At 41.3% G+C, this 1,153,433-nt stretch overlaps 4 protein-coding genes and 5 pseudogenes across 14 annotated transcripts; 4 read left to right on the plus strand and 5 right to left on the minus strand.

The window, feature by feature from the left end:
* Positions 1-13,272: 13,272 nt before the first annotated feature.
* Positions 13,273-13,737, plus strand: LOC308240120 (endogenous retrovirus group K member 25 Pro protein-like; the record flags this gene model as incomplete). Its single annotated transcript, XM_080653081.1, has 1 exon — positions 13,273-13,737. The coding sequence occupies one exon, from the start codon at positions 13,273-13,275 to the stop codon at positions 13,735-13,737; it is 465 nt and encodes a 154-aa protein (XP_080509207.1).
* A 65,243-nt stretch (positions 13,738-78,980) lies between these two features.
* OPHN1 (oligophrenin 1) lies at positions 78,981-770,151 on the minus strand. 5 transcript variants are annotated; one of them, XM_080653522.1, is made up of 26 exons: positions 769,485-769,799; positions 769,207-769,364; positions 597,153-597,248; positions 550,821-550,882; positions 531,610-531,681; positions 447,165-447,266; positions 425,806-425,916; positions 422,147-422,251; positions 401,794-401,923; positions 398,326-398,426; positions 390,911-391,002; positions 384,813-384,891; positions 380,485-380,518; positions 379,895-379,957; positions 378,403-378,477; positions 307,785-307,869; positions 301,903-301,961; positions 300,657-300,762; positions 255,478-255,637; positions 181,531-181,681; positions 144,852-145,166; positions 130,370-130,529; positions 125,809-125,859; positions 125,191-125,228; positions 114,872-114,913; positions 108,284-110,963 (listed from the first exon to the last, which is right to left on the minus strand). In XM_080653522.1, exons 2-26 carry the CDS (start codon positions 769,358-769,360, stop codon positions 110,941-110,943), a joined length of 2,466 nt encoding a protein of 821 aa, XP_080509648.1. In that variant the 5' UTR covers positions 769,361-769,364; positions 769,485-769,799; the 3' UTR covers positions 108,284-110,940. The 5 variants fall into 5 exon arrangements, with proteins under 5 accessions (XP_080509650.1, XP_080509648.1, XP_080509649.1 ...); XM_080653524.1 differs by lacking the exons at positions 108,284-110,963; positions 125,191-125,228 and adding an exon at positions 78,981-79,072; XM_080653523.1 differs by lacking the exon at positions 125,191-125,228 and having other exon boundaries at positions 769,485-770,151.
* On the minus strand, positions 287,265-287,739 carry LOC308240453 (transcription factor BTF3-like; annotated as a pseudogene). The gene has a single exon. The product of its transcript is annotated as a transcription factor BTF3-like (transcript).
* LOC308239433 (acidic leucine-rich nuclear phosphoprotein 32 family member E-like) lies at positions 654,261-654,976 on the minus strand (annotated as a pseudogene). Its single transcript has 2 exons — positions 654,787-654,976; positions 654,261-654,658 (listed from the first exon to the last, which is right to left on the minus strand). The product of its transcript is annotated as an acidic leucine-rich nuclear phosphoprotein 32 family member E-like (transcript).
* A 67,121-nt stretch (positions 770,152-837,272) lies between the features above and the next one.
* Positions 837,273-897,620, plus strand: YIPF6 (Yip1 domain family member 6). Of its 2 annotated transcripts, none has more exons than XM_080653527.1 (7): positions 837,273-837,400; positions 863,748-863,876; positions 864,844-864,922; positions 870,395-870,437; positions 893,162-893,287; positions 894,093-894,250; positions 896,797-897,620. In XM_080653527.1, exons 1-7 carry the CDS (start codon positions 837,344-837,346, stop codon positions 896,910-896,912), a joined length of 708 nt encoding a protein of 235 aa, XP_080509653.1. In that variant the 5' UTR covers positions 837,273-837,343; the 3' UTR covers positions 896,913-897,620. The 2 variants fall into 2 exon arrangements, with proteins under 2 accessions (XP_080509653.1, XP_080509654.1); XM_080653528.1 differs by having other exon boundaries at positions 837,308-837,434; positions 896,797-897,531.
* LOC308239434 (protein SET-like) lies at positions 889,609-890,669 on the minus strand (annotated as a pseudogene). Its single transcript has 2 exons — positions 890,659-890,669; positions 889,609-890,505 (listed from the first exon to the last, which is right to left on the minus strand). The product of its transcript is annotated as a protein SET-like (transcript).
* A 52,996-nt stretch (positions 897,621-950,616) lies between the features above and the next one.
* LOC308240121 (protein FAM133B-like) lies at positions 950,617-951,249 on the plus strand (annotated as a pseudogene). Its single transcript has one exon. The product of its transcript is annotated as a protein FAM133B-like (transcript).
* Positions 951,250-1,048,804: 97,555 nt separating this feature from the next.
* Positions 1,048,805-1,058,852, minus strand: LOC308240122 (ribosome production factor 1-like; annotated as a pseudogene). Its single transcript has 3 exons — positions 1,058,742-1,058,852; positions 1,049,398-1,050,017; positions 1,048,805-1,049,196 (listed from the first exon to the last, which is right to left on the minus strand). The product of its transcript is annotated as a ribosome production factor 1-like (transcript).
* A 76,979-nt stretch (positions 1,058,853-1,135,831) lies between these two features.
* STARD8 (StAR related lipid transfer domain containing 8) lies at positions 1,135,832-1,146,373 on the plus strand. Its single transcript, XM_080653530.1, has 12 exons — positions 1,135,832-1,135,908; positions 1,136,877-1,136,940; positions 1,138,185-1,139,575; positions 1,140,227-1,140,400; positions 1,141,366-1,141,525; positions 1,141,988-1,142,186; positions 1,142,463-1,142,673; positions 1,142,968-1,143,082; positions 1,143,353-1,143,577; positions 1,144,516-1,144,733; positions 1,144,834-1,145,010; positions 1,145,161-1,146,373. Exons 2-12 carry the CDS (start codon positions 1,136,884-1,136,886, stop codon positions 1,145,276-1,145,278), a joined length of 3,045 nt encoding a protein of 1,014 aa, XP_080509656.1. The 5' UTR covers positions 1,135,832-1,135,908; positions 1,136,877-1,136,883; the 3' UTR covers positions 1,145,279-1,146,373.
* Positions 1,146,374-1,153,433: the final 7,060 nt, after the last annotated feature.

Genomic DNA, 1,153,433 nt, shown 5'->3' on the forward strand with positions numbered 1-1,153,433 from the left:
ACTCCCACAAACCGGTAGTGAGTGCCACAAGGAAAGAAGGCTCTAACACTGCCTAGAGAGGCCATAGATAGACCCGGAAGTCAATCCATAAACACTGCCACCCAGGGGATAAATCACAAATTGACTCTTGTGTAATCAAAAATAAAGGAATACGAGAAATTAAGACACACCACCTGCTTAAAATCAGGACTAGCTTACAACACTGAAGAGCAGTGGATCACAGGGAACTGCAATACTGTCTGGACTAAGAAACAGGCATGCCAAACAGAAAAACAGAGGAAGTTAATGACCTTCACTACTTCACATCTTATTTTTACCTTTTATTTTTTTATTTTTTTTATTTTTTTTTATTTTCATTTTTTGCATCTTTTAATCAAGAAACTTTTTTTCTTTTTTCATCACTTGATTTTAGTTTTTAATTATTACATTTTTATTTTCAATCCGTATTATTACTACTGCTATTTTATCTTTTTTTTTTTTAAGTGTCATTTTATTTTCTCTTCATTTTATTTTGGGATTAGGGTTCTACATTCTATTTTTATCTTTTCTTTAGCATTGTTTTACTCTATCTCAACTCTACCTTTAGGCCATCACTCTCTTCCTAATCTCCCCCTTTTCAGTGTCCTGTTTATCTTACCCTTTTACTGCTTTAGATTTTCCCTATTCTTTCTGTTTACCTGTTGTTAAAATTTCACCCTACTTACATATCTAATCTCCAATCCCCTGCTACAAGTCCACATACACCTCTCCCTTCGCTGTCTGACCTATCCATAAACTTGTCCTTCTCTCTGTCCTTTTGTTGTTGTTTGCTTGAATGTAGATTATATCGAATTTTTATGCTTTTTTGTGAGATTGTTCTGCTTATTCTTCTTTTGTTTATTTTTTTGTTTGTTTTGTGCTTCAGCTTTCCCTTGCCTCACTCCATATTAGTTGGTGTTGTAGTTTGTACTAATCCCCAGGCACTTGTTGCTGGCATTTCCTGGGATTAGTGATTGTTCTATTGGAGTTTTATCGCCAATATATATAGTCTGTTCCCCTTTCTCTCTTAGTCACTTTCTTGTCTCTCTTACTTTTTTTATCTTTACTTTCCCTTTTCCCAATTTCATTTTCACACTCCTTTTTTCTTTTTTTCTTTCTTTCTTTCTTTTTTCCTCTTCTTCTTTCTCTCCTATCACCTAATTTGCTTTTCTCTGGTGGTCACCTATATTGGAGGTTATTAATATCGTGAATACATTCCTGTTCAGTGCCTTGTGAGTTGTACCTGGTAGTGCTGTAGTTTGTGCCTTTAAATCAACCCAGGAGAGAGAGAACTACATAACCAGACACCCAGAGAAGAGAGACCATGGGGAGACAAAGAAGCAGCCTGCATATGAAAGAAAAGCAGGCATCACCAGAAAAGGAAGTAAATGAAATGGAGGCAAGCAACCTTCCAGAAAAAGAATTCAGAGAAATGGTCATAAGGTGGCTGAAAAGAATGGAAGACAAATTGGACAATATGAGCAAGAACCAAGAGGAAATGAAGAAGAACCAACAAGAAATGAAAAATGACATCGCTGCTGTAAAGAACTCAATAGAAAGCATCAAGAGTAGACTAGAAGAAGCAGAGGACCGCATCAGTGAGCTAGAAGACAACATGGAAAAAAATACCCAAGTAGAGCAACTTCTAGAAAAAAAAATTAAAGGCAGGAGGAGAGCCTAAGGGAACTTTGGGACAACATGAAACAAAACAACATCCGCATAATAGGGGTTCCAGAAGGAAAGAAAGCTGAGCAAGGAATAGAAAACCTCTTTGAAGAAATAATGACAGAAAATTTCCCTGATATAGGGAAGAAAAAAACCCACATAAATCCAAGAAGCTCACAGAGTCCCAAGCAAAATGAACCCCAAAAGACCGACGCCAAGGCACATTATAATTAAATTGGTAAACACCAACAACAAAGTAAGAATATTAAAAGCAGCAAGAGAGAGACAGAAAGTTACATACAAAGGAACCCCCATCAGACTAGCAACTGATTTCTCAACAGAAACTCATCAGGCCAGAAGGGAATGGAATGAAATATACAAAGTCATGCAAAGGAAGGGTCTGAATCCAAGAATACTATACCCAGCAAGGCTGTCAATCAAAATTGAAGGTGAAATCAGGAGCTTCACAGACAAAAAAGGACTAAGGGAATTTATTACCACCAAACCAGCAATGCAAGAAATGCTAAAGGGTCTGCTGTAAAAAAAAAAAAAGAAAGAAAGAAAGAAACAGGAAGCGAAGAAGTAACACAGGGGTAAAGAATAGGAATGGCGACAAATAAGTACCTATCAATAATAACTTTAAATGTAAATGGATTAAATGCCCCAATCAAAAGACATAGGGTAACGGATTGGATAAGAAAACACGACCCATATATCTGCTGTCTGCAAGAAATCCACCTCAGAAAAAAAGACGCACACAGACTGAGGGTGAAGGGATGGAAAAAGGTTTTTCAGGCAAATGGAACTGAAAAAAAAGCTGGGGTAGCAATACTTATATCTGACAAATTAGATCTCAAACTGAAGGACATAACAAGAGATAAGGAAGGCCACTTCATAATACTAAAGGGAGCAATCCAACAAGAAGAAATAACTCTGGTAAACATATATGCACCCAATACAGGAGCACCCAAATACATAAAAAAACTCCTGGAGGATATCAAGGGAGACATTGACAACAATACAATCATAGTAGGAGACTTTAATACCCAACTATCACCATTGGACAAATCCTCTAAACAAAACATCAGCAAAGAAACATCAATCCTAAATGACTCACTAGACCAGATGGAATTAATTGACATCTTCAGAACATTTCATCCCAAAGCCACAGAATATACATTCTTCTCAAGTGCACATGGGTCATTCTCAAAGATAGACCATATGTTGGGACATAGGCAAAGTCTCTTCAAATTCAAGAAGATAGAAATCATATCAAGCATCTTCTCAGACCACAGTGGCATAAAACTGGAAATCAACTACAATAAAAACAACCCAAATAAATCAAACACATGGAGGCTAAACAGCATGCTATTAAACCATGACTGGGTTACGAGAGAGATCAAAGAAGAAATAAAAAACACCATGGCAACAAATGACAATGAAAACACTACCATCCAAAATCTATGGGACACAGCGAAAGCAGTCTTGAGAGGGAAGTTCATAGCTCTACAAGCCTACTGCAAAAAAACAAGAAACAGGGGTAATAAATTACCTAACCCAACAACTCAAAGAGTTAGAAAAAGAGCAACAAGAAAAGCCCAGTGTAAGCAGAAGGAAGGAAATAATAAAGATCAGAGCAGAGATAAACGACATAGAGACCAAAGAAACAATACAAAAGATCAACAAAACCAAGAGCTGGTTCTTTGAAAGGATAAACAAGATTGATGAACCTCTAGCCAGGCTCACCAAGAAGCAAAGAGAGAGGACCCAAATAAACAAGAACAGAAATGAAAGAGGTGAAATAACAAGAGATCTCGCCGAAATACAAAGGATTGTTAAAAAATACTACGAACAACTCTATTCCAACAAACTGGACAACCTGGATGAAATGGACATATTCCTAGAAAAATATAACCTTCCAAAACTCAATCAGGAAGAATCTAAACAGCTCAACATGCCAGTAACTATGGAAGAAATTGAAGCAGTCATCAAAGAGCTTCCGGCAAACAAAAGCGCGGGACCAGACGGCTTCACTGGAGAGTTCTACCAAACATTCAAGGAAGAACTAAAACCTATCCTCCTCAGACTATTCCAAAAAATTCAAGAGGAAGGAACACTTCCAAGCTCCTTCTATGAAGCCAGCATCACCCTAATACCAAAACCAGATAAAGACAACACAATGAAGGAGAATTACAGGCCAATATCCCTCATGAATGTAGATGCCAAAATCCTCAACAAAATTCTAGCAAATCGGATCCAGCAGTACATCAGAAAGATCATACACCATGACCAAGTAGGGTTTATCCCAGGAATGCAAGGATGGTACAATATCCGCAAATCAATAAATGTGATACATCACATAAAAAAATTGAGAGATAAAAATCACATAGTCATATCAATTGATGCAGAAAAAACATTTGACAAAATCCAACACCCTTTCTTCATAAAAACTCTCAACAAGGTGGGAATAGAAGGATCATTCCTCAATATAATAAAAGCTATATATGATAAACCCACAGCTAACATCATACTCAATGGGCAAAAACTAAAACCATTTCCCCTAAGAACAGGAACAAGACAGGGATGCCCACTCTCACCACTCCTGTTTGACATAGTACTGGAAGTATTAGCCACTGCAATTAGACAAGAAGAAGAAATAAAAGGCATCCAAATTGGAAAGGAAGAAGTAAAGCTGTCCTTATTTGCAGATGACATGATATTGTACATAAAAAACCCGAAAGACTCCATCAAAAAACTAACAGACTTAACAAATGAATTCAGCAATGTAGCAGGATACAAAATTAACACCAAGAAATCTATGGCATTTCTATACACCAACAGTGAACTTACAGAAAGAGAGACTAAAAAAGCAATCCCATTTTCCATCGCACCAAAAAAATTAAGATACTTAGGAATAAACCTAACCAAGTAGGTAAAAGACCTATATGCGGAAAACTACAAGTCACTGAAAAAAGAGATAGAGGAAGATGTAAAAAGATGGAAGAACATACCATGTTCATGGATTGGTAGAATCAACATCATTAAAATGTCCATACTACCCAAAGCAATCTATAGATTCAATGCACTCCCCATTAAAATACCAACGGCGTATTTCACAGACCTAGAAAGAACTCTCCAAAAATTCATCTGGAATAAAAAAAGACCCCAAATAGCCACAGCAATCCTGAGAAAGAAGAATAAAGTAGGAGGGATCTCAATACCAGATTTCAAGCTGTATTACAAAGCCACTGTCCTCAAAACAGCCTGGTACTGGCACAAGAACAGACATATAGATCAATGGAACAGAATAGAGAATCCAGATATCGACCCAAACCAATATGCGCATTTAATATTTGACAAAGAAGGCATGAGCATACAATGGAGTCAAGACAGTCTCTTTAATAAATGGTGTTGGGAAAATTGGACAGATACATGCAAAAAAATGAAACTAGATCACCAACTTACACCATACACAAAAATAAACTCAAAATGGATACAGGACTTAAATATAAGACGGGAAACCATAAAAATACTGGAGGAATCCACAGGCAGCAAAATCTCAGACATATGCCAAAAGAACTTTTTCACTGATACTGCCCCTAGGGCAATGGAAGCCAAAGAGAAAATAAACAAATGGGACTACATCAAAATAAAAAGCTTTTGCACAGCAAAAGAAACCATCAACAAAACAACGAGAACCCCACTGTATGGGAGAACATATTTGCCAATGTTACCACCGATAAAGGTTTAATCTCCAACATCTACAGGCAGCTTATACAACTTAATAAAAGGAAGATAAATGATCCAATAAAAAAATGGGCAACAGACCTAAATAGAATCTTTTCGAAAAAAGACAGAAGGAGGGCCAAGAGACACATGAAAACATGCTCAAAGTCACTAATTATCCGAGAGATGCAAATCAAAACGACAATGCGATACCATCTCACACCTGTCAGAATGGCTATCATCAACAAATCAACAAATGACAAGTGTTGGCTAGGATGCGGAGAAAAAGGAACCCTCGTGCACTGCTGGTGGGAATGCAGACTGGTGCAGCCACTGTGGAGAACAGTATGGAGTTTCCTGAAAAAACTGAAAATGGAACTCCCATTTCACCCAGTAATCCCACTCCTGGGAATATATCCTAAGAAACTAGAAACACCAATCAGAAAGGATATATGCACCCCTATGTTCATAGCAGCACAATTTACCATAGCTAAGATTTGGAAACAGCCTAAGTGCCCGTCAGCAGATGACTGGATCAGAAAACTATGGTACATCTACACAATGGAATACTATGCTGCCATAAAAAAAGAAAGAATTACTACCATTTGTAGGCACCTGGATGGAATTAGAGAACATTATGCTAAGTGAAATAAGCCAGTCAATGAAAGAAAAATACCACATGATCTCACTCATTTGGGGATAATGAAAAACATTATAAACTGATGAACAAAAAGATAGATACAGAGGCAGTAAAGCATCAAACAGACTGTCAAATTACAGCAGTAAGGTTAGGGAGAGGTGGGGAAAATAAGAGATCAACTGAAGGACTTATATGCATGTATATAAGAGTAACCAATGGATGCAAAACATTGGGGGGTGAGGCATGTATGGGAGTGGGGTGTGGGGGGCAATGGTAAGATATGTACACATATAATACCTTAATAAAAAAAAATTTAAATTGGCAAACACTAACAACAAAGTAAGAATCTTAAAGGCTGCCATAGAGAGACAAAAAGTTACCTGTAAGGGATCTGCCATTAGACTATCAACTGATTTCTCAACAGAAACATTTCTGGATAAAAGAGAATGGCATTAAATATACAAAGTGATGCAAAAGCAAGGGACTCAATCCAAGAATACTATACCCAACAAAGCTATCATTCAAAACTGAAGGTGGAATCAGGAGATTCACAGACAAAAACAGGGCTAAGGGAGTTTATTTACCATCAAGCCAGCAATGCAATATATGTTAAAGGGACTGCAGTAAAAAGAAGAAATAAAACAGGAAGAAGGAACAATGGCATAAAGAATACAAATAGAGGCAAACAAGTACCTATCAATAATTACCTTAAACATAAATGGATTAAATGCCCCAGTCAAAAGACATAGGGTAGCTGAATGGATAAGAACACATGACCCATATATCTGCTGTTGACAAGCGACCCACATCAGAACAAATGACTCACACAGACTGATATTGAAGGAATGGAAAAAAAAATTTTCAGGTGAATAGAAATGAAAAAAAGCTGGGGTAGCAATACTTATATCGGACAAAATAGACCTCAAAGTGAAGGACATAAAAAGAGATAAAGAAGGTAACTTCATAATACTAGAGGGAGCAATTCAACAAGAGGTTAAAACTCTGGTAAACATATATGCACCCAATACAGGAGCAACCAAACACATAAAAAAAACTTCTAGAAGATATCAAGGGTGAGATCAACAGCAATACAATTATAGTAGGGGACTTTAATACCCCATTGACAACACTGGATAAATCCTCTAAACAAAAAAATCAGCAAAGAAACATCAATCCTAAATAACTCACCAGATCAGATGGAATTAATTGACATCTTTAGAACCTTTCACCCCAAAGCTTCTCAAGTGCACACAGGACATTTTCAAAGATAGGGACACAGGCAAAGTCTCTTCAAATTCATGAAGATAGAAATCATATCAAGCATATTCTCAGATCACAATGGCATAAAATTAGAAATCAACTACTATAAAAATAATGAAAAAATCAAACACTTGGAGGCTATATAGAATGGTATTAAGCAATGATTGTGTTACCAAAGAGATCAAAGAAGAAATAAAAAGCATCCTTGAAACAAATGACAGTGAAAATACAACAATCCAAAATCTATGGGACACAGTGAAAGCAGTCATGAGAGGGAAGTTCATAGCTCTACAGGCCTACCTTAAAAAAAAAAAAAAAAAAAACAAGAAAAATGTACATTAACTATCTAACCATACAAATTAAAGAATAAGAAATACAGCACCGGGAAAGGACAAAGTAAGTAGAACAAAGGAAATAATAAAGAACAGAGTGCAAATAAATGACATGGACCCAAAATAACAATACAAAAGTTCAATAAATCCAAAAGCTGGTACTTTGAAAGTATAAACAAGATGGATGAACCGCTAGCCAGGCTTACCAAGAAACAAAGAGAGAGGACACAAAGAAACAAAATCAGAAATGAAAGAGGTGAAATAACAACAGATCCTGCCGAAATACAAAGGATTGTTAAAAAATACTAAGAACAACTCTATTCCAACAAACTGGACAACCTGGAGGAAATGGACATATTCCTAGAAAAATATAACCTTCCAAAACTCAATCAGGAAGAATCTAAACAGCTCAACATGCCAGTAACTATGGAAGAAATTGAAGCAGTCATCAAAGAGCTTCTGGCAAACAAAAGCCCGGGGCCAGACGACTTCACAGGAGAGTTTTACCAAACATTCAAGGAAGAACTGAAACCTATCCTCCTCAGACTATTCTAAAAAATTCAAGAGGAAGGAACACTTCCAAGCTCCTTCTATGAAGCCAGCATCACCCTAATACCAAAACCAGATAAAGACAACACAATGAAGGAGAATTACAGGCCAATATCCCTCATGAATGTAGATGCCAAAATCCTCAACAATTTCTAGCAAATCGGATCAAGCAGTACATCAGAAAGATCATACACCATGACCAAGTAGGGTTTATCCCAGGAATGCAAGGATGGTACAATATCCGCAAATCAATAAATGTGATACATCACATAAAAAAATTGAGAGATAAAAATCACATAGTCATATCAATTGATGCAGAAAAAGCATTTGACAAAATCCAACACCCTTTCTTGATAAAAACTCTCTACAAGGTGGGAATAGAAGGATCATACCTCAACATAATAAAAGCTTATATGATAAACCCACAGCTAACATCATACTCAATGGGCAAAAACTAAAACCATTTCCCCTAAGAACAGGAACAAGACAGGGATGCCCACTCTCACCACTCCTGTTTGACATAGTACTGGAAGTATTAGCCACTGCAATTAGACAAGAAGAAGAAATAAAAGGCATCCAAATTGGAAAGGAAGAAGTAAAGCTGTCCTTATTTGCAGATGACATGATATTGTACATAAAAAACCCGAAAGACTCCATCAAAAAACTAACAGACTTAACAAATGAATTCGGCAATGTAGCAGGATACAAAATTAACACCAAGAAATCTATGGCATTTCTATACACCAACAGTGAACTTACAGAAAGAGAGACTAAAAAAGCAATCCCATTTACCAACGCACCAAAAAAATTAAGATACCTATGAATAAACTTAACTAAGGAGGTAAAAGAACTATACAAGGAAAACTACAGGACACTGAAAAAAGAGGTAGAGGAAGACGTAAACAGATGGAAAAATATACTGTATTCACGGATTGGTAGAATCAACATCATCAAAATGTCCATACTACCCAAAGCAATTTATAGATTCAATGCACTCCCCATTAAAATACCAACGGCATATTTCACAGACCTAGAAAGAACTCTCCAAAAATTCATCTGGAATAAAAAAAGACCCCAAATAGCTGCAGCAATCCTGAGAAAGAAGAACAAAGTAGGTGGGATCTCAATACCAGATTTCAAGCTGTATTACAAAGCCACTGTTCTCAAAACAGCCTGGTATTGCCACAAGAACAGACATATAGATCAATGGAATAGAATAGAGAACCCAGAAATCGACCCAAATCACTATGCTCAATTAATATTTGACAAAGGAGGCATGAACGTATAATGGAGTCAAGACAATCTCTTCAATAAATGGTGTTGGGAAAATTGGACAGATACATGCAAAAAAATGAAACTAGACCATCAACTTACAGCATACACAAAAATAAACTCAAAATGGATCAAGGACTTAAACAGAAGATGTGAAACAATAAAAATACTAGAGAAATCCACAGGCAGAAAAATCTCAGACATATGCTAAAGGAACTTCTTCACTGATACTGCCCCTAGGGCAATGGAAACTAAAGAGAAAATAAACAAATGGGACTACAACAAAATAAAAAGCTTTTGCACAGCAAAGGAGTCCATCAATAAAACAAGAAGAAAGCCCACTGAATGGGAGAACATATTTGCCAATGATATCAATGATAAGGGTTTAATCTCCAACATTTACAGGGAACTCATGCAGCTTAACAAAAAGAAGATAAACAACCCAATTAAAAATGGGCTAGTAATATAAATAGGCACTTTTCGAAAGAATACAGAAGGAAGGCCAAGAGACATATGAAAACCTGCTCAAAGTCACTAATCATCAGAGAGATGCAAATCAAAACAACAATGCAGTACCATCTCACACCTGTCAGAATGGCTATTATCAAGAAATCAACAAATGACAAGTGCTGGTGAGGATGCGGAGAAAAAGGAACCCTCGTGCACTGCTGGTGGGAATGCAGACTGGTGCAGCCACTGTGGAGAACAGTATGGAGTTTCCTCAAAAAACTAAAAATGGAACTCCCATTTGACCCAGTGATCCCACTTCTAGTTATATATCCTAAGAAACTAGAAACACGAATCAGAAAGGATATATGCACCCCTATGTTCATAGCAACACAATTCACCATGGTTAAGATTTGGAAACGGCCTAAGTGCCCAGCAGCAGATGAGTGGATTAAAAAACTGTGGTACATCCATGGGGCCTCAAACTATGGCCCGCGGGCCACATGCAACCCGCCAAGGACATTTATCCAGCCCGCTGGGTGCCTCTGCCTGTCCTGCTTAGCAGCCGACTTGTCCCAGGCCTGCAGTGCGCATAGGAATTTGTTCATAGTTTTGTTTTTTTTAACTATAATCCGGCCCTCCAATGGTCTGAGGGACAGTGAACTGGCCCCCTGTTTAAAAAGTTTGAGGACCCCTGACACAATGGAATACTATGCTGTGGTAAAATAGAAGGAGTTCTTAACATTTGCAACAACATGAATGGAGATGGAGGGCATTATGCTAAGTGTAATAAACCAGGCAGAGAAAGATAAATATCACATGATCTCACTCATTTGTGGAATTTAATGAACATAAACTGATGAACAAAATAGATCCAGAGATAGAGAAACATTAATCAGAATGTCAAACCTCAGGGAAGTTAGGGGTGGGTGAGGGTAAGGGGAAGAGATCAACCAAAGGACTTATATGCATGCCTATAAGCCTAATCAATGGACACAGACAACAGGGGGGTGGGGTTATAAATGGGAGGTGGGGGTAATGGGGGAATAAGGACACATATGTAATACCTTAATAAATAAAGAAATTTAAAAAATAAAAAATAAAATAAAAAAGATAGCAAGGCCAGAGCAAAGCGGAGTCCTTCCTCCTGAGCTGGGCTCCCACCTGGTCCCCAATTCCCAAATTTATATTTTCTTGTATAGTCTCTTTCATTTGTGTGCAGCCTCCTCCAGAACCCGAACCCTGAACCTGAACCCTGAACCATGCAGCACGTGGGGTGGGGGGACACTCACAACTGGCGCCTTCGACGTGGGGCCTCCAAAGGTGATGATATTTTGCCTAGAGTGAAGAAAGGAGGAATACACCGAAAAGGTAGGGAAGAATTCACCATATAGGTGAGGGAAATTCACTGCACGCAAAGCCCAAGATCAGCTGCAGAAGTCTCGATCTGTAAGTAGGGTGGGAACCTCTTTTTCAGCCAGGCTAATGGGGCAGAATTATATTATAAAGTAATCTTTATTATAAACTTTTGGTTTGCATGCTTAAGGAATTAAAGTTTTAGAAGGTATTTTCTTACAGTTTTTGTTTGACATTATAGAACATAACCCTTGGTTTCCTGAAGAAGGTACATTAGATCTTGAATGTTTGGCAAAAAGTTGGTCAAAACTTGAAAAAAGCTCAGCAGCAGGGAAAAAACTTGCCTCCAAACTGTTTCTCCATGGGGAACACAATATTGCATTTGCTAGAGCCTTTTAGAGAGGCTGAGGAGGAGTCTCCTCCCCTGGCTCCCTCCGCTCCTAGAGAGGAGCAGGAAGAAAAATTGGAAGAATGGCCTTTATGGCCCACTCCACCTCCATGTCCTAATCCTGAAACATTTAATTCACCGTCAATAGAATCATCTATACAGAGAGCCATCAGAAAAGGAATGAAGGACATGTCGGTGGAAGAAAGGCTTGCTCTTCCTGTTATACAAGTAGCTGACCCACAGCTCCCAAATCAGATAATAAGACACCATGAAAAAATTGATTTTAAAATGATAAAAGCTTTGTGAGAAAGCGTTGTTCAAAATGGTCCAACGGGTCCTTTTACAGGAGAAATTATGAATAATATTTCTGAAGGATTCTTAGCTCCTTATGATTGGTATTCTCTGGTTCGTGCAACTCTGGATGGAGGAGATTATTTACTATAGAAGGGAGAATATTTGGAGAAATGTCGAGAGCAAGCCCACGCAAACGGAGGGTCAAATGCTCAAATAACCTATGAAATGCTGGCAGGACTGGGACAGTATATGGATGTACAAAATCAGCTACATTATGTGCAACAGGCATATGAGAAAATTAGACTTTGTGGAAGGAGAGCTTGGTGGGCTTTACCAGCAAAAGGGGACCCTCAGGGAGCTTTTAGTAAATGTATGTAGGGACCTACAGAGTCATTTTCTGATTTTGTGGCTCGTCTCACTCGAGCAGTGAGATGTCATATTCAACATGAGACAGCAGGAGATATTTTAATTCAACAATTAGCTTATGAAAATGCCAATGCTGATTGTAAGAAATGCCTGACGCCTCTGAGAAAAGATAATACCATTACAGAAATGATTTGAGCGTGTCAGAATGTGGGATCAGGCACTTTTCAAGCAAATTTACTCTCTGCTGCAATAACAGTGGGAAATAAGAGGTGTTATAAGTGTGGAAAAACAGGACATTTCTAAAAGGAATGTAGGCAACCAAGAAGGACACAAGGTAGCGCTCTAGGGAGAGGCGTGAACACTCCGCCTCCAGATTTAATCTCTCGGTGTCCTAGATGTCAGAAAGGGAACCATTGGGCCAGTCTGTGTAGATCAAAATTTCATAGAAACAGGCAACAGCTACATCAAGACATGGGGCATGGTGAACCGCCGGGAAACGGCCAGAGGGGCGCCCCCCAGGCCTATCATCAATAGGGGAAATCTGCCCTGCAAGGCCCATGGTGGATTCCCTCATCCGAGCAACTCCAGGAAGCGCAGGCCTGGATCTTAACAGCACTATAGCGGTCACTTTGACCCCCGATATTGCTCGGCAAGCTATTCCTACAGGAATTTGGGGACCTGTGCCACCGGGAACTTTAGGATTAATCTTAGGGAGGAGTGGAAACACTCTAAAAGGACTAACTGTTCTGCCTGGAGTCATTGATTCAGATTATGAGGGAGAAATTAAAGTTATACTAGAATGTAATCATGTTATGCAAATTACTACAGGACAAAGAATTGCTCAGATCCTACTTCTACCTTATGTTCAGCAAGGTGAGGCTATAAACAGGAAAAGAGGAATGCAAGGATTTGGAAGCTTGGACATCTATTGGATACATGAAATTAGCAAAACCGGTCCTATGATTAATTTAAGAATAGACGGAAAACAATTCAGGGGTCTAGTGGACACTGGAGCGGATGTCAGTGTTATCAGCAAAGAATTCTGGCCTCCAAGTTGGTCCACGGCAGAAGCTATGGGCTCAGTTAGGGGGGTGGGAGTTCCTGATAACACACAACATAGTGCTGCAGTGTTAAGGTGGCAAGATGAGGAAGGACAGACAGAATGGTTTCAGCCCTACATCATCTCTGGAATTGCAGTCAACTTATGGGGCCGGGATGTCTTAGAAGGTTTACAAGCATGTATTTTTACCGGCAAAGGACAGCAGTTAATGACTCAGATGGGATATCAGACTGGTCAAGGCTTAGGAAAAAATGATCAGGGAATTAAAGAGCTCATCCAAGCCAAAGGAAACCCAGGAAGACAAGGATTAGGATATCAACTTTTTAGGAGTGGTCACTACTCAGTCTCCTCACCCTCATGCTGATCCTATACAATGGAAAGATGATAAACCTGTATGGGTGGATCAGTGGCCATTAACCAAGGAGAAATTAAGTCATATTCATGAATTAATACAAGAACAAATAGAAGCTGGTCACATAGAGCCTTCCAATAGTCATTGGAATACGCCTATATTTACAATCCCTAAGAAGGTGACAGGAAAATGACGATTGTTACATGATCTTAGAGCAGTTAATGCTACTATGCATACCATGGGAGCTTTACAACCTGGACTCCCAGCGCCTTCACAAATCCCTTTAGATTGGTCTCTTATAGTAGCAGATCTTAAACATTGTTTTTTCACCATTCCCTTGGCACCTCAAGATAAACAGAGATTTGCATTTTCAGTGCCATCTATTAATAATATAGAACCCATGAAAAGATATCAATGGAAGGTTTTACCACAAGGAATGACCAATAGCCCTACCTTGTGTTAAAAATATGTGGCTCAAGCTGTTCAGCCTTTAAGGGATAAATACTCCCAATGTTACATTATTCATTACATGGATGACTTACTCTTAGCAAGTCCACGGGAAGAGCAGACTTTGACCATGTTTTCCCAATTAGAAAAGGAGCTCCCTAAATGGGGCTTAAGAATTGCTCCAGAAAAGGTACAGAAAGAAATGCCTTTCCAGTATCTGGGAACCATAATTGAAAACCAATGCATTAGGCCTCAGAAGGTAGAAATAAAAAAAGATTGTCTTACCTTTTCTGAAGATCTCTACAGGAGAAATGACAAATTTATTTAATATACTTAGAGGTGACTCAAATCTTTCCTCTCCCTGAACATTAACAGATGAAGTTAGGAATGAGTTGCTAAGAATTGAGCAGGCAATTTCCTCAGCCCAAGTAGCACGGGTAAAGCCTGAATTACCTTTATTGGGACAAATTAACCCTACTGTAAATAGTCCCACTAGAGTCATCTTTCAAAATAAAAACTCTCCTGCCATCATTGAATGGGTCCACCTAGGGCAGTGGTCGGCAAACTGCGGCTCGCGAGCCACATGCGGCTCAAGAGCTTCGGTTTGCCACTCTGTTGACTAATGAGTTTGCCGACCACTGGACTAGACTAAATGTTAGTGTGTAGTTGGAAGCTGTGAGGATTAGGCAATTGTGGCATATTGTGTGCAAAGAGGTAAAGGGTAGTATATGGGGCATCAATCCTCTAAAACTGTGGTTACATATATAGAACTATTGGCTCAGTTAATATTTCAAATTAGAAAGCATTGTAAACAGCTTAGAGGGGAAGAGCCCCAGTGTATCTATCTCCCCCTCACTGGGAAGCAATTAGAAATGTTATTTCAGACTGATATAAATTGGCAAATTGGGTTAAATGGATATTCAGGGGAACTTAGTTGTCACCTATTAAAAGATAAATTACTACAATTTTTATATAATACCTCCATCATTATACCAAAAAATACTAGGCAGGAACCTATTCCCTCACACACTATCTTGTAGCCTGCTGTCCCATCAGCAGCCATCTTGGATTTCCCATAGTAAGAAGTTTTAATACCTCATTGACATCATTGAATAAATCTAGACAAAAAATCAACAAAGAAACAGGAGCTTTAACTGTTTTTACTGATGGATCATCTAATGGGAAAGCTGCCTATCATACAATGAATTCAGACCAAGTCATACTGACCAGTCATACTTCTGTACAAAGAATCGAACTAGAAGCTATTAAGGCCGCATTGCAGGATTTCCAAGAGCCTCTTAATATTGTCTCTGATTCTTTTTATGCTGCGAACCTAGTGAATAGAATTGAAACTGCCCGGTTGAAATGGCTCAGTGACCAAAGTTTATTTTTACTATTTAAACAAGTTCAGCAGATTGTGCAACAGAGACAATATCCTTTTTATATCACTCACATCAGGGCTGTATTAATATCTGGGCCTAAAAGGTCCCTCTAACCAGTGTTTACATTCTTCTTTCCCTGCCGCACTTAATACTGGGTTGGAGGGACAGACTGACACAGAGCTGGTTTCCTGTTCATCTCTCCCCACTCTGATCCCCAGTTTCCACAAAAACAACTTTCCCCTGCAGTCTTGGTGAGTGTTTTTAATTGTACTGGACTTAGCAAGCAAAAGCAAGGAGATAAAAAGAAAAAAGCCAATGAAAGCATGTTGCCTCATGTCTTTTTCCCCTGGCACTGCACAGCCGGGATAGAACTTCAGGCTGCCTTTCTAGGCCTAGCCCAGCTGTGGGCTACGATCTAGAGTCCCCTTCTGCCAGCAGCCCTGTGGAAACCCTTCCACATTCGAGGGCTACACTGACCCCAATGGCCGTAGATTTTGTGGGGCTCAGTCTATCACTGAGACTCTAGTGCCTGCTATGTGTGTTTCTCCCTCCAGCCTGGATCCCAGATATCACCTTTCTCTAGGTGATGTCTGACCTTTCCATCCATGGATTGCCTCACAAGCTGTGTTTAATTCACCAATTCTGGGTTTGTGTTGTTCGATTCAGCTGTTCCTTCTATCTGCTCTATGAGAAGGTGCAGGGCCCGTCCACATAATCAGTACTGCTTTGTCTTCCCTGGGCAGACTTTTTTGGTGCCCATGGTTGGGGAGGCTGGAGTCTGGTATTTGTGGGTTTGCAGCTGAGGCAGTTGGTCCCTGGGCATTGTCGTTGCAGGGACCTGGGAGGTATCTGAGGTCTCCCTGGTTGAAGGTAAGGCTGGGCTTTCAATCACAGCCAGTCTCCCCTTCAAGATGGTGCGGTCTCTGTGGCAGAGCCAGCTGTTCTGGGAGAGATTTCAGCAGTAGTGTAGGATGCCCAGACAGAGGAGCCTGGTCCACCAGTCCCCAACAGTCCTGTGGAATATAGCTATCCCTCACTCACAAATACAAACAATCCCCGCATGTCCACGCACTCTCCTTTCATTCCCTCACACACTATCTTGTAGCCTGCTGTGCCATCAGCAGCCATCTTGGATTTCCCATAGTGAGAAGTTTTAATACCTCATTGACCTCATTGACATCATTGAATAAATCTAGACAAAAAATCAACAAAGAAACAACAATCCTAAATTACTTAATAGACAATTGATATCTTTAGATCATTTCACCCCAAACCTATGGAATATATATTCTTCGAAATGCACATGGGGCATTTTCCAAGATAGACCACATGTTAGGACAAAGACTAAGTCTTCAAGCATCTTCTTAGATCACAATGACATGAAATTAGAACAAAAACAATCATAAACAAACATATTGAGGCCAAATAGCATGATATTAAACAATAAATGTGTTATCAAAGATATCAAAGAAGAAATAAAAAGCATCCTGGAAACAAATGACAATAAAGCTCAACAACCCAAAATCTATGTGACAGTGAAAAGCAATCCTGAGAGGGAAGTTATAGGCTTACCTCAAAAAAAAAAAAAAGAAAAAAAAAAAAAAAAGAAAAACGTGTAATAAGTTATCTAACCCTACAATTTAAAGAATTAGAAAGAGAGCAACAAGAAAACTCCAAAATAGAAGGAAGGAAATAATAAAGTCCAGAACAGAAATAAATGATATAGAGATCCCCAAAACAATACAAAAGATCAATAAAACCAAGAACTGGCTCTTTAAAATGATAAACAAGATCAATGAACCCCTTGAAAGACTCATCAAGAAACAAAAAGAGAGGACCCAAATAAACAAAATCAGAAATGAAAGAGGTGAAGTAACAACTGACCCCACAGAGACACAATGGATCATAAAAAATACTATGAACAACTCTATTCCAATAATCTGGACAACCTTGACCAAATGGACATATTCGTATAAAAATACAATCTTCCAAAACTCAATCAGCAAGAATCAGAAAACCTTAATAGACCAATAACTACTGATGAAATTGATGCAGGAATAAAAAAATCTCCCAGCAAACAAAAGCCCTGGTCTGGACGGCTTCACAGGGGAGTTTTCCCAAACAGTCAAAGAAGAACTAACACCTATATTCCTCAAACTATTTCAAAAAATTCTGAAAAAGGAATAATTCCAAGCTCTTTATATGAGTCCAGCATTACCCTAATACCAAAACCAGATAAATACACTACAAAGAAAGAAAATTACAGGCCAATATCCCTGAAGAACATAGATGCTTAAATCCTTATCAAAATTCTAGCAAATCAGATCCAGCAAAACTTTAGAAAGATCATATAGCCCTAACCTGTTTGGCTCAGTGGATAGAGCGTCAGCCTGCAGACTGAAGGATCCCAGGTTCAATTCCAGTCAAGGGCATGTACATTGGTTGCAGGCACATCCCCAGTAGAGGGTGTGCAAGAGGCAGCTGATGGATGGTTCTCTCTCATTGATATTTCTAACTCTCTATCCCTCTCCCTTCCTCTCTGTAAAAAAAAATCAATAAAATATATTTTTAAAAAAGAAAGATCATATACCATGACCAAGTGGGATTTATTTCCGGGATGCAAGGTTGGTGCAATAGCCACAAATCAATAATTGTGATACAGTACATAAACAAACTGAAAGATAAAAAACAAGTGTTCATATCAATAGATGCAGAAAAAGCATTCGACAAAATCCAACACTCCCTTTTTTTCAATTACATTTTATTGGGGTTACATTGCTCAACATGAACATAGAGGTTTCATGTGTGGATTTCTAAGTTACAAAGTCTGTATATAGCACCATGTATCCACCACCCAAAGTCAAGTCTTCTCCTGTCACCTCATATTAGGAACCCCTTCTACCCCCATCATCCAGCAACCACCACACTGCTCTTTGTTTTCATATGTTTCAATTTTATACCCTACATATGGGTGAAATTGGATGGTTCTTAGCTATTTCTGTCTGACTTATTTCACTTAACATAATGTTCTCCAGTTCCTTACATGTTGTTGCAAATAATGCTATCTTATCATTTCTTATGGCTGAGTAGTATTCCATTGTGTATTATGTATCATATCTTCTTTATCCAGTCCTCTATCACAGGGCACTTTGGCTGTTTCCATTTCTTGGCCACCATAAATAATGCTGCAATGAACATAGGGGTGCATATATCTTTGTGCATAAATGATTTCGAGTATATCCCCAGGAGTGGGCTTGTTGGGTCATATGGTAGCTCTATTCTTAATTTTTTGAGGAATCACCAGACTGCTTTCCATAGTGGTTGAACCACTGTACATTCCCACCAGCAGTGAATGAGGGTTCCCTTTTTTCCACAACCTCTCCAACACTTGTTATTACTTGTCTTGTTGATAATGGACACTCTAACAGGTGTAAGGTGGTACTTCATTGTAGTTTTAATTGATAAAAACTCTCAACAAAGTTGGAATAAAGGGATCATACCACAACATAATAAAAGACTTATATGACAAAGCTACAGCTGATATCATACTCAGTGGACAAAAGCTAAAACCATTTCCCACAAGAACAGAAACAAGACAGGGATGCCCACTTTCACCACTCCTGTTTGACATAGTACTAGAAGTGCTAGCCATTGCAATCAGACAAGAAGAAGAAATAAAAGGTATCCAAATTGTAAAGGAGGAAGTAAAACTGTCACTATTTACAGACAACATTAACTGTCTATAGAAAACCCTAAAGACTCCATCAGAAAACTATTGGATTTAATCAATGAATTTGGCAACATAGTAGGATATAAAATTAATACCCAGAAATTTATGGCATTTTTATACACCAATAATGAACTCTCAGAAAAGGAAACCAAACAAACAACCCCATTTATCACTGCAACAAAAAAAAAATTATATACTTAGTAATAAACTTAATCAAGGTGGTAAAATACCTGTACACCAAAAACTACAGGAGATTGAAAAAAGAGAAAGATGAAGATATACGCAAGTGGAAGAATATACCATATTCATGGATTCATAGATTCAACATCACTAAAATGGCCATACTACTCACAGCCATCTATAGATTCAATGCAATCCCTATTAAAATATCAACAGTCTATTTAACAGACCTAGAAAAAATATTCCAAAAATTTATATGGAATCAAGTAAGACCCCAAATAGCTGGAGCAATATTGAGAAAGAAGAACCAAGTTGGAGGAGTCACAATACCAGATATCAAATTATACTACAAAGCCACTGTATTCAAAACAACCTGGTACTGGCACAAGAATAGGCATATAGACCAATGGAACAGAACAGAGGATCCAGAAATCGACCCAAGTCACTATGCTCAATTAATATTTGACAAGGGAGGCAAGATCATACAATGTAGTCAAGACAGCCTCTTTGGTGTTGGGAAAATTGGACAGATACATGCAAAAAAAATGAAATTAGAACACCAACTTACACCATACACAAGAATAAACTCAAAATGGATAAAAAAAACTTAAATATAAGAAGCGAAACCATAAAACCTAGAAGAAATCATTGGCAGCAAAATCTCAAACATCTCTTGTAGCAATAAGTTTATGGATATATCTCCTAGGACAGTGGAAATTGTGGAGAAAATAAACAAATGGGACTACATAAAAATAAATAGGTTCTGCATGCAAAAGAAACCATCAATAAAATAACAAGAGAGCCCACTGCATGGCAGAACATATTTGCCAATGATACCTTTGATAAGGGGTTAAACTAAAAAGATTATAGGAAACTCATACAATGTAACAAAAGGAAGATAAATAATCTAATCAAAAAATGGGCAAAAGACCTAAATAGACACTTTTCAAAAGTGGACATACAGAAAGCCAGGAGATGTGAAAAAATGCACAAAGTCACTAATCATCCGAGAGATGCAAATCAAAACAACAAGGTACCATCTCACACCTGTCAGAATTGCTATCATTGACAAGTGCTGGCGAGGATGTGGACAAAAGGGAACCCTCTTGCACTGTTGGTGGGAATGCAGACTGTTGCAGCCTCTGTGGAAAATGGTATGGAGTTTCCTCAAAAAATTAAAAATGGTACTCCCATTTGACTCAGTGATCCCACTTCTAGGGATATATCCCAAGAATTCAGAAACACCCATCAGAAAGAATATATGAATCCCCATGTTCATAGCAGCACAATTTACAATAGCTAAGATTTGGAAACAGCCTAAGTGCCCATCAGCTGATGAATGGATTAAAAACTGTGGCACATTTATACAATGAAATATTATGCAGCTGTAAAAAAGTAAGAACTCTTACCATCTGCAACAGCTTGGATGGACCTAGAGAGCATTACGCTAAGCGAAGTAAGCCCATCTAAAAAAGATAAGTATCACATGATCTCACTCCTATGTGGAATCTAATGAACAACATAAACAGATGAACAAAAATAGACCCAGTGACACAGAAAAATTGAACAGACTGTCAAACCTCAGAGGGAAGGCAGGAGAGGGTGGGGGGGGGGGGAAGAGATCAACCAAGGAACTCATATGCATATATGCATAACCCACAGACACAGACAATATGGTGGTAAAGGCCTGGGGGTGGGAAAGGGCAATGGGGGAAAACAGGGACATAAGTAATACTTTCAACAATAAAGATTTATTTTTAAAAAAGAAAGAACATGAAAAATGAGAGGCATGGAAGCACTTTGAATAGTCAAATGAGTCATACTGGGTCAGAGTCGGATATCTTTCTAGCCAAATTTGCCCAGAAATTGCTTACTATGAACCATGCTCATCTTTGAGAATGACGGACTATGGAATTATCCTCTGTTAAAAACACTTCTAGAAGTAAACTATTTAAAGACAAGTAGACAGAAGAAAGAGACAAGAAGTCACAGTGATCTACAAACTAAATAATCCATCTCCCTCTGAGAGTTTTCATGAGCACTCTTTAACGGGATGGAAACAATCTTTTCAGGCTCGTGCTCTCTAGAACCTGAAATGTGATCAGGATTTGTTTTGTAAATAATGGGAGTGGTGGCAGAATCACTTCCTTCCTATTACTACTCTCAACCCTGTTTTATAATGTAAGCACATTAACAAATTTACTTTGAGCTATTAGGCAGACATAATGCTAGGATGAGAGATAAGATTATCTCATTCAATGTTATAACAAGCCTATGAAGTACTAGTAAGTACTATTATTAACTCTATTTTATAGGGAGGAAGTTGAAACTTGAAGAGGTCAAGTAACTTGCCCAAGATCATGTCTCTAGGAGGCATTAGAAGCAGGACTAACACCAAGCCATCTGGTTCCATGGCTCTGAGTTTTGATGAATGCATCATACCTCCTGACCTGTCAAAGGTTTATGCAATAAATACTCATTACAATTGGTCAATCAAAATTTTTTTGATAATCTAAATTTTTCTAATAAAATACCCTTTTGTTTTTTAAATAATTCTTTATTGTTGAAAGTATTACATATGTCCTCCTTTTCCCTATTAAACCCATTCAGCCGCTCCCCCCCACCCTGAATCCCCCCACCCCAGGCCTTCAGCACCCTATTGTCTGTGTCCATGAGTTATGCATATATGCATAAAAGGTCTTTGGTTGATTACCTCCCACCCACCCACCATTCCCCACCTTTCCTCTGAGATTCCGCACTCTGTTCCATGCTTCCATGTCTCTGGATCCACTCCAATCATCAGTTTATTTTGTTACTTAGATTCCACATATGAGTGCGATCATATGATAGTTGTCTTTCTCTGACTGACTTATTTCACTAGCATGATACTCTCCAGGTCCCTCCATGCTGTCTCAAAGGGTAAGAGATTCTTCTTCTTTACTGCTGCATAGTATTCCATGGTATAAATGTACCACAGCTTTTTTATGCACTCATCTACTGATGGCCACTAGGGCTGTTTCCAGATCTTTGCTATTATAAATTCTGCTGCTATGAACATAGGGATGCATACATTCTTTCTGATTGGTGCTTCAGGTTTCTTCTAGAAATATATCCTAAGAAACTGGAAGGAAAATACCCTTTTAGCGGATTCCTTATATTACAAAAATATAAAACAATAAAAAATAAAAAATAAAAAATTTGACAAATAATGATTGACTAAATACATAAATGTTATTTATCTCTCCATCACATACAGACTTGAGGGATGTCTAGGTACAGGTTACTATCATTTATGATTCTGTAGGTTGAGCCTCCTTCTTTTTTTCTCCTTTCTTCTTTTTTTTCCTTTATTGAGTAAGATATTGCATATGTGTCCTTATCCCCTCATTGCTCCACCCTACTCCCGTTCATGCCATCACGCCCTGGTGTCTGCGTCCATTGGTTATGGTCCATACATACAAGTTCTTTGGTTGGTCTCTCCCCTTTACCTCCACCCTCCCATACCATCCCTCTGAGGTTTGAGCATCTGATTGATGCTTCTCTATCTCTGTTTTTCTTCAGTTTATGTAATTCCTTATAATCCACAAATGAGTGAGAACATGTGATATTTATCTTTCCCTGAATGACTTATTTCACTTAGCATAATGCTCTCCAGTTTCATCCATGCAGGTGCAAATGGTAGGAGTTTCTTCCATTTTAGAGCAGTATAGTATTCCACTGTGTAGATGTACTACAGTTTGTTAATCCACTCATCTGCTGATGGGCACTTAGGCTGTTTCCAAATCTTAGCTATGGTAAATTGTGCTCCTATGAACATAGGGGTGGATATATCCTTTCTGATTGGTGTTTCTGGTTTCTTGGGATATATTACTAGAAGTGGGATCACTGGGTCAAAAGGGAGTTCCACTTTTAGTTTTTTGAGGAAAATCCATACTGTCTTCCACAGTGGCTGTACCAGTCTGCATTCCCACCAGCAGTGCACGAGGATCCCCTTTTCTCCACATTCTAACCAGCACTTGTCATTTGTTGATTTGTTGATGATGGCCATTCTGACAGGTGTGAGGTGGTACCTCATTGTCATTTTGATTTGCATTTCTCAGATGATTAGTGACTTTGAGCATGTTTTTATATGTTTCTTGGCCTTCCTTATGTCCTCTTTCGAAAAGTATCTATTTAGGTTCATTGCCCATTTTTTTTTATTGTATCATTTATCTTCCTTTTGTTAAGTTGTATGAGTTCCCTGTAAATGTTGGAGATTAAACCCTTATTGTAGATAACATTGGCAAATATGTCCTCTCATGCAGTGGGCTTTCTAGTTGTTTTGTGGATGATTTCTTTTGCTTTGCAAAAGCAGTTTATTTTGATGTAGTCCATTTGTTTATTTTCTCTTTGGTTTCCATTGCCCTAAAAGCTGTATTGGTGAAGATATTGCTTTGGCATATGTCTGAGATTTTGCTGCCTGTGGATTCCTCTCATATTTTTATGGTTTTCTGTCATATGTTTAAGTTCTTTATCCATTTTGAGTTTACTTTTGTGTATGGTGTAAGTTGGTGGTCTAGTTTCATTTTTTTTGCATGTACCTGTCCAATTTTACCAACACCATTTATTAAAGAGACTGTCTTGACTCCATTGTATGCTCTTGCCTCCTTTATCAAATATTAATTGAGCATAGTGGTTTGGGTCGATTTCTGGGTTTTCTATTCTATTCCATTAGTTTATATGTCTGTTCTTGTACCAGTACCAGGCTTTTTTGTGAACAGTGGCCTTATAATATAGCTTGATATCTGGTATTGAGATCCCTCCTACTTTGTTCTTTTTTCTCAGGATTGCTCCACTTACTCAGGGTCATTTTTTTATTCCAGATGAATTTTTGGAGAGTTCGTTCTAGGTCTGTGAAATATGCTGTTGGCATTTTAATGGGGGAGTGCATTAAATCTATAGATTGCTTTGGGTAGTATGGACATTTTAATGATGTTGATTCTACTAATCCATGAACATGGTATGTTCTCCCATCTGTTTATGTCTTCCTCTATCACTTTTTTCAACGTCCTGTCATTTTCTGAGTACAGGTCTTTTACCTCCTCAGTAAAGTTTATGCCTAGGTATTTTAATTTTTTTGGTGCAGTGGTAAATGGGATTGTTTTTTAAATCACTCTTTCTATAAGTTCACTATTGGTGTACAAAAATGCCATAGTTTACTTTGCATTAATTTTGTATCCTACTATGTTGCCAAATTCATTTATTAACTTTAATAATTTTTTGATGGATTCTTTAGGGTTGTCTATGAACAGTATCATGTCATCTGCAAATATGACAATTTTACTTCTTCTTTTCCAATTTGGATGCCAGTTATTTCTTCTTCTTGTCTAATCACTGTGGCTAGTACTTCCAGTACTATGTTGAACAGGAGTGGTGAAAGTGGGCATCCCTGTCTTGTTCCTGTTCTTAGAGGAAATGGTTTTTGTGTTTGCCCACTGAGTATGATGTTGGCTGTAGGTTTGTCATATATGGCTTTTATTATATTGAGGTATGATCCCTCTATTCCCACTTCTCTGAGTGTTTTTATCAGAAAAGGGTGTTGGACTTTGTAAAGTGCATTTTCTGCATCAATTGATATGATTATGTGATTTTTGTCTCTCAATTAGTTTATGTGATGTATCACATTTATTGATTTGCAGATACTGTACCAGCCCTGCATCCCAAAAATAAATCACACTAGGTTATGGTGTATGATCTTTCTAATGTAATGCTGGATCCAGTTTGATAGAATTTTGTTGAGGATTTTAGCATCTATGTTCACCAGGGATATTGGCCTGTAATTCTCTTTTCTTTTTGGTATCTTTATCTGGTTTTGGGATTAGGGTAATGCTGGCTTCATAGAAAGAGCCTGGAAGTGTGCCTTCCTCTTGAATTTTTTGGAAGAGTCTGAGAAGGAATGGTTTTAGTTCTTCTTAGAATGTTTGGTAAAACTCCCCTCTGAAACCATCTGGGCCTGGCCTTTGTTTGCTGGAAGTTTTTTGATTACTGTTTCAATTTCATCAGTAGTTATCCCCCTATTCAGGTTTTTTTACTCTTCCTGATTGAGTTTTGGAAGCTTATATTTTTCTAGGAATGTGTCCATTTCCAGGAGGTTGTCCAGTTTGTTGGAGTAGAGTTGTTCGTAGTATTTTTTTTTTTTTTTTACAATCCATTGTATATCTGTTGGGTCAGTTGTTACTTCACCTCTTTCACTTCTGATTTTGTTTATTTGGGTCCTCTCTCTTTGTTTCTTGGTGAGCCTGGCTAGAGGTTCATCAATCTTGTTTATCCTTTCAAAGAACCAGCTCTTGGTTTCATGGTTTTTTTGTATTTTTCTGTCTCTATGGCATTTATTTCTGCTCTGATCTTTATTATCTCCTTTCTACTGGTTACTGAGGGCTTTTCTTATTGCTCTCTTTCTAATTCTTAAGTTGCAAGGTTAGATAACTCATTACCATTTTTTCTTGTTTTTTTTTGTTTGTTTGTTTGTTTGTTTGTTTTGTTTGTTTTTTGAGGTAGTCATGTAGAGCTATGAACTTCCCTCTCAGGACTGCTTTTATTTTGTCCCATAGATTTTGGATTGTTGTGTTTTCATTGTCATTTGTTTCCAGGATGCTTTTTATTTCTTACTTGATCTTGTTGGTAACCCAATCACTTATTAACAGTATGCTATTTAGCCTCCAAGTGTTTGATTTTTTTCATTGTTTTTATTGTAGTTGATTTCTAGTTTTATGCCATTGTGATATGAGAAGATTCTTGTTATCATTTCTATCTTCTTGAGTTTTAAGAGACTTTGCCTGTGTCCTAATATGTGGTCTATCTTTGAAAATGTCCAGTGTGTACTTCAGAAGAATGTATATCTGTAGCTTTGGGATGAAATGTTCTGAAGATGTTTATTAAGTCCATCTGATCTAGTGAATCATTTATGATTGCTGTTTCTTTGCTGATTTTTGGTTTGCAGGATTTATCCAGTGGTGTCAGTGGGGTGTTAAAGTCCCCTACTATGACTGTATTGCTATCGATCTCTCCCTTGATATCTTCCATAAGTTGTTTTATGTATTTGGGTGCTCCTGAATTGGGTGCATATATGTTTACCAGAGTTATATTCTCGTTGAATTGATCCCTTTAGTATTACGAAGTGGCCTTCCTTATTTCTTGTTATGGCCTTTACTTTGAAGTCTATTTTGTCAGATATAAGTATTGCAACCCCAGCTTCTTTCTCATTTCCATTTGCCTGAAAAAAAATGTCCATCCCTTCACTATCAGTCTGTGTGAATCCTTTGTTCTGTGGTGGGTCTCTTGCAGACAGCAAGTATATGGGTCACTTTTTCTTATCCAATCAGCTACCATATGTCATTTTCTTAATAAATCTTTATTGTTCAGATTATTACAGTTGTTCTTCCCCCACCCCAGATCCCCTGCACCCAGTTCCCACCTCACCCATGCCCTTACTCCCCCAATTGTCCTCGTCCACAGGTATAATATTTTTGTCCAATCTCTTCTCACACTCCCCACACCCCCTTCCCTCCGAGAATTGTCAGTCCACTCCCTTTCTATGCCCCTGATTCTATTATATTCACCAGTTTATTCTGTTCTTCAGATTTTTTATTCACTTGATTTTCAGATTCACTTGTTGATAGATATGTATTTGTTGTCACTTTGATGTTCATAATTTTTTCTTTCTCTTCTTAGAGAATACCTTTCATCATTTCATATAATACTGGTTTGCTGGTGATGAACTCCTTTAGTTTTGTCTGTGAAGCTCTTTATCTGACCTTCAATTCTAAATGATAGCTATTCTGGGTAATCTTGGTTGTAGGTTCTTGCTATTCATTACTTTGTATATTTCTTGCCACTCCCTTCTGGCCTTCATAGTTTCTTTTGAGAAATCAGCTGACAGTCACATGGGTACTCCCTTGTAGGTAACTAACTGTTTTTCTCTTGCTGCTTTTAAGATCCTCTCTTTGTCTTTTGCCCTTGGCATTTTAATTATGATGTGTCTTGGTGTAGTCCTCTTTAGATTCCTCTTGTTTGGGGTTCTCTGCGCTTCCTGGACTTGTAAGTCTATTTCTTTCACCAGGTAGTGGAAGTTTTCTGTCATTATTTCTTTAAATAGGTTTTCAATATCTTGCTCTCTCTCTTCTTCTGGCACCCCCATAATTCGGATGTTGGTACGCTAGAAGTTGTCCCAGAGGCTCCTTACTCTACCTTCATATTTTTGGATTCTTTTTTCATTTTGCTTTTCCAGTTGGGTGTTTTTTGCTTCTTTGTATTTCAAATCTTTGACTTGATTCTTGGGATCCTCTAGTCTGCTGTTGGATCTATGTATACTATTCTTTATTTCAGTCATTGTATGCTTAATTTCTGATTGGTCCTTTTTCATATTCTTGAGGGTCTCACTAAATTTCTCAGTGGTTTCTAAATGATTCTTGAGTAACTTCATAACAGTGGTTTTCAACTCTATGTCCAGTATTTTGCTTTCATCCATTTCTTTCATTTGTGACTTGTTTCTTTGTCTCTGCATGTTGGTTGCTTCCCTGTGTTCGTTTCTATGTACTGAGTTGCTGCTAAGTCTCCTTGAGTTGATAGAGTGGCCTTGTGTGCTTGGTGTCCTATAGGGTACCCTATGTCTTTTGATTGGAGCATTTAATCCATTTACATTTAATGTTATTATTGACAAGTACTTGTTTATCATCATTTTTATTCTTAATGCTTGTGTTTCTTCTTGACTTTCTGTTTCTTCTTTTTACAGCAATCCCTTTAGCATTTCCTGTATTTCTGGCTTGGTCGTTATAAACTCTCTTAGCCCTTTTTTGTCTGTGAAGCTTCTGATTCCACCTTCAATTTTGAATGATAACCTTGCTGGGTATAGTATTCTTGGATTCAGTCCCTTGCTTTGCATCACTTTGCATATTTTATTCCATTTCCTTCTGTCCTGGTGTGTTTCTGGTGATAAATCAGTTGATATTCTAATGGGAGATCCCTTGTACATAACTTTTTGTCTCTCTCTGGCAGCCTTCAAGATTCTTACTTTGTCGTTGATGTTTGCCAATTTAATTATGATGTGTCTTTGTGGTCTTTTTTGGTTCACCTTGTTTATGGCTCTGTGTGCTTCTTGGACTTGTGTGGTTTTTTTCTTGCCAGTATCAGGGAAGTTTTCTGTCATTATTTCTTCAAACAGGTTTTCTATTCCTTGCTCCGCTTACTCTCCTTCTGGTACCCCTATTATGTGGATGTTGTTTAATTTTGTGTTGTTCCAAAGCTCCCTTAGGTTCTCCTCTTGTTTTTTAAGTTTTATTTACTGTTGCTGCTGTGTTTGTGTGTTTTTACCTACCTTATCTTCTAATTCGCTGATGCGGTCCTCAGCCTCTTCTAGTCTACTGTTTAAGCCTTACATTGTGTTGTTTATTGCAGCTATGTCACTCTTAGTTTCCTCTTGGTTCCTTTTCATGTTGGTGACATTCTCATTCAGCTCCTTATCATTCTCATTGAGTTGTGTATTTGTCATCCAGCCATTTGAGTATCCTTATAACCATTACTCTGAATTCTTTCCTGACATGTTACTTGTCTCCATTTTATTTAATTCCCTTTCATGTGATTCCTCTTTTTCTTTCTTTCTTTCTATTTTTTTTTTTTTTTTGGTCTCCCCATTTTTTGCTGTTAACGTTTTAATTGTTTCTGTGTCTTAGATCCAACTGCTGTGCTATCTAGGTTCTTTTGGGGGTGGTGCTAGAGGTGAGGCCTCTCAGGTCTCCTAGGCTTGGTGGTCTAGCGGAGCTCCCTACTTGAGCTAATTGGGTTATTTAGATGCATTTTGATCTTGAATGTTAGTTTCTTATTCGTGGATGAAGTCTTGTCACAGATTAGCAATGTAACTCATCCCCGGCTTTATTTTGCAAACTGTTTTGGATGTGGTCGTGGTTCCTGCTCTTGTGGAAAAGTTTGTCTGAGGTCTCACTGGTATGTGCTCACTGTGGGTTTCCAGAGTCCATGGCCTTGGAGGAAGGAGTCTCAGGGCCTGAGGCTCAGGTACTGTGACTATGGCCAGTGTGGTGTGACTCTTGCTGGATTAGTGTCACTCTGCAACTCACTACGAGGGGCCCAGAGCCTGTGACAGTGGGGAGTGGGTGTCTCATAGTCTGTGGTTGAGGCAGTGGGACTCTGCCTAAAGTAATTTCCCTTCTAAATTACAAGGGAGTTCAGGATCCAACAGTGGGGGATGTGGGAATCTCAAAGTCTGTAGCTAAAACAATGTGACCTTGTCTAGGGAGGCAAGTCCTCAGTAATTCACCAAGCTATCCAGAGGTAGGTAGCCAGGAGGGGGATGTCAGGGATCCTGCTGAGGGAGTCGTGCACCCTTGGTTGGAGAGGCACACTCCCAGTGGCAGTACACAGAGGGGCCCAGGAGCCATCTGCAAGGGGTGTATGCTCGTGGAGCCCACACTCTGGATTGGAGCGATTGTGGTGTGCCACCAGCCCCATGGAGGGAGAAGTCCCAGTTTCTGCTTTAGGGGATGTGCACCCTTGGTTGGATATGCATGCCCAAGGGCTGCTTACAGAGGCACACAGGAGCTGTCTGCTGGGGCAGTGGCCTCAGGGGACCCTTATCCTGGAGTGGTGCTACTGCAGGGACTGGATGCCAGCAGCCTGGGTTGTGCCTTGTGGTGGCTCAGAGAAGCACCCAGGGGCCGCCTTTCAGGCAGCGGGCTCAGGGCTCCAGTGACTGGAGGTTGGCAGCTGAGGAGGGGGAAGTACGAGTTTCTGCTGTCTGCGCCTTGAGCTCTTAGTTGGATATGAGTGCACCTAGTGACAACTCACCAAGGCACCCAGGAGTCGCCTGCTGGGGTGGTGACCCTAGGGACCTGTGTCCTGAAACCATGCGACCATAGTGTCTGTGGGTAGGCAACCAGGAAGGGGAAAGTCCAAATTTCTACTGCCAGGGCCATGTACCCTTGTTTGGATATGAGTGAGCCCAGCTGGGGCTCAAAGAGGCATCCAGGAGCCACATATAGGGGCAGCAGGCTCAGTAGGCCTTCATGCTGGAAAGGTGCAACTGTGGTGTCTGGAGGTCAGCAGCCAGGGAGGGAGATGTCCCTATTTTTGCTGCCTTGCACCCTTGTTTGAAATCACATGTGCCCAGAAGAGGCTCACAAAGGCACCCAGGAGCCATCTGTCGGTGTGGTGGGACTCAGGAAGTCTGTGCACCACAAAGGTGCAACTGTGCTGTCTGGAGGTTGACAGCTGTGGAGTGGGAAGACTCAGTTTTTGCTGCCGGGGCCTTGCGCCCTTGTTTGGATTCACCTGCACCCAGCAGTGGCTCACAGAGGCACCCAGAAGCCGTTTGCCAGGGCAGCACACTGATGCACTCTGAGGGGCCCAAGCGCTGAAGCTGCGCAACCGAGGTGTCTGTGGGCCAGTATCCAGGAAGGGAGAATTCAGAATTTCTACTGCTGGGGCAGTGCACCCTTGTTTGTATAAGAGCGTGCCCAGTGGGGGCTCACAACAGCACCCAAAAATGGCCTGTGGAGCAGTGAGCTCAGGAGGCCTGTGCACTGGAAATGCGTGACTGTGGTGTTCAGAGGTCTGCAGCTGGGGAGGGGGGAAGTCACACTTACTGCTGCGAGAGCTGTGCACCCTTGGAGGTGTAGGTCCTAGGGTCTGCAGGTCTGTGGCTAGGGCAGCAGGATTTTGGCTGGAGTGGCTGCAGGGTTGTGGGCAATGTCCAAGGCCTGTCTGTGTGGTGGTGCTGATGAGTTCCTAGAAGAGGCCACTCTCCCCTTCAAGATGGCAAGGACTCTGTGCCCAAGCCCCGCAGCCTTGGGAGTGCCCACAGTGGTGGTAGGTGCTCCCTGTCCAGGAGAGCCTGGTATGCCAGCCCCTGCTACTCCTGCCTGATTTAACTGTCCCTCACTCACTAACACACACACACCACACACATCTACACACTATCCTTTCACCCATCTCCCTCACCTCCATCCTGCCAGCTGCCATCTTCCGGACTGAGCCTTGTTCTTAAGGCAGAGCATCTGCAGCCATCATGCCTGGGTTTGAATCTCAACCATGCTGCTTACTAGGTTTTTCAACTCTGAAACTGGGATTGTGATTACAATAATGCAAGTAGCCATCCCATGTGAGAATTAAATGAATTAATATGTATAAATGCTTAGAATGATAGCAAGCACATAGTGTGTGATCAGTAATTGTTACTGTTCTCAGTCACCTAATAGAATATAAACTCCAAACGTGTATGGGATTTTGGTTTGCTTTATATTCACTGCTGTTTCCCAGAAACTGACAGTACCTGAAACATAGTAGGTACATAGTATGTATTTGTTAAATGAATGAATGAATCATATTCATCTTCCCTCCTCAGAAAATTTTGAATTGGAAAGTACCAAAAGAAGAAAGAAATTAGCAACAGGAAATAAAGCTGATAGGTCATAATGTAGAGAACCATAAAGGGCCATGACAAGTCAATTGTAAGCCAGAGTTAGGAGAGAGTAGAGCATCTGAGGAAGTAAAAGGTAATGGTAAAAATGATATAGAGAAAAGAATGGAGCAGACACAGGGTCATATTCATTTCAGCACACAGCAGAATATAGAATCTAATACTTCTATCTAGAATGGCCAGAAGATCTGTATATAACAAAATAATTATTGAATACAATAGAGGATTACTGAGGCAACAAGAACTAGAGGGGTTAATAATACAGAAATGAAATTATTTTGGAGACAAGCAAAATTCCATAGCCACTTTTATCTTTGTAGCATTTGCCTTTTCTTGGCTTGGGCAGGAACCTGGGAATCCAGTATTTTTACTAGTCTGGAGCTGCTTCTGAATGACAAAGAAACCAGCAGAGCTTTTGGTTGAGATGAGAGACCTCAAGCAAATGGCCTGTATCCCCACATATCATTGATAGATACTAGAGATATCTGAGATAGCAGGCAAAATCCTCCAAGGAAAGATCCTAAAACATAGAGCAGGGCTTTATGGCACTATTGTGAGTCAAAAATTAGAGTTCAGGATCCACTAAGAGATTGGCTATATGAAATTCACCAGGCACTAAGTTGAAAGCACTTTAAGTGCTAGAGCAAACCAAATGAATATTGAGCCTTACAAGGAGTGAAACCCAGAAGCAATTTAGCACATTACCTGATTAGATTATGTTAGTAGCATAAAGGTTGAAGCCTTTATATAGGAAGATAATCTCAATTTGACCTTCAACAAATTTTTTACATCATATCTGGCATTCGCACACAAAAAAAATCATGTTGATCTAATACAGGACCACATAATCAAATATGAGAGAACCAGACATTCAAAATATATCCATTCTTTCAAATCAGTGTTTCAGTTTTCTTCAGATATATACAGTATATTCCTAGAAGTGGAATTGCTGGGGTCATAAGGCAGTTCATTGCAGCACTATTTACAATAGTCAAGATTTGGAAGCAGCCCAAGTGCCCATCTATAATAATAAAAGTTGAATATGCAAATTGACCAAACGACCAAACAGCAGAACAACCGTCTGGACAATCACGCTATGACATGCACTGGCGCCAGGCCAGCCAAGATGGGTGCGATGTGATTGGTTGGGGGGCTCTGCCATCACCCCATGATCACCCCAAAGAGGGAGGCCCAGGCCACCCTCTGCAGGGTGATTGACTGGGGGGCTCCACAATTGATTACCCCAAAGAGGGAGGCCCAGACCACCCTCTGCACAGGGATCTATTGTGGAGCCCCAGTTGGGTGGGTGGGGCCTCCTTCTGCTGGGTGATCGATCATGGAGCCCCCCAATAAATCTCCCCAAAGAGGGAGGCCCAGGCTACACAGCCGATGGCACTGCAGTGGGTAGGCGGGGCCTCCCTCTGTGGGGTGATTTATCTGGAGGCCATGTGATACATCACCCCACAGAAGGAGGCCCAGGCCACTGACCAGCAATGCTGTGGCAGGTGTGCAAGCTAGCCAGCGATCACCCCGCAGAGGGAGGCCAAGGCCAGCCAAGTGATCGCACCTCATGCCTGTTTCCCGCAGAAGGAGGCGACTGGTGGTGGGGGAGTGGTGGCAGCGCTGCACAGATAGCAAGCAGTGGCAGCAGTCGAGGTGGGGCCAGCTGCCGGCAGCAGGGGAAAGGAAAGCCCTGATAGGCCCTGATCACCAGCCAAGCCTAGGGACCCTACCCCAGGCATCCCACATTGCCAGAGGGTGCAGGCGGGGCTGAGGGACATCCCCCTCCCATTCATGAATTTCATGCACCAGGCCTTTAGTCTGTAGATAAGTGGATAAAAAAAAGCTGTGGTACATTTACACAATGGAATATTACTCAGCTGTAGAAAATTTTACCTTTCATGACTGCATGGATGAACCTAGAGCAGGGGTGGGCAAACTTTTTTACTCGAGGGCCAAAATGGGTTCTTAAACTGGACTGGAGGGCCGGAACAAAAGCATGGATGGAGTGTTTGTGTGAACTAATATAAATTCAAAGTAAAGGAGCAGAGTGGAGAGCAAGAGAACCCTCTGCTCTTTCGGCTCCACGGGCAGGATAGAACAGCCGAACGGGCCGGATCCGGCCCGCGGGCCATAGTTTGCCCACGGCTGACCTAGAGGGTACTATGCTAAGTGAAATAAGCCAGTCAGAAAAAGACAAGTACTATATGATTTCACTTATATGTGGACTCTAATGCACAAAATAAAATTCAAAGAGACTCATAGATACAGAGGACGGACTGACTGGAAGCTGTCAGAAGGGTGGAGATTTAGGGAGCTGGGTGAAATAAGTGAAGGACCAAAACAAAAAACAAAACAAAACAAAACAAAAACTCATAGACATAGACAACAGTATGATGATTACCAGAGGAACAGGTAGAAGCAGGTTTATGGGGGATAAATGGTGACAGAAGGAGACTAGACTTTGGATGGTGAGCACACAATACAATATACAGAGGATGTATTATGGAATTGTACACTTGAAACCTATATAATTTTATTAACCAATGTAATCTCAATTAAATCAATAAAAATACATATAAAGATAATCCAAATATTAGTGTTAGTTGATAAGAACATTACAATGATTACAATTAATATGTTCATGAAAAGAGAGGAATAAGTGAACAAAATAGATAAAAGGAGTATTTTCTCAGATATTTGAAATATATTAAAAAGGGTCATAAGGAAAATTTAAAACCGCAAATATAATACCTAAATTTAAGAATGAGTTTAGTCCTGGCTGGTGTGGCTCAGTTGGTTGAGTGGCATCCAGTGAACAGAAAGATCGCTGGTTCAATTTTTTTTCTTCTCTTGTTAATTTATTATACAAATGGGAGGAGTTAAAATTTGGACCAACTTGGGTTCTTTTTCCCCTTATCCATCCCAGTGCATCCCTCTGTATGAAGATGATTCTCCAGTTTACCAGCAAGAGCCCATGAAACTCGTGGGAGTTCTAATTGACACCAAACCCAGGCAAATCTTAGCTGTGAGACACGTGGTGAACTCAGTGGATAGAACTGAAGCATCAGCTTTCATTTTTAAGGACTGCCCCCAGTATCACGGAGGATGGAAAGTCTACTTAAGTGAAAAGCTAGCTAATTGCTTTTTTAGCTGAAGACCTAAATGAGTTTTAAAGTGAAATACATTCCTCTAAGTGCTAACTAGCCAACTCACAATAGGCAGTTGAGGTAGCAAAGATTAATTTATAATTTAGAAGAGGTTGTTCTGTTCTTTTCTTTTGCTTCTCTCTCTCTCTCTTCTTTCTCTCCCTTCCTCTTTCCCAGCCCTCCCTCCCTCTTTTTTATTTTACTTTATATTTTTTTATTAAATGTATTGGGTGACATTGGTCAACATGAACATATAGGTTTCGTGTGTAGATTTCTATGTTACAAAATCTGTATATTGCATCATGTGCCCACCACCCAAAGTCAAATCTTCTCCTGTCACCTCATATTAGGACCACATTCTTCCCCAGCCCCTTCTCTCTGGCAACCACCACACTGATGTTTGTGTTCATAAGTTTCAGTTTTATATTCCACTTATGAGTGAAATTATATGGTTCTTAGCTTTTTCTGACTGACTTATTTCACTTAGCATAATGTTCTCAAGGTCCGTCCATGTTGCTGCAAATGGTGCTATTTCATCCTTTTGTATTGTTGAGTAGTATTCCATTATTTACTAGTACATGTACCACATCTTTAGCCAGTCTTCTATCGAAGGACACTTTGGTTGTTTCTATGTCTTATGTTGCAATGAACATAGGGGTACGTATGCACATGATTTGGTGAGTACATGATTTCCATTTTTTTTTTTAGTATATACCCAGGAGAGGGATCACTGGGTCCTATGGTAGCTCTATTTTTATTTTTTTAGGAATCGCCACACTGCTTTCTATAGGGTTGTAACAATCTACATTCCCACCAACAGTGAATGAGGGTTCCTTTTTTCCCCACAACCTCTCCAACAGTTGTTATTGTTTGTGTTGTTGATAATGGCCACTCTAATGGGTGTAAGGTGGTATCTCATTGTAGTTTTGATTTGCATTTCCTTAATTGCCAGTGAAGTTGAACATTTTTTCATATATCTATTGGCTGTTTGTATGTCTTCTTGAAAGAGGTGTATTATCAGGTCCTCTGCTCATTTTTTTATTGAGTTGTTTGTTTGGTATTGACTTTTATGAGTTCTTTATATATTTTGGAAATTAACCCTTTGTCAGAGATACTGTTTGCAAATATTGTTCCCATCTGGTTGGCTGCCTCTTTGTTTTGTTGTAATGTTTTTTTGTTGTTTTTGTTTTGCTGTGCATAAGCTTTGTAGTTTGATATAATCCCATTCATTTACTTTTGCCTTACCTCCCTTGCCTTTGGAGTCAAGTTCATAAAATGTTCTCTGCCACTCAGGTCCATAAGTTTGGTATGTATATTTTCTTCTATGTAACTTATTGTTTCGGGTCATGTGTTTAGGTCTTTGATCCATTTTGAATTGATTTTTGTACATGGGGACAAACTGCAATCCAGTTCCATTCTTTTGCATGTGGCTTTCCAGTTTCCCCATCACCATTAATTGAAGAGGCTATCATTACTCCATTGTGTGTTTCTGGCTCCTTTGTCTAAAATTATCTGTCCATATACATGTGCTTTTATAGCTGGGTTCTCTATTCTCTTCAATTGACCTATGTGTCTACTTCTCTGCCAATACCATGCTGTTTTGATTATTGTAGCTCTGTAGTATAATTTGGAAGTCAGGTAGTGTGATACCTCCAGCTTCCTTTTATTCTCAGGATTGCTTTGGCTATTTGGGGTCTTTTGTGCTTCCATTAAAATATGATGATTTCTCATTCTATTTCTTTATAAAAAATGACATTGAGATTTTGATGGGGATTGCATTAAATATATATATTGCTTTATTATTATTTTTTATTATTATTATTTTTATTAAGGTATTGTACGTGTACATATCTTACCATTGCAATATATATTGCTTTGGGTAATATGGCCATCTTAACTATGTTGATTCTTCCAACCCATGAACACAAAATATTTTTCTATTTCTGTGTCTTTTTCAATCTCTTTTAATAATGCTTTGTAATTTTCAGCATATCTAAGTCTTTTATGTTTTGTTAAGTTTATTCCTAGGTATTATATTTTATTTTATTTTTTTTTGGTTGCAATTGCAAAAGGAATTGTTTCATGCATTTTATACTCATTTCTTTTTCTGAAGTTTTGTTGTTAGTATTATAGAAAGGCAATGGCTTTTTGCAAATTGATTTTGTATCCTACAACTTGACTGTATTTGTTTATTGTTTCTAATAGTTGTTTGTGTGCATGTGTGTGTGTGTGCGTGTGTGTGTGTGTGTGTGTGTGTGTGTGTGTGTGTGTGTAGTCTTTAGGGTTTTCTATATACAGAATTATGTCATCTGCAAAAAGTGACAGTTTGACTTCTTTTTTCCCTATTTGAATGCCTTTTATTTCTTTCTCTTACCTTTTTGCTCTGGCTAGGACTTTCAGCATTATCCTATCTAATAAAAAAGTAATATGCAAATTAACTGTCACTCCACGACCAAATGGCAGCACCCATAGCCACAAGATGGCGGTGCCCAGTCCTCTCAGCCCCGCTGGAGTCCCCCAGTCTCAGGGAGGGCTGCCACTGAGAGCCGGCAGAGTAAGTGGCCTGGCGGAATGTTGCCCAGAGGCCCTCCTGACACTTTATAAAAAAAACAAATTCAGGGGGGGAGAAAAATGGCGGCGGAATAGACAGACGTGTTCCGAGCCTTGTCCCAGAGCAGAAAGAAAGAACAGCTGAGGGTCGCACTAGGAGTGTTTGTTGGCAAGTTGGGGGACAGCTGAATTCCAGAAGAAGGTGGGAGACTGCTAGACAGGGTTCCCCTGACCTGGCAGCTCCCACTGCGGCTGGGTCCCCTCCCGGAGCTGCGGGCTTGGACGCGGAGTCGCCGCCATCTGGAACCGGAAAGTGGAGCTTATCGGAAACCTGAGAATCCACAACTGCGGCACCCACTGAACAGCTGCGAGCCCCAGAACAACGCTCCCCAATTGGTGCAAACACACGGGTTCAGAGGAGCTCTACACTCCACCACTGAAAGGTCAGATTTCGCCTAGGATAAGGTGAGGTCTCTGGTCCCAGCGCAAGAGAGGAACGCGCATTTTGCGGGAGCTGGAGGACCAGGGAAGTCTGTGCCTAGAAAAATCGGTGGCTGCTGGGGCTGGCGTGATCTGTGAATGTGGAAGGGGGTCCTCAGAGCTGCTAACAGAAGGGCTCTCTAAAAAGCAACCCATTTTGATCTGAAGTGCAGGGACACCCTAAGAATTTCAGGGGTGTGCTAGACTTACGCGCAGCCACGGAGTGCGCACACTTGGGCTTTTTCCTCTTGAAATTCTTGCTTCTGATTACTAAGCCCAATTCATAGGTTCACCCAGTTGGGGACACCCTGGGAGACTTCAGGGGAAAGTTGTTTTTCTGGAACCTGGGGATCGGAGCGGGCAGTGACCATCGGAGAGCCAGCTCTGAGGCAGCCCACTCCCACAAACCAGTAGTGAGTGCCACAGGGAAAGAAGGCTCTAACACTCCCTAGAGAGGCCATAGATAAACCCGGAAGTCAATCCAGAAACACTGCCACTCAGGGGCTGAATCACAAATTGACTCTTGTGTAATCAAAAATAAAGGAATACGAATTAAGACACACCGCCTGCTTAAAATCAGGACTGGCTTACATCACTGAAGAGCAGTGGAACACAGGGAACTGCAATACTGTCTGGACTGAGAAACAGGCGTGCCAAACAGAACAACAGAGGAAGTGAATGACCTTCACTACTCCACATTTTATTTTTATTTTTAATTTTTTTATTTTCATTTTTTGCATCTTTTACTCAAGAAACTAATTTTTTTCCTCACTTGATTTTACCTTTTTAATTATTACATTTTTATTTTCAATCCGTATTATTACTACTGCTATTTTATCTTTTTTTTTTTTTAAGTGTCATTTTATTTTCTCTTCATTTTGTTTTGGGATTAATGTTCTACATTCTATTTTTATCTTTCCTTTAGCATCATTTTACTCTATCTCAAATCTACCTTTATGCCATCACTCTCTTCCTCACTTTTCCCTTTTCAGTGTCCTGTTTATCTTACCCCTTTCCTGCTTTAGATTTTCCCTATTCTTTCTGTTTACCCCCTTTTAAAATTTCACCCTACTTATATATCTAATCTCCAATCCCCTGCTCCAAGTCCATACACACCTCTCTCTTCGCTGTCTTAACTATCCAAAAAATTGTTTTTCTCTCTGTCCTTTTGTTGTTGTTCGCTTGAATGTAGATTATATCGAATTTTTATGCTTTTTTGTGAGATTGTTTTGCTTATTCTTCTTTTGTTTATTTTTTTGTTTGTTTAGTGCTTCTGTTTTCCCTTGCCTCACTCAATATTAGTTGGTGTTGTAGTTTGTATTAATCCCCAGGCACTTGTTGCTGGCATTTGCTGGGATAAGTGATTGTTCTATTGGAGTTTTATCCCCAATATATATAGTCTGTTTCCCTTTCTCTCTTAGTCTCTTTCTTGTCTCTCTTACTTTTTTTTCTTCTTTTTTTCCCTTTTCCCAATTTCATTTTGACACCCCCTTTTTTTCTTCTTCTTCTTTCTTTCTTTTTCCTCTTCTTCTTTCTCTAGTATCCCCTAATTTGCCTTTCTCTGGTGGTCACCTTTATTGGAGGTTATTAATATCGTGAATATATTTCTCTTCAGTGCCTTGTGTGTTGTACCTGGTAGTGTTGTATTCTGTGCCTTTAAATCGACGCAGGACAGAGAGAACTACATAACCAGACACACAGAGAAGAGAGACCATGGGGAGACAAAGACACAGCCCGCATATGAAAGAAAAGCAGGCATCACCAGAAAAGGAAGTAAACGAAATGGAAGCAAGCAACCTTCCAGAAAAAGAATTCAGAGAAATGGTCATAAGGTGGCTGAAAAGAATGGAAGACAAATTCGACAATATGAGCAAGAACCAAGAGGAAATGAAGAAGAACCAAGAAGAAATGTAAAATGACATCGCTGCTGTAAAGAACTCAATAGAAAGCATCAAGAGTAGACTAGAAGAAGCAGAGGACCGCATCAGTGAGCTAGAAGACAAGATGGGAAAAAATACCCAAGTAGAGCAACTTCTAGAAAAAAAAATTAAAAGGCAGGAGGAGAGCCTAAGGGAACTTTGGGACAACACGAAACAAAACAACATCCACATAATAGGGTTTCCAGAAGGAAAGGAAGCTGAGCAAGGAATAGAAAACCTACTTGAAGAAATAATGACAGAAAATTTCCCTGATATAGAGAAAAAAAACCCCACACAAATCCAAGAAGCTCACAGAGTCCCAAGCAAAATGAACCCCAAAAGACCGAAGCCAAGGCACATTATAATTAAATTGGCAAACACCAACGACAAAGTAAGAATCTTAAAAGGGGCAAGAGGAGGCAGAAAGTTACATACAAAGGAACCCCATCAGACTAGCAACTGATTTCTCAACAGAAACTCATCAGGCCAGAAGGGAATGGAATGAAATATACAAAGTCATGCAAAGGAAGGGTCTGAATCCAAGAATACTGTACCCAACAAGGCTGTCAATCAAAATTGAAGGTGAAATCAGGAGCTTCACAGACAAAAAAGGACTAAGGGAATTTATTACCACCAAACCAGCAATGCAAGAAATGCTAAAGGGTCTGCTGTAAAAAAAAAAAAAAAAAAAATAGGAAGCGAAGAAGTAACACAGGTGTAAAGAATAGGAATGGCGACAAATAAGTACCTATCAATAATAACTTTAAATGTAAATGGATTAAATGCCCCAATCAAAAGACATAGGGTAATGGATTGGATAAGAAAACATGACCCATATATCTGCTGTCTACAAGAAATCCACCTCAGAAAAAAAGATGCACACAGACTGAGGGTGAAGGGATGGAAAAAGGTTTTCCAGGCAAATGGAACTGAAAAAAAAGCTGGGATAACAATACTTATATCTGACAAATTAGATCTCAAACTGAAGGACATAACAAGAGATAAGGAAGGCCACTTCATAATACTAAAGGGAGCAATCCAACAAGAAGAAATAACTCTGGTAAACATATATGCACCCAATACAGGAGCACCCAAATACATAAAAAAACTCCTGGAGGATATCAAGGGAGAGATTGACAGCAATACAATCATAGTAGGAGACTTTAATACCCCACTATCACCATTGGACAAATCCTCTAAACCAAAAATCAGCAAAGAAACATCAATCCTAAATGACTCACTAGACCAGATGGAATTAATTGACATCTTCAGAACTTTTCACCCCAAAGCCACAGAATATACATTCTTCTCAAGTGCACATGGGTCATTTTCAAAGATAGACCATATGTTGGGACATAGGCAAAGTCTCTTCAAATTCAAGAAGATAGAAATCATATCAAGCATCTTCTCAGACCACAGTGGCATAAAACTGGAAATCAACTACAATAAAAACAACCCAAAGAAATCAAACACATGGAGACTAAACAGCATGCTATTAAACCTTGACTGGGTTATCAGAGAGATCAAAGAAGAAATAAAAAACATCATGACAACAAATGACAATGAAAATACTACAATCCAAAATCTATGGGACACAGCAAAAGCAGTTCTGAGAGGGAAGTTCATAGCTCTACAAGCCTACTACAAAAAACAAGAAACAGGGGTAATAAATTACCTAACCCAACAACTCAAAGAGTTAGAAAAAGAGCAACAAGAAAAGCCCAGTGTAAGCAGAAGGAAGGAAATAATTAAGATCAGAGCACAGATAAACGACATAGAGACCAAAGAAACAATACAAAAGATCAACAAAACCAAGAGCTGGTTCTTTGAAAGGATAAACAAGATTGATGAACCTCTAGCCAGGCTCACCAAGAAGCAAAGAGAGAGGACCCAAATAAACAAAATCAGAAATGAAAGAGGTGAAATAACAACAGATGCCGCCGAAATACAAAGGATTGTTAAAAAATACTACGAACAACTCTATTCCAACAAACTGGACAACCTGGAGGAAATGGACATATTCCTAGAAAAATATAACCTTCCAAAACTCAATCAGGAAGAATCTAAACAGCTCAATATGCCAGAAACTATGGAAGAAATTGAAGCAGTCATCAAAGAGCTTCTGGCAAACAAAAGCGCGGGGCCAGACGGCTTCACAGGAGAGTTTTACCAAACATTCAAGGAAGAACTAAAACCTATCCTCCTCAGACTATTCCAAAAAATTCAAGAGGAAGGAACACTTCCAAGCTCCTTCTATGAAGCCAGCATCACCCTAATACCAAAACCAGATAAAGACAACACAATTAAAGATAATTACAGGCCAATATCCCTCACGAATGTAGATGCCAAAATCCTCAACAAAATTCTAGCAAATCGGATCCGGCAGTACATCAGAAAGATCATACAGCATGACCAAGTAGGGTTTATCCCAGGAATGCAAGGATGGTACAATATCCGAAAATCAATAAATGTGATACATCACAAAAACAAATTGAAAGATAAAAATCACAGTCATATCAATTGATGAAGAAAAAGCATTTGACAAAATCCAACACCCTTTCTTGATAAAAACTCTCAACAAGGTGGGAATAGAAGGATCATACCTCAACATAATAAAAGCTATATATGATAAACCCACAGCTAACATCATACTCAATGGGCAAAAACTAAAACCATTTCCCCTAAGAACAGGAACAAGACAAGGATGCCCACTCTCACCACTCCTGTTTGACATAGTACTGGAAGTATTAGCCATTGCAATTAGACAAGAAGAAGAAATAAAAGGCATCCAAATTGGAAAAGAAGAAGTAAAGCTTTCCTTATTTGCAGATGACATGATATTGTACATAAAAAACCCGAAAGACTCTATGAAAAAACTAACAGACTTAATAAATGAATTCGGCAAGGTAGCAGGATACAAAATTAATGCCAAGAAATCCATGGCATTTCTATACACCAACAGTGAACTTACAGAAAGAGAGACTAAAAAAGCAATCCCATTTTCCATCGCACCAAAAAAATTAAGATACTTAGGAATAAACCTAACCAAGGAAGTAAAAGACCTATATGCGGAAAACTACAGGACACTGAAAAAAGAGATAGAGGAAGATGTAAACAGATGGAAGAACATACCATGTTCATGGATTGGTAGAATCAACATCATCAAAATGTCCATACTACCCAAAGCAATCTATAGATTCAATGCACTCCCCATTAAAATACCAACAGCATATTTCACAGACCTAGAAAGAACTCTCCAAAAATTCATCTGGAATAAAAAAAGACCCCGAATAGCCACAGCAATCCTGAGAAAGAAGAATAAAGTAGGACGGATCTCAATACCAGATTTCAAGCTGTATTACAAAGCCACTGTCCTCAAAACAGCCTGGTACTGGCACAAGAACAGACATATAGATCAATGGAATAGAATAGAGAATCCAGATACCGACCCAAACCAATATGCGCAATTAATATTTGACAAAGGAGGCATGAGCATACAATGGAGTCAAGACAGTCTCTTCAATAAATGGTGTTGGGAAAATTGGACAGATACATGCAAAAAAATGAAACCAGATCACCAACTTACACCATACACAAAAATAAACTCAAAATGGATACAGGACTTAAATATAAGACAGGAAACCATAAAAATACTAGAGGAATCCACAGGCAGCAAAATCTCAGACATATGCCAAAAGAACTTTTTCAGTGATACTGCCCCTAGGGCAATGGAAGCCAAAGAGAAAATAAACAAATGGGACTACATCAAAATAAAAAGCTTTTGCACAGCAAAAGAAACCATCAACAAAACAACAAGAAACCCCACTGTATGGGAGAACATATTTGCAAATGTTATCACTGATAAAGGTTTAATTTCCAACATCTACAGGCAGCTTATACAACTTAATAAATGGAAGATAAATGATCCAATAAAAAAATGGGCAACGGACCTAAATAGAATCTTTTCGAAAGAAGACAGAAGGAAGGCCAAGAGACACATGAAAACATGCTCAAAGTCACTTATTATCCGAGAGATGCAAATCAAAACGACAATGCGATACCATCTCACACCTGTCAGAATGGCTATCATCAACAAATCAACAAACGACAAGTGTTGGCGAGGATGCGGAGAAAAAGGAACCCTCGTGCACTGCTGGTGGGAATGCAGACTGGTGCAGCCACTGTGGAGAACAGTATGGAGTTTCCTCAAAAAACTGAAAATGGAACTCCCATTTGACCCAGTAATCCCACTCCTAGGAATATATCCTAAGAAACCAGAAACACCAATCAGAAAGGATATATGCACCCCTATGTTCATAGCAGCACAATTTACAATAGCTAAGATTTGGAAACAGCCTAGGTGCCCGTCAGCAGATGACTGGATCAGAAAATTATGGTACATCTGCACAATGGAATACTATGTTGCCATAAAAAAGAAGGAATTACTACCATTTGTAGACACCTGGATGGAATTAGAGAACATTATGCTAAGTGAAATAAGCCAGTCAATGAAAGAAAAATACCACATGATCTCACTCATTTAGGGATAATGAAAAACATTATAAACTGATGAACCAAAAGATAGTTACAGAGGCAGTAAAGCATCAAACAGAGTGTCTAATTACAGCGGTAAGGTTAGGGAGAGGTGGGGGAAATAAGAGATCAACTGAAGGACTTGTATGCATGCATATAAGAGTAACCAACGGATGCAAAACATTGGGGGGTGAGGGCAGGTATAGGAGTGGGGTGGGGGGGGCAATGGTAAGATATGTACACATATAATACCTTAATAAAAATTTGAAAAAAACAAAAAGCAAATTCACTCCCCATGGAGTGATCCCACACACTCAAACCTGCAGCCTGGGGTCTCAGCCTGGGAGGGGCATGCACCCCCATGGCTCAATCCCCTCCCCAGCGGTGGCAGCCGGGGGTCTAAGCCTGGGAGGGGCGTGCACCCCCACGGTGGGATCCCCTCCCTAGTGCTGGCAGCCTGGGGTCTCAGCCTGGGAGGGGTGTGCACCCCCACAGCAGGATTCCCTCCCAGTGCCGGCAGCCTGGGGTCTCAACCACTGAGTCACACCAGCCAGGCAGATATGGAGGAATTTTAAATGTTTCTTTTTTTAAAATATATTTTATTGATGTTTTAAAGAGAGGAAGGGAAATGGATAGAGAGCTAGAAACATCTATGAGAGAGAAACATCGATCAGCTCCCTCCTGCATACTCCCCACTGGGTATGTGCCCCAAACCAAGGTATATGCCCTTGACCGGAATCGAACCTGGGACCCTTGAGTCTGCACACTGACGCTCCATTCACTGAGCCAAACCAATTAGGGCTGTCCAATATGTTAAAGAAAAAACCCTATCTAATAAAGAGGGAATATGCAGGGGAGGGCATTTGGGGGTGACCGGGTTGTCAGGGGAGAGCAGTTGGGGACGATCAGGCCAGCAGGGGAGTGGTTAGGGAGTGATCAGGCTGGCAGGCAGAAGCAGTTAGGGGCAATCAGGCAGGCAGGCAAGCAGTTGGGAGCCAGCAGTCCTGGATTGTGAAAGGGATGTCTGACTGCCTGTTTAGGCCCGATCCCATAGGCAGTCAGACATCCCCCGAGGGGTCTCAGATTGCAGAGGGTGCAGGTTGGGCTGAGGGACACCCCCCCAGTGCACGAGTTAATGCACTGGGCCTCTAGTGTTGAATAAAAGCAGTGAGAGTGGACATCCTTGTCTTGTTCCTGATTATAGAGGAAAAGCTTTCAGTTTTTCACCAATGAATATATTATCTGAGGGTTTATCATATATGACCTTTATTATGCTGAGGTACTTTCCTTTTATTGAGCATTTTAATCATAAATGAATGTTGTATCTTATCAAATAATTTTTCTGGATCTATTGAAAAGATCATATGATTTTAATCTTTTCTTTGATTAATGTGGTATATTAAATTGTTTGATTTGCATATGTTGAACCATCCTTGTGGTGCTGGAATGAACCCCATTTGATGGTGATATATATATTTTTTAATGGTGTGGGGTTTTTTATTGTTTAAAATATTACATGTCTCCTTTTTACCCCGATTAACCCCCCTCCACTTCCACCCCTGAGGGCAAGCCCCCACTGCCCCAGTGTCTGAGTCCATTGGTCATGCTGCAGTGTAGTAATCTCCATCTTGTATAAAAAACTGCTGTTTGAAACTCTCTGCTATTGTTAGATAGTCCCTAGTCCTGTAAACTCTGTCATTATAAACTCTGTCACTTTAAGACAGTCTGATATTCTGTAAAATGACTTTGTTCTTCAGTTCAAATAATAGAAAAAGATAAACTTAACTGTCTGAACTTGAAAGCTAGTCATCTGATGTAATAGACTAAAATAGACTAATACTGATAACAATTCCAAGTACTAACTCATTATGTATTCAAGGTTACAACTGTCTGTAACAATAACCTACACAGAGGTCTTTGTGAAACCCACAAACAAAGAAGCTCAAAAGGTATAAATGCTAGACACTTCCTCTATGTCGGGGCTCAGAGATTTGGAAAAAGACACCTCCCTCTGGGCCGTGCATAATAAATGACTCCTAATTAATTGGCTCATTAAGGCATCTTGTATCTCATTCAATGATTGACAATACAACATTTGGAGGCCCCTGCGAGATAAGAGACAGGTGCCTACCCACACCTAGTCTCGGACGCCTGGGATGGATGGCCTCCCCTGCCTTGCTGCCAGGCTCTGAGGGTCTCTAGGGAAGGTGCCACCTGATGAAGTTCCAGGGCCCCAGGGATGCTTCTCTGTGGTCGTGACAGCCAGACAAGGGACACCAATATGCCTTTGCATTCTTTTGGAGTCATCAGAAAAACCCTCTGGAGGTGAGTGAATTCAAATTTGATTAAGGAATTTTGAGTTCACTCTGCTTTTTGGGACTAGCCACTTTGTTACCGAGACGGGTGACTGGATGCAGTCTTAACTCCTACAGTAGGTTCTCACGGAGACATTGGTAGAGAATTTTGGGGTGTGGGTGCCGGGAGTGCCCCCATGCCCATTTGGGGAGTTGGGCATTGTTTCAATTATCTGCTCATATCCCATTCAGGCTAGTCTACTGAGATAGTGTGAGTAGGAATGTTTTTTTCTGTCTTGGCGTAATTATCTGCTCATTAACTGGTCTGTGTGAAAGTGAAAGCTACTTTGATTTATTCTGCACTTCTGTTGATTCGTCTGGCTAAAACATTTGGTTTATTAAAGGCTGAACCCTTGATAATCTGCAAAAGTCTCAAGCAGTGCTGCTGAGAATTATTTTTCTCAGAGATGTTTGTTCTCTATCACAGAGGGAATCAGCCCAGTTAGCTAATAAAAATTTCTGTCTATCGGTTGCTCTTCCCTGAGCTGTGAATTTGCTGTATTAAATTGAAATTTTGAAGTTCTAAGGTTAATTTAAAGGTATAAATTTGTGAAGGTTGTAGCAAAAGAAAGGCTAAAACAAAAGCCAGCTAGGTTCCAAGATTGTCTGGTTCTGAGATTGCTTGTAAGAAAAGCAAGAGAGAAGTCTTTCCAAGTTAACTATTTGCAACAAAGTAGTAAATTTCAAAGAATGAAGAACTTGTTATTCACAGCTCCCACCTTTATCTCCTTTGGCTGGAAGAGATGTTCAAGGGCAGGGCTTACAGCTCCGCAGGGTGGAGAGATTCACAGGGCCCTGCCCCTGCCTGTGACATCATAGTCCCGTGCGAGCCACCCAAGGCGGAACTAAGACTGAAGTAGGAGGTTTCTGGCTCCAAGCCTAGCAAAATAAATTGTGGGACATCAAAGAGAAGGGAATCCAACTAGTGTTATTATAAACAGTGTCTATGGACCCCGTTAACCCTGGTTGTGTGTCTTGTGTGGTCTGTTGTCTTCATGGTTGTGTGTTTTGTTTAACTTGCCATTTTCAGTCATTTATTAGGGCCCTCCTAGAATACATAGCTTGGTTCCACCCCCCTTCTTACATCCCTGTTGGTATCTGTGATTGGATTGAAAGCCATTTCCTTCAGGGGACCTTCCAGGATTTTGATCCACAAGAAATCTCCCTATGCACCCTTATCCTCATCCACTATCTTTACAGGCTGACTAAGAGTCATTTTTATCCACAGGTTGGACCCCAGCCTCTGGAAGGGAGGACTACTACAGCAACGGCCTATAGTTTTCTTCAAAACTCCCACTGTTTATATTACCCCCTTCTATAGGAATTGTCTTCCTCTAACTCACAATAGGAAAGGGAGACAATCAATGGGCCCTGGGATCTGTGAAAGTAACCAGGGATGAAGCTGGTAAAGTTTCCCATTTGCAAATGTACTGAAATGGTTCTGTACCTGTTGCTGCTGGAAGAGGAGGGGCTGATGTCCCCTCCCAGTGCCTTGAACTCTCCCAGAGAAGCTGAAAGATTTAACCCCTTAGACTAAACGGTGAGCCAAGACACCCAGTTTTGGGGTGGGGGCAGATGCCCTGTTCTTACTTAGTAAATGGTTAATGCAGAGCGGGGGCGGGGCATCAGCAGGAAGAGCATGGAGACATGGTTTTGGTGATTTTTGCTGCCTGCAAGCCACTCTGCTGGCGTCCTTGGTTTCTCACTTATCTGAGTTGTGCTAGATCAAGGCCACAGTCTCTGCCAGAAAAAAGGACAAGTGGGCAGGCAAGGGCCTGAAGCCCAAGCCACCACTACAGTAGTGCTTTGCTATGTGCAAACCGTCTCTCCCTGCAGCCCCAGCTGTGTTTGGCTCACCACTAGGAATCAAGCAGTGATGAGAGACAGGGATAGCAAAGTCCTGTAACTGACAAACAGGGTTAACTGGAGAGGGTGAAGGGAAGTCATGCTCCCTAAACAAAAGAGCTAAGATCAGCTTAGAACTTTCAGACTCTCTCAGAGAGTAGGAGTCTGACTGAGGGACTGGCCATGACCCTGTTACGTTAGAAGGAACAAAGGCTGCATATTGAACTTATAGACTGCAATTTGCTAGGCAGAAGTCCAAGCCCAATTGTATAGGGGTTAAGCTGCCTCTATACAGCAAAACAACTTTCTCCTGTGCCAGAATACATTTTAGGGAAATTGGACAGACTGTGTTTGTGGCTAGAAAGAAAAACTGGCCACCATACACAGCCCTGACAGTGGCCTGCAGAAAACTGTATAATAGACTTAGATAATGCCTGCATCTTCATGGACATGACTCCAGAGAGACAAGAACAGTTTTGCTTTGTGTAAGAAGGTTAAAAATACACTTTAGTCACCTCCCTAAGATGTTTGTATAGCCCTACCATGTGTCATGTTTGGTAACAGAAGATTTAGCTGTCAGAAGCGGCCGCAGTGCTAATGTTATACTTCATTATGTAAATATATCAATCCTTAATTCTCTTGCAGATTTGAATGCAGTTGCCAAAAGGGCAGGTAACCAAATGGACAAAGAAAAATACCCATCAGGTTTTGGTCTCTATTGAGAGACAGTTGGCAGCCTGTATACTGCCTTGCTGGCCTGTGTGACCATGCCCATGTCAGGGGTGGCACAAACCTCAACTTTAGGGAACTGGGGGAGGCCTGTTTGGAACAGAGGGAAGTAGTGAAGTGGTAAGTACTAACCCTCTGTTACAGGAATTATAGACACCATAAGGTCCTGTGACATGTGAGACCCTGTGAAGAAATAAAGCTCCCTTAGTCCGTTCTGAGAGGGCGAGTCACCCCTCCCAGAAACCATATATAGTTTAAGGACAAGTCAAGTAGGGGGAACCTACTACAGGGACAGCTGTAACTATCTACTTGAATATAGACACATTTTTAATTTCTTCTTGCCATTTAAAGACAGTTACTGTTTTGTTATAATACATTTAGAAAAATATTACTCTGAAGAATCCATAAAAAGGACTGACAAGGAAAATCAGAAGATCTTAAAGCAGGTCAGTATATTTTTCTCCTTATATAATTCATCCAAAATTTGGAAATGCTTAATAAATCCTGGAAATACATTTCTTTGCATAAATTCAATAAGACCGGTTTCCAATAGTGGTTTTATTGACCAAAAACTTTGACTGGAGTATCATGTTTTAAAAAGCCCTGTCTGAACTCTGAAGACTTGAAGCCAATAAGAGTGCCATGAAAAAGCCTGGTATCCTGTTTGGTAGCCCTGAAAATAGCTGGCGCTGGAGTGTCATTCCCATGCCCTACCATTGCTGGCGGTTGGTCAGAGTAGAAGGGGAGCAATAAGGGTGCCTCTGCATCCATGTGGAACCCCCACACACTCTAGGCCACAACAAGTAGGAGGGCTACTGAGATAAGCCTTGAAGCCTAGGACATAGGCCTGGGTAGAGCCACTGCAGATAAGGAATTCACCTAACTCAGTAGATACTTCATGCAGGCCTGATGGCAGCTGGATAGCTTGGATTCCTGGCCCTATGGGGCACACTAAGATTCAATCATGAAATTCCAGCAAAGGTAGTCAGTTATCATTCTTGTTGTGTTTATGCAAACAATCAGGCCAAGTTGAATAGAATAGATAAATTGGTCTTGATTTGGCTCTTTTGATAAACATAGAGGTAATTTTGAGGAGAAAAATTCTATTTTAATAGAGGTTATTAAAACTGAAATGTTTTCTTTCCCTTCCACCAGACCATTTGTTATAACTCTTGCTGTTCTAATTGCTCAATAATACTAAATTTTATAAGGCAGTTTGTCTTCACCAGGTCACAAGCCCACCTCCTTCTGTGCGCAGGCCTCATCGTCCCTCTGACAGACAGCAAGGATCTCTTGGCTCTGAAAGAAAACTCCATCCCACTTTAGCATGGAAGTAGTCAGAGGACCCCACTGAAGTCCATTTTCCTTGAAAGAATTCAGAGCCAGGATCCTTGAGATAATATATAGTAGGCAGTTAGACAGACAAGAGCAGAGCAAGGACTATGGGCCAACTAGCACTACCAGATGTAACTAAGTCTTTCCACCTCTACGTGTGTAAGACAAGGGGACTCCCCAAAGCAAGAGGAAACTAGGCTGCAGATAAAGCAGCCCAGGAGGCTGCCCTAAAACCAGTGGGGCTTCTACAGATTCTAGTGACTCTTCCAGACCCTGACCTACCCACCTCACCAGCTTACATGAAAACCCAATCTAGAAAAGCTGACATCCATAACCAATCTTTACTCAAGTTCTTACAGGCTTTACAGTCTTCCCAGAAAACAATCCAGAAGCATGTTGAAGACGCTCTGCCTGTGCCAACTTCTGATGCGGCCCATCCCTTTAACCCTGGTGACTCTGTTTGGGTAAAGAAATTTACCACCCAAGGACTGACTCCTACCTAGAGGGGACCACATACCATCATCCTGACCACCCCCATGGCAGTCAAGGTCGACGGGATCCCAATGTGGCTTAAGACAGCACAGGCAGAAGGATTCTCTAAAGATAAAACTTTCATATGCGCGGTATTATTAATTCTCTCTATAGGACTTAGTAAAGGAAACCTCAAAGCTGAGTAGGTTAACAATGTTAACAACCCCTAAGAGTCAATGATTTTACTGATTTACATAAAATAGGTGGGGAATGAAGCATAGTAACCTCCATCTTGTATAAAAAAACAACTGTTTGAAACACTCTGCTATTTTTAGATAGTTCCTAGTCCTGTAAACTCTGTCATTATAAACTCTGTCACTTTAAGACAGTCTGATATTCTGTAAAATGACTTTGTTCTTCAGTTCAAATAATAGAAAAAGATAAACTTAACTGTCTGAACTTGAAAGCTAGTCATCTAATGTAATAGACTAAAATAGACTAATAGTGATAACAATTCCAAGTACTAACTCATTATGTATTCAAGGTTACAACTGTCTGTAACAATAACCTACACAGAGGTCTTTGTGAAACCCGCAAACAAAGAAGCTCAAAAGGTATAAATGCTAGACACTTCCTCTATGTTGGGGCTCAGAGATTTGGAAAAAGACACCTCCCTCTGGGCCGTGCACAATAAATGACTCCTAATTAATTGGCTCATTAAGGTGTCTTGTATCTCATTCAATGATTGACAATACAACAATGCTAAGATGCATACATACAAGTCCTTTGGTTGATCTCTAATCCTCCCTCCCCTACCTTCTCCCGAGGTTGGACGGTCTGCTCAGTGCCACCTTGTCTCACTTTGCTTATCAGTTTGTTGATCATTATATCCCACATATGAGTGAGATCATGTGATATTTATCTTTGTCAGACTGGCTTATTTCGCTTAGCATAATGCTCTGCAGTTCCATCCATGCTGTTGCAAATGGTAAAAGTTTCTCCTTTTTTATAGCAGTGTAGTATTCCATTGTGTAGATGTACCAGTGATGTATTATTATTATTATTATTATTATTATTATTATTAATATTATTTTAATTTCTTTATTGATTACAGTGTTACATATGTGTCCTTATTCCCCCATTACCCCTCCATCACCCGCTCATGCCCTCACCCACCTGTTGACTGCGTCCATTGGTTAGGCCTATATGCATACATACAAGTCCTTTGGTTGGTCTCTCCCCCTTACCGCCACCATCCCCTACCTTCCCTCTGAGGTTTAATGGTCTGATCGATGTTTCTCTGTCTCTGGATCTATTTTTGTTTATCAGTTTATGTTGTTCATTATATTCCATAAATGAGTGAGATCATGTGATATTTATCTTTCTCTGCCTGGCTTATTTCACTTAGCATAATGCTCTCCAGTTCCATCCATGCTGTTGAAAATGGTAAGAACTCTTTCATTTTTACCGCAGCGTAGTATTCCATTGGGTAAATGTACCACACTTTTTTAATCCACTCATCTGCTGATGGGCACTTAGGCTGTTTCCAAATCTTAGCTATTGTAAATTGTGCTGCTATGAACATAGGGGTTCATATGTCTTTTCTAATTGGTCTTTCTAGTTTCTTGGGATATATTCCTAGAAGTGGGATCACTGGGTCAAATGGGAGTTCCATTTTTAGTTTTTTGAGGAAACTCCATACTGTTCTCCACAGTGGCTGCACCAATCTGCATTCCCACAAGCAGTGCACAAGGGTTCCTTTTGCTCCATATCCTTGCCAGCACTTGTCGTTTGTTATTTGTTGATGATAGCCATTCTGACAGGTGTGAGATGGTACCTCATTGTCGTTTTGATTTGCATCTCTCGGATGATTAGTGACTTTGAGGATGTTTTCATATGCCTCTTGGCCTTCCTTCTGTCTTCTTTCAAAAAGATTCTATTTAGGTCCATTGCCCACTTTTTATTGGATCATTTATCTTCCTTTTATTAAGTTGTATAAGTTCCCTGTAGATGTTGGAGATTAAGCCCTTATTGGTGATAACATTGGCAAATATGTTCTCCCATACAGTGGGCTTTCTTGTTGTTTTGTTGATGGTTTCTTTTTCTATGCAAAAGCTTTTTATTTTGATGTAGTCCCATTTGTTTATTTTCTCTTTTGTTTCCATTGCCCTAGGAGCAGTATCAGTGAAGAAATTGCTATGACATATGTCTGCTATTTTGCTGCCTATGGCGTCTTGTAGGATTTTTATGGCTTCCCATCTTACATTTAAGTCCTTTAGCCAGTTTGATTTTGTTTTTGTGGATGGTGTAAGTTGGTGATCTAGTTTCATTTTTTTTGCATCTATCTGACCAAATTTCCCAGCACCATTTATTGAAGAGACTGTCTTCACTCCATTGTATGCTCTTGCCTCCTTTGTCAAATTTTAATTGAGCATAATGGCTTGGGTCAATTTCTGGGTTCTCTGTTTTGTTCCACTGGTCTATATGTCTGTTCTTGTACCAGTACCAGGCAGTTTTGAGAACAGTGGCTTTGTGGTATAGCTTGATATCTGGTATTGTGATCCCTCCCACATTGTTCTTTCTCGAGATTGCTGCAGCTATTCGAGGTCTTTATTTTTTATTCCAGATGAATTTTTGGAGAGTTTGTTCTAGGTCTTTGAAATATGCCATTGGTATTTTAATGGGGATTGCATTGAATTTATAGATTGGGTAGTATGGATATTTTAATGATGTTGATTCTACCAATTCATGAACATGGTATATTCTTCCATTTGTTCATGTATTTTTCTATCTCTTTTTTCAGGACCCTGAAATTTTTTAGTACAGGTCCTTTATCTCTTTAGTTAAATTTATTCCTAGGTATCTTAATTTTTTGTTGCAATGGTAAATGGGATTGCTTTTTTAGGTTTTCTTTCTGTGAGTTTATTATTGGTGTATAGAAAAGCCATAGACTTCTGAGTGTTAATTTTGTATCCTGCTACATTGCCAAATTCATTTATTAGGTATAGCAGTTTTCTGATGGAGTCTTTAGGGTTTTCAATATATAGTATCATGTCATCTGCGAATAAGGACAGTTTCACTTTTTCTTTTCCAATTTAGATGCCTTTTATTTCTTCTCCTTGTCTGATCTCAATGGCTAGTACTTCCAGTACTATGTCAAACAGGAGTGATGAGAGTGGGCATCGCTGTCTTGTTCCTATTCTTAGGGAAAATGGTTTTAGTTTTTACCCATTAGGTATGATGTTGCCTGTGGGTTTTTCATACATGGCTTTTATTATGTTGAGATATGTTCCTTCTATTCCCACCTTGCTGATAGTTCTTATAAAGAAAGGGTGTTGGATTTTTTCAAATGCTTTTTTCTGCATCAATGGATATGATTATATGGTTTTTATCTTTCAGTTCATTTATTTGGTGGATCACGTTTATGTTTTGCAAATATTGTACCATCCTTGCATCCACAGAATAAATCTCACTTGGTCATAGGGTATTGTCGTTCTAAGGTATTGCTGGACTCGATTTGCTAGAATTTTGTTGAGGATTTTGGCATCTATATTCATGCAGGATATTGGCCTGTAATTATCTTTCATTGTATTGTCTTTATCTGGTTTTGGAATTAGGGTAATATTGGCTTCGTAGAAAGAGCTTGGAAGTGTGCCTTACTCTTGAATTTTTTGGAATAATCTGAGGAATATAGGTTTTATTGCTTCTTTGAATGTTTGATATAACTCCACTGTGAAGCTGTCTGGTCCAGGGCTTTTGTTTGTTGGAAGTTTTTGTTTGTTTGTTTGTTTTGTTTTGTTTTGTTTTTTACTACTTCAACTTCCTCCATAGATATCGGAATATTCAGATTTTTTTATTCCTCCTGGTTGAGTTTTGGAAGGTCGTATTTTTTTAGGAATGTCCATTTCTTCTAGGTTGACCAGTTATTTGGAATAGAATTGTTCATAGTATTTTTTTTTATGATTCTTCATATTTCTGTGGGGTCTGTTGTTATTTCGCCTCTTTTGTTTCTGATTTTGTTTATTTGGGTCCTCTCTTTTTGCTTCTTGAGGAGCCTGGCTAGAGATTCATCAATCTTGTTTATCCTCTCAAAGAACCAGCTCTTGGTTTCATTGAACTTTTGTATTGTTTTTTTGTTTGTTTTGTCTTTTATTTTTGGTCTCTATGCCATTTATTTCTGCTCTGATCCTTCCTTCTGCTCACACTGAGCTTTACTTCTTGCTCTCTCTCTAATTCTTCAAGTATAAGTTTTAGATGGTTTATTACCAGTATTTTTTTTTTTAAGTAGGCCTGTAATGCTATGAACTTCCCTCTCAGGACTGCTTTAACTATGTCCCATAGATTTTGGATTGTTGTGTTTTCATTGTTATTTGTTTCCAGGATGTTTTTTATTTCTTCTTTGATCTCTTTAGTAACCCACTCATTGTTTAATATTATGCTATTCACCCTCCAAGCATTTGTATTTTTGTGATTGTTTTTACTGTAGTTGATTTCTAATTTTATGCCATTATGATCTGAGAAGATGCTTAATATGATTTCAATCCTCTTGAATTTGGAGAGACTTTGCCTGAGTCCCAATATGTGGTCTATCTTTGAAAATGTCCCATGTGTGCTTGAGAAGAATGTGCATTCTGTAGTTTTGGGGTGGAATGTTCTAAAGATGTTGATTAAGTCCACCTGATCTAGTGAGTCATTTAGGATTGCTGTTTCTTTGCTATTTTATTTTATTTTTGTCTAGAGCAGTGGTCAGCAAACAGTGGCTCGCGAGCTGCGGTTTGCCACTCTGTTGACTAATGAGTTTGCCGACCACTGGTCTAGAGGATTTATGCAGTGATGTTAATGGGGCATTAACGTCTCCTACTATGATTGTATTGCTGTCAGTCTCTCCCTTGATATATTCCAGAATTTTTTTTTATGTATTTGGGTGCTCTTGCATTGGGTCCATATATGTTATATCCTCTTTTTGTACCGACCACTTTAGAATTATGAAGTGGCCTTCCTTGTATTTTGTTATGGTCTTCACTTTTAGATCTATTTTTTCAGATATAAGTATTGCCACCCCAGCTTTTTTTTTAATATATTTTATTGATTCTTTACAGAGAGGAAGGGAGAGAGACAGAGAGTTAGAAACATCGATGAGAGAGAAACATCGATCAGCTGCCTCCTGCACACCTCCCACTGGGGATATGCCTGCAACCAAGGTACATGCCCTTGACCAGAATCGAACCTGGGACCCTTCAGTCCGCAGGCCGATGCTCTATCCACTTAGCCAAACCAGTCAGGGCCCCAGCTCGTTTTTTATTTCCATTTGCCTGATAGATATTTTTCCATCCCTTCACTTTCAGTCTGTGTGAGTCCCTTGTTCTCAGGTGGGTCTCTTGTGGGCAGCATATGCACTGAGTGGCCAGATTATTATGATCTCTGAATGCATAATAATCTGGCCCCTCAATATGTGTGTGCATATATATATATATATATATATATATATATATATATATATATATATATTAGAAGCCTGGTGTATGAATTCGTGCATGGGTGGGGTCCGGCCAGCCTGGTCAGGGGGAAGGGACATGGGTGGGCGGTTGGCCGGCCTGCCTGCTGGTCGAACTCCTGGTAAAGGGGACAATTTGCATATTAGCCTTTTATTATATAGGATATACACTGAGTGGCCAGATTATTATGCATTCAGAGATCATAATAATCTGGCCACTCAGTGTATATGAGCCATGTTTTCTTACCCAGTCACTCGATATCTTTTTATTGGAGCATTTAATCCATTTACATTTAATGTTATAGTTACCTGTTTGTAGCCATTTCTGTGCTTTATGCCTGTGTTCCTTCCTCCCTTTCTATTTCTTCATTTTACAGCATTCCCTTTGGCATTTCTTGCATTGCTGGTTTGGTAGTGATAACTCCCTTAGCTTTTTTTTGTTTGCAAAGCTCCTTATTTCCCCTTCAATTTTGATTGATATTCTTTCTAGATAAAGCATTCTTGGGTTCAGTCCTTTCCTTTGCATCACTTTGTATACTTCATTCCATTCCCTTCTAGCTTGGTGTGTTTCTATTGAGAAATCATTTGGTAATCTGATGGGGGATCCTTTGTAGGGAACTCTCTGTCTCTCTCTTGCAGCCTCTAAGCTTCTCTCTTTGTCATTGTAATTATGATGTGTGTCTTGGTGTTGGTCTTTTGGGTTTAATCTTGCTTGGAACTCTCTGTACTTGTGCAACTTTTTTCTTCCCCATATCATGGAAGTTTTCTGTCATTACTTCTTAAAATAGATTCTCTAATCCTTGCTGCTCTTCTTGTCCTTCTGGCACCCCTATTGTATGTTACTTTGTTTCATGTTATTCCAAAGCTCCCTTAGGCTCTCATCCTACTTTTTATTTTTTTTTCTCTAGTTGGTGTTCTGATCGGGCTTGTTTCTCTACCTTATTTTCTAACTCCCTAATCCAGTCCTCCGCTTCTTCTAGTCTACTGTTGAAACCTTCCAAAGTGTTTGCTGTGTGTGAGAGAGAGAGCTAGGGACAGTTAGATCCTGCAGGTCTTCCGGGATTGTACCTATATCACTTTGGTTTTTTTCTTAATTTTTGCATAGGTTGTTAATTTTATCGTCCATTGGGTTTATGAACTGTATGGCCATTACTCTGCATCCTGTTTCTGTCATATTGCAAGCCTCAGTTTCACTTATTTCATTTCTAGGCGATTCCTCTTTTTCTTTACTCTGGGGATTGTTTCACTGTCTTCCCATTCTAACTATCACCAGAAGGTCCAAACACCGAGTTGTGGAGGCCCTGCGCCATGTACAGTGGGAGCATTGCGCCACCTAAATGTCACTGAAGAGCTCTGGCACCGAGACGTGTGGCTGCCGTGGTTCGGTGGGGGCCACACACACTGAGAATCAGAGTCACCAGCACTCAGTGTGGTCTCGTGCACACACCTAGAATCAAGGACCTTGCATGTGCCACACTGAAAATAGTCCCTGCAGACATACACCAAAGATCAGAGTCTCCTAGCACATTCCAGGAGTCAGAGACTCCGTGTGCACGTGCCAAGAATCAAGTTTCAGAGTCTCTGTCACTTGGTGCGGCCTTGTGCCCTGAATCAGGGACCTTGTGTGTGCATGTGCCCAGAATTGCAGTCACAGGTGCTCAGTGTGCATGCACTGAGAATCAGGGATCCCATGCACTCAGGATAAGAAACAGTGTCCCCAGGTGTGCATGCCAAGAGTCAAGTCACTGGTGCTCAGTGCTGCCTCTGGCATGGAGAATCATGGTCCCAGGTCTGCTTGGGGGGACAAGTTGCACAGCCTCCCTGTGTGGTTGGGAGGCCCAATCCTGCACCATGGAAAACAGACTCCCATGTGCGTGTAAAAGTTAAGTCGCACAGTCGCCATGTACCAGCAGGAAACCTGCTTGAGCAGAGCTGGTCTGGCAGGTCACTGCAGTGGGATAGCGGGGAGGGGGATGGGCTCCGTGACTCACAGTATCTGCAGCCAGAATGTCTGGAGTCTTGGTGTCCGTGGGTCTGCAGGTCTTTGTCCCGAGTGGTTGTAGGGTCCCAGAGTACGTCTGAGACCAGACTGGGTGGTGGTGAAGCTAGAGTCCTAGTCACAAGCAGTCCTGCTCTCTAAGGTGGCGTGGTTTGTGTGCCTGCGCTAGCTGCCCTAGAGTGTCTACAGTGGCAGTGGGTTTTGCAATTCAACACTGCTTGGTCTGGCAGCCCCCCGGGAGATCTAGAGGATCTAACTGTCCTTAGCTCTCTCTCTCTCTCTCTCTCTCTCTCACACACACACACACACACACACACACACACACACACACCACACACTCCTCTATTACTCCCTCACTTTCTCACACATTCTCCCTCCCTGCCTTCTTGCCAGTTGCCATCTTCTATCCCCCTTAGTATTTAGTTTTACCTGCCCAGAATCAGGAAGGTTATTCCAACCCTTGATCAGGGACTACTGGTTATTGACTAAGCTCTGGTGATACGTATCATACAAGTGTTATTTACATATATGGACATGATGTAGTTCTCATGGGGTCTTTTCCACCTAAAATTCCACCTCCTTCAGGCCAAACACCTGCTTCCTTTTCTCCCCTCACTACAATGATAACTCCTGTGCATATCTTTCAAACAGGCACAATTTCAACATGGAAAATTTGAAATTATAGTTGCCACTTTGGGGGAACTTTGATACAGATAAATGTTCTTTGAAAGATGCTTTAAAACAAAAATAAAATAAAACTCTAATATTCTTCTTTAATTGCTATAAGGAGACTTCTAAATGCAATTCAGACTAAAACATTGCAAGGTATGCTATAAGGTATGCTTCAGCTAAAGCTATTGCAAAATATAAGACACAGACTCCTAGACAGTACATATAGTATTAGCTTCTGATGTTGACATTCCCAATGTCTTTTCCACTTTTTGTCAATCTTCTAAAGCCTGAAATCACAGATATATTATATAAACAAAAAATCGCCTGTAAAATCACCATGTTTCATGAAGGCCAATATCTGGCCTAACGTTTTAAAGATAAGTTATATATCAGAAAGAAAAAAAAACACAACTCGTGGGAAAAGTGTTTGTTTAAAAAAGTAGATCGTTTTTTAAAATAGGGAAACTATTTCCTCCTTCATTTCCATACATTGGGGATTAATAGATACAGGCTTTTATTTATTTATTTTTTTGTCATTTTTATTTTATTTTTTTATTATTTTTTTATTTTTTATTTTTTATTTTTTAATTATAATTTTTAATTGTTTTAAGTATTACAAATAGTAGTACATATGTCTCCTTTTTTCCCCCCATTGACCTCCCCATGGCCTCCCCTACTCCCCAGTAAATGCCTTTACCTGCCCCCCCCCCCAAGTGTCTTGTATCCATTGGTTATGCTTATATGCATGCGTACAAGTCCTTCAGTTGATCTCTTACAGCCCCCGGCCCCATCCCAACGTCCCCTGCCTTCCCGCTGTAGTTTGACAGTCTGTTCAATGCTTCTTTGCCTCTGTATCTATTTTTTCCCCATTTCTTTCCTTTAAAAAATCTTGCCTCTGCAGACTAGAAATAAACATAATAACAAAAAAATATTTGAGTCCCAATTTCAATGTCCTACAGTTCTGAGTCCCCGTTTCAATGTCAAACAGTTCCTTACGTGTACATGTCAGCAATGATATCTGGATGGTGGGCACATGGTGGCAATGCAGGTCCAACCCTCTCTGGTTTGGTCCTAGGCAACCTGCTGCATCGCACAGCTGCTGACTGCTAGCATGGCAAGGCGTCGTCAGCGTCGTCCATCTCTGGACTGTTTCTCCTCTTGTCTTCGTGGTTGGAGCAGACCTGTCAATTCCTCTCTGATGCAGGAATCCACATGGTCTTGGAGTTGTTTTCTGAAAATAAACAAACATATTCTCGACCAAAAGTTAATAAAGGAATCTTTTCTATATAATTGATTTGGGATCCTTTTTATTTTTGCCCAAACGATTTTCCTTTGTCTTATTTAGACACCATGTGTGCTTTTCAGGGGTGTCTTGCTGTTAGCATTACAAATGAAAATTAATTTTGTAAAGTAAAAATTTTCTAGATATAATTTACTTATCGGATATTTTTCCTTACATGATATTACCCTACTATCCCCCCTTTTTGATTAATGGAGGCTTTTGTAAATTTTATAATGCAGTCTTGATAACTTTAAATTTTAATTTTTTGCACAAAAATATGGCTGCTTTAGTTTCATTGCATGTTCAGGAATTTCACCATGAGATGAACTACCAATAGAAATTTTAGTTACCACTTTAGGAACAGCTTTTAGTCCAGTACAATTAAATTTTCTTGAATATTCACTTATTTCAATTAGCCTATTTAAATTAATCTGAAAACTTGATTATTATTTTACTGTCAAATTTAATACTCTACCAACAATCTTAGTTTACCCTGTAAAAATTAGTGGAAAGGATTATTTGCATTCGTGAGTAGGCCCTGAGCATTCCTGGTGCTAGGCTGGATTCATATATAGGGCAGCTGTTGTCGGCCAAGTCTCTGTCTGTTACCTGGTTCCCAATCTGAGCTGGGCCAAGTCACTGCCTGTCGCCTGTGTCCCGATCTGAGCTGGGCGTGGGAAGCAAAGCAGCCATGGGGGCAGGAGACCTCCCTCAGATGGGGTGAGGGTTCAGGCCTCTGCAAGGTTGGGGGGGTGAGGGTCTGTGCCCCACCTCTGTTGATCCCCAAGTTCTCTCCTGATGGCCCCTCTGCAACTGTGCCTGTCTTAGGTTGTTCCTTCCCTGAGGAATCTTACCCGTCTCTGGCTAACCAGTCATCCTCCGGGGCCAAGCAGGGTGATATGAGGTTCAGTTCTGTCTCCTTGATAGCCTATGCCCCCGTGGCCTCCACGCCCAGCATCTGCCTTGGGATCCCCTGGCCTGCTGGCGGGGCCCCAGCACTGATCACATATCTCGGGGAATTCAGGTTTCTTCTCCAGGGAGGGCCCAGCTCACCCCACTGGGCGAGAGACAGATCCATGGTACCAGCCACCACGAGGCTTCAAGCTCAGCATGAACAGAAAGCTCAGGCAACAGCTGAGGGCAATTGGATTGTGAAAAGAGGGTCCCTCTTGGCACAAAAGGCAAGAGGGGCCAATATAGAATGCTCAAGTGCCTTCCCAGAGCCTTAATTCCTTCTGAAAGGGATTAAATCCTTTCATGTCCTTTTTTTTAAAAATTACTGCCAAACATTCAAAGAATTAGTTTGTAATTTGTTTGGGATAATTGTACAATATGCTGTTGTAAAATATCTAAAATTATAATGACATTGTAGAATAATATCATGTAAGGATATTCTTTGCTCTAGGCCATGGCAATTCAATTTCAAACTGGCTGTCAATTTCTTTTTGTAACTGAGGTATGACGTGCTGTTCGACGTTTCTCAGTCTCTGGATCTGTTCTTGTTCATCAGTCTATGCCATTCATTATATTCCACAAATGAGTGAGATCATGTGATATTTATCTTTCTCTGCCTGGCTTATTTCAATTAACATAATACTCTCCATCTCCATCCATGTTGTTGCAAATGGTAGGAAATCCTTCTTGTTACTGCAGCATAGTATTCCATTGTGTAGATATACCACAGTTTTTTAATCCACTCATCTGCTGATGGGCATTTAGGCTGTTTCCAAATCTTAGCTATGGTGAATTGTGCTGCTATGAACATAGGGGTGCATATTTCCTCTCTGATTCGTGTTTCTACTTTCTTGGGATATATTCCTAGAAGTGGGATCACTGAGTCAAATGGGAGTTCCATTTTTAGTTTTTTGAGGAAACTCCATACTGTTCTCCACAGTGGCTGCACCAGTCTGCATTCCCACCAGAAGTGCACGAGGGTTCCTTTTTCTCCACATCCTCGCTAGCACTTGTCATGTGTTGATTTGTTGATAATAGCCATTCTGACAGGTGTGAGATGGTACCCCATTGTCGTTTGGATTTGCATCTCTCTGATGATTAGTGACTTTGAGCAGGTTTTCATATGTCTCTTGGCCTTCCTTCTGTCTTCTTTCCAAAAGATTCTATTTAGATCAGTTGCCCATTTTTTTTTTGATTGGGTTGTTTATCTTTTTTTGTTAAGCTGCATGAGTTCCCTGTAAATGTTGGAGATTAAACCCTTATCATTGATATCATTGGCAAATATGTTCTCCCATGCAGTGGGCTTTCTTGTTGTTATATTGATGGTTTCCTTTGAGGTGCAAAAGCTTTTTATTTTGATGTAGTCCCATTTGTTTATTTTCTCTTTAGTTTCCATTGCCCTAGGGGCAGTATCAGTGAAGAAGTTCCTTCAGCATATGTCTGAGATTTTTCTGCCTGTGGATTCCTCTAATATTTTTATGCTTTCCCGTCTTATGTTTAAGTCCTTTATCCATTTTGAGTTTATTTTGGTGTATGGTGTAAGTTGGTGATCTAGCTGCATTTTCTTTCATGTATCTTTCCAATTTTCCCAACACCATTTGTTGAAGAGACTGTCTTGACTCCATTGTACGTTCATGCCTCCTTTGTCAAACATTAATTGAGCATAGTGTTTGGGTCAATTTCTGGGTTCTCTATTCTATTCCATTGATCTATATGTCTGTTCTTGTGCCAGTACCAGGCTGTTTTAAGAACAGTGGCTTTGTAATACAGCTTGATATCTGGTATTGAGATCCCACCTACTTTATTCTTCTTTCTCAGGATTGCTGCAGTTATTCAGGGTCTTTTTTATTCCAGATAAATTTTTGGAAAGTTCGTTCTAGGTCTGTGAAATATGTCATTGGTATTTTAATGGGAAGTGCATTGAATTTATAGATTGCTTTGGGTAGTATGGACATTTTGATGATGTTGATTCTACCAATCCATGAACATGGTATGTTCTTCCATCTGTTTATGTCTTCCTCTATCTCTTTTTTCAGTGTCCTGTAGTTTTCCACGTATAGGTCTTTTACCTCCTTATTTAATTTTATTCGTAGGTATCTTAATTTTTTTGGTGCAATGGTAAATGGGATTGCTTTTTTAGTCTCTTTTTCTGTAAGTTCATTATTGGTGTATAGGAATGTCATAGATTTCTTGGCGTTAATTTTGTATCCTGCTACATTGCCGAATTCATTAATTAAGTCTAGTAATTTTTTTATGGAGTCTTTAGGGTTTTCTATATACAGTATCATGTCATCTGCGAATAAGGACAGTTTTACTTCTTCTTTTCCAATTTGGATGCCTTTTATTTCTTCTTCTTGTCTGATCACAATGGCTAGTACTTCCAGTACTATATTGTACAGGAGTGGTGAGATTGGGCATCCCTGTCTTGTTCCTGTTCTTAGGGGAAATGGTTTTAGTTTTTGCCCATTGAGTATGATGTTAGCTGTGGGTTTGTCATATATGGCTTTTATTATGTTGAGGTATGATCCTTCTATTCCCACCTTGTAGAGAGTTTTTAGCAAGTAAGGGTGTTGGATTTTGTCAAATGCTTTTTCTGCATCAATTGATGTGACTATGTGGTTTTTATCTCTCAGTTTGTTTATGTGATGTATTACGTTTATTGATTTGCGAATATTGTACCATCCTTGCATCCCCGGGATAAATCCTACTTGATCATGGTGTATGATCTTTCTGATGTACTGCTGGATTTGATTTGCTAGAATTTTGTTGAGGATTTGGCATCTATGTTCATGAGGGATATTGGCCTGTAATTCTCTTTCATTGTGTTATCTTTATCTGGTTTTGGTATTAGGGTGATGCTGGCTTCATAGAAGGAGCTTGGAAGTGTTCCTTCCTCTTGAATTTTCTGGAATAGTCTGAGGAGGATAGGTTTTAGTTCTTCCTTGAATGTTTGGTAAAACTCCCCTGTGAAGCCGTCTGGCCCCAGGCTTTTGTTTGCTGGAAGCTTTTTGATGACTGCTTCAATTTTTCCGTAGTTATCAGCCTATTGAGATTTTTAGAATCTTCCTGAGTGAGTTTTGGTAGATTGTATTTTACTAGGAATGTGTCCATTTCCTCCAGGCTGTGTAGTTTGTTAGAATAGAGTTGTTCATAGTATTTTTTAACCATCCTTTGTATTTCTGTGGGGTCTGTTGTTATTTCACCTCTTTCATTTCTGATTTTGTTTATTTGGGTCCTCTCTCTTTGCTTCTTGGTGAGCCTGGCTAGAGGTTCATCAATCTTGTTTATCCTTTCGAAGAAACAGCTCTTTGTTTTGTTGATCTTTTGTATTGATTTTTTGGTCTCTACGTGATTCATGTCTGCCCTGATCTTTATTATGTCCTTCCTTCTGCTCACTGTGGGCTTTTCTTGTTGCTCTCTTTCCACTTCTTTGAGTTGTTGAGTTAGATGATTTATTAGCATTTTTTATTGTTTTTTGAGGTAGGCCTGTAGAGCTATAAACATCCCTCTCAGGACCGCTTTCATTGTGTCCCATAGCATTTGCATTGTTGTATTTTTAATTGTCATTAGACTCCAGGATGTTTTTAATTTCTTCTTTGATCTCGTTGATCACCCAATCGTTGTTTAATAGCATGCTATTCAGCTTCCCAGTGTTTGAATTTTTTGGAATGTTTTTATTATAGTTTATTTCTAATATTATGCCATTGTGGTCTGAGAAAATGCTTGATATGATTTCAATCTTTTTGAATTTGGGGAAACTTTGCTTGTGACCCAATATGTGGTCTATTTTTGAAAATGTCCCATATGCACTTGAGAAGAACATATATTGCGTGTCTATGGGGTGAAATGCTCTGAAGATGTCAATTAGGTCCATTTGATCTAGTACATCATTTAGAATTGCTGTTTATTTGCTTGCTGATTTTTTGTCTAGATGATTTATCCAGTGATGTCAGTGGTGTATTAAAGTCTCCTACTATGATTGTATTGTTGTCGATCTCTCCCTTGATATCTTCCAGGAGTTTTTTTATGTATTTGTGTGCTCCTGCATTGGGTGTATATATATTTACCATAGTTATATCTTCTTGATGAATTGCTCCATTTAGTATTATGTAGTGGCCTTCCTTATCTCTTGTTATGGCCTTTACTTTGAGGTTTATTTTATCAGATATGAGTATCGCAACCCCAGCTCTTTTCTCATTTCCATTTGCCTGAAAAATGTTTTTCCATCCCTTCACTCTCAGTCTGTGCGAATCCTTTGCTCTGAGGTGGGTCTCTTGTAGAGAGCAAATATATGGGTCATGTTTTCTTATCCATTCAGCTACCCTATGTTTTTTGATTGGTGCATTTAATCCATTTACGTTTAATGTTATTATTGACAAGAACATGTTTGTTGTCATATTTTTCCTTAGTGTTTGTGTTTCTTTTTGCCTTTCTCTTTCTTCTTTTTACAGCAGTCCCTTTAGCATTTCTTGCATTGATGGCTTGGTAGTGATAAACTCTCTTAGCCTTTTTTTGTCTATGAAGCTTCTGATTCCACCTTCTATTTTGAATGATAGCCTTGCTGGGTATATTATTCTTGGATTCAGACCCTTCTTTTGCATCACTTTGTATATTTGATTCCATTCCCTTCTGGCCTGGTGTGTTTCTGTTGAGAAATCAGTTGATATTCTAATAGGAGATCCCTTGTACGTAACTTTATGTCTCTCTCTGGCAGCCTTTAAGATTCTTATTTTGTCGTTAGTGTTTGCCAATTTAATTATGATGTGTCTTGGTGTCGGTCTTTTGGGGTTCAACTTGTTTGGGACTCTATGTACTTCTTGGACTTGCATAGATTTTTTCTTGCCAATATCAGGGAAGTTTTCTGTCATTATTTCTTCAAACAGGTTTTTTATTCCTTGCTTTTCTTCCTCTCCTTCTGGTATCCCTATTATTCTAATATTGTTTCGTTTTGTGTTGTCCCAAAGCTCCCTTAGGCTCTCCTCTTGCTTTTTAAGTCTTCTTTCCAGTTGCTGCTGTGTTTGTGTGTTTTTTCCTACCTTGTCTTCTAATTCGCTGATGCAATCCTCAGCCTCTTCTAGTCTACTGTTTAGGCCTTCCATTGTGCTCTTTATTGCAGCCATGTCATTCTTCATCTCCTCTTGGTTTCTTTTCATGTTGGTGACATTCTCATTCAGCTCCTTATAATTCTCATTGAGTTGTGTGTATTTGTCATTGAGTTGTGTGTATTTGTCATCCATCTGTTTAAACATCCTTATAACCATTACTCTGAATTCTTTCTCTTTTAAGCTGCTAGCCTCAATTTCATTTAACTCCCTTTCTGGTGAGTCCTCTTTTTCTTTCCTTTGGGAGTTGCGCTTTTGTCTCCCCATGTTTTCCTGTAATGTTTTAATTGTAGATCCAATTGCTTTGCTACCCAGGTTCTTTTGGTGATGGTGCTACTGGTGTAATCTCTCAGTTCTCCTGGGCTTGGTAATCTAGTGTAGCTCCCTACTTGAGCTATTTGCATTCTCTTGATGTAGACCTGCGAGCTTGAGAGGCACAACTGCGGTGTCTCGAAGTCAGCAGCCGTGGAGGGGAGTATCCCAATTTTTGCTATCTTGCACCCTTAATTGAAATTGCACGTGCCCAGTGGGGACTCACAGTGGACCAAGGAACTGTCTGTCAGGGTGATGTGGCTCAGGGAGCCTGCACTCTGGAAAGGTGTGACTGTGATGCACAGAGTTCTGTTGTTATGGGGTGGGAAGACTCAGCTTTTGCTGCTGCACCTGTGGTGGATAGGCACTTACTCCCAGTGGCGGCTCACAGGAGGACCCATGGTAAGTTTGCCAGCGAGGCACACTGAAGGACTCTGAAGGGCCCTCGCAGTGTAGCCGTGTAATTGAGGTGCCTAGCTTCTAAAGATTTCTCTTTAGGGCAGATCCTATGGCCTCATGGAGTATTCAGATTCCATGGTGTTATTCAGGGTGGGATCTGGGTGTGGCTATATTGGTTGCCTGGAGACTGGAGGGAGGGGCTATCTCTCAGGCGAAAATGGCGACCCGGGCTTAGATATGACTCAGCACCAGACTCGCTTCCACCTCTCCTGGACTGTCCGCTGCCTTCTCTCCCCAGATTCCACAACTCCACCCCTTCTTCTGCACCTCAGCAACAGGTGTCTGTATCTGAAAGGTCCTACGAACTAGGTTCAGTGGAGAAAGGCACAGGCCCCAGGGAGAGGAGAGACCACTTCTCTGCAAGTTCCTCTCTTGCCAGCACTGCGTGGTCCGGCAAATCTTCAGGTCTGCCTTTGAGCTCAGATCCCAAATCCAGACCCCAAGGTCTAAAATCCCCTACCTCCTGCAGTCCCATGGACCCTATTTTTTTTTTTCAGTTAGACACTTTGCCTGTCCTCAGGGACAGGGATTGGTGCTGTGTTGTTTCTCCCTGACCTTCTGGGCACAGAGGTCTGGCAGATTCTACTGCCTAGATCTTTGATTTTACCTTTATCAGGGGGATCTCTGCCCTTCCCAGCTGCAAACCGTCCCACCAGCTGCACCTCCCTTGCCAACTCGGGCTGGCCTCCACTTGTCTCAGCCGCTCCCTCCACTTGCTCTGGGACAAGGCCCAGGACAAGTCCGTCCACTCTGCCGCCACTTTGTCTCCCTCTCTAGATACAGGCTTTTAAATGATATAGCTTGGTAAAACTGTCAAGAACCCAAATTACATAAAAATACTCCTTTTATGTATATATGTTAAAATATCTTTTTCTATACCTAAACTGTCTTCTCTCTCCTTACAGAGAAAACATACTTAGCTATTTGTCTAAAACTGGTTTCCCCTCATTTTTCTGTACCATTTTTTCTCCACTTTCCCTCTTTTATAAGACTTTAAAATTAACTGATTAAAATCATTTAATTTTTCTGTATGTACACTAGGAATATTTAGTTCAGATAAATATTCAAACTTGTCAAAAGAAAATAAAAATTATTATATTATGCATTTTATTGACACTAAAAGAATATTTATATAATAACCTTTATAACTAAAGTTATAAAGTAATATGAAAAGACTTCAATTTAAAGACAAAAGACAAGCTTTCACTTGATTCAATCATTAAAATTTAGTTTACTAAAAATTAGCATAATATATAGGTATCTTCAGTACCAAAGTTAAATTTCAAATGATTCAAACTTCCTAAATAGACTGCTTTTAGTTTTATGAGTTAAATAAATTTTCACTATTTCCATTACTTCATTAAAATTAAAAATTATACTTATAAAATTGTATTCAGGAGAACCAAGAGGGCGGCATAGGTAAACACCTGTACTTGCTGCCTCCTACAATCACATGAAAATTACAACTAAAATACATAACAACTATCATCCAGAACCATGGGAAAGCTGGATGAGTGGAAGTATTACAACTAGAGAGGTAAAGAAGAAAGTGCATTGAGACTGGTAGGAGCTGCAGAGGTGCTGAACAGGCTGGCAACCGAGTGTTCTGCTTTTTCAATTGGGAGGGAGATAAACGCTCCCGCTTTCTCTGAGCTCCAGTGCAGGTCAAGACTCGGGGGGACCCAGATGCATACAGGGAGAAACTGGACTGTCTGGCATCAGGGCAGGAACACAGGGCCAGCTTTCTTCCAGATGGAGGTGCTCCCAATGGTCATTGTTCCTGTGCTGGGACCTGCCCAGTGCAGGGCTGACTAGCAGCCATTGCTGTTTGCTCTGCCCTGGAGATTCCCTGAGACCCCACCCTACCCAATTTACAACCCCACTCAAGCTGTGCACAATGGCTTTTGCATATGAATGACCTGTCCTTTCTCAGGCTAAAACCTATCAAACAAGCTGCAGATGGGTCATGGAGCCCCAAAGCTATCTAAAGAAGACCCAACGTTACACCAGCACCAGCATGACTGGCTTCACAGCTGGGCCTCCTCTGGACAAGTCCAAACTCAATACAAAGAGGAGGAATCTCCAGATCTCTCTGTAGCTCCTGCTGGGTGGCCCCAGGCAGTGGCTGACTTTGAACCTCCTTGGAGATCCAAGAGCCAGTGTACCCAGTGGTCAGTGTGAGACCATACCAGATTATAACTCTTCACATCCCTAAGTGACACACTTAAGGGGCAGACTCAGTGAGCACCAAAGCCCCCTAAAGCAAGTACTGCCCCATAATGGTGTCTCCTGCACAGCAGCTCTTCCATTTTAGACATAGCTGGTCCTCAAAGCCAATTGGCCTGGAGGTAAAATATTCCCAGTGATATTAACAGCAATCAAGGCTCAACTAAAACAAGACTGCACACAGCCCACAAAGGGTTGCATCAAGAGTGTCCACCTCAGGTGATTGGGAAGGCTGAGCCACTGGGCTCTATAGGACATCTACTACACAAGACCACCCTATCAACTCAAGGAAACTTAGCAGCTCTACTCAATACATAGAAACAAACACAGGGGAGCAGCCAAAATGTGGACACAAAGAAACATGTAACAAAGGAAAGAAATGGAAGAAAGCAAACTACTTGATATAGAGTTCAAAACCATGGTTATAAGGTTACTCAAAAATCTTCTAGAAACCTCCAAGGAATGTAGTGAGACCTTCAAGGATCTTAGTGAGAATGAAAGAAAAAAAAAAAGGAAAAAGGAAAAAGAACCAGTCAGAAATTAAGCATACAATGACTGAAACAAAGAATAATATACAGGAAATCAACAGTAGACTAGAAAATCCCAAGAATCAAGTCAAAGATTTGAAATATGAGAAAGCAAAAAACACGCAACCAGAAGAGCAAAAAGAAAAAAGAATCCAAAAATATGAAGATAGTGTAAGGAGCCTCTGGGACAACTTCAAGCGTACCAACATCCAAATTATGTGGATGCCAGAAGAAGAGAGAGAGAGCAAGATATTGAAAACCTATTTGAAGAAATAATGACAGAAAATTTCCCCTACCTGGTAAAGAAATAGACTTGCAAGTGTAGGAAGTGCAGAGAACCCCAAACAAGAGGAATCCAAAGAGGACCACAACAAGACACATCATAATTAAAATGCCAGGGCCAATAAAACAAAGAGAGAATCTTTATTTATTTATTTTATTTTTATTTTTTTATTAAGGTATTATATGTGTACATTTCTTACCATTGCCCCCCCACCCCACTACCATACATGCCCTCACCCCCCAATGTTTTGCATCAGTTGGTTACTCTTATATGCATGCATATAAGTCTTTCAGTTGATCACTTAGTTCCCCCACCTCTCCCTAACCTTACCGCTGTAATTTGACAGTCTGTTTGATGCATTACTGCCTCTGTATCTATCTTTTTGTTCATCAGTTTATAATGTTTTTCATTATCCCCAAATGAGTGAGATCATGTGGTATTTTTCTTTCATTGACTGGCTTATTTCACTTAGCATAATGTTCTCTAATTCCATCCAAGTGCCTACAAATGGTAATAATTCATTTTTTATGGCAGCATAGTATTCCATTGTGTAGATGTACCATAGTTTTCTGATCCACTCATCTGCTGATGGGCACCTAGGCTGTTTCCAAATCTTAGCTATTGTAAATTGTGCTGCTATGAACATAGGGGTGCATATATCCTTTCTGATTGGTGTTTCTACTTTCTTAGGATATATTTCTAGGAGTGGGATTACTGGGTCAAATGGGAGTTCCATTTTCAGTTTTTTGAGGAAACTCCATACTGTTCTCCACAGTGGCTGCACCAGTCTGCATTCCCACCAGCAGTGCATGAGGGTTCCTTTCTCTCCGCATCCTCACCAACACTTGTCGTTTGTTGATTTGTTGATGATAGCCATTCAGACAGGTGTGAGATGGTATCACATTGTCGTTTTGATTTGCATCTCTCGGATAATTAGTGACTTTGAGCATGTTTTCATGTGTCTCTTGGCCTTCCTTCTGTCTTCTTTCAAAAAGATTCTATTTAGGTCCGTTGCCCATTTTTTTTATTGGATCATTTATCTTCCTTTTATTAAGTTGTATAAGCTGCCTGTAGATGTTGGAAATTAAACCTTTATCAGTGATACCATTTGCAAATATGTTCTCCCATACAGTGGGGTTTCTTGTTGTTTTGTTGATGGTTTCTTTTGCTGTGCAAAAGCTTTTTATTTTGATGTAGTCCCATTTGTTTATTTTCTCTTTGGCTTCCGTTGCCTAGGGGCAGTATCAGTGAAGAAGTTCTTTCGGCATATGTCTGAGATTTTGCTGCCTGTGGATTCCACTAGTATTTTTGTGTATGGTGTAAGTTGGTGATCTAGTTTCATTTTTTTGCATATATCTGTCCAATTTTCCCAAAACCATTTATTGAAGAGACTGTCTTGACTCCATTGTATGTTAATGCCTCCTTTGTCAAATATTAATTGCGCGTAGTGGTTAGGGTCGATATCTGGATTCTCTATCCTATTCCATTGATCTATATGTCTGTTCTTGTGCAGGTACCAGGCTGTTTTGAGGACAGTGGCTTTGTAATACAGTTTGAAATCTGGTATTGAGATCCCTCCTACTTTATTCTTCTTTCTCAGGATTGCTGTGGCTATTCAGGGTCTTTTTTTATTCCAGATGAATTTTTGGAGAGTTCTTTCTAAGTCTGTGAAATATGTCGTTGATATTTTAATGGGGAGTGCATTGAATCTATAGATTGCTTTGGGTAGCATGGACATTTTAATGATGTTGATTCTACCAATCCGTGAACATGGTATGTTCTTCCATCTGTTTACATCTTCTTCTATCTCTTTTTTCAGTGTCCTGTAGTTTTCCGCGAATAGGTCTTTTACCTCCTTGGTTAGGTTTATTCCTAAGTATCTTAATTTTTTTGGTGCAATGGTAAATGGGATTGCTTTTTTAGTTTCTCTTTCTGTAAGTTCACTGTTGGTGTATAGAAATGCCATAGATTTCTTGGCGTTAATTTTGTATCCTGCTACATTGCCCAATTCATTTATTAAGTCTGTTAGTTTTTTGATGGAGTCTTTCAGGTTTTTTATGTACAATATCATGTCATCTGCAAATAAGGACAGTTTTACTTCTTCTTTTCCAGTTTGGATGCCTTTTATTTGTTCTTCTTGTCTAATTGCAATGGCTAATACTGCCAGTACTATGTCAAATAGGAGTGGTGAGAGTGGGCATCCCTGTCTTGTTCCTGTTCTTAGGGGAAATGGTTTTAGTTTTTGCCCATTGAGTATGATGTTAGCTGTGGGTTTGTCATATATGGCTTTTATTATGTTGAGGTATGATCCTTCTATTCCCACCTTGTTGAGAGTTTTTATCAAGAAAGGGTGTTGAGCCAAAACCGGTTTGGCTCAGCGGAGGAGCGTCAGCCTGCGGACTGAGGGGTCCCGGGTTCGATTCCGGTCAAGGGCAGGTAACTTGGTTGCGGGCACATCCCCAGTGGGAGGTGTGCAGGAGGCAGCTGATCGATGTTTCTCTCTCATCGATGTTTCTGACTATCTATCACTCTTCCTTCCTCTCTGTAAAAAATCAATAAAATATTTAAAAAACAAACAAACAAACAAACAAAAAAAAGATATTTCTAAAAAAAAAAAAGAAAGGGTGTTGGATTTTGTCAAATGCTTTTTCTGAATCAATTGATATGACAATGTGATTTTTATCTCTCAATTTGTTTATGTGATGTATCACATTCATTGATTTGCAGATATTGTACCATCCTTGCATTCCTGGGAAAAACCCTACTTGGTCATGGTGTATGATCTTTCTGATGTACTGCTGGATCCGATTTGCTAGAATTTTGTTGAGGATTTTGGCATCTACATTCATGAGGGATATTGGCCTGTAATTCTCCTTCATTGTGTTGTCTTTATCTGGTTTTGGTATTAGGGTGATGCTGGCTTCATAGAAGGAGCTTGGAAGTGTTCCTTCCTCTTGAATTTTTTGGAATAGTCTGAGGAGGATAGGTTTTAGTTCTTCCTTGAATGTTTCGTAAAACTCTCCTGTGAAGCCGTCTGGCCAAGGGCTTTTGTTTGCCAGAAGCTCTTTGATGACTGCTTCAATTTCTTCCATAGTTTCTGGCATATTGAGCTGTTTAGATTCTTCCTGATTGAGTTTTGGAAGGTTATATTTTTCTAGGAATATGTCCATTTCCTCCAGGTTGTCCAGTTTGTTGGAATAGAGTTGTTCGTAGTATTTATTTAACAATCCTTTGTATTTCGGCGGGATCTGTTGCTATTTCACCTCTTTCATTTCTGATTTTGTTTATTTGGGTCCTCTCTCTTTGCTTCTTGAGCCTGGCTAGAGGTTCATCAATCTTATTTATCCTTTCAAAAAACCAGCTCTTGGTTTTGTTTATCTTTTGTATTGTTTCTTTGGTCTCTATGTTATTTATCTCTGCTCTGTTCTTTATTATTTCCTTCCTTCTGCTTACACTGGGCTTTTCTTGTTGCTCTTTTTCTAACTCTTTGACTTGTAGGGTTAGGTAATTTATTACCATTGTTTCTTGTTTTTTGCAGTAGGCTTGTAGAGCTATGAACTTCCCTCTCAAGACTGCCTTCGCTGTGTCCCATAAATTTTGGATTGTAGTGTTTTCATTGTCATTTGTTGCCATGATGTTTTTTATTTCTTCCTTGATCTCTCTGGTAACCCAATCACTGTTTAATAGCATGCTGTTTAGCCTCCATGTGTTTGATTTCTTTGGGTTGTTTTTATTGTAGTTGATTTCCAGTTTTATGCCACTGTGGTCTGAGAAGATGCTTGATATGATTTCTATCTTCTTGAATTTGAAGAGACTTTACCTATGTCCCAACATATGGTCTATCTTTGAAAATGACCCATGTGCACTTGAGAAGAATGTATATTCTGTGGCTTTAGGGTAAAATGTTCTGAAGATGTCAATTAACTCCATCTGGTCTAGTGAGTCATTTAGGATTGATGTTTCTTTGCTGATGTTTTGTTTAGAGGATTTGTCCAATGGTGATAGTGGGGTATTAAAGTCTCCTACTATGGTTGTATGGCTGTCAATCTCTCCCTTGATATCCTCCAGGAGTTTTTTTTATGTATTTGGGTGCTCCTGTATTGGGTGCATATATGTTTACCAGAGTTATTTCTTCTTGTTGGATTGCTCCCTTTAGTATTATGAAGTGGCCTTCCTTATCTCTTTTTATGTCCTTCACTTTGAGATCTAATTTGTCAGATATAAGTATTGCTACCCCAGCTTTTTTTTCAGTTCCATTTGCCTAGAAAACCTTTTTCCATCCCTTCACCCTCAGTCTGTGTGCATCTTTTTTTCTGAGGTGGTTTTCTTTTAGACAGCAGATATATGGGTCTTGTTTTCTTATCCAATGCGTTATCCTATGTGTTTTGATTGGGGCATTTAATCCGTTTACATTTAAAGTTATTATTGGCCGAAACCTGTTTGGCTCAGTGGATAGAGTGTTGGCCTGTGGACTGAAAGGTCCCGGGTTCGATTCCAGTCAAGGGCACATGCCTTCGTTGCGGGCACATCCCCAGTAGGAGGTGTGCAGGAGGCAGCTGATCTATGTTTCTCTCTCATAATGTTTCTAACTCTCTATCCCTCTCCCTTCCTTTCTGTAAAATATCAATAAAATATATTTTAAAAAAAGAAAAATAAATAAAGTTATTATTGATATGTACTTATTTGTCGCCATTTTTATCCTTTACCCCTGTGTTCCTTCTTTGCTTCCTATTTCTTTTTTTCTTACAGCAGACCCTTTAGCATTTCTTGCATTGCTGGCTTTGTGGTAATAAATACCTTTATTCCTTTTTTGTCTGTGAAGCTCCTGATTTCACCTTCAATTTTGATTGATAGCCTTGCTGGGTACAGTATTCTTGGATTCAGACCCTTCCTTTGCATGACTTTGTATATTTCATTCCATTCCCTTCTGGCCTGATGAGTTTGTGTTGAGAAATCAGTTGCTAGTCTGATGGGGTTCCTCTGTATGTAACTTTCTGCCTCCTCTTGCCGCTTTTAAGATTCTTACTTTGTTAGAGAGAATCTTGAAAGCAGCAAGAGAAAAACAGTTAGTTACCTACAAGGGAGCACCCATACGACTGTCAGCTCATTTCTTGGCAGAAACTATGCAGGCCAGAAGGGAGTGGCAAGAAATATTCAAAGTGATGAACAGCAAGAACCTACAACCAAGATTACTCTACCCAGCAAAGCTATCATTCAGAATTGAAGATCAGATAAAGAGCTTCACAGACAAGAAAAAGCTAAAGGAGTTCATCACACCAAACCAGGATTACATGAAATGCTGAAGGGTGTTCTTTAAGAAGAGGAAGAAGAAGAAAAAGGTAAAGATAAAAATTATGAACAACAAAGTGACATCAAATACATACCTACCTACAAGTGAATCTAAAAATCAAGTGAATAAAAACTCTGAAGAACAGAATGGACTGGTGAATATAATAGGATCAGGGACATAGAAAGGGAATGGACTGACAATTCTCAGTGGGGAGGGGGTGTGAGGGGGGCGGAAAGAGATTGGACAAAAAGCTTACACCTATGGATGAAGACAGTGGCAGAGGGTAAGGGCATGGGGTGGGGTGGTGAATCAGGTGGAGGGAAGCTATGGGGGAAAAAAAAGAGAACACCTGTAATAATCTGAACAATAAAGATTTATTAAAAATAAAAAAATAAAATAATTAAAAAATAAAATAAAATAAGAAAAACAAAAGTAAAAAAAAAAAGATTCTTACTTTGTCGCTGGTGTTTGCCAATTTAATTATAATGTGCCTCGGTGTCGGTCTTTTGGTTTTCATTTTGCTTGGGACTCTGTGAGCTTCTTGGATTTGTGTGGGTTTTTTCTTCCCTATATCAGGGAAATTTTCTGTCATTATTTCTTCAAAGAGGTTTTCTATTCCTTGCTCAGCTTCCTTTCCTTCTGGAACCCCTATTATGCGGATGTCGTTTTGTTTCGTGTTGTCCCAAAGTTCCCTTAGGCTCACCTCCTGCCTTTTAATTTTTTTTTCTAGAAGTTGCTCTGCTCGGGTATTTTTTCCCATCTTGTCTTCTAGCTCACTGATGCGGTCCTCTGCTTCTTCTAGTCTACTCTTGATGCTTTCTATTGGGTTTGTTACAGCAGCGATGTCATTTTTCATTTCTTCTTGGTTCTTCTTCATTTCCTCTTGGTTCTTGCTCATATTGTCGAATTTGTCTTCCATTCTTTTCAGCCACCTTATGACCATTTCTCTGAATTCTTTCTCTGGAAGGTTGCTTGCCTCCATTTCGTTTACTTCTTTTTCTGGTGATGCTTGATTTTCTTTCATATGTGGGCTGTTTCTTTGTCTCCCCATGGTCTCTCTTCTCTGGATGTCTGGTTATGTAGTTCTCTCTCTCCTGTGTTGATTTAAAGACACAAAATACAGCACTAAAAGGTACAACACAGAAGCCACTGAACAGAAATGTATTCACGATATTAATAACCTCCAATAAAGGTGACCACCAGAGAAAGGCAAATTAGGGTATAGGAGAGAAAGAAGAGGAAAAAGAAAGAAAGGAAAAAAAAAGAGTGTCAAAATGAAATAGGGAAAAGGGAAAAAAGAAGAAAAAAAAGTAAGAGAGATAAGAAAGAGACTAAGAGAGAAAGGGGAACAAACTATATATATGGGGATAAAACTCCAATAGAACAACCACTAATCCCAGCAAATGCCAGCAACAAGTACCTGGGGATTAATACAAACTACAACACCAACTAATATTGAGTGAGGCAAGGGAAAACAGAAGCACAAAACAAACAAAAAAATAAACAAAAGAAGAATAAGCAAAACAATCTCACAAAAAAGCATAAAAATTCCATATAATCTACATTCCAGCGAACAACAACAAAAGGACAGAGAGAAAAAAATTTTTTTGATAGTTAAGACAGCGAAGAGAGAGGTGTGTATGGACTTGGAGCAGGGGATTGGAGATTATATATGTAAGTAGGGTGAAATTTTAACAAGGGGTAAACAGAGAGAATAGGGAAAATCTAAAGCAGGAAAGGGGTAAGATAAACAGGACACCAAAAAGGGGAAGGTTAGGAAGAGAGTGATGGCATAAAGGTAGAGTTGAGATAGAGTAAAACGATGCTAAAGGAAAGATGAAAATAGAATATAGAACACTAATCCCAAAATAAAATGAAGAGAAAATAAAATGACACTTTAAAAAAAAGATAAAATAGCAGTAGTAATAATACGGATTGAAAATAAAAATGTAATAATTAAAAAGGTAAAAGCAAGTGAGTAAAAAAGAAAAAAAAATAGTTTCTTGAGTAAAAGATGCAAAAAATGAAAATAAAAAAAATAAAAATAAAATGTGGAGTAGTGAATGTCATTCACTTCCTCTGTTGTTCTGTTTGGCACGCCTGGTTCTCAGTCCGGACAGTATTGCAGTTCCCTGTGTTCCACTGCTCTTCAGTGTTGTAAACCGGTCCTGATTTTAAGCAGGCGGTGTGTCTTAATTTCTCGTATTCCTTTATTTTTGATTACACAAGAGTCAATTTGTGATTCAGCCCCTGGGTGGCAGTGTTTCTGGATTGACTTCCAGGTCTATCTATGGCCTCTCTAGGTTGTGTTAGAGCCTTTTTTCCCTGTGGCACTCACTACTGGTTTGTGGGAGTGGGCTGCCTCAGAGCTGACTCTCCGATGGTCACTCCCTGCTATGATCCCCAGGTTCCAGAAAAACAATTTCCCCTTCAGTCTCCCAGGGTGTCCCCAACTGGGTGATCCTATGTATTGGGCTTAGTAATCAGTAGCAAGGATTTGAAGAGGAAAAAGCCCAAGTGTGCGAACTCCGGGGCTGCGCGCAAGTCTAGGCAGCCGGCACACCTTTGAAATACTTAGAGTGTCCCTGCACGTCAGAACAAAATGGGTTGCTTTTTAGAGATCCCTTCTGTTAGCAGCTCTGAGGACCCCCTTCCACATTCACGGGTCACACCAGCCCAAACAGCCACGGATTTTTCTAGGCACAGACTTCCCTGGTCTCCAGCTCCTGCAAAACATGCGTTCCTCTCTCCCTCCGGGACCAGAGACCTCACCTTATCCCAGGCGAAATCTGACCTTTTGGTGGTGGAGTGTAGAGCTCCTGTGAATCCGTGTGTTTGTGCCAATTGGGGATCGGTGTTCTGGGGCTCGCAGCTGTTCCGTGGGTGCCGCAGTTGTGGATTCTCAGGCTTCCAATAAGCTCCACTTTCCCATTCAAGATGGTGCAAACTCCTGGTCGGAGCCCGTAGCTCCAGGATGTTACCCAGCCGTAGTGGGGAATGCCAGGTCAGGGGAACCCCATCTAGCAGTCCCCCACCTTCTTCTGGAGTGTAGCTGTCCCTTAACTTGCCAACAAACACTCCTCGTGCGACCCTCAGCTGTTCTTTCTTTCTGCTCCGGGACAAGGCTCGGAACACGTCTGTCTATTCCGCCACCATTTTTCCTTAGAAAGAGAAAATCTTACAAGAAGCAAGAGAAAAACAATTAGTTACCTACAAGGGAGCACCCATATGACTGTCAGCTAATTTCTCAACAGAAACTATGCAGGCCAGAAGGGAGTGGCAAGAAGTATTTAAAGTGATGAATAACAAGAACCTACAACCAAGATTACTCTACCCAGCAAAGCTATCATTCAGAATTGAAGATCAGATAAAGAGCTTCACAGATAAGAAAATGCTAAAGGAGTTCATCACAACCAAACCAGTATTATATGAAATGCTGAAGGTTATTATTTAAGAAGAGGAAGAAGAAGAAAAAGGTGAAGGTAACAAAAATTATGAACAAAGTGACAACAAATACATATCTATCAACAAGTGAATCTAAAAATCAAGTGAATAAAAAATCTGTTGAACAGAATAAACTGGTGAATGTAATAGAATCAGGGGAATGGAAATGGAGTGGACTGACAATTCTCCTGGAAAGGGAGTTTGGGGGGTGAGTGGGAAGAGATCGGACAAAGATCTTATATGCATGTATGCATTACCTACGGACACGGACAGTGGGGTGGCAAGGGCCTGGGGTGAGGTGGAGGGGAGTTATGGGGGGAAAAAGAAGGACATCTGTAATAGTCTCAACAATAAAGATTAAAATAAAATAATTGTATTTTTTTATAATTTTATTTTTCAAATTTTTATTAAGGTATTATATGTGTACATATCTTACCATTGCCCCCCCCCAACCCACTCCCATACATGCTCTCACCCCCCAATGTTTTGCATCCGTTGGTTACTCTTATATGCATGCATACAAGTCCTTCAGTTGATCTCTTATTTCCCCCACCTCTCCCTAACCTTACCGCTGTAATTTGACAGTCTGTTTGATGCTTTACTGCCTCTGTAACTATCTTTTGTTCATCAGTTTATAATGTTTTTCATTATCCCTAAATGAGTGAGATCATGTGGTATTTTTCTTTCATTGACTGGCTTATTTCACTTAGCATAATGTTCTCTAATTCCATCCAGGTGTCTAAAATGGTAGTAATTCCTGCTTTTTTATGGCAGCATAGTATTCCATTGTGTAGATGTACCATAGTTTTCTGATCCAGTCATCTGCTGACGGGCACTTAGGCTGTTTCCAAATCTTAGCTATGGTAAATTGTGCTGCTATGAACATAGGGGTGCATATATCCTTTCTGATTGGTGTTTCTAGTTTCTTAGGATATATTCCCAGGAGTGGGATTACTGGGTCAAATGGGAGTTCCATTTTCAGTTTTTTGAGGAAACTCCATACTGTTCTCCACAGTGGCTGCACCAGTCTGCATTCCCACCAGCAGTGCATGAGGGTTCCTTTTTCTCAGCATCCTCGCCAACATTTGTCGTTTGTTGATTTGTGGATGATAGCCATTCTGACAGGTGTGAGATGGTACCGCATTGTCGTTTTGATTTGCATCTCTCGGATAATTAGTGACTTTGAGCATGTTTTCATGTGTCTCTTGGCCTTCCTTCTATCTTCTTTCGAAAAGATTCTATTTAGGAACGTTGCCCATTTTTTTATTGGATCATTAATCTTCCTTTTATTAAGTTGTATAAGCTGCCTGTAGATGTTGGAGATTAAACCTTTATCAGTGATAACATTTGCAAATATGTTCTCCCATACAGTGGGGTTTCTTGTTGTTTTGTTGATGGTTTCTTTTGCTGTGCAAAAGCTTTTTATTTTGCTGTAGTCCTATTTGTTTATTTTCTCTTTGGCTTCCATTGCCCTAGGGGCAGTATCACTGAAAAAGTTCTTTTGGCATATGTCTGAGATTTTGCTGCCTGTGGATTCCTCTAGTATTTTTATGGTTTCCCGTCTTATATTTAAGTCCTGTATCCATTTTGAGTTTATTTTTGTGTATGGTGTAAGTTGGTGATCTAGTTTCATTTTTTTGCATGTATCTGTCCAATTTTCCCAACACCATTTATTGAAGAGACTGTCTTGACTCCATTGTATGCTCATGCCTCCTTTGTCAAATATTAATTGAGCATATTGGTTTGGGTCGATATTTGGATTCTCTATTCTATTCCATTGATCTATATGTCTGTTCTTGTGCCAGTACCAGGCTGTTTTGAGGACAGTGGCTTTGTAATACAGCTTGAAATCTGGTATTGAGATCCGTCCTACTTTATTCTTCTTTCTCAGGATTGCTGTGGCTATTCGGGGTCTTTTTTTATTCCAGATGAATTTTTGGAGAGTTCTTTCTAGGTCTGTGAAATATGCTGTTGGTATTTTAATGGGGAGTGCATTGAATCTATAGATTGCTTTGGGTAGTATGGACATTTTGATGATGTTGATTCTACCAATCCATGAACATGGTATGTTCTTCCATCTGTTTACATCTTCCTCTATCTCTTTTTTCAGTGTCCTGTAGTTTTCCGCATATAGGTCTTTTACTTCCTTGGTTAGGTTTATTCCTAAGTATCTTAATTTTTTTGGTGCGATGGAAAATGGGATTGCTTTTTTAGTCTCTCTTTCTGTAAGTTCACTGTTGGTGTATAGAAATGCCATAGATTTCTTGGCGTTAATTTTGTATCCTACTACATTGCCGAATTCATTTATTAAGTCTGTTAGTTTTTTTGATGGAGTCTTTCGGGTTTTTTATGTGCAATATCATGTCATCTGCAAATAAGGACAGCTTTACTTCTTCTTTTCCAATTTGGATGCCTTTTATTTCTTCTTCTTGTCTAATTGCAATGGCTAATACTGCCAGTACTATGTCAAATAGGAGTGGTGAGAGTGGGCATCCTTGTCTTCTTCCTGTTCTTAGGGGAAATGGTTTTAGTTTTTGCCTATTGAGTATGATGTTAGCTGTGGGTTTATCATATATAGCTTTTATTATGTTGTGGTATGATCCTTCTATTCCCACCTTGTTGAGAGTTTTTATCAAGAAAGGGTGTTGGATTTTGTCAAATGCTTTTTCTGAATCAATTAATATGACTAAGTGATTTTTATCTTTCAATTTGTTTTTGTGATGTATCACATTTATTGATTTTCAGATATTGTACCATCCTTGCATTCCTGGGATAAACCCTACTTGGTCATGGTGTATGATCTTTCTGATGTACTGCTGGATCCGATTTGCTAGAATTTTGTTGAGGATTTTGGCATCTACATTCATGAGGGATATTGCCCTGTAATTCTCCTTCATTGTGTTGTCTTTATCTGGTTTTGGTATTAGGGTGATGCTGGCTTCATAGAAGGAGCTTGGAAGTGTTCCTTCCTCTTGAATTTTTTGGAATAGTCTGAGGAGAATAGGTTTTAGTTCTTCCTTGAATGTTTGGTAAAATTCTCCTGTGAAGCCGTCTGGCCCAGGGCTTTTGTTTGCCGGAAGCTCTTTGATGACTGCTTCAATTTCTTCCATAGTTACTGGCATATTGAGCTGTTTAGATTCTTCCTGATTGAGTTTTGGAAGATTATATTTTTCTAGGAATATGTGCATTTCCTCCAGGTTGTCCAGTTTGTTGGAATAGAGTTGTTTGTAGTATTTTTTTAACAATCCTTTGTATTTCGGCGGGATCTGTTGTTATTTCACCTCTTTCATTTCTGACTTTGTTTATTTGGGTCCTCTCTCTTTGCTTCTTGAGCCTGGCTAGAGGTTCATCAATCTTATTTATCCTTTCAAAAAACCAGCTCTCAGTTTTGTTGATCTTTTGTATTGTTTCTTTGGTCTCTATGTCGTTTATCTCTGCTCTGATCTTTATTATTTCCTTCCTTCTGCTTACACTGGGCTTTTCTTTTTGCTCTTTTTCTAACTCTTTGAGTTGTTGGGTTAGGTAATTTATTACCATTGTTTCTTGTTTTTTGCAGTAGGCTTGTAGAGCTATGAACTTCCCTCTCAAGACTGCCTTCGCTGTGTCCCATAGATTTTGGATTGTAGTGTTTTCATTGTCATTTGTTGCCATGATGTTTTTTATTTATTCTTTGATCTCTCTGGTAACCCAGTCATGGTTTAATAGCATGCTGTTTAGCCTCCATGTGTTTGATTTCTTTGGGTTGTTTTTATTGTAGTTGATTTCCAGTTTTATGCCACTGTGGTCTGAGAAGATGCTTGATATGATTTCTATCTTCTTGAATTTGAAGAGACTTTACCTATGTCCCAACATATGGTCTATCTTTGAAAATGACCCATGTGCACTTGAGAAGAATGTATATTCTGTGGCTTTGGGGTGAAATGTTCTGAAGATGTCAATTAATTCCATCTGGTCTAGTGAGTCATTTAGAATTGATGTTTCTTTGCTGATTTTTTGTTTAGAGGATTTGTCCAATGGTGATAGTGGGGTATTAAAGTCTCCTACTTTGATTGTATTGCTGTCAATCTCTCCCTTGATATCCTCCAGGAGTATTTTTATGTATTTGGGTGCTCCTGTATTGGGTGCATATATGTTTACCAGAGTTATTTCTTCTTCTTGGATTGCTCTCTTTAGTATTATGAAGTGGCCTTCCTTATCTCTTGTTATGTTCTTCAGTTTGAGATCTAATTTGTCAGATATAAGTATTGCTACCCCAGCTTTTTTTTCAGTTCCATTTGCCTGGAAAACCTTTTTCCATCCCTTCACCCTCAGTCTGTGTGCATCTTTTTTTCTGAGGTGGGTTTCTTGTAGACAGCAGATATATGGGTCATGTTTTCTTATCCAATCCATTACCCTATGTCTTTTGATTGGGACATTTAATCCGTTTACATTTAAAGTTATTATTGATAGGTACTTATTTGTCGCCATTCCTATTCTTTACACCTGTGTTCCTTCTTCGCTTCCTATTTCTTTTTTTTTTTTTTACAGCAGACCCTTTAGCATTTCTTGCATTGCTGGTTTGGTGGTAATAAATTCTCTTAGTCCTTTTTTGTCTGTGAAGCTCCTGATTTCACCTTCAATTTTGATTGATAGCCTTGCTGGGTACAGTATTCTTGGATTCAGACCCTTCCTTTGCATGACTTTGTATATTTCATTCCATTCCCTTCTGGCCTGATGAGTTTCTGTTGAGAAATCAGTTGCTAGTCCGATGGGGGTTCCTTTGTATGTAACTTTCTGTCTCTCTCTGGCCGCTTTTAAGATTCTTACTTTGTCGTTGGTGTTTGCCAATTTAATTATAATGTGCCTTGGCATCGGTCTTTTAGGGTTCATTTTGCTTGGGACTCTGTGAGCTTCTTGGATTTGTGTGGGTTTTTTCTTCTCTATATCAGGGAAATTTTCTGTCATTATTTCTTCAAAGAGGTTTTCTATTCCTTGCTCAGCTTCCTTTCCTTCTGGAACCCCTATTATGCGGATGTTGTTTTGTTTCGTGTTGTCCCAAAGTTCCCTTAGGCTCTCCTCCTGCCTTTTAATTTTTTTTTTCTAGAAGTTGCTCTACTTGGGGATTATTTCCCATCTTGTCTTCTAGCTCACTGATGCGGTCCTCTGCTTCTTCTAGTCTACTCTTGATGCTTTCTATTGAGTTCTTTACAGCAGCGATGTCATTTTTCATTTCTTCTTGGTTCTTCTTCATTTCCTCTTGGTTCTTGCTCATATTGTTGAATTTGTCTTCCATTCTTTTCAGCCACCTTATGACCATTTCTCTGAATTCTTTTTCTGGAAGGTTGCTTGCTTCCATTTTTTTTACTTCCTTTTCTGGTGATGCCTGCTTTTCTTTCATATGCGGGCTGTGTCTTTGTCTCCCCATGGTCTCTCTTCTCTGGGTGTCTGGTTATGTAGTTCTCTCTCTCCTGCGTCGATTTAAAGGCACAAAATACAACACTACCAGGTACAACACACAAGGCACTGAACAGAAATGTATTCACGATATTAATAACCTCCAATAAAAGTGACCACCAGAGAAAGGCAAATTAGGGGATAGTAGAGAAAGAAGAAGAGGATAAAGAAAGAAAGAAGAAGAAAAAAAGGAGTGTCAAAATGAAATTGGGAAAAGGGAAAAAAAGAAGAAAAAAAGTAAGAGAGACAAGAAAGAGACTAAGAGAGAAAGGGAAACAGACTATATATATTGGGGATAAAACTCCAATAGAACAATCACTTATCCCAGCAAATGCCAGCAACAAGTACCTGGGGATTAATACAAACTACAACACCAACTAATATTGAGTGAGGCAAGGGAAAACAGAAGCACTAAACAAACAAAAAAATAAACAAAAGAAGAATAAGCAAAACAATCTCACAAAAAAGCATAAAAATTCTATATAATCTACATTCAAGCGAACAACAACAAAAGGACAGAGAGAAAAACAATTTTTTGGATAGTTAAGACAGCGAAGAGAGAGGTGTGTATGGACTTGGAGCAGGGGATTGGAGATTAGATATATAAGTAGGGTGAAATTTTAACAGGGGGTAAACAGAAAGAATAGGGAAAATCTAAAGCAGGAAAGGGGTAAGATAAACAGGACACCGAAAAGGGAAAAGTGAGGAAGAGAGTGATGGCATAAAGGTAGATTTGAGATAGAGTAAAATGATGCTAAAGGAAAGATAAAAATAGAATGTAAAACATTAATCCCAAAACAAAATGAAGAGAAAATAAAATGACACTTAAAAAAAGAAAAGATAAAATAGCAGTAGTAATAATACGGATTGAAAATAAAAATGTAATAATTAAAAAGGTAAAATCAAGTGAGGAAAAAAAAATTAGTTTCTTGAGTAAAAGATGCAAAAAATGAAAATAAAAAAATTAAAAATAAAAATAAAATGTGGAGTAGTGAAGGTCATTCACTTCCTCTGTTTTTCTGTTTGGCACGCCTGTTTCTCAGTCCGGACAGTATTGCAGTTCCCTGCGTTCCACTGCTCTTCAGTGATGTAAGCCAGTCCTGATTTTAAGCAGGTGGTTTGTCTTAATTCGTATTCCTTTATTTTTGATTACACAAGAGTCAATTTGTGATTCAGCCCCTGAGTGGCAGTGTTTCTGGATTGACTTCCGGGTTTATCTATGGCTTCTCTAGGGAGTGTTAGAGCCTTCTTTCCCTGTGGCACTCACTACCAGTTTGTGGGAGTGGGCTGCCTCAGAGCTGGCTCTCCGATGGTCACTGCCCGCTCCGATCCCCAGGTTCCAGAAAAACAACTTTCCCCTGCAGTCTCCCAGGGTGTCCCCAACTGGGTGATCCTATGAATTGGGCTTAGTTATCAGAAGCAAAAATTTCAAGAGGGAATAGCCCAAGTGTGCGCACTCCGTGGCTGCGCGTAAGTCTAGCACACCCCTGACATACTTAGGGTGTCCCTGCACTTCAGATCAAAATGAGTTGCTTTTTGGAGAGCCCTTCTGTTAGCAGCTCTGAGGACCCCCTTCCACATTCACAGATCACGCCAGCCCCAACAGCCACCGATTTTTCTAGGCACAGACTTCCCTGGTCCTCCAGCTCCCGCAAAATGCGCGTTCCTCTCTTGCGCTGGGTCCAGAGACCTCACCTTATCCTAGGCGAAATCTGACCTTTCAGTGGTGGAGTGTAGAGCTCTTCTGAACCAGTGTGTTTGCGCCAATTGGGGAGCGTTGTTCTGGGGCTCGCAGCTGTTCCGTGGGTGCTGCAGTTGTGGATTCTCATGCTTCCGATAAGCTCCACTTTCCGGTTCCAGATGGCGGAGACTCCATGTCCAAGCTGGCAGCTCCGGGAGGGGACCCAGCTGCATTGGGAGCTGCCAGGTCAGGGGAACCCCGTCTAGCAGCCTCCCACCTTCTTCTGGAGTTCAGCTGTCCCCCAACTTGCCAACAAACACTCCTAGTGAGACCCTCAGCTGTTCTTTCTTTCTGCTCCAGGACAGGGCTCGGAACACGTCTGTCTATTCCGCCACCATTTTTCTCCGACCAGCATATATCATTTTAAATTTATTTTTTAAAAAATATGTTTTATTGCCGAAACCGGTTTGGCTCAATGGACAGAGCGTCGGCCTGCGGACTCAAGGGTCCCGGGTTCGATTCCGGTCAAGGGCATGCACCCTGGTTGCGGGCACATCCCCAGTGGGAACGTGCAGGAGGCAGCCCATCGATGTTTCTCTCTCATCGATGTTTTGCAAAATAATTGTATTTTAATAAAAGTTATAATGGATGCTGTTTTAATAGAGTATTTTATTTTTTTAATATGTTATTGATTTTTTACAGAGAGGAAGGGAGAGGGATAGAGAGTTAGAAATATCGATGAGAAAGAAACATCAATCAGCTGCCTCCTGCGCCCTCCCTACTGAGGATGTGCCCGCAACCAAGGTACATGCCCTTGACCACAATCGAACCTGGGATCCTAGAGTCTGCAGGCCGACGCTCTATCCACTGAGCCAAACCAGTTAGGGCTTAAGATAATATTTTAAATGCTATAATTCATAAAGACTTAACATGTTAAATAAATTTTAATTTCTAGATTAAGTAACTTATTTAGACCTAAGTTGATTATTAAGTAATCTTTAAATGCCTGATAGTTTTATTTTCAAAATTGACCTAAGTGGGGTTTTTTAATTGCTTTTTAGAGAGAAAGGAAGGGAGAAAAACATTGATTTGTTGCTCCACCCATACATGCACCCATTGCCCGACTCCTGCATGCTCCCCTACCAGGGACTGAACCCAAAACCCTAGCACATGGGGATAATGTGCCAACAAACTGAGCCACCTGGCCATGGTGCCTCCATAGTTTCTAAAAAGTAAAAAAAAAAAAAAAAAAAAAAAAAAAAGTATATATAAACATTGGTTACTAAACATAATTCTTATTTGTACTTATTTTTCTAATGTCAGCAGATTAATAAAATATGCAAATGATTTTGGGTTATAACAAATGTATTCTGATTTGGCTGTCTTGATTTTGTTGTTAATACTCATGTGAGGGTATTTTTTCCATTGTTTTTTAAAGAGAATGGGAGGGAGTGGGAGAGACAGAAAGAGAAACATTGATGTGAGACACATTGATTGGTTGACTCCTGCATGTGGGGTTTTTATTTATTTATTTTCATTTGTTTCCAGAAGTTTTTTATTTCTTTGGTAACCCATTCATTGTTTAATAACATGATATTTAGCATCCATGTGTTTTAATAGTTTTTTTAATGTTTTTATTATAGTTGATTTCTAATTTCATTTCATTGTGATCTGAGAGGATGCTTAATATGATTTCAATTTATTTTATTTAACTTGTAGAGATTTGGTTTGTGTCCTAACATGTGGTCTATATTTGAAAATGTTCCATGTGCACTTAAGAATGTATGTTCTGTAGTTTTGGGGTGAAATGTTCTGTAAATATCAGTTAATTCCATCTGATCAAATGTGTTGTTTAGGATTGCTGTTTCCTTGTTGATTTTTGTCTAGATCTATTCAGTGATATCAGTGGGGTGTTAAAGTCCCCTATTATGATTGTATTTCTATCCATCTCTCCCTTAAAATCCTCCAGAAGTTTTTTTATATATTTTGATTTTCCTGTATTTGGTGCATATATGTGTACCAGAGTTCTATCCTTATGTTGTACCGATTCCTTTAGTAATATGAAGTGGCCTTCGTTGTATCTTGTTATTGCCTTCACTTTTAAGTCTCTTTTGTCAGATATGTGTATTGCTAACCCAGCTTTTTTTTGTTTGTTTTTCATTTCCATTTGCCTAGAAAAAATTTTCTCATCCCTTCACTTTCATTCTGTGTAAGTTTTTTGTTCTGAGGTGGGTTTCTCGTAGACAGCATATATATAGCTCATGTTTTCTTATCCATTCAGCTACCCTATATCTTTTGATTGGAGCATTTAAGCCATTTACATTTAAGGTTATTATTGGTAGGTACTTATTTATTGCCATTCTTATTCTTTATGCCTGTGTGCTTCCCTTTCTGTCTATTTCTTCTTCTTAAAACTGTCACCTTAACATTTCTTGCATAACTGGTTTGGTGGTAATAAACTTTTTGCCTTTTTTGTCTGTGAAACTCTTCATTTCACTTTCAGTTTTGAATGATAGCCTTGCTGGATAAAGTAGTTTTGGGTATAGTCCCTTGGTTTTCATTACTTTGCTTATTTCATGCCACTCCATTCTGGCCTGAAGTGTTTTTATTGAGAATTCAGCTGACAATCTAATGGAAGCTCCCTTGTAGGTAACTTTCTGTCTCTCTCGTAGCTTTTAAGATTCTTTGTTTTTGCCCTAACCTGTTTGTCTCAGTGGATAGAGCATTGGCCTGCGGACTCAAGGGTCCCAGGTTTGATTCCAGTCAAGGGCATGTACTTTGGTTGTGGGCACATCTCCAGTAGGGGGTGTGCAGAAGGCAGCTGATCAATGTTTCTAACCCTCTATCCCTCTCCCTTCCTCTCTATATTTTGTTTTAGAAAAATTATATATGTGTGTGTGTGTGTGTGTGTGTGTGTGTGTGTGTGTATATATATATATATATATATATATATATATATATATATATATACTAAAATATGTTATTTATTTTAATAAATAATTACTAGTAGTTTATTATTGTTATTTTAAATGAATTAATAAAAACTTTTAAAAATCCAAATTTGCAATATGGCAAACATCAATATATATCAACTACAAAAACAAAGGCTCTCTGAGGTCCTCAATAATTTCTAAGAGTATAAATTGGTCCTGAAACCAAAACATTTGAGGAAAGTTTCTCCACTAACCATGCCATCTCCCTGGTTCTTAAGTCTCAATACCTTACAATCATTGAAGTCTCTTCACAGATATTCCTAAAGCTTCCCTTCAAGTGTCATCTCCTGTCATTCACATCCATGCACCCTACACATCAGCTGCATCTGCATCAGGGAACTTGCTAGTTCTTCAATCTTTCATGCCCTTCACCTCCATGCCTAGCACATCTAACCCAACTCAAATATCACATTGTCTCTGGAGCCTTCCTTCCTGATTGGAAAATTTATTGATCTCTTCTTACTTTCTCCAATGCACTTTATGAGGCGAATTTCAGAATTGCCAATTTTGAAAATAAAGAAATGAGTCAAGAGACAGAGACTACATTCCACAGCAAGTGAGTGGCAGAGCTAGAGCCTAAATTCTCAGCATTCTTTGACACTTGTCTTCATGGAAGCTGTTGCAGAGACTCAGAAAGTGTTGGAGGCACTGGACAGAAAGGGGAATTAAGTTAAATTGAGCTAAAGAAATATTCTGGGTTAAAACATTCAACCTTTGACATTGGCTTGGTCAAGCACTTAATCAGTCTTTACTCATATTGACAGCAGATGAAAAGCAGCTCATGGGAAATATTCTTTCCTTTTTCTTTTCTTCTTTAATTCTATTCCACACCAGCCAGTCATTATCCTTAAGTGGAATGGTTGAGGTACCTTCAGGCACTCTGGAGACCACCTGAAGAGTACTGCCTCCATCTGAAGAAGCCTACTTAAGCTGATGTTGTTCTGTCAAGACTGCCTGCTGCAACAGTTGCCCTTATTTGGCTCCCTAGACTGTGATAAGAAATCTAGGTGAAGCTAAAGCAACATTCAGGGATTGATAGAAAATGTAACTATCTGTTTCAGAGCACTTTGCTTTTCCTATAATTTGTCAAATTGTGGGTATTGTGAATTTTATCTTTAGAGAAAATTGTTTGTAAAACTTTGGTAAATGTCAAGAGATAGTTTCTGTGAGGCCTCCAAATGAAGCTAACCCTAAGGAATGTTACTTGTTCCACAGAATCTAGTGCTCCCAGCAATGAGGGCGACAGGTTGTTAATGAAAATTAACTTGGTATCTGAATTTCTTAAAAACACCCTCCCATGATAAAGCTTTTAGGGTGGAGATGATCAGTTCAGTTTAGCCACATTATTGCAGCACACCTGAGCCAGATCCCATACTAAGAGCTTGGACTGCACAGTTGAATAAAACTAGTCCCCTGACCCTGAGAAGTTATTTGACTCTTCAGGGATCCAGGCAAAAATACACATACTTACAACATAGAATTATCAGTGTTTGAGTAAGTATGGCTGGAGAATGAGTGGCTATAATAAAACAGAGAAGGCTTTCTTATGGAGGTTATATTTGAGCAAAGCCTTAAGATGAATATGTTCACAGAAGGTCATTACAGTTTTAGGGAACCAAACGTGAAAGGCATGGAGGTAGGAAAGTTGAGCTTGTTAGTTATTCTCTAGTTATTTCTCTTCCCTCTTCTGTGTCCCATGAAGCTGACCCTGCAGAATGTATCAACTTGTCTGTTAGATTATGGCAGGGTTTGGCTAATGGGAGGCACTGACAGATCAAGAGTGGGAGGAGAAGCAGGTCTTGGAATTTTATCCCTACTCCTTCCTTGCTCTGGGTCTCATTTCTGGCACTGACTGGAGTCTTCCCTGATTATAGCTCTTACTGGGAACTTCTCCACAGCTCTAGCTCTCATTAGGCTCTGGTAATACTGATCCATTGTGTTAGCCTTCCAGACCAAGGGTATAATGACTTACTGGTATTCCTAGACCCTGAGTGCTTTACCATTCTTGTTGGTATCCCTAATCCTGCCCAAACTTCTGAAATTTGTGGATTTTATTTCCTATAGGACTTTTGCAAATATAAGGAGAACATCTAAAGGATCAGATTTTATAGGATATAAAGTGCATGGCTGTGATTGACGTGAGAGGAGACAGGAAGAAGATGAGACAAGGTCTACATGGCAGAGTCTTCTATGTTCCTTTTATTAAAGACCTTGTGTGAGTAGGTCATGAAGAACCTTTACAAACCAATTTTGTTGGCAATTAGGAACTCTTTTAAAAAAAAAAATCAAAATGTTCTTTTACTAATTTTTTCAATTACAGTTTATATTCAATATTATTCTATATTAGAGGCCCAGTGCATGAAATTCGTGCATGGGTAGGGTCCCTAGTCCTCGCAGGTGATCAGGGCCGACTGGGGCCTTCCAGCTGCCAGCCGGGGCCTCCCTTCCCAGGCTGCTGGCTACCAGCCAGGGCCTTCCTTTTTTCCTTGACGCCCCCTGGTTGTCAGCGCACGTCATAGCGAGCGATTGAACTCCCTGTCTCCCAGTTGAACTCCCGAGGGGACATTTTGCATATTAGCCTTTTATATATGTAGATTTGTTTCAGAGGAACTCTTGAGGTTTGTTATTCTATTGCACAGTTGATGCCAGAATTAACAGCTTCATTCTATTTAACATTTTCTGTGTCAGACTCTTCACCTTCATTATCTCATTGAATCCTCACAGCAACTATTGAAGATGAGCACTCATTGATTTCTATTATACAAGTGAAAAAACTAAGACTCAGAGAAGTAACTTGTCCTCTTGTTTGTTAATGAATTTAAGAGGAAGAATTTGAACCGATGTTGTCTGAATCTAGCTTTTGGTTGGTTCACTACACTCAAGAAGTAACTTGTCCTTGTTTGTTAATGAATTTAAGAGGAAGAATTTGAACCGATGTTGTCTGAATCTAGCTTTTGGATGGTGAATTGGTCTACAAGATTTTTAGGTTAAGCAGGCATTTCCAACTAAGCCCACTGGCTCATCCATTAACAAAGGGTGCTGGTGACAGATTGTGGGGTACATGTAGGGAAGTGAATGAGACTCCTTTGTTAGAAACAATGTCTTCATTCCCAGCAAGTATCTCTCCCGCTGGCCATGACATCCCAATGCCTGGGCAGAGACAGAACCATATGATTAATTAATAGTAGAAGAACTCCATCTTCAGAAATGCTAGCTGCATCAGCTCCTCTGGTGGAAATCTGGCACTCCAGTAGAAGTGAATGCCATCTATAGTGCCAGTCAGTGCTTGCTTAGCACAAGTACAGACCAAGTTGACTTGGCTAGTGAGTCTGGATACAAAATCATAATTTAGTACTAAGCCTTAGATAAATGAAAATGGGAACCAACTTTTAATACCTACTCCAGACTAGGCACTTTCCATTGGATTCTTCACTATAACACTGAGAGGCATGTGCCATCACCTTCATATTATAGGTAAGGAAACTAAGGCTTAGATAAGGGAAGTTATATGCTAGGGTGTAAGATAGCTGTCAAGTGTAAAAGTAGGCATTGAAATCCAGAGTCTTCTTAACTCCCTAAGTCCATAGTCTTTGCTACTGCATCATGTGGGCAATATAAGATAGTAGTTAAAAACCTCAGAATTGGGAACTTGGTTTTGAATACTGGCTCCACCATTTCATAGCTATATGTCTGTGGGAAAGCCACTTAATCTCTTCATGCCTCAGTTTCTTAATCTCTGAACCGGTAATAATAATATCTACCTCAGAGGGTTGTTGTAAGGAGTAAATGCATTCATATTTGTAAAGCACTAAGAACAGTGCCTGACACAGTCAATGCCATATATTTCTTAAGTAAATATAGAGCCCTTTCTACCTCTTCAAAATCTCTTAATTCTTCCACTCTCAGACCTGTAGAAGAAAACAAAGGAACTACTTCAGAAGACTTTCCTACTCTCCTAGAAGGAAATCAGCTTTTATCCTGAAGCTGGAGAAAGGCCAAGGATCTTGACTGACTTTAAGACCCAACCAACAAAGCTTTGGATGGCTGACAGAGAAAATACATTGTGTCCATGTGTTGTGGTGAATTCCTGTGTCCACCCACCCTTGCTCCCTCACTGCAGCAAGATGTTGCTTGGTCAGCTCTCTCTGACCTCCCTTCTACCTTCATATCTGGAGATGGCTGTTGAGATGATGGCAAGAATGGAGGCAGTTATCTGGAGGACTGAGATCTTGACCATAGGTTATGGAAGCTGGGCTTGAGAACCAAAGCACTGTCTGGCTCAGCTACGTATGGGTTCCAGATTCCTTCAACTTGGTACCAAGTAATCAAGAGCAAAGAGGTGGCTCCCTGGACGCACATTCCTAACCCACAACCAAAGATGTATAGATGCGTATATTTCTACAGATGCCTTAAGGGTTTTCTGGAAGTCTGGGTTGGAGAGGGAAAAAAATATGGTCTCCATTTCCCACTGAAGACACTTGTGTGAATGGGGGAAAGCTGATAATCACCAAGGAGATGCTGGCTACATAGGTCTGCCCTCAAACACCATGGTCTGGGTATTGGCTATTATGCTTTTTCCAGCCAAGGATCATGGGCCCTTGAACATGATTTGTACATCTTTATTCTCCAAGATTGCCACCAATACTGAACTGACTGATTGGAAACATACCCAACTGCCCAACAGTTATGCTGTGAAAGGAGAAAACCACTGTTTTTGCTGTTAGACACACCTGGGGACAAATCTCAGCACCACCATTTAATATCTGTGTGATCTGAAGGAAGTCATTTACCCTTGTAGAGCTTCAGGTTCCTCATATCTAAAATGAGGATAACACTATCTCCTCTAAGGCTGTTGTGAGGAATAAATGAAAAATTCAGGTAAAAGTGCCTAGCAAAGGGACTTTCCCTCCTCCATTGCCTAATTCTTTCTCTTAGCTGCCAGACAGTATCTTAAAGCTTTCAGGGCTTTGAAAATATAAATACTATAATTCAAAGCCCTTCCTTCCCACTAACTAAGCTTCCATAACTCCTCCCTTAGAATCATGTAGGCCTTGGTCTGTAAATGACCTTCTAGGTCTTATATGGATCTGAGCCACACTCATTAATGCCTCATTTAGTTCCATGATTATTTTACACATCTGGGTCCCTTCCCAGAGTCTTTGACTGCAGTTGCGATGGCCCAATCCAGGGGTGCCTCTGCCATTTCAATTGGAGATTTGTATACTTATTACAATTTTCTGGCAGATGGCCATAAAGTATCTTAAGCAAGGGGTGCTTTTTCTAATTCACACAAGGCTCCATATATACTAGAGATGGACTTGCACCTTCCCTATCCCCAATTTGCTTCAGGTACTGGCCACACCGATACTTGTTCCTCCTTTTCCCCAAACACCAGTTCAACACTGGGTTTGGGGGTCTTCCATGTTAGAGAAGTTTTCAGTAATGAAAATATGCCATCTTCTTACAGGCTCAGAACTCCCACAGGTCCCCATTTCTATTTTAGCTTTCACCACTCACATTCTATGTGACTTTGGGCAGTAATAGTTTTCTGGATCTCAATCTCTTTAGCTGTAAAATGGGAATAAAATGAGGTGGTTAAGAGGCTCAAATGAGACAATGTACAGGGGCAGGCAAAAGTAGGTTTACAGATGTGAGTATGCAAAACAGAGGTTATTCTTGTATTATTATTTAATTATTGTATTATTGATTTGTATTATAACTATAAACCTACTTTTGCCCACCCCTATATATAAAATGTAGGCAATGTGCCTGCCAGGTGGCCATACCTAACTCTTATGCCAGATTTCATTGGAAGGCTCCCCCACTTCATGCTTGGCACATGACAGATGTTTCTTTCCTTCCCTTGCTCCCAGAGTACCCTCAGCTACATTGTGAGCCTTGTTTTAATTCTCAAGGCCTTGAAGTCTAGAAATATAAATCATATAAATGCTCAGGATTGAATTCTCATAACCTGTCCACTTGTGGTCAGAGCTCAGTCCCTTTTTCCCTTTGTCACAGTGGGAACAGCCTGGCTACTGGCTGCCAATACTTCTTTCTCAGAGCTCTTCAAATTTATTTAAAGGACCTTTAGACCTATTTCCTTAGGCATTCTGTGATGTCTTATTCACTTCAGGGAAAATATGTGATTTCTTGCTGGATCTAAATACAACCTGGACAGTTAAGAGCCTAGGGTTAATTTTCAATTAAGTGTAAAATCAGCCAGCATCAGAATAATGCTTCTCTCCTATCTCCCTGCCAGGATCACCAGTACCTTTGAAGAAACACAATAAGCACAATTATAATGACAGTAGAAGTACAAAATGTAGGAGGAAGAGTAAGGCAATGTAGGAAGAGCATAAGGGGTTCTCATGAGGGTGAAGGTACCCAAACCACATCACTAAGAGTTGAATTGTCATAGGAAGGAGTCCCTGTCAGACCTCAAGGACTAGGAATCCTCCAGACCTGACTGTTGGCAACTGCAAAGGGCAGAGTAGCTGGGCCTGGGATAAAACTCTTGCATGAGAGAAAAATAATTGGGGAGAAATTGAACCAGGTTTGGGGCCAGCTTAGATAAGGTGGTGTAGGTCAGGGTGACTAGTTACAGGGCCAAGAGACATAACAGTTTCTAACCAATCAGGTTACACTGCATTGAAGAATACAATAAATCAGGTGGTGGATAACATTTGGGAAGAACTTGAAGAGCAAACATAATCCACCAGCCTGAATGGATATAGAGAAGATTCTATTCCTTGATAGAAAATGAGGCAGCCACTACCATTGCTGCTGCTGCTGGTGGTGGTGGTGGTTAATAATAATTGAGCACTTCTTAAGGGCCAATCATGGTTATTTGGGTGAAGTAACTTGTCCATGGTGATTGAGGCATGAGTATGAATAATGGTGGTCAAGTTCCTTCCAGGGTAGTTAGAGGCCAAGTGTCTTATCAGCAATGACTAGCAAAGAAGAAACAATGAGCAACCCATCATAATACCCCTTTCTAGGTAACTGTGGTGTAATGGAGTCCCTCTAGATCACAGACCCAGAAGGGATACATAATTCTGAGTCCTGAAGGATGGTAATAGGGGTGGAGAAGAGGTGAATGAACAAATAAGGTTGTCCATAACCCCACCTATCTCACATTTTGTGGCCCTGGGGGGAACTATAATAGGATGGCACCTGTCAGCATTATGGGACCTAGATGGAAGTAGCCGAGGAAGCAGAAGCTAGAGGGATAAATCCAGGGCTGACAAAACTAGTAAAACCTCAGTTCCCACAGGCTTTTCAAAGGCTAGGAAAGGCCACTGCCTATTTCTGTTCGCCAGGACCAGTAAAGTCCTCTTTTGCAATCTTAATTTTAGGCACCTTTTTAGGCATTCAGAGGGCCTGGGTTTTCATGAAATTGGCTTAATAGAGGCTCAGAGGAAGTGACACTTGAATGCACAACAAAATAGAGAGATCCCCTATCTCATGAGGAGGCTCCCAGATAGAAATATTTCTCTGGAGAGGGCATTCCTGGGGTCTGACCCATAGGTGATCCCAACCATCTGGACTGAAAGTCTCCTTATCTTCCAGTCTCTGAGAAAAGGTTAGGCACCTTCACTTTGCACCCCACTGGCCCCATAAAACCCAGCAAGTCTCTAAATTTAACAGAATCCTTGAGAAAACTCAACTGGATTGACTTGGGTTACCAAAATACCAGTACTCTGTGAGCAAGCTTAGAGGATCAAAGGTGCAAAGGACTTTTAAATCAACTTGGCCTCAATCTCTTGTCTGAATTGATTAATTAAACTACAGGAGGTTAGTTAAGGGGATGGTCTGGGTTTGTATCCTGAATTCCCCATTTCCTGGCTGTGGAAACTTGAGCAAATGATGTTAGTTATTCTGTGCCTCAGTGTTCTCAGCTGTAAAATGAAGCTAAAACCAATACGTACATCATAGGAATAATATCAGAACAAACATAATAAACCCATGCAAAGCACTTAGATAACACATTTAGCATGCAGTAGTGTCAAGCATCAAGTGACCAAGTGATATGGGGAATACACATCTCATCTTGGCTTTTGGGGAAACTGCTTCTGCCCCCTTCTACTATATAGAATGAGACTAGTTAAGGGATTGGTAACCAGCATCAAGGTGTCATCTAAGAATATATTCAGCTTCCAAAGAGCACTCCCCACCCCTTTTGTTACAGTCATGTGTTACAGCCACCACTTTCTTTGGTGTGTTGTGTATTTCAGATGGGAGAAGTTGGGCAATACCAGGGTTCCTAACTGCCCACATAGAGTCTACCCCAGGATTAAGCATGTGTCTTTATGCTGAGAGGCAGGGCTTCTGTAGGCAGCTGCTTCATGCCTCTTACAAGTAGCATTATGGTCTCCAAGAAGATCCCATACCCTAATCTTCAGTATCATGATTACATGATAGATGAGAGGTTGAAGATGTGATTTAGGTTATTACTTATTTTAAAACTAGAGGCCCAATGCACAAAATTCATGCAAGAGTAGGCCTTCGTTCCCCTGGCTGCCAGCACTGGCTTCCCTCTGACACCCGGGACTCGGGCTTCCCTTGCAGCCCTGGCTTTGTCTGGAAGGTCATCCAGAAGGACATCTGGTCTAATCAGCATATTATATTTTATTATTATAAACTAGTGAGCCGGTGCATGAAATTCGTGCACATTAAAAGGGGATTAATTAGAGGAAATAATTTAATATTGCTATTTGCCCTTTCTCTATAATAGAAGTGTCAGAGATGAAAGAAAATTAGTAAAATGTATATGAAAACCTTCCTCCTGTCAGAGTCTGGGGCACACCACGGGACCCAGAGTCAAGTCCCTGCCCACCCACATGCACCTCAAAATTGCATGAGAACCAGACCCGGCCAGCCCCCCCCCACCCCCATTGGGCTAGATCCAGACCTGGCCAGTCCCACCCTTGTCAAGCCCTGCTGGGCAGGGGGCGTAACCTGGCGCCAGGACAGGGAGCGTGGCCTGAGGTCCCCCAGCCCAGACTGGGGGGTGGGGTGGGGGAGGTGTGCCTTGAGGTCCTCCATCAAGCACCGCCAGGTGGGGGACACGGCCTGAGATCCCCTGTCAGCCCCACTGGGCAGGGGTGTGGCCTGAGTTCCCCTGACCCAGCACTGGGGGTGCACCTTGAGGTCCTCCGTCAAGCCCCGCTGGGTGGGGGGCACGGCCTGAGGTCCCCTGTCAAGCCCAGCCAGGCAGGGGGGCATAGCCTCAGGTCCCCTGGCCTGGTGCTGGGGGGGCACGACCTGAGGTCCCCTGTCAAGCCCCGCTGGGCTGGGGGTGCGGTCTGAGGTTCCCTGGCTTGGTGCTGGGGTGGGGGGCATGGCCTGAAGTCCCCTGTCAAGCCCCACCTGGTGGGGGCACAGCCTGAGGTCCCCTGGCCTGGCACTGGGGCGGGGGGATGTGGCCTGAGGTCCCCCAGCCTGACGCCAGGGCAGGGGACATGGCCTGAGGTACCCTGTCAAGCCCTGCCGGGTGGGGGGCACGGCCTGAGGTCCCCTGTCAAGCCCTACCAGGGTGGGGGAGGGCATAGCCTCAGGTCTCTGCTGATTGTTCATTAAGGCTCCTTGTGGGAACTTGGCCTCAGCTGTGGGTGCAGCCATCTTTGTGATGGAGTGATGGTCAATTAGCATATTCCCTCTTTATTAGATAGGATAGGGAGATTGTCCTGGATTATCTGTATAAGCCCAATAAAATCACCCCAATGAAAAGTGAGCAACTTAACAACAGAGGCATGTGGACGAAAGGGGCCACATGCTGACCTGACAAGCTCAGGGGAGGCCTGCATGACAGTCTTGCAAACTCAGAGACCTAATGTAACCACAAAGGATGGTCTGAAATTAAACTTTAACTAACTGTAGTTATGGTGGGCAGTTACATCCTAGGCCAGTATCTTCCCCTGACAAAGATCAACTTAGATCTTTACTGAGCCCATTTGCCTTTTGCCTCTAAGATAACATATCTGTGAGATGTCTGGGTAACTTGTAACTTCCCTTTTTCTGGAGCCCCTGGGGCACAACCAAATGTGGTGGGCACCAGGACAGATACCACAAATTCCTTCATTATCATGTTAATTGTTCCTGCACTCACCTAAGTATGTGTCCATCATTTTACTTTTTATCCAATCCCAGTGGTTTCCCACTGCTTTGCTTTATCCCACCTCCTTAATCTATCACCAATGGATTTCATGTAACCCACCCACGCCCCTTTCCCTTGATTGCAATGTATAAATACAGATGTAACCCACCAGAGCATTATCTCAATTTGTTGAGGTTCTGCTTCCTGGCATATGTCCACAGTTTGACTCAAAAAAACTCACAAGAATTCTTTACAGGTTTCAATAATGGTTTTTTACGTTAACATTACTTGGCGTAGTAGGCAGGATTCCAAAGAAAACTCACCCAGGACCATCCCTTGGACTTGTCCTCAGTGCGGTGCTAGGATCCAGCAAAGGGCCCATTGAGCCTGCCAGTTCTCTGCCCATTGGGTGAACGTGGGTGAGTTGTCTCTTGGATCCAGGACCTTCCCTTGCTTTGGTAGAGGGTCTGACTTTATTTGAGCTGTGTTTTAAAGTCCTCAAGGTGGAACCAGGGTTGACATAACCCAGGTTAAGGGTTGACAGAACCCTGGCTAAGGTGGAACTGGAGGAAAAAAATGGGTGGCTGGTTTTGATTTTGGCTTTTCAACTGGAATTGCTGAGAGTCTGAGCAAAAATAACCTTCACCGTATAAATGAGCTGAACTCCTGGGCCCCGAAACTTTCCTGTAGTTTTAGACAGCCGGGAGAGAAACTGAGGCCACATTTGACCCACTACATAACATGTCTAAATTTGCTCAGACTACAGATATCCAAAAAAAAAAAAAAAAAAATTAACATGGGAAATTGTGCCTCCAAGGCCAGAAGCTCCCAAGACCCCTGCCCTCATTTAATACTTCTGATAGGAAGCCTTTACTTGCAAGTAGTTTACAGAAATGAGAAGATTTAACTAGAAAATATTAACTGAGAAATGGCCAAAAATGCAGTTTGTTTGGTGTACCTATGTTAATATTTTGCATGCAGAAATTAGAAAATGCCGGCTCTGAAATTAAACTGAATGAGTATATGGGAAGCATATCTTAATTTGGAAATTAGAAGCTTCTAAGGAAAAGCATAGAAAAAAATTTCTTCCAATAGGATGGAAATGAATAAAAAATTTTAGAGACTGTCTCAGAACTATCCTGAAGTTAATAAATGTCTACAACCTGTTTTTCCCCATAGGAAGCATGCCTCTGATTTAGAGGCAACAAGAAAAGACCCCAACCCATTTTTTTGAATAGTCCATTGGGAATATACTGAAATTATAGAAAGGGGCAGTTCCCAAAACAGGGACAAAAGACACTGCTTTGGTAATTTTTAATGCTGGACATTCTCTGGTGTAAACTTTTTAGTGTGTTTTGTGCGCCTGTATAAGAGTGTTGATGTTTTTGTGTCTCTTTGTTGTTGTTTAATTTGTTGAAAGAAGAGGCAAATCCCGCTCTGGGGAAACCTAGTTGTGTGTGATAGGGTTGAAAATGTGAGAGAGATTGCAAGAACGTCCCAGCAGCTTCCAAGAATTCTTAATCTTGGGGGCTCTTCTTGCTCTCCTTCTCAGGGTTCAGCCACCAGAAACAGCTAGTGATTTCTGTTTGTCTGCAACATAATTTTGACTGTCTATCTTTTAGGGATTTCGGTTTGCTCTTTCCTTGTTTATTGTGAGAATAAACAAATAATCTTTTCTGTCAAAGAACAGTTTAGACAGCCTCCATTTGGACTGTGTGACTTGGCAGCCGCCAGGTTGGCCACATGGCTTGCTGCTCCCCTGGGGGCCACCATCTTAAAACAGCAAAGGCCAACCCCTCCCTTTGAATTATCCAATCCAGAAAGACCATGCCCCTGTGCTCTAATCAAGAGCAAGGGACAGGTCACATGCATTGTTAAGGCACTCTGCTTCTGAAAGGAACTTGCAAAGATTCTCAGAGCCAAGTTCAAACAGGAAACTTTAGGGGGGTAGCATGTGTCCAGTCAGGGACACCGGGCAAGCCAAGCATCATGATTCCCTGTGGGGGCGTCTGCCAGTGATACTCTGGGTATTTACATTTCACATATTGGGAGTTTATGAATTATTTTTAATGCTCAGTACACTGCTTGCAGTAAGCCATATGCCTCATTTTAAAATCTTACATATTATTCTTTATATGTTGAAATTATAATTGAATCTAAAGGTATACAAATTTTATATTATTCTCTATGTCATTTTACAGGGATTATTACTTACCAAGAAGTTGTTGTCTTGGAATGTTATATTTTATAGAAAAGCAAGGTTGTTTTTTTTTTTATCAAATCTATAACCATGCAACTTTTAAATTTTTGTTACTTGTGGACAGCTTTATTCTGATGCATTTGTAGGTATATTATATGTCTAGAAAAATCCATGAAAAAGACTCGGACTTATTCTATATTGCAGGCTTCTAAGCAGGTCATATTTTTTAACTGGATGAAGATTTATAGAACTTCAAGGAATACCTGAATTCAAAAACTACTGGCAAATAATCAGGATAAACAAAAATAACTATGGGACTAAATGAATTGAGGATAATTATTCTTATGACTCTGTTTAAAATATTGTTGACTTTTAAATCTTTTGTTTCCCAAATATAATGAAAAGTAAAGAGCAGACATTCTGCATTATAGGAACTAACAAACTGGTAGCAGATTCATTTCACAGTGCGCTCCCGGGAGACGAAGTTTTCAAAGATCATGGCTTACAACCAGGAGATTTGGTGTGTTGGAAAAGACACCAGATAAAAGACTCTCCAAACTCATTGGAGGGGACCTTACCAGGTATTACTAACTAACCCATGTGCAGCTAAACTTAAAGAAGTTAGCTCATGGCTAGAGGAGAAACCAAGATGGCGGCATAGGTAAACACCTAAACTGCTGCCTCGCACAACAATTTCAAAACTACAACTAAAAGACAGAACGGACACCATCCAGATCCACAGGAAAGCTGGCTGAGTGAAAATTCTACAACTAGAAGGAAAGAGAAAACCTCACAGAGAATTGGAGGTACGGCAAAGGGGCTTTGTGCGCGCAGAGAGGAAGGGCGGCTGAGAGCCTGGCTGACTTTCTCTGGCGGAAGGGGGAAGGAAGCCTCCGACCGCACTGAACCCCAGTTCTGACTGCACTGAACCCCAGTTCCGGGCGAACTCCTGGAGACCCACGCTCTTACGGGATGAGTCTGGACTCTCGGGCGGAGACTCGAGCTGGGAAAGGCAGAAGTCTGAAGGCGCACGCGGGCCAGTGCGCACAAAGGCTGCGGAGGTTGCCACAGGCTTTCCCTAGTGGAAGGGAGTCAGAGGATCCTGACTGCACTGAGCCCCAGTTCTGACTGCAGTGAACCCCAGTTCCAGGCAAGCGCCTGGGGACCCACGCTCTTGTGGGGGGAGTCTGGACTCTCGGGCGGAGACTCTGGAGCCGGGGAAGGCGGAGGACTGAAAGTGCGCACGCGCGCGCGTGCCAGTGCACACAAAGGCTGCGGAGGTTGCCACAGGCTTTCCCTAGTGGAAGGGAGTCAGAGGCTCCTGATGGCACTGAGCCCCAGTTCTGACTGCAGTGAACCCCAGTTCCAGGCGAGCCCCTGGGGACCCACGCTCTTGTGAGGGGAGTCTGGACTCTCAGGCGGAGACTTGAGCTGGGGAAGGTGGAGGACTGAAAGCGCACAAGCGCGCAAGGGCAAGGCTGACAGGAAGCCAAGACTGAGACTCCACCCCATCCAAGCTGAGCACAGAGGCTATTGCAATTTGGCAAGTCTAATCCTATAAGGCTGTCTCCAGCACCGAACTTCTCCCAGCATAGACGCAGCTGATCCTTACAGCCAACTGGCCCGGAGGTCAATTCTTCCCAGTGATACCAACAACAATAAAGACTTAATTACAACAAGGCTGTACACACAGTCCACAAAGGGGTGCACCAAGAGTGTCCACCTCAGGTTAACTGGGGAAGCAGACCCACTGGGCCATATTGGAAACCTAGCACAAATATCTACCTTACCAACTCAGGGAATCAGTGAAAATGCGGGGTCAAAGAATCAGATCACAAACGAAAGAAATGGAGGAAAACAAACGACTGGATATAGAATTCAAAACCACGGTTATAAGACTTTTTAAGAATATCCTAGAAAAGGCCGATAAATATAACGAGACCCTCGAAGATATGAAAAAGGACCAACTAGAAATTAAACATACACTGACTGAAATAAAAAATATTATACAGAGACCCAGAAACAGAATAGAGGAACACAAGAATCAAGTCAAAGAATTGAAATACAAAGAAGCAAAAAACACTCAACCGAAAAAGCAAAAAGCAAAAAAAAAAAAAATCCAAAAAGTTGAAGATAATGTAAGAAGACTCTGGGACAACTTCAAGCGTACCAACATCAGAATTATGGGGGTGCCAGAAGAAGAGAGAGAGCAAGATACTGAAAACCTATTTGAAGAAATAATGACAGAAAACTTCCCCCCACCTGGTGAAAAAAATAGACTTACAAGTCCAGGAAGCGCACAGAACCCCAAACAAAAGGAATCCAAAGAGGACCACACCAAGACACATCATAATTAAAATGCCAAGAGCAAAAGACAAAGAGAGAATATTAAAAGCAGCAAGAGAAAAACAGTTAATTACCTACAAGGGAGCACCCATACGACTGTCAGCTGACTTCTCAACAGAAACTATGCAGGCCAGACGGGAGTGGCAAGAAATTTTCAATGTGATGAATAGCAAGAACCTACAACCAAGATTACTCTACCCAGCAAAGCTATCATTCAGAATTAAAGGTCAGATAAAGAGCTTCACAGATAAGAAAAAGCTGAAGGAGTTCATCACCACCAAACCAGTATTATATGAAATGCTGAAAGGTATTCTTAAAGAAGAGGAAGAAGAAAAAAGTAAAGAGAAAAATTATGAACAACAAATACATATCTATCAACAAGCGAACCTAAAAATCAAGTGAATTAAAAACCTGAGGAACAGAATAATCTGGTGAATATAATAGAATCAGGGGCATAGAAAGGGAGTGGACTGATAATTCTCAGGGGGAAAGGGGTATGGGGGGTTCATGAAGAGAATGGACAAAAATCATACACCTATGGATGAGGACAGTCGGGGGGAGGTAAGGGCAGAAGGTGGGGTGGGAAATGGGTGGAGGGGAGCTATGGGGGGAAAAAGGAGAAATAATTGTAATAATCTGCATAAAGATTTATTTTAAAAAAAAAACAAACAAACAAAAAAAGAAGTTAGCTCATGGATTCACATTTCTCATTTTAAAAAGGCACCTGACTGTGAATGGACATCTACTACCATCTCTGACGCCCATCTCCGTCTGCAGCAGAGATCACAGACTTTTCAAGGACGAGAAGTCGCTGACCATGGAAGCAGACAGCTATCCCAAGATGACGTTAACAAGGCCTGTATGCTCACAAACTGATATTGCTTGAATCTTGTTTTTATATCATCTGATTGTTATTGATTGAATGTACATAAAATTATTTTCATATTATTATTATCCTTATGGTTCCCTAGTGGAAACAATATCTGCCTCCCCAGACCTCCTCTCTTATTAGATATGAAAAATTTAACTTGGATACCTGCTAATCTTTCCCACCTACTACACAATGATGTTCTGATTATCACGTATGGTATTGAAATTAATGCTCTGTTAGCCACACATTGGTCTTCTCCTACTATTAATATAAGCTTTGGTTTTGTTTTTTCCTGGCTATATCTACTATAAAGGACCCACTTTAGGCAAATACCTTCAAGAATACCTCCCTGATAATTCCACTGGTTAGAATTGTATCTAATAGGATCTAATCTGGATGAATATTGTATAGCTATAGAGATGGGTGATGAATAGCTAAGAAAAACACCTGGATATGATAGTCAAAGGCTTGCAGCAGCCTGTCCTATCTGTCATAGTATATCATGTCCTAGGACTCACCAGCCATGCTCCTATTGCTGGATGTCTGTGAAACAAGAAAGAAATCAATGGATCCCATTTCAGAAATTATTGGGATCACTTTGTGGGTAGAGATGTCTATAATTACCACACTGTCCTTGCATCCTGGACGCTTGTGAGAAGCCCTATGGAATACTCAAACTCTAGCTCATTTGGGGGCCACCTTCACTCATTTAACTATGGAATGGGAAACAACATTTTTTGGGTCCACTCAGTCTACCCTAACTGCTCCCAAGCCATAACTACCCAATGGCAACAACATTCCTGGTGGATCCAACAACATTGCCCCCCCCCCCACAAAAAAAAAAAAAAGAATCAAAAGGGGAATACTTGGCCTCAGTATCCTGGGACAAGCTGAACTTGCAGCTAATGAAGAACGTCATTCATTAGACAAAGGTTTTTATCTCAAATAGGTCATATAGAGGAAATGCTGTTTCAGGAAGAAGGAAAAAGGGTGGGAAGCAGCATGGAAAGACAATAAAGCCTTAGTTTCATGGATAGAACAGACTTGAGAGACTATAAAAACTCATGCACAAACCCAACAATGGGAACGTGCCTATACCCTAACTCAATAGGGCCTATTGTCTCTGCTAATGCAAGGAATCTGAAGTGGCTATGATGGCTGCAGAAGCCCAGGCCAGACACTTATGGGACTCACATGGTTCTCCAGGAATTTGGAAAATTTTGAATGGGAAATGTGATCTACGACGTTGTGGTTTAAAAGCTCAGGTGCCAGTTAAATCCTAAGCTTAAATTCCCAGTAGTTCAACTGGCTGGCATAGGGACCATCCTCAATAATACTAAAATACTTCCAATGGGAAGTAGATGGGCCATATTTAAAAATAATAAACAATGTGAACCCATCTCACTGTCTGTTTGTGACAATTGGAAAGGTGAATGATTATGGCCCCAATCCATATGGAATACTGAATTCACCCAGTCCTGGCCTATTGTATCTACCCCAACAAATAACAATATATGGTATATGGGAAAGGGGCGTTTTTGCTGGGAAGGGTTAAAAGACTCTTCTGTTATACTAAGCAATTTTTACTGTAATATCACCAAGTTTACATTAAATAATACTAGAATATGGTGTAATACTGAAATTATAGGCAGAATGACTTAGCCTGATGTTCATAAAATCTGTGATAATATTGATACTGAAAAACCAATATATTGGGAAATTGAACTTAATCCTCCCCATGAAGTCATTTCTATGGAAACTAATTGGCCAGAAAAAAAATCAAAGCTTCTAGATAATGAAATAGTAGAGAGTATTAATTCATCTGGCCAAACATATCATAAGGTACAACTGACAGTGGATGAAGGAGGAAAACATGTAATTAGCTTAAAAAATTATGATAATACATGTAAAGGCTTTTTCGGTTGGCTGGGATGCTTGTTCCCCTCAGAATTTTCCTTGTCTAGTATTAGACATTTTCTGTTCCTAATCAATGTTATTGGTTTAATATTGTTACTTTTGTTCATGATATGTAAATGTTATATTAGATGCAGAAAAGCAAAACGTAAGACAAACAGCAAAAAGACTCCGATCATGGTGGCTCAAAAAAATTAGAAATGATCCAGAATACTTTTTAACAAGGACATATAGGATGTGACTGCCTCCCACTTACCTGCCCTTTTGAATAATAATAATTTGACCTTAAATGCCATCTAAGGTTATGGTCTTGCCCCATCCCCAGTGGTCCACCTGTTCAGCAAGACATGCTGACACTGAGACATCCTAGGAATGAGCCTTCCTAGCACTGTGGGACTCCATTATCCAACCAAAAGGTTGGTCATCAATGCATCCTTTGGATTGATTTATGACCAAAAGGGGGATGTGTGGATGAAAGAGGCCACATGCTGACCTGACAAGCTCAGGGGAGGCCTGCATGACAGTCTTGCAAACTCAGAGATCTAATGTAACCACAAAGGATGGTCTGAAATTAAACTTTAACTAACTGCAGTTATGGTGGGCAGTTACATCCTAGGCTAGTATCTTCCCTTACAAAGATCAACTTAGATCTTTACTGAGCCCATTTGCCTTTTGCCTCTAAGATAACATATCTGTGAGATGTCTGGGTAACTTGTAACTTCCCTTTTTCTGGAGCCCCTGGGGCACAACCAAATGTGGTGGGCACCAGGACAGATACCACAAATTCCTTCATTATCATGTTAATTGTTCCTGCACTCACCTAAGTATGTGTCCATCATTTTACTTTTTATCCAATCCCAGTGGTTTCCCACTGCTTTGCTTTATCCCACCTCCTTAATCTATCACCAATGGATTTCATGTAACCCACCCACGTCCCTTTCCCTTGATTGCAATGTATAAATACAGATGTAACCCGCCATTCTCCAGAGCATTATCTCAATTTGTTGAGGTTCTGCTTCCTGGCATATGTCGACAGTTTGGCTCAAATAAACTCACAAGAATTCTTTACAGGTTTCAATGGTTTTTTACGTTAACAGGCAGAAGAGGAAGTCAGAAGAAGGGGAAGCAAAATGATTTGATGTATCACTCATTGTAATCTTGAATATGAAGGGGCCACATGTCAAAAATGGAGACCTCTCCTACTACAACAAGGAATTGAATTCTGCCAACAATCAGAGAACTTCGAAGAGGATTCTGAGCCCCAGATGACAACCACATCCCAGCTGATACCTTGATTTTAATTCAGTGAGACCCTAAGAAGAGAATCCAGCCACACTATGCAGAATTTCTGACCTATAAAGACGAGAAAATAAGTGGATTTTTTTTAAAGGTTTTTTTTTTTTTAAATATATTTTATTGATATTTCACAGAGAGGAAGGGAGAGGGATAGAGAGCTAGAAACATCGATGAGAGAGAAACATCGATCATCTGCCTCCTGCACTCCCCCCACTGGGGATGTGCCCGCAACCAAGGTACGTGCCCTTGACCGGAATCGAACCCGGGACCCTTCAGTCCCCAGGCCGACGCTCTATCCACTGAGCCAAACCGGTTTCGGCAAATAAGTGGATTTTTTTAAGCTGCTAAATTTGTAGTCATTTGTTACAGCAGCAATGGAAAACTAAAACAATGGTCCTGGACCTTAATTTGTACATCTGTCAAAGGGGGGCAAAATACGTGGTCTTACCTACTTTGTGGGACTGTTAGGACAAAATGATGAACAAAATAGTGTTCTGCAGTCTCAAGTCATAAAAATATTAGGATATACTCTAACAGGGGGAAAAAATCAATCTGTTTTGAAGCAATTGGGTTGAAGTAATTAAGAGCTTAACACTCCTGAAATTTCCCAGAAGTGCTGAGGACTTCTTCCTTTGGAGGACTGCTTCTCCTCTCCTACAGAAGCAGTACAGCATAGGGGAACACAGAAAACCTATGTCCCAAACTACTTCTTAGAGCAAGTTAAGTCACCACTCTAAGTCTCAATAAAATGAGAGAAAACACCTGCTCATCCCCCATCTGCCACTTATCTCTCTAGGTGATTCTCATGTCCATTAGCTACAGATAACTGGCTATAAAGTAATTGTATGCATGCATATAAGCCTAACCAATGGACACAGACAACAGGGGGGTGAGGGCATGAGTGGGGGGGGGGTGTTGGGGGTAATAGGGGATGAGGACACATATTAATACCTTAATCAATAAAGAAATTTTAAAAAAATGGAGAAACAGACTCAGAAGGGATTTATCTAAGGCCACACACTAGAGCTCTGCCTAGATGATATGGCTGTGTGAGGCTCATCTGAAGCAATGAGTGTGCACATATGATAGAAATAAAGTAGTACCCATTTGAAAGGCCTATTCATCCTCCCCAGTGTGTGCTCTGTTACTGGAAGAAGATATCTTTATTCTGGTAAACTAGTCACCTAAAAAAAGTAGAGTTGAAAGACCCTTGGGTTGATACTCTGAGCACGTTTTGTGCCATTGGCATCTACACAGTAACATAAGCAATGACACTTACTCTAGCAGCTTCCCTTTAACAAAAGGGAATCAGAAATGTCTACTCAGATTTTTCAATAACTAGACCAATTATGTTTTAGTTCCTTTCCAATGATCTAGATGGCAAATGAGGAAGACTAACAGCTTTTATTTGGGAGTTTTTCATTTGGTGACAAATATGTGGGGAATTAAGAAAGAAGGTAAAAGCCAAACCCATAAATAATGACCACTAAATCCACCCATCATAATACCCCTTGCTAGGTAACTGTGGTGTAATGGAAAGAATCTTGAATAGGATCCCAAGGACTTGGGATCTTCTTTAGGCATGGCTCCTAATGTGTTCTGCCTCAGCTTCCCCAATGGTAAACTGGGCAATTAGACTAAATGATTTTGCAAGACCCTACCAATCAAATATTATATGAGTTGTAAAAAGATTCTATCTCAAGGCTGTGGTTCTTAACCTTTATTGGGTCACAGGCCCATTTGAAATTCAGTAGAATGTTATTAACATCTCTCCAGAAAAGGCAATTATTGAGGAATTCTGAACACCATTTCAGAAGCTTTGTGAAGTTCCTGAATCCATGAGCATTGTGTTAAAAACTGCTTCTTTCAGAAGATAAAAGCGATTAACTGCAGAAGACAAATATGATGCAACGTGACAGCTGCCTGGCCTCAATCCATCTTAACATTTTCCCCCAGCATTTGACCCAAAAATTAAACTCCTGCAGGACAAACACCAGCTCTCTTCTTTAAAGAACTGTTTTCAGCTTTTCTTTATTTCTTTCCTGCTTACTTGGAAAGGAAGCTGCCAAGGCAAAACAGGCAGAAGAATAATTCAAACAGACCTAGGCTTTGACATGCAAAATGTGCTTTGCAGATTTGTCTTAGGTGGCTCTATGCAAGAGCAGGAAAGCTACCTTCCTGAGTTCACATGGACAGTTTGTGGGGGGCATCACCCAAGCTGTTTGGCCCCACAGAAGCAGACAGGTTCTTGGCAATATATTGCAGCATCAGAGCTCCAGCCAGGCACCAGGGTTCATATAATCAGTAAGAGATATGTTATGATTCTCTGATGTTTAGCAAACATTCCTACTTCCCTGCTTCCTAGGTAAGGCTCCAACCAAAGTAGTTTTCAGTTCAGGGAAAGACTTTTGAGATCAGTGGTTAGTCCCAAATCATTCAGAGTTCGATGTCCTTTTGAGGAGACAGGAAGTTCAGGAAGATTTGAAAACTGAGCTTCCCTCTTGAACTCAGGTCAGTGGATAGCTTGGTTTTTGCAGAGTCTGGCTTGAGGGAGTTTAGCCATTGACAGTCTTACAGGAGCTCAAAATAGAACTTCTGATGGGATAAAGACAGAATAAAAAGGAGAAATAAACCTGTTCTAGGACATGTGCCCCCTATTTATAGCATCCTAGAGCCTAAAGATGCAGGGTCAGGAAGGAGCTGCTCTTCAGCACAAAACGACTCAGCACACAGGGTTTGAAGAAGATCCTTCCAAAACCTGGAAAGGGTCTTCAGAGGCCAAAGCTTTTAAAACCTGAAAGGGAAAGAAGAGAGTAGGGAATTAGCTAGGACTGGTCAAGCACTTAACAGCCACTGAGTAGTGGGGCCTCTCTTGGTAGGTAGCTAAGCATACAATTGGTAGTTAATCTGAATAATAGGGACTGGCTAGGAAAAGGCCCTTATAACTCTGATCCCATGAAACAGGGCCTAAGATGGTCCCTATACTCAGGAATAAAAACTGTGTGCCTTTGGCCTCAATTCTAATCCTCCAAAGGTCTATAGGGGATGCAGAAGCCTGATACCTCTGAGATTATTCCCCACCCCCGGAACATGGCCACTGCCTTTATCCTATCTAATAAAAGAGTAAGATGCAAATTAACCATCACTCCGTTACGCTACCAGCCAATAGGAGTGAGTATGCAAATTACCCAACAAAGATGGCCACGCCCATAGCAGCCAGGCAGCGGCACCCAGCAGCTCCAAGACCTGCCATGGCAGTGCTGGGGCTGCGGGGGGCGGATGGGGGACACAAACCCACAGGGAGTCCGGCACCCTGCAGCCTCAAGCCCCGCCATGGCAGCGCTGGGGCTGTGGGGGGCAGGATTGGGGACACAGACCCACAGGGAGGCCGGCACCCCACAGCCCCAAGCCCCGCCATGGTGGTGCTTGGGCTGTGGGGGGCAGGATGGGGACACAAACCCAGATTGGGGACACAAACCCGCAGGGAGTCCCGCACCCTGCAGCCCCAAGCCCCGCCATGGTGGCGATGGGGTTGTGGGGGGCCGGATGGGGACACAAACCCGCAGGAAGGCTGGCACCCAGCAGCCCCAAGGCCCGTCACCGTGGTGCTGGGGCTGCTGGGGGTGGGGGGTGGGGGAGGGCAGCAGAGACACAAACCCGCAAGAAACCTGAGGAAAGGGAGATAAACTATCATAACTTTATCTCCCTTTCCACAAGATGAGACAACTGCCCCTGGATTATTTAGTGATGTGGCCCACACCTTTCTACAAGCACAGGGTATGTTATGACCACTCCCAGGAAGGTCTGGTCAGAATACCTTCTCCAGGGAATAACGCTACTGTGGCAAATCATCTAAGAGAGGAAACAAGCTTTTGTTGCGTTTATTCTGAAGGTCAGAGAACATGCCACCCCAACATATGCCATGTTGTTATATTGATGATCTTGACCTGCAGATGCCTGAAAAATAGCAAATGCATGCAGAGGCTTTCACTGAAGTCTCCTGAACTGCTTAAAATCGGACCCCCCAAAAGGAGCTCAAATGTCATAGGTCCCCTTCACGGGAGAAGTGTCACAGGACAGGAGAGTAGAAGTTGACATCACACCCAAACTTTGTTACAAACTATTTCCCCCTATCCCCATTCATCTTTCCTAAATATTTATTCTCCTCTAAGAGGCCTATATCTCCCGTCCCCTTTCCCTAGGAAGAAGGTATTTAAATCTGCATTCTAAGCCACCTTGAGGAGTTACTCATTTTTCCCTGGGATCTCCCATATATACACAAGGTACACATGTTAATGAACTTTTGTTTTTCTCTTGGTGATTTGTCTTTCATTACAAGGGCCTCTACTAAGAACTCAGAAAGGTAGAGAAAAACTATTTTTCCTCCTCCATAATTCTATCTCAGGAAATCAAGTCCCCAGCTGAACAATGAGGTTGGCTCAAGTACCAAGCAGTCCCGGCTGACGGGAGGGAAGCTTCTAGGGAGAAATCAATGATATTGGCATCAAAGTGGGATGGAGAACACACGCATGGTTGCTGGTGGGAGTTTAAAGTGGATCAACATTTTTGGAGGATAATTTGGCAAATTCGATAGAAATGTTCAAGGTACATCCAAGAGTCTACTTCTAGGAATCGCATCTGCTGAGATAAAGCACAAGCGCATAAGCCCTGGTCAGAACCCAGGATGCTACTGCGGGCTCCCCTTCCACAATAGGAAAACCTGGGAACAACCTCCATTTTTTAGGACAAGGTGGCATCTATACTAATAAAAGGGTAATATGCTAATTAGACTGAACATCTTCTGGATGACCTTCCAGATGTCCTTCCTGACAAAGCTATGTTGGCAGGGCCAAGGCAGAGGAGGTTAGAAGCAATCAGGCAGGCAGGGGAGAGCACTTAGGGGGATCAGGCCAACAGGGGAGAGCAGTTAGGGTGAACAGGCTGTCAGGGGAGAGCACTTAGGGGGATTAGGTCAGCAGGGGAGAGCAGTTAGGGGGATCAGGCTAGCAGGCAGGTGAACAGTTAGGAGCCAGGGTCCTGAGGGGTCCCAGATTGGAGAGAGTGCAGGCTAAGTTGAGAAGACCCCCTTCCCATGCACGAATTTCATGCACCGGGTTTCTAGTAGCATTTATAACACTACAATAATTCTACACTTCCTTTTACTGGGACTTCACCTCCATGAGGACTGATAAGGAAAAAGCTTATCTACCTGTGCATCTCTGAGTACTACCAGTAATAAGAAAGAAAAGGAAGCCTGTGACAGACACCTGGATCTCATTTATGTGTATATTGGTTCATGTTATGCCAGCAATCTGATAGTCAAACAATCAGAACTCCTAGATAAAAAAAAAAAAAAAAAAAATTCCATGATCTCTATGGCTCCTGTTGACTTTAGCAAGTAACTTATCCCCTCCGAACCTCAGTTCCTTATTTGTTGAGTTAAAATACACATTAACTTCCCTATATCTAGCAATTTGATATGCATCAAATGAGCTAATGAATGTGAAAGTGCTTTACATAAGACAAATATAAAGGACTAAGAAGGAAGTTTCAGGGGGGTAACACTGAAATAGTGATTGGGTCTGAAAAAATAAAGTCCTACTACAGATACTAAGCTACACTCTTGGTTCCTGCTATAATGCCAAAAGAGAAGTTACTGATCTTCTTATAGACCCAAAGAATGCCAAAGTAAGAAAGTTCCAACCTTTTCATTTTACAGATTGGGAAATTGAGGCTCAGAGAATGAAGTATACTTGCCCCAAATGTCATAGTCTAGGATTCCTAATAAACTTGATTCAAAAGCAATTTGTAAAACTACCCTGTAGTTTTGCTGGGGGAGAAAGAAAGGAAAGAAGAAAGAAACTTAAAAACACAAGAGAATCTTAGAATTAGAAGGCAGTAAGTAATTATAGGGTAATGAACTGAGACATGGAGGTAAGTTTCCAGTCTCTGAACCAACACAGTATTCCAATCATCAGAAACTCAGATCCCATAAAGTCTCATGTGTGCCTGGCCAGTGTTGCTCAGTGGTTGAGCACTGACCCATGAACAGAAGGTCACAGTTCAATTCCCAGTCAGGGCACAGGCCAGGGTTGTGGGCTCAATCCCCAGTGGGGGGTGTGCAGGAGGCAGCTGATTGATGATTCTCATTAAGGTTTCTCTCTCTCCCTCTCCCTTCCTCTTTCTGAAATCAATAAAAACATCCTAAATAATAAAAGGGTAATATGCAAATCGACCAAGTGGTAGAATGACTGGTCTCTATGATGCGCACTGACCACCAGGGGCAGATGCTCAATGCAGGAGCTGCCCCCTGGTGGTCAGTGCGCTCCCACAGGGGAGTGCCTCTCAGCCAGAAGCCTGGCTCACAGATGGCGAGCACAGTGGTGGTGGGGGGAGCCTCTCCCGCCTCAGTGGCAGTTGGACATCCCCCGAGGGCTTCCGGACTGTGAGTGGGAACAGGCCAGGCTGAGGGAGCCCCTGAATGCATGAATTTCATTCACTGGACCTCCAGTATATATATATGTGTGTGTGTGTGTGTGTGTGTGTGTGTGTGTGTGTGTGTGTATATATATATATATATGTGTGTGTGTGTGTGTGTGTGTGTGTGTGTGTGTATATATATATATATATATATATTTTTTTTTTTTTTAAGAAGGCTTATGTTTAGCAAGGTTCTATAATCAGGGGTGGGAGACTACATACCTGAGTCTTCAACTCTCATCTCCAGGAAGTCTGCCTTGAGAACTGTGGGTAAAGGAGGAAAAACATTTTACTAAGACTCTAGAAATCAGAACTGGAAAGGCAAAGCAAGGGTAAGGGTCCTTACATGCCAGTGCCAATGTGGTCATTTTAAAAATGGGGAAGTGATTCCATCTAGAATTTTCAAAGCATTTAGCTCCATGCTGTAGATTGAACTACCTCTCTGGCAGATTTAGAGAGCCCAGTCCAGACACAAAAACATATTTCAGGTGCCAGACCTTGAGTGCCAGAATGTGGAAGGCTAGGGGAGCCGAGAAATTGGTCCAAGACCAAATACTACATTCTGTAATGATCTCTAATAGGGAGAAGGGCAAGGATGGAGGCCAAATGCCATGTGAAACATGAATCCTTTTTTAACATGAAGACCAAACCAGCCTTGTCTGGCCTCTTGATGTACTTAGATCAATCCTAAATTAGACTTGTCTAAAGAAAGCTGGAGGGAAAAGACAATCCTGAAGAGTCAAACCCCCATATAGTGTGGACAGAATATCCCAGACAACAGCTGGTCCCAGGGCTCTATCCTCAGCATTATTTTTTCCTTCTCTCTTAAGTCTGTTTACACCTACTAGGTGTACCAGTTAATAATGCGGATTTTTTCAATAGATGGAGTTACACATATGTTGATATATATGCAATTTTGATATGTATGCTATTTTGTTGTATTGACAGCAAACTTCAAAACTTCATGTCAAATTTGCTGAAGGTGTTAACATCATAGATATTTTTACGCTTACAAATGTTGAATTTCGTGCCAAAAAAAGAGCATTTGCGGGAAGTTCTAATTCATTATTTTGAAGAAAAAGTTATCGTATACTTCAGAAAGCTTATGGTGAACATGCTCCATCTCAAGATCCTTGTGAACGCTGGTTTAAATGCTTTAAAAGTGATGATTTCGATGTGAGAAACAAAGAACGTCCAGGTCAACCAAAAAGTTTGAAGACCAACAATTACAAGCATTATTGGATGAAGACGTGTGTCAAACTCAAAAACAACTTGCAGAAAGATTTAAACGTTGCTCAGCAAACAATTTCCGATCTTTTACAAGCAATGGGAAAGATTATAAAGGAAGGAAAATGAGTGCCACATCAACTGAAGGAAAGACAAATGGAAAACCGAAAAGTCATTAGTAAAATGTTGCTTCAACGGCATGAAAGAAAGTCTTTTTTGCATCGAATTGTGACTGGTGATGAAAAGTGGATTTATCTTGAGAATCCCAAATGCACAAAATCATGGGTTGATCCAGGTCAGCCATCAACATCAACTGCAAGGCCAAATCGCTTCGGAAAGAAGACAATGCTCTGTGTTTGGTGGGATCAGGAAGGTGTGATGTATTATGAGCTTCTAAAACCAGGTGAAACCGTTAATACTGATTGCTACTGACAACAAATAATCAATTTGAACTATGCTTTGATCGTGAAACAACCAGGATGTGCCAGAAGACAAGGCAAAGTAATTTTGCTTCATGATGACACACCATCACACACTTCAAAACCAGTTAAAGACACATTAAAAGATCTTGCCTGGGAAGTATTAACCAACCTTCCATATTCACTAGACCTTGCTCCTTCAGATTACCACTTGTTCTGAATGATGGTACATGCACTTTCTGAGCAGCACTTCAAAATATATGAAGAAGTGGAAAATTGGGTCTCTGAATGATTTGCCTCAAAACAAGACAAGTTCTATTGGGACGGTATCTACAAACTACCTGAAAGATGGGGGAAATGTGTAGCTAGTGTAAGACATTACTTTGAATAAAGCACTTTTGATGTTTCTCTTGAAATTATCGTGTTTTCTTTGATTACAAAATCCGCCAAGATTAACTGGTACACCTAGTATTTATTCCCTTAGTGATTGTATTCCCATCCATGCTTTCAATCACCACCATATACTGAGGATCCCCTCTCCCAAAAGAGCTATTATTTACATTTTTGTATATGTGACTGCCCCATGAAGTGTAATAGAAGTGTAATAGCTATACTAAAAAGTTCTACCCTAAATATCTGTAGGTCCATCCCCAAATACTAGTCTAAGTTGCAGTTACCTAGTGAAAATCTTTATCTGGATGTCCCATAGGGCCTTCAAAAACACTGTGTCCAAAATTGAGTAGAGCAGCTTTTCCACAAAACCTGCTCTTCCATGATTAATTATTATTACCATCTATTTAATTACCCAAATTAGATTTTTCTCTCTTAATCCTTCTCCAATGTTCCATATTTGAAAAGTCAACAAGATTTTATTGGATCTATCTAAAATCTCTCCTTCCATTTTATTCCTACTGGCAATGCCAGAGGTCAGGTCCTCGTAAACTCTTGCCAGGATGATTAGCCTCCGGTCTTTACTGGTCTCCCTGCCTCCAGTCTTTACTTCCCCATCTATCTTCCCCATCACCAACAGAATGATTATTTTTACAACTCAGTCAGCTGTGGATATGCATTATCATGCTTAAAAAATCTTTCATAACTCCCAATGGAATACAGTATAAAGACTGTTGCATAAGCTGTTCTGCCTTACTGAAATGATTCCCCCCAATCTCCTTCACAATGAACCACTTCTCATTTTCCCTTGTTGTTCTTTTTTTAATTGTTGTGGAAGGGAGATGAATGAGGGAGTGAGGGAATTCATGTCAGGTGTACAAATAAGAAGCAAAAGGGGGCTGAGCAGAAATTAAACAGATCATAATTTACATTAGAGATAAGAGAAGAGCCTGGCAACAATGTCCACAGATGCGATTGACTATGGCTAGCCTGAGGATCTTGACCAGTAGCCAGCATATAGTCTTACTGATATAAGTGGTGGTTAAAACATAGGGGACCATCCATAGACATAGAAGCATAGAACAGACTGGTGAATCTCAGAGGGAAGGCAGGGGTGGGGGGTTAGGTGAGTGATTAACTGGAGAACTTATATGTATATATGCATAGCCCAGTGGTCGACAAACCGCGGCTCGCAAGCCACATGCTGCTCGCGAGCCGCGGTTTGCTGCTCTGTTGACTAATGAGTTTGCCGACCACTGTCGTATACTACCCTTTACCTCTTTGTACACAGTATGCCACAACTGCCTAATCCTTACAGCTTCCAACTACAAGGTAACATTTAGTCTAGTCCAGTGGTCGGCAAACTCATTAGTCAACAGAGCGGTAAACCATGGCTTGCGAGCCGCATGTGGCTCACGAGCCGCAGTTTGCCGACCACTGGCATAGCCCATGGACACAGACAATAGTGTGTTGAAGGCCTGGGACAGGGGGTGGAGGCAGGTTAGAAGGGGTCAATGGGGGAAAAAGGGGATGTCTGTAATACTTTCAACAATAAAGATACATTTTAAAAAATGTGCAGGACTATACAGAAGGGATGGCTTCCCTATGTAAATGCTGGGTGGGAGAAACCTGTGGGTACCTAGGATGGTGGTTGATGACATACTGAAGAATAGGTGTATCTACTTTGGTATCCACACTCTCACCAATATGGAATCTGGGGGAAAAGATTAAATCTAAGTTGCAGAGGCCTAGACATAAGATATGCAGAATGGTGCTCCAGCCTAAATTGCCACCTTATATTGTAGTTGGTTCAAGACTTCCCTGAACACTAGTTGACAAAGCCCTGGAAGTAGTAACCAATCTTTCCATGCTGTCAACACCTGTTTGGCTATAGTTTCCATATAGGAAGTCAGTCTGCCTTAAAGATTCTATTGGACTTTGTTCATTCCTCTTACATATTACTTCTCAATGTCTTGGTTCTCTGTCCAAGGCTATAGATCAATCTCTCACATTTTTTGGTGTATTTCTTTTTATCTTTTAAGCCCAAGATCAGATATCACCTCTTTTAAAAAGCTTTCCTTCAGATGTTCCCAGGTTATTATGCTAATTTTTAGCTTATTTCATTCTATTTCCTTGGTATTTTTTCTCATATGGTTTATTTTAGGAAGGGAGAAAGAACCACCAGGAAGTAGAAAGTAGTCCTGTTCATATGTGGGTACTTTATTAAGAGTATTAATCCCCACTCCTCTCTCTCCTCTTACCTCCCTTCCCCTTCCTCCCTCCTTTTCCCTTTATCTCTCTTTCTACCTTTCTCTTTATCTGTTTTTCTCTTTTTCCCCTCAAAATAGACATTTGATTAGGCCTGCTTAAAAAATGTCCTAGATAAAAACTTTATTTTCATTCTATCAGCAAGAGAAATCTGAGGTTTTGACCTCACTTTTATTTGTTATAATGGAATAAATGATAAATTATTGTCTAAGGAGAATTTGGCCTGGCTTAGGGTTCCCTGTGATTACTGCTAAGCACAACTAGGGTGACCTGCTGTGGAGAATCATGTCCTGGTGAGAACATGTTTGACTAGATGATGTCAAACCTACCTCAGTTCACTACTGGTAAAGACACATTTTTCTGTGTTTAACCACCTACAAGAGTTATACTTCTGTCACCCATCCAGAAACATAATTTCAAACTTTCTCATGAGCAACATGGAGCAAATTCACAAGAATCCCTGAAGCTATGCAATCATTTGTCCAGGTGTTCTAGTTAAAACAGTCCGAAATGTCAGGTCTTGAACAGTCTGTATCAGTACTTGAGAAGAAGGAAGAAGGGAAAGGAACAAGGGAAAGAGGGAGGGAGGGGAAGAGAGAGAGAGAGAGGTGAAATAAAACAAAAAGATTCTCAGGTCCTACTCTTAGAGATTTTGGTTTAGTGTCTAGGGTAGAAGGCAGGATTCTTTGTTTTTTCCTTTAAAATTTTCAAGGTGATTTATATGTGCAGCTAGTATGAGAACAATCACCTAAGTAGAATGTTTAGCTCTGAAATTAGGGCTATGCTTTTCTAAGGCTGTTTATGTTAGAGTGTTGCATTCTATATATTCTTGCCAGCTTCCCCTTAATAATATAATAGTTGTAAATAAGTAAACTAACAAAAAATAAGACCTACATTGAGTGCAAAGTTTTTATAATACTGCTTGGCATGTGAATATTGTGTGTGTGTGTGTGTGTGTGTGTGTGAGAGAGAGAGAGAGAGAGAGAGAAGCAGAAAGAGTAAGGGATGGAAAGGCAGTCAGGGAGGCAAAGAGACAATGTACAGAGACAGATAAAGAAAGAAAGACATGAGGAGTGAGAGACAGAAAAAGAGTGAGACAGAGGGACAAAGACAGAAACAGATATAAGTAGAAAAACAGAAAGAGAGACTGATAAAGACTGAGAATGACAGAGACACTGAAAGAAACATAGTGCAGTTCTTCCTCAGCGCACATATGTGCCCACCTATCAAGGTCCCTGAGGTGAGCTGAGCAGGAAATCGTGAGCCAGGTTAGTGACCAAACTGAAGAGGAGCTAATGGGATAGAAACTTATGGGGATATAGAAGAATTTCTACCTCAAGAGAGGAGGAGCTGGGGAATAAAGCAATGACCAAAAGAAGCAATGTTCCTTCTCTTATGAGGCATCACTACTAGTGGGACAGGTTTATGGGAAACAAATTCCCTCAATTTCCATTTGTCTGAGAAAGTCATTATTTCACCTTCACTTTTGAAAGTTAATTTTGGAGAGAGAGAATGACATAACCAGACACCCAGAGAAGAGAGATCATGGGGAGACAAAGAAACAGCCTGCATATGAAAGAAGAGCAGGAATCACCAGAAAAGGATGTAAAAGAAATGGAGGAAAGCAACCTGTCAGAGAAAGAATTCAGAGAAAAGTTCATAAGGTGGATGAAAAGAATGGGAGATAAATTAAACAATACGTGTAAGAACCAAGAGGAAAAGAAGAACCAAGAAGAAATGAAAAATAACATCGCTGCTATAAAGAACTCAATAGAAAGCATCAACAGTAGACTAGAAGAAGCAGAGGACCGCATCAGTGAGCTAGAAGACAAGGTAGGAAAAAATACCCAGGCAGAGCAGCATCTAGAAAAAAATAAAATAAAAACAAAACAAAACAGGAGGAAAGCCTAAGGGAACTTTGGGACAACATAAAATGAAACAACATCCACATAATAGGGGTGACAGAGGGAGAGGAACCTGAGCAAGGAATAGAAAACCTGTTTGAAGAAATAATGACAGAAAACTTCCCTGATATAGGGAAGAAAAAACTCAAACAAATCCAAGAAGCTCACAGAGTCCCAAACAAAATGAACCCCAAAAGACCGATGCCAAGGCACATTATAATTAAATTGGCAAACACCAACGACAAAGTAAGAATCTTAAAAGTGGCTAGAGAGACAGAAAGTTACCAAGAAAGGCTACCCCATCAGATTAGTGACTGATTTCTCAACAGAAACGCATCAGGCCAGAAGGGAATGGACTGAAATGTACAAAGTCATGCAAAGGAAGGGTCTGAATCCAAGAATACTGTACCCAGCAAGGCTATCAGTCAAAATTGAGGGTGAAATCAGGAGCATCACAGAAAAAAAAAGGACTAAGGGAGTTTTTTACCACCAAACCAGCAATGCAAGAAATGCTAAAGGGTCTGCTATAAAAAGAAGAAATAGGAAGTGAAGAAGGAACACAGGGGTAAAGAATAAAAATGGTGACAAACAAGTACCTATCAATAATAACTTTAAATGTCAATGGATTAAATGCCCCAATTAAAGACATAGGGTAACTGAATGGATAAGAAAACATGACCCATATATCTGCTGTCTACAGGAAACCCACCTCATGAAAAAAGATGCACACAGAGTGAGGGTGAGGGGATGGAAAAAGGTTTTTCAGGCGAATGGAAATGAAAAAAAGCTGGGGTAGCAATACTTATATCTGACAAATTAGATCTCAAAGTGAAGGACATAACAAGAGATAAGGAAGGCCACTTCATAATACTAAAGGGAGTAATCCAACAAGAAGAAATAACTCTGGTAAACATAAATGCACCCAATACAGGAGCACCCAAATACATAAAAAAAACTCCTGGAGGATATCAAGGAAGAGATTGACAGCAATACAGTCATAGTAGGGGACTTGAATACCCCACTATCACCATTGGACAAATCCTCTAAACAAAAAATCAGCAAAGAAACATCAATCCTAAATGACTCACTAGACCAGATGGAATTAATAGACATCTTCAGAACATTTCACCCCAAAGCCACAGAATATACATTCTTCTCAAGTGCACATGGGTCATTTTCAAAGATAGACCATATATTGGATCACAGGCAAAGTCTCTTTAAATTCAAGAAGATAGAAATCATATCAAGCATCTTCTCAGATCACAATGGCATAAAACTAGAAATCAACTATAGTAAAAACAATCCAAGAAAATAAAAAACCTGGAGGCTAAATAACATGCTATTAAACAATGACTGGGTTACCAGAGAGATCAAAGAAGAAACAAAAACATCATGGTAACAAACGACAATGAAAACACAACAATCCAAAATCTATGGGACACAGCGAAAGCAGACTTGAGAGGGAAGTTGATAGCTCTACAAGCCTATTGCAAATAACAAGAAACAATGGTAATAAACTACCTAACCCTACTTACAACTCAAAGAGTTAGAAAGAGAGCAACAAGAAAAGCCCAGTGTAAGCAGAAGAAAGGAAATAATAAAGATCAGAGCAGAGAAAAACAATATACAGACCAAAAAAACAATACAAAAGAAAAACAAAACCAAGAGCTGGTTCTTTGAAAGAATAAACAACATTGATGAACCTCTAGCCAGGTTCACCAAGAAGCAAAGAGAGAGGACCTGAATAAACAAAATCAGAAATGAAAGAGGAGAAATAACAACAGACCCCACAGAAATACAAAGGATTGTTAAAAAATACTATGAACAACTCTATTCCAACAAACTAGACAACCTGGAGGAAATAGATGTATTCCTAGAAAAATACAACCTTCCAAAACTCACTCAGGAAGATTCTAAAAATCTCAATAGGCTGATAACTATGGAAGAAATTGAAGCAGTCATCAAAAAGCTTCCAGCAAAAAAAAAAGCCCAGGGCCAGACAGCTTGACATGGGAGTTTTATCAAATATTCAAGGAAGAACTAAAACCTATCCTCCTCAGACTATTCCAAAACCAGATAAAGACAACACAATGAAAGAGAATTACACAATATCCCTCATGAACATAGATGACAAAATCCTCAACAAAATTCTAGCAAATCGGATCCAGCAGTACATCAGAAAGATCATACACCATGACCAAGTAGGATTTATCCTGGGGATGCAAGGATGGTACAATATCTGCAAATCAATAAACGTGATACATCACATAAACAAATTGAGAGATAAAAATAACATAGTCATATCAATTGATGCAGAAAAAGCATTTGACAAAATCCAACACCCTTTCTTAATAAAAACTCTCAGCAAGGTGGGAATAGAAGGATCATACCTCAACATAATAAAAGCCATATATGACAAACCCACAGCCAACATTATACTCAATGGGCAAAAACTAAAACCATTTCCCCTAAGACAGTCGTCGGCAAACCCATTAGTCAACAGAGTGGAAAACAGTGGCTCGTGAGCCACATATGGCTCGCGAGCCGCAGTTTGCTGACCACTGCCCTAAGAACAGGAACAAGACAGGGATGCCCACTCTCACCATTCCTGTTTGACATAGCACTGGAAGTATTAGCCATTGTGATTAGACAAGAAGAAGAAATAAAAGGAATTCAAATCGGAAAAGAAGAAGTAAAATTGTCCTTATTAGCAGATGACATGATATTGTGCATAAAAAACCCTAAAGACTCCATCAAAAAATTATTAGACTTAATAAATGAATTCGGCAATGTAGCAGGATACAAAATTAACACCAAGAAATCCATGTCATTTATATACATCAATAGTAAACTTACAGAAAGATTGACTAAAAAAGCAATCCCATTTACCATTGCACCAAAAAATTAAGATACCTAGGAATAAACTTAACTAAGGAGTAAAAAGACCTATACGTGGAAAATTACAGGACACTGAAAAAAGAGATAGAGGAAGACATAAACAGATGCAAGATCATATCATGTTCATGGGTTGGTAGAATCAACATCATAAAAATGTCCATACTACCCAAAGCAATCTATAGATTCAATGCACTCCCCATTAAAATACCAACAGCATATTTCACAGACCTAGAAAGAACTCTCCAAAAATTCATCTGGAATAAAAAAAGACTCCGAATAGCCGCAGCAATCCTGAGAAAGAGGAACAAAGTAGGTGGGATCTCAATACCAGATTTCAAGCTGTATTACAAAGCCACTGTTCTCAAAACTGCCTGGTACTGGCACAAGAACAGACATATAGACGAATGAAATAGAATAGAGAACCCAGAAATCGACCCAAACCACTATGCCCAATTAATATTTGACAAAGGAGGCATGAATATACAATGGAGTCAAGACAGTCTCTTCAATAAATGGTGTTGGGAAAATTGGACAGATACATGCAAAAAAATGAAACTAGACCACCAACTTGCACCATACACAAAAATAAACTCAAAATGGATAAAGGACTTAAACATAAGACAGGAAATCATAAAAATACTAGAGGATTCCATAGGCAGCAAAATCTCAGACATATGCAGAAGCAATTTCTTCACTAATACCGCTCCTAGAGCAATGGAAACTAAAGAGAAAATAAACAAATGGGACTAAATCAAAATAAAAACCTTTTGTACAGCAAAAGAAACCACCCAACAAAACAACAAGAAAGCCCACTGTATGGGAGAATATATTTGCCAATGTTACCACCGATAAAGGTTTAATCTCCAACATTTACACAGAACTCATACAACTTAACAAAACGAAGATAAACAATCCAACAAAAAAATGGGCAATGGACCTAAGTAGATACTTTTCGAAAGAAGACAGAAGGAAGGCCAAGAGACATATGAAAACATGCTCAAATTCACTAATTATCCCAGAGATGCAAATCAAAACGACAATGCGGTATCATCTCACACCTGTCAGAATGGCAATCATCAACAAATCAACAAACCACAAGTGCTGGTGAGGATGTGGAGAAAAAGGAACCCTCGTGTACTCCTGGTGGGAATCCAGACTGGTACAGCCACTGTGGAGAACAGTATGGCAATTCCTAAAAAAACATAAATGGAACTCCCATTTGACCCAGTCATCCCACCTCTAGTAATATATCCCAAGAAACTAGAAACACCAATCAGAAAGGATATATGCACCCCTATGTTCATAGCAGCACAATTCACCATAGCTAAGATTTAGAAACATCCTAAATGCCCATCAGCAGATGAGTGGATTGGAAAACTATGGTACATCTACACAATGGAATACTACACTGCTATAAAAAAGAAGGAATTCTTACCATTTGCAGCAGCATGGATGCATCTGGAGACCATTATGCTAATTGAAATAAGCCAGTCAATGAAAGAAAAATACCACATGATCTCACTCATTTATGGATAATAAAGAACATTTTAACCTGATGAATAAAAAGATAGATACAGAGGCAGTGAAGCATCGAACAGACTGTCAAATCACAGCAGGAAGGCTGGGGAGTGTTGGGGAGGGAGATCAAGCAAAGGACTTGTATGCATGCATATAAGCACACCAATGGACAGAAGACACTGGGGGGGGGAGGTGGTATGAGGGCATGTGCCATGGGTTAGGGGAGGCTGGGTGAAGGTCAATGGGGGAAAAAGGGAGATATATGTACTACTATTTGTACTACTTTAAACAATAAAAATTTTAAAAAAGAAAGAAACAGAGTGCATGTGAGACAAATAGAGTGACAAAAGATAGAGGAAGAAAAGATTGAAATACAGGGTGACAGATGGAGACAGTTGTGGGAAAGAAAGGGACAAACAGAGAGACAGACAGAAATACAGAGAAATAGAAAAAGGGAATATGAAGAGCAAATGAGATACTTATGATACATTCATTAAAAAGTTATTTTGTTTTTCTTCAGTCACCTTTTTCTTACCTTCCTGTTTTCCAAGACGCTGTTTCAAAGAACCTGGTCCTGGAAGCCACCCTGTAAACAGAAGCCAACCAAGTCCCATAAATTGCTTTGGAATTTGTACGAGAACTAATAGCCAATGGAAGAACAAGAAAATATGAACCAGATGGGCCATCAATGCCAGGGTCTGCCTTACCTTACAAAGAACCTGGGTATGATGAAAAACCCAAGTATCAGAATGTGAAATGATTCAGAGATAATACCAGTAGGCACCCTCAAGGCTATGGTTGATATCTTTTGCTACCTGTTGGTTCAGAATGGTCTAAGTATGTTGCCCATTCAGGCTATTCTTGGAAGAAATAAGTGAAACAAGTCCTAGGTTTCAAAGCATAATGTTTGGCATTGTGTAAATATACTTAGCTAATTAGTCAAAATGGTGAAAGCTTTTAAAAAATTGGTTCCATGCCCTGGCTGGTGTGGCTCAGTTGGTTGAGCTTTGTGCCGCAATGAAGGCCACCAGTTCGATTCCTCGTCAGGGCACATGACCAGGTTGTGGGTTCAATCCCCAGTAGGGGTGTGCAGGAGGCAGCTGATTGATGTTTCTCTCTCACATCAATGCTTCTCTCTCTTTTTCTCTCCCTTCTCCTCTCTCTAAAATCAATAAAAATGTATTAAAAATAAATAAATAAATAAAATAAAAATTGCCTCATTTTACAATTATGGAAAACAACAGAAACAAAAAAAAAGAAACACCAGGAGGAAATATGCTGAGAGGGTTATCAGACAATGACTGAGGAGAGGCCAGCCAGTTTGGCTGTGGCAGCTTTACCTCTGGCTCCTTGGTTTGCAGCCCAGCCTCAGGAAATGTGTGGAACATCAACTCAGCTCATACCCTGCAAGAGGTTCTCTGGAGAAGCTGAGTCATTTTGGAAGATTTTTAAAAAGTCATACCTTGTTTTGAAAAAAAAAAAAAGCCTATAGAGAACCCAGAAATTGATCCAAACCACTATGCTCAATTAATATTTGACAAATTCGGCAAGAACATACAATGGAGTCAAGACAATCTCTTCAATAAATGGTGTTGGGAAAATTGAACAGATACATGCAAAAAAATGAAACTAGACCACGAACTTGCACCATACACAAAAATAAACTCAAAATGGATAAAGGACTAAACATAAGACGGGAAAGCATAAAAATATTAGAGGAATCCACAGGCAGCAAAATTTTAGACATATGCCAATGCAATTTCTTCACTGATACAGTTCCTACGGCAATGGAAACTAAAGAGAAAATAAACAAATGGGACTACATCAAAATAAAAAGCTTTTGTACAGCAAAAGAAACCATCAGCAAAACAACAAGAAAGCCCACTGTATGGGAGAACATATTTGTCAATGTTATCGCCAATAAGGGTTGAATCTCCAACATTTACAAGTAACTCATACAACTTAACAAAAGAAAGATAAACAACCCAATCAAAAAATGGGCAACAGACCTAAATAGATACTTTTCGAAATAAGACAAAAGGCCAGGAGACATATGAAAACATGCTCAAAGCCTCTAATCATCTGAGAGATGCAAATCAAAACGACAATGCAGTACCATCTCACACCTGTCAGAATGGCTATCATCAACAAATCAACAAATGACAAGTGCTGGTGAGGATGTGGAGAAAAAGGGACCCTCGTGCACTGCTGGTGGGAATGCAGACTGGTGCAGCCACTGTGGAGAACAGTATGGAGTTTCCTCAAAAAAATTAAAAATGGAACTCTCATTTGCTCAGTGATCCCACTTCTAGGAATATATCCCAAGAAACTAGAAACACCAATCAGAAAGGATATATGCACCCCTATGTTCATAGCAGCACAATTTACCATAGCTAAGATTTGAAAACAGCCTAAGTGCCCATCAGCAGATGAGTGGATTAAAAAAACTGTGGTATATCTACACAATGGAATACTATACTGCAGTACAAAAAGAAGGAATTCTTACCATTTGCAACAGCATGGATGGAACTGGAGAGCATTATGGTAAGCGAAATAAGTCAGTCAGAGCAAGATAAATATCACATGATCTCACTCATTTGTGGATTATAATGAACAACATAAACTGATGAACAAAAACAGATCCAGAGACAGAGAAGCATCGATCAGACCGTCAAACCTCAGAGGGAAGGTAGGGGAGGGTGGGGGTAAGGGGGAGAGATCAACCAAAGGACTTGTATGCATGCATATAAGCCTAACCAATGGACACTGACACCAGGGGGGGTGAGGGCATGAGGGGGAGATGGGGGGGCAATGGGGGTTAAGGACACATATATAATACCTTATTCAATAAAGAAAAATAAAATAAAATAGTTCAGGCAAAAAAATAAAAAAAATAATCTATACTAATAAAGGAGTAATATACTAATTAGACTGGACATCTTCCAGACGTCCTTCTGGACAATGCCACAGTGGCAGGGGCTGAGGCAGAGGCAGTTAGAGGTGATCAGGCCAGCAGGGGAGAGTAGTTAGGGGCAATTAGGCCGGCAGGAAAGGGCAGTTAGGGGTGATCAGGCTGGCAGGGAGGGCAGTTAGGGGTGATCAGGCAGGCAGGCAGGTGAGTGGTTAGGAGCCAGCAGTCCCGGATTGCAAGAAGGATGTCTGCCTGCCGGTTTACACCCGATCCCACAAGGATCTCTGTGGGATCGGGCCTAAACCAGCAGTCAGACATCCCCTGAGGGGTCCTGGATTGCGAGGGGGTGCAGGCCTGCCTGAGGGACCCCCCTCCTGTGAATGATTTCGTGCACCGGGCCTCTAGTCCTATCTAATAAAAGAGTAATATGCAAATTAACCATCACTCCACTACACCCACCAGCCACGCTCACCAGCCACGCCCACCAGCCAATCAGGAGCGAATATGCAAATAAACCCAACCAAGATGGCTACGGCCACAAAGAGCAGGAGGGAGGCTTGGGTTTCCCTGGCAATGGAGGAAGCCAAGCTTTCTGCCTGCCCTTGCCTGCCTAGGCCTCCACTCAAGGCTACAAAGTTTCAATGATAGAAGATACATAAAACCAAACAGAAATGGCAGCAGCCACGGAGCTGGAAAGAGCAGGAGGCTAGGGTTGCCCCCGGTGATGGAGGAAGCCAAGCTTTCCACACACCCTGGTCGGCCCAGGCCTCTGCTTAAGGCTACAAAGTTTTAATTATAGAAGATACATAAATCCCCCCCAAAAATGGCTGCCGCCACGGAGCAAGCAGAAGGCTTGGATCTGCTCCAGGCTACAAAATTTCAATTGTAGAAGATAAATAAACCCCAGATACCAGGGCCTCTGCTTGGGTTGCCAGGGAGCATGGCCGGCCTGCAAACCACCATAGGCCCCTCGCCCAGGCTGCGTCACGCCCCAAGGGAACCCCCACCCTGATCCAGGACACCCTTCAGGGCAAACCATCTGGCCCCCACCCATGCACCAGGCTTCTATCCTATTTAATAAAAGAGTAATATGCAAATTGACCATCACTTCAACACACAAGATGGCTGCCCACATGTGGTCAAAGATCCTACCCCCATGTGGACACAAGATGGCCACCACAAGATGGCCAGCAAGGGAGGGCAGTTGGGAGGGACCAGGCTTGCAAGGGAGGGCAGTTGGGGGCAATCAAGCCTGCAGGGGAGGGCAGTTAGGGGTGACCAAGCCGGCAGAGGAGGGAAGTTGGGGGCGACCAGGCCTGCAGGGAAAGGAAGTTGGGAGGGACCCAGGCCTGCAGGGGAGAGCAGTTGGGGGGTACCAGGCCTGCAGGGGAGGGCAGTTAGGGGGGACCAGGTCTGCAGGGGAGGGCAGTTAGGGGTGACCAGGCCTGCAGGGGAGGGCAGTTAGGGGCAAACAGGCTAGCAGGGGAGCAGTTAGGCATCAATCAGGCTGTCAGGGGAGTGGTTAGGGGGTGATCAGGCTGGCAGGCAGAAGCAGTTAGGGGCAATCGGGAAGGCAGGCAGGTGAGCAGTTGGGAGCCAGCAGTCCTGGATTGTGAGAGGGATGTCTGACTGCCCGTTTAGGCCCGATCCCCACCGGGATCGGGCTTAAATGGGCAGTTGGACATCCCTCAAGGGGTCCCAGATTGGAGAGGGTGCAGGCTGGACTGAGGGACACCCCTCTCCCCCGTGCACGAATTTCGTGCACCGGGCCTCTAGTAACAATAATAAAAAGCCTCAAGGCACAAGTACAATGAATGAATCTGTTCATTAAATTACTTTTAAAACCAGTTGCAGTAACAAGAAAAAAAGAAAACTTCCAGAGCCAAGGGAGCATGAAAACAGAAGGTAATCTTACCACCCATCAGACATCAATATAGCTAGAAACAATGGTTCTCCTATTAGGCACTAAGGTCCAAGCTCCTCAGCTTTGGGGAAATCTCTCAGCCCTCAGTGTAGAGTAGAACACTCTGAACAGAACTGGTCTGTGCATTCCCCTAGACTATGAAGTAAATGATGCCCAGGATTGTGTACTGTACACCCTTCAAAACCATAATGGTAATCCTGAAAGCCTTCCTGGTGGCCTAAGATTAGCCTTAGGTCAAAGATGAAGAATAACCCTACTTACACAGATGATGGGATTTCCCCTGCATTGCCAGCTACAATATCTGGCTTTGTTTTCTGGGGAGTAGCTGCCCGGAAGAAAGGATCTGGAGGTCTCACTGGGGGACGGATGATGGTTGGCTTTTCTCCTGGATGCAGCACTTTGCTGAAACTGTCATTGTCTCCTGGAAGGGAAAACAATATAAAAAACCTTGATGGTTATCCAAATGTAAAACTACACAATATCAAAGCTATCTAGGCTACCTCCTTTGGCACCCATTTCTCTTTGGTCACTAACAACTCTGGATTTTTGTTTCTTTATAATTCTTCCAGCAGTTAGTTATACATTTAGAAAGTCTATGTTTGAAAAGCAGATCTGAAGTTTGTATTTTTGTGACCTAGGGTATTCACATCAATTTGCTGAGTCTCAGTATATATATATATATATATATATATAAAATTAAGACCAATAATATAGTATTTTACAAAGATATTGAGATATTTTAATTACATATTAATATGTTTAGTACAGTGCCAGGCACAAAGTAGGTGCTTAGTCAATGTTTGATGATGAATTTCAATTTATTAAATTCATCATCATCAAAACTCAAGCTTTTTTCACTTAGGTGTTGACTATTGTAGCAGCCTCCTAAGTTGCCTTCCTGCCTCTGTCTCCAGTTTCCAGGTAAGTCAGTAGAAAATACATATACATAATTTTTATAGGATGTTTCTGGCAGGCGTATGGTGAAATGGATGCACTTACAAATTGTTGGTGGCACTGTACACCCGGCTTATTCTATCTTGCAACAGTGTGGGTGAAATGCAAAATCATACTTATGAAACATTTCATACTCAGTGACTCAGTTGATCCACTTTTCTTAACCCAAAGAAACGAAATTAAAACAACAACAACCCTCATGCACTGCTGGTGGGAATGCAGATTGATGCAGCCACTGTGGAAAACAGTATAGAGTTTCCTCAAAAAATTAAAAATAGAACTCCCATTTGACCCAGTAATCCCACTTCTAGGAATGCAGAAACATCAATCAGAAAGAATAAATGCATCCCTATGTTCATAGCAACACAATTTACAATAGCTAAGATTTAGAAACCGCCTAAGTTCCCATCAGCAGATGAGTGGATTGAAAAACTGTGGTACATCTACACAATGGAATGCTATGCTGCAGTAAAAAAAAAAAGAAGGAATTCTTACCATTTGCAACAGCATGGATGGACCTGAAGAGCATTATGGTAAGCGAAATAAGCCAGTCAAAGAAAGATAAATATCACATGATCTCACTCATTTGTGGAATATAATGACCATAAACTGATGAACTAAAATAGATCCAGAGACATAGAATCATCAAACAGACTTTCGAGCCTCAGAGGAAAGGTAGGGGAGGGTAAGAGGGGTGGGTAAGAGATCAACCAAAGGACTTGTATGCATGAATATAAGCATAACCAAAGGACACAGACAGTAGGGGGGGTGGGGCATGGGCTGGGCAGGGGGAGTGGCCAGGAGAAGTCAAGGGGGTGGGGGGAAATGACATATGTAATACTTTCAACAATGAAGAATTTAAATTTAAAAAAACAAAAAATAAAATCAATTGGAAGAATACATGTTTCTTAACAGCAAAAAGTCAGACCCAAACAAATGAGTCAATGCTTAGAAGCATTTAACCAAAACGTATTATGTATGAACTGACAAGGACTTGGGCCAGATAAAAAAAATATATGCATATAAAATAATATAAGTGAAAAATGTCCACAAAAATAGTCATGGCCTAATGAACACAATATGGAAATAGACACATGCATAACTATGCAAGGGTGTTATATCTGAATATTCATTAAGCTTTCTTCTATAAACATTTTAAGGTAAATGTAAAAATATTAACTTTAATACAATTATAAAATTTACCCTAAGTATTTTTACACTGGTTTTCTCCTCCTTAAAGATCTTCCCAGTGACTATGTACTGAATAAAGTTCAAATTCCTTAACATAAATTCAAGGCCCCCTATGATTTGGTCGCAAATTATCATCCCAGGCACTAATTCTAGACTATAACTACAGAGAGTCTGGAGTTGGGTAGACAGGTCTTTGAGGACATGCTCCTATTCTCATGTCTTAACTATAATGTAACCATTCCTCAACACTCAGCTCAAATCTTAGCTCTCTGAACACTCCAGCTGGCATAGCTAATTTCCATCCATATAAACACTCATGAAGTGCTTATATATTGTCATATTGTTTTTTTTTAGTCCCTCCAGCTAGCCATCCTAATGAGGGAGACATATATGAAAATAAACAATAATAAGAAAGTGTGATTGATATCCTAGTGGAGGAATGAAACAGGTACTATTCACATACACACATATAAATTCTGTATCCCCATCTAGACTGTGTCTTACATTTCTGGACATGCTATTCCCCTTAGCATCAAGCTAGGTACACTGAAGAAAAATGACCCAAATAATAATAGTAATCTAATTTTTCTAACTTACTTTATACCACTCAAAGCACTCTCCCAGAAAACTATTTGGTGTTCACAATAAGCTTGGAAGGAAAGAACAGATGGATCTTACTTATTGTCTCCATTTTACAAAGAAGAAAACTGAACCCAGTTGATGTGGCTCAGTGGTAGAGTGTCGACCTATGACCAGGAGGTCTCAGTTCGATTCTTGGTCATGGCACATGACCCGGTTGTGGGCTCCATCCCCAGTGTGGGGCATGCAGGAAGCAGCCAATTGATGATTCTCTCTCATCATTGTTGTTTTTATCTCTCTCTCCACTTCATCTCTGAAATCAATAAAAATATATTTTTTAAAAAAGAAGGAAACTGAAAAAGAAACCAAGATGGCGGCATAGGTAAGCACCTAAACTGCTGCCTCGCACAACAATTTCAAAACTACAACTAAAAGACAGAACAGACACCATCCAGAACCACAGGAAAGCTGGCTGAGTGAAAATTCTACAACTAGAAGGAAAGAGAAAAGCTCACAGAGAATTGGAGGTACGGCAAAGGGTCTTTGTGCGTGCAGAGAGGAAGGGCGGCTGAGAGCCTGGCTGACTTTCTCTGGTGGAAGGGGGAAGGAAGCCCCCGACCGCACTGAACCCCAGTTCTGACTGCACTGAACCCCAGTTCCGGGTGAGCCCCTGGGGACCCACGCTCTTACTGGGGGAGTCTGGACTCTCGGGCGGAGACTCGGGAGCTGGGGAAGGCAGAAGTCTGAAGGCGCGCGCGTGCCAGTGCGCACAAAGGCTGTGGAGGTTGCCACAGGCTTTCCCTAGTGGAAGGGAGTCGGAGGTTCCTGACTGCACTGAGCCCCAGTTCTGACTGCACTGGACCCCAGTTCCAGGCGAGCCCCTGGGGACCCACGCTCTTGTGGGGGGAGTCTGGACTCTCGGGCGGAGACTCGGGAGCCAGGGAAGGCAGAGGTCTGAAGGCACGCATGTGTGCGCAAGGGCAAGTCTGACGGTAAGCCAAGACTGAGACTCCACCCCATCCAAGCTGAGCACAGAGGCTATTGCAATTTGGCAAGTCTAATCCTATAAGGCTGTCTCCAGCACCGAACTTCTCCCAGCATAGACACAGCTGATCCTTACAGCCAACTGGCCTGGAGGTCAATTCTTCCCAGTGATATAAACAACAATCAAGACTTAATTATAACAAGGCTATACACACAGTCCACAAAGGGGTGCACCAAGAGTGTCCACCTCAGGTTAACTGGGGAGGCCGACCCACTAGGCCATATAGGAAACCTAGCACACAAATCTACTCTACCAACTCAGGGAAGAAGTGAAAAATGGGGAGATGAAGAAACAGATCACAAACAAAAGAAATGGAGGAAAACAAACAACTGGATATAGAATTCAAAACTACGGTTATAAGGCTTTTCAAGAATATCCTAGAAAAGGCCGATAAATATAACGAGACCCTCGAAGATATGAAAAAGGACCAACTAGAAATTAAACATACACTGACTGAAATAAAAAATATTATACAGAGACCCAAAAACAGACTAGAGGAACACAAAAATCAAGTCAAAGAATTGAAATACAAAGCAAAAAACACTCAACCGAAAAAGCAAAAAGCAAAAAAAAAAATCCAAAAAGTTGAAGATAGTGTAGAAGACTCTGGGACAACTTCAAGGGTACCAACATCCGAATTATGGGGGTGCCAGAAGAAGAGAGAGAGCAAGATACTGAAAACCTATTGGAAGAAATAATGACAGAAAACTTCCCCAACCTGGTGAAAAAAATAGACTTACAAGTCCAGGAAGCGCACAGAACCCCAAACAAAAGGAATCCAAAGAGGACCACACCAAGACACATCATAATTAAAATGCCAAGAGCAAAAGACAAAGAGAGAATCTTAAAAGCAGCAAGACAAAAACAGTTAGTTACCTACAAGGGAGCACCCATATGATTGTCAGCTGATTTCTCAACAGAAACTATGCAGGCCAGACGGGAGTGGCAAGAAATTTTCAATGTGATGAATAGCAAGAACCTACAACCAAGATTACTCTACCCAGCAAAGCTATCATTCAGAATTGAAGGGCAGATAAAGAGCTTCACAGATAAGAAAAAGCTAAAGGAGTTCATCACCACCAAACCAGTATTATATGAAATGCTGAAAGGTATTCTTAAAGAAGAGGAAGAAGAAAAAAGTAAAGATAAAAATTATGAACAACAAATACATATCTATCAACAAGTGAACCTAAAAATCAAATGAATTAAAAACCTGAGGAACAGAATAATCTGGTGAATATAATAGAATCAGGGGCATAGAAAGGGAGTGGACTGATAATTCTCAGGGGGAAAGGGGTATGGGGGGGTTCATGAAGAGACTGGACAAAAATCGTACACCTATGGATGAGGACAGTGGGCGGGAGGTAAGGGCAGAAGGTGGGGTGGGAACTGGGTGGAGGGGAGCTATGGGGGGAAAAAGGAGAAACAATTGTAATAATCTGAATAAAGATTTATTAAAATAAAATAAAATAAAAATAAACATGAGTGTACACATAAAAAAAAAAAAAGAAGGAAACTGAGGTTTGGAAAGGTGAACTGACTCACCCATAATCACATAGTTAAGTGGTAGAGTGACAATTGAAACCCCTATCTCCTGTATCTGCATCCACTGTTCTTCCCAGTGTCTGCTGTTTTGTTATTATCTATATATGTAAAACCGTAATTTGCAAATAGACCAAATGGTGGAACAACCAAACAACCAAACAACTGGTTGCTATGACGTGTGCTAACCACCAGGGAGCGCGCATGGAATATGGCAGGCATCGGCAGCAGGCAGCAGAGCATGGAACATAGCAGGCATCAGCCACAGCAAGATGGCGGAGCAGGTGAGCAGGTTCGCTAGACCAAGGCGCAGCACGGGTCACTGTCATCGTGGCAAGCCTCTGGTGGTTACTGAAAATTCTTTTCTCCCGTGTACCATGATCCTGTCCAGCGCTCACACCCGCTGCCGGTGCCCGGTGCTGGTCCTGATCGCTCTGCGCCATCAGTGGGTGTGAGCGGTGGCTGCCAGTCCCGATTGCTCCTAAGGGCTTCTCCACCTCCCCCAGCTCCTGAGGGGTAATTGGGGCAGCAGCTGCTGCTCGCACCCACTGACGGTGCCGGCCCCACTTGCACCCACTGCCGGCGCTGGCCCCAATTGCTCCATCTGTCTGTGGGTGTGAGCAGGGCTGGTGCCTTCAGTGTGTGGGAGCAGCAGCGGCAGGATGGGAGCAGGGCTGCAATGGGAGGGTCTGGGTGGGGGCAAAGAGGAGGGGCCGAGACCTGCCCCCGTGCCCACTGCAGCCTTGCGGCCCACAGTTCCTTTCAAGGTGCATGAATTCATGAACTGGGTCCCTAGTTAGTAATAATAATAATAGTGGTAATGATAATAAAATAACTGGTATAACTTTAGTTACCTTTTTACTGAACACCTGCTCTCTTCCAGATAGGATTCTTCTCTGTATTCACAAAAGGCCAAAGTAAATTGCTTAGCATGCAACTGGTATTTAAAAAGTATTGAGTAAAGAAAAATATAGTTATGCCCATTAAAGGGACAATGAAAAAAGCTTTCCCTCTTTAAGTCCCCACTTGTGCTATCTGTGATACGTACAAACAATGATATACCCATATTTCAGGGCTATTTTGAAACCTAAATAAAAATGTGTTCAATATATTGGATATTGCTTGAGAGCTTTTGTGCCCAGCCTTATGCTCTCATAAGAAATGTACACAGAGAGAAACCAAGATGGCGGCATAGGTAAACACCTAAACTGCAACCTTGCACAACAATATCAAAACTACAACTAAAAGACAAAACGGACACCATCCAGAACCACAGGAAAGCTGGCTGAGTGGAAATTTTACAACTAGACGGGAAGAGGAAAGCACATTGAGACCCAGAGGAGCTGCAAAAGGCTGAGGTACGGAGACGCATGCGCACAGAGAGGAAGGGTGGCTGAGTGCATGGGCAGCTGAGTGCATGGCTGGCTTTTCCAAGCGGGAGGGAGACAGAAGTACCTGACTGCACTGAACTCCAGTCCTGGGCGAGACTCTGGGAACCCAGACTCATTTGGGGGGAATCTGGACTGTCAGGAAAAGAGAAAGCACACTGAAACTCAGGGGAGCTGCGGAAGGCAGAGGTCCAGAGGTGCACGTGCGCAGAGAGGACTGACTGCTGAGTGCACGGGTGGCTGAGTGCGCAGCTGGCTTTCTAAAGCGGGAGGGAGACTGAAGCTCCTGACTGCACTGAACTCCAGTTCCGGGTGAGTTTCTGGGAACCCAGACTCATTTGGGGAGAAACTGGACTGTCTGGCAGCAGGCAAAAATCGAGGGCGGCTTTCGCTCAGAGGTGCTTGCAGCGATTACCACGGGACACTGAGACCCAAGGGACTCATAGGGAAGGGCTGACGGGAAGCCAAGGCTGTCTGCTCCGCCCTGAGACTCTGCCCCATCCAAGCTGAGCACAGAGGCTTTTGCAATTTTGCAAGTCTTGTCTCATAAGGGTGTCTCCAGCACAGAAGTTCTCCCAGCATAGACACAGCTAATCCTCACAGCCAATTGGCCTGCAGGTCAATTCCTCCCAGTGATACCAACAACAATCAAGACTTAACTACAACAAGGCTGTGCACACAGTCCACAAAGGGGTGCACCAAAAGTGTCCACCTCAGGTAACTGGGGGAGGCTGAGCCACTGGGCCCTATAGGACACCTAGCACACAAAGCTACTCTACCAACTCAGGGAAGCAGCAAAAATGTAGAGACAAAGAAACAGATCACAAATGAAAGAAATGGAGGAAAGCAAACTACTGGATATAGAGTTCAAAACCACAGTTATAAGGTATTTCAAGAATTTCCTAGAAAAGGCCGATAAATTTAGCGAGACCCTCGAGGATATGAAAAAGGACCAACTAGAAAGTAAACATACAATGACTGAAATAAAAAATATTATAGAGAGACCTAACAGCAGACTGGAGGACCACAAGAATCAAGTCAAAGATTTGAAATACAAAGAAGCAAAAAACACTCAACCAGAAAAGCAAAAAGAAAAAAGAATCCAAAAACTTGAAGATAGTGTAAGGAGCCTCTGGGACAACCTCAAGGGTACCAACATCCGAATTATGGGGGTGCCAGAAGAAGAGAGAGAGCAAGATACTGAAAACCCATTTGAAGAAATAATGACAGAAAACTTCCCCCACCTGGTGAAAGAAATAGACTTATAAGTCCAGGAAGTGCACAGAACCCCAAACAAAAGGAATTCAAAGAGGACCACACCAAGACACATCATAATTAAAATGCCAAGAGCAAAAAACAAAGAGAGAATCTTAAAAGCAGCAAGACAAAAACAGTTAGTTACCTACAAGGGAGCACCCATACGATTGTCAGCTGATTTCTCAACAGAAACTATGCAGGCCAGACGGGAGTGGCAAGAGATATTCAAAGTGATGAATAGCAAGAACCTACAACCAAGATTACTCTACCCAGCAAAGCTGGGCAGATAAAGAGCTTCACAGATAAGAAAAAGCTAAAGGAGTTCATCACTGCCAAACTAGTATTATATGAAATGCTGAAAGGTATTCTTTAAGAAGAGGAAGAAGAAGAAAAAGGTAAAGATAAAAATTATGAACAACAAATACATGTCTATCAACAAGTGATTCTAAAAATCAAGTGAATAAAAAATCTGATGAACAGAATAATCTGGTGAATATAATAGAATCAGGGGCATAGAAGGGGAGTGGACTGACAATTCTCGGGGGGGAAGGGGTGTGGGGGTGCGGGAAGAAACTGGACAAAAATCGTACACCTATGGATGAGGACAGTGGAGGGGGAGGTAAGGGCAGAGGGTGGGGTGGGAACCGGGTAGAGGGAAGCTCTGGGGGGAAAAAAGAGGAACAATTGTAATAATCTGTACAATAAAGATTTATTAAATTAAGAAAAAAAAATGAAATGCACACACATGATCTAACGTAGACTTCACCTCCAGAGGCTTAAAACTGAGTTGGAGAATGAAGTCACACTCATTGGAAATATGTGAAAAATGTAACTCTGCAACCACATAAGAGGGCCAAACTTGGGTGCCCAAAATAAGTAAGGTAAAGGAGAATTCCCTGGGGCAAAATTGTCAGAAGGCTCCATAGAAGGAATAGGATTTGAGCTGGACGTTGAGGGAGAGCTAAGAATCCTTCCTTGCCTCTTCCCCCTCAACAATGGTCCTCCTCTTTCTGGGTGTTTTTGGCATGGTCAGAGACAGGTTGAAGATGGAAAGAGTATATCTGAGCTCTTTTATAGCATCCATATTTGAGGCCTAGGCTTATTTTCATAGGATCCAAAATATGGAAGGTTATACATCTATCATTTTCCATGCCTTCCATTTCCTGGGAAGATGTCACCCACCCACCCACTATCATTTTTTGAACTTCTATTATATTACCAGATGCCTTGTATATAAAATTTAATGAAACCTCACAAAAACCATGTCTGCAATATAGGCATTGTCCCCACTTACAGTTGAGAAAACTGGCTCAAAGAAGTGAAGTTTATCTAACTAAGATTATGTAGTTAGTAATTAGATTCTTATAAAAGCAAAGCAACTGCTGCCATTTTACTGAATACACTGAATTATGTGCCAAGCACATAGATATTTCACTGTTACAGAAATCCTGTGGGCACAGTTATCTTCATTTTACAGATGAGAAAACTAAGGCTCACAGATCACAGAGATTATGGCATGTCCAATGTCCCACACCTAGCATGAGGGAAGATTCAAAATAAAATCTGGGAGACTCTGGAGCCTAAGTTGTATCCAAGACTCCACTAAGCTTTTGAGCCTATGGTCTTTCTACCAAACTGTAGTTCCTATTAATTTCTTTTCAACCTTAGTCCACAACCAGACTTTTACTACAATCTGACCTCCGTCTCCAACCCAATTTGTTCTCTCCCTCCCCATTCTCTGTCAAATGACTATAACCAAAAAATCTTAGCATTCATAGATTTCTTAGGCTATCAATCTTCAACCTTAACTGACTTTCTTCCACCTTTCCTTATACCCATCTACACTCAACCTGAAGACACAGAGTAAGGGGAGATTGTTCCCTCATATAGATTCCCCCAGTCTTCTAGAATTATATCTTTCTTTCTATGATACTACCCATACTCACCTAAAAGTCTCTTATCTCTTTTAGCCACTTATTATCCTTTTGGATCAATCTGAAGTTAGGCTTCAGGGAAGGCAGAGAATGAAAACCAAACACAGTAGATAATTAAAGCATAATGAGTCCAAACAAGAAAATCTCGATAATGGCCAACACAACCCATTACTACAAGAGCAAGTCTATTACTAATACTTTTAGAGCAGATGCAAATGCCACTCATAAGATTAGTCACCCCAGTGGAGAACCAATGGCCCTGCGGCTAAGGTCTAACAAGCACTATTTCTCCAAGCCCAAGAGCATGCCATCACAATGCAGTCTTTTCTATCCCATAAGTCAGAGGGACAGAGCTAAGAAGGACCCCTAAACCCACATGGTATAGGGTCCCAGTGTGAATATATTCCCCACTTTTATCTCAGAACCTCAGATAGAGTGAAGGGCTTACTCCATGTTTCTATTGGAATTTTTTCTCACCCCCAATAGGAACATGGATCACACTGGACTGCAACTGACTGCTTACATGCCAGCCTCACCATGAACCTTTGAAATGCAGGGACCATGGACTTGCATCTTCATCTGTACCATTGCATAGCACTATGTCTGAATAAATAAACAAATACATGCAAGAATATGTCTTGCCCTTCCATTCTCCAAAGGAAAGCCCAAAGTCCCAATGTAGAAGCTATACAAATACCCTTTCCAAAGCCAGGTCTGGTAACAGGTAGTAACATCAAAGGAAGGGAGGAAACTGGGCTTATATAATTCTTCTCCCTGCAAATGAATGGTTCTTAGAAAACAGAAAAGGGAAGGTAGCTATAGCCACTTAAGAAATAAGAATGTGGTACTCCAATGGACACAGACACTAGGGGGGTATGGGCACGAGAGGGGAGGTGGGGGGCAGTGGAGGGTTAGGGACACATATGTAATACCTTAATCAATAAAGAAAAAAAAGAATGTAGTACTCAAGAAGTCTGGGTTCAAGTCTTATCTCTACATCTTACAAATTGGGTGGCTGGGCAACTTATTTCACTTCTCTGAGCCTCGGTTTCTCCATCTATGAAATGGGGATAACAAAGCCTACCTCATAGGACTATCACATGATTAGATATAATAGACGTAGAGAAAGTATCCAGTTCCATGTCAGGAATAGAAAAGGACCCTTGGCAAAATTACATCAGCAAACAATATTGATCTTATTGTAAAGTTGACTTGCATGGAACAAAGAAATTTAGCATGCCCCTTGTTTTTGCTATTTTTAATTGCTAAGAAAAAATTTGGAGACTATCAAGTCCACTCAAATATTGGATCAATGCAAGGGGTGAAGGTAAGGGACAGGACAGTGGCATAGTTGGATCACTAAAGCAATGAGGCCTGTGCACTGACTCTCAGGATGATAGACAAAGCTCTGAACAACACAGGTGAAATAGAGTGACAATTCTAAGGTAGGCCTGCTGAGATGACAGCTCCCTCCCTCAGACACTGCCATTCAAGCTGTTGTCTTATAGCTCAGAGTCAGAGAGCTTTTTGCAGTTTTGGCTTAATTGATATCTGTACTTATGCCTGGAATCTATCACTGGAGTGGGAGCCAAAATGGGAGGAAGGGAGAAAGTAGGAGGTGGGAGTGAGCAAGGTTCAAAGAGGCAACACCAGAGGTTTGATTAATTTTTGATCAAGGCTAGAACTTCTGCCTCAGTTATGTTTTCTGTAACCAAAGCTGGAGGCATGAAGCTTTGAAAAAAAGCTGCATCACACTAGCCTTAGGCAGCAAGCAAAGCCAGGCAATGCTGTAGCAGAAATTTAAATAGTCTGGCTAACACTGGACAGTCAGGTCAGTACTTTCATTAACTGAAACCATTAGATCAGAGCAGTGACCACCAGCAGGGTGGGGCAGGACTGTGGAGGAAGGGGAAGAGGGGAATGCCGCTGGGATTTAACTTTGCAGCAGAAGATGGTGAAAGCGGAACTGATAGGGAGGGCTAAGTTACTGTGTGTGCTGATATGATAGGATCTGGCTGACCTTAAGGGTTGGCAACAGGCAAGACAAACTTTACTGTGATGAACATAAGTTAAGTTACACAACTCTCGACCAGACTGATGTGAATGTCAATATATGACTTATAAATTGAAGCAGATGTCTACATAGAAGTCTGGCCTTACTTGGCTACTTCCCAGAAGAGGCAAGTCTTACAGAGGGGAAGGGCAAAGGGAGAGAAATAATAACATATTTTGAATATTTACTTGTTATTCATTTTTATCCTTAGTAATAATTTTGTGGAGTGAGCTGTTTTTCCCATTTATAGGCATGGAAACTTAGGTGCAAAGAGGTTAACTAACTTAACTATAATAATACAGATGCTTCAGTGTGTTGAGCCAGAGAATGCAGTCAGTTACTTACGGAAAATCTTATTGGCGCCCCCCCCCCCCCCCATAGAATAGCTTTTACTGAATTGTGCCCTGAGACAATGTCATCAACCCATGCTGAGGCTGTTATATGCAATCATCCATGGGAGAAAATGCTTCTTAGAAACATTTTCTGTTCTCAAAAGCAGAAGAGTTGTGCTTTACTTGAATAACTGGCTTGTTATTGTCACTTAAAGAACTTGGAATTATATAGCCATCGAGGTTTTTTCCCCCCTTTTTGTTTTCTCGAGAAAGTTTGGAGCCAAATGCTAAAGCAAGTGTATAAGGCTTCATGACAAACATTTTGTGTGCTAACTCCATTCTTTCCATCTTCCTACAATTATACCTTTTCACCCTCTTGGCCTTAACTTTCTTACCTATACTCTAGAATTTTAGGCTTTGCAGGCCACAGAGTCTCTGTTGCCACTACTCAGTACTGCTACTGTAGTGCAAAAATAGCTCTAGGTAATATGTAAATGAAGGAGCATATGTTCTTGGACACGGAAATTTGAATTTTATATAATTCTCATGTGTTATGATATATAATTTTTCTGTTGAGTTTTTATAACCATTTCAGGCCATAGTTAGCTAAGCCCTGATATAAGCCTCAAGCAGGCAGGGACTTTATATGTCTTATTCACTTTAACATCCTCAATACCTAGAATGGGGCCAGGCACACAGTAAGTACTCAATAAACATTTGTTTATTAAATAAATTATTCTTACTATTTTTAAGTATTTATATTTTTCTATATTGTGAAATGCCTTAAATTGTTTTTGGAACAGGCCAGGGTATAAAATATAAGGCACATTTTTAGAAGGTTATCTAAGTAAAAGCATCAGGGTTTGGATCTAAGCCTGGGTGCTATCAAAGTCCATATTCTTTCCATTATACCATACTGTTTTCATAGACTTATATTTTCCCCAAATTCCCGCTGGATTAGTCCCAATCTCCCTACTTGAGTCTTCATATGATGTAGCCAATTAAATATGCAGAAGCCAGCCACATTGTGAATTTGTAATTTTTCTTTATTTATTTTATTCTTTTCCATTACCATTTATCCCCCTATACCCTCTTCCACCTCCAGCCCCCCACAATCATCACACTATTGTCTATGTCCATGAATCCTTTCTCTTTTCTATTTTGCTCAATCCCTGCACTCCCTAACACCCCTCGCCCTCTACCAGAGCTGTCTGCCTGCTCTTTATCTATGAGTCTGTCTCTATTTTGCTTATTAGTTCAGTTTGTTCATCAAATTCCACATATGAGTGAAATCATATGGCACTTGTCTTTCTCTGACTGGCTTATTTAACTTAGCAGGATACTCTCCAGGTCCTTCCATGCTGTTGCAAATGGTAAGAGTTCTTTCTTTTTTGCAGCTGAGTAGTATTCCATTGTGTAAATGTAGCACAGCTTTTTTTACCTGCTCATTTACTGATGGGCACTTGGGCTGTTTCCAGGTCTTAGCTATTGTAAATAATGCTGTAATGAACATAGGGGTGCATATATTCTTTTGAATTAGTGTTTTGGGTTTCTTCAGATAAATTCCCAGAAGTGAAATTGCTGGGTGTTTTGCAAAAGTTGTGCCCCTTTGTCCTTATTTCTACAAAACTGGAGAGTAAGAATGTATAATAATAAATGTCTAATATGCTAATTAGACCAGATGTCCTTTCGGACATCCTTCCGGACGAAGCCAGGACTGCAAGGGAAGCCCGGGTCCCAGGTGCCTGCCAGCGGCCACAGGGAAGCCCGGGTCCCAGGTGTCAAAAGGAAGCTGGTGCCAGCAGCTGGGGGAAGGAAGGCCTACTCTTGCATGATTTTTGTGCATCAGGACTCTAGTAAGAAAATAATAGTTCACAGGTTCAAAGCTTCTTATAAAAAGGTAAAGTGATACTTGTGCCTTATTGAAAAAAAACAAAGGATTTGGTGCCTACGAGACTTGGTAAGATTTAGAACACAGCTCTGCCAGTTAGTAGCCGTTGGCAAGTCACTTACCACTAGGAACCTCAGATTTCTAGTAGAAAAGAAAACAATAATAATACATTCTTCACAGTAAGGTTGTGAGGATCACAAAGAGCATGTCAGTGCCTACTGCAGTGCCAGGCACATAGCAGATACCTAATAAATGGCAACAGAAGCAATAATAATAAATAATATATTTATTATTAAATTACCCCACAAATAATGACTGCCTACTATGGGACAGTTAGGCATTGTTCTAAGCACGTGGGATATAGAAGTAAATAAAATAAGTTAAAATTCCCTGCCCTCATGAAGCTTATATTCTAGCAATTACTGTAAATGATTTTTATGTTATTGTCTACCAATCCAATATTAGTGGCAGTAAAATGGAACAGATTTCTACTTATATATCTCCAATTTCAGAAAGATCTGAAAGTGAAAAGTAGTTGGGTTCAGTTTTGGTTCCCATGGGATTCCCAAGCACTTACCCTCCTTGTGATGAACTAGGGGCCGAGGAGCTGGTCTCTTTATGTGGAAAGAGGGCGCCTTGGTGGGCCCAGAGCCTGACACAGGTCCATTGGTGGCCTTGGTCCCTCCTTCATCCTGCAGCCTAGACACCAATTTCCCCACGTCCACCTCGGGGCAGGACTCCAATTTGCCATCTGAAGCAAGTCGGCTTGAGGACTTTCTCCCAGGATCAGGTTCCCCACTCTTCTGAATAGGCAGGTTGGGGTATTGTGGTGGTTTGGGGATTTCTATACTGCTGGTGGTAGTACCATTGGGTGTTTGATGTTGGATTTTATCTAGGAAAAGTTGGTGCAAAGAGTAAGATTAATGATAATCTTTATCACCTTTTCATTGTATATATACATACATGGTATTGGAAAATTGTACACATTTGCAAAGGAGCTATTATTATGGATCAAATCAACAATATCCTAAAAAATCAATCTCTACTTGTCCCAATTCATATGGAGTCACAAGTCACATCAGATAGGGAATTAAATTCAAGTTCTGAGTATAATTTTCACCACTACAATTCACAATAAAACCACAATCTAACAAGATGCTTTATTCAAAAGGAATTTAAGAGTCGTCAATCAATTATATATTCTATTAAATTTTTAAAAGAGACATCAATTAATCCTTAACTAATTCTATTGACCTCAAACATAATTTGTAAAGACCTCTCAAATTTCAAGTTAATAAACTTAACAGAATTTAACTTCTTTCTCTATCTTCATAGGAAACAAAACCCAACTAGCCATTTTATGATCTTCTAGCTTTTGTGATCTATACAATTCCCTGTGACAGTTGAAAAAATATAGGATTTTGTACATGTTTTTCAGTTGCTCTGAGTCTTACTTACTTACAGCTTTGAGACTGTAATGAGAACCAGGGCTACTTTCCCTAGAAAAATTAACTTACACAAAGACATGCAAAATTTTGAAAACTAATTTTAAGAAATTAATGTAGTCCCCTAAAATCACCTTCCTTAGTTACAGAGAACCTGTATCAGAGTATAGTGGTTAAGAACAGAGCTTCTGGTCAGTTAAATGAGACCTAAGAGACATGTCAACCAATTGTAATACATGTATCTTATTTGGATTCTGATTTTTAAAAACATTGAATATGAGAAAATGAGAGAGTGAACATTAATTACATAGGTAGTAATCTAAAGGAATTACTGTTTTATTTTTTATTTTCTTTTAGGTATGATAATGCATTGTGATATTGACTAAAATGAATACTAATCTTTTAGAGAAACATACTGAAACATTTATGAATAAAATGTCATGATGTCATGATGGGGTACTGTGTAGGGTATAGATGGAACACAACTGGGTGTGCGGTGGTAAAAGTCAAAGCTGGGTAATAGGTACATGGGGAGTAAGTTATACTTTTTTTTCATCTTCTGTTTATGTTTGAAATGCTCCATAAAGAAAATGTTATAGAGGCATCGAACAGACTGTCAAACCTCAGAAGGAAGGCAGGGGAGGGAAGGGAGGTGGGGTAAGAGATCAACCAAAGGACTTGTATCCATGTATATGAGCATGACCAATGGACATGGACAATAGGGGGTAGGGGTATGTGCTGGGAGGCAGGAGCAGTCGGGGAGAGGTCAATGGGGCGGGGAGGAGACATATGTAAAACTTTCAACAATAAATAATTTTATAAAATAAAAATGGCAGATAATTAAAAAAGAGAAAATGTTAAAAGAAATGCAGGCTTAGAAATTAATAATAATAACAAAAAAAGAAATGCAGGCTTTGGCCCTGGCTGGGTGGCTCAGTTGGTTAGAATACTAAAAGGTTGTGGGATCTATTCCCAGTCAGGGCACATACCTAAGTGGTGAGTTCAATTCCTGGTCAGGGCATGTACAAGAGGCAACTGATCTCTCTCTCTCTCTCTCTCTCTCTCTCTCTCTCTCTCTCTCTCTAAATCAATAATAATAATAATTAAAAAAAAACAACATATCCTCAGGTGAGGATTTAAAAAAAAAAAGAAAAAAAAGAAATGCAGGCTCTGGAGCTAGGTGCCCAGGACTGATTCTTAGTTCTGCTTCTTACTAACTGTGGGATCTTAGGCAAGTTCATAATATCTCTCTACCTCAAATTTTCTCCACAGAGAAATAGGAATAATAATTGTACCTACCTCTCTATGTTGTAGCAAGGATTACATGAGATGGTAAATTTATTTCAGTGCCTAGTACATAATATACACTCAATAAGTGTTAGTTATTATTTATACTATTATGCTCCAGGTAGGCAGTGAGGCAACAGTTTCCATCTGGGAAGGAAGGGCTAAGTCTTGCTGCAAAGACTTTTCCAACCAGAGAGTTTTCTTCTCCTTGGAACCTGTCACCAATCACTGCTGCCATCACCATAGGGGCCAAGAGGAGTTCATCTATAGTTCCCCTACTCTGGTCCAGGGTAGATACATGATCCTACTTTTCTTAACCCTAATATAATTGCTATCAGACTAGAGCAGCCAAATAAAAAATTAGCAAAGGCTCATAAATATCAGTAGGGACATAAACACAGGACTGCCATGTAACTAGATCATGTGCTTCCAGGACATGGCTTGTAGCAGAGGCCACCTTTAAACATCCAGCACTTAGGAGTAACTGCAAGCACATTTACCCTCTCAAAACAATGACATAAACAGTGACATGAAATCCTTCTCCCATATGCTTTAGGCCCAACATCTCAGTTACTTGTTTCCATCTGAATACTTTCTTCTTCTGGTGGAGGGACCCTAGAAAATTACACCCCTATTCTCCTTTAGGAGAAACAACAGGGGTAAGCTGTGCCTTACAGGTCATAACAGTATCATCAGCATCTCAATACAATATAAGAGAGTACAGTCTCATTGAGGTGTGTACCTACATAGTGTCACTTCCACATAGGAAGGATCTTTTCTTAGCTCACAGAAATAGGGGATGGAATGATAAGAGTGATGGGGACTTTGGAAGTAGGCCCTTCTGCCAGGGTAACCATTTCCAAGTTCTGGGATATGCTGAAAAATAATGACAAAGCCGAAACCGGTTTGGCTCAGTGGATAGAGCGTCGGCCTGCAGACTGAAGGGTCCCGGGTTCGATTCCGGTCAAGGGCATGTAACTTGGTTGCGGGCACATCCCCAGTGGGAGGTGTGCAGGAGGCAGCTGATCGATGTTTCTCTCTCATCGATGTTTCTAGCTCTCTATCCCTCTCCCTTCCTCTCTGTAAAATATCAATAAAATATATTTTTAAAAAATGACAAAATGGCAATGATAATAATGACAGTAATAACAATGGTAATACTAACAGATGCCATTATTTGAGCACTTTCTCTGTGCCAGGCCCTGTTGTAAATATTTTACATCAATTATCTCATGTAATCTTCAAAACCAGTCTATAAAGTAGTAAACTCTTTTTAAAAAATATATTTTTATTGATTTCAGAGAGGAATTGAGAGGGAGAGAGAGATAGAAACATCAACAATGAGAGAGAATCACTGATCGGCTGCCTCCTGCACACCCCCCACTGGGGATTGAGCCCACAACCAGGGCATGTGCCCTTTACTGGAATCGATCCTGGGACCCTTCAGTCCACAGGCCGATGTTCTATCCACTGAGCCAAACCAGCCAGGGCTAAAGTAGTAAACTCTTACTAGTCCCTTTTTACAGATGAGGAATCTAAGGCACTAAGAGGCTCATTGTTACAAAACCAGTGTGGCAGAACTAATTTTCAAAACTTGAAGTCTGTTTCCAGAGTCCACACTCTTTCTGAAGAGAGATGTCATTGTTCCTTCAGATAATAAGAGTTCAGTATCATCCCCTTTTCCTAACGAGACATCTGTTTTCAAAGAAAAACACACAGACCAGATTCAGAAACTGCAGAGAATTGGGAGTGAATCCTTATCAGACAGGGAGGCCTCTCTTCTATGTGTGGGAAAGTAGTGGGGAGGAGCTTTGAGAGGTTGCACACTAGCCCAGCAAGATAAATACATCAATTATTAAAATATAAGCAGAATCGTGAAAATAATTGCTATGAGGAGGACAGTGCTAATTCTATCTGATGGGCTGGAGAAGATTTTGTAAAATAGTTCACAATTCAGCTGGCACTTGAAGGATTACAATAAGTGGGGGGGAAAGGAAAAGGGGATTTCAAACAGAACTTGGAGGTGTAAAATATCATGGTTTGTCTAAGAAAATATAAAATTAAAAACTTCAGTACGGCTTGATCATAGAAACCTATGTTAGATGAAAAGTGTGAGTAGCTGGATATGAGATTGTTAAGGTGGATTGGGGCTATATCATGAAAACCATCTTCTAGAACATGAATGCCATGCTCAGGAATATGAACTTTATCATTGGGGTGCAGAGGACCATAACTTTTTGCAGAGAAATGGCATTATTACATGTGTTTTTAGAATATCCCTTTAGATTCATTATGAAAAGTATAACAGATTAGAGAAACTAGAGGTAAGAAGACCAGATAGGGAACTGCTGATGAGAAAGATCTAAACTGGAGTAGTAGCAGCAAAAATAAACAGATTTAAGAGATGTTAAGGGGCAGATGGACAGAGCTTATATACAGGGATGTGAAGGAGCCCATGATGATGGTGGAATGACTCACTAAAATACTACATATAAGTGTAATAACAAGTGTGTGGGGGGGGAAATAATGAAATTCTACTGGAAAAGAACTGTGGTGAGTAGAAGAAGTGGCTCCTTCTTAGAATAGCATTCAGACAGTATAGGAAGTACACTATTATAGTATACAAATGAGCTCTGGAATAAGATGAATGCAAATTGTTGCTCTGTTATTTAGTAGCTGTGGGAATCAGGCAAACTATTCACCCTCTCTAAACCTCTAATACCTTCACTATAGATACCTACCTCATACAGTAAGTGATGAGCACTAAATGAGAATGAATTCATGCCCATTTAGTATGTCTATAATTCAAAAGATAATAAGTCATGGACACAACCTAAGTGTCACTCAACAGGTGAATGAATAAAAAAATTTGACATTTAGCTTAAAAAAGAAGAATATCTGGCCATTTTCAACAATATGGATGAACCTGGAAGACATTATGCCAAATGAAATAGGCCAGATAAAAAAAGAAAAAAAGACTGCATAACCTCATTGATATGTGGAATCTTAAATGTTGACTACATAGAAGTAAAGAGAAGAATGGTAATTATCAGGAGCTGGGAAAGGCTTGGGGAACAGGGAAATGTTGGTTAAAGGGTAACAAGTGGCAGTTATATAGTATGAATAAGTCTGAATATCTCATGTACAACATGATGACTATCCAATAAAATAAAAGCCTAATATGCAAATTGAGCAAACTGTGGAATGACCAGTCGCTATGACACGAACTGACCACTGGGGGGCAGATGCTCAACAAGCCAGTCAAGGTGGGTGCCAGTGGCAGGCCCCCCCCCTTCACCCTGCCAGTTGCCTCCCACATAGGGAGGTGACCGGCGGCAGCGGCAGGCGGCGCTAGGCAGGCCTAGGCGGGTGCCAGTGGGGACCCCACAGATCAGCCCTGATCGCTGGCCAGGCCTAGAGACCCTATCCATGCACGAATTTCATGCATTGGGCCTCTAGTTGTTAATAATAATATATTGAACACTGGAATTTTGCTAATTGAGTAGATTTTAGGTGGTTTCATAAAGTAGTAACTATGTGAGATGATATATGACATGTTAATGAGCTTGACGACAGAAACCATTTCACTATGTATATGTGTATGAAATCATCATTTTATATACTTTGCGTATATAAAATTTTACTAAAAAACAAGTGTTGGTGAAAATGTGGAAATATTGAAACATTCATCCATTATTAGTGGGAAAGCAAAACGGTACAGATGCTTTAGAAAACAGACTCAAAATAGTTCCTAAAAAGTTTTAAAATAGCATGGTTATATTACCCAGCAATTCCACGCTTAGGGGTATACCCAAGATCATTGAAAAATACATTTACACAAAAATCTATGCACAAATGTTCATAGCAGCATTATAGCCAAAAAGTGGAAACAACTCATGTCCATCAACTGATAAATGGATAAACAAAATGTGACATATTCATATAAGTCAATATTACTTATCCATAAAAAGGAATGAAGTATTTATATATACTAGATCATGGATGAACCTTGAAATCATTATCATAAGAAGACAGCTACCCACACCACCACATATTATATGATTCCATTTATCTGAAATGTCAAAAATAGGCAAATCCATAGAGAAAGATGCTAAATTAGTGATTTCCAAGTGTTGAGAGGAGTGGGGTTTTGAGATATATAGGGTTCTTTTGGGGGTGATGAAGATGTTATGGAATTAAATGGTTGCATAAGTTGGTGAACATACTAAAAACCACTGATGTGTACTTTAAAAGGGTGAATTTTATGCCATGTGAATTATATTTCAGTAAAAAATTTAAAAATATAAATGTCTACATTAGGTGATCCTATTGGTGATCTTCTGGCACAAAGCCCTCATGACACAGAGTAGCAAACTGAATCCCAGAATGGGAAGTCACTAGCCCAAGTCACTTAGCAAGCTAGTGACCAAGATACAATTAGACCAATTTAGGTCTACTAACAGCCAGCTCACTTATTTATTATACACATTTATTGAGGACTTACGATATGCCAGGTTATATGTTGGTACTATTGATATAGAATGAAAAAAGGCTTTCTGCTGGCAAAAAGATTATACTCTCTGGTGTTTACTTGTAGAGCTTATAAATAAACCAATATATGAATTTACTCAGTAAAAATGAGATTATAGAATAACAGAGTAGGCGTTCAATGTGTCTTTCCACTTTCTCCTGAATGCCAACTCACCTCCTCTATGAAGGAGGTTATCCCTTAAACTGGATAATCCCTTTATCTCCTTAAACACACATTCATGTATTATACAAGTATTCACTGAACACATCCAATTTATAGAAGTTGTTCTAAGGGAAGGTGATAAAGTGGATCTTACACTCTAATGGAGAAGACAATAAACATGCAAACAAATAGTAGCCAGTGATATTAATAAAATAAAGCAGTATAAAAGGATAGGAGGAGGAGAAGGAACTCTTTAACTAGAGTACTCTGAAAAGGTCTCTATGAAGAGATGGTATCTAGAAGAATTCTGAATGAAGGAATGAGCCTTGCGAAATTCTGGAGGAAGAATGTTTAGGGCCAAGAGAACAGCAAATGTAAAGGCCCTTAGATGAGTTTGGTACGTATAAGGAACAGCAAAACAAATGAGAATAGAATAGAACAGAGATTATAAAGGGGACAGAGAGACAGTGAATTTCAGAAATGAGGACAGACAGGTAATCAAGGATCATAAAAAGCAGAACGAAATGTGAATTTTCTGCTAAACATAAAAAAGTCACTGAAAATGTGTAGCAGGCAGAACCACATGATCTGAATTATATTTTTAAAGGACGTACATCTTGCTGGCTGCTGTGCAGAATGGATTATAGTCAGGCAAGAAGAAAAGCAAGGATACTAGTTTGGAGGCTACTGTAGCCACCCAGGTAAGAGATGACAGTGGCCCAACCAGAAAGATAGCAGTGGGAATTAATAGGGTTTAGCATATAAGGTTCATGTAGAGCTAAAAGGAATTGCTGATGGATTAGATGTAAGGTAAAAGAGATAGAGAGTAATCAAATAAGATTCCAAAGTCTTGACCTTAGTAATTCAGTGACCAGTACTGCCAATTACTTAGATGGGAGAGACCAGAGTAAGAGCAGGTTGAGGAAAAATATGGAATCAAGAGTTGTGTTTTCTGTGGGGCAGGGGGGGGGGCGATGAGGGCATGCGACAGCGGGTAGGGGAGGCTGGGGGAAGGTCAATGGGGAAAAAAGGGAGATATATGTACTACTATGTGTAATACTTTAAACAATAAAATAAAATTTAAAAAATGAACAAAGACAAAGAAGAATAAAAAAAGAGTTGTGTTTTGTGAATTTTATATTTGAGATGCCCATGAGTTATCCAAGGAAAGCTACTGAACAGGGAGTTTGAGATGGAAATAGAGGGGCAGCAACAGTCCTAGATACATATATTTGGAAATCATCCTCAAATTTATGATACTTTAAAGTTGTAAGATTAAATGAGATCATACAGGTAACAAGAAGTGGACTTGAAAAAAATCTGGGACCTTCCAACATGTAAAATTTGGCAAGAGAAAGAAAGCCAGAAGAGGAGACCGAGATAGATATGTCTAGTGAGGTAGAAGGAGAGCTTGGTGTCCTGAAAGCCAAGTGAATTAAGGAGTTAATTAACTGTGTCAAATGTTGTTCACAAGCTGAATATGATGAGAATAGTGGTGTGGGCATTTGGTTTGGCCACATGGAAATTATTGGTAATCCTGAAAAAAAAAATGGTTTCAGTAGAGTAGTGGGGAGGGAGGCCCATTTAAAATGAGTGCAGTCTCCATACTAAGCAATTATTCTACTGAATGGCATTTATTTGTTCAAATACACATCTCTTCAATCTGCCTATAAACTCCTTGAGAGTAGGGAGTGTATCTTAATTCTACCTAATCACCTAGCACTGTTCCTGTCAGAGAGTGGTTTAATCCATGTGAGCTGATTTTCTCCCCAAATTTATTGAGATATAATTGACAAATAAAAATTGACTCATAGATAGAGAGTAGGCTGCCAGTTATTGGGGGAGGGCGCATAGAGAGATTGAGCAAAAAGGAAAAAAAAACATGTATATACTTAGGTACACAATATCATGTTTTGATACAGGGATATATTGTGAAATGATTACAACAATCAAGTTAATTAACATCCATCACCTCACACAGTTACTGACTTTTTTATGCGATGAGAATATTTAAGATCTACTCTCTTCAAAAGTCAAGTACACAACAATATTATTAACCATAGTCACAATGCTATACCTTACCTCTCCAGAACTTAGTGATCCTGCATAAATTGACCTTTTCTATACCTTTTGATCAACACCTTCTCATTCACTATCCACCCCCCCAAGTCCCTGCAACCATTACTTTATTCTCTGCTTCTATGAGTTTGACTTTCAGATTCCACATCTAAGTGAGACCATGCAGTATTATTGGTCTGTCTGTCCTTGGCTTATTTCATTTATCATAAATTTCTCTAGGTTCATCCCTGTTTTCCTAAATAACAGGATTTCCATCTTTTTAATGACTGAATAGTATTCCATTGTGTGTGTGTGTGTGTGTGTGTGTGTGTGTATATTTCCCACATTTTCTTTATCCATTCATCCATCAATGGATACTAGGTTATTTCCTTATTTTAATTATTGTGAATAATGCTGTAATTAACATGAAAGTGCATATATCTATTTGAGATATTGATTTCATTTCCTTTGTATATATATCCCAGTTCTATTTTCAGTTTTTCAAGAAATATCCATACTGTTGCCATATTTACATTTCCACCAACAGTGTATAAGAGTTCCCTGTTCCCTTTTCTTTATATCCTCATCAACACTTGTATTTTGTCTTTTTGGTACTAGCCACCCTAACAAGTATGAGGTGACATCTCATTGTGGATTTGATTTGCATTTCCTTGATGATTAGTGAAGTTGAGCATTCTCCATATAACTGTTGGCTACTTACATGTCTTGTTTTGAGAAATATCAAATCAGATCCTTTGACCTATTAAAATGTGAGTTATTTTTTAATTGAGTTGTGTGAGCTCCTTATATATTTTGGATATTAACACCTTATCAGATAATATGGTATACAAATAGCTTTTATTCTGTAGGTTGTCTTCATTCTGTTGATCATTTCCTTTGCTATGCAGAACCTTTTTAGTTTGAAGCAATCACATTTGTCTATTTTCCTTTTGTTGCCAGTGGTTTGGGTATCCTATGCAAAAGAAAAAGAAAAACCACTGCCCAGACCAATTTCAAGGAGCTTTTCCCCTATGTTTTCTTCTAGTAGTTTCACAGTGGTGGGTCTTACACTTAAGTCTAATACATTTTGAGTTGATTTTTGTATATGGTCTGAGGTAAAGGTCCAATTTCTTTCTTTTGCATGTGGATATCCACTGTATTCTTGGCAATTTTGTTGAATATCAAGGGACCATAAATATGTGGATTTATTTTTGGGCTCATTATTCTGTTTCATTGGTCTAAATATCCATTTTATGCCAGTACTACTAATATACTATTTTGATTACGATAGCTTTGTACTATATTTTGAAATCAGAAACTGTGATGTCTCCAACTTTGTTCTTTCTCAAGATTGCTTTGGCTATTTGAGGTCTTTTGTGGTACCATATTAATTTTAGAATTGTTTTGTCTATATTTAAGAGAAATTCCATTGGAATGTTTAAAAATCTTTATTGTTGAACTAGAGGTCTGTTGCACGATATTTGTGCCAGAATAGGCCTTCTTTCCCCTGGCTTCACTCTTAGCCGCCAAGAGCCAGCAAGTGCCAGCTCCCCGGCTGCACAGGAGCCAGCAAGTCCCCGCTCCCCAGGCCCAGCCCTCCCAGAAGCTGGCATGTCCCCGCTCCCAGCCCACCGGAAGCCAGCAAGTTCCGGGGAGCCAGCAAGTCCTCGCTTCTGTCCAGAGCACGACTCCAGTAGTTCCCTCCGCTGCTCCCCTTCCCCTCATAGCAGGCGTCATGACCCTCCTGGCTGCTCCACACCTGCATATGCAAATTAACCTCCATCTTTGTTGGGTTAATTTGCATACTCACTCTGATTGGCGGTGGGCGTATATTTCTCTTTTATTAGATAAGATGTATTACATATGTCCCTATTCTCCTCCATAGCCCTCTACAACCCTCTTTCTCCCCTAAGCCCTCACCACCCTACCATCTGTGTCCATGGGTTATGCACATACACACATGAGTTCATTGATTGATCTTCCCCCCTCCACCTCCCCTGCATTCCCTCTGAGGTTTAACCGTCTGATCGATGTCTCCAGGTCTCTGGACCTATTTTTGTTCACTAGTTTATGTTGTTCATTAAATTCCACATATGAGTGGGATCATGTGATATTTATCTTTCTCTGACTGGTTTACTTCGCTTAGCATAATGCTGTCTAGTTCCATCCATCCTGTTATAAATGATAAAAGTTCTTTCTTTTTTTTACAGCTGCATAGTATTCCATTGTATAGATGTACCATAGCATACAATGGAGTCAAGACAGTCTCTTTAATAAATGGTGCTGGGAAAATTGAACAGATACAAGAAAAAATTAAATAGACCACAAATTTATACCATACACAAAAATAAACTCAAAATGAATAAAAGGCTTAAATGTAAGACGTGAAACCATAAAAATCCTAGAAGAAGCCATTAGAAGCAAATCTCAGACAGCTTTCATAGCAATATCTTTATGGATACATCTCCTAGGATAATGGAAACTAAGGAGAAAAAAACAAATGGAACTACATTAAAATAAAAAGCTTCTGCACAGCAAAATAAACCATCAACAAAATAACAAGAGAGCCTACTACATGGAAGAACATATTTGCTAATGATACATCTGATAAGGGGTTAACTTTGAAAATTTACAGGGAACTCATACAACTTAATGAAGGAAGACAAATAACCCAATTAAAAAATTGGCAAAGAACCTGAATAGACACTTCTCCAAAATGGACATACAAAAGGCCAAGAGACATATGAAAAAACTAGAGGCCCGGTGCACAAAATTCGTGCACAGGGGGAGGGGCAGGATGTCCCTCCGCCCAGCCTTCACCGTCTCCAATCTGGGACCCCTCAAGGATGCCTGACTGCCCTCTCACAATCCAAGACTGCTGACTCCCAACCGCTCGCCTGCCTGCCCCTAACTGCTTCAGCCTGCCAGCCTGATCACCCCCTAACCACTCCCATGCCAGCCTGATCAATGGCTAACTGCTCTCTTACCTGCCTGGTCACCCCTAACTGCCCTCCCCTGCAGCCTGTTCACCCTCAACTGCCTACCCTTGCCAGCCTGGTCGCCCCTAACTTCCCTCTCCTGCTGGCCTGATCACCCCTAACTGCCCTCCCCTGCAGGCGTGGTCCCCACCCAACTGTTCCCTCTGCAGGCTTGGTCCCCCCTAACTGCCCTCCCCTGAAGGCCTGGTCCCTCCCAACTGCCCTCCCCTGCAGGCCTGGTACCCCATAACTGCCCTCCCTGCAGGCCTGGTCACCCCCAACTGCCCTCCCCTGCAGGCCTGGTCACCCCTAACTGCACTCCCCTGCCAGACTGGTCGCCCCTAACTGCTCTCCCCTGCAGGCCTGGTCCCCCCTAACTGCCCTCCCCTGCAGGCCTGGGTCCCTCCAAACTGCCCTCCCTTACTGGCCTGGTCCCCGCCAACTGCTCTCTCCTGCTGGCCTGGTCCCCCCCAACTGCCCTCCCCTGCAGGCCTGGTCTCCCGCAACTGCCCTCCCCTGCAGGCCTGGTCTCCCGCAACTGCCCTCCTCTGCCAGCCTGGTCACCCCTCACTGCCCTTCCCTGCAGGCCTGGTCACCCCTAACTGCCCTCCCCTGCAGGACTGATTGCCCCCACCTGTCCTCCCTTGCAGGCCTGGTCCCTCCCAACTGCCCTCCCCTGATGGCCTGATCGCCCACAACTGTCCTCCTCTGCTGGCCATCTTGTGGAGGCCATCTTGTGTCCACCTGGGGGCGGCCATCTTTGCCACATGGGGGCGGCTATCTTGTGTGTTGGAGTGACAGTCAACTTGCATATTACCCTTTTATTAGATAGGATAGAGGCCTGGTGTACAGGTGGGGAGCAGCTGGTTTGCCCTGAAGGTTGTCCCGGATCAGGGTGGGGGTCCCCACTGGGGTGCCTGGCCAGCCTGGGTGAGGGGATGATGGCTGTTTGCAGGCTGGCCAAGCCCCCCAGCAGGGACCTTCACCCTATCGGGGTGTGGCCAGCCTGGGTGAGGGGCTGAGGGCTGTTTTCAGGCTGGCCACAGCCCCTTCAGGGTGGGGGGGCCAGCCTGGGTGAGGAGCTGAGGGCCGTTTTCAGGCTGGCCATGACCCCTGGCGACCCAAGCCCCCAGCCCCTCCTTTTTTTCTTTTTTTTTTTTTTTTTTTCAGCGCCTCCTTGAGCAGAGGCTAGGGCTGGCTGGAAGCAGGTATCTGGGATTTATTTATCTTCTATAATTGAAACCTTGTAGCCTTGAGCAGAGGCCAGGGTCAGCCAGAGCAGGCGGGAAGCTTGGCTTCCTCCATTGCCGGGGGCAACCCAAGCCTCCTGCTTGCTCCAGCTCCGTGGCTGCCACCATATTTGTTGGGTTAATTTGCATACTCACTCCTGATTGGCTGGTGGGTATAGCGGAGTGATGGTAAATTTGCATGTTTCTCTTTTATTAGTGTAGATGTTCAGTCACTAATCATCCAACTGATGCAGATTGAAACAACAAAGAGATACCACCTCACAATTGTTAGAATGGCTATCATTAACAAATCAACAAACAAATGTTAGTGAGGATGTGGAGAAAAGGGAACCCTAGTACACTGCTGGTGGAAATGCAGACTGGTGAAGTCTCTGTGGAAAACAGTTTGAAGTTTCCTCAAAAAATTAAAAATGGAACCACTATTTGACCCAGTGATTCCACTTTTAGGAATATATCCCAATAATTCAGAAACACTTATCAGAAAGAATATATGCACCCCTATGTTCACAGCAGCACAACTTACAATGGCTAAGATTTGGATACAGCCTAAGTGGCCATCAGCAGATGCAATTGGGATTTTTTAAAAATATATTTTATTGATTTTAGAGAGGGAGAGTGAGATAGAAACATCAATGATGAGAAAGAATCGTTGATTGGCTGCCTCCTGCATGCCCTCTACTGGGGATCAAGCCTGCAACCCAGGCATGTGCCCGTGTCCAGAAAAGAACCTGGGACTCTTCAGTCAGCAGGCCGACACTCTATCTATTGAGCCAAGCCAGCTAGGGCGCCATTGGGACTTTTATAGGGATTGCAATTAATTTGTAGATAGTTCTGGGTAGTGTGGACATTTTTACAATATTAATTCTTCTAATACATGAATACAGAATATCTTTCCATTTATTTGTCTTCAATTTCTTTCATCAATGCCTTCAAATTTTCAGTACATAGGACTTCAACTCCTTGGTTAAATTTATTCCTAAGGTTTTTTTCATGCTATTATAAAAGGGATGGTTATCTTAATTTCATTTTGTATAGTTCATTGTTATCATATTAAAAAACAACTGAATTTTATATGTTGATTTTGCATCATGCACTTTACTGAATTCACTTATTAGTTCCAACAATTTTTAGTAGTCTTTAGAGTTTTCTTCATGTAAGGTTATATTATTTTTAAACATAGACAATTTTACTTTTTCCATTCTGATTTGGAATCAATTTCTTTCTTTTACGTGCCTAATTTCTCTGGCTAAGTACATTCAAGTACTAGGTTGAATAGAAGTGTAGATAGTAGACATGCTTGTTTCTGATCTTAGAGGACATGTTTTCAGTTTTTGTACCTTTGAGTATGATGTTAGCTGTGGGTTTATCATATATGGCCTTTATTATATTAAAGTACAGTTTTTGTTACTAATCCTCACCTGAGGATATTTTTCCCATTAATTTTTTTAGAGAGAGTTGGAAGGGATGGGGAGAGACAGAGAGAGAAACATGGATGTGAGAGAGACACGCGGATTAGTTGCCTCCTGCAAATGCCCCAACTGGCCTGGGGATTGAGCCTACAACCCAGGTGCGTGCCCTTGACCAGGAATCAAACCGAAGATCCTTCAGTGCGTGGGCCATGCCAGTGGTTCTCAACCTTTTTAATGCATCGACCCTTTAATACAGTTCCTCGTGTTGTGGTGACCCCCAACCATAAAATTATTTTCGTTGCTACTTCATAACTGTAATTTTGCTACTGTTATGAATCGTAATGTAAATATCTGTGTTTTCCGATGGTCTTAGGCTCTGCAGCAGGGTTCTTAGGTGACCCACAGGTTGAGAACCGCTAGCAGGGTCGCCTAAGACCATTGGAAAACACAGATATTTACATTACGATTCACAACAGTAGCAAAATTACAGTTATGAAGTAGCAACGAAAATAATTTTATGGTTGGGGGTCACCACAACATGAGGAACTGTATTAAAGGGTCAATGTATTAAAAAGGTTGAGAACCACTGCTCTATACATTCAGCCATGCCAGCCAGGGCATATAATTCCTTACATATCTAATTTGTTGAGAATTGTTATCATGAAAGAATATTAAAATTCATCAAATGTTTCTTCTGGATCTAATGAAGTGATCATATAATTTTTGTCCTTCATTTTATCACTGTGGTATATCACATTTATTGTTTTATATTGAACCATCTGTGTATCTACCACAGGGATAGATCCCACTTGGTCATGGTGTAAGATCGTTCAAATCTATTGATGAATTCCAACTCTAGTATTATGTTCAGGGTTTTTTCATCTACATTCATCAGGGATCTTGGCTGGCATTTTATTTTCTTATATTATCCTTATTTGGCTTTGATATCAAGTTAATGCTGACCTCATAAAATGAATTCCCCCCTCTTAATTTTTTTAGAAGAGTTTGAGAAGAATTGATATTCATTCTTCATTAAATGTTTGATGTGAGGCTTTTTTGTTGTTGTTGGGAGATTTTTTATTAGGAATTTATCCATTTCTTCTGGATTATCCAAATTGTTCAGTTATTTCTTTATGATTCTTTATATTTCTGTGATGTCAGTTGTAATGTCTCCTCTTTCATTTACAATTTTACTTATTTGAGTTTTCCATTTTTTCTTATCCTATCTAATAAAAGAGAAACATGCAAATTGACTGTACCTCCACTACACCCACAAGCCACGCCCACCAGCCAATCAGGAGAAAGTATGCAATTTAACCCAGCAAATATGGCAGCAGCCACGGAGCTGGAGCAAGCAGGAGGCTTGGGTTGGCCCTGGCAATGGAGGAAGCCAAGCTTCACGCCCGCCCTGGCCTCCTCTCAAGGCTACAAGGTTTCAATTATAGAAGATAAATAAATCCCAACAAAAATGGTGGCAACCACAGAGCTGGAGAGAGCAGGAGGCTTGGGTTGCTCCCCGTGATGGAGGAAGCCAAGCTTCCTGATTGCCCTGGCCTGCCCTGGCCTCCGCTCAAGGCTACAAAGTTTCAATTATAGAAGATAAATAAATCCCAGATACCAGAGCCTCCACTTGGGTTGCGTGGCCGGCCTGCAAACCACCACAGGCCCCTTCCCCAGGCTGCCCCATGCCCCAAGGGTACCCCCATCCTGATCCGGGACACCCTTCAGGGCAAACCAGCTGACCCCCACCCGTGCACCAGGCCTCTATCCTATCTAATAAAAGAGTAATATGCAAATTGACCATCACTCCAACACACAAGATGGCTGCCCCCATGTCATCAAAATGGCCACCATAAGATGGCTAGCAGGGGAGGGCTGTTGGGAGGGACCAGGCCTGCAGGGGAGGGCAGTTGGGGGGACCAGGCCTGAAGGGGAGGGCAGTTAGGGGTGACCAGGCCTGCAGGGGAGGGCAGTTAGGGGCAATCAGGCTGGCAGGGGAGCAGTTAGGCACAAATCAGGCTGGCAGGGGAGTGGTTAGGGGGTGATCAGGCTAGCAGGCAGAAGCAGTTAGGGGCAATCAGGATGGCAGGCAAGTGAGCAGTTGGGAGCCAGCAGTCCTGGATTGTGAGAGGGATCCCAGATTGGAGAGGGTGCAGGCTGGGCTGAGGGACACACTGCCCCCGTACACGAATTTTGTGCACCGGGCCTCTAGTTCTTAATAAATGTCAGTTTTATTTTTCTTTAAAAAAAAACCTCTTAATTTATTCGATGTTTCCCTGAACTCTATTTCTTTTATTTACATTCTGATCTTTCTTCCCCCTTCCTTCTGCTAACTTTAGCCTTAGTTTGTTCTTTTTGCTAGTTCCTTGAGATTAAAGTTAGGTTATTAATTTGTGATCTTACCTTTTTTTAAATAAAGGATTTTGTCACTATAAACTTCCTTCTTAGAACAGCTTTTGCTGCATCCTATAAGTTTTAGTATGTTATATTTCTATTTTTGTTTCATGATAATTTTTTGATTGCCAAATATATTTCTTCTTTGACCCACTGTTTTTTTCAGGAGTGTGTTGTTTAATTTCCACATATTTGTTAATTTTCATATTTTTATTCAATTACTGATTTCTAAATTCACACCATTGTGGTCAGAAAAGATATTTGATGTGATTTCCATCTTCTTAAGTTTGTTCAGACTTGTTTTGTGGCCCAACATATGATCTATCCTGAAGAATTTTCTATGTGTGCTTGAAAAAAAAAGTGTATTCTACAGCTGTTAAATAGAGCATTATGTATATGTCAATTAGGCTCACTTGGTTTATATTGTTGTTAAAGTCAGCTGCTTCAATATTGATTTTTCTGTGCAGATGATCTATGCATTGCTCAAAGTGGGTGCTTAAAGTCCACTACTATTATTTTATTGCTGTACACTTCTCCCTTCATTTCTGTTAATATTTGCTTTACATACTTAGGTGCTAGGATGTTGGGTATATATTTAAAATAGTTATGTTTTCATTAGAAAATATATAATTATCATTATAAAATGACCTTTTTTTTTCTCTTGTGACAGTTTTTGTCATGAAGTTTATTTTGTCTGAAATAAGTATAGCCAATCTTGCTCTCATTTGCATGGGAACACATTTTCTATTCCTTCACATTCAGTATATGTGTATACTTATAGCTAAAGTGAGTCTCTTGTAAACAGCATATAATTGAGTCTTTTTCTTTATCCATTCAGCTATTATAGGTCTTTAGAATGGAGAATTTAATACATTTTTATTTACAGTAATTATTTTTTAAGTTCTTTCTTGTATTACATAAGTTTCTTTTTCCCCATTGACCTCTCCCCAGCCACCCCAAACCCCAGCACATGCCCTCACCCCCCCCCCCACCCGTGTCCATTGGTTATGCTCATATGCATGCATACAAGTCTTTTGTTGATCTCTTACCCCCTCACCCCATGCCTTCCCTCATAGGTTCAACAGTCTATTTGATGCTTCTCTGTCTCTGGATCTATTTTTGTTCATCAGTTTATGTTGTTCATTATAATCCACAAATGAGTGAGATCATGTGACATTTATCTTGCTCTGACTGACTTATTTCCGTTAGCATAATGCTCTCCAGTTCCATCCATGCTGTTGCAAATGGTAAGAATTCCTTCTTTCTTACAGCAGCGTAGTATTCCATTTTGTAGATGTACTACAGTTTTCTAATCCACTCATCTGCTATGGGCACTTAGGCTGTTTCGAAATCTTAGCTATTGTAAATTGTGCTGCTATGAACATAGGGGTGCATATATCCTTTCTGATTGGTGTTTCTGATTTCTTGGGATATATTCCTAGAAGTGAGATCACTGGGTAAAATGGGTGTTCCATTTTTAGTTTTTTGAGGAAATGCCATACTGTTTTCCACAGTGGCTGTACCAGCCTGCATTCCCACCAGCAGTGCAAGAGGGTTCCTTTTCTCCACATCCTCTCCAGCACTTGTTCTTTGTTGATGATAGAAATTCTGACAGGTGTGAAGTGGTACCTCTTTGTTGATGATAAAAATTCTGACAGGTGTGAAATGATACCTCATTGTTGTTTTGATTTGCATCTCGCAGATGATTAGTGACTTTGAGCATGTTTTCATATGCCTCTTCACTTTCTGTATGTCCTCTTTCGAAAAGTGTCTATTTAGGTCCCTTGCCTATTTTTTTTCTTTTTTTTAAATTTCTTTATTGATTAAGGTATTACATATGTGTCCTTATACTCCCATTACCCCCACCCAACCCCCCACTTATGCCTCATCCCCTTGTTGTCTGTGTCCGTTGGTTAGGCTTACATGCATGCATACAAGTTTTTTGGTTGATCTCTCCCCCATATCCCCAGCCTCCCCTACCTTCCCTCTGAGCTTTGCCCATTTTTTATTGGATTGTTTATCTTCTTTTTGTTTAAGTAGGAGTTCCCTATAAATTTTGGAGATTAAACCCTTATCGGAGATAACATTGGCAAATATGTTCTCCCATACAGTGGGCTTTCTTGTTGTTTTGTTTATGGTTTTTTTTTTTTGCTGTGCAGATGCTTTTTATTTTGATGTAGTCCCATTTGTTTATTTCCTCCATAGATTCTATTGCCCAAGGAGATGTACCAGTAAAGATATTGCTATGACAAATGTCAGCTTTTTGCTGCCAATGGCTTCTTCTAAGATTTTTATGGTTTCCCATCTTAAGTTTAAGTCTTTTATCCATTTTGAGTTTATTTTTGTGTATGGTGTAAGTTGGTGTTTTGGTTTCATTTTTTTGCATGTATCCGTCCAATCTTCCCAACACCATTTATTGAAGAGACTGTCTTGACTCCATTGTATGTTCTTGCCTCCTTTGTCAAATATTAATTCAGTATAATGGCTTGTGTTGATGTCTGGGTTCTCTGTTCTCTTCCATTGGTCTGTATGTCTGTTCTTGTGCCAGTACCAAGCAGTTTGAGAACAGTGGTTTTGTAATATAGCTTGCTATCTGGTTTTGTGATCCTCCTACTTTGTTCTTCTTTCTCAAGGTTGCTGCAAATGTTTGGAAAATTTCTTTATTCCAGATGGATTTTTGGAGAGTTTGTTCCAGATCTTTGAAGTATGCTGTTGGTATTTAAATGGGGATTGCATTGAATCCATAGATTGCTTTGGGTAGGATGGACATTTTAATGATATTGATTCTACCAATCCATGAACACGGAATATTCTTCCATTTGTTTATGTCTTTATCTCTTTTTTCAGCGTTCTGTAATTTTCTGAGTACAAGTCAATTACCTCCTTGGTTAAATTTATTCCTAGGTACCTTAATTTTTGTGTTGCAATGGTAAATGGGATTGTTTTATTAATTTCCCTTTCTGTGAGTTTATTATTGTTGTATAAGAAAGCCATAGATTTCTGGGTGCAAATTTTGTATCTTGCTACATTGCCAAATTCATTTATTAAGGCTTGTAGTTTTATGATGGAGTCTTTCGGGTTTTTTAAGAACAATATCATGTCATCTGCGAATAATGACAATTTTACTCCACACGCAGTCGTGGGCTGTGACTTCTCTTCAGGCGGTCACGGGCGGCAGCTGCTCCTTGAGCGGATGCAGGTGGTGGCTGCTCTCCACGCCATCATTGGATATTCCCTGGGGGTTGTGGTCTGGCTGCTGGCTCAGCACGCAGTTGCTGGCCATGGCTGCGGAAATCCCTCACGCATGGTCATGAGCAGCGGCGGCTGGCCCCCTTGCGGTTGTGGATGGCAACTGCTGGCTCCCCTCATGCATGGTCGCAGGCAGCGGCTTCTGGCTCCCCGTGCAATTACATGTGGCATCTGCTGGCTCCCTGCACATACATGCGGTCTTGGGCAGTGGCTGCTGGTTCCCCACGAAGTTGCAGACAGCGCCTGATGGCTCCACACGCAGTCACGGGTGGTGTTTGCTGGCTCCCTGCATGTATGCATGGTCGCTGGCAGTGGCTGCTGGCTCCCTTCGCGCACATGTTCGCGGGTGGCGGCTCCTGGTTCCCTGTGTGTGTGCAGTTTCGGACAGTGGCTGCTGGCTCCCTGCAAGGTTGCAGAGAGCAGTTGCTGGCTCCCTGCGCAGTCATGGGTGGCATCTGTTGGCTCCCTGCACATGGCATGCAGTTGCAGGCAGTGGCTGCTGGCTCCCTGGGAGGTCGCGGAAGAGGTTTCTGGCTCCCTTCACTCCCCTTCAAGATGGTGCAGCCTCTGAGGCAGAGCTGGTGCTCCGGGAGAGATTAGAGCAGTAGCAGAAGCTGCCGGGCTCTGCGAACCGGTCTGCCAGCCCCTGGAGGGCCTGTGAAGTCTAGCTATCCCTCCCTCAGACACACACACACACACACACACACACACACACATCCCACACCCCACACGTCCACACTCACTCCCCTTTCACTTCCTCACTCACACACTTCCTCACTGCCATCCTCCTAGCCGCCATCTTCCTATTTACAGTAATTATTGATAAGAACTACAATTGCCATTTTCTTTTTTTGCTTCCCCCTCCAACTTTATTGAGATAAAATTGGCACATAATACTGTAAGTTTAAAGTATACAATCTGATGATTTGATACAAAAATATTTTGAAATAATTGCTATACTATACTAAGTCTATTAATCCCTTCATCACCTCACATAATTAATTACCTTATGTGTGTGTGTGTGTGTGTGTGTGTGTGTGTGTTGAGTACATAAGTTCTATTCTCTTAGCAGCTTTCAAATATACAACACAATGTTGTTAACTATAGTCACCATGTTTATTGGACCCCCAGAAATCATTAATATTCTAATTCAGAGTTTGTACTTTGACAGGCATCTCCCTGTTTCCCTCCAGCACTCCCAACTCTACCCTCTGTTGAGAGTTCAGCTTGCTTAGATTCCACACGTAAATGAGATAGAGCACACAGTATTTGAATTTCTCTAACTTATTTTACTTAGCATAATGTCCTTGGGGTCCATCCATGTTGTTGCAAATGGCAGGATTTCTGTCTTTGTCAGGGCGGAATAATATTCCATTGTTATATATATATATATCCTATCTAATAAAAGAGTAATATGCAAATTAACCATCACTCCTCTACACCCACAAGCCATGCCCACCAGCCAATCAGGAGCGAAAGTGCAAATAAACCCAACCAAGATGGCTACGGCCACAGAGAGCAGGAGGGAGGCTTGGGTTTCCCCAGCAATGGAGGAATCCAAGCTTTCCACCTACCCTTGCCGGCCTAGGCCTCCACTCAAGGCTACAAAGTTTCAATGATAGAAGATAAATATAGCCCAACAGAAATGGTGGCAGCCACGGAGCTGGAAAGAGCAGGAGGCTAGGGTTGCCCCTGGTGATGGAGGAAGCCAAGCTTTCCGCACACCCTGGCCCGCCCAGGCCTCCGCTTAAGGCTACAAAGTTTCAATTATAGAAGATAAATAAATCCCAACAGAAATGGCTGCCGCCACAGAGCAAGCAGAAGGCTTGGATCCACTCCAGGCTACAAAGTTTCGATTGTAGAAGATAAATAAACCCCAGATACCAGGGCCTCCGCTTGGGTTGCCAGGGGGCGTGGCCAGCCTGCAAACCACCACAGGCCCCTCGCCCAGGCTGCCCCACTCCCCAAGGGAACCCCCACCCTGATCCTGGACACCCTTCAGGGCAAACCAGCTGGCCCCCACCCATGCACCAGGCCTCTATCCTATCTAATAAAAGAGTAATATGCAGATTGACCATCACTCCAACACACAAGATGGCTGCCCCCATGTGGTCAAAGATCCTGCCCCCATGTGGAGAGAAGATGGCCGCCACAAGATGGCCAGCAAGGGAGGGCAGTTGGGAGGGACCAGGCCTGCAAGGGAGGGCAGTTGTGGGCGATCAGGCCAGCAGGGGAGGGCAGTTGGGAGGGACCAGGCCTGCAAGGGAGGGCAGTTGGGGGTGATCAAGCCTGCAGGGGAGGGCAGTTAGGGGTGACCAAGCCAGCAGAGGAGGGAAGTTGGGGGGGACCCAGGCCTGCAGGGGAGGGCCGTTAGGGGTGACCGGGCCTGCAGGAGAGGGCAGTTAGGGGCAAACAGGCTGGCAGGGGAGCAGTTAGGCATCAATCAGGCTGGCAGGGGAGTGGTTAGGGGGTGATCAGGCTGGCAGGCTGAAGCGGTTAGGGGCAATCAGGAAGGCAGGCAGTTGAGCAGTTGGGAGCCAGCAGTCCTGGATTGTGAGTAGGCCGGCAGGGTGGGGGCAGTTGGGAGAGAGCAGGCTGGTGGGGGCTGTTGGGGCAAGCAGGCCAGCAGTGGGGGGCAGTTGGGGGTGATCAGGCCATCAGGGCAGCAGTTGGGGGCAAGCAGGATGGTGGGTGGGCAGTTGGGGGCAAGAAGGCTGGTGGGGGGGCGGCAGTTGGGGGCGAGCAGGCCAGCTTGCAGAGTGGTTAGGTGCGATCAAGAAGGCAGGCAGGTGAGCGGTTAGGAACCACAGGGATCGGGCCTAAACCGACAGTCGGACATCCCCTGAGGGGTCCCAGATTGGAGAGGGTGCAGGCTGGGCTGAGGGATACCCCCCCACCCCCGTGCACAAATTTTGTGAACTGGGCCACTAGTGTGTGTGTGTGTGTGTGTGTGTGTGTGTGTGTGTGTGTGTGTGTATCACATCTTTATCCATTCATCCATATACAGACACATAAGTTGTTTTCATATCTTGGTTATTATGAGTAATACTGCAGTGAACATGGGAATGGAGAAAACTCTTCCAGATCCAGATTTCATTTACTTGAGATATATACCCAAAAGTGGGATCACTGGATCATATGGCACTTCTATTTTTAATTTCTATAGAAAACTCCATTCTGTTTTTTATAGTGACTGCACCAATCCACATTCCCATCAACAATGTTCCAGATTTCTCTTTTCTTCACATCCTAGTCAACATTATCTCTTGTATTTTTAATAGCCATTTAGCATGTCTGACATGTTATCTCATTGTGGTTTTGATTTGCATTTCTCTGATGATGCATGATGTTGAGCATGTTTCATATAGCTGTTGTCAATGGTATGCCTTATTTGGAAAGATGTCTATTCACGTCCTCTGCCCATTTTTTAAAAAATTGATCTGTATTGTTAAAAGTATTACAGATATCTTTTTTTTTCCTCATTGACACCCCTTCCCCACTATCGTGCCATGCCCAGGCCTTCACCCCACTATTGTCTGTGTTCATGGGTTATGAATATATTGATATAAGTTCTTTGGTTGATCTCTTCCCTCCCTCCAACCCCCATCACTACTTTTCCTCCGAGAATCCTCAGTCTGTTGCATGCTTCCATGTCTCTGGATCTATTTTCTCAGTTTATTTTGTTCAGTAGATTCCACATATAGGCGATATAATGTGATACTTGTCTTTCTCTGACTGGCTTATATCCCTTGACATAATACTCTCCAGGTCCCTCCATACAGTCTCAAAGGGTAATAGATCCTTCTTTCTAACAGCTGCATAGTATTTCATTGTGTAGATGTACCACAGCTTTTTAATCCACTCCTCTACTGATGGGCACTTTGGCTGCTACCAAATCTTAGCTATTGTAAACAATGCTGCTATGAACATAGGGGTACATATATTCTTTCTGATTGGTGTTTCAGGATTCTTAGAATATATTCCTAGAAGTGGGATCACCAGGTCAAATGTCAGTTCCATTTTTAATTTTTTAGGAGACTTCACAGTTTTCCATGGTGACTATACCAGTCTGCATTCTCACCAGCAGTGTACTAAGGTTCCTTTATCTGCACATCTTTGCCAGCACTTGTTGGTTGTTGATTTATTGATTGTAGCCATTCTGGCAGGTGTGAGGTGGTATTTCATTATCATTTTAATTTGCATCTCTGATGATTAGTGATCTTGAAAATTTTTTCATGTGTCTCTTGGACATTTTTATATCCTCTTTGGAGAAGTGTCTATTTAGGTCCTCTGCCCATTTTTTTGTTTGTTTGTTTTTTGGACTGTTTGTCTTTTGTTGAGTTATATGAGTACTTTATATATTTTGGAAATTAACCCCTTCTCAGGTGTATTTTTGACAAATATGTTCTCTCATTAGGTGAGTTCTCTTTTCATTTTGTTGATAATTTCTTTTGCTGTGCAGAAGCTTTTTATTTTGATAATCCCATTTGTTTATTTTTTTCTTTTCTTTCTCTTGCCCTAGCATTGTGTCAGAAAAAAAATTTGCTATGTGAGATATCTGATATTTTGCTGCCTAAGTTTTCTTCAAGGATTTTTATGGTTTTGTGATTTACATAAAAATCTTTTCATTTTGGTATAAGTTGGTGGTATAGTTTCATTTTTTTGCATGTACCTGTCCAATTTTTCCAACAGTATTAATTGAAGAGACTGTCTATACTCCATTGTATGCATGTGCTTCCTTTATCAAATATTAATTACGTATAGTAGATTGAGTTGATTTCTGGGGTCTCTGTACTGTTCCATCGACCTATATGCCTGTTCTTTTTTTAAGTTCTTTATTGTTGAAAGTTATTACAAATGTCCCCTTCTCCCCACATTGTGGTCTTCCAGCCTGCCCCTGCCCCCCCAAGTCCCAGCCTACACCTTCCATTGTCTGTGTCCATTGGTTATGATTATATGCATACAACTTCACTGGTTGATCTCTTACCTCACCACCCCTACTTCCCACCCTCCCCTGCCTTCCCTCTGAGGTTTGATGGTCTGTTCATTGATTCTCTATCTCTGGATCTAGTTTTGTTCATCAATTTATGTAGTTCATTATATTCCACAAATGAGTGAGATCATGTGATATTTATCTTTCTCTGACTGGCTTATTTCACTTAGAATAATGCTCTCCAGGTCCATCCATGCTGTTGCAAATGATAAGAGTTCTTCCTTTTTAAAGCAGTGTAGTATTCCATTGTGTAGATGTACCACTGTTTTGTTTTTGTTTTTTTTTTTCAAATTTTTATTAAGGTATTATATGTGTACATATCTTACCATTGCCCCCCCCACCCCACTCCCATACCTGCCCTCACCCCCCAATGTTTTGCATCCGTTGGTTACTCTTATATACATGCATACAAGTCCTTCAGTTGATCTCTTATTTCCCCCACCTCTCCCTAACCTTACCGCTGTAATTAGACACTCTGTTTGATGCTTTACTGCCTCTGTAACTATCTTTTGGTTCATCAGTTTATAATGTTTTTCATTATCCCTAAATGAGTGAGATCATGTGGTATTTTTCTTTCATTGACTGGCTTATTTCACTTAGCATAATGTTCTCTAATTCCATCCAGGTGTCTACAAATGGTAGTAATTCCTTCTTTTTTATGGCAGCATAGTATTCCATTGTGTAGATTGTACCACTGTTTTTTAATCCACTCATCTGCTGATGAGCACTTAGGCTGTTTCCAAATCTTAGCTATGGTGAATTGTGCTGCTATGAAAAGAGGGGTGCATATATGCTTTATGATTGGTGTTTCTAGTTTCTTGGGATGTATTCCTAGAAGTGGGATTGCATTATTTATCTTCCTTTTGTTAAGTTGTATGAGGTCCCTATAAATTTTGGAGATTAAACCCTTATTAGATGTAACATTGGCAAATATGTTCTTCCATGAAGTGGGCTCTCTTGTTATTTTGTTGATGGTTGATTTTGCTGTGCAGAAGCTTTTTATTTTGATGTAGTCCCATTTGTTTATTTTCTCCTTAGTTTCCATTGTCCAAGGAGATCTGTCGGTAAACATATTGCTACAAGATATATCTGATGTTTTGCTGCCTATGGATTCTACTAAGATTTTTTATGGTTTCCCATCTTATGTTTAAGTCTTTTATTCATTTTGAGTTTATTTTTGTATATGGTATAAGTTGGTGGTCAAGATTCGTTTTGTTTTGTTTTTTGTTTTTTTGTTTGTTTTTTTTTTGCATGTATCTGTCCAATTTTCCAAGCACCATTTATTGAAGAGACTGTGTTGACTCCATTGTATGCTCTTGCCTCCTTTGTCAAATATTAATTGAGCATCATGGTTTGGGTCAATTTGTGGGTTCTCTTGTGTTCCATTGGTCTATATATCTGTTCTTGTGACAGAATCAGGCTGTTTTTAGAACAGTCGCTTTGTGATATCACTTGATGTCTGGTATTGTGATCCCTCCAATTTTGTTCTTTTTTTCTCAGGATTCCTGTGGCTATATTTTTTTATTCCATATTAATTCTTGGAGAGTTTGTGCTAGGTCTGTAAATATGCCATTGGTGTTTTAATGGGGATTGCATTGAATCTATAGATTGCTTTGGGTAGTATGAACATTTTAATGATGTTGATTCTACCAATCCATGAACACAGTTTATTCTTTCACTTTATATCTTCCTCTATCTCTTTTTTCAATATCCTGTAGTTTTCTGAGTACTGGTCTTTTAACTTCTTAGTTAAGTTTATTCCTAGGCATCTTAATCCTTTTGTTGCAATGGTAAATGTGATTTTTTTTTTAGTTTCTCTTTCTGTGAGTTACTTATTGGTGTATAAAAATGCTATAGATTTCTGGGTGTTTATTTTGGGTCCTGCTACATTGCAAAATTCATTTATTAAATTAGTAGTTTTTTATGTAGTCTTTAGGGTTTTCTATGTACAATATCATGTCATCTGTGAATAATGACAGTTTTCTTCTTTTCCAATTTGGATGCGTTTCATTTTTCCGCCTTGTCTGATCACTTTGTCTAGCACTTCCAGTACTAAGTCAAACAGGAGTGGTGAAAGTTGACATCTTGTTCCTGTTGTTAGTGGAAATGGTTTTAGTTTTTGTCCAATGTGTATGATGTTGGCTATAGGTTTGTTATATAAGGCTTTTATTATGTTGAGGTATGATCCCTCTATTCCCACTTTAACGAGAGTTGTTGTTGTTGTTTTTTCAAAAAATGGTGCTGGATTTTAGCAAATGCTTTTTCTGCATCAATTGATATGATCATGTGATTATTGCCTTTCAATTTGTTTATGTGATATACCATGTTTACTGATTTGGGGATATTGTACTAGCCTTTCATCCCCAGAATTAATCCCACTTGGTCATGTTGTATGATCTTTTTAATGTGGAGTTGTATGTGATTTGCTAGAAATTTGTTGAGGATTTTAACATCAATGCCCACCAGGAATATTGGCCTGTAATTTTCTTTGTAGCATCTTTATCTGCTTTGGGGATTAGGGTAATGCTGGCTTCATAGAAGGAGCTTGGAAGTGTTATTTTCTCTTGAATTTTTTGGAATAGTCTGAGGAGGGTATTGTTCTTTGAATATTTGGTAAAACTCCCATAAGAATCCATCTAGACCAGGGCTTTTATTTTCTGGAATTTTTAAAATCACTGATTCAATTTCCTCAGTAGTTATCAGCCTATTCAGATTTTCTGATTCTTCCTGACTGAGTTTTGGAAGATTATATTTTTCTAGGAATATGTCCATTTCATCTAGGTTGTCCAGTTTGTTGGAACTGAGTTGCTCATAGTATTTTTTTTCTACAATCCTTTGTATTTCTGTGGGGTCAGTTCATTTCTTTCATTTCTTCATTTCTGATTTTGTTTATGTGGGTCCTCTCTCTTTGCTTCTTGGTGAGCCTGGATAGAGGTTCATCGATCTTATTTATCCTTTCAAAGAACCATTTCTTGGTTTTATTGATCTTTTGTAATTTTTTTTTTTTTTTGGTCTCTATATCATTTATTTCCACTCTGATCCTTATTATTTCCTTCCTTCTATGTACTCTGGACTTTTCTTGTTGCTGTCTTTCTAATTCTTTGAGTTGTAGTGTTAAATAATTTATTACCAGTCTTTCTTGTTTTGTGAGGTAGGCCTGTAGTGCTATAAACTTCCCTCTGAGGACAACTTTCACTGTGTCCCAGAGACTTTATATTGCTGTGTTTTCATTGTCATTTGTTTCCAATATGTTTTTTATTTCTTGTTTGATATCTTTGGTAACCCACTCATTGTTTAATAGCATGCTCTTTCAACTCCAAGTGTTTAATTTTTTTATTGTTTTTATTGCAGTTGATTTCTTTTTTCATGCCATTGTGATCTGAAAAGATGCATTATATGATTTCAATCTTCTTGAATTCGAATGGACTTATCCTGTGTCCTAATATATGGTCTATCTTTGAAAATGTCCCATGTGCACTTGAGAAGAATGTATATTCCGTAGCTTTGGGTGAAATTTTCTGAAGATGTCAATTAGTTCCATCTGATCTAGTGAGTTGTTTAGGATTGTTGTTTCTTTGTTGATATTTTGTCTAGAAGATTTATCTAGTGATGTCAGTGGGGCATTAAAGTCCCCTACTATGATTGTACTGCTGTTGCTCTCTCCCTTGATATCTTCCAGAAGTTTTTTTTATGTATTTGGATGCTCTTGTATTGGGTGCATATATGTTTACCTGAGTTAAATCCTCTTTTTCTATCGATCCCTTTAGTATTATGAAATGGCCTTCTTTATCTCTTGTTATGGCCTTCATTTTGAGGTCTATTTTGGCAGATATCAGTATTGCTACCCCAGTTTTTTTCATTTCCTCATCTTTGAATATTTGATAATACTCCCCTGTGGAGCTGTCCTGGCCTTGGCTTTTGTTTGCTGGGATTTCTTTTGTTTACTGCTTCAATTTCATCAGTTATTATTGACCTATTTAGATTTTCTGATTCTTCTTGATTCAAGTGTGGAAAGTTGTATTTTTCTAGGAATCTTTCCATTTCGTCCAGGTTATCCAGCTTGTTGGAATATTGTTGTTCATAGTATTTTTTATGATCCTTTTTATTTCTGTGGGGTAAGTTGTTACTTCACCTCTTTCATTTCTTTTTTTATTCTTTTTCTTCATTTTATTTTATTTTTTTCCTTCTTTTTTTTAAATTTAATAAATCTTTATTGTTCAGATTATTACAATTTTTTCTCCTTTTTCCCCCCTTAGCTCCCCTCCACCCGGTTCCCACCCCACCCTTTGCCCTTACCTCCCCCATACTGTCCTCATCCCTAGGTGTACGGTTTTTGTCCAGTCTCTTCTTGCACCCCCCATACCCCTTTCCCCCTGAGAATTATCAGTCCACTCCCTTTCTATGCCCCTGATTCTATTATATTCACCAGTTTATTCTGTTCATCAGATTTTTAATTCACTTGATTTTTAGGTTCACTTGTTGATAGATATGTATTTGTTGTTCATAATTTTTATCTTTACTTTTTTCTTCTTCCTCTTCTTAAAGAATACCTTTCAGCATTTCATATAATACTGGTTTGGTGGTGATGAACTCCTTTAGCTTTTTCTTATCTGTGAAGCTCTTTATCTGACCTTCCATTCTGAATAATAGCTTTGCTAGGTAGAGTAGTCTTGGTTGTAGGTTCTTGCTATTCATCACTTTGAATATTTCTTGCCACTCCTGTCTGGCCTGCATAGTTTCTGTTGAGAAATCAGCTGACAATTGTATAAGTGCTCCCTTGTAGGTAACTAACTGTTTTTGTCTTGCTGCTTTTAATATTCTCTCTTTGTCTTTTGCTCTTGGCATTTTAATTATGATGTGTCTTGGTGTGGTCCTCTTTGGATTCCTTTTGTTTGGAGTTCTGTGTGCTTTCTGGACTTGTAAGTCTATTTCTTTCACCAGGTTGGGGAAGTTTTCTGTCATTATTTCTTCCAATAGGTTTTCAGTATCTTGCTCTCTCTCTTCTTCTGGCACTCCCATAATTCTGATGTTGGTACGCTTGAAGTTATCCCAGAGGCTTCTTACACTATCTTCAACTTTTTGGATTCTTTTTTCTTTTTGCTTTTCCAGTTGAGTGTTTTTTGCTTCTTTGTATTTCAAATCTTTGACTTGATTCTCACGTTCCTCTAGTCTGCTTTTGGGTTTCTGTATAATATTTTTTATTTCAGTCAGTGTATGTTTAATTTCTAGTTGGTCCTTTTTCATAACTTCGAGGGTCTCATTAGGTTTATCGGCCTTTTCTATAATATTCTTGAAAAACCTTATAACCGTGATTTTGAATTCTATATCCAGTTGTTTGTTTTCCTCCATTTCTTTTGTTTGTGATCTGTTTCTTCATCTACCCATTTTTCACTGCTTCCCTGAGTTGGTAGGGTAGCTTTGTGTGCTAGGTTTCCTATATGGCCTAGTGGGTCGGCCTCCCCAGTTAACCTGAGGTGGACAATCTTGGTGCACCCCTTTGTGGACTGTGTGTATAGCCTTGTTGTAGTTAAGTCTTGATTGTTGTTGGTATCACTGGGAGGAATTGACCTGCAGGCCAGTTGGCTGTGAGGATCAGCTGTGTCTATTCTGGGAGATTTTCGGTGCTGGAGACAGCCTTAAAGAATTAGCTGCCAGATTGCAAAAGCCTCTGTGCTCAGCTTGGAAAGGGTGGAGTCTCAGGGCGGAGCAGACAGTCTTGGCTTCCCATCAGCCCTGCCCTTGCATGCGAGTCTCCAGACCTCTGCCTTCCGCAGTTCCCGAGTTTCCACCTGACAGTCCAGATTTCCCCCGTAAGAGCGTGGGTCTGCAGGGGCTCGCCCGGAACTGCGGTTCAGTGCAGTCGGAACTGGGGTTCAGTGCAGTCAGGAGCTTCCGACTCCCTTCCGCTAGGGATAGCCTGTAGTAACCTCTGCAGTCAGTCTTTGTGTGCACTCGTGCCTCCAGACCCCTGCCGCCATGGCTCCCCCGAGTCTCCGAGTTTCCGACTCTACCTGACAGTCCAAACTCCCCCTGTATGAGCCTGGGTCCACAGGGTTTCGCCCGGAACTGGGGTTCAGTGCAGTCGGAACTTGGGTTCAGTGCAGTCGGAACTTGGGTTCAGTGCAGTCGGGGACTTCCTTCCCCCTCCAGCCAGAGAAAGCCAGCCAGGTACTCCGCCACCCTTCCCATCTGCGCGCACGTGTCTCTGTACCTCAGCCCTTTGCCGCTCCTTCTTTGTGAGCTTTCCTCTTTCCTTCTAGTTGTAGAATTTCCACTCAGCCAGCTTTCCTGTGGTTCTGGATGGTGTCTGTTCTGTCTTTTAGTTGTAGTTTTGAAATTTCTGTGCGGGGCAGCAGTTTAGGTGCTTACCTATGCCACCATCTTGGTTTTTCCCCCCACCTCTTTCATTTCTGATTTTATTTATATTTTTTCTTGATGAGTCTGTCTAAAGATCCATCAATCTTGTTTACTGTGTCTTTTCAAAGAACCAGCTCTTAGCATCATTTATATTTTGTATTGTGCTTTTAGTCTCTATGTCATTTATTTCTGCTCTGATCATTATTTTTTCCTTACTTCTACATAATCTGGGTTTTTCTTGTTGTTCTCTTTCTAATTCGCAAGGTTAAATTGTTTATTAGATATTTTTCTTGTTTCTTGAGGTAGGCCTGTATTGCTATGAATGTCCCTCTCAGGACTGTTTTTGCTGTGTCACATAGATTTTTTTGTTTCTTTCTTGATTTCATTAGTAACCCATTCAATGTTTAATAGCATGCTTTTTAGCCTCCATGCATTTGAATGTTTTGGGGTATTTTATTGCAGTTGATGTCTATTTTCATGTCACTGTGACCCAAAAAGATGCTTGATATGATTTCAGTCCTCTTGAACTTGTAGAGACTTAATTTGTGTCCTGACATGTGGACTACCTTTGAGAATGTCCCCTGTGCACTTGAAAAGAATATATATTCTACAGCTTTGAAGTGAAATGTTCTGTAAATGTCTATTAAATCCATTTGATCCAGTGTGTTGTTTAGAGTTGCTTTTCTTTTCTGGTGTGTTTTTTTTTTGTCTAGAACAGTGGTCGGCAAACTCATTAGTCAACAGAGCAGCAAACCGTGGCTCATGAGCCGCAGTTTGCCGACCACTGATCTAGAAGATCTATCCAGTGATGTCAGTGGATTATTAAAGTTCCATACTATGATTGTATTGCTGTATATCTCTCACTTAAAATCCTCCAGAAGTTTTTTCATATATATTTAGGTGCTCCTATATTGAGTGCATATATGTTTACCAGTTATATCCTCTTGTTGTACCAATCCCTTTAGGATTATGAAATCGGCTTCATTGTCTCTTGTTATGGCCTTCATTTTGAAGTCTATTTTGTCAGATATAAATATTGGTACCACAGCTTTTTTTTATTTCCATTTGCATGGAAAAATATTTTCACATCCCTTCACTTTCATCCTGTGTGAATCTTTTGTTCTGAGGTTAGTCTCTTATAGACAACATATGTATGGGTAATGTTTTCTTATCCATTCAGCTACCCCTTTGTCTTTTGATTGGATCATTTAAGCCATTTGCATTACCCTTTTTATTCCTTATATCCGTTTTACTCCTTCTTTCTCTATTACTTCTTCTTGAAAAACTCCTTTAGCATTTCCTACATGCAGGTTTGGTGGTAATAAACTCCTTTAGCCTTTTTTGACTGTGAAGCTCCTATTTTCACCTTCAATTTTGATTGATAGTTTTGCTGGATAGAGTAGTCTTGGATTCAGTCCCTAGCTTTTCATTACTCTGTATACTTCATGCTACTCCATTTTGGCCTGATGTTTTTCTGTTGAGAAATCATTTGCTTGTCTAATGGGAGCTCCGTTGTAGGTAACATGTCTCTCTCTTGCAGCTTTTAAGTTCCTTTCTTTGTCTTTAACATTTGTCATTTTAATTATTATTTGTCTTGGTGTCAATTTTTGGGGGTTCATTTTAATTGGGTCTGTCTGTGTTTCCTAGACTTGTGTGACTTTTTTCTTCACAAGGTCAGGGAAGTTTTCTGTCATTATTTCTTCAAACAGGTTCTCTATTCCTTGCTCAAATTCTTTTCCTTCTGGCAGCCCTATTATGCAGGTCGCTGTGGCAGTTCTGTGCATTTGGGTGCATCAGGCCATGTCTACTAACTGGTTTCAAGCAGCAGGGCCATTTTTCTAGGTATACCAGGTCAGAGTGGGTTGCAGTGGCAGGTTTATGCATCTGGGCGCATTGGGCCATGGTGGCAGGGCTGGTCACACCACATGAATGCGGTGGGACCAGTTGGCCAGGAGCACCTGGTCTGTCATGGTGTGTGGGGGCAGCAGACCCCTGGGTCCAGGTGTCAAGGTGGTGAGGTGTGCTGTGCACTCCACTGGTGGAAGAGGCAGCCCAACTTGGTGCTGCTCAACTGGTGCAGGGGGCTGGCAGGGGTTGCTCAGGTGGTGTAGGGGGCAGGGTGAGCCAGGCACTGCTCCGCTGATGGAGGAAGCAGGGTGGACAAAACATCCAACTTGCCAATATGCCAGGGCAGGCCAGATGCTCCATTCATAGAGGGGGTCGGCCAGGAGCTCAGTTCATGTAGGGTCAGAGCTCTGCTTACCAATATGTCAGGGCAGGCCCCAGACACTGCTTGTCAAAGCATCTGGCCGGTACTCCAAGGCCCACAGTCAAGGCATACCAAGCAGCTATGTCTAGTCTGTGTGTCCAGGGGTTTCAGGTCCCAGCAGTGGGGGCGTTTGCATCCATCCTTGGCTTAGGGGTACTGGAGTAGGACCACTCCCTTCAGCCTACTCCCACAGAGGACCCTGTAGTTCCTTCAAAATGGCATGCTCTCCACTTTCAAGTGTAGAGAAATACCTGGCTGTGCAGTACACAGCAGCTCTTCTGCTGGAGCAACCAACCCCTACCACCTCCACTCCCCCTCCCCCACCCAGCTCCTTCTGAAAGATGCCCTCCCACACTCACACTCACAAACACTCTACTGCACACCTACTCACACACTAACCCTCACTCCAGTCCTGTCCTCTGTCATGTTGCTCCTGCCATTTTCTTAATTGTTTCTGACTCTTACATTTTTTCTTCCACTTTTGGCTGTCTTCCTTGATGATTTCATTTTTTGTAGTGGTATACTTTGATTCCTTTCTGTATATATTTTGTATATCTGCTACAGGTATTGTATTTGTATCATAAAGTTTACATAAAACATCTGTTCCATTGATATAGCAGCCTGTTTTAAGTTGCTAGCAAAGTAACAGACCACATACAGATTACACTTTTAACTTCTCCTTCCCCTACATTTTGTTATTAATATCATAATTTATATATTTTTAGAATGTGTATCTATTAACAAAATATTACAGCTATAGTCATTTTTAATAATTTTGTGTTTTAACTTTTATACTGGTCAAAAGTGATTTACACACCTTCATAGTATTAGAACATTCTCAATTTGACTATACACTTGTCTTTAGCAGTGAATTTTAAATACTTTTATGTGTTTCCATGTTGTTAGTTAGTGTCCATTTATTTTAACTTGAATAAAGTCTTTCAGAATTTCTTGGAAACCAGGTCTATTGGTAATGAAATCCTTCAGTATTTGTCTGGAAAAGTTTTATCACTCTTTCATTCAGAAAGACTGCTTTGTAAGGTATAGTATTTGTGGTTGGCAGGTTTTACCCCCTTTCAGTACTTATCCACTCTCTTAGGACATACAGGGTTTCTGCTGAGAAATCTGTTCATAGTGCTACAGTTTCTTTGTATGTGATGATTCACTTTTCTTGTACTGCATTCAAAATTCTCTCTTTGTCCTGGTATTTTGAGAATTTAATATAATATGTCTTAGTGAAAATCTCTTTATGTTTAATCTATTTGGGTTTCTTGGCACTTCAAGGATCTGGATGCTCATTTCCCTCTCCAGATTTAGTAAGTTTTCTTTCATTATTTCCTGAAATAAGTCCCCTCCCCTCCTCACCCTTTATCATCCTCTGCTCCTTCTGGGACTCTCATAATGTATATATTACTTTGTAGACAATGTCCCATAAGTCTCTTAGGTTTCCTTTACTTTTAATCAATCTTTTTTTTCTCTTTGTTCCTCTGACTGGATAATTTCATATGACCTATCTTTATGTTCACTAAGTCTTTCTTCTGCTTGGTCAAGGTTGAGTTGAAGCTCTTTATTGAATTTTTCTATGTAGTCATTGTGTTCTTCAGTTCCAGAATTTTAGTTTGGTTGTTTTTTATGGTTTCTATCACTTTCTTGGACTTCTCATGGGTATTCCTTGTCAGACAGTTCAAAGATCTCTGTTTCAATAGGGTCAGTTTCTGGTGTTTTATGTTGTTCATTTGAGGGTGTAATATCTATGCAATTATTGCTAATCCATGAGGCCTTGTGTTGTTGTCTCTTTGAAGAAGTAGGAAAATCTTCCAGTCTTTAGAGAGTGGCTTTGGAAAAGAAAACCTTTATCAGTCAGCACATAAGAGATTCTGGGTGGGCCATTTGATGAGATCCACAGGTGGACTTGCTGCTGGAGTTCTTAGGAAGGCTGATCCAAAGCCTAGGTCATTTGGTGGACAAGCCTGATGCCTGAATCTGCTGGGGCAAGCTTGCAGTCTGGGGTCATAGGGCTGGTGCATCATTGGGGCAGACCTAGAGGCTGGGTCCACAGGGGTATATCCTGGATACTGGGTCTGTGGTTACATCATGGAGACTAGGGGAACAATGGCTTGCCTGAAGCTTGGTGCCACAAGCTGTCCTGGTTCTGAGGCTAGCCTGGAGCCTGTGTCTGTGGAGGCCAGAAGGGAATGGGTTGGTACTGGGGTTCACTGGGGTAGGCCTGATGCTAGGGTCCAAAATGAAGTTGCATGTTCACTTCACTCTCCTCCCCTCAGGTACAGGGTAATTTTCTCAAACTTCACTGTGTGAACTTGGGGGAAGAGTGACGTGGGTAATATAAAAATGTTCTTCCTGCCATATGCCATGTACTTTTTTTTATTTTGTGTCCTACTGAGGTGCTATAATCTCTCAGCTGGCTACCATAGCTCTCATGAAGGTATTTTGATGCATGGATAATTGTACAGATTGATGTTACCCTGAGGGGACATGCTCTGGAAACTACTCTTCAGCCATCTTGCTGATATCATTCCTCCATTTTAGCTGGATTTGAAATTAAAATCTCAGAATATTCAGAAAGCACATGGCTCACCCATTTCTATGTATTGAGGTATAAATCTAAGAACATCTTGGATTCTCCACTGGCCTCCTAAGGGATCATGGTAACTGGCTTTATAGGTTTATCCTTATCCTATTTACTGCCAAAAGACTACTTTGCTCTCTGGGCATACATTTTTAAAACCATGGTTTGTGTGGCCCAGGATACAGGAAAAGTCTACATTTACATGGAGAAAAATGGCCACACCTCCACTTCTGCCTTCTTTGTGTCTAATTACTGTTAAGAAGCTAAAGGTGAATTTTAGTACTGACCTTCACTTTCATCTAGGGAAGAGGTATTATAGCCAAGTGTCCTTTCCCGCAGTAAGCGCTTCGAAATCGTGATTGGTTTGTGCCTTCTAGCTGTCACTCGAGGTGGAGGCACTGGGGGTGCAGCACTTTCCTCAGGTGGGCCTGAATAGATCTGTAAAAGAGGAATATTTCCAGGAAACAATTAGAAAGATCAAGTTTTTATCTCCCTATGCTAACTACTAGTTGATGCCAGCCAGTATCCTACCATAGCAATTCTAAAATGACGAAAGAAATGGGGGAATTGTTTTAATCACTCTAACTACCAGCAAGTCTTTGGAAATCTCCTACCACGTTCAAGGCACAGGATCTGGCATTTCTCAGTGTGGAGGAAATAATACAGACAAAAACTCCAACATCAGTAGTGGATTTTCCACTTACTGCCTGGGAAACCTTAGTCAGGTCACCTCCCATGTCAGAGACTTAGCTTCCTCATCTGTAACACAGATAGGGTGCGGTGATAATCAAGTGAAAACTGTTTGCATGAGTAGGGGTGGGGTGAGGAGATGATGAAAAATACCCACATGTACTCAATATTTCTGAAAGGATATCAAGGAAACTGGTTATATTATTTGCTTCAAGACAGTATTAATGAGTGGCTGAGGAAAGGATGAAGGAAAACTTATTTTCACTCCTATATCATTTTGATCTTTTAAAATTTCATACCATTTATGCATTACTTATTAAAAATAGGGCAAAAACAAAGTGCCTTGGAAAATGTAAAAAGTGTTGGATTAATGAGAGAGGGACTTTGATTAAAATTTTTATATAGTGTCTCACATTTTTTTGTGTGTGGAGAATGACATTTTGGCCAAAGAGTACACACTTTGGGAGGACACACATATGTGCAGAGGGAGGGAGGTGACCCTTATTCAGTGCAATAATGCAATCAACTCCAATGATTAGCGTAAAGAGAAATGTCAGAGCCCAACATTTTATCAGAAAAGAGTCAACATAGGCTGCATACTAGTAGTCACAGGGTTTATATGTTTGGAAATACAAGGCAAACTTGTGTTACAGCTGGATGATAGAGAACAATGCAAGAATATTCACAAGATAGTACATGTCTCAATGTCTCATGACTTAGGGAAGAGAGACTATGACATAATAGCAATCAGATGAGCTTTGAGACCATACAGTTTTGGGTTATATTTCTGGTTCCACTACTATTTAGTAACAATGTTATAAATACCTAAAATTTTGTGAGCATTTGCTTAGGCATTCTTATTCCTTGTTATTCATCAAATACACCAGGGCCTTTGCACTGATTTTTTTTAAGAGAGAGTAGAAGGGATGGGAGAGGAGAGAGAAAGAGAAACACTGACATGAGAGGCACATTGACTGGTTGCCTCTGTAGGCACACAAACCAAGGCTGGGAATCAAACTGCAACCGAGATACATGCCCTTGACAAGGAACTGAACCCATGACCCTTTGGTCCACAGTCCAATGCTCTAACCACTGAATCAAACTGGCCAGGGCTCCTGTTTAAGTTTTTTTTCTTCTAAGCATTCCTTATCACTTTACAGCATAGTATATGTGGTTATTTATTTATGTTGTTGTCTGTCTCCCCACTCAATTGTAAGCTATATGGAAGTATATCATCATGTTCACTGCTATATCTCCAGCAATTAGTAGAGTGACTAGAATTGCTGAGCCACAAGTCAAACACACTTAACATTAAATGGCCAAATTGTTCTCTGAAAAGACCACTATAGCTACTCCCATTTTCCAGCTATGATAGGGCAAAAGGGACTAGATTAATATCTTCAACCTGAAACAATTTTTAAAAAAAACTGGAAAAATACATGGAACAATGGTTTTTAAGTCATTTCAAATCTGTCAATGAAGGACAGTGATACATGAGAGACAGGAAAAACAAATAAGATGAGCCCTATGATTGGTCCACCTTATAGACTGGAGTCTGCACAACATAATGCATGGAGGGGAATTCAGAAGGAGCCCATCAGTCTCCTTAAGTTGATGACAATGAGTTGCAAGTATGAGGAGGGTAAAGAAGTGAGAGTTTTCAGGGCAGACTACAAGAGAGAAGACTGCTGCACAGAGAGTTCTGGAAATCTGTAGGGGTCCTCTTTAAGACTTTAACCGAATGCTGACCAACATATATGTGTGAGGCAAGAACCACATGATAGAATTGCAGGGAACAATACTTAAGATCACAGAGTACCTGGAAGAGTTCCTGTTCTCACCAACCACAATGAAAAATAGAATAATTCATAGGACACTGGGTAGAATACACAAAAAAGTTTTGCCTCATTAGTTAAAACACACACACACACACAAAAAAAAAAAACACCCTAGATGAAACACTATTCTTTTTCTGCCTAACAAACACTAAAAGAAATACTTTTAAAAGAAGTACTTTAAAAGAAAGCATCAAGGTGTTTTCAAGTAACTTAGTGTATCTCAGAAAATAGCTTAAGAATATTATTTATAGGAATACAAAAAAAAAAAAAAATGGCCAAGATCCAAGAAGGCAAAATTAGCAATGTGTTGCACCGAATAAAAATTACCAGAAATAACTTATACCTCTTTTCAAATTTGATGATTTTTATTTCTTTTTCTTGCCTAATTGCTCTGGCTAGGAATCCAATACTATGTTGAATAGGAGTACTGAGAGAGAACACACTTATATTTTTACTGATCTTAGTGAGAAAGCTGTACACCTTTGACATTTCAGTATGATGCTAGCTGTGGTCTTGTCATATATAGAGTGTTTTGTTGAGGTGCATTCTTTCAGTACTCAATTTTTTAAATATTTTTTTTATTATGAAAGGATGTTGAATTTTGTAAAATTCATTTTTTTGCACCTAGTAAGATTATCATATGATTTTTATTTTTAATTCTATTAATGTGGAATGTCACATTTACTGATTGTGTATATTGAACCACCCTTGCATCCCAGGGGTAAATCCCACTTAATCATGGTGTATTATCCTTTTAGTATGCTGTTGAATTTGATATGCTAGTATTTTGTTGAGAAATTTTGTGTCTATATTCAACAGATATATATGTCTGTAGTTTTCTTTTTTGTAGAGTCTTTATTTGACTTTGGTATCAAGGTAACTTTGGCATCATAAAATGAGTTTAGTAACATCACCTTCTTTTCAAATTATTTTTAAGTTTGAGGAGGACTAGAATTAACTCTTCTTTTAATATGGTAGATTTCATCAATAAAACCATCTAGTCCTGGGATTTTCTTTGTTGGGAGATTTCTGATTATTGATTCAATCTCCTTGCTAATTATTAATCTGTTTATATTTTCTGTCACTTCATGATTCAGTATTTGTAGGTTGTATGTTTCCAGGAATTTAACCTTTTTAAAAAATATATATTTTTACTGATTTCAGAGAGGAAGGGAAAGGGAAAGAGAGAAACATCAATGATGAGAGAGAATCATTTATCAGCTGCTTCCTGTAGGCCTCACACTGGGGATTAAGCCAGCAACCTGGGCGTATGCCATGACTGGGGATTGAACCATGACCTCCTAGTTCATAGGTTGGTGCTCAACCACTGAGCCACGCCAGCCAGGCTATCCTTCTTTTCCAGGTTGTCCAATTTGTTGGCATACAATTATTTCTAGGAGTTTCTTATTATTCTTTATATTTCTGTGGTATCACCTTTTCATTTTCAAATATTTGAGCTTCTCTATTTCTTAGTCAAGCTAAATGTTTGTCATATTTTATTTATGTTTTCAAAAAAAGCTCTTAGTTTCATTGATCTTTTTTATTGTTTATCTGGTCTCTAGTTCATTTATTTCTGCTCTGATTTTAGTTATTTCCTTCCTTCTGCAAACTTTTGGCTTAGTTTGTTCTCCTTTTTCTCTTTTCTTGAGGTGTAAAATTAGTTTCTTTATTTTACATCTTTCTTTTTCTTTAATGTAGGTGTTTATCTCTATAACATTCCCCTCTTAGAACTTATTTTGCTACATCCCATAGGTTTTGATACATTTTCCATTGTTTGTTTCTAAATATTATTTACTTCCCTTGACCCATTTATTTTCAAGAAGTATGTTGTTTGATTACCACCTATTTGTGGATTTTCCAGTTTTCTTTCTGTTATTAATTTCTGTTTTCATACCATTGTGGACAGAAAAGATGCTTGGTATGATTTCAATCTTCTTAGACTTATTAAGGCTCTTTTTGTGACCTAACATATTATCTATCCTTGATGATGCTCCATGTACACTTGAGAAGAATGTGTACTCTACTGCTGTTGGGAGGCATGCTTTCTATAGAGTTGCTAGGTTCATTTGGTATATTTCTAATGTGTATTGATTTTCTGTCTGGATGATCTATGCATTATTTAAAGTAGGGTACTAAAGTCCTCTACTATTATTTTGTTGTTGTAAATTTCTCCCTAAAGATATGTTAGGATTTTCTTTCTATATTTACGTGCTCCAACGTTGGGTGAACATATAATTTAACTATGATACCCTCTTGATGAATAGACCACTTTATCATTATATAATGATCTTCCTAGTCCCTTTGTACAGTTGTTGGCTTAAAGTTTACTTTGTCTGATGTAAGTATAGCTACTCTTCTCTCTTTTGGTTTTCATGTACATGGAATAACTTTTTCCATACTTTCACTTTGATCCTATGTGTTTCCTTAAAGTTGAAGTGAGTCTCTTTTATGCAGCAACTTGTTGGATCTTGTTTATTTTTATTTTTTTTATTGGTTGAAGTATTACAAATAGTAGTACATATGTCTCCTTTTTTTTCCCCATTGACCTCCCCCTAGCCTCCCCTCCCCCCAGTACATGCCGTTACCTGCCCCCCCCCCCAGTGTCTTGTATCCATTGGTTATGCTTATAATGCATGCATACAAGCCCTTCGGTTGATCTCTTACAGCCCCGCCCCCCCCACCTCCCCTGCCTTCCCCCTGTAGTTTGACAGTCTGTTCAATGCTTCTTTGCCTCTGTATCTATTTTTTCCCCATTTCTTTCCTTTAAAAAATCTTGCCTCTGCAGACTAGAAATAAACATATAATAACAAAAAATGTTTGAGTCCCAATTTCAATGTCCAACAGTTCTGAGTCACCGTTTCAATGTCAAACAGTTCCTTATGTGTACATGTCAGCAATGATATCTGGATGGTGGGCACATGGTGGCAATGCAGGTCTGACCCTCTCTGGTTTGGTCCTAGACAAGTTACATTTGACATATTAGTTTCAGGTGTAGAATATAGTGATTAAACACATATAGCTTATGAAGTAATCATACTGACCAGTCTACTATGTTAGACCTTGTTTTTAATTCAGTCAGCCACTCTATGCCTTTAGATTGAAGACTTTAGTCCATTTATATTTAAAATAATTATTGATAGGATTTACCAATTCCACCTTTCTGTATTTCTCATAAGGCAGGTCTACTGTTGATGAACTTACTCATCTTTTCTTCATTTGCTAAAGTCTTTATCTCTCCATTTCTGAAAGATGATTTGCTAGGTAAAATATCCTTGATTGGCAGGGTGTGTTTTTTTTGCACTTTGCATATACTGTGTTTCCCAGAAAATAAGACAGTGTCTTATATTAATTTTTGCCCCCAAAGACACGCTAGGTCTTATTTTCAGGGGATGTCTTATTTTTCCATGAAGAAGAATACGGTACACATTTATTGTTAAATGAAAATAAAGGAAATTTATTACCTGTATACGGTACGGTAGTACGGTAGTTGTCAACACAAACCAGACAAACTGTGAATCCTACAGTATCAAGAATTTACTCATTTATTCAATGACAATCATGTCATCATCTTCTGGAACATCATCATAACAATCCAATTCCTGAATTTCCTGGTGAATTTCTTGTGACTCCATTTCTTTCAGAATCAGTGGACCAAATCTCTCATGTTTAGCAACAGCACTGTCTTTAAATGAGTACTTCTTGTCAAGGTAGCCTGCTCGCAGTGCATTTGCAATGCAACCGTCAGTGATTTTCTCCCATGAATTCTTCACCCAAGTCACAACTTCCTGCAGTTTAGGTTACACAAAGTTTCCATGCTGATTTCTCTCCATTCTATTTTCAATGTAGTCATTAATTTCCATGTGCAAATTGTCTTTGAATGGCTTGTTTATTGCAATATCAAGAGTCTGGAGATAGGCCGTCATTCCTGCGGGAATCATTATCTGATCTATTTTTCTTTCGTGAAGAAATGTCTTCATGTCTTTAGCGCGGTGAGTGCTGGCTGCATCCCAGACTAGCAGACCTCTTTGGCTCCCTCGCATAACAAGCGGCAGCATTAAATCGACCCACTACCTTATAACTGCTTGTGTGGCCCAGGCTTTTTCAGTTTCAAGAATAAAAACGCCCAAAACATGTTCAATCTTTTCCTTCTTGCCCTTAGAAATGATTAAAGGTGGGATTTTAGTGCCATCCAGACGAATTGCCAAAATACAGGAAACACGTGCACTTTCTTAAGCAGTGGAGGGAATGTACGCTAAGGAGGCACCCTGCTGTTCAATTGTTGTTTGAGATGATTGGCCCATAAACACTGCAGTTTCATCCATAGCAATCATGTTGGAAAGATTGTATTTAGAGAAGTCAGCATCATCAATAAAGGACTTGAATGCAAGTGCTTGCTTAATAACTTGAGTATCTTCCAACCTAAACAATGTTGTAGATCTTCTTAAAGACAGTTCACTTCGCTGAAGGAAATTATCCAGCCAGTGTTGTGATGCTTTGAAGTCTTCGGGGGCTATGTCAAACTGTGGTGCCATTGCAAGGGCAAATTCTTGAATCTGAGCCCTATTCACAACCAAAGCCTTTGCTCTCCTGTCAACAACCCATTCACAGATCAGGTCTTCCTGCTCGGAAAATAACGCTTGCCGACCTGATCCACACTTGCGCTTTTTAGCATTTCCCTTGTCCACTTGTTCAATGAGGTTACCATACTCTGCTCGCCATTTTCGGACCAATTGGATACTCAACATCTTCTCTTTGCAGAAAGCAGTAAGATTTTGGCCCCAAGAGTCTTCCACGATTCCTTTCTTGTACTCCACGGAGTAGCTTTTTCTTTTTGCGCTCATTTCTAGGGGTAAAAAAAAAAGGAATTGGGGTATCAAGGTGGGGGGAGGGGGATCACTCCAAATGACACAGGGGGGATGAGAGGGGGGAATCAAAATGGCACAGGAGAATCAGAGGGGGGATTACCATTTTAGTAACCCCTTTTGATCCTCCTGTGTCATTTTGATTGCCCCCTCTGATCCTCCTGTGTCATTTTAAGTGGTCCCCCTCCCCTCACCCCTGTGCCACTGAACACCTTCACCAGATATCCCCCCTACCCCTTTATCAGACATTTACCCCCTGGGGCCTGCCTGGGGACTGTCACTGGGCTTGCTGGGGCCTGGATCTGGGCTGGAGCAGGGTCTGCCACTGACTGAGAACCTTCAGTCATCATGAAGACGGCCGCGAGCATCAGGTAGTGTCACCAGAGACAGACCAGCACTCACCACCTTCGCCACGTCCCGTCTGCTCTAATCCTCCTGTTCTTCTACACGCATCTGAGAAAGTCTCCACCTCTCTCCCGCCCCATGCTCACCGCTCACTCCAACCTCCGCTCCGCCTCTACACAGCAGTGATGTCAGGACTCCGCGTAATGTCACTGGTTGCTAGACGCCAGTCGGGGCGGCCCTAGCGACCAGTTTAAGATAAATTAATTTTCATTCTGAGACAGAGCCTGGGGGCCTTATTTTCGGGGGATGCCTTATATTTCACTTAGAAGGAAACCCATAGATAGGTCTTATTTTCGGAGGATGTTTTATTTTCGGGAAAGCACGGTATCATCCAACTTTCTTTTGGACTGTAAGGTGTTTGCTGAGAAATAGGCTGATAGCTTTATAGAGGTTTCCTTTATATGTGAGGTTTTTTTTTTTCTCTTGCTGCCTTTAAAATTCTGTCTTTGATTTAAGACTTTTTCATTATAATGTGTGTTGGAGATCATTTGGGGTTGAAAATTTGAGGTGACTTGTTAGCTTCAGATTTGAGAAGTTTTCAGCCATTATTTCTCTCCCCATCCACCCCTCCGTGGGAGAGAGGATATTTTTTCCATTGATTTTCTTTTCAGTCTACTTTTTTAAAATTTAAATTCTTAATTGTTTAAAGTATTATATGTGTCTCCTCCCCCCCCCCTCCCCCATTGACCTCTTCCTGGCAACTCTCACCCTCCAGCACATACCTACTGTTCTATGTCCATTGGTTTTGCTTATATGCATTCATGCAAGTCATTTGGTTGCTCTTTTACCCTCCCCTTCCACCCTCCCCTGACTTCCCTCTGAGGTTTGACAGAATGTTCAATGCTTCTGTGTCTCTGGATCTAATTTTGTTTATTATATTCCACAAATGAGTGAGATCATGTGATACTTATCTTTCTCCAACTGGCTTATTTTGCTTAGCATAATGCTCTCCAGGTCCATCCATACTGTTGCAAATGGTTAAGAGTTCTTTCTTTTTTACAGTAGCATAGTATTCCATTGTATAGATGTACCACAGGTTTTTAATCCACTCATCTGCCATTATTTCCTTAAATATGCTTTCTCCCATTACTCTCCTTCTGGGATTTCTGGAATTCAAACAATTAATAGATTGTCTCCTTTAATTAATCCCTTAACTTACATAGACTATCTTCACCATTTTTCATTCTTTAATTTTGCTCCCCTGATTGGATTATTTCAAATAACCTGTTTCTAATTCACTAATTCTTTCTTCTGTCTGGTTGAATATGATATTGAAGATCTCTACTGAATTCTTCAGTTCAGTCATTGTTTTTTAATGGTTTCTATTTCTTTGTTTTTTTCTATTCATTTGTTTATGCATTATATTCTTTAGTTCTCTATCTCTTTTTTCTTATAGTCCACTGAATTTCTTTAAGAGTATTATTCTGGCCCTGCTGGTATGGCTCAGTAGTTGAGCATCGACCCATGTACCAGGAGATGACAGCTTGATTCCAGGTCAGGGCACATGCCCCGGTTGTGGGCTCGATCCCAAGGAGAGGGTGTGCAGGAGGCAGCCAATCAATGATTCCCTCTCATCATTGATGTGTCTATCTCTCTCTCCCTTTCCCCTCCTCTCTGAAATCAATAAAAATATCCTTAAACATTTTTTTTCAAAAGATGATTATTCTGCATTCCTTGTCAGACCATTCCTAGATCTTCATTTCCTTAGGGTCACTTATTGGAGATTTATTAGTTTCATTTAGTAGTATTATTTTCCCTTTATTCTTGATTCTTACAGCCTTACATTGATATCTGTGCATTTGAAAAAGTAGACATCTCCTCCATTCTTTACAGACTGGCTTCCACAGGAAAAGCCCTTCAGAAGTCAGCCCACACTGAGATTCTGGGTAGGATGTGTGGTGGTGTACAGGGAAAGGCTTGCAGCTGGAGTTCTGGTGCAGGCAGGTCTGGGGCCTGGGTCAGCAGGCTTGGAACTTGGGTCCACAGGGAGAAGCCTGGTACCTGATTCTAAGTGGATGGGCCTGAGGTTGTGTTCACTTGGACAGACCTGGTGCTTGAGTCTGCAGTGATGGGCCTATGATCTGGGTTCAGGTGGATGGATCCATGGGGTGGTCTTGGCATCTGGTTCCACAGGGACTATTCTGGTGATGGATGGGGCTGGGAAGCCTGGATTCATAGCAACTAGCCTAAAAGCTGCGGCCATGAGACCTGGCCTGACACTAGGGCAAGCCTGGATCTTAGGGCCACAGAAGTAGGCCTGAGAGGTGGGGCCTTGGGGGCTAGCCTGGAGTTTGGGTCTATGGTGCCCAGCCTGGTACTAGGGCTGGCCAGAAGCCTGGCTTCATGGGATCTAGCCTAAAGGCTGTTGCTGGTGCTGGTGCTGGCCTGGAAGTGAGGTAGGCCAAGAGTTTGGATCCATAGGAGTTTTCCTGGAGCCTGAGCAGCAGAAACAGTCCTGGTATTGAAGTAGCCTGGGAACCTATGTCTGTGTGAGGTGGTCTAAAAGCTAGGTCTGTGGAAGGTGGTCAGTTCTGGAATAGGCCAGAAGTATGGGTTCAGGAGAGCCTACCAGAAGCCTGGTGACATGGGAGCAAGCCAGAACTTGGGTGAACCAGAAGCCTGGCTTTGTGGGATCCCACTGGTGCCTTGGGAGCTGATTGGAGATGTGGGAGCTGAGTGATATCGATATGGTTGAGGAACTTGGGTTTGCAGGAACCAACTAGGAATCTGGTGCTGCAGGATCCATCTCGGGTTATGGAAGTCATATGGGATCACAGAAGTTGGTGGGCTCCTGAATGAGCAAGGAGATCACTGGGAGACTGGAGTAGACACTGAAATCTGTAGGAGTTGGCCTGTTGCTGGGATAGGTCAGCACTGGAGTCTACAGTGAAGTCAGGTTCTCACTTCACTGTTCCCCCATGATGAGTGTGTACCCTCTGTGCTGGACTTTCAAGGTTTGGGAGGGGGTTGTTGGTGGTGATATAATTCTATCTTCCCTCCTCAATAAATCTTCTTATTTCTGTGCTTCACCCATGTGTTGTAATCCTTCACCTGGATTCCTTAGCTCTTGTAAAGATATTTGTGCATGTAGATAGCTAATCAAAGTGATGTTTTGGGAACAGAACCAGGGCTAGAAATTCCTATACTGCCATCTTGCTGATGTCATTCCACAGTCTGCTGACCTCCATATCTTCATATCCCATTTGCTCATTAACCTGGTCTCTGCCCACAATAATCTTTTGGAACTGTTTTATTGTGTTGTTGTTGTTTTTTAAGATATTCATACTTCCTTAAAATACATAAAGTATAAGATAAAATAAAGGAAACTTTCATGGATTAGAAACTACACTTTTTAAAAAAATTTTAAATTCTTTATTGTTTAAAGTATTACATGAGTCTTCTTTTCCCCCATTGACCTCTCCCTGGCCACCTCACCCCCAAGCACCAGCCCTTACCCCCCTACTGTTTGTGTCCATTGGTTATGCTCATATGCATGCATACAAGTCCTTTGGTTGATCTCTTACCCCCTCACCCCCCAACTTCCCTCATAGATTGTACAGTCTGTTTGATGCTTCTCTGTCTCCAGATCTGTTTTTTGTTCATTATATTCCACAAATGAATGAGATCATGTGATATTTATCTTTCTCTTAGTGTCTTATTTCACTTAGCATAATGCTCTCCAGTTCCATCCATGCTGTTTCAAATGGTAAGGATTCCTTCTTTTTTACAGCAGCGTAGAATTCCATTGTGTAGATGTACCACAGCTATCTAATCCACTCATCTGCTGATGGGCACTAAGGCTGTTTCCAAGTCTTAGCTATGGTAAATTTTGCTGCTATGAACATAGGGGTGCATATCTTTTCTGATGGTTGTTTCTGTTTTGTTGGGATACATTCCTAGAAATAGGATTACTGGGTCAAATGGAAGTTCCATTTTTAATTTTTTGAGGAAACGCCATACTGTTTTTCACAGTGTCTGTATCAGTCTTCATTCCCACCAGCAGTGCAAGAGGGTTCCTTTTTCTCCGCATCCTCGCCAGCACTTGTTTGTTGATTTGTTGATGACAGCCATTCTGACAGGTGTGAGATGATACCTCATTGTTGTTTTGATTTGCATCTCTCGGAGGATTAGTGACTTTGAACATGTTTTTATATGTCTCTTGGCTTCTGTATATCCTCTTTCAAAAATTGTTTTTATAACGATCACCACTAGCTTCCTAATTGTGAAATACAATGGGCACTTTTCAAGCCTTATTTTGACTTTGCCCCAACAATTGACATGGGTGAAAATCCTACTCTAAAATAGCCTTTACCTTTTAACTTTCTGCATGACTATATTCCTACTCTCTGAACACTGTCTAGTTTCTTTCACTGGCTCTTCCTAAAGGCTGATTTTCCCCAAGATTGTGTTCTCTGTCCTCTATTCATCTCACTAAAACTGTTAGACACATTCTCTAATAGTTTTATCCACTCCCATGGATTGCAGTACTAATTTTCTTGAATTATTTCTATACTAGTATATCTAACACCTGCTTAATACTACCATCTGGGTATCTCAAAGCTATCTGAAACTCAACACTTCTAAAATTTAACACACTTAAATATTTTCTTATAACTATTATTTAACCTTTTGTATGCCATAAGCATCTATAGACGCAAGCGGCGGACCTTCCCCACACACCACGCACGTCTATAGTCACAAACCTCGCATATCAACTCTGGTCACCCAATTTTAAAATCAGACTTGTTACTGACATCTCTGTTTAAAGTATTTCAGTGACACTCCCTTTCTTTGGGACCAAGTCCAAATTCCTTAGTTTGTACACAAGGTGTTCCATAATCTGGCCACTGTCAACAATCTCCAGTCTCATCTTTTACTAATCCGACATCCTTCTTAAATTACAGCCATTCCAGGTTATTATAGTTCTTTGCATGCTATGTTTTGTTATTCCTGTGCGTGTACAGAGTTCTCTATGTTTAGAACACCTTTCCCTCTTATGGCAGAGGCTGCTAATTGCTTCCCAGTATCCAGTACCCCTTCTTCCTTTTACTAATAGAAATCATTGAGTTTTAGCTGTATACCCATGCCTACATTTCCTAGCCTCCCTTACAGCTAGGTAAGGCCACGTATTTAAGTTTTAGACAAAAGAATACAAGTGCAAGTTATGTATGAAGGTTTCTGGATCATGTTTTTACGAAGAAATTGTCTGCATTGCATTGTTTCTTTCATCCTCTCTGGGAAGTAATTGGAGACCAATGGAACAGGTTTCTGGGACAGAGATTGAGGCAACATGGTGAGGATGGCAGAACTACCCCACCAATTTAAGACTGTTCACCTCTGGACTTTTACATGAAAGAGAAATAAATGCCTGAATTTATGTTTCTCTTTGTTATAGGAGGTTAGTCTGTACCTTAATTAATCCACTTCTCTTTAACTTTCAGGACTCAACTCATGCATTACCCACTGTATGAAGCATTTTCTGACTTCCAAGACAGATATGTTTCTCCTTCCATGTGGTCTCATAGCATCTGATGTACATCTTCATCATAGTAGTTATCACATTGTATCCTGAGTATTAATCAGTTGGTCTAAATTCCCTGGCAGTATCATGAGTCTCCCAACAGTGGAGATTTTGGTCTCATTCATCTCGAGAAGGTAGGGCCCTAATAAGGCACTAGGCAAAAGGTAGCAGCTCAATGACAGTTTGTAGACTGAATTGGTGAATTTTGGCTGCCCCTCAATAGCTGTTAAAAAGTAGAGCCTTGCCCTAACCAGTTTGGCTCAGTGGATAGAGCATCGGCCTGCGGACTGAAGGGTCCCAGGTTTGATTCCAGTCAAGGGCATGTACCTTGGTTGTGGGCACATCCCCAGTGGGGGGCGTGCAGGAAGCAGCTGATCGATGTTTCTCTCTCATCAATGTTTCTAACTCTTTATCCATCTCCCTTACTCTCTGTAAAAAAATAAATAAAATATATTTTTTAAAAAGTAGAGCCTTTTCTCACTTATTCCTTCTCCAACTGGAATTAGGAAAAGAAAGTATAACATAGCGATTAAAGAGTCAGCTATAAAACTGGACAACTTTCTTACTCCATATTAAAACAACACACAAAATGGGTTAAAGACTTAAATGTAAGGCCTGAAACCATAAAAATCCTAGAGGAAAATATAGGAAGTAAACTATTTGACATCAGTCTGAGTAATATCTTTTTTGATACATCCCCTCAAGCAAAGGAAACAAAAGCAAAAATAAAAAAGTAAGACTTCATCAAACTAAAAAGCTTATGCACAGTGAAGGAAACCTTAAATAAAACAAAAAGACAACTTACTGAAAGGGAGAATATATTTGCAAATAAAATATCTGATAAAGGGTTGATATAAGAAACTCATACAACTCAATAACAAAAAAAGTAACAATCCAGTTGAAAAATAGGCAGACATGAAAAGACATTTCTCCAAAGAAGGCATATAAATGGTTATCAGACATATAAAAAGATGCTCAGCATCACTAATAATAGTGAAATGCAAATAAAAAACACAAGATACCAGCTCACACTAAACAAATTGGCTATTATAAAAAAGTCAACAAATAATATGTGTTGGTAAGGATGTGGAGAAAAGGGAACCCTTGTGCACCATTGGTGGGACTGCAAACAGTTGCAGCTCCTATGGAAAACAGTATGGAGATTCATCACAAAACTAAAAATTGAACTATTATACAACTGAGCAATTCTACTTCTGAGTATTTATCCAAAGAAAACAAAAACACTAATTAGAAAACACTTGTGCTATGTTCATTGCATCATTACTTATAATAACCAAGCTATGGAAGAAAAACCTAGGTGTCCATCAACAGACAAATTGATAAAAATGATGTAGCGAAAAAACCAAGATGGCGGCATAAGGTATACACCTTTATGTGTTGCCTCTCACAACCATACCAAAACTACAACTAAAAGACAAAACGTCTATCACCCAGAACCACGGGAAAGCTGACTGAGTAGAAGTTCTACAAACAGAAGGAAAGAAAAAAGATCATTGAGACTGGGTAGGATGTGCACAAGCGCGGAAAAGCAGAGGTAGGGAGGCTGTGAATCGGGCTGGCGGCTGGTGACTGAGTGTGCTGTTTTTTTCAATCCAAAGGGAGACACAAGCTCCCAACTGCTCTGAACTCCAGTTTCTAGAGAGACTCTGGGGACCCAAACTCCTATGGGGAGAAGATGGACTGTCTGTCATCGGGTGGGAAAGTGAGGGTGGCTTTCTTGCAGAGGTGTGCGCAGGAATCATTGCTTACTGCACTGGGGCGTGGGGCGTGGGGCGTGGGGATGCGGAAATGCAGAGATGCGGAAACGAGGAGACGCAGAGAGGGCTAACTGGCAGCCATTGCTGTTTGCCACACCCTAGTGATTCCCTGAGACCCCGCCCCACCCAATTTACAAACCCACCCAAACTGTGCACAGGGGCTTTTGCATATGAATGGCCTTCCCTATCGCAGCTTAACCTAACAAACTGCAGAATTGGTCAGACAGCTCCAAAACTTCCAAACCCCAAGCAAAGAGGAGAAATATGCAGATCTCGCTGTAGCTCCTGCTGGGTGGCCTCAGACAGTAGCTGACCTGAACCTCCTTGGAGATCCAGGAGCCAGTGTATCCAGTGGTCAGTGTGAGACGACACGAGATTTCAACTCCTCACATCCATAAGTGACACACCCAAGAGGCAGACTCAGTGAGCACCAAAGCCCCACTGAAACAAATCCTGCCCCATAAGGGTGTCTCCAGCACAGCAGTTCTTCCATTATAGACCCAGTGGGTCCTCACAGCAAATTGGCCTGGAGGTCAATTCCTCCCAGTGTACCAATAGCAATCAAGGCTTAACTACAACAAGACTGTGCACTCAGCCCACAAAGGGGTGCACCAAGAGTGTCCACCTCAGGTGATTGGGGAGGCTGAACCACTGGGCCCTATAGGTCACCTACCACACAAAGCCACTCCATCAACACAGGGAAGCAGCCAAAATGCGGAGACAAAGAAACATGTCACGAATGAAAGAAATGAAGGAGCCAAAACCGGTTTGGCTCAGTGGTAGAGCGTCGGCCTGCGGACTGAAAGGTCCCAGGTTCGATTCCGGTCAAGGGCATGTACCTTGGTTGCGGGCATGTCCCCAGTAGGGGGTGTGCAGGAGGCAGCTGATCGATGTTTCTCTCTCATCGATGTTTCTAACTCTTTATCCCTCTCCCTTCCTCTCTGTAAAAAATCAATAAAATATATTTAAAAAAAAAAAAGAAATGAAAGAAAGCAAACTACTGGACATAGAGTTCAAAATCACAGTTATAAGGTTACTCAAGAATCTTCTAGAAACCTCCGAGGAACTTAGTGAGACCTTTAAGGATCTTAATGAGAATGTCAAAAAAATGGAAAAGGATCAGTCAGAAATTAAGCATACACTGCCTGAAATAAATTCAACAGTAGACCAAAGGACCCCAAGAATCAAACCAAAGATTTGAAATATGAGGAAACAAAAAACATCCAACCAGAAAAACAAAAAGAAAAAAGAATCCAAAAATATGAAGATAGTATAAGGAGCCTCTGGGACAACTTTAAGCGTACCAACATCCGAATTATGGGGGTGCCAGAAGAAGAGAGAGAGCAAAATATTGAAAACCTATTAGAAGAAATAATGTCAGAAACCTTTCCCTACCTGGTGAAAGAAATAGACTTACAAGTCCAGGAAGTGCAGAGAACCCAAAACAAGAGGAATACAAAGAGGACCACACCAAGACACATCATAATTAAAATGCCAAGGGCAAAAGACAAAGAGAGAATCTTGAAAGCAGCAAGAGAAAAACAGTTAGTTACCTACAAGGGAGTACCCATATGACTGTCAGCTGATTTCTCAACAGAAACTATGCAGGCCAGAAGGGAGTGGCAAGAAATATTCAAAGTGATGAACAGCAAGAACCTACAACCAAGATTACTCTACCCAGCAAAGCTATCATTTAGAATTGAAGGTCAGATAAAGAGCTTCACAGATAAGAAAAAGCTAAAGGAGTTCATCACCACCAAACCAGGATTATATGAAATGCTGAAGGGTATTCTTTAAGAAGAGGAAGGAGAAGAAAAAGGTAAAGATAAAAACTCTGAACAACAAAGTGACAACAAATACATACCTACCAACAAGTGAATCTAAAAATCAAGTGAATAAAAAACCTGATGAACAGAATGAACTGGTGAATATAATAGAATCAGGGGCATAGAAAGGGAGTGGACTGACAATTCTCGGGGGGAAGAGGGTGTGAGGGGTGCAGGAAGAGATTGGACAAAAATCTTACACCTATGGATGAAGACAGTGGCGGGGGGTAAGGGCATGGGGTGGGGGAGAATTAGGTGGAGGGGAGCTATGGGGGGAAAAAGAGGAACATCTGTAATAATCTGAACAATAAAGATTTATTTTTTTAAAAAAGAAAATGCAGACAAATATGATGTAGCATATATACAATGGAATATTACACATCAATAAAGAATGAAATCTTGCCATTTGCAACAACACGATGGTCCTCGTGAGCATCTTCTCTGAGCCCTGAACAAAGTGAAGTAAGTCAGGCAGAGAAAGACAATTACTGTATAGTTTCACTTATATGTGAAACCTAAAAAAAAATAAATAAAACAAGGAAACAAAGAAAAACAAAAACAGTCTCATAGAAACAGAGACCAAAGGGATGGTTACCAGAAGGGAGGGTGTGTGGTGATAGGTGAAAAAGAGAAGAGGAATATAGTCAATAATATTGTGATAAATTTACATAGTGACAAATGATTACTAAATATTGTAAGGTATATAAATGTCAAATCACTATATTGTATAACTGAAACTAATTTAATCAATATAAGATTGGTTAAACTATAGTTAACCAACTATACTTAAATTTTTCAAAAGTCAGCTTTGAGTAAGAATCAGTAGTTAAGGCTTTGCCACTTACTAGCTACACAATCTTGGGTGTGGTACTTATTACACTAAATTAAACCCAATCTTGAGGCTCAATTTGCATTTTCCAAATGTAGTTGCAAAATGAGGATAATGATATCATTTATCTCATAGGGTTGTGCTGATTGGTTGAAAAAATACATATAAAGAGCTTAGTCTAAAACATATTAAGTGCTCAATAAATGGTAACTATTCTAAATATTAGGAACCCTAACAAGGATTTAAACCAGCCTTGGGCAAACCCACGGCCTGCGGGCCGGATCCGGCTGTTCTATCCGGTTCTCTTGCTTTCCCCTCCGCTCCTTTACTTTGAATTTATATTAGTTCACACAAACACTCCATCTATGCTTTTGTTCTGGCCCTCCGGTCCAGTTTAAGAACCCATTGTGGCCCTCGAGTCAAAAAGTTTGTCCACCCCTGATTTAAACTTATGTTTCCTTAGAGGAAGAGAGAGTAAGAGAGAAGATGAAGAAAGAAGGCAGAATAAGCAGAGGAGGGAGGGAGGTTGATATTGGAGCAACAAGGGTGAAGTGGTTATCTGCTATGCAAATCAGGGATTGTGGACTTGATACCTGATGGCTCTTCAAGATCTCTTTTGGATTAAATTATTTTATTTCCCTCTTCCAGTTATACAAATTATTCATGTCTCATTAACAAAACTTTCCTCACAGCCCGTTCTTCTTCAAGGAGCTACCCAACCCCCAAGATGGGTTCAATAACTTCTAAGGGTGGTAAGGAGAGCTGCTAATTCTACCTGAAAAGGGTACAGTCTATAGGCCCTGTCTCTTCCAAGTAGACTGAGACATAGTTTGGGAGCCTTTTGAGACCAGTTCTGACTATGTGGCAGTAGGCAGGGCTCAGAGAAGATTCTCACTAGGCTTAAAATCACATTCTCTAAATGAGAAAAGTCTAGAAAAACACAGAGGGCATTTCCTATTATGTATCCTTTCTAAAATTAAAACATGGCCTGCAATATGTATTGCAACATCTTCCCCAAAGCTGGCCCATAGACGTAAACCTTGGAGCTAAGCTTTAATGTGGAAATGTTGGCAATTACTGTGGTAGGAAGATTCCAGTTATCTGCCTCTCTGTTCTGTCTGCCCTCCAAAGGCCACATTTCATATCTCTTTTAAATGATAAGCTGTAACCTATCTGTTACTGCTATTCCCATTGAGAAGAATAATGGAGTAAATGATCCTCCTTGCTCATTCAACTTGAGCCACTTTGACTTCTTAGCTGTTCAACATGCCAAGTACCCTTTTGCCTTGGGAACTCTGCACTATTCCTGGATCTTCTTTTCTCTAAGATACCCACCATGGTTTATACCCTTACTTTATTCAGTTCATTGCCTAAATATCAGCAACACCACCTTCTATAAGATAACAATCTCATACCCTTTTTATTTTTCTTCAGAGCAGTTATTACCACCTGACAAATATACCAAATTATTTATCATCAGTCTCTCCCCACTAGAATATAGGATCTATAAAATAAAGTCCTCTGTTTTGTTTACATGTATATCCCCAGTGCCTATAACCTTGCTAGTATGTAATAAAAATTTGGTAAGTATGTATTAAATTAATGAATATTATTAGTTCTTTGAAAATAGGACTACAAAGTACAGATATAACTAGTGGGCTTGGGAAGAAAAACCTAGTAAAATATCTACAGTTTCTCTTAGAAGATGAGGAAAGGGTTGATGGGCTCATGATCTCTGGACTTAACTTCTGACACTGTAATTTTACTGAGAAGAAAACTTTTAGAGATGAAAAAGGTTGTATGCTTGTATATTTTCAGAAAACAACTCCAAGACCATGTGGAATCCTGCAACAGAGAGGAATTGACAGGACTGCTCCAGCCATGACGACAGAAGAGAAACAGTCCAGAGATGGAAGACGCTGACGACACCTTGCCATACTAGCAGTCAGCAGCTGTGCATCGCTGCAGGTTGCCCAGGACCAAACCAGAGGGTCGGACCTGCATTACCACCATTTGTCCACCATCCAGAACTGAAATATCATTGCTGACATGTACACATAAGGAACTGTTTGACATTGAAATTGGGACTCAAAAGAACTGTTGGCCCTGAAAGAAACTCACTACAGACTGATTCATTTGCCTCTCAGCATAACCATTATTGCTTGTCTCATTTTCAGTTCTTATAAGTGTATTTCTAGTATCACATGATCTCACTCATCTAGGAGAAATAATGAACAACATAAACTGATGAACAAAAACAGACCCGGAGACAAGGAAGCATCGATCAGATTGTCAAACCTCAGAGGGAAGGTAGGGGAGGGTGGGGGTAAGGGGGAGAGATCAACCAAAGGACTTGTATGCATGCATATAAGCCTAACCAGTGGTCACGGACAACAGGGGGGTGGGGGCATGCGTGGGGAGGGGTTTGGGATGGGAATGGGGGGATGAGGACAAATATGTGATACCTTAATCAATAAAGAAATTTAAAAAAAAATAAAAAAAGAAAAAGGGAGTTAAAAAAGACCCAAGAAAAGAAACTCAGGCTGTTCTATTAAATTCCCTATTGACTTCTTGAGTATTTATTAAAAACTTATTCTGAGCATATTCTGTGAAATAAATAACAATAAACCCTTTGAAGATAGAAAAAACAAATCCTAAATGAATGGGAAACTCACAGTGTTTGACAATTTCGTACAGGGAAGGATGGGACCAAATATCAAGTGAAATAGGATATAAAACTAGTTCCTCTGCATCTCATGCAATCATTGTAAAGAGGAAGTGATAGCAGTGGCAGGAGATGAAAATGGTTGTATCAGGTGCTATACTAGAGACTGACTAAAACATGGCTTTGGTGGAACAAACTTTTTCTAAGTTCAAGCCATGGGTCAGAACTGCTTTTATTTTTTAAAATATGATTTTTAGAAAGAGAGGAAGGAAGAGGGATAGAGATATAGAAACATCAATGAGAGAGAAACATCAATTGGCTGCCTCCTGCATGCCCACTACTGGGGATCAAGCCCACAACCCTGGAATCGAACCCAGGGCATGTGCCCTGACCAGGAATCGAACCAGTGACCTTCTGGTTCCTGGGTCGATGTTCAACCACTGAGCCAAACCACCAGGCAGAACTGCTTTTAATAGTGAACTCCTTCTTATACAATGTCTACTATGTGTCAGTTACAGTTCTAAGTACTTTACATATATTAACTCATTTATTGATTGTTCACAAATCCCTTTCTCTGAAATTCCAAAGAGGATTTGGTAGTAAAGGACATGGTTGATCAACTAGCACATTCCCTAAATTCCACCACAGAATAAATCCCTCTATCTACCTTTTCATAGGATTACTAGTAAAGGAGGAGAGAATAACTGGAAGTATAAATGAAAAGTTAAAGAAATCATAAAAACCTGACAGGGTATAAGCCCTCATTTTTCTTCCTCTGAACACAAGTGGCTCTACCATCACTGAAAAACCAAGCACGAATTCTTAACTCTAGATTAAATCAATTCACTAGGAAGAAGATTAGAGAGGGGATTTGAGGTCAAAGGGTTGGCTAAGAATAAAGAGTGTACATTGGCCAAGGTCACCTGATAGCAAATGGCAGGGCTATGATATAAACTCATATGTGTCTGACTTCAAGGTAACATTCTTTCCTAAGTATCATATTAAAATAAACATTTTAAGTTTAAAAAAGAATTCCTTGGGTGAAAACAGTATCAGGAACAACTTATTTTCTCACCCTCCAAAACTCCAGCAAGAGGACAGAAAGATTTCTGTGTTTTTTTGTTTTGTTTTTTGTTTTTTGTTTTTTTGCAGACCGGTTAAGAACACTTAGGGTTTTCTTGTCTTTGATAGGGACTGCAGGAAAAATCCCAAATGATATACAGAGAAGAATCTGATGAATCAGTGCTATTTGTTTCCTGAAAACATGGTTAACAATGAGTGAACCTTAGCTGAATTAAATTCCTGGTCTAAGAGACCAAAATACCCAAAGAAAACTACTTCACTCTGCTGGGCCTTGGTTATCGCCTGGGGTTGTAGTTAGGAGTCCAACTCCTGGGAATCCTTTTTCTGAAGGCTCATCAGGACTAAATCTGGATGGCAACATTTGTTGGTTTTGAGGCACAACCAAGGTAAGTACCACCTTCACTGGGAAAGGGGTTCATGATCTGCTTGCCTGTGTTTAGCCACATATTAATCTCCTTCCGGTTTCTTCTTTGTCATGCCTTCAAATGTGAAAGAGAAGAATTTTAACATAAAGCAATCATTTTTCAGTTGCCAAAAGCCATGATATCCAGATTTAAACATTTGGAAATTTTGGCAGAACAGAGCAACTATCCAGATTCAACCCAGATGCCGCTTCAAGGCTGCAAATATCACATTGTTCAAAAAGTATCTTGCCTTTCCATAAATCAAAGCTACAGGACTTGGCCCTGATGAATCCCAGATTTCCACTGAGTCTCCATTTACTAGTACACTCTGGCTGAGGCTATGTTGCACTTTCTGGGATTTGGTTATATTAGCAAAAACTGTACTTTGAACTTCATTAGAAACAAAAGTGGTAATGGGGTCAAAAATAATGAGCTCAACATTTGAGAGAGGCCATTTTAAACATCAAGTATGTCACCAAGTTTTCAAGTTTTCTTTGAAAATGTCATGTATGTTGTTACCAAGAGCCAACTTTTTTGTAAGAGGGCTGTCACCAGGTTTATCTTTGATCTTTGCAATAGTCATTAAGGCCCTTCTACATTCTAGAATCCTATCTAGTCTATCCATTCATTATACTTAGGGCAAAACTCCAAAGAGGGGATAATTTATCCAAGACTCCAAAACCAGTAGGTGGTAGACCCGCGACTAGGACCCAAGAATTCTAATCCCCAATCTGGTGCACTATTCCCTTAAAACACAGTACCTCCTATATGAACCAGTTTTAGACACCCACTGATTACATCTATTGGGTCTATAATTCGCGCTCTGCCAGTCCATTTCCCTGCGTAATTGTCTTGGGGAGAGAATACTGTGAGAGAGAGAAAGCATGAAGTCAGATCTTCATAAGGACACCTCCATCTACTTGGCTTGGATTATGTGGTTCCTACTAATAATGGTATGACATATTTCAAGTGGAATTTTACTTTTAGACCTATTTAGGATGATTTTAGGCTTGGAAAGTAAATAGTTTCTATATCATTAACAACCATGAATTAAAAATGGTCTAAGAACTTTTTAAAAAGCCCCTTTAACTATAAAGACTTAGTAGATATCAAGGTAAAAGGACTGAAAGAACACCATAATTAAATAAAGTTAATCTCCTGTCAGTACAGTAAATGGGTGATTGTATAGAGCATGGGGAAGTATTAAAATTTGGTGGGAAATACTATGTGCAAAGTACTTGACATATTTATCTCACTGAATCCTCCCAACCGAGTAAAGAGGGTCTAATTATTAGTTCCATTTTTTTAATTTCTTTATTGATTAAGGTATTACATATGTGTCCTTATTCCCCCATTACCCACCCACCCCCCATTCATTCCCTTACCCCCCTGTTGTCTGCGTCCATTGATTAGGCTTATATGCATGCATATAAGTCCTTTGGTTGATCTCTCCCCCTTACCCCCACCGTCCCCTACTTTCCCTGAGGTTTGACGTTCTGATCGATGTTTCTCTGTCTCTGGATCTGTTTTTGTTCATCAGTTTATGTTGTTCATTATATTCCATAAATGAGTGAGATCATGTGATATTTATCTTTCTCTGCCTGGCTTATTTATTAGTTCCATTCTTAAAATGAGAGGGGAAAGGCTCAGGGAGGTAGACTTGCTTGCTTAACGATGGAGCTGGGATTCAACCTCAAGGTTGTTATCTGGTTCCAAATCTATTTTCCCATTCTTTACATAATATTCTCACCTCCATGGATATTTGGAAAGCCTATAGAGGTAGCCTGGGAATTTCAAGGTTATTTCAATAACTCTTAATCCAAGAAAGTAGCAGTGATCCAGCCATCATTCTTAAAATCCCAGAGCAAAGAAAAATCCACCCCAATCTCAATGCTCCTCCACTGATTTCTGGATTCTGAAATTCCCATAAGCAGTATCACCAGACTGGAGAACCTGAGTCTGCTTCAAGTCTGGCTGCTAAAGTACACCTTATCTGGCCCTATAGCATACTGGCAACAGTCTTTCTGCATTATCCAGATACTGATCTTCAAACCCGAGACTCAGACCATTCAAAGGAGAATAGCAAAGGTAAAGGTATATAGTATGAGAAAATCACTGGCCATAGAAATAAATGGACTATATGATCTTGGATATCTTTTTCAAAGTCTCAAAAATATGATCCTATATTTAATATTTCCCTCCCTCCCTCCATTTCCTCCTTCCTGCCTTTCTTGCTCAAATACAATAAAAAATAAAAACAGCCCTAACTGGTTTGGCTCAGTGGATAGAGCGCCGGCCTGCGGACTGAGGGGTCCCGGGTTCGATTCCGGTCAAGGGCATGTGCCTTGGTTGCGGGCACATCCCCAGTAGGAGGTGTGCAGGAGGTGGCTGATCGATGTTTCTCTCTCATCGATGTTTCTAACTCTCTATCCCTCTCCCTTCCTCTCTGTAAAAAATAAATAAAATACATTAAAAAATAAAAACATATATTTAATTTTGATAGCCCATAACAAATTTAATCCTTCTCAGCCTCAGTTTACCTTTAAGTAAAATTAGGAATTACCTAATAAGTTTTGAGGCTTCAACGAGATGTTGAATGTCAAAATTTTAGCATAGTGCATGGCACATAGCTAACTCTCAATAAATGCTTATAATTATTTTACTGTTATAATTATTATTTTAGTGCCATCTGAGCGTATGAAAAAATAAGCAGAAGGTATTTTCATCTGTTGCTTAATCTTGAGGATAATCCTTAGGGTGAAGATAATTAAAAGTGTGACTCATGGGGAATGTTTCAGCTCTTTGAACATTGGGGGATAAACCCTAACTCACAGCTACATCCTACACCTATCACATTATCTCACCAGGATTGGAGATGCGTATTCATTTCAAACAGGCCCTGACCTCACTTCAAAGCTAAGAGAACTAGGCCTTTGGAAAATGTGTAAAAGATCTTCTTGATTAAGAGAGAATTGAAAATTTGAAGACATGTTTTCAAAAGATTCACTAAGACAAATAAGCATGTCTGAAATTTCTCAATCTTAACAATTTTCTACTCAAAGGTATTTTCTTTAGATTATACTTTGCTCTTAACATTCACTAATTAAAGATTTTTTTTCTGAAGATTCATTTGAAAATTTCTGCCAAATCCCCAACTAACTACATATTAGAATCTGAAAATGCCCTCACATGTACAGGCTAATAACTTATTTTTAATAACTTTTATCTTAACTTTATTATTTCATAAATTAAAGGTAATGAAGTAGATGTCTGGCTTAATTAGATTTTCTCTCTGTCTAGCTCTCCATGTATGTGTATGTGATATATTTTGAAATATGTAAAATATAAATCTGTATAGCATAAGTCTATATTTACATGTACTTCTATTTTTAAATATCTACCTACTAACATCCTTCAAAAAGAGTACAGGGAAATATTTATTCTTTTGCTGCCCTCTAGTGGCACACCAAAATTCACATAAACCACATTTCAGAGAATAAAGGAAGATCAAACTATGACTAGAAGTTTCTTCTGGGTTGCTATACTGTGTATTGGAAAAATACACAAATCAGAGTTGTTCCTTAAAGAACTCTTGATTGCCTCCCCAAATCCATTACATGGCTATGATGTTGGGTTTTTCCTGGCCAAGGTCCGATTTGGCCATTTGGGAACATAGGCAGCATTTGAGTTCCCACAAACCCAGTCAATTTACAGGAAGAACTGCCCTCCACGATCTACATCTGCAGCCAAGACTGTACCATTCATTTTCCTCAAACATGGCTTCTAAACATACATTTTTAGAGGTAACATGAAAATCCATTTTCACATACATTGGTAATAGATGTTCTAATTATCTTAAAAATAATTATTCTCCCAGAAAACTATATTTAACATAGTAAAGCAAGATCCTGCAGGATTAAAAAGTAGCTTCCAACCCAGTAAAAGAGAAAAATTGGCAATGAGAAGAGAACTCAAGGGAGGTTAGAAGAGCTAAGTCAACATCAGTAATGCAAAGACAAGTACAACTCTTTGTTGTCTTTAACATCTCACATAAAACAGATCCCCATTCCCTGAGGTGCAGCCTTAACACAAGAGACCTAGATTTAAGTCTAGGCTTTGCCACATACTACAATCAGTGCCTCTTTTTCCAAAGCTGCGCCCCCCCTCCGCCAAAGGAAATAATAATATTCATTATTCACGGGGTGGGGTGGCCAGGTAGAGATAGGTCAATGGGGGAAAAAGGAGACATATCTAATACTACATGTAATACTTTCCAGCTGTCGCCAACCTTTCGGACCTCATGGATCACCAGTGGTCCGTGGCCCATTTAAAAATAAAAGAAGTACGTTGCCCCAGGAGAGGGGTGGGGATGGGTTAGAAGAGGTCAATGAGGGGGGAAAAGGATATATGTAATACTTTCAACAATAAAGATTGACAAAAAAGAAAGTATCATTTTGAATAAAATAACAAGGTGAAAGGAATGGGAAAAAGGTACATTGCCCCACACTGGGCACATAGTCTGATTTCATGTTCCTTGAATAAAAATCTAAATCTAAAGAGGCAGAACTGCTGGTTCCTAGCTCCAATCCAGCGATCTACACAGTAATAAATGAAGAAAATGGATAACAATAAGTTGTGTAGTAACTGAGAAGATAGTTTTGCAAAGTGCAAGTGAGACAACTGGCAAGACTTTGGGGCTGCTACAATAGAAGTCAACTTTCCTCTGTCAATTCAAATTGCTTCTGTGTCTCAAGGTAGTAGCATCAGGTACATACCCCTCAGTGAGATGGGAAGTGAGAGAACTTAAGATGATTGACATTTTTCTAGCGATCAGTGTAGCAGTAGATCTCCCATCACTTACCTACCCACCAGAAAATAATTTAGAGATTATTCAAATTGTCTTTTAAAATTCTTTAAAAAGACTTAGAAATTTACTCCTTTAAGCATCAGTTCTTCTGATGCATTTAAATTTTATTTACAGACCCTGGATATCCTTAAAAGAGAAACTGAAGGGATGGGATGGCAGAAATTTAAAACTAATATGGTTAATCCATTTTCTATTAAAGAGCAAGTATAATGGAAAAAACACATTACTAAAATTATAATATATGTCAACTGAAAATCATATCCCATTAACTGAATAACTTGGCAGGAACATATAATCCCCAATACTTGCAGAGCAGCATCAGCTCTCATATATATTATCTTTTTTAATCCTCACAACCATTCTATGAGGTTATACCTACAAGGTCCAGAATTTCTAGAACATATCATTTTGCTCTTTTTCAAAAGAAGCAATTTGATAAATGTATTAATAGCCTGGGGATTCATTTCATATCTCCATATGTTTTATATTAATAAATTCATAAATCAGAAAAGATCCTTGGTAACCATGTCTTTGTTTAGAAAACATGGTCAGAGTACATCTCTGGTATTGCACAAAGGTCAAAACTTTAATAATTTAACACATTTGACAGTTGTTTATACAAGGGTCGAACAACTTCACCCAAAAGCTATCACTGGTTAGTAAAAATAATCCCCTATTGAATCCTGGGGATAACAGGTAACTAGCATTTTAATTGCTCTTTAAAACATACCGCAGATTATACTTTTGATATCCTGCCAAAAGCACAGCAAAATCACACATTTATGAACTCAGTAGGGATTGAGGTCATTCATGGATAAACTGATTTTCTGGTAAAACTGGAGTTGGCCTTTCTCCTAAAAATTATATAGAATGACAAAAACAAAACAACAACAACAACAAAACAACCCACCTATTTTGTAATGAGAGACTAAACATGCTTGTGTCAGTCTTGTGTCTACTGTAAATTAATCAGAACATCTAAAATGCAATGAATAATGCAATGAGCTTTCAGGGCCCCCTACTATCTTCAGGATTAAGACAAAATTACTTGTCAAGCATTCAAGATGCATGATTTGACCCCAAAATGCTAGGGTTAGAAGAACATCTTCTAATACAAAATCACAGTCTATGTGAATGATCCTTCAGCAATTCTTGCCTCAAAGTTCTTTGGTTCTCATCACCAATGAACTTTACTTCTACTTCAGGTATCCATTTTTATGAACATAACAAATATCTGGAGGTAGTATAGTATAGATCTAAACTGTCTGGTTCCAAAACTGAGCCTTAATACTTATTCACTCTGTGACCCTGGACAAGTCCCAACTTCTCTGTGCCTTAGATTTTCCTATATATAATTAGGTTTAAATGTCCTAATATGTGTAAAGAGCTTCAAACAATGTTTGATACATACTAAGGGCTTTATAAGTGTTAGCTAATACTTTCTTGTCATCACCTGAAAATTTGCTTCATCTCTAACATTCAAAATACTAGTATCCAACTCTGATGACAACTTCCTATCCTTTTAAAAATCTAATGCCTCCAATCTTCCTATTCCTGTTTTCAACACTGAGACCTCAATTCCCCTGATTCTTCCACTTTTTCTCACTCTACCAATTCCCTCATTTCCTTCCCCTCCTTTTCAGTTTGGTCTAAATGGTGGGTAATAAACAATTACCGACACCCTCAGCATCTTTGGTCCCTGTTCATATTCTGTAATTCCCTAAAAACACCAATGCTTAAAGCAACACATAGTCTTTTCTAATTCGACATACCAGCTTTTAAGCAGTATTGTGTGGTATAAATCCTCACCAGGGATGGTACCACTCTAGATTTATGGTGTGCATTTTCCTTTAACAACAAACAAAAAAAACTTTAACAAATCCTTCATCAGTTCTCTCTCCATTTCCTTTGTAGACTGTTCTAAATATTCTCTTACTCTCCTCATGCCTCCAGCCTTACACCCATTTTCCCTTACTCTCAGCAGATAAAATAAACTTATATTCCACTTGAGAAAACAGTGCAACAATCATAATCACACTCAAGTGTTCACAGACACTGCTTCTTCATGCCCCCAGCTGGCAAATTATATACATATTAGAGATCTGGTGCATGAAATTTGTGCACAGATAGGGTCTCTAGGCCTGGCCAGCAATTAGGGCAGATCAGGGCTTTCTGGCTACCAGCCGGGGCCTTCCTTCATTCTGTGCCGCCCTCTGGTGGTCAGCACACATCACAGCAAGCGATTGAACTCCTGGTCTCCTGGTTAAACTCCCGAGTAGACAATTTGCATATTAGGCTTTTATATATGTAGATATTCCAATTTATCTCCTTCCATAAAAGGCCATGCAAAGCCAATCTTTCCTCAAGTAATCAGGAGGCCATCTGTTCAAACCTACTCACGGACCTCCCTACATCAATTATCCTCTCTCACTTGGATTTTGTTTTCAATTACAGTTGACATATAATATTATATTAGTTTTGGGTGTATAGCATAGTGATTAGACATTTACATAATTTATGAAGTGATCCCTTGATAAGTTTAGCACCCCCTGGCACCATACATAGTTATTACAATATTATTGACTATATTCCCTAGGCTGAATGTTACATCCCATGAATATTTTTGTAACTGCCAATCTGTACTTCTTAATCCCTTAACTTTTTTCACCCAGGTCTCCAAGCGCCCCCCACCAATCTGGAATCACCAGTTTGTCTTCTGTGTCTATTAGTCTGCTTCTGTTTTGTTCATTTATTTATTTTGTTCTTTAGATTCCACATATAAGTGAAACCATATGGCATTTTTGTTTCTCTGACTTACTTCACTTAGCAGAATACCCTCTAAATACATCTATGCTGTTGCAAATGTAAGATTTTTTATGGCCATGTAATATTCCATTGTATATATGTACCACTTCTTCTTTATCCATTCATCTATTGATGGGCACTTAGGTTACTTCCATATCTTGGTTATTGTAAATAATGCAGCAATGAGAGGTATAGAGGATCTACCTAATACATAGACATAAACCCGAAGAGACAGCCAAAATGAGGAGACAAAGGAAAAAATCCCCAAATGAGAGAACTAGAGAATTCTCCAGAAGAACAGCTAAATGAAGCAGAGATAATAAATTTATCTGAAACAGAGTTCAGAGTAATGATGGTAAAGATGCTCAACAGCATGAAAAAAGATATATAACTATGAGAAAAGAACAGTGTGAGATAAAGAATGACATAAAACAAAACATTGGAAGGAATACACAGCAGATTAGGGGAAGGTGAGGATTGAATCAGTGAATAAGAAGATAGAGTTGAAACTATCACTCAGAGAACCAAAAAGAAGAAAAAAAAAACAAATAAAAAACAGGAGGACAGCTTAAGGGAGCTGCGGGACAATGTGAAAGGTAACAATATTAGAATGGCAGGTGTGCCAGAAGAGGCAGAAAGGTAGAAAGGTATAGAGAACGTGTTTGAAGAAATAATGGCAGAAAACTTCCCTAACCTGGTAAAGGAAAAAGTCACACAAGTTCAGGAGGCACAGAGAACCCCAAGCAAGAAGAACCCAAATAGGCCCACACCCAGACACATCATACTTAAAATGCCAAAAGTTAAAGACAAAGAGAGAATCTTAAAGGCATCAAGAGAAAACAAAACTGTTAACTACAAAGGACTTCCCATAAGGCTGACACCTGATTTCTCATTAGAAACTCTACAGGCCAGAAGGGAATGGCATGAAGTACACAAGGTAATGGAAAGTAAGTATCTGAGACTAACATTGCTATATCCAGCAAGGCTATCATACAAAATAGATGGTCAAATAAAGAGCTTCCCTCAGCTGGAAAAAAAAAAAAAAAGGCTAAAAGAGTATATAATTACCAAGCCAGCATTACAAGAAATGCTAAAGGAACTGCTTTAATAATAAGAAGAAACATAAACTGATGAAGAAAAACAGATCCAGAGACAGAGAAACATTGATCAGACCATCAAACCTTAGAGGGAAGGTAGGGGAGGGTGGGGGTAAGGGGGAGAGATTAACCAAAGGACTTGTATGCATGCATAAAAGCCTAACCAATGGTCACAGACAACAGGGGGGTGAGGGCAACCAATGTGGAAAACAGTATGGAGTTTCCTCAAAAAATTAAAAATGGAACTCCCATTTGACCCAGTGATCCCACTTGTAGGAATATATCCCAAGAAATCAGAAACACCAGTCAGAAAGGATATATGCACCCCTATGTTCATAGCAGCACAATTTACCATAGCTAAGATTTGGAAACAGCCTATGTGCCCATCAGCAGATGAATGGATTAGAAAACTGTGATATATCTACACAATGGAATACTATGCTGCTGTAAAAAGGAAGGAACTCTTGCCATGTGCAACAGCATGGATGGACCTGAAGAGCATATGCTAAGCAAAATAAGCCAGTTGGAGAAAGATAAATACCACATGATCTCACTTATTTGTGGAATATAGTGACTAACATAAACCGATGAACAAAAATAGATGCAGAGACAGAGATGCATCAAACAGACCGTCAAACCTCAGATGGAAGGCAGGGGAGGGGGGTGGGGTGAGAGATCAACCAAAGGACTTGTATGCATGCATATAAGCATTACCAATGGACACAGACACTAGAGGGGTGAGTACATGTTCTGGGAGGTAGGAGTAGCCAGGGAGAGGTCAATGGAGGAAAAAAATAATATTGTAATAGCTATGTTTGGGATGGGGAGGTAATTGAAATATAAGGGGAATCACTCTGCAAAATATATGATTGTCTAACCACAATATAATATATATATATATATATATATATATATATATATATATATACACACACATATATAATGTATATGTACATACATACACTAATAAAGGAGAAATATGTAAATTGACTGTACTTCCACAATACCCACCAGCCAATCAGGAGGGAATATCAAATTACCAGGACAAAGATGGTGGCAGCCCCACCTCCCAGCCACTCCAGGGACGGAGTGGCCTGGTGGGGCAGGACGCCTGCTATGAAGGGGAGGGCAAGGGGCGGTGGGAGCTACAGGAGCAGCGCTCCGACTGGAGTGAAGCGAAGACACCGAGCAGAGCAAAGCGAAGCCTGCAGACTCCAGCCGGAGTCAGCAAGAAGCCTGCAGACTCTGGCAGGAGTCAGGGAAGACTCCGGCCGGAGCGAAGGCAGAAGGTGGTAGCCAGAGCAAAGGCCTGGGTCCCGGGTGCCAGAGAAAAACCAGTGTCAGCAGCCAGGTGAAGGAAGGCCTATTGCAAGAATCTTCGTGCAACGGGCCTCTAGTGTGTGTGTGTGTACATCCTATCTAATAAAAGAGTAATATGCAAATTAACTATCACTCCGCTACACCACAAGCCACGCCCACAAGCCATGCCCAAAAGCCATCAGGAGGGAATATGCAAAAAAACACAACCAAGATGGCTACGGCCAGAGAGAGCAAGAGGGAGGCTTGGGTTTCCCCAGCAATGGAGGAAGCCAAGCTTTCTGCCTGCCCTTGCCGGCCTAGGCCTCCACTCAAGGCTACAAAGTTTCAATGATAGAAGATACATAAACCCAAACAGAAATGGCGGCAGCCACGGAGCTGGAAAGAGCAGGAGGCTAGGGTTGCCCCCGGTGATGGAGGAAGCCAAGCTTTCCGCACACCCTGGCCGGCCCAGGCCTCCGCTTAAGGCTACAAAGTTTCAATTATAGAAGATACATAAATGCCAACAGAAATGGCTGCTGCCTTCGAGCAAGCATAAGGTTTGGATCCGCTCCAGGCTACAAAGTTTCAATTGTAGAAGATAAACAAACCCCAGATACCAGGGCCTCCGCTTGGGTCTCCAGGGGGCGTGGCCAGCCTGCAAACCACCACAGGCCCCTTGCCCAGGCCGCCCCATGTCCCAAGGGAACCCCCACCCTTATCCAGGACACCGTTCAGGGCAAACCAGCTGGCCCCCACCCGTGCACAGGCCTCTATCCTATCTAATAAAAGAGTAATATGCAGATTGACCATCACTCCAACACACAAGATGGCTGCCCCCATGTGGTCAAAGATCCTGCCCCCATGTGGACACAAGATGGCCACCACAAGATGGCCAGCAGGGGAGGGCAGTTTATGGGGACCAGGCCTGCAAGGGAGGGCAGTTGTTGGCGATCAGGCCAGCAGGGGAGGGCAGTTGAGAGGTACCAGGCCTGCAAGGGAGGGCAGTTGGGGGTGATCAAGCCTGCAGGGGAGGGCAGTTAGGGGTGACCAAACCAGCAGAGGAGGGAAGTTAGGGGCAACCAGGCCTGCAGGGAAAGGCAGTTGCGAGGGACCCAGGCCTGCAGGGGAGAGCAGTTGGGGGGGACCAGGCCTGCAGGGGAGGGCAGTTAGGGGTGACCAGGCCTGCAGGGGAGGCCAGTTAGGGGTGACCAGGCCTGCAGGGGAGGACAGTTAGCGGCAAAAGGCTGGCAAGGGAGCAGTTAGGCATCAATCAGGCTGGCAGGGGAGTGGTTAGGGGGTGATCAGGCTGGCAGGCAGAAGCGGTTAGGGGCAATCAGAAAGGCAGGCAGGCGAGCAGTTGGTAGCCAGCAGTCCTGGATTGTGAGAGGGATGTCCGACTGCCCGTTTAAGCTAGATCCCGGTTGTATCGGGCCTAAACGGGCTGTCGGACATGCCTTGACGGGTCCCAGATTGGAGGGGGTGCAGGCTGGGCTGAGGGACACCCCACCCCCCTGTGCACAAATTTCGTGCACTGGGCCTCTAGTCTTACAGATTGACCATCACTCCAACACACAAGATGGCTGCCCCCATGTGGTCACACATCCTGCCCCCATGTGAACACAAGATGGCCACCAAAAGATGGCCAGCAAGGGAAGGTGGTTGGGAGGGACCAGGCCTGCAAGGGAGGGCAGTTGGGGGAGATCAAGCCTACGGGGGAGGGCAGTTAGGGGTGACCAGGCCTGCAGGGGAGGGCAGTTAGGGGAAAACAGGCTGGCAGGGGAACAGTTAGGCATCAATCAGGCTGGCAGGGGAGTGGTTAGGGGGTGATCAGGCTGGTAGGCAGAAGCGGTTAGGCGCAATCAGGAAGGCAGGCAGGCGAGCAGTTGGGAGCCAGCAGTCCTGGATTGTGAGATGTATGTCTGACTTCCTCTCACAGAGGGCTGTCGGACATTTCTCAAGGGGTCCCAGATTGGAGAGGGTGCAGGCTGGGCTGAGGGACACCCTCCTCCCCCATGTACTAATTTCGTGCACCGGGCCTCTAGTGTGTGTGTGTGTGTGTGTGTGTGTGTGTGTGTGTGTGTGTATAAAATAATTTTTAAAAAGGCATAGAGTAGCTGAATGGATACAAAAATGTGACCCAACTATATGCTGTCTACAAGAGACCTACCTCAGAAAAAACAGGATGAGAATGAAGCGATGGAAAAAAAAATTTCCATTCAAATGGAAAAGAGAAAAAAAGCTTGAGCAGCAATACTCATATCCGACAAAATAGACTTCAAAATGAAGGCCATCACAAGAGACAACAAAGATCACTACATAATACTAAAGGGATCGATCCAGCAAGAGGATATAACCCTGGTAAACATATATGCATCCAATATAGTAGCACATAAATATATTTTTTAAAAAACTTCTAGAAGACTTTAATGGAGAGATCAACAATAATACAGTCATAGTAGGGGACTTTAACACCCCTCTGACTTCACTGGATAGATCTTCCAGACAAAAACTTAACAAGGAAACATATTCTACAGGACACACTGGATCAGATGGATTTAATTGACATTTATAGAACATTTCACCCCAATGCAGCAGAATATACATTCTTCTCAAGTGCACATGGATCATTCACAAAGATAGACCACATGTTAGGACACAAAACAAGTCTCTATAAGTTAAAGAAGATTGAAATTATATCAAGCATCTTCTCAGATCACAGGGGAATGAAATTAGAAATCAACTATAGTAAAAACACCTCAAAATAAACAAATACATGGTGGCTAAAGAGCATGTTATTAAAGAATAAAAGGGTTGCCAATGAGATCAAGAAAGAAATTTTAAAAAACTTCCTGAAAATAAATGAAAATGAACACACAATAACCCCAAATTTCAGGGACAAAAAAAAAAAAAAAAATCTCAGGGACACAGCAAAAGTAGTCCTGAAGGAAAAAAAAGATGGTGATCGGCAAGAAGGTAGGGAGGATGAGTGTGTGAGAGAGTCAGGGAGTGATAGAAGAGTGTGTGGACGTGTGTGGACGTGTGGGGGTGTGTGTGTGTGAGTGAAATAGGGACAGTTAGATCCTGCAGGTCTTCCAAGGGGCGGCCAATGCAGGCAGTCTTAGACGGCAAAACCCCGCTGCCACCACAAACACTTCGAGGAGGACACCAGCGGTAAAAAGACCACGCCATCTTGAACAACAGAACAGCTTGAGACTAGGATCCTAGCCTCGCCACCACATAGTCTGGTCTCAGTAGCAAACTGGGACCCTACAGCCACTTGGGTAAAAGAGCTGCAACCACAGCTGCAAACCCAGGGACACCAAGACTCCAGGCACCCTGGCCGCAGATTTCTGTGAGTCACAAAGCCAATCCCCCTCCTTGCTGGCCCCAAGGAACTGCCAGACCCTCTCTGCACAACAGGGCTTTCTGCCCACACACAGCAGCGGAAGCTCTACGTGAATTTGAGCCTTGGTGTTGGACATGGGAAGTTTGTTTCCTGCAATAAGGCTCCGCGCCCATGCAGGGAGACAGCGCTGAATTTGAGCCTGGGGGCTCTAACCTGGGGAGTTTGTTTCCCATGTCCAGGCCGTCCATCCAAGCAGGGAGGCTGCACTGAATTTGAACATGGATGTGCGAACTTGGGGAGTTTGTTTCCCACGACTAGACTCCAAGCCCAGGCCGGAGGCTGTGATGAAATTGAGCCTAGATGTGCAACCTTGGGGAGATTTTTTTTCCGTGACCAGATCCTGTGCCCATGCAGGGAGAAAGCACTGAATTTGAGCCTGGGGGTGCAAACTCGGGGAGTTTGTTGCCCACAACCAGATCCTGCACCCAAGTGGGGAGGTGGCGCTGAATTTGAACCTGGACTTGTGAACTCGGGGGGTGGGGGGGTTGTTTCCCGTGACCAGACTCTGTGCCCAGGCAGGGAGGCTGTGTTGAATTTGAGCCTAGGTGTGCGACCTTGGGGAGATTGTTTTCCGCGACCAGATCCCATGCCCACGCGGGGAGACAGTGCTGAATTTGAGGCTGGGGGTGCAAACCCAGGGAGTTTGTTTCCCATGACCAGACCCTGCACCCAAGCAGGGAGGCTGTGCTGAATCTGAACCTGAATGTGCGAACTCGGGGAGTTTGTTTCCCATGACAAGACCCCGTGCCCACACAGGGGAACAGCGCTGAATTTGAGCCTGGGTACATGGACATGGTGAGTTTGTTTCCCACAGTTCACACCCGCATGATCTGACCCCACACCCACACTGGGCAGCAGTGCCACATGACTTTGATTCAGGGCAAGCGCACACAGAAGGCTGCTTTCCACAGGGCAGGGATGGAACTCCTGCCGACACAGTGTGACTGTGCAACCCGGTCTCCCAAGCAGATCGGGGACCCTGAATCTCCACGCAAGAGGCAGCAATGGGCACCAGTGACTAGACTCTGTTTCTCATTATGTGCACCTGGGAACCCTGATTCCCAGTACATTCACACTAAGAGCCAGCGACTCCAATACTTGGTGCATGTGCACATAGGACCCTCATTCTCGGTGAGAGGCTGCACCAAGCAACAGAGACTCTGATACTTGATTCTTGGCGTGGTCACAGGGAGCCTCTGACTCCTGACATGCACTAGGGGACTTTGATTTTTGGCACACACCAGTGGGTTTTCTGTTTCAGCATGGCGCAGGTAGGGTCCCTAATTCTAGGTGTGCACACGAGGCCGCACTAAGCACCTGTGACTCTGAGCCGGGGCAAGCGTGGTTCGAACCAACTCACAGCAGCCACACGTCTTGGTGTGAGAGCTCTTCAGTGACACTTGGGGGGTGAAAAACTCCTACTTCACATGGCCCAGGGCCCCACAACTTGACAATTGAACCTTCTGGTGATAATCAGAATGGGGAGACAACGAAACAATCCCCAGAAGAAAGAAAAAGAGAAATCGATAAGAAAGAAAATAAGTGAAAAGGAAGCATTTAACATGACAGAAAAACTCAGAGTAAGGGCCATACAGTTCATACGCCGGATGGATGAGAAAATCAACAACCTATGCAAAAATCAGGAATAAATGAAAAATTATATAGCTATAATCAAAAACACAATGGAAGGCTTCAAAAGTAGACTAAAAGAAGCAGAGGACCAAATTAGTGAGTTAGAAGATAAAGTACAGAAACAAGTGCATTCTGAACAGCAACTGGAGAAAAAAATTAAAAAGCAGGAGGAGAGCCTAAGGGAGATTTGGGACAACATGAAACAAAGTAACATACGTATAATAGGGCTGCAAGAAGGACAAGAAGAGCAGCGAGGATTAAAAATTTACTTGAAGAAATATGCCGAAACCGGTTTGGCTCAGTGGATAGAGCATCGACCTGCGGACTGAAGGGTCCCGGGTTCGATTCTGGTCAAGGGCATGTACCTTGGTTGCGGGCACATCCCCAGTGGCGGGTGTGCAGGAGGCAGCTGATCGATGTTTCTCTCTCATCGATGTTTCTAGCTCTCTATCCCTCTCCCTTCCTCTCTGTAAAAAAATCAATAAAATATATTTTTTTAAAAAAAGAAAATTTATTTGAAGAAATAATTACAGAAAACTTCCCTGATATGGGGAAGAAAAAAGTTACACAAGTACAGAGAGTCCAAAACAAGATGACAGACCCACACCAAGACATGTCATAATTACAACAGCAAATGTTAATAACAAAAAGATAATCTTAAAGGCTGCAAGAGAGAGACAGAGAGTTAACTACAAAGGATCCCCCATCAGATTATCAAATTATTTCTCAACAGAAATACATAAAGCCAGAAGGGAATGGAAAGAGATATACAAAGTGATGCAAAGCCAGGGACTGAATACAAGAATACTCTATCCAGCAAGACTTTCAATCAAAATTGAAGGGGAAATCAGGAGTTTTGAAGAGAAAAACAGGCTAATGGAGTTTATCGTTATCAAGCCAGCAATGCAAGAAATGCTAAAGGGAATGCTGTAAAAAGTAGAAATAAAAAAGTAAGAAGGAACACAGACTCAAAAAATAGAAATGGCTACAAAAAAGTACCTTTCAATAACAACGTTAAACATAAAAAGAGTAAATGCTCCAATCAAAGGACATCAAGTGGCTGAATGGATAAAAAAACACGACCCATATATATATTGTCTACAAGAAACCCACCTCAGAACAAGAGACTCACATAGACTGAATATGCAGGGATCAAAAAATATCTTTCAGGGAAATGGAAATGAAAAAAAAGCTGAGGTACCAATACTTATATCTGACAAAATAGACAAAAAAGTGAAGGCCATAAGAAGAGATAAGGAAGGCCATTTCATAATACCGTGTTTCCCCGAAAATAAAACATCCTCCGAAAATAAGACCTAACTAAGGGTTTCCTTCTGAGTGAAATACAAGGCATCCCCCAAAAATAAGGGCCCCCAGGCTCTGTCTCAGAATGAAAATTAATTTACCGTAAACTGGTCGCTAGGGCCGCCCCGACTGGGGTTTAGCAACCAGTGACATTACGCGGAGTCCTGACGTCACTGCTGTGTGGAGGCGGAGCGGAGGTCGGAGTGAGCGGTGAGTGCGGGGCGGGAGAGAGGAGGAGACTTTCACAGATGCGTGTAAAAGAACGGGAGGATTAGAGCAGATGGGACACGGCGAAGGTGGTGAGTGCTGGTCTGTCTCTGGTGACACTACCTGATGCTAGCAGCCGCCTTCATAATGACTGAAGGTTCTCAGTTAGTGGCAGACCCTGCTCCAGCCCAGATCCAGGCCCCAGCAAGCCCAGTGACAGTCCCCAGGCAGGCCCCAGGGGGTAAATGTCTGATAAAGGGGTAGGGAGGATGTCTGGTGAAGGTGTTCAGTGGCACAGGGGTGGGGGGAGGGGGATCACTTAAAATGACACAGGAGGATCAGAGGGGGCAATCAAAATGACACAGGAGGATCAAAAGGGGTTACTAAAATGGTAATCCCCCTCTGATTCTACTGTGCCATTTTGATTCCCCCCCTCTCATCCCCCCTGTGTCATTTGGAGTGATCCCCCTCCCCCCACCTTGATACCCCAATTCCTTTTTTTTTACCCCTAGAAATGAGCGCAAAAAGAAAAAGCTACTCCGTGGAGTACAAGAAAGGAATTGTGGAAGACTCTTGGGGTCAAAATCTTACTGCTTTCTGCAAAGAGAAGATGTTGAGTATCCGATTGGTCCGAAAATGGCGAGCAGAGTATGATAACCTCATTGAACAAGTGGACAAGGGAAATGCTAAAAAGCGCAAGTGTGGATCAGGTCGGCAAGCATTATTTTCTGAGCTGGGAGACCTGATCTGTGAATGGGTTGTTGACAGGAGAGCAAAGGCTTTGGTTGTGAATAGGGCTCAGATTCAAGAATTTGCCCTTGCAATGGCACCACAGTTTGACATAGCCCCCGAAGACTTCAAAGCATCACAACACTGGCTGGATAATTTCCTTCAGCGAAGTGAACTGTCTTTAAGAAGATCTACAACATTGTTTAGGTTGGAAGATACTCAAGTTATTAAGCAAGCACTTGCATTCAAGTCCTTTATTGATGATGCTGACTTCTCTAAATACAATCTTTCCAACATGATTGCTATGGATGAAACTGCAGTGTTTATGGGCCAATCATCTCAAACAACAATTGAACAGCAGGGTGCCTCCTTAGCGTACATTCCCTCCACTGCTTAAGAAAGTGCACGTGTTTCCTCTTTTTTGGCAATTCATCTGGATGGCACTAAAATCCCACCTTTAATCATTTCTAAGGGCAAGAAGGAAAAGATTGAACATGTTTTGGGCGTTTTTATTCTTGAAACTGAAAAAGCCTGGGCCACACAAGCAGTTATAAGGAAGTGGGTCGATTTAATGCTGCCGCTTGTTATGCGAGGGAGCCAAAGAGGTCTGCTAGTCTGGGATGCAGCCAGCACTCAACGCGCTAAAGACATGAAGACATTTCTTCACGAAAGAAAAATAGATCAGATAATGATTCCCGCAGGAATGACGGCCTATCTCCAGACTCTTGATATTGCAATAAACAAGCCATTCAAAGACAATTTGCGCATGGAAATTAATGACTACATTGAAAATAGAATGGAGAGAAATCAGCGTGGAAACTTTGTGTAACCTAAACTGCAAGAAGTTGTGACTTGGGTGAAGAATTCATGGGAGAAAATCACTGACGGTTGCATTGCAAATGCACTGCGAGCAGGCTACCTTGACAAGAAGTACTCATTTAAAGACAGTGCTATTGCTAAACATGAGAGATTTGGTCCACTGATTCTGAAAGAAATGGAGTCACAAGAAATTCACCAGGAAATTCAGGAATTGGATTGTTATGATGATGTTCCAGAAGATGATGACATGATTGTCATTGAATAAATGAGTAAATTCTTGATACTGTAGGATTCAGTTTGTCTGGTTTGTGTTGACAACTACCGTACTACCGTACCGTATACAGGTAATAAATTTCCTTTATTTTCATTTAACAATAAATGTGTACCGTATTCTTCTTCATGGAAAAATAAGACATCCCCTGAAAATAAGACCTAGCGTGTCTCTCGGGGCAAAAATAAATATAAGACACTGTCTTATTTTCGGGGAAAAACGGTACTAAAGGGATCGATACAACAAGAGGATATAACGCTGATAAACATATATGCACCTAATGCAGGAGCACCCAAATACATTAAAAAAAAAAAACACTTGGAAGATATCAAGGGCGATATCGACAACAATAAAATCATAGTAGGGGACGTTAAAGCACCACTGACATCGCTGGATAAATACTCTAGACAAAAAATCAGCAAAGAAACTGCAAACCCAAATGACACTCTAGATCAGATGGACTTAATTGACATACTCAGAACATTTGGTCCCAAAGCCACAGAATATACGTTCTTCTCAAGTGCACATGGGACATTTTCAAAAATAGACCACATATTGGGTCACAAGCAAAGTCTCCCCAAATTCAAGAGGATTGAATTCATACCAAGCATCTTCTCAGACCACAATGACATAATATTAGAAATAAACTACAATAAAAACAATCCAAAACACTCAAACACTTGGAAGCTGAATAGCATGCTATTAAATATTGATTGGGTTACAAATGAGATCAAAGAAGAAATTAAAAACATCCTGGAAACTAATGACAATAAAAGCACAACAATGCAAAATCTATGGAACACAATGAAAGCAGTCCTGAGAGGGAAGTTTATAGTTCTACAGGCCAAGCTCAAAAAAAAAGAAAAAATGGTAGTAAATCATCTAACTCTACAACTCAAAGAATTAGAAAGAGAGCAACAAGAAAAGCCCAGAGTGAGCAGAAGGAAGGAAATAATAAATATTAGAGCAGAAATAAATGACATAGAGACCAAAAAAACAATACAAAAGATTAATGAGACCAATAGCTGGTTATTTGAAAGGATAAACAAGATTGATGAACCTCTAGCCAGGCTCACCAAGAAGCAAAGAGAGAGGACCCAAATAAACAAAATCAGAAATGATAGAGGCAAAATAACAGCAGACCCCACAGAAATACAAAGGATTGTTAAAAAATACTATGAACAACTCTATTCCAAAACACTAGACAACATGGATGAAATGGACACAGTCCTAAGAAAATACAACCTTCAAAAACTCACTCAGGAAGATTCTAAAAATCTCAATTGGCCAATAACTATGGAAGAAATTGAAGCAATCATCAAAAAGCTACCAGCAAACAAAAGCCCAGGGCCAGATGGCTTCAGAGGGGAGTTATACCAAACATTCAAGGAAGAACTAAAACCTATCCTCCTCAGACTATTCCAAAAAATTCAAGAGGAAAGAACACTTCCAAGTTCCTTCTATAAAGCCAGCATCAACCTAATACAAAAGCCAGATAAAGACAACACAATGAAAGAGAATTACAGGCCAATATCCCTCATGAACATAGATATCAAAATCCTCAACAAAATTCTAGCAAATCGGATCCAGCAGTACATCAGAAAGATCATACACCATGACCAAGCAGGATTTATCCCGGGGATGCAAGGATGGTACAATATCCACAAATCAATAAACATGATAAATCACATAAACAAATTGAGGGATAAAAATCACATAGTCATATCAATTGATGCAGAGAAAGCATTTCACAAAATCCAATACCCTTTCTTGATAAAAACTCTCAGCAAGGTGGGAATAGAAGGATCATACCTCAACATAATAAAAGTCATATACGACAAACCCACAGCCAACATCACACTCAATGGACAAAAAAGCAAACCCATTTCCCCTGAGAACAGGAACAAGACAGGGATGTCCACTCTCACCACTCCTGTTCAACATAGTACTGGAAGTACTAGCCTTTGCTATCAGACAAGAAGAAGAAATAAAAGGCATCCAAATTGTAAAAGAAGAAATAAAACTGTCCTTATTTGCATATGACATGATACTATAGATAGAAAACCCTAAAGACTCCATAAAAATTATTAGACTTGAGAGAGAAAAATGGCGGCGGAATAGACAGACTTGTTCCGAGCCTTGTCCTGGATCAGAAAGAAAGAACAGCTGAGGGTCAAACGAGGAGTGTTTGTTGGCAAGTTAAGGGACAGCTAAAGTCCAGAAGAAGGTGGGGGACTGCTAGACGAGGTTCCCCTAACCGGGCAGCCCCCACTGTGGCCGGGGTCCCCTCCGTGAGCTACGGGCTCGGACGCGGAGTCTGCGCCATCTTGAAAGGGAAAGTGGAGCTTATCAGAAGCCTGAAAATCCACAACTGCGGCACCCACCGAACAGCTGCGAGCTCCAGAACAACGCTCCCCAACTGGCGCAAACATGCGGATTCAGAGGAGCTCTACACTCCACCACGGAAAGGTCAGATTTCGCCTGGGATAAGGTGAGGTGTCTGGTCCAGGCGGGAGAGAGGAACGTGCGTTGTGCGGGAGTTGGAGGACCAGGGAAGTCTATGCCTAGAAAAATCCGTGTCTGTTGGGGCTGGCGTGATCCATGAATGTGGAAGGAGGTCTTCAGAGCTGCTAACAGAAGGGATCTCTAAAAAGCAACCCATTTTGATCTGATGTGCAGGGACAGCCTAAGGCTTTCAAAGGTGTGCCGGCTGCTTAGACTTGCGCACAGACCCATTGTTCGCACACTTGGGCTTTTTCCTCTTCAAATTCTTGCTTCTGATTACTAAGCCCAATACATAGGATCACCCAGTTGGGGACACCCTGGGAGACTGCAGGGGAAAGTGTTTTTCTCGAAACTGGGGATCGGAGTGGGGAGTGACCATCAGAGAGCCAGCTCTGAGGCAGCCCACTCCCACAAACTGGTAGTAAGTGCCACAGGGAAAGAAGGATGTAAATACAGGCTAGAGAGGCCATATATAGACTTGGAAGTCAATCCAGAAACACTGCCACCCAGGGGCTGAATCACAAATTGACTCTTGTGTAATCAAAAATAAAGGAATACGAGAAATTAAGACACACCGCTTGCTAAAAATCAGGACTGGTTTACAACACTGAAGAGCAGTGGAAAGCAGGGAACTGCAATACTGTCTGGACTGAGAAACAAGCGTGCCAAACAGTATAGAGGAAGTGAATGACCTTCACTACTGCACATTTTATTTTTATTTTTTTATTTTCATTTTTTACATCTTTTACTCAAGAAACTAATTTTTTTCTTTTTTCCTCACTTGATTTTACCTTTTTAATTATTACATTTTTATTTTCAATCAGTATTATTACTACTACTATTTTATCTTTTTTTAAGTATCATTTTATTTTCTATTTATTTTACTTTGGGATTAGTGTTCTACATTCCATTATCATCTTTCCTTTAGCATCATTTTACTCTATCTCAACTCTACCTTTATGCCATCACTCTCTTCCTAACCTTTCCCTTTTCGGTGTCCTGTTTATCTTACCCCTTTCCTGCTTTAGATTTTCCCTATTCTTTCTGTTTAACCCCTGTTAAAATTTCACCCTACTTATATATCTAATCTCCAATCCCCTGCTCCAAGTCCATACACAACTCTCTCTTTGCTGTCTTAACTATCCCAAAAATTGTTTTTCTCTCTGTCCTTTGTTGTTGTTTGCTTGAATGTTGATTATATATAATTTTTATTTTTTTTGTGAGATTGTTTTGCCTTTTCTTTTTTTGTTTATTTGTTTTTATGTTTGTTTTGTGCTTCTGTTTTCCCTTGCCTTGATTGATATTAGTTGGTGTTGTAGTTTGTATTAATCCCCAGGTACATTTTGCTGGCATTTGCTGGGATTAGTGGTTGTTCTATTGGAGTTTCATCCCCATATATATATAGTTTGTTCCCCTTTCTCTCTTAGTCTCTTTCTTGTCTCCCTTACTTTTTTTTTTTCATTTTCCCAATTTCATTTTGACACTCCTTTTTTTTCTTTCTTTTTCCTCTTCTGCTTCCTCTCCTATCCCCTAATTTGCTTTCTCTGTAGGTCACCTTTATTAGAGGTTATTAATATCGTGAATACAATACTGTTCAGTGCCTTGTGTGTTGTACCTGGTTGTGCTGTATTTTGCACCTTTAAATCAACACAGGAGAGAGAGAACTACATAACCAGACATTCAGAGAAGAGAGACCACGGGGAGACAAGAAACAGACTGCATATGAAAGAAAAGCAGGCATCACCAGAAAAGGAAGTAAACAAAAAGGAGGCAAGCAACCTTCCAGAGAAAGAATTCAGATAAATGGTCATAAGGTGGCTGAAAAGAATGGAAGACAAATTCAACAATATGAGCAAGAACCAAGAGGAAATTAAGAAGAACAAAGAAGAAATGAAAAATGACATCGCTGCTGTAAAGAACTCAATAGAAAGCATCAAGAGTAGACTAGAAGAAGCAGAGGACCGCATCAGTGAGCTAGAAGACAAGATGGGGAAAAAATACACAAGTAGAGAAGCTTCCAGAAAAAAAAAATTAAAAAGCAAAAGGAGAGCCTCAGGTAACTTTGGGACAACATGAAAAACAAAACAACATCCGCATAATAGGGGTTCCAGAAGGAAAGGAAGCTGAGTAAGGAATAGAAAACCTGTTTGAAGAAATAATGACAGAAAACTTCCTGATATAGGGAAGAAAAAACCACACAAATCCAAGAAGCTCACAGAGTTCCAAGCAAAATGAACCCCAAAAGACCGACACCAAGGCACATTATAATTAAATTGGAAAACACCAACGACAAAGTAAGAATCTTAAAAGCGGCAAGAGAGAGACAGAAAGTTACATACAAAGGAACTCCCATCAGACTAGCAACTGATTTCTCAACAGAAACTCAACAGGCCAGAAGGTAATGGAATGAAATATACAAAGTCATGCAAAGGAAGGGTCTGAATCCAAGAATACTGTACCCAGCAAAACTATTAATCAAAATTGAAGGTGAAATCAGGAGCTTCACAGACAAAAAGGACTAAGGGAATTTATTACCACCAAACCAGCAATGCAATAAATGCTAAAGGGTCGGTTGTAAAAAAAAAAAAAAAAAAAAAATAATGAAATAGGAAGCGAAGAAGGAACACATGTGGTAAAGAATAAAAATGGCAACAAATAAGTACCTATCAATAATAACTTTAAATGTAAATGGATTAAATGCCCCAATCAAAAGACATAGGGTAATGTATTGGATAAGAAAACAAGACCCATATATCTGCTGTCTAAAAGAAACCCACCTCAGGAAAAAAAGACGCACACAGAATGAGGGTGAAGGGATGGAAAAAGGTTTTCCAGGCAAATGGAACTGTAAAAAAAAAGGTGGGATAGCAATACTTATATCTCACCAATTAGATCTCAAAGTGAAGGACATAACAAGAGATAAGGAAGGCCACTTCATAATACTAAAGGGAGCAATCCAACAAGAAGAAATAACTCTGGTAAACATATATGCACCCAATACAGGAGCACCCAAATACATAAAAAACTCCTGGAAGATATCAAGGGAGAGATTGACCGCAATACAATTATAGTAGGAGACTTTAATACCCCACTATCACTACTGGACAAATCCTCTAAACAAAAAATCAGCAAAGAAACATCAATCCTAAATGACTCACTAGACTAGATGGAATTAATTGACATCTTCAGAACATTTCACCCCAAAGCCACAGAATATACATTCTTCTCAAGTGCACATGGGTCATTTTCAAAGATAGACCATATGTTGGGACATAGGCAAAGTCTCTTCAAATTCAAGAGACAGAAATCATATCAAGCATCTTCTCAAACCACAGTGGCATAAAACTGGAAATCAACTACAATAAAACCAACCCAAAGAAATCAAACACATGGAGACTAAACAGCATGCTACTAAACAATGATTGGGTTACCAGAGAGATCAAGGAAGAAATAAAAAACATCATGGCAACAAATGACAATGAATACACTACAATCCAAAATCTATGGGACACAGCGAAAGCAGTCTTGAGAGGGAAGTTCATAGCTCTACAAGCCTACTGCAAAAAACAAGAAACAATGGTAATAAATTACCTAACCCAACAACTCAAAGAGTTAGAAACAGAGCAACAAGAAAAGCCCAGTGTAAGCAGAAGGAAGGAAATAATAAAGATCATAGCAGAGATACATGACACAGAGACCAAAGAAACAATACAAAAGATCAACAAAACCAAGAGCTGGTTCTTTGAAAGGATAAATAAGATTGATGAACCTCTAGCCAGGCTCACCATGAAGCAAAGAGAGAGGACCCAAATAAACAAAATCAGAAATGAAAGAGGTGAAATAACAACAGATCCTGCCGAAATACAAAGGATTGTTAAAAAATACTATGAACAACTGTATTCCAACAAACTGGACAACCTGGAGGAAATGGACATATTTCTAGAAAAATATAACCTTCCAAAACTCAATCAGGTAGAATCTAAACAGCTCAATATGCCAGTAACTATGGAAGAAATTGAAGCAGTCATCAAAATGCTTCCGACAAACAAAAGCCCGGGGCCAGAAGGCTTCACAGGAGACTTTTACCACACATTCAAGGAAGAAATAAAACCTATCTTCCACAGACTATTCCAAAAAATTCAAGAGGAAGGAACACTTCCAAGCTCCTTCTATGAAGCCAGCATCACCCTAATACCAAGACCAGATAAAGACAACACAATGAAGGAGAGTTACAGGCCAATATCCCTAATGAACATAGATGCCAAAATCCTCAACAAAATTCTACCAAATCGGATCCAGCAGTACATCAGAAAGATCATACACCATGACCAAGCAGGATTTATCCCGGGGATGCAAGGATGGTACAATATCCACAAATCAATAAACATGATAAATCACATAAACAAATTGAGAGATAAAAATCACATAGTCATAACAATTGATGCAGAAAAAGCATTTGACAAAATCCAACACCCTTTCTTGATAAAAACTCTCAACAAGATGGGAATAGAAGGATCATACCTCAACATAATAAAAGCTATATATGATAAACCCACAGCTAACATCATACTCAATGGGCAAAAACTAAAACCATTTCCCCTAAGAACAGGAACAAGACAGGGATGCCCACTCTCACCACTCCTGTTCCACATAGTATTGGAAGTATTAGCCATTGCAATTAGACAAGAAGAAGAAATAAAAGGCATCCAAATTGGAAAAGAAAAAGTAAAGCTGTCCTTATTTGCAGATGACATGATATTGTACATAAAAAAACCAAAAGACTCCATCAAAAAACTAACAGACTTAATAAATGAATTCGGCAATGTAGCAGGATACAAAATTAATGCCAAGAAATCTATGGCATTTCTATACAACAATAGTGAACTTACAGAAAGAGAGACTAAAAAGGCAATCCCATTTACCATCGCACCAAAAAAATTAAGATACTTAGGAATAAACCTAACCAAGGAGGTAAAAGACCTATATTCGGAAAACTACAGGACACTGAAAAAAGAGACAGAAGAAGATGTAAACAGATTGAAGAACATACCATGTTCACGGATTGGTAGAATCAACATCATTAAAATGTCCATACTACCCAAAGCAATCTATAGATTCAATGCACTCCCCATTAAAATACCAACGGCATATTTCACAGACCTAGAAAGAACTCTCCAAAAATTCATCTGGAATAAAAAAAGACCCTGAATAGCCACAACAATCCTGAGAAAGAAGAATAAAATAGGAGGGATCTCAATACCAGATTTCAAGCCGTATTACAAAGCCACTGTCCTCAAAACAGCCTGGTACTGACACAAGAGCAGACATATAGATCAATGCAATAGAATAGAGAATCCAGATATCGACCCAAACCACTATGCACAATTAATATTTGACAAAGGAGGCATGAACATACAATGGAGTCAAGACAGTCTCTTCAATAAATGGTGTTGGGAAAATTGGACAGATACATGCAAAAAAATGAAACTAGACCACCAACTTGCACCATACACAAAAATAAACTCAAAATGGATACAGGACTTAAATATAAGACGGGAAACCATAAAAATACTAGAGGAATCCACAGGCAGCAAAATCTCAGACATATGCCGAAAAAACTTCTTCACTGATACTGCCCCTAGGGCAATGGAAGCCAAAGAGAAAATAAACAAATGGGACTACATCAAAATAAAAAGATTTTTCATAGCAAAAGAAACCATCAACAAAACAACAAGAAAACCCACTGTATGGGAGAACATATTTGCCAATGTTATCACCGATAAGGGTTTAATCTCCAACATTTACAGGGAACTCATACAACTTAACAAATGGAAGATAAACAATCCAATCAAAAAATGGGCAATGGACCTAAATAGAAACTTTTATAAAGGTGACAGAAGGCCAAGAAACACATGAAAACATGCTCAAAGTCACTAATTATCCGAGAGATGCAAATCAAAACAACAATGCGGTACCATCTCACACCTGTTAGAATGGCTATCTTCAACAAATCAACCAACGACAAGTGTTGGCGAGGATGCAGAGAAAAAGGAACCCTCATGCACTGCTGGTGGGAAGGTAGCCTGGTGTAGCCACTGTGGAGAACAGTATGGCGTTTCCTCAAAATATTGGAAATGGAACTCCCATTTGACCCAGTGATCCCACTTCTAGGAATATACCCCAAGAAGCTAGAAACACCAATCAGAAAGGATATATGTACCCCTATGTTCATAGCAGCATAATTCACCATAGCTAAGATTTGGAAACAGCCTAAGTTCCCATCAGCACATGAGTGGATTAAAAAACTGTGGTACATCTACACAATGGAATAGTATGCTGCAGTAAAAAAGAAGAAATTCCTACCATTTGCAAAAGCATGTATGGAACTCGAGAGCATTATGCTATGTGAAATAAGTCAGTCAGAGAAAGATAAATATCACATGATCTCACTCATCTATGGGAAATAATGAACAACATAAACTGATGAACAATAATTGATCCATAGACAGGGAAGCATCAATCAGACTGAAACCTCAGAAGGAAGGTAGGGGAGGGTGGGGGTAAGGTGGAGTGATCAACCAAAGGACTTGTATGCATGCATATAAACCTAACCAATGGACACAGACAACAGGGGGGTGAGGGCCTGAGTGGGGGGGGGGTGGTTGGGAAGGTAATGGGGGGATGAGGACACATGTGTAATACCTTAATCAATAAAGAAATTAAAATCCAAAAAAATAAAAGAAAATAAACAGATTCTTTTCTAAAAAAAAAAAAAAAAAAAAAAAAAAAAAAAGTAGTCCTTACAGGGAAATTCATAGCACTATAAGCATACCTTAAAAAAAATAAAAAAAAAAGAAAAGAAAGAAAAATAAGCAATAGACTATTTAACCCTACAACATAAAGAACTAGAAACTACAACATAAAAAACTAGAAAGAGAACAATAAGAAAAGCCCAGAGTAAGTAAAAGGAAGGACATAATAAAAATTAGAGCTGAAATAAATAACATAGAGATTTAAAAAACAATACAAAACTCAATGAAACCAAGAGCTGGTTCTTTGAAAGGACAAACAAAATTGATAAACCGTTACCTAGACTCATCAAGAAACAAAAAGAGAGGATACAAATAAATAAAATCAGAAACAAAAGCGAATGGGTAACCACTGACACCACAGAAATACAAAGGATGTAAGAAAATACTATGAACAACTATACAACAAGCTGGACAATGTGGATGAGATAAACAAGTTCCTAGAAAAATATAATCTCTCAAATCTGAATCAGGAGGAATCAGAAGGCCTGAAAAGGCCAATAACAACTGATGAAAAAGAAGCAGTAATCAAAAAACTCACCAAACAAAAGCCCAGGGTAGATGGCTTCACAGGGGAGTTTTACCAAACATTCAAAGAACTAAGACCTATACTCCTTAAACTATTTCAGAAAATCCAAGAGGAAGGAACACTTCCAAACTCTTTTTATGAGGCCAGAATTATTCTAATTCCAAAACCAGATAAATACACTACAAAGAAAAGAATTACAGGCCAATATCCCTGATGAACTTAGATGCTAAAATCCTGAATAAAATATTAGCAAATCGCATCCAGCAAAATGGATAAAGGACTTAAATGTAAGACAGGAAACCATAAATATCTTAGAAGAATCCATAGGCAGCAAAATATCAGACATATGTCATAGCAATATCTTTACTGATGCAGCTCCTAGGACAATGTAAACTAAGGAGAAAATAAACAAATGGGACTACATCAAAATAAAAAGCTTCTGCACAGCAAAAGAAACCATCAACAGGACAACAAGAATGCCCATGGCATGGGAGAACATATTTGCCAATGTTATCTCCAATAAAGGTTTAATCTCCAAAATTTACAAGGAATTCATACATCTTAACAAAAGGAAGATAAACAATCCAATAAAAAAATGCAAATTTATAAATAGATACTTTTTGAAAGAGGACATACAGAAGGCCAAGAGACATACGAAAACATTCTCAAAGTCACTAATCATCCAAGAGCTGCAAATCAAAACAACAATGAGGTACCATCTCACACTTGTCAGAATGGCTATCATCAACATTCAACAAAGGACAAGTGCTGGAGAGGATGCAGAGAAAAAGGAACCTCTTGTACTGCTGGTGTATATGCACACTGGTGCAGCCACTGTGGAAAACAGTTCGGAGTTTCCTCAAAAAATTAAAAATGGAACTCCCATTTGACCCAGTGATCCCACTTCTAGGAATATATCCCAAGAAACTAGAAACACCAATCAGAAAAGATATATGCACCCCTATGTTCATAGCAGCACAACTTACCATAGCTAAGATTTGGAAACAGCCTAAGTGCCCATAAGCAGATCAGTGGATTAAAAAAACTGGTACATCTACACAATGGAATAGTATGCTGCTATAAAAAAGAAGCAACTCTTACTATTTGCAATAGCATGGATAGACCTGGAGAGCATTATGCTAAGCAAAAGAAGCCATCCGGAGAAAGATAAATATCATATGATCTCACTCATTTGTGAAATATAATGGACAACATAAACTGATGAACAAAAATAGAGCCAGAGAAAAAAATATTTTAGAATATAATAGAATCCTGTTTTTTGCAGGTTTTTAATATTTCCTACAACTTTTGTGTATTATACTGTTAGTACAGTTTTGGTAATATTATATTTACAATCATTTTTTGAAATATTAATGTTTATTGCATGTAATATTATTATATTTAAAATCATTGTTCTTGAAATATTGTTTATTGCTAAAAAATAATGCAGCAATGAACATAGGAATGTGTATATCTTTACAAATTAGTGTTTTTAATTTTCCCAGATAAATTCCAAAAGTAGAATTGCTGAGGATATGGCAGTTCTATTTCTAAATGTGAGAAGAAGCTGCATACTGTTTTCCATACGATTGTACCAATTTTCATTCCCACCATCCGTGCATGAGGGTTGCCTTTTTTCTACATCCTTACCAACCAACACTTGTTTATTTTTTTATGATGCCACCATGACAGGTGAGAGGACAAACAGATGGCCAATAGGCATATGAAAAGATGCTCAATATCACCAATGACCAGACAAATGCAAATTAAAACCACAATGAGATATCCTCTCTCACTTAGATATTCATTGTCTTCCTCCACAAAAGCGCCACTCCCCATGGTTTATAAAGATGCACAAGTTTTCCAGCCTTCAAAAATTCTCTCTTGGCCCTTGCCAGTTTTGCTCAATGGTTAGAGCAGAGGCCTGTGGACCAAAGGATCACAGGTTCGATTCCCTGTCAAGGGCACATACCTTGGTTGCAGTGTCCCCTGCCCCAGTGGGGGTATGTGTGAGAGGCAACCAATCGATGTACCTCTCTCACATCAATGTATCTCTCTCTCTCTCTCTCTCTCTCTCTCTCTCTCTCTCTCTCTCTCTCTCTCTTTTTCTTCCTCTCTCTCCCTCCCTCCCTCCATCCCTCCCCCCTTTTCCATCCATTCCCCTCTCTCTAGAAATCAATGGAAAAAATAACTTTGGGTGAGGATTATATCTCCTCCAATTTTCCTTTCCCTTTACAACCAAGCTACTTGATGCTCATTTCCTCACTTTCCATTGGATATTTTAAAATAATTTATTATGAAATATTTCAGGTAAATAAGAGATTAAAAATATTATAACAAAAAAATCCTTGCCGAAACCGGTTTTGCTCAGTGGATAGAGCGTCGGCCTGCGGACTGAAAGGTCCCGGGTTCGATTCCGGTCAAGGGCATGTACCTTGGTTGCGGGCACATCCCCAGTAGGAGGTGTGCAGGAGGCAGCTGATCGATGTTTCTCTCTCATCGATGTTTCTAACTCTCTATCTCTCTCCCTTCCTCTCTGTAAAAAAATCAATAAAATATATTTTAAAAAAAAAAATCCTGTGTAACCACCACTCCTTTAAGATCATTCACCAATTGTACTCTCTTTCTTCTCACAGAGGTAACCACGATTCTCCAGTGGAGTTTTCAGTAAGTGAAGATTCAATGGGTGCACAAGAATGATAAGCACACAATCAAATATCAACCCAATACAAGCAATCATCTAGCTAGCCCAATCTCTCAACTGAAATGGACAGCTGTTACGAACTACAATGCATTCCCCCCCCCGAAATTAATAATTTCAAGACTTTGCCCCTAATGTGTCTGTACTTGGACTTAGGGCCTTTAAAAGGTGATAAGGGTTAAATGAGGTCATAAATGTGGGGTCTAAGCAAATATGACTTGTGTCCTTATAAGATGAAAAAGAGACAAGTAGGGGAGGACATGCACAGAGAAAAAAGCAAGAAGGTGACCATCTGCAAGTTGAGGAGAGAGGCCTCAGCAGAAAATAGCCGTGACTTGATTAGCACCTTGATTTAGGATTTCCAGCCTTTGGAACTGTGAAAAAATAAATTTCTAAGGTTTAACCTACCCAGTACATGGTATTTTGTTGTTGCATCCTAACAAATTAATATAACAACTAAAAGTATGTGAAAAGATACCCAATCTCATTAATAAATTTTAATTAATAAATTAAGAATTTATTTGAAAACAATGAAACATAATTATTCAATTACCAGCTGGATAACATTAAAACATTTGGAAATACCCAAGTTTACTGAGGATGTGAGAAAATAAGCCAAATACTGATGGTGCCAGTATACATCAATGAAACATTTTTTTTTTTTTACTTTTTATTTTGAAATGATTTTAGGCTTATGGAAAAATTACAAAACTAGTACAGTGTTCCTATATAATTTTCATCCAGATTCCCCTAATGTTAACATCTTATACCATAGTGAAATTATTAAAGCCAAGAAATTAACATGGGCACAATAATATTAGCTAATCTACAGGTTTTGATGGAATTTTATCAATTTTTAAATTAATGCCCTTTTTTATGGTCTAGAATGCAATCTAGGATCCCACATGACATTAAGTTGTCATGTCACCATATTCTCCTCCAGCCTGTGATAGTTCCTCAGTAATTCTTTGTCTTCCGTGACCATAATAACACTTTTGAAGAGTACTGATACTCTTGAAAATAATGGTACCCTTCAGAATAATGATTTCCAAGATGTCCATAATCCCCATAACCTGTTATTATGTTACCTACATAACAAAAGAGACTACAGATATGATTAAGGTAAAAATTTTGAGATGAGAAGATTATCTTAAAATAGAGGCCCAGTGCACAAAATTCGTGCAAGGGTAGGGTCCCTAGCAGCTGCTGGCTGGGGCCTCCCTTCATTCCACACCACCCCCTGGTGGTCAGCACAGTCATAGTGAATGATTGCACTCCTGGTCGGTCAAACTCCTGTAGTCTAACACTTTGTATATTAGGCATATCTATCTATCTATCTATCTATCTATCTATCTATCTATCTATCTATCTATTTATCTATCTATCTATATTATCTAGGTGGGCCCACTATAATCACAAGGGTCCTTAAATGGGGGAGGCAGGAGGTTCATAGACATAAGGGAATGTGATGACAGAAGCAAATATTTGTGTGAGAGGGAGAGAGACAGAGACAGACACAGAAACAGGTTGAGATTGATTTGAAGGTCCTATGCTTTGAGGGAAGGGCCCACAAACCAAGGAACGCAGGGGGCTTCTAGAAGCTATAAAGAGAGATGCGGCATGCCAACCAATTTTATATGCCTAACCTCCAGAATTGTTAAGATAATACATTTGTTATATTTTAAGCCACAAAGTTTGTAATAATTTGTTACAGCAATGATAGAAAATGAATAATATATATATATATATATATATATATATATATATATATATATATATATATATATATATATTAGAGGCCTGGTACATGAATTTGTGCATGGGTGGGGTCCAGCCATCCTGGCCACAGGGGGAGGGGACATGGGCAGTTGGCCGGCCTGCCTGCTGGTCCAACTCCTGGTCGAGGGGATAATTTGCATATTAGCCTTTTATTATATAGGATATACACTGAGTGGCCAGATTATTATGCGTTCAGAGATCATAATAATCTGGCCACTCAGTGTAGTGATACTAATGTGGTCTTTATTAGCATCTCCCTAATGGCTGGTGATCCTGAACATCTCTTTATATGGTTATTTGTCATCCATACATACTTTTCATGTCTTTGGCTTATTTTCTTTTTTTAACATTGTTGATAATGTTTAATTCTTAGTTTGGATGCTGGGTTCATATGGGATTGTTTGATTTTTTTTTTACTATTGAGTTTTGAGAATTCTTTATATATTCTAGTTATGAGTCCTTAATCAGATGTGTGGTATGAACATATTTTCTCCAAACTGGCTTTTGTTTGTTGTTGTTTGTTTTTCCCCTTTTTTCCTTTCTCCTCATTTTTCTTGCATATCTCTAATTTCTCTCTTTCCTTTGATTCTATTCTTTTTGTCTCTTTTGTTGTTAATATTGATTTTTCTCATCTTATTTTTCTCTTCTTTCTCTTTTCTTTTTCTGTTTAACTTTTACTATGTATATCTTAATGTACCATTGTTACTGTGTTTTAAATTCATTAATATTATTTCATTTATTTTGTTTCCTTTTCTTTTTCAGACCTATACTAGTTCTTTTAGTTTCCTTCTTGTTCCCATATTGCCATTTTCTTCTTCTTTCTCTTTATATCCCCTCTAAGTCTTTGATCTTACGTCTTTTAGTATTCTTATTTTTTTTTTTTGCCCTGCTTTCTCTTTTTCCTTCTTAGTCTTACCTGTTGTTGCTTTGCATAGATTGATTTTTGTGGTGTTTTTGGTTCAGTCCTATTGTGTCTGGTTCTCTTCTGTCAGCACCTGTTCGGCTGGTATGAAGAGGTTGGGGTTGAGGCTCACTGTCAAAAAGTCAGAAGGGACCATGAATGGGGCATAAATAATCAAGTTCCAATTACAACAGGAGAGCCCAAAATAACACACTCAAGGGGCATTCCTAGAGCATCCAGCTCAGGAGATCAGAGAGACAGCACCACTGAACTCTTCAAGACATTATCTATATAAGCCCATCCTATAAAGGCTGGGAGGCATAACAGATTTATCTAATACATATAAACAAATACAGCTAGAATGGGGAAACAAAGGAACAACCCCCAAATGAGAGAAAAAAAGGCAAGCAACCTATCAGACATAGAGTTCAAAGCAATGTTTATAAAGATGCTTTAGGAACTTAATGCAATTTACAACAGTATAAAAAAGGCAGTATAAAAAAGGAATAGAAACCATGAACAAAAACCAAACAGAAATGAAGAATAATATATCTGATATCAAGAACACACTGGAAGGAATTAAAAGTAGATTGGATAAAGCAGAGAATCAAATCACTGATTTGGAAGAAATTATAGCAACAAATAAAGCAACAAATAGAAAAATAAATTAAAAATCAGGAGGATAGCTTAAGCATGCTCTGGGACAACATGAAATGTAGCATCCACATCACAAGAATGCCAGAAAGGAAAGAATGTAAGCAAGGAACAGAGAACCTGTTTGAAGAAATAATGACACAAAACTTCCTCAACCTGATGAAGGAAAATGTCACACAAGTTAAGGAGGCACAGAGAGTCCCAATCAAGATGAATCCAAAAAGACCCACACGAAGACACATCATAATTAAAATGGCAAATGTTAAAGACAATGAAGGAATTTTAAAGGCTGCGAGAGAGAGAGAGAGAGAGAGAGAGAGAGAGAGAGAGAGAGAGAGAGAGAAAGTTACATACAAGGGAGCTGCCATTAGACTGTCTGCAGGTTTCTCAATAGAAACACATCAGGCCACAAGGGAGTGGCATGAAATAAACAAAGTAATGAAAAGCAAGGGACTGGAACCAAAACGACTCTATCCAGCAAGGCTATCATTCAAAATTGAAGGGGAAATCAGGGGCTTCACAGACAAAAAGGGCTAAAGGAGTTTAATACCACCAAACCAGCAACTCAAGAAATGCTAAAGGGACTATTGTAAAAAGATGAAAGAGAAAGAGAGGGAGGAAAGAACAAGAACCTATCAACAATAACCTTAAATGTAAATGGATTAAGTGCTCCAATCAGAAGACATAGGGTAGCTGAATGGACAAGAAAACATGACATATATATATATATATATATATATATATATATATATATATATATATATATATGCATGCTGTGGGAGAGACCCAACTCAGAACAAAGAACTCACACAGAATGAAAGTGAAGAAATGGAAAATTTTTTTCAGGCAAATGGAAATGAAAAAATAAAAAAAACAAAGCTGGGGTAGCAATACTTATATTTGACAAAATAGACCTCAAAGTAAAGGCCATAATAAGAGATAATGAGGGCCACTTCATAATGCTAAAGGGATTGATTCGACAAGAGGATATAACTTTGGAAAATATATATGCACCCAATATAGGAGCATACAAATATATATTTAAAAAAAAAACTTCTGGAGGATATCAAAGGAGAGATCAACAGCAATATGATCATAGTAGGGGAATTTAACACCCCACTGATATCTCTGAATTAATCTTATAGAAAAAAAAATCAACAAGGAAACAGAAATCCTAAACAACTCACTAGATCAGAAGGAAATAATTGACATTCTCAGAACATTTTACCCCAAAGCTACAGAATATACATTTTTCTCAAGTACACATGGGACATTTTCAAAGTCAGACAACATACTGGGACACAAAACAAGTCTCTACAAGTTCAAGAAGATTGAAATCATATCACCCATCTTCTCAGATCACAATGGCATGAAATTAGAAATCAGCTACAATAAAAACACTCAAAAACAATTAAAAACATGGAGGCTAAATAGCACGCTATCAAATAATAAATGGTTTACCAAAGGGATCAAAGAAGAAATTAAAAACATCCTGGAAACAAATTAAAATGAGCATACAACAATCCAAAAGAAAAAAAGGGGGGAAACAGTGAAAGCAATCCTGTGAGGGAAGTTCATAGCACTGCTGGCTTACCTCCAAAACAAAGTTGAAAAACTGATAATAAGTTATCTAAACCACAACTTAACAGATTATAAAGAGAACAACAAGAAAAGCCCAGACTCGACAAAATGGCGGTGGAATAGACGTACTTATCCTGAGCCTTGCCCTGGAGCAAATAGAGTGAGTGGCTGAAACAAATATAATTCAGCCCGAACTGGTGAAGGAGACTCAGCTGATGAGACAGTTTGCAGCCAGGAAGGCAGAGGTCCCCTGGAGGAAGGTAAAATCAAGGATCTAGGCAGGAGAGTCTGCCAGACCTCTGTGTCCAGAGGGTCAGGGAGAAACCACATCGCACCAAGCCACATCCCTGGGGACAGGCAAAGCGTCTGACTGTAAAAAAGGGTCCACGGGACTGTGGGAGGTAGGGGATTTTGGACCTTGGATTCTGGATTTTGAATCTGAGCTCAGAGGTAGCCCTGAATGGCTGGCCGGACCGCACAGTGCCGGCAAGAGAGGAGCTTGTAGAGATGCAGTCCCTCCCCACTGTGGGGCCTGTGCCTTTCTTCACTGAAACTAGTTCATAGGACCTTTCGGATACAGACACTTACCTGTGGCTGAGGTGTGGGAGAAGGTGCGGACTTGTGAAATCTGGGTGAGTAGGCGGTCCAGGAGAGGTGTTAGCGAGTCTGGTGCTGAGTCATACCTGAGCCCGGGTTGCCATTTTCTCCTGAGAAATAGCCCCTCTCTCCAGTCTCCAGGCAACCAATATAGCCACACCCAGATTACACTCTGAATGATACAAAGGAATCTGAAAACTCCCCTGAGAGTCCACAGGGTTTGCCTGAAGAGAAACCTTCAGCCCCAGCAATGGGAAACTGAGAAACAGTACAGTACAGATGACTGGGATCATAAGCTAGCCAAAGGAACGACACTTCACTTTTTTTCAATTTTATTATTTTTTTATTATTATTTTGTTATCCCTTTTTTTCTTATTTTCTTCCTTTTTCTTTGTTTTCCTGTTTTTGTTAGCTGCTTTATTTTCTATTTCTTTTCGCATTACTTTTCCATCACTATATTTTAGTTTTATTTGCTATTTTTAATTTTTATACCATTTTGAAATCAATTATTTTGTAAATTTATTATTATTATTTTCTTCTCACTCTCTTTCTTATCCACTTATTCCCTTTCTACTACCTCAATACTAAATTGAGGTCCCCCCCATATTCATCCAATTCTTAATCTTATTTTCAGTATATAAGCTCAGCCTCTACATATTCTGCCCCAACCCTCTTTGCTGGGTGTTTGGTGTTTGTATTTTTTTGGTTTATCTATTGGTTCTGTGGTGTCTTACCCATATATATATATATATATATATATATATATATATATATATATATTCTCCTTTTTCTTCCTTTGTCTTTTATCTCTTATCTTTTCCTCTCTCTCTGATATCATTTGTGCTCTCTTTTCTCTCCCCTCTCTTTTCTCAGGTGGTCACTTATATTGGGGTTATTGGTGTTGTGAGTAGTTCCCTTTGTGTTGAGTCTTAATGAGGTGAATTTTATCCTGTCTGGCCAAGGGGCTTGAGAGCAAGCCACATAACCAGACACCTGGAGAGAAAACTCCATCCACGAATGGGTCAATAACACCCCAGACCCAACTACAAAGGCAGGAGAAATACGGCAGTGAGGGAGAGCGCATGAGTGAGTGAGTGAGGGAGCAAAAGAGGAGAGTGTGGTCAGGTGGTGTGTGTGTGTGTGTGAGAGTGAGTGAGGCACAGTTAGATCCCACAGGACCTTCAGGGGCAGACTAATCGGGCTCGCCTAACTAGGCAGCTTCTGCTACTATTGCAAACAGTACTGGGAGGCCAGCTTATCCTCAGAGGCCTAGCCTTTTTGAAGGGAAGAGCTGCTGTAACTGGGTGCCCAGCTTCAAATCCACTCAGAGTGCCCTCAGAGAACACCTGGGACTCTAGAGCCACCCCTGCCAGGGACCTGCTACCTAGGCTGTGATCCCACGGTCAACAAGGCTCCAGCCACCCCGGCCACAGGCTCCTGTGATTTCGGAAGCAGGCTCCCCTCTGACCAGCCCAGTGCTTTAGCCCAGGGCACTGCAACCACGTGAACATCAGACACATAAGCAGCCCACTCCTGTCCAAGGAGCAGCAGCCCCATGAGCATCCCATCCTAGGCCTAAGAGCAGCAGCCTCATGTGGCCTGCCCCCTGTCCAAGGAACAACAGCTGTGTGAGCAGCCAGTTCCCCTGTCAGAGGAGCAGCATCCACACAAGCAGCTCACCCCATCCGAGGAGCAGCAGCTGCTCAAGCAGCCCACCCACTACTGAGGAGCAGCAGCCCCAAACAGCTGGCCCCCATCCGAGGAGCAGCAGCTGCGTGCAACCCACACCCTGCACCTGTCCGAAGAGCAGCAGCTGTGCAAGCAACCTGCCCCCATCAAAGGAGTAGCAGCCACACGAGCATCAACCCCCTTCCAAGGAGCAGCAGCTGTGTGACCAGCCCGCCCCAATCTGAGGAGCAGCAGCTGTGTGAGTAGACTGCCCCCTTTCGAGGAGTAGTAGCTGCACGAGCCCTCTGCCCCCATCCAAGGAACAGCAGCTGTGTGAGCAGCCTGCCCCCTTCTGAGGAGCAAGAGACAAACAAGCCACCTGCCCCCATCCGAGGAGCAGCAGGTGTGTGAGCAGCCCGCCCCCATCCGAGGAGCAGCAGATGTGTGAGCAGCCCACACCCTTCTAAGGAGCAGCAGCCACACAAGCAGAACGCCCATATCTGAGGAGCAGCAGCCCTGTGCCATCCGCACTGGTCTGAGGAGCAGCATCCACATGCAGCCTGCACCTGTCCAATGAGAAGGAGCCAGGTGAGCGGCCCGCCCTGTCCTAGGAGCAGCAACAGCACGTGCAGCTCACTCCCACCCAAGGAGCAGCAGCCGTGCAAGCAGACCACCCCCTGTCCAAGGAGAAGCAGCTGCACAAGCAACCCGCACCCGTACAAGGAAAAGCAGCCCTGCAAGCAACCTGTCCCTGTCCAAGGAGCAGCGGCATCACGATCAGCCTGCTCCATCTGAGTAACAGCAGCAGCATGCAGCCAGCTCTCATCTAAAGAGCAGCAGCCACATGAGAAGTCCACCCCTGTCGGAGGAACAGCAGCCATGTGAGCAGCCAGCCCCTGTCCAAGGAGCAGCGGCCACATGCAACCTGTCCCCATCCGAGGAGCAGCAACCTCATAATCAGCCCACCCCCGTCCAAACAACAGCAGCTGTATGAGCAGCCTCCCCCACCAGCCAGAGGAGATACCACTGCTCTGAACAGCATCCACCAGAGGAGCTGCTGCCAACTGAGAAGCAGCTGCTACCATGACCGCCCGAGGAGCAACTGCAGCCTGAGAAGCCACTGCCACCCAAGGAGCAGCCCCTGCACAACTGGACATCTAGATCAGGCGTTGAGACTAAAATTGGGTAGACAAAGATACCCCCAAAGGAAAGAAAAGGAGGAGTCGCCAGAAAAGCAGCTAAGTGAAACAGGGGCATGCAAAATGTCAGAAAGAGAATTCAGAATAAGGGTCATAGAGTTCATAAACCGGATGGAAGAAAAAATCAACAACTTATGTAAGAATCAAGAAGAAATGAAGAGTGATATACCTGCAATAAAAAAACACCATGGAAAGTTTCAACAGTAGGCTAGGAGAAGCGGAGGACCGAATTAGTGAATTAGAAGACAGGGAAGGAATACACAGCCAAACTGAATTGCAATTGGAGAAAACAAATGAAAAGACAGGAGGAGAGCCTAAGGGAGATATGGGACAACATGAAACGAAGCAACATATGAATAATAGGGGTTCCAGAACAACAGGAAGAAGAACAAGGGTTAGAAGACCTATTTGAAGAAATAATGTCAGAAAACTTCCCTGATATGGGGAAGAAAAGTCACACAAGAACAGAGAGTCCCAAACAGGATGAACCCAAAAACACCCACACCAAGAAACATCATAATTACGATGGCAAATGTTCAGGACAAAGAGAAAACTTTAAAGGCTGCAAGAGAGAGACAGAAAGTTACATACAAGGGAGCTCCCATTAGATTATCAAATGGTTTCTCAACAGAAACACATCAGGCCAGAAGAAAATGGAAGGAAATTTACAAAGTGATGCAAAGCAAAGGACTTAATCTAAGAATACTCTATCCAGCAAGGCTATCATTCAAAATTAAAGGGGAAATAAGGAGCTTCACAGACAAAAAAAAAAAGGCTAAGGGAAATTATCACTACCAAGCCAGCAATGCAAGAAATGCTAAAGAGACTGGTGTTAAAAGAAGAAATAAAAAGGGAAGAAGGAACACAACACAAAAAATAAAAATGGCTACAAACAAGTACCTTTCAATAATAATTTTAAATGTAAAAGGACTAAATGCTCCAATCAAAACACATCGAGTGACTGAAAGGATAAAAAAACACGACCCATATATGTGCTGTCTACAAGAGACCCACCACAGAAAAAGGGACTCACAGAGACAGACTGAAAGTGAAGGGATAGAAAAACATCTTTCAGGGAAATGGAAATGAAAAAAAAAGCTGGGGTAGCAGTACTTATATCTGAAAAAATAGACCTCAAAGTAAAGGCCATAAGAAGAGATAAGGAAGGCCACTTCATAATAATAAAGGGATCGATACAACAAGAGGATATAACCCTGGTAAACATATATGCACCCAATGCAGGAGCACCGAAATACATAAAAAATCTCCTGGAATATATCAAGGGAGAGATTGACAACAATACAATCATAGGAGGGGACTTTAATACACCACTGACATCACTGGATAAATCCTCTAGACAAAAAATGAGCAAAGAAAGAGAAATTCTAAATTACTCACTAGATCAGATGGACCTAATTGACATCTTCAGAGCATTTCACCCCAAAGCCATGGAATATACTTTCTTCTCAAGTGCACATGGGACATTTTCAAAAACAGACCACATATTGGGTCACAAGCAAAGTGTTCCAAAATTCAAAAAGACTGAAATCATATCAAGCATTTTCTCAGACCACAATGACATAATATTAGAAGTAAACTACAATAAAAACATTCCAAAAAATTCAAACACTTGGAAGCTGAATAGCATGCTATTAAACAATGATTGGTTTACCAAAGAGATCAAAGAAGAAATTAAAAACATCCTGGAAACAAACGACAATGAAAACACAACAGTCCAAAATCTATGGGACACAATGAAAGCAGTCCTGAGAGGGAAGTTCATAGCTCTACAGGCCTACCTCAAAAAACAAGAAAAAATAGTAATAAGTCATATAACTCTACAACTCAAAGAATTATTAGAAAGAGAGCAACAACAAAAGCTCACAGTGAGCAGAAGGAAGGAAATAATAAAAATCAGAGCAGAAATTAATAACATAGAGACCAAAAAAAACCAAAAACACACAATACAAAAGATCAATGAAACCAAGAGCTGGTTCTTTGAAAGGATAAACAAGATTGATGAACCTCTAGCCAGGCTCACCAAGAAGCAAAGAGAGAGGACCCAAATAAACAAAATCAGAAATGATAGAGGCGAAATAACAACAGACCCCACAGAAATACAAAGGATTGTTACAAAATACTATGAACAACTCTATTCTAACACTAGACAATAATGAGGAAATGGACACATTCCTAGAAAAATACACCATTCCAAAACTCACTCCGGAAGATTCTAAAAATCTCAATAGGCTGATAACTATGGAAGAAATTGAAGCAATCATCAAAAAGCTTCCAGCAAACAAAAGCTCAGGCCAGAAGGATTCACAGTGGAGTTTTACCAAACAGTCAAGGAAGAACTAAAACCTATCCTCCTCAGATTATTCCAAAAAATTCAAGAGGAAGGAACACTTCCAAGCTCCTTCTATGAAGCCAGCATCACCCTAATACCAAAACAAGATAAAAACAACACAATGAGAGAGAATTACAGGCCAATATCCCTCATGAACATAGATGCCAAAATCCTCAACAAAATTCTAGCAAATCGGATCCAGCAGTACATCAGAAAGATCATACACCATGACCAAGTAGGATGCAAGGATGGTACAATATCCGCAAACCAATAAACGTGATACATCACATAAACAAATTGAGAGATAAAAATCACATAGTCATATCAATTGATGCAGAAAAAGCATTTGACAAAATCCAACACCCTTTCTTGATAAAAACTCTCAGCAAGATGGGAATAGAAGGATCATACCTCAACATAATAAAAGCCATATATGATAAACCCACAGCAAACATCATACTCAATGGGCAAAAACTAAAACCATCTCCCCTAAGAACAGGAACAAGACAGTGATGCCCACTCTCACCACTCCTATTCGACATAGTGCTGGAAGTACTAGCCAATGTGATCAGACAAGAAGAAGAAATAAAAGGCATCCCAATTGGAAAAGAAGTAAAACTGTCCTTTTTCATAGATGACATGATACTGTATATAGAAAACCCTAAAGACTCCATCAAAAAATTATTAGACTTAATAAATGAATTCAGCAATGTAGCAAGATACAAAATTAACACCAAGAAATCTATGGCACTTCTATACATCAATAATGAACTTACAGAAAGAGAGACTAACAAAGCAATCCCATTTACCATCCCCCCAAAAATTAAGATACCTAGGAGTAAACTTAACTAAGGAGGTAAAAGACCTATACGTGGAAAACTACAGGACACTGAAAAAAGACATAGAGGAAGACATAAACAGATGGAAGAACATACTATGTTCATGGGTTGGTAGAATCAACATCATCAAAATGTCCATACTACCCAAAGTAATCTATAAATTCAATACAATTCCAATTAAAAAAACAACGGCATATTTCACAGATATAGAACAAACTTTCCAAAAATTAATCTGGAATAAAATAAGACCCCGAATAGACTCAGCAATCCTGAGAAAGAAGAAAAAAGTAGGTGGGATCTCAATACCAGATATCAAGCTGTATTACAAAACCACTGGTCTCAAAACTGCCTGGTACTGGCACAAGAACAGACATATAGACCAATGTAATAGAATAGAGAACCCAGAAATCGACCCAAACACTATGCCTAATTAATATTTGACAATGAGGCAAGAGAATACAATGGAGTCAACACAGTCTGGTCAATAAATGGTGTTGGGAAAATTGGACAGATACATGCAAAAAAATGAAACTAGACCACCAAATTACACCATACACAAAAATAAACTCAAAATGGATCAAGGACTTAAACATTTGACGGAAACCATAAAAATATGAGAGGAATCCATTGGCAGCAAAATCTCAGACATATGCCGAAGCAATTTCTTCACTGATACTGCTCCTAGGGCAATGGAAACTAAAGAGAACATAAACAAATGGGACTACATCAAAATAAAAAGCTTTTGCACAGCAAGGGAAACCATCAACAAAACAACAAGAAAGCACATGGCATGGGAGAACATATTTGCCAATGATATCAATAAGTGTTTAATCGCCAACATTTACAGAGAGCTCATACAACTTAACAAAATGAAGATAAACAACCCAATCAAAAAATGTGCAACTGACCTAAATAGATACTTTTTGAAAGAAGACAGAAGAAAGGCCAAGAGACACAGGAAAACCTGCTCAAAGTCACTAATCATCAGAGAGATGCAAATCAAAACAACAATGTGGTACCATCTCACACCTGACAGAATGGCTATCATCAAAAAATCAACAAATGACAAGTGCTGGCGAGGATGCAGAGAAAAAGGAACCCTCGTGCACTGCTGGTGGGAATGGAGACTGGTGCAGCCACTGTGGAGAACAATATGGAGTTTCCTCAAAAAACTAAAAATGAACTCCCATTTGACCCAGCAATCCAACTTCTAGGAATATATCCCAAGAAACTAGAAACACGAATCAGAAAGGATATATGCACCCCTATGTTTATAGCAGCACAATTCACCACAGCTAAGATTTGGAAACAGCTTAAGTGCCCATCAACAGATGAGTGGATTAAAAAACTGTGGTACATCTACACAATGGAATACTACGCTGCTGGTAAAAAAGAAGGAGTTCCTACCATTTGCAACAACATGGGTGGAGCTGGAGAGCATTATGCTAAGTGAAATAAGCCAGGGAGAGAAAGATAAATATCATATGATCTTACTCATTTATGGAATATAATGAACAACATAAACTGATGAACAAAAACAGATCCAGAGACAGAAACATTGATCAGAACGTCACACCTCAGGTAAGGTAGTGGACGGTGGGGGTAAGGGGGAGAGATCAACCAAAGGACTTATATGCATGCATATAGGCCTAATCAATGGACACAGACAACAGGGGGGTAAGGGCATGAATTTTTGGGTTGGGGGTAATGGGGGAATAAGGACACATATGTAATACCTTAATAATGAAATTAAGAAAAAGAAAAGCCCAGAGTAAGTAGATGGAAGGAAATAATACAGATCAAAGCAGAAATACATGACATAGAGAGCAATAAACAATACAAAAGACAAATAAAACCAACAGCTGGTTTACAGAATAATCCAGATTGATGAATCTTTAGCCAGGCTCACCAAGAAACAAAGAGAGAGGAACCAAATAAACAAAATCAGAAATGAAAGAGGTGAAATAATAACTTACTTCACAGAAATACAAAGAATCTTAAAAAAATACTATGAACAACTCTATTCCAACAAACTGGACAACCTGGATGAAATGAACATATTCCTAGAAAAATACAATGTTCCAAACTCAATCAGGAAGAATCCAAAATTCTGCAAAGGCCAATGACTACTGATGAAATTAAAGCAGTAATAATAATAATAAAAAAAACCTTCTAGAAAAAAAAAAGTCCTTGTCTGGATGGCTTCCCAGGGAGTTTTACCAAACATTCAAAGAAGAAATAACACCTATCTTTCTCAGACTATTCCAATAAATTCAAGAGGAAGGATCAAGTCCAAGCTCTTTCCATAAGGCCAGCATTAACCTAATTCAAAAACCAGATGAAGGCACTACAAAGAAAGGGAACTACAGACCTATATCCCTAATGAACTTAGATAATAAATCCTCAACAACATTTTAGGAAATCGGATTCAGCAATGCATTAAAGAGATCATACACCATGACCCAGTTGGATTTATTCTGGGGATGCATAGCTGGTACAATATTTGCAAATCAATAAATGTGATACTGCTCATAAACAGATTGCAAGACAAAAATCACATGATCATAATGCTCTCTAGTTCGCTGGAAGATTTTTGATTTCTGTTTCAATTTCATCAGTACTTATTGGCCTATTCAGGTTTTTTGATTCTTCCTGATTGAATTATGGAAGCTTGCATTTTTCTAGGAATATGTCCATTTCATCAAGTTTTCCAGTTTGTCAAAGTAGAGTTGTTCATAGTATTTTTTTTTTTTACAATCCTTTGTAAGTCTGTGGGGTCAGTTGTTACTTCACCTCTTTCATTTCTGATTTTCTTTATTTGGGTCCTCTCTCTTTGTTTCTTGGTGAGCCTGGCTAGAGGTTCATCAATCTTGTTTATCCCTTCAAAGAACCAGCTCTTGGTTTACTGATCTTTCGTATTGTTTTGTTTTGGTCTCTATGTCGCTTATTTCTGCTCTGATCTTTATTATTTCCTTCCTTCTTGTTACTTTGGGCTTTTCTTGTTGCTCTCTTTCTAATTCTTTAAGTTGCGAGCATAATACTAAGCAAAATAAGCCAGTCAGAGAAAGATAAATATCACATGATCTCACTCATTTGTGGAATATAATGAAAAACATAATCTGATGAACAAAAATAGAATCAGAGACATAGAAGCATCGTACAGACTGTACAACCTATGAGGGAAGGTGGGGGGGGGGAGGGGGTAAGAGATCAATCAAAAGACTTGTATGCATGCATATGAGCAAAATGGACACAGACAGTAGCAGGGTGAGGGCTTGTGCTTGGGGGAGGATGTGATGGGGGAGAGGTCAATGGGGGAAAAAGGAGACTCATGTAATACTGTAAACAATGAAGAATTTTTTAAAAATCATATAATCATATCAATTGCAGAAAAATGCAGAAAAAGCATTTGACAAAATCCAACACTCTTTTTTGATGAAAAATCTCTGCAAAGTGGGAATAGAGGTATCATACCTCAACATAATAAAAGCCCTATATGACCAACCTACAGCCAACATCATACTCAATGGGCAAATACTAAAAACCATTTCCCCTAAGAACAGGAACAAGACAGGGATGCCCCCTTTCCCTCTCCTGTTCAAGATAGTACTGGAAGTGCTAGCAATAGTGACCAGATAAGGAAAAGAAATAAAAGGCATCAAATTGGAAAGGAGGAAATAAAACACTCATTATTCACAGATGACATGATATTGTACGTAGAAACCCCTAAAGACTGCACCAAAACCCACTAGATTTAATAAATGAACTTGGCAATGTAGCAGGATACAAAAGTAATACCCAGAAATCTATGGCATTTTTATACACCAATAAGGAACTCTCAGAAAGAGAAACTGAACAAACAATCCCATTTACCACTACAACAAAAATATTGATACTTAGGAATAAACTTAACCAAGGAGGTATAAGACCTGTACTCAGAAAACTACAGGATGTTGAATGTAGAGATAGAGGAAGTTTTAAAGAAGTGGAATAATATACTGTGCTCATTGATTGGTAAAATCAACATCACTAAAATATCCATACTAACCAAAGTAATCTATAGATTCAATGCAATCCTGATTAAAATATCAATGTCATATTTCACAGACCGAGAACAAACACTCCAAAAATTCATTTGGAATAATAAAAAAAAAAAAGATGCTGAATAGCCACAGCAATATTGAGAAAGAAGAACAAAGTTGGCAGGATCACAATATCAGACATCAAGTTTTACTCCAAAGCCACTGTATTCAAAACAGCCTGGCACTGGTTCAAGAACAGGCATATAGACCAATGGAATAGAACAGAGACCCTAGAAATCAACCCAAGCTATTATGCTCAATTAATATTTGACAAAGCATCCCTAGCCTATTTAGTTCAGTGGATAGAGTGTTGGCCTGTGGAATGAAGGGTCCTGGGTTCAATTCCGGCAAGGGGAACATGCTTGGGTTACAGGCTCGATCCCAAGTAGGGGGCATGCAGGAGGCTGCTGATCAATGATTTTCTCTCATCATTGATGTTTCTCTCTCTCTCCCCCTCTCCCTTCCTCTCTGAAATAAAAAAAAATATATATTTTTAAAACTATTTCACAAAGGAAGCAAGAACATACAATGGAGTCAAGACAGTCTCTTCAATAAACGGTGTTGGGAAAACTGGACAGGTACATGCAAAAAATGAAGCTATATCACCAACTTACACCACACACAAGAATAAATTCAAAATGGATAAAAGACTTAAATGTAAGATGTAAAACCATAAAAATTTTCGAAGAAAACGAAAAGAAAAATAAATCTTAGAAGATACCATAGGCAGCAAAATCTCAGACATCTCTCGTAGCAATATGTTTACCTATACATCTCCTTGGACAATGGAAACTAAGAACAAAATGAACAAATGGAACTACATCAAAATAAAAAGCTTCTGCACAGCAAGAGAAACCATCAACAAAATAATAAGAGAGCCCACTGCATGGGAAAACATATTTGCCAATTATATTTCAGATAAGGTTTTAATCTCCCAAATTTACAGAGAAGTCATACTTAACAAAAGGAAGACAATCTAATAAAAAAATGGGCAGAGGACCTGCATAGACACTTCTCTAAATCAGACATACAAATGGCCATGAGACATATGAAAAAATGCTCAAAGTCACTAGTCATCAGAGAAATGCAAATTAAAACCACAGTGAGATATCACCTTATAAGTATCAGAATTGCTAACATCAACAAATCAACAAACAACAAGTTGCTGGTGAGGATGTGGAGAAAAGAAAACCCTAGTACACTGCTAGTGGAAATGCAGATTGATCCAGGCACTACGGATAAGAGTATAGAGATTCCTCAAAAAATTAAAAATGGAACTCCCATTGATCCAGTGATCCCATTCTGGGGATTTATCATAAGAATCCCAAAACACCAATCAGAAAGGATATATGAACCCCTGTGTTCATAGCAGTGTTATTTACAATAGATAAGATTTGGCAACAGCCCAAGTGCCCATCAGTGGATGAGTGGATAAAAAACTGTGGGACATTTACACAATGGAATACTAAGCAGCTGTAAAAGTGAGGGATCTCTTATCCTTTGGGACAGCATGGATGGACCTGGAGAATATCATGCTAAGTAAAATAAGCCAATCTGAGAAAGACAAATATAACATGATCTCACTTATTTGTGGAATCTAATGAACAAAGCAAATTGACCAACAAAATAAGACTGGAAGCATGGAGGCGTGGAACAGACTGACATACCTCCATGTGGGGGTGGGCAGGCGAGGAGAGATAAACCAAAGAATTGATACACTTATATGCATAGCCCATTGGTATGGACAATAGAGTGGTGAAGACCTAGGGGTGGGTAAGGGCTAGGCAGAGGGGGGAAAAGGGGTGGGGAATGAGAGACATGTGTAATACTGTCAACTACAAAAAAATAAACAAAAGATAAAAAGAAAAACCTTTGGAGAGCTGGAATTTTGAGATCTAACTCTCCGGTCTTCTGTTTTGGCACCCTGATAATAAATGGCTTTAATTTCTCTACTGCAAAAAAAAATTAAATTAATTTTTGCATGTTGGCTTTGTATGCTGCAGCATTGATAAACTCCCTTATTAGTTCAAGGAGCATTTTTATAGATACTTTGGGATTTGCTATATAGAAAGTCATACCACTGGCAATAGGGAAAGTTATATTGGTTCCTTTCTGACCTATATTTGTTTTTTTTTTTTTTTTTGCTTGTTTTAAATATATATATAATTGTATTGATTTCAGAGAGGAAGGGAGAGGGAGAGAGAGATAGAAACATCAATGATGAGAGAATCATTGATTGGCTGCCTCCTGCATGCCCCACACTGGGGATCAACTCCATGTGCCCTGACAAGAAATCGAACCCTGACCTCTTGGTTTATAGGTCAACACTCAAACACTGAGCCATGCAGGCTGGGCTCTGTATGTGTTTTTTAAATTGAATTTATTAGGGTGACATTGGTTAATAAAATTACACAGATTCCAAGTATACAATTCTACAATACATCATCTGTATATTGTATTGTGTATTTACCACCCCAAGTCAAATCTCCTTCCATCACCATTTATCCCCCCTTTACTCTATTATGCCTCCACCAACCTCTTTCCTTTTAGTAATTACCACACTATAGCCTGTGTCTATAAGGTTTGTTTTCTTAATCCCTTCACCTATTTCACAACTCTCAGCATATTCTTAATTTTTTTAGGAACCTCCATACTATTTTCCCTAATGAATGTACCAGTTTACATTCCCACCAGCAATGAATGAGGGTTCCTTTTTCTCCACAACCTCTCCAACACTTGTTATTACTTTTCTTGTTGATAATAGCCATTCTAACAGGAGTGAGGTGGTATTTCACTGTAGTTTTGATTTGCATTTTCCTAATAGTGAAGTTGAACATATTTTCATATATCTGTTGAACATTTGTATATCTTCTTTGGAGAAGTGTCTATTCAGATCCTCTGCTCAGTTTAGAAATGGATTCTTTTTTGGTATTGAGTTGTATGAGTTCTTAATATATTTTGGCTGTTAACCCCTTATCAGAGCTGTTGTTTGCAAATATCTTCTCCCATTCAGTCAGTTTCTTTTTTATTCTGTTGGGAGTTTCTTTTGCTGTGCAGAAGCTTTTTAGTTTGATATAGTCCCATTTGTTTATTTTTGCCTTTACTTCTTTTGCCTTTGGGGTCAAATTCATAAAATGTACTCTATGCCCAAGGTCCATAAGTTTAGTATCTATGTTTCCTTCTATGTAATTTATTGTTTCAGATATTGCATTTAGGTCTTTGATTTATTTTGAGTTAATATTTGTATATGGTTTCACTTATATGTGGAATCTAAAAAACAAAATAAATGAACAAACAAAACAACAAACTCATAGATACAGAGAATAAAATGTTTGTTGCCAGGTAAGAAGGGGGTGTGAGGCTGGGTGAAAAAAGTTCAGAGATTAGGAAGTACAAATAGACAGTTACAAAGTAGTTACAGACTACAATAGTCATCAATATTGTAATAACTACGTATGGTATTAGGGGGGTACTAGACTTATCAGGGGAATCATGTTGTAAGTTATATAGTCTAACCACTATGCTATATAACTGAAATCAATCTAATATTGAATGTCAAATTTAATTGAAAAGTGAAAAATGAAACTGTAAAACCACTTCCCTTCTCTGCTTTATTTTTTTCTTAAAGCTTCTTATAATTAGATCAAGTAAAAAAGTATAAATAAGGATAGAGACAGAACCTAACATACAATATATGCTACTAATTTTAAATACATACCGTTTTTCTACTTTCTTTAGAATATAAACTTACGAGGGCTGTATCTCCAGTGTTTTAAACAGTACTTGGCAAATAATAATGGTCAGGAAATTATAGCCCACAGACCTCCTGCCTGCTTGTAAATAGAACTTTATTAAAATACTAGAGGCCTGGTGCATGAAATTTGTGCACTGGCGGGGGGTTGTCCTTCAGCCTGGCCTGCACCCTCTCCAATCTGGGACCCCTCAAGGGATGTCCAACTGCCGGTTTGTAGGGATCGGGCCTAAACTGGCAGCCGGACATCCCTCTCACAATCCAGGACTGCTGGTTCCTAACCACTTGCCTGCCTGCCTGCCTGATTGCTCCTAACCACTTCTGCCTGCCAGCCTGATAGCCCCCTAACTGCTCCCCTGCCGGCCTGATTGACCTAACTGCTCCTGCCGGCCCAGGTGCCCCCAATTACCCTCCCATGCTGGCCATCTTGTGACAATGTGGAGTGGCCATCTTGTGATGATGTGGGGCAGCCATTTTGTGATGACATGAGGGTGGACATCTTGTGGCAGCTATCTTGTGATGACGTGGAGGTGGCCATTTTGTGACAACATGGGGCGGCCATCTTGTGAGGGCATGAGGGTCAATTTGCATATTACCTCTTTATTATATAGGATTCACTTGTTTACATGTTGTCTATGGCTTTCCCAATACAAAGGTGTATGTGAGTAGTTGTGACAGAGTTCTATAACCTTCAAAGTCTAAAATATTTACTATATGGTTCCTTAAGAAAAGGTTTGCCAATCCCTGATTTAGATTCAGAGTCAGTCTTTCAGGAATCTCTAATCCTACCTACCTAAAACTGAGCTTTTTTGTACCTCACTAAAAGTTTCCCATTCTGTATTTCTTATTTGTATGAAATACTGGGCACATGGATGCCCCCCACCAAAAAAAAACTATACTTCCCTGACTCTCTTCTAGCTAGATGTGAACATGAGATTAAATTCTGACAAATAGTAAGTTAATGAAAGTTAAATGTATGACTTTCAGGACAAGACATTAAAGGAAAGAACTGTATCCTCTACTTCCCTTTATTTCATCCTTCTCAGTTGATATAATATAGAAGATATTTAGTCATGCACATGAAGCAGTACCTTAGCAATGGCAGAGAAAGAAGGAAGAAACCTGCGTTTGTGCCCATCAAGTCACCATACTGGCCCTGGACCACCTTGCTGGACTATTCCACAACAAAGAAATAAATGTCTCTTGTGTTGGAGCCAGAGTGTTTATATGTAGAGTCTTAGAAGACTAACTTCTATCTAATGTAACACATCTGGTAGACATTATATTTCAACTGTGGATACCACCTGGATTACATCATCAGTCTCATCCACTTGCAGAAAAGTTTTTATTGAATTATGCCTTGTTAGGATGGCATTGGCTATTACAAAGTATAGAATCAAATGTAGGAACATCTGAAGCAAGTGCACAAGACTTGTCAATAAATAATTTTTGTCTTGCCTCATTCCTGGGTCCATTTTCTGTCTCTATCCTTATTTATACTTTTTTACTTGACCTAATTATAATGTACACTACCTCATATTTTACATATCATAAAAATATAGCACTTTAAATTATTTCAGAATGATATGGGTTTAACTAAGTATATGTATCGCTTTCTTTATAGTTTCATTGTACATATTGCTATCATTTCCTTTGTTTAAATGTCTATCACCATATTACACTGCTAACTCCTTATAGTTATAGTGATATTTTTCTCCTTCTATACCATGAGCATGGTGCTTGATAATGAAATAGTTACATAATTAAGCAATATTTGCTGAATAAATTAATTTCACAGTGGCAAACATGTTGTTAAATGTAATTGTGCCATAATGGAATTTCCTTCCATTATCAACTTGCCCCAGGAAAGGAGACACAACTCTAAAACGTAGCTAGGAAAAAGTGTTACAACATGTTTGGAGGAGTGGTGGTGAGGGCAGGAAATACATACCTTTACAAAGTGCTCAATTAGGATTTCTACAACAATGTTCTGGAATTTGATATTCATCATGGCAGCCACAGTATCCTCCTGAGCTCTCATCAGCGTGGGACCAAAGATTACCCCCATGTTGGAGGGGGTCATAAAATTATCTTTGCTGTGCTCACACACACTGCCAAAACAGAAAGAAAATTATTAACAATATTTTCACCAAGACTGTTAGATGATACAGAGTGTAAGCGAAATTAAAATGTAGAAGAAAAGAAAAGTTGTAAATTGGGGAGAAAACATTATAAAGGAAACAACTAGCAAAGAATACAAGACAGTATATAATTAGGGGCCAAAGTGAGACATAACTTAGTACTAGTAGCACTGTAGAAGCTAAGAGAAGTGGGTTGGGGAGCTATAGTAAGAAAATATTTGGAAAGAAAAGAGAGAAGCAATATGGCATTCCAGGCAAGGGGTATCTATACTAATAAAAGGGTAACATGCTAATTAGGGCAGATGTCTTCAGATAAAGCCACAGTGGCTGCGAGGCCCCGGGGCTCAGGCAGTCATGGGCTCAGGCAGCTGCGAGGCCCATGGTAGGTAGCATAGAATGCGATAGGAGGGGATAAGGAAGGAGAGGAAGGAAGGCCTGCATGCAGACAGGCTGAGAGGACAGAAAGACAGAAAGGGAAGGAGAAAAAGATGCAGGAATGGAAAAGGGAAGGAAATGCAGGGCTGCAGGCTGGAGGGGGTGGTGACCGCAGGGGGCAGAGCAGGTGCGCCCAGCGAGGGGTGGGGCACAGGCTGCATGGAGCAGGGAGCCCAGATGCTAAAGGAGGGTGGTGGCTCCATAGGTCCAGACGGTGGGGCGGAGGCACTCCTGCTTCTATGCAGCAGTGCCCCTGGCCGAATGGGCCTTGGCCACCCTCGCTGGGCTGGGCGCCCTGCACTAGGAGGGGAGGTGCAGCTTAGCTGGGGGAGAGTTGGACACTAAGGAGGGTACCCCTTTCGCCCCCTAGGGCTGGACCACAAAGACACTGGCCAGGGTTAGGTTGGTGGCACGTTAAGTGTAGTTTGTTGACTAGAAGTTGGGGCATCCTGGGCAGAGAATGAGAAGAGAACGGGGGGGGGGGGGGGGGGGGCGCGCGGGGAGGCCAGAGGGGGGCAGGCAGCGAAAGCCTGGCCTGGGCCCTGGGCTGGCGGTTAACGCCCCCCAACAAAGCTTTAATATCAAAGTGTGCTCAGGCTGGGCTGGAAGCAGGTCCCAGAGAGGAAAGAGGAAAGTTTAAAAGAGAAACCAGTGAACATGGCGGGGGAGGGGGGGGGCGGGGCGGTAATAATAGGAAAGGAGGGAGAGAGGCAGGTTTCAGGCTTACAAGGGAAAGGCAAATGGGGGGGAGGGTGGGTGGAGTAAGAAGGAGACAGACAGGGGAATGAAGGGAGAGAAAGGAGGAGGGAGGGAGGGAGGGAGGGAGGGAGGGAGAGGGGCAGAGGGAGGTTCAAAGGGCAGGAGGGAAAGAAAGCAGGAAAGAGAAGGATGCTAAAATGGGGTGAGACCAGGAAAATAGTCAAATAAAAAGAAGAAACAGAATGCGAGAGTGAGGGGAATTTAAAAGGAGGAGTTAGTAAGAAAATTAAGTACAGGGTGATTTTTTTTAAAATGTATTTTTATTGAGTGTGATTTTTAAGTGGAGAAGTCAGTACTAAGAAAAGCATAGAAAGAGATAGAGAAGAAAGTATTTTTTAAATAAGCCTGTAAAAAAGAGTAAAAGAGTGAGGGAAGAGGGGGGAGAATGGGGAAGAAGGAAAGAGGGACAGAGAAACTTTATAAAGGAGTCAGTACAGAGCAGAGTTAAAGAAGGAAAGAGGATGTATGAGTGAACTGTAGGAGCTATAATGAAAATCAAGTATAGTTGTCTACTGGGGACTGTTCTGGGCTGCAAACATTGCACAGCTCCTCCGTTGCCTGGGGGCAGGATACCTTAAGACAGAGGGAAATGGAGTAGGTCACCGAACAATGGGTCGGTTGGAGTTTGGAGGGAGGTAGTGGTTCACGCTCCGGCCAAGCGTGCCCAGGCGTTTCACCTGTGCCCTGAGTTTCTTAGAAACGGCTGAAATAGCTTTTGTAACATTTGGGTTGTCATTGTAACTGTCCTAACTCCCTCTTGTGGTTCCCGAGTATAAATTTGCTGTAACACCTGTGGACTGCACTGCAGTTCGGCCTTTACCGCAGTGAAGTGCTGCAACTGTAGTCACTGGCCAGCTTAATAAAGGCTCATAAATTTTGATCTCAGTCTCTGGTGGTCGTCTCTTGCGGGTTGCCCCACAACATTTGGAGGCCCCAGCGAGATACACTCATGCCACGTTGCCGGTGGACGCCCCAGGTGAGGACACTCCAGTCTCCGTCCCGGGTTCCAGGGAGGCGGAGTGTCTCCTCCAAAATTCGCAATCCAAAAGTGAGAGCCACCTGGACCTCCAGTGGGGAGGTAAGCACTTGGTTTCTGTTTGTGGAACATTCCCCTGGTGGACTACAGGAGGGCTGGATGCAGCGGAGCCTCCGAGTCTGGAAACCTGGGCGTGATGGCGTCTGGGGTCCCTGTTACGTGTGACCTTAGGGTGCACGTGTCTGGTTTGTCTTGTCTTTGTTGTCCTTGTCTTTGTTAAATGGGTCAGGGCCAGTTGTCTACATCTACCCCCTTACAATGTTTTCTTAAGAATTTTCAGGACTTCAAATGGCATGGAGGAAACTACGGGACGTCGATTAATGGTTTTGATTTTCAGAAATTGTGTGAATTAGAATGGCCCACATTTGGGGTTGGGTGGCTGTCCACCGGGACCTGTGACTTAGGAACGGCTTATAGGGTTCATCATATTGTTTATGGCAGTCCACGTCACCCTGACCAAATCCCTTATATTCAAATTTGGATTGACTTCCTCACTGAAAAACCCCGGTGGTTGAAAAAATTGCCAGGGCCAAGAAAAGAAATTGGGACAGACAGACCATTTTATTGGCTCGTCCCCCAAAAGGAGACAAGAAGGTAGACCCTAAGGTCTTACCAAATGATCTGGAGGACGGGGTCCCTGACTGCCGACCTCCCCCTTATGTTCCCCCTCCAGAGCCCCAACCGGAGGTGGGCCCCTCTGCCTCACAGGAGGCCCCAATACCCTAGAGACGGGTCTCGGTGGCCCTGCTCCCATGTTCCCTCTACTCCAGGCGAGTCCCCCTGATTTAGGACCTGATGGTCAGCCTTTTATGGTCTACAACTGGAAGAACCAAAACCCATCGTTCTCCCAGAATCCCCAAGGTTTGATTTTGTTCTTAGAGTCGGTCTTTTTCACCCACCAGCCGCCATGGGACGACTGCCAGCAGCTACTTCAGACCCTTTTCACTTCAGAAGAGAGAGAGAGAATAAAAGGGGAAGGGAGGAAGTTAGTCCTTGGACTAGATGGCCAACCCACCACAGACCCAGTGAGGATCGAGGCCGTTTTTCCATCAGGAAGGCCACAATGGGATCACAACACTGACCGGGGAGGGGAGGCTCTTGACAGGTATTGCCAGACTCTCCTGAGGGGCATCCGAGCGGCAGCTCAGAAGCCCACCAACCTTTCCAAGGTAACAGAAACAGTCCGGGGACCAAACAAGAGCCCCACCGCCTTCCTTGAGAGGCTCTGTGAGGCATATCGGGTGTACACCCCAACAGACACTGATGCCCCAGAGAATCAGTGGGCTATCAATGTAGCGTTTGTGTCCCAGTCGGCCCCAGATATTAAAAAAAAAAAAAATTACAGAAGTTAGAAGGCTTTGAGGGGAAGTCACTTTCAGAACTGGTCGAGGTCGCCCAGAAGGTCTTTAACAACCGAGAAGATCAGACTGCTAACCTAAACACCAGAATGGCAAAGGTCCTTCTAGCCATGAATGAAGTGAAGGGACAGCAAAGAGGGACAGGAAGAAAAGAATGAGAGAAGAGAGGACAGAACCAAAAGACCTGGCTGGGGAAAAACCAGTGTGCCTACTGAAAGAAAGAAGGACACTGGAAACGGGAGTGTCCTGAGCGGCCAGGGAATAAGGCAGTCCCGGTGTTAGTGGCCAAAGGAGTACTAACACAAACTCTGGGGCCCTGGAAGAGGCCAGTTGCCTACTTGTCTAAGAGGTTGGACCTAGTGGCCACAGGATGGCCGGGTTGTCTGAAGGCTATAGCAGCCATGGCCATACTGGTTAAGGAAGCCTCTAAACTGACTTTTAGCCAAGACTTACAAGTGGTTGTGCCCCACGCAGTAGAAACCCTACTGCACAGCCCACCTGAGCACTGGTTATCAAATGCTCGTATTACCCAGTACCAGGTGCTCCTGCTAGACCCCCCGAGGTTAAGCTTCTTGAAGACTACAGCCCTAAACCCGGCCACTCTCCTTTCCGATGAGGGAGCTGAAAGTCCCCTCCACTACTGTGAAGAGACCCTGACTACCCTAACCTCCTTGAGGGCCGACCTGACAGACCAGCCCATCTCCAACCCTGAGGAGACCCTGTTCACTGACGGGAGCAGCTTTGTGGAGGACGGTATCAGGTATGCTGGGGCAGCTATAGTTACTGAAGAAAGAGTCATATGGGCACAATCCCTAGGACCTGGGACTGCAGCACCGAAGGCAGAACTCATAGCCCTCACCCAGGCCTTATGGTGGGGAAAGGACAAGAGAATCAATATCTACACGGACAGTAGACATGCCTTTGCCACAGTGCATATGCATGGAGCCTTATATCAGGAGAGGGGCCTCCTAACCTCAGGGGGGAAGGATATTAAAAATGCTCCAGAGATACTAAACCTTCTTTCAGCCATTTGGGGCCCTAAAGAAGTTGCAGTCATCCACTGCAAAGGGCATCAAAAGGACAATTCCCCTGTGATGAAGGGGAACCAATTTGCTGACAAAACAGCTAAAGAGACTGCAAAAAGACCAGTAGGGCCCCTAGAAGTGCTGGCAGCCATACCTACTCAGAATCTGGAGCCCAACCCCAGGTATACCCCCGAGGAAGAGGATACAGTCAGGAGATGTCAGATCTGCACACAAGTGAACCCAGGACCTCTGATAACAGCCCCGCCAGAAACCCGGTTTCAAGGTTCAAGCCCTGGTGAACACTGGGAAGTTGACTTTACTGAATTGCCCAGTGGATTGGGAGGATACCGATATCTCCTACTATTTGTGGACACTTTCTCCGGTTGGCCAGAGGCATACCTGACCAGGGCTGAAACAGCACAGGTAGTAGTTAAGAAACTCCTCTCTGAAATTCTCCCCCGGTTTGGCCTACCTTTATTCATGGGGTCCGACAATGGCCCAGCGTTCATCGCTAAGGTAACCCAATCTTTAGTTAAGGCCCTTAAGGTCACATGGAAATTACATTGTGTATATAGACCTCAGAGTTCTGGACAGGTAGAGAGAATAAATCGAACACTTAAGGAAACCCTAACTGAACTAAAATTAGAGACTGGCGAGAACTGGGTAAGTTTCCTCCCCTTTTGCCCTACTCAGGGCTCGCTGCGCCCCATATGTAAAAGGGCTGACTCCTTTTGAAATCATGTTTGGCCGTCCGCCACCTCTTCTCCCGCGGCTGAGGGGGGAAGAGCTAGCTGTGTTATCTAATAGAAATCTCAAGTCTTTGCAGGCGCTCCAGAGCAGTACAGCGGCTGCAAGGCGAATCATCAGGGCAGCACACCAGGAAGCCCACCCATCGGACCCGAATAGCCCACCTGTGTGTGCTCCTGGCGACCTAGTCCTGGGTGAAGAGGCACGAAGAATACAGGCTGTAAAGCTCATGGTCCTCCACACCCATTTCCAGCGAATCCCCAGGGAAGGAGGGGAGGGATCTGAATCAATGATTTGATTCACCATAAAGACCAGTAGGGAATGTTCTGGGCTGCAAACATTGCACAGCTCCTCCGTTGCCTGGGGGCAGGATACCTTAAGACAGAGGGAGATGGAGTAGGTCATGGAACAATGGGTTGGTTGGAGTTTGGAGGGAGGTAGTGGTTCACGCTCTGGCCAAGCATGCCTAGGCGTTGCGCCTGTGCCCTGAGTTTCTTAGAAATGGCTGAAATACCTTTTGTAACCTTTGGGTTGTCATTGTAACTGTCCTAACTCCCTCTTGTGGTTTCCGAGTATAAATTTGCTGTAACACCTGTGGTCTGCACTGCAGTTTGGCCTTTACCACGGTGAAGTGCTGCAACTGTGGTCGCTGGCAGCTTAATAAAGGCTCATAAATTTTGATCTCTGTCTCTGGTGGTCGTTTCTTGCGGGTCGCCCCATAACAGGGACAGATTTTAAAAGTAGGAGTCATAAAAGAAAACAGATAAATGATAGTGAATAATTAGGCAGGTAGATAGATAGATATTAAAAAAGTGGAAGTAGAGAAGAATGTAGGGGAAAGGTAGGATGAGAGATAAAGAGTAAGGGAAGAAAGGTTTTAAAAGGGGAGCCAGTAGAGCTTAAAAGGAGGATGGCAAGAAGGAAGGAATGGGGGAGGGAGCAAAGCAGGTCCCAGGGAGGAAGTGAAGAAAAAAAATTAAGGTGGGAAGGAAGGAAAAGGGGAGGGAGGGCAGGGGTAAAGATAAAGGAAAGAAGGAATGTGGGGAGGGAGGTAGGGTAGGAGAAAGATGGGAAGAAGGATGATGGAACAGAAGTAGGAAATAAGGAGGAAAGAAAAGTTTATAAATGAAGGAAAAGTGTTGCATAAAGGAGAGAGAAAAATTGTGTGAGAGGGAGAAGCCAATAAGGAAATCAAATACAATTGTGTGAAGGGGATATGATTTTTTAAAAAAGAGAGAAGTTAATAAAAAAATACAATAAAGATAGCTAGGTAGGTGTGTGGATGAATAGACAGACACATGCACAGGTAGACAGAACTGATTTGAAAGAGGAGAAACCAGTAAATAGTAAAAGTAGAGAATTAGAAAATAAAAGAGGAGAAATGAAAAATGTTAAAAGTGGTCAGTAAACAGAGGGTAAAAGAAGGGATGGGATGGAATAAGGTGGAGAAGGGAAGTGGAGGAAAGAATAACAAGAGGGAAAAGGGATAGAGAAAAAGAAGTTTTAAAAGGAGAACAGAAAAGAAAATACTTTTTTTAAAAAAAATGAGAGTGAGAATGCGTGCAAGAGAAATTTTAAAAAGGATGAGCCAGGAAAAAGAGACAATAGGAGGAAGAAATGAGAAGTTTAAAAGTAGGAGTCAGTAAGAAAAGAATTCAGTTCAATGGGATGATGAGGCTGTAACCTTCTGCCTCTGGGATAAGTCACTTTAGCTATCTAGCTCCCTCTACCTGCAACCTTTAACTTCTACTTCCAGTAGAAAGTTTCAGGTAGGCATCTCAAAGAGTGGCCACCTCAAATGCTTTTTGAAAAAGAAAATATAAAAGAAATTATTGTGAAATAGACTTATCCTATATAATAAAAGGATGCAAACCAACCATCCTGGGGGAACAACCGGTCACTATGATGCACACTGACCACCAGGGGGCAAGCGCAATGGCCCACCTCCACGACCACAGCCAGACATCCCCTGAGGGCTCCTGGACTGCGAAAGGGTGCAGGCTTGGCTGAGGGACACATCCCCGACCCTCAGTGCATGAATGTCGTACACCAGGCCTCTAGTCCTATATAATAAAAGCCTAATATGCAAATTGTCCCTCAACCGGGAGTTCAACTGCTCACTATGACATGCGCTGACCACCAGGGGGTGGCGCAGAACATGGCAGGTGTCGACGATGCACTGTGACCTCTCGCTGGCTACCTGGGGACGGGGGTGATGGGGACAGAGGTTCAGTGAGAATGCAGGGTGTACATCAAGCTTGCTCTCACTCCCCCTGCTACCCTCCCCTGGGATGCCAGGGCTCAAGCGTCGGGGAAACCCCCATGCTCAGGTGCCGGGCACCCGTGAGGTGCTTGCCCCACACCCGTGCAGCATCTTCCTGATGAGCCGGGCCGCAGCTGCTTGGACCACAGGGGACAGTCGGGCTCCCTGTGGGTTCGCGCAGGAGCCGGTCTGTGAGGTCAGCCAGGAGAGAGCACACTGCCTGCCTGGCTTCCGTGTGGCACCGCTGGGTGGCCCAGAGGACCACGCTGCGCCCCAGCCTACAGTGTCCAGCTGTGCTCACTGCATCTCCGTGTGGGGACTCGGGCGACATTACTCAGGCTGAGGAAGGCTTGCGGGGGCCCGGGGGCCCAGGTGCTGCCCAGGGCTCAGAGGTCAGCTGGGACCTGCCCTTCCATGCCAGACGCTCATACTTCCATCACTGGCCAGGCCTAGGGACCACTCCTGTGCACAAATTTTGTGCACTGGGCTTCTAGTACTATATATAAAGAACAGTACATAAAGTGTCTACCCGTCTCTCCAGTTAGGAATCCAACCCTCCCCTACCCTGAGTTAGAGATGCAAAAAACGTAAAGAACTGAAAGGGATCATTAAGATTAGCCCTTTATCACTGTCCTCATTTTACAGATGAAAAAAAACAGAGGTCCAAAGAAGGAAAAATATTTGCCTAAAGTTACAGAGAACCTAATTACCATAGGGCAGTGGTCGGCAAACCGCAGCTCGCGGTTTGCCGCTCTGTTGACTAATGAGTTTGCCAACCACTGCCATAGGTCCTTTAATCCCCAATTTTCTGATCCCTAGTCACCTCCTTGGTTAAATTCCCTTTACTGGTGTCTTGTTTTTCATAGGACAGGACAAATTCTTGTGAAAGTTGCAATTAAGGCCTTCTATAACTTAATAACTATTTCTAATCCCCAATGTGCAGCTTGGGCTCTGAAGCTGATGTGGGTGATTCATTAGCTGTGCACAGTGACTGTTAGTGACTTAAACTCTCTGGGCTTCAGTTTTTCCACTAGCAATAAAATAATATCCACCTCAGAGGGTTGTTGAATAGAGCTAAATTGCTTTAATATGGTATCCTAGAAATAAGCCATTAGAAGTACCTGCTTTTATTATTACTTCTCCAGGAGTCTCCAGCTAGACCAGGGGTGGGCAAACTTTTTGACTTGAGGGCCACAATGGGTTCTTAAACTGGACCGGAGGGCCGGAACAAAAGCATGGATGGAGTGTTTGTGTGAACTAATATAAATTCAAAGTAAAGGAGCGGAGGGGAGAGCAAGAGAACCGGATAGAACAGCCGGATCCGGCCCGCGGGCCGTAGTTTGCCCACGGCTGATCTAGACACTGCTGACCTCAGACTTTGATATACCGCACTGCTTGGGTCATATTTTCTGGCTAAACCATGTTGTTTCAGACCTCCATGTCTTTGCTCATTCCCTTTGCTTAGAATATTGTCCTTCTCCTAGATCTAAAGAATGTACATTTCTCCATTGAGATTCACTTTACCTGATATCTCCTTCAGGGTCATCCCAGGCTACTTTCCTCATCTTGATTGGCAGACACCATTGGCAAGCAGAGTATATTGCAAATATCTGTTTATTACCTACCTCTCCTACTAGGTGGTAAACAACTTTCAAGTATGTGTACCTTGTGCACAGCAGGTACCAATTAATTATTTTTAATGGAACTGAGTACCTCTATTGCTCTTTCAAATAATACCAGAGGTAGCCAAGTAAAAGATGTGCTGCCTTTTGGTCAAAATAGCTGTGAGCTTAGGGAAATGAGGAGACAAGGCAGCTCATGACAAACCCTGATTTCTAAAATCCATCCAAGATGGCAGAGTAGGGAGAAGTTGCACTAACCTCCTCCCATGAATACATCAACATTACAACTAAATTACAGAACAATCAACCTGGATAACCATCTGAAGACTAACTGAACAGAAGTCGTATAATTAAGAATATATACAGAAGATGCCACAAAGAAACTGGTAGGAGGGGTAGAGAAGAAAAATGGACTGGCCCCTCATCCATGTGTGGTAGTTAAGAATCTGGAGGAATATCTCAGCTGCAGAGGTCCCCCCTGAGGAGCGAGGGGTCTCAAACCTACTCCATGCTCCCCAGCCTGGAGCACCAGTGTTGAGAAAATGAGCCCACATAACATCTGCCTGTGAAATTAGCAAGGATTAAATCTGCCCAGGTGAGATGGAGGGCTGCTGGAAACCCAGGCATGCACTAAAAGAGATAGCACAGAAAATCTTGTTCACAGGCACTCACCATGGACTCCAGTGAAGGGACAGTGCCTAGGAGGTTGCCAAGGTCATACAGGATGAAACTGAGTTGTGTGGCTTCAAGGAGAGGGCTGGAGTGAAAGCCGCTAAAGTCCATGTGTGGAGTTCCACAGAGGACACATTTTCTGGGTTGACCACTGCCCCACAGGGCATTAGCCTAAGGAGCTACACTAGCCCCACCTTGATGACTCCCAGAGATCCTGCCCTATTCAGGTTACACACAGCTGTGGGCTCTGCTAGTGGCAGCCAGCATGAGCTTATGTTGCAGTCTTCCTTAAAAATCTCTTCAAGGAATTTTGGGAAAGCTTGGGGCATGCCAGAGACAAACAGGGAGAAGCTGTTATATGGTTTTAGCATGAGGGCCATTTTCCTGTGCAGAGCCCTATCTGAAACTGCTGTACCCTGGTGAACTCTACTGGCTCCCGCCTGACAACTTCCTTAGACCCTGTCCTACCACAAAGGTCCACAGGACACAAGTCGGTGGTGGCTGACTTCAGTATGCCATGAGAATGGGCTGAGTGGCCTCAGAAGCATCACTGATACAGTCTGAATCTGTATTAAACTGCTGAACACAAATTGTCCTTACATGATGACTCAATGACACTTACCTTATACCAGTGGTCAGCAAACTCATTCATCAACAGAGCCAAATATCAACAGTACAATGATTGAAATTTCTTTTGAGAGCCACATTTTTTAAACTTAAACTTCTTCTAACGCCACTTCTTCAAAATAGACTCGCCCAGGCCGTGGTATTTTGTGGAAGAGCCACACTCAAGGGGCCAAAGATCCTCAAGTGGCTCGCGAGCCACAGTTTGCTGACCACTGCCTTATACAAATTATGTACCACATGAGGCTATTTCAAGGGCTGAGTCTAAAGGGCAACTAGCAGGTGGATGAAGGACTCAGGTGATATGGGACATTTGCTGACATGACCCACACCTGGTCCTACTGGCTGCCAGCCCTTAGTTACACAGCTGGACTTTCCCACACACACCCAGGACCAGCATAGGCAGCTAATAACAGTGGTTCCTAACAGGTAGTCCAGGGATAGTCACAGGCAGAATCTGATATTGACCTGCACTGGATTCCCGCACAAGATTCCCCAGAATCAACATACCTAGTGGCTGCTTTCAAATCATAATAGAGCACTACCTGATTATCTAGCTGTACAAACAGCATACCTAGAGGGAGGTCTAGGGAGGTCTAAGGAGGCACCATATCATGCTGGGGAAAATTCCACTTCCTGGGGTAAGGGCCCACACAGAAGCTTGCCTACTGAAGCTCAGGTTCAATTCTCATAGTTAGCCAGCCTGAGGGTCAACTCCAATAGACAGGCAATGAACACTCAATCACATGACCCACCCACACACACAAAAAAAAAACACCTCAGGTGATCAGGTGGACTGCACAACTGGGTCCACAGGATACTTACTACATGAGGTCATCATATCAAGACTGGAAGACACATCCAATATACCTAATACATAGAAACAAATACAGAGAGGCAGCTAAAATGGGGAAACAAAGAAACATGCCCCAACCAAAGGAATAGGAGAATTCTCCAGAAAAAGAACTGAATGAAAATGGAGGCAATCTACAAGATACAGAGTTAAAAACAATGGCGTGCAAAAAAAAAAAAAAAAAAAAAAAAACTTAATAAGAACTTCAACAGAATATAAAAAGACATAGAAACCATTAAAAATAATAAGTCAAGAAGGAAGAAGATGGCAGCTGGCAGGATGGAGGTGAGGGAGAGGTTGTGAGTGAGGGGGTGAAAGGAGAGTGTGTGGGTGTGTGTGGTGCCTGTGTGAGTGAGTGAGGGACAGTTAAATGTGTGGGAGCAGCAGGGGCTGGCAGATCAGGCTCTCTTGGACAGGGAGAACCCACCACCACTGTGGACACTCCCTGGGTGCTGGGCTCGGGCACAGAGCCCAAGTCATCTTGAAGGGGAGAGCAGCCTCTTCTAGGAACTCATCAGCACCACTACCCAGACAGGCCTTGGACATTACCCACAAGCCTGCAGCCACTCCAGCCAAAATCCTGCTGTCCCAGCCACAGACCTGCAGACCCTAGGACTTACACCTCCAAGGGTGCACTGCTCTCGCAGCAGTAAGTGCGACTTACCCCTCCCTAGCTGCTGATCTCCAGAAGACACAGTAGCACATCTCCAGTGCGCTAGTCTCCTGAGCCCAACACTCCAGAGGCCACACTTGGGTGCCACTGTAAGCCCCCGCTGGGCACGCTCTTATCCAAAAAAGGACGGACTGCCCCAGCAGTAGAAATTCTGAATTCCCCTTTCCTGGATACCTGCCCACAGACACCTCGGTCACTCAGTTTCAGCACCAGGGCCCCTCTGAGTATGGGAGAGCGCCCCCCTGGCAAATGCACTGCAGGTGCCCTACGAGCCTCCACTGGGTGCACGCAAATCCAACCAAGAGCACAAGGCCTCTTGCAGTAGAATTTCGGACTTCCCCCACTCCTGGCTGCATGCCAACAGACACCTCAGTCACATGGCTTCAGCTCAAGGGCTTCTCTGAGTGCACCGCCCTGGCAATCAGCACCAAGGTGCCTCTGTAACCTGCCTCTGAGTGCATGCAAATTCAACTAAGGGCGCAAAGCCCTGGCAGCAAAAACTGAGTCTTCCCACTCCACAGCTGCCAACATCTGGATCACATCAGTGGATTAGAAGACAAGTTGGAGAAAAACATACAAAGACAGCAGCAACTCAAAAGAAAACTTAAAAAGCAAGAAGAGAGCCAAAGGGAGCTTTGGAACAACACAAAACAAAACAACACCCACATAATAGGGGTATAAGAAGGAGAGGAAGCAGAGCAAGGAATAGAAAACCTATTTGAAGAAATAATGACAGAAAACTTCCCTGATACGGAAAAGAAAAACAACAACAACACCCAAGTTCAAGAAGCACACAGAGTGCCAAATAAGATGAACCCAAAAAGACCAACTCCAAGACACATCATAATTAAATTGGCAGACATCAACAACAAAGTAAGAATCTAAAAGGCTGTCAAAGAGAGACAGAAATTTACCTACAAGGGATATCCCATTAGAATATCAACTGATTTCTCAACAGAAACACACGAGGCCAGAATGGAATGGAATGAAATATACAAAGTGATGCAAAGCAAGTGACTGAATCCAAGAATACTATACCCACCAAGGCTATCATTCAAAATTGAAGGTGGAATCAGGAGCTTCAAAGACAAAAAAGGGCTAAGAGGTTTATTACCACCAAGCCAGCAATGCAAGAAATGCTAAAGGGACTGCTGTAAAAAGAAGAAACAGAAATGCAAGAAGAAACACAAACATTAAGAATAAAAATGACAACAAACAAGTACTTATCAATAATAACATAAAACGTAAATAAATTAAATGCTCCAATCAAAAGACATAGGGTGGCTGAACGGATAACAAAACATGACCCATACATTTGCTGTCTGCAAGAGACTGATCTCAGAACACAGGATTCACACAGACTGATGGTGAAGGGATGAAAAAAATTTTTTCAGGCAAATGGAAAAAAAAAAAGCAGAGGATGCAATACTTAATATCTGACAAAATAGACCTCAAAGTAAAGGTCGTAACAAGATATAAGGAAGGCCACTACATAATACTAAAGGCAGCAATTCAACAAGAGGATATAACTCTGGTATACATATATGCATCCAATACAAGAGCACCCAAATACATAAAACAACTTCTGGAAGATATCAAGGGAGAGATTCATAGCAATACAGTCTTAGTAGGGGTCTTTAATACCCCACTGACACCACTGGATAAATCAACTAAACAAAAAATCAGCAAAGGAACAGCAATCCTAAATGTCTCACTATATCAAATGGATTTAACTGACATCTTCAGAACATTTCACCGCAAAACTACAGAATATACATTCTTCTATAGTGCACATGGAACATTTTCAAAGATAGACAACATATTAGGACACAGGCAAAGTCTCTTCAAATTCAAGAAGATAGAAATCATAACAAGCATTGTCTCAGACCATAATGGCATAAAATTAGAAATCAACTACAATAAAAACAATGAAAAAAATCAAACACTTGGAGGCTAAATAGCATGCTATTAAACAATGGTTGGGTTACCAAAGAGATCAAAGAAGAAATTAAAAGCATACTGGAAACAAATGACAATGAAAACACAACAATCCAAAATCTGTGGGACACAGTAAAAGCAGTCCTGAGAGGGAAGTTCATAGCTCTACAGGCCTACCTCAAAAAAATAAGAAAAAATGGTAATAAATTATCTAACCTTGCAACTTAAAGAACTAAAAAGAGAGAAACAAGAAAAGCCCAGAGTGGGCAGAAAGAAGGAGATAATAAAAATCAGAGCAGAAATAAATGACATAGAGACAAAAAAAAATAAAAAAGATCAATGAAACCAAGAGGTGGTTCTTTGAGAGGATAAACAAGATTGATGAACCTCTAGCCAGGCTCACCAAGAAGCAGAGAGGACCCAAATAAACAAAATCAGAAATGAAAGAGGCAAAATAACACCAGACCCCACAGGAATACAAAGGATTATTAAAAAATACTATGAACAACTCTATTCCAACAAACTAGACAACCTGGAGGAAATGGACATATTCCTAGAAAAATACAACCTTCCAAAACTCACTCAAGAAGATTCTAAAAATCTCAATAGGCTGATAATTATGGAAGAAATTGAAGCAGACATCAAAAAGCTTCCAGCAAACAAAAGCCCAGAGACAGACAGTTTCACAGGGGAGTTTTACCAAATATTCAAGGAAGAACTAAAACTTATCCTCCTCCGACTATTCCAGAAAATTAAAGAGGAAGGAACACTTCCAAGCTCATTCTATGAAGCCAGCATCACCCTAATACCAAAACCAGATAAAGTCACACAAAGAAAGAGAATTATAGACCAATATTCCTGATGAACATAGATGCTAAAATCCTCAATAAAATTGTAGCCAACCGGATCCAGCATTACATTAGAAAGATCATACACCATGACCAAGTGGGGTTTATTCCGGGAATGCAAGGCTGGTACAATATCCACAATTCAATAAATGTGATACATTGCATAAAAAGTGACTGACAAAAATTACATAATCATATCAATTGACGCAGAAAAGGCATTTGACAAAATCCAACACCCTTTTCTGATAAAAACGCTCAGCAAAGGGGGACTAGAGAGATCATAACTCAACATCACAAAATCCTTATATGACAAACATACAGCCAACATCATACTCAATGGGCAAAAATTAAAACCATTTCCACTAAGAACAGGAACAAGACAGGGATGCCTGCTTTTACCACTACTGTTCAACATAGTACCTCAATCAGATAAGAAGTAGAAATAAAAGGCATCCAAATTGGAAAAGAAGAAGTAAAATTGTCATTATTCACAGGTTACATGATACTGTACATAGAAAACCCTAAAGACTCCATCAAAAAATTATTAGACTTAAAAAATGAATTTGCAATGTAGCAGGATACAAAATAAAGTCAAGAAATCTGTGGCATTTGTATACAATAACAGTGAACTTAAAGAAAGAGAGACTAAGAAAACAATCCTATTTAACATCGCACCAAAAAAAATAAGATACCTAGGAATAAACGTAACTCAGGAGGTAAAAGAACTCTACTCAGAAAACTACAGGATATTGAAAAAAAGAGACAGAGGATGATATAAACAGATGGAAGAGCATACCGTGTTCATGGATTGGTAGAATCAACATCATTAAAATGTCCTTACTACCCAAAGCAATCTATAGATTCAATGCACTCCCCATTAAAATACCAGCAGCATATTTCACAGACCTAGAATGAACTCTCCAAAAATTCATCTGGAATAAAAAAAAGACCCCGGATAGCTGCAACAATCCTGAGAAAGAAGAGCAACGTAGGAGGGATCTCAATACCAGATTTCAAGCTGTATTACAAAGCCACTGTTCTCAAAACTGCCTGGTACTGGCATAAGAACAGACATATAGACGAATGGAATAGAATAGAGAACCCAGAAATCGACCCAAACCACTTTGCTTAATTAATATTTAACAAAGGAGGCAAGAGAATACAATGGAGTCAAGACAGTCTCTTCAATAAATGGTGTTGGGAAAATTGGACAAATACAATTAAAAAAATGAAACTGGACCACCAACTTACACCATACACAAAAATAAACTTAAAATGAATAAATTACTTAAATGTAAGAAGGAAACCATAAAAATATTAGAGGAATCCACAGGCAGCACAATCTCGGACATATGCCGAAGCAATTTCTTCACTTATACTGCTCATAGGGCAATGGAAACTAAAGAGAAAATAAACAAATGGGACTACATCAAAATAAAAAGCTTCTGCACAGCAAAAGAAACCATCAAAAAAACAACAAGGAAGCCCACTGCATGGTAGAACAGATTTGCCAATGTTATCTCCGATAAGGGTTTAATCTCCAACATTTATAGGGAACTCATACAACTTAACAAAAGGAAGATAAACAACCCAATCAAAAAATGGGCAATGCCCTAACCAGTTTGGCTCAGTGGATAGAGCATCAGCCTGCGGACTGAAAGGTCCCAGGTTCGATTCCGGTCAAGGGCATGTACCTGGGTTGCAGGCACATCCCCAGTAGGAGGTGTGCAGGAGGCAGCTGATCGATGTTTCTCTCTCATAGATGTTTCTAACTCTCTATCCCTCTCTCTTCCTCTCTGTAAAAAATCAATAAAATATATTTTTTTAAAAATGGGCAATGGACCTAAATAGAAGCTTTTCGAAATAAGACAGAAGGAAGCCCAAGAGACACATGAAAACATGCTCAAAGTCATTAATCATCTGAGAGATGCAAATCAAAACGACAATGAGGTAGCATCTCACACCTGTCAGAATGGCTATCATCAACAAACCAACAAATGACAAGTGCTGGCGAGGATGCTGAGAAAAAGGAACCCTCGTGCACTGCTGGTGGGAATGCAGACTAGTGCAGCCACTGTGGAGAACAGTATAGAGTTTCCTCAAAAAACTGAAAATGGAACTCCCATTTGACCCAGTAATACCACTTCTAGAAATATATCCCAAGAAACTAGAAACACCAATCAGAAAGGATATATGCACCCCTATATTTATATCAGCACAATTTACAATAGCTAAGATTTGGAACAGCCTAAGTGCCCATCAGTAGATGAGTGGATTAGAAAACTATGGTACATCTACACAATGGAATACTATGCTGCTTTAAAAAAGAAGGAATTCTTACCATTTGCAGCAGCAAGGATGGAACTGGAGAGCATTATGCTAAGTGAAATAAGCCAGTCAGTGAAAGAGAAATACCAAATGATCTCACTCATTTATGGATAATAAAGAACATTATAACCCGATGAACAAAAAGATTGATACAGAGGCAGAGAAGCATCGAACCGACTGTCAAATTACAGCAGGAAGGCTGGGGAGGGGAGAGGGAGGTAAGAGCTCAACTGAAGGACTTGTATGCATGTATATAAGCATAACCAATGGACTCAAGACACTGGGGGTGAGGGCATGTATGGGAGTGGGGATGGGGTGCAATGGGGTGATAGGTACACATGTAATACTTTAATCAATAAAAAAAATTAAAAAAAAACACTCAGCAAAGTGGGAATAGAAGGGTCATACCTCAACATAATAAAAGCCTTATATGACAAACCTACAGCTAACATCATACTCAATGGACAAAAACTAAAACTATTTCCCCTAAGAACAGGAACAAGACAGGGATGCCCATTTTCACCAATCCTGTTCAACATAGTAGTGGAAGTGCTAGCCACAGCGATCAGACAAGAAAAAAAAATGGCATCCATATTGAAAAAGAAGAAGTAAAATTGTCATTGTTCACATATGACATGATACTGTGCATAGAAAATCCCAAAGACTCCATAAAAAAATATTAGACTTAATGAATGAATTCAGCAATGTAGCAGGATACAAAATTAATGCCAAGAAATCTATGGCATTTTTATACACTAATAGTGAATTTACAGAAAGTGAGATTTAAAAAACAATCCCATTTACCATTCCAAAAAAAACAAACAAACAAACAAAAAAAACTGAGGTACCTAGGAATAAACTTAGCTAAGGAGGTTAAAAGACCTCTACTCAGAAAAATATAGGACATTGAAAAAAGAGATAGAGGAAGACATAAACAGATGGAAGAGAATACTGTGTTCATGGATTGGTATAATCAACATCATTAAAATGTCCATACTACCCAAAGGAATCTATAGGTTCAATGCACTCCCCATTAAAATACCAGCAGCATGCTTCACAGACCTCGAAGGAACTCTCCAAAAATTCATCTGGAATAAAAAAAAAAAAGGCCCTGAATAGCTGCAGCAATCCTGAGAAAGAAGAACAGAGTAGGAGGGATCTCAATACCAGATATCAAGCTGTATTACAAAGCCACTGTTCTCAAAACTGCCTGGTACTGGCATAAGAACAGACCTATAGACCAATGGAATAGAATAGAGAACCCAGAAATTGACCCAAACCACTATGCCCAATTAATATTTGACAAAGGAGGCAAGAGCATACAATGGAATCAAGACAGTCTCTTCAATAAATGGTGCTGGGAAATTTGGTCAGATACATGCAAAAAAAATGAAACTAGATCACCAACTTACACCATACACAAAAATAAACTCAAAATGGATAAATGACTTAAATGTAAGACAGGAAACCATAAAAATATTAGAGGAATGCACAGGCAGCAAAATCTCAGTCATATGCCAAAGCAATATCTTAACCAATACAGCTACTAGGGTGATGGGAAATAAAGGGAAAATAAACAAATGGGACTACATCAAAATAAAGAGCTTCTGCACAGCAAAAGAAACCAACAAAACAACAAGAAAGCCCACTGCATGGGAGAACATATTTGCCAATGTTATCTCTGAAAAGGGTTTAATCTCCAACATTTACAGGGAACTCATACAACTTAACCAAAGGAAGATAAACAACCCAATCAAAAAATGGGCAATGGACCTAAATAGTTACTTTTCTAAAGAGGACATAAGGAAGGCCAAGAGACACATGAAAATATGCTCAAAGTTCCTAAATATCTGAGAGATGCAAATCAAAATGACAATGAGGTACCATCTCACACCTGTCAGAATGGCTATCAATAAATCAACAAATGACAAGTGCTGGTGAGGATGCTGAGAAAAAGGAACCCTCATGTACTGCTGGTGAGAATGCAGACTATTGAGCTACTGTGGAGAACAGTATGGAGTTTCCTCAAAAGATTAAAAATGGAACTCCCATTTGACCCAGAGATCCCACTTCTAGGAATATATCCCAAGAAACTAGAAACACCAATCAGAAAGGATATATGCACCCCTATGTTCATAGCAGCACAATTACAATACCTAAGATTTGGAAACAGCCTAAGTGCCCATCAGCACATGAATGGATTAAAAAACTGTGGTACATCTACACAATGGAATACTATGGTGCTGTGAAAAGGAAGGAACTCCTACCATTTGCAACAGCTTGGATGGCGCTAGAAAGCATTATGCTAAGCGAAATAAGTCAATCAGAGAAAGATAAATAACACATGATGTAACTCATTTGTGGATTATAATGAACAACCTAAACTGATGAACAAAAACAGATCCAGAGACAGAGAAGCATTGAGCAGATGCTCAAACCTCAGAGGGAAGGTAGGGGAGGGTGGGCGTAAGGGAGAGAGATCAACCAAAGGACTTGTATGCACACATATAAGCATAACCAATATACGCAGACATCAGGGGGATGAGGGCATGAACGGGAGTGAGGTGGGGGGGGGGCAATGGGGGGTAAGGACATATATATAATACCTTAATGATTAAAGAAAAAAATAGTCAAAAATGAAGACTACAGTAACTGAAATGAAGAATACACTATAAGAAATCAATAGCAGATTAGATGAAGCAGAAGATCAAGTCAGTGATTTGGCATACAAGGTAGCAGAACATCCCATCAGAGAAGCAAAAAGAACAAAGAAAATAATTGTTTTCCAGGTTTCATCCTGATTTTATTTTTTAATTAATCTTTATTGTTTAGAGTATTACATATGTCCCTCTTTTTTCCCCTCATTTTCCCCCTCCATCCAGTACTTACCTCTCCCCAGGCCTTCACCTATTGTCTGTGTCCATAGGTAACACATATATGTGTATAAGATCTTTGTTTAATCTCTTCCTGCTCCCCCATTCTCCTTTCCTCTTATAAACATCAGTGTGTTCCATTTCCATTCCTCTGATTCTATTTTATTCAGTTTATTCTGCTTATTAGATTTCATAGTCATTTATTTTGATTTTGAGATTCAATTATTGATAGATATGTATTTATTGCCTTTTTATTGTTCATATTTTTTTATAATTTTTTTTCTGTTTCTTCTTCTTCCTCTTCTTAAAGAATACCCTTCAACATTTCATACTGGTTTGGTGGCGATGAACTCTTTTAGCTTTTTCTTGTCTGTGAAGCTCTTTATCTGACCTTCAATTCTAAATGATAGCTTAATGAAGATAGTCTAAGATGCCTCAGATATAACATAAAATGTAACAACATTCACATCATAGGGGTATCAGAAGGAGAAGAAAGCGAGCAAGGGACAGAGAACCTGTTTGACAAAATAATCACAGAACACTTCCCTAACCTGGTGAAGAAAAAAGGCACACAAATCCAGAAAGAGCAGACATTCCCAAACAAAATCAACCCAAAGAGGCTGACAACAATACACATCATAATTAAAATAGCAAAGGTTAAAGACAACGAGAGAATCCCAAAAGCAGCAAAAGAAAGACAGTTAATTACTTTCAAAGGCAATCCCATAAGACCATCAGCTGATTTCCAAACAGAAACATTTCAGGCGAGAGAGACTGGCATGAAATATTCAAAGTGATGAAAAGCAAGGACCTACAAACAAAACTACTCTACACAGAAAAGCTATAATTTAAAATTAAAGGTGAAATAAAGAGCTTCCTAGACCCCCCCAAAAAAAAAAAAAAAGGATGAAGTTCATGATCACCAAAGTAGTATTGCAAATAATGTTAACAGGACTTCTTCAAGAAGAAGAAAGAAAAAAAAGAGGAACATAAACATGAATAATAAAATGGCAATACATATGTACCTATCAATATTCACTTTCAGATAGAGAAACCAAGATGGCGGCATAGGTAAACACCTAAACTGCTGCCTCGCACAACAATTTCAAAACTACAACTAAAAGACAGAACGGACACCATCCAGAACCGCAGGAAAGCTGACTGAGTGAAAATTCTACAACTAGAAGGAAGGAGAAAAGCTCACAGAGAATTGGAGGTACGGCAAAGGGTCTTTGTGCGCGCAGAGAGGAAGGGCGGCTGAGAGCCTGGCTGACTTTCTCTGGCGGAAGGGGGAAGGGAGCCCCCGACCGAACTGAACCCCGGTACTGACTGCACTGAAACCCTGTTCCGGGCGAGCCCCTGGGGACCCACGCTCTTGTGGGGGGAGTCTGGACTCTCGGGCGGAGACTCGGGAGCCGGGGAAGGCGGAAGACTGAAAGTCCGCTCGCGCCAGTGCGCACAAAGGCTGCGGGAGGCTGCCACAGGCTTTCCCTAGCGGAAGGGAGTGAGAGGCTCCTGACGGCACAAAACCCCAGTTCTGACTGAAGTGAGCCCCAGTTCTGACTGCAGCGAACCCCAGTTCCAGGCGAGCCCCCGGGGACCCACGCTCTTGTGGGGGGAGTCTGGACTCTCGGGCGGAGACTCGGGAGCCGGGGAAGGCGGAAGACTCAAAGTCCGCTCGCGCCAGTGCGCACAAAGGCTGCGGGAGGCTGCCACAGGCTTTCCCTAGCGGAAGGGAGTGAGAGGCTCCTGACGGGAGTGAGAGGCTCCTGACGGCACAAAACCCCAGTTCTGACTGAAGTGAGCCCCAGTTCTGACTGCAGCGAACCCCAGTTCCAGGCGAGCCCCCGGGGACCCACGCTCTTGTGGGGGGAGTCTGGACTCTCGGGCGGAGACTCGGGAGCCGGGGAAGGCGGAAGACTGAAAGTCCGCTCGCGCCAGTGCGCACAAAGGCTGCGGGAGGCTGCCACAGGCTTTCCCTAGCGGAAGGGAGTGAGAGGCTCCTGACGGCACCGAACACCAGTTCTGACTGAAGTGAGCCCCAGTTCTGACTGCAGTGAACCCCAGTTCCAGGCGAGCCCCCGGAGACCCACGCTCTTGTGGGGGGAGTCTGGACTCTCGGGCAGAGAATCGGGAGCCGGGAAGGCAGAGGACTGAAGGCACACACGTGCTAGCAAGGGCAAGGCTGATGGGAAGCCAAGACTGAGACTCCACCCCATCCAAGCAGAGCACAGAGGCTATTGCAATTTGGCAAGTCTAATCCTATAAGGCTGTCTCCAGCACCGGACTTCTCCCAGCATAGACACAGCTGATCCTTACAGCCAACTGGCCTGGAGGTCAATTCTTCCCAGTGATACCAACAACAATAAAGACTTAATTACAACAAGGCTGTACACACAGTCCACAAAGGGGTACACCAAGAGTGTCCACCCCAGGTTAACTGGGGAGGCAGACCCACTGGGCCAAATTGGAAACCTAGCACACAAATCTACCAACTCAGGGAAGCAGTGAAAATGCGGCATCTAAGAATCAGATCACAAACGAAAGAAATGGAGGAAAACAAACGACTGGATATAGAATTCAAAACCACGGTTATAAGGCTTTTTAAGAATATCCTAGAAAAGGCCGATAAATATAACGAGACCCTCGAAGAGATGAAAAAGGACCAACTAGAAATTAAACATACACTGACTGAAATAAAAAATATTATACAGAGACCCAAAAACAGACAAGAGGAACACAAAAATCAAGTCAAAGAATTGAAATACAAAGAAGCAAAAAACACTCAACCGAAAAAGCAAAAAGCAAAAAAAAAAATCCAAAAAGTTGAAGATAATGTAAGAAGACTCTGGGACAACTTCAAGCGTACCAACATCAGAATTATGGGGGTGCCAGAAGAAGAGAGAGAGCAAAATACTGAAAACCTATTTGAAGAAATAATGACCGAAAACTTCCCCCACCTGGTGAAAGAAATAGACTTACAAGTCCAGGAAGCCCACAGAACCCCAAACAAAAGGAATCCAAAGAGGACTACACCAAGACACATCATAATTAAAATGCCAAGAGCAAAAGACAAAGAGAGAATATTAAAAGCAGCAAGAGAAAAACAGTTAGTTACCTACAGGGGAGCACCCATACGACTGTCAGCTGACTTTTCAACGGAAACTATGCAGGCCAGACGGGAGTGGCAAGAAATTTTCAATGTGATGAATAGCAAGAACCTACAACCAAGATTACTCTACCCAGCAAAGCTATCATTCAGAATTGAAGGGCAGATAAAGAGTTTCACAGACAAGAAAAAGCTAAAGGAGTTCATCACCACCAAACCAGTATTATATGAAATGCTGAAAGGTATTCTTAAAGAAGAGGAAGAAGAGAAAAGGAAAGATAAAAATTATGAACAACAAATACATATCTATCAACAAGTGAACCTAAAAATCAAGTGAATTAAAAACCTGAGGAACAGAATAATCTGGTGAATACAATAGAATCAGGGGCATAGAAAGGGAGTGGACTGATAATTCTCAGGGGGAAAGGGGTATGGGGGGGTTCATAAAGAGACTGGACAAAAATCATACACCTATGGATGAGGACAGTGGGGGGTAGGTAAGGGCAGAAGGTGGGGTGGGAAATGGCTGGAGGGGAAATATGGGGGAAAAAAGGAGAAATAATTGTAATAATCTGAATAAAGATTTATTTAAAAAAAAATATTCACTTTCAATGTAAATGGATTAAATGCTTCAATCAAAAGAAATAGAGTAGCTGAATGAATAAGAAAATAAGAACCATATATATGCCATCTACAAGAGATACACTTCAGATGAAAAGACATACACACAAACTGAAAGTAAAATGATAAAAAAAGATATTTCATGCAATGTAAACAAAGAAACAAACCCTGAGGTACCAATAGTTAGTTATATCAGACAAAATAGATTTTTAAATGAAGGCTATTATAAGAGACAAAGAAGGACATTATATAATGATAAAGGAATCAATCAAACAAGAGGATATAACCCTTGTAAACATTTATCCACCCAACATAGTAGCACCTAAATATATAAAGCAAACCTTGATGGACATGAAGGGAAAGAGTGACAGTAGTACAGTCATTGTAATGAATTTTAACGCCCCATGACATCAGTAGATAAATCTTCCACATAGAAAATCAACAAGAAAATAGCGGCCTTAAATGACACATTAGACCAGATGGATTTAATTGATATTTTCAGAGTATTTCACCAAAAAGCAGCAGAATATACATTCTTTTCAACTTTACAACAAACATTTCCACTGTCTGGCCAATTTAAGAAGATTAAAATAGTATTAAACACCTTCTCTAACCACAACAGTATGAAACTATAAATCAACTGCAAGAAATAAACTGAAAAAAAACAAAACACACAAAAACATGGAAGCTAAATAACATGTTACTCAAAAATGAATGGATTAACAATGAGATCAAGGCAGAAATCAAAAGGCATTTTGAAACAAATGAAAATATAAATACAACAACCAACATCTATGGGACACATTAAAAGCAGTCCTAATCTGACAAGGGGTTAATATCCAAAATTTACAAAGATCTCATACAACTGAACACCCAAAAATTCCACAAATAATCGAATTAAAAATTGGGCTGAGAACCTGAATAGATTCTTCTCAGAAGAGGACATACAGATGAATAGATATATTTTTTAAATGCTCAATTTCACTAATAATCAGAGAAATGCAAATTAAAACCACAATGAGATATCACCTCATACCTGTCAGTATCTCAAAAAATATCTATGTACATATTTTTATTTTATTTATTTATTGTCTAAACTTTTACATAAGTCTCCTTTTTCCCCACTGATCCCCCCCAGCCATTCCCACCCGGGGCAAGCCCCCACTGCCCCAGTGTCTGTGTCCATTGGTGATGCTAATAAGCATGCATACAAGTTCTTTGGTTGCTCTCTAACCTCCCCCCTCCCCTGCCATTTGTCTCTGGATCGATTCCTGTTAATCAAATTATATTGATCATTATATCCCACACATGAGTGAGATCATGTGATATTTATCTTTTGCCCACTGGCTTATTTTGCTTAGCATAATGCTCTCCAGTACCATCCATGCTGTTGCAAATGGTAAAAGTTCCTTCTTTTTTATAGTGGCGTAGTATTCCATTGTGTAGACATACCACAGTTTTTTAATCCACTCATCTGCTGATGGGCACTTAGGTTGTTTCCAAATCTTAGTGATTGTAAATTGTGCAGCTATGAACATAGGGGTGCATATATCCTTTCTGATTGGTGTTTCGGATTTCTTGGGATATAGTCTTAGAAGTGGGATTACTGGGTCAAATGGCAGTTCCATTTTTAACTTTTTGAGGAAACTCCATACTGTTCTCACAGTGGCTGCTCCAGTCTGCATTCCCACCAGCAGTGCATGAGGGTTCCTTTTTATCCATATCTTCACCAGCACTTGTCGTTTGTTGATGATAACCCTTCTGACAGGTTTGAGATGGTATCTCATTGTTGTTTTGATTTGCATCTCTCAGATGATTGGTGACTTTGAGGATGTTTTCATATGTCTCTCAGCCTTCTGTATGTCCTCTTTCGAAAAGTGTCTATTTAGGTTCTTTGCCCATTTTTTAAATTGGATTATTTATCTTCCTTTTGTTAAATTGTATGAGTTCTCTGTAAATTTTAAAGATTAAACCCTTATCTGAAATATCATTGGCAAATATGTTTTCCCATTCATTGGGCTTTCCTGTTGTTTTGTTGATGGTTTCTTTTGCTGTGCACAAGCTTTTCATTTGGATGTAGTCCCATTTGTTTATTTTCTCCTTAGTCTCCATTGCCCTAAAAGCTGTGTCTGTAAAGACATTGCTACGACATATGTCCGCTTTTGCTGCCTATGGAGTCTTGTAGGATTTTTATGGTTTCCCGTCTTACATTTAAGTCCTTTAGACATTTTGTGTTTGTTTTTGTGTATGGTGTGAGTTGGTGAGCTAGTTTCATTTTTTTTTTTTGCATGTATCTGACCAAATTTCCCAACATCATTTATTGAAGAGACTGTCTTGACTCCATTGTATGTTCTTGCCTCCTTTGTCAAATATTAATTGAGCATAATGGCTTGGGTCAATTTCTGGGTTCTCTGTTCTGTTCCATTGGTCTATATATCTGTTCTTGTGCCAGTACCTGGCAGTTTTGAGAACTGTGGCTTGGTATCATAGCTTGATATCTGGTATTGTGATCCTCCAAATTTGTTCTTCTTTCTCAAGATTATTGTGGCTATTCAGGGTCTTTTTTTATTCCAGATGAATTTTGGGGGAGTTCGTTCTAGATCTTTGAAGTATGCCTTTGGTATTTTAATGGGGATTGCATTGAATCTGTAGATTGCTTTGGGTAGTATAGACATTTTAATGATATTGATTCTAACTATCCATGAACATGGTATGTTCTTCCATTTGTTTATGTCTTCCTCTATCTCTTTTTTCAATGTCCTATTGTTCTCTCTCTCTCTCTCTCCTCTCTCTCTCCTCTCTCTCTCTTCTCTCTCTCTCTCTCTCTCTCTCTCTCTCTCTCTCTCTCTCTCTCCCCCCCCTCCCCCCTCTCTCTCCCTCCTCCTCCTCCTCCTTTTTCTCCTCTCTTCCTCCTCCTCCCTACCTCCCTTCTATTCTCTCTCCACCTCCCTCCCTCCCTTCCATTCTCTAAAAAGCAATGGAAAAAATGTCCTTGGATGAGAATGAACAAAAAACAACAAAAAAAAAAGATAAAAGACTAATCAGAAGCTAGAGCAGCAACATTAAGGTCAGTTAACTTCATCTCCAATCAACACCAGTGGCTTTGTTAATTAGTATGATTGATGATAAAATGATTTCTCATTTCTTAGATATGTCAAGATATATGGACTGACTAGAACTATTGTATAGACATTCCCAAACTTGCATAGACAGAAGAATAAAACAATGGTCAATCTTAAAACTAGTAAGGTGGATCAACCTATATTATGCATCTTCAGAGTGATTCAGCATAAGATACACAACATTGCCGAAACCGGTTTGGCTCAGTGGATAGAGCGTCAGCCTGCAGACTGAAAGGTCCCAGGTTCGATTCCGGTCAAGGGCATGTACCTTGGTTGCGGGCACATCCCCAGTAGGAGGTGTGCAGGAGGCAGCTGATCGATGTTTCTCTCTCATCGATGTTTCTAACTATCTCTCTCCCTTCCTCTCTGTAAAAAAATAATAAAATACATTTTTAAAAAAAGATACACAACATTATCATGTGTTCTAGACAAAAAATAGTTAACTTGTATCCATTTAGCCTTTAAGCATAGCCTCTGTTTTACAAGAAATAAATGAAATGAGTGAACACACTGAAAATATGACAATGAAGAAAGTATACAAAACTAATAAGACTAGCCCTGGCTGGTGTTGCTCAGTTGGTTGGGTGTCATCCCCAAAAATGTATCTAGGGTGTCCCAAAAAATGTATACACACACTTTTAATAATTATAAAGGCTGTGCTTATTAAAATACAGTTCATTTTCAAAATTGAGCTATCAGGTATTAAGTGTTTATACATTTTGGGGGGACACCCTGTATATATATAACACATAGACACAGACAACAGTGTGACGTTAGCCAGAAGGAAAGGGGTGTGTGGCAAAGGGGAGATAAATGGGTACAAAAAAAGACTTTGGGTGATGGGCAGTGTGCAGATGATGTTTTGTTGAGTTGTACACTTGAAACCTGTATGATTTTGTGAACCAATGTCACCCCAATAAACTCAATTAAAATTAAAATAAAATAAAAAGTAAATTACAGAATACCATAATCTCCGTTTGGTAAAAAATGCAGCCTGGCCATTGTGGCTCAGTGGTTGAGCATCAACCTACGAACCAGGAAGTCATGGTTGATTCCCAGTCAGGGCACATGCCTAGGTTTCAGGCTCGATCCCCAGTAGGGGGAATGCAGGAGGCAGCTAATTAAGGATTTTCTCTCATCATTGATGTTTCTCTCTCCCCCTCTTCCTTCCTCTCTGAAATCAATAAAAAATATATATATATATTTTTAAAATGCAAGTGTGTTGGGGGGGAGGGTGTATACAAAAACACAAACAGTCACAGAAAGATTAAAAATGTGTACTAATATATTAATAGCAGTGATTTTTTGTATGCTTGGATATAGAAAGCTTTTACTTTTTTTCTGTATTTTCTAATCTCTACAATGCCTGGTGCTGCTTCTGAAACAACAGAAGTTTTATTACAAAAATAAGAAGACTCCATTAAACTTAGTTGCCCACACACTTCAAAATGGTAGCCCAGGCCTAAGATTACACAGGAGATTTGCATTTGGGGATTCGATAATAGGATTTTATTGCCTGCTCCCAACTGTATTGTTATATCTCATTTGCTTCTATTGGACCTTTCATACAAGATTCAGTGAGAGCATCTGAAAGAAAAGAGCTGGGACTTCATTGAGTTTACGGATTATACAACTGGTTTTGTGTCTGTTTGCTGATAAATACCTGTATGAGGGCAGAATTAGGTCTGGGATTGTTTCCACTGTAATATTCCACAGGTAGTGAGATTGTGGGGGAGGTGACCCATACATAGCATTCTCCTACATATGATTAATGAAAGTTATAGATACCAAGCAAAAATAAGTTGATAGCTAGCTTGGTCAGTGTTGCTCAGTGCTTGAGCATTGACCTATGAACCAGGAGGTCACAGTTCACTTCCTGGTGAGGGCACATGCTCAGGTTGTAGGCTCAATCCCCATTTGGAGGCATGCAGGAGGCAGCCAGTCAATAATTCTCTGTCATCATTGGTGTTTCTATCTCTATCTCCCTCTCCCTTCCCCTCTGAAGTCAACAAAAAAATTTTTAATTAAAGATAATTGGATAATAGGAAACTCCAAATTTGCCAAGATCTGTTTGTATCTGCCTGTTATTAGCCTAGAAATTGATCTAGCAGTGGGAACACATTACGAAGGTATTGATACATTTAGCATATAGGTTGAGAATGCAGTGGTTGGCAGGCAGGATGATTATGTGAATTTTAAAAGTACATGGGTTTTTTTTCTGTGTAAATTTCCCTATTGGAGGTAAGCCTATTTTTATTTGTCTTTCCCTACAACTTTTTATTTATAAGGTTTTCAAACATACAAAAACTTTGAAAGAATTGTATTATGAGCAATCATACTGTCTATACCTGGATTCAAGAATTAACATTACTACTAATTTTAACATTTTGCTTTCTCTCTGTATACTAGTATATTAAGTACCTCAGCATTCATCTCCAAAGAACAAGCATGCTGGCCTACAAAACCACAATAACACTTTCACACCTATGAAAATTTACAACAGTTCCTTATAATCTAGTATCTATTCCATACACAAATTTTCTCAAATGTCATGCAAAAAATTAGTTTTCACTTGGGTTTTTCAAATCCAGATAGAATCAAAGTTCACACACTGCATTTGTTTATGTTTCTTTAGTCTCTTAGTATAAAACAGTACCCCTAATTCTCATTCCAGGACATCACCTTTTTTTTTTCTTTTTTAAATTTATTGTTGTTATAGTTGACATACTATATTATATTAGTTTCAGATGTACAATATAGTGATTAGACATTGATATACCTTGTAAAATGATCACCCTAATAAGTCTAATAACCACTTGTCATATAGTTATTATGATACTAGAGGCCCAGTGTACGAAATTCGTGCACGGGGGAGGGGGGTGTCCCTCAGCCCAGCCTGCACCCTCTGCAATCTGGGACCCCTCGAGGGATGTCCGACTGCCTGTTTAAGCCCAACCCTCTCACAATCCAGGACTGCTGGCTCCCAACTGCTCGCCTACCTGCCTTCCTGATTGCCCCTAACCTCTTCTGCCTGTCAGCCTGATCACCCCCTAACCACTCCCCTGCCAGGCTGATTGATGCCTAACTGCTCCCCTGCCAGCCAGTTTGCCCCTAACTGCCCTCCCCTGCAGGCCTGGTCACCCCTAACTGCCCTCCCCTACAGGCCTGGTCCCCCCCAACTGCTCTCCCCTGCAGGCCTGGGTCACTCCCAACTGCCTTTCCCTGCAGGCTTGATTGCCCCCAACTGCCATCCCCTGCTGGCCATCTTGTGTCTACATGGGGGCAGGATCTTTGACCACATGGGGGCAGCCATCTTGTGTGTTGGAGTGATGGTCAATCTGTATATTACTCTTTTATTAGATAGGATAGAGGTCTGGTGCACGGGTGGGGGCCAGATGGTTTTCCCTGAAGGGTGTCCCAGATCAGGGTGGGTGTTCCCTTGGGGCGTGAGGCGGCCTGGGCGAGGGGCCTGTGGTGGTTTGCAGGCTGGCCACGCCCCCTGGCGACCCAAGTGGAGGCCCTGGTATCTGGGGTTTATTTATCTTCTACAATTGAAACTTTGTAGCCTGGAGCGGAGCCAAGCTTTCTGCTTGCTCCGTGGCAGCAGCCATTTTTGGGGGGATTTATGTATCTTCTATAATTGAAACTTTGTAGCCTTAAGTGGAGGCCTGGGCTGGCCAGGGTGTGCGGAAAGCTTGGCTTCCTCCATCACCAGGGGCAACCCTAGTCTCCTGCTCTTTCCAGCTCGGTGTCTGCAGCCATTTCTGTTTGGGTTTATGTATCTTCTATCATTGAAACTTTGTAGCCTTGAGTGGAGGCCTAGGCCAGCAAGGGCAGGCAGAAAGCTTGGCTTCTTCCATTGCCGGGGAAACCCAAGCCTCCCTCCTGCTCTCTGTGGCCATAGCCATCTTGGTTGGGTTTATGTGCATATTCGCTCTTGATTGGCTTGTGTGCGTGGCTTGTGGGTGTAGCGGAGTGATGGATAATTTGCATATTACTCTTTTATTAGATAGGATTCTTTATTTGAAAAATGGGAGTAATAATTATACTTAGTTCTAAGAGGTGTTTGAATTAAATGAGGTCATAATGTAAAGTATATACCATAATATCTACTCCATAGTAATAGCAGCCTGATATCAGAAAACCATCATTATTTGCAAGGTCAAGGACAGCCATTCTCCCTTATTTATATTTTATCTCCCTATATCACCAAGCTAATGATTTGCAAATTGTAGACACTCGACATCAACTTTTTTTAAAGTCCAAACCAGTGTCTTATAGATATCGAACTTTGTATTTATGTATGCACTGTATTTCCTGTAAACTGGAAAGGCTAATTTGATTTGAGCTAAATGTTTTTGTCAAAAATATTTCAGTTTATGTTGTATATTATTACTGTATCCCATTAGGAGTCACATAAGGTCATTTTGTACCATGATTAGCAGTGTTAATTTTTTTGTTGTTGTTTCAAACTTTATTCCCAGGCTTATTTAGTATAATTAGCTGCAAAGAATGATTTGTGCATAAGCAAAAACTGAAAAGAGCTGCAGTGTTCAAGGGCCTGAGCTTAAAAAAATTAGAAATCTACATTTTATCAGACTCATAAACAAAATGTAAAAAAGCAATCATAATATAAAATAGCAGCTCCCAGTAACTTCTTCAAATTAATCTTCTTCAGAAGTTGATTGAATTCAGTTTGCTTCATTCTTGGAAGCCTCACCAAAATTCTCCACAAGATCTGGAACTTCATTATCATCATCTTCTCCAGTATCAAATGGTGCTTTCCCATCTACAGATTGTTTTGTGCAGAGCTTCACCAGTCTCCTTAAACTAGTCAGACTGTCTGCACCAAGCTGGATAGCATTTCTGTCAGCTGCTCTGTCTCAGCATGGCCTATAATGGTGAAAGTGTTCTCTGCCAGAGATGCCTGAACTTTAGGGTTGTTAAAGTGGGTCACTATTTCCTGGTTTGTGAACTGATTTACCTCTCCAATAACAGAGGTATTGTTTACTCCTAACTTCCTTAAGGAGAACTGAAGTTTTTATCATCTGCTGTAGCTGTTCTGTGAACCACTTTCTTCTTTCTAGGAGCAGTTCCTTTCCCACCAATGCACACTTGTGTCTGCAGTCTGGCGAGTTTCTCCTGGTTCAGGATAGTTTCTTTCATCTTGTTGGAGAGGAAATGGGGTAGTGAGTGGGACTAGGGTTGGCACTTAGGGGGTCTTGGGCAGACTAGCTGAGAATAAGCTGACATACAGGGGGACTCAAGATGGCAGCTCAGGGATACTAACTGTGATCAATTAATTGAAGTTGTGTTTGCCAGATACCTTCACTGTAAAGATACATTTTTTTTTCATTTGGAATTAGTAAGTAATATGTGGGTAGTACATTAAAACTATATGACTATCTTGTTCCTGAACAATCTTTCACCCAATGATTTTCATCCATGCCTGAAACAGCTAGGGCACTGAGGTTGCAAAGCAATAGTTTTTTCTAATTCTATCATTCCTCCCACATTTATTAGCTGGCTTTCTTCTTTAATAAAGAGCTTGCCTTATTCTAACTACTTCACATACATTTTTATTTATTCAAGGGTTATAATCAAATACAATATTTATTATTTTTGATGTTCAGGTTGCCCTCAGATACAATCAGTGCAAACCTTCTCAAGCAGGTCCCTGTGTCCTTGTGACATGACACACTTATTAGTGTTTGAGCTGTTCTTTTCCTACAAAGGTACACTTTATCCAAGGCTCTCCTTGTATTTTCCTTGTCCCAGTGCTGGCATCAGTCATTTCTCTAAGCAGCCTTGGTACTTTTAGAAGAGAATGTTATTTATAAACAAATGTCAGGGTATTATGTGTATCTATTGCATTTTTGGGTAGAATCACTTCAAGAGTGATTCACAGTTTTTGTTGTTTTGTTTTAAAATCAGCAGTTTGAATTGGCATTCTCAATTCAACATTACCATTGTTCAATTCAATATTACCATTATTTTTTTCTTTACATCTTGAAATTTGTATTTTTATTTCTTTTTCTTATACTGTATATCTTGGTTTCTGATAATATTAATATATTGACTTTTTTGCTTTATCCTTGTGAAATATATATACATAAAAAATTTCACAAGAGGAAAACAGGAGGATCAGGAATGTGGACCTGGGCTTGAAAGATGGCCATTAATGTTGGCTCATCTCCTGATGCTGCAGAGTGACCACCTATCTCTACTCATGTGTACATAAAAATAGAGGAAACAAAGCTACAAATATATAGAAAAAAGAAAAGATAAAAAACTGCCAGAGGAGAGGAAGAAGATGGCTGCCAATGGGAAGGCAGTCCGCAAGATAGTGTCTGAGTGAGAGAACAAAGGGAGAGTGTGTGGTCATACGGGGAGTGTTTGTTGGTGAGTTGAGGGACAGCTATACTCCAGGAGACTGTGGGGGACTGCCGAACAGAGCTCCCCTGACCGGGATCCCCCACTGCTGCTGGGTTCCCTCCCGGAGCGACTGGCTCAGATGCGGAGAGCGTGCCATCTTGAAGGGGAAAGTGGATGTTATTGGAAGCCTGAAAAGCCCAGGGAATCGACAACTATGACACCCACTGAACAGCTGCAAACCCGAAAACACCGGTCCCCAAGTGGCGCAAGCATACGGATTCAGAGGAGCTCTACACTCCCTCACGGAAAGGTCAGATTTCCCCTGGGATAAGGTGAGGTCTGTGGTCCCAGCAGGAGAGAGAAACACACACTGCGGGAGCTGGAAGACCGGGGGAAGTCTGCACCGAGAAAAATCCACAGCTGTTGGGGCTGGCGTGATCCATGAATGTGGAAGGGGGACCGCAGAGCTGCTAACATAAGGGAACTCTAAAAAGCAACCCATTGCCCTAACCGGTTTGGCTCAGTGGATAGAGCGTCGGTCTGCAGAATGAAGGGTCCCAGGTTCGATTCCAGTCAAGGGCATGTACCTGGGTTGCGGGCACATCCCCAGTGGGGGGCATGCAGGAGGCAGCTGATCGATGTCTCTCTCATCGATGTTTCTGGCTTTCTATCCCTCTCTCTTCCTTTCTGTAAAAAATCAATAAAATATATTTAAAAAAAAAAAAAAAGCAACCCATTTTTATCTAGGTGCAAAAGGACAGACTGAAAGTTTTAAAAGTGTGCCGGCTGCTTAAACACTAGGGGAAAAAAAGACTGCACAGACTTGAGTGCAGCCCCGGATTTCGCACACTTACTCTGGCTCTTTTTTTTTTTCTCTCTCTCTCTCTTTAAATCCTTGCTTTTGATTAATAAGCCCAATTCATAGGAACACTTAATTGGGGACATGCTAAGAGACTGCAGAGGGAAGTTGTTTTTCTGGAACCTAGGGATCAGAGTGGGGAATAACCATCAGAGAACCAGCCCTGGGGCAAACCACTGCCCCAAACCGGTATTAAGTGCCACAGGGAAAACAAAATCTAAACACAAACTAGAGAGAACCTATAGACCAGGAGGTCAATACAGAAACCCTGCCACCCAGGGGTTGAATCACAAATTGAATCTCGAGTAAACACAAATAAAGGAATATAAGAAGTAAAGATATACTGCCTGCTTAAAAATCAGGACTGTGGCTTACAACACAGAGGAACAGTGGAACGCAGGGAACTTCAATACTGTCCTGACTAGGAAACAGGCGTGCCAAACAGAACAGTACAGGAAGTGAATGACCTTCACTACTGCACATTTTTATTTTTTTTTTTATTTTTACTTAAGAAACTATTTTTTTCTTTTTTTTCTCACTTGCTTTTACCTTTTTAATTATTACCTTTTTTTTTTCAATCAGTATTATTACTACTACTATTTTACATTTTTTTTAAAAAAGTGCCATTTCATTTTCTCTTTTATTTTACTTTGGGATTAGTGTTCTACATTCTATTTTAATCTATCCTTTAGCATCATTTTACTCTATCTCAACTTTACCTTTATGCCAACATTCTCTTCCTCACTTTTCCCCTTTGGTTGTCCTGTTTCTCTTACCCTAATTCTGCATTAGATTTTCCCTATTCCTTCTTTTTACACGTTAAAATTTCACCCTACATATATCTACTTTCCAATCCCCTGCTCCAAGTCCATACACAGCTCTCTCTTCTCTTTCTTCACTATCCAAAATTTTTTTCCTCTCTGTCCTTTTGCTGTTGTTTGCTGATTGTTGATTATATTGTTTTTCATGCTTGTTTGTGAGATTGTTGTTCTTTTTCTTTTTGTTTTTTTTGTTTTGTTTTTGTTACTTTTTGCTTCTGTTTTCCCTCACCTCGCTTGATATTAGTTGTTGTTTGTAGTTTACATTCATCTCCAGGTATTTGTTGCTGGCATTTGTTGGGATTAGTGGCTGTTCTATTGGAGTTTTCTCCTCATGCATAGTTTTTTTTTCCCCTCTTCTCTCTTATTCTCTTTCTCTTTTGCCCTTTTCTCAATTTCATTTTTACACTCCTTTTTTTTCTCTTCTTCCTCTCTTATCCTCTAATTCGCCTTTCTCTGGTTGTCACCTTTATTTGGGGTTATTAATATCATGCACACATTTGTGTTCAGTGCCTTGTGCAATGCACCTTGTTGTGTTGTATTTTGTGCCTTTAAATCAACACAGGAGAGAGAGAAGTACATAAACAGAAACCAGGAGAGGAGAGACCATGGGGAGACAAAGAAACAGCTCATATATGAAAGAAAAGCAGACATTACCAGAAAAGAAAGTAAAAGAAATGGGGGCAAGCAACCAGAGAAAGAATTCAGAGAAATGGTCATAAGGTGGATGAAAAGAATGGAAGACAAATTCAACAATATGTGTAAGAAGCAATAGGAAATGAAGAAGAACCAAGAAGAAATGAAAAATAACATCACTTCTGTAAAAACCTCTATAGAAGGCATCAACAGTAGACTAGAAGAAGCAGAAGACCACATCAGTGAGCTAGAAAACAAGGTAGGAAAAAATACCCACGTAGAGCAGCTTCTAGAAAAAAAAAATTAAAAAGCAGGAGGAGAGCCTAAGGGAACGTTGGGACAATATGAAACAAAACAACATCCGCATAATAGGGGTTACAGAAGGAGAGGAAACTGAGCAAGGAATAGAAAACCTGTTTGAAGAAATAATGACAGAAAACTTCCTGATATAGGGAAGAAAAAAACCACACAAATCCAAGAAGATCACAGAGTCCCAAACAAAATGAACCCCAAAAGACCGATGCCAAAGCACATTATAATTAAATTGGCAACACCAACAACAAAGTAAGAATCTTAAAAACGGCCAGAGAGAGACAGAAAGTTACCTACAAAGGAAACCCCATCAGACTAGCAACTGATTTCTCAAAAGAAACACATCAAGCCAGAAGGGAATGGAATGAAATATACAAAGTAATGCAAAGGAAGGGTCTGAATCCAAGAATACTGTACCCAGCAATACTATCAATGAAAATTGAGGGGGAAATCAGAAGCTTCAAAGACAAAAAAGGACTAAGGGATTTTATTACCACCAAACCAGCAATGCAAGAAATGCTGAAGGGTCTGCTGTGAAAAAGAAAAGAAATAGGAAGCAAAGAAGGAACACAGGGGTAAAGAATAAAAATGGCGAAAAAAAAGTACCTATCAATAATAACTTTAAACGTAAATGGATTAAATGCCTTAATCAAAAGATCAAAAGACATAGAGTAACGGATTGGATAAGAAAACATGACCCATATATCTGCTGTCTACAAGAAACCCACCTCAGAAAAAAAGATGCACACAGACTGAGGGTGAAGGGATGGAAAAAGGTATTACAGGCAAATGGAAATGAAAAAAAGGTGGGGTAGCAATATTTATATCTGACAAATTAGATCTCAAACTGAAGAACATAAAAAGAGATAACAAAGGCCACTTCATAATACAAAAGGGAGCAATCCAACAAGAAGAAATAACTCTGGTAAACATATATGCACCCAATACAAGAGCACCCAAATACATAAAAAATTCCTGGAGGATATCAAGGTAGAGATTGACAACAATGCAATCATAGAAGGAGACTTTAATACCCCACTGTCACCATTGGATAAATCCTCTAAACAAAAAATCAGCAAAGAAACATCAATCCTAAATGACTCACTAGACCAGATGGAATTAATTGACATCTTCAGAACATTTAACCCCAGAGCCACAAAATATACATTCTTCTCAAGTGCACCTAGGTCATTTTCAAAGATAGACCATATGTTGGGTCATAGGCAAAGTCTCTCCAAATTCAAGAAGATAGAAATCATATCAAGCATCTTCTCAGATCAAAGTTGCATAAAACTGGAAATCAACTACAATAAAAACAATCCAAAAAAATCAAACACATGGAGACTAAATAGCATGCTACTAAACAATGACTGGGTTGCCAGAGAGATCAAAAAAGAAATAAAAAACATCATGGCAACAAACGACAATGAAAACACAACAATCCAAAATCTATGGTACACAGCAAAAGCAGTCTTGAGAGGAAAGTTCATAGGTCTACAAGCCTACTGCAAAAAACAAGAAACAATGGTAATGAATTACCTAACCCTACAACTCAAAGAGTTAGAAAGATAGCAAAAAGAAAATCCCAGTGTAAGTATAAGGAAGGAAATAATAAAGATGAGAGTGGGGATAAATGACATAGAGACCAAAAAAAAAATACAAAAGATAAACAAAACCAAGACTTGGTTCTTTGAAAGGATAAACAAGATTGATGAACCTCTAGCCAGGCTCACCAAGAAGCAAAGAGAGAAGACCCAAATAAACAAAATCAGAAACGAAAGAGGATAAATAACAACAGACCCCACAGAAATACAAAGGATTTTTAAAAAATACTGTGAATAACTCTATTCCTACAAACTGGAGGAAATGGACATATTCCTAGAAAAATACAACCTTCCAAAACTCAATCAGGAAGAATCTAAACATCTCAAAAGGCCAATAACTATAGAAGATATTGAAGCAGTCATCAAAGAGCTTCCGGCAAACAAAAGCTCAGGGCCATATGGCATCACAGGGGAGTTTTAACAAACATTCAAAGAAGAACTTAAACCTTTCCTCCTCAGACTACTCCAAAAAATTAAAGAGGAAGGAACACTTCCAAGCTCATTCTATGGAGCCAGCATCAACCTAATAACAAAACCAGATAAAGACAACACAGCGAAAGAGAATTACAGGCCAATATCCCTCATGAACATAGATGCCAAAATCCTCAACAAAATTCTAGCAAATCGGATCCAGCAGTACATCAGAAAGATCATACACCATGACCAAGTAGGATTTATCCCAGGGATGCAAGGGTGGTACAATATCCGCAAATCAATAAACGTGATACATCACATAAACAAAATTGAGGATAAAATCACATAGTCATATCAATTGATGCAGAAAAAGCATTTGACAAAATCCAATACCCTTTCTTGATAAAAACTCTTAGCAAGATGGGAATAGAAGGATCAAACCTCAACATAATAAAAGCCATATATGATAAACCCACAACCAAATTCAGACTCGATAGGCAAAAACTAAAACCATTTCCTCTAAGAACAGGAACAAGACAGGGATGCCCACTCTCACCTCTCCTTTTTGACATAGTACTGTAAGTATTAGCCATAGCAACTAGACAAGAAGAAGAAATAAAAGGCATCCAATTTGGAAAAGAAGAAATAAAGCTGTCCTTATTTGCAGATGACATGATATTGTACATACAAAACCCAAAAGACTCCACCAAAAAACTAATAGACTTAATAAATGAATTCGGCAATGTAGCAGGATACAAAATTAATGCCAAGAAATCTATGGCATTTTATACACAAATAGTGAACTTACAGAAAGAGAGACTAAAAAAGCAATCCCACTTACCATTGCACCAAAAAAAATTAAGATACCTAGGAATAAACTTAACTAAGGACATAAAATACCTGTACTCGGAAAACTACAGGATATTGAAAAAAGAGATAGAGGAAGATATAAACAGATGGAAGAACATACCATGTTCATGGATTGGTAGAATCAACATCATTAAAATTGTCCATACTACCCAAAGCAATCTATAGATTCAATGCACTCCACATTAAAATACCAACGGCATTTTTCACAGACCTAGAAAGAACTCTCCAAAAATTCATCTGCAATAAAAAAAGACCTCGAATAGCCACAGCAATCCTGAGAAAGAAGAACAAAATAGGTTGGATCTCAATACTAGATTTCAAGCTGTATTACAAAGCCACTGTTCTCAAAACAGCCTGGTACTGGCACAAGAACAGACATATAGATCATGGAATAGAATAGAGAACCCAGAAATCGACCCAAACCACTATGCCCAATTAATATTCGACAAAGGAGGCATGAACATACAATGGAATCAAGACAGTCTCTTCAATAAATGGTGTTCGGAAAATAGGAGAGATACATGCAAAAAAATGAAACTAGACCACCAACTTACACCATACACAAAAATAAACTCAAAATGGATAAAGGACTTAAACATAAAACGGGAAACCATAAAAATACTAGGGGAATCCACAGGCAGAGAAATCTCAGACATATGCCGAAGCAATTTCTTCACCGATACCACTCCTAGGCAATGGAATCTAAAGAGAAAATAAACAAATGGGACTATATCAAAATAAAAACTTTTGCACAGCAAAGGAAACCATCAACAAAACAACAAGAAAACCCACTGTATGGGAGAACATATTTGCAAATATTATCACTGATAAAGGTTTAATCTCCAACATCTACAGGGAACTTATACCAGTTAATAAAAGGAAGATAAATGATCCAATAAAAAAAATGTGCAACGGACCTAAATAAAAACTTTTCTAAAGAAGACAGAAGGAAGGCCAAGAGACATAAGAAAACATGCTCAAATTCACTAATTATCTAAGAGATGCAAATCAAAACGACAATGCGGTATCATCTCACACCTGTCAGAATGGCTATCATGAACAAATCAACAAATGACAAGTGCTGGCGAGGATGCCGAGAAAAAGGAACCCTCGTGCACTGCTGGTGGGAATGCAGACTGGTGCAGCCACTGTGGAGAACAGTATAGAGTTTCCTCAATAAACTAAAAATAGAACTCACATTTGACCCAGTAATCCCATTTCTAGGAATATATCCCAAGAAACTAGAAACACCAATCAGAAAGGATATATGCACCCCTATGTTCATAGCAGCACAATTCACCATAGCTAAGATTTGGAAACATCCTAAATGCCCATCAGCAGATGAGTGGATTAGAAAACTATGGTACATCTACACAATGGAATACTATGCTGCTATAAAAATAGAAGGAATTCTTACCATTTGCAGCAGCATGGATGGACCTGGAGAGCATTATGCTAAGTGAAATAAGCCAGTCAATGAAAGAAAAATACCACATGATCTCACTCATTTGTGCATAATAAAGAACATTATAACCTGATGAACAAAATGATAGATACAGAGGCAGTAAAGTATCAAACAGACTGTCAAATTACAGTGGGAAGGCTGGGGAGTGTTGGGGAGGGGGGAAAATAGATCAACCAAAGGACTTGTATGCATGCATATAAGCACAACCAATGGACACAAGACACTGGGGGGGGGTGGTGGGATGAGGGCATATGACAGGGGGTAGGGGAGCCTGGGGGAAGGTCAATGAGGAAAAAAAGGAGATATATGTACTACTATATGTAATACTTTAAACAATATAAAAAACCAAGCAACAACAACAACAAAAAGTTTCACAATATAATAATATTACTAGTACTAAAGAATGTACTGGGTGATGTTTACAATTTTTTTTGCAGTTCTGTTTTTAGAATATATCTCATTAAGAATGAGTCAGAGGACTGTGTTGATATGTTAGTTGGAATCACTTTTCTCGACGTGCCTTGGTTATCAATTTGATAAATATTTAAATTTGTTAGCTTTTTTTGTTTAATTTTAGGGTTTGTAATGCTTTCTTTTTGATTAAATTTTACTTTTTGGTTATATGAAACATTAACATGGCTCAAAAGTCAAAACCAGCCCAGTGGCCTGTGTTCCAGAGTTCGATTACAATCAAGGGCACATGTCTGGGTTGCGGGCTTGATCCCCAGCTCTGGCATTCTACATTTTGCCAGCAGGGGGCATGCAGGAGCGAGCCAATCAATGATTCTCATCATTGGTGTTTCTATCTCGCTCTCCCTCTCCCTTCCTCTCTGAAATTAAAAAAAAAAAAAGTATATTTTTAAAAAGTCTAAACCACAGAAAAGGTGGACTTGTGGACTCATCCATAGCCTCCTCACTCTATTTACTACCTGTCTTCTTTAGTAAACATTTAAGTTTTTTATAACAGCTTTATTAAGATATGTTTTACATACCACAAAATTCACCATTTTAAAGGGAAAAGGGTACAATTCAATGTTTTTAGTATATTCAGAGTTGTGTAAACATCACTACTATCTAATTCTAGAACATTTCCACCACTCAAAAACAAAACAAAACACCCATAACCATTAGTGTCACTCCCCATTTCCTCCCATATCTCCGGGTCCCAGCCCTAGGCAACCAGTAATCTACTTTCTGTCTCTATAGATTTGTCCACTTTGAACACTTCATTTAAATGGAATTGTATAATGTGTCCTTTTGTGTCTGGTTTCTTTCACTTAACATAATGTTTTCAAGGTTTGTCTATATATCAGTACTTGATTCCTTCTCATATGTTTACATCACATTTTATTTTTACATTCATCAGTTGATGTCTCATTTAAGTTGTTTTTATGTTTGGGCAACTATGAATCATGCTACTACGAATATTGTGTGGACATATATTTTCTTTTTTTGTGAACATATATTTTTATTTCTCTTCAGTATATACCTAGGAGCAGAGTTGCTGGTTCATGTGGTAAATATGTTAGCATTCTGAGTCATTAGTTTTTTTTATTTATCTTACTGTGTTTCCTTTGACAAGGGTAAGGAAATACGTGTTTATATTCTTATTTCCCTCTTTTTTCTTACAAGAAAGGTAGATTACATATCCTGTTTTACACCTTGGGTTTTTCTTATTGTTGCTGTCTGTTTTATATGCTGGAAATTTGTAACACATCCTGGAAGTCACTATAAAAACATCCTGGATATCACTACATAAACAAAGTCGATAGATTTTTTCCCCATTCTTTTTTATGACCACACTGTTTGAATTATTTACTTAACTAGTCCCCTATTATTAAACATTTGTGTTATTTTCAATATTTTGTTATTAAAATTATGCTGCAATGATGAACCTCGTGCATATGTTGTTTTGTGGAGATGTCTTAAAAGTAAATGCCTAGAATAGGGATTGCTGTGTGAAAGGGTAACAACATGCAGATTTGTTAGATATTGCCATATTCCCCTCCTCTAGGTCTGTATGCATTAACACCAGCAATATATTAGAGCAATGGACGCCAACCTTCCAGACCTCACGGACCACTGGTTAGTGACCACTGTATTAGAGTACCTGCTGCCCGGAAGTCTCATCAACTGAGAATACAGTAACACCTTAGGATTTGCCAAAGGATTGTATCTCAGTTTAGGTTTAATTTGCATTTTTTCTTATTATGAGTAAAGTTGATCAGTTTTTTTTTTTTTTCATTTTTTCAGGGTATTTGTCTTTCTACTTCTTTGTCCTGTATGATTGTTCTGTCTCTCGCTCATTTTGTTTTAGGGACTTTAAGAACCAAGATTCTGGCAGTAAGGCAGGTGGCCAACCTTTGGGTGGACAGAGAAAGGTGTTACCCACTGCTAACAGGAGTGTAGAGAGCCGTCTGGGAAGGCACATGGATACTTTTTTAATTCTTATCAGCTGAGCCCAAGGGCACTGGCAGAATCCTGTTATCAGTACTGATTTCTTATCCATGTACTTGGAATGAGGAACAAAAAGGACCTGGACCCACCCAAAATAAGGAGCTTACTCAGATCCTGATGAATAGGATTCGGGCACACCCAAAACTCCTTTTGATCATAAAATCCCTTTTGGAAACCAATAAATATGCTGTGTTGTCTGAGGTGAGTGTGACTGTCTTTCTATCAGAGGACAGGAAGCCACCTGGCACCCAGCTTGAATCTATTTCTGTCTCTTGTCTCTTTCTTTCTCTAATTTCTTAATCCCCAGCTCCTCCCCTCAGGAACCTGTCTTTCTCCCTTTCCATGCGGGACGCGGAAAAGGAAGAAACACCGCACCACAAGGAGACTCCTCAACCAAGTCCTTGACTGCTGCAACTTATTGACACTCTTCAAAAAATCAGTTGGAAGAACATTTCGAGATTAGCTAGTCTAGTCCCCTCATGTTATAGATGAACAAACTGAGGCCCAGAGCGTAGGTGGAACTTTCTTAAGGTCACAAGGCAAATTAGTGATAGAGCTGGAACTTGCATGCAAAGTCTGTTTCCCCCAGGGCAACTTCAAATTAACATTGAAATGGCTTATGTGCTCATTTTTGTACTTTTACTGAGATTATCACAAATAACCCTTTTCAAAAGAAAATATCTCTTAATATTCTCTTTTAGCCCAAAATATAAAAGCCATCCTCTTGTCAAGTCTATTTATCTACATTAGTGTTTGTAATACTCATTAAAAAATATAGAATGCCAGAGCTGAATCAGATCTCAGAGATATTTCATTATATCCCAGGTAACCCAAAGTCCATTGTTGCAGAGTGATCAGGATTTATCACAAAGGGAGGCCAGGAGGGCCACTTAGCCTGGAGCCTCACCTTCACTAAGGACCTAAATTCTCGGTATTTGAGATCCTTTCCAAATAAGGTTAAAGTATATCATCACTGCATTTTTGTGAATGTGTGGGTAACTTTATTTTGTTAAATACACTTAAAATGCATAAAATTTTTCTAAGATTATTGTCTTATTTCTTTACTTTTTAAAATACCAAGAGTGGCCTAGAAAGTGACCTGCCCATGATAATCAAGGAAACTAGTAGCAGAACTAAAACTATAATCCAGGTTTGCTGACTCTTGGAGATACTACTTTTCTGCTGCACCACACTGCTTCCAAAGAGGCAGCAACTGGCCATTTATGAGTCAAGTAAATTTGTCTTTATTCACATCATTGAACCCTCTGGCCGGGAAGCATTGCAGTGGGGCACACATGCCCCTTACACACACCTATCTTAGAGCCCATTACTAGCCCTATTCTCTAGAATGCTGCTGTCTGTACTGGCCTTCCACACTCAAGCAAGAAGTTGACTATAATCCTACATAATAAAAGCCTAATATGCTAAGTGTCCAGTAGTCTGGTTGTCCATTCAACCAATCAAAGCATAATATGCTAATCATATGTTTAAGCTGCTCAACTGCTCGCTATGATGTGCACTGACCACCTGGGGGCAGACACTCTGACTGGTAGGTTAGCTTGCTGCTGGGGTCCGGCCAATTGGGACTGAACGAGATGGGCCGGACACACACTGGAGCCCTCCCATGGTCCCTCCCTGGCTGGCCAACCCTCCCTGGCACCGATTGTGCACCAGTGAGGTCCCTGGCCTGCTCCCTCTTGCAATCCAGGACTCCTCAGGGGATGTCAGAGAGCCAGTTTTGGCCCAATCCCGCAGGCCAGGGGGAGGGACCTCACTGATGCACGAATTCATGCACTGGGCCTCTAGTCTTAACAATAATTCCCATTTCTTGAAAGCCTCCTGGGTGTCATGCACTTTACCTGTGTTCATTCAAATCCACACAACAATCCTGCTGCATGGTAGGCAATACTATTGTCATTTCAGAGATGACCAAACAGAGGCTAAGAGAGGGTTGCCTAACATTTTCCAGCTAAATAAATGGTAGAGTTGGAATCACAAACCAGGTTTATCTGAAAGCAAGGCCTGTGTTCAGCCCACTCTACCTGGCGGGATTGTCTCAGTTGTGACAACCCTTCAAATGAGATGCATTATGACACTGGGAGGATATAGACTAGGATCCAGGCAAAATCATCTTGCTTATAGAGCACTTAGCATGTCTAGGATGAAGCAGTTGAGGACTTGGAATTAGAGATGGCAGGCAATTTCTTTTTAGTGCTATCATGTGGGCCAGTCCTCTAATATGAACTTTTCATGAAACCCCAGAATTTACTTACTTGACCAAGTGTCTTATAAGAAGTTCCAGCATCTCCCGGTTTTTTTCTGGTAGCTTATATACCAAAGAGTGAATAGCTCCCAGCCGATAATCCAGGTTGTCAGACTCTGAGAGAGAACAAAGACAGAGAGAGGTTTGCCTTCTGGGCAACTGTATCAAGTAAACTTTCATACATACACACATGTGTACATGCAAAGATAAACAATAAGAGACAGCAAGAGTGTCAGAGAGATGAAAAGAGACAGAAAGATAAATAGGCACAGAAACACAATGGCAAAAAAATATACTAAGACACAAAGACAATGTGACAGAGAGATAGAGGAAGACAGAGACCAAAAGGCAAAAAAAAAGAGAAATAAAAAACAAGATAGGCCTAGAAAGATGAAGAAATTAGAACAGAAAGGAGAAATATGAGAAGAAAAGACAAGACTGTTTTAGAAGCAGTCAGAATTTGGGGTACAAAAGGTCACTCTTAACATTCCACATGTAAATTTTCAGATGGAAACCTTTGCCCACCCACCATCCTTGTGGTTCCTAAGAAAATCACTGAGAGGGCTAAGAGCAAAGATCAATAGGTATCTTGCCTCAACAAACATTCATTATAAGGACAAGCCTCATGATTCTTTTTCCTGCACACCACACAGTACATGATGCAGGAGGAGGGTCACATCGAAGTAGGCAGAAATACTCATAGAGGGGCCTCAGCCAAAATTTTTAATGCTTCTTCAGCAGCCAATTTTTGGGGTAATTCTACATGCCTTATTACCCATGCACCTCTCCACCCTCACTTGCAGTTTTAACATCTAGAAAACGTGCTACTAGCACTAACAGATTAGGAGTAAAGACTCACAACACAATTAAAAGGCATTTGAAAAGGAAAAATGCTGGAAACAACTTGAAACAGCAAGCATAATGGAACCATTGTGCTGTCCCCTGGTAGTGTGAGCCAATGCTCTTGTTCTGATGGAAGAGGCACAATCGATCAATAACCTATCACATCCCTCAAGTTAGCCAGTTTTCTCCAAACCATTCAACTACCATTGACTTATGAAAAATAATACAACACTTGAATTAGACAGCAAGTGAGAATACTTTCATTTGGCAGTGCATAAAAATCTATGTATTTTTCTCCCCCTCCGCCTGCTCAATTACTTTCCCTCAAGCAGTTTTCTAGGCTTAAATATTTCTATTGCTGTAAATATTAAGAAACCAGGATAACACAATTAACTGGTAACATAAATACTTACTGGCAGCAGAGACCAGCTCTTTATGTAGTCTATAGGTCATGACAGGTTCAGAAAGATTCCTGAAATTAATGAAGACTGTGAGTTACTTTGGGAAGGGAGTACCCAGGCCACAGATTCTCAGTTCTGTGCATAACAAGGCTGAAGTTTCTGAGCCCCACAATTTAGTGACTACACACATTATTCTCCTCACCTGAAACTTTGTCAAAGGAATCCTATTTGCTAGTAATTCAACAGAAGACCTGTAAAACTATCGACTGCGACCTTGAGCAAGGTCTTTAATTCATTCCCCAAAATGAAAAGAGGCACAAGCCAATACTGCATAATTCCAAGCGAACCCACTCTGAGTGCTACTATGAAGTCTTTACAGTTTGATAGTTGCTTAGTGGTTTTCACATCTGTCTTCCCATTTGATCCTTCCAATGATCCTGTGTGGTGTAGTAGTTATTCAAATCAGAATTAAATAAAGGAGGCTCAAATAGGTTTATTTAGTAAAAGCAAAAATATTGACTTAGCATCTATTTGTGTCTGGCATTGTGCTAAGTATTGGGGATCCAGAGATAATTATGACATAATCCAACTTCCAAGGAGCTAATAGTCTAATTGAGGAGAGTGTCATATACAACATTTCCAATGCAACAGGACAAATGTGACAATAAAATAAAGATAAGTGGTGGGTGGTTCAGAGGAAGAAAGTAATCCACTAAAAATAATAATAATAATAATAATAATAATAATAGCAAATTCTTCACTGTTTTAAGTGATATACATACATTTACTCATTTAATCCTCATGTCAACCTTATAAAGTATATATTCTTAATATCTCCATTTTATAGACAAGAAACTGAAGTTCAGAGAAGTTAAATAATTCATCCAAGACCACACACCTAGTAAGAGCAAAACTAGGCAGTCTGCCTCGTCCATGCTCTTAATCACTATGCTATACTGCTTGCCACTGTTATTACTATAGTAATCCAGGAGAGAGTTAATAAAGGTCTAAATAAAAATAGTGGAATTAGCAACAAAAATACCAGTAAAAGGTGAGGAGAGTTATTGAAAGATAGTAAAGACAGAAATCCAACAACTGGGTTTGGTGATAAGGGAGAGAGTAATCTGGTTTAGGTGACTGGGTAGAATAGAAATTGATTCAGAGGGTAGAGGAAATGCTATGTCAGAGGGGTCACTGGCATAGCCAAAAGGATATGTCTTTTAGAAAGATGTATGGAGTGAGCTTTTGGATCTGCAAAGTAGATATAAAAATCATGAACCTAGGACAGTGGTTAAAACCACGAGAACAGATACAACTGCTCAAGTAGAGATAGCTATCTGGCAGCCAACACCTACATGAGGCTTTCCAACATTTATTTGTCCAGAATAGTGTATAACAAAGAAATGGAGTTGAATCAGGTATCAGAATATAAAAAATTGAAATATTTCACATAAAAACTCATATTTTATGCCTCTATTAAAAACTTTGAGGGGGTCAGTGGGAAAAGGGGGGACATCTGTAATACTTTCAACAATAAAAATAAATAAAAATTTACTAAAAAATTTGAAAGATATGGCTACATTGGGCCCACATGATTATTTGTGGCAGTAAAGAATACTGCTGTTTATATATAAACAAAGGGATTGCTATACAAATAATGGTTCCATGTGCAATATGTTTAATATGAAAGTAGTCTATTTCACACTCATTTTCATGTCCTGTCTCCTGTGGATATCTAAATTTTCCATCAATCCAGTGTAAGAAAAATAGAAGAGAGTCCTGGGAAATAGCAGATAGAAAGTTCATAAGTGAATGGGACTGCTAAAAATGGTCAAATAGGTGGGAGAAAATCCAAAAGCAAGCAATATAGCAGGATCTAAAAGAGGAAAAAGTTTTAAAAAGGGCTTGTTAACAGCTTCAAATGATACAAAGAGGTAAAATAAAGACTAACAATTGTCCATTGTGTTTAGCATTGAAAGAGTCACTAGTGACCTTGACAAGAGCAGCATCAATAGAGCAGAGAGGGTAGGGGTCAGATTACAATGGGTGAAGCAGTAAACTGGGAGATTAAGTAGAGAAAGGGGGGTATATTACTTCATATACTGAAGTTTAATTTGGAAGAGGTAATCTCATCTAAGCTCCTGCTTCCAATTATCTTCTACATTGTCAAAGATTCTCAAATTTTTTTACATATTTTATTGATTGTTTTTTTATTTTTTACAGAGAGGAAGGGAAAGGGATAGAGAGTTAGAAACATTGATGAGAGAGAAACATCAATCAGCTGCCTCCTGCACAGCCCCTACTGGGGATGTGCCCGCAACCAAGGTATATGCCCTTGACCAGGAATCAAACTTGGGACCTTTCAGTCCGCAGGCCTACACTCTATCTCCTTAGCCAAACTGGTCAGGGCAAAGATTCTCAATTTTTTATCTCAAGCCTAGAACTCATTCCTTTATATTTCCCATATATCCAATTGCATGTTTAAGATCTTGTTCTGATTTCTTCAAAGACATCCAAATTTGACATTTCCAAAAACCTAATGTCATCTCAAATCTAGTATTTTTCTTGTGTTTCCAAAATCAGTAAAGGCATGACCATCATTTGGTTATATGGTCCCAAAACATGGAAGTCACTGTTTTATCTCCCTATCCTCTCTCCTAATATCCAATTTTTCTCCCTAAATCTCTTTTTATAACTTTTTAATTTTTTTAAATTATAACTTACATTCAGTATTATTTTATATTAGTTTCAGTTGTACAGTATAGTGGTTAGACAATCATATAGCTAAATCTCTTGAGTAAGCTTATTTCTACTAATCTCCACTGCCATCCCCAGGTCAAGGAGAAGCACAATGTTTTTCCTGGACCACAGCAATACCCTGCTAATTGGTTTCTACCTATACCTACTTTGCCTTCCTCTAATGTGATCGCTCTATATTTTTTTCAAAATACAAATCTCATCATGCAATCTCCTGATTAAACTCTTTCAATACAGGGGTTGGCCAAAGTAGGTTTACAGTTGTTTATATGGAAAATACTTAATAAAAAATACAAGAATAAACTATGTCACACATACTCACAACTGTAAATCTACTTTTGCCCACCACTGTATATTCCCATCATTTTAAGATAAACTTAGGCCCCAGTTCTTACAACGTCCTATAAGGGTGTGCATGATCTGGCCCCTACATATCTCTCCCTGCTGTCTACACTCAATACCTCACCTATACAGGTACATGAAGTTTCTTGAAGGGGTCTTCCTCCCCTTTAATTCAGGCCTTTGCATGTTGAGTTCTCTCTGTCTGGAACAGCCTCCCACAGTTGACTCCAAGTTATAATTCAAACCTCAGTTCAAACAAACAACCAGAATAAATCAGGTCTTCCTGTTATTTGCCTTCACAGTACGTTGTATCTTTCCTTCAGAGCACTTATTATAGTTTGTTATATTTGTACTAGAGGCCCAATGCACGAATTTGTGTATGGGTGGGGTCCCTCAGCCTGGCCAGCCCAGCGGGGAGGGTCGGGGGTAGGGACCACAGGAGGTTGGCCGGCTGGCCCCACCCCCGATCAGGGCACATCGGGACTGGACTGGGTGTGGGGAGGGGCTGTAGGAGGTTAGCTGGTCAACCCCGCCCATATCAGGGCCCATCCAGACTGGCCATCCAGGGGGAGGGACCACAGGAGGTTGGCCAGCCACGGGAGGCTGGCTGTGGGAGCGCACTGACCACCAGGGGGCAGCTCCTGCATTGAGCGTCTGACCCCTGGTGGTCAGTGCACATCATAGCGACTGGTCAACTGGTCATTCCAGTCATTCAGTCATAATGGTTGCTTAGGCTTTTATATATATAGATATATAGATAATTATTTGTCTTTGTCTGCCTCCCTCACTGTTCTATAATCTATATGCCTACAGCCTAACACTATACTAGACTTAGAATAGGACATGTTTATTGAATGACTCAGTGAATGGTGGATTGAATGAATGAAAGGTCAAAGAGATGTGCACTACTAGAGCATATTTATATTCTGAGGAGAAAGAGCCAGTTGAATGAGAAAGGTTAAAGATATAGGAAAGAGAAGGGACCATTTTTAGAGTATTTTTCTGGAAATGTTAGAGATAAGGGGTGAGTTAGGTACCTAGAACACAGATGCAGGAGACCCACTGTGAAAATACTGATATCTTTGAGAAATCTTAAGGATGTTGATTAGCTAGTGCATATTAAAGGCCCATAAATAAGAGTCTTAAGGATTAATATCTCTTATTAGGGATGATATCCACTCACACTTGATTTTCCCATCTTTCAAAAGGGCCACACTGTTTATTGAGGGATGAGCTGGAAAAGATGTAATGTGGGAAGGAACTTAAGCTATATAAAACTTTTAAAACATTAATTCCTTTGAAGGAAGCTACAGATAGAATTATTTATTCTCATTATTCTTGTCATCACAAGTCTCCTGAAAGTAAGCAGATTGCTGTCTTTAAGAAATTACTCAAGCAACTCCAAGAAAGCCACATTCCTTGGCAGAAAGGAATAAAGGAAGAAGATGCTCCAATACCAGTGGCCTTACAAGTCAGAGATATTTAGGTTCAAATAATATGAGTTGTGACCATTGATATTATTAATAGGAAAATGGGTGTACTTCAATTACCTCATCTTTAAAATGAGTATTAGTGTCACCTACCTTATATAGCGTTATTGTGAGAAAAAACAATGAAATATTTTTACATAATATAGATTTATGCCAATAAATTGAATAACATATTAATCATCATTGTGAAGCTAAAAAATTTGCTGGGGAATAAACTTTTTTCCCTACTGCTGCCACTTCATTTAATTCCAAGATTTTTATGATTGTATTTTATTTTTCCCCCATTATATTGATTAAAGCATTAGATATGAAACCCATACACAAGCACACAGATTATATTTGTGCAAATGTAATTTAATGTTTCAAAATGGTTATTATCTACCAAAACATGTTAAAAACCTTAAATGGTCACAAATCCTGATTTTACTAGTGAGCACATAGTGAGATCACTATCGATGCAAAGTAGCAAAACTTAAATTTTAAGGGCATGATTTTTAAAATAAAATTTTCCCCTTAAAAAAAAGCACTCACCTCATAAACACCGACAACACAGAGGGAAAAGGGGGTAGGGACAGTTAGTAAAGGGCAAAGGGGGGATAAATGGTGACAGAAGGAGACTTGACTTTGGTTGATAAACACACAATATAATATACAAAGGATGTACTAGTATTATAGAATTATACACCTGAAACTCAAATAATTTTATTCACCATTGTCATCACAATAAATTCAATAAAAAAGTAATTAAAATAAAATAATTTTCTCCTTAAAAACCCAGTTTTCAATAACAATTCTATTATTTTGATGTTTCCCTTGCTTAAATTTCCAGATTTAAAAAAAATTTTTCTAATGTACATTCTCCTTTAAACAGAAATCTTTTTCACTTGCTTTTTCTTTAGCAATCTGATCCAATATCCTGAAACGTGGACCACATTAACTCCAATTTCCATCCAGACAACTTTCATCTATATATATAAAAGCTTAAGCAACCAGCGACCAGCCAACCAGCCAGTAGCTATGATGTGCACTGACCACCAGGAGGAAGACGCTCAATGCTGGAGCTGCCAAGCTGTGGTGACTTGGCAGCTGCAGTTCTTGGGTGATGCACCCGGAACCAGAGAGGAGGGAGCCCCATTCTGGGGTGTGTCACCCGAGAATAGCCCTCTTGCAATCTGGGACCCCTCAGGGGTCCAGTTTCGGCCCAATCCCCACAGGCCAGGCAAGGGACCTCACCAGTGCATGAATCCATGCACCAGACCTCTAGTCAAGTATAAAAAGCAAAGTCCCAAATCATATCAGGCATACCTGAGGTAGAATTTCAAGGAGCTGGTGATTGTCTTAATGTCCCAGTCACTATTATGAAAATCAACATCTCCTGGGCATTTAGGATCTAATTGAGAAAAGAAAATGAGGAAAAAGTTAACTTTCCAAAGATCTTATGTTTTACCCCTTTAAAAGGAAAATGAAGTGCCTTAATTAAAAGACAATTACTCTAACTAGTTTTCAAAAGATGAAAACTTATAACAAAAATGTATTTGATATCTCAAAAAAGTCCCTTGCATTTATTTCAGTCAGTCAGGCATATAAGGAGCTTGGAAATCATCTTTTCCATTCACACGATAAGAAAATGTGTAACAAACAGAAAATAAACTCCTCCTAGATCAATCAGAGTACTGAGGTCATACATAGGGCAAACTACTGTCCCCAGAACTGAAGAGATACACAGGCAGATACAGAGAATTAAAATTTACTAGCATCAAAGCTCAGGAGTAAAAAACAAAACAAAACAAAACAAAAAACCCTTGGGAATATGTACAGGGTCAGAAAAACCCAATCTGCAACTGAGAAATTGCTAGAGGCTTGGTGTGGATGAGTTTGAGAGTGAAAAATTCTATAGGGACCCAGTCCTAGGTGGGGACTTCACACTTTTGTGAGTTTTATTTCCAGGAGCCCTATCAGGTTCTCACAATGAAGATCTGAGAAAAATCCCTCATATTTCTGTGCTTTTGAGAGAAGGAGAGAAAAAGTGGCCTTTCAAAATTTATAAAAAGTGCATTTCATTTTTCTTCACAAGAAACCCTCAAGAGAAACTATTTTACCAGATTCTCATGTACTGGGGTTTTATGAGGGCTTAACTGACCTAGGAAAAGGGAAATTCCCAACTACAGACAAGCTTGTCTTCCTATCTTTTCTAAGTGGTAAAACCAAAATAAAACTGAGGAGCACTTGTGACGGTCACAAGTCAGGAGCACAGGATCACTAAAGACTAAGATGTAATTATAGGAATGTAGAATGCTACCCCTTTTCTGACACCTTGCCACCACATCAACAGGCCTTCTGGATAATAACATGAAAATATTACTAAAATAACTATGCTTCTCAGATAATATTTAAGAAGACTCTAGGGAAAACCAAAGACAACAGGGGAAATAAAAACAAGAATACCAGAGATAAGTTTGGCCTCTGATTTATAAATACAGCAAGCAATTAACACAGGCTAAACCAGCCGTGGGCAAACTACGGCCCGCGGGCCGGATCCGGCTGTTCTATACAGTTCTCTTGCTCTCCCCTGCGCTCCTTTACTTTGAATTTATATTAGTTCACACAAACACTTCATCCATGCTTTTGTTCCGGCCCTCCAGTCCAGTTTAAGAAACCATTGTGGCCCTCGAGTCAAAAAGTTTGCCCACCCCTGGATAAACAAACATCACACTAAAGGTCTGTTTACCTCATTTCTGTTTATCACAGTTCCCTTTACTGATTACATCATGTCTGGCTTGAAATAAAAAATTGCAAAATATTAAAAAACAGATACTTTTCAAGAGATACTAAAAAACAAAAAAACAAACACAATTTGAAGAAACACAGCCAACCAAACAAGACTCAGATATGGCAGAGATGTTGGCATTATCAGACTGGAAATTTCTATGATTAATAAGCTATGGTCTATAAATGATAATGTGGGCAACATAAAAGAGGAGATGAATAATGTAAGCAGAGAAATAGAAGCTATAAGAAAGAATCAAAAGGAAATTCTAAAATCAAAAACACAATAACAGAAATGAACAATTCTTTTGCTGTGCTCATCAATGGATGTGGGGAAGTATGGGACTTGGTTGGAAAATCTGTAAGGAGGATTCTCTGAAAGGTCAAAGGCCTCTGGGGGACCTTGCTGAAGGTGGCAGTCCCTGCCTTGACTTTTCCAAACAAGTCTGAGCCCCCAGGTGTTTTACTAGAATCTTTATGTTTAGACTTCAAAACGTCCTTGTTTGAAAGACAATACAAATGCAGGTGTTTTCTCAAGAATGCTTACCCTGCTGATTGTATCTAGATGTTAATTTTAGTTCAAGCAGTTATTACAATAAAAGCCTAAGGAGGCAGGTGAACAGGGCTGTTTGCTCCTAAAGCCAAACAGCCCCTAGCCTTCTCTTTCACAGAAACATGTATCAGAGTAATCCATGCATCTGTCGCTCAGGTTCTCCTGGGCAAAGCGGTGCCTGTGTGAAGAGTCAGGAATGCAAGGGAATGCAGAGGAACCCTCAAAAACAAAAAGTAAGAAAATGAAAGTAACTGCTCAGTAAGTAATTGGAGCCCACTTGCAATTTCCAAGTTCAAGGGAGTTGTTTCTCAGCTAAGGAATTCACTATCTCTGTTATGCTTCTTAAAAATGTGAGTATATTTTCCATTAGAAAAATAAGCCTATTTCTGAAAGTAAGAAAAAAAGGTTTTTCCTGTATTTGCCTAGGAAGCAAAGGATATAAATATATTATTAAAATAATTATGTTATGTTAATCAGGAAGTTGATTACTTTATATGAATAGATTACTTAATACTGTTTAATAAGAATAATAATAATAACAACAACAACAACATATCTCTATATATAAAAGCCTAATATGTAAAGTGTCCCTTCGGGCGTTTGGGAGATCAGGAGTTCAATCGCTCGCTATGATGTGTGCTGACCATCAGGGGGCGGCACAGAATGAAGGAAGGCCCCAGCCGGCAGCCGGAAGGCCTGGCCAGCAGCTGGAAGGCCCCGCTCGGCCCTGATAGCCAGCCAGGCCTATGGACCCTACCCGTGCATGAATTTCGTGCACCGGGCCTCTAGTAATAATATAATATATTTGACTATCTTCCCAGTGTTTTACATTTTAACATTTGCTTTTTCTCCTTATGAAGGAAAATTTTATACTTAAGGTATATAGGAAGCTCTGTCAAATAAGGAAATAATTATATTCTATTTATATAAGCATATTAAGTATATTCTAACATGCTTTCATTTATAACTAATTGTTATAATATTGCAGGATATTGTGTTGTACAGAAAGGACAAGATTCCATGTCATTTGCATTATAATCAAATCAATAACCAGGTCATTTTAAATTTCTTCTCATTTGGAGACAGTCACTATTTTGTTATGATACATTTTAAAAAATGTTACATCTTCTCAGGGATCCATAGTAAGGACTCCGAATTATTTTAAGCTACATATCTCTGAGAATAAAATTTCAGATCTTTCCCTTGAATTGGATAAAAATTATTAGAACTCTATAGAGTATCTAGATTTATAGAAATACTGTCAAGAAAAATCAGGAGAAAAAAAATTTAACTATAGGACTAAATGAACTAAAAATAATTATGCTTTTAGTAATTATTGTTCTCATGGCAATGTGCTTGTTTGCATGAATCCAATAAGAATCTGATTTCTTCATAACAGGACATAGGTCAGTTTCTAATTGTAGTTTTATTAACCAAAACTTTACTGGAATGTCATGTCTGAAAGAGAGAAATGCCAGGACTCTGAATGTCACCAGAAAGCTCTAAGGAATGAAAATTGACTTTGAAGCTGATAAACCCCTTGGATGAATAGCCTGGTACCATGCTTGGTCACGTGGTTCATGGCAGTCTTTCCAGGTAAGGAACGAAGGCTTCTTCTCTGAGAGATGGCATGAAAGAAACCTCAAGACACCTGTAGGAACCTAATCTTGAGGAATGCACCCCAATTCTGTAGGTATTGCAGGCAAAGCTTGGTGGCAACTGTGTGGCTTAGCTTCTTAGCCCTAGGAGTAAATTTTCTCATTAAATTACAGGAAAACATATTTTTTTAAAATAGCATATTAATTAACTGTTATTCTTGTTGTGTTCATGCAAATAATCAGGTCAAATTATAACTAGACTTAATGCAGTAAGTAAATTAGTCTTTAATAAAAATGAGGGTGATTTGAGGAAGAAAAATCATTTCAACAGGAAATTATTAGAAACTGTTCTAACTTTTGCCCAGTAATACTAAATTTTATAACACAGTTTGTCTCCACCAGATTACAAGCCCTACTTACACCTTGGAAATACCACCTCTACACACCATTGCCACCTCCTCCTGTTCCCAGGCCTCATCACCCTCTGACAGAGAGCAAGGATCTCTTGGCTCTAAGAGAAACCTTCAACCTGCCTCAGCACAAAGAAGTTACAGAAGAATTCCAGCGTCCCCTTTCCCTAAAGGAATTCAGAGCCAAGATCCTTGAGGGTGGTATAGTAGGCAGTTAGACAGACATGAGCAAAGCAAGGACAACAGGCCAGCTAGAAGATAGACTCTAAGACATACTTCTCACCACTCCAACTACTCTGAAACTAGGAACCTGGGGAGAACTAACCTTTAATCATAACTAGAAGGAATTTATAGTTTTTGAGTAATAGAATATATAGAGATAAAGGAAAAAGAAAGTGAAGTAGACAAACTGAAAGGATATGTATAAGTTATAGAAGGTATGTGTAAGTTACAAAAGGTATATACCGTGTTTCCTCGAAAATAAAACATCCTCTGAAAATAAGACCTACTTACAGGTTTCCTTCTGAGTGAAATATAAGGCATCCCCCGAAAATAAGGCTACCAGGCTCTGTCTCAGAATGAAAATTAATTTACCGTAAACTGGTCGCTAGGGCCACCCTGACTGGCGTCTAGCAACCAGTGACGTTACGCGGAGTCTTGACGTCACTGATGTGTGGAGGCGGAGCGGAGGTCGCAGTGAGCGGTGAGCGCGGGGCAGGAGAGAGGAGGAAACTTTCGCAGATGCGTGTAGAAGAACAGGAGGATTAGAGCAGAGGGGACGGGGCGAAGGTGGTGAGTGCTGGTCTGTCTCTGGTGACACTACCTGATGCTCATGGCCGCCTTCATGATGACTGAAGGTTCTCAGTCAGTGGCAGACCCTGCTCCAGCCCAGATCCAGGCCCCAGCAAGCCCAGTGACAGTCCCCAGGCAGGCCCCAGGGGGTAAATGTCTGATAAAGGAGTAGGGGGGATGTCTGGTGAAGGTGTTCAGTGGCACAGGGGTGGGGGGAGGGGGATCACTTAAAATGACACAGGAGGATCAGAGGGGGCAATCAAAATGACACAGGAGGATCAGAGGGGACAATCAAAATGACACAGGAGGATCAGAGGGGGCAATCAAAATGACACAGGAGGATCAAAAGGGGTTACTAAAATGGTAATCCCCCCTCTGATTCTCCTGTGCCATTTTGATTCCCCCCTCTCATCCCCCCTGTGTCATTTGGAGTGATCCCCCTCCCCCCACCTTGATACCCCAATTCCTCTTTTTTTACCCCTAGAAATGAGCGCAAAAAGAAAAAGCTACTCCGTGGAGTACAAGAAAGGAATCGTGGAAGACTCTTGGGGCCAAAATCTTACTGCTTTCTGCAAAGAGAAGATGTTGAGTATCCAATTGGTCCGAAAATGGCGAGCAGAGTATGGTAACCTCATTGAACAAGTGGACAAGGGAAATGCTAAAAAGCGCAAGTGTGGATCAGGTCGGCAAGCGTTATTTTCCGAGCTGGAAGACCTGATCTGTGAATGGGTTGTTGACAGGAGAGCAAAGGCTTTGGTTGTGAATAGGGCTCAGATTCAAGAATTTGCCCTTGCAATGGCACCACTGTTTGACATAGCCCCCGAAGACTTCAAAGCATCACAACACTGGCTGGATAATTTCCTTCAGCGAAGTGAACTGTCTTTAAGAAGATCTACAACATTGTTTAGGTTGGAAGATACTCAAGTTATTAAGCGAGCACTTGCATTCAAGTCCTTTATTGATGATGCTGACTTCACTAAATACAATCTTTCCAAAAAGGTTGCTATGGATGAAACTGCAGTGTTTATGGGCCAATCATCACAAACAACAATTGAACAGCGGGGTGCCTCCTTAGCGTACATTCCCTCCACTGATTACGAAAGTGCACGTGTTTCCTGTATTTTGGCAATTCATCTGGATGGCACTAAAATCCCACCTTTAATCATTTCTAAGGGCAAGAAGGAAAAGATTGAATGTGTTTTGGGCGTTTTTATTCTTGAAACTGAAAAAGCCTGGGCCACACAAGCAGTTATAAGCATGGGCCACACAAGCAGTTATAGGGAAGTGGGTCGATTTAATGCTGCCGCTTGTTATGCGAGGGAGCCAAAGAGGTCTGCTAGTCTGGGATGCAGCCAGCACTGACCGTGCTAAAGACATGAAGACATTTCTTCACGAAAGAAAAATAGATCAGATAATGATTCCCACAGGAATGACGGCCTATCTCCAGACTCTTGATATTGCAATAAACAAGCCATTCAAAGACAATTTGCACATGGAAATTAATGACTACACTGAAAATAGAATGGAGAGAAATCAGCATGGAAACTTTGTGAAACCTAAACTGCAAGAGGTTGTGACTTGGGTGAAGAATTCATGGGAGAAAATCACTGACAGTTGCATTGCAAATGCACTGCGAGCAGGCTACCTTGACAAGAAGTACTCATTTAAAGACAGTGCTATTGCTAAACATGAGAGATTTGGTCCACTGATTCTGAAAGAAATGGAGTCACAAGAAATTCACCAGGAAATTCAGGAATTGGATTGTTATGATGATGTTCCAGAAGATGATGACATGATTGTCATTGAATAAATGAGTAAATTCTTGATACTGTAGGATTCACAGTTTGTCTGGTTTGTGTGGACAACTACCATACTACCGTACTGTATACAGGTAATAAATTTCCTTTATTTTCATTTAAAATAAATGTGTACCATGTTCTTCTTCATGGAAAAATAAGACATCCCCTGAAAATAAGACCTAGCGTGTCTTTGGGGGCAAAAATTAATATAAGACACTGTCTTATTTTCGGGGAAACATGGTATAAGTTACAGAAGATATATATAAATTGTAAAAGGTATGCATAAGTTATAGAGTCTGTACAAGTAAAGAAGAACTAGAGTTGAGGAAGTAAAAATTGTAAGAAGGAATATAAAGAAAGAAATATAACAGGAAGAAAGAAAATTAGAATAGGAATACTTAAGAATAATTGTAAAAGTCATAAGAATGTTTATATAAGTCATAGAAGGTTTATAAAGAGAAATCTTAAAAGGAATTTTAAATATACTGAATAATAAATCCAATAGAGCACCTGAATTAATCTGAAAAATAATCATATTATTTAAATCTTAAAACACATATACTTATATGTGAATAGGGTGTTAATTTTTTTTTTAATTTCCTTTTCAAGGCCTGTGTGAAGTAATTAGGGAGGTGACTCAGGGTCTGTGAATCCAGCAAGCAGAACTGATAAGCATGGTCAGACTGACCCACCAGGAATCAAAACATCATCTCAGCAACATCATCTCATTGCCTGACAATAGCTAATGTCTACAGACCCCAGGCCTGCATGTAGCTACATTCCTCACCCTACCCTCTTCCTCTTTATAATCCCGTCCCCTACATCTTGCTAGACGGCAGGATTTAGTACTTATAAGTACCCTGTCTTCTTGATTAGACTAACCAATACTGTCATTGTAATTCTCTTTGTTTTTCTTATAGTCTACAAAATTGGAACTCGAGCAATAAACACACTTCACAGACCAAGACATTCCAAAGCAGAAAGTTTGCCACCTCCCTCTGTCTTCTGCAGCCAGCAAAACAAAAAGGGGAAAATGTGGGGCAGGATGGGACTTGGTTGGAAAGTCTGTAAGGAGGATTGTCTGAAAGGTAAAAGGCATCTAGGGGACCTTGCTGAAGGTAGCAGACCCTGCTTTGACTTTCCTAAACAACTCTGAGCCCCCAGGTGTTTTACTGGAATCTTTATGTTTAGACTTCAAAATGTCCTTGTTTGAAAGTCACTAAAAATGCAGGTGTTTTCTCAAGAATGCATACCCTACTGATTGTATATAAAGGTTAATTTTAGTTCAAGCTGCTGTTACAATAAAAGTCTAAGGAGGCAGGCGAAAAGGGTTGTTTGCTCCTAAAGTCAAACAGCCCTTTAGCCTTCTCTTTCACAGAAAAGTGTGTCAGAGTAATCTATTCATCCGTTGCTCAGGGTCTGCCGGTCAGCCCTGGCAAATGGACTGGACACAAATGAGAAAATAACCAGTGAACTTGAAAAAATGTCAATAGAAACTTCAAAAACTAAAATGCAAAAAAATAATGAATGAATAAGGAGGAACCAAGATGGCAGCATAGGTCAACACCTGTACGTGCAGACTCCTACAACCACATCAAATTACAACTAAAATACAGAACAACCATCTTTCAGAACTGCCTGAAAGCTAGCTGAGTGGAAGTCCTACAACTAGAAAAGTAAAGAAGAAAGCACACTGAGACTGGTAGGAAGTGCGGATGTGTGGAACAGGCTGGTCCAACACCCATGTGTGCCCTTTTTTAATCAGGAGGGAGATCATCTCTGCGGAGGCCACCCTTGAGAAGCAAGGGGTCCCAGCCCCACAACAGATCCCCAGCCCATGGTTCCAGAGCTGCGAAGAGAATTCCTCATAACTACAGGCTATAAAAACAAGCAGGGATTGTGGCTAAGTGACACAGAGGCTGCTGGATACCCAGTTGTTCCTTTTAAAGGGCCTGCATACAAACTTACTTGGACTCTATCACTCTGAGCTCCAGTGCTGGGTAGCTTTGGGGGACCCAAACACATATGGGGAGGAACTGGTTTGTCTGGCCTCTGGGAAGGAACTCAGGGGTGGATTTCTCCCAGACAAGGGTACGCACAGGGATCATTCTTCCTGTGCTAGGTCCTCCCTTGTCTCAGACCTGACTGGCATTCATATCTGAGTCTCTATAAGCCTAGTTCACACTGTTTGCTCCGCCAAGGTGATTCTCTGAGACCCCACTCCATCCAATTTGCAACCCCACCCAAGCTGTTTGCAGCATCTTTTCCATATGAATGACCTGTCCTGGCTCAGGCTTCAGACATTGCTAAAATCTCTCAAACAAGCTGCAGCTGGTGACAGCATGTCCCAAGCCTATCAATAAAAGGCACTAGAAACAGCCTATCCTAGTTCAGAGCTGGGCCTCATGTGGACACTTACTAGCCCAGCCGTGGGCAAACTACGGCCCGTTCAGCTGTTCCATCTGGCCCACAGAGCCGAAAGAGCGGAGGGTTCTCTTGCTCTCCCCTCCGCTCCTTTACTTTGAATTTATATTAGTTCACACAAACACTCCATCCATGCTTTTTTTCCAGCCCTCCGGTCCAGTTTAAGAACCCATTGTGGCCCTCGAGTCAAAAAGTTTGCCCACCCCTGTAGCCTATTACAAATAGCAGACATCTGCAGCTCTCTCTGTAGCTTTTGCTAGGTGGTCCTAGGCAGTGGCTGACTTTGCACCTCCCTAATGGCCCTAGAGCCAGTGCACCCAGAGGATAGCTTCAGAACATACCAGATTACAACTCTACACATCCACAATCAATGCACTCAAGAGGCAGAGTCAGTGAGCAACAAAGCCCCACTGAAGCAAGTCCTGCCCCATGGAGGTATATCCTGCACAGCAGCTCTAACACTGTAGTCATACATGGTCCTGACAGCCAATTGGCCTGGAGGTCAATTCCTCCCAATAATGCCAACAGCAATCAAGGCTCAACTACAAGACTGTGCACACAGCCCACAAAGAGGCACACCTAGAGTGCCCAGCTCAAGTGACTGCAGAGGCTGAGCCACAGGACCCTACAGGACACCTACTACACAAGGCCACTCTACCAATTTTAGTAGACATAGCAGCTCTACCTAATACATAGAAACAAACACAGGGAAGCAGCCAAAACGCAGAAACAAAGAAACTTGTCACAAATTAGAGAAATGGAAGCAAGCAAACTACTGGATACAGAGTTCTAACCATGGTTATAAGGTTACTCAAGGATCTGCATGAGAATTTCAAGGATCTCAGTAAAAATGTTAAAGATGAAAAAGGGCCAATCAGAAATTAAGTATTCACTAACTGAAATAAAGAATAATTTACAGGAATTCAATAGTAGAGTGGAAGATTCTGAGAATCATATCAATGATTTGGAATCTGAGGAAGCAAAAATCACCTAATCAGAAGAGAAAAAAGAAAGAAATCCAAAAATATGAAGGTGTAAGGACCATCTAGGACAACTTCAAGCATTTGCAATATGGGGGTGCTGTTAGGAGAAGAAAGAAAGCAAGATATTGAAAACCTATTTGAAGAAATAATAACAGAAAACTTTCCCTACCTGGTGAAATAAATAGACTTACAAGTCCAGGATTCACAGAGATTACCAAACAAGAGGAACCCAAAGAGGCCCACACCAAGACACATCATAATTTAAACACCAAGGGTTAAAGACAAAGAGAGAATCTTAAAAGCAGCAAGAGAAAAGCAGTTAGTTACCTACAAGGGAGTGCCCATACAACTGTCAGCTGATTTCTCAACAGAAACTATGCAGGCCAGAAGGGAGTGGCAAGAAATATTCAAAGTGATGAATAGCAAGAACCTACAACCAAGATTACTCTACCCAACAAAGCTATCATTCAGAATGGAAGGGCAGATAAAGAGCTTCACAGATAAGAAAAAGCTAAAGGAATTCATCACCACCAAACCAGTATTATATGAAATGCTAAAAGGTATTCTTTAAGACGAGGAAGAAGAAAAAGGGGGCACAGGACACAGAGTACCAGGGACTTCTCCGGTTCAGGGCTGACTGGCAGCCATTGCTATTTGCTCTGCCCTGGTAATACCCAGAGACCCCGCCCCACCAAATTTAAAACCCCACCCAAGCAGTGTGGATCTGCTTTTGCATATGAATGGCCTGTATTTTGGCCTAAAACCTGTCAAAATGCAGCTGGGTCAGAGAGCCCCAGAGCTTCCAAAAGAAGGCCCAAAGCCCGGCTGGCCTTGCTTCACAGCTGGGCCTCGTCTGGGCACTTCCAAACCCCATACAAAAAGGAGGAATCTGAAGATATCTCTGTAGCTCCTGATGGGGGGCCCCAGACAGTGGCTGACCTTGCACCTCCTTGGAGATCCAAGAACCAGTGTACCCAGAGGTCAGAGTGAGACCATACAGGATTACAACTCTTCACATCCATAAGAGACACACTCAAGGGGCAGACTCAGTGAGCACCAAAGCCCCACTGAAGCAAGTCCTGCACCGTAAGGGTTTATCCTGTGCAACAGATTTTCCAGTGTAGACACAGCTGGTCATCACAGCCAATTGGCCTGGAGGTCAATTCCTCCCAGTGATACCAACAGTAATAGAGGGTTAACTACAACAAGACTGTGCAAACAGCCCACAAAGGGGTCCACCAAGATCATCCACCTCAGGTGACTGGGGAGGCTGAGCCACTGGGCCCTATAGGACACCAAGCACACAAGGCCACTCTATCAACTCAAGGAGACTTAGCAGCTATCCAGGGAAGCAGCCAAATGTGGAGACAAAGAAACAAGTCACAAATGAAAGAAATGGATGAAAGCAAAAAACTGGATATAGAGTTCAAAACCACGGTTATAAGGTTACTCAAGAATCTTCTATAAACCTCTGAGAAATTTAGTGAGACCCTCAAGGATATAAAAAATGACCAATCAGAAATTAAGCATACACTGATTGAAATAAAGAATATTATACAGAGATCCAACAGCAGACTAGAGGATCCCAAGAATAAAGTCAAAGATTTGAAATACGAAGAAGCAAAAAACACCCAACAGGAAAGGCAAAAAGAAAAAAGAATCCAAAAATATGAAGATAGTGGAAGGAGCCTCTGGGACAACTTCAAGCGTACCAACATCCGAACTATGGGGGTGCCAGAAGAAGAGAGAGAGCAAGATATTGAAAACCTATTTAAAGAAATAATGACAGAAAACTTCCCCTACCTAGTGAAAGAAATAGACTTACAAGTCCAGGAAGCGGAGAGAACCCCAAACAAGAGAAATCCAAATAGGAGCACAACAAAACACATCATAATTAAAAGGCCAAGGGCAAAAGACAAAGAGGGAATCTTAAAAGCAGCAAGAGAAAAACAGTTAGTTACCTACAAGGGAGTACCCATACTACTGTCAGCTGATTTCTCAACAGATACTATGCTGGCCAGAAGGGAGTAGCAAGAAATATTCAAAGTGATGAATAGCAAGAAACTACAACCAAGATTACTCTACCCAGCAAAGTTATCATTTAGAATTCAAGGTCATATAAAGAGGTTCATAAACAAGAAAAAGCTAAAGGAGTCCATCAACACCAAACCAGTATTATATGAAATGCTGAAAGGTATTCTTTAAGAAGAGGAAGAAGAAAAAGGTAAAGATAAAAATTATGAACAACAAAGTGACAACAAATACAAATCTATCAACAAGTGAATCTAAAAATGAAGTGAATAAAAAATCTGATGAACAGAATAAACTGGTGAATATAACATAATCAGGGGCATAGTAAGGGAATGGACTGACTATTCTCAGGGGGAAGAGGGTGTGGGTGGTGCGGGAAGAGATTGGACAAAAATCTTATACCTATGTGCCCATCAGCAGATGACTGGATCAGAAAACAATGGTACATCTACACAATGGAATACTATGCTGCCATAAAAAAGAAGGAATTATTACCATTTGTAGGCACCTGCATGGAATTAGAGAACATTATGCTGAGTGAAATAAGCCAGTCAATGAAAGAAAAATACCACATGATCTCACGCATTTGGGGATAATGAAAAATAGTATAAACTGATGAACAAAAAGATAGATACAGAGGCAGTAAAGCATCAAACAGACTGTCAAATTACAGCAGTAAGGTTAGGGAGAGGTGGGGGAAATAAGAGATCAACTGAAGGACTTATATGCATGCATATAAGAGTAACCAACGGATGCAAAACATTGGGGGGTGAGGGCATGTATGGGAGTGGGGTGGGGGGGGCAATGGTAAGATATGTACACATATAATACCTTAATTAAAAAAAATTTTAAAAAAATCTTACAGCTATGTACGAGGACAGTGGGGAGGGGTAAGGGTATGAGGTGGGGTGGGAACTGGGTGGAGGGGAGCTAAGGGGGGGGAAAAGAGGAACAACTGTAATAATCTGAACAATAAAGATTTATTTAAAAACCTACTAAACCTAATAAATGAATTCGGAAATGTAGCAGGATACAAAATTAATGCCAAGAAATCTATGGCCTTTTTATATACCAGTAAAGAACTAACAGAAAGAAAAACAAACAAACAAACAAATAAAACAATCCCATTTAAAATTGCACCAAAAAAATAAAGATACCTAGGAATAAACTTAACTAAGGACATAAAATACCTGTACTCAGAAAACTATAGGACATTGAAAAAAGAGATAGAGGAAGACATAAACAGATGGAAGAACATATCATGTTCATGGATTGGTAGAATCAACATCATTGAAATGTCCATACTACGCAGAGCAATCTATAGATTCATTGCACTTCCCATTAAAATACCAACAGCATATTTCACAGACCTAGAAAGAACTTTCCAAAAATTCATCTGGAATTAAAAAAGACCCTGAACAGCCACAGCAATCCTGAGAAAAAAGAACAAAGTAGGTGCGATCTCAATACCAGATTTCAAGCTGTATTACAAAGCCACTGTTCTCAAAACAGCCTGGTACTGGCACAAGAACAGACATATAGACCAATGGAATAGAATAGAGAACCCAGATATCAACCCAAACCACTATGCTCAATTAATATTTGACAAAGGAGGTATGAACATACAATGGAGTCAAGACAGTCTCTTCAACAAATGGTGTAGGAAAAATTGGACAGATACCTGCAAAAAAACGAAACTAGACCACCAACTTACACCATACACAAAAATAAACTCAAAATGGATAAAGCACTTAAATATAAGACGGGAAACCATAAAAATATTAGAGGAATCCACAGGCAGCGAAATCTCAGACATATGCCGAAGCAATTTATTCACAGATACCGCTCCTAGGGCAATGGAAACTAAAGAGAAAATAAACAAATGGGTCTACATCAAAATAAAAAGCTTTTCACAGCAAAAGAAACCATCAACAAAACAACAAGAAAGCCCACTGTATGGGAGAACATATTTGCCAATGTTATCAGTAATAAAGGTTTAATCTCCAACATTTACAGGGAACTTGTACAACTTAATAAAAGGAAGATAAACGATCCAATAAAAAAGTGGGCAATGGACCTAAATAGAAACTTTTCTAAAGAAGACAGAAGGAAGGCCAAGAGACATATGAAAACATGCTCAAATTCACTAATTATCCGAGAGATGCAAACCAAAACAACAATGTGGTACCATCTCACACATGTCAGAATGGCTATTATCAACAAATCAACAAATGACAAGTGCTGGCGAGGATGTGGAGAAAAAGGAACCCTCCTGCACTGCTGGTGGGAATCCAGACTGGTGCAGCCACTGAGGAGAACAGTATCGAGTTTCCTCAAAAAACTAAAAATGGAACTCCCATTAGAACCAGTAATCCCATTTCTAGGAATATATCCCAAGAAACTAGAAACACCAATCAGAAAGGATATATGCACCCCTATGCTCATAGCAGCACAATTGACCATAGCTAAGATTTGGAAACATCCTAAATGCCCATCAGCAGATGAGTGGATTAGAAAACTCTGGTACATCTACACAATGGAATACTACGCTGCTATAAAAAAGAAGGAATTCTTACCATTTGCAGCAGCATGAATCGATATGGAGAGCATCATGTTAAGTGAAATAAGCCAGGCAATGAAAGAAAAATACCACATGATCTCACTCATTTATGGATAATAAAGAACATTATAACCTGATAAACAAAAAGATAGATACAGAGGCAGTAAAGCATCAAACAGATTGTCAAATTACAGCAGGAAGGCTGGGAGTGTTGGGGAGGGGGCAAAGAGATCAACCAAAGGACTTGTATGCATGCATATAAGCACAACCAATGGACACAAAACACGGGGGGTGGGATGAGGGCATGCGACAGGGGTTAGGGGAGGCTGGGGGAAGGTTAATGGGGAAAAAAAGGAGATATATGTACTACTATATGTAATACTTTAAACAATAAAAAAAATAAAAGAGGACTTGGATAAGTTGTAAATGTATGTTGCAAATGCAAAGCAAGCACTAAAAAGAAGTTTCACAAAAAAGTGTAATAGATATGCTAACAGAAGAAAAAAATGGAATCGTACAAAATACTCAATTAAACCCAGAGAAGGCAGAAAAGGAGTAGAAGAGAAAAAGGAAATAAAGAAAGAATAAGGACAAAAATGCTAAATAATAAAAGATATGATAGATTTTAGTCCTAATATATCAATAATCACTTGAAATGTCAATGATATAAACAAACTGATTAAAAGGCATTGACTGTCAGAGTGTATTATAAAAAAAAGACTCAGTTGTATACTGTCTACAAGAAATGCACTTTAAATATAAAGACACTTATAGATTAAATGTAAATGGAATGGGAAAAGTTATCCCATGCGAACATTAATCAAAACAAAGCAGGAATAGCTCTATTTATTTCAAATAAAGCATACTTAAGATCAAGAAAAATCAGGGATAAAGAAAGCCATTACATAAAAGGATTAAGTCTTCAAGAAGACAAAGCAATCTTTACCAGGTATGCAATCAACAACAAAACATCAAAATACATGAGACAAAAACTAATAGAACTTTGAGGACATGAATTAGCTGTTATTGCTAGAGATTTCAACAGCCCTCTATCAGTAATTGACAGATCCAACAGGCAGAAAATCATAAAGGATATAACTGAACTGAATTGGACCATCAATAACCTGGATCTAATTGACATTGATAGACTACTTTATCCAACACAGCAGTATACATACTCACCTCCAGTCCTTATGAAACACTTTACCAAGATAGACTACATTCTTGGCCGTAAAACACTTCTTAACAAATTTAAAAAATAGAACCATGCAAAATTTCTCTCAGATTACAATGAAATTAAACCAGAAAGCAATAACAGTACAATATCTGAAAAAAAAAAGTACTTGGAGATTACACAATACACTTACAAATAACATGTTATTCAAAAAAAAATAAATCTCAAGAGAATTTTAAAATATTTTAAATTAAAGCTAAATAAAAATATAATCCTATATAATAAAGAGTAATATGCAAATTGACCATCACTCCAACAAACAAGATGGCTGCCCCCATGTGTTCAAAGATGGCCACCCCCATGTGGACACATGGCTGGCAGGGGAGGGCAGCTGGGGGGTGACCAGGCTTACAGGGAAGGGCAGTTGGGAGGGACCAGGCCTTCAGGGGAGGTGAGTTGGGGGAGACCAGGCCTGCAGGGTAGGGCAGTTAGGGGTGACTGGGCTGGCAAAGTAGGACAGTTGAAGGTGACCAGGCTTGCAGGAAAGGGCAGTTGGAAGGGACCAGGCCTGCAGGGGAGGGGCATTGGGGGAGACCAGGCTGGTAGAGGAGGGCAGTTAGGGGCAACCAGGCTGGCAAAGGAGGGCAGTAAGGGTGACCGGGCCAGCAGGGGAGGGCAGTTAGGGGCAATCGGGCTGGCAGGGGAGCAGTTAGGCATTGATCAGGCTGGAAGGGGCATGGTTCGGGGGTGTTCAGGCTGGCAGGCAGAAGTGATTAGGGGCAATCAGGCAGGCCGGCAGTTGAGCGGTTGGGAGCCAGCAGTCCTGGATTGTGAGAGGGATGTCCGACTGCCCGTTTAGGGATCGGGCCTAAAAGGGCAGTCGGACATCCCTCGAGGGGTCTCAGATTGGAGAGGGTGCAGGCTGGACTGAGGGACACCCCCCACCCCGTGCACGAATTTCGTGCACCAGGCCTCTGGTGACTTATAAAAATTTGTGGTGTGCAGTAAAAGCAATGCTCAGAGGAAAATATATAGCACTGAATACATATATTAGACAAGTAGAAAGAGTTAAAATTAGTACTTTAATCTTCCACCTTGTGAAACTACAAAAAGAAGAACAAATAAAACCCAAAGAAGGCAGAAGTAAAGAAATAAAAATTAGTCTAGATATCCATGAAACTGAAAACAGGAAATCATTAAAGAAAATCAACAGAACTAAAAGATGGTTCTTTATAAACATCAAGAAAATTGATCAACCTTCAGCCAGTTTAATTAAGAAAGAAAAAGGGAAGAAACAAATGACTAATATCAGAAATAAAAGTGTGACAATCACTACTGTTCCCATGCACACTGACAGGAAAATAAATGGATATTATGAATAGCTCTATGCCCATAAATTGGACAACCTTGATAAAATGAACAAATACCTCCAAAGACACATTCTGTCAAAATTCACACACAAAAATTAAACAGAAAATCTAAAGAGGTTGATATCTATTAAATAAATTGAATCAATAAGTAATAATCTGCCAAAAAGAAAGGAAGAACCAGATCCAGATTTATTCACTAGTAAATCCTACCAATATTTAAGGAAGAAATTATACCATTCTCTACAGTATTTTCCATAAAATAGAAGAAAAGAGAATATTTTTTAACTCATTCTATGAAGCCAGCATTACCCTTATATCAAAACCAAAGACATTATAATAAAGGAAAAGTACAGGTGGAATATCTCTTATGAATATAAATGCAAAAATACAGAACAAAATATTAGCAAATAGAATGAAACCTTATATAAATAAATCTCACAACCAAATGGGACTTATTATTGTAGGTATGTAAGGCTGATTAAGCTTTCAAAAATCAGTTCAAGTTACCCATCACATTAATAGGCTAAAAGGCAAAAAAGGCTTATGATTATATCAATAGATGCAGAAAAATATCAATTGACAAATATAATACCAAATTAAAATTAAATCTCTCTGCTAACTAGAGATAGAGGGAAATTTCTGTAACTAAGAGCAAAACACAACTAACATTATACTTAATCCATATACATAGATAGAAAGTCTCAATATGTCAGTTCTTTCTAACTTAATGCATATATTCAACACATTCCAAATCAAACTCTCAGACAATTATTATGTGGATATCAAAAACTGACTTGATCACTATACTCAAAACAGCCTGGTACTGGCACAAGAATAGGCATATAGATCAATGGAACAGAACAGAGAACCCAGAATTAAATCCAAGCCACTATGCTTAATTACTATTTGAAAAAGGAAGCAAGAACAGAGACAGTCTCTTCAATAAATGGTGTTGGGAAGTTTGGGCAGATACATGCAAAAAATGAAACTAGACCACCAACTTACAAGAATAAACTCAAAATGGATAAAAGACTTAAATATAAGACATGAAACCATAAAAGCCCTAGAAGAAACCAGAGGCAGAAAAACCTCAGATATCTCTTGTAGCAATATCTTTATGGATACATCTCCTAGGGCAGAGGAAACAAAGAAGAAAATAAAGAAATGTGACTAAAACAAAATAAAAAGTTTCTGCACAGCAAAAGAAACCATCAACAAAATAACAAGAGAGCCCACTGCATGGGAGAACATATTTGCCAATGTTACATCTGACAAGGTTTTAATCTTCAAAATGTATAGGGAACTCATACAACTTAACAAAAGGAAAACAATCCAATTAAAAAATGGGCAAAGGACCTAAGTAGAAACTTCTCAAATGTGGACATACAGAAGACCAAGAGACATATGAAAAAATGTTCAAAATCATTGATCATCCAAGAGATGCAAATCAAAGAAACAATGAGGTACCATCTCACACCAGTCCAAATGGCTATCATTAACATATCAACAAATGATAAGTGCTGGCAAGGATGTGGAGAAAAGGTAACCCTTGTACACTGCTGGTGGAAATGCAGACTGGGTGCCCCCATTATGGAAAACAGTATGGAGTTTCCTCAAAAATTTAAATATGGAACTGCCATTTGACCCAGTGATCCCACTTCTAGGAATATACCCTACAAAACCTGACATTCCAATCAGAAAGAATGTATGTACCCCTATGTTCATAGCAGCACAATTTACAATAGCTAAAATCTGGAAACAGTCAAGAGCCCATCAGGAAATGAGTGGATTGAAAAACGTGGTACATTTATACCATGGAATATTATTCAGCAATAAAAAAGAAGAATCTCTTACCCTTTGAGACAGCATGGGGAAAGTATCATACTAAGTGAAATAAGTCAGTCAGAGAAAGATAAGTATCACATGATCTCATTCCTATTTGGATCCTAATTAACAAAATAAATTAATGAACAGAGTGGATCCAGAGACATGGAAGTATGCAAAAGAGTGGGGAGTCTCAGAGGGAAGGTGGGGGAGCATGGGTGGGTGGGTGGGTGGTAATTAACAAAAGAACTTGTATGCATATATGCATAACCCATGGACACAGACAAGAGGTAGGTGAAGGCCTGGGGCATAGGGCAGGGGCAGGCTGGAGGGAGTCAATAGGGAAAAAAGGAGACATATTTAATACTTTCAACAATAAATATTTTTTTAAAGTAAAAAGAAAAAAAAAACAAAAAATCCAGTACCCATTAAAAAAAATTTATTGATTTAAGAGAGGGAGAGAGAAATGGAAACATCAATGGTGACAGCAACCTGGGCATGTGTCCTGGACCAGCATAGAACCTGGGACCCTTCAGTCCACAGGCCAGTGCTCTATCTACTGAGCCAAACCAGCCAGGGCCAGTACCCATTTAAAAAAAAAACAAAAAAAAACTCTCAGCAATGTGGGAATAGAGGGATCTTACCTCAAACATAATAAAGGCCATGCATGACAAACCTACAGCCAACATCATACTCAATGGGAAAAAACTAAAAGTGTTTGCATTAATATCAGGAACAAGAAAGAGATGTCCACTTTCACCACTCTCATTCAACACTAGAGGCCCGATGCATGAAATGCATGCAAGAGTAGGCCTTCCTTCCACCAGCTGCCAGCACAGGCTTCCCTCTGGCACCCGGGACCCAAGTTTCCCTCCAACACTTGGGACCCGCCTTTCCTCCAGCCACTGGCAGGCACTCAGGATCTGGGCTTCCCTCACAGCCCCAGCTTCATCTGGAAGGATGTCTGGTCTAATTAGCATATTACGCTTTTGTTATTAGAGACTGGAGGCCCAGTGCACGAAATTCATGCATGGGTGGGGGAGAGGTCCTTCAGCTCAGCCTCCAAGACCCCTCGAAATTTGGGAGCCCTCAGGAGATTTCCTACTGCAGGATTGGGCCTAAACTGGCAGACGAATATCCCTCTCGCAATCTGGGATTGCTGGCTCCTAACTGCTTGCCTGCCTGCCTGCCTTATCGCCCCTAACCACTTTGCCTGCCTGCCTGATCTCCCTTAACCACTCTGCCTGCCTGCCTGCCTGCCTGATCGCCCCTAACCACTCTGCGTGTCTGCCTGAATACCCCTAACCACTCGCCTGCCTGCCTGATCGCCCCAACAGCCTCTGCCTTTCTGCCTGATAGACCCTAATTGCCTCTGCATGCCGTCCTGATTGCCCCTAACTGCTCTCCTGCCTGCCTGATCACCCTTAACTGTCCTCCCCTGCTGTCCTGGTCACCCCTAACAACCCTCCCCTGCCAGCCTGATTGCCCCTAACTGCCTCTGCCTCAGCCCCCGCCACCGTGGCTTTATCTGGAAGGATGTCCGGATGGATGTCCAGAAGACATCTGGTCTAATTAGCATATTACCCTTTTATTAGTATAGATATTAGAAGTCCTCGCCATAATGATCAGACAAGAAGAAAATATAAAAGGCATCCAAATTGGAAAAGAGGAATTAACATTGTCATAATGTATAGATGATATTCAATCTCTTGTACATAGAAAACCCTAAAGACTCTACCAAAAACCTACTAGATTTAATAAATGAAATTGACAATGTAGCAGGATACAAAATTAACATCCAAAAATGTATGGTATTTTTATACAACAATATTGAACTCTCAGAAAGAAAAACTAAAATAAAAAACAACCGATCCCATTTACCATTGCAAAAATAAATAAATAACATCTCTTAGAATGAACTTGACCAAGGAGGTAAGAGAACTTGTATGTGGAAAACTATAGGACACTGATAAAAGAAATAGAGGAAGATAAAAAAAAATTGAAGAATATTCCATGTTCATAGCATGGAAGAATTAACATCAACAAAATGCCTATACTACACATAGCAATCTGTGGATTCAACACAATCTCAATTAAAATACCAATGGCATATTTCACAGATCTAGAACAAATACTCCAAAAATTTATATGGAACCAAAAGAGACCCCAAATAGCCTCAGCAATATTGAGAAAATAGAAGAAAGTGGAAGGGATTAAATACCAGATATAAAATTATAGTACAAATCCACTGTAATCATAACAACCTGGTACTGGCACAAAAACAGGCATACAGACCAATGGAACAGAATAGAGAACCCAGGAACCAACCCAAGACAATATGCTCAATTAATATTTGACAAAGGAGGCAAGAACATACAGTGGAGTCATTCAATCTCTTCAATAAATGGTGGTGAAAAAATTGGACAGGTACATGCAAAAAAAAATGAAACTAGACCACCAACTTACACCATACACAGAATAAACTCAAGTTGGATAAAAGAGTTAAATGTAAGTCGGGAAACCATAAAAATCCTAGAGGAAACCATAGGCAGCAAAATGTCAGACATCTCTCGTAGCAATATGTTTGCCGATACATCTTCTAGGTAAGGGAAACAAAGAAGAAAATAAACAAACAGGACTACAGCAAAATAAAAAGCTTCTGCACAGCAAAAGAAAGCATCAACAAAATAAGTTAGCCCACTCTATGGGAGAACATAATACATCACATAAAGGGTGAATTTCCAAAATATATAGAGAACTCATTCAACTTAACAAAAGGAAGACAAAGAATCCATTTTTCAAAATGGGCAAAGGACCTAAATAGACACTTTTCCAAAGAAGACATAGAGATGGCCAAGAGACATATGAAAAAATGCTCAAAGTCACTAATCATCTGAAAGAAACAAATTGAAACGACAATGATGTATCAACTCATACTGGCCTCAATGGCTACCTTCAACAAATCAACAAACAACAATTGCTGGTGAAGTTGTGAGAAAAGGGAACCCTAGTACACTGCTGGTGGGAATGCAGACTGGTGCAGCCACTATGGAAAACAGAACAGTGTTTCCTCATAAAATTAAAAAGGGAATTGACATTTGACGAAGTGATCCAATTTATAGGAATATATCATAAGAATCCTGAAACACCAATCAGAAAGAATATATGTACCCCTATGTTCATAGCAGCACAATTTACAATAAATAAGATCTAGAAAGAGCCCAAATGCCTATCAGTAGATGAGTGGATAGCAATGTTGTGGTACAATTACACAATAGAATACTACCCAGCTGTAAAAAAGAAGGATCTCCTACCCTTTGCCACAGCATGGAAGGACCTGGAGAGTATTATGCTAAATGAAATAAACCAGTCAGAGAAAGACAAGTATAACATGATCTCACTCATATGTGGAATCCAATGAACAAAATGAACTAATGAACAAAATAGTTCAAGAGACAAAGAAGCACAGTTGACAAATCTCAGAGGAAAGGGATGGGGGCAGGAAGAGATTAACCAAAGAACCTATATGCATACTAGAGGCCTGGTGCATGAATTCGTGCACCAGTGGGGTCCCTCAGCATGGCCTGCGGGATTGGGCCAAAACTGGCTCTCTGACATCCCCTGAGGGGTCCTGAATTGCGAGAGGGTGCAGGCCAGGCCAAGGGACCCCACTGGTGCACAGTTGGGGCCGGGGAGGGACGCGGGAGGTTGGCAGCCAGGGAGAGACCGCAGAAGTGCTCCATGGCATGCCTGGCCTGTCTCATTCAGTCCTGGTCGGCCGGATCCCAGCAGCAAGCTAACCTACCAGTACGAGTCTCTGACTCCTGGTAGTCAGTGCACATCACAGTGACTGGTCGACCGGTCAACTGTCAGCCCCCTGGTGGTCAGTGCACATCATAGCGAGCGGTTGAGTGGCTTTAGCATATCATTAGCATATTACTCTTTGATTGGTTGAATGGACGACTGGACACTTAGAATATTAGGCTTTTATTATATAGGATATTTATAACCCATGGGCACAGACAATTGTATGGTGAAGGCCTGGCGGCCGGATGAGTTTGAGATAGAGGGGGTGAATGAGGAAAATAAGGGGACATCTGTAATATGTCAACAATAAAGGTATTTTTAAAAGAGGCCTGGCTGGTTATGCTCAGTGGATAGAGCATCAGCCTAAGGACTGAGGGGTCCCAGTTCAATTCTGGTCAAGGGCAAGTACCTCGGCTACAGGCTCTATCCCTGGCCCTGGTCAGCATGTGTATGGGAGGAAAACAACTGATGTGTTTCTCTCACATAGCTCTCTATCTCTCCCCTTCCCTTCCACTCTCACTAAAAATCAAAGGAAAAATATCATTGGATGAGGATTAAATAAATAAATAAATAAATAAATAAATAAATAAAACAGGGCCCTGCTAGTGTGGCTAAGGGGTTGAGCTTCAACTTATGAACCAGGAGGTCATGGTTCATTTCCCAATCAGGGCACGTGCCTGGGTTGCGGGCTCAATCCCAGTAAGGGGCATGCAGGAAACAGCTAGCTGATCAATGACTGTCTCTCATCATTGATGTTGCTATCTTTCACTTCCTCTCCCTTCCTTTCTGAAATCAGTAAAAATATGTTTTAAAAGTAAATAAAGGAGGAAGCCTTTAATAAATCACAAAGCATTGGATTGGAATTAATGGTATCAGAATGAATTTACGTTCTTAATATACAAATAGATATGAATATATGTATGAATGCATATATGAATGTATGTATAATGTGCTGAGTACTGAAAGGATCCGTAAGCAATAAAACCCCAGCAGGAGTAAGTACACCTCATGCCCAGATTTCAGTTTCAAAATGTATGCTTTTGTCCACTTAAATGAACCAGGGCTCTTTGGAGAAATGGCTGGATCCATGGCTGTGAATGGCAAAGTATAAGATAAGAATAGAATTTCTTCTTGTTGCAGAAAGTAAAGAAGTGGTCAAAAGATGAAGGAAAATGTCAAAAGAATAGAAAAACCACCCTGAAGAAGTTCCAAGTGGCAAAATATATGATGATATGAACATCAAAATAATAATAGTAATAGATTTAACCCATTGAATAAAATAAGAATCCATGGATCCATTCTGCTATGGATTAAAAAATGGATAATAAGGGAAAGCTACATCTTATAGCATAACAACAACTGATAAATGTAGAAAGACTGCTGGAATTATAAAGTCGCCATTTGTTAGATTAAAAATGGCAGCAGAGTAAGTGGATGCTGTACAGACATGCTCCCAGGAACAAACTGGTATTACAAATAAAATTCAGAAAAACTTCCTAAATAATCAACAGAAAATTCACAGGAGATAACCCTCACACCCAATGACAGAAAGTGGAGACCACAAAGAGACTGGTAGGAGGGGTAGAGGTGCGAAAGGGCTGGCTGGGCGCCCAAAGACAGCAACTGAAGTCCTGGAGAGATATCTCAGCTGTGGGGGGTTGCCACTGAGAACTCTAGAATATAATCCCCAAGCTGGGCCCCCCAGCAGAGAGCAGCAAAACTGAGGAGGGTACCCACATAACATCTGACTATAAAAAGCAGCAGGGTACTGTCTGCCAGGGAGTAACAGCTGAAAATTCAGACACCCCCTTAAAGGTCCAATGCACAAGATTCCCTGTGGAGCCACCCACCTTGTGCTCAGGCACGGGGAGGGTGAAGTGGACTGGAGCTGTGAGAGCAGGAGCCAGGACTGGGGACTTGGGGGATAGAGCTCAGAAGGCAGACACCCCAAGTTTCCTTGGCTGAGTCATTCCCTCACACAGTGAAGGACACCTTTCCCACATAGACATTTGCCTTGCCTGGGGGGAGGACAGTTGACACACCCTATTGAAAAACACCTTGAGCTGAGGTCACTTAAGAGTTTAAAAATAACAATTAGCCTCCAAGCAGTAGCATCTATCCCACCCTGTTGAAAAAAAAATCTCACCACACCTGAGGACGATTGCCTGGGAGGCAATTCAAGTCAGGAATCCTATCAGTCTGTACCAGAGGCTGTCTCTGGAGCAAGCATGTCAAACTCAATGGCTAACACTGGGCAATTAAACAAGTTTACCTTTATGTGGGCTGCCAAAAAACAAAAGCTTCAATTTTCATAGAAATGTAGGTTTATTTCCATAGAGACATACTAATACAAAGGTCTGAAATAAATGAGTAATCGTTAACATAAAATAATAGAACATTTTAATAAAAATTAATATTTTTCTTGAACATTAACTTACCAGACACTGGATAACTGCACAAATTAATAAGTATATTTTTCTTGTTCTCTAAACCGAAATATTTCCTGTTGCACACACCAAACAAGTCAGTACAAGACTAATGACATGGCAATCAGCTGCTAAAATAGTTGCTGCAGTATTAGTGGAGAGAAATGGTGTGCCTGCATGTAAGGCACAGAAAGGAAATGACTGCAACATGATTACAGTAATCAGTCATTAGTGAATATTGTAGTTCGTTATTAATAATTATGTATAACAAGATATTGTAAAAATTAAGTTACAAAATTTTTATTAAAATGTTTCTTACATACTGTTATATTGGCTGGGCCACAAAAATATTCATTGTGGGCTGCATGTGTCCTGTGGGCCATGAGTTTGATGTGCTTGGTCTGGAGGCTTTGAGTCTTTGCCTGATCTAATTAGTCAGAAACAGCCTTTGACAATGTCCTGAATTAGGGACTGAGAGGTATAGAATATCTACCTAATACAAAGTCACCAACCCAAACAGACAGCCAAAATGAGGAGAAAAAGAAAAAAATCCCCAAATGAAAGAACTAGAGAATTCTCCAGGAGAAGAGATAAAGCTGAGATAAGAAATTTATCTGAAACAGAGTTCAGAATAATGATAATAAAGATGCTCAACAGCATGAAAAAAGATATATAACTATGAAAAAAGAAAAGTTTGAGATAAAGAATGACATAAAACAAAACATTGGAAGGAATACACAGCAGATTAGGGGAAGCTGAGGATCAGATCAGTGAATTAGAAGACAGAGTTGAAACTATCACTCAATCAGAAAACCAAAAATAAAAAACAATTAAAAAACAGAAGGACAGCTCAAGGGAGCTGTGGCACAACATGAAAGGTAACAATATTAGAATAGCAGGTGTGCCAGAAGAGGCAGATAGGGAGAAAGGCATAGAGAAGGTGTTTGGAGAAATAATGATAGAAAACTTCCCTAACCTGGTAAAGGAAAAAGTCACACAAGTTAAGGAGGCACAGAGAACCCCAAGCAAGAAGAACCCAAACAGGCCCACACCCAGACACATCATAATTAAAATGCCCAAAATTAAAGACAAAGGGAGAATCTTAAAGGCAGCAAGAGAAAAGAAAACTGATACCAACAAAGAAATTCCCATAAGGCTGACACCTGAATTATCATCAGAAACTCTACAGGCCAGAAGGGAATACAGGCATGAAGTAATCAAGTTAATGGAAATCAAGGATCTGAAACCAAGATTACTATATCCAACAAGGCTATCATTCAAAATAGACAGTCAAATAAAGAGCTTCCCAGACCAAAAAAAAAAAAAAAAAAAAAAAAAAAAAGGCTAAAGGAGTATATCATCACCAAGCCAACATTACAAGAAATGCTAAAGGGATTGCTGTAATGTGAAGAAACAGAGAGAGAAACCTAGCCATACAGAATTAAAACGGCAATAAATAAGTACCTTTTGATTATAACCCTAAATATAAATATATTAAATGCTCCAATCAAAAGGCACAGGGTAGCTGAATGGATACAAAAACTGACCCAACTATATGCTGTCTACAAGAGACCCACCTCAGAACAAAAGTCATACACAGGATGAGAGTGAAGGGATGAAAAAAAATTTCCATACAAATAGAAAGGAAAAAAAAAAGCTGGAGTAGTAATACTCATATACAACAAAATAGATTTTAAAATGAATGCCATCACAAGAGACAACGAAAGTCACTACATAATACTAAAGGGATTGATTCAACAAGAGGATATAATCCTGGTAAACATATATACACCCAATATAGGAGCACCTACATATATAAAAAAAACTTCTAGAGGACTTTATTTATTGGAGAGATCAATAATAATACAGTCATAGTAGGGGACTTTAACACCCCTCTGACTTCACTGGATAGATCTTCCAGACAAAAACCTAACAAGGAAACAGAGACTCTACAGGACACAATGGATCAGATGGATTTAATTGAATATTTATGTAACATTTCACCCCACAGCTGCGTAATAAACAGTATATTCTTAGGTGTACATGGATTATTCACAAAGATAGACCACATGTTAGTACACAAAACAAACCTTTACAAGTTAAAGAAGATTGAAATCATATAAAGCATCTTCTCAGATCACAGTGGAATGAAATTAGAAATAAACTACAGTAAAAAGACCCAAAAACATCCAAACACATGGAGGCTAAATAGCATGTTATTAAACAATGAATGGGTTAGCAACAAGATCAAGAAAGTAATAAAGTCGCCATTTGGTAGGTATCCTAGTAACACAGTAATTACTAATTCAACAAAGCATCATAAATAGAAGCTAAAAATTAGTGGGTGAGTTTGATAAAGAAAAGGATCATCTCTAAATACTCTGTTAAATAAACCTATTCATTGCAAAGGAAAGAAAAGTAACTTTACAGTGGAAAAACCAGGCAGATACTAGTTTTACCAAATGATCAAATTAGCAGCATCAATAATGGCACATAGGTATCATGTGCCTTCTTATATGTTGTACTGAGAAAGATACAGATAACTTCTCTGGTATTCCTACCCAAAACCCATAACATGAATCTAACCACAAGAAAACATCAGACAAATCCAAAATGAGGGATGTTCCATAAAGTCACTGGCCTGGCAGAATATGCATTTTTCTCAAGTGAAAATGGAATGTTTTCTAGGATAGATCATATGTTAGGACACAAAACAAGTGTCAATAAATTTAAGAAGATTGAAGTAATATCAAGCATCTTCTCTGACCATAATGATATGAAATTAGAAATCAATCACAAGAGGATAAAAATGGAAAAACACACAAAGACATGTAGGCTAAATAACATGTTACTAAACAATGAGTGGGCTAACAAAGAGATCAAGAAAAAAATTAAAAATTACCAGCAAACAAATGAAAATGAACACAAAACAATCAAAAATTTATGGGACACACAAAAGCAGTCTTGACAGGGAAGTTCATAGCATTATAAGCCTACCTCAAAAAGCAAGAAAAATCTCAAACAATGCAATCCTACACCTAAAAGAGCTAGAAAAAAAAAGCCCAAAGTAAGTAGAAGGAAGGAAATAATAAAATCAGAGTGGAAATAAATGACATAGAGACAAAAAAAAAAAAAAATCCAGTGAACCTGGCTCCGTGGTTGACCATGGACCTATGAACCAGGAGGTCACAGTTCAATTCCTGGTCAGGATGCATGCTCAGGTTATGGGCACAATCCCCAGTGTGGGGCATGCAGGAGGCAGCCAATCAATGATACTCTCTCATCATTGATGTTTCTCTCTCTCCCTCTCCCATCCTCTCTGAAATCAATAAAAAATACATTTTTTAAAAAAGAAAGAAAAACAACAACAATGAAACCAAGAGTTGGTTCTTTAAAAAATAAACAAGATTAATGAAACTTTAGCCAGACTTATCAAGGAAAAAAGAGAGAGGACTCAAATAAATAAAATAAGAAATGAAAGAGGCAAAGTAACAACTGACATCATAAAAATACAAAGACTTGCAAGAAAATACTATGAAAAACTATATGCCAACAAATTGGACAATCTGAACAAAATGGATAAGTTCCTAGAAGTATACTAACTTCCAAAACTGATTTAGAAAGAATCAAAGAATCTGAATAAACAGACTGCAACTAATGGAATTGAAGCAGTAATCAAAAAACTCCCAGCAAACAAAAGTCTTACACCAGACGGCTTCACAGGTAAATTTTACCAAACATTCTAAGAAGAACTAACACATATCCTTCTTAAACTATTCCAAAAAATTCATGAGGAGTGAAGACTTCCAGCTCTTTTAATGAGGCTACCATTATCTAAATTCCAAAAAGAGACACTATAAGGAGGGAAAATTATATCCCTGATGAACACAGATGCTAAAATCCTTAACAAAATATTAGAAAACCAGATCCAGCAATACATTAAAGAGATCATACACATGATCAAGTGGGGTTTATTCTGGTGATGCAAAGTTGGTGCAAATCGATAAATGTGATATACCATATAAACAAAAGGAAGGATAAAAAACCACATGATCATTTCAATGGATGCAGAAAAAGTATTTGATAAAACCCAGCACCCATCTATCTATATAATAGAGGAATATGCAAATTAGCTGGGATGCCGTAACGTCACGACTGAACAGTAGGGACCTGAGGCTGCATGGTGCCTGGCCAGGGTGAGGGAACTTAGGCCACGCCCCTTGCCCAGGGGGCTTGACAGGGGATGTCAGGCCGTGCCCCCCACCTGGCAGGCCTTGACAGGGGACCTCAGGCCATGACCCCCATCCCAGCGCTGGGCCGGGGGACCTGAGGCTGCACCCCCTGCCTGGCAGGACTTGACAGGGGACCTGAGGCTGCGCCCACCTGCCTGGTGCTGGGCTGGGGGACCTGAGGCTCTGCCCCTGCCTGGAGGGGCTTGACAGAGGTGGGGCCGGCTAGGTCTGTGTCTCACCCAATTGGGGTGGGGCTGGCCAGGTCTGGGTCTCCTGTGTTTTCAAAGTGTGTGTGGGTGGTGCGCGGGGACTTGACTCTAGGTCTCGCAGCAGCGCCCCAGACTCTGACAGGAGGGAGATTTTCATATGCATTTTACTAATTTCCTTTCATCTCTGACACTTCTATTATAGAGAAAGGGCAAACAGCAATATTAAAATATTTTCTCTAATTAATTCCCTTTTATTTTTTATTTATTTATAAAAATATATTCTATTGATTTTTCACAGAGAGGAAGAAAGAGGGACAGAGAGTTAGAAACATCGATGAGAGAGAAACACCGATCAGCTGCCCCTGCACACTCCCCACTGGGTATGTGCCTGCAACCAAGGTACATGGCCTTGACTGGAATCAAACCCGGGACCCTTGAGTCCACAGGCCGACGCTCCATCCACTGAGCCAAACCGGCCAGGGCAATTCCCTTTTAATGTATATGAATTTCGTGCACCAGGCCACTAGTCCTATATAATAAAAGCCTACTATGCTAAGTGTCCGACCGTTTGACCATTTGGCCAGTTGCTATGACACACACTGACCATCAGGGGGCAGACACTCAAACTAGTAGGTTAGCTTGCTGCTGGGGTCTGGCCAATCAGGACTGAGCGAGACAGGCCAGACACGCTCTGGAGCCCTCCCGTGGTCACTCCCCAGCCACAATCATGCACCGGAGGGATCTCTCGGCCTGGCCTGCACCCTCTCGCAATCCAGGACCCCTTGGGGGATGTCAGACAGACAGTATTGGCCCGATCCCTGCAAGCCAGGCCGAGGGACCGCACCAGTGCACAAATCCATGTACCAGGCATCTAGTTTATTATAAAAACTCTCAGTAAAGTGGGAATACAGGGAACATACTTCAACATAAAGCTATATATGAAAAAAATTACAGCCAACATCAATGAGCAAAAATGAAAAGCATTTGCATTAAGATCAGGAATAAGATAGGGATGTCCTCTTTTTCTACTTTTATTCAACATATTACTGGAAGTCTTACCCACAAGGAAGTAGACTGTCATTATTCACAGATGACATGATATTGTACATAGACTTCATAAAAAAACTCCTAGGTCTAATAAATGCATTCAGCAATGTAGCAGGATCCAAAATCAATATTCAAAAATCATTGGCATATTTATACACCAATAATGAACTATCAGAAAAAAAAACTAAGAAAATAATCTCATTAACAATTGCAATAAATAATAAGGTATAAATTTAACCAAGGAAATAAAAGAGCAGTACTCAGAAAATCATAAGACACTGAAGAAAGAAGCTGAAGAAGATACAAATAAGTGGAAGTATATGCCATATTCATAGATAGGAAGAGTAAACATCATTAAAATTTCCATACTACTCAAAACAATCTATAGATTCAATGCAATTCCCATCTTGGTACCAATGGCATATTTCACAGGACTAGAATGAAGAGGGAGGTATCATTCTCCCTGACTTTAAATTATATTACAAGGCAATAATAATCAAAACAGCATAGTATTAGCAGAAAAACACACACACAGACCAATGGAACAAGATTGAGAGCCAATAAATAAACACACATATAAATGGGCAAATAATTTTCAATAAAAAAGCCTAAAACATATTATGCAGAAAAGAAAGCCTCTACAATAAATAGTGCTGAGAAAATTGGAAAATCACATGCAAAAAAGTGAAACTAGACTACTGTTTGTTCCCATATACAAAAATTAACTCAAAATGGATTGAAGACCTAAATATAAGACCTGAAACAATAAATTACATAGAAGAAAACATAGCTACTAAACTTGCAGACTTTGGTCTTAGGGAAGATTTTACAAATTTGATTCCAAAGACAAGAGAAGTAAAGGTACAAAATAAATATCAAACTAAAAAGTTTCCACACAGCAAAAAAAAAAAAAAACTGCCAACAAAAGAGCAATGAACTGAATTGGAGATGATATTAGTAAACAACAGCTCCAACAAAGGGTTAATACCTAAAATATATAAAGATCTGTCCTAACTCAATACCAAAACAAAAACAAAAACAAAAAAAACACCAATTAAAAAACGGGCAGACAATTTGTGGGCACAGCAAAAGCAGTCCTGAGATGGATATTCATAGCATTATAGGCCTACCTTAAAAAGCAAGAAAAATCGCAAACAATCTAACTTTACAATCAAAAGAACTGGAAAAAGAACAACAACCAAAGTCCAAAATGAGTAGAAGGAATGAAATAATAAAGATCAGAGCAGAAATAAACAAATTATAGTCTAAAAATACACAATTCACAAGATTGATGAAACCAAGAGCTGATTCTTTGAAAAGATAAACAAGACTGACAAACCTTTATTCAGACTCTAAGATCAGGATACCCACTCTCACCACTTTACTTCAACATAATATTGGAAGTCTAGCCACAACAATCAGACAAAAATAAATAAATAAAAGTCATCCAAATTGAGATGGAAGAAGTAAAACTGTCACTATTTGCAGATGGCATGATATTATAAATAGAAAATGCTAAAGACTACACCAAAAATTATTGGAATAGATAAATTCAGTAAAGTTTCAAGATACAAAATTAATATTCAGAAATATGTTGTGTTTCTGTACACTAATAACAAACTATCAGGGAATTTCAGAAAACAATATATTTACAATTGCATCAAAAAGAAGAAAATACTTTGAAATAAATTTAAGCAAGAAGGTGAAGGATGTATACTCTGAAAACTCTAAGATATTGATAAAAGAAAATTAACGGGGTAAACCAAGATGGCGTCATAGGTAAACACCTAAACTGCTGCCTCACACAACAATATCAAAACTACAACTAAAAGACAAAACGGACACCATCCAGAACTACAGGAAAGCTGGCTGAGTGGAAATTTTACAACTAGAAGAAAAGAGGAAAGCACATTGAGACTCAGAGGAGATCCAAAAGGCTGAGGTACAGAGACTCGCACGCGGAGAAGACGGGCGGCTGTGTGCATAGGGGGCTGAGTGCGCGGCTGGCTTTCTAAAGCGGGAGGGAGAAGGAAACTCCCAACTGCACTGAACTCCAGTCCCAGGCGAGACGCTGGGAAACCAGACTCATTCGGGGGGAGGGAATCTGGACTGTCAGGAAAAGAGAAAGCACACTGAGACTCGGGAGCTGCTGAAGGCAGAGGTCAGCAGGCACGCGCGCGCATACAGAGAGGACTGACTGCTAAATGCACGGGAGGCTGAGTGCACGGCTGGCTTTCTAAAGCGGGAGGGAGACGGAAACTCCCGACTGTGCTGAACTCCAGTTCTGGGCAAGTTTCTGGGAATCCCAACTCATTCAGGGAGAAACTGGACTGTCTGGCATTGGGTGAAACTTGAGAGCGGCTTTCTCTCAGAGGTGCTTGCAGTGATTACCGAGGGACACTGAGACCCAGGGGCCTCATAGGGCAGGGCTGACGGGAAGCCAAGGCTGTCTGCTCCGCCCTGAAACTCTGCCCCATCCAAGCTGAGCACAGAAGCTTTTGCAATTTTGCAAGTCTTGTCTCATAAGAGTGTCTACAACACAGAAGTTCTCCCAGCATAGACAGAGCTGAGCCTCACAGGCAATAGGACTGGAGGTCAATTCCTCCCAGTGATACCAACAACAATCAAGACTTAACTACAACAAGGCTCTGCACACAGCCCACAAAGGGGTGCACCAAGAGTGTCCACCTCAGGTAACTGGGGATGCTGAGCCACTGTGCCCTAGAGGACACCTGCCACACAAAGCTACTCTACCAACTCAGGGAAGCAGCAAAAATGCGGAGACAAAGAAACAAATCACAAATGAAAGAATGGAGGGAAACAAACAACTGGATATAGAGTTCAAAACCACGGTTATAAAGTTTTTCAAGAATTTCCTAGAAAAGGCCAATAAATTTAGTGAGACCCTCGAGGATATGAAAAAGGACCAACTAGAAATTAAACATGCACTGACTGAAATAAAAAATATACAGAGACCTAACAGCAGACTAGAGGACTGCAAGGATCAAGTCAAAGAGTTGAAATACGAAGAAGCAAAAAACACTCAGCAGGAAAAGAAAAAAGAAAAGGAATAAAAAAACTTGAAGATAGTGTAAGGAGCCTCTGGGACAACCTCAAGCTAACCAACATCCGAATTATGGGGGTGCCAGAAGAAGACAGAGAGCAAGATACTGAAAACCTATTTGAAGAAATAATGACAGAAAACTTCCCCCACCTGGTGAAAGAAATAGACTTACAAGTCCAGGAAGCCCACAGAACCCCAAACAAAAGGAATCCAAAGAGGACCACACCAAGACACATCATAATTAAAATGCCAAGAGCAAAAGACAAAGAGAGAATATTAAAAGCAGCAAGAGAAAAACAGTTAATTACCTACAAGGGAGCACCCATACGACTGTCAGCTGACTTCTCAACAGAAACTATGCAGGCCAGACGGGAGTGGCAAGAAATTTTCAATGTGATGAATAGCAAGAACCTACAACCAAGATTACTCTACCCAGCAAAGCTATCATTCAGAATTGAAGGGCAGATAAAGAGCTTCACAGACAAGAAAAAGCTAAAGGAGTTCATCACCACCAAACCAGTATTATATGAAATGCTGAAAGGTATTCTTAAAGAAGAGGAAGAAAAAAGTAAAGATAAAAATTATGAACAACAAATACATATCTATCACAAGTGAATCTAAAAATAAAGTGAATAAAAAATCTGATGAACAGAATAAAATGGTGAATATAATAGAATCAGGGCCATAGAAAGGGAGTGGATTGACAATTCTCGGTGGGAAAGGGGTGTGGGAGGTGCGGGAAGAGACTGGACAAAAAGCATACACCTATGGATGAGGGGGGGAGGTAAGGAGAGAGGGTGGGGTGGGAACCAGGTGGAGGGGAGCTATGGGGGGGGGAAAGGAACAATTGTAATAATCTGAACAATAAAGATTTCTTAAATTTAAAAAAAGAATATTAATATGATACAAATAAATATAAAAATGGATTGGGAAAATTAATATGGTTAAATGTCCATTTTACTAAAACAATCTACAGATTTAATGCAATCCCATCAAAATATCAATGGTCTCTTTCACAGTAATACAACAAAAAATACTAAAATTTATGTGTGACCATGAAAAAACCCAAATAGCCAAAGCAGACTAGAGAAAGAACAAAGCTGGAGGAATAATGCTCTCTGATCTCAAACTCTACTACAAAGTTATAATAATCAGAATACTTGGTACTGGGGGAGGAGGATAGACACAGATCAATGAAATGGAATATAAGGCTCAGAAATAAACCATGCATATATGGTCAATTTATCTTTGACAAAGGAGGCAAGAACATACAGTGGGGAGAACACAGTTATCAATAAATGGTATTAGAAATACTGAATCAATACATGCAAAAAAATGAAACTAGACCATTTTAATACCACATACAAAAATAAATTCAAAAAGCACTAAAGGAAACTCCATACTGTTCTCCACAGTGGCTGGACCAATCTGCATTCCCACCAGCAATGCACGAGGGTTCCTTTTTCTCTGCATCCTCGCCAGCACTTGTCATTTGTTGATTTGTTGATGATAACCATTCTGTGAGATGGTACCCCATTGTTGTTTTGATTTGCATCTCTCGGATTATTAGTGATTTTAAGCATGTTTTCATATGTTTCTTGGCCTTCCTTCTGTCTTCTTTCGAAAAGTTTCTATTTAGGTCCGTCGCCCATTTTTTGATTGACTTGTTTATCTTCCTTTTGTTAAGATGTATGAGTTCCCTGTAAATATTGGAGATTAAACCCTTATTGGTGATAACATTGGCAAATATGTTCTCCCATACAGTGGGCTTTCTTGTTGTTTTGTTGATGGTTTCTTTTGCTATGCAAAAGCTTTTTATTTTGATGTAGTCCCATTTGTTTATTTTCTCTTTATTTTCCATTGCCCTAGGAGCGATATCAGTGAATAAGTTCCTTCGGCATATGTCTGAGATTTTGCTGCCTGTGGATTCCTCTAGTACTTTCATGGTTTTCCATCTTATGTTTAAGTCCTTTATCCATTTTGAGTTTATTTTTCTGTATGGTATAAGTTGGTGGTCTAGTTTCATTTTTTTGCATGTATCTGTCCAATTTTCCAAACACCATTTATTGAAGAGACTGTATGGTGTTTTCCTCAAAAAACTAAAAATGGAACTCTCATTTGACCCAGTGATCCCACTTCTAGGAATATATATCAAGAAGCTAGAAACATCAATCAGAAAGGATATATGCACCCCTATGTTCATAACAGCACAATTTACCATAGCTAAGATCTGGAAACAGCCTAAATGCCCATCAGTAGACAAGTGAATTAAAAACTGTGGTACATCTACACAATGGAATACTATGCTGCGCTAAAAAAGAAGGAATTCCTACTAACTTGTTTCCCCGAAAATAAGACAGTGTCTTATATTAATTTTTGCCCCCAAAGACATGCTAGGTCTTATTTTCAGGGGATGTCTTATTTTTCCATGAAGAAGAATACGGTACACATTTATTGTTAAATGAAAATAAAGGAAATTTATTACCTGTATACGGTACGGTAGTACGGTAGTTATCCACACAAACCAGACAAACTGTGAATCCTACAGTATCAAGAATTTACTCATTTATTCAATAACAATCATGTCATCATCTTCTGGAACATCATCATAACAATCCAATTCCTGAATTTCCTGGTGAATTTCTTGTGACTACATTTCTTTCAGAATCAGTGGACCAAATCTCTCATGTTTAGCAATAGCACTGTCTTTAAATGAGTACTTCTTGTCAAGGTAGCCTGCTCGCAGTGCATTTGCAATGCAACTGTCAGTGATTTTCTCCCATGAATTCTTCACCCAAGTCAAAACTTCTTGCAGTTTAGGTTTCACAAAGTTTCCATGCTGATTTCTCTCCATTCTATTTTCAGTGTAGTCATTAATTTCCATGTGCAAATTGTCTTTGAATGGCTTGTTTATTGCAATATCAAGAGTCTGGAGATAGGCCGTCATTCCTGCGGGAATCATTATCTGATCTATTTTTCTTTTGTGAAGAAATGTCTTCATGTCTTTAGCGCGGTCAGTGCTGGCTGCATCCCAGACTAGCAGACCTTTTTGGCTCCCTCGCATAACAAGCGGCAGCATTAAATCGACCCACTTCCTTATAACTGCTTGTGTGGCCCATGCTTATAACTGCTTGTGTGGCCCAGGCTTTTTCAGTTTCAAGAATAAAAACGCCCAAAACACATTCAATCTTTTCCTTCTTGCCCTTAGAAATGATTAAAGGTGGGATTTTAGTGCCATCCAGATGAATTGCCAAAATACAGGAAACACGTGCACTTTCGTAAGCAGTGGAGGGAATGTACGCTAAGGAGGCACCCCGCTGTTCAATTGTTGTTTGTGATGATTGGCCCATAAACACTGCAGTTTCATCCATAGCAATCCTGTTGGAAAGATTGTATTTAGAGAAGTCAGCATCATCAATAAAGGACTTGAATGCAAGTGCTCGCTTAATAACTTGAGTATCTTCCAACCTAAACAATGTTGTAGATCTTCTTAAAGACAGTTCACTTCGCTGAAGGAAATTATCCAGCCAGTGTTGTGATGCTTTGAAGTCTTCGGGGGCTATGTCAAACTGTGGTGCCATTGCAAGGGCAAATTCTTGAATCTGAGCCCTATTCACAACCAAAGACTTTGCTCTCCTATCAACAACCCATTCACAGATCAGGTCTTCCATCTCGGAAAATAACGCTTGCCGACCTGATCCACACTTGCGCTTTTTAGCATTTCCCTTGTCCACTTGTTCAATGAGGTTACCATACTCTGCTCGCCATTTTTGGACCAATCGGACACTCAACATCTTCTCTTTGCAGAAAGCAGTAAGATTTTGGCCCCAAGAGTCTTCCACGATTCCTTTCTTGTACTCCACGGAGTAGTTTTTTCTTTTTGCGCTCATTTCTAGGGGTAAAAAAAAAGGAATTGGGGTATCAAGGTGGGGGGAGGGGAATCACTCAAAATGACACAGGGGGGGATGAGAGGGGAGAATCAAAATGGCACAGGAGAATCAGAGGGCGGATTACCATTTTAGTAACCCCTTTTGATCCTCCTGTGTCATTTTGATTGCCCCCTCTGATCCTCCTGTGTCATTTTAAGTGATCCCCCTCCCCCCACCCCTGTGCCACTGAACACCTTCACCAGACATCCCCCCTACCCCTTTATCAGACATTTACCCCCTGGGGCCTGCCTGGGGACTGTCACTGGGCTTGCTGGGGCCTGGATCTGGGCTGGAGCAGGGTCTGCCACTGACTGAGAACCTTCAGTCATTATGAAGGCAGCCGCGAGCATCAGGTAGTGTCACCAGAGACAGACCAGCACTCACCACCTTCGCCGCGTCCCGTCCGCTCTAATCCTTCTGTTCTTCTACATGCATCTGCGAAAGTCTCCTCCTCTCTCCCGCCCCGCGCTCACCGCTCACTGCGACCTCCGCTCTGCCTCCAAACAGCAGTGACGTCAGGACTCCGCGAAACGTCACTGGTTGCTAGACACCAGTCAGGGCGGCCCTAGCGACCAGTTTACGGTAAATTAATTTTCATTCTGAGACAGAGCCTGGGGGCCTTATTTTCGGGGGATGCCTTATATTTCACTCAGAAGGAAACCTGAAAGTAGGTCTTATTTTCGGAAGATGTTTTCTTTTCGGGGAAACACAGTATTTGCAACAACATGGATGGTACTGGAGAGCATTATGCTAAGTGAAATAAGTCAGTCAGAGAAAGATAAATATCACATGATCTCACTCTTCTACGGGAAATAATGAACAACATAAACTGACGAACAAAAACAGACCTGGAGAGAGGGAAGCATCGATCAGACTGTCAAACCTCAGAGGGAAGGTAGGGCAGGGTGGGGTAAGGGGGAAAAATCAACCAAAGGACTTTTCTGCATGTATATAAGCCTAACCAATGGTCACGGACAACACGGGGGTGGGGGCATGAGTGGGGGGGTTTGGGAAGGTAATGTGGGGATAAGGACAAATATGCAATACCTTAATCAATAAAGAAATTTTTAAAAAATGCACTAAAGACTTAAATGTATGACCTTTAACCATAAACTCCTAAAAGAAATCATAGGCAGCAAACTCTTTGATATCAGTCTTAGCAATAACTTGTAGGCTGTGCCATAGGCAACAATAGCTATAAAATAAACAAAAGGGACTACATCAAACTAAAAAGCTTTTGCACACTGAGGAAAATTATCACAAAATGAAAAGTCAGCCTACTAGAAGGAAGGAGATATTTGTAAATGATATTTGTGATAAGGAATTAATATCTAAATATATAAAAATTCCTATAACTTGATATAAAAACAATCAATTAAAAATGGACAGAGAACATAAATACATATTTCTCCAAAGAAAGAAATACAAATGGCCAACTGACATATGAAAAGATGTTAAACATCACTAATCATCAGCGAAGTGCATAACAAAACTACAATGAGATATCACCTCACACCTATCAGAATGGCTGTTATCAAAAAGACAAATAATAATCTACACTAATAAAAGAGAAACATGCAAATTAACCATCACTCCGCTACACCCACCAGCCAATCAGGAGTGAGTATGCAAATTAACCCAACAAAGATGGAAGCAGCCACGGAGTTGGGGCAAGCTGGAGGCTTGGGATGCCCCCAGTGATGGAGGAAGCCAAGCTTCCCACCCATCCTGGCTGGCCCTGGCCTCCACTCAAGGAGGCGCTGAAAAAAAGAAAAGAAAAAAAAAGGAGGGACGTGGAGCTTGGGTCGCCGGGGGGCATGGCCAGCCTGAAAACAGCCATCAGCCCCTCACCCAGGCTGGCCAGTCACCCCAGTGGGGACCCCTACTCTGAAGGGGGTGTGGCAAGCATAAAAACGGTCATCAGCCCCTCACCCAGTCTGGCCAGGTACCCCAGCGGGACCCCCAACCTGATCCGGGACACCCTTCAGGGCAAACCAGCCAGCCCCCACCCGTGCACCAGGCCTCTATCTATACTAATAAAAGGGTAATATGCTAATCAAACTGGGAGACCATCCAGGAGACCTTCCAGACGTTCTTCTGGACCAATCCATGGTGGTAGGGCCAAGGTAGAGACGGTTAGAGGCCAAGAGGGGAGGGCAGTTGTGGGTGATCAGGCCAGGATGGGACGGCACTTGTGGGTGATCAGGCTGGTGGGGGGCGGGGCCATTGGGGGTAAGCAGACCAGCAGTGGTGCCAGTTGGGGGCGAGCAGGCTGTCAGTGGGGGTCAGTTGGAGGTGATCAGGAAAGAGGGGGGGGCAGTTTGGAGTGAGCAGGCCAGCAGGGGGCAGTTGGGGGCGAGCAGGCCAGTGGGGAAGAAAGGTGGGGGCGAGCAGTCCAGCAAGGGGGGCAGTTGGGGGTGAGCACACTGGCACGGGGGGCAGTTGGGGGTGATCAGGCTGGCAGGGGGGCAGTTGGGGGCAAGCAGGCCGGCAGGCAGAGTGGTTAGGGGCAATCAGGCAGGCAGGCAGGCAGGTGAGCAGTTAGGAGCCAGCAGTCCCGGATTCCGAGAGGGATGTCTGACTGACAGTTTAGGCCCGCTCCCTGTAAACTGGCAGTAGGACATCCTTTGAGGGGTCTCAGATTGGAGAGGGTGCAGGCTGGGCTGAGGGACACCCCCTCATGCACGAATTTCATGCACCGGACCACTAGTATCAGAATAACTATACCAGTATTGTGACAGATGGTTTCTAGACTTATGTTGATCAATTTGTAAGGTATATAAATGTCTAATCACTGTGTTGTACACCACACACTAATGTAATATTGTATGTTAACTATAATTTAAAAAATAATTAAAGAAAACCTCAAATAAGTACTGGGCAAGGATGTGAAGAACAGAGAACCCTCCTACACTGTTGGAAGGATTGTAAATTAGTGCAGTCACTATAGAAAACAGTATGGTGGTTCCTCAAAAAATTAAAAATAGAACTAACATATAACCCAGCAATTACATTTCTGGATATTTACCTGTAGAACTTGAAGACACTAATTCGAAATGATATATGTACGCTTATGTTCACTGCAGCATTATTTACATTAGTCAAAATATGGAAGCAATCCAGGTTCCATCAGCATACAAATGAATGAAAAAGATGTGGTATGTGTATGTATATATATACAATGAAATATTTCTTAGCTAAAATAAGGAATGAAATCTTGTCATTTACAACAACATGGGTGGACCAAGAGGATGGCATGCTAAGTGAAATAAGTTAGACAGAGAAAGACAAATATTATATAATTTCACTTATATATGAAATCTGAAGGAGAAAACAAATGAACAAGGAAAACAAAACAGAAACAGACTCATAGATACAGAGAACAAACTAATGGTTGCTAAAGAGGAAGAGAGTGGAGAGATGAAGCTAAAAATACAAACTTCAGTTGTAAAATTAATAAGTCCAAGGGATGTAATGTACAGTATAGAAAATATAGTCAATAATATCATAATAACGTTTTAAGGTGGTAATTTATTAGAATTCTTATGGTGATATATTCTTATGGTATACAGATGTCAGATCACTATATTGTATTCCTGAAGCTAATAAATATTGTATGTCAAATATACATTAATTTAAAAAAATGTGTACAAACTTAGCAGCAACAATAATGCACACATACACACACAAGAGTTTTTGTTCATAGAACAAGATGAATTCCATACTGACCATGCTAATCAGTGTGGAAATCTGGGGTGGGGGGATTACCAAAAGCATAGCTCAGGGGTGGGCAAACTTTTTGACTCAAGGGCCACAATGGGTTCTTAAACTGTACCGGAGGGCCGGAACAAAAGAATGGATGGAGTGTTTGTGTGAACTAATATAAATTCAAAGTAAAGGAGCGGAGGGGAGAGCAAGAGAACCCTCCGCTCTTTCGGCTCCGCGGGCCAGATAGAACAGCCAAATGGGCCGGATCCGGCCCGCGGGCTGTAGTTTGCCCACAGCTGGCATAGCTAGAGAGTGCAGAGTAGAGTTCTATTAAAATAGCATGATCAAGTCAATAAAAAAAATTTCAAGTGAGGCAGTTAAATTCTACCCTTGACAGGGAAAGCAAATATACATTGAGTGGCCAGATTACTATGACCTCTGAATGCATAATAATCTGGCCACTCAGTGTATATCCTATATAATAAAAGGCTAATATGCAAATTGTCCCCTCGACCAGGAGTTCGACCAGCAGGCAAGCGGGCCAACTGCCCATGTCCCTCGCCCTGGCCAGGCTGGCTGGACCCCACCCATGCATGAATTCATGCACCGGGCCTCTAATATATATATATATATATATATATATATATATATATATATACACTGAGTGGCCAGATTATTATGCATTCAGAGATCATAATAATCTGGCCACTTAGTGTAATTAACAATATAAGAATTAGAAGAAATTTGAAAAATCTTATCAGGTTGTGTATTAGAAAATTCAAACAAAGATCACTACCTAAGTAAGTGGTTCTCAAATATCAGTATGCATAATATTCACCCAGATTCTCTGGCTCCACCTTTAGAAACTTTGACTCTTAGGTCCCAGTATGTTTAACAAACGTTCCAGATGATTTAGATACAGATTGCCCACCACATATACTGCCCTCTGTAGGCTGTGCTTCTGATATTTTACCAGAAAACTCAATCCACCCTCTGAGATACACACCACAAACTAGGAAAATGTAGAGAAAAAATTACCTCTACTTTGAAACCTATTACAGAGGACATACTGTGGAAAATAATTCTATTTTCAAAGAAATATACAAATAATTAAGAGCTATTTCAACTGAGAAGATAACACCTTCTGAGTACCATATAGCAATTGCCGTTATCTAACCAAACTAGCAATGGCCTGTCATATACGGAGAAAATGTGTCAGTATAACCCAGATCTGAAAAGTTTAGTTCCAAATATAACTATGATATAAAGGACGCCAGGATATTAGTCTATATTTATGGCATTTTCTTACTTTATCACAGTCCTTTTTTATCAGAAATTCCTTAAAGAAAGTAAAATAAAAAACATGATATAGTTACCCAAAGCAGTGTTTCTCAAACAGCAATCCTTTGGCCACCTACATCAGAATCACTGTGGTGGACTGTTTAAAATGAAGTTTCCCATCTTAGTTCTACTAAATCAGAATTCCTAATGGAAGAAGTCAATAAAACACATACACACAGAAACACAGACATGCACACACATACACAAATATTTAACAGAATAATTCAGTGGATTTTATATATTCAGAAATTTGGACAAGCATCACCATAATGAATTATGCAATGTTTTCATAATTCCAAAATGAAACATCTTTAGCATTCACTCTCCATTTTCTTCTTCCCCACCCCCACCCAAACTGGGCAACCAGTATTCTACGTTCTTTCTATATTGGTCTATTATGGAAATTTTGCATAAATGCAATCATACAACATATGGTCCTTCATTACTGTCTTCTATTAGTATAAGGTTTCCAAGGTTTATCCATGCTATATGTATCAGTACTTCATGTCATTTAATTGCATAAAATATTGTATTGAATGAATATACAAAAATGTCTAATTTACACAAGTATTTCACATGAAAGAGGCATGAAGAGAAAATTAGATGCTTGCTTCCAAACAGAATTCAGGACTTGATCTCATTTATAGGCAATTATCCAGACTCCTGCCCTTGTTTATTGACAACAATTATAACCAAAGCCAGTCTGTACGGACTCAAGAAGCTTAGAGCACACACAGAAAATAAGATAAATGATAATGCCAGGAATGATGGAATTAATTTTACAAATTCAAAAATTAGAAGGCAAAAAACTAAACCTTAAAATGACCACATGACAAGGTATATGACTCTCTGGATTTGTGCTGACAGGTAGCCATAGCCACATTTGGCTATTTTAATCTAAATTTAAATTAACTAAAATTTTAAAAAGAGTTCTACAGTTGCACTAGCCACATTTCAAATCCACAATGGCCAAATGGATTTGGCAGCATCATATTGGACAAATCAGACAGGGAATATGTGTATCATTGCAGAAATTACTGTTGGACAGTGTTGCTCAAGAGATAACTAAAACTATCACAGCATGACCCATTTATTAACTAAAAATATTAATTAAAAGTCTACTGTGTGCAAGGCACTGTTCTATGTACTAGTGATACCATAATATATAACACAAAATTCTTACCACTGTGAAGCTAAACTACGAATGATGGAAAAGAGAGGATAAAAAATAAAATATATCACACAATATATTAAAGAGTGAAAATATAAAAATGTGAGGAAACAAAAAAAAGAGATGCTATTTTAGTAACCATGGTCTGGGAAAGTCTCTATGATAAAGTGATATTTATGTAAAAATCTGAAAAAAGTTGAAAGTGAGCCTTACAAATATATTAGATAAAAGTATTGCAGAAAGAGAAAATAGTTAAAGCAATAGCCTGAGGCAGGTATAGGCTGGGCATGTTCCTAAATACAAGGCAGCTACTGTGGCTAGAGGATTGTAACATGTGAAAGAGTAAAACCAAAATATAAGCAATTGTGTAGAAAATGTAGATTTTCTGGTGAAAAACTTAATGTTGTTTCGAAAGTTTTCTTAGGTTGGTAAATACAGAAGATTTTTATATGTCAAATGAATTTCTAAGTTAAGAGAAATACATCTGAAATGGCAGTATGGGGACTTCCATGGATCATCTCAACAGCAAAACAACCATAAATAGAGAAAATTCTTGCAAGAAAAATACAACCATTTAGAATCTCAGATGCAGCCAAGAACACAGGGCTTTCTATGCCCCAAAAGAGGTCTTTAGCATTTCTCATCCCACTCTCAGCCTTAGGTTGCAGAAGTTCCATCTGTGGTAAGCAGTTAAGACACACCTGAGCAGAACATGGATAATGAGCCAGGGTGGCCTTTCCTCCCCTACCATATAGATGGTCATTCGGTTTGGATCCCCCTGACCTTTCCTCCCTAGAGATAACATCTAGGGCTCAGTTGCATTTCAGCTCCAAGCCCAGAAAAGCAGCAAAACCAGACCAGTGACCCCATGGCTGACCTCAAGACCCGCTGCATTGGATAATGACCCCCTGCCCTGGTGCACACCAGTCAATCAGTGGAGACCACAACCCTGAAAGGACACACCTGGAAAACTGTTGAACATTCTATTGAGATCTTCCCCTGGGACCTCCCCTAAAATCTCCATCCTTAAAACTCTTAGGACTGAGGACCCAGTGCACTATCCTTCCCAGGAGCATGCCCTGACTTTCCTTTTACCTTCCCTACCCACTCCTTGACCCAGGCACATTAACATTAGCTTCCCCACTCCCAAGCTGCAGAGGCCCTTCCTTTACCTCTATAACTTGTTTCCTAAGACCATTTCTTTTAAGAATTACTTTTTCTACATCTGTGATTTACCAAATAAATGTTCTCATACTTTGAATCTTGGCTCTGAATTTTTCCTAGCAAGAACCCAAGTACTGAGGTTGCTGAACCCAGGTTTGGTCTGACCCCACCAGTCAGACACCTGGTGCCATTCCCACTGCCTACTAGTATAGCATATTCAAGAAAGCATGACTGAAACTTGTGGAGCCCCCTTCCTCAACTCAGTCCCCATTCATAAGGTGGAATCTTGACACTAGAAATAGCAGGAAATTAATAATGGGCCCAAATAATCCCTTTGCCAGCTCACTAATGGGGCAGAAATTTCATGCAGAGAGTGGGAAGCTAGAAAGACCAGGGGGCTTTGCTTCCACACAATGTCCTGTTCATAGGACATGTGTATCATTACGAGAGAACCAAGTCACTGTGCTAACCACCAGATCCCAGATAATTTGTGCAAAGGTCATATCCACAACACTGACTTTACTAGAAATAGTGTGTGAGAAATTTCAAGCCAAATGATACTCAAAAATAATGAAACTGTTGATGGTAATCAATTAAGAAAAAGGTGGTAACTTCATGAGCTCTATAAACCATAAAAGAACCATTCAAGCAGAGAAAACCAAGCAAAGACAGAGATAGCTAAGAAGAGCACACCTAGGGAAGGTGCAAGCCTGAAACAATTACCTCAAATTTAATTGGATCACTGTGGAATGACCTGCATCCAAGAAATAGTACACAGGAGTCACTAACAAACAAGTAAATAAAACAAAATCAATAAAGTGTCTGTGTAAAAAGGGGTCAGTAATTAGTATTCAGAGTTGCTATGTCATTTAAATGCTCAGATACAGACAAAAAAATGTAACATATGCAAAGGAAAATGATTCATTCACAGTGAAAAATGACAGGCAAAAAAAAACTTCCATTGAAAAGACCTGGATATTGGAATTTGCAGAAAAAATTTTTGAATCAGCTATTTTAAATGTATAAAAAATGAAAGCAAAGTGGGGTAGGCAGTTAGATACACATGAGCAGAGCAAGTGTGGTAGGCAGATCGACAGATCTGGGTCACAAGAGCAGAAAGCCTAGCAAAGGACAATTGTAGGGTGGGGCCTAGCCCCTCGGATGACCTTTCCTCCCCTAGCATGTTACTGGTCATGCAGCTTGGAGCCCCTGACCTTTCCTCCCTGGAGATAACATCTATGGATGTTAATGTGAATGGACATCCCAGATATTGGGGCATATTACACAAAGAGTGGTAGAATACAACAGCTGCAAGTATCATTAGCAGTATCTAATCTTACTCTACAATTGACACATTTGGAAGTTGAGACCTAGAAAAATTAAGTAACTTCAAAGCCTTACTAGCAGCCAGAATTGGAATCCAGGCTTTCTAACATGCAGTCCGGGACTCCCACTATGCCTCAGGTACATATAATTGCCACCTTCATTAGAAGATACACAAAATTACAGGCATAAGGAATGGTACGGAGAGCCAATAGCGGGACTGTCCTCAATAACCCAAAGTCATTCCCTAAAAGCCTCTCATATAAAGAGTAACATTTATAAACTCTCTGAGAAAACTACATGGCTCATTTACATAATGGCTTCACTGCAAACCTTATTATAACTTCTGCCAAATGTCAATTATGTGAAAACACCATGAAAGAAAAAGAAATATCCCTAGGAAAAGTGTACAGGGGCTATAAAATCCCCGCTTATTACCTGGTTAGTGGAAGACCACACCTCTCATTCATCATTCTGAAGTTGAGTTATCTTCAAAATTTAAACAGGTCAATATGCCAAGTATTCTTTCTCAGACTGTCTGCATTCTGATCTCTTAAAAAATCTCCAGATGCCCTGATGCAGACAAGTCATTGGCAAAGTCTGAAGAGAGTGAGTTTCACAACTTATTTTTGGTATCCTCTCTCCATTTACCTTATCCATGGTTATCAATGGCTTCATTAATAAAGTACACATCTGAACTGAAGACTGGGTTTTCAAAGTATTTTCCAGTGCCTAGTATGTTATTGCAATTAACAACAATAGCTAATTTTTTTTTTCAATCTTCAACCAAAGATATGTGTGTGTTTTCTATTGATTTTAGAGAGGGGTGTGCAGAAAGGGAGAGAGAAAGAGAGAGAAACACTGATGTGAGAAAAAACCATCCATCGGTTGCCTCCCTGCCCTGACAGGGAATTGAAATTACAATTTAGGTATGTGCCCTGACCACAAATCAAAACTGCAACCTTTTGGTGTACGAGACAATCCTCCAACCAATTGAGCCACCTGGCCAGGGCAACAAAAATAGCTAATTTTATTAAATGCTCACTAAGGGCTAGACATCATTCTATACACTTTTTTATTTTAAAAAATGGGTGAAAGGTCTAAATGTGAGAGTTAAAATCATAAATATTTTTTGCAAGAAAACATTGGTGAAAATCTTTGAGTTGGGCAAAGTTTCCTTAGCTATGCCACCAAAAGCACAGACAATAACAGACAAAAATGATAAATTAGACTTCATCAATATTCAAAATGTTTGCACTTCAAAAGACACCATTAAGAAAATATTTTTAAAAACCAGCAACAGATTGGGAGACCATACTATATTTGAAAATCACACAGCTGATAAAAGATTTACATGCATAATTTTTAAAGAAACCTTAAAATTCTACATTAACAAGACAAATACCAAGACAAAACATGGGCAAAATATATGAATAAACATTTCACAAAAGAAGATAAACAAATGGCTAATAAATACATGAAAAAATGCTCAACACTATTTGTTATTAGGGAAATGAAAATTAAAACCATAATGAAATACCAGCTGTGCTGTGCCAGGGGGAAGATATGTGCACAGAGATGTGAGCAGAGTTGCACACAGTGCCGGGGCAAAAAAGTCACTAGTTCACACACTTACACTGGCTCCTTTTTCTCTGTAAATCCTTGCTTTTGATTACTAAGCCCAGTACATAAGATCACCCAATTACAAACACTCTCAGAGACTGCAGGGGAAAGTTGTTTTTGTGAAACCTAGGGATCAGAGTGGGGAGAAATGATCAGAAAACCAACTGTGGGGCAGTCCATACCCCCAAACCAGTATTAAGTGCAGCAGGGAAAACAAATTCAAAATACTGGGTAGAGAGCACTTATAGCACCGGATGTCAATACAGAAACACTGCCACCCAGGGGCTAAATCACAAACTGACTCTTGTGTAAATACAACCACAGGCAGGCTGAGTAACAAAGAAATACTGCCTTCTTGAAAACAAGACTGTGGCGTACGACACAGAGGAACTGTGGAACACAGGGAACTTCAATACTCTCCTGGCTACCTGACAGGAAACAGGTGTGCCAAACAGGACAGTAGAGAAAGTGAATGACTTTCACTACTGCACATTTTTATTTTTACTTAAGAAACTAATTTTTTCTCACTTGATTTTACCCTTTTAATTATTATATATTTTTTAATCACGATTATTACTACTACTATTTTACCTTTTTTTAAAGTGTAATTTTATTTTTCTCTTTGTTTTATTTTATTTTATTTTGGAATTATTGTTCTACATTCTATTTTCATTTTTCCTTTAGCATCATTTTACTCTATCTCAACTTTACCTTTATACAGTCTCTTCCTAACTTTTCCCCTTTTGTTGTCCTGTTTCTCTTACCAAATTCCTGCTTTAGATTTTCCATATTCCTTCTTTATATCCCCTGTTAATTCATCCTACTTATATATCTAATTTCTGATCCCCTGCTCCAAGTCCATACATACATCTCTCTTCTCTTTCTTCATTATGCAATTTTTTCTCTTCCCTTTTTTTTGTTTATTTATTCTTGTTTTTTTATTTGTATTTTTGTTTTGTTTTGTTTTGCCCTTCTTTCTCTCTGACCTATTGTTGTTGTTAGTGTGATTGCTGATTAGATTGTAATTTTTTTTGTTTGTTTGTGTGATTGTTTCTCTTTTTTTTTGCTTCTGTTTTTCCTCTCCTCACTTGTTATTAGTTGTAGTTTGTATTCATATCTGGGTGTTAATTTTTTGCATTTTTTTGGATTAGTTCTTGTTCTATTGGAGTTTTTCCCCATATAAACAGTTTCCCCCCCTTCATTTTTAAACTCTTTTTTTTTATATGCTAATTATCATTTCTCTGGTGGTCACCTATATTTGGGGTTATTAGTATCGTGAATACATTTGTGTTCAGTGCCTTGTGGGTTGCACCTTAGTGTTGAATTTTGTGTCTTTAAGTCAATACAGGAGAGAGAGAGCTACAGAACCAGACACCAGGAGAGGAGAGATCATGGGGAGAAAAAGCAACAGCATGCATATGAAGAAAAGGAGGCATCACCAGAAAAGGAAGTAAATGAAATGGAGGCAAGCAATATGTCAGAGAAAGAATTCAGAGAAATGGTCATAAGGTGATGAAAAGAATGGAAGACAAATTAAACAATATGTGTAAGAACCAAGAGGAAATGAAGAAGAACCAAGCAGAAATGAAAAATGGCATTGCTGCAATAAAGAACTCAATAGAAAGCGTCAACAGTAGACTAGAAGAAGTGGAGGACCACATCAGTGAGCTAGAAGATGAGGTAGAAAAAAATACTCAAGCAGAGCAGCATCTGGGAAAAAAAGCTTAAAAAAACAAGAGGAGAGCATAAGGGAACTTTGGGCCAACATGAAATGAAACAACATGTTCATCACAGGGGTGCCAGAAGGAAAGGAAACTGAGCAAGGAATAGAAAACCTCTTTGAAGAAATAATGACAGAAATATTTCCTGATATAGGGAAGAAAAAACACAAGTCCAAGAAGCTCACAGAGTCCCAAACAAAATGAACCCCAGAAGACCGACACCAAGGCACAATATAATTAAATTGGCAAACACCAACAACAAAGTAAGAATCTTAAAAGCAGCAAGAGAGAGACAGAAAGTTACATACAAAGGAACCCCCATAAGACTAGCAACTGATTTCTCAACAAAAACTCATCAGGCCAGAAGGGAATGGAATAAAATATACAAAGTAATGCAAAGGAAGGGTCTGAATCCAAGAATACTGTACCCAACAAGGCTATCAATCAAAATTGAAGGTGAAATCAGGAGCTTAAAAGACAAAAAAGGACTAAGGAAGTTTATCACCACCAAACCAGCAATGCAAGAAATGCTAAAGGGTCTGCTTTAAAAAGAAGAAATAGGAAACGAAGAAGGAACACAGACATAGAGAATAAAAATGGTGACAAACAAGTACCTATAAATAATAACTTTAAATGTAAATGGATTAAATGCCCCAACCAAAAAACATAGGGTAGCTGAGTGGATATGAAAACACGACCCATATATCTGCTTTCGACAGGAAACCCACCTCAGAAAAAAAGACGCACACAGACTGATGGTAAAGAGATGGAAAAAGGTTTTTCAGGCGAATGGAAATGAAAAAAAAAGCTGGGGTAGCAATACTTATATATGACAAATTAGATCTCAAAATGAAGGACATAACAAGAGATAAGGAAGGCCACTTCATGATTCTAAGGGGAAGCAATTCAACAAGAAGATATTACTCTGGTAAACATATACACATCCAATAGAGGAGCACCCAAATACATAAAAAAAAATAAAAGTCTGGAGGAGATCAAGGGAGAGATTGACAGCAATACAGTCATAGTAGGTGGACTTTAATACCCCACTAACACCACTGGACAAAACCTCTAAAAAAATCAAAAGAAATACCAATCCTAAATGACACACTAAATCAGATGGAATTAATTGACATCTTCAGAACATTTCATCCCAAAGCCACAAAATATACATTCTTCTCAAGTGCACATGGGTCATTTTCAAAGACAGACCATACCTTGGGACACAGGCAAAGTCTCTTTAAATTCAAGAAGGTAGAAATCATATCAAGCATATTCTCAGATCACAATGGCATAAAACTAGAAATCAACGCCAATAAAAACAATCAAAAAAATCAAACACCTGGAGGCTAAATAGCATGCTATTAAACCAGGGGTCCTCAAACTTTTTAAACAGGGGGCCAGTACACTGTCCCTCAGACCGTTGGAGGGCCGGACTATAGTTTAAAAACAAAACTATGAACAAATTCCTATGCTCACTGTGGGCCCGGGATGAGTCGGCTGCTAAGCAGGATAGGCAGCGGCACCCGGCGGGCTAGATAAATGTTCGCGGCACGCCGCATGTGGCCCGCGAGCCGTAGTAGTTTGAGGACGCCTGTATTAAACAATGACTGTGTTACCAGAGAGATCAAAGAAGAAATAAAAAGCATGAAGACAACAAATGACAATGAAAACACAAAATCTCTTGGATACAGTGAAGGCAGTCTTGAGAGGGAAGTTCGTAGCTCTACAGGCCTACCTCAAAAAAAAGAAAAAACAGTAATAAATTATTTAACCCTACAATTCAAAGAGTCAGAAAGGGAGCAACAAGAAAAACCCAGCATAAGAAGAAGGAAGGGAATAATACAATCAGAGTGGAAATAAATGACATAGAGACCCAAAAAACAATACAAAAGATCAACAAAAACAAGAGCATGTTCTCTGAAACAATAAACAAGATTGATAAACCTCTAGCCAGGCTCACCAAGAAGCAAAGAGAGAGGACCCAAATAAACAAAATCAGAAATGAAAGAGGTGAAGTAACAACCGATCCCACAGAAATAAAAACGATTATGAAAAAATACTATGAACAACTCTAGTCCAACAAAATGGACAACCTAGATGAAATGGACATAATCTTAGAAAAATACAAGCTCCCAAAACTCAACCAAGAAGAATAAAAAACCTGAATAGGCCAATAACTACCGAAGAAATTGAAACAGCGATCAAAAGTCTTCTAGCAACCAAAAGCCCTGGTCTTGACAGCTTTACAGGGGACTTCAACCAAGCATTCAAAGAACTAAAACTTTTCTTCCTCAGACTATTCCAAAAATTCAAGAGAAAGGCACAATTCTAAGCACTTTCTATGAAGCCAGCATTACCCTAATCCCAAAACCAGATAAAGACACCACAAAAAAAGAGAACTACAGGCCAATATCCTTGATGAGCATAGATGCTAAAATCCTCATCAAAATTCTAGCAAATCATATTCAGCAATACATTAGAAAGATCATACACCATGACCAAGTGGGATTTATCCCGGGGATGCAAGGATGGTACAATATCCTCAAATCAATAAATGTGATACATCACATAAACAAACTGAAAGACAAAAATCACATAATCATATCAATTGATGCAGAAAAAGCATTTGACAAAATCCAACAACCTTTCTTGATAAAAAATCTCCCAGCAAAGTGGGAATAGAAGGATCATACCTCAATAAAAGCCCTATATGACAAACCTATAGCCAACATCATACTCAATGGGCAAAAACTAAACATATTTCTCCTAAGAACAGGAACAAGACAAGGATGCCCACTTTCACCACTCCTGTTCGACATAGTACTGGAAGTACTAGTCATAGTGGTCAGACAAGAAGAAATAAAAGGCATCCAAATTGGAAAAGAAGAAGTAAAACTGTCCTTATTCACAGATGACATGATACTATACATAGAAAACCCCAACGAATCCATCAGAAAACTACTAGACCTAATAAATGAATTTGGCAATGAAGCAGGATCCAAAATTAATACCCAGAAATCTATGGCCTTTTTATACACCAATAATGAACTCTCAGAAAGAGAAATGAGAAAAAAAAAATCCCATTTACCATTGCACCAAAAAAATTAAGATACCTAGGAATAAAGTTAACTAATGACATAAAAGACCTGTACTCAGAAAACTACAGGACATTGAAAGAGATAGAGGAAGACATAAATAAATGGAAGAACATACCATGTTCATGGATTGGTAGAATCAAGATCATTAAAATGTCCTTAATACCTAAAGCAATCTATAGATTCAATGCAATACCTATTAAAATACCAATGGCATATTTCAATGATCTAGAACAAACTCTACAAAAATTCATCTGGAATAAAAAAAGACCCCGAAGAGCCACAGCATTCCTGAGAAAGAAGAACAAATTTGGAGGGATCAAAATACCAGACATCAAGCTATATTACCAAGCCATGGTCCTCAAAACTGCCTGATACTGGCAAAAGAATAGACATATAGACCAATGGAACAGAATAGAGAACCCGGAAATTGACCCAAGCCATTATACTCAATTAATATTTGACAAAGGAGGCAAGAGCATACAATGGAGTCAAAACAGTCTCTTTAATAAATGGTGCTGGGAAATTTGGTCAGATACATGCAAATAAAATGAAACTAGATCACCAACTTAACACAGTACACAAAAACAAACTCAAAATGGCTAAAGGACTTGAATGTAAGACAGGAAACCATAGAAGACTCCATAGGCAGCAAAATTACAGACATATGTTGTAGCAATATCTTTACAGACACAGATCCTAGGGCAAGAGAGACTAAGGCGAAAATAAACAAATGGGACTACATCAAAATAAAAAGCTTCTGCACAGCAAAAGAAACCATCAACAAAACAACAAGACATCTTACTGCATAGGAAAACATTTGCCAATGTTATCTCCGATAAGGGTTTAATCTCCAACATTTACAGGGAACTCATACAACTTAATAAAAGGAAGATAAACAATCCAATCAAAAATGGGCAAAGGATCTAAATAGACACTTTTCAAAAGAGGACATTTGGAAAGCCACGAGACATATGAAAACATGCTCAAAGTCACTAATCATCCAAGAGATGCAAATCAAACGACAAGGTACCACCTCACACCTGTCAGAATGGCAATCATTAACAAATCAACAAATGACAAGTGCTGGAGAAGATGTGGAGAAAAAGGAACCCTCCTTCACTGTTGGTGGGAATGCAGACTGGTGCAGCCACTGTGGAAAACAGTATGGCGTTTCCTCAAAAATTTAAAAATGGAACTGCCATTTGACACCATAATACCACTTCTAGGAATATATCCTAAGAAAAAGAAACACCAATCAGAAAGGATATATGTACCCCTATGTTCATAGCAGCACAATTTACAATAGCTAAGATTTGGAAAAAGTCTAAATGCCCATCAGCAGATGAGTGGATTAGAAAACCATAGTACATCTACATAATGGTATACTACGCTACTATAAAAAAAAGGAATTCTTACCATTTACAGCAGCATGGATGGAACTGAAGAGCATTATGCTAAGTGAAATAAGCCAGTCAGGGAAAGAAAAATACCAAATGATCTCACTCATTTATGGATAATAAAGAACATTATAACCTGATGAACCAAAAGATAGATACAAAGGCAGAGAAGCATCGAGCAGTCTGTCAAATTACAGCGGGTAGGCTGGGCGGCAGGGGGGAGGAGGGTAGGTAAGAGATCAACCTAAGGACTTGTATGCATGCATATAAGCATAACCAATGGATGCAAGACACTGGGGGTGGGGGTGAGGGAATGTGCCGAGGGTAGGGGAGGCCGGGGGAAGGTCAATGGGGGAAAAAAAGGAGACATGTGTACTGCTATTTATAATACTTTAAACAATAAAAAAGTTAAATATAAATTTGCTGTATGACCCAGAACTTCCTCTCCTAGTTACATATTTAAGAGAAATGAAAATGTATGTCAACACAAAGGCTTTGACATAAATATTCATAGCAACATTACTGAAACTAGCCCAAAACAAGAAATAACTCAACTGCTCATCAACTTCAATAGACTACTATGCAGCAATAAAAATTCATGAAATATTAATACAGAGGTACATTATTCTAAGTGAAAGAAGCCAGACACTACAAACCACATATCATATAATTCCATTTTAAGAAAATTTCTAAAAAAGGAAAATTCATAGAGAAGAAAGGAGTTTACTGATTGCCTGGGACTGAGAGTTATTAACTTTAAATGCACATGTAGGATCTTATTGCAGAAATGAAAATGGTCATAACTCATTTATGGTATGGGTGGGTGCACCACTCAACAAAGTTATTAAAATCATTGAATTGTACACTTGAAATCAGTGATTTTAATATATGAAAAAAACTCAAAGTTTTTAAAAACATGAACATATACATACTCCATGACCCATAAATTTTACTCCTAGATATATCTGTAATATATATCACACATGTATGTTCTCCATAAAGACATGTAAAAGAATTTTCATAACAGTGCTACTTGTAATAATCCCAAACTGGAAACAACCATAATGTCTATTAACACAGAATGGATAAATATGCTATGAGATGTTAATACCCTGGAATAGTATACAACGAGAATGAACAAATTCCAACCATAATAATGACACAGATGAATCTTACAAACTTAATGTTTGTTGAAAGAATCCAGGGACAAAAGAGTGTAAAATGTTTGATTCTATTTATATAAAAAGTAGTAATAAAGAAAACTAGTCTGTACTGTTATAAGTCATAACAATGGTAAACTTTTGATATAGGATTATGATTAGAAGGGGTCAGAATTAAACTTTTATATGTAGGTTATACTCTATGACTTTTTTTTAACTCACCCAATGATATGTTTATTCATTTTAGGGAGAGGAATGAAGAGAGAGTGAAACATCAATGTGAGAGAGAAACATTCACTGATTGCCTTTCATTGGTACCCCACCTGGGGACCTAACCTGCAACCTAGATATGTGCGCTGACTGGGAATTGAACGTTATTTTCTTTAAGAACAAAGTAGAACAGCTTTTGTCTTTGAACCTTTTCGACCCATTTTTAATTGAGCTCTAATTAATGGAGAGAGAAATAAACATAGATCTTACAAGTACATTTTTGACACTTTTCAAAATGTCCTTTCATGCACTAAAGCACACCATACAGTTAATACAATATTATTGGCTACATTCCCTATGCTGTGCTTTACAACCCCATGACTATTTTGTAACCACCAATCTGTACTTCTTAATCCATTCAACTTTTTCACCCAGTCTTCTAAACTTCCTCCCCTCTGGCAAACTCCAGTCTAATCTATCTATGAGTCTGTTTCTATTTCATTGGTTTATTTTGTCCTTAAATCTCTGCATATAAGTGATATCATATGGTACTTATCTTTGTCTGACTTATTTCATGTAGCATAATGCCCTCCACACCCATCCATGATGTTGCAAAAAGTAAGATTCCATTCTTTTTTATGGCCAAGTAATATTCCTTTGTATATATGTACTCCATTTTGTTTTGTTTTTTTTACCTGCTCATCTATCGATGGACATTTGGGTTGCTTCAATATCTTGGCTATTGTGCCGAAACCGGTTTGGCTCAGTGGATAGAGCGTCGGCCTGCGGACTGAAAGGTCCCAGGTTCGATTCCGGTCAAGGGCACGTACCTTGGTTGTGGGCACATCCCCAGTAGGGGGTGTGCAGGAGGCAGCTGATCGGTGTTTCTCTCTCATCGATGTTTCTAGCTCTCTATCCCTCTCCTCTCTCTTCCTCTCTGTAAAAAATTAATAAAATATATTTTAAAAAATATCTTGGCTATTGTAAAGAACATGACAATGAACATAGGGATGCATACAATTTTTCAAATTAGTGTTTTGGGTTTCGTCCTATATATACCACAGAAGTGGAATTGCTGGGTCATAAGGCAGTTCCATCTTTAATTTGTTGAAAACCCTACATACTGTTTTCCACAGTGGCTGCACTAGTCTGCATTCCCACCAACAGCGTAGGAAGGTTCCTTTTTCCCCAAATCCTCACCAGCATTTGTTTGTTGATTTCTTGATGATAGGCATTCTGACTAAGTAGTAAATAACTAGCATTTCTCTTAGCAACATTTTTTTTCTAACATATCATATTGGACAAGGGAAATAAAAAGAAAAAGTAAGCAAACAGGACTATATCAAACTAAAAAGTTTTTGCATAGCAAATGAAACCATCAACAAAAGTAAAAGATAACCTACTGAATGGAAGAAGATATTTGCCAATGATACATCTGATAAGGGGTTAATATCCAAAATTTATAAAGAACTCAGACAACTCAAAAGGAAAATAATAATAATCCAATTTAAAAATGGGCAGAGGCCTCGCTGGTGTGGGTCAGTGGTTGAGTGTTGCTCCATGAACCAAGAGGTCACCAGTTCAATTCCCAGTCAGGGCACATGCCAGGTTGTGGGCTTGATCCCCATTAAGGGGCATGCAGGAGGCAGCCGATCGATATTGCCCTCTCCCATGGATATTTCTCTCTCTCTCTCTCCATCTCTGTTCCTCTCTCTCTAAAATCAATTAAAACATATTTTTTTTTAAAATTTAAGTGGGAAGAGAACCTGAATGGATATTCTCCAAAGAGGACATACAGATTGCCAATAGACATATGAAAAGATACTCAACATCACTAATCATCAGAGAAATACAAATTAAAACCACATGAAAATAGGTGGTTTTGGTTTCTTCATATATATATATATATATATATATATATATATATATATACACACACACACACACACACACACACACACATATATATATATATACACAATATATATATATATATATACACACACACAAACACACTGAGTGGCCAGATTATTATGATCTCTGAATGCATAATAATCTGGCCACTCAGTGTATATCCTATATAATAAAAGGCTAATATGCAATTGTCCCCTCGACCAGGAGTTCAACCAGCAGGCAGGCTGGCCAACCGCCTATGTCCCCTCCCCCTGGCCAGGCTGGCCAGACCCCACCCATGCACGAATTTATGCACCAGGCCTCTAATATATATATATATATATATATATATATATATATATATATAGAGAGAGAGAGAGAGAGAGAGAGAGAGAGAGAGAGAGAGAGAGGCCAGATTATTATGCGTTCAGAGATCATAATAATCTGGCCACTCAGTGTGTGTGTGTGTATATATATATATATATATATATATATATATATATATATATATTAGGGGCCTGGTGCACGAATATTCATGCACAGGGGGGTGGGTCCTCAGCCCGACCTGCACCCTCTCCAATCTGGGAGTTTCTGTTTGTCTTTGCAATCATATGAGCGAATTGTCTGAGACCCCAACCCGGTTTGGTTTGTTGCTCACAGAATAATACAGGCATTTTTTTTCTTTGCTTCTTTGGTGGAGATTTCCTGGAAGTTTTAGAATATCTCCCCTTTAAATTTTCCTAGACACTCTGATTTTTCTTATGTCTCTCACCTTTGCTTTCTCTCCATCCCCCACCGCAACAGTTACTTGCTCCAGGCTCACTTTGCTCTAGTGTCTAGGAGATCTGTCTGCCACCAGAACTATGATTCCCAGCATTCCTGGTGCTCCCCATGCTCTGGGTTTTCCGTTCCTGCTCTGTCTCAGTCCCAGGGCCTCCCACTCTGCCAAGTCCTCCAAACCGCCAGCTCTCCCTCTCTGCTCTCTGTCTGGTGGCTTGGGGAGCACTTGTAAGATCTATGTTTATTTCCCCAAGCCGCTCCACTTGCCGCCAACTCTCCCCCAGGCACCTGTGTATGCAAATTAACCCTCCATCTTTGTCAGGTTAATTTGCATACTCACTCCTGATTGGCTGGTGATTGTAGCAGAGGTACAGTCAATTTACATGTTTCTCTTTTATTATATAGGATAATGCTGTGGAATCTCCTAATAATAATAATTACGTGCATCAGAATCTTCTCTATTCAATAAGAAACAAGCCATCAAAGTTGAGTTATGTCTTTTAGTCCTATCTAAAACTTCAGCAAAATCATCAGCATGAAAATACAAGTTCTGATCATTTGGCAAATGCATAGCTAATCTTGTGATTGCATGAGATTGGTCATGCATTTGCATTACAAAAAAAGTCTCCAAACAGCCTCAGGAGCACTTACATACCTGGAGTCAATGAAGTCCTGTACTTCGTCATGATTGAAAATATTTTTTTAAGAATTTGAATATTTGCACAATCATGCCCTTTATAGATATATTTAATAGATATTTGACACTTATAATTGATGCACAGACTTCAATATTTATATGACAGTTATATTTGAGGCACAAATACGGGTTATAAGGGACAATACAAGTATTATCAACAATTTTATTTCTAATAGAAATCTTACTACCAAATCTTCGTTTGTATTTGGGATATTCATCAATACTTCCAATGGTTGCATTTTGAAATTATTTTGGATATCCCTTTGTTTTTATTTTTATTTCTTTATTGATTAAGGTATTACATATGTGTCCATAATCCCCCATTACCCTCCACCTCCCATTCATGCTCCCACCCTCCTGTGGTCTGTGTCCATTGATTAGGCTTATATGCATGCATATAAGTCCTTTGGTTGATCTCTCCCCCCTACCCCCACTGTCCCCTACCTTCCCTGAGGTTTGACGTTCTCATTGATGTTTCTCTGTCTCTGGATCTATTTTTGTTCATCAGTTTATGTTGTTCATTATATTCCACAAATGAGTGAGATCATGTGATATTTATATTTCTCTGTCTGGCTTATTTCACTTAGCATAATGCTCTCCATCTCCATCCATGTTGTTGCAAATGGTAAGAACTCCTTCTTTTTTACTGCAGTGTAGTATTCCATTGTACAGATGTACCATAATTTTTTAATCCACTCATCTGCTATTATCAACAAGTCAACAAATGACAAGTGCTGGCAAGGATGCGGAGAAAAAGGAACCCTCGTGCACTGCTGGTGGGAATGCAGACTGGTGCAGCCACTGTGGAGAACAGTATGGAGTTTCCTCAAAAAACTAAAAATGGAACTCCCATTTGACCCAGTGAACCCAATTCTAGGAATATATCCCAAGAAACTAGAAACATGAATCAAAAAGGATATATGCACCCCTATGTTCATAGCAGCACAATTCACCATAGCTAAGATTTGGAAACAGCCTAAGTGCCCATCAGCAGATGAGTGGATTAAAAAACTGAGGATATCCCTTTGAACATTTTCCATTTTCCATAGATGGACTATTTGGATTTTGTATTCCACATGGTCCATGTACATATATTTGATATTACAATTTGAAAAAGTTGAGGACACTGGTCCTCATCTGGAATTTCTGCCTTAACTATACGGTCAATGTCATCTTCTGAACATAATTTGGAATCACTATCTAATGTCAATAATGTGTGAGCATGAGGCAGGCCATGTTTCTGAAATTCAATGACATGAATTTTAGCTATTACTTTGCCAAGTAAATGGAATTTACATATATCATTTAAAAGAGCATTCAGGTTAATATTAAAAACTCTGGCTACCAAGTCAGGTCTGTTTTCAACTTTTTGCCAGCGTTGTAAATTGTTTGCAATATCTGCCCATTTGGGGTTGCATGTCATGGTTATGAATAAATCGGGCTTACCATACTTCGTTACAATTGCCATAGCATCCTGATATCGATGCTGCATATTTCTGGGTCTATCCTCAAAAGATGATGGAAGTATTATCATTTTACCAATCGGTACGTTGTCATTTTCAGATGACATTGTCATTATCTAGAGTTGAGATAATCCATCAAACCACTATATTTTTCAACTCTCAACTTAGATTGGTTTGCTTTGATGAAATTTATCCGATTGGCCTCCATTTTTTAATATGAATCCACAATAAACTGTTGAGTTAATTTTCCTGCATTTAAAATAGGATTGAACGTGTCCCTCACAGAGAGATGAAATCCATAATACTGCATTTGTGTGACTCGTGTCCTTACATTTTGTCTAGTATTGTTGTCGATTACACTGTTGTCTCTGAGTTTTAATGCAATATCCGTTCTCCAGCCTTTTTCACCATGTGGAAAAAGAATAGGATATGTCATTGCATCTAATGTAGGAAACAAGATACTGATTTGTTTCATTTTAGTGGCATTTGGATTATTGGGATCTAGTTTACAATGAATGAGCAAGTCCCTTTCAAAAGGAGGTTCTCCATTTTCGTTTCTGAATATGACAGCAACCTCGGTTACACAGGGAGAATTATATCTACCTGGGTCACTGTTATGATCATATTTAATTGCCATTGTTACTTCTGTGGGAGCAATACCTTTTGCTGCTGCTTCAGATTGGGCTTTCTTTTCTACCTCATGTACCATCTTGTATGATTTTGTTAATTCATTTATTTCATGCATGAGGTTATTGATGTTGATCATGAGTCTTTCTGAGCAGCCCTGGTTTTCTGGCATTGCTAATCTTTTACTTGTAGCTTTGGCTGTATCCAAAATATAGAGTTGAGCAAACTTCCGAGAAACACCATCCGAAGGATGTAAAGTTCCAGTACGGTGATAAACTTGTTCGTTTATTCTAAAACAGTATGGCCTATATCCTGATTGTGATGCAATATTTGCACCCATGGAAGCAAAAGAACTATTTATGGATCGAATATTTTCCATGAAATTTTTACTGTCAGAATCTTCGTTTGTCATTAATCTTTTTAAATATGCCGGGTAATCTGGAAAATGTATATCATTTGGACAGACTTTCCCTTTGCTACAACATCGAGTAAATTTCCCATCGGATGGTTTTTCATCAGAGAAATTTATTGATAGGCAAAATTCACATCTAACAGTCATTCCACCACAACTATGTTCGATAATTGCATCCTCATGTACTCCATTTTCGCTGAGAAGGCAGTTCCTACCAGTATTGCTAGTACATGTTGATGACTGTTCTCTAGACATATTCTGTCGTCACCACCGCCTTCTTTCAACTTCAAAGGCACGTTGGTCTTTAGTCATTTTCTGTCGGTGTTTTTTGGCTTCAGAGCGACGTTTTTCCAATAGCTGCTCTTCAGACACATTCTGTCGCAGGCACCGCCTTCTTTCAAGATCAGACATACATTGTTCTTCAGACATTTTCTGTTGACAACGCCAGCATCTTTTGGCTGCAGAGCTACATTGTATCAACAGTTGTTCTTTAGACATAGTCCCACCTCTCCACTGTCATGGTATGAGATGCAGGTGAATGAGAGTCCTGGCTGTCAGGCCAATGAGAGCTGTCTGACCAACGGCTGATTCTGGTTGATTCTGTAGGGGTGGGACTTCCTCCTCCCTGTTGTCAGTTTCCACAGCTGCAATGAGGAAGCTTGGAGCGACCAAGAGAGCCATGTCCTCCAAACCACCCACTCTCCACCTGCTCTCCTGTTCTGCTCTCCACACCTGCAGGCTTGCCCTGGCGCCGCTGGCGCCAACACCCTCACCTCCCAGGGCCCAGTGATGGTCCCGGGAGCCTGTGGGCATAGCCGGTACTGCCTCCCTCGCCTCACGGGGCCCGATGATGGTCCCGGGAGCCTGCCCTCACCTCCCGGGCCTGGGATGTTCCCGGGAGCCTGCGGGTGTGGCCTGGCACCACTGCCCTTGCCTCCCGCCCGGTGATGGCTCTGGTAGCCTGCAGGCATGGGTATGCAAATTAACCCACCATCTTTGTTGGGTTAATTTGCATACTCACTCCTGATCGGCTGGTGGCTGTCTCAGAGGTACAGTCAATTTGCATCTTTCTCTTTTATTAGGATATATATATATATATATATATATATATATATATTAGAAAGTATATTTTTAATAGAAAAAACAGTCAGCTACTTCTGATAGCAAGAAAGTAGTATTAATGACTAAATAATAGAAAAATAGAACTTTAATATTTAGGATGATAAAAATATAAGGCCAGTGCCCAGCCAGCATGACTCAGTGGTTGAGCCTCAACCTATGAACCAAGAGGTCATGGTTTGACTCCGGGTAAGGGCACTTGCCCAGGTTTTGGGTTTGGCCCCCAGGAGCATCCCTCTCCCTTCCTTTCTAAAATCAATATATATATTTTATATATATATATTTATATATATATATATATATATATATATATATATATATATATTTAAAAATGTAAGGCCAGTTTTGGAATGGTTCATCTAAAACCTCAAGAAACTGTAAAATATTCAGAATTGTGTGAAAAAAAATTAGAAAATTTATTTTGCATAGTATGGATATAATCATTATTATATGTGAGATTGTTTTACCAATAACAATGGAGAAAGAGATTTAAGAACAAACTTTATAATGTAAACCTAACAATTATGTTCCCTAAGTATACAAAAACTGTCTTCTGAGTCACATACAAAGTATTATTTTGGAAGGCAAAGATTAACTGGAATACACATTTGGTTATGTTTAATTTAGTTGGCTGGAAAAAATAAACTGTAGCATACTAAAAAAGAAATGTAACTATTTACGCCAAAACAGGTTTTTCCTATTTAAATATCTAAGTAGAAAAACAACCTAATTATTTTCTGTTCAAAATCCAGGATAATATTTTAACCAAATCTTGGCAAGAAAAGGAGTTTACTTAACTATATGACAAGAGTGAACTTTACCTGAACCCTTTGCACCAAGGAGACAAAGAAGGTTTAGAATTCTCCCCATCTTTTTGGTTCTGAGAAAACTAACTTCAAAGGACCACCCTGCCCTCACTTATAAGACACATCTCCATTCTTTCATATGAATCATGTAAAACACATGATAACTCTCCTTCTTACCTGCTTCTATAAAATGCCAAATTTCATTCCTCTTACATGAGATGCATCCCATTAATAAGGTTCTTCCCATTGCAACAGTCTGTATAAAATCACCCCTTAATTGTTTGTCCTTTACAAAGCTACAGGAATCAAAACACGGTGGTACTAAGAGACATAGACTAATGGAACAAAACAGAGATACCAGAAATAAATCTCCCCATATATGGTGAAATGATTTTTTTATAAGGGCGCCCCTTCAATGGGAAAAGGACAGTATTTTCAACAAATGGAGCTAGGAAAATTTGATATCCACATAATTTAGGATTCCTTATGGAAAGTTCCAGCAAAGCATACATAAAAATGCCTATGCAGTCAATTACCATTTTTGTTGCACTTATTTAAATAATCATGTCAAATTTAATGAGGCCAGAGTTACTTTGTAAAGAAGATTCAAAAAGGGGGATGACTTGTTATTAGAGACATTTATGTGTCAATGGAAAATTATAGCACACCTTTAAGGATTATTAGATTCTTGTTCTGTTCATTGTCTTTGAGCTGCTTTTACCCTCTTGGTAAATTACATTTTGTCAGTGCCTACCAAATTCTCAATTATTCTAGTTTCCTTCAATATCTGGCTCCAAATCCCCAAACTAACATTTCCAGTTTTTCTCAGACTCCTGACTTGTCATCACTAAGGACAAAAACTGCCAACTTCCCAAAGCCCTGCAAGCTGAATCCAGATAACAATCTTGATTAGAACTTCAAACAAATTAACACAACAGATAAGTATGAGGAACATTCATGCATGGAGTTGCTGCTCCATATGTTACTCAGGATGCTATTAGTTCAATATCTAGAAATCCTCACAATTGATTGCCCAAACACCAGGTCTCAACGAATGGTTCAGCTGCTTTGTAACAAACAAATGGTGACCAAATGAGAAATGGACTTATATTGTTCAAAGAATAAAGAATGTCTATTCTTTCTTTAATCAAGCAAAAGGACAGAAAATCAGGATCAAGATGGAGGAGTAGGATGATCCTGAGCTCACCTCCTCCCATAACCCAAAAAAAACTACAACTGCATATAGAACAATTATCACTAAGAACTACCTAATCTAAGAACTAAGATTAGCAGATCATATTTTTCCATAACTAATATAAAGAAAAAGCTACATCCAGATGGGTAAGAAGGGCAGAGATACAGTCTAGTTAGGACCCACACTCACAGTGTGATGACCCACAAGTGGTAGGGATATCACAACTGTAGAGGTCTATCCTGAGGAGTGAGAGATCTGAACCCTACATGGGCTCCCCAGGGCAGTACACCCACATCAGGGGAAGGAGTCCCCATAATCTCTATAATAATAAAATCATAATATGTTAATTAGACCAGACGTCCTTCCAGACGAAGCTGGGGCTGCGAGGGAAGCCTGGGTCCCAAGTGCCAGAGGGAAGCCGGTGCCAGCAGCTGAGGGAAGGAAGGCCTACTCTTGCATGAATTTCATACATCAGGCCTCTAGTCTAGTTATAAAAATCAGTGGAGCTTACATTTGGGAGAGCTGAAGAGCTGTAGGAAGCCGAGACTTGTCTCTTAAAGAGCTCAAGCACAGCCCAGCCAATGTTGCTTAGTGGTTGAGTGTTGACCCATGAACCAGGAGGTCAGGGTTCAATTCCCAGTCTGGATGCATGCCCGGGTTGTGGGCTCAATCCCCAATAGGGGGTGTGCAGGAGGCAGCCGATCAATGATTTTCTCTCATCATTGATGCTTCTCTCTCTCCTTCTCCCTTCTTCTCTATGAAATTAATAAAAATATACTTCTGTGGTATTTTAAATATATTTTTATTGATTTCAGAGAGGAAGGGAGAGGAGTGAAAGAGATAGAAATACCAATGATGAAAGAGAATGATTGATCAGCTGCCTCCTGCACATGCCCCACTGAGGATCAAGTGTGCAACCTGGGCATGTGCCCTTGACTGGAAATGAACCCAGGACCCTTCAGTCCACTGGCTGATGCTCTATCCACTGAGCCAAACCAGCTAGGGCTAAAAATATAGTTTTCAAAAAGAACTCATACACAAAATCCCTCACAATGACTCTCAGCACAGAGATGCACCAGTCTGAAAATCACCTGGGTCATATGTGAAGGAGATACATGATCAAACTTAAAGCAAGAGCTGGAAGAGCAGGTATCTGTTGGAACTTTCTATAGGGATGGAAGTACTTGCAGGTACCATTTTTAAATTTTTCCTTCCACCTAGCTGAGAGGTGCCATTTTTGACATTCTCAATTAACCTTGTTAAAGCTGTTTACCCCACACTGGTGTCTTAGAGAAGCTGCCCACTCAAACTGCCTACTGCAACTTGCACCCCTCCAAAGTGGTTTCCACTCTATCACAAAAAAGCAGACACCCTCAGCCTATACCAAAACCCACTCAAAACATCTCCAGCCCTACACCCAGCATGCAGATTCAGCAGGCACTGGTAGCCCTCAAAAATGACTCTCACCCTATCACAATTGAGGGGATGGGCTCAGATAGCATCAGAGCCCTTCAAAGCAGGTCCTGCACCACCACATCAAGTAAATGACCTCACCCCTCTAAAGTGGCTCCCATTTCAGGAGCACCCCCACACACCAAAGCATTCTTAGTAGCCAAGGCCAAGCCTTCCAGCCAGCAGCAATGAAAACCTATTACTCACATAAGTGTGCCAGAAGCCGTTGTGGTAAAACCCACCAGAGTTCTGACCTACACACAAGTGTTCCCACAGCAGCCACAGCCAGACCTCACAGACATTCAGGGTGGGAGACAGCCCCATCCATCAGAACGCAGGCAGCAGTTGTAGCTGGGTCTTACAGACAATCAGGCCAGAGGCTAAACCAGGGGTGGGCAAACTTTTCGACTCGAGGGCCACAATGGGTTCTTAAACTGGACCGGAGGGCCGGAACAAAAGCATGGATGGAGTGTTTGTGTGAACTAATATAAATTCAAAGTAAAGGAGCGGAGGGGAGAGCAAGAGAACCCTCCACTCTTTCGGCTCCACGGGCCGGATAGAACAGCCGAACGGGCCGGATCCGGCCCGCGGGCCGTAGTTTGCCCACGGCTGGGCTAAATGCACCCAACAGTGTACCCAGAGCAGTCATAGCCAGGCCTCACATACAGCTAGGCCAGGGACCTGTCCTGCCCACCTGCATATTGACAAGTGTTGAGGCTGAACCTCACTGCCAGTAGACTTGGGGGCCAAATTCTTCCCACCAGCATGTCCCAGAAATCACATCCTATCTAATAAAAGAGAAACATGCAAATTGACCATACCTCCGCTACGCCCACAAGCCACGCCCACTAGCCAATCAGGAGTGAGTATGCAAATTAACCCAACCAAGATGGTGGTTAATTTGCATATACAGGTGCGAAGACTGAAGACAGTGTAGAAGGAAGCCAAGTGCTGCAGAAGGGAGCGAAGCTGCAGAGAAGCAAGCAGGGCAGCGGAGATGGGAGGAAAGCAGGCGGGGCAGAGGGAAGCAGGCCGGGCGGCAGAGAAGGGAGGGAAGCAGGCCGGGTGGTGGAGATGTCTGCAGGAAGCCCTATTCTTGCAGGAATCTTCCTGCAATGGGCCTCTAGTCAGATTATAATAGGTGAGTGGACACAACCCATACAAGGGAAACCCCTGGAGCACATGACTCTGGAGACCAGGGAAGATTGTGCCACTGGGTACCACAGTAGATCTTCTATATAAGGCTACTCTTTCAAGAATGGAAAATGTAATGTATCTACCTAATACATAGAAACAAATGGAGTTAGGCAAAATGAAGAGATAAAGGAATATGTTACAAATGAAAGTTCATGACAAAAACATAAGAAAAATAACTAAACAAAATAGAGATATTCAATCTACCAGATAAAGAGTTCAAAGTCATGATTATAAAGGTGTTCACCAAATTCAACAAGGAAGAACACAGTAAGAACTTCAACAAAAAGATAGGAAATATAGAAAAGGATCAAATGAGACTGAAGAATACAACAACTGAGATGAAAATTACACTAGTGTGAATCAACAGCAGATTGGATGATGCAAAAAAGAATATTCAGTGATCTAGAAGGCAGAGTACAGCAGTGGAAATCACCCAATCATAACAGCAAACAGAAAAAAAATAATTTAAAAAATGGGGTTAGTTTAAGGCACATCTGGGACATCAAATGCACTAACATTCATATTATAAGGATCCCAGAAGGAAGAGAGAAAGGGACAGAAAACATGTTTGAAGAAATAAAAGTTGCCCTGCCTGGTGTGGCTCAGTTGGTTGAGCATTATTCCATGTACCAAGAGGTCACTGGTTCGATTTCCGGTCAGGGCACATGCCTGGGTTATAGGCTCGATCCTCAGTAGGATGCATGCAGGGGGCAGCTGATTGATGTTTCTCTTTCATCAATGTTTCTCTCTCCCACTCCCTTCCTCATTCTCTAAAATAAATAAAAACATATTTAGAGGGAAAACATAAAAGATGAAAACTTCCCTAATCTGTGAAAGAGACATCCAAGTTGAGGAAGCACAGAAATTCCCAAACAAAATGAACCAAAAAAGACCCACTAAAAAACACATCATAATTTAAATGTCAAAAGTTAAAAATATTCCAAGTGTCCATAAGTAGGTGAGAGGATAAAAAACCTGTGGTACATTTACACAATGGAATACTACACAGCCATAAAAAAGAAGGAAATCTTATTCTTTGTGACAGCATGGATGGGCCTGGAGAGTATTATGCTGAGTGAAATAAGCCAGTCAGAGAAAGACAAATACCATATGATCTCACTTATATGTGGAATCTAATGAACAAAATTAACTAACAAACAAAGTAGAAACAGTCTCACAGATACAAAAAACAGACTGACAGCTGTCACAGGGAATAGGTGATACAGGGCTGGGTGAAAAGGTGAAGGAATTAAGAGAAAACAACAACAGTACAGTAAAACATTGATATAATGGATTAATTTGGGCAAGGAGGTGTCAGTTGAAGCTGAAAGTCTGTTATATGAAGTAGGTTTTCCAAATGCATATGTTAAAAAATGACAAATTAGTTTACCTGTTTTTACTTATGTAGAAACATTTGTGTAATTAAAATTAAGTGTATATACAAAAATTTTAATTTCACAGAAAAGTTTTCTAGTTGTATTACTGTAATTTTAAGTTTATACTGAATAGGTATAGTAAATGCATGCATTCACCAGTCACCCAAATAAACAAATGCACAGGGCTGGGGCATGGCTTAGTGCACATGGGAACATCGTAGGCATGCGACAACAGAACCAGCTACCTCAAGATGCGGCATGATCACGTGCTAAACATTCCCCAAACATTGTTTATGAGCGGTGACTTGGATTTAAATATGTAGACTATTGTTGTAGATATGAAATATTTATGTCAGCGAAATTACTAGGTTTTTTTCTTAGAGAAAATATGTTAGATATATTGCCTATTCACTAAAATTTGTCAAAAATAACAGTGAATTAATAACAAAGAATTACATGTTAATTTAATTATAAGCAAATCTTATTCAAAAGCATTTTAAAATTAACAGGTTGTTAATTTTTACATATGGCATACAGACCAGAAATTTTGCCTTAAATCCAAAGTCCATTAAACTGAGGTCCTCAAAATCAAATGTTTACTGTGTAGTGATTACCAGAGGGAAAGGATATGGGGGAGGTAGCAGAGGGTAAGGGGAGATAAATGGTGATGTAAGAAGACTTGACTTGGGATGGTGAACACATCATACAACACACAGATGATGTATTATAGAACTGTACCCCAGAAACCTCTATAATTTTTTAACCAATGTCATTCCAATAAATTCAATAAAACAGTTTGTTAAAAAGTTTTATAGAGAAGATCTTAAAAAGAGCAAGAGAAAAACAACCAGTAACGTACAAAGTAGCTCCTATAAGAGTAAAAACTGATTTTTTTCAGTAGAAACTTTGCAGGTCACAGAGGATAGTACAATATATTCTAAGTGACGAAAGGGGGGAAAAATTTCCATCCAAGGCTACTATATCTGGCAAGGCTACCATTCAGAATTAATTGAAAGACAGGTAAGCAAAAGCTAGAAGCATTCTGCAACACTAAACTGACATTATAAGAAATGTTAAAGGGAATTCTTTAAGCAGAAAAGAAAAGGCCAAAACTATAAATGAGAAAATTCATAAAAGAGAAAATCACCACTGGTAAAGGCCAAAATACATTAAAGGTAGTTAATTAATGACTTATAAAGCTAATATAGCCAAAACCGGTTTGGCTCAGTGGATGGAGCGTCGGCCTGCGGACTGAAAGGTCCCAGGTTCGATTCCGGTCAAGGGCATGTACCTTGGTTGCGGGCACATCCCCAGTGGGAGGTGTGCAGGAGGCAGCTGATCGATGTTTCTCTCTCATTGATGTTTCTAACTCTCTATCCCTCTCCCTTCCTCTCTGTAAAATATCAATAAAATATATTTTAAAAAAAAAGAGTAAAAGAGAAAAGTAATAAAAATTACCTATATCTACAATAATTACTTAAAAGATACACAAAAAGATGCAAAATATGACATAAAAAAACATGAAACATGGTACAGGAGTAAAAAAAATTGATACTTTCAGAATGTGGTCAGACATAAGCAACAATCAACTTAAAATAAACTTCTATATACATAGGTTGTTATATATGTATCTCATGGTAACCAAAAACCAAAAACCTGTAATAGATACACACAAAAAAGAGAAGAGAATGGAATCCAATACCTTTTAAGCCTGGTCGGAGTAGTTCCAGTGGAGAGGTTGAGGAAGAAGCCAAATTGCAAAGGGTTTGAGGAGTAAATAAGATATGAGGAAGGAGAGATGCCAGTCATTTCTTCCAAGGCAAGATTGTCTCTGACCCAATGTAGACAAATATGTGTATATTTTACCTTTGGAAATATCTACTTATTTTTATAATTCTACAACCTTCTTTAGTAATGTCTCCTTTTTCTTACAGTCACACTTCCTAATACATAAACAATAAATAAGAATTATGAAATTAAAATTGTTACCAAAAAAGGCATTCAGCAGCTTCTGAACTTGAATATTGCTGCCCACGGTTCGGTACAATCCCTCTGTCTTGATCCCTAGAAAAGAAAATCTGGTCAGATTTGTTTATACAGCTAGAGCTTTCATTTACCTCAGGGTAAAAAAAGTAGGTACTTACACACTGGAGTCAGTTCAAACAGGAAAGGGTTACCCTATTCTCTCCAAGCTCTCCAGCCCTCCCCTCCAATAAGGGAACAATCCTGAAGTATCTCTACAAATTATTCTCTTCATACTTTAATTTTGATTGTACCAAATCCTCATTAATCTGAACAGAAGTGAACACACACTATAGTAAAAGGAATAATATGCTTAGGTGGGTAGCAGCAGAAGACTGTGAATGGTGCTACCATCTTGGAAAGGAACTAGGATCTAATTGAAAAAAAAAAAAAAAAAGCAATATCAACCTTCAAGATATTCCTGAGCAGTGGTAGAAAGGAAGAGTGGGTTGGAGTATGGCAGATGAAAAATAAAAGGCCATTTTGTACATGGAGAGGACTCAAGCAACATTTCAAAGAAAAAAAATAGACTGGTCATACAGTACACTGACCCATCTATAATAATAAAAGCATAACATGCAAATCGACTGAATGACCAAACAGCAGAACGACCATCCAGATGACCTTCCAGTTGACCACGCTATGACACCCACTGGTGCCAGAGCGGGTGCAATGCCATTCATTGGTCAGGGGCCCGGCCATTGCCCCATGATCGCCCTGTAGAGGGAGGCCTAGGCCACTGGCTGGTGGGGTGATCAATCAATTGGGGGGCTCCACAATCGCCCCAAAAAGGGAGGCCCAAGCCACTGACCAGCGGGCTGAGGCAGGTGGGCGGGGCCTCCCTCTGCGGAGGCGATACATCATGGAGCCCAAGCCAGGTGGGCAGGGCCTACCTCTTTGGGGCCATCGATCATGGGGCTCCTGGATTGTGGATTGTGAGAGGGCACAGGCCAGGCTGAGGGACCCCCCCTCCCGGAGAACATGAATTTCATGCCCCGGGCCTCTAGTTTCTAAATATTATCAGAGAGAAACTTGAGAATATCATCAACCTGGAAAAATGTTTATTCCACATTTGTCTGAATTTGGTTTTGCATCCATCAATTTTTAAACCAATATCTATTCTGGCTCAAACTGAACTCTTGTTTATTTAGGGCTATAATCACAATACTACTTGAGGAGTGCCAGGTAGTATTTAGGAATACTTTAAAAGCCATTTAAAGCTCTTTCTCTTAAAAAAGCAGGAAACCACAAATTATCCAAATATACTTGTGTACCACCGGTTTGGAAATCACTGAAATTATACAAATTATGTTAGTGTTCAGTGTTTATAAACAGTGTTTATTCCAGAAATGGGTCCTGAACAATTGATTACATCATTGCTACTTTCGAGAAATTGCCCCAGGATAAATTCACATTGGCTATATTCAAACACTGCCAAGCTTATGGTTCATTACCTTACCTTTTGTCTCAATGACATTGATGCACTTTCTAACAAACTTGAAGCCCACTTCATTCAGCTCCACTGTTTCAAGCAAAGGAAAACAGAGTTAGATGTTGATGTATACAAGCTTCACCTACCAAACATTCAGTTATCTTGCTAAGATACTGCAGAGAGAGAACTAGGGGTTTGATTGGTCATATCCAAACACCTTAACTGGAAAGGTCCTTTGCATGGGTGGGGAGTTAAGAGTTTTTACTCTTTATAACACAAAATGCTTTTAGTTAGCCCTCTGCATTATGTCTGCTTTAGGCATGAACAACAACTAATGTGAAATGTTAGACTGGAAATGCACACAATTTCTATATGTGTCTAGAACAAGAAGGATATAATGTGTTTCTTTATATCACTACTGCTATTCCCACTATAAGCTAAGATAAAGTGACTTACTCAAGGGACACATTTTTTTTCAAAATAGGTATTAATTTCATTCCACACAGTGGCATCCATAAACACACTTGCATCAATATTACATATCATTGACAACAGCATTTACTATGAATAAGGCAGCTGGCAGTTTATAACATCACTAGATCAGCAATTTGACTCACTTTCTTCCTGTTTTGTTATGGGGCTGTGGTAAATCTACAAAAGAAGAGAAACAGAAAGAGCCATAGCTGTAGTGAATCATTATAGGTAAATATGGCTAATAAAATTAAGTAAAAAACCATTAACAACTCTAACAAGAAGGAAAAGTGAGCTAAACAGAATCATCTTTGTCTAGATCTTTAGGAAACAGCTGAAATAATCCGTGAAGATTACATTGGATTTCACACTGCTCACTGCAACTAAAGTTATGACCCTCTTAGACATTTATTTAGGTAAAACTTGGAGGGTTTTTCCAATGGAGCAAGAGACCATAAGACAAAGGATGTGGATTTTTCATGCATACCTGGGTAATGGGCATGTGATGGTAAAATGTAAACATTCCCAATACCAACCTTCCTTTCCCCCAAGACTGGTTAATAGGTGTTTCTCAGTGGAAAGACAAGTGTCCAACTGAAAGAGATCCATGAACTGACAAGATTTTTCTGCGTCATCTTGAACTATACATTTTAATAGCTATGAAAAGACCAAAGAAGAGATTTTTGACTCTTCAAGTCTAGCATTGGTTCTGTCTCTACCTCATTATGAAATCTAGGGCATGTCCTTTTCATTTTCTAGACTTCAAATTCACATATCTAAAATGAGCAAAATTAGAGATGTTCCTTCAAGCCTACCAGCCATATAAGGCCCATAAAATTATTCAGTCTGGCCCTGCCAAGACATTAGGGGTGAGTTAATTAAATGTTTGGCCAAATATAACAGGCTAACTTTTAAGTTGACAATTTTGTATGCCCTGCAAATCTATCCTATCTAATAAAAGAATAAGATGCATATTAACCATCACTCCGCTACACCCACAAGCCAGGCCCACCAGCCAATCAGGAGTGAGTATGCAAATTAACCCAACCAAGATGGCTGTGGCCACAGAGAGAGCAGGAGGCTTGGGTTTCCCCGGCAATGGAGGAAGCCAAGCTTTTCGCACACCCTGGCAGGCCCAGGCCTCCATTTAAGGCTAAAAAGTTTCAATTATAAAAGATAAATAAATCCCAACCAAAATGGCGGCAGCCACAGAGCTGGAGAGAGCAGGAGGCTTGAGTTGCCCCTGGCGATGGAGGAAGCCAAGCTCCCGCAGCCCTGGCCTGCATTGGCCTCCTCCAATCAAGGCTACAAAGTTTCAATTATAGAAGATAAATAAACCCCAACAAAAATGGCTGCAGCCATGGAGCAAGCAGCAGGCTTGGCTCCACTCAAGGCTACAAAGTTTTAATTGTAGAAGATAAATAAATCCCAGATACCAGGGCCTCCGCTTGGGTCGCCAGGGGACGTGGCCGGCCTGCAAACCACCACAGGCCCCTCGCCCAGGCCACCCCACGCCCCAAGGGAACCCACACCCTGATCCGGGACACCCTTCAGGGCAAACCAGCTGGGCCCCACCTGTGCACCAGACCTCAATCCTATCTAATAAAAGAGTAATATGCAAATTGACCATCACTCCAACACACAAGATGGCTGCCCCCATGTGGTCAAAGATCCTGCCCCCATGTGGACACAAGATGGCCAGCACAAGATGGCCAGCAGGGGAGGGCAGTTGGGAAGAACCAGGCCTGCAAGGGAGGGCAGTTGTGGGCAATCAGGCCAGCAGGGGAGGGCAGTTGGGAGGGACCAGGCCTGCAAGGAAGGGCAGTTGTGGGCAATCAGGCCAGCAGGGGAGGGCAGTTGGGAGGGACCAGGCCTGCAAGGGACGGCAGTTGGGGGTGATCAAGCCTGCAGGGGAGGGCAGTTAGGGGTGACCAGGACGGCAGAGGAGGGAAGTTGGAGGTGACCGGGCCTGCAGGGAAGGGCAGTTGGGGGGTGACCCAGGCCTGCAGGGGAAGGCAGTTAGGGGAAAACAGGCTGGCAGGGGAGCAGTTAGGCACCAATCAGGCTGGCAGAGGAGTGGTTAGGGTGTGATCAGGCTGGCAGGCAGAAGCGGTTAGGGGCAATCAGGAAGGCAGGCAGGTGAGCAGTTGGGAGCCATATAGGAGAGGGTGCAGTCTGGTCTGAAAGACACACCCCCCCATGCATGAATTTCATGCACTGGGCCTCTAGTATATATATAAAAAGCCAGCAAATGGAATGCCGTAATGACTGGAACAACCGGTCACTATGACGCCCACTGTGGCCAACAAACCGGCCTGACTGGGGTGTGGGGCTGGCCGGCCAACCTCCCATGGCCCCTCCCCACAGCCGGCCCCACCCCTGATAGGACTCTCCAATCCCAACTGAAGGTGGGTCAGCCAGCCAACATCCCCACGGCCCTTCCCCCTGGCCAGCCCCACCCCCGATGGGCCCCCACCACCCCAATCGGCCCACAGCCTCTCCCCCCAGCTGGCCCCATCCCTGATCACCCCCAAACCCCAGAAGGGTGTGGGGCCAGCCGGCCAACCTCCTGCAGCCCCTCCCCCTGCCCGGCCCCACCCCCAATTGGCCCCCCACCCCAATCGGGGTCAGGGCCCGCCCGCCAATCTCCTGCCATCTCCTCCTTCCGACAGGCCTGATCCGTGCATGAATTTGTGCACTGGGCCTCTAGTGATGTTATAAATATCCAAATGGCCCTTGATAGGAAAAAGGTTACCCACCCCTGCTTTAAGCAAAGCGTGCAAAACATATGTAAGATTAATAGATTGGTATGTCAAGTAAAGCAGCAACGACATTAGCAATGTTAGGATACAGGAAATAAGTTCTCTATATGTCATCTGTTAGAGTGCTGTAACAATCTTTTCTTTTAAAAGAAACATTTTTGCATATGTGTATATACCCATGAGTATTTGAATGAGAGAGGTTTCCATGCTGGCCCTTGCTGCCACTTTGACAAACAATATATTTGTATTACGTCTGCCATAATCAATCTGGTAAAGGTCCACATTCAGTGGGCCCATGTTCTAGCATTATTCTCCACAAAAACCCTTCCGTATCCTTCGATCTTTAAAACCTAAAGAGAGAACAATTTCATGAGATTCAAGAGGAAAATGCCTTGCTAAGCCTCCTAGCATCCTCCTAGAGAAACGCCAAAGACATGTAATAGTTAAGCTCCAGATTGCTTGGAGGGGAAGCAGAGAGGACAGGTCCTGGACTACTTTCTAGATGGCACTCCTCACAATATCACTTCACATTTATAGCTATCTTCTTGGTTGCAATAAATGCAATTTGCAATCTGTGCATTCCTGTTTAGATTTCAGGGCACTGAAGACAGTGAAAGAAAACCCTGGAATATATTTCCCCTCCTAGTAAGGTGAATAAAGCAAGGAGCTTATACTATATCCAAATACTGTTGAATCTCAGTAGCTTTGCACCCATACTTCAGACTAGTTAAAAGCACCTAACACTAAAATATCACATTATGGTTGACAGACTGACTTTCATTTGATTTTTAAAGCAACCCTGTGAGATAGGTAGAAAAGAGATTATTAAAGCCATTTTACTAAAGAGAAGAAAACTGAGTCTCAGAGAGATGAAATCACTTGCTCAAGTTTACACAACCACTGACTGGCAGAACCATGATCCAAATCTAAGCCTTTCATATTCCAACATTATGAAGCTGATATTATTTCATATGTCACCAGAAGAAACCTACTGGAAAGATACTGAAAAGAGAAAATGCTTTTCAATAATTTCTTACTGTTCATATTGGTCTTTATAGATTAATCACTAACCCTTTTAAAGACTCTGTCCTCCTGTGCAAGAAGTTTCTAAATAGAGTGATACATCTTGGCACAGAGGATGGCAATGCCATCTCCTCCACTAGATGTGCCCTTAAAGATAATAAACTGATTTCTGAGAGTAAGAAGGGGCAGCAAAAACAATTTTGAATAAAATCTTAATAAATGCTTGTTCACAGCCATGCCAATTATTTTCAGTCTTTCTATATGAACATATATTAATTATATAAAATGAAAAAGGCTTAGTTTTCTTTATGAAGATCTTATAGCCACAGCTGCATAATGTAAAACTGGAGCAAGAATCTATGGGCCCAGGATTCTAGGCCCAGCTTTGATGTCTTCTGTGAGGGTGGTACTGGAGAAGTTCCTCACCTTACTGTTGTTTTTTAATTTATGGGTTTTAGATGGGGCGGGGAAGAAGGAGAGAGAGGGGGGGATAACAATTTGTTGTTAACTTGCCTTACTTGTTAAACAAGAGATGGTAAATCAACAAAATTCCTTCTGGCTCTAAAAAATTTGAAGTCAGATGGATCTATTATTACCCTTTAACTGTCCTAGACCCACTTGTACCACTAGAGGGCAATCATACGCTGGGCTATGCTGCAGAGGTATCCCCAGTGTCTGAAGTAACTTACAGGCTCTTTCCCATCCATGGCCTCCATCCATAGCCTTCTATTAGCTTCTGAAAGGGCCTGTAGAGTGATGGTTCCTGGCCTAAGGAAAGAAAAATGAGAAGTTGAAAGCAAAAAACTCATCTGAGAGAATGGAGTCTTGTGATCTAAGGTCCCCCTTAGCCCCGGGAAATGTCACACTGAGTAGGCACAGGCATACAGAACTCAAATTTTTCAAAGTCTGTTTTACTCAGAAAACAACAGAATATTTAGAGAACAGTAACTTTGGGAACCCTGAGGGAGGGGATATCTTGGCTAGGGTTGGGCAAGAAAATAGGAGGGCAGATGCCAGGACACCTCACCATAATACTAGTATACACTTAAATTGGCCCTACACTGCTTGAGCCAAACTGAGACTCTCCCTGCCTCTCTCAGAAGCCAGCCATTTGGTCTGAGCTATAGGGGTGAGCATGTTCATCAAGGGTACATTCATCTTCAGGAAAGTGGCTTTGCTATTTCCACCACCTAGGATGCCCAGGAGAATTTCCAATTGGCACAGCATGCACAGTGGCTAACTTAAGCAATCTTATGACTACTAAAAACTAAGAGTTACTAAATGCTCACTAGGTATCAGTTTCTGTTCTAAGTACTTTATAGGTATTAATTTATTTAATCTACCCAGGAAGTCCATAAAGCAGGTACCACAGAGGGTTTTTTGTTTTTTTTTCTAAATCCTATTTTACAGAAGCAGTAACTGAGGAATACAGAGGTTACCTAAATTAACATATTGGGTAAGTATGGTAGACCAGAATTTGAATTTAGTAATTCTGGCCTAGCAGTCATGTCTTCCTTAACCACTACACTAGCCCTAACCAGTTTGGCTCAGTGGATGGAGCGCCGGCCTGCAGACTGAGGGGTCCTGGGTTCGATTCCAGTCAAGGGCATGTATCTTGGTTGCAGGCACATCCCCAGTAGGGGGTGTGCAGGAGGCAGCTGATTGATGTTTCTCTCTCATCGATGTTTCTAACTCTCTATCTCTCTCCCTTCCTCTCTGTAAAAAATCAATAAAATATATATATTTTTAAAAAACCAGTACACTATAAGGCCTCTTCATCATGGCAGAGGGCCTCAATACCAATTTTATTTTACTTACTAGCAGGCTACCTATACCCAGAGATATCCCAAGTTGTTATACTGTGTATTGTCTTTTTCAAACTTCAAAAAACAAAACAAATTGGAAATTTGGGACTGACCATATTATTGCAAGCATAAAGTCTCCTTGCATTCTTTACCTCACTGTGCCATTATGAGAAAATTGCTCTTCTCACTACTTGTATAAGATGAGACCTCTCTCAAGTCATGAAATGATAAGAACAATGATAAGAGACCTGGAAAAAGTCACTGGGGCTCTGTGGGCCTCTTTTATTATCCATAAGGGTGTTGAAACACACAAGTTGGGAGGTGCTTTCTAGTCCTGATATCATGGGATTCCTGTTCTACTTGCCCTTCCATCTCTTACTTCATTAAAGTACTCCTTAAAAAAGAACACTCTTAAATCATCTTTAAGCAAGAATCAATTGAAAACCAAGACTTGGCTTTGGATAGTGAATTCTTTCATGTCTACCTTTCTCTTAGAAACACCCAATCTTTTGGATATATCTTATGGGGCTAGAAAGTCTAGAAATCTTTATAAAAGCAGCTATGTAGCTGAATCCTGCAGCCAGAAAGAAGAAAAAACAAGCAAATGGGCAACAGACAGAAAAGCAGAAACTGAGGACCAGATATGATATTAAAACCATTCTGAAACTGAGCTTCCCTAACTGGGAAATAAAAAAGCCAGTATGTGTCCTTGCTTCACCTTACAGAGAAGCTGAATAAACAAGTACTATTCAGGAAGCATTTATAGATTTTGTAAGTGCTACAGAAAGTCAAATTCAAAGAACAATACTGTTTATGAACAGAATGACAAAGTACTGACATCTAGTCCAGGGTCTTCTATTCTGACCTAAGATAAATCCTTTGCCCTCCCTGAGGTCTCAGTGACCCATCTGGAACAAAAAGGCATACACAGCATATTTGCAGAAGAGTGTAGTAATTAAGAGTGCGAGCTTGGAAAGTAGAATGCCTGGATTTAGATCCTGGCTCTACCATTCTCCAGTTATGTAATCTGACTTGTTTACTTTCTCTCTGTCTCCTTGTCTTCCTTTGTAAAATTAGGATTATAATACCCCCTACCTCATGTGACTGTGGTCAGGACTAAAGGACATTATCACTTAAAGGGCTGAGAACAGTGCTTGGCACATAGGAGGTATTCAGCAAATGTCAGCATTTGTGTTGCTGCTGCTGCTGCAGTTGTTATTGTTATTTATTATCATTGCCATTCAAGCTCTGATGGGCTATGAGCCTGTGGCTTCAAATATTGGTAGAAACACTAATAAAAAGCTATCCTATATTCCTGAAATGTACTTCAGGGTGTCTGCTGCCTTCTGGGTAGTCCAACTTTGTTACTTAGAGCAGAATGACTAGCCAGGAAAGCAGACATCACATCCCTCAGAAAACTCCACATGTGCAGAGTAACCTCAGCACCTGTTCAATGTTATCACTGACCCTCTATTTCACAGCACAGGTATTTTGCTTACAATACACAATGAAATAAAGTTAAAAAGAATATAGGCTTTGGAGACCTACAGACCAGGGTGTGAGCTCAGCCTTGCCGCTATTTGATTTGAGATTAAATAAGAGAACGTTTTTTAAAGTGCTCAATATGTGGTAACAAAAATCACAGACACATTGAAACTTTAACTCCTGGATTCTAGTCTCAGAAATCCTCAAAATTCCAGGGTAGGAAAAAAATAGATTAAAAAATGAACACCAAATTTATTATCTACCATTAGTCATACATAGCACTAGGTGCAAGATGCATATACTAGTATATGAATTGTCCTCAGCTTCTAACCTCAGAGTCAAATTATTTGCAACTGCTTTGCGTCCATGGGAATATTAGCTGCAAATACTTAGCTCCCAATTTAGGCTAAAAAGGTAATTAGAATGAAACTAACGGCAGAAAATCTTTATTTCTTTTAAGCACCTTCATGCTGCAAAGCCAGAAACAGTAAAGATGCATGATAGGAAAGCCATAGCAAAAAAAGTAATTTTTCCCTTCCTACTGGGCCGGTAGCTTTGGGGAACATGAGTGACAGAATCATGGTTACTAGCAACTATGTTTACTATCACAGTCATCTTTGATTAGGACTATCCATTTTTAACCCCAAAACAATTATCTAGGTTCACAAACAGAAATTTAAAATGGGGAAACTGACCAGTAGTAACTTATTCCCAGACCAAAAAAGCCCTGATCTCTTAGACTTAGACTAATCTTTATGAATCCAGTCACTGAAAGTTTTGTTCATATGATATTACTAGAGGCCTGGTGCACAAAATTCATGCACTGGGGGGGGGGGGGTCCCTCAGTCCGGCCTACACCCTCTCGCAGTCCAGGACCCCTCGCTCCTCACTGCCCGCCTGCTTGCTGCTCCTTACAGCTCAGTGCGCTGCTCTTTAGCACTGCCACAGAGGCGGGAGAGGCTCCCACCACTGCCGCTGTGCTCACCAGCTGTGAGCCTGGCTTCTAGCTGAGCAGCGCTCCTGCTGGGGGAGCACACTGGCCACCAGGGGGGAAGCTCCTGCATTGAATATCTGACCCCTGGTGTTCAGTGTGCATCATAGCAACCGGTCGTTCTGGTCGTTTTGCCATAACGGTCTCTTAGGCTTTTATTATATAAACTAGTGACCCAGTGCATGAAATTCGTGCACATTAAAAGGGGATTAATTAGAGGAAATAATTTAATATTGCTATTTTCCCTTTCTCTATAATAGAAGTGTCAGAGATGAAAGAAAATTAGTAAAATGTATATGAAAACCTTCCTCCTGTCAGAGTCTGGGGCTCACCACGGGACCCAGAGTCAAGTCCCCACCCACCCACATGCACCTCAAAATCACGTGAGACCCAGACCCGGCTGCCCCCCCCCCCCATTGGGCTAGATCCAGACCTGACCAGTCCCACCCTTGTCAAGCCCTGCCAGGCAGGGGGCATAGCCTCAGGTCCCCTGACCCGGCGCCAGGAAGGGGGGGCAGGTGGGGGGTGTGCCTTGAGGTCCTCCGTCAAGCCCCGCCAGGTGAGGGACACGGCCTGAGATCCCCTGTCAAGCCCCGCTGGGTGGGGGGCATGGCCTAAGGTCCCCCGTCAAGCCCCGCCAGGCAGGGGGGGGTGCAGCCTCAGGTCCCCTGGCCCAGCACCGGGAGAGGGGAGCAGCCTCAGGTCCCCTGGCCTGGTGCTGGGGTGGGGGGCATGGCCTGAAGTCCCCTGTCAAGCCCCACCTGGTGGGGGGCGCGGCCTGAGGTCACCTGGCCTGGCGCTCGGGCAGGTGGAGCAGCCTGAGGTCCCCTAGCTCAGCACCAGGATGGGAAACGCACCTTGAGGTCCCCTGTCAAGCCCTGCCGGGTGGGGGGGCACAGCCTGAGATTCCCCTGTCAAGCCCTGCCAGGTGGGGGACACAGCCTGAGTTCCCCTGTCAAGCCCCATGGGGGCGGGGGAGGACGTAGCCTCAGATCCCTGCTGATTGCTCGTTAAGGCTCCTTATGGGAACGTGGCCTCAGCTGTGGGTGCAGCCATCTTTGTGATGGAGTGATGGTCAATTAGCGTATTCCCTCTTTATTAGATAGGATTATGATTGAACCTTCAGGTTCCTTTCTAGTAATATGATCATTTCGTTAAATTATATTCTATTATTCAGTACCTATTCCATAGAAGCAACAGACTGAAATAAAATATAGAAGCCTATTTATTCACTGAAATTTGGATCAACCTCCCACCTACATAACATGTGTTTATCCAAAGTAATTTCAAATGCTCTCATTTTAAAATTTAAAGGTTCAATTCCCCTCTTACAAAATGTCCTCAGGTCAGAAAAAAAAAAAAAAAAAAAAAAAGAGGGCACCAAAGAGAAACAAGTAAAATGAAGTCCAAAATTTGTAAGCCTTGTCTGAAATCAGAAAGTTGATAATCAAACTATTTCCACTTGACATAAATATCTGCAAAGTAGGGAACGTCTGTATGATGTTTGCACGAAGTGGAAGAAAATATTACTCCCCAGTACTATTACCCTCCATAGCATCTAGCTCCTATTAAAATGTTGTCCAGCCCAGTCAATATAGCTCAGTGATTGAGCATTGAGAAATGCACTGAGAGGTTGCTGGTTTGATTCCTGGTCAGGGCACATGCCAGGAGGGGACGTGCAGGGACAGCCAATTGATTAATCTCTTTCATTATTGTTGTTTCTATCTCTCTCCCTCTCCCTTCCTCTCTCTAAAATCAATAAAAACATATATTTTTAAAAAATGTGTTCCAATTCACTTGTTCTTATATGCTACTAGAGGCCTGGTGCACAAAATTCATGCACTCGGGGTGGGGGGAATCCCTCAGCCCGGCCTGTGCCCTCTCACAGTCTGGGAGCCCTTGGGGGATGTTCAACTGATGGCTTAAGCAGGCAGTTGGATATTCTTAGTGCTGCCGCGGAGGTGGCAGAGGCTCCCACCACTGCCACTGCGCTCACCAGCCATGAGCCCGGCTTCTGGCTGAGTGGCATTCCCCCTGTGGGAGCACACTGACCACCAGGGGGCAGCTCCTGCATTGAGCATCTGCCCCCTGGTGGTCAGTGTGCGTCATAGCGACTGGTCGTTCCATCATTCAGTTGATTTACATATTAGCCTTTTATTATATAGGATATTAGGAGATTTTAAAAAGAGTGAGTTTTGTTATATTGTCCTTTTTGCAACATCATCAAACACTGACCTTTTGCATATATGATAGCAAATTAAATCCTAGGAATGACTTTTTCTGCCTAGAGCAGGTGAGGCAAAGCTGACTGAAGCTTTCATAGAGAGAACCAACACTGGGCCAGGTCTAACAGGGATCCCTGTGAAGGGTAGCCAGAAGAGCTAAGACAATGATATCATGAATAGATTTGCTCATTTTCATCAACAAGAGATGATAGAGGAAAAGATCCACCCAGGCTCAGCACCTGGTACATGGGACATTGTCAATTCACACCAGCACAGCTTACCTTTCATTAGTTTCTATATCAAAACAGAACCTCTTGTCAATAGACTCCGTCTTCCTTCTCACGCAGTACTTCAGGGTTAAGTCCAAGGGCCCCTGATAGAAGAGAAGGATTAATAGTCAATTTGGGGGAAAAATGCACAAAAGCTTCTGCATTCTGCAGTGTCCTTCGTGTCACTTGGAAGGCATCTGTCAGGGCAGCAAGAGCAATGTATAGCCTCACTGAGAACCTTTGTCCCTTCAGATGGTAGTTTTAGCAAGATTGCACATGGTTTCTCCCTGCTCCAAAAATCAATAAATGGCTGAGATGAAAAGGAAATTATATTCAGGGTGGGCCATAACTCTTTTCCAAGTGCACTAGATTAAATAGGAAGCTCATTTCACATCATGTAAGGGGAGTGAAGGAGAAACAGGCTGCCCAGAATCACATTAAGTGTCCAAAATAAACTTTTTGTTAGATGTCTAGGTAGGGAGATTGCTATGATTAAGTGGCTTTCTGCAACCCTCCTTTCATTAAAGTGGCCAATGGAGGAGGGGCAGACAAACATTTCTCTTCCCCACTTCTAGACTCTTGAGGATGACAGGGTTTCCAAAAGCAATGACTCCAAAGATAGGGTAGGAGTACGGAATTTAATGTGTGTATTAGTTAAGGTGGCATTTGGTATTTCATATGTGCAGAATGGTTTGGTCCACCTTAGTCTTATGGGCACTTAACAAGGCCAATGAAATCCACCTTTTCCACAGATTAAAATTCCCCAGTCCTATACTATTCAGTTTCCCTCTATTATTTCAACAGACACAATGTGGTATAAGTAAGAGAAGTAACATTTATTAATCTCCTACTAGGTGCCACATATTACACTAGGTATTCATAAACCAACTTTCTTCATAATCTTTGGAGGAAGCTCAGAGAGGTAAAATGGCTTATCCCAAGTCACCCATGTTGGTATAGTGAAAATGGCAATAAACTAGGAAGCTTACAACCTGGGGACTTGTCTCAGTTAAGCCATTTACTAGCTATATGATCCAGGGCAAATAATTTTGACTCTCTGAATCTTAACTCCACCGTCTATTAAATGGGAATAATACTACACACCTTACTGTCTCAAATTCAGAAACACTCCCCAAATGCCAGGTCTATGCCTAAGCACTATACCATCTAAACTGGCTGGTACAGCTGATAATCCAATTATTTTCTCTCATTGACACACTCAACCACCAAAAGCCTATTCTTCTGCTGCTCCTGCACTATGAAAACTCAACTCTAAATTCATCATTCAATCTGCCTTCCCTGCCCCAGCACTTAGAATATCAAGCATTGTTAGTTGCTCAAGATGAGAGTGATTAACAACTGCATTATGTACTCACCCTCCTAAATTCTGAATTCCCTCACATTTGGTGGCATCACAGCTCAGGGGCCTAGGTCTTGCCCTCCACTCCAGGTTCCCCTGTAACCACCCCCATCAGTGTAAAACTACTCTTATTTCATACATGTATCATGCTCTTTCATGAATCCATAACTTTGCATATACTGTTTCCTCCACCTAAAATGACTATGTATATTATTTGACTGGTTAAACTCTTACTTGTTCTACAACCTGCAATTTAGTTTGATTTCCTCTAAAATCCTTCCCAAATCACATACATTGCCATTATGTGTTTTCACAATTATATTAAAGCTTTATGTTTTCGTGAATCATTTCCTTACTTGACTGAGAAATCCTCAAGAATGTGGGCAATGTTTTATTTATCTTTATATCTCTAGTACATAATAAACAGCACTCAATAAATGTTTACTACATTATTATCCTTGCCATTTTTCTAAGAAGAAAAATGATACCAAGCAAAAAGTACTTTACTCAAAATCAAAAAGCTTCTATGCCACCCTGGTCAGCATGGCTCAGTTAGTTGGAGCATCGTCTTATGCACCAAAGGTGGCGGGTTCAATTCCTGGTCAGGGCACATACTCATGCTGTGGGTTCAATCCCTGTCAGGATCCATGTTTCTCTCTCACATTGATGTCTGTCTGTCTGTCTCTCTCTCTCTCTCTCTCTCTCTCTCTCTCTCTCTCTCTCTCTCTCCTTCCTCTCAATTTCAAATCAATAAAAAAATATATCCTCAGGTGAGGACTAAAACAAACAAACAAACAAACAAATAAATATTAAATAGAAAACTACTAGGCCACAGAGTTAGGATTTAAAACTAGTTCTTGAGACTCAAAAGGTAGCACTCTTTCCTCTTACACTACTATCTGACAGGGAAAGGATGAATATCATATAAAACAGTGTTTGGGAAAGTGATCTGTAAAGTGAGCAGCACAACACAAATGGAAGTTGATAGGCTGAAATAATAGGTAACAGTGGTGAGTACCATAGTCAGAAAGAGGGCTAATTCATCCATCTTCAAATTCAACTAACCATACCTCACAGTGTTACTGGGAGAGTAAATGAGGCACATGATGGAAAGTATTCAGCACCTGGCACACAGCAGACATTCAATACACAGTGGCTTTTAACAATATTATCATTATCTCATTTATTTGTATTATTTGGATTTCTAGAGCACGAGTTAATGATAGGAACTAATTCACAGAACTGACAAGAAGTCATTTCCAACTATAATTGAGGAAAATACAAGTAATTACTTCCACCTCCCCTCCATTCATAATGGAAAAACATGTCCTTCTTTCCATTCCATAAGGAATACCATAGGAAAACTAATAAGGCTGTGACAGGACTGCAGTTTTGCAAGCAGCCACTCAATGAAAAGGAAACAGGGGGAGATAAACTAAAAGAAGGGCTTGCTCTTATATGTTAGGAAGTTATGAAAGTGGCATTCACTGCCTCTGTCTTGAGTTTTGCAGTAGGCACCTCTGAGCAGGAGAGAAAGGGCCTAAATGAGCTTATTGTCTAAAAAAGGAACTTTCAAGTCCAGTATTTGGAAAGTAATCCTATATAATAAAGAGCTAATATTCAAATGGTCATCACACCATAACAGCTCAGACACTCACAATCGGGAGAGAGGAATGGGGACCAGCCAGGCACAAATGAGCTCACGAGAGAGGAATGAGGACCAGCCAGGCACAAATGAGATCACGAGAGAGGAATGGGGACCAGCCAGGCAGCGGCCCAGGAGAGGGACAAGCCACCCACCCTGCGGTTCTGGGCACCAGCAGCTGCGCCTGAGGCCTGGGAGAGGGACAAGCTGCATGCCCTGCAGTCCCGGGCGCCAGCGGCTGCGCCTACACCTGCGGTGTGGGACAGGGAGAAGCTGTCTGCCCCATGGTCCCGGGAGAGGGACAAGCCACCTGCCGCATGGTCCCCAGTGCCAGTGGCTGTGTCTGCACCTATGGCCCGGGAGAGGGTCAAGCAGCCCACCCTGTGGTCCCGGGTGCCAGCACCTGCGCCTATGCCTGTGGCCTGAGAGAGGGACAAGCCACCCGCCCTGTGGTCCCAGGCACCAGCGTCTACAGCTGTGCCTGAACCTGCAGCCTGGCCCAGGAGAGGGACAAGCCACACACCCCACAATCACAGGCACCAGCGGCTGGGGCTGCGGCCTAGGAGAGGGACAAGCCACCCGTCCCGCGATCCCGGTGCCAGTGGCTGGGGCTCCGGCCCCGGAGAGGGACAAGCTGCCCGCCCTGCAGTCCTGGGTGACAGCAGCTGCGCCTGAGCCTGTGGCCCAGGAGAGGGACAAGCCACCCGCCCCGTGGTCCCGGGCACCTGCAGCTGTGGCCCAGGCAAAGCCGCCTGCCTACAGCCTGCGGCTGCGGATGGCCCGGGTGAAGCCGGCCCTGGTCCTGGGTGCCTGTGGTCGGCCAGAGTGAGGGATTTCCAGGTCCGGGGTGCAGGGCGAGGCAGAGGTGGTTAGGGGCAATCAGACCAGCAGGGGAGCAGTTAGGGGCAATCAGGCTGGTAGGGGAGCAGTTAGTGGTGATCAGGCAGGCAGACAGAGGTGGTTAGGGACAATCAGGCAGGCAGGCAGAGGGGTTGGGGGTGATCAGGCAGGCAGGCAGGCGAGTGGTTAGGAGCCAGCAATTCCGGATTGCAAGAGGCAGTCGGACATCCCCGGAGGAGTCCCGGATTGGAGAAGGTGCAGGACAGACTGAGGGACACCTTCCCCCCGCCGTGCACGAATTTCGTGCACCAGGCCTCTAGTCCTATCTAATAAAGATGGAATATGCTAATTGACCCCCACACCATTGCAAAGATGGCGGCACCAACAGCCAATAAGGAGTGAATATGCTAATTGAATGTCACACCCTCAAAGATGGTGGCGCCCACAGCCACAAGATGGCGGCACCCAGTCCCCTCAGCCCCGCCAGGGCAGCAGGCACGTAGCAAGGCCGGGCCCGCTCCCAGGTGGGCCCAGCCTTGCTACGTGCCTGCCTCCAGAGTCCCCCAGTCCCCTCAGCTCTCCAGCCGCCCACAGCCAGCCTGAGGCACAGGCAAGCCTTGGATGGCAGCTGCCCAGCCGATGCCTGAGGCGCAGGCAAGCCTCAGATGGTGGCTGCCCAGCCACCCAGGGCCAGCCTGAGGCACAGGCAAGCCTCAGATGGCGGCTTCCCAGCCACCCAGGGCCAGCCAAGGCTCAGGTAACCAGGGCCGGCTGAGGCTTGCGCTGCCAGCAGTGGCAGCAACAGAAGTGAGATGGGGGTGTCACCTTCCCCTGATCACCGGGTCGCCTCCCGCCCCTGAGGGCTCCTGGGCTGTGAGAGGGGGCAGGCTGGGCTGAGGGACTCCCCCTCCAGTGCATGAATTTTCATGCACCAGACCTCTAGTGTATATATAAAAAGAAAGAGACTGCAGGACAGTATTGCTTATAAGCACTTGCCAATCAGGTACATCAGCTCAGTTTCAACAGAAAAGAAACAAGTTCTGTGCTTTGGAATCACATCTAAAGGTGCATTAGCAGTTGGCAGACTAGAAAGTAAGGAAAATTTTGAAGTCATGAATGAGTAATAGGCCCATATGGAAACATGGATGAAGGTTCTGAAATACCTTCATACCATTTGGTATGGTTATTTAGAGTTGCATCCCATCTCCAGTTGACATTCAAAGCAGAGTAACAAAATGTGTGGTTAAAGAACAAAAAAAGCAGTTTTCTTCATCCTGCAACTAAATCTTTTTTTTTTTCAAAGGAAAGATGCAATCAAATATTACAGGGTCTTACACAAATTAAACTTTGGGATCAACATTAACAACTGTGACCCGTGGGCAAAATCCAGCCCTCCACATTTTTGTAAATAAAGTTTTATTGGAACACTGCTATGCCCCTTCATTTACATACTGCCTATATCTGCTTTCCTATTTCAGCTGCAGAATTGAGTAGCAAAGTCAGAGACTGGATGGCTCACAAATAAATATTTGTCTAGACCAGCCGTGGGCAAACTACGGCCCGCGGGCCAGATCCGGCCCGTTCGGCTGTTCTATCCGGCCCACGGAGCCAAAAGAGCGGAGGGTTCTCTTGCTCTCCCCTCCGCTCCTTTACTTTGAATTTATATTAGTTCACACAAACACTCCATCCCTGCTTTTGTTCCGGCCCTCCGGTCCAGTTTAAGAACCTATTGTGGCCCTCGAGTCAAAAAGTTTGCCCACCCCTGGTCTAGACCTTTACAGAAAAGCTTGCTGAGCCATAAGCCAAAAGGAACATCCCCATCATGACCTAAATGAGCCAAAGTAATGGGAAATCCCACCACCAATGTTCTTGAACCACAATAAGTGCATTAAAATATCTCCAGACCATATTGGGTTATTCCAATATTCTGCTTAGAAGTAGTGCAGCCAAACCCAGTTAACAATTGTGTTTATTAGTTAACAAATACACAGTACTAAAAATCTCTCTGTGTATACTTGTATTTGTGTATAAATCTATGTAAAGAGCAGATAAGATATGAGCTGGCCAATTTGAGAGGAAAGAAACCTAAGGAAAAATAAGATCTCAAAATACTATTACTGGGAACTATTATTTGAAACTTAGAAATAGGTTAGTATATTTTTCTCAATCCTCTCTAATTTTCCATGAACAAGCCACACAAGCGAGATCGTCTATGGAAAGCACAATAGAGAAAAATTGACCTAATTATCTTTCTACCTAAATTGGGTCTTCATGTACTACAACTTTCAATGCTAACACGTCACTTTGTCAATTTGTAAGGAATTAAAATGCCTAAATAAATATCATCACTAAGACCCTGTCTGAGAGACAATTAAAAGGATACATTGAGCCTCACCAGTGTGGCTCAGTGGTTGACCTCCTATGAACCAGGAGGTCATGGTTTGATTCCTGCTTAGGGCACATGCCCTGGTTGTAGGCTGGATTCCCAGGCAGGGGAGTGCAGGAGGCAGCCGATAAATGTTTCTCTCTCATCGATGTTTCTCTCTATATATACCTCTCCTTTCCTTTCTCTAAAATCAATAAAAAAATATTTTTTAAAAAATGAAACATTGAACTACTTTAGCATATTAATAGTCTATCAGCTTTTATCTTAAGAAATCCTGGAGTATGAGTGTGTGTGTGTGTGTGTGTGTATGTGTGTGTGTGTGTATTCCCAAAACTCCTGCAAAGGTAGGCAAAGTGAGATGACAGAATAAAAGTTTTAGCTCTATGGTCTAACACAGTGGTTGAAAAACTGTGGCTCGCAAGCCACATGCAGCTCTTTGGCCCCTTGAGTGTGGCTCTTCCACAAAATACCACGGCCTGGGCGAGTCTATTTTGAAGAAGTGGCGTTAGAAGAAGTTTAAGTTTAAAAAATTTGGCTCTCAAAAGAAATTTCAGTCGTTGTACTGTTGATATTTGGCTCTGTTGACTAATGAGTTTGCTGACCACTGGTTTAACATAACAAACATACATAGTATATCAGATTCTTCCAGGTGAGTAAACTATGTTTTCAGTGTATTAAAGTCATTTGCCACTTTGGGGAGTGGAGGAAAGTTTGGAGGAAAGAAGAAGAGGCATTAACTGCTTAAATATATTTTAGTATTATTACATAGACTGTGAGGAATAGGTTATTCCAATTTTAGACAACAGACTAACTCTTTTAAAAAGGAATTTTGGTAAATTATATTTTAAACTCTTGCTATTTAAAAGACTCCTATAATAGAGCCTTATTAAAAGTAAGACATATTCTCTACACACAATTCATCCATACTTTTGCAAATTTTCTTTGTACAATGTGACAGGCAGTTGTAATCATTTAGTAAATGGTGTGAAAGAGTAGAGGCACTTTCCAAAGGCCTGACATAATTAACAGAGATCTTTTGCTCAACTGAGAAGTATCGGGCCCAATGCCAAAGAGAACATATGAAGCTTCACATGACAGTGATGGATTTGGTTCTTTGACACTAAATAAACATATACTCTTTTCTGAGATACAGTCACAGATGCATTGCAAAAAATGTGGCACCAAAAAGAACTGACCTGCTTAGCACCTGGCTTCTGCTCCATTGGCGTCATGGTGAGTGTTTTGGTCTCTTTCTCATACTGGCAGTAGTATTTCACCCAGGATATACCCAAAGCCCCTAGAAAGAGAGGCAAAAGTGAGCTAACAAATTAATTTTTTGGCTGCATGGTCCAATCCCAAGATGGAAGCTGTGTACACCTTGGCCTTCAGGGTCATGCTCCAGATACAGCCCTGTACATATGGAGATCTGAACCCTAATCAGCTCTTTCCACATCTGCTCTGGCTTGCTCCAAACCACTCACCTTGCCATGTTCCCTATGAATGCTGACACTACACATCCTATTGCATAAGCTGGAAACCTACCATCAGCAAACATTCAATACACAGTGGCTTTTTATGATATTATCATTGTCTCATTTATTTATATTATTTGCCTTTCTAGAGCACAAGTTAATAACAGGAACTAAGTCAGAGAACTGATAAGAAGTCATTTGTGTTTTCAACATTGATAAAGCTTTAGGTTTTCATGTCTGATTTCCCTACTTGACTGAGAAATCCTCAAGAACATGGGCAATGTTCCTACTTCCCTGTAATGTGCCCCATTTGATTGGTGGTAGGGTTCTGCACATTCTATACCCTAAATGTCTGTCTTTTAGCTGTCTCACAGTCTCCATCTCTTTTAGAACTAAATTAGTCCCACACCCTATTGCTGACTCATCTTTTTCATGTTTTATAAGATATCTCAAGCAAAATAAAAAGTCATCGTTTTTCCAATTAATTATTTCAGTGGCCTTCTCTCTGTTTTCCCCCATCTCTTCATTCCTTTCTAGTCCATTCTCTACTCTTTTGTTAGAGGAATATTTTAACTATATAACTCTGTCATTCATCTCATTATAAACCATCCATGATCTTTCCATTATCTGAAAATTCCCAAGGTTGGCCCACAAAGCTCTTCATGTTATGATCATATTTACCTTTTCAACTTTGTCTTTTCTAACCCTTCTATCTGTGTTCCGTCACATTTAATTACTCTCAGTTACCAAATAAATATGTGACCATATAATTTATCATCCATATTCAAGACATATTTAAGAGTGAATGGGGCACCACTGATAATTACATCAGGACAACAGATATAAACCAGGACTATTCTTGGCAAATCAAGACCCTACAAATAAACTATATTCTCACACACCTCTGCCTCCATTCATGCAGTGGTATACACCTGGAGTTTTATTTCCCTTTTTCTTTACCTGTCAGGATCCCAGTCATAATTCAAGTTCCAATTCAAACATAACTTCCTCAGTGAATATTAGAGGCCCGATGCACGAAATTTATGGAAGAGTAGGCCTTCCTTTCCCCGGCTGCCGGTACTGGCTTCCCTCTAGCACCCAGGACCTGGGATTCCCTCCAGCACTGGGATCCGGAGTTCCCTCCGGCTGCCGGCAGACACCTGGGACCCAGGCCTCCCTCGCAGTCCTGGCTTCATCCGGAAGGATGTCTGGTCTAATTAGCATATTACTCTTTTATTATTATAGATATCCCTTATATATATTCTCAACACATCTATACTAATAATAGGGTAATATGCAAATTGGTCGGGATGTCATCACAGTAACGACTGATCAGCAGGCTGCATGCACAGCAAGCACGGGTGGGCAGGAACTTGCAGCGTTGGGGACAGGGGCGGCCCCGGCCATGGGTCCGTAGGTACATGCAGATGCCCCTCTGCCGCAGGGCTGGCCCGGGGGCAGAGCCACGGCGGAGCAGCCTCTCCGCCACAGCCCCAGCCATGGGTCCACAAGCATGCGGAGGTCCGCAGGCTTCCACCGCAGCCCTGCCCGGGGGTCTGCAGGCCTCCCCCAGCTCCAGCCTACCTCTTTGGGGAAAACCATTGAGGAGCCCCAGATGGGTGGATGGGGCCTACCTCTTTGGGGTGATGGATCACGGGGTTCCTGCACTGTGACAGGACACAGGCCAGGTTGAGGTATGCCCCCTGCCCCAAGTGCACAAATTTTGTGCACCGGGCCACTAGTTTCATTATAATTATTGATATGCTTGTCCATCTTCCTCATCAAACTGTGTACTTCTTGAGTGCAAAAACGAAGGTTTTTCATTGTTTTTGTATGCCTAATGTAATGAATATTGTCTGGAAAAAAGAATGCTCAGTAAGCATACATTCAACTGAGTAGCAATGCCATATCCATTTGACAAATTAGAAAACAGGGACATAGAAGGATCATATAGCTAAATAGTATTAGAGCCAAGATTATAAACTCATTATTCTGTACTTTTTTTTTTATAATATTACAGTGGTTCACAACCAGGGTCAATTTTCCCTCCCAGGGGACAGTTGGCAACATATAAAGACATTTCAGATTATCACACCTAGGGGTTCTTTTTAAATAAAGTGGGGATAAATGCTGCTAAACATCTATAGTACATAGTATTCCCCCCTCAGAGCAAAGAATTACCGATCCCAAAGTGTCAATAGTGCTGAGACTGAGAAATCCTGCAAGGCAGAGTTGAAGGAATGAATCTGACAAATGGAAGAACACATCTTTGAAAACCATCAAAAGTTAATTGCTCTAAGAGAGGAAAAGCAAAATAACATCACTGCTACGATATTATGCTTTGTGTATTTAGTGGTTTTTGCCACGGGTAACCTCTGGGTAGCCTCTTTTGCCTACTCTCCAGGTAGAATAATTCTGGGCAGGGAATAAAATCACAGGCTTTATGGGCATTAGGTCATAGTTCATAAGGAAAAATCAAACTGTACATACAGGTTTCCATAATGTAATTTAGGAGGCATGAAAACGTGAATCATCTGCAATGTTTGGTGAGTGGATAAGTTAACACATTTTCCTTGGCTATCAGTGAACAATTGCCTTGCCCACTGAAATCACAATGGTTATTTAGTGCTTTACAGGCAACCATGTAATCCTAAGGCAGTGGAAGGTACAGAGTATGGAGGTAGGAGCATAAGTTTTGACTTTTCATACACATGAGTTTACTCTTAGGCTGTTACTTGACAGTTGGCTGACTTTCAACTAGTGATATCTCTAAGGCTAAGTGGCCTCATGTGAAAAATGGGTATGACAAAGTGGTTTCAAAGATTAAATGAGATACAGTACTTAGAGCACTTAGTAGGTATAATAAATATTATTTTTCTGCCTCTATTCCCCTATCTCCCTTTTTGCCACAGTAAAAGAGTCATTAAAATGACTAAGTGATTAACAATCCCCATTTTGAATCTCAGAGAAAACCTGCGGTCTTATTATCCCAGAGCCTTTGGAAAACAATTCCTTAACCTTCCCCTCAAATTTATCCTTCCTTTTTATTTTTACTATTCTCAGACCTCTCTCCAAAGAGGTATAGTTCTCAGGGGTCTGTGATCATTATTGATGCCTGAAGTTTGGAAGAGCGAAGAAGCAGTAGGTGACTGCCTACTTAAAACCAGTGGGTATCCCTGCATTCCCACTTACATTTCTCTTGGGTATAGAGATAGCCTTCAATTGTTGGCTGTCCTGGAAGTTTGCAAGTCTGTGGAGCCTCTTTCATCCTTTTCTTAAGTTCTTCCATCTCTTCTCGGGTACTGGAGAAATGATTTCTTGTCTGTCAAGACATTATCATTATCATCATCATCATCATCATCATCATCATAAATAAGCAATTTTTGGTCAGAGACCCACAGTTTTCTTAGCTCTTATCATATGTTACAACATAGCAAAAAAACAAGTGTTGAATGCCATAAAGACTAAAAAACAATTCTATGGAGTTGAACAGCAGTAAAGACTAAAAGAAAGAGCAACAAACATAAATAGCAATGTACCCATAAAATCACATTTGGGAGATTTTTTTTTTCTAATAGGAATCACATAAGACTCAAATAAATAAAGGTTCTTAGAATTCTGAGCATGAGACTGACCACTGCTTCACCAAGAGAGCAACTTCTAACTTCTGCCTCAAGTAAAGTTACTGCCTACTGAACTCTGATATAAATTCTGACCATTAGAATAAAATGTATGAAAGGGTGCTTATTTTGAAGATAGGTGAACAAAAAACCTATGTTTTCATAACCATGAATAAAAAAAACTAATGGTAAGAAGTAATATTTTAAAAATTCAAAATTAAAACACAGTGGCAAAACACAATATGAAATGTGGAAATGAAAATCATTAGAGGTCATTAGCATTTAATTTCAAGATTTTCACATGAGAAGAGAAAAAATGGTGACCGAACAGGCAGACCTGTCATGCACCAGGGCCATACAGAAAATACAACTAATTTGGAACATATTCATCTGGAATTACCAACTGAGGTCCAGCTGAGGAGGAGACTTACATCAAGGGAGGACAGAAAACATGTGGAGACATGTAGGAAGGGTGAGGTCACGAGAGGAGCTGACCCAGTTCCCAGGGGCGGCAGGCCAGCGGGGCAGAGAGAAGAAGGAGCACTGGGTTACAGGAGGGTCTTTTCCCTCAGAAGATAGAGGCTTGGAACCCAGGCTGGTATCCACAGCCCGGAGCACCAGAGCCAAGACCCGAGGCCCACATAACATCCAGCCATGAAAGGTAGCAGGGTTGCTGGATGTGGTGGAGTCTGGAGTAGGTAGATCTGAGGAAGTTGGAGAGAAAGCCTAAGTTTCATTTTGTTGTTGTTGTTTTGTTGTTGCTGTTTTTTCACCCCAGAGCACAGGAGTATTCATTTGCAGTTACTCATTCGAGACTTTGGTGTAGGAAGGGAGGTGTGCACTTGAGGTGCTTAAGGAGAGGCTGGAGTAGAAGCATTACAGGAAGATGAGGAAAAGCAGCAGCCAGGAGTATTTCATCGTAGGCCCCCAAAACTAAAGGGCCATTTTTGCTGAGAGGAACTAGCCACTCCCAGTAGCCGCATGGCAGGAAAAAAAAACAAAAAACCTGCCCTAGGTGATACACCTGTCCCACCATCAGGATCCCTCATGCCAGACCCTGCATTTTGACCTTTTCAGAGGAAACAAAAGCAAAGGCCAAGCCTATGGGTTTGAACAATCTTAGGAGCATTGGTGACTGGATTAGAGGAGGGGCCACCCACCCCACTATGCAGTAACCAGACTGGTTACTTTCCCTGCACAGGAGAGCTGATAAAAACTCCAGGTTTCCAGCCAACCCTGCTGGTCTCCATACAAGGATCTCTGCCTAGCCGAGGGCAGAGTAATATTTTGGGCCACTCATGGAAGAGTAGCTCTGGGACTGAGAAACACACCCACTACATTCCCTGAAAGCTAAACAGCACCTCCCCCACCTAAAGCCCTTTCAGAAACAGACTTTTGAGTGATTAAGATTGACAGCTGGCTATCAGGCAAAGGCAGGCAGAAGTGGAGCCCAGGGAACCAGAGAAAGTTTGCTGACTCAGCCCTGCGTCCTATGCTGCTAACAAGCCTATGTTAGAGGGCAGATTGGCCCCTCCTGCATGCAGCCAAGGCCTGTGCAGACAGACACAAAAGGTGCATCTGTGGATCACTTGGAGTTTCAAGCAGGTTGCTGAAAGCCAAAGGAGGTCAGTTCCTGACAGTGATTAACACAGTACCTCACAGGAAGTCCAGGATTGGCAGACAGAAGGGTGGGGTCCAAAGAGAGTTCCCATGGGACACTAAACTTGGCTGAAACAAATGCCACTTCACTTTTTTTTCCTCCCTTTTTTTTTTAATTTTTCTTTTTTCCTCCCTTTTGTCTTCTCTTTCTTTTTTCTTTTCTTTTTTTTTCCCCTTCTAACATTTATCTTTATCTATCTGCTTTATTGATTTGTTATTATTCTAGTCTCTGTTTTTTTTCTTCATATAGCTAATTTCCCTCTTCCTTTTCCTACTCAACTCTTTTTTATTACTATTTTTTTTTCTCTTTTCATTCTCTCTTTTCTTTTTCTCCTGCTTTCTCATCTTTTTACTTTTTCCTTGTTTTAGGTCAATGTGCTTTCTCCTCTAATTTATTTTTCAAAATTTTTCTTGTATTTTATTTTCATTTATCTCCCTCCATTATTTTAAACCATTTTCCTTCCCCTATTACCCTAATTCTTTATTCTTATTTTATTTATTTCAGCTCTGCATCTACATATTCCATACCCCCCCCTTTTTTGGTTGTTGTTTTTTGTTTGTTTGTTTGTGCTTTCTTTGTTTACTTTGTTTTGTTTTCTCCTCATATTTTTCTTTCTTTTTTTCTACCACTATTGCTCTTTTCTCTTTTGCAATTCTCTATTCTCTGGTGGTTGCTTTTGTTGGTACTGTAGGGGTCTTGTGTGCATTTTTGTTTTATTTCTTCTGTTTTGTGATTTGTTGTATTGTATTTTATTCCATTCAATCAGCATCACCACAACAGCTCACAAGATGTGGTCAGGGGTGAGCCACATAGCCAGCAGCCTGAGAAGAGACCCCATCCATGAACAGGATAATAACATTCAAGACCCAACTACAACATGAGAACCCACATAACTCAAACAAGGGGGATTCCTAGAGGACCCAGCTCAGGAGATCTAAGAGACCACACAACTGGGTACCATAAAATATCTACTACATAAGACCACCCCACACAATCTGGGAGGCATGGCAGTTTGATCTAATACATAGAAACAAAAACAAAGGGATAGCAAAAATGGGGAAACAAAGAAATAACTTTCAAATGAAAGAAAAGGAGGAATTGACAGAAAAGGAACTTAATGAAATGGAGGTAAATAATTTGTCAGATAAAGAATTCAGAGTAATGGTAATAATGGTGGTCAAACAATTCAGTTAGCCCTACAAGCAACTTAATGAGAATTGTAAGGGTCTTAATGATAGCTACACTAACATGAAAAGAGAGGTTGTAACAAAAAATAAGAATCAATTGGAAATGAGGAATGACATAGCTGAAATAAAGAACACCCTAGAACAGTGGTTGGCAAACTCATTAGTTAACAGAACCAAATATTAACAGTACAACGATTGAAATTTCTTTTGAGAGCCAAATTTTTAAAACTTAAACTATATAGGTAGGTACATTGTTATTAACTTAATTAGGGTACTCCTAAGCTGGCTTTTGCTAAAAACTCAAGGGGCCAAAGAGCCACATGTGGCTCGCGAGCCGCAGTTTGCCGAACACTGCGCTAGAAGGATTCAACAGTAGACTAGAAGAAGCTGAGGACTGAATCAGCAAATGAGAAGACAATGTAGAAAAAAAAAACAAAACCATTCAGAGCAGCAAATGGAAAAAAAAATTTTTGAAAGCAAGAGGGAGTCTAAGGGAACTTTGGGACAACATGAAACATAACAACATTCACATTGTAGGGGTACCAGAAGGAGCAGAATCTGAGAAAGGAATAGAGGACCTATTCTAAGAATGACAGGAAATTTCCCTAAATTGGGGAAAGAAAAAGTCACTCAAGTTCAGGAAACACAGAGTGTCCCAAACAAGTTGAACCCTAAAAGACCCACACCTAGGCACATTTTTTTAAAATATATTGGTAACTATTTTGATAATTACTTTATTTTTTATTTTTTTCTTTATTGATTAAGGTATTACATATGTGTCCTTATTACCCCATTGCTCCCCCACCCTCTCACTCATGCCCTCATCCCCCTGGTGTCTGTGTCCATTGGTTAGGCTTATATGCATGCATGCAAGTCCTTTGGTTGCTCTCTCCCTCTTACCCCCACCCTCCCCTACCTTTCCTCTGAGTTTTGACGATCTGATCGATTCAAAATGGCAAACAATAAAGTCAAAGAAAGAATCTTAAAGGCTGCAAAAAGAGACAAAGTTACCTACAAGGGAGCTCCCATTAGACTGTTAGCTGACTTCTCAAATAAACACTTCAAGCCAGAAGGGAGTGGCATGAAATAGTCAAAGTATCACATGATCTCACTCATATGTGGAATCTAATAAACAAAATAAACATATGAATAAAATAAAACCAGAGACATAGAACATTGGAACAGACTGATGAATTTCAGAGGGAAGGTGGGGGTAGGGTGTGGGAGAGAAATGATTAACTGGGGATATTATCTGTATATACTCATCATCCATGGACACAGACAATAGAGTGGTGAAGGCCTGGAAGGGGAGGGTATGGGGTAGAGGGGGTCAGTGTGTAAAAGAAAAACACAAACAAAGGGGACATCTGTAATACTTTCAACAATAAAAATAAAATTTTAAAAAAATGATTGTCAAATGACAGTGGCAAAGGTGATCTGAGCTACCCTATCTAGTTGGACTCATTCTAGTCAATGTCCTCTAAATGAGTTAACCATATATATTAATACAAAGGCTTCCTAAACTCACACTTGTCAAGCTATATTTGAAGGAAAATTCAAAAGATTAACCAGTTATAGGAATACATTATAAATCAGGAGAAGATAAGGGCACTCACATTCTGGTGAAGAAAATTCCTCAGTAATGAGAGTCCCCAGAAATAAAAACAACAATAATAGCAACTGTAAGTCAAGATCCTCCTAAACAAACAAGTCCAAATTTATTTCCACTGCCACTTACCAACCATTTTCCTCTAAAAATACACCTAGAGGGAAAAATGGTGGCGGAATACACAGACGTGTTCCAAGCCTTGTCCCGGAGCAGAAAGAAAGAACAGCTGAGGGTCGCACAAGGAGTGTTTGTTGGCAAGTTGGGGGACAGATGAACTCCAGAAGAAGGTGGGGTACTGCTAGACAGGGTTCCCCTGACGTGGCAGCCCCCACTGTGGCTGGGTCCCCTCCCGGAGCTGGGGGCTTGGATGCAGAGTCTGCGCCATCTTGAACAGGAAAGTGGAGCTTATCAGAAGCCTGAGAATCCACAACTGCGGCACCCACGGAACAGCTGCGAGCCCCAGAACAACGCTCCCCAATTGGCGCAAACACACGGGTTCAGAGGAGCTCTACACTCCAACACGGAAAAGTCAGATTTCGCCTGGGATAAGGTGAGGGGTCTGGTCCAGGCGTGAGAGAGGAACGCGAGTTTTGCGGGAGCTGGAGGACCAGGGAAGTCTGTGCCTAGAAAAATCCGTGGCTGTTGGGGCTGGCTTGATCCATGAAGGTGTAAGGGGGTCCTCAGAGCTGCTAACAGAAGGGCTCTCTAAACAGCAACCCATTTTGATCTGACGTGCAGGGACACCCTAAGAATTTCAGGGGTGTGCCAGCTGCCTAGACTTACGCGCAGCCCCGGAGTTCGCACACTTGGGCTTTTTCCTCTTCAAATTCTTGCTTCTGATTACTAAGCCCAATACATAGGATCACCCAGTTGGGGAAACCCTGGGAGACTGCAGGGGAAAGTTGTTTTTCTGGAACCTGGGGATCGGAGTGGGGAGTGACCATCGGAGAGCCAGTTCTGAGGCAGCCCACTCCCACAAACTGGTAGTGAGTGCCACAGGGAAAGAAGGCTCTAACACTGCCTAGAGAGGCCATAGATAGACCTGGAAGTCAATCCAGAAACACTGCTACCCAGGGGCTGAATCATAAATTGACTCTTGTGTAATCAAAAATAAAGGATTACGAGAAATTAAGACATACCACCTGCTTAAAATCAGGACTGGCTTACAACACTGAAGAGCAGTGGAACGCAGGGAACTGCAATACTGTCCAGAATGAGAAACAGGCATGTCAAACAGAACAACAGAGGAAGTGAATGACCTTCACTACTCCACATTTTATTTTTATATTTTATTTTTTTATTTTTTTTTTCATTTTTTGCATCTTTTACTCAAGAAACTAATCTTTTTTCTTTTTTCCTCACTTGATTTTACCTTTTTAAGTATTACATTTTTATTTTCAATCCGTATTATTAATACTGCTATTTTATCTTTTTTTTTTAAAGTGTCATGTTATTTTCTATTCATTTTATTTTGGGATTAGTGTTCTACATTCTATTTTTATCTTTCCTTTAGCATCGTTTTACTCTATCTCAACTCTACCTTTATGCCGTCACTCTCTTCCTAACCTTCCCCTTTTCGGTGTCCTGTTTATCTTACCCCTTTCCTGCTTTAGATTTTCCCTATTCTTTCTGTTTAGCCCTTGTTAAAATTTCACCCTACTTACATATCTAATCTCCAATCCCCTGCTCCAAGTCCATACCCACCTCTCTCTTCGCTGTCTTAACTATCCAAAAAAATTGTTTTTCTCTCTGTCCTTTTGTTGTTGTTCGCTTGAATATAGATTATATAGAATTTTTATGCTTTTTTGTGAGATTGTTTTGCTTATTCTTCTTTTGTTTATTTTTTTGTTTTGTGCTTCTGTTTTCCCTTGCCTCACTCAATATTACTTGGTGTTGTAGTTTGTATTAATCCCCAGGTACTTGTTGCTGGCATTTGCTGGGATTAGTGATTGTTCTATTGGAGTTTTATCCCCAATACATATAGTCTGTTCCCCTTTTTCTCTTAGTCTCTTTCTTATCTCTCTTACTTTTTTTTCCCTTTTCCCAATTTCATTTTGACACTCCTTTTTTTTTCTTCTTCTTTCTTTCTTTTTCCTCTTCTTCTTTCTCTACTATCCCCTAATTTGCCTTTCTCTGGTGGTCACCTTTATTGGAGGTTATTAATATCGTGAATACATTTCTGTTCAGTGCCTTGTGTGTTGTACCTGGTAGTGCTGTATTTTGTGCCGTTAAATCAACACAGGAGAAAGAGAACTACATAACCAGACACCCAGAGAAGAGAGACCATGGGGAGACAAAGAAACAGCCCGCATATGAAAGAAAAGCAGGCATCACCAAAAAACGAAGTAAACAAAATGGAGGCAAGCAACCTTCCACAAAAAGAATTAAGAGAAATGGTCATAAGGTGGCTGAAAAGAATGGAAGACAAATTCAACAATATGAGCAAGAACCAAGAGGAAATGAAGAAGAACCAAGAAGAAATGAAAAATGACATCGCTGCTGTAAAGAACTCAATAGAAAGCATCAAGAGTAGACTAGAAGAAGCAGAGGACCGCATCAGTGAGCTAGAAGACAAGATGGGAAAAAATACCCAAGTAGAGCAACTTCTAGAAAGAAAAATTAAAAGGCAGGAGGAGAGCCTAAGGGAACTTTGGGACAACACGAAACAAAACAACATCCACATAATAGGGTTTCCAGAAGGAAAGGAAGCTGAGCAAGGAATAGAAAACCTCTTTGAAGAAATAATGACAGAAAATTTCCCTGATATAGAGAAGAAAAAACCCACACAAATCCAAGAAGCTCACAGACTCCCAAGCAAAATGAACCCCAAAAGACCGAAACCAAGGCACATTATAATTAAATTGGAAAACACCAACAACAAAGTAAGAATCTTAAAAGCGGCAAGAGAGAGACAGAAAGTTACATACAAAGGAACCCCCATAAGACTAGGAACTGATTTTTCAACATAAACTCATCAGGCCAGAAGAAAATGGAATGAAATATACAAAGTCATGCAAAGGAAGGGACTAAATCCAAGAATACTGTACCCAGCAAGGCTATCAATCAAAGCTGAGGGTGAAATCAGGAGCATCACAGACAAAAAAGGACTAAGGGAATTTATTACCACCAAACCAGCAATGCAAGAAATGCTAAAGGGTCTGCTGTAAAAAAAATAAATAAATAGGAAGCGAAGAAGGAACACAGGGGTAAAGAATAGGAATGGCGACAAATAAGTACCTATCAATAAAAACTTTAAATGTAAATGGATTAAATGCCCCAATCAAAAGACATAGCGTATCGGATTGGATAAGAAAACACCACGGGTATATCTGCTGTCTACAACAAACCCACCTCAGAAAAAAAGACGCACACAGACTGAGGGTGAAGGGATTGAAAAAGGTTTTCCAGGCAAATGGAACTGAAAAAAAAGCTGGGGTAGCAATACTTATATCTGACAAATTAGATCTCAAAGTGAAGAACATAAAAAGAGATAACAAAGGCCACTTCATAATACTAAAGGGAGCAATCCAACAAGAAGAAATAACTCTGGTAAACATATATGCACCCAATACAGGAGCACCCAAATACATAAAGAAAAACTCCTGGAGGATATCAAGGGAAAGACTGACAGCAATACAATCATAGTAGGAGACTTTAATAGCCCACTATCACCATTGGACAAATCCTCTAAACAAAAAATCAGCAAAGAAACATCAATCCTAAATGACTCACTAGACCAGATGGAATTAATTGACATCTTCAGAACATTTCACCCCAAAGCCACAGAATATACATTCTTGTCAAGTGCACATGGGTCATTTTCAAGGATAGATCATATGTTGGGACATAGGCAAAGTCTCTTCAAATTCAAGAAGATAGAAATCATATCAAGCATCTTCTCAGACCACAGTGGACAAAATTGGAAATCAACTACAATAAAAACAACCCAAAGAAATCAAACACATGGAGACTAAACAGCGTGCTATTAAACCATGACTGGGTTACCAGAGAGATCAAAGAAGAAATAAAAAACATCATGGCAACAAATGACAATGAAAACACTACAATCCAAAATGTATGGGACACAGCGAAAGCAGACTTGAGATGGAAGTTCATAGCTCTACAAGCCTACTGCAAAAAACAAGAAACAATGGTAATAAATTACCTAACCCAACAACTCAAAGAGTTAGAAAAAGAGCAAAAAGAAAAGCCCAGTGTAAGCAGAAGGAAGGAAATAATAAAGATCAGAGCACAGATAAACGACATAGAGACCAAAGAAATAATACAAAAGATCAACAAAACCAAGAGCTGGTTCTTTGAAAGGATAAACAAGATTGATGAACCTCTAGCCAGGCTCACCAAGAAGCAAAGAGAGAGGACCCAAATAAACAAGATCAGAAATGAAAGAGGTGAAATAACAACAGATCCCGCCATAATACAAAGGATTGTTAAAAAATACTATGAACAACTCTATTCCAATAAACTGGACAACCTGGAGGAAATGGACATATTCCTAGAAAAATATAACCTTCCAAAACTCAATCAGGAAGAATCTAAACAGCTCAATATGCCAGAAACTATGGAAGAAATTGAAGCAGTCATCAAAGAGCTTCCTGCAAACAAAAGCCCAGGGCCAGACGGCTTCACAGGAGAGTTTTACCAAACATTCAAGGAAGAACTAAAACCTATCCTCCTCAGACTATTCCAAAAAATTCAAGAGGAAGGAACACTTCCAAGCTCCTTCTATGAAGCCAGCATCACCCTAATACCAAAACCAGATAAAGACAACACAATGAAGAAGAATTACAGGCCAAAATCCCTCATGAACGTAGATGCCAAAATCCTCAACAAAATTCTAGCAAATCGGATCCAGCAGTACATCAGAAAGATCATACACCATGACCAAGTAGGGTTTATCCCAGGAATGCAAGGATGGTACAATATCCGCAAATCAATAAATGTGATACATCACATAAACAAATTGAGAGATAAAAATCACATAGTCATATCAATTGATGCAGAAAAAGCATTTGACAAAATCCAACACCCTGTCTTGATAACAACTCTCAATAAGGTGGGAATAGAAGGATCATACCTCAACATAATAAAAGCTATATATGATAAACCCACAGCTAACATCATACTCAATGGGCAAAAACTAAAACCATTTCCCCTAAGAACAGGAACAAGACAGGGATGCCCACTCTCACCACTCCTGTTTGACATAGTACTGGAAGTATTAGCCATTGCAATTAGACAAGAAGAAGAAATAAAAGGCATCCAAATTGGAAAAGAAGAAGTAAAGCTGTCCTTATTTGCAGATGACATGATATTGTACATAAAAAAACCGAAAGACTCCATAAAAAAACTAACCGACTTAATAAATGAATTCGGCAATGTAGCAGGATACAAAGTTAACGCCAAGAAGTCTATGGCATTTCTATACTCCAACAGTGAACTTACAGAAAGAGAGACTAAAAAAGCAATCCCATTTTCCATCGCACCAAAAAAATTAAGATACTTAGGAATAAACCTAACCAAGGAGGTAAAAGACCTATATGCGGAAAACTACAGGACACTGAAAAAAGAGATAGAGGAAGACGTAAACAGATGGAAGAACATACCATGTTCATGGATTGGTGGAATCAACATCATTAAAATGTCCATACTACCCAAAGCAATCTATAGATTCAATGCACTCCCCATTAAAATACCAACGGCATATTTCACAGACCTAGAAAGAACTCTCCAAAAATTCATCTGGAATAAAAAAAGACCCCGAATCGCCACAGCAATCCTGAGAAAGAAGAATGAAGTAGGAGGGATCTAAATACCAGATTTCAAGCTGTAGTACAAAGCCACTGTCCTCAAAACAGCCTGGTACTGGCACAAGAACAGACATATAAATCAATGGAATAGAATAGAGAATCCAGATATCAACCCAAACCAATATGTGCAATTAATATTTGACAGAGGAGGCATGAGCATACAATGGAGTCAAAACAGTCTCTTCAATAAATGGTGTTGGGAAAATTGGACAGATACATTCAAAAAAATGAAACTAGATCACCAACTTACACCATACACAAAAATAAACTCAAAATGGATACAAGACTTAAATATAAGACGGGAAACCATAAAAATACTAGAGGAATCCACAGGCAGCAAAATCTCAGACATATGCCAAAAGAACTTTTTCACTGATACTGCCTCTAGGGCAATGGAAGCCAAAGAGAAAATAAACAAATGGGACTACATCAAAATAAAAAGCTTTTGCACAGCAAAAGAAACCATCAACAAAACAACAAGAAACCCCACTGTATGGGAGAACATATTTGCAAATGGTATCACTGATAAAAGTCTAATCTCCAACATCTACAGGCAGCTTATACAACTTAATAAAAGAAAGATAAATGATTTAATAGAAAAATGGGCAACGGACCTAAATAGAATCTTTTCGAAAGAAGACAGATGCAAGGCTAAGAGACACATGAAAACATGCTCAAAATCACTAATTATCCGAGAGATGCAAATCAAAACAACAATGCGATACCATCTCAAACCTGTCAGAATGGCTATCATCAACAAATCAACAAACGACAAGTGGTGGCGAGGATGCGGAGAAAAAGGAACCCTCGTGCACTGCTGGTGGGAATGCAGACTGGTGCAGCCACTGTGGAGAACAGTATGGAGTTTCCTCAAAAAACTGAAAATGGAACTCCCATTTGACCCAGTAATCCCACTCCTGGGAATTTATCCTAAGAAACTAGAAACACCAATCAGAAAGGATATATGCACCCCTATGTTCATAGCAGCACAATTTACAATAGCTAAGCTTTGGAAACAGCCTAGGTGCCCGTCAGCAGATGACTGGATCAGAAAACTATGGTACATCTACACAATGGAATACTATGCTGCCATAAAAAAGAAGGAATTATTACCATTTGTAGGCACCTGCATGGAATTAGAGAACATTATGCTGAGTGAAATAAGCAAGTCAATGAAAGAAAAATACCACATGATCTCACACATTTGGGGATAATGAAAAATAGTATAAACTGATGAACAAAAAGATAGATACAGAGGCAGTAAAGCATCAAACAGACTGTCAAATTACAGCAGTAAGGTTAGGGAGAGGTGGGCGCAATAAGAGATCAACTGAAGGACTTATATGCATGCATATAAGGGTAACCAACGGATGCAAAACATTGGGGGGTGAGGGCATGTATGGGAGTGGGGTGGGTGGGCAATGGTAAGATATGTACACATATAATACCTTAATGAAAAAAAAAAGACCAGTTACCAAGGAATAACTCCAAAAAAAAAAAATAGAAATACACCTATAAATTTCATGTAATGAAACAACTAGCTCCAAGTCACTGCCTCAGTGATGCCTTCTTTTACTCTACTAGTTGGTCAATTGTTAAACTCTCTGTGCATCTTTAAATTTTTGTTCTTAATTTTATTATAGCATTTATCAAAAGGCATTATGAGTTATCTGTGGTTATGTCTCTCTGCACCAAGAGACTGTATATTCTTTTTTTTTTTTTTTTTTTTTTTTTTTTTTTTTCAAATTTTTATTAAGGTATTATATGTGTACATATCTTACCATTGCCCCCCACCCCCACCCCACTCCCATACATGCCCTCACCCCCCAATGTTTTGCATCCGTTGGTTACTCTTATATACATGCATATAAGTCCTTCAGTTGATCTCTTATTTCCCCCACCTCTCCCTAACCTTACCACTGTAATTTGACAGTCTGTTTGATGCTTTACTGCCTCTGTAACTATCTTTTTGTTCATCAGTTTATAATGTTTTTCATTATCCCCAAATGAGTGGGATCATGTGGTATTTTTCTTTCATTGACTGGCTTATTTCACTTAGCATAATGTTCTCTAATTCCATCCAAGTGCCTACAAATGGTAGTAATTCCTTCTTTTTTACGGCAGCATAGTATTCCATTGTGTAGATGTACCATAGTTTTCTGATCCAGTCATCTGCTGATGGGCACCTAGGCTGTTTCCAAATCTTAGCTATTGTAAATTGTGCTGCTATGAACATAGGGGTGCATATATCCTTTCTGATTGGTGTTTCTGGTTTCTTAGGATATATTCCTAGGAGTGGGATTACTGGGTCAAATGGGAGTTCCATTTTCAGTTTTTTGAGGAAACTCCATACTGTTCTCCACAGTGGCTGCACCAGTCTGCATTCCCACCAGCAGTGCACGAGGGTTCCTTTTTCTCCGCATCCTCGCCAACACTTGTCGTTTGTTGATTTGTTGATGATAGCCATTCTGACAGGTGTGAGATGGTATCGCATTGTTGTTTTGATTTGCATCTCTCGGATAATTAGTGACTTTGAGCATGTTTTCATGTGTCTCTTGGCCTTCCTTCTGTCTTCTTTCGAAAAGCTTCTATTTAGGTCCGTTGCCCATTTTTTTATTGGATCATTTATCTTCCTTTTATTAAGTTGTATAAGCTGCCTGTAGATGTTGGAAATTAAACCTTTATCAGTGATACCATTTGCAAATATGTTCTCCCATACAGTGGGGTTTCTTGTTGTTTTGTTGATGGTTTCTTTTGCTGTGCAAAAGCTTTTTATTTTGATGTAGTCCCATTTGTTTATTTTCTGTTTGGCTTCCATTGCCCTAGGGGCAGTATCAGTGAAAAAGTTCTTTTGGCATATGTCTGAGATTTTGCTGCCTGTGGATTCCTCTAGTATTTTTATGGTTTCCCGTCTTATATTTAAGTCCTGTACCCATTTTGAGTTTATTGTTGTGTATGGTGTAAGTTGGTGATCTAGTTTCATTTTTTTGCATGTATCTGTCCAATTTTCCCAACACCATTTATTAAAGAGACTGTCTTGACTCCATTGTATGCTCATGCCTCCTTTGTCAAATATTAAATGCGCATATTGGTTTGGGTCGATATCTGGATTCTCTATTCTGTTCCATTGATCTATATGTCTGTTCTTGTGCCAGTACCAGGCTGTCTTGATGACAGTGGCTTTGTAATACAGCTTGAAATCTGGTATTGAGATCCCTCCTACTTTATTCTTCTTTCTCAGGATTGCTGTGGCTATTCGGGGTCTTTTTTTATTCCAGATGAATTTTTGGAGAGTTCTTTCTAGGTCTGTGAAATACGCCGTTGGTATTTTAATGGGGAGTGCATTGAATCTATAGATTGCTTTGGGTAGTATGGACATTTTAATGATGTTGATTCTACCAATCCATGAACATGGTATGTTCTTCAATCTGTTTACATCTTCCTCTATCTCTTTTCTCAGTGTCCTGTAGTTTTCCGCATATAGGTCTTTTACCTCCTTGGTTAGGTTTATTCCTAAGTATCTTAATTTTTTTGGTGCGATGGAAAATGGGATTGCTTTTTTAGTCTCTCTTTCTGTAAGTTCATTGTTGGTGTATAGAAATGCCATAGATTTCTTGGTGTTAATTTTGTATCCTGCTACATTGCCGAATTCATTTATTAAGTCTGTTAGTTTTTTGATGGAGTCTTTCGGGTTTTTTATGTACAATATCATGTCATCTGCAAATAAGGACAGCTTTACTTCTTCTTTTCCAATTTGGATGCCTTTTATTTCTTCTTCTTGTCTAATTGCAGTGGCTAATACTTCCAGTACTATGTCAAACAGGAGTGGTGAGAGTGGGCATCCCTGTCTTGTTCCTGTTCTTAGGGGAAATGGTTTTAGTTTTTGCCCATTGAGTATGATGTTAGCTGTGGGTTTATCATATATAGCTTTTATGATGTTGAGGTATGATCCTTCTATTCCCACCTTGTTGAGAGTTTTTATCAAGAAAGGGTGTTGGATTTTGTCAAATGCTTTTTCTGCATCAATTGATATGACTATGTGATTTTTATCTCTCAATTTGTTTATGTGATGTATCACATTTATTGATTTGCGGATATTGAACCATCCTTGCATTCCTGGGATAAACCCTACTTGGTCATGGTGTATGATCTTTCTGATGTACTGCTGGATCCTATTTGCTAGAATTTTGTTGAGGATTTTGGCATCTACATTCATGAGGGATATTGGCCTGTAATTCTCTTTCATTGTGTTGTCTTTATCTGGTTTTGGTATTAGGGTGATGCTGGCTTCATAGAAGGAGCTTGGAAGTGTTCCTTCCTCTTGAATTTTTTGGAATAGTCTGAGGAGGATAGGTTTTAGTTCTTCCTTGAATGTTTGGTAGAACTCTCCTGTGAAGCCGTCCGGCCCTGGGCTTTTGTTTGCCGGAAGCTCTTTGATGACTGCTTCAATTTCTTCCATAGTTACTGGCATATTGAGCTGTTTAGATTCTTCCTGATTGAGTTTTGGAAGGTTATATTTTTCTAGGAATATGTCCATTTCCTCCAGGTTGTCCAGTTTGTTGGAATAGAGTTGTTCGTAGTATTTTATAACAATCCTTTGTATTTCGGCGGGATCTGTTGTTATTTCACCTCTTTCATTTCTGATCTTGTTTATTTGGGTCCTCTCCCTTTGCTTCTTGGTGAGCCTGGCTAGAGGTTCATCAATCTTGTTTATCCTTTCAAAGAACCAGCTCTTGGTTTTGTTGATCTTTTGTATTGTTTCTTTGGTCTCTATGTCGTTTATCTGTGCTCTGATCTTTATTATTTCCTTCCTTCTGCTTACACTGGGCTTTTCTTGTTGCTCTTTTTCTAACTCTTTGAGTTGTTGGGTTAGGTAATTTATTACCCCTGTTTCTTGTTTTTTGCAGTAGGCTTGTAGAGCTATGAACTTCCCTCTCAAGACTGCTTTCGCTGTGTCCCATAGATTTTGGATTGTAGTGTTTTCATTGTCATTTGTTGTCATGATGTTTTTTATTTCTTCTTTGATCTCTCTGGTAACCCAGTCATGGTTTAATAGCATGCTGTTTAGTCTCCATGTGTTTGATTTCTTTGGGTTGTTTTTATTGTAGTTGATTTCCAGTTTTATGCCACTGTGGTCTGAGAAGATGCTTGATATGATTTCTATCTTCTTGAATTTGAAGAGACTTTGCCTATGTCCCAACATATGGTCTATCTTTGAAAATGACCCATGTGCACTTGAGAAGAATGTATATTCTGTGGCTTTGGGGTGAAATGTTCTGAAGATGTCAATTAATTCCATCTGGTCTAGTGAGTCATTTAGGATTGATGTTTCTTTGCTGATTTTTTGTTTAGAGGATTTGTCCAATGGTGATAGTGGGGTATTAAAGTCTCCTACTATGATTGTATTGCTGTCAATGTCTCCCTTGATATCTTCCAGGAGTTTTTTTATGTATTTGGGTGCTCCTGTATTGGGTGCATATATGTTTACCAGAGTTATTTCTTCTTGTTGGATTGCTCCCTTTAGTATTATGAAATGGCCTTCCTTATCTCTTGTTATGTCCTTCAGTTTGAGATCTAATTTGTCAGAAATAAGTATTGCTACCCCAGCTTTTTTTTCAGTTCCATTTGCCTGGAAAACCTTTTTCCATCCCTTCACCCTCAGTCTGTGTGCGTCTTTTTTTCTGAGGTGGGTTTCTTGTAGACAGCAGATATATGGGTCGTGTTTTCTTATCCAATCCGTTACCCTATGTCTTTTGATTGGGGCATTTAATCCATTTACATTTAAAGTTATTATTGATAGGTACTTATTTGTCGCCATTCCTATTCTTTACCCCTGTGTTACTTCTTCGCTTCCTGTTTCTTTCTTTCTTTCTTTTCTTTTTTTTTTTTTTTTTACAGTAGACCCTTTAGCATTTCTTGCATTGCTGGTTTGGTGGTAATAAATTCCCTTAGTCCTTTTTTGTCTGTGAAGCTCCTGATTTCACCTTCAATTTTGATTGACAGCCTTGCTGGGTACAGTATTCTTGGATTCAGCCCCTTCCTTTGCATGACTTTGTATATTTCATTCCATTCCCTTCTGGCCTGATGAGTTTCTGTTGAGAAATCAGTTGCTAGTCTGATGGGGGTTCCTTTGTATGTAACTTTCTGTCTCTCTCTTGCTGCTTTTAAGATTCTTACTTTGTCGTTGGTGTTTGCCAATTTAATTATAATGTGCCTTGGCGTCGGTCTTTTGGGGTTCATTTTGCTTGGGACTCTGTGAGCTTCTTGGATTTGTGTGGGTTTTTTCTTCCCTATATCTGGGAAATTTTCTGTCATTATTTCTTCAAAGAGGTTTTCTATTCCTTGCTCAGCTTCCTTTCCTTCTGGAACCCCTATTATGCGGATGTTGTTTTGTTTCGTGTTGTCCCAAAGTTCCCTTAGACTCTCCTCCTGCCTTTTAATTTTTTTTTCTAGAAGTTGCTTTTCTTGGGTATTTTTTTCCATCTTGTCTTCTAGCTCACTGATGCGGTCCTCTGCTTCTTCTAGTCTACTCTTGATGCTTTCTATTGAGTTCTTTACAGCAGCGATGTCATTTTTCATTTCTTCTTGGTTCTTCTTCATTTCCTCTTGGTTCTTGCTCATTTTGTCGAATTTGTCTTCCATTCTTTTCAGCCACCTTATGACCATTTCTCTGAATTCTTTTTCTGGAAGGTTGCTTGCCTCCATTTCGTTTACTTCCTTTTCTGGTGATGCCTGCTTTTCTTTCATATGTGGGCTGCTTCTTTGTCTCCCCATGGTCTCTCTTCTCCGGGTGTCTGGTTATGTAGTTCTCTCTCTCCTGGGCTGATTTAAAGGCACAAAATACAGCACTACCAGGTACAACTCACAAGGCACTGAACAGGAATGTGTTCACGATATTAATAACCTCCAATAAAGGTGACCACCAGAGAAAGGCAAATTAGGTGATAGAAGAGAAAGAAGAAGAGGAAAAAAGAAAGAAAGAAAGAAAAAAAGAAAAAAGGAGTGTGAAAATGAAATTGGGAAAAGGGAAAGTAAAGAGAAAAAAAAAAGTAAGAGAGACAAGAAATTGACTAAGAGAGAAAGGGGAACAGACTATATATATTGGGGGTAAAACTCCAATAGAACAATCACTAATCCCAGCAAATGCCAGCAACAAGTGCCTGGGGATTAGTACAAACTACAACACCAACTAATATGGAGTGAGGCAAGGGAAAGCTGAAGCACATAACAAACAAAAAAATAAATAAAAGAAGAATAAGCAAAACAATCTCACAAAAAAAGCATAAAAATTGGATATAATCTACATTCAAGCAAACAACAACAAAAGGAGAGAGATAAGGACAAGTTTATGGATAACTCAGACAGCGAAGGGAAAGGTGTATGTGGACTTGGAGCAGGGGATTGGAGATTAGATATGTAAGTAGGGTGAAATTTTAACAAGGGGTAAACAGAAAGAATAGGGAAAATCTAAAGCAGTAAAAGGGTAAGACAAACAGGACACTGAAAAGGGGGAGGTTAGGAAGAGAGTGATGGCCTAAAGGTAGAGTTGAGATAGAGTAAAACGATGCTAAAGGAAAGATAAAAAATAGAATGTAGAACCCTAATCCCAAAATAAAATGAAGAGAAAATAAAGTGACACTTTAAAAAAAAAAAAAAAAAGATAAAATAGCAGTAGTAATAATACGGATTGAAAATAAAAATGTAATCATTAAAAAGGTAAAATCAAGTGATGAAAAAAGAAAAAAAAGTTTCTTGATTAAAAGATGCAAAAAATGAAAATTTTAAAAAAATAAAAAAATAAAAAAAAATAAAAGGTAAAAATAAAATGTGGAGTAGTGAAGGTCATTCACTTCCTCTGTTTTTCTGTTTGGCACGCCTGTTTCTCAGTCCAGACAGTATTGCAGTTCCCTGCGTTCCACTGCTCTTCGGTGTTGTAAGCCAGTCCTGATTTTAAGCAGGCGGTGTGTCTTAATTTCTCGTATTCCTTTATTTTTGATTACACAAGAGTCAATTTGTGATTCAGCCCCTGGGTGGCAGTGTTTCTGGATTGACTTCCGGGTCTATCTATGGCCTCTCTAGGCAGTGTTAGAGCCTTCTTTCCCTGTGGCACTCGCCACGGGCCTGTGGGAGTGGGCTGCCTCAGAGCTGGCTCTCTGATGGTCACTCCCCGCTCCGATCCCCAGGTTCCAGAAAAACAACCTTCCCCTGCAGTCTCCCAGGGTGTCCCCAACTGGGTGATCCTATGTATTGGGCTTAGTAATCAGATGCAAGGATTTGAAGAGGAAAAAGCCCAAGTGTGCGAATTCCGGGACTGCGAGTAAGCCCAGGCACCCAGGGAGCGCACGGGCTGCGCGTAAGTCTGGACTGCCTGAAATTCTTAGGGTGTCCCTGCACTTCAGATCAAAATGGGTTGCTTTTTAGAGTGCCCTTCTCTTAGCAGCTCTGAGGACCCCTTTCCACAGTCACAGATCACGCCAACCCCTACAGCCACGGATTTTTCTAGGCACAGACTTCCCTGGTCCTCCAGCTCCCGCAAAACGCGCTTTCCTCTCTCCCGCCGCCGGGACCAGAGACCTCACCTTATCCCAGGCGAAATCTGACCTTTCCGTGGTGGAGTGTAGAGCTTCTCTGAACCCGTGTGCTTGCGCCAGTTGGGGAGCGTTGTTCTGGGGCTCGCAGCTGTTCCTGGGGTGCCGCAGTTGTGGATTCTCAGGCTTCAGATAAGCTCCACTTTCCGGATCAAGATGGCGCAGACTCCGCGTCCAAGCCAGCAGCTCCGGGAGGGGACCCAGCCGCAGTTGGTGCTGCCAGGTCAGGGGAACCCCGTTCAGCAGTCCCCCACCTCCTTCTGGAATTCAGCTGTCTCCCAACCAGCCAGCAAACACTCCTTGCGCGACCCTCAGCTGTTCCCTCTCTCTGCTCCGGGACAAGGCTCGGAACACGTCTGTCTATTCCGCCGCCATTATTCCCTCCCGAGACTGTATATTCATTGAAGACAGAAAAATTAACATGTCTCATTGTATGAGGCATGTTACAATACCTGGCACACCATATATATATATATATATAAAATCCACAAGCATTCATTAAATGTGAGGTAAATAAATAAATAAGAAAAAATGTGACAAGAATGAGAAGGCTATGCCTATGCCCATCTATAAGGGCCATCATGGGGAAAAAAGTGGAGAAAACCATTAAAAATAATCTAGTTAACTCTAGTAATAAGTAGTAAAAAAAGGAAGACGGGGACGGCGGAATGGGCATTCATTGTAATAAAACCCACAATGAGAGTGTCTTGACTAATAAGCAGGAAAGTAGCATAAAACCTGTGCATAAACAAGCCAATAACTGAATACTGATCTGGGAGAAAGATAGCAAATTAATAACTCTTAATAAATATTGGATAGAGTTGTCAGTGGGTGGAAGGGTGGGTTTGAGCAACAGTCAGCGCCAAAGTCAGGGAAGAGCTAAGAATGGAAGAGCAAGAACCATCCAGTACGCTAAAATATCTGTGATCTGCACCAGTGTGTCTTGACAAATTGGCTGGGGTGCAAAAACCTAGAATTCGAAAGTCAAGGTCATCAGGGTTTAAATCCAATTGTAATGCATAGTCAAGTGAAAAAACCCACATACAAACTTACATTCTGCAAACTTAGCTGGAGCTTTTGTTTGTAAGGGAGGAAATCCTGTGTGAACTCCACAGTCAAGTTGTTCGAAATGAAGAGGCTATGGAGAAAGGCCAAGACCTAGGGAAACATGTAAAAATATCTTTATCACCAGCACCTTCTCATTGATCAAATAAAGAAAACAGAAGCACAGAAAAGAAATTCCACACAGGGTTTACCCATATAGTCTTAAAATCAGTCATGCAATCACAAACATGTCTACACATAGCTATTGTCTTACCAGGTTAAACATTTACACTGAACTCAGTTCCAGAAAATAAGGACTACTAACAAATTTATTCATTCAGATCCTTTTCAGATAGCATATAAAACCATTCATAATTTTGACTGCATGGAGACAGACTGTGTCTTTTCTCTCTAAATGCTAACGATTAGCACAGAGTAGGTGCTCAATAAATATTTGGTGAATAGGTAACTAAATAAATAAATGAATAAAGTAAGCATCTGTATCTTTATGAAGACTGCCATAATGCTAAAAAATTCAAAGAGCCTAAACCCAATTTTAAATTAGAAAGGTTTTGAGGGAATTGCAGAAGACAAACAATAAATAAAATGCCCGAAATGTTTAACCCCATTAAAAATCAAATATGCATAAAAAAAACAAAAAAACTTATGAATTCTATCTATCAAATATAAACATTTTAAAAATAATGCTCAATGCTGGCAATTGTAAAGTATAATAAAAAATACTAAAAATCGCTATATAGTTTTTAGAAAGTAAACAGGTAAGCACAAATAAAATGCATGCACCCCATATACATATAAACACATATGTATATATAAATACAAATATATATGTATACATACATAAGCACATACAAAACTATGTATATAAATGCATGTGTATATATGGTACTATTTACCATATATACACATGTAAATACATATATATATGTGCATATGTGTGTGTGTGTGTGTGTGTGTGTGTGTGTGTGTATCACACACAGTTCTATACACAATCTTCCTGTTTCTTTCCCATCTCAGGAAATTACAACACTACCCAATCAGTCAATCAAACCAGAATGTAAAGAATAATATCTGATTTCTCTTTCACTCTCATCTCAATCCAATCTATCAATAATTCCTGTCAGTTTTGTTTCCAAATATGTCTCTAATCCTGCCATTGTTTTCTATTTCCACTACCACTACTCTATCCCAAACCAACCTCTTCTCTTTCTTAAAGCACTGCACTAACCTCCTAATTGGTTTCTCCACTAACAATACTGGCTTCTTCCAAGCCATTCTCCATATAATAAAATCAGCTCATATTATATCCTGCTTAATACCCATCAGAGGTTTCCCTTAGACTACAATCCAAACATCTTACCATAGCTAGAGGTCCTATGCCTTCCTTTCAGATATTATTTGCTGCGATTCCCTTATATCTCACCAGTATTTCATTCCTTGATTACAGCATTCTTTCCTAAGTTAAGGACTGCGTATGTCTGTGTTTCTATGCCTGGAATGTTCTTTCCCCATTATTCACATTGCCTCATCTTTGATCTTAATGACAATTTCAGAGACCCTCCTTGACTACTAGATCTAAAGTAGCTGCCCATTTTTGTTCTTTGTTTTAGTGCTTATTACAACTTGTGATTATTTTATTTATGTACTAGAGGCCTGCTGCACAAAATTTGTGCACGGGTAGGGTCCCTAGGCCTGGCAGGCAATCAGGGCCGATCTGTGGGGCGACCAGTGGGGTGATTGGGGGCCCCCCGCCAGCACCCGCCTTAGCCAGCCTGGTGCCGCCCGCTCATCAGCCCTGACCCCGCTGCCACTGCTGGTTACCTCCCTCTGCGGGGCAACCTGCAGGGCAATCAGGGGACCCTTGCTGGCACTTGCCTTGGCTGGCCTGGGGCCCAAGGGCAGCTTCTGTGTTGAGTGTCTGATCCCTGGTGGTCAGTGCGCATCACAGCAATGGGTCGTTCTGCCGGTAGTTCCACCATTCAGTCAATTCGCATATTAGGCTTTTATTATATAGGACTAGTGGCCTGGTGCATGAAATTCGTGCACGGGGGGAGGGGGTGTCCCTCAGCCTGGCCTGCACCCTCTCCAATCTGGGACCCCTTGGGGGATGTCCAACTGCCAGTTTAGGCCCGATCCCTGTGGGACATCCCTCTCACAATCCGGGACCACTGGCTCCTAAACACTCACTCGCCTGCATGCCTGATTGCCCCAAACCACTCTGCCTGCTGGCCTGCTCACCCCCAACTGCCCCCTGCCAGCCTGCTCACCCCCAACTGCCCCCTGCCAGCCTGCTTGCCCCCAACTGCTCCCCCTGCCAGCCTGCTCACCAAAACTGGCCCCCCCTGCTGGCCTGCTCACCCCAATTGCCCTTCCCTCCTGGCCTGATCACCTCTAACTGCCTCTGCCTCGGTCCTGCCACCATGGCTTTGTCCGGAAGGACGTCCAGAAGGTCTCCTGGAAGGTCTCCCGGAAGGTATCCCCGTCTAATTAGCATATTACCATTTTATTAGTACAGGTATTTTTCCTTCCCTTTGGTCTACTGACATGTAGTATTCATAACGACAGAAACTGAGTCTGCCTTATTCACTATAGCATAACCAGTGTTTAGCACAGTGACCAACACATAATAGAAGCACAATAAATGTTTATGGGATGAATAAATAAATACTTGTTTGCACATATACATAAACAGACATATGTAAATGACAGATACACATAAACACAGATGCATATATTAATTTGCAATATATGCATGTTTATGCACATAGGTATACACACACCCAAATCTACAAGTACATGGGTATATGTAGATAGAGGAAAAAAAAGTAATTGGTACATGGAGAACATGGGAAGAAAATGTCACAATATTAACAGTGATTATCTCTATATGGGGAATTTTGTTTTTTTGTTTTGTTTTTCTTATAATTTGTTATAGCTTTTCTGCAATAAGAATACATTTGTTATAACAAAAAGTTGTTAAAATTCAACTGTCAAATCAAAACACACCACATTTTATAACAAATTAAGGAGATTTAAGTAAAGAAAAAGTTAAATAAAATAGAAGTAAAAATGTTAGAATGGAAAGTCATTGAGTACACGGGACATGAGTTCATAGCACAGTTCCTGGGATATGATGGGTATTTTAAAAGGCTTTATGAAAGCATGAGAGGAAGAAAGAAAGGAGAATAAGGTAAAAAGAAGGGTGACAGAGCCTGTCCAATGTAGCTCAGTGGTTAAGCATCAAGCCAGGAACCAAGAGGGCACCATATAGATTCCCTGTCAGGGCACATGCTCAGGTTGTGGGCTCCATCGATGTTTCTCTCTCATCTATCTCTCTATCCCTCTCCCTTACTCTCTCTCTAAAAAAAATCAATAAAAATGTGTGTGTGTGTGTGTGTGTGTGTGTGTGTGTGTGTGTGAGTGTGTGTTAAAGGGAGACAGTGAAAGCCAGGGAGTGCAAGAACAAGAAAGGAAGAAAAGAAAGAATAAGCATAGCTAGAGACAAAAAATGAGCGAGGAAAGATTAATTTTTAAACAGGGACTATCTTTCACATTCTTCAAGGTTCCAATTTTATGATCAAAGTTTTCCATATTTACCAAGCATTTAGTAAATATTTTTAGGGCACTAACCAACAGATAGAACTTACCGGCTCCACAATATTGAACTTCTTGGACTCCTGAACTTCCTGTATTTGATAAACATAATCAAGGGAGGACTCGAAAAAAACGTGCCTCTCTTTGTCCACCTGCAGGTCTGCCTGTATAAAAAGGGTAGCAAATGTTACAAATCAGCATAGTCATTCATGCAAGTCAGTGCTTATGAGATCAATAGAACGCTAGAGCTAGAGAAGATTTTAGCCACCAAGTAGTGATCTTATTTCTTTGTTTTACAATTAGCGAACATGAAGCCAAGAGATAAAAGATGATTGACACAAGACTTCAGTTTCTGGTCCCACAAGTAAGAAGCCTGTAAGTTGTCATGCTCATTGCCATTCAAGAAAAAAGCTGAACAAGGTAAAAAATCAAGAACTCCTCTTAGATACAACAGAGAATAGAAATCAGAGAGAACAATGTCTCAAAAACTGTATAGACATTTGAATATGGAGACTCAAAGCTGTTGCTGCAGCCTATATAAGATATTTAAGAACTCTCTAGTAGGTCCAAGATGGTGGCATATGTGAACAGTGAGCTTGCACCCTCCCAAAAACACATCCAGTGTATCCTTATATTTACAGAAATTCCTCCTGAAAGAAAACCGAGAGCCTTTCAATAGATCCTGCATAACAAACGAGAGAAAAAAGCGGGGGTGTAGGGTGAGATAAAGAAGGCTGAGGAACCACGAGAGCTCTACAGAAGCTGAGGGAACAGCCCAGGACCAGAGGAACTGGCGCATATCATTATTTACAGGTCCTAGGCATGTGGATAACAGACGGAAGCTCCATCCAGGTTCTATGGCCAACCTGCAGGCGCTGCAACACATCCTCAGCCACCATTCCTGGAGCTAGATTCAACAGAAGAAGGAGGGCATGATAGCTTGCATCAAAGGAGCTTCTTCTCTCAGAGACTGATCCAGCAGGTGTGGCAGGGTTATGTTTCAGTGTTATGCTTCACCCATTGGGTTGCACATACATGTGGCACTCCTCTGCCTGGAGAGAATAGAGAGGTAGCAAAAGGACTGATAGGGATGTCCTATCCAGAGGAAGTGCAGAAATAGTGGGGCACTGCTACTCCTAGAAAGAGTATGGAGCTGGTAAATCGGCTGTGGTGCCAGCACACAGAACTGCCCCATCAGAGAAAATGCAAAGATAGGGGGGAACTGCTACATGCACACATGGGGCTTCTCTGCCCAAAGAAAACACAGATCTAGCAAAACCTTGCAGATCGATGCAGAGTGAGTGGGGTGCTGCCATGCATTTGGGTAGGGCTGCCAAGCCAAGAGAAGGTAAAGAATTAACAAAGTAAGGCTATTTGTACACACAAGACTGCCCCACCAAAAGAAAGGGTGGCGCGAATAAATGGTTGAGATACAAGAAAGCAATCACGCAGAACAGCCCAGCACAAATAATTAAAACAACAGGACATGCTGAGCACATATAAAGTAGTCCCTTCTATCATGCAGCCCTCCCCATATTAGAAAGGCAAGAAAGCACACACACACACACACACACACACACACACACACACCAGGCTACCCAAATCAGAACCCACTCCTTGAGGCCATGTGAAACAATAGGTATTGCAGGCACCCACCCCAACTGCAACCAGCAAGCTAAAAGTATACAACACACAAACTAACAGGGACCACTATTTCAAGAATGGGAAAGGTAACTAACTATTCAAACCAACTCAAAGGCACAAACACATAAAGTCAAACAAAATGGGGAGACAGAAGAATATACTCCAAATGAAGGAACAAGAAAAAACTCCAGAGGAAAATCCTAATGAAAGACAGTTAAGTAATTTGCCAGATAAAGAATTCAAAGCAACAGTCATAACCATATTCAATGAACTTGAGCATAGAATAGAAGAACTCAGAGAGCACTTGAATAGAGATAGAAAATGTAATAATCAATCAGAGGTGAAGTATCCAATAACTAAAGTGAAGAATACATTATAAAAAAACAACAACAGCTTTATTAATACAGAAGGACAGATTAGTGAACTGAAGGCAAAATAGTGGAAATTATCCAATCAGAAACAAAATGAAAATAGACATTTTTTTAAAACTGAGGATAGTATAAGAAATCTCTGAGATACATAAAGCAACCTAACATTCACATTATAGGGATTCCAGAAGGAGGGGAAAGAAAGGGGGAGAAAAAAAATTTTTGAAGAAATAATGTCTGAAAACTTTCCTAATCTAGGGAAGGAAACATATATTAATGTCCAAGAAGCATAGAGAGTCCCAAACAAGATGAACCCAAAGGAAAGTAAAACAAAGAAAAAAAAAAAGATGAACCCAAAGAGACCCACACCAAGATATCCTATATAATAAAGAGCTAATATGCAAATGGTCATCACACCCTCACACAGTAACAGCTCAGACATTCAATACCGGGGAGAGAGGAATGGGGACCAGCCAGGCACAAATGAGCTCGCGAGAGAGGAATGGGGACCAACCAGTCTGCGGCCCCGGAGAGGGACAAGCCACAAGCCCTACAGTCCCAGGTGCCAGCAGCTGGGGCTGCAGCCTGAGAGAGGGACTAGCCACCTGCCCCAGGGTCCTGGGCACGAGCAGGTGGGGCTGCGACCTGGGAGAGGGACAAACTGCACACTCCACAGTCCCCGCAGTCCCAGGAGAGGGACAAGCCGCCTGCCCCATGGTCCCGGGCACCTGTGGCTGCAGCCTGGGCTAAGCCATCGGCCCATGTTTCCTGCAGCTGCAGCTGGCCTGGGCAAAGCTGGCCTGGGTCCCCGGTGCCTGCAACCGGCTGGAGGAGGAAATCCTGGGTCCCGGGTGCAGGGTGAGGCAGAGGTGGTTAGGGGCGATCAGGCAGGCAGACAGAGGGGTTAGGGGCAATCAGGCAGACAGGCAGGCAGGCAGGCAAGCAGTTAGGAGCCAGCGGTCCCAGATTGTGAGAGGCAGTTGGACATCCCCCAAGGAGTCCCGGATTGGAGAGGGTGCAGGCCGGGCTGCAGGACCCCGCTCCCATGCACGATATTCATGCACTGGGCCTCTAGTATTAAAATGAAAAAGTTAAGAATAAAGGAGTCAATTTTAAAGACAGAAAGAATGAAACAAGTAACATACAAAAGAAATCCTATGAGACTAAGCTGATTTCTAAGAAGCAACTTTACAGGCCAGAAGAAAGTGGGAGAAAATTTTTAAGAGCTAAAAGAAAAAAAAAATCTATCCTATCTAATAAAAGAGTAATATGCAAATTAACCATCACTCTGCTACACCCACCAGCCATGCCCACAAAGCCACGCCCACCAGGAGCGAATATGCAAATAAACCCAACCAAGATGGCTACCGCCACAGAGAGCAGGAGGGAGGCTTGGGTTTCCCCGGCAATGGAGGAAGCCAAGCTTTCCACCTGCCCTTGCCAGCCTAGGCCTCCACTCAAGGCTACAAAGTTTCAATGATAGAAGATACATAAACCCAAACAAAAATGGTGGCAGCCACCGAGCTGGAAAGAGCAGGAGGCTAGGGTTGCCCCCAGCGATGGAGGAAGCCAAGCTTTCTGTACACCCTGGCTGGCCCAGGCCTCAGCTTAAGGCTACAAAGTTTCAATTATAGAAGATACATAAATCCCCCAAAAAAGGGCTGCCATCACGGAGCAAGCAGAAGGCTTGGCTCCGCTCCAGGCTACAAAGTTTCAATTGTAGAAGATAAATAAACCCCAGATACCAGGGCCTCCTCTTGGGTCGCCAGGGGGCATGGCCGGCCTTTAAACCACCACAGGCCCCTCGCCCAGGCCACCCCATGCCCCAAGGGAACCCCCACCCTGATCCGGGACACCCTTCAGGGCAAACCAGCTGGCCCCAACCCGTGCACCAGGCCTCTATCCTATCTAATAAAAGAGTAATATGCAGATTGACCATCACTCCAACACACAAGATGGCTGCCCCCATGTGGTCAAAGATCCTGCCCCCATATGGACACAAGATGGCCAGCACAAGATGGCCAGCAGGGGAGGACAGTTGGGAGCGACCAGGCCTGCAAGGGAGGGCAGTTGTGGGCAATCAGGCCAGCAGGGGAGGGCAGTTGGGAGGGACCCAGGCCTGCAGGGGAGAGCAGTTGGGGGGGACCAGGCCTGCAGGAGAGGGCAGTTAGGGGTGACCAGGCCTGCAGGGGAGGGCAGTTAGGGGTGACCAGGCCTGCAGGAGAGGGCAGTTAGGGGAAAACACACTGGCATGGGAGTAGTTTAGTTAGGCATCAATCAGGCTGGCAGGGGAGTGGTTAGGGGGTGATCAGGCTGGAATGCAGAAGCCGTTAGGGGCAATCAGGAAGGCAGGCAGGCGAGCAGTTGGGAGCCAGCATTCCTGGATTGTGAGAGGGATGTCCGACTGCCCGTTTAGGCCCGATCCCACCAGGATCGGGCCTAAACGGGCAGTCCGACATCCCTCAAGGGGACCCAGATTGGAGAGGGTGTAGGCTGGGCTGAGGGACACCCCCCCCCCCGTACACGAATTTCGTGCACTGGGCCTCTAGTCTATCTACAATTGGTTTACATGGAGAGATTTGTCTTCTGAATCCATGGCTCATGTTTCAGGGTTTATGGGAATACTTATTCTGGTGTGGTACCAAATGAGAAAGCAAAGAGTACCAGTGTGCTGATTGGGTAACAGCCCAGCCAGGGATTATATAGCTGCATTACCAGAATGAAAGGGGAGGGAAAGCTGAGGATTCTTGGTCCTAGACTGGACAGGGTGCAGGCTGGGCTGAGGGACACACACCCCCGTGCACGAATTTCGTGCACCGGGCCTCTAGTAATATATAATACTATATCCCGCAAGGTTATCATTCAGAATTGAAAGAGAGATAAAGAGTTTACCAGACTAGCAAAGACTAAAACAGTTCAGCCCTTGCTGGTGTGGCTCAGTTGGTAGAAACATCACCCCATTACCAAAACATTGCAGGTTCCATTCCCAGTCATATTTCTAGGTTGCAGATTCAATCCCCAATCAGGGCACATATTGATGGCAACCAATCAATGTTCTCTCTCATATTTCTCTCTTTCTTTCCCTCCCTCCCTTCCTCTCTCTTCCCCTTTCTTCCCCTCTCCCTAAACTCAATAAGTATACCCTCAGGTGAGGATTAAAAATAAATAAATAAACGTTCACAATAACAAAACCAGCCTCACAAGAAATATTACAGAGATTTCTTTAAAAAGAAAGAAAAAGTCCAGAACCCAAATAAGAAAACATGGGAAGAAAAAAGATCTCACTAGAGGAAGATGAGGGCAGAGTAGGTGGAAGTTGCACTTGCTTCCTCCCAGCCCCAAACCAGAATTTAAATTATAGAATAATTGACCTAAATAACCAACTGAAGACTAGTTAAACCGAAGTCTTCTAACCAAGGATTTACAGAAGTTACCTTGAGACTGGTAGAAAGGGCAGAGACGTGAAAAGGCCTAGCTCCAATTACAGACAGCAGCTGAGAATCCAGAGGAGTATCTAAGTTGCAAAGGTGCCCCCTGAGGAAAGTGGGGTCTCAACCAGACACTGTGTGCCCCAGCTTGGAGCAACAGAGCCAAGAGGAGGCAAACACATAACATCAGTTGGTAAACATCAGCAGGAATTCTGTCCACTATGGAGAGAAGGGAGTTCAGCTAGAAACCCAGATGCCCTCTTAAAAGGCCAGAACACAAAATTTCCTTTGGATCCACTCCCTATGGGATCCAACAGAGGGAGAGTGGATTGAACAGTCTTGTGAGAACAGTCTTGGGCTACGTGGCTCCAGGAAGATGGCGGAATGGACAGGATGGCCATGGGGTACCTGTGCTGAACCTCTCCCTCATCACCCACAGATGCCATCTTTCCTGGGGTGAACACTTCCCTCCAATCTGCATTGGCCTAGGGCAACTTCACAAGCCCCAACATCCTGGCACCCTGTTGTATGGCTGAAGCTCACACTCTGTGAAGGAGTCTGCTGCCTGAGCCTGTGGTATAGATTTTCTTGAAGGGAACTTGAGGATGAACTCAAGAAGAATCAGAGACAGAGTTGTGTGGCTCTGGGGCAGAGACCATTTTCCTCCTGAACTGCAGGTCAGAGGATGCCCCACCACTACTGGAGCACGCCCATCTGCACAGCCATAACAGAAGAGCCTCTTGCTGCCTGGTGAACTCCCCCAACATAGCAGCAGAAATACCAACAGTAGGAGCATCCAGCCCCTTCAGCCAGAGCAGCAGCATCACAAACCCCCATAAGAGACCCAATAGCCCCATAAAGGGAGAAACTTCAGCTTGACCTTCCTGACTCTGGGTGGCCAGACCCTACTGAGCTTGTGGTCCTCAGCATTGTCAACCATTCGTGGTCAGCCTAATTCCCCAGTGCAGAATACTATGCAGAAAGTCTGGGCAGAATATGGGAAAAACTGAGGTGTATGGCTCTTAGGATGGGCCATTTTTTCTGCACACACCAGATGAGTGCCACCATTCTTGTGCAAAGCCCTCCCTCCGCACGGCCAAACTTTGGTATGTGTGAGCATTCATAAACACTGCTGGACTCACCATGATGAATCCCTGAGATATGGCCCCACTATAAAGGTCAATAGGCACAAGACAGGTAGTGGCCAACCTTGATGTACCCTGAAAATGTTGCAGAGTGGCCTCAAACCCAGAACTGGTAGCAAGTTTGAATCTGTATCTTTTTTTTCTTTTAAAAAAAAAATATATTTTTTATTTATTTTTATTTTTTTATTGTTTAAAGTATTACAAATAGTAGTACATATGTCTCCTTTTTTTTTGTATCAATTTTTGAATACCACTAATGCCTACCTGGTTTCTCACTAAGAGCCTCCCTCAAGAAACTCAACTACAGGAAATTAAAAATGGTGGTGGAGTAAGTGGATGCTGCACAGACATGCTCCTAGGACCAAAATGAAATTACAACAACAAAAAAAAAAAACAACAGAAAAACTCCCCGAATATTCAGCAGAAGACTCGCTGGAGAGAACCCTGATAATCAAGGACAGAAAGTGGAGACTGCATAGAGACTGGTAGGAGGAACAGAGGTGCAAAAGAGCTGGTTGGGCTCCCACAGACAGCAGCTGAAGTTCCAGAAAGATATCTCAGCTGTGGGGAGCTTCCCACTGAGAACTCTGGGGTCCAAACCTCAAACTGGGCCCCTAGCAACAGAACTGAGAAGAGTACCCACATAACATCTGGCTGTGAAAAGCAGCAGGGTTGCTGTCTGCCGCAGAGAGACAGCTGGAAAATTCAGACACCCTCTTAAAGGGCCAACACAAAAAATTCCCCGTGGAGCCACACACTTTGTGACCCGGCAGAGGGATGGCATTGTGGACTTGAGCTGTACGAGCAGAAGCCAGGATCATGGGTGCTGGGGTTAGAGCTCAGAAGGCAAACACCCTGGTTTCCTGTGCTGAGTCATTCCCTCAGCTAAGGAGGTCATCCTTCACAGGCAAACATTTGCTATATAAGCTACCTTGCCTGGGGGGAACACAGTTGATCTACCCTATTGGAAAACACCTTGCCCTACAAAGCTGAGTTGCTGAGGCCCATTGAGAGACTACAAATTAGCCTCTAGGCAGAAGCAATTACATCACACCTTTGAAAAAAAACTCTTGCCACACATGTGGAAGATTGCCCAAGGGCAATTCAAGATAAAATCCTATCAGTCTGTAGACAGAGACATCCTCTGGAGGCTTTGAATCTTTGCCTGATCTAAATAGTCAGAAATAGCATTTGACATTGCCCTGCACTGGAGATTGAGTGGCATAGCAGATCTACCTAATACATAGTCACCAACCCAAAAAGGCAGCCAAAATTAGGAGACAAAGAAGCAACACCCAAATGAAAGAACAAGAGAATTCTACAGAAGAGATAAATGAAATGAAGATAAGAAATTTATCTGATACAGAGTTCAGAATAATGATGGTAAAGATGTTCAACAGCATGAGAAAAAAAGATATAGTAACTATGAAAACAGAAATAAAGAATGACATAGCACAAATAAAGACCACATTGGAAGGAATACACAGCAGATTAGGGGTAGCTGAGGATTGAATCAGTGAATTAGAAGACATAGTTAAAAAATCACTCAATCAGAGAACCAAAAAGAGAAACCAATTTTTTTTTTAAAAAAAAGGAGGACAGCTTAAGGGAGCTGTGGGACAACATGAAATGTAACAATATTCAAATAGCAGATGTGCCAGAAGAGGCAGAAAGGAAGAAAGGAATAGGGAACATGTTTGGAGAAGTAATGGCAGAAAATACCCCTAACGTGGTGAAGGAAAGTCACACAAGTCCAGGAAGCACAGAGAACCCCAAGAAAGAAGAACCCAAACAGGCTCGGGCCCAGACACATCAAAATTAAAATGCCAAAAATTAAAGATAAATAGATAAACTTAAAGGCAGCAAAAGAAAAACTGTTACCTACAAAGGAGCTCCAATAAGGCTGACACCTGATTTCTCATCAGAAACCCTACAGGCCAGAAAGAAATGGCATGAAGTATTCAAGATAATGGAAAACAAGGATCTGAAACCAAGATTACTATATCCAGAAAGGCTATTATTCAAATTATTCAAATAAAGAGCTTCCCAGACAAAAAGAGGCTAAAGGAGTATATCACCACCAAGCCAGCATTACAACAAAGGCTAAAGGGACTGCTGTAATAAGAAGAAAGAGAGAGAAAAACCTAGGCATACAGAATTAAAAAGGCAATAAATAAGTACTATCAATAATGACCCTAAATATAAATGGATTAAAAGCTCCAATCAAAAGACCTAGGGTAGCACTCTCGCTGGTTTGGCTCAGTGGATAGAGCATCGGCCTGCAAAACTGAAAGGTCCCGGGTTCGATTCTGGTCAAGGGCACATGCCTGGGTTGAGGGCTCGATCCCCAGTGGGGAGCATGCAGAAGGCAGCCAATCAATGATTCTCTCTCATCATTGATGTTTCTATCTCTCTCTCCCTATCCCTTCCTCATTAAAATCAATTTTTTTAAAAAGGCATAGGGTAGTAAAATGGATACAAAAACATGACAAATCTACAAGAGACCCACGTCAGAACAAAAGACATACACAGGATGAGAGTGAAGGGATGGAAAAAATTTTCCATGCAAATAGAAAAGAAAAAAAAAAAGCTGGAGTAGCAATACTCATATCAGACAAAACAAACTTTAAAATGAAGTCCATCACAAGAGACAACAAAAGTCACTACATAATAATAAATGGTTCAATCCAACAAGAGGATATTACCCTGGTAAACATACATGCACCCAAGATAGAAGCACCTAAACACATTTAAAAAAAACTTCTAGAAGACTTTAAGGGAGATATCGACAACAATATGTCATAGTATGGGACTTTAACACCCCTCTGACTTCAATGGATAGATCTTCCAGATAAAACTTAATAAGAAAACAGTGACTCTAAAGGACACACTGGGTCAGATGGATTTAATTGACATTTATAGAACATTTCACCCCAAAGCAGCAGAATATACATTCTTCTCAAGTGCACATGGATCATTTACAAAGGTAGACCACATGTTAGGATACAAAACAAGTCTCTACAAGTTCAAGAAGATTGAAATCATATCAAGCATCTTCTCAGATCACAATGGAATGAAATTAGAAATCAACTGCAGTGAAAACAAGCAATAACATTCAAATGCATGGAGGCTAAATAGCATGTTATTAAATAATGAATGGGTTACCAGCAAGATCAAGAAGGAAATCAAAAACTTCCTGAAAAACTTCCTGGAAAGAAATCAGAATGAACACTCAACAGCCCAAAATCTCTGGGACACAGCAAAAGAAGCCCTGAGAGGGAAGTTCACAGCACAACAGACCTATCTCAAAAAACAAGAAAAATTAACAATAAACTATTTAAGCCTACAACTTGAAGAACTAGAAAGAGAACAAGAAAATCTAAGAGTAAGTACAAGGCAGGAAATAGTAAAGATTAGATTAGAGCAGAAATAAATGACATAAAGACAAATATATATATATATATATATATATATATATATATATATATATATATATATATATATAAAATCAATGAAACCAAGAGCTAGTTCTTTGAAAGATAAACAAAATTGATGAACCAATAGGCAGACTCAACAATAAACAAAGAGAGAGGACCCAAATAAATAAAATCAGAAACAAAAGTGGAGAAGTAACCACTGACACCACAGAAATACAAAGGATTGTGAGAAAATAAAATGAACAACTATATTCCAACAAGCTGGACAGTGATGAAATGGGCAAATTCCTAGAAAAATACAATCTCCCAAAACTGAATCAGGAAGAATCAGAAAACCTGAATAGGCCAATAACAGCTGATGAAATAGAAGCAGTAATAATAATAAAAAACAAAAAGCCTCCCAGCAAAAAAAAAGCCCAGGTCTGGATGGCTTCACCGGGGAGTTTCACCAAACATTCAAAGAAAAACGAACACCCATGCTACTGAAAATATTCAAAAAAATCCAAGAGAAAGGAATACTTCCAAGTTCGTTTTATGAGGCCAGCATTACCCTAATTCCAAATCTTGATAAAGACACTACAAAGAAAGAGAATTACAGGCCAATATCTCTGATGAACATAGATGCTAGAATCTTCAATAAAATATTAGCAAATCGCATCCAGCAATACAGTAAAAACATCAGACACCATGACGAAGTGGGATTTATTCCAGGGATGCAAGGCTGGTATAATATTCACAAATCGATAAACATGATACATCACATAAATTGAAAGACAAAAATCACATGATCATACCAATAGACATGGGAAAAGCATTTGACAAAATCCAACACACGTTTTTGATAAAAATCTCTCAGCAAAGTGGGAATAGAGGGAGCATATCTCACCATGATAAAGGCCATGTATAACAAACCTATAGCCAACATCATATTCAATGGACAAAAAATAAAACAAAACAAAAATTCCCCTAAGAACAGGAAAAAGACACGGATGTCCACTTTCACCACTCTTATTCAACATAGTGGTGGAAGTCCTAGCCACAGCGATCAGACAAGAAGAATAAATAAAAGGCATCCAGACTGGAAAGGAGGACGTAAAACTCTCATTATCCACAGATGACAAGCTACTGTACAAGAAAAACCCTAAAGACTGCACGAGAGCCGAAACCGGTTTGGCTCAGTGGATAGAGCATCGGCCTGCGGACTCAAGGGTCCCAGGTTCGATTCCGGTCAAGGGCATGTACTGTGGTTGCGGGCACATCCCCAGTGGGGGGTGTGCAGGAGGCAGCTGGTCGATGTTTCTCTCTCATTGATGTTTCTAGCTCTCTATCCCTCTCCCTTCCTCTCTGTAAAATATCAATAAAATATATTTAAAAAAAAAAAGACTGCACGAGAAAACTACTAGGTTTAATAAATGAATTTGACAATGTATCAGGATACAAAATCAACACCCAAAAATCAATGTCATTTTTATACACCAAAAATAAATCTTCAGAAATAGAAACTAAACAAGCAATCCCATTTACCATTGCAACAAAAAAAAATTAAAATACTTAGGAATAAACTTAACCAAGGATGCAAAATACCTATACTTGGAAAACTACAGGATGTTGAAAAAAAAGAGATAGGAGAATATATAAACAAGTGGAAAACTATACCATGTTCATGGATTTGTAGAATCAACATCATTAAAATGTCCATACTACCCAAGGCAATCTACAGATTCAGTGCAATCCTATTAAAATATCAAGAGGATATTTCACAGATCTAGGACTCCAAAAATTCATTTGGAATAAAAAAGGCCCTGAATAGCTGCAGCAACTTTGAAAAAGTAGAACAAAGTTGGAGGAAACACTGTAATATAACTTGAAGTTGGATTTCAAGTTATACTACAAAGCCACTGTAACCAAAAGAGCCTGGTAGTGGAACAAGAACAGGAAGATATATCAATGAAACAGAACAGAGGCCCCAGAAATCGACCCAAGCCATTATGCTCAATTAATATTTGACATAGGAAGCAAGAGCATACAATGGAGTCAAGACAGTCTCTTCAAAAAATGGTGTCAGGCTCTAGCCAGTTTGGCTGAGTAGATAGAGTGTCGTACTGCAAACTGAAAGGTCCCAGGTTCGATTCCGGTCGAGGGTCTGACATCAGGTTGTGGGCTCGATCCCCAGTGGAGGAGGCAGCAGATCCATAATTCTCTCTCATCATGGATGTTTCTATCTCTCTCTCCTTCTTCCTTCCTCTCTGAAATCAATAAAAATATATTTTAAAAAATAAATAAATAAAGACACTCTCATTCTTTGAGCCATCCTCTGCTAAGCATTGTGCCATACTTTTGGGAAAAAAAAAATGGTGTCGGGAAAATTGGACAGATACATGCAAAAAAATGAAATTAGACCACTAACTTACACCATACACAAGAATAAACTCAAAATGGTTAAAAGACTTAAATGTATGTCAGGGAACCATAAAAATCCTAGAAGAAATCATAGGCAGCAAAGTCTCAGATATGTCTTGTAGCAATATGTTTACCAATACATCTCCTAAAGAAAGAAAACTAAGGCGAAAATAAGCAAATGGGACTACATCAAAATGAAAACCTTCTGCACAGCAAAAGAAACTATCAACAAAATGAAAAGGGAGTCCACTGTATGGAAGAACATATCTGACAATTAAAAAATGGCAAAGGGGGGAGAGAACCAAGTTGGTGGCATAGTTAATACCTGTGCTTGCTGCCTCTCACAACCACATAAAAACTACAACTAAAAGACAAAACAACTATCATCCAGAACCGTGGGAAAGCTGGCTGAGTGGAAGTTCTAAAACTAGAAGGAAAGAAAAAAGCACATTGATACCAGTAGGAGGTACGCAGGCACGCATGAAACAGGCTGGCAACTGGGTGCGCTGTTGTTGTTTTTTCAGTCAGGAGGGAGGTACAAGTTCCCAATTGCTCTGAACTCCACTTCCGGGCGAGACTCTGAGGACCCAGACTCATACGGGAAGAAATTGGACTGTCTGGCATTGGGCTGGAACGCAAGGGCGGCTTTCTCTCAGAGGTGCTCTCAGCAATAATTGTTCATGCCTGGGGGCGCTGGATGCAGAGACGCGTGGACCTCTCCTGTGCAGGGTTGACTGGCAGCCATTGCTGTTTGCTCTGCCCTGGTGATTCCTGGAGACCCCAACCCACACAATTTACAACCTCACCTAAGCTGTACACACCGGCTTTTGCAAATGAATGGTCTGTCCTTTCTCAGCCTAAACCCTATCAAACTGCAGCTGGGTCAGAGAGCCCCAAAGCTTCCAAAAGAAGGCCCAAGGCCTGGCAGCAGCACTCTGCCTTGCTTCATAGCTGGGCCTCATCTGGGCACTCCCAAACCACATACAAAGTGGAGGATTCTGCAGATCTCTCTGTAGCTCCTGCTGGGTGGCCCAAGGCAGTGGCTGACTTTGCACCTCCTTGGGGATCCAAGAGCCAGTGTACCCAGTGGTCATTGTGAGACCATACCAGATTACAACTCTTCATATCCATAAGCGACACACTCAAGGGGCAGACTCAGTGAGCACCAAAGCCCCACTGAAAACAAGTCCTGCCCCATAAGGGTATCTCCTGCACAGCAGTCCTTCCATTGTAGACACAGCTGGTCCTCACAGCCAATTAGCTTGGAGGTCAATTCCTCCCAGTGACACCAACAGCTATCAAGGCTTAACTACAACAAGACTGTGCACACAGCCCACAAAGGGGTGCGCCAAGAGTGTCCACCACAGGTGACTGGGGAGGCTGAGCCACTGGGCCCTATAGGACACCCACCACACAAGACCACTCTATCAACACAGAGAATTAGCCAAAATGTAGAGACAAAAAATGTCACAAATGAAAGAAATGGAGGAAAGCAAACTATTGGATATAGAGTTCAAAACCACAGTTATAAGGTTACTAAAGAATCTTCTCGAAACCTCCAAGGAACTTAGTGAGACCTCAGAGGAACTTAGTGAGACCTTCAAGGATCTCAGTGAGAATGCCAAAATAAATGGAAAAAGATCAGCCAGAAATTAAGCATACACTGACTGAAATAAAGAATAATATACAGAGATTCAACAGTAAACTAGAGGATCCCAAGAATCAAATCAAAGATTTAAAATATGAGGAAGCAAAAAACACCCAACCAGAAGAGCAAAAAGAAAAAATAATCCAAAAATATGAAGATAGTGTAAGGAGCCTCTGGGACAACTTCAAGCATACCAACATCTGAATTATGGGGGTGCCAGAAGAAGAGAGAGAGCAAGATATTGAAAACCTATTTGAAAAAATAATGACTGAAAACTCCCCCTACCTGGTGAAAGAAATAGACTTACAAGTCCAGGAAGCACAGAGAATCCCAAACAAGAGGAATCCAAAGAGGAACACACCATGACACATCATAATTAAAATGCCAAGGGCAAAAGACAAAGAGAGAATATTAAAAGCAGCAAGAGAAAAACAGTTAGTTACCTACAAGGGAGTACCCATACGACTGTCAGCTGATTTCTCAACAGAAACTATGCTGGCCAGAAGGGAGTGGCACGAAATATTCAAAGTGATGAATAGCAAGAACCTACACCCAAGAATACTCTACCCAGCAAAGCTATCATTTAGAATTGAAGGTCAGATAAAGAGCTTCACAGACAAGAAAAAGCTAAAGGAGTTCATCACCACCAAACCAGTATTATATAAAATGCTGAAGTGTATTCTTTAAGAAGAGGAAGAAGAAGAAAAAGGTAAAGATAATAAATTATGAATAACAAAGTGACAACAAATACATATCTATCAACAAGTGAATCTAAAAATCAAATGAATAAAAAACCTGAAGAACAGAATAAACTGGTGAATGTAATAGAATCAGGGAATGAAAAGGGAGTGGACTGACAATTCTCAGGGAAAAGGGGGTGAGGGGGTGCAGGAAAAGATTGGACAAAAATCTTACACCTATGGATGAGGACAGTGGGAGGGGTGAGGGCATGTGGTGGGGTGGGAACCGGGTGGAGGGGAGCTATGGGGGGAAAAAGAGGAACATCTGTAATAATCTGAACAATAAAGATTTTTTAAAAATGGTCTAAGTACCTAAATAGACCCTTCTCCAAAGAAGACATACAGATGGCCAAGAGACATATGAAAAAGTGCTCAAAGTCACTTATCATCAGAGAGATGCAAATGAAAACGACAATGAGGTATCATCTCAGACCTGTCAGAATGGCTACCATAAACAAATCAACAAATGACAAGTGCTGGTGGGGATGTGGAGAAAAGGGAACCCTAGTACACTGCTGGTGGGAATGCAGACTGGTGCAGCCATTATAGAAAACAGTATACAGTTGCCTCAAAAATTTAAGTATAAAATTGCCATTTGACCCAGTGATCCTACTTCTAGGAATATATTCCAAGAAACCCAAAATACCATTCACAAAGAATGCATGCACCCTATGTTCATAGCAGCACAATTTACAATAGCTAAGATCTGGAAACAGCCCAAGTGCCCATCAGTAGATGAGTGGATAAAAATGCTATGGTACATTTATACCATGGAATACTATGCATCCGCAAAAAAAGAAGAATCTCTTACCCTTTGAGAGAGCATGGAGGGACCTGGAAAGTATTATGCTAAGTGAAATAAGTCAGTCAAAGACAAGAATAACATGATCTCACTCATATGTGGAATCTAAGTAAAAAAATTAAGTGATGAATGGAGTGGATCCAGAGACATGGAAGGATGGAACAGAGTGCAGAATCTCAGAGGGAAGCAGGGGAGGTTGGGTGGGTGGGTGGTAGGCGATCAATCAAGTACCTTGTATGCATATATACAAGGTCCATGGACTCAGATGAGGCCATGGATATATGAGGTGCTGAGGAACTGGGGCAGGGGGCAGGCTGGAGGGAGTCAATGGGGGAAAAAAGGGGAACATATGTAATACTTTCAACTACTATCGGAGGCTCTTTCTTTCGGTAACTGAGCCTAACAAACTGTTTACCATCCAGTGTCCTTTGTCCATTTTTTGATTGGATTGTTTATCCTCTTTTTGTTAAGTTGTATGAATTCCCTACAAATTTTGGAGATTATCCCTCATCAGAGATAACATTGACAAATATGTTCTCCCATGCAGTGGGCTTTCTTGCTGTTTTGTTGATGGTTTCTTTTGCTGTGCAGAAGCTTTTTATTTGGATGTAGTCACATCTGTTTATTTTCTCCTTAATTTCCATTGTCCTAGGAACTGTATTGGTAAAGGTATTGCTACAACATATGTCTGCTATTTTGCTGTTCATGGATTCTTCTAAGATTTTTATGGTTTACTGTCTTAAGTTTTTTATACACCAAACTGTTATTTTATATAAACAGTTTCCTGTTTAAGTCCTTTATCCATTTTGAGTTTATGTTTGTGTATGGTGTGAGTTGGTGGTCTAGTTTCATTTTTTTGCATGTATCTGTCCAATTTTCCCAACACCATTTATTGAAGAGACTGTCTTGACTCCATTGTATGCTCTTGCCTCCTTTGTCAAATATTAATTGAGCATCATGGCTTGGATTGATTTCTGTTCTGTTCCATTGGTGAAACCTAGATAATTTTACTAATGTATGTCACCCCAATAAATTTAATTTAAATAAATGAATAATAGGGGAAACTATATGCAGGGTAGTAGGGATGTATGGGAACTCTGTACTTACCATTCAAGTTTTAAACTTAAAACTGCTCTAAAAACAAAGTCTCTTAATATTAAAAATGTAACTAAGGATCCCCAGCTTTTTTCTGTTTGAACAAGTACAAAGGCTGCATCCTTGCTCATTAGGAAAGTCACCAGCAATGTGTACATGCAGCATCAAACTGCTAGGACACTCCAGAAACTTCCATTACAACCATCTCCAAAATAATAAAGTTTGGACAGTGTCCAGAGTTGCAAACCCACAGGTTTGCTAATTCTGTAGGACAATTCACAGGACTCAGCATATAGTAATATACATGGCTAAGATTTATTTTAGTGAACGCATACAAACAAAATCATCAAAGGAAGAATACATGGGGTAAAGTTCAGAGTAAACTAGGTGCAAATTTCCAAGTGTTCTCTCTTAGTGTAGTCATACAGGTCAAACTCCAGCAAGAGATTATGACAACACATGTGCAATGTTTTCTACCAAGGAAGCTCACTAAAGACTGAGTGTCCTGTCAAGCCGGTATGGTTCAGTGTTTGAGCATTGACCTATGAATTCGGAGGTCATGGTTCGATTCCCAGTTGGGGCACATGCCTGGATTGCAGGCTCGATCCCCAGTAGGGGGCGTGCAGGAAGCAGCCAATCAATGATTCTCTCTCATCTTTGATGTTTCTCTCTCTCCCTCTCCCTTCCTCTCTGAAATAAATAAAAATATATTTTTTTTATAAAAAGACTGAGTGTCCTAGGTTTTTCTTGGGGGATATACACAGGTACCCTCTGCCAAACATGTACCAAATCTGAGACTCCCAGAAGAAAATAAGGTGTTCAACATAAACCACATCGTTGGTACAGGCAGTCTAGGCACACTGAGTCACTCACATTTAGGGAAACTTTTATATCAGTGTAGGAAACTGTTTACCATCCAAGTTCCCAGATACCAGCCAAGAGCAAATCTTGTAAGTAGACCTTTTGAAGCATAGTAGTAGTCTCAGGTCTGTTATGTTAGCTCTTTTCTGCATTGGAATTTTGGCACAAAATAGATGAAAATGGAATAAAATAAAAGTGTGTGAAAGAAAATGGCAGAAGACCCCAGACCAGTACTTCATTCCAGTTTATGACAAAGAAATAGTCCTTTACCTTCTTAATACTAACTCCATCCATCACTGAGGCTCTTGACTCATGTCAGAGCCAGAAGCAAGAGCACCGCACAGCTCTGCCAGGGCAGGTCCATCTCAAACCCTGCCCACTGTACTAACTGTTGGGAATTTAGTCCAAGTTCCTCCTTTATTCTCTCCTCACTAGACACAGGTATTCTCGGCAGTGGGGCAGATAGAAAAGCCACGAGAAGTTGTGGGCGTATAAGAATGAGTCTTTATTGAAGAAGCCAGTGGCTATATAGCCATCAGACAAGAACAGTCCTTACGGTGAAGTCCATATAGGCAGGCAGCCGCACACTGGCTGGTAAATAGATATCTTTCTCATAAACCAGCATCAGTCTCTGTACCCACAGCTATTATCTGAGCAGCCACACGCTGCCTCCTAGACTCACCGCCTCATGTCATAGCAGTATCTGAGCTCTCCAGCTCAGTGGCTTCTTCTGTCTCTCCTGCCCAGCTGCTCTCTCTAGCAGACTTTTTCACACTCTTCATCTCAGGGGTGGGCAAACTTTTTGACTCGAGGGCCACAATGGGTTCTTAAACTGGACCGGAGGGCCAGAACAAAAGCATGGATGGAGTGTTTGTGTGAACTAATATAAATTCAAAGTAAAGGAGCGGAGGGGAGAGCAAGAGAACCCTCCGCTCTTTCGGCTCCGCGGGCCGGATAGAACAGCTGAACGGGCCAGATCCGGCCCGCGGGCCGTAGTTTGCCCACGGCTGTAGATGCTCTCACTCAATACTCCAGCTGACTTCTTCTTCACACTCCAGCCAACTAGTTGGTCAGTAACCTACTTTTACACTATTTATACAAAGAAGGCTTCATGCCAAGAGTGACATCAATCATATTGGCTACTGAAGGGCAGTGTATCATGTGTCCTTGGACACACTCATGGTATCTTGGCCTGATTAGGATTCCCAGGCTCAGAGTCCTTGGATGTTCCGATTAGGCTCATGCCCAGAGCGGTCTTTGGCCATTCTGGTATATTGATAACAAGGCCTCTGTGCTCCCACAAGCCTTGACTATCTGGCATGGTTCCCACAACTCATCACCTTGAAACGCCTCACATGATGTGATGTATACTCACTAAATCAGGTGTCTGGGTTGACCTTCAACTTTGCCACAATGTGTGTGACCTTAGAGAGGATGATTTCTAAGAACTTTCACAGCTCCTATCTATTACCTTATTCAATTGGGTATCTGTAAATATCTCCATATGTTAAGGGAACTTTTATTCCATAGGCCCATTTTTCCAATTGAAAAAGTCTTAATCAATTAAGTCCTTCTTTCCCTTCCCCAGTGCTACTCTTCTGACTCAGAGCCTCTCCCCTAGCTCATTGCAATGTTTCCTAAATTGGTCTTCCTGTTTCCAGTCTCTCCCTGATCTAATTCACTGTATAGCCCCAGCCAGGTTAAGATTCCTAAAATAAAATTCCACTCATATTGCTTCCACAACCAAAGGCCTTCAATGATCCTTCCAGGGCCAATACATACTCCTGAGCCTATTACTCCACAATCTGGCCTCAACTTGCCTGATCTTAGATTGTCTTTCATCGCCTTCCAGTAGTAATGTAAATTCTGGTCAAAATGTTTCCCATCCTTTGTGCCATTGCCCTCCACTAGAAGGGTCCATTTCTCCATTTCTATCCATCAAACATTTTACCTATTATTGAACGACCACCTTAAATTGGAAAGCAACATTCTTCCACAAAGGCCATTCTACACATTCAAAGTTTTTTATTCTCTAAACTAGAGCCCCGGTGCATGAAATTCATGCATTGGGGGGGTGGTGTCCCTTAGCCCAGCGTGCACCCTCTCCAATCTGGGACCCCTCGAAGGATGTCCTACTGCCAGTTTACAGGGATCAGGCCTAAACTAGCAGTCAGACATCCCTCTTGCAATCCGGGACAGCTGGCTCCTAACCACTCACCTGCCTGCCTGCCTGCCTGATTGCCCCTAACCACTCTGCCTGCTGGCCTGCTCACCCCCAAATGCCCCCCCTGCCAGCCTGATCACCCCCAACTGTCCCCTGTGCCAGTGTGCTTGCCCCCAACTGCCCCCCTGCTGGCCTGCTCACTCCAAACTGCCACCCCTGCTGTCCTGATCACCTCCAACTGACCCCCACTGACAGCCTGCTCTTCCCCAACTGTTCCCCCTGATGGTCTGCTTACCCCCAATGGCCCCGCCCCCCACCAGCCTGATCACCCACAACTGCTGTCCCATCCTGACCTGATCACCCACAACTGCCCTCCCCTCTTGGCCTCTAACCACCTCTACCTCAGCCCCGCCACCATGGCTTTGTCCATAAGAACATCCAGAAGGTCAGGAAGGTCTCCCAGTCTAATTAGCATATTACTCTTTTATTAGTATAGATAGAGGCCTGGTGCACGGGTGGGGGCCAGCTGGTTTGCCCTGAAGGGTGTCCCAGATCAGGGTGGGGGTTCCCTTGGGGCATGGGGCGGCCTGGGTGAGGGGCCTGTGGTGGTTTGCAGGCCGGCCATGCCCCCATGTGGTGAGGGTCCCCACTGGGGGGGCGTGGCCAGCCTGGGTGAGGGGCTGAGGGATGTTTTTAGGCTGGCCACGCCCCCTGGTGATCCAGACACCCAGCCCCTCCTTTTTTTCTTTTTTTCTTTTTCAACGACTCCTTGAGCGGAGGCCAGGGCCGGCTGGAAGCAGGTATCTGGGATTTATTTATCTTCTATAATTGAAACTTTGTAGCCTTGAGCAGAGGCCAGGACCGGCCAGGGTGGTCAGGAAGCTTGGCTTCCTCCACCACTGGGGGCAACCCAAGCCTCCTGCTTGCTCCAGCTCCATGGCCACTTCCATCTTTGTTGGGTTAATTTGCATACTCGCTCCTGATTGGCTAGTGGGCGTAGCAGAGTGATGGTCAATTTGCATGTTTCTCTTTTATTAGTGTAGATACTTTCCCACCCCTACAAGGATACCATATACACATACATATTATAGTATGTAAATAATTCTACTTGTATAAAAGTCATGTGTATTCTTATCCAAATGGTATCCTGCAAAAGGGCATTATTTTCTTTGTAGTCCTGCTGCACCCAGCGTGGAACTTGACATGCTGTAGGCACTCACCAAATAGTGACTTCTTTGAAATTAAAGCAAGTCCCATATAAGCTGTAGTCCCAGTGCAGAACCAAAAAATAACTAATGTTAGAATACCTCAGAGAGAAAAAGTACATCAGTTCCTGATTTACCAAATACAACACTACTTTAACTCTATCCCTGTGTGGAATATGGAATCAGAAACTTAGAACTGAAAAGGATTCTGGAGATCGGTAAATACCACTCCTCCTTTGACAGATAGGGGAACTCAGACCAAGAAAGAAATATGTTATTCAAAATCATACAGTGATTCAGTGAAGGAGCTGGCTTGAGAACTCAGGACAGCTGGTTCCCAGGCCATGATTTTAACTGCAAGTAATACTCTCATACATGATTCTCAGCTGAGGCAGGGTACGAGGAAAGCATTGCAATAGGAAGCTACCACAAGGTGTAGCTGGCAGTGGAAGGGGGGACACGTTTTTTAACATACCTCTTGTAACTGAGATTCTTTCTTTTTAGAAGACAGATGTAAGTGTCGATCCAACAAAGAATAAAACCTCTCACCATCCTTTTCAAATTTCTTTTTCCGCTCCTAGACATGGAAGAGAAGGCACAGATTAAGATGTCTATAGTTTTAGTTTCATTTGCTCAGAACTGAGAATGCAGGGCACAGTGCCAGGTTTCATGTGACCAATCTATTTCCTGGGAAGAAAAAAAAATAGCTAGAGAGTATTTGTTTTTGCATTGGTCATTGGTAGTTTTGACTTCCACAAATATAGCCCTCAATGGCTTTATCTAGACAAAGAGCAGTTCCTTCCAGTACAGCTGAAGGCTCTGGGTCTGGGAGCTGCTGCTCAGATAATGACATTTAAAAATGGGCCTGAATGATGGGTACTTTTATTCTCCCCAATTTTTTTCATAGTACTTACTCATTCAATTTTTTTAAAAGGAGGAAGAAGGAACACAGTAGTGAACTAAATATATGCCTTTAAAAGGTTATTCTACAATGTATTCAGACAACCTAATAATAAGTAAAACATTTCCAAGGCAATAGGAATCTGGGATTGCCTTTATGAATAATGAGTTCTTTGGTATTGTTTAAGCATTTCACTGCTGCATATTAAAGTATGATGTTATAGATGATTAAAATATCCTGAAAGGTTTAGCTGGAAAGCAGGAGTTGGAAACCTTTATGGGGGATGGAGGACTCAAATGTCACTCTCCTCAAGTATGAAATTCAATTTAGCTCTCAGCCTCTCAGCAAAACAGCCTCCAAAGGAACACTAGCCATGCTTGTTTGTCATAGACTAAAACTGACACTCTGAAATCCTGTCAGCAATGTGCTGGAAAATCCAAGTAAAAGGCTTGTGCTGTCTTACAGAAAATCCAAATTCATTGAGCACCTACAGTGTGCCAGGTACTGGAAGAGGCACAGCAGAGGACACACAGATAAAAAGAAAAAAAAATACCTCAACCCATGGTTTATTTCTAGAGGCCATCTGTTGCTAGGCAGAAAGCCAGGACAGAACTGAGTGACCTGACCTATAAGGAATGTGCTTTTAACAGAAGAAAAGAAGTAGATAGGAAGCTAACATTAAGTGAAGCCTACATCAGTCCAGGCAGTGTGCTAGGTACTTAAATTCCATGGTCTCATTTAGTTATCACACTGCCGAAAAGTAGATATTGTAAAGGAAATTAAGGTTCAAAAAAGGTGAACTAACTTGTCCAAGGTCACATAACATGCAGGTCTATCCGATTCATTCAACATAGTCAAATAGAACCCAAATGATTATTGGGGAAATTACACTTAGGCGGCTTATAAGTAATCAGGGAGCTTTGTGAGTAAACCTCAAGTAGGTCTACAGCCAGAGCCCCAACTCAGATACGAAAACACAGGACAGAGGTTTTCACACAAAAGATAGGGCAAACTGTCTTTCCAGCTGCTGAATCTACTTAAAGTAGCAATTGTTTGAAGAAAACAGCAGCCAGAAAAATGGCAAAGACTTTTGTGGGTGACTTTCTACTCCACTTCCATTTTTTAAATAAAAATTATGAGATATTTAACAAAAAAACCTATGAGATATAATTCACCTATAAAATTCAACGTTTTTTTAAGGGGACAATTCAGGATGTTTTAGTATATTTAGAAAGTTGTGCCACCATCACTGTTATCTAATTTCAGAATATTTCCATCACCTTAAAAAGAAAACCCATACCTATTAGCAGCCATTCCCCCACTCTCCCACTCCCTGTCTCAAGAAACCACAACTGACTTTCTGTCTCTATGGATTCATCTATTATAGACATTTCAGATAACTGGAATCATACAATATGTAAATATCGTCTTACACTTAGAACAGTGGTTTCAAGGTTTACCCATTTATCAGTCTTCATTCCTTTTTATGGCTAAGTAATATTTGATTGTATAGATACACCACATTTTCTTTTATTTTAAAAATATTTTTATTGACTTTATAGAGAAAGAGGGAGAGGAAGAAGGAGAGAAACATGGATGTGAGAGCGAAACTTAAATCGGCTGCCTCCTGCACACCCCCTACCAGGGATGGAGCCTGTAACCTGGGCACATGCCCTAACCAAGCACGGAAGGATGCCCAACCAACTGAGCCGCAATGGCCAAGGTATACACCACATTTTCTTTACTATTGATTAAGCATAAATGTATACATTTATGGACTCTCAGTTCTATTGTATTGATCTATATGTCTATTTTTATGTCAGCACCACACTATCTTCATTTCTATAGTTTTGTAGTAAGCTTTAAAATTAAAAATTTTGAGTCTTTTTCAAGATTTATTTTTCTATTTTGGTGCTTTCTTCATGGATTTTAGGGTTACCTTATCAATTTAAATAAAATAATTGCTAGATATTGCACTGAACCTATAAATCAATTTGTGAGTATTACCATCTTTACTATATGAAGTCTCCCAATTCATGAATATGGGATGTCTTCCTACTTATCTATTTATATAGGTTTTCCTTAATGTCTTCCAATAAAATTCAGTGTAAAATCTTGTACTTCTTTTGATAGATTTATGCCTAAGTAATATTTTTGATACTACTGTAAATAAGGTTATTTTCTTAATTTAATTTTCAAATTGTTCATTAAGTGTGTATAGAAATAGTTTCAGGTGTGTAACACAGTGGTTAGACCATCAAGTACTTTACAAAGTGTTGCGCCCAATATTTCCAGTACCCACCTGGCATCAAAACTGTAACTGAGAAGTAAAATTTATGGGAAAAAGTATATAGAAATGTATTTTATTTTTGTATAATGATCTTGTATCCTGCAACATTGTATCCTAACAACTTTATCAGTTCTAATAGTATGTGAGTATGTGGTGTGTGTGTGTGTGTGTGTGTGTGTGTGTGTGTGTGTACTCCTTAAGATTTTCTATATACAAAATCAAGTCATATGCACATAAACATAGTTTTACTTCTGCCTTTCCAATGTTGGCTAATTACCTAGGATAGAACCTCCAGCATAACGTTGAATGGAAAAGAGTACATATCCTTGTATTATTTTTTAACTTAGAAAGATTTTAGTTTTTCACTATTAAATATATTAGCTGTTGGATTATTTTTTGGATCAGCCATTTATCAGGTGGGGAAACTTCCCTTCTATTACTAGTTTGTATAATATTTTTATAATAAAAAGGTGTTTTTCAAATGTTTTTCTTGTGTCTGACATGTTTATTCAGTCCTTTAATCTATTAATATGGTGCAATTCATTGATTGACTTTTTATTTTTAATTTTTAATATATTTTTATTGGTTTCAGAAAGGAAGGGAGAGGGAGAGACAGAAACATCAATAATGAGAATAATTGATCGGCTGCCTCTTGCACACCCCCTACTGGGGATTAAGCCCACAACCTGGGCATGTGCCCTGACCAGATATTGAACAGTGACCTCCTGGTTCATAGGTTGATGCTCAACCACTGAGCCACACCGACTGGACTGATTGAATTATTTAGACGTTAAACCAACAATGCATTCCGGCATTCCGGGGATAAACCTCACTTGGTTGTGTTGTTGAATTTGGTTTGCTTTTTTTTTTTTTTTTTTTTTTCCTGAGGATTTTTACATCTATATTCTTGAACAATATTGGTCTGTAGTTTTTGTTTCTTGTTATTTTTGGTTTTGCTATCAGGGTAATACTTGCCTCATAGAATGAATAGGGAAGTATTTCCTCTACTATTTTTGGAAGAGTATGTGAAGAATAATTTATTTAAATGTTTGGTAGAATTCACCACTGGGGTCAGCTGGTCCTGGGCTTGTCTTTCAGGAAGGTTTCTGACTGCTAAATTAATGGCTTTATTTGTTATTTGGATTTTCTATTTCTTCTGAAGTCCACTTGCATTTAATTCCACTAAAGTCAACCACCAGTGACATCAGTCTACTACTTCTTGGCCATTCCAACATGGGTTGAAAAGAAGAACTTCTTTCACAGGGTCAATTTGAGCACAAGTGCCAAATGTACCAGAAGCTCTAACCAAGAGTCACTTTCCATCCTCAGGTCAAAAGGCTGTTGTTGGACTGATAAGGGAAGGAAATCCTATTTGTTGAGAATGCCCATTTATAAAGCAATATGTGAGGATCTTTAAAAAATTCTGAATGCTAGGTTTCATTTTTTTAATTTTATTTTTTACTAGAGGCCTGGTGCACGAAATTCGTGTACGGGGAGGAGGGTGTCCCTCAGCCCAGCCTGCACCCTTTCCAATCTGGGACATCCCTCTCACAATCCAGGACAGCAGGCTCCCAACCGCTCACCTGCCTGCCAGCCTGATTGCCCCTAACCGCTTCTGCCTGCCAGCCTGATCACCCCCTAACCCCTCCCCTGCCAGCCTGATCAATGCCTAAATGCTCCCCTGCTGGCCAGATTGCCCCTAACTGGCCTTCCCAGGTGGCCAGGTCACCCCTCACTGTCCTCCCCTGGAGGCCTGGTCCCCTGTAACTGCCCTCCCCTGCCGGTCCGGTCACCCCTAACTGTCCTCCCCTGCAGGCCTAGTCACCCCCAACTGCCCTCCCCTGCAGGCCTGGTCACCCACAACTGCCCTCCCCTGCTGGCCATCTTGTGGTGGCCATCTTGTGTCCACATGTGGGCAGCTATCTTTGACCACATGGGGGCGGCCATCTTGTGTGTTGGAGTGATGGTCAATTTGCATATTACTCTTTTATTAGATAGGATTGAATTTAATGGGGTGACATTGGTTAATTAAATTATATGGGTTTCAGGTGTACAATTTTATAATAGATCATCTATATATTGTACTAGGAGCCTGCTCCATGAAGATTGATGCACAGAGGGTGGGTCCCTCAGCCCGACTTGCACGCTCCAATCTGGGAGCCCTCAGGGGAGCCCTCTCCAATCCGGGAGTTTCTGTTTGTCTTTGCAATCATATGAGCGAATTGTCTGAGACCTCAACCCAGTTTGGTTTGTTGCTCACAGAATAATAGAGGCTTTTTTTTCCTTTGCTTCATTGGTGGAGATTTCCTGGAAGTTTTAGGATATCTTCCCTTTAAATTTTCCTAGACACTATGATATTACTTATGTCTCTCACCTTTGCTTTGCCTCCATCCCCCACCGCAACAGTAACTTGCTCCAGGCTCACTTTGCTCTAGTGTCTAGGAGATCCGTCTGCCACCAGAGCTATGATTCCCAGCATTCCAGGTGCTCCCTGCACTCTGGACTTCCACTTCCAGTCCTGGGGCTGCCACCAGAACTACTATTCCCAGAATTCCTGGTGCTCCCCGCATTCTTGGTTTTCCCTTCCTGCTCTGTCTCAGTCCCATGGCCTCCCACTCTGCCAAGTCCTCCAAGCTGCCAGCTCTTCCTCTCTGTTCTCCATCTGGCAGCTTGGGGAGCCAAGTTCCCCAAACCATTCCACTCTCTGCCAGTTCTCTCCCTCTGCTGCCTGTGTATGCAAATTAACCCTCCATCTTTGTTGGGTTAATTTGCATACTCACTCCTGATTGGCTGGTAAGTGTAGCAGAGGTATGGTCAATTTACATGTTTCTCTTATTATATAGGAGGATTGTGTGCTTACCACACCAAGCCAAGTCTCCTTCTATCACCATTTATCCCCCATTTACAACCTCTACCTCCCCGCAACCCTCTTTCCTTCTAGTAATCATCATAATATTGTCTTTGTCTATGAAGTTTTTTTCATTGCTTAATCCCTTCACCTTTTTCACTCAGCCCTACAACCCTGCTCCCCTCTGACAGCTGACAATCTGTTCTCTATCTATGAGTATGTTTCTATTTTGTTAGTTTATTTTGTTCATTAGATTCCACAAACGAGTGAAATCTTATGGTACTTACTTGTCTTTCTCTGATTAGCTTATTTCACTTAACATAATGATCTCAGGTCCATCCATGCTGTCACAAAGGGTAAGATTTCCTTCTTTTTTATGGCCAAGTGTTCCATTGTGTAAATGCACCACAGCTACTTTATGCATGCATTTACTGATGGAAACTTGAAATTTGCTGATTCCAAGTTTCCTGACTATTGTAAATAACACTGCAATGAATGTAGGGGTTCATATATGTTTTCAATTAGTGTTTGGAGTTTCTTCAGATATTTGCCCAAAAGTGCAATCACTGGGTCATAAGGCAGTTCCATTTTTAATTTTTTTTAGGTAACTTCATACTGCTTTCCACAGGGGCTGTACCAATCTGGATTCCCACCAACAGTGCATGAGGGTTCCCTTTCCTCCACATCCTCACCAACACTTCTTGTTTGTTGATTTATTGATGATAACAATTCTCACAGGGGTGAAGTTATATCTCATTGTGGTTTTAACTTGCATTTCTCTGACGATTAGTGATGTCAAGCATCTTTTCATATGTCTATTGGCCATCTGTATGTCTTATTAGAAGTGTCTATTCAGGTCTTCTGCCCATTTTTTGATTGCATTGTTGCTTTCTTGGTGTTGTGTTGTATAAGTTCTTTATAAATTTTAGATATTAACAGATGTACCATTGGCAAATATGTTCTCCCAATCAGTGGGTTGTCTTTAGATTTTGTTGATGGTTTCCTATGCTGTGCAAAAGCTTTTTAGTTTGATGTCATTCCACTTCTTTAGTTTTTCTTTTTCTTTCCCTTGCTTGAGGCATTATATCAGGAAATAAATACTGCTTTTAGAAATGGCCTAGATTTTACTACCTATTGTTTCTTCTGAGATTTTCTTAGTTTTGAGTCCAACATTTAAGTCTTTAATCCATTTTGAGTTTATTCTTCTATATGATGTAAGAAGGTGGTCTAGTTTCATTTTTTTGCACATATCTACCCAATTTTTCCAACACCATTTATTAAATAGACTATCTTTAACTTATTATGTGTTCTTGTCTCCTTTGTCAAATATTAATTGACCATAAAGGCATGGGTTTACTTCTGGGCTCGCTCAATTAATCTATGTGTCTGTCTTTATGCCATTATCATGCTGTTCTGATTACTATGGCCTTGTAGTATAGTTTGATATCAGTTAGCGTGATTCCTCCAACTTTGTTCTTCTTTTTCAAGATTGCTGTGGTTCCATATAAATTTTTGGAATATTTGTTCTAGGTCTGTGAAATACAGCATTATCTTGATAGAAATTGTGTTGAATCTATAGATTGCTTTGGGTAGTATGGAGGTTTTAATGATGATAATTTTTCCTATACATGAACACAGTATATGCTTCCACTCATTTGTATATTCTTCAGTGTTTTATAATTTTTGAGTACATGTCTTTTACATCCTTAGTTAAATTTATTCCTGGGTATTTTTTAAGCAATTGTAAATGGGATTGTTTTCTTAAGTTTCCCTTTCTGATAGTTCATTATTGGCATATAAAAATGCTATTGATGAATATTTATTTTGTGTCCTGCTAATTTACTGAATTCATTTATCAGTTCTAGTAGTTTTCTGGTAGAATGTCAGGGTTTTCTCTATACAGTATCATGTTATCCTCAAATGATGTGAGGGTGGGGTGAGAGGGAGTGAGGAAGGTGGGGTTAATGCATTCCTCCTGACTGATGCCACACAGAGGTCATGCTCCATCCAATAAAGATGGTGTCTGAGATGTGGGAGAATGTCTCAGCACAAGGAGTCTAGTCCACTCTGCCCTCCCTCCACCAGATCCCAGGATGAAAGGCTGTGAACAAAATTTTGTGCATTGGCCCTTTAAGAGGGTACCTACATCTCTAGTGGACTCCTGTCTCTCTCTGATGGACAGAAAACCTGTGGCTTTTCACAGCCAGCTGTTATATGGGCAACTCTTTCCAGCTCAGGTGCTTTGGGCTGGAACAATCACAGAACATGTGGCTTCTTCTATACATCTTTGTGTATAAGACTTCTCTCAGCTAGTATTCAGTTGGATATTCAGGATGATTGTTCTGTAATTTAGTTGTGATTCCAGTTTGGTCCTGGGAGGAGGTGAGTGTAGCTTCCACCTACTGTACTGTACAGACACTGAAGAGAGGAAATACGGCCTGGAAACCTGATTGCGGCATAACATTCATAATGCTCAAATGATCATTAAAGTAGCATCCAAAGTTAAAGATTTTTATTAAAATTTTCCTTTTTCAAGTAATCATGTAGTTCTACATAATACTTTAGGACAAACAGCAATCCCCAGTCCCCTTTCTCCTATTTCCCCTTCCAAAGAAGCAACACATTTCATCATTTTAAGCCAATTATTCTGGTACTAGAGGCCCGGTGCACGAAAATTTGTGCCCTGGAGGTGGGGAGGGGTCTCTCAGCCCGGCCTGCACCCTCTCGCAGTCCAGGAGAGGTTCCCGCCACCTGCACTGTGCTTGCCAGCCATGAGCCCAGCTCAGGGCTTCTGGCTGAGCGGCGCTTCCCCTGTGGGAGTGCATTGACCATCAGAGAGCAGCTCTTGCATTGAGCATCTGTCCCCTGGTGGTCAGTGCGCATTATAGTGACCGGTTGTTCCACTGTTTGGTCAATTTGCATATTAGCCTTTTACAATATAGGATTTACTTCTATATTTCTAATATCTCAAAAGAAAATTTTATATTACTATTAATTTTTAAGTTTTGTGCATTACCTATTAACTTTACAATAAAGATGAGGATTTACTAGTAGCTCTCTTCTCACTGTCCCATTACCACCACCTTTGCCCCCCACCCAAGCACACTTCCTCATACTCCCAATATACTTGTATTGTAAGTTTGATTTATTCATATTTAGTATTTACATTATCATGGATATCTAAATATTATTTATAACTGATACATACAAAATGTGCTTAATCTTACTTTCCAAAACAAGTTTTTATAGTCCCTAAAGTTACTAATTGCCTTTTTTGTTTTGCTTTGTTTGGCTGCTAATTTTCAAGACGCTTAACACTAAATCCCTAACTCTCCTCTAGTTCTCTAAATCTCCTCTCAAAATGTTCATTCATGTCATTTCATTTTAAAGTATTATCACCTGGTAAATTCTGATAGCTCTAATCTGAATTTGTTGCCTTCTATGCATACTTCCAGGTTGTCTTTTGGGGATCTTCTTCTACCTTCATCCTAAGGAATTCTCTTTGCTTCTTTCCTATGTTGGGATTCTCTTGCCCAATATTTCCTGATCTTATTTTTCTTGCTTAGCTCACTTATTATGAAGAAGCCCACTTAAATGAAGCTCCCTGTAAAAGGGTATATATGTCAGTTTTTGAGATGTTGCAAATCTAAACATTTCTTTATTTATCCTCCTACTACTTTGGCTAGTTATAGAATGCTAGATAGGCAGGATCCTATCCTGGTTCCAAAGATTCTGAAATTTCCTAATGAGGTCCTTAAGGTAATAATCTATCTCCATCTATATTGGACCTTACTAGAAAGACCCTTCAGTCTTAAATTCAGATTAATTCAGTCTTACATTCAAAGAAAATCCTCTCAGTTATTTCCTATATCACTTCCTCCTTTATCTTTATAAAATTCATTTGTCTGGACCTCCTAGACTAGACCTTTATTTTTCTCTTTTCTCTCTAATCCTCCATCTCTTTCCTTTTTTGAACATTTAAAATATTTTCTTAATTTTATCTTCCAAACCGTTTACTAAGTTTTTCATATCTGCTATCACATCTTTTAATTCCAAGAGTTCTTCTTTGCTCTCTTTTAGAAGCTCCTGTTCTTGCTTCACAGATGCAGTTTCTTTCCATCTATCTGAAAATAGTCAAGTTATATATTTCAAGTCTATCTTTCCTTATATTTCCTTCCACTTGTCTTTGATCTGTTTGTTTCAGTCTCTATCTTTCACATTCAGGAATTTGCTTGACTATGGGGGTCTTCCCTCGATTATTGACGAGTGGAGGAATGGAGAGCTAAATGAAAGTTCCAATTGTATATATGGGAATTGTCAAATTTGGGCTTCATTTGGCTGATCCATTATGATATAGCAAATGATCCTGTACATTCAAATAACTTTAGAGTAGGGTTTGGGTCAAGGTATTCAGGGGCTAGAAAGAGAAACCTAATCGGAACACCAAACTCTAAACTCATGAAGAAATCCTGGCTGGGGTGACTCAGTTGTTTGGAGCATCGTCCATACATTTAAAGGTCACAGGTTCGATTCCAGGTCAGGGCACTTACACAGGTTGCAGGTTCAAACCCCAAGTGGTGTGCATGCAGGAGGCAACTGATCAATATTTCTCTCCCGCCCTTCTTCTCCCTTACTCTAATAAAATCAATTTAACAAAGTAAACTCATGAAGAAAAAAAAGAATATCAGATTTTAAAATTTCAGATTTTTAGCTATCCTTTTAGTGTCATGATATCTCAAGTCAGTTTTAAAGTAAGTTTTTTTTTAATCTAATTTGTGGTTTTCCCTCTATATATTTCCACACGTGACAATTAATGGAGATCATGTATCACCTGAGCATGAAATGTGCTTTACCATTTCATGGATGCAGTGTTTGTATTTCTAACTTGGTTTCCTTGCACGTAGCCTATTCCTTACTATTAAACCGTCAAGTTTTTTGTAGTCCTATATGTTGTGCTACTTAGCAATAAATATTCTATTTGATCCAAACAAATATGAGAATTCTGATATTATAGAAAATATCTTTTCCTTCTCATAAATTAGTCACAGAGGCAATCCCCATCTAAAATTACTATCTATTGCCAAAACATATCCTGGAAATAAAGCCATTAATTTTATGATATATCACAGATCCATTTGTTAGACTAGCCAAAGGATATCCTTTGGCAAACAGCCTCAGAATGATATGAGTGGATTCTCTTGCAACTGGCAAATGTAACCTACTATTCAAAATTTTCTCTGGCAAGAGCACCCATTCTATCACTCAATTTAAACATTTCTTAATATATGTGTAATTTGAATATTATGTAAATCCATCCATTATGACATTTAAATGATGAGTACTACATATCTCCCACAATAAAATGATAATAAAGACAAAATAATCCCTAGCAGCAATTCTTAAATCCCACAAGGAAGGAATACTCAGCACTCTTTTCTCTAATTTCAAAGCATTTCCCCTCTAGGTTGAAAATGAAGAAATAAGGAGAGATTTCCATTTCTGGAAATATGGTGAATAAGATACAATGACTCTGGACTAAAAGAACAAAAATGCTGAACTAAATATATTTTAATCTTTTAAAAATATCTATACTAATAAAAGGGTAATATGCTAATTAGACCAGACGTCTTCTGGACGTCCTTCTGGACAAAGCCATGGTGGCGGGGGCCAAGGCAGAGACAGTTATGGGCAATGAGGCCAGCAGGGGAGAGCAGTTAGGGGGCAATCAGGCAGGCAGGCAGAGGCAATTAAGGGCAATCAGTTAGGCAGGGAGGCAAGTGGTTAGGAGCCAGCAGTCCCGGATTGTGAGAGGGATGTCTGACTACCGGTTTAGGCCCAACCCTGCAGGGATGGGGTCTAAACCGGCAGTCGGACATCCCCCAAAAGGTCCCATATTGGAGAGGGTGCAGGCCGGGCTGAGGGATCTCCCCCCACATGCATGAATTTCGTGCACCGGGCCTCTAGTCTTCAATAAGTGGCACATAAAGGATATCTGTTCTGCACAAAGCACCAAAACAAAGTAGAAAGAGAAGCCCTGAGAAGGCTTTATTCTAAAATGTTTCTTCAGAGCCCTTGAGACCTTAAATTTCCACCTAGATGATTATATGAGGAGGAAGGAAAAGATTATAAAAAAACTTTTAAAGTTTTACCTTTCAGTTCTAACCCTTTAATCCACCTGGAATCCATCTCTGTTTATGCTGTTAAGAAGTAATCCAATTTTATATTTCTCTACATAGTGATCCAGTTTCCCAAAACCACCTATCAAACAATTTTTCCTATCCCCAGTAATTTGAAATGCTATAATCATTTCATATTAAATTTGTATATCCGGTTGTCACTAAGCTTTCTATTCTGTTCTACTAGCAATTCTGTTTAGGGGCCAATATCACACTGTTTTTATTTCACTGATGTTATAGTATATTGTGATATTTGACAGGGTAAATCTCCTTGTTTTAGTCTTTCTTAAGAATGACTTGGCTATTTGTAAACCTTAAGACTTCCAAATGAATATCAGACAAGGAACAAACCAAATATTTTAACTTACATATTAATTTGAAGAAAATTTAAAAAACTTTATATTATAGAAACACATCTGAGAGCACTAAATGTCTCAAATTTATTCCGACTTTATTTAGGGTTTTTTTCTATGTCCTTTACTATACAGTTTAACTTTTCTCAATAAAAGTTTTATGTATTCCTGTTAAAATTAACTTCTGCATATTTTATAGTTTTGTTGTTAATATGAATTGTATTTTTACTTACCACATTTCTGAATGGTTATTGCATGTTGAAAAATAATAATGATTTTTGTAGATTACTCTGGTAATTGCCAATTTGGCTTAATTACTTAGTAGGTTTAATAAGTTTGCCGATACTATTGATTTTTCTAGTTAGATAATCATATCATCTGCAAATAATGCAAGTTTTATATCTTTCCTTCACATCTTTACACACTTAGTTAATTTGCATCCTTATTGCCTTCCAGTGTTGGGTTGAGCAGCAGTAGGTTAATGGCATCCTTACTTTATTCCTCATCTTAAGAGAAATGTATTTAGTTTCTATATTAAGTACAGTGTTTTCTATAGATTTTAATCACATATCCATTATTGAGATAAGAATTTCCCTTCAATGCTAGATTAAAATAAGCATGATTTTTCTCTTTTACACTAAAACTGAAGTTAATTGCAACAACTGATTTTTAAGGCTGATATATAAAACTATTGAAAGCAGTTAGCTAATACTTTAGCATCTATGTTATAAGTAATGGGGTATTTTGCTTTTTATTTTCTTAAACCTTTATTTTTAAGAGCAGTTTTAAATTCATAGCAAAATTAAGTGGAAGGTAGAGATTTTCCATATACTCCCTGGCCCCACACATGAATAGCCTGCCCCAATATCAATATCTCCCACAAGAATATACAATTGCTACAATTGATTAATCTACATTTGACACATCACTCTTGGTGTTTTACATTCTACTGGCTTGAATACATGTACCCATCATTACGGTATCATAAAGAGTATTTTCATTGCCGAAAGTCTCATATTCCATCTATTCATCCCCTCCCCTACCGAACACCGATTTTTCATTGTCTCCATAGGTTGTTTGTTTTCATTTACTGTTAACAGTATTATAGATATCCCCTTCTTTACCCACCTCTACCCAGCCCCTGCCCCACCCAGATCTTCCCCACACTATTGTCTGTGTCAATGGGCTATGCATATATATATACACACACATACTAGTCGGGGGGGTTCCCTCAGCCCACCCTGAACCCTCTCCAATAGGGGACCCCTTGGGGGATGTCCGACTGCCACTGCTGCTCCCACGAGCGCGGCTGGAACCATCAGCAGTGCAAGTGGCAGCTGCTGCCCTGATTGCCCTTCAGGAGCAGGGAAAGGTGGAGAAGCCCTCAGGGGCAATTGGGCTGGCAGCCGCCTCTAGCACCCACTAATGGTGCCAAGCGATCAGGACTGTTGCTGAGCACCTTCAGCGGGTGTGAGTGGCAGCTTCAGCACTGGCTGCAGGTGCAAGCAGGGCCAGCACTAACAGCAGGTGCAAGCGCCGGGAGGAACCATGGCACGCTGGAGCAAAGAATTTTCAGTAACCACCAGAGGCTCGCCCCGATGACAGCGACTGGTGCCCCACCTTGGTCTGGTGACCCCACTCATCTGCTCCACCATCCTGCCATGGCTGATGCCCGCCATGTTCCATGCACATGCCCTGGTGGTCAGCACACATCATAGCGACCGATTGTTAGCTTATTCCACTGTTCAGTCTATTTGCATATTAGCCTTTTATTATATAGGACTAGTGGTCCTATGCATGAAATTTGTGCACGGAGGGGGGGTGTCCCTCAGCCCAGCCTGCACCCTCTCCAATCTGGGGATCAGGCCTAAACTGGCAGTCAGATATCCCTCTCACAATCTGGGACCACTGGCTCCTAACCACTCACCTGCCTGCCTGCCTGATCGCCCCTAACTGCCTCTGCCTGCCTGCCTGATCTCCCCTAACTGCACTACCCTGCCGCTGTGATCTCGCCCCCAATGGCCCTCCACTGCTGGACTGATCTCCCCCCCCCCAACTGCCCTCCCCTGCCAGTCTGGTTGCCCCAAATGCCCTCCCCTGCCGGCCTGACCTCACCCCCAACTGCCCTACACTGCCAGCCTGATTGCCCCTTAATGGCCTCTGCCTTGGCCCCCACCACGATGGCTTTGTCTGGAAGTCGGATGTCTGGAAGATGGCTGGTCCACCTGGTCTAATTAGCATATTATACTTTTAGTAGTATAGATAGATTATATAGGATAGGATTGCTTAAATGGTGGGGCAGCTTTTTCATTAGGAGGAGATGCTCTTGGCAGACAAAAGTACATAATCCCTATACCTGGACTGATAGCCAGCCATATGCACTATACTGTCAAACCGGTCATTAAAAAATTGAACCGATTTCTTACACCTTACACCAAACAGCTGTTGACCTTAAAACCCCTCCTAAGCCCCCACCTTAGGTTCTGCCTTCGCAGTTCACCCAGATTACTTTCTGATAGGCCGCTTTCTGTGCCAGTCAGTGTCAAAAGCTCCGTCTCCCAGGCAGCCATTGGCTCCTCACACTTCACCCAGATTTGGTTCTGATTGGTCAGTTTCTATGCCAGTAAGCCTCTCCAGGCCTATCAATGGGTCTGATCAGAGAGGCAGGATGATCAGCAGCCCCAGCGGAAGCCTGAGAGAAAGAGAGGTGCAGCTGCTGGTCAGGGCCCAAGAGAAAGAGAGAGGCAAGAGCTGATCAACAGCTGCCATGGATGCTACAGATCAGACCCTGCTTCTCTTTCCCCAGGCCTCCCTTCAGGCCTGATCTGCAGCCCCCTTGGCAGTCAGTACTGGGTCGCTGCACCCCCGGCGGTGGGGCAGTCAGTGCTGGGTCCCCACGGCAACCTAGCACTGACTTCCGGTGGGTGGAGCCTTCAGTTGTTTTGGATGTTACCACCCTGGGTTTTTATATATTAGGATGTTCTCTGGTTAATCTCTTCCAATCCCTTCTACCCCCTCCCCTCTGAGATCTGTCATTCTGTTCCATGCATCTGGACCTATTTTGTTCATTAGATACCACATATAAGTGACATGATGTGATATTTGTCTGTCTCTAACTGACTTAGTTTCCTTAGCATAATAATCTCCAGGTCCCTCCATACTGTCTCAAAGGGTAAGAGATCTTTCTATTTTACATCTGCCTAGAATTCCATGATATAAAAATACCACAGCTTTTTCTTTATGATGAAAAACATATAACATACAATTTTCCATCTTTTTCTCCATTATAGTTCACATTCAATATTATTCTGTATTAATTTCAGGTGCACAACATAATAGTTAGACAATCATATACTTTACAATGTGGTTCCCCTAATATTTCGAGTACCCCCTCTGGCCCGTACATAGCTATTACAATATTATTTTTTTACTCTATTGACCTCTTTCTGGCCACTCCCACCCCTCAGCACATGCCCTCACCCCCTAGTGACTGTGTCCATTGGTAATGCTTATATGCATGCATACAAATCCTTTGGTTGATCTTTACCCCTCCTCCCTGGCTTCTCTCTGAGGTTTGACAGTCAGTTCGATGTTTCTCTGTCTCTGGATCTATTTTTGTTCATCGGTTTATGTGTTCACTATATTCCACAAGTGAGTGAGATCATGTTGGCTTTCTCCAATTGGCTCATTTCACTTAGCATAATGCTCTCCAGACCCATCTATGCTTATACCACAACTTTTTTATCCACTCATCTAGACTGATGGGCACTTGGACTGTTCCCAGATCTTAGCTACTATAAATAACGCTCCTGTGGACATAGGAGTGCATATATTTTCTGATTGGTGTTTTAGGATTCCTAAGATATATTTCCAGAAGTGGGATTGCTGGGTCAAACAGCAGTTCCATATTCAATTTTTTGAGGAAACCCCATAGTTTTGCCTTTTTCAAAATATTATATAATTGCCTGGTCAGGGTGGCTCAGTGGTTGAGCATCGACCCATGAACCAAGAGGTCACTGGTTCAATTCCCGGTCAGGATATGCCCGTGATTGCGGGCTTGATCCCCAGTAGATAGCATGCAGGAGGTAGCTGATCGATGTTTCTCTCTCATTGATGTTTCTATCTCTCTATCCTTCTCCCTTCCCCTTTCTCTAAAATCAATAAAAACGTATTTTAGTCCTATCCAGTTTTCTCAGTGGTGAGAGCATCAGCCTGAGGACTGAAGAGGGATCATGGGTTCAATTCCAGTCAAGGGCACATACCTCGGTTGCAGGCTCAATCCCTAGCCCTGGTTGGGGAGCATGCAGGAGGCAACCAATTGATGTGTCTCTCTCACATCAATGTTTCTCCCTCTGTGTCTCTCCCCCTCCCTTCCACTCTCTCTAAAAATCAATGGGTGGGAGGAATATCCTCAGGTGAGGATTATTTAAAAAACCATTTTAAAATGTTTTTTTTAAAAAATGTTATATAAGTAAAATCATATAGGATGCAGTCTTTTGAGATTGACTTTTTTCACTTAGCAACATACATTTATGGTTCTCTGTATCTTTTCATGGCTTTATAGTTCATTTCTTTTTGGATCTGAATAATATTGCATTGTCTGGATATACAACAGTTTATGTATTCATTCATGTGCTAAAGAACATCCTGGTTGCTTCCAAGAATCAGCAATTATGAATATAACTGCTAAAAACATCCATGTTGAGGTTTTTGTGTGGATTTAAGTTTTCAAATCCTTTGGGTAAATACCAAGGACTACAACTGCTGGATCATATGGTATAGTTTTCTCAGAAACTGCCAAACTGTCTTCCAAAGTGACTCTATCATTTTGCATTCCAATCACCACTGAACGATATTCCTGTTGATCTACATCCTTACTAGCATTTGGTGTTGCCAGTGTTCTAGATTATGGCCATTCTAATTGGTGTGTAGTGGTATCTCATTGCTAATTTGTCTTTCCCTGATAAAATATGATGTGAAACACCTTTTCATATGCGTATTTCCCATTTGTATATCTTCTCTGTTACGTTCTTTTGCCTATTTTTAAATCCAGTTGTTTGTTTTCTCATTGTTGAGTTTTATTAGTTCTTTGTAAAGTTATAAATGGAATATTACTAGGCCACAAAAAAAATGAAATCTTACCATTTGCAACAGTATAGAAGAGCATAGAGTATTATGCCAAGTGAAGTAAGTCAGTCAGATAACAACTACTACCATATGATTTCACTTATATGTGGAAAATAAAGAAGAAAATAAATGAACAAACAAAATTGAAACAGACTGATAAACACAAAGAACAGACTAATGGTTGTCAGAGAGGAGTGGGGTTGGGGGACTGGGTGAAAAAGATGAAGTGATTAAGGAGTACAAAATAGTTACAAATAGTGACAGGTATATAAAGTACACCATGGGGAATAGAGTCAATAATATTGTATTATGGTGCCAGATGGGTACTGGAAATATTGGGAGGAACACTATGTAAACTATATTATTGTTTAAGCACTATGCTGTACACCTAAAAGTAACACAAAATAAATTGAACCTAAACTGTAATTGAAAAATAAAATAAAGAGTTCTTTATATACTTCAGATCATGGTCCTTTATCAAATGTGTACTTTGCAAATTTTTTCTCCCAGACTATGGCTTGTCTTCTCATTCATTTGGCATTGTTTTTCATGGGGCAGAACTTTTTAAAAATTTTTAATGAACTCCACCTGATCAATTATTTCTTTCATGGGTTGTACCTTTGATATTGTATCTAAAAAGTTATCACTGCTCTAGTTGGTGTTGCTCAATGGTTAGAGTATTGGCCTGTGCATTGAAGGGTCTCAGGTTAAATTCCTAGTCAAGGGTAGGTATCTACCTGGATTGCAGGTTCGATCCCCAGCCCTCCTTGGGGCATGTGCCAGAGGCAACCAATCGATGTGTGTCTCTCAAATCAATCTCTCTCTCTCTCTCTCTCTCTCTCTCTCTCTCTCTCTCTCTCTCTCTCCCTCCCTCCCTCCCTCCCTCTCTCCTTCCCTCCCTTCTACTCACTCTAAAAATAAGTCTATAGAAAGAAAAAATTAGCCTTGCGTGAGGATTAACAAAAAAAAAAAAAAAGTCATTACCATTCCCAAGACCATGTAGATTTTCTTTTATGTTATCTTCCAAGACTTTCAAGTTTTGTATTTTACATTTAGGTCTATGAAAGGTCTTTTTTGCATATGAAATCATTTTTTTTCATGTCAATGTCCAATTTTTTGAGCACCGTTTGTTGAAAAGACTATCTTTGCCCTGTTGTATTATCATTTGCTCCTTTGTGAAAGATCAGTTGACAATATTTCCTTGTATCTATTTCTGGGCTCTCTACTATGTTCCATTGATCTCTTTGTCCGTTCTTTCCCCAATGCCACACTACCTGAATTACTGCAGCTTATGGTAAGTCTTGAAGTTGGGTAGTGTCAGTCTTCGAAGTTTGTCCTTCTAAACCCCCAACATTATGTTGGCTATTCTGTATTTTTTGCCACAAAATAATTCCCTAGGATGTTGATTGGGATTATGCTTAATATGTAGATCAAGTATGAAAGAACTAACATCTTGACATTATTGAGTCTTCCTACCCATGAATATGGAATATCTTTCCATTTCTTTAGTTTATTTGTAATTTCATTTATCAGAGTTCCTCTATGTTCATAAGTAAAAGGGGCCTTTGCTTTATTATATCTTATTTTCCTTATTTTATTTTGTAATCAATATTATACTATAAATCTGGTAGATTTTGCTCTTTTCATATATCCTGGGACAATTTCTATATGAATAAAAATTAATTGCTCCCTTACATGCTTGGTAGAACTCACCAGTAAAGCCAACTGGGGCCACTTCTATGGGATAGTGAAGGGAAGGGAAGATCATTGACTTACATTTCAATTTCTTTAATATGTGTTTTTGTATTCTGAGTATTTTTAGCTTGTACCAAATGTTGGCCTTTCATATTTTTCAACTGTATTAACATAAGCTATATAAAATTATTTTGTCTTCAAAAAGTCCTGTGGTGTCTACAATATTTTTTTATTTTATATTCTGTACTAGAGGCCTGGTGCACAAAAGTCGTGCACGGGGCCGGAGGGGGGGGGGTGTCCCTCAGCCCAGCCTGCACCTTCTCCAATCTGGGACCCCTCAAGGGATGTCCGACTGCCCGTTTAGGCCCGATCCCACTGGGATCGGGCCTAAACGGGCAGTCGGACATCCCTCTTACAATCAGGACTGCTAGCTCCCAACTGCTCACCTGCCTGCCTTCCTGATTGCCCCTAACCGCTTCTGCCTGCCAGCCTGATTATCCCCTAACCATTCCCCTGCCAGGCTGATTGATGCCTAACTGCTCCCCTGCCAACCTGTTTGGCCCTAACAGCCCTTCCCTGCAGGGGTGGTCACCCCTAACTGCCCTCCCCTGCAGGCCTGGTCCCCCCCAACTGCTCTCCCCTGCAGGCCTGGTCCCCCCCCAACTGCCCTTCCCTGCAGGCACGGTCCCCCCCAACTTCCCTCCTCTGCTGGCCTGGTCCCTCCCAACTACCCTCCCCTGTTGGCCTGATCGCCCACAACTGCCCTCCCTTGAGGCCTGGTCCTTCCCAACTGCCCTCCCCTGCTGGCCATCTTGTGGTGGCCATCTTGTGTCCACATGGGGGCAGGATCTTTGAACACATGGGGGCAGCCATCTTGTGTGTTAGAGTGATGGTCAATTTGCATATTACTCTTTTATTAGATAAGATTTTGTTTACTTGCATATTCTCTTTCTATGACCTGACCTACCAGTGATCTACCTCTTTAATTTTTGGTTTTATTAATAATCTCTAACAGTTTTGATTGTTGTTAAAGTTATCCATTAATTTATTCAAATTATATCCGTAACTTTCATATGTTGAGTCTGTCACATTAATTTGGGTATGCTCTATCATTTCTAAGTTCTTGAATTAAATGCTCAACATATTTGTTTTTAATCATTTTTGTTTGTTGATCAATATATTTAAAGCAATAAACTTTCCTTTTTAAAAAAGAAATAAAACAAAAATAAACTTCTCTCTATGTACTGCTCAAGTCTGTTCCATAAGTGTGGAGATATATTGACTTTATTAACATTGCATTCTAAAATGTATTTTAAGTATATTTTTATTGATTTCAGAGACAAAGAAAGAGGGAGAAAGAGATAGAAAAATCAATGATGAGAGAGAATCATTGATTGGCTGCCTCCTGCACACCCACACTGGGGATCAAGACCGCAACCTGGACATGTGCCATGACCAGGAATTGAACCATGACCTCCTGGTTCATAGGTCCCATTCAAGACATGAGGATTTCAACCTGGCTCATAATAACCAGTTTCTACCTTGCATCTCAATTGAGTCCCAGACTAACTTCTTTTGCCATAAACCCCCATATGATTATTATTTTATAAATGAAGAAACCAAACTTCATAGAAGTTAAGTGGCTTATCCAAGGCCAAGCAACCAGTATGAAATGAAGCAAACTTTTATCTAAAATCTACATCATTCATCATCTTAAAAATCTTCAGTATCAACTGCAAGTTTACTCACCTTGAGATGATACACAAGATCCGTACACAGACCATTGATGTGTACCTTCTATCTTAAGAGCCTTCTATCTGTATAAATTGTGCCCTCTACATAGCATGTTCTTCCCTCAAACCCCAATTCACTGGCTAACTCCAGTTTAATCTTCAAGATTCCATTCCTGTATCATATTCTCCAAGGTGTATTTTCTAAGTGGTTCTCCGTGCCTCACAACCTAGTCTGGATTTGGATATTTTTTGTGCTCTCTCAGCATTGTGTACATAATGAACGAACTAACCCCATTGTACTGTATTTGTCTGCTTGCTGGTCTAGACTGTGAGCTCTTTGAGAGCAGAAATTGTGTCTTATTTATTTATCTCTGCACTCCCAGATATAATAAATACCAGAGGACATTCTATAGAGTAGATTCTCAGTAAATGTTGAATGAGAGAGAGAACAAGAATGTGAGAGTGAAAGAAAATGGCAGAAAAAAAAAAGATGGACAAATCAAAGGAAGAAAGGAGCACTGTTATGAATAGAATTATATGTATTATATTAATATTTTAGTCATTCTTGTATATTCCATAACTAGAAATATTGTCACTGCATCATTTTAGCATGAGTATGCTCTTTTACCACTTACATGAACTAAATTGTTATAGAAGAACATTACAAGGAAAACAAATCATCATAGGCATTAAGGCCACAGGCAAAAAAATAATTTTCTTTTTCCTCTCTAGTTTTGCTTCTTAAACATAATTTCAGTGATAAGATTATTTTATATGTGCAAATGATAAATATACTAAGTAAGTTTGTACCAGGCAGGCACTCAGCTCTGATGGTAATCTTGAAGGGGAAATCAGCCTTCAAGATGCTCATAGCCCAGTAAGAACAAAAGATGTACCTCAAAAGCCCAATATCTCTTTCAATTGCAAAAATAAATGCTGGTGTTAACTAATGCAGTAGCTATATCCTTCCACAAATAGAGTTGGAGTAAATAAACAACAAACTGCTTATAGAGATTACTGGTCCTTATATGTGTCTTTTATTCTTTCTTTTTTTTTTTTTTTCAGTTTAGTGGATTGAAGTGAACACTGAGGCAAGAGTAACTGTACAACTGAAAGTTTGAGTGTAATGGGCTTTGCACTCTTCCACCATGATAACTTACAATAGATGAGCAGCTGGACGGGAATTACTTGAGGGACACAGAAAATGTCTTAACAACACCATATTTGGACAATCTGAGCCTTATGTCCTAGCTGGAGGAAGTTAACATAAATTGCCAAAGGTTAAAAAATTGGTTCTGGTTCAGCAAATCTCGCCTCTACGTGCCAAGGAGGCTCCTTTTCTGCCCAGTTGAAGCTGGGATCTCTGGAGCTGAATGTTCTTGTCCCTCTCCTCCTCCCACTTGGAAGGGGATGTAAGTTAATATAACCGTCTCCACACATTTGCACTCATCCAACATGCAGTATATGCAGGGCCATGAGCTTTGTGTAGATAGTCCGTTACTCTTTTAATGAGAGGATGATGCTTCATGTCCACAGAACATGGGATTCTGACATTTAGCAACATACTCAGTCCCTTCTTCACAAGGACAACAGCAAATATTTAATATGTTTTTGCTGGGGGTGCAGAGGAGAAATAATATACATAACAAATTAGATCACTCAAAACCATAATATAAAATTCACCGTGAACAATGTAAACAGAATTCAGATTCAGTGCAATTTTAAAGGTCAGAATAAATTAGGAACAAGCTCAGCAACATTCTAAACAGCCAAGACACATAGGGTCACTGCCTATGTGTCATTCTCTTCCCTGAGGGAAACAGCCTCATTGCTGTTGTTCTTGTGTCAAACAGAGATGGCAATACCAAATGATCATGCAGAGTTGCTAAACAATAAGTCATATAGATAAATCAATAAAACTAAAGTTATGAGCCGAAACCGGTTTGGCTCAGTGGATAGAGCGTCGGCCTGCGGACTGAAGGGTCCCAGGTTCGGTTCCGGTCAAGGGCATGTGCCTTGGTTGCGGGCACGTCCCCAGTGGGGAGTGTGCAGGAGGCAGCTGATCGATGTTTCTCTCTCGTCGATGTTTCTGACTCTCTATCCCTCTCCTTCCTCTCTGTAAAAAATCAATAAAATATATTAAAAAAAAACAACAAAAAAAAAACTAAAGTTATGAAATATTAAAAGGAATATTTATAAACACATTTTTAAAATGACAGAAGTACTTACAGAAATGGAACTGTTTCAGCACCAATCATGTTTTATACACTACTTATTTAATAACAATAACCTTGTGAGGTAGATATAATTATTATCTACATTATTACAATTAAAACTGAGGCTCAAACAGGTAATTTGTCCTATGTCACAGAACCAGAAAAGGTAGCAGAGTTGGTCTGTTCAATTCTGATGCATTTGTGCCTTGATACAGCCTATATGATTGATAGTACATAGTATACTGATTAAGGGCAAGGACTCTGGATTCAAGTACCAGTTTTGTTTCTGTGCATGACTGTGGGAGTTATTTAATGACTCTGTGCCTTAGGTTTTTGTTTTTGTTTGTTTTATTGTTACTGTTTGTTTTATATTTATTTTAATACTAGAGGCCCGGTGCATGAAATTTGTGTATGAGGGCAGGTCCCTCAGTCTGGCCTGCACCCTCTCGCAATTGGGGACCCCTCAGGGGATGTCCAACTGCAGGATTGGGCCTAAACCGGCAGTTGGACATCCCTCTTGCAATCCAGAACCACTGGCCCCTAACGGCTCACCTGCCTGCCTGCCTGATCGCCCCTAATGACTCGCCTGCCTGCCTGATGGCCCCTAACCCCTCTGCCTGTCTGCCTGATCACCCCTAACCACTTGCCTGCCTGCCTGCCTGATCACCCCTAACAGCTCGCCTGCCTGCCTGATCACCCCTAACCACCTCTGCCTCAGCCCCTGCTGCCACAGCTTTGTCTGGAATGACATCTGGAAGGTCGTTTGGCTATCCGGTCTAATTAGCATATTATACTTTTATTATTATAGATTTAAAGCAAAATCAATAAAAGTTCCTATGTCATAGGGTAGTTCTGAAGATTAAATTAATTAATATCAATAGAGTAATTATAAGAATATCTGGCACAAAATAAGCACTACATACATGCTTAACAAATAAACAATTATATATACAGGGTTACAGTACCATAAAGTTAGAAGAGGTCATGTATCTAGCCCACTTTGCTGCTTCAGGAAAGATTCCACTTAACACCATCACAGAATAAAAAATGCTACTCTGAAATAACCCTGAGGGCAGTAATACTAGCACTTTCCCCAACATAATAGAGCATTTAAATACTGTGCCATGCAGGAAGTACTACCTCAACTTGAACTTCAACTCCTGCCTTTATGATTTGGCCCTTGGAAGAAATGGAAAACAAATGAGCATTGAAATGTGGGAAATGAAATCGCAACAAAAAAATCTGTGTTTTCATGAGGAAAGAAGAAGGGCTGAGTTCCTCTTTTGTAGTGAAGACATAAAAATAGAAATAAAATCTTGGGTTCTACTCTTGATTCTGCTTCGACCTAGCTATTGGAATTTAGGCTAATCACTTCACCCCCCTTGCTTCAGAATTATTATCTAGAAAATGAAAATAATAGATGAAAGATCCCATGAATCCATAATGTTAAAATATCCTGATTGAAAATGACTTCTTCAAGGTCCTACCAAGTGAATGTCAAAGTTAGTACTCAAATCCACAACTCCTGACCCCAAGCCTCTTCCCACTACATCTTTTATTTTTCATCAAAACATCTTCTCTAACTCTCATCCTCTGGCTCTTCATCATCACTAACTTTCAGCCAGGCCTTGGTAGATTGATAGATTGTTCCCAAATCTTCCCCCCTCCATGTATACATATGCGTTATCATGTAACTCTTCACTTTCTCCCATTAGAAGCAGAAATTCTTTTATTTCCTAACCAACATTAGGCTTGGCCATGTGGCTTATTTTGGCCAATGAAATTTGTGAGAAAGTAATGGTGCCAGTTTTGAAAAGACCTCACATTTCTGAGATCACTCCCCATGTATTTCTGCGATCATCATGAGAATAATATGCCCCAGAAGCCCCCTGGTTTTTGAAAAATACAGATATATAGAGAACACCTAAATAATACTTGTGTCCAAAGCCAAGCTATTCAAACCTAACTGATGTCAAGAAAGCTACTCTAGAGAACCAAGATTGTGGCATAGGTAAACGCCTATACTTGCTGCCTCCCACAACCACATCAAAATTACAAATAAAATACAGAACAACTATCATCCAGAACTGCGGGAAAGCTGGCTGAATGGAAGTACTACAACTAGAGAAGTAAGGAAGAAAGCACACTGAGACTGGTAGGAGGTGCGGAGGTGTGGAACAGGCTGGTCCAGCACCCTGGTGTGCAGCTTTTTTAATCAGGAGAGAGATCACCTCTCTGGAGGCTTCTCAAACAAGCAAGGAGTCCCAGCCCCACACCAGATGCCCATCCCAGGGCCCCAGAGATGAGGAAAGAAGCCTCTACAGGCTATAAGAATTATGGACTGTAAAAACCAGTGCAGATTGGGGCTGAGTGACACACAGGCTACTAGAGACCCACCTGCTCATCATAAAAGGCCGGCACCACGAACTGAATTTACAAGCTCCCACTTTCTCTGAGTTTCAGTGCTGGATGAGGCTTGGGGTGACCCAGACACATACAGAGAGAAACTGGACTGTCTGGCATTGGGGCAGGAACACGGGGGCGGCTTTCTTCCAGATGGAGGTGCTCGCAGCAGTCATTGTTCCCATTACGGAACCTCCCCAGTGCAGGACTGACTGGCAGCCATTTGTTTGCTCCGCCTCATCCAGTTTACAAAGCCACCCAAGCTGTGCACAGCGGCTTTTGCAAATAAATAGTCTGTCCTTTCTCAGGCTAAAACTCTGTTAAACAAGCTGCAGCTGGGTCAGGGAGCCCCAAACCTATCAATAAAAGACCCAAGGCCGGGCAGCAGCAGCCTGCCTTGCTTCACAGCTGGGCCTTGTCTGGGCACTTCCAAACCGCATACAAAGAGGCAGAATCTGCAGATCTCTCTGTAGCTCCTGCTGGATGGCCCCAGGCAGTGGCTGACCTTGCACCTCCTTGGAGACCCAAGAGCCAGTGTACCCAGTAGTCAGTGTGAGTACATACCAGATTATAACTCTTAACGTCAATAAGTGACACACTAAAGGGGCAAACTCAATGAGCACCAAAGCCCCGCTGAAGCAAGTCCTGCCCCACAAGGGTGTCTCCTGCACAACAGATCTTCCATTGTAGACATAGCTGGTCATCACAGCCAATTGGCCTAGAGGTCAATTCCTCCCAGTGACACCAACAGCAATCAAGGATCAACAGCAACAAGACTGTGCACACATCCCACAAAGGGGTGCACGAAGAGTGTCCACCTCAGGTGACTGGGGAGGCTGAGCCACTGGGCCCTAAAGGACACCAACTACACAAAGCCACTCTATCAACTCAAGGAGACTTAGCTGCTACCTAATACATAGAAAGAAATACAGGGAAGCAGCTAAAATGTGGAGACAAAGAAATATGTCACAAATGAAAGAAATGGAAGAAAGCAAACTACTGGATATAGAGTTCAAAACCACAGTAATAAAGTTTCTCAAGAATCTTCTAGAAACCTCTGAGAAACTTAGTGAGACTTTCAAGGATCTTCATGAGAATGCCAAAAAAATGGAAAAGGATCAATCAGAAATTAAGCATACACTGACTGAAATAAAGAATAATATACAGGGATTCAAGAGTGGATTAGAGGATCCTGAAAATTAAATCAATGATTTGAAATACAATGAAGCAAAAAACACCCAACCAGAAGAGCAAAAAGAAAAATGAATCCAAAAATATGAAGATAGTGTAAGGAGCCTCTGGGACAACTTCAAGTGTACCAACATCCAAATTATGGGGGTGCCAGAAGAAGAGAGAGAGCAAGATACTGAAAACCTATTTGAAGAAATAATGACTGAAAACTTCCCCTACCTGGTGAAAGAAATAGACTTACAAGTCCAGGTAGTGCAGAGAACCCCAAACAAAAGGAACCCAAAGAGGACCACACCATGACACATCATAATTAAAATGCCAAGGGCAAAAGACAAAGAGAGAATCTTAAAAGAAGCAAGAGAAAAAGTTAGTTACCTAAAAGGGAGTGCCCATACGACTGTCAGCTGATTTCTCAACAGAAATTATGCAGGCCAGAAGGGAGTAGCAAGAAATATTCAAAGTGATGAATAGCAAGAACCTACAACCAAGAATACTCTACCCAGCAAATCTATCATTTAGAATTGAAGGTCAGATAAAGAGCTTTGCAGACAAGAAAAAGCTAAAGGAGTTCATCACCACCAAACCAGTATTATATGAAATGCTGAAAGATATTCTTTAAGAAGAGGAAGAAGAAGAAAAAGGTAAAGATAAAAAATATGAACAACAAAGTGACAACAAATACATATCTATCAACAAGTGAATCTAAAAATCAAATGAATAAAAAATCTGATGAATAGAATAAACTGGTGAATGGAATAGAATCAGGGGCATGGAAATGGAACAGACTGACGATTCTCAGAGGGAAAGGGGTATGTGGGGTGCGGGAAGAGATTAGACAAAGATCTTATATGAATGTATGCAGTACCTATGGACACAGACGGTAGGGTGGCGAGGGCCTGAGGTGGGGTGGGAACTGGGTAGAGGGGAACTATGGGATGGAAAAAGAGGGACATCTGTAATAATCTCAACAATAAATATTAGCTAATCCATAAATTTGTGAGCCAGAAATAAATGATTACTGCTCTTTTCCACTGAGTTTTGTGGTACTTTGTTTTACAGGATTCTTATTGAAATAGCTAACCAATATGCAAGGTTTTCTGGGGTTCCCAGAAAAGCATTTTGTGGCCATGATAAATTTCTTAAGGAAACAAAAATTGGAGCCAAAACTAAATTGTCATATATATCAGCAGAAAAAATCATGTATCAAAAATTGCCAATGATTTTCCCAATATAAAAATTTACCTTTGAACTCAAATACCAGCTTAAAGTTATTATTTCCTATCTCTAAGTTTTCTCATCTTCAAAATAAAGACAATAACAGTACCTATATCATAAAGTTGTTTCAAAGCTCAAAAGAGATAATTTATGGTAAGTACCTAACATTTATTGAGTGGTTGCTAAGATTAGCAAGGATGATGATGATGATGATGATGATGAATTGGTACCTTCCCTTGACACAATCAAGGAGAGGAAAGTAAATGCTTTGAAAATATTATACTAACAGTTACTTTATACCCCCCACCCAATTTCCTCTATTATTAACATCTCACATCAGTATAGTTTCAGCTATGAAGTGGTGGTTTAAGGATTTTTTTTTCTTTTCTGCATAATAACGTCAACTCCTTTCCTAAGTGTAAAAAGACGTATGAAGAAGCTAAATAAATTTTCTCTTGCATACACAAAAGCTACACAAATAACTAAAACAAAACAAAACAAAAACAAAAACAAAAAAACCTCTGGACATGCCATCCTGGAGAGAGTATATCCTACTATGAGGACAATCCAGTTTCCCAATAGTCTTTTTAGAGAAGTCTGAATAGGAATCTCCTCAAGGACTGTTGTGCCTAGTGGGATTGACAATGCAATGCCAATTAATATATGAAATCCTTAAATGTCTACTTTGGATAAAACACAGGCAAGAAAACCAAAAGTTCTATTAATTGATTCCAAGATGTCAGTAGATTAAGTGGAAACTACACTGAAACTCTCCCAGGACCAAACTGAAATTACAACTAAAATATTAAAACCTGGGGCCAGGTTTTTTAATGTGGCTCATTGGTTGAGTATCGAACTATGAACCAGGAGGTCACTGTTCGATTCCTGTTCAGGGCACATGCCCTGGTTGTGGGCTCGATCCCCAGTAAGGGGTGTGCAGGAGGCAGCTGATGAATGATTCTCTCTCATCATTAATGTTTCTGTCTCTCTCTCCCTTTCCCTTCCTTTCTGAAATCAATATGTGAGAATAAACAATCTGTTCTGTCAAATAAGGGTGTTTAGGCAGCCATCATTTTGGCTTGCATGATTTGTAGCTCCCCTGCAGGCCGCCATTTTTAAATGGCAAAGATGAACCCCTTCCTTTAAATTAGCCAATTGCACAATATTGTGAGCTTAAGCTCTTCCAATCAAGAGTAAGGGACAGATCAGGTGCATCAGAAATAAAAACTCAAGCAGATGACTGCTCAGTGTGCGTGTGCTCCCAGACCATGTGTGTGCAAATGCTTCTGCAGAAGTAAAGATATTTGCCTTGCAGTCTGGCTCCTGTGTATGCTTTGTGTTCTACCAGGATCCCTGATTTTGAGGGCTCACCTAATTTTTAACAAATAAAAATATATTTTTTAAAAAACCTATCTTAAGCTGGCTGGTTTGGATCAGTGGATAGAGCATCGGCCCATGGACTGAAGAGTCCTCGGTTTGATTCTGGTCAAGCCCATGTACCTCAGCTGCAGGCTCAATCCCTGGCTCTGGTTGGGGTACATGCAGGAGGCAACCAATTGATGTATCTCTCACATCAATGTTTCTCTCTCTGTGTCTCTCCTTCCACTCTCTTTAAAAAATAAAATAAAATTTTCCTGAATAATGAACTGATGACTAGTTGGAGAGAAATTTGATAACTAAGGATGGAAAGTAGAGACCTCATAGAGACTGGTAGGAAATTCAGAAGCGTGAAAGGGCTGGCCAGGCTCCCATAGACAGCAGCTGAAATTCCCGAGGGATATCTCAGCTGTGAGTATTTCCCACTGAGAATTCTAGGGTCTACACCCCAAATCAGGCTCCCTACTCCAGAGCACCAGAACTAAGAAAAGTGCCCAAATAACATCTGGCTGTGAAAAGCAGCTGGGTTTCTGTCTGCCAGGGAAAGATGGCTGGAAGCGCAGGCAACTTTTTAAAGGGCCAACACACAAAATTTCATGTACAGCCACTCAACTTGGGTTTTGCAGAGGGAAGGTAGAGTGGGCTAGAGCTATGTGAGGAGAATCCAGGGTAGGGGTCTGTGAGGATAGAGCTCTGAGAGCAGTCGCCTGGATTCCTGTAAAGAGTATTTTCCCCATACTGCAGAGGACATATTTCTCAGGCAGACCTTAACCATCAGGCTGCTTATGCACAGGTTGGGGAAGCAATTTCCCCACCCTTTTGAAAAAAACTCTCACCTCACCCTGTGGAGTTTACAACTGAGGCTCATTAAGAGACTGAGAATAACAATCAGCCTTCAGGCAGAAGCTGATCTTTTGGTGCTTTGAGTCTTTGCCAGGACTGTGTGGTATACAGCCTAAGCCTCATTAAGAGACTGAGAATAACAATTAGCCTGCAGCAGAGGCTGATTTTTGCTTCAGATCTAGGGCTAGGAAAAGCAGACATTGGTGGGCATCTTGGTCCTATCCAAATGTACCAAGCCCAGCAGAGGGAGCCATAAGCTGTGGATTGCTGATAGCTCAAAGCAAGGTATTCAATGCCAGTCACAACAGTGTCTGATATTGTCCTGCACCAGAGATCCTCCAAAAAGACTTGGAGTCACAGTGGTCTAACTAATACACAGGAACAAACCCAAACAGGCAGCCAAAATGGGGAGACAAACAAGCCCCAAGTGAAAGAACAAGAGAATTCTCCAGAAGGAATAAATGAAATGGAGATAAGCAGTTTATCATATATAGAATTGAAAATAATGATTACTAGGATGCTCAACAGAATGAAAAGATGTAGAAACTGTGAAATGAAGAATGACATGGCAGTGAAAAAGAATATTAACTCACACTATCAAAATGGCTATGATCAACAAATCAATAAATGACAAGTGCTGGCGAGGTTGTGAAGAAAAGGGAACCCTAGTACACTGCTGGTGGGAATGCACATTGGTGCAGCCTCTGTGGAAAACAGTATGCGGTTTCTTCAAAAAATTAAAAATCAAACTGCCATTTGACTTAGTGATCCCACTTCTTGGAATGTATCCTAAGAAATCAGAAATACCAATCAGAAAGAATATATGCAACCCTATGTTTATAGCACTGCAATTTACAAAAGCTAAGATCTGGAAATAGCCCAAGTAGATAAAAAAGCAGTGGTACATTTAAACCATGGAATATTATGCAGCGGTAAAAAAAAAAAAAAAAAAAAAAAAAAAAAAAAGAAGGATCTCTTATGATTTGAGACAGCATGGAGGGCCTTAGAGCGTATTATGTTTAGTGAAATTAGCCAGCCAGAGAAAGACGAGTATCATATGATCTCACTCATAAGTGGAATCTAATGAACAAAAATAAACTGATGAGCAAAATAGATCTAGAGACATAGAAGCATGGAACAGACTGATGAATTTCAGAGGGAAGGTGGGGGTGGGGTGTGGATGGGAAGAGATAAACCAAAGAAGGACACAGACAATAGTACAATAGTGTGGTAAAGGCCTTGGGGAGGGTATGCAGGTGGAAGGGGTCAATGAGAAAAAAAGGGGGGCATCTGTAATGATTTCATCAATAAAGATAATTTTTTAAAGAATAAATCCAAATAATAACAAATAAATTTTAAAAGTTCTATTAATTAACTTGTCTGGATAGATATTGGCTTAAATTAAAAAGGTACTTCTTTATTTTCACAGGGGAAATCTACAGACCTAGCTACTAGTTCTAGTCTTGGCTTGTACTATTCATAGAACATTAGAAGTAAAATAAACTATGTAGCTCATCCAACCCCCTTTTTTTTTTCAAGGAAGAAAACTGTGATGCAGAGACATGCATCTGAATTTCTCTAAAGGAACTGACTGAAACAGGGAAGGATTAAATTAGGGCCATGACTTTGGGTCTATAAGGTTATCTCAACAGTATCCCCCTAGTTGAAGTTTCAAGGATGTTGACAGGATTCAAAGGAATTTCAGTATATATAGGGTGTCCCAAAAATGTATATACACTTTGAATGATTATAAAGTCAGTGTTTATTAACATACAGTTCATTTAAACAATTTTTTTAAATCTACAGAAATAAATAATGTTTTTCTCAACACCTGTTTTCAAACTCATGACCGTTCTTGTCCAGGCACTGCTGATAACTGCGGCGCAATAGACAGATGTGTCCCGAACCTTGTCCTGGAGCAGATAGAATGAGCAACTAAATCGAATAACATCCAACCTGAATTGGCAAAGTAGACACAGTTGGTGAGACAATTTGCAGCCAGGAAGGGCAGAGGACGCCTGGAGAACAGTAAATTCAGGGATCTGGGCTGGGGAGGACTGCGAGACCTCTGAGCCCAGAGGGTCAGAGGGAAACTGCACTGCACCAAGGCTGCATCCCTTAGGACAGGCATAGTGTCTGACTGTGGAAAAGAGGTCCGCAGGGTGGCTGGTGGCAGGGGATTCTAGATCTGGGTCCACAGCCATGAAAGACTGAGCCCAGAGGGGGCATTCAGGACGGCTGCCCAAGCCTTGCCATGCTGGAGGGAGAGGGGTCGGCAGTGGCGCAGCTCTTTCCCCTCTTTTTGGTCTTTGCTTTTGTTCGCTGAACCTAGTTCATAGGACCTTTCAAATACAGACACTCACCCATGGCTGAGGCGCAAGTGGAGGTGCAGACTTGAGGAGTCTGGGGAGAGGCTGGGGAGAGGAGAGGGTGGGGTAAAGGTGCCCACAAGTCTGGTGCTGAGTCATACCTGATGTGCTGGACCTAGGCAGCCATTTTCTCATGAAGAGATAGCCCTTCCCTGCAGTCTCCAGGCAACCAATACAGCCACACCCCGAGTGGTACAAAGGATACAAAAAAAAAAAAAAAAAAAAGCTGAATACTCCCTGAGAGCCCACAGGGACTGGCCTAAAGAGAGGCCTTCAGCCCTAACCGGTTTGGCTCAGTGGATAGAGCGTCGGCCTGCTGACTGAAGGGTCCCAGGTTCGAATCCGGTCAAGGGCATGTACCTGGGTTGTGGGCACATCCCCAGTGGGGGGCGTGCAGGAGGCAGCTGATCGTTGTCTCTCTCTCATTGATGTTTCTAACTTTCTATCCCTCTCTCTTCCTCTCTGTGAAAAATCAATTAAATATATATTAAAAAAAAAAAGAGAGGCCTTCAGTCCCCCAGCAACAGGAAAGTGAGAAGCTACAGACAGTACAGAAGAGTGGGATCTTAAAACCAGCCCTCATAAGGAATTAAATATCTGCGGAAAAAAATGACACGTCACTTTTTCTTTTATTATTATTATTTTGTTATCTCTTTTAAATTTTTCCTTTATTTTCCTTTTTTGGTTTGTTTCTTTATTTTCTATTTCTTTTCACATTATTTTCTCATCATTCTAATTTTTTTTTATTTTATCCTTTATAAAAAAATTTAAATTTATTTTTTTTCCTTCTCTTTCTCTTTCTTCTTATCCACTCATCCTCTTTCTACATCCTCTATACTGAACTGAGGTCCTCCCCATATTCATCCAATTCCTTAACCTTACTTTCTATATATAAGATTCTGCCCCACTCTCTTTATTGGGTACTTGGGGTTTGTATGTTTTGGTTTATCTGTTTGTTCTCTGATGTTTTCTTCCCATATATATTTTTTTTTCCTTTTTCTTCCTTTTTCATCTTTTTCTTTTCTTTCACACCATTTTTTCTCTCGTCGATATCATTTGTGCTCTCCTTTCTCTCCCCAAATTCGATTTTTTTATGGTGGTCACTTATATTGGGGTTATCAGTGTTGTGAGTACTTTCATGTTTTGTTCCCTTTGGATCATGGCTTGTCGAGGTGAATTTTATACTGTTTGGCCAATGTGGTAGAGAACAAGCCTCATAACCAGACACCTGAGGAGGAGACTCCATCCATGAACAGGTCAATAAAACTACAGACCCAACTAAAGAGACAGGAAGAAGGCGGAAGGGAGGGAGAGAGCGTGAGTGAGGGAGGGAGCAAAAGAGGAGTGTGTGGATGTATGGGGTGTGTGTGTGTGTGAGTGTGTGTGTGAGTGAGAGACACTTAGATCCTGCAAGACATTCAGGGGTAGCCTGTCCGGGCTTGCCTAACCAGGCAGCCTCGGCTACCATGGAAAACAGTCCTGGAGTGGCCAGCTCTTAAGCAGAGGCCGCGTCTTTTTAAAGGGGAGAGCTGCTGTGACAGGAGCCCAGACTCACCTCCCCCCAGGGTGTCCTCAGACAACACCAGGAACTCTACAGTCATCCCTGCCAGGGACCTGCTGCCTCAGCTGTGGTCCCACAGTCGATGAGACTCCAGCCACACCAGGCATGGACTCCTGTGAGTTCCGAAGCTGCTCCACTCTGGACGGCCCAACGATTGAACCCAGGGCACTGTGACCGCATGAGCAGCAGCCCAAGCAGCCCAACCCAGTCCGAGGAGCATCAGCCCCATGCAACCCGCAACCATCAGAGGAGCAGCAGCCCCACAAGCAGTCCACCCCCATCCAAGGAGCAGCAGCCACGTAAGCAGCCCACCCACATCTGAGGAGCATCAGCCCGCCCCAATCCAAGGAACAGCAACCTTGTGAGCAACCCAAGCCTGTCTGATGAGCAGCAGTCCCACAAGCAGCTGTGAAAGTGTCCTGCCCTCATCCAAGGAGCAGTAGCCACACGAGAAGCCCGCCCCCACCCGAGGAACAGCAAGGGTGCGAGCAGCCCACCCCCATCTGAGGAGCAGCAGCTCCACAAGCAGCCCACACCAATTCGAGGAGCAGCAGCTGTGCAAGCAGCCTGCCCCTGTCCCAGGAGCAGCAGCCACATGAGCAGACCACCCCTGTCAAAGGAGCAGCAGCTGCACGGAGCCCGCCCCCATCCGAGGAGCAGCAGCCATGTGAGCAGCACTACCCCATCTGAGGATCAGGAGCTGCGCAAGCAGCCAACCCCCATATGAGAAGGAATAGTCCCACAAGCAGCCCACCCCCGTACAAGGAGCAACAGCCTCATGAGCAGACCGCTCCCATCCAAGGAGCACAGCTGAGCAAGTAGCATGCCCCCGCCAACTAGAGAAGCCAACACTGATGCGAGCAGTGCCCACCAGAGGAGCGACCAAAAACTGAGGAGAGCTGCTGCTGTGACCAGCTGAGGAGCAGCTGCCGCCCAAGGAGCCACTGCTGCCCAGGAAGCAGCTTTTGCCCGAGGAGCTGCTGCAACCCAAGGAGCAACCTCTGCACAATTTGACACCTAGATCCTTCGGTGAGAGCAAAAATGCGGACACAAAAATCCCCTAAAGGAAAAAAAAGGTGGAATCGCCAGAGGGACAGCTAAGTGAAACAGAGACATGCAATATGTCAAAAAAGAAATAAGAATACAGTAGGTCCTCAGATTACGTCGGAGATCCGTTCCTATGTCACGACATAACTCAATTTTTGCCATAAGTCGGACCCCACCTACATAAGCACCCACGTCACTAACATGGAGCACATACACAGCAGTAATGAAGTGAAAGAATAAAAAAAAATTAAAAGATAACAATTCCGGACCTTTACTTGTGGTAAGTAAATAATAAAAAACATAAGCACATATGTACATACGTCAAAATGATGGAACTTTTTTTTTTATAAATAAGTGGGAGATGGTGACGTAAATATGAATCAACATAGGTTGAGTCCAACATAACCTGAGGACTGCCTGTAAGGGTCATACAGTTCATAAACCAGATGGATGAAAAAATCAACAACTTATGTAAGAATCAAGAAGAAATTAAGTGTTATATAACTGCATTAAAAAACACCATGGAAAGTTTCAACAGTACACTAGGAGAAGCGGAGGACCGAATTAGCGAATTAGAAGACAGGGAAGCAAAACACAACCAAACTGAACTGCAATTGGAGAAAAAAATTAAAAGACAGGAGGAGAGTCTAAGGGAGCTTTGGGACAACATGAAACAAAGTATCATACAAATAATAGGTATGCCAGAATGACAGGAAGAGGAACAAGGGAGAGAAAACCTATTTGAAGAAATAATGTCAGAAAACTTCCGTGATGTGAAGAAGAAAAAAGTCACACAAGCGCAGAGAGACCCAAACAAGATGAACCCAAAAAGACCCCCACCAAGACATGTCATAATTACGATGGCAAACGTTCAGGACAAAGAGAGAATCTTAAAGGATGCAAGAGAAAGAAAAAAAGTTATGTACAAGGGATCTCCTATTACATTATCAAATGATTTCTCAACAGAAACACATAAGACAAAAAAGGAATGGAAGGAAATTCACAAAGTAATGCAAAGCAAGGGCATGAATCCAAGAATACACTATCCAGGAAGTCTATCATTCAAAATTGAAGGGGAAATAAGGAGCTTCACAGACAATAAAGAACTGAGGGAGTTTATAACTATCAAGCCAGGAATGCAAGAAATACTAAAAGGACTGGTTTAAAATGAAGAAATAAAAAGGGAAGAAAGAACACAGGCACAAAAAATAAAAATGGCTACAAATGAGTACCTATCAATAATAACTTTAAACATAAGCAGACTAAATGCTGTAATCAAAAGACATCAAGGGGTTGAATGGATAAAAAAATGTTACCCATATATATGCTGTCTATAAGAGACCCACCTCAAAAAAAGGGACGCGTGCAGATGGAAATTGAAGGGATGGAAAAATATCTTTCAGGCAAATGGAAATGAAAAAAAGCTGGGATACCAATACTTTTATCTGACAAATAGATCTCAAAGTTAAGGCCATAACAAGAAATAAGGAAGACCATTTCATAATACTAAAGGGATCAATACAACAAGAGAATATAACCCTGGTAAACATATATGCACCCAATGCAGGAGCACCCAAATACATAAAAAAAACACACAAGGATGATATTAAGAGAGAGGTTGACAATAATACAATCATTGTATGGGATTTAATACCACACTGCCATCACTGGATAAATGCTCTAGACAAAAAAATCAGAAAAGAAATAGCAATCGTTGGATAAGAAAACACGATCCATATATCTGCTGTCTACAAGAAACCCACCTCAGAAAAAAAGACGCACACAGACTGAGGGTGAAGGGATGGAAAAAGGTTTTCCAGGCAAATGGAACTGAAAAAAAAGCTGGGGTAGCAATACTTATTTCTGACAAATTAGATCTCAAACTGAAGGACATAACAAGAGATAAGGAAGGCCATTTCATAATACTAAAGGGAGCAATCCAACAAGAAGAAATAACTCTGGTAAACATATATGCACCCAATACAGGAGCACACAAATACATAAAAAAACTCCTGGAGGATATCAAGGGAGAGATTGACAGCAATACAATTATAGTAGGAGACTTTAATACCCCACTATCACCATTGGACAAATCCTCTAAACAAAAAATCAGCAAAGAAACATCAATCCTAAATGACTCACTAGACCAGATGGAATTAATTGACATCTTCAGAACATTTCACCCCAAAGCCACAGAATATACATTCTTCTCAAGTGCACATGGGACATTTTCAAAGATAGACCATATGTTGGGACATAGGCAAAGTCTCTTCAAATTCAAGAAGATAGAAATCATATCAAGCATCTTCTCAGACCACAGTGGCATAAAACTGGAAATCAACTACAATAAAAACAACCCAAAGAAATCAAACACATGGAGACTTAACAGCATGCTATTAAACCATGACTGGGTTACCAGAGAGATCAAAGAAGAAATAAAAAACATCATGACAACAAATGACAATGAAAACACTACAATCCAAAATCTATGGAACACAGTGAAAGCAGTCTTGAGAGGGAAGTTCATAGCTCTACAAGCCTACTGCAAAAAACAAGAAACAGGGGTAATAAATTACCTAACCCAACAACTCAAAGAGTTAGAAAAAGAGCAACAAGAAAAGCCCAGTGTAAGCAGAAGGAAGGAAATAATAAAGATCAGAGCGGAGATAAACGACATAGAGACCAAAGAAACAATACAAAAGATCAACAAAACCAAGAGCTGGTTCTTTGAAAGGATAAACAAGCTTGATGAACCTCTAGCCAGGCTCACCAAGAAGCAAAGAGAGAGGACCCAAATAAACAAGATCAGAAATGAAAGAGGTGAAATAACAACAGATCCCGCCGAAATACAAAGGATTGTTAAAAAATACTACGAACAACTCTATTCCAACAAACTGGACAACCTGGAGGAAATGGACATATTCCTAGAAAAATATAACCTTCCAAAACTCAATCAGGAAGAATCTAAACAGCTCAACATGCCAGTAACTATGGAAGAAATTGAAGCAGTCATCAAAGAGCTTCCGGCAAACAAAAGCCCAGGGCCAGACGGCTTCACAGGAGAGTTCTACTAAACATTCAAGGAAGAACTAAAACCTATCCTCCTCAGACTATTCCAAAAAATTCAAGAGGAAGGAACACTTCCAAGCTCCTTCTATGAAGCCAGCATCACCCTAATACCAAAACCAGATAAAGACAACACAATGGGGGAGAAAAATGGCGGCGGAATAGACAGACGTGTTCCGAGCCTTGTCCCGGAGCAGAAAGAAAGAACAGCTGAGGAGTGTTTGTTGGCAAGTTGGGGGACAGCTGAACTCCAGAAGAAGGTGGGAGACTGCTAGACGGGGTTCCCCTGACCTGGCAGCTCCCAATGCGGCTGGGTCCCCTCCCGGAGCTGCGGGCTTGGACGCGGAGTCGCCGCCATCTGGAACCGGAAAGTGGAGCTTATCGGAAGCCTGAGAATCCACAACTGCGGCACCCACGGAACAGCTGCGAGCCCCAGAACAACGCTCCCCAATTGGCGCAAACACACGGGTTCAGAGGAGCTCTACACTCCACCACGGAAAGGTCAGATTTCGCCTAGGATAAGGTGAGGTCTCTGGTCCCGGCGCGAGAGAGGAGCGCGCGTTTTGCGGGAGCTGGAGGACCACGGATGTCTGTGCCTGGAGGAATCGGTGGCTGCTGGGGCTGGCATGATCTGTGAGTGTGGAAGGGGGTCCTCAGAGGTGCTAACAGAGGGGCTCTCTAAAAAGCAACCCATGTTGGTCTGAAGTGCAGGGACACCCTGGGAGTTTCAGGGGTGTGCTGGACTTACGCGCAGCCACGGAGTGCGCACACTTGGGCTTTTTCCTCTTGAAATTCTTGCTTCTGATTACTAAGCCCAATTCATAGGTTCACCCAGTTGGGGACACCCTGGGAGACTGCAGGGGAAAGTTGTTTTTCTGGAACCTGGGGATCGGAGCGGGGAGTGACCATCCGAGAGCCAGCTCTGAGGCAGCCCACTCCCACAAACCGGTAGTGAGTGCCACAGGGAAAGAAGGCTCTAACACTCCCTAGAGAGGCCATAGATAAACCCGGAAGTCAATCCAGAAACACTGCCACCCAGGGGCTGAATCACAAATTGACTCTTGTGTAATCAAAAATAAAGGAATACGAATTAAGACACACTGCCTGCTTAAAATCAGGACTGGCTTACATCACTGAAGAGCAGTGGAACGCAGGGAACTGCAATACTGTCCGGACTGAGAAACAGGCGTGCCAAACAGAACAACAGAGGAAGTGAATGACCTTCACTACTCCACATTTTATTTTTATTTTTTATTTTTTTTATTTTCATTTTTTGCATCTTTTACTCAAGAAACTAATTTTTTCCTCCCTTGATTTTACCTTTTTAATTATTACATTTTTATTTCAATCCGTATTATTACTACTGCTATTTTATCTTTTTTTTTTTTTTAGTGTCATTTTATTTTCTCTTCATTTTGTTTTGGGATTAATGTTCAACATTCTATTTTTATCTTTCTTTTAGCATCATTTTACTCTATCTCAAATCTACCTTTATGCCATCACTCTCTTCCTCACTTTTCCCTTTTCAATGTCCTGTTTATCTTACCCCTTTCCTGCTTTAGATTTTCCCTATTCTTTCTGTTTACCCCCTTTTAAAATTTCACCCTACTTATATATCTAATCTCCAATCCCCTGCTCCAAGTCCATACACACCTCTCTCTTCGCTGTCTTAACTATCCAAAAAATTGTTTTTCTCTCTGTCCTTTTGTTGTTGTTCGTTTGAATGTAGATTATATCGAATTTTTATGCTTTTTTGTGAGATTGTTTTGCTTATTCTTCTTTTGTTTATTTTTTTGTTTGTTTAGTGCTTCTGTTTTCCCTTCCCTCACTCAATATTAGTTGGTGTTGTAGTTTGTATTAATCCCCAGGTACTTGTTGCTGGCATTTGCTGGGATAAGTGATTGTTCTATTGGAGTTTTATCCCCAATATATATAGTCTGTTTCCCTTTCCCTCTTAGTCTCTTTCTTGTCTCTCTTACTTTTTTTTCTCCGTTTTTTTCCCTTTGACCAATTTCATTTTGACACCCCTTTTTTTTTTCTTCTTCTTTCTTTCTTTTTCCTCTTCTTCTTTCTCTACTATCCCCTAATTTGCCTTTCTCTAGTGGTCACCTTTATTGGAGGTTATTAATATCGTGAATACATTTCTGTTCAGTGCCTTGTGTGTTGTACCTGGTAGTGCTGTATTTTGTGCCTTTAAATCGACGCAGGAGAGAGAGAACTACATAACCAGACACCCAGAGAAGAGAGACCATGGGGAGACAAAGACACAGCCCGCATATGAAAGAAAAGCAGGCATCACCAGAAAAGGAAGTAAACGAAATGGAGGCAAGCAACCTTCCAGAAAAAGAATTCAGAGAAATGGTCATAAGGTGGCTGAAAAGAATGGAAGACAAATTCGACAATATGAGCAAGAACCAAGAGGAAATGAAGAAGAACCAAGAAGAAATGAAAAATGACATCGCTGCTGTAAAGAACTCAATAGAAAGCATCAAGAGTAGACTAGAAGAAGCAGAGGACCGCATCAGTGAGCTAGAAGACAAGATGGGAAAAAATACCCAAGTAGAGCAACTTCTAGAAAAAAAAATTAAAAGGCAGGAGGAGAGCCTAAGGGAACTTTGGGACAACACGAAACAAAACAACATCCGCATAATAGGGGTTCCGGAAGGAAAGGAAGCTGAGGAAGGAATAGAAAACCTATTTGAAGAAATAATGACAGAAAATTTCCCTGATATAGAGAAGAAAAAACCCACACAAATCCAAGAAGCTCACAGAGTCCCAAGCAAAATGAACCCCAAAAGACCGACGCCAAGGCACATTATAATTAAATTGGCAAACACCAACGACAAAGTAAGAATCTTAAAAGCGGCCAGAGAGAGACAGAAAGTTACATACAAAAGATCCCCCATCAGACTAGCAACTGATTTCTCAACAGAAACTCATCAGGCCAGAAGGGAATGGAATGAAATATACAAAGTCATACAAAGGAAGGTTCTGAATCCAAGAATACTGTACCCAGCAAGGCTGTCAATCAAAATTGAAGGTGAAATCAGGAGCTTCACAGACAAAAAAGGACTAAGGGAATTTATTACCACCAAACCAGCAATGCAAGAGATGCTAAAGGGTCTGCTGTAAAAAAAAAAAAAGAAATAGGAAGCGAAGAAGGAACACAGGTGTAAAGAATAGGAATGGCGACAAATAAGTACCTATCAATAATAACTTTAAATGTAAATGGATTAAATGCCCCAATCAAATGACATAGGGTAATGGATTGGATAAGAAAACATGACCCATATATCTGCTGTCTACAAGAAACCCACCTCAGAAAAAAAGACGCAAACAGACTGAGGGTGAAGGGATGGAAAAAGGTTTTCCAGGCAAATGGAACTGAAAAAAAAGCTGGGGTAGCAATACTTATATCTGACAAATTAGATCTCAAACTGAAGGACATAACAAGAGATAAGGAAGGCCACTTCATAATACTAAAGGGAGCAATCCAACAAGAAGAAATAACTCTGGTAAACATATATGCACCCAATACAGGAGCACCCAAATACATAAAAAAACTCCTGGAGGATATCAAGGGAGAGATTGACAGCAATACAATCATAGTAGGAGACTTTAATACCCCACTATCACCATTGGACAAATCCTCTAAACAAAAAATCAGCAAAGAAACATCAATCCTAAATGACTCACTAGACCAGATGGAATTAATTGACATCTTCAGAACATTTCACCCCAAAGCCACAGAATATACATTCTTCTCAAGTACACATGGGTCATTTTCAAAGAAAGACCATATGTTGGGACATAGGCAAAGTCTCTTCAAATTCAAGAAGATAGAAATTATATCAAGCATCTTCTCAGACCACAGTGGCATAAAACTGGAAATCAACTACAATAAAAACAACCCAAAGAAATCAAACACATGGAGACTAAACAGCATGCTATTAAACCATGACTGGGTTACCAGAGAGATCAAAGAAGAAATAAAAAACATCATGGCAACAAATGACAATGAAAACACTACAATCCAAAATCTATGGAACACAGTGAAAGCAGTCTTGAGAGGGAAGTTCATAGCTCTACAAGCCTACTGCAAAAAACAAGAAACAATGGTAATAAATTACCTAACCCAACAAATCAAAGAGTTAGAAAAAGAGCAACAAGAAAAGCCCAGTGTAAGCAGAAGGAAGGAAATAATAAAGATCAGAGCGGAGATAAACGACATAGAGACCAAAGAAACAATACAAAAGATCAACAAAACCAAGAGCTGGTTCTTTGAAAGGATAAACAAGATTGATGAACCTCTAGCCAGGCTCACAAAGAAGCAAAGAGAGAGGACCCAAATAAACAAAATCAGAAATGAAAGATGTGAAATAACAACAGATCCCACCGAAATACAAAGGATTGTTAAAAAATACTACGAACAACTCTATTCCAACAAACTGGACAACCTAGAGGAAATGGACATATTCCTGGAAAAATATAACCTTCCAAAACTCAATCACGAAGAATCTAAACAGCTCAATATGCCAGTAACTATGGAAGAAATTGAAGCAGTCATCAAAGACCTTCCTGCAAACAAAAGCCCAGGGCCAGACGGCTTCAAAGGAGAGTTTTACCAAACATTCAAGGAAGAACAAAAACCTATCCTCCTGAGACTATTCCAAAAAAATTCAAGAGGAAGGAACACTTCCAAGCTCCTTCTATGAAGCCAGCATCACCCTAATACCAAAACCAGAGAAAGACAACACAATGAAGGAGAATTACAGGCCAATATCCCTCATGAATGTAGATGCCAAAATCCTCAAAAAAATTCTAGCAAATCGGATCCAGCAGTACATCAGAAAGATCATACACCATGACCAAATAGGGTTTATCCCAGGAATGCAAGGATGGTTCAATATCCGAAAATCAATAAATGTGATACATCACATAAACAAATTGAAAGATAAAAATCACATAGTCATATCAATTGATGCAGAAAAAGCATTTGACAAAATCCAACACCCTTTCTTGATAAAAACTCTCAACAAGGTGGGAATAGAAGGATCATACCTCAACATAATAAAAGCTATATATGATAAACCCACAGCTAACATCATACTCAATGGGCAAAAACTAAAACCATTTCCCCTAAGAACAGGAACAAGACAAGGATGCCCACTCTCACCACTCCTGTTTGACATAGTACTGGAAGTATTAGCCATTGCAATTAGACAAGAAGAAGAAATAAAAGGCATCCAAATTGTAAAAGAAGAAGTAAAGCTGTCCTTATTTGCAGATGACATGATATTGTACATAAAAAACCCGAAAGACTCTATCAAAAAACTAACAGACTTAATAAATGAATTCGGCAAGGTAGCAGGATACAAAATTAACGCCAAGAAATCTATGGCATTTCTATACACCAACAGTGAACTTACAGAAAGAGAGACTAAAAAAGCAATCCCATTTCCATCGCACCAAAAAAATTAAGATACTTAGGAATAAACCTAACCAAGGAGGTAAAAGACCTATATGCGGAAAACTACAGGACACTGAAAAAAGAGATAGAGGAAGATGTAAACAGATGGAAGAACATACCATGTTCATGGATTGGTAGAATCAACATCATCAAAATGTCCATACTACCCAAAGCAATCTACAGATTCAATGCACTCCCCATTAAAATACCAACAGCATATTTCACAGACCTAGAAAGAACTCTCCAAAAATTCATCTGGAATAAAAAAAGACCCCGAATAGCCACAGCAATCCTGAGAAAGAAGAATAAAGTAGGAGGGATCTCAATACCAGATTTCAAGCTGTATTACAAAGCTACTGTCCTCAAAACAGCCTGGTACTGGCACAAGAACAGACATATAGATCAATGGAATAGAATAGAGAATCCAGATATCGACCCAAACCAGTATGCGCAATTAATATTTGACAAAGGAGGCATGAGCATACAATGGAGTCAAGACAGTCTCTTCAATAAATGGTGTTGGGAAAATTGGACAGATACATGCAAAAAAATGAAACTAGATCACCAACTTACACCATACACAAAAATAAACTCAAAATGGATACAGGACTTAAATATAAGACGGGAAACCATAAAAATACTAGAGGAATCCACAGGCAGCAAAATCTCAGACATATGCCAAAAGAACTTTTTCAGTGATACTGCCCCTAGGGCAATGGAAGCCAAACAGAAAATAAACAAATGGGACTATATCAAAATAAAAAGCTTTTGCACAGCAAAAGAAACCATCAACAAAACAACAAGAAACCCCACTGTATGGGAGAACATATTTGCAAATGGTATCACTGATAAAGGTTTAATTTCCAACATCTACAGGCAGCTTATACAACTTAATAAAAGGAAGATAAATGATCCAATAAAAAAATGGGCAACGGACCTAAATAGAATCTTTTCGAAAGAAGACAGAAGGAAGGCCAAGAGACACATGAAAACATGCTCAAAGTCACTAATTATCCGAGAGATGCAAATCAAAACGACAATGCGATACCATCTCACACCTGTCAGAATGGCTATCATCAACAAATCAACAAACGACAAGTGTTGGCGAGGATGCGGAGAAAAAGGAACCCTCGTGCACTGCTGGTGGGAATGCAGACTGGTGCAGCCACTGTGGAGAACAGTATGGAGTTTCCTCAAAAAACTGAAAATGGAACTCCCATTTGACCCAGTAATCCCACTCCTAGGAATATATCCTAAGAAACCAGAAACACCAATCAGAAAGGATATATGCACCCCTATGTTCATAGCAGCACAATTTACAATAGCTAAGATTTGGAAACAGCCTAGGTGCCCATCAGCAGATGACTGGATCAGAAAACTATGGTACATCTACACAATGGAATACTATGCTGCCATAAAAAAGAAGGAATTACTACCATTTGTAGACACCTGGATGGAATTAGAGAACATTATGCTAAGTGAAATAAGCCAGTCAATGAAAGAAAAATACCACATGATCTCACTCATTTAGGGATAATGAAAAACATTATAAACTGATGAACCAAAAGATAGTTACAGAGGCAGTAAAGCATCAAACAGAGCGTCTAATTACAGCGGTAAGGTTAGGGAGAGGTGGGGGAAATAAGAGATCAACTGAAGGACTTGTATGCATGCATATAAGAGTAACCAACGGATGCAAAACATTGGGGGGTGAGGGCAGGTATGGGAGTGGGGTGGGGGGGGGCAATGGTAAGATATGTACACATATAATACCTTAATAAAAATTTGAAAAAAAATAAAAATAAAAATAAAATAAATAAAAAAAAAAAAACACAACACAATGAAGGAGAATTACAGGCCAATATGCCTCATGAATGTAGATGCCAAAATCCTCAATAAAATTCTAGCAAATAGGATCCAGCAGTACATCAGAAAGATCATACACCATGACCAAGTAGGGTTTACCCCAGGAATGTAAGTAGGGTTTACCCCATTAAAATACCAACGGCGTATTTCACAGACCTAGAAAGAACTCTCCAAAAATTTATCTGGAATAAAAAAAGACCCCGAATAGCCACAGCAATCCTGAGAAAGAGGAATAAAGTAGGAGGGATCTCAATACCAGATTTCAAGCTGTATTACAAAGCCACTGTCATCAAAACAGCCTGGTACTGGCACAAGAACAGACATATAGATCAATGGAACAGAATAGAGAATCCAGATATCGACCCAAACCAATATGCGCATTTAATATTTGACAAAGGAAGCATGAGCATACAATGGAGTCAAGACAGTCTCTTTAATAAATGGTGTTGGGAAAATTGGACAGATACATGCAAAAAAAGGAAACTAGATCACCAACTTACACCATACACAAAAATAAACTCAAAATGGGTACAGGACTTAAATATAAGACGGGAAACCATAAAAATACTAGAGGAATCCACAGGCAGCAAAATCTCAGACATATGCCAAAAGAACTTTTTCAGTGATACTGCCCCTAGGGCAATGGAAGCCAAACAGAAAATAAACAAATGGGACTATATCAAAATAAAAAGCTTTTGCACAGCAAAAGAAACCATCAACAAAACAACAAGAAACCCCACTGTATGGGAGAACATATTTGCAAATGGTATCACTGATAAAGGTTTAATTTCCAACATCTACAGGCAGCTTATACAACTTAATAAAAGGAAGATAAAGGATCCAATAAAAAAATGGGCAACGGACCTAAATAGAATCTTTTCAAAAGAAGACAGAAGGAAGGCCAAGAGACACATGAAAACATGCTCAAAGTCACTAATTATCCGAGAGATGCAAATCAAAACAACAATGCGATACCATCTCACACCTGTCAGAATGGCTATCATCAACAAATCAACAAACGACAAGTGTTGGCGAGGATGTGGAGAAAAAGGAACCCTCGTGCACTGCTGGTGGGAATGCAGACTGGTGCAGCCACTGTGGAGAACAGTATGGAGTTTCCTCAAAAAACTGAAAATGGAACTCCCATTTGACCCAGTAATCCCACTCCTAGGAATATATCCTAAGAAACCAGAAACACCAATCAGAAAGGATATATGCACCCCTATGTTCATAGCAGCACAATTTACAATAGCTAAGATTTGGAAACAGCCTAGGTGCCCATCAGCAGATGACTGGATCAGAAAACTATGGTACATCTACACAATGGAATACTATGCTGCCATAAAAAAGAAGGAATTACTACCATTTGTAGACACCTGGATGGAATTAGAGAACATTATGCTAAGTGAAATAAGCCAGTCAATGAAAGAAAAATACCACATGATCCCACTCATTTGGGGATAATGAAAAACATTATAAACTGATGAACAAAAAGATAGTTACAGAGGCAGTAAAGCATCAAACAGTCTGTCAAATTACAGCAGTAAGGTTAGGGAGAGGTGGGGGAAATAAGAGATCAACTGAAGGACTTGTATGCATGTATATAAGAGTAACCAATGGATGCAAAACATTGGGGGGTGAGGGCATGTATGGGAGTGGGGTGGGGATGGGGGTAATGGTAAGATATGTACACATATAATACCTTAATGAAAATTTGAAAAAAAAAATAAGAATCAAAGAGAAAAAAAAAAAAGAAATAGCAATCCTCAATAGATCAGATAGACTTAATTGACATATTGAAAACATTTCACCCCAAACCCATGGAATATACATTCTTCTCAAGTACACATGAGACATTTTCAAAGATAGAGCACAAATTGGGTCACAGATTGAAATCATATCAAGCACTTCTCAGACCACAATGGCATAATATTAGAAATAAACTGCAATAAAAACAAACAAAAAAATTCAAACACTTGGAAGCTGAGCAGCATGCTATTAAACAATCATTGGGTTACCAAAGAGATCAAAGAAGAAATTAAAAACATCCTAGAAAGGAATGACAATGAAAACACAACAATCCAAAATCTATGGGACACAGTGAAAGCAGTCTTGAGAGGGGAGTTTATAGTTCTACAGGCCTAGCAAAAAAAAAGAAAAGAAAAAAAATAAAAGAAAAAGAAAGAAAGAAAGAAAGAAAAAAGGTAATAAATCATCTAACTCTACAACTTGAAGAATTAAGAATTAGAGAATATAGAGAGCCAAGATGGCAGTCAACGGGACAGAAGGCTGCAAGATAGTGTTTGAGTGAGAGAGTGAAAAGAGAGTATGTGGATGTATGGGGAGTGTCTGTATTTGTGAGTGAGGGAAAGCTACATCCCATGGGACTATTGGGGACTGGCTGACCAGGCTCCCCTGGCTGGGCACCCTATACTACTGCTGAAATCTCTCCCACAGCAGCCAGCTTGGCCGCAGACATTGCGCTGTCTTGAATGGGATGCTGGCTGTGATTGGAAGCCCAGCCTTACCTTCAACTGGGGAGACCTTGGATACTTCCCGGGACCCTACAACTATAAGGCCCAGGGACCAGCTGCCTCAGCTGTGAACCCACGAACCTCGAGACTCCAGCCTCCAGGGCTGCGGATGCCTAAAAATTTTTCCAGGGGGAAGCAATGCGGCAACAAATACACAGACAGGCACTAAGCCTTCTCAAATATCAGATAGAAGAAACAGCTGAATCGAATAACACCCACCCGGAATTGGCGAATTAAACACAGCTGGTGAGGAAATCCATGGACAGAAAAGTCAGAGATCTCCAGTATATTAGATCTTCCAATTAAAAACACTCACTGAGACTGTAGGGGGAAGTTGTTTTTGTGGAAACTGGGGATCAGAATAAGGAGAGCTGAGCAGCAAACAAGCTCTGGGTCAGTCCATCCCTCCAACCCAGTATTAAGTGCAACAGGAAAAGAAGAGTCTAAACCAGGGGTCCTCAAACTTTTTAAACAGGGGGCCAGTTCACTGTCCCTCAGACCGTTGGAGGGCCGGACTAAACTTTAAAAAAAAAACTATGAACAAATTCCTATGCGCACTTCGGGCCCAGGATGAGTCGGCTGCTAAGCAGGACAGGCAGTGGCACCCGGCGGGCCGGATAAATGTCCTCGGCGGGACGCATTTGGCCCGCGGGCCGTAGTTTGAGGACACCTGGTCTAAACACTGCATAGAGGGTCCATTTACTCCCAGAAATTAATACAGAAACTCCACCACCCAGGGGTTGTGTCAGAAATTAACTCCTGTGTAAATATACCTGAAGGCAGGCAGAGGAACAAAGTGAGCAGAGTGATCCCACCTGCTTGAAATCAAGGTTGTGGGTTATGACACAGAGGAGCAGTGGATCGCAGGGAACTTCAGCAAGATGCTGACTACCTGACAGGAAACAAATGTGCCAGGCAGAACAGTAGAGGAAGTGAACAACCTTCACTACTTCACTTTTTTCTTTTTTATCTTTTACTTAAGAAACTAAACTTTCTTTCTCACTTGATTTTACTTTTTTTATTATTATATTTTTAATTATTATGTTTACTACTATTATTTTACCTTTTTTAAAGTTTTTTTTCTTTATTTAATTTTATTTTATTTTGGGATTTGTGTTCCACATTCTATTTTTCTTTTACCATTATTTTACTCTATCTCAATTTTTCCTTTATGCCAACACTCTCTTTCTCCCTTTTCCCCTGTTCATCCTGTTTCTCTTACCCTGTTACTGTTTTAGTTTTTCTCTATCCTTTCTTTTTACTCCCTGTTAAAAATTGATCTTACTCATATATCTAATTTCATCTCCCCTGGTCCATGTCCAGGCACACTTCCCTCTTCTCTTTCTTCACTAGCCATTTTTTTCTTTTTTTTTTTTTTACCTTTTTCTTTCTTTCTATCTTCTTATTTTTCTGTGCTTCAATGCTTGTTAGTTTGTGTGTTTTTGTCATTTTCATTCTTTTTTGCTTCTGTTTTTCCTCTCCTCACTTATTCCCTTCTTCTATTAATACCTTAAATAATTCCAATCACCAACTCAGGCCTATCTTCTCTCTATTATCCTTTTACAATAATACAGGAATACATAGATAGATAAATTAAAGAAAGGGAAATATATATACATTATATATATATATATATATATATATATATATATATACACACACATATATATTCTTTTATATATTTTTAGTATAAATATTTATTTTCTCTTTTTTGTATTTTGTTTTTTACTTTTCTTCTTATACACTCATTCTCTTTTGACCTCCTCTATACTTAATTGAGGCCATTTCTGAATGCATTCAATTCCTTGACTTTACCTTCTGGAAATAAACTGTACCTCCCCAGATTCAGCTGGATGTTTACTGGTTGGGAGGTTGTTGTTTGCATTTTTTGGATTACCTGTAGGTTTTTTGGAGTTTTCTCCGCATATACATATATTTTCCCTCTTATTTTTCATTCTCTTTCTTTTCTCTCTTACATTTTTTTCCTTTTCTCAATATCATTTTTGAACACTTTTCTCATCCCTAAATCTCGTTACTCTGGTGATCACCTTTGTTTGGGGTTATTGGAATTGTGAATACATTTGTGTTTGGTGCCCTGTGCCTTGTGTCTTGCTGTGTTGTATTTTGTGCAACTAAGTCAATGCAGGAGAGAGAGAGAGAGCTACAGAACCAGACACCCTGAGAGGAGAGAACATTGGGAGACAAAGCAACTGCCCCCCAAAAAAGAAAAGGAGGAATCACAGGAAAAAGAAGTAAATGAAATGGAGACCAGAAATATGTCAGAGAAAGAATTCAGAGCAATGGTCATAAGGTTGCTGAAAAGGATGAAAGACAAATTCAACAATATGTGTAAGAACCCAGAGTAAATGAAGAAGAACAAAGAAGAAATGAATCATGACATCGCTGCAATAAACAACAGAATAGAAAGCATCAACAGTAGACTAGAAGAAGTGGAGGACCACATTAGTGAACTAGAAGACAAGGTAGGACAAAATACCCGGGCAGAGCAGCAACTGGTAAAAAAACATAAACAACAGGAGGACAGCCTAAGGGAACGTTGTAACAACATGAAACAAAACAACAACCACATAATAAGGGTGCAAGAAGGAGAGGCAACTGAGCAAGGAATAGAAAACCTATTTGAAGAAATAATGACAGTAAACTTCCCTGATATTGGAAGAAAAAGCTCACACAAGTCCATGAAGCACACAGAGTCCCAAACAAGATGACCCCAAAAAGACAGACACCAAGACATATTATAATTAAATTGGCAAACACCAACACCAAAGTAATAATCTTAAAGGCTACCAGAGAGAGACAGAGTGTTACCTACAAGGGATATCCCATCAGAATAGTGACTGATTTCTCAACAGAAACATATCAGGCCAGAAGGGAATGGAATGAAATATACAAAATCATGCAAAGGAAGGGTCTGAATCCAAGAATTTTGTACCCAGCAAGGCTATCAATCAAAGCTAAGGGTGAAATCATGAGCTGCACAGACAAAAAAGGACTAAGGGAGTTTAATACCACCAAACCAGCAATGCAAAAAATGCTAAAATGACTGATATAAAAAGAAGAAATAGGAAGGGAAGAAGGAACAAAGGCATAATGAATAAAAATGATGACAAACAAGTACCTATCAATATACTTTAAATGTAAATGGATTAAATGCCCCAATAAAAAGACATAAGTTAGCTGTGTGGATGAGAAAACATGACCCATATATCTGCTGTCTACAGGAGACCCAACTCAGAACAAATGACTCACACAGACTTGTGGTGAAGGGATGTGAAAAGGTGTTCCAGGCAAATGGAAGTGAAAAAAACCTGGGGTAACAATACTAATGTCTGACAAATTAGACCTCATAGTGAAGAGGATAACAAGAGATAAAGAAGGCCACTTCATAATACTAAAGGGAGCAATTCAACAAGAAGATATAACTCTGGTAAACATATATGCATCCAATACAGGAGCACCCAAATACATAAAAAAAACTTCCGTAGGATATCAAGGGAGAGACTGACAGCAATACAGTCATGGTAGGGGACTTTAATACCCGACTAACACGAATGGATAAATCCTCTAAACAAAAAATCCGCAAAGAAACATCAATCCTAAATGACTCACATGATCAGATGGAATTAATTGACATCTTCACAACATTTCAACCCAAAGCCACAGAATATACATTCTTCTCAAGTACACATGGGTCATTTTCAAAGATAGACCACATATGGGGACACAGGCAATGTCTCTTCAATTCAAGAAGATAAAAATCATGGCAAGCATCTTCTAAGATCACAATGGCATAAAAGTAGAAATCAACTACAATAAAAACAAAGAAAAAAATCAAACAACTGGAGGCTAAATAGCATGCTATTAAAGAAAGATTGGGTTTCCAACGAGATCAAAGAAGAAATAAAAAGCATCATGGAAACAAATGACAATGAAAACACAACAATCCAAAATCTATGGGACACAATGAAAGCAGTTCTGAGAGGGAAGTTTATAGCTCTAAAGGCCTACCTCAAAAAACTAGAAAAAATGGTAATAAATTATCTAACCCTACAAATCAAAGAGTTAAAAAGAGAGCAGCAAGAAAATCCCAGCATAAGGAAGGAAATAATAAAGATAAGAGCATACATTAATGACATAGAGACCAAAAAAACAGTACAAAAGATCAACAAAACTAAGAGCTGATTCTTTGAAAGGATGAACAAGATTGATGAACCTCTAGCCAGGCTCACCAAAAAGCAAAGAGAGAGGTCCAAAAAAAACAAAATCAGAAATGAAAGATGTGAAGTGGCAACCGATTCCACAGAAATACAAAGGATTATGAAAAAAATACTATGAACAACTCTATTCCAACAAAATGGACAACCTAGACAAAATGGACATATTCTTAGAAAAATACAAGCTCCCAAAACTCAATGAGGAAGAATAAAAAATACTGAATAGGCCAATAACTGCCAAAGAAATTGAACAGTGATCAAAAATCTTCTGGCAAACAAAAGACCTGGTCTGGATGGCATTACAGGGGAGTTCTACCAAGCATTCAAAGAAGAACTAAAACCTATCATCCTCAGACTATTCCAAAAAATTCAAAGGCACACTTCCATGCTCTTTCTATGAAGCCAGCATTACCCTAATTCCAAAACCAGATAAGGACACCAAAAAAAAAAAAAAAGAGAGAGAGAGAGAGAGAGAGAGAACTACCGGCCAATATCCTTGATGAACATAGATGCTAAAATCCTCAACAAAATTCTAGCAAATCAGATCCAGCATTACATTAGAAAGATCATACACCATTGCCCAGTGGGATTTATTCCAGGGATGCAAGGATGGTACAATATCCACAATCAATAAATGTGATACATCACATAAACAAATTAAGAGATAAAAAACACTTAGTCATATCAATTGATGAAAATAAAGCATTTGACAAAATCCAACACCCTTTCTTGATAAAAACCCTCAGCAAAATGAGAATAGAGGGAACAAACCTTGACATAATAAAAGCCTTATATGACAAATAGTACACTGCAGTAAAAAAGAAGGAACCCTTACCATTTGCAACAGCATGGATGGACTTGTAGAGTATTATGCTGAGCGAATTAAGCCAGTCAGAGAAAGATAAATATCACATGATCTCACTCATTTATGGAATATAATGAACAACATAAACTGATGAACAAAAACAGATCCAGAGACAGAGAAGCATTGATGAGACCATCAAACCTCAGAGGGAAGGTAGGGGAGGGTGGGGGAAAGGGGGTGAGATCAACCAAAGGACTTATATGCATGCATGTAAGCCTAACCCATGGACACAGATACCAGGGAGGTGAGGGCATGAATGGGGGGTGGGGGGCAATGGGGGGATAAGGACACATGTAATACCTTAATCAATAAAGAGAGAAAAATAAAAATTAAATATAAAAATAGGATTTTAAAAAATAATCATTTCATCCAGTATTTGTGTGTCCTCAATTCATCAACTGTTGCTGGTTTTATACTATAAACTTTTATTTATTATGTATCCACATAAAAAAGTCTAGTGGATAAATTTTCTTTGTTCAGAACTTAGTCTGGCTTCACCCATTATTTCAAATCAGTTAAAGCTTCAAAGTAGTGAAAATTAAGTGAGGTATCAACTGTTAAAGTGTAAATACATTTTTTGGATACCCTGTATAGTAGAGCTGATCTCTGTCTAAAATATCATAATGATGGAATATCTTTAAAGTAAAGTGTGATTAGAACTGACTACAAATTGGTAGACCTGGAGTCTGTTTCCATTTCCCTCACTAACAAGCTGTACCCTTGGGTCATCCACTTAATCTTTTAAGCCTCCATTCTCTCAACTGTAAAGTGATATTAGACTATAGCTTTGAATATCTCTTCTACTTCCAAATACAAGCTACAATGTGAACGAATGAGTCAAATTAGGTTAAATATTTTTAAATTAAAAATCACAATAGACCTATGTTAAATAGGCAGGAATCATTTTCTTTAAGTTCCTAAAGTGTTCAAGATCTGATAAGTACAGGAGCAAATTTGATATAGAGAGTATGAAAGCAGGAGTTCAGAAGAATATTGGTTCTATTCCTTCCTTAGCTTCCTATGGGACCTTGGAGGAATCACTCACCCTCTCTGGCTCTTTGATATAGTCTCTCTTTGAAAGATAAGATATATTGAAAGTTCCTCTGTGGTTATTATATTAAAGTACTATAGGCAGGTAACCAGAGTTTTTCTTCACCCTGACCTTTAAGCATATTCCAGAAGTTCTTGGTTAGTGTGCAATTTCTCTATTCTCAAAAGGTCATTAGGATACTCACTATTTATTGCAAACTTAATAGCCATCCATCTTCTTCCTTATTATTTCTTCCCATATCAGGCAGGGAGCAATGTGCTCAAGTAAAGCAAGGCCAAAGGGTAATCTAAGTACTTCAACTTCTCTTTTCCAACTATTGACCTAGAATTTGGCCCACAAATCAGTTCTTACCAATAATATATAAGGAAAGTGTACTGGTGGTTTCAGGCGGTTTGTCTCTATATAAAAGACACAAAATGTTATATAAAAAGAGCTTTTCTCTTCCTTCCAGCTTGAGATGCTAATATGTGAGGGTGTGATGTGTTGTGCTGTGATCACCATCTTATGACATAGAGGTAAAGTCCAAGAGAATTACACAGACAATATCTGGAGGGCACTGACAGAAATATAAAACTACCTACCTCCAGTGTTCTTAAATAAACAAGTAAATATTCTATGGTGGGTGGTGGTTAATTTTATATGTCAACTTGGCGAGGCCATGGTACCCAGATGTTTGGTCAAGTACTATTCTAGATTCGATGATAAGGTAATTTTTACCTGAGATTAGTATTTAAATCAGTAACTCTGAGTAAAGCAGATTACATTTCATAATGTGGGTGTACTTCATCCAATTAGTTGAAGGCTTTAAGAGAAAAACAAGGCTGAAATCACCTAAGGAAAAGGGATGCCTTTAGACTCCAGTTGCAACATGATCACTTCACTGGACCTTTCCCCTTTTTCCTACCCTAAAGAATTTTGGATTACTTGCTTATAGAATCACATGAAACAATTCTTTAAAGTAAATTTCTCTCTCTCTCTCTCTCTCTCTCTCTCTCTCTCTCTCTCTATATATATATATATATATATATACACATATATATATATATACACACACACACACAACACACACACACACTAGTGACTCGGTGCATGAAATTCATGTACATTAAAAGAGAATTAATTTGGGAAGCCTGAGAATCCACAACTGCGGCACCCACGGAACAGCTGCAAACCCCAGAACAACGCTCCCCAATTGGCGCAAACAAACGGGTTCAGAGGAGCTCTACACTCCACCACGGAAAGGTCAGATTTCGCCTGGGATAAAGTGAGGTCTCTGGTCCCGGCAGGAGAGAGGAACGCGAGTTTTGCGGGAGCTGGAGGACCAGGGAAGTCTGTGCCTGGAAAAATCCGTGGCTGTTGCGGCTGGCGTGATCTGTGAATGTGGAAGGGGGTCCTCAGAGCTGCTAATAGAAGGGCTCTCTAAAAAGCAACCCATTTTGATCTGACGTGCAGGGACACCCTAAGAATTTCAGGGGTGTTCCGGTTGCCTAGACTTACGCACAGCCCCGGAGTTTGCACACTTCAGCTATTTCCTCTTAAAATCCTGGCTTCTGATTACTAAGCCCAATACATAGGATCACCCAGTTGGGGACACCCTGGGAGAATGCAGGGGAAAGTTGTTTTTCTGGAACCTGGGGATCGGAGTGGGGAGTAACCATCGGAGAGACAGCTCTGAGGCAGCCCACTCCCACAAACCGGTAGTGAGTGCCACAGGGAAAGAAGGCTCTAACACTGCCTAGAGAGGCCATAGATAGACCTGGAAGTCAATCCAGAAAAACTGCCACCCAGGGGCTGAATCACAAATTGACTCTTGTGTAATCAAAAATAAAGGATTACGAGAAATTAAGACACACCACCTGCTTAAAATCAGGACTGGTTTACAACACTGAAGAGCAGTGGAACGTTGGGAACTGCAATTCTGTCCGGACTGAGAAACTGGTGTGCCAAACAGAACAACAGAGGAAGTGAATGACCTTCACTACTCCACATTTTATTTTTTTTTTTTTTTTTACTTTTTTATTTTCATTTTTTGCATCTTTTACTCAAGAAACTAATTTTTTTTCTTTTTTCCACACTTGATTTTACCTTTTTAAGTATTACATTTTTATTTTCAATCCGTATTATTAATACTGCTATTTTATCTTTTTTTTCTTAAAGTGTCATTTTATTTTCTCTTCATTTTACTTTGGGATTAGTGTTCTACATTCTATTTTCATCTTTCCTTTAGCATCATTTCACTCTATATCAACTCTACCTTTATGCCATCACTCTCTTCCTAACCTTCCCCTTTTCGGTGTCCTGTTTATCTTACCCCTTTCCTGCTTTAGATTTTCCCTATTCTTTCTGTGTAGCCCTTGTTAAAATTTCACCCTACTTACATAACTAATCTCCAATCCCCTGCTCCAAGTCCATACAAACCTCTCTCTTCGCTGTCTTAACTATCCAAAAAATTGTTTTTCTCTCTGTCCTTTTGTTGTTGTTCGCTTGAATGTAGATTATATCGAATTTTTATGCTATTTTGTGAGATTGTTTTGCTTATTCTTCTTTTGTTTGTTTATTTTTTTGTTTGTTTTCTGCTTCTGTTTTCCCTGGCCTAACTCAATATTAGTTGGTGTTGTAGTTTGTATTAATCCCCAGGTACTTGCTGCTGGCATTTGCTGGGATTAGTGATTGTTCTATTGGAGTTTTATCCCCAATATATATATAGTCTGTTGCCCTTTCTCTTTAGTCTCTTTCTTGTCTCTCTTACTTTTTTTTCCCTGTTCCCAATTGTATTTTGACACCCCTTTTTTTTTCTTCTTTCTTTCTTTTTCATCTTCTTCTTTCTCTCCTATCCCCTAATTTGCCTTTCTCTGGTGGTCACCTTTATTGGAGGTTATTAATATCGTGAATACATTTCTGTTCAGTGCCTTGTGTGTTGTACCTGATAGTGCTTTATTTTGTGCCTTTAAATCAACACAGGAGAGAGAGAACTACATAACCAGACACCCAGAGAAGAGAGACCATGGGGAGACAAAGCAACAGCCCGCATATGAAAGAAAAGCAGGCATCACCAGAAAAGGAAGTAAACGAAATAGAGGAAAGCAACCTGTCAGAGAAAGAATTCAGAGAAATGGTCATAAGGAGGCTCAAAAGAATGGAAGACAAATTCGACAATATGAGCAAGAACCAAGAGGAAATGAAGAAGAACCTAGAAGAAATGAAAAATGACATCGCTGCTGTAAAGAACTCAATAGAAAGCATCAAGAGTAGACTAGAAGAAGCAGAGGACCGCATCAGTGAGCTAGAAGACAAGATGGGAAAAAATACCCAAGTAGAGGAACATCTAGAAAGAAAAATTAATAGGCAGGAGGAGAGCCTAAGGGAACTTTGGGACAACACGAAACGAAACAACATCTGCATAATAGGGGTTCCAGAAGGAAAGGAAGCTGAGCAAGGAATAGAAAACCTCTTTGAAGAAATAAAAACAGAAAATTTCCCATATATATGGAAGAAAAAAGCCACACAAATCCAAGAAGCTCACAGAGTCACAAGCAAAATGAAACCCAAAAGACCGACACCAAGGAACATTATAATTAAATTGGAAAACACCAACGACAAAGTAAGAATCTTAAAAGCGGCAAGAGAGAGACAGAAAGTTACATACAAAGGAACCCCCATCAGACTAGCAACTGATTTTTCAACAAAAACTCATCAGGCCAGAAGGGAATGGAATGAAATATACAAAGTCATGCAAAGGACAGGACTGAATCCAAGAAAACTGTACCCAGCAAGGCTATCAATTAAAATTGAAGGTGAAATCAGGAGCTTCACAGACAAAAAGGACTAAGGGAATTTATTACCACCAAACCAGCAATGCAAGAAATGCTAAAGGGTCTGCTGTAAAAAAAAAAAAAAGAAAGAAATAGGAAGTAAAATAGGAACACAGGGGTAAAGAATAAAAATGAAAAATGGCGACAAATAAGCACCTTTCAATAATAACTTTAAATGTAAATGGATTAAATGTCCCAATCAGAAGACATAGGTTAACGGATTGGATAAGAAAACACGACCCGTATATCTTCTGTCTACAAGAAACCCACCTCAGTAAAAAAGATGCACACAGACTGAGGGTGAAGGGATGGAAAAAGGTTTTCCAGGCAAATGGAACTGAAAAAAAAGCTGTGGTAGCAATACTTATATCTGACAAATTAGATCTCAAAGTGAAGGACATAAAAAGTGATAAGGAAGGCCACTTCATAATACTAAAGGGAGCAATCCAACAAGAAGAAATAACTCTGGTAAACATATATGCACCCAATACAGGAGCACCCAAATACATAAAAAACTCCTGGAGGATATCAAGGAAGAGATTGACAGCAATACAATCATAGTAGAAGACTTTAATACCCCACTATCACCATTGGACAAATCCTCTAAACAAAAAATCAGCAAAGAAACATCAATCCTAAATGACTCACTAGACCAGATGGAATTAATTGACATCTTCAGAACATTTCACCCCAAAGCCACAGAATATACATTCTTCTCAAGTGCACGTGGGTCATTTTCAAAGATAGACCATATGTTGGGACATAGGCAAAGTCTCTTCAAATTCAAGAAGATAGAAATCATATCAAGAATCTTCTCAGACCCCAGTGGCATAAAACTGGAAATCAACTACAATAAAAACAACCCAAAGAAATCAAACACATGGAGGCTAAACAGCATGCTATTAAACCATGACTGGGTTACCAGAGAGATCAAAGAAGAAATAAAAAACATCATGGCAACAAATGACAAAGAAAACACTACAATCCAAAATCTATGGGAAACAACGAAAGCAGTCTTGAGAGGGAAGTTCATAGCTCTACAAGCATACTGCAAAAAACAAGAAACAATGGTAATAAATTACCTAACCCTACAACTCATAGAGTTAGAAAAAGAGCAACAAGAAAAGCCCAGTGTAAGCAGAAGGAAGGAAATAATAAACATCAGGGTGGAGATAAACGACATAGATACCAAAGAAACAATACAAAAGATCAACAAAACCAAGAGCTGCTTCTTCGAAAGGATAAACAAGCTTGATGAACCTCTAGCCAGGCTCACCAAGAAGCAAAGAGAGAGGACCCAAATAAACAAAATCAGAAATGAAAGAGGTGAAATAACAACAGATCCCGCCAAAATACAAAGGATTGTTAAAAAATACTACGAACAACTCTATTCCAACAAACTGGACAACCTGGAGGAAATGGACATATTCCTAGAAAAATATAACCTTCCAAAACTCAATCAGGAAGAATCTAAACAGCTCAATATGCCAGTAACTATGGAAGAAATTGAAGCAGTCATCAAAGAGCTTCCGGCAAACAAAAGCCCGGGTACAGACGGCTTCACAGGGGAGTTTTACCAAACATTCAAGGAATAACTAAAACCTATCCTCCTCAGATTATTCCAAAAAATTCAAGAGGAAGGAACACTTCCAAGCTCCATCTATGAAGCCAGCATCACCCTAATACCAAAACCAGATAAAGAAAACACAATGAAGGAGAATTACGGGCCAATATCCCTCATGAACGTAGATGCCAAAATCTCAACAAAATTCTAGCAAATCGGATCCAGCAGTACCTCAGAAAGATCATGCACCATGACCAAGTAGGGTTTACCCCAGGAATGTAAGGATGGTACAATATCCGCAAATCAATAAATGTGATATATCACATAAACAAATTGAGAGATAAAAATCACATACTCATATCAATTGATGCAGAAAAAGCATTTGATAAAATCCAACACCCTTACTTGATAAAAACTCTCAAGAAGGTGGGAATAGAAGGATCATACCTCAACATAATAAAAGCTATATATGATAAACCCACAGCTAACATCATACTCAATGGACAAAAACTAAAACCATTTCCCCTAAGAACAGGAACAAGACAGGTACGCCCACTCTCACCACTCCTGTTTGACATAGTACTGGAAGTATTAGCCATTGCAATTAGACAAGAAGAAGAAATAAAAGGCATTCAAATTGGAAAATAAGAAGTAAAGCTGTCCTTATTTGCAGATGACATGATATTGTACATAAAAAACCTGAAAGACTCCATCAAAAAACTAACAGACTTAATAAATGAATTTGGCAATGTAGCAGGATACAAAATTAACACCAAGTAATCTATGGCATTTCTATACTCTAACAGTGAACTTACAGAAAGAGAGACTAAAAAAGCAATCCCATTTTCCATCGCACCAAAAAAATTAAGATACTTAGGAATAAACCTAACCAAGGAGGTAACAGACCTATATGCGGAAAACTACAGGACACTGAAAAAAGAGATAGAGGAAGATGTAAACAGATGGAAGAACATACCATGTTCATGGATTGGTAGAATCAACATCATTAAAATGTCCATACTACCCAAAGCAATCTATAGATTCAATGCACTCCCCAATAAAATACCAACGGCATATTTCACAGACCTAGAAAGAACTCTCCAAAAATTCATCTGGAATAAAAAAAAAACCCCGATTAGCACAGCAATCCTGAGAAAGAAGAATAAAGTAGGAGGGATCTCAATACCAGATTTCAAGCTGTAGTACAAAGCCACTGTCCTCAAAACAGCCTGGTACTGGCACAAGAACAGACATATAGATCAATGGAATAGAATAGAGAATCCAGATATCAACCCAAACCAATATGCACAATTAATATTTGACAAAGGAGGCATGAGCATACAATGGAGTCAAGACAGTCTCTTCAATAAATGGTGTTGGGAAAATTGGACAGATACATGCAAAAAATGAAACTAGATCACCATCTTACACCATACACAAAAATAAACTCAAAATGGATACAAGACTTAAATATAAGACGGGAAACCATAAAAATACTAGAGGAATCCACAGGCAGCAAAATCTCAGACATATGCCAAAAGAACTTTTTCACTGATACTGCCCCTAGGGCAATGGAAGCCAAACAGAAAATAAACAAATGGGACTACATCAAAATAAAAAGCTTTTGCACAGCAAAAGAAACCATCAACAAAACAACAAGAAACCCCACTGTATGGGAGAACATATTTGCAAATGTTATCACTGATAAAGGTTTAATCTCCAACATTTACAGGCAGCATATACAACTTAATAAAAGGAAGATAAATGATCCAATAGAAAAATGGGCAACGGACCTAAATAGAATCTTTTCAAAAGAAGACAGAAGGAAGGCCAAAAGACACATGAAAACATGCTCAAAATCACTAATTATCCGAGAGATGCAAATCAAAACGACAATGCGATACCATGTCACACCTGTCAGAATGGCTATCATCAACAAATCAACAAATGACAAGTGTTGGCGAGGATGCGGAGAAAAAGGAACCCTCGTGCACTGCTGGTGGGAATGCAGACTGGTGCAGCCACTGTGGAGAACAGTATGGAGTTTCCTCAAAAAACTGAAAATGGAACTCCCATTTGACCCAGTAATCCCACTCCTAGGAATATATCCTAAGAAACCAGAAACACCAATCAGAAAGGATATATGCACCCCTATGTTCATAGCAGCACAATTTACAATAGCTAAGATTTGGAAACAGCCTAGGTGCCCATCAGCAGATGACTGGATCAGAAAACTATGGTACATCTACACAATGGAATACTATGCTGCCATAAAAAAGAAGGAATTACTACCATTTGTAGACACCTGGATGGAATTAGAGAACATTATGCTAAGTGAAATAAGCCAGTCAATGTAAGAAAAATACCTCATGATCTCACTCATTTGGGGATAATGAAAAACATTATAAACTGATGAACAAAAAGATAGATACAGAGGCAGTAAAGCATCAAACAGACTGTCAAATTACAGCGGTAAGATTAGGGAGAGGTGGGCGAAATAAGAGATCAATTGAAGGACTTATATGCATGCATATAAGAGTAACCAACGGATGCAAAACATTGGGGGGTGAGGGCATGTATGGGAGTGGTGTGGGGGGGGCAATGGTAAGATATGTACACATATACCTTAATAAAAAAAAATAAAAAAGGGGAATTTGTGGAAATATTTTAATATTGCTATTTGCCCTTTCTATATAATAGAAGTGTCAGATATGAAAGGAAATAAGTAAAATGTATGTGAAAATCTTCCTCCTGTCACAGTCTGGGGCGTGCCATGGGAACCAGAGTCAAGTCCTCACCCACCCATGTGTTCCTTGAAATTGCATGAGACCCAGACCTGGCCAGCCCCACACACATTGGGCTAGATCCAGACCCGGATGGCCCCACCCCTCTCAACCCTGCCAAGTGGGGGACAAAGCCTCAGGTCACCAGGCCTGGTGCCAGGGCAGGCGTCACGGCCTGAGATCCCCTGGCCCGGGCCAGGGGGCGCACCTTGAGGCTCCCTGGCCTGGGCCAGGGGACGCGGCCTGAGGTCCCCCGTCAAACCCCGCCAGGCAGGGGGTGCAGCCTCACGTCTCCTGGCCTGGCGCCAGGGTGGGGTGTGCAGTCTGAGGTCCCCCAGCCTGGGTTGGGGCAGTGGGCACGTCTTGAGGTCCCTGTCAAGCCCTGCCAGGTGGGGGGCATGACCTTAGGTCCCCTGGCCTGGTGCTAGGGTGGGGGACACAGCCTGAGGTCCCCAGACCCAGTCTGGTGTGGGGGTAATGCCTTGAGGTCCCCCATCAAGCTCTGCAGGTGGGGGGCATGTCCTGAGGTCCCCAATCAAGCTCCACATTGCGAGAGGCACAGCCTCAAGTCCCCCGGCCTGGTGTCAGGGCAAGGGTCGCAGCCTCAGGCCCTCTGGCCTGGCGCCAGGGTGGGGGGCACGCCCTGAGTTCCCCCAGCCCAGCACCGGGGCAGGGGGTGCACCGTGAGGTCCCCCGTCAAGCCCCACTGGGTGGGAGTCATGGCCTGAGGTACCCTGTCAAGCCCTGCCAGGTGGGTGGCACGGCCTCAGGTCCCATGGCACGGTGCTGGGTCAGGGAGTGAGGTCTGAGGTCTCCTGTAAAGGCCTGCCAGGTGGGGGACACGGCCTGAGGTCCCCTGTAAAGCTCTGCCGGGCAGGGGATGCTGTCTGAGGTCCCCCAATAAGCCCTTCCTGGCAGAGGGTGCGGCCTGAGTTCCAGCAGCTGGCGCCGGGGTTGGGGGCATGGCCTGAGATCTCCTGGAAAGTCCCATCAGGGCGGGGGCACAGCCTCAGGTCCCCTGCCCCAGCCCAGGTCCCTGCTGATTGCTCATTAAGGCTCGTTACTGGAACTCGGCCTTCACTGTAGGCACAGCCATCTTGTTATGGCGAGATGTTCAGTTTGCATATTCCCTCTTTATTAGATAGGATATATATATACACACACACACACACATATATAGGTTGTATGCGTATGTATATATACACATACACACACATACAACCTATTGGTTCTATTGGTTCTGTTTCTCTAAAGAATCATGGCTAACACATGATATATAACTAGAGGCCCGGTACACAAAATTCGTGCACGGGGGTGTGTGTCCCTCAGCCCAGCCTGCACCCTCTCCAATCTGGGACCCCTCAAGGGATGTCCGACTGCCCATTTAGGCCCGGTGGGATCGGGCCTAAACGGGCAGTCGGACATCCCTCTCATAATCCAGGACTGCTGGCTCCCAACTGCTTGCCTGCCTGCCTTCCTGATTGCCCCTAACCGCTTCTGCCTGCCAGCCTGATTGATCACCCCTAACCACTACCCTGCCAGCCTGATTGATGCCTAACTGCTCCCCTGCCAGCCTGTTTTCCCCTAATTGCCCTCCCTTGCAGACCTGGTCACCCCTAACTGCCCTCCCCTGCAGGCCTGGTCACCCCTAACTGCCCTCCCCTGCAGGCCTGGTCCACCCCAACTGCTCTCCCTGCAGGCCTGGGTCCCCCCCAACTGCCCTCCCCTGCAGGCCTGGTCACCCCTAACTAACCTCCCCTGCAGGCTTGATCTCCCCCAACTGCACTCCCTTGGAGGCCTGGTCCCTCCGAACTGCCCTCCCCTGCTGGCCTGATCGCCAAAAACTGCCCTCCCTTGCAGGCCTGGTCCCTCCCAACTGCCCTACCTTGCTGGCCATCTTGTGGTGGCCATCTTGTGTCCACATGGGGGCTGGATCTTTGACCACATGGGGGCAGCCATCTTGTGTGTTGGAGTGATGGTCAATCTGCATATTACTCTTTTATTAGATAGGATAGAGGCCTGCTGCATGGGTGGGGGCCAGCTGGTTTGCCCTGAAGGGTGTCCCAGATCAGGGTGGGGGTTCCCTTGGGGCATGGGGCGGCCTGGGCGAGGGGACTGAGGTGGTTTGCAGGCCAGCCACGCCCCCTGGTGACCCAAGTGGAGGCCCTGGGATCTGGGGTTTATTTATCTTCTACAATTGAAACTTTGTAGCCTGGAGCAAAGCCAAGCCTTCTGCTTGCTCCATGGCGGCAGCCATTTCTTTTGGGATTTATGTATCTTCTATAATTGAAACTTTGTAGCCTTAAGCAGAGGCCTGGGTGTGCGGAAAGCTTGGCTTCCTCCATCGCCAGGGGCAACCCTAGCCTTCTGCTCTTTCCAGCTCCGTGGCTGCCTCCATTTCTGTTTGGGTTTATGTATCTTCTATCATTGAAACTTTGTAGCCTTGAGTGGAGGCCTAGGCCGGCAAGGGCAGGTGTAAAGCTTGGCTTGCTCCATTGTCGGGGAAACCCAAGCCTCCCTCCTGCTCTCTGTGGCCGTAGCCATCTTGGTTGGGTTTTTTTGCATATTTGCTCCTGATTAGCTGGTGGGCGTGGCTGGTGGGTGTAGCGGAGTGATGGTTAATTTGCATATTACTCTTTTATTAGATAGGATAATGTTAGGAATGATTTTTGGCTGCAAGTTAACAAAATGTCGAACTGACTCATTCAGTCACTTTGTTCCTCACCACTTATTATTCCCCCTCAACATTTTACTAGAGAAAATTATCACCAAGGTCCTTGGATTTGAATATAATGGAGCTTCAACAAACCTACTTTTTGATGCAAATTAGCAGTTAAGAATTTGGAATTACCTATTTCAGAAGGCATTCAATTTTACAATTTTCTAGTTTATAGTGGGAGCCAAACAGCATGAAAAAAATTATACCCACAAAATATAGAATAAAGGGATTAGATTTTGAAACTGTAGAGACCAGGCAGACCCGAGTTTAAATCCTGGCTCTGCCATTTTGTAGCCTGTGTGACCCTGGACAAGTTCTTACCCTCTCTGATCCTTGGTTTTTTCATCTACAAAATAGGGATAATATCTTCCTCACCGGGTACTTAAATATCAGTATAGGCCCCAATGCATAGTAAGTACTGAACTAATGTTAGCTCCCTTGCCTTCCTTTATCTACAATATACTTTTAAAATTTATTAGTCCTAAACAGTAGCCACTAACTACAGGTGGCTATTAAATTTTAAGCTAATTAAAATTTGATAATATTTAAAATTCAGTTCCTCAGTCACACCAGACACGATTCAATTGTATAGTAGCTTCATATGGGTAGAAGCTACTTAGCGGACAACTCAGATATAGAACATGTGACATTTCTTTTAAAAAAAAACAAACCACAAATTATAATCCAATTCAAGGGGTTACCAGTACGTGCTCTTGAGTTCCCTCATCTACTATCCTCTTCAGATGTGAATCGGAAGCCAGGTGCTATCAGGAACAGGGTTCCATGCTTATTTCAGGCTGGCTCATTTGAGCAAGGTTGCACTTATAATCGTAAATACACTGTCAAATAGTTTAAGTGGAATGGACACTGAGTGGAGAAGAGGAGCATGTATCAATCTCATTTTCATTGCAAAAGGAAGAAAAAACCTTTAGCATCATTCAGTTCAATGATGAAATTCCCTTCTGCTCCAGTGAAGGATGGCAAGGAGAATAGAAAACAAATGTGACCTCCTACTGGGGCATAGTCTATTCAGTATCAATGACAATGGGGATGACACTTCCTTTTAAACCTCTACTCTTCAAGCTAAAGATAGCTACTTTTCTATTTTTCAAGGATAGACTACCTTGTAAAAGGATCTTATCAATAATGACCACCATTAGCCTGTGTGAGTACATTTCTAGATTATTTAAGCAAAGGGGGCTACTATATGACAGGTACTTTACATATGTGATCTCATTTAGTATTAAGTGGAGTTGCTTTATGTTAGCAGTAGAGTAAATCTGTCTTCCACAGGTGACTGTTTTCTTCTTTTTATACAGTAGATACACAATAAATAATTCCTGAACCAAATCCCATAACATCTTTCCAAATAAGCATAGTTATCCTTGGATGTAAAGCAAAGACAACTTTTTTATACTGCTGATGATGACATAAATTTGTTCAAACATTTGTAGATCACTTTAGCAATATAACTAGCACAGATATGTACATCCTACAACACAAAAATTCAATTTCTAGGTTATAGAGTTTGAAATGTGCACAAGAAGACATATGCAACACTTTTATAGTATTGGTGGCACTAGCATAAAAATGGAAGCTACTGACTCATCAAGCAACAATTGAATGCTGAAAGAAATCATGATAGACTTCTTATCCAGGGTAGACTGACTAAAGTTGGAGCTGCAAGATGAGCGAAGTGAGTGCCTACTTACCCTGATATCTAAAGAACTTTAAGAGGTCTTAGAAGAGATTTCTCATAACTGGATGCTGCATAGACACGTTCCCAGGACCAAACTGGAATTACAACTAAAATACAATAAAAACTTCCTGAATAATCAACTGAACACTCCTTGGAGAGAACCTTGATAAATAAGAAAAGAAAGGGGAGACCTCATAGAGACTGGTAGAAGGGTGGAGGCACAAAAGGGCTCTCACAGACAGCAACTAAAGTTCCCAGAGATATCTCAATTGTGGGAAGTTGTAACTAAGAACTCTAGGATCTAATCCCCAGGATGAGACCCCAGCAAAGAGCACCAGAACTGAGAAAGTACCCACATAACATTGGGCTGTGAAAAGCAGCAGAGTAGCTGTCTGCCAGGGAGAGAGGACTAGAAATGCAGGCATGCACTTAAAGGGCCAATGCACAAAATTCCATGTGCAGCCACTCACCTTGTGCTCTGGCACAGGGAAGGCAGAGTGGACTGGAGTTGAGTGAGAAGAAGCCAGTTTTGAGGGCTCTGGGATTAGAACTCAGAAGGCAGACACCCTGGTATCCTGTGCCTGATCTATATCGTGATATATCCCTCATGCTGTGGGGGCCATCATTATCAGGCAGACATTTGCTATCCATACAGTATTGCCTCGGGAAAGACAGCTGCACCTTGCCCGCCCCCCCAGTGTGGAGTTTCTGATGCTCATTTAAGAGACTGAGAATAACAATTAGACTCCAGGCAGAATCAATTGCCCCACCCTGTTGGAAAAATTCTCACCACACCTGTGGACAATTTCCCGAGGGCTACTCAAGACTGAATCCAATTACTCTACAGGCAGAGGTGGGTTCTGGAGGCTTTGAGTCTTTGCCTGACCTAATTAGTCAGAAACAGTGATTGACACCATCCCACATCGGAGACTGAGAGGCAGAGCAAATCTACCTAATACATAGTCACAAACACAGAGAGGCACCCAAAATTAGGAGATGAAAAATCAACCCCTGAATGAAAGCACAAGAAAATTCTTCAGAAGTTGAAATAAATACATTGGAGATAAGAAATTTATCTGATATAGAGTTCAGAATAATGATGGTAAAGATGCTCAACAGTATGAGAAAAGATATAATAACTATGAAAACAGAAATAAAAATGACAAAGCACAAATAAAGAACACATTGGAAGAAATAAACAGCAGATTAGGGGAAGCGGGAGATTGGGTCAGTGAATTAGAAGACAGTGTAGAAAAAAATCAATCAGAGAACCAAAAAGAAAAAAAATTTAAAAATAGGAGGACAACTTAAAGGAGAAGTGGGACAACACGAAACCTACCACTATTCATGTAGTAGGTGTGCCAGAAGAGGCAGAAAGGGAAAAGGTGTAGAGAACGTGTTTGAAGAAATAATGGCAGAAAACTTTCCTAAAATGGTGAAGGAAAAAGTCACACAAGTTCAGAAGGCACAGAGAGTCCCAAACAAGAAGAACCCAAACAGGCCCATGCCCAGACACATCATCATCAAGATCCCAAAAATTAAAGACAGAGAGAGAAACTTAAAGGCAGCAACAGAAAAGCAAACTGTTGCCTATAAAAGAGCTCCCATAAGGCTATGATCTGATTATTCATCACAAATTCTACAGGCCAGAAGGGTATGGCATGAAATATTCAAAGTAATGGAAAGCAAGTATCTGAGACCAAGATTACCATAGCCAGCAAGGCTATCATTCAAAATAGATGGTCAAATAAAGAGCTTCCCAGACCAAAAAAAAAAAAGGATAAAGGAGTACATCACCACCAACCAACATTAGAAGAACTGCTAAAGGAATTGCTCTAATGAAAAGAAGAAACAGACAGAGAAACCTAGCCATAATTAACCCATTATATGCCATAAGCATCTGTAGACACAAGCAGCAGACCTTCCCCACACACCATGCGTGTCTATAAAAATAAAAATGTATTCCCTAAGTGTCAGCCCTGACCAAATTTAAAATCATTTTTCGTGAGAATTTTCAGCTGAAAATATTGAAGAACACTGGAATTGTGAGTAAGATATTTATTTTTATAATATTCATTGCAAATTGATTTTTTAAATTAAATTTAAATATCGTGGAATGGGGGCATGGATTCCGTTTTGGACCCATGTCAGGTAACTGGTTAAAATGGCAATAAATAAGCACCTATCAATAATCATCCTAAATGTAAATCTAAATGAAATGAAATAATGCTCCAATCAAAAAGCGTAGGGTAGCTGAATGGAAAAGAAAAACATGACAAAAATATATGCTGTCTACAAGAGATCCACCTCAAAAAAAAGATACACACAGGATGAGACTGAAGAGATGGAAAAAAAATTCATGTAAATGGAAAAGAAAACAAAAAGGTGGAGTACCAATACTCATATCCGACAAAATGGACTTCAAAATGTAAGCCAGCATAAGCGACAATAAAAGTCACTACATAATACTAAAGAGATTGATGCAACAAGAGGCTATAACCCTAGTACACATATATGAACCCAATATAGGAGCACATAAATATATACAAAAACTTCTAGAGGACTTTAATGGAAACATCAACAAAAGAGTTATAGTAGGGGACTTTAAAGCCCTCTGACTTCATTGGATAGATCTTCCAGACAAAAACTTAACAAGGAAACAGAGACTCTAAAGGAGACACTGGAGCAGATAGGTTTAATTGATATTTATAGAACATTTCAACCCAATGTAGCAGAATATACTATCTTCCCAAGGGCACATGGATCATTCACAAAGATAGACTACATGTTAGGACACAAAACAAGTCTCTACAAGTTCAAGAAGGTTGAAATCATAGCAAGCATCTTCTCAGATCACAGTGGAATGAAATTAGTAATCAACTACAGTAGAAACACCCCAAAACATTCAAACACATGCAGGCTAAATAGCATGTTATTAAATAATAAATGGCTTACCAACGAGATCAAGAAAGAAATTAAAAAATCTTCCTAGAAACAAATGAAAATGAACACACAAAAACCCCAAATCTCTGGGACACAGCAAAAGCAATCCTGAGAGGGAAGTTCATAGCATTACAGGCATACCTCAAAAACAAAAGAAAAATCAGCAATAAACTATTTAACCCTACAACATAAAGAATTAGAAACACAACAACAAGAAAAGCCCAGAGTAAGTAGAATGAAGGAAATAATAAAGATCAGAATAGAAATAACATAGAGACTAAAAAACAAAAAATACAAAATATCAATGAAACCAAGAGCTGGTTCTTTGAAAGGATAAACAAAATTGATAAACCATTAGGCAAACTCATCTAGAAACAAAGAGAGAGGACCCAAATAAATATCAGAAACAAAACTGGAGAAGTAATGACTGACACCACAGAAATACTAAGGATTTTAAGAAAATACTATGAACAACTATATGCCAACAAGCTGGACAATGTGGATGAAATGGACAAATTCCTAGAAAAATACAATCTCCTAAAACTGAATCAGGAAGAATAAAATAACCCGAATAGACAAATAACAACTGATGAAATAGAAGCAGTAATCAAAAAACTCCCACCAAACAAAAGTCCAGGGCCAGACGGCTTCACAGGGGAGTTTTACCAAACTTTCAAAGAAGAACTAATACCTATACTCCTCAAACTTCTTCAGAAAATCCAAGAGGAAGGAACACTTCCAAACTTTCTTATGAGGCTAGCATTACCTAATTCCAAAACCAGACAAAGAAAGAGTATTATAGGCCAATATTCCTGATGAACATAGATGCCAAAATCCTCAACAAAATATTAGCAAATCATATCCAGAAATATATTAAAAAGATCAATCACCATGATCAAGTGGGACTTATTCCAGGGATGCAAGGATTTTTCTGCATCTATTGATATGATCATGTGACCGTTGCCTTTCAATTTATGTGATGTATCACGTTTATTGATTTGTGAATATTGTAGTAAGAGACATATGAAAACATGGTCAAAGTCACTAATCATCCGAGAGATGCAAATCAAAACAACAATGAGGTACCACCTCACATCTGTCAGAATGGCTATCATCAACAAATCAACAAATGACATGTGCTGGCAAGGATGTGGAGAAAAAGGAACCCTTGTGCACTGCTGGTGGGAATGCAGACTAGTGCAACCACTATGGAAAACACTATGGAGTTTCCTCAAAAAACTAAAAATGGAACTCCCATTTGACCCAGTATCCCCACATCTAGGAATATATCCCAAGAAAACAGAAACACCAATGAGAAAGGATATATTTGCCCCTATGTTCATAGCAGCACAACTTACAATAGCTAAGATTTGGAAACAGCCTAAGTGCCCATCAGCAGATGAGTGGATTAGAAAACTGTGGTACATCTACACAATGGAATACTACACTGCTGTAAAAAAGAAGGAACCCTTACGATTTGCAACAGCATGGATGGACCTGGAAAGCATTATGCTAAGTGAAATAAGCCAATTGGAGAAAAATAAATATCACATGATCTCACTCATTTGTGGAATATAATCAACAACATAAACTGATGAACAAAAATAGAGCCAGAGAAAAAAACATGTTTTAGAATATAATAGAAGTAATCCTTTTATTTGCAGACTTTTAATATTTCGTACAACTTTTGTGATATTATACTATGTTTGTACAGTTTTGGTAATATTATATTTAAAATTTTTTCTTCTAATATGAATGTTTATTGCATGTAACATTATATTTAAAATGGCTTTTCTTGAAATAATGTTTATTGAATGTAACATTATTATATTTAAAATCATTTTTCTTGAAATATTAATGTTTATTGCATGTAACATTATTATATTTAAAATCATTTTTCTTGAAATATTTATGTTTATTGCATGTAAATGGCTAATTATTTTGTATCTACAATCTGGTAATAGATTTATTTTATATATTGTAAAAAATAAAATAAAAAAAGAAAAAAGTCAATAAATAAATTAAAAAAATGCAAGCTTAAAAAAATAAGTATGGAATTTCATCAATAAATTAAATATGGAAATGACATTTGACCCAGTAATCCCACTTCTAAGAATATATCCTAAGGAACCCAAGATAATATTCAAAAAGAATGTATGCACCCCCATGTTCATACCAGCACAATTCACAATAGCTAAGATCTGGAACAACCCAAGTGCCCTTCAGGAGATGAGTGGATTAAAAAGATGTAGTATGCCAAGCTGGCATTGCTCAGTGATTGAGCATCAACCTATGAACCAGGAGGTCAGGGCACATGCCTGGGTTGCAGGTTCGATCCCCAGTGTGGGTCATAAAGGAGGCAGCTGATCAATGATTCTCTCTCATCATTAATGTTTCTATCTCTCTCACCCTCTCTAAAATCAATAAAAATATATATTTTTTAAAAAGCTGTGGTACATTTATACCATGGAATACTACACTGCTATAAAAAAGAAAGAATTCTTACCCTTTGAGAAAGCATGGGGGGACTTGGAGAGTATCATGCTAAGTGAAATAAGCCAGTCGGAGAAAGATAAATATCACATGATCTCACTCATATGTGAAACCAAATTAACAAAATAAATTGATGAATGGAGTGGATACAAAGACATGGAAGCATGGCACAGAGTGGGGAATATTGGAGGGAAGGTGGGGGAGGGTGGGTGGGTGGGTGAGAAGAGATCAACAAAAGAACTTGTATGTATATACTAGGGCAGTGGTCGGCAAACTGCGGCTCACAAGCCGCGGTTTGCCACTCTGTTGACTAATGAGTTTGCCAACCACTAACTGAGACTCTCAATTCCAATAATTACAGGCTGTTGTTGTTCCTTGTGATTAAGCCCCTATCCCAGTGGTCGGCAAACTCATTAGTCAACAGAGCGGCAAACCGTGGCTCGCGAGCCACAGTTTGCCAACCACTATACAAGGTGCCTGGTGCACAAAGATTCGTTCATGGGGGGTGGGTCCCTCAGCCCGACCTGCACCCTCTCCAATCTGGGAGCCCTCAGGGGAGCCCTCTCCAATCTGGGAGTTTCTGTTTGTCTTTGCAATCATATGAGCGAATTGTCTGAGACCCCAACCCAGGTTGGTTTGTTGCTCAAAGAATAATAGAGGCATTTTTTTTTTCTTTGCTTCATTGATGGAGATTTCCTGGAAGTTTTAGAATATCTTCCCTTTAATTTTTCCTAGACACTCTGATTTTACTTATGTCTCTCACCTTTGCTTTCCCTCCATCCCCCACCACAACAGTTACTTGCTCCAGGCTCACTTTGCTCTAGTGTCTAGGAGATCCATCTGCCACCAGAACTATGATTTCCAGCATTCCTGGTGCTCCCTGTGCTCTTGGGATTTCCCTTCCTGCTCTGTCTCCGTCCCATGGCCTCCCGCTTCTCCAAGTCCTCCAAGCCACCAGCTCTCCCTCTCTGCTCTCCGTCTTGCGGCTTAGGGAGCCAAGTTCCCCAAGCCACTCCACTCTCCACTGGCTCTCCTGCTATGCTATCCGCCCAGTGCCTGTGTATGCAAATTAACCTTCCATCTTTGTTGGGTTAATTTGCATACTCACTCCTGATTGGCTGGTGGTCGTTGCGGAGGCACGGTCAATTTACATGTTTCTCTTTTATTATATAGTATGCATAACCCATAGAGACAGACAATAGGGGTGTGAAAGGCTAGGGTGGCGGATGGGGGGTGTGAGTGAACTGCAGTGGTTTAATGGGGGGGGGAAGGGGGACATACCATGGTTATAATACTTTCAACAATAAAGATTTTAAGATAAGAGAGTTTTCTCTGTATTTTTGTGTAATTATGGAAATCATAAACCACCAAGAAAAAGAAACCATGATTTATTCTCACAATGGAATAATACGTAGCAAAAAAATTAAAGAACTTGAGGGTTCCAGTCAATATGGTGGCATAAATAAAAGCTGGACTTGCCATATCCCACAACCACATCAAAAGTATTACTAAAATACAAACAACCATCATTGGGAACCACCTGAAGTCTAGCTGAATGGACATTCTACAACGAGGGAATTAAAGAAGAAAGCACACTGCGACTGGTAGGAGGGTCAGATAAATGAGGCAGTATCACAGAAACAACTGATCCCACACCCACATGTGGCAGTTTAAAATAGGGAGGGATATCTTGGCTGTGGAGATTTCCCTGAGTGAAGGGTCCCAGCCCCATACCTGGCCCCCAGCCTAGGGTTCCAGTGCCAGGAAAAGAAGTCCCCACAACTTCTGTCTGTAATAACCATCAGGAATTCTGGCTGAGTCACACAACATGGAGACTGCTGGCCCCAAGAAGTCCCTCTTAAAGGGCAAGTGCATGAACTCACTCCATCTGAGCACCAGTACCAGGGCATCAACTTGAAAGGAACCTAGGACATTCAGGGAGGAATTAAGTTGCCTAGAATCAGGGTGAGAGCTGTAGGGGAGCTTTCTTCCACAAAGAAGTGGTGGCAAAAGCCATTGTTCCTTTGCTGAGTTCTACCCGCCATGGAGCCAGCAGGCAGAGCACCATATCTGAATCTTCATCAACCTGGCTCACAATTTTTGTCCTGCCATAGTGATTCCCTGAAACCTCTTCCCTCCCTACTGGCAGGCTCATGCAAGCCATTCCCAGTGGCTTTTCCATACAACTGGCCTCTCTTGCCTCATACTTTGGGCTTTCCTAAAATCTCTCAAATACAAGCTGGCCTCAGTGGGCCCCATACATCTCAATAAGTGGCCCCAGGCCTGGCACTAGTGGCAGCCCACCTTGGATCATAGCATGGCCTCTCCTGGGAACTTCCAAGCCCAACACAAATAGCAGCCATCTACAGATTGCTTTGTAGCTCCTGCTGGGTGGCCCAAGGCAGGGCACAGGCAGTGGTTGACTGGAAGGCTCCAGAGCCAGTGCATCCTATGGTTAGCTTTGCCCACACCAGATTACAACACTACCACCTACACAAGTGACATACTCAAAGTGCGGACCTGGTGAGCACCAAAGCCCCACTGAATCAAGTCCTGCTCCAAAGGGTCCACTCCTGCACAACAGCTCTTCTACTGTAGTCACAGCGGATCCTTGCAACTGCTTGGCCTGGGGGTCGATCCCTCCCAGTGATGCCAACAATAGGACAGTGCACACATCTCACACTGGGGTGTACCTTGAGTGCCCAACTTGGGTGACTGAGGAGGTTGATCCACTGGGCCCGGTAGGACACCTACTACATAAGGCCACTCTACCAAATCCGTGAGACATAGAAGATCTACCTAATAGATAGAAATAAACACAGGGAAGCAGCTAAAATGTGGAGACAAAGAAACATGTCACAAATGAATGAACAGGAAAATATCCAGAAATGAATGGAAGCAATAAAACTACAAGATAGAGTTCAAAACAATGGTTATAAGGATGCTGAAGGAACCTAATGAGAACATCAAGGAACTTGGTGAGAATTTCAAGGAACTTAGTGAGAATATCAAGAACATAAAAAAGGACCAATCAGAAATGATTGTGCACTTAAAAGCAGCAAGAGAAAAGAAGTTATTCATCTACAAAGGAGTGCCTTATGACTGTCAGCTTATTTCTCAACAGAAACTTTGCATGCCAGAAGGGAGGGGCAAGAAATATTCAAAGTGATGAAATGCAAGGACTTACAACCAAGATCACTCTACCCAGCAAAGCTCTCATTTAGAATTAAAGGTCAGATAAAGAGCTTCACAAACAAGAAGAAGTTAAAGGAGTTCATGACCATTAAACCAGTATTACATAAAATGTTAAATGGTCTTCTATAAGAAGAAGAAAAAAGAAGAAGGTCAAGAATAAGAACAATAAAATGGCAATAAATACATATCAATCAACAATTGAATCTAAAAGCCAAAAATACTCATAGATACAGAGAACATTTTGATGGTTGCCAGGTGCGAGAGGAGTTGGGGGTATGGGTGAAAAAGGTAAAGAGATTTAGAAGTACAAATTAGTCATAGCCCGTGGACCCAGACAATAGACAGGTGAAGGCCTGAGATGGGGCAAAGAGGGGAAAATGGCAGACATGGGTAATACTCGCAACAATAAGATACATTTAAAAAATATTTATATCCCCCCTCTAAAAAATAAAGTGCTTAGCATATATCTATCAGTTTTAAAAAATTGAAAGAACTTTCTCTGGCCAGTGTGGCTCAGTTAGTTGGAGCATCGTCCCATACACTGAAAGGTTGCGGGTTTGATTCCATTCAGTGCACATACCTAGGTTATGGGTTCGATCACTAGTTGAGGTACATATGGGATGCAAAAGATCAATTTTTCTCTCTCACATCAATGTTTATCTCTCTTTCTCTCCGTCCCCCTCTCTCTAAAGTCAATAAAAACATATCCTCGAGTGAGGATTACAAAAAAAGAAAGTAAGAACTCCAGTTAAATATATGAACACAGATGAATCTCACATACAAGGGTGGGCAAAAGTAGGTTTACAGTTATGAGTAAATGAAACAGTGTACTCTTGTATTATTTATTATTTATTTATTTGTATTACCATTGTAGACCTACTTTTGCCAATCGCTGTATATAATTTTGAGTGAAAAAAACAAGGTACAAAAAGAATACATACAGAATCATTCTTTTTTTATAGATATGAAAAGCAATAATAGCAAAAATAAATAATGCTTACTTTGTATCAGACACTGTTTTAAGCATTTTATATATAACACTTTTCAATGCTCATGACAACTCTATAAGGGAGGGACTGTTATTAATCTCAAATAGATAAGGAAGCTAAAACTGAGAAGCTAAGTGACTAGCCCAGCCGTGGACAAACTACGGCCCGCGGGCCGGATTCGGCCTGTTCTGCTGTTCTATCCGGCCCGCGGAGCCGAAAGAGCGGAGGGTTCTCTTGCTCTCCCCTCTGCTCCTTCACCAGCAGCAGTGTTAACATGGCAACATCGGGAAACACAGCCGCAGCTCCTTCTTCTGAGTGGGCGGATTTATATTTATATCCGCCCATTCAGTAGAAGGAACAACCTCTCAAATCTTCCAGAGGCTCCTTGTAATGCCCGCGGACACGTCCCCCGACATCGCCCTGGGAATGCGTAGACACGTTATCGTGGTGATGTAGGGAGACACGCCCCTGGAGAGCACAGTATCAGAGCATTAGCTAAAAAGGAGACCAACAACACTGTTCCCACTGAAGTTGATGTTTTAAAGACCAAAAACCTTTCAACCCAGTCTACATTGCCATCTACATCTACGTCCCGGGCATAATTTGGAAGTTGCACTAAAGAAAATGTTTAATTTACTGTTTACACATTTTGTTCTTTTCTATTTGTTTTAGTTTTAAATTATTTTATTATATTTAAGTTTAATTTGAAAGGCTTTTGTACCTTTCCTTGGTTAGGCAATTTTATTTTGCCTTTGCCATCTTCAATATAAGGTATGTTACTGTGCTATGATTCCTCCATTTTTTGAAGTTTCAAATTATAATAATTAGTGTTTACATTCTTCTTGCTAAAATGTTTGAAATGAATAAAACTATTGAAATAAAATAAAAAAAGACCGTACCCTTTTATGTAATGATGTTTACTTTGAATTTATATTAGTTCACACAAACACTCCATCCATGCTTTTGTTCTGGCCCTCCAGTCCAGTTTAAGAACCCATTGTGGCCCTCGAGTCAAAAAGTTTGCCCACCCCTGGACTAGCCTAATCTTTACAGCTGAGTAAATTGAAGAGCTAGGATGCAGACCCAGGTAGTCTGGCTCCAGAGTCCACATTTTAATGACTGTACTACATAAATCAACACTAAAAATTGCTTAGGGTAATTCACCTATGTGGGCAAAAGGAGCAGAAGTCATAATAGGGTAGGAAGGTCCATATTTAAAGTTATCAGGAGGATAAACCCATAGCACTTCCCTAAACCACTGCTCCCTTATATGTACATACACACCAGACTTCCAGTGGAAGACATGCTATGAAGAAATATTATGTTAATGTTCTTTTCTGAATTTTTAAAATATATATAAAATTTATTCTGAAATATATTCTGCACAAATCACAATGAATCTTCACAACTGAACCCATCTGTGTAATCAGCACTCAGATCAAACAAAACAACATTAACAACATCAGTCAGGGCCCCCTTAAACCAGTTTTGTCACTGATAACCCCACTTTGGGTTAACCACTATCCTAGCTTCTAATACCATCACTTAGTTTTACCTGTTTTTAGACTTTATAGAAACGGGCTCATATAGTGGTTACCTACTTTTATAACTTTTTTTTCCCTTCGACCTTATACAGGGATAAACAAAAGTAGATTTATAGTTATGAGTACATGAAAGGGTTTATTCTGTGCTATTTTCATGGCTGTAAAGTAATATGAATTTATCACAATGTATTTACCCACTCAATTGTTGACAGGCATTATCAATTTTTTTTCAGTCTTTCCATTGCATCCCCACAAAGCCAGTTTCAGAGTGCAGTGTAGTGGAAAGCATACAGTTTCTGGAGTAACAAAAAGCTGGTTAAGGCTTGCTTCTGTTAATAACTTGATATTATATATCATTTATGTGTTATTGGACAGATTATTTGGCCATTATAAGTCTTGATGTAGGATATGAATAATAATGCATAGCTGTGATAACATCTAGCAAGTAGCTAGTAGATAGTAATTATTATTATAAGGCCTATAAAAATATTTGATGTTGGCTTGAAAATCACTTATGGATTACTTTCACATAGCTTAGCTCTTGTAGCATTCCCCTCTGCCAGGGCATGCACTGGCCTTTGAAATGCAGGGTGGACATGTACCCTACCAGGTTTCTGCCTTGTTCCATCTTCTGTATTTTTTCAACCCCATCTATCTCCAAATCAGGTCCTTTCCCTAAACTTCTTTCAATAATCTCTGTTCATGGAGAAAAAACAGCAACAAGTCTGACAATCCCATGTTTTATAGCCAATTCCTTCTTGCCTAACATTAGGTGACAACATAGCTTCCACAACAGCTCCATCTCTCCAAAAAAGTGGGCTAAATATATCCTCTGATGTGTCACACAGTTTGGCTCTGGTTCCACCAGAGACCACACAAAGGCTTGATTCAGTGGCTGTTCCTCTCTGGCAAGGGCATTCTTGTAAAAGAACTAAAAACATCATACTGTGGGCAAATCTGACAAGACCCCAAAAATATGAATCAAAGGGTACAAATGCTTTCCCTGTCATGTGTCTAAGGGGGGTGACTGAGTCTTTATTTTGCAGTCTCCAATGGATAGCCCAGCATTCTGCACTGCAGGATGAAAGACCCATTATGAACAGAGATAGACTGAGCCTTATTTATCCTCCCTTGACCTTGGAGAGAGGGGAGCAAGTTGCATGGTGCTGAGAAGGTAAATAATGGTGGTAAGGGTTCTGCTAATCAAGTGATAGCTAAAATATACACATACTGGTATGGAGGACTCACAAATTTTGTGTGTGCCGGGACTTTTGAGAGATGAGAGGGATAGAAAGAGTTAACCAAACAGGGGTTTAGCATTTGGACAAAGAACTCTAAAGCTAGTAGACAAGAAACTGGGAGAAAAGGGCAAAGAAGTGGATCATACTTGATCTATCCTAGTCACCAGAAATAAATACTTAGATTAACTCAATATAAGAAATGTCAAAGTGCATGGACTCAGAGCCAAGAAACTTGAGTTCAAATCCTGGATTTGTCACTTGCTTTTGTCACTGTAAAATAAGCCTAATAATAATCACCAACAAGATTTAATTAAGGTTCCAGACTAGAAAAATAATGTTATCAACCCTAACAGTGAAAAGTGAAGATGTGGCTGACAAGAGTTGAGGGTTAAGAGGTAGTAAAGGAAGTCAGAGGTGCTAATATCTTCATCTTACCAAGCTACAGTTAAAAAAAAGGAAATAAAGGTTAATGGAGTAAGAAATAAGGGTCTAAATATATTAAAGTACAGGTAAGCAAAAGAAGCACTAGAATGATGTTATAATTATCAAAAATTGCAAGAAGAGGAAAAGAAGAAGGTATGAGCAATGCTCTCCTGTATTCATAGCATGAAGAAATGAATTATAAACTTGATAAAGAAATAGCAATTTAAGCATATTTTTTTCAAAAATACAAAAATAACCATCAAAATAATAAATGTTTCTATCAGACAGATGGTGTTGAAAAAATACAGAAGATGGAATAAAGCAGAAACCTGATAGGGTACATGAAGTTGCCCACAGTATGATGTTTTTAAAATGGTTAAAAATGAATGCCTATGAGGAGTAGAGAAATATGGGAGACTGTTGAGATATTTACAGATCCTATTGTACTACTTTATATTTTTTTTAAATATATTTTTATTGATTTCAAGGAGTAAGGGAGAGGGAAAGAAATAGAAACTTCAATGATGAGAGAGAATCATTGATCGGCTGCCTCCTGTTTCAAAAAATAGAATCCTGTTTTAAAGGAAATAATGCCACAAAAGTCTACCAGATAAAACAGATCCAAGGGAAATTGCTTTGGCTAAAGTAGGGAGTTAGGAGCACCACCTAAACAGTTTCTGGATTGGGAGGTGGGGGGACCTCTGATGGAGATGATACCTGTGAAATCATCTAGCCGGTGATTTCATGCTTGGGAAGGCAATCAGAAGCCATTGCACAACAGAAGCTATTTCCCAAGGCATCACAATGGTTAACCTGATGGGAACTGGTTATCTTTGTGAAATGACTCATTAGAAAATAGCCTTCTGACAATTTGTTATTGAATGGCCTTATCTACTGGGATGCAGTCACCCAAGTGGAACCGACAACAGAGTTCACTGGCCTGCAAATGGACTCTGCAAAGTAACTTTCATTAGCCCATTACATCTCTGACCAACAGCTCAGAATCTATCCATAGGAGAAAAATATTATTTGAGTATCACAATTCACTCCCTTCCATACTTGTCCCATTACCTTTCCACAGATTTCACACAAAACAATTATTTCATGCGGTAATAGCATCAGTGTCATTTGAAAAGGTTAATCGTGTTTGATAACCAAGATGTTTATTCACAATGTGTCCCCTTTAATTCTCAGAACTTTGTTATTTTGTGAACTTTTTAAAAATATCTATGACAAAAAGACATCGCCAACATCCTACAGTGCCACAGACACAAATCTGGAGGCCTTGTGACATGAAACCTCTCCATAAATCAGTAGTCCCTTGGGAAACATTCATTGCCTCTATGCTTTATTTTTGCCTGACTCATTAACCTCTATTTTTTTGATTTGTAAATCAGAGTAAGGCCATCATAAATTGGAAAATTTCATTGGAAGCATTCTATTCTCCCCATTTTGCTGCCAAAGATAACGATGATGGTGATGATGGTGATGATGATGACACAATGACAGAAAACAGGTACTGTTTTCAGGTACTGTTCCAAGAACTTTATATTAGAATTTAAAAATTACTCATAGTCACATTAAAAAAGGAAAAAAGATTTCCATTTTATATCCCACATATGAGTGAAATCATATGGTTCTTAACTTTTTCTGTCTGACATATTTTGCTTAGTTTCACCTGACAGATTTAATTTTAAAAATCCCCCCAAAGGTAAAAAGTCAGGTGAAATAAGCTTCAATAATATATTTTATTTAACCCAATATATCCAAAGTTATATCATTTAAACATGTAATCAATATAAGATATTAATGAAACATTTCCATTTTTTCATATTATCTTTGGAATAGTTACATATACAGCACACTAAATTCTGATATGCCAATTTCAATTACTTAACAGATGCACATTTAGCTAGTTGCCCTGATAATTACAAACAGAATAGGTGATTAGGAGTTATTTGTCCATGGTTCATGTTGCACACATGAGAGAACTGAAGCCCAGAGAGAAATGGTATTTCTCATAAAGGGAAATGAGCCCTAGTCTTACAACCAGAGAACTGAATTCAAATCCAACCTCTGCCACTTCCTGGTTGAGTGCCTCAGACATTACATCTCACTGAATCTTGGTGTCTTCATCTGTAAACATGGGATAATAACCTCTACTGTACAAGGCTGCTCTGGGGTTTAAATGAGAATATATATCTATATTTGTAAGCCTACAAAGCACATACCACCACCAATAAAGTCAGAGGAGCCATCTCCCAGCAATGCTGGGTGTATCAGTCTGGGCCCAATTCAAGAGATAGAAATCAGTATAAAGAATTCATAAACTACAAATTTACTAAACTAAAAAAAAAAAAAAAAAAAAAAAGGAAATACAAGATATAAGGAAACTAACTCTGTACAGTACCACAGGCTGAGGAAAGGTACCCCAGGGAGAATGAATTTGGAAGGGGTTTAGATCTCACTGAAAAGGGTAAATAATTTAAGCCACTGAATAGCAGAGAAGTTAGTTAGCTTGGCCTGATGGTCTGCAGTAACTAAGTAAGAAGGAGGCAACTCTCCAGAGTGCAGATGGGGAAAAGACAACCAGCAGCCAGTGGAAAAGGTATACAGAGAGGATGGGAAAATCTCTAGATTGAAGTGAGCTTTGCAGGGCCAGCCTACTTCAGTGGGAACATCTTAAAGGTACAACCAGGCTGTATGAGGGCTGGCAAAGGAAGCATGGAGTAGCAGCTCTTTCATAAGCCTTTATTCAGCAGATGTGCTACACAGGGGACCTACAGAGGAAAGATGGGGGAAAGCATGGGTGGGGAGCCATTCAGGGAGAGACCTGCGAAAAGATTATCACCAGGCCAGGCGGAGGCTTTGAAGTTACTGAGGGACCATGTATTCCGGGTGTGTGGCGCGGCCAGAGTACCACCAATATCTCACTCCCACTCTACTGGCCCACCTGTGCAACAGCCAGAAACTTTAGGAGTACCCTTCCTCCAACAATGTCCTCCTAGCACCCTCTGCAGAGAAAGCTTAACATCTTGTGCACTGTAAAGGAGAGATGTTCAAAGGAATTCTGTCCACTTTCACAGAACAGGTATTGCGGAGTGTTCAAACTGAGAGAAAATAAAATAATAAAACAGAGGGGTAGACTTGAAGCTACACTTTCTTGTCCTAATTTCAGGGCTCTGTCTGCTACCTTACATTTTACTACTAGGAGAATTTTAGATAGTTTCTTGAAAATGACTCTCACACCAAATGTTGATCACTTTCCTTGAATGTGTACAGCTTGGGCCCACTGATAAAGTAAGGGGAAAAAAACTGATAGGAATTTAACCTTTCTGAATCTCAGTTTCTTCATTGGGATAATGGATATTATACATCCTACAGGTTTGCTGTAATAATTAAGGAAGGGAGTGTATGTAAGATCCTCAGCCCAGGCCTGTGACATAGGAAGTATATAATAGAAATTCATTTCCTTCCCCTCAGATGACATGAGGTCAACCACTGCAGCAAATTCTTCCTTTCCTTTTTCCTATTCCCATCCAGGAATGAATGTAAACCATGTGTAAAGGTTTTTATGTCATCTATCCTTCATCCTTTTTATTCAGTATTGTGTAACAATTATCAAGTCAATTAACAAGTAGTTAATTATTTTCATACCACACATGTGATTATAAAGATTCTTCTCTCCTATTATACACTTGTCCAATTAAGTATTTAAGTTAATAAGACTCCAGATTAACTGAGTGGAATCCAGAATTGCTGTGCTGTCCAGAGAACTGACTTTGCTTGAATGCCAATCACTCAAATAATGTCCATGTCAACTTGAATGATGATATCAGGCAGTGGGAGCACTTCTACTAGTCTGCTATTTCTTCTCATAACTTGCTACTTTCATATCCAAACTGTTTGTCATGATATCCCAGATAATAACCACTGAATGCTGTGTTCTTACTACTAAAACGGCCAGATGCCTTGGTCAAGTTGCTACATTTAGTTCTGGTAGACACTCTTGGTTACATGGTGCATACATATTGTAGCTCACAAAACAGGCCTACACCTAGCTGATAAGAATAAATTTCATGATTATTCATACCCCTATATGAGAAACTGGGAAATCAGTATTCTATAAGTAGTCAAGCTGAGATTAACTGGCATGAAACTGTCCAACTGAAATTTCTATATTGAAAGAAATGTTCTATATTTGTGCTGTCCAATATAGTGGTTACTAACGACATGTGCCGATTGAGTGCTTGAAATATGACTGGTATTACTGAGCAACTGATTTGTTAATTTATTTTATTTGCACAGCTATCAGCTACTATATTGGACAGCACAAATCTGGATATTATGGCTTAATGGAATGGGAGATTTGAAGCTAAAAAGATCCTTAGATCTAAATCCTGGCTATTGTCACTTACTAACTATATAACTTTAGTCATGTTCTTTCCTTTGTCCAAATCTTAGACCTCATTTGTAAATGTGTCCTAAAATTTAGCCCTTCAGATGTGTCTGCTGATAATACCAGAATCTCACAGGTCTGTTGTAATTAGAGAATTAATATAAAGCATCTAGCCCAGAGCTCAGTACATAATAAGTAGTCTTCACTTTTAAAAAATATATGTTTTATTAATTTCAGAGAGGAAGGGAGAGCGAGAGATAGAAACATCAAAATCAGAGAAAATCATCCATCAGCTGCCTCCTGCACGCCCCTACTGGGGATCAAGCCCACAACCCGGGCATGTGCCCTGACGGGGCATCATGACCCCCTTGGTTCATAGGTCGATGCTCAACCACTGAGCCACAGCAGCCAGGATAACTAGTCTTTAAATAATAGCTATTATTATCAAACTCCTCATTTGCCAGATGGAGAAGCTGAAACTCCCAAAGGAGAAGTGTCTTGTCCAGAGATACATAACTAGTTGAAGGCATAGCCAGAAGCCAATTAATTTTCTCATCTGTTTTGATTATGAGTTTTCTTATATAGATAAACCCTTCTCACCCCAGAAAACTGAAAAGTGGTTGCCTAACAACTATTCAAGTTCTGTAAAAAAAAATACATGTTATGCATATAAAGCAAATGTACCTTGGTGAAGCCTATTTGCTCCTTCCGAAAACTTTCCAGGGGTTTGATCAGCAAGTCACTAGCATTGTGTACCTAGAGAAAAGAACACACAAAACAATATTTTGTTTAGCAAAATCAGATTCCAGATTCCTTATTACTAGGGCATTTCTTTATAATCCACCATCCTGCAAAACGTTAACTAGTGTGCTGAGTCTTTGGGTTTTGTGGCTGTCATTTTCCTATATTGATCTCTTAAAATCAAATGCTTTGAGAGGAAATGAGAGAAGGAATATTGGAGGCATTTTTCTGTAATTTTACCAGTAGTCTGATCAGATATTTTAATTGAAAAATATCCAAATAAATCAACTAACAACAAGTGCTAGTGAGGATGTAGAGAAAAAGAAACCCTCATGCACTGCTGGTGGGAATGCAGACTAGTGCAACCACTATGGAAAACAGTATGGAGTTTCCTAAAAAACTAAAAATGGAACTGCCATTTGACCCAGTAATCCCACTTCTAAGAATATATCCCAAGAAACCAGAAACACCAATCAGAAAGAATATATGCACCCCTGTATTCATAGCAGTACAATTTACAATAGCTAAGATTCGGAATAAGTGCCCATCAGCCGATGAGTAGATTAAAAAACAGTGGTACATCTACATAGTGGAATATTATGCTGCTCTAAAAAAGAAGGAACTCTTACCATCTGCAACAGCATGGATGGACCTGGAGAATATTATTCTAAGCAAAATAAGCCAGTCAGAGAAAGATAAATATCACATGATCTCACTTATTTGTGGAATATAATGAACATAAACTGATGAACAAAAATAGATCCAGAACTGAAACCAGTTTGGCTCAGTGGATAGAGCGTCAGCCTGCGGACTGAAAGGTCCCAGGTTCGATTCCGGTCAAGGGCATGTACCTTGGTTGTGGGCACATCCCCAGTAGGAGGTGTGCAGGAGACAGCTGATCGATGTTTCTCTCTCATCGATGTTTCTAACTCTCTATCCCTCTCCCTTCTTCTCTGTAAAAAATCAATAATATATATATATATATATATATATATATATATATATATATATATATATAGAGAGAGAGAGAGAGAGAGAGAGAGAGAGAGAGAGAGAGAGATCCAGAGACATAGAAGCATCTAACAGACTGTCCAACCTCAGAGGGAAGGTAGGGGGAAGGGTAAGAGAGCAACCAAAGGACTAGTATGCATGCATATAAGCATAACATATGGACACAGATAGTAGGGGGTGAGAGCATGTGCTGGGAGGTGGCAATGGCTGGCAAGAGGTCAATGGGGAAAAAGGCAGACATATGTAATATTTTAAACAATAAGGAATTTTTTTAAAAAAGAAAAATATCCAGAGTCATGTCCAGAAACACACACAGGAGGCCTGAAGTATGTGCAGTAAGTAGAAAAGAAAGAGAATGAAAAATACATGAAAAGGCCAATTGTACCAAGCACAAACCACTTCATGGGAGGCAAATGAGTTAGCAATAATAGCATCAGGATAAATTGTTCTAGTCTTCTAGTATGTCATAAAACCAGAACATTTCCTTCAGAATTTTGAGTATTATTAAAAGCAACACACAACACTAGACCAGGCCTCCCAATTACCTTACTATAGATGCTCAGAAGCTAAAAGGAACAGCCTGTCCAGGTACTAAAATATTGGCATTGATATGTTCTAGAGATATAAAAACATCATCTCCAAACCAGGTCCCTTATTCAATAGGCAGATAGAGATATATAAAACTTTGTCTTCATGTAAACCTCTTGGTATATGGCATCTGCCCAAGGCAGCAAGTGGGGTTTGTTTCTTCAGTGGTGTGAATTATTTGCATTTATTGGAGGACTTTAGCAAATGCATTTGAAGGGCTGGATTTTAGGACGTGTTGCATTAATTTTGATCTACTAAAAAACGTGGAAATGAGGGACTGGCTTTCTTGTCAGATAAGACATAAAGTATCAGTAAGACAAAATAACAAAAATAGAAGACAGAGTCAAAAGCCAATTTTGACCAGTCCTGTATTCTCCAAAATAAGAAGCAATTTTTAAACTACCACCAAAAACCATGGCAAATTGGGGTTTTGTATATATATATATCCAGGTCCTACTCTTGCAGAAAACTGGAGAAAAACCAAGCAATGCTTAGAGAAATGGAGTCACATTTTATTATTACACGTGGTCCCAGAGAAAAAATGCCTTTCAAATTCTGAGCAAAGAAACATGGAGGAAGCTTCCCTATTTATACTTTTTCTAGCTCTTTGTCTCCCAAATAAGGGTTTTTCCGGTCTCCTTTGCAAGTTCTTAAAGAGCCCTATGTGCTGGGGCTTTGAGACCTCAATCAAAGGCCTGGCCTAGTGCCAGCGCTGATAATTTCGTCTGGGGAAGGTTTATGGCCTCTCTGGAATGGGAGTAGTCTTATTTTCCTTGTTATTTAAGCAAGCAAGCATTTACAGAAGCCAAAATAGCAGGGTTAAAATTTCAAACAGCAGTTTTTATTTAAGATGGATGCTTCATTCCCCACTGGTTTTATGTACATGACTCAAATCCTTGACTTTTTTGGGTCATTATTGGGGTCGGAGTTATATTGACCCCCGAGGACTATGAGCTTGATAGAATTAATTTTCTGCCGAATAAAGTTAGTGGGCCTGTTTATAAGATAAGGGCCTGGAATGAGGGCCAGGAGTAATCTCTAGAGGGCACGAAGAGTACTGGACTCTCTATTTTGCCTGGGCTGTCTTAAGCCGGGTGTGATGAAACCACATCAAGATCCCGTTGACCATGACTGCCGTGGGGGTGGTCCTTTCCAGTTAGGAGTCAAACCTTGGGTGGCAAATTTCTTTACCCAAACAGAGTCAGCAGGGTGGAAGGGATGAACCAGATCAGAAGTTTGTACAGGCAGAGTGTCTCGGATGTGCTTCTGGACTGCTTTCTGGGTGGACTGTAAAGCCTGTAAGAACTTGAATAAAGATTGGTTATGGATTTCAGCTTTTCTAAATTGGGTTTCTGTGTAAGCTGGTGAGGAGGGTAGGTCAGGGTTTGGAAGAGTCACTAGAATCTCTAGAGGCCCCACTGGTTTTAGGTCAGCCTCCCGGGCTGCTTCGTCTGCTTCCTTGACAAGTATAGCAGTGGCTGCTCCTGCTCGGAGGCAGGCGGGCTACCTAGATGCAATGGGGTAAAGTTTTTTTTTGGATAAGTAGGCTACTGGCCATTTTAGGGGCCGAGACTTTGGGTGAGAACCCCTTGGCTATACCCCTTGTCTTACATACGTAAAGGTGGAAAGACTTAGTTACATTTGGTAGCCTCAAGATCCTGGTTCTGAATTCTTTCAGAGAAAATGGACATTGGTGGTGTTCCTCTGGCTACTTCCATGCTGAAGAGGGGCAGAGTTTTCTATTAGAGCCAAGAGATCCTTACTGTCTGTCAGAGGGACGATGAGGCCTGGGCACAGAAGGAGGTGGGCTTGTGACCTGGTGGAGACAAACTGTAACAAATGGTCTGGTGGAAGGGAAAAAAAAAAACATTTCAGTTTTAATAACTTCTATTGAAATAGAATTTTTCTCCTTAAAATTATCCCTCTGTTTATTAAAAGAGCCAAATCAAGACTAGTTTATCTATTGCATTCAATTTGGCCTGATTGTTTGCATAAACACAGTAAGAATGGTAACTGACCACTGTTGCCGGAATTTCATGATTGACTCTTAATGTGCTCCATAGGGCCAGGAAGCCAAGCCATCCAGCTGCCATCAGGCATCCTGCAGTATCTGCTGAGTTAGGTGAATCCCTCACCTGCAGGGACTCCACTCGGGCCCGCGCCCTAGGCTTCAAGGCCCATCTCAGTAGCCCTTCTACTCATTGCGGCCTAGAGTGCATGGGGTTTCCGCAGGGACAGAGGCACCCTTATTGCTCCCCTTCTACTCTGACCAACCGCCAGTGATGGTAGGACATGGGCCTGATGCTCCAGTGCCAGCTATTTTCAGGGCACCCAAGCAGGACACCAGGCTTTTTCCATGGCACTCTTATTGGCTTCAAGTCTTCAGAGTCCAGACAGGGCTCTTTAAAATATGATACCCCAATCAAAGTTCTCTGTTAATAAAACCACTATTGGAAACCGGTCTTATTGAATTTATGCAAAGAAATGTATTTCCATGATTTATTTATTAAGTATTTCCAAATTTCAGAGAAATTATATAAGGAGATAAATATACTGACCTGCTGTAAGATTTTCTGATTTTCCTTGCCAGTCCTTTCTATGGACTCTTTAGAGTAATATTTTCTAAATGTATTATAACAAAACAGTAACTGTCTTTAAATGGCAAGAAGAAATTTAAAATGTGTCTATACCCAAATAGATAGTCACAGCTGTTCCTGTAGTAGGGTTCCCCCTACTTCACTTGTTCTTAAACTATATATGGTCTCTGTGAGGGGGTGACAGGCCCTCTCAGAATGGACTAAGGGAGCTTTATCCCTTCACAGGGTCTCACATGTCACAGGACTAAATGGGGTCTGTAATTCCTGTAACAGAGGGCTAGTGCTCACTACTTTCCTCTGTTCCAAATAGGTCTCCCCCAGTTTCCTAAAGCTGAGATTTGTGCCACCCCTGACATGTGTATGGTCACATAGGCCTGCAAGGCTATATAGAGGCTGCCAACTGTCCCTTAATAGAGACCAAAACCTGATAGGTATTTTTCCTTACCCATTTGGGCACCTCTCCTTTTGGCAACTACATTTAAATCTGCAAGAGAATTAAAGGTTAATATAACATATTTACATAATGAAGTAAAACACTGCCCCTGTGGCCTCATCTGGCAGCCAAATCTTCTGCTACCAAATATGATACATGGTAGGGCTATACAAACATCTCAGGGAGGTGACCAAAGTCCATTACACAGTTTTCTGCAGGCCACTTTCAGGGCTGTGTATGGTAGCCAGTTTTTCTTTCTAGCCACAAACACGGTCTGTCCAATTTCCCTAAAATGTATTCTGGCACAATAGAAAGTTGTTTGCTGCACACAGGCAGCTTCACCCCTATACAACTGGGCTAGGACCTCTGCCAGCAAACTGCAGTCTATAAGTTCAATATGCAGCCTCTGGTCCTCCTAACCCAGTGGGGTCTCGGCCAGTCCCTCAGTCAGACTCCTCCTCTCTGGGAGGGTCTGAAAGTCCTGAGCTGCTCTTGTAGTCCTGAACCCTTGCAGCACGTTTGCAAATGGGAAACTTTACCAGCTTCATCCCCAGCCACTTTCACAAATCCCAGGGTCTGTTGCTTGTCTCCCTTTCCTATTGTGAAGCAGAGGAAGACAATTCCTACAGTGGGGAGAAATAGAAACAGTGGGAGTTTCGGAGAAAACTACACACTACCGCTGTAGCAGTCCTCCCTCCCGGAGGCTGGGGTCTGACCTGTGGAGAAAATGACTCTTAGTTAGACTGGAAAAGAAGTCAGAGGATGTGCAGAGAAATTTCTTGTGGACTGAAAGTCTGGAGGGCCTCCTGAAAGAAAAGATCTTTAATCTAGTCACAGATGCTGTCAGGATGAGGAGTGAGGGAGGAAGGGAAAGACCAGGTTATGTCCTCTAGGAGGATCCTAATAAATAACTGAAAATGGCAAGCCAAACAAGACATACAAGATATATATTATCAGGGTAGACAAGGTTTATGAATAGATGATTATGATAATACTAGTTGGATTTCTTTTTAACATTTCTCTTTTCCTTTATAAATTTCACATTTTCAAATTAGCCTTTAAACCTTTTTTTGTCCTTTAAAAATGGATAGCCATGCCTCAGACCTTCTATTCTTAGAAACCTCAATCCTTCAATGATTACCAAAAAGTAAACAGCCAGCATTTCTTAGATTAACATTTATGAATATATTTTTAATGTAGTTTTACTTTCAAGAAAATATACCTTTAACAAAGTATAAGAGACCTTCCTCCTGTAATAAAACTAAGAGCAGGTAAATTAAAACATGTCTAGTAAAAATTGCTACATTCTTCCTTATGCAATTTCAAGTATATTGTATCGATCTAATTTAGTATTGGAAGGGTTAAAGAGGACAAAACAGGGGCAGAGAAAGATTTATTATGCTTTGTAGAAAGCTGTGGCCTTGAAAAAACCAGCCAGCAGAAATCAACAAAAACTTTCTCCCTGCTTTCCCCGCCGATTCCCCCACTTTCTGCATTAGCCATTTACTCTGTAGCAGGAGAAACAAGGCAAGTGGTCTGAGATCCTGTATATTCAGACTTTTTACACTCAAGAACACATTCTTACTACCTTTGATCTCTCCAACTATCTCCCTCTCCCCTAGCCTAGGGCTCCTCTATCTCAGCAGGCTGGGAGCGAATCCCACTGCCTCTACCCTATCTCACACCTGCCCTGGAGCAGCCCTCGGCTCTCCTCCTCCCCTACTCCAGCACCAGCCTCAAAGTGCCCCCCTTCAGGAGATCGCTGGTGCCAAATCTGGCTTCATGCCTAGGGCCACGCAGATACCCTCCACTGGCGGCCCCCCCTCTAGTAAGAGCGGGTGCTGTCGCTGACAGAGACCCACTGTAAATCCATCAGGAAGGGCAGGCAGGTGGCAGGTCTCGCGACCACTTGATTCTCTGCTTGATAGAAGGGCTGAAAAAGCAGCCCACAAAGCAGTTTACCCAGGAAAGCCATAAAAATTTAGCAGTCCTTCTCTCTCACCCTACACAGGCCATGAGGAAATGTACTAATCTTAATCCTATAAGCCTTAGTAGGGGAGAAAAGGGTAGTGGTCTAGCCTTTGTTTAAACTTCTCTGGGTTGCAACCTTTACAACTCTTATACTTCTAAATTAACCTTAGAATTTTAAAATTTTAACCTAATACAGTAAAATCACAAATCAGGGAAGAGCAAATTAAAAGTTCTCTACTGTACAAACAAGAGAGAAATTCTACTAGCTAAGTGGGCTAATTCCCTCCATGATAGAGAGCAAACGTCTCTGGGGAAAAAAAGGAATCACAGCAGCTGCTTGAGACCTTGGCAGTCTGTCACAGTGTTCAGCCTTTAATAAATCAAACCTTTTAACCAGACAAGTCAACAGAAGTACAGAATAAATTACAGAATAAACCAAAGTAGCTTTTGCTTTTACGCAGATTCTCACACTAACATTTGTATACCGGACAGTCCGAGTTTTTGACTTACACCAGATATTTACTCAGAGTTTAAACAGTCCACCTGATTCCTGATTAATTTGCCTGAGGAAGCCGTATGACTTTCAGAGAGGTGATCAAGCTCCCCCTTCCACTCACTTGGAGTGGGCCTGACTGACTGGGGCCCCTACCTTACTGATTCTGTCGACAGGTCCAGAAGCGTCCATCCACTCTCTCCAGATGCTGGCCGGGTCCTGGGCTGAGGTCTGGGAGCACCCAGAGTCCCCCGGTTCAATTCTGCTAAATCAGCAGAGCGGTGCATCCCGAAGGCCTATCTGGCGCCCCAGGGCCCCAAACCCGGCCCACACACGGGAGGCCAAAAAGGCCAATGGCAGTTGATTTCCCGGAGTTTCAGGGAACCATTAATGTTGCGAAACCCAGAGAAAAACCAAGCAACGCTTAGAGAAATGGAGTCACACTTTATTATTATTACACACAAACCCATAGAAAAATGCCTCTCAAATTCTGGGCAAAGAAATATGGAGGAAACTTTCCTATTTATATTTCTTCTAGCTCTTTGTCTCCCAAATAAGGGTTTTTCCGGTCCCCTTTGCAAGTTCTTAAAGAGCCCTATGTGCTGGGGCTTTGAGACCTCAACCAAAGGCCTGGCCTGGTGCCAGCACTGATAACTTCATCCAGGGAAGGTTTATGGCCTCTCTGGAATGGGAGTAGTCTTATTTTCTTTATTATTTAAACAAGCACGCAATTACAGAAGCCAAAATAGCAGGGTTAAAATTTCAAACAGCAGGTTTTATAAAAGATGGATGCTTCACTATAGGCACTTTGGATATCCTGTTTTATATCCAGGTATTAGTCAAGGTTCAATTAAATGGACAAACTTTTATCCAATCAAAGAGCTCCACTAGCTGCCCTGGTATGAAAAATAAAGACACAGGTGACTCTCGATTAAAAACAAGAATTGGTCAACTAAAAGTACCAGGCTGTCACTCTTGCCCCACATGCTCTATACTTCTGTGGATTATGGATTATGTGCTATTAACTTTGTATTTCCACATGGAAACAAATTAAGTCTTGGTGTCAGATTCAGTGCAGGGAGTCATTTTTTGAACTTTGTAGAGGTTTGAAAACATGGCCAAAATATTCTGTGACGCTCCTCTCATTGTGAGGTTAGGTCTCTGTCCCCTACCTTGAATATGATGGATTTGTTACTGCATTGAACCAACAGAGTACAGAAGAAGTGATACTGTGAGACTTGCCACTGAAGCATCCATCTTATATAAAAACTGCTGTTTGAAATTTTAACCCTGCTATTTGGCTTCTGTAAATGCTTGCTTGCTTGCTTGCTTAAATAATAAGGAAAATAAGACTACTCCCACTTCAGAGAGGCCATTAAACCTTCCCCAGACGAAATTATCAGCGCTGGCACCAGGCCAACCCTTTGGTTGAGGTCTCAAGGCCCCAGCACATAGGGGCTCTTTAAGAACGTGCAAAAGGGGCCAGAAACACCCCATATTTGGGGGACAAAGCAGGTCCAAACATATAAATAGGGAAAATTCCTCCATGTTGGGGCCCAGAATTTGAGAGACATTTTCCTCTGGACCCGCGCGTAATAAATGTAACTCCATCTCTCTAAGTATTGTTTGGTTCTTCTCCGGTTTTCTGTAACATTAATGGTTCCCTGAGCTGGAAAACAACAGTGCTTGGCCTTTTGGCCTCGGGTGAATGGGTCAGGTTTGGGGCCCGGGGGAGCCGGATAGGCCGCCGGGAGGTGCTGCTCTGCTGATTTAGCAGAATTGAACCGGGGGACTCTGGGCCCTCCCGGACCTCAGCCCAGGACCCAGCCGGCATCTGAAGAGAGTGGACAGACACTTGTGGACCTGTCAACAGAATCAGTAAGGTAGGGGCCCCATCAGTCAGGCCCACTCCGAGTGAGTGGAAGGGGGAGCTTGATCACCTCCCCGGAAGTGAGGGACTTCCTCAGGCAAATTAATCAGGAATCAGGTGTTTATCTGCCCAGCTCCAGTCTGGGCTAGTCTACTGAGAGAGTGTGAGTAGGGATGTTTGTCTGACTTGGCATAATTATCTGCTCATTAACTGGTCTGTGTGAAGCAAAAGCTACTTTGTGCCTTCTGGCTGTACACATGAGAGTATTTGTTATCTCTTTCTATTGTTTAATTTGTTTAAAGATAGTGCGGACCTGCTGTGACGGAATGCAAAAGTCTTTAGCAGCTGCTGAGATTTCTTTTTCTCAGAGTCTTTTGCTCTCCATCAGAAGGAATCAGCCCACTTAGCTAATAAAAATTTCTATCTATGTTTGTATAAGTAAGGGTTTCAGTTTGATCTGATTTGTACATTTGCTATATTAAATTGAAATTTTTAAGTCCTAGGGTTAATTTAAAGGTATAAATTTGTGACATTTCAAAGAACAAAGAACTTTTATTTATGGCTTTCTTATCTCTTTTGGTGGTCGGAGACTTCCAGGGGCAGGGCTTACAGCTCCACAGGGTGGAGAGATTTACAGGCCCTGTCCCTGCCTGTGACATCATAGTCCAACGTGAGCCACCTGAGGCGGAACTAAGGCTGAAGTTATTATTAACTGTCTATGGATCCCGTTAACCCTGGTTGTGTATCTTGTGTGGTCTGTTGTCTTCGTGGTTCTGTGTTTTGTTTGACTTGCTGTTTTTAGTCATTTATTAGGATCCTCATAGAGGACATAACCTGGTCTTTCCCTTCCTCTCTCATCCCAATTCTAATAGTATCTGTAACTGGATTAAAGATCTTTTCTTTCAGGAGGCCATCCAGGCTTTCAGTTCGCAAGAAATCTCCCTACACACCCTTATCCTCATCCGTTATCTTTCCAGGCTGATTAAGAGTTATTTTTCTCCACAGGTCGGACCCCAGCCTCTGGGAGGGAGGATTACTACAGCGGTCATCTGTAGTTTTCTGCAAAACTCCCAATGTTTCTATTTCTCTCCTCTGTAGGAATTGTCTTTCTCTGACTCACAATCGGAAAGGAAGACAAGCAACTGGACTGGAGGATGGGACGGGGTGGGGAGGGGGTGGTCGGAGAAATCAAGAGTAGTAAAGGAGGAGGATTTAAGATCCTCTAGGGGCTTAGAGTAGAAATCTATGAGGGAAAACAATGGTTACAGAAAGAAAAAAAGTATTCTTAAATGTAAAAAGCCTAAATATACAGGATCTCAGACCATTTGCCTTGTTTCAGGACAGAGTAAATAGTTAATGCTGAAAGTGGGGGGGGGGGGGGGCTGTCGGCAGTTAATTATGAAGCAGGGAGAGATAGGTTTTTGTTGATTTTTACTGGCTGCAGACCGCTCTGCTGGCGTAGGGGTCTGGTCCAGGTGTCTTATCAAGAACTGTCTAGAACTTCACTAGATTCAAGGTCGAAAGTTTTCTACAAGGATAATTAATCTAGCTGCCTTGGTCTATTCTTTTTTAACCCTTTCAATACTAAATTAGACCAATACAATATACTTGAAATTACATAAGGAAGAATATAGCAGTTTTTACTAGATACCTGCTCTTAGTTTTATCACCGAAGGTCTAGTTATATGTTCTTGAAAAAGTACATTTTAAATGTGTTCATAAATATTAATCTAAAAATGCTAACTGTTCACTTTTAATAATCATTAAAGGATTGAGGTTTCTAAGAAAAAAACTAAACTCCCAGGAGCCAAGCGGAGGAAAAACAGAGCTGAAGTCCGCAGGCGTCCTGGTGATTTAAAACTGGTTGCTAGGCAGACTCAACCCCCGAGAGCCAGGTGAAAGAAGGGGCTGAGGGGGGCTGGATGCCCGAGCTGCTTACAGTGGCCCTGGAAGAAGCAGCAGCAGCAAGAAAAGCAGGGGACAGCAGACATTTACGTGACACTAGATCTGCCCCACTGCTGCCCAGTGAGTAATGAGTGTTTTACAACAAGCAATACAAGACTTAGGTCTTTGGCTTGCTGGCTGCAGCAGTTAAACCAGAAGCCAGTGACTGCTACTGGACTTCCGGCAGCCCCAGGAATAGAGCAGCAGGCCTGGGATCTGTAAAAGCAGCAGATAGAGCTAGTGAAAGCTCCCTGTTTGCAAATGTACTGAAAGGGTTCAGTACCTGTTGCTGCTGGAAGAGGAGGGGCTGAGATCCCTTTCCAGTGCACTCCCTTGAGAGAGGCCTGGTCGCTGCACTGCCACAAAGGGGACTGGTGGGAAGACAAGAGGTCTAATACCCAAGCCACTGCCACAAAAGCGCTTTGCAATATGCAAAGCTGTTTCTAACTGCAACTCTGGCTGTTTTGGACTGGCAGCTTAAAGTCAAAGGGCAAAGGAAAGGCACTCTCCCTGAACCGGGGAGTCTTCGGGACTTTGAGATTCTCTAAGAGAGGAGGAGTCTGACTGAGGGATGGCAGAGACCCTATTGGGTTGGAAGGACCTAAGGCCGCATGTTAAACATATAAATTACGGCTTTCTAGGCAGATGTCCAAGCCCAGTTATGTAGGGGTTAAGCTGCCTGTATACAGCAAAACAACTTTCTCCCATGTCAGAATAAATCTTAGGGAAATTAGACAGGCTGTGTTTGTGGCTAGAAGGAAGAACTGGCCACCATGCACAGCCCTGACAGTGCCCTGCAGAAAACTGTATAATAGACTTAGATAATACCTGCGTCTTCATGGACATGACTCCAGAGAGACAAGGACAATTTTGCTTTGTGTGGGAAGGTCAAGAATAGACTTTAGTCACCTCCCTAAGATATTTGTATAGCCCTACCATGTGTCATATATGGTAGCAGAAGATTTGGCTACCTAAGGTGGCCACAGTGCCAATATTGTACTTCATTGTGTTATTAATATTGCATTAACCTTACAGATTTGAATGCAGTTGCCAAAAGGGTGGGTACCCAAATGGGCAAGGAAAATACCAATCTGGTTTTGGTCTCTATTGTAAGACAGTTGGCAGCCTGTATACTGTCTTACAGGCCTGTGTGACCATGCCCATGTCAGGTGTGGCACAAACCTCAACTTTAGAAAACTGGGGAAGACCTGTGTAGAACAGAGGGAAGTGGTGAGTACCAGCACTTTGTTATAGGAATTACAGACCCCTGATGTCCTGTGACATGTGAGACCCTGTGAAGGAATAAAGCTCCCTTAGTCCTTTCTGAGAAGCCATGTCACCCCTCCCAGAGACCATCTGAAATTTTAAGGACAAGTCAAGTAGGGGGAACCCTACTACAGGGACAGCTGCAACTGTCTATTTGAATATAGACACGTTTTGAATTTCTTCTTGCCATTTAAAGACAGTTATATTACTCTGAAGAATCCATAGAAAAAACTGACAAGGAAAATCAGAAGATTGTACAGCAGGTCAGTATATTTTTCTCCTTATAAAATTCCTCTGAAATTTGGCAATGCTTAACAAATCATGGTAATGCATTTATTTGCATAAATTCAATAAGACCGGTTTCCAATAGTGGTTTTAATAACTGAAAACTTTGACTGGAGTGTCATGTTTTAAAGAGCCCTGTCTGAACTCTGAAGACTTGAAGCCAATAAGAGTGCCAAGGAAAAGCTTGGTATCCTGCTTGGGAGCCCTGAAAATGGCTGGTGCTGGAGCGTCAGGCCCATGCCCTACCATCACTGGTGGTTGGTCAGAGTAGAAGGGGAGCAATAAGGACGCCTCTGCATCCCTGCGGACCCCCATGCACTCTAGGCCGCGACGAGTAGGAGGGCTACTGAGATGGGCATTAAAACCTAGGGTGTGGGCCCAGGTGGAGTCGCTGCAGGTGAGGGATTCACCTAACTCAGCAGATACTGCAGGCAGGCCTGACGGCAGCTGGATGGCTTGGCTTCCTGACCCTATGGAGCACACTAAGATTCAATCATGAAATTCCAATAAAGGTAGTCAGTTACCATTCTTGGTGTGTTTATGCAAACAATCAGGCCAAATTGAATATAATAGATAAATTGGTCTTGATCTGGCTCTTTTAATAAACATAGAGGTAATTTTGAGGAGAAAAATTATATTTCAATAGAGGTTATTAAAACTGAAATGTTTTCTTTCCCTTCCACCAGACCATTTGTTACAGTTTGTCTCTGCCAGGTCACAAGCCCACCTCCTTCTGTGCCCAGGCATCATCGTCCCTCTGACAGACAGCAAGGATCTCTTGGCTCTGAGGGAAAAGTCCATCCCTCCTCAGCAAGAAGCACCTACAGAAGAAATTCTACGTTCATTTTCCCTAAAAGAAGTCAGAGCCAGGATCCTTGAGGTAATATATTAGGCAGTTAGACAGACATGAGCAGAGCAAGGACGATGGGCCAACTAGCACTACCAGATGTAACTAAGTCTTTACACCTCTATGTATGTGAGACAAGGGGCATAGGCAAAGAGGTACTCACCAAAGTCTCAGCCCCTAGAAAAGGCTGGTAGCCTATTTTTCCAAAATACTTGACCCCTTTGCATTTGGGTGACAAACTTGCCTCCAGGCGGTAGCAGCCACAGCTATGCTTATCGAAAAAGCAAATAAGTTAACCCTAGGGCAGGAACTAATCCTAACTGCCCCAGATGAGGTCGAGGCTTTACTCTGTAACACACTGGAGCGCTGGATGTCAAACACTTGAGTTACCCAGTTTCAGGCTCTCTGGTGGACAAAGGAAAAATCAGTAACAATTTATACTGATAGCAGATACGCATTTACAATTGCTCATGTACATAGTGCTATTTACAAGGTAAAGGGTCTCCACAGAAGCAAGAGGGAACCGGGCCACAGATGAAGCTGCCAGGGAGGCTGCCCTAAAACCAGTGGGGCCTCTACAGATTCTAGTGACTCTTCCAGATACTGACCTACCCAAATCTAGAAAAGCTGAAATCCATAACCAGTCTTTACTCAAGTTCTTACAGGCTTTACAGTCTACCCAGGAAGCAATCCAGAAGCACGTCTGAGATGCTCTGCCTGTACCAACTTCTGATCTGGTTCATCCCTTCCACCCTGGTGACTCTGTTTGGGTAAAGAAATTTGCCACCCAAGGACTGACTCCTACCTGGAAAGGACCACCCCCACGGCAGTCAAGGTCGACAGAATCCCAACGTGGCTTCATCACACCCAGCTTAAGACAGCCCAGGAAAAATAGAGAGTCCAGGACTTTTCAGACTCTCTAAAGATTACTCCTGGCCCTCATTCCAGGCCCTTATCTTATAAGCAGGCCCACTAACTTTATTAGGCAGAAAATTAAGATTATAGTCCTCAGGGGTAAATATAACTCCATCCCTGACAATGACTAAGAGTCAATGATTTGAGTCATGTACATAAAACCAGTGGGGAATGAAGCATCCATCTTATATAAAAACTGCTGTTTGAAATTTTAACCCTGCTATTTGGCTTTTGTAAATGCTTGCTTGCTTAAATAATAAGGAAAATAAGACTACTCCCACTTCAGAGAGGCCATTAAACCTTCCCCAGACGAAATTATCAGCGCTGGCACCAGGCCAACCCTTTGGTTGAGGTCTCAAGGCCCCAGCACATAGGGGCTCTTTAAGAACTTGCAAAAGAGGCCGGAAACACCCCAAATTTGGGAGACAAAGAAGGTACAAACATATAAATAGGGAAAATTCCTCCATGTTGGGGCCCAGAATTTGAGAGACATTTTCCTCTGGACCCACACGTAATAAATGTAACTCCATCTCTCTAAGTATTGCTTGGTTCTTCTCCGGTTTCCTGTAACACTACTTCTACAGAGAGTAGCATGTGTCAAGCTGCTAAATGAGTATTCATTCAGGTGAGCCCTGGCATATACAGGCATTCAGGTTTTTTTATGTTCCAAGGGGCATTTTGTTGCATAAGCAAGTGTCATATCAACCCATAAGGCTACTGCTTTTTATATGTTTGGCCTGTCTCAGTCTAGAAAGCAGTGCACGATTCACCAAAATTGGAGTCTATAGTTTTCCCTTAATCACATTGGCAATATTGCTGCCAGCCTCCTACAAAACAAATAGATACCCTGAACCTCTTCATCTCTTTGACACTAATTGGTTATTATGCTACTTTCTCCCAAAACACAGAGCTAGAGATGTATGAAAAGGTCACACTGAAGCTTGTTTCTGTTTTCTTTTACATTCTGTTTTATCCTTAAACAACTTAAAATTATAGCAACTACTTATTCTCTGTCAACTGTAATTAGAAAATAAATTAATTTAAAAAGAAGAAATCTAGCAACAACTCATAAATTCTGGCCCTTATTCCCCTTTCTGATCACTGCATCCATTTTGTGAGCTCTCTATGAGAAAAGTTCCTACCTGGTATTTCAGGGTAGAATCCCCAGAATAATAAGTGACATGCTAAATGTATTAGTGAGTATATCTAATCAGGTTTCTATTGAATGAAGCACATATTAACTCTAGATAGGGCATTTAGCAGGGTAGAGATGGTATTCAATCCAGTAGTGTAAAATTGCTTAGGAATCTTTGATGGTTAACCAATTACCAAAAGAATGCATGAAGGACAGATTGTTTTAAATATCATGGGCCACTTTAGGTTATTCTTGGCAGTCCTCAAAGACATACCTTGCACATTGACTATAAAGTGCCCTTCAGAGTTATAAATGCATTTAGGCAAACCTCCTATCTTTAACCATACGGGAAGTCTGTCATTCAGACTACTAAAGGCCACCTTCTAAGGTACTACAACCTCCCCTAGGGCAGTGGTTGGCAAACCGCGGCTCACGAGCCACATGCGGCTCGCCAGCCGCGGTTTGCCCCTCTGTTGACTGAGTTTGCCGACCACTGTCATATACTACCCTTTACCTCTTTGCACACAATATGCCACAATTGCCTAATCCTCACAGCTTCCAACTACACGGTAACATTTAGTCTAGTCCAGTGGTCGGCAAACTCATTAGTCAACAGAGTGGCAAACCATGGCTCACGAGCTGCATGTGGCTCACGAGCCACAGTTTGCCGACCACTGCCCTAGGGTATTGTTTAAGAAATCACAGCTGGGATGCTCCTTTTCATTTCTTCCCTCCATAGTTCTTTCCACAATTTAAACTCATTTCTGAGGGTGATTAGAATATTTGCAACTTTCACATGCTAGGACTTTGAACTTCCTATTTGTTCTTCTAAAGCTTCTTTTGGTCTCTTCTTATAGAAATGGTAAAAAAATGATTTTAAAAAGCTTATTAACATCTCCCACATTATCCATACTGGGGTATTGGAGTCCAAGAAATGGAAGAGGTGCAGTCAAGAAATGAATTTCTGGCATATTGTGAAAGGCCCTCATTGAGCCTAACCTTCACAGCATTCATGAAATTACTGGTAAATGGGAAATGGGGAGCCAACACTCAGTACATGACTGAAGAGTTGTGAAGACAAAAGGGTGCAACATAATTAAAGGCAGAAGAAAATGAGTCACTCTTTTGGCAAACAGCCAGCAAGAGGGGTGAGAAAAACAACATCTCAAAAGATGAATCCTACTTCAATATTTGAAAGCTTTGTAATTGGGTAAATAAAAGAGATCAAGGGCCAAAGAGAGCACAGCTGAGCTTTCTAATGGTATCTGAATAAAATGGGCGTGAATGGCTTTGAGATCAACATTGGCAGCAGTCCATAAACTCTTCAGGCAGGAAAAAAACATTCAGTAGAGTGTGGATTAGTTAGTAAGTAGATACCAGATTCCAAGAAAACTACCCATATTGGCCTTTCAGTATCCTTAGAAGCAAATATCTTGAACTAAGAAATTTCCCAAGTGAAATTTCCATAAGCAAAATCATGGGAACAACAAAAGGTAACTAAACACAACACACATAATCAGTGTTTTTTGATATTAATAAAACACTTTCATATTCATTATATTTGGAGTATTTAAAACAACTTTGGGAGTTGAAGATTATTTTCATCATTTTACATATAGAGAAGGAGAGACTCAGAGAAATATGTGATAAATCTAAAGTTAACAAGTAAATTAATAAAACAGCCATTATTAGACCCTAATAGTCTCTAATTCTCTTACCTCCAAGCCCTGCCTTCAATGATACATCTCTAGAAGCCTAGATGAAATGACAGCAGTATTCTGAGAAGCCAGTACCACAATGTTGAAAAGGAAGAGTGATTACAGATGAAAGAACTCTTGATATCTGAATAAATGGGCTTAACAGAAATGGTCTGCCAATAGGAAGACATCCTATGAGGGAAAGAGAAGGCAGAATTCTTTGTTGTCCTCCACAAAGTTCCAACAACCAAAGGAAGAAATGAGCAAAAGACCTGAACAAACACACCTTACCAAAGATGATCTACATATATCAAATAAATATATGAAAAGATGCTCTACATCATACATCATCAGGAAAATGCAAACTACAGTAGCAATGAGATCTCACTATACACCTATTAAACACATTGCGGACCAGTAGTTTTATTGCTAGCTTTACCCAGTGCCCAGATAAGTTTCTATTGAACGAGTACAAAACAACGTTTTACATAAATGTTAATGGAACGCTTTAAAATTAAATACCCATTGCATTTTGAAGTTATTTATTACATGTTCTTACAAGCTTACTAGTATAGCTTTTTAAAGAATTCTCGTGATTGGCCACAAGCCTTCAACAGAAAACCCGAGAATTCTTGTGATCCGTCCGCAATGTGTTCAAAGGGTAAAATTCAAAATACCTGATAGCATCAAATCTGGCAAGGATGTGGAGCAACAAGAACCCTCATTCATTACTGGTGGATATGCAAATGCTACAGTCACTTTGAAAGTTTGGCAGTTTCTTACAAAACTAGCCTTGCTATTGTCATACAATCCGGCAAATTCACCCTTTGAATTTATCCAAAAGAGTTGAAAATGTATATCACAAAAATCTGCACACATGTTTATAGCACCTTTATTTGTAAATGCCAAAATTCGAAGCAATCAAGATGTCCTTCAATAGGTGAAAATATAAAGAAAATGTAGTACTTCCCTGTAATGAAATATATATCAGTGATAAAAGGAAATGAGGTATCAAGCCATGAAAATATGAAAAGACATGAACAATCTTTAAATGCATATTGCTAAGTGAAAGAAGCATATCTCAAAAGGCTACATACTGTATGACTCCAATGATATGATATTCTAGGAAAGATAAAACACAGTAAAAGGAAAGATCAGTGTTTGCCAATGGTTCTTATATAAGGGAAGGAGAAAGTATGACTAAGTTAAGAACATGGGCATTTTAGGTCTGTAAAAACATTCTGTATGATGACACTTTATTGGCGAATTCATGTCGTTACCGATTTGTCAAAACCCATAGAATTTTCAACACAAAGAGTAAACTTAATGTAAACTATGGACTTTAGTTAATAATATTATGCCAATATTGGCTCATGAATTAAAACAACTGTACAATACTTGCAAGATGTTAAAAATAGGGGAAACTGTGTGTGGTAAGGGGTAGGGGGCGAAAGGAAGCATATGAAATCTCTCAGTACTTTCCACTCAATTTTCCTGTAAAACTAAAATTGCTCTAACTATTAAAGTCATTTTAATTAAACTTTAAATGTAAGAAATAAGTTTTCATAATAGATTTGAATTAATCAATCATCTATAATAATAATCTATAATAATAAAAGTATAATATGCTAATTAGACCGGGCAGCCAAATGACCTTCCAGACGACCTTCCAGAGGAAGCTGGGCTGTGAGGGCCGAGCCCCTTGCATGAATTTCGTGTATCAGGCCTCTAGTATATAAATAAAGCCCATATTATTTCTGGAAGCAGAGACAGAAATAAATGGATAATTTGCTTAAGAACAAAAAGACCACAATTTTGGTGAACATATTCAATAGTCCAGTTTAGTGTCCTCTAAAATCCTTTCTCACTGAAACGAAGAGGAATAGGATTTCCACACTAATTTCTTTTTAGCTGAGATGCTAAACTCTCAGGGTGAGAGCTTAAGCTAGAATAACCATATCTATTTTCTAACTGTCTTTACAGTACCAGGAAGCCATGAGACAAAAACCAAAACAACAGAGCATCCATCTAACCAAAGAAGACAGGAAAAATCCCCAATATAAGCAATGATCTAGGTGCCAGGCCCAGTGGCAGTGACCTACCATCATCATCCTTTCATTTTCAACTTCATTGAGTAATTCAGCAAATTCCTTGAAGGATTCAGCTGGAAGGATAAAAAATAAATAAATAAAATTAATCATGGTATTTGATGGGCAAATGGACAGAGATCTGTGCAACAGGAGGTAGGAACCTGTGCCCCACACCCACAACACCACTAAAAGAATGTATCAAATATAAGGTCAATAGCAGAATGTGTTCAGTGCTGTCCAGTGTTTGTTTTATCTTTTCCTTTTCTTATTTTGCCAATCCCCCTACCCGAAAGATTTTTTTTTTTCAGTTTCATTGATATAATTGACATGCAACACTATACAAGTTTAGGGTGTATGGCATAATGATTTGATATACATATATTGTGAAATGATTACCATAATAAGTTGTTAGCATCCATCACCTTATATACTTTAAAAAACTTTGTTTTTCCTTGTTATGAGAACTTTTAGGAACTACTCGCTTTATAACTTTAAACTATACTGAAAGGAGTTTTTAGGGGTAAAATAGGAGTTTTTAGGGGTGAAATAGGCAGGTGTAGGAAATTTGAGGAATTAAGGGGTCCATGGAAAAAGCACAGGGCTACAGAGCTGCAAATGGTACATTTCCATAGACTATGGGAGCTGGAAACAGCAGAAGGCACATTTCCATAGAATAAGGGGATTAGGAGCTGCAGAAAGGTATACATTTACAGAATAAAGGGAAGGATGCCTCTCATTAAAAAAGAGAAGAAGAAAGCCCAGAGGGAATAGGGAAACAATAAGAAAGGAGGGGAGGAGAGCCTCCCATGTCCCATGTTAGGTTGACCTATGAGCTCTGGAGTTGCTATACTGACAAAATCAGAAGGGAATAGTAACCAATCAGAGAGGATATCAAGGCACAAAGATCTGCAGCCTTTATAAACCTTAGGAAAAAAGGACAGTGGAACTCTTTCCCTCTTCCCATGTGGGAGTCTATGCTTGTTTCTCAATAAATTTCCACCTTTGCTGTACCACCTTTCCTCCTTGGTTTCATTCTTTGATTCCACCAGACAAGAGCCCAGGAACCCTCCTGCTGAAGGGAACACCGCGCATTTCCAGTCCAAGTTTCCAATTTCAACACTATACAGCATTCTTAACTACATTTATCATGTTGTACATAACATCAACAGTACTTCATTATGACTGAATGTTTATAACTTTGAACCACTTTCACCCAATTTCATAGCTCACCACCAACTCTGGCAATCACGAATTCAACTTTTTTTTTTTTTCTTGAGTTTTGTTTGTTTAGATTCCATATATCAGTGATATCATACAGTGTTTGTCTTTCTCTATCTAATTTATTTCACTTAGTATAACTCCCACAAGGTCCATCTATGTTGTTGCAAATGCCGTGTTTCCCCGAAAATAAGACATCCTCCGAAAATAAGACCTACTTACAGGTTTCCTTCTGGGTGAAATATAAGGCATCCCCCGAAAATAAGGCCCCAGGCTCTGTCTCAGAATGAAAATTAATTTACCATAAACTGGTCGCTAGGGCCGCCCCGACTGGCGTCTAGCAACCAGTGACGTTACGCAGAGTCCTGACATCACTGCTGTGTGGAGGCGGAGCGGAGGTCGGAGTGAGCGCTGAGCGCGGAGCGGGAGAAAGGAGGAGACTTTCGCAGATGCGTGTAGAAGAACAGGAGGATTAGAGCGGACGGGACGCGGCGAAGGTGGTGAGTGCTGGTCTGTCTCTGGTGACACTACCTGATGCTCGCGGCCGCCTTCATGATGACTGAAGGTTCTCAGTCAGTGGCAGACCCTGCTCCAGCCCAGATCCAGGCCCCAGCAAGCCCAGTGACAGTCCCCAGGCAGGCCCCAGGGGGTAAATGTCTGATAAAGGGGTAGGGGGGATGTCTGGTGAAGGTGTTCAGTGGCACAGGGGTGGGGGGAGGAGGATCACTTAAAATGACACAGGAGGATCAGAGGGGGCAATCAAAATGACACAGGAGGATCAAAAGGGGTTACTAAAATGGTAATCCCCCCTCTGATTCTCCTGTGCCATTTTGATTCCCCCCTCTCATCCTCCCTGTGTCATTTTGAGTGATCCCCCTCCCCCCACCTTGATACCCCAATTCCTTTTTTTTTACCCCTAGAAATGAGCGCAAAAAGAAAAAGCTACTCCGTGGAGTACAAGAAAGAAATCGTGGAAGACTCTTGGGGCCAAAATCTTACTGCTTTCTGCAAAGAGAAGATGTTGAGTATCCGATTGGTCCGAAAATGGCGAGCAGAGTATGGTAACCTCATTGAACAAGTGGACAAGGGAAATGCTAAAAAGCGCAAGTGTGGATCAGGTCAGCAAGCATTATTTTCCAAGCTGGAAGACCTGATCTGTGAATGGGTTGTTGACAGGAGAGCAAAGGCTTTGGTTGTGAATAGGGCTCAGATTCAAGAATTTGCCCTTGCAATGGCACCACAGTTTGACATAGCCCCCGAAGACTTCAAAGCATCACAACACTGGCTGGATAATTTCCTTCAGCGAAGTGAACTGTCTTTAAGAAGATCTACAACATTGTTTAGGTTGGAAGATACTCAAGTTATTAAGCGAGCACTTGCATTCAAGTCCTTTATTGATGATGCTGACTTCTCTAAATACAATCTTTCCAACATGATTGCTATGGATGAAACTGCAGTGTTTATGGGCCAATCATCTCAAACAACAATTGAACAGCAGGGTGCCTCCTTAGCGTACATTCCCTCCACTGCTTACGAAAGTGCACGTGTTTCCTGTATTTTGGCAATTCGTCTGGATGGCACTAAAATCCCACCTTTAATCATTTCTAAGGGCAAGAAGGAAAAGATTGAACATGTTTTGGGCGTTTTTATTCTTGAAACTGAAAAAGCCTGGGCCACACAAGCAGTTATAAGGAAGTGGGTCGATTTAATGCTGCCGCTTGTTATGCGAGGGAGCCAAAGAGGTCTGCTAGTCTGGGATGCAGCCATCACTCATCGCGCTAAAGACATGAAGACATTTCTTCACGAAAGAAAAATAGATCAGATAATGATTCCCGCAGGAATGACGGCCTATCTCCAGACTCTTGATATTGCAATAAAAAAGCCATTCAAAGACAATTTGCACATGGAAATTAATGACTACATTGAAAATAGAATGGAGAGAAATCAGCGTGGAAACTTTGTGAAACCTAAACTGCAAGAAGTTGTGACTTGGGTGAAGAATTCATGGGAGAAAATCACTGACAGTTGCATTGCAAATGCACTGCGAGCAGGCTACCTTGACAAGAAGTACTCATTTAAAGACAGTGCTATTGCTAAACATGAGAGATTTGGTCCACTGATTCTGAAAGAAATGGAGTCACAAGAAATTCACCAGGAAATTCAGGAATTGGATTGTTATGATGATGTTCCAGAAGATGATGACATGATTGTCATTGAATAAATGAGTAAATTCTTGATACTGTAGATTCACAGTTTGTCTGGTTTGTGTTGACAACTACCGTACTACCGTACCGTATACAGGTAATAAACTTCCTTTATTTTCATTTAACAATAAATGTGTACCGTATTTTTCTTCATGGAAAAATGAGACATCCCCTGAAAATAAGACCTAGCATGTCTTTGGGGGCAAAAATTAATATAAGACACTGTCTTATTTTCGGGGCAACACGGTAGCAGGATTTCCTTCATTTCTGTAGCTGAATAGTATTCTATTGTGTGTGTGTCACATTTTAAATATACTGTATATCATATTTTCCTTTTTCATTCATCAATAGACACTTAGATTGTTTCCATGTCTTGCATATTACATATAATATTGCCATAAGTATAGGTGTGCAGATATCTCTTCAGCATGATAATTTCATTTTCTTTAGATATATAGCCAAAATTTGACTTGCTAGATAATAAGGTAGTTCTATTTTATCATTTCTTGAGGAGCTTCCATATTGTTTTTTTATAGTGGCTACACCAATTTACATTCCCACCAACAATGCACAAGTGATCCCTTTCCTCCACATCCTTACAAGCAATTATATCTTGTCTTTTTATAATAACAACTAGGGGCCCAGTGTATGAAATTCGTGCACGGGGGGAGGGAAGGTCCCTCAGCCCGACCTGCACCCTCTCCAATCTGGGAGCCCTCAGGGGATGTTCTACTGACGGCTTAGGGCTGCTCCTCATGGTTCTCTGCTCTCTGCGGACCTGCCTGCTTGACGCCACCGCAGGCCCTGGTGTCTGCTCTCTGTGGGGGGCTGCTTGCCCTTAGCCACCAGGGCCAGGGGCAAGCAGGGCCCTGCTGTCTGCTCTCTGTGGGGGCACTACAGGGGACTGCTTGGCCCTCGCTGCCACAGCCAGGGGCAAGCAGGGCCCTGCTATCTGCTCACTCACTGCGGGGGACCTTCCTGCCCCACCCCCAGCCGCTTGCGTGCACACCAGCTTGGAGCGCCTGGGTCCCCGAGATGTTCCCGCCCTGCCCCCAGCTGATCCACGTCTGCGCATGTAGGCGCAGAGTGGCCGAGGGGGGGGGTCGTTCCGGGACCCCCCCCCCCCACTCCGGGCCTACACACAGGCCTGCAGGCTCAGAGTAGACTGGCTCCCAAGGACGCTTGTCCCTGGGATACAGGTCTCTTGGCGCCGGCTTGTGCATAAGCGGCCATGGGGCAGGAACATCTGCCGCGTTGCCATGGCAATGCGGCGGATGTTCCCACCCTGCCCCCAGCTGCTCCGTGCCTGCGCATGTAGACCTGGAGCAGCCGGGGGTTGTTCCAGGACACCGGCTGCTCCGGGACTATATTTGGGCCTACCGGCTCACAGCGCCCTGGCTCCCGAGTACACCTGTCCCTGGGACACAGGCCGCTTTGTGCCGGTACGTGTGCAAGCGGCTGCCTCGCCCCAAGCCGCTCTGCACCGGTGCATTCAAATTAACCCACCATCTTTGTTGGGTTAATTTGCATACTCACTCCTGATTGGCTGGTGGGTGATGCGGAGGTATGGTCAATTTGCATATTTCTCTTTTATTAGTATAGACTCTAACAGGCAAGAGGTGCTATCTCATCATGATTTTTACTTGCATTTCCCTAATGACTAGTGATGCTAAGTACCTTTACATGTACCTGTTGACTACTTCAATATCTCTTTAGGAAAATATCTATTCAGGACCTTTGCGCATTCTTTAAATTAGATTATTTGGGGTTTTTGCTATTGAGTTGTATGAGTTCTTTATATTTTTTTATATTAACTCCTCATCAGATAGATGAATTGCAAATATTTTCTCAATTCCACAGGTTGGCATTTCATTCTGTTGATTATTTATTTGATGTAATCCAACTTGTGTAGTTTTTATTTTATTTTATTGCTTGTGTTTAAGGTGTCATATCAAAAAACATGATAGCTAAGACTCATCCCAAAAAGCTTTTCCCCTGTTTTCTTCTCAGAGTTTTGTGGTTTCAGGTCTTAATATTCACGTCTTTAATCTATTAAGAGTTAATTTTTGTGAGTTATGTGTCATTAGGGAATGGTTTCATTCTTTTACATGAGAATATCCACTTTTCCCAGCACCATTTAGTGAAAAGATTGTCATTTCTCCATTTAGTATTCTTGGCTCCCTTGTCAAATATTAGTTGACTATATATTTCTGAGCTCTCAATTGTGTCCCATTGCTCTCTGTGTCTACTATTAAACCTAAATCCACCCCTGCATTATAGCTTTGTTTCTCAGATTTCTGAAAAGCTTTTGTGGGATTGTAGGTGAAAAGGCATGTGGCATGTAAGAAATAACATTAGATGGGGTAATAAACGACAAAGGTTCTAGTTTAAGAAAGAAATAGAAGGAACATAAACTTAGGATAAACTTGGATTTCCAATCTCAGTCTACCATCCTCTTGATGTGCAATTTTTAATTAAGTGACTTGACCCCTTTGAGATTCAGTTGCCTGCCTTGTCAAATAGGCATGATGAAATACTTCAGAGTGTTGTTTTAAGGACTAAATTAGTAGGCAAATGTACAATGCCAACTCAGAATCAATAATAAACATTAGCTTTTCCCCATCCTAATGTCCTACTCTCCTAGTGCCAGTTCTGTCACATACAGGTGAGGTGACTGGGCAAGTCACTTCTCCCTGGACTTCATTTTCCTAATATACTAAATAAATAAACTAATAAACAAAAGCCAAATTAAGCTAGATAGTCTTGACCATCCCTTTCAATTCTAATAACTTCTATTTTAAAGTTCCCAACTTCTCACCAGAAACAGGAAGTATATTCTTAAATGATATCTGAAATACAACAAATATTATAAGTACAGAGAAACAAATGAATCCATGTTAATATTTTTAGATTAAAAAATAAATTTCCCTTCCTAAGAGAACTGCACAACTAATCCAGCATTCTAAGTACAAATGAAATTAAGTTCAGGGTCAATACAGAACACAAAAAAATGGCATTTTTTACTTTTGAGGATTAAGTTACTGCACATATCCAGGGGAGTAACCTTTGCAAAAGCCACAAATTAAAAGTCAATCTCAGTACAAAGAAGAAAAATACCCTAATCAGAAAGTGTAAATAGGAAAAAATGAAAATGTTCACTGACCTGCTGTTCTTAAATATTTTACTTAAAAGAGTCCAAGAGATTGTTTGTTATTCTGGCATTTTTCCGTGCAAGCTCAGTTCATTTCTTATCTTCTTTGTAAATATCTCTATTCAATTATGTTGCCCATTTTATAATTGGGTTATTTGTGTTTATTAATGAGTTGTAAAAGTTCTTATATATTCTGGACAAAAGTCCCTTAACAGATAGATGATTTTAAAAATTTCCTCTCATAATGTGGGCTGTCTTTTCACTGTCATTTGAGGAAGAAAGGATTAAAATTTTGTCGAAATCCAATTTATCTACCTTTTCTTTTGTCACTTGTACATTTAAGTCTCATCTGTTTTGACTTAATTTTTGTGAGTAGTGGTTGATTGTGTTATACCTTTATTTTTTCTTCTAAGAGATTTGTACTTTTAACACCTACTTTAGTTTCTTAATCCATTTTGAGTTAATTTTTGTATATGCTGTGTGGAAACAGGTCTAACATCATTCTTTCACATGCATCTATCCAGTTATTCCAGTATTATTTTTTATTAAATTTATTAAGGTGATATTGGCTAATAAAATTATATACCTTTCAAATGTACAACTCAATAATACTTCATCTGTACATTGCATTATGTGTTTACTACCCAAAGTCAAATCTGCTTCAATTACCATATATTTGACCCCCTCCTAATCCCACATCCCCCTCTCTCTGGTTACCACCACACTGTTGTCTGTGGCTATGAGGTTTTGTTTGTCTTGTTTGGTAATTTGTTGCTTTCAGTTTTATATCCCACATATGAATGAAAAGTCTGGTTCTTGACTTTTTCTATCTGATTCTTTTACTTGCTAGCATGATATTCTCAAGATCCATCCATGTTGTCAAAAATGGCAGTATTCTTCTTTTCTTATGGCTGAAAAGTATCCCAATGTATATATGAACCAAATAAGACATCAGCCTCCCAGCATTATTTATTGAAAAGAGTATTCTTTCCACATTGAATTGTCTTGGCACACTTGTCAAAAACCAATTAACCATAAGTAAGGAATTATGTTGGTCTCTTAATTAAATTCTATCAAATTCTATATCTGTCCTAGGACAGTACCATACAATCATGAAAACAATATCCTTGCAATGAGTTTTGAAATGGTAAAGTGTAAGCCATCCAACATTGTATTTTTTTTCAAGATTGCTTGTCTATTCTAGCTAGAGCCCTTGGATTTCTATAAGAATATTAGTATTACATTGTCAATTTCTGAGAGATAAGATTTTTATAGTTATCACATTGAATATGTAAACCAATACAAGGATCATGGCCAACTTAACAATATTAAGTCACCCTTTTAAAAAAATGTTTACTTTTTTATGTTAAATATTGAGAGCATTACAGATAGTCCCCTTTCTCCCCCACTGACCCCCTCCACCCAGTTCCCACCCTGGGACAGGCCTTCACCATCATATTGTCTATATCCATAGGTAATGCATAAATGCATATAAGATCTTTGGTAAATCTCTTCCCACCCCCACTCACCCCTTCCCTCTGAGATTCACCAGTCTGTCCATGTTGCCATACATCTGGTTCTATGTTATTCATCAGATTATTTTGTTCATTAGATTTCTTGTTAATTTATTTTGACTTTTAGATTCAATTGCTGTGATATGTATTTATTGTCATTTTATTGTTCATATTCCTTCTTTTTCTTCTTCTTCTTCATCTTCTTCCTTTTCTTAAAAAATACTCTACAACATTTCATGTAATACTGGTTTAATGGTGATGAACTCTTTTGCTTTTTCTTATCTATGAAACACTTTATCTGACCTTCAATTCTAAATGAGAGCTTTGTTGGGTAGAGCAATCTTGGTTATAGGTCCTTGCATCACTTTGAATATTTCTTGCCACTCACTTCGGACTTGCAAAATTTCTGTAGAGAAGTCAGCTAAGAGTTGTATGGGTGCTCCCTTGTTGGTAATGAACTGCTTTTTTCTTGCTACTTTTAAGATTTTCTCTTTGTCTTTAACCTTTGGCATTTTAATGTGTTTTGGTGTGGGCCTCTTTGGGTTGCTATTGTTTGGGACTCCTGAGCATCCTGGACTAATATGTCTATTTCTTTCACCAGGTAGGGGAAGTTTTCTGTTAGTATTTCTTCAGATAGATTTCCAATAGCTATCTCTCTCTTTTCTCCCACTGGCACTCCCATAATGTCAATGTTGATACACTTCAAGTTGTCACAGAGTCTCCTTACACTATCTTTATATCCTATATAATAAGAGAGTAATATGCAAATTAACCATCACTCCGCTGCACCCACAAAGCCACGCCCACCAGCCACACCCACCAGCCAATCAGGAGCAAATATGCAAATAAACCCAACCAAGATGGCTACGGCCACAGAGAGCAGGAGGGAGGCTTGGGTTTCCCCGGCAATGGAGGAAGGCAAGCTTTCCGCCTACCCTTGCCAGCCTAGGCCTCCACTCAAGGCTACAAAGTTTCAATGATAGAAGATACATAAACCCAAACAGAAATGGCGACAGCCACAGAGCTGGAAAGAGCAGGAGGCTAGGGTTGTCCCAGGTGACGGAGGAAGCCAAGCTTTCCGCACACCCTGGCTGGCCCAGGCCTCTGCTTAAGGCTACAAAGTTTCAATTATAGAAGATAAATAAATCCCAACAGAAATGGCTGCAGCCACGGAGCAAGCAGAAGGCTTGGCTCCGCTCCAGGCTACAAAGTTTCAATTGTAGAAGATAAATAAACCCCAGATACCAGGGCCTCCACTTGGGTTGCCAGGGGGCGGGTCCGGCCTGCAAACCACCACAAGCCCCTCGCGCAGGCCGCCCCACGCCCCAAGGGAACCCTCACCCTGATCCAGGACACCCTTCAGGGCAAACCAGCTGGCCCCCAACCGTGCACCAGGCCTCTATCCTATCTAATAAAAGAGTAATATGCAGATTGACCATCACTCCAACACACAAGATGGCTGCCCCCATGTGGTCAAAGATCCTACCCCCATGTGGACACAAGATGGCCAGCAAGGGAAGGCAGTTGAGAGGGACCAGGCCTGCAAGGGAGGGCAGTAGTGGGCAATCAGGCCAGCAGGGGAGGGCAGTTTGGAGGGACCAGGCCTGCAAGGGAGGGCAGTTGGGGGCGATCAAGCCTTCAGGGAGGGCAGTTAGGGGTTACCAAGCCGGCAGAGGAGGGAAGTTGGGGGCAACCATGCCTGCAGGGAAAGTCAGTTGGGAGGGACCCAGGCCTGCAGGGGAGAGCAGTTGGGGGGGGACCAGGCCTGCAGGAGAGGGCAGTTAGGGGAAAACAGGCTGGTAGGGGAACAGTTAGTCATCAAGCAGGCTGGCAGGGGAGTGGTTGGGGGTGATCAGGCTGGCAGGCAGAAGCGGTTATGGGCAATCAGGAAGGCAGGCAGGAGAGCAGTTGGGAGCCAGCAGTCCTGGATTGTGAGAGGGATGTCCGACTGCCCAGTGGGATCAGGCCTAAACGGGCAGTCGGACATCCCTCGAGGGGTCCCATATTGGAGATGGTGCAGGCTGGGCTGAGGGACACCCCCCTCCCCCATGCACGAATTTCGTGCACAGGGCCTCTAGTTTTTTTATATCCTTTTTTACTTTTTGCTCTTCTGCTTGGGTGTTTTATGCTTCCTCATATTCCAAATCATTGATTTGATCCTCAGAATCCTCTACTCTACTATTGAATCCTATAAATTATTCTTTATTTCAGTTAGTGTATGCTTAATTTGTGGCTGGTCCTTTTTCATGTCTTTGAATTTCTCACCAAGATGCTTGAAAGGCTCACAAAGTCCCTTGATGCTGCCATAGATACCTTGAAGTTCTCATTAAGATCCTTTACCAACATAATAACCATTGGTTTGAACTCTGTATCCAATAGCATGCTTGATTTCATTTCATTTAGAGATTTCTTCTGATCTTTCATTTGTGACACGTTTCTTTGCCTTTTCATTTTGACCACTTCCCTGTGTTTGTTTCTATATATTAGGTAGAGCTGCTATGTCTCCTGAAATTGATAGAGCGGCCTTGTATAGTAAGTGTCCTGTAGGGTCCAATGGCTCAGCCTCTCCAGTCACCTGAACTGGGCACTCTAGGTGTGCCCCTATATGGGCTGTGTGCACAGTCTTGTTATAGTTGAGCCTTGATTATTGTTGGTGTCACTGGAAGGAGTTGACGTCCAAGAAAACTGGCCCTATGGACTAGCTGCAACTACAGTGGAAGAGCTACTGTAGAGGAGAAACCACTATGGAGCAAAACTTGCTTCAATGCGGCTGTCATACTCTCTGAGTCTGCCCCTGAAGTGTGTAGTTTGTGGATGTGTAGAGCTGTGATATGGTATGGTGTGAAGCTATCCATAGATGCACTGGCTCTGAGGCCCCCTGGGAGGGGCAATGTCAGCCATTGCCTGGGGCCCCACCCTGCATGAACTACAGAGCTATATGCAGATGGCTGGTACCTATATTAGGCTTGGAAGTGCCTAGGTGAGGCCAAACTGTGAAGCAAGGCAGGCTGGTGGTATTACAGGATCTTGGGCCTCTTATTGATAGAAATGGGGTATGCTGATGCCAACTGCTACTTGTTTGAGAGATTTTAGGAAAGTCTGAAGCCTGAGCCAGGACAGGGCATTCATATGAAAAAGCCATTGCAAAAGATTTGGGTGGGGCTGCAAATTCAATGGTGCAGGTTTTCAAGAAATCACTAGGAAGAAGTTAACAGAGTGAGTCATGTTGATGGAAACTCAGATATGGTTGCCAGTCAGCTAAGTAGTGGGGGAAGATCCAGCATAGGAAAAATGAGCCCTGCAAGCCATCCCCAAGTTCCTGTCCTGATGCCAGAAAATCCAGATCTTCCCTGTATGCCCCTGGTTTCCCCATTGCCACTGCCCAGAGCTGGAGATCAGAGGAAGCAGGAATGTATAAGTTCGTGCACCAGGCCTTTAAGAGGAACTGGCTAGTGCTCCAGCAGCCTTTGAATCACTCAGCCACAGTCCCCTGTGTTCGTCCAGATATCATTGCTGACATGTACACATAAGGAACTGTTTGACATTGAAACAGGGACTCAGAACTGTTGGACATTGAAATTGGGACTCAAACATTTTTTTTGTTATTATATGTTTATTTCTAGTCCACAGAGGCAAGATTTTTTAAAGGAAAGAAAAGGGGAAAAAAATAGATACAGAGGCAAAGAAGCATTGAACAGACTGTCAAACTACAGAGGGAAGGCATAGGAGGTTGGGGTGGGGGGGCTGTAAGAGATCAACTGAAGGACTTGTACGCATGCATATAAGCATAACCAATGGATAAAAGACACTGGCGGGGGCAAGTAAAGGCATGTACTGGAAGGAAGGGGAGGCTGGGGGGAGGTCAATGGGGAAAAAAAAGGAGACATATGTACTACTATTTGTAATACTTCAAACAATTAAAAAAATAAGTAAAAATAAAAAATAAAATAAAAATAAAAAATAAAAAAGCTAAAAAAAAATAATAAAAAAATAAAATTATGGGCACTTCTCTTTCCGGCAGTGGAACCCTGGGCTGGGTGTCTAGTGTGGAGCTGGGACACCTTGCTCCTCACAGGAAGCCTCTGCATGGAAGATATCCCTCAGAATTAAAAAATAAATACCTAAGGAGAAAATAAACAAATGGGACAATATCAAAATAAAAAGCTTCTGCATAGCAATATAAATCATCAACAACACGAAAAGGGAACCCACTGTATGGGCGAACAAATTTGGCAATTATATATCTGATAAAGGGTTTATATCCAAAATATATAACGAACTCACACAACTTAACAACACAAAAACAAACAATGCAATTAAAAATTGGGCAAAGGATTTCACAAAATCCAACAACCTTTCTTGATCAAAACTCTCAGTAAGGTGGTAATAGAAGGATAATACCTCAACATAATAAAAGCCATATATGACAAACCCACAGCCAACATCATACTCAATGGGCAAAAAATAAAAATATTTACCCTAAGAACAGGAACAAGACAGGGTTGCCCACTCTCACCACTCCAGTTCGACATAGTACTGGAAATACTAGCCATTGCAATCAGACAAGAAGAAGAAATAAAAGGCATCCAAATTAACCTAACCGGTTTGGCTCAGTGGATAGAGCATTGGCCTGCGGACTCAAGGGTCCCAGGTTCGATTCCAGTCAGGGGCATGTACCTTGGTTATGGGCACATCCCCAGTGGGGAGTGTGCAGGAGGCAGCTGATTGATGTTTCTCTCTCATCGATGTTTCTAACTCTCTATCCCTCTCCCTTCCCCTCTGTAAAAAAAATCAATAAAATATATTTTTTTAAAAAGAGTTAAAATAAAAAGGCATCCAAATTGGAAAAGAAGTAAAACTGTCCTTATTCCCAGATGACATGATACTGTACATAGAAAGTCCTAAAAACTCCGTCAGAAAATTATTAGACTTAATAAATGAATTCGGCAAAGTAGCAGGATACAAAATTAACGCCAAGAAATCTATGGCATTTCTATACACCAATAGTGAACTTACAGAAAGAGAGACTTAAAAAAGCAATCCCATTTACCATTGCATCAAAAAAATTAAGATACCTAGGAATAAACTTAAATAAGGAGGTAAAAGACCTATACGCAGAAAATTACAGGACACTGAAAAAAGAGATAGAGGAAGACAAAAACAGATGGAAGAACATACTGTGTTCATGGATTAGTAGAATCAAAATCATTAAAATGTCCATACTACCCAAAGCAATCTATAGATTCAATGCACTCCCCATTAAAAGACCAATGACATATTTCACAGACCTAGAACGAACTCTCCAAAAATTCATCTGAAATAAAAAAAGACCCCAAATATCTGAAGCAATCCTGAGTAAAAAGAACAAAGTAAGTGAGATCTCAATACCAGATATCAAGCTATATTACAAAGCCACTGTTCTCAAAACAGCCTGGTACTGGAACAAGAAAAGACATTTTAGATAAATAGAACAGTATAGAGAACCCAGAAATCGACCCAAACCACTATGCTCCATTTATATTTGACTAAGGAGGCAAGAACATACAATGGAGGCAAAACAGTCTCTTCAATAAATGGTGTTGGGAAAATTGGACAGATACATGAAAAAAAAAAAAAAAAAGAAAGAAAGAAACTAGACCCCCAAATTACACCATACACAAAAAAAACTCAAAATGGCTAATGGACTTAAAAATAAAACGGGAAGCCACAAAATATTAGAGGAATCCACATGCAGCAAAATCTCAGACATATGTCAAAGCAGTATCTTCACCGACACAGCTGCTAGGGTAATGGAAACTAAATAGAAAATAAACAAATGGGAGTACATCAAAATAAAAAGCTTCTGCACAGCAAAAGAAACCATCAACAAAACAACAATAAAGCCCACTGCATGGGAGAACATATTTGCCAATGTTATCTCTGATAAGGGTTTAATCTCCAACATTTACAGGGAACTCATACAACTTAATAAATGGAAGATAAACAACCCAATCAAACAATGAGAAATGGACCTAAATAGATACTTTTCGAAGGAGGACAGAAGGAAGGCCAAGAGACATATGAAAACATCCTCAGTCACTAATCATCTGAGAAATGCAAATCAAAACGACAATGTGGTACCATCTCACACCTGTCAGAATGGCTATCATCAACAAATCAACAAATGACAAGTGCTGGCAAAGATGTGAAGAAAAAGGAACCCTAGTGCACTGCTGGTGGAAATGCAGACTGGTACAGCCACTTTGGAGAAAAGTACGGAGTTTCCTCAAAAAATTAAAAACGGAACTCCCATTTGACCCAGTGATCCCACTTCTAGGAATATATCCCAAGAAACTAGAAACTCTAATCAGAAAGGATATATGCACTCCTATGTTCATAGCAGCAAAATTTACAATAGCTAAGATTTGGAAACAGCCTGAGTGCCCATCAGCAGATGAGTGGATTAAAAAACTGTTGTATATCTACACAATGGAATAGTACACTGCAGTAAAAAAGAAGGAACCCTTACAATTTGCAACAGCATGGATGGACTTGGAGAGTATTATGCTGAGCGAATTAAGCCAGTCAGAGAAAGATAAATATCACATGATCTCACTTATTTATGGAATATAATGAACAACATAAACTGATGAACAAAAACAGATCCAGAGACAGAGAAGCATTGATCAGAACGTCAAACCTCAGAGGGAAGGAAGGGGAGGGTGGGGGAAAGGGAGAGAGATCAACCAAAGGACTTGTATGCATGCATATAAGCCTAACTAATGGACACAGACAACAGCGGGGTGAGGGCATGAGTGGGGGTGGGGGGGGGGGGGCAATGGCGGTATAAGGATACATATGTAATACCTAAATCAATAAAGAAAAAAGAAGTTGGGCAAAGGACCTAAATAGATACTTCCCCAAAGAATACATAAGGATGGCCAAGAAACATGAAAAAAATGGTCAAAATCACTGATCCTCATAGAGATGCAAATTAAAATCACAATGAAGTATCACCTGCCAGAATGGCTACCATCAACAAATGACAAGTGCTGGCGAGGATGTGGAGAAAAGGGAACCCTAGTACACTGCTGGTGGGAACTCATACTGGTGCAGCCATTATACAAAACAGTATGGAGTTTCCTCAAAAACTTAAATACAGAACTGCCATTTGACCTAGTGATCCCACTTGTAAAAATATATCCTAAGAGACCCCAAACTCCAATCAGAAAGAATATATGCACCCCTATGTTCATAGTGGCACAATTTATAATAGCTAAGATCTAGAAATAGCCCAAGTGCCCATCAGTAACTGAGTGGATAAAAATGTTGTGGTACATACACACCATGGAATACTATGCAGCAGTAAAAAAGAATGATCTCTTACTATTTGAGATAGCATGGAGGGACCTGCACAGAATCATGCTAAGTGAAGTAAGTCAGTCAGAGAAAGACAAGTATCACATAATCTCACTCATATGTGGAATCTAATGAACAAAATAAAGTGATGATCAAAATACACCCAGAAACATAGAAACATAGAACAGACTTCAGAATCTCAGAGGGAAGGTGGGGGAAGTTGGGTGGGTGGGAAGAGATCAACCAAAGAACTTGTTGCATATATGCATAACCCATGGACACACACGGTAAGGTGGAGAAGGCTTAGGGTGGAAGGCAGGGATGGGCTAGAAGGGGTCAATGGGGGAAAGAAGGGGATATACCTAATATTTTCAACAATAAAGATTTAATTTTTTTTAAATGCCGCACATGGGTATCTGACTAGCTTGTTCTGTGCCACCGGCCCTCCTACCAGTATTCGTGTGCTTTCTTCCTTACTTCTTTCACTGTAGGACTTCCATTGAGCCAGATTTAAGGCAGTTCTGAATGAAGTTTGTTCTTTATTTTACTTGTAATTTTGATGTGGTTATGGGAGACAGCGAGTGCCAGCATTTACCTATGCCAACATATTGGTTCTCCTATATTAAGTCTTCTGACACAGTAAGATGGGATATCCTTGTATTGGTTATGTGGCCAATGGTGGCCTCATCAAGAGTTGGGAAGTGTTCCCTTTTCTGATTTTTTAAAAGAATTTTAGATGGGATAGTATTAATTCTTTAAATATTTGGTAGAATTCACCAGTAAAATCATCCACATCTGGTCATTTTTGTGGGAAAGTTTTTAAATTACAAATTCAGTGTCTTTATTTTTTTTATAGGTCCATTCACATTTACTATTCCATGAGTTTTAGTAGTTTATATCTTTCTAAAACTGTGATATCATTCAGGTTATCTTATTTGTTGGCATAGAATTATTTACTCTATTTCCTTATCAGTTTTGTCTCTGTAAGGTCAGTAGTAATAACCTGTGTTTCATTCCTGATTTTAGTAATTTAATTATACTCCCGGTCAGTCTAGCTAAGGGTTTCTCAATTATGTATAAACTAGAGGCCCGATGCATGAAATTCGTGCACTGGAAGGGGGGGATTGGGGGGTGTCCCTCAGCCCAGCCTGCACCCTCTCCAATCTGGGAACCCTTGGGAGATGTCCAACTGCTGATTTAGGCCCGATCCCTGACAGTCGGACATCCCTCTCACAATCCAGGACTGCTAGCTCCCAATCGCTCGCCTTCCTGCCAACCTGATCACCCCTAACCACTCCAGTGCCAGCCTGATCGACGCCTAACTGCTCCCCTGCCAGCCCAATCACCCCCAACTTCCCTCACCTGCTGGGCCAGTAACCCCCAACTGCCCTCCCCTGTAGGCCTGGTCGCCCCTAACTGCCCTCCCCTGCTGGCCTGTTCGCCAACAACTGCCCTCTCCTGCAGGCCTGGTCGCCCCCAACTGCTGCACCTGCTGGCCTGGTCACCCCCAACTGCCCTCCCCTGCCAGCCCGGTCACCCCTAACTGCCCTCCCCTGCAGGCCTGCCTTCCCCTGCTGGCCTGATCGCCCACAACTACCCTCCCCTGCCATCCATCTTGTGGTGGCCATCTTTGACCACATGGGGGCAGCCATCTTTGACTACATGGGGGCGGCCATCTTTGTGTGAGGGTGTGAGGGTCAATTTGCATATTACCTCTTTATTATGTAGTACTAGAGGCCCGGTGCATGAAATTCATGCATGGATGGGGGTTCCTCAGCCCAGCCTGCAACCTCTCCAATCTGGGACCCTTTGGGGGATGTCTGACTGCCGGTTTAGGCCCGATCCCTCTCACAATCTGGGATGACTGGCTCCTAACCACTCCCCTGCCTGCCTGCTCGATCACCCCTAACCCCTCTGCCTGCTGGCCTAATCGCCGCTAACCCCTCTGCCTGCCGGCCTGATTGCCCCTACCTTGCCCCCTGCCAGCCTGATTGCCCCTACCTTGCCAGCTTTATCGCTCCTATGTTGCCCACTGCCTGCCTGATCGCCCCCAACCTCTCTGCCTGCCTGCCTGATCACCCCTAACTGCCCTCCCCTGCCAGCTTGGTCACCCCCAACTGCCCTCCCATGCTGGCCTGAACTCGCCCCCAATTGCCCTCCCCTGCCAGCCTGATCACCCCTAACTGCCTCTGCCTTGGCCCCCACCACCATAGCTTTGTATGGAAGGAAGTCAGACGTCTGGAAGATGGCTGGTCGACCCAGTCTAATTAGCATATTACACTTTTATTAGTATAGACTAGAGGCCCGGTGCATGAAATTCATGCACGGGTACAGTCCCTAGGTCTGACGGGCGATCAGGACTGATCTGTGGGGCGATCAGTGGGGCAATCAGGGGGCCCCCACTGGCACCTGCCTTGGTGGGCCTGGTGCTGCCCACTCGCCGGTCCTGCCACGTGCAGCCACCTCTGGCCAGCCCTGTCCCCTGCTCGCCAGCCAGCCCCACCCCCCTCCACCAGTTACCCCCCCCCCACTGGCACCCACCTTGTCTGGCCTGGGGCCTGCGGGCTGGGGGCAGCTCCTGTGTTGAGTGTCTGCCCCCTGTTGGTCAGTGCGCATCATAGCGACCAGTTGTTCCACCAGTCGTTCCACCATTCAGACAATTTGCATATTAGGCTTTTATTATATAGGAATAGTGGCCCAGTGCACGGATTCGTGCACATTGAATGGAAATTAATTAGAAGAAATATTTTAATATCGCTATTCGCCCTTTCTCTATAATAGAAGTGTTAACGAAATTCACAAATGACAATGACAGATCAAAACATACGTGTGCGATTGGCACCAGTGAGAGCTTTATATGTATCGTGCATGTGCAAGTCAACTTAGACTTTTATAGATATAGAATAAACTTTCTTAATTAGCTTTCTGATGTAGCTAAACATTTGACAGCTCAGTGAAGTACTTCTCTTTCATGTAATTGTCAGCAACAGAGCAGTAAATATTAAAACAAAGCAGATTATTATTATAGATTCCGCAGGGAGAACAAAGGGTAAAATATTTAACTGCAGCAGTATCTGACTATATTCTGCACAGTGAGAAACCCTGAAGTCATTTTCAAGTTCCACCATTTCTTACTTCTTTTCAGTCAGGTCAAGTTTCTAAACTTTCTAAATCTCTGTTTTCTGGCTAATGAAAATAGGATTCTATGGAGTCTCCTATCTACCTACTCAAGGACTTCTGTGAGGATCAAATGAGCTGAGGCATGGGAAAACACTTCCCAGATATTTGGTAAAGTGTAAAATGTATGCACCTGGCTATAAAGTCATGTTCCTGGGCTGAAGAATCTCCAAGGAGGCTAGTTGCTAGGGAGAGGAAGCTGAGCATTGCTATGTGACATCATTACCCAGCTACCACAGCGACTGTTTCTGGGCGGGGCTGGGCTGTGGGCTACATTTTGCGCCATGGGGTCTCAGCAGCGTTGGCTGTGATTTGGTGGGCTGTCACTCCAGGATGGTGGCGGGGCCTGTGTCCCACTTGAGGGAAGCCGAGTGTTGCTTTGTCACTGCCAGGTCCAAGGTACCATTTGTTTTTAAATGGCCAGTGCGTGTCACAGCAGCTCCTGCATTGAGCGTCTGGCCCCTGGTGTTCAGTGCACAACATAGCAACCGGTTGGGTGGACAATCAGCATATTAGCCTTTTATATATATAGATTTACAATAAACAAATGTTTGGCTTTGTTGATTACTGACATTGTTTTTCTATTTTCTATTTCATTAATTTCCTCTCTAATTTTCTTCATTCTGTTTGTGTTGGATTTGAATTGCTCTTATTTTTCCAGTGTCTTAAAATGGAAGGGTTATGTTATTGATTTGAGATATTTCTTCTTTTGTAATATAGGATTTTAAGGCAGAAATTCCCCACCAATCACTGTGTGTGTGTTTTTAGCTGCATCCCATAAGGTATGGTATGCTGTGGTCTTGTCTTCATTCATTGCAAAGTATTTTTCCATTCCCCTGTAATTCCCTCTTTAAATATGTTGGTTATTTAAGAATAGAGTGTTTAATCTCTACATACTTATATATTTTCCAAATTTCTGTAATTGATTTCTAATTTCATTTCATTGTACACAACAAATATAATTTCAATTCTTTTCAATTTATTGAGGCTTGTTGTCTGACTTATCCTATGATCTCTTTGGGAGAAAATTCCATGTCCACATGAAAAGAATATACTCTACTCCTCTTGGATGAAATGTTCTAAAAATGTCTGTTACGTTAGTTGATTTATTGTGTTGTTCAAATCTTCTGTATCCTTGTTGATGTTCTATTAATGAAATTAATGAATTATTGAATTCTCCAACTATTATTGTTTAATAGTCTAATTCTGCTTCATGTATTTTGAAGTTCTATTTTTTGATGAATGTCCTATATAATAAAGAGCTAATATGCTAATTAGACTGGATGGTGGAACAACCTTCCAGAATGACCAGTGGGCAGGGGGTGGGGCCACAGGGCCACGAGGCAGCCAGGGCCATGAGACAACCGCAGCAGCAAGGGCCAAGGCATCCGGGGTTGCGAAGGCCTACTCTTGCACGAATTTCATGCATCGGGCCTCTAGTATATCTATAATTGTTATACCTGCTTGAATTACTGACTCTTATCATAATAAAATGTCCTTGTTTCTAGTAACTATTTTTTATTTAAAGTCCATGTTTGTCTGCTCCAGTTTTATTTTATACTATTTGCATGTTATATCTCATTCTGTCATCATGTGAATTCTAGCTATTCTCTAATGTTTCTTTTCCACTTTAAGAACTTCCTTTGCTATTCATCAGGGCAGATTTGTTAATGGTTAATTCTTTAAGTTTTTTGTTTACCACAAAATATCTTAATTTCTCAGTTTTTAATAGATAGTTTTGTTAGATATAGAATATTAGGTTGATAGACTTTTTCTTTATAATTTTTTATTCAAGTATAGTTGGGTTTACCATACTATATTTGTTATATTACTTTCAGGTGTACAATACAATGATTCAACATTTTTATTTACAACATGATCACTCCACTAATTCTAGTAATCATCTGTGATGGGGAATGTAGTAAATAACACTGTGATAAGTTTGCACAGGGACTTATCACAGGTGATGGACTTTTTCTGAGTACTTTGAACATGTCACCCAACTGCTTTCTGGCCTTTATGGTTCTAAAGAGAAGTCATCTGTTAATTTTTTTGACAATTTCTTGTACAGCATGTCATTTTTACTTATTTTTTCAAGATTCTCCCTATTTTGCTGTCTTTCAACAGTTTCATTACAATATGTTCAAGCATGTATCTCCTTGAGTTTTTCTTCCTTTAAGTTTGTTGAATTTGTGGGAAGAGCAGATTAAAATTCTTAACCAAATTTGTCTAGTTTTGGGCCACTGTTTTTCCAAATATTATTTCTACCCTTTCCCTCCTCTTCATCTAGGATTCTCATTATGCATATAACTGTTATACTTGATGATATCCATGGTCTCTGAAGATTTATTCATTTTTTCTTAATTATTTTTCTCAAATTGAATAAACTCATCTGTATTAAGTTACTCTGATTCTATATTCTCCCAGTATAAATCTGATATTAATCCCCTATAGTGACTTTTTCACTTCAATTATTGTACTTTCAAACTAAATAATTCTTAAGTTGTTCTTTTATATTAATTAAATAAATGGGGATTTTATTTTTCTATAAATTATGTAAATATATAATATTTACAGTAGTTAATTGAAATTCTCTTTTTGGAAGTCCAATGCCTTGGCTTCAATGAGACAATTTCTATTTATTATTGGTTTCTTTTTGTCCTTCCTTATGGGCCATTTTTTATTTGTTTGCAGATATAATTTTTTTGTTAAAAAGTGAACATTTTAAATAATGCAATGTGACAACTTTGGAAATCAGAACCCCATTCCTTTCCTGTAGTTTATTGTTCTTGTTGTTGCTCTTTGTTTAGTGATTTCATGGACAAATTCTATAAAGTCTGTATTTTTGTCATGTTAATCCACTGATGTCTCTGGTCAGTTAGCTTAGTGGTCAGCTAAGTCTCCCAGCCTTTGTTGAAAGGCTCTGCTTGTGTGTTGGTATATACCTTCAACATTCAGCCAAGTGGTTTATAACTCTATTTTAGTCTTCAGTTCCTGCTTGCACATATCTTTGAGGTCAGCCAGAAGCGAGAGATTAAAGTTTCCTCAAGTCTATTCTTGACAGATGCAAATCTTGGACATGAGTGAAGCCCATACATGTGCATGACTTTCTAGAGATTTAGGACTAAGTTGCAGCTTTTCAAAGCTCTTTATGGACAACCCATTCCCAATTTTTTCCTGTTAGGTTTATTGTTCAGCTTCTTGTTTGTTGCTATTCTTTTTGCTGCCTAAGGCAGATGAAATGCTAAACAATAACCACTAATTGTTGTTTAAAAATTCCCTAAGGAAAAATCCACTTGCAGTAAGTCAGATATTAGTCAATTCATATGAGAAAGTCCTATAAGTAATATTTTTCAGCTTTAGAGGAGTTTCAAACCCATTGTACCCTCTCCAATGGCTGCTGTAATGATGGTTTTTAGAGTGTCCCTGATTGTGTACCTGTTAGTTTCCAAGGCTACTATGGAGCTATAGAAAAAGAGGATGGAAATAGGGTAAGTTAAAACACCACAAAAATCACTGTTATTCCAATTATTCAGTCCTTTTCCTTGAATAAACACACCTTATATTGTTAAAAATTTTGGTTAATTTCCAGTGTTTTTTATTGCTTCTATTAAAGAACAGCTTTTCAGAGGTTATTTCCTAATCATTCTCACTCAGGTAACTGGGTCAGAGATTGTTTTTGTTGTTGCTAATCCTCACCAGAAGATATTTTTTCCATTGATTTTTAGAAAGAGTGGAAAAGAGGGGAAGAGACAGAGTGAAACATCAATGTGAGAGAGACACATCAATTGTTTGTCTCCTGCACATCACACAACCAGGACCAGGATCAAGCCTGTAACACAGATACATTCCCTTGACTGGAATCAAACACATGACTCTTCAGTCCAAGGGCCAACACTCTAACCACTGAGCAAACCAGCTAGGGCTGGGTCAGAGATTTTGTTCATACATACTTTCAATTAACAAGGGCTTCAGAATTGTTAAATCAATTTCAAATTAAGTTACTGAGTCAGAAAATCCCACTGCTCAATGTGTGGCCTCTAAAACAGCGGTCGCCAACCTTTCAGACTTCACAGACCACTGGTTGGCGACCACTGCTCTAAAAGGTCATAAGTGTTCATTTAATTGGAGATAAGAAGACTTTAAAAACCCACTGAGATACATGGCAACAGGCAAAAAGTATTAGGAAGGGCAAGATTGTTTCAGCTTTCTGGTAAACTACTGTCTGAAAGACTTACACTTTTACAGATCATCTGTCTTAATCCAACTATTTCATTTTATTCATGAAGACCAGGGTCCAGAAATAGAAACTGACATGTCCAAGGTCCACACAAATAGCTGCACAATCAGAAGGGTACTCCAATTCAATGCTATAACTGCTTTAAGATAACCATATGTCACCAGCCATTGCCAAAGGTCTCATATTCATTTTTCTTTGCTCATCTATATAGTGAGTTGGGAAATGATTCAGGGACTAATGCAGGAGGTTTGGAAAATGGTTATTTCTGGCTTACAGTAATGAAGTCCTATAAGGCCTCTTGTTGCTATATTTTTAAGCAAACATCATGGATCATTAAAGCACTGTCTGACAACTAACATTGTGAATGGATCTCTAGAGTTACTGGAAAGAAACGAAAACTTTAGTAAGATCAGCCTATCCATTGGAGTGTTGTAGGAGAAAATAGCCATTAAAAAGCAGGAAGAATGAGTTCAAAACTTTTCCTCTCTTCAGATAAGAGGAACAGTGACTGAGAAACCTGGCTAGAAAGGGAAAAAAACAGGCCTGAATAAACACCACTGCTGCCGCCGCCACCACCACCATCAACAACATTCATTGCCCCACGATCACTAAAAAGCACAGCTTACAAAACTGACTATAGGGAACATTCTTGTTTAAGAATATCATAGGGATAATTACTCTATTCTACTTCTAAGAAAGATTGTGAGAAACCTTCACCCAAAAGACCTGCTATTCCCTCTAATGAATTTAAGCAAGAAAAGAATTAATTATTTAGTGAAGGGAGGCTTCTTGGGCTGCATTTGTCCATAAGGGATTACATGTACATACAAAGGTACCCTCTCCATCCTCAATTTTGGGATCAAAAGATACAATGAGGCAACCACGCACATGAACAGCCAAGCGTTACCCAGCAGCTCGGGGTTCTACAACCACGCACGAACAGCTGGCCTTACATAGCAGCCCCAGACACCATGACCACTCCAGAAACCGCATGAGCAGCTGCAGCCCATGACCACCAGAGGAGCAGACACCATGCGCAACCACATGATGAGCAGCTGCCCCACGACCACCCCCCCAGGGTCAGCTGCTGCCCGCAACCACCCAAGAAGCAACTGCCCAACAAGCAGTCAATGCCCACGACCACCCAAGCAGAAGCAGCCACATGTGACAACATGAAGAGCAGTCACCCAGCGACGCCCCCAAGGAGCAGCTGCCACCCGGAACCACATGAGGAGCAGCAGCCCTGAGACCCCCCCGCAAGGAGCAGCTAGCCCGTGACCACATGAGAAGTGGCGACACCATGACTGCCTGAGGAACAGCTGCAAACAGCAACCCCACCCAAGACAACCTGAGGAGATGATGCCGACCTAGTCCACCTGAGAAGCAGCCACCGCCCACGATCATGCAACCCACCACCAAGCCCACCAATGAAGTCAGAGGCCCCACACAACTCTATACCTAGAACCCTTGGTGGGAGCAAAAATGGGGAGACAGAAGAACAATTTCCAAAGGACAGAAAAGGCGTAAACGCCAGAAAAGGAACTAGATAAAATGGAGGCATGCAATACGTCAGAAAAAAAATTCAGAATAAGGGTCATACACTTCATAAACCTGATGGATGAGAAAATCAACAACCTATGTAAGAATCAGTAGGAAATAAAGAGTGATATAGTGACAATAAAAAACAATATAGAAGCTTTCAATGGTAGACTAGGAGAAGCAAACAACCAAAATAGCAAATTGGAAGACAGGGAAGCAAAACACAACCGACCTGAACTGCAACTGGAGAGAAAAATCAAAAGACAGGAAGAGAGCCTGAGTGAGCTTTGTGACAACATGAAACAAAGCAACATACATATAATAGGGGTGCCAGAAAAAGAAGCAAGGGTTAAAAAACCTATTTGAAGAAATAATGTCAGAAAACTTCCCTAATTTGGGGAAGAAAACAGTGACACATGCACCGAGAGTCCCAAACCAGATAAACCCCAAAAGACCCAAATCAGGATAGGACGTAATTACAATGGCAAACGTTAACAACACAGAGAGAATCTTAAAGGTTGCAAGAGAGAGACAGAAAGTTAGCTGCAAGGTAACTCCCATTAGATTATCAAATGATTTCTCAACAGAAACACTTCAGGCCAGAAAGGAATGGAAGGAAGTATTCAAAGTGATGCATATCAAGGGACTGAATCCAAGAATACTCTACCCAGCAAGGGTAATATTCAAAATTGAAGGGGAAATCGGGAGCTTCACAGAAAAAAAAAAAAAAAAAGGCTAAGGGAGTTTATCACTACCAAGCCAGCAATGCAAGAAATGCTAAAGAGACAGTTGCAAAAAGAAGAAATAGAAAGGGAAGAAGGAACACAGACACAAAAAAATAAAAATGGCTACAAACAGGTAAATATCAATAATAACTTCAAATGTCAATGTCCTAAATTCTCCAATCAAAAGACATTGAGTGGCTGAATGAATGAGAAAAGATGACCCATATATATGCTGTCTACAAGAGACCCACTTCAGAACTAGAGACTAACACAGACTGAAAGTGAAGAGAAAACAAAACATACTATAGGCAAATGGAAATGAAAAATAAAAAGCTGGGGTAGCAATACTTATATCTGACAAAATATGCCTCAGAGTGAAGGCCATAACAAGAGATAAGAAAAGCCACTTCATAATAGTAAAGGGATTGATAAAACAAGAAGATATAACTCTGGTAAACATACATGCACCTAATGCAGAAGCACCCAAATACATTAAAAAAAAACGGCTGGAAGATATCAAGGGAGAGATCAACAGTAATATGATCATACTAGAGGACTTTAATACACCACTGCCATCACTGGATAAATGCTCTAGAGACCAGAGGTTCTCAACCTTTCTAATGCCGTGACCCTTTAATACAGTTCCTCATGTTGTGGTGACCCCCAACCATAAAATTATTTTCGTTACTACTTCATAACTGTAATTTTGCTACTGTTAATGAATCATAATGTAAATATCTGTGTTTTCCGAGGTTCTTAGGCTCTACAGCAGTGGTTCTCAACCTGTGGGCCGACCCACAGGTTGAGAACCTCTAGCAGGGTCGCCTAAGACCATTGGAAAACACAGATATTTAAAGGGTCGCGTCATTATAAAGGTTGAGAACCACTGGTATAGAGGAAAACAAGTAAATATCTGTGTTTTAATGTAAATATCTGTGTTTTCCGATGGTCTTAGGCTCCACAGCAGAGGTTCTCAACCTGTGGATCACGACCCACAGGTTGAGAACCACTAGCAGGGTCGCCTAAGACCAACGGAAAACATAGATATTTACATTATAATTCATTAACAGTAGCAAAATTACAGTTATGAAGTAGCAACGAAAATACTTTTATGGTTGGGGGTCACCACAACATGAGGAACTGTATTAAAGGGTAGCGGCATTAGAAAGGTTGAGAACCACTGCTCTAGACAAAAAAAAAATCACCAAAGAAACACAATCCCAAATGACTCACTAGATCAGATGGACTTAATTGATAGCTTCAGAACATTTCACCCCAGAACGACAGAATATACATTCTTCTCAAGTGCACATAGGACATTTTCAAAGATAGACCACAAGTTGGGTCACAGAAAAAGAATTTCCAAATTCAAGAAGATAGAAATAATATCAAGCATCTTCTCAGATCACAATGGTATAAAATTAGAAATCAACTACAATAAAAACAATCACAAAACTTCAAACACTTGGAGGCTGAATAACATGCTATTAAACAATGATTGGGTTACCATAGAGATCAAGGAAAAAATTAAAAAGATCCTGGAAATGACTGACAACGAAAACACAACAATCCAAAACCAATGGGACACAGTAAAAGCAGTCCTGAGAGGGAAGTTCATAGGATTACATGCCTACCTCTAATAAACAAGAAAAACTGGTAATAAATTAAATAACTCTACAACATAACGAATTAGAAAGCAACAAGAAGAGCCCAGAGTGAGCAGAAGGAAGGAAATACTAAAGATCAGAGCAGAAATAAATGAAATATAGACAAAAAAAAATACAAAAGATCAATGAAAACAAGCTGGTTCTTTGAAAGGATAAACGAGATAGATGAACCTCTAGCCAGGCTCACCAAGAAGCAAAGAGAGAGGACCCAAATAAGCAAAATCAGAAATGAGAGGCAAAATACCAACAGACCCCACAGAAAGAAATACAGAAGATTATAAAAAAAATACTATGAACAGCTCTACTCCAACAAAGTAAACAACCAAGAGGAAATGGACATATTCCTAGAAAAATACAACCTTCCAAAACTCAATCAGGAAGAATCCAAAAATCTCAATAGGCTGATAACTATGGAGGCAACTGAAGCAGTCATCAAAAAGCTTCCAGCAAACAAAAGCCCAGGGTCAGACTGCATCACAGGGGAGTTTTACCAACCAATCAAAGAAGAACTAAAACCTATCCTTATCAGGCTATACCAACAAATTAAAGAGGAAGGCACACTTCCAAGCTATTTCTATGAAGCCAACATTACCCTAATGCCAAAACTAGATAAATACACTACAAAGAAAGAGAATTAAAGGTCAATATCCCTGATGAACATAGATGCTAAAATCCTCAACAAAATTCTTGCAAATCATATACAGTATTACATTAGAAAGATCATACACCATGACCAAGAGGGATTTACTCCAGGGATGCAAGTCTGGTACAATATCTGCAAATCAATAAATGTGATACATCACATAAACAAATTGAGAGACAAAAATCACATAATCATATCAATTGATGCAGAAAAGGCATTTGACAAAATCCAGCACTCTTTCCTGACAAAAACGCTCAGCAAATTGGGAATTTTATTATTATTTCACTGTGTAGAAGCTTTTTATTTTTCTTCAACATAGTAAAAGCCTTATATGACAAACCTACAGCTAACATCATACTCGATAGGCAAAAAATAAAACCATTTCCCCTAAGAACAGGAACAAGAGAGAGATGCACATTTTTACCATTCCTGTTCGACATAATACTGGAAGGACAAAACACAGCGAGCAGACAAGAAGAAGAAATAAAAGGCATCTAAATTGGAAAAGAAGTAAAACTGCCATTATTGCAGATGACATGATATTGTATATAGAAAACCCTAAAGACTCCATCAAAAAACTACTAGAACTAATAAATGAATTTGGCAATGTAGCAGGATACAAAATTAACACCCAGAAATCTATGGCTTTTTTATACACCAATGATGAACTCACAAAAAGAGAAAATTAAAAAAAATCCCAATTTACAATTGCAACAAAAAAATTAAGATACCTAGGAATAAATGTAACCAGGGAGGTAAAGGACGTGAACTCAGAAAATTACCAGACACTAAAAAAAGAGATAGAGGAAGACATAAACAAATGGAAGAACATAACTTGTTCATGGATTGGTAGAATCAACATCATTAAAATATCCATACTACCCAAAGCAATCTGTAGATTCAATGCAATCCCCATTAAAATACCAACGGCGTACTTCAAAGACCTAGAACTCTCCAAAAATACATCTGGAATTTTAAAAAATGACCCCGAATAGCAGCAGCAATCTTGTGAAAGAACAAAGTTGGAGGGATAACAATACCAGATGTCAAGCTATACTACAAAGCCACTGTTCTCAAAACTGCCTGGAACTGGCAAAAGAACAGACATATAGACCAATGGAACAGAACAGAGAACCCAGAGTTCAACCCAAGCCATTATGCTCAATTAATATTTGAAAAAGGAGGCAAGAGTATACAATGCAGTCAAGAAAGTCTCTTAAATAAATTGTGTTGGGAAATCTGGACAGGTACATGCAAAAAAATGAAGCTAGACCACCTACTTACACCATACACAACAATAAACTCAAAATGGATCAAGGACTTAAAAGTAAGACAGGAATCCATAAAAATCCTAAGAAGCCATAGGCAGCAAAATAGCAGACATCTGCCGTAGCAATATCTTTACCGATACAGCTCCTAGGGCAAAGGAAACTAAGGAGAAAATAAACAATTGGGACTACATGAAAATAAAAAGCTTCTGCACAGCGAAAAAAAACCATCAACAAAACAAGAGAGCCCCCTGCAAGGGAGAACATATTTGCCATTGTTATCTTCGATAAGGCTTTAATCTCAAAAATTCATAGGGAACTCATACAACTTAACAAAAGGAAGATAAACAATCCAATCAAAAAATGGACAAAGGACCTAAAAAGACACTGTTGATAAGAAGACATACAGAAAGCTGAAAGACATATGAAAACATGCTCAAAGTCACTAATCAAGAGATGCAAATCAAAACAACAATGAAGTACCATTTCACACCTGTTAGAATGGCTATCATCAACAAAGCAACAAAGGACAAGTGCTGGAGAGGATGAGGAGTAAAAGGAACCCTCTTGCACTACTGGTGGAAATGCAGACTGGTGCAGCCACTGTGGAAAACTCTATGGAGTTTCCTCAAAAAAACTAAAAATGGAGCTCCCATTTGACCCAGTAATCCCACTTCTAGGAATATATCCCAAGAAAACAGAAACACCTATGGGAAAGGATATATGTACCCCTATGTTCATAGCAGCACAATTTACAATAGCTAAGATGTGGAAACAGCCTAAATGCCTATCAGCAGATGAGTGGATTAGAAATCTGTGGTACATCTACAAAATGGAATATTACCCTGCTGTAAAGAAGAAGGAATTCTTACCATTTTCAACAGTATGGATGGAACTGGAGAGCATTATGCTAAGCGAAATAAGTCAGTCAGAGAAAGATAAATATCACATGATCTCACTCATTCGTTGAATATAATGAAGAACATAGACTGAGTAACCAGAGTCATAGAAGCATCGAAGAGACAATACAACCTATGAAGGAAGGCAGGGGGTGAGGGGATAAAAGATCAACCAAAGGACTTCTAAATGCATGCATTGAGCAAAGGCAATGGACACAGACGGGGGGTGGGAGTGAGGGCATGTGCTAGGGGTTGGAGGCAACCAGGGAGAGGTCAATCAGGAGGGTGGGGAGGAGACTTATGTAATACATTAAACAATAAAGAATTTAAATTTTAAAAAACTGACTAAAGGCCAATAAATTTAGTGAGACCCTTGAAGATATGAAAAGGGACCAACTAGAAATTAAGCATACACTGACTGAAATAAAAAATATTATACAGAGACCCAACAGCAGACTAGAGGATTGCAAGAATCAAGTCAAAGATTTGAAATACAAAGAAGCAAAAAACATTCAACTGGAAAAGCGAAAAGAAAAAATAATCCAAAAATATGAAGATAGTGTAAGGAGCCTCTGGGACAACCTCCAGCGTACCAACATCCGAATTATAGGGGTGCCAGAAGAAGAGACAGAGCAAGATACTGAAAACCTATTGGAAGAAATAATGACTGAAAACTTCCACTACCTGGTGAAAGAAATAGACTTACAAGTCCAGGAAGCGCACAGAACCCCAAACAAAAGGAATCCAAAAAGGACCACACCAAGACACATCATAATTAAAATGCCAAGAGCAAAAGACAAAGAGAGAATATTAAAAGCAGCAAGAGAAGAACAGTTAATTACCTACAAGGGAGCACCCATACCATTGTCAGCTGATTTCTCAACAGAAACTACGCAGGCCAGATGGGAGTGGCAAGAAATATTCAAAGTGATGAATAGCAAGAACCTACAACCAAGATTACTCTACCCAGCAAAGCTATATCATTCAGAATGGAAGGGCAGATAAAGAGCTTCACAGATAAGAAAAAGCTAAAGGAGTTCATCACCACCAAACCAGTATTATATGAAATGCTAAAAGGTATTCTTTAAGACGAGGAAGAAGAAAAAGGTAAAGATAAAAATTATGAACAACAAATACATATCTATCAACAAGTGAACCTAAAAATGAAGTTAATAAAAAATCCGATGAACAGAATAAACTGGTGAATATAATAGAATCAGGGGCATAGAAAGGGAGTGGACAGACAATTCTCGGGGGGAAAGGGGTGTGGGGGGTGCGGGAAGAGACTAGACAAAAATCGTACACATATGGATGAGGACAGTGTGGGGGAGAGTAAGGGCAGAGGGTGGGGTGGTTACCGGGTGGAGGGGAGCTATGGGGGGAAAAAAGAGGAACAATTGTAATAATCTGAACAATAAAGATTTATTTTAAAAAAGTATGCTCAGATTTTTTAAAAAGACTAGAAGGAAATACATCAAAACAATTTTCATTCTTTGAGTAGAAGAGATGATTAACAATCCCACTTCAGCTACTTATCAGCTACATTATGCTGGGCAAGTTTCTTTACCTCCTTTAACCTCAGTCTCCCTCCTTAACATTGCTCTGAAAATTAGATAATGAATGCAAAGCATTTTGCACATAGTATGTGCTCAGCAAATTACAGCCATTTATATTCTGCTTTCTCTATTTCCCATATTTTATAATGTATATTTACATTATCCTATATAACAAAAGCCTAATATGCAAAGGGAGTTCGCCTGAGAGTGCAACAGCTCGCTATGATGTGCGCTGACCACCAGGGGGTGGCGCAGAACATGGCGAGCACTGGCAATGTGGCGCTAGCAGCAGGTGACAGTGGAGGCTCTGCTGGCCCCGATGGGCCCCAATGAGAGCCGGATTGCAGAGGGATGGTGGAGCAGGTGAGCGGGCAGTGCCAGGCCAAGGCAAGTGTGGGCGGAGGCCCGATCGCCCTGCCGATCACCCAGAATATGGCAACCAGTGGCGGTGGGGGGGGCGGGGCCACCACCTGGCTCCCAGGTGCTGAGGGAGCCAGGAGGGGGGCCCAGCCCTGATCAATTGCCCTGCAGACAGCAACTTGTAGCCGGCAGGCCCGGATCGCCTGATCAGGGCTGAGCCCCAGGCTGGGATGGAGAACTGGGGGTGGGTGGCTGCAACCAACCTCCCACAGCACCCAGGTGGGATGGCTGTAACCTCTCGCAGGCTACCTGGAGGCGAAGATGATGGGGACGGAGATGCAGTGAGAATGCGGGGTGTCTGCCAAGCTCACTCTCACTCCACCTGCCACCCACCCGCTGGACCCAAGGACTTGCGTGCCAGGGAAAGTCCCATGCTCAGGAGCATGGCGCCCATGAGGAGCCCTCCCCACACCCGTGCAGCCTCTTCCAGGTGAGCGGGGTGACAGCTGCTAGGAATGCAGGGGCCAATTGGGCTCCCCGTGGGTTCACACAGGAGCCAGTCTGTGAGGCCGGCCAGGATAGAGCACGCGGCCCGCCCATCTTCTGTGAGGTGCTACTGGGTAGCCTAGAGTGCCCCACTGTGCCCTGGCCTGCAATGTCTGGCTGAGCTCACCACATCTCCACATGGGAACTAAGGCACCGTGACTCAGGCAGAGGGAGGTGTGCAGGGACCCAGAGGCCCAGGTGCTGCCCAGGGTCCAGAGATCAGCTGGGACCTGCCTTTCCACACCACACACTTATGCTTCAATCACTCTCCAGACCTCGGGACCATACCCATAAAGAATTTCATGCACCGGGCCTCTAGTTATATAATAATGCAAAAATAACAATAAGCTCAATTTTTATTTTTTAAAAATAGAAAACTGCCAAGAGAAACCAAGATGGCGGCATAGGTAAGCACCGAAACTGCTGCTTCACACAACAATTTCAAAACTACAACTAAAAGACAGAACGGACACCATCCAGAACCTCAGGAAAGCTGGCTGAGTGGAAATAGTACAACTAGAAGGAAAGAGGAAAGCTCACAGAGAAGGAGCAGCAAAGAGCTGAGGTACAGAGACACGCGTGCGTAGAGAGGAAGGGCGGCGGAGTGCCTGGCTGGATTTCTCTGGCAGGAGGGGGAAGGAAGCCCCCAACTGCACTGAACCTCAGTTCCAACTGCACTGAACCTCAGTTCCGGGCGAAACCCTGTGAACCCAGGCTCATACAGGGGGAGTTTGGACTGTCAGGTAGAGAGAAAGGCACACGGAGATTCGGAGACTCAGAGACTCAGGGGAGCCACGGTGGCAGGGGTCTGGAGGCGTGAGTGCACACAAAGACTGACTGTGGAGGTTACCACAGGCTATCCCTAGCGGAAGGGAGTCAGAAGCTCCTGACTGCACTGAACCGCAGTTCCGGGCGAGCCTCTGGGGACCCACGCTCTTACGGGGGCAATCTGGACTGTAAGGCGGAAACTCGGGAACCGTGGAAAGCAGAGGTCTGGAGACTCACACGCAAGGGCAGGGCTGACGGGAAGCCAAGACTGTCTGCTCCGCCCTGAGACTCCTCCCCTTCCAAGCTGAGCACAGAGGCTTTGCAATCTGGCAAGGCTAATCCTATAAGGCTGTCTCCAGCACCGAAAATCTTCCAGTGTACACACAGCTGATCCTCTCAGCCAACTGGCCTGGAGGTCAATTCCTCCCAGCGATACCAACAACAATCAAGACTTAGCTACAACAAGGCTACACACACAGTCCACAAAGGGGTGCACCAAGAGTGTCCACCTCACGTTAACTGGCGAGGCTGACCCACTGGGCCATATAGGAAACCTAGCACACAAATCTACCCTACCAACTCAGGGAAGCAGTGAAAAACGGGGAGACGAAGAAACAGATCACAAACAAAAGAAATGGAGGAAAACAAATGACTGGATATAGAATTCAAAACCACAGTTATAAGGCTTTTCAAGAATATCCTAGAAAAGTCCAATAAATATAACCAGACCCTCGAAGATATGAAAAAGGACCAACTAAAAATTAAACATACACTGACTGAAATAAAAATATTATACAAAAACCCAACAGCAGACTAGAGGAACGCAAGAATCAAGTCAAAGATTTGAAATACAAAGAAGCAAAAAACACTCAACCGAAAAAGCAAAAAGAAAAAAAAATCCAAAAAGTTGAAGATAGTGTAAGAAGACTCTGGGACAACTTCAAACGTACCAACATCAGAATTATGGGGGTGCCAGAGGAAGAGAGAGCGCAAGATACTGAAAACCTATTTGAAGAAATAATGACTGAAAACTTCCCCAACCTGGTGAAAGAAATAGACTTCCAAGTCCAGGAAGCCCACAGAATCCCAAACAAAAGGAATCCAAAAAGGACCACACCAAGACACATCAAAATTAAAATGCCAAGAGCAAAAGACAAAGAGAGAATATTAAAAGCAGCAAGAGAAAAACAGTTAATTACCTACAAGGGAGCACCATACGATTGTCAGCTGATTTCTCAACAGAAAGTATGCAGGCCAGACGGGAGTGGCAAGAAATATTCAAAGTGATGAATAGCAAGAACCTACAACCAAGATTACTCTACCCAGCAAAGCTATCATTCAGAATGGAAGGGCAGATAAAGAGCTTCACAGATAAGGAAAAGCTAAAGGAGTTCATCACGACCAAACCAGTATTATATGAAATGCTGAAAGGTATTCTTAAAGAAGGGGAAGCAGAAAAAAGTAAATATAAAAATTATGAACAACAAATACATATCTATCAAGTGAACCTAAAAATCAAGTGAATTAAAAACCTGAGGAACAAAATAATCTGGTGAATATAATAGAATTAGGGGCATAGAAAGGGAGTAGACTGATAATTCTCAGGGGGAAAGGGGAATGGGGGGGTTCAGGAAGAGACTAGACAAAAATCATACACCTATGGGAGAGGACAGTGGGGGGGAGGTAAGGGCAGCAGGTGGGGTGGGAACCGGGTGGAAGGGAGCTATGGGGGGAGAAAGGAGACACAATTGTAATAATCTGAATAAAGATTTCTTTTTAAAAAATGTATAAAAAAATAATAAAAAAATAAAATTAAATAAAAATAAAATGGGAAATCAACTACAATAATAACAATCCAAAAAAATCAAACACCTGGAGACTAAATAGCATACTATTAAACAATGACTGGATTACTAGAGAGATCAAAGAATAAAAAACATCATGGCAACAAATGACAATGAAAACACAACAATCCAAAATCCATGGGACACAGGTAAAGCAGTCTTGAGAGGGAAGTTCATAGCTCTACAACCCTACTGAAAAAAAACAAGAAACAATGGTAATAAATTACCTAACCCTACACCTCATAGAGTTAGAAAAAGAGCAACAAGAAAAGCCCAGTGTAAGCAGAAGGAAGGAAATAATAAACATCAGGGTGGAGATAAACGACATAGATACCAAAGAAACAATACAAAAGATCAACAAAACCAAGAGCTGGTTCTTTGAAAGGATAAACAAGATTGATGAACCTCTAGCCAGGCTCACCAAGAAGCAAAGAGAGAGGACCCAAATAAACAAAATCAGAAATGAAAGAGGTGAAATAACAACAGATCCCGCCGAAATACAAAGGATTGTTAAAAAATACTACAAACAACTCTATCCCAACAAACTAGACAACCTGGAGGAAATGGACATATTCCTAGAAAAATATAACCTTCCAAAACTCAATCAGGAAGAATCTAAACAGCTCAATATGCCAGTAACTATGGAAGAAATTGAAGCAGTCATCAAACAGCTTCCGGCAAACAAGAGCCCGGGGCCAGACGGCTTCACAGGAGAGTTTTAACAAACATTCAAGGAAGAACTAAAACCTATCCTCCTCAGACTATTCCAAAAATTCAAGAGGAAGGAACACTTCCAAGCTCCTTCTATGAAGCCAGCATCACCCTAATACCAAAACCAGATAAAGACAACACAATGAAAGAGAATTACAGGCCAATATCCCTCATGAATGTAGATGTCAAAATACTCAACAAAATTCTAGCAAATCGGATCCAGCAGTACATCAGAAAGATCATACACCATGACCAAGTAGGGTTTATCCAAGGAATGCAAGGATGGTTCAATATCCGAAAATCAATAAATGTGATACATCACATAAACAAATTGAAAGATAAAAATCACATAGTCATATCAATTGATGCAGAAAAAGCATTTGACAAAATCCAACACCCTTTCTTGATAAAAACTCTCAACAAGGTGGGAATAGAAGGATCATACCTCAACATAATAAAAGCTATATATGATAAACCCACAGCTAACATCATACTCAATGGGCAAAAACTAAAACCATTTCCCCTAAGAACAGGAACAAGACAAGGATGCCCACTCTCACCACTTCTGTTTGACATAGTACTGGAAGTATTAGCCATTGCAATTAGACAAGAAGAAGAAATAAAAGGCATCCAAATTGGAAAAGAAGAAGTAAAGCTGTCCTTATTTGCAGATGACATTATATTGTACATATAAAACCCTAAAAACTCCATCAAGGGGAGAAAAATGGCGGTGGAATAGACAGACGTGTTCTGAGCCTTGTCCCGGAGCAGAAAGAAAGAACAGCTGAGGGTCGCACTAGGAGTGTTTGTTGGCAAGTTGGGGGACAGCTGAACTCCAGAAGAAGGTGGGAGACTGCTAGACGGTGTTCCCCTGACCTGGCAGCTCCCACTGCGGCTGGGTCCCCTCCCGGAGCTGCGGGCTTGGACGCGGAGTTGCCGCCATCTGGAACCGGAAAGTGGAGCTGATCGGAAGCCTGAGAATCCACAACTGCGGCACCCACGGAACAGCTGCGAGCCCCAGAACAACGCTCCCCAATTGGCGCAAACACACGGGTTCAGAGGAGCTCTTACACTCCACCACGGAAAGGTCAGATTTCGCCTAGGATAAGGTGAGGTCTCTGGTCCCAGCGCGAGAGAGGAACGCGCGTTTTGCGGGAGCTGGAGGACCAGGGAAGTCTGTGCCTAGAAAAATCGGTGGCTGCTGGGGCTGGCGTGATCTGTGAATGTGGAAGGGGGTCCTCAGAGCTGCTAACAGAAGGGCTCTCTAAAAAGCAACCCATTTTGATCTGAAGTGCAGGGACACCCTAAGAATTTCAGGGGTGTACTAGACTTACGCGCAGCCACGGAGTGCGCACACTTGGGCTTTTTCCTCTTGAAATTCTTGCTTCTGATTACTAAGCCCAATTCATAGGTTCACCCAGTTGGGGACACCCTGGGAGACTGCAGGGGAAAGTTGTTTTTCTGGAACCTGGGGATCGGAGCGGGGAGTGACCATCCGAGAGCCAGCTCTGAGGCAGCCCACTCCCACAAACCGGTAGTGAGTGCCACAGGGAAAGAAGGCTCTAACACTCCCTAGAGAGGCCATAGATAAACCCGGAAGTCAATCCAGAAACACTGCCACCCAGGGGCTGAATCACAAATTGACTCTTGTGTAATCAAAAATAAAGGAATACGAATTAAGACACACCGCCTGCTTAAAATCAGGACTGGCTTACATCACTGAAGAGCAGTGGAACGCAGGGAACTGCAATACTGTCCGGACTAAGAAACAGGCGTGCCAAACAGAACAACAGAGGAAGTGAATGACCTTCACTACTCCACATTTTATTTTTATTTTTTATTTTTTTATTTTCATTTTTTGCATCTTTTACTCAAGAAACTAATTTTTTTCCTCACTTGATTTTAACTTTTTAATTATTACATTTTTATTTTCAATCCATATTATTACTACTGCTATTTTATCTTTTTTTTTTTTTAAGTGTCATTTTATTTTCTCTTCATTTTGTTTTGGGATTAATGTTCTACATTCTATTTTTATCTTTCCTTTAGCATCATTTTACTCTATCTCAAATCTACCTTTATGCCATCACTCTCTTCCTCACTTTTCCCTTTTCAGTGTCCTGTTTATCTTACCCCTTTCCTGCTTTAGATTTTCCCTATTCTTTCTGTTTACCCCTTGCTAAAATTTCACCCTACTTACATATCTAATCTCCAATCCCATGCTCCAAGTCCATACACACCTCTCTCTTCGCTGTCTTAACTATCCAAAAAATTGTTCTTCTCTCTGTCCTTTTGTTGTTGTTCGTTTGAATGTAGATTATATCGAATTTTTATGCTTTTTTGTGAGATTGTTTTGCTTATTCTTCTTTTGTATATTTTTTTGTTTGTTTAGTGCTTCTGTTTTCCCTTGCCTCACTCAATATTAGTTGGTGTTGTAGTTTGTATTAATCCCCAGGTACTTGTTGCTGGCATTTGCTGGGATAAGTGATTGTTCTATTGGAGTTTTATCCCAAATATATATAGTCTGTTTCCCTTTCTCTCTTAGTCTCTTTCTTGTCTCTCTTACTTTTTTTTTCTTCTTTTTTTCCCTTTTCCCAATTTCATTTTGACACCCCCTTTTTTTTCTTCTTCTTCTTTCTTTCTTTTTCCTCTTCTTCTTTCTCTACTATCCCCTGATTTGCCTTTCTCTGGTGGTCACCTTTATTGGAGGTTGTTAATATCGTGAATACATTTCTGTTCAGTGCCTTGTGTGTTGTACCTGGTAGTGCTGTATTTTGTACCTTTAAATCGACGCAGGAGAGAGAGAACTACATAACCAGACACCCAGAGAAGAGAGACCATGGGGAGACAAAGACACAGCCCGCATATGAAAGAAAAGCAGGCATCACCAGAAAAGGAAGTAAACGAAATGGAAGCAAGCAACCTTCCAGAAAAAGAATTCAGAGAAATGGTCATAAGGTGGCTGAAAAGAATGGAAGACAAATTCGACAATATGAGCAAGAACCAAGAGGAAATGAAGAAGAACCAAGAAGAAATGAAAAATGACATCGCTGCTGTAAAGAACTCAATAGAAAGCATCAAGAGTAGACTAGAAGAAGCAGAGGACCGCATCAGTGAGCTAGAAGACAAGATGGGAAAAAATACCCAAGTAGAGCAACTTCTAGAAAAAAAAATTAAAAGGCAGGAGGAGAGCCTAAGGGAACTTTGGGACAACACGAAACAAAACAACATCCGCATAATAGGGGTTCCAGAAAGAAAGGAAGCTGAGCAAGGAATAGAAAACCTATTTGAAGAAATAATGACAGAAAATTTCCCTGATATAGAGAAGAAAAAACCCACACAAATACAAGAAGCTCACAGAGTCCCAAGCAAAATGAACCCCAAAAGACCGACGCCAAGGAACATTATAATTAAATTGGCAAACACCAACGACAAAGTAAGAATCTTAAAAGCGGACAGAGAGAGACAGAAAGTTACATACAAAGGAACCCCCATCAGACTAGCAACTGATTTCTCAACAGAAACTCATCAGGCCAGAAGGGAATGGAATGAAATATACAAAGTCATGCAAAGGAAGGGTCTGAATCCAAGAATACTGTACCCAGCAAGGCTGTCAATCAAAATTGAAGGTGAAATCAGGACCTTCACAGACAAAAAAGGACTAAGGGAATTTATTACCACCAAACCAGCAATGCAAGAAATGCTGAAGGGTCTGCTGTAAAAAAAAAAAAAAAAAGAAATAGGAAGCGAAGAAGGAACACAGGGGTAAAGAATAGGAATGGCAACAAATAAGTACCTATCAATAATAACTTTAAATGTAAACGGATTAAATGCCCCAATCAAAAGACATAGGGTAATGGATTGGATAAGAAAACATGACCCATATATCTGCTGTCTACAAGAAACCCACCTCAGAAAAAAAGACGCACACAGACTGAGGGTGAAGGGATGGAAAGAGGTTTTCCAGGCAAATGGAACTGAAAAAAAAGCTGGAGTAGCAATACTTATATCTGACAAATTAGATCTCAAACTGAAGGACATAACAAGAGATAAGGAAGGCCACCTCATAATACTAAAGGGAGCAATCCAACAAGAAGAAATAACTCTGGTAAACATATATGCACCCAATACAGGAGCACCCAAATACATAAAAAAAAACTCCTGGAGGATATCAAGGGAGAGATTGACAGCAATACAATCGTAGTAGTAGACTTTAACACCCCACTATCACCATTGGACAAATCCTCTAAACAAAAAATCAGCAAAGAAACATCAATCCTAAATGACTCACTAGACCAGATGGAATTAATTGACATCTTCAGAACATTTCACCCCAAAGCCACAGAATATACATTCTTCTCAAGTGCACATGGGTCATTTTCAAAGATAGACCATATGTTGGGACATAGGCAAAGTCTCTTCAAATTCAAGAAGATAGAAATCATATCAAGCATCTTCTCAGACCACAGTGGCATAAAACTGGAAATCAACTACATTAAAAACAACCCAAAGAAATCAAACACATGGAGACTAAACAGCATGCTATTAAACCATGACTGGGTTACCAGAGAGATCAAAGAAGAAATAAAAAACATCATGACAACAAATGACAATGAAAACACTACAATCCAAAATCTATGGGACACAGCGAAAGCAGTCTTGAGAGGGAAGTTCATAGCTCTACAAGCCTATTGCAAAAAACAAGAAACAGGGGTAATAAATTACCTAACCCAACAACTCAAAGAGTTAGAAAAAGAGCAACAAGAAAAGCCCAGTGTAAGCCGAAGGAAGGAAATAATAAAGATCAGAGCACAGATAAACGACATAGAGACCAAAGAAACAATACAAAAGATCAACAAAACCAAGAGCTGGTTCTTTGAAAGGATAAACAAGATTGATGAACCTCTAGCCAGGCTCACCAAGAAGCAAAGAGAGAGGACCCAAATAAACAAAATCAGAAATGAAAGAGGTGAAATAACAACAGATCCCGCCGAAATACAAAGCATTGTTAAAAAATACTACGAACAACTCTATTCCAACAAACTGAACAACCTGGAGGAAATGGAAATATTCCTATAAAAATATAACCTTCCAAAACTCAATCAGGAAGAATTTAAACAGCTCAATATGCCAGTAACTATGGAAGAAATTGAAGCAGTCATCAAACAGCTTCCGGCAAACAAAAGCCCGGGGCCAGACGGCTTCACAGGAGAGTTTTACCAAACATTCAAGGAAGAACTAAAACCTATCCTCCTCAGACTATTCCAAAAATTCAAGAGGAAGGAACACTTCCAAGCTCCTTCTATGAAGCCAGCATCACCCTAATACCAAAACCAGATAAAGACAACACAATGAAAGAGAATTACAGGCCAATATCCCTCATGAATGTAGATGCCAAAATACTCAACAAAATTCTAGCAAATCGGATCCAGCAGTACATCAGAAAGATCATACACCATGACCAAGTAGGGTTTATCCCAGGAATGCAAGGATGGTTCAATATCCGAAAATCAATAAATGTGATACATCACATAAACAAATTGAAAGATAAAAATCACATAGTCATATCAATTGATGCAGAAAAAGCATTTGACAAAATCCAACACCCTTTCTTGATAAAAACTCTCAACAAGGTGGGAATAGAAGGATCATACCTCAACATAATAAAAGCTATATATGATAAACCCACAGCTAACATCATACTCAATGGGCAAAAACTAAAACCATTTCCCCTAAGAACAGGAACAAGACAAGGATGCCCACTCTCACCACTCCTGTTTGACATAGTACTGGAAGTATTAGCCATTGCAATTAGACAAGAAGAAGAAATAAAAGGCATCCAAATTGGAAAAGAAGAAGTAAAGCTGTCCTTATTTGCAGATGACATGATATTGTACATAAAAAACCTGAAAGACTCTATCAAAAAACTAACAGACTTAATAAATGAATTCGGCAAGGTAGCAGGATACAAAATTAACGCCAAGAAATCTATGGCATTTCTATACACCAACAGTGAACTTACAGAAAGAGAGACTAAAAAAGCAATCCCATTTTCCATCGCACCAAAAAAATTAAGATACTTAGGAATAAACCTAACCAAGGAGGTAAAAGACCTATATGCGGAAAACTACAAAACACTGAAAAAAGAGATAGAGGAAGATGTAAACAGATGGAAGAACATACCATGTTCATGGATTGGTAGAATCAACATCATTAAAATGTCCATACTACCCAAAGCAATCTATAGATTTAATGCGCTCCCCATTAAAATACCAACAGCATATTTCACAGACCTAGAAAGAACTCTCCAAAAATTCATCTGGAATAAAAAAAGACCCCGAATAGCCACAGCAATCCTGAGAAAGAAGAATAAAGTAGGAGGGATCTCAATACCAGATTTCAAGCTGTATTACAAAGCCACTGTCCTCAAAACAGCCTGGTACTGGCACAAGAACAGACATATAGATCAATGGAATAGAATAGAGAATCCAGATATCGACCCAAACCAATATGCGCAATTAATATTTGACAAAGGAGGCATGAGCATACAATGGAGTCAAGACAGTCTCTTCAATAAATGGTGTTGGGAAAATTGGACAGATACATGCAAAAAAATGAAACTAGATCACCAACTTACACCATACACAAAAATAAACTCAAAATAGATAAAGGACTTAAACATAAGACAGGAAACCATAAAAATACTTTATGAATCCACAGGCAGCGAAATCTCAGACATATGCCTAAGCAATTTCTTCACCGATACGGCTCCTATGGCAATGGAAACTAAAGAGAAAATAAACAAATGGGACTACATCAAAATAAAAAGCTTTTGCACAGCAAAAGAAACCATCAATAAAACAACAAGAAAACCCACTGCATGGGAGAACATATTTGCAAATGTTATCACTGATAAAGGTTTAATCTCCAACATTTACAGGGAACTCATACAACTTAATAAAAGAAAGATAAACGATGCAATGAAAAAAATGGGCAACGGACCTAAATAGAATCTTTTCGAAAGAAGACAGAAGGAAGGCCAAGAGACATATGAAAACATGCTCAAAGTCACTAATTATCCGAGAGATGCCAATCAAAACGACAATGTGGTACCATCTCACACCTGTCTGTATGGCAATCATCAACAAATCAATAAACGACAAGTGCTGGGGAGGATGCGGAGAAAAAGGAACCCTCATGCACTGCTGGTGGGAATCCAGACTGGTGCAGCCACTGTGGAGAACAGTGTGGAGTTTCCTAAAAAACCTAAAAATGGAACTCCCATTTGACCCAGTAATCCCACTTATAGGGATATATCTCAATAAACTAGAAACACCAATCAGAAAGAATATATGCACTCCTATGTTCATAGCAGCACAATTCACCATAGCTAAGAGTTGGAAACAGCCTAAATGCCCATCAGCAGATGAGTGGATTAAAAAACTATGGTACATCTACATAATGGAATACTACGCTGCTATAAAAAACAAGGAATTCTTACCATTTGCAGCAGCATGGATGGAACTGGAGAGTATTATGCTAAGTGAAATCGGGCAGTGAAAGAAAAATATCACATAATCTCACTCATTTATGGAAAATAAGGAACATTATAACCTGATGATCAAAAAGATAAGATACAGAGGCAGTAAAGCATCGAACAGACTGTCAAATTACAGCAGGAAGGCTGGGGAGTGTTGGGGAGGGGGGGAAAGAGATCAACCAAAGGACTTGTATGCATGCATATAAGCGTAACCAATGGACACAATACACTGGGGGGGTGGGATGAGGGCATGCGACAGGGGGGTAGGGGAGGCTGGGGGAAGGTCAATGGGGAAAAAAAAGGAGATATATGTACTACTATGTGTAATACTTTAAACAATAAAATAAAATTAAAAAATTTTAAAAAGGAATCCTGGGTTCGATTCTGATAAAGGACACGGACCTTGATTGCAGGCTGAATCCCCAGCCCTGGTTGGGGCACTTGTTGGAAGCAACAAATTGATGTGTCTCTCTCACATCAATGTTTGTCTCTGTCTCTCCCTCTCCCTTCCACTCTCTAAAATTCAATGGAATAAACATTCTCAGGTGAGGATTAACAAAACAATACAAAAACAAACAAACAAAAACAGCTTGGTTCCGGCATAAAAACAGACATATAGACAAATGGAACAGAATAGAGAGCCCAGAAATAAATTCATGCCTTTATGGTCAAGTAATATTTGACAAAGGATGCAAGAACATATAATGGGGAAAGATAGTCTATTCAGCAAGTGATATTGGGAAAATTGGACAGAAACATGCAAAAAAAAGAGAAACTAGACCACCTTCTTATACCATACAAAACAATAAACTCAAAATGGATTAAAGACTTAAATTTTAGACTTGAAACCATAAACATCATAGAAGAAAACATAGGGGAAAAAATCTCAGACATTTCTCATAGCAATATTTTTTCTGATAGATCTCCTCAGGTAAGGGAAACAAAAGAAAAAAAAATGGGACTACATCAAACTAAAAAGTTTTCGCACAGCAAAGGAAACCTTCAACCAAATGAAAAGACAATCCACTGAATGGGAGAACATATTTGCCAATGATATATCTGATAAGGGGTTAATCTCCAAAATATATAAAGAACTCAACATCAAAAAAACAAAAAGTTCAAATGAAAATTGGGCAGGTGACTTGAAGAGACACTTCTCCAAAGAGTACATACAGATGGTCAATAGACATGAAAACTGCCCAAGGTCACTAATCATCAGAAAGGTGCAAATTAAAACCACAATAAGGTATCACCTCACACCTGTCAGAATGGCTATCATCAATAAATCAACAAAGGACAAGTGTTGGCGAGGATGTGGAGAAAAAGGGAATCCTCCTGCACTGTTGGTGGGAATGCAGAATGATGTAGCCACTGTCAGAAGCAGTATGGAATTACCTAAAAAAATTAAAAACAGAGCTGCCTTATGACCCAGCGATTCCACTTCTGGAAATATATCTGGAGAAAATTTGAAAGAATATATGCACCCCTATGTTCACTGAAGTGTAATTTACAAACAATAACCACAATTTCGAAGAAATCCAAGTGCCCATCAATAGATGAGTGCATGAAACAGCTGTGGTATATTTACCAATGGAATCCTACCCCTCTGTAAAAAAGAAGGAAATCTTACCTTTTGAGACAACATGGATGGACCTGGAGAGTATTATGCTAATTGAAATAAGCCAGTCAGAGAAAGATAAGTACTATATGACTTCACTTATACTGTATATGGAAGGTAATGAACAAAATAAATTAACAAAATGTAAACATACTCATAGATACAGAGAACAGACTGACAGCTGAGGGGATCGGGGTTGGGGAGCTGGTGAAAAAGGTGAAGAGATTAAGCAAGAAGAAAAAAACTCATAGATACAGACACAAGTAGGTGCTTACCAGAGGGAAAGGGGAATGGGGGAGATAGAAGAGGGTAAAATAAACATAAATAGTGATGGAAGGAGACTTGATTTTGGGTGGTGGACACCCAATACAATATATAGATTTTGTATTAAATAATTATACCCCAGGAACTATATAATTTTAGTAACCTGTGTCACCCCAATAAATTCAATAAAAATTAAAAATAAGTAAGTAAAAATAAAAAAGCAAAATAAACAAAATAAAAACAAACTCATAGATACAGAGGATAAATTGATGGTCACCAGATGTGAGGGGCACAGAGGGAATGGGTGAAAAAAGTGAAAGATATAAATAAATAAAAACTGTCAGTTATAAAAAAAAAAAAAAGCCACAGGGATGTAAATCAGACAATAGGGAATATGATCGATAATACTGTACTATGTATAGTGTCAGATGGGTACTTGACTTATAGTGAGCTCACTCTGTAAGGTATATAAATGTCTATTCACTACATTGTATACAAACTAATATAATATTGTATGTCAACTGTAATTGAGAAATAATTTTTAAAATAGTAACAATAATAATACATTTTATATTTTAGTTCTGGAGTTTACAAAGATAATTGTTACTAACTTGTTTCAGTGACATTAGATTATTCACAATAGTTCTGTGGTACAATGTTCTAATCTTACCAATGGTTTACACTGTCTTTTAATTCAGTGGTCACCAAACCTCAGAGGGCAAATATTTTAGGTTTTGTAAGCCATCCTGTCTCTGCCATTACTATTCAATATTACTGTTGTACTGAAAAAGCACCCATGGACAATACTTAAATAAATAGGTGTGATTTGTTAAAACTAATATTTATTTACCAAAAAAATACACAAAAAACATAGAGGGCAAGATTTGGTCCAAGGGCCATAGTTTGCTGACACTACCTTAACTTCATAACAACTAAAACAAAGTTCTTTTTCATTCCACTGTTCAATATCCTCTTTGTAACATCCTTGAGACCGATATTGATCACATTTTTAAGAGGACAAGGCTAAGGCTTGTAGAAAGAAATACAGGAAATACCTTGTCCAAGATCACACAGTTCACAGTGCAAGTTATTAAATTCATTTGCCAAGGGAGATGCAAAATGTCCTGTTGCCTGAAAAGGTGTACATATATAAATGCTAATGTTAAACTTTCTAAGGAATTTGTTCCTTAGAAGAATATTACTCTAAATCATTTTGAAAAATAAACAAAACAAAAAAAACAGTCTTTAATTTATTCATTACAAAAATATATTTTTCATGTATCAAATTCTTTAAAGAAAAATTCCCTTTCATACTAACTGAGTAAAAGGCCTCAATGGAGGTTTTAAGGGATATATTTTGATTGCTCTTGGTGAGAAAGACATGAGACTGGGAGGAAATGTTTCTTTATCCTTCTTAAGCAGCCTCCCAGGAGCATGATACTTGACCACAAGGAAAAAAAGATGCCCAGGTTCTCTGCATCCACAAACAAGGAGAATGAATGGTCTCAGACCTGCCTTGAGGCAGCAGTTGGCCTCTTGTAGCTGAAGACTTACCAATGTTAATCTCATCATCAGTCAGAGTGTCTCCAATAAAATCAAACTGAAAGGACTGCAGAGTCTGGGAAAATTTCTGAACAGCTGAAGAATAATCTGCAAAGAAAACAGGAACAATGGTCAACACTGCTTTACTTTGACTAATATCCTCATCTCTGTTAGGGAAGATAGGAGAAAAGCAAAGGGAAATGCTTCCATCAGGTAACAACTTACATTGAATGATGTTAAAAAAATATTGCACTGTCAGTAGATTTGAGCAACCAAAACCACACATTAAAGAGGGACAAGGGCAGCTTAGTGAAGTCCTTTTAAGTTATGGGGCATGTTTCATCTTCAATCCCTGTCCTCTCTGACCTGTTCTACTCAAAGCCCGTAAAAACTTAAGCATTTATTGAGTTCTTGTTATGAAGCATCCATCTTATATAAAAACTGCTGTTTGAAATTTTAACCCTGCTATTTTGACTTCTGTAAATGCTTGCTTGCTTAAATAATAAGGAAAATAAGACTACTCCAGAGAGGCCATAAACCTTCCCCAGACAAAGTTATCAGTGCTGGCGCCAGGCCAAACCTTTGGTTGAGGTCTCAAAGCCCCAACACATAGGGCTCTTTAAGAACTTGCAAAGGGGACCGGAAACACCCCATATTTGGGAGACAAAGAAGGTAAAAACATATAAATAGGGAAAGTTCCTCCATGTTGGGGCCGGAATTTGAAATACAGTTTATCTTGGCCCACTTGTAATAATAAAGTGTAACTCCATCTCTCTAAGTGTTGCTTGGTTCTTCTCCGGTCTTCTGTAACAGTTATGGGCAATGGACTAGATGCTTTCTTGCCTCTCACCAAACAAATATTGACAGTCATTTTACAAAGAAAAAAAATAGCTCCAGGTTCCAGAGCTAGCTGGAAAACCTAGAACTAGAAGCCAGGTGGTCTGTCTGCCTCTCAAGGGCCCTTCCCATGACAACATAGACAACATCTGGACTTTTTACACATTAACCAGATGACAGCCTGGGTTGGAATACAATCTGGTAGGGGAACAAATTTGACTTGCTCACTGAATATTCACCAAAGGACCTAAAGTAAGGGACAATGAATGTAAAAACTGAAGGTGGTATGGCCAGACACATGTTTGGGCTTTTTTTTGGTCAATAATTTAGAATTTTATTATATAAAAGGTTAATGATGGTATAAAATAAAATCACAATTAGCTACCCATTTGACAAATGATCTTTATTCAAATTTTTAAAATATCACCTCCACCAAGAGGTCCAGCCAAACTGTCCCCCATTGCTACTTCAAGAGTGGTTCTTAGGACAGCAGTATCATCATCACCTGGGAGCTCCATAGAAATACACATTCCCAGGTCACACCCAGATCTGCTGAATCAGAATATGCATTTTTATACATTCCCTAGGGGATTAGTATGCTCTTTAAGTTTGAGGAGCACTGTTCTCACCAAGCAAAGTAACTCTTCTAGGAAAACTCAAGTTTGCTGGTTATTTATGGTCCCCTGTTCCTGTTTCTGCATTCACACCTTAGTTTCATCATCCTCCACCTTTACATCTATCAGATACACAGGCTTACTAAGAGTTTTTTCTCTCAGGCTAACAGAAAGTGAGACAATACAAACAACAGCATCTATTTCTTTCAATAAAAAAGCTATCTCAGTTTAGCTATCATGATTAAACACAATAAAATGTGTTCAGGCATTTGGCTAGAACAGATTAACCTATCAATAATTGTATTACCATGTTGTCTATGCCCCCTATTCAGAAGTACTTATTTTCAGTACTTAGAGGCCTGACCTTTTGAACACACCATTGATGATCATCATGATGGTGATGATAATAATAAAGGTTTTACAGAGATTCGGGACTGCAGACCAGGTTACCATGCCTTCTCAAATTTCCACAATTTAGAATCACATTTTCCACTTCAAATCTGGGCCTCGTAAGTGTGAAAGGAACCCTCCACATTTCATCAGCAAAGAGAACACAAAACTGGTTCCATGTCTGGAAAACAATCACTTTTCTCTGGCCTTCTTGGCCAACAGCAAAAAAGGACAAGCCCAGAATTACGCATGTACTCTGTTTCACTCATGAAAATTGAATTAAAATATTCATTACATTTCCCTTTCACACATACCAGAATTTCTTAAATGTTATCGGATCCAAACAAGGTACAGTTATTACACATTTCTTTTAGAATTATGTGAATATTTCATAAACCATAAATAATATGATTTTTAACATTTATAGTATAATGCACATAATAAGGATGGAGTTACATTCATTCCCTCTTTATCATACGTACCATTTCTTTGTTTAATGTTTTTAATGTTTCAATTATAGTTGACATAGATTATTATATTAGTTTCAAGTATAGAACCACTTATCTTCTCCACACTTCTGGTCTTCAAAATACTACCTTACATATTCACAGAACCTGAAAATGTTTATGAAAGTCTTTCTACAAACATTCTCAGTTATTCTTCCCAATTATCCAAAGGTAGATATTACTATCCTGACCTTATAAACAAAATGAGACAATGCAGATAAATCACATTGAGAAATATGAATAACCATAAATTAACTGCTCTTCATGCAAAGGTATTATTTATTCAGCCTCTGTGCTTTGGAAAGTGCCAGGAAAGACTCATATATTTTAGATAAATGAGTTGGATAATTTCTGGACTCAAAAGAATCAACAGATAACCTAGAAGTGCTTGTCATGTATAGGACATTTATTTTCTTATCATCCTTAGAATGAATGCATCATTCCAAGGCATGTAAACTAATCATTTTATCCTCCCAAATACTTCCTTATCCCTGTCTATCAATCCACTAACCCACAATTTTTCATTTTATATTTGAGGGTTCTCTGTCCATCACCTTCTAATTTAGTCATGAGTCTTCTATAATGTTTTTCCTCTCCTTTTCCTTACTCAGTCCAGATGACACTTTTTTAGGAAATTGAAAATCTCTGTGAATGAGGTAGACCAGTGGTCGGTTTGCCACTCTGTTGACTAATGAGTTTGCTGACCACTGACCTAGACTCTCGATTCCAATAATTACAGGCTGTTGTTGTTCCTTGTGATTAAGCCCCTATAAGAGGATTAATTGGTACAATAATTAACTAATGTTATATAAATACCAATTTTCTTTCTACCCCTATACTTTTCTATGGAATCATACAGAATATACTTTTATGTCTAACGTATTTAGGTCTGCAACATTTCTTAGAAATACACCTACATAAAAAAATAAAATGAAACAGAAGCTATTGGAACCAACATTGTAGGAGATGTGTAAAACAGTAAGAGGTTAACTGCAACCAAACAAAGAAAAAAAAATATATTAAAAATGGCAGGAAATATTTTTGGTGTTTTCACTAGCCTTTACAGCCCTCATGGCATGGTGGGGTCTTGGGTTTAAGCAAGTGGCAGCCTGTTTCCCAATTCCAGACCTCAAACCATAGGAAGCAGAGCAGACTTTATTTACAAATTATTGTGTACATCTATTCTAACCTGTCTGGAAGTTCCCTAAAGGGTTGATCCAAGGTGGTCATCTCAGCTTCACATAGAATGTCAGGTAGGGAATGCAATGGACACTGCTCATAAAAGATAAAAGGTGACTACAAACCTACTATATTAGCTTGCTAAGGGCTACCATGCCAACGTGGCATATATTGGGTGGCTTAAACAATAAAAATTAATTTTGTCACAATTCTGGATACTGGAAGTCTGATATTAAGGTGTCAACAGAATTAGTATTTTCTAAGGCCTCTCTCCTTGGCTTACAGATGGCCATCTTCATTCTTTGTCTTCTCATGGTCTTCCTACTGTGTGTGTCTGTGTCCTAATCTACTCTTCTTATAGAAAGCCATACATGCACAGCTAGTGTGGCTCAGTAGTTGAGTGTCAACCTATGAACCAGGAAGTCATGGTTCAATTCCCCAACAGGGCACATGCCAGAGTTGCAGACTTGACCCCCAGTGTGGGGCATGCAGGAGGCAGCCAATCAAAGATTCTCTCTCATCCTTGATGCTTCTATCTCTCTCTCCCTCTCCATTCCTCTCTGAAATTTATATATATATATATATATATATATATATATATATATATATATATATATATATATTTTAAAGAAAACCAGTCATGTTGGATTTGGGTACACCCATATGACCTAATTTACCTTAATTGCCACTTGCAAGGCCCTATCTCCAAATAGAGTTACAACATGAAGTACTAGTACTGGGAGTTAAGACTTCAACATATTAATTTTGAGGGACATTATTCAGCTGATAACAGCCAAGATTATGAGGGCAAGAGATAATCAGTGAGACACACAATATACCATCTAAAGCCCATAGGAGAAGCTAGTGTGAGAATCATCTTTGGGAAATTATGACTTTCAAAAGCAGCCAAATATATGGAAGAAATTTAGAAAGACATGTACATGACAAGGAAAGATACATGCTCAGAAAAGAAGAACATTTTATCTCAGGCTGTTCCCTAGGCTCAGAGCCTAACTAAATGGTGGAGTACCACAGCAAGCACAAAGCCAAACTGAAAAGACTAGAAAAAGAGGATGGTTTGTCTTCTTTTTTTTTTTCTTATATACTTTTTGTTTGCTTGTTTCTTTGTTTCATTGATCTCCTAGAATTCAAAAAAATCTGTCAAAACATGAGCTGAAAACAGCTAAAAGTACGCTTTTCACACATGACAAGAAATAGTAATTGTGAAATTAGTTTGTTAAAGTCTCAAAACAAATGGACTACAACAGCCTTTAAAAATCAAACTATAGAAATGGGAGAATCTAACCTGATTTCCTGTGTTGCCACATTATAATAGTCAAATGCCCAATTTTCAACCGAAATTAAAATCACAAAGCATAAAAAGAAACAGGAAAACAAGTTTCATTCAAAGAAACAAAATAATGGACAGAAACTGAAAGACATTGAACTTAGTAGAAAAAGATTATAATAGTTGTCTTAAATATGCTCAAAAGCTAAGGGAAAACAGAAAAAAGAACTAAATGGAATCAGGAAAACAATATTTCAATGAAATAAGAATGTTGACAAAGGTGAGAATCATAAAATGAAAACAAAAAGGACATTATATGTTAACAAAAGGGTCAATTTACCAAAAAAGATATAAAATTATGAACATATATGCAGCAAATATCAGAGCCCTAAAATATAAGAACAAAATTTGACAGGGTTAAAGGGAGAAGTAGATAGCTCTGCAATGATATTTCCAATAATAGATAGAATCAGACATAAGATAAGTAAAAAATAGAGTACTTAACATGATAAACCAATTGGACATAAGTGATGTGTAAAGAAGAACCCACACCACAACAGACTGCATATTTTTGAAGTGTACACTGAATATTCTCCAGGATAGACAGTGTGTTAGGCCACAAAACAAATTTTAATAAGTTTTAAAGGGTTGAAGTCATACAAAATATCTTTGCTGATCAAAATGGAATGAAACTAGAGATTAATAATAGAAGGAACACTGGAAAACTCACAAATGTGTGGAAATTAAAAAGCACACTCTCAAACAACCAATGAGTCAAATAAGAAATCAAAGTAATTTAGAAAATACCTTCAGATAAATGAAAACAAATAAACAAAAAATACATACCAGGCAGTGAAAAAGCAGTGCTAAGATGAAAACTTGTAATTAAAAGTGAATACATTAAAAAAGAAGAAATACCTCAAATAAATAATCTAACTTTGCACATTAAGGAACCAGAGAAAGAAAAGAAACCTAAACCCAAGGACAGCTGAATGAAGAACAGAAAAACAATATAGAAAATTAACAAGATAAAAGGTTGATTCAGGAGAGAAAATGGTGGTAGAATAGACAGACTTGTCCTGAGCCTTGTCCCGGAGGAAATAGAGGGAGCAGCTGAAACAAGTGGAATCCAGCCCGAATTGGCTAAGGAGGCACAGCTGGTGAGACAGTTTGCAGCCGGGAAGGGTAGATATCCCTCCCCGCTCCCCCCCCCCCATGATAAATGTAAAATCAAACATCTAGGCAGTAGAATCTGCCGGACCTCTGTGCCCAGAAGGTCAGGGAGAAACTACACAGCGCCAAGCAGCGTCCCTGAGGACAAGCAAAGTGTCTGACTGGAAAAAAAAAAAAAAAAAAAAAAGGGTTCATGGGACTGCAGGAGGTAGTGGATTTTAGACCTTGGAGTCTGGATTGGGATCTGAGCTCAAAGGCAGCCCTGAAGAGCTGCCGGACCACTCACTGCCGGCAAGACAGGAACTTGCAGAGACGCGGTCCCTCCTCGTGCTGGGGCCTGCACCTTTCTCCACTGAACCTAGCACGTAGGACTTTTTGGATACAGACACTTACCTGCTGCTGAGGTGCAGACAAAGGGGTGGGGTTGCAGAATCTGGGGAGAGAAGGCAGCGGACAGTCCAGGAGAGGTGAAAGCGAGTCTGGTGCTGAGTCATATCTAAGCCCGGGTCACCATTTTCTCCTGAGAGATAGGCCCTCCCTCCAGTCTCCAGGCAACCAATATAGCCACACCCAGATCCCACCCTGAATAAAACCATGGAATCTGAATACTCCCTGAGGCCATAGGATCTGCCCTAAAGAGAAATCTTTAGAACCTAGGCACCTCAATTACACGGCTACAATGCCAGGGCCCTTCAGAGTGCTTCAGTGTGCCTCCCTGGCAAACATAACGCAGGTGCTCCTGTGAGCCACCACTGGGAGTAAGGCCTACCCAACACAGGTGCAGTAGCGAAAGCCGAGTCTGCCCACCCCATAACTACAGAACTCTGGGCATCACAGTCACACCTTTCCAGAGTGCAGGCCCCCTGAGACACATCACCCCAACAGACAGTTCCTTGGTGCCACTGTGAGTCCCCACTGGGCACGCGTGATTTCAATTAAGGGTGCAAGACAGCAAAAATTGGGATACTCGCCTCCATGGCTGCTGACTTCTATACACCACAGTTGTGCCTCTCAAGCTCGCAGGCCTATATCAAGAGTACCCAAATAGCTAGAGTAGGGAGCTACACTAGATTACCAAGCCCAGGAGAACTGAGAGATTACACCAGTAGCACCATCACCAAAAGAAACTGGGTAGCAAAGCAATTGGATCTACAATTAAAACATTACAGGAAAACATGGGGAGACAAAAAAGCAACTCCCAAAGGAAAGAAAAAGAGGAATCACCAGAAAGGGAGTTAAATGAAATTGAGGCTAGCAGCTTAACACAGAAAGAATTCAGAGTAATGGTTAAAGGATATTTAAATGGATGGATGACAAATACACACAACTCAATGACAAATACACACAACTAAATGAGAACTATAAGGAGCTGAATGAGAATGTCACCAATATGAAAAGAAACCAAGAGGAGATGAAGAATGACATAGCTGCAATAAAAAACACATTGGAAGGCTTAAACAGAAGACTAGAAGAGGCTGAGGATCGCAACAGCGAATTAGAAGACAAGGTAGGAAAAAACACACAAACACAGCAGCACCTGGAAAGAAGACTTAAAAAGCAAGAGGAGAGCCTAAGGGAGCTTTGGGACAACACAAAACGAAACAATAATCAAATGATAGGGATACCAGAAGGAGAGGAAGAGAAGCAAGGAATAGAAAACCTGTTTGAAGAAATAATGACAGAAAACTTCCCTGATATTGGTAAGAAAAAAACTATGCAAGTCCAAGAAGTACAGAGAGTCCCAAACAAGGTGAAACCCAAAAGACCAACACCAAGACACATCATAATTACATTGACGAACACTAACGACAAAGTAAGAATCTTAAAGGCTGCCAGAGAGAGACAGAAAGTTGCCTACAATGGATCTCCTATTAGAATATCAACAGATTTCTCAACAGAAACACACCAGGCCAGAAGGGAATGGAATGAAATATACAAAGTGATGCAAAGCAAGGGTCTGAATCCAAGAATACTATACCCAGCAAGGCTATCATTCAAAATTGAAGGTGGAATCAGGAGCTTCACAGACAAAAAAGGGCTAGGAGAGTTTATCACTACCAAGCCAGCAATGCAAGAAATGCTAAAGGGACTGCTGTAAAAAGAAGAAAGAGAAAGGCAAAAAGAAACACAAACACTAAGGGAAAATATGACAACAAACATGTACTTTTCAATAATAACATTAAACGTAAATGGATAAAATGCACCAATCAAAAGACATAGGGTAGCTGAATGGATAAGAAAACATGACCCATATATTTACTGTCTACAACAGACCCACCTCAGAGCAAAGGATTCACACAGACTGAGAGTGAAGGGAAGGAAAAACATTTTTGAGGCAAATAGAAATGAGAAAAAAGCTGGGGTTGCGATACTTATTTCTGATAAAATAGACCTCAAAGTTAAGGCCATAACAAGAGATAAGGAAGGCCACTACATAATACTAATGGGACAAATTCAATAAGAAGATATAACTCTGGTAAACATATATGTACCCAATGCAGGAGCACCTAAATACATGAAAAAACTCCTGGAAGATATCAAGGGAGAGATCGACAACAATACAATCATAGTAGGAGACTTTAATACACGACTGACATCACTGGATAAATCCTCTAGACAAAAAATCAGCAAAAAAAGAGCAATTCTAAATGACGCAGTAGATCAAATGGACCTAATTGACATCTTCAAAGCATTTCACGCCAAAGCCACAGAATATACGTTTTTCTCAAGTTCACATGGGACATTTGCAAAAATAGACAACATATTGGGTCACAAGCAAAGTCTCCCCAAATTCAAAAAAATTGAAATCATATGTAGCATGTTCTCAGACCACAATGGCATAGAAATAAACTATAATAAAAACATTCCAAAAAATTCAAACACTTGGAAGCTGAATAGCATGCTATTAAACAACGATTGGGTGATCAAGATGAAAGAAGAAATTAAAAACATCCTGGAGACTAATGACAATAAAAACACAACAATGCAAATGCTATGGGACACAATGAAAGCAGTCCTGAGAGAGAGTTTATAGCTCTACAGGCCTACCTCAAAAAAGAAGAAAAAATGGTAATAAATCATCTAACTCAACAACTCAAAGAATTAGAAAGAGAGCAAGAAGAAAAACCCACAGTGAACAGAAGAAAGGACATTATAAAGATCAGAGCATAAATGAATGACATAGAGACAAAAAAAAAAAAAAAACCAATACAAAAGATCAACAATACCAAGAGCTGGTTCTTGAAAGGATAAACAAGAATGATAAACCTCTAGCCAGGCTCACCAAGAAGTAAAGAGAGAGGACCCAAATAAACAAAATCAGAAATGAAAGAAGTGAAATAACAACAGACCCCACAGAAATACAAAGGATTGTTAAAAAATACTACAAACAACTCTATTCTAACAAACTACACAACCTGAAGGAAATGGACACATTCCTAGAAAAATACAACCTTCCAAAACTCACACAGGAAGATTCGAAAAATCTCAATAGGCTGATAAATATGGAAGAAAATGAAGCAGTCATCAAAAAGCTTCCAGCAAACAAAAGCCCGTGACCAGAGGGCTTCACAGGGGAGTTTTACCAAACATTCAAGGAAGAACTAAAACCTATCCTCCTCAGACTATTCCAGAAAATTCAAGAGGAAGGAACACTTCCAAGCTCCTTCTATGAAGCCAGCATCACCCTAATACCAAAACCAGATAAAAATAACACAATGAAAGCCAGAACCGGTTTGGCTCAGTGGATAGAGCGTCAGCCTGCGGACTGAAGGGTCCCAGGTTCGATTCCGGTCAAGGGCATGTAACTTGGTTGCGGGCACATCCCCGGTGGGAGGTGTGCAGGAGGCAACTGATCGATGTTTCTCTCTCATCGATGTTTCTGACTATCTATCCCTCTTCCTTCCTCTCTGTAAAAAATCAATAAAATATATTTAAAAAAAAAATAACACAATGAAAGACAATTACAGGCCAATATCCCTCATGCATATAGATGCCAAAATCCTCAACAAAATTCTAGCAAATCGAATCCAGCAGTACATCAGAAAGATCATACACCTTGAACAAGTAGGATTTATCCCGGGGATGCAAGGATGGTACAATATCTGCAAATCAATAAATGTGATACATCACATAAACAAATTGAGAGATAAAAACCATATAGTCATATCAATTGATGAAGAAAAAGCATTTGACAAAATCCAACACCCTTTCTTGATAAAAACTCTCAGCAAAGTGGGAATACAAGGATCATACCTGAACATAATAAAAGCCATATATGACAAACCCACAGCCAACATCATACACAATGGGCAAAAACTAAAACCATTTCCCCTAAGAACAGGAACAAAACAGGGATTCCCACTCTCACCACTCCAGTTCAATATAGTGCTGGAAGTACTAGACATTGCGATCAGACAAGAAGAGGAAATAAAAGGCATCCAATTTGGAAAAGAAGAAGTAAAATTGTCCTTATTCGCAGATGACATTATACTGTACACAGAAAACCCTAAAGACTCCATCAAAAAAGATATAAACAACCCAATTAAAAATGGGCTACTAATCTAAATAGACACTTTTCAAAAGAATACAGAAGGAAGGCCAAGAGACATGTGAAAACCTGCTCAAAGTTACTAATCATCAGAGAGATGCAAATCAAAACAACAATGCGGTACCATCTCACACCTGTCAGAATGGCTATTTTCAACAAATCAACAAATGATACGTGTTGGCGAGGATGCGGAGAAAAAGGAGCCCTCGTGCACTGCTAGTGGAAATGCAGACTGGTGCAGCCACTGTGGAGAACAGTATGGAGTTTCCTCAATAAACTAAAAATGGAACTCCCATTTGACCCAGTGATCCCACTTCTAGGAATATATCCCAGGAAACTAGAAACACGAATCAGAAAGGATATATGCACCCCTATGTTCATAGAAGCACAATTCACCATAGCTAAGATTTGGAAACATCCTAAATGCCCATCAGCAGATGAGTGGATTAAAAAACTGTGGTATATCTACACAATGGAATACTACGCTGCGGTAAAAAAGAATGAGTTCTTACCATTTGCAACAACATGGATGGAGATGGAGAGTATTGTGTTAAGTGAAATAAGCCAGGCAGAGAAAGATAAATATCACATGATCTCACTCATTTGTGGAATATAATGAACAGCAAAGACTGATGAACAAGAAGAGATCCAGAGACTGAGAAACGTCGAACAGCACGTCATACCTCAAGGAAGGTAGGGGAGGGTGGGGGTAAGGTGGAGAGATCAACCAAGGGACTTGTGTGCATGCATATGAGCCTAATCAATGGACCCAGACAACAAGGGGGTGAGGCATAAGTGGGGGGTGGGGGTTATGGGGGAATAAGGACACATATGTAAAAAATAACAATTAAAAAATTTTTAAATTGTAAAAAATAAAATATTAAATCTAATCCATACTAGTGGTCACCATAACCTTAAGAAAAATTGTTTCATGTGACAAAGATTTTTAAATGAAACTCTCTGTAGCCCGAAAATTATTTTGGAAGGAAACAAAGAGAAGTTTCCTTCAAAAGTCGTAAGGATTGTAATTGAAAGTCAATATATTTGGCCTCTTGAACTAAAGTAATTTGTGTTTTTGCCTCCCTGATAAAGTTTATATAAAGTTACAAAAAGAAATTAACAGCCAGTTTGAAATTGAATTGCCATGGCCTAGAGCAAAGAATATCCTTACATGATATTATTCTACAAAGTCATTATAATTTTAGATATTTTACAACAGCATATTGTACAATTATCCCAAACAAACTTACAAACTAATTCTTTGAATGTTTGGCAGCAATTTAAAAAAGTACATGAAAGGATTTAATCCCTTTCAGAAGGAATTAAGTCACTGGGAAGGCACTTGAGCATTCTATATTGGCCCCTCTTGCCTTTTGTGCCAAGAGGGACCCTCTTCTCACAATCCAATTCTCCCCAGCTCTTGCCTGAGCTTTCTGTTCATGCTGAGCTTGAAGCCTCCTGGTGGCTGGTACCATGGATCTGTCTCTCGCCCAATCGTGTGAGCTGGGCCCTCCCTGGAGAAGAAACCTGAGTTCACCGAGATATGTGATCAGTGCTGGGGCCCCACCAGCAGGCCAGGGGACCCCAAGACAGGTGCTGGGCGTGGACGCCACGGGGGCATAGGCTACCAAGGTGATAGAACTGAACCTCACATCACCCTGCTTGGCCCCGGAGGATGACTGGTTAGCCAGAGATGGGTAAGATTCCTCAGGGAAGGAACAACCTAAGCAGGCACAGTCGCAGAGGGGCCATCAGGAGAGAACTTGGGGGTCAACAGAGGTGGGGCACAGACCCTCACCCCCCAACCTTGCAGGGGCCTGAACCCTCACGCCATCTGAGGGAGGTCTCCTGCCCCCATGGCTGCTTTGCTTCCCACGCCCAGCTCAGATCGGGACATAGGTGACAGACAGTGGCTTGGCCCAGCTCAGATTGGGACCCAGGTAACAGAGACTTGGCCGACAGCAGCTGCCCTATATCTAAATCCAGCCTAGCACCAGGAATGCTCAGGGCCTACTCAAGAATGCAAATAATCCTTTCCACTAATATTTACAGGGTAAACTAAGATTGTTGGTAGAGTATTAAATTTGACAGTAAAATAATAATCAAGTTTTCAGATTAATTTAAATAGGCTAATTGAAATAAGTGAATATTTAAGAAAATTTAATTGTACTGGACAAAAAGCTGTTCCTAAAGTGGTAACTAAATTTTCTATTGGTAGTTCATCTCATGGTAAAATTCCTCCTGAACATGCAATGAAACTAAAGCAGTCATATTTTTGTACAAAAAATTAAAATTTAAAGTTATCAAGACTGCATTATAAAATTTACAAAAGCCTCCATTAATCAAAAAAAGGGGGGATAGTAGGGTAATATCATGTAAGGAAAAAATATCCTATAAGTAAATTACATCTAGAAAATTTTTACTTTACAAAATTAATTTTCATTTGTAATACTATCAGCAAGACACCCATGAAAAACACACATGGTGTCTAAATAAGACAAAGGAAAATCGTTCGGACAAAAATTAAAAGGATCCCTAATCAATTATATAGAAAAGATTCCTTTATTAACTTTTGGTCGAGAATATGTTTCTATATTTTCAGAAAACAACTACAAGACCATGTGGATTCCTGCAACAGAGAGGAATTGACAGGTCTGCTACAACCACGAAGACAAGAGGAGAAACAGTCCAGAGATGGGAGATGCTGATAACACTTTGCCACGCTAGCAGTCAGCAGCTGTGTGTCGCAGCAGGTTGCCTACGACAAAACCAGAGAGGGTCCGACCTTCATTGCTACCATGTGCCCACCATCCAGATATCAATGCTGACATGTACACATAAGGAACTGTTTGACATTGAAACGGGGACTCAGAACTGTTGGACATTGAAATTGGGACTCAAACGTTTTTTGTTATTATATGTTTACTAGAGGCACGGTGCATGAAATTTGTGCACGGGGGAGGGGGTTGTCCCTCAGCCCAGCCTGCACCCTCTCCAATCTGGGACCCCTCGAGGGATGTCAGACTGCCTGTTCAAGCCCGATCTCACAATCCAGGACTGCTGGCTCCCAACTGCTCACCTGCCTGCCTTCCTGATTGCCCCTAACCGTTTCTGCCTCCCAGCCTGATCACCCCCTAACCACTCCCCTGCCAGCCTATTTGCCCCTAACTGCCCTCCCCTGCAGGCCTGGTCACCCCTAACTGCCCTCCCCTGCAGGCCTGGTCACCCCTAACTGCCCTCCTCTGCAGGCCTGGTCCCCCCCAACTGCTCTCCCCTGCAGGCCTGCGTCCCTCCCAACTGCCTTTCCCTGCAGGCCTGGCCGCCCCCAACTTCCCTCCTCTGCCGGCTTGGTCACCCCTAACTGCCCTCCCCTGCAGGCTTGATCACCCCCAACTGCTCTCCCTTGCAGGCCTGGTCCCTCCCAACTGCCCTCCCCTGCTGGCCATCTTGTGATGGCCATCGTGTGTCCACATGGGGGCAGCTATCTTTGACCACATGGGGGCAGCCATCTTGTGTGTTGGAGTGATGGTCAATCTGCATATTACTCTTTTATTAGATAGGATCGAGGACTGGTGCATGGGTGGGGGCCAGCTGGTTTGCCCTGAAGGGTGTCCCGCATCAGGGTGGGGGTTCCCTAGGGGCTTGAGTAGGCCTGAGCGAGGGGCCTGTGGTGGTTTGCATGCCGGCCACGCCTCCTGGCGACCCAAGCGGAGGCCCTGGTATCTGGGGTTTATCTTCTACAATTGAAACTTTGTAGCCTGGAGCGGAGCCAAGCCTTCTGCTTGCTCCCTGGTGGCAGCCATTTCTGTTGGGATTTATGTATCTTCTATAATTGAAACTTTGTAGCCTTAGGTGGAGGCCTGGGCTGGCCAGGGTGTGCGGAAAGCTTGGTTTCCTCCATCGCCGGGGGCAACCCTAGCCTCCTGCTCTTTCCAGCTCCGTGGCTGCCGCCATTTCTGTTTGGGTTTATGTATCTTCTATTATTGAAACTTTGTAGTCTTGAGTGGAGGCCTAGGCCAGCAAGGGCAGGTGGAAAGCTCAGATTCCTCCATTGCCAGGGAAACCCAAATCTTCCTCCTTCTCTCTTTGGCTGTAGCCATCTTGGTTAGGTTTATTTGCATATTCACCCCTGATTGGCTGGTGGGCGTGGCTTGTGGGTGTAGCAGAGTCATGGTTAATTTGCATATTACTCTTTTATTAGATAGGATTTCTAGTCTGCAGAGGCAAGATTTTGTAAAGGATAGAAATGGGGGGAAAATAGATACAGAGGCAAAGAAGCATTGAATAGACTGTCAAACTACAGCGGGAAGGCAGGGGAGGTTGTGGGGGGGGCCGCTGTAAGAGATCAACCGAAGGACTTGTACGCATGCATATAAGCATAACCAATGGATACAAGACACTGGGGGGGGGGGGCAGGTAAAGGCATGTACCGGGGGTTAGGGGAGGCTTGGGGGGAGGTCAATGGGGAAAAAAAGGGACATATGTACTACTATTTGTAATACTTCATACAATAAAAAAAAGTTGATTCATTAAAAAAATTAGCAAAATTAACAAACCTTTAGCTAGACTGAATGAGAAAAAATAGAGTAGACTCAAATTACTACTCAAATCAGAAATGAAAGCAAGAACATTACTAGCAATTTTACAGAAATAAAAAGGATTATGAGAGAATACTATGAATACTACCAACTTAAATCACTTAAATGAAAAGGGGAAATTCCTAGAAATATACTATCTAAACTGAACCATAAAGAAATAGAAAATCTGAATAGATGAATACAAGTAAGGAGATTGAATCAGTTACCAAAATCTCCCAACAAAGCAGAGCTCGATGAAATGGTTTCACTACTCAATTTTACCAAACATTGAAATAATTAACACCAGTCCTCAAGAGTGGGGAATACTTCCTAACTAATTGTATGAAGCAAACATTACTCAGATACCAAAGCCAGAAAAAAGAAGAGTACAAGAAAGCAAATATCCTTTATAGATAGCAATACAAAAATTCCCAAGAAAATAATAACAGACCAAATCCAGAAACATATTAAAAGGATCAAATTACATAACTATGTGCAATTTGTCCCCAGAATGTAAAAGTGGTTCAATATACAAAATCAACCAAATTTAATACATTATATTAATAGAATTAATGGGGGGAATCTCATAATATCTCAATTGATGCAAAAATTTTGATGAAATTTAACACTTTTTCATGATAAAACACTCAATAAACTTGGACTAGAAGACAGCTTCCTGAATGTGATAAAGGCCATATATTAAAAACCCACAGCTAATATCATATTCAATTATATAAATCTAAAATCTTGCCCAGTCAGCATGGCTCAGTGGTTGAGCATCGACCTATGAACCAGGAGGTCATGGTTTGGTTCCCAGTCAGGGCACATGCCCAGGTTGCAGGCTCCATCCCCAGTGTGGGGCATGAAGGAGGCAGCTGACCAATAATTCTCTCTCATCACTGATGTTTCTATCTCTCTCTCCCTCTCCCTTCATCTCTTAAGTCAATAAAAATATATATTTTTTTAAAAAGGGTCTTATCTCAAATGGGAAAGAATAAAACAAGGATTCTCACTTTTGCCACTTTTTTATAATATACCTTTCAAAATTCTACACAGAGCAATGAAGCAAGAAAAATAAATTCAAATTGGAAAGGAAAAAGTAAAATGATCTCTGTTCTCAAATGACATGATTGTGTGTGTAGAAAATGCTAAATATTAACAAACATATTATTAGAGCTAATAAGCTCAGCAAAGTCACAGGATTCTAAATCAACACACACACACACACACACACACACACACACAAAACAGTTGGATTTCTATACACTAATAATGAAAAATTTAAAAAGTAGATGATGAAAACCACTGCATTCATAATAACATTAAACAGAATAAATACTTCAGAATAAATTTAACCAAAGAGGCAAAAGACATGTACACGAAAAACTACAAAACATCGATGAAAGAAATTTAAAAAAACATAAACAAATGGAAAGACATCTGTGTTCATGGATTGAAAGACTTAATACTAAGATGGCAATACTACCTAAAGTGACCTGCAGAGCCCTGGCTTGTGTGGCTGAGTCAGTTAGGCATTGTCCCATGTACCAAAAGGTTACAGGTTTGATTCATACTCAGGGCACATGCCTGGGTTGTGGGCTCAATCTAGAGTATAGGGCATGCAGGGGGCAGCCAATTTATGTTATGCTCTCACATCAATGTTTCTCTCTCACTCTCTCTCTAAAAAAAAAACAACAATAAAATATTTAGAAAATAATAAAATAGGTTTAAGGTAATTTCTATCAAAATCTCAATGATGTTTTATAAAGAAATAGAAAACTCTGTTCTAAAAAAAAGAATAGGAATCTCAGGGGAACCCAAATACCCAAAATAATCCTAAAAAGAAAGAAAAAAGTTGTCCAACTAATAATTCCTGATATCAAAACTTGCTACAAAGTAACAGTAATCAAAATAGTGTGGTATTGGAATAAGAACAGACATTTAGACAAATAGAACAGAATACAGAACCAAGAAATGAACCCTATACAGATGGTCAATTCATTTTCAAAAAGGGTGCTAAGTCTACTAAATGTGGAAAGGTCTCTTCAACAAATGATCCTGAGAAAACTATATATCCACAGGTAGAAAAATGAAGTTGGACCCGTAATTTAGGCTATATAAAAAATTAACTTCAAATAGAATAAAGAAACACCCAGCCCCAGCAGACAGAGCCACAAGCTGTGGATTGCTAATATCTCCAAACATGATACTCAGGTCCATTCAGAAACAGTGTCTGACACTGTCCTGCACTGGAGATTGGGAATCACTGCAGATCAACCTAATACAACACAAACCCAAATAGGCAGCCAAAATGGGGAGACCATCTCCAAATGAAAGAGTAAGAGAATTCTCCAGAAGAGCTAAATGAAATGGAGATAAGAAATTTATCAGACATAGAGTTCAGAATAATGATGTTAAAGATGCTCAACAGCATGAGAAAAGATATAGTAACCAAGAAGAATGACATACCACTAACAGTGGGAGGAATACACAGAAGATTAGGGGAAACTGAGGATCAGATTAGTGAATTATATGACAAGGTAGAAAAAATTCCTCAATCAGAGAACCAAAAAGAAAAACCCATTTAAAAAAACCAGGAGGACAGTTTAAGGGAACTGTGGGGCAACATGAAACAACAGTATACGCATCATAGGAATTCGAGAAGGAGAAGAAAGTGAGCAAGGGATAGAGAACCTGTTTGAAGAAATAATGGCACCTAACCTGGTAGAGAAAAAAATCACACAAGTTCAAGAGGCATAGAGAGTCCCAAGCAAGAAGAACTCCAAACAGGCCCACGTCCAGACACATCACAATTGAAATGCCAAAAATTAAAGACGAAAAGAAAAACTTAAAGACAGCAAGAGAAAAGCAATTTGTTACCGTAAATGAGCTCCCATAAGGCTGTCAGCTGATTTCTCAACAGAAACTCTACAGGCCAGGAGGGAATGGCATGAAGTATTCAAGATAATGAGAAGCAAGGTCTGAAACCAAGATTACTATTTCCAGTAAGACTATCATTCAAAATAGATGATGAAATAAAAAACTTCCCAGATTTAAAAAAAAAAAAAAGGCTAAAGGAGTTTGTCACCACCAAAGGAGCACCGCAAAAAAATATAAAGGGACTGCTGTAATGAGAAGAAGAAGAAGAAAGAGAGAAGAGAGAGAGAGAGAGAGAGAGAGAGAGAGAGAGAGAGAGAGAGAGAGAGAGAGACATAGGCATAAAGAACTAAAATGTCAATAAATAAGCACCTATCAATAATGTAAAAGAATTAAATGCTCTAAACAAAAGATATAGGATAGCTGAATGGATACAAAAATATGACCCAAATATATTCTGTCTACAAGAGACCCACTTTAGAACAAAAGACTCACACAGGATGAGAGTGAAGGGATGGAAAAATTTTTTCCATGCAAATGGAAATGAAAAAATAGCTGGAGTGGCAATAGTCATAACTGACAAAATAGACTTTATAATGAAGGCCATCACAAGAGACAATAAAGGTCACCACATAATACTAAAGGAATTGACCCAACAAAAGGATATAACCCTGGTAAACATATATGCACCCAATATAGGAGCACCTAAGTGTGTGTGTGTGTGTGTGTGTGTGTGTGTGTGTGTGTGTGTGTGTGTATATATACACATATATATATAAAACAAATTCTGGAGGACTTTAAGGGAAAGATCAATAGAAATACAGTCATAATAGGGGACTTTAATACCCCACTGACTTCACTGCATAGATCATACAGACAAAAAATTAACAAGGAAACAGTGACTCTAAAGGACACACTGGATCAGATGGATTTAATTGACATTTATAGAATATTTTACCCCAAAGCTGCAGAATATACATACTTCTCAACTAAACGTGGGTCATTCTCAAAGGTAGACCACATGTTAGAACACAAAACAAGCCTCTACAGGTTCAAAAAGATTGAAAGCATATCAAGCACCTTCTCAGATCATAATGGAATGACATTAGAAATCAACTACAGTAAAAACACTCAAAAACATTCAAATACATGGAGGCTAAATAGCATGTAATTAAACAATGAATATGTGACCAATGAGATCAATAAATAAACAAAAATTAAAAAAAAAAAAAACCTTTCTGGAAACAAATGAAAATGAACACAAAACAATCCAAAATCTCTGGGACATAGCAAAAGCAGGGAAGTTCATAGCAATACAAGCCTACATCATGAGTGGGGGAGTAGGGGGACAATAGGGGGATAAGGACACATTTGTAATACCTTAATCAATAAAGGGAAAAAAACAATAAAAATTAATAATAAACTATTTAACTGTACAACTTAAAAAATTAGAGAACAACAAGGAAAGCCCATGTAAATAGAAGGAAGGAAATAAAGATTAGAGCAGAAATAAACGACATAGAGACTGAAAAAACAATACAAAATATAAAAAACTAAATAAAGCTCTAATAGATAAGACCTAAAACTATGGAACTCTTATAAGAAACAGACAGGAAATCTTCATGGTATTAGATTTGAAAATGATTTCTTAGATATATCATCAAAATATTAGGCTACAAAAGAAAAAAATAGATAAACTATACTTCAAATTTTTAAATTTTGTGCATCAGATGACACTATCACAATGATGAAAACCAGCCCACAGAATGGGAGAAAATATCTGCTAATCATATATCTGATAAGGTATTAGTATCCAGCAGAGTTAAGGTACTCCCACAACTCAACAACAACAAAAAGCAAACAACCCAAATCAAAAATGGTCTAAGGATTTCTCTAAAGAGGACATACAAATAGTCAATAAGCATATGAAAAATTGTTTAACATCATCTGCCATTAGGTAAATGCAAATGAAAACCACAATAAGATAATACTTCACTATTATTAGGATAACCATTATCAAAAACACAGAAAATAAAAAGTGTTGGTAAGTCTATGGAGAAACTAGAACACTTTTTCATTGCTGGTGGGAATGTGAAAGGTATAGCCACTATGGAAAATGATTTGGCAGTTCCTTAAAAAGTAAAACTTAGATTCCATATGATCCAACAATTTCATTTCTATGTTGTATATATACCCAAACATATAAAAAGCAAGAGTCAAATAAATATATATATATATATATATATATATACACACACTGAGTGGCCAGATTCTTATGTATTATGACCTCTGAACATATAATAATCTGGCCACTCAGTGTGTGTGTGTGTGTGTGTGTGTGTGTGTGTGTGTGTGTGTGTGTGTGTGTGTGTATATATATATATATATATATATATGGCCCCAGTGCATTAATTCGTGCTTGGTTGGGGTCTGGCCACCCTGGCCAGGGGGAGGAGACATGGGCGGTTGGCTGGCCTGCCTGCTGGTCGAACTCCTGGTTCAGGGGACAATTTGCATATTAGCCTTTTATTATATAGGATATACACTGATATTATTATGCGTTCAGACATCATAATAATCTGGTCACTCAGTGTGTGTGTGTGTGTGTGTGTGTGTGTATCAGTCATATTCATAAAAGTCAAAAGGTATAAACAACCCAAATATACATCAAAACATAACAGAAAAACAAAATGTGTTATATATATACAATGAAATATTATTTGGCCTTAATAAGTAATGAACAAAATAAATTAAATTCTAAGGAATGTGTATTGTAAATTTTTAATATTTCTTATTTTCCCACTGCCACAACATTCTCACAAACAGGCTGTGAGCCCTTTGCCCAGGTGACCTTGTGCCCCAGTGTGATAAAGCTGGTCCCTACCACAATTTTCCTTTCTTGTCCTTCCCTGACTATGACTTAGTATTCAAACACACCATTGAAGTTCCCTCATGACTTTTGCTTGTGTACTCCACCCTGACACCAATAAAGGCACCTACTCTTGGGTTCTTTTCTTTCTTCTATCTTCTTTCTCTTCTCTTCTCTTCTCTTCTCTTCTCTTCTCTTCTCTTCTCTCTCTTCTCTTTTCTCTATTTTCACTTCCCTTCCCATTTCCTCCTCCTCTTCTCTCTCTCCCTCCCTCTTCTTCTCTTTCTTCTACCTCTCTCCTTTCCATTCATTCTCTCTCAGTCATCCTTTCTTCTCTTCACTTTTCTCTTCTCTTCCCTTGCCTTATCCTTCTCCTCTTCTTCTCTCTCTCCCTCCCTCTTTCTCCTTCTCTTTCACCTCTCTCTTTCCCATCCATTCTTTCTCACTCATTTTCCCTTCCTTATCTCCCTCTTGTGCTCTGGCTCCTCCCCTTTCGCTTCCTTGAGCCCACTGCCTTGGAGCTCCTCCCATAGGGCCTCCTGCATGCAGGGCAGTGCCTCCCAATTATAGGTCCTGTGAGTATAATAAATGTCTCACTTTTATACAACTCTCCATGATATTAATACATGTATGCACCTGAATGAAATAAAAAAAAACATTTTAAGTAACATAATTATTCCTGACAAAAGACAATGAAATTATGATACATGCTACAACATGGATAAACCATGAAAACACATTAAGTAAAATAAGCCAGACACAAAAGGTTAGATTGTATGATTCCACTTATATGAGGTATGTTGAATACATAAATCCATAGAAACAGAAAATAGAATATAGTTTACAAAGCTTTGAAGGGAGAAAGCAGTGCAGTATTGTTTAGTGGGTACAGCGTATTTTTCTTTTTAAATATATTTTTATTTATTTCAGAGAGGAAGAGGGAAAGAGAGTTAGAAACATCAATGGTGAGAGAGAATCATTGATCGGCTGCCTCGCGCATGCACACCCCACACTGGGGATCAAGCCCACAACCCAAGCATGTGCCTGACTGAGGATCAAACAGGGATCTCCTGGTTCATAGGTCAACGCTCAACCACTGAGCCACAAAGGCAGGGCGGGTATAGCGTTTTCAATTGGAATGATGAAAATGTTCTGAAATGAATAGTGCTGATGTTTACTTTTAGTGCCACTTAGAATGGTTAAAATTATATATTTTGTCATATATATTTGGCCACAAAAAAGAAACTAGGTCAAGAAACTATTCAAAGAGGTTTTGCTAAGTCTAAATAAAATTAACTACAATAACTAAAGAACGTATTTGCATATATGCATAGCCCATGGACCATAATGTGGTGAAGGCCTGGGGTGGGGTGGGGATGGGGTGAAGGAGAGCAAAGGTGGGGGGAAATGGGAGACATCTGTTAAACTGTGAACAATTTTTAAATTAACTACAAGTATTATTTAATTAGGAGAGAATGGGGGGTAAATAGTAAAGTGAAACTAAAATACCAATCAACGCCCTAACCGGTTTGGCTCAGTGGATAGAGCATCAGCCCACAAACTGAAGAATCCCAGGTTCCATTCTGATCAAGGGCTTGTACCTTGATTGTGGGCTCAATCCCCAGTAGGGGGCGAGCAGGAGGGAGATGATCAGGGTTTCTCTCTCATCTATGTTTCTGACTCTCTATCCCTCTCCATTACTCTCTGTAAAAAAAAAAATCAATAAAAATATATTTAAAAAATAAAATAAAATATCAGTCAACAATGAAATAGAATACAGGAGAAGGTAGTTAAGTTTTAGGTATTCTAAGGACATTGTCTTGTTATGAAATATTTAAGGGTACCAATAAATGAGCGCTGGCCAGTGTGGCTCAATAAGTTGTAGCATCGTCCAGTACATCAAAATGTGGCAGGTTCGATTCCTAGTCAGAGCACATACCCAAGTTATGGGTTCAATCCCTGGTCAGGGCATGTACAAGAGGCAACCAATCAATCTCTCTCTCTCTCTCTCTCTCTCTCTCTCTCTCTCTCTCTCTCTCTCTTTTTTTCTCTCTCTCTCTCTCTCTCCCTCGTCAATTTTTTAAAATAAAAAAAAACAATGTCATTGGTGAAAAACATAATAAAACAAGTTACAATACGACAGAATGCAGGAAATGAGAAAAAATAAAATAAATATATCAATGAGAAAAAATAACAAGGCAGAAATAAGTCTAACTATATAATAAGTGCAATAAATGTAAACAAATATTGAAAGAAATAAAAGGAAACATTGGTTTTCCTTGAAGAATGGTTATATCCTGTGTACAGGAAGCACAACCAAAACATAAATACTCAGAATGGCTGAAAATAATATAATGGAAAATAAATATACTAAGGAAATGCTAACTAAAAAAGACTTAAAAAGCAATACAAATATCAGACAAAAAAAGCAAATAAAATCATTAACCAAAGAACTTATATGCATTATACATAGCCCTTGGTCACAGATGATAGTGCAGTGAAGACCTGGGGTGGGGTAGGGGACAGATGGAGGAGGACAAAAGGGGTGGAAATAGGGGGTATCTGTAATACTGCAACAATTTAAAAAAACCATTAAAATGGCTAAAAAATTATTTTAATAATAGACACAATACACCAAGAATATGTCTTAAATCTGTATGTATCTAAAAGAATGTCCTCAATAGATATACAGAATTAAAAGAAATAACAAATTCATAATCATAATGAGAGAATTTAACAGCACTGATAAAGAAGAAAAAAATTGTCAGTATGAGTATAAAAAGTTGATCATAAAGACAAGCAATCCATCTATCTACAGAGATGTGCCCAACATTCTGGTATTGTGTGTGTGTGTGTGTGTGTGTGTGTGTGTTTTGTTAATCCCCACCGAAGGATATTTTCCAATTGATTTATACATAGAGTGAAGGGGGAGAGACAGAGAGAGAGAAACATTGATTTGAGAGAAACACATCAATTGGTTGCTTCCCATATGGGGATTGAGCCTGCAACAATGGTACATGCCCTTGACCAGAACTGGACCCTGGATGGACACTTCAGTACACAGGCCGATGTTCTCTCCACTGAGCCAAACTGGCTAGGATCCAACATTCTGTTTTTTAGTGCATTTGTAACATTAACAAAAACTAACTACATGACAGACTGCAGAGAAGTTTATTTATTTTTTAATTTAATAAATCTTTATTGTTCATATAATTACAATTGTTCCTCTTTTTTCCCCCACAGCTCCCCACCACCCGGTTCCCACCTCACCCTCTGCCCTTGCCCCCCCGCCACTGTCCTCATCCATAGGTGTACGATTTTTGTCCAGTCTCTTCCCGCATCCCCATCAACCCTTTCCCGCCGAGAATTGTCAGTCCACTCCCTTTCTATGCCCCTGATTCTATTATATTCACCAGTTTATTCTGTTCATCAGATTTTTTATTCACTTGATTTTTAGATTCACTTGTTGATAGATATGTATTTGTTGTTCATAATTTTTATCTTTACCTTTTTCTTCTTCTTCCGCTTCTTAAAGAATACCTTTTAGCATTTCATATAATACTGGTTTGGTGGTGATGAACTCCTTTAGCTTTTTCTTATCTGTGAAGCTCTTTATCTGACCTTCAATTCTGAATGATAGCTTTGCTGGGTAGAGTAATCTTGGTTGTAGGTTCTTGCTATTCATCACTTTGAATATTTCTTGCCACTCCCGTCTGGCCTGCATAGTTTCTGTTGTGAAATCTGCTGACAGTCATATCGATGCTCCCTTGTAGGTAGCTAACTGTTTTTCTCTTGCTGCTTTTAATATTCTCTCTTTGTCTTTTGCTCTTGGCATTTTAATTATGATGTGTCTTGGTGTGGTCCTCTTTGGATTCCTTTTGTTCGGGGTACTCTAAGCTTCCTGAACTTGTAAGTCTATTTCTTTCACCAGGTGGTGGAAGTTTTTGGTCATTATTTCTTCAAATATGTTTTCAGTATCTTGCTCTCTCTCTTCTTCTGGCACCCCCATCATTCTGATGTTGGTACGCTTGAAGTTGTCCCAGAGGCTCCTTCATGATCTTCATATTTTTTTATTCTTTTTTCTTTTTGCTTTTACGGTTGTTTTTTGCTTCTTTGTATTTCAAATTTTTTACTTGATTCTTGCGATCCTCTAGTCTGCTGTTAGATCTCTGTATAATATTTTTTATTTCAGTCAGTGTATGCTTAATTTCTAGTTGGTCCTTTTTCATATCCTCAAGGGTCTTGCTAAATTTATCGGCCTTTTCTAGAAAATTCTTGAAAAACCTTATAACCATGGTTTTGAACTCTATATCCAGTCATTTACTCTCCTCCATTTCTTTCATTTGTGATCTGTTTCTTTGTCTCCACATTTTGGCTGCTTCCCTGAGTTGATGGAGTGGCTTTGGGTGCTATGTGTCCTATAGGGCCCAGTGGCTCAGCCTCCCCACTTACCTGAGGTGGACACTTTTGGTGCATTCCTTTGTGGGCTGTGTGCACAGTCTTGTTGTAGTTAATCCTTGATTGTTGTTGGTATCACTGGCAGAAATTGACCTCCAGGCCAATTGGCTGTGAGGATCAGCTGTGTCTACGCCGGGAGAACTTCTGTGCTGGAGACACCCTTATGAGACAAGACTTGCAAAAGCCTCTGTGCTCAGCTTGAATGCGGCGGAGTCTCAGGGTGGAGCAGACAGGATTGGTTTTCTGTCAGCCCTACCCTAATAGGCCCCTGTGTCTCAGTGTCCTGTGGTAATCTCTGCAAGCACCTCTGAGAGAAAGCCGCCCTGGAGTTCCGCCCGCTGCCAGACTCATTTCTCCCCGAATGAGTCTGGGTCCCCAGAGTCTCTCCTGGAACTGGAGATCAGTGCAGTCGGGAGCTTTTGTCTCCCTCCCGCTTGAGAAAGCCAGCTGTGTACTCAGTTGCCAGTCATCTCCGCACGCGCGTCTCAGTACCTCTGCCTCCTGCAGCTCCTCTGAGTCTCAGTGTGCTTTTCTCTTTCCTTCTAGTTGTAGAACTTCCACTCAGCCAGCCTTCCTGTGGTTCTGGATGATGTCCGTTTTGTCTTTTAGTTGTAGTTTTGAAATTGTTGTGAGAGGCAGCAGTTTAGGTGTTTACCTATGCCACCATCTTGGTTTCTTGGCCCATAGTATTTTTGAAAATTGTCTTATGGAACCATAAAGCAACAAATTCAGAGAGCAATAATAAAGATAGCCAAAACACAAAGTATAATTGGACCTGAAAGATTCAATACTAAATAATTCATAAGTTAAAGAAAAGTCATTGTAAACATTGAAAATACAATCAATGACAAAAACACAACATATCAAAAGTTGTAGTATGCAGCTAAAGTGGTTCTTATTGGATATTTGTACCTTAAATGGATATATTAGAAAACAAGAATATGTGAGAAGTCTGGCATCAATTTTAAAAGCTAGAAAAAGAAACTAGTCTCCAGAAAAATGTAGAATAAATGAAATAGTAAGTATAGAAGCAGAAAATATTGAAAATTTTAACATATTGAAGGAGCAACAAAATCAAAAGTACATTTTTTAAAATGTTACTTTATCTTTTTTATATTGATGAGAGAGGGAGATAAAGAGAGAGAGAAAGATCAAGTTGCTGTTCCAGTTATTTATACATTAATTGGTTGATTCTTATATGTGCTCTGATTGCTTATTGGGACAATTCTCTAACCAACCAAGCTACCTAGCAACCTGGCTAGAGCAAAAGTAGTTTTTGGAAAAGACTAAAAATACAGGCAATCATATAACAAGACTGATCAAGCAAAAAACAAATGGCAAAAAAAAAAAATTAGGAATGAAAGGGGATATAATTACAAATACAGGAGAGACTGTAAAATCATAAGAGAATTCTATAAACAATTATGCAAATAATTTTGAAAATTGAGTAAAAGGAGCAATTACTTATAAATAGTTCAGGTAATTATTTACATTGGGAGAGACAATTAACATTGAAAACTAGGAATAATTCAGACAAAAAAGGTAAATACTTTAAATTTACAAATTGTAAAACAATATTGAAAAATAAAGAAATAAACTCCTCTTCAATAAATGTTGAGCTAAATAATTTCCAAAGATGGGAAATTTCATCATAATTACCTAAATTAACAACAACCACAAAGAAATCCAGGAAATCTGAATGGACAACCACTAAAATTTGCAGTATAAACTACAAACTCCCCACTGTTAGCTACACCATTTCCCTATAACAAAGGCAGAAAGTTCAGGCAGTTTTACAGGTGAATTTTAACAAAACTTTAAGAATCAAATAATTTTTACAAGCTGTTTCAGAGAATTAAAAAAAAGAGAGAGAAAAGGATTTCTGTTCCCACAAAGTTAGACATCCTTTTCCCTATTCCTTCACTAAGTTAAAAACCATAGACATTATATATGAAACATACATAAGACTCTGAAAAGTAAAGAGAAAAAGTAAAATTAGCTTTAAAGTGCTGAGAGAAAAAAGCTATCAACTGACTAATAGTAAATTGGGAATCAAATCTGAGGAAATCACCCAGAGTAAAACACAGAGAAGAAATAGCTATAAAAAATATATTTAAAGCAAGAGAGACAAGACTAGAACAAGAAACCCTGATAGAAATTCTGTCAGCTTGAACAAAAGACACTGACCTGAATTCCCCAGGATTACGTTTTGGCTTCATATAGCCCAGGCTGATGCTGAAAAAGCCAACAATCAGGAAATAACAAAAGATACAGATGAAAAGAAATGGGCCATATAAAGTCTGTTCTCTTTAGCCCAAGGACAAGAAAAGAAGGAGCCTACTAAGACAGAAAACATTTATACAATAACTACTCTATAACAAGAAACACAACAGAAAAAAACTCTCACCCACACTGCCAACAAAGGCCAAATTGGGGCCTGTAATGCGGTGCCCCAACCTCCATCACATCACCATGGCGGTGTCAGAGAAGACCAAGTGGGATGCTCATCCCTGCAAATTAGTAACAAGCTACCTATCTACTCCCCATAACGTCACTCTAGATTAGAGGGTGACTGATTTTTTACTCTCAGCCAGCATTAATGAGCCTTCCGATAGTGTGATGTGTGCGGAAGCCTAATGTAGAGCCAAGACTGGACTTCCACACTCACCCAGTAATACAAGGCCATCCCATCCTCACAATGGAGGTGCATAGGAAGCAATACTGAAGCACTCCTGTGTCTCCCAGAAAAGATGATACTAGTGGAAGCCTAGTAGAGACCTGAATATCTATCTCTGCCTCAGCAGAAAGCATGGTAACCCTGAGAAAGAATGGGAAGCTTGGACTTCTGCCCCAACCTGGAAGTAAATAGGTTGCATGTGTTCACCCAGAGAAGTGGTGTAAGAGATAGCTTGCTAAAACCAAAGATAATTAAGATCCAAGTTCTCATATCATAATTCCCAAAATGTCCAGACTTCAATAGAAAACCATTTATAATGTCAAATACTGGGAAGGTCTCAAGCTGCATGAGAAAAGACAATCAGCAGACACACAGAGATGATACAAATGCTAGAATTATCTGACAATGATCATAGAGTACCAATCATAGAAATAAAACAATTATAAGCATGCTTGAAACTAGTGAAAAAAATAGTAAGTTTCAACAAAGAAATGGAAACTACCAACAGAAAAGTAAAATGCTAAGAAAAGAACAAAGGAGAAAAATAAAGTAACCGAAGTAAAATAAATCTCAATGGATAGACTAAATAGCAAAACAGAGAGGAAAAAAGAAAGGATCAGTGCACTTGAAACAGAACAATAAACATTACTCAATCTGAAAAACCAGAATACTAGAATGGAAGAAAAAAAAAGAGAGAGAGAAATATCAGAGCCAAAGATCTCACTTTCATGACATCACTCCTCCAAAGAGTGGGAAAAGAGAACAACAATGAAAAAGTACTCAAAGACATAATGGCTGAAATTTTCAACTTGGCAAAGACAAGAATCTGCAGATTCAAGAAGTTAAGGGAACCCCGAACCAGATAACCCTCAAGTATCATTGACAAACTATTAAAAACAAAAGACTAAGAAAAAATCTTGAAAGCACGGAGAGAAAAATGACACATTACCTATAAAGGAAAAATGTTAATGACAGATTTTGCATCAAAAAATAAAGGCCAGGAGAAAGTGGCACAACATTTTGGAAGCACTGAAAAAACAACAACAAAACTGTGAACCCAGCATTATACATCCACTGAAAATCTCCTCTGGAATAAAAACAAAATGAATACATTTGCAGGTGAAATAAAATTAAAATGTTTTAGTCACTAAAGAATGGGTAAAGGAAGTTCTGAAAACAGAAAGAAAATGCTAAAAGAAGAAATCTTTGAACATGAAGGAAGAATAGCAATAATAGCAAAAATATGGTTAATTACAATAGATTTACTTTTCGGAGTTTTCCAGTTATTTTTGACAGTTGAAGCAAAATGTATAACACCATCCGGTGTAGTTATCAATGTACATAGAGGAAGTATTTCTTTTTTTTAAATATATTTTATTGATTTTTTACAGAGTGGAAGGGAGAGGGATAGAGAGCTAGAAACAACGATGAGAGAGAAACAACGATGAGAAACATCGATGAGAGAGAAACATCGATCAGCAGCCTCCTGCACACCCCCTACTGGGGAAGTGCCCGCAACCAAGGTACATGCCCTTGACTGGAATCAAACCTGGGACCCTTCAGTCTGCAGGCTGACGCTCTATCTAATGAGCCAAACTGGTCAGGGCTTCTTTTTTTTTTATTGTCAAAAGTTTTACATATGTCTCCTTTTTCTCCAACTGACCCTTCCCCCAACCATTCCCACCCCAGGCAAGCCCCCACCGCCCCAGTGTCTTTGTCCATTGGTTAAGCTATATGCATGCATACATGTCCTTTGGTTGCTCTCTAACCCTCCCCACCCCACATCCCCTGCCCTTTATCTCTGGATCTATTTTTGTTCATCAAATTATGTTGATCATTATATCCCACGAATGAGTGAGATCATGTGATATTTGTCTTTTTCTGACTGGCTTATTACACTTAGCATAATGCTCTCCAGTTCCATCCATGCTGTTGCAAATGGTTAAAGTTCCTTCTTTTTTATAGCAGTGTAGTATTCCATTGTGTAGACATACCAGTTTCCTTATCCACTCATCTGCTGATGGGCACTTTGGTTGTTTCCAAATCTTAGCTATATTAAATTGTTGTGCTATGAACATAGGGGTGCATATATCCTTTCTGATTGGTGTTTCTGGTTTCTTGGGATATAGTCCTAGAAATGGGATTACTGGGTCAAAAGGGAGTTTCATTTTTAACTTTTTGAGGAAACTCCATACTGTCTTCCACAGTGGCTGTACCAGTCTGCATTCCCAACAGCAGTGCACGAGGGTTCCTTTTTCACCACATCCTTGCCAGCACTTGTCATTTGTTGATTTGTTGATGATAGCCATTCTGACAGGTGTGAGATGGTACCTCATTGTTGTTTTGATTCGCATTTGTCAGATGATTAGTGACTTTGAGCATATTTTCATATGTCTCTCAGCCTTCTGTATGTCTTCTTTCAAAAAGTGTCTACTTAGGTCCTTTGCCCATTTTTTTTGATTGGCTTGTTTATCTTCCATTTTTTTAACTTGTATGAGTTCCCTTTAAATTTTGGAGATTAACCCCTTATCTAAAATAGAATTGGCAAATATGTTATCCCATGCAGTGGGCTTTCCTGTTGTTTTGTTCATAGTTTCTTTTGCTGTGCAGAAGATTTTTATTTTGATGTATTCGCATTTGTTTATTTTCTCATTAGTCTCCATTGCCCTAGGAGCTGTGTTGGTAAAGATATTGCTATGACATATGTCTGCTATTTTGCTGCCTATGGAGTCTTGTAGGATTTTTATGTTTTCCCATCTTATGTTTTTAAGTCCTTTAGCCATTTTGAGTTTGTTTTTGTGTATGGTGTAAGTTGGTGATCTAGTTTCATTTTTTTTTTTTTTGCAACATCTCACCAAATTTCCCAACACCATTTATTGAAGAAACTGTCTTGACACCATTGTATGTTCTTGCCTCCTTTGTCAAATATTAATTGAGCATAATGGTTTGGGTCAGTTTCTCGGTTCTCTGTTCTGTTCCATTGGTCTATATGTCTGTTCTTGTGCCAGTACCAGAAGTTTTGAGAACCATGGCTTGGTAATATAGCTTGATATCTGGTAATGTGATCCCTACAACTTTGTTCTTCTTTCTCAGGATTGCTGTGGTTATTTGGGGTCTTTTTTTATTCCAGATGAATTTTTGGAGAGTTTGTTCTAGATCTTTGAAATATGCCTTTAGTATTCTAATGGGGATTGCATTGAATCTGTATATTGCTTTGGGGAGTATGGATATTTTAATGATGTTGAGTCTACCAATCCATGAACATGGTATGTTCTTCCATTTGTTTAAGTTTTACTCAATCTCTTTTTTCAATGTCCTGTAGTTTTCTGAGTACAGGCCTTTTACCTCCTTAGTTAAGTTTATTACTAGGTATCTTAATTTTTTTGGTGCAATGGTAAATGGGATTGTTTTTTGTTTGTTTGTTTGTTTTTCATTTCTCTTTCTATGAGTACATTATTGGTGTATAAAAAAGCCATTGATTTCTGGGTGTTAATTTTGTATCCTGCTACATTGCCAAAATCATTGATTAGGTCTAGTAGTTTTTTGATGGGGTCTTTGGGGTTTTCTATGTACATTATCATGTCATCTGTGAATAAGAACAGTTTTACCTCTTCTTTTCCCAATTTAGATGGCTTTTATTTCTTCTTCTTGTCTGATCGCTATGGCTAGCCCTTCCAGTACTATATCAAACAGGAGTGGTGAAAGTGGGCATTCCTGTCTTGTTCCCGTTCTTAGGGGAAATGAGTTTAGATTTTGCCCATTGAGTATGATGTTGGCTGAAGGTTTGTCATATAAGCCTTTTATTATTTTGAGGTATGATCCCTCTATTTCCACTATGCCGAGAGTTTTTATCAAGAAAGGTTTTTGGATTTTGTCAAATCTGTTTTCTGCCTAGATTGATATGATTATGTGATTTTTGTCTCTCAATTTGTTTATGTGATGTATCACATTTATTGATTTGCAGATATTGTACCCTTCTTACATCCCCGGAATAAATCCCACTTGGGAATGGTATATGATCTTTCTAATGTATTGCTGGATCCGATTTGTTAGAATTTTGTTGAAGATTTTCGCAGCTATGTTCATCAAGAATATTGGCCTGTAGTTCTCTTTTTTTGTGGTGTCTTTATCCAGTTTTGGAATTAGGGTAATGCTGGCTTCATTGAAATAGCTTGGAAGTGTGCCTTCCTCTTGAATTTTTTGGAATAGTCTGAGGAGGACAGGTTTTAGTTTTTCTTTGAATGCTTGATATAACTCCCCTGTAAAGCTGTCCGGACCAGGGCTTTTGTTTGCTGGAAGATTTTTGATTGCTTCTTCAATTTCTTCGGTGGTTATCGGCCTATTCAGGTTTTCTTATTCTTCCTGATTGAGTTTTGGGACCTTGTATTTTTCTAAGACTATGTCCATTTTGTCTAGGTTGTCCATTTTGTTGGAACAGAGTTGTTCATGGTATTTTATCATAATCATTTGTATTTCTGTGGCATCAGTTGTTACTTCACCTCTTTCATTTCTCATATTGTTTATTTGGTTCCTCTCTCTTTGCTTCTTGGTGAGCCTGGCTAGAGGTTCATCAATCTTATTTATCCTTTCAAAGAACCAGCTCTTGTTTTTGTTGTTTTTTTGTAATATTTTTTTGGTCTCTATGTTGTTTATTTCCACTCTGATCTTTATTTCCTTCCTTCTGCTTACACTGGGTTTCCTTTTGCTCTCTTTCTAACTCTTTGAATTGTAGGGTTAGATAATTTATTACCATTTTTCTTGTTTTTTTGAGGTAGGCCTGTAGAGCTGTGAACTTCCCTCTCAAGACTGCTTTAACTGTGTCCCATAGATTTGGATTGTTGTGTTGTACAGGAAGTATTTCATACGTGTTATAAATGGGAAGTAGAAAAGGGACATAAAAGAACTAAATAAACTACACTTCACTAGAATGTAAAATGTCAACACCAATAGACTGTGAGAAAGTATATTACTAAACATACAAATATACTATATTTAGGCAAATATGCATGTATATATGCAAATATAATAGAAATATAATTTACAAATATAATACTTAGAACAACTTTAAAAATCTATACAGATATATGTTCAAGAAGATCAAAAAACATCTGTACATCCATGTTCATAGCAGCACTATTCATATTAGCCGAAAGGTGGAAGCAACCCAAGTGACCACCAACTGATTAATGGCTTAAGTAAATGTAGTTTAAACATTACATGGAATATAATTCAGCCTTAAAAAGGAACTTCTGACACACGCTACAACATGGATGAACTTTAAGGACATTATTTATGCTCAGTTTGATTTCATTTATATGCGGTTATCAAGAACAGTAAAACTCATAGAACCATAAAGTAGAACAGTAGCTGCCATAGCTGAAAGGGAAAACAGGGAGTTATTAGGCAATAGGTTTTACAAGATGAAAGTTATCAAGATTGGTTACACAACAATGTGAAAATACTTAATACCACTGAATTGTACACTGAAAAAATGCTAATATGATAAATTTTATGTGATTTATGTTTTGTAACAATTAGATATTTTTAAAAGAATTATACTCAAAAATATTATAAATAAATCAAAATGGAATGCTAAAATGAATTCAAGTAACCCAGAGAATACCAGGCAATAAAAAACACAAACAGAGAAAACAAACATGCCCTGGCCAGTGTTGATAGAGCGTTGACTCGTGCACCAAAGGGTGGGGGTTTCATTCCCATTGGAGGGCACATATCCAGGTTGCAGTTTCAATCCCTGGCCCTGGTTGGGGTGCATGTGGGAGGCAACCAATCAATGTGTCTCTCACACATCGATGTTTTTCACTCTCTCCCCCTCCCTCCCTTCCACTCTCTCTAAAAATCAATAGGAAAAAAAAATATCCTCTGGTAAAGATTAACAACAACAACAAAAAAGAAAAAAAAAACAATATAATGACAGACTTAAGCCCTAACTTATAAATAATTATATTAAATGTTAATAATCTAAGTATAGCAATGAGCAGAGATTGGCAGAGTAGAATAAAAAACACACAAAATGCAACTATATGATAGCTATAATGAAAATCACTTAAAATATATAAGTACCTTGAAAATAAAGGGATTTTAAAAAATACACTATGAAAAGATTAATTTTTAAAAAGTAGGAATAGAGAAAATAAGGAAAACACAAAAAGGTAAAAAGGAAGGGGGAAAACCAAATTTTACCAAAAATTGTTACTATTTAGAGATATTTCTTTTTAGAGTTTTTCTATAGTTATCATTAAAGTAATTGAAATAATACTGCATATTCTGTTCCATTTACATATCATTTTGACACATTTGGTGTTACTGCAAATTTTGTATATATTATAATTATAAAATTTATAAATTTATAATTATAATTCATTAAAAGCTTTATATTTTAATAACTTTTTACAAATGGCTGCATAATATACCGACATGTAGATGTATTATAGTTATCTAACCACTCTTCTATTGTAAGACTAGGTTTTGTTTCTATTTTTTTACCATCACAAATATGTACTGTGGTGCATAAAGCTTTTTATGTTGATATATTTTTATTTATTTCAGAGAGGAAGGGAGAGAGTGAGATAAAAACATTAATAATGAGAGAGAAGCACTGATCAGCTGCCACCTACATGACCCATACAGGGGATCGAGCCCAAAACTTGGGCATGTGCCCTGACTGGAATTGAATCGTGACCTCCTGTTTCAGAGGTTGACACTCAATCACTGAGCCACACTGCCCAGGCCATAAAGATTTTTATATGCTGGTTAAAAAAAAAAAAAAAAAAAAAAAACAGGAAAAGCACTCAGAGAAAAAAATAAAAAGCAGGAATGGATATCGTAATATCAATTAAAGAATACATCAGAACATATAACCAGGGACAAAGAAGAACATTACATATACATAATAATAAAAGAATCCACCAAGAAGACAGCATTTCAAAATGTGTATGTATAGATATTCAACATACATGAAGAAAACACCAATAGAACCTTAAGAAGAAATACAGAAATCACACTTCTCTCTCAACAACTGATAGAACTGGACAGAAAATCAGCTATGATATAGAAGAACTGAAAAATACCATCAATAAACATCTATAATAGTGTCAGCAATAAAAAAATACCATCAAACTAGATGATTTAATGTAACACTCCATCGGACATCAGCAGAATACACATTATTTTCAAACATCCCTAAAACATATACTAATATAGACTACTGCTTGCATTTTCTATATGCTACCATAAAATACTATAGTCCAGGTGCACGAAATTCGTGAATGGGGGAGGGGGGTGTCCCCTCAGCCCAGCCTGCACCCTCTCCAACCCAGGATCCCTCGGGGGATGTCCGACTCCTGGTTTAGGCCGGATCCCCAGGATCATGCTCTCACAATCCAGGACCACTGGCTCCTAATTGCTCACCTACCTGCCTGCCTGTTTGCCCCTAACTGTGCCCCCCTGCTGGCCTAGTCACCCCCAACTGCCACACTCCCCCCACCAGCCTGATTGCCCCACGCAGCCTGCTGCTTGGTCATTTGGTCGCCCTTCACTGACCAACCCCTGCCAGCCTGGTCGCCCTATGCAGCCTGCTGCTCGTTCGTTTGGTCGCCCCTCACTGACCGCCCCCCCTGCTGGCCTAGTCGCCCCATGCAGCCTGCTGCTTGTTCATTTGGTCATCCCTCACTAACCCCCCTGCCAGCCTGGTCGCCCCACGCAGCCTGCTGCTTGGTCGCCCCTCACTTAACCCCCTACGGCCCTGGTCATCCCACACAGCCTATTCAATGGTCCATTCAGTTGTAATGGTCGCTTAGGCTTTTATATATATAGATTACCACAAATTTGGTGGCTTAAAACAATGCAAATCTATCATCTTAACATTCTGGAAGTCAAAACTTCAAAATGGGTTTCACTGGGCTAGAATCAGTATTGACAGGCCTGCATTCCTTTTAGAGGCTCTAGGGGAAATCCCTTTCCTTTCATTTTCCACCTACCCACACTACTTGGCTTGTGGCTTGATTTCTCCATCTTCAAAGTCAGCAACATCAGGTTATCTTTCTGACTGCCAAATATGACTCTCTCTTGCCTCTTCTTTAATTTATAGGGCTCTTATAAAAGCAATGGGCACATCTAGATAATCCAGGATACTCTTCCCATCTCAACGTCAGCCCATTTGACAAATGCACCTCATTTGCAACCTAATTCACATTTGTCATATAATGTAACTTATTCCCAAATTTCAGTAATTAAGATATGGATGGACATCTTTGGAGGGCTATTTTTCTGCCTACCACAACCATATCCTGGACCATAAAACCAACTTCAGAAAATTTAAATGAATGCAATTATACAGATAGTGTTCTAAAGTTACCACAGAATCAAACTTAAAATCAATAACACAAAAATATCAGGAAATTTTCCTAAAACTTGAAAACTAACACACTTTTAACTAATTTATGGGTCAAAGAAGAAAACAAAAGAAATAAAAAATGGGAAGGGGGGAGAAAAATGGCGGCGGAATAGACAGACGTGTTCCGAGCCTTGTCCCGGAGCAGAAAGAAAGAACAGCTGAGGGTCGCACTAGAAGTGTTTGTTGGCAAGTTGGGGGACAGCTGAACTCCAGAAGAAGGTGGGAGACTGCTAGACGGGGTTCCCCTGACCTGGCAGCTCCCACTGCGGCTGGGTCCCCTCCCGGAGCTGGGGCTTGGACGCGGAGTCGCCGCCATCTGGAACCGGAAAGTAGAGCTTATCGGAAGCCTGAGAATCCACAACTGCGGCACCCACGGAACAGCTGCGAGCCCCAGAACAACGCTCCCCAATTGGCGCAAACACACGGGTTCAGAGGAGCTCTTCACTCCACCACGGAAAGGTCAGATATCGCCTAGGATAAGGTGAGGTCTCTGGTCCCAGCGCGAGAGAGGAACGCGCGTTTTGTGGGAGCTGGAGGACCAGGGAAGTCTGTGACTAGAAAAATCCATGGCTGTTGGGGCTGGCGTGATCTGTGAATGTGAAAGGGGGTCCTCAGAGCTGCTAACAGAAGAGCTCTCTAAAAAGCAACCCATTTTGATCTGAAGTGCAGGGACACCCTAAGAATTTCAGGGGTGTGCTAGACTTACGTGCAGCCACGGAGTGCGCACACTTGGGCTTTTTCCTCTTGAAATTCTTGCTTCTGATTACTAAGCCCAATTCATAGGTTCACCCAGTTGGGGACACCCTGGGAGACTGCAGGGGAAAGTTGTTTTTCTGGAACCTGGGGATCGGAGCGGGGAGTGACCATCCGAGAGCCAGCTCTGAGGCAGCCCACTCCCACAAACCGGTAGTGAGTGCCACAGGGAAAGAAGGCTCTAACACTCCCTAGAGAGGCCATAGATAAACCCGGAAGTCAATCCAGAAACACTGCCACCCAGGGGCTGAATCACAAATTGACTCTTGTGTAATCAAAAATAAAGGAATACGAATTAAGACACACCGCCTACTTAAAATCAGGACTGGCTTACATCACTGAAGAGCAGTGGAACGCAGGGAACTGCAATACTGTCCGGACTGAGAAACAGGCGTGCCAAACAGAACAACAGAGGAAGTGAATGACCTTCACTACTCCACATTTTATTTTTATTTTTTATTTTTTTATTTTCATTTTTTGCATCTTTTACTCAAGAAACTAATTTTTTCCTCACTTGATTTTACCTTTTTAATTATTACATTTTTATTTTCAATCCGTATTATTACTACTGCTATTTTATCTTTTTTTTTTTTTAAGTGTCATTTTATTTTCTCTTCATTTTGTTTTGGGATTAATGTTCTACATTCTATTTTTATCTTTCCTTTAGCATCATTTTACTCTATCTCAAATCTACCTTTATGCCATCACTCTCTTCCTCACTTTTCCCTTTTCAGTGTCCTGTTTATCTTACCCCTTTCCTGCTTTAGATTTTCCCTATTCTTTCTGTTTACCCCCTTTTAAAATTTCACCCTACTTATATATCTAATCTCCAATCCCCTGCTCTAAGTCCATACACACCTCTCTCTTCGCTGTCTTAACTATCCAAAAATTGTTTTTCTCTCTGTCCTTTTGTTGTTCGTTTGAATGTAGATTATATCGAATTTTTATGCTTTTTTTGTGAGATTGTTTTGCTTATTCTTCTTTTGTTTATTTTTTTGTTTGTTTAGTGCTTCTGTTTTCCCTTGCCTCACTCAATATTAGTTGGTGTTGTAGTTTGTATTAATCCCCAGGTACTTGTTGCTGGCATTTGCTGGGATAAGTGATTGTTCTATTGGAGTTTTATCCCCAATATATATAGTCTGTTTCCCTTTCTCTCTTATTCTCTTTCTTGTCTCTCTTACTTTTTTTTTCTTCTTTTTTTCCCTTTTCCCAATTTCATTTTGACACCCCCCTTTTTTTTTTCTTCATCTTTCTTTCTTTTTCCTCTTCTTCTTTCTCTACTATCCCCTGATTTGCCTTTCTCTGGTGGTCACCTTTATTGGAGGTTATTAATATCGTGAATACATTTCTGTTCAGTGCCTTGTGTGTTGTACCTGGTAGTGCTGTATTTTGTGCCTTTAAATCGACGCAGGAGAGAGAGAACTACATAACCAGACACCCAGAGAAGAGAGACCATGGGGAGACAAAGACACAGCCCGCATATGAAAGAAAAGCAGGCATCACCAGAAAAGGAAGTAAACGAAATGGAAGAAAGCAACCTTCCAGAAAAAGAATTCAGAGAAATGGTCATAAGGTGGCTGAAAAGAATGGAAGACAAATTCGACAATATGAGCAAGAACCAAGAGGAAATGAAGAAGAACCAAGAAGAAATGAAAAATGACATCGCTGCTGTAAAGAACTCAATAGAAAGCATCAAGAGTAGACTAGAAGAAGCAGAGAACCACATCAGTGAGCTAGAAGACAAGATGGGAAAAAATACCCAAGTAGAGCAACTTCTAGAAAAAAAAATTAAAAGGCAGGAGGAGAGCCTAAGGGAACTTTGGGACAACACGAAACAAAACAACATCCGCATAATAGGGGATCCAGAAGGAAAGGAAGCTGAGCAACGAATAGAAAACCTCTTTGAAGAAATAATGACAGAAAATTTCCCTGATATAGAGAAGAAAAAACCCACACAAATCCAAGAAGCTCACAGAGTCCCAAGCAAAATGAACCCTAAAAGACCGACGCCAAGGCACATTATAATTAAATTGGCAAACACCAACGACTAAGTAAGAATCTTAAAAGCGGCCAGAGAGAGACAGAAAGTTACATACAAAGGAACCCCCATCAGACTAGCAACTGATTTCTCAACAGAAACTCATCAGGCCAGAAGGGAATGGAATGAAATATACAAAGTCATGCAAAGGAAGGGTCTAAATCCAAGAATACTGTACCCAGCAAGGCTATCAATCAAAATTGAAGGTGAAATCAGGAGCTTCACAGACAAAAAAGGACTAAGGGAATTTATTACCACCAAACCAGCAATGCAAGAAATGCTAAAGGGTCTGCTGTAAAAAAAAAAAAAAAAGAAATAGGAAGCGAAGAAGGAACACAGGTGTAAAGAATAGGAATGGCGACAAATAAGTACCTATCAATAATAACTTTAAATGTAAACGGATTAAATGCCCCAATCAAAAGACATAGGGTAATGGATTGGATAAGAAAACATGACTCATATATCTGCTGTTTACAAGAAACCCACCTCAGAAAAAAAGACGCACACAGACTGAGGGTGAAGGGATGGAAAGAGGTTTTCCAGGCAAATGGAACTGAAAAAAAAGCTGGGGTAGCAATACTTATATCTGACAAATTAGATCTCAAACTGAAGGACATAACAAGAGATAAGGAAGGCCACTTCATAATACTAAATGGAGCAATCCAACAAGAAGAAATAACTCTGGTAAACATATATGCACCCAATACAGGAGCACCCAAATACATAAAAAAACTCCTGGAGGATATCAAGGGAGAGATTGACAGCAATACAATCATAGTAGGAGACATTAATACTCCACTATCACCATTGGACAAATCCTCTAAACAAAAAATCAGCAAAGAAACATCAATCCTAAATGACTCACTAGACCAGATGGAATTAATTGACATCTTCAGAACATTTCACCCCAAAGCCACAGAATATACATTCTTCTCAAGTGCACATGGGTCATTTTCAAAGATAGACCATATGTTGGGACATAGGCAAAGTCTCTTCAAATTCAAGAAGATAGAAATCATATCAAGCATCTTCTCAGACCACAGTGGCATAAAACTGGAAATCAACTACAATAAAAACAACCCAAAGAAATCAAACACATGGAGACTAAACAGCATGCTATTAAACCATGACTGGGTTACCAGAGAGATCAAAGAAGAAATAAAAAACATCATGACAACAAATGACAATGAAAACACTACAATCCAAAATCTATGGGACACAGCGAAAGCAGTCTTGAGAGGGAAGTTCATAGCTCTACAAGCCTACTGCAAAAAACAAGAAACAATGGTAATAAATTACCTAACCCAACAACTCAAAGAGTTAGAAAAAGAGCAACAAGAAAAGCCCAGTGTAAGCCGAAGGAAGGAAATAATAAAGATCAGAGCACAGATAAACGACATAGAGACCAAAGAAACAATACAAAAGATCAACAAAACCAAGAGCTGGTTCTTTGAAAGGATAAACAAGATTGATGAACCTCTAGCCAGGCTCACCAAGAAGCAAAGAGAGAGGACCCAAATAAACAAAATCAGAAATGAAAGAGGTGAAATAACAACAGATCCCGCCGAAATACAAAGCATTGTTAAAAAATACTACGAACAACTCTATTCCAACAAACTGAACAACCTGGAGGAAATGGAAATATTCCTATAAAAATATAACCTTCCAAAACTCAATCAGGAAGAATTTAAACAGCTCAATATGCCAGTAACTATGGAAGAAATTGAAGCAGTCATCAAAGAGCTTCCAGCAAACAAAAGCCCGGGGCCAGACGGCTTCACAGGAGAGTTTTACCAAACATTCAAGGAAGAACTAAAACCTATCCTCCTCAGACTATTCCAAAAAATTCAAGAGGAAGGAACACTTCCAAGCTCCTTCTATGAAGCCAGCATCACCCTAATACCAAAACCAGATGAAGACAACACAATGAAAGAGAATTACAGGCCAATATCCCTCATGAATGTAGATGCCAAAATCCTCAACAAAATTCTAGCAAATCGGATCCAGCAGTACATCAGAAAGATCATACACCATGACCAAGTAGGGTTTATCCCAGGAATTCAAGGATGGTTCAATATCCGAAAATCAATAAATGTGATACATCACATAAACAAATTGAAAGATAAAAATCACATAGTCATATCAATTGATGCAGAAAAAGCATTTGACAAAATCCAACACCCTTTCTTGATAAAAACTCTCAACAAGGTGGGAATAGAAGGATCATACCTCAACATAATAAAAGCTATATATGATAAACCCACAGCTAACATCATACTCAATGGGCAAAAACTAAAACCATTTCCCCTAAGAACAGGAACAAGACAAGGATGCCCACTCTCACCACTCCTGTTTGACATAGTACTGGAAGTATTAGCCATTGCAATTAGACAAGAAGAAGAAATAAAAGGCATCCAAATTGGAAAAGAAAAAGTAAAGCTGTCCTTATTTGCAGATGACATGATATTGTACATAAAAAACCCGAAAGACTCTATAAAAAAACTAACAGACTTAATAAATGAATTCGGCAAGGTAGCAGGATACAAAATTAACGCCAAGAAATCTATGGCATTTCTATACACCAACAGTGAACTTACAGAAAGAGAGACTAAAAAAGCAATCCCATTTCCATCGCACCAAAAAAATTAAGATACTTAGGAATAAACCTAACCAAGGAGGTAAAAGACCTATATGCGGAAAACTACAGGACACTGAAAAAAGAGATAGAGGAAGATGTAAACAGATGGAAGAACATACCATGTTCATGGATTGGTAGAATCAACATCATCAAAATGTCCATACTACCCAAAGCAATCTACAGATTCAATGCACTCCCCATTAAAATACCAACAGCATATTTCACAGACCTAGAAAGAACTCTCCAAAAATTCATCTGGAATAAAAAAAGACCCCGAATAGCCACAGCAATCCTGAGAAAGAAGAATAAAGTAGGAGGGATCTCAATACCAGATTTCAAGCTGTATTACAAAACCACTGTCCTCAAAACAGCCTGGTACTGGCACAAGAACAGACATATAGATCAATGGAATAGAATAGAGAATCCAGATATCGACCCAAACCAGTATGCGCAATTAATATTTGACAAAGGAGGCATGAGCATACAATGGAGTCAAGACAGTCTCTTCAATAAATGGTGTTGGGAAAATTGGACAGATACATGCAAAAAAATGAAACTAGATCACCAACTTACACCATACACAAAAATAAACTCAAAATGGATACAGGACTTAAATATAAGACGGGAAACCATAAAAATACTAGAGGAATCCACAGGCAGCAAAATCTCAGACATATGCCAAAAGAACTTTTTCAGTGATACTGCCCCTAGGGCAATGGAAGCCAAAGAGAAAATAAACAAATGGGACTATATCAAAATAAAAAGCTTTTGCACAGCAAAAGAAACCATCAACAAAACAACAAGAAACCCCACTGTATGGGAGAACATATTTGCAAATGGTATCACTGATAAAGGTTTAATTTCCAACATCTACAGGCAGCTTATACAACTTAATAAAAGGAAGATAAATGATCCAATAAAAAAAATGGGCAACGGACCTAAATAGAATCTTTTCGAAAGAAGACAGAAGGAAGGCCAAGAGACACATGAAAACATGCTCAAAGTCACTAATTATCCGAGAGATGCAAATCAAAACGACAATGCGATACCATCTCACACCTGTCAGAATGGCTATCATCAACAAATCAACAAACGACAAGTGTTGGCGAGGATGCGGAGAAAAAGGAACCCTCGTGCACTGCTGGTGGGAATGCAGACTGGTGCAGCCACTGTGGAGAACAGTATGGAGTTTCCTCAAAAAACTGAAAATGGAACTCCCATTTGACCCAGTAATCCCACTCCTAGGAATATATCCTAAGAAACCAGAAACACCAATCAGAAAGGATATATGCACCCCTATGTTCATAGCAGCACAATTTATAATAGCTAAGATTTGGAAACAGCCTAGGTGCCCGTCAGCAGATGACTGGATCAGAAAACTATGTTACATCTACACAATGGAATACTATGCTGCCATAAAAAAAGAAGGGATTACTACCATTTGTAGACACCTGGATGGAATTAGAGAACATTATGCTAAGTGAAATAAGCCAGTCAATGAAAGAAAAATACCACATGATCTCACTCATTTAGGGATAATGAAAAACATTATAAACTGATAAACCAAAAGATAGTTACAGAGGCAGTAAAGCATCAAACAGAGTGTCTAATTACAGCGGTAAGGTTAGGGAGAGGTGGGGGAAATAAGAGATCAACTGAAGGACTTGTATGCATGCATATAAGAGTAACCAACGGATGCAAAACATTGGGGGGTGAGGGCAGGTATGGGAGTGGGGTGGGGGGGGGGGGGCAATGGTAAGATATGTACACATATAATACCTTAATAAAAATTTGAAAAAAAAAATGCATCGTACTAAATGAAAATGAAATAACAACACATCAAAGCTGTTCCTATTTGTAATGAATAATGACCTCTGTAAAAAACACCAAGAATAGTTGGACCTCGAACAATGCAGGTATTGGGGCACTGACACCCTGTACAGCCAAAAATCCACTTTTGACTCCCTAAAAACTTAACTACTAATAACCAACTATGGGCTGGGAAGCCTTACCAATAACATCAACAGTTGATTTACTCTTATTTTATAGCTAGAAAAAAGAAAATTTCATTATGTATATATTTATTAGAAAAAATCTATGCATAAGTGGATCCTCACAGGTCAATCCTGTGTTGTTCAATGGTAAACTGTAATCTTAAATAAAATACCTAGTACTAATAAGTGAGTTTAACAAGGTAGCCCAATATAAGATCAACATAAAAAAATAAAAAACACGCAATTGTATTTCTGAGTACTAGCAATGGATATATGAATACTGAAATTATAAAAATAATTTTTATTTACAATTGTTCAAAAAAGCAGGACAGGTATAAAATTTAACAAATCATACAGGATTTACATGCTGAAAACAACAAAAAGCTGATTAAAGAAATCCAAGGTTTAATAAATAGAAAAATTACCATGATCATGGATTGGAAGACTCAATATAATGAAGATGTCAACTCTCTCCAAATTGATTTACAAATTTAAGGTAATGCCTATTAAAATCCCACCAAGACTTTTTAGAGATAGACAAAATAATTCTAAAATGTTTATGTAAGAACAAAGGGACTAAAATAGCTAAAACAATTTTAGAAAAGAATGAAGTGCGAATTATCATTTTGCCTGATTTCAGAACATATTATATAGCAACAGTAATCAAGAATATATGGTGATGTTCACAGATCAGTGACACATAAAAGGGAACCCAGAAACAGACCCATACAAATATGCCCAACTGATTTCCTTAAACAAACTTCTTTGTAACAATTTGAGATTTACAGAAAAAATTTTTTCAAAGATCATAGAGTTCCTATATACCGCATACCCATTTCCCTTATTATAAACATTAATATGGTAAATGTGTTATAATTAATGAACAAAGAGTGATAACTTATTGTTAACTAAAGTCCATATTTTATACAGAGTTCCTTAGGTTTTTTTTTCTAATGTACTCTTTATTTTACAAGATCCCAGACAGGATATCACATTACATTTAGTAGTCATGTTTCCTTGGGTTTCTCTTGGATGTGACAGTTTCTCAGTCTTTCCTTGTTATTGATGGCCTTGACAATTTTAAGCAGTACCAGTCAGGTAGTTTGTAGAATATTCTGAATTTGGAATTTTGTGATGTTTTTCTCATGATTTTGCTAGCATTATGTGTTTTGGGGAGGAAAACACAGGAGTAAAGTTCCATTCTCCTCACATTACATCATATCACAAGTACATACAATCAACATGATTTGTCACTGACATTGGTATTGATGCAGATTTTGATCACCTGGATGTGTGAGACAATGTTTGCCAAGATTTTCTACTCTAAAATTATTCTTTCTTTCCTCCACCCACACTGCACCTTTGGAGGAAAATCATGATGTGAAGCCCACATTTAAAGAAAGGTGAGTTGTGTTCCACCTCCATGAGGGTAGAGTATCTACATCAATTATTGCCCAAATGATTTTTATCAAAAGTATAAAAACAGACTTCTATTCAAGATGGCAGCATAGGTAAATGCAGTACTCACTACCTCCCACAACCACATCCACATTACAACTAAACCACAGAACAACCATCACTCAGAAAGCACCTAAAATATGGCTTAATGGAAGCCCTACAACTAGAGAAGTAAAGAAGAAGCCACATTGAGACTGGTAGGGGGGATAGAGGCATAGAATGGACTGTTCCAATACCGATGGGTGGCATGTTTTCAATCAGGAGGGATATCTTGGCTGCAGAGGTGTATGTGAGGAGTAAAAGGTCCCAGCCCCACACCAGACCCCTCAGTGCAGGGTACCAGTACCAGGAAAAGAAGTGGCCATAACTTCGGGCTGTAAAAACCAGTGGGGACTGTGGCTGAGTGACACAAGAGACTGCTGGAGTTCCAGGTATTCCTCTTAAAGGGCCAGCACACAGATGTACTTGGACGCTCCCTAAGATCTAGCACTGGCGCAGCAGCTTGAAAGAATCCAGTGACATACAGGGAGGAATTAAATTGTCTAGCATAAGGGAAAGAACTGGAGGGCAGCTTTCAACCAGAGAAAAGTGCTGGTAGAGGTTATTGTTCCTATGCTGAGACCTCCCCAACCACAAAGCCCACTGTCAGGTGCCATATCTGACTTTCCATCAACCCTGCTCACACTGTTCCCCTAGTGCTGGTGACTCCCTAAGACCCCACCCCACCCAATCTGTAGCCCGACCCAAGCTGTTTGTAGTGGCCTTTCCATATGAATAAGCTATCCTGGCTCAAGCTTCAGACTTTTCTAAAATCTCTCAAACAAGCAGCATCAAACATACCTATGAATAAGAGGCCCCAGGCCAGGCCCTAGCAGAAACCTGCGTTGGTTCATAGGTTGGCCTCTCCTGAGCACCTCCAAGCCCAACACAAGTAGCAACCATCTGCAGATTGCTATGTAGCTTGTGCCAGATAGCGCCAGGCAGGGCACAGGCAGTAGCTGACACTGCACCTCCAGGGAGGCCCCAGGGCTAGTGCACCTGGTGGTCAGCTTCAGATTAGAAACCTACCACATCCACAAGCAACACACACAAGGGGCAAACTCAGAGAGCACCAAAGCCCCACTGAAGCAAGTTCAGCACCATAGGGGCATCTCCTGCCCAGCAGCTCTTCCACTGTAATCACAGCTGATACTCACAGCCAATTGGTCTGGGGTGTCAATCCTTCCCAGCAAGACAACCAGCAAGCAAGGTTCAACTACAAGAGAACAGTGTGCACAGCCCATACAGGGGCGCACCCAGAGTGCCAAGCTCAGGTGACTAGGGAGGCTAAGCCACTGATCCCTATAGGACACTTACTTCACAAGGTCATTCTACTAATTCTAGGAGACATAGCAGCTCTACCTATTACATAGAAACAAATACAGAGAAACATCAAAAATCCAGAGACGAAGAAGTATATTACAAATGAAAGAAAAAAAGAAATCGCCAGAAAAATAACTACTAGTAAATTAAATGGAAGCAAGAACACTACCAGATACAGAGTTCAAAACAATGGCTAAAAGGATGCTCAAGTAAATCAATGAGCTCTTAAAGGAAATTAGTGACAACTTCAAGGAACTTAGAGAGAGCATCAATGATGTAAAAAAGGACCAGTCGAATGGGGATAAAGGGTGGGTTGGGGGGAATGGGAGATATCTGTAATACTATCAATAATAAACAATATAGTTAAATAATGGACCAGTCAGAAATGAAGCATATACTAACTGAAATAAAGAATAACTTAAAAGGAGTCAACAGTAGAAAGAGGACACCAGGAATCAAATCAGCAATTTGGAATGTGAGGATATAAAAAATACCCAATCAGAACAGCAAAAAAGAAAAAAGAATCCAAAAATATGAAAATAGTGTGATAAGCCTGTGGGACAACTTCAGGGCTACCAACATTTTTATCATAGGGTTGCCAAAGGAGAAGAGTGGGAGCAAGAAATTGAAAAATCTATTTGAAGAAATAATGACAGAAAACTTTGCTTACCTGGTCAAAGAAATAGACATACAAGTCCAGGAAGCACAGAGAGTACCAAACAAGAAGAACCCAAAGAGGCCCATACCAAGACACATAATAATTAAAATACCAAAGGTTAAAGACAAAGAGAGAATCTTAAAAGCAGCAAGAGAAAAGCAGTTAGTTACCTACAGGAGAGTGCCCATATGATTGTCAGCTGATTTTCTCAATAGAAACTTTGCAGGCCAGAAAGGAATGGCAAGAAATATTCAAAGTGATGAATAGCAAGAACCTACAACCAAGATTACTCTACCCAGCAAAGCTCTCATTTAGAATTGAATGTCAGAGAAAGCGCTTCACAGATAAGAAAAAACTAAAGGATTTCATCACCACCAAACTACTATCACATGAAATGTTAAAGGGTATTCTTTAAGAAGAGGGAGAAAAAAGAAGAAAAAAAGATAAAAATATGAACAATTAAATGGTAATACATACATATCTATCAACAATTGAATCTAAAAATCAAAATAAACGAACAATAAATCTAATGAAGAAAATAAACTGGTGAGTAAAAAAGAACCAGAGGCATGGAAACATGAAACGGACTCATGAATCTCAGAGGGCGGGGGGGTGGGAAGAGATTGACCAAAAAAATTATATGCATAGACACAGACAATAGAGTAGTGAAGACCTGGTATGGGCAGGATCTGGGTGGAAGAGGGGAATTGGAAGAAAAAGAAGGGGACATCTATAATACTCTCAACAATAAAGATATTTTTATGTGTGAAAACAACTGATTGAAAGATAGATTTTTTCAACAAATAGTACTAGAGCCATTGAACATGAGGCTTAAAAATGAACCTCAACTCAAACTTCCCATTTTATACAAAATTAACTCAAAATGGGCCATAGACTTAAAATTAAAACAATAACATTTCTAGAAGAAAACTTGGAGAGAATACTTAGGTCCTGGTCCTTGGTAAAGAATTCTTAGACTTTCCTGGCCTGTGTGGCTCAGTGTTTCAACATGGACCTATCAACTAGGATGTAAAGGTTTGGTTCCCAGTCAGGGCACATGCCTGGGTGGCAGGCTCAATTCCCAGTGTAGGTTATGCAGGAGGCAGCCGATCGTGATTCTCTCTCATCATTGATGTTTCTGTCTCTCTCTCCCTCTCCCTTCCTCTCTGAAATCAATAAAAATATTTTTAAAGAGACTACTTAGACTTGATACCAAAGCATGACCAATAAAACAAAAATACCTAAAAATTGAACTTCTTCAAAATTTTAAAAATTTTCTCTATAAAAACCCTATTAAGAAGATGAAAAAAAAAAAAAAAAAAAGCTATAGACTAGGAGAGTGTACAAACCAAGTATCTCATAAAGGACTCACATCTAAAATATATAAAGAATACCCAAAGGTGCCCGGGCTGGTTTGGCTCAGTGGATAGAGCATCAGCCTGCAGAGGGAAATTCGATTCCAGTCAAGGGCACATGTCTGGGTTGCAGGCTCAGTCCCCAGTAGGGGGCATGCAGGAGGCAGCCGATCAATGATTCTTTCTCATCATTGATATTTCTATCTCTCTCTCCCTGACCCTTCCGCTCTGAAATCAATGAAAATATTTAAAAAAAAAAACATCCAAAGTTGAGAATTGAATATAAGCAATCCAATTAGAAAATCGGCAACAATATGAAAAGTTATTTCACTGAAGATGATATATGGATAAAAAGTCAGCACACACACACACAAAAAGGATTCTCAATATCCTATCTAATAAAAGAGTAATATGCAAATTAACCATCACTCCGCTACACCCACAAGCCACACCCACAAGCCAATCAGGAGCGAGTATGCAAATTAACCCAACCAAGATGACTGCAGCCACGGAGAGAGCAGGAGGGAGGCTTGGGTTTCCCCAGCGATGGAGGAAGCCAAGCTTTCCGCACACCCTGGCCAGCCCAGACCTCCACTCTAGGCTACAAAGTTTCAATTATAGAAGATAAATAAATCCCAACAAAAATGGCAGCAGCCACGGAGCTGGAGAGAGCAGGAGGCTAGGGTTGCCCCGGGCAATGGAGGAAGCCAAGCTTTCCACATACCCTGGCCTGCCTTGGCCTCTGCTTAAGGCTACAAAGTTTCAATTATAGAAGATCAATAAATCCCAACAGAAATGGCTGCAGCCATGGAGCGAACAGGAGGCTTGGCTCCGCTCCAGGCTACAAAGTTTCAATTATAGAAGATAAATAAATCCCAGATACCAGGGCCTCCACTTGGGTCGCCGGGGGGCATGGCCGGCCTGCAAACCACCACAGGCCTCTCGCCCAGGCCACCCCATGCCCCAAGGGAACCCCCACCCTGATCCGGGACACCCTTCAGGGCAAACCAGCTGGCCCCCACCCATGCACCAGACCTCTATCCTATCTAATAAAAGAGAAATATGCAGATTGACCATCACTCCAACACACAAGATGGAGGCCCCCATGTGGTCAAAGATCCTGCCCCCATGTGGACACAAGATGGCCGCCACAAGATGGCCAGCAGGGGAGGGCAGTTGGGAGGGACCAGGCCTGCAAGGGAGGGCAGTTGGGGGCGATCAAGTCTGCAGGGGAGGGCAGTTAGGAGTGACCAGGCCGGCAGAGGAGGGAAGTTGGGGGTTACCGGGCCTGCAGGGGAGAGCAGTTGGGGGGATCAGGCCTGCAGGGGAGGGCAGTTAGGGGTGACCAGGCCTGCAGGGGAGGGCAGTTAGAGGTGACCAGGCCTGCACGGGAGGGCAGTTAGGGGCAAACAGGCTGGCAGGGGAGCAGTTAGGCATCAATCAGGCTGGCAGGGAAGTGGTTAGGGTGTGATCAGGCTGGCAGGCAAAAGCAGTTAGGGGCAATCAGGAAGGCAGGCAGGCAAGCAGATGGGAGCCAGCAGTCCTGGATTTTGAGAGGGATGTCTGACTGCCCGGTGGGATCGGGCCTAAACTGGCAGTCTGACATCCCTCGAGGGGTCCCAGATTGGAGAGTGTGCAGGCTGGGCTGAGGGACACACACACACCCTGCATGAATTTTGTGCACTGAGCCTCTAGTAATTAGATATCTGGGAAATATAAATTAAGAGTACAATGAGCTATGTCTATATACCTATCAGAAATGCTAAAATAAAATAAAAAATACAGTGATAATGCCAAATGCTGGTCAGATGCAGAAAATCAGAATCTCTCATATATTATTGCAAATGTAAAATTGTAAAATCACCCTGGAAAATAGTTTGATGGTATCTTTAAAAAAAAAAAAAAAAAAAAAAAACACCACCATACAATCCAGCATATGTATTCCTAGGCATTAATTCCCAAAAGGGAAAACATATGCCTGTTTTCCCTACATAAATGTTCATAGCAATTTAATTAGTGGCTAAAGCCTGAAAACAACCCAGATATCTTTCACCAGGTAAATAGTTAACATGTAGTACATCCATACTACAAAATACTACTCAGAAATAAAAAGGTATGAATTATTGATACATGCAACAACTTGTTAGAATTTCCAGAAAATTGTGCTGGTTGAAAAAAAAAAGCCAATCTCAAAAGCTCATACACTCATGATTCCATTCATATAGCATTCTCAAAATTACAAAAATAAAGATGGAGAGCATATTTTTGGTTGCTAGGGAATAAAAATACTAGCAGGGAAGTGGTGGGTGCAAACATAAAGGAATAGCAGAACTTGTTCCATACTTTAACAGAAATGCTTCTAAATTTGTGGTAATAGACTAGTTTTATATCTTGATGGAGGTTATATTCACAAGAACCTGCATGTGATAAAATGCATAGTACTATGCATATGCATTGTACCAATATCAGTTTCCCGGTTTTGCTATTGCAAGTTGTAACCATTGGGTAAACTATAACTGAAAGGTGCAAGAAAAACTTCTATGCTATCTTTGCAATTTCTTCTGAATCTATAAATATTTCAAAATACATTTTTGAAAGGGGGAAAGTTATCCAATTATTTATTGACCTAAGAGCAGAACCAGTTATAGCCACAATGGCTTCTTTTCTATTCCTTGAACCCATAAGAAACATGATCATTTCAGGGCCATTATAACTTCTGTTCCCCCAGATATCTTTATTGAAATGTCACCTTGCCAGAGAGCCTTCTCTATAAATCCTTATCTAAGATTGCAGATCCCACACATACATCTAACTTGTTTAATTAATTCTGTTGTTTATGATCTGTCTTCTCCCAGGCAAGTTTCCTGAGAGTAAGTAAGGATTTTTATCTATTTTATTCACTACGCAATCCACATTTATTAGAACAATACATGAAACAGTATATACTCAATAAATATTTATTGAATGAATGAATGATAAAACTTAGAGGGAAAGAAAGTTATAAGCCAACCTCATTCATGAAAATAGATATAAAAATCCTAAAAAAAATATTGGTAAATAATCAATGTGTAAAAAGGTCACTATACAAAAAAAGGAAATACATTTGTGACAATATGGATGAACTTTGAGAGCCTTACGCTAAGTGAAATAAGTCAGACAGAGAAATAAAAATATTTTATGATCTCACTTAAATCTGCAGTCTAAAAAAACAAAGCCAAAGTCATAGAAAAATAAGATCAGATTTGTGGTTACCAAAAGCAAGGGTTGGGGTGGGAGAATTGAATGAAGGTGGTCAAAAGGTTCAGACAACAGACATCCATTTATGAGATAAGTACTGGGATGAAATATACAGCATGGTGACTCTAGTTAACACTGATTTATGGTATATTTGAAAGTAGCTAAGAGAGTAGATCCTAAAAGTCCTCATCACAAAGAAAAAAAAAATATTTTTCCGTGTGTGTGTGTGTGTGTGTGTGTGTGTGTGTGTGTGTAATGATGATTGTTAACTAAACTCCTGGTAATCATTCTGTAATATATGTAAGTCAAGTTATTAGGTTGTACACCTTAAACTTACACAGTGCTATATATGAATTATCCCATCTAATAAAAGAGTAATATGCAAATTGACCATCACTCCAACACACAAAATGGCTACCGCCATGTGGTCAAAGATCCTGCCCCCATGTGGACACAAGATGGCCACCACAAGATGGCCAGCAGGAGAGGGCAGTTGGGAGGGACCAGGCCTGCAAGGGAGGGCAGTTGTGGGCAATCAGGCCAGCAGGGGAGGGCAGTTAGGGGTGACCAAGCCGGCAGAGGAGGGAAGTTGGGGGCGACGGGGCCTGCAGGGAAAGGCAGTTGGGAGGGACCCAGGCATGCAGGGGAGAGCAGTTAGGGGTGACCAGGCCTGCAGGGGAGGGCAGTTACGGGCAAACAGGCTGGTGGGGGAGCAGTTAGGCATCAATCAGGCTGGCAGGGGAGTGGTTAGGGGGTGATCAGGCTGTCAGGCAGAAGCAGTTAGGAGCAATCAGGAAGGCAGGCAGGCGAGCAGTTGGGAGCCAGCAGTCCTGGATTGTGAGAGGGATGTCCAACTGCCCATTTTTGCCCGATCCCAAACGGGCAGTCAGACATCCCTCGAGGGGTCCCAGATTGGAGAGTGTGCAGGCTGGGCTGAGGGACACCCTCCCCCCCCCCCAGTGCACGAATTTCATGCACCGGGCCTCTAGTATATTTATAACTTTAGTGTAGGAAACAATTTCTTAAATAAGACACAAAAGCAAAACTAAGAAAAGAAGTCATGATATATTTGACAGTTAAAAACTAGTTTTTGACAAAAGATAACTTAAACAAAAAGAAAAGAGAAAGTGGTTGTCTTTGGCAATGGAGGAGACTAGAAAGGGGGAAATTATTTGTAACATTTAACAGATAAAGGATTAACTTCTGAAATAGCACTTTTGACTCAATAATAAGGGCCAACAGCCCACAATAAAAATGGGTAAATAATACAAAAATAGGCAATTCACAAAAGATAAGATATAAATGACCAATAAACATATTATAAAGTACTCAATGGCCCTAGCTGGTTTTGCTCAGTGGATAGAACACCACCCTGTGGACTAAAGAGTCCTGGGTTCAATTCCAGTCAAAGGCACATGCCTGGGTTGTGGGATCAATCCCAAGTGGGGGGCATGCAGGAAGCTGCCGATCAGTGATTCTCTCTCATCATTGATGTTTCCATCCATCTCTTTCTCCCTGTACCTTCCTCTCTGAAATCAATAAAAATATTTTTTCAATTTTTTAAAAAAATAAAGTACGCAATGGTTAGGAAAATAAAAATTAAGTAATGAGATTCCATTTCATAAATCTCATACTCATCAGATTGACAAAATTCTGTTTTAACACTGTCATGCCTTTATTTAAAACACAGTTGCACAAAAGTATTAACTTCAAAGATTCTTAAGGAGAGTTTTGAGGAATGAAACACACTATATACATACTGCCATACAAAGAAGCATTAAAATAGGACTGAAAACTTCTACAAAATATAAAACCCACCCTTATTTATTTGCATGAAAATATCACCAACAAAGCTAAATAAGTCTTAAAAAGTTTTTCGGAGGCTCTTATGTGTCGTTTTCAAACCAAAGAATTCTTATTGATTGCACAATAAGATGATTGATAAGAAAGATTATATATAGATTTAATTTTAAAAATAAGTATATTGTAATCTGGAAAACAATGTGATGAGAATTCTTAGGGACTAAAACAGGTGATTTCAATTGTTTAAAAGAAATAAAATGTTAATGATTTGGATATTTGAATGCCACTAAGATAAGTTAGCATGAAATGCAGGCAGGGCATAGGTCCAGTGGAAAACAAAGGCAGGTGCAACAGAGGCAGGGGCAGACAAGGCAGTTTGAGCCAGTCTAATCATAGGAACCAACCATGCAGAAATAATAAAATGTTTCTGGACTCAAAGTGGGAGGAATGTGAAACTAGGGAGGGTCTACAGCAACAAGGTGTAGGAACACATAGAAACAGAGAAAGTTCAGGTCCTTTGCTGGGCAAGAACAATGAGGGAATCAATCATGTGGCTACACAGGTAGATATAGAGCAGGCTTGTAGCAAATATATACCCCTAGAGTACAAGGATTCACTGGTAGCTCATTATTGGGGCCCCTCCCTGTGTGGGGAGTCTAAATCTGCTTGTATTAAATTTTCTACACTTTTGCTTAAATCTTCTGGTCCGAGGAGCTAATTCTACAGCAACGAGAGACACAACCCCGGGGAAAAAACCTCGGCTCACTGTTCCAGTTATCACCCCCACTAAACTTATCCCAGGACTTCCATTTCAGTCAGTTGTGCCACTTTTTTAGTTTAAACTAAAAAAAGAAGCAGTACTATACTCAGTAATTTAAATGTGTCTGAGAATGGAAGTGTAACTTCAGTTAATTTGATGAAACTAACAAAAAAGCTTACAAATATTCAAAACAAAAGGGGGAAAATTTGAAGAGCCAAGATTAAAAAAGCAACTGACTTGAAAATGGAGCCTCCACAACAAAAAGGGAGATTAACTTGTCTAGTCATATTATAATCAGTAGCCATATAAGAAAATACACTCGAACTTTTCCCAAATATTTTTCTACTTTTAATGGACATCCACTTGAAAACAAATCTTAATTTTTATATGGACTTAGTTTCAAATATTTTTCCATTCCCTAATATATTCCAATCAGATGCTATATCAGGTAATGCTTTAAAACCACAGAAAGAATAATTAAAAGTTCTATTCAGAAAAATTAGAAATACTTGCAGAGTGGTAACTAAGTCATTCGGGAAGCTAACTTAAAATTTTGATTTGAATGTCTTATTAACTATTAACAGACAATTATTCTGACTTTTGAGGAACACTATTGCTGCTTACAAAAGCCTATCTGCTTCTTTTCTTTCTTAATCCTTCTACACAGTCTGTATATCTTGTCAACCAAAAAAGATTTCCAGTAAGCAGTTTGTTGCATAAAACTATATAGATAATAATATTCATATCTCAGAAAATATTCAGTTTGTCTCACTTAGCTTTTTTAAAACTGAGACAGGTCTGAAAAGGTAGTTGAGGTATTTTCCTGGGTATTCATACATTTCCCAACTTTTTTTGAAACGAGGGAAGAGAGTGAAACAAGAAAGGAAGGTGTTCATAAAGGAATTGTTGAAAGGAAAATGAAAAACGCACACTTAAAAACACAACAAAAAACAACCATTAGCATGTCATGATCTTCATTCAGCTTGAGAACAAAGGGATTCCCTGTATGTCTCTGAACTTACTATAAGCAATTTTTCCTTCAAAAATAAAATCTTATAAAAAAAATCTTATTAGTCACCTGGTTTAAAATGTTTCAGAAGACTCCCTGAAAGCCATGAAATATATTGTTGAACAGAATCTTTACTATTCTGCTCCTACTTTTCAAGTTACTCATGTGACGTAATAAGCACCCAAAAACCCTTAGCCAAAAACAGTCATTGTCTTCATACTAAAGATCTCTGGGTCACCTCTAAAAAAATAACCAACTTATTTTATTTCATATTCCAGCTGACTGTGATTTCAGATAATTCATAAATAACTTTAAAAACTCATGAGTGAAATGTACCATATTATGCCTGTGTAAAAAGCCATCATGTTTTAATTAAGGGCTAAAATGAATAATAAGTAAACTTGTATTAGAAAAATTAAGATTCTAAATAAACTGCTAGGAAATTTCACAATGAGGTCAATGAAAATTTGTCTCTACATACAATATGATCATTAACAGACAAGTAAATTTTATGTGGAATGATAAGGCAAAAATAGTAAAACCACACTTTTCCTATAAAAAGTGATATGTTACCTTCTGTAGGGATAGCTATTATACATGAAGAAACAAGATGTGACCACTCTATTACACACCCAGGAATTTAGGGAATCTGGTATTAGAATGAACTAATCATCTCCTCCATCAGCATCTGGTTTCATTTTTTCTCCTCAAATACCTTCTTCTTCTATTCTAAATGATAGCTTTGCTGGGTACAGTAGTCTTGGTTGTATTTCCTTTGCTTTCCATCACCTTGAATATTTCTTGCCACTCCCTTCTGACCGGCAAAGTTTCTATTGAGAAAATCAGCTGAAAGTTGTATGGGTGCTCCCCTGTCTGTAACCAACTGTTTTTCTGTTGCTGCTTTTAAGTTCTCTATTTGTCTTTAACCTTTGGCATTTTAATTATGATGTATCTTGGTGGGGGGCTCTTTGGGTTCATTTTGTTTGGGACTTTCTGAGCTTCTTGGACTTGTAAATCTATTTCTTTCACCAGGTAAAGGAACTTCTCTATCATTATTTTTTTTCAAACAGGTTTTCCATTTCTTGCTCCCTCTTTTCTCCTTCCGGCACCCCATGATATGAATGTTGGTATGCTTGAAGCTGTCCCAGAGGCTCCTTACACTTTCTTCATATTTTTTATTCTTTTTTTCTTTTTGCTCTTCTGATTGGGTGTTTTTTGCTTCCTCATATTCCAAATCACTGATTTGATTCTTGGTGTCCTCTACTCTACTTTTCATTCCCTGTAAGTTATTTTTCATTCCATTTAATGTAGCCTTCATTTCTGATTGTACCTATTTTATGTCCATGAAGTTCTCATGAAGTTCCTTGATTATCTTTTAAACCATTGTTTTGAATTCTGTATCTGGTAGTTTGCTTGCTTCCATTTCATTTAGTTCCACTTCTTCTTTTTTTTTTTTTTTTTAAATATATTTTATTGATTTTTTACAGAGAGGAAGGAAGAGTGATATATAGTCAGAAACATCGATGATAGAGAAACATCGATCAGCTGCCTCTTGCACACCTCCTACTGGGGATGTGCCCGCAACCAAGTTACATGCCCTTGACCGGAATCGAACCTGGGACCTTTCAGTCCGCAGGCCGACGCTCTATCCACTGAGCCAAACCGGTTTTGGCTCCACTTCTTCTTCTTGACCTTCTTCTCCTTCTTCCCCTTCAACAAAGTCCTCATCATCTTCTCCATCCTGAATTTCTTCTCTCATTAAGTATGAGAGGTCCACTTCCTCTTCTTCTCCCAATTCTGAGCCTGCTTTATCTTCATTCTTATCCTCATCTTCTTGCTCCTACTCTTCCTCATATCGTTCAGGTGGACCAGCTTCAGCTTCTTCTTCATCATCTTCATCTCCATCCTAATCATCCTCATTCTGAATTGGTGCTTCTTTATCCTCCTGATCAAATCCATCTAAGTAGGTGATTTGCTGCAGCAGTGTGATCTCACAGTTAAACAAGTCAAGACTTTTCAAATTTTTAAGATTTTGAAAAGCTTCTAGTGCACTGAAATCTTTTATTTTGTTTCCAATCAGATTGAGGTAGGTAAGATTTGGACATTTCTCTGCCAGGACTTCCAATCCTCCAAAAATACTATTGTTACTAAGTTCCAACATTCTAAGTTACTTAAGTTGGGAAGCCAGGCCAGTGAACTTAGTTCCACATTAACCATACTCAGAAACTCTACTTTTTAAAAAGCATCATCCAAGCCCTCAATTTCCCCATTGACACAACAGCAATTATCAAGGACTAACTGTACCACCTCCTCCGGGACTCTGTTCCTTAACTCCAGGTTAATCCTCATCTTCATCTCCATGTCTTCCTCCTACTATTCTGCTACTACTCTCCTCTGTTACCATGTCCTGCCTTTCCCACTACCCCAACCCTCAAATTGTAAAAGATTTGGAAATGAATGTAAAGAAATGCAAAGGTAAACACCCACCACCAGCAGATAGGTGTGGGGGAAGAAAGAAGAGAATAGCAAATGGAGTCCAAGGAGTTGGGACTCTAACTTGGCTGCCAACACCTCCTTCACCACACACTCACACACACACATACACATACACACACTCTCCATTACTCGACAAAATTCTTAAGGTATAACAATATCAAATGTGAATAATGGTGTGGATAAATGAAGAATCTAATATATTTGTTGGTGGGAACCTAAACAGGCATAACCATTTAGAAATGCAATTTGGAAAGATCTGATAATTTTATAAAAATGTTCATTACCTGAGAAACTCTTGGACATATCCCAAGAAGGCATATATGAGGATGTTCATTGGCATATTGCCAGCAATAATGAAAAATTAGAAACAGCCTATATGCCCATTAATAAGGAAATTAATAGATAAGTATGTTGCATATGGCCAAGGATACACACCCAATTCACTCAGGATTGTGATTGCCTCTCTTGAGGATTGAAGAGAGGAGTAAAAGCAGACTTCACTATCTCTAGGACTGAATGTTCCTGGTTGCCATATGGGAAAGATCTTCCCCCCTCCTTTACTTAGTTATTTGCTTGAGAAAATTTGTAACTACAAAGCTGCCTTCAGTCTCTTTGACACGTATACAAATCTTTGTAAAAGCTAAATGAGCCTCTTGCCAGCATTATAACCCAGGAACACTTTTGTTAAGGGCATGGGAGCCATCTCTTTGAAATAGTAACATCAAGGAAGATAGTAACATTAGGAAACTTATCCTAAGTGCCTTGCTTTAATTCTTAAATGCCTGCTTGCCATAGAGATGAGAAAAGTTTTATTTTTTCCTTTCCATAAAGGTAGTGAGCATACACATGACTACCTAAATCCGTGGTCGGCAAACTGCAGCTCGCGAGCCACATGCGGCTCTTTGGGCCCTTGAGTTTTTAGCAAAGGTCAGCTTAGGAGTACCCTAATTAAGTTAATAACAATGTACCTACCTATATAGTTTAAGTTTAAAAAATTTGGCTCTCAAAAGAAATTTCAATCGTTGTACTATTGATATTTGGCTCTGTTGACTAATTAGTTTGCCGACCACTGACTTAAATTATCAGGTGCATTTTGGTTAAACTATGTATGTATAGCAAATAGCACTGTCAACAATATATTTTAATTGAGGAAAAGTTACGGTTTATCTTGGAACATGTACATAATGGATTGTATCTACTTTATAAAAGGGTAAGATCTATTTCAGTCCTTGCCATCTCAGTCATTTACACGCCGGTTTGATTTAAAACAATTTTAGGAGAACATAGATATCCTAGACCAGTGGTTGGCAAACTCATTAGTCAACAGAGCGGCAAACCGCGGTTCACAAGCCGCATGTGGCTCGCGAGCCGCGGTTTGCCGACCACTGTCCTAGACTATGGCCAAGGATACACACCCAATTCACTCAGGATTGTGATTGCCTCTCTTGAGGATTGAAGAGAGGGATAAAAGCAGACTTCACTATCTCTAATGTTTTATTTAGAGAAAGAAAGCAATGAAGCAAACGACAAAAGGTTCATCTGGGGGCGGGGAGGAATTGGTACAAGAATGTTTATTACCAGGTGTACCGGTTAATAACGCGGAATTTTTTAATAGATGGAGTTACACATATGTTGAAATATATGCGATTTGATATGTATGCTATTTTGTTGTATTGACAACAAGCTTCAAAACTTCATATGTCAAATTTTCTGAAGGTATTAACATCATAGATATTTTTACTCTTAAAAATGTCAAATTTCATGCCAAAAAAAAAGAACATTTGCAGGAAATTTTTAATTTTTTTTAATTTTATTGTTTAAGGTATTACCAATAGTAGTACATATGTCTCTTTTTTTCCCCACTGACCTCCTGCCGGCCTCCCCTAGCCCCTGGCACTTGCCCTCGTCCCCCCCACCCCCAGTGTCCTGAGTCAGTTGGTTCTGCTTATATGCATGCATACAAATCCTTTGGTTGATCTCTTACCCACCCCCCCAACCCTCCCCTACCTTCCCACTGTAGTTTGACAGTCTGTTCGATGTTCTATGCTTCTTTGCCTCTGTCTATTTTTGTTCAAGTTTGTAATGTTCTTTATTATCCATAAAAGAGTGAGATCATGTGGTATTTATCTTTCACTGACTGGCTTATTTCACTTAGCATAATGCTCTCCAGATCCATCCATGCTGTTGCAAATGGGAAGAATTCCTTCTTTTTTACAGCAGCGAAGTATTCCATTGTGTAGATGTACCACAGTTTTCTATTCCATTCATCTGCTGATGGGCATTTAGGAAGTTTTAATTCATTACTTTATTTTGAAGAAATGTGTTGCTGTATGTTATAATATACTTTGGGAAGCTTATGGTGAACATGCTCCATCTCAAGATACTTGTGAACACTGGTTTAAATGCTTTAAAAGTAATGATTTCGATGTGAAAGTCAAAGAACATCCAAGTCAACCAAAAAAGTTTGAAGACCAACAGCATTATTGGATGAAGATGTGTGTCAAACTCAAAAACAACTTGCAGAAAGATTAAATGTTGCTCACCAAACAATTTCTAATCGTTTACAAGCAATGGGAAAGATTTTAAAGGAAGGGAAATGGGTGCCACAGCAACTGAAAGACAAATGGAAAACCAAAAAGTCATCACTAATATGTTGCTTCAACTGCATGAAAGAAAGTCTTTTTTGCATTGAATTGTGACTGGTGATGAAAAGTGGATTTACTTTGAGAATCCCAAAAGCACAAAATCATGGGTTGATCCAGGTCAACCATCAACATCGACTGCAAGGCCAAATCACTTCAGAAAGAAGACAATGCACCCTAACCGGTTTGGCTCAGTGGATAGAGTGTTGGCCTGCGGACTGAAAGGTCCCAGGTTCGATTCTGGTCAAGGGCATGTACCTTGGTTGCGGGCACATCCTCAGTGGGGGGTGTGCAGGAGGCAGCTGATCGATGTTTCTAGCTCTCTATCCCTCTCCCTTCCTCTCTGTAAAAAATCAATAAAATATATTTTAAAAAAAAAGAAGACAATGCTCTGCATTTGGTGGTATCAGGAAGGTGTGTTGTATTATGCGCTTCTAAAACCAGGTGAAACCATTAATACTAATCACTACCAACAATAAATAATCAATTTGAACCACTCTTTGATCGTAAAACCAGAATGGGCCAGAAGACACGGCAAAGTAATTTTGCTTCATGATACCGCACCATCACACACTTCAAAACCAGTTAAAGACACGTTAAAAGATCTTGCCTGGTAAGTATTAATCCACCTGCCATATTCACCAGACCTTGCATCTTCATATTACCACTTGTTCAGATCGATGGCACATGCACTTTCTGAGCAGCACTTCAAAACGTACGAAGTGGAAAATTGGGTCTCTGAATGGTTTGCCTCAAAACAAGAAAAGTTCTATTGGGAAGGTATCCACAAATTAGCTGAAAGATGGGGGAAATGTGTAGCTAGTGATGGACATTACTTTGAATAAAGCACTTTTGATGTTTCTCTTGAAATTATCGTGTTTTCTTTGATTACAAAATCCACATTATTAACCGGTACACCTGGTACATGACCCTCTGTACTTTTAAATTTGCATGAATAATAAATAATTGGCTTTGCCCTGTATCTCATATCCTCTTTCCAACCAGAGATTTTTTTTCACCAAGTTTCCTACATTTTTTTAGCAGCAATTGGCAGTTCAGCACTCACTAGCAGCTGGGGTTAAGGACACAGAGATAAAGCAAAAAAAAAAGTGAAAACCTGGCACCCAAATAGGCGCCTGGTGTTGCCAGTGCTCTTTTGCTTGCTGTGAGTTTTGGAAGTAGTATTGAATTCTACCTTTGTGACCCTTTCTTAAATTAACACCAATAAGAGAACCTGGCTACAGGTCAGGCAAAGGTTATGTTAGGGTCAGAAATAGAATATTGGGGACGAGCTGTAGTTATAAGAAATATTAATCATGCTCTGTTAAAAGTGATGGTTTTGTTTTGATTAAAGAAAGCACATTCTAACCTGGCTAGGAGTTGTAAACCCCAGGGACCTGGAAGTCTATTCTCATCTGAGAACTGCCTATTATTATGGAAAAATTAACAACCTTGTTGCCCAAGCAATGGAGACCCTCAGCCCACATTGCCTGTAATCTGTGACAATTATACCCATTTTTATTTCTTTTACCTACTTCCCAATGCCTGTAATACCCATTTTCATACCCATTCTTTATTCATTTTGCCTACTTCCCCATTTAATTTTTGTCCTGCCCAATATAAGGGGGGGTGGGTACAAAGCAGATCTTCATGGATGACCTGCTGCTCTCCCATACTGCCTGCATTATTGGAATAAATGATCATATATGATTCAACCCTGTCTCTGCTTAATTGGCTCAACTAGTGACAGGAAGCCTGGGCCCATTGGTTGTCTGGTTTCAGTTATACTGCTTGGGTATTTAATCTGGACCTTCAGGCTGCAGAGCTTCCAGGGTCCAGCTTAGACTTATTAACATCTGAAAAGCTTGTCTTTTTCAGATTTACTGAGTACCAGGCCCTCCTCAGATTCCCATGGGAAAATTTTAGTTCTCCTTGGCAGAGAATCTACAAAAGACCCGCCTTTGAAAGAACAAAGCAGGAGACTTCTGGTACAAAAAAGAGGCAAATCCTTATAACCTTCCAACCATTTCTCCCACTCTAATTGGTCATTTGTGGGGGGGATATTTGTTTTTTATCAGAGAGCTTTAAGCCTTCAAATCATCAGAAAATAGGCTCCTAGGCAGACCCAAAGACCTACAGGAGGTGAAGCAGATTCTGCTGCCTGGATGCAGAAACAAGAGCAAATGTTCCTTGGGGGAAAATTTGTTTCTTTAGCACAGGAAGACAATATTCTTCAGAGATTGATTCCTCCATTGCTGGCTAGCTTCTTGATCCATTAAAAAACTTACAGAGAAGGGAACCAAAGTGCTGCAACTTAAAGTTCACATTCTAACCTCTGTTAAGTCACAATCACATTACATACTGGCATAATGGTGGCCAAGAAATGCATGTAAGTGTGATATAAAGTGATAATATTCAGCAATAAGATCGGTACTTCAAAGCATATACACATGTATACACACACACACATATACACATTGAAACCCCACATATGAAAGAAAATACATACAATGTTCACATTCACAGTGAGTACCTCTCTCTGTGAAAATTAGTAAGTGTCATTAGAGAGTAAGTCCCTCCCCTGACTTTTAAGAGCCTCTAATCACACTCCTAAGGACCAATATTGACAGGGAAATTTTCTCTAATTCAGCTGGCATTTTCTATTCTGGTCAAATACAATCAGTTCTAATCTTATATAAGGCCGCTCTGTCCCATGCTGATAGTTAATCCAATTAAGAAAGACAACTGTTTTAATACTTCTTAAAAACCACCAGGAAAACAATTCTTATGGCTTTTAACAATCACTAAATTTCACACCTAACAGCACAACTTAAACTAACAGACTAAAGTGGAAAGGGTAATTTAAAGATTTTTTTGGTAGAACTGCTTATTTTAAAATGAAAAGACTGAAGTCCAGGAGGAAGCATGATTTCCCCTACATCACAGAATTAACTAGTGCAGTGTCAGAGCTAAGTGTTAACAAGCACTAGCTAATGATAGGACAAGACCTGATTATGTTCTTTGCTAGGTGAGGGGGGAGGGAAACAAAATGCTCTTAGTATTTTAATAAAAACCATTCCTCCCCTAGCTCTCCTGTTGGATTATGATATAATTTGATATTTCATAAAGTTCGATTTTTATATAGATGAATTTTGATGTAATTGTTTTTCAATTTGTATGTCAATTTTTACATTCCAATACAGTTGGAAAATAAATTGGATTGCTAAATAATTCTACCAGTACTTATAAAGTGGTTGAGAAATAAGTGAGATAAAATATACAGCATTCCTGGTCCAGAACAAATGCTCAATAAATTATAGTTTCCCAAGTTCATAATGATGCCTTACATGTGCACATAGACTTAATTGTTTACAAAGGGGCTTTGACTCTTTGATTAGTCTCATGACTGCATGAGTGAGAGCAAATATTCTTCTCCTTTAAAAAAAAAAAAAGGTAAAGGGGGCACAGAAGATAAAAGTAAGTTGCCCAGCATCACCCCAGAGGTGGCCCAGTCTCAGAAGAAGTCCTTGGATCTCAAAGTGTTCTTTCCCTATGCCAGTAGTTCTCAAATTTCAACGCACAACAGAATAAACTGAAGAGATTAAGTTTGTTAAAACAGTCTACTGTGCCCCACTCCCACAGTTTCTGATTCAGTAGATGTGGGATGGTGCCTGAGAATCTGCACTTCTAACATTTTGATAGTTGCTTCCTGTTAGGGACCACACTTTGAGAACTAGAGGTCTATGCCATACTCACAAGTTAGGAAGAGGTATTCTAACATAGGTTAAGGATCCCAGGGGTAACAGCTCTCTTGCTCAGAGTATCACAGAATGTCAGAGCTGCAGGGGACCCTGGAAATCATCTATCTCAGTGGTTATAGGCCCTTGTTTATTATTTGCATAAAACAATACAATTTTGAAAATCACCTTTGCGTGGCTCTACCCACAGAGATGTTTAATTCAACTGCATAGGATGAAAACGAGGTTCTACTGACAGAATCCTTTGCTAATAGACTCACTTACCTTACAAGAAAAGCTAAAGAGCCCTAACCGGTTTGGCTCAGTGGCTAGAGCATCGGCCTGGGGACTGAGGGGTCCTGGGTTTGATTCCGGTCAAGGGCATGTACCTTGGTTGCGGGCACATCCCCAGTGGGGGGTGTGCAGGAAGCAGCTGATCGATGTCTCTCATCGATGTTTCTAACTCTCTATCCCTCTCCCTTCCTCTCTGTGAAAAATCAATAAAATATATTAAAAAAAAAAAAAAGAAAAGCTAAAGAACTTCTTCAGGCTAAAAACAACTAAACAGCCGAAACCGGTTTGGCTCAGTGGATAGAGTGTCGGCCTGTGGACTGAAGGGTCCCGGGTTCGATTCCGGTCAAGGGCATGTACCTTGGTTGCGGGCACATCCCCAGTGGGGAGTGTGCAGGAGGCAGCTGATCGATGTTTCTCTCTCATCGATGTTTCTAGCTCTCTATCCCTCTCTCTTCCTCTCTGTAAAATATCAATAAAATATATTTAAAAAAAAAAAATCAATAAAATATATTTAAAATAAATAAATAAATAAATAAATAAAAATAAATAAAAATAAAAACAACTAAACACAGAGAATAATTAAAATTCACATTAAAAACTGAGATCTCTTGCAAAATAATTATCCTATATAATAAAAGGCTAATATGCAAATTGACCAAACAGCGGAATGACCGGTAGCCATGACGTGCACTGACCACTGGGGCACAGACACCCAACACAGGAGCTGTCCCTGGTGGTCAGTGTGCTCCCACAGTAGGAGCGCCGCTCAGCCAGAAGCCGGGCTCACAGCTGGCAAGTGCAGCGGCGGTGGCGGGAGAGCACTAAGGATGTCCAACTGCTGGCTTAGCCATCAGTTAGACATCCCCCAAGGGCTCCCGGACTGCAAGAAGGTGCAGGCCAGACTGAGGGACCCCCCCCAAGTGAACAAATTTTGTGCACCGGGCCTCTAGTGTATTATAAAAGAGTATAAATGTATATTTCCTCTCCTTTCTTCTCTTAACATAAAAAGCAATCGTACAGCACAATATGTATATAATTATAGTAGAGGCCTGGTGTACAAAATTCGTGCATGGGGGGAGGTCACCTCAGCCCAGCCTGCACCCTCTCCAATCTGGGACCCCTAGGGGGATGTCCGACTTCCGGTTTAGGCCCAATCCCTCTCACAATCTGGGACCACTGGCTCCTAACTGCTCACCTGCCTGCCAGCCTGATCACCCCCAACTGCCCCCCATGCTGACCTGGTCACCCCCAAATGCCCCCCCCATTGGCCTGGTCACCCCACGCAGCCTGCTGTTCAGTCGTTTGGTCGCCCCACGCAGCCTGCTGTTCGATTGTCCGTCCGTCCGGTTGTTTTGGTTGTGATGGCCCCTGGCTTTTTATATATTAGGATTTGGGGGCCTGTAATATAAGGAAGCATATTTTACATCAATTCATAAAGAAGGAGTTTAGGTAAAAACAAAGCCATAAAAAAGTAAGGAAATGACACAAAATGGTAACTTAAATCACAAACAAATAAAGAGAACCAGAAGATGCACTCAAGAAGGTTAATATAACAAACTGTATAAATGTATGCTTAGTCTACTTTCTTCTCTCAACTTCTTTAAAAGACATAATATCTTATAAGGTAACTAGAGGCCCGGCGCATAAAATTTCTGCATGGGTGCAGTCCCTAGGCCTGGCCAGTGATCGAAGTGTGAGCGTCTGGCATGGAAGGGCAGGTCCCAGCTGACCTCTGGACCCTGGGCAGCACCTCGGACCCCAAACCTCGGACCCCCGCACGCTACCTCCGCCTGAGTCACAGTGCCCGCGTCCCCATGCAGAGATGTGCTGAGAACGGCCGGACACTGCGGGTCAGGGTTCAGCATGGGCCTCTGGGCCACCTAGTGGCACTGCACGGAAGCTGGGCGAGCAGCACACTCTCTCTCAGCCAGCCTCGCAGACCAGCTCCTACATGAACCCATGGGGAGCCAAACCAGCCCCTGCGATCCTGGCTGCTGCAGCCCAGCTCACCCAGAAGACGTCGCACTGGAGCAGGGCAGGATCCTCACAGGCGTCGGTCACCTGAGCACGGGGACTTCCCTGCATGTGAGCCCTGGCATCCCAGGGGAGGGTAGCAGGGGGAGTGAGAGCAAGCTCGGTGGACACCCCGCATTCTCAACACACCTCCGTTCCATCACCCTTGCCCCCAGGTAGCCGACTAGAAGTCGCAGTGCGTCGCTGACGCCACCATGTTCCAGACCACCCCCTGGTGGTCAGTGCACATCATAGCGAGCAGTCGAACTCCTGGTTGTAGTCCTGGTCAAGAGGACAATTTGCATACTAGGCTTTTATTATATAGGATTGTTATAACAAAAGTCTTAGATTTCTAAATATACAGATGTAATATGCATAACAATAAGAGCAGTAATAGCATTTAATACAAAAGAAAGCAGTAAGTGTGGGATATATGAACAAAAAAATGAGATGTATTAGAAAGTAAAATGGCAGACATATTTCCAACTGTATCAATAATTTTAATGTGAATTAATCAAAGAAACAAACAAAAGACAGTGAGTGACAAATTGGATTTATTTTAGTCCAACTTGCATGCTGTCTACAGAAAACATATACTACATTCAAAAACACAAATTAGTCAAAACTAAAAAGATAAAAAGAGATATGAGAAAGCTTTAGTGGCCATATAAACATAAGATAAAATAGATTTCAAAGTAAAAAACTATAGTGGAAATAAAAAAGGAAATTTTATAATGATAAAAGGGCCATTACATCAGGAAGATATAACAATTATAAACATGTAGACACCTAAAAATAGAACCCACAAAATACATACATAAATCAAATCATGACAAAATTGAAGGGAGAAATAAGTAATTCAACAATAATAGTTGGAGAATTCAATTACTCACTTTCAATAATGGTTAATAGACAGAAAATCAATACGGAGATGTAAGATGTGGAAAAGATCATAAAATAATGCAACCTAACATATACCTATAGACCACTCCACCCAACAACAGAATACACATTCTTCTAAGGTGCACATATTACATTCTAGCAGATAAACTCTATGCTAATCCATAAAAGCACCCTCAATACATTTGAAAGAACTAAAATCATAGAAAATATGTTCTGTGCCCACATAAAATGATATTGGAAATTAATAAGGGATATAAAGGTGAGTAATACACAAATATATGGAAAATAATACACCACTAAGTAGGAAATGGGTGAAATAAGAAATCAGAAGGAAAAATTAGAAAATATTTTGAGATGAATGAAAATAAAAACACAACATACAAAACCTTAGAACATGTATGTAAAGCAGTGTTTACAGTAAAATTTAAAGCTATAAATGCTTATAGAAAAAAAGAAAATGGACATATTCCTAGAAAAATACAATCTTCCAAAACTAAATTAGGAAGAATGAGAAAACCTTAATAGACCAATAGCACTTGATAAAATTGAAGCAGAAAAAAAAAACTTCCAGCAAACAAAAGCCCTGGTCAAACAACTTCACTTGGGAGCTTTACATTCAAGAAAAACTAACACCTATCGTTCTCAAACTATTCCAAAAAATTCAACAGGAAGGAACACTTCCAAGCTCTTTCTATGAGGTTAGCATTACCCTAATCCCCAAATCAGATAAAGACACGACAAAGGAAGAGAATTACTGGCCAATATCCCAGATGAACAGAGATGCTAAAATCCTCAACAAAATTTTAGCAAATCTGAACCAGCAACAAATTAAAAAGATCATATATCATGACCAAGTGGGATTTATGCCAGGGATACAAGGCTGGTACAATATCCCAAAATCAATAAATGTGCTACAGTACATTAACAGAGTGTAAGACAAAAGTCACATGACCATATCAATTGATGGAAAAAAGCATTTCACAAAATCCAACCCCTTTTTTTATAAAAACGCTCAGCAAAGTGGGAATAGAGGGATCACACCTCAACATAATAAAAGCCTTATATGATAAACCTACAGTCAACATAATACTCAATAAAAAAAAACCTAAAACCATTTCCTCTAAAAACAGGAATAAGACAGGGATTCCCACTTTCACCACTCATGTTCAAGATAGTACTGGAAGTGCTAGACATAGTGATCAGACAAGAAGAAGAAATAAAAGGTATCCAAATTGGGAAGGAGCAAGTAAAACTGTCATTATTTGCAAATGACATGATATTGGATGTAGAAAACGCTAAAGAATCAATCAAAAAACTATCAGATTTAATAAATAAATTCAGCAATGTAGCAGGATATAAAATTAACACCCAGAAATCTGTGGCATTTTTATACACCAATAATGAACTCTCAGAAGGAGAAACTAAAAACACAATCCCATTTGCCATTGCAACAAAAAATTAAGATACGTAGGAATAAACTTCACCAAGGAGATAAAAGACCTGTACTTGGAAAAATACAGGACATTGAAAAAAGAGATAGAAAAGGATATACACAAGTGGAAGAATATACTGTGTACATGGATTGGTAGAATCAACATCATTAAAATGTCCATATTACTCAAGTAATCTATAAACCCAACATAATCCCTATTAAAATACCAATGGCATATTTCACAGATCTAGATCAAACTCTCCAAAAATGTATGTGAAATCAAAAAAGACCCAAATAGATGCAGCAATCTTGATAAAAATGAACAAAATTGGAGGGATCACAATACCAGATATCAAGTTATAGTACAAAGTCACTGTACTCAAAACATACTGGTACTGCCACAAGAACAGGCATATACACCAATAAAACATAACAGAGAACTGAGATATCAACCCAAGCCATTAAGCTCAATTAATATTTGACAAAGGAGGCGAGAGTATACAATGGAGTCAAGACAGTCTCTTCAATAAATGGTGTTGGAAAGATTGAACAGATACATGCAAAAAAAATGAAACTAGATCACCAATTTACACCATACACAAAGATAAAATCAAAATAGATACAGGACTTAAATGTAAGATGGGAAACCATAAAAATCCTGGAAGAAACCATTGGCAGCAAATCTCAGACATCTGTAGTAGCAGTATGTTTATGGATACTTGTCCTAGGGCAAAGGAAACTATGGAGAAAATAAACAAATGGGACTACATCAAACTGAAAAGCTTCTGCACAATGAAAGAAACCATCAACAAAAAAAATATCAAGAGAGCCCACTGCATGGGAGAACATATTTGCCAATAATACATCCGATAAGGGGTTAATCTCCAACATTTACAGGGAACTCATACAACTTAACAAAAGGAAGACAAATAATCCAGTTAAAAAATGGGCAAAGGACCTAAATAGACACATTTTGAAAGAGGACATTCAGAAAGCCAAGAGACATATGAAAATATGCTCAAAGTCACTAATCATCTGAGAGATGCAACTCAAAATGACAATAAGGTACAATCTCACACCTGTCAGAATGGCTATCATCAACAAATCGACAAACGACAAGTGCTGGCGAGGATGTTTAGAAAAAGGAACCCTCGTGCACTACTGGTAGGAATGCAGACTGCTGTAGCCACTGTGGAAAACAGTATGGAGTTTCCTCAAAAAATTAAAAATGGAACTCCCATTTGACCTAGTAATCCCACTTCTAGGAATATATCCCAAGAAATCAGAAAGACCAATCAGGAAGGATATATGTACCCCTATGTTCATAGCAGCACAATTTACAATAGCTAAGATTTGGAAACAGCCTAAGTACCCATCAGCTGATGAGTGGATTAAAAAATGGTGGTACATCTACACAATGGTATATTCCCCTGCTGTAAAAAAGTAAGAACCCTTACAATTTGCAACAGCATGGATGGACATAGAGAGCATTATGCTAAGCAACATAAGCCAGTCAGAGAAAGATAAATATCACATGATCTCAGTCATTTGTGGAATACAACAAACAACATAAACTGATGAACAAAAACAGATCCAGAGACAGAGAAGCATCAAACAGACCATCAAACCTTAGAGGGAAGGCAGGGGAGTGGGGGGGGGGGGAATAAGAGCTCACTAAAGGACTTATATGCATGCATATATGTATTACCAATGAACGCAGATACTAGGGGGTTGAGGACATGTGCTGGGGGGTGGGAGTGGCTGGGGAGAGGTGAATGGGAGAAAAAGGAGACATATGTAATATTAAAAAAAAAAAAGATGGCAGAGTAATTAAGGCTATTCTCATCTCCCCACATGAACACATCAAAATTATAACTAAATTATAAAACAAAGGCACTTGAGAACCAATTGAAGATTGGCTGAAAAGAATTCCTATAAATAAGGATAAAAAGAGGAAACCACAAGCAGGATGGCCCTACACCCAGATATAGCAGCTTATGATGGAGAGAAACATCTTAGCTGTGGAGGTCCCACCTGAGGAACTAGAGGTTGGGGAAGCCCCACACCTGGCTCCTGAATCCGGAGCACCAGTGGCAGGAAGAGAAGTCCCCACAAAATTCGGGTGTGAAAAATCAGTGGGGACTACATCCTGGTGAGACAAGTTACAACTGTGGATGCAGGTGTCCTCTTAAAAGAGTACATACGTATTCACTCACAAGCACTTACCCTAAGCTCCAGTGAAGGGACAGAAGCTTGAAAAGTATTAGGGACATACCTCATCAGGGACATACCTGGAGGAACTGAATTGTCTGGCTTCAGGGCGAGAGCTAGAAAGGCATCTCATTCCAGGAACAAAGTGCTGGCAAGAGCCATTGTTCCTTTCTTGAGACCTCCCATAACACAACTGGCAGGTGTAGGCATGCACCAAGTCTGAATCTTCATTAATTTGTCTAACAGAGCTCACATCACCCTGTTGATGCTCTGAGATGCAGCCCCACCCAATCCACACATAGCCAGAACCTCTTTCAACAGCTGTTCCCCTCAAGTGGCCAGACTCAGCCTATACTTCAGACTTTCCTGAAATATCCAAAGGTCCACAAATCCCAAAAAAGCAGTGGCTAGCCCTGAATATCTTGCAATGCGGCTCCAAGCATGACACTAGAGGCAGCTTGCCTCAGTTCACACATAGCTTCTCCAAGGCACCTCCAAGCCCAGCACAGACAACTATCAACTGCAGATCACTTTGCAACTCTTACCAGGTGGCCCTGGGCTGAACATAGACAGCAGCTGACCTGTGTCTGCATAGGAGTCCCTCCCAAGAGGACCCAGAACCAACACACCGTGGCAGGCTTCAGACCAAGCTAGAGCACCAACAATTAGAAACTCAAATGACACATACAAAAGGTCAACTTGGCAGGACCCAGAGTCTCGCTAAACCAAATCCTGCTAAATGAGGTCAGCATCTACACCATTGCTTTCTAGCTGTAGTCATGACCAGTCCTCACAGCCAGACAGACTGGGGGTCAATGCCACCAACTGATGTGCCAACAGCAATCAAGGCTCAAGTACAAGAAGTTAGCACACATAATCCACATAAGGAACACAACTGGAGCACCAGGCTCAGGTGACCAGAAAGACTAAGCCACTGTGTCCCACAGGACACTTACTATATAAGTTCACTCTGCCAAGACTGGAATATATGACAGATCTACGTAAAACATAGAAACAAACACAGAAAGGCATCCCAAATGAGTAGACAAAGAAACATGTCTGAATGAAAGAACAGGACAAAATTCCAGAAAATGAACTAAAGAAAATGGTGGATAGCAGTCTACCACACACAGAAATCAAAACACTGGTTATAAGAAAGCTCAGTGAACTTAGGAGAAGACTAGAAGAACTAAATGATAACTTACACAAAGAGATAGTAACCATAAAAAAAGAACCGGACAGAAAGTAAGAATCCAATTGAAATGAAGAATAGACTAGGTAGAATCAATAGCAGATTAGATAAAGCCAAGGATCAAATCAGCAACTTGGAAGACAAGGTAGTGGAAAACAACTAATCGCAACAGCAGAAAGAAAAAAGAATTTTAAAGGGACTTCTAGAACAACAAACATAACATTTGCATTAGAGGGGTATCAGAAGCAGAAGAGAGAGCAAGGGTTTGAAAAGAAAAAAAAATGGCAGAATAGGTAGACCTGACTTGCACCTCTTCCAGGGCCAGAATGAAAATACAATTTGGAGGAGAGGGAATAATGGCGGCGGAATAGACAGACGTGTTCCGAGCCTTGTCCCGGAGCAGAAAGAAAGAACAGCTGAGGGTCGCACAAGGAGTGTTTGTTGGCAGGATGGGAGACAGCTGAATTCCAGAAGGAGGTGGGGGACTGCTGAACGGGGTTCCCCTGACCTGGCAGCACCAACTGTGGCTGGGTCCCCTCCCGGAGCTGCGGGGTTGGACGCGGAGTCTGCGCCATTTTGATCCGGAAAGTGGAGCTTATCTGAAGCCTGAGAATCCACAACGGCGGCACCCCAGGAACAGCTGAGAGCCCCAGAACAACGCTCCCCAACTGGCGCAAGCACACGGGTTCAGAGGAGCTCTACACTCCACCACGGAAAGGTCAGATTTCGCCTGGGATAAGGTGAGGTCTCTGGTCCCGGCGGGAGAGAGGAACGCGCGTTTTGCGGGAGCTGGAGGACTAGGGAAGTCTGTGCCTAGAAAAATCCGTGGCTGTAGGGGCTGGCGTGATCTGTGATTGTGGAAAGGGGTCCTCAGAGCTGCTAAGAGAAGGGCACTCTAAAAAGCAACCCATTTTGATCTGAAGTGCAGGGACACCCTAAGAATTTCAGGCAGTCCAGACTTACGCGCAGCCCCTGCGTTCCCTGGGTGCCTGGGCTTACGCGGAGTCCCGGAGTACGCACAACTGGGCTTTTTCCTCTTGAAATTCTTGCTTCTGATTACTAAGCCCAATACATAGGATCACCCAGTTGGGGACACCCTGGGAGACTGCAGGGGAAGGCTGTTTTTCTGGAACCTGGGGATCGGAGCGGGGAGTGACCATCAGAGAGTCAGCTATGAGGCAGACCACTCCCACAGGCCGGTGACGAGTGCCACAGAGAAAGAAGGCTCTAACACTGCCTAGAGAGGCCATAGATAGACCCGGAAGTTAATCCAGAAACACTGCCACCCAGGGGCTGAATCACAAATCGACTCTTGTTTAATCAAAAATAAAGGAATACGAGAAATTAAGACACAGTGCCTGCTTAAAATCAGGACTGGCTTACAACACCGAAGAGCAGTGGATCGCAGGGAACTGCAATACTGTCTGGACTGAGAAACAGGCGTGCCAAACAGAACAACAGAGGAAGTGAATGACCTTCACTACTTCACATTTTCTTTTTACCTGTTATTTTTTTATTTTTTTAATTTTTTTTTTATTTTCATTTTTTGCATCTTTTAATCAAGAAACTTTTTTTTTCTTTTTTCATCACTTGATTTTACCTTTTTAATGATTACATTTTTATTTTCAATCCGTATTATTACTACTGCTATTTTATCTTTTTTTTTTTTTTAAAGTGTCATTTTATTTTCTCTTCATTTTATTTTGGGATTAGGGTTCTACATTCTATTTTTATCTTTCCTTTAGCATCGTTTTACTCTATCTCAACTCTACCTTTAGGCCATCACTCTCTTCCTAACCTCCCCCTTTTCAGTGTCCTGTTTATATTACCCTTTTACTGCTTTAGATTTTCCCTATTCTTTCTGTTTACCCCTTGTTAAAATTTCACCCTACTTACATATCTAATCTCCAATCCTCTGCTCCAAGTCCACATACACCTCTCCCTTCGCTGTCTGAGCTATCCATAAACTTGTCCTTCTCTCTGTCCTTTTGTTGTTGTTTGCTTGAATGTAGATTATATCCAATTTTTATGCTTTTTTGTGAGATTGTTTTGCTTATTCTTCTTTTGTTTATTTTTTTGTTTGTTTTGTGCTTCAGCTTTCCCTTGCCTCACTCCATATTAGTTGGTGTGGTAGTTTGTACTAATCCCCAGGCACTTGTTGCTGGCATTTTCTGGGATTAGTGATTGTTCTATTGGAGTTTTATCCCCAATATATATAGTCTGTTCCCCTTTCTCTCTTAGTCACTTTCTTGTCTCTCTTACTTTTTTTTTTTTCTCTTTACTTTCCCTTTTCCCAATTTCATTTTCACACTCCTTTTTTCTTTTTTTTTCTTTCTTTCTTTCTTTCTTTCTTTCTTTCTTTCTTTCTTTCTTTCTTTCTTTCTTTCCTTTTTCCTCTTCTTCTTTCTCTCCTATCACCTAATTTGCCTTTCTCTGGTGGTCACCTTTATTGGAGGTTATTAATATCGTGAATACATTCCTGTTCAGTGCCTTGTGAGTTGTACCTGGTAGTGCTGTATTTTGTGCCTTTAAATCAACCCAGGAGAGAGAGAACTACATAACCAGACACCCAGAGAAGAGAGACCATGGGGAGACAAAGAAGCAGCCCGCATATGAAAGAAAAGCAGGCATCACCAGAAAAGGAAGTAAACGAAATGGAGGCAAGCAACCTTCCAGAAAAAGAATTCAGAGAAATGGTCATAAGGTGGCTGAAAAGAATGGAAGACAAATTAGACAATATGAGCAAGAACCAAGAGGAAATGAAGAAGAACCAAGAAGAAATGAAAAATGACATCGCTGCCGTAAAGAACTCAATAGAAAGCATCAAGAGTAGACTAGAAGAAGCAGAGGACCGCATCAGTGAGCTAGAAGACAAGATGGAAAAAAATACCCAAGAAAAGCAACTTCTAGAAAAAAAAATTAAAAGGCAGGAGGAGAGTCTAAGGGAACTTTGGGACAACACGAAACAAAACAACATCCGCATAATAGGGGTTCCAGAAGGAAAGGAAGCTGAGCAAGGAATAGAAAACCTCTTTGAAGAAATAATGACAGAAAATTTCCCAGATATAGGGAAGAAAAAACACACACAAATCCAAGAAGCTCACAGAGTCCCAAGCAAAATGAACCCCAAAAGACCGACACCAAGGCACATTATAATTAAATTGGCAAACACCAATGACAAAGTAAGAATCTTAAAAGCAGCAAGAGAGAGACAGAAAGTTACATACAAAGGAACCCCCATCAGACTAGCAACTGATTTCTCAACAGAAACTCATCAGGCCAGAAGGGAATGGAATGAAATATACAAAGTCATGCAAAGGAAGGGTCTGAATCCAAGAATACTGTACCCAGCAAGGCTGTCAATCAAAATTGAAGGTGAAATCAGGAGCTTCACAGACAAAAAAGGACTAAGGGAATTTATTACCACCAAACCAGCAATGCAAGAAATGCTAAAGGGTCTGCTGTAAAAAAAAAAAAAAGAAAGAAAGAAAGAAACAGGAAGCGAAGAAGTAACACAGGGGTAAAGAATAGGAATGGCGACAAATAAGTACCTATCAATAATAACTTTAAATGTAAACGGATTAAATGCCCCAATCAAAAGACATAGGGTAACGGATTGGATAAGAAAACACGACCCATATATCTGCTGTCTACAAGAAACCCACCTCAGAAAAAAAGACGCACACAGACTGAGGGTGAAGGGATGGAAAAAGGTTTTCCAGGCAAATGGAACTGAAAAAAAAGCTGGGGTAGCAATACTTATTTCTGACAAATTAGATCTCAAACTGAAGGACATAACAAGAGATAAGGAAGGCCTTTTCATAATACTAAAGGGAGCAATCCAACAAGAAGAAATAACTCTGGTAAACATATATGCACCCAATACAGGAGCACCCAAATACATAAAAAAACTCCTGGAGGATATCAAGGGAGAGATTGACAGCAATACAATCATAGTAGGGGACTTTAATACCCCACTATCACCACTGGACAAATCCTCTAAACAAAACATCAGCAAAGAAACATCAATCCTAAATGACTCACTAGACCAGATGGAATTAATTGACATCTTCAGAACATTTCACCCCAAAGCCACAGAATATACATTCTTCTCAAGTGCACATGGGTCATTTTCAAAGATAGACCATATGTTGGGACATAGGCAAAGTCTCTTCAAATTCAAGAAGATAGAAATCATATCAAGCATCTTCTCAGACCACAGTGGCATAAAACTGGAAATCAACTACAATAAAAACAACCCAAAGAAATCAAACACATGGAGACTAAACAGCATGCTATTAAACCATGACTGGGTTACCAGAGAGATCAAAGAAGAAATAAAAAACATCATGACAACAAATGACAATGAAAACACTACAATCCAAAATCTATGGGACACAGCGAAAGCAGTCCTGAGAGGGAAGTTCATAGCTCTACAAGCCTACTGCAAAAAACAAGAAACAGGGGTAATAAATTACCTAACCCAACAACTCAAAGAGTTAGAAAAAGAGCAACAAGAAAAGCCCAGTGTAAGCAGAAGGAAGGAAATAATAAAGATCAGAGCACAGATAAACGACATAGAGACCAAAGAAACAATACAAAAGATCAACAAAACCAAGAGCTGGTTCTTTGAAAGGATAAACAAGATTGATGAACCTCTAGCCAGGCTCACCAAGAAGCAAAGAGAGAGGACCCAAATAAACAAGATCAGAAATGAAAGAGGTGAAATAACAGATCCCGCCGAAATACAAAGGATTGTTAAAAAATACTAAGAACAACTCTATTCCAACAAACTGGACAACCTGGAGGAAATGGACATATTCCTAGAAAAATATAACCTTCCAAAACTCAATCAGGAAGAATCTAAACATCTCAACATGCCAGTAACTATGGAAGAAATTGAAGCAGTCATCAAAGAGCTTCCAGCAAACAAAAGCCCGGGGCCGGCCGGCTTCACAGGAGAGTTCTACCAATCATTCAAGGAAGAACTAAAACCTATCCTCCTCAGACTATTCCAAAAAATTCAAGAGGAAGGAACACTTCCAAGCTCCTTCTATGAAGCCAGCATCACCCTAATACCAAAACCAGATAAAGACAACACAATGAAGGAGAATTACAGGCCAATATCCCTCATGAATGTAGATGCCAAAATCCTCAATAAAATTCTAGCAAATCGGATCCAGCAGTACATCAGAAAGATCATACACCATGACCAAGTAGGATTTATCCCAGGAATGCAAGGATGGTTCAATATCTGCAAATCAATAAATGTGATACATCACATAAACAAATTGAGAGATAAAAATCACATAGTCATATCAATTGATGCAGAAAAAGCATTTGACAAAATCCAACACCCTTTCTTGATAAAAACTCTCAACAAGGTGGGAATAGAAGGATCATACCTCAACATAATAAAAGCTATATATGATAAACCCACAGCTAACATCATACTCAATGGGCAAAAACTAAAACCATTTCCCCTAAGAACAGGAACAAGACAGGGATGCCCACTCTCACCACTCCTGTTTGACATAGTACTGGAAGTATTAGCCACTGCAATTAGACAAGAAGAAGAAATAAAAGGCATCCAAATTGGAAAAGAAGAAGTAAAGCTGTCCTTATTTGCAGATGACATGATATTGTACATAAAAAACCCGAAATACTCCATCAAAAAACTAACAGACTTAATAAATGAATTCGGCAATGTAGCAGGATACAAAATTAACACCAAGAAATCTATGGCATTTCTATACACCAACAATGAACTTACAGAAAGAGAGACTAAAAAAGCAATCCCATTTTCCATCGCACCAAAAAAATTAAGATACTTAGGAATAAACCTAACCAAGGAGGTAAAAGACCTATATGCGGAAAACTACAGGACACTGAAAAAAGAGATAGAGGAAGATGTAAACAGATGGAAGAACATACCATGTTCATGGATTGGTAGAATCAACATCATTAAAATGTCCATACTACCCAAAGCAATCTATAGATTCAATGCACTCCCCATTAAAATACCAACGGCATATTTCACAGACCTAGAAAGAACTCTCCAAAAATTCATCTGGAATAAAAAAAGACCCCGAATAGCCACAGCAATCCTGAGAAAGAAGAATAAAGTAGGAGGGATCTCAATACCAGATTTCAAGCTGTATTACAAAGCCACTGTCCTCAAAACAGCCTGGTACTGGCACAAGAACAGACATATAGATCAATGGAACAGAATAGAGAATCCAGATATCGACCCAAACCAATATGCGCATTTAATATTTGACAAAGGAGGCATGAGCATACAATGGAGTCAAGAAAGTCTCTTTAATAAATGGTGTTGGGAAAATTGGACAGATACATGCAAAAAAATGAAACTAGATCACCAACTTACACCATACACAAAAATAAACTCAAAATGGGTACAGGACTTAAATATAAGACGGGAAACCATAAAAATACTAGAGGAATCCACAGGCAGCAAAATCTCAGACATATGCCAAAAGAACTTTTTCAGTGATACTGCCCCTAGGGCAATGGAAGCCAAACAGAAAATAAACAAATGGGACTACATCAAAATAAAAAGCTTTTGCACAGCAAAAGAAACCATCAACAAAACAACAAGAAACCCCACTGTATGGGAGAACATATTTGCAAATGGTATCACTGATAAAGGTTTAATTTCCAACATCTACAGGCAGCTTATACAACTTAATAAAAGGAAGATAAAGGATCCAATAAAAAAATGGGCAACGGACCTAAATAGAATCTTTTCGAAAGAAGACAGAAGGAAGGCCAAGAGACACATGAAAACATGCTCAAAGTCACTAATTATCCGAGAGATGCAAATCAAAACAACAATGCGATACCATCTCACACCTGTCAGAATGGCTATCATCAACAAATCAACAAACGACAAGTGTTGGCGAGGATGCGGAGAAAAAGGAACCCTCGTGCACTGCTGGTGGGAATGCAGACTGGTGCAGCCACTGTGGAGAACAGTATGGAGTTTCCCCAAAAAACTGAAAATGGAACTCCCATTTGACCCAGTAATCCCACTCCTAGGAATATATCCTAAGAAACCAGAAACACCAATCAGAAAGGATATATGCACCCCTATGTTCATAGCAGCACAATTTACAATAGCTAAGATTTGGAAACAGCCTAGGTGCCCATCAGCAGATGACTGGATCAGAAAACTATGGTACATCTACACAATGGAATACTATGCTGCCGTAAAAAAGAAGGAATTACTACCATTTGTAGGCACTTGGATGGAATTAGAGAACATTATGCTAAGTGAAATAAGCCAGTCAATGAAAGAAAAATACCACATGATCCCACTCATTTGGGGATAATGAAAAACATTATAAACTGATGAACAAAAGGATAGTTACAGAGGCAGTAAAGCATCAAACAGACTGTCAAATTACAGGGGTAAGGTTAGGGAGAGGTGGGGGAAATAAGAGATCAACTGAAGGACTTATATGCATGTATATAAGAGTAACCAACGGATGCAAAACATTGGGGGGTGAGGGCATGTATGGGAGTGGGGTGGGGGTGGGGGGCAATGGTAAGATATGTACACATATAATACCTTAATAAAAATTTGAAAAGAAAAAAAAAAAAGAAAATACAATTTGGAGAACATTCACCTGGAATTACCAACTGAGGAGGAGACGTATATCAAGGAAGGACAGAAACACGAAGAGAGGGAACTCCCATTAGATCAGTGGTTCTCAACCTTTCTAATGCCGCAACCCTTTAATACAGTTCCTCATGTTGTGGTGACCCACAACCATAAAATTATTTTTGTTGCTACTTCATAACTGTAATTTTGCCACTGTTATGAATCATAATGTAAATATCTGTGTTTTCCGATGGTCTTAGGCGACCTTGCTAGCGGTTCTCAACCTGTGGGTCACGACCCACAGGTTGAGAACCACTGCTGTAGAGCTTAAGACCATTGGAAAACACAGATATTTACATTACGATTCATAACAGTGGCAAAATTACAGTTATGGACTATTCTATCCAGCAAGGCTGTCATTCAAAATCAAAGGTGAAATAAAGAGCTTTGCAGACAAGAAAAGGTTGAAAGAATGTATTACCATCAAACAAGCACTTCAGGAAATGCAAAAGGGACTAGTGTAAGAAGAAGAAATGGAGAGAAAGGCATAAAGAATAATAATGGTACCCAGCCAGCATGGCTCAGACGATGAGAATCAACCTATGAACCAGGAGGTAACAGTTCAGTTCCCAGTCAGGGGATATACCTGGGTTGTGCACTCAACCCACAGTGTGGGATATGCAGGAGGCAACTGATAAATTGATGTTTCTATCTCTCTGTCCCTCTCCCTTCCTCTATGAAATCAATTAAATATATATGATTAAAAAATAAAAACGATGGCAATAAATAAGTACCAATCAATAATAACTTTAAATGTAAATGGCTTTAATCATAAGACATAAGGTAGCTGAATGGATAAGAAAGCATGTTGTCTAAAAGAGACCCTCTCCAAAACATAGGTCTCACATGGAATAAAAGTGAAGGGATGGGAAAAAGTTTTCCAGGAAAATTGAAATTTAAAAAAAAAGGTGGGGTAGGAATACTCATATCTGACAGAATAGACTTCAAACTGAAGGCCATAACAAGAGATAATGAAGGCCACTTCATTATACTGAACTAGAGGCCCGGTGCACGGATTCATGCACCAGTGGGGTCCCTTGGCCTGGCCTGTGCACTCTCGCAATCCAGGATCCTTCAGGGGATGTCGGATAGCCAGTTTCGGCCCAATTCCTGCAGGCCCGATCCAGACAGGAGGGAGCCCGATCCCCGCAGGCCTGATCCAGACAAGAGGGAGCCCGATACTGTGCATTGAGTGTCTGTCCCCTGGTGGTCAGTGTGCATCAGAGTAACCAGTCGACTTGTCGTTCGGTCACTTGGGCATATATATATATATATATATTAATACTAGAGGATATAACTCTGATAAACAAATATGCACTCAATATAGGGACAACCAAATATATAAAAAAACTTCTAGAGGACTTAAGGGAGAGATCAACAGCAATACAATCATAGGAGGTGATTTTAACATCACACTGACATCATTGGATAGATCTTCTAGATAAAAAATCAATAAGGAAAAAGCAATACTTCATCACACACTAGATTAGATGGAATTAATGGAATTTTCAGAACATTTCACCCCAAAGCTACAGAACATACATTCCTCTCAAGTGCACAAGGGACATTTTGAAAGATATACCACACATTAGGACACAAACTAAATCTCTAGAAATTCGCGAAGATTGAAATCATAAAAAGCATCCTCTTAAACCACAATGGTATGAAAGTAGAAATCAACTACAATTAAAACAATCAAACACATAGAAGCTATATAGCATGTTATTAAAGAATGAATGGGATACTAAAGAGATCAAAGAAGTAATATTAAAAAAAAACATCCTGGGAAAAACAATGAAAATGAACACACAACCCACAATCTATGGGAAACAGTGAAAGCAGACCTGAAAGAGAAATTCATAGCACCACAGGCGTACTTCAAAAAACAAGAAAAACTATTAATAAGCTATCTAATCCTAAAAATTAGAATTAGAGGAGAGCAACAAGAAAAGCACAGAGTAAGTAGAAGGAAGGAAATAATAAAGATCAGTGCAGAAATAAATGACATAGAGACTAAAAACAAAACAAATGATCAATAAAACCAAAAGCTGGCCCTCTAAAAAGAAAAACAAGACTGAAGAACAGGCAGACTGATCAAGAAACAAAGAGAGAGGACCAAATTTTAAAATTTAGAAATGAAAGAGCTGAAGTAAAAACTGACAACACAAAAATAAAAAGTATCATTAAAAAATATTATGAATGAATATATTTCAAAAAACTGGAAAACCTGGATTAAATGGACATATTCCTAGAAAAATACACTATTCCAAAACTCAGGAAGAATCAAAAAACATACATAGGCCAAAAATTACTGAATAAACTGAAGCAGTAATAAAAGAAACTTCCAGCATACAAAAGCCCTGTTCCAGACAGCTTTACAAGGGAATTTTATCAAACATTCAGAGAAAACTTAACATCTATCCTCCTCAAACTATTCCAAATAATTCAAGAGGAAGGAACACTTCCAGACTCATTCCATGAGGCCAGCATTACCCTAATTCCAAAATCAGATAAAGACACTACAAAGGAAGAGATATTATAGGCCAATATCACTGACTAACACAGATGCAAAATCCTCAACAAAATATTACCAAATGGAATCCAGCAATACATTAAAAAGATCATACGCCATAACCAAGTGGAATTTATTCCGGGGATGCAAGGCTGGTACAATACCCACAAATCAATAAATGTGATACGTCACATAAACAAAATGAAAGACAAAAATTACATAATTGCATCAATTGATGCAGAAAAAGCATTCAACAAAATCCAACACCCAGTTTTGATAAAAACTCTCAGCAAAGTGGGAATAGAGGGAGCATATCTCACCATGATAAAGGGCATATATGACAAACCTAAAGCCAACATCATACAAAATGGGCAAAAACTAAAACCATTTATCCTAAAAACAGAAACAAGACATGGATTCCCACTTTCATTACTCCTGTTTGCCATAGCAATGGAACTGCTAGCCATAGCGATCAGACAAGAAGAAAAATAAAGGCATCAAAATTGGAAAGAAGCAAGTAAAAACGTCATTATTCCCAGATGACATTATATTCTACATAGAAAACCCCAAAGACTCCACAAAAACACACACACAACAATTAGATTTAATAAAGGAATTTGGCGGAAGATCAAAGATGGCTGCCGACAAGAAGGCAGGCTGCAAGATAGTGTGAAAGTGAGAGAACAAAATGAGAGTGTGTGGACGTACGGGGAGTGTCTATTTGTGAGTAAGGAACATCTATATTTCAAGGGACTGTTGATGACTGCCTGCTCGGGCTCCCCTGCCCAGGCAGCCTCCACTGCTGCTAAAATCTCTCCCAGAGTGACAGTCTCTGCCGCAGAGACCATACCATCTTGAAGGGGAGAGTGGCTGTGATCGAAAGCATAGCCTTACCTTCAATAGGGAAGAATCGGATACCTCCCAGGACCCTAAAACAAAAACAAACAGGGACCAGCTGAGAACCCACAAACACCAGGTCTCAAGCAGGGCAAATACGCAGACTTGGATGAGCTCTGCACCTTCTCACGGAAAGGTAAGGTTTGACCAAGAGAAAGGTGAGGTCTGCGATCCAGGCCGAAGGGAGAAACGAGCGCAGCGGAATCTGGAGGTTCTGAGGAAGACTGCACGCAAGAAAATCCGTGGACATTGGGGCAAGCATAGTCCTCAAATGTGGAAGGGGGTCCAAAATGCTGCTGACAGAAAGGAACTCTAGAAAACCCATAGCTGGGCTGGGCACAAAAAGGCAGCCTGGAGTTTTACCAGTATACTGGCTACGCTGTGCCAGGGGAAAAAGACATGCTCAGAGTTGCGTGTGGAGTTGGGGTGAAAAAGTTGCGAGTTCATGCACTTACTCTGGCTCTTGTTTCTCTTTAAATCCTTGCTTTTGATTACTAAGCCCAGTACATAGGATCACCCAATTAAAAACACTCTCAGACAGCAGGGGAAAGTTGTTTTTGTGGGACCTGGGGATCAGAGCAGGGAGAAACAATCAGAAAACCAGCTCTGGGGCAGTCCATACCACCAAACCAGTATTAAGTGCAGCAGGGAAAACAAATTCAAAATACTGGGTAGAGAGCACTTATAGCCCCGGATGTCAAAATAGAAACATTGCCACCAGGGGTTGAATCACAAACTGACTCTTGTGTAAATACAACCACAGGCAGGCTGAGTAACAAGGAAATAGTGCCTGCTTGAAAAAACATTGTGGCTTACGACACAGAGGAGCTGTGGAGCGCAGGGAACTTCAATACTGTCCTGACTACCTGACAGGAAACAGGCATGCCAAACAGAACAGAAGAGGAAGTGAATGACCTTGACTACTGCACATTTTGTTTTCCATCTTTTACTTAAGAACCTAATTTTTTTCCTTTTTTCTCATTTCATTTTACCTTTTTAATTATTATATTTTTATTTTTAATCATTACTAATACTACTATTATTTTAACTTTTTAAACTTTCATTTTATTTTCTCTTTATTTTATTTTATTTTATTTTATTTTGGGATTAGTGTTTGAACATTCTATATTCATTTTTCCTTTAGCATCATTTTACTCTATCTCAAATTTACCTTTATGCCAACACTCTCTTCCTCAATTTTTCCCTTTTGTTGTCCTGTTTCTCTTACCCTATTCCTGCTTTAGATTTTCCCTATACCTTCTTTTTACCCCGTTAAAAATTCATCCTACTGATATATATAATTTCTGATACCCTGCTCCAAGTCCATACACACTTCTCTATTCTCTTTCTTCACTATCCAAATTTTTTTCTCTCTTCCCTTTATTTGTTTTTTGTTGTTTTTTATTTGTGCTTTGTTTTGCCCTTCTTTCTCTCTGTCCTATTGTTGTTGTGAGTTTGATTATTGATTACATTGATTTTTTGTTCGTTTTTTGTGTGATTGTTTCTCTTTTTTTGCTTCTGTTTTTCTTGTCCTCGCTTGTTATTAGTTGTTGTTTGTTGTTTGCATTCGTAACTAGGAGCTAGTTGTTTGCATTTCTTTGGATTAGTTATTGTTATACTGGAGTTTTCTCCCCATATAAATAGTTTTGTCCCCCTTCTTTTTTATTCTCTTTCTTTTCTTTCTTACTTTTTATCCTTTTCTCAATATCATTTTTGCACTCTTTTTTATTAATACCCAAATTCTCTTTTCTCTGGTGGTCACCTTTATTTGGGGTTAGTAGTATCGTGAATACATTTGTGTTCAGTGCCTTGTGAATTGTGCTTTGTTGTGTTGTATTTTGTGCCTTTATGTCAATTCAGGAGAGATAAAGCTACATAACCAGACACAAACAGAGGAGAAATCATGGGGAAACAAAGAAACATCCCATATACAAAAGAAAAGGAGGTAGCATCAGATAAGGAAGTACACGAAATGTAGGGCAGCAATATGTCAGAGAAAGAATTCAGAGAAATGGTCATAAGGTCGCTAAAAGGGCTGGAAGACAACTTCAACAATATGTATAAGAACAAAGAAAAAATGAAGAAGAACCAAGAAGAAATGAAAAATGACATCACTGCAATAAATAACTCAATACAAATCATAAACAGTAGACTAGAAGTGGAGGACCACATCAGTGAGCTAGAAGACAAGGTAGGAAAAACTACCCAAACAGCAACATCTAGAAAAAGAGCTTAAAAAACAAGAGGAGAGTGTAAGGGAACTTTGAGACAACATGAAAAAAACGACATTCACATAATAGGGGTGCCAGAAGGAGAGGAAACTGAGAAAGGAATAGGAAATCTGTTTGAAGAAATAATGACAGAAAACTTCCTTAATATAGGGAAGAAAAAACTCACAAGTCCAAGAAGCTCACAGAGTCCAAAACAAAATAAACCCCAAAGGACTGACACCAAGGCACATTATAATTAAATTAGCAAGCACCAACAGCAAAGTAAGAATCTTAAAAGTGGCGAGAGAGAGAGACAGAAAGTAACCTACAAATGATCCCCCATCAGACTAGCGACTGATTTCTCAACAGAAACACATCAGGCCAGAAGGGAATGGAATGAAATATACAAAGGCATGCAAAGGAAGGGTCTGAATCCAAGAATACTGTACCCAGCAAGGCTATTAATCAAAATTGAGGGTGAAATCAGGAGCTTCACAGACAAAAAAGGGCTAAGGGAGTTTATCACCACCAAACTTTAGCAAGAAATGCTAAAGGGTCTGCTGTAAAAAAGAATAAATAGAAAGGGAAAAAGGAACACAGGCATAAAAAATAAAAATGGCAACAAACAAGTACCTATCAATCATAAATTTAAATGTAAATGGATTAAATAACCCAATCAAAAGATATAGGGTAGCTGAATAGATAAGAAAACATGAACCATATATCTGCTGTCTACAGGAAACCCACCTCAGAAAAAAGGACTCACACAAACTGATGGTGAAGGGATGGAAAAAGGTTTTTCAGAAAAACGGAAATGGAAAAAAAAGCTGGGTAGCAAAACATATCTGACAAATTAGATCTCAAAGTGAAGGACATAACATGAGATAAGGAAGGCCACTTCATAATACCAAAGGGAGCAATCCAATAAGAAGATATAACTCTGGTAAACATTAGATCCCAATACAGGAGCACCCAAATACATAAAAGCACTTCTTGAAAAAATCAAGGGAGAAATTGACAGCAATACAGTCATAGCAGAGGACTTTAATACCCCACTAACAGCAGTGGACAAATCTCCTAAACACAAAATCAGCAAAGAAATATTGATCCTAAATGACACACTAAATCAGAATAATTAATTCACATCTTCAGAACATTTCACCCAAAAGCCACAAAATATACAATCTTCTCAAGTGCACATGAGTCATTTGCAAAGATAGACCGTATGTTGGGACACAGGCAAAGTCTCTTCCAATTCAAGAAGATAGAAATCATATCAAGCATCTTCTCAGATCACAATGGAATAAAACTGGAAATCAACTACAATAAAAACAATAAAAAATCAAACACCTGGAGGCTAAATAGCATATTACTAAACAATGACTGGGTTACCAGAGAGATCATAGAAGAAATAAAAAACATCATGGCAACAAACGACAATGATAACACAACAATCCAAACTCTATGGGACACAGTGAAAGCAGTCTTGAGAGGGAAGTTCATAGCTCTACAGGCCTACCTCAAAAAGCAAGTAACAATGGTAATAAATTGTCTAACTACAACTCAAAGAGTTAGAAAGAGAGCAACAAGTAAAGCCCAGCTTAAGCAGAAGGAAGGAAATAATAAAGATCAGAGTGGAGATAAATGACATAGAGACAAAAAAAAATACAAAAGATCAACAAAATCAAGAGCTGGTTTTCTGAAAGGATAAATAAGATTGATGAACCTCTAGCCAGGCTCAACCAGAAGTAATGAGAGAGTACCCAAATAAACAAAATGAGAAATGAAAGAGGTGAAGTAACAACCGATCCCACAGAAATACTAATGATTATGAAAAACATTATCAACAACTCTATTCCAAAAAAGTGGACAACCTAGACAAAATGGACATATTCTTAGAAAAGTACAAGCTCCCAAGACTAAACCAAGAAGAATAAAAATACCAGAATAGGTCAATAACTACTGAAGAAATTGAAATAGCAATCAAAACTCTTCCCACATACAAAAGCCCTGGTCCAATCAGCTTTACAGGGGACTTCAACCAACCATTCAAAGAAGACATAAAACCTATCCTCCTCAGACTATTCCAAAAAAATTCAACAGGAAGGTACACTTCCAAATCTTTCTATGAAGCCAGCATTACCCTAATTCGAAAACCAGATAAAGACCCGACAAAAAAAAAAAAAGAATTATAGGACATTATCTTTGATGAACATAGACGCTAAAATTCTCAACAAAATTCTAGCAAATTGGATTCAGCAATACATTAGAAAGCTCATACACCATGACAAAGTGAGATTTATTCTGGGGATGCAAGGATGGTACAATATCTACAAATCAAGAAATGTGATACATCACATAAACACACTGAGAGACAAAAATCACATAATCATATCAATAGATGCAGAAAAAAAGCATTTGACAAAATCCAATACCCTTTCTTGATAAAAACTCTCAGAAAAGTGGGAATAGATGGATCATACCTCAACATAATAAAAGCCTTATATGACAAACCTACAGCCAACATCATACTCAATGGGAAAAAACTAAACTCCTTTCCCCTAAGAACAGGAACACGACAAGGATGCCCACTTTGACCACTCCTGTTAGAAATAGTACTAGAAGTACTAGCCATAGCAATCAGACAAGAAGAAGAAATAAAGGCATCCAAATTGTGAAAAGAAAAAGTAAAACTGTCCTTATTCGCAGATGACATGATATTATACATAGAAAACCACAAAGACTCCATCAATAAACTACCAGACCTAATAAATAAATTTGGCAACATAGCAGGATACAAAATTAACACCCAGAAATCTATGGCCTTTTTATACACCAATAATGACCTCACAGAAAGAGAAATGAAAAAAACAATCCAATTTACCATTGCACCAAGAAAATTAATACACCTAGGAATAAACTTAACTAAAGATATAAAAGACCTGTACTCGCAAAAATACAGGATATTGAAAAACGAGAAAGAGGAAGACATAAACAAATGGAAGAACATACCATGTTCATGGATTGGTAGAATCAACCTCATTTAAATGACCATATTACCTAAAGCAATCTATAGATTCAATGCAATACCTATTAAAATACCAAGGGCATATTTCAAAGATCTGGAACAAACTCTACAGAAATTCAACTGGAATAAAAAATGACCCCGAATAGCCACAGCTATCCTAAGAAAGAAGAACAAAGTTTAAGGGATCAAAATACCAGAAATCAAGCAATATTACCAAGCCAAGGCTCTCAAAACTGCCTGGTACTGGCAAAAGAAGAGACATATAGTCCAATGGAACAGAGTAGAGAACCCAGAAATTGACCCAAGCCATTATACTCAATTTATATTTGACAAAGGAGGAAAGAGCATACAATGGAGTCAAAACAGTCTCTTTAGGAGAAAACCAAGATGGCGGCATAGGTAAGCACTTAAACTGCTGCCTCACACAACAATTTCAAAACTACAACTAAAAGACAGAACGGACACCATCCAGAACCACAGGAAAGCTGGCTGAGTGAAAATTCTACAACTAGAAGGAAAGAGAAAAGCTCACAGAGAATTGGAGGTACGGCAAAGGGTCTTTGTGTGCGCAGAGAGGAAGGGCGGCTGAGAGCCTGGCTGACTTTCTCTGGCAGAAGGGGGAAGGAAGCCCCCGACCGCACTGAACCTCAGTTCTGACGGCACTGAACCCCAGTTCCGGGCGAGCCTCTGGGGACCCACGCTCTTACGGGGGGAGAAAGGACTCTCAGGCGGAGACTCAGGAGCCGGGGAAGGCAGAGGTCTGAAGGCACCGCGCATGCCAGTGTGCACAAAGGCAGCGGAGGTTGCCACAGGCTTTCCCTAGTGGAAGGGAGTCAGAGGCTCCTGGCTGCACTGAGCCCCAGTTCTGATTGCACTGAACCCCAGTTCCAGGCGAGCCCCTGGGGACCCACGCTCTTGTGGGGGGAGTCTGGACTCTCGGGCGGAGACTCGGGAGCTGGGGAAGGCAGAGGTCTACAAGTGCGCGCAAGGGCAAGGCTGACGGGAAGCCAAGACTGTCTGCTCCGCCCTGAGACTCTACCCCATCCAAGCTGAGCACAGACGCTATTGCAATTTGGCAAGTCTAATCCTATAAGGCTGTCTCCAGCACCGAACTTCTCCCAGCATAGACAAAGCTGATCCTTACAGCCAACTGGCCTGGAGGTCAATTCCTCCCAGTGATACCAACAACAATCAAGACTTAATTACAAGAAGGCTGTACACACAGTCCACAAAGGGGTGCACCAAGAGTGTCCACCTCAGGTTAACTGGGGAGGCCGACCCACTGGGCCATATTGGAAACCTAGCACACGAACCTACTCCACCAACTCAGGGAAGCAGTGAAAATGCGGCGTCAAAGAAACAGATCACAAACCAAAGAAATGGAGGAAAACAAACGACTGGATATAGAATTCAAAACCACGGTTATAAGGCTTTTCAAGAATATCCTAGAAAAGGCCGATAAATATAACGAGACCCTCGAAGAGATGAAAAAGGACCAACTAGAAATTAAACATACACTGACTGAAATAAAAAATATTATACAGAGACCCAACAACAGACTAGAGGAACATAAGAATCAAGTCAAAGAATTAAAATACAAAGAAACAAAAAACACTCAACCAAAAAAGCAAAATGAAAAAAAAAAATCCAAAAAGTTGAAGATAGTGTAAGAAGACTCTGGGACAACTTCAAGCGTACCAACATCAGAATTATGGGGGTGCCAGAAGAAGAGATAGAGCAAGATACTGAAAACCTATTTGAAGAAATAATGACAGAAAACTTCCCCCACCTGGTGAAAGAAATAGACTTACAAGTCCAGGAAGCGCACAGAACCCCAAACTAAAGGAATCCAAAGAGGACCACACCACGATACATCATAATTAAAATGCCAAGAGTAAAAGACAAAGAGAGAATATTAAAAGCAGCAAGAGAAAAACAGTTAGTTACCTACAAGGGAGCACCCATACGACTGTCAGCTGATTTCTCAACAGAAACTATGCAGGCCAGACGGGAGTGGCAAGAAATTTTCAATGTGATGAATAGCAAGAACCTACAACCAAGATTACTCTACCCAGCAAAGCTATCATTCAGAATTGAAGGGCAGATAAAGAGCTTCACAGATAAGAAAAAGCTGAAGGAGTTCATCACCACCAAACCAGTATTATATGAAATGCTGAAAGGTATTCTTAAAGAAGAGGAAGAAGAAAAAAGTAAAGATAAAAATTATGAACAACAAATACATATCTATCAACAAGTGAACCTAAAAATCAAGTGAATTAAAAACCTGAGGAACACAATAATCTGGTGAATATAATAGAATCAGGGTCATAGAAAGGGAGTGGACTGATAATTCTCAGGGGGAAAGGGGTATGGGTGGTTCAGGAAGAGACTGGACAAAAATCATACACCTATGGATGAGGACAGTGGGGGGGAAGGTAAGGGCAGAAGGTGGGGAGGGAACCGGGTGGAGGGGAGCTATGGGGGGAAAAAGGAGAAACAATTGTAATAATCTGAATAAAGATTTATTTTTAAAAAAAACAGTCTCTTTAATAAATGGTGCTGGGAAATTTGGTCAGATACATGCAAAAAAAATGAAGCTAGATCCCCAACTTACACTATACCCAAAAACAAACTCAAAATGTCTAAAGGACTTGAATGTAAGATAGGAAACCATAAAAATCCTACAAGACTCCATAGGAAGCAAAATAGCAGGCATATGTCATAACAATATCTTTACAGACACAGATCCTAGGGCAAGAGAGACTAAGGCGAAAATAAACAAATGGGTCTACATCAAAATAAAAATCTTCTGCACAGCAAAAGAAATTATCAACAAAACAACAAGAAAGCCCACTGTTTGGGAGAACATATTTGCCAATGATACATCCGATAAGGGGTTAATCTCCAGCATTTACAAGGAACTCATACAACTTAACAAAAGGAAGATAAACAACCCAATCAAAAAATGGGAAAAGAACCTAAAAAGACACTTTTCGCAAGAGGACATTCAGAAAGCCAAGAGACATATGAAAACACTAGAGGCCTGGTGCGTGAAATTCGTACACGGGGAGGGAGGGTGTGACTCTCAGCCCAGCCTGCACCCTCTCCAATCTGGGACCCCTGTCACAATCGAGGACTGCTGAATCCCAACCGTCTGATTGCCCCTAACTGCTTCTGCCTGCATGCCTGATTGCCCCTAACCGCTTCCACCTGCCAGCCTGATCACCCCCTAACCACTACCCTGCCAACCTGATCTATGCCTAACTGCTCCCCTGCCAGCCCGATTGCCCCCAACTGCCCTCCCCTGCCAGCCATCTTGGGGCGGCCATCTTGTGTCCACATGGGGCCAGCTAGCTTTGACCACATGGGGGCAGCCATCTTGTGTGTTAGAGTGATGGTCAATTTGCATATTACCTCTTTATTACATAGTATGCTCAAAGTCACTAATCATCTGATAGATGCAAATCAAAACAACAATGAGGTACCACCTCACACCTGTCAGAATGGCTATCATTAACAAATCAACAAATGACAAGTCCTGGAGAGGATGTGGAGAAGAAGGAACCCTCCTTCAAAGCTGGTGGGAAGGCAGACTGCTGCAGCCATTGTACAAAACAGTATGGCGTTTCCTCAAAAATTTTTAAATGGAACTGCCATTTGACCCAGTAATACCACTTCTAGGATTATATCCTAAGAAAACAGAAACACCAATCAGAAAGGATATATGCACCCCTATGTTCATAGCAGCATAATTCAACATAGCTAAGATTTGGAAACAGTCTAAGTGCCCATCAGCAGATGAGTGGATTAGAAAACTATGTCACATCTGAACAATGGAATACTATGCTGCTATAAAAAAGAAGGAATTCTTACCATTTGAGCAGCATGGATGGAACTGGAGAGCATTACGCTAAGTGAAATAAGCCAGTCAGTGAAAGAAAAATACTATATGATCTCACTCATTTATGGATAATAAAGAACATTATAACCTGATGAACAAAAAGATAGATACAGAGGCAGAGAAGCATCTAACAGACTGTCGAATACCAGCAGGAAGGCTGGGGAGGGTGGGGGAGGTAAGAGATCAACCGAAGGACTTGTATACATGCATATAAGCATAACCAATGGACACAAAACACTGGGGGTGAGGGGGTTGGGAGCCTGTGCCAGTGGTAGGGGAACCCGGGGGATGGTCAATGGGGGCGGGGGGGAGGAGACATATGTACTACTATTTGTAATACCTTAAACAATAAAATAAAAATTTAAAATATATATATATATATATATATATATATATATATATATATATACGAATAAAGGAATTTGGTGACATAGCAGGATTTAACATCAATGAATTTAGGGCACTTTTATACATCAATAATGAATTCTCAGAAAGAAAAACTAAAAATCCATCCCATTACCATTGCAACAAAAAAATTAAGATACCTAGGAATAAAATTAACCAAGAAGGTAAAAGATCTGTATTCGGAAAACTACAGTACATTGAAAAAAAGAGATAGAGGAAGATATAACCAAGTGCAAGAATAAATCATGTTCATGGATTGGTAAAATCAACATCATTAAAATGTCCATACTACCCAAGGCAATCTCCAGATTCAATGCAATCCTTATTAAAATACCAACAACATATTTCACAGACTAGAACACACCCTCAAAAATGTATATGGAATCAAAAAAGACCAAGAATAGCCACAGTAATCTTGAGAAAGAAAAACAAACTTGGAAGGATCACAATATCAGATATCCAGTTATACCACAAAGCCACTGTACCCAAAACATCCTGGTATTGGCACAAGAACAGGCATGTAGACCAGTGGAACAGAACAGAGAACCCAGAAATCAACATAAGCCTTTATGCTCAATTAATATTTGACAAAGGAGGCAAGAGCATACAATGGAGTAAAGACCGTCTCTTCAATAAATGGTGTTGGGAAAATTGTACATGTAAAAAAATAAAAGTAGACCACCAACTTACACCATACACAAGAATAAATTCAAAATGGATAAAATTTGTGAAACTATAAAAATCCTAAGAGAAACCATAGGAAGAAAAATCTCACACATCTCTCGTAGCAATATGTTTACAGATACATATCCTAGGACAATGGAAACCAGGAAGAAAATAAAGTAATGGGACTACATCAAAATAAAAAGCTTCTGCACAGCAAAATAAACTATCAACAAAACAAGAAAGCCCACTGCATGGGAGAACATATTTGCCAATGATACATCCAATAAGGTAATCTCTAAAATATATAGGGAACTCATACAACTTAACAACTTAATACAATCTAATTTAAAAATGGGCAAAGGACCTAAATAGACACTTTTCTAAAGTGGACATACAGAATGCCAAAATGCATAGGAAAAAAATGCTCAAAATCACTAATCAACTGAGAGATTCAAATTAAAACAACAATGAGTTATCATGGCAAACCTGTCAGAATGACTATCATCGACAAATCAACAAAGGACGAGTATTGGTGAGTACGTGGAGAAAAAAGAACTTTAGTACACTGTTGGTGGAAATGCTGACTGGTGCAGCCACTGTGGAAAACAGTATGGAAAATTTAAAAATGGAACTCCCATTTGACCCAGTGATCCCACTTCTAGGAATATATCCTATGAAACCTGAACTACCTATCAGAAAAAAATATATGCACCCTTATGTTCATAGCAGTGCAATTTGCAATAGTTAAGATTTAGAAACAGCCCAAGTGCCCATCAGCAGATTAGTGAATAAAAAGCTGTGGACCATTTACACAACGGAATAATACACAGCTTTAAAAAAGAAAGAATTCTTACCATTTGCAACAGCATGGATGGATGTGGAGAGTATTATGCTAAGCGAAATAAGACAATCAGAGAAAGATAAGTATCACATGATCTTGCTCATACGTGGAATCTAATAAACAAAATAAACTGATAAACAAAATAGATCCAGAGATATAAAACCATGGAACAGACTCTGGAATCTCAGAGGGAAGGCAGAGGTGGGTGGGTGGGGTTGGAAAAAATCAAGCAAAGAACTTGTATGCATATATGAATAACACATGGACGCAGACAATAAGGTGGTGAAGGCCTGGGGTGTGTGGTGGAGGTGGGCTAGAAGAGGTGAATGGGGGTAAAAGGGGGACATATGTAATACTTTCAACAATAAAGTTTTTTTTAATAATAATAAAATTTTAAAAAGAAAAGCTATTTGAAGAAATAATAACTAAAAACTTCCCTATCCTTGCAAAGAAAAAAAAAATTTAAGTCCATGAGGAACAGAGAGTTCAAAAAAAGATGGGCACACACAGGCCCACGGCAAGACACATCATAATGAAAATGCCAAAGGTTAAATAAAGATAGAATCTTAAAAGCAACAAGAGAAAGCAGTTAGTTATACACATAGGAACTTCCTTTAAAAATGTCACTTGATTTATCAACAGAAACTTCACAAGTCACAAGGAACTGGATGGAAATATTCAAAGTGAGTAAAAACAAGGAACTACAACTAAGATTAAAGTACATAAATTAGAATTGATGGAGAGACAACAAGTTTGCCAACATCAACAACAAAAAGCTAGAGAGAAACCAAGATGACGGCATAGGTAAACACCTGAACTTGCTGCCTCACACAACCACTTCAAAACTACAACTAAAAGACAAAACGGACATCATCCAGAACCACAGGAAAGCTGGCTGAGTGGAAATTCTACAACTAGAAGGAAAGAGAAAAGCACACTGAGACTCAGAGGAGGTGCGGAAGTAAAGTGCAGAGGTACAGAGGCACACGCACGGAAAGGGCTGGCAACTGAACGAGGTTGTCTTTTTCAATCAGGAGGGAGACACAAGCTCCCAAATGCTCTGAACTCCAGTTCCGGGTGAGACTCTGAGAACCCAGACTCATATGGGGAGAAACTGGACTGTCTGGCTTTGGGCAGAACTCAAGGGCGGCTTTCTCTCAGAGGTGCTTGCAGCGATTACCCAGGGACACTGAGACCTGGGCCTCTTAGGGCAGGGCTGAGGATCAGCCATAGCTGTTTGCTCTGCCCTGTTAATTCCCTGAGACCCCGCCCCACCCAAGCTGTGCACAGAGGCTTTTGCATATAAATGGTCTAGTCCAGGGGTGGGCAAACTTTTTGACTTGAGGGCCACAATGGGTTATTAAACTGGACCGGAGGGCTGGAACAAAAGCATGGATGGATTGTTTGTGTGAACTAATATAAATTCAAAGTAAAGAAGCGGAGGGGAGAGCAAGAGAACCGGATAGAACAGCCGGATCTGGCCTGCGGGCCGTAGTTTGCCCAAGGCTGGTCTAGTCCTTTGAAATCTAAAATTACCTAACAAACTGCAGCTGAGTCAGAGACCCAGAACATCCAAAAGAGGGCCCAAGGCCCCATAGCAACTTGCATTGCTTCACAGATGGGCCTCATCTGGGCACCTCTAAACCTCAAACAAAGAAGAGGAATCTGCAGATCTCTCCATTGCTCCTATTGGGTGGCCTCAGGCAGAGGCTAAATTAGCACCTCCTTAGAGATCCAAGAGCCAGTATACCCAGTGGTCAGAGTGGGACCATCCAGATTACAACTCCTCAGATCCATAAGGGACACACTCAGGGGGGCAGACTCAGTGAGCACCAAAGCCCCACTGAAGCAAGTCTTACCCCATAAGGGTGTTTCCAGCACAGAAGTTCTCCCATTGTAGACACTGCTGACCCTCATAGCCAATTGGCCTGGAGGTCAATTCCTCCCAGGGATACCAACAACAATCAAGGCTTAACTACAACAAGACTGTGCACACAGCCCACAAAGGGGTGCACCAAGAGTGTCCACCTCAGGTGATTGGTGACGCTGAGCCACTGGGCCCTATAGGACACCTAGCAGACAAAGCCATTCTATCAACTCAGGGAAGCAGCCAAAATGCAGAGACAAAGAAACAGGTCACAAATGACAGAAATGGAGGAAAGCAAACTACAGGATATAGAGTTCAAAACCACAGTTATAAGGTTTTTCAAGAATTTTCTAGAAACTGCTGATAAATTAAGCGAGAACCTCGAGGATATGAAAAAGGACCAACTAGAAATTAAGCATACACTGACTGAAATAAAGAATAATATACACAGATCCAAGAGCAGACTAGAGGATCGCAAGAATCAAGTCAAAGATTTGAAATACGAAGAAGCAAAAAACACCCAACAGGAAAAGCAAAAAGAAAAACAAATCCAAAAATATGAAGATAGTGTAAGGTGCCTCTGGGACAACTTCAAGCATACCAACATCCGAATTATGGGGGTGCCAGAAGAAGAGAGAGAGAAAGATATTGAAAACCTATTTGAAGAAATAATGACAGAAAACTTCCCCCATCTGGTGAGAGAAATAGACTTACAAGTCCAGGAAGCGCACAGAACCCCAAACAAGAGGAATCCAAAGAGGACCACACCAAGACACATCATAATTAAAATGCCAAGGGCAAAAGACAAAGAGAGAATATTAAAAGTAGCAAGAGAAAAACAGTTACCTACCAGGGAGCACCCATACGATTGTCAGCGGATTTCTCAACAGAAACTATGCAGGCCAGAAGGGAGTGGCAAGAAATATTCAAAGTGATGAATAGCAAGAGCCTACAACCAAGATTACTCTACCCAGCAAAGCTATCATTCAGAATTAAAGGGCAGATAAAGAGCTTCAAAATAAGAAAAAGCTGAAGGAGTTCATTACCACCAAACCAGTATTATATGAAATGCTGAAAGGTATTCTTTAAGAAGAGGAAGAAGAAGAAAAAGGTAAAGATAAAAATTATGAACAACAAATACATATCTATCAACAAGTGAATCTAAAAATCAAGTGAATAAAAAATCTGATGAACAGAATAAACTGGTGAATATAATAGAATCAGGTGCATAGAAAGGGAGTGGACTGACAATTCTCGAGGGGGGGGGGGAAAGTGTGGGGGGTGCGGGAAGAGACTGAACAAAAATCATACACCTATGGATGAGGACGGGGAGGGGGTAAGGGCATGGAGTGGGGTGGGAACCGGGTGGAGGGGAGCTATGGGGGGAAAAAAGAGGAACAACTGTCATAATCTGAACAATAAAGATTTATTTTAAAAATAAATAAATAAAATAATCCTGAAGGAAAGACAACTGTCTTCAAAAAAATAAATAAATAAAGTAAAATAAAAAATAAATAAAAAAACAAGGCTATGAGACCAGCACTCAGTGAGAGGGTATGTAAATCACTGTTTTATTTATGCTCCGGGCCCATGACCCCTTTCCCCTTACCCATTTAATCAGAAATTCTTCCTGACATCCATAATATCTGACTCCATTTTTCATTTCCTCTTTCTGGCTACAAACTCTTGTCTTGTATTGAACTGGCCTTGGCCTCACTTGCCTTTGCAACAGGAAATTGCTATCACTTCTTGACTATAAGTGATTTCAGTCATCTATTCAATAGAACCTATCTTCCAAAATCCTACCACCACACTGACACATGTGCCCCACCATACTTTGAAGGGATTAAAGGGGACAATGTATTACATGTGATCAAATGTAGTCAAATCTCAAAATTTGAAACTATAAAATGAGTAATATTAATGGCTACTACCATGTACTATGGCTAGGCATTTACACATACAGTCTGGAATCTTTACTTCAACCTTAAGAAGCAGGTCCTATTATTATCCCATTTTTGAGAAAAGTGAGACCATGAAAGGTTAAGAGATTTTGTAAGGTTTCACAGTTAAGGAAGAAGTAGCAGAGGTTTTTCAAGATATGGTATGGAGCAATTGGACATCCATAGGCCATAAAAAAAAAACCCATGAGATTAAATCTTTATGCCCTAGGGTTCTGTGACATGTTCTTTGACATGATTACATAAACACAATCCATGAAGAAAAATTAAATAAATTGAACTTCACCAAAAGTAAAACTTTTGCTCTGTTAAAGACCCTAAAAAGAGGATTTTCAAAAAGATAAATCATAGCCCTGGTCGGTGTGACTCAATTGGTTGAGCATCATTCACTGCACTGAAAGATCACCAGTTTCCATTCCTGGTCAGGACACATGCCCAGGTTGTGGGTTCGGTCCTTGGTTGGGTTGGGGGGGGTACAGGAGACAACCAGTCAATGTCTCTCTCTCTCTCTCAAATTAATATAACATTTAAAAAAAATAAAAATAAGCCACAGACTGCAAGAAAATATCTGCAAATTACATATCTGATGAAGGACTCATATCCAGAATACATAAAGGACTCACTAAATCCAACAGCAAGAAAACAAACAATCGAGGAGAAACCAAGATGGCGGCATAGGTAAACACCTAAACTGCTGCCTCGCACAACAATTTCAAAACTACAACTAAAAGACAGAACGGACACCATCCAGAACCACAGGAAAGCTGGCTGAGTGAAAATTCTACAACTAGAAGGAAATAGAAAAGCTCACATAGAATTGGAGGTACGGCAAAGGCTCTTGGTGCGCGCAGAGAGGAAGGGCGGCTGAGAGCCTGGCTGACTTTCTCTGGCGGAAGGGGGAAAGAAGCCCCCGACCGCACTGAACCCCAGTTCTGACCGCACTGAACCCCAGTTATGACTGCACTGAACCCCAGTTCCGGGCGAGCCCCTGGGGACCCACGCTCTTGCGGGGGGAGTCTGGACTCTCAGGCGGAGACTCGGGAGCCGGGGAAGGAGGAGGACTGAAAGCGCGCACGTGCCAGTGCGCACAAAGACTGCAGAGGTTGCCACAGGCTTTCCCTAGTGGAAGGGATTCAGAGGCTCCTGAATGCACTGAGCCCCAGTTCTGACTGCAGTGAACCCCAGTTCCAGGCGAGCCCCTGGGGACCCACGCTCTTGTGGGGGGAGTCTGGACTCTCGGGCGGAGACTCGGGAGCCGGGAAGGCAGAGGTCTGAAGGCATGCACGTGCGCGCAAGGGCAAGGCTGACAGGAAGCCAAGACTGAGATTCCACCCCATCCAAGCTGAGCACAGACGCTATTGCAATTTGGCAAGTCTAATCCTATAAGGCTGTCTCCAGCACCGAACTTCTCCCAGCATAGACACAGCTGATTCTTACAGCCAACTGGCCTGGAGGTCAATTCTTCCCAGTGATACCAACAACCATCAAGACTTAATTACAACAAGGCTGTACACACAGTCCACAAAGGGGTGCACCAAGAGTGTCCACCTCAGGTTAACTGGGGAGGCAGATCCACTGGGCCATATTGGAAACCTAGCACACAAATCTACCTTACCAACTCAGGGAAGCAGTGAAAATGCGGCGTCAAAGAAACAGATCACAAACCAAAGAAATGGAGGAAAACAAACGACTGGATATAGAATTCAAAACCACGGTTATAAGGCTTTTTAAGAATATCCTAGAAAAGGCCGATAAATATAACGAGACCCTCGAAGATATGAAAAAGGACCAACTAGAAATTAAACATACACTGACTGAAATAAAAAATATTATACAGAGACCCAAAAACAGACAAGAGGAACACAAAAATCAAGTCAAAGAATTGAATTACAAAGAAGCAAAAAACACTCAACCAAAAAAAGCAAAAAGCAAAAAAAAAAATCCAAAAAGTTGAAGATAATGTAAGAAGCCTCTGGGATAACTTCAAGCGTACCAACATCAGAATTATGGGGGTGCCAGAAGAAGAGATAGAGCAAGATACTGAAAACCTATTTGAAGAAATAATGACAGAAAACTTCCCCCACCTGGTGAAAGAAATAGACTTACAAGTCCAGGAAGCCTACAGAACCCCAAACAAAAGGAATCCAAAGAGGACCACACCAAGACACATCATAATTAAAATGCCAAGAGCAAAAGACAAAGAGAGAATATTAAAAGCAGCAAGAGAAAAACAGTTAGTTACCTACAAGGGAGCACCCATACGACTGTCAGCTGACTTTTCAACAGAAACTATGCAGGCCAGACGGGAGTGGCAAGAAATATTCAATGTGATGAATAGCAAGAACCTACAACCAAGATTACTCTACCCAGCAAAGCTATCATTTAGAATTGAAGGGCAGATAAAGAGCTTCACAGATAAGAAAAAGCTAAAGGAGTTCATCACCACCAAACCAGTATTATATGAAATGCTGAAAGGTATTCTTAAAGAAGAGGAAGAAGAAAAAAGTAAAGATAAAAATTATGAACAACAAATACATATCTATCAACAAGTGAACCTAAAAATCAAGTGAATTAAAAACCTGAGGGACAGAATAATCTGGTGAATATAATAGAATCAGGGGCATAGATAGGGAGTGGACTGATAATTCTCAGGGGGAAAGGGGTATGGGGGGTTCATGAAGAGACTGGACAAAAATCATACACCTATGGATGAGGACAGTGGGGGGGAGGTAAGGGCAGAAGGTGGGGTGGGAAATGGGTAGAGGGGAGCTATGGGGGGAAAAAGGAGAAATAATTGTAATAATCTGAATAAAGATTTATTTAAAAAAAAAAGAAAAGAAAACAAACAATCCAATTAGATAATGAGCAAAATACCTGTATACTGAATGGGCAAAATACTTGACAAAAAAAAAAAAAAAAAAACACACACAAACATATAGACAGTAGGTAAGCACATGAAAAGATGTTCAACATCATTAGCCACTAAGAAAATGCAAATTAAGGCCCAGATGAGATACTACTACACACATATTAGCATGGCTACCATAAAATATACTGACAATACCAAGGATAGAAACTGGAATTATCATACATTGCTAGTGGGAATATAAATTGGTACATTCACTCAGGCCAGGCAGTTTCTTACAAAATTAAACACATCTATATATATAAAAGCCTAAGCAACCAGCCAACTGGCCGGTAGCTATGTCACGCAATAAGCACCAGACACTCAATGCAGGATATGCCAAGCAACAGCAACTTTGCAGAGTGCCCTCTCCCACTCCAGGACCCCTCAGGGGATGTCGGACTGCCAGTTTTGGCCTGATCCCCGCAGGCCAGGCCGAGGGACTCCACCTGCCGTAGGGACCCCGCTCACTTCGCAGATGCCCTTCGATCCCCAGCACATCCCAGATGCAGCCGGCCGGGGTAGGACCACAGGAGGTTGTCTCCAGGGCGTGTGTGGCCCATTTCACCCAGTCCTGCCCCACCAGCCACCTTCTAATTAATTTCTTTTCAATGTGCACGAATCTGTGCACCAGGCCTCTAGTACATATATAATCCCATAAGCCCATTCCTGGGCATTTATTCTCTAGAAATAAAAACTTATAGTCACACAAAAACCTGTACAACTGTGTCAAAAGCAGCTTTATTTGTAACCACGCAAAACTATAAATAATCAAAATGTCCCTCAACTGGAGAACGGATAAACAAATTGGTGCATGCATACAATGGAATACCAGTCAGCAACAAAAAGGAATAAACTATTGATATCCTGGGATGGATCACAAGGGCATTATGTTGAGTGAAAAGCCAATCTCAAAAGGTCATATACTATATGATTCATTTATATAACATTTTAGAAGTGACAATTATATAAAGGACAAATCAGTGATGCCTGGGGTGAATGAATTTGAAATTGAGTGTTTGCGAAACATGCCAGTAGCTATATGTACAACGATAACAGGAATTCTTTACTGAGTAATCACATGGTGAACTATCAACAGTGTTATAAGAAACTCTTAGGAGAGATACTAATATGAGGTGAAAGGAAAATCTTAAAATGTCAAGGACTTTTACCCAGGAAAATCTTTCTTTTTTTAATACATACACCCAAGGTTAGTTATGTTTACTGATCTTAGAGAGAAAGGGAGAGAGAGAGAGAGATGGAGAGAGAGAGAGAGAGAGAGAGAGAGAGAGAGAGAGAGAGAGAGAGAGAGAAAATCAGAAACATTGATATGAGAGAGAAACATTGATCAGTTGCCTCCTGTACTCACCCCAATAAGAAGATTTGAATCTGGAAATAAACCTTACAACTGAAGACATGTTACACACACACACACACACACACACACACACACACACACACACGATAAACTTTATTAAGTGCAACCAGATGTTCCTTAACAACCATTTGTTCGGAAAAAAAACACACACACAAACAGTAAATTCCATTATACTCTGTTGTTCACATTTGAAAGCAAGTAAGAAAAAGTTTTTAAAAAATGAGAGAACAACAAAATGTTCACTCTGCTGGATACATGTGTTTTGAGCCAATAAAAAAACATTGGTGGTTATTTTTCAGCTGCATCCCAACAGTCAAAAGGGTGGACTTAAAGTGGCTTCACTTATTGAAATAATTTACTATTTGTAATAACTGCTCTGAAATTCTTCCCACAAATCTGAACAGTGTATTGTACCTTATGGATCAGAAAGAATGAACTCTTTGTGTCTGCTACTTATCAATTTAAAGCTAAATCTGTTGGATTAAAAATTATAATTCGAGGGTCTTAAGCACAAACTGTTGTAAGCTGACAAATTCACTGATACAATACCAGCAGTCATAGAGAGAACATCAAAGCCTAAAGCACTCCACAGAAGTAGTGCCAGTAGTTAAATAGAATATTTTAAGAAGATGACCTTGAAAAAAAAAAAGCTTTTCTAATTTCTCTGGACACAAATTATAACTCTATCCAAACCCACTGCTTAACAAAGCCAAGTTTAACCCCTTCCTGAAATGAGCCAAGACATTATAGTGAATAAACGCTTTCCTTTTAAGGATGTATTGCAAAAAGCAGTGATTTTCTGTGGCAGAAAAGGCAGACCTCTGTGGCCAGCCCCACCTTTGCAGCAGTCTCTAGACCAGTGGTCGGCAAACTGTGGCTCGCGAGCCACATGCGGCTCTTTGGCCCCTTGAGTGTGGCTCTTCCACAAAATACCATGGCCTGCACGAGTCTATTTTGAAGAAGTGGCATTAGAAGAAGTTTAAGTTTAAAAAATTTGGCTCTCAAAAGAAATTTCAATCGTAGAACTGTTAATATTTGGCTCTGTTGACTAATGAGTTTGCCGACCACTGTCCTAGACTACAGCTTAGAGTTCCAGAAATTTTAAAATCCTGAATCTGCCTTAACCAGTTTAGCTCAGTGGATAGAGCGTCGGCCTGTGGACTCAAGGGTCCCAGGTTCGATTCCGGACAAGGGCATGTATCTTGGTTGCGGGCACATCCCCAGTAGGGAGTGTGCAGGAGGCAGATGATTGATGTTTCTCTCTCATCGATGTTTCTAACTCTCTCTCCCTCTCCCTTCCTCTCTGTAAAAAATCAATAAAATATATATTTTTTTAAAAATCCCTGAATCTGCACGAGTAGTTTTTACCAGTGGTCTCAATGGGCTGGTATCCAAACTCTAGGTGTAATGTTTCAAAATGAGGCCAAACTCAATACTGAACAATCATCCTTACTGCTTAGCAGTGTCTTACTTCTAGGAATATTTTGCTACCAACAACTTCTCATCTATTATGGGGAAACTAATATCCGTATTTGGCTCTGACAAATCAGTTCTTTTCCCTGTCACTTCTCCTAACCAATCTATCCACAACTATTATTAACCTTCACAGATCCAGTCAGCTCCTATTAAGGGCCAGTTTTGTGGGTTCGTTTATTTTGTAAACTGAATACGGAAGTGGAGGGATCAACAACATCTTGTCTCCATCTAATATTTGCAAACGATGGAATATATGAAAAAATTAAGTGAACTATTAGCAAATTTAATGTGTAAGTAAACTGATTTTTTACCGTCAAAAAGTTGCCTTCTCTCACCTCCACTCTTACATATCCAAACAATAAGCAAAGGAGAATGAAGTTTTGCTCATGCTATGCAGTTGATAAAAATGTTATACTGAAAAAAGCTACCCTTGTTTTATTCATTTCAAATAGGCATTTCAAATCTTATGGCATCCAATCAAAACTCTCAATGTCTTTCTCTCTCTCTCCCCAGTCTCTCACTCACAAAGGCACACCCACACATCCACAGCCTGCAAGCCCACACACTATCCAGATGCTTAAGACAAAAAAAATTTATGGCTCATCCTCTCATCTTTGATCTCTCTCCCTTTCCTGCCCCTGCCCCTCCCCCCCCCCTACACACACACACATCCAATCCATTAGCACAGTGGTTGGCAAACTGCGGCTCGCAAGCCACATGCGGCTCACGAGCCGCGGTTTGCCGCTCTGTTGACTAATGAGTTTGCCGACCACTGGACTAAATGTTACCGTGTAGTTGGAAGCTGTGAGGATTAGGCAATTGTGGCATATTGTGTGCAAAGAGGTAAAGGGTAGTATATGACAGTGGTCGGCAAACTCATTAGTCAACAGAGCGGCAAACCGCAGCTCGCGAGCTGCACGTGGCTCGCGAGCCGCAGTTTGCCAACCACTGCATTAGCAAGTAACAAACAGTGATGGATTGCAACACTCTCTAGGTATATCCTGAATCCCTATGCCCTTCTCACTACCTCCACCACTGCTTTAGTCCAGGTGACCATCATCTTTTGTCCAGATTAAACAATAGCCTTGTAACTGATTTCCCTGCTAAAATTCTTATTCCTATAATCCATTCAACTCATAGAAGGCAGAAGTGCCTTTTAAAAATATAAAATATGATAGTCTCTATCCCATTATCCTGCTGTATTTTCTTCATACAATTAATAACTATCAGGAAACTAGAGGCCTGGTGCACAAAATTCGTGCACGGGGGAGGGGGTGTCCCTCAGCCCAGCCTGCACCCTCTCCAATCTGGGACTCCTTGAGGGATGTCCGACTGCCCGTTTAGGCCCGATCCCTGTGGGATCGGGCCTAAACGGGCAGTCGGACATCCCTCTCACAATCCAGGACTGCTGGCTACCAACTGCTCGCCTGGCTGCCTTCCTGATTGCCCCTAACTGCTTCTGCCTGCCAGCCTGATCACCCCCTAACCACTTCCCTGCCAGCCTGATTGATGCCTAACTGCTCCCCTGCCAGCCTGTTTGCCCCTAACTGCCCTCCCCTGCAGGCCTGGTCACCCCTAACTGCCCTCCCCTGCAGGCCTGGGTCCCTCCCAACTGCTCTCCCCTGCAGGCCAGGTCGCCCCCAACTTCCCTCCTCTGCTGGCTTGGTCACCCCTAACTGCCCTCCCCTCCAGGCTTGATTGCCCCCAACTGCCCTCCCTTGCAGGCCTGGACCCTCCCAACTGCCCTCCCTTGCTGGCCATCTTGTGGTGGCCATCTTGTGTCCACATGGGGGCAGGATCTTTGACCACATGGGGGCAGCCATCTTGTGTGTTGAAGTGATGGTCAATCTGCATATTACTCTTTTATTAGATAGGATAGAGGCCTGGTGCATGGGTGGGGGCCAGCTGGTTTGCCCTGAAGGGTGTCCCGGATCAGGGTGGGAGTTCCCTTGGGGCGTGGGGTGGCCTGGGCAAGGGGCCTGTGGTGGTTTGCAGGCTGGCCACGCCCCCTGGCGACCCAAGAGGAGGCCCTGGGATCTGGGATTTATTTATCTTCTACAATTGAAACTTTGTAGCCTTGAGCGGAGCCAAGCCTTCTGCTTGCTCTGTGGCTGCAGCCATTTTTTTGGATTTATGTATCTGCTATAATTGAAACTTTGTAGCCTTAAGCAGAGGCCTGGGGTGGGCAGGGTGTGTGGAAAGCTTGGCTTCCTCCATCACCTGGGGCAACCCTAGCCTCCTGCTCTTTCCAGCTCCATGGCTGCCGCCATTTCTATTTGGGTTTATGTATCTTCTATCATTGAAACTTTGTAGCCTTGAGTGGAGGCCTAGGCCGGCAAGGGCAGGCGGAAAGCTTGGCTTCCTCCATTGCCGGGGAAACCGAAGCTTCCCTCCTGCTCTCTGTGGCTGTAGCCATCTAGGTTGGGTTTATTTGCATATTCACTCCTGATTGGCGGGTGGGCGTGGCTTGTGTATGTAGCGGAGTGATGGTTAATTTGCATATTACTCTTTTATTATATAGGATATCTTATTTGTTTATTAGTGTACCAGTGACCCAGTGCATGGATCCGTGCACATTGAAAGGAAATTAATTAGAAGGTGGTCGGCAGGATGGACTGGGTGAGATGGGCTGGACATGTCCTAGAGCCAACCTCCCACAGTCCCTCCCTTGCAGGCCGCATCTGGGGCAGCACCAGGGCTCACAGGGTGTCTGTGGAGTGAGTGGGTTCCCTCTGTCAGGTGGGGTCCCTCGGCCTGGCCTGTGGGGATCAGGCCAAAACCAGCTCTCTGACATCCCCTGAGGGGTCGCGGAGTGCCAGAGGGCACTCTGCAAAGTTGCTGTCATATAGCATGTGGAATGCAAATGCAAGTGTGCAGTAAACCAGATTCAAGGCAGACAGTGCCCTAGCAACAATATAATCTATGGCCGAAGGTGGAATCACACGGCCCCATAAGGAATTGGGCTCCCTCCTCTATGGTTTTGGGGTTTGTCACCCGAGAAGTGCCACTGCCAAGTCACTGCAGCTTGGAAGCTCCTGCGTTGAGTGTGTACCCCCTGGTGGTCAGTGCATGTCATAGTGACTGTTCGGATCGTCGGACACTCTGGGACCCCTCGGGGAATATCAGACTGTGAGTTTTGGCCCGATCCCCACAGACCAGGCCGAGAGACCCCACCAGTGCACGAATCCATACACCAGACCAGTTTTAGCCCGATCCCTGCAGGCCAGGCCGAAGGACCCAACCGGTGCACAAATCCATGCACCAGTTCTCTAGTATGCATATAAGATCTTTGGTTAATATCTTCCCACCCTCCCACCTTCCCTCTGAGAATCATCAGTCTGTTCCATGTTTCCATGCCTGTGAATTGAGCATCTGCCCCTGGTGGTCAGTGCCCATCATAGCTACTGGTTGAATGGTCGGAACAGTCGAACGGTTGCTTAGGCTTTTATATATATACTAGAGGCCCAGTGCATGGATTCGTGCACTGGTGGGGGTGTGGCCTGTGGGGATCAGCCCACTGCAGGAGCAGCTGGTCATCTTGGTCAACCAAGTGGCACTCCCACTGTGAGAGCGCACTGACAACCAGGGGGCAGCTCCTGAGTTGAGCGTTTGCCCCCTGGTGGTCAGTGCGCATCATAGTGACTGGTTGACCAGTTGTTCTGGTTGTTCTGCCGTTGGATTACTGGGCTTTTATAGATAGATAGATAGATAGATAGATAGATAGATAGATAGATAGATAGATCGTATGCCTCTCCCCATTAAAATTCAAGCTGCATAAAATAAAGGACTTGGTTTGTCTCTTTCACCATTGCAATTGCAACAAACAGAACAGTACCTGGCGTATAGGAGATGTTCAATAAGTATTTGCAGAGCAATTGAATAAATGAATGATTATTGAACAAACTTTTAGTGAGCAATTATCTAAAATAGCTGTGCTAGGTTCTATGGGTGATGAAGACAAAGATGGTCCCTGATCTAGATAGCTCATAGGAGAGACACAGACATTAAATAATTATAACACAATATTGTGAATGTAATAACGAAAGTATAAATCAAAGGCACTGGAAGGATAGAAGGGTCATCTGATTATATTTGGGTAAGATGCAGAAAGCTTCACAGAAGAGAATAAATTTGAACTGCAATTTGAAGAATGAGTACATTTTCCAGGCAGAAAATGTTCAATGGTCATGGCAGGCAAAGGCAACAGCACAAAGAATGGAGTCTTAACCAATGATACAGAGCACAAGGATACTGACTATTATTCAGTAAACAATAATTAGTTTGGTGTGTAGAGTGGAAGACATGTATGGAAGGAAATGATTAAAAAAAGAAAGCTTCAAGAAGTGGGCTGTGGTCAGACAATAAATGGTTTTATATGCCTTGTGAAGAATTTTGGTATTAAATCTTGTAGGTAGTGGGGACTCAATTGCAACCAAAAATAAGAGGGATTCATCCATTCACAAGAAATATTTACTGAGAATCTGATTGGATTTGCTTTTTTAGGAAGATAAGCCTGGAAAAGTGCCAGGAGTTCACTTAAGTGGGGATCAAAGGGGAGGTAGGCAAAACAATTAGAATGCAGCCATCAATCCAGTTAGGGCAGTGGTCGGCAAACTCATTAGTCAACAGAGCCAAATATCAACAGTACAATGATTGAAATCTTTTGAGAGCCAAATTTTTTAAACTTAAACTTCTTCTAACGCCACTTCTTCAAAATAGACTCGCCCAGGCCGTGGTATTTTGTGCAAGAGCCACACTCAAGGGGCCAAAGAGACGCACGTGGCTCGCGAGCCGCAGTTTGCCAACCACGGAGCTAGGGGATTTATTAAACACCATAGGTTCCCAACCCCACTCTAGAATTACTGAATCTAAATCTCTCATGATGGAGTTCAAGAATCCATGTTCAATTTATTTATTTTACTTTGAAAGCAATACTTGTTTATGGAAAAAATACTCAAACCCAACTCCTGCAACAACAAATACAATTACTCATACTATCCACACCACCTGCCCCCAGCAATGTCCCATTGCTCCAGAGTGTCAAAGGTTGAGAATTATTGCAATATGAGATCCAATTACCTAGGCATTTTTTCCAAAATTTCACTAATAATAAGAATAACCTGGGACACATTGTATTTTTAAGAAAGCTAAGCAGGCTTCTCCCCTCCAGAGTCTGATTCAGGGGATTTTAGCCTAGCCTAGAAAACAATTACCCCAGATGAGTTTTATCAGGTAATTTGGGGCACCTGTCAGAATCTGACTATACACCACTCTGTCCCAAACTTTTAATATACATAGGAGTCACCTGGATATCTTTCAAAAAATACTGATTTAGAATCAGTAGATTTGAGGTGCAACCCAAGTTTCTACATTTCAAAGAAGTTACCATGTGATGCCACTGCAGCTAGCACAGGGACAAAACTTTGCTGAGCACTGGTTCTCAACCCTGACCATCCATTAGAATCACCTGAGGAGCTTTTAAAACTCTCAGTCACCAATCCTTTCCAAACCATTCCAAAACAGAAAAGGAGATAAAGCTTCCCTACTGATTTTATAAGTCCAACATTACCCCAATACCAAAGACAGATGAAAACACTACAAAAAAAGAAAACAATAGGCCAATATCCTTTATGCATATTGATGCAAAAATTGTCAATAAAGGCTTTTGTTTACCATGGCAGCCAGCAGGATGTGAGGGAGAGAGTGTGAGTAAGGGAATGAGAGGGGAGTGTGTGATGTGTGTGTGTGAGAGGGGTGTGTGTGATGTGTGTGTGTGTGTGTGTGCACATGCACACATGTGTTTGAGAGACAATTAAACCTAACAAGAGTCTTGGAGGCTAGTGGATAAGGCTCTGCTGAACAGGAAGTCCCTGATACCCCCACTGGAATTCCCCCCAGCAGGTGTGGCTCTGGCATGGAAACAATACCATCTTGAAGGGGAGAGCAGCCCCCAATAAGAGTGCAGCCACACCAACACCCAGACTGTCCTTGGACACCACCCTGGGCAACTCATTGAGCCATAGAGTACACAGCATCCCAGCCAGAGTCACGCCTCCCTGGCTGTGGGCTCTGGGACCCTGGCAGTGAATGGCAGAGTGCACAACACCCAGGCCGCAGGCTCCAAGACCACCACAGGAAGTGGCAGAGTGCATTCCACCCTGGCCAGAGTAGTGCCACCCCAGCTGTGGGCTCCAGGACCCCCAGCACCCTGGCCACAGGCACCTGGCCCCGCAGCAAGTTGCATGCCAGTGGGACCTCACAGGCAACCCTTGCCAAGGAGCCAGGACCCTGAGCACATCCACAAAAGCTTGCACGAGGTCAGAGTTGAGCAACATAGTCAGACAACCTGTGAGGAGACACCATCCATGAATGGAATAATAACATTCAACACCCAACTACATCAGGAAAACCCAAATAACTCAAGTAGGGGGCCTTACTAGAACACTCAGTTCAGGAGATCTGAGAGACTACCACTGGGTCCCACAAAACACCTACTACATAAGACCACTACTAAAAAATTCTGGGTGGCATAGCAGTTAGATGTAAGATATAGAAACAAATACAAAGAAATAGTAAAAATGGGGAGACAAAGAAACAATGCCAAAGGAAAGGAAAGGCGGAATCTCCAGAAGAGGAACTAAATGAAATAGAGGCAAGTAACCTGTTAGAGAAAAAATTCAGAGTAATGTCTATAAGGATGCTCAAACATCTGAATGAGAATTACAAACAATTCAATGAGCATTATAAGTAGCTGAATGAGAAATACACCTACATGGATAAGAATCATAAGGAAATGAAGAATAACATAGCTGCAATAAAGAACTCCTTGGAAGGTTTCAACAGTAGACTAGAAGAAGGTGGGGACCAAAACAGCAAGATAGAAGAAAAGGTAGAAAAAAAAACCCAAGCAGAGAAACAACTGGAAAAGCATTAACAAACAGGAGAAGAGTTTAAGGGAGCTTTGGGACAACATGAAGTGAAGGAACATCCACATAATAAAGGTGCCAGAAGGAGAAGAAGCTGAGGAACGAATAGAAAACCTGTTTTAAGAAATAATGACAGCAAATTTCCCTCACTTGAGAAAGAAAAAATTAACACAAGTCCAAGAAGCACAGAGAGTACCAATCAAAATAAACCCAAAAAGACCTACATCAAAACACATAATTGGCAAACATAAAAGACAAAGAAAGAATCTTAAAGGCCGCAAGAGAGAGACATAACGTTAATATAAGGGATCTCCCATTAGACTATAAACTGATTTCTCAACAGAAACACATGAGACCTGAAAGGAATATTATGAAGTATACAAAGTGATGAAAAGCAAGGGACTGAATCCAAGAATACACTATCCAGCAAGGATATCATTCAAAATTGAAAGTGAAATCAGGAGCTTTGCAGACAAAAAAAGGTGAAGGGACTTCATTGCCTCCAAACCAGCAATGTAAGAAATGGGAAAGGAACTGTGTTTAAAAAAAAAAAAATAGAAAGGGAGAAAGGAACACAGGCATAACAAATGAAAATGGCAACAAACAAGTACCTATCCTATATAATAAAACCCTAATATGCAAATCGACCAAACGGCAGAAAAACCGGCCACTATGAAGCACACTGACCACAAAGGGCCAGATGCTCAACGAAGAAGCTGCCCCCTGGTGGTCAGTCAAATCCCACAGGAGGAGCACCACTCAGGCAGAAGCTGGGCTCATGGCTAGTGAGCACAGTGGTGGTAGCACAAACCTCTCCCACCTCCACTACAGGTGGGTGGTAAGAAGCAAGGGGTCTTAAGCTGGCAGAAGGACATCCTCCAAGGGGTCCCAGACTGCGAAAGGGCGCAGGCCAGGCTGAGGCTCCCCCCCCCAAGTGCATGCATTTCGTGCACCAGGCCTCTAGTCAATAATAACATTAAATGTAAATGGATTTAATGCTCCAATCAAAAGACATAGGGCAGGAGAAACCAAGATGGCAGCATAGGTAAACACCTAAAATGCTGTCTTGCACAACAATTTCAAAACTACAACTAAAAGACAAAATGGACATCATCCAGAACCACAAGAAGGCTGGCTGAGTGGAAATTCTACAACTAGAAGGAAAGAGAAAAGCACACTAAACTCAGAGGAGCTACAGGAGGCAGAGGAACTGAGACACACGCACGGAGAGGACTAGCAACTGAGTGTGCAGCTGGCTTTCTCAAGCGGGAGGGAGAAAGCTCCTGACTATGCTGAACTCCAGTTCCGGGTGAGACTCTGGGGACCCAGACTCAGATGGGGAGAAAGTGGACTGTCTGACAGCAGGCAGAACTCGAGGGCGGCTTTCTCTCAGAGGTGCTTGCAGCAATTACCATGGGACACTGAGACACAGGGGCCTATTAGGGGCAGGGCTGATGGGAAACCAATGCTGTCTGCTCCACCCTGAGACTCTGCCCATTCAAGCTGAGCACAGAAGCTTTTGCAAGTCTTCTCCCATAAGGGTGTCTCCAGCACAGAAGTTCTCGAGCATAGACACAGCTGATCCTCACAGCCAATTGCCCTGGAGGTCAATTCCTCCCAGGGATACCAACAACAATCAAGGCTTAACTACAACAAGACTGTGCACACAGCCCACAAAGGGGTGCACCAAGAGTGTCCACCTCAGGTAAGTGGGGAGGCTGAGCCACTGGGCCCTATAGGACACGTAGCACACAAAGCCACTCTATCAACTCAGGGAAGCAGCCAAAATGTGGAGACAAAGAAACATATCACAAATGAAAGAAATGGAGGAAAGCAAATGACTGGATATAGAGTTCAAAACCACGGTTATAAGGTTTTTCAAGAATTTTCTAGAAAAGGCCGATAAATTTAGCGAGACCCTTGAGAATATGAAAAAGGACCAACTAGAAATTAAGCATACACTGACTAAAATAAAAAATATTATACAGAGATCTAACAGCAGAATAGAGGACCTTAAGAATCAAGTCAAAGATTTGAAATACAAAGAAGCAAAAAACACTCAACCGGAAAAGCAAAAAGAAAAACAAATCCAACAATATGAAGATAGTGTAAGGTGCCTCTGGGACAACTTCAAGCATACCAATATCCGAACTATGGGGGTGCCAGAAGAAGAGAGAGAGCAAGATATTGAAAACCTATTTGAAGAAATAATGACAGAAAACTTCCCCCATCTGGTGAGAGAAATAGACTTACAAGTCCAGGAAGCACATAGAACCCCAAACAAGAGGAATCCAAAGAGGACCACACCAAGACACATCATAATTAAAATGCCAAGGGCAAAAGACAAAGAGAGAATATTAAAAGCAGCAAGAGAAAAACCAGGGAGTACCCATACGACTGTCAGCGGATTTCTCAACAGAAACTATGCAGGCCAGAAGGGAGTGGCAAGAAATATTCAAAGTGATGAATAGCAAGAACCTACAACCAAGATTACTCTACCCAGCAAAGCTATCATTCAGAATTGAGGGGCAGATAAAGAGCTTCACAGATAAGAAAAAGCTAAAGGAGTTCATCACCACCAAATCAGTATTATATGAAATGCTAAAAGGTATTCTTTAAGAAGAGGAAGAAGAAGAAAAAGGTAAAGATAAAAATTATGAACAACAAATACATATCTATCAACAAGTGAATCTAAAAATCAAGTGAATAAAAAATCTGATGAACAGAATAAACTGGTGACTATAATAGAATAAGGGGCATAGAAAGGGAGTTGACTGACAATTCTCGGGAGGAAAGGGGTGTGGGGGGTGCGGGAAGAGACTGGACAAAAACCATACACTTATGGATGAGGACAGTGGGGGGGGTAAGGGCATGGGGTGGGGTGGGAACCAGGTGGAGGGGAGCTATGGGGGAAAAAAGAGGAACAATTGTAATAATCTGAACAATAAAGATTTATTAAATTTAAAATAAAGATCAATGGGAAAAAAAGACATAGGGCAGGATGAGAGTGAAAAAGGGCAATGGGGGGGGGGACATCTGTAATATTCCCAATAATAAAGATATTTTTAAAAAGATAGGAAAGTGACTGGAATATTTTAAGGAACCACAGAGTAGTTTATCCCTTGGATATTGTGATTTTGATTTAAGGGCATGTCATGAAACAACAGTAGACATTTTTCATAACAAGCACACACACAAAATAAGTGAATAATAGATTTTTATTTTGGACAGGTCATTCATATAATTTGTGAATTTAATAATAAACTTTTACATTTGTACTAAAAAAATAAAAAAGAAATCAGCCCTGATAAGATATTGAGAGGAGTGCTTACAAGATCAGGTTTGCAAATTACTCCCCACATATTCATAACAAAAAGGGCCAAGATAGGTTCCATATATGCCCAATAGTTTTTAAACTTTGGGAATTAACTGAACACTATGGAATTGCTCCCTGAGAAAAATATACATTAGCACATACTCACACATCTATATATATAAAAGCCTAAGCGACCGGCTGACGGTCCTACCAGTACCTATGATGCGCACTGACCACCAGGGAGCAGACGCTCAATGCAGGAGATGCCGAGCTGCAGTGACTTGGCAGCTGCGGTTCTTGGGTAATGCACCCGAGCGGAGGGAGGGAGAGGAGGAGCCCGATTCTGGGGTGCATCCCCCAAGAACCATTCTCTTGCAATCTAGGACACCTTGGGGGATGTCAGAGAGCCGGTTTATACCCAATCCCCACAGGCCAGGTCGAGGGATCCCACCGGTGCACAGGCACCGGGACTCTAGTTAACATATATACTCTGGGGAGGAGGTTGTTTCCACAAAATTCCTAATGGAGAGTTATTATTATACAACTAGAGGCCCGGTGCACGACATTCGTGCACTTGGGTGGTGGGTGTCCTCAGCCGGGCCTGCACCCTTTCGCAGTCCAGGAGCCCGTGGGCAATGTCCAACTGACAGCTTAGTTGGACATCCTTAGTGCTGCTGTGGAGGAGGGAGAGGCTCCCGCCACCACCGCTGTGTTCACCAGCTGTCAGCCAGGCATGTGGCTGAGCAGTGCTCCCGCTGTGGGAGCGCACTGACCACCAGGAAGCAGCTCCTGCACTGAGTGTCTGCCCCCTGGTGGTCAGTGCGCATCATAGAGACTGTTTGGTCTATTTGCATATTACCCTTTTATTATATAGGATAGTATTTGTAGTAAAATTTCAACATTTTGATGGCCTGCTTAGAAAAAAAATTATGTCTTAGAATACTGGAACTTGAAGTAGCCAGCACTAAATCACAGGTGGGTGAGATGAGAAGATGAAGAAAACAATGCCAAAAACAGAATTAAGATATTCCCAGATTCCAACTGTCACTTGGTACTGAATTGGAAAAGGAGAACACATGCCAAATGTTTCAAGTCTGTAGACTCAAGTAGGACACTGTTTATTCAGAAATACATGGCTTCAGGAGCTTGTCTTAGCAGCTGTTACACCACCATCCTCAGAGCCCAAATACAGAACCAGTGGCAAATGCTTTTAACTTTAGCAGAAGAGAATACTGAGATAATCCTTATGAAAGGCAAAAAGGGCACAAAATAAATTGAAAACCAAGTCTAAAAAAAACTCAAATCAAGGAAACAAAACTGGTAGGAATCATTCCTAGAGAGAAGCATAGTGTTCATTACAACTAAATATAAAAATCATTTTTTAAACTGTCATTCTTCCCTACAGATCAGCAATCTTTGTGCATTTGTGTAGGCATGTGTTCTTTCTGGAGGTGTTTATGTTGAAATGATATCTGCTATAAATCGACAGAAATCTAAGGGGGTGGGTTCAGTGTTCAGCAACTAAATTAAATCTCAATTGTGCCATTCAACTTTAAAAAGGAAAATTCCCTATCACTGACCTATTGCCAGAGAGACTCACAGAGCTCTGTCAGTTGGCTATGTATGCCCTCATGTATGCCCTATGTGTGATCCCAGGCTCAAGATAACAAGGCAAAGGAGCAGTAATGAGTCTGAACTGAGGCAGCATTCTGAAGTCTAGTAAATCAGACACTGTACCCGACATACTGCTTGACGGATGGGGCAGTTCTTAAGCAAAAGGGACAGCTATCCCATGCAGATTCAAAGAAAATTCTAAAAGAGAAGTGTATTATTTATAATAGCCAAGACATGGAAACAACCTAAGTGTCTTTCCACAGATGATTAGATAAAGAAGATGTGGTACACCTATAATAATAAAAGGTTAATATGCTAATTAGACCGGACATCTTCCAGACGTCATTCCTGACGAAGCCGGGGCTGGAGGGAAGCCCAGGTCACGGTGCCTGTGGGCAACCCAAGGGAAGCCAGCCCAAGTCCCAGGTGCCTGCCAGTGGCCGGGGAAGGGAAGCAGCCCAGGTCCCGGATGCAGGAGGGAAGCCGGTGCCAGCAGCCGGGGGAAGGAGGAAGACCTACTCTTGCACGAATTCTTGTGCATCGGGTCTCTAATATAAATATATATATAAATATATATATATAAATATATATATATATATATATTTATATATATATATCCCCTATCTAATAAAAGAGTAATATGCAAATTAACCATCACTCCGCTATACCCACAAGCCACGCCCATTAGCCAAGCCCACTAGCCAATCAGGAGCAAGTATGCAAATTAACCCCAACCAAGATGGCTGCGGCCACGAAGAGAGCAGAAGGGAGGCTTGGGTTTCCCCAGTGATGGAGGAAGCCAAGCTTTCCACACACCCTGGGCGGCCCAGGCCTCCACTTAAGGCTACAAAGTTTCAATTAGAGAAGATAAATAAATCCCAACAGAAATGGCTGCCACCATGGAGCGAGCAGAAGGCTTGGCTCCACAAAGTTTCAATTGTAGAAGATAAATAAATCCCAGATCCCAAGGCCTCCACTTGGGTCACTGGGGGGCGTGGCCGGCCTGCAAACCATCACAGGCCTCTCGCCCAGGCCGCCCACACCCCAAGGGAACCCCCACCCTGATCTGGGACACCCTTCAGGGCAAACCAACTGGCCCCCACCCATGCACCAGGCCTCTATCCTATCTAATAAAAGAGTAATATGCAGATTGACCATCACTCCAACACACAAGATGGCTGCCCCCATGTGGTCAAAGATCCTGCCCCCATGTGGACACAAGATGGCCACCACAAGATGGCCAGCAAGGGAGGGCAGTTGGGAGGGACCAGGCCTGCAAGAGAGGGCAGTTGGGGGCGATCAAGCCTGCAGGGGAGGGCAGTTAGGGATGACCAGCCCGGCAGAGGAGGGAAGTTGGGTGCTAACAGGCTGGCAAGGGAGCAGTTAGACATCAATCAGGCTGGCAGGGGAGTGGTTAGGGGGTGATCAGGCTGGCAGGCAGAAGCGGTTAGGGGCAATCAGGAAGGCAGGCAAGCGAGCAGTTGGGAGCCATCAGTCCTGGATTGTGAGAGGGATGTCCGACTTCCCGTTTAGACCTGATCCCGGTGGATCGGGTCTAAACGGGCAGTCGGACATCCCTAGAGGGGTCCCAGATTGGAGAGGGTGCAGGCTGGGCTGAGAGACACCCTCCCCCCATGCACGAATTTCGTGCACTGGGCCTCTAGTATTTACTATAACCAGCAAAGGCTCGTTAACTACACTTGAGATGCAGTTAAAGGTACAGCTGAACAGCTAGATGCCACCAGCAGGATGACCTGGGGCAACAGGTTGGCCTTCTATACGATTCTGGCAGAAAAAGGAGGACTATGTGTAATGTTGTGGCCAGTGCTGCACATTCATCTCTGACAACACAGCAGACGGACTGTCACTGAGGTCCTAAGGCATTGGCAGCTTTAGTGACAAGTGAGTGAGAATTCTGGAACTGAGGATCCTTTCTCTGATTCCCTAGAGCAGTGGTCGGCAAACTCATTAGTCAACAGAGCCAAATATCAACAGTACAATGATTGAAATATTTTTTGAGAGCCAAATTTTTTAAACTTAAACTTCTTCTAATGCCACTTCTTCAAAATAGACTCGCCGAGGCCGTGGTATTTTGTGGAAGAGCCACACTCAAGGGGCCAAAGAGCCACATGTGGCTCGCGAACCACAGTTTGCCGACCATGGCCCTAGGGCCTAGAGCAGCCGTGGGCAAACTATGGCCCACGGGCCGGATCCGGCTGTTCTATCCGGTTCTCTTGCTCTCCCCTCCGCTCCTTTACTTTGAATTTATATTAGTTCACACAAACACTCCATCCATGCTTTTGTTCCAGCCCTCCGGTCCAGTTTAAGAACCCATTGTGGCCCTCGAGTCAAAAAGTTTGCCCACCCCTGGCCTAGAGCAATCGTTTGGAAAGTGAAAGAGAGTGATGGTATCCACTTTCACCTCTTTGATTAGGAGCCACAGTGATGGGATGTTACATCATCCCATGTCTTATCCAAAGGTAAATTGAAACTGCATTGACCAAACATCAAAATAGTCTTCTCCTAGACACTGCAGAGCATGAAAGTCAATGAGTGTCAGCCGAGTTTGAAAAAAAGAGTTTAAATAAAGAAAAGGGGAGAATTGTGAGACTAAACAAGTCATTTTTTCTGTCAAAGAACAGTTTAGACAGCCGCCATTTTGGACTGTGTGACTTGGCAGCCACCATTTTGGCCATATAACTTGCAGCTCCCCTGGGGGCCACCATCTTTAAACAGCAAAGGCCAGCCTCTCCCTTCGAATTAGCCAATCATGAAAGACTGGGCACCTGAGCTTTAATCAAGAGCAAAGGACAGGTCACGTGCGTCAGGGATTATAAACTCGAGCAGCCCACCTGCACAGTGTGCGCGTGCTCCCAGACCATGTGCTGCACACCCTCAGGCTGCAGTGAAGATATCTGCCTTGAAAAAAAATGGACTATTATGTGGCTACTACTGAATTTCTTTTGTCTGTACCATGTTGCCCTCAAAGTCTGGATATTTCTTATGCCATACATCTGAAGGATGCAAAAGCTTTGTAGGACAGTGTCCACAAAGCCCATGGGGAAGTTACCCAGGAGGAAGTTGACTTATTCATGGACTGCCTTTGTTCACATTTCCATAGGCATTTCAAAATTCACTTATCAGCCACAAGATTGGTTCGTCTTTCAACATCTGTAGCTTCAGCACATACTAATGGAAAAATAAAGATTCTGTGTCATAAATACCTTATTGGAGTGTTGGCATATTTGACAGAAATGGCGATTTTTCAAGTTGAGTGAGGCCTTGTGGGGATCATAGGTCATGGATTATATACCTTTTCTCATTGATTATTTGACTAATTGCTATGCTGAGAAGGGACTGCAGCAGAAATGGGCATCCCATCTCTGCATCTGTTTCCTCACAGTGCCTTTGGAGGTGCCCAATAGAAGCCAAGAAGGGTCTAGAACAGAAGGTGGTAGGGGATGAACCACAGCCAGGTGCTTCTGTAATAGTCATGATGATCAGGGGTGCAAGTCTCTAGAAAATGCTGAGTTGTTATTTGTTGGCCATCATTCTATGTTTAGTATGTCAAACGTTTAGGATTCAAATGAGACAGCTCTAATATTCAGTATTTCTGATTTGGGACTCTAAAACTTTTAGTCCCTTGTAAGCATTTTAGACTTGCCTTAAGAGAGAATTTCTGTCTTGTAAAGACATTTTCCTAGCACAATTTTGCTGTAGAGAACTAGCAATCAAAAAGTCCTCTGTAAAGGAAACTAAAAATGAATATGGATTTTTTAAAGCCACTAATATGCTTCTGTTTTTAATATTATTCAGTTCTTATTGCAATGTTGAATTAAATATATTCGCTTTTAAAATCAAGCAGTGTCTCGGTAACAGAGCTTTAATTAATGTTTCAGGAATGGGAAGTCACGGGCTTTTTCTCTATCACAAAGGTTACAAACCAACAATTACAGACAGTCATACAAATTGTACATATGAAAGGCAGAGATTTTCTTCATGTCCCCAATTTTGCTTTAGCAGAGTGCTTGGTAAATATCTGTAGATAAAATGAATGAATTTTAATCAACTCTTCCATTTTGCAGATGAAATCTACCAACTTTAGAAACTTGCTCTAAAAGTTATATCTAAATCTCTTCTTTTTACTGAGTATAGAAAAGTTTTGTTTTACTTTAGAAACCATGTTTTTAAAAATCTTGTTTGGAGGAAAATAACTTTAATAGGCTATTATTCTAAAAAAAACAAAAACAAGTTTCTGGAGTGTGGTATTGTTTTACGTTAGGAACAGGAGAGGTAATAGAAAAAACATGGGCTTTGGAGTCAGTAATTCATTCATTCATTCATTCAATTAATATTAAGCTCCTACTGTGTACTTAATATTGGGTAATAAGAATATAGCAGTGAAGACAAAAAACATCCCTGCCCTGTGGAAATTATATGCTAATGGAGGGAGGCAAAAGATAATTTCATATAGAGATAAACACTATAAAGAAAATAAAGCAGTGAAATGGGGAAAAAGGGTGAGTGGGATGGGCCTACTTTACTTACAATTGTCAAAGAAGGGCTCTCTGAGGAAGTGACAGGGGAGCTGAGTCCTGAGTGAGGAGCAGGAACCAGCCACATGAAGATCTGAGGACAAGTGTGCTAGGCAGGTGACACTGCAGGAGCAAAGGCCTTGGGACAGGTAAGGGCTCAGTTTGAGGAACAAAGGCAATGTATGGCTGGAGCACAGTAAGAGTGGAGAAGGGTGAGATGGAACTGAAGAGACTACAGCAGAAACTTCTTCAATGGTGTTATGACTCCCAACTTTTGGCTGGGCACATGGCTACCCAGAAACAGGATGACATTTTCCAGCCCCTCTCCGACGTCTCTACGTTCTGACCCATATAAGTGGAAGCTTTATGTAGAGCTTCCAGGAATCTTCCTTAAAACACAGCAGGCATGTACCCCTTGCTCTTTCTTCTTCCAACTTTACTGCTTGGCATACATGCAATGACTGGTACTCTAGCTTCTCTTTTAGGTCATAGGGATGAGGGTCAGGTCCTAAGGACCAGGAAACATGGCCTGGAAGGAGTTTGTGCCCTGAGGACTTTTTTAAAAAATATATTTTTATTGATTTCAGCCTCCTGCATGCCCACTACTAGGGTTTGAGCCCGCAACCCGGGCATCTGCCCTTGACCAAAATCGAACCCGGGACCCTTCAGTCTCCAGACCGACACTCTAACCACTGAGCCAAACCTGTTACGGCCATGAGGACTTCTTGAAGCTGAATCCTTTACCTGCCTTGGGAAGTCTTCCTCCAGACATGTGTGTCAGAGAAGTAAACTTCTATCTTGTTTTAAGCATTGCTGTTTGGGTCTTTTGCTCATAACCAAACCTAATCCTAATACCTAGAGGCAGGATTCCCATCATCTCACTTTTCATAGGTACTGTGAAGAACTTGGATTTTATCCTCAATGCAATGGGAAGCCCCTGAAGTTTTAAGCAGGGGAGGAATATGACCCACTTTATATTTTATAAGTTATTGAATAAATTGTAGGTAGACAAGAGTGGAAGAGGGAAAACAGTTAAAGGGGTGTTAGAAATGGTACAGACTCTATGGAGAAGTTAGTGTATAGTATGCTCTCTTTTATGGAAGGAATGGAGGAATAAATGTGTGTAATTCCTTATGTTAAAAGAAATGGAAGGGACAAACCAAAACCTAATAAAAGTTGTTACCAATAGGAGAAAGGAAGAAATTGGAGAGAGGAGACAGGAATGAAAGTTAAGGCTTCTCAGAATGTTCCATTTATAGTTTAGAACCATATAAGTGATTTATATAACTATAAAACAAAATTAGACCCAAAAGGAAAAAAAGAGCAATCCTTAAAATTGAAAACAAATGAACATATATATACACAGAGTGGCCAGATTATTATGATCTCTGAACACATAATAATCAGGCTACTCAGTGTATATATATATATATATATATATATTAGAGGCCTGGTGCATGAATTCGTGTATGGGTGAGGTCCGGCCAGCCTGGCCAGGTGGAGGGATCATGGGCAGTTGACCGGCCTGCCTGCTGGTCAAACTCCTGGTCAAGGGGACAATTTGCATATTACCCTTTTATAATATAGGATATACACTGAATGGTCAGATTATTATGCGTTCAGAGATCTTAATAATCTGGCCACTCAGTGTATATTGTCTAAAGTTTTACATATGTCCCCTTTTTCCCCAATTGACCCCCTCCCCCATCCCTTCCCGACCCGGGCAAGCCCCCAGCACCCCCGCGTCTGTGTCCATTGAATATGCTAATAAGCATGCATATAAGTCCCTCGGTTGCTCTCTAACCCCCCTCCCCTACCATCTGTCTCTAGATCAATCTATTCTTGTTCATAAAATTATGTTGAACATTATATTCCACATATGAATGAGATCATGTAATATTTATCTTTCTCTGACTGGCTTATTTCACTTAGAATAATGCTCTCCAGTTCCATCCATGCTGGTGCAAATGGTGAAAGTTCCTTCTTTTTAATAACAGCATAGTATTCCATTGTGTAGATGTGCCACAGTTTTGTAATCCACTCATCTGCTGATGGGAACTTAGGCTGTTTCAAAATCTTAGCTATTATAAATCGTGCTGCTATGAACACAGGGGTGCATATATCCTTTCTGATTGATGTGTCTAGCTTCTTGGGGTATATTCCTAGAAGTGGTATTATTGGGTCAAATGTGAGTTCCATTTTTAGTTTTTTTGGGGAAACTCCATACTGTTCTCCACAGTGGCTGCACCAGTCTGCATTCCCACCAGCAGTGCACGAGGGTTCCTTTTTCTCCGCATCCTCACCAGCACTTGTCGTTTGTTGATTTGTTCATGATAGCCATTCTGACAGGTGTGAGGTGGTATCTCATTGTCGTTTTGATTTGCAGCTCTCAGATGATTGGTGACTTTGAGCATGTTTTCATATGTCTCTGGGCCTTCTGTATGTCCTCTTTAGAAAATTATCTGTTTATCCTTTGACCATTTTTTAATTGGATCGTTTATCTTCCTTTTGTTAAATTGTATGAGTTCTCTGTAAATTTTGGAGATTAAAGCCGTATAGGAGATAACATTGGCAAATATGTTCTCCCGTGCAGTGGGCTTTCTTGTTCTTTTGTTTGCTGTGCAGAAGCTTTTTATTTTGATGTAGCTCCATTTGTTTATTTTCTTCTTAGTCTCCATTGCCCTAGGCAGGGGTGGGCAAACTTTTTGACTCGAGGGCCACAATGGGTTCTTAAACTGGACCTGAAGGCCGGAACAAAAGCATGGATGGAGTGTTTGTGTGAACTAATATAAATTCAAAGTAAAGGAGCGGAGGGGAGAGCAAGAGAACCCTCCGCTTTTTTCGGCTCTGCGGACCAGATAGAACAGCCCAACGGGCCGGATCCGGCCCGAGGGCCGTAGTTTGCCAACGGCTGCCCTAGGGGCTGTATCTGTAAAGATATTGCTACGACATATTTCTGCAATTTTGCTGCCTATGGAGTCTTGTAGGATTTTTATGGTTTTACGTCTTACATTCAAGTCCTTTAGCCATTTAGAGTTTGTTTTTGTGTATGGTGTAACTTCGTGGTCTAGTTTCATTTTTTTTGCATGTATCTGTCCAAATTTCCCAGCACCATTTATTAAAGAGACTGTTTTGACTCCATTGTATGCTCTTGCCTCCTTTGTCCAATATTAATTGAGCATAATGGCTTGGGTCGATTTCTGGGTTCTCTGTTCTGTTTCATTGGTCTATAGGTCTGTTCTTGTGCCAGTACCAGGCAGTTTTGAGAACTGTGGCTTGGTAATATAGATTGATATCTGGTAATGTGATCCCTCCCACTTTGTTCTTCTTTCTCAGGATTGCTGTGGCTATTCGGGGTCTTTTTTACTCCAGATGAATTTTTGGAGAGTTTGTTCTAGATCTTTGAAATATGCCGTTGGTATTTTAATGGGGAGTGCATTGAATCTATAGATTGCTTTGGGGAGTATGGACATTTTAATGATGTTGATTCTAGCAATCCATGAACATGGTATATTCTTCCATTTGTTTATGTCTTCCTCTACCTCTTTTTTCAATGTCCTGAAGTTTTCTGAGTACAGGTCTTTTACTTCCTTAGTTAAGTTTATTCCTAGGTATCTTAATTTTTTTGGTGCTATGGTAAATGGGATTGTTTTTTTTCATTTCTTTTCTGTGGGTTCATTATCCTATCTAATAAAAGAGCAATATGAAAATTAGTCATCACTCTGCTACACCCACAAGCAACGCCCACCAGCCAATCAGGAGCGAGTATGCAAATTAACCCAACCAAGATGGCTGCGGCCATGGAGCAAGCAGGAGGCTTGGGTTTCCCCAGTAATGGAGGAAGCCAAGCTTTCAGAACACCCTGGCCAGCCTAGGCCTCCACTCAAGGCTACAAAGTTTCAATTATAGAAGATAAAAAAAATCCCAACAAAAATGGCTGCAGCCATGGAGCTGGAGTGAGCAGGAGCCTTAGGTTTCCCTGGTAATGGAAGAAGCCAAGCTTTCAGCACTCCCTGGCTGGCCTAGACCTCCACTCAAGGCTACAAAGTTTCAATTATTGAAGATAAAAAAATCCCAGACACCAGGGCCTCCGCTTGGGTTGCCGGGGGGCATGGCCAGCCTGCAAACCACCACAGGCCCCTCACCCAGGCCGCCCCACGCCCCAAGGGAACCCCCACCCTGCTCCGGGACACCCTTCAGGGCAAACCAGCTGGCCCCCACCCGTACACCAGGCCTCTATCCTATCTAATAAAAGAGTAATATGCAGATTGACCATCACTCCAACATGCAAGATGGCTGCCCCCATGTGGTCAAAGATCCTGCCCCCATGTGGACACAAGATGGCCGCCACAAGATGGTCAGCAGGGGAGAGCAGTTGGGAGGGACCAGGCCTGCAAGGGAGAGCAGTTGTGGGCAATCAGGCCAGCAGGGGAGGGCAGTTGGGAGGGACCAGGCCTGCACGGGAGGGCAGTTGGGGGCGATCAAGCCTGCAGGGGAGGGCAGTTAGAGATGACCAAGCCAGCAGAGGAGGGAAGTTGAGGGCGACCGGGCCTGCAGGTAAGGGCAGTTGGGAGAGACCCAGGCCTACAGGGGAGAGCAGTTGGGGGGGACCAGGCCTGCAGGGGAGGGCAGTTGGGGGGGACCATGCCTGCAGGGGAGGGCAGTTAGGGGTGACCAGGCCTGCAGGGGAGGGCAATTAGGGGCAATCAGGCTGGCAGGGGAGCAGTTAGGCATCAATCAGGATGGCAGGGGAGTGGTTAGGGGGTGATCAGGCTGGCAGGCAGGAGAGCAGTTGGGAGCCAGCAGTCCTGGATTGTGAGAGGGATGTCTAAGCCGGCCAGGGAGTGCTAAACGGGCAGTCAAATATCCCTCGAGGGGTCCCAGATTGGAGAGGGTGCAGGCTGGGCTGAGGGACACACACCCCCATGCACGAATTTCATGCACCGGGCCTCTAGTTTGTGTATAAAAAGGCAATAGATTTCTGGGTTTTAATTTCATATCCTGCTACATTGCCAAATTCATTTATTAGGTATAGTAGTTTTTTGATGGAATCTTTGGGTTTTTTTATGTATACTATCATGTCATCTGCAAATAAGGACAGTTTTACTTCTTCTTTTCCAATTTGGATGCCTTTTATTTCTTCTTGTTGACTAATCACAATGGCTAGTACTTCCAGTACTGTGTTGAAGAGAAGTGGTGAGAGTGGGCATCCCTGTCTTGCTCCTGTTCATAGGGGAAATGGTTTTTGTTTTTTCCCATTGAGTATGATGTTGGCTGTGGGTTTGTCATATATGGCTTTTATTATGTTGAGGTATGATCCTTCTTTTCCCACCTTGCTGAGGGTTTTTATCAAGAAAGGGTGTTGGATTTTGTCAAATGCTTTTTCTGCATTAATTGATATGATTTAGTGATTTTTGTCTCTCAGTTTGTTTATGTGATGTATCACATTTATTGATTTGCGGATATTGCACCAACCTTGCATCCCCAGAATAAATCCCACTTGGTCATGGTATATGATCTTTCTAATGTAATGCTGGATCTGATTTGCTAGATTTTTGTTGAGAATTTTAGCATCTATGTTCATCAAGAATATTGGCCTGTAGTTCTCTTTTTGTGTGGTGTCTTTATCTGGTTTTGGAATTAGGGTAATGCTGGCTTCATAGAAAGAGCTTTGAAGTGTGCCTTCCTCTTGAATTTTTTGGAATAGTTTGAGGAGCATAGGTTTTAGTTTTTCTTTGAATGCTTGGTAGAACTCCCCTGTAAAGCCGTCTGGACCAGGGCTTTTGTTTGCTGGATGATTTTTTATTGCTACTTCAATTTCTTTGGTAGTTACCGGCCTATTCAGGTTTTTTTATTATTCTTGATTGAATTTTGGGAGGTTGTATTTTTCTAAAAATATGTCCATTTCATCTAGGTTTTTGGCATAGAGTTGTTCATAGTATCTTTTCATAACTGTTTGTATTTCCATGGGGTCAGTTGTTACTTCACCTCTTTCATTTCTGACTTTATTTGGGTCCTCTCTCTTTGCTAAATATATATTAAATTCATGCTATAATCATACAAAGAATTATTTTTAGTATCTTTACTACTATTTTGACTGTGCATCATTAGTGGTCTATGTGCTAAGAAAAGAGCAGCAAAGGAATTTTAAATTTCATTCAGTTTTCTTTTTATTAATAATATTGGTATTATTTTACCACTATTTATAATAAGATGAAACATGTAATTATAACAATGTTAGGAACCAAGATTTACAGTGTAAAAATATACAATTATAAAATCAGGTAAGCTAAGTAGAAACTGTACTACTAAATTTTAATTGGAAATATCTGATGAGCTCATTTATTTTTGAAATGCAAAAAGTTTTAAATGTTGATGGTCTAGTTTATCAGTGTTTTTCTTTTATTGTTCTTTTGCTGTCATATCTAAGAAATCATTGTTTAATCTTAAGCCCTGAAGATTTACTCGTATATTTTCTTCTATGGATTTTATAATTTTAATGCTTAACTTTAGGTCTGGAATCCATTTTGACTTAATTTTTATGTGTGGTGTGAGGTAAGCATCCAAATTCATTTGACAAATGGATATCCATTTGTCCCAGCACCATTTATAGAAAAGATTATTTTCCCATTGAATTGTCTGTTACCTTTCTTAAAAATCAGTTGGCTATATATGTTTATTTCTGGATCCTCCACTTTATTTCATCAATTTATAATATGTCAGTTCTTATGCCTATACCACACTGACTTGATTACTGTAGATTTGTAGTGGTTTTTTTAAATCAGGAAGTATGACTTTTCTAGCTTTGTACTATTTTCAAGATTGTTTTGGCTATTCTGTGTCTTTTGCATTTTTATAAGAATTTTAGCATTTGTTGGTCAATTTCTGTATAACAGCTTTGATTTTTATAGTAATTATGTTGAATCTGTAGATTTGGGGAGTATTGTCATCATAATTACATTAATTCTTCCAATCTATTAACATGGGATATTTTTCCACTTATTTAAATCTTTCCAAAGTTTTATAGTTTCAGTATACAAATATTGCACTTTATTAAATTTATTCCTAAGTATTTTATGCTATTGAGAATAGAATTGTTTTCTTAATTTCATTTTTGGACTGTTTGTTACTATTGCACATAATACAATTGATTTTGTATATTGCTCTTGTATCCTATGGCCTCACTGAAGTTGTTTACTTTTGTATTTTCAGTGAATTCCTTAGGATTTTCTATATACAAGATTGGTGTCATTTGTGAATAAACCCAGTTTTACTTTAAAAAAAAATAAATAAAAGGCATCCAAATTGGAAAGGAAAGTGTAAAACTGTCACTGGTTGCAGATTACATGATTTTATATATTTAAAAAAAAAACTAAAGACTACCAAAAACTGTCAAAAATAATAAAGGAATTCAGTAAAGCTTTAGGATATAAAATCAATATATAAAAATCTGTTTTTTCTATATACCAAAAAAGAACTATCAGAAAGAGAAATTTAAAAACAATCCTACTTACAATTGTATCAAAAGGGAAAAAAATACAAAGGAATAAATTTAACCAAGGAGGTGAAAGACCTATACACTGAAAACAAAATGACACTAATGAAAGCAACTGAAGAAGTCACAAATAAATGGGAAGATATGTAAATGGGAAGATATTCCATGTTCATGGATTAGAAGAAATAATATTGTTAAAATATCCATATTACCCAAAGCAATATACATATTCAATGTAATCACCATCAAAATGCCAATGGCATTTTCCAGAGAAATAGAGTAAACAATCCTAATATTTGTGTAGAACCATAAAAGACCCCAAATAGCCAAAGCAATCTTGTGAAAGAAGAACGAAGCTCCAGGCATCATGCGCCCTAATATCAAACTTACAAAGCTACAGTAAACAAAGCAGTATATAATTGGCATAAAAACAAGCACATAGATCAATGAAACAGAATAGAGAGCCCAGAAATAAACCCACACACATTAATTTACAATTAATTTACAACAGAGAAGACAAGAACATACAATGGGGAAAATACACTCTTTTCAATAAATGATGCTGGACAAACTGGACAGCCACATGCAAAAGAATGAAACTAGACCACTCTCTTACACCACACACAAACATTAACTCAAAATAAATCAAAGAATTGAATGTAAAACCTGAAACCATAAGACTCCTAGAAAACATAGGTGTTAGTAAGCCCCTTGATATTAGTTTTGGCAATGGTATTTTGGATCTGACTCCAAAAGCAACAATAAATAAGTGGGACTACATCAAACTAAAAAGCGTATACATGGCAAAGGAAAACATCAACAAAATGAAAAGGCAACCTACTGAATGGGGAAAATAGTTGCAGATTACATATCTGATAAGAGGTTAATATCCAAAATAGATAAAGAACTCATATAACTCAATAGTACAGAAAAATCAGATTAAAAAATGAGCAGAGGATTTGAATAGACTTTTTTCAAAAGAACTCATAGAGATGGCCAATAGATACATGAAAAGATGATCAGCATCATTTAAAATCAGGGAAATGCAAATCAAAACCACAATGAGATATCACTTCGCACCTGTTAGAATGACTGCTATAAAAAAGACAAGAAACAAGTGTTGGTGAAGGTATAGAGAAAAGGAAACCCTCGTGCACTTTAGGTAGAAATGTAAGTTGACACAGCCACTCCAGAAAACAGTAAGGAGGTTCCTAATTTTTTTAAAAATAGAACTACTCTATGATCTAGAATTCCACTTCTGGATATTTATCCAAAAAAGATGAAAACACTAATTTGAAAATATATCTGCACCACCATGTACATCGCAAGAGCCAAGATATGGAAACAACCAAAGTCTCCATCAATGGATGAATAGATAAAGATGTTATATATATACTTGCATACATATACAATGGGATACTATTCAGCAATAAAAAAGAATGAAATATTTATATTTGTGGTAACATGGATAAACCTTGAGGACATTATGCTAAGTGAAATAAGTCAGACCAGAGAAAGACAAATACCATATGATTTCACTTACATAAGGAATATAAAAACTTAATGAACAAACGAAGACACCAAAGTCATAGATACAGAGAAAAGATTGGTGGTTGCCAGAGGGGAGGTGGGGTAGGGTGGGTGAAATGGGTGAAGGGGGTCAAAAGATACAAATTTCCAGTCAATAAATAAGTAATGGGGATGTAATGCACAGCATGGTGACTATAGTAAATAATGCTTTGTTGAATATTTGAAAATTCCTAAAAGTAAATCTTTAAAAAAATAGAAAAAAAAATTGTAGCTATGTATGGTGACAGATGATATCTAGACTTACAGTGTATACAAATATTGAATCATCATGTTGTACATCCAAAACTAATATAATGTTATATGTCAACTAGAGGCCCGGTGCACAAAATTTGTGCACGGGAAGGGTGGGTCCCTCAGCCCAGCCTGCACCATTTCACAATCAAGCAGCCCTCGGGGGATGTCCAACTGCTGGTTTAGGCCCGATTCCGGAGGGATCCCTGAGCCATCAGGCCTAAACTGGCAGTCGGACATCACTCTCTCAAACCTAACCGCTCACCTGCCTGCCTGCCTGATCACCCTTAACCCATCTGCCGGCCTGCCTGATTACCCCTAACCACTCGGCTGCCTGCCTGATCACCCCTAACCACTCACCTGCCTGCCTAGTCACCCCTAACCGCCTCTGCCTGCCTGCCTGATAGCCCCTAACCACTCGCCTGCCTGCCTGATCACCCCTATCCACTCTGCCTGCCTGCCTGATCACCCCTAACCTCTCGACTGCCTGCCTGATTGCCCCTAACCACTCACCTGACTGCCTGATCTCCCCTAACCACTCCCCTGCCTGCCTGATCACCCCTAAGTGCTCGCCTGCCTGCCTGATTGCCCCTAACTGCCTCTGCTTCAGCCCCCGCTGCTGTGCCTTAATCCAGAAGGTTGTCTGGAATGACATCTGGAAGGTCGTTCAGCTGTCCGGTCTAATTAACATATTATGCTTTTATTATTATAGACTAGAGGCCTGGTGCAAGAAATTCATGCACAGGGGCAGGGTGTGTGTGTCCCTCAGCCCAGCCTGCACCCTCTCCAATCTGGGACCCCTCGAGGGATGTCCGATTGCCCATTTAGGCCCGATCCCTCCAGATGGACATCCTTCTCACAATACAGGACTGCTGGCTCCCAACTGCTCGCCTGCCTGCCTGCCTGATTGCCCCTAACCACTTCTGCCTGCCAGCCTGATCACCCCCTAACCACAACCCTGCCAGCCTGATTGATGCCTAACTGCTCCCCTGCTGGCCCGATTGCGCCTAACTGCCCTTCCCTGCAGGCCTGGTCACCCCCAACTGCCCTCCCCTGCTGGCCTGGGTGCCCTTAACTGCCTTCCCCTGCAGGCCTTGTCCCCCCCAACTGCTCTCCCCTGAAGGTCTGGTCCCCCCCAACTGCCCTCCCCTGCAGACCTGGTCCCCCCCAACTGCCCTCCCCTGCAGGCCTGGTCCCCCACCAACTGCCTTCCCCTGCAGGCCTGGTCCTCCAACTGCCCTCCCCTTCTGGCCTGGTCACCCCCAACTGCCCCCCCTGCAGGCCTGGTCCCCCCCAACCACCCTCCCCTGTAGGCCTGGTTTCCCCCAACTGCCCTACCCTGCTGGCCTGATTTCCAACAACTGCCCTCCCCTGCCAGCCATCTTGTGCAGCCATCTTGTGTCCACATGGGGGCGGCCATCTTTGACCACATGGGGGCAGCCATCTTTGACCACATGTGGGCAGCCATCTTCTGTGTTGGAATGACAGTCAATTTGCATATTACTCTTTTATTAGATAGGATTATATCTCAATGATTAATTATTTTGTTTTTAAAAGTTGAAAGCAACCCAAGTGTCCATAGATTTGTGAATGGGTTAAAATATATGTGGTATATGGCCACAATTCAGCCCCCAAAAGAAAGGAAATTCTGACACATGCTACAACATGGATAAACCTTGATGATATTATGTTAACTGTAATAAGCCAGTCACAAGAAGCCAAATCCTATCTAATAAAAGAGTAATATGCAAATTAACCACCACTCCGCAACACCCACAACCACGCCCACAAGCCACGCCCACAAGCCAATCAGGAGCGAATATGCAAATAAACCCAACCAAGATGGCTACGGCCACAGAGAGCAGGAGGGAGGCTTGGGTTTCCCTGGCAATGGAGGAAGCCAAGCTTTCCGCCTGCCCTTGCCGACCTAGGCCTCCACTCAAGGCTACAAAGCTTCAATGATAGAAGATACATAAACCCAAACAGAAATGGCGGCAGCCACGGAGCTGGAAAGAGCAGGAGGCTAGGGTTGCCCCCAGTGATGGAGGAAGCCAAGCTTTCTGCACACCCTGGCTGGCCCAGGCCTCTGCTTAAGGCTACAAAGTTTCAATTATAGAAGATACATAAATCCCAACAGAAATGGCTGCCGCCATGGAGCAAGCAGAAGGCTTGGCTCTGCTCCAGGCTACAAAGTTTCAATTGTAGAAGATAAATAAACCCCAGATACCAGGGCCTCCGCTTGGGTCACCAGGGGGCATGGCCAGCCTGCAAACCACCACAGGCCCCTAGCCCAGGCCTCCCCACACCCCAAGGGAACCCCCACCCTGATCCGGGACACCCTTCAGGGCAAACCAGCTGGCCGCCACCCATGCACCAGGCCTCTATCCTATCTAATAAAAGAGTAATATGCAGATTGACCATCACTCCAACACACAAGATGGCTGCCCCCATGTGGACATAAGATGGCCACCACAAGATGGCCAGCAGGGGAGGGCAGTTGGCAGGGACCAGGCCTGCAAGGGAGGGCAGTTGTGGGCAATCAGTCCAGCAGGGGAGGACAGTTAGGGGTGACCAAGCCGGCAGAGGAGGGAAGTTGGGAGCAACCAGGCCTGCAGGGAAAGGCAGTTGGGAAGGACCCAGGCCTGCAGGGGAGAGCAGTTGGGGGGGACCAGGCCTGCAGGGGAGGGCAGTTAGGGGTGACCATGCCTGCAGGGAAGGGCAGTTGGGGGGGACCCAGGCCTGCAGGGAGAGCAGTTAGGGGCAAACAGGCTGTCAGGGGAGCAGTTAGGCATCAATCAGGCTGGCAGGGGAGTGGTTAGGGGTGATCAATCAGGCTGGCAGGCAGAAGCGGTTAGGGGCAATCAGGAAGGCAGGCAGGTGAGCAGTTGGGAGCCAGCAGTCCTGGATTGTGAGAGGGATGTCCGACTGCCCATTTAGGCCCAATCCCAGTGGAATTCTGTGCATTGGGCCTCTAGTATTATATAATTCCATTAAATGAGGTAGCATCAAATTCATTGAGACAGAAAGTAGAATGGTCCTTGTCTGGGGCTGAAGGGAGAAGGAAATGGAGAATTATTGTTTAATAGATACAGAGGTTCAATTTTACAAGATGAAAAGGGTTTTGAAGATGGATGGATGGTTGCACAGCAATGTGAATACATTTAATACCACTGAGTTCTACACTAAAAAATGGTTACAATGGTAAATTGTATGTTATGTATATATTATACCACAATTAAAATAATTTTAAAATTATTTCTCAGACTCTATTAAACATACCTCTTTTCTGACCTCATAAGGAGGGTTGAGAAAGAGATGGCAATTTTATAAAGTGAAAATAACTTGAATAAATCAGTAGATAGAAAGATACTCAGCTGTGCATGTGGAACCTGAAAGGGGAAGAAAGTAACAAAGTAACTAAGGAAGGCTTTTCATATAGAAGAGTTCATTTTGTTATTTCAGTGTCAACCTTTTTTTGAAATATGTTTTTATTGATTTTCAGAGAGAGGAAGGGAGAGGGAGAGAGAGATAGAAACATCAGTGATGAGAAGAGAATCATCGACTGTCTGCCTCCTGCATGCCCCTACTGGGGATCAAGCCTGCAACCATGGCATATGCCCTGACCAGGAATCAAACCATGACCTCCAGGTTCATGGGTCGATGGCCAACCACTGAGCAACACTGGCCAGGCTAAACAGACTTTTAATATCCCCTTTTGCACTTGAAAAAAATTAAGGATCAGAGAGGTTAAGTAACTTGCCCAAGATAATACAGCTAGTCAGTGGCACAGTGTGTAACAGACCCTGTTTATATATTTCTTCTGAGGTTTCTAAATTACTTCTCCAAAAACTGGGGCATAGTGTGAAGTTCAAAAAGAAGCCAGCTTTCTAGAGACAGAGGATACCTGTATATTCAAGGACAGAATTTCTACACACAGCTCCATTAAGGTGCTTTAGGCCAGCCCAGTGGCTTTGGCTATCAGAATAAGCGATTTTGAGTTAATAAATGCCAAGTCCCTGGGGAATGTAGGCAAATTCAAGGATTCAGAGCTATTATTATATGGAGACAGACCCTCTATACCCACACCTGTGCATCACTGCTACTGTGCTTTCTTCCAAGCCAATACCATCTATACTAATAAAAGGGTAATATGCTAATTAGACCAGGAGAGCTTCCAGGAGACCTTCTGGACGTCCTTCCAGACAAAGCCATGGTGGCGGGGCTGAGGCAGAGGCGGTTAGGGGCAATCAGGCAAGGAGGGGAGGGCACTTGGGGGCAAGCAGGCCAGCAGGGGGGCAGTTGGGGGTGATTAGGCCAGCAGAGGGTCAGTTGGGGGTGAGCAGGCCAGCACGGGGGGCAGTTGGGGGTGATCAGGCCAGCGGGGGGACAGTTGGGGGTGAGCAGACCAGCAGGGGGGCAGTTGGGGGCGAGTAGGCTGGCAGGGGGAGCAGTTGGGAGTGAGCAGGTTGGCAGGCAGAGTGGTTAGGGGTGATCAGGCAGGCAGGCAGGCAGGCAAGCAGTTAGGATCCAGCAGTCCTGGATTGTGAGAGGGATGTCCAACTGCCAGTTTAGGCCCAAACCGGCAGTCGGACATCCCACAAGGGTTCCCAGATTGGAGAGGGTGCAGGCCGGGCTGAGGGACACCCCACCCATGCAAAATTTCATGCACCAGGCCACTAGTCTGCCTATAAAATCCATGCCATGACCACCGATTCTTCTATACACCCCCATCCTGACCCTTTTGTTCAACCTCAGATCTGATGAAACATACAAAAAAGGGGTCCTCCCTATTTTTTTGTAATTTCAATAGCTATGAAATCCTAGAAAAACATTGTACTTTGAATTGCCATATGGCACTCTCATTGCATTTTTAGCCTACTACCCTAATTTAGGTAGAAGCAAATCACCAGCTGGTAAGAGGGAAAGAAGTTTTTCTACATTATACTGCAGAATATGTATGAGGCAAGAGGAAAAGGGGGGCTGGAAAGAAAAGGATTTGTGTTAAGAAACCAAGGCAGTGTTTTTGGTGCCAGAACAGTTTTCATGAGTGGCAGGGCAATATCCTGGATTGGAAATTTTATATATATAAAATAGGAAGAAATAAATTTTAAAAATAAAGGAAAAATGTGCTATAAAAACTCTGACAATAAACCACTCATTTAAAAGTAGTTTGAATAAAGGCTTCAAAACTCAAAATTATTTTTCTGGTAAGAACTTCAACTACTATATATCAGAGAGTGTAAAAAGTATTTTAAACAGAAAAAAGAAAAATCCTTAGGCCTCTCAAAATGGAAACTCTTAGATGTGTCCTCAAAATATATGCAATAGTATAAGACTTTTCCTGAAACATGGAAGGACTCATTCAAAGGGAAAAGGGGGACAGATTTAATTTTACTTATATTGCCCAGTACATGAAAAACAAAATGTGTATCATTTGCTATTTTACTAAATAGCAGTTTTCATAATTCAAAACCAGTTTGCTACCAGAAGTAATGGAAAGTGTTAAGTGTAATAGAAAATTAGAGTAAAGAGCCATTCAACTTCAGTCTTTACATACAATGAATAAAATATTAAAAGTTCACATGGTGATTGTTCACCTGCAGTACTGTGGACTTTTTACATTTTGTCCTCTTTTCAGTGAACCAGAGTAAAAATATTCATCTACCATTACTGCTGTTTGCTTAATTTTTAAGGTAATATTCTATCCTTATGACACTATTGCAACCAAACTAGCTTTGCCATCTTGGCTTTAGTAAGTATAGAAGACAATGGCTTACATCTTTATTTCTATAATGTCTTAAGCACTATAAGCTAGTAGACTCTAATGTAATTCTGTCAGGTGGAAAGTATTCTTCCAGTTTCCATTTAGAATGTGTTTGGACTAAACAAACAATAAACTACTGATGTCTGCAGCATTTATCTATGCCCCTAATTTAATCTATATGCTTGCATTCCAAAATGTTTTCTCCCAATTGCATTTCACACATCCTAAGTAAAAGTAAGGAATTGTTCTAAAACCAACTGCTTATTATTTGAGAACTTTGATGTATAAAAAGTAAAACATTTAAGTAATTCCTGAACATTGTTAGATCCAGTTCACCTGGATAACTGGTTTACAAGTTAAAGAATGTTAGAACAATAATCAGTAGTAAGGAAGGTGAGAATGATCTAAAGCAGACTACTGAACATTTATTTTTAAGAAAATCTTGGTCTTTGCAAAGGTTTGCTATGTCGTATCTCAGAAGGACAGGAGAAAAGGGATGGCAAGATTGAGGCTCTCTAAAGTTATGGACATGACCCAGAATGACTACTATCAGCAAATCAAAAAATGGCAAGTGCTGGTGAGGATGTGGAGAAAAGGGAACCCTAGTACACTACTAATGAGAATGCAGACTGGTGCAACCATTATGAAAAACAGTATGGAGTTTCCTCAAAAAATTAAATATGGAACTGCCATTTGACCCAGTGATTCCACTTCTAGGAATATATCTTAAGAAACCCAAAGCACCAGTCAGAAAGAATGTATGCACCTCTATGTTCATAGCAGCACAATTTACAATAGCTAAGATCTGGAAACAGTCCAAGTGTCTATCAGTAGACAAGTGGATAAAAATGCTGTGGTACATTTATACCATGGAATACTATGCAGCAGTAAAAAAGAAGAATTTCTTACCCTTTGAGACAGCATGGAGGACCTGGAGAGTATCATGCTAAGTGAAATAAGTCAGCCAGAGAAAGACAAGTATCACATGATAACACTGATATGTGGAATCAAGTAACAACAACAACAAAAAACTGATGAATGGGGTGGATCCAGAGACATGGAAGCATGGAACAGAGTGCAGAATCTCAGAGGGAACAGGGGAAAGTGGGTGGGTGGGAGGTAATCAACCAAAGATCTTGTATGCATATATGCATAACCCATGGACATATGCAGTAGGGTGCTGAAGGCCTGGGGCAAGGGTGGGGAGATAGGCTGGAGACAGTCAATGGGGGGAAGTAGGGGGTATATGTAATACTTTCAACAATAAAGAATTATAAAATATAAAATAAAATAAAGTTATGGACATGACCCAATTCAGAAATTGAAACAAATTTGTCAAGCTCTAAAAGAATATTAAAGAAATAATCATTTAATCATATTTATGAGTCTTAAAGCATATGTAATTTCAGAATTTGAGACTTTTTTTCATTAAAAGGGATGGTATAATAGAATTCTTCCTGATATATTCAATGAAGATTAATCAGATGTTGCAAGTTTGTATTGAAGAGAAGCCAGAGTAACCATTATTTAAAATACTCTTAAGGAAATAAGACTTGACATTTTTATAAATGTATATTAAACTCACTTTCCATTTTAATTATAATGGAAATACTTATCTAATGTTAAGGCTGTGGAAAAACATTTTTTGGAAAGGATAAAAATGTGTATACTATTGAAAACAACCAAATTTTAAGGATCAAATTATCGTTTGATCCAGGAAATTTATATGAAACAAAATATTGGAATATTTAGCCACCTAAGATGTTTCATTTCAATTATGCTTTGGAGAAGTGTCTATTTAGGTCCTTTGCCCATTTTTTAATTGGATTGTTTGTCTTCTTTTTGTTAAGTTGTATGAGTTCCTTATATATTTTGGAAATTAACCCTTTATTAGATGTATCATTGCCAAGTATGTTCTCCCATACAGTGGGCTCCCTTTTCATTTATTTGATGGTTTCTTTTGCTGTGCAGAAGCTTTTTGTTTTGATATAATCCCATTTATTTACTTTCTCTTTAGTTTCCTATGCCCTAGGACAGTGGTCGGCAAACTCATTAGTCAACAGAGCGGCAAACTGCCCTAGGAGATGTATTCGTAAACATATTGCAATGTGAGATGTCTGAGATTTTGCTGCCTATGGTTTCATCTAAGATTTTTATGGTTCACATCTTATATTTTAATTATTTTATCCATTTTGAGTTTATTCTTGTGTATGATATAAGTTGGTGATCTAGTTTCATTTTTGCATGTATCTGTCCAGTTTTCCCAACATCATTTATTGAAGAGACTGTCTTCACTCCATTGTATGCTCTTGCCTCCTTTGTCAAATATTAATTGAGCGTAATGGCTTGGGTTAATTTCTGGAGTCTCTGTTCTGTTCCATTGATATATATGTCTGTTCTTGTGCCAGTACCAGGCAGTTTTGAGTATAGTGGCTTTGTAGTATAACTTGATATCTGCTATTATGATCCCTCCAACTTTGTTCTTCTTTCTCAAGATTGCTGCGGCTATTTGGGGTCTTTTTTGGTCCATATAAATTTTTGGAGTATTTGTTCTAGATCTGTAAAGTATGCTCTTGGTAATTTAATAGGGACTGCATTGAATATATGGATTGCTTTGGGTAGTATGGACATTTTAATTATGTCAATTCTACCAATCCAAGAACACGGTATTTTGCCATAAATGTTTTCGGAAAATATACTTGGACTTCAGAGACTAACATTTATTAAGGGGATGTAATTTGTAAATATGTTATTTCAGTAATACACTCAATGACCAAGATTAATATTACTGTCTCTACAGTTGAAGACACAGATTTTAGAGGCTGGTGGCTTACAAAATGCCACCCAACTCATCAGTGACAGATTTTGAATTTGAACCCAGGTCTGTGTGCTTCCAATGCCAATGCTCTTTCTCATAACATCATGCCACTGTACTAAGTCCACCATATCATTCCTTGCTGATGAGCTTGATTTCCTAGCTGAGAATAAGCTGAAACCTAAGCTCAGTAACATAACTTCAACCAAGACTATATTTTTAACTACTTTAGGTGAGATTTTTAAAAAATACTTGCTTGGTTCCAAAATGGCAGTGGATTAAGTGGGAGCTACACTGACACTCTCCCAAGACCAAACTGGCATTACAACTAAATTATAGACAAACAATTCTGAATAATCAACTGAAGACTAGCATAAAAAAGCTGTGGTACATTTACACCCTTGAATACTATGCAGCAATAAAAAAAATATATATCTTACCCTTTGAAACAGCATGGAGGGACCTGGAGAGTATTATGCTAAGCGGAATAAGCCAGCCAGAGAAAAACAAAAATCACATATTTCACTTATATGTGGAATCTAATTAACAAAATAAACTGATGAACAAAATAGATCCAGAGACACAGAAGCATGGAAGAGACTGTTGAATCTCAGAGGGAAGATGGGGGTGGGTGGGTGGGTAGGTGGGAAGAGATTAACCTAAGAACTTATATGCATATATGCAAACAATACTGTGATGAAGGCCTGGGATGGGGCGGGTGTGGGTTAGAAGGGATCAATGCGGGGGGGGGGGGGGGGGGAGAAGGGGACATCTGTAATACTTTCAACAATAAAGATAATTTTTTTAAATAGAAGACTTAGTTAAAGGTCCAAAAGTTATATTTCCCTACCAAACTAGTTTCTAGTGCTCCCAAAAGTACAGAAGTTAATGATAGAAAACATTCCCCAGGGCAACAATCTATTTTCATTCCTCTTCTTGCACTCATGTATATTGGCTGATTTAGATGACTGGAAAATGGGAGTGGACTCCATGACCTCCCAAACTCCTTTTAACACTATAATTCTGATTTTCTTTGCCCTACTTACATAGGGGAACTAGTGGTTATTCTCTAAAATTGGGTTTTAAAAGCCAGATTGTTCCATTTTAGTAAAGATACCACAAATAACATAAAATTACATCTAGCAACGGCCACATTTCAAAAATTCATAGTAAATCATGCCAAGATAATCCTCTCAAAATACCAGAATCATAGCAATCGATCACAAGGAATAAATATGAACCAGGGAAGCTGAGAGGGACCCCTGTTCATAACATTTCATTTCTTTAGACCTCAGTGAAATATCATCTGACAAGTTGGAAAAAGCCTGACTGGGCAACATGCCCTGTTGTGACTTTTGTGGTTCTTATCCCACTGCCTTCACTACTTGGCTTATTACATAATTGTTAACTGTAAAAAGAACTGCTGTCTGACCTTTAATTTCCCAAATCTGTCAAGGAAAGAAAAAGGCTTCTGTTATCTTATGACAAATAATAGATCAGAAATCATGGGTTTCTCTTCCAGCAAAGCCATAGATTACTTATGAATTACTCAGTTGTACCATACCAATTCAAATTTTGAAACCAACAAATGCCTACAAACTATTCAGGGGCTTCATAAAATATTCCAATGACTGTCTATAATGGGAAAGAGGAACTGGGTTCATGACCATATGCCAAAATACAATTAAAAAAAGGTAAATATTTGCACCAGAGATAATGTTTCTGATTGGTCACTGAGGAAAACAGAACCCCTGGATGACAGCTTCCTGAGACCAGAGCCAGGATTGTATCAGGCCCTATTCTAGGCACTAGGGATACATCACTGATAATGAAGATTGTGCCCATTCAAACAGGAAAACACTGACTAGCAACATATGGATTCTGTCTTTATTAAGCATGAGAAGTATGCTATTTCCAAAACCACTTCTTTGCATACCTCTCTACATACTGGTAAACCCAGATGAAGCTAGACAAAAACAAGAAGGTCCAAGAAACATTCAAGGAACTCAATGTCATGCCACCTCAACAATAGCCAATTAATGTTGCACTGCCTATTTTAGTCTTTGAGGGATGTTCTGTCTGTCATAATTACTTAACTCTGTCTTTTTAGCACAAAAAGCCACCATAGACAATATACTAGTATAAACAAGTGGGCATGTCTATATGCTGATAAAATATTATTTACAAAAACAGACATTATTTTTTAATATTTTTATTGTTTTCAGAGAGGAAGAGAGAGGGAGAGAGAGATATAGAAACATCAATGATAAGAGAGAATCATTGATTGGCTAACTCCTGCACGCCCCCTACTGGGGATCGAGCCCGCAACCTGGGCATGTGCCCTTGAACAGAATAGAGCCTGGGACACTTCAGACTGCAGGCCAATGCTCTATCCACTGAGCCAAATCAGCTAGGGTGAGACAGACTTCTTAAATCCACCCTGCAAGGCATAATCACTGACCCCCATCTACAGAGAATACATCAAAATGCAACAGAAAATTTAGAGCCATTAGGAGCCATAAGATCTGGGTTTGGACCCCAATTTTCCACACACTAGCTGAGTATCTCTGAACAAATCACTTAACTCTCTGAATTTCAATTTCCTTGTCTATAAAACTGAGAGACCATTATCTGCCCTTGGTTACTTCACCTGTGTAAGAGGAACACTAATAACACCCTTGTCCAATTAGCTCCTAGGGTTGTTGTAAAGATCAAAATGACATCATAAGTCAAACTGTTTGGTGAACTGAAAAATACTAAGAAAGGTATTATGCTTTCATTATTTTTATGAAACACTAGAGGACCAGTGCATGAAAATTCATGCACTGGAGGGTAGGATCCCTCAGCCTGGCCTGCCCCCCTCTCACAGTCTGGGAGCCCTCAAGGGCAGGAGGCGACCCAGCAATCAGGGGAAGGCGACGCCCCATCACACCTCTGCTGCTGCTACTACCGGCAGCGCAAGCCTCGGCCAGCCCTGGTTACCTGAGCCTTGGGTAGCCCTGGGTGGCTGGGCAGCCACCATCCAAGGCTTGCCTGTGCCTCGGGCTGGCCCTGGGCGGCTGGGGGGCTGAGGGGACTGGAGGACTCTGGAGGCAGGTGCCATACCACACGCCTGCCGCCCCAGCAGGGCTGAGGGAACTGGGCTCTGCCATCTTGTGGCTGTGGGCACCGCCATCTTTGAGGGCAGGGCAGACAATTAGCATATTCCCTCCTTATTGGCTGTGGGTGCCACCATCTTTGAGGGTGGGGCAGTCAATTAGCATATTCCCTCCTTATTGGCTGTGGGCACCACAATCTTTGTGATGGTGTGAGGGTCAATTAGCATATTCCCTCTTTATTAGATAGGATTATTATGTATGACATCAATGTGAACACACATGTCTATCTAAGGATGAATCTGGTTTCAAACAAGATGTGTATTAGTCGCCAAACTCACTGACCATAGATAACTTAGGCTAAATAATGTCTGCACCACCTATGAAACTTCTAGAATAGAAAACCAAGTGGCTTATTAAAATATGTCCTTATTTTTCCTCCTTATTAACTAATATACAGTGTTTCCATTTATTTCCTTCCTAAAGATGTAATGAAAAAGGTCACCTTGGGTCACCACTCTCCTATCCCCAATAGAGGCTTCCCCAATTTTTTTGACCACCTCCGTTGGCTTCAGAGAATTCTCATTTAAAGACATCTACCTTGGTCTGGACTGTCTTCCCCTCAGCAACCTTCACAGAATAGCACACAGTCTGGCTGATGACACAAGAAACTCTACCACAAGCTCTGTTCTCTCAGCCGTGTCAGCTACCCAGTTCTCTACTGCTGTTTGCCAGCTTTCAAACCTTCCCTAATGGCCACTTCCTGTGGACATGTGTACTGATAGCTGCTCCCATTGCTCTACAGAAGTCCCCATGTCTCTTCTACATACCTCTACTTTCTGAACTACCTGTTCCTCTGAACAGCACTTATGTTCTCTTCCGTCATTACAGGGAATAAAAGCAATGTGGAACAGCAGAAAGAATACTCAGAAAATCTAAGTCTTAGCTCTACTAATGACTAGCAGTTCAAAAGTACTTCAGCTCCCTAAGCCTTCATTTTCTCATCTATAAAATGGAGATAATAACACTTTCCTGCCCAGATTAAGTTATATAAAGTATGTGAAAGTATCTTGCATACCATAAAGTGCTTAGCAAATGTTAGTAGATGCCCCTATCTATATTTATATCCAAATCCAGGTAACCAGTCATCCTGAATAAGATCACAATCACAAATCCACCCTTCCAGTTGCACAGCACAAACATTACCATGAGCCCAACCCAATTTGTATTAGAGCTGCTTCCTCCTTATTCATAATTGGATTCTCTAAATTCCACATATCTGGGGGAGGAATCTATTATAGAAGGGATATCTCTCTTTTGTAAAAAAAAATATGTGTTTATTGATTTCAGAGAGAGGAAGGGAAGAGGGAGAGGGAAGGAGGGACAGGAACATCAATGATGAGAAAGAATCACTTCTCGGTTGCCTCCTGTACGCCCCCTACTGGGGACCAAGCCCAAAACCGGGGCATGTGCCCTGATTAGGAATAGAAACATGACCTCCTGGTTTATGGGTCGATGCTCAACCACTGAATAGCAATGGCTGGGCAGGGCTATCTCTTGATCTTCTATTTCATCAAGCTTCTACTGGGGAAGTGCCAACCAGAAAAAGTACAGCAATAAATTCAGACTCCCTGAACCTTCCCCTACTCCATTCCTGCAGGTCTGTGAAATGCTTGGCTCCTTCAGGCCAATACTGGAGGTGCATTCTTGGCAAGCAGAAGTAAAGAGAAAAGAATTCTTTCACGAGCTGTAAGATATGAAAACAAAAACCTGAAAAATAAATCACAGCCTCAAGAAAAAGATGTTGGTGAAGGATAGAGATTGTTTTCATAAGGCACAGTAATATTGCGGAGAACCCTGGAGTGGGACTGATTATTTGGTTCCAGTACAGACTGTGATTAACTGGATCTGTGATCTTGGACAAGGACGATACACTCAGGTTTGTTTCTTCATCTGAAATATGAAAGAATAAAATGAAATGTTCTCTTAAGAGCCCTTAGAACTCGATGAGTCCATTTCCAGCAAGATGTTGCCCATTAGTCAAAAAGAAAAGGGAACCATTAAAACAGCATCTGCTTTTCACAAAGGAAAAGGGAAACAAAATGCCAAGAATCCTCAGCTTTCCCTCCCCTTTCATTCTGGTAATGCAGCTATATAATCCCTGGCTGGGCTGTTACCCAATCAGCACACTGGTACTCTTTGCTTTCTCATTTGGTACCACACCAGAATAAGTATTCCCATAAACCCTGAAACATGAGCCATGGATTCAGAAGACAAATCTCTCCATGTAAACCAATTGTAGATAGACTAGAGGCCCGGTGCATGAAATTCGTGCACATTGGGGGGTGTGTCCCTCAGCCCAGCCTGCACCCTCTCCAATCTGGGACCCCTTGAGGGATGTCCAACTGCCCGTTTAGGCCCGATCCCACCCTCTCACAATCCAGGACTGCTGGCTCCCAATTGCTAGACTGCCTGCCTTCCTGATTGCCCCTAACCGCTTCTGCCTGCCAGCCTGATCACCCCCTAACCACTCCCCTGCCAGCCTGATTGATGCCTAACTGCTCCCCTGTCAGCCTGTTTGCCCCTAACTGCCCTCCCCTGCAGGCCTGGTCACCCCTAACTGTCCTCCCCTGAAGGCCTGGTCACCACTAACTGCCCTCCCCTGCAGGTCTGGTCCCCCCCCCAAAACTACTCTCCCCTGCAGGCCTGGGTCCCTCCCAAATGCCCATCCCTGCAGGCCCAGTCACCCCCAACTTCCCTCCTCTGCCAGCCTGGTCACCCCTAATTGCCCTCCCCTGCAGGCTTAATCACCCCAACTTCCCTCCTCTGCCAGCCTGTTCACCCCTAACTGCCCTCCCCTGCAGGCTTAATCACCCCCAACTACCCTCCCTTGCAGGCCTGGTCCTTCCCAACTGCCCTCCCCTGCTGGCCTGATCGCCCACAACTGCCCTCCCTTGAAGGCCTGGTCCCTCCTAACTGCCCTCCCCTGCTGGCCATCTTGTGGTGGCCATCTTGTATCCACATGGGGAAGGATCTTTGACCACATGGGGGCAGCAATATTGTGCGCTGGAGTGATGGTCAATCTGCATATTACTCTTTTATTAGATAGGATAGAGGCCTGGTGCATGGGTGGGGGCCAGCTGGTTTGCCCTAAACTGTGTCCCGGATCAGGGTGGGGGTTCCCTTGAGGCATGGGGTGGCCTGGGCGAGGGGCCTGTGGTGGTTTGCAGGCTGGCCACACCCTCCGGCGACCCAAGCAGAGGCCCTGGTATCTGGGATTTATTTATCTTCCACAATTGAAACTTTGTAGCCTGGAGCAGAGCCAGGCTTTCTGCTCGCTCCGTGGTGGCAGCCATTTCTGTTAGGACTTATTTATCTTCTCTAATGGAAACTTTCTATCTTTAAGCGGAGGCCAAGGCAGGCCAGGGATTCAGAAGCTGGCCTTCCTCCATCGCCGTGGGCAACCCTAGCCTCCTGCTCTCTCCAGCTCTGTGGCTGCCACCATTTTTGTTGGGATTTATTTATCTTCTATAATTGAAACTTTGTAGCCTGGAGTGCAGGCCTGGGCCAGCCAGGGTGTGCAGAAAGCTTGGTTTCCTCCATTGCCAGGGAAACCCAAGCCTCCCTCCTGCTCTCTGTGGCCACAGCCATCTTAGTTGGGTTAATTTGCATACTCGCTCCTGATTGGCTGGTGGGCATGGCTGGTGGGTGTAGTGGAGTGATGGTTAATTTGCATATTACTCTTTTATTAGATAGCATACCAATATTTCCCATGTTAAGAGCAAGAGAAATTCAGCATGGTGATGATGGTGGTGGGGATATTGTTTAAAAACCTCTTTTGTGTTTTATTTTTGCTGCTCTAAACTAAAGCTGTAAGGAACAGCCATAAAACACCTCAATGGCTTGTTACCCACCCTCCTCCCCCCACCTAATAAATTCAGGATGGATGAATTCAGGATTAGTCTCCAGTTGTCAACCACCACATACATAATACATATTTTTCCAATCACAGGAAGAGACTTTTCCATGACAGCCTGGCTTTGGAAAGAGAGTTGGAAGCTGAAATGTGGCCCTCCTGCTTCTGGAAAGTCCTTGATGAAAGCCTTTTGCAAAGAACTGCCTTGAAGTTGTGAACATGGCACAATAACGCTGGGCCAACTGCTTGCCACTTGTGAGAAATTCCATGCTGCCTTAGAATAAAAAATAATATGGGGGGGGTCTTTCTCACACATGTCCCACTATACACTATCACTACATGGAAAAGCAGCTGCATTTGCCCTAAGAAGTCAACAGATGAGCAAAGAAGAGGGGAACTGCCCAACCAGCTGGCGTAGGCTCTTGGGGCAGGAGACAAAAAGGACAGGTGTCACGCCACCAAGATGTATTGCCATTCTTCTATGACAAAGAAAAGAAAATACAACCAGACCCTGATTAATTTGGGACTAGATTTCCCAAAAGGGAAAGCATCTGATCCCAGCCATGATAGTGCTGGTAAAGGGATAAAAGGAAACTTTCCACTAGCACAGTCCTTGGCAGGCAACCATGTCATTTCAAATAAAAAGCAGCCCTGGCCCTAATAAAGAAAGAACATCCAGACAGTTGTTTTTTTCAGTCCTCACCCGAGGATATGTTTTTATTGACTTTTAGAAAGAAAGGGAGATATAGAGGGAGAGAGAAATATTTATGTGAGAAAGAAACATCAATTGGTTACCTCCCATATACACCCTGACTGGGGATTGAACCCACAACCTAGGTATGTGCCCTGACCAGGAATCAAACCTGCAATCTTTTCGTGTATGGGATGATGCTCCAACCAACTGAGCAACTCGGGCAGGACCAAAGAGTTCTCCACCTCCCCCTGCTCCTGAGAGGCGATCGGGAATCTTAAAAGCAGCAAGAGAAAAACAGTTAGTTACCTACAAGGGAGTACCCATACGACTGTCAGCTGATTCCTGAACAGAAACAATGCAGGCCAGAAGGGAGTGGCAAGAAATATTCAAAGTGATGAATAGCAAGAACCTACAACCAAGATTACTCTACCCAGCAAATCTATCATTCAGAACTGAAGGTCAGATAAAGAGCTTCACAGATAAGAAAAAGCTAAAGGAGTTCATCACTGCCAAACCAGTATTATGTGAAATGCTGAAGGGTATTCTTTAAGAAGAGGAAGAGGAAGGAAAAGGTAAAGATAAAAATTATGAACAACAAAGTGACAACAAATACATATCTATCAATAAGTGAATCTAAAAATCAAGTGAATAAAAAATCTGATGAGCAGAATAAACTGATGAATATAATAGAATCAGGGGCATAGAAAGGGAGTGGACTGACAATTCTTGGGGGGAAGGAGGTGTGGGGGGGTGCGGGAAGAGATTGGACAAAAATCTTACACCTATGGACGAGGACAGTGGGGGGGGTAAGGGCATGGGGTGGGGTGGGAACAGGGTGGAGGAGAGCTATGGGGGGAAAAAAGTGGACCTGTAATAATCTGAACAATAAAGATTTATTTAAAATAAAAAGGGAATTAATTAGAGGAAATACTTTAATATTGCTATTTGCCCTTTCTCTATAATAGAAGTGTCAGAGATAAAAGAAAATTAGTAAAATGTATATGAAAATCTCCCTCCTGTAGAGTCTAGGGTGCGCCGTGGGACCTAGAGTCAAGTCCCTGTCCACCACCTGCACGCGCTTCAAAAACGCAGGAGACCCAAACCCGGCTGGCCCCACCCCATTGGGTGAGACCCAGACCTGGCAGGCCCCAGCCTCATCAAGCCCCTCCAAGTGGTTGGCACAGCCTCAGGTTCCCCAGCCTGGCACCATGGCGGGGTACACGGCCTGAGGTCGCACGGCCGGCACTGGGGCGGGGGCCGGGGGCATGGCCTGCGGTCCCGTAGCCCGGCACCAGGGTGGGGGGCATGGCATGAGGTCTCCTGGCCTGGTGCCAGGGCGGGGGGTTCAGCCTGAGGTCCCCGTCAAGCCCCACAGGGTGTGGGGGGGGCTCAGCCTGAAGTCCCTCACCCAGTCAGGCACCATGCAGCCGCAGGTCCCTGCTGTTCGATCGTGACGTTACTGTGTCCCACCTAATTTGCATATTCCTCTATTATATAGATAGATTACGTTAATTTTCAGATGTTAAACTAACTTCGCATTCCTAGAATAAATTCCACTTAGTTATGGTGTATAATCTTTCTTATATGTTGCAGAATTTACTTTGCTATTTTGATCTATATTCTTCTTGGATTTTGGTCTATAGTTTTCTTGTGATGTCTTTGGTTTTGGTATCAGAATACTATTGCCTCAGAGAATGTGTTAAGTGTTCTCTTCTAATTTTTGGAAGAGTTTGCTAAGTATGTGTATTAATTTTTCTTCAAAAGTTTGGAATAACCCAGCCAGTGTGGTTCAGTGGTTGAGTGTCGACCTATAAACAAGGAGGTCATAGTTTTATTCCTGGTCGGCATGTGCCCAGGTTGTGGGTTCGATCCCGAGTAAGTGGTGTGCAGAATGCAGCTGATCAATTATTATCTCTCATTATTGATGTTTCTATATTTCCCCCTCCCTTCCTCTCTAAAATCAATAAAAAATATATATATTTTTTAAAGTTTGAAAGAATTCAACCATGAAACCATCTAGGTCTGGGCTTTTCTTTATACTGTGTTTCCCCGAAAATAAAACATCCTCCGAAAATAAGACCTACCTACGGGTTTCCTTGAGTGAAATATAAGGCATCCCCCGAAAATAAGGCCCCCAGGCTCTGTCTCAGAATGAAAATTAATTTACCGTAAAATGGTCGCTAGGGCCGCCCCGACTGGCGTCTAGCAACCAATGACGTTACGCAGAGTCCTGACGTCACTATTGTGTGGAGGCGGAGCGGAGGTCGGAGTGAGCGGTGAGCGCGGGGCGGGAGAGAGGAGGAGACTTTCGTAGATGCGTGTAGAAGAACAGGAGGATTAGAGCGGACGGGACACGGCGAAGGTGGTGAGTGCTGGTCTGTCTCTGGTGACACTACCTGATGCTTGCGGCCGCCTTCATGATGACTGAAGGTTCTCAGTCACTGGCAGACCCTGCTCCAGCCCAGATCCAAGCCCCAGCAAGCCCAGTGACAGTCCCCAGGCAGGCCCCAGGGGGTAAATGTCTGATAAAGGGGTAGGGGGGATGTCTGGTGAAGGTGTTCAGTGGCACAGGGGTGGGGGGAGGGGGATCACTTAAAATGACACAGGAGGATCAGAGGGGGCAATCAAAATGACACAGGAGGATCAAAAGGGGTTACTAAAATGGTAATCCCCCCTCTGATTCTCCTGTGCCATTTTGATTCCCCCCTCTCATCCCCCCTGTGTCATTTTGACTGATCCCCCTCCCCCCAAATTGATACCCCAATTCCTTTTTTTTTAACCCCTAGAAATGAGCGCAAAAAGAAAAAGCTACTCCGTGGAGTACAAGAAAGGAATCGTGGAAGACTCTTGGGGCCAAAATCTTACTGCTTTCTGCAGAGAAGATGTTGAGTATCCGATTGGTCCGAAAATGGCGAGCAGAGTGTGGTAACCTCATTGAACAAGTGGACAAGGGAAATGCTAAAAAGCGCAAGTGTGGATCAGGTCGGCAACCGTTATTTTCCGAGCTGGAAGACCTGAACTGTGAATGGGTTGTTGACAGGAGAGCAAAGGCTTTGGTTGTGAATAGGGCTCAGATTCAAGAATTTGCCCTTGCAATGGCACCACAGTTTGACATAGCCCCCGAAGACTTCAAAGCATCACAACACTGGCTGGATAATTTCCTTCAGTGAAGTGAACTGTCTTTAAGAAGATCTACAACATTGTTTAGGTTGGAAGATACTCAAGCTATTAAGCGAGCACTTGCATTCAAGTCCTTTATTGATGATGCTGACTTCTCTAAATACAATCTTTCCAACATGATTGCTATGGATGAAACTGCAGTGTTTATGGGCCAATCATCTCAAACAACAATTGAACAGCGGGGTGCCTCCTTAGCGTACATTCCCTCCACTGCTTACGAAAGTGCACGTGTTTCCTGTATTTTGGCAATTCGTCTGGATGGCACTAAAATCCCACCTTTAATCATTTCTAAGGGCAAGAAGGAAAAGATTGAACGTGTTTTGGGCGTTTTTATTCTTGAAACTGAAAAAGCCTGGGCCACACAAGCAGTTATAAGGAAGTGGGTCAATTTAATGCTGCCGCTTGTTATGTGAGGGAGCCAAAGAGGTCTGCTAGTCTGGGATGCAGCCAGCACTCACCGCGCTAAAGACATGAAGACATTTCTTCACAAAAGAAAAATAGATCAGATAATGATTCCCGCAGGAATGACGGCCTATCTCCAGACTCTTGATATTGCAATAAACAAGCCATTCAAAGACAATTTGTTCATGGAAATTAATGACTACATTGAAAATAGAATGGAGAGAAATCAGCGTGGAAACTTTGTGAAACCTAAACTGCAAGAAGTTGTGACTTGGGTGAAGAATTCATGGGAGAAAATCACTGACAGTTGCATTGCAAATGCACTGCGAGCAGGCTACCTTGACAAGAAGTACTCATTTAAAGACAGTGCTATTGCTAAACATGAGAGATTTGGTCCACTGATTCTGAAAGAAATGGAGTCACAAGAAATTCACCAGGAAATTCAGGAATTGGATTGTTATGATGATGTTCCAGAAGATGATGACATGATTGTCATTGAATAAATGAGTAAATTCTTGATACTGTAGGATTCACAGTTTGTCTGGTTTGTGTTGACAACTACCGTACTACTGTACCGTATACAGGTAATAAATTTCCTTTATTTTCATTTAACAATAAATGTGTACCATATTCTTCTTCATGGAAAAATAAGACATCCCCTGAAAATAATACCTAGCATGTCTTTGGGGGCAGAAATTAATATAATTTTTCTGTCTTATTTTTGGGAAAACACGGTAGATAGTATTTTGATTTCTATGCAACCCAGGCATGTGTCCTTGACCGGAATCGAACCTGCAACCCTTCAGTCCGCAGGCCAACACTCTATCCACTGAGCCAAACCAGCCACAGCTAATTTCCATATTTGTGAACTTCTTTGTGTTGTGAATTATCCTTCTGTTATTGACTTGTAATTTCATTCCACTATGATTATACAACATACTTGGTATAAACAAATATATTCAGGCATGTTTTGTGTCCTAAGAGAGGGTTTATCCTAGATAATGTTCCATGTGCATGTGAGAAGATGTATATAATAGATCTAGTTGTTGCATAGTGTTGTTCAAGTTTTCTATTTCCTTCTTGATCTCTGTCTACCTAATATAACTATTATTGAAAATGGAATATTAAAATCCTCAATTATTGTGAGGTTATCTATTCCTCCCTTCCATTCTGTCTATTTTGTTTCATGTATTTTGGAGCTCTGTTGTTAGTTGCATGTTTATAATTCTACTAGAGGCCTGGTTCACTGGATTCATGCAGTAGTGGGGGGCGTGGCCTGGGGGATTGGCCCACTGTGGGAGCGTTGCTCATCCCAGTCTGCCAAGCAGCTGTGGACCTGCCCTCTGAGTGGCTGCTACCTGGTCTGGCATCTTCTGTGGAGCCAGAGCACTCACCTCTCCAGGGGACCTGGTCGGGCCAGGCCCAGGGACAACAGCACTAAGAGGTGGTGGCGTAGGCCTCAGTCCCGCAGCGGCAACAAAACCGCCTCCCAGCCTCTGGTGTTGGCTGTGCGAACCTGGCAGCAGCACTGCGCGGCCTGCGGTTGTCCAGGGGAGACAGCAGGAAGTGAGGAGGAGGAGCCTGGAGCGAGGAGGCGATGATTGCAGCCCGGGTTCCTGCCCGTCGGCCCGGGGTTCACAGATGGAGCAGCTGCTCATCCCGGTCAGCCAAGTGGCACTCCCACTGTGGCAGTGCACTGACTGCCAGGCGGCAGCTCCTGCATTGAGCATCTGCCCCCAGGTGATCAGTGTGCATCACAGTGACTGGTCGACCAGTCGTTCCGGTAATTCTGCCGTACAATCATGGGGCTTTTATTCTATAGGATACCTTCCTGTATATTGACTGTTTTAACATTATAAAATATTTTTCTTTGTTATATCATAGAAATTTGGTCTTAATGTCTATTTTATCTGATATTAGTATAGCAATCTTAATTCAATTTGATTACAGTTTTCTTGGTATATTTCTCCATCCTTTTACTTTCAACCTATTTGTGTCTTTGAGTCAAAATGTTCCTTTTTAAAACAGTATGTATTTAAATCAATTTATCCATTTTTATTAATTTACCTATTTTGCTAATCTCTGCCTTTCTATTGCAGTATATATTCCATTCACATTTAATATAGTTACTGATAAGGTAAGATTTAGGTCTGCCATTTACATAGTTTTCTATATGTCTTAATTTTTTTCTATATTCTTGCATTATAATCTTCTATTCTGTTAAATAGATTTTCCTAGTGTACTATTTTAATACCCTTGTTTCTTTTACTGTATATTTTAGTTATTTTCTTAGTGCCTGACCTTGAGATTACAAATACTATTTAACTTAAAACAATCTACTTCAGATTAATTAAACTTAATTTAGAAAGCATACAGAAATGCTGCTCCAATATACTCATTTCCCACCCTCTCCTTTATGCTATATATTTTTATACATTTTTGCATCTTTATATATCATAAGCTCATCAATAGTTTTATAACTACCACATTATACAGTGGTTATTTTAATCAGGGAAGAAAGGAGTAAATAAAAAAGACAGTAAGCACTAGTTGGTTTTCCTCAGTGGTTAAAATTTATGCCTGAGGACTGAAGGGTCATGGGTTCAATTGCAGTCAAGAACATGTACTTTTGCTGCAGGCTTGATCCCCGGCCCCAGTTGGCACATGTGTGGGCGGGAACCAATTGATGTGTCTCTCTCATGTTGATATTTCCCTTTGTCTCACCCCTTCCTTCCAATTTATTTAAAAATCAATGAAAAGAATATGCTCAAATGAGGATTACCAAAAAAAAGACAGTTATACTATCTTTATGTCTACCTATATGGTTACATTACTGATTCTCCTAATATTTCTTTATCTCTTATGTTTTAGTTTTATTTTTTTAACCTTTGAGAGTATTACATATGTTCCCCCATTGTGCTCCACCACCCAAATCTCGCCCACACCAGGCTTTCACCCTATTGTCTGTGTCCATGGGTAAAGCATATATGCAAATGAGTACTTTGGTTAATTCTTACTGCTCCCCTGCCTTTTTCTCTCTGAGATTCTACAATCTGTTCCATGTTTCTATGCCTCTGGTTCTATTTTATTCATCAATTTTTCCATTCATTAGATTCCTTGTTCATTTATTTTGATTTATTAAAGATATATTTTTATTGATTTCAGAGAGGAAAGCAGAGGGAGAACGAGATAGAAACATCAATGATAAGAACAATAAAAAGCAAGGATCCAAGATGGTAGTCGACAGCACGGCAGGCTGCAAGATAGAGCAAAAGGAGAGTGCGTGGACGTGCGGGGAGTGACTGTATTTCTGAGTGAGGGACAGTTATATTCCACAGGACTGTTGGGCACTAGTGGACCAGGCTCCCCTGGCAGGCCAGCCTCTACTACTGCTAAAATTTCTCATGGAGTGGCCTACTCTGCCACAAAGATCATGCCATCTTGAAGGGGGGAGCGGCTGTGATTGAAAGCCCAACCTTACCTTCAACCAGGGAGGCCTCAGATACCTCCAGGAACCCTACAACCACATTTCCCAGGGACCAGCTGCATCAGCTGCGAACTCAAGAACACCAAGACTACCCTCCCTGGCCACGGGCAATGAAAAAAAAGACTGTACAAGGGGAGACAAAGCGGCGCCAAATACAAGGATGGGACCTGCACCTTCTCACAGAGCAGACAGAAGGAACAGCTGAATAGAACAACATCTACCTGGAATTGGTGAATTAGACACAGCTGGTGAGGCTATGCATGGACAGAAAGGTTAGAGATCGCCTAGAGAGAGCTGTACCTCCTCAGATTCAGCTGGGTGTTTGCTGTTTCGGTGGTTTTTGTTTGCATTTTTTGGATTAGTTGTTGTTTGTGGTTTGCATTCATCTCAGACTGTTTGTTGTTTGCATTTTTTGGATTTGCTATTGGTTTTTTGGAGTTTTCTCCCCACATATATATAACTAGTGGCCCGGTGCACAAAATTCATGCACATTAAAAGGGGATTAATTAGAGGAAATATTTTAATATTGCTATTTGCACTTTCTCTATAATAGAAGTGTCAGAGAGATGAAAGAAAATTAGTAAAAGGTATATGAAAATATTCCTCCTGTCAGAGTCTGGGGCGCACCACGGGACCCAGAGTCAAGTCCACGCCCACCCACGTGTGCCTCAAAATCGCAAGATTCAGACCCAGCTGCTCCCCCCATTGGGCAAGATCCAGATCCAGCCGGTCCCACCCTTGTCAAGCCCGGAAGTGCAGGGGACACAACCTCAGGTCCCCTGACCCAGTGCCGGGGCGGGTGGCATGGGTTGAGGTATCCTGGCCCAGCACCGGGAGGGGGACAGAGACTCAGGTCCCACATCAAGCCCCACTGGGAGGGAGGCGCAGGCTCAGGTCCCCTGTCAAGCCCCGCTAGGTCGGGGGCACGGCCTGAGGTAACCCAGCCCAAGGGGAGGGAAGCAGACTGAGGTCCCCAGGCCCAGCATTGGGCGGGGGCAAACCTTGTGGTCCCCCATCAAGGCCCCCAGGCGGGGGGGGTGCAGGCTGAGGTCACCTGTCAAGCCCTGCCAGGCAGGGGGCGCGGCCTCAGGTCCCCCAGCCTGGGGCGGGGGGGCGCGGCCTCAGGTCACCCATCAAGCCCTGCCAGGTGGGAGGCGTGACCTGAGGTCCCCTGTCAAGCCCTGCTGGGTGGGGGGCACGGCCTGAGCTCTGCCGGCCTGGCGCCAGAGTGGGAGGCGCAGCCTGAGGTCCCCTGACCTGCTGCCAGGGTGGGAGGCGTGACCTGAGGTCCCCTGTCAAGTCCCACAGGGGCGGGGGCGGGGGGCACAGACTCAGGTCCCTGCTGATTACTCATTAAGGCTCGTTACGGGAACTTGGCCTCGCTATGGGTGCAGCCATCTTGTGTTATGGAAACCCCACCTCTGCTATGGGCACAACCATCTTTGTTATGGAAACCCCCACCTCCGCTGTAGGCACCGCCATCTTTGTGGCAGAGTGATGGTCAATTTGCATATTCCCTCTTTATTAATAGGATTTTCCCCTCTTTTTTTTTCTTTTTTTTTCCTTTCTCTCTGGGATTTTTTCCTTTTCTCAATATCATTTTTGCAATCTTTTCTATCCCCTAAAACTCTTTTCTCTGGTGGTCACCTTTATTTGGGGTTATTGGTATCGTGGATACATTTGTGTTTGGTGCCCAGTGTATTATGTCTTGTTGTGTTGTATTTTGTCCCTTTAAGTCAACACAGGAGAGACAGAGATACATAACCAGACACCATGAGAGGAGCAAACATGGGAAGAAAAAGAGACAGCCCCCATACGAAAGAAAAAGAGGAATCACGAGAAAAGTAAGTAAAAGAAATGGAAGCAAGCAATATGTCAGAGAAAGAATTCAGCGCAATGGTCAAAAGGATGCTGAAAAGGATGGAACACAAATTCAACAATATGTGTAAGACTCAAAGGAAATGCAGAAGAAAAAATGAAAAATGACATTGCTGCAAAAACAAACACAATACAAGGCATCAACAGTAGACTAGAAGAGGCGGAGGACCACATCAGTGAGCTAGAAGTAGGAAAAAATACCCAAGCAGCGCACAAACTGAAAAAAAAAACAACTTAAAAAACAGGAGGAGAGCCGAAGGGAACTATTGGAAACCATGAAACGATACAACATCCGCATAACGGGGGTCCCAGAAGGAAAGGAAACTGAGCAAAAACTACAAAACCTGTTTGAAGAAATAATGATAGAAAACTTCCCTGATAGTGGTAAAAGAAAAAAACTCACACAAGTCCAAGAAGCTCACAGAGTCCCAAACAAGATGAACCCAAAAAGACTGACAGCAAGACACATCCTAATTAAATTGGTAAAAAGCAACAGCAAAGTAAGAGTCTTAAAGGCGGCCAGAGAGAGACAGAATGTTACCTACAAGGGATATCGCATCAGACTATCGACTGATTTCTCAACAGAAACACATCAGGCAAGAAGGGAATGGAATGAAATATATAAAGTCATGCAAAGGAAGGGTCTGAATTCAAGAATACTGTAACCAGCAAGGCTATCAATCAAAATTGAGGGTGAAATCAGGAGCTTCACAGACAATAAAGGACTAAGGGAGTTTATCACCACCAAATCAAAAATGCAAGAAATACTAAAGGGTCTGCTGTAAAAAGAAGAAATAGGAAGCGAAGAAGGAACACAGGAGTAAAAATATAAAAATGGTGACAAACAAGTACCTATCAATAATAACTTTAAATGTAAATGGATTAAATGCCCTAACCAAAAGACATAGGGTAGCTGATTGGATAAGTAAACATGACCCACATGTATACCTGCTGTCTACAGGAAATACACCTCAGAAAAAAAGACTCACAAAGACTAATGGTGAAGGGATGGAAAAAGGTATTTCAGGTGAATGGAAATGGAAAAAAAAAAGCTGGGATAGTAATACTTATATATGACAAATTAGATCTCAAAGTGAAGGACATAACAATAGATAAGGAAGGCCACTTCATAATACTAAAGGGAGCAATCCAACAAGAAGATATAATTCTGGTAAACATATACACACCCAATACAGGAGCACTCAAATACATAAACAATTTCTGGTGGATATCAAGGGCAAGATTGACAGCAATACACTCATAGTAGGGGACTTTAATACCCCACTAACACAACTGGACAAATCCTCTAAACAAAAAATCAGCAAATAAACATCAATCCTAAATGACTCACATAATCAGATGGAATTAAATATTCATAACATTTCTCCCCAAAGCCACAGAATATACATCCTTCTCAAGTGTACATTGGTCATTTTCAAAGATAGACCACATATTGGAACACAGGCAAAGTGTCTTCAAATTCAAGAAGATAGAAATCATATCAAGCATATTCTCAGATCACAAAGGCATAAAATTAGAAATCAACTACAATAAAAACAATAAAAAAATCACACCTGGAGGCTAAATATCATGCTATTAAACAACAATAGGGTTACGAAAGAGATCTAAGAACTAAAAAGCATCCTGGCAACAAACAACAATGAAAAAAACAATCCAAAATCTATGGGACACAGTGAAGGCAGTCTTGAGAGGGAAGTTCAAAGCTCTATAGGCCTACCTCAAAAAAGCAAGATAAAATGGTAATAAATTATCTAACCCTAGAACCTAAAAAGTTAGAAAGAGAGCAACAAGAAAGTCCCAGCGTAACCAGAAGGAAGTAAATAATAAAGATCAGAGCAGAAATAAATGACATAGAGAACAAAATATACAAAAGATTAAAAAAAAAAACAAGAGCTGGTTCTTTGAAAGGATAAAGAAAATTGGTGAACCTCTAGCTCACCAAGAAGCAAAGAGAGAGGACAAATAAACAAAATCGGAAATGAAAGAGGTGAAGTAACAACCAATCCCACCAAAATACAAACGATTATGATAAAATACTATGAACAACTCTATTCCAACAAAATGGACAACCTAGAGAAAATGGACATATTCTTAGAAAAATACAAGCTCCCAAATATCAGTCAGGAATAATTTAAAAACCTGAATAGGCTGATAACTACAGAAGAAATTGAAGCAGTGATCAAAAGTCTTCCAGCACACAAAAGCCCTGGTCCAGACAGCTTTACAGGGGAGTTCTACCAAGCATTTAAAGAAGAATTAAAACCTATCGTCCTCAGACTATTCCAAAAATTCAAAAGGAAGGCACACTTCCAAGTTTTCTATGAAGCCAGGAGTACCCTAATTCCAAAACCAGATAAAGATACCACAAAAAAAGAGAACTACAAACCAACATCCTTGATGAACATAGATGCTAAAATCCTCAACAAAATTCTAGCAAATTGGATTCAGCATTACATTAGAAAGATCACACACCATGACCAAGTGGGATTTATTATGGGGATGCAAGGTTGGTGCAATATCCGCAAATCAATAAATGTGATACATTAAATAAACAAACTGAGAGACAAAAATCACATAATCATATCAATTGATGCAGAAAAAGCATTTGACAAAATCCAACGTCCTTTCTCCCAGCAAAGTGGGAATAGAGGGATCATACCTCAACATAATAAAAGCCTTATATGACAAACCTACAGCCAACATCATACTCAATGGGCAAAAACTAAACTCATTTTCCCTGAGAACAGGAAAAAGACAGGGAGGCCCACTTACACCACTCCTGTTCAATATAGTACTGGAAGGGCTAGCCATAGCGATCAGACAAGAAGAATAAATAAAAGACATCTAAATTGGAAAAGAATAAGTAAAACTGTCCTTATTCACAGATGACATGATACTATACATATAAAACCTGAAAGACTCCATATCAGAAAACTACTAGACCTAATAAATGAATTCAACAACGTAGCAGGATACAAAATTAACACCCAGAAATCTATGGCCTTTTTATACACCAATAATGAACTCACAGAAAGAGAAAAGAAAAAAACAATCCCATTTACCACTGCACCAAAAAAAATAAGATACCTAGGACTAAACTTAACTAAGGAGTTCAAAGACCTGTTCTTGGAAAACTACCGGATACTGAAAAAAAGAGGTAGAGGAAGACATAAACAAATGGAAGAACATACCATGTTCATGGATTGGTGGAATCAACATCATTAAAATGTCCATAATACCCAAAGCAATCTACAGATTTGATGCAATCCCCATTAAAATACCAACAGTAAACTTCAAGATCTAGAACAAACTCTCCAAAAATTCATCTGGAATATAAAAAGACCCTGAATAGCCACAGCAATCCAGAGAAAGAAGAACAAAGTTGAAGGGATCACCATACCAGATATCAAGCTATATTACCAAGCCACGGTTTTCAAAACTTCCTGGTACCTGCACAAGAACAGACATATAGACCAATGGAACAGAACAGAGGACCCAGAAATAGACCCAAGCCATTATGCTCAATTAATGTTTGACAAAAGAGGCAAGAGCATACAATGGAGTCAAGACAGTCTCTTCAATAAATGGTGTTAGGAAATTTGGTCAGATACATGCAAAAAAATGAAACTAGATCACCAACTTACACCATACACAAAAACAAACTCAAAATGGCTATAGGACTTAGATGTAAGACGGGAAACCATAAAATTCCTACAAGACTCCATAGGCAGCAAAACAGCAGACATATTTCGTAGCAATATCTTTACGGAAACAGCTCCTAGGGCAATGGAGACTAAGGAGAAAATAAACAAATGGGACTACATCAAAATAAAAAGCTTCTGCACAACAAAAGAAACCATCAACAAAACAACAAGAAAGCCCAGCGCATGGGAGAGCATATTTACCAATGCTATTTTAGATAAAGGTTTAATCTCCAAAATTTACAGAGAACTCATACAACATAAGGAAGATAAATGATCCATCAAAAAATGGGCAAAGGACCTATATAGACACTTTTTGAAAGAGGACATACAGAAGGCCGAGAGACATATGAAAACATGCTCAAAGTCACAATTCATCCGAGAGATGCAAATCAAAACAACAATGAGATACCATCTCATACCTGTGAGAATGGCATAATCAACAAATCAACAAATGACAAGTGCTGGTGAGGATGTAGAGAAAAAGGAACCCTTGTGCACTGCTGTTGAGAATGCAGACTGGTGCAGCCACTGTGGAAGACAGTATGGAGTTTCCTCAAAAAGTTAAAAATGGAACTCCCATTTGACCCAGTAATCCCACTTCTAGGACTATATCCCAAGAAATCAGAAACACCAATCAGAAAATGTATATGCACCCCTATGTTCATAGCAGCACAATTTACAATAGCTAAGATTTGGAAACAACCTAAGTTCCCATCAGCAGATGAGTGGATTAAAAAACTGTGGTACATCTGCACAATGGAATACTATGCCGCTAGAAAAAAGGAACTTTTACCATTTGCAACAGCATGGATGGAACTAGAGAGCATTATGCTAAACAAAATAAGCCAGTCGGAGAAAGATAAATATCACATGATCTCACTCATATATGGGATAATAATGATCAACATAATTTAATGAGCAGGAATAGATCCAGAGACAAATGACAGAGGAGGGGGAGAGGGGGAGATAGCAACCAAAGGACTTGTATGCATGCATATTAGCATAACCAATGGACACAGACTGGGGCGGTGGGAGCTTGCCTGGGGTGGGAATGGCTGCGGGGAGGGTGTTTCAAGCTGGGGGGGGGAGGGAGGAAGGAGACATATGTAAATTTTTAGACAATAAATAATAATAAGCATTTAAAAAAAATAAGAAAAAAGAAACATCAGTGATGAGAGAATCATTGATTGGCTGCCTCCTGCCTGCCCACCACTAGTGATCGAGCCCACAACATGTGCATGTGCCCTTGACCAGAATCGAACCTGGGACCCTTCAGTCCACAGGCCAAAGCTCTAGCCACTGAGCAAAACCAGCTAGGGCTGTTTATTCTTATTTTTAAATTCAAGTTTTGATAGATATGTATTTATTGCCATTTTACTATTCTTATTTTTTCTCCTTCTTCCTCTACTTCTTCTTCTTAAAAAAGACCCTTCAACATTTCATGTAATACTGGTTTGGTGGTGGTGAACTCCTTTAGCTTTTTTCTTGTCTGTAAAGCTCTTTATCTGACTTTCAATTCTAAATGTTTAGTTCCTTCCCAATGTTCCTGGATCCTTTCAAGCTGCTGCCCTAGCACTGGAACTCAGAGGGAGTGAGTTTGAGTAAATCCAAGCATGGGCCCTTTAGGAGGAACTGATGGTTTTTACATCCCAAAGTTACTGGGACTTCTCTTCTTAGCACTGGAACCGAGACTGACAGTTCTGGTGTAAGGTTGGGACCCCTTCCTCCACATAGAAGGCCTCAGCCAAGATATCCCTTCTGATTGAAAAAAAAAATGCCACACATGGGTGTCGGACCAGCCCATTCTGCATCTCTGCCCCTCCTATTAGTCTCAATGTTGTTTCTTCTTTAATTCTCTAGTTGCAGGGCTCCCATTCAGTCAGATTTCAGACGGATCTGAATGATGGTTGTTCTGTATTTTAATTGTAATTTTGATGTGGTTGTGGGAAGATGTGAGTACCACTTTTACTACATCACCATCTTGATGATTAATTCACTCCTAATATTTTGTGCAGATTTTAGTTACCATCTATCATACTTTCATTTTATTCTGAAGGATTCCCATTAGTTTTTCTTGTGGGGCAGGTCTGGTAGTGACAAATTGTTTTTGTTTTTACTGGTATTTCTCTGACGATGTATTAATTTCTCCCTTATTTTTGAATGATAGTTTTAATGAACACAAAATTCTTGGTTGACATTCTCTTTCCAGTACTTTGAATATACACTGAGTGGCCAGATTATTATGATCTCTAAATGCATAATAATCTGGCCAGTCAGTGTATATCCTATATAATAAAAGGCTAATATGCAAATTGTCCCCTTGACCAGGAGTTCGACCAGCAGGCAGGCCGGCCAACTGCCCATGTCCCCTCCCCCTGGCCAGGCTGGCCGGACCCCACCCATGCACGAATTCATGCACCAGGCCTCTAATACATACATACATATATATATATATATATATATATATATATATATATATATATATATACACACACACACACACACACACACACACACACACACTGAGTGGCCAGATTATTATGCGTTCAGAGATCATAATAATCTGGCCACTCAGTGTATAAACCCATTGCCTTCTGGTTTACATGGTTAAGGATAAATCAGCTCTTGATCTTATTGAGGGTCCCATTCACCTGATGAGTCATTTTCCTCTTGCTTCTTTCAAGATTCTCTCTGTCTTTAGTTTTTGTCAGTTTGACTATAATGGACCTAGATATAGATCTTCTTAAGTTTATCCAATTTAGAATGTGTTGAGCTTCATGCATCTGGAGATTAGTGTTGTTAATCAAATATTAAGAATTTTTTTAGCCATTATGCCTTCAAATATTCTTTCTGCTCCTTTCTAGGACCCCCATTAATTCACTTCTCAGTGCCCCACAGTTTCTGGAGCTCTATTCATTTTTATTCATTTTTTTTCTTTCTTTTGCTCAGACTAGGTCATCCCAGTTGACTTATCTTCAAGATCTATGGTTCCTTTTTTCTTCCAGCTCAAATCTATTGTAGAGTCTATCAGCCGTGGGCAAACTACGGCCTGCGGGCTGGATCCGGCTGTTCTATCCGGTTCTCTTGCTCTCCCCTCTGCTCCTTTACTTTGAATTTATATTAGTTCACACAAACACTCCATCCATGCTTTTGTTCCAGCCCTCCGGTCCAGTTTAAGAACCCATTGTGGCCTTCAAGTCAAAAAGTTTGCCCACCCCTGGATAGTGTATTTTTTATATCAGTTATTTTACTTTCAACTACAGAATTTCTATCTGGTGCTTTTTAATAATTTGTATGTCCTTATACTGTGTCTTTGGTGAGACACTGTTCTTGTGCTTTCCTTTAAATCTTCAGACATGGTTTCCTTATGTCATTGAATATACTTGTATTACCTGATTTAAATTTTTGTCTAAATTCCAACATTTAGGTTCTCTCAGGGACAGTTTTCACTGATTGCTTTTTTTCCTGTGTAAGGCCCATACTTTTCTGTTTCTTTGTATGTCTGATCATTTTTTTGTTGAAAATTGGACATTTTAGGCAATATAATGTGGTATTTCTGGAAATCAGTTCCTGACCCCCAGGTTTTATCGCTATTATTGTTTTTGTCATTGTTGCTGCTGTTTATTTGTTTAGTATCTTTCTTGGACTAATTCTGTAATATTTATATTTTCTATAGTGTGTAGACACTGAAGTCTCTGCTTGGTTATCTTAGTGGCCAGCTAGTGAGTGTTCATAAATCTCATTAAATGTCTTAAACCATTAAATCTACTTCCTTTTGCTGAGGGGCTCTATGTGTATGTTAGGACATCCCTTCAACACTCACCCAGGCAATTTATAACTCTGCCTCAAGTTCAGCCAGAGTAGAGAAAATGGGGTCCTCTCAGCTCTTAAACACCCTGAGGACAGAACTTTTCCCACTGACCTAGCTCCAAGTCAGGTGACATAATGAGAAGCCCTATGAATGGGGCTTTTCTAGGTAATTTTGAAACAGGTTAAGTAGTGACAAGATTGTGGGTATGAGTTCTGTGGATATGTGAGTTTTTGAGGAGGTACAAACTGAGTCTTCCCCCTCAGGTACTGAAAGGCTGCTGATTTCCACAGCTACTGTTGTAATAAAGCTATGGGTTTTCAAGGCTACCACAAAGGTTTCGAGAATGAAATGGGAGGCAGGGTAAGTTAAAATGCCAAAATCCCTTGATGCTTCAGAGATTCACCATGTTTTCATCAAGAAATACTCTTCAGATTATTGCAAGCCTTTTGGCTAATTTTGAGAGCTCTGAAAAAGTTGATTGTGACAATTTTTGGTAGTGGAGTTTAATTGCTTTGATTTTTGTTTTTATTTGTTTGTTTGTTTTGCTTTTATGGAGGAGTTAATTTTCTGAGATCTTTAGTCTACCATCCCCTCCAAGTACAATCTGAAAGAAATCTTGCCAGAGTGTGCCTGGAAATTTGCCTACAATAGAACATAATCCTGAGAAAGCAGAAGTTGAATGAAGCACTAAAATAGTGTTTTTAAGAATCAACAAGCAGTTGCCACTTGTTGCCTCTAAGGTGGAGAACTAGGGAACTGGACATAGGAGGAGGGAAAAGATTTACCCTTTTGTACCTTTTGAATTTTGTACCATGTGCTACCTATTAAAAAACCATTTTTATCTATATATATAAAAGGCTAATATGCAAAGTGTCCCCTCAGGAGTTCGACCAGGAGACCAGGAGTTTGATCACTCACTATGACATGTGCTGACCACCAGGGGGCGGTGCAGAACAAAGGAAGGCCTCGGCCGGCAGCCAGTAGCTGGGGAAGGGAAGCCCCAGGGGCAGCCGGAAGGCCCCGATTGGCCCTGATCACAGGCCAGGCCTAGGGACCCTACCCAGGCATGAATTTCGTGCACTGGGCCTCTAGTATACTTATAAAAGAAGAAGAAAGCAGTAGGTAAAAAGTATTGCTCATTACCAGGGCCATTAACTACCAAGATAGTAAAACTGGAGCTTTGACTTAGGAGCTCTTCTTCCTTGGTTTATTCTTTTCCCCTATGGACAGTTACATCACCATGGTCTAGCTCAGTGGTAGCCCACCAGTGGTCCACAGACAACTGGTGGTCCGTGAGGTCCAAAAGGTTGGTGACTGCTGGTCTAGCTCCTTTTTGTCCCCACAAAGCCCCATTCTGTAACATGTGATAGAATATATATCATACACTCAACTTCTTTGTAGCTCTTCTCACAATTGTAATTAAATTATTTAAGTGGGTAATCACTTAATTTAATGTATGCTCATAGCAATCTTATTCATCATTATATCCCCAATTTCCAGGATAGTGCCTGACACATAAGTAGGTGCTTAGTAATTTCTTATTGAATTGCCTTTACATTATGCAAGGCTTTAACACTTAATGCAAGCCAGATAAAGCATCATGAAACCATCCACCCCACACAAAAAAATCAGCTCAAGATTTACAGAGTACTCCCATAGAAAAATATGTATGTTTCCAGATCCTCATGGACTTTTAGGAAATTGCTGTATTAACTGATTAGAAAAACAGATGTTAAACAAAAGATTCTGGCTATGCTTTAAAAATGAGGCTATAAAAATGAAGCTACAAAGTAATTTTCCTTCATCACTCTTAAACTCTGATTGGAAAACTTTTCTTAACAAGCAGGTCAAGCCATAAACTTCCTTATTCTGCCCCAACACCATCCCCCATCCCTTAAAAAAACACAGGTTCTATACATGGTCACACTGAAAGCATGGCTTGGTTCACTTTCCACCTTAGTTCTCACAGAACTCCCCCGCCCAGTCCAGTTACTTTGAAATCTGGTTTGCTGAGGACCTCCAATAAACAAGACAATATAGTCTCCACCAAATTCCATTTGCCATTGCTTCATCTCTACTAACATCAGTACCATAACACATACTCATTACATTGTTCTGAGTTATTCTAGAAGATATCTAAAATAACTCCGTGTGCTCCAAGGCACTGATCAAATATCACTGGGATAATGACAGTCTGTCTGCAGACTGAGAATGTATATTACGTAACCAACTCCTCCCTGCACACCATGGCACTACACCCACCCCAAAGGGATTAAATGCTTTATTTTCCCTCACTATAGAGCTATTCAAGACAGAATTGAAGGGCATCAGGTTAACACCTGTCAAGATGCATTCAAGAGGATAATCAGATAGGCTAGCACAGTTCAAGTCATCTACTCATGGTAGACACAGCAGTTAGATTTTCCTTTTGCCCACTATCCCAGATTAAAGATAAATTGACTCTAAAGTTTATGTTAGAATCTATTGAGGTTGGTCTAACTATTTGAGCAAGACAGTTGACAGTCCAGAAAACAATGATCATGCCAAGAGGAACCCTGAAGCTTAATGACCAAATTTCTAATTTTACAAATGGGAAAACTCAGGCTGGTGACACTAAAGGCTTATTCAATGTTATATAGCTAGCTAATAGCAGGATTGGAACTAACACCCAGGTTCTCTCTGTGCCAAGCTAAAGATGACTCCAATAAGTATATTCAATATCAAATTTACCTCAAAGATGGAATCAACCCATCCTTCCAGAAAACCACTCACTTACCAGATAGGTGTCCCAGGTATCAAAGCAAGAGCTAAACAGGCAACCCAAAAGGTCACCTAAACATCTAAAACTCTTGTGTTCGAAGGAATAACATGTAAGAAAGGGGACATTTTTTTGTAAAACTTTAAGAGTAGGTTGTAATTTCAACTTCATCAACTTTATGTATATTTTTAATACAGAATATATCTTTATATTCTTCTAAGACATAAGTTTTCATTAGTACAAGACAGCCTATGTATATATGGCTGTGCATATATATGTGTGGGCTTAGTGAAGTAATTCTTTCTGATATCTCTTTTATATATATACAAACGTATATACATATAAGGTATGTCATCCTTGGGTTTTGACAGCTACTTAATTTTTAATTTTTTTAAATGTTTAATTAAGTACTGTCATGAACACTAAAATAATATGACAATTCATGTAGGCATAAAGTTAGAAGCTATAATTGGGTTATTCATTTCCCAAATGATTAAAATACAATATAAAATGAAATTTAAAAAGTCATGGAGACCTGGCCAGATGACTCAGTTGACTGGAGCATAGTCCCATACACCAAAAAGTTGCAGGTTCAATTCCTGGTCAGGGCACATACCTAGGTAGTGGGTTTAATCCCCAGGTAGGGTACATACAAGAAGCAACCAATCAATGTTTCTCTCACATTGATGTGTCTCTCTTTCTCTCTCTCTCTCTCTCTCTCCCTCCCTCCCTCCCCCTCTATCTCTTCCTCCTTCCTCTCTCTCTAAAAGTCAGTAAAAACATAACCTTGGGTGAAGATTAAAAAAAAAAGTCATGGAATGTTAGAGCTGAATGTGACCTTATAGGTCTCCACCTTTATAAAGCTGCAGACCTAGGGACCCAGTGAAATAACTTACCAAGGTCACAGATTCCATTAGAAGCAGAATTAGCACCATATCCAGATATCTAGACATCATTTCTATTATTTTTCCCCCATTATACTATCCTCCTGCCTTTATCACTTGCAAACAGTGTACAGTGGTACTTCCACAGAGAAATTTGTTACCTTCCACTTTCCCAGCCAATTAGAGTCCAAGACTCAAAGACTGATATAGCTAGATCATCTAGCTCAGGAGTTGCAACCTAACTGAAATTAGGTTGTGAACATATTTTATTTAGCTAGCATATTTTTTTTTTAAAGTAAGTAAAGACTTTTTGAATGGGGTAAGGCTGCCATATTTTACCCCAATCACTCCAATCCTATTAACCCACTTCCAACAGCTTCATATTTTTCTGTTTTCTCCTTGGCCTCTCACAGCATTTGAGCCTGAGATCCCTGAATCCAGAGGAGGCATAATTAACAGCATGACAAAGTAAAACTAGTTGATGGAAAATATGAAATATTTTCCCAATAGCTATATTCACCGCTTTACCCATAAAAATCCACTTAGGTTTTTTTTTTAGGTTAACTAGTTATTTCAGAGGTCCACAAACTACAGCCAGTGAGACAAACCCAGCCCGCCACCTATTTTTGTATGTACCCTAGCTGAGCTGACAATGGTTTTTGCATTTTTAAACAATTGAAAAATTCAAAGGAAGAATAATATTCTGTGACATGTAAAAGTTATGTGAAATTCACATTTCAATGCCAATCAAGTTTTATTAGAACACAGCCATTCTCATTTCATATATGTATTATCTATAGCTGTTTTCTCATAACAATTGCAATTAGTTAATTGCCACAGTGACTGAATGGCCCTCAAAGCCTAAAATATGACCCTTTACAGAAGAAGTTTGCAAACCCCTGTGCTACATCAAAGAAAATTTAAAGTTGCCAATTAACTGCTGAAAAGTCACAAATATTTGTGTGAAATTGCTAACACCTTACCCATCACTATCAGATGAATCTTCATAATACATAGCTCAATCCATGCCTCTCTCCCACCAAAAACATTTTTAGTAGTCCCTGCTTATGAAGAAAAGTTAATTGCAGCATTATTCATGGTGGCCAAGACATGGAAACTACTGGAGTGTCCCTCAATAGATGATTGGATAAAGATGTGGTACTTATACACTGAGTGGCCAGATTATTATGATCTCTGAACGCATAATAATCTGGCCACTCAGTATATATATATTAGAGGCCCGGTGCATGAATTCGTGCATGGGTGGGGTCTGGCCAGCCTGGCCAGGGGGAGGGGACATGGGAGGTTGGCCGGCCTGCCTGCTGGTCGAACTCCTGGTTGAGGGGACAATTTGCATATTAGCCTTTTATTATATAGGATATACACTGACTGGCCAGATTATTATGCGTTCAGAGATCATAATAATCTGGCCATTCAGTGTATATAATGGAATACTACTCAGCCATAAGAAAAGATGAAATACTGCCATTTGCAACAACATGGATGGACCTTGAGAATATTATGCTAAGTGAAATAAGTCAGACAGAAAAAGTTAAGAATTATATGATGTCACCCCAATAAGTTTAATTTTAAAAAGTCTGAAGTGCCAGGCCAGTGTCGCTCAGTGGTTGAGCATCAACTTATGAACCAGGAGGTCATGGTTCAATTTCCGATCAGGGCACATGCCCGAGTTCCGGGCTCGAACCCCAGTGTGGGGTGTGCAGGAGGCAGCCAATCAATTATTCTCTCTCATCATTGATGTTTCTATCCCTCTCTTCCTCTTCCTTCCGCTCTGAAATCGATAAAAATATATTTTTTAAAAAGTCTGAAGTATTTAACAGTTCCTGCATGGTCAAGACCTCAACCTCCATTCTAACTTTATCTCCCAAACTTCCCTTCCTGCACCTCATATGACTTGAATTATTTGCTGTCCCTTTACATTCTGTGTCATTACTACCCCAATAAATGCCCTGTCCTGAATACAGTGCAATGCAATAAAATAAGCAGGGCTTTAGGGTCAGGTCTGGGTTCTAATTCAGACTCTTGCCTTCTTAGTAGAGAAAGTTACATAAGGCCTCTAACGGTCAGTTTTATCATCTATAACATGAGAATAATAATCCTTACCTCTTAAGGCTGTTGCAAGATTTGAATACATTGCACGTGGGAACAGCTAAACAAGTGGTAAGTGTTATTCACTCTGGCCAATTCCAATGCTCCTTCTTCCTTTCTCTTTGTCCTCCCATTGGGAAATGAGCTCTCCCTCTGATGTCTCACACAATGGTACCCACCTGTCCCACTCTTATGGCTCTGATCCATATTTACTACCTTATACAATACTGATCTCTCCCTATATCTTGTCTGGGAACTCCTTAAGGGCAGGATCCATCTGTGACTCACTCTGTCACATCTGTGACAGCCCTAAGAACAATGACTTGAATATAGTATGTGCACAAATATTTACTGAATGAATGGTATGTATTTATGGAACTATAATAACACTTATAAGGTATATCATGTTCCATTGAGATATAAGCAGGAGCCACGGGATACTTGTTCCGAATACCTAGCTTGAGAGCTTAGAAAATATTCAGATACATCAGGGACCAAAACTGCCAACATAAAAACAAAGAACAAACAGAAAAAAAAAGGGCAATATTATTCACCTTCAGAGTAGCAATGTGTTTATTTTCATTATTTTAAGTTATAAGCTTCATCCTGTACTTCAACTATTATAAATGGATCAAATTTAAAGGGGGAATCAACCATATCCCCAAGGAAAACATGTTGAATATCATTAATAACATCAATTACCTCTGTGCACAGAGCTAAGCAAATCTATATATTCAAACAGGACCTACATTTAATAAATTCAGCCTCACACACAGTTGTGACTAAAACCTCATCTAGAGCTCTGCACAAAATCAGACACCAGCAGGATAAATGTAAGAATCAAGTTCCACCTAGGCTAACAACTATCACAAAAACTGCAGTGGGGGTTTACAGCACCATGCACCATGCTTCATTAATTCCTAGAAACACTAGCCATTTGATTCCATGGTCAGCTTCATAATTTAAATAAATAAGGTATCAATCATTTCCCTGACTTTTAATGCCAGACTCCAAAACCCAAAATGAATCCACACACATGAATACAAAATGAACTGCTGTGACATTTTCCAACAAGATGATAACAAAAATATGCTCCCAACTATGTCTGTTGATGCATTTCCCTTCAGAAACCTCCTGACAAGTACACATTCACCAGCAGATATATTATTAAACTGAAGATATATTATGAACAACTTACAATGTTTAGCTATTTCCATTTACAAAGCACTTCCATAATCTATTACCTTCTTTGAGCCTTACAAAAGTCCTGTGAGGTGGGTATAATTACCCCTACTCTACAGATGAAGTAAGTGATTTGTGCCATCTTATCCCAGGTTGGTGAAGCCAGGATGGTAACCCAAGTCTTAAAAATCCAATTCCCAGTGTTCTCTTCTCCTTTTTCCTCCACACAAAGCAAGAGTCTACATTTGTTTTACTCCCACCCCTACCTACTCTCAAACCGATGCCCAGCAGCACAGCATGAAGAAGCAGAGTGGGAGTATAAATATTACTGTGGTCAACACACTGAAAAACATCCAGCCTTTGCCTCTTGCTAATTACAGTTTTAGAATCATGCAACTTACAGGAAAGAAATGGAGTATGGGTTAGCTTCTTGGTTTTATTCCTACTTGTCTTCTTTTGGGCTTTCTATGCATATTCAGAAACAGAAAACGACTGTAAAATATCAAGAAGGCCCGTGGGTCAAAATAGCTCTTGGATCTTTTGCACATATTCAAAGGTCTAGGCCTGCATAATTGTTGACTCTTACCAGGTCAGTCTCAGAAAATGAAAGAATAAAACTAATTCTTGCCCCTAGCTTACTAAGCTTTTGCCTTCCTCAAATGTTTCATTGAATTGTTTACTTTTTTATGAATCTTAATCTCTATGATGTGCCTTAGCTGGTCATTTTATTTTAGCACAAACACTTTCAAGTTACCTTATACTTCATAAAGCCACTTCCTTCCTGGGGCTTTATGAGGAGCTTCACTTGACTGTTGATACTGCACCAAGCAGTTTACTGGAATAAGTAAATAAAAAGAAAACCCAAACATTCCCCCCTTTTCTAAAAGTAGTTAGAAAAGTGAGTGGTGAACCCTCACTTTTCTAACTACTTTTGTGGCACAACCTGCATATCTTTAATCTCTAAATGAACTCTTCAGTGGGGAAACATCCCAAAGCCTATAAGTCTCTAAGGATCAACATCAAATACCCCATCTTTAAGGTGCTGCCACAACAGGACAAACCATCAAATGAGCAAATTCAATCAAACGACAGGCCAATTTATATATTCTGACTAAAGTAGGCAGACAGGCCCTAGCCGGTTTGGCTCAGTGGATAGAGCGTCAGCCTGTGGACTAAAAGGTCCCAGGTTTGATTCCGGTTGAGGGCACATGCCCAGGTTGTGGGCTTGATCCCCAGTAGGGGGTGTGCAGGAGGCAGCCAATCAATGATTTCCTCTCATCATTGATGTTTCTATCTCTCTTTCTCTCTCTCCCTTCTTCTCTGAAATAAAAATACATTTTTAAATAAATAAATAAAAATAAATAAATAAAGTAGCCAGACAGCATGTGCCAGGAAAGCACAGATTCCAAGGGGCAAATCGGAAGAGCTACACAACAAATACCAGCTGGTAGTAGTTACCAGTGTGCTGATGCTCCAAGCCTTTCTCCCTCCCTGCTCTTGGTTGGCTGCATCTGCCTTTCTCCCTTTGTGCTCTTGGTTGGCTGCATCTGCCTTAAGAAGGTCCCCACACTGGACCTGGACACAGTGTGTTTGGGATAAATCCACTCAGAATAAACTTATAAGCATACAGGACATTTTTGCCAGTGAGTCTGATTTTATTTTTCACAATCATCTTTCAGCCAAGAAAAGAAAAAAATAATTATCACTCCACCCAATCACTATTATCCATTCTTCTGGGTATATACTTTGGCACAAATGGTTGATTTGCCTGCACTCTTGTTGGGGATGTTTATTATTTTTTCTCTTACTCCAAATCTTCTGCTAACTTGCAGAAATAAAAACTCCACACACTGGGGGTGGGGGGCCGGAGTCCCACAGCTGTCTGTGACCACTGGGAAAGCCAAGCTAGGTGAGGTTCCTTGAGTCTTATGGCTCCCAACCCTAGCCCTATAATTTGCTCCCTGGGGGGTAGGCTCCTTATGCCAGGGACTAGGCAGGTCTTTGTTCCACACTCAAGCAGAATTCAGAGGCATGTGAGGCCATCCAATAATTCTGGGTTTAGACTGAGCTTAACCAAAACCATAGCTCAGTAACAACAAAAAATTACCGGAGGAAACGTGCTTTCCTTAGAAAATAACTTGCCATGGGTAATGTTTTATTGTCCCCGCACTTATCTGTAGCAACTAGAGACCAAGGCAAAACCACTACTCAAGCTGCTGACCCTAATTCCCAATTCTTTGGAAGGTGCTGGAGCCGTTACTTGGTCAGCTTGGATGTCCCCTTGCGCAGGCATGGGTGCTAAACATGTCTGACAGTACAGGCAGATTGTCCCTTTGGAACAATGAGCCATGATAGTTGCAGAGCAAGAGGGTCGCTGGCACAGCAATAGATCGTGTCTTACAAGGTCAAGGCCACTAAAGGTAAAGGCCTAATGTTCTAAATCCTCCCTTCCCCCAGCGGTGAGAAAAAGCTTGAAGGCCGGAACCACCGGATCAAGGAAGGACACACCTCATCCCCAAGCCTTTTCACTTACTTCTCATTGCGCTGATAAGCGCGTTGCCGTCTTTGATCACGTCTTTGATGAATTTATTGGTCCTCTCCAGCTCCTGCTCATAACACTTGAGCCTCTCACGAAAATTAGGGCTGTCCAGGTAGCAGTCCCTGAACTCCAGTGGGGGATGCCCCATGGTTCTGGTGGCGGGGGTTGGGAGGAGAAAAGAAAGATACAAAGACCAAGAGCATCAGTGGCACAGTAGGGGTAGTTGATGGGATGGATTATATGCAGCCTCCCTCCCTTTGGAGGACAGATACCTGTTCTGATGAGATTCCTGGGGAGAGCTGGCTGGTCTGTACCGGAAACTGGCGATCCAAGGATTGCTTCAGGTGACCAGGAGAGCTAACTAAGACAGTCGGATCCCAGCGGGGTGCTCCCTAGCAATCAGCATACCCCCTACTAGGCATCACCTCCCCAAGCCCGCAGCAGAAACCGCAGCCCAGGTCTCCTCCAGAGACAGGCCGGATCCTTAAGCAATTGCAAACGTGACACTTCAGCCCGCCCAGGGTGTAGGCGGGGCGGGAGCTGGGGATGGGAGCCACCCCTCCTCCCTGCTCCTCGCTTCCGAGCTAGCAGATTTCCATTGCAGAAGTCCGCGGGCAACCCAGATTGCACTCTCCCCTCCCCGCCCCTCCTTCTTAAAGCCAGCGCCCCTGTCCCACCCCAGCGAAGCTGGGGTACCGAGCCCTAGCACTCGTGCTCCTTCTTCAACTGACTTCTTTGCACCCTAGGGTCTTGTTACCGGAGTCCTCCAGCTCGCAGGAGTTTTTCCTGGTCGCAGGGAGCCGGCTTACTGTCCTGTTAGGCACCGGAGGGGTTAAGCCGAGGCGGCAATGAAACGTAGCCTTCCTCCACAGACACCCGAGCGGGAAGCGGTGAGCGAGAGCGCGACACACAATAGGTGCAGTAGCCCGGCGCTTCCCTACGGAAACTGGGAAGCAGTCAGCGTCCTAGGACTCCAGCTGGAAAGCGTGGAGGTCTGGGAGATGTAGTCTTTCCTCTCCACGCCCCATGACTCCTCCCATCGATCTCCAGACCACCCCGCCCCAGCAGCAGCTTTCCCAGACGGGCATTTCCAGCCTGCCCCAGGCTCCGGGGCCCAGCCCAGATCCAGGGGTAGGTGCGCCACCCTGGAGTCTCATGTGGAAAATTTCAGAAACTGGAACAGAGCCCGGGAAGATATTGTGGAAGGCCATTTCTCATTTACCATTATCTGGCTGGATTGTTTATTTGTTTTCCTTACAAACTCCCTCTGACTTACCAACTTCTTTTTCTCTACCCTATCGCTCTAATTATGATGGGCCTTCCACCAGCGGGGGTGACTCCTACTCCAGGAACTCTATGTTAAGTTCAGAACCCCCTGCCCAAAAAAAAAAAAAAAAAAAAGGCATAATTAGGAGTTCACTTTTCACCGAAGAGGACCTCAGAACACGGTTTTTATGACCCATCTCATTGCATAGGCCATTGATTAAAGCACATGATTTTCCATGTGGAAGTGGCAAACATAAAAAGAGGATGTTTTGAATATAGCCTTGCAGCTAACCTAAGAGGCCCCTTGTCCATTGTCCATTGCAGAGAATGGGAACTACTCTTTTTTTAAATCCTCTTCACCTAAGTACATGTTTAGAGAGACAGAGAGACCTCGATGTGAATGAGAGAGAAACATCCATTGGTTGCCTTCCACAGGCGCTCCAACTGGGATCCAGGAATCTAACCCAAAATCTTTCGGTGCATGGAATAATGCTCAATTAACTGAGTCACTCTGGCAATAGGGGCTACTCTTAACAGGTGGGTGCCTTGACATTAAGATTAGCTAGGAGCTGGAAAATAGTGTGCACATGGACAAAAAGATCCATTTTGATTTTGGAGAAGTGTTTAAAATTACATTACCCTATAAAGAAAGTTTAGAAAAGCCAGAAGTGAAGGGGTTGTAAATAGAGTAATAATCACCTAGATTAGTATCCTACTGCTGCTATAAAAAATTACCTACAAATTTAGTTACTTAAAGCTCCACAAACTTATTATTCTACAGTTCTGGAAGTCAGAAATCAGAAATGGATTTCACGGACCCAAAATCAAGATGTCAGAAGGATTGTCTTCTTTCTAAAAGCTAAGAAATATCTAGCCTTAGCTGGTTTGGCTCAATGGATAGAGCGTCAACCTGCAGACTGAAGGGTCCCAGGTTCAATTCTGGCCAAGGGCACATGCCTGGGTTTTGGGCTCGATCCCCAGTAGGGAGCATGCAGGAGGCAACCAATCAATGATTCTCTCTCATAATTGATTTTTCTATCTCTCTCTCCCTCTCCCTTCCTCTCTAAAATCTATAAAATACATTTTTTCAAAAAAGAAATATCTAGATCCTTGCCTTTTCCAGCTTCTAAAAGTTGCCCACGCCCCTTACATACCGTGTTTCCCCGAAAATAATACATCCTCCGAAAATAAGACCTACCTACAGGTTTCCTTCTGAGTGAAATATAAGGCATCCCCCGAAAATAAGGCCCCCAGGCTCTGTCTCAGAATGAAAATTAATTTACCGTAAACTGGTCACTAGGGCCGCCCTGACTGGCGTCTAGCAACCAATGACGTCACTGCTGTGTGGAGGCGGAGCGGAGGTTGGAGTGAGCGGTGAGCGCGGGGCGGGAGAGAGGAGAAGACTTTCGCAGATGCGTGTAGAAGAACAGGAGGATTAGAGCGGACGGGACACGGCGAAGGTGGTGAGTGCTGGTCTGTCTCTGGTGACACTACCTGATGCTCGCGGCTGCCTTCATGATGACTGAAGGTTCTCAGTCACTGGCAGACCCTGCTCCAGCCCAGATCCAGGCCCCAGCAAGCCCAGTGACAGTCCCCAGGCAGGCCCCAGGGGGTAAATGTCTAATAAAGGGGTAGGGGGGATGTCTGGTGAAGGTGTTCAGTGGCACAGGGGTGGGGGGAGGGGGATCACTTAAAATGACACAGGAGGATCAGAGGGGGCAATCAAAATGACACAGGAGGATCAAAAGGGGTTACTAAAATGGTAATCCCCCCTCTGATTCTCCTGTGCCATTTTGATTCCCCCCTCTCATCCCCCCTGTGTCATTTTGACTGATCCCCCTCCCCCCAAATTGATACCCCAATTCCTTTTTTTTTAACCCCTAGAAATGAGCGCAAAAAGAAAAAGCTACTCCGTGGAGTACAAGAAAGGAATCGTGGAAGACTCTTGGGGCCAAAATCTTACTGCTTTCTGCAGAGAAGATGTTGAGTATCCGATTGGTCCGAAAATGGCGAGCAGAGTGTGGTAACCTCATTGAACAAGTGGACAAGGGAAATGCTAAAAAGCGCAAGTGTGGATCAGGTCGGCAACCGTTATTTTCCGAGCTGGAAGACCTGATCTGTGAATGGGTTGTTGACAGGAGAGCAAAGGCTTTGGTTGTGAATAGGGCTCAGATTCAAGAATTTGCCCTTGCAATGGCACCACAGTTTGACATAGCCCCCGAAGATTTCAAAGCATCACAACACTGGCTGGATAATTTCCTTCAGAGAAGTGAACTGTCTTTAAGAAGATCTACAACATTGTTTAGGTTGGAAGATACTCAAGCTATTAAGCGAGCACTTGCATTCAAGTCCTTTATTGATGATGCTGACTTCTCTAAATACAATCTTTCCAACATGATTGCTATGGATGAAACTGCAGTGTTTATGGGCCAATCATCTCAAACAACAATTGAACAGCAGGGTGCCTCCTTAGCGTACATTCCCTCCACTGCTTACGAAAGTGCACGTGTTTCCTGTATTTTGGCAATTCGTCTGGATGGCACTAAAATCCCACCTTTAATCATTTCTAAGGGCAAGAAGGAAAAGATTGAACGTGTTTTGGGCGTTTTTATTCTTGAAACTGAAAAAGCCTGGGCCACACAAGCAGTTATAAGGAAGTGGGTCAATTTAATGCTGCCGCTTGTTATGTGAGGGAGCCAAAGAGGTCTGCTAGTCTGGGATGCAGCCAGCACTCACCGCGCTAAAGACATGAAGACATTTCTTCACAAAAGAAAAATAGATCAGATAATGATTCCCACAGGAATGACGGCCTATCTCCAGACTCTTGATATTGCAATAAACAAGCCATTCAAAGACAATTTGCGCATGGAAATTAATGACTACATTGAAAATAGAATGGAGAGAAATCAGCGTGGAAACTTTGTGAGACCTAAACTGCAAGAAGTTGTGACTTGGGTGAAGAATTCATGGGAGAAAATCACTGACAGTTGCATTGCAAATGCACTGCGAGCAGGCTACCTTGACAAGAAGTACTCATTTAAAGACAGTGCTATTGCTAAACATGAGAGGTTTGGTCCACTGATTCTGAAAGAAATGGAGTCACAAGAAATTCACCAGGAAATTCAGGAATTGGATTGTTATGATGATGTTCCAGAAGATGATGACATGATTGTCATTGAATAAATGAGTAAATTCTTGATACTGTAGGATTCACAGTTTGTCTGGTTTGTGTTGACAACTACCGTACTACCGTACCGTATACAGGTAATAAACTTCCTTAATTTTCATTTAACAATAAATGTGTACCGTATTCTTCTTCATGGAAAAATAAGACATCCCCTGAAAATAAGACCTAGCGTGTCTTTGGGGGCAGAAATTAATATAAGACACTGTCTTATTTTTGGGGAAACACGGTAATAGCCCCCTTCCTCCATCTTCAAAGCCAGCAAAAACTGATCAAGTATTTTCATATATATATTTGTTTTGTTGATTTCAGAAAGGGAAAGAGAGAGACAGAAACATCAGTGATGAGAGAGAATCATTGACCAGCTGCCTCCTGCACACCCCACACTGGGGATCAAGCCAGCAACCAGACATGTGCCCTGACCTGGAATGGAACCTTGACTTCCTGGTTCATAGGTCAATGCTCTAATCCATGCCAGCTGGGCTGATCAAGTCTTATTTTTTTTTAATCTTTATTGTTCAGATTATTACAGTTGTTCCACTTTTTTCCCCCCATAGCTCACCTCCACCCGGTTCCCACCCCACCCCATGCCCTTACCCCCACCACTGTCCTCATCCATAGGTGTACGATTTTTGTCCAGTCTCTTCCCGCACTCCCCATACCCCTTTCCCCCCGAGGATTGTCAGTCCACTCCCTTTCTACACCCCTGATTCTATTATATTCACCAGATTATTCTGTTCATCAGATTTTTTATTCACTTGCAGGCCTGGTCCCTCCCAACTGCCCTCCCCTGCTGCTCTGATCGCCCACAACTGCCCTCCCCTGCTGGCCATCTTGTGGCGGCCATCTTGTGTCCACAAGGGGGCGGCCATCTTTGACCACATGGGGGCGGCCATCTTGTGTGTTGAAGTGATGGTCAATTTGCATATTACCTCTTTATTATATATGATACACAAAATGGTCTTTACAAGTACCAATTAAGGTACTAAGGGAAGATGCCCAATGAATAGGTATATATGGTCTTTCATTCTATCAAGGTTTCCTATAGCATTCATTCAGTAATTCGACAAGCATTTATTGAGCCTCTGCTATAAGCCTTGATTTACAGAGCCTATACTTATATTTTCATCACTATCAACATTGCCATTGATGTTATTGATGTTAGGTACAATCATGCTCATCTAATTTCCTATACTTTAAAGTGTTTCATGCATACAAGTCCTTCGGTGGATCTTTTACAGCTCCGCGCCCCCCCCCCTCCACAATCCCATTTGTTTATTTTTCTCCTTAGCTTTCATTGTCCTAGGAAATGTATTGGTCAACATTTTTCTACAAGAGATGTCTGATATTTTGGTGCCTATGGTTTCTTCTAGGACTTTTATGGTTTTATGTATTACATTTAAGTGTTTTATCCATTTTGAGTTTATTCTTGTGTATGGTGTAAGTTGATAGTCCAGTTTCATTTTTTTTGCATGTACCTGTCCAGTTTTCCCAGCATCATTTATTGAAGAGACTGTCTCTGTTGCATTGTATGCTCTTCCATCCTTTTGTCAAATATAAATTGAGCATAGTGGCTTGGGTTTATTTCTGGGTTCTCTGTTCTCTTCCATAGATCTATATTCCTGTTCTTTTGCCAGTACCAGGGATTTATGTACAGTAGCTTTGTAGTATAACTTGATATCTGATATTGTGAACCTTCCTACTTTGTTCTTCTTTCTCAAGATTGCTGCAGCTATTTGGGGTCTTTTTTGGTTCCATATAAATTTTTGGAGTGTTTGTTTTAGGTCTGTGAAATATGCCATTGTTATTTTCATGGGCATTGCATTGAATCAGATTGATTCGGGTAGTATGGACATTTAATGATGTTGATTCTACCAATCCATGAACATGGTATATTCTTCCACTTGTTTATATCTTCCTCTATCTATTTTTTAAATGTCCTGTAGTTTTCTGAAGAAATGTCTCTTACCTCCTTTGTTAAGTTTATCCCTAAGTATCTTAATTCTTTTGTTGCAGTGGTACATGGGATTAATTTGTTTAATTTCTATTTCTGAAGGTTCATTATTGATGTATAAAAATTAAAAAACTGTGGTACATCTACACAATGGAATACTATGCTGCAGCAAAAAAGAAGGTGTTCTTACCATTTGCAACAACATAGATGGAGCTAGAGAGCATTATGCTAAGTTAAATAAGCCAGGCAGAGAAAGATAAATATCACATGATCTCACTCATTTATGGAATATAATGAACAACATAAACTGATAAACAAAAACAGATCCAGAGACAGAGAAACATCGATTAGAACGTCAAACCTCAGGGAAGGTAGGGGACGGTGGGGGTAAGGGGGAGAGATCAACCAAAGGACTTCTATGCATGCATATAAGCCTAATCAATGGACACAGACAACAGGGGGGTAAGGGCATGCATGGGGGAGATGGGGGAATAAGGACACATATGTAATATCTTAATCAATAAAGAAATTAAAAAAAAAAGAATTTCACTATGCTAAAGTATACAGATATTCTTTACATTATGAGATAAAATATTATGAAGCCATTAAAAATCAAACTTATATTGTTAAAAAATGCCATGGATTTTTGGTAGTTAATTTTGTATCCTCCTATGCTGATGAATTCATTTATTAAATCTAGTAGTTTTTTGATGGAATCTTTGGGGTTTTCTATTATTGTATCATGTCATCTGTGATTTATGAGAGTTTTACTTCCTTCTTTCCAATTTGAATCACTTTTATTTCTTCTTCTTCTCTGATCGTTATGGCTAGCACTTCCAATATTATGTTGAACCAGAGTGGTGAAAGAAGGCAATCCTGTTTTATTCCTGTTCTTAGGGGAAATGGCTTAAGTTTTTTGCCCATTGAGTATAATGTTGGCTGTAGGTTTGTCATATGTGGCTTTTGTTATGTTGAATTATGATCCCTCTATTCCCATTTTGCAGAGTTTTTATCAAGAAAGGATGTTGGGAAATCCACCTTTGGGAGAGGAAAAATGGCGGCCGAACAGGCAGATATGTCTTGTGCCTTGTTCTGGAGCAGATAGAAGGAGCAGTTAAATAGGATAGCATCCACCTAGAATTGACGAATTAGACACAGCTGGTGAGAAAGTTCGCAGCTGGAAAAGGCAGAGGACACCTGGAGAATGGTAGGATCAGGGATCTGGGCTTGAGGTAGACACCCAACCATTGGGCTGAGAGGGTCAGAAGGAAGCTGCACTGCACCATGTCCACATCCCTTGGGGAGAGGCTTAACATCCAACTGTGGAAAGGAATTCCACAGGGCTGCTGGTGGCTGGGGAACCTATATCTAAGTCCACAGCCATGAGAGGTTGCACCCAGAAAGGTGGCCTGAAGAGCTATCTGAGCTGCGCGGTACAGGTGGGGAGAGCAACTCACAGTTGTGTGGTTGTTTTGCCTCTGTTTTGTCTTTGCTTTTATTCACTAAACCCATTTCATAGGACCTTTCAATTGTGGGAACCCCTTTCACGTCCCGCGTGGTTCAGGGTTCCTGTTCAGGGTTCGGGTTCTGGAGAAGGCCGCACACAAATGAAAAGAGACTCGGAAAAGTATTAATTTGGAAATATTGGGGGCCAGGCGGGAGCCCAACTCTAGTGGAAGGACTACCCCTTGCTCTGGCCTTGCAATCCCTTTTATTGAGACTATGGGATACGCCCATAACCTTTAGGCAGGAAATTCCAATAACAGAAATTTACATAGGAGAAACAGAGTTGGAGGCTGCTTCAGCTAACAATGTTTCAACTAAACAGTGAGTGATTAAAACAATTAAGGTTGTTGACCAGCCTTCCCAGTTTCCTGTCCACATCCTTCCATCAGTGGTAGAATGATTGGTTTCCGGCATCTCCCCCGTTTCTTTCCTTAAAAAAATCTTGTATCTGCAGACCAGAAATAAACACATAAGAACAAAAATGTTTGAGTCCCAATTTCAATGTCCAACAGTTCTGAGTCCCAGTTTCAATGTCCAACAATTCTTTATATGTACATGTCAGCAATGATATCTGGATGGTGGACAAATGGTGGCAATGCAGGTCCGACCCTCTCTGGTTTGGTCCTAGGCAACCTGCAGCGTCGCACAGCTGCTGACTGCTAGCGTGGCAAGGTGTCGTCAGCATCTTCCATCTCTAGACTGTTTCTCCTCTTTGTCTTCATGGCTGGAGGATTACTGTCAATTCCTCTCTGTTGCAGGAATCCACATGGTCTTGGAGTTGTTTTCTGAAAATATACGAACATATTCTCGACGAAAAGTTAATAAAGGAATCTTTTCTATAAATTTTACTTGGGATCCTTTTTATTTTTTTCCCAGACGATTTTCCTTTGGCCTATTTTGATACCATGTATGTTTTTCATTGGTGTCTTGCTGTTAGCATTACAAATGAAAATGAAAATTTTTTATGTGTGTGTGTCTTTTTTTTTTTTTTTTCACTTCATATTCTCAGAACTCTGGTACAGAATACACTCAGAAAATATTTGTTAAATAAATTTTCTTTTCCTCCTTGTCCCCTCCCTCCCTCCTTCCCTCCCTCCCTCCCTCCCTCCCTCCCTCCCTCCCTCCCTTCCTTCCTTCGAAAATGAAAATTTTTTAAAGTAAAAATTTTCTAGATGTAATTTTCTTGCAGAATATTTTTCCTTACATGCTATTTTTCCACTATCCCCCCTTTTTTTTGATTAATGGAGGCTTTTGGAAAATTTTTTTATAAATTTTGGTTAATACTTTAGGAACAGCCTCTTGTACAATTAAATTTTCTGTCAAATTTAATACTTTAACAACAATTTTAGTTTACTCTGTAAAAATTAATGGAAAGGATTATATGTATCCTTGAGAAAGCCCTGAGCACTCCTAGATTTAGGTTAGATTTAGATATAGGGCAGTCACCATTAGCCACTTCTCTGTTGCTTGGGTCTCAATATGAGCTGGGCCAAGTCTCCTGTTTGTAGCTGGATCTCAATCTGAGCTGGGCTCTGTTACCTGGGTCCCGATCTGAGCTGGGCATGGGAAGCGCAAAGCAGCCATGGGGGCAGGAGACGTCCCTCAGAAGGGGCGAGGATTCAAGCCCCTGCAAGGCTGGGGGGGTGAGGGACTGTGCCCCACCTCTGTTGATCCCCAAGTTCTCTCCTGATGGCCCCCTGCGACTGTGCCTGTCTTAGGTTGCCCCTCCCTTGAGGAGTCTTACCCGTCATTGACTAACCAGCCATCCTCCAGGGCCAAGCAGGGTGATGTGAGGTTCAGTTCTGTCTCCTTGGTAGCCTATGCCCCTATGGCCTCCATGCCCAGCACTTGCCTTGGGATCCTCTCGCCTGCTGGCAGGGTCCCGGCACTGATCACATATCTTGGGGAACCCAGGTTTCTTCTCCAGAGAGGGCCCAGCTCACGCCATTGTGCGAGAGACAGATCCATGGTGCCAGCCACCATGAGGCTTCAACTTCAGCATGAACTGAAAATTCAAGCAACAGCTATGGGCAATTGGATTGTGAGGAGAGGGTCCCTCTTAGCAAATAAGGCAAGAAAGGCCAATATAGGATGCTCAAGTGCCTTCCCACTGTGGCCTTAATTCCTTTCTGGAAGGGATTAAATCCTTTCATGTCCTTTTTTAAATTGCTGCCTAACATGCAAAGAATTAGTTTGTAAGTTTGTTTGGGATAATTGTTCAATATGCTGTTGTAAAATATCAAAAATTATGACGACATTGTAGAATAATATCATGTAAGGATATTCTTTGCTCTAGGTCACGGCAATTCAATTTCAAACTGGCTGTCAATTTTTCTTTGTATAGATAAAGTCTAGTTACATTTTTTGCACCTCTCCCAGGAGCAAGTAGTGAATAGTCCCCTACTTTAAAGGCCAAAACCTTTATAACATCTAAAAGTAAAATATAGTTATTAATTTTTATTTGATAAAGCTTTCCATGTGATTTCAAGTATCAATCGGTTAAATTTCAAAAATATTTCCTTTGAGAAGAGAGAATAAATTTCCTGTATTACTCCGGGCCCGTGGAGCTTTCCAAGAATCATCTCTGTTAAGGCCTTGAAATTTTAACATGGAAAAAATGATCAAATATATATATGTCCATATATGATTTAAATTACCACAGCTATATAATTTCTCCCAATTTAATTTGCACTTTGAACTTTTAAAGCTGGCAAGTCAAACATTTAGCAGTTCCTAGATTAATAACAACATCCTGCTTACTTCGGGGCAAGTTTCAGCAACAGATCTGGCCGAATTTCTTTTCATGCTTAAAAGATAGACAGATCTTAAATTTTTTCTTTCTTTTTTGCTTTCCAAAATTATAACTAGCACCCAATTTGGCCAAGATTTGCATTTCCCTGCGAATTCTTTTATAGTTTTTAAACGAAACCTTGAGTAATCTCATTGCGGGAGAGCGGATAGCCCTGCCCTCTCCTGCCACCTTTGAATTTCTCCGCACCAGAGGTGGTTTTTGCAGTGGAGTTTCATTTATTACAGATTTTAAATTCCAAATACCAATTAAGATTTTAATTTGAATAAGAAACCACATTATTTTATAACCTAATTCTTCCCCATTAGCCTGGCTGAAAAAGACGTTCCCACCCTACTTACAGATCGCGACTCTGCAGTTAGTCCGTGGGCTTTGCGTGCGGTGAACCTCCCTCACCTTTTTCTAGGTGAATTTTTTCCTTTCCTTCGCTCTTAGGCGAAAAATATCATCTCCTCCAGAAGTCCCGAGTTCAGGCGCCAGATGTGGGAACCCCTTTCACGTCCCGCGTGGTTCAGGGTTCCTGTTCAGGGTTCGGGTTCTGGAGAAGGCCGCACACAAATGAAAAGAGACTCGGAAAAGTATTAATTTGGAAATATTGGGGGCCAGGCGGGAGCCCAACTCTAGTGGAAGGACTACCCCTTGCTCTGGCCTTGCAATCCCTTTTATTGAGACTATGGGATACGCCCATAACCTTTAGGCAGGAAATTCCAATAACAGAAATTTACATAGGAGAAACAGAGTTGGAGGCTGCTTCAGCTAACAATGTTTCAACTAAACAGTGAGTGATTAAAACAATTAAGGTTGTTGACCAGCCTTCCCAGTTTCCTGTCCACATCCTTCCATCAGTGGTAGAATGATTGGTTTCCGGCATTCAATTACAAACACTCACACAAGGCTGAAGTGCAGGTAGAGGTATATATTTGTGAAGTCTGGGGAGAGTTCGTGGAGTAGAGCAGGGCAGGGAGAGGTGACCAGGAATCCTGTGCTGAGACATTTGTGACCTTCCAAACCTAAGCAGCCATTTTTCTCCTCAACAGCCAGCTCCCCCCAGCAGCCTCAAGAAAGCTAATACAGCCACACCCAGCCTACACATTAACTTTACAAAGAAAACAAAGACTCTGAATAGCCTCAAAGAGCCCTTAGGGACTGAGTTGAAGAAGGGCCACTCAATCCTGGAAAGCGATACAGCAGCACCCCCACCTAAAGCCCTGTCAGAAACAGATGCTCGAGTGATTAAGATTGACAGCGGGTAGACAGGCAAAACAGCCAAATTGGTTTCACCTGCTTGCAGCCAAGGCCTGTGGAGACAGACACAAACAGAGGAGTGGTGGATCACTTGGAACTTCAAAACGGTGCTGACTACCTAAGAGGAAACTGAGAAGTGGCAGACAGAACAGAAGAGTGGAGTCTTAAACCAGCCTCTATGGGGCATTAAAACTCAGCTGAAGCAAACAACACTTCACTTTTTTATTAAAAAAATTTTTTCCTTACTTTTTTTGTTTTAAATTTTTTGTATTATTTTTTCTGCATTCTATTTTTATTTTTTAATGTTATTTTATCTTTTTTCCACCATTTTTTTCCTCACTTCTCCCTTTTTCATATTGTTTTCTCCCTCCTGTCCCTGCTTTAGTTTTTCTCTTTCCTTTCTTTATACCCCTTATGGAAAATTGATCTTCTTTAGACTGTCAAACTACAGCAGGAAGGTAAGGGAGGGTTTGGGGGTGAGAGATCAACCGAAGGACTTGTATGCATGCATATAAGCACAACCAACAGATGCAAGACACTGGGGGCAGGGGGACGAGGGCAAGTGCCAGCAGGTAGGGGAGGCTGGGGGGAGGTCAGTGGGGGGAAAAAAAGGAGACATATGTACTATTATTTTTAATACCTTAAACAATAAAATTAAATTAAATTTTAAAATAAAAAATTAATCTTCTTTATCTGCTTTATTGATGTGTTATTATTATTATAATCTCTGTTGGCTTACTCATAAATCTAATTTCCTCTCCCCTGATCCAAGTCCATGCATCCTTCCCTTTTCTCTTTGTTTGCTAGTCAATTTTTTATGCTTTTGTTTTTCCTCTCCTCTCTTCTTCTCCTAATTGTTTCAGTAGTTTCAGTCACTAAACTCAAGCCTATTTTCTCTCTCATCTATTATCCTTTTCCAAAAATAAATGAATAAATCTATATATATAAAACCCTAATATGCAAATAGACCGAATAGCAGAACAACCAAACAACTGAACAACCAGTCACTATGACGTGTGCTCACCACCAGGGGGTGCACACAGAACATGGTGACTGTCGGCAGCAGGCAGTAGAGTGTGGAACATGGCGGGCGTCGGCCATGGCAGGATGGTGGAGTAGGTGAGTGGGGACGCCAAACCAAGGCGGGGCACTGGTCGCTGTTATTGGGGCGATCCTCTGGTGATTACTGAAAATACTTTGCTCCTGCGCACTGCAGCACCACCCAGCACTCACACCTGCTGCCAGCATCAGCCCTGCTCGCACCCGCTGCCTGCACCAGAGCCACTGCTTGCACCTGTTGCTGGCACCCGGCGCCGGCCCTGATCACTCGGCACCATCAGTGGGTGCGAGTGGTGGCTGCTGGCCCCAATCGCCCCTGAGGGCTTCACCACCTTCCCCTGCTCCTGAGGGGCAATCGGGGCAGCAGCCGCTGTTCGCACCTACTGATGTTGCCGACCCCACTCACACCCACTACTGACGCTGGCCCCAATTGCTCCACGCCGTCAGCGGGTGCAAGCAGTGCTGGTGCCATCAGTGTGTGGGAGCGGTGGTGGCAGAAGTGGGACTGCTGGCAGACAGGGGACCAGGGGCTGCAGCGGGAGGGGCCGGGCAGGGGTGCAGAGAATGAGCCAAGACCCACCCCTGTGCCCACTGCAGCTTCGTGGCCCACAGTTCCTTTCAAGGTGCACGAATTCATGCACTGGGCCCCTAGTCTATTCTAATATATAAAAACCCTGGGTCCGTCACGACCAGAGGCTTGTCCAACCGGAATTCAGTCCTGCAGTTAGCGCTGGGTTGCTGTGGCAACCCAGCACTGAGTGCTACTGCTGCAGGCACGGTGACCCAGCACTGATTGCTGAGGGGGCTGTGAATCAGGCCCAGAGAGAGGCCTGAAGAGAGAAGCAGGGTGTGATCCATAGCCTCTGTGGCAGCTGTTGATCAGCACTTGCCTCTCTCTTTCTCTCTAGGCCTACCTAGCCAGCAGCCGCACCACCATTTCTCTCCAGGCCTCCACCGTGGCTGCTGATCAGCCCCACCTTTCTGATCAGGCCCCGTTGCTATGCCCAGAGATGCTGACTGGCATAGAAACTGACCAATCAGAACCAAATTGGCCGGCTGAGGAGGGAAGTTGGGGGTGAGATCAGGCCTGCAGGGGAGAGCAGTTGGGGGCGACCAGGCTGGCAGAGGAGGGTAGTTGGGGGCGATTGGGCTGGTAGGGGAGCAGTTAGGTGTTAATCAGGCCAGCAGGGGAGCGGTTAGGGGGTGATCAGGCTGGCAGGCAGAAGCAGTTAGGGGCAATCAGGCAGGCAGGCAGGTGAGCAGTTAGGAGCCAGCAGTCCCAGATTGTGAGAGGGATGTCCGACTGCTGGTTTAGGCCCAATTCTACAGGGATCGGGCCTAAACCGGCAGTTGGACATCCCCCAAGGGGCCCCAGATTGGAGAGGTTCAGACTGGGCTGAGAGACACCCCCCCCCGCAGTGCATGAATTTTGTGCACCGGGCCTCTAGTACATATATAGAAGCCTAAGTGACCAAATGACTGAACGACTTGTCAACTGGTTGCTATGATACCCACTGACCACCAGGGGGCAGATGCTCAATGCAGGAGCTGCCCCCTGGTGGTCAGTGTGCTTCCACAGTGGGAGTGCCGTTCAGCTGACTGACCCGTCCCGGCGGCTCACCAGCCAGGCAGCAGCCACTCACTCCCTCAGTAGTCCTGCAGGTCCAATCTCCAGAGAATGGGCTAGGCACCGATGAACCTGTGCCTCCTCTGGCAAGATTCTGATAGCACTGCAGGCCTCCTGGAAGTTGGCCTCGGGCACTGCAGCTGCTTCCCCTCCCTAGATGCTCTGCAAGGAAGAAATGATATACAAGCAGCCAACAGGTGGCTCCCAACAACCGGCACGAATGTCAGAGTGACGGATTCAGATCCCAGGCTGGCAAGGCTACCCCACCACCTGCCTGGAGGGCTGATCGCATCCCCCACTCCTAAGGACAGGCACCAGATGCAGGGCTCATGACTGGTGAACGCAACTGACTGGGCACGAGTCTGTGGCAGGTGCAGTGGGACCAGGATAAGGAGTGGCAGGCAGGAATGGCAGGCAGTGTTGGACTGTGGGTTTCTGCCTGATCCCCAAGGGACCCTACCTGTACATGAATTCATGCACTGGGCCTCTAGTAAATAGATAAATTTAAAAAAATTTTGTTTTATTTTTATTTATTTATTTATTTATTTATTTATTTATTTATTTATTTATCTTTTCTTCTTATCCACTCATTCTTTTTCTACCTTCTCTATACTGAACAATGGTCCTTCCCCTATTCATCTAATTCCTTAACCTTACTTTCTGTATACAAGCTCTGCCTCTATAGATTCTGTCCCCCCCCCCCCCTTTTTCTGGGTGTTTGTTGTTTGCATTTTTTGGTTTACTTGTTTGTTTTTTGTTTTTTCCCCATATTTTTTTTCCTTTTCTCTCTTACCTTTTTTTGTTTTCTTGATATCATTTTTGCTCTCTTTTCTCTGGTGGTCACTTTTATTGGGATTATCGGTGTCATGAGTACATTCATATTTTGTTCCTTTTGTGTCATGTCTTGTTGCATTGTATTTGGTGATGTTTGGTCAACATGGTAGAGAGCGAGCCACATAACCAGACACTCTTAATGGGAATGCCTGAAGCAGATTTCTTTATCATGTCAAGTAAGAATCTGTTCTGTCAAGGAAAGGGAGGAGCCTGCCCCCCTCCCTTCTTTAGTTCTTATGACTGGACTAGTAATAAAATAATAAAATTGACACAAGGCTAGATTAACAGGAGAAAAAAAATTTTAATATATATGCCCTAAAGATTCACAATGCAATGCTCAGACCATAAAAGGAGATACAGAGAAATGGTAGAACCAGGCACCTTTTTATACTTTTTCGGCAAACAATAAATTTGTGAGAAATTGACAGGAAAAAGAAAGTTAGTGCTCATTGGAAAGGGATCTAAGCAAGGTTTGGGTATTCAATAATGAGAAATTTAAATGAAGTAGTAAATTAGAAAAGAGGAAATAAGACTTGATTACACAGACTTTTTGGCTCTGAGTTGTTTAACTCTAGCAAAAGGGTTATCTTCTAGGCATGGGGAAAACACCTGTCACAGGGGAGATTTATATTCTGCATTCAAGGAGACAAAGGAGGGTCTGGTTGCCCTTCTGGTACTAGCTGCTGGTCAAGTAACTTTAATTCAAAATAATCAATATGCCATTGTGGGATATTTTGGGGTGGCCGGTCTTGGGCCTGAAATTTCCATCCTTTGAAAGTTTCCTGTATGTTTCACATATTAAAAGCTGGGCTGGCAGCTGCGGAGAGAGAAAATGGGTTCAAACCTGAGTGGTAAGAGATCTTCAAAGAAAGAAAAAAAACATAGATTAGAATGAGGATGAACAAACAAAAAAGAACAAATCAGAGCACATTTTCCCACACCCCATTAAAGTAGTCCCCCATTCCTGGGAATACGTCAGTACAATATAATGTCTTTCTTTCATTTATCTGATGGAAAATATTAATCCTCTCTTTTAAGTTAGGTACTATTTGTCCAGTTTGGCTTATATAGAAGTAACATTCTTTCGATGATGATTGCATAAGCTCCTTCTTGTTGGAAAGTCAGTGTATGTAAGGCATGATGATTTCTTTTTATTGATTTTAGAGAGAGATTAGAAGGGAGAGAGGCAGAGAGAAGCACTGATTTGTTGTTCCACTTATTTATACATTCATTAGGTCAGTGGTCGGCAAACTGTGGCTCGAGAGCCACATGCGGCTTGCGGGCTGCGGTTTGCTGCTCTGTTGACTAATGAGTTTGCCGACCACTGCATTAGGTGATTCTTTTTATTTATTTATTTATTTATTTATTTATTTATTTATTTATTTATTTATATTTTTTATTTTTTTTCCCCAGCACAAAAATGAAAGTCTATCCTTTATTTCAGTGTAAAGAAAGCTCTTATGTGTTGAAGTACATTGCAAATTACATAGCAAAATCCTAGTACTAGGTGGAATTGTAGAAACTTTTTTTTAAATTAATTTTTTTTTATTGATTAAGGTATCACATATTTGTCCTCATCCCCCCATTCCCATCCCAAACCCCTCCCCATGCATGCTCCCACCCCCCTGTTGTCCGTGACCACTGGTTAGGCTTATATGCATGCATTTAAGTCCTTTGGTTGATCTCTCCCCCTTACCCCCACCCTCCCCTACCTTCCCTCTGAGGTTTGACAGTTTGATCGATGCTTCCCTGTCTCCGGGTTTGTTTTTTTTTTTGTTTTGTTTTTTTTAAATATATTTTATTGAGTTTTTACAGAGAGGAAGGGAGAGGGATAGAGAGCTAGAAACATCGATGAGAGAGAAACATCAATCAGCTGCCTCCTGCACACCCCCCACTGGGGATGTGCCCGCAACCAAGGCACATGCCCTTGACCGGAATCGAACCTGGGACCTTTCAGTCCGCAGGCTGGCGCTCTATCCACTGAGCCAAACCGGTTTTGGCTCCGGGTTTGTTTTTGTTCATCAGTTTATGTTGTTCCTTATTTCCCCTAGATGAGTGAGATCATGTGATATTAGAAATACACTTATAAGAACCGAAAATGAGACAAGCAATAATGGTTCTGCTGGGAGGCAAATGAATCAGTCTGTAGTGAGTTTCTTTCTGGGCCAACAGTTCTTTTGAGTGCCAGTTTCAATGTCAAACAGTTCCTTATGTGTACATGTCAGCGATATTTCAGTTCTGGATGGTGGACTATTTATTTTTTTATTGTTTAAAGTATTACATATAGTAGTACATATATCTCCTTTTTTTTTCCCCATTGACCTTCACCAAGCCTCCCCTACCCCTTGTCGCATGCTAGGTGATTCTTGTATGAGCCCTGACTGGGGATCAAACCCACAACCGTGCTGTATCAGGACAACACTCTAACCAACTGAGCTACCTGGTCAGAGCTTGTTTTGCTGTTTTTGTTGAATTTATTGAGGTGACATTGGTTGATAAAATTATATAGGTTTTAGGTGTACAATTCTATAATACATCATCTGTATATGATATTGTATGTTCACCACCCCAAGTCAAGTCTCCTTCCGTCACCACTTATCCCTTCTTTACCCTCTTCTACCTCCCCCCACTTCCCTTTCCCTCTGGTACTATAATTTTGAAGTACCACAGAGGCTAATATCTTAACTTCTGACTAGAGAATCCCTAAAGTTTGTACAGTGGTGTTGAACTCTTGTTTAATTACCATGGAGAGCTTTAAGATTGCCTTTTCTAATTCATAATATTCAAAGCTGAGGAAAACTCTCAATATTGAAAAGAACTTAGAGCTGTGATACACAAATGTGTTTTTTGGTTTTTTTTGTTTTTGTTTTTTTTGATTTCTCTACTGGCATGTTTATGTCACACAGCTTTATGAACAAGGGAGCCTAAATTTGTAATTTGACTAACATTTAGGGAGAAGTGTTTTGTGACAAAAGCATCCAGTATCTGAGTCCATCTCACTTTCCCATTTAGTTGGGAAAAGTATATAGTTTGTTGTCACATAAAATAAAAAGACCAGTGTGGTTTACAGACTAGGTTCAAGTGGAATCTGTCATTTCCATTATTTCATTATTTACGTCAGTATTTTTTTTAATATATTTTTATTGATTTCAGAGAGAAAGGGAGAGGGAGAGAGAGATAGAAACATCAATGATGAGAGAGAATCATTGATAGGCTGCCTCCTGTAGGCCCTACACTGTGGACCAATCCGGCAACCTGGGCATATGCCCTGACTGGGAATTGAACCGTGACCTCCTGATTCATAGGTCGATGCTCAACCACTGAGCCATGCTGGCCAGGCATTTATGTTAGTATTCATAGATTCTATCAATCTGTGATTCAGAACAGATTGTAAAATAGATTAATAGAAGTGCTATAGTTTGGTTTTGGCAGCCATAAAGCTTGGTTCTGTTGCCTGGCAAAATAGGTCCAGATTTTTGGTCCAACTACATAGAATATATAGTATCAGGCAGCTTAATCAGCGGATCTGCTGCAAGAAGTTGCACAAGGGTGGCTTTCAAGCCATCCAAAACATTTGGCAATTTGGCAGATACTTGTGCCAAAAAGGGTGAAGGTAGAGTCACAATTTGCTTAGCAGATTTGAAAAGGCCACCTGTGGAATCAAACCAGTTTGTCACCCAGGAAAAGTCCAGTATCGTGTTTGTTTTTAAAGTAAATGGAAATATTTTCATTTATTGTCTTTATCTGGGTAAGGGACAGTACTTCAGCCTCTATCGAGTTTTCCCAGGCTCAAATAACTCACCAGAAGAGGAGGCACAGTAATGTCTGCCTTTTCATAGATACCATACTTGGTCATTCACCCATCTTCTATACTTAGTCCACCAGGTGTTTACATTGGCAGAAACAAAGACTAGTTAAGGCTTTTTCTTTGCATTATTGAAATGTTGACATAACCAACAATCAGATTGATTAGTTAACAAGGCCAGCCTTTGGTAAACTGGCATAAGATTATCTGGTTTGTACCCGGCATATTCTTTTATTTTGATGGCAGTGTAGGATATTAGTAGTACCTCATAAGGTCTTTCCCAGTAAGGTGACAGCATGTGTTTTCTTCTAAAGACCTTGATGTACAACCAGTCTCATGGTTGAAAGGCATGGCAAGTGAGTTGGTGGAGGCCATGTCTCTTTTACCTGTTGGCAATATGCTTCAAGTATACTAGTTAGTTTTGGTATATAGCTAGTCATAGCATCAAATTGTTCACTTAAGGTTCTATAAAGATCATTTAATCTAGGAATGGAAGGTTTAGACATGCCCATAGGTATTACGTGTCCAAATACTATTTCAAATGGGATTAATCCATGTTTCCGATTTGGAGTTTTTTGGATCTTTATGAGGGCTAAAGGCAAAGCTTCTGGCCATTTAAGTTTGGTCTCTTGAGAGATCTCTCCTAAAGTCCTATTTATGTCTAGACTTTTAATTTTCATTTGCCCTGATGATTAAGGATGGTATGGAGTATGAAATTTTAATGCCTATCCCAGAGTTTCTGCAAGTAGGCTGTTAATCTCTGCTGTGAAATGAGTTCCTTGGTCTCATTTAATCCAAAAGGAAATGCCAAAAGGTAATAATCCAAGTTATAAGTTTCATTACCACTGTTGTGCCACAGGCATATCTGGTCAGGAAACATTCAATCCACCCACTAAACATGCAGATAATAACCAACTAATTGTCTTTGGGTTTCTTATTTTTTTTATTAAGGTATTATATGTGTACATATCTTACCATTGCCTCCCCACCCCACTCCCATACATGCCCTCACCCCCCAATGTTTTGCATCTGTTGGTTACTCTTATATGCATGCATATAAGTCCTTCAGTTGATCTCTTATTTCCTCCACCTCTCCCTAACCTTACCACTGTAATTTGACAGTCTGTTTGATGCTTTACTGCCTCTGTATCTATCTTTTTGTTCATCAGTTTATAATGTTTTTCATTATCCCCAAATGAGTGAGATCATGTGGTATTTTTCTTTCATTGACTGGCTTATTTCACTTAGCATAATGTTCTCTAATTCCATCCAGGTGCCTACAAATGGTAGTAATTCCTTCTTTTTATGGCAGCATAGTATTCCATTGTGTAGATGTACCATAGTTTTCTGATCCAGTCATCTGCTGACGGGCACCTAGGCTGTTTCCAAATCTTAGCTACTGTAAATTGTGCTGCTATGAACATAGGGGTGCATATATCCTTCTGATTGGTGTTTCTAGTTTCTTAGGATATATTCCTAGGAGTGGGATTACTGGGTCAAATGGGAGTTCCATTTTCAGTTTTTTGAGGAAACTCCATACTGTTCTCCACAGTGGCTGCACCAGTCTGCATTCCCACCAGCAGTGCACCAGAGTTCCTTTTTCTCCGCATCCTCACCAACACTTGTCGTTTGTTGATTTGTTGATGATAGCCATTCTGACAGGTGTGAGACGGTATCGCATTGTCATTTTGATTTGCATCTCTCGGATAATTAGTGACTTTGAGCATGTTTTCATGTGTCTCTTGGCCTTCCTTCTGTCTTCTTTCGAAAAGATACTATTTAGGTCCGTTGCCCATTTTTCTATTGGATCATTTATCTTCCTTTTATTAAGTTGTATAACCTGCCTGTAGATGTTGGAGATTAAACCTTTATCAGTGATAACATTTGAAAATATGTTCTCCCATACAGTGGGGTTTCTTGTTGTTTTGTTGATGGTTTCTTTTGCTGTGCAAAAGCTTTTTATTTTGATGTAGTCCCATTTGTTTATTTTCTCTTTGGCTTCCATTGCCCTAGGGGCAGTATCAGTGAAAAAGTTCTTTTGGCATATGTCTGAGATTTTGCTGCCTGTGGATTCCACTAGTATTTTTATGGTTTCCCGTCTTATATTTAAGTCCTGTATCCATTTTGAGTTTATTTTTGTGTATGGTGTAAGTTGGTGATCTAGTTTCATTTTTTTTGCATGTATCTGTCCAATTTTCCCAACACCATTTATTGAAGAGACTGTCTTGACTCCATTGTATGCTTATGCCTCCTTTGTCAAATATTAATTGGGCATAGTGGTTTGGGTCGATTTCTGGATTCTCTATTCTATTCCATTGATCTATATGTCTGTTCTAGTGCCAGTACTAGGTTGTTTTGAGGACAGTGGCTTTGTAATACAGCTTGAAATCTGGTATTGAGATCCCTCCTACTTTATTCTTCTTTCTCAGGATTGCTGTGGCTATTCGGGGTCTTTTTTTATTCCAGATGAATTTTTGGAGAGTTCTTTCTAGGTCTGTGAAATATGCCGTTGGTATTTTAATGGGGAGTGCATTGAATCTATAAATTGCTTTGGGTAGTATGGACATTTTAATGATGTTGATTCTACCAATCCATGAACATGGTATGTTCTTCCATCTGTTTACATCTTCCTCTATCCTTTTTTCAGTGTCCTGTAGTTTTCCGCATATAGGTCTTTTACCTCCTTGGTTAGGTTTATTCCTAAGTATCTTAATTTTTTTGGTGCGATGGAAAATGGGATTGCTTTTTTAGTCTCTCTTTCTGTAAGTCACCATTGGTGTATAGAAATGCCATAGATTTCTTGGCGTTAATTTAGTATCCTGCTACATTGCTGAATTCATTTATTAAGTCTGTTAGGTTTTTGATGGAGTCTTCTGGGTTTTTTATGTACAATATCATGTCATCTGCAAATAAGGACAGCTTTACTTCTTCTTTTCCAATTTGGATGCCTTTTATTTCTTCTTATTGTTAATTGCAATGGCTAATACTTCCAGTACTATGTCAAACAGGAGTGGTGAGAGTGGGCATCCCTGTCTTGTTCCTGTTCTTAGGGGAAATGGTTTTAGTTTTTGCCCATTGAGTATGATGTTAGCAGTGGGTTTATCGTATATGGCTTTTATTATGTTGAGGTATGATCCTTCTATTCCCACCTTGTTGAGAGTTTTTATCAAGAAAGGGTGTTGGATTTTGTCAAATGCTTTTTCTGCATCAATTGATATGACTATGTGATTTTTATCTTTCAATTTGTTTATGTGATGTATCACATTTATTGATTTTCAGATATTGTACCATCCTTGCATTCCTGGGATAAATCCTACTTGGTCATGGTGTATGATCTTTCTGATGTACTGCTGGATCCGATTTGCTAGAATATTTTTGAGGATTTTGGCATCTACATTCATGAGGGATATTGGCCTGTAATTCTCCTTCATTGTGTTGTCTTTCTCTGGTTTTGGTATTAGGGTGATGCTGGCTTCATAGAAGGAGCTTGGAAGTGTTCCTTCCTCTTGAATTTTTTTGGAATAGTCTCAGGAGGATAGGTTTTAGTTCTTCCTTGAATGTTTGGTAAAACTCTCCTTTGAAGCCGTCTGGCCCTGGGCTTTTGTTTGCAGAAAGGTCTTTGATAACTGCTTCAATTTCTTCCATAGTTACTGGCATATTGAGCTGTTTAGATTCTTCGTGATTGAGTTTTGGAAGGTTATATTTTTCCAGGAATATGTCCATTTCCTCCAGGTTGTCCAGTTTGTTGGAATAGAGTTGTTCGTAGTATTTTTTAACAATGCTTTGTATTTCGGCGGGATCTGTTGTTATTTCACCTCTTTCATTTCTGATTTTGTTTATTTGGGTCCTCTCTCTTTGCTTCTTGGTGAGCCTGGCTAGAGGTTCATCAATCTTGTTTATCCTTTCAAAGAACCAGCTCTTGGTTTTGTTGATCTTTTGTATTGTTTCTTTGGTCTCTATGTCGTTTATCTGTGCTCTGATCTTTATTATTTCCTTCCTTCTGCTTACACTGGGCTTTTCTTGTTGCTCTTTTTCTAACTCTTTGAGTTGTTGGGTTAGGTAATTTATTACCATTGTTTCTTGTTTTTTGCAGTAGGCTTGTAGAGCTATGAACTTCCCTCTCAAGACTGCTTTCACTGTGTCCCATAGATTTTGGATTGTAGTTTTTTCATTGTCATTTGTTGCCATGATGTTTTTTATTTCTTCTTTGATCTCTCTGGTAACCCAGTCATGTTTTAATAGCATGCTGTTTAGTCTCCATGTGTTTGATTTCTTTGGGTTGTTTTTATTGTAGTTGATTTCCAGTTTTATGCCACTGTGGTCTGAGAAGATGCTTGATATGATTCCTATCTTCTTGAATTTGAAGAGACTTTGCCTATGTCCCAACATATGGTCTATCTTTGAAAATGACCCATGTGCACTTGAGAAGAATGTATATTCTGTGGCTTTGGGGTGAAATGTTCTGAAGATGTCAACTAATTCCATCTGGTCTATTGAGTCATTTAGGATTGATGTTTCTTTGCTGATTTTTTGTTTAGAGGATTTGTCCAATGGTGATAGTGGGGTATTAATGTCTCCTACTATGATTGTATTGCTGTCAATATCTCCCTTGATATCCTCCAGGAGTTTTTTTTATGTATTTGGGTGCTCCTGTATTGGGTGCATATATGTTTACCAGAGTTATTTCTTCTTGTTGGATTGCTCCCTTTAGTATTATGAAGTGGCCTTCCTTATCTCTTATTATGTCCTTCACTTTGAGATCTAATTTCTCAGATATAAGTATTTCTACCCCAGCTTTTTTTTCTTTTCAAATTTTTTATTAAGGTATTATATGTGTACATATCTTACCATTGCCCCCCCCACCCCACTCCCATACCTGCCCTCACCCCCCAATGTTTTGCATCCGTTGGTTACTCTTATATGCATGCATACAAGTCCTTCAGTTGATCTCTTATTTCCCCCACCTCTCCCTAACCTTACCGCTGTAATTAGACACTCTGTTTGATGCTTTACTGCCTCTGTAACTATCTTTTGGTTCATCAGTTTATAATGTTTTTCATTATCCCTAAATGAGTGAGATCATGTGGTATTTTTCTTTCATTGACTGGCTTATTTCACTTAGCATAATGTTCTCTAATTCCATCCAGGTGTCTACAAATGGTAGTAATTCCTTCTTTTTTATGGCAGCATAGTATTCCATTGTGTAGATGTACCATAGTTTTCTGATCCAGTCATCTGCTGACGGGCACCTAGGCTGTTTCCAAATCTTAGCTATTGTAAATTGTGCTGCTATGATCATAGGGGTGCATATATCCTTTCTGATTGGTGTATCTGGTTTCTTAGGATATATTCCTAGGAGTGGGATTACTGGGTCAAATGGGAGTTCCATTTTCAGTTTTTTGAGGAAACTCCATACTGTTCTCCACAGTGGCTGCACCAGTCTGCATTCCCACCAGCAGTGCACGAGGGTTCCTTTTTCTCCACATCCTCGCCAACACTTGTCGTTAGTTGATTTGTTGATGATAGCCATTCTGACAGGTGTGAGATGGTATCGCATTGTTGTTTTGATTTGCATCTCTCGGATAATTAGTGACTTTGAGCATGTTTTCATGTGTCTCATGGCCTTCCTTCTGTCTTCTTTTGAAAAGATTCTATTTAGGTCCGTTGCCCATTTTTTTATTGGATCCTTTATCTTCCTTTTATTAAGTTGTATAAGCTGCCTGTAGATGTTGAAAATTAAACCTTTATCAGTGATACCATTTGAAAATATGTTCTCCCATACAGTGGGGTTTCTTGTTGTTTTGTTGATGGTTTCTTTTGCTGTGCAAAAGCTGTTTATTTTGATGTAGTCCCATTTGTTTATTTTCTCTTTGGCTTCCATTGCCCTAGGGGCAGTATCACTGAAAAAGTTCTTTTGGCATATGTCTGAGATTTTGCTGCCTGAGGATTCCTCTAGTATTTTTATGGTTTCCCGTCTTATATTTAAGTCCTGTATCCATTTTGAGTTTATTTTTGTGTATGGTGTAAGTTGGTGATCTAGTTTCATTTTTTTGCATGTATCTGTCCAATTTTCCCAACACCATTTATTGAAGAGACTGTCTTGACTCCATTGTATGCTCATGCCTCCTTTGTCAAATATTAATTGCGCATATTGGTTTGGGTCGATATCTGGATTCTCTATTCTATTCCATTGATCTATATGTCTGTTCTTGTGCCAGTACCAGGCTGTTTTGAGGACAGTGGCTTTGTAATACAGCTTGAAATCTGGTATTGAGATCCCTCCTACTTTATTCTTCTTTCTCAGGATTGCCGTGGCTATTCGGGGTCTTTTTTTATTCCAGATGAATTTTTGGAGAGTTCTTTCTAGGTCTGTGAAATATGCTGTTGGTATTTTAATGGGGAGTGCATTGAATCTATAGATTGCTTTGGGTAGTATGGACATTTTGATGATGTTGATTCTACCAATCCATGAACATGGTATGTTCTTCCATCTGTTTACATCTTCCTCTATCTCTTTTTTCAGTGTCCTGTAGTTTTCTGCATATAGGTCTTTTACCTCCTTGGTTAGGTTTATTCCTAAGTATCTTAATTTTTTTGGTGCGATGGAAAATGGGATTGCTTTTTTAGTCTCTCTTTCTGTAAGTTCACTGTTGGTGTATAGAAATGCCATAGATTTCTTGGCGTTAATTTTGTATCCTGCTTCCTTGCCAAATTCATTTATTAAGTCTGTTAGTTTTTTGATAGATTCTTTCAGGTTTTTTATGTACAATATCATGTCATCTGCAAATAAGGACAGCTTTACTTCTTCTTTTCCAATTTGGAGGCCTTTTATTTCTTCTTCTTGTCTAATTGCAATGGCTAATACTTCCAGTACTATGTCAAACAGGAGTGGTGAGAGTGGGCATCCTTGTCTTGTTCCTGTTCTTAGGGGAAATGGTTTTAGTTTTTGCCCATTGAGTATGATGTTAGCTGTGGGTTTATCATATATAGCTTTTATTATGTTGAGTTATGATCCTTCTATTCCCACCTTGTTGAGAGTTTTTATCAAGAAAGGGTGTTGGATTTTGTCAAATGCTTTTTCTGCATCAATTGATATGACTATGTGATTTTTATCTTTCAATTTGTTTATGTGATGTATCACATTTATTGATTTTCGGATATTGAACCATCCTTGCATTCCTGGGATAAACCCTACTTGGTCATGGTGTATGATCTTTCTGATGTACTGCTGGATCCGATTTGCTAGAATTTTGTTGAGGATTTTGGCATCTACATTCATGAGGGATATTGGCCTGTAATTCTCTTTCATTGTGTTGTCTTTATCTGGTTTTGGTATTAGGGTGATGCTGGCTTCATAGAAGGAGCTTGGAAGTGTTCTTTCCTCTTGAATTTTTTGGAATAGTCTGAGGAGGATAGGTTTTAGTTCTTCCTTGAATGTTTGGTAAAACTCTCCTGTGAAGCCGTCTGGCCCCGGGCTTTTGTTGGCCGGAAGCTCTTTGATGACTGCTTCAATTTCTTCCATAGTTACTGGCATATTGAGCTGTTTAAATTCTTCCTGATTGAGTTTTGGAAGGTTATATTTTTATAGGAATATTTCCATTTCCTCCAGGTTGTTCAGTTTGTTGGAATAGAGTTGTTCGTAGTATTTTTTAACAATGCTTTGTATTTCGGCGGGATCTGTTGTTATTTCACCTCTTTCATTTCTGATTTTGTTTATTTGGGTCCTCTCTCTTTGCTTCTTGGTGAGCCTGGCTAGAGGTTCATCAATCTTGTTTATCCTTTCAAAGAACCAGCTCTTGGTTTTGTTGATCTTTTGTATTGTTTCTTTGGTCTCTATGTCGTTTATCTGTGCTCTGATCTTTATTATTTCCTTCCTTCTGCTTACACTGGGCTTTTCTTGTTGCTCTTTTTCTAACTCTTTGAGTTGTTGGGTTAGGTAATTTATTACCATTGTTTCTTGTTTTTTGCAGTAGGCTTGTAGAGCTATGAACTTCCCTCTCAAGACTGCTTTCGCTGTGTCCCATAGATTTTGGATTGTAGTGTTTTCATTGTCATTTGTTGCCATGATGTTTTTTATTTCTTCTTTGATCTCTCTGGTAACCCAGTCATGGTTTAATAGCATGCTGTTTAGTCTCCATGTGTTTGATTTCTTTGGGTTGTTTTTATTGTAGTTGATTTCCAGTTTTATGCCACTGTGGTCTGAGAAGATGCTTGATATGATTCCTATCTTCTTGAATTTGAAGAGACTTTGCCTATGTCCCAACATATGGTCTATCTTTGAAAATGACCCATGTGCACTTGAGAAGAATGTATATTCTGTGGCTTTGGGGTGAAATGTTCTGAAGATGTCAATTAATTCCATCTGATCTAGTGAGTCATTTAGGATTGATGTTTCTTTGCTGATTTTTTGTTTAGAGGATTTGTCCAATGGTGATAGTGGGGTATTAAAGTCTCCTACTATGATTGTATTGCTGTCAATCTCTCCCTTGATATCCTCCAGGAGTTTTTTTTATGTATTTGGGTGCTCCTGTATTGGGTGCATATATGTTTACCAGAGTTATTTCTTCTTGTTGGATTGCTCCCTTTAGTATTATGAAGTGGCCTTCCTTATCTCTTATTATGTCCTTCACTTTGAGATCTAATTTGTCAGATATAAGTATTGCTACCCCAGCTTTTTTTTCAGTTCCATTTGCCTGGAAAACCTTTTTCCATCCCTTCACCCTCAGTCTGTGTGCGTCTTTTTTTCTGAGCTGGGTTTCTTGTAGACAGCAGATATATGGGTCATGTTTTCTTATCCAATCCATTACCCTATGTCTTTTGATTGGGGCATTTAATCCATTTACATTTAAAGTTATTATTGATAGGTACTTATTTGTCGCCATTCCTATTCTTTACACCTGTGTTCCTTCTTCGCTTCCTATTTCATTTCTTTTTTTTTTTTTTTTACAGCAGACCCTTTAGCATTTCTTGCATTGCTGGTTTGGTGGTAATAAATTCCCTTAGTCCTTTTTTGTCTGTGAAGCTCCTGATTTCACCTTCAATTTTGATTGACAGCCTTGCTGGGTACAGTATTCTTGGATTCAGACCCTTCCTTTGCATGACTTTGTATATTTCATTCCATTCCCTTCTGGCCTGATGAGTTTCTGTTGAGAAATCAGTTGCTAGTCTGATGGGGGTTCCTTTGTATGTAACTTTCTGTCTCTCTCTGGCCGCTTTTAAGATTCTTACTTTGTCGTTGGTGTTTGCCAATTTAATTATAATGTGCCTTGGCGTCGGTCTTTTGGGGTTCATTTTGCTTGGGACTCTGTGAGCTTCTTGGATTTGTGTGGGTTTTTTCTTCTCTATATCAGGGAAATTTTCTGTCATTATTTCTTCAAATAGGTTTTCTATTCCTTGCTCAGCTTCCTTTTCTTCTGGAACCCCTATTATGCGGATGTTGTTTTGTTTCGTGTTGTCCCAAAGTTCCCTTAGGCTCTCCTCCTGCCTTTTAATTTTTTTTTCTAGAAGTTGCTCTTGGGTATTTTTTCCCATCTTGTCTTCTAGCTCACTGATGAGGTCCTCTGCTTCTTCTAGTCTACTCTTGATGCTTTCTATTGAGTTCTTTACAGCAGCGATGTCATTTTTCATTTCTTCTTGGTTCTTCTTCATTTCCTCTTGGTTCTTGCTCATATTGTCGAATTTGTCTTCCATTCTTTTCAGCCACCTTATGACCATTTCTCTGAATTCTTTTTCTGGAAGGTTGCTTGCTTCCATTTCATTTACTTCCTTTTCTGGTGATGCCTGCTTTTCTTTCATATGCGGGCTGTGTCTTTGTCTCCCCATGGTCTCTCTTCTCTGGGTGTCTGGTTATGTAGTTCTATCTCTCCTGCGTTGATTTAAAGGCACAAAATACAGCACTACCAGGTACAACACACAAGGCACTGAACAGAAATGTATTCACGATATTAACAACCTCCAATAAAGGTGACCACTAGAGAAAGACAAATCAGGGGATAGTAGAGAAAGAAGAATAGGAAAAAGAAAGAAAGAAGAAGAAGAAGAAAAAAAAAAGGGGGGTGTCAAAATGAAATTGGGAAAAGGGAAAAAAAAGAAGAAAAAAAGTAAGAGAGACAAGAAAGAGACTAAGAGAGAAAGGGAAACAGACTATATATATTGGGGATAAAACTCCAATAGAACAATCACTTATCCCAGCAAATGCCAGCAACAAGTACCTGGGGATTAATACAAACTACAACACCAACTAATATTGAGTGAGGCAAGGGAAAACAGAAGCACTAAACAAACAAAAAAATAAACAAAAGAAGAATAAGCAAAACAATCTCACAAAAAAGGATAAAAATTCGATATAATCTACATTCAAACGAACAACAACAAAAGGACAGAGAGAAAAACAATTTTTTGGATAGTTAAGACAGCGAAGAGAGAGGTGTGTATGGACTTGGAGCAGGGGATTGGAGATTAGATATATAAGTAGGGTGAAATTTTAAAAGGGGGTAAACAGAAAAAATAGGGAAAATCTAAAGCAGGAAAGGGGTAAGATAAACAGGACACTGAAAAGGGAAAAGTGAGGAAGAGAGTGATGGCATAAAGGTAGATTTGAGATAGAGTAAAATGATGTTAAAGGAAAGATAAAAATAGAATGTAGAACATTAATCCCAAAACAAAATGAAGAGAAAATAAAATGACACTTAAAAAAAAAAAGGATAAAATAGCAGTAGTAATAACACGGATTGAAAATAAAAATGTAATAATTAAAAAGGTAAAATCAAGTGAAGAAAAAAATTAGTTTCTTGAGTAAAAGATGCAAAAAATGAAAATAAAAAAATAAAAAATAAAAATAAAATGTGGCGTAGTGAAGTTCATTCACTTCCTCTGTTGTTCTGTTTGGCACGCCTGTTTCTCAGTCCGGACAGTATTGCAGTTCCCTGCGTTCCACTGCTCTTCAGTGATGTAAGCCAGTCCTGATTTTAAGCAGGCGGTGTGTCTTAATTCGTATTCCTTTATTTTTGATTACACAAGAGTCAATTTGTGATTCAGCCCCTGAGTGGCAGTGTTTCTGGATTGACTTCCGGGTTTTTCTATGGCCTCTCTAGGGAGTGTTAGAGCCTTCTTTCCCTGTGGCACTCACTACCGGTTTGTGGGAGTGGGTCTGCCTCAGAGCTGGCTCTCCGATGGTCACTCCCCGCTCCGATCCCCAGGTTCCAGAAAAACAACTTTCCCCTGCAGTCTCCCAGGGTGTCCCCAACTGGGTGAACCTATGAATTGGGCTTAGTAATCAGAAGCAAGAATTTCAAGAGGATAAAGCCCAAGTGTGCGCACTCCGTGGCTGCGCGTAAGTCTAGCACACCCCTGAAATTCTTAGGGTGTCCCTGCACTTCAGATCAAAATGGGTTGCTTTTTAGAGAGCCCTTCTGTTAGCAGCTCTGAGGACCCCCTTCCACATTCACAGATCACGCCAGCCCCAGCAGCCACCGATTTTTCTAGGCACAGACTTCCCTGGTCCTCCAGCTCCCACAAAACGCGCGTTCCTCTCTCGCGCTGGGACCAGAGACCTCACCTTATCCCAGGCGAAATCTGACCTTTCCGTGGTGGAGTGTAGAGCTCCTCTGAACCCGTGTGTTTGCGCCAATTGGGGAGCGTTGTTCTGGGGCTCACAGCTGTTCCGTGGGTGCCGCAGTTGTGGATTCTCAGGCTTCGGATAAGCTCCACTTTCCGGTTCCAGATGGCGGCGACTCCGCGTCCAAGCCCGCAGCTCCGTGAGGGGACCCCAGTTTTTTTTTTTTTCAGTTCCATTTGCCTGGAAAACCTTTTTCCATCCCTTCACCCTCAGTCTGTGTACGTATTTTTTTCTGAGGTGGGTTTCTTGTAGACAGCAGATATATGGGTCGTGTTTTCTTATCCAATTCGTTACCCTATGTCTTTTTATTGGGGCATTTAATCCATTTACATTTAAAGTTATTATTGATAGGTACTTATTTGTCGCCATTCCTATTCTTTACTCCTGTGTTCCTTCTTCGATTCCTATTTCTTTTTTTTTTTTTTTTACAGCAGACCCTTTAGCATTTCTTGCATTGCTGGTTTGGTGGTAATAAATTCCCTTAGTCCTTTTTTGTCTGTGAAGCTCCTGATTTCACCTTCAATTTTGATTGACAGCCTTGCTGGGTACAGTATTCTTGGATTCAGACCCTTCCTTTGCATGACTTTGTATATTTCATTCCATTCCCTTCTGGCCTGATGAGTTTCTGTTGAGAAATCAGTTGCTAGTCTGATGGGGGTTCCTTTGTATGTAACTTTCTGTCTCTCTCTGGCCGCTTTTAAGATTCTTACTTTGTCGTTGGTGTTTGCCAATTTAATTATAATGTGCCTTGGCGTCGGTCTTTTGGGGTTCATTTTGCTTGGGACTCTGTGAGCTTCTTGGATTTGTGTGGGTTTTTTCTTCTCTATATCAGGGAAATTTTCTGTCATTATTTCTTCAAATAGGTTTTCTATTCCTTGCTCAGCTTCCTTTTCTTCTGGAACCCCTATTATGCGGATGTTGTTTTGTTTCGTGTTGTCCCAAAGTTCCCTTAGGCTCTCCTCCTGCCTTTTAATTTTTTTTTCTAGAAGTTGCTCTACTTGGGTATTTTTTCCCATCTTGTCTTCTAGCTCACTGATGCGGTCCTCTGCTTCTTCTAGTCTACTCTTGATGCTTTCTATTGAGTTCTTTACAGCAGCGATGTCATTTTTCATTTCTTCTTGGTTCTTCTTCATTTCCTCTTGGTTCTTGCTCATATTGTCGAATTTGTCTTCCATTCTTTTCAGCCACCTTATGACCATTTCTCTGAATTCTTTTTCTGGAAGGTTGCTTGCTTCCATTTCATTTACTTCCTTTTCTGGTGATGCCTGCTTTTCTTTCATATGCGGGCTGTGTCTTTGTCTCCCCATGGTCTCTCTTCTCTGGGTGTCTGGTTATGTAGTTCTCTCTCTCCTGCGTTGATTTAAAGGCACAAAATACAGCACTACCAGGTACAACACACAAGGCACTGAACAGAAATGTATTCACGATATTAACAACCTCCAATAAAGGTGACCACTAGAGAAAGACAAATCAGGGGATAGTAGAGAAAGAAGAAGAGGAAAAAGAAAGAAAGAAGAAGAAGAAGAAGAAGAAAAAAGGGGTGTCAAAATGAAATTGGGAAAAGGGAAAAAAAAGAAGAAAAAAAGTAAGAGAGACAAGAAAGAGACTAAGAGAGAAAGGGAAACAGACTATATATATTGGGGATAAAACTCCAGTAGAACAATCACTTATCCCAGCAAATGCCAGCAACAAGTACCTGGGGATTAATACAAACTACAACACCAACTAATATTGAGTGAGGCAAGGGAAAACAGAAGCACTAAACAAACAAAAAAATAAACAAAAGAAGAATAAGCAAAACAATCTCACAAAAAAGCATAAAAATTCGATATAATCTACATTCAAACGAACAACAACAAAAGGACAGAGAGAAGAACAATTTTTTGGATAGTTAAGACAGCGAAGAGAGAGGTGTGTATGGACTTGGAGCAGGGGATTGGAGATTAGATATATAAGTAGGGTGAAATTTTAAAAGGGGGTAAACAGAAAAAATAGGGAAAATCTAAAGCAGGAAAGGGGTAAGATAAACAGGACACTGAAAAGGGAAAAGTGAGGAAGAGAGTGATGGCATAAAGGTAGATTTGAGATAGAGTAAAATGATGTTAAAGGAAAGATAAAAATAGAATGTAGAGGGAGAAACCAAGATGGCGGCATAGGTAAACACCTAAACTGCTGCCTCGCACAACAATTTCAAAACTACAACTAAAAGACAGAACGGACACCATCCAGAACCGCAGGAAAGCTGACTGAGTGAAAATTCTACAACTAGAAGGAAGGAGAAAAGCTCACAGAGAATTGGAGGTACGGCAAAGGGTCTTTGTGCACGCAGAGAGGAAGGGCGGCGGAGTGCCTGGCTGGCTTTCTCTGGCGGAAGGGGGAAGGGAGCCCCCGACCGCATTGAACCCCAGTTCTGACTGCACTGAACACCTATTCCGGGCGAGCCCCTGGGGACCCACGCTCTTGTGGGGGGAGTCTGGACTCTCGGGCGGAGACTCGGGAGCCGGGGAAGGCGGAAGACTGAAAGTCCGCTCGCGCCAGTGCGCACAAAGGCTGCGGGAGGCTGCCACAGGCTTTCCCTAGCGGAAGGGAGTGAGAGGCTCCTGACGGCACAAAACCCCAGTTCTGACTGAAGTGAGCCCCAGTTCTGACTGCAGTGAACCCCAGTTCCAGGCGAGCCCCCGGGGACCCACGCTCTTGTGGGGGGAGTCTGGACTCTCGGGCGGAGACTCGGGAGCCGGGGAAGGCGGAAGACTGAAAGTCCGCTCGCGCCAGTGTGCACAAAGGCTGCGGAGGCTGCCACAGGCTTTCCCTAGCAGAAGGGAGTCAGAGGCTCCTGACGGCACTGAACACCAGTTCTGTCTGAAGTGAGCCCCAGTTCTGACTGCAGTGAACCCCAGTTCCAGGCGAGCCCCCGGAAACCCACGCTCTTGTGGGGGGAGTCTGGACTCTCGGGCGGAGAATCGGGAGCCGGGAAGGCAGAGGACTGAAGGCACACACGTGCTAGCAAGGGCAAGGCTGACGGGAAGCCAAGACTGAGACTCCACCCCATCCAAGCTGAGCACAGAGGCTATTGCAATTTGGCAAGTCTAATCCTATAAGGCTGTCTCCAGCACCGGACTTCTCCCAGCATAGACACAGCTGATCCTTACAGCCAACTGGCCTGGAGGTCAATTCTTCCCAGTGATACCAACAACAATAAAGACTTAATTACAACAAGGCTGTACACACAGTCCACAAAGGGGTGCACCAAGAGTGTCCACCTCAGGTTAACTGGGGAGGCAGACCCACTGGGCCAAATTGGAAACCTAGCACACAAATCTACCAACTCAGGGAAGCAGTGAAAATGCGGCGTCTAAGAATCAGATCACAAACGAAAGAAATGGAGGAAAACAAACGACTGGATATAGAATTCAAAACCACGGTTATAAGGCTTTTTAAGAATATCCTAGAAAAGGCCGATAAATATAACGAGACCCTCGAAGAGATGAAAAAGGACCAACTAGAAATTAAACATACACTGACTGAAATAAAAAATATTATACAGAGACCCAAAAACAGACAAGAGGAACACAAAAATCAAGTCAAAGAATTGAAATACAAAGAAGCAAAAAACACTCAACCGAAAAAGCAAAAAGCAAAAAAAAAAATCCAAAAAGTTGAAGATAATGTAAGAAGACTCTGGGACAACTTCAAGCGTACCAACATCAGAATTATGGGGGTGCCAGAAGAAGAGAGAGAGCAAAATACTGAAAACCTATTTGAAGAAATAATGACCGAAAACTTCCCCCACCTGGTGAAAGAAATAGACTTACAAGTCCAGGAAGCCCACAGAACCCCAAACAAAAGGAATCCAAAGAGGACTACACCAAGACACATCATAATTAAAATGCCAAGAGCAAAAGACAAAGAGAGAATATTAAAAGCAGCAAGAGAAAAACAGTTAGTTACCTACAGGGGAGCACCCATACGACTGTCAGCTGACTTTTCAACGGAAACTATGCAGGCCAGACGGGAGTGGCAAGAAATTTTCAATGTGATGAATAGCAAGAACCTACAACCAAGATTACTCTACCCAGCAAAGCTATCATTCAGAATTGAAGGGCAGATAAAGAGTTTCACAGACAAGAAAAAGCTAAAGGAGTTCATGACCACCAAACCAGTATTATATGAAATGCTGAAAGGTATTCTTAAAGAAGAGGAAGAAGAAAAAAGGAAAGATAAAAATTATGAACAACAAATACATATCTATCAACAAGTGAACCTAAAAATCAAGTGAACTAAAAACCTGAGGAACAGAATAATCTGGTGAATACAATAGAATCAGGGGCATAGAAAGGGAGTGGACTGATAATTCTCAGGGGGAAAGGGGTATGGGGGGGTTCATAAAGAGACTGGACAAAAATCATACACCTATGGATGAGGACAGTGGGGGGTAGGTAAGGGCAGAAGGTGGGGTGGGAAATGGCTGGAGGGGAACTATGGGGGAAAAAAGGAGAAATAATTGTAATAATCTGAATAAAGATTTATTTAAAAAAAATAAAATAAAAATCAGGTAAAAATATTGGAAAAAAAAAATAGAATGTAGAACATTAATCCCAAAACAAAATGAAGAGAAAATAAAATGACACTTTAAAAAAAAAAGGATAAAATAGCAGTAGTAATAACACGGATTGAAAATAAAAATGTAATAATTAAAAAGGTAAAATCAAGTGAAGAAAAAAATTAGTTTCTTGAGTAAAAGATGCAAAAAATGAAAATAAAAAAATAAAAAATAAAAATAAAATGTGGCGTAGTGAAGGTCATTCACTTCCTCTGTTGTTCTGTTTGGCACGCCTGTTTCTCAGTCCGGACAGTATTGCAGTTCCCTGCGTTCCACTGCTCTTCAGTGATGTAAGCCAGTCCTGATTTTAAGCAGGCGGTGTGTCTTAATTCGTATTCCTTTATTTTTGATTACACAAGAGTCAATTTGTGATTCAGCCCCTGGGTGGCAGTGTTTCTGGATTGACTTCCGGGTTTATCTATGGCCTCTCTAGGGAGTGTTAGAGCCTTCTTTCCCTGTGGCACTCACTACCGGTTTGTGGGAGTGGGTCTGCCTCAGAGCTGGCTCTCCGATGGTCACTCCCCGCTCCGATCCCCAGGTTCCAGAAAAACAACTTTCCCCTGCAGTCTCCCAGGGTGTCCCCAACTGGGTGAACCTATGAATTGGGCTTAGTAATCAGAAGCAAGAATTTCAAGAGGATAAAGCCCAAGTGTGCGCACTCCGTGGCTGCGCGTAAGTCTAGCACACCCCTGAAATTCTTAGGGTGTCCCTGCACTTCAGATCAAAATGGGTTGCTTTTTAGAGAGCCCTTCTGTTAGCAGCTCTGAGGACCCCCTTCCACATTCACAGATCACGCCAGCCCCAGCAGCCACCGATTTTTCTAGGCACAGACTTCCCTGGTCCTCCAGCTCCCACAAAACGCACGTTCCTCTCTCGCGCTGGGACCAGAGACCTCACCTTATCCCAGGCGAAATCTGACCTTTCCGTGGTGGAGTGTAGAGCTCCTCTGAACCCGTGTGTTTGCGCCAATTGGGGAGCGTTGTTCTGAGGCTCACAGCTGTTCCGTGGGTGCCGCAGTTGTGGATTCTCAGGCTTCGGATAAGCTCCACTTTCCGGTTCCAGATGGCGGCGACTCCGCGTCCAAGCCCGCAGCTCTGGGAGGGGACCCCAGCTTTTTTTTTTTCAGTTCCATTTGCCTGGAAAACCTTTTTCCATCCCTTCACCCTCAGTCTGTGTACGTATTTTTTTCTGAGGTGGGTTTCTTGTAGACAGCAGATATATGGGTCGTGTTTTCTTATCCAATTCGTTACCCTATGTCTTTTTATTGGGGCATTTAATCCATTTACATTTAAAGTTATTATTGATAGGTACTTATTTGTCGCCATTCCTATTCTTTACTCCTGTGTTCCTTCTTCGATTCCTATTTCTTTTTTTTTTTTTTTTACAGCAGACCCTTTAGCATTTCTTGCATTGCTGGTTTGGTGTTAATAAATTCCCTTAGTCCTTTTTTGTCTGTGAAGCTCCTGATTTCACCTTCAATTTTGATTGACAGCCTTGCTGGGTACAGTATTCTTGGATTCAGACCCTTCCTTTGCATGACTTTGTATATTTCATTCCATTCCCTTCTGGCCTGATGAGTTTCTGTTGAGAAATCAGTTGCTAGTCTGATGGGGGTTCCTTTGTATGTAACTTTCTGTCTCTCTCTGGCCGCTTTTAAGATTCTTACTTTGTCGTTGGTGTTTGCCAATTTAATTATAATGTGCCTTGGTGTCGGTCTTTTGGGGTTCATTTTGCTTGGGACTCTGAGCTTCTTGGATTTGTGTGGGTTTTTTCTTCCTTATATCAAGGAAATTTTCTGTCATTATTTCTTCAAAGAGGTTTTCTATTACTTGCTCAGCTTCCTTTCCTTCTGGAACCCCTATTATGCGGATGTTGTTTTGTTTCCTGTTGTCCCAAAGTTCCCTTAGGCTCTCCTCCTGCCTTTTAATTTTTTTTTCTAGAAGTTGCCCTACTTGGGTATTTTCCCATCTTGTCTTCTAGCTCACTGATGCGGTCCTCTGCTTCTTCTAGTCTACTCTTGATGCTTTCTATTGCGTTCTTTACAGCAGCGATGTCATTTTTCATTTCTTCTTGGTTCTTCTTCCTTTCCTCTTGGTCCTTGTTCATATTATCAAATTTGTCTTCCATTCTTTTCAGCCACCTTATGACCATTTCTCTGAATTCTTTTTCTGGAGGTTGCTTGCCTCCATTTTGTTTACTTCGTTTTTTGGTGATGCCTGCTTTTCTTTCATATGTGGGCTTTTCTTTGTCTCCCCATGATCTCTCTTCTCTGGGTGTCTGGTTATGTAGTTCTCTCTCTCCTGCGTTGATTTAAAGGCACAAAATACAGCACTACCAAGTACAACACACAAGGCACTGAACAGAAATGTATTCACGATATTAATAGCCTCCAATAAAGGTGAGCACCAGAGAAAGTCAAATTAGGGGATAGGAGAGAAAGAAGAATAGGAAAAAGAAAGAAAGAAGAAGAAAAAAGGAGTGTCAAAATGAAATTGGGAAAAGGGAAAAAAATAAGTAAGAGAGACAAGAAAGAGACTAAGAGAGAAAGGAGAACAGACTATATATATTGGGGATAAAACTCCAATAGAACAATCACTTATCCCAGCAAATGCCAGCAACAAGTAACTGGGGATTAATACATCTACAACACCAACTAATATTGAGTGAGGCAAGGGAAAACAGAAGCAGAAAACAAATAAAAAAATAAACAAAAGAAGAATAAGCAAAACAATCTCACAAAAAAGGATAAAAATTCGATATAATCTACATTCAAGCGAACAACAACAAAAGGACAGAGAGAAAAACAATTTTTTGGATAGTTAAGACAGCAAAGAGAGAGGTGTGTATGGACTTGGAGCAGGGGATTGGAGATTAGATATATAAGTAGGGTGAAATTTTAAAAGGGGGTAAACAGAAAAAATAGGGAAAATCTAAAGCAGGAAAGGGGTAAGATAAACAGGACACTGAAAAGGGAAAAGTGAGGAAGAGAGTGATGGCATAAAGGTAGATTTGAGATAGAGTAAAATGATGTTAAAGGAAAGATAAAAATAGAATGTAGAACATTAATCCCAAAACAAAATGAAGAGAAAATAAAATGACACTTAAAAAAAAAAAAAGGATAAAATAGCAGTAGTAATAACACGGATTGAAAATAAAAATGTAATAATTAAAAAGGTAAAATCAAGTGAAGAAAAAAATTAGTTTCTTGAGTAAAAGATGCAAAAAATGAAAATAAAAAAATAAAAAATAAAAATAAAATGTGGCGTAGTGAAGGTCATTCACTTCCTCTGTTGTTCTGTTTGGCACGCCTGTTTCTCAGTCCGGACAGTATTGCAGTTCCCTGCGTTCCACTGCTCTTCAGTGATGTAAGCCAGTCCTGATTTTAAGCAGGCGGTGTGTCTTAATTCGTATTCCTTTATTTTTGATTACACAAGAGTCAATTTGTGATTCAGCCCCTGAGTGGCAGTGTTTCTGGATTGACTTCCGGGTTTTTCTATGGCCTCTCTAGGGAGTGTTAGAGCCTTCTTTCCCTGTGGCACTCACTACCGGTTTGTGGGAGTGGGTCTGCCTCAGAGCTGGCTCTCCGATGGTCACTCCCCGCTCCGATCCCCAGGTTCCAGAAAAACAACTTTCCCCTGCAGTCTCCCAGGGTGTCCCCAACTGGGTGAACCTATGAATTGGGCTTAGTAATCAGAAGCAAGAATTTCAAGAGGATAAAGCCCAAGTGTGCGCACTCCGTGGCTGCGCGTAAGTCTAGCACACCCCTGAAATTCTTAGGGTGTCCCTGCACTTCAGATCAAAATGGGTTGCTTTTTAGAGAGCCCTTCTGTTAGCAGCTCTGAGGACCCCCTTCCACATTCACAGATCACGCCAGCCCCAGCAGCCACCGATTTTTCTAGGCACAGACTTCCCTGGTCCTCCAGCTCCCACAAAACGCGCGTTCCTCTCTCGCGCTGGGACCAGAGACCTCACCTTATCCCAGGCGAAATCTGACCTTTCCGTGGTGGAGTGTAGAGCTCCTCTGAACCCGTGTGTTTGCGCCAATTGGGGAGCGTTGTTCTGGGGCTCACAGCTGTTCCGTGGGTGCCGCAGTTGTGGATTCTCAGGCTTCGGATAAGCTCCACTTTCCGGTTCCAGATGGCAGCGACTCCGCGTCCAAGCCCGCAGCTCCGTGAGGGGACCCCAGTTTTTTTTTTTCAGTTCCATTTGCCTGGAAAACCTTTTTCCATCCCTTCACCCTCAGTCTGTGTACGTATTTTTTTCTGAGGTGGGTTTCTTGTAGACAGCAGATATATGGGTCGTGTTTTCTTATCCAATTCGTTACCCTATGTCTTTTTATTGGGGCATTTAATCCATTTACATTTAAAGTTATTATTGATAGGTACTTATTTGTCGCCATTCCTATTCTTTACTCCTGTGTTCCTTCTTCGATTCCTATTTCTTTTTTTTTTTTTTTACAGCAGACCCTTTAGCATTTCTTGCATTGCTGGTTTGGTGGTAATAAATTCCCTTAGTCCTTTTTTGTCTGTGAAGCTCCTGATTTCACCTTCAATTTTGATTGACAGCCTTGCTGGGTACAGTATTCTTGGATTCAGACCCTTCCTTTGCATGACTTTGTATATTTCATTCCATTCCCTTCTGGCCTGATGAGTTTCTGTTGAGAAATCAGTTGCTAGTCTGATGGGGGTTCCTTTGTATGTAACTTTCTGTCTCTCTCTGGCCGCTTTTAAGATTCTTACTTTGTCGTTGGTGTTTGCCAATTTAATTATAATGTGCCTTGGCGTCGGTCTTTTGGGGTTCATTTTGCTTGGGACTCTGTGAGCTTCTTGGATTTGTGTGGGTTTTTTCTTCTCCATATCAGGGAAATTTTCTGTCATTATTTCTTCAAATAGGTTTTCTATTCCTTGCTCAGCTTCCTTTTCTTCTGGAACCCCTATTATGCGGATGTTGTTTTGTTTCGTGTTGTCCCAAAGTTCCCTTAGGCTCTCCTCCTGCCTTTTAATTTTTTTTTCTAGAAGTTGCTCTACTTGGGTATTTTTTCCCATCTTGTCTTCTAGCTCACTGATGCGGTCCTCTGCTTCTTCTAGTCTACTCTTGATGCTTTCTATTGAGTTCTTTACAGCAGCGATGTCATTTTTCATTTCTTCTTGGTTCTTCTTCATTTCCTCTTGGTTCTTGCTCATATTGTCGAATTTGTCTTCCATTCTTTTCAGCCACCTTATGACCATTTCTCTGAATTCTTTTTCTGGAAGGTTGCTTGCTTCCATTTCATTTACTTCCTTTTCTGGTGATGCCTGCTTTTCTTTCATATGCGGGCTGTGTCTTTGTCTCCCCATGGTCTCTCTTCTCTGGGTGTCTGGTTATGTAGTTCTCTCTCTCCTGCGTTGATTTAAAGGCACAAAATACAGCACTACCAGGTACAACACACAAGGCACTGAACAGAAATGTATTCACGATATTAACAACCTCCAATAAAGGTGACCACTGGAGAAAGACAAATCAGGGGATAGTAGAGAAAGAAGAAGAGGAAAAAGAAAGAAAGAAGAAGAAGAAGAAGAAAAAAAAGGGGGTGTCAAAATGAAATTGGGAAAAGGGAAAAAAAAGAAGAAAAAAAGTAAGAGAGACAAGAAAGAGACTAAGAGAGAAAGGGAAACAGACTATATATATTGGGGATAAAACTCCAATAGAACAATCACTTATCCCAGCAAATGCCAGCAACAAGTACCTGGGGATTAATACAAACTACAACACCAACTAATATTGAGTGAGGCAAGGGAAAACAGAAGCACTAAACAAACAAAAAAATAAACAAAAGAAGAATAAGCAAAACAATCTCACAAAAAAGCATAAAAATTCGATATAATCTACATTCAAACGAACAACAACAAAAGGACAGAGAGAAAAACAATTTTTTGGATAGTTAAGACAGCGAAGAGAGAGGTGTGTATGGACTTGGAGCAGGGGATTGGAGATTAGATATATAAGTAGGGTGAAATTTTAAAAGGGGGTAAACAGAAAAAATAGGGAAAATCTAAAGCAGGAAAGGGGTAAGATAAACAGGACACTGAAAAGGGAAAAGTGAGGAAGAGAGTGATGGCATAAAGGTAGATTTGAGATAGAGTAAAATGATGTTAAAGGAAAGATAAAAATAGAATGTAGAACATTAATCCCAAAACAAAATGAAGAGAAAATAAAATGACACTTAAAAAAAAAAAAAGGATAAAATAGCAGTAGTAATAACACGGATTGAAAATAAAAATGTAATAATTAAAAAGGTAAAATCAAGTGAAGAAAAAAATTAGTTTCTTGAGTAAAAGATGCAAAAAATGAAAATAAAAAAATAAAAAATAAAAATAAAATGTGGCGTAGTGAAGGTCATTCACTTCCTCTGTTGTTCTGTTTGGCACGCCTGTTTCTCAGTCCGGACAGTATTGCAGTTCCCTGCGTTCCACTGCTCTTCAGTGATGTAAGCCAGTCCTGATTTTAAGCAGGCGGTGTGTCTTAATTCGTATTCCTTTATTTTTGATTACACAAGAGTCAATTTGTGATTCAGCCCCTGAGTGGCAGTGTTTCTGGATTGACTTCCGGGTTTTTCTATGGCCTCTCTAGGGAGTGTTAGAGCCTTCTTTCCCTGTGGCACTCACTACCGGTTTGTGGGAGTGGGTCTGCCTCAGAGCTGGCTCTCCGATGGTCACTCCCCGCTCCGATCCCCAGGTTCCAGAAAAACAACTTTCCCCTGCAGTCTCCCAGGGTGTCCCCAACTGGGTGAACCTATGAATTGGGCTTAGTAATCAGAAGCAAGAATTTCAAGAGGATAAAGCCCAAGTGTGCGCACTCCGTGGCTGCGCGTAAGTCTAGCACACCCCTGAAATTCTTAGGGTGTCCCTGCACTTCAGATCAAAATGGGTTGCTTTTTAGAGAGCCCTTCTGTTAGCAGCTCTGAGGACCCCCTTCCACATTCACAGATCACGCCAGCCCCAGCAGCCACCGATTTTTCTAGGCACAGACTTCCCTGGTCCTCCAGCTCCCACAAAACGCGCGTTCCTCTCTCGCGCTGGGACCAGAGACCTCACCTTATCCCAGGCGAAATCTGACCTTTCCGTGGTGGAGTGTAGAGCTCCTCTGAACCCGTGTGTTTGCGCCAATTGGGGAGCGTTGTTCTGAGGCTCACAGCTGTTCCGTGGGTGCCGCAGTTGTGGATTCTCAGGCTTCGGATAAGCTCCACTTTCCGGTTCCAGATGGCGGCGACTCCGCGTCCAAGCCCGCAGCTCCGTGAGGGGACCCCAGTTTTTTTTTTTTCAGTTCCATTTGCCTGGAAAACCTTTTTCCATCCCTTCACCCTCAGTCTGTGTACGTATTTTTTTCTGAGGTGGGTTTCTTGTAGACAGCAGATATATGGGTCGTGTTTTCTTATCCAATTCGTTACCCTATGTCTTTTTATTGGGGCATTTAATCCATTTACATTTAAAGTTATTATTGATAGGTACTTATTTGTCGCCATTCCTATTCTTTACTCCTGTGTTCCTTCTTCGATTCCTATTTCTTTTTTTTTTTTTTTTTACAGCAGACCCTTTAGCATTTCTTGCATTGCTGGTTTGGTGGTAATAAATTCCCTTAGTCCTTTTTTGTCTGTGAAGCTCCTGATTTCACCTTCAATTTTGATTGACAGCCTTGCTGGGTACAGTATTCTTGGATTCAGACCCTTCCTTTGCATGACTTTGTATATTTCATTCCATTCCCTTCTGGCCTGATGAGTTTCTGTTGAGAAATCAGTTGCTAGTCTGATGGGGGTTCCTTTGTATGTAACTTTCTGTCTCTCTCTGGCCGCTTTTAAGATTCTTACTTTGTCGTTGGTGTTTGCCAATTTAATTATAATGTGCCTTGGCGTCGGTCTTTTGGGGTTCATTTTGCTTGGGACTCTGTGAGCTTCTTGGATTTGTGTGGGTTTTTTCTTCTCCATATCAGGGAAATTTTCTGTCATTATTTCTTCAAATAGGTTTTCTATTCCTTGCTCAGCTTCCTTTTCTTCTGGAACCCCTATTATGCGGATGTTGTTTTGTTTCGTGTTGTCCCAAAGTTCCCTTAGGCTCTCCTCCTGCCTTTTAATTTTTTTTTCTAGAAGTTGCTCTACTTGGGTATTTTTTCCCATCTTGTCTTCTAGCTCACTGATGCGGTCCTCTGCTTCTTCTAGTCTACTCTTGATGCTTTCTATTGAGTTCTTTACAGCAGCGATGTCATTTTTCATTTCTTCTTGGTTCTTCTTCATTTCCTCTTGGTTCTTGCTCATATTGTCGAATTTGTCTTCCATTCTTTTCAGCCACCTTATGACCATTTCTCTGAATTCTTTTTCTGGAAGGTTGCTTGCTTCCATTTCATTTACTTCCTTTTCTGGTGATGCCTGCTTTTCTTTCATATGCGGGCTGTGTCTTTGTCTCCCCATGGTCTCTCTTCTCTGGGTGTCTGGTTATGTAGTTCTCTCTCTCCTGCGTTGATTTAAAGGCACAAAATACAGCACTACCAGGTACAACACACAAGGCACTGAACAGAAATGTATTCACGATATTAACAACCTCCAATAAAGGTGACCACTAGAGAAAGACAAATCAGGGGATAGTAGAGAAAGAAGAAGAGGAAAAAGAAAGAAAGAAGAAGAAGAAGAAGAAAAAAAAAGGGGTGTCAAAATGAAATTGGGAAAAGGGAAAAAAAAGAAGAAAAAAAGTAAGAGAGACAAGAAAGAGACTAAGAGAGAAAGGGAAACAGACTATATATATTGGGGATAAAACTCCAATAGAACAATCACTTATCCCAGCAAATGCCAGCAACAAGTACCTGGGGATTAATACAAACTACAACACCAACTAATATTGAGTGAGGCAAGGGAAAACAGAAGCACTAAACAAACAAAAAAATAAACAAAAGAAGAATAAGCAAAACAATCTCACAAAAAAGCATAAAAATTCGATATAATCTACATTCAAACGAACAACAACAAAAGGACAGAGAGAAGAACAATTTTTTGGATAGTTAAGACAGCGAAGAGAGAGGTGTGTATGGACTTGGAGCAGGGGATTGGAGATTAGATATATAAGTAGGGTGAAATTTTAAAAGGGGGTAAACAGAAAAAATAGGGAAAATCTAAAGCAGGAAAGGGGTAAGATAAACAGGACACTGAAAAGGGAAAAGTGAGGAAGAGAGTGATGGCATAAAGGTAGATTTGAGATAGAGTAAAATGATGTTAAAGGAAAGATAAAAATAGAATGTAGAGGGAGAAACCAAGATGGCGGCATAGGTAAACACCTAAACTGCTGCCTCGCACAACAATTTCAAAACTACAACTAAAAGACAGAACGGACACCATCCAGAACCGCAGGAAAGCTGACTGAGTGAAAATTCTACAACTAGAAGGAAGGAGAAAAGCTCACAGAGAATTGGAGGTACGGCAAAGGGTCTTTGTGCACGCAGAGAGGAAGGGCGGCGGAGTGCCTGGCTGGCTTTCTCTGGCGGAAGGGGGAAGGGAGCCCCCGACCGCATTGAACCCCAGTTCTGACTGCACTGAACACCTATTCCGGGCGAGCCCCTGGGGACCCACGCTCTTGTGGGGGGAGTCTGGACTCTCGGTCGGAGACTCGGGAGCCGGGGAAGGCGGAAGACTGAAAGTCCGCTCGCGCCAGTGCGCACAAAGGCTGCGGGAGGCTGCCACAGGCTTTCCCTAGCGGAAGGGAGTGAGAGGCTCCTGACGGCACAAAACCCCAGTTCTGACTGAAGTGAGCCCCAGTTCTGACTGCAGTGAACCCCAGTTCCAGGCGAGCCCCCGGGGACCCACGCTCTTGTGGGGGGAGTCTGGACTCTCGGGCGGAGACTCGGGAGCCGGGGAAGGCGGAAGACTGAAAGTCCGCTCGCGCCAGTGTGCACAAAGGCTGCGGAGGCTGCCACAGGCTTTCCCTAGCAGAAGGGAGTCAGAGGCTCCTGACGGCACTGAACACCAGTTCTGACTGAAGTGAGCCCCAGTTCTGACTGCAGTGAACCCCAGTTCCAGGCGAGCCCCCGGAAACCCACGCTCTTGTGGGGGGAGTCTGGACTCTCGGGCGGAGAATCGGGAGCCGGGAAGGCAGAGGACTGAAGGCACACACGTGCTAGCAAGGGCAAGGCTGACGGGAAGCCAAGACTGAGACTCCACCCCATCCAAGCTGAGCACAGAGGCTATTGTAATTTGGCAAGTCTAATCCTATAAGGCTGTCTCCAGCACCGGACTTCTCCCAGCATAGACACAGCTGATCCTTACAGCCAACTGGCCTGGAGGTCAATTCTTCCCAGTGATACCAACAACAATAAAGACTTAATTACAACAAGGCTGTACACACAGTCCACAAAGGGGTGCACCAAGAGTGTCCACCTCAGGTTAACTGGGGAGGCAGACCCACTGGGCCAAATTGGAAACCTAGCACACAAATCTACCAACTCAGGGAAGCAGTGAAAATGCGGCGTCTAAGAATCAGATCACAAACGAAAGAAATGGAGGAAAACAAACGACTGGATATAGAATTCAAAACCACGGTTATAAGGCTTTTTAAGAATATCCTAGAAAAGGCCGATAAATATAACGAGACCCTCGAAGAGATGAAAAAGGACCAACTAGAAATTAAACATACACTGACTGAAATAAAAAATATTATACAGAGACCCAAAAACAGACAAGAGGAACACAAAAATCAAGTCAAAGAATTGAAATACAAAGAAGCAAAAAACACTCAACCGAAAAAGCAAAAAGCAAAAAAAAAAATCCAAAAAGTTGAAGATAATGTAAGAAGACTCTGGGACAACTTCAAGCGTACCAACATCAGAATTATGGGGGTGCCAGAAGAAGAGAGAGAGCAAAATACTGAAAACCTATTTGAAGAAATAATGACCGAAAACTTCCCCCACCTGGTGAAAGAAATAGACTTACAAGTCCAGGAAGCCCACAGAACCCCAAACAAAAGGAATCCAAAGAGGACTACACCAAGACACATCATAATTAAAATGCCAAGAGCAAAAGACAAAGAGAGAATATTAAAAGCAGCAAGAGAAAAACAGTTAGTTACCTACAGGGGAGCACCCATACGACTGTCAGCTGACTTTTCAACGGAAACTATGCAGGCCAGACGGGAGTGGCAAGAAATTTTCAATGTGATGAATAGCAAGAACCTACAACCAAGATTACTCTACCCAGCAAAGCTATCATTCAGAATTGAAGGGCAGATAAAGAGTTTCACAGACAAGAAAAAGCTAAAGGAGTTCATCACCACCAAACCAGTATTATATGAAATGCTGAAAGGTATTCTTAAAGAAGAGGAAGAAGAAAAAAGGAAAGATAAAAATTATGAACAACAAATACATATCTATCAACAAGTGAACCTAAAAATCAAGTGAACTAAAAACCTGAGGAACAGAATAATCTGGTGAATACAATAGAATCAGGGGCATAGAAAGGGAGTGGACTGATAATTCTCAGGGGGAAAGGGGTATGGGGGGGTTCATAAAGAGACTGGACAAAAATCATACACCTATGGATGAGGACAGTGGGGGGTAGGTAAGGGCAGAAGGTGGGGTGGGAAATGGCTGGAGGGGAACTATGGGGGAAAAAAGGAGAAATAATTGTAATAATCTGAATAAAGATTTATTTAAAAAAAAATAAAATAAAAATCAGGTAAAAATATTGGAAAAAAAAAATAGAATGTAGAACATTAATCCCAAAACAAAATGAAGAGAAAATAAAATGACACTTTAAAAAAAAAAGGATAAAATAGCAGTAGTAATAACACGGATTGAAAATAAAAATGTAATAATTAAAAAGGTAAAATCAAGTGAAGAAAAAAATTAGTTTCTTGAGTAAAAGATGCAAAAAATGAAAATAAAAAAATAAAAAATAAAAATAAAATGTGGCGTAGTGAAGGTCATTCACTTCCTCTGTTGTTCTGTTTGGCACGCCTGTTTCTCAGTCCGGACAGTATTGCAGTTCCCTGCGTTCCACTGCTCTTCAGTGATGTAAGCCAGTCCTGATTTTAAGCAGGCGGTGTGTCTTAATTCGTATTCCTTTATTTTTGATTACACAAGAGTCAATTTGTGATTCAGCCCCTGGGTGGCAGTGTTTCTGGATTGACTTCCGGGTTTATCTATGGCCTCTCTAGGGAGTGTTAGAGCCTTCTTTCCCTGTGGCACTCACTACCGGTTTGTGGGAGTGGGTCTGCCTCAGAGCTGGCTCTCCGATGGTCACTCCCCGCTCCGATCCCCAGGTTCCAGAAAAACAACTTTCCCCTGCAGTCTCCCAGGGTGTCCCCAATTGGGTGAACCTATGAATTGGGCTTAGTAATCAGAAGCAAGAATTTCAAGAGGATAAAGCCCAAGTGTGCGCACTCCGTGGCTGCGCGTAAGTCTAGCACACCCCTGAAATTCTTAGGGTGTCCCTGCACTTCAGATCAAAATGGGTTGCTTTTTAGAGAGCCCTTCTGTTAGCAGCTCTGAGGACCCCCTTCCACATTCACAGATCACGCCAGCCCCAGCAGCCACCGATTTTTCTAGGCACAGACTTCCCTGGTCCTCCAGCTCCCACAAAACGCACGTTCCTCTCTCGCGCTGGGACCAGAGACCTCACCTTATCCCAGGCGAAATCTGACCTTTCCGTGGTGGAGTGTAGAGCTCCTCTGAACCCGTGTGTTTGCGCCAATTGGGGAGCGTTGTTCTGGGGCTCACAGCTGTTCCGTGGGTGCCGCAGTTGTGGATTCTCAGGCTTCGGATAAGCTCCACTTTCCGGTTCCAGATGGCGGCGACTCCGCGTCCAAGCCCGCAGCTCCGGGAGGGGACCCCACCTTTTTTTTTTTCAGTTCCATTTGCCTGGAAAACCTTTTTCCATCCCTTCACCCTCAGTCTGTGTACGTATTTTTTTCTGAGGTGGGTTTCTTGTAGACAGCAGATATATGGGTCGTGTTTTCTTATCCAATTCGTTACCCTATGTCTTTTTATTGGGGCATTTAATCCATTTACATTTAAAGTTATTATTGATAGGTACTTATTTGTCGCCATTCCTATTCTTTACTCCTGTGTTCCTTCTTCGATTCCTATTTCTTTTTTTTTTTTTTTTACAGCAGACCCTTTAGCATTTCTTGCATTGCTGGTTTGGTGGTAATAAATTCCCTTAGTCCTTTTTTGTCTGTGAAGCTCCTGATTTCACCTTCAATTTTGATTGACAGCCTTGCTGGGTACAGTATTCTTGGATTCAGACCCTTCCTTTGCATGACTTTGTATATTTCATTCCATTCCCTTCTGGCCTGATGAGTTTCTGTTGAGAAATCAGTTGCTAGTCTGATGGGGGTTCCTTTGTATGTAACTTTCTGTCTCTCTCTGGCCGCTTTTAAGATTCTTACTTTGTCGTTGGTGTTTGCCAATTTAATTATAATGTGCCTTGGTGTCGGTCTTTTGGGGTTCATTTTGCTTGGGACTCTGAGCTTCTTGGATTTGTGTGGGTTTTTTCTTCCTTATATCAAGGAAATTTTCTGTCATTATTTCTTCAAAGAGGTTTTCTATTCCTTGCTCAGCTTCCTTTCCTTCTGGAACCCCTATTATGCGGATGTTGTTTTGTTTCCTGTTGTCCCAAAGTTCCCTTAGGCTCTCCTCCTGCCTTTTAATTTTTTTTTCTAGAAGTTGCCCTACTTGGGTATTTTCCCATCTTGTCTTCTAGCTCACTGATGCGGTCCTCTGCTTCTTCTAGTCTACTCTTGATGCTTTCTATTGCGTTCTTTACAGCAGCGATGTCATTTTTCATTTCTTCTTGGTTCTTCTTCCTTTCCTCTTGGTCCTTGTTCATATTATCAAATTTGTCTTCCATTCTTTTCAGCCACCTTATGACCATTTCTCTGAATTCTTTTTCTGGAGGTTGCTTGCCTCCATTTTGTTTACTTCGTTTTTTGGTGATGCCTGCTTTTCTTTCATATGTGGGCTTTTCTTTGTCTCCCCATGGTCTCTCTTCTCTGGGTGTCTGGTTATGTAGTTCTCTCTCTCCTGCGTTGATTTAAAGGCACAAAATACAGCACTACCAAGTACAACACACAAGGCACTGAACAGAAATGTATTCACGATATTAATAGCCTCCAATAAAGGTGAGCACCAGAGAAAGTCAAATTAGGGGATAGGAGAGAAAGAAGAATAGGAAAAAGAAAGAAAGAAGAAGAAAAAAGGAGTGTCAAAATGAAATTGGGAAAAGGGAAAAAAATAAGTAAGAGAGACAAGAAAGAGACTAAGAGAGAAAGGAGAACAGACTATATATATTGGGGATAAAACTCCAATAGAACAATCACTTATCCCAGCAAATGCCAGCAACAAGTAACTGGGGATTAATAGATCTACAACACCAACTAATATTGAGTGAGGCAAGGGAAAACAGAAGCAGAAAACAAATAAAAAAATAAACAAAAGAAGAATAAGCAAAACAATCTCACAAAAAAGGATAAAAATTCGATATAATCTACATTCAAGCGAACAACAACAAAAGGACAGAGAGAAAAACAATTTTTTGGATAGTTAAGACAGCAAAGAGAGAGGTGTGTATGGACTTGGAGCAGGGGATTGGAGATTAGATATATAAGTAGGGTGAAATTTTAAAAGGGGGTAAACAGAAAAAATAGGGAAAATCTAAAGCAGGAAAGGGGTAAGATAAACAGGACACTGAAAAGGGAAAAGTGAGGAAGAGAGTGATGGCATAAAGGTAGATTTGAGATAGAGTAAAATGATGTTAAAGGAAAGATAAAAATAGAATGTAGAACATTAATCCCAAAACAAAATGAAGAGAAAATAAAATGACACTTAAAAAAAAAAAAAGGATAAAATAGCAGTAGTAATAACACGGATTGAAAATAAAAATGTAATAATTAAAAAGGTAAAATCAAGTGAAGAAAAAAATTAGTTTCTTGAGTAAAAGATGCAAAAAATGAAAATAAAAAAATAAAAAATAAAAATAAAATGTGGCGTAGTGAAGGTCATTCACTTCCTCTGTTGTTCTGTTTGGCACGCCTGTTTCTCAGTCCGGACAGTATTGCAGTTCCCTGCGTTCCACTGCTCTTCAGTGATGTAAGCCAGTCCTGATTTTAAGCAGGCGGTGTGTCTTAATTCGTATTCCTTTATTTTTGATTACACAAGAGTCAATTTGTGATTCAGCCCCTGAGTGGCAGTGTTTCTGGATTGACTTCCGGGTTTTTCTATGGCCTCTCTAGGGAGTGTTAGAGCCTTCTTTCCCTGTGGCACTCACTACCGGTTTGTGGGAGTGGGTCTGCCTCAGAGCTGGCTCTCCGATGGTCACTCCCCGCTCCGATCCCCAGGTTCCAGAAAAACAACTTTCCCCTGCAGTCTCCCAGGGTGTCCCCAACTGGGTGAACCTATGAATTGGGCTTAGTAATCAGAAGCAAGAATTTCAAGAGGATAAAGCCCAAGTGTGCGCACTCCGTGGCTGCGCGTAAGTCTAGCACACCCCTGAAATTCTTAGGGTGTCCCTGCACTTCAGATCAAAATGGGTTGCTTTTTAGAGAGCCCTTCTGTTAGCAGCTCTGAGGACCCCCTTCCACATTCACAGATCACGCCAGCCCCAGCAGCCACCGATTTTTCTAGGCACAGACTTCCCTGGTCCTCCAGCTCCCACAAAACGCGCGTTCCTCTCTCGCGCTGGGACCAGAGACCTCACCTTATCCCAGGCGAAATCTGACCTTTCCGTGGTGGAGTGTAGAGCTCCTCTGAACCCGTGTGTTTGCGCCAATTGGGGAGCGTTGTTCTGGGGCTCACAGCTGTTCCGTGGGTGCCGCAGTTGTGGATTCTCAGGCTTCGGATAAGCTCCACTTTCCGGTTCCAGATGGCGGCGACTCCGCGTCCAAGCCCGCAGCTCCGTGAGGGGACCCCAGTTTTTTTTTTTCAGTTCCATTTGCCTGGAAAACCTTTTTCCATCCCTTCACCCTCAGTCTGTGTACGTATTTTTTTCTGAGGTGGGTTTCTTGTAGACAGCAGATATATGGGTCGTGTTTTCTTATCCAATTCGTTACCCTATGTCTTTTTATTGGGGCATTTAATCCATTTACATTTAAAGTTATTATTGATAGGTACTTATTTGTCGCCATTCCTATTCTTTACTCCTGTGTTCCTTCTTCGATTCCTATTTCTTTTTTTTTTTTTTTACAGCAGACCCTTTAGCATTTCTTGCATTGCTGGTTTGGTGGTAATAAATTCCCTTAGTCCTTTTTTGTCTGTGAAGCTCCTGATTTCACCTTCAATTTTGATTGACAGCCTTGCTGGGTACAGTATTCTTGGATTCAGACCCTTCCTTTGCATGACTTTGTATATTTCATTCCATTCCCTTCTGGCCTGATGAGTTTCTGTTGAGAAATCAGTTGCTAGTCTGATGGGGGTTCCTTTGTATGTAACTTTCTGTCTCTCTCTGGCCGCTTTTAAGATTCTTACTTTGTCGTTGGTGTTTGCCAATTTAATTATAATGTGCCTTGGCGTCGGTCTTTTGGGGTTCATTTTGCTTGGGACTCTGTGAGCTTCTTGGATTTGTGTGGGTTTTTTCTTCTCCATATCAGGGAAATTTTCTGTCATTATTTCTTCAAATAGGTTTTCTATTCCTTGCTCAGCTTCCTTTTCTTCTGGAACCCCTATTATGCGGATGTTGTTTTGTTTCGTGTTGTCCCAAAGTTCCCTTAGGCTCTCCTCCTGCCTTTTAATTTTTTTTTCTAGAAGTTGCTCTACTTGGGTATTTTTTCCCATCTTGTCTTCTAGCTCACTGATGCGGTCCTCTGCTTCTTCTAGTCTACTCTTGATGCTTTCTATTGAGTTCTTTACAGCAGCGATGTCATTTTTCATTTCTTCTTGGTTCTTCTTCATTTCCTCTTGGTTCTTGCTCATATTGTCGAATTTGTCTTCCATTCTTTTCAGCCACCTTATGACCATTTCTCTGAATTCTTTTTCTGGAAGGTTGCTTGCTTCCATTTCATTTACTTCCTTTTCTGGTGATGCCTGCTTTTCTTTCATATGCGGGCTGTGTCTTTGTCTCCCCATGGTCTCTCTTCTCTGGGTGTCTGGTTATGTAGTTCTCTCTCTCCTGCGTTGATTTAAAGGCACAAAATACAGCACTACCAGGTACAACACACAAGGCACTGAACAGAAATGTATTCACGATATTAACAACCTCCAATAAAGGTGACCACTAGAGAAAGACAAATCAGGGGATAGTAGAGAAAGAAGAAGAGGAAAAAGAAAGAAAGAAGAAGAAGAAGAAGAAAAAAAAAGGGGTGTCAAAATGAAATTGGGAAAAGGGAAAAAAAAGAAGAAAAAAAGTAAGAGAGACAAGAAAGAGACTAAGAGAGAAAGGGAAACAGACTATATATATTGGGGATAAAACTCCAATAGAACAATCACTTATCCCAGCAAATGCCAGCAACAAGTACCTGGGGATTAATACAAACTACAACACCAACTAATATTGAGTGAGGCAAGGGAAAACAGAAGCACTAAACAAACAAAAAAATAAACAAAAGAAGAATAAGCAAAACAATCTCACAAAAAAGCATAAAAATTCGATATAATCTACATTCAAACGAACAACAACAAAAGGACAGAGAGAAGAACAATTTTTTGGATAGTTAAGACAGCGAAGAGAGAGGTGTGTATGGACTTGGAGCAGGGGATTGGAGATTAGATATATAAGTAGGGTGAAATTTTAACAAGGGGTAAACAGAAAGAATAGGGAAAATCTAAAGCAGGAAAGGGGTAAGATAAACAGGACACCTAAAAAGGGAACGTTAGGAAGAGAGTGATGGCATAAAGGTAGAGTTGAGATAGAGTAAAACGATGCTAAAGGAAAGATGAAAATAGAATGTAGAACACTAATCCCAAAATAAAATGAAGAGAAAATAAAATGACACTTAAAAAAAAAGATAAAATAGCAGTAGTAATAATACGGATTGAAAAAAAATATAATAAATAAAAAGTTAAAATCAAGTGAGGAAAAAAGAAAAAAGATTAGTTTCTTGAGTAAAAGATGCAAAAAATGAAAATAAAAAAAATAAAAAATAGAAATAAAATGTGGCGTAGTGAAGGTCATTCACTTCCTCTGTTGTTCTGTTTGGCATGCCTGTTTCTCAGTCTGGACAGTATTGCAGTTCCCTGTGTGCCACTGCTTTTCAGTGTTGTAAGCCAGTCCTGATTTTAAGCAGGCGGTGTGTCTTAATTTCTCGTATTCCTTTATTTTTGATTACACAAGAGTCAATTTGTGATTCAGCCCCAGAGTGGCAGTGTTTCTGGATTGACTTACGGGTCTATCTATGGCCTCTCTAGGCAGTGTTAGAGCCTTCTTTCCCTGTGGAACTCACTACTGGTTTGTGGAAGTGGGCTGTCTCAGAGCTGGCTCTCCGATGGTCACTTCCCGCTCCGATCCCCAGGTTCCAGAAAAACAACTTTCACCTGCAGTCTCCCAGGGTGTCCCCAACTGGGTGATCCTATGTATTGGGCTTAGTAATCAGAAGCAAGAATTTGAAGAGGAAAAAGCCCAAGTGTGCGAACTCTGGGGCTGCGCGTAAGTCTAGGCAGCTGGCACACCCCTGAAATTCTTAGGGTGTCCCTGCACATCAGATCAAAATGGGTTGCTTTTTAGAGAGCCCTTCTGTTAGCAGCTCTGAGGACCCCCTTCCACATTCACAGAGCACGCCAGACCCAACAGCCACAGATTTTTCTAGGCACAGACTTCCCTGGTCCTCCAGCTCCCGCAAAACGCACGTTCCTCTGTCCCGCCAGGACCAGAGACCTCACCTTATCCCAGGGGAAATCTGACCTTTCCGTGGTGGAGTGTAGAGCTCCTCTGAACCCGTGTGTTTGCACCAATTGGGGAGCGGTGTTCTGGGGCTCGCAGCTGTTCCGTGGGTGCCGCAGTTGTGGATCTGTCCTTTGGTTTCTTAACTATCCCCCATCTGCACTTATGTCCCATTTGTTGGGATATAAGTATAAGCCAAAAAGTCAAAAGAAAAAGGAGCTCTATGAAGTCCATTTGGCCCAATATATAATCTAAGTAGAGGCCCAGTTCATGAAATTTGTGCACAGGAGAGAGGGTCCCCTCAGCCTGGCCTACACCCTCTCGCAATCCAGGATCCCTCGGGGGATGTTTGACTGCCGGTTTGGGCTCGATCCCACAGTTGGACATCCCTCTCACAATCCGGGACTGCTCACTCCTAACTGCTCACCTTCCTGCCTGCTTGATCACCCCTAACCACTCATCTGCCTGCCTGATCGCCCCTAACTGCTCACCTGCCTGCCTGATCACCCCTAACGGCCTCTGCCTGCCTGCCTGATTGCCCCTAACCACTCTCCTGCCTGCCTGATCATCCCTAACTGCCTCTGCCTCCGCCCCTGCCACTGCGGCTTTGTCTGGAAGGAAGTACAGAAGGTCATTTGGCTGTCTGGTCTAATTAGCATATTACATTTTTATTATTATAGACTAGTGACCCAGTGCACGAAATTCGTGCACATTAAAAGGGAATTAATTAGAGGAAATATTTTAAAACTAGAGGTCTGGTGCATGAAATCATGCATGCGGGTGTGTGTCCCGCAGCCCAGCCTGCAGCCTCTCCAATCTGGGACTCCTTGAGGGATGTCCGACTGCTCGTTTAGGCCCAATCCTGGTATGATCGGGCCTAAACGGGCAGTCAGACATCCATCTCATAATCCAGGACTGCTGGCTCCCAACTGCTTGCCAGCTTGCCTTCCTGATTGCCCCTAACTGCTTCTGCCTGCCAGCCTGATCACACCCTAACCACTCCCCTGCCAGCCTGATTGATGTCTAACTGCTCCCCTGCCAGCCTGATTGCCTCTAACTGCCCTCCCCTGCAGGCCTGATTACGCCTAACTGCCCTCCCCTGAAGGACTGGTCACCCCCAACTGCCCTCCTTTGCAGGCCTGGTCCCCACCAACTGTTTTCCCCTGCAGGCCTGGTCCCCCCAACTGCCCTTTTCTGCAGGCCCGGTCGCCCCACAACTTCCCTCCTCTGCTGGCTTGGTCACCCCTAACTGCCCTCCCCTGCAGGCTTGGTCCCTCACAAATGCCCTCCCCAGCTGGCCATCTTGTGGTGGCCATCTTGTGTCCACATGGGGGCAGCCATCTTGTGTGTTGGAGTGATGGTCAATTTGCATATTACTCTTTTATTAGATAGAATAGAGGCCTGGTGCACAGGTGGGGGCTGGCTGGTTTGCCCTGAAGTGTGTCCTGGATCAGGGTGGGGGTTACCTTGGGGTGTGGGGCTGCCTGGGTGAGGGGCCTATGGTGGTTTGCAGGCTGGCCACACCCCCCAGTGACCCAAGCAGAGGCCCTGGTATCTGGGATTTATTTATCTTTGATAATTGAAACTTTGTAGCCTTGAGCAGAGGCCAGGGCAGGCCAGGGAGGGCGGGAAGCTTGGCTTCCTCCATCGCTAGGGGTAACTCAAGCCTCCTGCTCTCTCCAGCTTTGTGGCTGCCACCATTTTTGTTGGTATTTATTTATCTTCTATAATTGAAACTTTGTAGTCTTGAGTGGAGGCCAGGGCCGGCCATGGTGGCAGGAAGCTTGGCTTCCTCCATTTCTGGGGGAAACCCTAGCCTCCTGCTTGCTCCAGCTCCATGTCTGCTGCCATATTTGTTGGGTTAATTTGCATACTCACTCCTGATTGGCTAGTGGGCGTGGCTTGTGGGCATAGTGGAGGTACGGTCAATTTGCATGTTTCTCTTTTATTAGATAGGATTGCTATTTGCCCTTTCTCTATAATAGAAGTGTCAGAGATGAAAGAAAATTAGTAAAATGTATATGAAAACCTTCCTCCTGTCAGAGTCTGGGGCGCACCACAGGAACCAGAGTCAAGTCCCCGCCCGCCCTCATGTGCCTTGAAGTTGCGCGAGACCCAGACCTGGCTGGACCCACCCCCATTGGGCTAGTTCCAGACCCAGCTGGCCCCACCCCCATCAAACCCCGCCGGGTGGGGGGCACGGCCTCAGGTTGCCTAGCCTGGGCTGTGGGGTGCGGCCTGAGGTCCCCCTGCCCAGGCCAGGGTGCATGGCCTCAGGTCCCCCTGCCTGGTGCCAGGGCATTGGGTGTGGCCTCAGGTCTCCTGGCCTGATGCTGGGGTGGGGGGGCACAACCTGAGGTCCCCCGTCAAGCCCTGCTGGGCGGGGGGCGTGGCCTGAGGTACCCTGTCAAGCTCCACCGGGCAGGGGATGCAGCCTGAGGTCCCCCAGCCTGGCACTGGGGTGGGGGCGCAGCCTGTGGTCCCTGCTGATTGCTCGTTAAGGCTCGTTAAGGGGACTCAGCCTCCGCTGCGGGCACAGCCATCTTGTGTTACAGGATCACCACCTCTGCTGTGTGCGCAGCCATCTTTTGTTATGGAATCCCTGCCTCCACTGTGGGTGCAGCCATTTTGTTATGGCATGATGGTCAATTTGCATATTCCCTCTTTATTAGATAGGATAAGCATTTGGCACCCTTTTGTATCCATTTTTCTTTTCTAGATTGTGGGGCATTTGCCTGGTAGTTCATAATATTAGTGAGGGATAAAGGCAGGTTTAAAAATTGTGTAGAGAAAGGATAAGGGAGGTCCATTTTGAGCTGCATATTTAGCAGCTTTGTCAGACCTGTCATTTCCTAAAGATAGAGTATCAGTTTCCTTAGTGTGGGCTGAGGAACAATGACAATTTTACAAAGGAAGTGAATAGCTTGTAATAGAACAGCAATTACATGTCCATTATCAATACGAATACCTGCAGAAGTTAAGAATCTGTGGGGTTTTCAAATTATACCAACAGTAGAACAGACTCCTAAAGCATATTTAGATAGAAGCAGTTTTATGAGTCCAGTTTTTCCTTAGAGTTCTGTAAATTATATCCAGTTTAATTTTATGATCTTCAAGTTGTCAGAAATCTGTGTTCAGAGTTCTTTTTATGAGTCTCATGGAAGATGAGGCACTTTTGTAAATAAGCATCAGAATAAAACAATAACTGCCTATAAATGACAAAAGACTTAAGATGGCATAGATAAAGATCTGATTACAATGTAATTGACAAGGAAATTTGGTTATTTCTGTATTGCACATTTTAAGATAGTGACTAGAATTATGACTTATAACATTATACCAAGACATATCAGAGTTTTAGGAATTTTATATAATTTTAGGACATTTATATACCTATACAGACGTAACATAAAGAAGGCTTAGTATTATTTCTTTTTTTGACAATGTTTCCCATGTAGTTTAACATATTAAATAAGTTGAATTAGCTTGATATCTCTCTTTTCAGGAGAGAGAATAAATTTTTTTTAAAATATATTTTATTGATTTTTTACAGAGAGAAAGGGAGAGGGATAGAGAGTTAGAAACATTGATGAGAGAGAAACATTGATGAGAGAGAAACATCGATCAGCTGCCTCCTGCACACTCCCCACTGGGTACGTGCCCGCAACCACAGTACATGCCCCTGACTGGAATCGAACCTGGGACCCTTGAGTCCGCAGGCTGATGCTCCATCCACCGAGCCAAACCAGTTAGGGCGAGAATAAATTTTTGAGGTGTTCTAAGGGCCCTCTGGAAAACTCCAAAGTTATTTTTAGGTCAATAGGACTTCATTTAGAAACTGATTTTGGGAAGTTTCTAAAAAATATTAAAAGGTTTTAAAAACACTTTGTCAAATAGGATTATAGGCTATCATGAAACAATACACACACACACACACACTGAGTGGCCAGATTATTATGATCTCTGAATGCAATAATCTGGCCACTCAGCATATATCCTATATAATAAAAGGCTAATATGCAAATTGTCCCCTCGACCAGGAGTTCGACCAGCAGGCAGGCTGGCCAATCGCCCATGTCCCCTCTCCCTGGCCAGGCTGGCCAGAATCCACCCATGCACATATTCATGCACTGGTCCTCTAATCTACACTAGTAAAAGAGAAACATGCAAATTGACCATCCCTCCACTACGAGAAACGTGCAAATTGACCATCCCTCCACTATTTGAGAATGCAAATTAACCCAACAAAGATGGCGGCAGCCATGGAGCTGGAGCAAGCAGGAGGCTTGGGTTGCCCCTGGCGATGGAGGAAGCCAAGCTTCCCACCCGCCCTGGCCTCCACTCAAGGAGGGGCTGGAGGTCTGGTTCACCGGGGGGGGGGGGGGGGGGGGCGTGGCCAGCCTGAAAATGGCCCTCAGTCCCTTACCCAGGCTGGCCACACCCCATGGGGTGAGGGTCCCCGCAGGGGGGCTTGGCCAGCCTGCAAACAGTCATCAACCCCTCACCCAGGCTGCCCAGGCACCCCAGGTGGACCCCCACCCTGAAGGGGGTGTGGCCAGCTTGAAAACAGCCCTCAGCCCCTTACCCAGGATGGCCATGCCCCTGCAGCAGGGACCCTCACCCCATGGGGGCATGGATGGCCTGCAAACCACCACAGGTCCCTTGCCCAGGCCACCCCATGCCCCAAGGGAACCCCCACCCTGATCCAGGACACCCTTCAGGGCAAACCAGTCAGCCCTCACCTGTGCACTAGGCCTCTATCTATACTAATAAAAGGGTAATATGCTAATTAGACTGGGAGACCTTCCAGGAGACCTTCCAAATGTTCTTCTGGACAAAGCCATGGTGGCGGGGCCGAGGTAGAGGTGGTTAGAGGCCAAGAGGGGAGGGCAGTTGTGGGTGATCAGGCCAGGATGGGACAGCAGTTATGGGTGATCAGGCCAGTTGGGGGGGCCGTCGGGGGTAATCAGGCCAGTGGGGGGGGGCAGTTGGGGGTGAGAAGACCAGCAGGGGGGGGCAGTTGGGGGTGAGCAGGCCAGCGGCGGGGGACAGTTGGGGGCGAGCAGGCTGGCAGGTGGAATGGTAAGGGGCAATCAGGCAGGCAGGCAGATGAGCGGTTAGGAGCCAGCAGTCCTGGATTGCGAGAGGAATGTCCGACTGCCGGTTTAGGCCCGATCCTTGTAAACTGGCAGTAGGACATCCTTCAAGGGGTCCCAGATTGGAGAGGGTGCAGTCCAGGCTGAGGGACACCCCCCGCCCATGCACAAATTTCATGCACCGGGCCACTAGTATGTATGTGTGTGTGTGTGTGTGTGCATATATATATATACTGAGTGGCCAGATTATTATGCGTTCAGAGGTCATAATAATCTGGCCACTCAGTGTATATATAGTTAACCATTTAATCATGGTCACAACGACTTCATAGGCAATTAGAGAAAGTTACACAGTTGAGGTAAGAAGTCTCAATTTTAGGCAATCAAAAACCGTATGAAGACAGTGTGAAGCACAGTAAGACACAAAATCTTTGCTTTGTAGGCAGAAAACTTCTCAGAATATTTCATCAGGACTAATAGTCCTTTTAGAAGATGAAAGAGAATTAAGTTTTTGTTTTATTTAAGTACATTATTGATATAAAAGTTTATTTAAAGACCCTAAAACAACTTTATTCAATCTTACTCAGCTTAATCATACATAAAATTTATTTTTCAAGATTCCTTTTTAATAAACATTTTATAACTTTCTGGGTCCATTTTACTTTGTCCCTTGTTCTTTACCCATTCAGAAATAACCAACTTTATTTAGGACAAAATCACTTTCACTTTGCTTAATAAAACGTATCTCCATACTTCACATCTTTTCTTAGCCTAAAAACACATCTTATTGCCCTGGCCTGTGTGGCTCAGTTTGTTGGGCATTGTCCTGAGCACCAAAAGGTCATGGTTTGATCCCTGTCAGGGCAGATGCCTGGGTTGCAGGCTCCATTCTCAGTAGGGGGCATGCAGGAAGCAGCAGATTCATGTTTCTCTATCATCAATATTTCTCTCCCTTTCTCTCCCTCTTCCTTCCTCTCTCTCTAAAATCAATAAAAACGTATTTAAAGAAAAAACAAAAAAACCCCACATCTTATCATACAAAGTTGTTTCCCTTATCATTTTAATACCTTTAATTACCTATAGTAGAATTTTTAACCTTTAGAACCCTTTAATTTCTAGTGAAAACTAAGAAGTAAACAATCAGGTACTGTCCTTTACTGGTAAATTTATGAATACATTTCATAATGTTTAGAAATACAGTTCACCTTTAAACAACGTGGGGGTTAGGGACACCAACCCACCCCTACCCCATGCTGTCAAAAATCCACATATAACTTGATTTCACCAAAACTTATCTACATTCATCTCTTGGTATCCACAAGGGATTGCTTCCAGGAACCCCCACAGATGCCAAAATCCATATGCTCAAGTGTCTTATACACTGAGTGGCCAGATTATTATGATCTCTGAACACATAATAATCTGGCCACTCAGTATATATATATATATATATGTATATATGTATATATGTATATATGTATATATGTATATATGTGTGTATATATATATATATGTATATATATATATATATATATATATATATATATATATATATATATATATATATATTAGAGGCCCGGTGCATGAATTCGTGCATGGGTGGGGTCCGGCAAGCCTGGCCAGGGGGAGGGGACATGGGTGGTTGGCCGGGCTGCCTGCTGGTCAAACTCCTGGTCGAGGGGACAATTTGCATATTAGCCTTTTATTATATAGGTATACACTGAGTGGCCAGATTATTATGTATTCAGAGATCATAATAATCTGGCCACTCAGTGTATAAAACAGTGTAGCCCATCTGTCATGGCTCAGTAGTTGAGCATCAGCCTATAAACCAGAAGGTCAGTGTTCGAGTCCCAGTCAGGGCACATGCCTGGGTTGTGGGCTTGATCCACAGTTAGGGCATGCAGGAGGCAGCCGATGAATGATTCTCTCTCATCATTGATGTTTCTATCTCTCTCTCCCTCTCCCTTCTTCTCTGAAATCAGTAAGAATACATTAAAAAAGAAAATGAAAAAGATAAGGACAGAGCTGAAGGAAGGAAGGAATATGAGTTTGATGATGAATCCAATTTTATGTCAAAAGTCATAGCAGGAGCAAACAAAAACCAGGAGGAGATGTCACGCAAATGTCAGGGCCTGGTGTATGCACCTCCAGGGAAGGAAAAGCAATGGAAAATGAAGGAGCTGGAGGAGGGAGTCTTTCTCAGAGAGATCCAAAAAGGAGGATCGGGGAGGGCTCAAGAAAACCGAAAGTGGGCACAGAGGGTTTGTGCCTGAAAAGAATTTCTGAGTGACTGCTTACAAAGCAGTCCAGAAGAAAAGCTCATCACCTCCCCCAAGAAAGACCTCTGAGAGCTGGGAGAAGCTATGTGCCAAAGGAGACTTTTCCACAGGGAAGTCTTCCTTCTCCATTACTTGAGAGGCCTGAGTTACTGTCCAGATGTACTCTTTTGATGAGGGCCTTACAAGACCCAGTGGCATATTGTTTCAGGAATGCAAGCTTTGTCAGGATCTAGTTCATAGCAATGAAAAGAAACAGGAATTTGGTTCCATTTTCCAGTAAATAGTCAGCTCAGTCTCAGCAGAGCCCCTTGGAATTGTTTACCCAGTATATAGTAACCATTGTTCACCACGTTAAAGAGCATCACTTTGGGTCCTCAGGAATGACATTGCATGAACGCTTCACTAAATACCTAAAAAGAGGAACTGAGCAGGAGACAGCTAGTTTATATAAGTAGAATAATGCACTGAAGAAACGGAGGAGAGAGAGGAGAGTACCACGGGCTTTGACAAATGAGCACTGGGGACCATGAGCCCTAGCCGGTTGGGCTCTGTGGTTAGAGCATGGGCCCATGGACTGAAGGGTCTCGGGTTTGATTCCAGTCAAGGGCATGCACCTTAGTTGCAGGATCGATCCCCGCTCTGTTCTGTCTCTCTCACATCGATGTTTCTCTCTGTGTGTATCTTTCCCTCCCTTCCATTCTCTCTCTTAAAAAAAAAAAAAGGAAAATAATATCGTCATGTGAGGATTAACAACAAAAAAAGCTATGGCCAGCTCAGTGCTTGGACGTTGACCTATGAACCAAGAGGTCCTGGTTCGATTCCTGGTCAGGGCACATGCCCTGGTTGTGGGCTCCATTCACAATAGGGGGCGTACAGGAGGCAGCCAATCAATGAGTCTCATCATTGATGTTTCTATCTCTCTCCTTCTTCTTCTCTGAAATCAAATTTTAGCCTTACCCAGTTCGGCTCAGTGGATAGAGCATCGTCCCTCGGACTGAAGGGTCCCAGGTTCAATTCTGGTCAAGGGCACATACCATGGTTGCAGGCTCAATGCCTGGCCCTGGTCAGGGCGTGTGTGGGAGGCAACCAATCCATGTGTCTCTCTTACATCAATGTTTCTCTCTGTGTGTCTCTCCCCGTCCCTTCCACTCTCTCTAAAAATCAATGGAAAAATATCCTTGGGTGAGGATTAAAATAATAATAATAATAATAATAATAATAATAATAAAAGCATAATAAAAATGTAAAATAAAAAAGTCTGGGACCATGACAAGTTCAGTGGAGAAAAGGGGGAGAATGAAGATGATGAGAGTGGGACAGAGAATTGAGCAGAGAAGGACAGGAGCCCCTACCCCGGGGAGAGAGGCGCTGGGAAGATGGCTGGTGGAGAACTAAAGAGAGGAGCCCCAAGAAGATTCTGAAAATCTCCCCACCCTCCACCAGCCATGAGGAATCCAACTATAGCTGAAAGCATCCCTGGCACAGTGTCCCACTGGAAGAGGCGGCCAGCCTTGGAGCCTGGGGTCAGGCCCAGCTCTTGAGCAGAACACAGCACATTTGAGCTTTAGCTGTGTTACTCATTTGTTGTTGGTGTGTGTGGTGGGGTCTAGGGTAGGGAGGGGAGAGGAGCAATACTTAGATTTTGGTTTGTTCCCTCTTAGAAACCAGTTTTGTTCTTAATTTAATATCATTTGGAATTAAGAGGACTACTTTGATGATTTTAATTTATTCCCCCTTTTCCTGGCTTTTTAAAGCCCTCCTCTTTCTTCTTCTTTTTAGGAATATGTAGTAACATTAGCAGAAAGATTTAATTTGGACAACTTTGATTCTTAAGAAAGAAAACAAAGCATGTGAATAAACATTGAAGTGTTAAAAATTTTAAAAAATTAAATTAGCTTCAATACAAAATATTTTTCTAGATCATGCAAACTTGAAAAACAGTAGGGTTAGTTTTTATTATTTCTTAATTTATATAAGCACCTAATTCCTTTAAGCCAATTAAATAGAGCTCTTTATAAACCAGCTTTAGAAATATCCTCTGGAGGCAGACAATAATATTAGCAAAATTAATTAATTTATAAATAACAGTTAGAATAAGTTTATCTGCTCAGATGGTTAACTAAGGCTTTTTATTATTTGTGGAGGAGACTTAAGATTTGCATTTGTCCCTGACAAATAAGGGAACTGGGAAGATTTTAAGGGAACTGGACTAAATTCTTGGTGATGAAGCCTTTCTAGCAGATTGTACTTTTTTTACAAATGGATTTTTAGAGAGAGAGAAATATCAATATGTTGTTCTACCCATTCATGCACTCATGGGTTGATTCTTGTATGTGCCATGACCAGGGATCAAAACCTCCAACCAACTGAGCGATCCGGCCAGTGCTGTAGTTTCCTTTAAATACTTCTTTTTCCCCTTTATTTTTTGTGGGTTCAGGTTTTCCGGGTTGAGTTCATTGGGTTCAGTCTCAGGAAATTGGGGGATGTTATCTCCTGAGGTGTTTACATTTTAAAGACATGGTAAAATTTATAACGTCAAGGGAGAGAGGAAATGTGAAAGGGTTTTTTTTCCCCCCTTCTAGGAGTTTAAGGTAATTGCTGTTTCAAATTTCCTTCCTTTAGGTACAAAATAATTGTACTCCTAATGTCCTGAATTTTATATCTGCAAATGTCTGAAGGTACATAGTAAGGGGTCTGAGTGGACTTTGATTTTTGTTTTAATGTCTGTCCTTTCATTTTATTAAGGGAGTCTTAATGGCTAACCGTTATATCAATATGAGAGCTCTCTAAATTTCTTTTCTCAATTTAGAAGTTTCTCCAATTAATCCATTAGTGATTTAAGTCAATAAGCCTTTTATGGCTTCACCAAAGCACAAGATCTGGAAAATTTACTCCTAGAGTTAACCGAAGAATGATAGGGGCCCTGTCTTTTTATTTTTTTTAAACCGTAGTTCTGAAACACAGGAAATCATATATTTTACCCCCTTTGAACAGAACTGAGTTTTAGATTTTCTAAACGTATTCAGCTGGCCACCAGGTGCATATGCATCTTCTAGCTGGCAGAAAAAAGTAGACATATGAAAACAATGACCATCTCTGGGAGGAAAAGGTCAGTAGAAACAAGAATACTAAAACTAAGTTTTTACCAAAGTTCCTATGTCCAAGGAACTAGTTCCACAAATATTTTCTCCTGCCAATCTAAATTTAGAAAGAGAAAATTTTAAAATCATTTTCTTTTTTTTAAATGAGACTCACAGATAGGTTTTAGGAGGCTGACACGGTAAGATTAAAAAAAAAAACAAAAAAAAACTTACCTGCTTCTAGCTCTATTATCAGACACCCAGGACCTCTTAGCTGCAGTTGTCTCAGGATAAACATCCAAGAGTGATGGCCTGCCAAAACCCCTGGGCAGGCAGAGAATTCCTCCCCACCCAACTCTTCTTTAGTTCTTATGGCTGGACTAGTAATACAATAATATTGGCACACAACAAGATTAGCAAGAGAAAAAAAACAACTTAATACCTGTGCACTAAAGAATCATAACACAATGCTCAGATCATAAAATGAGGCCCAAAGAAATGATAGAACCAGGCACCTTTAAATACTCTTTAGATAAAGAGACAATAAATTTGTGAGAAATTGACAGGACAAAGAAAATTAGTGCTCACTGGAGAGGAATCTAAGCAGGGTTTAGGTATTCATTAATGAGAAATTTAAACAAAGTAAATTAGAAAAGAGGAAATAAGAGTTAATTATACAGACTTTTTGGCTCTGAGTTGTTTAATTCCAGCAATAGGGGTGTCTTCTAGGTGCAGGAAGGTTCCCTTCTCAGGGGAGATTTATTTCCTTCATTCAAGGATACAAGGGAGGGTCACTGGCTGTTTTAACTTTAATTCAAAGTAATCAATATGCCACTGTGGGATATTTTGGGATATATTTGAGCCAGTCTTGGGCCCCAACATATCCTTCTCTTCCTATTTTATTAATGTATTTCTTTTCAGGAATGGAGTTGAATTTTCAGTATGGAAATGATGTGTGTGTTTTTTCTTTGACCTGTTAAAATGATCAGTTATCATCACTACACATCCAGCTTTATATTTCTGGGAAAAACTCTACTTGATTATGGGGTATTATTATTTTGTCAGATTTGATTTAACAGTTTAAGATGTTTGTAACTACATTAATAAGTAAGACTGATATATAGTTCTAATTTTTAGTACTGTGTCAGGTTTGATACCATCTTTACAGCGGGTCCCTAGACTTATACATTTTCCCTTTTCCCCTCTCTGTAAAAATTTATATAGGGTAGGAATTACTTGTTCCTTGAAGACTTGAATAAATAGCCTGTGAAACTATCCAGCCCTGTGGGAATGGGAGGGGAGGATAGATCTTTGGCAATTAAAAAAATACGTTCTTATTGATTTTAGAGGGAGAGGGATAGAGAGATAGAAACATCAATGACAGTACATCAATCAGCTGCCTCTTATGTATCTCCTACTGGGGATCAAGCCAGAAACCCAGGCATGTGCCCTGAGTGGGAATCCAGCCAGTGACCTCTTGGTTAACGGGTCCACCCCTATATATTCCCTTCCCTATGGATGGCATACCATACAAACTGTTCTGTACATTGCTTTTTATATATTTAAAATATTTTTCTTCAAAAATTGTCTTAATTAAATTCCCTACTTCCCTTCTGAATGAATTTTGATTATTTTTCTAGGAAACTGCTTGTTTTGTCAATATTTTCCAGTTGTTAACATGGAGTTGTACATTATATTATCCTACAATTTAGAACTAGTAAAGTTCTCTATAAATATTGGCCTAAATGTTAATCCCAATTCCATCACTTACAATGTTTCTAAGTAATTCTGGGTAAATCATGAGAGTCCTGCTATACTGTAAACGTTCATAGCCTAACAGAGGGTAATAACTGTAAGTGTATTGAAGAATACTGAGTTAGTCTGGCAATTCTGTGACATATATTTGCAACTGCAAACATAAAATAATTCATATTTTAGCAGCTCAGTGCTATGCCACCTCCTTCCTTCACAATCTTCCATCCAGAGTTCTTTCTTCATAGCATTTTACCTCACAACCAAACTGCACCCTATTAGTTAAAGGAGGAAAATTGGCATTTTTAGTCTGAAACAATGCCTATGTAACCTGAATACTGACTACCTCAACTATTGTTTTATGGCCTGTTCTTTTCTTCACTCAGCATCAAGGCCATCTAGAAAAGAGTGGCAAAGAGGCCAAGGGATGAGGTTAGGTGGCAGAAGTTGGGGCTTTCAGTTAGGGAGAGATAACTAATTTTAGAGGTTGGCAAGGAAATGGAAGAGGTTATCAATGGCTCCAAGGAAGTGGGAAGGGACTTGATAATATGATAAGTGGTGAAAATCAGGAGGGGTGTGGGGGTGGCATTCAGGGCCGGGGTGCTGTGGTAGGGGTAGAATGGGTGTGGGAGGCTGAATCTGGGACATTGTACATAATATTCTATTGTAATTTAAAAGGGTATCATAATTACTGGTCTAAACTTTAATAACACTGACATCAGTATTTGCACAAGTACTGAAAATTTCTTGGTTGGAAGGAGAATTATAATATTTGAACAAAACAAAACAATTCCATTAGTTTAGGAACTTCATCCTAAACCACTTTCCTGATTCTTTCTCCATAAATTTACTACTTGGGGGTTTCCCTGCATTGCCTATCCAAAAATATAAAGTACTTTATTTTACACCCATCTCCTACCCTGTGTTTTAAGAGCTGAAAAGTGGTATTCACATCCCCAAAGGGCAGCACCGAATGTACTGCCACATTTTACCTTCAGGTGAATTGGAGTCATAAACATTAGAAAAACCCGTGATGAGGTTGGGACATGCAGGGTTTTAAAAAGTTATTCTTACAATAATCACCCTCTTTTAGGCCTTGAACATATTAAGTACTTGCCCCAAATCGCTTAGCAACTTTAGAAGTTATAGTGGGGTTAAATTTTTGGCCAATAGAGAAACTCCCCCCTCTCCTTAAAGTGGGTGAGGGAGAAAAGTAATCTTGGAGGTCGGTGTGGAGCCAGTATACAAGTTTGCGGGGCAGGCTTGTTCCGTGAGGTGCTGCGCTGAGGGGATGGCGCTGAGCCTACTCCTGAGAGCGGAGGCCGGTTCGTAGGCCGGGGGAGGGAACGCAGTCCAGGTCCCGAGACCCAGGGAGCGATCTGAGAATCGGGCTTGAGTGTGGAAGGGTTAACCTGTCTGGCGGGCCCCGTGACCCCAAAGAAGCAAGCGAGGAGACAGGAACCTCTTCCCAACACCCGGTGCCAGGCCCTTTCGGTGACGCGGCTGTCGCGCGACGACGCGCAGATGAGCTGCGGCTTCCACGTCTTAGGTTCCGCAAAGGCCTGTGGGAGCGATCCGGGAGCAGGAGGGCCAAGATGGCGGAGGCGGCAGAGTCTCCTGGAGTCCCGCGTACAACATCGCCCAGGCCCCTGGTGAGCTGGGGATCTGCGACCGAAGGGACCGAGGGTGAGGCAGAGTGTCCCTCAATGAAGTCGGGTGACGGGCTCATGGCCTGAGAGAGCCGGAACCCCTTTCTCCCCGCAGGCCCTCCCAGTACCCATTGCCAGTCCCAACACTGCACCTGTTCTTGGGGCTAACCGCTTCGCCCCCTGCCCTCCTTGTTCTTTCCAAGCCTTCTCGTGAAACTCCCATTCACATTCCTTTCTCATACTGTCAAGGCTTGTCCTCGACACCTACATTGTGTTAAATGCGGAACTTTAGCTGATTTCTTAAGTATCTTTGCTTCTGCCTTCCCCTAATTTTATCAAGACCTGCCACTAGTCCGTGTTTTAGTAGCAGCATTCTGGGGTTAATGAGAGAGTGCAGCGTGGTAACTTGGTTATTGATTTGTTCAGTGACCCAAATAGTCTTGGTTTAATCCCTGCCCTCTCTGTCGCAGCTCCGTGCAATCCTGTTCATGATGCTCTCTTGCTCCTGGGGATGTTTGAACAGTGGACAGTATTTTTATTGCACGTAAAAGCCCAAAGCCGGGACAGGTATTTAATAACATAGCTTTTGGAGTTAAACTTACTGGACTGGAATCACCCACCCTGCTGCTTGTGTGAATTTGGGCTAGTCATTTCATAGAGAGCATTTCTTCGTCTGTAAAATGGAGATAAAAATATGTACCTCAAATAATTTTTAGGAAGATGAAATTACATAATTTATGTAAAGTGTCTAATACAATCATTGCCATGAACATAGGAGTGTAATTAACTCAACATTCTGCCCTTAGGTCCCTTATCCTCAATAGGGTTCAGTTGTCTCCAAAACAGTGTTTAGTTACATAGCAGTTGTTCAATAAATGGTACATCCCAATACCTTTGTTTTAAATTGGCAGCATAATAGAGGACTGCACTGGGAGTCAGGTGAAATTCATTCTAGTCCTGCTTATTAGCTCTATTTGTTCATCTCTTCATTCAACAGATATTTATTGAATATCTATTATGTTCTAGGCACTCTTAGACACTGGGAATACAGCAATGAAAGAGAGTGAGTAGGCCCAAGTTCTCATGGAACATTTGTGACCTTGAGGAAATCACTCTGAACTCATTTCCTCATTTGGAAAATGGGGATAGTAACTCATTGCACAATTAGAATACTAAATGAACTAATATACACATATTGCCTGGGGTGACATAGTTACAGGTGTCTATCTGTTTTTAGTTCCTTTCTTTAAATTACTCTACAATTAATTGTGATTCTGGTTATTCATTACTCAGTATCCAATCCACTTGAACATATTAGGTCTAGAACATATTCAGTAATGTTTATTCACCTCCTACAATGTACTGTGCTAGTTGCAAATGGCCTTCTCTTTTGGTGCTTATATTCTAATTTGTAGGGATAAGACAAATGTACAATATTAAAATAAGGCAGAAAATATTAACGAAATTTAAAAGAAGATGCTATCAAGTGTAGTTGGAGTGATGAAGCAAGCTACACGATGAAGTTATATTTGAGTGGGCCTCAAAGGATGGGTAAGATTTGAAATTCCAGGTGAGCATAATAGTTACCAGTGATTGAGTACCCGCTACATGCCAGGATTGGGCTAAACATCCTCTGCATATTTTCTAAACTTCACAGCAACCATTTCAATTAGATGATTTTTAAAACTGTGTTTTACTTGCAGATGAGATGGGACTCAGAGAGGTTTGATAATTTTCCTAGGGTCTCACCAGCAGTTAGTGGTCAGGCCTGAAATTTGAACTTAGGTGCTTCTGAAGCCCAGGTGATTTCCAGTAGTACTACACAGACTCTTATTTCAAAGGTACAGAGGTTGGAAAGAACTAATGTACTTCTAGAAAAACAGAAAGATCACTTTGGCTGAAGTGCAGGCAAGTATTAGGAGGTAAGCCCTAAAAGATAAGGCTACTGAATTAGGCAGTATGGAATAGTGGTTAGGAATGTGAGCTCTGGGGTCAAATTGCCTAGGTGTGATTCTAAACTCAGTTATTTAACTAGCTGTGGGATATTGGGGAAATTTCCAACCCCCCTCCATGCCTCATTTTCCTGTCTGTAAAATGGAGATACAGTAATACTTAGGTAATAGGGGTTTTAGGTGAATTAAATGAGTTAACACATGTAAAACACTTGGTAGAGTGCTTGGCACATAATAAGCATGCAATAAGTATTTCTTATTGACTACTAAGATGGGAGGTTTAATAGGCAGTGAGAAGCCATTGGAAGCTTTTGAGGAGGAAACTGTTTAAAATCATGAATTTGACAACATAATAGAGGAAGAGTTACCATGGGGAGTTTCTGGAATCTAGGAGACTAGCAGAACTGTTGCAGAATCCTTGAGGGTTTTCAGTGCTTGGGAGGGAGTGTCTTAGATATATCAGTTTTGCAAACTTTAGTGTGCATAGCAATCATCTGGGGAATCATGTTAAATTGTGGATTCTGATTCAGTAGGTCCAGGATGAGGCCTGAGATTCTGCATTTCTAAAAGCTCCCAGGTGATGGTGCTGCTGCTGCTCCTGCTCCCAATAACATTTTGAAAAGCAAGTCAGTGGGCATATGGGAGGAGAGGAAGAGGAGGAGGACGACGACCCTAAAAGTTAATTAATTCACTTTTACTAGGTGTACCGGTTAATAATGCGGATTTTGTAATCAAAGAAAACACGATAATTTCAAGAGACACATCGAAAGTGCTTTATTCAAAGTAATGTCCATCACTAGCATACATTTCCCCCATCTTTCAGGTAATTTGTGGATACTGTCCCAATAGAACTTTTCTTGTTTTGAGGCAAACCATTCAGAGACCCAATTTTCCACTTCTTCGTACGTTTTGAAGTGCTGCTTAGAAAGTGCGTGTGCCATCGATCTGAATAAGTGGTAATCTGAAGGAGCAAGGTCTGGTGAATATGGCAGGTGGGTTAATACTTCCCAGGCAAGATCTTTCAACTGGGTTTGAAGTGTGTGATGGTGTGTCATCATGAAGCAAAATTACTTTGCCGTGTCTTCTGGCCCATTCTGGTTGTTTCACGATCAAAGCATGGTTCAAATTGATTATTTGTTGTCAGTAGCGGTCAGTATTAACGGTTTCACCTGGTTTTAGAATCGCATAATATACCCCACCTTCCTGATCCCACCAAATGCAGAGCATTGTCTTCTTTCTGAAGCGATTTGGCCTTGCAGTTGATGTTGATGGTTGACCTGGATCAACCCATGATTTTGTGCATTTGAGATTCTCAAAATAAATCCACTTTTCATCACCAGCCACAATTCAATGCAAAAAAGACTTTCATGCAGTTGAAGCAACATTTTACTGATGACTTTTTGGTTTTCCATTTGTCTTTCGTTCAGTTGATGTAGCATCCATTTTCCTTCCTTTAAAATCTTCCCCATTGCTTGTAAACGATTGGAAATTTTTTTGCTGAGCAACAATTAATCTTTCTGCAAGTTATTTTTGAGTTTGACACGCATCTTCATCCAATAATGCTTGTAATTGTTGGTCTTCAAACTTCTTCGGTTGACCTGGATGTTCTTTGTCTTTCACATCGAAATCATCACTTTTAAAGTGTTTAAACCAGCGTTCACAAGTATCTTGAGATGGAGCATGTTTACCATAAGCTTCCTGAAGTATATGATAACTTTTTTTTCAAAATAAAGTAATGAATTAAAACTTCCCGCAAATGCCTTTTTTTTTGGTAATAAATTTGACATTTTTAAGCATGAAAATATCTATGATGTTAACACCTTCAGCAAATTTGACTTATGAAGTTTTGAAGCTTGCTGTCAATACAAAATAGCATACATATCAAATTGCATATATATCAACATGTGTAACTCCATCTATTGGAAAAAATCTGCATTATTAACTGGTACACCTAGTATACATGTTTTAGATATTGGCAGGCCATCCAGTAAATATCCAGTAGGCAATTGGTCTCTAAAATCCGAATTTCAGGACTAAGAAGAGCTCTGGGCTAGAGATGTTAATTTATGAGTCATCTGCATAGAGTTGGAAAGACAGAATCTTGGTTAATGCCTATCTCTTGCCTGTATATTTAGGGAGCAGGAAAAAGCTATAATAATGGCTGTAGCTTGGGGTCTGTAAGGAAGCTGGTCCTAGGTGAAGGGGATGACTAGAGACCATGCCACTGACCATCCCCTCCCCACTTCTTGGAATCAGGCCTCTTGGACTGAGCTGGTTCCTGCTTGATGCTGCCCCCACCCCCATCCTTGTTGATTCCTTTCTCCAGGATTTTAGTCCTTAGTATAATCTATTTGTTCCCAGCCACTTTCTAAAAGCTTCAGTTCCTGCTTTTACTATATGTTTTTGGCCCTGCCTCTACCTGCTATCCTTACTGGCCCAAGCCAGGCTGCAAAGTGATCATGTATGTTTCTGTGCATACATCTACATACTGTGCATGGGCCTTCCTACACTGGGATAAGGAGAAGGACATGGGGTCCAAGCCACCTTTCATTCCCACTGAGGGGAGGTCAGGGAGTAAGATCCACTAACTGAGGGCCTGCAAATCCTGTTTGTCTTATCTGGGACTGGACAACCACAAATCCTGGCTCAGCTCAATGAACAATGTCACTAATTCTCTTGGGAAGAGTTATTGAGGAAGGGTTGGGGTGGAGGATAGGGTGAGAATCACATTGCACTTTAGTGACTGAAGTGACTTCTGAAACCAGTAGTCACAAGACTGTCCTCACTTTAGACACCAGCCACAGCTTCAGAGGTTCCCAGGACCATCCTCACTTCTGACCTATTGGCTATAAATTCAGGGATCCCTTGATCCCCTCAAGCTCCATAATTCACTAGAATGACTCACAGAACTCAGGAAAGCACTATATTTATATTACAGTTTTATTTTAGCAAAAGGATACAGTTCAACCAGCAAAAGAGAGAGATGCATAGAGTGAGGTCTCGGAGGGCCCTTAACACAAAGTTTCCTTGTCTTCTCCCTGGGCAATCAGGACCTTGTTATCCTGCTGATACATCAAAGTGTGACAACATGCAGAATGTTGCCCACTAGGGAAGCTCACCAATGTATCTAGAGTTTTTAATTAGGGTTTCATTATGTAGGCATGATTGACTGGATTATTGGCTCCTCCCCTCACCAGAGACCAGGTTTATGACACATTCAAAGCCCCAACACTCTAAACCTGTGTTTGGTCTTTCTGGATTGGTTAGTCCCCATACTGAGTCATCTCATTAGCATAAAGTATCTAAAGTACCATGAATAACAAAAATACTATCATTTTGGAAATTCCAAGGGTTTAGAGGTTACCTGCCAGGATCAGGAGACAAAAGCTAGCCAAATTTTTTATTATACAACAGTGACAGAACTGGAAATGACTCCCTGAAAATCTCGAACTTGAGCCAACTTTTATCTATCCCCTTTTATGATTCTGTTGAGTGCTTTACATGTATTAATATATTTCTTTTTCACAACACCCCTGTGATGATGGCATCATTATTTCAGTTTTATAAATGAGGAAATTGAGGCACAGAGAGGTTAAGGAATCTCAGTGTCACAGGTAGTAAATGATGGAGCTGGGATTTGAACCCAGACTTTCTGGCTCCAAGAGCCTGCCCTCTTAAGCAGAACTCTCCAAATACAATATGTTGAACATTGACAATGTGCTAGATGTTATGCAGGTGTTATCTAATTCTTACAGCAGGGTTTCCAGGTGAGGGAAGAGCCCTGTTTATCTTCAAAGCCCATTCCTTCTGCACTGCCCTGCCTCCCCAGCATTAGCAGGCATCAAGAAAACTCAAAACAAGCAATCCTGGAACTTGAAAGGGTAGTATCATAGTAGTGAAGAAAGAATATGGGTTCAAAAAGGGGGTGGTTTACCATTAAGGGCTGCAGAATATTCAAAGAGGGTGAAACTAAGAAAGGATCCCTTATTTCTTGTTTATGAGGTCACTATTAGAGAACAGGGTCATTAAAGTTGTGGAAAAGCCAGTGGCAGATTACAAAAGATTAAGTGAGTGAGAGAGTGAAGAGCAGTTTGGGAAGAGGAGAGGAAGGAGAGTACTTTGAAGGAATGGCAGAAATAAGGAAGTGATATGTTTTTAAACTTTATTGCTGAAGCTTTAATATAATTAAATAAAGTATAATGAACCCATGTACCTATCAACATTCGGCTATTTTAAAAAAAATATTGATTTCAGAGAGGAAGGGAGGAGAGATAGAAACATCAATGATGAGAGAGAATCATTAATTGGCTGCCTCCTACTGGGAATCAAGCCCACAACCTGGGCATGTGCCCTGAACCTGAATTGAACCATGATCTCCGGGTTCATACTTCCACACTCAATCCCTGAGTCAAACTGGTGGGGCAACATTCACTATTTTTATTTCATCTATCTCCCTGCCATATTTTTTTTCTGTAGTACTGTTTTAAGCTTTTTATTTTGAACTAATTTTGGACATGCAGAAAAGTTGCAAAAATGTAAGATTTTTATATACCCCTTACCAGCTTCCTCTAATGTTAACTTTGTGTATAACCCCAGTACAATATCAAAACCAAGAAATTAACATTGGTACAACACTATTAACTCCAGAATTACTCAAATATTACAGTTTTTCTCCTGATGTCCTTTTTGTGTTCCAGGATCTTACCCAGGATTCACAATGATTTTAGTTGTTTTCTTCTGTAGTTTCCTTCAATCTGTAATGGTTCTTCAGTCTTTCATGATAATTTTTTTATTATTGTCTAAAGTTTTACATATGTCTCCTTTTCCCCCGATTGACCCCCCACCCACACCCCTAGCCATTCCCACCCGGAGCAAGCCCCTACTGCCCCAGTGTCTGTGTCCATTGGTTATGCTAATGTGCATGCATACAAGTCCTTTGGTTGCTCTCTAACCCCCCAACCTCCCCTGCCATTTGTCTCTGGATCTATTTTTGTTCATCAAATTATGTTGATCATTATATCTCAAATATGAGTGAGATCATGTGATATCTATCTTTCTCCAACTGGCTTATTTCGCTTAGCACAATGCTCTACAGTTCCATCCATGCTGTTGCAAATGGTAAAAGTTCCTTCTTTTTTATAGCGGCGTAGTATTCCATTGTGTAGATGTACCACAGTTTTCTAATCCACTCATCTGATGATGGGCACTTAGGCTGTTTCCAAATCTTAGCTATTGTAAATTGTGCTGCTATGAACATAGGGGTGCATATACATTTTCTGATTGGTGTTTCTGGTTTCTTGGGATATAGTCCTAGAAGTGGGATTACTGGGTCAAATGGGAGTTCCATTTTTAACTTTTTGAGGAAACTCCATACTGTCTTCCACTGAGGCTGCACCAGTCTGCATTCCCACCAGCAGTGAAGGAGGGTTCCTTTTTCTCTGCATCCTCGCCAACACTTGTCGTTTGTTGATTTGTTGATGATAGCCATTCTGACAGGTGTGAGATGGTACCTCACTGTTGTTTTGATTTGCATCTCTCGGATGATTAGTGACTTTGAACATGTTTTCATATGTCTCTAGGCCTTTTGTATGTCTCTTTCGTAAAGTGTCTACTTAGGGCCTTTACCCATTTTTTAATTGGATCATTTATCTTCCTTTTGTTAAGTTGTATGAGTTCTCTGTAAATTTTGGAGGTTAAACCCTTATCTGAAATAGCATTGGCAAATATGTTCTCCCATGCAGTGGGCTTTCTTGTTTTGTTGATGGTTTCTTTTGCTGTGCAGAAGCTTTTTATTTTGATGTAGTCCCATTTGTTTATTTTCTCCTCAGTCTCCATTGCCCTAGGACAGCCGTGGGCAAACTACGGCCTGTGGGCCGGATCCGGCCCGTTCGGCTGTTCTATCCGGCCCGCGGAGCCGAAAGAGCGGAGGGTTCTCTTGCTCTCCCCTCCGCTCCTTTACTTTGAATTTATATTAGTTCACACAAACACTCCATCCATGCTTTTATTCCGGCCCTCCGGTCCAGTTTAAGAACCCATTGTGGCCCTCGAGTCAAAAAGTTTGCCCACCCCTGGTCTAGGAACTGTGTCAGTAAAGTTATTGCTATGACATATGTCTGCAATTTTGCTGCCTATGGAGTCTTGTAGGATTTTTATGGTTTCCCATCTTCAATGCAAGTCCTTTAGCCATTTTGAGTTTGTTTTTGTGTATGGTGTAAGTTGGTGATCTAGTTTCATTTTTTTGCATGTATCTGATCAAATTTCCCAACACCATTTATTGAAGAGACGGTCGTGACTCCATTGTATACCCTTGACTCCTTTGTGAACTATTAATTGAGCATAATGACTTGGGTCAATTTCTTGGTTCTCTGTTCTGTTGCATTGGTCTGTATGTCTGTTCTTGTGCCAGTACCAGGCAGTGTTGAAAACCATGGCTTGGTAATATAGCTTGATATCTGGTATTGTGATCCTTCCAACTCCGTTCTTTCTCAGGATTGCTGTGGTTATTCAGGGTCTTTTTTTTATTCCAAAGATGAATTTTTGGAGAGTTTTTTCTAGATCTTTGAAATATGCCATTGGAATTTTAATGGGGATTGCATTGGATCTGTATATTGCTTTGGGTAGTATTGACATTTTAATGATGTTGATTTTACCAATCCATGAGCATGGTATGTTCTTTCAGTTGTGTCTTCCTCTATCTCTTTTTTCAGTGTCCTGTAGTTTTCCGAATACAGGTCTTTTACCTCCTTTGTTAAGTTTATTCCTAGGTATCTTAATTTTTTTTCGTGCAGTGGTAAATGGGATTGTTTTTTTCTTTTCTCTTTCTGTGAGTTTGTTATTGGTGTATAAAAAGGCCAGACATTTCTGGGTGTTAATTTTGTATCTTGCCACATTGCCGAATTCATTTATTAGGTCTAGTAGTTTTTTGACGGAGTCTTTGGGGTTTTCTATGTGTCATCTGCGAATAAGGACAGTTTTACTTCTTTTCCAATTTGGATGCCTTTTATTTCTTTTTTTCTGATCGCTATGGGTAGCACTTCCAGTACTATATTGAACAGGAGTGGTGAAAGTGGGTTTCCCTGTCTTGTTTCTGTTCTTAGGGGAAAGGAGTTTAGTTTTTGCCCATTGAGTATGATGTTGGCTGTAGGTTTGTCATATGAGGCTTTTATTATGGTGAGGTATGATCCCTCTATTCCCACTTTGCTGATTTTTTTTTATCAAGAAAGGGTGTTGGATTTTGTCATATGTGTTTTCTGCATCAATTGATAAGATTATATGATTTTTGTCTCTATTTGTTTATGTGATGTATCACATATATTGATCTGATGATACTGTACCATCCTTGTATCCCTGGAATAAATCCTACTTTGTCATGGTGTATGATCTTTCTAATGTAATGCTGGATCTGATTTGCTAGAATTTTGTTGAGGATTTTCGTATCTATGTTCATCAAGGATATTGTCCTGTAGTTCTCTTTTTTTTGTGGTGCCTTTATCGGGTTTTGAATCAGGGTAATGCTGGCTTCATAGAAAGAGCTTGGAAGTGTGTCTTCCTCTTGAATTTTTTGGAATAGTCTGAGGAGGATAGGTTGTAGATCTTCTTTGAATGCTTGGTAGAACTCCCCCATAAAGCCATCCGGAACAGGGCTTTTGTTTGCTGGAAGACTTTTGACCACTGCTTAAATTTCTTTGGTGGTTATCGGCCTATTCAGATTTTTTTTTTATTCTTCCTGATTAAGTTTTGGTAGCTTTTATTTTTCTAAGAATATGTCCATTTCGTCTAGGTTGTCCATTTTGTTGGAATAGAGTTGTTCATAGTATTTTTTAACAATCCTTTGTATTTCTGTGGAATCAGTTGTTACTTCACCTCTTTCATTTCTAAGTTTGTTTGTTTGGGTCCTCTCTCTTTGCTTCTTGGTGAGCCTGCCTAGAAGTTCATCAGTCTTGTTTATCCTTTCAAAGAACCAGCTCTTGGTTTTGTTGATCTTTTTTTTTTTTTAAATATATTTTATTGATTTTTTACAGAGAGGAAGGGAGAGGGACAGAGAGCCAGAAACATCGATGAGAGAGAAACATCGATCAGCTGCCTCCCGCACACCCCCCACTGGGGACGTGCCCGCAACCAAGGTACATGCCCTTGACCGGAATCGAACCCGGGACCCCCCAGTCCGCAGGCCGACGCTCTATCCACTGAGCCAAACCGGTTTTGGCTTGTTGATCTTTTGTATTGTATTTTTTTGGTCTCTATGTTGTTTATTTCTCCTGTTACCTTTATTATTTCCTTCCTTCTGCTTACACTGGGCTTTTCTTGTTGCTCTCTTTCTAACTCTGAGTTATAGGGTTAGATAATTTATTACCATTTTTTCTTGTTTTTTGAGGTAGGCCTGTAGAGCTATGAACTTCCCTCTCAAGACTGCTTTCACTGTGTCCCATAGATTTTGGATTGTTGTGTTCTCATTGTCGTTTGGTGCCATGATGTTTTTATTTCTTCTTTGATCTATTCGGTAACCTAATCATTGTTTAATAGCATGATATTTAGCCTCCAGGTATTTAATTTTTTTCATTGTTTTTATTGAAGTTGATTTTATGCCATTGTGATCTGAGAATATGCTTGATATGATTTCTATCTTCTTGAATTTGAAGAGACTTTGCCTGTGCCCCAATATGTGGTCTATCTTTGACCCGTGTGCACTTGAGAAGAATGTATATTCTGTGGCTTTGAGGTGAAATGTTCTGAAGATATCAATTAATTCTAGTGAGTTATTTAGGATTGATATTTCTTTGCTGATTTTCTGTTTAGAGGATTTATCCAGTGGTGTTAGTGGGGAATTAAAGTCCCTTACTATAACTGTATTGCTATTGATCTCTCCCTTGATATGTCACAAGTTTTTTTTTTTATGTATTTGGGTGCTCCTGTATTGGGTGCATATATGCTTACCAGAGTTACATCTTCTTGTTGAATTGCTCCCTTTAGTATTATGAAGTGGCCTTCCTTATCTCTTGTTATGGCCTTCACTTTGAGTTCTGATTTGTTAGATATAAGTATTGCTACCCCAGCTTTTTTTTTCATTTCCATTTGCCTGAAAAACCTTTTTCCATCCCTTCACCATCGGTCTGTGTGAGTACTTTGTTCTGAGGTTGGTCTCCTATAGACAGCAGATGTCTGGGTCATGTTTCTTATCCATTCAGCTACCCTATGTCTTTTGACTGGGGCATTTAATCAATCCATTTACTTCTAAAGTTATTATTGATAGGTACTTGTTTGTTGCCATTTTTATGCCTGTGTTCCTTCATCCTTCCTGTTTCTTCTTTTTACAGGAGACCTGTTAGTATTTCTTGCATTGCTGGTTTTGTGGTTATAAACTCCCTTAGCCGCCACCCCCCCCACTTTTTTTTTTTTGTCTGTGAAGCTCCTGATTTCACCCTCAACTTTGATTGATAGCCTTGCTGGGTACAGTATTCTTGGATTTAGACCCTTGCTTTGCATGACTTTGTATATTTCATTTCATTCCCTTCTGGCCTGATGTTTTTCTGTTGAAAAATCAGTTGATAGTCTGATGGGAGATCCCTTGTAGTTAACTTTCTGTTTCTCTCCTGCAGCCTCTAAGATTCTTACTTTGTCGTTGGTGTTTGCCAGTAAATTATGATGTGTCTTGGTGTCCATCTTTTGGGGTTCATCTTGTTTGGGACTCTGTGAGCTTTTTGGACTTGTGTGAGTTTATCTTCCCAATATCAGGGAAGTTTTCTGTCATTATTTTTTTAAACAGGTTTTCTATTCTTTGCTGAGTTTCCTCTCCTTCTGGCACCCCTATTATGTGGATATTGTTTCGTTTCCTGTGGTCCCAAAGGTCCCTTAGGCTCTCCTCCTGTTTTTTAAGTTTTTTTTCCATTTGCTTCTCTGCTTGGGTATTTTTTCCTACCTTGTCTTTAGCTCACTGATGCGGCCCTTCGCCTCTTCTAGTTTACTGTTGAAGCCTTCTATTGAGTTCTTTATTACAACAATATCGTTCTTCAATTTTTCTTAGTTCTTCATTTCCTTTGATTCTTACAGATATTGTTGAATTTATCTTCCATCCTTTGCAGCGTCCTTATGACCATTGCTCTGAATTCTTTCTCTGATATAAGGCTTGCTTCCATTTCATTTATTTCCCTTTTTAAAAATAAATATTGTTCAGATTATTACAATTTTTCCTCTTTTTTCCAACCATAGCTCCCCTCCACCCGGTTCTCACCCCACCCTCTGCCCTTACCCCCACTACTATCCTCATCCATAGGTGTACGATTTTTGTCCAGTCCCTTCCCGCACCCCCCATGCCCCTTTCCCCCCGAGATTTGTCAATCCACTACCTTTCTATGCCCCTGATTCTAGTATATTCACCAGTTTATTTTGTTCCTCAGATTTTTTATTCACTTGATTTTTAGATTCACTTGATACATATGTATTTGTTGTTCATAATTTTTATCTTTACCTTTTTCTCCTTCTTCCTCTTCTTAATGAAATTCTTTCAGCATTTCATATAATACTGCTTTGGTGGTGATGAACTCCTTCAGCTTTTTCTTATCTGTGAAGCTCTTTAAATTCTGAATGATAGCTTTGCTGGGTAAAGTAATCTTGGTTGTAGGTTCTTGCTATTCATCACTTTCAATATTTCTTGCCACTCCCTTCTGGCCTGCATAGTTTCTGTTGAGAAATCAGCTGATAATCGTATGGGTACTCCCTAGTAGGTAACTGTTTTTCTCTTGCTGCTTTTAATATTCTCCCTTTGTCTTTTGCTCTTGGCATTTTAATTATGATGTGTCTTGGTGTGGTCCTCTTTGGATTCCTTTTGTTTGGGATTCTCTGCGCTTCCTGGACTTGTAAGTCTATTTCTTTCACCAGGTGGGGGAAGTTTTCTGCCATGTCTTCAAATAGGTTTTCAATATCTTGCTCTCTCCCTTCTTCTGGCACCCCCATAATTCAGATGTTGGTACGCTTGAAGTTGTCCCAGAGGTTCCTTACGCTATCTTCATATTTTTGGTTTCTTTTTGCTTTTCTGGTTGAGTGTTTTTTGGTTCTTTGTATTTCAGATCTTTGACTTGATTCTTGCGATCCTCTAGTCTGCTCTTGGATCTGTGTATATTATTCTTTATTTCAGTCACTGTATGCTTAATTTCTAGTTGTCCTTTTTCATATCCTCGAGGGTCTCACTAAATTTATCAGCGGTTTCTAGAAAATTCTTCAAAAACCTTTTAACTCTGGTTTTGAACTCTATATCCTGTAGTTTGCTTTCCTCCATTTCTGTCATTTGTGACCTGTTTCTTTTTCTCCGCATTTTGGCTGCTTCCCTGAGTTGATAGAGTGGCTTTGTGTGCTAGGTGTCCTATAGGGCCCAGGGGCTCAGCCTCCCCAGTTACATGAGGTGGACACTCTTGGTGCACCCCTTTGTGGGCTGTGTGCACAGTCTTGTTGTAGTTAAGCCTTGATTGTTGTTGGTATTACTGGGAGAAATTGACCTCCAGGCCGATTGGCTGTGAGAATCAGCTGTGTCTGTGATGGGAGAACTGCTGTGCTGGAGACCCCCTTATGGGGCAAGACTTGCTTCAGTGGGGCTTTGGTGCTCACTGAGTCTGCCCCCTGAGTGTGTCCCTAATGGATCTGAGGAGTTGTAATCTGGATGGTCTCAATCTGACCCCTGGGTACACTGGCTCTTGGATCTCTAAGGAGGCGCTAATTTAGCCTCTGCCTGAGGCCACCCAACAGGAGCAATGGAGAGATCTGCAGATTCCTCTTCTTTGTTTGGGGTTTGGAGGTGCCCAGATGAGGCCCAGCTGTGAAGCAATGCAAGCTGCTGTGGGGCCTTGGCCCTTCTTTTGGATGTTCTGGGTCTCTCTGACCCAGCCGCAGTTTGTTAGGTAACTTTAGAATGCAAAGGGCCAGGCCATTTATATGCAAATCTCTGTGCACAACTTGGGTGGGGCAGCGTCTCAGGGAATCAACAGGGTGGAGCAAACAGCTATGGCTGATCCTCAGCCCTGCCCTAAGAGGCCCAGGGTCTCAGTGTCCCTCAGTAATCACTGCAAGTACCTCTGAGAGAAAGCCGCCCTCAAGTTCCGCCCGAAGCCAAACAGTCCAGTTTCTCCCTGTATGAGTCTGGGTCCCCAGAGTCTCACCCGGAACTGGAGTTCAGAGCAATTGGGAGCTTGTGTCTCCCTCCCAATTGAAAAAGACAACCGTTTACTCAGTTGCCAGCCCTTTCCGTGTGTGCGCCCCCATACCTCTGCACTTTACTTCCGTACCTCTTCTGAGTCTCAGTGTGCTTTTCTCTTTCCTTCTAGTTGTGGAATTTCCACTCAGCCAGCCTTCTGTGCTTCTGGATGATGTCCGTTTTTTCTTTTAGTTGTAGTTTTTAAGTGGTTGTGCTAGGCAGCAATTTCAGGTCTTTACCTATGCCACCATCTTGGTTTCTGTTCGTTTACTTCCTTATCTGGTGTTTCCTCCTTTTCTTTCTTATGGGGGCTGTTTTTTTGTCTCCCCCTGTTCGCTCCTCTCAGGGTGTCCGGTTATATAACTGTCTCTCATGCGTCTACTTAAAGGCACAAAATACAACATGACAAGACACAACACGTGACACCAAACACAAATGTACTAATGATACCAATAACCCCAAAGAAAGATGACCACCAGAGAAAAGAGTATTAGGGGAGTGAAAAGAGTGAAAAAATGGTATTGAGAAAAGGAAATAATATAAGAGAGAAAAGAAAAAGAAAAAAGAATGAGGAAAAAAAATATGTATATGGGGAGAAAACTCCAAAAAACCAACAAGTAATCCAAAAATTGCAAACAACAAACAACTAATTAAAAAAATGCAAACAACGAACACCCAAACAACAAACATCCACATGAATCTGATGAGGCAGTGCTTATTTCTAAAAGGTAAGGTCAAGGAATTGAATGAATGGAGAAATGGCCATGATTCAGTATAGAGGAGGTAGAAAGAGAATGAGTGTATAAGAAGAAAAGTAAAAAACAAAATAGCAAAAAAGAAAATAAAGGAAAAAAAATATATGATAGAAAATATATATACACTGAGTGGCCAGATTATTATGACCTCTGAACGCATAATAATTTGGCTACTCAGTACATATATATCTATAATAGGCCCGTTGCATGAATTCGTGCATGGGTGGGGTCTGGCCAGCCTGGCCAGGGGTAGGGGACATGGGTGGTTGGCCAGGCTTCCTGCTGGTTGAACTCCTGGTTGAGGGGACAGTTTGCATTAGCCTTTTATTATATAGGATATACACTGAGTGGCCAGATTATTATCTGTTCAGAGATCATAATAATCTGGCCACTCAGTATATATACATACATATATTATAGATATCTATCTATATAGATATATATAAATTCCTTTCCCTTTATTCTATCTATGTATTCATCTATTTTGGTCAAAGAATAGAGAGTAGATAGGCCTGAGTTGGTGATTAAAACTTATTAGGTTATAAGTAGAAAAAAAGAACAAGCGAGGAGAGTAAAAACAAGCAAGAAAAAAACACACAGAAAAACAAACAAACTAGCAGTCAAACAAACAACAAGACGGAAAGAAAAGGAAAAAAATTTGGGTTGTGAAGAAAGAGAAGAGGAAAGTGTGCATGGACTTGGAGCAGGGGAGAGGAAATTAGATATATGAGTAAGATCAATTTTTAATGGAGTTTAAAGAAACGATAGAGAAAAAATAAAGCAGAATAGTGTAAGTGAAATAGTACAAAAAAGGGGAAAACTGAGGAAGAGTGTTGGCATAAAGGAAAAATTGAGGTAGAGTAAAATAACGTGAAAATAAAAATAGAATGTAGAACACGAATCCAAGAATAAAATAAAGTAAAATAAAATTTAAAAACTTTGAAAAAAGGTAAAATAATAGTAATAATAATAAAAATGAAAAATAAAACTATAATAAAAAGGTGAAATAAAGTGTGAAAAAAATTCATTTCTTAAGTAAAAGATAAAGAAGTGAAGTAGTGAAGGTCATTCACTTCAGTGGAGCTTCAGTGACCCATGGGGGCTGGTTTAAGACTCCTCTCTACTGTTCTGCCTGGCATATCTGTTTCCTGTCAAGTAGTCAGCACAGTGTTGAAGTTCCCTGTGATCCACCGCTCCTCTGTGTCATAAGCCACAACCTTGTTTTCAAGCAGGCGGGATCTCTCTGCTCACTTTGTTTCTCTGCCTGCCTTCAGTTGTATTTACACAAGAGTCAATTTCTGACACAACCCCTGGGTAGCAGTGTTTTTGTATTAGTTTCTGGGATCAAATGGCCCCTCAACCCACTGTTTAGATTCTTCTTTCCCTGTTGCATTTAATACTTGGTAGGAAGGATGGACTGACTCAGAGCTGGTTTCCTGCTTGTCTTTCCTTATTCTGATCCCCAGTTTCCACAAAAACAATTTCCCCCTGCAGTCTTGGTGAGTGTTTTTAATTGGAAGATTCTATATACTGGGCTTAGCAAGCAAAAGCAGGGAAATCAAAAAGACAAAGGAACAGCGCTGACTCGCGTCTTTTCCCCCCTGGCACTGCGCAGCAGATATAGAACTTTGGGCTGCCTTTCTGGGCACAGTCTCCCACAGCTGTGGGCTTAAATCTAGAGTTCCTCTGTGCCAGCAGCCCTGTGGACTCCCTTCCACATTTGAGGGCTACACTGACCCCAAGGGCCGCGGATTTGGTGTAGCGCAGTCTCCCTCTGAGACTCTAGTCCCCACTGTGTGTGTTTGTCCCTCTAACCTGCATCCCAGATATCACCTCTCTCTAGGTGATCTCTGACGTTTCTGTTCATGGATTGCCTCACCTTCGCCAATTCCGGGTGTTATTCAATTCAGCTGTTTCTTCTATCTGCTCTGTGAGAAGGTGCAGGACCTGTTTGACTATTTGGTTGCCACCTTGTCTCTCCCCTGGACAAACATTTTAGGTGCCCACGGCCAGGGTGGCTGGAGTCTCGGTGTTCGTGGGTTCGCAGCTAAGGCAACTGGTCCCTAGGCGATGTGGTTGTAGGGTCCTGGGAGGTATCCGAGGTCTCCCCGGTTGAAGGTAAGGCTGGGCTTCTGATCACAGCCACTCTCCTCTCCAAGATGGCATGGTCTCTGTGGCAGAGCTGGCTGCTCCAGGACAGATTTCAGCAGAAATAGAGGCTGCCCATGCAGCAGAGCTGGTCCACCAGTCCCCAACAGTCCTGTTTAATATAACTGTCCCTCACTCACAAATAGAGACACTCCCTGCACATCCACACACTCTCCTTTCACTCACTCACTATCTTGCAGCCTGCAGTCCTGTCGGCCACCATCTTGTATCCCCCTCATGTTCATTTCTGAGTGTTTTAAAACAAATTCCAGACTTATCACTTCACCTGGAAATACTTCAGTATGTTTCTCTAACAGGTAGGGACTTTTCTTCTTCTTCATCTTTTTTTTTTTTTTTTTTTTCATTCTTATCACATATAACAAAACTAATAATTCCTTGCCCTGGCCGGTTTGACTCAGTGATTAGAGCATTGGCACTCGTACTTAAGGGTGGCAGGTTCAATTCTGGTCAAGTACACGTACCTGGGTTGCAGGCTTGATCCTCAGCCCTGGTTGGGGCGTGTGTGGGAGGCAGCCAATCGATGTGTCTCTCTCACATCGATGTTTCTGTCTCTCTGTCTCTCCCCCTGCCTTTCATTCTCTCTAAAAAAATTACTAGGAAAAATACCCTCAAGTGAGGATTAGCAACAACAACAAAAACAAAAACCCCATAGCTTTGCACAGTGGCAGTATCATAGCCAATGAGGTTTATCCAAGGCGTGATTATTGCTAATTGAAACAAACAAACAAAAACCCAGCTATTAATTATTATTCCTTAATATCATCTAATCTATGTTCATCTCTCAATTTTCTAAAAAACAAAAATGCTTTTACAGTGTGTCCAAATCAGGATTCAAACAAAGTCAACAAATTGCATTTGGTTAGTGTCTCTTAATTCTCTTTTAATATGTGTGTTCTTCTCTTTTAAATAATTTATTTGTTTAAATCCAGTCATTTGTCTTGTTGAATTCTCCACTTTCTGTATATGGGCCATTGTATCCTTGTGGTATGTGTAGTGTAGTCCTCTATCCACATATTTCCTGTAAAGTCTTAAGATCTAGAGGCTTTATTATATTTAGGTTCATTCTGGTTGGGGAAGTGGGGCAAGAATTAAGAAAAAAACTTACATGAGCCCTTAAATTAAGATTGTTTGTTTTTAAACTTTTTATTAAGAAAAATTTCAGACATATACAAAAGTAAAATGGACCCTCATGTACATACCTTCAATAATTATCAATTTATGGTAATCATCTTTCTTCTATATCCTATTCACCTCCCTTCTATACTATGTCTTAAATTGATTTTTTTCAGAAAAAAGGGACGGGGGAGAGAGAGAGAAAGAAACGTAGATGTGAGAGAGAAACATAATCGGTTGCCTCCCATATGCACCCTGACCGGGGATCAAACCCACAACCTAGGTATGTGCCCTGACTGGGAATTGAACCTTACACCTTTTGGTGTATGGGACAATGATCCAACCAATTGAGCCACACCGGCCAGGGTAGTACTACTTTGAAGCAAATCTCGGGCATTGATACATTAGTAAATATTTAATACATATCTCTTAAAGATAATTCTGTTTTAAAGAACATAACCACAATATCGTTAGTATATCTAAAAAATTAACAATTTCCTTATATCAAATATCTTGTCAAATTGCCAATTTGAACATTGTCAGTGTTCAGATTTCCAATTATCTGTAAATGTTATATTTTTATAGTTTGAAATATGGCCCACCACCTATTTTTATAAATAAGATTTTATTGGATCACAGCCACACTGGTTATGTGTTGTCTTTGACTGCTTTCATGCTATAGCAGCAGAGTTGAGTAGTTGCAACAGAAATAGTATGGCTTTCAAAGCTTAAAATATTTACTATTTGGTAATTGGGCCCTTTACAGGAAAACTTTGGTGACTCCTACTTTAGGTAATCATTTTTTAGAATAATTAATAAGAAAAATGTTTTTATATTTACCTTTATTTTCACCACTTCTGGAGAATCTTGATTTCTTTGTGTAAATCCAGGTGTCTTTCTTATAGCATATTCCTTCCTGAAAAACTTCCTTTAACATTTCTTGTAATGAATGTCTCAGCTCTTGATTGTATGAATAAAAGTCTATTTTGCCTTCATTTTTCATAGCTATTTTTGTTGGGTTTGGGATTCTGGGTTGACAGTTTTATTCTTTTAAGCACTGTAATCCTGTCTCCATTGTCTTCTGGCCTGTGTAGTTTTGGGTGAGATGTATGTTACTAATCTTTTTTCCTATGAATGCAATGTCTTCTCCCCTCCCGCCCCCCGACTGTCCTCAAGAATTTCCTCTTTATCTTTGGTTTTCAGTAGTTCGAATGTGCCTAGGTTGGTGGATTTTCTCATTTTGTTTTGTCCATAAGTAGTTCTCTCTCTCTCTTTTTTTTGCTTTTTATTGAGTTTATTGGGATGACTGATTAACACAGTTATATGGGTTTCAAGTGCACAATTCTACAACACATTATCTGTATTGTGTGATCACCACCCCAAGTCAAGTCTCTGTCCATCACCATTAAATCCCCACTATACCTGCTTCCTCCTCCCCCGCAAGCAATTACCACACTGTTGTCTGTGTTTATGCATTTTTTTTCTCTCTTTTTTTTTTTTCCTCAATCCTTCCACTTCTTCCACCCAGCCTCCTCAACCCCACCTCCTCCCGACAGCTGTCTAGGTATTTATCTTGATTGGGGTTCTCTGGGCTTGGATATGTCATTTGATCTCTTCTATTACTTTTAGCTGTTATCTTTTCAAATATTTCTTCAGATCCATTATCTCTCTCTTTTTTTGGGATTCCTGTTATATACATATTAGCCCACTTAATATTGATCCACAGCTCTTGGATGCTCTATTTTATTTTTTTGTTTCTTTCTCCAGTTTTATCCTATCTAATAAAAGAGTAATATGCAAATTAACCATCACTCCGCTACACCCACAAGCCACGCCTACCAGCCAATCAGGAGCGAATATGCAAATAAGCCCTACCAAGATGGCTACAGCCACAGAGAGCAGGAGGGAGGCTTGGGTTTCCCCTGCAATGGAGGAAGCCAAGCTTTCCGCACACCCTGGCCGGCCCAGGCCTCCACTCAAGGCTACAAAGTTTCAATGATAGAAGATACATAAAATCAAACAGAAATGGCGGCAGCCACGGAGCTGGAAACAGCAAGAGGCTAGGGTTTCCCCCGGCGATGGAGGAAGCCAAGCTTTCTGCACACCCTGGCCAGCCCAGGCCTCTGCTTAAGGCTACAAAGTTTCAATTATAGAAGATACATAAATTCCAACAGAAATGGCTGCTGCTACAGAGCAAGCAGAACGCTTGGCTATGCTCCAGGCTACAAAGTTTCAATTGTAGAAGATAAATAAACCCCAGATACCAGGGCCTCTGCTTGGGTCGCCAGGGGGCGTGGCCAGCCTGCAAACCACCACAGGCCCCTCGCTCAGGCCGCCCCACGCCCCAAGGGAACCCCCACCCTGATACGGGACACCCTGCAGGGCAAACCTGCTGGCCCCCACCCGTGCACCAGGCCTCTATCCTATCTAATAAAAGAGTTATATGCAGATTGACCATCACTCCAACACACAAGATGGCTGCCCCATGTGGTCAAACATCCTGCCCCCATGTGGACACAAGATGGCCAGCAGGGGAGGGCAGTTGGGAGGGACCAGGCCTGCAAGTGAGGGCAGTTGGGGGCAATCAAGCCTGCAGGGGAGGGCAGTTAGGGGTGACCAAGCTGGCAGAGGTGGGAAGTTGGGGGCGACCAGGCCTGCAGGGGAGGGCAGTTAGGGGCAAACAGGCTGGCAGGGGAGCAGTTAGGCATCAGGCTGGCAGGGGAGTGGTTAGGGAGTGATCAGGCTGGCAGGCAGAAGCAGTTAGGGGCAATCAGGAAGGCAGGCAGGTGAGCAGTTGGTAGCCAGCAGTCCTGGATTGTGAGAGGGGTCCATGATTGGAGAGAGTGCAGGCTGAGCTGAGGGACACCCCCTCCCCACCCTCCGTGCACGAATTTCGTACACCGGGCCTCTAGTTAAGATATAGTTGACATATAACATTGTTTACATTTAAGATGTACAACATAATGATTTTACATATCTAAATATATAAATTGTATAAACATCTATAATACTAAAAGTATAATATGCTAATTAGACCAGACGTCCTTTTGGACAACCTTTCGGACGAAGCCAGGGCTGCAAGGGAAGCCTGGGTCCCAGGTGCCTGCCAGCAGCCGGAGGGAAGCCCAGGTACTGGGTGCTAGAGGGAATCCAGTGCCAGCAGCCAGGGGAAGGAAGGCCTACTCTTGCACGAATTTTGTGCATTGGGCCTCTAGTGTTTATATATTCACTAGAGGCGCAGTGCACAAAATTTGTGCACGTGAGGCGGGGGCATCCCTCAGCCTGGCCTGCACCCTCTCCAATCTAGGACCCCTCAGGAGATGTCCGACTGCCTCTCGCAATCCGGGACCACTGGCTCCTAACCACTCACCTGCCTGCCTGCCTGATCGCCCCTAACCCCTCTTCCTGCTTGCCTGATCATCCCTAACCACCTCTGCCTGCCTGATTTCCCCTAACCACCTCTGCCTGCCTGCCTGATCACCCCAAACTGCTCTCCTACAAGCCTGCTGCTCCCCTGCTGGCCTGATCACCCCTAACTGCCTCTGCCTCGCCCTGCACCTGAGACCCAGGACTCCCTCCTTCAGCCGGTTGCAGGCACCCAGGACCCGGGGTTCCCTCCCTCTGGCCGGCCGTAGGCACCCAGAACCCGGGCCGGCCACAGCCGCAGGGGACTGTAGGTGGACAACTTTGACCGGGCCACAGACGCAGGTGCTGATGCCTAGGACCGTGGGACAGGTGGCTTGTCCCTCTCCCAGGCTGCAGGCGCAGGCGCAGCTGTTGGCACCCGGGACTGTGGGGTAGGCAGCTTGTCCTTCTCCCAGGCCACAGGTGGAGACGCAGCCGCTGGTGCCCAGGACCACGGGGTGTGTGGCTTGTCCCTTTCCTGGGCTGCAGGCGCAGCCGCTGGTGCCCAGGTCCATGGGGCGTGCAGCTTGTCCCTCTCACAGGCCGCAGGCGCAGGTGCTGGCGCCCGGGACTGTGGGACGGGCAGCTTGTCTCTCTCCTGGGCCACAGGAGCAGATGCAGCCACTGGCGCCAGGGACCGCAGGGTGGATGGCTTGTCCCTCTCCCAGGCCGCAGCCTGGCTGGTCCCCATTCCTCTCTCGCGAGCTCATTTGTGCCTGGCTGGTCCCCATTCCTCTCTCCCCAGTGTTGATTTTCTGAGCCGTTACGACATTACAGCGTGAGGGTATGACGATCATTTGCGTATTAGCTCTTTATTATATAGGATGTCCTATCTATGTTTTCTTTTTAAACTGTTCTCTTTCTGTTTTAGTGTGGATAATTGTGGCTGTCCTGTCACTAATTTCTTTCTTTGGCTCTGTTGAGTCTACTGATAAAGGCTGTTAAAGGCATTCTTCATCTGTTACTGGGTTTACTGGGTTTATTTATTTATAGCATTACCCTTTGACCTTTACAGTTTCCATCTCTGCAGAAATTAATCATAGTTTGTGCATATACCTTTTTACTAGTGCTTTTTAAAAATTTAATATGTTAATTTATTGATTTCTAGAGAGAGAGCAAGAGAGAGGGAGAGGAGATAAACATCAATGTGAGAGTGAAACATTGATCAGCTGCCTCCTGTATGCCCTCTATTGGGGATTGAGCCCTTAACCCGGGCATGTGCCTTACCAGGAATTGAACCAGCAAATTTTCAGTGCACAGGATGATGCCCAACCAACTGAGCCACACCGGCCAGAGCTTTACTAGTGCTTTTAACATATTAATTACAGTTATTTAAAAATATTTTCTTCTGCTAATGACAACATTTGGGTCATCTCAGTCTGGTTTTATTGATTGCTTTGTTTTGTCACAGTGGGTTTTGTGTGTGTGGATGGGAGTGTATGTTTGTGGGGATAATTTTTTATTGAATGCTGGGCATCATATAAAGATCATTAAATACATCCGGGAAATGATACAAGTTTTCTGCTATATTGTTACTATGGGAGTTAAGTCAATCTAGTCAGGAGTTTTGCTGTCTTCATGGTTTGCTACAGATGAGCTAGTATTCATGTCCAATCTCTTCTTGAAAGCACCTGTCTTTCCTTAGATTTCATTTAGGATATTTGGTAGCCCTATAACCTTAGCTCTCTGATGGGTTCAAGGAAAGTTATAATCTTTTATCTACTTTTTTCTCACTGTTCTGGTGGGAGGGATGCTCTTTCCAGCTTTCTACATCCTAATCAGAAGTAAAATTACAGTGTTGTAAAGCCATTTGAAATAATTGTTTTCTGTGTGGTTGTGTATTTAATTTGACATACAGTAGATTCATTTGTTCAAATTTTCTTGCAGTTTTAAGGGACTACTTTTAAATTTTAATTTTGTTTCATATTCATGTGAACTGTTTGTATGATTTCAAGTCTCTATCTATATATATAATAGAGAAGTAAGCTAATTAACCAGGATGCCGTAATGGGTTGACCGGACAGGAGGAGGTTGCATGTGCAGTGTCTGGGGTGGGGCAGCAGGGGCCTCCGCACGCCTGTGCTGGGGGAAGGCCTGATCAGCAGTGGCTACAGTGGCTTCAAGGGCCAGAGAGGGAGGCAGGGCCAGACTGGCTGCTGCAGGGCCCGGGGAATGAGGCAGGGCCAGACCAGCAACTCGAGGGTGGGTGGTGCTGCGTGATTTTGAATCGCGCGCTGGGCTCCTAGTCTATATATAAAAGCCTAATATGCAAATTGTCCCCTTGGGGTTCAACCAGGAGTTCGATCACTTGCTATGACGTGTGCTGACCACCAGGGAATGGCGTGGAACTAAGGAAGGCCCTGGCCAGCAGCTGGCAGCCGAGGAAGGGAGGCCCTGGCCGGCAGCCAAAAGGCCCCCAATCAGCCCTGACCACTGGCCAGGCCTAGGGACCCTACCCGTGCAAGAATTTCATGCACTGGGCCTCTAATATATACAGAACAATATGTATTCAGAGAAGTTTTACTTCTCTCCCTGTCTCCTCAACCTTATTTTCTCCTTTTCTCAGTAGGCCGCCTCATTAAAACAAAAATCATAATTTATTTCTTACATTACATATGATTGCTTCTTACACATTTCTTCCATTTAAAAGATAACATTCAGATATGTGTAAGTATTTGTGTCTCCCTTTTCTTAGGTAAATGGTAGCATATATGGTATACAGACTTTTCTCCACATTGTTTTTTTTAATTTGAACTTCACAGTAGTTCTTCAGAGACATTCTCATTTCTTCCTACAGCTGCATAGTACTCCATTATGTGGACATACCATACTTGATTCAACTAGTTCTCTGTTGATGAGCATTTGGTTATTCTCAGGTTTTTTGCTTTTACAAATAGTGTTGTGATGAATAGCCTTGTGTATGTTTGTTTGTATTTTTTGCCATTTTATCTTTAGACTCCTCTAAAAGTAGCATTGCAGAGTTAATAAGTGATTCATATACACTTGTGAGATATTGCCAGATTTATTTTCAATAGAGCGTAGTACCATTTTGCATCCCCACAGAAATGTGTGTTCTTTTCTCTGTAGAGTATGTTGAGAAACTTTAGGATTTTTGCCAGTCTAACAGGTGGAGATTTTATATATATTTAGTTCATTTCAGAGAGGAAGGGAGAGGGAGCGAGACAGAAACATCAATGATGAGAGAGAATCATTGATTGGTTGCCTCCTGCAAGCCCCCTACTGGGGATTGAGCCTGCAACCAGGCATGTGCCCTGACCTGGAATTGAACCTCCTGGTTCATAAATCGACTCTCAACCACTAAGCCCACACTGGCTGGGTGAAGTGGAGATTTTTATTTCAAGAAGTTTTAATTTGTATTTTTCTTGAGAGTATGATTGAGAAGTTGCTTTTTATAAGTTCTTTGAACAACCTTATTTTTCTTAAAATTTCAGTATACTTGTATTTTATAAACATACAACTGTTGCCCGAAAAATATTCTGCCCGTTGGGCTAAAAACCATATAAGAAGGGACTGCTTCTGTTTTCTTAGTGATTTGTAGATTCCAGAGTTTTGGTTACAATAATCAAATTTGGCAGATGACCATAAGAGTTTAAAGGTTTGCAAATTTGCAGTTCACTTTGGAAATATTACTTGATCTGTGGTTGCTAGGTAACCTGGTAAAAAGAGCATAGATCAAGGTGGATGCCGCTGTAAAAAATAAGGATGGAGTGGGTCAATGGGCAATAAAAAGGGGACATCTGTAATACTTTCAACAATAAAGATAAACTTAAAAAAAACAAAACCCACATAATATCCCAGAAAAAAAGGGGGGGTGTAGATCAGGATGTATTTTGCTATTTCCCTGTTCTTCCCAGTTACCCTTTGGCTTCACATGATGCTCCATTTTTGTTAGCAGAGGCCATTAAGGAGTAGAAGTGCAACAGAATTGTGGCTGTGCTAAAATATGATTGCCGAAAGGTCACCAATAGCCCTGTGGTCTTGCTAGCTTGTGTCATGTGAAGATTTCATGCTTGGAATAAACCAAATTGCTGGAAGCCAATTCCAGCATGTCATAATTGCAAGAGTTTCATCGAAAGGTTGATGGAACTTGGGGACTCAACAAGGGCTGAGTCACATATGCTATTGCCTATTGGGAATGGCTAAAGGCATTTCTCCAAACTTGAAAAGGATGATTGTTTGCTGCCAGATAGCTCAGGGCATCTTAATCTACATGTCATTGCCTCCTACTGGTCAAACACCTGAACAGCTATAGGCTATTCCCCAATCTGACAATGCTTCTGTACAGAAACCTTACCCTTTGAAGTGTATATCTCCACCTTGCCTTAGGACAATTTGTGTTAATAAAAAGCAAGGGGTCCTGAGATAAAGAGAACTTGATTTCTTTAGCCAGGCTCTTCTGACCTCCAGTGCCTTTCAAAATTACCTTTCATCTCTAGACTCTTAAGTTACACACAGCATATCTCCCGATTGCTGAACCCTTCTTAATGTCAGAACAAGAACCCCGGCACCAAATATTTGAGGGCGAGAAATGTCTATTTCATTTGCATTATAATTTTTTTCCACTATATGCCATTTCCTTTGAATTAAAAGAAATAAACATTTGAGATTTTAGGTAACTACATTGTTTGTCTGGTGAGCTTTTACTTTAAAAACTGTATAAAACCCTACAAAAAGACATAGTCCCTACTCTCTAAGAAATGGTGATACCTTGAAGGAATGACAGGCTTTTAATGTTTTTTTCTAACTCTTATCAGTTTGCAGGCCTTTCAGAAATATCTATCTCACAAGACATCCCTGTGGAAGGAGAAATCACCATTCCTATGAGATCTCGCATTCGGGAATTTGACAGCTCCACATTAAATGAATCGGTTCAGAATACCATTGTAAGTTAGACTAGTTAAGAGAATTTCTCTTCAATGTCAGGGGACTAAATAACTTATAACTCTTTGTAATATTTTTGTTTGGTTCATTTGCTCTTCAGTATATTTTATTTATTGAAATTTCGGATTCTCTCCTCGAGAATTATTTGGTACAGGCTTTCTGGAAATCAGTTTGGCTATCATGTCTATTAAGAATCTTAAAATTTCCAAATATTTCTATGCTGCTCATTCTGCTTCTCCAAATATAGTATAAAGAAAAATTTTTAAAAAGGAAACTATTTTTAAAAAATACTGGAAAATATTAATATGCAAAGATATTCATTACAGCATTCTTTATAATAGGGGAAAGTTGAAGAACAGGTTATGTTACACCTATGTGGTAGAATGCTAAACAACCATTAAAAATCATATTTACACAGAATTATTAATGATATGAGGAAATTTCTAGGTGAAAATTTAGGATGGAGTTAACTATATTTTGAGTGGTTATATTACCATACCCTTTCTCAAATGTCTTGATTATTAGTTAATCTGGCTTCTAGGATTTATTTGCCAGTTAAATTGGGAATGTTGAAAATTATTTTATATATTGTGGAGAATATGGTGGCTAAGGAGCAGGATAATTGGCTCTTGGGATGTCATTATGTATAAACTGATAGCCAGATGCTATGTTTTACAGAACAGATTTTAGTTTCTTTAAGTAACATATTAGGAGGGCTATATTTCTCTTTTACAGAGTTTTAAAAATCAAAACAAAACCGGTGGATATGGTAAAGAGATGTTAGCTTAAGGAGTTAATATAAAAAAACCTGCCTCTGGGTTGTATAGTGAAAGGGGTGAACTAGAATTTTAGCTCTAAAATTCAAAGGCCTCCCAGGAGATTGAAATAAAGGAGATTTTAGCAAATTAAGTTAGGGGGCTGCCTAGCAACCTTGGTTCTCACAATATAATAGTTGTGTATGTCTTTCAGATGCGTGATCTAAAAGCTGTTGGGAAAAAATTCATGCATGTTTTGTACCCAAGGAAAAGTAATACTCTCTTGAGAGATTGTAAGTATGAGGTTTTTGAGGATTTGCTGCTTTTCATCATACCTTATCATAAGTACTTTATAAGGCACAGGCTTTGTGGTAGAAAAAAAAACCCTGACATCATTTTGCAATATGAAAAAGTATATAAATGAAATTTTTGGAAGAAGTTAAAAATTTAGAATGGAATTTCAGAGATTGTCCTCACCAATAAATATACACTAAATCCTCACCTGCTATAATTGACACTGTAAAAAGTATTTCTAGAAGCTGTGAACACATAGGGACTTTGTTCAACCAAAAGAACTAACAATCCCCAAGGAAAAGGCAAAATGTTCAACTGTTAAATTAGAATAATAGCTAATACCCATTAAGGGTTAACAAATTAATAGTACCTTTATTGACATTTCTATTTTTGGAACTATCATTTAATCTGATAACTGCTTTCTTTGTTCAAGATTTCTATTGACAATGTTTGCAATACATTATGCTGTTATTTAGAATTCAAATTGTTAGACCTTTTTCTTTTCTTATCAAGTATTCTTGGTTTTCTTAGTATCCTTTGTTAGAAAACTTGAATTTGAGAATAGTAACAATTATGTTGTACATGAGTGTACCTTGTATTTTTGATAGCATTTCAGCTGTATTTTAGGGATGTCAAATGTGTGGCAATGTGCCATCACTCTGGGTGAACACTGGATGCAGTGTCAGCATTTTTTCCAATGCAGTGCACTGTGGGCTGGAGCTGACAGATGATTTGCTACCACTGGTTTATAGTGGAAAGAACATGGACAAATCTTGGTTTAAATAGTGGTAGCTCCACTAGCTGTGTGATCTTGGATAAGACAGTTAACTTTGCTGAGCTGAAGTTTCTTCCTCTGTTAAAGTGAAGATAATAACATCTACCTGCTGGTAAGGATTAGAGATGGTAGTGCATATCAACCTCCCTGCACAGCACTCCATAAATGCCAGCTATTAGGGGCTTAATCACAAGGAACAACAACAGCCTGTAATTACTGGAAAATGAGTCTCAAAGAAGCTGAGTGCCTTGTTAAGATCACACAGGCCGTCTAGTATTTTATATTTTTGAATTTCAAACTCATCTTTGGGATTCCTGGTCAGCCTGGAAAAAGAGACTTCTGTATAAAGAGAATTCACATTTGCATCCTGCAGACATCCTAGAATATTAGTAACACAGGACCACTTTATGTTAATTTCTTAGCTCAATGTTTCTCACACAGGTAAGCAATGAATTGAAAACTGAATCCCAGATCAGTATGACAGCAGGCCCATGATTTTGAATTCTTAAAAAGACCCCTACACCACCACCCAGTGCCCAGGCCCACCCAGACACAAAAAACTGTCTTATATTCCTTTTTTTCTAGTGAACTTTTTTTTTATAGTCTTCCTAGACCTTGGAGGAAGTCACTTCCTAGAGCAGGTGTTTTTAAACTGGCCAAATTATTTAATATCTCTGAGCTTCAGTTTCCTCTTCTATCTAATTAGGAATATAACATGTGTCCTTTATAGTCAATGAGAGCATAATAACTGCACTCAACAAACAGTTGCTTCTTACTAAAATATTTTTTTGTTCTCATCCTAATGATTAAATTGGATTATATCAGATTACTGGAGGCCCGATGCATGAATTCATGCACTGGTGGGGTCCCTCTCTCTGGCCTGTGGGGATCAGGCTGAAACCGCTCTCTGACATCCCCTGAGGGGTCCCAGATTACAAGAGGGTGCAGGCCAGGCCGAGGGACCCCACCGGTGCATGATTGGGGCCAGGGAGGGACTGCGGGAGGGCTCCAGGACATATCTGGCCTGTCTCACCCAGTCCCGATCAGCCGGACCCCAGCAGCAAGCTAACCTACCAGTCAGAGCGTCTGTCCTCTCATGGTCAGTGTGCATCACAGCAACTGGTCAAATGGTTGAACGGTTGGAGGGACAATTAGCATATTAGGCTTTTATATAGAGAGATGGCTATAAGAATTAATTGCCCTGGCCGGGTAGCTCAGTTGGTTAGAGCATCATCCAGATACCACAAGGTTCTGGATTCAATCTCCAGTCAGGACACATACAGGAAACAACTAATGAATGCATAAATAAGTGGAATAGCCAATCAATGTTTCTCTCTCTCTCTGCTTCCTCTCTAAAATCAATAAATAAAATTAAAAAAAATCACACAGGCAGGATTCGAATCCAATTTTCAAGTTTAGCACCCTTTCCAATCTACCACTACAACTCCAGATGTGAAAATCCTTTTAAATGTTGCTCTGGTTCAGTTCAAAGCAAGGTTGCTTCTCACAATACAGAACCAGTGTGTTAGTTTGCTGATTAATTATGAATATTAGCTTATGTCATATGTTGAGGTACATTCTCAAACCTCATGGGGATAGATAGATAGGCTGGCACAAAGGGTGAGCAGTCATGGCCAGAATTTGCACTTCTGCCCTATCCTGTTATAGCTGTTGGCAAAGTAACAAGGAAAAAATTCACAACTTAAAAAATAATCTAAAACAACAACAACCGCTCTAACCAGTTTGCTTCAGTGGATAGAGCATCGGCCTGCAGATTGAAGCGTCCCAGGTTTGATTCTGGTCAAAGGCATGTACTTTGGTTGCGGGCAATCCTCAGAAGGGGTGTGCAGGAGGCAGCTGATCGATGTTTCTCTCTCATCGATGTTTCTAACTCTCTATCCCTCTCCCTTCCTCTCTGTAAAAAGTCAGTAAAAATATATGTAAACAAAACAAAACAAAACAAAACAATAAAAACCAACCAACCAACAACATAATAAGATACCACTTCACACCCCCTTAGGATGGCTGTTATCAATCAAAGAAACAGAAAATAACAAGTGTTGTTGAGAATGTGGAGAAATTGTAACCCCTGTATGTTGCTTTTGCTGGTGGGAGTGTAAAATGGTGCAGCCACTATGGAAAACAGTATGGTGGTTCCTCAAAAAATTAACCATAGAAGAATTCAACAATTCCACTTCTGGTTGTACATCCAAAAGAATTGAAAGCAGGGATTTGAACAGATATTTGTACACCCATGTTCATAGCAGCATTGTTCACAATAGCTGAAAGGTGGAAACATCTTAGACCAGTGGTCGCCAACCTTTTGGACCTCACAGACCACCAGTTGGCGACTGCCACTCCAAAGGTTTCCTTAAACCAGAGGTCGCCAACCTTTCAGATCTCATTGACCACCAGTGGTACGCAGACCACCGGTTGGCGACTGCTGTCTTAGACATTTGTTGATGGATGAAGAGACAAAATGTGGCATATACACCATAATATTTATCATAAATGGATAGAATATTACCCTTAAAAAGGAGTGAAATTCTGACACATGCTACAACATGGATAAACCTTAAAGACATGATGCTATGTGAAATATGCCAGATGAAAAAGGACCTATATTCTATAGAAGCCCAGTGCACGAAAATTCGTGCACTCGGTGGGGTCGGGGGGGTGTCTCTCAGCCTGGACTGCGCCCTCTTGCAGTCCAGGACCCCTCGGGGAATGTCCACCTGTCCTTAGGGGATCAGGCCTAAGTTGGCAGTCAGACATCCCTCTGGTAGCCCGGGAGGCCTTGGGGGATGTCTGACTAAAGGCTTAGGCCCGCTCACAGTAGTTGGACATCCTTAGCACTGCTGAGGAGGCAGGAGAGGCTCCCGCCACTGCCACTGCACTTGCAGCCGTCAGCTGGGCTTGTGGCTGAGTGGAGCTCCCCTGTGGGAGTGCACTGACCACCAGGGGCAGCTCCTGTGTTGAGCATCTGCCCCCTGGTGGTCAGTGTGCATCATAGCAACCGGTTATTCCCAGTCGTTCTGCTGTTAGGGTCAATATGCATATTATCCTTTTATTATATAGGATGATTTCCACTCATATGAAGTACCTAGAGTAGTCAAATTGATAGAGAAAGAAAGTAAAGTGATAGTTGCCAGGGGCTGAGCGGAGAGTGGGGAGTTATTGTTTAATGGGTTGGAGTTTCAGTTTGGAAGATGAAAAAGTTCTGGAGATAGATGGTGGTGATTGTTGCACAACAATTAATGTACTCAATAACTCAATACCTGTACACTTAAAAGTGACTAAAATTGTGAATGTTGTGGATATATATATATATATATATATATATATATATATATATATCAACAACAATAAGAAAATAGTTTTAAAATACTGTTACAGAGCCCTGACCAGGTGGCTCAGTTGGTTGTAGCATCATCCTGTACCCTGAAACATTGTGGGTTCGATTCCCAGTCAGGACACATACCCAGGTTGCTGGTTTGATTTCCAGTTGGGTGCACACAGGAGGCAACTGATTGATGTTTCTCTCTCTCTCACAAAATCAGTAAAAACATACTCAGGTGGGGATAAAAAATCACATTTACAAATACTGTTACAGATTTTTTACGAATTATAAAAATTTTCACTGCATTAAAAAGCCAGTTTATTAATGTCAATTGTACTTGAAATCAGTTTTTCAGTTGATAAGTGTAGTATTCTTTTAGGTAAAGCTATATATGTGAGGAAGGTAATTGTGCTCTAAGCTGCATATTATTGAATTGTTGGAATATTAATCACCAATCACTATTGATTGAGAACCACTGTGGTTAGACCTGATGTTGGCAGAACTTTTTATAGTTTTCAAAAAGCTTTCATGTTATTTGTTAAAGTTTAACCTTATAGCTCTGGTTGGGTAGACCAGCTGTTTGGAGCATTGTCTGGATGCGCCAAGGCTGAGGGTTCGATCCCCTGTCAGGGCACATACAAGAATTAACCAATAGATGCATAAGTAAGTGGAACAACAAATCGATGTTTCTCTCTCTCTCTCCCTCTCTCTAAAATCAGCAAAGAAATAAAATTTTAAAACAAGTTTAACCTTATAAAATTACCAATATTGGGCTGATTTTTCACCTATAACAACAGCAATTCCATTTTAGTTCAATGTAGTAATTATAAAAGAAAAGCAGTGTGGCAGAGTGGAAAGAACTTCATAGTAGGAATCAAAAGACCTTGGTTCTGGTCCCACCTCTATACCTAACTGTTGATATAAACTTGGAAAAGTGACTTGCTTCTCAGCTTTATTTTTCATATTTGTGAGATGGGCCTGATTATACCTGCCTTGTCTAATGTAGTCTCAGATTGGTGAAATTACTTGAGTCTAGTCTTCTTTCTGAGGGTGCAGTATGGGGTACTCCTCATCCATTGGTCTTTAACTATAGCATGTTGGAATGTGACTTAGTGGGTGGGGAGAGGGGTAATTTGTGGGATATGAAATAAAACTTAAAGGATCTATAAAGAAGAACATTCAGAATTGGAGAGCAGGGAGGACAAGTAAAGGGGTAAGAGAGGAGGGAAGGCTTGGGCAGACAGACAGAGCATTGATGTCTGAATTCCAAGAGTGGGAGAGGTAGCTATTGGAATAAAGATAGAAAATACTGCATGGTTGTTTCTTAACAGTCTTCTGTCTTTTCTTGCCTTGTAGGGGATTTATGGGGCCCTTTGGTCCTTTGTGTGACACTCGCACTGTAAGTACACATATTTCCTTTATCATTTGAGATAGACTAAACTTTTTTGTGGAATTTTAAAATTGAGGGGAATTTTGACTGAAAACTTTTTTTATGACTTCTGTGACATACTGTACTCCTTATGTATTTAAATCTAAAAAGTCAGGTAGCAAAAAAATAAAAATCCTAATATATAAAAAGCCAGGGGCCGTCATGATCAAAACGACCACATGGAAGACCAAACAGCAGGCTGCGTGGGGCAACCAGGCCGGCAGGTGGGTTAGTGAGGGACGACCAAACAACTGAACAGGCTGTATGGGGCGACCAGGCCAGCAGGGGGGTTATTGAGAGACAACCAAAAGACTGAACAGCAGGCTGCATGGGGTGACCAGGCCGGCAGGGGGATTAGTGAGGGACGACCAAACAACTGAGCAGGCTGCGTGGGGTGACCAGGCCAGCTGGGGGGGGGCATATGGGGGCGACCAGGCCAATGAGGGGTCAGTTGGGGGTGACCAGGCCATCGGGGGGGCAGTTGGGGGTGACCAGGCTGGCAGAGGGGGGAAGTTGGGGGCAACCAAGCTGACAGCGAGGCAGTTGGGGGCAACCAGGCCAGTGGGGGGGCAGTTGGGGGCTACCAGGCTGGCAGGGAGGCAGTTGGGGGCGACCAGGCTGGCAGGGGGCAATGAGGGGGAACCAGGACAGTAGGGGGTCAGTTAGGGGTGATCAGGCCGGCCTTACTGTGTGACTTCTCAATACCATATAATAAGAAGATGTCATGAACTTGATGTTACTTATTATTTTTCTGAAAAAATGAACACCGAGTCCAAGTGTTCTAAGTCCAAAATTCAAGACAGTTTACATCTGAAAAATTCTTAGACAAAGAAAGGATATTTAAGTGACTGTTCAACTACTCAATTTGAAAGCAAAGTCTTTTAGTAATAATCTGTATATTTTATTTTAAAAAATCAACAACTAAATAGGTTTATAGACTTTTAACTTTTAAATGTCAGAACTGAAACCTTAATCCAAGGATTACAAATTCAAATGTGTCTAAGGGCTAGGGAAGTAAGTTGAATGCATGCATTGTGAATTGGTGACTGGAAGCCCTTTGTGAAACCTACTGCTATGCCAACTGCACCTGATTGTTGTCATATAGAATGTCAGCTTCGTGTTAGAAACTCTTCTGATTTTTCAAGAAAACCTAGAAATAGGCCCTGGTCGGATAGCTCGGTTGGTTAGAGCATTGTCCCAATACTCCAAACTTGCGGGTTCGATCCCCATTCAGGACACATACAACAATCAATCAATGAACACATATAAGTGGAGCAACAAATCTCCCACCCTTAGCCTCCTCCCCCTTCTTTTCTCTCTCAAATCAATAATTAAAAAAATACCCTAGAAATACATTATTTTTTATGTGAAACCTCTTAATTTTAAAATAATGTCAACTTGAATTTAAAAGCATTTCAAGCACGTCTGAGAGCCAGTTTGATTTTTCAGTTTATAACTTCTGCTTAACCAAAAAAGGCCATTGGTGATACTTTTAAACATTCCAACAAAGCCTAATGGAGTATTCCTTGTACTCCTGAGGCACTTGTAATTGGAAGGAATGGAGGCTTAGTCTCTCTTTCTGTAAGTTCATTATTGATGTATAGAAATGCCATAGATTTCTTTTTTTTTTAATATTATTTTTTTAAAAAATTTTAATTAAGGTATTATATGTGTACATATCTTACCATTGCCCCCCCCACCCCAAACCCATACATGCCCTCACCCCCCAATGTTTTGCATCCGTTGGTTACTCTTATATGCATGCATACAAGTCCTTCAGTTGATCTCTTATTTCCCCCAACTCTCCCTAACCTTACCGCTGTAATTAGACAGTCTGTTTGATGCTTTACTGCCTCTGTAACTATCTTTTTGTTCATCAGTTTATAATGTTTTTCATTATCCCCAAATGAGTGAGATCATGTGGTATTTTTCTTTCATTCACTGGCTTATTTCACTTAGCATAATGTTCTCTAATTCCATCCAGGTGCCTACAAATGGTAGTAATTCCTTCTTTTTTATGGCAGCATAGTATTCCATTGTATAGATGTACCATAGTTTTCTGATCCAGTCATCTGCTGACGGGCACCTAGGCTGTTTCCAAATCTTAGCTATTGTAAATTGTGCTGCTATGAACATAGGGGTGCATATATCCTTTCTGATTGGTGTTTCTGGTTTCTTAGGATATATTCCTAGGAGTGGGATTACTGGGTCAAATGGGAGTTCCATTTTCAATTTTTTGAGGAAACTCCATACTGTTCTCCACAGTGGCTGCACCAGTCTGCATTCCCACCAGCAGTGCACGAGGGTTCCTTTTTCTCCGCATCCTCGCCAACACTTGTCGTTTGTTGATTTGTTGATGATAGCCATTCTGACAGGTGTGAGATGGTATCGCATTGTTGTTTTGATTTGCATCTCTCGGATAATTAGTGACTTTGAGCATGTTTTCATGTGTCTCTTGGCCTTCCTTCTGTCTTCTTTCGAAAAGATTCTATTTAGGTCTGTTGCCCATTTTTTTATTGGATCATTTATCTTCCTTTTATTAAGTTGTATAAGCTGCCTGTAGATGTTGGAAATTAAACCTTTATCAGTGATACCATTTGCAAATATGTTCTCCCATACAGTGGGGTTTCTTGTTGTTTTGTTGATGGTTTCTTTTGCTGTGCAAAAGCTTTTTATTTTGATGTAGTCCCATTTGTTTATTTTCTCTTTGGCTTCCATTGCCCTAGGGGCAGTATCAGTGAAAAAGTTCTTTTGGCATATGTCTGAGATTTTGCTGCCTGTGGATTCCTCTAGTATTTTTATGGTTTCCCATCTTATATTTAAGTCCTGTATCCATTTTGAGTTTATTTTTGTGTATGGTGTAAGTTGGTGATCTAGTTTCATTTTTTTGCATGTATCTGTCCAATTTTCCCAACACCATTTATTGAAGAGACTGTCTTGACTCCATTGTATGCTCATGCCTCCTTTGTCAAATATTAATTGTGCATATTGGTTTGGGTCGATGTCTGGATTCTCTATTCTATTCCATTGATCTATATGTCTGTTCTTGTGCCAGTACCAGGCTATTTTGAGGACAGTGGCTTTGTAATACAGCTTGAAATCTGGTATTGAGATCCCTCCTACTTTATTCTTCTTTCTCAGGATTGCTGTGGCTATTCGGGGTCTTTTTTTATTCCAGATGAATTTTTGGAGAGTTCTTTCTAGGTCTGTGAAATATGCTGTTGGTATTTTAATGGGGAGTGCATTGAATCTATAGATTGCTTTGGGTAGTATGGACATTTTGATGATGTTGATTCTACCAATCCATGAACATGGTATGTTCTTCCATCTGTTTACATCTTCCTCTATCTCTTTTTCAGTGTCCTGTAGTTTTCCGCATACAGGTCTTTTACCTCCTTGGTTAGGTTTATTCCTAAGTATCTTAATTTTTTTGGTGCAATGGAAAATGGGATTGCTTTTTTAGTCTCTCTTTCTGTAAGTTCACTGTTGGTGTATAGAAATGCCATAGATTTCTTGGCGTTAATTTTGTATCCTGCTACATTGCCAAATTCATTTATTAAGTCTGTTAGTTTTTTGATGGAGTCTTTCGGGTTTTTTATGTACAATATTATGTCATCTGCAAATAAGGACAGCTTTACTTCTTCTTTTCCAATTTGGATGCCTTTTATTTCTTCTTCTTGTCTAATTGCAATGGCTAATACTTCCAGTACTATGTCAAACAGGAGTGGTGAGAGTGGGCATCCCTGTCTTGTTCCTGTTCTTATGGGAAATGGTTTTAGTTTTTGCCCATTGAGTATGATGTTAGCAGTGGGTTTATCGTATATGGCTTTTATTATGTTGAGGTATGATCCTTCTATTCCCACCTTGTTGAGAGTTTTTATCAAGAAAGGGTGTTGGATTTTGTCAAATGCTTTTTCTGCATCAATTGATATGACTATGTGATTTTTATCTTTCAATTTGTTTATGTGATGTATCACATTTATTGATTTTCAGATATTGTACCATCCTTGCATTCCTGGGATAAATCCTACTTGGTCATGGTGTATGATCTTTCTGATGTACTGCTGGATCTGATTTGCTAGAATTTTTTTGAGGATTTTGGCATCTACATTCATGAGGGATATTGGCCTGTAATTCTCCTTCATTGTGTTGTCTTTCTCTGGTTTTGGTATTAGGGTGATGCTGGCTTCAAAGAAGGAGCTTGGAAGTGTTCCTTCCTCTTGAATTTTTTTGGAATAGTCTCAGGAGGATAGGTTTTAGTTCTTCCTTGAATGTTTGGTAAAACTCTCCTTTGAAGCCGTCTGGCCCTGGGCTTTTGTTTGCAGGAAGGTCTTTGATGAGTGCTTCAATTTCTTCCATAGTTACTGGCATATTGAGCTGTTTAGATTCTTCGTGATTGAGTTTTGGAAGGTTATATTTTTCTAGGAATATGTCCATTTCCTCCAGGTTGTCCAGTTTGTTGGAATAGAGTTGTTCGTAGTATTTTTTAACTATGCTTTGTATTTCGGCGGGATCTGTTGTTATTTCACCTCTTTCATTTCTGATTTTGTTTATTTGGGTCCTCTCTCTTTGCTTCTTGGTGAGCCTGGCTAGAGGTTCATCAATCTTGTTTATCCTTTCAAAGAACCAGCTCTTGGTTTTGTTGATCTTTTGTATTGTTTCTTTGGTCTCTATGTCGTTTATCTCCGCTCTGATCTTTATTATTTCCTTCCTTCTGCTTACACTGGGCTTTTCTTGTTGCTCTTTTTCTAACTCTTTGAGTTGTTGGGTTAGGTAATTTATTACCATTGTTTCTTGTTTTTTGCAGTAGGCTTGTAGAGCTATGAACTTCCCTCTCAAGACTGCTTTCACTGTGTCCCATAGATTTTGGATTGTAGTGTTTTCATTGTCATTTGTTGCCATGATGTTTTTTATTTCTTCTTTGATCTCTCTGGTAACCCAGTCATGGTTTAATAGCATGCTGTTTAGCCTCCATGTGTTTGATTTCTTTGGTTTGTTTTTATTGTAGTTGATTTCCAGTTTTATGCCACTGTGGTCTGAGAAGATGCTTGATATGATTCCTATCTTCTTGAATTTGAAGAGACTTTGCCTATGTCCCAACATATGGTCTATCTTTGAAAATGACCCATGTGCACTTGAGAAGAATGTATATTCTGTGGCTTTGGGGTGAAATGTTCTGAAGATGTCAATTAATTCCATCTGGTCTAGTGAGTCATTTAGGATTGATGTTTCTTTGCTGATTTTTTGTTTAGAGGATTTGTCCAATGGTGATAGTGGGGTATTAAAGTCTCCTACTATGATTGTATTGCTGTCAATGTCTCCATTGATATCTTCAAGGAGTTTTTTTATGTATTTGGGTGCTCCTGTATTGGGTGCATATATGTTTACCAGAGTTATTTCTTCTTGTTGGATTGCTCCCTTTAGTATTATGAAATGGCCTTCCTTATCTCTTGTTATGTCTTTCAGTTTGAGATCTAATTTGTCAGAAATAAGTATTGCTACCCCAGCTTTTTTTTCAGTTCCATTTGCCTGGAAAACCTTTTTCCATTCCTTCACCCTCAGTCTGTTGCGTCTTTTTTTCTGAGGGGGGTTTCTTGTAGACAGCAGATATATGGGTCATGTTTTCTTATCCAATCCATTACCCTATGTCTTTTGATTGGGGCATTTAATCCATTTACATTTAAAGTTATTATTGATAGGTACTTATTTGTCGCCATTCCTATTTTTTACACCTGTGTTCCTTCTTTGCTTCCTATTTCTTCTTATTTATTTATTTTTTTTTACAGCAGACCCTTTAGCATTTCTTGCATTGCTGGTTTGGTGGTAATAAATTCCCTTAGTCCTTTTTTGTCTGTGAAGGTCCTGATTTCACCTTCAATTTTGATTGACAGCCTTGCTGGGTACAGTATTCTTGGATTCAGACCCTTCCTTTGCATGACTTTGTATATTTCATTCCATTCCCTTCTGGCCTGATGAGTTTCTGTTGAGAAATCAGTTGCTAGTCTGATGGGGGTTCCTTTGTATGTAACTTTCTGTCTCTCTCTTGCCGCTTTTAAGATTCTTACTTTGTCGTTGGTGTTTGCCAATTTAATTATAATGTGCCTTGGTGTCGGTCTTTTGGGGTTCATTTTGCTTGGGACTGTGTGAGCTTCTTGGATTTGTGTGGGTTTTTTCTTCTCTATATCTGGGAAATTTTCTGTCATTTTTTCTTCAAAGAGGTTTTCTATTCCTTGCTCAGCTTCCTTTCCTTCTGGAACCCCTATTATGCGGATGTTGTTTTGTTTCCTGTTGTCCCAAAGTTCCCTTAGGCTCTCCTCCTGCCTTTTAATTTTTTTTTCTAGAAGTTGCTCTACTTGGGTATTTTTTCCCATCTTGTCTTCTAGCTCACTGATGTGGTCCTCTGCTTCTTCTAGTCTACTCTTGATGCTTTCTGTTGAGTTCTTTACAGCAGCGATGTCATTTTTCATTTCTTCTTGGTTCTTCTTCATTTCCTCTTGGTTCTTGCTCATATTGTCGAATTTGTCTTCCATTCTTTTCAGCCACCTTATGACCATTTCTCTGAATTCTTTTTCTGGAAGGTTGCTTGCCTCCATTTCGTTTATTTTCTTTTCTGGTGATGCCTGCTTTTCTTTCATATGTGGGCTGTGTCTTTGTCTCCCCATGGTCTCTCTTTTCTGGGTGTCTGGTTATGTAGTTCTCTCTCTCCTGCGTTGATTTAAAGGCACAAAATACAGCACTACCAGGTACAATACACAAGGCACTGAACAGAAATGTATTCACGATATTAATAACCTCCAATAAAGGTGACCACCAGAGAAAGGCAAATTAGGGGATAGGAGAGAAAGAAGAAGAGGAAAAAGAAAGAAAGAAGAAGAAAAAAAAAGGGGTGTCAAAATGAAATTGGGAAAAGGGAAAAAAATAAGAAAAAAAAAGTAAGAGAGACAACAAAGAGACTAAGAGAGAAAGGGAAACAGACTATATATCTTGGGGATAAAACTCCAATAGAACAATCACTTATCCCAGCAAATGCCAGCAACAAGTACCTGGGGATTAATACAAACTACAACACCAACTAATATTGAGTGAGGCATGGGAAAACAGAAGCACTAAACAAACAAAAAAAAAAACAAAAGAAGAATAAGCAAAACAATCTCACAAAAAAGCATAAAAATTCGATATAATCTACATTCAAGCGAACAACAACAACAAAAGGACAGAGAGAAAAACAATTTTTTGGATAGTTAAGACAGCGAAGAGAGAGGTGTGTATGGACTTGGAGCAGGGGATTGGAGATTAGATATATAAGTAGGGTGAAATTTTAACAGGGGGTAAACAGAAAGAATAGGGAAAATCTAAAGCAGGAAGGGGGTAAGATAAACAGGACACCGAAAAGGGAAAAGTGAGGAAGAGAGTGATGGCATAAAGGTCGAGTTGAGATAGAGTAAAATGATGCTAAAGGAAATATAAAAATAGAATGTAGAACATTAATCCCAAAACAAAATGAAGAGAAAATAAAATGACACTTAAAAAAAAAAAGATAAAATAGCAGTAGTAATAATACGGATTGAAAAAAAAAGGTAATAATTAAAAAGGTAAAATCAAGTGAGGAAAAAAGAAAAAAATTAGTTTCTTGAGTAAAAGATGCAAAAAATGAAAATAAAAAAATAAAAAATAAAAATAAAATGTCGAGTAGTGAAGGTCATTCACTTCCTCTGTTGTTCTGTTTGGCACGCCTGTTTCTCAGTCCGGACAGTATTGCAGTTTCCTGCGTTCCACTGCTCTTCAGTGATGTAAGCCAGTCCTGATTTTAAGCAGGCGGTGTGTCTTAATTTGTATTCCTTTATTTTTGATTACACAAGAGTCAATTTGTGATTCAGCCCCTGGGTGGCAGTGTTTCTGGATTGACTTCCGGGTTTGTCTATGGCCTCTCTAGGCAGTGTTAGAGCCTTCTTTCCCTGTGGCACTCACTACCGGTTTATGGGAGTGGGCTGCCTCAGAGCTGGCTCTCCGATGGTCACTCCCCGCTCCAATCCCCAGGTTCCAGAAAAACAATTTTCCCCTGCAATCTCCCAGGGTGTCCCCAACTGGGTGATCCTATGTATTGGGCTTAGTAATGAGAAGCAAGAATTTCAGGAGGAAAAAGCCCAAGTGTGTGCACTGCATGGCTGCGCCTAAGTCTAGCACACCCCTGAAATTCTTAGGGTGTCCCTGCACGTCAGATCAAAATGGGTTGCTTTTTAGAGAGCCCTTCTGTTTGTAGCTCTGAGGACCCACTTCCACATTCACAGATCATGCCAGCCCCAACAGCCACGGATTTTTCTAGGCACAGACTTCCCTGGTCTTCCAGCTCCCGCAAAACGCGCGTTCCTCTCTCGTGCTGGGACCAGAGACATCACCTTATCCTAGGCAAAATCTGACCTTTCCATGGTGGAGTGTAGATCTCCTCTGAATCCGTGTGTTTGAGCCAATTGGGGAGCGTTGTTCTGGGCCTCGCTGCTATTCCGTGGGTGCCGCAGTTGTGGATTCTCAGGCTTCCGATAAGCTCCACTTTCTGGTTCCAGATGGCGCAGACTCCGCGTCCAAGCCCGCAGTTTCGGGAGGGGACCCAGCCGCAGTGGGAGCTGCCAGGTCAGGGGAACCCCGTCTAGCAGTCTCCCACCTTCTTCTGGAGTTCAGCTGTCCCCCAACTTTCCAACAAACACTCCTAGTGTGACCCTCAGCTGTTCTTTCTTTCTGCTCCGGGACAAGGCTGGGAACACGTCTGTCTATTCCGCCGCCATTTTTCTTCTCCATTGCCATAGATTTCTTGGTGTTAATTTTGTATCCTGCTACATTGCGGAATTCATTTATTAAGTCTAATAATTTTCTGATGGAGTCTTTAGGGTTTTCTATGTACAGTATGTCATCTGTGAATAAGGACAGTTTTACTTCTTTTTCAATTTGGATGCCTATTATTTCTTCTTCTTGTCTGATCGCAATGGCTAGTACTTCCAGTAATATGTCAAACAGGAGTGGTGAGAGTGGGCATCCCTGTCCTGTTCCAGTTCTCACGGGAAATGGTTTCAGTTTTTGCCCATTGAGTATGATGTTGGCTGTGGGTTTGTCATATATGGCTTTTATTATGTTGAGGTATGATTATTCTATTCCCACCTTGTTAAGAGTTTTTATTAAGAAAGGGTGTTGGATTTTGTCAAGTGCTTTTTTCTGCATCAATTGATATGACTATGTGATTTTTATCTCTCTGTTTATGTGATGTATCACGTTTATTGATTTGCAGATATTGTACCATCCCTGCATCTCCGGGATAAATCCTACTTGGTCATGGTGTATCATCTTTCTGATGTAGTGCTGGATTCGATTTGCTAGAATTTTGTTATGGATTTTGGCATCTATGTTCAGGAGGAATACTGGCCTGTAATTCTCTTTCATTGTGTTGTCTTTATCTGGTTTTGGTATTAGGGTGATGCTGGCTTCATAGAAGGAGCTTGAAAGTGTTCCTTCCTCTTGAATTTTTTGGAATAGTCTGAGGAGGATAGGTTTTAGTTCTTCCTTGAATGTTTGATAAAACTCCCCTGTGAAGCCGTCTGGCCCTGGGCTTTTGTTTGCTGGAAGTTTTTTGATGACTGCTTCAATTTCTTCCATAGTTACTGGCATATTGAGCTGTTTAGATTCTTCCTGATTGAGTTTTGGACGGTTATATTTTTCTAGGAATATGTCCATTTCCTCCAGGTTGTCCAGTTTGTTGGAATAGAGTTGTTCATAGTATTTTTTAACAATCCTTTGTATTTTGGTGGGGTTTGTTGTTATTTCACCTCTTTCATTTCTGATTATGTTTATTTGGGTTCTCTCTCTTTGCTTCTTGGTGAGCCTGGATAGAGGTTTATTTGCAGATGACATGATATTGTACATAAATCAATCTTGTTTATCCTTTCGAAGAACCAGCTCTTGGTTTTGTTGATCTTCTGTATTTTTTTTTTGGTCTCAATGTCGTTTATCTCCGCCCTGATCTTTATTATTGCCTTTCTTTTGCTTACACTGCGCTTTTCTTGTTGCTCTCTTTCCAACTCTTTGAGTTGTAGGGTTAGGTAATTTATTACCATTGTTTCTTGATTTTTGTGGTAGGCTTGTAGAGCTATGAACTTCCCTCTCAAGAATGCTTTCGCTGTGTCCCATAGATTTTGGATTGCAGTTTTTTCATTGTCATTTGTTGCCATGATGTTTTTTATTTCTTCCTTGATCTCTGTAGTAATCCAGTTATTGTTTAATAGCATGCTGTTTAGTCTCCATGTGTTTGATTTTTTTGGATTGTTTTTATTGTAGATGATTTCCAGTTTTATGCCACTGTGATCTGAGTAGATGCTTGATATGATTTCTATCTTCTTTTTTTTTAAATTTAATAAATCTTTATTGTTCAGATTATTACAATTGTTTCTCTTTTTTCCCCCTATAGCTCCCCTCCACCCGGTTCCCACCCCACCCTTTGCCCTTACCTCCCCCCACACTGTCCTCATCCATAGGTGTACGATTTTTGGCCAGTCTTTTCCTGTACCGCCCCATATCCCTTTCGCCCTGAGAATTATCAGTCCACTCCCTTTCTATGCCCCTGATTCTATTATATTCACAGTTTATTCTGTTCATCAGATTTTTAATTCACTTGATTTTTTGGTTCATTTGTTGATACATATGTATTTGTTGTTTATAATTTTTATCTTTACTTTTTTCTTCTTCCTCTTCTTTAAGAATACCTTTCAGCATTTCAGATAATACTGGTTTGGTGGTGATGAACTCCTTTAGCTTTTTCTTATCTGTGAAGCTCTTTATCTGCCATTCAATTCTGAATGATAGCTTTGCTCGGTAGAGTAATCTTGGGTGTAGGTTCTTTTTTTTTATTTAATATATTTTATTGATTTTTTACAGAGAGGAAGGAAGAGTGATAGAGAGTTAGAAACATCGATGAGAGAGAAACATCGATCAGCTACCTCCTGCACACCTCCTACTGGGGATGTGCCCGCAACCAAGTTTCGTTCCCATGACCGGAATCGAACCTGGGACCTTTCAGTCCGCAGGCCGACGCTCTATCCACTGAGCCAAACCGGTTTTGGCAATTGGTTGTAGGTTCTTGTTATTCATCAATTTGAGTATTGCTACTCCTGTCTGGCCTGCATAGTTTCTGTTGAGAAATCAGCTGACAATCGTATGGGTGCTCCCTTGTAGGAAACTAACTGTTTTTCTCTGGCTGCTTTTAATAATCTCTATTTGTCTTTTGCTCTTGGCATTTTAATTATGATGTGTCTTGGTGTGGTCCTCTTTGGATTCCTTTTGTTTGGGGTTCTATGCGCTTCCTGGACTTGTAAGTCTATTTCTTTCACCAGGTCGAGGAAGTTTTCTGTCATTATTTCTTCCTATAGGTTTTCAATATCTTGCTCTCTCTCTTCTTCTGGCACCCCCATAATTCTGATGTTGATACACTTGAAGTTTTCCCAGAGGCTTCTTACACTATCTTTAACTTTCTGGATTCTTTTTTTTTTTTTTTTATTGCTTTTCCGGTTGAGTGTGTTTTGCTTCTTTGTATTTCAAAACTTTGACTTGATTCTTGCGTCCCTCTAGTTTGCTGTTGGGTCTCTGTATAATATTTTTTATTTCAGTCAGTGTATGTTTAATTTCTAGTTGGTCCTTTTTCATATCTTCGAGGATCTCATTATATTTATTGGCCTTTTCTAGGATATTCTTGAAAAGCCTTATATCTGTGGTTTTGAATTCTATATCCAGTCGTTTGTTTTCCTCCATTTCTTTCATTTGTGATTTTTTTCTTTGTCTCCGCATTTTTGTTGCTTCCCTGAGTTGGTAGAGTAGCTTTGTGTGCTAGGTTTCCTATATGGCCCAGTGTGTCGGCCTCCCCAGTTATCCTGATGTGGACACTCTTGGTACACCCCTTTGTGGACTTTGTGTATAGCCTTGTTGTAGTAAAGTCTTGATTGTTGTTGGTATCACTGGGAGGAATTGACCTGCAGGCCAGTTTGCTGTGAGGATCAGCTGTGTCTACACTGGGAGATTTTTGGTTCCCGAGACAGCCTTATAAGATTAGCCTTGCCAGATTGCAAAGACCTCTGTGCTCAGTTTGGATGGGGTGGAGTCTCAGGGCGGAGCAGACAGTCTTGGCTTCCCGCCAGCCCTGTCCTTGCGCGTGAGTCCCCAGACCTCTGCCTTCTGCGGTTCCTGAGTTTCCTCCTTAGAGTCAAGATTTCCACTGTAAGAGCGTGCATCCCCAGGTGCTCCCCCGGAACTGCATTTCAGTGCAGTCGGAACTGGGGTTCAGTTCAGTCAGGAGCTTCCGACTCTCTGCCGCTAGGGATAGCCTGTGGTAACCTCCGCAGTCAGTCTTTGTGCCCACTCGCGCATCCAGACCCCTGCTGACGCGGCTCCCCTGAGTCTCCGAGTCTCCGTGTGCCTTTCGTTCTACCTGACAGTCCAAACTGCCCATGTATGAGCCTGGGTCCACAGGGTTTTGCCCGGAACTGAGGTTCAGTGTAGTCAGAACTGGGGTTCAGTGCAGTTGGGGGTTTCCTTCCCCCTCCTGCCAGAGAAAGCCAGCCAGGCACTCCACCACCCTTCCTCTCTGCACGCGTGTGTCTCCATACCACAGCTTTTTGCTGTTCCTTCTCCGTGAGCTTTCCTCTTTCCTTCTACTTTTAGAATTTCCACTCAGCCAGCTTTCCTGTGGTTCTGGATGGTGTCCGTTCTGTCTTTTAGTTGTACTTTTGAAATCGTTGTGTGGGGCAGCAGTTTAGGGGCTTACCTATGCTGCCATCTTGGTTTCTCCAATTTCTATCTTCTTGAATTTGAAGAGACATTGCCTATGACCCAACATATGGTCTATCTTTGAAAATGACCCATGTGCACTGAGATGAATATATATTCTGTGGCTTTGGGGTGAAATGTTCTGAAGATGTCAATTAATTCCATTTGGTCCAGTGAGTCATTTAGGCTTGATGTTTCGTTGCTGATTTTTTGTTTAGAGGATTTGTCCAATGGTGATAGTGGGGTATTTAAGTCTCCTACTTTGATTGTATTGCTGTTAATCTATCTCTCCTTTGATATCCTCCAGGAGTTTTTTATGTATTTGTGTGCTTCTGTATTGAGTGTGTATATGTTTCCTAGAGTTATTTCTTCTTGTTGGATTGCTCCCTTTAGTAATATGAAGTGGCCTTCCTCAACGTTTTTTAAAAATATATTTTATTGATTTTTTACAGAGAGGAAGGGAGAGGGATAGAGAGCCAGAAACATTGATGGGAGAGAATCATCAGTCAGCTGCCTCCCACATACCTCCCACTGAGGATGTGCCCGCAACCAATGTACATGCCGGAATCGAACTTGGGACCCTTAAGTCCGCAAGCGGACGCTCTATCCACTGAGCCAAAGCAGTCAGGGCCCTTAACTTTTGTTATGTTCTTCACTTTGAGTTCTGATTTGTCAGATATAAGTATTGCTGCCCCAGCTTTTTTCCATTTTCATTAGCCTGAAAAACCTTTTTCCATCCCTTCACCTTCAGTCTTTGTGTGTCTTTTTTTCTGAGGTGTGTTTCTTGTAGACAGTGGATATATGGGTCGTGTTTTCTTATCCAATCCGTTACCCTGGGTCTTTTGATTGGGGCATTTAATCCATTTACATTTAAAGTTATTATTGATAGGTACTTATTTGTCACCATTTTTATTCTTTACCCCTGTGTTCCTTCTTCCCTTCCTATTTGTTTTTTTTTTACAGCAGACCCTTTAGCATTTCTTGCATTGCTGGTTTGGTGTTAATAAATTCCCTTAGTCCTTTTTTGTCTGTGAAGCTCCTGATTTCACCTTCAATTTTGATTGATAGCCTTGCTGGGTACAGTATTCTTGGATTCAGACCCTTCCTTTGCATGACTTTGTATATTTCATTCCATTCCCTTCTGGCCTGATGAGTTTCTATTGAGAAATCAGTCGCTTGTCTGATGGGTGATCCTTTGTAGTTAACTTTCTTTCTCTCTCTGACTGCTTTTAAGATTCTTACTTTGTCGTTGGTGTTTTTCAATTTAATTATAATGTGCCTTGGTGTCGGTCTTTTGGGGTTCATTTTGCTTGGGACTCTGTGAGCTTCTTGGATTTGTGTGGTTTTTTTCTTCCTATATCAGGGAATTTTTCTGTCATTATAATTTCTTCAAACAGGTTTTCTATTCCTTGCTCAGTTTCCTCTCCTTCTGGAACCCCTATTATGCAGATGGTGTTTTGTTTCGTGTTGTCCCTCTCCTCCTGCTTTTTAATTTTTTTTCTAGAAGCTGCTGTACTTGGGTATTTTTTCCCTACCTTGTCTTCTAGCTCACTGATGCAGTCCTCAGCTTCTCCTAGTCTACTCTTGATGCTTTCAATTGTGTTCTTTACAGCAGCGATGTCATTTTTCATTTCTTCTTTGCTCCTCTTAATTTCCTCTTGGTTCTTACTCATATTGTCTAATTTGTCTTCCATTCTTTTCAGCCACCTTTTGACCATTTCTCTGAATTCTTTCTCTGACAGGTTGCTTGCCTCCATTTCGTTTACTTCCTTTTTGGTGATGCCTGCTTTTCTTTCATATGCGGGCTGTGTCTTTGTCTCCCCATGGTCTCTCTTTTCCGGGTGTCTGGTTATATAGTTCTCTCTCTCCTGCATTGATTTAAAGGCACAAAACAGCAAAACCAGGTACAACACACAAGGTACTGAACAGAAATATATTCACGATATTAATAACCCCAAACAAAGCTGACCACCAGAGAAAGGCAAATTAGGGGATAGGAGAGAAAGAAAAAAAGAAAGAAAGGAGTGCCAAAATGAAATTGGGAAAAGGGAAAAAAAGTAAGAGATAAAAGAAAGAGAATAAGAAAGAAAAGGGAAACAAACTATATATATGGGTAGAAAACTCCAATAGAATAGCCACTAATCCCAGCAAATGCCAGCAACAAGTACCTGAAGATGAATACAAACTACAATCAACAACTAATATCAAGCGAGGCGAGGGAAAAGAGAAGGAGAAAACAAAGCAAACAAAAAAAAACAAAAAAAAAGAATAAGCAAAACAATCTCACAAAAAAGCATAAAAAATTGATATAATCAACATTTAAGCAAAGAACAACAAAGGACAGAGAGAAAAACAATTTTTTGGATAGTGAAGATAGAGAAGAGAGAGGTGTGTATGAATTCGGAGCAGGGGATTGGAAATTAGATATATAAGTAGGGTGAAATTTTAACAAGGGGTTAAAAGAAAGAATAGGGAAAATCTAAAGCAGGAAAAGGGTAAGAGAAACAGAACAACAAAAGGGGAAAAGTTAGGAAGAGAATGATTGCATAAAGGTAGAGTTGAGATAGAGTAGAATGATGCTAAAGGAAAGATGAAAATAGAATGTAGAACACTAATCTCAAAGTCAAATAAGGAGAAAATAAAATGACACTTTTTTTAAAAAAGAAAAAATAGTAGTAGTAGTAATACTGATTGAAAATAAAAATGTAATAATTAAAAAGGTAAAATCAAGTGAGGAAAAAAGAAAAAAATAGTTTCATAAGTAAAGATGAAAGAAATAATAATTATAAAAATAAAAAAATAAAATAAATAAAAATAAAATTTGCAGTAGTGAAAGTCATTCACTTCCTCTATTGTTCTATTTGGCACTTCTGTTTCCCAGTTAGGACAGTATTGCAGTTCCCTGCGTTCCACTGCTCCTGAGTGTTGTAAGCCAGTCCTGATTTTTAAACAGGCAGTGTGTCTTACTTTCTTGTATTCCTTTATTTGTGATTACACAAGAGTGCATTTGTGATTCAGCCCCTGGGTGGCAGTGTTTCTGGATTGACCTCCAGGTCTATAGGTCCACTCTAGCCTGTGCTTCGATCCTGCTTTCCCTGTGGCATTCAATACCGGTTTGTGGGAGTTGGCTGCCTCAGAGCTGGTTCTCCAACGGTCACTCCCTGCTCTGATCCCCAGGTTCCAGAAAAACAACTTTCCCTTGCAGTCTTCTAGGGTGTCCTCAACTGGGTGACCCTATGTATTTGGCTCAGTAATCAGAAGCAAGGATTCAAAGAGGACAAAACGCAAGTGTGCGAACTCCGGAGCTGCGCGCAAGCCTGTGCAGTCCCCTTTTCCCCCTTGTGTCCAAGCAGCCAGCACACTCGCAAAATTTTTAGGCTGTCCTTCTGATTCAGATCAAAATGGGTTGCTTTTTAGAGATCCCCTCTGTTAGCCGCTGTGAGAACCCCCTTCCACATTCACAGATCATGCCAGTCCCAACAGCCATGGATTTTTCTAGGTGCAGACTTTTCCAGGTCCTCCAGCTCCCGCAGTGCACGCGTTTCTCTGTCCTGCCGGGACCAGAGACTTCACCTTATCCCAGGCGAAATCTGACCTTTCCATGGTGGAGTGTAAAGCTCCTCTGAATCCGCATGTTTGCAACAATTGGGGACTGGTGCTCTGCGGTTCGCAGCTGTTCAGTGGGTGCCGCAGTTGTAGATTTTCAGGCTTCTGATAACATCATCAACTTTCCCCTACAAGATAGCGCCGTCTCTGCGTCCGAGCCGGTGGCTACAGGAGGGAACCCAGTAGTAGTGGGGGCTGCCCGGTCAGGGGAGCCCCGTCCACCAGTCCCCCACCTTCTCTTGGAGTATAGTTGTCCCTTAACTCACCAACAGACACTCCCTGTGCAACCCTCAGCTTTTCTTTCTATCTGCTCTGGGACAAAGCTCGGAACACGTTTGTCTATTCCACCGCCATTTTTTTCTCTCCCCTCTGTAATTCTCTTTCATTGTGTTATCTTTATCTGGTTTTGGTATTAGGGTGATGCTGGCTTCATAGAATGAACTTGGAAGTGTTCCTTCCTCTTGAATTTTTTGGAATAGTCTGAGGAGTATAGGTTTTAGTTGTTCCTTGAATATTTGGTAAAACTCCCCTGTGAAGCCGTCTAGCCCTGGGCTTTTGTTTGCTGGAAGCTTTATTTGTTTTTTTTTGTACACATTTAGTTTTATTGTAACAAAGCAACTTGTACTCTTTTTTTTTTTAATTATTGATATTTTACAGAGAGGAAGGGAGAGGGATAGAGAGTTAGAAACATCGATGAGAGAGAAACATCGATCAGCTGCCTCCTGCACACCTCCCACTGGGGATGTGCCCGCAACCAAGGTACATGCCCTTGACCGGAATCGAACCTGGGACCCTTCAGTCTGCAGGCCGACACTCTATCCACTGAGCCAAACCGGTTTCGGCCACAACTTGTACTCTTTTAACATTTAAAACTGAGCATCATTTTTTCTTTCCAGTGAAAGAAAAAAAAATTTAAAAATAGGAACAAAATAACAATAGAGAAATGTCAATTCCGAATAATATCCTACAGGTTCTGCTGATTCACCCATCGAGTGGCAAGGCTCAAGTCATCATTAGGAGAGAATTTTATTTTATTTCATTTTATTTTTTATTTTTTTTAATTTTTTTTTTCTGAGTTGGCCAAGAAATTTTTTTATTAAGGTATTATATGTGTACATATCTTAGCATTGCCCCCCCACCCCACTCCCATACATGCCCTCACCCCCCAATGTTTTGCATCCATTGGTTACTCTTATATGCATGCATATAAGACCTTCAGTTGATCTCTTATTTCCCCCACCTCACCCTAACCTTTCCGCTGTAATTTGACAGTCTGTTTGATGCTTTACTGCCTCTGCATCTATCTTTTTGTTCATCAGTTTATAATGTTTTTTATTATCCACAAATGAGTGAGATCATGTGGTATTTTCTTTCATTGACTGGCTTATTTCACTTAGCATAATGTTCTCCAATTCCATCCAGGTTACTACTAATGGTAAGAATTCCTTCTTTTTTATGGCAGCATAGTATTCCATTGTGTAGATGTACCATAGTTTTCTGATCCAGTCATCTGCTGACGGGCACTTAGGCTGTTTCCAAATCTTAGCTATGGTAAATTGTGCTGCTATGAACATAGGGGTGCATATATCCTTTCTGATTGGTGTTTCTAGTTTCTTAGGATATATTCCCAGGAGTGGGATTACTGGGTCAAATGGGAGTTCCATTTTCAGTTTTTTGAGGAAACTCCATACTGTTCTCCACAGTGGCTGCACCAGTCTGCATTCCCACCAGCAGTGCACGAGGGTTCCTTTTTCCCGCAACAAAACAATAAGAAACCCCACTGTATGGGAGAACATATTTGCAAATGTTATCACTGATAAACGTTTAATCTCCAACATCTACAGGCAGCTTATACAACTTAATAAAAGGTTGATAAATGATCCAATAAAAAAAATAGAATCTTTTCGAAAGAAGACAGAAGGAAGGCCAAGAGACACATGAAAACATGCTCAAAGTCACTAATTATCTGAGAGATGCGAATCAAAACGACAATGCGATACCATCTCACACCTGTCAGAATGGCTACCATCAACAAATCAACAAACGACAAGTGTTGGCGAGGATGCAGAGAAAAAGAGAATTTTATTTTAAAAGTGTCATCTTAGACTGCAAGGATGTCCGTTAAACATCACAATTAAACATGCCAAAGGAGAAGCCATGTTGTCAAAATGCCCAGTTTACCCACCCAAACATCTCAAACCCACCCTTTGCTCACCTTCTATAACCCTCCCCCCCGTTTTAAGTTGTTTTTTTCTTTTTTTAAACAGAAAGTAGACAGGTACATATTGGTAAATGCTAACTGTCCATATTCACATAAAGACACAGTGTAATCTCTGAGCCCAATATACAGAGAAAGGAGGAAAAAAGCTAGAATTCTATGCACTACTACACAGGGGCCTAGCAACCTCCAGCTCCCAGCAGAGCTAAGGGAGTAGAAGGTTTTTCTTTTTCCCCACAGAGCACGTTGGTGTTGATTCCATTAAATTTTTCTTGAGTCAGGAGGGATAAAAATGAATTTGGAACAGAAAGGAGCAAAGATTCTTTTCCCACTGTATTCTGCTCAAGGTACATCCCCCCAAATAAGGTGAGAACCATGGTGTAAAGGAGAGAAAAAGAGACCTCAAAAACAGAGCGACTGAGCACAAGAGGGGGGGAAAAAGAAAAAGGATAAAAAAGACTGCAACTTGCTCCCAGGAACTGGAGAAAATTAAAAAAGGTTGGCATCCCTCAGTGTTCATTATTCATTTTCTCCTTCATCTTCCTCTCCTTCTTCCCCCTCATCATCATCTTCATCTTCTTCACCTTCATCCTCATCCCCTTCTTCATCAATATCTTCCAACCCTTCCTCTTCTTCATCATCATCATCATCGTCTTCTCCTTCCCCTTCTTCATCATCCATGTCAGGAACCAAGTAGTACTGTAAAGGATTGGCCAAATGTCATCTTTGATGACTTCTTCTAACTCATCTGCACCTGCATCAGAGTGGTCAGTAAAACAGGTAAAGAAGCTCTCGGGTTCCTCATGTTGTCTCTTCCTGCTGGCTTTATTCTGTGTTTGACTTGAACATTTCGTCAAATCCTTTCCAGATTTCCATTTGATTTCAGTGGACTTTGAAGATGGATCCCCACTCTCATTCAGATGAAACTGTTTGGAGAGAACTTTATTTTCAAAGTAAGGATTTTCATCAAAATAAAAATCTATTCTGTAACCTGATTTAATATCTTCAAATTCTGTCACTTCAACTCTTGTCAAATAATGCAGCGCCTCTTCATCCTCTTCCCCAAGCAGTGCAGACACTTGTGGATGGTTGACAAATGTTGTTTCCCAAAAATTTGGGATTTTAGGGATCAATTCTGACCTCTTCTGAAAAAATGGTTGGTGGAGTTCGCTATATTTCTGTTCTACTTTCAAAATCTCCTCACTGGCTTGTTCATTAAGTCTGTGTATTTCATTTTGTACTTCATCAATATGTTCAGTCGCTTCTTGCTGTTCTTTTTCTCCCTTGGGCATGTCCGGAGGGATCAGCTTCTTCTATGGCTTGGGGGCTGGAGCCACTTTTGGTTTCTTCATTTGAGGTGGGAGCGAGGTCTGGTGTTTGGGGCCATGCTGTGAGGCAAGTCCGAGGATCTGATCGCTGGGAAGTCGCCGGGCTCAAAGGCGCGCTGAGCACTCTGCTGGAAGTTTTTTGATGACTGCTTCACTTTCTTCCATAGTTATCGGCCTATTGAGATTTTTAGAATCTTCCAGATTTAGTTTTGGAAGGTTGTATTTTTCTAGGAATATGTGCATTCCCTCCATGTTGTTTAGTTTGTTGGAGTAGAGTTGTTCATAGTATTTTTTAACAATCCTTTGTATTTCTGTGGGGTCTGTTGTTATTTCACCTCTTTCATTTCTGATTTTGTTTATTTGGGTCCTCTCTCTTTGCTTCTTGGTGATCCTGGCTAGAGGTTCATCAATCTTGTTTATCCTTTCACAATACCAACTCTTGGTTTCATTCATCTTTTATATTGTTTTTTTTGGTCTCTATGTCATTTATTTCTGCTCTGAGCTTTATTATCTCCTTCCTTCTGCTCACTGTGGGCTTTTCTTGTTGCTCTCTTTCTAATTCTTTGAGTTGTAGAGTTAGATGATTTATTACCATTTTTTCTTGTTTTTTGAGGTAGGCCTGTAGTGCTATAAACTTCCCTCTCAGGACTGCTTTCATTGTGTCCCACAGATTTTGGATTGTTGTGTTTTTATTGTCATTAGTTTCCAGGATGTTTTTAATTTCTTCTTTGATCTCTTTGGTAACCTAAAAAAGCAATCCCATTTACCATCGCACCAAAAAAAATTAAGATACCTAGGAGTAAACCTAACCAAGGAGGTAAAAGACCTATATGCGGAAAACTACAGGACACTGAAAAAAGAGATAGAGGAAGATGTAAACAGATGGAAGAACATACCATGTTCATGGATTGGTAGAATCAACATCATTAAAATGTCCATACTACCCAAAGCAATCTATAGATTCAATGCACTCCCCATTAAAATACCAATGACATATTTCACAGACCTAGAACAAACTTTCCAAAAATTCATCTGGAATAAAAAAAGACCCCGAATAGCTGCAGCAATCCTGAGAAAGAAGAACAAAGTAGGTGGAATCTCGATACCAGATATCAAGCTGTATTACAAAGCCACTGTTCTCAAAACAGCCTGCTACTGGCACAAGAGCAGACATATAGATCAATGAAATAGAATAGAGAACCCAGAAATTGACCTAAGCCACTAAGCTCAATTAATATTCAACAAAGGAGGCATGAACATATAATGGAGTCAAGACAGTCTCTTCAATAAATGGTGTTAGGAAAATTGGACAGATATGTGCAAAAAAATGAAACTAGACCACCAACTTATACCATACACAAAGTAAACTCAAAATGCATAAAGGACTTAAACATAAGACGGGAAACCATAAAAATACTAGAGGAATCCACAGGCAGCAAAATCTCAGACATATTCCAAAGCAATTTCTTCACTGATACTGATCCTAGGGCAATGGAAGCTAAAGAGAAAATAAACAAATGGGACTACATCAAAATAGAAATCTTTTGCACAGCAAAAGAAACCATCAGCAAAACAACAAGAAAGCCCACTGCATGGGAGAACATATTTGCCAGTGTTACCACTGATAAGGGTTTAATCTTCAACATTTACAGGGAACTCATAAAACTTAACAAAAGGAAGATAAGCAACCCAATCCAAAAATGGGCAACAGACCTAAATAGATACTTTTTGAAAGAATACAGAAGGAAGGCCAAGAGGCATATGAAACCATGCTCAAAGTCACTAATCGCCCAAGAGATGCAAATCAAAATGACCATGCGGTACCATCTCACACCTGTCAGAATGGCCATCATCAACAAACTATAAGTGCTGGTGAGGATGCGCATAAAAAGGAACCCTTATGCACTGCTGGTGGGAATGCAGACTGGTGCAGCCACTGTGGAGAACAGTATGGCTTTTCCTCAAAAAACTAAAAATGGAACTCCCATTTGAGCCAGTGATCCCACTTCTAGGAATATATCCCAAGAAACTAGAAACACCAATCGGAAAGGATATATGCACCCCTATGTTCATAGCAGCACAATTTACCATAGCTAAGATTTGCAAACAGCCTAATTGCCCATCATCAGATGAGTGGATTAAAAAACTGTGGTACGTCTACACAATGGAATACTATGCTGCGGTAAAAAGAAGGAGTTCTTACCATTTGCAACAGCATGAATGGAACTGGAGAGCATTATGCTAAGTGAAATAAGCCAGGCAGAGAAAGATAAATATCACATGATCTCACTCATTTATGGAATATAATGAATAACATAAACTGATGAACAAAAACAGATCCAGAGACAGAGAAACATCAATCAGACTGCCAAATCTCAGAGGGAAGGTAGGGGAAGGTGAGGGTAAGGGGGAGAGATCAACCAAAGGACTTGTATGCATTCATATAAGCCTAACCAATGGAAACAGACAACAGGGGGGTGAGAGCATGAGTTGTGGGGATGGGAGGGGTAATGGGGGAATAAGGACACATATGTAACACATTTATCAATAAAGAAATTTTTTAAAAAAGAATGGAGGCTTAACAAATCCTTCTGGAATTTTCCTTTCACAGAGCCTACATATTGTAGATCTTCAGGTGAGGTGTAGGGCAGCTCCCTGATTGAAACTTTGAGAACCCATGTCTTAACTTTATTGCTTTAAGTAAAAGAGTAGACAATTCTCATGCCATTTTTCTTTTGTCATAGAATGCTTCAAAGAGGCTCTGCAGATAATGAAAATGATGGAGGGCCCCAGTTTGCAGAAGTGTTTGTCATTATCTGGTTTGGTGCAGTTACCATCACCCTCAACTCAAAACTTCTTGGAGGAAACATGTGAGTATTATTAAAATCCATGCTTTCTTATTTTCTAGGTAGCATATCTGAGATTTTTAAGGGAGCCTGGCTAGGTAGGTAATATTTTTTATTTTTATTGATTTCAGAGATGTAGGGAGAGGAAGAGAGAGATAAAAACATCAGTGATGAGAGAATCATTGATTGGCTGCCTCCTGCATACCCCCTACTGGGAATTGAGCCTGCAACCCAGGCATGTACCCTGATTAGGAATTGAACTCTGACCTCCTGGTTCATACTCCAGTGCTCAACTACTGACCCCTGACAGGGCTAGTTAGGTAATGTTTGAAAAGAAAAATCAAAATAAATGAGGGATAAAGAGGATGTTCTCTTAAAACCACTGAACAGAGATAACTTGGTTGAATTAAATTATCTTAAATTATCCAGAGTCCTTTGATAAGCTTTAGATGCTCTCTCCAGCTCTAAAATCATAAGCAGAATTTTTGTGTTAGAGGATTATGTCCATTTTGGGAAACAGATGGTCCATAGATTCCAACAAATTCTCAAATAGGTCTTTAAACTTGAAAAGATTAAGAACTGTCTTAGAGGTTCAGTGGGAGAAAGAGGTCTTTAGGAATTAGAGTAGATCATCTGATATCCTAGATGGTTGACTCTTAAGGAGTTCAAAAGGAGAGAAGGAAGAATATGGAGAGAAATTAAAGCATATGCTAATGCAGAGGCCTAGCCTCATAAAGTCAATGTTAGGGTATAGGTATTATGTAGAAGTCTGTAATAACTATCATGATACTATATTTATGATTTTTAATGGGTGTGTGTTGTTTTTTAGATCTTTTTTTCAGAGCCTCTGTGTGCTGGGTTATTGTATACTTCCCTTGACAGTGGCATTGCTGGTTTGCCGGCTGGTACTTTTGGCCAAGCCAGGACCAATAAACTTCATAGTCCGGCTTTTTGTGGTGATCGTGATGTTTGTCTGGTCTATAGTAGGTAAGAATGTACTTATCTTCTTTTTTTGTTTTGTTAACCTGAGGATATTTTTCCATAGAATTTTAGCGAGAGTGGAAGGGAGGGGGAGAAACAGAGACAGAGAAACATCAATGTGAGAGAGACACATTGATTGGTTGCCTGTCACAGGAGTCAAAGTGTACTTACCTTTACAATAGCAGAGCAGACAAAAGCATGTGTTAGAGATAAAGACCAGATGAAAAGCAGTGTAACTCCTAACTCACATGTGAGTAATATGATTCTTGCCTATGTTGTCCATAGAACCCTCTGTTCTAAATGGGCATTTTTAAATATGATACCCATCTTATCTGAGTTGGGTATCTGGACTTCTAAAATGTGGGAGTAATACTTTTTTAAAAAACATTTTTTTATTGATTTCAGAGAGGGAGAGAGAGAGAAACATCAATGATGAGATAGAATCATTGATTGTCTGCCTCCTGCATGCCCCCTACTGGGGATCGAGACCACAATCCAGACATGTGCCCTGACTGGGAATCCAATTGTGACCTCCTGGTTCATAGGTCAATGCTCAACCACTGAGATATGCCAGTGGGGCGGAGTTATACCTTTTTTTTAAATCCTTAAATATTGCATAGGGTTGGAAAAGGAGATTACAGTAGACCTAGCTCAGTCCTGGTATATACACTGAGTGGCCAGATTATTATGATCTCTGAATGCGTATAATCTGGCCACTCAGTGTGTGTGTGTGTGTGTGTGTGTGTGTGTGTGTGTGTGTGTGTGTGTGTGTGTGTGTGTGTATGTGTGTGTGTGTGTGTGTGTGTGGTGTGTGTGTGTGTGTGTGTGTGTATGTGTGTGTGTGTGTGTGGTGTGTGTGTGTGTGTGTGTGTGTGTGGTGTGTGTGTGTTTTAGAGGCCCAGTGCATGAATTTGTGAATTGGTGGGTTCCGGCCAGCCTGGCCAGGGGGAAGGGACATGGGCGGTTGGCCGGCCAGCCTGCTGGTCAAACTCCTGGTCGAGGGGACAATTTGCATATTAGCCTTTTATTATATAGGATATACACTGAGTGGCCAGATCATCATGTGTTCAGAGATCATAATAATCTGGCCACTCAGTGTATAGGTAAGCATATGTGACTTGAGAAATGCTGGGTCTTTTCCTGACAAAATAAAAATAATAGCTAACATTTATATATTGCTAATCATAGATTAAGCACTATTGTAAGTGATTTGTATGTATTATCTCATTTACCCCTCACAATGACCCTAATAGATAAAAACTATTGTTAGTAGTCCTATTTTTATAGATGAGGAACAGACTCAGAGAGGTGAAGTAACTTGCCTTAGGACATATAACTACTGAATAGATTAATCAAGTTTCAAACCCAAGCAGATCACATTTTAAAACTTTACTATACTACCTCCCAATATAGGTTGTTAAGTATCATTATATAGTACTTTCCTGCTTCAGTAGAAAATTCTGCTAAAGATTAGGAAGAATCTATAGCAGTGGCATTGAATGCTATGTGCTGATTGTTTTAGCATTCCTAAAATTATCTTAAAATTCTACTTACACTTACAAGTGTTCACTGGCATCTTATTAAATGAGATAAATAGACTGCCTAATATTTCAAGTGCAGCAATATCTCTTTGCTTAGAACATAGTTAAAAGCCAAGAAATAATAAAAATAAAAAGTCTGAGAGTGCCAGAATTGATATTCCAAAGACTGTATATTAAGATTGGGTGCTTTACCTATGGGAAAGTCCCAGATTTCCTCACTTAGAGTCTGATAATTTATCATACATGTAGTTCTGAACAGCTTAGGTATCCAGTATCCAGGCCCACAGCAGTTCAGAAAGTAGAATTTTAGAAGCATTCATTCTTTAATTCAGCAAATATTTATAAAGCACAAATTATGTGTTAGGCACTGTGCTAGGCATGACCTCTATCTTCAGAGTTCACAGTCCAGTGGATCAGCTAGACATGTAAATACGTAAAGACAATAAAGTGTTTCAGGTGGGAGATGGAAGTCTGTGTAGGCACAGAAGGGACACAGAGGAGGGAAGTGGGCAGTTTTACCTGAGCTGACAGGATACCAGCTGGTTGTTCAGGAAAGATTTCTTAGCAGGGTGATCATTGATAATTAGGTGTTTTCTGGGTGGACAAGAGGGATGGCATCTAAAAGAGCTAACTTAATAAGAAGAACAGTTACTCAAAAGACCCAGCAGTATAAGGCCATTTGCCATAGTAGCGAAAAAACTTGCACATTATTGTAAGCCTATTCATCACAGTTTAATGATTTCTCAGAAAACAGTAAGAGACCCCTTTTGGAAGGGTTTTTATCTGAAATGTTGAAAACTTTCAAAGCTTTGGTACTTGAAACAAGCAGCCCTCAGCTGTCAGAAAAACTGTGCTGCAGAATGCCTTTTTCTCGGATTTGCAAATATAAGTGAACTTTTAGTATAACTCTATTCCAGACTATGCTGAGCACATTAAAGTTAGTAAATGTTAGTAGTTATGACAATCTCATTGTATTCAATATTCTTTTTTGTTTTGTTTTATTTTCTCCAGCCTCTACAGCTTTTCTTGCTGACAGCCAGCCTCCAAACCGCAAAGCCCTTGCCATTTATCCGGTTTTCTTATTCTATTTTGTCATCAGTTGGATGATTCTCACCTTTACTCCTTAGTAAATCAGGAAATGGAAATTAAAAACGAGTGAATTAAAAGCTCATCTGAACAATGTAATTCCTCATGGAACTTTGCCTCTGGCTTTATTTTGTCTAATTTTGGAGGTATTTTGTAACTGGCTATGTGAAGAGATTACAAGGGAGCCATAAGCACTGTCACCACTTATGTAAAGAACTGATGTTTGAAAGGCTGTTCTTTTTATCTACTCTTCTCTATTTCTTTAAAATACATGTGCATAGTACAGATAGTATAATATCTTCTTAAGGCATGATAGCGGACACTGTGGTCCATTTGGGTGACTACCAATGACTTGGAAAGCACATGGATACCTCCTGCAAGTTGAATAGATTTGGTAACTGTATTTTCAATTTTGAGAATACTAGTTTAGGTGTAGCTCTTAAACACATTGTTTTAAGACTATTAGAATATGCTTCTCTTATTAGAATAAATAAGTCTATATTCATTTTCTTTTATTTCTCTCTTAAGTTTAAAAAGACAATGACTGATGATAGATGGGGTTCATATATGTGGGAGAAGAAAACATGCATTAATCTGTATTCAGATTTTGATCATAGAAAATTCTGCACCTGTTGCTTTAAATAAAAGCAAAAGACACTTAAAGAATTAGCTTATTTCAATCTTTCTGTATCATCACCTTACTGCCCTGCTTAACAGCACCTCAGTGACAATATAGTTTTAACCTTTTTAAAAAAATATGTTTTTATTAATTTCAGAGAGTAAGGGAGAGGTAGAGAGAAACATCAATGATGAGAGAGAATCATTGATGGGCTGCCTCCTGCACGCCCCCTACTGGAGATCGAGCCCACAACCCAGGCATGTGCCCTGACCGGGAATCAAACCTTGACCTCCTGGTTCATAGGTTGATGCTTAACCACTGAGCAACACCAGCTTGGCTCTAGTTTTAATCTTACACCCTAGCTCTGAATATGCAAGCTAAGATGTTGGCAACAATGCTTCAATTTATCCAAGTAGAACACCTCCGAAATATAGATTGGTGGTTCCCTAAGGCATATATGGGCACCTTCTCTTAAAGGTAGAATGAGAAAGTTTGAATACAGCATAGCTATAAGGAATTCTTTTTTTTTTTTTAATATATTTTATTGATTTTTTACAGAGAGGAAGAGAGAGGGAGAGAGAGTTAGAAACATCGATGAGAGAGAGACATCGATCAGCTGCCTCCTGCACGCCCCCTACTGGGGATGTGCCCGCAACCCAGGTACATGCCCTTGACCGGAATCGAACCTGGGACCCTTCAATCCGCAGGCCGACACTCTATCCACTGAGCCAAACCGGTTAGGCTGTAAGGAATTCTTCATTATTCTGTGTAGTATGGCCTACATCAGTGGTCGGCAAACTGCGGCTGTGTCTCGCGAGCCGCGGTTTGCCGCTCTGTTGACTAATGAGTTTACCGATCACTGACCTAGACTCTCGATTCCAATGATTACAGGCTGTTGTTGTTCCTTGTGATTAAGTCCCTATCCCAGTGGTCGGCAAACTCATTAGTCAACAGAGCGGCAAACCGCGGCTCATGAGCCGCATGTGGCTCGCGAGCCGCAGTTTGCCGACCACTGGCCTACATTAAAGCATGATGTAGGATGAATTGGCTTTACAGCTGCCACCTTTTCATTAGATGTGGTTTCGGGGTTGGGGAATAGCAATTTATTTTCTTGGTTCTGGACTATTTGTAAAGCAAATTAGCTCTCCTTAGACATGTGCACTTACATGTATTCTCAGCTATTTATGCACACAAATGTGAAGGCTTTTCAGGGAGTAGAGTGTCTGGAGCAGGCTGATTCTAAGCTAAATGGGGCTCCTTTAATGTAATATGAGCTGCTGCCTTCTACAAATTGCACACTGAAGAACTCTGAATAGACAAAGACTAGGTGTCAGGCAGAAAACATTTATTGTAAATATACAATTACTTAGACAGTAATTTCTTATTCCACATTATTTCTTTAGCATAGAACTTATTTATTCATTTTGTATTTAAAGACTACCTAAACAGAGATATACGATTTTAAAAACATATATTCTCCATCCGCAGATTAACCAGGGGAACAATACTTCGACAGGTTCTTAGAATGATATTCAACTACAAAAGCATTACAAAGTTGGCCCCCTCTGTCCCAGCCTTGGCCAAAGTTTTTGGTTATATATTTGTATTTATTTCAAATTCCCTTTTAAATTTTAAAATAAATCCTATGCGAGGACTAAGCCAATGCTTTAGTTAGGTAAGATCAATATTTTGAAACTGGACCTAATTTTGAAATTAGTCCTAAATTATCATCCATATCCATTGTCTGAAATTTTCTAACTGCCACTAAAAAGATCTCTGTTCCAAAGTTGTTTTATAATCTGTCTCAGTGATTATAATGTAAAATTAAAGAAATAACCATGCTTCTCAAAAGGAAATTAAGTATTTACCAAATTTTACTCAGGCTAAATATTTGATGAGAAATTCTTAAGGCCACAACTCTGTGAGGAATTTGTGTGTGTACATATGGAAGAGGGTTATAATGGTAGGTGTGAAGGCAGTTTGTTCTGTGTATTAATCTGTTGCTCTTGGGTGACTTAGCAAATGAGTTTACTTGATTTAAATGAAGGTAAAAATGGAAATTTAATTATCTTTCTGAAAACGAGTAGTCAGTTTGAGGGTATAAATATTTTCTTATACACAAAAAGTGCATTGCTTTCTGTGACAAAAGTCCTGAGTATCTGGAAGTTGTAACCCTCAACAGCTTTCCCTGATTTGCTGCAAAGGTACATGGCTAATTATAGAAAGGATGACTAGAAGGGAAGGGGACTCCAACAAAAGCATCTCTGTTCTAGGAATTGGGAAGTTTCATACTTCAGAGGAAATTATAGTGTGTGATTTATCACTTGCATCATGGCTTATCACTTGCTCCTACTTCTGAGATAGAGACTCATTGCTATATTCTTTAGCAATAGGAATGGTTAAGACTGGATTTAATCACTGTCCAGATTATACAACCTCATTTGATGCAAACATATTTGAATATGCAGTATAGTCTTAAAAGTCAGTCAGTCATTGTCAAATCTTTTACCTCTTACAAGGCTTATTACATGGGTTGCATTGGGTCTTTTCATTGTGGCAGGGGTTTTCTATCGGACAAGGTGGAGCCATAGGACATGGGACTGGAAGCATTTTTCTGTTGACTACAATTGTCTTTTTATAAATTACCCCCTAAATGTGATTAGAAGGCTAGCAAGCCTGTATATGAAGACTTAATAATGTCCTTTATATATTCTATTTACTGGGCTTTCTGTTTACTACTAGAGATGAATGAAAATCTCCCGTCATTTCAAAATTTTGGATAACATCTAGTCATTGGAATTTATCTAAAGCCTATCATATAATGTGATCAGATGTCTGTTGCATGTAGCTGTTTGATTACAGACAAATAGTGAAATTGTGATTCTCATACTGTTAATTTCTGAGGCAATTTAGATAGAAATAAATGTGTGAATGTTAATCCATGTATGTAAATTAGAAATACTTTTTTAGATTCTGTGGGCTTTTATAAAAATAAAGAATTTTTAGGGATTTACTTAGGCCATAGCATGGCCAAATAATAATGATAATAATATTACTACTAATAATAGCTAATATTTATTGGGCACTTACTGTGTGCCAGGCACTATTCTATTTTTAAAAATTTTTATGGCTTTATTAAGATCCCTTAACCATAACATTTATCCTTTTAAAGTGATGTACAAGTCAGTGATTTTTTTCAGTATATTTATATAATTGCAACTATCACCACTCTCATTTTAGAACTTTTTCATCACTCCACAAAAGAAAATGCATATCCAGTTACTACCTGTTCCCCTTCTCCCAAGTTTCTGGCAACCACCAGTCTGCTTTCTGTCTCTGTTGATTTGGCCAGGCACTATTCTTAAGTGCTTTTTATGCATCTCTAATCCTCAACATAAAGAACTACAATTCTCCTTTTACAAGTAGAAAATTGAGGCACAGAAAGGTTAACTATAATGATTTAAAACAGAAAAAAACAGATTAGATGAGAATATAGTTGAGCACAATTTTGAATTGCATTGTTATGTACATGAAATGAATATACTTCTTCCCCAGGGTAAGTTCTCTGTTATTAGCCATTACATCCTACAACTGACTGAAGGTAGACAACTCTCAATCTTTTTTTCCTGAATATGATAGAATACTATATTAGCAGCCTCTGAGAAAAACACAAGGGAAGTTGTATATGGGAAGCGTTAGGTTTGCCACCTTTTCCCCTCCTTGAACCCCTTTCATCTCCCCTCCACTTGCACCATGACCACACACATATACCCCTCCCCTTTTTCTTTTAAAGTCTTAAGGATGAAACAACTCTGCCTTTTTTAAATTCTCCCAGAGGGATGGTTAATACATCAAAATTTCACTTGTCTGTTCAGGTGTTTATAGTCAAAGGATACATCTGGTTGCTTATAGTACCTGTTATATTAAGACCTCAGAGAGCAGTAGTGTGAGAATAGAATGCCTTTTATATTTGAGTTAAACTAGGAGTGGGGAAGAAATAAGAGACTAAAGGTTTTGCCTTAATGAAGTCAGTGTTCCTGCGGCCTGGTAGGGAGTGGCCACACACTGCTCTTGTTTGTTCTGTTCTCTCTTTCTGAGCCTTTGTACTCCGTGCCATCCTTGCTGGTAATGTTTTGGAACCATTCAGTGCTCCACTTTAATCCTGATCTTGCCTATAAATAATGAATCTGTAAAATAAGGACACATATGTAATACCTTAATCAATAAAGAAAAAAAAAGAATAAATCTGTAAAATTATTTGTGAATGTGAAATGTGCAAATAAAAAACACTAGAAAAGGAGACTGTGTTTCCCTGTTCTTGTGCTGGAAGGCATAAAGATATTTGCAGCATAAGTAAAACCTCTATATAACAGCTATTTGGGGTGAGGAGGTGTCTGTTAAAGCCAAAAGTCTGTTATATAATAAAGTAGGTTTTCTGAATGCATTATGTTAAAAAATCAAAAAATTAGTTTACCTGTTTTTACTTATGTAGACATGTTTGTGTAATTAAAATTCTGCATGAAAAGTTTAATTTCACAGAGGGTTTCTATATGTATTACTGTAATTTTAAGTTTATACTAAATAGGTCTAGTAGATGCATGCATTCACCAGTCACCTCGAGGAAACAAATGCACATGGCTGGGGCTTGGCTTAGCACACATAGGAACATCTGGCCAGCACCCGTTAAAACTGCAGAAAGTCACAGGACAACAGAACCAATTACCTCAAGATGCGGTGTGATCACATGCTAATCATTGTTTACGAGTAGTGACTCTTGGATTTAAATATGCAGACTATAGTTGTAGATATGTAATATTACTATAGTGTTTTTCCCAACATATGGCCTATTCACTAAATGTTTAAAGTAACAGCGAATTAATAAGCTTGTTAATTTATAAGCAAATCTTGTTTAAAAGCATTTTTAAAGTAACAGCGTGTTAATTTTCACATATGACATACTAGAAATTTTGTCGGTTAAATCTGAAGTTCGTTATATCGTGATCTGCAAAATTGAGGTTTTAGATCTAGCCGGTTTGGCTCAGTAGATAGAGCATCGGCCTGCAGACCTAAGGGTCCTGGTTTCGATTCCGGTCAAAGGTACATACTTCGGTTTCAGGCTCCTCCCCTGCCTAGGCCCTGGTCGGGGAACGTGCAGGAGGCAACCAATCGATGTGTTTCTCCTACATTAATATTTATCTCTGTCTTTCCCTCTCTCTTCCAGTCTCTGAAAATCAATGGAAAAATATCCCCAGGTGAGGATTTAAAAAAAAGTAGTAATAATAATAACCTTTAAAAAAATTTGAGGGTTTACTGTTTTCATACGTAATGTATTGTCAGACGATATTGATGGCTGAGTAGGATTGCACAGGCAGCAAATTAGAAAGGGAAGTCATATTTACTGAGCAAATAATATATGCCAGGCACTATATTGGCAGTTTTATAAACAACAACCTCAATCACAGAAGCCTTTTGAGGTTGGTGGTATTTTCTTGAAGTGGAGGGATCAGGAAACTCAGGGAGGCTAAATAAACTGCCCAAAGTCACATAGTAAGTGGTCCAACCAGGATTCATACTAAGGTTTTGTGACTCCATGGTCGTTTTCCTATATTCCAGTTTTTTGTCAAACTAAAATCATACCTATACACTTTAAGGAACTAAGTGAAGTCAATAAGGCAGCTTAACGTGGTGATAAACTGGGTTTCCAGCCTTCTGCTGTGTGCTATACCTATTCCTGATCTCAGTTTACAATCTACTTGAAGAACTCAAATTCCCTACCCCTCTGCACACATAAAAGTTGGAATATATCGTGGTTCTTGTTTGTGGTACCACATAAGATATCAGAGTGATCAGTAAGAACAGGATCATGTCTTTGAAATATTGAGAGATCTGCATCCAAGAGGAGAGGAGGAAGGGCTCCAGGTGGCAAAGAAGACTTATGAACAAGTCTGTAAAGCTCTCTGTGTACACGTGGGAGAGTGTGGCACATTGTCCTGTACATAACCACAATGCTTTGTGACATTTTTCTAGCTGCCTTTTTATATTTCACTTTGTGAGGTAGGTACAGTTTCTTTTTTTTTTTTTTTTTTTTTTATGGTAGGTAACTGTCTTTTTATTTTTTTATTTTTATTTTTTTTTATTTTTTATTTTTTTTTTTCAAATTTTTATTAAGGTATTATATGTGTACATATCTTACCATTGCCCACCACCCCCACCCCACTCCCATACATGCCCTCACCCCCCAATGTTTTGTATCCGTTGCTTACTCTTATATACATGCATATAAGTCCTTCAGTTGATCTCTTATTTCCCCCACCTCTCCCTAACCTTACCACTGTAATTTGACAGTCTGTTTGATGCTTTACTGCCTCTGTAACTATTTTTTTGTTCATCAGTTTATAATGTTTTTCATTATCCCCAAATGAGTGGGATCATGTGGTATTTTTCTTTCATTGACTGGCTTATTTCACTTAGCATAATGTTCTCTAATTCCATCCAAGTGCCTACAAATGGTAGTAATTCCTTCTTTTTTACGGCAGCATAGTATTCCATTGTGTAGATGTACCATAGTTTTCTGATCCAGTCATCTGCTGATGGGCACCTAGGCTGTTTCCAAATCTTAGCTATTGTAAATTGTGCTGCTATGAACATAGGGGTGCATATATCCTTCCTGATTGGTGTTTCTGGTTTCTTAGGATATATTCCTAGGAGTGGGATTACTGGGTCAAATGGGAGTTCCATTTTCAGTTTTTTGAGGAAACTCCATACTGTTCTCCACAGTGGCTGCACCAGTCTGCATTCCCACCAGCAGTGCACGAGGGTTCCTTTTTCTCCGCATCCTCGCCAACACTTGTCGTTTGTTGATTTGTTGATGATAGCCATTCTGACAGGTGTGAGATGGTATCGCATTGTTGTTTTGATTTGCATCTCTCGGATAATTAGTGACTTTGAGCATGTTTTCATGTGTCTCTTGGCCTTCCTTCTGTCTTCTTTCGAAAAGATTCTATTTAGGTCCGTTGCCCATTTTTTTATTGGATCCTTTATCTTCCTTTTATTAAGTTGTATAAGCTGCCTGTAGATGTTGGAAATTAAACCTTTATCAGTGATACCATTTGCAAATATGTTCTCCCATACAGTGGGGTTTCTTGTTGTTTTGTTGATGGTTTCTTTTGCTGTGCAAAAGCTTTTTATTTTGATGTAGTCCCATTTGTTTATTTTCTGTTTGGCTTCCATTGCCCTAGGGGCAGTATCACTGAAAAAGTTCTTTTGGCATATGTCTGAGATTTTGCTGCCTGTGGATTCCTCTAGTATTTTTATGGTTTCCCGTCTTATATTTAAGTCCTGTACCCATTTTGAGTTTATTTTTGTGTATGGTGTAAGTTGGTGATCTAGTTTCATTTTTTTGCATGTATCTGTCCAATTTTCCCAACACCATTTATTAAAGAGACTGTCTTGACTCCATTGTATGCTCATGCCTCCTTTGTCAAATATTAAATGCGCATATTGGTTTGGATCGATATCTGGATTCTCTATTCTGTTCCATTGATCTATATGTCTGTTCTTGTGCCAGTACCAGGCTGTTTTGAGGACAGTGGCTTTGTAATACAGCTTGAAATCTGGTATTGAGATCCCTCCTACTTTATTCTTCTTTCTCAGGATTGCTGTGGCTATTCGGGGTCTTTTTTTATTCCAGATGAATTTTTGGAGAGTTCTTTCTAGGTCTGTGAAATACGCCGTTGGTATTTTAATGGGGAGTGCATTGAATCTATAGATTGCTTTGGGTAGTATGGACATTTTAATGATGTTGATTCTACCAATCCATGAACATGGTATGTTCTTCCATCTGTTTACATCTTCCTCTATCTCTTTTTTCAGTGTCCTGTAGTTTTCCGCATATAGGTCTTTTACCTCCTTGGTTAGGTTTATTCCTAAGTATCTTAATTTTTTTGGTGCAATGGAAAATGGGATTGCTTTTTTAGTCTCTCTTTCTGTAAGTTCATTGTTGGTGTATAGAAATGCCATAGATTTCTTGGCATTAATTTTGTATCCTGCTACATTGCCGAATTCATTTATTAAGTCTGTTAGTTTTTTTATGGAGTCTTTCGGGTTTTTTATGTACAATATCATGTCATCTGCAAATAAGGACAGCTTTACTTCTTCTTTTCCAATTTGGATGCCTTTTATTTCTTCTTCTTGTCTAATTGCAGTGGCTAATACTTCCAGTACTATGTCAAACAGGAGTGGTGAGAGTGGGCATCCCTGTCTTGTTCCTGTTCTTAGGGGAAATGGTTTTAGTTTTTGCCCATTGAGTATGATGTTAGCTGTGGGTTTATCATATATAGCTTTTATTATGTTGAGGTATGATCCTTCTATTCCCACCTTGTTGAGAGTTTTTATCAAGAAAGGGTGTTGGATTTTGTCAAATGCTTTTTCTGCATCAATTGATATGACTATGTGATTTTTATCTCTCAATTTGTTTATGTGATGTATCACATTTATTGATTTGCGGATATTGAACCATCCTTGCATTCCTGGGATAAATCCTACTTGGTCATGGTGTATGATCTTTCTGATGTACTGCTGGATCCTATTTGCTAGAATTTTATTGAGGATTTTGGCATCTACATTCATGAGGGATATTGGCCTGTAATTCTCCTTCATTGTGTTGTCTTTATCTGGTTTTGGTATTAGGGTGATGCTGGCTTCATAGAAGGAGCTTGGAAGTGTTCCTTCCTCTTGAATTTTTTGGAATAGTCTGAGGAGGATAGGTTTTAGTTCTTCCTTGAATGTTTGGTAGAACTCTCCTGTGAAGCCGTCTGGCCCCGGGCTTTTGTTTGCCGGAAGCTCTTTGATGACTGCTTCAATTTCTTACATAGTTACTGGCATGTTGAGCTGTTTAGATTCTTCCTGATTGAGTTTTGGAAGGTTATATTTTTCTAGGAATATGTCCATTTCCTCCAGATTGTCCAGTTTGTTGGAATAGAGTTGTTCGTAGTATTTTTTAACAATCCTTTGTATTTCAGCGGGATCTGTTGTTATTTCACCTCTTTCATTTCTGATCTTGTTTATTTGGGTCCTCTCTCTTTGCTTCTTGGTGAGCCTGGCTAGAGGTTCATCAATCTTGTTTATCCTTTCAAAGAACCAGCTCTTGGTCTTGTTGATCTTTTGAATTGTTTCTTTGGTCTCTATGTCGTTTATCTGTGCTCTGATCTTTATTATTTCCTTCCTTCTGCTTACCCTGGGCTTTTCTTGTTGCTCTTTTTCTAACTCTTTGAGTTGTTGGGTTAGGTAATTTATTACCCCTGTTTCTTGTTTTTTGCAGTAGGCTTGTAGAGCTATGAACTTCCCTCTCAAGACTGCTTTCGCTGTGTCCCATAGATTTTGGATTGTAGTGTTTTCATTGTCATTTGTTGTCATGATGTTTTTTATTTCTTCTTTGATCTCTCTGGTAACCCAGTCATGGTTTAATAGCATGCTGTTTAGTCTCCATGTGTTTGATTTCTTTGGGTTGTTTTTATTGTAGTTGATTTCCAGTTTTATGCCACTGTGGTCTGAGAAGATGCTTGATATGATTTCTATCTTCTTGAATTTGAAGAGACTTTGCCTGTGTCCCAACATATGGTCTATCTTTGAAAATGACCCATGTGCACTTGAGAAGAATGTATATTCTGTGGCTTTGGGGTGAAATGTTCTGAAGATGTCAATTAATTCCATCTGGTCTAGTGAGTCATTTAGGATTGATGTTTCTTTGCTGATGTTTTGTTTAGAGGATTTGTCCAATGGTGATAGTGGGGTATTAAAGTCTCCTACTATGATTGTATTGCTGTCAATGTCTCCCTTGATATCCTCCAGGAGTTTTTTTATGTATTTGGGTGCTCCTGTATTGGGTGCATATATGTTTACCAGAGTTATTTCTTCTTGTTGGATTGCTCCCTTTAGTATTATGAAATGGCCTTCCTTATCTCTTGTTATGTCCTTCAGTTTGAGATCTAATTTGTCAGAAATAAGTATTGCTACCCCAGCTTTTTTTTCAGTTCCATTTGCCTGGAAAACCTTTTTCCATCCCTTCACCCTCAGTCTGTGTGCGTCTTTTTTTCTGAGGTGGGTTTCTTGTAGACAGCAGATATATGGGTCGTGTTTTCTTATCCAATCCGTTACCCTATGTCTTTTGATTGGGGCATTTAATCCATTTACATTTAAAGTTATTATTGATAGGTACTTATTTGTCGCCATTCCTATTCTTTACCCCTGTGTTACTTCTTCACTTCCTATTTCTTTTTTTTTACAGCAGACCCTTTAGCATTTCTTGCATTGCTGGTTTGGTGGTAATAAATTCCCTTAGTCCTTTTTTGTCTGTGAAGCTCCTGATTTCACCTTCAATTTTGATTGACAGCCTTGCTGGGTACAGTATTCTTGGATTCAGCCCCTTCCTTTGCATGACTTTGTATATTTCATTCCATTCCCTTCTGGCTTGATGAGTTTCTGTTGAGAAATCAGTTGCTAGTCTGATGGGGGTTCCTTTGTATGTAACTTTCTGTCTCTCTCTTGCTGCTTTTAAGATTCTTACTTTGTCGTTGTTGTTTGCCAATTTAATTATAATGTGCCTTGGCGTCGGTCTTTTGGGGTTCATTTTGCTTGGGACTCTGTGAGCTTCTTGGATTTGTGTGTGTTTTTTCTTCCCTATATCTGGGAAATTTTCTGTCATTATTTCTTCAAAGTGGTTTTCTATTCCTTGCTCAGCTTCCTTTCCTTCTGGGACCCCTATTATGCGGATGTTGTTTTGTTTCGTGTTGTCCCAAAGTTCCCTTAGACTCTCCTCTTGCCTTTTAATTTTTTTTTCTAGAAGTTGCTTTTCTTGGGTATTTTTTTCCATCTTGTCTTCTAGCTCACTGATGCGGTCCTCTGCTTCTTCTAGTCTACTCTTGATGCTTTCTATTGAGTTCTTTACAGCAGCGATGTCATTTTTCATTTCTTCTTGATTCTTCTTCATTTCCTCTTGGTTCTTGCTCATATTGTCGAATTTGTCTTCCATTCTTTTCAGCCACCTTATGACCATTTCTCTGAATTCTTTTTCTGGAAGGTTGCTTGCCTCCATTTCGCTTACTTCCTTTTCTGGTGATGCCTGCTTTTCTTTCATATGCGGGCTGCCTCTTTGTCTCCCCATGGTCTCTCTTCTCTGGGTGTCTGGTTATGTAGTTCTTTCTCTCCTGGGTTGATTTAAAGGCACAAAATACAGCACTACCAGGTACAACTCACAAGGCACTGAACAGGAATGTATTCACGATATTAATAACCTCCAATAAAGGTGACCACCAGAAAAAGGCAAATTAGGTGATAGGAGAGAAAGAAGAAGAGGAAAAAAGAAAGAAAGAAAGAAAATAAGGAAAAAGGAGTGTGAAAATGAAATTGGGAAAAGGGAAAGTAAAGAGAAGAAAAAAAAGAAAAAAAAAAAGTAAGAGAGACAAGAAAGTGACTAAGAGAGATAGGGGAACAGACTATATATATTGGGGATAAAACTCCAATAGAACAATCACTAATCCCAGCAAATGCCAGCAACAAGTGCCTGGGGATTAGTACAAACTACAACACCAACTAATATGGAGTGAGGCAAGGGAAAGCTGAAGCACAAAACAAACAAAAAAATAAACAAAAGAAGAATAAGCAAAACAATCTCACAAAAAAGCATAAAAATTGGATATAATCTACATTCAAAGCAAACAACAACAAAAGGACAGAGAGAAGGACAAGTTTATGGATAGCTCAGACAGCGAAGGGAGAGGTGTATGTGGACTTGGAGCAGGGGATTGGAGATTAGATATGTAAGTAGGGTGAAATTTTAACAAGGGGTAAACAGAAAGAATAGGGAGAATCTAAAGCAGTAAAAGGGTAAGATAAACAGGACACTGAAAAGGGGGAGGTTAGGAAGAGAGTGATGGCCTAAAGGTAGAGTTGAGATAGAGTAAAACGATGCTAAAGGAAAGATAAAAATAGAATGTAGAACCCTAATCCCAAAATAAAATGAAGAGAAAATAAAATGACACTTAAAAAAAAAAAAAAAAAAAAAAAGATAAAATAGCAGTAGTAATAATACGGATTGAAAATAAAAATGTAATCATTAAAAAGGTAAAATCAAGTGATGAAAAAAGAGAAAAAAAATTTCTTGATTAAAAGATGCAAAAAATGAAAATAAAAAAGAATAAAAAAATAAAAGGTAAAAATAAAATGTGAAGTAGTGAAGGTCATTCACTTCCTCTGTTTTTCTGTTTGGCACGCCTGTTTCTCAGTCCAGACAGTATTGCAGTTCCCTGTGATCCACTGCTCTTCGGTGTTGTAAGCCAGTCCTGATTTTAAGCAGGCGGTGTGTCTTAATTTCTCGTATTCCTTTATTTTTGATTACACAAGAGTCAATTTGTGATTCAGCCCCTGGGTGGCAGTGTTTCTGGATTAACTTCCGGGTCTATCTATGGCCTCTCTAGGCAGTGTTAGAGCCTTCTTTCCCGCACTCGCCACTGGCCTGTGGGAGTGGTCTGCCTCAGAGCTGACTCTCTGATGGTCACGCCCAGCTCCGATCCCCAGGTTCCAGAAAAACAACCTTCCCCTGCAGTCTCCCAGGGTGTCCCCAACTGGGTGATCCTATGTATTGGGCTAAGTAATCAGAGGCCAGAATTTCAAGAGGAAAAAGCTCAGTTGTGCGAACTCCGGGACTCCGCGTAAGCCCAGGCACCCAGGGAACGCAGGGGCTGCGCGTAAGTCTGGACTGCCTGAAATTCTTAGGGTGTCCCTGCACTTCAGATCAAAATGGGTTGCTTTTTAGAGTGCCCTTCTCTTAGCAGCTCTGAGGACCCCTTTCCACAATCACAGATCACGCCAGCCCCTACAGCCACGGATTTTTCTAGGCACAGACTTCCCTGGTCCTCCAGCTCCCGCAAAACGCGCGTTCCTCTCTCCCTCCGGGACCAGAGACCTCACCTTATCCCAGGCGAAATCTGACCTTTCCGTGGTGGAGTGTAGAGCTCCTCTGAACCCGTGTGCTTGCGCCAGTTGGGGAGCGTTGTTCTGGGGCTTGCAGCTGTTCCTGGGGTGCCGCCGTTGTGGATTCTCAGGCTTCAGATAAGCTCCACTTTCCGGATCAAGATGGCGCAGACTCCGCGTCCCAGCCTGCAGCTCCGGGAGGGGACCCAGCCGCAGTTGGTGCTGCCAGGTCAGGGGAACCCCGTTCAGCAGTCCCCCACCTCCTTCTGGAATTCAGCTGTCTCCCAACCGGCCAACAAACACTCCTTGTGCGACCCTCAGCTGTTCTTTCTTTCTGCTCCGGGACAAGGCTCGGAACACGTCTGTCTATTCCGCCGCCATTATTCCCTTCTGAGGTAGGTACAGTTTCTAAGCTTATTTTATAACTAAGAAAATAGGCTTAGAGTAGTGAAGTAAATATGCATTGGGTTACAAAACCAGTCTCAACACAATTGGAAAGTAGTTCTTTGTGTTGATATAAGCCTTTTCTAATAACTCATATATTGCCATGAATTCATCTGAATTGGGAAAATATAATTAGTTGGATGAGACCAAATTATTGAGGGTAGTTATTGAAATCTAGGAAATTGTGAGTTAGGTCTTATTGTGGTAGAATTTAGGGTGTCTTCAAAAGTTCTGGAGCAGATGAATATCTTGATGAAAGTGACTTCAAAGGAATAAATGAGAATGTGTTGAGAAACTGGATTGGAAGGAGGGTAGCAGGAAGAAGAGTGGCAATATATTTCTAACTGGTGGGCCTGGAAGAATAGTGTGTTTCTGATAATAGTTGTGTAGGAGCTGACTTTGGCTATAAAAGTGGTCACATCCTACAGACAACTGGAAATACAAGTCGGGAGAGTAGTAGAAGTTATAGCTAGAAATCTAAATTTGAGCTTTACTGATGCATATTGAGAGAACACTGTGTTTCAAACAATCTTTTTAAAAAAATATTTTTATTGATTTCAGAGAGGAAGGGAGAGGGAGAGAGAGAGAAACATCAATGATGAGAAAGAATCATTGGCCACCTCCTGCATGCCCCACACTGGGGATCAAGCCCGCAAACCTGACCGGGATCAAACCTGGAACCTTTCAGTCCATAGGCTGATGCTCCATCCACTGAGCCAAACCGGCCAGGGCGTGTTTCAATCTTGATGAAAACCATAGTTGTTAGAGGGCAGTGCTATGAAAAGGAACTGAAAAGATGAGGAGAAGGAAGGAAGCTAAAAATTGTATGCCATGGATTTCTGAATGCTTCCTTCATCTTACACTAACCCTATGAGGGTAACTACCCTCATTTTTACAGAGGAGGGAGCAGTTTGGATTTAATAAGTGGCAGAGCTAGAATGTGAACACAGCTCTGTCTTAAACCCAAAGCCTATGCACTTCCAGAAATTTCTATACTCTGAAAGTGTAGGTTGTGTGCCTTGCACAAAGTAGGTGTTCAGGAAATGTGTTGAATTAGTTAAAAGAAAATTGGGTAGTAAATATGTATTATATGCTGAGTATGGGAGTATCATGAAAAATAAGGATTGAGAAACTGTATTTGGCTAGAAGGCATTATTGGTCCCAATATTTTACCATTCTCTGAACCCCTGCTCTTTGCCATGTGACTGGAATTCCTCTCAGTAAAAGGCAGAACCTATTCCCCCACCCTTTGTTTCTAGGTGGGCCTTATGGTTGGATTTGCTTAATAAAATGTGGCAAAAGTAATGATGTACCAGTTCTGACCTTGAAACTTGAGCTTTTCTGTGTTTACATTTGTCTCTTATTTGTCAGCTATCTCTGTGAAAACAGCCTGAGTTAGCCTGCTGGACAAGGAACAGAGCCGAGTCACCTCAGCCAGAGCCATCCTAGATTAGCCTACCACCACTTGACTGCCATACAAATGACCCTAGAACTGCTCGGCTGTACCCAGCCTATGCTGCCAACCTACAGACTCAAGAACTAAATAAATGCTTATTGTTTTAAGCTACTGAACTTTTAGTGGTTTGATATGCAGCATTATAGCAGTAGTATGTAACTGGATATAAAGGCCATTTTAAAAAGAATTTGCCAAAGGTAGAAAGGAAATGGAGGCACTGAGTATTGGTTCCTTATTTGTAGTTATATCAGGCACTGTACATCAGAAATGAAAGGAATTACTGAGATAATTGATTGCTCATTTTACCAATGAAAACCTGAGGCCCAGAAAGGTAAGTAACTTACCCAACTTTATTGGAAGGAACCAGGATAAAATTGAGTTTTGTTCATTTCTGGTCCACTGCTCTGTAACATGAGAGCATAGAGAAGTTAAAAGGGCTATAACCTAATGCAAAAAACAAAAAAACAAACAAACAAAAAAAAAAAAACCCACACCAAAAAAAAAAAAAAAAGAAACACTCTTTTTGGTCTGTGGATATGTGCATATTTAAGAATGAAAAAGGAAGGAGCTCATGTGAAAGTGATAGGTGTCAAGGAAAAGAGTTTATTGAAGGAGCAACTCTCCAAAGGGGGTGAAAAGGACAGTGATTCAGAACATAGTCAGTAGATTTAGCTTTAGAGAAAGTAGAGAACCCTCTTGTGAGGTGGAAGGGAAGAATGAGTGGTAGATGCAAGGATCTCTTGGCTCTTAAGGAAAACTTTGGTCCTCTTCAGCATGAAGCAGCTACAGAAGAGACCCTTCACTCCTTTTCTCTGAAAGGATTCAGAGCCAAGATCATTGAGGGAGGGATGTGATAGGCAGTTAGATGGACATGAGCAGAGCAATGATGATGGGCCAGGTCTGCTACATCCCTACAAAGCAGGAGACAGAGTTCGACTCAAAACGTGGAAAACTGGATGACCAGATGATAAACTGGAGGGAAAATGGATGGGATTCTGGGATGTGCTTCTCACCACTCCAACTGATCTGAAGCTGGCAGGGCTAAAGCCCTGGATCCATCTCACCAGAATGAAGAGGAACACCTCAAGGAGGAAGCTATGTAGAACAACCTTTACATCTTGACTAGTGGGAGTTGGGACACCTATTGCTAATATACAGAATTTTACTCATTCTGTTCATTTTGGGAAGAAAGTCATAAATGGGGACCTTTATACATTGGGACCCACTGTCCAGGAAAAGGATGCAGGGGTGTTTTCTCTAAATGTTGCTATAGTAGCTTCCTGTGGTGAATGTCTGACTTTTACCAGGTGTTCCGTTATTATCTTTCAGTATCTAATAACTACAATATGAATTGTTCTGATAATTAATATTATAGTAATAGACATACTAAGCTGCTGGCCGATTGGTTTCTGATATGTAGGGTCACTGCTTATTCATATATCCCTGCCAAGAGCACCAGAGGGCCTTGTTCCATAGGACAACTGGCTGTCTTTATGCCATAGCAACATCACAGGTCCTAATCAAAACAGACCTTTTCATGGCTATGGCACCAGACTGCAATGACGATCTCCACCTGTGGAGCCCTGCTGAATGTATTGCTTTAACCACTTTTGTTATCCTATCTAATAAAGAGGCAATATGCAAATTGACCATCACTCCAACACACAAGATGGCCACCCCCATGTGGTCAAAGATGGCTGCCCCCATGTGGACACAAGATGGCCACCACAAGATGGTCGGCAGGGGAGGGCAGTTGTGGGCCATCAGGCCAGCAGGGGAGGGCAGTTGAGGGTGACCAGGCCTGTAGGGGAGGGCAGTTTCAGGGGACCAGGCTGGCAGGAGAGGGCAGTAAGGGGTGACCAGGCCAGCAGGAGAGGGCAGTTCGAGGGGACCGGGCCTGCAGGGGAAAGCAGTTAGGGGTGACCAGGCCGCAGGGGAAGGCAGTTAGGAGTGACTGAGCTGGCAGGGGAGGGCAGTTAGGGGCAACCAGGCCAGCAGGGGAGGGCAGTTTGGGGCAACCAGGCCTGAAGGGGAGGGCAGTTAGGGCGACCAGGCTGGCAGGGGAGAGCAGTTGGGAGTGACCAGGCCTGCAGGGGAGGGCAGTTGGGGGTGACCAGACCAGTAGGGGAGGGCAGTTGGGGGCGACCAGGGCTGCTGCAGGGGAGGACAGTTAGGGGCAACCAGGCCAGCAGGGGAGGGCAGTTAGGGGCAATCGTGCCAGTTGGTGAGCAGTTAGGCGTTGATCAGGCTGGCAGGGGAGTGGTTAGGGGGTGATCAGGTTGGCAGGCAGAAGCGGTTAGGGGCAATCAGGCAGGCAGGCAGGTGAGCAGTTGGGAGCCAGCAGTCCTGGATTGTGAGAGGGATGTCTGACTGCTCGTTTAGACCTGATCCCAGTGGTATTTTTCTTTCACTGCCTGGCTTATTTCACTTAGCATAATGCTCTCCAGTTCCATCCATGCTACTGCAAATGGTAAGAATTCCTTCTTTTTTAAAGCAGCATGGTATTCCATTGTGTAGATGTACTGTAGTTTTCTAATCCACTCATCTGATGATGGGCATTTAGGCTGTTTCCAAATCTTAGCTATTGTAAATTGTGCTGCTATGAACATAGGGGTGCATATATCCTTTCTGATTGGTGTTTCAGTTTTCTTGGGATATATTCCTAGAAGTGGTATTACTGGGTCAAATGGCAGTTCCATTTTTAAATTTTTGAGGAAAAGCCATACTGTTTTCCACAGTGGCTGCACCAGTCTGCATTCCCACCAGCAGTGAAGGAGGGTTCCTTTTTCTCCGTATCCTCTCCAGCACTTGTTGTTCGTTGATTTGTTGATGATAGCCATTCTGACAGGTGTGAGATGGTACCGCATGGTCGTTTTGATTTGCATCTCTTGGGTGATTAGTAACTTTGATCATGTTTTCATATGTCTCTTGGCTTTCTGAATGTCCTCTTTCAAAAAGTGTCTTTTTATGTCCTTTGCCGATTTTTTGATTGGATTGTTTATCTTCCTTTTGTTAAGTTGTATGAATTTCCTGTAAATGTTGGAGATTAAACCCTTATCTGAAATAGAATTGGCAAATATGTTCTCCCATGCAGTGGGCTTTCTTGTTTTGTTGATGGTTTCTTTTGCTGTGCAGAAGCTTTTTATTTTGATGTAATCCCATTTGTTTATTTTCTCCTTAGTCTCTCTTGCCCTAGGATCTGTGTCTGTAAAGAGATTGCTACGACATATGTCTGCAATTTTGCTGCCTATGGAGTCTTGTAGGATTTTTATGGTTTCCCGTCTTCAATGCAAGTCCTTTAGGCATTTTGACTTTGTTTTTGTGTATAGTGTAAGTTGGTTATCTAGTTTCATTTTTTTGCATGTATCTGACCAAATTTCCCAGCACAATTTATTAAAGAGACTGTTTTAACTCCATTGTATGCTCTTGCCTCCTTTGTCAAATTTTAATTTAGTATAATGGCTTGGGTCAATTTCTGGGTTCTCTATTCTTTTCCATTGGTCTATTTGTCTGTTCTTAGGCCAGTACCAGGCAGTTCTGAGACCTGTGGCTTGGTAATATAGCTTGATGTCCGGTATTGTGATCCCTCCAACTTTGTTCTTCTTTTTTAGGATAGCTGTAGCTATTCAGGGTCTTTTTATATTCCAGAAGAATTTTTGGAGAGTTTGTTCTAGATCTTTGAAATATGCCATTGGTATTTTAATAGGTATTGCATTAAATATATAGATTGCTTTAGGTAGTATGTACATTTTAATGATGTTGATCATACCAATCCATGAACATGGTATGTTCTTCCATTTGTTTATGTTTTACTCTATCTCTTTTTCCAATGTCCTGTAGTTTTCCGAGTACAGGACTTTTATGTCCTTAGTTAAGTTTATTCCCAGGTATCTTAATTTTTTTTGTGGCAATGGTAAATGGGATTTTTTTTCATTTCTCTTTCTGTGAGTTCATTATTGGTGTATAAAAAGGCCATAGATTTCTGGGTGTTAATTTTGTATTCTGCTATGTTGCCAAATTCATTTATTAGGTCTAGTAGTGTTTTGATGGAGTCTTTGCGGTTTTCTATGTATAGTATGTCATCTGCGAATAAGGACAGTTTTACTTCTTCTTTTCCAATTGGGATGCCTTTTATTTCTTTTTCTTGTCTGAACGCTATGGCTAGTACTTCTAGTACTATGTGGAACAGGAGTGGTGAAAGTGGGCATCCTTGTTTTGTTCCTGTTCTTAGGGGAAATGGTTTTCATTTTTGCCCATTGAGTATGATGTTGGCTGTAGGTTTGTCATTTAGGGCTTTTATTATGTTGAGGTATGATCCCTCTATTCCCACTTTGCTGAGAGTTTTTATCAAGAAAGGGTGTTTGATTTTGTCAAGTGCTTTTTCTGCATCAATTGATATAATTATGTGATTTTTGCCTCTCAGTTTGTATATATGATGTATCACATTTATTGATTTGAGGATATTGTACCATCCTTGCATCCCTGGAATAAATCCCACTTGGTCATGATGTATGATATTTCTAATGTATTGCTGAATCTGATTTGCTAGAATTTTGTTGAGGATTTTAGTACCTATGTTCATCAAGGATATTGGCCTGTAGTTCTCATTTTTTGTGGTGTCTTTATCTGGTTTTGGGATTAGGGTAATGCTGGCTTCATAGAAAGAGCTTGGAAGTGTGCCTTCCTCTTGAATTTTTTGGAATAGTCTGAGGAGAATAGGTTTTAGTTCTTCTTTGAATGCTTGGTAGAACTCTCCTGTGAAGCTGTCTGGACCAGGGTTTTTGTTTGCTGGAAGATTTTTGATCGCTGTTTCAATGTATTCAGTAGTTATCGGCCTATTCAGGTTTTTTGATTCTTCTTGGTTGAGTTTTGAGAGGTTGTATTTTTCTAAGAATATGTCCATTTCTTCTAGGTTGTTCATTTTGTTGGAATAGAGTTGTTCATAGTATTTTTTTCATAATCATTTGTATTTCCGTAGGATCAGTTGTTACTTCACCTCTTTCATTTCTGATTTTGTTTATTTGGGTCCTCTCTCTTTGCTTCTTGGTGAGCCTGGCTAGAATTTCATCAATCTTATTTATCCTTTCAAAGAACCAGCCCTTGGTTTTGTTGCTTTTGTATTGTTTTTTTTTGTTTTTGTTTTTTTGTTTTGGTCTCTATGTCATTTATTTCCACTCTGATCTTTATTATTTCCTTCCTTCTGCTTATGCTGGGCTTTTCTTGTTGCTCTCTTTCTAACTCTTTGAGTTGTAGGGTTAGATAATTTATTACCATTGTTTCTTGGTTTTTGAGGTAGGCTTGTAGAGCTATGAACTTCCCTCTCAATGTTTTCTTTCCTTTGTGCTCACCGCCCAGGAAGCAAATGCAGCATGACTCACCCCCTCCCTTCCCGTTTGTTAAACAGCTGTGAATCTTGAGTTTAGGTCCTGCCCAGTAACTTCAAGCACGCTGTTTTTCTTTGTTACTCAGCCTGCCTGTAGTTGTATTTACACAAGAGTCAATTTGTGATTCAACCCCTGGGTGGCAGTGTTTCTGGATTGACATCTGGGGCTATTAAGTCCTCTCTACCCAGTATTTAGATTTTGTTTTCCCTGTCGCACTTAATACTGGTTTGGGGTAGTGGACTGCCCCATTATTGATTTTCTGATTGTTTCTCCCCACTCTGATCCCCAGGTTCCACAAAAACAACTTTCCCCTGCAGTCTCTGAGAGTGTTTTTTATTGGGTGATCCTATGTACTGAGCTTAGTAATCAAATGCAAGGATTTAAAGAGAAAAAATAGCCAAAGTAAGCACACGAACTCGCGACTTTTTACCCACACACTGCGCGCAACTCTGTGCACGTCTTTTTCCCCTGGCACAGCACAGCCAGTATACTGGTAAAACTTTAGGCTGCCTTTTTGTGCCCAGCCCAGCTATGGGTTGATTTCTAGAGTTCCCTTTTGCCAGCAGCCCTGTGGACCCCCTTCCACATTTGTGGACTACGCTGGTCCCAATTGCCACAGATTTTGTGGGGCGCAGACTTCCTCTGAACCTCTAGAACCCACTGTGCACATTTCTCAGTCCAGCCTGGATCGCAGACCTCACCTTTCTCTGGGAGAAATTTGACCTTTCTGTGAGAAGGTGCAGAGCTCATCCAAGTCCACATATTTGTGCTGCTTGAGACCCAGTGTTCGTGGGTTTGCAGCTGGTCCCTGGGTGTTGTGTTGTATGGTCCCGGGAGGTATCCGAGTTCTTCCCGGTTGAAGGTAAGGCTAGGCTTCTGATCACAGCCACTCTCCCCTTCAAGATGGTGTGGTCTCTGTGGCAGAGGTGGTCGCTCCAGGAGAGATTTCAACAGCAGTGGAGGCTTCCTGTTCAGGGGAGTCCGGTCAGGCAGTCCCCAACAGTCCCTTGGAATATAGCTGTTCCTCACTCACAAATAGATATTCCCTGTACGTCCACACACTCTCCTTTCATTCTCTCACTCACACACTATCTTGCAGCCTGCCTTCCCATCAGCAGCCATCTTGCTCTCTCCTGCAGGATGATTTCCTAACTATGATTGTTTTGTTCTGATTAAAAAAGCATATTCTGATCTGGTTGGGAGTTGTATACCCTGCGCCTTGGAGTTAACCTTGGAATGCATCTCATCTGCGAATTGCCTATTTTCATGGAAAGATGAACAACCTTGTTGCCGCCCTTTGTAGCACCCTAGCCCACATTGCCTGTAATCTATAACCATTATACCAATTTTTATTCCTTTTGCCTACTTCCCAATGCCTGTAATACCCATTCTTATTCCTTTTGCCTACTTCCTCATGTAATCTTTGCCTTTCTACCCCATAAAAGCAGTTTGCCTGTGGGGGGAGGGGTGCAGAGCAGATTTTTGTGCATGACCTGCTGCTTTCCCGTACTGCTGGCATTATTGGAATAAATGCTCATATATGATTTTTTTTTTTAAAAAAACTTAGATAATCTAGTCCTGGCAGACATCTAGCGTCCCATAAGACATCTGATCCAGGGTAATAACAGCTTCAGAACTAAGACTGAAAATGTGTTCCCTTCTAGCTATCATCCAAACACTACTCTGTTCTCATCCAAACTTATCAAAAAAAACAAAACACAAAACAAAAAAACACACCAAAAAACTTGTCTACACTCACATTTACTCCTCAGCCAACTGCAATCTGGCTTCTATGCACACTTTAGTGACACTGCTCTCACTCCTAATGCTAAATCCTTATATTACTGTACTGCACTGACACTATTGATCAACCCAGTTCCTCAAGGAAACATGTTCCTCTCTTGTCCATGACAGCAAATTTTCCTGGTCCTCATAATAGTCTAGGTCTTCTTAATGGGCTCCTCTTTCTCCATTTGCCCATCAAAAGTGCGTGTTCTCTCTGCCTCCTACTCTTCTCAATCTAAAAACTCTCCATACATAATGAAACCCGCTCTAAAAATGCCAACTTTGAAAGCAGGCTGTTCATCCTATTGTTTTTACCTGGCCAGCATGCATTTCCCTCCTCTTTCTGGTTCCTTTGGTTAATTCCTCGCTTAACTCCATATGATCCTGATAAAAATGTCAATCATGTTGGTCTGCCACAGGAGTGGACATCCTAGACTGTGCCAATCATGTCATTTCTTTTTTCTTGAACATAGTGATTGATTAAAGAATGAGTACCTGAGCCAAAGTCATCCAATCAGAGGCCTTCTCTAGCAGGTATTTTCTGCTAGAGTTAGTAGGGAAGACTGTGTTCATTTTGGAAGAAGACAGCAGAAGATAATAAATCCATCACATAAAGAAATGCTAACAGCTCAGGGAAACTTCATGAGGTTTGAACCCGGAATCCAGCTGTGCCTGAAGGCAGAAAACTCCACTCCTGGATGGATGAGCCAATAAATTAGAAGAATTCTGATAACTGAAATCGCCAGTCCAGAACTTTGTCAAATGATTTCTAGCATAATATAGAAATAAATGCTGCCCAGTCAACATGACTCAGTGGTTAAGCATCAACCTATGAACCAGGAGGTCGTGGATTGATTCCCGGTCAGGGCATATGCCTGGTTTGTGGGCTCGATCCCCAGTGTGGGGCATGCAGCTGGCAGCCAATTAATGATTCTCTTTCATCGTTGATATTTCTATCTCTCTCCCTCTCCCTGCCTCTCTGAAATCAATAAAAATGTATTTTAAAAAATGAAATAAGGCCAGTTAGTCACTTGAAAATCCCATATGCTCTTCAAACTTGTTGTGTCTCAACTAGACTTGCAGGTTCACCAAAGCTTGCTCCTCCTCCTGGGTTCCTTATTTTAAGGAGCAGCATCGCTGTTATAAACAGTTACCAAAGTTAGAAATCCTAACAGTCACTGTAAACACATCCTCAATTACCTATATTTATTGTCATCAATCCTGCTAATTTTACTTACTAAACATATCTCAACTCCATCTCATCCTCTATTTCCACTGCCACAGTTTGGTTCAGGTCCTCATATTCTCTTGTTGTTTGGACTATAGCAAATAACACCTAAATAATCTCCTGCTTCCATGTTGCCCTGCTCAAATCTAGTTGCCACACTGTTAGCAGAGTGACCTACTTTATTTATAGATTTGACCACATTTCTACTCAATTTGAATCTCCCCACTGCCTTCCCATCTCCTCTAGGACAAAACTGAAGCTCTTTATAATATGGACTACAAGGACTTCTGTGATGTGACCATAGTTTTCCTCTTCCACTTCATTGCACATGACTCCCGTGCTCTAACAATGAACTACTTGTTCCCAGGCACAAGCAAGCTGTGCTATTTCTCACCTCAGTGCCATTTCTCACGTGGTGTCCTCTGCAATGCCCTCCATTCCCGCCTTTGCCTTTAAAAATCAGCCAGGCCTCAGCTCATCCAGGAAACCAATGGCCCTCCCCCTTTCCTACTTCCTGCCCTTTCTCACCTGGTTTAGGTATTCTCGCCTGAATATTCCTTCAATAAATAGTTATTGAGTGCTTATTAAAGTGAACAAAACAGAGTCTCTAAACCCAGTTGTGGGTTCAATCCCCGGTCAGGGTGATACTAGAGGCAACCGATCCATGTTTCTCTCTCACAGTGATCTCTCTCTCTCTCTCTCTCTCTCTCTCTCTCTCTCTCTCTCTCTCTCTCTCCATATCCTTGAGTGAGGATTAAAAAATAACTGTCTAAAGGTGAGAGGTCAAGGTCTGCTATGATGATTCCCTGGCATCATCTGGGACCTAAGCTTCAATTTCTTAGTGCCACCATCTTCAGTATCAGCTTCCTTCCTAAGAGTTACCTCATGTTCTAAGATGACTATTGGAGTCCAATCCATTATATCTGTACTAGAGGCCCGGTGCACAAAATTTGTGCATGGGAGTGGGGTATGTGTCCCTCAGCCCAGCCTGCACACTCTCCAATCTGGGACCCCTCTCACAACCCAGGACTACTGGCTCCCAACTGCTTGCCTGCCTGCCTGCCTGATTGCCCTTAACTGTTTCTGACTGCCAGCCTGACCACCCCCTAACCCAGGAGTGGGCAAACTTTTTGACTCGAGGGCCACAATGGGTTCTTAAACTGGACCGGAGGGCTGGAACAAAAGCATGGATGGAGTGTTTGTGTGAACTAATATAAATTCAAAGTAAAGGAGCAGAGGGGAGAGCAAGAGAACCCTCTGCTCTTTCGGCTCCGCGGGCCGGATAGAACAGCCAAACAGGCCGATCCAGCCCGCGGGCCGTAGTTTGCCCATGGCTGCCCTAACCACTCCCCTGCCAGCCTGATCGATGCCTAACTGCTCCCCTGCTGGCCTGATTGCTCCTAACTGCCCTCCCCTGTTGGCCTGGTCACCCCAAACTGCCCTCCCCTGAAGGCCTGGTACCCCCAACTGCCCTCCCCTTGCCAGCCTGGTTACCCCCAACAGCCCTCCCCTGCAGGCCTGGTTCCCCCCAACTGCCCTCCTCTGCAGGCCTTGTGCTTCCCAACTGCCCTCCCCTGCAGGCCTGGTACCCCCAACTGCCCTCCCCTGCTGGCCCGGTCACCCCTAACTGCCATCCCTTGCCAGCCTGGTTGCCCCCATCTGACCTCCCCTGCTGGCCTGGTTGCCCCTAACTGTCCTCCCCTGCAGGCCTTGTCGCCTCCAACTGTCCTCCCCTGCAGGCCTGGTCGCCCCTAACTGCCCTCCTCTGCTAGCCCGGTCACCCCCAACTTCCCTCCTCTGCCAGCCTGGTCACCCCCAACTGCCCTCCCTTGCAGGCCTGGTCGCTCCCAACTGCCCTCCCCTGCAGGCCTTGTCCCTCCCAACTGCCCTCCCCTGCATGCCTGGTCACCCCCAACTGCCCTCCCCTGCTGGCCTGATCACCCACAACTGCCCTCCCCTGCCGGCCATCTTGTGGTGGCCATCTTGTGTCCACATTTGGGCGGCCATCTTTGACCACATGGGGGCAGCCATCTTGTGTGTTGGAGTGATGGTCAATTTGCACACTACCTCTTTATTATATAGGATGCGAGGCTGCAATTAGAAGTAGTGGAAGACAAAGGTTGTTTTTTCCCAGACCAGTCATCTCCCTTTAAGCTACCTTCTTAGAAGTTCAACATAGCATTTGTGCTTCCTAAGGAGCTTAATCACATGGGCATATCTAGCTGCAGGGGAGGCTGAGGAAAGTAGTATTTCCGCTCAGTGAATTGCTGCCCCCAAATAAGAGTATTGTTACTGAAGAACAGGGACAGGATATGAAGTACAGCAAAGCAATCTCTATTACAATTCTTTGCTTAAGTAAATTTTAAAGATAATTTATATATAATAAAGTACTCATTTTAATATACAGACTGCTGAGTTGACAAATGTAAACAGTCACATAATCACCATTGTAATCAGGATATTGAATATTGTCATCATTTCCAAAAGGTCTTTTGTGTCCCTTTATAATTCATCTCCTCCCATCCCTGATCCCAGACAATCAGTGATCTGCTTTCTGCCACTTTAGTTTTTCCTATTGTAGAATTTCATGTGGACTTTTGTGTTTCATTTTTCACTCAGCATGTTTTGTGGATTGATCCTTATTGTTGCACATATCTGTAGTGTGTTCCCTTTTATTGCTGAGTAGTATTGCATTATATAAATAACCCACATTTTTTAAAATTTAAATTATTGTTTAAAGTATTACATGAGTCTCTTTTTCCCCCCATTGACCTCTCCCCAGACACCCCTACCTCCAGCACAAGCCCTCAACCCCCTACTGTCTGTGTCCATTGGTTATACTCATATGCATGCATACAAGTCCTTTGGTTGATCTCTTATCCCCTCACCCAGCTGCCTTCCCTCATAGGTTGTACAGTCTGTTCAATGCTTCTCTGTCTCTGGATCTATTTTTGTTCATCAGTTTATGTTGTTCATTATATTCCACAAATGAGTGAGCTCATGTGATATTTATCTTTCTCTGACTGGCTTATTTTGCTTAGCATAATGCTCTTCAGTTCCATCCATGCTGTTGCAAATGATAAGAATTCCTTCTTTTTTTACTGCAGCATAGAATTCCATTGTGTAGATGTACCACAGTTTTCTAACCCACTTGTCTGCTGATAAATAACCCACATTTTATTCTCCTGTTAATGGATGTTTCATCTGCGTGCTAAAATTCTTCACTAAAGCGACACTTCCCAAAGGTTTCCCTGCAATGAACGTGTGATGATAATACTAAAGCAGGCCAATTTCTGGAAGACAGGGGACTCCCCTGCTGGGTGATTTTGGTTAAAGACTCCCAGACAACCTTGTTGAACTTTTCTTAAAACTTCACTGCAGCAGGACTGGGGGGATGAGGGGACAATGCGGGAGGTGGGGATAAAGACACATTTGTAATACCTTAATAAAAATTAAAAAAAAAACTGCACTGTAGTCAAAGATGCTTCCACCTAACCTGTCTTCTTCCCTCGCTTCTTTAGTCAGGTTCAAACCTGCATGATGGTCCAATAGGTCTCCCATTCTTCCTTAGCTCCCACTTCATTTTCTCTCACAAGATTTTTCCTTATACATTTTTTTTTGCATATTTAACTCAATTTTGACGCCCGCATCTCAGAGGATTCAGACTAATACAGATTATTCCCAGCATTTGGCTACTTTGAATAAAGCAGCTATGAACATTCTTGTTCAAATATTTTTATGGGCTGTCCTTTCATTTCTCTTGGGTAAATACCTAGGAACGGAATTGTTGAGTTACATGGTAAGTGTAAATTGAATTGTATAAAAAAAAAATTGCCTAATGGGTTCCCCAAGTGGTTGTATCAATTTACACTCCCACCAGCAGTGTTTGAGAGATACATTGCTCTACATCCTTCCCAAACTTGGTATATCTTTTTAAAAAAATATCTTTATTGTTGAGAGTATTACAGATGTCCCTCCTCCCACTATAGCCCCCCTCCACTCGGTTCCAGCCCTGTCTCAGGTGTTCACTACCCTATTGTCTGTGTCCTTAGGTAAAGCATATAAGATCTTTGGTTAATCTCTTCCTGCCCCCCTTCCCCCTTCCCTCTGAGATTCATGTCTGTTCCATGTTTCTATGCCACTGATTTTATTTTATTAATTGTTTTGTTCATTAGATTTCTTGTTCGTTTGTTTTTAGATTCAATTGTTGATAGATATGTATTTATTGCTATTTTATTGTTCACATTTTTATCTCCTCCTCCTCCTCCTCCTCCTCCTCCTCCTCCTCCTCCTCCTCCTCCTCCTTCTTATCTTCTTAAAGAATACCTTTCAACATTTCATGTAATACTGGTTTGGTGGAGATGAACTCCTTTAGCTTCTTCTTGTCTGTGAAGCTTTTTATCTGACCTTCAATTCTAAATGAGAGCTTTCCTAGGTAGAGTAATCTTGGCTGTAGGTCTTTGTTATTCATCACCTTGAATATTTCTTGCCACTTTCTTCTGGCCAGGAATGTTTCTGTTGAGAAATCAGCTGGGAGTCATATGGGTGCTCTCTTGTAGGTAACTAACTGCATTTCATTGCTGATTTTAATAATCTCTCATGGTTTTTAACCCTTGGCATTTTAATTATGATGTGTCTTGGTGTAGTCCTCTTTGGGTTCCTCTCATTTGGGACTCTCTGTGCTTCCTGGACTTGTAAGTCTATTTATTTTACCAAGTAGGAGAAGTTTTCTGTCATTATTTCTTCAAATAGGTTTTCAATATCTTGCTCTCTCTCTCTTCTCATTTTGGCACCCCCATGATGCAAATGTTGTTATGCTTGAAGTTGTCCCATAGGCTCCTTACACTATATCTTCATCTTTTTTTAATTATTTTTTTCTTTTTGCTCTTCTGATTGGGTGATTTTTGCTTTCTCATATTCCAAATAATTGATTTGATTTGTGGAATCCTCTACTGTACTGTTAAAGCTCTTTAAATTATTCTTTATTTCAGTTAGTGTATGCTTAATTTCTGACTGGTCCTTTTTTATGTATTTGAAATTCTCACTAAGATTTTTGAAATTCTCACTAAGTCCCTTGAAGCTCTCATTAAGCCCCTTGAAACTCTCATTAAGCCCATTGAAGTTCTCATTAAGACCCTTCAGTAACCTTATAACCATTGTTTTGAACGCTGTATTTAGTAGTTTGCTTGCTTCCATTTCTCTCATTTGTGACATGTTTCTTTGCCAGGAGCCATAAAAGCAGTTCAGTCTTACTTCCTGGTCAGCCCTACTTCCTGATTAAGCAAGAACAAAGAAAGCCCGCGTGTGCCAAAGAAGCCCGCGCGAGCCAAGGGCCAGAAGAACCTCCCACATCAGAATAACCAATCAGCTAGGACAGATACCCAGTCCCCAACCAATCATCCCATGGCAACTCCTTATCCTACCCCTCCCCTCCTGAGTGCTTATATACCGCAACACTCGAATAAAAAAACGAGGCTTGATCAGAACCTTGTCTTGCCTCCGTTCTTTGCGTTCCTTGTTTGTTTCATTCTCTTAGGTGGTTCCTGCGTGCCCTCGTTGCTGCCCCGTGGGCCGGGGCATTTCTTTGTCTCTGCATTTTGGCTGCTTCCCTGTGGGTTTTTTTTTTTTTTTTTTTTTTTTACTATGTATTAGGAAGAGCTGCTATGTTTTCTGGAATTGGTAGAATGGCCTTGTGTAGTAGGTGTCCTGTATGGCCCAGTTGCGCAGTCTCCCCATTTACCTGAGCTGGACACTCTAGGTACACCCACTTGTGGTCTGTGTGCACAGTCTTGTAGTTCAGCCTTGATTGTTTTTGCATTACTGGGAGGAATATTGGCTTCCAGGCATATTGGCTGTGAGGACCAGTTTGCAACTAGAAGAGCTACTGTGTAGGAGACACCCCTATAGAGCAAGACTTGCTTCAGTGGGTTTTGGTGCTCACTGATCCTGCCTCTTGAGTATGTCACTTGTGGATGTATACAGTTGTAATCTATTATGGTCTAAAGTGTCCTCTAGGTGCACTGGCCCTGAGGCTGCCTGGGAGGTGCAAAGTTAGACACTGCCTGGGGCCACCCAGCAGGAACTACATGGAGATCTGCAGATGGCTGCTACTTGTATTGGGCTTGGAGGTGCCCAGGCAGGACCCAGCTGTGAAATAAGGAAGGCTGATGCTAGTACCAGGTCTTGGACCTCTTATTGATATGTTTGGGGCATGCTAACTCCAGCTGCTGCTTGTCTGAGAGATTTTAGCAAAGTCTGAAGCCTGAACCAGGACAGGTCATTCACATGGAAAAGCCACTGAAAACAGCTTGGGTAGGGCTGAAAAATGGATGGGGAGAGGTCTCAGGGACTCGCCAGGGCAGAACGAACAGTGTGGGCCATGCTGATGGAAACTTAGATATGGCTGCTAGTCAGTTCTGCAACAGAGGAGGTCCCAGAACAGGAATAATGACCTCTGCGAGTACCCCCTTCTGGAAGAAAGCTGCCTAGTGCTAGACAATCTAGTTCCTCCTGTATATCTCTGGTTCCCCAAATCTGCTGCCCAACAATGGAGCTTAGAAGAAGCAGGGCTGTTTAAGTTTGTTTACCAGTCCTTTAAGAGAAATTGCCTGGGGCTCCAGCAGCCTCCTACTCACTCAGCTACAGTCCCCACTGGTTTTTTTTTTTTATTGTTTTATTGTTTAAAATATTACACATAGTAGTACATATATCTCCTTTTTTTCTCCCATTAACTTTGCCCCAGCCTCCCCTAGTCCCTGTCCCATGCCCTCATCCCACCCCACCCCCAGTGTCTTGTGTCCATTGGTTGTGCTTATATGCATGCATACGAGTCCTTCGGTTGATCTCTTTCCCCAACTCCCCAACACTCTAGAGCCTTCCCGCTGTAATTTGACAGTCTGTTTGATACTTTACTGCCTCTGTATCTATCTTTTGTTCATTAGGTTATAATGTTCTTTATTTTCCAAAAATGAGTGAGGGAATGTGCTATTTTTCTTTCATTGCCTGGCTTATTTCACTTAGCATAATGCTCTCCAGGTCCATCCATGCTGCTGCAAATGGTAAAAATTCATTCTTTTGTTATAGCAGCGTAGTATTCCATTGTGTACATGTACCATATTTTTCTAATCCACTCATCTGCTGATGGGAATTTAAGCTGTTTCCAAATCTTAGCTATGGTGAATAGTGCTGCTATGAACATAGGGGTGCATATATCCTTTCTGATTGGTGTTTCTAGTTTCTTGGGATATATTCCTAGAAGTGGGATCACTGGCTCAAATGGGAGTTCCATTTTTAGTTTATTGAGGAAGCTCCATACTGTTCTCCACAGTGGCTGCACCAGTCTGCATTCCCACCAGCAGTGCATGAGGGTTCCTTTTTCTCCACATCCTCACCAGCACTTGTTGTTTGTTGATTTGTTGATGATTGCCATTCTGACAGGTGTGAGATGGTATCGCATTGTCGTTTTGATTTGCATCTCTCGGATAATTAGTGACTTTGAGCATGTTTTCATATGTCTCTTGGCCTTCCTTCTATCTTCTTTTGAAAATTATCTATTTAGGTCCGTTGCCCATTTTTTATTGGACCATTTATCTTCCTTTTATTAAGTTGTATGAGGTCCCTGTAAATGTTGGAGATTAAACCTTTATCAGTGATAACATTTGCAAATATGTTCTCCCATACAGTGGGCTTCCTTGTTTCCTTGATGGTTTCTTTTGCTGTGCAAAAGATTTTTATTTTGATGTAGTCCCATGTGTTTATTTTCTCTTTAGCTTCCATTGCCCTAGGAGCAGTAACGGTGAAAAAATTGCTTCGGTATATGTCTGAGATTTTGCTGCCGGTGGATTCCTTTAGTATTTTTATGGTTTCCCATCTTATGTTTAAGTCCTTTATCCATTTTGAGTTTATGTTTGTGTATGGTGTAAGTTGGTGGTCTAGTTTCATTTTTTTCCATGTATCTTTCAAATTTTCCCAACACCATTTGTTGAAGAGACTGTCTTGACTCCATTATATGTTCATGCCTCCTTTGTCAAATATTAATTGAGCATAGTGGTTTGGGTCGAAATCTGGGTTCTCTATTCTATTCCATTCTTTATTCTATGCCTGTTCTTGTGCCAGTACCAGGCTGTTTTGAAAACAGTGGCATTATAATACAGCTTGAAATCTGGTATTGAGATCCCACCTACTTTATTCTTCTTTCTCAGGATTACTGTGGCTATTCAGGGTCTTTTTTTTATTCCAGATGAATTTTTGGAGAGTTCTTTCTAGGTCTGTGAAATATGCCGTTGGTATTTTAATGGGGAGTGCATTGAATCTATAGATTGCTTTGGGTAGTATGGACATTTTAATGATGTTGATTCTACCAATCCATGAACATGGTATGTTCTTCTATCTGTTTATGTCTTCCTCTATCTCTTTTTTCAGTGTCCTGTAGTTTTCTGCGTATCTTATTTTTTTGGGTGCGATGGTAAATGGTATTGCTTTTTTAGTCTCTCTTTCTATAAGTTCACAATTGCTGTATAGAAATGCCATAGATTTCTTGGCTACATTGCCAAATTCATTTATTAAGTCTAATAGTTTTTTCATGGAGTCTTTAGGGTTTTTTATGTACAATATCATGTCATCTGCGAATAAGGACAGTTTTACTTCTTCTTTTCCAATTTGGATGCCTTTTATTTCTTTTTCTTGTCTAATTGCTATGGCTAATACTTCCATACTATGTCGAACAGGAGTGGTGAGAGTGGGCATTCCTGCCTTATTCCTCTTCTTAGGGGAAATAGTGTTAGTTTTTGCCCATTGAGTATGATGTTGGCTGTGGGTCTGTCATATATGGCTTTTATTATGTTTAGGTATGATCCTTCTATTCCCACTTTGCTGAGAGTTTTTATCAAAAATGGGTGTTGGATTTTTAATTTTTTTTATTAAGGTATAATATGTGTACATATGCTACCATTGCCCCCCCACCCCACTCCCATACATGCCCTCACCCCCCAATGTTTTGCATCCATTAGTTACTCTTATATGCATGCATATAAGTCCTTCAGTTGATCTCTTATTTCCCCCACCTCTTGCTAACCTTCCCGCTGTAATTTGACAGTCTGTTTGATGCTTTACTGCCTCTGTATCTATCTTTTTGTTCATCAATTTATAAAGTTTTTTATTATCCACAAATGAGTGAGATCGTGGGGTATTTTTCTTTCATTGACTGGCTTATTTCACTTAGCATAATGTTCTCCAATTCCATCCAGGTTGCTACAAATGATAAGAATTCCTTCTTTTTTATGGCAGCATAGTATTCCATTGTGTAGATATACCATAGTTTTCTGATCCAGTCATCTACTGACGGGCACCTAGGCTGTTTCCAAATCTTAGCTATTGTAAATTGTGCTGCTATGAACATAGGGTTGCATATATCCTTTCTGATTGGTGTTTCTAGTTTCTTAGGATATATTCCTAGGAGTGGGATTACTGGGTCAAATGGGAGTTCCATTTTCAGTTTTTTGAGGAAACTCCATACTGTTCTCCACAGTGGCTGCACCAATATGCATTCCCACCAGCAGTGCACCAGGGTTCCTTTTTCTCCGCATCCTCGCCAACACTTGTAATTTGTTGATTTGTTGACGATAGTCATTCTGAAAGGTGTGAGATGGTATCACATTGTCGTTTTGATTTGCATCTCTCGGATAATTACTGACTTTGAGAATGTTTTCATATGTCTCTTGGCCTTCCTTCAGTCTTCTTTCAAAAAGATTCTATTTAGGTGTGTTGCCCATTTTTAATTGGATCATTTATCTTTTATTAAGTTGTATAAGCTGCCTGTAGATGTTGGAGATTAAAGCTTTATCAGTGATAACATTTGCAAATATGTTCTTCCATACAGTGGGGTTTCTTGTTGTTTTGTTAATGGTTTCTTTTGCTGTGCAAAAGATTTCTATTTTGATGTAGTCCCATTTGTTTATTTTCTCTTTGGCTTCCGTTGCCTTAGGGGCAGTATCAGTGAAGAAGTTTTTTTGGCATATGTCTGAGATTTTGCTGCCTGTGGATTCCTCTAGTATTTTTATGGTTTCCCGTCTTATATTTAAGTCCTGTATCCATTTTGAGTTTATTTTTGTGTATGGTGTAAGTTGGTGATCTAGTTTCATTTTTTTGCATGTATCTGTCCAATTTTCCCAACACCATTTATTGAAGAGACTGTCTTGACTCCATTATATGTTCATGCCTCCTTTGTCAAATATTAATTGTGCATAGTGGTTTGGGTCGATATCTGGATTCTCTATTCTATTTCATTGATGTATATGTCTGTTCTTGTGCCAGTACAAGGCTGTTTTGAGGACAGTGGCTTTGTAATACAGCTTGAAATCTGGTATTGAGATCCCTCCTACTTTATTCTTCTTTCTCAGGATTACTGTGGCTATTCGGGGTCTTTTTTTATTCCAGATGAATTTTTGGAGTGTTCTTTCTAGGTCTGTGAAATATGCCGTTGGTATTTTAATGGGGAGTGCATTGAATCTATAGATTGCTTTGGGTAGTATGGACATTTTAATGATGTTGATTCTACCAATCCATGAACATGGTATGTTCTTCCATCTGTTTATGTCTTCCTCTATCTCTCTTTTCAGTGTCCTGTAGTTTTCTGCATATAGGTCTTTTACCTCCTTAGTTAAGTTTATTCCTAGGTATCTTCATTTTTTTGGTGCGATGGTAAATGGTATTGCTTTTTTAGTCTCTCTTTCTGTAAGTTCACTATTGGTGTATAGAAACGCCATAGATTTCTTGGCATTAATTTTGTATCCTGGTACATTGCCAAATTCATTTATTAAGTCTAATAGTTTTTTCATGGAGTCTTTAGGGTTTTTTATATACAATATCATGTCATCTACGAATAAGGACAGTTTTACTTCTTCTTTTCCAATTTGGAGGCCTTTTATTTCTTCTTCTTGTCTAATTGCAATGGCTAATACTTCCAGTACTATATCAAACAGGAGTGGTGAGAGTGGGCATCCCTGTCTTGTTCCTGTTCTTATGGGAAATAGTGTTAGTTTTTGCCCATTGAGTATGATGTTGGCTGTGGGTCTGTCATATATGGCTTTTATTATGTTTAGGTATGATCCTTCTATTCCCACTTTGCTCAGAGTTTTTATCAAAAATGGGTGTTGTATTTTGTCAAATGCTTTGTCTGTATCAATTGATATGACTCTGTGGTTTTTATCTCTTAATATGTTTATGTGATGTATCACGTTTATTGATTTGTAGATATTGTACCATCCTTCCATCCCTGGGATACATCCTATTTGGTCATGGTGTATGATCTTTTTGATGTATTCCTGGATCCAATTTGCTAGAATTTTGTTGAGGATTTTGGCATCTTTGTTCATGAGGGATATTGGCGTATAATTCTCTTTCATTGTGTTGTCTTTATCTGCTTGTGGTATTAGGGTGATGCTGGCTTCATAGAATGAGCTTGGAAGTGTTTCTTCCTCTTGAATTTTTTTGGAATAGTCGGAGGAGGATAGGTTTTAGTTCTTCCTTGAATGTTTGGTAAAACTCCCCTGTGAAGCCGTCTGGCCCTGAGCTTTTGTTTGCTGGAAGCTTTTTGGTGACTGCTTCAATTTCTTCCATAGTTATTGGCCTATTGAGATTTTTAGATTCTTCCTGATTGAGTTCTGGAAGGTTATATTTTTTCTAGGAATATGTCCATTTCCTCCAGGTTGTTCAGTTTGTTGAAATAGAGTTGTTCATAGTACTTTTTAACAATCCTTTGTATTTTGGTGGGGTCTGTTGTTATTTCACCTCGTTCATTTCTGATTTTGTCTATTTGGGTCCTCTCTCTTTGTTTCTTGGTGAGCCTGGCTAGAGGTTCATCAATCTTGTTTATTCTTTCAAAGAACCAGCTCTTGGTTTTGTTGACCTTTTGTATTGTTTTTTGCTCTCTATTTTGTTTATCCCCGCTCTGATCTTTATTATTTCCTTCCTTTTGCTTACACTGGGATTTTCTTGTTTTTCTCTTTCTAACTCTTTGAGTTGTAGGGTTAGGTAGTTTATTACCATTTTTTTTTTTTTTTTTTTTTTTTTTTTTTGCAGTAGGCTTGTAGAGCTATGAACTTCCCTCTCAAGACTGCTTTCACTGTGTCCCATAGATTTTGGATTGTGTTGTTTTCATGATGTTTTTTATTTCTTCTTTGATCTCTCTGGTAACCCAGTCATTATTTAATAGCCTGCTACTTAGTCTCCATGTGTTTGATTTTTTGGATTGTTTTTATTGTAGTTGATTTCCAGTTTTATGCCATTGTGATCTGAGAAGATGCTTGAGATGATTTCTATCTTTTTGAATTTGAAGATACTTTGCCTATGACCCAATATATGGTCTATATTTGAAAATGACCCATGTGCACTTGGTTTTGGAGTGAAATGTTCTGAAGATGTCAATTAATTCCATCTGGTCTAGTGAGTCATTTAGGATTGATGTTTCTTTGCTGATTTTTTGTTTAGAGGATTTGTCCAATGGTGATAGTGGGGTATTAAAGTCCCCTACTATGATTGCATTGCTGTCAATCTCTCCCTTGATATCCTCCAGGAGTTTTTTTATGTATTTGGGTGCTCCTGTATTGGGTGGGTATATGTTTACGAGAGTTATTTCTTCCTGTTGGATTGCTCCCTTTAGTATTATCTCTTTTTATGTCCTTCACTTTGAGATCTAATTTGTCAGATATAAGTATTCTACCCCAGCTTTTTTTTTCATTTCCATTCAGCTGAAAAACTTTTTTCCATCCCTTCACCCTCAGTCTGTGTGTGTCTTTTTTTCTGAGGTGGGTTTCCTATAGACAGCAGATATATGGGTCATGTTTTCTTATCCACTCAGGTACCCTCTGTCTTTTGATTGGGGCATTTAATCCATTTACATTTAAAGTTATTATTGATAGGTACTTGTTTGTCACCATTTTTATTCTTTACCCCTGTATTCCTTCTTTGCTTCCTATTTCTTCTTTTCACAGCAGACCCTTTAGCATTTCTTGCATTGCTTTTTTGGTGGTAACAAACTCCCTTAGTCTTTTTTTGTCTGTGAAGTTCCTGATGTCACCCTCAATTTTTATTGGTAGCCTTGCTGGGTTCAGTATTCTTGGTTTCAGACCCTTTCTTTGCATGACTTTGTATATTCCATTCCCTTCTTACCTGATGTGTTTCTGTTGAGAAATCAGTTGCTAGTCTGATGGGGATTTCTTTGTAGGTAACTTTCTGTTTCTCTCTGTCCACTTTTAAGATTCTTACTTTGTCGTTGGAGTTTGCCAATTTATTATAATGTGCCTTGCTGTCGGTCTTTTGGGGTTCATTTTGTTTGGGACTTTGTGAGCTTCTTGGATTTGTGTGAGTTTTTTCTTCCCTATATCAGGGAAGTTTTCTGTCATTATTTCTTCAAACAGGTTTTCTATTCCTTGATCAGTTTCCTCTGCTACTGGCACCCCTATTATGCGGGTGTTGTTTCATTTCGTGTTGTCCCAAAGTTCCCTTAGGCCAGTGGTTCTCAACCTTTCTAATGCCGCGACCCTTTAATACAGTTCCTCATGTTGTGGTGACCCCCAACAATAAAATTATTTTTGTTGCTACTTCATAACTGTAATTTTGCTACTCTTATGAATCGTAATGTAAATATCTGTGTTTTCTGATGGTCTTTGGCAACCCTGCTAGTGGTTCTCAACCTGTGGGTCATGACCCACAGGTTGAGAACTGCTGGTAGAGCCTAAGACCATCGGAAAACACAGATATTTACATTACGATTCATTAACAGTAGCAAAATTACAGTTATGAAGTTGCAGCGATAATAATTTTATGTTTGAGGGTCACCACAACATGATGAACTGTATTAAAGGGTCACGGCATTAGAAAGGTTGAGAACCACTGCCTTAGGCTCTCCTGCTTTTTAATTTTTCCTTTGTAGAAGCTGCTCTGCTTGGGTATTTTTTTCCTACCTTGTCTTCTAACTCACTGATGCAGTCCTCTGCTTCTTCTAGTCCACTGTTGATGCTTTCTATTGAGTTTTTTATATCAGCGATGTCATTTTTCATTTCTTCTTGGTTCTTCTTATTTCCTCTTGGTTCTTACACATATTTTTGAATTTGTCTTCCATTCTTTTCATCCACCTTATGACCATTTCTTTGAATTCTTTTTCTGACAACAGGTTGCTTGCCTCCATTTCGTTTACTTCCTTTTCTGCTGATGCCTGCTTTTCTTTCATATGCGGGCTGTTTCTTTGTCTCCTCATGATCTCTCTTCTCCAGGTGTTTGGTTATGTAGTTCTCTTTCTCCTGCGTTGATTTAAAGGCACAAAATAGAACACAACAAGGCACAATGCACACGACACTAAACACAAATGTATTCACAATACTAATAACCCCAAATAAAGGTCACCACCAGAGAAAAGAGAATTAGAGGATAAGAAAGAAAGAAGAGAAAAAAAGAAAAAAGAGAGAAAAAATGAGCACAAAAATGAAATTGGGAAAAGGAACAAAAGTAAGAGATAAAAGAAAGAGAATAAAAAAAAGAAGAGGGGAAAAAAACTATTTCTATGGGGAGACAACTCCAATAGAACAACCACTAATCCCAACAAATGCCAGTAACACATACCTACAGATGAATGCAAATACAAACAACAACTAATATCAGGCGAGGTGAGGGAAAACAGAAGCAAAAAACAAATAAAAACAAAACAACAACAACAACAAAAAAAAGCAAAAGCAAAATAATCTCACAAGCAACCATAAAAAACCAATATAATCAACAATCAAGCAAACAACAACAAAAGGAAAGAGTGAAAAAAAATTGGATAGTGAAGAAAGGGAAGAGAGAGGTATGTATGGACTTAGAGCAGGGTTTGGAACTTAGATATATAAGTAGGGTGAAATTTTAACAGGGGGTAAAAAGAAGAAATAGGGAAAATCTAAAGCAGGAATAGGATAAGAGAAACAGGACAACAAAAGGGGAAAAGTGAGAAAGGGAGTGTTGGAATAAAGGTAAAGTTGAGATAGAGTAAAATGGTGCTAAAGGAAAGATGAAACTAGAATGTAGAACACTAATCCCAAAATAAAATAAAGAGAAAATAAAATGACACTTTATAAAAAAAGGTAAAATATTAGTAGTAATAATACTGGTTAAATAAAAGTGTAATAATTAAAAAGGTAAAATCAAGTGAGGAAAAAAGAAAAAAATGAGTTCAAGTAACAGATTAAAAAAAAATAAAAATGAAAATAAAAATGTCCTCTACTGTTCTGATTGGCTAGCCTATTTCCTAGTCAGGACAGTATTGAATTTCCTTGTGTTCCACTGCTCCTCAGTGTTGTAGGCACAGTCCTGATTTTCAAGCATGCAGTACTTAATTGTTTCTTATACTCCTTTATTTGTGTTTACACAAGAGTCAATTTGTGAATCAACCCCTGGGTGGCAGTGTTTCTGGATTGACCTCTGGGTCTATAGGTCCTCTCTAGCTAGTGTTTAGATATTGTTTTCCTTTTTTAAAAATAAATCTTTATTCAGATTATTACAATATTACAATTGTTTCTCCTTTTTCCCCCCATAGCTCCCCTCCACCCGGTTCCCACTCCACCTTCTGTCCTTACCTCCCCCTCACTGTCCTCATCCATGGGTGTATGATTTTTGTCCAGTCTCTTCCTGAACCCCCCCATACCCCTTTCCCCCTGAGAATTATCAGTCCACTCCCTTTCTATGCCCCTGATTCTATTATATTCACCAGATTATTCTGTTCCTCAGGTTTTTAGTTCACTTGATTTTTAGGTTCACTTGTTGATACATATGTATTTGTTGTTCATAATTTTTATCTTTACTTTTTTCTTCTTCCTCTTCTTTAAGAATACCTTCCAGCATTTCATATAATACTGGTTTGGTGGTGATGAACTCCTTTAGCTTTTTCTTATCTGTGAAGCTCTTTATCTGACCTTCAATTCTGAATGATAGCTTTTCTGGGTAGGGTAATCTTGGTTGTAGGTTCTTGTTATCATCACTTTGAAAATTTCTTGCCACTCCCGTCTGGCCTGCATAGTTTCTGTTGAGAAATCAGCTGACAATCGTATGGGTGCTCCCTTGTAGGTAACTAACTGTTTTTCTCTTGCTGCTTTTAATATTCTCTCTTTGTCTTTTGCTCTTGGCATTTTAATTATGATGTGTCTTGGTGTGGTCCTCTTTGGATTCCTTTTGTTTGGGGTTCTGTGTGCTTCCTGGACTTGTAAGTCTATTTCTTTCACCAGGTAGGGGAAGTTTTCAGTCATTATTTATTCAAATAGGTTTTCAGTATCTTGCTCTCTCTTTTCTTCTGGCACCCCCATAATTCTGATGTTGGTACGCTTGAAGTTGTCCCAGAGTCTTCTTACACTATCTTCAACTTTTTGGAGTTTTTTTTCTTTTTGCTTTTTTGGTTGAGTGTTTTTTGCTTCTTTGTATTTCAATTCTTTGACTTGATTCTTGTGTTCCTCTAGTCTGTTTTTGGGTCTCTGTATAATATTTTTCATTTCAGTCAGTGTATGTTTAATTTCTAGTTGGTCCTTTTTCATATCTTCGAGGGTCTCGTTATATTTATCAGCCTTTTCTAGGATATTCTTGAAAAGCCTTATAACCGTGGTTTTGAATTTTATATCCAGTCGTTTGTTCTCCTCCATTTCTTTCGTTTGTGATCTGTTTCTTTGATGCCGCATTTTCATTGATTCCCTGAGTTGGTAGGGTAGATTTGTGTGCTAGGTTTCCTATATGGCCCAGTGGGTCGGCCTCCCCAGTTAACCTGAGGTGGACACTCTTGGTGCACCCCTTTGTGGACTGTGTGTACAGCCTTGTTGTAGTTAAGTCTTAATTGTTGTTGGTATCACTGGGAGGAATTGACCTCCAGGCCAATTGGCTGTAAGGATCTGCTGTGTCTACGCTGGGAGAAGTTCTGTGCTGGAGACAGCCTTATAGGATTAGACTTGCCAAATTGCAGTAGCCTCTGTGCTCAGCTTGGATGGGGTGGAGTCTCAGGGCAGAGCAGATAGTCTTGGCTTCCAGTCAGCCTTTCCCTTGTGCGCATGCGCGCCTCCAGACCTCTGTCTTCCCCGGCCTCCGAGTCTCCACCCGAGAGTCCAAATTCCCCCCCGTAACAGTGTGGGTCCCCAGGGGCTTGCCTGGAACTGGGGTTCAGTGCAGTCAGAATTGGGGTTCAGTGCAGTCAGGAGCTTCGGACTCCCTTCTGCTAGGGAAAGCCTGTGGCAACCTCCGTAGCCTTTGTCCACACGGGCCCGCGCACCTCCAGAACCCTGTCTGCCCGGGCTTCCCCGGGTCTCCCCCGGGTCTCCGAGTCTCCGGGTGCCTTTCTCTATACCTGACAGTCCAGACTCCCCCTGTATGAACCTGGGTCCACGGGGTTTCGCCTGGGACTGGGGTTCAGTGCAGTTAGAACTGGGGTTCAGTGCGGTCGGGGGCTTCCTTCCCCCTTCCGCCAGAGAAAGTCAGCCAGGCTCTCAGCCACCCTTCCTCTCTGTGCGCACAAAGACCCTTTGCCGTATGTCCAATTCTCTGTGAGCTTTTCTCTTTCCTTCTAGTTGTAGAATTTTCACTCAGCCAGCTTTCCTGTGGTTTTGGATGGTGTCCGTTCTGTCTTTTAGTTGTAGTTCTGATATTGTTGTGCGAGGCAGCAGTTTAGGTGCTTACTATGCTGCCATCTTGGTTTCTCGCCTAGATATTGTTTACCTTGTGGCACTTCATACCAGTTTGGGGGAATGGGCTGTCCCAGTGCTGGTTCTCTGATTGTTATTTCCTGCTCTGAACCCCAGGTTCCACAAAAACACCTTTCCCCCAGAGTGTCCCCAATTGGGTGATCCTATCGATTGGGCTTAGCAATCAAAAGCAAGGATTTAAAGAGGAAAAAAAAAAGATCCAGCACAAGCACGCGCTCTCTGGCGCTGCAGTGCAAGTCCGCACAGTCTTTTTTCCCCTTGGGTCCAAGCAGCCAGCACACTGTTAAAATCCCTAGGCTTCCCTTTTATGCCCAGTTCAGCTATGGGCTGCTTTCTAGAGTTCCCTTCTGTTAGCAGCCTTGTGGATCCCCTTCCACACTCGAGGATCACGCCAGCCCCAACGGCCGCTGATTCTTTCTGGGAGCAGACTTCCCTGCATGTGCATTTCTCTCTCCTGCCTGGACCACAGACCTCACCTTATCCCAGGCGAAATCTGACCTTTCCGTGAGGAAGTGCAGATCTCTTCAGAATCCACGTGATCTCGCCACTTGGGGACCCATGTTCCAGGGTTTGCCGCTGTTCACTGGGTGCCGGTGTTGTAGATTCTCAGTGTTTTCAGGCTTCCAACAACATTCACTTTCCCCTTCAAGATGGTGTGGTCTCCATCTCAGAGCTGGTCGCTCCGGGAGGATCCCAGCAGCAGTGGAGGCTGTCCCCCACAATCCCCTTGGGTATAGCTGTTCTCAACTCACAAACAAACACTCCCCTTGCGACTACACACTCTTTCTTCATTCTCTCACTCACACACTATCTTGTAGTCTGCCTTCCCATTGGCAGCCATCTTCTATATCTCCCCCCACTGGTTTTTATAGCCCAAAGTTTCAGGAAATTTTCTTCCCAGCTCTGAAACCCTGGGCTGGATGTCTTGTGTGGGGATCGGAGCTCCTGCTTCTCACAGGAGGCCTATGCAGCAGAGATATCCCTCCTGATTAAAAAAATGCCACACATGGGTATCAAACCAGCCTGTTCCACACCTCTGCCCCTCCTACCAGTCTCAGTGTGCATTCTTTATTTCTCTAGTTGTGGGACTTCCATTCAGCCAGGTGGTTCTGGAGGATGGTTGTACTGTATTTTAGTTGTAATTTTGATGTGGTTGTGGGAGGCAGCGAGTACCAGCATTTACCTATACTGCCATCTTGGTTCTCCTTATGGCATCTGCCCCAACCTCGGTATTTCTAATTTTATAAACTTGTTGTTTATAATTTTAGCCATTCTAGTCATATGTAGTGTTATCTTATTGATTACCAGAATTCTTAATTCTTACAAAGCCATAATTTGACCCCAGGTCTGTGTGACTATGAAGCCTGTGCTCTTTCCACTATTTGAGACCCCTAGCCCCAGAATGGGAGAGGTGAGGAGATATATTAAGGCATTAGATAGAAAAGGGGATACAATTAATGTGTGAGTAATATCTTATGTATGAATGAATACTAAACAAGTGGAGATATACATGAATAAGAATATAATAAGAGCCTCAAAGTAAAAATGAACAGTAACATTATTCAGCCATAAAAAGGAATGAAGTACTGATACATGCTACAATGTGGATGAACCTTAAAACATGCAAATGAAAGAAGCCAGACACAAAAGGTAATATATTATGATTCCATTTATTTGAAATATACAGGATATGTAAATCCTCACTTGTCTAAGAAGTGAACAGCTAGTAACTTTTTGTAGAAAATGGGTCCCTAATAGGACCAGTATATGATCCTGCCTTGTTCTGCCATGTCCCCCCCTTTTTTCCCAAATATTTTTATTGATTTTTATTTTTATTTTTTTTATTTTTTTTTCTTTTTTTTTTCAAATTTTTATTAAGGTATTATATGTGTACATATCTTACCATTGCCCCCCACCCCCACCCCACTCCCATACATGCCCTCACCCCCCAATGTTTTGCATCCGTTGGTTACTCTTATATACATGCATATAAGTCCTTCTGTTGATCTCTTATTTCCCCCACCTCTCCCTAACCTTACCACTGTAATTTGACAGTCTGTTTGATGCTTTACTGCCTCTGTAACTATCTTTTTGTTCATCAGTTTATAATGTTTTTCATTATCCCCAAATGAGTGGGATCATGTGGTATTTTTCTTTCATTGACTGGCTTATTTCACTTAGCATAATGTTCTCTAATTCCATCCAAGTGCCTACAAATGGTAGTAATTCCTTCTTTTTTACGGCAGCATAGTATTCCATTGTGTAGATGTACCATAGTTTTCTGATCCAGTCATCTGCTGATGGGCACCTAGGCTGTTTCCAAATCTTAGCTATTGTAAATTGTGCTGCTATGAACATAGGGGTGCATATATCCTTTCTGATTGGTGTTTCTGGTTTCTTAGGATATATTCCTAGGAGTGGGATTACTGGGTCAAATGGGAGTTCCATTTTCAGTTTTTTGAGGAAACTCCATACTGTTCTCCACAGTGGCTGCACCAGTCTGCATTCCCACCAGCAGTGCACGAGGGTTCCTTTTTCTCCGCATCCTCGCCAACACTTGCCGTTTGTTGATTTGTTGATGATAGCCATTCTGACAGGTGTGAGATGGTATCGCATTGTTGTTTTGATTTGCATCTCTCGGATAATTAGTGACTTTGAGCATGTTTTCATGTGTCTCTTGGCCTTCCTTCTGTCTTCTTTCGAAAAGCTTCTATTTAGGTCCGTTGCCCATTTTTTTATTGGATCATTTATCTTCCTTTTATTAAGTTGTATAAGCTGCCTGTAGATGTTGGAAATTAAACCTTTATCAGTGATACCATTTGCAAATATGTTCTCCCATACAGTGGGGTTTCTTGTTGTTTTGTTGATGGTTTCTTTTGCTGTGCAAAAGCTTTTTATTTTGATGTAGTCCCATTTGTTTATTTTCTGTTTGGCTTCCATTACCCTAGGGGCAGTATCACTGAAAAAGTTCTTTTGGCATATGTCTGAGATTTTGCTGCCTGTGGATTCCTCCAGTATTTTTATGGTTTCCCGTCTTATATTTAAGTCCTGTACCCATTTTGAGTTTATTTTTGTGTATGGTGTAAGTTGGTGATCTAGTTTCATTTTTTTGCATGTATCTGTCCAATTTTCCCAACACCATTTATTAAAGAGACTGTCTTGACTCCATTGTATGCTCATGCCTCCTTTGTCAAATATTAAATGCGTATATTGGTTTGGGTCGATATCTGGATTCTCTATTCTGTTCCATTGATCTATATGTCTGTTCTTGTGCCAGTACCAGGCTGTTTTGATGACAGTGGCTTTGTAATACAGCTTGAAATCTGGTATTGAGATCCCTCCTACTTTATTCTTCTTTCTCAGGATTGCTGTGGCTATTCGGGGTCTTTTTTTATTCCAGATGAATTTTTGGAGAGTTCTTTCTAGGTCTGTGAAATACGCCGTTGGTATTTTAATGGGGAGTGCATTGAATCTATAGATTGCTTTCGGTAGTATGGACATTTTAATGATGTTGATTCTACCAATCCATGAACATGGTATGTTCTTCCATCTGTTTACATCTTCCTCTATCTCTTTTTTCAGTGTCCTGTAGTTTTCCGCATATAGGTCTTTTACCTCCTTGGTTAGGTTTATTTCTAAGTATCTTAATTTTTTTGGTGCGATGGAAAATGGGATTGCTTTTTTAGTCTCTCTTTCTGTAAGTTCATTGTTGGTGTATAGAAATGCCATAGATTTCTTGGTGTTAATTTTGTATCCTGCTACATTGCCGAATTCATTTATTAAGTCTGTTAGTTTTTTGATGGAGTCTTTCGGGTTTTTTATGTACAATATCATGTCATCTGCAAATAAGGACAGGTTTACTTCTTCTTTTCCAATTTGGATGCCTTTTATTTCTTCTTCTTGTCTAATTGCAGTGGCTAATACTTCCAGTACTATGTCAAACAGGAGTGGTGAGAGTGGGCATCCCTGTCTTGTTCCTGTTCTTAGGGGAAATGGTTTTAGTTTTTGCCCATTGAGTATGATGTTAGCTGTGGGTTTATCATATATAGCTTTTATTATGTTGAGGTATGATCCTTCTATTCCCACCTTGTTGAGAGTTTTTATCAAGAAAGGGTGTTGGATTTTGTCAAATGCTTTTTCTGCATCAATTGATATGACTATGTGATTTTTATCTCTCAATTTGTTTATGTGATTTATCACATTTATTGATTTGCGGATATTGAACCATCCTTGCGTTCCTGGGATAAACCCTACTTGGTCATGGTGTATGATCTTTCTGATGTACTGCTGGATCCGATTTGCTAGAATTTTGTTGAGGATTTTGGCATCTACATTCATGAGGGATATTGGCCTGTAATTCTCTTTCATTGTGTTGTCTTTATCTGGTTTTGGTATTAGGGTGATGCTGGCTTCATAGAAGGAGCTTGGAAGTGTTCCTTCCTCTTGAATTTTTTGGAATAGTCTGAGGAGGATAGGTTTTAGTTCTTCCTTGAATGTTTGGTAGAACTCTCCTGTGAAGCCGTCTGGCCCCGGGCTTTTGTTTGCCGGAAGCTCTTTGATGACTGCTTCAATTTCTTCCATAGTTACTGGCATGTTGAGCTGTTTAGATTCTTCCTGATTGAGTTTTGGAAGGTTATATTTTTCTAGGAATATGTCCATTTCCTCCAGGTTGTTCAGTTTGTTGGAATAGAGTTGTTCGTAGTATTTTTTAAGAATCCTTTGTATTTCGGCGGGATCTGTTGTTATTTCACCTCTTTCATTTCTGATCTTGTTTATTTGGGTCCTCTCCCTTTGCTTCTTGGTGAGCCTGGCTAGAGGTTCATCAATCTTGTTTATCCTTTCAAAGAACCAGCTCTTGGTTTTGTTGATCTTTTGTATTGTTTCTTTGGTCTCTATGTCGTTTATCTGTGCTCTGATCTTTATTATTTCCTTCCTTCTGCTTACACTGGGCTTTTCTTGTTGCTCTTTTTCTAACTCTTTGAGTTGTTGGGTTAGGTAATTTATTACCCCTGTTTCTTGTTTTTTGCAATAGGCTTGTAGAGCTATGAACTTCCCTCTCAAGACTGCTTTCGCTGTGTCCCATAGATTTTGGATTGTAGTGTTTTCATTGTCATTTGTTGTCATGATGTTTTTTATTTCTTCTTTGATCTCTCTGGTAACCCAGTCATGGTTTAATAGCATGCTGTTTAGTCTCCATGTGTTTGATTTCTTTGGGTTGTTTTTATTGTAGTTGATTTCCAGTTTTATGCCACTGTGGTCTGAGAAGATGCTTGATATGATTTCTATCTTCTTGAATTTGAAGAGACTTTGCCTATGTCCCAACATATGGTCTATCTTTGAAAATGACCCATGTGCGCTTGAGAAGAATGTATATTCTGTGGCTTTGGGGTGAAATGGTCTGAAGATGTCAATTAATTCCATCTGGTCTAGTGAGTCATTTAGGATTGATGTTTCTTTGCTGATGTTTTGTTTAGAGGATTTGTCCAATGGTGATAGTGGGGTATTAAAGTCTCCTACTATGATTGTATTGCTGTCAATGTCTCCCTTGATATCTTCCAGGAGTTTTTTTATGTATTTGGGTGCTCCTGTATTGGGTGCATATATGTTTACCAGAGTTATTTCTTCTTGTTGGATTGCTCCCTTTAGTATTATGAAATGGCCTTCCTTATCTCTTGTTATGTCTTTCAGTTTGAGATCTAATTTGTCAGAAATAAGTATTGCTACCCCAGCTTTTTTTTCAGTTCCATTTGCCTGGAAAACCTTTTTCCATCCCTTCACCCTCAGTCTGTGTGCGTCTTTTTTTCTGAGGTGGGTTTCTTGTAGACAGCAGATATATGGGTCGTGTTTTTTTATCCAATCTGTTACCCTATGTCTTTTGATTGGGGCATTTAATCCATTTACATTTAAAGTTATTATTGATAGGTACTTATTTGTCGCCATTCCTATTCTTTACCCCTGTGTTACTTCTTCGCTTCCTGTTTCTTTCTTTCTTTCTTTCTTTTTTTTTTTTTTTTTTTTTTACAGTAGACCCTTTAGCATTTCTTGCATTGCTGGTTTGGTGGTAATAAATTCCCTTAGTCCTTTTTTGTCTGTGAAGCTCCTGATTTCACCTTCAATTTTGATTGGCAGACTTGCTGGGTACAGTATTCTTGGATTCAGCCCCTTCCTTTGCATGACTTTGTATATTTCATTCCATTCCCTTCTGGCCTGATGAGTTTCTGTTGAGAAATCAGTTGCTAGTCTGATGGGGGTTCCTTTGTATGTAACTTTCTGTCTCTCTCTTGCTGCTTTTAAGATTCTTACTTTGTCGTTGGTGTTTGCCAATTTAATTATAATGTGCCTTGGCGTCGGTCTTTTGGGGTTCATTTTGCTTGGGACTCTGTGAGCTTCTTGGATTTGTGTGGGTTTTTTCTTCCCTATATCTGGGAAATTTTCTGTCATTATTTCTTCAAAGAGGTTTTCTATTCCTTGCTCAGCTTCCTTTCCTTCTGGTACCCCTATTATGCGGATGTTGTTTTGTTTCGTGTTGTCCCAAAGTTCCCTTAGACTCTCCTCCTGCCTTTTAATTTTTTTTTCTAGAAGTTGCTTTTCTTGGGTATTTTTTTCCATCTTGTCTTCTAGCTCACTGATGCGGTCCTCTGCTTCTTCTAGTCTACTCTTGATGCTTTCTATTGAGTTCTTTACAGCAGCGATGTCATTTTTCATTTCTTCTTGGTTCTTCTTCATTTCCTCTTGGTTCTTGCTCATATTGTCGAATTTGTCTTCCATTCTTTTCAGCCACCTTATGACCATTTCTCTGAATTCTTTTTCTGGAAGGTTGCTTGCCTCCATTTCGTTTACTTCCTTTTCTGGTGATGCCTGCTTTTCTTTCATATGCGGGCTGCCTCTTTGTCTCCCCATGGTCTCTCTTCTCTGGGTGTCTGGTTATGTAGTTCTCTCTCTCCTGGGTTGATTTAAAGGCACAAAATACCGCACTACCAGGTACAACTCACAAGGCACTGAACAGGAATGTATTCACGATATTAATAACCTCCAATAAAGGTGACCACCAGAGAAAGGCAAATTAGGTGATAGAAGAGAAAGAAGAAGAGGAAAAAAGAAAGAAAGAAAAAAAAAAGAAAAAAGGAGTGTGAAAATGAAATTGGGAAAAGGGAAAGTAGAGAGAAAAAAAAAGTAAGAGAGACAAGAAATTGACTAAGAGAGAAAGGGGAACAGACTATATATATTGGGGATAAAACTCCAATAGAACAATCACTAATCCCAGCAAATGCCAGCAACAAGTGCCTGGGGATTAGTACAAACTACAACACCAACTAATATGGAGTGAGGCAAGGGAAAGCTGAAGCACAAAACAAACAAAAAAATAAATAAAAGAAGAATAAGCAAAACAATCTCACAAAAACAGCATAAAAATTGGATATAATCTACATTCAAGCAAACAACAACAAAAGGACAGAGATAAGGACAAGTTTATGGATAACTCAGACAGCGAAGGGAAAGGTGTATGTGGACTTGGAGCAGGGGATTGGAGATTAGATATGTAAGTAGGGTGAAATTTTAACAAGGGGTAAACAGAAAGAATAGGGAAAATCTAAAGCAGTAAAAGGGTAAGACAAACAGGACACTGAAAAGGGGGAGGTTAGGAAGAGAGTGATGGCCTAAAGGTAGAGTTGAGATAGAGTAAAACGATGCTAAAGGAAAGATAAAAAATAGAATGTAGAACCCTAATCCCAAAATAAAATGAAGAGAAAATAAAATGACACTTTAAAAAAAAAAAAAAAAGATAAAATAGCAGTAGTAATAATACGGATTGAAAATAAAAATGTAGTCATTAAAAAGGTAAAATCAAGTGATGAAAAAAGAAAAAAAGTTTCTTGATTAAAAGATGCAAAAAATGAAAATTTAAAAAAAATAAAAAAATAAAAAAAATAAAAGGTAAAAATAAAATGTGGAGTAGTGAAGGTCATTCACTTCCTCTGTTTTTCTGTTTGGCACGCCTGTTTCTCAGTCCAGACAGTATTGCAGTTCCCTGCGATCCACTGCTCTTCGGTGTTGTAAGCCAGTCCTGATTTTAAGCAGGCGGTGTGTCTTAATTTCTCGTATTCCTTTATTTTTGATTACACAAGAGTCAATTTGTGATTCAGCCCCTGGGTGGCAGTGTTTCTGGATTGACTTCCGGGTCTATCTATGGCCTCTCTAGGCAGTGTTAGAGCCTTCTTTCCCTGTGGCACTCGCCACGGGCCTGTGGGAGTGGGCTGCCTCAGAGCTGGCTCTCTGATGGTCACTCCCCGCTCCGATCCCCAGGTTCCAGAAAAACAACCTTCCCCTGCAGTCTCCCAGGGTGTCCCCAACTGGGTGATCCTATGTATTGGGCTTAGTAATCAGATGCAAGGATTTGAAGAGGAAAAAGCCCAAGTGTGCGAATTCCGGGACTGCGAGTAAGCCCAGGCACCCAGGGAGCGCACGGGCTGCGTGTAAGTCTGGACTGCCTGAAATTCTTAGGGTGTCCCTGCACTTCAGATCAAAATGGGTTGCTTTTTAGAGTGCCCTTCTCTTAGCAGCTCTGAGGACCCCTTTCCACAGTCACAGATCACGCCAGCCCCTACAGCCACGGATTTTTCTAGGCACAGACTTCCCTGGTTCTCCAGCTCCCGCAAAACGCGCGTTCCTCTCTCCCGCCGGGACCAGAGACCTCACCTTATCCCAGGCGAAATCTGACCTTTCCGTGGTGGAGTGTAGAGCTTCTCTGAACCCGTGTGCTTGCGCCAGTTGGGGAGCGTTGTTCTGGGGCTCGCAGCTGTTCCTGGGGTGCCGCCGTTGTGGATTCTCAGGCTTCAGATAAGCTCCACTTTCCGGATCAAGATGGCGCAGACTCCGTGTCCAAGCCCGCAGCTCCGGGAGGGGACCCAGCCGCAGTTCGTGCTGCCAGGTCAGGGGAACCCCGTTCAGCAGTCCCCCACCTCCTTCTGGAATTCAGCTGTCTCCCAACCAGCCAACAAACACTCCTTGCGCGACCCTCAGCTGTTCTTTCTTTCTGCTCCGGGACAAGGCTCGGAACACATCTGTCTATTCCGCCGCCATTATTCCCTCTCCTTTTTATTGATTTTTAGAGAGAGAGGAAGGAAAGGGAGAGAGGGAGGGAAACATCTATGAGAGTGTGGAATATCAATCAGCTGCCTCTTGCACGCCACCCCACTGGGGATAGAACCTGCAATCCAGCCATGTGCCCTGACCAGGAATTGAACCAACAACCATCTGGTGCAATGGACAATGCACAACCAACTGAGCCACACTGTCCAGGGCATGCCATGTCCCTGTTTTTGAAGCTCCCACCTGGATCCATTCAGAAATGCTGAAAAAATAAGCAACATATGGTCTTCAGATAAGGCGACTAGCAAGAGAAAAAATTCCAAAGATTTTTAAATCTGTATTTGTTGATTTTGGATATTTAGGGAAGCTAGTTGCAGATCAAAAAGATCTTCCATTGCCAATCAAGCCTTCAGATAACTGCATCTTTGCAGCCATGTGAGATACTATGAGTCAGTGTTCCCGGATAGGCCATTCCCAAATTCCTGACCCACAGAAATTGTGAGATAATAAATGCTTTTTTGTTTTAAGCCATTGGGTTTTAGAGTAACTTATTGTGCAATAATAGATTGGTCATAAAGATTTTGTTACCTGGAAGTTGGATGCCATCATAACAAATATCCAAAAATGTGGCTAGAGAATCAGGCAGTTTTGCAAAAACTGGAAAAACTTAGAATATTCATGAAAGGCTAATATTTCTTGAACACATTGCTAGTAGAAGTCTGAACTCTGAGGAGACTGAGAGGGAGAGTTTAAATAGAAGTACAGATATGTTATTGGAAAATGAAGGTTGGGGGACCCTTTTTAGGTAGTGCCAGATAGTTAAGCAACACTGTTACCTGAAATTACTTGGAAAGTAGAAAATGTATGCAAGTGAACTAAATGATTGAGCTAAGGTAACTTCCAGCAAAAATGTTGAAAATACTGCCCGATTCCTACTTGATGTTTGTAGTAGAAGTAAAAGGAGAGAAATAAGTTAAAAATAAGGACTGTTAATCAAAGACAAGTCTGAATGTGCCAGTTTTGAAGATTCGTTAATCCTCCAAGTGGAAAATAATGCTAAAATTAAGAAATGGCTTTGGAGCAAAGATCACATCCATGGTACTTCAGGAAAGAATGGTGTAAAGATACAGCAGAAGGTATGACTGGAAAATACTTTGTTAACACCTCAGAAAGATCCAATATAATGTCTTAGTGAGCTGTTCAGTCAAGCAATAAGACTTCTAAGAAATTTAAGGGCACCCTCCCTCAGGAGTCTCAGCAGAAGCCCGATGTTAGGAAAGACTTCGCTCAAAGATATTTTGGGGTAAGTATTTGGTGCAATACAGTAAACAACAAGATTCACAAAATGCTCACAAAGTTTTAAGAAGAATTATATTTACAGAAACTTTCAGCTTAGACTGAAAGAACAGAGACAGTACAAAATGAAAAGACTGTACTGGCAGGAACAAATCTGAGAAAATTTATGCAGTTGAAAACAGATTATCTTTCATGGGAAAGGAAATGATGACCTGGAAGGTGGAACCAAGAGCCCGGGTGGAGCACAGGACCAAGAGCCATGGAGAATTATTCTCAGGCAGAAGTAAGACTGAGTTTTAATTAAAGAACTTATGATATTTTGCCAAGTAAATTTCAAAATTATTTATGAAGCAGTGACTCTGTTGTGCCTCCCACTTTCAATTTTTTGTGTGTGTGTGTGTAGTAAATATAGGTAGATGTTATCCTGTGCTTTCTCACCATTTTATGTTGGGTTTGAGGAGCAGATAATTTGTAATTTTATTTCACAGGTTATCAAGTTGAGAGGAACTGTAATTAAAAAACTACAACTGGGGAGCCTCAAGTATACCTCAACATGATTTAAATGATGATATTCTGGACTTAAAGCTGATTCTGTAATTGTATAAGATTGTTAGGATTCTTGAGAAAGGTGAGTGTAGTTTGCATGTAGAAGGAATATCAGTAATTTTTGGACAGAAGAACTGTGGTAGTTTTGAAATATGACCACAGATTCTTTGTTACTTCAAAGGCAGAGCCTAATTCCCCTCCCCTGAAGGTTGAGATGCTTGTAATATCTTGCTTCAAATGAATGGTATAAAGATATTCATTAGTGGGAGGATCCAAGATGTTGGCAGAGTAGATGGATATTACATTCACCTCCTCCGAGGACCAAACTGGAATTAGAACTAAAACATAGAACAATCAACCTGAATAACCAACTGAAGACCAGCTGAACAGAAATCTTATAACCAAGGATTTATGGAAAAAGCCACATTGAGACTGGTAGGAAGGGCAGAGACACAAAAAAGACTGGTTCTGCTCCCATGGGTGGCAGCTGAGATTCCAGAGGGATATCTCAGCTGCAAATGTTATCCCTGAGGAGCTGGGGTCTCAACTCCATGCTGGGATCCCCAGCCCAGAGCATCAGAGCCTGGAAGAGGCACCCATATATCATTTGGCTGTGAAAATCAGCAGGGATTCTGTCTGCTAAGGATACATGGGTCTGCTAGAGATACAGGATATTTCTTAAAAGGCCGAAGCACAAGAAGTCATTTACAGCCACTCACCCTGGGCTCTAGCGGAGGGAGGGCGAAGCAGAATAGAGTCCTGCAAGGACAGACTGGGATTTGTGGCTCTGGAGAGAGAGCTGAAGAGACAGACACCAGAACCCCTGCACTAAGTCTCTCTCCCATACCACAGATGCTATCATTCTTGGGTGCAGCACTCCCCTCCTCATGGCATCAGCCCCAACTTCTGGACACCCTGTCACCCCAACCTATGGAGCTTGTGCTCTGCTGTGGAGTCAGTTGTCTGGACAGGGGTGTAGAGATCTGGGAAGACTCAGGAGGTGTCAATGACTGAGTGGTGTAGCTTTGGGGTGTGGGGCTATTCTCCCTACCTTCCTGTGAACCTGACTGGTGTCTTCCCTTCATGGGAGATCTACTAGCCTTGTTCCCTATGCTATCTACTAGAGACCCATCTCAGCAGTCGCCAGAAGGTCCAGTATGGACCTGCTTCGGCCGCTCCACTCGCCTGGTCTCCCTTGGCGTCTGTGCACTCAGTCCAGCACCATGGGGAAGCAGGGCAACCAGGTGGCCTATATGAACCCAATAGCAATGGCCAGATCAAAGGGTCCAGTCAAGTGTTCAGGGCCAACAATCTAAGATTATCTGAATCGACCAAGGCCTACCTGGGAAGAAGTGAAAGAACAATTAGAAAAAAAAAAAAGAAAGGCTTCAATGCATTGGCTAAATTTGAAGAAAAAAGTGAATGAGGACTGGAAGAAAGAACTAGAAAAACACAGGGAAAAATTATTAAGTGGAAGTGAGAGCTTGTAAAAAAAAAAGACAAAGAAAGAAAAAAGAAAAGAAATATGATAGGTGCTCATCTTTTCTTCATCAAGCTCTGATTCTTCCAGCAGTTCTTCAGATTTTGAAGATGAGAATAAGAAACAAGGAAAAAGGAAAAAGAAGAACCATTCACATACTGAAAGCTCCATGTCAGAGCCTGAATCAGACAGTAAGAATAGTTTAAAAAAGAAAAAGAAGTCAAAGGATGCAAGTGAGAAAGAAAAGAACATTAAAGGACTCATCAAAAAGAGAAAGATGTATCCTGAAGATAAATCTTTATCATCTGAGTCTTTATCAGAGTCAGATTATATTGAGGAGGTACAAGCAAAAAAGAAGAAAAGCAGTGAAGACTGAGAAAAAGCAACAGAAAAGATGAAAAAGAAAAAGAAGCATAAAAAACACAGAAAAAGAAAAAGAAGGCTGCTAGTTTAAGTTCTGTTTCACTGTGAAAGGAAAAATCAGGATTCCCTTATAAAGAAAGTGCAATGTCTGAGGAGATCTCAACTGTGAAAATAATGACATATTTATTAAAATGCATGACCTTTGCTGTTTCTAGACTTATGCCTGGATTGTTCAGTAGCCAGTCAGATGCTGCTGTGTGAAAGGGCTGTAGCAGATGCCTAGTCCTTGAACATCTGCCTTTTTTCTCTTCCATTGTTTAATAACTCTGGGAGATAATACACTACAGTTGTACTAGTGGTTGATAATTGGGAATAAAGTTAATATTTTTGACTAGAAGTATCTAATGATAAATCAACAGAAATTGAGTCAGGATACATCATTAAGATATTAACAGAAATGACCAGATGGCTCTAGTTAATGTTTTTGAAGTAGGGATTACATTGATATTTCAAAATCCATACTCTGTAGATAAGTGTATTTTAATTTTTCCTCTTGTATACGTTTATTTACTTGGGAAGGAACTTTTAAGGGTGGGGGTGGTTTGCTATAGCTTTAGCTAGTAGAATAGCATGCCTTTTATCCTCACACATCCTATTTTTACAGACACAGTAACCATGCTTCATGAGGAGGTCAGAGCTGGGTCGGTCATATGCTGCTTTGAGTGAACCAGAGAAACAGCCTTTTGCAGCATGAGAAAGCCCCAGCAGCTCTGGGATTTACCTCCACTTCAATAATACTGAGTGATATTTAACATTAGAATATGTTGTAATATTTGAATTAATTTTGACTACACATTGGCTTTAGGAAGGAGTCATTTCCAATAATCACTGGTACTTTTTGAATTTAATAGCTAAAGATTCTAAAATGTATGTTTTATACTGTTAAGTTTTAACCAGTCAGGAAAATTTTATTTAACCAGTGATAGCTATTTTTTTGTTTGAATTTTGTTTAGGGTGTAGTGTTTAGCTTTTATTAACTGTTTATTCTTTTTTTTTTTTTTTTTTCAAATTTTTATTAAGGTATTATATGTGTACACATCCTACCACTGCCCCCCACCCCCACCCCACCCCCACACATGCCCTCACCCCCCAATGCCCTGCATCCATTGGTTACTCCCATATACACGCACACAAGTCCTTCAGTTGATCTCCCACTTCCCCCACCTCTCCCCAACCTTACCACTGTAATTTGACAGTCTGTTTGATGCTTTACTGCCTCTGCAACTATCTTTCTGTTCATCAGTTTATAATGTTTTTCATTATCCCCAAATGAGTGGGATCATGTGGTATTTTTCTTTCATTGACTGGCTTATTTCACTTAGCACAACGTTCTCCAATTCCATCCAAGTGCCCACAAATGGTAGTAATTCCTTCTTTTTTACGGCAGCATAGTATTCCATTGTGCAGATGTACCACAGTTCTCCGATCCAGTCATCCGCCGATGGGCACCCAGGCTGTTTCCAAATCCCAGCCACTGTAAATTGTGCTGCCATGAACATAGGGGTGCACACATCCTTTCCGATTGGTGTTTCTGGTTTCCCAGGATACATTCCTAGGAGTGGGATTACTGGGTCAAATGGGAGCTCCATTCTCAGTTTCTTGAGGAAACTCCACACTGTTCTCCACAGTGGCCGCACCAGTCTGCATTCCCACCAGCAGTGCACGAGGGTTCCTTTTTCTCCGCATCCTCGCCAACACTTGTCGTCTGTTGATTTGTTGATGATAGCCATTCTGACAGGTGTGAGATGGCATCGCATTGTTGTTTTGATTTGCATCTCTCGGATAATTAGTGACCCCGAGCATGTTTTCATGTGTCTCCCGGCCCTCCCTCCGTCTTCCCTCGAAAAGCTTCTATCTAGGTCCGTTGCCCATTTCCTCACTGGATCATTCATCTTCCTTTTATTAAGCTGCATAAGCTGCCTGTAGATGCCGGAAACCAAACCCCCATCAGTGATACCACCTGCAAACACGCCCTCCCACACAGTGGGGTTCCTTGTTGTCCTGCTGATGGTTTCTTTTGCTGTGCAAAAGCTCCCCATTTTGATGTAGTCCCATTTGTCTACCCTCTCCCTGGCCTCCATTGCCCTAGGGGCAGCATCACCGAAAAAGTTCTTTTGGCATATGTCTGAGACCCTGCCGCCCGTGGACTCCTCCAGCATCTTTATGGTTTCCCGTCCTATACCCAAGTCCTGCACCCATCCCGAGCCCATTCCTGTGCACGGTGTAAGCCGGTGATCCAGCCTCACCCCTCCGCATGTATCTGTCCAGTCTTCCCAACACCACCCACTAAAGAGACTGTCCTGACTCCACTGTATGCTCACGCCTCCTCCGTCAAATACCAAATGCGCATATTGGTTTGGGTCGACATCCGGACCCTCCACTCTGTTCCATTGATCCACATGTCCGCTCTTGTGCCAGTACCAGGCTGCCCCGATGACAGTGGCCTTGTAATACAGCTTGAAATCCGGCACTGAGATCCCTCCCACCTCACTCTTCCCTCTCAGGACCGCTGCGGCTATTCGGGGTCTCTTTCTATTCCAGATGAATTTCTGGAGAGTTCCCTCCAGGTCTGTGAAATACGCCGCTGGCATTCCAATGGGGAGTGCATTGAATCCACAGACCGCTCCGGGTAGCATGGACATCCCAATGATGTTGATTCTACCAATCCACGAACATGGCACGTTCTTCCATCTGTTCACATCTTCCTCTATTTTTTTTCAGTGTCCTGTAGTTTTCCGCATATAGGTCTTTTACCTCCCTGGCTAGGCCCATTCCCAAGTATCTCAATCCCTTTGGTGCGATGGAAAATGGGATTGCCCTTCCAGTCTCTCTCTCTGTAATTTCATTGCTGGTGTACAGAAATGCCATAGATCCCTTGGTGTCAATTTTGCACCCTGCCACACCGCCGAATTCATTCATCAAGTCTGCTAGTTTTTTGATGGAGTCCTTCGGGTCCCCTATGTACAATATCATGTCATCTGCAAACAAGGACAGCTTCACCTCTTCCCTTCCAACCTGGATGCCCTTCACCTCTTCTTCCTGTCCAATTGCAGTGGCCAACACCTCAAGTACTATGTCAAACAGGAGTGGTGAGAGTGGGCATCCCTGTCCCGCTCCTGCTCCCAGGGGAAATGGCCCCAGTTTTTGCCCATTGAGTATGACGCCAGCTGTGGGTCTATCATACACAGCCTCCATGATGTTGAGGTATGATCCCTCCATTCCCACCCCGCCGAGAGTCTTCATCAAGAAAGGGCGCTGGACCCTGTCAAATGCTTTTTCTGCATCAATTGATACGACCATGTGATTTTCATCCCTCAACCTGTCCATGCGATGCATCACATCCATTGATTTGCGGACACCGAACCATCCCCGCATTCCTGGGATAAACCCTACTTGGTCATGGTGTATGATCTTTCTGATGTACTGCTGGATCCTACCCGCTAGAATTCCGTTGAGGATCTTGGCATCCACATTCATGAGGGATACCGGCCTGTAATTCTCTTTCATTGTGTTGTCTTTATCTGGTTTCGGTATTAGGGTGATGCTGGCCTCATAGAAGGAGCTTGGAAGTGTTCCTTCCTCTTGAATTTTTTGGAATAGTCTGAGGAGGATAGGTTTTAGTTCTTCCTTGAATGTTTGGTAGAACTCTCCTGTGAAGCCATCTGGCCCCGGGCTTTTGCTTGCCGGAGGCTCCCCGATGACTGCTTCAATTTCCTCCATAGTTACTGGCACGTTGAGCTGCCCAGATTCTTCCTGATTGAGTTTTGGAAGGTTATATTTTTCTAGGAATATGTCCATTTCCTCCAGGTTGTCCAGTCTGTTGGAATAGAGTTGCTCGTAGCATTCTTCAACAATCCTTTGTATTTCGGCAGGATCCGTTGTCATTTCACCCCTTTCATTTCCGATCTTGTTCATTTGGGTCCTCTCCCTTTGCTTCTTGGTGAGCCTGGCTAGAGGTTCATCAATCTTGTTTATCCTTTCAAAGAACCAGCCCCTGGCTTTGTTGATCTTTTGTATTGTTTCCTTGGTCTCTATGTCGTTTATCTGCGCTCTGATCTTTATTATTTCCTTCCTTCTGCTTACACTGGGCTCCTCTTGTTGCTCTTTTTCTAACTCTTTGAGTTGTTGGGTTAGGCAATTTATTAGCCCTGTTTCTTGTTTTTTGCAGTAGGCTTGTAGAGCTATGAACTTCCCTCTCAAGACTGCTTTCGCTGTGTCCCATAGATTTTGGATTGTAGTGTTTTCATTGTCATTTGTTGTCATGATGTTTTTTATTTCCTCTTTGATCTCTCTGGTAACCCAGTCATGGTTTAATAGCATGCTGTTTAGTCTCCATGTGTTTGATTTCTTTGGGTTGTTTTTATTGTAGTTGATTTCCAGTTTTATGCCACTGTGGTCTGAGAAGATGCTTGATATGATTTCTATCTTCTTGAATTTGAAGAGACTTTGCCTATGTCCCAACATATGGTCTATCTTTGAAAATGACCCATGTGCGCTTGAGAAGAATGTATATTCTGTGGCTTTGGGGTGAAATGTTCTGAAGATGTCAATTAATTCCATCTGGTCTAGTGAGTCATTTAGGATTGATGTTTCTTTGCTGATGCCTTGTTTAGAGGATTTGTCCAATGGTGATAGTGGGGTATTAAAGTCTCCTACTATGATTGTATTGCTGTCAATCTCTCCCTCGATATCCTCCAGGAGTTTTTTTATGTACTTGGGTGCTCCTGTATTGGGTGCATACATGTTTACCAGAGTTATTTCTTCTTGTTGGATTGCTCCCTTTAGTATTATGAAATGGCCTTCCTCATCTCTTGTTATGTCCTTCAGTTTGAGATCTAATTTGTCAGAAATAAGTATTGCTACCCCAGCTTTTTTTTCAGTTCCATTTGCCTGGAAAACCTTCCTCCATCCCTTCACCCTCAGTCTGTGTGCGTCTTTTTTTCTGAGGTGGGTTTCTTGTAGACAGCAGATATATGGGTCGTGTTTTCTTATCCAATCTGTTACCCTATGTCTTTTGATTGGGGCATTTAATCCATTTACATTTAAAGTTATTATTGATAGGTACTTATTTGTCGCCATTCCTATTCTTTACCCCTGTGTTACTTCTTCACTTCCTATTTCTTTTTTTTTACAGCAGACCCTTTAGCATTTCTTGCATTGCTGGTTTGGTGGTAATAAATTCCCTTAGTCCTTTTTTGTCTGTGAAGCTCCTGATTTCACCTTCAATTTTGATTGACAGCCTTGCTGGGTACAGTATTCTTGGATTCAGCCCCTTCCTTTGCATGACTTTGTATATTTCATTCCATTCCCTTCTGGCCTGATGAGTTTCTGTTGAGAAATCAGTTGCTAGTCTGATGGGGGTTCCTTTGTATGTAACTTTCTGTCTCTCTCTTGCTGCTTTTAAGATTCTTACTTTGTCGTTGGTGTTTGCCAATTTAATTATAATGTGCCTTGGCGTCGGTCTTTTGGGGTTCATTTTGCTTGGGACTCTGTGAGCTTCTTGGATTTGTGTGGGTTTTTTCTTCCCTATATCTGGGAAATTTTCTGTCATTATTTCTTCAAAGAGGTTTTCTATTCCTTGCTCAGCTTCCTTTCCTTCTGGAACCCCTATTATGCGGATGTTGTTTTGTTTCGTGTTGTCCCAAAGTTCCCTTAGACTCTCCTCCTGCCTTTTAATTTTTTTTTCTAGAAGTTGCTTTTCTTGGGTATTTTTTTCCATCTTGTCTTCTAGCTCACTGATGCGGTCCTCTGCTTCTTCTAGTCTACTCTTGATGCTTTCTATTGAGTTCTTTACAGCAGCGATATCATTTTTCATTTCTTCTTGGTTCTTCTTCATTTCCTCTTGGTTCTTGCTCATATTGTCGAATTTGTCTTCCATTCTTTTCAGCCACCTTATGACCATTTCTCTGAATTCTTTTTCTGGAAGGTTGCTTGCCTCCATTTCGTTTACTTCCTTTTCTGGTGATGCCTGCTTTTCTTTCATATGCGGGCTGCTTCTTTGTCTCCCCATGGTCTCTCTTCTCTGGGTGTCTGGTTATGTAGTTCTCTCTCTCCTGGGTTGATTTAAAGGCACAAAATACAGCACTACCAGGTACAACTCACAAGGCACTGAACAGGAATGTATTCACGATATTAATAACCTCCAATAAAGGTGACCACCAGAGAAAGGCAAATTAGGTGATAGGAGAGAAAGAAGAAGAGGAAAAAAGAAAGAAAGAAAGAAAAAAAGAAAAAAGGAGTGTGAAAATGAAATTGGGAAAAGGGAAAGTAAAGAGAAAAAAAAAAGTAAGAGACAAGAAATTGACTAAGAGAGAAAGGGGAACAGACTATATATATATTGGGGATAAAACTCCAATAGAACAATCACTAATCCCAGCAAATGCCAGCAACAAGTGCCTGGGGATTAGTACAAACTACAACACCAACTAATATGGAGTGAGGCAAGGTTAAGCTGAAGCACAAAACAAACAAAAGAATAAACAAAAGAAGAATAAGCAAAACAATCTCACAAAAAAGCATAAAAATTGGATATAATCTACATTCAAGCAAACAACAACAAAAGGACAGAGATAAGGACAAGTTTATGGATAACTCAGACAGCGAAGGGAGAGGTGTATGTGGACTTGGAGCAGGGGATTGGAGATTAGATATGTAAGTAGGGTGAAATTTTAACAAGGGGTAAACAGAAAGAATAGGGAAAATCTAAAGCAGTAAAAGGGTAAGACAAACAGGACACTGAAAAGGGGGAGGTTAGGAAGAGAGTGATGGCCTAAAGGTAGAGTTGAGACAGAGTAAAACGATGCTAAAGGAAAGATAAAAAATAGAATGTAGAACCCTAATCCCAAAATAAAATGAAGAGAAAATAAAATGACACTTTAAAAAAAAAAAAAAAGATAAAATAGCAGTAGTAATAATACGGATTGAAAATAAAAATGTAATCATTAAAAAGGTAAAATCAAGTGATGAAAAAAGAAAAAAAAGTTTCTTGATTGAAAGATGCAAAAAATGAAAATTAAAAAAAAAAATAAAAAAATAAAAAAAATAAAAGGTAAAAATAAAATGTGGAGTAGTGAAGGTCATTCACTTCCTCTGTTTTTCTGTTTGGCACGCCTGTTTCTCAGTCCAGACAGTATTGCAGTTCCCTGCGATCCACTGCTCTTCGGTGTTGTAAGCCAGTCCTGATTTTAAGCAGGCGGTGTGTCTTAATTTCTCGTATTCCTTTATTTTTGATTACACAAGAGTCAATTTGTGATTCAGCCCCTGGGTGGCAGTGTTTCTGGATTGACTTCCGGGTCTATCTATGGCCTCTCCAGGGAGTGTTAGAGCCTTCTTTCCCTGTGGCACTTGGGCCTGTGGGAGTGGTCTGCCTCAGAGCTGACTCTCTGATGGTCACTCCCCGCTCCGATCCCCAGGTTCCAGAAAAACAACCCTCCCCTGCAGTCTCCCAGGGTGTCCCCAACTGGGTGATCCTATGTATTGGGCTTAGTAATCAGAAGCAAGGATTTGAAGAGGAAAAAAGCCCAAGTGTGCGAACTCCGGGACTGCGAGTGAGCCCAGGCACCCAGGGAGCGCACGGGCTGCGCGTAAGTCTGGACTGCCTGAAATTCTTAGGGTGTCCCTGCACTTCAGATCAAAATGGGTTGCTTTTTAGAGTGCCCTTCTCTTAGCAGCTCTGAGGACCCCTTTCCACAGTCACAGATCACGCCAGCCCCTACAGCCACGGATTTTTCTAGGCACAGACTTCCCTGGTCCTCCAGCTCCCGCAAAACGCGCGTTCCTCTCTCCCTCCGGGACCAGAGACCTCACCCTATCCCAGGCGAAATCTGACCCCTCCGTGGTGGAGTGCAGAGCTTCCCCGAACCCGCGCGCTTGCGCCAGTTGGGGAGCGCTGCTCTGGGGCTCGCAGCTGCTCCCGGGGTGCCGCAGCCGTGGACCCTCAGGCTCCAGACAAGCTCCACCTTCCGGACCAAGATGGCGCAGACTCCGCGTCCAAGCCCGCAGCTCTAACTGTTTATTCTTGCTATCTTAAATTCCTTACTGCATTTAATGGCCTTCTTGCCAAAATATTTAGCATGTGAAAAGCAGACTTTTGGTTGGTTTTGTTTGTAACAGCTTCATATTGAAGCTGAGACTTACCATATACAAGTTGAGTGGCAGGCCTGGTATGCTGTGTCTTATTACATAAAGCTCTTGCCAGAATCTTAGTAAATACAATGTTTACAAGTTTGTATTTGTATATTCATAAAAATATGACAAGTTAAACTTAAGTGAGAATTAAATTGTTGCTCTTTCTGTGTCATTTTACTAAGATTTTGTGCCTCATATCTTCTGCTGAATTGTTTACTAGTTATGTTAAAATTAACTGATAAGTCATTTTCACTTTACATTTTTATATAATGGGGAATATGAAATATAATTTAATGTATAATTTCATCAGTTGTTGTTGGCCTATTCACCCAATTTAGTTTTCTGATTCTTCCTGATTTAGTTTTTGGAGATTGTATTTTTCTAGGATTTGTGCAGTTCATCCACATTGTCCAGCTTGTGGGCATTTAGTTGTTCATAGTATTTTCTTACAAGCATTTGCATTTCTGTGGTGTCAGTGGTTACTTCTCCACTTTTATTTCTGATTTTATTTATTTGGGTCCTCTCTTTTTCTTGATGAATTTGGATAATGGTTCAAAAATCTTGTTTATCTTTTCAAAGAATCAGTTCTTGGTTTCATTGATTATATATATGGCCCGGTGCACGAAATTTGTGCATGGGTGTGTGTGTGTGTCCCTCAGCCCAGCCTGCACCCTCTCCAATCTGAGACCCCTCGAGGGATGTCTGACTGCCTGTTTAAGCCTGATCACAGTGGGACAGCCGGACATCCCTCTCACAGTCCAGGACTGCTAGCTCCCAACTGCTCACCAGACTGCCTGCCTGATTGCCCCTAATCACTCCCCTGCCAGCCTGATCGACGCCTAACTGCTCGCCTGCTGGCCCGATTGCCCCTAACTGCCCTCCCCTGCCAGCATTGTCACCCATAACTGCCCTCCCCTGCTGGCCTGGTCACCCACAACTGCACTCCCCTGCAGGCCTGGTCCCCCCCAACTGCCCTACCCTGCAGGCCTGGTCACCCCCAACTGCACTCCCCTGCAGGCCTCATTGCCCCAACTGCCCTCCCCTGCTGGCCTGATCACCCAAAACTGCCCTCCCCTGCTGGCCATTCTGTGGTGGCCATCTTGTGACCACATGCGGATGACCATCTTGTGCGAGGGTGTGATGGTCAATTTGCATATTACCTCTTTATTATATAGGATTTAGTCTCTATGCTATTTATTTCTCCTCTAATCTTTATTATTTCCTTGCTTCTAGTTACATAGGCTTTTCTTGTTGTTCTCTCTTTGTAATTCTTTAAGTTGTAGGGTTAAATAGTTTATTCTTAATTTTTCTTGTTTTTTTTTTTTTTTTTGAGGTAGGCCTATAGTGCTATGAACTTCCCTCTCAGGACTGCTTTTTCTGTGTCCCAGAGATTTGGGGTTGTTGGTGTCCATTTTCATTTGTTTCCAGGAAGTTTTTGATTTCTTTCTTGATCTCATTGGTAACTCATTCATTGTTTAATAACTTGCTATTTAGCCTCCATGTGTTTGAATGTTTTGAGATGTTTTTACCGTAGATTATTTCTACTTTCATTCCACTGTGATCTGAGAAGATGCTTGATATGATTTCAATCTTCTTGAACTTGTAGAGACCTGTTTTGTGTCCTAACATGTGGTCTATATTTGTGAATTACTCATGTGCACTTGAGAAGAATGTATATTCTGCAGATTTGGGCTGAACTGTTCTATAAATATCAATTAAATCTATCTGGTCCAGTGTGTCCTTTAGAGTCACTGTTTCCTTGTTAAGTTTTTGTCTGGATGATCTATCCAGTAAAGTCAGCAGTGTGTTAAAGTCCCCTACTATGACTGTATTGCTATAAATCTCTCCCTTAAAGTCCGCTAGAAGTTTTTTCAATATATGTAGGTGCTCCTATATTGTGTGCATATATGTTTACCAGGGTTATATCCTCTTGTTGGATCAATCCCTTTAGTATTATGTAGTGGCCTATGTTGTCTCTTGTGATGGCCTTCATTTTGAAGTCTATTTTGTCAGATATGAATATTGCTATCCCAGCTTTTTTTCTTTTCCATTTGCATGGAAAAAATTTTCCCATCCCTTCACTCTCATCCTGTGTGAGTCTTTTGCTCTGAGGTGGGTTTCTTGTAGACCGCATATAGTTGGGTCATGTTTTTGTACTACTCAGCTACCCGAAGTCTTTTAATTGGAGCATTTAATCCATTTACATTTAAGGTTATTATTGAAAGGTACTTATTTATTGCCACTTTAATTCTGAATGCCTAGGTTTCCCTCTATATTTCTTCTTCTCATTACAGCAGTCCCTTTAGCATTTCTTATAATGCTGGCTTCATGGTGATGAACTCCTTTAGACATTTTTGTCTGGGAAGCTCTTTATATCACTGTCTATTTTGAATGATAGCCTTGCTGATTGTAATAATCTTGGTTTCAGAACCTTCCTTTCCATTACCTTAAGTACTTCATGGCATTCCCTTTTGTCCTGTAGAGTTTCTTATGAGAAATCAGATGACAGCCTTATGGGAGCTCTTTTGTAGGTAACAGTTTGCTTTTCTCTTGCTGCCCTTAAGATTCTCTCTTCATCTTTAATTTTTGGCATTTTATTTTTATTTTTTAAAATTTTATTTGTAGAGGCAAGATGGCGACCGGCAGGAAGGTAGGGAGGGAGAGTGTGTGAGAGAGTGAATGAGCGATAGAGGTGTGTGTGGACGTGTGTGTGTGTGTGTGAGTGTGTGTGTGTGTGTGTGTGTGTGTGTGTGTGAAATAGGGACAGTTAGACCCTGCAGTTCTTCCAGGAGGCTGCCAATCTGGGCAGTCTTAGATGGCAAAACCCCGCAGCCGCTGCAAACACTCCGGGGAGGACACCGGTGGCACAAGACCACACCATCTTGAAGAACAGAACTGCTTGAGACTAGGATCCTAGCCTCACCACCACCCAGTCTGGTCTCGGAAGCAAACCAGGACCCTATAGCTGCTCTGGTAGGAGACCTGCCACCACAGCTGCAGACCCAGGTACACCAGGACTCCAGGCACCTGGCCGCAGGTTTCTGTGAGTCACAAAACCAATCCCCCTCCCCCACCACCCCTGCAGCAGCGACATAGAAACTACCAGACCCCAGCCGCACAATAAGGCTTTCTGCACACACAAAGCAGTGGCGACTCTGCCTGACTTTGAGCCTTGGTGTCAGACACGGGAAGTTTGTTTCCTGCGACTAGTCTCCATGCCCAGGCAGGGAGACTGAGTGGAATTCGAGCCTAGCCACTCATCCCTAGGGAGGTGGTCTTCTGCGACCAGATTCCACACCCACACAGGGCAGGCAGATAGCGCTGAACTTGAGACCAGGCTTGTGAACTCGGAGAATTTGTTTCCCACGACTCATCTCCATGCCCAGGTAGGAAGGCAGTCCTGAATTTGTGCATAGGTGCACGACCTTGGGGAGATTGTTTTCTGCGACCAGATCCTATGCCCATGCAGGGAGACAGCACTGAGTTTGAGCCTGGGGGTGCAAACCCAGGGAGTTTGTTTCCCATGACCAGACCCTGCACCTTAGCAGAGAGGCTGTGGTGGATTTGAACCTGGATCTGCAGTCTTGGGGAGTTTGTTCCCCACGACGAGACCCTGTGCCCACACAGGAAGGCAGCGCTGAATTTGAGCCTGGGTACATGGACACAGGGAGTTTGTTTTCCACAGTGCACACCCACATGACCAGACGCCCCACACACACTAAGGGGCAGTGCCACCTGACTTTGATTCAGGGCAAGCACACACAGAAGGCTGTGTTTACTGCAGGGCAGAAGCAGACCTCCTGCCAACGCAGTGTGACTGAGCAACTCAGTCTCCTGGGCAGATCGGGGACCCTGAATCTCCACACAAGAGGCAGCATTGACCACCAGTGACTAGACTCCGTTCCTCATTACGTGTGCCTGAGATCCCTGATTCCCAGTACATTCACACTAAGAGCCAGTGACTCCAATTCTTGGCACATGTGCACACAGGGACCTGATTCCTAGTGTGAGGTGGCACCAAGAAACAGAGACTCTGACACTCGATTCTCAGCATGAACACAGGGAGCCTCTGACTCCTGACACGCAATAGGGGACTTTGATTTTTGGCACACACCAGTGGGTTCTCTGTTTCAACGTGACGCAGGCAGGGTCCCTGATTCTAGGTGCACACACGAGGCCACACTAAGTGCCTGTGACTCTGACCCAGGGCAAGCATGGTTCCCACCAACCCACAGCAACTGCACGTCTTGGTATCAAAGCTCTTCGTGACACTTGGGGGGTGCAAAACTCCCACTGCACATGATCCAGGCTCCCGCAACTCAACATCTGAACCTTCTGGTGATAGTCAGAATGGGCAGACAATGAAGCAATCCCCAGAGGAAAGAAAAGGAAGAATCACCAAGTAAGGAAATAAGTGAAACGGAAGCATGCAACATGACAGAAAAAGAATTTAGAGTAATGGTCATACAGTTCATACACCTGATGGACGAGAAAATCAACAACCTATGCAAAAATCAGGAAGAAATGAAAAATGATATAGCTACAATAAAAAAACACCATGGAAGGTTTCAACAGTAGACTAGAAGAAGCAGAGGACCAAATCAGAGAGTTAGAAGATCAGGTACAGAAACAAGCCGAATATGAAGAGCGACTAGAGAAAAAATTTAAAAAGCAGGAGGAGATCCTAAGGGAGCTTTGGGACAATGCAAAAAGAAATAACATACGTATAATAGGGCTGCCAGAAGGACAAGAAGAGCAATAAGGATTAGAAAATCTATTTGAAGAAATAATGACAGAAAACTTCCCTGATATGGGGAAGAAAAAAGTTACTCAAGTACAAAGAATCCCAAGCAAGATGAATCCCAAAAGACCCACACCAAGACACGTCATAATTACAATGGCAAATGTTATTGACAAAGAGAGAATCTTAAAGGCTGCAAGAGAAAGACAGAGAGTTACCTACAAAGGATCCCCCATCAGATTATCAAATAATTTCTCAACAGAAACACATAAAGCTAGATGGGAATGGAAGGAGATATACAAAGTGATGCAAAGCAAGGGACTGAATCCAAGAATACTTTAACCAGCAAGACTATCAATTGAAATTGAAGGGGAAATCAGGAGCTTCACAGACAAAAAAAGGCTAAGGGAGTTTATCACTACCAAACCAGCAATGCAAGAAATGCTAAAGGGGGGAGAGAAACCAAGATGGCGGTATAGGTAAGCACCTAAACTGCTGCCTCGCACAACAATTTTAAAACTACAACTAAAAGACAGAACGGACATCATTCAGAACCACAGGAAGGCTGGCTGAGTGGAAATTCTACAACTAGAAGGAAAGAGGAAAGCTCACGGAGAATCAGAGAAGTGGCAAAGGGCTGAGGTACGGAGACGCGCGCAGAGAGGAAGGGCGACTGAGTGCCTGGCTGACTTTCTCTGGTGGGAGGGGGAAGGAAGCCCCCGACTGCACTGAACCCCAGTTCTGACTGCACTGAAACCCAGTTCCAGGCAAAACCCCGTGGACCCAGGCTCATACAGGGGGAGTCTGGACTGTCAGGTAGAGAGAAAGGCACACGAGACTCGGAGAACTGGGGGAGCCGCGGCGGGTCTGGAGGTGCGTGTGCGCACGTGCACGCTAGTGCTCGCAGAGAAAGCTGAATGTGGAGGTTGCCTCAGGCATTCCCTAGTGGAAGAGAGACGGAAGCTCCTAACTGCACTGAACCGTAGTTCCAACTGCACTGAACCCCAGTTACGGGCGAGCCCCTAGGACCCAAACTCTTACAGGGGGAATCTGGACTGTCAGGCAGAAACTCAAGGGAGTCGTGGAAGGCAGAGGTCTGGAGGTGCACGCTCAAGGGCAGGGCTGACAGGAAGCCAAGACTGTCTGCTCCACCCTGAGACTCCGCCCCATCCAAGCTGAGCACAGAGGCTTTTGCAATTTTGCAAGTCTAATCCTATAAGGCTGTCTCCAGCACCGAACTTCTCCCAGCATAGACACAGCTGATCCTCACAGCCAACTGGCCTGGAGGTCTATTCCTCCCAGTGATACCAACAACAAACAAGATTTAACTATAATAAGGCTGTGCACACAACCCACAAAGGGGTGCACCAAGAGTGTCCACCTCAGGTTAACTGGGGAGGCCGACCCACTGGGCCATATAGGAAACCTAGCACACAAAGCTACCCTACCAACTCAGGGAAGCAGCGAAAATGAGGAGGCAAAGAAACAGATCACAAATGAAAGAAATGGAGGAAAACAAATGACTGGATATAGAGTTCAAAACCACAGTTATAAGGCTTTTCAAGAATATCCTAGAATAGGCCGATAAATATAGCGAGACACTCAAGGATATGAAAAAGGACCAACTAGAAAGTAAACATACACTGACTGAAATAAAAAACATAGAGACCCAACAGCAGACTAGAGGAACGCAAGAATCAAGTCAAAGAATTGAAAAACAAAGAAGCAAAAAACACTCAACCAGAAAAGCAAAAAGAAAAAAGAATGAAAAAGTTGAAGATAGTGTAAGAAGCCTCTGGGACAACTTCAAGCGTACCAACATCAGAATTATGGGGGTGCCAGAAGAAGAGAGAGAGCAAGATACTGAAAACCTATTTGAATAAATAATGACTGAAAACTTCCCCTACCTGGTGAAAGAAATAGACTTACAAGTCCAGGAAGTGCACGGAACCCCAAACAAGAGGAATCCAAACAGGACTACACCAAGACACATCATAATTAAAATGCCAAGGGCAAAAGACAAAGAGAGAATCTTAAAAGCAGCAAGAGAAAAACAATTAATTACCTACAAGGGAGCACCCATACGATTGTCAGCTGATTTCTCAACAGAAACTATGCAGGCCAGACGGGAGTGGCAAGAAATATTCAAAGTGATGAAAAGCAAGAACCTACAACCAAGATTACTCTACCCAGAAAAGCTATCATTCAGAATGGAAGGTCAGATAAAGAGCTTCACAGATAAGAAAAAGCTGAAGGAGTTCATCACCACCAAACCAGTATTATATGAAATGCTGAAAGGTATTCTTTAAGAAGAGGAAGAAGAAAAAAGTAAAGATAAAAAATAAACTGGTGAATATAATAGAATTAGGGGCATAGAAAGGTTGTGGACTGATAATTCTCAGGGGGAAAGGGTATGGGGGTGCAGGAAGAGACTGAACAAAAATCATACACCTATGGATGAGGACAGTGGGGGGGAGGTAAGGGCAGAGGGTGGGGTGGGAATCAGATGGAGGGGAGCTATAGGGGGGGAAAGGAGAAACAATTGTAATAATCTGAACAATAAAGATTTATTAAATTAAAAAAAATGCTAAAGGGAATGCTGTAAAAAGAAGAAACAAAAAGGTAAGAAGGAACACAGCCTCAAAAAATAAAAATGGCTACGAACAAGTAACTTTCAATAATAACTTTAAATGTGAACAGACTAAATGCTCCAATCAAAATTCATTGAGTGGCTGAATGGACAAAAAAACATGACCCATATATATGCTGTCTACAACAGACTCACCTCAGAACAAGGGACTCACACAGACTGAAAGTGAAGGGCTGGAAAAATATCTTTCAGGCAAATGGAAATGAAAAAAAAAGCTGGGGTAGCTATACTTATATCTGACAAAATAGACCTCAAAGTGAATTCCATAACAAGAGATAAGGAAGGCCACTTCATAATACTAAAGGGATCAATACAACAAGAGAATATAACCCTGGTAAACATATATGCACCAAATGCAGGAGCACCCAAATACATAAAAAATCTCCTGGAAGATATCAAGAGAGAGATAGACAACAATACAATCATTGTAGGGGACTTTAATACACCACTGACATCACTGGATAAATCCTCTAGACAAAAAATCAGCAAAGAAACAACAATCCTAAATGACTCGCTAGATCAGATGGACTTAATTGATATCTTCAGAACATTTCACCCCAAAGCTGTAGAATATATGTTCTTCTCAAGTGCACATGGGACATTTTCAAAAATAGACCACATACTGGGTTACAAGCAAAGTCTCCCCAAATTCAAGAAGATTGAAATCATACCAAGCATCTTTTCAGACCACAATGGCATAATATTAGAAATAAACTACAATAAAAACAATCCAAAACACTCAAACACTTGGAAGCTGAATAGCATGTTATTAAATATTGATTGGGTTACAAATGAGATCAAAGAAGAAATTAAAAACATTCTGGAAACTAATGACAATGAAAACACAACAATCCAAAACCTAAGGGACACAATGAAAGCAGTCCTGAGAGGGAAGTTTATAGCACTACAAGCCTACCTCAAAAAAACAAAACAAAACAAAACAAACAAACAAACAAAAAAACAAACAAACAAAAAACCAAGAAAAAATGGTAGTAAATTATCTAATGCTACAACTCAAAGAATTAGAAAGAGAGCAACAAGAAAAGCCCAGAGTGAGCAGAAGGAAGGAAATAACATAGAGACCAAAAAAACAATACAAATGATCAATGAAACCAAGAGCTGGTTCTTTGAAAGGATAAACAAGATTGATGAACCTCTAGCCAGGCTCACCAAGAAACAAAGAGAGAGGACTCAAATAAAAAAAATCAGAAATGATAGAAGTGAAAAAACAACAGATCCCACAGAAATACAAAGGATTGTTAAAAAATATTATGAACAACTCTATTCCAACAAACTAGACAACCTGGAGAAAATAGACATATTCCTAGAAAAATACAACCTTCCAAAACTCAATCAGGAAGAATCTAAACATATCAATAGGCTGATAATTATGGAAGAAATTGAAGCTGTCATCAAAAAGTTTCCAGCAAACAAAAGCCTGGGGCCAGACGACTTCACAGGGGAGTTTTACCAAACATTCAAGGAAGAACTAAAACCTATCCTCCTCAGACTATTCCAGAAAATTCAAGAGGAAGGAAGACTTCAAACTCATTCTATGAAGCCAACATCACCCTAATACCAAAACCAGATAAAGATAACACAATGAAAGAGAATTACAGGCCAATATCCCTCATGAACATAGATGCCAAATTCCTCCTCAAAATTCTAGCAAATTGGATACAGCAGTACATCAGAAAGATCATACACCATGACCAAGCAGGATTTATACCAGTGATGCAAGGATGGTACAATATCCACATATCAATAAATGTGATACATCACATAAACATATTGGGGGGGGGGAAATCACATAGTCATATCAATTGATGCAGAAAAAGCATTTGACAAAATCCAACACCCTTTCTTGATAAAAACTCTCAGCAAGGTGGCAATAGAAGGATCATACCTCAACATCATCATAAAAGCCACATATGATACACCCACATCCAGCATCACACTAAATGGACAAAAATTAAAACCATTTCCCCTAAGAACAGGAACAAGACAGTGATGTCCTCTCTCACCACTCCTGTTCGACATAGTACTGGCCATTGCTATCAGACAAGAAGAAGGCATAAAAGGCATCCAAATTGGAAAAGAAGAAGTAAAACTGTCCTTATTGGCAGATGACATGATACTGTACATAGAAAACCCTAAAGTCTCCATCAAGAAATTATTAGACTTAATAAATGAATTTAGCAAGGTAGCAGGATACAAAATTAATGCCAAGAAATCTATGGCATTTCTATACACCAATAGTGAACTTACAGAAAGAGAGACTAAAAAAGCAATCCCATTTACCATCGTACCAAAAAAATTAAGATGACTAGGAATAAACTTTACTAAAGAGGTAAAAGACCTATATGCAAAAAACTACAGGACACTGAAAAAAGAAATAGAGGAACATATAAACAGATGGAAGAACATACCGTGTTCATGGATTGGTAGAATAAACATCATCAAAATGTCCATTCTACCCAAACCAATCTATAGATTCAATGCAATCCCCATTAAAATACCAATGGCATATTTCACAGACCTAGAACGAACTCTCCAAAAATTCATCTGGAATAAAAAAACACCCGAATAGCTGCAGCAATCCTGAGAAAGAAGAACAAAGTAGGGGGGATCTCAATACCAGATATCAAGCTGTATTACAAAGCCACTGTTCTCAAAACTGCCTGGTACTGGCACAAGAACAGACATATAGATCAATGGAATAGAATAGAGAACCCAGAAATCGACCTAAACCACTATGCCCAATTAATATTTGACAAAGGAGGCATGAACATAAAATGGAGTCAAGACAGTCTCTTCAATAAATGGTGTTGGGAAAATTGGACAGATACATGCAAAAAAATGAAACTAGACCACCATCTTACACCATACACAAAAATAAACTCAAAATGGATAAAGGACTTAAACATAAGACAGGAAACCATAAAAATACTAGAGGAATCCACAGGCAGCAAAATCTCAGACATATGCCGAAGGAACTTCTTCACTAATACTGCTCCTAGGGCAATAGAAAATAAAGAGAAAATAAACAAATGGGACTACATCAAAATAAAAAGCTTTTGCACAGCAAAAGAAACCATCAACAAAACAACAAGAAAGCCCACTGCATGGGAGAACGTATTTGCCAATTTATCACTGATAAGGGTTTAATCTCCAACATTTACAGGGAACTCATACAACTCAACAAAAGGAAGACAAACAATCCAATTAAGAAATGGGCAATGGACCTAAATAGAAACTTTCGAAAGAAGTCAGATGGAAGGCCAAGAGACATATGATAACATGCTCAAAGTCACTAATTATCCAAGAGATGCAAATCAAAATGACAATGCGGTACCATCTCACACCTGTCAGAATGGCTATCATCAACAAATGAATAAATGACAAATGTTGGCGAGGATGCGGAGAAAAAGGAACCCTGGTGCACTGCTGGTGGGAATGCATATTGGTGCAGCCACTGTGGAGAACATTATGGAGTTTCCTCAAAAAACCAAAAATGGAACTCCCATTTAAGAATGGAACTGCCATTTGACCCAGTAATACCACTTCTAGGAATATATCCCAAGAAGCTAGAAACATCAATCAGAAAGGATATATGCACCCCTATGTTCATAGCAGCACAACTTACAATAGCTAAGATTTGGAAACAGCCTAAGTGCCCATCAGCAGATGACTGGATTAGAAAACTGTGGTACATCTACACAATGGAATACTACGCTGCGCTATAAAAGAAGGAATTCCTACAATTTGCATCAACATGGATGGAACTGGAGAGCATTATGCTAAGTGAAATAAGCCAGTCAGAGAAAGATAAGTATCACATGATCTCACTCATTTGTGGAATATAATGAACAACTTAAACTGATAAACAAAAACAGTTCCAGAGACAGAGAAACATCGATCAGAACGTCAAACCTCAGGGAAGGTAGGGGAGGGTGGCAGTAAGGGGGAGAGATCAACCAAAGGACTTGTATGCATGCATATGAGCCTAACCAATGGACACAGACAACAGGGGGGTGAGGGCATGTGTGGGGGGAATGGGGGGTAATGGGGGAAGAAGGATACATATGTAACACCTTAATCAACAAAGAAATTAAAAAAATGTATTTGTTTTAGAGAAAGTGGAAGGGAGTGAGGGAGAGATATCATTTGTTATTCCACTTATTTACGCATTCACTCGTGGTATATTGGGACAATGCTCTAACACATTGAGCTACCTTGCCAGGGCTATGACATTGTCTTTTAAATCTTTATTGTTGAGATTATTATAGATGTCCCTCTTTTTTCCCCCTAGATCCCCCTCCACATTGTTCCTACCTCAGGCCCTCACCACACTATTGTCTGTGTCCAATGGTAATGCATATATGCATATAAGATCTTTGTTTAATCTCTTCCTGCCCCAAACCCCCATCCCTTTGAGAATCATCAGTCTGTTCCATTTCCATGCCTCTGATTCTATTTTATTCACCAGTTTATTCTGCTCATTTAATTTCTTATTCATTTATTTTGATTTTTAAATTCAATTGTTGATAGGTATGTATTAGTTGCCATTTTGTTGTTTGTATTTTTTATCTTTTTCTTTTTCTTCTTGTTCTTCTTAAAGAATAACCTTCAACATTTCATATAATACTGGTTTGGTGGTGATGAACCTCTAGCTTTTTCTCATCTGTGAAGCTCTTTATCTGACCATCAATTCTAAATGATAGCTTTGCTAGGTAGAGTAATCTTGGTTGTAGCTCCTTGCTATTCATCACTTTGAATATTTCTTGCCACTCCCTTCTGACCTGCATAGTTTCTGTTGAGAAATCAGCTGAGAGTCCCATGGGCATTCCCTTGTAGCTAACTACTGCTTTTATCTTGCTGCTTTTAAGATTTTATCTTTGTCTTTAGCCCTTGGCATTTTATTTTTATTTTAATTTTTTTAAAGTATTACAAAAAGTAGTACATATGTCTTTGTTTTCCCCCCATTGACCTTCTCTTGGCTTCCCCTACTGTCCCTCCCCTGGCACATGCCCTCATTCTCACCCCCACCCCAGTGTCTTGCGTCCATTGGTTATGCTTATATACATGCATACAAGTCCTTCGGTTGATCTCTAACCCCCCCACCCCAACATTCGCCAGAATTTCTGCTGTAGTTTGACAGCCTGTTTGATGCTTCTTTGCTTCTATATCTATTTTTGTTCATCAGTTTATAATGTTCTTTATTATCCATAAATGAGTGAGATCATGTGGTATTTTTCTTTCATTGCCTGGCTTATTTCACTTAGCATAATCCTCTCCAGTTCCATACATGCTGCTGCAAATGGTAAGAATTCCTTCTTTTTTAGAGCAGCGTAGTATTCCATTGTGTACCACAGTTTTTTAATCCACTCTGCTGATGGGCATTTAGGCTGTTTCCAAATCTTAGCTATTGTAAATTGTGCTGCTATGAACATAGGGGTACATATATCCTTTCTGATTGGTGTTTCTGTTTTCCTGGGATATATTTCTAGAAGTGGTATTACTGGGTCAAATGGCAGTTCCATTTTTAAATTTTGCAGAAACGTCATACTGTTTTCCACAGTCGTTGCACCAGTCTGCATTCCCACCAGCAATGAAGGAGGGTTCCTTTTTCTCCACATCCTCTCCAGCACAAGTCGTTCATTGATTTGTTGATAATAGTCATTCTGACAGGTGTGAGATGGTACCACATGTTCGTTTTGACTTGCATCTCTCGGGTGATTAGTGACTTTGAGCATGTTTTCATATGTCTCTTGGCTTTCTGAATGTCCTCTTTCGAAAAGTGTCTATTCAGGTCCTTTGCCCATTTTTTGATTGGATTGTTTATCTTCCTTTTGTTAAGTTGTATGAGTTCCCTGTAAATGTTGGAGATTAAACACATATTGGAGATAACATTGGCAAATATGTTCTCCCATGCAGTGGGCGTTCTTGTTGTTCTGTTGATGGTTTCTTTTGCTGTGCAGAAGCTTTGTATTTCGATGTAGTCCCATTTGTTTATTTTCTATTTAGTTTCCATTGCCCTAGCAGCTGTATTGGTAAAGATATTGCTATGACAAATGTCTGCTGTTTTGCTGCCTATGGCTTCTTCCAAGATTTTTATGGTTTCCCATCTTACATTTAAGTCCTTTATCCATTTTGAGTTTATTTTTGTGCATGGTGTAAATTGGTACTCTAGTTTCATTTTTTGGCAAGTATCTGTCCAGTTTTGCCAACACCATTTATTGAAGAGACTGTCTTGTCTCCATTGTATGCTCTTGCCTCCTTTGTCAAATATTAATTGAGCATACTGCCTTATGTCGATTTCTGGGATCTCTGTTCTATTCCACTGGTCTATATGTCTATTTTTGTATGAGTACCAGGCAGTTCTGAGAACAGTGGCTTTGTAGTATAGCTTGATATCTGGTATTGTGATCCCTCCAACATTGTTCTTCTTTCTCAAGATTGCTGCAGCTATTCGGGGTCTTTTTTTTTTTATTCCAAATGCATTTTTTAAAAAAAATATATTTTTATTGATTTTTTATAGAGAGGAAGGGACAGGGATAGAGAGTTAGAAACATCGATGAGAGAGAAACATCGATCAGCTGCCTCCTGCACACCTCCTACTGGGGATGTGCCCGCAACCAAGGTACATGCCCTTGACCGGAATTGAATCTGGGACCTTTCAGTCCACAGGCCGATGCTCTATCCACTGAGCCAAACTGGTTAGGGCCCAGATGAATTTTTGGAGGATTTGTTCTAGGTCTTTGACGTATGCCATTGGTATTTTAATAGGGATTGCATTCAACCTGTAGATTGCTTTGGGCACTATGGACATTTTAATGATGTTGATTCTACCAATCCATGAACACGGTATATTCTTTCATTTGTTCATGTCTTCCTCTATCTCTTTTTTTAGCGTCCTGAAATTTTCTGAGTACAGGTCCATTATCTCCTTAGTTAAGTTTATTCCTAGGTATCTTAATTTTTTTGTTGCAATGGTAAATGGGATTGCTTTTTAAATTTCTCTTTCTGAGAGTTTATTATTCGTGTATAGAAAAGCCATAGACTTCTGGGTTTTAATTTTGTATCTTTCTACATTGCCAAATTAATTTATTAGTCTAGTCATTTTTTGATGGAGACTTTGGGGTTTTCTATGTACAATATCATGTCATCTGCGAAGAAGGACAGTTTTACTTCTTCTTTTCCAATTTGGATGCCTTTTATTTCTTCTTGTCTGATCACAATGGCCAGTACTTCCAGTACTATGTCGAACAGGAGTGGTGTGAGTGGACATCCCTGTCTTGTTCCAGTTCTTAGGGGAAATGGTTTTAGCTTTTGCCCATTGAGTATGATGTTTGCTTTGGGTTTGTCATATATGGCTTTTATTATGTTGAGGTATGATCCTTCTATTCCCACCTTGCTGAGAGTTTTTATCAATAAAGGTGCTGGATTTTGCCAAATGCTTTTTCTGCATCAATGGATATGATTATGTGATTTTTATCTTTCAGTTTGTTTATGTGTTATATAACATCTATTGATTTGTGGATATTGTACCATCCTTGCATCCCCAGAAGAAATCCGACTTGGTCATGGTGTACGATCTTTCTAATGTAATGCTGGATTTGATTTGCTAGAATTTTGTTGAGAATTTTCACGTCTATGTTCATGAGGGATGTTGGTCTGTAATTTTCTTTCTTTGTATTGTCTTTTTCTGGTTTTGGGAGTAGGGTAATGCTGGCTTTGTAGAAAGAGCTTAGAAGTGCTCCTTCCTCTTGAATTTTGTAGAATAGTCTGAGGAAGATAGTTTTATTTCTTCTTTAAATGTTTGATAAAACTCCCCTGTGAATCCCTCTGGTCCAGGGCTTTTGTTTGTTGGAAGGTTTTTATTACTGCTTCAATTTCCTCCATAGTTATCAGCCTATTCAGATTTTTTTGATTCCTCCTGGTTGAGTTTTGGAAGGTCATATTTTTCTAGGAATATGTCCATTTCTTCTAGGTTGACCAGTTTGTTGAAGTAGAGTTGCTCATAGTATTTTTTTTTTAGGATTCTTCGTATTTCTGTGGGGTCTGTTGTTATTTCGCCGCTTTCATCTTTGATTTTGTTTATTTGGGTTCTCTCTCTTTGCTTCTTGGTGCGCCTGCCTAGAGATTCAGCCATCTTGTTTATCCTTTCAAATAACCAGCTCTTGGTTCCATTGATCTTTTGTATTTTTTTTTTTGGTCTCTATGTTATTTTATCCACTCTGATCTTTATTATTTCTTTCCTTCTGCTCACACTGGGCTTTTTGTTTGTTGCTGTCTTTCTAATTCTTCAAGTTGCAGAGTTAGATGGTTTATTACCTGTTTTTCTTGTTTTATTTGAAGTAGGCCTCTAGAGCTATGAACTTCCCTCTCAGGATTGCTTTCACTGTGTCCCAAAGATTTTGGATTGTTGTGTTTTTATTGTCGTTTGTTTCCAGGATGTTTTTTATTTCTTCTTTGATCTCTTTGGTAACCCACTCATTGTTTAATAGTATGTTATTCAGCCACTAAGTGTTTGAATTTTTGTTATTGTTTTTACTATAGTTGATTTCTAATTTTATGCCATTGTGATCTGAGAAGATGCTTGATATGATTTCAATCCTCCTGAATTTGGAGAGACTTTGCCTGTGTCCCAATATGTGGTCTATCTTTGATAATTTCCCATGTGCTTTGGAGAAGAATGTATATTCTGTAGTTTTGGGGTGGAATGTTCTAAAGATGTCTATTAAGTCAATCTGATCTAGTGAGTCGTTTAGGATTGCTGTTTCTTTGCTAAATTTTTGTCTAGAGGATTTATCCAGTGATGTTAATGGGGTATTAAAGTCTCCTCATATGATTGTGTTGCTGTCAATCTCTCCCCTGATATCTTTCAGAAGTTTTCTTTTTTTTATGTAGTTGGGTGCTCCTGCATTGGGTGCATATATGTTTACAAGAGTTATATCCTCTTGTTGTATTGATCCTTTTAAAAGTATGAAGTGACCTTTCTTGTCTCTTGTTATGGTCTTCACTTTGAGGTCTATTTTGTCAGAGTAAGTATTGCTACCCCAGTTTTTTTTTTTTTTTCATTTCCATTTGCCTGGTAGACATTTTTCCATCCCTTCACTTTCAGTTTGTGTGAGTCCCTTGTTCTGAGGTGGGTCTTCTGTAGGCAGCATATATATGGATCAATTTTTCTTATCCATTCAGTCACTCGATGTCTTTTGATTGGAACATTTAATCCATTTATGTTTAATGTTACTATTGATAGGTACTTGTTTGTAGCCATTTCTGTACTTTATGCCTGTGTTCCTTCCTCCATTTCTGTTTCTTCTTTTTACAGCATTCCCTTTAGCATTGCTTGCTTGGTAGTGGTAAACTCCCTTAGCCCCCCCCCCCCTTTTTTTTTGTCTGTGAAGCTCCTGATTTCCCCTTTAATTTTGGTTGATAGTTTTGCTGGATAGAGTATTCTTGGACTAAGTTCTTTGCTTGGAATCACTTTGTATACTTCCTTCTATTCCCTTCTAGCTTGACGTGTTTCTGTTGAGAAATCATTTGCTAATCTGATGGGGGATCCTTTGTAGGTAACTCCCTGTCTCTCTCTTGCAGCCTTTAAGATTCACTCTTTGTCATTAACATTTGCCATTGTAATTATGACGTGTCTTGGTGTGGGTCTTTTGGGATTCATCTTGCTTGGGATTCTTTGTACTTGAGTAACTTTTTTCTTCCCCATATCAGGGAAGTTTTCTGTCATTATTTCTTCAAAGGATAGGTTTCCTAATCCTTGCTGCTCTTCTTGTCCTTCTGGCAGCCCTATTATACATATGTTACTTTGTTTAGTGTTGTCCCAAAGCTCCCTTAAGCTCTCCTCCTGCTTTTTAATTTTTTCTCCAGTTGCTGTTCAGTTTGGGCTTGTTTCTCTACCTTAACTTCTAACTCACTAATTCAGTCCTCTGCTTCTTCTAGTCTACTGTTGAAACATTCCATAGTGTTTTTGATTGTATCTATATCACTTTTTATTTCTTCCTGATTTTTGCATAGGTTGTTGAGTTTCTTGTCCATCCAGGGTGTATGAACTATACAACCATTACTCTGAATTCTTTTTCTGTCATGTTGCATCCTTCCATTTCTCTTATTTCCTTTCTTAGAACTTCCTCTTTTTCTTTCCTCTGGGGATTGTTTCATTGTCTCGCCATTCTAACTATCACTAGAAGGTTCAAATGCTGAGTTGCGGGGGCCTGGGCCATGTGTAGTGGGAGCTTCACGCCACTCGAGTGTCACTGAAGATCTCTGACACCAAGATGTGTTACTGCAGTGGGTTGGTGGGAGCCATGCTTGCCTAGGATCAGAGTCACTAGTGCTCAGTGCAGCCTCGTGAATGCACCTAGTATCAGGAACCCCGCCTGTGCTGCACTGAAAAAGAGACCCCACTGGTGTGTGCTGAAAATCAGAATCCCCTAGAGCAGTGGTCAGCAAACTACGGCTCATGAGCCACATGAAGCACTTTGGCCCCTTGAGTGTGGCTCTTCCACAAAATACCACGACCTGGGCGAGTCTATTTTGAAGAAGTGGCGTTAGAAGAAGTTTAAGTTTAAAAAATTTGGCTCAAAAGAAATTTCAATCGTTGTATTGTTGATATTTGGCTCTGTTGACTAATGAGTTTGCCGACCACTGCCCTAGAGCATGCCAGGAGTCAGAATCCCCCTTTACCTGTGCCAATAATCTAGTATCAGAGTCTCTGTTGCTTGGTGCAGCCTCACGCTGAGAATCAGTGTCCCTGTGTACGTATTCACCTAGAATTGGAGTCACTGGCTCTTAGTGTGCATGCACTGCGAGTAAGGGATTCCAGGCTCATGTGATGAGAAATAGAGTCAAGTCACTGGTGCTCGGTGCTGCCTCTTTCGTGGAGAATCAGGGTCCCTGCTCTGCTTGGGGAACTGGGTTGCACAGCCGCCCTGTGTTGGCAGGAGGTCCACTCCTGCGCTGTGGAAAACAGACTTTAATGTGCGCTTGCCCAGAATCAAAGTCAGGTGGCACTGCCGCCCTGTGTGGGTGTGGAGTCTGGTTTCGAGAATGCACTCTGCTGGAAACAGATTCCCAGTGTCCATGCACCCAGGCTCAAATTCAGGCAGTAAAGCCATAGCCACCCTGTGTGGGTGTGGTGTCTGGTCACACAGTTGTGCTCTGCGGTAAACAGATTCCCAGTGTCCACACACCCAGGCTCAAATGCAGGCAGTGGAGCTGGAGCTGCCCTGTGTGGGCAGGAGACCTGTTTGCACGAGTTGGGTCCAGCAGTTCCTATGGCACTGCAGCGAGCCTGCAGGGAGGGGGATGGGCTCTGTGACTCACAGAAATCTGCGGCCAGGATGTCTGGATTCTTGGTGTCTGTTTTTTTTCTGCAGCTGAGGTCACAGATCTTTGTCCTTAGTGGCTGCAGAGTCCCGGTTTGCATCTGAGACCAGATTGGGTGGTGGTGAGGCTAGGATCCTAGTCTCAAGCAGTTCTGTTTTTCAAGATGGCATGGTCTCTGTGCCTGTGCTGGCTGCCCTGGAGTGTCCATGGTGGCACTGGGGTTTTGCCATCTAAGACTGCCCAGTTTGGCAGCCCCTTAGAAGACCTGCAGGATCTAACTCATACACACACACACACACACCACACATCCACACACTCCTCTATCGCTCCCTCACTCTCGCACACACTCTCCCTCCTTACCTTCTTGCCGGTTGCCATCTTTCTCTAGCCCTTGGCATTTTAATTATGATGTGTCTTGGTGTGGTCCTCTTTGGGTTCCTCTTGTTTGGGACATTTTGTGCTTTCGGGACTTGTAAGTCTGTTTTTTTCACCAGGAGGAGAAGTTTTCTGTCATTATTTCTTCAAATAGGTTTTCAATATGTTGCTTTCTCTCTTCTTCTGCCACTCCCATAATGCAAATATTAGTATGCTTGAGTTGTCCCAGAGGTTCTTTACACTATCTTTATATTTTGGATTGTTTTTACTCTTTGTTCTTCTGGTTAAGTGTTTTTTGCTTCGTCATATTTCAAATCATTCATTTGATTCTCAGAATCCTCTACTCTACTGTTGAATTCCTGTATATTATTCTTTATTTCAGTCATTGTATGCTTAATTTATTATTGGTCCTTTTCTATTTTTTGCAGGTTTCTAGAAGATTCTTGTGTAACCTTATAACCATGGTTTTGAACTCTATATCCAGTAGTTTGCTTTCTTCCATTTCTTCATTTGTGACATGTTTCTTTGTCTCTGCATTTTGATTGCTTCCCTGTGTTTGTTTTATGTATTGGGTAGAGCTGCTATGTTTCCTTGAGTTGATAGAGTGGCCTTGTGTAGTAGGTGTTCTATAGGGCCCGGTGGTTCAGTTTCCCTAGTCACCTGAACTGGGGGCTCTAGGTGCACCCCTTTGTGGACTGTGAGCACAGTCTTGTGGTGGTTGATACTTGATTGCTGTTAGTGTCACTGGGAGGAATTGACCTCCAGGCCAACTGGCTGTGAGGACCAGCTGCAACTAAAGTGGGAGAACTGCTGTGCAGGAGACACCCCTATGGAGCAGGACTTCCTTCACTGGGGCTTTGCTGCTCACTGAGTCTGCCCCTTAAGTGTGTCACTTATGGATATGTAGAGTTGTAATCTGGTATGGTCTCACACTGACTACTGGGTACACTGGCTCTTGGGTCTCCAGGGAGGTGCAAAGTCAGCCACCCAGCAGGAGCTACAGAGATATCTGCAGAATCCCCCTCTTTTTATTGGGTTTGCAAGTGCTCAAATGAGGCCCAGCTATGAAGCAAGGCAGGCTGGTGCTGGTGCCAGGTCTTGGGCCTTTTATTGATAGGTTTGGGCTCCCTGACCCAGCTGCAGCTTGTTGGAGAGATTTTACTCTGAGCAAGAATAGGCCATTTGTATGCAAAAGCTGCTGCACACAGCTTGGGTGTGGTTCCAAAGTGGATGAGGTGGGGTCTTAGGAAATCACCTGGGCAGAGCAAACAGAAATGACTGCCAGTCAGCCCTGCACCGGGGAGTTCCCAGCATAGGAACAACGATCCCTGCAAGCACCTCCATCTGGGAGAAAGCCACCCCCTTGTTCCTGCCCTGATACCAGACAATTCAGTCCTCCTCTTACATGTCTCTGTCCCCCAGAACCTCGTCCTGGTGCTGGAGCTCAGAGGAAGTGGGACTTTGTAAGTTCAGTTTGTGGTGCTCAGCTTTTAAGAGGAAAAGCTAGGTCTCCAGCAGCCTCTGTGTCACTGAGTCCCAATCTGCACTGATTTTTGCAGCCTGTAGTTCTTATTGTCTGAAAGAACTTCACTTCCCAACTCTGGGACCCTGGGATTGGGGTCTGGTGTGGAGCTGGGCCCCCCTTGATCCTCTGGGCATCCTATGCAAAAACAATCTCTCTCCCAATTAAAAAAGTGGCACACGTGGGTGTTGGACCAGCCTGTTTCGCACCTCCACAACTCATGCCAGTCTCGGTGTGCTTTCTTATTTACATCTCTAGGTGTAGAACTTCCATTCTGCAAGCTTTTCAGTGGTTCTGAATGATGGTTGTTCTATATTTTAGTTGTAATTTTGATGTTATTGTGGGAGATGGCAAATACAGGCATTTAACTATGCCACCATCTTCTGTCCTAAGGCTAATTTTGGGCATTTTAATTATGATGTTTTTGGGTGTGAGGCTGTTTGGGTTCTTCTTGTTTGGGACTCTCGGTGCCTCCTGAACATGTGTGACTTTTTTTTCCCCAGGCTAGCGAAGTTTTCTGCCATTATTCAATCACATTCTCTATCACTTTCTCCATTTCTGCCTCTCTGGCACACCTACTATGTGAATATTATTACATTCCATGTTGTCCCACAGCTCCCTTAAGCTGTCCTCCTGTTATTTATTTGTTGTTGTTTTTTCTTTCTGGTTGAGTGATTTTTTTCTACAGTGTCTTTTAATTCACTGATCTGATCCTCACCTTCCCCTAATCTGTTGTGTATTCCTTTCAATGTGTTCTTTATTTGTGCTTTGTCACTCTTTATTTCCGTTTTCATAGTTACTATGTCTTTTCTCATGCTGTTGAGCATCTTTTTTTAAATTTAATAAATCTTTATTGTTCAGATTTTTAAAATTGTTCCTCTTTTTTTCCCCATAGCTCCCCTCCACCCGGTTCTCACCCCACCCTTTGCCCTTATCCCCCACCCACTGTCCTCATTCATAGGTGTACGAATTTTGTCCAGTCTCTTCCCGCACCCCCACACCCTTTTCGAGACAAGAATGGTCAGTCCACTCCCTTTCTATGCCCCTGATTCTATTATATTCACCAGTTTATTCTGTTCATCAGATTTTTTATTCACTTGATTTTTAGATTCACTTGTTGATAGATATGTATTTGTTGTTCATAATTTTTATCTTTACCTTTTTCTTCTTCTTCCGCTTCTTAAAGAATACCTTTTAGCATTTCATATAATACTGGTTTGGTGGTGATGAACTCCTTTAGCTTTTTCTTGTCTGTGAAGCTCTTTATCTGACCTTCAATTCTGAATGATAGCTTTGCTGGGTAGAGTAATCTTGGTTGTAGGTTCTTGCTATTCATCACTTTGGATATTTCTTGCCACTCCCATCTGGCATGCATAGTTTCTGTTGAGAAATCCACTGACAGTCGTATGGGTGCTCCCTTGTAGGTAACTAACTGTTTTTGTCTTGCTTCTTTTAATATTCTCTCTTTGTTTTTTGCTCTTGGCATTTTAATTATGATGTGTCTTGGTGTGGTCCTTTTTGGATTCCTTTTGTTTGGGGTTCTGTGCACTTCCTGGACATGTAAGTCTATTTCTTTCACCAGGTGGGGTAAGTTTTCTGTCATTATTTCTTCAAATATGTTTTCAATATCTTGCTCTCTCTTTTCTTCTGGAACCCCCATAATTCTGATGTTGGTATGCTTGAAGTTGTCCCAGAGGCTCCTTATACTATCTTCATATTTTTGGATTCTTTTTTCTTTTTGCTTTTCCGGTTGAGTGTTTTTTGCTTCTTTGTATTTCAAATCTTTGACTTGATTCTTGCGATCCTCTAGTCTGCTGTTAGATCTCTGTATAATATTTTTTATTTCAATCAGTGTATGCTTAATTTCTATTTGGTCCTTTTTCATATCCTCGAGGGTCTCACTAAATTTATCGACCTTTTCTAGAAAATTCTTGAAAAACCTTATAACCGTGCTTTTGAACTCTATATCCAGTCGTTTGCTTTCCTCCATTTCTTTCATTTGTGATCTGTTTCTTTGTCTCCGCATTTTGGCTGCTTCCCTGAGTTGATAGAGTGGCTTTGTGTGCTAGGTGTCCTATAGGGCCCAGTGGCTCAGCCTCCCCACTTACCTGAAGTGGACACTCTTGGTGCACCCCTTTGTGAGCTGTGTGCACAATCTTGTAGTAGTTAATCCTTGATTGTTGTTGGTATCACTGGGAGGAATTGACCTCCAGGCCAATTGGCTGTGAGGATCAGCTGTGTCTATGCTGGGAGAACTTTTGTGCTGGAGACACCCTTATGGAAAAAACTTGCAAAAGCCTCTGTGCTCAGCTTGAATGGGGTGGAGTCTCAGGGTGGAGCAGACAGCATTGGTTTCCTGTCAGCCCTGCCCTAATAGGCCCCTGTGTCTCAGTGTTCCATGGTAATCGCTGCAAGCACCTCTGAGAGAAAGCCGCCCTTGAGTTCTACCCACTGCCAAACAGTCCAGTTTCTCCCTGAATGAGTCTGGGTCCCCAGAGTCTCACCCGGAACTTGAGTTCAGAGCCATTGGTAGCTTTTGTCTCCCTCCTGCTTGAGAAAGGCAGCCGCGTACTCAGTTGCCCGCCCTCTCCACGCACGAACCTCAATGCCTCTGCCTTCTGCAGTTCCTCTGAGTCTCAGTGTGCTTTTTTCTTTCCTGACTGTCCAGTTTCACCCCGTATGCGTCTGGGTCCCCAGAGTCTCTCCCGGAACTGGAGTTCAGTGCAGTCAGGAGCTTTTGTCTCCCTCCTGCTTGAGAAAGCCAGCTGCGCACTCAGTTGCCAGTCCTCTCTGCCGCGCGTCTCAGTACCTCTGCCTCCTGCAGCTCCTCTGAGTCTCAGTGTGCTTTTCTCTTTCCTTCTAGTTGTAGAATTTCCACTCAGCCAGCCTTCCTGTGGTTCTGGATGATGTCCTGTTTTGTCTTTTAGTTGTAGTTTGAAATTGTTGTTCGAGGCAGCAGTTTAGGTGTTTATCTATGCTGCCATCTTGGTTTCTCCATGTTGAGCATCTTTACCATCATTATTCTGAATTCTATATCAGATAAATTTCTTATCTCCATTTCATTTATCTCTTCGTCTGGAGAATTCTCTTGTTCTTTCATTAGAGGGTTTGTTTTTTGTCTCCTCATTTTGGCTGCCTGTTTGGGTTTGTGATTATGTATTAAGTAGATTTGCTACACCTCTCAATCTCTAGTTCAGGACAGTGTCAAATGCTATTTCTGACTAATTAGATCAGGCAAAGCCTCCAAAGACCAACTCTGCCTGCAGACTGATTGGATTCAGTCTTGAGTAGCCCTTAGACAATCGTCCATGGGAGTGGCAAGAGATTTTTTCTACAGGGTGGGCGAATTGCTTCTGCCTGGAGGCTAATTGTTATTCTCAATCTCTTAATGGGCCTGAGCAACTCCACACCATGGGGCAAGGTGTTTTCCAATAGGGTGGATCAACTGTATTCCCCCATGAAAAAACTGCCTGGATAGCAAATGTCTTCCTGAGAAAGATGACCTCTGCAGTGTGAGGGAATGACTCAGTACAGGAAACTGGAGTGTCTGCCTTCTTAGCTCTAACCCTAGAGCCCCCAACCCTGGCTTTTGCTCACACAGCTCCAGTCCACTCTGCCCTCCCTCTGCCAGAGCATAAGGTGAGTTGCTGCACATGGAATTTTGTTTGTTGGCCCATTAAGGGGGTGCCTGCATTTCCAGCCATCTTTCCCTGTCAGACAGCAATCCTGCTGCTTTTCACAGCCAGATAATATGTGGGCACCTTTCTCAGTTCTAGTGCTCTCTGCTGGGGGGCTCAGCTTTGTGATTAGACCCCAGAGTTCTCAGTGGCACTCCCCACAGCTTAGATATCTCTCCAGAACTTGACCTGCTGTTTGTGGGAGCCTGAATAGCTCTTTTGTGCCTCTGCCCTTCCTACCGGTCTCTATGCAATCTCCACTTTCTGTCTTTGGTTATCAGGGTTCTCTTCAGCTAGTCCTCAGTTGATTATTCATGATTTTTTTTTTTTTGTATTTTAGTTGTAATTCCAGTTTGGTCCTGGGAACATATCTATGCAACATACACTTAATCTGCCTGCATTTTTTTTAAATAAATCTTTATTGTTCAGATTATTACAGTTGTTCCTCTTTTCTCCTCCCATAGCTCTCCTCCACCTGGTTCCCACCCCACCTTCTGCCCTTACCCCCGCACTGTCCTCATTCATAGGTGTGTGAATTTTGTCCAGTCTCTTCCTGCACCCCTCACACCCCTTTCCCCCTGAGATTTGTCAGTCTACTCCCTTTCTATGCCCCTGATTCTATTATATTCACCAGTTTATTCTGCTCATCAGATTTTTTATTCACTTGTTTTTTAGATTCATTTGTTGTTCATAATTTTTATCTTTACCTTTTTATTCTTCTTCCTCTTCTTAAAGAATACCTTTCAGCATTTCGTATAATACTGGTTTGGCAGTGATGAACTCCTTCAGCTTTTTCTTATCTGTGAAGCTCTTTATCTGCCCTTCAATTCTGAATGATAGCTTTGCTGGTTAAAGTAATCTTGGTTGTAGGTTCTTGCTATTCATCACTTTGAATATTTGTTGCCACTCCCTTTTGGCCTGCATAGTTTCTGTTGAGAAATCAGCTGACAATCGTATGGATACTCCCTAGTAGGTAACTAACTGTTTTTCTCTTGCTGCTTTTAAGATTCTCTCTTTGTTTTTTGCCCTTGGCATTTTAATTATGATGTGTCTTGGTGTGGTCCTCTTTGGGTTCCTTTTGTTTGGGCTTCTCTGCACTTCCTGGACTTGTAAGTCTATTTCTTTCACCAAGTAGGGGAAGTTTTCTGTCATTATTTCTTCAAATAGGTTTTCAGTGTCTTGCTCTGTCTCTTCTTCTGGCAACCCCATAATTCTGATGTTGGTACGCTTGAAGTTGTCCCAGAGGCTCCTTACACTATCTTCATATTTTTTGGATTCTTTTTTTCTTTTTGCTTTTCCAGTAGGGTATTTTTTTGCTTCTTTGTATTTCAGATCTTTGACTTGATTCTTGCGATCCTCTAGTCTGCTGTTGGATCTCTGTATATTATTCTTTATTTCAGTCAGTGTGTGCTTAATTTCTAGTTGGTCCTTTTTCATATCCTTGAGAGTCTCACTAAATTTATTGGGGGTTCCTAGAAAATTCTTGAAAAACCTTATAACTGTGGTTTTGAACTCTATATCCAATAGTTTGCTTTCCTCCATTTCTGTCATTTGTGACCTGTTTCTTTGTCTCTGCATTTTGGCTGCTTCCCTGAGTTGATAGAGTGGCTTTGTGTGCTAGGTGTCCTATAGGGCCCAGTGGCTCAGCCTCCCCAGTTACCTGAGGTGGACATCCTTGGTGCACCCCTTTGTGGGCTGTGTGCACAGTCTTGTTGTAGTTAATCCTTGATTGTTGTTGGTATTACTGGGAGGAATTTACCTCCAGGCCAATTGGCTGTGAGAATCAGCTGTGTCTATGCTGGGAGAACTTCTGTGCTGGAGACCCCCTTATGGGGCAAGACTTGCTTCAGTGGGGCTTTGGTGCTCACTGAGTCTGCCCTCTGAGTGTGTCCCTTATGGATCAGAGGAGTTGCAATCTGGATGGTCCCACTCTGACCACTGGGTACCCTGGCTCTTTGATCTCTAAGGAGGTGCTAATTTAGCCTCTGCCTGAGGCCACCCAGCAGGAGCAATGGAGAGATCTGCAGATTCCTCTTCTTTGTTTGGGGTTTGGAGGTGCCCAGATGAGGCCCAGCTGTGAAGCAATGCAAGCTGCTGTGGGGCCTTGGCCCTTCTTTTGGATATTCTGGGTCTCTCTGATCCAACTGCAGTATTTTAGGTAATTTTAGAATGCAAAGGGCCAGGCCATTCATATGCAAAGGTCTTTGCGAGCAGCTAGGGTGGGGCTGGGTCTCAGAGAATTAACAGGGCAGAGCAAACAGCTATGGCTGATCCTCAGCCCTGCCCTAAGAGGCCCCAGGTCTCAGTGTCCCTTGGTAATCGCTGCAAGCACCTCTGAGAGAAAGCTGCCCTTGAGTTCTGCCCAAAGCCAAACAGTCCAGTTTCTCCCTGTATGAGTCTGGGTCCCAAGAGTCTCGCCCGGAACTGGAGTTCAGAGCAATCAGGAGCTTGTGTCTCCAGCCTGATTGAAAAAGACAACCGCGTCCTCAGTTGCCAGCCCTTTCCGCGCACCTCCGTACCTCTGTGCTTTACTTCCGCACCTCCTCTGAGTCTCAGTGTGTTTTTCTCTTTCCTTCTAGTTGTAGAATTTCCACTCAGCCAGCCTTTCTGTGGTTTTGGATGATGTCCATTTTGTCTTTTAGTTGTAGTTTTGAAGTGGTTGTGCGAGACAGCAATTTCAGGTGTTTACCTCTGCTGCCATCTTGGTTTCTTTCCTCTGCCAGCATTTTTTTATACCTATCCTATCCTTTCTTTTTTTTTTAAAAAAAAATTATTTTTTCTTTTTGCTGTTGTGACTGGGTGTTTTTTGCTTCCATATATTAAAAATAAATGATTTGATTCTCAGCTTCACCTTCATTTCTGACTGGTTCTTTTTATGTTGTTAAGGTCCTCGCCAAGTTCCTTGAGCATCCTTATAACCAGTGTTTTGAACTCTGCATCTTGTAGATTGCTTGTCTCCATCTTGTTTCATTCTTTTGCTGGAGATTTCTTCTGTTTTTTTCATTTGGGTCAGGTTTCTTTGTCTCCTCATTTTGGCTGCCTCCCTGTGTTTGTTTCTATGTATTAGGTATAGCTGCTACATCTCCTAGGCTTGGTAGCATGGCCTGGTATTGTAGGTGGCCTGTATGGTCCAGTGATACAGCTTCCTGGATCACCCCAGCTGGGTACTTAGGTGCGCCCCCACCCCTGTGTGGGCTGTACACACTTCTGTTGTAATTGTGTCTGTTGATTGCTATTGGTATGGCAATGAGAAGGATTTATTCTGGCTGATCAGTTGCAAGGACTGGCTGTGACCTCCTTGGAGGATCATCTGTTCAGAGGCCCACCACACAGAGTAAGACTTACTTCCACAGGGCTCTGGTACCCACTGAGTCCACCCCTTGAGTGTGTTGCTTGTGGTGGTGTTTGGGTTGTTGTACTTTGACATGGTCTGAAGCTGTCCACTGGGTGCACTGGCTCTGGGGCCTCCCAGGAGGTACAGACCAAAGTCAGCCACTGCTTGTGTTCTGCCTAAGGCCACAAGGCATAAGCTATAAAGTGATCTGCAGATGGGGGCTTCTTATGCTGGACTTGGAGGTGGCCAGGGGAGGCCAAGCTGTTCACCAAGGCTAGCTGCTGCTAGTGCTTGGCCTTGGGCCACTTAGTGAGAGGTATGGGACTTGCTGAGGCCAGATGCTGCTTGTTTGAGAGATTTTAGGAAAATCTGAAGTCTAAGCTCACACAGGCCATTCCTATGGTAAAGCCACTGGAAACAGCTTGGGTGGGCCTGAAAGTTGGGTGGGACAGGACCTCAGGGAATCACCATGGTGGGGAAAACAGTATGAGCCAGACTGATTAAGTCACAAACATGGCACCCATTTGCTGGTTCTTTGAGGGAAGGGCTCATCAAAGAAACAAAGGCCTCTGCCAACACTTTAGTATGGGAGAAAGCTGCCCCTCCAGCTCTTGCCCTGATGCTAGACACTTCGGTTCCCCTCATATGTCTCTGGTGTTTTTCAAGCTGCTGGCCCAGTGCTGGAGCTCAGAGGGAGTGAGTCTGACTAAGTCTGTGGACAGGCCCTTTAAGAGGAACCGCCTGGGACTCCTGTAGCTTCAGTATCCCTCAGCCACAATCCATGCTGGATTTTACAGCCAAAAGTTATAGGGAATTCTCCTCCTGTGACTGGAACCCTGAACTTGGGGGCCTGGTGTGGGGCTGTGAACCCTCACTCCTCAGAGAGAACCTAAACAGCTGAGATATCCCTCCTGATTTTTATTTGCCATACGTGGGTGTGGGACCAGCCCTTCTGTGCCTCCACCCCTACTACCAGTCTTGATGTGGCTTCTTCTTTAGTTTCATAGTTGTAGGACTTCCATTCAGCTCAATTTTAGGTGGTTCTAAATGATGGTTGTTCTGTAGTTTAGTTTTAATTTTGATGTGGTTGTGGGAGGAGGCGAGTACCGCATTTACCTACACCACCATCTTAATCAGAAGTCTTTGCTGTTATTTTGTACATGAGGAAACTAATGCTCGGAGAGGTGAATGTGAATGACAGAACACTCAGACATTACTTTCAAGGCCACCTGAACTTGATTCCAGGCTCCAGAGCCAGAGGGAGATTCATACTCCACATTTTTCTGGAGTTGCCTGTGAGCCCCTGCCACTGCCTTCATATGAGAATTCTTAAGCTGTGGTGTAGATCAGGGGGCTTGGGTCTGTGGAGTTGGCTGGAGGCTGGGGCTTTGGATCTGTAACCCTTCTCCTTTCCTTTCTTTCCCTTTATCATCCCTGGGTCTGGTTCTTATTCTTCGAGGAAGAAAGCAGGATATAAAAGGTGGAATGGGAAACAAATCATGAACGAAAGCTTCAAACTGTCCAAAAGCCAGCATTCTTCCATGGGTAACCAAAATGAAATGGTCTGATTGTTACACAAGGTGCCATTAAATGTCAAATAATTGACTGCAATGTGAAGTGCCCTTTTGAAAAATTCCAGATGAGGAATAAAAATGAGACAGCCTCAAATGGGTTCAAAATTCCAAAATGTTAGAAAGCGAAAGGCTCTGTGAAGTATGTTTCTCTTTCTTTTTCTCCTCCTATGAAGAACTCTCCAGCAACCTTCCCTTCTAATTAATGCTGAGCAAGGAGAAAATACTTTTAAAGTTGCTTCTTACAGTACAGATGGAGTTGCCTGTTTTGTTATATAAGAGGAATGTCTAAGAGACCAGAATGGGATTATAGAATAAGCCATGTCTCGAATCCGTAAGGAATCCTGGATTTGAGCCCTTGCTCTGCCATTAATTCTCTTTGCTATTCAGTCAGTTCTCTCTGGTCCATCATTTTCTTATTTATTAAATGGGAGAAAAATAGAAGTGACAGGGGAAGATGTTAAACTAAATGATTCCATTTTTTTAAAAAAAACTCTCACCTGAAGATATTTTTTCCATTGCTTTTTAGAGAGAGTGTAAGGGAGAGAGGGGGCAGGGAGGCAGAGAGAGAGAGAGAGAGAGAGAGAGAGAGAGAGAGAGAGAGAGAGAGAGAGAGAGAGAGAAGTGAGAGAGACATCAATTCATTGCCGGGGATTGGACCTGCAACTGACGTATGTGCCCTTGACTGGGAGTCAAATCTGTGACTCTTCAGTGTGCCTGTCAACACTCTAACCACTGAGAAACACCATCTAGGGCTAACTTTAATGATTCTTAAAGTCCTCTCTGGTTCCGCAGACCATGCCCAGACTGTCTTTCTCCTCTCAGGAGTATAGTCTCCTTGTTACAACTTTGGACTCTATTACCTTGAAGGTTTCTTCCAGTTCTTCCATTTGTTATCTGAGATGAGGCAACACTCCTAGCTCACCTGCCGCCTCCTTCAGATCCCCACATTAGGCACCACACTGATACCTTACCCTTGAAGCTGAGGGAGTACCCAAGAATAATGGGGTGTGTATGTATCCAGGCAAAGAAGGGAGGAAGAATTATGGCATGGTGGGAAAAATGCAGAATTGAAATGCAGACAGATGGATTCAGATTCCAGCTCCACCACTTCCGAAGTGATTTAAAGCAAGTCACATAACCTTTTTGAGCCTTACTTTACTTATTTTATTTATTTATTTATTTATTTTTTTTTAAATAAATCTTTATTCAGATTATTACAATTATTTCTCCTTTTTTCCCCCATAGCTCCCCTCCACCCATTTCCCACCCCACCTTCTGCCCTTACCTACCCCCCACTGTCCTCATCCATAGGTGTATGATTTTTGTCCAGTCTCTTTATGAACCCCCCCATACCCCTTTCCCCCTGAGAATTATCAGTCCACTCCCTTTCTATGCCCCTGATTCTATTATATTCACCAGATTATTCTGTTCCTCAGGTTTTTAATTCACTTGATCTTTAGGTTCATTTGTTGATAGATATGTATTTGTTGTTCATAATTTTTATCTTTCCTTTTTTCTTCTTCCTCTTCTTTAAGAATACCTTTCAGCATTTCATATAATACTGGTTTGGTGGTGATGAACTCCTTTAGCTTTTTCTTGTCTGTGAAACTCTTTATCTGCCCTTCAATTCTGAATGATAGCTTTGCTGGGTAGAGTAATCTTGGTTGTAGGTTCTTGCTATTCATCACATTGAAAATTTCTTGCCACTCCCGTCTGGCCTGCATAGTTTCTATTGAAAAGTCAGCTGACAGTCGTATGGGTGCTCCCTTGTAGGTAACTGTTTTTCTCTTGCTGCTTTTAATATTCTCTCTTTGTCTTTTGCTCTTGGCATTTTAATTATGATGTGTCTTGGTGTAGTCCTCTTTGGATTCCTTTTGTTTGGGGTTCTGTGGGCTTCCTGGACTTGTAAGTCTATTTCTTTCACCAGGTGGGGGAAGTTTTCGGTCATTATTTCTTCAAATAGGTTTTCAGTATCTTGCTCTCTCTCTTCTTCTGGCACCCCCATAATTCTGATGTTGGTACGCTTGAAGTTGTCCCAGAGTCTTCTTACATTATCTTCAACTTTTTGGATTTTTTTTTTGCTTTTTGCTTTTTCGGTTGAGTGTTTTTTGCTTCTTTGTATTTCAATTCTTTGACTTGATTTTTGTGTTCCTCTTGTCTGTTTTTGGGTCTCTGTATAATATTTTTTATTTCAGTCAGTGTATGTTTAATTTCTAGTTGGTCCTTTTTCATCTCTTCGAGGGTCTCGTTATATTTATCGGCCTTTTCTAGGATATTCTTAAAAAGCCTTATAACTGTGGTTTTGAATTCTATATCCAGTCGTTGGTTTTCCTCCATTTCTTTTGTTTGTGATCTGATTCTTAGACGCCGCATTTTCACTGCTTCCCTGAGTTGGTAGATTTGTGTGCTAGGTTTCCAATTTGGCCCAGTGGGTCTGCCTCCCCAGTTAACCTGAGGTGGACACTCTTGGTGCACACCTTTGTGGACTGTGTGTACAGCCTTGTTGTAATTAAGTCTTTATTGTTGTTGGTATCACTGGGAAGAATTGACCTCCAGGCCAGTTGGCTGTAAGGATCAGCTGTGTCTATGCTGGGAGAAGTCCGGTGCTGGAGACAGCCTTATAGGATTAGACTTGCCAAATTGCAATAGCCTCTGTGCTCAGCTTGGATGGGGTGGGGTCTCAGTCTTGGCTTCCCGTCAGCGTTGCCCTTGCGCGCACGTGTGTGCCTTCAGTCCTCTGCCTTCCCGGCTCCCGATTCTCCGCCCGAGAGTCCAGTCTCCCCCCACAAGAGTGTGGGTCCCCAGGGGCTCGCCTGGAACTGGGGTTCACTGCAGTCAGAACTGGGGCTCACTTCAGTCAGAACTGAGGTTCAGTGCCATCAGGAGCCTCTCACTCCCTTCCGCTAGGGAAAGCCTGTGGCAGCCTCCGCAGCCTTTGTGCGCACTGGCGCGAGCGGACTTTCAGTCCTCCGCCGTCCCCGGCTCCTGAGTCTCCGCCCGAGAGTCCAGACTCCCCCCACAAGAGCGTGGGTCCCCAGGGGCTCGCCTGGAACTGGGGTTCACTGCAGTCAGAACTGGGGCTCACTTCAGTCAGAACTGAGTTTCAGTCCGTCAGGAGCCTCTCACTCCCTTCCGCTAGGGAAAGCCTGTGGCAGCCTCCGCAGCCTTTGTGCGCACTGGCGTGAGAGGACTTTCAGTCCTCCGCCTTCCCCGGCTCCCGAGTGTCCGCCTGAGAGTCCAGACTCCCCCCACAAGAGCGTGGGTCCCCAGGGGCTCGCCCGGAACAGGGGTTCAGTGCAGTCAGAACTGGGGTTCAGTGTGGTCGGGGGCTCCCTTCCCCCTTCCGCCAGAGAAAGTCAGCCAGGCTCTCAGCCGCCCTTCCTCTCCGCGCGCACAAAGACCCTTTGCCGTACCTCCAATTCTCTGTGAGCTTTTCTCTATCCTTCTAGTTGTAGAATTTTCACTCAGTCAGCTTTCCTGTGGTTCTGGATGGTGTCCGTTCTGTCTTTTAGTTGTAGTTTTGAAATTGTTGTGCGAGGCATCAGTTTAGGTGTTTACCTATGCCGCCATCTTGGTTTTCCTCCCTTACTTTACTTATTGTTGAAACATGGATATCTTCTTGTGGGATGTTGTAAAGATCAACTGAAAGAAGATATGTGAAAGGACTTAGGACAGTGTTCATTGTTCTACGAATATCATGTATGGTCAAGTCTGATGATCATCAGTGGGTTCTCACAGGTATGAGGTCCATTCTGATTGGTCAGAGCTTGTGCCACAGCAATTGTGAAATATTTTGAGTATTACTCCTTGGTGTTTATTATTGTCATTATCCAGAGTTTCTAGAAGGCCAGTACTCTCAGAAAGAAAAACAAAAAACACCACACTGAAAGGCATTCCTTCCTAGGCCTCAGCCAATACTTGTTTCTTTCTAAGACAGCTTGTTCAGATACAGGTAAAGAGCAATTTCTGGGCCTGTGTGCTCCTTTGCGTTCTGCTATTATCAGGTGGTTCCTAACAGAGCTAGGTTGGAGCATAACAAACATGGCCATAGGTGAAGAACACCTTGAACAGACAAGTTGAAAAGACATCTAAGGTTGTTGAAGATAAGTTATGGAATGGTTTTCCATAGAGGTCTTGGTAAATAGCAGCCCCATTTGTTTGTACTTGAGCAAATGCCATGTTTTTCCATGGAGAGATGGACTGTTCCTCAAACTTAAGTGTGCATAGGAATCACCTGGGGATCTTGTTAAAATGCAGATTCTGATTCAAAAGTCTGGGGTGAGGGCTGAGATTTTACATTCTGATAAGCTCTTGGCACTTTGAGGAACAAGTTTCTAGATAACCTCATAGGGATATTTTTCCCTGAGATGATTCCTTCCCTTGGTACAAGACTGATGGCTATATGTTTGGTTTCTCTACTACTATTCAAAGTCAGATCCTGGTAGTCAGAAAAAGGGTACAGGGGTATACTCTGGCCAGAGCAGTGGTGGCAATCTTCTAGTAGAAATGGATTGAGGACCTCTACTATCCATAGAACCCTCCCCCTTTCTGAGTTTTGAAGGTCTAAACCAGCATGGGCTAAAGCAAGACATTCAACAAAATGGACTATTTACCATCTCCTACCTCAGCTACCTCATTCATTCACTAACCATCTAACCTAACCACCCATTCACTCAATAAACATTTACTAAGTCTTTGCTCTCTGTCTGTCAAGCCTTGTGATGAGCACATTCATTCAGAAATGAATCATATGTAGCCTCATCCCTCAAGGTGGATCACAGTCTAATGGGAAACTAGACACATAGGTAAATTACAATTATAATAAAATATGAACAAGATAAAATAGATTCATGAAGTAGGGATGTTTGTCATTTCTGGGTATAGGTTGATGGTTAGAAAGGCTTCATAGGGAAGAAGATGACACATAAGATGGAACGAAGTGTATGGGTACTTGTTATGCAGATTTGGTGGAGAATGCATTCCAAACAGAGAAACCAGCAGGCACAAAAAATGTACTAGTGTGTTCATGTAACTATAATTTGTTAATATGGTGTGTATTAGAGTACTTTCAATTGCAAGTAACTGGATATTCAAGTAAAAGTATCATGAACACATGAACGTTGATTAGTTTATTATCTCACATGAGAAGAGGCCCAGAGCAAGGTGATTCCAAGGCAGCTTCAGTGGTTCAATGTTGTCATCAAGGACCCAGAGGCTTTCTTATCCTACTGCTCTATTATCCTTAGTTTGTCAACAATTTCTCTCTTCTGGATTGCAAAATAGTTATTGTGTCAAAGGTATACACAACCACATCCAGTGAAGGACAAGAGCACCACTTTATTACACATGTGTCCTTTTGATAGGCAGGAAATCCTTTCCCTGAAGCTCCCCATCAGACATCCCTTCCAGTCCCCTGCCCATGCCCTAAAGCAATGGTCTGCAAACTGCGGCTCGCGAGCCACATGCGGCTCGCGAGCCACGGTTTGCCGCTCTGTTGACTAATGAGTTTGCCGACCACTGACCTAGACTCTCGATTCCAATAATTACAGGCTGTTGATCCTTGTGATTAAGCCCCTATCCCAGTGGTCGGCAAACTCATTAGTTAACAGAGTGGCAAACCACGGCTCGCGAGCCGCATGTGGCTCGCGAGCCGCAGTTTGCCGACCACTGCTAAAGGCAAGGGAGGCTAGGAATGTGAGTATATAGCATTTTCAGCTTCTATAGTGAGAGGCTCAACTGCAAGAAAGGGCTGGCAGCATAAAGAGCCTAAAAAAGGGATAGCAGGAAAAGAACCTAAAGAAAGCCTTATAAGCCTGACTAAAATTTTTGCATTTTATCCTACAGACTATTTGGAAGAAATTGAATCAGAGGAGTGATATAACCAAATATGCATTTTGGAAAAATCACATTGCTATATACCAAGGGTAGGGAACCTTTTGTTCTGCTAAGGGCCATTTGGATATTTATAACATCATTCGAGGACCATACAAACTTATCAGCTTAAAAACTAGCCTGCTATATTTGGTCAAACATTTAATCAACACCCCTAATGTCTTGGCAGGGCCAGACCAAATGATTTATTGGGCCTTATATGATTCGTGGGTCAGATATTCCCCACCCATGCTATATGCATACATATGTAAGTGAATACACTGAAAAGGTCTGGAATGATAGTTGTAAACTGATATTAATGATCTCTGAGGAGGGGAGTGGGATTGATGGAGGTGAAGAGGGCATGCACTTTTTACTCTTTAGCAGTTGTTCTCAAAAGATGGAGGTTTTACTCTCCAGAGGATATTTCCCAATGTCTCCAGATGTTTATTAGTTGTCACAACTGACAGAGCAGTATTGACAACTAGTGGACAGAGGCCAGGGATGTTGCTAAACATCCTACAATGCATGGGACAACTCCCATAGCAAAGAATTTAATCCAAAATATCACTAGTGCAGAAGCTGGAAGAGCACAGCCAGAGACTTTATTGTTTGGGCTGTTTACTACTAAACCATATGCATGTACTATTTATGTTTTAAACTGTTTTAAAAAACATTAATGCATATACCACAATTCATAGCAACATTGCTAAGCAGATTGGAAGGATAGAAACTGGAGGTAGAGAGACCAGTTAGGAAGCTGTTGCAATATTTAATTCAATTATTTTCATTTTTCTTTCTTTTTCCTCCCTTCATACCCTTTTTTCTTTCTCCCTCTCTCTTTTTTTGGGCAAAAGGAACCATTTATTTTAATGACATTTTCCTGGATCCCAGTATACAAATCAAGGAATCAATTAGCACTGCTCTGATTGAAGCAGTAGTGGAGTCAAGACCCCTAGCTTTTGACGATGTCCCTCTTCTCTCATTGTGGCATGACATACTTCCACAGAGAATTTCGAATCCTTCCCCTGGGTGGAAACCAAGGCCTTACCCAGACAGAAGATGGAAAGGATAGAGAGAGAGGCTGAGAAGATTTCAGAGTTAGGTGTGTGTAGTATGCTTACTAGACCAGTCATGATAATAACTCACATAGCCGGAGAAACCAAGATGGTGGCATAGGTAAGCACCTAAACTGCTGCCTCGCACAACAATTTCAAAACTACAACTGAAAGACAGAACAGACACCATCCAGAACCACAGGAAAGCTGGCTGAGTGAAAATTCTACAACTAGAAGGAAAGAGAAAAGTTCACAGAGAATTGGAGGTATGGCAAAGGGTCTTTGTGCGCACAGAGGGAAGGGCGGCTGAGAGCCTGGCTGACTTTCTCTGGCGGAAGGGGGAAGGAAGCCCCCGACCGCACTGAACCCCAGTTCTGATGCACTGAACCCCAGTCCCGGGTGAAACCCCATGGACCCAGGCTCATACAGGGAGAGTCTGGACTGTCAGGTAGAGAGAAAGGCACCTGGAGACTCAGAGACCCGGGAGAGACCCGGGGGTGCCACGGCGAGTGCCAGTGTGCACAAAGGCTGCGGAGGTTGCCACAGGCTTTCCCTAGAAGAAGGGAGTGGGGAGCTCCTGACTGCACTGAACCCCAGTTCTGACTGCACTGAACCCCAGTTCCAGGCGAGCCCCTGGGGACCCACGCTCTTGTGGGGGGAATCTGGACTCTTGGGCGGAGACTCGGGAGCCGGGGAAGGCAGAGGTCTGAAGGCGTGCGCGCACAAGGGCAAGGCTAACTGGAAGCCAAGGCTGTCTGCTCCTCCCTCAGACTCCACCCCATCCAAGCTGAGCACAGAGGCTATTGCAATTTGGCAAGTCTAATCCTATAAGGCTGTCTCCAGCACTGAACTTCTCCCAGCGTAGACACAGCTGATCCTTACAGCCAACTGGCCTGGAGGTCAATTCCTCCCAGTGATACCAACAACAATCAAGACTTAATTACAACAAGGCTGTAAACACAGTCCACAAAGGGGTGCACCAAGAGTGTCCACCTCAGGTTAACTGGGGAGGCCGACCCACTGGGCCATATAGGAAACCTAGCACACAAATCTACCCTACCAACTCAGGGAAGCAGTGAAAATGCGGCGTCAAAGAAACAGATCACAAACAAAAGAAATGGAGGAAAACAAACAACTGGATATAGAATTCAAAACCACGGTTATAAGGCTTTTCAAGAATATCTTAGAAAAGGCCGATAAATATAATGAGACCCTCGAAGATATGAAAAAGGACCAACTAGAAATTAAACATACACTGACTGAAATAAAAAATATTATACAGAGACCCAACAACAGACTAGAAGAACACAAGAATCAAGTCAAAGAATTGAAATACAAAGAAGCAAAAAATACTCAACTGAAAAAGCAAAAAGAAAAGAAACTCCAAAAAGTTGAAGATAGTGTAAGAAGACTCTGGGACAACTTCAAGCGTACCAACATCAGAATTATGGGGGTGCCAGAAGAAGAGAGAGAGCAAGATACTGAAAACCTATTTAAAGAAATAATGACTGAAAACTTCCCCCACCTGGTGAAAGAAATAGACTTACAAGTCCAGGAAGCGCACAGAACCCCAAACAAAAGGAATCCAAAGAGGACCACACCAAGACACATCATAATTAAAATGCCAAGAGCAAAAGACAAAGAGAGAATCTTAAAAGCAGCAAGAGAAAAAACAGTTAATTACCTACAAGGGAGCACCCATACGATTGTCAGCTGATTTCTCAACAGAAACTATGCAGGCCAGACGGGAGTGGCAAGAAATATTCAAAGTGATGAAAAGCAAGAACCTACAACCAAGATTACTCTACCCAGCAAAGCTATCATTCAGAATTAAAGGGCAGATAAAGAGCTTCACAGATAAGAAAAAGCTAAAGGAGTTCATCACCACCAAACCAGTATTATATGAAATGCTGGAAGGTATTCTTAAAGAAGAGGAAGAAGAAAAAAGTAAAGATAAAAATTATGAACAACAAATACATATGTATCAACAAGTGAACCTAAAAATCAAGTGAATTAAAAACCTGAGGAACAGAATAATCTGGTGAATATAATAGAATCAGGGGCATAGAAAGGGAGTGGACTGATAATGCTCAGGGGGAAAGGAGAATGGGGGGGTTCAGGAAGAGAATGGACAAAAATCATACACCTATGGATGAGGACAGTGGGGGGTAGGTAAGGGCAGAAGGTGGGATGGGAACCGGGTGGAGGGGAGCTATGGGGGGAAAAAGGAGAAACAATTGTAATAATCTAAATAAAGATTTATTTAAAAAAAATAAATAAAAATAAAAATTAAAAATATAACTCACATAGCCAATTACAAACTGTTTGTTACAATTTTGTGAGTAAGAAGGGGCATTTTGGACTATTTCTAATGTATAACAAACAACTCCATTACCATTAATATCAAGTAAAGGGGGAAAACTGAAAAATCAAGAGAGAACAGCAGGTAGAACTGTTGAAACATGGTGGTTGAATATTAGAATGAAAGATAAAGAGAAAGCTTGGAGGATTCCTAGGTTTCTGGCTTAGGTTACTGTGAGTGAGTGTGTGTGTGTGTGTGTGTGTGTGTGTGTGTGTGTGTGTGTTGCTAGTCATTAATGTGAGGAGTATCGGAAAAATAAAAAAAATGAGTTCAGTGTTGGATGTGTTGCATTTGAGGTGTCTGTAAACATTCAGGCAGAGGTGTTGAATTGGCAACTGGATACATGGCTCTGAAGCATGAAAACAAGAGTTGGGAGTCATCAACACATAAATGGTGACTGAAATCTTGAAAATGAGTGATTTCATTTGGGGAGTATAGAGTTTGTCTAGAGTAGAGCTTTAGAGAAAAGTAGTTGTGAGGAAATAATCAGAGAAAGATGTCATTCTGTAGCAGAGGGGGAAGGGATGAAATAGAGGCAGAAGGGGAGAATGAGGAGTGTTCAACATAAGAGAAGTGTTTCAAAAAAGAGAAATCAATTGGAGCAGAGATGTCAAATAAGAAAATGACTAAGAGCTCCCTCAGGGCTCTTTGACAGTGCTGGCTATAAATGATGTGAGAATAAAAAACCAAGGGTAGAGACTTTTCAGGACACTTTGTTAGAAATTGAGCCCCAAACCCAATTTAATTAAAAGTAGCTTAGGCAAAAAGTGTAATGTGTAGAGTTGAACAACAAAACCTCAGGAGAGAGGTAGAAAAGATGGCGACTGGCAGGACAGAGGTGAGGGAGAGGAAGTGCGTGAGTGAGGGTATGAAAGGAGAGTGTGTGGATGTGCGTGGTGTGTGTGAGAGTGAGTGAGGGAAAGTTATATCTTGCAAGAGCAGCAGGGGCTGGCAGACAGGCTATCCTTGACAAGGAGAGACTACCACCACTGCGGGCACTCCCCACAGCCCCACGCCATCTTGAAGGGGAGAACCGGCCTTTTTTAGGAACTCATCAACACCACCAACCAGATAGGCCTTGGAATTTCCCCACAACCCAGCAGCCACTCCAGCCAAAACCCTGCTACCCCAGCTGCAGACCCTGGGACCACCACCTCCAAAGGTGCACTGCTCGGCAGCAGTAAATGCAACCTCCCCCTCCCCAGCAGCAGAACTCCGGATTCGTGCATTTCCAGCCGGCAGCCAGGGCACTCCACTCCTTAGACAGCGCTTGGGAGCCCTTGAGAGCCCCCGAGGGTGTGACTCTGCACAGACAAGGGCACGCGGCCCCGCAGTAGAAATTCTGAATTCCCTCTTCCTGGATAACTGCCCACATTCACCCCAGCGGCTCAACCGTGGTGCCAGGACCCCTCAGAGTGCATCAGAACTCTGAGCCTTGCAAGTGCACCTCCACAGAGGTGAAGTTCCAACAGGCAGGCACCCTGAGCCCATCTTCCCACAGGGTGCTAGTGGGAGCCACTGTGAGCTCTCCCTGGGTGCGATCTTGAACAAGTGGGGGCGCACTCCCCCCCCAGCAGTAGAAGTTTTGAATTCACTCATCCTGGATACTGGCCCACAGGTGCCTCAATAGCATGGCTACACTGCCAGGGCCCTTCAGAGTCCTTCAGTGTGCCTCGCTGGCAAACTTACTGTGGGTGCTCCTGTAAGCCGCCACTGGGAGTAAGCGCCTATCCACCAGAGGTGCAACAGCAAAAGCTGGGTCTGCCCACCCCAATACTGCAGAACTCTGGGCACCACAGTCACGCCTTTCCAGAGAGCAGGCCCCGTGAGCCCCATCACCCCAACAGATGGTTCCTGGGTGCCACTGTGAGTCCTGCTGGGCACACGTGATTTCAATTAAGGGTGCAAGACAGCAAAAATTGGGACACTCCCCTCCACAGCAGCTGACTTCTAGACACCACAGTTGTGCCTCTCAAGCTCGCAGGCCTACATCAAGAGAACCCAAATAGCTCAAGTAGGGAGCTACGCTAGATTAACAAGCCCAGGAGAACTGAGAGATTATGCCAGTTGCACCATCCCCCAAAGAACCTGGGTAGCAAAGCAATTGGATCTACAATTAAAACATTACAGGAAAACATGGGAAGACAAGAAAGCAATCCCCAAAGGAAAGAAAAAGAGGAACCACCAGAAAGGGAGTTAAATGAATTCGAGGCGAGCAGCTTATCAGAGATAGAATTCAGAGTAATGGTTATAAGGATGTTTAAATGGATGGATGACAAATACACACAACTCAATGAGAACTATAAGGAGCTGAATGAAAATGTCACCAACATGAAAAGAAACCAAGAGGAGATGAAGAATAACATAGCTGCAATAAAGAACACAATGGAAGGCCTAAACAGTAGACTAGAAGAGGTTGATAAACGCATCAGCAAATTAGAAGACAAGGTAGGAAAAAACACACAAACACAGCAGCAACTGGAAAGAAGACTTAAAAAGCAAGAGGAGAGCATAAGGGAGCTTTGGGACAACACAAAACGAAACAACATTCACTTCATAGGGATACCAGAAGGAGAGGAAGAGAAGCAAGGAATAGAAAACCTGTTTGAAGAAATAATGACAGAAAACTTCCCTGATATTGGCAAGAAAAAAAAAAAAAACTATGCAAGTCCAAGAAGTACATAGAGTCCCAAACAAGTTGAACCCCAAAAGACCGACACCAAGACACATCATAATTAGATTGGCGAACACCAACGACAAAGTAAGAATCTTAAAGGCTGCCAGAGAGAGACAGAAAGTTACTTACAAGGGGTCTCCTATTAGAATATCAACTGATTTCTCAACAGAGACACACCAGGCCAGAAGAAAATGGAATGAAATATACAAAGTGATGCAAAACAAGGGACTGAATCCAAGAATACTATACCCAGCAAGGCTATCATTCAAAATTGAAGGTGGAATCAGGAGCTTCACAGACAAAAAAGGGCTAAGAGAGTTTATCACTACCAAGCCAGCAATGCAAGAAATGCTAAAGGGACTGCTATAAAAAGAAGAAAGATGCCGAAACCGGTTTGGCTCAGTGGATTGAGCGTCGGCCTGCGGACTCAAGGGTCCCGGGTTCGATTCCGGTCAAGGGCATGTACCTGGGTTGCGGGCACATCCCCAGTAGGGGGCGTGCAGGAGGCAGCTGATCGATGTCTCTCTCTCATCGATGTTTCTAACTCTCTATCCCTCTCTCTTCCTCTCTGTAAAATATCAATAAAATATATTTAAAAAAAAAAAGAAGAAAGAGAAAGGCAAGAAGAAACACAAACACTAAGGAAAAATATGACAACAAACATGCACTTCTCAATAATAACATTAAACATAAATGGATTAAATGCACCAATCAAAAGACATAGGGCAGCTGAATGGATAAGAAAACATGACCCATATATTTGCTGTCTACAAGAGACCCACCTCAGAGCAAAGGATTCACACAGACTGAGAGCAAAGGGATGAAAAAACATTTTTCAGGCAAATGGAAATGAGAAAAAAAGATGGGGTTGGGATACTTATATCTGATAAAATAGACTTCAAAGTAAAGGCCATAATAAGAGATAAGGAAGGCCACTACATAATACTAAAGGGAGCAATTCAACAAGAAGATATAACTCTGGTAAACATATATGCACCCAATGCAGGAGCACCCAATTACATAAAAAATCTCCTGGAAGATATCATGGGAGAGATCGACAACAATACCATCATAGTAGGAGACTTTAATACACCAATGACATCACTGGATAAATCCTCTACACAAAAAATCAGCAAAGAAACAGCAATTCTAAATGACACACTAGATCAGATGGACTTAATTGACATACTCAGAGCATTTCACCCCAAAGTCACAGAATATACGTTCTTCTCAAGTGTACATGGGAAATTTTAAAAAATATAGACCACATATTGGGTCACAAGCAAAGTCTCCCCAAATTCAAAAAGATTGAAATCATATCAAGCATTTTCTCAGACCACAATGGCATAATATTAGAAATAAACTACAATAAAAACATTCCATAAAATTCAAAAACTTGGAAGCTGAATAGCATGCTACTAAACAATGATTGGATTATCAATGAGATCAAAGAAGAAATTAAAAACATCCTGGAGACTAATGACAATAAAAACAACATTGCAAATCCTATGGGACACAATGAAAGCAGTCTTGAGAGGCAAGTTTATAGCTCTACATGACTACCTCAAAAAACAAGAAAAAATGGTAATAAATCATATAACTCAACAACTCAAAGAATTAGAAAGAGAGCAACAAGAAAAGCCCACAGTGAGCAGAAGGAAGGAGATAATAAAGATCAGAGCAGAAATGAATGATATAGAGACCAAAAAAAAAAAAAATTACAAAAGATCAACGAAACCAAGAGCTGGTTATTCGAAAGGATAAACAAGATTGAGGAACCTCTAGCCAGGCTCACCAAGAAACAATGAGAGAGGACCCAAATAAACAAAATCAGAAATGAAAGAGGTGAAATAACAACTGACCCCACAGAAATAAAAAGGATTGTTAAAAAATACTATGAACAACTCTATTCTAACAAACTAGACAACCTGGAGGAAATGTACACATTCCTAGAAAAATACAACCTTCCAAAACTTACTCAGGAAGATTCTAAAAATCTCAATAGGCTGATAACTATGGAAGAAATTGAAGCAGTCATAAAAAAGTTTCCTGTAAACAAAAGCCTGGGGCCAGATGGCTTTACAGGGAAGTTTTACCAAGCATTCAAGGAAGAACTAAAATCTATCCTCCTCAGACTATTCCAGAAAATTCAAGAGGAAGGAACACTTCCAAGCTCCTTCTATGAAGCCAGCATCACCCTAATACCAAAACCAGGTAAAGATAACACAAAGAAAAAGAATTACAGGCCAATATCCCTCATAAACATAGATGCCAAAATACTCAACAAAATTCTAGCAAATCGAATCCAGCAGTACATCAGAAAGATCATACACCATGACCAAGTAGGATTTATCCTGGGGATGCAAGGATGGTACAATATTCGCAAATCAACAAACGTGATACATCACATAAACAAATTGAGAGATAAAAATCATATAATCATATCAATTGATGCAGAAAAAGCATTTGACAAAATCCAACACCCTTTCTTCATAAAAACTCTCAGCAATGTGGGAATAAAGGATCATACCTCAACATCATAAAAGCCATATATGACAAACCTACAGCCAACATCATACTCAATGGGCAAAAACTAAAACCATTTCCCCTAAGAACAGGAACAAGACAGGGATGCCCATTATCACCACTCCTGTTCAACATAGTGCTGGAAGTAGTAGCCATTGGATCAGATAAGAAGAAATAAAAGGCATCCAAATTGGAAAAGAAGAAGTAAAACTGTCCTTATTCGCAGATGACATGATACTGTACATAGAAAACCCTAAAGACCACATCAAAAAATTTTTAGACTTAATAAATGAATTTTGCTTTGTAGCAGGATACAAAATTAATGCCAAGAAATCTTTGGCATTTCTATACACCAATAATGAATTTACAGAAAGAGAGACTAAAAAAGCAATCCCATTTACCATCGCACCAAAAAAACTAAGATACTTAGGAATAAACTTAACTAAGGAGGTAAAAGACCTATATGCAGTAAACTACAGGACACTGAAAAAAGAGATAGAGGAAGACATAAACAGATGGAAGAACATACCATGTTCATGGATTGGTAGAATCAACATCATCAAAATGTCCATTCTACCCAAACCAATCTATAAATTCAATGCACTTCCCATTAAAATAGCAACGGCATATTTCACAGACCTAGAAAGAACTCTCCAAAAATTCATCTGGAATAAAAAAAGACCCTGAATAGCCACAGCAATCCTGAGAAAGAAGAACAAAGTAGGGGGGAATCTCAATACCAGATATCAAGCTGTATTACAAAGCCACTGTTCTTAAAACAGCCTGGTACTGGCACAAGAACATACATATAGATCAATGGAATAGAATAGAGAACCCAGAAATCGACCCAAACCACTATGCCCAATTAATATTTGACAAAGGAGGCATGAACATACAATGGAGTCAAGACAGTCTCTTCAATAAATGGTGTTGGGAAAATTGGACAGATACATGCAAAAAAATGAAACTAGATCACCAACTTTCACCATACACAGAAATAAACGCAAAATGGTTAAAGGACTTAACATAAGATGGGAAACCATAAAAATACTAGAGGAATCCACAGCCAGAAAAATCTCAGACATATGCCGAAGGAACTTCTTCACTGATACTGCTCCTAGGTCAATGGAAACTAAAGAGAAAATAAACAAATGGGACTACATCAAAATAAAAAACTTTTGCAGAACAAAGGAAACCATCAATAAAACAACAAGAAAGCCCACTGCATGGGAGAACATATTTGCCAATGATATCAATGATAAAGGTTTAATCTCCAACATTTACAGAGAACTCATACAACTTAACAAAAAGAAGATAAACAACCCATTCAAAAAAAAAGGGCAACTAATCTAAATAAACACTTTTCGAAAGAAGACAGAAGGAAGGCCAAGAGACATATGAAAACCTGCTCAAAGTCACTAATCATCAGAGAGATGCAAATTAAAACAACAATGCGGTATCATCTTACACCTGTCAGAAGGGCTATCATCAACAAATCAACAAACGACAAGTGTTGGCGAGGATGCAGAGAAAAAGGAACTCTTTTGCACTGCTGGTGGGAATGCAGACTGGTGCAGCCACTGTGGAGAACAGTATGGAGTTTCCTCAAAAAACTAAAAATGGAACTCCCATTTGAGCCAGTGATCCCACTTCTAGGAATATATCCCAAAAAACTAGAAACACGAATCAGAAAGGATATATGCACCCCTATGTTCATAGCAGCACAATTTACCATAGCTAAGATTTGGAAACAGCCTAAATGCCCATCAGCAGATGAGTGGATTAAAAAACTGTGGCACATCTACACAATGGAATACTATGCTGCAGTAAAAATAAAGGAATTCCTAACATTTTCAACAACATGGATGGAGATGGAGAGCATTATGCTAAGTGAAATAAGCCAGGCAGAGAAAGATAAATATCACATGATCTAACTCATTTTTGGAATATAATGTACAGCATAGACTGATGAACAAGAACAGATCCAGAGACTGAGAAACGTCGATCAGAACCTCAAACCTCAGGGAAGGAGGGGGTTGGTGGGAGTAAGGGGGAGAGATCAACCAAGGGACTTGTGTGCATGCATATGAGCCTAATCAATGGACACAGACAACAGGGGGGTGGGGCATGAGTGAGGGGTAGGGGGTAATGGAGGAATAAGGACACATATGTAAAAAAAAAAAAATAATTAATAAATAAATAAAAATAAAAAAAAATAGAAAAGAAATTGTGAGGTAACCAGAACCCCAAGAACGCCTGAGAATGTCTTTCTTGCCATGCTAGCAGTCATCAGCTGTACAGTAATATTACCTGGAGAAAATGGGGAAGTATTTTGGACTTATGTTCCTGACCCTTCATGGGTAAGAGCCCTCACGGGGGCTGATCCCCCACCTAATGTAGTCACCAATAATACCAAACACCTTGGTTATCCAGGAGGACCATGGGTGGGGCAAGGAAGTATAATTACACAGGGGTCGCCACCCAGCTTCCTTTTTGTATGACACAAAATCAAACCACTGCTCCTTTGTGTGTAAAATTAAAGAGAGGTTTCTGGCTTGTATGGACACCAAAGGAAGGGACTATCACTACTTGCTCCTGGGAGAGGTGCAGAAAATGTAACTAAGACCTTGTCTATACAAAAAGAAATTGACAGCCAGTTTGAAATGGAATTGCCATGGCCTAGAGCAAAGAATATCCTTACATGATATTATTCTACAATGTCATTATAATTTTCCCCAGATTTGTATTATCCCCATTACTTATAATAGTACCTCACACCCTTGGGAATTAATAAAAATCATCTTTTTGGTGCCTGGAGACAAAGGTAACACATCTCTTGATATTTTAGAATCACAACAGCATAATGTACAATTATCCCAAACAAACTTACAAACTAATTCTTTGAATGTCTGGCAGCAATTTAAAAAGGACATGAAAGGATTTAATCTCTTCCACTGTATAGAGGGCCCCCTGGGAAGGCACATGAGCATTCTATATTGGCTCCTCTTGCCATTTTGGCCAAGAGGGACCCTCTTCTCACAATCCAATTGCCCACAGCTGTTGCCTGAGCTTTCTATTCATGCTGAGGTTGAATCCTCATGGTGGCTGGTACCATGGATCTGTCTCTCGCCCAGTGGGGTGAGCTGGGCCCTCCCTGGAGAAGAAACCTGGGTTCCCCAAGATATGTGATCAGTGCCTGTAATGAACCTAAAGCAGTCATATTTTAGTGCAAAAAATTAAAATTTAAAAGCTATCAAGACTACATTATAAAATTTCCAAAAGCCTCCTAATATTTAAATCAAAAAAGGGGGGGATAGTAGAAGAATATCATGTAAGGAAGAATATCCTGTAAGTAAATTACATCTAGAAAATTTTTACTTTAGAAAATTAACTTTCATTTGTAATGCTAACAGCAAGACACCCATAAAAAACACACATGGTGTCAAAACAAGCCAAAGGAAAATCATTTGGGCAAAAAATGAAAAAGGTTCCCAAGTCAAATTTATAGAAAAGATTCCTTTATTAACTTTTGATCAAGAATATGTTTGGCTAAAACCGGTTTGGCTCAGTGGATAGAGCATCAGCCTGCGGACTGAAAGGTCCCAGGTTCGATTCCGGTCAAGGGCATGTAACTTGGTTGCGGGCACATCCCCAGTGGGAGGTGTGCAAGAGGCAGCTGATCGATGTTTCTCTCTCATCGATGTTTCTGGCTCTCTATCCCTCTTCCTTCCTCTCTGTAAAAAGTCAATAAAATATATTAAAAAAAAAAAAGAATATGTTTGTATATTTTCAGAAAACAACTTCAAGACCATGTGGATTCCTGCAACAGAGAGGAATTGACAGGACTGCTCCAGCCATGAAGACAGAAAAGAAAGTCCAGAGATGGAAGACGCTGATGACGCCTTGCCATACTAGCAGTCAGCAGCTGTGCGTCACTGCAGGTTGCTCAGGACCAAACAAGAGAGGGTCGGACCTGCATTACCACCATTTGTCCACCATCCAGAACTGAAATATCATTGCTGACATGTACACATAAGGAATTGCTTGACATTGAAATTGGGACTCAAAGAACAGTTGGCCCAGAAAGAAACTCACTACAGACTGATTCATTTACCTCTCAGCATAACCATTACTGCTTGTCTCATTTTCGGTTCTTATAAGTGTATTTCTAGTATCACATGATCTCGCTCATCTAGGGGAAATGATGAGCAACATAAACTGATGAACAAAAACAGACCCGGAGACAGGAAAGTATCGATCAGACTGTCAAACCTCAGAGGGAAGGTAGGGGAGGGTGGGGGTAAGGGGGAGAGATCAACCAAAGGACTTGTGCGCATGCATATAAGCCTAACCAGTGGTCATGGACAACAGGGGGGTGGGGGCATGCGTGGGGAGGGGTTTGGGATGGGAATGGGGGAATGAGGACAAATATGTGATACCTTAATCAATAAAGAAATTAAAAAAACAAAACAAAACAAAAAAACCTCAGGAGACACAGAGATACAGCTGGGCCTCAGGAACAACTGGAACCAAGGCCTTGAACACTGCCTGGACTTGAATCCAGCTGGATCTCACTAATCAGCTTCTTTCTGCATGTCATCTTCAGTAACTCCTACTGCAGACTGGCCCTCTTTACATGATAGCATGGCCTTTGTGCCTTGTATAACCAGACAGTGACTGAATCCCTTTAGAAAAGTCAATTTGATGGCCCAGGCTTAGGTCAACCAACCATCCTTGGACCCATCTATGGGTCTATAAGCTATGGTCAGGAAGTATGTTTTTGAAAGCAGTGTATTATTTGGTATCTAAGAATATGACAGATTTTATTTAAAAACTAGAGGCCCGGTGCATGAAATTCATGCACGGAGCGGGGGTGTTCCTCAGCCCAGCCTGCACCCTCTCACAGTCCGGGCGGGGGATGTCCAATTGCTGAAGAGCGGGCCTAAGCCAGCAGGCAGACATCCCTCTCGCAGTCTGGAACCCCTCACTCCTTACTGCCCTCCTGCTTGCTGCTCCTTATTGCTTAGCTTGCTGTTCCTTACCACTCAGCTCACTGCTTCTTAGCGCTGCCATGGAGGTGGGAGAGGCTCCTGCCACCACCACTGTGCTTGCCAGCCGTGAGCCTGCTTCTGGCTGAGTGGCACTCCCCCTGTGGGAGTGCACTGACCACCAGGGGGCAGCTCCTGCATTGAGCGTTCGCCCCCTGGTGGTCAGTGCACATCATAGTGACCGGTCACTCTGGTGGTTCTGCTGTAAAGGTTGCTTAGGCTTTTAGTATTATAGAGATGGAGGATGGAGATTTATCAGGAGAGGGAGAGTTGCTGAGCAGAGAAAACAATTGAACGTGAGAGATTAGTGAGCAGTCTCTGAAGTCTTTGAGCTCCTGAGACTTCACATGTCTCCTCCCCACTTCTTCCCCATCCTTTTCCCAATAGAGATACATCTGCACACAGACAAGGGCACAGGAGGTCATGTGGCATATCTAAGGCCTGCTGGTCTTGCCCTCACCCCTGTATCTTTTGATCGCTATACTCTAAATGCCAGGGAGAGGGACTAAATGAGATATTCTTTACCCTGCCAGATCAAGTCCCTCTCCTCCTGAGGACTTTTCTCTGTGAGGAAGTTGTCAGTCTCCTCACCAGGGTCCAAAATACTGCATCTTGGTCTCCTTCTTTGTGGACCTCAGCTTGGCCCAAGGAACCCATTCTATCCCAATACTGTGACAAGGCACTCACATTTGATGCTAAAATGTCCTGTCTTTCCAGACAATTAGGTACATCTGCTGCCTCTCAGCCTCTGGCTCCTCCCCTTCTAATACAAATGTGTGTTCTGTTTCTGAGACTACATTGCAAGCTCTTTGAGGGCAATATTGTGTCTTATTCATCTTAGGTAAGTCCATAGTGTCTTATTCTCTAAAAAATTGCTGTCTGACTTTCTGAATGGGGCCCAGATTTACCCCCATCTGGAAACCTAGGGGTTCACCACTAGTGAGTTCTAGGAACTTATGAGAAAACTGACCTCTCCAACCATTGCTTGTCCTTGCCACCAGGGGTCAGAACTGGTGGTCAGAAGCCCAGAGCCCAGGGTGGTGGGGAGCAGGCAGAGAAAAGACAAAAGCAAACTTGAGCTTCTATTCCTAATGGCTAGTGAAGGAACTCCCATTACTCATGAGAAGAATCAGCCCACCACGTGCACTGAGCCCTAGCCTTGGTAGGATGTGCCAGAAGCCAGGGCTTGGTGAGATGTGGGCTGGAGGGTGAGGAGACAGAGTCAGATAGCAGTAGGAAGCCTGGGTTGGCATAGAGAGACCCAGGCTCCTGTCCCAGCCCTGGTGCTTTGACCTGCTGTGTGATTTCAGGCAGACACTTTTTACTCTCCTCAATTTCCCTATCTGTTACCTAGGAGGTTAAGCCAGAGTGTTGGTTCATAAGCAAGTTTGCTTATCAGTATAGTCTGAGGAGCTTATTTCAAAACACACAAGCCAAGCCCCAAGACCTCCACTCCAAATCTACTGAGGCACTGATGCAGAATCTCCAGGATGTGGCACAGCCATTTCGTCTCTGAAGAGAGCTCCCAAGCTGATTCCTCTGCAGATCCCTGGTGTGAGAACTGCTGGTCTTGGGTTGTTGCTAAGTGCCCTACCAGCAATGTAGCCCCTGCCTCTTCACAGCAGTCTCTGGCAAGGGGGTTCACAGGGTACCTTCTGAGCCTACCTTCAAGCTCTTCTGTTACTCTACTCCCAGTAGTCACAATGGCTATCTAGGGAGGGTTCTTTGCCACTGTCTTCCCTAATCACACCCTGGCTCTGTGACCTTGCTTGGTGGAAGTCACATGGCTTTGGTAGTGCCACTTCATCGGCTCATGGGCAGCACACCCCAGGCTATCTATTCTGCCTTCTCTTCAGGAAGTGTCATTTGTATAAAGGAGAACTTCAGAGGTCTCTGGGAAGGAACCATTACAGGATTGGCAGGGGTAAGGGAATCATCTATGAGACAGGAGCTGGGAGATAGGGGTCTTTAATGCGACAGAAAATAAAAGGCAAAGAGCAGACCCTCCTGGCACTAAGAATAAGAGTAGGAACCACTCCTTCCATCTGGGCAGTTATTATTAACCACTTTATATTTTGAGCCTCAACGGCAGCCCTTAAAGGTAGGGGCCATTATCCCCAGGCCTTCAGGCCCCACTTTCCTGACTACTGTTAATATAAAAACAGTCAAACCTGTAAAGAATTTGTGATGAGCAACCTTTTGGTTGGATAATGCAGTCCAGAGTCCCATGGTGCTAGGAAGCCTCATTCCTAGGATGTCTCAGTGTTAACATTTGTCTTGCTGAACAGGGTGGACCACTGGGAATGAGGTAAGGCCATAACCTTAGATGGCACTTAGTCGAATTATTATTACTGAAAATAAAAGACAGGTAAATGAGAGGCAGTCAGATCCTGTATGTCCTTGTTAAAAAGTATCTTGGGCCCTAACCGGTTTGGCTCAGTGGATAGAGCATTGGCCTGCGGACTGAAGGGTCCCAGGTTCTATTCTGGTCAAGGGCATGTACTTTGGTCTAGGGCACATCCCCAGTAGGGAATGTGCAGGAGGCAGCTAATCAATGTTTCTCTCTCATCAGTGTTTCTAACTCTCTATCCCTCTCCCTTCCTCTCTGTAAAAAAATCAATAAAATATATATTTTTAAAAGTATCTTGGATAATTTCTAATTTTTGAGACACCATGATCCAAATCTTCTGCTGCTTGTCTTAAGTTTTGTTTTTCTGCATCTAGTACAGCATTTACATACCAGGAACAAAAGCAATATTAAACCAGTAACACTTGTTAGGAACAGAAAATGTCTAATATTAAACAAGGAATGATCTGAGGGGAAACAAGTATCTATATTATCCAGAAGTTCCATTTTTTCTTCTGGGCAGTTAATTACATCCATTCTATATTTAGACAATATTGATCTAAAATACTCATCTAGATTAGATCCATATGTAATTCTACCAGGGGAATTATTAGGGAGGTGTTCTTGGAGGGGTTTATCCAAGATAGGTCCTTTATAATAGATATAGCCTGAAAAATGTACCAAAGCTTATATTGTTAGTGTGTGTGGCCAACAAAACATTAACTTCATTATCATAGCTGATAATCAGAATATCATTTTCTAGTAGGTGGGAAAGATTAGCAGATACCCAAGTTAAATTTCTCATGTCTAGTAAGAGAGAGGTATGGGGAGACAGATATTGTTTCCACTAGGAAACCATAAGGAAGATAATAACAATATAAAAATCATTTTATATGCATCCAATCAATAACAATTAGGTGATATAAGAACAAGGTTTGAGCAGCAGCAATTTGTGAGCATACAGGCCTTGTTAACGTCTTGGGATGGCAGTCTACCTCTTCTGTAGTCGGTAGCTTCTCATCCTTGAGATGGAGGCAAGTGTCAAAGACAGGGGCAATGTCCATTCGTGGTTAGGTACCTGATAAGGTAAGGTCCCTTTAACACTGTTGGAGAGAGTCTTTCATTAATGTATTTCCCAATGGACAAAAATCTCCTGGTTGTCGTGGTCTTTGAAATTTTTTTTTCCCCTGGGAGTACTGCGAATTGAATGTTACTAATTTATTAGTTTTTATAATGCAGAATGTCTGCTTTTTAGTTTTCCTTATATTTGGGAACAAAAGATTTAAAAATCAACAATATTTTAAACAGACATAACAATAATTATTCTCAATTAAGTTAGTTCCATCACTATTTATCTTGATTATTTGCCAGTATTTTTTTAAATTCAGTTATTCCTTGAAGTTCTATAAATCTTCATCCAGTTCAAAGATATGACCGTCTTAGAAGCCGGCAATTTAAAGTAGGTCAGAGTCCTTTCCATGGATTTTTCTAAAGATATAATATACCTGCAAATGCATCAGAGTAAAGCAATGAATATCCATGAATGATAAAGCTTAAAAATGGCATGGTTATAGATTTGATTACAATGCAATTGATAAAAAAACTTTGATTTTTTATAAGATATAACATTCCAAGACAACAATTTATTGATAAATAATAATTACTGTAAAAAGAAATAGAGAATAATATAAAATATGAATATATATTTAGATTCAATATATAATTTCAGCATATAAAAATAAATAATATATAAGATTTTAAAACGTGGCACATGGCTTATTGAAAGGGTGTATAGAGCACTGAAAATCCTATCTAATAAAAGAGTAATATGCAAATTGACCATCACTGCAACACACAAGATGGCTGCCCCCATGTGGTCAAAGATGGCTGCTCCCATGTGGGCACAAGATGGCTGCCACAAGATGGCCAGCAGTGTAGGGCAGTTGGGAAGGACCAGGCCTGCAAGGGAGGGCAGTTGGGGGTGATCAAGCCTGCAGGGGAGGGAAGTTAGGGGTGACCAGGCTGGCAGAGGAGGGAAGTTTGGGGCAACCCGGCCTGCAGGGAAGGGCAGTTTGGGGGGACCCAGGCCTGCAGAGGAGAGCAGTTTGGGGAAACCAGGCCTGCAGGGGAGGGCAGTTGGGGGTGACCAGGCCTGCAGGGGAAGGCAGTTAGGGGTGACCAGGCCTGCAGGGGAGGGCAGTTAGGGGTGACCAGGCCTGCAGGGGAGGGTAGTTGGGGGTGACCAGGCCAGCAGGGGAGGGCAGTTAGGGGTGACCAGGTCTGCAGGGGAGGGCAGTTAGGCATTAATCAGGCTGGCAGGGGAGTGGTTAGGGGATGATCAGGCTGGCAGGCAGAAGCTGTTAGGGGCAATCAGGAAGGCAGGCAGGCGAGCAGTTGGGAGCCAGCAGTCCTAGATTGTGAGAAGGATGTTCGACAGCCCATTTAGGCCCCATCCTGGTAGGATGGGGCCTAAATGTGCAGTCAGAAATCCCTCGAGGGGTCCCATATTGGAGAGGGTGCAGGCTGGGTTGAAGGACACCTCCCCCCACCCCGTGCATGAATTTCATGCACCTGGCCTCTAGTAATTCATAAACTCCCAATATGTGAAACATAAATATCCAGAGTATCATTGGCAGACACCCCCACAGGGAATCATCACTCTTGGCTTGCCTGGTGTCCCTGACTGGACACCTGCTATCCCTGAGAGTTTCCTGTTTGAACTTGGCTCTGAATCTTTGCAAGTTCCTTTCTGAAGCAGACTGAAAGTTCTATAACATTCATTTTAACAAAACATATGTATATAAATAGAACATAGTTATTATTAATTTTTATTTGACAAAGCTTCCCACATAATTAATAGCCCTCAACCCATACCCCATCATTTTTCATCTTCTTCCCCATATTTTTATAGCCCTTATCACTTGCTTGACATTTTATTTCATTGCATATTTACTTGATTACTTGTTTATTGTTTGTCTTCCCCACTAGAATGTAAGCTTCAGTAGGGCAAGGACTGTGGCCATCTCATTCACTATTGAAGCCCCAGTAGTTAGAAGAGTATCTGGCATATGATGAGAGCTTAGTAAATATTTGTCTAATGAATAAGTGAAATCTATAAAGGGGTAAATCAAGATCCACAAAGGAGAACAGGTTTGTCTCAAATCACACAGTTAGTCAGTCACTGCTTCAGACAGGACTAGATCCCATGTCCCTCTCATTCTCTCCTGACTCCCAGGACAGTGCTTAGCTCAAAAACCACTCTGTTGATTTGGGGGCCAGGACACTGAAGAGGGGCATTGGGTTTGGTGGTTATGGTGGATGCCAATTACTACAACCTTGAGAAGGGCCTGTTTGCCTTGTACGGAGGAGAGCTATGGCTTTAGCCATAAACTGAGCCCCTTAGCCAGATAGCACCCTCCCCAGTGGTCTAGGGGACTGGGTGAGAGCGTGGATGATGACCAACCCTTGCCCACTGGTGGAGACATTCCTGCTAACTGCAGATGGGATAGCAAAAGTAGCCAGGGATTGTTTGTTATTATTCTCTCCATAAGCATCCTTGTGAGAGGCTGTTGAGCATGAGAGTTACTTATTCAGGCCCAGGAGCCAGTCAGCCAGGATTAGAAAGCAGACTCTACTACTTGCCACCTGTATGACCTCAGGTAGACATCTCTGAACTGCCTCTGTTTCCTCATCTCTACCTACCATACATGGTTACTGCGAGGGTTAAATGAGGTAATCCATGAAAAGTGTTTAGAGGGGTGTCTGGTACAAAGTAATGCATGTGATCCATGACTGTGGTTATTTTATTATAATTCATTATACTTCCTTGTTATTATTGCTCTATTGTGGGGAAGCACGGGACTTGGTTGGAAAGTCTGTAGGAGCAATCTCCGAAAGGTCGGGGGCCTCTAGAGGGACCTTGCTGAAGGCAGCAGACCCTACCTTGACTTTTCCAAACAAGTCTGAGCCCCCAGGGTGTTTTACTGGGATCTTTATGTTTAGACTTCAAAATGTCCTTGCTTAAAGGGCACGTATGTTTTCTCAAGGATGCTTACATTACTGATAGTATCTAATAATTAATTTTAGTTCAAGCTGTTGTTACAATAAAAGCCTAAGGAGTCAGGCGAACAGGGCTGTTTGCTCCTATAGTCAAGCAGTCCCTTAGCCTCTCTTTCACAGAAACATGTGTCAGAGTAATTCATTCATCCGTCGCTCAGGGTCTGCCAGTCAGTCCCGGCATTCTATTGTTATTTATTTTATTTCACCATCCTCAGCATTGCTTTTTTATTTTACTTTTCTTTCTTCTCCTTCCTATATTCTATGCATTTTCCCCTCCTGCCCTAAGGATTGATGGCAAATGGGGAAATGGAGGCACAGAAGTCAAGCAGCAGCTTGTCCTAGGTCACCAAGTCATCATGAAGGCCACAGCTTCCCAGCCCATGGCTTGCATTTGTTGACCCTGGATCACTTGGGAGGCCTTCTTGCCACTACAGCAGGGTCTGAGTCATGCTGCACAAGCTGAGTTGTGTCAAGCACTGCCCCGGCCCGCGGGGCAGCAACGAGGGCACGCAGGAACCACCTAAGAGAATGAAACAAACAAGGAACTCGAAGAACGGAGGCAAGACAGGGTTCTGATCAAGCCTCATTTTTTTATTCGAGTGTTGCGGTATATAAGCACTCAGGAGGGGAGGGGTAGGATAAGGAGTTGCCATGGGATGATTGGTTGGGGACTGGGTATCTGTCCTAGCTGATTGGTTATTCTGATGTGGGAGGTTCTTCTGGCCCTTGTCGCGCGCGCGGGCTTCTTTGGCATGCGCGGGCTTTCTTTGTTCTTGCTTAATCAGGAAGTAGGGCTGACCAGGAAGTAAGACCGAATTCTGCTTTTATGGCTTCTGGCATCTCCTCCCTTTCTGTTTTTAAGCGGGAGTGGGCTTTAACCGAGCGAGGGAGTAGTGACCCGGCTCCTACCGTGGGTTTCCCAAGCCTACAGGTAACGGCTCTCGGTATCTTTTGGGGAGGAGAGGTAGAGCCTGGAATTAAGGCCAGAGAGCCTTCCCTGCGGTGACTGCGCCTGTCTTAGGTCGGGAGACTCAGGATACCTGGTTTAACGCCTGCATTACCCGTCATCGGCCTAACTGAATCGCTCTGATTCAGTGCCTGTCTTAGGTTGCAGGTAGGGCCTATAGAAGAGCCCCTCAGCGTGTGCTGTCTCCTCTTGTCTTCATGGCTGAATTATTTCCTGCTAATTCCTCTCTGTTGCAGGAATCCACATGGTCCTGGAGTTTTTTTTTTCTGAAAATATACAAACATATTCTCGACCAAAAGTTAATAAAGGTGTCTTTTCTATAAATTTGACTTGGGATCCTTTTTATTTTTGCCCAACTAATTTTCCTTTGGCTTATTTTGACACCATGTGTGTTTTTCATGGGTGTCTTGCTGTTAGCATAACAAATGAAAATTAATTTTCAAAGTAAAAATTTTTCTAGATGTAATTTACTTACAAGGTATTTTTCCTTACATAATATTACTCCACTATCCCCCCTTTTTTTGATTTAATTATTAGGAGGCTTTTGGAAAATATATAATGCAGTCTTGATAACTTTAAATTTTAATTTTTTGCACAAAAATATGACTGCTTTAGGTTCATTGCATGTTAAGCAATTTTACCATGAAATGAACTACAAATAGAAATTTTGGTTAATACTTTAGGAACAGCCTTTTGTACAATTAGATTTTCTTGAATATTCCCTTATTTCATTTAGCCAATTTAAATTAATCTGAAAACTTGACTATTTTACTGTCAAATTTAATACTTTAACAACAATTTTAGTTAATGGAAAGGATTATATGCATCCTTGAGAAAGCCCTGAGCACTCCTGGATTTAGGCTAGATTTAGGTATAGGGCAGCTGCCATCAACCACTTCTCTGTTGCCTGAGTCTCAGTCTTAGCTGGGCCAAATCTGTTTGTTGCCTGGGTCCCAATCTGAGCTGGGCATGGGAAGCACGAAGCAGCCATGGGGCAGGAGACCTCCCTCAGAAGGGGTGAGTGTTCAAACCCCTGTAATGTTGTGGGGGTGAGGATCTGTGCCACACCTCTGTTGATCCCCAAGTTCTCTCCTGATGGCCCCCTGCGACTGTGCCTGTCTTAGGTTGCCCCTCCCTTGAGGAGTCTTACCCGTCATTGACTAACCAGCCATCCTCCGGGGCCAAGCAGGGTGATGTAAGGTTCAGTTCTGTCTCCTTGGTAGCCGATGCCCCTATGGCCTCCATGCCCAGCACCTGCCTTGGGATCCCCCCACTGGTGGGGGGCCCCGGCATTGATCATATATCTTGGGGAACCCAGGTTTCTTCTCCAGGGAGGGCCCAGCTCACGCCATTGTGCGAGAGACAGATCTATGGTACCATCCAACATGAGGTTTCAACCTCAGAATGAACTGAAAACTCAAGCAACAGCTGTGGGCAATTGAATTGTGAGAAGAGGGTTCCTTTTGACAAAAAGGGCCAATATAGAATGCTCAAGTACCTTCCCAAGGGGCCTTTCACACAGTGGAAGGAATTGAATCCTTTCATGTCCCTTTTAAATTGCTGCCAAACATTAAAAAAATTTTAGATTTTTAAGTTTGTTTGGATTAATTGTACAATATGCTGTTTGTAAAATATCAAAAATTATAATGACATTGTAGAATAATACCATGCAATTTCAAGTATATTAGATGTTTTAAAAGGATTTCTTTTTTAAGAAGAGAGAATAATTTTCTTGTATTACTCTGGGCCCTTGGAGCTTTACAAGAATCATCTCTGTTAAGGCCTTGAAATTTTAACATGGAAAAAAAAAACCATCAAACAAATATTTATATTCATATATGATTTACTAGTTTTTGCATCCACCATTCATATGCAAACTTGTTATCTACTTCCTGCTGGTTACTTGCCTCAGGGCGGGAATTTCAAAAGGGGCTGCTTAAAATGCCTTGGAAAACTAGCTTTAATTTGTCTCCCAGTTCATCTTCACCCTCTTTAAAGCTAAAATCTCTAGGGTTTTTATTCTGTACACAGAAAAGTGTCAAGCCCAGTTAAAAAACTATGCGCACTCGTTTTTAAACTGGCTTTTTCGCTTTACATGAGCACAGAAATCCCCGATGCATTTATGAATTTGTAAAAACTTTAATTCATTAGCTGGAAAAAGGAAAGATGGCGAATATGAGGCCTCTTATGGTGGCTTTCTTGGGGAGTGGTGTCTATATTGGATCGACAAAGTCTCTTCCTTCCCCTACATCCTGCTTACTTTAGGGGAAGTTTTTGCAACAGATCTGGCCACATTTTTTCATGCTTAAAAGACAGATCTCAAATTTTTTCTTTATAACTAACACCCAATTTGGCCAAGATCAGAATCTTCCTGCGGATTATTTTATGAATTTTAAAGAAAACTTTTAAGTAATCTCATTGCAGGAGAGCAGATAGCTTTGCCCTCTCCTGCCACCATTGAATTTCTCCACACCAGAGGCTGTTTCAGGAGTGGAGTTTCATTTCTTATTATAGATTTTAAATTCCAAATACAAACTAAGATTTTAATTTGAACACGAAACCACATTCTTTAAGCATACAAACCAGGAAAAATACCATGTAAGGATATTCTTTGCTCTAAGCCAATGGCAATTCAAATTCAAACTGTACATTCTCTGCACCTCTCCCAGGAGCGAGTAGTGATATTCTTCTAATCCTTTCATAGATAAGCTACTTTTTCCTAAAATAAGTCCCATGGTGCCCTTAGGTAATGGTCCATAAATCCCTGTAGGGATTGCTTGTGGACCCATATCGGGAGTTAGTACATATTTGGCGGTGGGACATAGGTCCAATCCTGCACTGCCGGGAGTGGCCCGGAGGAGGGAACTGACTCCTGAGTGTGAAGGATCTGTTGAGGGGGTAGCGTCTGTGGGACAAATCGGATAGCCCCCTGATTCAGTCCCTGGTTTGGGGCCGAGGGCTGGCCCCTCTGGAAGTTTCCCTGTTTTGGTGGTAAAGGCTTGCCCTCTATATCCGTTTTAGAGTAGCATTCCTTAGCCCAGTGAAGACCACGCCGGCAGCGTGGGCAGGGGGTTCTAGGAGGTTTTCGATCTGATGAGTTGGTAGAGGGGGGTTTCTGGAGGGTTGGCGTCTGAGGCTCCTTTGTAGGACAATCACGAGCAAAATGCCCAGGTTGTTTACAGTTATTATAGGCTCTTTGTTTTTCCGGGCTGAAGTTCTTTATTTTTATTTTTTATTTATTTATTTATTTATTTATTTATTTATTTATTTATTTTTTTCAAATTTTTATTAAGGTATTATATGTGTACATATCTTACCATTGCCCCCCGGGCTGAAGTTCTTTAAAGCTGCCCCTATAGCTAGGCCAAGAGAGTGGGAAGTACCAATCCCTGAACATAACTTGATATAATCAGAAAGGCTCCCACACCGGTACGGTCTTAAGGTTTCCTGACATATCGGGTTGGCGTTCTCATAGGCAAGATGTTTAATAAATGTGCTCTCATTCTCGCCCTCGCCAATCAGCCGTTCCGCGGCATCAGTGAGGCGACTGATGAAATCGCTATAAGGCTCATCAGGGCCCTGTCGGACCTTGGCCAAGGAGGTTGTGGCTGAGCCCTTTGGGGGGAGTCGGCGCCAGGCCTTAAGGCCTGCGTTTTGAATTTGAGCTAATAACCCAGGGGGAAAGGACGCCTGTGCCTCATTGGAGTCATAGGGACTCCGGCCGAGTAACTTATCTCTCGTCCAAGAGCGCGAAGTTTTGCTTTCACTATTGCGCTGGGCGGTTTCTCGGCAGTTTTCAACAAAATCTGTTCTCCAGAGGACATATTCACCCCCCGAGAGTGTCGCTCGGGCTAGAGAGATCCAATCATTAGGAGTTAGCCAGCAATCACTCAGGCTTTCGAGTATAGCTACTGTATAAGGAGCCGTGGGCCCGTAATTAGTAACCGCCGCCTTTAAATCTTTTATGTGTTTAAGGTTTAGGCGACGGTATTTCTGATTCTTGTGTTGGGGCTCAGGGTCTGGGTCCTCTGTTTCAGAGTCATTATCTGTAGGGTCTTGATTAGGATTTTGGGAGTCTGGGGGAGTATCATCTTCATCAGGGGAGTTTTCTTCCTCTTCCCCTATATCTTTTGAGGGGGGTTTAGGGCCGCGACTGCGGGTGACCGGGAAGGCAAGGAGAGGGAGTTTGTTTTTAGCCGATAGGGCCTGGGGCGGGGCTTTAGTTTTAGTTTTTCGTATGTTGGGGGGTGATTTTGTTGAGGGAGGAGTATTCTGTTGGGTAGGACTTAGGGTGGAAAGCTCAGCCTCGAGGGCTTGAATTTCTTTAATAAGTTGGACATGCTCTCGTTTCTGCTGTAAAATTTCCTTTAAAGAAGAAACTTCTCGAGCAAGGGTTATTTTAGCTTGTCTGATGGGGTCAGATGGACGGGAGTTAAAATCTGGAAGAGGAGAAGGATGAACTAGGGAATTGGGATTATGGGGGGGGGGTCTATGAAGCGCCGGGGCAGTTAGGCGCCAAGGGTCATCATGATAGCGAGCCGCCTCCTCATCTAAGTTTTCTTGTCCTTCGGGAGTTAGGTGATCCGAGTAATCTTTTTTTAAAGGTAAGCGAGGGGTAGATATTGGGGATTTTTTCTTGTGGCTTTTCTGGTTCTTTTTTAATATTTAAAGGTTTTTGGGCTTTAGGGGTCTCTGGGGGTTCTCCTGGGAGATCTATAACGACTGAAGGGCATGTTGAGGGGGGACGGGAGTTTTCCTTAAGAATCTCCTCTCCTGTTTTGATGACCTCTTTAACATCAGGGTCTTGAGAATGGATTTTTAGAATGTCATGAATTAAGTTCCAATAAGAAAAGGCAGTAACGGGAATCTTCTCAGGGCCAAGGGCCCGATAAAAATCCTGTAGGGCATCTCCTACCCGTTCCCAGCGTTTTTGATTAATAGTTCCTTCTAGGGGGAACCAAGGGCAGGTATCATGAACAAACTCAAAGAACTGCCTAAGGTCTTTTCTTTTAACCCTTATTCCTCACGCTCTGAGGGACATCTTGACACCGTCAAGGAACATTTCATGGGTACTCAAAGAATTCCCCATTATTGGTCGACTGGATGGCTCTCCGAGTGACACATTCCCCCACGTAAGCCTCTGGGATGTATAATCCCCATTCCAGGTCAGCCTGAATTTTCCCGTCAACCCAGGGATTCAGGCGGAATTACTCTGTTTTCGACTCTACCCTTTACTCCCTTGCTTGCGTGAAACAGTCGGTAGGTATAATCCGCCTACACGGATCCGCACAGATGGGAAGACCCCTTTTGCCCTTGTCAGGGAGTAGGAATTCCCTTTGTTGAGTCTGTGAGGTGAACGACCTTTTGTTCAAAGCAAGCTCAAGGTTTTAAGAGTAGATCTAATTGGAGAGAATTCGCGACAAGAAAGCCGGGCTACGATACTAATTCAAGTGAATCAGAGTTCTCACAGCTGGAGATGGGTACCCTTCACTCTTCCCCAAATCGACAAGTGAGTGCTTATTAGTGGGCAGGAAAGAATCGACCAAGAGAGCCAATAATAGCAGTCGAGCAAAAAGGGGTGAAATGTTCTGAAATCTTGTTTGAAAAATCGTCTACCTACCTTACTCCGATCTGTCTCACGGCGGGTGGGACCATGGCGATCTAGTGCTGAGTCTTCACTCGCGGGTCCTCGCGGCGACTCTGGGGGGGAGCCTGGCCAGGGCTTCTCCGGTAGACGTTCTCGTTGGGGGTCCCCAAGGTGCCCCACGTTGGGCGCCAGATGCCCCGGCCCGCGGGGCAGCAACGAGGGCACGCAGGAACCACCTAAGAGAATGAAACAAACAAGGAAGGTGAAGAACGGAGGCAAGACAGGGTTCTGATCAAGCCTCATTTTTTTATTCGAGTGTTGCGGTATATAAGCACTCAGGAGGTGAGGGGTAGGATAAGGAGTTGCCATGGGATGATTGGTTGGGGACTGGGTATCTGTCCTAGCTGATTGGTTATTCTGATGTGAAAGGTTCTTCTGGCCCTTGTCGCGCGCGCGGGCTTCTTTGGCATGCGCGGGCTTTCTTTGTTCTTGCTTAATCAGGAAGTAGGGCTGACCAGGAAGTAAGACCGAATTCTGCTTTTATGGCTCCCGGCAAAGCACAGTGAGGCAGATACTTCTGGGCTGGACTTAGCATTATGAGGGGTCTATTAAAAGTTGCCTGGGACCCAGCAAAGCTGGTCCCCTTTCCCCATAACTGAAACCTTCTGACTCTACCTGCAGGCCCAGCCCCATATCTGGCACCCAATCTAACATGGGGAGGCCTCAGGCCCACCTGCTGGTCTCAATTTCATACCCAAGCTATGGCCTGGCCCTGGCCCTGTGCCCTGGTTCAAGTCACTGGGCTTTGACTGATAAGTTACCAAGTCTCCACTTTGCCCACCCCAGTTCTGATCCTTGGTGCCATCTTTGGTGACCTGAGAGCTGAGCCCTGCCTTGCCTTTGTTAATCCCCTCACAGACTAGAGTTAGGCCCTTTTCCCATGTTGGAAATCTGCTGCCACAGGCCTAGCCATCCCCTAGAGTTCTTGTCATCACCTACCCCCAAGCTCTTTGTCAGTTGCCATATCCTTCCCCAAGACATTGTATGAGGCTGAAGACCCACACCCCTGGGTGTCCCCACTTCTGGCTTTCACCTCAGCTCTCCAGAGAGCCTGTTCTACCTGCCTTAATGCAGGTATAGCACCGCCTATCCCATAGTACCTGCCCAGGTCCTGCCATTTCCCAGAGTATCCACGTTTGCTTCAGCAAGTTGTGGACATAATCCCCTGAAAAGGAATCTGACCTCACCCACTAAGCATGGTGAGAAAGTTCCCAAGCATTAGCTACCACTGACCCAGGGTCTCCCTGAGGTCCTCCCACAGGCCATCCTGGGGCCCTAGGAGGAGGTCTTTATTGCTTCATTGGCCTAGACCTTGTTTTGAGCCAGTTTGTTTCTGCTTTTGCCATGTTTCTCAGTCTCCCTATCCGTCTCTGACACATTCTCCCTTTCCCTTTCCTTCCTCGCTGCCAGCATTCCTACCCTTCACTTAGCCCTGCCAAGCTCTATCTGCCCTGTGAGAGCCAATACACCAGCCCTTCTTCCAGAGCATTTGGAGGCACCACTTCATGCAGAAAATTAATTATTCATGTGCTGGACTGATAATGCCTGACAATCCTACTGATAATCAGATGCTCACAGGATTCAGCTGTCAGTTGCCACCACTTCATGTGAGACCCCATCAAGTCAAGTCTGGTTCTAAGAGGCCCTCACACTTAAGAATGGGGACCAAGGCCTCCCAGCAGAAGTGGGTTTGCCCAAGGTGGGGACTGATAGGCCCGGCTAGAAGACATAGCAGAGCTTGCTTCTTAAGGATCCAATGTTTCCTAATTTCCTTTCTCTAATTCTCAGCACACTAGAATGGATGGGTTAGGGCCACAGGAACTAGAAGGTGCTGAGATAACCTACACTTACGGGCAGAGGCACTGTGGTCCTGAGCTGGGAAGCCTGTATTTCCCATCCAGATCCTGGTGACTGTAAGACCAGACTTTTCAACAGCAGGAATTTTACTTCTCCAAGAGGCATCTACTCTCTTTTCTGGAGGTCACATTCAGGCCTGCCTCAGTCTCTGGCTGCTTGCTTTGATGATCCTGTGACACACAGAAACCCAGTCTCAATTCCATCTTTGAGCCACCCCTGAATGCCTCCTTTGGGGAGGAAGAAATTCCTGCCAGGCTAAGGGGCATTTTGCAGCAAAGAAGTTATTAGCTGTCTCCCATCAACCAGAACTCCCCACAGTGTGAGCATTTAAGATAGTAGTCTTCTGTCTCTGGGAGAGGAATTCAAAAGTCTTTTGTGTTGAGCTTCCCTGTTGAGGAAACCCAGGGGACAGAAGGAGCTCAGAGATTTCAAAGTATAAAGGTATATGCTGCCTCTCCAATATTATCAAATTTTAGATTGGTCACGAGGAAGATGGGAGCTAGAAGGACCCCCAGAGCCACCTGGCCCATTGGTTTCTAAACCCAGCTATTCATCAGAATAACCAGAGAATCAGACCATATCCCTTAAGGTTCTTATTTAAGAGGAGCCTGGCAATCCATGTTTTAAAATACTGATGTACAGCCAGTACCCTCACATTATAAATGGGAGAAACTAAGGCTCAGCGAGGCATGTTTTCAGGGTCATATGGAAACTACCTAACTTGACATGTCCTGATTCTAGTCTACCTTTTCTCATTCTAGCATCTCATTTATGCATCCTTAGGATTACTGTATAAGATACAGCATGCCAGCTAAATTTGAATTTCAGATGTACTAAAAAAGTATTCATTATCTATCTGGATTTCAAATTTAACTTATATTTGCTCAGTCTGGCAACTCTACACACCTTACACCACAGACCACCTGAATGAACTTTGTCACATGTAATTTCTGAATTTCTACTTTTAGGCCTTTGTGATGTCCCCTCTGTCTGAAATAATCATACCATTATTTCCCGCAAATCCTGCCCATTCTTCAACGTGAATGCCTCTTCTCCATCTTTTTTATCCTTTGAGCTGACCTTATTCTAACCTCTGATAATAGTTTCTTTGTCTCTCTACTTCCACTTCCTCATGTGCTATCTAAGACCACAGTGCTTTATGTACTTGGCTTAAACTTTCCTGTGGAGCATGAGCCAGCCCTCTGCCAAGACAGGGACTATATCTGAGCAGAGAATAATGCAGAAAAGCATGGGCTCTGTAGTCACATTATAGCTGTGGGACCTTGGGAAAGATTTTCTACCTCTTTGGGACTCAGTTTCCTCATCTGTAAAACGGGAATTGTAAGCGTAATTTCTGCATAGGATTGTGGTGAAAGCTAAATGAACTAAAGCAAGTAAAAGTGCTCACTAAATGGTAGCTATTGTAAATCATCGTATCTGTATCCTCAGGGCCAAGCACAGTGTAGTGATCAGTAAAGTCTACTCAGTGAATGAAGGAATGGATGGATGAAGAAATGAATACATGAGTACAAGTAAAAGGCCTGGATATAAGATCTTGTGCCCTACTGACAGAAAGTGCTAGATGTTTGTGTGAGTGGCTTTGTATTGAAAATCATGTGCACTGGAAAAGCATGTTTCCTCGGGAGAAAGTTTCTGCTCTCAAGGACCTGTATATAATACATTCTTCCTCTCCAGGGGAGTAAATTGCTGTTAGGAGATTGTTACACAAATGTTTGTCTCATTGGAGCACTTCTATATTTCTATTCTCTGCAGGAATTATTGGAAATGGAAATCTAGACTTGTAACGTTCACTCTGTCTCTGTCCTTCTGTGGACTGCTAAGAAACATTGTCCTTCTGTTACAGTGGAATTAATTGGTTAAAATATTGGTAAATACTTGGAGACCAAGAAAAATATAAAAAAGATGACAGACAAAAGATTGGTGGTTACCAGAGGGGACGGTGATAGAGGAAGGCAGAATGGGTATGAAAAGGAAAATGGGGGGGGGGGGGGGAGGGGCTTGCAACCTAGTTCAGTACCTGGTTAAAACTGTAGTCTTGACTGGTGCAGCCACTGTGGAGAACAGTACGGTGTTTCCTCAAAAAACTAAAAATGGAACTTCCATTTGACCCAGTGATCCCACTTCTAGGAATATATCCCAAGAAAACAGAAACACCAATCAGAAAGGATATATGCACCCCTATGTTCATAGCAGCACAATTCACCATAGCTAAGATTTGGAAACAGCCTAAGTGGCTATCAGTAGATGAGTGGATTAAAAAACTGTGGTACATCTACACAATGGAATACTACGCTGCGGTAAAAAAGAAGTTCTTACCATTTGCAACAGCATGGATGGAGCTGGAGAGCATTATGCTAAGTGAAATAAGCCAGTCAGAGAAAGATAAATATCACATGATCTCACTCATTTATGGAATACTAGAGGCCCGGTGCACAAAATTCATGCATGGGGGGGGGGTGTCCCTCAGCCCAGCCTGCACCCTCTCCAATATGGGACTCCGAGAGGGATGTCCTACTGGGATCGGGCCTAAACGGGCAGTCGGACATCCCTCTTACAATCCAGGACTGCTATCTCCCAACTGCTCGCCTGCTTGCCTTCCTGATTGCCCCTAACCACTTCTGCCTGCCAGCCTGATCACCCCCTAACCACTCCCCTGCCAGCTTGATTGATGCCTAACTGCTCCCCTGCCAGACTGTTTGCCCCTAACTGCCCTCCCCTGCAGGCCTGGTACCTCCCAACTGCTCTCCCCTGAAGGCCTGGGTCCCCCCCCCCCAACTGCCCTTCCCTGCAGGCCCAGTCACCCCCAACTTCCCTCCTCTGCTGGCCTGGTCACCCCTAACTCCCCTCCCCTGCAGGCTTGATTGCCCCCAACTACCCTCCCTTGCAGGCCTGCTTCCTCCTAACTGCCCTCCCCTGCTGGTCATCTTGTGGTGGCCATCTTGTGTCCACATGGGAGGAGGATCTTTGACCACATGGGGGCAGCCATCTTGTGTGTTGGAGTGATGGTCAATCTGCATATTACTCTTTTATTAGATAGAATAGAGGTTAGGTGCATGGGTGGGGGCCAGCTGGTTTGCCCTGAAGGGTGTCCTGGATCAGGGTGGGGGTTCCCTTGAGGCGTGGGGCGGCCTGGGTGAGGGGCCTGTGGTGGTTTGCAGGCCTGCCACACCCCCCGGCAACCCAAGTGGAGGCCCTGCTATCTGGGATTTATTTATCTTCTACAATTGAAACTTTGTAGCCTGGAGCAGAGCCAAGCCTTTTGCTCGCTCTGTGGAGGCAGCCATTTTTGTTGGGATTTATTTATCTTCTATAATTGAAACTTTGTAGCCTTAAGCGGAGGTCAAAGCAGGCCAGGGCTGCAGAAGCTTGGCTTCCTCCATTGCCAGGGGCAACCCTAGCATCCTGCTCTCTCCAGCTCTTTGGCTGCTGCCATTTTTGTTGGAATTTATTTATCTTCTATAATTAAAGCTTTGTAGCCTGGAGTGGAGGCCTGGGCCAGCAAGGGCAGGAGAAAAGCTTGGCTTCCTCCATTGCCGGGGAAACCCAAGCCTCCCTCCTGCTCTCTGTGGCCGCAGCCATCTTGGTTGGGTTTACTTGCATATTCGCTCCTGATTGGCTTGTGGGCGTGGTTTGTGGGCGTGGCTTGTGGGTGTAGTGGAGGTACGGTCAATTTGCATATTACTCTTTTATTAGATGGGATAATGAACAACATAAACTGATGAACAAAAACAGATCCAGAGACAGAGAAACATCGATCAGACCGTCAAATCTCAGAGGGAAGGTAGGGGAGGGTGGGGGTAAAGGGGAGAGATCAACCAAAGGACTTGTATGCATTCATATAGGCCTAACCAGTGGTCGGCAAACTGCGGCTCTCGAGCCACATTTTTCTCGTGAGCCGCGGTTTGCCACTCTGTTGACTAATGAGTTTGCCAACCACTGGCCTAACCAATGGACAAAGACAACAGGCGGATGAGGGCATGAGTGGGGGGGGGGGATGGGGGGTGATGAGGAGATAAGGACACATATGTAATAATCAATAAAAAAAATTAAAAAAAACTCTAGTCTTACTTCCCCACTCTGACTGACTTGGGTGGAGCTGCAGAACCTAACCCCAGGGCCCCACCACAGCTGACTTGGGCAGAGCTTCAGAGCATGCCCCCAAGGCCCCGCCAAGACTGACGTGGGTAGAGCTGTGGGGACACTCAAGGGTCCACCATAAGAGGAGAGCCTCCCCACAAGTCCAGTTCAGGCTTTGGATCCGGAATTCCCCTGGACTAGCAGATCTGCGAAATAAAGGTTAAACTTTCCTCCCTCAGAGTGCTGGCTGATCATTCTCCCCTGCATTCTGCCACAACATTTGATGCATTGGCTGGGAAATGTCAGTTGAGCTGGCTCTTAGGCCACTGCTGATGAGAGCGAACTTTGGGGCACTTGCTTCAGGCTCTGGGACCCAAGGAAGGTGTGCCACCTGCACATTCGCCAGTTCCTAAACTTGCATGGCCTGGAGGGACTGCGGTGACTCTGTGCTCTGGTGGATCCAAAAGAGGCAGGGAACACTTTTCTGGGACTTCCTGGGTGGGAAGTCAAAATCAGACGTCTGAAACTGTAAGTTTTTCCCCAGGGAAACTGGTCCTAGTTCTGGCCTGTCCTATGGGACAGAAGAGGTAGATGGCCCCTACCTAGGTAATTATTTACCTCATGATAGCTCGGATCATCTGGAGGAACGGCTTCTGGATGGTATTCACCGTCTCTGGGACTTCCCCGGAAAGGCAGTCAAAACTTGGACTGGAAGGGTCCGAGTCTGGCCTGCCTTTGAAAAAGGAAGAAGAGAAGTGTTCCTAGGCAGTTTTCTACTGCCTCTGTTCAAGGACTTGCTCTGTATCTCTGCACAATTGAAACTGATTTGGTGAGTGCAGGGTATTCTGTGGTGTAAATGTGGTGCGTGCTGGTGTAAAAGTGTTTATTTAAGGGTTTTATGTTTGTTTCTGTTTTTTTTTAACCCTTCTAAACCTCTCCCACGTTGCCATGGTGATTCAAAGTTTTTAGTGGGGAATGTTATCTGTCTTTATTGTTTAAATATGTATCTTTTTTGCTTGTTTAAATTGTTTAGGTAGTGAAATTTCAGTTTGTGTCTCTTAAAATATATGAATGTATTGCTAATCTGAGGAATGTTAATTATTTACATGCCACCTAAAAATTAGGCTAAGAGTTCTAACTAACTGGAAAGAAAGTATGACTTTATTGTAATGGAGGAAGGTAAAGTGAAATATTGAAAGAAAATTGAATAAATGACAGGCCAGTAAGCCAGGAAAGTAGAATAGGGAAACTGAAATGGTTAAATAGCAAATTGGAGTCATCTTGCAAATCCTGTCTTCCCTAAACCAAGGACACTTGGGAGTAAATGATTTGCATCTTGCCTTCCTAAACAGAGGTTAAATAGCTTTGTCAATGTACTCAGGGAGACTGATAGCAGAAATGTGATTAGTGTCATTTGCTGTCCACACCCAAGGACAAATGAAGTTAGAAAATAAGCCTTATTTTGATTAGTTCTTTCACTCAGGTATTTTTTTAAAAGGAGACAACCCGGTCCCTCCCTGCAACATGGGTAATAGCTCCTCCCCAAACTCTACTGTCTTAGAATATAAGTTAAGGAATTTAAAAAAGGGGTTTACTGGGGACGATGGGGTAAAACTAGTCCCCTGGGAGTTAAAAAGGATGTGTGAAATAGACTGGCCATCTATGGGAGTAGGATGGCCACTGGAGGGCACACTGGATGACCCCATGATTAGGAATGGTCACAGAATTATCACAGGAGACCCAGGTCATCCTGATCAGTTCCCTTATATTGACCAGAGGCTAGAAATAGCAGAGCTTAAGCTGCTTTGAATCCTGTTTTGTGTATATAAGGAAAAAGGGCAGGCCTCTCAGAAGGAGAATATACCTCCTATTCTGCAGAAACCCCTTGAGGAAGCCCTGCCAGTTCTACCACCTCCATATGTGCCTCAAGTGGTACCTAGTGCCTCTTTGCCTAGCCAGGGAAGCTTAGATACACCTTCTCCTTCCATCTCCCCCCAACCGGACTCTCCAGAGCCAGTTGGATGATGTTTGCGCTCAGCTGATTGGGGACACAAACCACTCCCAGCTTTCCAGATGCCTCTCCGAGAAATGTGGGGTCCTCATATAATTGGAGAAAACGGGACCCCACAAGACCGGGGATTGGTCTTTTACTACCAGCCTTGCACTGTGACCGATCTCTTAAATTGAAAGCATCACACTCCCGCTTATTCTGAAAAACCTCAAGCCATGGTTGACTTCCTGGAGTTAATTTTTCAGACCTATAAGCCCACCTGGGTCGACTGCAAGCAACTCCTTCTCACACTTTTTAACACTGAGGAGTGCATGAGAATAATAACAGAAGCTCAGAAATGGTTCCAGACCCAGGCTCCACCAGGGACATTAGACACAGACAGATGGGCCAGGGAGGCTCTCCCAGATGTGGAACCCAGATGGGACCCAAATTAGGAGGATGGGAGGGCCAGATTATAGAGATATCGGCTGACCTTCCTCCAGGGGCTCTGGGCTGGGGCCAAGAAGCCCACTAATATGGCCAAGATCTCTGAAGTTTTCCAGAGGCCTGATGAAAGTCCGGCAGCCTTTTATGAGACTCTGAAGCATATCGAGTCTACACTCCCTTTGACTCAGAGACCTTTTAGATCTTAAATGGGACCAGTGTGCCTATTGTAAAGAATTGAGCACTGAAAGAATGAATGTCTGAGCCACCAGAAGAAGCAGGCAAGGCCATCCAAACCACCCAGCTGCTATTGGCCAGAGCTGCCTGAGGCAGACCTCATCGGACTGGTGGCAGCCAACTCCGACTAGGACAGACTGGGCTATTTCCAACTGGGCCCCATGAGCCCATGGTCAAAATGAAAATCAGGGGCCAGACTGTGAACTTTATGGTTGATACAGAGGAAGAGCACTCGGTAGTTACTCAGAAAGTAGCTCCCCTCTCAGGACAGGAAGTCACCATTATTGGAGCTACTGGGGACCACACCCACTGACCATTCTGCCGTCCCCGCTCATGTCTGTTAGACAGCCACCAGGTGGTTCATGAATTCCTGTACTTTCCAGATTGCCCAGTTCCTCTAAAGGGCAGAGCCCTTTTAGCCAAAATGGGAGCAGATATCACCTTTGCCCCTGATGGCTCAGCACAACTGTGCTTAGGTGAGAAGACCTCTCCAATGATCCTATCTTTTAGCAGTGTGAAGGGAGGAAGAATGGAGACTTTATACCTCCCAGTCAAAGGACTCACCATTAGAGCCTGAACTAGAGAAGGAATTCCCACTGATCTGGGCAGAAGGGAATCCCCTGGGCCTGGCTAAGAACCATGCCCCAGTGCTAATTGACTTGAAGCCTTGGGGCACAGCCTGTAAAACTTTGCCAGTATCCAATTCCAAGCAACACACACCTAGGTATCCAGGGCCACCTAGAAGGACTTCTTCAATGGGGACTTCTTAAGCGGTGTCAGTCTCCAAGGAACTCCCCTCTCTTACCTGTCAAAGAAGCCTGGGGCCAATGATTACTGCCCAGTACAAGAACTGTGGACTGTTAATGAGGCCATTATAACCCTGCATTTAGTGCTGTTGAATCCATACACCCTTCTGGGCTCATTCCCTCAGAAGTGGAATGGTATACATGTCTAGATCTAAAAGATGCCTTTTTCTGCCTTCAGCTGGCACCCTCCAGTCAGCTCCTGTTTGCCTTTGAGTGGGAAAACCCAACCACAGGGGCTAAGGAACAGTTCACCTGGACCAGACTGCCACAAGGGTTCAAGAACTCCCCAACTATTTTTAGTGGAGCACTAGCAGCAGATTTGTCCACATTTCCAGGATAGGATGTGGGGTGTGTTCTTCTCCAATATGTAGATGACCTCCTACTAGCTAGCTCCATACAAACTCAGTGTTTGGAAGGAACATGGACTCTTCTAAGACTCTTAACTGAAACAGGTTACCTGGTGTCCAAAAGGAAGGCTCAAATCTGTCAGAGGGAAGTCAAATACCTAAGTTTCTGAATGACCCAAGGGAAATGAAGACTAGGGACTGAAAGAAAACAGGCAGTATGTTCCATACCAGTCCCCAGCACCCGGTGACAGATTCAGGAATTCCTAGGGTCAGCAGGGTTCTGTTGAATTTGGATCCAAGGATTCTCAGATCTAGCTAAGCCCCTCTATGAAGCCTTAAAAGGAGAGGAAAAGGCACCTATTAACTGGGGTCCTGAACAGGAAAAAGTCTTTGTGACCATAAAGACAAAGCTCACCGAGGTGCCAGACTTAGGGCTCCCAGATGTGACATGGGACTTTAACCTTTTCATTTAAGAGAACAATGGGGTAGCCCTAAGAGTTCTAACTCAGGAGTTGGGACCCTGGCAGAAGTCAGTAGTCTTCCTCTCCAAACAGATTGAACCGGTTGCCTCCAGGTGGCCCCCATGCCTCAGGGCCCTTGCAGCCCTGGCCTTATTAGTCAAAGAGGCAGACAAGCTCACTCTGGGACAGAACTTAAATGTTAAAGTGCCTCATGCTGTTGTCACCCTAATGGAAGCTAAGGGGCAACATTGGCCAACTCATGCTCAGATGATTCAATACCAAGGGTTTCTATGTGAAAATCCATGAATAAGATTAGAGGCAGTAAGAACTCTTAATCCTGCCACTTTCCTCCCCATCACAGAGGGAACCCCTTTGCATGATTGTCTAGATGTCCTAGAGGAGGTTTACTCCAGCTGGCCAGATCTAACAGATAGGCCTCTACAGAATCCGGACTTAGTACTGTTCACGAACAGCAGTAGCTTCCTAGATGAAAGAAAAAAATGAGCTGGGTATGCAGTGGTATCAAACTTTGAGATAATAGAGGCACAGGCCCTGCCTGAAGGATGGTTAGCGCAGAGGGCAGAACTTTGGGCCCTAGTTAGAGCCTTAAATCTCAGTAAGGATAAGCACGCCAACATCTACACTGACTCACGCTATGCCTTCGCTACCCTGCATATCCATGGGGCCATATACAAGGAAAGAGGCTCCTAACAGCTGGAGGAAAAGGAATCAAAAATCAGAATAAGATCTTGAGAAGTTACTAGAAGCAGTCTGGGAGCCCAAGTAGCAGTCATTTATTGTAGAGGACACCAAAAAGGAAAAGACTCAGTGTCAGAAGGGAACCATCGTGCAGATGTAGTGGCAAAGCTAGCCGCTAAGGAGCAGGCGGCACCATTGCAGATCATGCTGGCTTCTGAATTACCTGAACCTCCGAAATACACTCCTGAAGAAGAAGAATGGGCTCAATGAGAAGGGGGTAAAAGGATGAAGGAAGGTTGGTGGATATTCCCAGATCATAAGGTTTATGTTCCAGAACAGTTAGCTCATAGAGTAGTCCTCCAGCAGCATGAACTTACTCATTTAGGGAAGATAACTCTAGAATCCTTGTTAAGCAGATACTAACTGCCCATCTCTCCTCCTTATCCACCCCAGTCTCTCAGCCCTGCCTCTTCTGTGCACAGAAAAATGCAAGGCAGGGTCCTGTAGGACCGATAGGAATTCAGCACTGTTGGCAGGCTCCCTTTGAAGATCTAGAAGAAGACTTTACAGATATAGGGCCTAGTAGAGGACATAAATACCTTTTAGTTTTTGTCTGCACCTTTTCAGGCTGGGTTGAGGCATATCCTACCCGCACGGAGAAGGTGAGACTGAAGGACATAATTCCTCAGTATAGAATGCCATTAACCATAGAATCAGATAATGGACCAGACTTTATAGCTGAGGTAGTACAGAAGGTAGCTAAGGCCTTAGGAATTAAGTGGAACTTACATACAGGCTTTGGGTCTGGAATTCCCTAGAGTTCAGGGAAAGTAGAACGCATGAACTGGACTCTCAAGCAGGCTATGGCTAAGCTATGCCAGGAGATGAACTTACCCTGGACAGATACCTTACCACTTATGCTCCTGTGGGTGCAGTGTTCCCCGAGAGCCAGGGTAGGGTTCTCTCCATTTGAAATTCTACATGGCAGACCCCCTCCCTTAATTTGGCCAAAGGGAGATTTGGGGGAAATAGGGAACTTAGAAATTCAGAAACAGCTACAAGGTCTTGGAAAACTATCCTTGAAGTCCACAGATGGGTTACTGATTCATTGCCCATCTCTCTAGGAACAGCTGTGCACCCTCACAAGCCTGTGGACCAGGTTTGGGTAAAATATTGGAAAAAGGAACCCCTTAAGCTTATCTAGAAGTCTTACTGACCTTATCCAGTCATACTAACCACCCCCTCAGCTCTCAAAGTTGCAGGACTGAAAACCTGGATCCACCACTCCTGGTTAAAAGCAGCCCACCAGCTGGACAATCAGCATCCAGATTGGAAGATGACCTCTGACCTGAACCACCCCCTGTGGATCATCTTCAAGAAGATGACGGATCTGGCTGACCTTCCTGAATCTCCTTATCCCCTCCTATCTGGATAATTATTGTTTTGTTTTTTTTTTTTGTAACAGTTTTATTCTGTCTTCATACAAGTGTCGCTGGAACCCCAGACTGGTACCGGGAAGAGAACTTCTCTGGCCTTGCTACTCCCCTTGGGGAAGATAGTGACGACTCAGGATACTGAACCCCCTTTTTCATCGCCCCCCTTCAGCAGGAAGTAGCTAGAGCAGTCGTCGACCTTACCCCCAATTCCTGAGTCTTTTGTAATCCCCAAGGCTAAGAATACCTTGTGGAACAAGAGGGGGGAATGAAAAGGAAAATGGGGGGGCTTGCAACCTAGTTCAGTACCTGGTTAAAACTGTAGTCTTACTTCCCCACTCTGACTGATTTGGGTGGAGCTGCAGAGCCTAACCCCAGGGCCCCGCCACAGCTGACTTGGGTGGAGCTGTGGGGACACTCAGGGGCACACCACAGAAGGAGGTATATAGGTCAGAGCCTCCCCACAAGTCCAGTTCAGGCTTTGGATCAGGAATTCCCCTGGACTAGATCAGCAAAATAAAGGTTAAACTTTCCTCCCTCAGAGTGCTGGCTGATCGTTCTCCCATGCATTCTGCTACAACAGCTAAAAGGGGTCAAATGTATAGTGAGGGACAGAAAGTAGACTTTTGGTGGTGATCATACTATAGCATATACAGATATTGAATTATAATGTTATTAACCAATGTTACCCCAATGAAAAGAAAAAACAAAATGAAATACAAATGCCAAGTTCTGTTCAGGTTTATTTTTCTGATTCCTCACTATTACCTCCTGTTCCTTCCTGCCCAACAGATACAGTAGTCGAGGGTTTGTTGTGTCCATGGTATTCATCAAAATGAGCATAAGATGAACAGGTAAATTGAAAGAAAAGGAAGTGAGACAGGTGGTTTTGTAGAGCAATGAAATGTGTTATTCTCATCTGAAATCACTTATGTTTTTATTGAAGCAATGCATCCAGCATATTGCCTGCTATATAGTAGCTACCAAATATTTGTTGAATGAATGAATGACATTGTTGAATGAAAGGCAGAGTATAATAAATACATACATATATAGTTTGTGTGTTTGTTTTGTTTGTTGTTAATCCTCACCCAAGAATATTTTTTCCATTGATTTTTGGAGAGAGTGGAAGGGAGGGAAGGGAATGGGGAGAAGAAGAGAGAAAGAAACATTGATGTGAGACACATTGATTGGTTGCCTCCCACAAGTGCCCTGACCAGGGCCAGGAATTGTTTTTTAATTGTTTTTAAACCTGCAACCCAGGTATGTGCCCTTGACCAGGAATCAAACCTGTGACCCTTCGGTGTGGGGGCTGACGCTCTACCACTGAACCACTTTGGCCAGGGCCATAAATTGTTTTTTAATAAAATAAATGTGGAATACATCTTCTACCTCTTCTTTCTGCCTATCATATTCCTAGTCAAACCTGGAAAACTGACTGATTCTGCCACAAGAACTCTGATATTTGGTGCAAGTACCATTTATAATCACCTCTGTTTGGCTCTTGAGGCTTATAGAAACACTAGAGGCCCAGTGCACGAAATTCGTGCATGGGGGGCAGTGTCCCTCAGCCCAAACTTCACCCTCTCCAATCCAGGAGCCATCAGGGGATGTCCTACTGATGGCTTAGGCCCACTCCCCGTGGTTCTCTGCTCTCTGCGGGCCCCAGCTGCTTTGCCGCTGCAGCAGCGACAAAGCCCCCACGCCCCGCTGTCCACTCTCTGTCTGCGGGGCCTGGGAGCTTCGCTGCCGTGGTGGCAATGAAGTCCCCACACCCCACTGTCTGCTCTCAGTGGTGGGACTGAAAGGACTGGGGAACTCCAGAGGGCCTGAGGGGACTGTGTGCCTCCATCTTGTGGCTATGGGCGCTGTCATCTTTGTGATGGCCTGAGGGTCAATTTGTGTATTCCCTCTTTATTAGATAGGATGAGCAGTTAGGCCAACTTTTCCCTTGTATATATCTAGTGACAGGAAGATCACTACTTTATAATCTTTGTTTTATGCTTTTTCTCTATGCTATGATCTTTGAAGGCTCTGAAAAGCTCTTACTACTACATCAATGACAGATCTGGTACTAGAACCCAAACCTCTCTATAACCCAGAGAAAAGTACTCTCCACTGCACTGACCTTGGGACTATGAAGCTATATTTATTGAAAGATAGTGGAAGAAGAACTTTCCTAAGAAGCAGGAGACCTGGGTGCAAGTCTGAGTTCTGTCATTGACTTGCTGTGTCAAATTGGGTAACCCCTTTCATTATGTTCTCTTTTTGCACAATGAGGGGTTTCAAACTGCAAGACTCTTCTAGTTCATCTGTTCCAGGATTCTCTAATGAGAGCTAATTAAGGTCTTGTAATACAGAGGTTCATGGTTCAAGTTTGACCCAAGAATTTCTAAGAGTCCCTTTAGACCTTTCTCAAACTACATATCTGTGGGAGGCAGGATTTTCTTCATATTACAAGAGACTGAATGCAGAAGCAGCTATCAGAGTTCAGCTTCTATTAAGCCAGACATTCAAGAGAATTGTAAAAAAAAAAAGAAAAGTAAAATCATGTCATTCTTCTCAGTAAATTTATTTTTATTATAGAAAAGATTGTTATTTTTTATAAAATATATTAAAAACTAGAGGCCCGGTGCACGAAATTCATGCATGGGGGGTGTGTCCCTCAGCCCAGCCTGCACCTCTCTAATATGGGACCCCTCGAGGGATGTCTGACTGCCCGTTTAGGCCCGATCCAGATAGGATCGTGCCTAAACGGGCAGTCGGACATTCCTCTCACAATCCAGGACTGCTGGCTCCCAACTGCTGGCCTGCCAGCCTTCCTGATTGCCCCTAACCACTTCTGCCTGCAAGCCTGATCACCCCCTAAGCACTCTCCTGCCAGCCTGATCACCCCTAACTGCCCTCCCCTGCAGGCCTGGTCACCCCTAACTGCCCTCTCCTGCTGGCCATCTTGTGGCAGCCATCTTGTGTCCACATGGGGGCAGGATCTTTGACCATATAGGGGCAGCCATCTTGTGTGTTGGAGTGATGGTCAATCTGCATATTACTCTTTTATTAGATAGGATATGCCATAAAATATGTCACTTATGTTAACATGTCAAATTTTATAAGCATTTAAGAAATAAATGAAGGAATTAATCAACAACCTTTAAATGTTTCTGTCTTAATATTTAATACTAAAGGCCCAGTGCGCACGAAATTGTGCACAAGTAGCTTGCTTCTGCTTGCCTTAGCTGGCCACCCCACCCATCACCGCTCATAGCTCGCACCCCGCCCTGCCTGCCACTGCTCCTTTGGTTGTGATGCCATAACAGCATCATGACCACAGGCCTTTTATGATATAGATGATAAATTACCATAAATATAACCCACAGAAAACCCTTTTTGATTTTTAACAACTTTTAATACTGTAAAGGCTTCCTGAGATCAAAAAGTTTGAGAACTGCTGTTCTATAGATCTCTAACTTCTTGTCTCATTTTGTACAGCCTTGTTCCTCCAATGGTCCCAAATGGGATCTGTTCAATATGTGACAGAGGGATGAACACAATGACCTTGGGAAGGAGGGCATTCTTTCTAACTCAGCCATACCAGGCTTCTCCTCTCTTTCACCTGGTTCCTTGGCATAGACTGTGACTCGGGCCTTAGAACACACCACCTCAGGCAGTGCCAGCTCCCAGGTGGGGAAATAAAGCACTGGTCCAATGTGCATTAATGTGATAGCCTTTCTGCTTGTCTACCCAGCCCCTTCTGGTTCCATTTACCCTAATTGGTATACTCTCTATACCCCGAACCCTCCAACCCCCCAGACCCTCCCTGACCTCCACCACCAGAAAAATCAGGCTTCATGTCTGCTCTGCTGTTTATGGGAGGCCTGAGGTGTGAGGCGAGAGGGGCCCTCCAGATTCCAAGCCCCCATGGGGTGTGGGGGATGGAAGGAGAAAAGAAAGGAAGAAGGCCCTAGCCTAGCCGTGGGCAAACTACGGCCCGTGGGCCGGATCTGGCCCGTTCGGCTGTTCTATCCGGCCCGCGGAGCCGAAAGAGCGGAGGGTTCTCTTGCTCTCCCCTCCGCTCCTTTACTTTGAATTTATATTAGTTCACATAAATACTCCATCCATGCTTTTGTTCCGGCCCTCCGGTCCAGTTTAAGAACCCATTGTGGCCCTCGAGTCAAAAAGTTTGCCCACCCCTGCGCCGGTTTGGCTCAGTGGATAGAGTGTCAGCCTGCAGACTGAAAGGTCCTGGGTTCGATTCCAGTCAAGGGCACATGCCTGGGTTGCAGGCTCAATCCCCAGTAAGGGGCATGCATGAGGCATCCGATCAATGATTCTCTCTCATCATTGATGTTTCTATCTCTCCCCCTTCCTCTCCTTTCCTCTCTGAAATCAATAAAAATATATTACAAAAAAAAGAAAGGAGGAAGGATTTGTGTTCACTTGAAGAACCCACTATATCTCAGATTCTTCATGTCCCTTCTTCCTTAATGACAAGCCTGGGAGATGAGTAGGGATCTTTATCTTCATCCTTATGTTACAGACAGGGAAACTGAGGGTGGGTGCTAGAGATAAAGAGTCTTGCCTAAGGTGGTTACACAGCCAAAAAGTACATGGACTTGGATTTGAACTCATGTCTAGATGATGCCAAGTCAATGCTCTTCCTAATTTACAAGCAGCAGGGAGAGCTGGGAGCATCCAGGACAGGAAGAGGGAGTAGGGGAACTAACATTGAACACTGACTATGTGCCAAGCATGGCAAGTATGAATGTGTCATCTCATTGACTCTTAGCAGTAGTCACCTTATGTAAGCAGCGAAACCACACTTTACAGATGAAGAAACAAGCTTGGAGAAGTGAAGTGGCTTTCCTAAGGACACAAGGCTAGAAGGTAGCAGAACAAATATTCAAATCTAAGTCTGTCTGGTCCCATAACATCAGCTTCTTCAATAACAACAAATAACATTTATTGAGAATAATTTCTGCCAAACACTGCACCAAATGCTTTAACTTGTTTAATTTAAACCTCCCACCAAGGTAGGTGCTATGATTATCTGGCTGTGGGGGAAGAGGGCATATGCTCAAAAGAGGGAACAATGCTCTGCTCTGACTCTTTATAGTACTCTCCTGTCACATGCAGGGGGCTTCCCCTTATAAGCCTGGAGCCAGTTGGAAGTTGGTGAAAAGGAACCATTGCCTTGCCACTGGCTGACTACCATCTTGATGGTGCCACAGAATGGGCTAGATAAAAGGGGAGAGATCAGCTATAGCACCCTCCCCAGGATACAAATGGGAAAACTGAGGGCCACAGAATAACTTTTAAGTTGAACTGGAGGGATCCTTACAGATCCACCCCACTCCGGACAAATCTCTGAAGCACTGATGAGGAAAGTCCTCAAAGACAGGCACAGGCATGTTCAAAGCAGGCTTCAGACCTTCTAGGGTCCCAGCATTTGGCCCTTTGATCATCTCGGGTCTCTGAAAGGGAAGTGAGGCCAGGGGGAATAAGTTATTCTGGGCCCTGTGATGACATGTGCCTCCAGAGACCCAAGCCTGGCCTTTTGCCATGGGGTCTCTGGGAGCCTTCTGGCTGCCAGCCATGGCACTCTGCCTGCGGAGCCTTGGGATAGGAAGAATCACTGCTTAATGGCTTCCTGCCCAGAAAGTCTCTAGAACTGCTTGCTGCTAACTCTACTGAAAGAACAGAGTTCAGTGCATCCAGAGTGTCAGGTTCAGATAGCTACACTTCTGGATCTGGAGAGGTTTGAGGATGGGAGTGACTAAAGGAAGTAAGACATAATCTCCTCAGAAGATGTTCAAAAAGGACATACACCTAGGTTTTCTGAGCTAGGAGAGTGCTGTGATGCCCTGAGTCAGGGGGATGGAAGAAATGGCCTTTGAAAACTCAGAGTCTCATTGGGGCATTACCTGACTTCCTATGGATTCCCAGGACAGCACAGGAGTTCTGGGTGGAGCTGTGATTAATGGCCAGAATGGAGATTTTTCCAGACTTACCCTGTTCTTAACCCCAAACAGGAGTCACACAATAATAGACTTGAGACTTAGAGACTTGTGACCCCACTTCTCATTATATAGCCAGGAAAGCTGAGGCCCAGAAAGGAAGGGGAATCCTGGAGGTGCCAAAGTGAATTGTGATTCCTGACTTTAGTGCAGGGCTGGAGAATGACCCCTTAACCCAGGGCCCAGAACTTCCAGTTTGAGAAGGTTTCCTAAGGCTACAGCTTTTCACCATCCACCAACTGCCTTCATACCTACCTGGGGCTCTCCTCCCTAAGACTTTTCCTTGGCACTTTTTTCACAGCCCCTGTGTGGTCTTGGTTGTAACCAGAGTCCCCCAAGGAGAACTGGTGTATCACTGGGCAGGCGGAAAGCAAGCAGGCATGTCTGAATGCAGGTGTTGGGTCTGGCTGGTGAGCACGCAGGCGGGCTGGACATTCCAAGCTTGGAAACTGTAATGTTCAGGGAATTTCAGTTGTCATTGCTGTCCAGTCCCAGCCAACTGGTTAACAGTGCCCCGTTTGAATCAGTTACCCGCCTCCTGGTCCCTCCTCCTTAGCTAGCCTCTTCTCTCCCTCCTTTCTTTCCTCCTGCCCTCCCTCAGCCAGCCCTCTGGGAGGCGCTTGGAGTGGAGGCAAGCTGAGCTCAGGATAGCCGCTGCTCTCCACTTCTCCCCTTTCTGTGCAGTGTTGGCTGATGGAGCACTGGGTCAGGGCTGACTCTCACCAAACCCCTGGTCCCCTGTAGCCTAGTCCCCAGAGAGGGAGAGGCCTGTTCCCAGCAGAACTCTACCAGGGCCCTGCCAGCTTCCGGTGCCCCACCATGCCTCTGCTGGATGTTTTCTGGGCTTGTTTCAGGAAAGTGATGGTAAGTGGCTTCCCAGCCCCAGCCCACCCACTGCTCTGGGGAGAAGGAGGCAGCTGGGGACAACTGCATGCTGGCTGGAAGGCAGATGGGCTTCTGAGACTACCTTGGCACTAGAAAGACTTGGGTTCAAGTCTCACATTGTCATTTTACCAGCTCTGTTTTCTTCTGCAGCTTTCCCAGGAAAATGAGTAGGCTAGCTGGCTCTTTTTCATAAATCTTGTCTTTTTGCTTCCCTGGCCTTGCCACTTAAGGCAACATTCTTAACCTCTTTGAGCTCCCTGCCCCCAGTTTCCTCAGCTTTAAAATGAAGACAATAGCAATACCAACTTTATAGGGTGAAGAGATTGGTGTTATTATTGGTATATTAAATGTTTACAAATATAAGTGGTAATGTGTGTAAGGTTCCTAATGTGATGACTGGTATGTGGCACCCATAATGGTAACTATTATGATTATTATTATTACTAATTTGCATCAACATTTATCAAGCACCTTCTCTGTGTTTGGCACCATTGGAGTTACCTAAAGGCACAAAGGGACATAGCTTCTGTCCAAAGAGAAGGTAGGAAAAGTGACAAATATTTATCAAGCATCTACTATATGCCAGATTCTATGCTAGACAGTCAGTTAAATATTTGCTGAGTACTGCTGTATCCTGGACTCAGGGAGTCCAGGAGCACATCAGGACCCACAGGCTGTGTAGGGCATGATTTCTGCTCTCAAGAACAAAGGAACTGATATTTACTTAGTATCCTCTATGTACCAGACATAGGCACTTTTTTTTTCATTTTTGGGATTGGTTCTTTAAAATGATTTTTTCATTAAAATAGTTGTATCTCCCTGGCTTAGTTGGTTGGAGCATCATCCCATACACCAAAAGGTGGTGGGTTTGATTCCTGGTCAAGGCACAGAGGTTTCGAGTTTGAACCCTGGTTGGGGCATGTGGGAGAGGCAACCGATCTATGTTTCTCTCTTGTATCTCTTTCTCCTCTCTCTCTCTCTCTCTCCCTTCTCCCTCTCTCTAAAATCAATTAAAAATTTAAAAAAATAGTTGCATCTTCTTACTGAGACAAATAGAAAATAGAGAACTAGGGGGATAAAAAGAACTACCATTATTATATTATTATTTTCAATACCCAGGAAAATCACTATAAATCACTATTAACATTTTAGTGTATTTCTTTCAGTTTTTTTTTTTTCATCTACAGTTCTTTCTTCATCTTTCAAAGCTGTGATTCTCCACTATGCATATATTACACTGAGTGGCCAGATTATGATCTCTGAACACATAATAATCTGGCCACTCAGTGTGTGTGTGTGTGTGTGTGTGTGTGTGTGTGTGTGTGTGTGTGTATATATATATATATATATATATATATATATATATATATATATAGGGCCTGGTGCATGAATTCATGCATGGGTGGGGTCCAGCCAGCCTGGCCAGGGGAAGGGACATGGGTGGTTGGCTGGCCTGCCTGCTGGTCGAACTCTTGGTCGAGAGGACAATTTGCATATTAGCCTTTTATTATATAGGATATACACGGACTGGCCAGATTATTATGTGTTCAGAGATCATAATAATCTGTCCACTCAGTGTATTTTGAAGGCAAATTTTAATTTTAAACATTATAAAATAGACATAATGAATGTATCAAACTACAGAGTAGACTTTGGACAAGGAGCAATACTAGGAAGTGATAAAATGAAAAAAAATTTTTGTATTCTGTAACTCATTTTATTATCAGAAGCTTCATTACCAGAAATAGAATTGCTAGAAGACTGGATGGAGAGAACAACGATTATTTGGGGCCCTCTATATGCCACGCACTGTGCTAAGTGATCTGTGTGTGCCATTTTATTTTACCTCACACAACAATCCTATGACAGGTTAGGAAACTGAGTCATGAGAGTCCCAGACACATGCCCAGAAGAGTAGGAATTTGAACCCAGATCTTTCATAATTTGGCTTAACCACACATCCACTTGTCATGACAAGGGTTTGTTGAGAATCAGTTGTTTCCCACAGAAATTTTCTTTTTCTTTATATGTATATTTATTGTAGACAGAATTAGAGATGTCTGCCATTTACCCCTCTTTACCCCGTTCCACCCAGCCTCTACTCCCCACCCCCAGGTCTTCACCACCCTATTGCCCATGTCCATGGGCTATGCACATAAGTACATACATTCTTTGGTTTATCTCTCTTCATCCGCCCAACCCTACATTTAGGTATGTCATTCTGTCCCATGCCTCCATGCTTTGGGTCTTATTTTGTTGGCCAATTTATTTTGTTCATTAGATTCCACAAATAAGTGAGATCATGTGATATTTGTCTTTCGCAGATTGGCTTATTTCACTTAGCATAATAGTCTCCAGGTTCATCCATGCTGTCCCAAAGGGTAAGCGATCCCTCTTTTTTATAGATGCATAGTATTCCATTGTGTAAATGTCCCACAGCTTTTGTATCCATTCATCTACTGATGGGCACTTGGGCTGTTTCCAAATCTTAGCTATTGTAAATAACGCTGCCATAAATAAAGGGGTTCATATATTTTCTGATTGGTGTTTCAGGGTTTATAGGATATATTCCCAGAAGTGGGATTGCTAGGTCAAAAGGCAGTTCCATTTTTAATTATTTTAGGAAACTCCATACTGTTTTCCATAGTGGCTGCACCAATCTGTATTTCCACCAACAGTGTACTAAGGTTTTCTTTTCTCCACATCCTCACCAGCACTTGTTATTTGTTAACTTAATTTATGTAGCCATTCTGACAGGTGTGAGCTGATATCTCATTGTGGTTTTAATTTGCATCTCTCTGATGATTAGTGGTTTTGAGCATTTTTTATATGTCTCTTGATGATTTGTATGTCCTCTTTGGAGAAGTATCTATTGAGGTCTTTTGCCCATTTTTTAATTGGATTGTTTGTCTTCCTCTTGTTGAGTTGTATGAGCTCCTTATATATTTTGGAAATTAACTCCTTATCAGATGCATCATTGGCAAATATGTTCTCCCCATACAGTGGGTGCCCTTTTCATTTTGATGGTGGTTTCTTTTGCTGTGCAGAAGCTATTTTGATGTAGTCCCATTTGTTTATTTTTTCTTTGTTTCTCTTGCCCTAAGAGATGTATCAGCAAAAAGTCTGCTAGATTTTACTGCCTATGTTTTCTTCTAGGATTTTTATGGTTTCCTGGCTTACATTTAAGTCCTTTATCCATTTTGAGTTTATTCTTGCGTATGGTGTAAGTTGGTGGTCTAGTTTCATCTTTTTGCATGTGTCTGTCCAGTTTTCCCAGCACCATTTCTTGAAGAGACTATCTTTACTCCATTGTATGCTCTTGCCTCCTTTGTTAAATATTAATTGACCATAATGGTGTGGGTCAATTTCTGGGGTCTCTGTTCTATTCCATTGGTCTATATGCCTGTTCTCGTGCCAGTACCAGGCTGTTTTGATTACATATGTTATTTTTATTCTGATTTGAAATTCCTTTAGCTCAAATTTCCCCTAAGGCATATTTTAAAGTTTGTGTAGTATGTCATCAAGTTAATTTGCTGCAATTCAGTTAACCATTGCCTTAATATTTTAAAATTAATTTTTATTTTTTAAATCATGGTTTTAAATAATATTACAGTAAACATCGTTTGAGTCCTTTTTTTGTAGTGATTCCCAAAGATTGAATTTCTAAGCTAAAAGGGTATGACCAATTTTTTATGGCCCTGGATATGATGACCAAATGGTTTTATCAAGAAGGTTTCACTGGCAGTGAATGAGCTCCGAGGCTATGGTTATCTGTCCTTCAGAGGGCCAGCTGACAGCTCTCAGGCAGTAAGACCAGTGGGCAGCTGCTAAACATGCCTCCAGACAGAAGGGGAAGTTAAGCCATCAAACATCTATTGGTTGGACAGTGGCTAAGCATTTGGGGTCAGTGCTGCTCCTCTGCCCCCTTACAAGGTCATCTATGATTTGAGAGGTGCCAATTTGGTAACTGAAAGCCTTTGAGGTCTATAAGGTAGAAAGGATGATGCTCCAAGTGAGGACTAAACAGTGATCCCACCAATTTATTAATTGTGGTGGTAATCTTCACCGCAAACCATTGTTTTCCTGCTTTTATAGATGGAGAAAGGACCTTAGGAGCTACTGAGAAATGTTTACAAGGTCACTCAGGTATGACTGATAGAGCTGGGGTCTGAACTTCTAAGTCCACACTTTTCTTGACACTGTATGGCTTTTCACATTTCAACTTAGTAGGAAGACTTTCAAACAACTAGCTTGACTATGAGAGGATGAATGTAAGTCTGGGACCCTTGGAAGTAAAGATCACTTCCAGTGGAAAGGACTTGGAAAGGTTTCATAAGAGGTCACATTTGGACTGAGACTGAGGCTTGAAGGAAGAGAAGAATTTGTCGGTCCAAAAAGGGGAAAGGACATTCCAGGCATGCCTGGCAGAGGGAACTTCGTGAGCAAGAGTCTGGAGGCAGTCAAGTGGTGATGGGTTGGGGAAAGGGCTGGTTTCATGATGTGCCTCAAGTGCAGGGTTTGAGGGGAGAGGATCTAGAGAGAGAGAACAAGAGGCTGCCTCCCATAGGGTTTGGAATTGATTCGTGGGTTTGTGATCCTAACCTAGAGGGGGTCCCAAATGAGATTTTCACTAATCTGCAGAGAAATGAGAGAAAAGTGGAGATAATGCAGTGCAGTATGGGGTTCAAATGATCTTTCTTTAATGAAATAGGAGTAAGAGATTTTTAAAATTCTCTGATCTAAGAAAAATGAAAATATTTGTAACTTCTGACTGTTCCCCTATTTAATTATTTAAACACTAGAGGCCTGGTGCATGAAATTCATGCGTGGGTACAGTCCCTAGGCCTGGCCTGCGATCTGGGCCATCTTCCCCAGCAGCCCACAGCCGGCCCCGCCCCCTGCTGCCACCCACCCCCCATTCCCCTTTTGCCATTGGGTGATTGGTGCCTGACGGCCAGGGGAAGGGACTGAGAGGTCAGCTGTTCCTGCCCGCTCACTGGCCCCACCCCTGCCACGGGTTGCCCTCTGTGCGTGGGGCAACCGGCGGGGCGGGGGCCTTGGCCTGGCACCACCTGCATTCCCCACCACCCACCCCTGGTTCCCCATTTGCCATCAGGTGATCAGAGCCTGCTGGCTGGGGAAAGGGACTGAGAGATGGTCAGTGCAACTCATAGTGACTGGTCCAGTGGTCGTTCTGGTCATTCCACCTTTAGGGTCAATTTGCATATTACCTTTTTATTATATAGGAATAGAAGCCTGGTGCACGGGTGGGGACCAGCTGGCCTGCCCTGATGGGGGCCCTGGATCCAGGTGGGGGTCTCTGCTGGGGGGGCGGGGCCAGCTGGGGTGAGGGGCCACAAGCAGTTTGCAGGCTGGCCACGCCTCCATCAGGGTGGGGGTCCCCACTGGGGGGCAAGGCTGGCCTGGGCAAGAGGCCATGGTGTTCTGGTCTCTGTTCATTCCAGTCGTGATGGCATTGTGGTCGCTGGAATTTTATATATATAGATTGTCTTCCCCATCCATGAAATTCCAAAGTCTGAAGACTGTTGCATTAGGGGCCAGGGAAATTTTAATAAAGTATGGATATAATTAAATGGATGGTTCTAAGGAAAGTGTTCTAGCAGTCTCAGGTAACAACAATGTGGAAGGGTCCACATGGTGATATGGAGTCAAGTAAGGTAGCTATGATGGCAGTGAGGATGGGTATGGAGGATAGGTCTAATGATAAGGATAGGGCAAGGGGAAAGTGAAAGTGCTTGAGAGGTTTGATGCCCGAATGGCACTACCACCACCCTGGCCAACCATTTTGGGTGCCTGACATAGATTTAAATCCCTTTATGCTCATTACCCCAATCTTTTTAGACTCCCAGAAAACATCCCCAGCCCGTGCTAACCTCTTAGAAATTGTTGGGGTAAGAAAACCCCAAGAAAGGCCAGGGACCTCTAGCCCAGGTCCTAGACACTAGCACTCACACACACATTAACTCATGTGTATATTACACAAACAGAATGTACACATATGTTTGTGCACACTCTCAGCTACACATACACATGCCATTCAAGCTTGCATACACACCCACATAGAGACAAACACATGCAAATGCACATGCACACATAGACAATGCACAGACATAAACATGTAAACTCTCATACAAATGCCTGTATGCACATACAGAAGTAGGCACACTTGCACACTAACACATGCCTTCCCATGTATAAGCACAGCATGCAGACAGACATGGACCCAGGAACATATACAAAATTATGTAGACATACAGAAGCATGCACCCAGTGTAAAGACATGTACATGCACATGTACATACAGGGCTGTGGCAGATGCCAATCAACACTTGGTTAGATCTCAGGGAAAGGAGGCAGCCTGCCAGACCACCACACACACTTGAGTTTTGTGTTTCCTTTTCCAATGCTACTGCTTTGAGGCCCCAGTCAGATAGGCAGGCCTTCTGGGCTTGTGAGCCCAGTTGAGGCATGGACTACTCTTAGTTTCCTTCCCTCTCTGAGCCAGGATCCTTTGCGAGCAATTGCATGGCAAAGAGGGTCATGGCTGTGACAGTCTGCCATAGCTGAAAGGGCCCTTTTAGATAATCTAATTCAACCTTCTCGGAGTTCTGATGGGGAAACTGAGTCCCTGGCATCCCACACCATATGGAGCTCTCCCTCAGCTGGGGAGGCATGAGGAGTGGAGAAACAGAGAAACTTGGGTTTGAATTCCACATCCCTACCCCCACTCAACACACACACACACACACACACACACACACACACACACACACACACTAGTTGTGTGCCTTTGAGCAAGTCCTCTCAGTTTCCTACTCTGCAAAATCAGTGCCTGCCTCACAGAGATGTCATAAGGATTTGGGGAAGTTGTCTTTAAAGTAACTGGCATGAAGTGGGTGGTCAACACACATGACTTGTTAGAAGCAGATTTCTGAACTGTACACAGAGCACCAGAGCAAAGAACAAGGATTATTCCATATTTGGAAACTCCAGGGTTAAGGTCTCAGGTCATATCTGCTCTTTTGCTACAGCCTCCACCCCCAGCTCTCTACTCTGGACCTGCCTGAGTCTAGGATGAGAAGCGATCCATTTGGGAGCTGAAGGATGACACCTTAGAAGCCAAGGATACTGGAAGGTGGCAAGAAGTCAAGCCAGGGCCCAAGACTGCTTTGAGCTGCATTGAGGTTTAGAGGCAGCCAAGGGACAAGATGCTTGGATGTGAGATGAACCCAGTATAAATAGTTCCATATGTGTCTTCCCTGGAGATCTGTAGGCCCGGAAGGTATCTATGGTCACTCAGAACAACTAAGCACACATATGAGTGTCCCCATCCCATCCTCACACTTTCACACACACACACACACACACACACACACACACACACAACTGTTTATTTGATGTGTTCTTTTCCCCCCTTCCAGCACCTAGCATGGTGTTATGTATATAGCAAGTACCCAGAACATGGATCCTCTCTCATGTCACTCTCTTGTATCAAATGTGCATATCATTTCCTGGAGAGGACTGGCCTAGGAGGTAGAGAATCTGGCTAGAGCTTCATCTCAGCCATGACTTCTGGGTGACTTTGAGAGAGCAATACTAGCTGCTGGCCTTCAATTCTTTCCTCTTTTAAGGTAGGTAGATAGTCACACAATATCAAAGATGGAAAGGCCTGTAGAAGTCATCTGTTCCTCCCTCCAAACTACTGGTGAGGAAACTGAAGCTCAAGCAGGGAGGGGATGTGCTCAAGGCCACACAGGGGGTCAGGACACAACTGGATCTATACATGGTCTATGTAATAGACTGTAATCTCCCCTTATTCTGTGGCAAAATCTAAACATAACCTGTCTCTGGTAGCATCTAATAGCAACCACAGACAGGGCATCTAGACACATGCCACACATACACACACACACACACACACACACACACACACACACATCCACACACGTGGTAATAACACTGTCTAACCTACCCACAGGGCTTCTATGGGAGGCAAAGCAAATCATGGGCAGTAAAGTCCCTGATAAACAGGGAAGCCTTATAGAGGTTAGTCTCCCAGTAATGGTCCAACAAGGGACACTATGCTTTTCCTGAGTCCTTGTCCTCACATACTTAAAAAAAAAACCTCTCACCAAAATGAGTTTTATTTGTATTTCCTACAGAAACAGTGATTGGTAATTCATGGCACTTGGTAATTTGTCTAAACACGAAAGGTGTATGAAATAAATAAATACCATTTTGAAGAGTCTTCTGTCACAAATTTAAGATAGGCCTGCTCAGCCAAATCTAATACTATTCCTTCAGTACTTTATAAATGGAATTTTCTTCTACTTTTATCCATTTCTGGGGGCTTATGGACCCATTCATATTTTCCATATTTAGAATCAAATGTTCCTTTCTGAAGAGACCTTAATTTTAAGGTAAAACATGGCCTGAGTCCTTGAATTTCCACTTTCTTTTCACTCTTCAATATGTATCTGTGAAATCTGAGGAAGATATAATCCCATTGATTGTGGAATGTGGCAACCTGCCTTCTGATAAATTGAGAATCATGGGGAAAGAGAGATGCAAACACCCATCCAACAGAATGATCCAGCCGTATTGTAAAATTATTCAGAATTATTTTAGGTATGTGTTCTGTGGTGTCCTTGCCTCTTCTCTTAGTTCCTTGTTTTTTTTTTTTAATATATATATATTTTACTGATTTTTTTACAGATAGGAAGGGAGAGGGATAGAAAGTTAGAAACATCGATCAGCTGCCTCCTGCACACCCCCTACTGGGTATGTGCCCACAATCAAGGTACATGCCCTTGACCAGAATCGAACCTAGGACAGTTTAGTCCGCAGGCCGATGCCCTATCTACTGAGCCAATCTGGTTAGGGCTCTTAATTTCTTTATACAGATGAAAACTGCTCATTTGATCCATTTGGCAAGTGACTAAGAATTGATCCACTTGGTGTTTTACGATCTTCATTAATATTGATCAGACCTGTGAAATCTCCTGAGATGAACTGTGGAATATTTTTTTTTCAGAGCCAGTCTTCTGTAACAAACATGTGAGTTTGGTTAACTGTGGAGAACTGTTCACAGAGTTGTACTATTCTCCCATGAGGTCTAGCTGATGTTGTAATGACAACCTTGGAAGAAGTTTGTTGCAGTTAGAAGCAAGTTCATCTGTAGCTTCATCATAAGCCACCTCTTCATCATTAGGGTCTACTGTGGTTTCATCATACACTCACTGGTTGTTGATTGTCTTGGGTATAGGCTTTGGTGGAGCCTTATTACTAAGAGCCTCACTCTCTTTTCAAAGTTTTTTTTTTTCTTAACTGCCAACTTTTCTTTCTGCTGTGGCTGATTTCACCACATGAACATTACGTGTCACCACTGTTTATTCTTAATCTCCAAAATGCTAAAGCCTGGAGGAAAGGCAGAGGCTTTCAGGAGTTGGACCCTGCTTTCTGTCGCCCCATCCTCAAATGACTGCAGCCTCCTGAGGTTCTTTGGTAACACCTTTGCATTTCTTTTTTTTTATTTTTATTTTTATTTATTTATTTTTTTATTAAGGTATTATATGTGTACATATCTTACCATTGCCCCCCCCACCCCACTCCCATACATGCCTCACCCCCCAATGTTTTGCATCCGTTGGTTACTCTTATATACATGCATATAAGTCTTTCAGTTGATCTCTTATTTCCCCCACCTCTCCCTAACCTTACTGCTGTAATTTGACAGTCTGTTTGATGCTTTACTGCCTCTGTATATATCTTTTTGTTCATCAGTTTATACTGTTTTTCATTATCCCCAAATGAGTGAGATCATGTGGTATTTTTCTTTCATTGACTGGCTTATTTCACTTAGCATAATGTTCTATAATTCCATCCAGGTACCTACAAATGGTAGTAATTCCTTCTTTTTTATGGCAGCATAGTATTCCATTGTGTAGATGTACCATAGTTTTCTGATCCAGTCATCTGCTGACGGGCACTTAGGCTGTTTCCAAATCTTAGCTATGGTAAATTGTGCTGCTATGAACATAGGGGTGCATATATCCTTTCTGATTGGTGTTTCTAGTTTCTTAGGATAAATTCCCAGGAGTGGGATTACTGGGTCAAATGGGAGTTCCATTTTCAGTTTTTTGAGGAAACTCCATACTGTTCTCCACAGTGGCTGAACCAGTCTGCATTCCCACCAGCAGTGCATGAGGGTTCCTTTTTCTCCACATCCTCGCCAACACTTGTCGTTTGTTGATTTGTTGATGATAGCCATTCTGACAGGTGTGAGATGGTATCGCATTGTCGTTTTGATTTGCATTTCTCGGATAATTAGTGACTTTGAGCATGTTTTCATGTGTCTCTTGGCCTTCCTTCTGTCTTCTTTCGAAAAGATTCTATTTAGGTCTGTTGCCCATTTTTTTATTGGATCATTTATCTTCCTTTTATTAAGTTGTATAAGCTGCCTGTAGATGTTGGAGATTAAACCTTTATCAGTGATAACATTTGCAAATATGTTCTCCCATACAGTGGGGTTTCTTGTTGTTTTGTTGATGGTTTCTTTTGCTGTGAAAAAGCTTTTTATTTTGATGTAGTCCCATTTGTTTATTTTCTCTTTGGCTTCCATTGCCCTAGGGGCAGTATCACTGAAAAAGTTCTTTTGGCATATGTCTGAGATTTTGCTGCCTGTGGATTCCTCTAGTATTTTTATGGTTTCCCGTCTTATATTTAAGTCCTGTACCCATTTTGAGTTTATTTTTGTGTATGGTGTAAGTTGGTGATCTAGTTTCATTTTTTTGCATGTATCTGTCCAATTTTCCCAACACCATTTATTAAAGAGACTGTCTTGACTCCATTGTATGCTCATGCCTCCTTTGTCAAATATTAAATGCGCATATTGGTTTGGGTCGATATCTGGATTCTCTATTCTGTTCCATTGATCTATATGTCTGTTCTTGTGCCAGTACCAGGCTGTTTTGAGGACAGTGGCTTTGTAATACAGCTTGAAATCTGGTATTGAGATCCCTCCTACTTTATTCTTCTTTCTCAGGATTGCTGTGGCTATTCGGGGTCTTTTTTTATTCCAGATGAATTTTTGGGGAGTTCTTTCTAGGTCTGTGAAATAAAACGTTGGTATTTTAATGGGGAGTGCATTGAATCTATAGATTGCTTTGGGTAGTATGGACATTTTAATGATGTTGATTCTACCAATCCATGAACATGGTATGTTCTTCCATCTGTTTATATCTTCCTCTATCTCTTTTTTCAGTGTCCTGTAGTTTTCTGCATATAGGTCTTTTACCTCCTTGGTTAGGTTTATTCCTAAGTATCTTAATTTTTTTGGTGCGATGGAAAATGGGATTGCTTTTTTAGTCTCTCTTTCTGTAAGTTCACTATTGGTGTATAGAAATGCCATAGATTTCTTGGTGTTAATTTTGTATCCTGCTACATTGCCGAATTTATTTATTAAGTCTGTTAGTTTTTTGATGGATTCTTTCGGGTTTTTTATGTACAATATCATGTCATCTGCAAATAAGGACAGCTTTACTTCTTCTTTTCCAATTTGGATGCCTTTTATTTCTTCTTCTTGTCTAATTGCAGTGGCTAATACATCCAGTACTATGTCAAACAGGAGTGGTGAGAGTGGGCATCCCTGTCTTGTTCCTGTTCTTAGGGGAAATGGTTTTAGTTTTTTCCCATTGAGTATGATGTTAGCTGTGGGTTTATCATACATAGCTTTTATTATGTTGATCCTTCTATTCCCACCTTGTTGAGAGTTTTTATCAAGAAAGGGTGTTGGATTTTGTCAAATGCTTTTTCTGCATCAATTGATATGACTATGTGATTTTTATCTTTCAATTTGTTTATTTGAAAACAAAAATGTAGTTGCTCTACATTTATTGATTTTCGGATATTGAACCATCCTTGCATTCCTGGGATAAACCCTACTTGGTCATGGTGTATGATCTTTCTGATGTACTGCTGGATCCTATTTGCTAGAATTTTGTTGAGGATTTTGGCATCTACATTCATGAGGGATATTGGCCTGGAATTCTCCTTCATTGTGTTGTCTTTATCTGGTTTTGGTATTAGGGTGATGCTGGCTTCATAGAAGGAGGTTGGAAGTGTTCCTTCCTCTTGAATTTTTTGAAATAGTCTGAGGAGGATAGGTTTTAGTTCTTCCTTGAATGTTTGGTAGAACTCTCCTGTGAAGCCGTCTGGCCCCGGGCTTTTGTTTGCCGGAAGCTCTTTGATGACTGCTTCAATATCTTCCATAGTTACTGGCATGTTGAGCTGTTTAGATTCTTCCTGATTGAGTTTTGGAAGGTTATATTTTTCTAGGAATATGTCCATTTCCTCCAGGTTGTCCAGTTTGTTGGAATAGAGTTGTTCGTAGTATTTTTTAACAATCCTTTGTATTTTGGCGGGATCTGTTGTTATTTCACCTCTTTCATTTCTGATTTTGTTTATTTGGGTCCTCTCTCTTTGCTTCTTGGTGAGCCTGGCTAGAGGTTCATCAATCTTGTTTATCCTTTCAAAGAACCAGCTCTTGGTTTTGTTGATCTTTTGTATTGTTTCTTTGGTCTCTATGTCGTTTATCTGTGCTCTGATCTTTATTATTTCCTTCCTTCTGCTTACACTGGGCTTTTCTTGTTGCTCTTTTTCTAACTCTTTGAGTTGTTGGGTTAGGTAATTTATTACCCCTGTTTCTTGTTTTTTGCAGTAGGCTTGTAGAGCTATGAACTTCCCTCTCAAGACTGCTTTCGCTGTGTCCCATAGATTTTGGATTGTAGTGTTTTCATTGTCATTTGTTGTCATGATGTTTTTTATTTCTTCTTTGATTTCTCTGGTAACCCAGTCATGGTTTAATAGTATACTGTTTAGTCTCCATGTGTTTGATTTCTTTGGGTTGTTTTTATTGTAGTTGATTTCCAGTTTTATGCCACTGTGGTCTGAGAAGATGCTTGATATGATTTCTATCTTCTTGAATTTGAAGAGACTTTGCCTATGTCCCAACATATGGTCTATCTTTGAAAATGACCCATGTGCACTTGAGAAGAATGTATATTCTGTGGCTTTGGGGTGAAATGTTCTGAAGATGTCAATTAATTCCATCTGGTGTAGTGAGTCATTTAGGATTGATGTTTCTTTGCTGATGTTTTGTTTAGAGGATTTGTCCAATGGTGATAGTGGGGTATTAACGTCTCCTACTATGATTGTATTGCTGTCAATGTCTCCCTTGATATCCTCCAGGAGTTTTTTTATGTATTTGGGTGCTCCTGTATTGGGTGCATATATGTTTACCAGAGTTATTTCTTCTTGTTGGATTGCTCCCTTTAGTATTATGAAATGGCCTTCCTTATCTCTTGTTATGTCCTTCAGTTTGAGATCTAATTTGTCAGAAATAAGTATTGCTACCCCAGCTTTTTTTTCAGTTCCATTTGCCTGGAAAACCTTTTTCCATCCCTTCACCCTCAGTCTGTGTGCGTCTTTTTTTCTGAGGTGGGTTTCTTGTAGACAGCAGATATGTGGGTCGTGTTTTCTTATCCAATCCATTACCCTATGTCTTTTGATTGGGGCATTTAATCCATTTACATTTAAAGTTATTATTGATAGGTACTTATTTGTCGCCATTCCTATTCTTTACCCCCGTGTTACTTCTACACTTCCTGTTTTTTTCTTTCTTTTTTTTTTTTTTTTACAGCAGACCCTTTAGCATTTCTTGCATTGCTGGTTTGGTGGTAATAAATTCCCTTAGTCCTTTTTTGTCTGTGAAGCTCCTGATTTCACCTTCAATTTTGATTGACAGCCTTGCTGGGTACAGTATTCTTGGATTCAGACCCTTCCTTTGCATGACTTTGTATATTTCATTCCATTCCCTTCTGGCCTGATGAGTTTCTGTTGAGAAATCAGTTGCTAGTCTGATGGGGGTCCCTTTGTATGTAACTTTCTGTCTCTCTCTGGCCGCTTTTAAGATTCTTACTTTGTCGTTGGTGTTTGCCAATTTAATTATAATGTGCCTTGGCGTCGGTCTTTTGGGGTTCATTTTGCTTGGGACTCTGTGAGCTTCTTGGATTTGTGTGGGTTTTTTCTTCCCTATATCAGGGAAATTTTCTGTTATTATTTCTTCAAAGAGGTTTTCTATTCCTTGCTCAGCTTCCTTTCCTTCTGGAACCCCTATTATGCGGATGTTGTTTTGTTTCGTGTTGTCCCAAAGTTCCCTTAGGCTCTCCTCCTGCCTTTTAATTTTTTTTTTCTAGAAGTTGCTCTACTTGGGTATTTTTTCCCATCTTGTCTTCTAGCTCACTGATGCGGTCCTCTGCTTCTTGTAGTCTACTCTTGATGCTTTCTATTGAGTTCTTTTTTTTTTTTTTTTTTTTTTTTTTTTAATATATTTTATTGATATTTTTACAGAGAGGAAGGGAGAGGGATAGAAAGCTAGAAACATCGATGAGAGAGAAACATCGATCAGCTGCCTCCTGCATACCCCCCACTGGGGATGTGCCCGCAGCCAAGGTACATGCCCTTGACCGGAATCGAACCCGGGACCCTTCAGTCCGCAGGCCGACGCTCTATCCACTGAGCCAAACCGGTTTCGGCTCTATTGAGTTCTTTACAGCAGCGATGTCATTTTTCATTTTTCATTTTGGTTCTTCTTCATTTCCTCTTGGTTCTTGCTCATATTGTCGAATTTGTCTTCCATTCTTTTCAGCCACCTTATGACCATTTCTCTGAATTCTTTTTCTGGAAGGTTGCTTGCCTCCATTTCGTTTACTTCCTTTTCTAGTGATGCCTGCTTTTCTTTCATATGCGGGCTGCCTCTTTGTCTCCCCATGGTCTCTCTTCTCTGGGTGTCTGGTTATGTAGTTCTCTCTCTCCTGGGTTGATTTAAAGGCACAAAATACAGCACTACCAGGTACAACTCACAAGGCACTGAACAGGAATGTATTCACGATATTAATAACCTCCAATAAAGGTGACCACCAGAGAAAGGCAAATTAGGTGATAGGAGAGAAAGAAGAAGAGGAAAAAAGGAAGAAAGAAAGAAAAAAAGAAAAAAGGAGTGTGAAAATGAAATTGGGAAAAGGGAAAGTAAAGAAAAAAAAAGTAAGAGAAACAAGAAAGTGACTAAGAGAGAAAGGGGAACAGACTATATATATTGGAGATAAAACTCCAATAGAACAATCACTAATCCCAGCAAATGCCAGCAACAAGTGCCTGGGGATTAGTACAAACTACAACACCAACTAATATGGAGTGAGGCAAGGGAAAGCTGAAGCACAAAACAAACAAAAAAATAAACAAAAGAAGAATAAGCAAAACAATCTCACAAAAAAGCATAAAAATTTGATATAATCTACATTCAAGCAAACAACAACAAAAGGACAGAGAGAAGGACAAGTTTATGGATAGCTCAGACAGCGAAGGGAAATGTATATGTGGACTTGGAGCAGGGGATTGGAGATTAGATATGTAAGTAGGGTGAAATTTTAGCAAGGGGTAAACAGAAAAAATAGGGAAAATCTAAAGCAGTAAAAGGGTAAGATAAACAGGACACTGAAAGGGGGGAGGTTAGGAAGAGAGTGATGGCCTAAAGGTAGAGTTGAGATAGAGTAAAACGATGCTAAAGGAAAGATAAAAATAGAATGTAGAACCCTAATCCCAAAATAAAATGAAGAGAAAATAAAATGACACTTTAAAAAAAAAAAAAAGAAAAGAAAAGATAAAATAGCAGTAGTAATAATACGGATTGAAAATAAAAATGTAATAATTAAAAAGGTAAAATCAAGTGATGAAAAAAGAAAAAAATGTTTCTTGATTAAAAGATGCAAAAAATGAAAATAAAAAAAAATAAAAAATAAAAAATAAAAGGTAAAAATAAAATGTGAAGTAGTGAAGGTCATTCACTTCCTCTGTTTTTCTGTTTGGCACGCCTGTTTCTCAGTCCAGACAGTATTGCAGTTCCCTGCGATCCACTGCTCTTCAGTGTTGTAAGCCAGTCCTGATTTTAAGCAGGCGGTGTGTCTTAATTTCTCGTATTCCTTTATTTTTGATTACACAAGAGTCAATTTTTGATTCAGCCCCTGGGTGGCAGTGTTTCTGGATTGACTTCTGGGTCTATCTATGGCCTCTCTAGGCAGTGTTAGAGCCTTCTTTCCCTGTGGCACTCACTACCGGTTTGTGGGAGTGGGCTGCCTCAGAGCTGACTCTCTGATGGTCACTCCCTGCTCCGATCCCCAGGTTCCAGAAAAACAACTTTCCCCTGCAGTCTCCCAGGGTGTCCCCAACTGGGTGATCCTATGTATTGGGCTTAGTAATCAGAAGCAAGAATTTCAAGAGGAAAAAGCCCAGTTGTGCGAACTCCGGGACTGCGCATAAGCCCAGGCACCCAGGGAACGCAGGGGCTGCGCGTAAGTCTGGACTGCCTGAAATTCTTAGGGTGTCCCTGCACTTCAGATCAAAATGGGTTGCTTTTTAGAGTGCCCTTCTCTTAGCAGCTCTGAGGACCCCTTTTCCACATTCACAGATCACGCCAGCCCCTACAGCCACGGATTTTTCTAGGCACAGACTTCCCTGGTCCTCCAGCTCCCGCAAAACGCGCGTTCCTCTCTCCCGCTGGGACCAGAGACCTCACCTTATCCCAGGCGAAATCTGACCTTTCCGTGGTGGAGTGTAGAGCTCCTCTGAACCCGTGTGTTTGCGCCAATTGGGGAGCATTGTTCTGGGGCTCGCAGTCGTTCCTTGGGTGCTGCAGTTGTGGATTCTCAGGCTTCAGATAAGCTCCACTTTCCGGATCAAGATGGCGCAGACTCCGCGTCCAAGCCCGCAGCTCCGGGAGGGGACCCAGCCGCAGTAGGTGCTGCCAGGTCAGGGGAACCCCATTTCGCAGTCCCCCACCTCCTTCTGGAATTCAGCTGTCTCCCAACCAGCCAACAAACACTCCTTGTGCGACCCTCAGCTGTTCTTTCTTTCTGCTCCGGGACAAGGCTCTGAACACGTCTGTCTATTCCGCCGCCATTATTCTAAAAACAACACCTTTGCATTTCTTTCTGCTGCTGCCAGCGTTCTCTTTGGTGTTTGCTCTTTGGAGTCTGTATGGAAAACTGGTCTCACACACTTAGTCACACATCTGAGTGGATATGTATATGAGAGCTCTCCTGTATTCGCCCAAGGACACATTCTCAAGTATCCTATCCTGTTCATGAGCTCCCACAGTGCATGGGACTTTCAGGTGGCTGCCTGGGCACCTGTTCACATGGGTGTGTGCTTTTACACCCCCTCCACAGGCTCATCTTCATGAACATACATATGCTCATATAAATACATGTCCTCAAGTGTGGTTGTTCACACCCTGGGCCCTCACTGTCCCAGACCTGCTTGTAGATTCCCAGTCCTTGTCTGGAGTCAGCATGGTAGGATATAAGGTGAGAGTGTGACAATGACTGGTGATTCAGCAGTTCTGCTCCCAGTTCGCAGGATGTCTCTACTTTTCCAGATCTTTGCCCTTGTCATCCCAATCAAGATCAATTTGCCACATGTAGTGCATATATGCTGTAGGAGGTGCAGGAGGGAGTGTAGAGAATTTAGAAGAGCATATGAATGCATAGAAACCCTTAAATACTTCTGAATGCCATTCCCACATTCCATGTAGACATCCTCTTTACCAAGTGGATGGCCAGCCACTGTTGCATACCTCCAACGATGTGGAGCTCACCACATATTCAGATAGCTTGTTTCATCTTAGGATACTACCACAGGTACCTTGTTTGGGTGTGTATATCTGAGACTTGTACAAAGGGCCACCTCTCAATTACTGGGTCCAAAGAAAGGAGTTTTGACATAGACTCTCAAGTCATGGCAAAACCACTTAGCAAGAGTAGCATAAGGCCATATACCCCAAAGAAGGAGGTTTCACCCCCAGAACCCCTCTCTGCAGTTCCACAGCCCAGTCAAATAATGTGTCAGTTGAGTGTTGGGTACTGGCTCCCGACATGGGTAAAAAATCCGCACTGGGGATTGTTCCTGTGTGGCTAATTATAAATCATCTAGATGCTGACATATGCTATGTATCTGTGAAGCACAGGTCCATGGGCTGAGGGGAAAGAATAAGCCATTGGCATAGATGGACTTAAAGAGAGCTGTGAGTTCATTTCTGGGCGATCTAGGAAGCTTTCTCAGTAGTTTCCCAGTTCAGAACAGAAGGAAGCTTGGTATGGCAGAAAGAGCATTGAACAAGAAGTCAGACTGACCTGGATGTAATGCCCACCTTTGCCACATCTAGGCTGAGTAGTCTTGAGCAAGCCACCTCTCTTCAGTGGATAAAACTCAGAGGATTTGCCACTACTACAAGCCTGGCACATGATAGATGGGCAATCGGAATGGAATCTGGAAGGATGATCCATAAAGGAAAGAAGGGAAAGTTCTTCAAAGAAGAGTAAAGTTAGAGATAGGAGAGGGAGGAGGCACAGATCCAGGAGACTTGCCCTGGATGTAAGCATTGAGTGTGAATGGTCATGGGAGAGGGGGCCAAAATGAGACACTTGCAAATTTGTGTGTGGGAGCTGGACCGTGGTGTTCATGCAGTGAAAAGACCAGGACCTCCAGAGTAAGAAGACATGACGTCAATCCCTTTACATCTGAGCCACAATATGCTAGCTGTGTGCCTTTGAGAAAATTACTTCATCCTCCAAGCTTTAGTTTCTTCTCTGCAAAATGGAGCTAATAATAGCACCCACCTCATAGATTGTTATGAGGCTTAAGTGAGTTCAGATGTATAAACAGCTTAGAAAAGTACCTGGCCTGCAAGCATTAACCATTGTTATTATTTATATACTGAACAATATGGATTCAGGCCCTACTACCGTGTTGCCCCGAAAATAAGACAGTGTCTTATATTAATTTTTGCCCCCAAAGACATGCTAGGTCTTATTTTCAGGGGATGTCTTATTTTTCCATGAAGAAGAATACGGTACACATTTATTGTTAAATGAAAATAAAGGAAATTTATTACCTGTATACGGTACAGTAGTACGGTAGTTGTCAACACAAACCAGACAAACTGTGAATCCTACAGTATCAAGAATTTACTCATTTATTCAATGACAATCATGTCATCATCTTCTGGAACATCATCATAACAATCCAATTCCTGAATTTCCTGGTGAATTTCTTGTGACTCTATTTCTTTCAGAATCAGTGGACCAAATCTCTCATGTTTAGCAATAGCACTGTCTTTAAATGAGTACTTCTTGTCAAGGTAGCCTGCTCGCAGTGCATTTGCAATGCAACTGTCAGTGATTTTCTCCCATGAATTCTTCACCCAAGTCACAACTTCTTGCAGTTTAGGTTTCACAAAGTTTCCACGCTGATTTCTCTCCATTCTATTTTCAATGTAGTCATTAATTTCCATGTGCAAATTGTCTTTGAATGGCTTGTTTATTGCAATATCAAGAGTCTGGAGATAGGCCGTCATTCCTGTGGGAATCATTATCTGATCTATTTTTCTTTCGTGAAGAAATGTCTTCATGTCTTTAGCGCAGTGAGTGCTGGCTGCATCCCAGACTAGCAGACCTCTTTGGCTCCCTCGCATAACAAGCGGCAGCATTAAATCGACCCATTTCCTTATAACTGCTTGTGTGGCCCAGGCTTTTTCAGTTTCAGTAATAAAAACGCCCAAAACACGTTCAATCTTTTCCTTCTTGCCCTTAGAAATGATTAAAGGTGGAATTTTAGTGCCATCCAGACGAATTGCCAAAATACAGGACACACGTGCACTTTCGTAAGCAGTGGAGGGAATGTACACTAAGGAGGCACCCCACTGTTCAATTGTTGTTTGAGATGATTGGCCCATAAACACTGCAGTTTCATCCATAGCAATCATGTTGGAAAGATTGTATTTAGAGAAGTCAGCATCATCAATAAAGGACTTGAATGCAAGTGCTCGCTTAATAACTTGAGTATCTTCCAACCTAAACAATGTTGTAGATCTTCTTAAAGACAGTTCACTTCTCTGAAGGAAATTATCCAGCCAGTGTTGTGATGCTTTGAAGTCTTCGGGGGCTATGTCAAACTGTGGTGCCATTGCAAGGGCAAATTCTTGAATCTGAGCCCTATTCACAACCAAAGCCTTTGCTCTCCTGTCAACAACCCATTCACAGATCAGGTCTTCCAGCTTGGAAAATAATGCTTGCCGACCTGATCCACACTTGCGCTTTTTAGCATTTCCCTTGTCCACTTGTTCAATGAGGTTACCATACTCTGCTCGCAATTTTCAGACCAATCGGATACTCAACATCTTCTCTTTGCAGAAAGCAGTAAGATTTTGGCCCCAAGAGTCTTCCACGATTCCTTTCTTGTACTCCACGGAGTAGCTTTTTCTTTTTGCGCTCATTTCTAGGGGTAAAAAAAAAGGAATTGGGGTATCAATTTGGGGGGAGGGGGATCACTCAAAATGACACAGGGGGGATGAAAGGGGGGAATCAAAATGGCACAGGAGAATCAGAGGGGGGATTACCATTTTAGTAACCCCTTTTGATCCTCCTGTGTCATTTTGATTGCCCCCTCTGATCCTCCTGTGTCATTTTAAGTGATCCTCCTCCCCCCACCCCTGTGCCACTGAACACCTTCACCAGACATCCCCCCTACCCCTTTATCAGACATTTACCCCCTGGGGCCTGCCTGGGGACTGTCACTGGGCTTGCTGGGGCCTGGATCTGGGCTGGAGCAGGGTCTGCCACTGACTGAGAACCTTCAGTCATCATGAAGGCGGACGCGAGCATCAGGTAGTGTCACCAGAGACAGACCAGCACTCACCACCTTCGCCGGGTCCCGTCCACTCTAATCCTCCTGTTCTTCTACACGCATCTGCGAAAGTCTCCTCCTCTCTCCCGCCCCGCGCTCACCGCTCACTCCGACCTCTGCTCCGCCTCCACACAGCAGTGACGTCAGGACTCTGCGTAACGTCACTGGTTGCTAGACGCCAGTCGGGGCGGCCCTAGCGACCATTTTACCGTAAATTAATTTTCATTCTGAGACAGAGCCTGGGGGCCTTATTTTCGGGGGATGCCTTATATTTCACCCAGAAGGAAACCTGTAAGTAGGTCTTATTTTCGGAGGATGTCTTATTTTCGGGGAAACACGGTATGTGGCAGGCTCTGGGCAGATCTATAATGGTTAGTAAAATTGTTGTAGGTCCCTACCCATGGAGCTTTCTGTCTAGTAGATTAAACATGAGAGTTTTTCCCCATTCACAACCCCAAGTACCCTGTAGGTGGGTATGACTGATTTATTCTAGAAAATGTCAGGTATGAAACTTTCTGATTAGTTAACAATTGTAGTCTCTCTAGCACCAGTGTGTGGCAATCCCACCTGGTTGGCAAGGTAAAGGGATGGCGATACTGGGGTCCAGGGTACTTCCTGCATCAGCACAGCCTGGGTATGGGTATGGGGAATTCACTCCTAATGCTTGCCCCCCTTCCCCAGTTGTCCATCTCAGCAAAATGGGTGTAGTTTGCTCAAGAGTCATCTGAGATTGGACAATGTTTGTTTGAGCAGTGGGAGAGATGGGGATGGGCCCTGGGTAGGTAAGATGGGAAGTAGGAAGCAAAACTTTGACTCTGACATGTATTGGACACAAATTCTTTTTTTAAAAAATATAGTTCACTATATATCTTTTTTATTGTTTGGGTTTTTCTTCCATGACTATGTATCTATAATTTATGTTTTATATTTGTTGATTATAAATAACTAATTGTATAGAGAAACAAAATAGAAAGACATAAATAATAAAAATGCTAAGATACTTTCTATTTATATAATTTCTTATGCTTATAAAATATTTATCTAATTCATTTAACTTTTTACAGTTTTTACTTTAAAATGTCCTTACAACAAATGTCTACACAAAAACTTGCACATGAATGTTCAGAGCATCATTATTCATTATAGTAGAAAAGTAGGAAAAACCCAGATGAGTGGATAAACAAAAGAGGTATATACAAACAATGGAATATTATTCAGCTATAAAGAGGAATGAAGTAATGATACATGCTACAACATGGGTGAACCCTGGAAACATTATGCCAAATGAAAAAAGCCAGTTACAAAATACCACATATTGCATGATTCCACTTATATTAAATTTCTAAAATAGTCAAATTTCTGGAGACAGAAAGTAGAGGTTGCCTGAGAATTGGGTAGGTTGGGAGGAAATTAGGGGTTACTGCTAACGGGCATTGCCTTTCTTTTTGAGATAATGCAAAATGTGTTAAAATTGTGATGGTGGTTACACATTCTATGAATATACTAAAAATCATTGAATTTTACACTTTCAGTGAGCCATTTGTCTGATATTTGAATTAAATCTCAATAAAGCTATTTTTAAAAATATGCCTACATTGTTTTCCCCAGAACCCACCAGCTAAATTTCCAGGCACTTCAGTTTTTTTTTCTTTATTGATTAAGGTATTACGTATGTGTCCTTATCCCCCCATTCCCTCCCCACTCCCTCGCTCATGCTCTCACCCCTCACCCCCCGGTATCTATGTCCATTGGTTATGCTTATATGCATGCATACAAGTCTTTTGGTTGATCTCTACCCATTACCCCCACCCTCCCCTGCCGTCCCTCTGAGGTTTGACCCTCTGATTGATGCTTCTCTGTCTCTGGATCTGTTTTTGTTCATCAGTTTATGTTGTTCATTATATTCCACAAATGAGTGAGATCATGTGATATTGTTCTTTCTCCAACTGACTTATTTTGCTTAGCATAATGTTCTCCAGGTCCACCCATGCTGTTGCAAATGGTAGGAGTTCCTTCCTTTTTACAGCAGCATAGTATTCCATTGTGTAGATGTACCACAGTTTTTTAATCCACTCATCTAAGGCTGTTTCCAAATCTTAGCTATTGTAAATTGTGTTGCTATGAACATAGGGGTGCATATATCCTTTCTGATTGGTGTTTCTAGTTTCTTGGGATATATTCTTAGAAGTGGGATTACTGGGTCAAATGGGAGTTCCATTTTTAGATTTTTGAGGAAACTCCATACTGTTCTCCACAGTGGCTGCACCAGTCTGCATTCCCACCAGTGGTACATGAGGGTTCCTTTTTCTCTGCATCCTCGCCAGCACTTGTCATTTGTTGATTTGTTGATGATAGCCATTCTGACAGGTCTGAGAGGCACCGCATTGTCATTTTGATTTGCATTTCTCGGATGATTAGTGACTTTAAGCATGTTTTCATATGTCTCTTGGCCTTTTGTATGTCCTCTTTCGAAAAGTATCTACTTAGGTCCGTTGCCCATTTTTTGATTGGGCTTTTTATCTTTGTTTTGTTAAGTTGTATGAGTTTCCTGTAAATGTTGGAGATTAAACCTTAATCGGTGATAACATTGACAAATATGTTCTCCCATGCAGTAGGCTTTCTTGTTGTTTTGTTGAGGGTTTCATTTGCTGTGCAGAAGCCTTTTATTTTGATGTAGTCCCATTTGTTTATTTTCTATTTAGTTTCCATTGCCCTAGGAGCTGTATCGGTGAAGATATTGCTTTGGCATATGTCTGAGATTTTGCTACCTTTGGATTCCTCTAAGATGTTTATTGTTTCCTGTCTTACGTTTAAGTCCTTTATCCATTTTGAGTTTATTTTTGTGTATGGTGTAAGTTGGTGGTCTGGTTTCATTTGTTTTCACATATCTGTCCAATTTCCCAGCACCATTTATTGAAAAGACTGTCTTGACTCCATTGTATGCTCTTGCCTCCTTTGTCAAATATTAATTGAGCATAGTGGTTTGGGTTGATTTCTGGGTTCTCTATTCTATTACATTGTTCTATATGTTGGACACAAATTCTTACTTTGAGTTCAGCTTCTTTGGTGCCAAAAGAAATATCAGGGGGGTTTCTGGGGATGGGTGGGTTGGAAGACCATACCTGACAATATGGCTTGTGGGAAAGGCTGCAGATCGGTATTGCTAGGTTTGTTTCCCCCCGCCCTTCCCAAATCACTAGAGAAAGTTAGAACTAATATTAGCTAACATTCATAGAGCACATACTATGTGGCAGGCACCATTCCAAGCCCTTGGCATATATTAACTTATTTCACCATCACAATAACTCAGCAAAGCAAGTGCTATTATTTTTATCATCCTCATTTTAGTGAAACACAGAAAAGTTCAGTAATTTATCCAAAGTCATAGAGCTCTTAAGTGATAAACTTGGAATTTTAAATCCAGGTAATCTAGGTCTGAAGTCCATGTTCTATCCACTGTGTTTATGTAATCTGTGCCTCAGTTTCTCTACCTATAAAATGAGGGCGTTAGATTGGTTTCTCTTTCAGAGTCCTTCTGGCTCTGGCACTCTCATTATATTTTTTTACTTTTTAAAATTGGATTTATTGGGGTGACAAAGGTTAATAAAATTATATAGGTTTTAGGTGTACAATTCAATAATATATCATCTGCATATTGTAGTGTATGTTCACCACCTCAAGTCAAGTCTCCTTTCATCATCATTTATATTCCCTTTACCTTCTTATACCTCCTCCCATCCCCCTTTCTCTTTGGAAATTACCATACTGTTCTCTGTGTCTATGAGTTTTTTTTTTAATTTTTGCTTATTCCCTTCACCTTTTTCACCCAGCCCCACAATGCCCCTGCCCTCTGACAGCTGTCAGTCTGTTCTCTGTATCTATGAGTTTGTTTCTATTTTGTTTCTTAGTTTATTTTGTTCATTAGATTCCAAATACAAGTGAGATCATGTGATACTTGTATTTCTCTGACTGGCTTATTTTGCTTAGCATAATGCTCTCCAGGTCTATCCATGCTGTTCCAAAGGGTAAGATTTCCTCTTTTTTTTTTTTTTTTTACAGCTGCATAGTATTCCATTGTGTAAATGTACCACAGCTGTTTTATCCATGCATCTACTGATGGGCACTTGGGCTTCTTCCAAATCTTGGCTTTTGTAAATAACTCTGCAATGATCATAGAATGCATATATTCTTTTAAATAAGTGTTTCAAGTTTCTTTGGATATATTCCCAGAAGTGGAATCATTAGAACATAAGGCAGTTCCATTTTTAATTTTTTTAGGTAACTCCACATTCTTTCACACAGTGGCTGTACCCATCTGCATTCCCACTAACAATTCATAAGGTTTCCCTTTTCTCCACATCCTTGCCAATACTTGATGTTTATTGATGGTAGACGTTCTGACATGTGTGATGTGATATCTCATTGTAGTTTTAATTTTAATTTCTCTGATGATTAGTGACTTTGAGCATCTCTTCATATGTCTATTGGCCATCTGTATGTCCTCTTTGGAGAAGTGTCTATTTTAAAATTGGATTGTTTGTTTTTTTGGTGTTGACTTTCATATAAGTTCTTTATATGTTTGGGATATTAACTCCTTATCAGATATATCTTTGGTGAATATGTTCTCCCATACACTGGGTTGTCTTTTCATTTTGTTAATGGTTTCCTTTGCTGTCTGGCACTCTCATTATATTTCATATATACGTCTCTAAACTTCCAGGCCAAGTGAAAAAAAAAAAAACTGCTCCCCAAATGTCAGTGATTTCCACTCAAGTTCCCTGGGGAGGAGAGGGAAGCCTAGGTCATGGAAATGAGCCTGCACTGGAGGCCAGTCCTCCCAGTGGCCCCTAGGTCCTGAGAACAGCTGGAGGTTTGGGAAATTCTGGGAGCCAGGTCCAGGACTTGGTCTGCATTTCCAAGTCACCAGTAACAATAGTAAGGAGCAGCAGTTCACTCTATCTGGGTTGGGATGTGGGGTCAGAGGTTTCACAGTGGGGTAGAGGAGTGGAGTTCTTTAACCCCACCGCTGAGCTTCTGTGGCTGTAGGCTGTCACCAGGGATCTTAGAGTCCAATTTCACCTGTAGTTCAAAGGCTGAGACTGCCAAGGGGCAGAGGAAAGGAAGTCCTGCACTTGGGGAACAGGGCTTGAGACCCTAGAAATGGGCATTGGCTGATTTTCTCTGGCCTTCCCTTTACCCTGGGCTGGATCACCCTGGGAACTTGAGAGAAGAATGTGATATTATATCATGCAGTAGCTGCTGGAAATAGGACACTAATGTGCTAGCCCCAGCTTAGGCTTCTTCTTTCTCTTAGCCTCAGTTTCCTCATCAACAACATGGGCAGAAGATTTCCTACTTTATAATTGATTGCAATAATGATATATCTGGGAAGGACCTGCCACTTGTAGGTGCTCAGCAAATCCAGGTTCAATTTGAGGAAAGTTGATTGGCTGCCCTACCTGATCCTAGGCCCATGGCTTGTACCCTCAGTGTCCTTGTCTATAACATAAGAGAAATTATGCTTTCCTGGGAAGAGCCTAAAATTGGGAACATCCTGTGCAAGTAAAAGACAGTAGGAAACACTGATATTAGGACCCCGAGGCTAAGAAAGTGGGTGGTTTAGGTAATTCACAACTCCTCCTATCCTCACACCAGGTTTAACTAGTTCAGAATCTGGAAAAGAAACTCCATTCCACCCTGGAACCACTGCATCTCTCCCCTCCAGTCCCTTCCTGCATTCACCCTGTATAAGGCCCCTCTCCTGGAAGGACTCCCAAGCTTTGGGCAGGAAGGAGAGTCCCTGTTGACCAGTGGGAATGTCAAATCTTTGGGATATGACATTCCTGAGATTATCCAGAGAACCCCTGGGGGTTATAGCTGCTAGCTCATTCTTCCTGGCCCAGCTCTTGCTTGCTGTGGAAGCCGGGAGGACAGCAGGCTGGGAAAAGCGGGGCGGGATGGAGGGACGGGGGAGGGGAAATGTTAGAAACTAGACCTGGAGAAGCCCTGTGGGTCAGGTGAAAAAATGAGGAGTGGGGAAGATGGAAAGGAGGCCCTGCCAGGACTGGCAGGAGGGAATTAAGGTGAAAAGAGTCCAAGGCAGCAGGGATTTCTGTCACAGGGTTATAAAATGATATGCAGATCAGCATTCTTGAGGCTATATGTCAGGCACTCTTTTGGGGGTGAGTGAGTGGGTATTAGACCACAGTAGTCCTGGTGGGTAGGCAAGGGGAGTCAGGCCTTCTGAGAGGCCCCTCACTCCAAACTAGTAGGGATAACTCATACCCTCAGAGAGGAAATAAAGGGGAGATAGACCCTCTGGGGATTTCTCAAAAAGGTGATCTCAGACACTGAGTTCTAGAAGACATTTCTTCCATTGCCATTTCCTGGCTGGGATTGTTCCTCATCCTCTTGTGATGGAAGGGTAAGAATTGTCAGAGACGCACCTATCGATATAGGCAACAAGTCTGAAGCCCTGCAAAGAATTGGTCAAAGTCACATGGTCAGGCCAAATGCCTGTGTTGATCATTCCTACTCTGAACCAGGTCTCCTCTGTCCTTTCCAGGTAAGAGATTGGCATCCTTCAGGGCTGTAGCACCCCACTCCCAATAGACATCATAACCTGAACAGTAATGCATGATTCCAGGCCACTGGGATGGAATTTAAAAGTGGCTCCATGGCACTAATACTCTAATTTAGGACCTGGTGGTACACTCAATCCAGCCACAGTTCATACACCACTCTCCATGTACCCATCTCTCTCTACCCAGGACTCTGAGCACCTCTGAGGACCCAGCCTTTGTTTTATCTACACCTGTATTCAGTCCAATACAGCCCCTATTCTAGGCCTAGCCTGCAGGAATTGGCTGAGTACATAGAGCACACACATACACTCATGCACACACAAGTGGCCAAACTTGCTTCACCCCTTCCAAGTGGAGAGACCCCAAGAGACAGAAGAGTTAGCTCCTGAGGAGTCTGGGGAGCCTGATTCCCACAGTGGCCATAGTCTGTGTTGGCAGAACATGGACTCAGCCTGGGGATGGTGAGAACTCACTCTGGAGGAAGGGAGGGTGCTGTGAATAGGGCTTTGTGTGGCTCAGCTGAGAGGGCTGGGGGAGGCTGGAATGTGAAGAACTTGCTCTCATGACTGGCCTCAGGCTTGGGCCTGTGGCATTGGGCCATCAGGAACTGTGGGGAAGCAGAGAAACAAGACAAAGAAAGGACAAAACATGTCTTTAGGCTTGCCCTCAACAAGATGAGGGCTGGTCATAAAGCCCACAGGTTTAGCAGAGAGGATAGCTGAGAACTCCATAGTCTGGACAAAGCCTGTCAGTAGCATTTGCAGCTTGTCTCCAAGCCACCCCTCTCAGACCTCCCAGCTTCTTCTGCAGCAACCAGCTTCTGCCCCATTCCCCTTTTGTCTCTCTCTCTTTTCCACTCTTTCAACTTGATTACCTTTATCTCTCAAAAACTCCTGATCTGTCTTTTTATGTCTGGCCACTCTACCTGCCACTAGACTGCAAGCTCCTCAAAGGCAGGGACCATATCTGCTTCTGTGCAACTTTGCATTTGCAGGTCTACCATAGCACCTACTGGGCAATTTTGAGCAGGTGCTCCACAGACCCCCTCAAATCCAACAGGTCCAAATGAGGTTCATTACAAAAGAAAGACCCCCTGCCCCCAACCACACCTTTTCATCTATTCCTTACCTCAGTTAATAGCCCCATCATCCATCCTAGTTGCCCAGGTTAGGAAGCGTGAATTCATTTTTTACTCCTCTCTATCCTCCCACATCCTATCATTGGCTTTGGGTCTAATGTATAAATAGTTCATATCTTGGTTCCCTCCTTTCTATCCCACAGACCACAGATCTGCTCTGGTGTCCCTATCTCTAGTTTTGTCTAACTTCCCCCACTCTCATTTCTAATCTATTCTCTACTCAACATATAGAGTGACATTCTATAAATCTATGTCAATCCCCTGTTTAGACTTCTTCAATGGCTCCCCAATGGGCTCACCATAAAATTCAAGTTTCTTCATGTGACTTAGAAGGTTCTTCACGATCTGACCCCCATGTACTGCTCCAGACTTATTTCTCACTCTCTCTTTGGCACTCTGCTCTCCAGCCAGACTATACATAGTTCCTCAAACCACATGCTTCCACATCTCCTTGCCCTTTGCTATGCTCTTCCTTCTGCCTGCCATATTCTTTGCCTCTTTGTCTGCCTCATTAACTACTATTCATCCTTCGAGAGACCTGTTCTAAATGCTGCTTTCTTCCCAAATGTCCTCATGACAATGCGCTTGCACTCTCAGCAACTAATTACTCCCTCTGCTCAGTTCCACAAGGCTTTATACTTTCCAACAACACTCACATGCAACTGTGATGATTTGTGCACGTGTCCTATACCCCTCTCCCCAACTTGGCCATGAATTCCTCAAAGACAGAGAACATTCCAGGTATAGTTGAATCTCTGAGTACCCAGCACAGGGCTTGGCCATGAGGAGTCTCATAATGAATGAATGAATAACCTACTGGATGGGAAGACCATCACCACTAATCTTGGTCTTCTTCCAGAATGGCTGTCTACAAGCAGAAAACAAAAAGAGATTTTACTTGGTAGCAGAACTTTCTGTTACAAAAGTGCATGCCTCATTTTTTCCTGTAAGTCTCTGAGTTACCAAAATAGTGCCAGGATCAGGGTCCAAAGTACAGTGGGACTCATAGTTCTGGCCCAGTCCTGGTTATTCTGACTGAAGAGAGAAAAAAATAGGATAACATAAAATTGGCAGCCTCATAGGCCTAAATTAGTGTAAGCTTGGTTCTGACATTTACTAACTGTGTGACCTTGGGTAAGTAATTTCACTTCCTCTGGGCCTCGTCTTTTCTCATGTGTCACATGATGATAATAAAGCCTACCATGCAGATTGATTGTAACAGTTGAACAAGGTCACTTATTTGTATCCTGTAAATTTAAAGCCAAGTTAGCTCCTGAACTATCTTTAATTCTGTTATACTTATGATAGGTTGAGGCATGGTTGAAGAGAAGGGAATTTAATATGAATAGGACCTCAGAACAGTCTGTCCCTCCTGTCAATTCTTCCCCTAATTTCTTAGAATTGTCACATTTAGGACTTTCTTCCTTCATCTTTTCTTTTTACTAGCCGTTGTCCACTTGTGAGAATTATATTGAGTTGCTGAATCCTAAATAGGTGCAATTTGTAGCTTTGTAGGGAAATTTCATATTTGCCTCTTTTGATTGGTCTTACTCCTCTTTTGACACTTACCTCATTCCAGAATTTTTCATTTCCTTCACACTAACATCCCTCAAGGGCCTTGTCAATGAACATGGGGTGGGGGCTGCCTCCTATCTCTGCTCTCTCCTGTGGCCAATTGTGGGTTGAAGATTCACCATGTTGTCTGGTGGTCTACCAGGATGGGTCTGACCTTTAGTCACTTTAGGGTGCTCTAAATATTCAAGGATTAGAGATCATTGTTGCCTGCGCCTGGTTGTTCAAAGGATAAGAGAGATGAAAAATACTGTGGCAAACTCTTTTCTGATAACCTTTGTTTGGTTTAGAGGCTGGCTGCACAAAAGCAGAAGAGGCAAGAAGATCCTTCTATCTATAAGGGAAACCCTTTTTCCTTTCCTTCTTAACTATTGAATTAACATCTCTACCACTACTTTTTTAGACAAAGCCACTGAAATTGCTTATCTAACTATTGCAAAAGCCTCCAGAGATCCTCCTGCTTTCATTCTCATTCTACAATCCATTCCCCACACAGCAGCCAGAATGATCTTTTTAATGCAGAAATCACATCTTGTTGTTCTCTAGCTCTACACCCTCCAATGGCTACCTACTGTTATTTTAATCAAAGCCAAAATCCTCACCCTGGCCTCAAAGCCCTGCATAATTTGGTTCCCACTGTTCTCTTCAACTGCTGCCTGGAATCTTCTGTACCCAAATTGTCAGATTGCTGGCTCCTTCTTATCATTCAGTTCTCTGCTCAAAGTTTAGCTCCTCTAAGAAACCCTCTCTGACCACCATTTCTAAAGTAAAGCATTCCTTTTATTCCTCCTGCCCTATCGCTCTCTAACTTATCCTGTATATCTATGTCTATGTCTATGTCTATGTCTATGTCTATGTCTATGTCTATGTCTATGTCTATGTCTTTGTCTATGTCTATGTCTATATCTATCTATATCTATAAAAGGCTAAGTGACTGTCAGACCATTGGACTGGTAGCTATGACATGCAATGACCAACAGGGGGCAGATGCTCTGACCAGTAGCTATGACACGCACTGACTACCAGGGGGCAGACACTCAACACAGGAGCTGCTGAGCTGTGGTGACTTGGCAGTGGCAGTTCTCCAGTGATGCACCATGGAACTAGAGGGGAGAGAGTCTGATTCCAGGGTGTGTCCCCTGAGAACCACCCTCTTGCAATCCGGGACCTCTCTGGGGATGTCAGAGAGCTAGTTTCAGCCAGATCCCCACAGGCCAGGCCGAGGGACCCCACCTACCAGAGGAACCCTGCTCACTCCACAGATGCCCTTCGAGCTGCAGCACCACCCCAGGTGCAGCTGGCTTGGGAGGGACCGCAGGAGGTTGGCTCCAGGGCATGTTGGGCCTGTCTTGCCCAGTTCTGCCCTGCTGGCCACCTTCTAATTAATTTCCTTTCAATGTGCATGAATCCATGCACTGGGGCACTAATATATATATATATATAGTGCTTTCAGGTACATTAATTTCTCACAAAACCTGTGAGGTCGGTATTATTACTATCCTAGTATTGTGGATTCAGAACTGAAACTCAAGAGGGATCATGTCTCCAATGACACATAATCAGTAAGTAGAGGAAAGTGGCCCTGAACTTGGGCTTGCCAATTCTAAATACTACTCTTTCTACCAATACACCTTGCTATACCAAGGATGGTATGTGTCAAGTCAATGCTAACTGCTCCTTTGATAATCCTTATTTTCAGACTTTGGTGCAGTAGTATGAACTGTGAAGATTGTCTCCAATCCCCTGACTTGGGGCTGCTTCCTATGTGATGAGAGTGAACCAGAGGAGTTAGCCAGTGGAGTAGGAGAAAGTATTATGGTGTGGGCAGCCAGGAGTCTGGGTTTCTAGGTTCCATTTTGCTCCACTCATACTTCATTTCCTTTTCTGTGGGCCTTAGTGTAGCTTTCTGTAAAATGGGAAGATTGAACTTGCTGTCTGCAAAGATCCCTTCCAGTTCTGACTTGCATGGGTGTCTGCAATGCTTTGATTTCTTCTCTGTTTCCTTTACAGTGCTTCCCGATGCAACAGGGGAGGAAGAATGCTGGTAAGTGTGTGAGGTGGGGCTCACAAGTAGCATGCAATGGAACTTAGTTTCTCAGTGCTCCTAATGACCTGGCTGATTAGTTAGGTTCCTGGGCAGTACAGCCAATGGCCTAGGTGTAAAATCTGGAGACATCCTCTCTGTCTCCATCCAGTGGGCATTTCCTGGACTACTCAGGTCTGGCTTTTTGGAGGTGAGTGAGCATGCAGAGCTTCTTCATTTCTCAGATGGAGGGTTTTCTCTGGTTAGAGAACCAAGGAAGGATTTCTCTGAGGAGCTACCAGCAAGTGGCAGCCACCCATATGCTTCCCTTGTTCTCAGAGTCCTTTTGTCCACTAGGACGTATATTAGAGTTGGGAGGTATGCTGGGGAGGTATCCTTTTGTCCACTAGGACGTATATTAGAGTTGGGAGGTATGCTGGGGAAGGGAACAGGTAAGTGGAGGGTGAAGGAAAGAGACATGACATTTGAGTCAGTGTCTTTGGTATTTCAACCATTTGATTTATCTGGAAGACTACCAAGAAGTTTAGTTAGGACTTGGGGCATATATGTGGCCTTGAGGGAAAAAAATTCCCTCCTTTTTCTCTCTATCAAGTTTCTTTTAGTCTGACTGCCTGACTGCCTATCTGCCTTCTGCCTCTGGTATCCTACTTGGGTGTGGACAAGTGGGTATCATTCTGAGAGCAACTCCCTTTTGTTGAGGAGGACACAGTCATCTAGGGGAAGATGACTGCTTTGGGGAAGAAGAGAAAGAATGATACTGGCCAGGAATGCATTTATTGCCAGAGCCTGAACTTCTGGCATCATCCTGGCTTTGCTGAAGTCATCTAGGTCATCCTCCTTGCTCCATCCCTACCTCAGCCATTCCCATTGTCTCCAATTAATCAGGATGAGCTTGTGACTTGAGTGAGCATGGCTTCTAGGTGGCAATAAAGATTGGGGACTTGTGTGGAACAGAAAAACACCAATTAACAAGTGACATGCTAAGGACCTGTGTGAGGTTCTGAAGACTTCCCCAAGTAGTTGCAGTTGGTTTGGGCACAGACTTACTAGGAGGCAGAGAGGACATCTGGTAACCTCCCAAGGATTTTTCCACCTTAAGACCTTGAGTTCTTGGGTGGTGGCTGCTAAAAAGGAAGAAAAGCCAGCAGGACGAGGTATTTATTTGCATTGCCATGACAGCAGATGAGAAGCAGGAACACTGCTTTGATCAGCACACAGCATACATCTGCTTCTCCACCCCCCCACCACCCCCCACCTCCACCCCATACCTCCTCCCTCTTCATACCAGGGCTTCTTGCTGAGTACAGTTCCTGCTTTGCAACAGAGACTTGTGGAGGCACAAGATCTGTGGCCTGCCCATACTTGGGGAAGGATGAACTTCTCCATTTGAGAGACACCAGCTGCAAAGGCTAAAAGGGAACCCCTCAGGCCCTGAAATAGTGACCCCCTCCTCCAGACAAATGCATTTGCAGCTGCCAAGTTGCCTCATTAGAATATCTCTGCCAGGCTAAGTCGCCAGTGCTGAATCCTGGAAGGTGGGCACCAGGTGATTGAGTGGTCTATGGCTTCCAGAGGACAGAGGAGTGTGGTTTAATGTGGGGCCAGGCAGAAGAGGTTGCCATTTACAGAGCTGAGCTGGGACTGGTTGTGCTAATTCTTTATGTTAAAGTTTGAAAATGTCTATTTAAGGGCAAAAATGAACACTTTGGTTCAGGCTGATCCGAGGACAGTCTGGCACAAATTATGAGCTTTGTGGATGTGGCTATGGAAGGGAGTGAGGGAAGGGAGAGAGAGAGAGAGAGAGAGAGAGAGAGAGAGAGAGAGAGAGAGAGAGAGACATCAGTGTGAGAGAGACATATCGATTGGTTGCCTCCTGCACACACCCGGACCCAGGCTGGGGATTGAATCTGTAACTCAGGTATGTGCCCTTGACCAGGCATTGAACCCATGACCCTTTGGTGTATGAGCCGACACTCTAACTGCTTGGCAACACTGGACAGAGCTCAATGACTTCTTGACTTCCAAACCTCACACTTTGGCTTAACCCATTAGCTCCCCTTCCTAGCAACCGCAGAAGTGAGGAGGCTGCTGACCTTCCTTCCCACCTTCCTTGCACCAAATTTTCCCTGAGGCTTCTTGCTCCCAGTGCACAAAGTTCCTTTTGTTGTCTGGAGCTATTCAGGGCTTCTCTCTAGGCTCCTGATGAGGCAACCTGGGGGGTGGGAGGCGGGTAATAGTTGGCTTGTAACAAGAGGTCTGGGTCCCCAACCCAACTGGCTCCAGCCTGGCTTGGCTTCAGTACCAGACTCCATCCATAAGCTACCCCAAACCCCTCCCTCCGTCTCTGAGGGGACATGGAGACAAGTTTAAAAGGGAAAATATATAAAAATAAATACATTTATTTAAGTTGTTATTGGGCATCACTTCCAAGATTCAGGAGGGCAGTAGACTGAAATGCTGAGCCTATGAAAATCATCAGAATAATAATTCAGTTGATTTCCTTTCTTTTGAAAATGATAAAATAATTCTTGTAACTAATTCTTGACAGATCTGGTCAATTAGCATTTGCTATTGTATGAAGAACATTTGCAGGGCATAACTTATCTATCATTTGACAGTTATTTTACATGGCAAGTTGGAATAGTAGAAAGATCTACTTGGTTAGGGGGGTATCTGGAATTGATTATCATTTGAGATAGGAAATATTTCAACCATGGTCTATAGTGAATTCCAAGACAAAAACAATGGGCTGTGAATTGAAAATTCTAAGATCTAGTCCCAGATTTGACATTAACTTCTGTGACCTTCAGTTAGTTGTCTCCCTTCTCTGGGCCTCAGTTTCCTTGTCTGAAAAATGAGGTTAAACTAGAAGGTCCCAAGGTCTGCTGCACTCTGACTCTATGTCATCCTCCACTGCACCCCCTTCCCCCCACCATGCCAGAGTCAGACTGAAAGGAAGGAGAGGCAGGGATAAGGTCAGTGCAAAGGGCAATTGCAAGATGTTCTTTGGGATGGGGGAAAGATTTCCAGATCTGTGGAGGAGTGTAACAGCTTTTTTTGGAGGAGTGTAACAGCTTTTTTTTGTGGTCAAAAGGCGCTTGGAAGCCCAGGTTCCTGGTGCAGTAATGCAAAACACAAAGTCAGGCGCCGGCTTACAAAGGCAGATTGGGCAAATGTTCTGAGACACAGTCTCATTGGCCATTTTCACAGCCTGGGCCAATCCAGAAGATCAGAGCAAGGGCTGGCTGGCATGGGATAGCTACACAGGTACTCAGGAAGGAATGGAAATTGCAGGTGGAATGACAGGTCATAAAAGGACCTGGGAAGTGCTATCAGACACTTCAACCACAAGATCTAACAGATACTTCACACTCAGCACTAAAGATCATAATTCTTCTGGAAAACTTCTTCTCCAAGACTCGTTCTTGGCTAATGCACTATCATCCACCCAGTCACTCAAACAAGAATCATGAGAATCACCTGGATTCCTTCATCTCTCTCATTTGCTGCCATCCAGTCACCAAATCATGCCCATGAAACTTCTCTGCAATGTTTCCTAAATCTGCCCTTCTTTTCCACCAACACTACCATAGCCCTCCATCTCAGCCCTTAGCAGCTCTGGCATAGATGTTTGCTACGTCTTCCAAGCTGGTCTTCCTGCCATCATGCCTTCCCTTCCAGTCCTCCTCCCATATTGCTGCTAGAGTTCTCTCTTTAAAATTAAAATGTAAAAAATTCCAACCTTGTGCATTAGCATTTGAAGTTCTTTACAACTTAAACAGCCTATCTTTATTGCTTCATCTCTCACCGTATCTCCACATTTCTGAGTCTCATGGGACAACTCACTATTTTCTTTATGTATGATGAATTATCATATTGGGCTCTCTACTGGGTGTGTCTTTGTCCCTCTACTTGGCCTGTCAAGCTGTCCTCTGGCATCCCTTCCCATCTTGTCCATATTTCTATTATAACAGATTACACTCATCTGAATTTGCCTCTTTTCTTTATCTCCTATAGAACATGAGCTCTTTGTGTACAAGAGCTACATCTGATTGACCCCCGTATTCACAGAACTAAGCACAGGGCTTCAAATAAATAATGACTCTGCCAAAGATTGTCCTTTATTTATGATGGCATAGCAAAGAGCTTTTGATAATCATATTAGTGCCTTCTTCCTCTCAACAGCCTTTCTTCCTTATCATTTCAGCTCTGAACTAGCTATTACAAATTGGCATAGAGTTCCCATTTGTTCCAGATGACAAATTGTTTTGAGATAGAGTCTTAAGAGTCCAGTAGTTTCAGCCAATGGTGCAGATCCAGTTAAAACACATTTCCGCCAAACCTTTGAAACTTGGAGGTTGCCATACATCTCAAGGCAGAACGGGCATTCAAGGATGATATTAAGCAGTGGGTTTCAAAACTTATTTAATATTGAGATCCTCGAGATTCTTTGCAGGAAGTGAGGGCAGAACTGAGTTGAGGGGTCCTTTATTCAACCACATCTATTTTATCTTTTTGAGATCCCATGAAGTTTTCATTTGGAGACTGTAGTTGGCCCATATAAAAGTGGATGTTGGAGATCACTTTTATAGTCCAGTGTTCAAATGGCTAACAAGATCCTTTTTATACCATTCCTAATGTGCCCTCTGGGGTCCGCACTAAACTTTCCAGGTATGGTCAAGCAACCCTTTCCATTCTATACTCAGTCAAAAGTTCTTTTTTATATTGAGCTAAAATCTGCCTCACAACTTCCACTAAACAGTCCTATTTTCACCCCTTGGTGTCTCATGAAAGTCATATGTTCCTTCTTCTCTGTGACTAAACTGCTAGTATTTAGAGATGGAAGGGACCTGGTAGCTCATACAGTACAATGCTCTCATTGCAGTTGGGGAATTTGAAGCCAAGAAAAAGTAGGTGATCTATCTGAACAACAGCAGACAGCTTGTTGGTGGTGAAACTTAGACTAGAACCCGAATCCCTGCTCATTTATAATGTCCTTCCCAGAATTGTTCTTCCCTAGAGTGAACCGTTCCAGGTCCTAAAATGATCCTCACAGTCATGATGACTTTTCCCTAAACTTTCTCCTAGTTGGCAGTCACCAATGGCTAAAGATTAGCATCTCAACTGGTGGAAGCCCCCTTGTACCCAGGCTTTAGTGAGGGTAGGTGGTGGGGGTAAGTGAAAAGGTAAAGGAGAGCAAACTGTCAGAACTAGAGCTGCTCCCCCACCCTACACACACACACACACACACACACACACACACGCACACACACACACACACACACACACACACACACACACACAACCTTTCTCCTTGTCATCCTTTTTCCATAAGACTAAATTCCATTCAAGCAGTCCTCCTCCATGCAGGGCAGCCAAGGGGCAGCTTTCAAAACCCCTTCTGACAGGTTAGCTAGAGTCCCTGCTGTGTGATCTTCACATCCCAAACTCAGAAACAGGAAGAGCTGGGTTTTTTTTGTTTGTTTGTTTTGTTTTGTTTTGAGAAGGAAAATGAAAACATAGGAAGTAGAGCTCCTGAGAACAGAGGCTTACAACTCTGTGTCCACGTGCTCCTGGAGCATGATATTTCAGGGAGGACATTCCACAGGGGAAGGGAACAGCCTTGTTATTAAAAACAAAACACAAAGCCCTCCAAGGTTTGGAAAGAGAAAAAGGCTAAAAAGGAGACTCTCAAGGAGGGAAGGGCAGTCGTGTTCAGAATCTCCAAACCTTCCCCACCATGCCCCACTTGTGGCTGTCATCCTTTGATCTCACTGCTGTTATCACCACATCTGCTCTCCCCCCCCCAGAGATGCCCTGATCCTTTTAACCTATGGTCCAGACTGGGACTCAGAACCTGCCTTTAAAATAAAAAAGATAAAATCAGGAAGAAAACAGATATAAATTAAGTACAGAACAAGCAAATGGCAGAACAACATTTAGATTTTATAAAGTGCGTGTTTTTTGTTTTAAGAAAGCCAGTAAAAGCAGGAAAGCTCTTTGCTGGTCCTCAAATATCTCTCAGGGCAACTACTTCATCACCCCGCATGACCTGCTGTAAGTTTGCCTGGCTTTCTCTCCTCTCAGCTCCCTGTCACTGGGAAGTGGATGTCATCTTGTTTTCCAACCGCAGTTACTAAAAGAACCAATGCAAAGGTATTTTAGAAAAAAAATAAATCACTCCAGAACTTCATTGCTACCTTCCAGTCCTGGTTTTGGGGCTGCAGTACATGGCTAGTTCACAACTAGTTGGCAGAGTTGAAGTGTGTATTATTTGGGTGCCAAAGGAATATGGTCCTGAAGAAAACAGCTCTGGCTACCTCTGGAGCTTCTATAGGCACACATATACATGTGTCACATATGTGCAAGTTCATAGCCTCTTTACCAAACTCTTAGTTTTGCAGGGTAAAAACATCTTCACCACACAAAATCTTACTACTATCTTACTACTGTCTCTTGCTTCTCAAAGAGGGCTATTTGTCTCCCCTGGGCCAGAAGTAATCAGAACATCTTCCAGGAAGATATTTTCAAAATTACCTACTAGGAATGGTCCATTTTCCCTAAAAGATCTGGGGAAAACATTGTTTTTATATTAAAACAAGAATAGATATATGGTATGAAATAGCATGCTAAATTTACATGAATTGTAAGCTGAAAGTGGAGACTTCAAAAGAATTTCTCATTTGTGGCTAGCTGCATGGGCTTCTGTAGCTCCTTCGGGCTGTGTGGAGAATGTTCAGCCATTGGGGGTACTTTGGTGCAAAAGTTTGAGAAGCACTCAATGACACATTGGGCTCCCTGAGGTACAAACTGTGTCTCATTCCTCTCTGTATCCTCATGTTTAATATAGAGCCAGCCCTAGAGAGAATGCTAGAAACTATTTGGTCCATCCATCTACCCAATGATCTATCCATCCATCCTTGCCAAGAAACAAGCAAAAAAAGAGCTGTTTCTGGAGAATTCAGACAGCTCTGAGTCTGAATTCTGTCACTTATTAACTGTATAATCACCTCTCTGAGTCTCAGTTTTCTCAATTTTAAGATGAGGATCCAAATACCCAACTCTTGGGTTGTTGTGGGAACTAAGTGTGATAGTAGGAGAGAGAGTGTTCTATAAGCTCCCAGGTAATACACAAATTATAGTTTTCAAATGATTATAAAATGATCACAATGACTAGCCCAGGCAACAGGATGAGGGAAGGTGGAAATGTTTTCTCCAATCCAAAAGTCTGATTTTAGATTAAGAAGGCAGGAGCTGAGGTCTCAGGAATGAGCCCCTTGGCCTATGGGACAGGAAGGGCCCATGTTGAATCATGGGTCTGGAGTCCCACCCCCACTCCAGGGAGGCTGTGTGCAGGCCAGAGGGCAACTTTGGATTGAGTGATGGAAATAATAGATATGTTTCATACACTTGAGGTCTTCAAAGACCAGATATGCTTGCCTTCTTGTGTCTTCCAAGGAGCCCCTTGGAAGCCAGGCTCATAGCAAGGGTCATTTGTAAGTGAGGGCTAAAGTATAGCCAGACATGATGACTTGGATGCTAGCAAACTCCATGACCTTGGGTAATACCTTCTCCATCTGGGCCCCAACTTGCCCATCATCAAATGGGGGATTGGATAGGGTAGTCTCTAAGGCCCTTTAAGCTCCTACACATGATGGTTATGTGACCCTTAATTGAAAAGGGATTTGATCTTGATTTCCCAAAAATGTGATTTTAAAAAAATGTGATCAATCTGGTCATCTGATTGTTTAATACTACTTAATCTTGAACCTTAGTAAAAACAAACAAACAAACAAACAAAAAAAAACAGTTAAAAGCAGTGTGGGGAGGTCTGGCTGGGCCCACCTTCTGTTTGTAAGTCTGCTGGTTCCTATGGCTCCTTCTGCCCCTGCCTGGCTGGACTGGCCCAGCTGGGCATCTCCAGAGCAATACATGATCACAGTCCAGGTGAGGGATGGGTGGATGATGCAGGTATTTCCCAAGCCCCAGGCTGTAACCCAGGTAGCTCACAATATAAAATGAGGAAAAGAAAGAAAACAGGAAATCCTGCCCAATATAGTATGTACCTAATTGTTCAGGAAGAATTCCTTCTAGGCAGGTCTGTTGCCTCAGAAGCCAGCAACAGCTGCGGAGTTGATAAGCTGACTGCTCCACTTTCTGGGATTCTGGGACTGCCCTACCCATCTCAGTCTGATTAGACCTTTCCCATTCTATGAAGCTCAATTCAAATACTCTCCCCTACCCCCTTCAAGTCCCAAGCATACTGTGTATCTGTCTTACAGCATGGATCATGTGGTGCCTTGTATTGAAGCTATTTCCTTTCACATATAGATTAGAAATAAAATACATTTTCCAAAGACACACGTCTACTTGTGTGTATGGATATAAAATGAAGAGCCTAAGTTTCATAACCCCTAACTCCCACATTTCAGAATTAGCCACTGTTAGGCAGGGTTTTTTTTGTTTTGTTTTGTTTTTTAATGCCATTGGTATTTTTTTATTTTTTTAAAATTCTTTATTGTTTTTTTTTCTGTTTATTTTTTATTGTATTTTATTTTTTAAATCTTTATTGTTCAGATTATTACAGTTGTTCCTCTTTTTTCCCCCCATAGCTCCCCTCCACCTGGTTCCCATCCCACCTCAGGCCCTCACCCCCCCACCACTGTCTTCATCCATAGGTGTAAGATCTTTGTCCAATCTCTTCCCCCACCCCCCACACCCACTTCCCCCCGAGAATTGTTAGTTCATTCCCTTTCCATGCCCCTGATTCTATTACATTCATGAGTTTATTCTGTTCATCAGATTTTTTATTCATTTGATTTTTAGATTCATTTGTTGATAGATATGTATTTGTTGTCACTTGGTTGTTCATAATTTTTTATCTTTACCTTTTTCTTCTTCTTCCTCTTATTAAAGAATACCCTTTAGCATTTCATATAATACTGGTTTGGTGGTGATGAACTCCTTTAGCTTTTTCTTGTCTGTGAAGCTCTTTATCTGACCTTCAATTCTAAATGATAGCTTTGCTGAGCAGAGTATTCTTGGTTGTAGTTTCTTGCTATTCTTCACTTTGAATATTTCTTGCCACTTCCTTCTGGCCCTCATAGTTTCTGTTGAGAAATCAGCTGACAGTCATATGGGTACTCCCTTGTAGGTAACTACCTGTTTTTCTCTTGCTGCTTTTAATATTCTCTCTTTGTCTTTTGCCCTTAGCATTTTAATTATGATGTATCTTGGTGTGGTCCTCTTTGGATTCCTCTTGTTTAGGGTTCTCTGCACTTCCTGGACTTGTAAGTCTATTTCTTTCACCAGGTAGGGGAAGTTTTCAGTCATTATTTCTTAAAATAGGTTTTTAATATCTTGCTCTCTCTCATCTTCTGGCACTCCCGTAATTCGGATGTTGGTACACTTGAAGTAGTCCCAGAGGCTCCTTACACTATCTTCATATTTTTGGATTATTTTTTCTTTTTGCTCTTCTGGTTGGGTGTTTTTTGCTTCCTTGTATTTCAAATCTTTGACTTGATTCTCGGGATCCTCTAGTCTACTGTTGAATCTCTGTATATTATTCTTTATTTCAGTCAGTGTATGTTTAATTTCTGACTGGTGCTTTTCCTTTTTTTTTTTTTTTTTAGCATTTTCACTAAGATACTTGAAGGTCTACTAAGTTCCTCGGAGGTTTTGAGAAGACGGTTGAGTAACCTTATAACTGTGGTTTTGAATTCTATATCCAGTATTTTGCTTTCTTCCATTTCTTTCATTTGTGACATGTTTCTTTGTCTCTGCATTTTGGCTGCTTCCCTGTGTTTGTTTCTATGTATTGGGTAGCTGCTAAGTCTCCTTGAGTTGATAGAGTGACCTTGTGTGGTAGGTGTCCTATAGGGCCCAGTGGCTCAGCCTCCCCAATCACCTGAGGTGTGCACTCTTGGTGCACCCCTCTATGGGCTGTGTGCACTGTCTTGTTGTAGTTAAGTCTTGATTGCTGTTGGTATCTCCAGGAGGAATTGACCTCTAGGCCAGTTGGCTGTGAGGACCAGCTCTGTCTACAATGGAAGAGCTGCTGTGCAGGAGACACCCTTATGGGGCAGGACTTGCTTCAGTGGGGCTTTGGTGCTCACTGAGTCTGCCTCTTGAGTGTGTCACTTATGGATGTGAAGAGTTGTAATCTGGTATGGTCTCATACTGACCACTGGGTACACTAGCTCTTGGATCTCCATGGAGGTGCAAAGTCAACCACCGCCTGGGGCCACCCAGCGGGAGCTACAGAGATATCTGCAGATTCCTCCTCTTTGTATCAGGTTTGGAAGTGCCTAGCTGAGGCCCAGCTATGAAGCAAGGCAGGCTGTTGCTGCTGGCCTTGTGCCTTCTTTTGATATCTTTGGGGCTCCCTGACCCAGCTGCTGCCTGTTTGACAGGTTTTAGGCTGAGAAAGGACAGGCCATTCATATGCAAAAGCCGCTGCACACAGCTTGGGTGGGGTTGTAAATTGGGTGGGGCAGGGTCTCAGGAAATCACCAGGGTGGAGCAAATACCCTGCCACTCAGCCCTGCACCAGAGCGGTCCCAGCACAGGAACAATGACCGCTGTGAGCACCTCCACCTAAAAGAAAGCTGCCCTTGTGTTCCTGCCCCAATGCCAGATAGTCCAGTTTCTCTCCATATGCATCTGGGTCCCCCAGAGTCTCACCCGGTACTGGAATTCAGAGCAAGCAAGAGCTTGTATCTCCCTCCTGATTAAAAAGCAGCACACCAGGGTGCCAGCCCATTCCATGCCTCCACACCTTCTACCAGTCTCAATGCACTTTCTTCTTTACCTCTTTGGTTGTAGTACTTCCACTCAGCCAGCTTTCCCACAGTTCTGGATGATAGTTGTTCTGTCTTTTAGTTGTAATTTTGATGTGGTTGTGAGAGGCAGAAAGTACAGGTGTTTACCTATGCCACCATCTTGGTTCCTCCACAAAATTTTTTATTGTTTAAAGTATTACATAAGTCTCCTTTTCCCCCCATTGACCTCTCCCTCACTGCCCTTACCCCCCAGTACATGCCTTCACCCCTCTACTGCCTGTGTCCATTGGTTATGCTCATATGCATGCATACAAGTCCTTTGGTTGATCTCTTACCCCCTCACTCCCTGCCTTCCCTCATAGATTTGACAGCCTGTTCAATGCTACTATGACTCTGGTTCTATTTTTGTTCATCAGTTTATGTTGTTCATTATATTCCACAAAAGAGTGAGATCATGTGATATTTATCTTTCTCTGACTGGCTTATTTCACTTAGCATAATGCTCTCTAGTTCCTTCCATGCTATTGCAAATGGTGAGATTCCCTTCTTCTTTACAGCACCATACATAGTATTCCATTGTGTAGATGTACCACAGTTTTCTAATCCACTCATCTGCTGATGGGCACTTAGGCTGTTTCCAAATCTTAGCTATTGTAAATTGTGCTGCTATGAACATAGGAGTGCATACACTGAGTGGCCAGATTATTATGATCTCTGAATGCATAATAATCTGGCCACTCAGTGTATATATATATTTTTATTAGAGGCCCGGTGCATGAATTCGTGCATGGGTGGGGTCCGGCCAGCCTGGCCAGGGGGAGGGGACATGGGCAGTTGGCCAGTCTGCCTGCTGGTCAAAATCCTGGTCGAGGGGACAATTTCCACATTAGCCTTTTATTATATAGGATTCACACTGAGTGGCCAGATTATTATGCGTTCAGAGATCGTAATAATCTGGCCACTCAGTGTGTATCCTTTCTGATTGGTGTTTCTGTTTTCCTGGGATATATTCCTAGAAGTGAGATCACTGGGTCAAATAGAAGTTCCATTCTGAATTTTTTGAGAAAATGCCATACTGTTTTCCACAGTGGCTGCACCAGTGTGCATTCCCACCATCAGTGCAAGAGGGTTCCTTTTTCTCCGCATCCTCCCCAGCACTTGTCATTTGTTGATTTGTTGATGATAGCCATTCTGACAGGTCTCAGATGGTACCTCATTGTAGGTTTGATTTGCATCTCTCAGATGATTAGTGACTTTGAGCATGTTTTCATATGTCTCTTGGCCTTCCGTATGTCCTCTTTCAAAAAGTGTCTATTTAGGTCCTTTGCCCATTTTTTTGATTGGATTCTTTACCTTCCTTTTGTTAAGTTGCATGAGTTCCTGTAAATGTTGGAGATTAAATCCTTATTGGAGATAACATTGACAAATATGTTCTCCCATGCAGTGGGCTTTCTTGTTGTTTTGTTGATGGTTTCTTTTGATGTGCAGAAGCATTTTATTTTGATGTAGTCCCATTTATTTATTTTCTCCTTAGTTTCCATTGCCTTAGGAGCTATGTCGGTAAAGATATTGGTATGACAAATGTCTTAGGCAGGTGTTTTTTTTTGTTGTTGTTTTTTTTACAGTATCTCAGAAAACTGCTATTGTCAAAGCTGTCGAAAATGCAAGAGCATGATGCTTTGGACAGAGTGCTGGCTCTGGAGAGTAAACATTTAGGTTTGTGTCTCAGTTCTCCACTTGCTTCTCAGATCAGCTTGGGTGAATTCTGTCTCCACTTTGACTCTCAGTCTTCTGCTCTGTAAAATGGGATAACAGTTCCTCTCCTGCTATCTCACAGGGTTGTTGTGAGGACCAAAGAGAGAAAAAAGGAAAGCGCTTTGGAAACTGTAAGAGGTGCTCTATTTATCTCCATGCTTGTCTTTGTGGCTTGACTGTAAGCACCTTGAGAACAGAAACTTGACCCATCTGGAGCCAGATCCCTATTGCCCTAGTCTTGAAGACATGTCTGGAACTGGCAGGTGTGGTGAATGTCAGGGACATGAGCTGAATCCCAGGGGGTGCACCCCACCTAGAGAGGTCAAGGGCTTTGCTTTTGCCCTGGTTTTGGGTACACAGTTCCTTGACTTTCATTTGGAGCCAAACCCAACTGAGAGGACTACTTTTCTAAAGTTACTTGGCTTTCAAAATGCTGTTCCACTTTGAAAATTCTGCAATTACTGTTCGCACCCTCTACCTCCCTCAGCTCCCATTTCCTCAGATTCTGGCCCCAACTAATGTTTTCAGAGTTTTTTAGGCAAGCTCACACACACGTGTGTGTGTGTGTGTGTGTGTGTGTGTGTGTGTGTGTGTGTGTGTATGTGTGTGGAGAGAGAAAGAGAGAGAGAGAGAGAGAGAGAGAGAGAGAGAGAGAGAGAGAGAGAGAAGTAGACAAGAATATTCCATTTTCTCAATGGATGTAAAACAGTGGGAAATTAGAGCTGGAAAGCTCCTCAGATATCATTTACTTCAATCACTCCCCTTCAATCTTCAACAGAGAAATTAAGACCTCGAAAAGGGAAGGGACTTACTCAGAGAGTTAGTGGCTCTGTTGGCCAAGTAAAGGCAGGAAGGGACAAGCCTCTGGTCTGAGGGCATTGAAGTTGAGGAAAGTATCCTGGAAATGTGGATGGGGCCCAAGAAAAGATGAAAGTGGCCAGAGGGGGAGGATCAGTTGGGTGAAGCAATCAGGGCCAACTGCAAAATTCCCCTGGAAAGTGGAAATACAAGAAATATGAGGGCTGTGGTTTAGCAAGTTATTATGGGTCTTCCTGAATAAGGAGAGGGAGGAGAGATGAAAAGAAAAATAGAGGGGACTGGAAAAGGAGAAGAATGGAAAAAAGGCAGGCTAAGTCAGGTGAATGGAGGACATTCATGGTGGTAGGGTCAGTAAGGGCTGAATGCTGGACATCAGTAGTCTTGTCTCATGCAGGACATCCAGCCACTTTATAAGTTCCTAGCAACTCTGCTGCTTGGTTTCTTCTAGGCTTTGTGCTTACAAGCCAGTCTTTATTATCTTAGCAAACTCAACATTTTTCACTGCCCACTGTTTGGAGAAGTGGCCCCAGACTGTAGGCTTTATCTTAGCAGATGTGGAACATGAGGGCATCATGCAGCCTGGCCTGTCTGCCAAAGTAGGAATACACCCATTCTCTAGCCATGATCTGAGGTACAGTCATAATGCAAGGTGAACTCTGTCCATTTTACAGATGAAGGTAACATAATTTTTCAATGAAAATAACGATTAGCAGAGGAATAGAAAATAACTAAATATGTATTGAGAACCAATAGTTGTACTGATTAAGAATAAGGGTCCTAGAGCCAAAGTGCCTGTATTCAAATCCCAGTTGCACCTTTCAGTGATCTTGGACAATTTTCGTAATCTCTCTGTGCTTTGTGTCCTCATTTGTAAAATTCTATTAATAAAAGCCTAATATGCAAATCAACCGAACGCTGGAATGACTGGTGGAACAACCAGTCACTATGACGCACACTGACCACCAGGGGACAGACGCTAAATGCAGGAGCTGCCTTCAGCCCACAGGTCCCAGGCCAGCCAAGGTGGGTGCCAGTGGGGGCCCCCCGATCAACCCACCAGTTGCCCCACAGATCAGCCCCAATCACCGGCCAGGCCTAGAGACCCTACCCATGCATGAATTTTGTACACTGGGCCTCTAGTCAGGATAATAATAGTGTCTTCCTGAGAAGATTTGGAAGGATCAAATGAAGTGATCCAGGTACAATCTTTGAACAATACTTGACACATAGTTGGAGCTCAATACATGATAGTTATTATTGTCCTCACCATTATGTGCTGGGCACTGTCCTAAACATTTTACTTGTATTATGGCACATAATGATCACTTAGAAGGTATCTGAGGCCAAGGTGCAAGAGGAACATATCTAGTCCATTGGCTTTAAATTTTTCCTTTTCCCCCAAAACTGAACCCAATGTGGAACCCCAATATATAAAACAGAAGAAAAGCCGAAACTGGTTTGGCTCAGTGGATAGAGCGTCAGCCTGAGGACTAAAAGGTCCCAGGTTCGATTCCAGTGAAGGGCACGTACCTTAGTTGTGGGCACATCCCCCAGTGGGAGGTGTGAAGGAGGCAGCTGATCGATGTTTCTCTCTCATCAATGTTTCTAACTCTATCTCTCTCCCTTCCTCTCTGTAAAAAATCAATAAAAAAATGTTGCAGGGGATGGAGTTTTAAAAACATACTAACAAACAAACAAACAAACAAAAAAACAAACAAAAAAAAACAGAAGAAAAGCAGCATGACTCCGCTTTTAGAAAGGTGGGATAAGTGTGGGGGCCTAGAGTCCCCAGGCCCAGCCTTCCTTTCTTCTTTCCTCCCTTGATATCCCCAAGGTAGACCTTGAGACTGCTCTCCTGCCACTGTGAGGCACAATTCATAAGCACGATCTAGTGCATCTAACCTTTTTATGCTCATTGACCCTGAGTGGGCAAGTTACACAGCAAGTCAAAGGCAGATAGGGGTACAGTGGCACCACTAGGCATGGGGAACAATAACTAGTCAAAGAGAACAGCCCCTTTGGTTAAATTAAAACACAGAACATCCAGGTTTGGGAAAAGAAAGGCTAGGAAAGGAGAGTGAATAGGAGGAAAGGGGAGGCTGATCCAGAGGCCTTGCCCCTGAGCTGTGAATTTGAGCAGCCACTTTGTACCCTCCTATCCTGCTGGAACCACCCCAGACTTCAAGACAACAAGACAAGGCCTGTCCTCATGGGGCCTCACACTGCACAGTGTTTGAGGTTCTTTTTTGACAAGGAATATAGTCCCCTGTTCCTGAGGTCTCCAGTCTGGGGGATGCAGCTAACCTTGGGATAAATCCTGCTTACCAACTGACCCAGGTGGGCATTTCACAGGGCTCTTTCTCCTCCAGGGTTCCTGGACTGCAGCCTGACTTCCAACTTATTGTTGTTGGGGAAGTACAGGGGTCTGGCCTGGCTCTCCGCTCCTTTCACAGCTATGTGTGGGTGCCTCTATCTGTTCAAAACATGCTGCTATTTATCTAAGAATCTGTGCATTGCCAACTTTTGTTTCTAGACTTCGGCATGGGTTATCTGAGGATGCCACACTGAAGAGAAATTATAAGAGAAGTTTTTGGGACTTCTCTGGAACCCCTTCTTCTGACCTGATGCTTGAACTTCTCAGGGCCTATGAGAGAGGGCTCTGGGAAACTGAATCTCCAGAGTAGAACAAGATAGGCACAAATACTAGAGGGCAATGCCCGGGTATAGGGCCTTGAGTTGCTTGCCCATCCCTAGATGACCCTCAGGATCTCCAACTGTAACATGAGGGTGTGGATCCCATGCTTACTTGGAACCAACCAGCTCCAGGCTGGGCTGCCATGGAGGTTTGGGCCACTCAGGAATTCTCTCATGACTGGCCTGGAATTCCAGGGAAATATACCAACTGATGAATGCAAACAAAGCCTGCCCAGTGTCATAGCTTGCTGGCCCTCCTGGCTAGTCACAAATGGTGGGGATACAGGAGGCAGATAACTGACTGCCCCCCACCCAAGCTATGTCCTCTGACACAAAAGCAGATTTCGTTCATGGCCAGACCAGTTGCTCAAATGGACAGAGCCCTGGACCTGGACCTCTGAGCCAGACTGTAGGGTATGTGTTACTTTGTTTTTTTTTTTTTTTTTTTTCACATACATTCTAATTAAAATTGTTTTATTCATTAACTTACAGGTGACTTTCTAATAAATTGGTTTAAATCAGGTATACATACAGCTTTACATTGTTTGTAGTTGTTTTACACTTTTGTGGATATTCTCTTTCATTTTGGCAAAGTATTAAGAGATTTTTTTGTTAAAGTGTCGAAAGTATCTTCCTCATTTAATTTCAACCTAATTTTTTACTTATTTTATAATAATTTAATAATGTTTATTTATAGATATTATAATATAATTGTGTGTTGCTTTAAATCGTTTTTTGTTTATTTTATTTTTTTATTTTATTTATTTTTTTTTCAAATTTTTATTAAGGTATTATATGTGTACATATCTTACCATTGCCCCCCCCCACCCCACTCCCATACCTGCCCTCACCCCCCAATGTTTTGCATCCGTTGGTTACTCTTATATGCACGCATACAAGTCCTTCAGTTGATCTCTTATTTCCCCCACCTCTCCCTAACCTTACCGCTGTAATTAGACACTCTGTTTGATGCTTTACTGCCTCTGTAACTATCTTTTGGTTCATCAGTTTATAATGTTTTTCATTATCCCTAAATGAGTGAGATCATGTGGTATTTTTCTTTCATTGACTGGCTTATTTCACTTAGCATAATGTTCTCTAATTCCATCCAGGTGCTTACAAATGGTAGTAATTCCTTCTTCTTTATGGCAGCATAGTATTCCATTGTGTAGATGTACCATAGTTTTCTGATCCAGTCATCTGCTGACGGGCACCTAGGCTGTTTCCAAATCTTAGCTATTGTAAGTTGTACTGCTATGAACATAGGGGTGCATATATCCTTTCTGATTCGTGTTTCTAGTTTCTTAGGATATATTCCTAGGAGTGGGATTACTGGGTCAAATGGGAGTTCCATTTTCAGTTTTTTGAGGAAACTCCATACTGTTCTCCACAGTGGCTGCACCAGTCTGCATTCCCACCAGCAGTGCACGAGGGTTCCTTTTTCTCCGCATCCTTGCCAACACTTGTCGTTTGTTGATTTGTTGATGATAGCCATTCTGACAGGTGTGAGATGGTATCGCATTGTCGTTTTGATTTGCATCTCTCGGATAATAAGTGACTTTGAGCATGTTTTCATGTGTCTCTTGGCCTTCCTTCTGTCTTCTTTCGAAAAGATTCTATTTAGGTCCGTTGCCCATTTTTTTATTGGATCATTTATCTTCCTTTTATTAAGTTGTATAAGCTGCCTGTAGATGTTGGAAATTAAACCTTTATCAGTGATACCATTTGCAAATATGTTCTCCCATACAGTGGGGTTTCTTGTTATTTTGTTGATGATTTCTTTTGCTGTGCAAAAGCTTTTTATTTTGATGTAGTCCCATTTGTTTATTTTCTCTTTGGCTTCCATTGCCCTAGGGGCAGTATCAGTGAAAAAGTTCTTTTGGCATATGTCTGAGATTTTGCTGCCTGTGGATTCCTCTAGTATTTTTATGGTTTCCCGTCTTATATTTAAGTCCTGTATCCATTTTGAGTTTATTTTTGTGTATGGTGTAAGTTGGTGATCTAGTTTCATTTTTTTGCATGTATCTGTCCAATTTTCCCAACACCATTTATTAAAGAGACTGTCTTGACTCCATTGTATGCTCATGCCTCCTTTGTCAAATATTAATTGCGCATATTGGTTTGGGTCGATATCTGGATTCTCTATTCTATTCCATTGATCTATATGTCTGTTCTTGTGCCAGTACCAGGCTGTTTTGAGGACAGTGGCTTTGTAATACAGCTTGAAATCTGGTATTGAGATCCCTCCTACTTTATTCTTCTTTCTCAGGATTGCTGTGGCTATTCGGGGTCTTTTTTTATTCCAGATGAATTTTTGGAGAGTTCTTTCTAGGTCTGTGAAATATGCTGTTGGTATTTTAATGGGGAGTGCATTGAATCTATAGATTGCTTTGGGTAGTATGGACATTTTGATGATGTTGATTCTACCAATCCATGAACATGGTATGTTCTTCCATCTGTTTACATCTTCCTCTATCTCTTTTTTCAGTGTCCTGTAGTTTTCCGCATATAGGTCTTTTACCTCCTTGGTTAGGTTTATTCCTAAGTATCTTAATTTTTTTGGTGCGATGGAAAATGGGATTGCTTTTTTAGTCTCTCTTTCTGTAAGTTCACTGTTGGTGTATAGAAATGCCATAGATTTCTTGGCGTTAATTTTGTATCCTGCTACCTTGCCGAATTCATTTATTAAGTCTGTTAGTTTTTTGATAGAGTCTTTCGGGTTTTTTATGTACAATATCATGTCATCTGCAAATAAGGACAGCTTTACTTCTTTTCCAATTTGGATGCCTTTTATTTCTTCTTCTTGTCTAATTGCAATGGCTAATACTTCCAGTACTATGTCAAACAGGAGTGGTGAGAGTGGGCATCCTTGTCTTGTTCCTGTTCTTAGGGGAAATGGTTTTAATTTTTGCCCATTGAGTATGATGTTAGCTGTGGGTTTATCATACATAGCTTTTATTATGTTGAGGTATGATCCTTCTATTCCCACCTTGTTGAGAGTTTTTATCAAGAAAGGGTGTTGGATTTTGTCAAATGCTTTTTCTGCATCAATTGATATGACTATGTGATTTTTATCTTTCAATTTGTTTATGTGATGTATCACATTTATTGATTTTCGGATATTGAACCATCCTTGCATTCCTGGGATAAACCCTACTTGGTCATGGTGTATGATCTTTCTGATGTACTGCTGGATCCGATTTGCTAGAATTTTGTTGAGGATTTTGGCATCTACATTCATGAGGGATATTGGCCTGTAATTCTCTTTCATTGTGTTGTCTTTATCTGGTTTTGGTATTAGGGTGATGCTGGCTTCATAGAAGGAGCTTGGAAGTGTTCCTTCTTCTTGAATTTTTTGGAATAGTCTGAGGAGGATAGGTTTTAGTTCTTCCTTGAATGTTTGGTAAAACTCTCCTGTGAAGCCGTCTGGCCCCGGGCTTTTGTTTGACGGAAGCTCTTTGATGACTGCTTCAATTTCTTCCTTAGTTACTGGCATATTGAGCTGTTTAGATTCTTCATGATTGAGTTTTGGAAGGTTATATTTTTCTAGGAATATGTCCATTTCCTCCAGGTTGTCCAGTTTGTTGGAATAGAGTTGTTCATAGTATTTTTTTAACAATCCTTTGTATTTTGGCGGGATCTGTTGTTATTTCACCTCTTTCATTTCTGATTTTGTTTATTTGGGTCCTCTCTCTTTGCTTCTTGGTGAGCCTGGCTAGAGGTTCATCAATCTTGTTTATCCTTTCAAAGAACCAGCTCTTGGTTTTGTTGATCTTTTGTATTGTTTCTTTGGTCTCTATGTCGTTTATCTCTGCTCTGATCTTTATTATTTCCTTCCTTCTGCTTACACTGGGCTTTTCTTGTTGCTCTTTTTCTAACTCTTTGAGTTGTTGGGTTAGGTAATTTATTACCCCTGTTTCTTGTTTTTTGCAGTAGGCTTGTAGAGCTATGAACTTCCCTCTCAATACTGCTTTTGCTGTGTCCCATAGATTTTGGATTGTAGTGTTTTCATTGTCATTTGTTATCATGATGTTTTTTATTTCTTCTTTGATCTCTCTGGTAACCCAGTCATGGTTTAATAGCATGCTGTTTAGTCTCCATGTGTTTGATTTCTTTGGGTTGTTTTTATTGTAGTTGATTTCCAGTTTTATGCCACTGTGGTCTGAGAAGATGCTTTATATGATTTCTATCTTCTTGAATTTGAAGAGACTTTGCCTATGTCCCAACATATGGTCTATCTTTGAAAATGACCCATGTGCACTTGAGAAGAATGTATATTCTGTGGCTTTGGGGTGAAATGTTCTGAAGATGTCAATTAATTCCATCTGGTCTAGTGAGTCATTTAGGATTGATGTTTCTTTGCTGATTTTTTGTTTAGAGGATTTGTCCAATGGTGATAGTGGGGTATTAACGTCTCCTACTATGATTGTATTGCTGTCAATCTCTCCCTTGATATCCTCCAGAAGTTTTTTTATGTATTTGGGTGCTCCTGTATTGGGTGCATATATGTTTACCAGAGTTATGTCTTCTTGTTGGATTGCTCCCTTTAGTATTAGAAAATGGCCTTCCTTATCTCTTGTTATGTCCTTCAGTTTGAGATCTAATTTGTCAGATATAAGTATTGCTACCCCAGCTTTTTTTTCAGTTCCATTTGCCTGGAAAACCTTTTTCCATCCCTTCACCCTCAGTCTGTGTGCGTCTTTTTTTCTGAGGTGGGTTTCTTGTAGACAGCAGATATATGGGTCATGTTTTCTTATCCAATCCATTACCCTATGTCTTTTGATTGGGGCATTTAATCCGTTTGCATTTAAAGTTATTATTGATAGGTACTTGTTTGTCGCCATTCCTATTCTTTACACCTGTGTTCCTTCTTCGCTTCCTATTTCTTTTTTTTTTTTTTACAGCAGACCCTGTAGCATTTCTTGCATTGCTGGTTTGGTGGAAATAAATTCCCTTAGTCCTTTTTTGTCTGTGATGCTCCTGATTTCACCTTCAATTTTGATTGACAGCCTTGCTGGGTACAGTATTCTTGGATTCAGACCCTTCCTTTGCATGACTTTGTATATTTCATTCCATTCTCTTCTGGCCTGATGAGTTTCTGTTGAGAAATCAGTTGCTAGTCTGATGGGGGTCCCTTTGTATGTAACTTTCTGTCTCTCTCTGGCCGCTTTTAAGATTCTTACTTTGTCGTTGGTGTTTGCCAATTTAATTATAATGTGCCTTGGCGTCGGTCTTTTGGGGTTCATTTTGCTTGGGACTCTGTGAGCTTCTTGGATTTGTGTGGGTTTTTTCTTCTCTATATCAGGGAAATTTTCTGTTATTATTTCTTCAAATAGGTTTTCTATTCCTTGCTCAGCTTCCTTTCCTTCTGGAACCCCTATTATGCGGATGTTGTTTTGTTTCGTGTTGTCCCAAAGTTCCCTTAGGCTCTCCTCCTGCCTTTTAATTTTTTTTTTCTAGAAGTTGCTCTACTTGGGTATTTTTTTTTTTTTTTTTTTTTTTCAAATTTTTATTAAGGTATTACATGTGTACATATCTTATCATTGCCCCCGACCCCCACCCCACTCCCATATATGCCCTCACCCCCCAATGTTTTGCATCCGTTGGTTACTCTTATATACATGCATATAAGTCCTTCAGTTGATCTCTTATTTCCCCCACCTCTCCCTAACCTTACCACTGTAATTTGACAGTCTGTTTGATGCTTTACTGCCTCTGTAACTATCTTTTTGTTCATCAGTTTATAATGTTTTTCATTATCCCCAAATGAGTGGGATCATGTGGTATTTTTCTTTCATTGACTGGCTTATTTCACTTAGCATAATGTTCTCTAATTCCATCCAAGTGCCTACAAATGGTAGTAATTCCTTCTTTTTTACGGCAGCATAGTATTCCATTGTGTAGATGTACCATAGTTTTCTGATCCAGTCATCTGCTGATGGGCATTTAGGCTGTTTCCAAATCTTAGCTATTGTAAATTGTGCTGCTATGAACATAGGGGTGCATATATCCTTTCTGATTGGTGTTTCTGGTTTCTTAGGATATATTCCTAGGAGTGGGATTACTGGGTCAAATGGGAGTTCCATTTTCAGTTTTTTGAGGAAACTCCATACTGTTCTCCACAATGGCTGCACCAGTCTGCATTCCCACCAGCAGTGCACGAGGGTTCCTTTTTCTCCGCATCCTCGCCAACACTTGTCGTTTGTTGATTTGTTGATGATAGCCATTCTGACAGGTGTGAGATGGTATCGCATTGTTGTTTTGATTTGCATCTCTCGGATAATTAGTGACTTTGAGCATGTTTTCATGTGTCTCTTGGCCTTCCTTCTGTCTTCTTTCGAAAAGCTTCTATTTAGGTCCGTTGCCCATTTTTTTATTGGATCATTTATCTTCCTTTTATTAAGTTGTATAAGCTGCCTGTAGATGTTGGAAATTAAACCTTTATCAGTGATACCATTTGCAAATATGTTCTCCCATACAGTGGGGTTTCTTGTTGTTTTGTTGATGGTTTCTTTTGCTGTGCAAAAGCTTTTTATTTTGATGTAGTCCCATTTGTTTATTTTCTGTTTGGCTTCCATTACCCTAGGGGCAGTATCACTGAAAAAGTTCTTTTGGCATATGTCTGAGATTTTGCTGCCTGTGGATTCCTCTAGTATTTTTATGGTTTCCCGTCTTATATTTAAGTCCTGTACCCATTTTGAGTTTATTTTTGTGTATGGTGTAAGTTGGTGATCTAGTTTCATTTTTTTGCATGTATCTGTCCAATTTTCCCAACACCATTTATTAAAGAGACTGTCTTGACTCCATTGTATGCTCATGCCTCCTTTGTCAAATATTAAATGCGCATATTGGTTTGGGTCGATATCTGGATTCTCTATTCTGTTCCATTGATCTATATGTCTGTTCTTGTGCCAGTACCAGGCTGTTTTGAGGACAGTGGCTTTGTAATACAGCTTGAAATCTGGTATTGAGATCCCTCCTACTTTATTCTTCTTTCTCAGGATTGCTGTGGCTATTCGGGGTCTTTTTTTATTCCAGATGAATTTTTGGAGAGTTCTTTCTAGGTCTGTGAAATACGCCGTTGGTATTTTAATGGGGAGTGCATTGAATCTATAGATTGCTTTGGGTAGTATGGACATTTTAATGATGTTGATTCTACCAATCCATGAACATGGTATGTTCTTCCATCTGTTTACATCTTCCTCTATCTCTTTTTTCAGTGTCCTGTAGTTTTCCGCATATAGGTCTTTTACCTCCTTGGTTAGGTTTATTCCTAAGTATCTTAATTTTTTTGGTGCGATGGAAAATGGGATTGCTTTTTTAGTCTCTCTTTCTGTAAGTTCATTGTTGGTGTATAGAAATGCCATAGATTTCTTGGTGTTAATTTTGTATCCTGCTACATTGCCGAATTCATTTATTAAGTCTGTTAGTTTTTTGATGGAGTCTTTCGGGTTTTTTATGTACAATATCATGTCATCTGCAAATAAGGACAGCTTTACTTCTTCTTTTCCAATTTGGATGCCTTTTATTTCTTCTTCTTGTCTAATTGCAGTGGCTAATACTTCCAGTACTATGTCAAACAGGAGTGGTGAGAGTGGGCATCCCTGTCTTGTTCCTGTTCTTAGGGGAAATGGTTTTAGTTTTTGCCCATTGAGTATGATGTTAGCTGTGGGTTTATCATATATAGCTTTTATGATGTTGAGGTATGATCCTTCTATTCCCACCTTGTTGAGAGTTTTTATCAAGAAAGGGTGTTGGATTTTGTCAAATGCTTTTTCTGCATCAATTGATATGACTATGTGATTTTTATCTCTCAATTTGTTTATGTGATGTATCACATTTATTGATTTGCGGATATTGAACCATCCTTGCATTCCTGGGATAAATCCTACTTGGTCATGGTGTATGATCTTTCTGATGTACTGCTGGATCCTATTTGCTAGAATTTTATTGAGGATTTTGGCATCTACATTCATGAGAGATATTGGCCTGTAATTCTCCTTCATTGTGTTGTCTTTATCTGGTTTTTGTATTAGGGTGATGCTGGCTTCATAGAAGGAGCTGGGAAGTGTTCCTTCCTCTTGAATTTTTTGGAATAGTCTGAGGAGGATAGGTTTTAGTTCTTCCTTGAATGTTTGGTAGAACTCTCCTGTGAAGCCGTCTGGCCCCGGGCTTTTGTTTGCCGGAAGCTCTTTGATGACTGCTTCAATTTCTTCCATAGTTACTGGCATGTTGAGCTGTTTAGATTCTTCCTGATTGAGTTTTGGAAGGTTATATTTTTCTAGGAATATGTCCATTTCCTCCAGGTTGTCCAGTTTGTTGGAATAGAGTTGTTCGTAGTAATTTTTAACAATCCTTTGTATTTCGGCGGGATCTGTTGTTATTTCACCTCTTTCATTTCTGATCTTGTTTATTTGGGTCCTCTCCCTTTGCTTCTTGGTGAGCCTGGCTAGAGGTTCATCAATCTTGTTTATCCTTTCAAAGAACCAGCTCTTGGTTTTGTTGATCTTTTGTATTGTTTCTTTGGTCTCTATGTCGTTTATCTGTGCTCTGATCTTTATTATTTCCTTCCTTCTGCTTACACTGGGCTTTTCTTGTTGCTCTTTTTCTAACTCTTTGAGTTGTTGGGTTAGGTAATTTATTACCCCTGTTTCTTGTTTTTTGCAGTAGGCTTGTAGAGCTATGAACTTCCCTCTCAAGACTGCTTTCGCTGTGTCCCATAGATTTTGGATTGTAGTGTTTTCATTGTCATTTGTTGTCATGATGTTTTTTATTTCTTCTTTGATCTCTCTGGTAACCCAGTCATGGTTTAATAGCATGCTGTTTAGTCTCCATGTGTTTGATTTCTTTGGGTTGTTTTTATTGTAGTTGATTTCCAGTTTTATGCCACTGTGGTCTGAGAAGATGCTTGATATGATTTCTATCTTCTTGAATTTGAAGAGACTTTGCCTATGTCCCAACATATGGTCTATCTTTGAAAATGACCCATGTGCACTTGAGAAGAATGTATATTCTGTGGCTTTGGGGTGAAATGTTCTGAAGATGTCAATTAATTCCATCTGGTCTAGTGAGTCATTTAGGATTGATGTTTCTTTGCTGATGTTTTGTTTAGAGGATTTGTCCAATGGTGATAGTGGGGTATTAAAGTCTCCTACTATGATTGTATTGCTGTCAATGTCTCCCTTAATATCCTCCAGGAGTTTTTTTATGTATTTGGGTGCTCCTGTATTGGGTGCATATATGTTTACCAGAGTTATTTCTTCTTGTTGGATTGCTCCCTTTAGTATTATGAAATGGCCTTCCTTATCTCTTGTTATGTCCTTCAGTTTGAGATCTAATTTGTCAGAAATAAGTATTGCTACCCCAGCTTTTTTTTCAGTTCCATTTGCCTGGAAAACCTTTTTCCATCCCTTCACCCTCAGTCTGTGTGCGTCTTTTTTTCTGAGGTGGGTTTCTTGTAGACAGCGGATATATGGGTCGTGTTTTCTTATCCAATCTGTTACCCTATGTCTTTTGATTGGGGCATTTAATCCATTTACATTTAAAGTTATTATTGATAGGTACTTATTTGTCGCCATTCCTATTCTTTACCCCTGTGTTACTTCTTCGCTTCCTGTTTCTTTCTTTCTTTCTTTTTTTTTTTACAGTAGACCCTTTAGCATTTCTTGCATTGCTGGTTTGGTGGTAATAAATTCCCTTAGTCCTTTTTTGTCTGTGAAGCTCCTGATTTCACCTTCAATTTTGATTGACAGCCTTGCTGGGTACAGTATTCTTGGATTCAGCCCCTTCCTTTGCATGACTTTGTATATTTCATTCCATTCCCTTCTGGCCTGATGAGTTTCTGTTGAGAAATCAGTTGCTAGTCTGATGGGGGTTCCTTTGTATGTAACTTTCTGTCTCTCTCTTGCTGCTTTTAAGATTCTTACTTTGTCGTTGGTGTTTGCCAATTTAATTATAATGTGCCTTGGCGTCGGTCTTTTGGGGTTCATTTTGCTTGGGACTCTGTGAGCTTCTTGGATTTGTGTGGGTTTTTTCTTCCCTATATCTGGGAAATTTTCTGTCATTATTTCTTCAAAGAGGTTTTCTATTCCTTGCTCAGCTTCCTTTCCTTCTGGAACCCCTATTATGCGGATGTTGTTTTGTTTCGTGTTGTCCCAAAGTTCCCTTAGACTCTCCTCCTGCCTTTTAATTTTTTTTTCTAGAAGTTGCTTTTCTTGGGTATTTTTTTCCATCTTGTCTTCTAGCTCACTGATGCGGTCCTCTGCTTCTTCTAGTCTACTCTTGATGCTTTCTATTGAGTTCTTTACAGCAGCGATGTCATTTTTCATTTCTTCTTGGTTCTTCTTCATTTCCTCTTGGTTCTTGCTCATATTGTCGAATTTGTCTTCCATTCTTTTCAGCCACCTTATGACCATTTCTCTGAATTCTTTTTCTGGAAGGTTGCTTGCCTCCATTTCGTTTACTTCCTTTTCTGGTGATGCCTGCTTTTCTTTCATATGCGGGCTGCTTCTTTGTCTCCCCATGGTCTCTCTTCTCTGGGTGTCTGGTTATGTAGTTCTCTCTCTCCTGGGTTGATTTAAAGGCACAAAATACAGCACTACCAGGTACAACTCACAAGGCACTGAACAGAAATGTATTCATGATATTAATAACCTCCAATAAAGGTGACCACCAGAGAAAGGCAAATTAGGTGATAGGAGAGAAAGAAGAAGAGGAAAAAAGAAAGAAAGAAAGAAAAAAAGAAAAAAGGAGTGTGAAAATGAAATTGGGAAAAGGGAAAGTAAAGAGAAAAAAAAAAGTAAGAGAGACAAGAAAGTGACTAAGAGAGAAAGGGGAACAGACTATATATATTGGGGATAAAACTCCAATAGAACAATCACTAATCCCGGCAAATGCCAGCAACAAGTGCCTGGGGATTAATACAAACTACAACACCAACTAATATGGATTGAGGCAAGGGAAAGCTGAAGCACAAAACAAACAAAAAAATAAACAAAAGAAGAATAAGCAAAACAATCTCACAAAAACAGCATAAAAATTGGATATAATCTACATTCAAGCAAACAACAACAAAAGGACAGAGAGAAGGACAAGTTTATGGATAGCTCAGACAGCGAAGGGAGAGGTGTATGTGGACTTGGAGCAGGGGATTAGAGATTAGATATGTAAGTAGGGTGAAATTTTAACAAGGGGTAAACAGAAAGAATAGGGAAAATCTAAAGCAGTAAAAGGGTAAGACAAACAGGACACTGAAAAGGGGGAGGTTAGGAAGAGAGTGATGGCCTAAGGGTAGAGTTGAGATAGAGTAAAACGATGCTAAAGGAAAGATAAAAAATAGAATGTAGAACCCTAATCCCAAAATAAAATGAAGAGAAAATAAAATGACACTTTAAAAAAAAAAGATAAAATAGCAGTAGTAATAATACGGATTGAAAATAAAAATGTAATCATTAAAAAGGTAAAATCAAGTGATGAAAAAAGAAAAAAAAGTTTCTTGATTAAAGGATGCAAAAAATGAAAATAAAAAAAAATAAAAAAATAAAAAAATAAAAGGTAAAAATAAAATGTGAAGTAGTGAAGGTCATTCACTTCCTCTGTTTTTCTGTTTGGCACGCCTGTTTCTCAGTCCAGACAGTATTGCAGTTCCCTGCGATCCACTGCTCTTCGGTGTTGTAAGCCAGTCCTGATTTTAAGCAGGCGGTGTGTCTTAATTTCTCGTATTCCTTTATTTTTGATTACGCAAGAGTCAATTTGTGATTCAGCCCCTGGGTGGCAGTGTTTCTGGATTGACTTCCGGGTCTATCTATGGCCTCTCTAGGCAGTGTTAGAGCCTTTTTTCTCTGTGGCACTGCCACCGGCCTGTGGGCGTGGTCTGCCTCAGAGCTGACTCTCTGATGGTCACTCCCCGCTCCGATCCCCAGGTTCCAGAAAAACAACTTTCCCCTGCAGTCTCCCAGGGTGTCCCCAACTGGGTGATCCTATGTATTGGGCTTAGTAATCAGAAGCAAGGATTTGAAGAGGAAAAAGCCCAAGTGTGCGAACTCCAGGACTGCGAGTAAACCCAGGCACAAAGGGAGCGCACGGGCTGCGCGTAAGTCTGGACAGCCTGAAATTCTTAGGGTGTCCCTGCACTTCAGATCAAAATGGGTTGCTTTTTAGAGTGCCCTTCTCTTAGCAGCTCTGAGGACCCCTTTCCACAATCACAGATCACGCCAGCCCCTACAGCCACGGATTTTTCTAGGCACAGACTTCCCTGGTCCTCCAGCTCCCGCAAAACGCGCGTTCCTCTCTCCCGCCGGGACCAGAGACCTCACCTTATCCCAGGCGAAATCTGACCTTTCCGTGGTGGAGTGTAGAGCTCCTCTGAACCCGTGTGCTTGCGCCAGTTGGGGAGCGTTGTTCTGGGGCTCGCAGCTGTTCCTGGGGTGCCGCAGTTGTGGATTCTCAGGCTTCAGATCGCCATAGCTATCAGACAGGTGATTTTGGTGAACAGTTTACTGAGCACGAAGCTAAACACTTGAGAGCCCCGTCCTGTCCAGAATCTGCTCCCGAGACCTCCGCGTCTCCCTATGAGTAAGCACTTTTTCCCTTTCAGTAGCCGAACATCTCCCAAGCCGTCGGGGCAGTATCTTTCTGTTCTCCTCTTCCCCGACCCCCGCCGCCCGTCGGCTCCCTTCAACAGCTCCTCTGGCTATGTAGCCAGAGCGCGCGGTAGGGACAGAGGCAGCCAGGGACCTCTCGGGGTGCTCTGGAAGGCCTACTTGGGTATTTTTTCCCCATCTTGTCTTCTAGTTCACTGATGCGGTCCTCTGCTTCTTCTAGTCTACTCTTGATGCTTTCTATTGAGTTCTTTACAGCAGCGATGTCATTTTTCATTTCTTCTTGGTTCTTCTTCATTTCCTCTTGGTTCTTGCTCATATTGTCGAATTTGTCTTCCATTCTTTTCAGCCACCTGATGACCATTTCTCTGAATTCTTTCTCTGGAAGGTTGCTTGCCTCCATTTCGTTTACTTCCTTTTCTGCTGATGCCTGCTTTTCTTTCATATGCGGGCTGTGTCTTTGTCTCCCCATGGTCTCTCTTCTCTGGGTGTCTGGTTATGTAGTTCTCTCTCTCCTGCGTCGATTTAAAGGCACAAAATACAGCACTACCAGGTACAACACACAAGGCACTGAACAGAAATGTATTCACGATATTAATAACCTCCAATAAAAGTGACCACCAGAGAAAGGCAAATTAGGGGATAGTAATGAAAGAAGAAGAGGAAAAAGAAAGAAAGAAGAAGAAGAAGAAAAAAAGGGGTGTCAAAATGAAATTGGGAAAAGGGAAAAAAAAGAAGAAAAAAAGTAAGAGAGACAAGAAAGAGACTAAGAGAGAAAGGGAAACAGACTATATATATTGGGGATAAAACTCCAATAGAACAATCACTTATCCCAGCAAATGCCAGCAACAAGTACCTGGGGATTAATACAAACTACAACACCAACTAATATTGAGTGAGGCAAGGGAAAACAGAAGCACTAAACAAACAAAAAAATAAACAAAAGAAGAATAAGCAAAACAATCTCACAAAAAAGCATAAAAATTCGATATAATCTACATTCAAGCGAACAACAACAAAAGGACAGAGAGAAAAACAATTTTTTGGATAGTTAAGACAGATAGCAAAGAGAGAGGTGTGTATGGACTTGGAGCAGGGGATTGGAGATTAGATATATAAGTAGGGTGAAATTTTAAAAGGGGGTAAATAGAAAGAATAGGGAAAATCTAAAGCAGGAAAGGGGTAAGATAAACAGGACACTGAAAAGGGAAAAGTGAGGAAGAGAGTGATGGCATAAAGGTAGATTTGAGACAGAGTAAAATGATGCTAAAGGAAAGATAAAAATAGAATGTAGAACATTAATCCCAAAACAAAATGAAGAGAAAATAAAATGACACTTAAAAAAAAATAAAAAAAAGATAAAATAGCAGTAGTAATAATACGGATTGAAAATAAAAATGTAATAATTAAAAAGGTAAAATCAAGTGAAGAAAAAAATTAGTTTCTTGAGTAAAAGATGCAAAAAATGAAAATAAAAAAATAAAAAATAAAAATAAAATGTGGAGTAGTGAAGGTCATTCACTTCCTCTGTTGTTCTGTTTGGCACTCCTGTTTCTCAGTCCGGACAGTATTGCAGTTCCCTGCGTTCCACTGCTCTTCAGTGATGTAAGCCTGTCCTGATTTTAAGCAGGCAGTGTGTCTTAATTCGTATTCCTTTATTTTTGATTACACAAGAGTCAATTTGTGATTCAGCCCCTGGGTGGCAGTGTTTCTGGATTGACTTCCGGGTTTATCTATGGCCTCTCTAGGGAGTGTTAGAGCCTTCTTTCCCTGTGGCACTCACTACAGGTTTGTGGGAGTGGGCTGCCTCAGAGCTGGCTCTCCAATGGTCACTCCCCGCTCAGATCCCCAGGTTCCAGAAAAACAACTTTCCCCTGCAGTCTCCCAGGGTGTCCCCAACTGGGTGAACCTATGAATTGGGCTTAGTAATCAGAAGCAAGAATTTCAAGAGGAAAAAGCCCAAGTGTGCGCACTCCGTGGCTGCGCGTAAGTCTAGCACACCCCTGAAATTCTTAGGGTGTCCCTGCACTTCAGATCAAAATGGGTTGCTTTTTAGAGAGCCCTTCTGTTAGCAGCTCTGAGGACCCCCTTCCACATTCACAGATCACGCCAGCCCCAGCAGCCACGGATTTTTCTAGGCACAGACTTCCCTGGTCCTCCAGCTCCCACAAAACGCGCGTTCCTCTCTCGCGCTGGGACCAGAGACCTCACCTTATCCTAGGCGAAATCTGACCTTTCCGTGGTGGAGTGTAGAGCTCCTCTGAACCCGTGTGTTTGCGCCAATTGGGGAGCGTTGTTCTGGGGCTCGCAGCTGTTCCGTGGGTGCTGCAGTTGTGGATTCTCAGGCTTCCGATAAGCTCCACTTTTGGGTTCCAGATGGCGGCGACTCCGCGTCCAAGCCTGCAGCTCCGGGAGGGGACCCAGCCGCAGTGGGAGCTGCCAGGTCAGGGGAACCCCGTCTAGCAGTCTCCCACCTTCTTCTGGAGTTCAGCTGTCCCCCAACTTGCCAAAAACACTCCTAGTGCGACCCTCAGCTGTTCTTTCTTTCTGCTCTGGGACAAGGCTGGGAACATGTCTGTCTATTCCGCCGCCATTTTTCTCGCCCCGTATGTGTTACTTTGAGTTGGTGCTACACTCTGCCAGGTGATGGGAAGAGGAGAAGGGGCTTTTGCCAGTTCTTATAGGGGTGAAGGTGTGTATACTGAGGCCAGTGAGTTGAGGGTGAGGGTCAAGTATAGGTAGGTGCTGTAACTACTTCCCAGATAAAGGCAGAATTTTTGGACTTTAGAATTGAGCAGCTTACATGATACAAAGATAGGATGAAAGTGATGAGGCAGAGTAAAGTACTAAGTAGATCGAGTTTGCCACTGACAAGAGCATCTTATTAAAGCTTTTGTATTTGATCTACATAACAATTTAGGGAGGTAGGTGTTATTGTATCCTTTAATAAGTGAGGAAACTGAAGACCACAGAAGTGATATGTCATCTAGTAAGTGTTAAAGCTGGTGTTCAAAGCCAAGGCTGCTTTGAGAGTTGCAGTTCTTAGGGGCCCCTTCTCTAGACCTAATAAAATCCACACATCCATCCAGCAGCCCTTCTAAGATTTGGCTGCAAGGGCCTAGGAATTATCCTTTCTCTTTTACTAAGGTCCAGCAAAGCTGATTATTGGGCAATAGGCATACACAGCCAGGTGGAGACTGGGGAAGGCTGAGGCTAGGGTCCTTGACCTTTCTGCCTTCAATTGGAAAGCTGCAAAACACTGCTATGCTCTCTGCAGCTGGTCGTTTCCAATTACAAAGTGCTCTCAGCTCTATTTTCTTGAGGTTTGTAGGGCAGAAAAAAGTTATTTTATTTTCTAGGTGAAGAAACAGGTTCAGTAACTTGCCAAAGGCTACACAGGGTGTTTGTTTATTTGTTTGTTTGTTTACTGAATGGTGGAAATAGGACTCAAGACCAGAGTTGTGCTCAAATTCCCCTCTGCTTTTTCACAAAGTGTATTTGGCCAGCAAGGGAAGGCCCAAGCAACTTCACTGAAGCATAATATTTGAGGCCCAAAGAAGCAAACTCTAACTCCCTGGGGTGACATTTAAGCCCTTCTCTTTCATATAACCCTCTGAATTGGAGAAGCAGTCATGGGGCCTTTGAGGGGGCAACAGAGAAGCCAGTGAGCTCAGTTCTCCAGAGCAGACCCCAGAGCCACTGGCTTTCATGGTGTACTAGGTGCCCCATCAGCCCAATGACTTTGTGGTAAGAGTGCCAAGTTTGGTCCAGCCACATGAGCAGCAGGATGGGGTGGGAGGAGTCTTCTTTCTCTTTTCTTCATCACCTGTGGTTGCATTTCAGACCCAGTCATTGAGTCATATTTACAGTTCTCTACTCCAATGACATTTGGGAAAGAAAACCCCAAATGTCTCACCCACCATTTGGTTTGGTCAAGCTGCTTCTGGGCCACTCACTCACTCACCATTCATTCTTCATTCAGTCTTTTAAGAAATAGTCGCTAAGTGCCAAATCCTTCCTGAGCAATGAATATTTCATAAATAATAAAACACAGTTCCTGCTTTCAGAAAATTTAAACTCTTATTGGGCAGGAAGACATATACTAGATAATTATTAGTAAACTCAGTATAGAATGATTGCTGGTGAAAGTGAGCTGAGGGAGCCCCCAGAAAGGGAATGACTTATGTCATTCATAAGAGGGCCAGAAAGATTATGTAGGACTTTGTCAGATGCAAGGGATAGGGCAAATAACTTAACCTCTTTGTGCCTCAGCCTCTTCATCTGTAAAATGAGATATTACCCACAGGGTTTCTGTAAGGAATCTGTAAGTTAAAATGTTCAAAGAGCTTAGAACAGTGCCAGGCACATTGAAAGCACCAAATAACTGTTCATGAAATAAGTCAAAGGAAATAAGGATTAGCATTTTCATAAGAGAGAAGAGCATATGTTAGACATTTAGAGGGTGATGAAGTTAATTAAGTTCTAGGAATGCCAGCTGATTTGGCTGGGTGACCTTGTGCAGCACTTTGAATGTCAATCTTAGCAGTGTGGACTTGTCCCTGTAGATGGATGGGTAGCCATTTCGGAAACTGAATCTTTGCCATGGAGGGTGGCAGAGGACTCTTGCCTGAAATTTTAATGCTCTATCCACCAGCCCTATGTGTGGCATAAGCCAGGAAGCAGTCAGTTGCTACATATGAACGACAAGCCCTGTACATGGTCCAGCCCCTGGTGTAGCATTGATCTGAGGAACGGTGAGTTGGGGGTATATGCACTATATCTCTGTTGGGGATATATGCACTATATCTTAGCTTCTAACCTAATTGGGATAAGGCCTGCTTCTGCCAAGAATCAACCAATCATTCTGGTGGAGAGTGGTGGAATGGGCAGGAAAAAGAGGCTCTGTTGTGGCCTGAGGAGCAGTACGTATAGTGGTTACTAGCCAAGGCTGACATCTGTCTGGGTTTAAAGCCCAGTGGTCACTTCCAAACTGTGTGACCATGGGCAAATCACTTATTAGTGCTACAGTTTTCCACTAAAAATGTGAGTGATGATAATAATTTGACATCCTCATAGAGTTGTCATGATGATTAAATCATATGTGAAAAGTACTTAGAATGCTGGCTTGAATATTATGTGTTTCATAAACATTAACTCTTCTCAGTGATGCAGGGCCTACCATGTGCCAAGTGTCTGGTACTCCTGGGGTAAAAGGCAGTGGCCTGGAGCATATGAATGCACAGGACTAATGTGTTCCATCTTCCTGGAGTGACAACTTTCCTCAAAGACACTAGAAAATTCAAGCAGGTGTTTAAAATAAAAGCAGGGACTTCAAAGACATGCCCTGCTTGGAGCTGAAGTTTCAGGGTCCATTTTCAGCCCCTATTCCCCAGGGTGTCTTCGAATTCTTCCCCCTTGGCCTTTAGGGGTACTTGGGTACAAAAGTCCCAGGCACACAGACACATGAACTCCTAGAACTTTTAAGATAGATCATTCTTTGGGTTAAGGATGATGACCACCCTTACAAAGGTGAAAAGTGAGCTTCAGGGCTCAAATTCTGCCATCACCACTATTAGCTGTGTGAATTAAGCAAGTTACATTTGTCATTCCTCAGTTTCTCCATCTATAACATGGGGATGATGATAATGATGATGATAATGATAGTACCTATTTTAGTGATGACAGGCACAAAGTTCGCACTCAGTATACATCAGCCTTTATTAAGTCCCTTCTCACATTTCCTCCCACACCACACAACAACATTGTCAGGTGGGTGTCATCCTGTGATTTTATAAAAAAGGTACTTGACCTTGTAAGAGGTTAGGTCAGATTTGCTAACATGGGGCATTCCTACAGTAGTGAAGGAGTGGGAATAAATGACCTTTGGGGTCCTTTCTAGTTTCCAGGTTCTGTGACTCAAGTTAACTTTTGAGCCTTTTCACATCATTGTCCTGGCTGGGGCTCAAGCAGTAGAACTCAGGAAATAGGGGAGGGACTGGCCAGGGAGGGAGATGCCTTAGCAGGGTAGGAAATGGCTGCTGCCGCCCTTCCTTCTAGGCTTCTGCTCTGGAGGGGTTGTGTCCTATACTCCGCCTCACCAGTGAGCAAAAGGGAAACTCCTGTGTGCACAGGAAGCTGACTGAGGCCTCCTTTTCCCCAGAGGGGAACTTGCAGGGGTAATACAGGGGCTGCTGGAAACAGACATCAAAGGATTGGCAACACCAAGTGGGGCACACGGAAGCATCTTCCAGTGGCTGTTCATCCTGACTGAGCTGGTCCAGAGTGGGGATTGCTGATAGGCCTGAGAGTGTTGCGGGAGAGGAATGGGCTTCCCCTGGTTTATGATCACGTGGAAGAAAGACAAAAAGAAGCAGCATGGCCTAGTGGGAGGTGGAATAGACAGGAGATCTGTCTCAATTCTGAAATGGAGTCATTGTGTGACCTTGGGCAAGTCCTCTGCCCCATGTGAAGAATATGTTCATTCAATAAGTTTTTTTGTGAACACCTACTGTGTGCTACTGCCTTGGGGGAAAAGGATGATTGGCATGGAGATCAAGATGTTAATCTCTTATTCCCTTCCAGCTCTGACATTGAGTCTAGGAAAAGTGGGTGCAAATCTCTTGCAAATAAGCACGCCTCGATTCACAAACGCCTCTTCCTTTTCCTAGCCTGTCCTTCCCACATGGGGTTGCTTAGTTCTAGTCTCATGGCACAAGATATGGAGCTGGTAGAGGGAGGGACTGTGACCTTTACCTGTGTATCCTCTTATCATGATTCCCATTATGTCATAGGATTACTATCTTGTTACAGATGAGTAAACCGAGGCTGAGAGAGGAAAAATGCCCTAGGTTATGCTGTAGTTCATGCAAAGCCACTATTAGAACCTTGTTCCCCTTAATGGCCATCACCAGAAGTGGAGTGGAAATGACCAGATCTGAGAGCTGGCAACTTTCTATCTTCCTTCCATTGTAAACAAAGACAGAACAGGTAATGCAAGTTTGCTTGCTATGGGTGGAGGTTAGGAGTAAGGGAATTTAAGTTATGTAATTTAGGGTCCTGGGTCCAGACTTTTTTGTGTGGTATATCTCCAGTGCGGATATCTTTGAGAAAAAAAGCAAATCTGTATTTACAGACACTGTATTCTGGCATCTTGCTCAGCCCCTTTGTATCCTCACAACAGTCCTGCCAGGTAGAGATAATTGTTCCCCTTAGATAATTGCTAAGTCATCTGCATTCTTCCGCCTCAGTGTTGCATCTGTAACATAAGAGAGTCTATAAGGCATGCTTCTCATAAAGTTCAGGATATTCTTGGCACTAGAAGGGTTTCAACGTGTCCTTCTTGGAATCCAAGTTCCCCTTGCTCTGGTCAGATAGAAACCCTAGTGGGTGATGAGTTGTGACTGAGTGCCTAGGAGCCATGTCCCTCCCCTATTTCCTGAGTTCTGCTGCTTCAGCCCTCTCCATCTGACTGTTGCACAAGATCTTCGGCCATGTTATATGTTTGGTGAGATTTGAGCTAGAGAGGCAGTGGAGGGGCTGACCCGGGGACTAAGAAGACCCTCACTCTCTCACAATGGGGTAGAAGAGTAGGAAGGAGTGGGATTGGTGTTGAGATACCTCTCAAATAGGGGGCCAGGGTGGAAGGGGTCGGTGGGTGACTCCAACCCTGGAGATGAGGCCCCATGGCGGTAGGGAGCCAGATTACAGGAGCTAAATGATTTGAGGCCAATGTGGGTTAGAGAACGGGGTGGTTTACCGCTCAAGGTGGGGGCGTGGAACTTTCTAGTTGCTATGAGGGGCAGGGCAACCGGGCCTTGGCTCCCTCAGTCCCGCCCTCCCTCCGCCCTTCCAGGGCTGTCGGCTCAGTCTGGATGCAACCAGGGAGGCGCCAGCAACCCAGCTTGCTGCCTGCAGGCTTTAGAGCGGCCACCTAACTATGGCCGAGGCGCGGGGCTGGGGTCAGCCAAGCGGCTTTGGAAGCCTGGGTCGTGGGCTCCGAGGACGCGATGAGGTGTGAATGGCACCAGGGGCGACCCGCCCCGCTGGAGACAAGGTGAATGGAGAGGGGAGGACCCTGACAGGAGGTCAGGGCTCCGCTGCAATTGGCCGAGAGCTTCGGTGCTGCGGTTCTCGCTGCTCTGCTAAGTTCCCAGGCCCTTAGTCTTTGGTTCCAGTCTTGTTTTCATCTGTTAGTCCTATGTCCCTCCGTTTGTCTCAACCCCACCCTTAGCTATCAGTCCCCCTTTTTCAGACCTTCCACCTCAGCATGCCTGCTTTCTTCTAATTCTTAGCCAGCTCTTGTTCTGTCCCAAGGTGTCCTGTCTTTTTATTCCTACTGTCCTTCTCGCTTTGTTCCTACCCACCTCTCTCTGCCTTCATCCTCCACTCAAAAAGAACATTATTTAATAAACAGTGTGTCCCCAACCCTTTATTCCTACAGCACTTTCTTTGTCTCTACCTCTGTTGTTGCACTCCCACTCTCCTGTTTGTCTTCCTGTCCAACTATATGTCTGTATTTTCACCTCTTCATTCCACTGTTTGTCTGTCTGCCCTATCTTTTTGTCTCCACATTCTTGGGTCTCACTACCTATTGCGTAGCTCCCTACACACCCCTCCATCACTCCAATGGCCCCTTACTTCCTAGCTCTGTCCCCTAGTTGCATGACCCAGCCCAGCTACCCTGACAGCACATTTTTGGTCACCTCAAATGGACTAAAAGCTCTATCCCAAGGCCTGTTTTCACTCAAACAGGTCTCCCAGAGTGCCTGGCACTTTGTCTTTTAAACAAATATATATTTCTTTGAGGACTTAAAAAAAATTCTAGGCTCTGCCTGTTCTTTTTCCCCAGTAAATTCTCCCTTGCCCATGCCCAAATGGCAGGGAGGAAATAGCAAATTGGGTTGGGTTTCTTGACATAGATTTGTCATGGAACATGAACACACTAAAGGACAGGGCCTGTGGAGATGCTCAGATCCTACCCTCTGATTATACATATATGGACATTGAGGCTCAGAGAGGGTGACACTCTAAGCAAGGTCACACAGCATCTCCACAGAAGCAGGGCAGAAGCCAGAATTGCAGTGTCCTGCCCCTGATGCAGGAGCCTTGGTGGGGGTGGGACCCAGGAGCCACTTTCCTGGTGTTTCATAGGGGCAGGAAGGGGGCTCTGTTGATCCAGAGACATAATGTGTCCAACCTGGGAGCATTGCTTCCCTACCTCTCTCTCTGTCCTCTGGGACCTGACATAGCTGCCCAACTACCTGGGTTGGTCATTCTCCATTTGGGGCTGCTGTTGCCTCCTCTACTGGTATAGCAGCTCCAGGAAGACAGGGACACCCCAGCTATTAGGCCTATCTGTCCTGGTCTATAGTCCAGCCCCCACCCCCACCATTGGTGCCTGGGTGCCCATGTTGATAACAGGTTGATACATATGTATAGGGAAGCCCTAGCCCTGGCCCTGGCTGAGAGTTAGAACAGAACTTTTTTAGTGAGTAAATGAGAGGGAGAGAGGGAGGGACAGAAAGAGAGTGTGGATGAAACTCCATATACTATTACCCTGAGCCTCCAAGACACCTGGGTCCTAATAAGTGCCTGAGCAATTTACAATAGTCCCTACACCCCTCCCTGCCTAGGAATGGGGGTTCTGTAGACTATTGCGGGCAGACCCTTAGGCCCACTCTGAAATGGCTGAGGGTAACATGGGAAGGAACCAAACAGACCCTTCCACTACTCTTCCATGGAGCTAAAGGAGCAGCAGCAAATAATTCCAGGAAACTCAGCTGGTAAGGAAAAAGGGGGAGAAGACGTCTGAGGGGAAAATGAATTACACTTGGACAGGCCCATCCAGCACATGACCTCACACTTGCACACACATCCCTGCATGCCTCATCGAAAGCCCACCAGTCAGGCTTGGGAGGGTAAAACTTGCCTCCTGGTTGTTTGGGACCCCCACTCAGCCTCATGAAAGGGGGCTATTGATCAGCCACCTACAACGTGGGATAGTTAGTTATAGCTCATAAAAGAAATTCTGAGGAATCATGGCTGTGGCAGGGGGTTTGCATTAAGAGGGGCAGCCAGAGTAGGGCCAGACATGGGGAAATAGAGAGGCAGTAGTGAGAGGAGATTGAAAAGGTGAGGGGGACACAGGCATTGCCCACTGAGTGAGCATTGCTAAGTGGAGGTGAGAGATAGAAAACTAGGTCCTGAGAGGAGCACAAAAACTCTTTCTCAGCCCAGGGACCACCATGATGGTGCTCACCCCACACACCAAAGACCCTGGAAGGGAAGGAGGAGCTCTGTGCTGGGCTGGGAGCCCTGGGCTGGCTGTGTAGGGAGTTGGAGCATTGGCCCAGTTAGGCAGAGGCCAGGAGAGTTTCAGGGATCACATACACTCTGTGGTCTCCCCTTCCTTAAGCTAGGACACAGAGGCACTTATTCCCTCCCACCTGCCTCCTATAACCATTGAGAGGAAAGTGTTGGCATATGACTTTCCTTGGGTGACACAGCCAGAAAATGGTAGATTTGAGACTAGCACCCAGCTCTCCTACTTCCTGATCCAGGGCTGTCACCATGTCTAACATTTAGAAGCACTTTCTATGTGCCAGGCACCATTCAAAGTGTGACTTAGCCCCTTGGATCTGCTTAACAGCTGTGTGAGGTCAGGGTTGTGATTATTATCCACACTTTACAGATGAGGAAACCGAGACACTGAAAGTTGGAAAGTAATTTTCCCAAGGTCACACAGCTAGTTAGCAGCAGAATTGGGCTTTGTCTGGCTTCAGAATCTATTATCCTGCCTTTTGCATGACACAGCTGGGCTGTGGTTGTAGTAGAATGAGGGAAGCCCCATGTCTTGGGCATAGAAACAGATGCATGCATGCACACACCCAAGGTTTTTTCACCTGCTCTCAGCCAGCCCTCATGCACTCTACATTTTCCTGCCTGGTGGCTGAGCAGGCATCCAAGACAGCAGCAGAACTATAGCACACACACTCAAGAGCGAGGGCTTAATTTTAAGTGAGCTTCTGGCAAGAAAAAAATAGAATTGGGGCTTGTGGAAAAAACCATGCTAAGGAACTAAAGGCTCCAGTTTTCTCCAGAGCCACTCAAGATGCAGCCTGGAAAGGAGCTTGTGAAAAGGAACCATTTTCTCCCCCATTCCAGGCACTGTCACAGAATACCTGTTATATGCAAGACTCTGGCTTAGGTTTGGAGGTGGTGGTGGCTTGGGGAGCAAGAAGTGGTGGTGGGATTGATAGAGATGAGCTATCTTTGTCTTTCCAAAGGGGTTGAGTTCGCTGTGCCTTTCTGAAGCTTGTGGGGTAAAGGAAGGAGATCAAATAAGACCCAAAGAAATAGCCCAGGCATTACTCGAGACACTTCAAAATGTCACAATGTGTGTGACAAATATTAGGATTGTAACTTTCTCTGACAATTGTTTGCACTCAAGTCGTTCAACAGGTATTTTTATTGAGTACCTACTCTATGCCAGACACTGGGAAGCTCTTGTTCTAGTTATTTACAGCAATTGCTCTTTTTGTACCTTTTGTACTTTCTGTAGTTTTCTGGTTTGATTGCCTTAAAAAAAAAAAAAAAAAAGAACTGGTGTCTCAGAGCCCGTCATATCTGATTTAGTTAAATGTATCTACTAAAAGATAAGTTTTGTTTGTTCATTATTCATATGATTGTAATTTCTTCATGGTTGTCCCTTCCATATCTTTAGGCATTCATTCACCTATTAGCAAGCATTACTGAGAAACTGCTGTATGCACTGTGCTTGGTGCCTTGGGGTGGAAGGAATTGGTTCTGATATGGTTTCCTGCCCTTAGGGAAGCTATAGGATCATTGCAGGATGCACACTCTTATATCCTTCTAGCACTTCCCAGAAACAAGACAAATTTGGCTCCAACTCAAAGCCTTAGGGATGCTGACAGATATAACTGCCTGGACTCAGAAAGGAAGTCAGCTCCCTTCCCACCCATCATAAGGGTTCCTGACTCTGGGTAGGATTTTGTATCCACGAGTGAGTTCTGGTATACAGGCCTCATACACATCCAAGACCCACAGGGATGTGGCCCACCTTGAACAAAGTGCCACCTTTAGTCTTGCCATTGAGAGGAAAGCAGGGGTACACACTGGAGGTAGCCTTGCTTCATCATTTTTCTTCTGATTCTCATTAGGGCTATCAGGGGAGGAAGGTAGGAGAATTCAAGTTTGGCTCTGCTATTGCTTCTGGTGACTTTAAGAAAGTTGCTGTCCTAACAATCACTAATTTTTGCTCTCATCTGTGTTGAGTACTCTAGCAAACAAATTACATTAATGCAGTCCCTGCTTTCTTGGTGCCTCAGTTTCATTTCTCCCCTCTGTTAGGTATGGAGAAAATAACCACTATGCAGGTATTGTCCCTGTCATTGATTTACTGGGTAAACTTGAGTGAGTCATCTCTTCTCAGTTTCTGTACTTGTAAATGTGGAGGATGGTGGTTGGATGTATGGGCTTTTGGGTACTCCTTTCCCTGGCTAATAGGAGTCCCCAATTCAATAATAAAATCAAGGTTGTGAACTTGTGTTGGAGCCTTGTGAGGAAAGGCAAGAGAGAAATCAAATCTTAACACTGTTCCTTAGTGAATTTAAACAGGCTTTCTGTGGTACTTGCTGTCACTACTCTTGGGAGCTCTCTCCTGCCATGATTAATGCAGATGCCTCCAGTTTGTACTTGGGGTAGAGAGCTGGGGGGTAGCAGGAACATTGCAGAATGCTGGAGCCTGGCAAGGAGGGAATGGCAACTTCCTGCTCAAACACCTAACGTCCCAGTTCACTCTTGGTTGCCTCTACTAATCTGAGATCTCATGGAAGCTGTGTTTTCTGAACTCCTGGTAAATTATCTTCAGCAAGCTGCTGAACCTTCCCCTGCACATGGAATAAGTACTTAAATCCCCCACACGGTACCAGACACTTACAGACCTCAATAAATATTAGGCTGTGTCCCTGGCCCACTGGCTCCTGCTTCTTCACTCTCAGTCCCTGGCTCTCCGCTTGCGCCCTGACCCCCACCTCCCGCCGGGCCCCCGTTGGTGTGACCTGAGGAAGAGGCAGGGGTGAGGGGATTGGAGGAACTGGAAGGCAGAGACCCGCCCACCACAATTTGTAAGACTTTCTGAGGAGTTTGGTAGGCCGGACTGCACCCTCATTGGTCGAGGGACCTATACTTGGGCGGGGCGTCCCTACTGCCCTACTCGCTGCAGCTCCCTCCCCACCTGCGGGGAGAGTGGCCTCGGGTTGACAACAGCTAAGCAGCCAAGGCAGCTGCTTCTCTGGCTGGCACCTTTACCCGCGCCGGACCCCAGGCTCTGCGCGTGCCCAGGACGGAGCAGTCCCGCCTGCGCTGGTTTCCTGCTCGTTGGCACTGGCGACTGTGTCTGGGTCTCGGACCTGAGGCGGTGGACGCGGCCTCCTGGTAGGAGTTGGGGCGCGACCCACGCAGGGGAAGTGAGCCAAGCCACTTTCGCCCCCTGGAATTTGGGGTCGGAGTTGCCGAAATTGGGGGGACCTCCTGAGCCTGCCGGCCGCGCTTCTCCCAGGGAAGCCCCACGAGTGGGGTGGTGGAAGACAGCTGCCCACCCGTTATTCCAGGGCTGGCCTGTAGCCATCGCTCTGGGATTTCTGAGGGGGCTGGAGCTGGGAGGTGGGGGTGGGGACTCCTGTCTCTGAACCCGGTCATGCCGCCTCTCCTACCCTCTCCTCTTTCCTGTTCTTGAGGGCATTTCCAGGAAGCCCCTGGTCGGGCGATATGGGCTTTCCCTAGGCTAGTGCCTTCCCTTCTGAGAAACGACTTGGACTTTCCTAGTATTAGGGTAGCTGAAGGGATCAAGCGAAAACCTTTGGATAAATTGCATCTTTCAGGGCTCATTTTCTTCATGAAGTTCAAAATGGTTTTGGATTAGAGAAATCCTGAGCCTTTTAGTAGAAGTTTTGGGGATTTCCAAATTAGAGAGCCTGGTGTTCTAATTTCTCTTCTCTCAAGACTCTTTAAAGTTGAGCACTGAATTATGACTCAGAAAACCGGGGTTCAACCACTAATTCATGTGACCTTAGGAGAGTCATGCAACTTGTATGTGCCACGGTGTTTTCAACTGCAATTCAGGTGGTGCACTGGTTAGATTTTTGGGATCTAAAGGGCCAGTCTCTTCCACCCTGACATTTTGTGACTTGGTGCATGGGTCCAGGCTCCTAACTGGCAGGTAAAAAGTTGTCTCTGAGATGCTTGTGGTGAGAGGAGTATGCAGATGGAAAGCTTTATGGTAATTATGTAGCTAAGCCAGCTAGAAAGCTAGCTGTGGTGGGGAGAGTGAACAGCCAGACTGAAGGTGAAGAAGGGTAGAGCCAACACAGACCCCCAACCCCACCCCTGGCCCAGAGTTTGGGCTGGAGGGCCCTAGCTTGTCTCCTTCCCACTAGAAACACCCAGATCTTCAGACCAGAGAAAAGGGTGATGAATCACTCCCAGGGCTATTTTCAAACCCTGACTCCTATTGTGGGACCTGTTCCCATCCCCACTCTAGAGGTTGCTGTCCCCACCCACCATCTGTCTTATTGCTTTCTGAATTTCCCCTTCACTTTCATCTTTTTGGGATGGAGGAAGACAATTCTAATCTGGGTATTGAGAAGGCAGGCAGCCCAAGGGCACAGAAGGTGGTGGCTGCAGGTGGTTTCTGAGTGGTTGATGGAGCAAGTGGGAAGGGTGTGATGGGATTGATGATGTTGGGATCAGGGTACTCTTTCACCCTAAAGATACGTCTATTATATTGCTGGACATTCTGGGATGGTTTTTGTTTTGGGGATTTGGCCTTTGTCCAACTGTGTTCTGGCTTTAGGATTTGAGATTTTTGCTCCCTGGGCCTCTGTAATTAGGGCTAGAAAACACCATGTGGACAGAGTTTGTTTGGTCTCCCCTATTTGCTTGCTTTCTTACCACTCCTTAAGTGGCTCTTGAAGAAGTATGCTAACCCTCTCTGTGTGTCTGTGGCTCCCCTCCATAATATGGAGAGAAAAGGCTGTTGGGAGATGACATCTGGAGGTGTTTAGAGCAAGAAGAGGGGCTGAAGATGTAAAAGGGGCTATGTACCCTGTGTGCGTGTTGAGGATGAGGCTTCCCTGTTAAAGCACAAACCTGAGTTTGAGCAGAGGAGCAAAGAAAGTGGCACACAGATGCCCAAACTTTTACCCTCCTTCTCTTCCTAAAGTTTTAAAATTTAATTCTTAGGGCTACTGAAAGAACAGAGGACCCCTGGAGCCTAGGTATAGGGATAGCAGCAGTGACAGGAAAGCAAGAAGGTCCCAAGAGAGGAGTGGTTAGAGTCCCTGATCAGGATGTTATTGCAGCTGCTGGAGCTCTCCGTTACAGCCATGGGAAGTTCAGATTCAATGATGGTAAGCTTAACAAAGGTAGGCCTGTGCCTCTACCTTCTGGGGGAAGGTGGAGTTAGGAGTCTCTGGCCAAAAGAAGGAGTTGCCTCTGACTTGAATAGAATAGGGAGAACTTTTCCCTTGGGTTCTCAGTTTGGGTAGAATGAGTGTCATAACCTGGGTCTTTGGGAGGCTGTTATCAAGTAAAATAGAGATTGGTAATCTCAGAGATGCAATGGTTTTAGGAGGGGAAGTGTAAACTCCGCCACCCTGCAATCCTAAACAGAGTAGTTGAACATAGGGTTGGTAGGGTTGGGCACACAGTTGTTGTGTCAAGTGTTTATGAAGGCTCTATTCATCTGTGACTTAGGGTCTTGGTGTGTGTGTGTGTGTGTGTGTGTGTGTGTGTGTGTGTGTGTGTGTGGAGGTGGTCCTGGTAAACTTGAATCAGTAGATTGGAAGCCACAGTCTGAAGTGCTGTGTTTGTATTCTGAGTATCTTCTTGCCCAGCCCTCCACCTTGGGAACTTACATGCTGACTGTTGCTGTACCTATTACTTCAACTGGCAGGGATGATAGAACTGGATGCTAAGTTCCTTGAGGGTCCAGGGTGGTATGCGGCAAAGAACAGGTGATCCAGGCTCTGCCACTCTGCTTGACCTCTCAGAGTCTTAGTTCTCTCCCCACTTTTTCCACTTCACTAGATTAACTGAGGTGATCCATAACTACCAAGTGCTGCACAAATGATTAAGTCCAGGCTTATTGCTCAGTCTTTTGAAGAACATAGAATGTAACCCCACCTTCAGAGAATCTACCACCTAGTTTGGAAGTTAGTAGCATAAATAATACATGATATGTCAGGTCTTTACCTTGGAGAGGGCTTTTAAAATTTATTATAAACTAGAGACCTGGTGCATGAAATTCATACATCAGTGGGGTCCCTAGACCTGGCCAGTGATTAAGGCTGATCAGGTTCCCTGCCTCCCCAGCTCCCTGCCTCCTCCTTCCCTCACTGCCTATGTCTGCCACCACCCACCCCCGGTTCCCCATCCCAGCCCAGGGCCCAGTCCTGATTGGGCAATCAGGACCTGCCAGCCAGGGGAGGGGGGTACCAGGAGGTTGGCTGGCAGGCCCCATCAACAATTGGGGCCTGTGGGTTGTGGGCAACTCCTGGTTGAGCATCTGCCCCCTGGTGGTCATTGTGCATCATAGCGACCGGTCGTTCCGGTCGTTCTGTAGTAATGGTCGCTTAGGGATATATATATATATATATATATAATTTCAAACAAATATAAAAGTAGAGATGGTTGTTAGTGTACTAAGACCCCATGTACTCATCACCCAACTTCAACAGCCATTAGCCTGTGGCCAATCCTGCCCTAATTACACCTCCATCTTTCTTGTTATTTTGAAATGAATCCTAGACACCTTCTCAATTTATCCATAAATAGTTCAATATGTAGCTCTAAAAGAAAGGGAACAGTTATGGTACCACTATCAGAAAATACAGTTATGGTACCACTATCACAACAAAAAGTCTCTTAATCCACCATGTATCCTGGCAGTTTTCATATTTCCAGTTGTTTAGGAGGACATTTTGGCCTGGGAGGCATGACCAGGGAGCAAGTGCCTTTGATTAAGGGGAAGGTGACTGAGAGAGGCAGTGATAGTTGAGCTGAACCTTGGAAGAGAGGCTCAGGAAAGGTTCTAGCTGGACGGATTATAGAGTTCTAGTCCTCATTTTACAGTGTATCCTCCCTGTCTCTGGGGCTCCAGCTCCGAGGCTTGTGGAGTCTTCTTGTGGAAACTCTGTACCTGGTTCTCTACTGGTAAATGAGAGTTTTCACTCTCTCCCTTGCCTTCCCAGTTCCAGGCCATTCAGGAGCTCAAGGTCAGCAGGCCTTGGAGAATTCCTGGGAAGCTGTTCTCCTCCCAGCACCTCCCCTGTGCCTAGCCCATGAGGCCAGTTTGGAGCAAAACAGGATGCATTCAGGATGAGCGCCTTTCCCAACTTGTCATCTAATCACCATGGCCCAGCTTGGAGCTTCCCCTCTCATTCATGATAAAACCCCTCACTGTCTCGCTTTTCCCTCCCACCCCAGCAAGGGTGTGCTGACTTCCTCCATATCCGGGCCAGCCCTCCTCCACCCTCATGTGGGGCTGAGGGACAACTTCTCTCATCCAGGCCTCTCTTTTCACTGCCCCAGAGCAGGCTGTGAGAGGGACTGAAAGACCTCACAAGTGCTCTCCCTGTTTGCAGCCTCCTGCTCTTGGGCTGTCCTTGGGAAAGGAGTGGCTCCTTTCCAACAATCCTGGGGTCCTGCCACTGCTTGGTTAATGATTGAGCCACATAATAACCACCTTGGAAAGTCACCTCTTGGGGATGGCCATTAACCAATTCCTTGTCCACCCTTCGCCTTAAAGGGACACCATCCTGAACCCTCACCTTCCCCCAAGTGAGCTTTAACAAACATTCAGTCAGTGGGAACTTCTGGGGCCAATTAAACTTTTGCCCCACTGTCTTCACTTGGGCAAACAGAAGTAGTAATTCACATTGCTTCAAGGACACACATTCAGCTTAGGTGGTAAGGAAATTGAGTTGATAGGGATTCAGATGGGTGGTGGGGTAAGGGTTTTTTTAGGCATCAGAGTTAGAGGGGGTAAGGGTGTTTCTAGGAGCAGTTGATACCCTGATCTCAGTTTAAAAGTCTAAAAAGCAAGAAGGGTCTACCATTACTTGGGGTGAGATGGGGCCATATGTGTGTCTGTTTTCAGTACAGCTGTGGGTCCCTCCACACCAGGCTGGATGTGGTGCTGCCAGCCACACTGCTGCTGCCAGGCTGGAAGATGAGGTCTTCCTCAGAGAGCCTGTATCTTGACAAGCAGCAGGAGTTGGGAAGGGTCAGGCTATGTCCCAGGTTCATTTTAGAAAGCTCTAGACCAGGGGTAGGGAACCTTTTTTCTGCCAAGGGCCATTTGGATATTTATAACATCATCTGAGGGTCATACAAAATTATCAACTTAAAAATTAGCCTGCTACCTATATTTGGTCAAACATTTAATTAACTTACCCCTAATGCCTTGGCAGGGCCAGACCAAATGATTTTGTGGGCCCGGCCCATGAGCCAGACATTCCCTACCCCTGCTCTAGACCACAAGCCATTTACTGCAGTTTCAGTGAGAAGAAAAGGAATCAACATTTTGTGAACTCTGCGGGCCTCACCATAGAGTCAGGAAACCTGGCTTCTAGATGTGCCTCTCCATAGCTACCTCTCCATCATTGACTTTAGAGAAGACTTTTGCTTTCCCTGGGCCTTAGTGTCTACTAGTACATCTTTAAAATGGGAAGGGCAGGTGGCATAGACTTAGTGGTCTCTCAGGCTCCCTTTCAGCTATGAAAGTATGTGTTCCTGGTCAAGACCCTTTTCTTATCCACAGGCAAAGGTGAGCTGGTATCAAATTCTGCCAGGTCCAGCCACTAAATATCCTCATCTGGCTGCTAGTTTGGGCTTGCTGAGTCTCATACTGCCACAGCTTTGGTTTTCCTTGAGCATGGACTTTCTTGCAGTTTGAGCTCTAGCCCCTCCCCATGTTTGTGTCTGTCCTAGCTGGCCACCCTCTGACCCATTCAGCTGCAAGTTAATGAGTGACCTGCTTGCTCTGGGTTGTACCAGCCCAAGGTGCTACTGGGATCCCAGGATTCTGTGGGAACCGGCTGAGGGCTTAGTGAGCTCCAGTCACCTTTACGCTTTCTCCCATGGTGCTCCAGAGGTAGGAAGCAGAACTTCCTTTAGAGGACCTTTAGAGGGCACTTGGTCCAACTCTCCTTCTGAAGCTGGGGTCTCCCTGCCAAGTACTTGTGCAGTTCCTGTTCACCCGTCTTCAGTACCTAGTAGTGAAATGTTTCAAGGCAGTTGCTTTCATCCATGGAATGTCCAAAAGATTTATTTTATGCTGAACTGAACTCTGTCTCCCTGTGACTTCTACCCCTGGGCCCTGGCTCTGCTCCCTGAGTCCACCTAGACCCTATCTGCTCTCTCTGACCTTCAGAGATCTGAGGAAAGAATCCTAGTCCCCCTGCGTCTTCTCCAGGCCAAACAGCCTCAGCTCTTACACGTGCTCCTCCAGGGACCTGGGACCAGTCCCCTTCCCAGCCTCATTACTGTCCTCTGCACATGCTACTGTTTGTGGACCTTGGGGTGGGAAATGGGGCTCTAGAAGTACCTCACTCTCCTCTTTATTTCTAGCCTGCATTTTCCCAGAAAAGTTCTGTATGATCTTTTCTTGAACTACAGAATCCTGGGTCCAGGCACCTCCTACAGCTCTCTCTGATTTGTTCATCATTCAGGTCCAGCCAGTTCCCATGACTGGGAAGCCCTTCAAAGGGACAGTCACCTTCTCGTGCCCCCATAGCAGAGGGCAGTCCTGGTGTGAGGAAGTACCCACCTTGATGAGTTGACTGCAGTGTACTTACTATGTGAGGGCTGCCAGTGTATACTGCTTTCCTGCTACTTGCTTTCATCTCTTGAGCTGGTGGGGGTGGGGAAAAAGAGTTATTTTAAGGAGCACTGAAGACAGAAATGAGTATGAGCCATGCCCACAGGGGAATCTAGAAGGGTGAATCAGGCAGGTAGAAACACCAACTCAGCCATTCCTCTTCTAGCAGTCAGTGACAATGACAATGATGGATTCTCCCATGTCTTTAATGTTTCCAAGGCACTTTCACTTCCATGATCCCATTCTGTTCTCAGAGCAGCCCAGTAAGATAGACAGTGTGATCTCCCTAGTGTGACCCTGGGTGATCTCTACCTAAAATCCAGGAAGGGGGAAGGGCACAGTCTTCAGGAAGGGAGGATTTGGAACCCAGGTCTCTTGACACTTAGTCTTCCCTGTTTTCCTCAAACCACAACCCACAGCAAAGGCAGCTGGGGCTGACTCTGCAGCTTCCTTACCACAGCTGAACCTCTGTCCAGGCTGCAACTCTGTTCCCATGGTTGAGAGAGCCACCTCCAGGGGAGGTGGCTGAGGATTTTCTGTTCTTTATCTGGGCTGGGTGGTGTGAAGTGTGAGACAGGCACTTGCAGCCAGCTTTTTTGTTCAAAGCTGGGGAAGGAGTAGGAAGCTTGGGAAGCCCTTGTCCCAGACATCTGGCTTGAGTGGCCCCCACCTGAGTAGGACCTTCTAAATGGGAAAAACAAAGAGGGGCATGTAAGAAAGGAGCCAGAGTGGAGCCAAAGCAAATACATTCTGAGTTATACACATGGCCCCTGGGGCAGGAGAGTGTCGTGGTGAAGAGTGGGTACAACGGTATATGCAACATTGTGTGGCATTGGGCAAATCACTTAATGCTTTGAGCTTCCATTTTGTGAGCTATAAAATGGGGATATGTACCTACCTCATGGTGTTGTTCAGTATTAAAGCCAATAGTATAAACAGAATTATTATTGTTTTTTAGTAGTACTTTCTGCCACATCACTTTGCTGTGTTTCCCTTAAATTGGGATGTGCAGTGCTCAAACCTGCCACCGCCTGGGCATTGGCTCTGAACTTTTCTGTCACTTCAGATTCCACCTAGAAAAGCTCTCCCTGGCCATGTTCACCTACAGGGCTCCCTTCCTCTAGCTTCTTTTACTGGCATTTTTTACACTGCAACAGGCTGTAGTCCCAGTAAGAACACGAATAACAATAGTGAACTCTTCTAGATTCTTGACACATTGGAAGTTACTTAGTTCCCATGACAATGCTGTAAGGTAGATGTTGCTCTTATCATCTCCATTTTACACATGAGGAAACTGAGACAAGGAGAAATTAAATGAAGAACTTGCCCAAGGTTACACAAGTAGGGAGTGATGGAGCTGGGATCAGGACCCAGGCAGACTGACCCCACCGCCCACACCCTTAGCGACTATGCCATACCTCTCCTCTCCCTTTCATAGATGCCTGGCCAGGAGGCAAGAGCCGAGCTTGAGTCTCTCTTCTGCCCTTGACTGCTTATTATACCCACCAGCGATCAGTCACTCCTAGGCAGACAGTCCCCAGATCTTTGCCTGCCCCTCTCTCCAGGTGGATGGATGGACAAGAAAGAAAACTCAAAGGGCTGCATTTGATGCAGAACTGCATTAGGGTGAGAGAGGGTGTGCAGAAGGGAGATGGGGGATGGGTCTGACAGCAGTAGCAGGGTCACTTGATTAGTACCCTGCAGCACTGGAGGGTAGAGAGCATGGTGCTGGGTGGCACTAGGGAAGAAGAGGCATTTTAATGAGCTGTCTTGATAACCAGGTTGCATTATTTAGAAGGTATGGGTGGCAAGAGATAAGCAAGAGGCTTAGCTGGATTATTTTTTTAATCCTATCAGCTGGTATGGCCCATGCTAGAATTGGGTTTGTGGGTGGGGGATGGCTTTTGTGCAAAATCTGTAGCCCTCCCCACAATGTTCCAACCTCAGGGCCCTTGGGTGCTGTAAGCTTCAGGCTGTACCACTTGCCAGCTCCATTGCTTTTGTGCTCATTCTTTGTTATCTTGTATCCAAACAAGTTCCAGCTACAAAGGACATCCCATCTTAACCTCTGCCTCCCTGAGAAGGATGGGCCTGATAGCAGCTCTGGCCAAGTACTCCAGGGGAGTTTGGCTTTTTCTTCCCCCCAGGATCCAGATCTTGGTGCCAACGTAGGGCCTGGTACCAAGTAGGTGCTCAGGTAATATTAATTGAGTAAATGCACAGCCAAAGGGAAAGAGATCTGAGGGGAGAGCCTAGGGAAGCTGACATGGTAACAGATTAACAGGAGGGCACTGAACATTTAGGTGGCTTCCTGGCCCCATCTGTAGTCCAACAAAAGCCATTTGACCTTTCATAGTTTCAATTTCCCCACTTGTGCAGTAGGCCTGCTTTGGACAGGGCTGTTGTAGGGACCAAATAAGTTGTAGGATGATCAACTGCTTTCTCCACTGATGGGAATTTACTTCAGGCTAAGGAGTCATACTGTAAAAATCCTGGTACATATTTTTTGTATCTATGGCTTAGGCCATTTCTCCTGTTTAATGAGGAGGATTCTAACTTGGTGGCTCTGACTCTGGAACCAGACTGCCTAGATTTGCATCTTGCTTCACCACTTCTTAGCTGCTGATCTTGGACAAGTAATTTTATCTCTGGACCTCAGTTTTCTCATCTGTCAAATAGATGATCAGAGCACTTATCTCACAGGGTGGTCATGAAGATTCAATTATATAAACCATATAAAAAGTAGCTAAAGAAATGCCTGGGAGATAACAATGACCTTTTTGCTGTTATTATTCTCTCATTTTATACTTGCAAAAACCTCATGTTGTCAGTACTATGATCATATCACAATTTTACAGATGAGGACACTAAGGCATGAGAAGTTAAGTCTTGCCCAATACAATCTGGTATATAATAAGTATTCAATTAATATTAGTGTCTATTATTAATTATATATAATTACATTCAGTGTCATAAATATTGTTATCAATAATAAGCACAGGTATTGCTAAGAAGTAGCAAAGGCAGGACAAAAAGTCATGTCTTCAGATTGCTAGCCTATTATTCTTCCCACTATACCCCAAAACCTCTATGTTCTTAGGTCTTAGGTAGCCTTTTTTTTAAAAAAAAAACAACAAAACATTATATATATATATATATATATATATATATATATATATATATATATATATGTTTATTGATTTCAGAGAGAAAGGGGGAGGGAGAGAGAGATAGAAACATCAACAATGAGAGAGAATCATTGATCGGCTGCCTCCCGCACACCCCACACTGGGAACCGAGCCCACAACCTGGGCACGTACCCTTAATGGGGATCGAACCTGGAACCTTTCAGTCTGCAGGCCGAAGCTCCATCCACCAAGCCAAACTGGCTAGGGCTCTTAGGTAGCCTTTTGGCCAACACTTGGAGTTCGGTTTCCCTTCACCCCACTATGGTCTGAGCTTGAATGTTGTCACCCCTTCCCCCAAGGCCCTAGGCTCTTGCCCTCTCTTTGTGCTCAGCATCACAGCACTCCTTTTATCTGACCACAGGGTTCAGGGGAAGGGTTGTTTCCATTGCTTTCAGAGGGAGAATAGGCCTGGGCTAAGGAGGCTACATCTCTCAAGCCCATTTCCTTTGTGTCAGAGACAGTTTTCTCTGGATCTCAGGGTGGGGACAGGCTCCTTCAAGGCATTTCCTGTCCGGGAGTTTATATTTGGCCTAAGAAAAAGGAAAGGGAAGTAGGCAAGGTGGTGGGATATAGAAGTGGTGGCACAGGGTCAAAACGAGTGAGCACCAAGACTGCAGGCCAAGAAAGGGAAGCAGGAGGTGGTGCATGTTCCTTCTCTCAAGTGAGCTTCAATGTCCTGCCGAAGCTTGGGATGGGAAAGCTCAGTGCTCTTTGAGGCCAGAATGTCCCCACCCTCAGGAACAGTTTATTTTCTCTCACACAGTTTTGGGCCTTGGTTCCTGGCCCTGTGGTTACTGCCCTGGGGCAAGGTTCTGCCAGTCACCCAGTGCGCTGAGTTGCAGGTGTGTGCTTAGTTCTGTGTCCTTGTTGTGTGGATACCAGAGAAGAGGGTGGAGTCAGAGGCCCACACACCCTGTTTAGTTGGGAAGCAGAACTTCCTGTCTAGATGTTGCCAGAACATTCAGTAGCCCTTACCACACTGCAGTGAGGATTCTGAGACCAATAGAACCCAGTGGAGTTGAGCTTTGGTTGAGTCAGAGAGACAAACTCTTGTGCTTTTGAGAAGGTAATGTAAATGTGTTGGGGGCCACTTAATTTAATTGAAACCTTCATGTGAAGGGATGTTTTGCCTCCATATTGATGAATAGTAGGAGTTTGCATATTCAAGCCAGTCTGGGTCCAGAGTGTGGACAACCTCAAGTGCTAGGTAGAAAGCAGTCTGATATATCCATCCTGGGCTGTGGGCTGTGGGGAACCCGTTAGGTTGCAGAGGAAATAAGAGAGTGGCCAGGTCAGAGCTGGACTCTTGGAAGAAGAAGCTGGCAGGATGACCTGTTGAAAGGAGAAGCTGGAGCCTAGGAACTTGGAGGACTGACATAATCCAGGCATGAGAACCTAGAGCACCGTTGGGTGTGGAAAACTGTGACCATTTGATGGAAAAGTTGATAAAACTTGGTGACAAAATACATGAGCAGAAAGAGAACAGATCAGGATGACTGTGCATTTAAGCCTAGATGTTTGGTGCCTTTGGAAACAGGAAATCAGAAGAGCTGGCTTAGGAGGGAAAGATAAATTTAGTCTTGGTCCCCACCAAGGACTCTCACTTGATTCTCCCAAAAGAGAATGTACAGGGCGAGGACAGCTCCCCACACTGAGCCAGCCACTACCAATCATATCTACCTCTGCTCCAGGTCTAGATTTTGGTGAATGGTCATTATTAGATGGGGAAAACTGAGGCTTAGACAGAGATAGTAGCTTTCCCAAGGTTACCCAAGAAGTTCCTAGTGGAACTAAAACCAGAATGTAGTTTTCCTGACCTTCAATCCAGTAGTCTTCCATACCACAGTGGAGAACAGTTACCACTGGTCTAACATCTGCCCCAGACTGGTTAGGTTGGCATCTCTTGTCTCCAGGTTGGGGACTAAAAGTGATGGAATAGTACATGGCTTATTAAAACACCTGTTTTTCCTTGTCACCATGACCTTATCAGAACACCTGGGACTGTGTTGGGGGAAGGATCCCCTGGGGGCAAGAAAGCTAGTGGAGAGACTGCTGCAGAACGGCTGGTAGCTTTGACCTTCACTGTCACAGGAAAGCCCTGGGCCGGGCAGGAATTTCAGCTGTCTGCTTTGGCCCTGCTGTATCTAGTGCTAGCCTAGGTGACCACAGGCCTGGCTGACTCTAGACCCAGATTTTCAAGCAGCCCCAGCAAGCCAGAGGTCTGCTTTAGCTACAGGGCTCTTGTGACCCTCCCTTATGACCCTCTCTACAGCTGCATATGGAGCTCAGGCCACAGCTTCATGGGGGGCATGATTGATGGTTCCTTATGTAACTTCCATAATTATAAAAACTTGAAACTAGAACTTCTACCTCTCCCTTGCTAACCCTGCAAGGTGCCCATAGTGTCCAAAGACAGGGTATCTCCAATGAATACTGAGTCCATTCTTTGCCTCACCCGACAGGCCATTTCCAAGGTGGGGTGGGGCTGCCTGGAGGTGCCTGAGGCCCCCAGGTAAGGTCTCATACTTCAGGTTTGGAAGCAAACATTTTTTTGGTTGCAGGAGCTGTCTTGTGCATTGTAGAATTTTAGCAACATACATGGCCTCTACTCAATAGATGCTAGTTGCATCCCTCCCCAGTTGTGATCAAAAATGCCTCCAGATATTGCCAAAGGTCCCTGGTGGTAATTGTCCCTGGTTGGAGAATCTCTGTGGCCCTGTAGCCTTGGCCATGGAGTGTTGAGGATAGAGGGATGTTAGAATGGAGAGGCACACATGTGAACCTGCTGCTGGCCGGCAAGAAGATTCAGTGGCTTCCTTTTGTTGCTACCCAGTCCCACAGTACTGTACCCTTTTGAGCCTTTTGACACATTCGTGCCTCAGTTGTGTCAGGGATACTCCGAAGTGTTGTTTGTGAGGCCCCAGGAGCTGGCATCTAGCTGTACTCCATCTGAGATGGGGTCGGCATGTGAACAGGTGTAGTAGGACCCCCAAGTTCTGCCCATCAACCCAACAAGCTGGAGGCCAGGCATTGACTAGCACTGCCAAGCTAGGCTGCTTGAAATCCAGCAGCCCTTGCTGTGGTGCTCCTCCTGTGAGGTTTGGAATGTGGGATGAGATCTATTTTGGTCTTCTCTCTCTTTCTCCCTCCGTCTCCCTCCCTTGTAAGAACCTATTAGAGTTGTGATTCTAGCTAAGAGCAGTAGAAGCAGGGAGAGACAAGAATGTACCCAATCTTCCATGGACAGGGTATTGCAGACCACTCTGAATGTCTGCTCCAGGGTTTGGAGGGGAAGTCTTGGCAGTCTAGGAATCCATGATAGCTTTTAGTATAGGCCCTTTTGAAGGCTTCTCTTTCTTGGTCTCCCAAAGAGAGAGGTGGCATAGCTAAGTTGCAGTATCTCTGCCAGGGTCACTGCCATCCTAGAGGTGGCATAGCCAAGTTGCAGTATCTCTGCCAGGGTCACTGCCATCCTTGTACAAATACAAATGAAGCACCATCCAAGGCTTGAGAATGAGTGGGCATAGTGCTTGTGGCTTAGGTCCCTTAATGTATCCTTATGGGATGGTGAAAGGGGCTAGTCATACACACTTGGGGCCAAGTGAATGGAAGCCCTTGGCCAAAAGTCCAGCATCTTCTTAAGCAGGTCCCTCTCTAGGAGTGGGGTTGGGCAAAGTAAACAGGCCTTGCATCAACCAAGAGAAATGATCTGAAAAGCTATTTGTCAGGACCTAGCAATTGCCAGGTGCAACTGCAGGGCCTGCAATGGTAGGCAGCCCCTCTGCCTATCTTGGGTACCAGCTTGGCCTCACAGAGCCCACCTTGAGAACTTGGGTTTTCACACAGATGGTGGCAATACAGGCTTTTCTTCAGCCCTTTAGAATACTGGCTTTCCTCCTGCACTCATTGAAGATGGGAGAGGCCATGCTGATAACAGATCTTGTTTTGGAGACAGTCATCCTGCCATATGGGCCATGGAGGAGATACCTTTCCAGATAAGGAGCTAAGTACTGTAAAGGAAACCAACACATTATTTGGAAGATGCCTTATGGAGCAGGTCAGCTGTTTGAATAAATTACCTTCACAAACACCCACAGACCTACCAGCTCCTGTTCTACCATATGCATTCACATTACTGCTCATTGCTCTCTCCTGCTCCTGTACTCAGCCCTAGAGAGAATAAGGGCCAGTGATTAGAATAGCCTGAGCCTGGCCTCTGGCTAGAATCTTTCCAGAGACATATGCTATAGCTTTTTAGCTGGCCACATCTGTTTAGGGTAGTAGTTCTCTATCTTGGTTGCACTTTAGAATCACCTGCAGAGCTCTCAAAAAACAAACAAAAAACAAAACCTGTCCCCAGAGATTCTAATTTATTTGGCCATGACTGGAGCTCAGGCACTGGCATTTTTTAAAACTCGCCAGATTAGTATGACTGGAGTGGCTCAGTTGGGTCGAGTGTCGTCCTGTGCACCGTAAAGTTGCCAGTTCGAGCCCTGGTCTGGGCGAGTACCGAAGGCAACCATATCTCTCTCTTGTATAAATGTTTCTCTCCCTCCTTCCCTCCCTCCCTATCTCTAAGCATATTCTCAGGTGAGCACATAAAATAAATAAATAAAGATTATAATGTTCAGCCTGATTTGAGAGTTTACTGCTCCAGCTGTAACAAAGACACTTTGATCTGGGCCCCCATGACATCCACCCATTGCTTGTCCTGGGCCCTGTGTCTTGCTTGGTCCCTAGACCTGAGCTGGACTTTGGGTTGGGAGGGGAGCAGGCTGAACCAGGGCCTGGGCAGCTCTCTCACAGCCCACTGAGTGACCACAAGGCGTAAGGATACGAGTTTCCCAATAGTGGTGTGAAGAGGTACAGTTGGTGAGGTGTGGCTTCCCAAAGCTTAGTTGCCCACTGCTTTCACTTTTCCTCCTAGCTTTCTCTCTCACTTCTTTACAACTAGGACACAATCAGAATGGAGCCTTTAAGACCATGTGAATACAAAGTTCAAGTAGTTCTAACAAAAGAAGCCCTTTCTAATGATAGCTTTCGTATAGATTTAAAACCATATAGAACCTGACCACATCCAGACTAACCAGGAAGGTAGGCAGGAAAGTTATTGTCCCTTACTGTGTAGATTTGAAAATGAAAGCTTAGAGAATGAAGAAAGTTGCTTAAGATGACTTTAATAGCAAGTATGGGAGCGGCTTAATTGGAAAAATCTTGTTCTCCAACTCAGTTATCATGTTGGACATTATTGCATTTCTTCCAGGGGAATGTTGCTGCCTTTCTCCTGGGTGCATAAACTTTACCCTCATAGAGCGCAGCCCAAGATCAGAAACCTTGCTTTTCTCCTCATTGCATCCTTCTCTGCACAGAAAAAGTGCTCCGTGCTAAGAGGAACCCTGGTATGTGGCCTGTGAAAGTGTAGGTGCAGATACCATCACTGACCTCGAAAAGCATCTGCTTCTACTCAGCCGGTCCTTCTTTGATGCTCCTTTCAGGAGACTTGTGACTGTGGCCCTGGGGCCAGATTTGACTCTAGAGCTCTCTAGTATGCCTTTCCCCCAATTTTTTTGGCCCGATTCAGCTGGGCTCCTCTGCAGGGGGAGAGTTTGGGCTTAAATCTCGATGGAATCCAGCTTGTGCCAACTGGTGCCATCCCTGACCAATCCTGGCATATTAACCTAGTCTTGGCCAGAGCATGGCTTGCATGATATAGAGCAGGGGTAGGGAACTTTTTTTCTGTGAAGGGCCATTTGGATATTTATAATATCATTCTCAGGCCATACAAAGTTAACAACTTAAAAATTAGCTTGCTATATTTGGCCACACATTTAATTAACTCACCCTTAATACCTTGGCAGGGCCAGACCAAATGATTTTTCAGCTCTTATATGGCCCAGGGGCCGGATGTTCTCTACCCCTGATATGGAGGCTGAAACTACTGGAATCTGCACATCTGGACACAGGCAGGACCAAGAGCCACGGGCAGACATTTCTACACCACTCTTCTCAGCCTGCCCTGTGTCACTCTCCCTGCCAGGCACATAAGGCAGTCCTCACTCTGGACCACCTGGGTCCCAGCTCCAGGTGAATTGATTCTGGGCAGGCTGGGCCGGGTGGAGGGTGAAGGCAAAACACCTTGGCTCAGCCCTTAATCCCTGACTGCTCATCTGGGAGGGGGCCTCAGGGCCTCCCAGCTCTCCATGGGGTGGTATGGTGTTGGGGAGCCAATGTCCCTGACATCCTGTTGGGCAATAACTTATTACATTCTTCAGATTCCTTCCAGGGAGGTCTGCTGGGGATTCAGGCTAGAGCCCTGCTTCGGAATTCTTGGCTCCTTTGTCTTTTTGAGCTATTGTGAAACTTCTGCCTCATAATCTAACTTTCCTGAGCCATTTGGCTCCAATTCTGACAGTGATATGGATGCTGCCATTTTCTAGACCCAGAAGCGAACTCTATCTGGGCCGCTTTCTCCCCTTTCCATAATACCATAGAGAAGAGTGATGGACATGGAATTTGAAAATCAGGGTCATAGTCTTAGTAATGACACTTAACACTGTGTGACTTGGAAAAGTTGCCTGGGCCTCAGCATGTTCCACCTTTTTTAAAATACTGATTTGGAGAGTTCCACCATAGACCAATAGAATCAGCCTTTGGGGATGGGACCTTGGGGAATTGGTATTTTTAAAACTTCTTAGTTGATTCTAATGTGCATCCAAGGATGAGAATCCCTGAGCTAAGTGATTTAGGTCAGCGCTTCTCAAAATTTAATGTGCTGCAAATCACCTGAGAATCTAGTTCAATGGAGATCCAGTTCAGTGAGCTTGGCCTCTGTGTGTCTAATATGCTCCCAGGTGATGCTGCTGCTGCTGGTCCAGGGATCACACTTTGAATAGCAGGGGCTAGAGGGCCCTAACTATGAATGAAACAATTAGGCACTCACCTGAGTGAGCTGATCCCTTTCCCACCAACCCTGGCTAGGGCCACTGCCTAGCAGTAGGGGAGCAGGCAGCCCACCACTCTCCCATGGACCCTATGGCTCAGGCAGATGGTGCAAGATATAGGACTTGATCACTGCTCTGCCTCCCCACTTAGGCTTAGGGAGGAGCACAGGAATAATGGACAGGTGGATGCCTCTCTCCTCCCTTCTCTTCCTTTTTGTTCTGCCTCAAACCATGAGTGACAAGGGGCTGTAGTGGACTTCAAGTGTGTGACATGCACTGATTTGGGCGGCCATACCAGACTCATGGCCCTTTAGGTGTCACTATTTTCTCCTATGCCCACCTTTCTGGAAACTCATATCTGGTCCTTCCTTTGGTACCTCCCCTTTGTCTTAATGACAGGAAAGCAGAGCTGGCTGCTGGGAGGGGCTCTGAGGACAGGGAAGGCCCTTCTCCTGGGTGTGTGGCAGGAGTAAGAGACTAGGGGGTGGTTACAGCAGTTGGCTCAGCTGTCCTAGTAGCAAAACCCTGTCCCTCAAATGCTCCCTGGGTGGGTGTGAAGTCCCTTCACACTGCTCTTACCACATCCCCCATCCTCCAGACCACCACCTGCCTAGAGACCTGGAGCCTTTCCCAGACCTGCATTGCCCCCTGCCAGAGGGGCTGAGGTAGTGCTAGCTGGGAACAAATGCTTTCCAGAATCTCTTGGAGGTCCTGGTGATTCCTAGCTCTTTATCACAGGTTAGAGAGTTGCAGTAACAAGAAACATGCACATACATATGGATGCAGGTGCATGCACAGACCAAGGGCCCTGCAAGGGTGTATATGCAGGCGCATAAGCCCACACCAATCCATATGGATCATGGACATGAGCAAACTTGGATGCAGCTATATGCAGAGGCAGATACCAGGGTGCACGACCAGGTGCACACACCTGTGAAAATGCACAAGTTGCAACCCCGCTCATCCCTTTTTGCCCCCAAAGCCCTCAGGGGCTGCAGAGCCTTATTTTCTCCCCTTCATTAGTGTGTGACCTTTGAGGATCCTGTTAGTTTTTCTGACCAACTTTCACGTTCCCACACTCTTTCTTTCCTCCTCTACCCACACAGCATATCTGAAATACAGTTTTGTACTTTAAAGTGTCAGTCTCGGCTGCAAGGTTCTCATCCTGGATTCTTTGTGGGAGGGCACTGCAAAAGAGAGCACTTGCTGCCTTGGAAAAACCCCACCAGTCTCCTTGGAGTTCCTTGGTCACAGGTACTAAGAAAATGGAAGAAATGGGGACAGGACTCGTGGCTAGAGCAGCTCTGCTGAGCCAGCAGCCCACTCCATCCTCAATGCCAGGTAGGGACAAATAGCTGCCTGAGCAGTCCCAGGGCTTCGCTGCTGGCACTCAGCCTACACTGGGCCAGGAGGGCCTCCTCTGTGGCTGCAGTCCAGCAGCATGTCTGCACTGAGGCTGGCACGGGTGTCCTGCTCAGTGCCAGGAACTCCCAGAGCAGAGGCAGGAGGCTGACCCAGCCATTGCCCTCCAAGACACCCACATGCCAGCACTGTGTCAGCATGACAGTCAGCACTGGGTTATGCCGCAAATAGACCAGTCTCAGGGGAGAACTGGAGCAGTCCTGGGAGGCTCCCAGGGGAGAGCGAGCTGGAACTTGATGAGTGGTAGGGAAGGAAGAACACTGGGGCAGCCACCATGTCAGAAGAGGGAACCCTGAGCTGGAGTCAGACTGAACTTGGACTCCAGCCCTGAGACTGCTACCCCATTAACTGGGAAACTGTAGATGAGCCCTTCCTTTCTGAGCTGATTTTGAGATCCAAGAAATGGGGCTACTAAAAACTTCTTCACAGTTTCTGTGTGTGTGTTCAGTGAGATTTGGTTATCAAAGTGCTGGAGAATATTAGGTATGATGAGGGGAAAGAGACTAATGATTGGTGAACACTTCGTCTCTCCAGCTAGACTAGGATGGTCTACCCAGGCCATGGAAGGGGATGGCTCCCTGAGAAAGAGGGTTGAAGACACAGCTGTGCCTCTTCCTTCCAGCAGTACTCCTTGATCCCAGACAGTCCTGGGAGGGTTCTGTTCTTCGGCATTGGGGCAGGTAAAGAATGAGGCTCAAGAGCCCTAGCTGGTTTTTCTCAGTGGTTAGAGCATTGGCCCACAGGCCAAAGGGTCTCCAGTTCAATTCCCAGTCAAGGGAAAGTACCTCGGTTGTAGGCTCCATCCCCAGCCTAGGTCAGGGTGAGTGCAGGAGGCAAGCAATCAGTTGTGTCTCTCTCGCATGGATGTTTATCTCTTCCCCTCCTCTCTCCCTTTCCATTCTCTCTAAAAACCAATGGAAAAATATCCTCGGGTAAGAATTAAAAAAAAAAAAAAAGAATGAGGCTCACGAAATGAAATTCAAGAAAGGGGTCTCTGAGCATACAGTAATGAGTGGGGATTGGGGAGTGGAGGGTATATCCTAGCTGGCTGTGACATGAAGCAAATGTGTCAGCTCCTCCAAGCTTCTCTTGCCATTTCTGGATCACCAGAACTAGAGGTGCCTGCCTGCTGGAAGTGAGGCAGCAGGCAGCACCCATGCTAACCCCATTTCTCTGCCTCATTCTCTCCCTCTGTTCTGTTTTAGAAGCTGAAGCCAAAAAAGCATGTGAGTGGCTCCGAGCAACAGGATTTCCTCAATATGCTCAGTTTTTTGAAGGTAAGGTTCCCCTCCCCTAACCTCCTTATCCCTCCATTTTTTCATATGTAAAATGGGGCAAATCAGATCCTTTCTCTGACTGCACAAGAAGCTGTGTACCATGGCCCTGCTCCTATAGTTACAATCTCTACATCATCATTTCTACTGGATGGCTCTTATCAGCTCTCACAAGCTCTGCTGTTGCCCATGTATAAAATAACTTGTCATGACCAGGGCCACTGCTTTGTACCATTCTGAGGATGCCAGCTGCATAAATGGAGTGTGGAGGGTGTATCCTGGCAGCCTAGCTCTCACTTCATCTTCCCCATGGTCTCATTTCTCTGTTTTCCTCCATATTTCCTTTTTTCTTTAGCATTGTTCATACTTGCTGTTTCTACTTCCGCTCTTCTTCCCACAACCTCATTGCACCCTGGCTTCCCCCCATCTCACCAAAAACAGTCCTTTTCAAGCTCACCAGTGACCTTCATGTGGTCAAATTCAGTGGTCACTTCCCAGTCCTTACTTAATCTTTCTAAGGCATTCAGTGCAGTTGGCCACTCACTTCAGCTTCTAGAAACCTTCCTCTCCTGTTTCTTTGGCTGCTGCTCTCTACCTCCTTAACTGACTCTGCTTCTGCTGAATGTTGGGTTGTCTCAGGGCCAAAACCTTCTTCTCTCTCAACATTTCTTTCCCAAGAGATTCTTGTCCAGGTACCATCTATATTCTGGTAACTCCCTAATGTCTCTCTGCCCAGGCCTCATTCCCAAGCTCCAGATTTATCTGTTCAACTGCCATTCACTACCTCTACCCAGATGTTTGCCAGGTGCTTCCTACTTAACAGGTCTCAATCTGAGTTCCCCAGAGCATGGCCACCCACTCAAGCCCCACATTTAGGAATCATCCTCAGTTGCTCTTTTCCTTTGTCCCCCTTCAGCAAGCCCCTTCTCCCTCCAGAATATTTCTGGACTCAATCCACTTACTACCACCTTCACTGCCACATCAATGTGACCTAGTGTGCCAGTCTCCTTCTTATACTCCCTGCTCTACTCTGAATGCAAAGCAGCTAGAGACCCTGTGAGCGTAGGCCTCACTATGTCACTCCTCTGCTCTGACTGTGTCACTCCCAACACACTTAAAATGAAGTTTGCCCAGGTGCTTTATCCTCACTGACAAGACTGAATTAGCCAACTCCCCTTTCTTTACTCCTCTTCACTTTGCTCACCACACTCAAGGCTCATTTTTATCACTCATTCACTCTGGGCCCTTTTCCTCTTTGAAGCCTTATTGTTAGTCCTGCCAGGAACTCTCTACCTGGGCTCTTTGCACAGCTGGCCCCTCTTATTCTTCAGGACTCAGCTCAGAAGTCACAGCCCCAGCAAACCTCTGCAGATCACCTTTCTAGGAATAGCCCCCACTCAGCCTCTCTTTACCCCAACACTTTGGCTGATGTCTTTTGTAGCATTTATTACTGCATTCTCTTGTTTGTTTCATGTATTGTCTCTTGCCCCCAGGGGAGTGGGAAGCCCATAAAGGCAGGGACCTTCTCTGTCTTATTTGCTGTTGTGTCCCCAGTGTCTGGCCCAAAGTCCCCCATGGACCTGCCTCACTGACTGATGGGCCCCTCTCATCCAGCTCTACCTTCCAGGCCTCTCCTTATCCTTTCTGATGATGGCCAACCTGAGCTCCCTGGGCTCTTCCTTTCCTCTAGGCATCCTCCTTCTGCTCTATACTTGCTGGCCTGCCTCCCTGCTTCCCCAGCCTCCCTTTTCCAGCTCAAGGGCCACTGGCAGAATTTCTGACCAACCACCCTCAACTCATCTTGGCTTCTCTCTGCCATACAGAAGGTTCATTTCCCCTGGATATTGGCTCTGTGAAGAAGGACCACGTTTTTCTGGACGAGGACTCTTTGGGGGCCCTGTGCAGGTAGGGGGCTAAGGGCAAGACCTGGAAGGCTGGGGCCCAGCTTAAGGCTTCCTTGTGTTAAAAAATTCCTGTTCCCCTAACACAGGAGGAGCCTCAGATATTAACAAAGCTCATCTACTGCAGTCATGCCACTCACTCTGACTTCTGGGTCTGTGACACCCTCACCCAACCAGGCATTCTAGCTGGAAAGTCAAGAGTAGGCCTTGATTCTTTTCTCCCTTCAGTTAGGTCCCACAGACCATCCTCTGATTTGTCCCCTCTCTACTTACACCAGCTCGGCCCTGGTTTGAGGTCAAACCATGACTTCTTGGGTCCATCACAGCCTCCTAACTGGCCTTCCTGCTTCCATCTCTGCATTCCCCTCCTTGTCATGGCCCAGTGGCCCAACAGCCATGAGAGTCTGTTTCCAGGAGTACACTCACTCCTCTGTTTAAAATGTGTCACTGCCTGAAGGGAAAATCCAAAGCTTTTTAGCATGACACATGAGACCCTTTGTAATCTGGTTTTGACCAACCTTATCAGCCTCGGTCCCCTCTCATAACTACACTGGTTTGTTTACTGTTTCCCTCTCTACCTTGTCCCAAGCTCCTGTTGAATTCCGGGATAGGAGTCTCTCTGCCTCTCTCCCTCCAATCCCATTTCTGTCTTCCAAGAAGCCTTATCTAATTACAACCCTTCCATTCATGGAAGTTCCTTGTCCCACTCTTTGTGTGACTGCTGTGCCTTCTGTCTACTTTGTTCTTGAACCTTTCACATTTCTGTAGCAGTTTGTTTTCACATCTATAAGCTCCCAGAGAACAGAGACCATAATCTCCCCAGCATTGTGTCTAGCACTGAAACCTTCACAAAGTTTCATTGGCTGGGCATGTGAATTAGTGGATGGCATCTTGGGAGTGTCTTGGTAGGTTGTGCCCTGAAGACTTTGGGGGTTTGGACCCTTGGATGGGCACTGCTTTGTTTCCTTGCAGGAGGCTGATGACCTTGAACAATTGTGCCTCGATGAAACTGGAGGTTCATTTTCAATCCAATAAGGTGAGTTATGGCAGGAGTGGGGTCTGTGACCTTGTGGCACCATAGGGAGCATAAACATACACAAACCACTTTTGAAACTAGCTCCAGTGTCCCCAGAGCCCAGGATGTCCAGATTAGTGCCTTGCTCCAGCCTGGGAGTAGGCTGTAGGAGGCTTAATGAGACCTCTGGGTTTTGGCAAGCTTAGTCTAGCGGCTGGAATATGAGAACAAGTACCCTGGCCCTTGGCCTCTCCTACCCTCCTCAGCCCACTTCTACCTCTTAGGTTTACTAATAACTTGACCTAGAGATGGCCATTCCTCAAGGAAATCCATCTGCCTCCACTCCCTGCTCTGTGATGACAAAAATTCCTTGACTAGGGGGTAGAAACATAATAATGGCATGGAAAAATCATGGCCTATATAATCTTAAAGACAAGGTCCTTAACTCTACTCACATCAAGGCTTTTCCCTCTGAGCTTCATTTCCTCCATCTCTACAGTGAATCTAGTTGGGGGAGGATTTATAGGTTCCAAAGGCCTTTCTCACTCTGCCAATCTGGGATTGTAGAAACCTTGAGGACTGTTGGTCTGCACGTAGTCCTGGAATGTGGACCTGATGACCCCATCCTGCCTTGGGTCAGGCTTTGTGGGTTTCCTCTGGGGCTTTCTTTTCTAGAGGCCTTTAGCCAGGTGTATCAGCCAAATTGTCAGACCCTTTACCTGAGAAGCAGAAAACCACTGGTACCTGGTCCCCACTGACTGCTCAGTGACCTCAAGCAAGTCTCTTCCTCACTCTGGGCTTTAGTTTTCCCACCTTGCAAATTTAGAAAATGAGAAAATCTAAAACCTCCTCCCAGCTCTGGCATTCTGTGATTCTGATCTGAGACTAGCCCAGACTTGATAGGTTGTTGAGGACAGGAGGTCAAGATTCCTAGATTCTAGCCTGGCTCTGTCACTGACTTCTTGAATGACATTGTATGACCTTGGGCAAGTGGCTTCTCATTTGTGGGTCTGGGTTTCACTGTCTGTAAATGGAGAGGGATTAGATCAATAATATGACCTTTACCATCCATCTGGGCTCCATCTAGGACTCCTGGCTTCCTTCTTCTAGCACTCCCAGAGCCAGCTCTCCCTCTAGGACATGTCCTCAGCCAAAGAGCAGGGCCCTTTCCTGCAAGGTCCCCCAAGCATTTGGAGGTAGAGCAGAGCACAAGCAAGGGCTTGTGGGTGGACTTCTTTGATCTGACCCTGTGGTGACCTTCCCAGAATGAAGACTCAGAAGAGGAAAAGCAGTGTACCATCAGCAACCCCTGGTCCTTGCAGCGAGAAAGTAAATGCTGGTCTCGCATGGGCTCTTCTGACTTGCTGGCCCCACCGAGCCTTGGACTGCCAGTGACCTCCAGCTGTGAGAGTGTCCTCACTGAGCTTAGTGCCACCTCCCTGCCAGCCATCACCGTGAGCCTACCATCCAAGCCAGTGGACCTGCTCTTGCTAGGCTGTGCCCCCAGCCCAAGTGACCAGCCCCTCCTCAGCCCCACCCAGGGCCCAGAGGATCCCCAGGACAAGGCCAAGAAGCGCCATTCCCATAACTTCCTCAAGCACCTCGAGTCTCTGAGGCGGAAGGAAAAGGGTGGCAGCCGGCAAGCTGAGCCTGAACGTAGCCCAGTCACCTCAGAAAAGGCCACTAAAGGTTCCTCTTTCCGGAGCCGCCGTGGCTTTCTCTCAGCTGGGTTCTATAGGGCCAAGAACAAGGCAGACACCTCAGGCAGTGGCAGTGGTGCTGAGACTCAGAGTGGCTGGGAGGTCTGGCCTGTGGCCATGCTCCAGCATCCTCAGCGGATACACAGGGGTGACTACCTGGTGCATGTGCCTGGGGACCACAAACCAGGCACATTCCCTCGCTCCCTTTCCATTGAGAGCCTGTGTACTGAAGATGGACACCATCTGGCTGATTGGCAGCTAGGTAGGCGCTGGGGCTGCGAAGGGCGCCGGGGCTCCTGTGGCTCCACAGGCAGCCATGCCAGCACCTATGACAACATGCCTGAGCTATACCCAGCTGAGCCTATATTGGCTGGGGCTGAGGCCAAAGATGAAGAAGAGGGTGGCGGCAGCTATGCCCATCTAGATGACATCCTCCAGCATGTGTGGGGGCTACAGCAACAGGTAGAACTTTGGTCTCAGGCTATGTACCCAGACCTGGGGCCTGGAGATAAGGAAGAGGAAGAAGATGAAGAAGAAGAGGCCACTTCATCAGTAGAAATAGCCACAGTTGAGGTAGAAGGTCAGCCTGAGGCTCTGGGCCAGGTAGAGGCTCTGGCCCACAAAGAGTCCTCAGCCCTGGGTCAGGCTGATGTCCAGGCAGTTGTCCCAGCTCAGGCCTCACCTGAGCTCCAGGCACAGGCTGAGGCCAAGCCACTTGGCCCAAACCAGGATATTGAGCAGGAGGCGAATTCAAGCAGGGAACCCACTTCTGCCTCTAGCCTGTCTGTGGAAGGGCACTCCATTTCTGACACTGTGGCCTCCTCCAGCGAACTGGACAGTAGTGGGAACTCCATGAATGAGGCTGAGGCTTCAGGGTCCCCGGTTGGACTCCAGGCATCAGCACCCCATGAACGACGAGATTCAGGCGTTGGGGCCTCACTTACCAGACCCTGCAGGTGGGAGTTCAGGGTAGGGAAAGGAGCAAGGAGCTCTGCTGTCTCTGTCTCTTCCCTTCCTAATTCCTCCCTCCATTTTCAATGCCCTCCCCCAGCCAGTTTCTTGGTTATAAGGCCCAGGGGCAGGTTCTTGGGAGCTGGCTGATTGCCTCTAGGCACCCAGTCACAGGAGGGAAACAACAAGAGTACAGGACTCAGCAATCCAGAATGTTAGGTTCAGGACCTGCCTCTGCTGTGGTCTTGAGCAAATTCTAGCTTCTCTTTGGGCCTCGGTTTTCCCATGTATAAAATGAGGGCATTAGAAGAGATGAGCTCTGATCCCTAGCTTTGCCATACTGGGTTTCTCAGAGCAACCTATTCACTGCAGTCCTGGAAGGGTAGGAGCTGGTACTACTTGATGGCATTAGAGGACCCTGAGCTCTGCTGCCACTTCCCTGACAGTGTCTGGGCCACTGGGCAGCCCTGGAAGCTAAGGCTAAGCTTTTTTTTCACCCTGGGACCTAGCAGCAATGCTGAAAATGGTCCTATCGCCATGCATTTTCTTTCTTTTGGGAGAAAAAAGGGGCCAGAAGAACACAGCCCATTCTAAGGTTGACCCAACCCTGCTCCTCTGGCTTTCTACCCCCACCCCCAAACCCCATCCCTTACCAGGAAGCTCCGTTGGCACAGCTTCCAGAACTCTCATCGGCCCAGCCTCAACTCGGAGTCACTGGAGATCAACCGGCAGTTTGCCAGCCAGATCCACCTGCTGCACAAGGGCTCCCTGCTGCGGCTCACAGCCTTCATGGAGAAGTACACTGTTCCCCATAAACAGGGCTGGGGCTGGTGAGTGCTCCTGGTCCATGGTCACGGCTCCCTCCCTGCCCCTACTCCAAGGCCCTGGGAGTATCAGCTCCAAAAAGCAGGTGTAGATTGGCAGAGCCCACAGGCCAATGGAGTGGTGGGATGTGCCAGGGGGCTGGAGGAGCTGTGGCCTGAGAGGTCACCATTGCTCTGGGTAGCTTGTGTATGTGTGTGTGTGGTGGGGGGGATGCACATAAGATGCATGGGAGTATGTGTGCCACGTGTGAGGAGGGGTGGGGGTAGGGAACACAAGGTCCTCGAGTTGTACCCCCTCTAATGCAACATCCATGCTACCATCAGCGAGGTTGTATTAAAATGGAGCTTTGGTTGTCATTCTCCTAATCACCCTTCTGTGACTCTGTGGTTTGGCATTGCCAAAGTTTCCTTCCCATCATGATCCTTTCATGTTCTGGTCCTGCTCCTTCTGTTGGGCTCTTTCACCTGCCACTAGTAAGCAACACCACTGTACAGGCCAGAAAACCTTCCCTGAATGTGCCATGCTCCTTTCCTTGCCTCTTTGCCATTGTCCACACTTTTCTCTTGGCCTTGGATGCCTTTTTCCCATTTCTCCTCTGGGACAATGCCTGCTTATTTCTCAAGAGCCCATTGAATTTCTACCACTCTCTGAAGCCTTCCCTGATTCACTAGGTGAGGTTCCTCTCCTTCATGGGTCTTCCCTTAGTTCTTGGCCCACTACTGGCCGCATGTATTGTCACTGCCTGTTGACGCAGATATTTCCTTAACTGAGACTGAGAGCTCGCTGTGTTCCTCTGTGACTTCCTAGGCCTGGGCCCAGAGAAGGTTCTTAGTGAATGTTGATTCTGGGGATGTGGTGTGTTTCTTACCCCACTCACTCCAGCCAGAGCCCCCAAGACTGAAGACAGTCTCCAAGCTGTGTCCTAGCCTACCACATGCCCCTTCCTGATCTCTGTCACTCCTCCAAACAGGTCAGTGCCCAAGTTCATGAAAAGGAACAAAACCCCAGATTACCAGGGCCAGCACGTGTTTGGGGTGCCGCCTCTCATCCATGTGCAACGCACAGGCCAGCCACTGCCACAGAGCATTCAGCAAGCCATGCGCTACCTGCGTAGACAGTGTCTGGACCAGGTGAGCCTCCCAACCTCCCGTCCTCCCCCAGGGGGCCTGTGGAGAGATAGCAATGGGGAAGAAGTCCAAAGCTAAGAAATTGGGTTGGGAAGCTGCTTCCCCCTTGGTCGGCCCACCAGAGATCTTTCCTAGCCTCAGGAAGACCAGCAAGGATGGAACCAAAGCTCCCTTCTCTCCAGCTCTGTGCCAGCCTCTTTCTGGCCCAGGCAATGTAATCCCCAACTTTCAAGAACCTGCCTTAGTCTATGTCCTCCTTTTCTTACCCATTTCCACTAAAGCCATGTTTCTCCTTGTCCTGAGGCTATACAAACCCTTTTCTTTAGTTTTGCCATTTCTTTCCAACCCTTCTCAGCAGGAGGCCTGCTGGGCTTGGAAGTTTCTGGCATGGCCTACACTTGTGACTCCTGGCCTCACAGTCCCCCCCCTCCATGTTTCCGTCCCTCCCTGACCTGCATGGGCTAGGTGGGCATATTCCGCAAGTCTGGGGTGAAGTCTAGGATCCAGAACCTGCGCCAAATGAATGAGTCCTCCCCCGACAATGTCTGCTATGAGGGCCAGTCTGCCTATGATGTGGCTGACCTGCTGAAGCAGTATTTTCGAGACCTACCCGAGCCTATCTTCACCAGCAAGCTCACCACCACTTTCCTGCAGATCTACCAGCGTGAGTTGCCTGTACCAATCCCCAACAAACTGCCCCATTCTCAACTATCATAGAGTAAACATACTATATGGAAGGATAGACTGAGGCCCTGAGGAAAGGCAGGGACTTACCTAAGTGCATTTGAGCAGAGCTTGATCTAGCACCCAGAGACCTCCCAGAGCCCACCTTTGCCCTTCTCTCTCACTAGATTCCCTTGGAACAACTGTTTCCTCTGTGTTCCTAGAAACAGTAGGCTCCAGGGTAATAAGGAAGCCCTTTGCCATTCCTTCCCCACAGTCCTCCCCAAGGATCAGTGGTTGGCAGCAGCGCAAGCTGCCACTTTACTGCTTCCTGATGAGAACCGAGAGGTGCTGCAGACCCTGCTCTATTTCCTAAGTGACATTGCCTCTGCTGAGGAAAACCAGATGACAGCCGGCAACCTGGCAGTGTGCCTGGCACCCTCCATCTTCCACCTCAACATCTCCAAGAAGGATAGCCCCTCACCCAGGTGAAACAGGGTAACATGTGTCTAGGCCAGGCAGGGAGGGTTTGGTCCCCCAACCCTTTTGGACTTCAGGCCCTTGATGGCTGACACTGCAGTTCCCAGGCATCACCACAAGGGGTCAGCCTGCCTCCTCAGGGGCCTGGGACTGGTTGGATGCTGTAAAGCCGTGCCTGAAAGACAGCAGGTTGTTTTGTGTTCTGGACTGGCAAGCTGGCTTGCTGGGAACTGGAAACCAGTCTATTAGCCATATTTTCTCCCGTCCTTATTCCATATTCTCCTCTTGTCCCTTCCCTCCAGGATCAAGAGCAAACGCAGCCTAGTTGGCTGTCCAGGCCCTAGGGACCTGAGTGAGAACATGGCGGCCACCCAGGGCTTATCACATATGATCAGTGACTGTAAGAAACTTTTCCAGGTGAGTAACTCCAGGCCATGATGCCTACCTCCCAGACTTGGGGGAACCGTCAGGTCCAACCTTTATATCCAAGACTGGACACGTGCCTCTCAACCTCCTATTTCCAACTCTTCCCTACAAGGTTTCTCCCCTACCTCACTGTAGTAGCCAGGCTGCCCCATCCATGAATATAAATCTGATAGACTCTGTGGGCTCTGGGACTGAATCTCCCTGACCCTCTGCTGCTTGCTCCTCATGGCTCCAGCCCAGAGTGTGTGTGTGTCCTGCCAGGTACCCCAGGACATGGTGCTGCAATTGTGTGGCTCCTACAGCGCAGCTGAGCTCAGCCCTCCTGGCCCAGCCCTGGCTGAGCTGCGACAGGCCCAGGCCTCTGGTATGAGCCTGAGCGTCTACATGGAAGAAAGCATTCAGGAGCTGCTGCGTGATGCTGCTGAGCGCTTCAAGGGCTGGATGAGTGTGCCAGGGCCCCAGGACACGGAGCTGGCTTGCAGGAAAGTGAGTACTGCCGTGGGGCTAGGAGAGGGCTTTATGCAGGCCAGGGGACCAGGGATCCCAAAGAAAGGGGCTGCCCTGTCAATACTGCTGTGCCTTGGCCTGATATGTGGAGAATATCAGCCAGCAAAGCAAGAACCAAATGAGACTAAGGGATGATTTTGCCAGAATTACCTTCCCAAAACCCCTCTTCAGACATATCACTACTTTTAGAGCTTCACCTCCCGTCTCACCCTGCACCACAGTCACACTGTGCTTCTGTCCCTGATGTTATGCTACCTGGAGTGACCTGCCCCAAGCATTACATTTCCCAAGCCACTGTGAGCCCCAACTTGATATGACCATTCCTCCATTCAGAGCCTCCTGTCATGCCCTGAAATGGAGGTGGTTTCTTTCTGTCCCTCTCTTGGACAGCCATGTTCTTTCTTGGATTCTGATTATGAGTAAAACTGCACACCTGAGGTTTGCCATATATAAACCAGGCACAATGAAACCTCCCTTTTAGGGTTGGGGTGAGAAGCTGTCCCAGTGCCTGGCACATACAAAAGGCTCAGCAAAGGGCAGCTTTTGTTGCTCTCCACTGTCTACTTCGTGGGGACAGTGCAAGGTGTTAAGTTCCTTGAGGACCATCGCCATCTTCTTGTCCTGTTCACTTCCAGAAATTCCAAGCACTGTGCTCATTTCATGGTAGAACCTAGCAGGCCTCAGAGAATGTGTGTCTGTCATCTCTGTGCTCTTGAGCAGGTGGAGAAGCAGATATCTGGAAAAGAAAGAGGACAGGGAACACAGGGATGGCCTGTCTGGGTGTGACAAGGGTTAGCACAATAGCCTTGCAGCCTTCCCTCCTCAGGGATTGGAGTGAGAGTAGGCCAGGACTGGCGGGTGAATGGAGTTCTCCAGCCCTGACAGCTACCTCCTGTCCCTGCTCACATGGCCTGCAGGCACCAGACGGGCACCCCCTGCGTGTGTGGAAGGCATCCACAGAGGTGGCGGCCCCTCCAGCGGTGGTGCTACACCGTGTTCTGCGGGAACGGGCCCTCTGGGATGAGGACCTGCTGCGAGCCCAGGTCCTGGAGGCCCTGATGCCGGGTGTGGAGCTGTACCACTATGTCACTGACAGCATGGCACCCCATCCCTGCCGCGACTTCGTGGTGCTTCGGTGAGGGACTCCAGATGCCACCCTGCTGTGCTTAGGGAACAGGGGACGTGGGGTAGGAACCAGCTTCAGGAACCTGAATGTATATGTCCCTTCCCCACAGGATGTGGCGTTCTGACCTGCCCCGCGGGGGTTGCTTACTTGTCTCCCAGTCCCTGGATCCTGAGCAACCTGTGCCAGAGTCTGGAGTGCGGGCCCTGATGCTCACTTCCCAGTACCTCATGGAGCCTTGTGGCCTGGGCCGCTCCCGGCTCACCCATATCTGCCGTGCTGACCTAAGGTACCAGGCCCCCTTTGCCCTGGCACCCTCCTTGCCTCTGCCCCAGGCTGTTGAGCCTTGAAGGCTGGGGCAAGTTCTTTCTTCTTTCCTCCTGGAAAGGGCTCCTGGTAAGAACCCATGACTCATGCCTATCTGCTTCTATCTCTCTAGGGGCCGGTCTCCGGACTGGTATAACAAAGTCTTTGGGCACCTGTGTGCCATGGAAGTGGCAAAGATCCGGGACTCCTTTCCCGCCCTGCAAGCAGCTGGACCTGAAACAAAGTTGTGAACCTCAGCCTGGTTCTAGAGTGACACCACCCAGCCTCCTTGGTACCAAAGGAGTAAGGGGAGAATGAGAGCACAGCAGCCCCCAATGCTGCCTCCAGGGGCAGAGCCATTCCCCACACCGAGCTGCCTGTCCCCATCTCCTGAAGTTCCTTTCCACATACATGGGAAGAAGAATTTCAGTGTCCCATCTCCACTCCACCTCCACCTCCATCCCTGAACCTGTTTTCTGCCCTCCTGAGAGAGAGGATCCAAGAAGAATGCTGCTGCCCTCCAAGCCAGGGAGTCACCAGTCAAACTGAAGCCTTACTGGCTCTTCACCTGCAGGGACAGAGGGAGAGGGCAGTGTGTGCTCCCAGCTCTCTGCCCTTCAGAGAGGCCAGGCCATCCTGTTTGGTATTAGGGTCTCTTTGAGGTTGAGCAGGAGGTTCTGGTCCTGCCTCTGGGCCCAACATTGGCTGTAAACTGGCTTTTCCAAAGAAATTGGATGGGAGTGGATGGGCACAGGGGTAGAGCAGAGGGCAACCCCAACCACCAAGAAGTGTTTTATTTGTGTAAATACGATGCTGATTTTTATGAGGCTTATTTAAAGAGTGGTTACTGACAGGCCCCTAGTCAGCGACATGACGATTTGGGATAGCTTGGGACATGAGAGTGAAAGAGGGACCTTCCTTTCTCAGGTCTCAAGAGACCAATGAACCAGTTTCCCCTGGCGTGGGCCCCACATTTGATCTGCCACTCTGTGGGGTCTCAGTGCAGCATTTGGCCTTGCACTGCCATGTCTGGAGAGTAAACAATCTCAGTCCCACCACACAGGCCGAGCAGAAGCAGATGGCATCCCTTCTCCTGCTCTTTGTGCCTGTGGTATGAGGCTGACATAACAACCCCTTCTTCAAGTAGAGACCTGGCCTTCAGCTCAGGTGGCCAGCCAGCCAAATGGAAGGGCCCAGTGTTATCTCAGCCAGTTAGGGAAAGATCCAAATCTGATCTATCCTACCCATTGGCTGTCTTGGTTCATGTGGAAATTCAAGTGCTATTCAAATGCCAGCTCATGATTTATTCTTCTTTTGGCTGAATAAAATGAAGTGGGATGGTTCCTAGCCAACGTAGTAATTTTTAAGTCTATTTTACTTGTACCTGTAAATACTGTACAGTCATAATATGTATATATATTTGTGTATATGTATATATATATATATATATATATATATATATATATATATAGAGAGAGAGAGAGAGAGATAGATATATAGATATATATAGATGTATATATATAGATACATATATATATAGATATATAGATATATACATACACACATCTATATACACACAGATATGTTCTATCATAAGTGTACTATGATCTATGGTTGGAGTGAGTTGGGCGGCAGGGCACTTAAGATGAGACAGGGGAGATGGAGAGCAGGAGCCACATGACCCCCTCATAAAAACAATAAAGCATTACTAAAGATATACTCTGGCTATGTGGCTGTCTTTGCTGAGGTGATGGGTTAGGGACTGGGCTTGGTGTTAGGGTCAGAGGTTGTGAGCATTACTGGCCTAAGACTCAGGGAGGTCACAGGAGGAATGGGGGCAAGGCCTGAGCTCTTCTCTTTGGGAGGTGATTTGGGGGGGGAGGGGGGCGATGGAGGCAGGATTCTAAGAAGCCAGGGCTTGGGCAGAAGCTGCAGACTCCATCCCCTTTCTTGGCCAGGGTCCCCCATCTGAACAGTGCATGAGCATTACCTCAAGAATCCTGACAGTAGTCATAGAGAGAGATGTTCTGGCTATGCTGTCCATCTTTTCCCTGCTATACACAGCTTGGGCTGAAGGACAGAGTGGAGACCCAGCCCCTTGAGGTTGGGAGAAGCTGTTGCACTCACAATCCAGGTTATAAGAGGTCTGAGCCCCTGTGACAACTCCTGGCCTGGTTCCAGTGGCCAGCAAAGCCCAGGAGACTAGAGGGACCCCCTTATTTTGACTTCCCTGGAGAAATAAACTTGCCTCTCCATGGTTACTGTAGCCAGAAAATTCCCAACCTCTAAGGGGCAGCTAGAGAGAGTACAGGCTTTGCAGTCAAATCTGTGTTTGCATCCCTGGAGTGCTGTAATGTAGCCTGGATCTCTCTCTTTTTTTCCTCCCTTTCTCCCTCCCTCCATCCCCCCTTCTCTACTTCCTTGTAGGGCAAACAGGGATACCTTGTCACAAGTCGGCCTCATATAAGTGATTAGGTTGGCCTGCCCCTGTCTGCACCCCTATCTAGCCTGAACAGGTCAGGGTGCCTGTCAGCTCCCATTTTACTGTCACCTCCTTCCATTCTCCTGGGTTTAGCTGTCCCTACATACCTTTGTTATTTCCTCACTGTTGCTGCCTGGGTGTCTGTTAATGGGTGGTATGAAAATTACCACCCATGTGATTGTTGTGAAGGACAGATAAAGAGTTATGAGTGAGGCTCTTGGAAGGATTTGCCCAACCAACCATTCAGCCCTGGACTCTGCTGCTCTGGACCAGCTGCCCAGTGTGGTTCCCTTATGTCTGGCTCTAGGAGAAACAGTGCCAAGCAGGGGAGCTTCTCTGTGCTTTAGTGTCATTCCTCCTACATAAAGCAGAGGCTTCCATGCTTGTCTAGCTCTGCCTGGATTACTGTGCAGTCCATAAATGCACTGCCATGGCCAATAGACATGGGAATAGGTGTCATGATGATGAGGCTGCCCAGGCCCCTCACTGCCACACACATTGTGAACATCACCCATGGCCATTTCTTTCTAGCCCTCAGTCTTATACCTCCACCCATCCTGAGTTGGCCTTTCCCTTTCCCTGGTGCCAGAGAGCTCTCACCCTCAAATTCCCAACACCATTGCCTATACTTCTTCTCTTCTGCTTCCACTGACCCAGTGCCTCAAAGAAACCAGGCTGTAGGTGAAGCCCATATGGGAATTGGACAATCTATCTGCAAGCTTTGATCTATTATTTTCTAGTGCTCTATTTCTGGAATGGCTGAGGGTCAATGGTAGACATACCCAGGTTCAGATTGCCTATATTATTGCCTGGCTGTGTGAACTTTAGTGATACATTTAACATTTCTGATTCCTTTTTCCTCACAGAAGATAATCATTTATATCTTGCAAGGTTGTCAGCAATGTTAAATGAGCTACTGTGAATGTGGCTGCACAGTGCCTAGCAGATAGTGGACATGAGTATGTGGTAGTTTCCTTTGCTCTGCTTCCTCCATGCCAGTCAGGCTCTGTGGAGAAGGCTTAGGTCTTCATGGATGGGTGGGTGAGTTGGGTACGCATATCATTTCCTGCTTGGCATCAAGGACCTACCTACCCTTTTGGGACTACTACAGCTTCAGGTCCCACCATTCTGGACACACCTACTTCCTCAGCAGACTCAAAACATTCCAATGACCTTTTTGTATCCTAACTACTGATTGGATTTCACTATACTTCCTCCTTGAGAATGTGGCCCCATGGCCACATCTTCCTTCTTGAGCCCACCTTCCTCCAGGCAAGGAACTCTCTTCCCACTTCTTTGACCATAGCTCCTAACCGTCTTTCCTTGACCCTCCCACTTGTCTCCTCCCTCTGCCCCATCTCATCCTAAAACATTCCTCCAAGTTCTTTCTTATCCTCCTCCTTGGACCACCTTGCTCTTTAGGGACTTTGCTGACATTCATTGTTTCACCTGGAGGCCCAAGTCAAACTCATCATCTTCCAACACACAGTCTGTTTTCTGCTCTGTCTCAGGCATAACCCCTCTCTCCTTCTCACCTCCACTTACAGCCAAATGCATGCATGCATCCATCCATCCACCATCCATCCATCCATCCATCCATCCAAACACTCATCCATTCTGCCATTCAGCAAGTAGTTGTGGAATGTCTGCTACATGCCAGACTTTGTTGAGGTGCAGAAAATACAGAAGTAAACAAGACCAACAAGGTTCCACCTTGTTGGGAATATGTCTTTAGTGCACATTCTACTAGATGGGTGAGTGGAGGGAGGAAGATGGTAGACAAATGCACAAGCTAACTTCAGCTATGATAAAGGTGATGAAGGCAATAAAGCAGAGTGAGGTGGTAGTGACTGGGAAGTTACTTCAATAGGGTGGTTAGAGAGGGCCTCTGTGAATATGTGAGGGACCATTTAAGCCAAGACCTGAGGGAGCATAAGGAATCAGACACACAAAGATCCAAAGTGAAGAGTCCTGAGCAGAGGACATAGTAAGCAAGTACAATGACCCTGGCATGAGGACAAAGTTGCCATTTTTCTGGATGAGCAGATGGTCAGCATGGCTGGGGTGCAGGGAGCAAGGGGGTAGTGGGAGGAGATGGGGTCATAAGGGCCAGATCACATGGATGTAAAGGGGAATTAGCCATGATCCATCTACTCTACCTTCACAGCATCTCCTATATCCAGCCTATGCCTCAGTTGATATTGCACATCCTTCTATCTGGATATTAGAAGAGAGTCCCTCATCTCCTTTCTCTCCTCCTGCCCATTTTCACCTATATGTGGTACCAGGTGAATCTTTCTAAAGTCAAGTACCATTCTATGACTTTCTGGCTCAAAAACTGTCCATGACTCCTCCCCTATTGACTACCAAACTGTGGCATTCAGGACCCCACAATGCAGCCTCATTCTGTCCAACAAAATTTTCCCCCTTTTTCCTTCCCTTCTCCATCCATGTCCCAGACATGTTCCTTTAGTTACCTCTTCCAGAAGTGGATGTGAGACTGCCTTGAACTCAGAGGACCTAGGTTCAAGTTTCAGCTCTGCCAGTTCTTAGCTGTGGCAAGTTACTTAACCTTTTGGGATTCTAGTTTCCCCATATATAAAATAAGGCTCAGAGAGATGTGTGGATTCCTTATCATGTAGGTTGATTATCACAAAATGTTATCACCCTCAAACCTTACCAGTCTGGCAACACTCAATTGTGATATATCTACACCATGAAGTCATCCCTGAAACTTCCAGCAAGGTTTGCTCTTTCCCTCCATTAATCTGGGGTTTCTCTGAGTTCATCATAGTGTCCCACTTGGAGAGGTAGAAAAGGCATCTGAAGACACCCAGAGGTGTGTTTAAATCCTGGCTCTGTCATTTCTTAGCAGCGTGGCCTTGAGCAAACAACTTTGCTCTCTGAGCCTCAGTTCTCTTACTTGTAAAATAGGTATAAGAATGCCTATCTTGCTAGGGTGTTGAGAGGAGCCCATGTATCCCAACACAGTACCCAATAGAGTAATGACACAAAGGGAGCATTTCATCACTATTTACAGGCATACCACATTTTTTTTTTTGTAGTCTCAGATTCAGATTTTATTTTTTTTTTCTCAAATTTTTATTAAGGTATTATATGTGTACATATCTTACCATTGCCCCCCCACCCCACTCCCATCAGGCATACCACATTTTATTGCTCTTCACAGATAATGGATTTTCATCAACATCGAGGCAAGACCCTCCACTAGCAAAAACATTACAACTGACTGATGGCTCAGATGATGAATATAGTATTTTTTAGCACTAAAGTAGTATTTTTAATTAAGGTATATACATTGTTCTTTTTTAGACATAATGCTATTGCACACTTCATAGACTACAACGCAGTGTAAACATAACTTTTATATGGACTGGGAAACCAAAAATTTCATGTGACTAACTTTACTATGATATCATTTTATTACAGTGGTTTGGGGCCAAACCTGCAATATCTCCAAGGTATTGTGTTACCTCATTCACTCCAAGCCATTGCTCTATAAGACCCACTTATTTGGCTTGTCTCCCCATATCCTCTCTAGCTGTTCACACCCTTCCTGACTCAGCCAGCCTTTCCTAACCAACCTACCCCTGAGCTCTTGAAGCACTTTTCAAGTGGAGTTTTTTCACATAAAACTACCCTCAAATTTACAAGCCAGTCTCTCCTTGCCTAGGCTGTGACATCAAGGACAGGGACCAGGTGAGTCATCTCTGTGGCCCCATGTCCAGCATAGGGTCTGGTCTAGAAGAGCCAGTGTTCAGGAAGCTCAGAGTGTGTGCTGAATGCATTTAAATATTTGTTTGTGAAATCAGGGAGACAGGAGAGTATGTGAGGTGGGGACTATGAGATGGGAGAGGACTCTGGAGCTCAAAGGAACCTGGGGAAAGGTGGGTGAGGACAGTATTAAACTCTTCTGCTGCCCAGCATGGAACTCATGGATACCGAGCTCCTACTGTAAAGCAGGCACCATGCAATGCATTTTCCCACATAGGATATCATTTCAACCTCCAAAGTGCCCTTTGAGGTGCTAGAATCACCTTTTTCTGGATGGAGTTCTGAGAGTCCAAGAGGCAATGAGACTTGCCCTGAGGTATGCAGCAAATAAGCAGCTGACCTGGGACTTTCCACCAGACTCCCAAACCCATCTTTTTTCCACTACAGTCCTGTGCAAAGGGAGGGGACACTGCTACCTCCAGCTTGTGGCTTCCATGTGTATGTGTGTGTGGGGGGGAGGGGGCAAGGGGCACAGTGGGGAGGAAACCGATAGCGGTAGCTGTGAGAGCTGTTGAACAAAGAAGGGAATTCATTTGAGGAAAGCTGGCTGAATGAAGGAAGTGAGACCAGGAGGGAGGGAAGAGGGGCAGGGCTGCATGCATACACAGTGGTGTAGAGGCTGACCTCTTCTGCTTCCAGCTCACCCTGCGGCCTGCTGGGAGTTGGCCTGCTGTGCCATGCCACCAGGATTCTGGCTATGGTCACCAAGGGCCTTAGGTTGGTCCTGAGTTCTTGAAGCACTTTTCAAGTGGAGTTTTTTCACATAAAACTACCCTCAAATGTACAAGCCAGTCTCTCCTTGCCTAGGCTGTGACATCAAGGACAGGGACCAGGTGAGTCATCTCTGTGGCCCCATCTAAGATAGGCAGATGGTATCTCAAGCCAATGGAGAGGGCTTGGGATGGAACAGAGACCAAGGCCACATCTGGATTTTCATGGGCCCTAGCTACTTCTGCCTTTCTGGGCTCTTTCTTCATAAACAATCCTATCTAATAAAAGAGTGATAAGCAAATTAACCATCACTCCGCTACACCCACAAGCCACGCCCACCAGCCAATCAGGAGCTAATATGCAAATAAACCCAACCAAGATGGCTACAGCCACAGAGAGCAGGAGGGAGGCTTGGGTTTCCCCGGCAGTGGAGGAAGCCAAGTTTTCCGCCTGCTCTTGCCGGCCTAGGCCTCCACTCAAGGCTACAAAGTTTCAGTGATAGAAGATACATAAACCCAGACAGAAATGGTGGCAGCCACGGAGCTAGAAAGAGCAGGAGGCTAGGGTTGCCCCTGGAAATAGAGGAAGCCAAGCTTTCCACACACCCGGGCAGGCCCAGGCCTCACTTAAGGCTACAAAGTTTCAATTATAGAAGATACATAAGTCCCAATAGCAGAAGGCTTGGCTCTGCTCCAGGCTACAAAGTCTCAAGTGTAGAAGAAAGATAAACCCCAGATACCAGGGCCTCCGCTTGGGTTGCCAGGGGGCGTGGCCAGCCTGCAAACCACCACAGGCCCCCTGCCCAGGCCACCCCACGCCCCAAGGGAACCCCCACCCTGATCCGGGACACCCTTCAGGGCAAACCAGCTGGCCCCCACCCATGCACCAGGCCTCTATCCTATCTAATAAAAGAGTAATATGCAAACTGACCATCACTCCAACACACAAGGTGGCTGCCCCAATGTGGTCAAAGATCCTGCCCCCATGTGGACACAAGATGGCCACCACAAGGTGGCCAGCAGGGGAGGGCAGTTAGGAGGAAGCAGGCCTGCAAGGGAGGGCAGTTGTGGGTGATCAAGCCTGCAGGGGAGGGCAGTTAGGGGTGACCAGCCCGGCAGAGGAGGGAAGTTGGGGGTGACTGGGTCTGCAGGGAAGGGCAGTTGGGGGGGACTCAGGCCTGCAGGGGAGAGCATATGGGGGGTATCAGGCCTGCAGGGGAGGGCAGTTAGGGATGACCAGGCCTGCAGGGGAGGGCAGTTAGGGGTGACCAGGCCTGCAGGGGAAGGCAGTTAGGGGAAAACAGGCTGGCAAGGGAGCAGTTAGGCATCAATCAGGCTGGCAGGGGAGTGGTTAGGGGGTGATCAGGCTGGCAGGCAGAAGCAGTTAGGGGCAATCAGGAAGGCAGGCAGGTGAGCAGT

Source organism: Plecotus auritus, assembly GCF_963455305.1.
Source record: "Plecotus auritus genome assembly, chromosome: X".
NCBI classification, from domain to species: Eukaryota; Metazoa; Chordata; class Mammalia; order Chiroptera; family Vespertilionidae; genus Plecotus; species Plecotus auritus.

What these genes read in the sequence shown, in the direction of transcription:
- OPHN1 (XM_080653522.1), bottom strand. Translation starts at nt 769,360, where the DNA reads ATGGGGCATCCCCCACTGGAGTTCAGGGACTGCTACCTGGACAGCCCT. An exon ending in AAGAATCTCAGTTACAAGAG is followed by an intron (nt 425,917 to 447,164) that starts GTATGTTAAAAA and finishes CTTTTTATACAG; the next exon opens with GCAGACCTGCAGGTGGACAA. An exon ending in GATGAGAGTTGAAGACTCAG is followed by an intron (nt 110,964 to 114,871) that starts GTATGTAGTCTC and finishes TTTCCCTTTCAG; the next exon opens with GTTTTAAAAGCTTTGGCCTC.
- YIPF6 (XM_080653527.1), top strand. Translation starts at nt 837,344, where the DNA reads ATGGCGGAGGCGGCAGAGTCTCCTGGAGTCCCGCGTACAACATCGCCC. An exon ending in AATCGGTTCAGAATACCATT is followed by an intron (nt 863,877 to 864,843) that starts GTAAGTTAGACT and finishes TATGTCTTTCAG; the next exon opens with ATGCGTGATCTAAAAGCTGT. An exon ending in AAACTTCTTGGAGGAAACAT is followed by an intron (nt 893,288 to 894,092) that starts GTGAGTATTATT and finishes GTTGTTTTTTAG; the next exon opens with ATCTTTTTTTCAGAGCCTCT.
- STARD8 (XM_080653530.1), top strand. Translation starts at nt 1,136,884, where the DNA reads ATGACCTTGAACAATTGTGCCTCGATGAAACTGGAGGTTCATTTTCAA. An exon ending in GTAGACAGTGTCTGGACCAG is followed by an intron (nt 1,141,526 to 1,141,987) that starts GTGAGCCTCCCA and finishes TGCATGGGCTAG; the next exon opens with GTGGGCATATTCCGCAAGTC. An exon ending in ACTGTAAGAAACTTTTCCAG is followed by an intron (nt 1,143,083 to 1,143,352) that starts GTGAGTAACTCC and finishes GTGTCCTGCCAG; the next exon opens with GTACCCCAGGACATGGTGCT.